This window comes from Sminthopsis crassicaudata, chromosome 4 (genome assembly GCF_048593235.1).
Source record: "Sminthopsis crassicaudata isolate SCR6 chromosome 4, ASM4859323v1, whole genome shotgun sequence".
NCBI classification, from domain to species: domain Eukaryota; kingdom Metazoa; phylum Chordata; class Mammalia; order Dasyuromorphia; family Dasyuridae; genus Sminthopsis; species Sminthopsis crassicaudata.
Window position 1 is genome coordinate 241,605,926 of NC_133620.1, and position 1,153,433 is coordinate 242,759,358.

Genomic DNA, 1,153,433 nt, shown 5'->3' on the forward strand with positions numbered 1-1,153,433 from the left:
AATCTAGCAGAGAGAATGAAGCTGATTACTTTATGCAACTCTGTCTCAATTAAATTCAATTTATTCAGGAATCAAAAGACATTATCCCAGGAAAAAATCCTCAGGGCCTGATTCACAAGTATTTCTACCTATTATTTAAAAGACAATTACTTCCGATATTATATAAAGCATTTGCAAAAAAATAAATAAATAAATAAATAAATAAATAAATAAACAAAGAGAGAGCCCTACCAAACTTCTTTTATGACATAAAAATGTGCTAATACCTAAGCTAGGAAGAGCTAAAACAAAGGAAAAGAATTATAGAATTAATTTCCCTAACGAATATGGATGCAAAATACTAGGAAAGAGATTAAAGCACTATATCACAAAAAATATATACTATTGTCAGATAGGATTTATACTAGGAATGCAGAACTGATCCAATATTGAAAAAAACATAACAATAAGAACACCAACAGAAAACATATGATTTTCTCAATAGATGCTAAAAACTTCTTTTAAAAAAATAAAATATAGCACACATTCCTATTGATAATAATTAAAAAAAACATGAGAAAGCATAGGAATACAGGGAGCATTTTTAAAAATGCTAAGTAATATGTATCCCAAATCATTGGCAAACATTATTTGTAATGGAAATAAGCTAGAAACTTTCCTAACAAGATTAGGGGTAAAGCAAGATGCCCATTATTACTACTATTATTCAATATAGTTCTAGAAATGTTAGCTTTAGCAAGAAAAGAAGAAAAATTAATTGAAGGAATTTGAACAGGCTGTGAGAAAACAAAATTGTCATTATTTGCATATGATATGATGGAATACTTAGAGAAAACATCAATTTAAAATTATTTTAAATAATCAATAACTTTAGCAGATTTGCAAAATATAGGCTAAACCCATATAAATCATCAGCATTTCTTTATATGACCAATAATGCCTAACAGCAAGAGTTAGAAAGAAAAATTCCATTCAAAATAATATAAAATATTTGGGAGTTTACCTGCTCAGATGAATCTAGGAATTATATGAACATAATACAAAATATTTTTTCACACAAATAAATCAAATCTAAAAAATTGGGAAAAAATGTCAGTTGCTCATGGGTATGCTAATGACAATTCTGTCTAAACTAATTTACTTATTTAATACTATAGTGATGAAAGTACCAACCCCCCCCCCCAATAGAGTTAAAAAGAATAGTGGAAAAAATCATTTGAAAGAACAAAAGGTAGAAAATATCAAGGGAATTTATGAAAAAAATTACAAAGGAAGGTGGACTAGCAATATCAGATTTCAAATTATAAAGAAGTAAATATCAAAGCTATCTGCTACTGGTTAAGAAATGGACTAGTGGATCAATGGAATAGATCTGGTACACAAGACCCAGTAGTCAATGACTAAAGTAACCTAGCTATTGATAAATCCAAAGACCCAAATATTTGGGATAAGAATTTACTATTTGACAAAAATTGCTAAGCAAATTGGAAAACTATAGAACACAAACTAGGTATAGACCAACATTTCACACCATTAATGAAGAAAAGTCAGAATGATTCATGATTAAAGGGTGATACCATAAGCAAATTAGAAGAACAAGGAATATTCTATTTGTCAGATCTATGGGGGGGGGGAATTCACAAACAAAAAAGAAATTGAGAGCATTATAAAATGCAAAATAATTCTGAGTATATAAAATTAAAAAGGTTTTGTATAAACAAAACTGATGCAATCAAAATCAGAAGGAAAACAGAAAGTTGGGAAACAATCCTTACACAAGTTAAAGTCCTTATTTCTCAAATGTACTGAGAACTGAGTCAAATTTAAGAATATAAGCCATTCCCCAATTGTTAAATGGCCAAAGAATATGAATAGGTAATTTTCAGATGAAGAAATAAAAAAAAAAATTATAGGCATATGAAGAAGTGCTTTAAATCACTTTTCAATAAAGAAATGCACATTAAAACAACTCTGATATACCATCTTATATCTGTTATATTGGCCAATATGACAAAAAAGAAAAGTGATAAATGTTGCAGAGGATGCGGGAAAATTGGGACACTAACACATTGTTGGGGGAATTGTGAACTGATTCAAACACTTTGGAGAGCAATTTGGAACTATTTACAAAAAGCAACCAGACTGTGCACACTTTTTGTAAAGCACTAGATCTGTATCCCAGCAAGATCATTAAAAAGGGAAAAAGATATACATATGCAAAAATATTTATATCAGTTCTTTTTGTAGTGACAAAATATTGGAAATGGAAGTAGTGCCCATCAATTGGGGAATGGCTGAACAAGCTATGGTACATGAATATAATACAAATCTATTATACAATAAGGAATGATGAACAGACAGATTTCAGAAAAAAACCTGTAATATGAATATAAATGGAAAACTATTGTGGAATAAAAAATGATTAACAGGCAGATTTCAGAAAAACCTGGAAAGACTTGTATGAATTGATAAAAAATAAAATGAGCAGAATTAGGAAAACATTGTGCCAAGTATCAGTAATGTTGTGTCATGATCAACTATGATTGATTCAGCTCTTCTCAGCAACACAAATGATCCAAGAAAAGCATTAAGGAATCACATAGGAATCCACAATCAGTTAATGATGCATTCAGAATATAGATCAAAGCCTATTTTTAAAACTACTTTATTCTTTCCCATTTTTCTCCTTTTGAACTTTCTTCTTTCACAAGTAACTAAGGAAATACATTTTACGTGATAGCAAATATATAAACTGTATCAAACTACCTACTATCTTCAGAAGAGGGGAGAAGATGAAGAGAAGGGAATGAAGGAAGGGAGGGAGAAAAATTTAGAACTCAAAATTAAAAAAAAAGGAATGCTAAAATTTTTCTTGATGTGTATCTGGGGAAAAATAGAATTGTTTTCTTCTATTTGATTCCTAACTCTCCTGTCTCTAGCCTGCTTTGTTTGGCTCCAATCTACAAATTAGAGAATAGTTCCAATTAATTTGATACAGGAATTCTGGGTCAATTAATTAGCTCATTATCCTTAGATAAATCCTGAGTAAGACTCATTTGGAATATATTTTCTCTAATATCTCTTCTAATTAAAAAAGAAAGCTATGCTATGATCCCAAATACCTACTTGATTTTGTGATTCCACTTCATTTTTCTCTCTTAGATTAAAGAGACATTATAATGTAGTTAATGGGTTTAGACTTGGAATTAGGAAGATCTAAATTTCCTCTGAGCCTCTGAGATGTGACCACATGTAAATCCTTTAATGTTTCTATGCATTAGTATCTTACTCTGTAAAATATGGGTAAAACTTTTTCCTTCAAAAGGAAAAAAAATGAGAAAGAATAAAATAGTTAAAAATATGCTTCGATCTATATTCTGAATCCATCAGTTCATTATTTGGTAATGGAAAGTATTTTCCTTCACGATTCTGTAACACTTGTCTTTGATCATTGTGTTGCTGAGAAGAGCTGAGTACTTCCTGTACCAGGTAACTGTGAAGCTCAAGTAAGATTACATAGTGTCAGCAATTATCTCTAAAAATCAGGAATTATTGGACCAAAATAGACTGATGCCAGCATTTCTCAGGTATTGCTTCTTGTTAGGCAGTCTTTTTTCAATTACCTTTGATTCTTTGTGACCTCATTTGGGTTTTCTTGGCAAACATACTGAAGTAATTTGTCATTTCCTTCTCTAGATCATTTTACAGATGAGAAAACTAAGGCAAACAAAGTTAAGTGACTTGCCCTGGTCTCATTAGTGTCTAAGGCTAGATTTGAACTTAAGAAGATGAGTATTTTTGACTCCAGATCCACCACTATGCTGCCTAGCTGCCCTGTTTTCCAGCTAATCCATTGTAAATAGTCTTTGTATGAATTTTTTGTTTTTACTTTCCCGCCCTCTTCCTTCCTTCCTTCCTTCCTTCCTTCCTTCCTTCCTTCCTTCCTTCCTTCCTTCCTTCCTTCCTTCCTTCCTTCCTTCCTTCCTTCCTTCCTTCCTTCCTTCCTTCCTTCCTTCCCTTCTTTCCTTTCCTTCCTTCCTTTTTCTTTCTTTTTTCCCTTCTTTCCCTACAATATGCTCCAACTCCTAGAGGACCAATTTCCATCCATAAACAAGGGGACCACTGTTTTACCACTGTATGGTTAGGCACATTTCCAAATCCATATATTTTCCCTGAAATTTAAAAAAAATGTTGAAGAGCACTTATTCACAGTACCTGGAACAGTGCCTTATAGAAATAGGTACAAAATGCTTTTTTGCTGAGGCTGATATTGAAGAAAATACCTTGAGAGGAACACATCCTTGGAGAGGTTTCATAGAAGAGCCATAAAGATTATTAAAGCATTAGAAAACAGGATTTATGTAATGAAGTTAAAAGAATAGGGATTATTTTGCTTTATGATAGGGAGAAGAAAAAAATCAGAAAATTGATTTTATACTAGCCTTTAAGTACTAAGTCATTCATAAAGGATCTATTAAAAGCAGCAAAAAAGAGAGAATCTTCTTGGATCTAGATTATGTGGAGGATGCTTTGGTTTCTGCTTATACTCACAGTGAGACTCTGTCTGTGCTGTTTGGGAGAAGAGAGTTGTTGTGACACTGCAAAAACCAAAGGATAATAGGTATTGTTGAATGATTGTCCTTTGTTCTTGGCCTGAGACTTCCCCTTCATTCTACCCAATCTGCTCTTTCATAATGAACCTGGTATGGATCTAATTCCTTCTTCACTCTTTGCCTATACTACAAGGGGTGTTACCCCTGAAAAAGAATGTGGGGAGTTGGAAAGTGGAATGAATAAACAGTTCCTTCTACTTGCCTCCTGCATTCTCCTTCCCCAGCATAGAGACAAGATAGACTTTTACATGCATACATACCCACTTTTGGATGACTCAGTAGTCTTGGGTGATTTAAATACTTCCAGCACTAGTCCCTTCCTTACTAAACTTTCTGTACACTTGATGTTAAATAACTTACTTATGTTATATATCCATATTGTCTCCTTTGTTAGAACATAAACTCCTTGAAGTCAGGCATTATTTTTACTTTTTCTTTCTCTTCATGATGGCAATTCTTCTACTTTCAGTTAGTGAAAAGCAATTTATTTATTTATTTTAAAAGCTTTTTTATTTTCAAAACATATGCACCGATAATTTTTCAACATTGACCCTTGGATAGTTTTGTGTTTCATATTTTCTCCTCCTTCCCTCCTTCCCCCTCTCCTACATGGCAAGCAATCCAATATATGTTAAACATGTTAAACTGTATGTTAAGTCCAATATGTGTAAACACATTTATACAATTCTCTTGGTGCACAAGAAAAATCAAATCAAAAAGGAAAGAAAAGAAGAAAAAAAAAACCAAATGCAAGTGAACAACAACTAAAAGAGTGAGAATGTTATGTTGTAATCCACATTCAGTTCCCACAGTCCTCTGGGTGTGGATGGCTCAGTGAGAAGAAATTTAAATTGCTTTTTTCTTAGAGAAGTGATGAATGTTCTGTGTAGGGTGGTATTATTAGAGTATCTGTGTATCTGTATAGGATAGGTATTATTGGAGAAAATATGCCAAGATTTATTTGTAGCTATCATATTCAAACCTGGAATTAGTAGTCGGGATTCTCTTGAAAATAAAGGAGTGAACTACACACCTGTCAGATTGGCTAAAATGATAGGAAAAGATAATGATTGGACGGGATGTGGGAAAGCTGAGACACTGATGCATTGTTGGTGGAGTTGTGAATGGATTAAACCATCCTAGAGAACAATTTGGAACTATGCTCAAAAAGTTATCAAACTGTGCATGCCCTTTGATCCAGCAATGTTTCTACTGGGTCTATATCCCAAAGAGATATGAAAAAAGGGAAAGGAACTTGTATGTGCAAAAATGTTTGTGGAGGCCCTTCATAGTGCCTAGAAACTGGAAATTGAATGATGCCCACCAATTGGAGAATGGCTGAATAAATTATGGTATATGAATATTATGGAATATTATAGTTCTGTAAGAAATTACTAGCAGGAAGAATACAGAGAGGCGTGGAGAGACTTACATGAACTGATGCTAAGTGAAATGAATAGAACCAGGAGATCATTATACACTTCAACAATACTATATGAGGATCAACTCTGATGGAAGTGGCTATCTTTAATATAGAGAAGATCTAATCCAATTTCAGTTGATCAATGATGGAGAGAATCAGCTACACCCAGAGAAAAAATACTGGGAAATGAGTGTAGACTGCTTGCATTTTTGTTTTTCTTCCAAGTTTAGACCTTTCTAAATCTGATTTTTCTTGTGCAACAAGAGAACTGTATAAATATGTACATATATTGTATTTTAGATATACTTTAACATGTTTAACATGTATGAGACTGCTTGCCATTTAGGAGAGAGAGTGGAGGGAAGGAAGGAAAAAGTTGAAGCAGAAGTGATTGCAAGGGACAATGGTGAAAAATTACCCACACATATGTTCTGTCAATAAAAAGCTATATATATTAATATATACATATATATATATATGTATATATTAAAAAACAATCAAACAAAAAAAACACATAATCCAAAAAAAAAGGAAGAAAGAAAGAAAGAAAGAAAGAAAGAAAGAAAGAAAGAAAGAAAGAAAGAAAGAAAGAAAGAAAGAAAGAAAGAAAGAAAGAAAAATGAAGAAGTGAAATCCTCTTTGACTTTTGTGAAGTCAATGATCATCACAGGCATTAGCAAAAGGGAATCACCAATAAAAGATATATTCAAGTCTGATCATATAAGAAAACTGTTTCTCTTCTCCAAAAGGAAAAACCTTAGAAGCCTTTCTCTTTTCCTGTAATACCCATCAGCAAAGAGATATTTTCTTGGGCAGAATTGGGTCATATTATAAACAATGTCTACTGCCACCTACTGTGAATTATGTGGAAATACAGAAGGATTCTCTTGAGGAAGCTCATAATAACTGCTGGGAAACATAGTGAAGAGAAGGGAGGAAGAATCTACCTAGTCTTTACTATTACTGACTGAGATTCTGTATAGCTATATGAGACATGGCTATATGTTGCTATTTCTTTTTCATTTTCTTGAACTTTTAAATAGAATTTTACTTCTTTAATTCTGTGAAGGGTACACTTGCAACGAGTCATTGGGCTGTGTTGTGACAGGAGGAAAATTCTTTTAGATTTTTTTTCTGTCAAGGGCCATGAGTCAGGAAAGTAAGAATCTCATCAAAAATGAAATTGGACTGTTTTAAGATCTTCTTAGAAAAATGCTATGCGTAGCTAGAGGCAAAGATTAAAAAGCTCAACAAATACTTTAAAAGTGTTACTATATATATTGTAATCTTTGACTCAGACTTAAAAACCTGGGTTGAAATAAACCAAATTTAATCTCAGGGATTTATTCATATTCATACCTTTTGTTTTATGCTTATACCCAGGTATCTCTTAGAAACAATGGAATTTAATTCCTAAGTAATATAAAAGAAAAGCGCTTTTAACTTCTACACAAATAATAAGATTAACTGTACACTAAGACCGTGAGCATGAGACAGACTTTATTTATCCCAAACAAAATAATGCAAAAAGTACTCCCACTCCAAATAATAAAGACAATGCACCTTCTGTGTCTGGTGAACCAGTTCATTTCACTTCCTGATTTATTAGCATTTAAATTTTTTTTTTATTTTTTATTAAGGGCTACTGAATGTTTGGTGCTTTAGAAATATGATTTTATTTGATCTTCTTAATTATCCTATGAGGCAGTTACTATTATTGTCTTCATTTTGCAGTTGAGGAAACTGATGTAGAAGTTAAAAGACCAACCCAGAGTAACATAACTAGCAAGTGTCTTGAGGCTGGATTTCAATTGAGATTTTCTTGACTTCAAGCTCAAAGCCCCTGTTTAATGTGTCATTTAGCAGGCAGCTCTAGTTGCAGCTAGGTCCAGGAACTCTTCTACTGATCACAGATGGCTTTCCCATTGTATATGATTCCTTGGACCAGTAGAATAAAATTCAAATAGAAATGGTGCCATTAAACTGTATTAAGGATTCTCTAGGTTGCATATTGACTTAGAAAATCCTAAATGAATGTTATCTATATTTTATTTTATTATTACTAATTTTGGTAAATAATTCTTAAATACACTTAATGTGATTCAGGCAGCACTCAGGAGTTTGGGCACTTCTGCCCAAAATAATAATATGGTTTCTCTGTATTGACTACTAGGTAGGCTTCTTGATAGGAAACTGAGTTCTTCCTGTCTTCTCTCTGTAGAGAGTAAAATTATGGTATTCCTAGAGAGAAACTATTATGGTATTATAGTATTCCTAGAGAGAAAAGATATGATCAAATCTGGTTTCTGTAAATCCTAAGGTACTTAAATCCAAGCATGCTGATAGATACAAAGACAATTAAACAGCATTATTTGCCCTCAAAGAATATGACTTTTTGTTTAGGGGAAGTAGAGAAAGTAATTCATTTCTTCTTCTTGTGAAGAGAAAATGGACCTAATTGGGATGAAATAAATCTAAAGTAAAATAGAAAGAATCTAGGTGAGATACAATGGAAGCTATTTCTGATGTTAAATATTGTTGCTGACATTTCTTATAATATGAAGCCTTTAAGAATAGAATCTACTCCTACTGTATTTTTGCCCAAAAGAATAGACAAGATGGGTTCTTAAAATCCCTTTTAACTCAGTAAAATAATGAATTGATGATTTTTTTCCATTGTGAAGTAGAATTAGTAAATAGGGTTTCAATCAGAATTCTTATTAACTATGTCACCTTGGAAAAGAAACTTTACCTGTCATTTTTTTTAAATGCAAAATTATGCTGATTATTGTTTTACAGACTTTATAGGGTTGATTGGATGACCAAAAGAGATCATGTGAATCTGAAAATAACATCATACAAACTTTATTAATGTCAACAATCATAATTGTTCTGCATTTCATAAGCCTAGAACAGATCTTAAAATTGTATTCATTAATTTTTTTATTTAATTTCTTTTGTGTGTAGGATAATAACATCAATAATATATTGGTGTCTCCCAGAATTACATCTTTTTAAAAAACTAAATTTTATTTTATTTCTTAATTTATGGAATAAAACAAGCATTTCTATAGCATAGTAAAATAAAAAAGATAATTGTACAAAAAATTATGCAGATCTACTATGTACAACTTGCTATTATTTTCAAATATACAAAAAATTTGTCATGTAAATTTCTTTTTTCTTCCCTCCCCCATTCTACCATAAAGATGACTACTATTAGACACAAAGAGGAATTAGACACAAAGAGGAACACACACAATCATACACACACACATGCATATTCTTTACATATTTCTATTTTTCAGTTCTTTCTCTGAATCCAGATATCATCTTTTTCATAGTCTTTTGTGGTTAATTTGGGGATTTATAATAAACAAAATAACTTATTCATTCAAAGTCATTTTATTTGTATTATATACAATATTCTCTTGGTTCTGTTCATTTTGCTTTTCATTGGGCTCAAAGATCCTTGTAGATGGTGACTGTAGTCATGAAATTAAAAGATGATTGATCCTTAGAAGAAAATTGGCAAATTTGGACAGCATAGTAAAAAGTGGAGACATAATCTTTCCAACAAAGGTCCATGTAGTCAAAGGTATCTTTGTTTTTTTTTTCAGTAGCAACATAGAGCTGTGAGAATTGAATTCTCTCTATATATTTTATTCAAGTAAGCATCTGGAGATACAAAATTTCCCTTAAGAACTTCATTACATAAATTCTGGTATGTTGTCTCATGATTGCCATTCTCTTGGATGAAATTATCAATTGTTTCTATGATTTTTGTTTTACCCACTCATTCTTTAGGATTAGATCATTTAGTTTCCAATAATGTTTGTTCTATTTTTTTTCCTTTGATCTTTATCACATATAATTTTTATTGCTTCATAATCTGAAAAAAAGATGCATTTACTATTTCTGCCTTTCTGCATTTGATTTTGAGATTTTTATGCCCTAATACATGGTCAGTTTTTGTGTAGGTTTCATGTATTGTTGAGAAAAAAGTATATTCCTTTCTATTCCCATTCAATTTTCTCCCAAGTCTATTATACCTAACTTTTCTAAAATCCTATTTACCGTAATCCTTAACTTTTTCCTTATTTATTTTATGGTTAAATTTATCTAGTTCTGATAGAGAGAGGATATGATTTTCCACCAATATAGTTTTGCTGTCTATTTCTTCTTTCAGTTCTTTTAACTTCTGTGAGAGTTGGACGATAAGAAAATCTGAGACCACAGAATTGACATTTGGAATCTGTGGTGCTTTAGAAGATTTTTGAGAGTCCTTTGGACAGCAAAGAGATCAGATCACTCAATATTTTAAAAAAATTAATTCAGATGATTCATTGGATGACTCATTCAACTGAAGTTGAAGTTTAAATACTTTGGCTACATAATGAGAAGATGGAACTCATTGGAAAAGGCCCTCATGTTGGGAAAATTTGAAGGATAAAGGAAAGGGGGATGGCAGAAGATCATATAGATAGATAGTTCCAGGGAAGAAACAAATATGAGCTTGGACAAATTTTGGGAGATAATGGAGGATAAAAGGGCCTAGGGTGCTTTGGTCCATGGGGGTCACTAAGTTTCAGGCATGACTGGACAATAAAATTTACTAATAGAAGATAAGTGATTTAGTAGGAAGAGTCAAGTAAACCTGATTTCAAATCTGGTCTCAGAGATTAGCTGTGTGACCCTGGGAATATCAGTCACTTATCTTCTATTTGCCTTAATTCACTGGAAAAGGAAATGGCAAACCACTGCAAAAAAAAATTTCATGGATAGTATGGTCCTTTGGGACACAAAGAGTTGGGTATGACTGAACAACTAACTGAACAACAATAAAAATTACATCTACTAATTTGGAATATTAAGAACTGTTGATATAAAACCAATATCCCCAAAAGTCTGGAGCATACTTTCCCATAAGAATCCATGGGGGTGCTACTACTAGATCTGTATTCCAAAGATATCATAAATGGGAAAAGGAAACATGGGCAAAAAATGTTTATAGCAGCTCTTTTTGTAGTGGGAAGGAACTAGAAGCTGAGTGGATGCCCATCCATCAGGGAATGGCTGAACAAGTTACAGTATATGAATGTAATAGAATGTTATTGTCCTATAAGAAATGCTAAAAAGACTGTTTTCAGAAAAAGCCTAGAAAGATCTACATAAAGTGATGCTGAGTGAAATGAGGAGAAACAGGAAAACATTGTACACACTAACAATAAGACTGAATGATGATTAGTTATGATAGAATTAGTTCTTCTTAGAAATAGTGATCCAAGATAATTCCAATAGCAGTCAGATGGAAAATGCAATCTGTATCTAGAAAAAGAACTATGGAGGCTGAATGTGGATGATGCCTACTATTTTTACCTTTATTTGCTATTGTTAGTTTTGTTGTTATTGTTGTTTTCTTGTGGTTTTTAATTTTTGTTCTGATTTTTCTTTACCAATGAAGTAAGTGGACAGTAAATGTTGAGTTAAATAATAATTACTATTCATCAAGCAATACTATCAAATATACTGTTCTGACTCTCCTACTTCTGTTCCTTCACAGTGCTGCTCTCTAAGTCAAGATTTGCTCCCTCTTTACTTTCATCTTGAAGAATCCCTCATTGCCTTCAGGAATTCTGCTGAAGCACCATCTTTTATGTGAAACTTTTCCTAACTCCTCCCAACTTCTAGTTTCTTTCTTGCCTTCCCTTCCCCCTCCCTCCAGTCATTTTACACCTACTTTCTATTTATGTTTTTGTTGTCTGCCCTGACTAGGTTTCAAACTCTTCAAGAGCAGGGATAGTTTAATTTTTGTGAATGTTCTATTTCATGCCAAATACACAGTAGACATCTAATAATTATATAAGTTGATCAATATCACATTATTAATATTCAGCTATACTAAATCTTCTGTCTTGGTCATGCATGGAGAATGATGCCAATAGGATATATCATGCTCTACATAAAGTCTTTCCAGAGTCTTCAAAAAGGTAATAGTCATATTGTTGAATCACCTTTATATTTATTTTGTATTGTATATATATTATGTTCAGTCATATTGGTCATGTCTACTACTTCAGGATCCCATTTGAGACTGCCTTGGCAAAAATATTGAATGGTTTGCCATTTTCTTTTCCAGCTTATCTTGTAGATGATGAATTAAAGTAAACAGGAGGAAGAAATTTACCTAAGGTCTCAGGGCTAGTATCTGTGGCCAGATTTGAACTCAGAAAGATGTTTTCCTGATCCCAAAGCCAGGACTCTATTCACTGATCCACGTAGCTGTCCTTATTTTATTCTTAGATATTTACTAGTTTTTTTTTTTTTTTTTTTTTTTTTTTTTTTTTTTTTTTTTTTTTTTTTTTGCCAGAATGTAAATTCTTAAGGGTAGGGCTTGTTCCTTTTACAATTTTTTTTTTGGTATCCTCAGTACCTACCATAGGGTCTATCTCATCATTAATACTTAGTAAGCATTTATGTGTCACTTGATGCCCAATAAGCATAATAAAGGTGGGTTGAAAGTGGGGAAAAGGATAAAACAAATGTTTGTAAGTAAATTGAAGAACAAGGTGAATCAATCTTGTGCTGGAGCTGTGAAATAAGAGGAATCACTAGAGGAACCTGGCATTTTGGCAATCAATAGTGAGCTATGTTCTTATCATTAGGTCAATTTCTCTACAAAGTCTCATAGTGGTCTAGTAATGCCTACTATTTAGTCAGATAAAAGTCACACATTATCCTCTACTACTCTTTCTAGCTTTTGTTCAATAACAAACATAGAAGACAAGCATTTCTGATCCAACAGATCAATTTATAAATCTTTGTGTTTTTCTTCTGGTTAGTTTTTGATAATATGATACATCTTTCTTAGTCTTTTTATATTACCAAATCTCATTACCCTATAATATATATGAAATGGATCAGTTAAGGGATTTTATTTTTGCCAAAACATAATTATTTGTGCTTACCTTACAGGAGGCTCTATTTCCTGTTCCAAATTCCAATTTATTTTAAGGAAAAGAAAACCCACTAAGGGAAAAGATTTGCTTGGAAACACTTTGCTTTGGCTCACATTTAGGAAGTAGATCAATTTTGTACTGCCCAGGATTCACTGTGCATCTTAAGGCATCTCTCTCTCTCTCTCTCTCTCTCTCTCTCTCTCTCTCTCTCTCTCTCTCTCTCTCTCTCTCTCTCTTTCTCTCTCTCTCTCTCTCTCTCTCTCTTTCTCTCTCTCTCTCTCTCTCTCTCTCTCTCTCTCTCTCTCTCTCTCTCTCTCTTTCTTTCTCTTTCCACTTTTCTTTCTTTCTTCCTTCTTCTGTCTTCCTCCTCTCTTTTTCTCCCCCTACCCCATCTCCCATTTTACCATATTCCTTGACATCATTAGTAACTCCATGTCTCTAATTAGTTTAGCAGATTTTTAAAATCTTGCATTTTTAAATGTAATTATTGCTGTGAGCAGAAATTGTACATAGAATCAGCCTCATCACCAACCAAAGTTATTAATTTTATTAAAGTAATTAAAATTAATTTAGTTATTCAAGTAAATACATATTTTAAAGTTAATTGATTAAAGTGTTGTTTTAATCTTTTTTATGTGATTGAAGGGTAGCTGTGAACTATCTTACATGCTTATTGACTTTAAGAAAATAATATCTTGTTTACTTCTATTTTTGAACTTTTTTTTTCTGTGTACTTTTAACTTAGACATTGAAATCAATGTACATAATGTCCAGATTATGCTTTGCTCAATATTTCTTTATATAAATTCCCTTTCTAACTTCTTCCCATTATTCATTTCATCATTCATTATGTCTCACACTTCCATTAACAGGATCTGTAATTTAATTGGTGTGAATACATTTGACTCTAAAGCAGATTGCAGTCCCTCTGATTTAAGATATGTCCTTCATGAGTTGCCATAGTCAAAAAATTCATACCCCTATAATAAATATACTAGTGAAACTGTTGAAATTTGGCAAGACTAATTTCAACAGTTTCACTAGTATGTTTATACTAGCAAGACTAGTCCTCTAATAACAAGCTCATAGACGTATACACAAAACATTTAAATCTTTTGGGATCTGTTGGGATTAACATCCGTTGTCAAGATTTTCCTGACCTGAAAAAGTACCCTCCATTACAGGATAAACTATCAGAGCAAGAATTGAGTGGAGAGGACACTTTCTATGATGAATAAAGATGAAATTTTGTTAATTTATTGCAATTTGTTATTCACAAAATGTTGGACATAAAAATTTTTACAGTTTTTAACTGTTAAGAAACAAAGTTGATGTGAATATTTTTATAATTTTTTTATTTTGTCCACAGACTTCCTTGTAAACATTAATGATTGTTTTTCCCCCAGATGGAAACCATTTCTCACTTCTCTAAATTCTAACATAATTTATTTTTGCACTATCCTCTTCATTAAATTAATTTGTACAGGTGTTTTGCATTTCCCATCTAAATTATAAGCTCCTTAAAAACAGAAACTGTCTTATTCAGCTTTCTCCTCCTCTTCCACTGCTATGCAGTATCTTTAAATTAGCAGAAATTCATATATTTGTTTTGAATAGAACAGACATATCAAAATTCATTTGCAGTAACGTGCACTTTAAAATAGCCCTTCCCAAGGAAGCCACAACTCTTGCACATAAATATTTGAAAAAAAATAATAATCAAATAAAATCAGTGGCATTAGAATTTATTAGTTGTTTGAAAGGAAAAGACCAACATCTTTTCATTAACTTTGAGGATGCTTTATATTTTAACTAAAAGTTTTTTTTTGTTTCTGTTTAATGCTCATGGACCAGAATGGAGAGAAATGCTCTAGATGATAGAATACAAAGATGAAGTTAGAACACAGTGAATGAATAAAAATAATTCTTAGGCACCTATGTACTAGGTGAAGTATTGGAAACACAAATATAAACATGAAATAGTTCCCTGTTCTTGAGGAGTTTATATTCTAATAGGTATGAGCATTACTTGTGTTAGATATATGGTCAAGGAAGAGAGTGCTTGGGGAATCATGGGAATCATTGATCTATACATAGGACAGACATCTGATCTCCTCTTCCAGGAACAATGATACTGTTGATTTAATTAGTATACTCAGATTGAGAGATAGAAAGGTGTGGTGGGGGAGAGAATAAATTGAAGCCAAACCATAAAGAAGCTCTAGTGTAATGTTCCAAAATTTTGGTTTTAATTATATTTTGGCCAACAGCAAATAAAAACCTGTATGGCATGATTATTAAGCTTGCAGAAGGCCTGAAAGTTGTATTGATAGCTAAAATTTTGATTGACAGAATTTAGAATAGAAAAGGACAAAGCTAATTTGAGATTTAGCAGAGATAGATGCATTGTAAGGAAAGGTAACTCTTGATAAGTTTAATCCATTCTCTATTAAACTTAATGAGACTACAAGACATAGTTGTTTGTGTGAAGTTCACTTCCTATGGAAGTAGACATATTTCTAGCATCTAGCTGAAAGGACACAGGGAATTCATCTGTCTGGTCGCCATTGACCTTGCTTGTCTCCAAGATCCAAGGGGGAGATTAAGAGGAGGAGCAGGGAAGAGAACAGAAAAGTCACTTTTTCCCCCAGCCTATAATTATGGCCTAGTTCTTTTCACATAGTTCCAAAAGCATTTTCCTGACACCTTCTGTATTTCTATTTCCTTTTATGGGTTTAGATGAGTTGCTAGAAATCCTCAAAGTAGACCCTCTTAGCCTTAAGAGTTTTCTTAAGGATAACCTGAGTTTTTGAATTCCTAAAAGACTGAGGGCTCCTGTGATCAAGAGTCAGAAATAAGGCCCTTAAAGGAAGAACATTCACTCTCCAGTATGCTTTTTTGGAGAATTAGATGACAGTCATAAGAGGATCACTTTACAGCTAATGGATTAAAATCCTGCCATGAGTATTTGTGTTGGAGGTATGTGTCAAAGGTTCACTACTGGGCAAACTTTGCAAAGCCATGAATTATTTAGATGATAAGTGTTTGTTCAGAATTCCTCTAAATGTATTTATTTTGGGGGAGGTGGAAAAGGAGAGGAGTCTGCTGAGCTGAATCTTTTTTTTTTTTTTTTTTTTTTTGTATTTGCTTATGGATTCCTGGATATTCATTTTCTGTGATGGATGAAAAATAATGCTACCTTATAACCAATACTTATGTTGTTCAGGAGTTGGGGGCTCTATTATCAATATTCAAAGCAACTTAGGTTTCTTTTGTATTTTGGTGATTTCCTAGAGTGTTATAACTTTGGAGTGAGGGCACTGGTCAAAATGATAAACCCACCTTTTAGAGGTCAATGCCTAAGATCAAGCCTTAACTTTGGGTGCCTAAGAAGTCCCTGGGGAAACCTGAACAATGGATTTCATGAAAACATTACACTTAATTTCAAGTAATCAGCTGTACAAACCTACTAAATAGTGATGTATGTCTAAACATTACTTGTGATAATAGATTGGAATTTCCATTAATCCATAAATTCAATTTGAATTATGACAAGTTATAGATTTTAGAGGTAATTTAATCTACTTCTTCATTTTACTGATGAGAAAACCAAGGCACAGGGAAATTGAATGAGTTCCTACAGCCAATAAGTGGCAGAACCAGAATTCAAATACATGAGAAATACTTATGCTACTTAGCATCTACTACCATACTAACAATTATGTATGATATAAAACTTGTAAAAATAGAAATTAAAAAGTAACTAGATAAAATAAATAATATTCAATCCCAGAACCAATAGGAAGTCATGGAAATTTGCTAGGTAGGGAAATAGAAAAGTATTTTTAGAAAAAAAAAAACCCACTTTGACAGCTTTTGTGAAAGATGCTTTGGAGAGGGACATTCATGAATTTTGGGGACAAATTAGGAGATGATTGAAGTAATGTAGTGAAAAGTGAGATCTTGAAAAATGTGGTAGCTATGTGAATTTAGAGAGAATAATAAGATGCCAGATATACTATGGAGTAGAATCCATGTATTTAGGCACCTAATTGGATATGTGGAATAAAGGAGAATGAAGATTGGTAATTGAAAGGGTGGTGATGATGCCTTGGAAAAAGAGAAAGGAGTAGACTTTTCCCAGTGACATCTATGGAACTGTTGCTATGGATGCCCAGGTATTAATTAGGTTTCAGATATTCTGAGAGGGTGATGCAGGGCTCAAAATGGGAAGGATTGGGAGCTGACATAGTAGAGGGAGGAATGGTGGAAAAGAAAGGCAGGAATTGGTTGTGTTGTAGACACATCTTGTGCTTGAGTATTCCAGGGAGGGTAGGATGTGATCTGTTATCAGCTCTTGATTAGGTGACCACATAATCCCTTTGGGTCAGGTCATATCCTCCACTATGGAAACCCCTGATGATTTCAGGGATCCCTTCCAACTCTGAATTTTATGATTCTGAAAATATGATAATCTAAGACCAGACTTATTATGTTGAAAAAGTAATCTGTACCCCAAAACCAAAAATTTGAATTTGTTTAAACTAAAATGAGGGGCAACTAGATGGCACAGTGGATAAAGTGACAAACCTAGAGTTCAAGTCTGGCCCTACATACTTAAGTATGTGACCCTGGTCAAGTCACTTCACTCTGTTTGCCTCAGTTTCCTTCTATGTAAAATGAGCTAGAGAAAGAAATGATAAATTACCTCAGCAACTTTACCAAGAAAATTCAAATGGGTTCATGAAGATTTGGATAGTATTGAAAAAAATCTGAAAAAAATTCATCTGAAATTTACTTTTTTATCTTGAAAAGGGAATTACAGACAATTTTGTTGACAAAAACATTAAAACATGTAAAGTCTTCTTGATGATCCAGGTTTTATACCTATGGTCTAAAGATACTAGATTCTGCTTCCTTAATAATAATCTGAAAGAGAAAAGCAACAATACAAAAATATCTATGATATTGTCAACTTCCTATCTACAATAAGAGATAAATGTATTTATAAGTTAAGATAGATACCATTATTGCAGAAATTCATAAAAAGCAACAGACAAATTTTTTAAAAAAACCCTTTTTTTTAATAATTAGTAACATAAGGAAAATGAGCTAATCAATATATAGAACCAGCCACTAAGGAACAGAAATGAAAAGCAGTATTATATAATCCTAGAAATTTTAGGCTATTTATAAGAAAATAAATTTTTTCAGACACTTTAATTATACTCATATTTATATATAGTGTGTTAATCACAGCTTTTTTAATTTATGAAAGGGATATTCATATTAATACTTTATATTCTACTTACTTTTAACAAATATTTGAGGCCTTTGATAGCTTGTCAACTTATTGATTTACTCCAAAACTCTTAGCCTGTCGTTCAGGTCTTAGATTATGTTTTTGAAGTGTCCTTTTTTTTCTATATCATTTACATGTTCCACTGTATTCCTCTCTTAATCCTTCCTGAGCCATCTCTTATATAAATAAAAATTAAAGGAAATGTTAATGCACAGCAAAAATAATCTATATAGCAAACACTCTAAATTTTTTCAATCTATCATATATGTAAAATATAGTATATATTATGTAATGCACATAATATAATATATATAAATCTATACAGCTTTATTTATTTATTTATTATGGCAAACTTTAAAAATATAATAAATAAGAGAGTAGGTTGCTCAGTGGATAGAGCACTGGACTTGTAATCAGGAAAACTAATCTTCCTTAGTTCAAATGCAGCCTTAGATACTTACTAGTTGTATGATCCTGGGCAAGTCATTTAACCCTTTTTAGTTCAGTTTCTTCAATTGTAAAATCAGCTGGAGAAAGAAATAACAAACCATTTTGCCAAGAAAACTATTATAAATATCCAAATTAAATATGAAAGACATATGAAAGAAGATGCTATCTGTATTCAAAGAAAGACGATATATAGATGTATGTATAGAAGTATTTTCTACATATGTATATGTATATATATGTATATATGTGTGTGTGTGTCTAGTGGCAGCCATCTCTAGTTACGTCACAGAACCCAGTTTCGTCATGTGTGATAGAGGAGATAATACAGAACACTTTTCTTATTTCCAGAATATTTTCCTGCCTTAATCCATGTTTCCAATCCCATGGAAGGAAATGCTTTAAATAATACTTAGATACTGATAATCAGAAAGCTTTGGGGTCCATTTTTCCTAGATATATTTTCATGGTGATTTACCTGACTTAGACTCAATTTTTTAGTTACTCTCACAGCATTACATAGAGAAATGTAGTGTCCCCAGAGATCTTCTCTCTTCACAGTACATCAAATGGGATTTACACTTTGTAGTTGATTGTAAAAACATGAAACAGCAGGGGAACATACAAAGCTCACAGATAAGACAAAAACAGTAATATTTTTAGATATATAATTTAGGATACTGGAGGACATTTACAACTTGGCCCTGTCATAATCTATCTAAAAAATACAAATAACACTATAATTGTTCTGGTACAATGAGAAACAACCCAGTTAATCTGTTGATCACTAACCACAATGAGTTTTTGCTATGGAGTGTAATAATTGGTAGTATAGAGTGTAGAAATTGGTAGCTATTCTATACTGTTATAAAAGATATGCCCAACTTCAGAATTGATAGAATTCTGCTTATTTATGCTTATTGACATGATCACCCATATTTTACATGAGATAATTTTGTAAAAATATTAAAATTTGTAAAAATATAGAAATAGCACAGTGCCTAGCATACAGTAGGCACTTAACAAATGCTTGTTTATTTCATTTCCCGTGTTTAGTTGATAAATTGCATCTGATTCTTTGTGACCTCATTTGGGGTTTTCTTGGCAAAGATACTGGAGGAAATTTGGCATTTCCTTTTCCCACTCATTTTACATTTGAGGAAAACAGGATTAAATGACTAGCTCAGAGTCGCACACAACAAGTGAGTGTCTGAGATTGGATTTCAATTCAGTTCCCCCTAACTCTCCACTCTGCTACTTAGCTGCTTCCTTTCTCTTTATGTTCCCTGACTTTTGTGATTGGCAAAATACTAAATACAAAGAGAGGCCAGATGACTGCTTGTTAGGGAAGTTGTGGAAGGATCAATTGGAGATAATGATCTCTGATTTTCCTGACTCTATATTAGAATTCTTTTGACCATATCTTTACTTGCAACTGTCTTAACCCCCATTAGTTTATGGCTTTCAAATGAGTTAGAGATGAGGCAATGTGTCAACCATTCTTTCTATCATAAAATGGTGACATTTTGGGGATTCTTTATGTAAAGCAAATCATCATTTTTGAAATACTGAATTTTATCCTCCACCTGATTTTCCTCACTTTACATTGTGCATACCCCTACTTGACTTTTGACTTACCATTTCAGGACGTGGGACATCTTTTCCTGCCTACCTCTTTGACCCAACATTTGGCTCACTATTGCATTCCTGGTTTTTAATTTGGGCTTTGCTATTGCTTAATTTGTTAATTCTCTAACTCTGGCATGGCATTTGGCTCAGGCTCACCTTTTTGTCTTCACTCTGGGCTTTGTTGACTCACCCTGTGGATTAGTTCTTGCCTGAGATGTACACTTGTTAATCCCTAGTAGCACATAGGCTTTTCATTACTTATACCCTCTTCCTCCAGAATTATTTGCAATTCTTCAAGTGCTGTCAATAGAAGGATTCTGTGCTGCAGGTTCTAAAATTCTCTCTTTAGCAACAAGTAAACCAAATTGTAAAAGCACAATCTCATCATTTCCCTCTTCTTAGATTTGCATGTAGCAAATGAATACCCCTGAAGGGAGATACAGTTAGTCACCTTTCCCAAATCAATTCACATGAAGAATAAAGGGCCTTCTGGGATTTTAAAACATAAATAAAATTGTTAAGAGGCCTTTAATAGGAAGAGTACCACATGAAGTAGGCAAAGGTGACCTTTGTTGTGATATGTATATTCAGGAAGATTATACCTCATGACATGCCCTATCATAGAACTACAGATAGAGAACATAGGTATAGAAGGGACCTTAGATACAGTAATTCCAATCCTTTTATTTTTGCAAACAAGAAAACTGAGGACTGGAAAGGTCAAGAAATTTGCCCATGGTCACATGGCTGATAAATATCTGAAGTAAAGATTTGAACTTGTTTTCCTGACTCCAAAGTCAGCACATTTTTTTAAACTGAAGTTTTTTTTTAATTTTCAAAATATATGCAATGATAATTTTTAGCACTGACTCTTGAAAAACCTTGTGTTCCAATTTTCCCCCTCTTCCTCCTACCCCCTTCCCAAGATGGCAAGTATATGTTAAACATGGCAAAAAAAATGTTAAATCCTATATAGGCATACATATTTATCCAATCATCTTGCTGTACAAGAAAAATCAGATCAAAAAGGAAAAAAATGAGAAAGAAAATAAAATTCAAGCAAACTACAACAAAAAGAGTGAAAATGCTATATTGTGATCCATCCTCAGTTCCCACAGTTCTGTCTCAGGGTGTAGATGGCTCTCTTCATCACAAGATCATTGGAATTGGCCTGAATCATCTTACTGCTGAAAAGAACACATCCATCAGAATTGATCATCATATAGTCTTGTTGTTGCTGTATACCATGATCTCCTGGCTCTGCTCATTTCACTTAATATTAGTTCATGTAAATCTCTCTAGGCCTTTCTGAAATCTTTCTACTGATCACTTCTTATATAACATTCATATACCATAACTTATTCAGCCATTCTCCAACTGATGGGCATCCACTCAGTTTCCAGTTTCTACAAAAGGGGCTGCCACAAACATTTTTGCACATGGAAGTCCCTTTCCATTCTTTAAAATCTCTTTGGGATATAATCCCTGTAGAAACACTGCTGGATCAAAGAGTATGTGCAATTTACATACTCTTTGGGCATAGTTCCATATTGCTCTCCAGAATGGTTGGATCAGTTCACAACTCCACCAACAATGTATTAGTGTCCCAGTTTCCCCACTACTCCTCCAACATTTGTTATTATCTTTTCCTGTCATCTTTGCCAATCTGAGAGATGTGTAGTACCTCACAGTTGTCTTAATATATATTTTACTGATCAATAGTGATTTAGAGTATCTTTTCATATGACTAGAAATGGTTTTAATTTCTTCATCTGAAAATTGTATATTCATAACCTTGGTCAACACATTTTATACTGTATTATGCAAGAAATAATCTCTATAGGCAGTGTTGAGGGAGAATCATAGAGAACTGAAGAATTTAGAAATAATGGTAACTCTAAAGTCATTTAGTCCAATCTGTACCTACTTAAGACACTTCTTTGAAAACACTTAGCAAGCTTCTAATGAGGGAGATTCTACTACTTCCTAAAACACACTCAGCATATTTTTTAATAATACTTATTGTGAAAGTTTCTATTTTCCCTTATGTAAGGCCTAAATTGACCTATTTATAATGTAGGATCATGGATTCCTAGATCTAGAAATGTAAAGGAATTCCATTCCAACAACCAGTACCAACAAGAAGAAGTCAGCCTAGAGAGAGACTATCTGGTACATAGTGAAGAGAGCAGTGGACTTGCCATTAGGAAAATCTGAGTTCAAATCCTATTTCAGATATTTGATTGCCATGTAATCCAAAAAGTTGCTTACTCTCTGCTTCATTTTCTGATCTGAAAAATGTATCTTTAAGTTCTCTTTCAATTCTAAATCTATGTCCTAACTAACTTGCTCTAAGTCACATGTGTAGTATAAGAATTGGGATCTGAACCCAGGCATTCTAAGTCCAGAATTTTCTTTTCATTATTCATTGCTGTCAAAATGATTTGCTGGATTCTAGGAACAAGAGCAATAAGTCTAATCCTCTTTCCATGTAACAGTTTTCCAGTATTTGAAGACTGGTGACAACATACTCCCTAAATTTTCTCTTTTCCATGCAAAGCCTCCCCAGTTTTTTTTTTTAATATCCCATCAATATCCTTAATACCCTTTTCTATAGAATGTGAGGTTTTCAATGACCTTTATAGAATATGACTCCAGAAGTAGAGATGAGATTCTAGATGTGGAATAGTAAAAGGCAGAACAAAACAGGACTAAGCCTTCTCTAGTCCTGAACATTGTACCTTTCTAAAAGCAGCCAAAGATAATATTAGCTTTTTGGACTGGTTTATTACACTAATCTTGAACTTGACATTCTTAAAACTCCTAGATCTTTTCCCAGACATTTGCTTAATATTGCTCGTAAGATTTCTAATGACATTTTAGAAAGACACAAGATTGTTCCAGAAAATGACAATGGTTAAAAAAAAACACATACCAAAACCAAAACCAAAACAAAAACAAAAAAAAAACAAAAAACAAACAAGTAAGCATATAAATACTGAACTTATAGTCAGAAAGACCTGAGTTCCAGTTCCAACTGATATTCTTTTTAGCTTTGTAAGCATGGACAAGTCACTTACCCTTTTACAGACTCAATTTTCACATCTGCAGAATGGTGATTCCTAGGGTTATCATAAAGAGCAAACTAATAACATGTGTACATCATTTTGCAAATATTAAATTTGCCATATAAATAGTTATTATTATCAATATGATTATACTTGAGGTAGCTAAATGGTACAGTGGATAGAGTACTGATCTTGGAATCAGGAAGATTTGAATTCAAAACAGGCTTAAGATACTGACTAGCTGTGTGACCTTGGGTGAGTCACTTAACCCTGATTGTCTCCCAGAGAATAATTTTGAAAAAATATTATAGTCGAGTTATGTCTGGACCCTCAATTATTAAGGTAATGGGTAGAGCCTCAAATAGTTGCCAATAAGTAAGATACAAGGTATTGCTTTAGGGCAAAAATTGCTTAGAGACAATACATTCTCGCCTAGTTGCCTCGTTACTAGTCAGTGGTCAGAAAGAAATGGAGTCAGACAAATGTGATGGAAATTGGAAAACCAACAATTCAGATGTGTCTCTTTTGAGCTGCATGCCCTTACATGAATCTGACTCTTATTCCTCAAAAACCCCTAACTACTTAAAGCCATAAACATTGCCCAGTACTTGTGATTTTCCTGTTTCCTTAAATGGCTTACTTTGCCTTCTCCTGCCTCACCAGCAAATGTTGCCTTTATATAATTACCTTTCAGTTGTGCATTTGTGCATAATGCATTTCACTTGGCCTCTGCATCTTAGTGAAAAATTTTTAATTACAATGCTTACAAATGCATTATGTAAAAAAAAAAAAAAAAAAAAAAAAAAGTAAAGACAGAATCAAAGCAAATGAACTGTGCCCTTTGGTTGTACAATGGTCTTGTGAGCCTCAAAAAGCTCCTGAATGTCATCTTCTAAGAAGCATGGTCAGGTGTGTTTTTTGTTTTTGTTTTTGTTTTTGTTTTTTTTAACAACAGCATCATCATTTCCAAGGTCCTCACTCAAAATGTTGAATTTCTCTGGGGTGACAGTCTTAGCTGTTTGCCAAGATGAAAAAAGTATTAGTGTAACAGAAAGGGGACATGTCATTTTGGGGTTTAATAGTATGATATCCTATTATTGGAATGCTGATCTAAGGTGTGGAGAAATATCCATGTCAGCAAATTATCTGCAACATTTCCTGAGTTTTGCAAGATGATATGACTGCTTTATAGTGAAGTGTAACTGCTTTTCAGTGATCTACTCAAAGGGCAGGAGGTCCTATTTTGTACTTCTTAAAACACAGAAGATAAGGAGAATTCAAGAAGTGGTTCACTTCAGCACTTTTAAGATAGCACATTGAACCTGGACTTGTGAAGATCTGTTTTTAAATCTACCCCCAAGGGCCTCAGTATCTCTTAAGCCTCATCCTGGTGAAGAGCATAGACAGCCTATCTATGTATAGTATAGGTCTTAGAGATTTAGTGAATGTCTGATTGGTGCCACTGACTAAGTGGTTTTCTAGATTGAGATGAACAAGTGAAGGGCCATGCTGGAGGCAGAGGAGGGCAGCACATCCAGAAAAGCTGGACTTTGTTGCAAATTCTTGTTGTTTAGGGCAAAATAAAATTCTCATTGTTTCCCAACATTAAATATGAAGTAAAAGGGAGCTAGTGAGTCGAGATCTGGCTTAGAAATCAGGAAGATGTAGTGGGTTGAAGTCTTATCTCTGAAAAGTATTGACTTTGGGACTGTAATAATCATTATGGTAGTTAATGCTATGTGACACTTTAAGGTTTACAACTTGTTCTCTCATTGGATTGTTACAACTCTATGAGATAGATGCTGTTATCTCTTTTTTAAAGATGAAGAAACTAAAGTTGAGAAAGGCAAACCCAAATTTATGCTGCTAGTGAATGACTGAATTGGAATTTGAACCTATTTCTTCCTGATTCTAGCATGTGGCTCAGTGGCTGACATGTGGTAAGCATTTAATAAGTGGTTGTTATCTTGACTCAGATTTGAATAAGTCCATCAATCTAGCAATTTATCCACTATACATTTCTGCAAGCCAGTCACAATTTCTTAGTAACCCAGGTAACTTTTGAAGACTAAGTTGGGAATATGTTGTCATTCTGTATTGGTAGAAAAAAAGTTTTCAAAATTTATTATTTCAAAATTATTTCTCTATATTAATGCAATTGCCTTATGATAAATTATACCACTGCTATAATTTAAAATACACTATAAATAGAATTGATATAGAATATATACATATAATATCTTATAGACTTATTTCCATTATATTATCATAATTGATTAATATAATTGTATCATCTATATAAATTGATACTAACAATAATAGAAACTAATGTACAATGTTGTACAATTCTACTTTTTCAGAATGCTGCTAACTCAACCAAATTAAATAATGACCTGAAAGATAACACACAGAGAGGAAATTTTAGGATCTGAGTTCAATTTCCTTTTCTTTCATATCAATTGGGATCTTGAGCAAGTCATTTAAATTTTCTGGGGTCACAATTCCTCCTTTATAAAATGAAGGTGTTGGACTATTTGGCATTTAAGGCCCTCTCTCTAGGTCTATGAGCAACATCAGATATTTTGGGGACCATTTTAAAACCGGTTTAGCTTAGTCATCTCCTATATATCACTCAGCAACTAGAAGATAGATATAGAGTTAGAATTAGAAGACTGCATGTAGTACCCACTCCCTATAAGTGTCCTTATAGTCTAATCCTTACCTTGTAGGTCCTCAAATCTCTAATATCTCAGTAGGCACCAAATATATATACCCAATTCTCTGCAAATAACCTTCAAGATGATACAACCCTTATGGCAGTAGAGGGTTTGGTTTGTTTTTTGGAGGAATTTGGGACTTAGGAAAGATTATTTGGTTTATCTAATCAAACTCTATAAGATTATAAATAAGTTAATGGAAGCACAAAGACTTTTGAGTTACTTTAATTCACACAAAGAGCAGAACATGGATTTGATCTCATTTAAAAAAAAATCTTTTTGAGTGAATTTCCAAATCCTTTGTTTCCTTACTTCCTCAAACTGAAAACAACTGATCTGAGTCTGAGAAAAATATAAACACCAACTCACTCTTGACTGACTCTTTTGACTTTCATAATGTCTTAAGTTTTTGGCTGGTATTTTTGCTATCAAAGTAAAGCCTTTTTTCTTCCATATTTTATATAACCAAATTAACTAGTTCATCCCCTTTCCTAGGGTTGAATTCTGTTATAATAACTCCATTTATTCATCTATGTAAAATAAGCCAAATCACATATCATATCTTTGATTCTTCCTTCACTATTCAAATAAGATAAATTTTGTAAAGTGTTTAGCACTCTTCCTGGTACATAGTAGGCATTTAATAAAAGATTGTTCCCTTCCTCCTCTCTCTATAACATAGCATTACTCATTCCAATGATTGACTAAAATCAATAGCCATTTATTTATTATCTATTATATGCTCATTGTGCCAAGTACTGAGAATATTCCTTACACCAGAGACAAAAGATAGGTTCTGGCTTCAAGAATCCTACAATCTAATGGATAAGATGACAAACTATATGTACAAAAAATAGGAAATAATTAAGAAAGCAAAAACCTCAAATTAAGAAAGAATTGGGAAAAGCTTCCTGTAGAAGAAGTGATTTTAGCTGAGACTTAAAAAAATCAGAGCAGATATGAAAAGGAAGAACAACTTATTAATAGAACAACTCACAGGATTAAATGAGAATTATTACCCTTTCATTTTAGTAATTCATATCCTTTTGCAAAGATGAAGAATTTGAAGAACTTGGATTTAGAAGAATTTGAGTCCAGTTTAATTTTGGAAGAAGAATATGAGCAAAGACATAGAATTAGGAGAGAGAGAGGAATGAGAAGAGAGGACTGTTGGTTTTATGGAACTATCAAATATATAAAGTTGGGTTGTATCAGATAATGTTAAAAAAAGGTGATGACAACTAGATTATGTAAAATTCTGAGAGCTGAGATAAGGGTTTTATACATTATTCTAGGCAATGGGATCCCAACAAAAAAAAATTTTTTTTAAGAGTAATGACATGATTAAAACAATGCATTAGGAAGATTACTTAGGAATCACTTGGTCAAAATAAGAAGATATGAGGAAGTGAATTATGATGGTTTCAGGGGAAATGAACGGAAGGGTTCAGGGACAAGAGCAAATTGAAGAGGTGGAATCAACAAGACTTAGTAACTAATTAGATTTTGTTGGTGAGGGAAGTATGAGTCAAAGCTGACTCAATATTTTAGAGACTGGATGATTGAAAAAAATAGTGGTTTGAGAAAAGGGGAAGGGAAGGAGATAGATAGTTATATCCCTATATATATATATATATATATATATATATATATATATATATATATATATATATATATATAAATATATATAAATATATATACACATATATATGTGTGTGTGTGTGTGTGTGTGTGTGCGCGCGCGTGTTTGTCTCTCTCTATCTATTTCTCTATATACAGAGAGAAATTTAGACAGACAGACATAGAGAGACACAGAGACCAAGGCAGACAAAGAGAAAGAGACAATGACCAAATTGTATAACTGGAAGAGGAAGAACAAATTCTGGATTAAGGAGACTGTGGTCCAAATACCAATTATGAAACTTACTACTTTGCTTGAGCATATAATTCCCCTTTTCCCCAGGTCTCAATTTCCTAATCTATAAGATAGTAGAGCTAAATTTGTCAGCTTCTAAAGACCCTTTAGTTTTAGATCTGTGCTCCTACTATTCTATCATGAGTTCATTTGGAGACATATTAGATTTGAAGGACTGGCAGGTAATGCAGTTGGAGTTATATACAACAGGCAACTGGAAATATAGAAAGTTGGGAGAAATAGTGGGAGTAGAGAGATTTGGAATCCTTTGGGATAATCCTTGAAACTATGTAATTAGAAAAGAATGAGAGACAATAACACACATTCCAAGTTATCCATTGAATTCCAAGCAATTTAACTTCAAATACTTTGTGGACCCCAAAGAAAAATTAAATATTAATTAAATTAAAATAATAATTAATTAAAATTTTGAAATATTGAATGATATCAAGAGAATGCAATGCATACATATGGTTTATTCAAATTATATTTGTGTCTTTGGGAGAGGTTTGTTCAATTTTACTTTTTAAGCTTTCAGATAAACTTTTAAATATGTGACTCATCCCTAACCAGATTACCAATGAGCTCAAATCTTGTTTATTGTCCTTCACAGACTCAAACTAGAAATAATATTCATATAGATGAAAAAAGCCAAGAACAATAGAAACATATTTCTTTCTACTGCCACTGTGGAAGAGGGGAAGAAATAAATATGTACTATAGATAATTAGGAGATTAATAGTTGTCCCAGTCAGAGCAGAATCCACAGTGATTTAACAAACATGAAAAGGATAAATCTTGTATAGTCCAAATTCAGGGCCAGAGTTAAGGAAAATACATATTAAGTATTAGTTCTAATTAGTCCAATGCCAAAAATTTAGTCATCAATGAGAGAATATATCAAATTCAAGAATTTGGCAGGAAAATAAGTTCTGGATTTTTAAGTGGAAAATACTTAAAATACTTGAGAGAAGAGATTAAGGACAAGAGAAGTGTTTTGGCTGTGCCATGCAGAGTAAAATGAGGAAAACAAAATGGAAAAAGGAGCTTGTTCTTTGAAAATGACAGTTTGCTTCTTGAAAAGAATTAGCCCAAAAGAGTATTATTTTCTGTCTGAGACCATTCAACTTCCAATTAGCTTCCCCCTTTCCTACTTTACATAAGCATAGAGTCAACTCAAGAAAATGGTAGACATCATTTCACCCTTAAGAATACTTTTTTGGACATCATAGATAGCAGTCTTCTAAAAGCTCTTATGGTCTTTCATCAGTCATATATTCTTTTTTATCTCCTCCCCTCTCCCTTCCTTGTCCACTTCCCACATCTCTCAGTGGGTGAGGCATGAGAGGCAAGTTCATTGTTGTAAGTCCAAAATCTCCTAAACTAGAAGTTCCTCTAATTTCTTGATCACTAGGACCTTATTTAATCCTGAGATTTGCTCTACTATGAAGAGTGAGAGTATAAAATGAATCCAGTGAATATAATTTAAGAATTATTCAACCATTTCCTTTTATTTAACTTTCTTAACTTCTCTTGTTTGTTGCATTTACAGGCTGAATGTTCTGCTCATCTCTAATTTCTTTTGCAGGAATGACTCACCACTTTTTTATGATTAAGCTCAGCTTTTTGGAAAATTATTCTGAGATACTTTTTTTTTTCTTTGCTTTTTCCACAATTCTGATTCCTCTTATATTTATTCAATAATGTGAAAACTGATTTTCCTTCAGATATGAAGGACTTCAGATATGAGACCTGGAAGAATTCATCATATGTCATTGAATTTTTATCACTGACTTTTTTGGAGTTTCAAGTTTGAGAAATGGGTCAACAATCTCTGAATATCCATTTTCAAAATGTCTGGACAATTTTCTTGTATTTTTCTCATTTATTATAGCATTTGGCCTTTTAAACTTATTATTTTTTCCTAGAAAACCTATTCTCCTTATATTTATACTGTTTGTCTTCAAAGTCAGTAGCTTTTGCTACCTTTTGATTCTTTTCTGCAAATTTTCTTCTTCTGTATTTTTGAGTATAAAGTCTCTTCTTTTTTGGAACCTCTCATGCATTGGAGAGATTATCCCTTATGTCCTCTAAATTGTCTACATGCTTTTTGTCTTAGTCTTTCACTGGGACCTCTGATTTCTGATATTATTTCTGTCCTGATAACTTCTTTTAAGCTTTTTACCTTTTTTGAAACAATTTGGAGTTTCTTGCTTTTGTTTCAGGATCTATAGAAAAATCTGAATAATTGATATTCTTGATCTCTTTTTCCTTGGAGGTTTTGATTCACTTTCTTTTAAATTATGGTCCCTGGAACAAAGTGCTTAATATGTTATTGATTGTACTGTAACTATTGTTTTGTATTGTAATCTTTTGGAATTTTTTATACATTTTTTTCTAGTTCTATTAGTAGCATTGTTGACTTACCGTCTTGGAACTTAGGTTTATGTCCAGCTCTTTTCTCTGACTTTTTCATCCTTTTTAATGTCTTCCCATTCCAAGTCTTTGTTTTAGGCTTCATTGTTTAGTTCCTTCCCATTCCATGATGGTGTGCACATATTTTGCATACATCATCTCATGAACAATCTCCTGAATCTGGATATTCTCATCATTCCCTCATTGAAGGATAAAGGGGTTCTTATGCTTCTACTAAGGGAGTACTTTTTTTCCTTGGATGTGGCAGCCTTTTCCCATCCATCTAATTCTGTGGGCAACTAAATCTCTCTTATACCCCTGAAGTCCAATTCCCTTCAAATTTATAATTTTTGATAGCATAACTAGATAGGATAAATACAATCTACTTTTTATGAGGTGTCTGGGTTTTAGTCTGAGTTATTTCCATAGAGGTGCTAGATAGATTTTACCATAGCTAAAAATTAAAATTCAACCCGCTAAGTGGATTTGGTTGATTTCGCCTGATGCACAGAAGGTTTAAAAATGAGTACATTGAGTGTCTTCAAGTAGTCCAGCTATTCAGTTTTATTTCATAAGGCATCTTACCTGGTTTTTCTCCTTGGATTTTGGAAGTTATTCTGAACACCACTATTCCGCTATTCTATTAATCACATTATGCCCATTTCATAGATAGAGAGAGTAAAACAAGTATTCCTGGAACAGAAGAAAAGTCAACATAACAGGGAAAACTTCCTAATAAAGCTAAACAGTTGCTTTTTATGCTTCTGGGGGAAGGGAGTGGGCACTAGGCAATTTTTAAGTTCTCATCAATTTCTGAGATTCTCTAGCTATATTTAGGACTTGTCAGTATATCTTGTTACTCTCTAGGTAAATTAATTATTCAATAGTAGGAGCCTTGAAATCATGATTTATATGTGATTTTTCAGTGTAGAGAACTCCTGCTATAGAAACTGATTGCACCAATGCAAATCGGAAACATCAGGTAATTTACAGTCTTATAGAGTTGCCTAAGGACCTGTGAAATTGATTTGCTCAGGGTAATAATTAGTATGTATAAATGGATGAATTGGAATCTGACACTATGGCCAGCCCTCTATCCACTATATAATACTGACTTTTATCTATTTTTCATATTCACTCAATTGCCTTTTGAATGAAAAAAAACTGTCCAAAATACATTATATATATATATATATATATATATATATATATATATATATATATATATATATATATATGTATATATATATATATATATATATATATATATATATATATATATATATATATGCCAAAGGGGGCATTGTTGTAGCTTATCTCTTTTTTTCTTTAAGACTTTTGAATTTTTTTTAATTTTTCAGTAATATTGCTGCTTTCTTTATATATTTAAAAGTGCCATAGTCTTGACTGAATTCCTAGAGAGCTTTGCAATATTCTCATTGCTTATTCCCTCATCTATGAGTCATTAACTTATAAATTTTATATTTTTCCATTTCTCAGAGTCTTATATTGATCTATTGTTGGAAAAGAAATTGTAGCTCCCTAAGGCTCCTTAACACCAAACCTGTCACAAAGTCTTCCTTTCAGTCTGATGTATTCATTAAATATTCATTCAACAAACATGACTTTTCTAGAAGCAGTGTTACATAATAGATAGAGTGCTGGCTTTGGAGTTAAGAAGCCCACGGTTCAGGTTCTGCCTCTGGGATATACTAGTGGATACTATCTGGGGAGCCACTTTGTCTTCAAATTCCCCAGAAAAAGCATTATGAGTATAAATTACAGATGGATTGCCAATTTGCAATTAGAGGCTTTGCTTACACTAATAAAATTACAACTCTAGATCAAAAAGATACAATAGATGGGGACAATTGGTGATGAAGCGAGATAGAAGAAGAAGGAAGGGGAGTTAGAGTGAAAGGAGAGTCAATATATCTTTAAAGATTAATTTTTCAGGCAGATTGACAATTCTAAGACTATTGACTTTATTAGCCAATTTGTAAAGTATTTAAGTAATAAAATATCTCAGGATGTAGGAGTAGAATAAGGATTTAGGAGAACCAGAATACAGTTATCCCTTATACATCACAATTTTCCCCATTATGTGTGGGGCATAAGAAATTAAATGGGCATTTGGGGGGAGTTTTATGGAAGCCCTAAATGTCCCATGAAGGCTAGCAGGTGACACAGAAACATTTTAGAAACTAAGAAATGCATAAAGTATATGTATCATATTATAATATCATATATATTATATATCATATTATATAACAACCCAAATTTTATGATTAAATACTGCAAATATCTCACGAAAGAAAAAAAATTAACACTTTGGTAGAAAGGAAAAGTAAAAAAAAAAAAATGCAGATTTTCTAGATTAAGGTGGCGATATACCCTTAAGCCCCATAATGTAGAAGGGATAACTGTAGTTCCTAATAGATTATATCTCCCAAGTTGGTCAGAGTGGAGAATTTACAGGGCATATTTAGATGTGCCCTTTCTACAAGATTTTATGCAAGCCAAATATTTGGAAATAGTTTTGTTGTTTTGTTTTCCTTGATATCTGATTAAACCTCCTTCCTTCTTTCAAATGGCTGAAGGTGTGTGTGTGTGTGTGTGTGTGTGTGTGTGTGTCTGTCTGGATGGGAAATAGCACTTCCACATTACCTGCAAACCTCTTCTGTTATTTCTTTTCATAGTTCTTTTCAGGTCTCCAGATCTTGTTGAGTTGAAGAATAAGGATAAGTACAATGAAGAAGTAAGCACCCCAAAATTTGTCTGTATTCAAGATCTGGAGCCTATCATCATTAGAATACAATTATAGCTGGGATTTATGATATCATTCTTATATGCTTCTACTCTCTCTCTCTCTCTCTCTCTCTCTCTCTCTCTCTCTCTCTCTCTCTCTCTCTCTCTCTCTGTTTGTGTGTGTCTCTGTCTCTGTCTCTCTCATTAAGGCAATTGGGATTAAGTAACTTGGGTTGAGTGACTTGCCTAGGGTCACGCAGCTAGGAAGTGTTTATTAAGTGTCTGAGATCAGATTTGAACTCAGGTCCTCCTGATTTCAGAGCTGGTGCTCTATCCACTAGGCCATCTAGTTGCTCCTCTACTTTTTTCTTAAAGAATAAAAACTCACCCAAATGTACCATCTTTCCTCTAACCCACAGGATTTTCAGCTACCAGTTTAAAATTGGGATTTTAAGGATAGATGAACATCAATGACTACTGCCAGAGTCCATTTCTTCCTTTAGCTGACAATGTATGTCCCACTTTGCAGTTGCTAGAGTTGAAGTAAACTTTATTAATTTATTAATATTTTTTTTTTGCTGAGGCAATTAGGTTTGAGGGACTTGCCCAGGGTCACACAGCTAGGAAGTGTTAAGTATCTGAGGTCAGATTTGAATTCAAGTCCTCCTGACATCAGGGCTGGTGCTCTATCCGCTGCACTATCTAGCTACCCTTGAAGTAAACTTTAACTTCTGGAAAAATTCACAACTATTGCCCTAAAGCACTTAGTCTTAAAAGGGCTACAGCACCTTGTTTTAGGTAATTGTATCACCAAAAAAGGATGCCAAATACAAGGGAAAGAATGCTGTGTGTGAACTGAGACAGTCTGGGTTAAAATCTGTACTTGTTTAGTCTTAGACAAGTCATTTCACTTCTGTACAAGATGGTCTTTGTATTTTTTTCATTAACCTTATTTGGATTGCTGTGACTTTACATCATGATTCAAGGCACAAGTGACATGTTTTTGTTGGGTCATGTTTTCAGTCATGTCTGACACTGTATCCCCATTGGAGTGGTTTGCCATTTTCTTCTCATTTTATAGAAGAAGAAACTGAGCCAAAGGATGTTAAATGACTAGCCCAGGGTTACATAGCTAGTAATTATCTTAGGTTGGATTTGAACTTAGAAAGAAAAATCCAGGTCCAGCACTCTAAACACTGTGCCGCTTAGATGCCCAATGACATATCACTTTATATAAGTAAAAGTGACACTAAGTGATAGTTTAAGTCAATATTATTGCTATTAACATCATCATTATTTTTTATTGTGCTCTGAAATGGGAAGAGTAGTTCTCATTTTGAGAAATTCCTTTTGTAAATAAAAAAAATTTCTTTTGTATCATGTGGTTTTTTTGTAGTCTTTTGTTTGTATGGTGGATTAATAGTTTCCTTTGAAGCATCTTTGTTTGGAGCCTCACATATTTGCATGTTGATAATTTGATACACTTTATTTTCATTTATGTTCTTGTAACTTTGCAAAAGTTCTTTCCCCATGTTAAAAAAAAAAAGACCAGTTGTTTCTTATAGTATCACTGAAATCATATTACTTGGGTATTAATGAAATTTAGTCCCTAGTAGGTCTCCTTCCCAACTAGTGTCTGTACCAGAGGCCATTAAGGTCAAAGACCTTTCATAGATTCAGAAGAAGTTATCCATGATTCAGACACATCTACCCTGACTAATTAGTACTCATGAAAAACTGTCTAGGAGTTTATGCTTATGCCACTTGCCAAATTCATACTCCAACAATAAAAACACCTTAAGAGAGAGACTCTTATTGATAAGAACTGTCTTCAGAAATAGAACTTTTTTACTAGATAAAATTAGAAATTCTAGCCTCAAATGTAGAGAACTAGATGGCACAAGGGATAGACCACCATGATTGGAATCAGGAAGACTCTTCGTCCTGAATATAAATCTAGACTTAGACACTTACTAGCTGTGTGACCCTGGGCAAGTCACTTAGTCCTGTTTGCCTCAGTTTCCTAATCTGTAAAATGAGGTGGAGAAAGTAATGGCAAACCACTCCAGCTTCCCTGCCAAAAAAACAAAAATAAAAACAATCCAACAACTCTAATTGGAGTCATGGAGACTTGTACATGACTAAAAAACAATAGCCTCAAATCACATTCTTCCTGAAGACTCACCCATAAAGCTTCATGTGATTACTAATACTTGTGTTGGTATGGAAAAGGCTGGTGTAAGATCAAAAAAGCAACCCCAAAACTCTCCAGTTCCACAAGAATGCTCTTTAAAGTACTTGAAGGGTTCATTGGTAACTTTTGCTCTCCCTGCACTTGCTATTTGAGACTCAGCTTATTATTATTTATCTCTTAACAATTCATCTTTTTCAGTAAATTTCACTGGAATATATTAGTTGTGACCTGGCTTTTGTTTTTATTGCTTAATGGTAGGGAGGAATTTTTTGAACCATATAGCTATCATCTAGAAAGCATTAGCTGCTAAATATTGGGGAATAGGTCAGGAAACATTTCTTTTTTTCTCTAATTTAAAATTATTTTAATAATAGCTTTTTAATTGTCAAAATAAATGGAAAGATAATTTTCAACATTCATCTTTGCAAAACTTTGTGTTCCAAATTTTTTCCTCCCTTCCCCCACCTCCTCCCCTATACAGTAAGCAATCTAATATATCTCCCCACCCCCCTGAGGCTGGGGTTAAGTAACTTGCCCAGGGTCACACAGCTAGTGTCTGAGACCAGATTTGAACTCGGGTCCTCCTGAATTCAAGGCTGGTGCTCTATCCACTGCACCACCTAGCTGCCCCAACCCAATATATCTTGAACATGTATGATTCTTTTACACATATTTCTATGTTTGTCATGTGGCACAAGAAAAATCAGATCAAAAAGGAAAAAAATGAGAAAGAAAACAAAATGCAAGAAAAAACAACAAAAAAGGTGAAAATACTATGTTGTAATCTACATTCAGTCCCCACAGTTCTCTTTCTTTATGCAGATGGCTCTCTCTCTACCATTAAGTACATTAGAATTGGCCTGAATCACCTAGTTGAAAAGAGCCAAGTCCATCAAAATTGATCATCACATAATCTTATTTTTGTGTACAATATTCTCTTGGTTCTACTCATTTCACTTAGTATCAGTTCATGTAAGTACTCCAGGCTTCTCTGAAATCATCCTGTTGGACGTTTCTTATAGAACAATAATATTCCATAACATTGATATACCATAAATTGTTCAGCCATCCCCTAGTTTCTAGTTCCTTCCCATTGCAAAAAGGCTTATCACAAATACTTTTGCATATATGGGTCCTTTCCCCTTTTTTGTGATCTCTTTGGTAAACAGACCCAGTAGACACATTTCTGGATGAAAAAGTATGCAAAGTCTTATAGCCCTTTAGGTATAGTTCTAAACTACTCTCCAAATTTGTTGGATCAGTTCACAACTCCACCAAAAATGTATTAGTGTCCCACTTTTCCCATACCCCCTCCAACATTTATAATTATCTTTGGATCAGGGAACATTTCAATCTTGAAATCTACAAACCAAAGCCAAAAACAATTGGGGAGGAGTTATGGTTTTTTTCATGTATAAAAGAAGTGCTAGACTATAAAAGAAATGAGATTTTTATAGACTATCAAAAGAAAATAATTTGAGCAGATTGAAAGTTAGAAATAAGATAAGAACAAAAATGAAACTTTGATGACTAATGATTTTTAAAATAATATTTAACAACATGTAATGACACATGTTAAAAATAAATGTTTGCTTTTTACATAAACATATGCCTGTGTATGGATGTATCCACAGATCTGCACGTACATAACCAAAATGCTATTCGACATATAGACATCCACACATTCACTTGCCCATAAAACTCTAAATGTGTGTGCATGGAGATTATCCAAAAAGTCTAGTACAGTTTTAAGCACTAAAAGAACAGCTATGCGGCTCACTTGAAAAGGCCCTTCAGTACTTTCTGCTTCTTTTTCCTCAACTGCAAAATGGAATTAAAGGTAACTGGGTGGTGCCATAGTGAACAAAGCACTGGATTTGGAATCCGGGAAGATTCATCTTCATGAGTTCAAATCTGTCCTCAGACACTATCTTTACTTTAATATCCTCATATGTAAAGAGAGCTAGAAAACAAAATGGTGAATCATTCAATATCTTTGCCAAGAAACCCCAAAATAAAGTCATGAAGAGTTGGACTGAAATGGGGATAATAGTATGTAACACATATATTCATATGCATGTGTCATATTATATATATGGGAAGATATATAGCATATGCGCATATACACACAATATACCATAATATACTTCAGACATGTGTGCACAAAATATATATCCTGTACATATGCATGTGTACATTTATTCATGCAAATGTGTGTACATATAACCTATTTGCATATACATATAGATACATAACACGCCAGCATACAATTATACCAAAATAATCTCATAAAGTTGGTGCACAAATATAAACCCATGAAATCATACATACACACATATGCACATAAATATATTTTGGTTTTGTTTGGGTTTGAATGGGAAAACATGCTTTGCAGCCTTTTTGCCACGAGGATGCAGATCTATGCAGAGGGCTATCCTGCCAATTCTGTAGTTTCAGCCTTTTTATTATGTAACCTTGTTATTAACTCTAAGCTCATTTCTTTCCTACTCCCCCAAGAGGACCAAAATGGCTTGTTAACATTTGCTGCTATGTTTTACATTTTGTTCTATTTCTGATGAACTCCTATATTTTTTTTCTCAAAGCATTGTCTTCAGTTTAGAAAACTGGTGGCTGATTCAGAGCACCCAAGGAATAGCTTTGGGGAGTAGTTCCAAGATTACCTGCCCATTATCCCCACACTGCAAATGACAGAAGTGCTGACTAAACTGTTTGGTGCCATGGAATATTTTCTTCTGTATTGGTATTGGAGAATTATATACTGCTTTGGTACATCTTTCTCCATACATTTGAATAAAGTCTCTATTCTTGGGTACTGACTTATACTGTCTTACTGTATTTTTCCTCTGCACAAATTGCTCAAATTTAACACTTATACTGTGAGTGATTATCCCAGTATGATATATTGACAGATCAACAGTCACAAATCAGTAGTGGGGGGAAAAAAAAAAAAACACACACACACACACAAAAAAAAAAAACCAAGCCAAATTCTCTACATATGTTCATCTCACCACAGATGCTTTTTTCTCCTTATTTTTTAAATGCATCAAATATTAATAAATATACTTGTGAAAGCTCTTACATATGTCTCTAAAAGGAACTAATTCCACATCAGAATTCATTTCTCCTAAAGTCCCAATCTTTCCAAGGGCAAGTCTTTTGAAATCAAGAAGTGCTTCTTACTGGCAGTATAGTTCTTATGGTAAATACAAATTGCTTGAGCAAAACAAGGGATTTAATTTGAGAAACAAAACAGAAGCACTCATCTCTATTGAAATTCATAAAGCCAAATGAAATCAATTTTGGAAAGGTTAAATTTAGGCTTGGACTATAAAATGAGAGAAATAAGAATGCTTCAGATTATTTGACTAATAATAATAATAATAATAATGATCAACTTTCTTTGAAGCCCACTTCTGGTGGGGGCAAATTTACTATCTGTTAAAGTAAAAAATGGGGCAATTAAGTGTTTTAGTCCCTAGAGCATTGGGCTTGAAAACTGAGATACTCTTCCTGAGATCAAATCTGACCTCAGACAAATATGAATATGTGTGACCCTGGGGCAATTAACCTTTTTGCCTCAGTTTCGTTGTCTATAAAATTAGCTGGAGAAGGCACTGACAAATGGCTCCTGTCTTTGCCCAGAAAACCCCAACAAGAATCATAAAGAGTTGGTCATAACTAAAGCACCTCCACAATAACATTTTGCATTTTTTTAACATTGTTATCAGTAATGGGTCACAAAGAGTTGGACATGATTAAAACAAATTAAGAAAAATAAAAATGACTATAAATAAAGAGCAAGAACTTTTCCTAATATTTGAGCAAAAGCAGCACAAAGTGATGGGAAGGCTGGGAGCCCCTGAGTTAATAAAGACTTGGGTCAAAAGCACATGAGATTTATTAACTCCATAATCACACATAAATCACTAAATGGCTCTGTATCCTTACCTTTAAAAGTGATGGTAATAAAATCTGTTGTACCTTATAAAGCTGTGTTTATTGAGATTTAAATGCAGTAATATATGTAAATTGTTTATATAACTATGATCTATTATAATAATTTTATACAAAAGTTTCCTCCAGCATATTGATTTTCTTTGAAAGTTTTATTGAGGGGACAACTAGATTTCTCAGTGGTTAGAGAATTGACCCTGGTTCAAACCCAGCCTCAAACACTTAATAGTTCCTAGCTGTGTGATCCTGGGCAAGTCACTTAACCCCAATTTCCTCAGGAAAAAAAAAAAGAAGTTTTTATTGAAAATTCTTCTTCCTTCTCTCCTCTTTCTCTTCCTCCTCCTCCTCCTTCTTCTACATCTTATTCTTCCCTTCCCCCTTTTGCCTTCTCCTCTTCTTCCTCCTCTCTCTCCAGAGAAATTAAAAAGGAACCTTAGAGTAAATGGCACCAGAAGTTGAAGGAACCAAGAAGGAACCTGAAGGAAATAACCATCAAAGTCTCAGACCAAAAGAAGAACCCTGCATTTTAGTTTCTTAATATTATTTATTTTTGGACTCAATAAATGCTAATGTAAGTCCAAGTAGTATTCTGTTTGGGAGTAAATTTGAACAAGGTAATTTTTCATATAAATGGTTCCTCACACATTGAAAAGTTTAGTGTTTGCATAACACTGAAGAAAATTATATGAATGATACTTGAATTGCATTTTTCTTGTGGGAGAGATGGAAAACAGATCATGCTGACAGTAAAATAAACAGGAGAGGTCAGAAAATAAGGTTATGAGAAACTGTGATTATTTGAGCTGGAGAAAGGAAGGTTAAAACAGTTTCCAACTCTATTAAGAGTTATGACAGAGATTTTCACTAGGAAGGAAGAGATGAGAAGGAAAAAAATAAACTAGGCTAGAAGAATTTGAGATAGATATAAAGAATAATTTGAGTAGTTTGGGTTATAAAGTCTTGATAGTTTTCTTCTGAGGAATCAGAACTTTAGTTATGCCTTACTTTGTTGTACTTTTAGAGTGTCTGTCACATAATGGGTATTTAATAAGGGCTAGTTTACCATTACTGCAAAGGCCTGTGAATAGACTAGTTATTGTAAACTTAAGGAAAATATAGGGAAATTGATTCTTATGGAAAAAAAAAATTATATCTCTAAACTGGACAATGGAAAAAATCTGCTTAATTTTCAGCAGTTGTTCTCAGAATGTCCTAATTACAACTTGATCAGTGTGCTATGCTAATATCTTCATTAGAGTTCTGTCCTTACCTCTGCCAGTTAGTTCTATTAACCTTTATTTTTCTTCAACTCTGTTGTTTGTTTTGTAAAACAATTAAAAACTAAGAATTGATAACAATTGCCACACCCCACTTAGTTGAACAATGTGATTGTGAGGCCTGTTTAAATGTCCATAGGTCAATTCTCATTTTATGGTCAAGAGTAAAAAAATTTCTTTGGGGAGCAACTAGGTGGCAATTGGATAGAGCACCAGCTCTGAAGTCAGGACTTGAGTTCAAATGTGATCTTAGACACTTAACATTTCCTAACTGTGTGACCCTAGGCAAGTCACTTAACCCCAATTCTCAGTAAATAAATAAATAAAATAAAATTTCTTTGGCTAAGGCAGAAAAACAAAGAGCATTCAATTAATTCTTCATTATTTTGTTGAGTACTTTTTAAAAAAATGATGATGAATAATGACAATTATTGGTTAATCTATTAGCTATGAAAGAAAACAATTCCTCTCTTTCTAGTCTCTAGGTTCAATAAATTTTGGGGGATCTCAAAACCCAAATATCTTTATAGACAGAAAGAATTGATGAAATTTAAAGAAGCAAAACTGGATAAGGACAAACATTAGATGAAAGTCAACATGGTACAATACAGAAATATTAGATATATAACCCATAAGTGCTATGACCTCTTAAATTCACTTGAACCAAATTAAAATGTAATTGGAAAATATTTAACAAAACAAGTAAAAACACAATTTGTTGGTTGCTTTCATTTGTGCCTGATTCTTTGTGACCCATTTTGGGGTTTTCTTAGCAATACACTGGAGTGGGTTGGCATTTTTTTTCTCCAATCATATTACAAATGAGGAAAATGAAACAAACAGGGTTAAATGATTTATTCAGGGTCACACAACTAGTAAGTGTCAGAGGCCAGATTTGACCTCAGGAAATTAGTTGCAGACCAGGCACTTTATTCACTGTGCTACCAAGCTTTCTGCCACATTCACTCCTCTTCCTCCCTAGAGGAAGTATTCCTAGAGTAAAACAGATAATGCTAATATGTGATTGTGATTTCATAAGTCAATATGAATTCACAGTGATCCTTATTATGGCTGAGGTCTTTCCTACCTCATCTTTTATTTGTTTGACATCACTGATATAGTATGATGGATTACAATCAGGAAGGGTCCACTATGTACAAACTTTTTATAAATAACATCTCATTTGATCCTCATGATAACCCTGGAAATAGGCGTTATTTTGAACTCAGATTTTCCTGATTCCAAACTCAATACTTTATCCACTGACCATCTAGCTGCCTAAATGCTAATAGCTCAACTCCTATGACCAACACTCACTAGATTTTTGACTTTGTTCAAGCGGCTTAACTTCTGTATGCCCTCGAATTACTAAATTTATGTTACAGTGAAGACATTTAACTCTTTTAATAGAGGGAGTTTACATATTGGAAATTTTCCCACATTGATGAAATCTACCTGGTCAAGTCCTTGACAACTAGGTGGCTCAATGAAGTTGGAATCATCTTCCTGAATTCAAATTTTCCTCAGATACTTACTAGCTTTGTGACCCTGACAGGTAACTTAACTTTTTATTGCTCACTTCATCTTCTGTAAAATGAGTTGGAGAAGAAAATGGCAAGCCAGAACCTTTGCCAATAAAACACCAAATGGGGTTGTGAAGAATCAGACAGAACTGAAATGATGGAATAATCACAATAATATCTGTATTTCAGTTCCAAAAGATCAATGCATAAGTATAAGAGTGGGGAGGGGATATGTGTATTAATTGTAATATACTAACAGACTACAAACTCTTCATGGGTCAGTAGAGCAAGGTAGTTCCCACTAAAAAAGTTAATGTGATTTTTGGCTTGCCAAGCTAGAAATACATTGAGAGGGAACATGAGAGGGAAAACAAACTTTCTGTGTGCTCTCTGTGTGTCAGAACTCTCATGTAGGCATTGTATTCAGAACTGAGCATCCTGTTTTTGAAGGATCATTAACAAACCAGATTATATTCAGAGGAAAGTAGTGGGGATAATGAGGGACCATGACACCATGTCATAGGCAGTCCAATTGATGAAACTGGAGATGTTTGGCCTGAAGAAAAGGAGGCCAAATGAGGACAAAATAGCTGTCTTTTCAGTATTGAGAGGATTTTCATATATAGAAGGGGTTATATTTTTAATTTATGGCTATTAAGAACAAAAACCGAGCCAACTGTTGACACCTATCAAAGATGTCATGAAGGCAAATCAGGTCAGAGGTGTTGTTAAGGTCCCAGTCAATTCCTAAGAATCTTTGATTCTATTTTTTCTAAATATCCTTTAAAATAAGAATGATACTTATCCATCTAGGGATAGTTTAGCTTCTTTTCAAATAAGAAGAACAAGATGACCCTTCAAAGTTCCATCCAAATCCCTACAAAAATAGAATTCTGTGATAGTTTTTAAAAAGATGAATTTCCTTTAAGAGAGTATATTCATCTACAGGGCTGCTCCATTTGAACTTTCTTTATAATTACATTCTCTCCATAGAGTGTGAAGCAAGATAATACAGTATAAACTACAAATGTATTATAAACATAAGTTACATTTATTTAAGATCACTGTTGATATATATATATGTATACATACATATATACAATAGTATATATATATATATATATATATATATATATATGTGTGTGTGTGTGTGTATATCACTGTAGCTATATAACCCTGAGTGTATATATGTATATATATATATACATATACATATATATTTATACATACATATACATACATACTTGTGAGCACGTATATACAATCTATAAATGTATATGTATATACCTACATATATATATTTATTTATTTTCTGCCCTAGTAATGATAAACTAGATGTTGATTCTTCCTGTCTTTGTTTCACAAAGAAAGAGAGAGAAAAACAGGGGAAAACATAGACAAAGATAGAATTAGAAATGAGACAAAAAAATCAAAATTTGCTAACTTTTCCCTAGAACAAAGGATGATTACTATGGAATTGTGAAAAAAAAAAATGCTTAATTTTCAATTCAGAGATTCAATTAGGTTAAATATTGTGGTATTAATGGAGATATTTGTGATCCAAAACTGAGATTTCTTGATCCTGGGACACTGAAAAATGATATTATCTCAGGTACTTAATGAATTTGTTACAACTTACTCTATATTGAATTTAATTCAATTCAGAACCTTAGACTCTCAGAGTTGAAAGAACTCTCACAAATTAACAATTAAACTCAAAATATTCATTAAGCATCTATGATCTACAAGGCACCAGGCATTCAAAGATTAAAAATAATAGAGTTCCTGTCCTTTAGGAACATATATTCTACTGAGAATAAAGGGAGAAAATGTCACATCTGTACAAATAGATGAGATAAGGGATTTGAGATGATAGTTGAGATGATAGGAGAAATTCAAAGTGCTCAGGGAAATTTTAGGGAAGGAAATCATACTTTCAGCTAGGACTATCAGGTAAGGCTTCATGAAGCTAAAATTTGAAGAGTAAGATATAGAAAAGCAGAGATGAGATAGTGCATTCTAGGGGACAGCCTGCATGAATGCGTGGAGAGATGCCATATTGAATTTTGCCAACAGCTAATAGACAATTGTGTGCTAGAACATAGAGTACATGAAGGGAAGCAGAAATTAATAAGACTGGGAAAGACTATTCAAGTTACATTGTGGAGGGCATTAAATACCTAATGATATACTAAAAATGAAGAATGAGACACATTTTTTGACATGGCTAATGAAGAAATTAGCTTCTTTTGATTAAGCATATTTGCTATGAGCATTTTCTTCCTTTTTTTTTTTTTTTTTTTTTTTTTCTTTTGTTCGATTTGGGAAAGAGTTGAACGGGAGACAAAAGGAATGCTTGTTAATTGGAAAAATTAAATTGAAAAATGAATAAAAAATTGATATTTCTTTATTTGATTATTATTTTCTAAAATTCTACCCCAATGAGTAGTTTGCTATTTCCTTCTCCAGCCCATTTTATAGATGTGGAAACTGAGGCAGAGAGTCAAGGGACTTGCCCGTGTGTGTGTGTGTGTGTGTGTGTGTGTGTGTGTGTGTGTGTGTCCTATTAGAATATAAACTCCTTCAAGGTAGGGATTCTCATGGTTTTTCTTAATGCCTTTTTATACATATAGTAAAAATTTAATAAGTACTTGTTTATTGGATTGATTGTTGGTGGAACCTTTCAACATGTACTCCTTCCCCAGAAAACTCATTGTGGGACAACTAATTATGTTGAAAGATTGAATTTGTATCTCATCTTATCAATACCCTCTGTCCTATAATTGGACTATCTGACTAGAGAGCGGGAGTATGGACTCTAGGATCTCTTTTAAAGATGGAGCTCAGAACAATTTATCTTCTTTCTCTACTAGATACACCACTTTGGGACTTCTCTAGAACTCTTCAAACTGTTTCCTGACCAGGTACTTTTCCCTTTCTTGTACTTTTTTTTTTCTTTTGTGTGTTATCTTCCTCTTTTAGATTGTAAGTTCCTTGAGGGCAGGGGCTGTCTTTTTATTTGTATTTGCATACCTAGTGCTTAGCACTATGTCTGGCTCAGAGTAGGAATTTGATCAATGTTTATTGATTTTTTTTTCCTTTCTGCCTTTATCACCCTCCCCAGTATTAAACTTATGGACACCACTTGCCTCATGCAGCCCTCTTTAGAATCCCTCCTACCCCCTTTGAGTCCCTTCCCCTTTCTTATACCTTTCCCTTTTTACTTTTTTTTTTTTTTAATTTAATAGTTTTTATTTACCAGACATAGGCATAGGTAATTTTACTACATTGACAATTGCCAAATCTTTTGTTCCAATTTTCCCCTCCTTCCCCCCCCCCCAAAAGATGGCAGGTTGACTAATACATGTTAAACATGTTAAAGTATAAATTAAATATAATATATGTATACATGTCCAAACAGTTTTGCTATACAACAAGAATTGAACTTTGAAATAGTGTACAATTAGCCTGGGAAGGAAATCAAAAATGCAGGTGGACAAAAACAGAGGGACTGGGAATTCCATGTTCATAGTCATCTCCCAGAGTTTTTTTTTTTTTTTTTTTTTTTTTTTTTTTTTTTTTTTTTTTTTTTTTTTTTTGTTGAGTGTAGCTGGTTCAGTTCATTACTGCTCTATTGGAACTGATTTGGTTCATCTCATTGTTGAAGGTGGCCACGTCCATCAGAATTGATCATCATATAGTATTGTTGTTGAAATATACAACGATCTCCTGGTCCTGCTCATTTCACTTAGCATCAGTTCATATAATGCTCTCCTGGCCTTTCTGAAATCATCCTGCTGGTCATTTCTTACAGAACAATAATATTCCATAATATCCATATACCACAATTTATTCAGCCATTCTCCAATTGATGGGCATCCACTTAGTTTCCAGTTTCTGGTCACTACAAAGAGGGCTGCCACAAACATTCTTGCACATACAGGTCCCTTTCCCTTCTTCAAGATCTCTTTCGGATATAAACCCAGTAGTAGCACCATTGGATCAAAGGGTATGCACAGTTGGATAACTTTGTGAGCATAGTTCCAAATTGCTCTCCAGAATAGCTGGATGTATTCACAATCCACCAACAATGTATCAGTGTCCCTGTTTTCCCACATCCCCTCCAATATTGCGCATTATCTTTCTCTGTCATTCTAGCCAATCTGACAAGTGTATAGTGGCATCTCAGAGGTATCTTAATTTGCATTTCTCTGATTAATAATGACTTAGAGCATCTTTTCATATGGCTATAAATAGTTTCAATTTCTTCATCTGAGAATTGTCTGTCTATATTCTTTGACTATTTATCAATTGGAGAATGGCTTAATTTCTTATAAATTAGAGTCAATTCTCTATTTATTTTGGAAATGAGGCCTTTATTGGAACCTTTGACTGTAAAAATGTTTTCCCAGTTTATTGTTTCTCTTCTAATCTTATCTGCATTAGTTTTGTTTGTACAAAAACTTTTCAATTTGATATAATCAAAGTTTTCTACTTTGTGATCAATAATGATCTCTAGTTCTTCTTTGGATCCCTTATTACTCTTTTCCTTTTCCCTTTCCTCTCCCACTTTTTAATGACGTGAATGAAGTTTCTCTGTGAATAGGAATGGATTGGAGGGGAGAAAGGGCAGAGAATCAGTGTGCAACACTCCACACACACACACACAAACACACAAACACACACACACACACACACACACACACACACACACACACACACAGAGTTCCAAAAGAGACAAAGTATTATAGTGGATAGAATGGCTAAAATGGAAAGGCAGTAAAACCTAAATTCCAACCCCACCCTTAATACTTATTAACTTCTTGACCCTGGATGAGTCACTTAACCTTATTTAACAAGTGATGAAAATTCTTCCTATTATAAATTTATATATTTCCAATTAAAACTTCTTATAAATACTTAGGGTTTTGGCCAGTGACCAAACTTCTTTTTATTGGAGTTTTATGATTCTAATACTTGTGTGGTCCTCCATAATCATGCTCAACCTGTAATAAAGTTTTATAGAAAGTCTGTATAAGATTAAACATTCCATTTTTTTCTAGTGGAAAGAAATTCAAAAGAATTATAACAACTATTCAGCCTCTGTAAGTAGCATTTAATTTGAGGTTAAAAAGACCTCAACACTTTGCATGATATAATTTTTCTGTTTTTAAATAGAACCTATCTATCATTGTAGAAAAGAAAGAAATTATTTTGAGAGAGTGATATTTCTTTTTGGTAAGCAAAACCTAAGGAAAGAATACAACACTCCTTGGGAATTAAGAGAACTGGAAAAGTGAGAAACACAAAGTGAATTATATGGCAAAACAGAAGATAAAGTCATTCTAAGACCCTGAAGGCAGTCATTTAAACAACAGGAGAGAAGCATCACTTCACATGCTTTTAAATTTCCCTTTCAAGAAGGAAATAGTTTCAATCAAAAGTATGTCTGCATCTGGTGAAGTGAAGAGGAAGGAAAGCTACTTAGATGGTAAAATAGGATCTAACTCTCACTTATAAGTAAATATCACAATTGCAGGTTTCTTCTTTCCTTAATGTCAACCTTTTCTTATTAAGAAGATAGTCATACCTGAAAATACTGCCATACATGTAAAGATGACTACACATGTGTATCCTGTATTGACTTGCTTGCTTTCTCAATGGAGATGGGGGTGAGAAGTGAGAAAGAATTTGGAACTCAAAGTTTTAAAAATGAATATTAAAAACTATTTTACACTTAATTGGAGCAAAATAAAATACTAAGTAAATTCAAATAAAAAGTAAATAAAATTAAAAAGAAACATGCAAAGAATAATAGATTAACAACTGATTTAATTCTAGTAAGAATTCTGATTTTAGAATGTCAGTGAACCAATTGTTCTTTGGTGAAGCCTTTTTCAACCATATTAGCTGGTGGTTTCTTCTCTTTTTCATTGTACTTAAGGTCATTTTTTTTTACAAATATCTGAGGATGGAGCAAAATAAAACATATGAGTACTCCATGTTTAATAAATAGTATTTCTATAATCACTTTAAGTGTTCACAAAACTCTTTATAAATATTATTTAATCTTATCACAGCACTCATGGAAGGTATGTGCTATTATTATTCTTTTTTTTTTTTTTCAGATGAGGTACCATCTAGAACCATTCAGCTAGTAAATATGTGAGATTACATTTTAACTCAAGTCTTTCTGAATCCAGGTATAGAGCAGATCTATTGAACCACCTAGTTTCTATTATAGGAATCTGATATTTCAATTGATCAATGTAGGTTTTCCCTTGATGGTACTGGTACCACTATCCATGAGTTCTCAGGCTGTGTAACTCTTATTTCTGTATTTCCATCTATCTTTCATAAAGAGAATCCCCATATATAATGGCAACCTCTTCTACATCTCCTGATATACATCTCTACCAATAGAGGTCAAAATACTTCAGTAAATATTCTATATTGTACATTATAAGTATTCCCTAAATTGAAGTGTCACATTTTTTTCAAGCAAATGACAGTTAACTGAGAACTTTGCATATAGTAATCTCTCAATAAATTCTTTTGATACATTGGTTCTGAGGTAAATGTAAGAGAAGTTGGAATCAGTGTTCTTTGCGTATTGAATTTTCTATTTAAAAGGAATTCATTTATCTGATTCAAAGACCTTTCCTATACAATAGATTCCATATGATAAATGTTTCCTTTTTCTTTTCTTTTACATAAAATATTTAATAATCAACAAGTTTCAAATTTACCTCAAATTCCAGTGTGAGAAAAAAGGAAAAAATACAGATTGGATATCAATTCTTGGCATAACACAGTCACTTGCATTTATTTGTAGCTTTAATTTACATTAAAATATTCTGTTAATTAAGATGCTACTTTTAGAGCTGAGAAGAATCTCACAGATCATTTAGTCCATCATCTTTTTTTTTTTTTTCTTTACTGAGGAAATTGGGTAACTCACCCCGGATTACACACACAACTAGGAAGTGTTAAATGGTCCATCATTTTTACAAATGAGAAAACTGAGATTTTGAGTGCTTAAGTGATTTGTAAAGTGCTTTGCAAACCCCAAGGTACCATAGAAATGCTATCATTTTATTACCACCATTTCATATGATGAGGAAACTGAGTCTCTGAATTATCACAGGTGGTAGCAGAGCCAATATTTGAACCCAAGTTTCCCTGATTTCAAATCCAATTTTTAATTTCACTATGTAACTTTCACAACTCATAGAATTTTGAAAATGGAGGGGGTTATATAGATTACATCCCTTCTCTTTACAAATGAATAGTGGTACAAGGACTTGAAAGTTTGCCCCTTGACTCCAAATCTAGGACTATCCACTAACGCATGCTTTGAGTTCAATCTCCATGGCATTCTTTATGTAACATTTTGCCATTCTGATAAGACTAGTTTGATTGACAGGTTGATTTTTTGTGCATCAGGAAATACTTTTTTCTTAGGTACAGGTTGGGCATGTGATAGAAAGAAACCTCAGTTCCCTAGACTATTCTCTTACCTGAGCTCTTAATAGTTTCCTTTATTTGCATATTTCATTTGAAGTTTATGAACTAGAAAGTACAAGTATCTTTATTATCATTTTATGAGGTCAAGAGTGGTGAAGGGACATATTTAGGATCATAGAATGAGGAAATGGCAGAGCTGACACTCAAACTCAGTTTTGATTCAAAGTCAGATGCTCTTTTTTGCAAAATTCATTCTATGTCTCCAAGATTAACACTCAGGCAGACAAGAACTAACTTCTGGTAATTGTGCTGCTATGAAGTGACTCCTAAAATAGTTTCCTATGTACTATTTTAAAGAGAGCATAGAGCTGGCAACATGACTCCTGAAAAAAAATTGCTGGCAGTGTGCAACGACTAAAGTCAACTTACCCCCACTCCTTTACTCTTATCCTTACTCCTTAATAGATCCAATCTATTTATAAACGGTAAGGTTTATGTTGGAGGTGGGGATATCTATGTGTTACAATACAGGGACCTGAGACTAGACTGGATCTGGAATTTATTATTATAGGGAACTCCCAGGTGAGGAAATCCCCTCAGTCAATGAAAGTTAGCATCTTCTCTGCAGGCAATTACATGGTACTGTGAATAGAGGGCTGAATTTGGAATCAAGAAATTCTTCTTCCTGAGTTTGAATCAGGTCTCAGACATTTATTGCTATTTGATTCTGGACAAGTCATTTAACCCCATTTGCCTCAGTTTCCTCATCTATAAAATGAGCTGGAGAAAAAAATAGCAAACTATTCCAGTATCTTTGCCAAGAAAACCACAAATGCAGAGATGAAAAAATTATACATGACTGAAATGAACAAAACATTTTCTCTAAAATTTAGAGATTGGCTTAGAACATTGAAAGCAATGATCTCAGTATGTTTCAGATATGGAACTTATACCTAAGTGTTTCTGGCTTTTAGGCCAGTTTTCCATATAGTCCATCTTGATTATCACAAATGTAGCTTTCCTTCTCCCAAATGTTTTTGTGTACCAGTCTATCTAGATATCCTTCTACTCTGTCTTGTGATTCAGACAAAGTTGCCTAGCCTCTTTGTGAGAAGTATCTCCTCTTGTTTTCCCAAAAATTTTGAGAGAACTGGGAGTGGAATGGGAAAAGGGAATATCAACAATGAAATCTTTGAAGGGGGATGTAGCTGAAGAAAAATTTAATATTACCACTAAGGATATTAACCAACCTTTAAGGGAAGGAGGGCTATTGGAAAAAAAAATGTGGCACAATAACCAATTAAGATGTCAAGGTTCCATGACTTCTTGGTCCTACAATCTTTGGCACAAAGCTTCCTGAGAAAATAGGGAAAGGTTCAGGAAAAGATATTAAGAATGTAATGATTAATAGGAGAAATGCGAATTGAAACAACTTTGAAATATCATTTTATATAAATGTTGGTAGCAACCCTTTTTGTAGTGGCTAGAAACTAGAAAATTAATGGATACCCATCAATTTGAGAATGGTTGGATATTGTGGTATATATGAATGTTATGGAATATTATTGTTCTGTTAGAAATAACCAACAGGATGAATACAGAGAGGCTTGGAGAGATTTACATCAACTGATGCTGAGTGAAATGAACAGAACTAGGAGATCATTATACACTTCAACAATGTTACTGTATGAGGATGTATTCTGATGGAAGTGGTTATCTTCAACATAGAGTATTCATAATTAGAATTATTCTGAATACTGAATATTACTAAGATCTAATTCAATTCCAATTGATCAATGATGGGCAGAAGCAGCTACACTCAGAGAAGGAACAGTGGCAAATGAGTGTAAACTATTTGCATTTTTGTTTTTCTTCCCAAGTTATGTTTACCTTCTGTACCCAATTCTTCATGTGCAACAAGAGAACTGTTCAGTTTATGTAGGATATACTATAACATATTTAACATGTATAAGACTGCTTGCCATCTAGGGGAGGGGGTGGAGGGAGGGAAGGGAAAAATCGAAACAGAAGTGAGTGCAAGGGATAATGATGTAAAAAATTACCCATGCATATGTACTGTCAATAAAAATTTATAATTATTTTTTAAAAAAGAAATGTCATTTTACACCTATCAGCTTAGCTAAAATGATTCAAGGGGAAAGTGACATATCTGGAGGGGATATAGAAAAATTGGGACATGAATTCATTGTTGTTGGATTTGTGGGCTGATCCAACCATTTTGAAGAGCATCTAAAATTATGTTCAAGGAGTTATTAAATGACATATACTCTCTGACACACCAGTACTTGGTCTGTTTCCAAAGATGATTAGGGAAAAAGGAAAAGAACTCATATGTTCTAAAATGTTTATACCAGGTGGCAATTGCAGGATGTTTATCAACTGGAGAATAGTTGAACAAGTTATGGTAGAAGATTGTGATGAAATACTATTGTTCTATAAGAAATGATGTCAGTGATCTTAGAAAAACATGGAAAGACTTACAAAGAATAATTAAGAGTGAAATAAGCAGAATCAAAAGAGCATTATATATAATAACAGAAATATTATTTTAAAAATGACTTTAAATAAATTATTTTGACCATAAATATCCAAATTAACTATAAAGGACAAATGAAGGAGGTGCTATCTGCATTTAAGAAAGAACTGAAAAAAGAAGTATGCATAGAATAATTTTTACATATACACCATATATATGTATGGTGTTCATTTATATATATGTGTGTGTGTGTGTGTGTGTGTGTGTGTGTGTGTGTGTGTGTGTGGGTATTTGTATCTATTAATAATCATCTGTGGGGTAAAGGGAGGGCAAGAAAAAAAAGAAATATAACTTTGTTGTATATTTAAAAGGAATAGAAAATTTCACAAAATAGATGGGCAGTTTCATGTGCAACCATCTTTTTTTTTTGTTACATCATGCCATGGAAATTCTTGTTTTATTCCATAAATTAAAAATAAAATAAAATTTTTTTGAATGTACACAGAATCATTGTGATGCTGAGTCATTGTTATCTAACACTTGAGTGAACATTACTTCTAAGTCCTCAAGCAGTTTGAAGCACAGACCAAAATATACAAAACTTTCAGGGACAAATGTAACATGAGAGCATAGTTGTGAAAACAAAGGAAAAAATCAGTTAATGCAATTAACCTTCTTTAGACTTTCATAGCTAGCCACTGTTTCTCTTGCTTTGTTTTCCCTTCTTCCAACTTTAAGCTATACAGTCAAATAAAAAGATAGTTTACAAACACCAATCCAGAGGTCCTTACCACACCTTGTATTTCTATATTGCCTATAGACAGCTATAAAGGGGAACACAGATTTCTAACCCACCCTTCTCCTTCTCCCCCTACTATCGGGACTATTAACAACAATTAGAGCTTTTCTGATCTCCATGCTAAACTCTTTTTGCCTCTCTTATAAAGATTACTTTTGAGAGGGATCAAGTGAGACTTCAGGATCAACTGGTAGATCCTATCTACTCATTATAGACATCCTTTAAGACGATTATTTTTACAACAAATTCAATTATACAGTTATTAAACTTCCATGTGTAAACGCTGGTTAAAGGAAAATACATTACATAGTGGAGGTAATATTCATTATTTTGTCATTAGGCACCAAAGTCCTGAGGGAAGGAAACATAGGGCAGGCAAATTTTAATGGACACAAAGGAGGGGGAAGAAACTCAACCACAAAAATCTCACATTTTGAATAGCAGGCTGGAATGGGAATCTCCTGGCAACTAGAAATGAGCATAGGGCATTGAATTTCCTAAGAGGAGGAGACATTGAAAAGTAATGTAGGTAAGAATGTGCTAAACACATTTGATAGATAAGGGAATAAACCTTTATTAAGTGCCTACTATGTAAGAGGCATACAAAGGCTTTTACAAATATTATTTCATTTAATTCTTACAACAACTCTATGAGAGCTGCACTCTCTAGCTACTTCCACTAATTCATCAGTCGTTCATTCCTCCAACACAAATGAATCGATTATCTGTATCTATTCTATACTATTCCAATCTATGGCACTAGTCCAAATCAGCACAAAAAGTGATGTCCCTCTATCTTTTCATAGGAAAACTTCTTTGTCAGAGTAAAGATATGGTATGAATTTGAGAAGAGTTGTAACAGAATCATAGATTTAGCTCTAGAAGGGACCTGTGAGGCTATCCATTGCTATCCTCTTACATTAAAGATGTAGCATTTAATAACCAGATGGTATAAGGGACTTTTCTAGAATAACTACTAGCAAATGACAGAACCAGGATTTGACACTAAGACTTCAGACACCAAATCCCACACTAATTTGGCTATGCTAAGGGAAGGGACATGGCAAGGAAGTAGAAAAATCAGACTAAAAGTGTCTTTGCAAATTAATATCTTAGGCTCAGTTTCCAAGGCAATAGATGTCTTTTAAGGTATTTGCATTTTTGTGCAAATCTGTTTTTTTAAGAAATTTGAATTTCCTTTTAGCTACGATGGTACATATGATTCATTTTCCCCCTATAGACATAACACTGCATTTTATTAAGATACATAATAAAAATATTTTTCTTTTTTATATGTTCCATAAAAAGATTAGCTTAGTATAATCTTTTCCCCATTTTGTAATATCCCTTAAAATGAGAACTTGCTTTTTGAAATTGTTCTGCTTGATCACAATTTGGGCTTTTTAGGATTCATTTCTGAAATTTAAATATATACTGAAAAATATATTTACTGTCATGAGGGTCACAGAATCATATATAGCTCTAGAATAGAAAAGCCTCAGAGGCACACATTTTGGTGTGATGTTAAGTATTGCTAAGATGGGTTTGGCAGGGATGAGAGTGGGGAAATGTGGCTTCATAGGCTAACCCTGTAATGTTATGGATTAAAAACTGAGGCCCAGGAGATGAGGTGATTTGGCCAGGATGATATAGGATACAGCAGGTCTCCATTGGTATCTCTAAAGAAGCCCATGAAGTAATTGAATGTATTCAAAATGATAATTTTATAAAGTCCATAATTAGTTTCAGCTCAGTGGACTGGGTGCAGACTCTGGAGTCATAAGGACCTGAGTTCAAATCCAGTCTCACTCACTAGATGTGTGAACCCTTGTGGATCATTTAATCCTGTTTGCCTCAGTTTCCTCATCTGTAAATGAGTTGCAGAAAGAAATGACAAACCACTCAAATATCTTTGCCAACATATTTCATGACCTCCAAAAGAGGTCATGAAGAGTCAGACATGATTGAAAACCATTTGAATTGCAACAACAACCACAATAATGACAATTAGAACAAATTAGTTCCAACACAATGGAAATGTACAGTATCAATTTGAATAATGCTGCCAATTCAGTGTTCATTATTTATACAAGTAGGAAATTATAATAAATTGCAGAGATGGGATTTGAATATAGGTCCTCTAACTTGTAATCCAGGGAGAATCATTTGATTATTTCCCTATTTGACTTTCTAAGTAACTGAAAATCAAACTGCTTATTTAAGAATAAATAAAGCTTATGCCAATAAATAATCATTTTAAACAATTAACAGAAAGAGTGGTTGGACTAGACCAATTAACACAGATGAAACTTGTGATGGAAGTGACATAATTTTGTATTCACTAAGAGACTGATTTTCAAAAGAGTTGAAAGAAAAGGAAATATTGAACAACTGGAAATTCACCAATAGTATTACTTCCCAAGTAAAGGCAAAAAAGAGAACATCAGTAACTGCCAATTCACATTCTTATTTTCTTGTTTCTATAAAATCTTTATGGAAGTGACCTGCACATGTATCATGAGTATTCGCATGTATATAGCATTTTAAAGTTTTCAAAGGACTTTAAGTACTCTTATTTGGTGCTCAACATTTCTAGAAAGTAGATGGTGGAGGTGTAGCAGCAGCAGCAGCAGTAGCAATAGCAGCCCTAGTAGCAGCAGCCCTAGCAGTAGCAGCCCTAGCAGCAATACTAGGCAGCAGGCAAGTAAATGGTGCTGTGAATAAAGCAAGTTTGACTTCAGTCACTTACTAGCTGTATGACCATGGGCAAGTCTCTTAATTCTGCCTCAATTCCTCATCTGTAAAATGAATTGGAAAAACAAATGGCAAACCACTCCAGTATCTTTGCCAAGAAAATCCCAAATGAGGTCTTGAAGAGTTGGATTTAATTGAAATGACCTAACAATAACAAAAGTAGTAGTAGTGGTAGTAACAACAATAAAAATGATGATAACTGCTCATTTATATAACAATTTTTATGTCCCAGGAACTGTGATAAGGATTTTACAATTATTATCCTAACTAATTATTATACTATTATTCTCATCACAACAACTCTCATTTACAGATAAGAATAAATAGAAAGAAATAAAGTAGTAAATATAAGAATTGGGCTTTGTACTTCCTGACTCCAATTTCAATGTTCTAACCATTTGACCAACTAGCTTCTTCTATCGTAATGATGTGATTAAAATTTTCATTTTTTTTTTGCAATAAAAACATGAAAAAGTGGACTTTCCTAAGTGATTTTCTACATTTTTCATTATAGTCACATGATTGTCTCAAAGGTTTAGAGAATAAAAGATCCTGCTATGGTTTTATTACTTGGTTGCATTAAAGCATTTGATTTAGCAGAGCAAAATGCAACCCTGAAAACTTTTTATTTAAATTTAAAAAATTTTATTGTTTAATGACTTCCAAGAAAAAAAAACATTTAAATGAACAATATAGAAAAAAGGACTATATATGATATTGTACATTTCCATTTTGTATAACCTCCTTGAAACAAGTATATAAAATATTAAGCACAGCTTTCAAAGTTTTTTTGCCTATGTTTCCTTCTCAACTTTATTTTTTTCTTTTGCACATTTAAAAAAATATTTCAAATACTTTCTTTTCTTCCATTTTGGTGATCAAGGTCACTAAGGGGAAGACTATAGAAGGATAAGATAACAGAGAATAGGACAGATCTTTAGAGGACACTCATCTCTAGGGGAAGTACATGGCTAATATAGCAGATTGGCAAACAGTGGATAGGGGAATGGAGAAAATAGTAATATAGAAACCAAAGAAGGAAAGAATATCCATGAGTTGGAAGAGATCAATAGTGGTGAAAGCTTTAGCAAGGTTAAATGGAAAGAAAACTGAGAAAGAACAATCTATTTAACATGTTTTTTGGCAATCTTTCAGAGACCATTTTCAAAAATTACAGGTTACTATAGTAAAGCCTCTTGGTCTAAGTTTGCCTTTGTAATATCTATAGAGAAAAGATTTCTAATGAAATTAATATTTTAAGAAAGAATACCAAGAAAAGTGTGAATCAACGAAAGAGACTCTATTCTCTCTCTCTCTCTTTCTCTCTCTCTCTCTCTCTCTTTCTCTCTCTCTCTCTCTCTCTCTCTCTCTCTCTCTCTCTCCATCTCTATATCTGTTTCTTTTTCTCCATGTTTATGTATATTCGTGTATACTGTTAATACGTCCATTTGTGAGCAAGGTAGTGCTCTTGAACTACCTTGAAAGAACATGGCTTCTAGAGTTCAGGGCTTGGGTTCATGTTTTATTTCTAACACAGATAGATAGAAAACAGTATTTATTGTTTATTATGTTCAAGGCAATGTGCTAAGGACTTAGGATACAATCAAATAAAGCAGTTCTTGTCATCAAGGATCTTGCATTTTAATAGGGGAAGTCAACATGGGAGGTAGAAGAGAAAGGTAAGATTTGTGCTCAACATGGCATGAAGATAAATAGGCAGTGAAATTTCAGCTTAGATCAGATTAACTAAGGCAAGAGCTCACCTGCCAGAGTGGATGGAGGATGGAATCCATGACTCTAATGGGTAGGAAGTAAAGATAATGGCTGAATGGGATTTTGGGCAATGAATTCCTTTCCAGCTTTAAATTTTTGATACTAATTATCTGCAAACGGATACATCATAGAGTGGGATTTTCTATCATCAAACCAGATTATAAAAGAATTTATAATATATAATGCCCTCAGTATATACTCTTGAAAAATTTAAATCTTTCATTTCTTTTCAAATATTCCATTATAGCTGTGGAAGAAAGGCATGTTAATTGCCATGTTAGTGGAAATGAGCATTGGTCCAGTCATTCTGAAAGATAATTTGAAATTATGCTAAAGATTAATAAGTAAAAGATACATATCCTTTGATAAAAGGATTCTTTTATTAGATATATTCTCTAAGAAAGTAAAAGATAGAAAAAAGGATCCCCAAAATCCTAAGATTTTCCCTAGCAGTACTTTTTTTTGTCATATCAAAGAAATACAAATAGAGTCAGTGTCCATTTATTGGGAAAATTGTGGTACTTGAACCTAGTGAAAAACTAATGTTATAACAAATGAAGACTCTAGACAACCATTGGAAGATCTATTTGAAATGATGCAGTGTTATAAGCAGAACAAAATAAACAAAAATTACCATATAAGTGTAAATATATATATATATATAAATGAAATTAAATACAAATATAAATATAATGGCCAAGACTGGTCTTGGAGAAGATTTGAGTTATTGTGTAGATAGGAGATTGTTAGACTAGTGCATACGCTATTTGACACAGTTCTGATGAATACCTTTTATTTCTTCTTTGTTTCAAAAACTATTATACTAGGAAGAGAGAAGTATATACCCAGGAATAAATGTTATATAAAAAATTAAAAACAAGATGCTCCATTATATTTTATGTCACAGAATAATGTATAGTGTATTTGATATTTTCTATAGTTTTAGGTTGATTTTCCACCATTTAATAATAATTTGCATTAAAGTAGCATAGTATACTTTCCAAAGCCTCATCTTCACAATAACTAATAAGGCATCCTTATTTTACAGAAGAACAGAAGAATTTGAGACTTGCCTGTGGTTATACAGCTAATTTGTGTTTTATTCAGAATTTAAACCTAAGGTTTCCTTGACTCCAAATCTCACATGCTGTCTACTTCATCACATTTTCCATGTCATTGTTTTGTGTCTCTAAAATTGGTAGCTTTCATTTTACATTAAAAGGCTTTAAAAAACTTTTGGAGCATAATCATGATTCCTTATCTCCTCTCTTCTTTAATTTCTTTTGTCTTGTAGCAGCTGTTGCTTGTTATTTTGCAGGATATCATAAGTGGGTTTATTAGGAGTAATGCACTAAGAATAATTTTTCATTATCTATATAGACATATACATAAAAACACACATATATGTTATATACATATATAGTTGGGCATTTCCTCTCAGATACATATGCATTTGATATATATATGTATGTATATGTACATTTCATATATATATGTATCCACATGAGAGAGTGTACCCAACATTATATATACACACATCCCTCTTTATAATATATATGAGCAAATAGATGTATATGTGTGTGTGTATTTGAGAGAGAACACCTAACAAAGATAAGAGAGAGAGAGAGAGAGAGAGAGAGAGAGAGAGAGAGAGAGAGAGAGAGAGAGAGAGAGAGAGAATTATAGTAGGAATTATAATACATTTCTTCATGTGGTTCTCTCCATTGAGGCTCCTTTGCCTTTTCAAAGTCTCTTTCACCTCACTGATCTCTGGTCACTGCTGGTGCTACACTTTTCCCTTAGGTCCTTCTGTTGCTTGCCAAGAGATGATATGAATGTCTTGCTGTTGTCAGTATCCTTTGAAACTTTTCTCAGCAGTGTGGTCCTCTCACTATTGCTATTGTTCAGTTTGACTTTGTTAATCCCTGTAGTTTAGGAATCTCCCAGCAGATGGAGCTTGTCACTTTCATGCCTGGGGGCTAGTTCTTTAGTAGCTGTTCTGGTTTTGTTTTTGATTCTTGATGTTTCATTAAGTAATTCATTTCCATTTGATGAATTCTAATTTTTAGTGAATTATTTTTTTCAGTTAGCTTTTTATCTCCTTTTGCATTTGGCCAATTGAATTTTTAAATGAGTTGTTTTGTTCATTGGATTTTTTTTTTCCATTTCACCAATTCTGTTTTTAGAGTTGTTTTCTGTGTTTATTTTCCCAAATTCTTCTGCAAAGCTCCCATTTCCTTTGCCCATTTTTCTTGTAACTCTCTTTTAATATCTTTTTTGACTTCTAAGAGAACCCTTTGAGTTGGAGACCAACTCATATCACCCTGCGAGGCTTCACCTGGAGACATTTTTCCTTTAGTATCCTTTAATATCCTTTAGTATTCAGGGTTTGGATTTCTTTTCTTCCCTTTCTCCATAGTACAACTATTTATGGTCAGAACCCTTTTTGCTTTTTTTTTTTTTTTTTTTTGGCTCATTATTAAAGGTTGAGATCTGCTCTTAGGGTAAAGGGGCATTGTACCAAACTTTCTCTACGGGCAACAGTGGCTTCACACTGCTCTGGGGCCTTTACTGCTGGCTATCTTTCCATGCTGAATGGGTGTGGCCATATGCTGGGCTATTTGTCTTCTATAGTTGTATTGGAGATCCCACAGTTAGTCTGCTGATCCACTGGCTTCTGAATAGTCAAGACAGAGTAGCCAATGGTGCTGTATTTTGGCCAAGAGTCTCCCGGTAGATGTGTGGAGGCCTTTCCATTCTGGATCCATGTGTTACACTTATGCTGGGCTGCCTTCCCTCCTGCCCAATGGAGACAGACCTTTCCTGAAATTCTTCCAAAATATCTTTTGCTAGATATTTGTTACTCTTCAAATATTTGCCACTTCAAAACCCATTGAAAGGCTTAAAACTTTTGAGGGAAGGCAGGAAGAGTTCAGACAAAGACCTGTCTACTCTTTGCCATCTTGGCTTCGCCCCCAGAGGCATAGATTTCAACTTGAGGTAAAGAGTCATTGACTTTAGCAATGAACAATGATAGTATTTTGAGAATATTATGAAAGTGTTCAATGCATGTTTCCAGAATCATGGACTATTACTAATCATAGGATCATGGAATATTACTAATTATTGTGGCTCTATCATAGAAGCCTTAATGTTCTGTGAAGTGGATGTGGAGGTAATGTACTTTGACTGGATGTCTGCATCTTTGAGTGCTCTCTTCAGTTGCTATTTCCATTTCTATTTTTGCAGCATTTGTTTTGGTAAATTTTATTTGCTGTATACAAAGGAAAAAATCCTAATTCAGCCATAGTACACCTTGAACTGAACTGGAAAAAAGAAAAGAGCTTTGCAAACCTAAAAGTGCTCTACTCTTTGTTGTTAACTGTCTTACTCATATATGATAAATGATTATTAAAGTAACACATGGGTACAAATTGGCATTGCCCTTAGCTTGGATTTTACCACTTCCTCCCTTCATCCCTTACTACTCCTTCTCTAGTACACTTTAGAGAATTGGGGGGTATCTTTGTTTTCTACAAATGATTCCAGCTTCCTCAGATGGTATTTCCCTAAGTGTAAGGGGGTATGTTTCCCTGAATCCTAGTTCCATTAAAAAATAACAACAGATTAGTTTTTCCATAGAAATCTTTACTTCAGGAGGTATATTCAGAAACATACTAACATAAACCTCTTCTTTCCTACCTTGCATCATTTCAGTCTCTAGGGAGCATAAGGGGATTAGGTTCATAGTTTAGCTAGGTTCCTATACTGCACAGTCCTATTTTCTAGTCCAATTGCTTCTGGGACTAGAGAGCCAGGAATGCTGGTTTCTTACAGCTTCTGTTCTTGACTGGCTGGCTGTACCACTCTGCCTTTAATCCTGGCTCCAGGGTTGCCATGAATCAAATGTCCTTTCCCAAGAGGATTATTTAGGGCACCTGAGCATAAACAAGAAAAGTTAAGTAAGCACTCCAGAGCCATTTCTTGGAAAAACAAGATAATAAAAGGTGAGGAACAGGGAAAGTCCTTTTTTTCTTGAGCTTGGTTCGGAAGTATCCAAGACTCTGCACTCATATAACTTGGGTTTGATTTGGGAGACAATCTCAAGAGAGTCATTTGCTTTTTTTTTTTTTTTTTTTAACTCTTTGTTTCCAGTTAAAGTTGCTTAGGAAAAGTTTCCAAATGTAATAAAAGATGCATTTCTGTTTAGATTTCCTCAAAGGTAGATAATAAGGTTCCTGTATCTTACCAAAACATTGAATGTACCAAATGAATGTTTAGAAAATGTATAAAAGTTCAATAAACAGGCACAGAAAACCCGAAATGGAGTCAAAGTACACACAGAAAGATATAAACAGTTATGGCAATATTAAGCAGTTATCAGAAATCAGCAGGAGTCAGGATAATCAAAAGTTTTTATTCTTGGTCTTTTGAGGTTGCGGTTAGGGTATTGGATCTAGCAATCTCCACACCTCCTTCCTCTCTCTCCATCGCCAGAAGAATGAACCAATCTCCTCCTTCTACTCAATCCACTGATCTCACTTACCCTTCTTTGTCCACACCCACCTAGCAAGCTAGCACAGAATAGTTGAGTATGGTCATCCTCCAAACATGTTAATAGAGAATTGTCCAATTGGCAATTAGTCTCATGTGTTCCGTTATCCAAGTGCATTTGCTCAGTTCTAGCCCTTTACAGATTAAAACAAAGAAAATGACAAATATTGAGGGTCTGTGGGAAAATGGTTATTTCAATATATTGTTGATGAACTGTGATCTAGAATAATTCAGTTATTCTAGAGACCACTTTGGAACAATGCTTCAAAAGGCATTGACATATGAACACCCATTGATTCAGAAATACCAATATAAATAAAGTCCATACCTCAAAGAAATCAAATAAAGAGTAAAAGGACTTATATGTACAAAAATATTTCTACTTCTCCTTATGGTGTTAAGAACTGGAAGCTAAGAAGCTGCCCATCACCTGGGAGAATGGCTAAACAAATTATGTCACATGAACATCAATTCTCTTTATTTCAATAAACATTTTAAGTATCTTGTACAAGACAGTTATTGTGCTACATTCTGTCAATACAGATAAGTAAAAGAAAGACAGTTCTTGCCCTGAAGGAATTTACAGTTCAATGAGGGAAGACAACATACAACAGGAAGTTAAAAAGGGGGTTTCTAGAGGACCGACCTACCTAGAGAACATGAGGGTGTAGTCAAGTCAAAGGAGTGCAACTAAATGTAATCAAATGGATGAAGTGTACCAAAATACAAATGTATTGTAAGAAATGATAAGAAGGAAAATTTTAGGAAATCCTGGGCATATATGCATATATGCACTGTTGCAGAGCAAAGTGAGAAGAACCAGGAGAATAATATATATAATGATGTCAATGAGAAAGAGACAGAGAGAGATAGAAAGAAAAATAGAGACAGAGACAGACAGAAATAAAGAGAGAGAAAGAGACAGACTGACAACAAAACAAAGAGAGGTAGAGAAACAGAGATAGACTCAGCAACAGAGAGGCACACAGAGAGACTAATATGAATGAATGTATTCTAACTTCAGCTCTATTTCAAAGATTATGGAGGGAATAGCTTCTCTGACAAGAGTTCATACAACTGAATTCTGGCAGCTAAACATTTTGGAGTTTTTAGTGTCCTCTTAATTATGTCATGCTCATACTACTGTGAATCATGATCCTCTTGGAGCCTTCAAAAAGTCTTTTCTGTAACCTTATTAAGGCATCTGGACAGGCCACCAAATTGGCCAGAAAGCTTTTTGATCAAACTTCTTTTCTAGACAGATCCCCCATGTATTCCCCTAGAGACCTCCTGTCAAGTTGACAATGGACCATTAATAACTACTATTTTTGTCTTATTATTCAAATCATGTAATCATATTTACTAGTGGCTAGTCCATTTCTTTCCATCTTCCCCATAAGAATTGTATAAAATATCTTATCAAACTCCTTTCTAAAATCAAAAAGGCATTTATATCTACAATAGCATCCTAATCTATATGCTTAGTAACCTTGTTTTTAAAAAAAGCATATATTGGGAAATGCATTACCCACTGAAATGTGTGTGTTTGTAAAATTCATATGTATATGGACATCAAAGTCTGTATTATATAAACATTTGTAAACAGTTCTACAGTAAAAAGAAACATTTGTATGCTTCAAGTGTCAAAACATGTTTTGGATATAATGACTTTGTGCAATAAAGATGAGAAGTATAAGTACTTCATATTATCATTTAAAATTCATTATAAATAATCCTCTTTTAATATTCCTTTATATGCTTGGGACTTTTTTTGGTATCTTTGCAAATTTCATCTTTAAGAATTGGTTTGAACTAAGTCAAAGGAAAGATTAAGATTGGTTATATGCTTCTGCAAGTTAAAGTTGTATGGTTCCTCATACAAGGAAATATTTATTTCTACTTTTGATTTTTAAGATAGATTTTAAAGCCAAAATTTCATGTTACAATTGATTTTTTTGTTCCTTTAGGGAATATAGTAGGCTTCCATGTACACCAGCAGCACTCAGGGAACTGATTCTTTCCCCATAAGCTGATAGAAAATCTTTTCCTTCAGTTCTAAATTGAGATTTTTCACCTGCCTTTGCTATGATAATGACTTAGCTTACAGTAAATGGAGTCCTTAGTGCTGACTGATTCATCTTTAGTCTATTGAATTACAACTCGCTTCAAATTTTAAATTTAACTTTTAATGTTAAATTCATAGATTTGTGGTCAGGTTTACAAGGGAGCTCCATGAGGAATTTCCTGCATTTTTTTCTTCATTTCTCTTCTCTTGGTTGCATTGAAGTTTTCCATGTTGAATTTGAATTTTTCTATGTAGATGAAGTTCAGGTTAGAGCTTGTCATTACTTGTGGCATTAGTTCCACTGCTGCTACCAATAGATTAAAAGATTGAATACATCCCAGTGCTCTGCTATATATGTCATAAGGAGTCAATCATTCAAAATGAACTGAAGTTCCTATTATGGGTCACACATTATGTATAACTCTGAATACATACTGGTCTTTAACAGGAGAATTTTGTAGCATTTTTCCCATTATCTCTGATTAGAGGGGGAAAATGTTTATTCTTAAATGATTTTAGACTTTCTTTAGTGATTTTAATCTGACATCCCAATGCTTATCTACTCTGAGCATACTTTGAGATTTAAGGGTAGTTTTTACCCTTGTCAAGTTCTTCATAGATTGAAACTGAAAGAGAATACAGCAATCAATGATGAATAGAGAGTTTCAATGCAAATCCCCACTAGTATTATTCTTGTACTGTCTCTTGATTAAATCTTGTAGAGTGTGTGAAACTGCCTTTTAAAAATAGAAAACATTTCTTCAAATAAATCTGCTTTAATCTAAGAGTAGACTCTGATCTTTTGTTCTAAATTGTTTTTTTTTTTTTTTTTTGAAAATCCTAATGAAGTATGTTTTATGGGATCCTTCAATATGTCAGTCAAATGATCATGGTACAGAAAATTTTATTGCTAGGGCCCTTACAATGAGTTTAGACTTCACAGTTGAGGGATGGAGAGACATCAGAGAAGTCCTAACAAAGATCAACAAAAATGATTAAAAGTTGGAAAACAGAAACTTTGAGGAAGGAGAAGAGGAGAGAGAAGGGAAATTTATTGTCCTTGAATAATTGAAGAACTGTTACAAGGAGCATACTGACTATGGAGGCTCCTCATCTACAGGAGTCCATCTACAATGAAATAAAGTTAAGTAGAATAAAGGTAGAGAGAAAGAAGGAAAGAATCATTTATGATATACCAGACGCTGGGTTAATTGGTTTACAAATATTATTTTATTTGATCCTCACAATAATTCTGAGGAAGTAGGTACTACTATTATTCCCATTTTAAAACTTAGGAAATTGAACCAGTCAGAATGTCCACAGTCCAAGAGTCACATAACTAGTAAATATCTCAGGCTAGATTTGAAATTATGTCTTTCTGATACTCAGTCTTGTGCTTTGTCCACTATGTCATCTCTAACTGAATACAATCTCTAGTGAACACTGTCATCAATCAATAAGAAAATAAAATAAAATTGAAGAAAAAAGATAATTCAAGATTTCTTGATAATATAAACCTTAAAATAATTCTGTACTATAATCCTATGATTGCTAATATTGAGAAATATAATATTATGTACATCATAGGTATTTGCTATATAAACTGTTATTGAAGATAGGTAACTTCTACATGAAATATAAATAGAAAAAAAATTCCCCAAAATAGCAAAGTGCTCCAGCTTATACATAATAATATGCTGATTATATTAAATCTTTTCATATTACAGAGTTTCTTCAAAGAGATCCAGGATCACTCAGAAATCAGTTTACTAATCCACACAGGTAAAACCCAGTGGTTAAAGAACAAAGACTATAATATACTATTGGATGGCAAACCAATCGAGTTATTATATTAGTGTATATATTTACAAAATACACATATATGTGTGTATGTATATATATATATGTAGAGAAAGACAGAGACAGAGACAGACAGAGAAGAGAGAGAGAGAGAGAGAGAGAGAGAGAGAGAGAGAGAGAGAGAGAGAGTCAGAGAGAGAGAGAGTCAGAGAGAGAGAGAGAGAGAGAGTCAGAGAGAGAGAGAGAGAGAAAGTCCCAGGAGAGACCTAGATTGTATTACTGGAAAGTTGTGCAGTTCTTTCAATGGTCCTAAGCTTTACCTCAAAGCAAAAGCTCATCTTTTAAAAAAAGAAAATGATTAAAATCCAGGAAATGTATTAGCAGAAAAAGAGGTGAGATGGCGAAAGGAAGGGAGTTAACAAATGAATAGCATAAGGATTGCACCGTTAGTCATGAAATATGACAAATGACAAAACAATGAGAAGCTTATTAAGTTGTATAGTTTCCCTAAGGGGGATGCATGAGAAAAACATGGCTAAAATCATAATGGAGGAGAGAGTATAGATGGTTTGTTAGCATTATCACCTTAAGCTATATCTGTATAATAGTTGACATAACTTCTTCAAGTTTTGGATAGCTTTGCTTATTAAGAACAGGCTTTCCCCCAGCTTGTTTAGAAGTTCTTTCCATTAAATCATATTACCCCCTTTAGCTAGTTAATTTATAGTATAATTATATATATGTATATATGTATTTATTTATATTTATTGTATATATTTATATAAATTATATATTTAACATGTGCCATATAGCACATACATCATATATATATTTGTTATTTTTAATAGCAATGAATAACTACCCTACTAATTCCTTTGCTGTATTAAAAGTATCTGCTTAAGCTCTAAGAAAAATAGACTTATTGGAAGACTTATCTACTTCACTAATTAAGATATCAACATTTTCTTTTCAATGTGTTTCTGATTAAATAAAATATGGGCTAATGGTAACTCCCATTTATAAGTTACCTTAAGGTTATAAGGGAGGCAGTAGATAGAGAGCTTGGTCTCAGAGTGAAGAAGATATCAAGTCCAACTTGTCACACACACATACACACACACACACACTGGATTTAGACATTTATGACCCTTCACAAATCATTTAACTTTTATTTGCTTCAGTTTCTTCAACTATAAAATGGAGATGATAACACCTACCTCATAGGATTGTTGTGATGATCAAAAGAAATAACATTTGTAAAAACACTTTGCACCATACTTAGCACTCCAAATAGGATCATAAAGAGTTGGACATAACTGAAATGAAACAACGACAACAACAACCAATAACAAACACATAGGTGGTCCTATATAATTGTTTATTCTCTGAGTAACTTGGGCAGATCTTTGAAAAAATAAGTCTTAGAGTAGGTGCTTATCTACATTGGTAGTGAGAATTTCTTTAAAAGAAATTCCCTGCACCAGCAGTTTTCAAACATTTTGATTAAAGGACTCCTTTACATTAAAAATAAAAATTTTTTGAAAACCCCAAAGTCTTTGTTTTTGTAAGTTGTACTTATTAATACTTATCATGTTAGAAAACAAAACACCATAGGAATAAATGGACTATTCCTTAAAATAGTCAGGAGCATATATTTAAGACCATCGGTGAACATAATATGTAATGGAGATAAACTGGAACCTTTCCCAGTAAAATCAGGAGTGAAACAAGGTTGCTCACTATCACTATTACTATTCAATATTGTACGAGACACTCTAGCCTTGGCAATAAGAGCCGAGAAAGAGATTCAAGGAATTAGAGTAGGAAATGAGGAAATCAAACTATCACTCTTTGCAGATGACATGATGGTATACTTAGAGAACCCCAGAGATTTTAATAAAAAGTTATTAGAAATAATTCACAACTTTAGCAAAGTTGCTGGATACAAAATAAATCCACATAAATCCTCAGCATTTTTATACATTAACAACACAATCCAACAGCAAGAGATACAAAGAGAAATTCCATTCAAAACAAATGTCGAGAGTATAAAATATTTGGGAATCCATCTACCAAAGAATAGTCAGGAATTATATGAGCAAAATTACAAAACACTTGCCACAAAAATAAAGTCAGATTTAAATAATTGGAAAGATATTCAGTGCTCGTGGATAGGCCGAGCAAATATAATAAAGATGACAGTACTCCCCAAACTAATCTATTTATTTAGTGCTATACCAATCAGATTCCCAAGAAACTATTTTAATGACCTAGAAAAAATAACAACAAAATTCATATGGAAGAACAAAAGGTCAAGAATTTCAAGGGAATTAATGAAAAAAAAAAGTCAGATGAAGGTGGTCTAGCTGTACTTGATCTAAAGCTATATTATAAAGCAACAGTCACCAAAACCATTTGGTATTGGCTAAGAAATAGACTAATTGATCAGTGGAACAGATTAGGTACACAGGACAAAATAGGGTACAACTATAGCAATCTAGTGTTTGACAAGCCAAAAGATACCAACATTTGGGATAAGAATTCATTATTTGAAAAAAAAAAAACTGTTGGGAAAACTGGAAATTAGTATGGCAGAAATTATATATGGACGCACACTTAACACCATATACCAAGATAAGATCAAAATGGGTCCATGATTTAGGCATAAAGAATGAGATCATGATATTGGCGGAGCCAAGATGGCGGAGAGGAAACACACGACTCAGTGAACGTCCTCACTCCCTCACAACCAATTAGATAAATTAAGTCTCAAAATTAGCTCAGGACTGATAGATACCACAAGGACTGGAAGCACGACTTACCAGCTGAAGAGAATCTGGAGTTTCAACAGGAAAGGTCAGTTCTCAGGGGAGGAATAAGAAAGACCAGCACAGACGGTGGGGTAGGGGCACACTGCGCCCATTGCGCTGGGAGGGGCTCTGGGATCAGAGAAGCCACTGAGGTAAAGGAATCTGGCACAGGCTGTTAGCTCTTCTCTGCTAATTATTTAGCAGTTCAGAAGAGAAAGCCAAAATATTTTAAAACTCAGATTAGATTTTCCCCGGACCCTGGGGGTGACTCAGGCACCAGGGGGTGTGGCCTCAGCTACCTCCTGAGAATAGTTAAGAGACTGACAAGTGGGTGGATATGGCCCAAGGCAACACACACTGCCTAGCTTAGCTGGAGGGAGTGGAACTCAGCTCCAGGAAGTCCCAGAGAAGCGGAACCTTTGAACTAGGGACCGCGGTTTCTGGAAGACACTTCCAGTTTGAGCGCAGGGGCTTCTCACGTCACCTGCTGCAGACGTCCACTCCCCACCCGGACACATAGGCTGAGCTTCTTGCTGTCTTCACTATTCTACGCCCTCAAAGCACAGCAGTGCTAATCACCTCTGAGGCGCTTCCAGGGAGGGGGTGGGGAACTCTCTCCCAGAGCTCTATCTTAGCGCGGGCGCAGGGGCCGCTGCATCCATCCGGTCTGGGAGGAAGCTGGTAAAGAAGTAAATAATTTCCTAACCCAGGGACAGACCCCAAAACATTTTTTAAGTATGAGCAAAAAAGCTAGAAAAACTATAGATTCCTTCTATACAGAGAAAGAGCGGGTATCCAACCCCGAGGAAGTTAACAGCAAAGATTCAGAAGATAACAACCTAAAGGGGAACGATTCCTGCCCCCCATCACATAACTCTCTCCTAGAAGAAGCTCTTAAGAAATTGAGGGAGATCGAAGAAAAATGGGGCAAGGAAAGGGAAGTTATGATAGAGAATAACAACGTCCTGAAATTGGAGTTGGAAAAAATAAAGAATTCACAGGAGATGCAGGGAAACAAAATTAGTGAATTAGAAAAGGTTAAAAAAACACAGGAAAGTAGGATTTCTGAATTGGAAAAGATAAAAATGTCTCAAGAAAATAGAATTTCTGAATTGGAAAAAGAAAATAATTCTCAAAAAAAAAAATTAGGGAAATGGAAAAAAATTCAATAGAGCAAAATAATTCATTTAAAAATGAAATTGGGCATTTACAAAAAGAACTAAAAACTGTGAAAGAAGAAAATAACTCCTTAAAAGTCAGGATGGAACAAATAGAAATGAATGATTCACAGAGAACCCAAGAATCAGTCAAACAAAACAAAAAAAATGAGAAGCTGGAGAACAACGTCAAATACTTACTGGGAAAATCTATAGACCTGGAAAATAGATCTAGGAGAGATAATCTGCGGATTATTGGACTTCCAGAAAACTATGACCAAAAAAAGAGCCTAGATTCTATTTTACAGGAAATTATCAAAGAGAACTGTCCAGAGATAATAGAAACAGAAGGGAAAGTAGATGTGGAAAGAATTCATCGAACTCCTTCTGAAATAGACCCTAAAAAAAGAACACCACGGAATATTGTGGCTAAGCTGCAGAATTACCACACAAAGGAGAAAATCCTGCAAGCAGCTAGAAAAAAACAATTTAAATACCAAGGTGCCACAATAAGGGTCACCCAAGATCTGGCTGCCTCCACATTAAAAGATAGAAGGGCCTGGAACCTGATATTCCGAAAGGCAAAAGATCAAGGACTGCAACCAAGAATGAACTACCCAGCTAAGTTTAGCATCTTTTTCCATGGAAGAAGATGGTCATTCAATGAAACAGAGGAATTCTATATGTTTCTAAGAAAAAAACCAGACTTAAACAAAAAATTTGATCTACATCCACAAGACTGAAGAGAAACAGAAAAAGGTACACAGAACCCTTGAGAACTGTAACTTTGTTGTGGGTATATAAAAAATACTCAAGGATAATTTGATTTTACTGATATAAAAGAAAAAAAGGGGGGTGTGGTAAAGGGAAGGAGGTCGGTTCAGAAAAAGGGGAAGGAGTGATAAAAAGAGGGAAACTACATCCCAGGAAGAGACATAGAAAATACACCATATCTGAGGGAACTTAGTGAGGGGGAGAATCATTGTGTGAATCTTACTCTCATCAGAAGAGGCTCAAAGAGTAAATAATTAACATATTTGTTTTTCAGAGAATTTTCTCTCACCTCATTAAAAGGGGGGAGAGGAAAAGGGGAAAGGAAAAGGAGAATAAGTGAAGGGACTTGGAGGGAGGGGGGAGGGATCCTAAAAAAAAAAAAAAAAAAAAAAAAAAGAGGGAGGGTTGCGCGTCACAAGGGGGGTTTGTAAATTAAATATCGGGGAGGGGGATCAGGGGGGTCAAGGGAAAAAAGTATAATCTGGGGATAATACGATGGCAGGAAATACAGAATTAGTAATTTTAACTGTAAATGTAAATGGGATGAACGATCCCATCAAACGGAGACGGATAGCAGATTGGATCAAAAAGCAGAACCCTACAATATGTTGTCTACAGGAAACACACTTAAAGCAGGGAGATACATACAGAGTAAAGGTAAAAGGTTGGAACAGAGCTTATTATGCTTCAGGTAAAGCCAAAAAAGCAGGGGTAGCTATCCTTATCTCAGATCAAGCAAAAGCAGAAGTAGATCTCGTTAAAAAAGATAAGGAAGGAAACTATATCCTGCTGAAAGGTAGCATAAATAATGAAGCCATATCAATACTAAACATATATGCACCAAGTGGTATAGCATCTAACTTTCTAAAGGAAAAGTTAAGAGAACTGCAAGAAGAAATAGACAGTAAAACTATAATAGTGGGAGATCTCAACCTAGCACTCTCAGATTTAGACAAATCAAACCACAAAACAAACAAGAAAGAAATTAAAAAAGTAAATAGAACATTAGAAAAACTAGGTATGATAGACCTTTGGAGAAAACTGAATGGCAATAGGAAGGAATATACTTTCTTCTCAGCAGTTCATGGATCCTATACAAAAATTGACCATATACTAGGACATAAAGATCTCAAAATTAAATGTAGGAAGGCAGAAATAATTAATGCCTTCTTCTCAGATCACAATGCAATAAAAGCTACATTCAGAAAAAATTAGGGGTAAATAGACCAAAAAGTAATTGGAAACTGAATAATCTCATCTTAAAGAATGACTGGGTGAAAGAGCAAATTATAGAAACAATTAACAATTTCACCCAAGATAATGATAATGATGAGACATCATATCAAAATCTTTGGGATGCAGCTAAAGCAGTAATAAGGGGAAATTTTATATCTTTAGAGGCTTATTTGAAGAAAATTGAGAAAGAGAAGATTAACGAATTGGGCTTACAACTTAAAAGGCTAGAAAAAGACCAAATTATAAACCCCCAACCAAAAATTAAACTCGAAATACAAAAATTAAAAGGAGAAATCAATAAAATTGAAAGTAAAAAAACTATTGAATTAATAAATAAAACCAAGAGTTGGTTTTATGAAAAAGCCAATAAAATAGATAAACCTTTGGTAAATTTGATCAAAAAAAAGAAAGAGGAAAATCAAATTGATAGTCTTACAAATGAAAAGGGGGATCTTTCCACCAATGAAGAGGAAATTAGAGAAATAATAAGGAGTTACTTTGCCCAACTTTATGCCAATAAATTTGATAACTTAAGTGAAATGGATGACTTCCTCCAAAAATATAGGCTCCCTAGATTAACAGAGGAGGAGATAAATTGCTTAAATAGTCCCATTTCAGAAAAAGAAATAGAACAAGCTATTAATCAACTCCCCAGGAAAAAATCCCCAGGGCCAGATGGATTCACATGTGAATTCTACCAAACATTTAAAGAACAATTAGCCCCAATGTTATATAAATTATTTGAAAAAATAGGGGATGAAGGAGTCCTACCAAACTCCTTTTATGACACAGACATGGTACTGATACCTAAACCTGGTAGATCGAAAACTGAGAAAGAAAATTATAGACCAATCTCCTTAATGAATATTGATGCTAAAATCTTAAATAAGATATTAGCAAAAAGACTTCAGAAAATCATCTCCAAGATAATACACTATGATCAAGTAGGATTTATTCCAGGAATGCAGGGCTGGTTTAATATTAGGAAAACTATTAATATAATTGACCATATTAATAATCAAATTAATAAGAACCATATGATCATCTCAATAGATGCAGAAAAAGCATTTGACAAAATCCAACATCCATTCCTACTAAAAACTCTTGAGAGTATAGGAATAAATGGATTATTCCTTAGAATAATCAGGAGTATATATTTAAGACCGTCAGTAAGCATAATATGCAATAGAAATAAACTGCAACCTTTCCCAGTAAGATCAGGAGTGAAACAAGGTTGCCCACTATCACCATTACTATTCAATATAGTACTAGAAACGCTAGCCTCGGCAATAAGAACCGAGAAAGAGATTCAAGGAATTAGAGTAGGAAATGAGGAAATCAAACTATCACTTTTTGCAGATGACATGATGGTATACTTAGAGAACCCCAAAGACTCTGCTAAAAAACTACTAGAAATAATTCAAAATTTCAGCAAAGTGGCAGGATACAAAATAAATCCACATAAATCCTCGGCATTTTTATATATCACTAACAAAATGCAACAGCAAGAGATACAAAGAGAAATTCCATTCCAAACAAATGTTGAGAGTATAAAATATTTGGGAATCCATCTACCAAAGAAAAGTCAGGAATTATATGAGAAAAATTACAAAACACTTGCCACAAAAATAAAATCAGATTTAAATAATTGGAAAGACATTCAATGTTCTTGGATAGGCCGAGCGAATATAATAAAGATGACAATACTCCCCAAACTAATCTATTTATTTAGTGCTATACCAATCAGACTCCCAAGAAACTATTTTAATGACCTAGAAAAAATAACAACAAAATTCATATGGAAGAATAAAAGGTCAAGAATTGCAAGGGAACTAATGAAAAAAAACTCAGAGGAAGGTGGTCTAAGTGTACCTGATCTAAAGCTATATTATATAGCAGCAGTCACCAAAACCATTTGGTATTGGCTACGAAATAGACCGGTAGATCAGTGGAACAGATTAGATACAAAGGACAAAAAAGGGTACATCTATAGCAATCTAATCTTTGACAAACCCAAAGATTCCAACATTAGGGATAAAAATTCATTATTCGGAAAAAACTGTTGGGAAAACTGGAAATTAGTATGGCAGAAATTAGATATGGATCCACACTTAACACCATATACCAAGATAAGATCAAAATGGGTCCATGATTTAGGCATAAAGAGGGAGATAATAAATAGATTAGAGGAACAGAGGATAATCTACCTCTCAGACTTGTGGAGGAGGAAGGAATTTATGACCAGAGGAGAACTAGAGATCATTATTGATCACAAAATAGAAGATTTTGATTACATCAAACTAAAAAGTTTCTGTACAAATAATACTAATGCAAACAAGATTAGAAGGGAAGTAACAAATTGGGAAAATATTTTTTAAAACAAAGGTTCTGACAAAGGTCTCATTTCCAAAATATATAGAGAACTGACCATAATTTATAAGAAACCGAACCATTCTCCAATTGATAAATGGTCAAAGGATATGAACAGACAATTCTCAGAGGAAGAAATTGAAACTATATCCACTCACATGAAAGAGTGTTCCAAATCACTACTGATCAGAGAAATGCAAATTAAGACCACTCTGAGATACCACTACACACCTGTCAGATTGGCTAAGATGACAGGAACAAATAATGACAAATGTTGGAGGGGATGTGGGGAAACTGGGACACTAATACATTGCTGGTGGAGTTGTGAAAGAATCCAGCCATTCTGGAGAGCAATCTGGAATTATGCCCAAAAAGTTATCAAACTGTGCATACCCTTTGACCCAGCAGCGCTACTACTGGGATTATATCCCAAAGAAATACTAAAGAGCGGAAAGAGACATATATGTGCCAAAATGTTTGTGGCAGCTCTTTTTGTTGTAGCTAGAAACTGGAGGATGAATGGATGTCCATCAGTTGGAGAATGGTTGGGTAAATTGTGGTATATGAAGGTTATGGAATATTATTGCTCGGTAAGAAATGACCAGCAGGAGGAATATAGAGAGGCCTGGAGAGACTTAAATCAACTGATGCTGAGTGAAATGAGCAGAACCAGAAGATCACTGTACACTTCAACAACAATGCTGTATGAGGATGTATTCTGATGGAAGTGGAAAACTTCAACATAAAGAAGATCCAACTCACTTCCAGTTGATCAATGATGGACAGAGGTAGCTGCACCCAGAGAAGAAACACTGGGAGGGGAATGAAAATTGTTAGCACTAATATCTGTCTGCCCAGGTTGCATGTACCTTCGGATTCTAATGTTTATTGTGCAACAAGAAAGTGATATTCGCACACATGTATTGTACCTAGACTATATTGTAACACATGTAAAATGTATGGTATTGCCTGTCGTCGGGGGGAGGGAATAGAGGGAGGGGGGGTAAATTGGAAAAATGAATACAAGGGATAATATTATAAAATATATATATATATATATATATATATAATAAAAAAAAAAAGAAATATATTATATTGAAATATTGATATTTATTGAAATATAATTGAAATTTTATTGAAATTTATAATAAATCAAGTTATTTTGGTATAAAAAAAAAAAAAAAAAAAAAAGAATGAGATCATAAATAGATTAGAGGAACAGAGGATAGTCTACCCCTCAGACCTGTGGAGGAGGAAGGAATTTATGACCAAAGGAGAACTAGAGATCATTATTGATCACAAAATAGAAGATTGTGATTACATCAAAAAAAAAAAAAAAAAAAAAACTTTTGTACAAACAAAACTAAGAAAACAAGATTAGAAGTGAAGTAACAAATTGGGAAAATATTTTTACAGTTAAAGGTTCTGATAAAGGCCTCATTTCTAAAATATATAGAGAACTGACCCTAATTTATAAGAAATCAAACCATTCTTCAATTTATAAATGGTTAAAGGATATGAACAGACAATTTTCAGATGATGAAATTGAAACTATATCCACTCATATGAAAGAGTGTTCCAAATCTCTAATGATCAGAGAAATGCAAATTAAGACAACTCTGAGATACCACTACACACCTGACAGATTGGCTAAGATGACAGGAACAAATAATGATGAATGTTGGAGGGGGTGTGGGAAAATTGGGACACTGATGCATTGTTGATGGAGTTGTGAAAGAATCCAACCATTCTGGAGAGCAATCTGGAATTATGCCCAAAAAGTTATCAAACTGTGCATACTCTTTGATCCAGCAGTGCTATTACTGGGCTTGTATCACAAAGAAATACTAAAGATGAGAAAGGGACCTGTATGTGCCAAAATGTTTGTGGCAGCTCTTTTTGCAGTGGCTAGAAACTGGAAAATGAATGGATGTCCATCAATTGGAGAATGGTTGGGTAAATTATGGTATATGAAGGTTATGGAATATTATTGCTCTGCAAGAAATGACCAGCAGGAGGAATACAGAGAGGTTTGGAGAGACTTACATGAGCTGATGCTGAGTGAAATGAGCAGAACCAGAAGATCACTATACACTTCAATAACAATACTGTATGAAGATATATTCTGATGGGAGTGGATATCTTCAACATAAAGAAGACCCAACTCACTTCTAGTTGATCAATAATGGACAGAAACAGCTACACCCAGAGAAGGAACACTGGGAATTCAATGTAAACTGTTAGCACTACTGTCTTTCTACCCAGGTTACTTATACCTTCGGAATCCAATTCTTAACTGCAAAAAGAAAATTAGATTTACACAATATATTGTATCTAGGTTATACTGTAACATATTTAATATGTATAGGATTGCCTGTCATCTAGGGGAGGGAGTAGAGGGAGGGAGGGGAAAATTTGGAAAAATGAATACAAGGGATAATGTTATAAAAAAAATTACTCATGCATATGTACTGTCAAAAAATTTATAATTATAAAATTAATTTTAAAAAAGGGAGTTTAAAAAAAAAACACCTCAGTATTATGAAAAAGATTTGGTTTCATGGAAGTCTGAAAGGTTTGCACCCAGAGTCACCAAATCACTCTCTGAGAACTGCTGCTCTACATGAAATAAAATCAAAGATTAATTAAAAAAAATCTTATGCAACACTTTTCTCATAATGACACTTATTAAGTAGATTATATAAGTATTATTATGCTATCTTGCAGAAGTAGTAACTAGTCTCTAGAGGAACTAAACTTAGAGAGCTTTAGAAAGTCAGCAAGACATAAAGGGTAGCATATTGGACTTCAAGTCAAGAAGATGTTGCATTGCAAAAATATATTTCCATAGATTTAGGAAATAAGCACATATACATGTATGCACACTGGATTATTAAAAAGAAGTTAAATACTCTTCACCACCATTGAATAATTTTTTAAAAAGGTGATTCATCTGATCTATTTTAAGAAAGCCTTTAATGGTGAATTTGAGTACATTCAAGGAAAGATCTTAGTTATGCTTCTGGGAAACACTGGGGTATTACTCACCAATGACTTAGGATTTAAGTTGATGTATTATAGAAATAGGAAATGTTAACATTTACATTTACACCTTGTACAAGTTGGTACAAGTATGATTATCTCCATTTTGCAATCTATACAGTTTTACCATAAGTATTAGTTGGTCTCTGTCTTACAGGCTCATCCATAAAGACACTTTGAATTTTATGATCCACTACTGCATTCAAGGCCTTCCTTGATAAGGATAAGGAGCATAAAGAATAAGAAAAGAGTAGAAGAAGTAGTCATAAGACTGAGAGCTGAAGTGATGATGAGGAAAAAAGTCATGGACTTGGAACACAAAGAAACTTCTTCCTTCCCCCAAGACTAATACATTTTGACAACAGACACTTTTGAAGCAGAAGTCAAGTAGTGGCAAAAAGGAGATCAGGTGCTAAAGACTTCACTGTGAAATACATTCATCAAGCATTTATTGAATACCTGTTCTTTTGAGGTGCAACTAGATGGTGCAGGCAATAGAATACTAGGTTTGGAATCAGGAAGACATCCTCGTGAGTTCAAATCTGGCTTCAGATAATTACTAGCAGTTTCTCATCTATAAAATGAGCTGGAGAAGAAAATGGCAACTCCTATTATCTTTACCAATACTAAAATGGGGTCATAAAGAATCAGGTATGACGGAAATGACCAAATAGCAATAGCAACACTATACAGAGAATTGTATTACACGAGGGTCATAAAGTGCAGGGCCCAAACTCCTATTCTTGGGAGTCCTATGGGGAAAAGGTAAAAACAATAGTTTTGTTACAAAGCATATATAATGAGTTTAGTAACTGGACTCATGATATAAGTCCAGAACAGGATGAGCAACAGAGCTAAATATGATGTCTAAGCCCTGATATAAAGCTAGATCCCAGGATCATTACCTTCCCCTTGCAAAAAGGATATACTGGCCTGAGAAGCTTATAGGTATGGATTTCTTTGCATAGATAATTAATGGGTTTTCAGAAAAAAAGAAAGTGGCAATTATCACCCCACATGCACTACTATAAATGTGGATGCTTTAAAAAAAAAAAAAGTAATACTAGTTGATAAGGAAGTAGAAGAGATTTTAGCCCAGATAACCAGATGGCAACACATTAAAGCCTACTCTACAATATAATGTAATATGAATTTCAGTATAATATGAAATCTTCTTGAACTTCATCTAAGGAGAGTTCACTACAGTAACAACTTAGTTAATCATAACTCATATTAAGTAGCACTTCAAAGTTAGCAAAGCTCTTTCCTCTCCAAAATTCTGTGAGATAGATAATACAACTATTGCTATCCCCACTTTATAAAGGAAAACACTGAAATTCAGAAATTCTACATGATTTGCTTGTGGTTATATAGCTTGTAAAGTCTCAAAGACAGAACAGAAAGTAGTTCTTTTAACCTGGACTTTCCTTTATAATCTCTTCTTAAGCATAGTACAGCCACCACTCTCAGAGGATTTCATGTGTTTTAGTGAGAAAATAGAAATCACTCATTATCTTTAAATTTCAGTTTTATTAGCTTCTTCCTTGAATCTTCAAGTGTCCATACTCATATCTCCTACATGCTTGAAAAACCCTACCACTCATATCTTCCCTCCTTTTTATAAACAAGCTCCTAGGGGTAAATGTGCATATTTATTGCCTTCACTTCCATTTATAAAAAAAATAATTTTCAACTCTTTGCAACCAGGCATCTAATTTCATCTTCAAAGTTTCCCTCTCCAAAGTTACTAGTGTTTTTAAAGGCCAAATATGATGGTCTTTTATGTTAGTTGAACAAAGACTCTTGAAGATCTAATAATCACAATCAGAAAATCTCAAAAATTAAAAGATCTCACCACAGTTTAACTTATATCTGAGCAAGAATCACCTTTTGAAAATACTGGAGAATATCAGAGAAAGAACTGATTGTATCTCAATTTAGATTGAAATATATTAAAAAAACAAACAAACAAAAAACTTTATTTTTCTTAAGTGTTTTTTTTTTGGGGGGGGAAATCTGTTTTCTTTTGTAACATAATTTCTACAGAAATTTTCTTCATAACTTCACATATGTATTCTCAATGAGGAAGGAGAGAAGGAAAAAAGAGAATCTGAAACTCAAAGTTTTAAAAACAAATGTTAAAAAAATTGATCAGTTAGCATCTATTAAAAAGCATCATATATAATGGGGATAAATTAGAACCATTCCCAATAAGATCAGGAATGAAACAAAGTTGCCCACTATTATCATTACTATTCTGTAAAGGGCTAAAACTGAGCAAATGCACTTGGATAATGGAGCACGTGAGACTAATTGCCAACTGGACAATTCTCTATTAACATGTTTGAAGGCTGACCCTCCCCAACTATTCTGTGCTGACTTGATTGGTGGGACAAAGAAAGGGAAGTGACATATGTGGGTGGAGTAGGAGGAGGAAATTGAGACATTCTCATGGTGGTGGAGAGAGAGGAAGGTGGTATGGAGATTACTAGATTTAATCCCCTAACGGCAACCTCAAGAGACCAAGAATAAAGGCTTTTGATGAGCCTGACTCCGGCTGATTTCTGGGAAGACAGAGTTCCAGCACTATTCAATATTGTATTATAAATGCTAGCTTTGGAAATAAAATAAGAAAAAGAAATTAAAGGAATTACAGTAGGTAATGAGGAAACCAAATTATCATTCTTTTGCAGATGATCTAATGGTATACTTAGAGAATCCTAGAAAATCAACTAAAAAATGAGTAGAAACAATTCACAATTTTAACAAAATTGCAAGACACAAAAGAAATCCATTTAAATCATCAGCATTTCTAAATGTTATGAACAAAGTCCAGCAACAAGAGATACAAAGAGAAATTCCATTTAAAATAACTGTAGATAATATAAAATATTTGGCAGTCTACCTACCAAGGTAAAGTCAAGAACTATATGAACAAAATTACAAAACACTTTCCATACACAAAAATGTCAGACCAAATCAACTGGAAAAATATCAAGTGCTCAGGTGTAGAATGAGCTAATATAATAAAAAGGCAATGCTACCTAAATTAAACTACTTATTCAGTACCATATCAATCAAATTCCCAATTAATTATTTTATAGAGCTAAAAAAATTATAACAAAGTTCATCTGGAAGAACAAAAGGTCAAGAATTTCAAGGGAATTAATGAAAAAAAAAAAAGCAAATGAAAGTGACCATATCTAAAACTATATTATAAAGCTGTGGTCATCAAAACTATTTGGAACTGTCTAAGAAATATAGTAGTTGATTAATAGAATAGGTTAGGTTCACAAGACACAATAGTCAATGAGTATAGTAATGTACTGTTTGATAAACACAAAGACCCTAGCTTCTGGGATAAGAACTTACTATTTGACAAAAATTGCTGGGAAAATTGGAAATTAATATTGCAGAATGAAATAATGAAGTAATGTAGAAGGTATTGACCTATACCTAACACCCCATACTAAGATAAGGTCAAAATAGGTTCATGATTTAGACATAAAGGGTGATATTATAAGCAAATTAGAAGAATAAAGGATAATCTATCTCTCAGAGATGTGAAGGATAGAATTTGTGGTCAAAGAAGAACTGGGGTACATTATGGAATGCAAAATGGATAATTTTGATTATATTAAGTTAAAACGTTTTCTTTTTACAAACAAAACCAATGCAAACAAGATTAGAAGGGAAACAATAAACTGGGGGAAAAAATTTACACTCACGGGTTCTGATAAAGGCCTCATTTCTAAAACAAAGAATTGACTCAAATTGATAAGAGTTCAAGGCATTCTCCAATTGATACATGATCAAAGATACGAACAGACAATTTTTAGATGAAGAAATTGAAACTCTTACTAGTCATGTGAAAAGGTGCTCTAAATCACTATTGATCAGAGAAATGCAATTTAAGACAATTCTGAAGTACCACTACACAATTCTCAGATCGGTTAAGATGACAGGAAAAGATAAATGATGAATGTTGGAGGGGATATAGGAAAACTGGGAAACTAATACATTGTTGGTGGTCCTGTGAGCGGATCCAACCATTCTGGAGAACAATTTGGAACTATGTCCAAAGGTTATCAAAATGGGAATATTCTTTGATCCAGCAGTGTCTCTTCTGGGCCTGTATCCCAAAGAAATCATAAAAGAGAGAAAGAGACTCACATGTGCAAAAATGTTTGTGGCAGCTCTTTTTGAAGTGACAAGAAACTGGAAAAGGAGTGGATGTCCATCAGTTGGAAAATGGCTGAATAAGTTATGGTAGATGAATGTTATGGAATATTATTATTCTTTAAGAAACAACCAGCAGGATGATTTCAGAGAGGCCTGGAGAGACTTATATGAAATGATACTAAGTGAAGTGATTAGAACCAGGAGATAACTGTACATGGCAACAGAAGATTATATGATGATCAATTCTAATGGACTTGGTTCTTTTCAACAATGAGGCCAGTTCCAGTGAGTGGTCTTGTCAAGAAGAGAGTCATCTGCATCTAGAGAAAAGACTGTGGGGACTGAGTGTAGATCACAATATTATTTTCATTCTTTTTGTTGTTGTTTGCTTGCATTTTATTTTCCTCATTTTTTCCCTTTTTGATCTGATTTTTCTTGTGCAGCATTATCATTGTAAAAATATGTATATAAGAATTGCACATGTTTAACATATATTGGATTATTTGGAATCTAGGGGAAGGGACAGGGAGAATGAATAGGAAAAATTTGGAATATAAGATTTTTCAAAGGTGAATGCTAAAAATTATCTATGCATATTTTTTAAAAAATAAATAACTTTAATAAGATAAATTTTAAAATTCATCTGCTTTCTTCCCAGTTTTTAGAGCAAAAAGCACTAGTTATGTGGAATGGTAAAAGCTTCCTCACAAATGTGAGATTTGAGCTGAGGTTTAAAAAAAAAACAGGGAAGTAGATAGAAGTGAAATTAGAGGACAACTAATACAATGGCACAGAAATGGTAGATATGGGGTCAAATACAAAGGATATCAAATAGGCCAGCATAAATATAGCATAGAGGGCATGTAAGATAGAAAAATGTAAAATACTGGAAAGGTAAAGGGATGGCAAAAGCAGAGACTCAGACATTGTTACTGTCATTATGCCAAATACCTAAGAAATTGTCTAGGAACCTTTAGGAACCCTATAACTATGCAGATTGTAGTTCATATTCTTAGAGAGTGGCCTGAGATTCATAGAGGTTAAGAGACTTGTCCATTATTATAGTATCTGAAGTTTAATCCAGGTGTTCATAGCTCCAATTTTAGTATTTTAAACACTATTTCATGGGGCCTTCTCTAGTAGTGAGAATAACAAGTATCATCTGAGAGAGAAACCCAAGAAATATTGCTATTGGATTTAAGAAGGATTATAAGGAGGAAGAATTAAATGAAGAGTTTAGAAAAAAAAAAGGATCATTAGTCTATTACTAAGGCATGATATTATATGATCATAGAGGAATTCATCTGCCCAGAGAACTGAAGAAACTTTTTCATTTAAAAAGCAGAGCAGCTCAAAAATTTGGGACTTGTTTCAATGTTATTTCCATCCATCACTGAACAAAACAATGAAGAAAATGACTTTTCAGCACACAAGACATTGTTAAGGAGGAACTAATTAGAGAAAAAGAAATGATACATATAACTTTGGGGGTACGTGACCATCTATCACAGAGTTAGTTATGAAAGAGGAGAGAAAAGCTGGGTGTGATCTTGCATATATCAGAGTTGTGAAAAAAGAAGATTTAAAAATGTTTAGAGAAAGGATGTCATATTCAATGATTTAATTATCTGCAAAGGAACTAATTTCAAGAGAAATAGAATATTCTTAAGAAGTTAATTATGAGAACATTAGTACAACTGATAAAACTGATGAGAAAGAAAAAAAGCAAAACAAAAAAACAAAAAAAACCAAAACAAAACAAAACAAAAAACAACCCAAAAAACCAAACCAGCAAGCCTCAGGGGTAGGGGCAGGTATATCTGATGTGGTCTTACCTTTCCAAACTTTGGCCCCATGTATGGTGTGGGAATCTAGTAGCTGATTAGGGTAAGATTGCAGGGCCCTCCACTGACCCTGAATATAAGGCCAAGGTCTGAGAACCTGACACAGCTCTAGGTTTGCGGTGTAGGAAAAGAAAAGGGAGTATATAACAATGAGTTAAGTTGCAAAGATTTAGGACCCCGCTGGTTGTGGCACTCACAGGAAAGCAAAGGTGCTGGGGATCCTGGTTGGAAATTGGGGATGGATAGGAGTACCTGAAGTACCAAGGCATGAGCCAGAGGAATAATAACCACACTTGGCTTAGGATTATAGAACACTGAAAGAATCCAAAAGTCAGAGATCCCCAGAAAGAGCTCAGAAAACAAAACCTATTCATTGGTAGCAGAGATCAACCCTAATATAAAACCAATAGCCAAGAAATAGGCTATTAAAATGGAGTAAGCAACAGAGAAAGAACTTGACCATAAACAATTACCATGGTGAAAGAGAAGGAAAAGATTCAAATTTAGAAGATCATGAAGTCAAAACAACTGTTTTGCAAAACGTCAAAGAAAAATCTAAAATAGACCCAAAAGAATTCTTGGAAGAGCTTAAAAGGACATTAAAAATAAGGAAGGTTGAGGAAATATTAGGGTAAAAATAAGAATTATGTAAGAAAATTAAAACAATTTTGAAAATAAAGTCAACTAATTAGAAAAAAGAATTGAAAAAAAGTTATGGAAGAAAAGGACTCCTTAAAAATTAAAATTGGGTAAGGGAAACCTAATGACTTTATAAAATAAAATAGAAATAATAAAATAAAATCAAAAGAATGAAAAAATAGAAAAGAACATGAAATATCCCATAAGTAAAACAATTAATCTGGACAGATTGAAAATTATTGAATTACCTGAAAATGATTTTAAAAAGATGAGACATTATATCTCAAGAAATTATAAAAGAAAATTTCCCTGAATTTAGAAGTAGAGGGTAAAATAGAAATTGAAAATAAAAGCCATCCATCACCACTTAAAAGAGATCTTAGAATGAAAACTCACAGGAACATTATAGCTAGATTTTACAGCTCCCAGTTCAAGGAGAAAATATTATAAATAACTAAAAAAGTCAATTTAAATATTTAGGAGTTACAATAAGAATAATACAAGATTTAGCAGCGTCTACATTAATAGACCAAAGGGCATGTAATGTACTATTATGAAGAATAAAAGATCTGGATTTGCAACCAAGAATATCATAACTAGAAATGTTGAGTATAATCCTGCAAGGGAAAAATTGATATTTAACTAATTAAATGGTTTTCAAGTATTCTTGAGGAAAAGATCTGAACTGAACGGAAAATTTGACCTATAGGAATCAGAGAAACAAGATGATAAATATAAAAATACTAATTATAAGTGATTTTATTAAATTAAACTGTTTAGTTCTCATATAGAAAATGTTATTTGTAAGTCTTTAAAATATTATCATTACTAGAGTAGTTTGAAAGAATATTCATATATAGTTGAAAATGATAAAGCAATAAAAAAAATTAAGATTTAAAATGCAACAAATTATCTCTTACAAAAGGAAGAACTATTAAAGTGAAAGGGAAGAATAGGTTCAGGCCAAGTAGTATGGGTGTAGCTGGTTCAGTTCATTACTGCTTTATTGGAATTGATTTGGTTTATCTCATTGTTGAAGATGGCCACATCCATCAGAATTGATCATCATACAGTATTGTTGTTGAAGTATACAAAGATCTCTTGGTCCTGCTCATTTTATTCAGCATCAGTTCATGTAAGTCTCTCCAGGCCTTTCTGAAATTATCCTGTTGGTCATTTCTTAAAGAACAATAATATTCCATAATATTCATATACCATAAATTATTTAGCCACTCTCCAAATTGATGGGCATCCACTTAGTTTCAAGTTTCTGGCCACTACAAAGAGGGCTGTCACAAACAATCCTACACATACAGGTCCCTTTCCCTTCTTTAAGATCTCTTTGGGATATAAGCCCAGCAGTAACACTGCTGGGTCAAAGGGTATGCACATTTTGATAACATAGTTCCAAATTGCTCTCCAGAATAGCTGGACGTATTCACAATTCCACCAACAATGTATCAGTGTCCCTATTTTCCCACATCCTCTCCAACATTGTGTAGCATAATGGATTTTTAAAAAAAGAACTCAATATATGTTATTTTTTAAGAAACACATTTAAAAATAAGACATGAATAAAATAAAAAGAAAGAGCCAGAGTAGAATTTATTATGTTTCAGATATAGCAAAACAAACAAAAACCCCAAAACAATACATATGTGAAAATCTCAGGCAAAGTAAAAACTAAAATAGGTTATTTAAAAGACATGATCAAGGATACTACATTACATTAAAAAGATAATACAAGATAATGAAGTAATATCAATACTAAATATATATGAACTAAAATGCTATAGCATCTAGATTTTTAAAGGAAAAGGTAAATGAATTACAGTGGAAATAGATAACAAAACTATGATAATGAAGACTTCAATGTTCCCCTCTCAGAATTAGGTAAATATAACAAAAAAAAAAAAAAAAAAAAAAAAAAAAGAAAAGAAACAAACCATAGCGAAGGATAGATTTTTTTTTTTTTTTTTTTGATAAACTAGATATGAGACATCTAGTGAGAATTGAAGAGGAATAGAAAGGAATATGTCTTTTTCTCAGTCAAGGTACATGGCACCTTTACAAAAACTGACCAACATATTAAGGGCATAAAAACTTTACAGTTAAATGCAGAAAAACAGAACTATTAAATGCATCCTTTTCAGATCATAATGAAATAAAATTATATTTAATAAGAGATCACAGAAACATAAAATAACCCCATCTTAAAGAATGATTGGGATAAATTACAAGTCAAAGAAATAATAGTTATATTATTATTATATTCTATCTTTAAAACCATCAACAAGAATTATTTGTAACAGGGATAAGTTAGAAACATTCCCAATAAAACAGGAGTGAAACAAGAATGTCTGTTATCACCAATGCTATTCAAAATTTACTATAATACAATAGCAATAGGAGAAGAAAAAAATTGAAGAAATCAAAGTGAGAAATCAGAATGACAAAATGATAGAAGGGAAAAATGACAAATATTGGAGAGTACACTGTTTTTTGGAATTTTGAACTGATTCAATCATTTGGAAGGCAATCTGGAGTTTTGTCTGATGAGTTATAAAACTATATATACTTTTTGACCCAGAAATACCACTATTAGGTCCATTTTCCAAGGTGACCAGAGAAAAAGTAAACAAATTTACATAAACACTATTTGCAACAGTTCTTTTGTGGTGGCAAAGAACTAGAAATTAAAGTATTGCCCATAAATTGAAGAATACTTAAATGAGCTATAACAAAGTTGTGATAGAATACTATATATGTATACATATATATATATATATATATATATATACATATATATATACACACACACACAGACACATGTATACACATATACATACATACATATACATATTATATATAAAAGAAATGATGCGCAATTTGATTTTAGAAAAACACAGAAAGATTTACATAAAAGAATGAAAAGTGAAATGAATAGAACCAAGACAGTGTTGTATACAATAATGATAGTATTGTTCAAAAAACAGCTATGGATTACTAAACTATTCTGAGCAAGATGAATATTCAAATCAATTATTAAGAACATATGAAATGAGATGCTACCCATCTCCAGAGAAAGAACTGATGTATGGACATATATATTTGTGTCAAATGCTGGTTTTCTTTGGTGTGGCTTAGGAGGAAGGAAGGGAGACAGTTTGGAATTCAAAATGCAACAAAAAATAAATAAAAATTTTAGAAAAATAATCAAGCCAAAGTGATGAGAGACTATTGGAGAGTGACTGATGGTTCACAATGAATTCTATTCCCTAGGCCCTCATGACTGAAATTACAGTGAACTGAAAGAATTAAAAGGTGTGTTACTGAGTCACAAGTACTTTCATATGTAAGAGGTAATATAATTGTTTGAAAAAAAAAAAGGAAAGTACTTTCATATGTAAGAGGTAATATAATTGTTTGGTTTGTCTAGAATGCAGAGCAATGGGCTGAAACAAAGAAAGATAGATGAGGCTCAATATAAATATATATATATATATATATATATATATATATATATATATATATATATATATTTCCTCCAAATAGGAGCTATATTGGAGAACTTCAGAAGATAATTGAGATCCACATAACTCAGAGTCTTCAAGTGGAGGCTGGAAGACAATTTACTGGGGAAATTATAAAGAAGATTTTTATTTAAGCATGGTGTTAGACCTCTCTAGCTCTTTTTCACCTCTGAGATTCTATGATTCAAACATGATTATTAAAAAGTGCTGCTTGACAACAAGTTTATATAATGATCAATTCTGATGGCTGTTTTCAAGAGCGAGATTATTCAGGTTAGTTCCAATGGTCTTGTCATGGGAAGAGCGATCTGAATCCAAAGAGAGGACAATGGATCACCACATGTGTGTGGATCACAATATAGTATCTTCACTTTTTCTGTTGTTGTTTGCATTTTTCTTTCTCATTTTTTCCTTTTTGATCTGATTTTTCTTGCGCATGATAATTATGAAAATATGTATAGGAGAATTGCACATACTTACCATATATTGAATTACTTCTTCTCTGGGGGGAAGGGGGGAAAATTTGGAACATAAAGTTTTGCAAGGGTGGTTGTTGAAAACTATCTATGCATATGTTTTGAAAATAAAAAAAAAAAAAAACTTTTTTTTTTTAAAAAGTGCTGCTGGGGCGGAGCCAAGATGGCGGAGAAGATACATGTGCCTGTGTAAGCTCCTTTCTTCCCTCACAACCAACTAGATATAATCAGCCTCAGAAATAGTGCTGGACTGAAAGAATCACAAGGACTGGAAGCACGACTTACCAGCTGAAGAGAATCTGGAGTTTCAACAGGAAAGGTCAGTTCCCAGGGGAGGAAGAAGAGAGGCCAGCGCAGACGGTTGGGTGCTGGCACACTGCGCCAACTGCGCTGGGGAGGGTTCTGGGATCAGAGAAGCCACTGAGATAGAAGAATCTGGCACAGGCTGTTAGCTCTTCTCTGCTTATAAAACAGCAGTTAAGAAGAGAAATCTAAGCCACTTAAAAAAAAAAAAAAATTTAAAGCCAGAGACTGGATCTTCCCAATCCCGGAGGTGACTCAGCAGATCTTGGCGCTGTGGGTGCGGCCAACATAGGCGGTCCTAGCTCTCACCTGTGAGTAGCTAAGATATTGAGAAGGGGGCGGATACGGCCCAAGGCAACACATAGTGCCTGGCTCAGCTGGAAGCTGTAGAACTCAGCCCCGGAAGTCCCAGAGAAGCGGAACCTTTGAACTAGGGACCGCAGTTTCTGGCAGACACGTCCAGTTTGAACGCAGGGGCTTTTCACGTCACCTGCTGCTAACATCCACGCCCGACCGGGACACATAGGCTGGGCTTTGTGTTGCCTTTACCGTTCAGTCTCAAACCTCAGGGAAGCCGCTAGGACACATAGTGCTGCCCTCAAAGCACAGCAGCGCTGATCACCTGTGAGGCACTTCCAGGGAGGGGGTGGGGAACTCTCTCCCAGAGCTCTCTCTTAGCTCAGGCGCAGGGGCCGCTGCATCCATCCAGTCTGGGAGGAAGCTGGTAAAAAAATAAATAAATAATTTCCTACCCCAGGGATAGACCCCAAAAGATTTTTTAAGTATGAGCAAGAAGCCCAAAAAACCCATAGATTCCTTCTACACAGAGAAAGAGCGGGTATCCAACCCCGAGGAAGTTAACAGCAGAGAGTCAGCAGATAACAACCTAAAGGGGAATGACTCCTGCCCCCCATCACATTACTCTCTCCTTGAAGAGACTATTAAAAAGGTAAGAGAGTTTGAAGAAAAATGGGGAAAGGAAAGAGAAGCTATGAAATTGGAGTTAGAAAAAAAAAAGAATTCACAGGAGATGCAGTGAAACAAAATTAGTGAATTAGAAAAGGTAAAAAAATCACAGGAAAGTAGGATTTCTGAATTGGGGAAGATAAAAAAGTCTCAAGACAATAGGATTTCTGAATTGGAGAAGATAAAAAAGTCTCAAGAAAATAGGATTTCTGAATTGGAAAAAGAAAATAATTCTCAAAAAAAAATTAGGGAAATGGAAAAAAATTCAATAGAGCAAAATAACTCATTTAAAAACAAAATTGGGCATTTACAAAAAGAACTAAAAACTGTGAATGAAGAAAATAACTCCTTAAAATTCAGGATGGAACAAATAGAAATGAACGATTCATTGAGAACCCAAGAATCAGTCAAACAAAACAAAAAAAATGAAAAGCTGGAAAATAACGTCAAATACTTACTGGGAAAATCTATAGACCTGTAAAATAGATCTAGGAGAGATAATCTGCGGATTATTGGACTTCCCGAAAACTATGACCAAAAAAAGAGCCTAGATTCTATTTTACAGGAAATTATCAAAGAGAACTGTCCAGAGATAATAGAAACACAGGAGAAAGTAGATGTTGAAAGAATTCATTGAACTCCTTCTGAAATAGACCCTAAAAAAAGAACACCACGGAATATTGTGGCTAAGCTGCAGAATTACCACACAAAGGAGAAAATCCTGCAAGCAGCTAGAAAAAAACAATTTAAATACCAAGGTGCCACAATAAGGGTCACCCAAGATCTGGCTGCCTCCACATTAAAAGATAGAAGGGCCTGGAACCTGATATTCCGAAAGGCAAAGATCAAGGATTGCAACCAAGAATAAACTACCCAGCTAAGTTTAGCATCTTTTTCCATGGAAGAAGATGGTCATTCAATGAATAGAGGAATTCCATATGTTTCTAAGAAAAAAACCAGACTTAAACAAAAAATTTGATCTACATCCACAAGACTGAAGAGAAACAGAAAAAGGTACACAGAACCCTTGAGAACTGTAATTCTGTTGTGGGTATATAAAAAGTACTCAAGGATAATTTGATTTTACTGATATAAAAGAAAAAAAAGGGGAGTGTAGTAAAGGGAAGGAGGTCGTTTCAGAAAAAGGGGAAGGAATGATAAAAAGAGGGAAACTACATCCCAGGAAGAGGCATAGAAAATACACCATATCTGAGGGAATTTAGAGAGGGGGAGAATCATGGTGTAAATCTTACTCTCATCAGAAGAGGCTCAAAGAGTAAATAATTGTCATATTTGTTTTTCAGAGAATTCTCTATCACCTCATTAAAAGGGGGGAGAGTAAAAGGGAAAAGGAAAAGTAGAATAAGGGAAAGGAAGTGGAGGGAGGGGGGAGGGGTACTAAAAAAAAGGGAGGACTGCGTGTCACAAGGGAGGTCTATAAATTAAATATTGGGGATGGGGTTCAGGGGGGTCAAGGGAAAAAGCATAATCTGGGGATAATATGATGGCAGGAAATACAGAATTAGTAATTTTAACTCTAAATGTGAATGGGATGAACGCTCCCATCAAACGGAGACGGATAGCAGACTGGATCAAAAATCAGAACCCTACAATATGTTGTTTACAGGAAACACACTTAAAGCAGGGAGATACATATAGAGTAAAGGTAAAAGGTTGAAACAGAATCTATTATGCTTCAGGTAAAGCCAAAAAAGCAGGGGTAGCTATCCTTATCTCAGATCAAGCAAAAGCAGAAGTTGATCTAGTTAAAAGAGATAAGGAAGGAAACTATATCCTGCAGAAAGGTAGCATAAATAATGAAGCCATATCGATACTAAACACGTATGCGCCAAGTGGTATAGCATCTAACTTTCTAAAGGAAAAGTTAAGAGAGTTGAAAGAAGAAATAGACAGTAAAACTATAATAGTGGGAGATCTCAACCTTGCACTCTCAGATTTAGACAAATCAAACCACAAAACAAATAAGAAAGAAATTAAAAAAGTAAATAGAACATTAGAAAAACTAGGTATGATAGACCTTTGGAGAAAATTGAATGGCAATAGAAAGGCAAGCAGTTCATGTATCCTATACAAAAATAGACCATATATTAGGACATAAAGATCTCAAAATTAAATGTAGGAAGGCAGAAATAATAAATGCCTTCTTCTCAGATCACAAGGCAATAAAAGCTACATTCAGTAAAAAGTTAGGGGTAAATAGACCAAAAAGTAATTGGAAACTGAATAATCTCATCTTAAAGAATGACTGGGTGAAAGAGCAAATTATAGAAACAATTAATAATTTCACCCAAGATAATGACAATGATGAGACATCATACCAAAATCTGTGGGATGCAGCTAAAGAAGTAATAAGGGGAAATTTTATATCTTTAGAGGCTTATTTGAAGAAAATAGAGAAAGAGAAGATTAACGAATTGGGCTTGCCACTTAAAAGGCTAGAAAAAGACCAAATTAAAAACCCCCAACCAAAAATTAAACTTGAAATACAAAAATTAAAAGGAGAAATCAATAATATTGAAAGTAAAAAAACTATTGAATTAATAAATAAAACCAAGAGTTGGTTTTATGAAAAAGCCAATAAAATAGATAAACCTTTGGTAAATCTGATCACAAAAAAGAAAGAGGAAAATCAAATTGTTAGTCTTACAAATGAAAAGGGGGATCTTTCCACCAATGAAGAGGAAATTAGAGAAATAATAAGGAGTTACTTTGCCCAACTTTATGCCAATAAATTTGATAACTTAAGTGAAATGGATGACTTCCTCCAAAAATATAGACTTCCTAGATTAACAGAGGAGGAAATAAATTGCTTAAATAGTCCCATTTCAGAAAAAGAAATACAACAAGCTATTAATCAACTCCCTAGGAAAAAATGGATTTACATGTGAATTCTACCAAACATTTAAAGAACAATTAGCCCCAATGCTATATAAACTATTTGAAAAAATAGGGGATGAAGGAGTCCTACCGAAGTCCTTTTATGACACAGACATGATACTGATACCTAAACCAGGTCGATTGAAAACTGAGAAAGAAAATTATAGACCAATCTCCTTAATGAATATTGATGCTAAAATCTTAAATAAGATATTAGCAAAAAGACTTCAGAAAATCATCTCCAGGATAATACACTATGATCAAGTAGGATTCATACCAGGAATGCAGGGCTGGTTTAATATTAGGAAAACTATTAGTATAATTGACCATTAATAATCAAATTAATAAAAAACATATGATCATCTCAATAGATGCAGAAAAAGCATTTGACAAAATCCAACATCCATTCCTACTAAAAACTCTTGAGAGTATAGGAATAAATGGATTATTCCTTAGAATAATCAGGAGCATATATTTAAGACCGTCAGTAAGCATAATATGCATTAGAAATAAACTGCAACCTTTCCCAGTAAGATCAGGAGTGAAACAAGGTTGCCCACTATCACCATTACTATTCAATATAGTACTAGAAATGCTAGCCTCGGCAAGAAGAGCCGAGAAAGAGATTCAAGGAATTAGAGTAGGAAATGAGGAAATCAAACTATCACTCTTTGCAGATGACATGATGGTATACTTAGAGAACCCCAAAGACTCTGCTAAAAAGCTATTAGAAATAATTCAGAATTTTAGCAAAGTGGCAGGATACAAAATAAATCCACATAAATCCTCAGCATTCTTATATATCACCAACAAAATGCAACAGCAAGAGATACAAAGAGAAATTCCATTCCAAACAAATGTTGAGAGTATAAAGTATTTGGGAATCCATCTACCAAAGAATAGTCAGGAATTATATGAGAAAAATTACAAAACACTTGCCACAAAAATAAAGTCAGATTTAAATAATTGGAAAAACATTCAGTGCTCTTAGATAGGCCGAGCGAATATAATAAAGATGACAATACTCCCCAAACTAATCTATTTATTTAGTGCTATACCAATCAGACTCCCAAGAAACTATTTTAATGACCTAGAAAAAATAACAACAAAATTCATATGGAAGAATAAAAGGTCAAGAATTGCAAGGGAACTAATGAAAAAAAAAGTCAGAGGAAGGTGGTCTAAGTGTACCTGATCTAAAGCTATATTGTATAGCAGCAGTCACCAAAACCATTTGGTACTGGCTAAGAAATAAAACAGTGGAACAGATTAGATACAAAGGACAAAAAAGGGTGCATCTATAGCAATCTAATCTTTGACAAATCCAAAGATACCAACATTAGGGACAAAAATTCATTATTCGGAAAAAACTGTTGGGAAAACTGGAAATTAGTATTGCAGAAATTAGATATGGATCCACACTTAACACCATATACCAAGATAAGATCAAAATGGGTCCATGATTTAGGCATAAAGAATGAGATAATAAATAGATTAGAGGAACAGAGAATAGTCTACCTCTCAGACCTGTGGAAGAGGAAGGAATTTATGACCACAGGAGAACTAGAGATCATTATTGATCACAAAATAGAAGATTTTGATTACATCAAACTAAAAAGTTTCTGTACAAACAATACTAATGCAAACAAGATTAGAAGGGAAGTAACAAATTGGGAAAATATTTTTTAAAGTAAAGGTTCTGACAAAGGTCTCATTTCCAAAATATATAGAGAACTGACCCTGATTTATAGGAAACCAAACCATTCTCCAATTGATAAATGATCAAGGGATATGAACAGACAATTCTCAGATGATGAAATTGAAACTATTTCCACTCATATGAAAGAGTGTTCCAAATCACTACTGATCAGAGAAATGCAAATTAAGACAACTCTGAGATACCACTACACACCTGTCAGATTGGCTAAGATGACAGGAACAAATAATGATGAATGTTGGAGAGGATGTGGAAAAACTGGGACACTGATACATTGTTGGTGGAGTTGTGAAAGAATACAGCCATTCTGGAGAGCAGTTTGGAACTATGCCCAAAAAGTTATCAAACTGTGCATACCCTTTGACCCAGCATTGCTGTTATTAGGATTATATCCTAAAGAAATACTAAAGAGCGGAAAGGGACCTGTATGTGCCAAAATGTTTGTGGCAGCTCTTTTTGTTGTAGCTAGAAACTGGAAGTTGAATGGATGTCCATCAATTGGAGAATGGTTGGGTAAATTATGGTATATGAAGGTTATAGAATACTATTGCTCTGTAAGAAATTACCAGCAGGAGGAATACAGAGAGGTTTGGAGAGACTTACATCAACTGTTGCTGAGTGAAATGAGCAGAACCAGAAGATCACTGTACACTTCAACAACAATACTGTATGAGGATGTATTCTGATGGAAGTGGAAATCTTCAACATAAAGAAGATCCAACTCACTTCCAGTTGATCAATGATGGACAGAAATAACTATACCCAGAAAAGGAACACTGGGAAGCGAATGTAAATTGTTAGCACTACTGACTATCTACCCAGGTTACTTATACCTTCGGAAGCTAATAATTAATGTGCAACAAGAAAATGGTATTTACACACATATATTGTATCTAGGTTATATTGTAACACATGTAAAATGTATGGGATTACCTGTCATGGGGGGGAGGGAGTGGAGGGAGGGAAGGGATAATTTGGAGAAATGAATCAAAAAATAAATAAATAAATAAAATAAACTAGTGATCTCACAACTGGGTTTATGCCCTAAGGACTTCACATGGCATATACAATGCCAAACAGATGACTGATAATAAAATACACATTCTCTATGTTTAAAAAAAAAAGTGCTGCTTATATGTATATCTGTACACATACTAGTCAATGTTCAGGCTTTCCTTACTATACTTCAATAGTACTTTTATTCTTTAAATCCCCAGGCAAAAATTAGTAATGGATAATACTATTATCCATAGTAATAGATAATGATGAAGTTCAGGGCACTAAGTGAGATACAGGGAAAACACCAAATAATAAAACACCACAATATTCCAAAGGCACAATTGGGCATTCTGAGTCCTTCTAATGAATATTACACACTCAGTTGCAGAGTCCCAAGCCAGCTGGGATACTATATTTAGCATTTTATAATATGCAGAGAATAGAAACTAAATATTTTAATTTTGCTTCATTTCTGTCAACACAGCTTTTAATTTGTTTTTAAAACTAATTTATTTTAAAGCAAAATGTTCGTTCATATATGTTGTGCTTTTCACAATCTGTTTTTAAAAATTCCATGTCCTTAGTTGTGAAGACATAAATGATAGTGATAAAAATTCCCTTCTTAGTATAGTTATTTTCCACAAGATTTTTTAAAACTGAGAGATGAAAAAGAAGAGAAGGAGGAGGGAAGGCCCTATTGTAACAAAGAAGTAAAAAATCTCTATATCTCTTTATTGTTTCATAAAAGTGAGTAAATATTTCTTTATTGAGCAATGAGTTAAATATTAATACATAAAATGAATCCTATAGATTTTTATAAGATAATATAGCCTGGAAAAATTTTTCTTAAAATTGTCAACATCATCTTTTGGCTTGTCAATCATTGTCAAAGATAAGAATCCTCATGGTGACTTAGTGCCAGAAAGATGGCTGCCTAAAAATATGAAAAAAGGGGAAAAAAAATCCTCTGGTGTTATTCTCTAAACATGTTTGACTCAGGATTTGTATCCTATCAGTAGCTTCAAATCAAAAGAATGATATTGCAATCATGTTTCCTCTGGAAATATTTTATTACAATAATAGGACATTAGTTCAACAGGAGGTAAGGTTTCAGACTCTGATAAACTCCAGCAGTGCTAGCTACCCTGTGCCACCCAACCTCTCAATGCAATGGATACCCCATGGGCCTCAGGACAACATCAGTACAGCACCAGGTAAACAGCCAGAATCTGCAGCCCCTGACACAAGAAGCTTAAAGCAGTGTTTCTTCCACCCCAGGAAATGAATTCATATATAAAAGAAAGGGAAAGAAGCTTTAAAAAATGAGAAAAAAATGAGAAAAAACAATCTGAACACAGAAAATTGTTATGGTGATAGGGAAGATCAACACATAAACTCAGAAGAGGATTTCGCTGTCAAAATACTTATGGGCAAAACCCCAAAGAGAAACAGGAAGTGATTTCAAGCCCAGAAAGGACTCATGGAAGAGTTCAAAAATGAACTTAAAAGATAACATAAAAGAATTAGAAAAAAAATCAAGAAAAGAAATGCAAGAAAATTATGAAAAAAGAGCCAACAGCTTGGTAAAACAAAGCAACTGCTTAAAAACTACAAATGGTCAAATGGAAAAGGAAGTACAGAAGTTAACTGAGGAAAACAGCTCATTAAACGTTAGAATTTGGTAGATGGAAGCTAATGGCCTTATGAGACATCAAGAATCAATCAAACAAATTTAAAAGAATGAAAAAATAAAAGAAAATGTAATTGGAAAAAATATCAAAATAAAACAAAACAACTGAGCTGGAAAATAAATCCAGGAGAGAATGTCAAAATCAATGGAGTACCTGAAAGTTAGACTCAAAAAAAAAAAAAAAAAAAAAGCCTACCTTAATATCCTGGAATTAGAGGGCAAGAAAGGGCATTAAAAGAATCCACTGGTCACTTCAAGAAAGAGATCCTCAAATAAAAATCCCAAGGAACATTATAGTCAAATCACAGAGCTATCAGTTCAAGGAAAAACTACTGCAAGTGATGAGAAAGAACCAATTTAAATATCAGAGAGCCATAATCAGGATTATGCAGATTTAGCAGTTGAAACATTACAGAACTGAAAATCATAAAACATAATATACTGGAACTCAAAATAGCTAGTATTACTATCAAGAATTATCTACCCAGTTAAATTAAGCATTATATATATATATATATATATATATATATATATATATATATATATATATATATATATATATATATATATATATATATATATATATATATACACACACACATATATATATATGTGTGTGTGTGTATGTATGTATATATATAAAAGAAAAAATGGTTATTAGATAAAACAAAAAGATTTCAAACTTTCATAAGACCAGAACTAAAACAAAAATGTGATTTCTAATACCAATACCCAATCAAATTGAAGTGTTTACATTCCTACATGGCAAGATGATATTTGCAATTCTTTAAAAAAAAATTTGTATAATTAATAGTACAGTTAGAAACATAGAAAGAAAGTATGGGAATGAAGTAAATTTGTGGCAATGACATAAAAATAATTAAAGAATGAGAAAGAGTAGGCTGGATGCAGAAGGAAGGGATAGGAAGTATGGTATAATTTATTTCACATGAAGAGGCATAAAAAAATCTAACAGTGAAGAAAAAGATGACAAAGTGAGGGTGAGCATTGCCTGAAATTTACTTTATCAGTATTGGCTAAAAAAGACAATGATATACACAAAAAGTTTAATGTATAAATCTATCTTATAGGGCAGGAAAGTGGGAGGGGAGGAAATTACATAAAGGGGGTACTGATAGAAGAGAAGGCAGACCTGATGAGGCAATAAACAGAGGCAACACACTGATCAGGAGGGAAAGAGTGAAAGGAAAAAAGACAAACAGGAGGAAAAATAGGATAGAGGGAAATACACAGTAATCATAACTATGAATATGAATGGGATGAACATTCCTATATAATAGAAGTTGATAGTAGAGCAGATCACAAACTAGAATCCTACAATATATGGGTTACAAGAAACACATTGAAATAGAGACACACAGAATAAAGATAAAAGGTTGGAGCCAAATATATATTACTTCATCTGAAGTAATAAAAAAAATACCAATTCCAATTTCAAAGCAAAAACAAAAATAGATCCAAGTAAATGATCTGAGGAAGGAAACAACATTTTGCTAAAAGGTACCATAGACAGTGAAACAATAGCAATTCTAAACATGTATGCATCAAGTGATATATAGCATTGAAATTCTTTTTTTTTTTTTTTTTTTATTCTTTTTTTTTTTTTAATTTTTTTTATTATATATATATATATTTTATAATATTATCCCTTGTATTCATTTTTCCAAATTACCCCCCCTCTCCTTATTCCCTCCCCCCGACGACAGGCAATACCATACATTTTACATGTGTTACAATATAGTCTAAGTACAATACATGTGTGTGAATATCATTTTCTTGTTGCACAATAAACATTAGAATCCGAAGGTACATGCAACCTGGGCAGACAGATATTAGTGCTAACAATTTACATTCCCCTCCCATGTTTCTTCTCTGGGTGTCTCTCTCTCTGTCCATCATTGATCAACTGGAAGTGAGTTGGATCTTCTTTATGTTGAGATTCCACTTCCATCAGAATACATCCTCATACAGTATCGTTGTTGAAGTATACAGTGATCTCTGGTTCTGCTCATTTCACTCAGCATCAGTTGATTTAAGTCTCTCCAACCCTCTCTGTATTCCTCCTGCTGGTCATTTCTTACTGAGCAATAATATTCCATAACTTTCATATACCACAATTTACCCCAACCATTCTCCAACTGATGGACATCCATTCATCTTCAGTTTCTAGCTACAACAAAAAGAGCTGCCACAAACATTTTGGCACATATATGTCTCTTTCCGCTCTTTAGTATTTCTTTGGGATATAATCCCAGTAGTAGCGCTGCTGGGTCAAAGGGTATGCACAGTTTGATAACTTTTTGGGCATAATTCCAGATTGCTCTCCAGAATGGCTGGATTCTTTCACAACTCCACCAGCAATGTATTAGTGTCCCAATTTCCCCACATCCCCTCCAACATTTGTCATTATTTGTTCCTGTCATCTTAGCCAATCTGACAGGTGTGTAGTGGTATCTCAGAGTGGTCTTAATTTGCATTTCTCTGATCAGTAGTGATTTGGAACACTCTTTCATGTGAGTGGATATAGTTTCAATTTCTTCCTCAGAGAATTGTCTGTTCATATCCTTTGACCATTTATCAATTGGAGAATGGTTTGGTTTCTTATAAATTATGGTCAGTTCTCTATATATTTTGGAAATGAGACCTTTGTCAGAACCTTTGTTTTTAAAAATATTTTCCCAATTTGTTACTTCCCTTCTAATCTTGTTTGCATTAGTATTATTTGTACAGAAACTTTTTAGTTTGATGTAATCAAAATCTTCTATTTTGTGATCAATAATGATCTCTAGTTCTCCTCTGGTCATAAATTCCTTCCTCCTCCACAAGTCTGAGAGGTAGATTATCCTCTGTTCCTCTAATCTATTTATTATCTCCCTCTTTATGCCTAAATCATGGACCCATTTTGATCTTATCTTGGTATATGGTGTTAAGTGTGGATCCATATCTAATTTCTGCCATACTAATTTCCAGTTTTCCCAACAGTTTTTTCCGAATAATGAATTTTTATCCCTAATGTTGGAATCTTTGGGTTTGTCAAAGATTAGATTGCTATAGATGTACCCTTTTTTGTCCTTTGTATCTAATCTGTTCCACTGAGCTACCGGTCTATTTCGTAGCCAATACCAAATGGTTTTGGTGACTGCTGCTATATAATATAGCTTTAGATCAGGTACACTTAGACCACCTTCCTCTGAGTTTTTTTTCATTAGTTCCCTTGCAATTCTTGACCTTTTATTCTTCCATATGAATTTTGTTGTTATTTTTTCTAGGTCATTAAAATAGTTTCTTGGGAGTCTGATTGGTATAGCACTAAATAAATAGATTAGTTTGGGGAGTATTGTCATCTTTATTATATTCGCTCGGCCTATCCAAGAGCACTGAATGTCTTTCCAATTATTTAAATCTGATTTTATTTTTGTGGCAAGTGTTTTGTAATTTTTCTCATATAATTCCTGACTTTTCTTTGGTAGATGGATTCCCAAATATTTTATACTCTCAACATTTGTTTGGAATGGAATTTCTCTTTGTATCTCTTGCTGTTGCATTTTGTTAGTGATATATAAAAATGCCGAGGATTTATGTGGATTTATTTTGTATCCTGCCACTTTGCTGAAATTTTGAATTATTTCTAGTAGCTTTTTAGCAGAGTCTTTGGGGTTCTCTAAGTATACCATCATGTCATCTGCAAAAAGTGATAGTTTAATTTCCTCATTTCCTACTCTAATTCCTTGAATCTCTTTCTCGGCTCTTATTGCCGAGGCTAGCGTTTCTAGTACTATATTGAATAGTAATGGTGATAGTGGGCAACCTTGTTTCACTCCTGATCTTACTGGGAAAGGTTGCAGTTTATTTCTATTGCATATTATGCTTACTGACGGTCTTAAATATATACTCCTGATTATTCTAAGGAATAATCCATTTATTCCTATACTCTCAAGAGTTTTTAGTAGGAATGGATGTTGGATTTTGTCAAATGCTTTTTCTGCATCTATTGAGATGATCATATGGTTCTTATTAATTTGATTATTAATATGGTCAATTATATTAATAGTTTTCCTAATATTAAACCAGCCCTGCATTCCTGGAATAAATCCTACTTGATCATAGTGTATTATCTTGGAGATGATTTTCTGAAGTCTTTTTGCTAATATCTTATTTAAGATTTTAGCATCAATATTCATTAAGGAGATTGGTCTATAATTTTCTTTCTCAGTTTTCGATCTACCAGGTTTAGGTATCAGTACCATGTCTGTGTCATAAAAGGAATTTGGTAGGACTCCTTCATCCCCTATTTTTTCAAATAATTTATATAACATTGGGGCTAATTGTTCTTTAAATGTTTGGTAGAATTCACATGTGAATCCATCTGGCCCTGGGGATTTTTTCCTGGGGAGTTGATTAATAGCTTGTTCTATTTCTTTTTCTGAAATGGGACTATTTAAGCAATTTATCTCCTCCTCTGTTAATCTAGGGAGCCTATATTTTTGGAGGAAGTCATCCATTTCACTTAAGTTATCAAATTTATTGGCATAAAGTTGGGCAAAGTAACTCCTTATTATTTCTCTAATTTCCTCTTCATTGGTGGAAAGATCCCCCTTTTCATTTGTAAGACTATCAATTTGATTTTCCTCTTTCTTTTTTTTGATCAAATTTACCAAAGGTTTATCTATTTTATTGGCTTTTTCATAAAACCAACTCTTGGTTTTATTTATTAATTCAATAGTTTTTTTACTTTCAATTTTATTGATTTCTCCTTTTAATTTTTGTATTTCGAGTTTAATTTTTGGTTGGGGGTTTATAATTTGGTCTTTTTCTAGCCTTTTAAGTTGTAAGCCCAATTCGTTAATCTTCTCTTTCTCTATTTTCTTCAAATAAGCCTCTAAAGATATAAAATTTCCCCTTATTACCACTTTAGCTGCATCCCAAAGATTTTGATATGATGTCTCATCATTGTCATTATCTTGGGTGAAATTATTAATTGTTTCTATAATTTGCTCTTTCACCCAGTCATTCTTTAAGATGAGATTATTCAGTTTCCAATTACTTTTTGGTCTATTTATCTCTAACTTTTTACTGAATGTAGCTTTTATTGCATTGTGATCTGAGAAGAAGGCATTTATTATTTCTGCCTTCCTACATTTAATTTTGAGATCTTTATGTCCTAGTATATGGTCAATTTTTGTATAGGATCCATGAACTGCTGAGAAGAAAGTATATTCCTTCCTATTGCCATTCAGTTTTCTCCAAAGGTCTATCATACCTAGTTTTTCTAATGTTCTATTTACTTTTTTAATTTCTTTCTTGTTTGTTTTGTGGTTTGATTTGTCTAAATCTGAGAGTGCAAGGTTGAGATCTCCCACTATTATAGTTTTACTGTCTATTTCTTCTTGCAGTTCTCTTAACTTTTCCTTTAGAAAGTTAGATGCTATACCACTTGGTGCATATATGTTTAGTATTGATATGGCTTCATTATTTATGCTACCTTTCAGCAGGATATAGTTTCCTTCCTTATCTTTTTTAACGAGATCTACTTCTGCTTTTGCTTGATCTGAGATAAGGATAGCTACCCCTGCTTTTTTGGCTTTACCTGAAGCATAATAGGCTCTGTTCCAACCTTTTACCTTTACTCTGTATGTATCTCCCTGCTTTAAGTGTGTTTCCTGTAGGCAACATATTGTAGGGTTCTGCTTTTTGATCCAATCTACTATCCGTCTCCGTTTGATGGGATCGTTCATCCCATTTACATTTACAGTTAAAATTACTAATTCTGTATTTCCTGCCATCGTATCATCCCCAGATTATGCTTTTTTCCCTTGACCCCCCTGATCCCCCTCCCCGATATTTAATTTACAGACCCCCCTTGTGACGCGCAACCCTCCTCTTTTTTTTTTTTTTTTTTTTTTTTTTTTAGGATCCCTCCCCCCTCCCTCCAAGTCCCTTCACTTATTCCCCTTTTCCTTTTCCCTTTTCCTCTCCCCCCTTTTAATGAGGTGAGAGAAAATTCTCTGAAAAACAAATATGTTAATTATTTACTCTTTGAGCCTCTTCTGATGAGAGTAAGATTCACACAATGATTCTCCCCCTCACTAAGTTCCCTCAGATATGGTGTATTTTCTATGTCTCTTCCTGGGATGTAGTTTCCCTCTTTTTATCACTCCTTCCCCTTTTTCTGAACCGACCTCCTTCCCTTTACTACACCCCCCTTTTTTTCTTTTATATCAGTAAAATCAAATTATCCTTGAGTATTTTTTATATACCCACAACAGAGTTACAGTTCTCAAGGGTTCTGTGTACCTTTTTCTGTTTCTCTTCAGTCTTGTGGATGTAGATCAAATTTTTTGTTTAAGTCTGGTTTTTTTCTTAGAAACATATAGAATTCCTCTGTTTCATTGAATGACCATCTTCTTCCGTGGAAAAAGATGCTAAACTTAGCTGGGTAGTTCATTCTTGGTTGCAGTCCTTGATCTTTTGCCTTACGGAATATCAGGTTCCAGGCCCTTCTATCTTTTAATGTGGAGGCAGCCAGATCTTGGGTGACCCTTATTGTGGCACCTTGGTATTTAAATTGTTTTTTTCTAGCTGCTTGCAGGATTTTCTCCTTTGTGTGGTAATTCTGCAGCTTAGCCACAATATTCCGTGGTGTTCTTTTTTTAGGGTCTATTTCAGAAGGAGTTCGATGAATTCTTTCCACATCTACTTTCCCTTCTGTTTCTATTATCTCTGGACAGTTCTCTTTGATAATTTCCTGTAAAATAGAATCTAGGCTCTTTTTTTGGTCATAGTTTTCTGGAAGTCCAATAATCCGCAGATTATCTCTCCTAGATCTATTTTCCAGGTCTATAGATTTTCCCAGTAAGTATTTGACGTTGTTCTCCAGCTTCTCATTTTTTTTGTTTTGTTTGACTGATTCTTGGGTTCTCTGTGAATCATTCATTTCTATTTGTTCCATCCTGACTTTTAAGGAGTTATTTTCTTCTTTCACAGTTTTTAGTTCTTTTTGTAAATGCCCAATTTCGTTTTTAAATGAATTATTTTGCTCTATTGAATTTTTTTCCATTTCCCTAATTTTTTTTTTTTTGAGAATTATTTTCTTTTTCCAATTCAGAAATTCTATTTTCTTGAGACTTTTTTATCTTTTCCAATTCAGAAATCCTACTTTCCTGTGTTTTTTTAACCTTTTCTAATTCACTAATTTTGTTTCCCTGCATCTCCTGTGAATTCTTTATTTTTTCCAACTCCAATTTCAGGACGTTGTTATTCTCTATCATAACTTCCCTTTCCTTGCCCCATTTTTCTTCGATCTCCCTCAATTTCTTAAGAGCTTCTTCTAGGAGAGAGTTATGTGATGGGGGGCAGGAATCGTTCCCCTTTAGGTTGTTATCTTCTGAATCTTTGCTGTTAACTTCCTCGGGGTTGGGTACCCGCTCTTTCTCTGTATAGAAGGAATCTATAGTTTTTCTAGCTTTTTTGCTCATACTTAAAAAATGTTTTGGGGTCTGTCCCTGGGGTAGGAAATTATTTACTTCTTTACCAGCTTCCTCCCAGACCGGATGGATGCAGCGGCCCCTGCGCCCGCGCTAAGAGAGAGCTCTGGGAGAGAGTTCCCCACCCCCTCCCTGGAAGCGCCTCAGAGGTGATTAGCACTGCTGTGCTTTGAGGGCGTAGAATAGTGAAGACAGCAAGAAGCTCAGCCTATGTGTCCGGGTGGGGAGTGGATGTCTGCAGCAGGTGACGTGAGAAGCCCCTGTGCTCAAACTGGAAGTGTCTGCCAGAAACCGCGGTCCCTAGTTCAAAGGTTCCGCTTCTCTGGGACTTCCTGGAGCTGAGTTCCACTCCCTCCAGCTAAGCTAGGCCGTGTGTGTTGCCTTGGGCCGTATCCACCCACTTGTCAGTCTCTTAACTATTCTCAGGAGGTAGCTGAGGCCACACCCCCTGGTGCCGAGTCTGCCAAGTCACCCCCAGGGTGGGGGGGGGGGAAATCTAATCTGAGTTTTAAAATATTTTGGCTTTCTCTTCTGAACTGCTAAATAATTAGCAGAGAAGAGCTAACAGCCTGTGCCAGATTCTTCTATCTCAGTGGCTTCTCTGATCCCAGAGCCCCTCCCAGCGCAATGGGCGCAGTGTGCCCCTACCCCACCGTCTGTGCTGGTCTTTCTTATTCCTCCCCTGAGAACTGACCTTTCCTGTTGAAACTCCAGATTCTCTTCAGCTGGTAAGTCGTGCTTCCAGTCCTTGTGGTATCTATCAGTCCTGAGCTAATTTTGAGACTTAATTTATCTAATTGGTTGTGAGGGAGTGAGGACGTTCACTGAGTAGTGTGTTTCTTCTCCGCCATCTTGCATTGAAATTCTTAAAGAAGTAGTTAAGTGAGTTGTTGATTCTTGACCAAATAAGAGATGTGAAATGTAAAATAGATATTTAATTACATTTAATTTAAAAAGTTTTCTACAAACAAAACCAATACAACCAAGATTAGAAAGCTGGGAAACAATCTTTACCACCAGTGTTTCTGATAAAGGTCTCATTTCTCAAATCTATAGAAAACTAAATCAAATTTGTAAGAATATAAGCCATTTCCCAACTGCTAAATGGTCAAAGAATATGAATAGGCAGTTTTCAGATGAAATCAAAATTATCTACAAGCATATGAAGAAGTGCTATAAATTGCTTTTAATTAGAAAAATGCAAATTTAAAAAGCTCTGAGATACCACCTCATATTCATCAGATTGGCAAATAAGACAAAAAAAGAAAATGATACATGTTGGAGAGGATATGAGAAAATTGGGACACTAATGTGCAGTTTGTGGAGTTGTGAATGTATCCAACCATTCTCTAAAGCAATTTGGAACTATGCAAAAAGACTACTATATGTGTGTCCCAAAATAATCATAAAAAAAGGAAAAGGAACTATGTGTGCAAAAATATTTATGGCAGTCCTTTTCTTGGTGGCAAAATATAGAATTTGAGGGATATGCATATCAACTGGGGAATGACTGAACCTGGTATATGCATGTAATTTGATACTTTTATGTAATAAGAAATGATAAACTAGCAAATTTCAGAAAAAACTGGGAAAGACTTATGTGAACTGATGCAAAGTAAAATGAGCAGAAATAGGAAAACATTGTTCACAATATCAGCACCATTGTGTGATGATCAATGACTCAGCTCTTCTCAAAAAACACAATGATCCAAGATAAGGTCAAATGACTCACAAAGGAAAATGTTATCCATATCCAAGGAAAGAACTGATGAACTCTTAATGCAGAACAAAAAATATGTGTTTTTTTTCACTTACTTTATTTTTTGTTTCTTCTTTAGCAATTGTAACTAATATAGATATGTTTTACATAATAGCATATGTATAATGTATGTCAAATTACGTACCATTTTAAGAAGAGAAGAGGGGAGGGAATGAAGGAGGAAGAAAAATTTGGAACTCAAAATCTTGTAAAAATGAATGTTTAAAACTTTCTTGATATGTAACTAGTAAAGGAAAAAAGTAAAAAAAGCAAAAAAAATTAAGAATCTTTTTTTTTTCTTGGTGTACTTTACTTTTCATAATGGAGTATGTTTTTGAAAAATTACATGGAATTTTTTAAAGTCAATCTGTATTTTAGTTCTACTATGTCTATTGTCTCTCTTTTAAAGCAAACATATTATTTTGTGTGTAATCCTCAAGTTTCATAAACAGGGATTGCCTTTATGGTAAGAGTATCCTTGTTATACCTGAATAAGAAGTCTATTATTGTTGCTATCTCTAAGTTCAAGAATAGTATCATATAATATTTAGCTATCTAAGCCACATACATATGAAGACTGAATTCATGAGAAGTAGACTAGTGAATCAAGATAGGATCTTATATTTTAGGCTAGAGAATAGATGTACTCTAAAGAGGAAGAAAACTTTTTTTGATAAATGACATTCACTGAGCTCCAGAAATGGAGACACATCTATTTGCCTGTTGTATCTTGTGGTCTAAAACATTCAAAAATGTTAAAGATCTCATATACAGTGCAACACTACTATTTTACTCAGAAGAAAAGGAAAGTCAAGTCAGGATTTGAAACTAGGTCTTTATACATCATATGCAGGTCTCTTTTGGTACAACGCAATAGTTCTAGTAGTTCTTCCCCATGACATTAGATACATGATTTTGGGAAAAATAATTCTACATCTTAGTTCAAGTTTTCTTCCTCTCCTCCTCCTCTTACTCCTTATCCTCTTTCTCATTCTTCTGTTGCTGCTGCTGTAAAATTAAGAGTTTGGTCAATAACATACTACCAACCAGTTCTCTGAAAATGGCTATAATACTTTTATGTTTAATATGTATTAATAAAATATTATGTTATTTTAATTATTATCACATAATTAATAATATAAATTATAAATTTATGCTTATATAAATTGAATTATATAATTAAATAAAATTATTTTATCATTAACATTTTTTTCTATCACTAAGGCTAGAAAGGGGAGGTGAGAGCTGAACCAGACATTGTAAGCTGTCTAGGCTGAAGGGTCTTATACCTCACCGAGAGTCCCCCCACTGTGGCCCTCTACATAATATAACATAAAGTAACAATATAATATAAATCATTACTTATGCATCTACAAGTTATTATTTAATATAATCATTATTATCTATAATCTAACAATATACAATTTTATAATTGTGGATTTTATGAAATTTTCTGTGAATGAGGGGGTTATTTGAAGAATCTGAAGAAGTAACTTAATGAGAAATTCAATATTATTTAATATGATTATCAATAATCTAGATAAGTGAAAACAAAGATTTTCATTCAATCTGCAAATTTCAATTTCATTCATTTAAATAATAAATCCACTTCAGTCTCAGATGAAGATATCGCCTTTCTCCTTGATAAGACCAATCTATTGACATAAACTCTTGCTGCCACCCCTTCCTGACTTCTCCAGGAAATTGCACGTGCTATTTTTTTTTTCACTTTCTCTCTTCTCTTCAATTCTCCTCTATTTACTGATTCTTCCTCTGCTACCTACATGTAATGTTCTGGTTAGTTTTCTGGAGGTCTTTGGGGCAGCCTTCTTTTCAGCAAAGTAATCTTCACAAGAACAGCCAGGGATTAAGTCCAAATTCCTTATTATCTCCTTCCTACTCTGTTCTCCTTGCCTGGGGACCTGGGCTAGCTTTCTGAGATCCCTTCAGATTGGCCTTGGTGGGAGAAGCAGGAGGACAGGCCAGCCACCACAGTGTTGGGAAATGGAGTGAATATCTTCTCCTTGGCTCTGAGACCTCGAACTCCAGCCTCTAATCCTCTGTCTTTTCCGAGTCTCCAAATCTTTTTTTGGGCATAATTCCAGATTGCTCTCCAGAATGGTTGGATTCTTTCACAACTCCACCAACAATGTATCAGTGTCCCAGTTTTCCCACAGCCCTTCCAACATTCATCATTATTTTTTCCTGTCATCTTAGCCAATCTGACAAGTGTGTAGTGGTATCTCAAAGTTGTCTTAATTTGCATTTCTCTCATCAATAATGACTCTTTCATATGATTAAAAATACTTTCAATTTCATCATCTGAAAATTGTCTGTTCATATCCTTTGACCATTTATCAATTAAAGAATGGCATGATTTCTTGTGAATTAGAGTCAGTTCTCTATATATTTTGGAAATGATGCCTTTATCAGAACCTTTAACTGTAAAAAATATTTTCCCAGTTTGTTATTTCCCTTCTAATCTTGTTTGCATTAGTTTTGTTTATACAAAAGCTTTTTAATTTGATGTAATCAAAATTTTCTATTTTGTGATCAATAATGATCTTTAGTTCTCCTTTGGTCAGAAATTCCTTCCTCCTCCACAAGTCTGAGAAGTGAACTATCCTATGTTCCTCTAATTTATTTATGATCTTGTTCTTTATGCCTAAATCATGGGTCCATTTTGATCTAATTTGGTATGTGGTGTTAAGTGTGGGTCCATGCCTAATTTCTGCCATACTAATTTACATTTTTCCCAGCAGTTTTTGTCAAATAATGAAATCTAGTTTTAGATCAGGTACATCTAGGCCACCTTTTTTTATTTTTATTTTTTCATTAATTCCCTTGAAGTTCTCGACCTTTTGTTCTTTTATATGAATTTTGTTATTTTTTTTCTAGGTCATTAAAATGGTTTCTTGGGAATCTGATTGGTATAGCATTAAATAAATAGATTAGTTTGGGGAATATTGTCATCTTTATTATATTGGTTCAGCCTATCCAGGAGTACTTAATGTCTTTCCAATTGTTTAAATCTGACTTTATTTTTGTGGCAAGTGTTTTGTAATTTTGCTCATATAATTACTGACTTTCCTTTGATAGATAGATTTCCAGATATTTTATTCTATCGACTGTTATTTTGAATGAAATTTCTCTTTTTATCTCTTACTGTTGGATTTTGTTGGTGATATATAAAAATACTGAGGATTTATGTGGATTTAGTTTGTATCCTGCAACTTTGCTAAAGTTGTGGATTATTTCTAATGGCTTTTTATTAGAATCTCTGGGGTTCTCTAAATATATCATCATGTCATTTGCAAAGAATGACAGTTTGGTTTCCTCATTACTTACTCTAATTCCTTTAATCTCTTTCTCAGCTTTTATTGCCAAGGCTAGAATTTCTAATACAGTATGAATAGTAATGGTGATAGTGGGCAGCCTTGTTTCAATCCTGATCTTACTGGGAAAGATTCCAGTTTATCCCCATTACATATGATGTTTACTGATGGTTTTAAATATATGCTCCTGACTATTTTAAGGAATAGTCCATTTATTTCTATACTCTCAAGCATTTTTAGTAAGAATGGATGTTGGATTTTATCAAATGCTTTTTCTGCATCTATTGAGATGATCATATGGTTTTTATTAATTTGATTATTAATATGGTCAATTATACTAATATTTTCCTAATATTAAACCAGCCCTGCATTCCTAGTATAAATCCTACTTGATCATAGTGTATTAAACTGGGGATGATTTTCTGATGTCTTTTTGCTAATATCTTATTTAAGATTTTAGCATCAATATTCATTAAGGAGATTGGTCTATAGTTTTCTTTCTCAGTTTTCAACCTACCTGGTTTAGGTATGAGTACCATGTCTGTGTCATAAAAGGAATTTAGTAGGACTCCTTCATTCCTTATTTTTTCAAATAGTTTATATAGTATTGGGGCTAATTATCCTTTAAATTTTTGGGAGAATTCACATGTAAATCCATCTGGTCCTGGGGATTTTTTCTTAGGGAATTGATTAATAGCTTGTTCTATTTCTTTTTCTGAAATGGGACTATTTAAGCAATTTACTTCTTCCTCTGTTAATCTGGGAAGCCTATATTTTTGGAGGTAGTCATCCATTTCACTTAAGTTATCAAATTTATTGGCATAAAGTTGGGCAAAGTAACTCCTTATTATTGCTCTAATTTCCTCTTCATTGGTGGAAAGTTCCCCCTTTTCATTTTTAAGACTAACAATTTGATTTTCCTCTTTCTTTTTCTGATCAGATTTGCCAAAGGTTTATCTATTTTATTGTTGGTTTTTTTTTCATAAAATCAACTCTTAGTTTTATTTATTAATTCAATAGGTTTTTTTTACTTTCAATATTATTAATTTCTCTTTTTAATTTTAGAATTTCAAGTTTAGTGTTTGATTAGGGGTTTTTAATTTTGTCTTTTTCTAGCTTTTTAAGTTGCAGGCCCAATTCATTGATCTTCTCTTTCTCTATTTTATTCAAGTAAGCCTTTAAAGATATAAAATTTCCCCTTATTACCACTTTAGCTGCATCCCACAAATTTTGGTGTGATGTCTCATCATTTTCATTATTTTGAGTGAAATTATTAATTGTGTCTATAATTTGTTGTTTCACCCAATCATTCTTTAAGATGAGATTATTTAGTTTCCAATTACTTTTTTGGTCTATTTACCCCTGACTTTTTGTTGAATGCAGTTTTTATTGCATCATGATCTGAAAAGAAAGCATATTTCTTCCTTTCTACATTTAATTTTGAGATCTTTATGTACTAATATATGGTCAATTTTTGTATATGATCTATGAACCGCTGAGAAGAAAGTATACTCCTTTCTATCACCATTCAGTTTTTTTCAAAGAGCTATCATACCCAGTTTTTCTAATGCTCTATTTACCTCTTTAATTTCTTTCTTATTTGTTTTGTGCTTTCATTTATCTAATTCTGAGAGTGCAAGGTTGAGATCTCCCACTATTATAGTTTTGCTGTCTATTTCTTCTTGCAACTCACTTAACTTCTCCTTTAGGAAGTTAGAGGCTATACTACTTGGTGCATATATTTTTAGTATTGATATGGCTTCGTTGTCTATACTTCCCTTTAGCAGGCTATAGTTTCCTTCCTTATCTATAAAGTTCTGTTGTCTCCAGAAACTGCCCATCATTCTCTGGGAGGAGATCTGCTGTCTCAACTGCCACCAACTCTGACCTAGAGTAGAGACTTTCTCCCTTGCTCAATGTTGCTTCTTTTATCTTCCCAGAGAATGGGAGTGGCATAACTCAGGGGCTTCTGGGAAAAAATACTTCATCCAATGAATTTGTTCCTTTTAAACATTAAGCTCCTCCCCAGAAGTTCAAAGGGATAAAAGTCCCTTTAAAGGTGGGAGCTAGAGAATTGTTAAGTATTGACTTAGCATTTAGTAAGGACCTAATATCTCATTATCTCATTAGCACTTAGTAAGAACCTAACATCTCCCCCTTTCTTTTGATTTAGAACATAGGGTGGTCATGACCTTGAAACATAAATCCATAAATATGGGAGGCATTACACATAATTACATAGATTACATAAACACATAGTAATATAGTAACATAATACATGCTAGAAGTATGTAACAAATAACATGATCAGATAATCATAAATTGAGAATTTATAAATGTCCATAAGTCCATTGTCCATTAGTCTCATCTTGTGTTAGGAAATCCAATGATTCCTGCTGGTTTTAAAATTCTTTAACAGTCTTCTTATTAGCCATGCTCTTTCAGTATCAGATGTTTCTTAGATTTTCTCCTTTGTTTTGAGGTCTTTCTCTTTTTTTGTCTCTCTCCGTTGGACAAGGCAAATACGACTTGTTGGTACCCATCTGATTCCTTCTCCATCTGAAGAAATGCAAACAAACCCTCTCCCCCAGGCAGTTAACCTATCTGGTCCCTTCCATTCACCACTTTCAAGGTCTCTCCACATCACCTGGTAATTATCTAAGGACAGTGGAGTTTCTCACTGGACACTGCCCTTCTGGTGAGTTATAAAACCTGTCTGCCGGAGCCAGTGCATCTTTGTCAAAAATTAGAAAATTAATAGTATAGAGAACTAAATTTAGAAGTTCTATAGGGCTACCTGTGGCTCCCCCTTTCTTTTGTTTTTGGAGGAGTGTCTTAATGTCTCTGTTTCTTCTCTCTACTATTGCCTGATCTTGTGGATTAAAAGGTATGCCAGTGGTGTGTAAAATCTTATACTGTGCATAAAAGTGTACAAAATGTTTAGAACTATATGCAGGTCCATTATCTGTTTTTATTTCTTGTGGCACACCCATAATTGCAAATGCTTGGATAAGGAATTCAGTGACCACTCAGGCTGTCTGTTTTGATGTTGGCACTGCAAAAGTGAATCCTGAAAAGGTATCTACTACCACGTGGATGAAAGACAAACGACCAAAAGATTTATAGTGGGTCACATACATTTGCCAGATTTCATTGGGTATCAAACCATGAGGATTCTTTCCTAGAGGGAGTGTAGGAGTGTGGAAAGGAAGGCAAGCTATACAGCTTTTTACTATCCTCTTAGCTTCCTCTCTTGTTATTCCAAATTGTAAACATAAAGCTCGAGCAGCCTGATGACATTTAGAATGAGATTCTTGTGCTTCCTGAAATAAAGGAGTACTGGCTAACATAGTTAAAAGGCTATCTGCCTTTGAATTTCCAACAAAAATAGGACCTGGAAGTCCACTATGTGAGTGGACATGCAAGATATAAATCTTGCCTGGATGCTTTCTCACTTGCTCTTGAAGTTCCTTAAAGAGATGATAAATATTAGAGGCTGTAAATTTTATTTGGGCTGTGGCAATTCTTTGTACTACACCTACTGAATAGGCTGAATCAGTATATTTACATTTCCTGGATAATAAGTAAGAGCTAGCATGATAGCAAATAATTCATTCTGTTGAGTGGATTGAAAAGGAGTCCTGACTACTCTCTTTATGGTTAAATCATGAGATTATACAGCACAAATATTTTCTTTGGAGGTGTCTGTAAAGATTGTTGGTCCTTTTCTTCAAAAATCCATCACCAATTATGTAGTAGCCGGGTTATCTTTAATGGAGACCCATGTGCAAAATTTGGAACTGTGTCTCACAGCATACATTAATTTGTGCGTTAGTATAGAATGTGTATATTTTTTCAGGACTCATCCCAGATAATTGTACTACTTTCTTAACAGCTTTCAATAAAATTCTAGCCACAAGCACTGGGTAAGGAGTAAGGCTTTGTTCTGGTTGTGCTGGGAGGTTCTCCCACTCAATCACACTGTCTCCTTGATGAAGGACTGCTGTGGGTGCCTCTTTTGTAGAAAAACTGATATTTTCAAGGGTTTTTGAGTGACTCTTTCAACCACATTGGATAAATCCAGTTCAACTTCTCTCAAAGCCTCCTGTGCTTCTTTTGTAAGTTGGCGTGGTGAATTTAAACCACTGTCTCCCCTTACAATGTCATATAGAGCTTGCAGTTGATTGGTAGTTAAGCCTAACACTGGATGCATCCATTGGATATCTGCTATTCATTTTTGGAAATCATTTAAGGTGTTCAACTGGTCATCTGCTCAATTATAATCCTCTGTTCTTAAAGAAAGCTTTTGTACTGTGTCTTAGGATATACTTCATATCCTAAATATTGAAAAGGAGCATGTCTCTGAATTTTTTCTGTAGCTATATGCAGTTTGTAATACTTTAGTGTTTGCATGGTCTTTTGTAGACATGCTTCTAACATTTGTTCCTCAGGTGCACATCCCAAAATATCATCCATATGATGTAACAATATTACTTTTGGAAATGCTTTTCTTACTGGAGCAAGACTAGCAGCAACATACATTTGTCACATAGTAGGGCTGTTTTTCATTCCCTGTGGTAAAACTGTCCATTCATATCTTTTATAAGGCTCAGCCAAATTAACACTAGGCACTGAAAAAGCAAATCTTTTCATATCCTCCTTTTCTAGAGGGATAGAATAGAAACAATCCTTAATGTCTATAACCCAAAGAGGCCATTCTCTTGGCAACTGAGTAGGAGATGGAAGTCCAGGCTGGAGTTCCCATAGTTTCCATCTGTTCATTTACTCTTCTTAGATCAGTTAACATTCTTCATTTTCCAGATTTCTTTTTCACCACAAATACTGGGGAATTCCAAGGACTTAGAGAAGGCTGCAAGTGTCCTTGGTCAAGTTGTTTGTTCACTACGTCTAATAAGGCCTGAATTTTATCACTTCTTAAGGGCCACTGTTCTACCCACATTGGTGAATCAGTCTTCCACTGAATAGGAACTGGTGAAAGTGCAGGTAGGCCTTCAACAGCAGCCCTGCCTAAAAAGCCAAAGTGCTTATTTGTAATCCTATCTGCTATAAAATGTCTCTTCCCCACAGATTGATGGGGATTTTTTCAACCACAAAAGGAGTAAAAACTTCAAATATCCATCTCAAAGGCCTACCACAAATTCTGCTGCTATTGATCCTCCTACCCCAGACATGTAAGTGTCTGCCTTAATCTTTGGCTACTGACTGGGCCAATTGGTACCTCTAATAACTGTATGATCTGCACCCGTGTTTACCAATCCTTCAAATGGTATTCCATTTATATAAATAGTAAGCATAAATTGGCCAGCTGTCACAGCTGCTGTCCATTATATTCCTGGATTTTGTTCATTGGAGTCAGAATCTGGGCGACTATCACCAGGTTGCTTATTAGGGGTACGTAACAATAAGCCTGATGCTACTACTTCTCCTGGTTGAGAAATCACACATTGTCAACCTGTGTTAGTGACTGAGATATTAGCTACAAGGTCTCCAGTTTCCCATATCAGTGTATGGATGGACATTGTTTTGTAAGTACTCTCAGAAGGTGAAATGGTCAAGCCTACAGTGCCTGAAGGCAAAGGATCCATAGGCTGAACAGGAACAGATTTCACTTCTCCAAGGAGTGTCTCAGTCTCTACTGTACATAACTCTATTTTTCCAAATTTCAGTCCCTTTCTTCCATCTGATTGTCTTTTGGCTGATTGATTATGTCTTAAAATTCTCTGCATTTAACCTTGGCTGCCATCATGCCCCACTTGTGGGGATAAAGCTGGGCCCTGCCTCTCATTTCCCTGGGTCAATCTACATTCGGAGGCCCAGTGGAGACCCTTGTGACATTTTGGACATGGAGTTTTAGGTCTTCTCTCACCCTGTCTTCTCATTCTATCTGCATATCTACACTGAGCTCTTAGATGTCCAATTTTTCCACATTGAAAACATCGCCAAGTTTCTCTAGAAGTCCCTTGCCAGGAGGGACCCTGTCTTTCCATGTTCATCATAGTCCAGGTGTAAAAAGCATTTGTTCCCAATTTAGCACATCATCTCATGATCTCCTCTAAAGGAGCATATTTGTCTAATTCCCATATAATTTTTTTTCAAATCTCATTGGCATTTTTCTTAGTGAGATGTCTAGTCATTATTTCTGTAGTTGCATTTTCTCCAATAGTTCTTTTGACAGCAGTTTGCAGACATCCCACAAAATCCTCAAAAGGTTCATTGGGACCTTGCTCTATTTATTGAAAGCCTCTCCCTGATCTTTCTGTCCAGGGAGGGAACTCCAAGCTTTTATTGCAGCCTTGGCAATTTGCTCATACACTGTCATGGGGTAATTAATCTGTTCTGAATTCTCTCCATACCGATCTTCACCAGCTAATTGCTCAAAAGTGAATTGTGTGTTAACTCCTATTTCCAAATTGCATCTGACTTAGATTTTACATAATTCATGAAACTCTGCAAGCCATAATAAGTTCTGTCCAGGTTCTAGACATGTCCTTGCTATGGATTTCCAATCATTTGGGGTTAGGAACTCATAAGACAAACCATCTAGTAACATTTTAACATAAGCTGATGTAGCCCTATAAAGGGTACAACCTTTTTTCAAATCTTTAATTTTATTCAAATCTAAAGGTGCATATCTTCTCCTTTTTTGACCTGCAGAGATATCTTCAATCACAGGATATGCATGTATAAAATCACTTATATCCTGTCATTCTCTCTTAGCTTTAATCAATGCTTTTTCTAATCTTGTCATAAGCTGCTTCACAGGCAATTCTGTTTGTGTTTCTGCCTCTTCCCCTAGTCCTTCTTGCTCCACCCATGATGGGTTAATTGAGGGAGGAGATGAGAAATGCTCCTGTTGCTCAGAATTGTACTTAACTTCATTGTTATCTGATTCATCCTTTTCACCTAATTTAGTTGACACCTCCCCATTTTGCTCCTTCTTCTCTTTCTTTAGAATAACAATTTTTAAAGCTATTTGGATTAAATTGTAGGTATGAAGTGTATCTTTGGAAATTGAGTTTGGTTTGGAATTGCAGTGTTCACCTAATTGCTTTCCTACTAATTCCCATTCATCTAGATCCAATTCTTCTTCCAAAGAAAAACAAAGACATATGACCTTCACAGTTTTTAAAAGTTCAGTAATCTCCTCCAAAATTATAATCAATCCTTGGATTTTCATAACCTTGATGATGCTCTTTAAACATTTTCCTTGAACAGAAGGCATTTGCCCCATTTCACTGAAATTCTACTTTAGCTCTTTAACAAAGTTAAACAAAGTTTAACAAAGTCTCCTTGTTACTCATGTTTCTGGGTCAGAGAGACTTTTCCACTGAGATCTGGATCAGAGGATTTTCCACCGGAATCTGGATTTTGTCAGTCTGAGGGTCTCTGTTTGGGCACCAGATTGCAAAGGTCCGGGCTAGCTCCTCTGAAGGGCTCAGAATAAGTCCTTGTCAGGATAAGTAAAAGTCCTTGCCCCACGTTGGGCACCAATATGTAAAGTTCTGTTGTCTCCAGAAACTGCCCATCACTCTCTGGGAGGAGATCTGCTGTCTCAACTGCCACCAACTCTGACCTAGAGTAGAGACTTTTTCTCCCTTGCTCAATGTTGCTTCTTTTATCCTCCCAGAGAATGGGCATGGAATAACTCAGGGGCTTCTGGGAAAAAAAATACTTCAACCCATGAACTTGCTCCTTTTAAACATTAAGCTCCTCCCCAGAAGTTCAAAGGGGTAAAACTCCCGGTGGGAGCTAGAGACTTGTTAACTACTGACTTAGCACTAAGTAAGGACCTAATATCTCCTTATCTGATTAGCACTTAGTAAGAACCTAACACTTATCTCTTTTAATTAGATCAATTTTTGCTTTTGCTTGATCTGAGATAAGAATGGCTATGCCTGCATTTTTTGACTTCACCTGAAGCATAATAGATTCTGCTCCAACCTTTTACCTTTACTCTGTATGTATCTCCCTGATTTAAATGTGTTTCCTGTAAACAACATATTGTAGGGTTCTGACTTTTGAACCAGTCTGCTATCTGCCTCCACTTACTGGGAGAGTTCATCCCATTCACATTTACAGTTAAAATTACTAATTCTGTATTTCCTGCCATCATAATATCCCTCGATTATGCTTTTTTGTCTTCTTTACCCCCCCCGAACCCCTTCCCCAGTATTAAACTTATGGGCCTCACTTGTGTCACACAGCCCTCCCTCTTTAGTATCCCTCCCTCCTCCCTTTAAATCCCTTCCCCTTTTTTGTACCCTTCCCTTATTACTCTTTTCATTTTCCTTTTTTTTCTCCCACTTTTTAATGAGGTGAGAGAGAACTCTGTAAAACTAATATGTCAATTATTTTCTCTTTCAGCCAACTCTGATGAGAGAAAGATTCACATAATGTTCCTCTACCTCTCTAACTTCCCTCAGATATGATAGGTTTTCTTTGACTCTTTGTAGGATGTAGTTTCCCTCTTTTTATCTCCCCCTTTCCCTTTTTCTGACACTATCCCATTTCTACTTCCCTTTTTTATGTTATACCAGTAAAATCAAATTATACATGCAGACTGTATGTGTATCTATAACAGAAATACAGTTCTGAAGAGCTCCTTTTACCTTTTTCTGTTTCTCTTGAGTTCTATGGTTGGAAATTAAACTTTTGTTGAGATCTGTTTTTGGTTTTCTTTTTTTTTTTCCCTTAGAAACAAATGAAATTCATCTGTTTCATTAAATGTCCATCTTCTTCCATGAAAGAAAATGCTCAGCTTAGCTGAGTAGTTTATTCTTGGTTGCATTCCAAGTTCTTTTGCCCTTCTATCCTTTAATGTGAATGCAGCCTGATCTTGAGTGAACCTTATTGTGGCACCTCGGTATTTGAATTGTTTTTTTCTGGCTGCTTATAATATTTTTTCCTTAGTTTGATAGTTCTGAAATTTGGCCACAATATTCCATGGAGTTTTTTTTTTTTTAGGGTCTTTTTCAGAAGGTGTTTGATGAATTCTTTCAATGCCTATTTTTCCCTTCTGGTTCTGTTACCTCTGGGCAGTTCTCTTTGATGATTTCCTGTAAAATAGTATCTAGGCTCTTTTTTTCATCATAATTTTCTGGAAGTCCAATAATCTTCAGATTATCTCTGCTAGATCTATTTTCCAGGTCTGTTGTTTTTCCAAGTAGATATGAACTATTTCTATTTTTTAATTTTTTTGGTTTGGCTTGACTGATTCTTGATGTCTCAGGGAATCATTTGTTTCTATTTGTTCATTTCTGATTTTTAATGAGTTATTTTCTTCAGTAGCTTTTTTTTTTTTTGCTTCTTTTTTCTATGTCCAATTGAGTTTTTAAATGAGTTGTTTTGCTCTATGGAATTTTTTTCCATTTCACTAATTTTTTTAGTGAGTTATTTTCTTTTTCTAATTCACAAATCCTACTTTCCCGGGAGTTCTTTACCTTTTCCAATTCACAAATTCTGTTTCTGTGCACTTCCTGGGAGCTTTTTACCTTTTCCAGTTCACCTTTCAGGAAGTTGTTACTCTCTTGCATAGCATCTCTTTCCTTTCCCCATTTTTCTTCTATCTCTCTTTTAAAATTTTTAATAGTCTCTTCTAAGAGAGCCTCTTGTATTGGGGACCAACAATTGTTTGGAGAATGTCTGCTATTAGTCTCCTCGGGGTTGAAAACCTGCTCTCTTTCTGTATAAAAGCTATCAATCCTCCTTTTAATTTATTTACTCATTTTTTAAAACCTGTAGGGTCTGCCTTCAGGGCCAGGAGATTATCAGCTTCCTCTGCAGAACAGGGATAGGTATATGGAAGACCTGTTAACTAGCTACAAATAGTGGCCAGGTACTGGAGTGCTCTAGGAAATAGTTCCCCAATGGAAGTGACTCAGGCCTACATGGCTCAGCTGCAAGGGGGGCGGGTGCCCTGCTAAGAACTCCACTGTGTGGATTAATGACTGCCCTGAGGCAAGAGTATGAGCAGTGAAAGTGTCACTACCCTAAACCACAGCCTGCTGCCAGTTTGTGGGTATTAGCGATCAGCTGACTAGCACTACACATATGCTAAGTGTTTTTGTCCTGGAAGCACAGTCACTCTGTGGAAATTCTGTTGCCCCAGGCTGAGCTCTGCACTGTGCAGATTAGAGGCTGCCCTGGGCTGCACCCCCCTTGCCATGTAGCTTTGCAGCTGCCCTGGCCATGCTTCAGCGTGCACCTGCACAGTTGCACTGGTCTATGCTGAGTCACTTCCAGTTTGGGGGGGGGGTGTACAGTTCTGGTGTTTTTAGAGTACCCTGTACCTCTGGCTCTAATCTCTTTGCTGATCCACTGCTTTACAATCAAAGTAAAGCAGTCAGCCTATGGCAGGGTCATTTTTCACTGCTCTTCTAGCCACAGAGGCTACCCCCGTCCCTTCTCTGCTCAGGACTCCAGACTTTCCTATCTCTCTGACTACTGATGGTTTGTTCCCACCCCTCAGGACGAACCTGCTCTGGTATTCTTCAAGATTATCTTGGGCTGGTAAGTCATTGTATCTTTAATCTTCATGAATTTCACCAGTCAAGCACTGTTTTTGAGACTGAATTCAAAGATTGGTATTAAGAGTATGAGAGGAATTTAAAGAGCATGTGCCTTCTCTGCCATCTTGACCCCCCCCCCCCAGGAAGTTTTTTTATATACCTAATAAAGACAAAATTGTATTGCAACTAACAACCAATATGTTTTGGAGAAATAATCAAGAAAAGTTGAAACATTTTAATGCAAAATTACAAAATAAAAGCAAGATAGAAGGAAAGCAGAATGTTGTGTGAGTGAGTAAGTAATGTTAACAACTGGAAGAATAAGAATCAGGGAAAACTTCTTGGAGAAGATGGGACTTAAGTTGCACTTTAAAGGAGATTTAGTATGTGAGTATTTTGATGTGATACTTTTCAGGGAATACTATAAATAAAGATAAGATAAAGGAATGGAGTAAACAGAATTTATGAGTGATAAGTAGTTATTTTGATATTGGAATAGTGGGTAAAATAAAGTTAAGCAAGGAAGATCGAATTATGCCAGATTATTAAGGTTGAGGAGTTTTAACTTTTATCAAGTTGATATATAAATGTTTATATTAAAAAAAAAAAACATGTGTATGATATGAAAGATTAAATACTGAAAAAATCCTGAAATAATGGAAAAATATGAGCTGTGAAGTGAAATTTTTTATTTAATAGTATTCAACAATGGCAGGACCTGATGTTCTAAACAAGTAAATTAAGGAAAGGTAGCAGAGTAGTGCAGTGACAAGAACACTATTACTGGAGTGAAAGGACTGTGGTTTGGATTATATTTATGACATTAGTGACTTGTGACTTGGGGCAAGTCACTTAATATCTCAAGAATTCTGGTCCCTCATGAGGGAGGTAGAATGGATAGCCTCCGAGGTTCTATCCAACTCTAGAGTTTGGGGGCAGAAGATTGACATGATCAGATCTATGTAGAAGAAAATTGAATATGCCAGAAGTATGAAAGATAAGTTGAAAAGGGAAGAAAATGTAGACAAGGAAACTATTTTAAGGCCCCAATCTGGGTTGGTGGCAGTAGGAACAAAAAGGAGAGGGGTGGATGTGAAAGGTGTCTGGGAGTTTAAATCAAGAACACTTAGTAATTGACTAGTTAGGACAATAGGGAGATAATCAAAGATAATCCCAAATGCATGAAGATGGAAACATGAGAGATTTGGTGGTTGGTGATTATCACTGAGAAAAACAATAATGATATGGGTCTTGAGATAAGGATAATGAATTTAGTTTAGGACATTTTGAGTTGGAGCTGCTAGTGGGACATTGGGGTGAAGATATTGTACTATAGGCCATGAAGATGATGTCTGGTGTTCTGGAGAGAGAAGATTTGGGCAAGAATGGTAATAAATAGTATGTGAATGTGATGAATAGATACTAATGGATGCCAGAGCTTTCAAGTGCTTATTTATCTTCAGGTTTTGCATCTATGCTTTCTCATTTAGAAATGTAACAGATGCAAAGGACAAACCATGTTACATATCTTTTCTGTCTGTCTCTTTTTTTTCTCTCTGTCTGATTCAGGAATCAGATAACATGAAAGAGCTGTTCATTTTACTTCAAGGTCTTCTAGAGGGAAAGAGATTTAATTTTTTCTAGTTTCTGATACCAAGTAACACTCACTTCCCAGTATTTTGGGGTGGTTATTTAAGAAATCATGTCAAATAAGCGTATTATTGATAAAAACACACCTTGGAACTCTGTCTAAATACTGTATTATCCTTAGGAAATTTTCTTTTTTTGTTTTAAAAAATTTCACTCACTCAAAAAAAGATGTATTAGTTGTAGCTACTTCTTCATGCAGAAGATGGGGTTCTGTCTTTGCTCCCTAATGTTTTTAAAGAAGCTATTTCAATACCCAGTTTATATTTTCCTTTTGTTTTATGTCTCCTTTTTAAAATTCTGCCAACTTTTCATCTCATACATATTTTTCCAGATTGTAAACATTTAGACACCAATATTTTTATTATTAAGAGTAATGAGAAGACTGTCGTTTATAGCACATTTTATATTTGAAAGCTATTTCATAACTTCGTGTGGTTTTTCATTGTCACAATCCTCAGAAGGATGTCAGCAATACTGATCTTTTTTCTTATTACTGAGTGTCTCTATTCCTAGTCTCACAAAGAAACTTTTAAAAAGTTCCCTTCTCTCTCTCTCTCTCTCTCTCTCTCTCTCTCTCTCTCTCTCTCTCTCTCTCTCTCTCTCTCTCTCTCTCTCTCTCTCTCTCTCTCTCTCTCTCTCCTCTCCTCTCCTCTCCTCTCCTCTCCTTTCCTTTTGCTGATCTCACAGTCTTGTAATTTCATCTATCACCTCTATGTGGGTGACCACCCACAAGATTCTTGACTATTTCTTCTCCTGAACTCTGGACTTGAATATGCTATTTCCATTTAGATATTCAGTTCCAACTCAACATGTTTCAAAGCTCACTCATCTTCTCTCCAAAACCAGTTCATCAATCAGTCAATAAGTATTTGTTTAAAACTTACTATGCCACTATGCTAAGGAGTAGAGGTACAAAGGAAAAGTAAAACAGTTTTTATCCTGGATGGATTTACATTTTAAGGAAAGATAAAGTATAAATAATGTTACTAGAAGATATATAAAGTAAATAAGGAGGGGAAAGCACTAGTAGAAGGGGGGCAGGGAAGTAGAAAGTTCTCCTGCAGATTGTAGCATTAAGAAGTGTTTTTTCCTAATAGTAATAGTTTTTTATTTTTAAAAATACATGCTAAGATAGTTTTCAACATTCATCCTTACATAATTTTGAGTTACAAATTTTCCTCTTTCTCTCTCCATCTTGCCCCTTCCCTAGACAGCAAGTAATCCAATATAGTGAACAATGTCTTGAAGGAAGACATAGATTCTAAGAAAAGAGAAAAACAGAGAATTCTAGGAATAGGGGAACAGTCAGTACAAAGGTAGAGATGGGAGATATGAAGAATATCAATTGATCGATATGGTTGAATTGTAGTGTATATGGATGGGAATGATGGGCAAAAATTCTGAAAAAAGAGGGAGGGAACAAGTTGTGAAAAGCTTTAAATGGCAAATCAGAGTTCATATTTTATCCTAGAAGTAATAGGAAGACATATTTAGAGCTGAACTTTAGAAAAATCCCTTTGATGACTATTTAGAAGGCAGATTGGAGTGGGAAAAGAGTTGAGGCAGTGAGAACAATTATATAGTCACAATCATCCAGGAGAGAGGTGATGTTCATAGCAAGAGTGGTGGCCATGTGAGCAGAGATAAAGGGACAAACATGAGAAATATTGCAAAGGTAAAAATGACAAGATTTACATACCTTCTTCATTTCTTTTAATATCACTAGCAATTTATATAGTCACTCATAATGAATTATTGGTCAGAAAGATAGTGTAGTAAGAATTCTAAGACTGGAGAAAGGAAGACCTACCTCACACACATATTAACTATGTAAATCCTGGGAAAGTGCTTTAATATCACTCAGTCTTAGTTTCCTTATTTGTAAAATGAAGGAGTTGGATTCAGTAGCCTCTAATATCACTCTGTAACTTCTAAATTGATGGCCCTGTGCTTGCCATCTAGGGGAGGGGGTGGAGGGAAGGAGGGGAAAAATTTGGAACAGAAGTGAGTACAATGGATAATGTTGTAAAAAAATTTACCTATGAATATGTACTGTCAAAGAAAATGTTATAATTATAAAAATTAATAAAAAAATAAAAAATAAAAAAATAAAAATAAATAAATTGATGGCCCTGCAATCCTAAATTCCTTCCTTTCCTTTGTAATTCACTAAAATTATTTTTATTTTTATATATCCATTTATCTTTAGTTATCTTTTTACTAGAGATGAAATTCTTCTAAGTGGTCTCTGTGTCTACTTCTATCTCTAAAATCCAGCCTGCACACTATGTCCTATCCTTCTTTCAAGGCCCAAGTCAATACAGTCTCTTTCATGAAGCCTTCCCTGTTTTTCTCAAATAAATTAATATCTTCCTCTGAATTTTCATAGTTACTCTATGCCTTTCTTATCAAGTTTTCTCTATCAAATTTTCAGTAGTTATATAATTATTTTGACAAAATAATAAGAGTGACACATCTACATAAAGCTTTATGATTTACAAAATATTCTTCTTATTACAACTATGAGGTAGGTACTAATCTTGTCTTATTCACTTCTAAATTCCAAGAAGGTACCAATGATGTCATTTTAATTGTTATCCTTTACAGAATTTAGAGTTATAGAATGTTAAAATTGGAAAGTATCATAGAACCTAAAAACAGAGCACACATGGTGCTATGCATAATCTCTAATTTTTGAATGAATAAATGTTGGTTAGAGGAGATGGTGTTCTTATTTTATATAAAAAATGTTAAGTATTACTGCTGTTAATCTATAGCATTTAATGAAAATCTACAGAGCACAAAGCACATATTAACTACAGGAAGTAAAGAAAGAAAGAGAATTCATAGTTCTTTCCAGGGAATTTTGGATCTAATGAAGAAAGTATAGAAGCTTAAGTAGACACATATAATGAGTCACAGAATGCAATTGCGGGCAGCATAAATGCACCTGGTAGAAATAAGATTATCTATCTATGGATGTAACTTGGAGAAACTCTACTGAGAAAGTAAAAGAATACAAAGCAGAATTGAATTTTATTCTGCTCAATCATAGTTCCCAGAATGTATTCATTAGGATTTTGATATTCTGTCATAAGTTGTACTTTGTGCCATGTTAGTTTTACAGACAACTCCCATGGAATGGCTTTAAGAGGAGTGGAGACTCATTCTTAGAATCCATAATTAGCAAATTGAAAGAGCATTTCTGTGCTTTCACTTCTCTAGTTCATAGAAATTTGCAGGAAGTTGTGTAGGGGGCTTAGAAACACATGCATTTCATATAAATCTCCATTTTAAAAAAAAATGTAGGCAGATTCCTAAAAAAGTTTCTTGGACAGTTTTCAGGGGAAAAAAACACTTGTAATGTCCATCTTTGGTTTTCCTTATCTCTCCACTGTGCCTTTGATTTGACATTTCTTTAATCAGGTAAGTTGCCTTACTACAGAAGAGAAGTGAAAGTTCCCATCATATGACAATCTAACCAAGAGGAATGAGCCTTGGCAATGTCTCTGTTTAAAACGAGTGAGAATGGCCTTGTAGTGCATTGTTTTATTAGATATAGCATATATACAGTTCTCATTTTTCTTTACTATTCTGAAACATTTAAAACTATTGACTACTTCTTCCTGACAGACATTTCTTTCTTTTCTCTGACACTTTACTCTTGGTTCTTCCTTTGATTTGTCTATCTACTACTCATTTTATGTTTTGTTGGATCATAATCTATTGGCATCTCTCCTTTCCCTCCTCTGCCCAATGCTCTGTGCTGGCCCCTTTTTTCTTATTTCTCACATACTCAATATTTTTGTAATCTCATAACCTTTCAAGGGTTTAATTCTCACGTCTTTGAAAATTACACTCAGATTTCAGTCCTACTTTCTCCAAGCTCTAGTTGGATATTATCAATTAACAAGGATTTATTCTGCCAACTGTGTGGAAGGAAAGTGTCCATTATGTGCCAGAAACTATGTTAAATACTGGAGATCCAAAGGTAAGAGTAAAATAGCTTCTGCTTATAAGCACATCTATGAAACTTACGATTATGTGCAGATACACACACATACTTTATACACATACATACACACATGCACAAATATTTATAATTACATATATAAATATAAGCCTGTATTTTAATTAGTTTAAAAGAAATATTGGTTAATTTGAGATAATTTGACAGTTTCCCTATTTTTTCTTTTCATCAAATCTGTTTTGACTTTAGTTTTGTCTGAGTGATTATTACCTTTGCTTTTTTCCCCTAAAAATTCTATTCTTGATTGTTGTGATTATGTTTATGTGTATCTCTTATTTCCTATCCCTACTGACTCCTCTGCTTTACTTCTACATATTACCTTGCCTTGCTATTACTTAACTTACCTCTCTATCTCTCCAAGCATCCATCCCTCATTTCCTTTTCCCTCCCTTTTCATCCCATTCTTGTTAATCTACACTCTCTCTCCTCCCTATCCCCTTACCTTCTTCTTCTTCTTCTTCTTCTTCTTCTTCTTCTTCTTCTTCTTCTTCTTCTTCTTCTTCTTCTTCTTCTTCTTCTTCTTCTTCTTCTTCTTCTTCTTCTTCTTCTTCTTCTTCTTCTTCTTCTTCTTCTTCTTCTTCTTCTTCTTCTTCTTCTTCTTCTTCTTCTTCTTTCTTCTCTCTCTCCCCCTCTCTCTCTCCAAACATACACACACACACACAGATATAGATAGATAGGTAGATTGATATATTCATTCCTGATGAGAGTAGGGTTCCAGAACTACAAATCCTATTCCCCCCATCTAATTTCTGTTTTTCCCGTATGGTTTTGTTTTTTGAATCATGTCATACTCAACTTTACTTCAATCTTTCTTTCAAATTACCCAATTACTAATGACAATCTTAAATATATGGTTTACATTTTCAAGTATAAAACATAAAATCTCTGTCCTTATTAAGTGCCTTGTAATTAATCTGATGTTCTTCTTATATTTCTTTTGGATATTGTATGACAAATTTTCTTTTACATTCAAGTATTTTTGCAACAAAATCTTGAACATCTGATTATTTATTGACTACCTTCCCCTGCCCCCCGTTTTGGCTAAAGATTGTGATTAACTTTGCTGGGCATGATATTTTTTGGCTACAACCCTAATTTTTTATATCCTTGATTACTATGTTCTTTCAATGTAACTGCTGCTAGTCTTCTGTGACTCTAATTGTGGCTCCACCATATTTGAATTTTTTTCTTGTTGTTTATTCTATTTTCTCCTTGACCTGGGGCTTTTGGAATTTGAATATGATGTTCCTGAAGGTTTTTCTTATAGGATTTCTTTCAGTTGGTGATTGATTAATTTTTTCTATTTCCACTTTTCCCTCTTATTCTAATACTTCAGGACAATTATATGATTGTATCTTTTTTCTTTTATCATAGCTTTCAGGTAGTCCTTGTTTTTTTCTTCTTGAGATGTTCTCCAAATCCATTGTTTTTCTTATATCTCACATTCCCTTTCAGTTTTTTTCATTCTTTGTATTTTGTTTTATTATTTCTTGGTCTCATAACTTCTCTAGCTTCCCCTTGCTGAATTCTAGCTTTCAAGGAGTGATTTTTTTCCCTCTTAAGATTATGGATCTCCTTTTCTAGTTGGTTAAATTTCTTTTATAATTTTGTTTTTCTTGGATTGTTATTTTTTTTTTTTTAATTTTCCCTAAAAGGTCATTTTTTTGAGTTTCTCCATGTATTCTTTTCTGGACAGATGACATTTGATGTTACTCTTGAGGTATGAAAAGCTTTTTTATTTAACTTCATATTCTTCTCTGAAGATGATCCCCATTCTTCTTTATTCCCATAGTAACTTTCTATTTCCCATAGTTTGGGTTCTTTCATCTTTGCCTGCTCCTTTTTTTTTTTAATTAAATAATGGTACTTGTTAGTTTAATCACCTCTAGTCCTGGTGTGTGAGTGATGGTGCCTCTGGCCTCTGGTCTTCCTTTAGTTGTCTCCTCTAGCCAGGAAAGAAAACTAAGAACTCAGCCCCCCTGTAAGTGCCCACAGCCAGTAGCCTCATTGTTCACTGCTCTGCACTCACCCAAGACCAGATTTCAACAGCACAACTGGGTCTGTTATTCCTTAGTAGCAAAAGTTTCCTCAGTCCTCCTCAACTCAGATGCCTAACTATTCTTCTCCTCCCTCTCACTCTATCCTGCAAATGAAAATTCCTGTGACCAAGGCAGAAGAGGTTAACTCCCAACCCAGTCTGCCCCAGAGCTCACTGCTTACTCTTTCAGCAGAGTACCTTGGGAATGTTTATATTTCAAATTGAGCCAAACCTCAGTCCTGGTATCTTTTTGGATCTTATGTGATTGTCCCAGGAGGAACACAGTTCCATCCCAATTCTTTATTTTTATCACTCTACTTTTGACTTAAAGTACTATTTTTTGTCTTGTTTCTAGGGGAGACCTAAAGAGCTTGGTCCCAGAATCCTTGCTAAACTGATACTGCTAGAGAAGAAATATGACTGTGTCATTCTTCTGATCAAGAGGTTCTAGTGATTTCCTATCACTTTTAGGACTGAATATAGGCTTGTCTCTTTGGAATATGAAGTCCCTCACAACTTGTCTCCAGCTTACTTTTTTTCTTTTTTTTCCCCTGAGGCTGGGGTTAAGTGACTTGCCCAGGGTCACACAGCTAGACCAGATTTGAACTCTGGTTCTCCTGAATTCAGGGCTGGTGCTCTATCCACCTAGTGCCACCTTTTAAACCTTTTAATAATTTTTAGATTTTACTCACCTTTAAATGTTATAGTCCAAACAGACTTTCTGCCATTTCTCAGATATATTTTATCTCTAATGTCTATACCTTTTCATAGGCTAATGGTCTCTAGAAACCTTACTTTTACTATATCCAATCAGAAAGCCAATTTATGATGTCAATCCCCTAAAGTTATATTTCCCCTATATAAGATCTGCTCATACTTGCTAAACTTTTCTATGAATTTAGCTTGCCAGCCTAAGGTGTGATTCCATTTCATGACATCTTCTCCTTAATGGTATCTTCCTCTTGGTTACTATTAGGAAATTTGTCTTCTTGTTATTTGCTAAAACTTATTAAAAACCTTTTTTGTGTTTAAGCTGCTCTTAGAAGAACAATAAAATATTTCCCCCTTGATTTGAAGGATATCTAAGCCTATAAATTCTTTTGAAATGACCCTTGACACCATCCTGTAATCCCAATATACTTTTGGGATGTCACACCAAATGTCATCATTTTGGTGCCTAATCTCATCATTTTGATGGCCTGGTGCAAGAAGAGTCTGACTGTACCCTCATAATCTCATTATTTCTAGAATCTAGCATGTGTTGTACAAATATTAGGTCCTTAATAAGTACTTCTCAGTTTATTTATTGAACTTGGATTCTATAAAGTGTTGTAAAAACACATCTAATTCTAATGTACTTAATCTGACAGATGACAGGTCATCATTTATATATCATTAATTTAAAATTTTAAATCCAATTCATTGAGTAATTTGTTTTCATGATAATATATCTTTTATTTTATAAACATGATCAAAAAGAAATATGAATTTTTTCTCAGAAAGCAAAACAAAAGACATCTATTCCAGATAATAAGTATTATTTACATATGTTTTTATTATTATTTTTATCTTCTTAAACAGTATTGTGTCACTGGAATAATACTGATGTTAGGAAGATAAGCTTCTGTTTTGGAGAGCAGGTTTAGATCACTCATAGTGGCAGGTGATTTGGTGCCTAGTTTATGCCAAATTGCTTTTTAGTATTCCCAGAAATTTTTGTCAAATGCCAAGGTCTTACCCCCAAAGCTTAGATTTTTGATTATATCAAACATAGGTTATTATGGTCAATTACTGCTATGTATTATGTGAATAATCAATTTCAATTACACACTACTCTATTTTTTAGGCAATAGCAGATTGTTCTGATGATTATCACTTTGTAACATATATTGAAATGTGGAATTGCTAGGTTACCTTCCTTAACAATTTATTCCCCACTGATCTTCTTGATAAGAATATCAAGTTTTTTTGTTCTCCCATATGAATTTTATTGTTTTTTTTCTATTTTATAAAATAAATATTGGGTTGTTTGATTGATATGGCACTGAATATGTAAGACTAAGATAGATAGCATAACTTGTTATGCTTTTTAATATTGACTCAGCCTATCTTGCTTAATATTTCTCCAGGTATTTAGATTTGTCTTTATTTGTGTGAAAAGTATTATGTAATTGTGTTCATGCAATCAATCACTGGGTTTATTTTTATCAGAAAGACTTCTGAATATTTTATATTGTCTCTAAGTAGGTTTTATTGGTTGTATTTAGAAATGTTCGTGATGTGTGTGGTTTTATTTTGTATCCTGCAATTTTGTTGAAATTGTTAATTGTTTCAACTAGTATTTTAGTTAATTCTCTAGAGTTCTCTAAGTTCTTCATATCTGCAAAGAGTGATAGTTTTGTTTCTTCATTGCCTATTTTTCTTTCAGCTTCTTTTTGTTACTGCTATCCATTTATTCTTTGTCTTTGAAGAGAGGTAAAATGTTTTGACTTGCATATGAATTGGATTTAATTGAGACAGTTGCAGGATTAATTAGCTATTTTATTTCCTCTTTTATCTATTAGGGCAGTTTATATTTTTAAAATATTCATCCATTTCACTGAAATTTTCAGTTTTACTAGCATATAATTGGGCAAAATTACTCCTAATGATTGTTTTAATTTCATCTTCATTGGTGGTGAATTTAATTCTTTTCCTTTTTGATACTAGTAATTTTGTTTTGTCTTGTTTTCTTTAAAATCAAATTGTCATGGCTTATCTATTGCATTGTTTTGTTTTGTTTTGTTTTTCCCTCTAAGACCAGCTCCCTGGTTCAATTAATTTTTTTTTTTTTACTTTTGATTTTATTAATCTTTCTTTGATTTTTAGGATTTCCAATTTGGTTTCTAACTAAGAATTTTTATTTATTCTTTTTAGTTTATTTTTTAGATGAATGCCCAATTTATTTATCTCATTATTCTCCCTTTTTTTTTTTAACATACATATTTGGAAATATAAATTTTCTTCTAAGTTCTGCTTTGGCTGAATCATATATTTTGGAATGTTGTCTCATTGTAATTTTTTCTTCATTTCATTCTTTTGGCTTTGTTTTTATTCTTTCTTGATATCTCATGGAGTCCATTAGCTTCCAGTTGCCCCATTCTAATTTTTAAGGAACTATTTTCATCAATGAGCTTTTGTCACTTTCTATTTGATGAAATCTGTTTTTTAAATATTATCTTCTTTAGTATTTTTTGTATCTCTTTCATCAAGCTGTTAATTGTCCTTTCATGATTTCCTACCATTGATTTAAATTTACATATATCTGTATATATATATAATATTTTTTCCCTCTACCACTCTTATTTAATTTTAAAAATAATTTTTGGTATTTCTAATAATTCTTATTGGATTGGTGTACAGTTCACACTTTTTTTTCTTTTCTTTGAGGCTTTGCTTGTAATTGTTTTCATTGTCTTCTTCTGAGTTTGTGTCTTGTGTGACTTCTTTGTCACCATTGTAATTTTTTTATTGTCAGGTTCTTTTTTATTATTTATTTATTCCATCTTATTTCTTGATTTGGAACAGTTTTTAACATTGGACTTTATTCTGGATGGAGGAGATAGAGAGATACTGTCTCAAGCTTATGGATTTTCCCCTCTACTGTTTTCAGAAGTAATTCTGGGGAAAAAGGAGAAAGATAAAACTATTCCTGCCCTCAAGGAGCTTACATTATAGTGATAGAAAACCAATATATGTCTAGGGAAAAATGCAAAATAAAAACATTTCCTGGAATTGATCCTATTAGATAAATGGCAAATGCATGAAATCTTTTTTCTAAGCAAAATGTAATTTTTTAAAAAAATTCAGTGACAATAAACCTTGATATCTAGTAGTACCATTGACAAATACAGATGTCAGAAGGAAGATGGAAAGATAACATAAATAAAACATCATGGAATTGTGATTCTGATATGTCTTAATGCATCATAGAATATTAAAGCTAACAGATCTTCAGTGATCTTAGAGATCTTTGTTTTACAGAGAATATTGAAGCTCAGGGATATGGTGGAATTTGCTAAATGTCATACAATTGCTACTGACAAAATTGAGACTCAAGATCAGGGGTCCTGATGCCAAGCCAATGCCCCTTCCACTATACTATGTTGTTTCTCATAAAGATATTTTTGTTTTATACACACACATAGATGCACACACATGCATACACATGCACACATTATCATCATTGGGACTAGCTATAAGTTAGGTGAATTGTTCGATCATGTATCTACTAAATATTTAAGTCAGGATTTGAATCCAGACCACCAAATGCCAAGTTTAGCACTCTATTATGGTTTTTTTGTTCTTATTTTTATTTTTATTTTAAACTGTTATTTATTTTAGGAATCCAGGATGATTTGATCTGCCTTATGTGATCTGGCTTCAATAACTTCTGATAAAAGTTCTCATACTGATTTTTGGCTTTAAAAAAGTCATATCAAAAAAGCCTACTCACAGTCATCTTCTTTTGCCAAATATTTATCTAATTGCTTTTTACTTTTTACATACAACCATGTCTCTATCACCTTGTAGTCTGCAATGTATAAAAAATGTTTGTTTTAAAGAAATAAAAATAAATAACAATAGGCTGGGCACTTCCCTGAAATGAAAATCAATGTGGAAAAACAGAATATCAACTGAATGGTTTCATTATTTGTGGCTATAATGATGAATTATGGGTAAACTATTGAGTTCAATGTTTACACACATAACTATTATTCTGCCTGCTTCTATAATCAAACAGATCAGAAAGTTCTTTTAAATATTTATTTTTAATGTTTTAAGCAATTTATTTTTTATATCTAGCAAGTATATTTTTATCCATGAGTATGTGAATATTGTTTATAACTTCATTTTGTTCCATTCATATCTTTCTGAAATGGCAAGTAATGAATTTGATAAATCATTTCTAAGCACCCAAGTTACTCTCATTAAGCATTTACTTATTATTGACTGATAATGATGTAAGTTGTCATGAGAGATTGGTACTATGAATGTGCTATGTTTTTCTATGGCTATTATAACTTCTTTAAATAAAATCGAATTCAAACAAGGTACTGACATGAGGAAGCTAGGTTCTCAATGGAGAAAACTGAAATTGTAGTCAAGAAGACACAAGTTCAAATACTGTCTCATATGCTTATGTGACCCCGAATAACTCACTTATTCATTTTGTGCTTCAATTTCCTCATTTTGAGTTGATGACTTTTAAGTTTTCTTCTTTAAATTTATGATTCTATGACTAAAGATGGGAGACTGAGATAATATCTAAAGTCACAATAATTTAGGAAGTTGTAACTGCACTTGTAGTCCTTGGAGGGAAGATAAAAAGTAGTAATGACGATGATGATGAAAGAGAGAAAGAGAAAGAGAAAGAGGGTGAGGTGGGGAAAGGGAGAGAGACAGAGACAGAAACATGAGACAAAGAGGCAGAGACAGAGAAATGTTATCTTCTTTTGGTGTTTAAGCTAACATATAAATATATATATTCATAAATATATACACACATGTGTATATATACATGTATATATACATAAGTGTGTGTATATATTTTAATATACATATATAAGTTCTACTTTCATGTGTTAATTGGCCATATGGATAACAGGAGAATTAGAGAAAATGGTCCGTCTTCTCTTAGGAAACAATTCTGATATAATTTACAGATACAAGGGAAGAGAAATTTTCTGAAGGAGTGATTGCTCCCAACTTTGAGCATGATCTGCAATAACCCCCACAGGTCAATTCTACTACTATATGAATATTGAATTGTTTTGCTTTGTGACTATTCTTGATTTCTTACTCTCCCATAACCCACATACCTAATAAATTGCTCTTATAGAACTGATAAGTTTGTGATATAAATTTCTTTGGCTTTTGTTGAATTTATTTTATACATGTCATGATTATTAAAGTTAACTAATTTCAGAAATATTGCATCTTTCATTTTTGCAACTTTTAGCAAAAATGGTAGTCATAGTTTTTTGAAATGTGTATAATCTTTCCTTAATTTTATATGGTTATTAACTGAAATATTATCCTTTAGTGGCCAGTGCTACTATTTCTCTAATTAATATTTATCTCAAGACACTTTATAACTTGGCATTGAAAAGGAAAAGAAAAAAAAATTGAAAAGACATTGTTAATATTATCTTTAAAGCTATTGTAATTTTTAAAAAACCAGCTTGTCAGTTCTCATTGGCAACATTTAAATTTGTAACTGTGACATGCTGGGAATTTCCTAGTTCACTGTTAGAAATGATGCACCTGTTGTATGATTCATTTTCTCATTCACAAATTTACTATTTTTCAACACTCATCATTATGCCTTTTTGGAGAGTGAAGGTTTGTTAAGTTTTGTGGAAAAGAGTAGGATTTTAAGCAAAAGCACAATATGTTTCTACTTTTCCCAAAAAATAATGAAAAAAAGCTACAGTGTATGGCTGGATGTCTGACGTATAAGCAGCACAAGTATTACATGACTGACTATGTAAGCTTGCTGAATATTAGGAAATATATCCTTATTTCTGTTTCAGTACCACTATAGAAATAAAGAATAGTTTAGTCTTTCTCTTCTTTCAATATGAGGTAAACTTTTTGAGGGCAGAAATTATTTTCTCCTTTTTGTCTCTCTATCTTTAGGTATTTGATAAGTAAGTATCTTAACTCATGGGACTGCATCAATTTTGTTTATATCTTATCAGATCATTTTTATAGCACTGATAAATTGGTGCTGTTCTTCTACACCCTCCAAAATCATTAAAAAAATGATATTTATAAGAAAAGTGAAACAAAAACCTAGCATGGAATATCATTGAAATCTTTTTTCTTCCAGAATTATAATCCTAGTATAATCTTTTATCTGTAATTTTCCAACTAGTATCTATCACTCAATTGATTGTGTTCTATCATTTATGGATATATGATTTCATCCATGCAAGAACATGAACATGAATAGCATGCATCTTGTCCTTTAAATTAGTCAGTGGTTCACCCTTTTATAGCCATTTCTGCAAGTTTCCTAGGACTTTTAAGAGGTAGGTGGAGGGAAGAAGAAACTGTGGTTATGCAAGATTTTTTACCAAAAAGTATGAGATTGTTGTCCCCAAATTTCGTGTAGTGGCAAGATCTCATGCTTTCTTTTTCCAAACTCTATGGAGCTCTAGATGTGAGCTCCCTCTTCCTAGGGAGCTTACTCATTAATACCTACATGATTTTGGAAGGGGCTATATGCTGATGAGACTCAACTCAATATTTCTACCTATAAGCTTTCCTTCTTTCCATTCTTGTTTATTTGGGCTTATTATTATTACTGTTTCAAAGATCCTTTGAAAGTCTTCCTTCTTCCTCCTCCTCCTCTTCCTTTACTCTTCATTTACTTTGTAATTAGTATTTTATTTTTCCACTTACATGTAGAGATAATTTTCAACAAACTTCTTTTATGTTTTTTAGCTTTTTATTTTCAAAATACATGCATAGTTTTCAACATTCAACTTTGCAAAACCTTTTTTCAATTTTTTCTCTCTCCCTTCCGTATACCCACTCACTTAGACAGTAAGTAATCCAATATATGTTGAATATGTGCAATTCTTTTATACATATTTCCACAATTATCATACTGCACAAGAAAAATCAGATCAAAAAGAAAAAAATGAGAAAGAAAACAAAAGGCAAGCAAACAACAACAGAGTGAAAATACTATGTTGCTATCCACACTCAGTTCCCACAGTCCTCTCTCTGGTTGCAGATGGCTCTCTCTTGTGATCCAATGGATCATAAGTCCATTGGAACTGGCTTGAATCACCTCATTGTTGAAAAGAGCCATGTCCACCAGAATGGAACATTGCATAATGTTGTTGCTGTATACAAAGTTCTCTTAGTTCTATTTACTTCACTTATCTTCAATTCATGTAAGTCTTTCCAGGCCTTTCTGAAATTATCCTTGTGAGTGTTGCTTATAGAACAATAATGTCCCATTATATTCATATATAACTTATTTACCCATTCCCCAACTGATGGCCATCCTCTTTCCGGTTCTTTGACACACAAAAAAGGACTGCTATACAAATTTTTGCACATGTGGGTACTTTTCCCATTTTTATGATCTCTTTGGGCTGCAGGACCAGTTGAGACACTGCTGAATCAAAGGATATATACAATTTGATAGCCCATTGGGAATAGTTCCATATTACTTTTTTAAAAGATTGGATCAATTTACAACTCCACCAACAATATATTAGTGTCCAAGTTTTCCCATATCCTCTCCAACATTCGTTATTACTTTTTCCTGTCTTCTTAGCCAATCTGAAAAGTATGTAATGGTACTTCAGAGTTGTCTTAAATTGCATTTCTCTGTTCAATGGTGATTTAAAGCATTTTTTCATATGACTAGAACTAATTTTAGGACTAATTTCTTCATCTGAAAATTTCATATCCTTTGACCATTTATCAATTGGAAAATGGCATGATTCTTATAAATTTGAATCAATTCTACATAAATTTTAGAAATGAAGCTTTTATCAAAACCATTGGATGTAAAAATTTTCTCCCAATTTTCTGCTTTCCTTCTAATCTTGTATGCATTAGTTTTGCTTGTAGAAAACCTTTTTATTTTAATATAATCAAAATTATCTATTTTATATTTCATATTTTACTCTAATTCTTCTTTGGCCACAAATTCCTTCCTTATCCACAGATCTGAGAGGTAGATTATCCTCTGTCCTTATAATTTGCTTATAACATCACTCTTTATGTCTAAATCATGAACCCATTTTGACCTTTTTCTTGGTATAAGGTTTAGGTGATGGTTAATGCCTAGTTTTTGCCATACTATTTTACTATTTTCCAGGAATTTTTATCAAATAGCTTCTTATAATAGAAGCTGGGATCTTTGGGTTTATCAAACACTAGATTATTATAGTCATTGACTCTGTGTGTTCTGAACCTACCTATTCCATTGATCAACTACTCTATTTCTTAGCCAGTACCAAATGGTTTTGATGATCCCTACTTTATAATAGTTTTAGTTCTGGTATAACTAGACCATCTTAATTTCATTTTTTCATTAATTCCCTTGAAATTATTGTCCTTTTACTCTTCCAGATGAACTTGGCAGTTACAATTGTTCTTTAAAATTTTAGTAGAATTATCATGTAAATCCATCTGGCCCTGGAGATTTTTTTCTTAGGCAATAGATTAATAGCTTGTTCAACTTTTTTTTCTAAAATAAAATTATTATTTAAGTAATTTATTTCCTTTTCTCTTAATCTGGACAATCTATATTTTTGTAGATACTTATCCATTTCACTTAGATTATCAGATTTATTGGCATACAGTTGAGCAAAAGAGATCCTAATTACTGCTCTAATTTCTTCTTCCTTGTTGGAAAGTTCATCATTTTAATTTTTGACACTAGCAATTTGATTTTCTTCTTTCCTTTTTCTCATCAAATTAACTAAAGGTTTAACTATGTTTTTCATAAAACCAACACTTAGTTTTGTTTACTAGTTCAATAGTTTTAATTTTATTAATCTCCCCTTTTATTTTCAGAATTTCAATTTTGGTATTCAATTGGGGTTTTAAATTTTTTTTCTAGATTTTTAGTTGCATGCCCAATTAATTGATTTGTTTTTTTTCTCTATTTTATGCAAGTAAATATCTAGAGATATAAAATTTTCCCTAAGAAATTTTTTGTCTGCATCTCATCAATTTTAGTTTGGTGTCTCAATATTATCATTCTTTTGGATGAAATTATCAGTTGTGTCTATGATTTGTTGTTTCATCTACTCATTCTTTAGGATTAGATTGTTTAGTTTCCAATTAATTTTGGTCTATTTTCCCTGGTCTTTTATTATGTGTGATTCTTATTGCATTATGATCTGAAAAAAAATGCTTCTACTCTTTCTGCATTTATGCATTTGATTTTGAGGTTTTTATGCCCTAATACATGGTCAATTTTTGCATAGGTTCCATGCACTGACAAGAAAAAAGATATTCTTCATGTCCCCATTCAGTTTTCTCCAAAGAGTTATCATAATTAACTTTTCTAAAATTTTATTTACCTCCTTAACTTCTTTCTTATTATATTGTGGTTCAACTTATTTCATTCTTATAGAGCAAGTTTGGCACCACCCACTAGTATAGTTTTGCTTTCTATTGCTCCTTGAACCTCTTAATTTCTCTTGTAGGAATTTGGATCCTATATTACTTCATTATCTATGGTACCCTTTAGCAAAATGGAGTTTCCTTCCTTCTCTCTTTTAATTAGATCTATTATTGCTTTTGCTTGATCTTAGATCAAAATTGCTACCTCTCCTTTTTTTTAACTTCAGCTAAAGCCTAATAAATTCTGCTCCAGCCTTTTACCTTTCCTCAGTATGTATTGCTTTGCATTAAATATGTTTCTTATAAACAACATGGTAAGATTCTGTCTTTTAATCTAGTCTTCTATCAGCTTCCATTTAATTAGAGAATTCATCCCACTTATTCACAGTTAAAATTACTAACTCTGTATTTTCTGTCTTTGTCTTTCCCCCATGTTATAGTTTTCTATTTTCTTTCCTTCCTCCCCAGTGTTTTGCCTTTTCCTTTTACAGCACTTCTCTGCTTTCTTATCTCTTTCCCCTTCTTCTGTTCTCCCTTTTATTAGCCCCACCTTTCTTTTCCTCTTTCCCCTTCTACTTCCCTATGGCTGAGACAAGTTCCTTTATCACACCAAATATGTTTGATATTCTCTCTTTAAGCCAAATATAATGAGATTAAAGTTCACACAGTGCTCATCTCCCTCCCTTCTCTCCCTCCATTGTAATATATATTTATTTTTGCTTCTTCATGTCATGTAATTTGTATCTCGCTTTTTCTCTTCTTTCAGAACATTTCTTTTTCTATCCTTAGTTTCTTTTTTCTGAGACAATTGGGGTTAAGTGACTGGTCCAGACATTTGTTAAGTATACTCTCTAAATATACCCTTACTAAAGACATGGTTCTCAAGAGCTAAACATATCATCTTCCTGTATAGGTATGTAAACTTTTAAATCTTTTTAAAAATTATTATAGCTTTTTATTGACAAAATATAAGCATGGGTATTTTTCAACATTGACCCTTGCAAAAACTTCTGTTCCAATTTTTCCCCTCGCTCCTTCCACTCCCTCCCCTAGATGCCATAGTCCCATACATGTTAAATATGTTAAAGTACATGTTAAATACAACATATATAGGTATATATATGTATATACATATACATATATATGTATATATATAATACACAAGAAAAATCAAATTTAGAAAAAAGGTAAAAATAACCTGGGAAGAAAAACAAAAATGTAAGCAATCAATAACAGAAAGAATGTAAGTGCTATATTGTAGTCCACACTCATTTCCCAGCATTCTTTCATTGAATGTAGCTGGTTCTGTTCATACTGATCAGTTGGAACTGATTTGGATCCTGTCATTGTTGAAGATAGCCACTTACATCAGAATTGATCCTCATATAGTATTGTTGTTGAAGTGTATAATGATCTCCTGGTTCTGTTCATTTCACTTAGCATCAGTTTATGTAAGTCTCTCAAAGCCTCTTTGTATTCATCCTACTGCTTATTTCTTACAGAACAATAATTATTCCATAACATTGATATACCATAATTTACTCAGCCATTCTCCAATTGATGGGCATCCATTTAATTTCCAGTTTCTAGCCACTACAAAAAGAGCTGCCAGAAATATTTTTGCACATTGAAGTTCCTTTCCCTTCTTTAATATCTCTTTGGGATATAAGTCCAATAGTAACACTGCTGGATCAAAGGCTATGAACAGTTTGACAACTTGTTGAGTATAGTTCCAAATCACTCTCCAGAATGGTTAGATCCATTCACAATTCCACTAACAATGTATCACTGTTCCAGTTTCCCCACATTCCTTCCAACATTTCATCATTTTCCTGTCATCTTAGCTAATCTGAGAGATGTCTAGTGGTATCTCAGAGTTGTCTTAATTTGCATTTGTCTGATCAATAATGATTTGGAACATCTTTTCATATGGGTAGAAATAGTTTAAATTTCATCATCGAAAACTGTCTGTTCATATCATTTGACCATTTATCAACTGGAGAATATCTTGATTTTTTTTTTATAAATTTGAGTCAATTCTCTATATATTTTGGAAATGAGGCCTTTATCAGAACCTTTAACCATAAAGATATTTTCCCAGTTCATTGCTTCCCTTCTAACCTTGTCTGCATTAGTTTTGTTTGTACAAAAGCTTTTTAATTTGATATAAACAAAATTTTCTATTTTGTAATCAATAATGATCTCTAGTTCTTCTTTGGTCAGAAATTCCTTCCCTCTCCATGGGTCTGAGAGGTAAACCATCCTATGTTCTTCTAATTTATTTATAATCTCATTCTTTATGCCTAAATTATAAACTCATTATGATTTTACCTTGGTATACGGTGTTAAGTGTGGGTCCATGCCTAGTTTCTACCATACTAATTTCTAATTTTCCCGGATGTTTTTGTCAAATAGTGAATTCTTATCCCAAAAATTGGGTTTTTTGAGTTTGTCAAACACTAGATTGCTATAGTTATTGGTTATTTTGTGCTGTGAACTTAACCTATTCCACTGATCAACTAATCTATTTCTTAGACAATACCAAATGATTTTGGTGACCACTGCTTTACAATGTAGTTTTAGATTAAGTACAGCTAGGCCACCTTTATTTGATTTTTTTTTTCATTAGTTCCCTTGGAATTTTTTTCCCCCACTGAGGCTGGGGTTAAGTGACTTGCCCAGGGTCACACAGCTAGGAAGTGTTAAGTGTCTGAGACCAGATTTGAACTCGGGTCCTCCTGAATTCAGGTCTGGTGCTCTATCCACTGCGCCACCTAGCTGCCCCTCCCTTGAAATTCTTGACCTTTGTTCTTTCAGATGAATTTTGTTGTTATCTTTTTTCTAGGTTATTAAAATAGTTTCTTGGGAGTCTGGTTGGTATAGCACTAAATAAATAGATTAGTTTAGGTAATTTTGTCATCTTAATTATATTTGCTTGACCTATCCAAGAGCACTTAATATTTTTCCAATTGTTTAGATCTGACTTTATTTGTATGGAAAGTGTTTTGTAGTTTTGTTCATATAGTTCCTGACTTCCCCTTGGCAGATAGATTCCCAAATATTTTATACTATCTACAGTTATTTTAAATGGAATTTCTCTTTGTATCTCTTGCTGTTGGATTTTGTTAGTGATGTATTAAAATGCTGAAGATTTATGTGGATTTATTTTGTATCCTGCAACTTTGCAAAAGTTGGTGGATTATTTCTAATATTATAGAACAATAATATTCCATAACATTCATATACGACAATTTACTCATTCTCCAATTATTCTACTAAAAAGAATCTCTGGCTTATATCAACTGATGCTGAGTGAAATAAGTAGAACTAGGGGATCACTATACACTTCAACAATGATACTGTATGAGGATGTATTCTGATGGAAGTGGATATCTTCAACATAGAGAAGAGCTAATCCAATTCCAATTGATCAATGATGGACAGAATCAGCTACACGCAGAAAAGGAACACTGGGAAATGAGTGTAAACTGAGAGCATTGGTTTTTTTGTTTTGTTTTGTTTTGTTTTGTTTCTCTTCCCAGATTATTTTTACCTTGCGAATACAATCCTTCCTTTGAAACAACAACAACAACAAAATGCGGTTCTGCACATATATATATATTGTACCTAGGATATACTATAAGATATTTAATATGTATGGGAATGCCTGCCATCTAGGGGAGGGGGTGGAGGGAAGGAGAGGAAAAACTCAGAACAGAAGGGAGTACAAGGGATAATGTTGTAAAAAAAAAAATTTACCTATGCATATGTACTGTCAAAGAAAATGTTATAGTTATAAAAATTAATAAAAAAAATAAAAAGAATAAAAAGAATCTCTGGGGTTCTACAAGTATACCATCATATTATCTGCAAAGACTGATAATTTGGTATTCTAATAATCTACTCTAATTCCTTTAATCTCTTTTTCATCTCTTATTGTCAAAACTAGCATTTCTAACATAATATTGAATAGTAATGGAATAGTGGGCAACCTTGTTTCACTCCTGATTTTGTTGGGAATGATTCCAGTTTATCACTGTTACATATGATGCTTACTAATGGTTTTAAATAGATGCTACTGACTATTTTAAGGAAAAGTTCATTTATTCCTATAAGCTCTAGTGTTTTTAATAGGAATGGGTGTTGGATTTTATCAAATGCTTTTTCTGCATCTATTGAGATTATCATATGGTTTTTGTTAATTTGGTTATTAATATGGTCAATTATATTGATAGTTTTTCTAATATTGAACCAGCCCTGCATTCCTGGTATAAACCCTACTTGGCCATGGTGTATTATCCTGGGGATGATTTTCTGTAATCTTTTTGTTAATATTTTATTTAAGATTTTTTTGCTTCAGTGTTCATTAGGGAGATTGATCTATAATTTTTCTTTTCTTTTTCATCCTACCTGGTTTAAGTATAAGTACCATGTCTGTGTCATAAAAGGAATTTGGTAGCACTCCTTTATTTCCTATCTTTTAAAATAGTTTATGTAGCATTGGAATTAATTGTTCTTTAAATGTTTGGTATAATTCACATGTAAATCCATCTGTTCCTGGGGACTTTTTTCTTAGGGAGTTGATTAATAGATTTTTCTATTTTTCTTTTCTTTCTTTTTTTTTTTTTTTTCTAAAATGGAACTATTTAACCAATTTGCTCTTTCCTCTATTAATCTGGGCAACCTACATTTTTGAAGGTATTCATGCATTTCATTTAAGTTATCAAATTTATTGGCATAAAATTGGGCAAAGTAACTCTTAATTATTGCTCTAATTTCCTCTTCGTTAGTGCCAAGTTCTCCCTTTTCATTTTTAAGACTAACAATTTGATTTTCCTCTTTCCTTTTTCTGATCAAATTTACCGAGGATTTATCTATTTTGTTGTTTTTTTCATAGAATCAACTCTTAGTTTTATTTATTAATTCAATAGTTTTTTTTTTTTTTACTTTCAATTTTATTAATCTTTCCTTTTATTTTTAGAATTTCAAGTTTAGTGTTTGATTGGGGATTTTTAATTTGATCTTTTTCTAGCTTCTTTAGTTGCAAGACTAATTAATTGATTTTCTCTTTCTCTATTTTATGCAAGTAGGCCTCTAGAGATATGAAATATCCCCCTATTACCTCTCTGGCTGCATCCCACACATTTTGGTATGAAGTCTCATTATTATCATTCTCTTGGGTGAAATTCTTAATTGTGTCTATGATTTGTTGTTTTACCCAATCATTTGGTCTATTTTCCCCTGGCTTTTTATTGAATGTAATTTTTATTGCATCATGATCTGAAAAATTTACTATTTCTGCCTTTCTGCATTTGAATTTGAGATCTTTATCTCTTAATATATGATCAATTTTTGTATAGGTTCCATGAACTGCAGAAAAGAAAGTGTACTCCTTTCTGTCTCCATTAAGTTTTCTCCAAAGATCTGTCATACCTAACTTTTCTAGTATTCTATTTACCTCTTTAACTGCTTTCTTATTTATTTTGTGGTTTGAATCTAGTTCTGAAAGGGCAAGGTTGAGTTTTCCCACTATTATTGTTTTGCTGTCTATTTCTTTTTACAGCTCTCAACTTCTCCTTAAGGAATTTGATCCCATACCATTTGTTGTATATATGTTTAATATTAATATTGCTTCATTACCTATGCTATCCTTTAGCAAGATATAATGCCCTTCTTTATCTCTTTTAATTAGATCAATTTTTGCTTTTGCTTGATCTGCTTTTTTTGACTTCACCTGAAGCATAGTAGATTTTGCTCCAGCCTTTTACCTTTACTCTGTATGTATCACCCTGCTTCCAATGTGTTTCCTGTAAACAACATATTTTATGATTCTGACTTTTAATCCAATCTGCTATTCACCTCTGCTTTATGGGAGAGTTTACCCCATTCACATATATGGTTAAAATTACTAATTCTGAATTTCCTGCCATCTTGTTAACCCCAGATTATGCTTTCTCTTTCCTTTTCCCCTTACTTCCTTCCCCAGTATTAAATTTATGAGCACAATTGCTTTACTCAGCCTTCCCTCTTTAGGATCCTTCCCTCCCTTTTAGAGTCTCATCCCTTTTTTTAAACCTTTCCCTTTCAATTTATGTATCCCCCTCTATTTATCCTACCCCTTCCATTTTCACTTTTCCCCTTCTACTTTTCAATGAGGTGGGAGAACGTTCTCTGTAAACTGATTATGTCTAATATTTTCTCTTTGAGCCAATTCTGATGAGAGTACAATTCACACTATGATCATTCCTTTCCCTTCTTTCCCTCAGATATAATAGGTTTCCTTTGCCTCTTCCTGAGATGTAGTACCTCCACTTTTCACTTTTTCTGGAACAATTTCCTTTCTACCTCTAAATCCTTTTTTATATTATAACAGTAAACCAAATTATACATGTACTCTTTATGTATACTCATAACAGAAATATAGTTCCCAAGATTTCTTTTTACCTTTTTATGTCTCTCTTGAGTCCTATATTTGGAGGTCAAACTTTTTGTTTAGCTGTTTTTTTCGTCATAAATAAATGGAACTCACCTATTTAATTGAATGTCCATCTTCTTCCCTGGAAGAAAATGCTTAGTTTGACTGCATAAGTTATTCTTGGCTGTATATCAAGTTCCTTTGCCTTTTGGAATATCAGATTCCAGGCCCTTTGATCCTTTAATGTAGAAGCTGTTAGATCCTGAGTGATGCTTATTGTGGCTCCTCAGTATTTGAATTTTTTTCTGGTTTCTTATAGTATTTTTTCCATGGTGATAGTTCTAGAATTTAGCCACAATATTTCTTGGAGTTTTAATTTTGGGATCTCTTTCTGTAGGTGATTGATGAATTCTTTCAGTGTCTATTTTACCTTCTGTTTCTATGACATCTGGGCAGTTCTCTTTGATGATTTCCTGAAATATAGTGTCTAGGCTCTTTTTTTCATTATGTATTTCCCAGGAGTCTAATAATCCTTAGATTGCCTTTCCCAGATCTATTTTCCATGCTGGTTGTTTTTCTTATTAGGTATTTTACATTTTTTTCTATTTTTTTCATTTTTTTTAGTTTTGCTTGACTGAATTCTTGTTGCCTTATTGAATCATTCATTTCCATTTATTAAATCTGAATTTTAGGTGTTATTTTCTTTATTTACTTTTTACTTATTTTTGTATTTGTTCAATTGAGTTTTTGAATGAGTTGTTTTGTTCTATGGAAATTTTTTCCATTTCACAAATTCTGTTTTTTAAGAAGTTGTTTTCTTTTTCTGTTTCACAAATTCTGTTTTTCTGGGAGTTGCTTTCTTTTTTCAGTTTATCAAATCTATCTTTTAATGAGTTATATGCTTTTCCCATTTCACTATGTCTATTTTGTGTTTCCTTTTCCAAACTCTCTTTTAAGGCTTTCATTTCCTTTCCCCATTTTTCTTCTAGCTCTCATTTAAGATCCTTTTACTCTCATTTAAGATCCTTTTAAAGTTCTTCTAGGAGAGCTGTGTGTGATGGGGACCAGATTATTTTACCTTTTGGAGCTTCATCTGGAGACAATCTGCCTTTAGTCTTCTCAGGGTTTGAAATCTGTTATTCTTTTTCATCATAAAAGCTGTTAATTGTTAGAATCCTCTTTACTTTTTTACTCATTTTTTTAAGTTAAGTTAAGGTCTGCCTTTAGGGCAGGAGAAGTTTTCCAAGCAACTACACCTGTTCTGAGTCAGTGCTGTTTCACTCCTAGTGCTGGCTCTGACACGTTGACTGAGCAATGCCCAGGGCTCTGTTCTGTCTGCCCTGGTGTTTGTGGTTGGAATCTGCTCAGCCACCCTGAGACTGCACTGCACCAGAACTCTGAGTGTCTGTGCTGGTGTTTGGGGTCAGCTGCCTGGGCCTCATTGTCTCTTGCCCACTTCTGATTGAAACAGACCTTCTCTGGTCCACTTCCTCCTACAAACTCTCTGCCTCAAGAAAGTTGCACTGAGACTGCTCTGTTCCGGGGCCCTGCTCTGTCTGCACTGGTGTTTGTGCTTCACTGCCTCTCTCTCGGTTTTCTGATTCTCTCTTTTCTATTTTAGTAAATGTGTTTTTAGGAGTTTTCTTCAGATACTTTCTGTGTTTCCATTTTGAAACTCTCTTGCCAAGTTCTCATTTCATTTCTCCTTTTTTTTTTTTTTTTTTTTTTTTTTGTCTTTTAAGATCCTTTTTGAATTCTTCTAAGACAGTCTTATGAGATGAAGACCAACTCCTATCATCCTTTGAGGCTTCATCTGGAGATGTTTTGCTTTTACTGTCCTTAGGGTTTGTCCTTCTCTCCATAAGAGCTATCTATGATCAGAGCTCCTTTTTGCTTTTTTACTCATTTTTACAAGTTGAGGTCTGTTTTTAAGCAAAGGGGAGATTGTCCCAAGCTTCCTCCATAGGCAACAGGTTCATACTGCCCAGAGATCAGTTTTGGTGACTTTCTTCTTGTGCTGTATGGATGTGGCCAATTCCCACATTATTTTGGGTTTTCTGGGGCTATTTACTTTGTGTAGTTGAGTAGGATGTATCACAGCTAGTGTACTGATCCATTGGCTTCTGAACCAGGATATGCTGCTGTAATTTTGGCTAAAAGTCTCCCAGTAGATTCTCCCAGCATGTGGAATCTCTCCACCCTCGGCTGTCCTATATTTCCCTGTGCTGTGCCTTCACTAAGCCACCTTCTTTGTCCTCTCCCCACCCAATTGAAACCAACCTTTCATGAAGTTCTTTCAAAATACCTTCAGCTAAAAATCTGTTATTCTCTAAATATTTGTGGGTTCTGTCAATCTAAAACCCATTCAGAGGCTTGATCTGGTGTTGATCTGAGGGAGGCTGAAAGAGTTCAGACAAAGACTTGTCTACTCTCCACCATCTTGGCTCTGCCTCCCAGCATTCTTTTTTATATAAGATTTTGAGTTTCAAATTTTTTTTTTGCCCTCATTCCTTCCTTTCTCCTTTCCAAAGATGGCAGGCAATATGATATAGATTATACATGTGTAATCATGTAAACTTATTTCCACATTGGTCATGTTGTAAAAAAAAAAAAAAAAAAAAGAATTAGAACAAAATGGAAAAGGCACATAAAACAAGCAAATGAAAGTGAAAATAGTATGTTTTGATTTGCATGCAGACTCCACAGTTCTTTCTCTGAATGTGGATAGTGTTTTCCTTCATGAATCTTTCAGAACTGGCTTAGATAATTGTATTGCTGAGAAGAGTTAAGTCAGTCTATCATACAGCATTGCTGTTACCAAGTACAATGTTCTCCTTGTTCTGCTCACTTCATTCAGCATCTTTCCAAGTTGCTCATAAGTTCTTAACAAGGTTTTCTGTAATCCATGTGCTCATCATTTCTTATAGTATAATAGTTTCCTATTACATTCCTATACATTCCTATTACATTCCATATAGCACAACTTGTTCAGCCATTCCCCATTTGATGGGCATTCCCTCAATGTCTAATTGCTCACTATCAGAAAAATACATTATAAATATTTTTGTACATGTGGGTCCTTTGTCCTTTTTTAATGATCTCTTTGGAACACAGATCTAATAGTAGTGCTGCTGGATAAAAGGTTATGCATGGTTTAATTGCCCTTTGGGAATACTTCCAAATTCCTCTTCAGAATGTATAGATCAGTTCATAACTCCACTAACAATCCATTAGGGTTTCAGATTTCCCCAATTTTCTCCAACAGTTATCATTTTCCTTTTCTCTCATATTAGTAAACGTAATGTGTGAGGTAGTATTTAAGAGTTATTTTAACTTGCATTTTTCTAAGCTATAGTGATTTAGAGCATTTTTATGTGCCTATCAATAGCTTTAATTTCTTCATCTGAAAACTTCCTAAACATATTCTTTAGCCATTTATCAAATGGGGAGTGACTTGTATTCTTATAAATTCAATTTAGTTCTCTATATATTTAAGAAATGAGGTCTTTATCAGAAACACAGACTATAACATTTGTCCCCTCTTTCCACTTTCCTTCAAATCACAATTGCATTGTTTTAACATGTAAAAAAATCTTTTTAAAAAAATTTAATGTAATCAGACTTTTCATATTATACATTTTATTTTTATAATGTTTTCTATCTCTTGTTTGATCATAAATTCTTCCCTTTCCATGGATCTGACAAATAAACTATTCTTTGGTCTCCTAATTTGCTTCTGATATCACTCATTTTGTCTAAATTATGAAGCCATCTTGACCTTATCTTGGAATACAGTGTAAAATGTTGATCTCTGACTTGTTTTTTAAAATAATATTTTCCAGTTTTCCAGAAGTTTTTGTCAAATAATGAATTCCTATTCCAGAAACTTGAGTCTGGGTTTATCAAACAATAGATTACTATAATCATTTACTACCATATACCACTATATACTACTGTGTCTTGTGTACCTAACCTAATGATCCATCATTCTATTTTTAGCCAATACCAAATAGTTTTGTTATTGATGCTTTATAATATTATTTTATATATGAAAGTCACACCTTCCCATTAATTTCCTTGATATTTTTGAACTTTTGTTCTTCTATAATTTTTTTATTATATTATCTAGCTCTATAAAATTTTTGGTAGTTTGATTAGCATGGCACTAAATAAATTAATTAATTTAGGGAGAATTCTCATTTTATTATGGTAACTCAGCTTACTCATGAGTAATTGATAATTCTCAGGTATTTGACCTCACTTTATTAATGTGAAAAGTGTTTTGTAGTTTTGTACAAATAGTTTCTTGGTTTGTTTTGGAAAACAGATTCCCAGATATTTTATATTGTTTAGTTCTTTTAAATGGAATTTATTTATATCTTCTTGCTAAGCTTTGTTGGTAATAAATAGAAATGCAGATGATTTCTGGAGGCTGATTTTATATCCTACAATTTTGCTAAAGATGTTAATATTTCAAATAATTTTTTTAGTGATTCTTTAGGATCCTAAATCTATCATCATATCATCTATAAGGAATGATAATTTGGTTTCCACTTTAACTATTCTAATCCTTTAAATTTTATTTTCTTCTCTTATTGCTATAGCTAACATTTTTAGTACAGTATTGATAATAGTGTGATAATGGGCAACTTTGTTTCACTCATGATAATATTGGGAAGAATTTTCCTTTATCCCCACTACAGATAGTGCTTGTTAATGATTTTAGAGAGATACTACTTAACATTTTAAGGAAAGCCCCATTTATTGCTATACTTTTTAGTGTTTTTCATAGGGATGATTGCTATATTTTATCAAAAGCTTTTTGGTCCTTTTTTGAGATAATCATTATTTCTATTTTTTTTCCTTTATGTGATCAAGTATACTAATAATTTTTCTAATATTGAATCAATCCTACATTTCTATCATAAAGTTAATATATTATCCTATTGATAAATTGCTGTAATCTCTTTGCTAATATTTAGTTTAAAAATTTTGCATCAATATTTATTAGGAAAATCAGTCTATAATTTCCTTTCTCAGTTTTTGGTTGTTTCTGGTTTGAGAATTGGCACCATATTTATGTCAGAAAAGGAATTTGGTAGGATTTCTTCTTCACTTATTTTTCCAAATATAGTATTAGAATTAATTTTTCTTTAAATGTTTGGTAGAATTCACTTGTAAATTCATCTGATCTTGGAGATTTTTTCTTAGAGAATTCATTATTAATTTGTTCAATTTCTTTTTCTAAAATGGGATGATTTGAAGTTTTTATTTCTTCTGCTAGATTGTCAAAATCATTGGTGGACAAAATAGCTCCTAATTTTTGCTTTGATTTCTTTTTCATTCTTTTTCATTTTCATTTGATTTTCTTTTCACCAAATTTACCAAAATTTTTTATTTTTGAAACTGGTAATTTGGTTTTCTTTCTTTTTCTAATCAAATTAGCCAAAGATTTATCTATTTTATAGTTTTTTTTAAATAAAAACACATCTTAAGTTTTATTTTAGCTTAGTAATTATCTCATTTTTAGTTTTATTAATCTCTCTTTTGATTTTCAGAATTTGTAATCTAATTGAGGATTTTAAATTTTCCTTTTTCTAATTTTTAAAATTGCATGCCCAATTCATTATCTGCACTTTCTCTATTCATTTAGAGATAGAAAATATCCCCTAAGTACTGCTTTGGTTTTATTTTTTTTTAATTTTTTTAATTCATTTTTCCAAATTATCCCCTCCCTCCCTCCACTCCCTCCCCCCGATGGCAGGTATGCTTTGGTTTTATTACATAAGTTTTGTTATGATGTTACATCATTGTCATTCTCTTTGATGAAATTGTTGATTGTTTCTACGATTTGCTACTTTGCTCATTCTTTAGAATTGTATTATTTAGTTTCCAGTTATTTTTAATCTGTCTTTCCATGACACTTTATTAATACAATTTTCATTGCACCATTATCTGAAAAGGATGGCTTTAAGTTTTCTGGCTTTCTTCATTTGATTGTGAGGTTTTTATGCCTCAGTACATAGTCAATTTTTGTGTAGGTGCCATGTACTCTCAAGAAAAGCTATATTCCTATCTATGTCCATTGAATTTTCTCCAGAAGGCTATCATATCTAACTTTTCTGGAATTCTATTCTTATCCTTAATTGCTTTCTTGTTTATTCTGTTGTTAGATTTATGTATTTTTAAGGAGGAGAAGTTGCGGACTGGCTCATTCTTCCTGTACCTCATTTTTTCCTCTAAGAATTTGGATGCTATATCACTTGGTATATATCTTTAGTATTAATATTTAGCAAGATGTAGTTTCTTCCTTGTCTTTTTTAATTAGATCTATTTTTGCTTTTGCTTTGTCTGACATCAGGATTGCTACCTTTGTTTCTTTTTAATATCAGCTGAACCATAATATATTCTGCTTCAGTCTTTTACCTTTTCTCTAGGTCTATCCGTTTGCTTCAAATGTATTCCTTGTAAACAATATATTGTAGGATTCTGGTTTTTAATCCATTCTTTTATTCAATTATTTTATGGGAGAGTTTAACCCATTCATATTCACATTCACAGTTATACTGTATTTCCCTCCATCCTATTTCCCCCTTTTATACTTTTCTCTCACCTTTCACTCTATCCTTCATCATTAGTGTTTTGATTCTTTCTACTGCCTTCCACAATCTTCCCTCCTTTCTATTATCCCTCCTTTATTTTTCTTTCCTCTTTCCCTCCTACAGAAGTTCTCTATAGAGTAAGATTTCTCTACCTAACTGAGTGTGTGTGTTATTCTTTCTTTGAACCAAATTTTATGGAGGGTCTCTTCATATAATATGATTTAAGTAAATCATACCTAGTTGTGCCTTCCTCTTTCTTCTTCTTACAATACAATCTTTTTTAAGCTCTTAATTAAATTTTATTATCACATCAAAGTCATTTTATATCTGTACTCCCTTCTTTTATTGTATATCTGTAACCCCTTCTAACTTCCCTAATAGAGATACAGTTTTTAAGCACAAGAAGTATCATCTTCCCATGTAGAGATGTAAACACTTTAACCTTATTGAATTAGATCTTTTTTAAAAACTGTTTATCTTTTGATGCTTCGCTTGAGTTTTGTATTTGAAAATCAAATTATCTGTTCAGTTTCAGTATTTTCCTTAGAAAAGTTTGAAAGTTCTCATTTCATTGAATGCTCATCTTACTCACGGAAAGGTTATTTCAATTTTGCTAAATAGTTGAGTTTTGGCTGGAATACACATTTTTTTTTACCTTCTGGAATATTACATATTCAAAGCCCTTCAATCTTTTAATGTAGATTTTGCTAAATCCTGTGTAATCTTGAATATGGGTCCTTGATGTTTGAATTGTTTCTTTCAATTCAACACTTCAAATACTTCAACTATTTTCTCCTTTACTTGATAGTTCTGCAACTGCACTACAATATTCCTTAGAATTTTCATTTTGGGATCTCTTTCAGGAAGTGATTGGTGGGTTTTATCATATATTATTTTGCCCACTTGTTATAAGATATCAGAGCAGCTTTCCTTGAAAATTTCTTGAAAGATGCTGTTTAAACTCTTCTTTTGATCACTACTTTTAGATAGCCTAATAATTCTTAAATTATATCTACTGGATTTATTTTCCATGTCCAGTTTTTCTAATTAGGTATTTTATTTTTTCATTCTTTTGATTTTGTTTGACTGATTTTTTTTTGTCTCACAGAGTCATTAGTTTATGCTTATTTAATGCTAATATTTATTTCAGTTTAGCTTTTGTACTTCCTTTTCCATTTAGCCAATTCTACTTTTAAAGGATTTGTTTTGTTGTGGAATTTTTCCCCCATTTGGCCAATTCTAATTTTTCCCCTGTGTTTTTCCCAGTTACATTCAAAGCCAAAAAAAAAAATTACATTTGTTTCTAAAATTTTTGAGCTTTAGGTTCTTTCTCTTATCCTCACCTACAATAAAGAGATCACTTGTGAAGTTATGCAAAACATTTCCATAAGTCAAGTTTTGAAAAAAAATTAGATCTCCCATCCTAGTGAAAACAAAAACCTTCAAGAAAAATTAAGTTAGAGAGAGAATGCTTTTGTCTGTATTCAGATACAATTAGTTCCTTCTCTGGGTGTGGATAGGATTTATCATTTTTTGAGTAGTTGTGGATGATTGTACCACTGAGAAGAGCAAAGTCATTCATAGCTGGTCATCTCAGAATATTGCTATTACTTTGTATATAGTACATTTCACTTTGCTTGAGTTAATGGAGGACTTTTCAGGGTGTTTTTTCTCCTTATTGAGAGCAACCTGCTTATTATTTCACATAAAAACACAATTTCCTTTTTTATTTTTATTTTTTTCTGAGAAGATAGCTGTTGTTGATATTTTTTGTACATATAGGTAATTTTCCTTTAAAAAAAAAATCTCTTTTGGAAGTCATGACAAGTAGTGATGTTGTTAGGTCAAAGGATATGCATGAATTTATAGCCCTTGGGGCATATCATTTATCAACTGGGACATGGTTCTTCTTGTTTAGAAACTTGACTCAGTTCCTCTATGTTTGAGAAATGAAGCCTTATCAGAAAAACCTGCTTTAAAATTCTTTTTACAGAGGACTTCCAGCCAAGATGGTGGCGTGGAGGCAGACAGCTGCTTGAGCTCCTCGTTTTCTCTCAGAACTTACTTCATGACAAGCCTCTGACTTAATGTTGACCCAGAAAGAAATCCACAAATTATCACCAAGAGAAGACATCCTTGAAAGTCGCCAGAAAAGGTCTGTGTTTGTTCGGGGGAGGGTCAATTAGACTGGGTGCAGACTGAGGGCAGACAGCCAGAGCAAGACAGGCAGCTCACACAGCTCAGACCGGAGGGGGAGGGGTGTGATCTCTGCCGTTTCTGCGAAAGGGCTTTTGCCCCAGTGTGGATGCTCTGTCTTGGCAGCAAGCCAGGAGCAGCAGAGAGGGTGTAAACACCGGAGGTGAAGATTAAAACCCCAGAAAGCCAGCGTCTCTCAGAGCCCGGCCACCCCCAACCCCCACCTGGACTGACTCGATGCGTTCTCAGAGCCTCAGAGCACAGACTCAGTACAGTCATTGCTGTTCTGTTAGTGGCTCTCTGCTGCCCTACCCCCAGTCTGTAGAGGAAGCCCATTAATAACATCCAGCCCTATATCCCGCAAAACAGACCAATTGTTTCTCTTGTCAGTTTGTTTTCTTTGATTCCTACTCTGACAAAATGAACAAAAAATTCAAAAGGGCTCTAACCATTGACAGCTTCTGTGTGGAGAGGGAGCAGACTTCAAATGCTGAGGAGACTAGGAACAGACTGTCCCCAGATGTATCCCCTGGGAGGGATATAAGCTGCTCCTCAATACAAAAGAACCTCATAGAGGAAATCAAAAAGGCTCTCACAAGAGAGCTGGAAGAGAAATGGGAAAAGGAAAGGGAAGCTTGGCAAGAGAGCCTGGAGAAGTCATCCCATGCATTCAAAGACAGAATGGATAAAGAAATCAAATCATTGAGAAACAAGATTAGTGAGCTGGAAAAGGTAAACAACTCCAAGGAAAACAGGATTAGTGAGCTGGAAAAGGTAAACAACTCCAAGGAAAACAGGATTAGAGAGCTGGAAAAAGAAATCAGCTCTCTAAAAAATAAAATGGATAAAATGGAAAAAAATTCCATAGAAGATAAAAACTCAATTGGACAATTACAAAGAGATATAAAAAAAGTGAGTGAAGAAAATACATCATTGAAAATTAGACTGGAACAAGTAGAAATGAATGACTCAAGGAGAAACCAAGAGGGAGTCAAGCAAAACCAGAGAAATGAAACAATTGAAAAGACTGTCAAGTACCTTACCAGAAAGACAACAGACCTGGAAAACAGATCCAGGAGAGACAATTTGAGAATAATCGGACTCCCTGAAAAATGGGAGGAAAAAAAGAGCTTGGACACCATTTTCGAGGAAATTATCAAAGAGAACTGCCCAGACGTTTTGGAAACAGAGGGTAAAATAGACATTGAGAAAATTCATCGATCACCTACTGAAAGGGACCCTAAAATCAAAATGCCAAGAAATATAGTGGCCAAGTTCAAGAACCATCAGACAAAGGAAAAGATATTGGAAGCTGCTAGAAAAAAACAATTCAGATATGGAGGATCCACAATAAGGATAACACAGGATCTAGCAACGTCCACATTAAAAGAACAAAGGGCCTGGAACATGATATTCCGAAAGGCTAAGGAACTTGGTATGCAGCCAAGAATAACTTACCCAGCAAGAATGAGCATCGTTTTCCAGGGAAGAAGATGGACATTTAACGAAATAAATGAATTCCATCTATTTTTGATGAAAAACCAGACCTACATAAGAGGTTTGATCTTCAAATACAGAACTCAAGAGACTTCTAAAAAAGGTAAAAAGAAATCTTGAGAACTATACTTCTGTCAAAAAAATATGTAAAGAACATATGTACAATTTGTCTTAGAAACTAGAGGTGGAAAGGAGATTATATCATAAAAAAGTGTAAAGTGGTGGTACTACATCTCATGAAGAGGCAAAGGTAACCTATTATATCTGAGAGAAAGAAAGGAGGGAGATGAACATAGCGTGTATCAATAGACATATTCGATTTATGGTGAAACTTCTTCCACTTCATTGAAAAGTGAAAGGGAAGGAGTAAGCTAAGGGGAAGGGAATACAGTAATTTCGAGGAAAAGGGGTAAAATAAGGGGAGGATCTTTAAGGTGGGGGAGGGATCCTAAAAAGGGAGGGCTGTGAAAAGCAAATGGTGTTTACCAGTTTAATACTGGATAGGAGGGTAAAAGGGAAGGAAAGGGGAAAAGCATAAGCAGGGGTTAATAGGATGGCAAGCAATATAGAATTAGTCCTTCTAACCATAAATGTGAATGGGGCAAACAGCCTCATAAAGAGGAAGCAGTTAGCAGACTGGATTAAAAGTCAGAATCCTACTATATGTTGTTTACAGGAAACACACCTGAAACAGGATGAGACATTCAAACTAAAAGTAAAAGGGTGGAGCAGAATCTATTATGCTTCAGGCAAAACCAAAAAAGCAGGAGTAGCCATCCTCATCTCAGATCAAGCAAAAACAAAAATTGATCTAATTAAAAGAGATAAGGAAGGGCATTATATCCTGCTAAAGGGAAGCATCAATAGTGAAGCAGTATCAATATTAAACATGTATGCACCAAGTGGTGCAGCATCTAAATTCTTAAAAGAGAAATTAAGAGAGCTGCAAGAGGAAATAGATAGCAAAACTATAATAGCGGGAGATCTCAACCTTGCACTATCAGAATTAGATAAATCAAACCACAAAATAAATAAGAAAGAAGTCAAAGAGGTAAATAGAATACTAGAAAAGTTTGATATGATAGATCTTTGGCGAAAGCTAAATGGAGACAGAAAGGAATATATTTTCTTCTCAGCAGTTCATGGAACCTATACAAAAATTGATCATATACTAGGGCATAAAAACCTCAAAATCAAATGCAGTAAGGCAGAAATAGTAAATGCATCCTTTTCAGACCATAATGCAATCAAAATTACATTTAATAAAAAGCCAGGGGAAAATAGACCAAAAAATAATTGGAAACTAAATAATCTTATACTAAAGAATGATTGGGTAAAACAGCAAATCATAGACATAATAAATAACTTCACCCAAGAAAATGACAATAATGAGACATCATACCAAAATGTGTGGGATACAGCCAAAGCAGTAATTAGGGGAAATTTTATATCTCTACAGGCCTACTTGCATAAAGTAGAGAAAGAGAGGGCCAACGAATTGGGTTTACAACTAAAATTGCTAGAAAAGGAACAAATTAAAAACCCCCAGACAAACACAAAACTTGAAATTCAAAAAATAAAAGGTGAGATTAATAAAATTGAAAGTAAAAAAACTATTGAATTAATTAATAAAACTAAGAGTTGGTTTTATGAAAAAACCAACAAAATAGACAAACCCTTAGTAAACCTGATTAAAAAAAGGAAAGAGAAAAAGCAAATTGATAGTCTTGAAAACGAAAAGGGTGAACTCACCACTAATGAAGAGGAAATTAGAACAATAGTTAGGAGCTACTTTGCTCAACTTTATGCCGATAAATTCGATAACTTAAATGAAATGGAAGAATACCTTCAAAAATATAGCTTGCCCAGATTAACAGAGGAAGAAGTAAGTAGTCTAAATAGTCCCATCTCAGAAAAAGAAATAGACCAAGCTATTAACCAACTTCCTAAGAAAAAGTCCCCAGGACCAGATGGATTTACAGGTGAATTCTACCAAACATTTAAAGAACAACTAACTCCAATGCTATGTAAACTATTTGAAAAAATAGGGATTGAAGGAGTCCTACCAAATTCCTTCTATGACACAGACATGGTACTGATACCTAAACCAGGTAGATCGAAAACTGAGAAAGAAAACTATAGACCAATTTCCTTAATGAATATTGATGCTAAAATCTTAAATAAGATATTAGCAAAAAGACTTCAGAAAATCATCCCCAGGATAATACACTATGACCAAGTGGGATTTATACCAGGAATGCAGGGCTGGTTTAATATTAGGAAAACTATTAGTATAATTGACCATATTAATAATCAAATTAATAAAAACCATATGATCATCTCAATAGATGCAGAAAAGGCATTTGATAAAATCCAACATCCATTCCTACTAAAAACGCTTGAGAGTATAGGAATAAATGGACTATTCCTTAAAATAATAAGGAGCATATATTTAAAACCTTCAGTAAACATCATATGTAATGGTGATAAACTAGAACCTTTCCCTGTAAGATCAGGAGTGAAGCAAGGTTGCCCACTATCACCATTACTATTCACTATAGTACTAGAAACTCTAGCCTTGGCAATAAGAGCCGAGAAAGAGATCCAAGGAATTAGAGTAGGAAATGAAGAAATCAAATTGTCACTTTTCGCAGATGACATGATGGTATACTTAGAGAACCCCAAAGACTCTGCTAAAAAGCTATTAGAAATAATTCAGAATTTTAGCAAAGTCGCAGGATACAAAATAAATCCACATAAATCCTCAGGATTTTTATACATTACCAACACAATCCAACAGCAAGAGATACAAAGAGAAATTCCATTCAAAATAACAGTCGATAGTATCAAATATTTGGGAATATATCTACCAAAGGAGAGTCAGGAATTATATGAGCAAAATTACAAAACACTTGCCACAAAAATAAAGTCAGATTTAAATAATTGGAAAGACATTCAATGTTCTTGGATAGGCCGAGCGAATATAATAAAGATGACAATACTCCCCAAACTAATCTATTTATTTAGTGCTATACCAATCAGACTCCCAAGAAACTATTTTAATGACCTAGAAAAAATAACAACAAAATTCATATGGAAGAATAAAAGGTCGAGAATTGCAAGGGAACTAATGAAAAAAAAGTCAGAGGAAGGTGGTCTAAGTGTACCTGATTTAAAGCTATATTATAAAGCAACAGTCACCAAAACCATTTGGTATTGGCTAAGAAATAGACTAGTTGATCAGTGGCATAGGTTAAGTTCACAGGACAAGATAGTGAATAAAAATAGCAATCTAATCTTTGACAAACCCAAAGATCCCAAATTTTGGGATAAGAATTCATTATTTGACAAAAACTGCTGGGAAAACTGGAAATTAGTATGGCAGAAACTAGGCATGGACCCACATTTAACACCACATACTAAGATAAGATCAAAATGGGTTCAAGATTTAGGCATAAAGAACGAAATCATAAATAAATTGGAGGAACATGGGATGGTTTACCTCTCAGACTTGTGGAGGAGGAAGGAGTTTGTGTCCAAGGGAGAACTAGAGACCATTATTGATCACAAAATAGAACATTTTGATTACACCAAATTAAAAAGTTTCTGCACAAACAAAACTAATGCAAACAAGATTAGAAGGGAAGTAACAAATTGGGAAAAAATTTTTACAGTTAAAGGTTCTGATAAAGGCCTCATCTCCAAAATATACAGAGAATTGACTTTAATTTATAAGAAATCAAGCCATTCTCCAATTGATAAATGGTCAAAGGATATGAACAGACAATTTTCAGATGATGAAATTAAAACTATTTCCACTCATATGAAAGAGTGTTCCAAATCACTATTGATCAGAGAAATGCAAATTAAGACAACTCTGAGGTATCATTACACACCTGTCAGATTGGCTAAGATGACAGGAACAAATAACGATGAATGTTGGAGGGGCTGTGGGAAAACTGGGACACTGATGCATTGTTGGTGGAGTTGTGAAAGAATCCAACCATTCTGGAGAGCAATCTGGAATTATGCCCAAAAAGTTATCAAAATGTGCATACCCTTTGACCCAGCCACACTACTACTGGGCTTATACCCCAAGGAACTACTAAAGAAGGGAAAGGGACCTCTATGTGCCAAAATGTTTGTGGCAGCCCTTTTCATAGTGGCTAGAAGCTGGAAGATGAATGGATGTCCATCAATTGGAGAATGGTTGGGTAAACTATGGTATATGAATGTTATGGAATATTATTGTTCTATAAGAAATGACCAACAAGAGAAATACAGAGAGGCTTGGAGAGACTTACATCAACTGATGCTGAGTGAAACGAGCAGAACCAGAAGATCATTATACACTTCAACAATGATACTGTACGAGGATGTATGCTGATGGAAGTGGATTTCTTCAACATAGAGAAGAACCAATCCAATTCCAATTGATTAATGATGGACAGAACCGGCTACATCCAGAAAAGGAACACTGGGAAATGAATGTAAACTGTTATTTTTACCTTCTGAATCCAATTCTTCCTGTGCAACAAAAAATTCGGTTCTACACACATATATTGTATCTAAATTATACTGTAATATATTTAACATATATAAGACTGCTTGCCATCTGGGGGAGGGGGTTGGGGGAGGAAGGGAAAAAATCTGAATAGAAGTAAGGGCAAGGGATAATGTTGTAAAAAATTACCCATGCATATGTACTGTCAAAAAATGTTATAATTATAAAATAAAATAAAAAATTTAAAAAAAATTCTTTTTACAATTACTATTGCTAGACATATTTCCCCCAATTTATTCTGTCCTTTCATCCTATCCTTCCTCAAAAGTGTTTTGGTACTGACCACTCCCTCTTCATATAAACCCTTTCTTTTATCTCCCTCCTCCATTTCCATATCTCATTCTCCTATTTTCCTGCAGAATAAGAGAAATTTCTGTACCGCTTTTGAGTATGTATGTTATTTCCTCTTTGAGCCAATAGTCATGAAAGTAAGATTCACTTTCTCACCCTCTCCTCCTCCTCTTCCTTTCTATTGTAAAACTTTTTCTTACCTCTTTTTTATGGCAGGTACTAATTTTATTTTTTTAAGGAATTTTTTTTCTTCAGTTTTTTTGTGCTTCCTTTCCCAAGCTGTTTACTTTTTTTTTTCATAATTCTCTTGCATAACTCTTAATTCTTTTTTCTAATTTTTGTTCTACTTCTTTTATTTGATTTTTAAAATCTTTTTTGAAATTTTCCAAGAAGAATTTTTGGGTTTGAGACCAATTCATATTTCCCTTTGAAGCTTTGGTCATTATTTCATGGTGGGTAGTTTTTGATAACAATGATGAATTTAAAAATAAAAAACCTCATGAGATTAAATGGGTCAGTCTTGGGAACTGTTATTTGTTCTGATAATTCTTGATTTTGTGGGGAGTTAAAGAATGAGGTTTTTGTTGTTGTTGTTGTTGTTTTTTTTTTTTTTTTTTTTTTTTTTTTTTTTTTTTTTTTTAGGAGAGTAAAGAAGGTATCTATGCTTGAAGGAAAAGTAACCAAAAGTCAGAAGCTAATGAGAAAATGTTATAATTGGAAGAGGATTCTGGGAAAATGGAGTAGTAAGTTAGAAAATTCCAAGTTCTCCAGACTCCCCCTCCAAACAAAGCAAAAATTTACCTCAGAGCAAATGTAGACTGGTGAAAAACAAAAAAGAATTGGGGCAGAACAGGGGTTCTTCTGGGACAACCTGAGAAAACCAAAGAAAGACCCCATAATGGGGGTCTAGTTGTGCAATGTATAAACACTTTCAGATGAAATTCACAGAAACAGCAATCAGGAAGTCCTAGAACTATCAGGGTTTGGATGATCTTTAGCCAGAACCACAAGAACTTTTACTTCTTAAACAGCTTGGGAAGTTGGAGATCTAAGTCCAAGAAATCAGAAGGAAACTGCTGATGTGGAATGCAGTGCTGCAGAGAAGCACTGGTAAGAAGAAACCATCACATCTGGTGATTACAGAATCAGTAGAGTAGGGATTCTGCTGGCTGCAAGCATTTACAGGAGAGTAGAGCTTTTGCTTTGGTGTTTCAGATCAGATTAGAGAACTGAAGTGAATATATAGACACCATTTCCCTACCCCAGAATAAGAGGTGATTGTATTAATAGTTCCATTTAAAAAATAAACAGGAAATGAAGAACCCAACCCTAGAAATTTACAATGGGAATAGAAAAGACTAAGGTTCATCTTCAGAGGAGAATGAAGTTTAAAAAAAAAAAAAAAAAAAAAAAGCTTATTCTACCTCCAAAAGTAACATTAAATGGCTGACTTCCAAAAATAATTAATAGAAGAACTCAAAAAGACTTCAAAAATCAAATGGAGTTGTTACATTCAAGCTAGCTCCCTGGAGGCCTCAGGATCAGCCAGAGTCAGGATAAGTAAAGTCTTTGGTCTTTAGGGGAAGGATTGAAAGAAGCAGGCAAATTGCCAGGAGTTTTGCCAAAGATCTCTTCTTGATTCTGGAGTCCAGAATCTCTACTTTTCTCCTCCTCATGTTGCCAAGTGACTCTGGCTACTGTCACCTCAGCCTCCTCTTTAGCTTATCCTTATCACCAAACTTTGAGCCAGCAGCAAACAGTGAGAAGAACCATTTATCTAAACATCTGCTAATAGAGTCATTGTTTCACATCGAATAGGTAATTAGCCTTAAGTGCTCAGTTGTCTGATTCAAGTGTATCTTTTCATAGTTTCAGCCCTTTACATGGAATGATTAAGGAAAAACTAAAAAAACAGAAGGAAGAACTGTGCAAAACAACAAGATTATGTAAAAAAATGTTAATCAACTAAAAATGAGATATAGCATCTTAAAGAAGAAAATAATTCTTTGAAAATTATAATGGTGTATTCAGGTTATACTGTAACACATGTAAAATGTATGGGATTGCCTGTCGTCTAGGGGAGGGAGTAGAGGGAGGGAGGGAGGGGAAAATTTGGAAAAATGAATACAAGGGCTAATGTTATTAAAAAAAAATTATTCATGCATATGTACTGTCAAAAATTTTTTTATAATTATAAAATTAATTTTTAAAAAGAGAAGAAAATTATAATTGTGCAAGTGGAAGCCAGTGAAAGTATGAAAGACCAAAAAGTAATAAAACAAAACATGAAAAAATGAAAAAAATAGAAGGAAATGTAAAACATCTTATAAGAAAAACAATTGATGTGGAAGAGAGATCAAAAAGGGAAACACAAGAATAATTGAATTGCCTGAAAGCTATGATGAAAAAAGACCCTTGACACAATATTACAAGAAATAATCAAAAGAAAATTGTCTTGGAGTAATAAAACATGAGTGGAAAAGTAGAAATAGAAAACAAAGTTATGGTAGATGAATGTTATAGAATATTATTGTTCTATAAGAAACAATCAGCAAGATGATTTTAGAGAGGCCTGGGAAGTTACATGAATGGATACTAAGTGAAATGAGCAGAATCAGGAGATCATTGTACATGGCAACAATATTATTCAATGATCAATTCTGGACATGATTCTTTCCAACAATGATATAATTGAAGCCAGTTTCAATGATCTTGGGTTGAAATGAGATATCTATACCCAGAGATAGGACTGTGGAAACTAAGTGTAGATTACTGCATAACATTCTCACTTTTTTTGTTGTTGTTCACTTGCATTTTGTCTTATTTATTTTCTTTCCTTTTTAATCTGCTTTTTCTTGTGCAGTAAGAAATTGCATAAATGTTTACATATATTGGATTTAACATATATTTTAACATGTATAACATATGTTGGATTGCTTGCCATCTAGGGGAGGAGGTGGGGGGAAGGAAGGGGAAATTTGGAGCACAAGGCTATGCATGGGTCAATGTTGAAAAATTATCCATGCATGTTTTGAAAATAAAAAGCTTTAATTAAAAAAGAGAATCAAATAATATAAATAATATAAAAATTGTAAACCTTAAAATATTACATAAATGTACTGAATAATTTTATTTCGTTCTTTTATCTTTGATGAATTTTTTATTCCAACAAGTCTTAGTTAAATCACTGTCTTGTTTTTAGAATTTCATAATTAACTTCCTCTGGAATATCATGCAATTGGATAAAATATCTGGATTTCATAGTTGAATAAAAGTATGACACTCTAAAAAAAATTATTGTTCCATATTTTGAATCTTTCCTGATAGTCTTCTGAAAACATGACAATTTTTCTTTTAGGTCTTTTTTTAAATTTCTGTTTCTTTTTTATTTTGTATTTAAATATTTTAAAAATATTGTTCCATATTTTGAGTTTTCCCTGTTGTTATTCTGAGAACATGAGAATGTTTTTTTTCTCTTTTCCCATCTTTTTCTATTTTGTTTATTTCTTATTTTGTGTTTAAATATTAAAAAAAAAAGAAAATGTTAAAGTTGATTGCAGAAATTTAATTACATTATTTTAGAAATTATGTAGAAAAAGCAAGAGTAAAACTTTGGAATAATGGCACAAACAGGCAAAGGGAAATCCTATGTATCACCATCAAATCCTAGAGAGTTGCAACTCTTCTCTTTATTAATAAATGACCTGTGAAGGGTCTTAGAAAAAAAGAGGAAGCAGAGGAAAGCTAAGAAAGAGGTGGGAAAAGTCTGAGAGACATTCATTTCATGTAGATTTAATTCAACTTGGAATCTGAAGACATGGGTTCAAATATTGCCTTTGTTATTGGCTATTTTTCTCACCTTTGACAAATCACTAAACTCTCTTTGGGATTCTTGTTTGTGCTGTGAAATGAAGATGTACTAGATAGATAGTTTCTAAGATTTTCTAGTTATAAATCTGATTCTTAGATCTTTTGAATGGCTAAATGTGAGCAATTTTTCTATTTCAAAACATAGGGCTTAGCAAGAAAAGAACAGTGGATAATAATGACTGATATTTATCTAGCACTTTAACGTTTTCAATATAATTATATATATATATATATATATATATATATATTATATAGTATATAGATTATAGATAATAGATATAATATATACATATGTCTATATATCTATATCTAATATATATATATATACATATATATATATATATATATATATATATATATATATATATATAATATATAATATATTTTTCTCATTTGAGTCTCCAATAGCTATAAGATACAAGTATTAGGGTTATCCTCATTTTATAAAAGAAGAAATTGAAATTTGTTTGCTTGCCCATGGTTAACCAAGATGTATCTGATACAAATTTGAACCCAAGTTTTCCTGACTCTAAGTCCATTGCTTTTTCTAATGTCATATCTTGTACAAAAACATAAGAAAATAAAAACAATAAAACATTTCAATGTAATTCCTAAAGTAACAGCTGTTAATTGAAATACAATATTCATATTCTGAAATATATTTGTAATACAGAACTGTATCTTAATGGGACACAACAGAGAAAAGGAAGAAAAGCTTTCTGTTATTAAAAAATCTATTTCTAAAGGAATAATAATAACTTACATATATAGTACTCTATAGACATAATGCCATTTGAATATCTTCAGAATCCTGTAAAATAGGTAACACAGATGTATTCATTTTGCACATGAAAGAGCTCAGGGATTTTGAATGATGGTTATCCATGTAATAAATATGAAAGTTAGATTTCAATATATATTTGTGACTCGTATACTATATTCTATATGATGTACCATAGTCAAATAACTAGATTAAGTTTTTAATATTTAATAAAATTCAAATGGATGAGTTTTAGGGCTTTGAAATTCCAAATGAAATTATAGATATTCTGAATTATTTTGCAGAATAATTAATAGCACCCATGGGTGAGCTATCTAAATGTTTGTACCTCTTCCTCCCTTTGTTATGATTTAAGATAAGTAATAAAAAGATAATAATAAAAAATAAACATTAAAATATTTTTTAAAAACCCTAAAACTGCTCATATTTTAAATGCATTTTCCTTTTACTTAACAGGTTAACAAAGGAATCTATGTATTACTACATTACAAATTTGTTTTATTTAATATTTTGATAATTATTTCAACATATTTAGCTTTTTCATAATTCTATGTGTTTTTATTTCATGTATTTAAAAACATTATTCTGAAAGGGACTATCAAAAGAGTCTATAATACAAAAGATATAATGAACTCCTGCTCTTAGGTGAAACAGAAATATGCCTAATCTCTTTTTCATTTGACAATACTGAATCAATCAGAGTCAGTAAACTGGTTCCAAGTCAGTTTTTTTAGCAATCTTTATGAAGCATATCTTAAAATATTTGCCATATTCTTTCTTTTTCACAAATTCAACTTGAACTTTTCCATTCTAGTTTAATTAAGGTGGTATTTTCCTTCCTTAAAAGAACTGTTTTAGTTATTTCCTAAGGTGCTCCTTTAACATTCATTTACCCCTTGCCTGCCTCACTATAAATAGTTCAGTATTATATGCCTGCCAAAAAAAAATGCAGACAAGCACAGACTTGGTAAGTCAGTATATTTTCTCAAGCCTTGCAGGGATTTCAAGCCTACAGTGTATTCTTTTATGTATTCTTTTACTTATTCATCCATATTTTCCCTTATATTTGCAAAATGAACATTGAACATTTTCAGACAGACCAATGTGTGTGTTGTCAAAATTCTAACACTAGTATCACACAAACCTCAGCAATTTTTACCAAAAAACCAAAACAAACCAAAACAAAAAAAACAAAACAAAACAAAACAAAAAAACCCAAGAAAACAAAAACACTTTGAATAGCCCCTAGCAGACAAAAATCATGAGAACCTTTATCAAAATAATGCTTTTAAATTCATAAAACAAAGTACATAGATTAGGCAAGACAAAGCAAGAAGCATTAATAAGCACTTACTATGTGCCAGGTAATGTATTGAATGCTGGGGATCCAAATACTGCCTGAAAGAAAGACAGCTCCTGTCCTGGAATGGGCATGTCATCGAGATGGGAGAAGACAATTCTCAAAAGAAAAAACCCGTCATAGTAGGGAGAAAGTCAGCAATATAGTAAAGAGATTGGCATTTGGCTGGCCTTGGCCCCTTTACAAAATAGAAATTCTAAGAGAAATTCATCAATGAGAAAAGAAAAAAAAAAAAAAGCATGTTAAATTGGTAAAAACTTGCTGCTTTCAAGAAATACATTATTTTTTCAAACTTATGAACCTATCTGAGATATAAGAATGTTTTAAAAATAAAAAATGTAAAAGTTCTTTAATCTTTGAAAATTGATACTATGCAAATTCAAAATAACTACTAACGTAATTAATATAAGGTAAAACTGTATTGTTCAAACCAAGTCTTTTGAGTTACAAACAGCTGTTTGATCAACATTTGCTTATAATGCTGATCTTAATGATAGTCCTCTATCAGCTCTACTGGTTAATATCTACCAGGCACTAAAAGAATGCCAGTTGTGGTGAAAAGATTTTTTTTCATTTACTTCCTGAAATCAGACTCAGCTTTCATTGTCCCATAAGGAGTAAGGCTTACCCTATCACCATGAAAGCTATTTCTGCCTTTCTAAACACCCACTTAAACAGAGTTACATATTTCTATAAGGCATTTTTAGTTTCATTGGCTCCATCCTCTTTTTTGACTGATCTATACAGTGGAGCCATCATTTTAGATGAAGGGAGCTTGGTTGCCTGGTTATAGTGTGATTGGCTCAATTGTTCTTGCTAATAATAATGCATATTCCATTTTTCATTTCTTCAGCTGTGTTCTGTGGTTCATAGCAATCAAGTATATTTCTGGATTCTCACGGATAACAGTTTTTTGTTTTTTAAATCTCTTCAAGGGTATTACAGTACTATTCCAAAAGAAGAGTATTTAGGCAGAACACTCTATATTGAATGATAAAACCACAATTATGATTGAAAGTGTTTTTCAAATGTGAGTATTTGAAGAGATTGTTTCCTGTAAAATAGGGAAGTCTGTACTATTATAGCCCTCACTTACTGGATAAATGCTTTCATTGGTATCTATTGAAAATGAGTCACTCCACTTTAAGGAAAGGCTGCTGCCTAAATGATCTAAACTGACTGCTGAGACTATTATCTTTTCATCAATGGGGGAAAAACAAAACTTATGTGTTAAAATAGTTATCAAGATCCTTTTAAAAAAAAAAAAAAAGCAAGTTCATAGATCCTCCCCAGGTTAAGAGCCAATAACCCAGAAGGAAAAATTCTACTATATATTATTTAAATTGGCACATGTCAGTCATTCAACAAGCATTTATTAACTATTCACCAGGCACTGTAATCAACACAAAGGATTTTTCAAAGGCAAAACATGGGTCTTTGCTCTCAAGAAGCTCACATTGTAATGGGAGAGATTAAAAAGAAACAATTGTGTACATATAAGACAGTTACTGTGTAAATTGAAAGCAATCTCAGAGGGAAAACACTAGCAGTGGCATTTAAGGGAAGACATCAATGCAAGAATTTGAACTGAATCTTGAAGATAATCAAGGAAATTAGGAGATGGGGATGGGATAAGTGTGAGGATGGAACCTATGGGAGGAGAAAAAACATTCTAAGCAATGAAGATTATCATTGAAAAGCCATTGAAAAGTAGCAAAGAAATTGGAAACTCAAAGGCATCCAACAATTGGAGATGATTTAACTACTGGTATATGAATAGATGGAATACTATTGTGCTATAGGAAAAAATGAAGGGTAGAGTTCCAGGGAAATCTAGATACAGATAGTTCAGTGAGCACTAGATACAGAGTGCAGTGAGCAGAGCCAAGAGAACAATTTATACACTAACAACAGCATTATAAAAAGAAACAACTTTGAAAATTTTACCAACTCTAACATAGTGACTTAACAAAATTCATGATGAAACATGCTACCTATCTCTTTTCTGGAAAGAGAGATGATGGACTCAGAGTACAAATTTAGATATATTTTTGGGACATAGCCAATGTGGGAATTTATTTTGCTTGACTATACATGTTTTCAACAAGTTTTGTTTTTCTTTCTGAATGTTGGGAATGAAGGGTAGGCAGGAGAGAAAACAGATTTTCCTTGATTGAAAATAATAAAATTTAATTAAAACAAAAGTTCATGGAGTTGAGAGACAGAGTGTCACATGTAAGGAATAGCAAGTAGGCCAGTATGGCTGTTTCATGGAGTATATGGAGGAAAATAAAGTACATGACTAGAAAGGCAGGACAGTCAAGTTGGTTTAAAGTACCAAATAGAAAATTTTGTGTTTGATCCTGGATAGAATAGGGAAATAGGGGAGTTCATCTAATGAGGAAGTTGTGTTGGCTATACCAAGTTTTAGTTAGGTCATTTTGATAACTGAAGAGATAATAGACTGGATTAGGAGGAGGCTTGAATCAGAGAAAACAACAAGCTGAATATTAAAATAGCCTAGTTAGAAGACAGTGGGAGTATCTAGATGGTGTAGTGAATAGAATGTTCAGCCTGAAGTCAGGAAGACTCATCTTCCTGATTTCAATCTGACCTCAGACATTTACTAACTGTGTCATCCTTGGTAGGGTCCTTAATCCTGTTTGCCTCAGTTTTCTCCTTTGTAAAATGAGCTGGAGAAGGAAATGGCAAATTATTTAATTCATTTTGATGTCCTCCTTACAACTCCCCCCAATCTTCCAACCTTTTCTGGGTCTGTTCTCTGCACCAAATATGACACATCACATATTTCCTTAGTCAAATTCCTCCTTAAATATGCATTATTCTAATTGCCTCCCTCCAACAATAACTAAGTAATCCTAGATTTAAAAGGAGACTACATCTGGCACTTAACACTTGCTGGCTGTGTGACCCTGGGCAAGTCATTTAACTCCAATTGCCTTAGGGAAAAAAAAAAGAAAGAAAGAAAGAAAGAGAGAGAGACTATTCAGGCATATGCAGGAATAAATTTTTTTTTTTTAACTTTGCCACCATAGATCCACCCTTGACATTTACTCATGCTGGAACATTCATTGTCATCTATTACCTTCTCTGTCTGGAACATCTATGATATTGGCCTCTTTCTCTCATTGGTGAATTATATCTGGAATTCCACCTCCGTTTTGAGGAGAGATCCAATTCATCATGATTCATTTCATTCCCCAATTTATTTCCGATTTTCTATACTTCAACTCCTCCTTTCTTCCATGAATATAGTTCCTTCCTTCCCCCTTCCTCTCACCTTTTCAACTCCCTTTTGTGTATTGTCTTCCTCCATTAAAATGTAAGCTATTTGAAGGAAGGCACTGTCATTTTTTTTCTTGTATTTATATTTCATCACTTAGCACAGGCTTGGCATATGGTAAATTCTTAATAAATGCTTGTTACTTTGTTAGAATCCAATACCAAAGTGAAGTCACTGGGGGGAAATGATAACTGGGAAGGAATGTAGCTTATTTCCCTTTGATATAATATAGCTTCTATGGGAGACAGCAATAATTTTAAGCCTTGACCTTAAGGGGCTTCTATTCTAACAATAAGTCAGTGATTCTAAATCTTCTGACTTTGGAATCTATGATCCTGAAGCCCTCTGATCTAAGAATTTTTTTTTTCACATTTTTCACAAAATTTTTTTTGTACTGTGAATAATTATAAAAGTCCTCTGGCCTAGGAATATAATAATATTTTCCCTTAGACTTTAGGGAAGATATATATAAGTGATCCTGAAACTATTGTTCTAACAATCTGTCTGTCAATGATTTTAAGTCTTCTGGCCTTAGAGCAGTCCTACAAACATTACTTGTCTGTTGGTCAGTGATAACCAAATTCTTGAGACTACTGCTTGGTTCTACCCCAATAAAATTAGTATATCTATAACATGAAGAACTAGATAAATGTGTCTCCTTGCTAAATCTTCTGGACTTGAGCCTACTTTAATTGGCATTACAATTACAATAAACTTAGCCCCTTGATTTTGGAATGGATTAATAATTTAATTAACTGCAAATTCTTTTGAAACACTTTGCCACACTGGTCTGTGACCCCAACCTTTTGGGGTCCCTTCTCAACCTCAACATGATGGACTCAATTATTCTTCCTATATCACTTGACTATATGAAGTAACATGGTAGAAAGAGAGAGCACCAGGAGACCTGAGTTTTATTCCTAAGTATATGTTCCTAAGTTCCTAAGAACATGATTTTGGACAAGTTCTTTTATGGTACTGTAGTTTAGTTGTATTACCTATAAAACTAGAAGATTTAGTCTAGATGACCTTGAAGATCCCATCTAGCACTAGAACTATAAACTTAAGTAGTTTATTAATTGTGTAACCATTTAACACCCCTGGATTTCAGTTTTCATATCTATTAAAAGAAGGGGATGCATCAATTGGAGAATGTCTGAATAAATTGTGGTATATGAATGTTATGGAATATAATTGTTCTGTAAGAAATGACCAGCAGGATGATTTCAGAAAGGCCTGGAGAGACTTACATGAACTGATGCTGAGTGAAATGAGCAGAACCAGGAGATCATTATACACTTCAACAACAATATTATATGAGGATGTATTCTGATGGAAGTGGATACCTTCAACAAAGAGAAGATCTAACTCAGATCCAATTGATCAATGATGGACAGAATCAGCTACACCCAGAAAAGGAACACTGGGAAATGAGTGTAAACTGTTTGCATTTTTGTTTTTCTTCCCAGGTTATTTTTACCTTTTGAATCCAATTCTTCCTTTGCAACAACAACAAAAAAATTCGGTTCTGCACACATATATTGTATCTAGGATATACTATAACATATTTAATATGTATGGGAATGTCTGACATCTAGGGGAGGGAGTGGAGGGAAGGAGGGGAAAATTTGGAACAGAAGGGAGTGCAAAGGATAATGTTGTTAAAAATTACCCATGTATATGTAATGTCAAAAAATGTTATAATTATAAAATTAGTAAATAAAAAAAAATTTTTTAAAAGGAGGATGGACTAAATAGCTCCTAAGTTTCATTCCAACTCTGACAGTCTATTGGCCTTTAAAAAAGGCTCTACTTAGAAGATTTCCAACCCCCCCAAAAAAAACCCTAAAACCTGGAAATCTTATTATGAACTCATGCAAAGTAAAATGAGAAGAACCAGGAGAACATTGTACAAAGTAACAGCAACATTGTGTGGTGACCAACTATGACTCACTTAGCTCTTCTCAGTGGAACAATAATCCAAAATAATTCCAAAAGATCCATGTTGGGAAATGCTATCCATATCTACAGAAAGAACTGATGGACTCTGAATCTAGCTCAAAGTATACTATTTTCACTTTAGTTTTTTCATAGTTTTCTCCTTTTGATTTATTTCTTCTTTCACAACTGTGAATAATATGGAAATATTACACGTATGTAATCTATATCAAATTGTTTACTGTTTTAGGAAGAGAGGAGAAGAGGACAGAGAGAAAAAAATTTGGAACACAAAATTTTGTAAAAAACAAATATTAAAATTGTTTTACATATAACTGGAAAAAATAAAATATTATTTAAAAATAATTTTTCTCCATTCAAAAGTATACATATATGATACATCAAGGATAAAGCTGTTAATTAGCACAATCATTCTGGTAAACATTTGTAATTATGCTGACAAAGTGATCAAAATATCCATACCCAGAGATTTCAGTTGTAGGCTAGAAGGAGTCAAGAACAATACAATGAAAACAATTATTAAAATGCTAATTTATATAGTATATTAAGATTTGCAAAGCACTTTGAAGTGATTATCTCATTTTATCTTCATTATAAGCAGCTAGGTACCACAGTGCATAGACTGCCAAGCCTGGTATCAGGAAGATTCATCTTTTTTACTTCAAATCTGGCCTTGGATGCTAATTAGCTGTGTGATCCTGGGCAAATCATTTAACCTTAACCTAGATCAAACTGAGTGGCAAAAGCAGCAGCAATAGCAACAGCAGCAACAACAACAACTTTATAATAACCCTGGAAGGTAGAAGCTATTATTTTCATTTTTACCTATAAGAACAGTGAGGCAGATTTAACTAAGTCATTGTAAATTAAACGAATTGTAGTTACAACTAGGAGTAAGAAACTCATAAATGTTCTTCCTAGTTCTAGAATGATATTTGGCTAGTAGCCAACTCTATCTTGGTTGAACATTTATACATCCTGTTACCCCAACCATATATTTGATATATCCTGAATTCCTCAACCCATTTATTTTTTATGCAGTTTCAGTAAAACACATAAATAGCGTAAGGACAAAGCCCCCTGCATGAACTGTGGTATTCTCTGCTTACTTGCTATCCTTCAAAAGATTCTACTGTAGGGGGTCTCTTGTAAGTAAATCCTCTAATTAAACTGGGAGTATCACCCAGGCTTTGTGTTGTCTTTTCTCAGAATCTCTGCATCACAAGCAATAGAACATTTCAGTGTCCCAATCTGAAACTGTAATGCAGCTGGAACTGTACTGTGTTTGAGATTGAATTTCAACACAAAGCTTCCTGACTTCAAGCCTAGCACTCTATCTATAGTGCCACCTAGCTGCCTATAAAAATTTTAAAAAGAAAAAAAGAAAGTGGTTGGAGAATGATTAAGTATATTGTGGTACAGGAATACAATGGAATGTTACTATATTATAAGAAATGATTAATATGAAGTACACAGAGAACCCTGGGAAGAGATAATAACAGCAATAATAATAATATAATACTTTGTTGATCAGTCCTTTCAGTCATATCTGACTCTATGATGATATTTGGAAATTTTTTGGTAAAGACTGCAGATATGAATATTGTTTTCAAATGTATCTCTCATTTGTTGCATATAAACTGATAAAAACTAACACAAGAAGAACCAGGAAAATAATATTCATGTCTGCAATAACGAAAAGTGAAGCAATAATCAAAAATGAAATTGTATGTGACATAATTATAATGACTATACTTGTTTCTTCCTCCCCCCTTTCACCCATGCAAACAAAAAAGACAGGAAGGTACACTTTTTTTCCCTTCACTGCAATATTGTGGAACTTTGTTGTTGTTATTCAGTTATTAAATTATATCTCTTCAGATCCTATTAAAGGTTTTCTTGGCAAAGATACTAGAATGGCTTGCCATTTCTTTCTCCAGTACATTTTAAAGGAATTGAGGCAAACAAAGTTAAATGGTCACACAGCTAATAAGTGTCTGAGTCCAGATTTAAATTTAGAAAGATGAATATTCCCAACTTCAGACTGGGCAGTCTATTTATTGCATCATCTAACTGTCACTTATGGGACTGCTGATGTGAAACTGTGTTAGACACAGGGCAAGATAGTGAATAAAAATAGCAATCTAATCTTTGACAAACCCAAAGATCCCAAATTTTGGGATAAGAATTCATTATTTGACAAAAACTGCTGGGAAAACTGGAAATTAGTATGGCAGAAACTAGGCATGGACCCACATTTAACACCACATACTAAGATAAGATCAAAATGGGTCCAAGATTTAGGCATAAAGAACGAAATCATAAATAAATTGGAGGAACATGGGATGGTTTACCTCTCAGACTTGTGGAGGAGGAAGGAGTTTGTGTCCAAGGGAGAACTAGAGACCATTATTGATCACAAAATAGAACATTTTGATTACACCAAATTAAAAAGTTTCTGCACAAACAAAACTAATGCAAACAAGATTAGAAGGGAAGTAACAAATTGGGAAAAAATTTTTACAGTTAAAGGTTCTGATAAAGGCCTCATCTCCAAAATATACAGAGAATTGACTTTAATTTATAAGAAATCAAGCCATTCTCCAATTGATAAATGGTCAAAGGATATGAACAGACAATTTTCAGATGATGAAATTAAAACTATTTCCACTCATATGAAAGAGTGTTCCAAATCACTATTGATCAGAGAAATGCAAATTAAGACAACTCTGAGGTATCATTACACACCTGTCAGATTGGCTAAGATGACAGGAACAAATAACGATGAATGTTGGAGGGGCTGTGGGAAAACTGGGACACTGATGCATTGTTGGTGGAGTTGTGAAAGAATCCAACCATTCTGGAGAGCAATCTGGAATTATGCCCAAAAAGTTATCAAAATGTGCATACCCTTTGACCCAGCCACACTACTACTGGGCTTATACCCCAAGGAACTACTAAAGAAGGGAAAGGGACCTCTATGTGCCAAAATGTTTGTGGCAGCCCTTTTCATAGTGGCTAGAAGCTGGAAGATGAATGGATGTCCATCAATTGGAGAATGGTTGGGTAAACTATGGTATATGAATGTTATGGAATATTATTGTTCTATAAGAAATGACCAACAAGAGAAATACAGAGAGGCTTGGAGAGACTTACACCAACTGATGCTGAGTGAAACGAGCAGAACCAGAAGATCATTATACACTTCAACAATGATACTGTACGAGGATGTATGCTGATGGAAGTGGATTTCTTCAACATAGAGAAGAGCTAATCCAATCCCAATTGATTAATGGTGGACAGAATCAGCTACATCCAGAAAAAGAACACTGGGAAATAAGTGTAAACTGTTATTTTTACCTTCTGAATTCAATTCTTCCTGTGCAACAAAAAATTCGGTTCTACACACATATATTGTATCTAGAATATACTGTAATATATTTAACATGTATAAGACTGCCTGCCATCTGGGGGAGGGGGTTGGGGGAGGAAGGGAAAAAAATCTGAATAGAAGTAAGGGCAAGGGATAATGTTGTAAAAAATTACCCATGCATATGTACTGTCAAAAAAAGTTATAATTATAAAATAAAATAAAAATTAAAAAAAAAATTTGAACTCACAAAAAAAAAAAAAAAAAAAAGAAACTGTGTTAGATACTACCAAGCTCAGCTGATTAATTGATTAGGTGAACTGCTTTCTAGGTGGAGGAGCACAGAAGTGAGAGTAATAAACATGTTAGAAAGTGCAGGTGATATAAAAACAGTATATATATTAGAACTACCCCCGTGTTTGTGTGTGTGTATGTGTGTGTGTGTGCATGTGTGTTTGTGTGTGTGTGTGTGTTTAGCTATCTATACATGTCAACTCAGTATCTCAAATCTGGGCCCATAGATCTGAAGACTACTCTATTTAGTCAGCTATTTGAACAGATGTTTTGGAGATCAATGAATGGAAAGACAGCATTCGAACTGAATGTTTTGCCCTTGATCTTCTAGGGAAGTAATCTAATGGAAACAGAGCAATCAGATCCATTTGGTTTTTAACAATCCAGCATAGCTGAGTCTAGAGAAGCATGTCAGAATTCTCATCTACACAGTTAACACTGAAAAGGATGGTTTCATTCTGCTTCTCTGTCTCTATTTTTTTCTTTCATCTCTGTCCCTTTTGCTCTGTGTCTATCCCTTTTCCTCTGTCACTTTCTAATTATCTGGCATTTTTAAAAATTACTCTCTCTTTTTTTCTGTTACAAAGTAGCACAAACAGCATCTATGGAATAATACTAAGTGATTTGGAACTTGGTTAATTCTGATCAATTTTGTTGTTGCCTCATGGAATTTTTAATCTGATTGGTATATAAGAAAAATAGACATAAATTAGATACTAAAATTGAATAGATTAGATATCATTCTATCTTGCTTCCTTCCTCTATTTTCTACCTCCCTACTGTTGTACCACTATTTCTTTTAATTGTTCTGCCTCAGTTTTCTTGAATTATTTCACTTCAGTTACTTGAATTGTTTTGCCTCAGTCCCCCTGGTTGCAACCCTCCTTCCTGACCATTAGAACTGATATAAATTAGGACAAAGAAAACTAGCCCTGACCATTCCATTCCATAGAGCCACAAATTGTAGATAGGTTATTTAGACATTGGTAAGCATATCTCCTATTTCAGATTCAGTGGCTCCTAACCATTCCCTCTTATCAGAACTTATGGTTCTTACCCCCAACTTGTCAGAACCAAATTTATGGTCCATTCCTGAAAAGTTCCTGCTCATCAGTGCTCTCTGATTTCTGCCTTTGTTTATCTTATTGCTAAAGTCCTATAAAAATCCCTGGAATTATTCATGCACTGCTGGATACCTTGAGACTTATTCAGTCTTCGGAGCAACATGGCTTGTGCTTTGCCCCTAGTACAATTTCCCCCTCTCAAATAAAATATTATAAACTCTGTAATCTCCATCTTGCCTCAGTTTCTCCAGCATTACATTTTGGAGGCCCCAGTGAGATATGAAGTATGAGAGCAGGTTCAGAGATTAGAGACCTTCAGGTGTCTGCCTCGAACCTTAGGGTGGCTGAAATCTGGGCTCCTTGTTGGAGAGACTCGCCCTCTGGATTATTCCAGAGTTTCCACTGAGAGAGTAGTTTTCAGTCATGGCAAGGCTCATTGTGGATACTTTCACCTGACTATAGGAGAGTCTGTTTCAAAATCATTGCAGGGTAAGTGGTTTTCTTTCTGTTCTGTTCTATTTTGCTAGCAGTTCTGTTTGTTTTGTTTGTTGTTAGTTTGTTCTGTTTTGCTAGCACCTTTAGGTCCCCAGATGATAGGTTGATGAATCAATAATCTGGGAGGTATTCAGTGAGACACCACTGGAGTGCCATCTGTTCTGGGTGTCTGTTAAGATACATGTATGGTCTGAATATGTCTTTGGACAATAAATCTCAGTGTATTTTTTAAGCATCATTTGGTTCTGGGTGCCTTTGAGCACAAGTTTGGGTTCTGGGAATTTTTTATATGTTAAATGCCATTGTGTGATCAGTGCCTTGTGCTCTGTGTGATCAGTTCGTCTGTTTTGTTAATTAAAGAGCTTTGTTAAGTTTTAAGAAAAATAGTTTAAAAATTTGGCAATTGGTCATTTCAATGTTGCAAATGTGTTTAGCATAAAAAAAATTGCTTGTGGTTTTTAATTTCTTAACCTATTTGCACTAATTTGAAAGTAAAAGGAACAGAAAAGCTTAGCTATCTTTAAAACTCTGGCAGAAAAGCCTGTTGGTAGAGACAAAAGGATAAGGGCAATTAAACCTTATCTGATTCAAGTTCTGCCAGGGAACATAAGAGAGAGAGAACAAAAGTTGATGCTAACCCTGAGAGCCAGTTAAAATGTGTGTGTGTGTGTGTATGTGTGTGTGTGTAACTAAGTGGTAATTCAGTTCGTCTGCAACATTTGATTAGGAATTTTAGGAAATTTACTTAAGTGGGAAAAAGCCATATCCTTTTAGGCTTATTGATCTATTGAATATTTGGGAACTTACTTTTTAAAGCAGTACTATAAATCTGAAATTGTAGATAATTTTACTGTCATCTTGTGCATGCTATTCTGAGTAAAAGATCTTAGTGATATATTTAAATACTGAATCTTTACTACTAAGAAGAAAAAGAAAACTTTTGTAAACTGTATTTAATTTGATTCAGTTAAATAATAGCTTGTTAAAGCAAAGCTCTGATAACTTGCTTGAAGAGGCATGACCCTAATTAAATAAAGTATGTTACCTTCTGAAACATATTAGGTAATTTGTAAACATTATAAATTATGCTTTAAATTTTGTCAGCTTTGCTGAACATGTGTGTGAGTTTTGTGGAGTTATTTAGCTATTCACTATATTGTTAATCTTAAAAGTTTTGAAAGGAAAGGAGAAAGAAAGTGATTTAAGAAAGATTCATTTGTAGGAACAATTGAAGGTTTGAATGATTTCAGAAAGGAAGAGAGACAATATTAGGAAGAAAATTGGAGAGAGGGAGTATTAAGAAGGGAAAAGCATGTAGCAAAGGGAAAGAGAAAAGTTAAGTAGAAAAAGAAGAAAAGAGGAAGGTCTTTTAAATGGAAGAAACTTTCTATTGGAAGAAGAAAATAAACTGGCTGGCTAAATCCTGAGAAAAATTTGACACCCTAAAAGTTAATTATAAAGAAAAGTTGAATGCAAAGGAGAAACAGGAAAGAATCTTTTGGCTTCAAAAGTGAAAATTTAACTCACCTTCCCACTGCTTTCTGCTTGCTTCTTTGGAAATGGAGATAAGCTCCCTATCTGCTGCAAAGAGTATTTTTGTGATTTAAAGGGATAGCCAACTTTTACTGTAGTAACTTAATTGACTGAATGTTTGTTTCTTTAGATACATAATGGTCTCTTTGTTTAAGGAATATGGTCATAAATGTGTTCTATAATTTGGTAGGGTTATTTACACAAGTTTAATTGATATTTTAAAAGAAGATTTTAGATTCTTTTATGTGGGAATAGGATATTCTGTGTAAGTTTTAATTGATTGTATTGAGTCATCTTAAAGTTGTACCATTAAAGGGACTCTGAGAATGATTTTTGCCTTTGTCCCTTTGAAAATATTTTTGTTATGGACAATATGCAATTTAGAATTTTTCTATGTATTAGGTATTTTAAAAGCAAAATGATCTGTATAATGTTGAATTTAGAACCATCTACTTGTATAGAAAAGATAAACTGTGAATTTTCTGGGACAAATCTCTTACTGTTATCAATATAAGGTCTTGGTAACTACCTTTAGGATTCATCTGAAGCTTTGGTTAATGGGACTTGTTATTGGAGGTAAAATTTCTTGGGCCTGTAGTTAATATTATTTGGGAGTTTAAAAACTCCACATTCTGAAAGTTACTGGGATAATTACTTGGGATAAAACTGAGTTAAGGCAATTTATTCTGTGACTTATATGTGCTGAAGACTCAGTTTTGACTGCTAATGCCCCTGCTTTTTTCCTCCTGTGACTGATTTCTATGATCAAAATGAATGGTCAATAGAAACCATTAATGCAATTCAATTATGTCATACTTTGTTGTTTCCAAACTGATTATATGTAATTATTATATCCTAAATACTTAGGCAAATGAATATTTATCCTGGTCATCTATCTGTTACCGGATATTTGTGTCTGTAGATATTCAGGTTTTTAAAAGTTTCTAAATAATGAGAGGACAATTAGCATAGTTGTCTGTGAGACCTAACTGCTATTTATTGAGACTATAGCTGAGAACCGTTTGTCTGTCCTGTGACACAAGCATGTTTCCTTTCATGGGAAACTGCTGGCTAGTCTATACTGGCCTCTCCTCTTTTTGTAGCAGTCTTTGTGAATCAGTCTTTCTATCTCAGACTGCCCTAGCCTTTATTTGTTAGATTTGGTTTTTATTCTAGATTTTGGTCAAATTACAACTATATTGACTTGCTTCTGGAACCTGGATCAGCCCATTGAATGCTTTCAGTACAACACAACACCCCCCTCCTCTTCTTGAAATAGTCAGCTCTTTGCCCATTCTCAGCAGGAAGCAGCTCTAGAGTGGACTTTGGGCCTCATTGATTTGGGGGGAACTGAAAGAGTTGATGAATGACTGTTAAATTCTGACTGAGTCCTCTATTACTGTGTGTTTAGGATTTGGGATGGAACTATTGGGTTTGAGTAACTTGCTATTAAGGATGTTTATAGTTTGTATCTGCATTATCTACTTAATCACAATGTTCCCTTCAGAACATGCAATTTTTTGAGGGATCTTTAGATAAGTTCCTGAATTAAAACCCATACTGTACTAGTCTGGTATGTATAGGAACAAAAATCCCCCTTAGATGATTCTTGTGATAACAGAAAAGCAGAGGATATGAGATAGAAACCAGGAAAGCTGGTGGATTTTTCCCAAAATTACCTGAAAGTAACCTCTAGCACTTCTGTCCCACACCTGTCTTTGTGTCCCTTATCATTGAATCCCTTCCAGATGCCCTTTTTTGTTTTTACTCCTTGCTTGATTTATTATTTAAACCTTAACTGGAGTGTGATTGCTGGTTATGTTTTAACTTTGAAACCCATTATTGGCCTGGCAGATTCAGTTTCTGGGACTATTTTCTGATTACTTGTTTGTTAGGAACAATCAGAAATCACTCTTGGAAATCTCCATGGTACAGGCACCTTGTGACTGACAGTCTCTCTGATCTGTTTCTCCAGTCCTTAATTAGTAACCTTAATTAGTTCCTTAATTAGTATTTCAGCATTCTCAAAGGACATTGCAGTTTTATATCAGACCTCTGAGTTTATGGTTTGTCTGCCTTGATGGTCTAAGTGTGCATACTCTGATACTCTACTCGGAAATCTGGATTCTTCTGTAGCAGTGTTCCCTAGCCTGTCTGTTCTTCTGGACAGGGACAGGTGGAGCAATTCCAGGCTTCCCTCTTATCCCTTGGAATCTTTGACAGCTGTGTAGTGCCCCTCCTAGGATGGGCTAGCACAAACTGCCTTGAGCACTGCTGCTGCTGCTCTATAAGCAGAGGCTGAATTAAGTACACAAATGACTACAGACCACCTAACTCACAGTGAACTGTCTATCTCAAACTGAATTCCCTGGCTGAGATGGTGCTTCAGAAGTGCAGAGAACTTGACATGCTTTCAATAAGGAGTCTTTGTACTGCTGTTAAATTTGGGGTTAATGGGGAGAGAGTTACCCTTGCCATAGGGCTTTTTATCTTTTCTAATTTTATTTTGGTTTATTTGCTTCACATAGGGTTGGTCAAAATTATAATGCTAAGACCTCCCAGGTATGTGGGGGAAGGTGATTCAATGATGTGAATATTCAGAAAAGAGAGTGTGGAATGTTATGCCATAGTTTCCTTTAATTGTTCTGCCTCAGTTTCTTTGAATTATTATGCTTCAGTTCCTTGAATTGTTCTGCCTCAATTCCCCTGGTTGCAACCCCCCCTTCCTGACCATTAGAACTGATATAAATTAGGACAGAGATAACTAGCCCTGACCATTAGCATCCCATAGAGCCATAAATTGTAGATAGGTTATTTAGAGACAGGTAAGCATCTCTCCTATCTGAGACACAGTGGTTCCTATCCTCTCCCTCTTATCAGACTTTATGGTCCTTACCCCCAACCTGTCAGACCTGAATTTATGGTGCTTTCCTGAAAAGTTCTCACTCACCAGTGCTTTCCACTTTCTGCTTTTGTTTACCTTATAACTAAAGTCCTATTAAAAAAAAACAAAACAAAACTGGAATTCTTCACTAACTGTTGGATACTTTGAGACTTATTCAGCCCATGGATCCTGTTTTACCCCCAGCACAATCTGTCCCTCTCAAACAAAATTTTTAAAACTCTCTAATCTCTAGCTTGCCTCAGTTTCTCCAGCACTACTCTTTTACTATTTTTTCAGAAAAATCAAGTCAATCACCTTGTCCTTTCCTCTAAAAAAAGCAAACTAAGCAGTCATTTGCCTTATCAATCTATTTACTATCACTGTGACTTTCTGATCAAAAAGTTTTTCATTATTACTGTTTCTATATGAGGTCTTCTCTATTGAAATGTAAGCTCTGTGGGACCAGGAAATACTTTCCTTTGTACTTACATCACAAGCACTTCTTATTCAATAAACACCTGATAAATGTTTTCATTTATTTAATCAATTAATATTTATTAAATGATTACTATGTTTCCGAAACTGTACCAAACTTTGGAGATTTAGAGAAAAGTTTAAAAATAGTATTTTCTCTTAATGAGTTCATGTTTATTCATTCATAACAAATAAATATTTACAGAAATACAGGAAACTGGGAAAGTTTGTTTGCAATGGAAAAATGTATCCTAGATAATTCTGTGCTAATCAGAGAAAACTTCCTGGAAAAGTAAAATTTGTGAAATGAGACTACACTACTAAAGCCAAAAAAGCAGAAATGAGAAGAAGCAGAATGACAATTTTATGTTAATTAAAAACAAACAAACAAACTTGTTCAAAGGACTAAAGGTTTGAAAAGGAAGAACTCTTTAAGAAGAAGAGTAAAGAATTCTGAATAACCTGAATAATCTGTTGTTAAAAGTGCAGGAGCTCACAAATAAGGTTAGATAAAGCAGAGAGGAACACTTAAGGTGATTCAAAACCCCCCACACAGGAATTTGCGTTTGATAGGGAAGTCCCAAAGGCTTTTTTGAAAAAGATTTGGCATAATCTGTGAATTTAGTATAAAATTCTGTCTGAAGCATATGTGGCCAGAAGAAGGTGGGTGTGAGATAGAAATGGAAATTTGAGTGAGGAATGAGTTACAGTCACACAAACATAAAATATTCCAAACAGATGGCTATTTTATTGTATGTTTATAGACCTCCTGAGAAGCAGAATTTCAGACCTTCCTTGGTAACCTGTTCTATCATTTGACAATCTTTATTGTTAGGTATGAAGAAAAAAAATTCCATTCTTCAGTTTAACCCTATTTCTTATTCTGACTTTAGGAGGGAAAATATAATAATTGGTCATGATATTCTATATAATTTCAGGATTTGCCATTTAAGTATTTTAGAAATCTGTCATTTTTGTGGGTGTTGATGCTCTTTCCACTGGACAGATTGCAAGCCCTCTGTGCCTTAATCTTTGAAAGTAGTTGTATATTTAAAGAATGTTGAATATTGAGGATTTTGTAATATATACATATATATAAGAGGGAAGAAGAAAAGGAGAAAGAAAAGGGGGAGAGAATGCAAAAAAAAAGTCTAATTCAGGAATTGTAAGTCTTGGATTCAAATCCTGCTTTTGATGCTTATTATGAGCATTACCTTTAACAAGTCACTTAACACTTGTGATTCCATGTCTATGAAATGAGAGTAATGCTGGAGAAACTGAGGCAAGATAGAGATCAAAGAGTTTTTAATATTTTACTTGGGTTTTTGAGAGGGAGAGATACTCTGGAGGCAGGGCAGAATCCATTCTGCCTACAGGGCTAAATTGGACTTTTGTCTCAAAGAATCCAGCATCAAATCTGAGATTCCAATGGATTGTATGTGGCTCTAAGATCAGGGAAGACTAAACCAAGGGGTGGAGTTCAAGCATTGATGGGTGTGGGATTTCCAGGAACAGACCATCAATCAGGTTCTGACAAGGTTGGGGGTGAGGGCCAAAAAATCTGATTACTTAACTTAGGAGGATTTAGAAGCCAGGATGTCTGAACTAAAAGATCTTTTCTTTATCTGAGATTAAACATTTACAGTTTATAACCTTAGAGCAGCCAGTCCTAAATTATATCAGTCCTAATAGTTAGGAAGAGAGGAGTGGTTTGCCACCGGGGGGATTAAGGCAGAACAATTCAGGGAAACTGAGGTAGAATAATTAGGGAAACTGAGGCATGACAGTAAAAGGAAACTGTAGCAAAACATAAGGAGATTAAAATAACTTTTAAAGAAATAACTCAATTTTCCTGTTGCTTCCTATTGCTTTCCAAACAAATACAAAGCTCTCTGTCATTCAAACATATTCAAAGCCTACCCCACTTCTATCTTTACAATCTTTTTACATTTTCACAATCTTCCATTCAATGACACTGGCTTCCTAGCTGTTTCACAGACACTCTATTTCTCAACGTGGCATTTTCTCTGGCTGTGTTTCATGCCTGGAATGCTCTCCCTCTTCAGTCTTACTATAAACCTCCCTGATTTCCTTTAAGTCTCAACTAAAATTTCACTTTCTACAGGAAGATTTCCTTAATCCCTCTTAATTTTATTACTTTCCCTCTTTTAGTTATTTGCTATTTATCCTGTTCTAACTTGCTTTGTATATATTTGTTCGCATGTTGTCTCCCTTATTAGATTGTAAGCTCCTTTCAAAGTAGAGACTTTCTTTTGCCTTTTTAAAAATATTCTTCAGGTTTAGCACAGTGCCTGGCACATTGTAAATGTTTAATAAATGTTTATTGAATTTAATTAAACCTTTCTTCTGGGTAGATAAGATCATAGCATGATAGACTTGGAACTTATACAGTATATTCCAATGAGTAGGGTGCTAAATTTGGAGCCAGAGGATCTAGCTTTGACTCTCAATTCTGTCACTTTATACCTATGTGACCTTGAATAAAACAGTTCTTGGTACTAGTGTCCTTGAGCTCTACATTCCTTTCCAACTATAATCCAACTAGATGACAACAGTCATCTAGCTAATACCACCCTCTCATTTTACACATATGCATAGGGAGGCTGAGAGAGACCTCATAACTTTATGGGATGATAAATCTGGAGATGGAAGGTACATCAGAAATGATCTAGTTCAAACAATTCATTTTACAGGTGAGGAAACTGACATCCACAGACGTTAAGTATTTTGCCCAAGGTCACCTAGGCAATAAGCATCAGAAGCAGAAATTGATTCTAGTCCCTCTGACTTTAACACTCTTTTTTTTTATTACTTCATTCAGGACTCTCAAGGAAGTAAAGGAGGAACTTCAAGATACACTAAATAAAGTGACTGAAGGTAAAGAATACCTGGTATAAAAAAGAGACATATGTGAAAGAAAGCTGGAACCATTGATCTCAGATGAATCAGTGGGCATTGTAACAAGGCTCACATGAAGTGGGGTGGAAGGGGTCTTTGGGTTAATGCCCTCTATGCTAATTATTTATACTAAGTGGTTTTGAACTCACCTTATTTTGGCTAGTTGAAATACCTATCCTTGTGGACTTTATAATCAGGCATTACTCTAATACCCAGAGAAGTGGACTATGCATGGAATCTAAATAAACAAACTAAATTATGGATATGTATACACACATGCATTCTGTTATAAGAGGTCCTGTGTTTTACCGATATGTATATATCCACACATCCACATATATGTATATATACACACAGAGGGCAAATAGAGATATTTTATGTGTATATTTATGTGTATACATGATCTTTACCTGCACATGAACACACATGTATATACACACAAGGACACATATAATATGATTTTTTGTATATACATGTTCTTTGGGTATACATGTATACAGTGCATGTTTTTAAAGTAGTGTATATAAATATGTATGTATAAACATGTATGAGAATATATGTGTATGTATGAGATACATTAAAATGTATGTATGTATGTGTATACATTTATCTATCTATATATCTATATGTATGTATGTATGACTCAGGAGTTTTTATAAAGGAACCTTTCTTTCAAAAAGTAGAATCAGAATTATACATTCTTCCCCTAACACAGGGAGACATAATCCTGACCTTGGGGATGAAAAGAAGATTAGGTTCATAGCTTAATTCAATTCCTCTAGAATTGTCCCAGGCTCCATGAAAAAGAAAACAGTATTCTGAAAAAGTCCATCAAGGGCATTTCTATGTTCTTACCATGTCCAGTAAAATATGGGTTTTACATATGTTATACATGTGTAGAATTGTATATCACTGTAGATGATGAAATGTTGTTAAATACTTTACAAAAAAAAAAGATATACTAGAATTTCAGTTCCTAAAATTCTGAAAGAATCATGATATAGTGAAAAGAACACTAGTTCTAGAATTAGAGAATGAGGTTCAAATCCCATGGCTATTTATTATCTGTGTGACATTAGGTAAGTCACTTAACTTACCTGGGCATGGTTTCCTCATTTGTAAAATGAGCGGTTTGGATCAGATTTCTTCTAAGGGGCTTTTCAAGTTCTATTTTAGTGTTTGAAAAATATCCCCCAGAAATATTCAAGAATAAACATCTAGAAGATGTATTTGAGAAATGGTTTCCTATTTGTTTTGGGAAGGACAATTCTTAGAAATATAGCTACCTCCTAATGTGCCTCCATTTTCATCACAATTACAAAGGATCAAATGTAAAGAAAAAGAAAAGGCCTATGAGCCAGGTCTGTTGCTGTCTATGTCAGAACATGCTTTCATATTCATTTGAAATATGAAGTGCTTGGAATAAATACGGAGATTCATTTATTCATTTAGAATATGAGGGCAAGAATTTGATCTTTTCAAAAACACCTATTATTATGACTGTCATTATTGTCCTTAAGTGTTGGGTCTCTCAGTCAATTGGGTATCTGATATGGGAATTGTCTTCAAGACTTTTAAACTCTGAGATGACGTTCCATTAATATGGCTTTATATGAGATACTATTTTTTTATATTCTCTCTTTCCCCCAAAAAACAACTAACAAACCAATCTTCTTATACTAGTTGTATTTTTGCTTACTCCTTTATCATCTTTAAGTTCTTTGTGCATTAGTATCATTTTTTTTTCCAGATTTGTTTTTGATGTTGTTGATGTTACAAGAGAGAAAAGAAAAAGCCTTCAGAAGGAATTTACAGTTAATGTTTATCATATTGCTTGATTTTTTTTTCTTTAAGAAAATAAGGTCTGGTTTTTAGTTCATGTATAAGAGGAACATATTCTATAAAGTTAGCTCTGTTTTCTTTCTCATGAGCTGTAAACAAACAAAAGTCAAAACCAAGGAACCACAGATTCCAAATTTCAGGTCTATATTTTGAATGGGCCCTTTAAATTGCCTTGCCTGAGTCCTTGGATGTTCTCTCTTTTAGTCTCCATATATACAGTATGTGGCATATTGCTGGTGTTAGAACAGATGAATTCCTTCCCCTCTTTCTCTTGGCCAGCTATCTCAGGATGAGATCACTGAGTAAAAAGAATTCACTGATACACTTTTGGGTGGAACCGCTCTGCAATGCTAATCCAGGCTCCAAGATCTGAAGATCACAGTGGCATTTTCAGTACAGGTCACTTTTGTCCCCTAAGTTTCAGACTTCTTTTAGAAATGCTCAGTTTGTAAGGCATGGGGCTGCTGGAGGGGAGGAAGAAATGCCAGCAACTGCTTCCACTCATCCCTCAGGAAAATGAGTCATGAAGCTTCAGATGAAGAGGCACTTCACAAGCCAGAGCTATATCTTCTTTTGAACATGTTAGGCAGTGTTATTTCACCCAAATTTGCCCATCTTGGAGAACTACTTGCTTGAAGCTCTGCTCTTCAGGTTATCTTGTAACCCTAGTGATTTATTTAATTGGTCACCATGCACCTTTGTGCATCCATAAAGTTCTTGGGCTCTATAATAAGAACAAAATTAATGAAACACTGTCTAAAGTTTGCATAGGATTTTACATGTACTAACAGATTTGAACATCATGACAGCCTAGTGAGACAGGAATTTATGGGAATTTTTTTTTGACATTTTATGAATGAGGAAACTGAAGCCCAGATAGGTTAAATGATTTTCCAAGGTTACATGGGCTATATGTTAGAGGCAGACTTTGACACAAAATCCTCTGACTTCCTGCAGGTAGGGGTTGCTCAGTGGTTAGAGAACCGTGGTCTAGAGCCTCAGATACTTGCTACCTGTGTTATCTTGGGAAAATCATTAAACCTGTTTACCTCAGTTTCCTCATGTGTAAAATGATCAGGACAAGAAAATCCCAAATGAATAACTCAACAACTACAATAACCTCCAACTCCAGAACCAATGATCTTTACATTGTATTGTGATTCCAGATATTGTATTGTGACTCCAGATATAATAAAATACCCATTGTGCCATGTAGTACAGAATAAATAGGAAGTTAGTCCCCATTCCCAGGAAAGACAAAATCCAAGTGTAACTATCATCCTTGAGCAGCTGCCAGGAAGCAAACTTTGAATAGAATTATGATAGTGGACATAAGACTAGGTTGGGGCAATCAAATTAGGAAATCTTTATTGAAGATTATGATAGGGTAAAAAGGAGGAAGTATATATATATATATATATATATTTTTTTTTTTTTCATGAAGAGGGAACAGATTGTTCAAGAGCTCAGAAAAGGCAGTAGGAGGCTCCTAGATTCTAGGTATATTCTAAATCTTAGAATGTCCATACTTAGAGCATTAATTTCACAGGGCTGTTTTGAGGATCAATTGGGAATAATATATGTAAATGACTTTGCCTTTCCTAAAGCATCATATACATATGTTTTTATTAAATATGTAATTATAGTTGTTAATTTTGTTATTGTTGTGTCTTAAAGGCAATGGGGATGCATTGATGGTTTTTGAGCATGAGACTGACAGGATCTATTACTTAGGAAGACTAATTTGGCAGTTTTGTGGCAGTTGGATTAAAAAAGGGACAGGCGGTAAGTCCATAAAACAATTATTAAGCATCTACTAAGTGCTAGACACTGTACTAAGTTCTGGGGATACAAATAAGGGCAAAAAGGCCCCTGCCTTTAATGATTTCACAGTTTAATAAAGAAAACAGGATGTAAAAATGAACTAAAAAAATGATAGATCAAGTGGAGGATGGATGATACTTATGATAAAGTTCAGAAGAGTACAGCCAGATGGGAAATGATGAGATGGCTGCTTTGGAGGATGTACTTAAATGGAAGATCTGGGAGAAGGTCTCTATTGTCCACTGTAATGTTCTTTGTTCCTTTTTGGGGGGGCCTCTAGGGGCAGCTTTCGTTTCAGTTCAGTGATCACCATAAGAACAGCCAGGTATTAAATTCCAAATCCTTTATTATCTCCTTCCTAGGACTGGGCAGCTTTCTGGAGAGATTTTCAGATCTTCCTTGGTCTCAGTTGGGGAAGTGTAGGAGGCCAGGCCAGCCTTCATCCTGACTGAAGGTGAAATGAATTTCTGTCTCCTTGGCTCTGAGAGCTTCTAGTGCGCTTGTTTTCTGTGACTCTCAGTCCCTGCTTATATGCAGGGAGTATATGTATATAGTATATTGAGTATAAACTAATCATTATATCACTAGGAAACCATTATTTGTTGTAAGATTAAATTAGTCATATTGAACCATGCTAACTTAGATAACCATTGCCTCATCAATTCCACTTAGTACCTTGTAAGCATCCTTGTTTTAAGTTCTAGGCCCATAACAGTCCACCTTCTGACCTTTTATGTCAGAGGGCAGGAGAAGGGTTCCTAGGTTCAAGGTTGATATGATTTTATACAGTGATAAGATTCTGAATAAGTCTAGGAATGTAATTCCAAAGAGCTCAGGCAAGTGAGCAATAACTGAAAAGTGGAAGCCCAATTAGAAGACTATCAAAGTTGTGCAGGTGATGAGAGCTTGAACTATTTTGGTGATTGTACAAGGAGAGAGAAGGGGCCAGATGTGGAGGAAGGATGAAAAAAAAACCCAAATCCTTGGCAATGGTTTGGCAATGGATTGGCTATGGAGAATGAAAAGAAGGGAAGAGTCAATGAGAGATGAAATCTAATTGAACCCATTGAAGGAGATGAGATCATTTTGTAGAGAGAAAAAGAAAATAAGGGTTTCATGTTACCCATTATTTTGCATTATCAGATCTCTCTCTCTCTCTCTCTCTCTCTCTCTCTCTCTCTCTCTCTCTCTCTCTCTCTCTCTCTCTCTCTCGCTTTTGGATATATGCTTATTTCTGAACCTCAAGTTTATGGATGATGCATATAAGGCTCCACCTACTAATAACAAATATCCCAAATGAATTTGGTGCCTCTGACAAAACCCAGCTTTTTCATTTTGCATATTATTCTGATTTGTATGTAATAGAGAAAAATGTTATCAACAAGTCTATCAAATATAAATTACTTGAATCTTATCATTATTTCATTGGGAAAACTTCCTGGGCTCAAGAGCTATTCTAGGATTAAAAAGCAAAAAAGAAAGCATCTATGTTACTCAGTTCAGCTCCCCCACAAATGGACTCTCATCACGAGGCCTTATTGGGGAAAGGAAGCGCGTCATATAAATTCACTCACATAAATCACAAGTCTACTGCAGATCTCTTGAGGGAGACCATAATTGCCCATGACAATAATATTTTCCCTTTGTAAGTAGAAAATGAATTTTCTGCCTCCAAAGATTATAGTCATAGAGGAAATTTGAGGACTGGGAAAGACTTTTCCATTCATATTACTGCCATTTGTTATATTTAAAGAAACAGAGTCTAAAGAGGTTATATGACGTTATTAAGAACATACAGCTAGTCAATGATATGTATTCCTGTTAAGCATGTACTATTTTGGAGAAAATACAGTACTGTACTTGGTTCTGGGTCTATATCGATAGCAGACACTCAGCACATAGTGAGTACTCAATATATGGAAGATCATTGACCTCTTGAAATTTTCTTCTTACTGGAGTAGGTCATAAATAAATATAAGAAGATTTGAGGAAGGAGAGGTCACTAACAACTATAGATATGAGGAAAAACTTTCTATAGGGGGTGGCATATGAACTGAAGCTTGAAGGAAATTTGAGGTTCTAAGATACAGATGTGAGGATAAATTATATGCCAGACATGAGACAGTCAGTGCAAAGGCATAGGGGGAGGAGAGAATCCTGAACTTGATGAACAGTAGTTTGGTTCAAACATAGAAGGAAGGAAACAGAGAAATGCGAAAGAAATATAAATGGTTAGGTGGACTTGCAGGAAAGAATGGTAGAGTTGAGACAGAACAGGGCATGATTACAGTCATCCTCTAGGAACAAAAAATGCTTTTTGGAAGTATCTCTGATTCTCTGGTTCTTCTGCAAAATGGGGGGAGAGATTTAGAGTAGAGGGCTTTAAGGTCATTTTACCTCTAAATTTGTGTTTTTGTGATTCTATTATCTTATGATCTGTGTCATCTTAGGCAAGTCACCTAACATTTCTGAGCCTCAGTTTTCTCATTTGTAAAATGGCAGGTGTGGACATAAATCCATTTCTATATCTATGATCCTATCAGAACACCATAATAGCTTATTTGTAAAACATTTTACTATTTACAAAGCATTCTTCTAATAGCTGTCTAGACAGGTAGTGCAAATATTATTCTTCCCATTTTATAGGTAAGAAAATGAAGATTTTGAGGAAAAGGTCTTTTGCCCCAGAGAATAAGTGGCAAAGCTTGAAATGAAGCCATGTCTTCTGATTCAAGTGCAGTGCTTTGTTACATGTACATATATCTTTTTTCAAATAAAGTGAAAATTCAGAATAATGCTTAATGAGTCTATTGTTCATAGATCTAATGAAGGGTCCTTGATATTTCCTCAGGGTCAAAATCAAACTGATAAAAATTTTGTTGAAATATCATCTGGATACATTTAATAGGAAAAGCTAAAAGAATGGGCAAGGTGACCTAATGCATCTTTCCCACCTCGAACTTCTGTCATTCCAACATTTCTGTGTAGGCGTTCAGTTTGCTGAAAAAGCCAGATTTCAGAACAGCTTTCTTTAGGATTTTTTTTTAAAGAAAGAAGTAGGGGGTTGGGGGGGGGGGAACCTTGCCACACAGTTGAAGTGGCAGTTACAAAAATAGATTTAAAAATAAATTGAAAAATGCATAACAAAAGTTTCAGTGCAAAGATGTATTGAGAAGTGAATTATAATATGAACTTGGCAAAATGAAGCTATTAGTACAAATTCTTATTAGAGAACCTGATATAAGATAATGACAATGTGGAAGTGGCCATAACAGGCAAAATGAAGATACACCTTTTATATTCAAGGAAGGCTATACTGTGGTTAAATGAGGCTTTTAAGAAACTGGTGTGCTCTCCTGGTTGCAGTCTGAGTCAGAAAACTGGATTGAACCCAGAGGGCTAATTTTAAAAAGCAACAATAAACATTTTTCGGGCACCTGTTATATGCCAGGCACTAGGTGTTGGGAATATGAAGACAGAGTTCCCACCATCAAGGGATTTGCATCCTTACAGCAAGCAAACAACATGGAAACAGATAAGTCAATGCTAGATATACCCATTAAATGGTTAGTTTTAGTTTTTGGTTTTGTATGTGAGAAGAGCCTTAAGAGGTCTTTGTAAAAGATATAAACTGATGAGCAAGGACAGACAGGTATTGAATACAGCCTCCATAAAAGTATAAAGATAGGATATAGAATGTGCTGATAGACAACTCACTCTGATGGTATCTCAGATCTCTTTATAAGACAATGGTCTAGACCAGAAGTATATAATCAGGGTTTTACCATGTAACTGTTAGCCATAGTATTAGAGGGCAAAATCAGGAGCATTGGCTTTGGAGGCATGGATTTCTTTTTATATTGTTTCTCTAGTTATCCCCCATGCTTAACAGAGTTCATGGTACTTAGTAAGTATCCTTCAAGGAGTTTATATTTTACTAGGGGACCATATCATAACAAGATATGGCACATGGATTATGAATACCCATATGGGGGACTTGATGGCAATATCTTTAGATTCAGAAGTACAGTGAGGAAAGTAAAGAGTCATGATTATTCTGGTCACATCCCCCAAACAGAGATTCCCAAAGAAACACAATAATAGTGGGAGAAAAGAACCAACCAGTTTAGGATTTTGCAGATTAAGAGTTCCCATGCACTCAGGGAAGTTCAATCGTTCATATAGTTATCTTCAATTCTTGAATTTATATTTAAGTTTTTCATATAAGAAGTAATGAAAGAACAAGCATTATACTATTCAATGTATTTATTAGGAAGTGGTATCCCTGCACAGTTGCCCTAGAGCCTAGACTATAATTGAGTTGTATATAGAAGCAAAATAGCATTAGATGGATTGATTGGGTCTTAAAGCCAGGTTTTCCATGGGTAAAGGACTATCCAACTAGTCTTTTTTTTTTTTTTTCCGAGGCAATTGGGATTAAGTGACTTGTCCACGGTCACACAGCTAGGAAGTGTTAAGTTTTTGAGTTCAGATTTGAACTCGGGTTCTCCTGACCTCAGGGGTAGTATTCTATCCATTAGGCCACCTAGCTGTCCCAAACTGGTCTTCTTGAATGTGGCACATTAATCATTTGTTTGTAACATGATATATGCCATTTTGCAGAAGATCCTTGTTGGGAAAATCCAAGGCAAATATCTGTGTAAATGTCCAGTGCTACTCCCAGATAATTGAAGTAAAAAATATGGTGATGTTTTCCTTTTCCATCTTTTTTTTTTAATCTTCTATTTTCTAAATTAGGAGTTTCCACACTAATAAATGAGTGCCCTAGGATATATGAGAAGCTTCTTAGGAGCACAGATAGCATAATTCACAATTTTATTTTCTTATTGAAATTAATCTATTTATTTTATCTCATGTTCTTTGAATGAAAAAAACTAGAATATATTACCTCTCATATCGAATAGGAGGTTTCTGAAAGCTAAGAGATTCAGTCATTTTCCAGTCACATAAGACTCTTTGTGACTCCATTTGGAGTTTTCCTGGCAAAGATATTGTTTAGGCTTGCCATTTCCTTCTCCAGCTTACTTTAAGCATGAGAAACTAAAATAAACAGGGTTAAATGATTTGCCGAGGGTCACATAGTAAGTGTCTTGCTCTGGATTTGAACTCACAAAGATGAGTCTTCCTGACTCTAGGTCCAGCACTCTATCTGCTGCTCCAACTCAAGAGTTACAGGGGGAAAACTCCTTTCACTACAGGGTAATCTCTATTAGGGACCATGTCTAATATAAATGTATATTTTTCCCAATGTCTGACATAGTACTCTGGGAGTAAACACAATTAATACTGAATTGAATTGAGTTGAAATGAATTAGGAAAAGGTCAATTTTACAGAAAGAAAAACTCAGACCCTGACTTCCTAGGTGACAAACATGTAACAGGTTGAGTCATTTGATGTAGTTCACCGAAGAAGCATATTCTTTTTTGAAATTTCTGGGACAGATTCCTTCTGGTAAAGAGAATAGCACGTTTGGTTTCTGGAACAAAGCTTTAAAAAAAGCGAACACACTGGATTGAATAAAACAGAATCAAATAAATCAGTTGTATTTTGCTTTTCCTGGCTAAAGTTATCTCAAAATTATTTTCCTTTCTATCTGAAAGGACATCTAAAAGGAAACACTTTATTCTATAACATAAAATGTCTGTACCTGAAATATAAACAATGGAAAACTTGGAAAAGGTAATTTAGTATAACAGGAGATTTGGAGGATTGTTTTGATTATACTGCCATTTCTATGTAAAAGCCACTTATATTATATCTTATAAAAGCCATTATTCCAAAGTACTTCATGTTCTTATGTCTTCCCAAGACACATTTCACTGGAAATTGCTGTCCTTGGAAAATGGGATAAGCTTTATTGAAAGGCCTTGATGAATATGCTATATAGTAATCCTGGACTCAATATGCAAAGCTCATTCTTTTCCTGGGTTTGCTACATGTTAATGTTTCTTACTCACTTGCTACAGCATCAGAAAGGATGGACTCCTTCACCATGAACTCTATAACACAATTTATCAAAGGTTAACTCTTAACTTCAAACAAGGTTTCTGTTTCAACCTAAATTTCCTGAAAAGAGCTTTTCTGGAATATTTTATACTTTCTGCACATCCAACAATAGTGCACAATCTTTTAGTGATAAAGAAAATAAGTAGGTGATGTAATTAATAAAGTGCTGGACCCAGAATCAGAAAGGTATGAATTTAAATCAAGTCTGATAAACCATTTAATCTGTCTACTTCACTTTCCTCATATGTAAAATGGGGATAATAATATCTACTTCCCAGGGTTATTATGAAAATAAGATGAGATAATGTTTACTAAACACTTGATAAACCTTATAGTGTTAACCTTAAAGTGTTATATAAATGCTAACTATTGTTATTTATGTTTTTGTTAATGTTAATAATGATTAATTTCTTAATTTGAGATCATAAGCAAGTCACTTAACTTCTATCTGCCTCAATTTCCTCCTTTAAAAAAAAATAGTATCTACCTCTTCATATTGTAAGCATAAAATGTGGTTATATTTATAAAGGTTTTTGCAAATCTGTTTTATAAAGGCCAACTAATAGTATAATTGCCATTATTATTATACAGCATTTTTAGAAATGTCTTTTCCACAATAACAAAAATAACTATTTATAAACTTTAAGGTTGGCAAAGAATTTTGTCTAGTATTTCATTTGATCCCTATAGCAACTCTGGCAGATAGATGCTATTATTATCCCTATTTTATAGATGAGGACAATTAAACTGGTGGAGGATAAATGACTTGTAGAAGGTCACACAGTTGGTAAATACCTAAGGAAAGAATTGAAAATAGGTCTTGTGAACTGCTTGTCTAGGACTCTAATTACTAGACCACCTATATCACAAGTACTTATTTCCATGTCAAATCAATTCCATAAATATTTATTAATCCCCTACTTTTATGTAAGTATCCTGGATACAAAGAGAAGACATCAAAGAACTTACCTTTGGTAATTGTATATTTTACTAGATAAAACTATGCACATACACCTGTATGTGTGTGTATATATATATATATATACATATATATATATATGTATATATATATATATATATATATATATGAGTATATATGTGTGTATACATACACATGCACACAAAAATCTCCAAATAGGGTCATGAAGAGTTGAACACAACTCAATAACAACAAAAAACATATATGAAAAATAAATATATAGTATATATATACACACATATATATACACACATGCAACATATATGTTGTATGTATTTGCTATTGCTGAGTTGGACATGAATGTGTGTGTGTATATATATACATACATACATACATACATACATACACACACATACATATTTGTTGTTCAGTCATACCCAACTCTTTATAACCCCATTTGGGGTTTTCTTGGTAAAGATACTGGAGTGATTTGCCATTTGCTTTTCTAACTTATTTTACAGATTAGAAAACTGAGTCAAACAGGGTCAACTGACCTGCCCAGCATCACAAAGCTGGTGTCTGGAGTCACACTTGAAATCATGAAGATGAATCCACTTGATTCCAAGCACAGTGCTCTATCACTGTACCACCTAGGTATCTATATATACATATAAATACATCACTTTTTTATGTTATATGGTGATAAATTCAAAATTATTTGGTTGGGAGGGTTGAAGATGAGAAAAACAGAAGGAAAAAGGTAATTCTGCAAAGGTCTCTGAGAGTATATGGCTCTTGACCTGAACCTTGAAATGGACTAGGTCTTCCAAGGAAAATTGAGAAGAAAGAATATTTATTTATTCTAGCTGTGGAGTAAAATTTGTGTAAAGAACTTGAACTTGTATACCACAGATCTTTAAATTGCTATTAGGGCCAAGAAAGAGAGTAACTAAATAAAGAATGCAATTACACGGGATCTTTCACATCTGTCAGTCTTTGGAGATAATGAGGATAAAAGGATTGGGAAAGATAACTCTGTTATCATAGCCATGAATAAATGAATGAATGAATGAGTGGATGGAAAAGCATATATTAGATGTTTACTATATTCCAAGTACTATATTAATTATTGAGGATACAAGTAGAAAAAGTAAGATAATCCCTGCTTTGAATGAGCTCACATTCTCATTGGGTAAAGAAACCTAAATAAAATTCAGTTATCAGGAAGATGGAAAGCCTTCAAAATACTAAGGCTAAAATGGAAAGGTGGATGTCAAGGCTCAGGGGTCTTTTGGATTATATTTGTTGTATTATTTTCAGTCTAAATGGTGACTCCATTTAGAGTTTTTTTGGGCAAAGTGAATGAAATGGTTTGCCACTTCCTTTTAGCTCATGTTATATATGAGAGAACTGAGGCAAATAGGGCTAAATGACTTTCCTAAGGCTATAGAAGTAATAAATGTCTGATGCCAGATTAGAATACAGAAGGATGAGTCTTCCTGACTCTGGACCTGGAACAATATTTACTTTGCCACCTAACTGTCCCCTAAGTTTTATTAGTAAATCAGATAACAGTGCCTTGCTGAGACAAATAGGAGGTAAATAGAAAATATTTAATGTTTTTTTAAAATTTTTTTTTGTTATTACAAAATTTCTATGTTAGGCTAACACTGTTTAATTTTGTTCACTTTTTTCTTCTTTTTTTTGTCCATGAGCCAAAAGACAGTATATTTTTAGAAATTCAAACATAAGTAAACAATACATCTGGGAAAGAAAACTTTCATGCTAGTAACTCATATTTTCTAATCTATAGTAAATAACAATAAATTTGAATGTAGCTCTTGAAAAGATTCTCAAATTGAAAGATTTTCATATCGCAGTAATGAATTGAACCAGCTACACCCAGTGAAAGAACTCTGGGAGATGACTATGAACCACTACATAGAATTCCCAATCCCTCTATTTTTTTCGCCTGCATTTTTTATTTCCTTCGCAGGCTAATTGTACACTATTTCAATGTCCAATTCTTTTTGAATAGCAGAATAACTGTATGGACATATATACATATATTTTATTTAACTTATACTTTAACATGTTTAACATGTATTGGTTAATCTGCCATCTGGGGGAAGGGGTGGGGGGAAAGGAAGGGAAAAGTTGGAACAAAAGGTTTTGCAATTGTCAATGCTGAAAAATTACCCATGCATATATCTTGTAAATAAAAAGCTATAATAAAAAATAAATATTTTCAAACCATATCTTTTTAAAAAACGTGTATAAGTTTTCAGCATAGTTCTGTTGTATGGCAAAGTCCTTTTTCTGGTGGTGTGTATAATGTTCTAAAAAGATCCTGCAGTGCACAGAAGATAGTCTTTCATAAAATGTCTGCTGATAACACATGAATGATATACATGAGCCACTAGTCTGACTTTGTGAGAATGCAACCAAAGACTTCAGGAATGATTAGGGAGTCTTTACCAAAAGAAACAAAATGGAGAATGAATAGATTACTTAATAATGCCATCATAGCTTATTCACAGATGTAATATTAAGGGCTTGTTATGTGAGAAAAATCAATAGCCTGCTCATATCCTTTACTCTAGAAGTCCCATTGCTGGACAAAGGTTAAAGGCAGAAAGGAAGGTACTGTTTATATTAAAATACTTAAAGATTTTTTTTTGGTGACAGCCAGAATAAAAGACATAGTGGGAAAACAAATGGGAATTGTGTAGATAATAGTTGGAATAACTTGGTTTCCTCAGCACAAAGGAAGGAAGGAAAGGAGGGACAGAAAAATAAAGGAAGGGAGGAAAGAAGAAAAGGAAGAAGGAAGAAAGAAGGAAGGAAGGGAGGAAGGAAGGAAGAAAGGAGGAAAAGAAGGAAGGAAGAAAGGGAAGGAGAGGGGGAGGGGAGGGAGGGAAGGAGAGAGAGAAAGGAAATAAAAGAGGAAGGGAAGAAGGAAGAAAAGGAGGAAGAAAAAGAAGGAAATGGTAGGAGGTTGGGAGGAATATATATTTATTAACATTCCAGACACTGTGTCCATAGTATTTTTATAAATGTTATCTTACAACTCTGCCTCAGTTTTCTCTTCTTTAAAATGAAGACATTAAAAGCACATGTTTCCTAGGGTTGTTGTGATGATAAAAAAAGATAATATTCGTATAGCACTTTTGCAGGTCTATATAAATGCTAACTATTAGATAATGTGATTTCAAGTCCCCTCATATTCCTTTGGATATAATCCAGATTGTCAATGGCCTTTAAGTAATAGAGCAGACCTTAAAAAAAGTGTTTGCTTTATGTAAGAATTTGTATAAGATATTAAGGTTACAAAGGCAAAGCATAATATATACTATACACAATAAGTTTATTATTTAGATAATGATAGTAACACTTCTTAACATGTGGCAGGCAGAATTGAATAAAATATTCTCAGTTGTATCTGATGAGGCCAGAGCACAATGGAAATTTTGCCTCTCTCATTATGAACACTTTACTTTTTATTAGATTTTTTTTTCTGCCACATCACACTGTTTGTCGCTCTTGGTGTTTGCACTTTACTTGTCACAAGTATTTGCCAAGTCTCTTTCATAAGAAATAATGTCTAGCCATTCCTCTCCATCCTCTTCTTAGGCAAAAAATAAATAAATAAATAAATAAATAAATAGATAAATAGATAAATAAATAAATAAATAAATAAATAAATAAATAAATAAATAAATAAATAAATAAATAAATAAATAAATAAATAAATAAATAAATAGATAAATAAATAAATAAGTAAATAGATAAATAAATAAATAAATAAATGAATGAATGAATGAATGAATAAATGAATAGATAGATAGATAGATAAATTCGTAAATAAATAAATAAATAAATAATGAAAGAGACTACATGTTTCTTTCTTTTTGTTTTTTTTTTTAAGTCATTAGGTAGTTGAGGTTGTTTAGGCTTTGGTTTTTTTTTTATTTAATGTGTTAGCTATTTTACCTAGATAATAGAGATTTTTTTTTTTTTTGCATAGAAAAAATATTGTCCAAAAAGCATAGTAAGAAAATAATGGTGAAACTTTGAGGCTTAGATTGAAAAAAACCTTATTGATTCCTTCATTCCACTTTTACCTATAGTATGAATTCCCTCTATGAAAGTTTTCTTTTTTTTAATAATGGGGAATTCTCTAACTTAAAAAAAAATAGTCCAGTTAAATTAATTTTAATGGAAGTCCTTTCTTAAATTGCACCAAAATCTGACTATCTAAAACTTTTACACATTGTTCTTAGTCATGTTCTTCTGACCACAGGACTTATAAACATTTTAATGTGTTCAGACATTGTTATAGATTAAGAGCCTGAAGGGACTCAGGGATTATTGAATCGATCCAGCTTCTTCATTTTACAGATGAGGAAACTAAGTTTGGGGAAGCTAAGTAACTTGATCACACAGCTAACAAATTTCAGAGGTAGAATTTGAACTCATGTCTCCAGATCCCAAGTTCAATGCTCTCTCTGTTATACCATATTGCCTCTTAAAAAGTCTCCTGTCAGTGACACCTAGGGTGGGGCATTGGATAGAGCAATAGCCCTGAAGTCAGGAGGACCTGAGTTCAAATTTGGTCTCAGATACTTAACACTTCCTGTGTGACTCTGGGCAAGTCACTTAACCCCAATTGCCTCAAAAAAGTCTCCTGTCAAAGTACAAATATTAACATAGGTATACGCAATATATTTTGCAACCAGAACATAGCCTTAAAGGCTAAGGAAATTTAAGGAAAAGGAATGTGACATGAGAACATGAGGTGCTGCTGTGATAGATATATTGATGCATGAGGGACATTTTACTTGGTGGGAGGAGACACAGAAATGGTAAAAGGATGAGAATGAATGAATTATGGTAGAGGGACATTGCTATGTAGCCTAGAAAATAGGGTCTGTATTGGAAGTGGCAACAGATAGTATTAAAAATTGGAGAAGCTGGGGAGTCTTGCTTCCTACTTTCTGAAGTGATATACCTAGATAGTCTTATAAATCAATTGGAGATGAATATAGCTATTTTCAGAGTAGCTCCTGGGATGTAATGCTTGAGCTCAAAGAAATGACTGTAAGATTGGTTCTCTGTAACTTCTCTTAATTTATGCTCTGTTGACCAATGGCTTATAAATATGCCTGTATGAAAATCCATACCTCCTTTGAGGTAGAAACAGAGAGGATGTATATGACAATGTAGACCTGAGAAATAGGAACTGACAGGCATCAACTGGCTTGTACTGATTTCTTAGCAGTTACATAGCAGTTTCGTGCTAACAGTTTGTACTAATAAGGTTCCAGAAATAGTCATGGAGCAAATTTAACTTCAAGGATCAGAGTGACTTCCAACTTAGGCTTGGGCAAACTTAAGTGGAACAACATTCCTTAATGTCCCATTGTGAATAAGGTCCTGTCACAAAAATGAGTGTGTTTGAGTATGGGTTTTGAGGAGACAGAAAGATAATTATAAATTTAAAAAAGTACATAAAAGATGCAAAGTCCCATGTAAGAATGGGGAGGGAAAATGTCATTACAGACTGAGGAAAACATGAATGCATATAGAATTATAAGGAACTTCTAAAGCCATTATATTCAACTTCCTTGTGATGTGAGCTGTGCATTAAAGGATGGGCAATTAAAGAATTGAAAGAATGAGTGAAGCGGAAGAAAGAGGAAAATTCGAGGTATAGGGATTGATGTGGAAATAAGAGAGTACATTTGTATTTTCAGGTATGAGAGCAAAGTAGACCAAATTGCTAACAGTTTAGAGTATAGGGAGAGCACAATATAAGTCTGGAAGACAGAGTGGTAGCAGACTGTGAAATTCTTAAAATTTCTTGCCAAGGAGTTTGAACTTCCTTTAATAGAAAAGAATTAATCTATGAGGATGTATTCTGATGGAAGTGGAAATCTTCAACATAAAGAAGATCCAACTCACCTCCAGTTGATCAATGATGGACAGAGGTAGCTGCACCCAGAGAAGAAACACTGGGAGGGGAATGAAAATTGTTAGCACTAATATCTGTCTGCCCAGGTTGCATGTACCTTCGGATTCTAATGTTTATTGTGCAACAAGAAAGTGATATTCGCACACATGTATTGTACCTAGACTATATTGTAACACATGTAAAATGTATGGTATTGCCTGTCGTCGGGGGGAGGGAATAGAGGGAGGGGGGGTAAATTGGAAAAATGAATACAAGGGATAATATTATAAAATATATATATATATATATATAATAAAAAAAAAAAATAAAATGTCTTTAAGTAAAAAAAAAAAAAAAAAAAAAAAAGAAAAGAATTAATCAACCTACAAGGTTCTATTAAGCTCTTTTTTTAGCCAAACTAAGAATTATCATAATCAATTAAAGTGGTTTTCCTCCCTAAGCTAAGTTTTGAGAATGCAAAAAAAAAAAAAAAAAAAAAAGAAAAAGAAAAAGCTATCAAGTCCCCATCATGGAGTTTTACATTATAAAGAGATGACATGAATGACAGAAGCACTTAATAATTATTGAATAAATGAGGGAATGACTGAGACTCCCTGATAGTCTGACTCAGTGGCCCATTGAGATGAAGAGAATGAATTGAGAGAGTTATTGCAAAAGTAGCATTTGTTACAACTTGGTAAGAAAGGAAAAAGACAAGAGTCAAAGATAAAAAAAGGGACTTAATACATCTCTTTTAGGACACATCAGAAAAGAAATAGAATCTGTAAAAGAACCCCTCACTTTTTTCCACAGAGAACCACAGGTCCCAAATTTCACAGCCAATTTGTCCCTTTAGTAGATAGAACAGGTATTGAAGGAATTCAACAAGATTAAACTTCTCCCCCAAATAAAACATGGGGAGTGTTCTGTACATTTATTTGCTTTTTTGATGGGAAACAAAGGCCTTACCTTGCAAGTTTTTAATAGTGTTCTAGATTCTTTTAAAATGTTTAATGTCCTATGGGATGGATTTAATTGAACATTCAACAGACTGGCACTGCTGAGCATCTAATTTTTCATGATGGATGGGCTATCTCTATTAAGCAGCTAAGTGGAACTGAAATGATTTTCTCTTGCTGATATTACCCTTTCAAATGGAGGATTCAGACCTTTCTATCAGTGTCCAGATGAGCAGTTGGAACAAACACATTGTCAAACACTGAGGAAAATAGAAGACATTGTGGGAAGTAAAAGAAGCTCATATTACTGGCTTTTGCTCAGCCATCCAGGACTCCATGAAAATCTGACATGTTTTGTGACTCTTTTCTACTCCTTCCTAGGCATTAAAATTAATGTGACATGCCACCCCTAATCCAATTCATCATGAAAATTTCAGAAAGATTGAATTCTTTATCTTCATTCCAAGATTGTCGGTTGAGATATTTTTGAGGCTGCAAAGTCAGTGATCTTAAGGGATGAATCAGAAAATTCCTATTCTGGCAAGGAGCTCAAAGTATAATCTAATTCAATACCAATGGTCCCTTCTCTGCCCTTCTATGTAGAATTTACATAACTGGCTTTTCTAACCTGGGATTGTGAAAGCCCTTTGTGTAATAGACTATTAACTAGAATCCTCAGAGATGGGATGAAGGCTCATTGAAATTTTCTGATTCACCCAGGACTGAGAAAATCTCCTTTTTTTTTTTTAATCTCAAATCTTACTGCTGAAATATCTTTCTAAAATGTAGCTATAAACTTTTTTGCTTGAACAAGAATTTTGTACCAAATCTAATTGAATATTTCTTGGTTGACTGAAGATCACAAAGTGCCCTAAGGTCACTATTCTGAAGATAGTTGAAAAACTATGTTGATTTATTATAGAAAGTGTAGGTGACTGTGCTGAATATGGATTGATCCAAGGATATCTACTAGAAATTGCCTTGTAAAATAAATATCCCACAGAATACTGGTGTGTTATTGTTTTTTTTATGTATGAGCTGTGCCTATTTCTCCTAACAATGGACAATTTTTAAAACATCTCTTTCAGTTAAAATGTTCTTATTCCTAACCTAAATCTCTCTCACTGAAATAGAAACCTATTTCCACATATTTAGTGCACCATAGAGAGGACCATGTATGTATACAATCATCATCTTATACATAATTACTCTTTTTAAATTTAATTTTTAATTTGTAGAATAAAACAATGATGGCCATAAAATTGTATAACAAAAAGATCATTGCATATGAAACTACAAATCTAGTTTGTATAACTTGCTATTCCTTTGAAATATATAATAAAATTTTCATTCCTTTTTTTCCTTTTCTTTCTTCCCCTCCTCTTCCCCCACTCTAGTGATGACTACCAATAGACACAGAAAGATAGATATATGTAAAATTATTCCATGCATAACTTTTACTTATCAGTTCTTTTTCTGGATGCAGATAGCATCTTTTTAAGTATTGAAATATACAATGTAATAATTTATTGACATCAACCCTTAAGCTTCTTCTGATCATGCAGTCTAAGTTCCTAATTCCAGACAAATCCTCTCCTGGCGTTATTTTTGCCATAATTCTTATTATCTACATTAAGTAGGGAACCCAGAATGTATGTAGGCTATGAGTTTATTGATATAGGGTAATCCCCTCTCCTAATCCAGTTTTGATATTTACTTTTGAGGGGTGCCTGGAAAAGTTAAGTGATATACTGAGGGTCATACAGTCCATGTATGTCAGAAGTGGAATGTAAATCTATGTCTTTTTGATAGAAAGGTAGATTCTTCATTTCCCCCTTAGGGATTCAAGTGTCTAAGCTGGGTCTTATAGCCAGTCCAAAGTAAAGAGCAAAATTGGATGATAATAGAACTTGATAGTAGTGCTATGAAGGAAATGAATTAAACTGTGAGTCTAATGCAATATATTCACCCCCTACTCCTTTTTTCCAGAGACTGAGATTGCAGTGGGGAGAAGTATGCCTCTGAGGTGTCGGAGTAAATATTTTTACATTTATTCTTGTTATGTCTTTGGGATAGATAGCTAGATTAGATTCCAAAAGCCTAATTCAATATTAAGGAACTGAAGTTACAGTCACTGGCTTCCTGAAATAGGGTAACACAATCAATGAGGACTTTATCTATTATCAGCAAAGAGAGATTTCTCAATTTCCTCAGGATACTGGAAAGTCTTTGTGGGCAGTGAAATGAAGGTCTGCCCTTCAAACAATGAGAACAGAGTCAATCATGTTGCCACTGATTTTCATTTTACTTGTAATAAGAATATCAAGATTAATATAATAAATTATTACAGATGTATATAGATATAATTATTAGGCAAGAACTTGGCATTTAGAGAGTTTTATTTTTCCTTCAGTCATTTCTAATTCTGTGTGATCCCATTTGGAGTTTTTTTTGGCAAAGACCCTGGAATGGCTTGTCATTTCCTCTTCCAGTCCATTTTTTCAGATGAGGAAACTGTGGCAGATGTGGTTAAGTGATTTGCCCAGGATTGCATAGCTAGCAAATATCTGAAGTCAGATTTAATCTTAGAAAGATTAATCTTCCTGTCTCTAGGCCTGGCATTGTATCTATTGCAACACCTAGCCACTTTAGGTTAAAGCTTAGAGATAATCTAGCGTTATTTTCTTTTGCAAATTTGTGTGCCTCTTTTACCATAAGACTGATTCTGTTTTGTTGTTATTTGTTGTTGTTGGTTTTTGTTTTATTTTTTCATGATTTTTGTGCCTCTTTTACCAATCTCTTAAATTCTCCTTCCATGATTTTCTTGCATCACTCTTATTTCTTTTCTCAATTTTTCTTCTACCACTCTTCCTTCCTTCCTTCCTTCCTTCCTTCCTTCCTTCCTTCCTTCCTTCCTTCCTTCCTTCCTTCCTTCCTTCCTTCCTTCCTTCCTTCCTTCCTTCCTTCCTTCCTTCCTTCCTTCCTTCCTTCCTTTCTTTCTTCCTTCCTTCCTTCCTTCCTTCCTTCCTTTCTGGAATTCTTTCTTTCTGGAATTCTTGATGGCTTTGTATCTAATTAGCATTTTTCTTTGAGGCTTTGCTTATACCTATTGCACATTGTTATCTTCATCTGAATTTATGTCTTGATTTTTTTCAGCCACTGTAGTAACTTTTTATGGTAAAATAATCTTTGTTGTTTACTGTTGTTTGCTGATTTTTCTGGGGTAGTTTTTTTTTTTTTTCCTGAGACAATTGGAGTTAAGTGACTTGCCCAAGGTCACACAGCTAGGAAATGTTAAGTGTACTCCTGACTTCAGGGTTGGCACTCTATTCACTGGGGCCACTAGCTGCCCCTAGTCTATTTCTTGACTTTAAATTTTATGTTATCTTTGGGGTTAGCTCTTAGTTTCTTGCAAGATACAGTATAGTTTGGTGTCATCCTCCTGATGTTTGTTCTCAATGATAAAATGATGCAGTTGGAAACATTGTTTTCAAATGTTTTCTCTTAGGGCTTTTATTGAGCTGGAAGCTACATGGTATAGTTGATAGAGTACTGAGTCTATTGTTAAGAAAACCTGAATTCAGATATGGCCCTAGGCAATTGACAATCTTGTTCTGCCTCTTTCAATTCTAAAATAGGGGCAATAATATTACTTACCTCCCAAGATTGTTTTATGGCTCATATTTATAAATTGTTTAAAATACTCCCTGGCACATATAGGCAGTTAATAAATTTTGTTTCCTTCCTTCCTTCCTAAGATTTTGTGATGCTCTCAAGGGGACATATGTAGAGTACAGCAAGTTCACAGTGGCAACAAACAGTAGGAGGTCCAGAGAGTTACCATTTGCTTAAATTCTAACAAAGACAGAAAAGTTAGAATCAAATCCTGCCAAGACTCTAATGAGAAAGGTAGGGAATCTATTCTTCCTTCTATAATGAAGAAGTAATGTCTCAATAACAGCTAGATGGAGAGAGATACTCTAGAATTTTATGCCCAGTGGATCTATGCCTCATAGTGGTCATAGAACCATTGGTGAGACACTGAGTAGTGAACATGAAAGGGCAGCAGAGAGTTTACACTGTACATAAGATTTGAATAGGGGAGGTATAGCAAAAGAAGCATGATAATATCACTGGAAGACTCTGAAATCTCTGAAGCTTATCACAGATATTAGTTGGCTTTCCATACATTTGCCTTGGCCACAAGTATTTAATGATGAGGAGTAAATGATGAGGTGTAAATTGTGGTCTAAACAGAGATGGGTCAGTTCCTTTTCTCTCTCTCCTTCCTTCCCCAAAGTAACCAATGGCGGGTTCGGCAGCAAAGGAATTTGCTACTCAATGCTGTATGGAAACATAGTCTTTATTGCTTAGAATGGAAACACCGGAAAGCCGGTGGGCAAAATGGCTGCATGGTACAAGGCCATTTGCAAAGAGAAGATTTTTGAGTTCTCTCTTTTGTGCAGTGATGTAAATAAGATAAGGATTCTCTTGTTATCTTTTGGGGACAGACAGAAGTCTCTTCCCAAAAAGGAATTTCCTGATGCCATTTGGTCTATCTGAGCAGATTAGAATGGAGGCTGTAAAATTCCAACCAGCTCAGATAGCCCAAACTAGTTTGACCACATCAAAGTCCAAGTCCCAAATGGAGTTGGAGATCAAACAAAGAATACCAAGGGGCTACCGCCCTCAACATAAATGTGTATTTTTATCCATATATATTTACTATCTTGTGTGCAATCTTCTCAGTGATGATGTATATTTTAATGAGAGAATACATACCAGATTTATGGGTCAAATGTTCATTCTAATTTTCTTACTATGGTTTTTCATGAAATTCCATCTTTTCTTTTAATTAGTTATGCCATCTGGATGACTAATAAAAGTATGTATACTCATTGCACTCATGACTTTTGGTTTTGAATTGATGTACACCCTAAAGAGTACATTCAATCTAGGGTCACACAATCCATTAGGTGAATTGAAATGTACACCTAATGCCACATTAAAATGAGTCAATTTTTAAACAAAAAGTGGCAAATATATTTCCATGATTCATTGCTATATTTCTGGTTTACCAGAATTCTTAATAAGAAATCAAAATCTCTTGGTAATAATTATCAAACATTCACTCATGAGGCAGAATGAAAAAAATCTAATCTTTCTTTAAACCAACCTTATCCCACTCATTCACAATACCAAATTCTTTATCTCTTCATTAGGTCATGATTTCTAGTCAGCATCAGAAGGCTGTTTTGTTCGGAGCAGAGAAGGAAGAAAGGAGGCAGATTTTAAACTATTGAATTTGGAAGAAGGAAAGAAGTGAAGTACAAGTTATTAGATTTAGAATTGTGCTTGGCACTTTTGAGCTTGGTGCCCACTAAAGCCAAAATATTTAGAATTTTTGACACTAACAGAAAAATGAAAGGAGAAACTAAGGGATAGAAAATTCAGTGTAAATATTCATTGACTTTGATATTTGATATTTTGAAAACAAATCTGCTTTATGTAACTTCTTTTTCTTTTTCTGTTTTTTTGTTTTATAGTTTTTTAAAATGTATTTTTAATATACATTCCTTTATGAATCATATTGGGAGAGAAAAATCTGAAGAAAAAGAAAAAACTAATGAGAGAAAGAGAGAAAAAAAAAGCAGAAAAAAGAAATGTGTTCATTCAATCTCCATAGTTCTTTTTCTGGATGCAGATGGCATTTTCTGTCCAAAGTCTATTGGGATTGCTTAATATCACTGAACCTTTGGGAAGTACCAAGTCTTTTATACTTGATCATCACACATTCTTGATGTATTCCTGGTTCTGCATCAGTTCATGTAAATCTTTCCATACCCTTCTAAAATCAGCTTATTCATCATTTTTTATAAAATAATATTCCATTGTCTTTTTATACCACAATTTATTCAACCATTCCCCTATTGATGTGTATCTACTCAGTTTCCAATTCTTTGCTCCCACAAAAAGAACTGTTACATTTTTGCACATATGAATCCTCTTCCCTTCTTTATGATTTTTTGGGATACAGTCTTAGTAGTGGCACTAGTACACACATTTTAATAGCCCTTTCAGCATGGTTCCAGATTGTTCTTCAGAATGGCTAGATCATCTCATAATTCCACCAATAATACATTAATGTCCCAGTTTTCCCACATCCCCTTCAGCATTTATTAGTATCTTTTCCTGCCATTTTAGCCAATCTAATAGGTGTGAGGTGGTATCTTAAAACTGTTTTAATTTGGATTTCTCTAATCAATAGTGATTTAGAGCATTTTTCATATTACTATAGAGGGCTTTAATTTCATCTGAAAATTATTCATATTCTTTAACTATTTATCAATTGGAGAATGACTTGTGTTCTTATATGCCTCATATAACTTAAAGGCAAAAGGTAGAGCTGTTTGTGAAGTTATAGATCAAGAAAACAGAAAGTCTTTGAAAGTCAAAAGAACTAAAATGGAAATGTTTATTATCTCCATGAGTGGGGAGAAGGAAAAGAGGGATAGAATTTAGATCTCAAAACTTAAAAAAAATGTTAAAATAATTTCAACATGTAATTGGAAAAAAAATGACAAAAGATAAAAAAGAAAATCAAAAGACTAGCCAACAATTTTATTTGTAATTCCCATATTGGAAATAATAAGTAGAAGGTAGACAGGCAACAGGATCATACCTTCCTGAAAAAAGTCACAAAGTATCCTTAAATCTTTTCAAAGCCCTTAAATATTTCTGTTGAAATCTTCCTAGTGAAGATCTGAATTTTTGTAACAATTAGTAATTTCTGCTTTTGGTTATAGGAAAATTAAAGAACTTTTTGGAAGAAATTAAGAGCCTTATTAATAGCAAGTTGTTATTACAAGTCAGTATATAAAATTTCATAAAATTAGTCATTGTGTTATCCAGCTTAATCAATTTATGTACATTTGAAAAAACAACAACACACTGGTTTAGGCATATCATTTATAGTTAAATATGGCATTGATGACTTCTATAGAAAGCCAAGAATAGGACAGGCCAAAACCAAATTTACATAGGAATATAAACTTCCTCTCTAACTGCCTTCATACCCAATTCCATCATACCATAATTTCTGTAACAGAAATTAAATTGAATTGGAGCTACTTTGAGGAAGAAATTATAGAGCTGAGATTGCATGTAAAATGCCTAATCTCTAGACTCCAAAACTGCTTTAGATTTAGATTGAGAGCTAAGTGTTTGTCTTTGGAGACAGTACTACAACAGATTTAATTTTAATTACTGAATCCTGTCTTAAGTTTTTCTGTCAATATATGTTTATGTTTGGCATTAAATATTTCTTTTATCCGTAGAAATAAATCCTTGACTTACACATCATTTATATTGTATATTGATTGTGTTTCCATTGCCCACTTTTGGAGATACTTTAGACATAAAGTAAAACCTAAAACTTAAGTAATTTTATACTGGATTCTGAATTGGAAGTGGAAGGAAAGTCATAATGAGCCCCACCAAATATGAGGAGTTTAATCCATCTTTACCCTATTGCATAGGTGTGCTGGAGCCAGTTCAAATCCTTTCTCTCCAGAACCAATTTGTTTAAGTTTCAGTGTGAGTATTTACAACTGGAAAATCAACAAATAATATAAATCAAAATTTAATATATTTTTTATCTTAAAAAAAGATGAAAAATGTAAATAATGTGTATCAATCTGAAAACAATCTTGCTGTTTTTTTTTTGTTTGTTTGTTTTGGTTTTTTTTAGAATCCAATGTGAAACATTTATAAGCACACCAGGATTTAACCTTTTTCTATATCAGTGTTTCCTGATGAAATATGATACTTAGTGGAAAGGGGATAAACACAATTCTTCATTACCTTAGTAATGAAGTAATTAGTAATCAGTAGTTAGTAATGAAGGTACTTAGTAGTTATTGCTATTATTAGATTTCAATGGAATAATCACATTTGATTAACATAATTTCAATTTACAACACTTTTCCCCACTTCCATCCCAGGAAACTGACTTTAATTGTGAGAGCTGCCTTTAGTCAATACATTTTCATGTAAGAATAACAAGTGGAGAGATAAAGAAGGAAGCAAATATAAAAAGGACAGAATAGAGTTACATTTTTTGAATGGTGTTGTTTAAGTCAGAAGTTAGCATACTTGTCATTTGTCAAGGAAGGTGATAAGATACCCTTTAGTGATAGTACTGAACATTAATGGAAGTTAAGTAACAGAGAATAAAGGACAGAAGTAGGAAAGGACAGTTATGTTTATTGTCATTTCCTAGCTTTATATTCTGGGTTTCACACAATAGGCTGCCACCCAGTGGAAGAATTTCCTTGGATGCCAAGAAAAGTCTTAAAAAATCTCTTAGGGGTTATATGATGTCTAAATTTCTTTTCAAAGGACATAGAAGCTCTCACAAAGCAAAACCAAGTTATATTGAAGAATACTGAGAGAGGTAACATGGAGGTTTAAATTCATGTTAAGGTATAAATGATAGTTTTCATCTCTTTTCTTTAAAGCCAGTATTGAAGGGAATGAAAATCATGAGGTCTTTTTCTTTAATTTATTTTTTATTAAAACTTTTTATTTTCAACTTTTTATTTCAAGATAATAGATAGATAATTTTTCAACAGTAACCCTTGTAAAACTTGTGTTCCACTTTTCCTCCTTTTCCCCCCCAACCCCTCTCCTAGATGGCAAGTAATCTAATATATGTTAAATATGGTAAAAATATGTTAAATTCAATATATGCATATATATATTATACAATTATTTTTCTGCACAAGAAAAATCAAATCAAAAAGGAAAAATGAGAAAGAAAATAAAATGAAGCAAACAACAACAAAAAGGCACTGAAAATGCTATATTGTGTTCCATACTTAGTTCTCACAGTCCTCTCTCTGGATGCAGATGAATCTCTTAATCACAAGTTCATTGGAACTGGCCTGAATCATCTCATTGTTAAAAAGAGCCACATCCATCAGAATTGATCATTGTATAGTCTTATTGTTGCTGTGTATAATGATCTCCTGTGTATAATGATCTCCAGGCCTCTCTAAAATGATCCTGCTGATCATTTCTTATGGAACAATAATATTCCATGCAATCCATATACCATAATTTATTCAGTCATAACTAGACATCCATCCAGTTTCTAGCCACTACTAAAAGGACAGCCGCAAACATTTTTATTTATGTGGGTCCCTTTCCCTCTTTTAAGATCTCTTTGGGATATAAGCGCAGCAGAAACACTGCTGATCAAAGGGTATGAACATTGTGATAATCCTTTGGGCATAGTTCCAAATTGCTCTCCAGAATGGTTCAATCAGTTCACAACTCCAGCAACAATGTATTAGGGTCCCAGTTTTTCCACATCCCATCCAACATTCATCATTGTCTTTTCCCGTTATCTTAGCCAATTTGAAAAGTATATAAAGGTACCTCAGAATTGTCTTAATTTGCATTTCTTGGATCAAAAATAGATTTCATATAACTAGAAATGGTTTTAATTTCTTCATCTGAAAATTGTCCTTTCATATCCTTTGATATTTATCAATTGGAGAATGGCTTCAATTCTTATAAATTTAAGTCAATGCTCTGTGTTACAAATGAAGCCTATATTAGAACTTTTGAATGTAAAAATGTTTTCCCAGTTTATCGTTTCCCTTCTAATCTTGTTTACATTCATTTTATTTGTTCAAAACCTTTTAACTTAATATAATCCAAATTATCTATATTGAGTTCAATAATTCTTCTTTGACTATAAATTTCTTCTTTCTCCACAGATCTGAAAGGTAAGCTATCTTATGCTTTTATCTCATCTATCTTTGCTTATAATAGACTTCCGGCCAAGATAGCAGCATGGAGGCAGACGGCTGCTTGAGCTCCTCGTTTTCTCTCTGAACTTACTTTATGACAAGCCTCAGACTTAATGCTTGACCCAGAAAGAAATCCACAAATAATCACCAAGAGAAGACATCCTTGAAAGTCGCCAGAAAAGGTCTGTGTTTGTTTGGGGGAGGGTCAATCAGACTGGGCGCAGACTGAGGGCAGGCAAGTCAGAGTGAGACAGGCAGCTCACACAACTCAGACTGGAGGGGGAGGGGTACGATCTCTGCCGTTTGTACAAAAAGACTTTTTCCCCAGAGTGGATACTCTGTCTTGGCAGCAAGCCACGAGCAGGGAGAGGGTGTAAACACCGGAGGTGAAGATTAAAACCCTGGAAAGCCAGCGTCTCTCAGAATCCGGCCACCCCCAACCCCCACCTGGACTGACTCAGTGTGTTCTAAGAGCCTCAGAGCGAATACTCAGTATAGTCATTGCTGTTCTGTTAGTGGCTCTCTGCTGCCCTACCCCCAGTCTGTAGAGGAAGCCCATTAATACCATCCAGCCCCATCCCCCTCAAAACAGACCAATTGTTTCTCTTGTCAGTTTGTTTTCTTTGATTCCTACTCTGACAAAATGAACAAAAAGTTCAAAAGGGCTTTAACCATTGACAGCTTTTGTATGGAGAGAGAGCAGACTTCAAACACTGAGGAGACTAAAAACAGACTTTCCCCAGATGAATCCCCTAAGAGGGATATGAGCTGCTCCTCAATACAAAAGAATCTCATAGAGGAAATCAAAAAGGCTCTCACAAGAGAGCTGGAAGAGAAATGGGAAAAAGAAAGGGAAGCTTGGCAAGAGAGCCTGGAGAAGTCATCCCATGCATTCAAAGACAGAGTGGATAAAGAAATCAAATCATTGAGAAACAAGATTAGTGAGCTGGAAAAGGTAAACAACTCCAAGGAAAACAGGATTAGTGAGCTGGAAAAAGAAAACAGCTCTCTAAAAAATAAAATGGATAAAATGGAAAAAAATTCCATAGAAGATAAAAACTCAATTGGACAATTACAAAGAGATATAAAGAAAGTGAGTGAAGAAAACACATCATTGAAAATTAGACTGGAACAAGTAGAAATGAATGACTCAAGGAGAAACCAAGACGTAGTCAAGCAAATCCAGAGAAATGAAACAATTGAAAAGAATGTCAAGTACCTTATTAGAAAGACAACAGACCTGGAAAACAGATCCAGGAGAGACAATTTGAGAATAATCGAACTCCCTGAAAAAATGTGAGCTTATAATATCACTTTTTGTGTCTAAATCATGAACACATTTTGACTTTATCTTGGTATTCAGTGTTAGGTGTGGGTCAATGCCTAGTTTCTCATATTATCAATTTCTAATTTTCCCAGAAGTTTTTGTCAAATAGTGAGTTTTTATCCTAAAAGCTGGGAGTTTTGAGTTTGTTAAACAATAGATTACTATGGTCATTGATTATTTTGTCCTGTGAGCCTAACCTATTTTACTGATCGACTACTCTATTTCTTAGCTAGTACCAAATGATTTTGATGACCACTGCTTTATATAGTTTTTACCCCCTGAGGCAATTGGGGTTAGGTGACTTGCCCAGGGTCACACAACTAGCAAGTGTTAAGTGTCTGAGATCAGATTTGAATTCAGGTCCTCCTGACTTAAGGGATGATGCTCTACCTACTGTGCCACCTAGTTGCTGCTATAATATAGTTTTAGGTCTGTTACAGCTGGACCACCTTCATTTGTATCTTTTTCATTATTTCCCTTGAAATTCTTGAGCTTTTGTTCTTCCAGATGAATTTTGTTATTATTTTTTTAAATCTGTAAAATAATTTCTTGTGAGCTTGATTGGTATGGCACAGAATAAGTAGATTAATGTAGGGGGTACTGTCATTTTTATTATATTTGCCTGGCCTACCCATGAGCACTTGACATTTTTCTAATTGATTAGGTTTGACTTTTTTTGTATGGAAAGTGTTTTGTAGTTGTGTTCATATAATTCCTGACTTTGCCTTTGCGGGTAGACTCCCAAACATTTTATATTACTGACAGATATTTTAAATGGAATTTCTCTTTGTATTACTTGCTGCTGCACTTTGTTAGTAACATATAAAAATGCTAATAATTTATGTAGATTTATTTTGTATCCTGCAACTTTGCTAAAGTTATAAATTGTTTCTAGTAGTTTTTTAGTTGATTCTCTAGGGTTCTCTAAGTTTACCATCATATCATCTGCAAAGAGTGATAATTTGGTTTCCTCATTGCCTACTTTTAATTCATTTAATCTCCTTTACTTCTCTTATTATCAAAGCTAACGTTTCTAATACAATATTAAATAATAATGGTGAAAGTAGGTGACCTTGGATCACCCCCGGTATCACTGGGAATGGTTCTAGTTTGTCCCTATTACATATGATGCTTATTGATGGTTTTAAATAGGTGTTACTGATTATTTTAAGGCAAAGTCGATTTATTCCTATACTCTCTAGTGTTTTTAATATGAATGAGTACTGAATTTTATCAAATTTTTTTCTGCATCTATTGAGATAACATATAATTTTTATTAGTGTGGTTATTGATAAAGCTAGTTATGCTAATAGTTTTCCTAATGTTGGACCAGCCTTGCATTCCTGGTATTAATCCTACTTCGTCATATTATATTATCCTGAGGATAACTTTCCATAATAACTTTGCTAATATTTTATTTAAGATTTTTGTATCCATATTTATTAGGGAAATTTATCTATAATTTTATTTCTCTATCTTCATCCTACCTGGTTGAGGTATTAACACAATATCTGTGTCATAAAAGTAAGTTGGTAGGACTACTTCTTTCCCTATTTTTTCAAATAGTTTGCATAGTATTAGAATTAATTGTTCTTTGAATGTTTGGTAGAATTAACATGTAAATCCATCTGGCTCTAAAGATTTTTTCTTAGGGAGTTGATTAATAGCTCATTCCATTTCTTTTTCTAAAATGGGAATATTTAAAATTTTTATTTACTCTTCTGCTAATCTAAGCAATCTATATTTTTATACATATTCGTCCATTTCACTTAGATTATCAAATTTATTGACGTATAATTGGGAAACAATACTCCTAACTATTGCTCTAATTTCCTCGTCATTGGTGGAAAGTTCTCCCTTTTCATTGTTAAGAGTAATAATTTAATTTTCTTCTTTCCTTTTTCTTTTTTTTTTTAATTTGGAATTTTTTTTCACAGTATATATGCATGAGTAATTTTTTTATAATATTATCCCTTGTATTCATTTTTTCCAAATTATCTCCCCTCCCTCCACTCCCTCCCCCCGATGACAGGCAATCCCATACATTTTACATGTGTTACAGTAAAACCTAGATACAATATATGTGTGTAAATACCATTTTTTTGTTGCACATTAAGTATTAGATTCTGAAGGTATAAGTAACCTGGATAGATAGACAATAATGCTAACAATTTACATTCACTTCCCAGTGTTACATCCATGGGTGTAGTTATTTCTGTCCATCATTGATCAACTGGAAGTGAGTTGGATCTTCTTTATGTTGAAGATTTCCACTTCCATCAGAATATATCTTCATACAGCACTGAAGTGTACAGCGATCTTCTGGTTCTATTCATTTCACTCAGCATCAGTTGATGTAAGTCTCTCCAAACCTCTTTGTATATTTCCTGTTGGTCATTTCTTACAGAACAATAGTATTCCTTAACCTTCATATACCATAATTTACCCAACCATTCTCCAATTGATGGGCATCCATTCAATTTCCAGTTTCTAGCTACAACAAAAAGAGCTGCCACAAACATTTTGGCACGTACAGGTCCCTTTCCGCTCTTTAGTATTTCTTTGGGATATAAGCCCAGTAGTAGTACGGCTGGGTCAAAAGGTATGCACAGTTGGATAACTTTTTGGGCATAGTTCCAAATTGCTCTCCAGAATGGCTGGATTCTTTCTCAACTCCACCAACAATGTATCAGTGTCCCAGTTTTCCCACATCCCCTCCAACATTCATCATTATTTGTTCCTGTCATCTTAGCCAATCTGACAGGTGTGTAGTGGTATCTCAGAGTTGTCTTAATTTGCATTTCCCTAATCAGTAGTGATTTGGAACACTCTTTCATATGAGTGGATATAGTTTCAATTACATCATCTGAGAATTGTCTGTTCATATCCTTTGACCATTTATCAATTGGAGATTGGTTTGATTTCTTATAAATTAGGGTCAGTTCTCTATATATTTTGGAAATGAGACCTTTGTCAGAACCTTTGCTTTTAAAAATATTTTCCCAATTTGTTACTTCCCTTCTAATCTTGTTTACATTAGTATTGTTTGTACAGAAACTTTTTAGTTTGATGTAGTCAAAATCTTCTATTTTGTGATCAATAATGATCTCTAGTTCTCCTCTGGTCATAAATTCCTTCCTCCTCCACAGGTCTGAGAGGTAGACTATCCTCTGTTCCTCTAATCTATTTATTATCTCATTCTTTATGCCTAAGTCATGGACCCATTTTGATCTTATCTTGGTATATGGTGTTAAGTGTGGATCCATATCTAATTTCTGCCATACTAATTTCCAGTTTTCTCAACAGTTTTTTCCAAATAATGAATTTTTATCCCTAATGTTAGTATCTTTGGGTTTGTCAAAGATTAGATTGCTATAGATGCACCCTTTTTTGTCCTTTGTATCTAATCTGTTCCACTGATGTACCGGTCTATTTCTTAGCCAATACCAAATGGTTTTGGTGACTGCTGCTATATAATATAGCTTTAGATCAGGTACACTTAGACCACCTTCCTCTGACTTTTTTTTCATTAGTTCCCTTGCAATTCTCGACCCGACCTTTTATTCTTCCATATGAATTTTGTTGTTATTTTTTCTAGGTCACTGAAATAGTTTCTTGGGAGTCTGATTGGTATAGCACTAAATAGATAGATTAGTTTGGGGAGTATTGCATCTTTATTATATTCGCTCGGCCTATCCAAGAACACTGAATGTCTTTCCAATTATTTAAATCTGACTTTATTTTTGTGGCAAGTGTTTTGTAATTTTTCTCATGTAATTCCTGACTATTCTTTGGTAGATGGATTCCCAAATACTTTATAGTCTCAACATTTGTTTGGAATGGAATTACTCTTTGTATCTCTTGCTGTTGCATTTTGTTGATGATATATAAAAAAGCTGAGGATTTATGTGTATTTATTTTGTATCCTGCCATTTTGCTAAAATTCTGAATTATTTCTAGTAGCTTTTTAGCAGAGTCTTTGGGGTTCTCTAAGTATACCATCATGTCATGTGCAAAGACTGATAGTTTGATTTCCTCATTTCCTACTCTAATTCCTTGAATCACTTTCTCAACTCTTATTGCCGAGGCTAGCATTTCTAGTACTGTATTGAATAGTAATGGTGATAGTGTGCAACCTTGTTTCACTCCTGATCTTACTGGGAAAGGTTGCAGTTTATTTCTGTTGCATATTATCCTTATTGACGGTCTTAAATATATGCTCCTGATTATTCTAAGGAATAGTCCATTTATTCCTATACTCTCAAGAGTTTTTAGTAGGAATGGATGTTGGATTTTGTCAAATGCTTTTACTGCATCTATTGAGATGATCATATAGTTTTTATTAATTTGATTATTAATATGGTCAATTATACTAATAGTTTTCCTAATATTAAACCAGCCCTGCATTCCTGGTATAAATCCTACTTGATCATAGTGTATTATCCTGGGGATGATTTTCTGAAGTCTTTTTGCTAATATCTTATTTAAGATTTTAGCAGCAATATTCATTAAGGAGATTGGTCTATAATTTTCTTTCTCAGTTTTCGATCTACCTGGTTTAGGTATCAGTACCATGTCTGTGTCATAAAAGGAGTTTGGTAGGACTCCTTCATCCCCTATTTTTTCAAATAGTTTATATAGCATTGGGGCTAATTGTTCTTTAAATGTTTGGTAGAATTCACACGTAAATCCATCTGGTCCTGGGGATTTTTTCCTGGGGAGTTGATTAATAGCTTGTTCTCTTTCTTTTTCTGAAATGGGATTATTTAAGCAATTTATCTCCTCCTCTGTTAATCTAGGAAGCCTATATTTTTGGAGGAAGTCATCCATTTCACTTAAGTTATCAAATTTATTGGCATAAAGTTGGGCAAAGTAACTCCTTATTATTGCTCTAATTTCCTCTTCATTGGTGGAAAGATCCCCCTTTTCATTTATAAGACTAACAATTTGATTTTCCTCTTTCTTTTTTCTGATCAGATTTACCAAAGGTTTATCTATTTTATTGGCTTTTTCATAAAACCAACTCTTGGTTTTATTTATTAATTCAATAGTTTTTTTACTTTCAATATTATTGATTTCTCCTTTTAATTTTTGTATTTCCAGTTTAATTTTTGGTTGGGGGTTTTTAATTTGGTCTTTTATCTAGCTTTTTAAGTTGCAGGCCCAATTCGTTAATCTTCTCTTTCTCTTTTTTCTTTAAATAAGCCTCTAAAGATATAAAATTTCCCCTTATTACCACTTTAGCTGTATCCCACAGATTTTGGTATGATATCTCATCATTGTCATTATCTTGGGTAAAATTATGAATTGTTTCTATAATTTGCTGTTTCACCCAGTCATTCTTTAAGATGAGATTATTCAGTTTCAAATTACTTTTTGGTCTATTTACCCCTAACTTTTTACTGAATGTAGCTTTTATTGCATTGTGATCTGAGAAGAAGGTATTTAGCCTTCCTACATTTAATTTTGAGATCTTTATGTCCTAATATATGGTCAGTTTTTATATAGGATCCATGAACTACTGAGAAGAAAGTATATTCCTTTCTATCACCATTCAGTTTTCTCCACAGGTCTATCATACCTAGTTTTTCTAATGTTCTATTTACTTTTTTAATTTCTTTCTTATTTGTTTTGTGATTTGATTTGTCTAAATCTGAGAGTGCAAGGTTGAGATCTCCCACTATTATAGTTTTACTGTCTATTTCTTCTTGCAATTCTCTTAATTTTTCCTTTAAAAAGTTAGATGCTATACCACTTGGTGCATATATGTTTAGTATTGATATGGCTTCATTATTTATGCTACCTTTCAGCAGAATATAGTTTCCTTCCTTATATATTTTAACTAGATCAACTTCTGCTTTTGCTTGATCAGAGATAAGGATAGCTACCCCTGCTTTTTTGGCTTTACCTGAAGCATAACAGATTCTGCTCCAACCTTTTACCTTTACTCTGTATGCATCTCCCTGCTTTAAGTGTGTTTCCTGTAAACAACATATTGTAGGCTTCTGATTTTTGATCCAGTCTCCTATCCGTCTCTGTTTGATGGGAGCATTCATCCCATTCACATTTACAGTTAAAATTACTAATTCTGCATTTCCTGCCATAATATTATCCCCAGATTATGCTTTTTCCCTTGACCCCCCTGAACCCCTTCCCTGATATTTAATTTATAGACCCCCCTTGTGACGCACAGCCCTCCCTTTTTTTTGGAAACTTCCCCCCTCCCTCCAAGTCCCTTCCCTTATTCTCCTTTTCCTTTTCCCTTTTTCTCTCCCCCCTTTTAATGAGGTGAGAGAGAATTCTCTGAAAAACAGATATGTCAATTATTTACTCTTTGAGCCTCTTCTGATGAGAGTAAGATTCACACAATGTTTCTCCCCCTCTCTAAATTCCCTCAGATATGGTGTATTTTCTATGCCTCTTCCTGGGATGAAGTTTCCCTCTTTTTATCACTCCCTCCCCTTTTTCTAATACTACTCCCTTCCCTTTACTACACCCCCCCTTTTTTATATCAATAAGATCAAATTATCCATGAGTACTTTCTATACACCCACAACAGAGATACAGTTCTCAAGAGTTCTGTCTACCTTTTTCTGTTTCTCTTCAGTCTTGTGGATGTAAATCAAATTTTTTTTTAAGTCTGGTTTTTTTCTTAGAAACATATGGAATTCCTCTATTTCATTGAATGCCCATCTTCTTCCATGGAAAAAAATGCTAAACTGAGCTGGGTAGTTTATTCTTGGTTGCAATCCTTGATCTTTTGACTTTCGGAATATCAGGTTCCAGGCCCTTCTATCTTTTAATGTGGAGGCAGCCAGATCTTGTGTGACCCTTATTGTGGCACCTTGGTATTTAAATTGTTTTTTTCTAGCTGCTTGCAAGATTTTCTCCTTTGTGTGGTAGTTCTGCAGCTTAGCCACAATATTGCATGGCGTTCTTTTTTTAGAGTCTATTTCAGAAGGAGTTCGATGAATTCTTTCGACATCTACTTTCCCTTATGTTTCTATTATATCTGGACAGTTCTCTTTGATAATTTCCTGTAAAATAGAATCTAGGCTCTTTTTTTGGTCATAATTTTCGGGAAGTCCAATGATCCGCAGATTATCTCTCCTAGATCTATTTTCCAGGTCTATAGATTTTCCCTGTAAGTATTTGACGTTATTTTCCAGCTTTTCATTTTTTTTGTTTTGTTTGACTAATTCTTGGGTTCTCAATGAATCATTAATTTCTTTTTGTTCCATCCTGAATTTTAAGGAGTTATTTTCTTTTTTCACAGTTTTTAGTTCTTTTTGTAAGTGTCCAATTTCGTTTTTAAATGAATTATTTTGCTCTATTGAATTTTTTTCCATTTCCCTAATTTTTTTTAGAGAATTATTTTCTTTTTCCAATTCAGAAATCCTATTGTCTTGAGACTTTTTTATCTTTTCCAATTCAGAAATCCTATTTTCCTGTGATTTTTTTAACCTTTTCTAATTCACAAATTTTGTTTCCCTGCATCTCCTGTGAATTCTTTATTTTTTCCAACTCCAATTTCATAGCTTCTCTTTCCTTTGCTCATTTTTCTTCTAACTCTCTGATTTTTTAATAGTCTCTTCTAGGAGAGAGTTATGTGATGGGGGACAGGAGTCGTTCCCCTTTAGGCTGTTATCTGCTGACTCTCTGCTGTTAATTTCCTCGGGGTTGGATACCTGCTCTTTCTCTGTGTAGAATGAGTCAATGGTTTTTTTCTGCTTTTTGCTCATACTTAAAAAATCTTTTGGGGTCTGTCCCTGGGGTAGGAAATTATTTATTTAATTCTTTACCAGCTTCCTCCCAGAATGGATGGATGCAGCGGCCCCTGTGCCTGAGCTAAGAGAGAGCTCTGGGAGAGAGTTCCCCACCCCCTCCCTGGAAGTGCCTCACAGGTGATTAGCACTGCTGTGCTTTGAGGGCAGCACTATTTGTCTTAGCAGCTTCCCTGAAGTTTGAGATGGAACAGTAAAGGCAACACAAAGCCCAGCCTATGCCTAACGTGGGGCGTGGATATCAGCAGCAGATGACGTGAAAAGCCCCTGCGCTCAAACTGGAAGTTTCTGCCCTGAAACCGCGGTCCCTAGTTCAAAGGTTCCGCTTTTCTGGGACTTCTGGGGCTGAGTTCCAGAGCCTCCAGCTGAGCCAGGCACTATGTGTTTCCTTGGGCTGTATCTGCCCACTTCTCAATCTCTTAACTACTCACAGGTGAAAGGTAGGATAGCCTAAGTTGGCCACCTCCACAGTACCGAGATCTGCTGCGTCACTTTCAGATTGGGGTGGTTCTATTATCTGATTTGAAAATTTTAAAGTGGCTTAATTTCTCTTCTGAACTGCTGTTTTATAAGCAGAGAAGAGCTAACAGCCTGTGCCAGATTCTTCTATCTCAGTGGCTTCTCTGATCCCAGAGGCCTCCCCAGTGCGATCGGCGCAGCATGTCAGTACCCAGCCGTCTGTGCTGGCCTTTCTTCTTCCTCCCCTGGGGACTGACCTTTCCTGTTGAAACTCCAGATTCTCTTCACCTGGTAAGTCGTGCTTCCAGTCCTTGTGGTTTCTATCAGTCCAGCTCTATTTCTGAGGCTGATTTTATCTAGTTGGTAGTGAGGGAAGAAAGAAGCTTAAAGAATCGCATGTATCTTCTCTGCCATCTTGGCTCCGCCTTCTTTCCTTTTTCTAATCAAATTAACTAAAGGTTTATCTATTTTGATGGTTTTTTTGGAAAACAAACTCTTAGTTTTATTTATAAATTCAATAGTTTTCTTATTTTCAATTTTGCTTATCTCCCCTTGTATTTCCAGAATTCCAAATATGGTATTTAATTGGAAGTTCTTAATTTGTTCTTTTTTTAAGCTTTTTTAAAGTATGCCCAATCATTGATCTTCTCTTTCTCTATTTTATGCAAATAAACATCTAGAGATATAAAAATTCCCTTAAGAACTTTTTTGTCTGCATCCCATTAATTTTGGTATGTTGTCTTTGTTGTCATTCTCTTGGATGAAACTGATTGTGTCTATGATTTATTGTTTCACTCACTCATTCTTTAGGATTGGATTATTTAGTTTCCAATTAATTTTTGGTCTATTTTCCCCTGGCCTTTTATTGCATGTAATTTTTTTGCATCATGATCTGAGAAAAATGTATTTACTATTTCTGCCTTTCTGCATTTGATTTTGAAGTTTTTGATGCCCTAATACATAGTCAATTTTTGTATACGTTCCAAGAGAAAAAAAAAATTCCTTTTTGTCTCTATTCAATTTTCTCTAAAGGTTTATAATCCCTAACTTTTCTAGGATTTTATTTACTTCCTTAACTTCTGACTTATTTATTTTGTGGTTCAATTTATCTAGTTCTGAGAGATCAAAGTTGAGATTCCCCATTTGTATAGTTTTGTTGACTAATTCTTCTTGCAGCTCTCTTAACTTCTCCTCTAGGAATTTGGATTCTATACCACTTAGTGCATATATTTAGTACTGATATTACTTCATTATCTCTGATACCTTTAAGTAGGATGTAATTTACTTCCTCATTTCTTTTAACTACATGTATTTTTGCTTTTGCTTGGTCTGAGATCAAGATTGCTATCCCTGCTTTTTTTTTTTTTTTTACCTCATAACAGACTGTGTTCCAGCCTTTTATCTTTAGTCTAAATGTATTACTCTGCTTTAAATGAGTTTCTTTTAAACAACAAACAGTAGGATTCTGTTTTTTAATCTGGTCTGCTATCTGCTTCCATTTTATGGGAGAGTGCATCCCATTTACATTCACAGATAAAATTATTAACTCTGGTTTTCCTTCCACTTTGTTAACCCACAGTTATATTTTTTCCTCCCCTTTCTCCCTTTCTCTCTTCTCTAGTATTTTGTCACTGATCATCCCCCTCCTCAAATAGCCCTCCCATTTTGTAGCCCCTCAACCTTTCTTAAACCTTTCCACTTCTACTTTTGTTCTTGCTTCTATTAGCCTTCCCTTTTCATTTCCTCCTTCCCCTTTTACTTCCCTATATAATGAAACAAACATGTCTTTGAAGCTAAATATGTCTGCTATTCTCTCTTTGAGTTAAATTTGTTTAGTAAGAGTAAGATATGTTCAGTGCTCATCCCCCTCCCCTCTTTCCTTCAATTGCAATAGTTCTTTTTTGCCTTCCTTATGAGATGTAATTTTAATTCCATTTTCCTCTTCTTCCAATAAAATCCCCTTTTCACCTCTAGTTTCCTTTTTAAATTATCAAAATAAAATCAAATTATACCTCTACTCTCTAAGTATACTCATAACAAATATACAGATCTCAAGAGTTAAAAAATATCATCTTTCCATATAGGGATAGAAGCTTTTTAACTTTTAAGAGAAATTTATTTTTTCTTTCCTTTTTACCTTGTCATCCTTTTCTTGAATTCTGCATTTGGAGATCAAATTTTCTATTCATCTCTGGTCTTTTCATCAGAAATAAATAAAATTCACCTGTTCCTTTGAATGTCCTTTTTTTTTTCTTAAAAGATGACATTCAATTTTGCTGGACAATTGATTCTTGGCTGCAATTCAACTTTCTTTGCCTTTTTGCCTTTCAGAATATCAGATTCCAGGCCCTGTGATCTTTTAAAGTGAAAGCTGCTAGATCTTGGATAAACCTCATTGTGGCTCCTCCATATTTGAATTGCTTCCTTCTGGCTCCTTGCAATATTTTCTCCTTGATTTGATAATCTGAAATTTAGCTATGATGTTCCTTGGAGTTTTCATTTTTGAGTCTCTTTCAGGAAGTAATTGGTGAATTTGCCAATGGCTATTTTACCCCCTGATTCTAGGACATAAGGGCATTTTCCCTTGATGATTTCTTGAAAGATTATGTCTGTGCTTTTTGTTTTCAGGAAGTTCAAAAATTCTTGCATTGTCTCTTCTAGAACTATTTTACAGGTCAGTTTTCCAATGAGGTATTTTATATTTTCTTCTATTCTTTCATTGTTTGGTTTTGTTTGACTGATTCTTGAAGTCTCATGGAGTTATTCATTTCCATTTGTTCAATTCTAATTTTTTTTTTATTTTCTTCAGTTAGCTTTTTTATCTCCTTTTGCATTTGGCCAATTGAGGTGTTTTGTTCATTAATTATTTTCTATTTCACAAATTCTGTTTTTTAGTGAGTTGATTTCTTTTTCATATCCATTTTGAAAGGAGTTATATGCTTTTTCCTTTTCATCAGTCTATTTTTTAAGGAGTTTTTTTCAGATAATTTCTGATTTTCCTTTTCCATACCCTCTTGCCAAAATCTCATTTGCTTTCCCCATTTTTCTTTTAACTTTATTTTAAGATCCTTTTTTAATTCTTCCAAAAGAGCCTTGTAAAATGGGGACCAACTCACACTACTCTTTTGGGCTTCATCTGGAAGTGATTTGCCTTTAGGATTCTTAGGATTTGAGGTCTGTTCTTCTCTTTCTCATAAAAGTTGTTTATGTCAGAATTTTTTTTAGCTTTTGTGCTCATTTTTTTTTATAGGTTGAGATCTGCTCTTTAAGGCAAGAGTGACAGTCACTTTAATTTGCTCTGAGGCAGTTCTGCTGATTGACTTGTGGGGCTGGGTAAATGAGGCCAAGTCCCATATTCTTCAGGGGTCAGGAGCTCACAATTTGCCTTTTGTATTTGCTTTTGGGTGTCTAAGAGCAAATCTGCTAAACCACTGGCTTGCAAACAGGACAGAGTAGCCTAAGAACCTCCCCCCTTCTTTCCCCTCCCCACTCCCAGGCTCTCTGCACTGTGGTCTGGGCTCAGCAGCCTCTCCCCCTGCCCAATTAAAACAGACCTTTTCTGAGGTTCTTCCAAAGTATCAGCCAACTAGTACTGGATAGCATTAGCTAAATCTTACTCCTTTTCACATCTTATAACCCAACAGCCTATATTTCATTGTATGTATTGAATCAGTTAGAATTAAACCCAAGGGAACATTCAGTTTAGTTAAGGGATCTGTATATAAAATTAAATTGAATATTGCTTAAAATACATCCTGATCCTCCATTGTAGTCTATAATTCTTGTGTCAGAAACTTTCATGAAAATGAGGATATACTTCAGGGGATTTTCTCAGTCTTTTAACTCATAGCCCAATCCAAAATTGGGTTAATGTAGGAATAGTCTTTACTAGGTAAGTAATGTAATAAGAACAGATTATGCATTTGTGATCACATATAGTTCACAATATTTCAGAAAAATGTCCACTAAAAGAAAGAAAAACAACCTCTTGATTGAATAACCAATAGCCTCAAAGATGACTATGAATTTTTGATATAAATATTTTTTTTTATTTTCAAATAGATGACATTTTTGAGAGAAACATGAAATTAAATTGTGAAGGTACTTTGGGCCTAATTGAGTCAAATCTATTTTTTTATGAAAGCTGTTTATTTTCAAAACATATACATAGATAATTTTCAGCATTCATCTTTCAAAACCTTGTGTTAAAATTTTTTTCCATCTCTTTCCCCCACCCTCTCCTCAACATATCAAACATGTGCAATTCTTCTATACATATTTTTTTAATCACAATTATCATAGTACATAAGGAAAATCAGATCAAAAAGGAAAAATATGAGAAAGAAAGAAAGAAAGAAAGAAAGGAAGAAAGAAAGGAAGAAAGGAAGAAAGAAAGGAAGAAAGGAAGAAAGAAAGAAAGAGAAGCAAACAACAATAAAAAAAGGTAAGAATACTATGTTGTAGTCCACATTCAGTTCTCACTGTCCTCTTTCTGGTTGCAAATGGCTCCCTTCATCACAAGACCATTGGAACTGGCCTGAATCATTTAATTGTTAATGAGAACCATGTCCATCAGAATTGCTCATTGCATAATCTTCTTGTTGCTGTGTACAATGATGTCCTGGTTTTGCTCACTTCTTCATGTAAGTTTCTCAAGGTCTCTCTGAAATCATCCTGCTGATCATTTTTTAATGGAACAATCATATTCCATAACTTATTCAACCATTCTCCAACTGATGGGCATCCACTCAATTTCCGATTTCTTACAAAAAGAGTTGCTGCAAATATTTTTGCACATGGGGTAGAGACACTGCTGAATCAAAGGGTATATACAGTTTGATAGCCTTTTGGGCATACTTCAAAATTGACCTTCAGAACTCCACCAACAATGTATCAGTGGATGACTATGAATCTTTTTTTTTTTTTAATTTTAATAGTTTTTATTTACCAGATATATGCATGGGTACTTTTACAACACTGACAATTGCCAAACCTTTTGTTCTAATTTTTCCCCTCCTCCCCTCCCCCCAGATGGCAGGTTGACCAATACATGTTAAATATGTTAAAATATAAATTAAATATAATATATGTATACATGTCCAAACAGTTGTTTTGCTGTACAAAAAGAATCGGACTTTGAAATAGTGTACAATTAGCCTGTGAAGGAAATCCAAAATGCAGGTGGACGAAATTAGAGGGATTGAGAATTCTATGTAGTGGTTCATAGTCATCTCCTAGAGTTCTTTTGCTGGATGTAGCTGATTCAGTTCATTACTGCTCTATTGGAACTGATTTGGTTCATCTCATTGTTGAAAATGGCCACATCCATCAGAACTGATCATCATATAGTATTGTTGTTGAAGTATACAATGATCTCCTGGTCCTACTCATTTCACTCAGTATCAGTTCACGTAAGTCTCTCCAGGCCTTTCTGAAAGATAACTATGAAATCTTAAGAGTTACTTTCACTTGTAAGTATGATTTCATTTTCATAAGGCCTTTCTACACAATTTGTGAATTGTACTTTGGATTTTCACTGACCCTTAAGTAAGGAGACAGGATTGGCTGTGGGAGAATTACTCTCATCTTGGGTGCCTTAACAGATCAAGCACAATCTTACAGGTCTACATAACTGAGTCAAATAAAATGAGCAGCCAAATCAAAAGGAAAGTAAATTTACTAGTGTGCTAAGTAAGACTGATTTCTGGTGGTCTGAGATTCCTAAGGCACCATTGTTAATTTATAAAACTTTGCTGGGTCTTTTAAGAATACATAGCTGGGGGCGGAGCCAAGATGGCGGAGAAGAAACACACGACTGTGAACATCCTCACTCCCTCACAACCAATTAGATAAATTAAGCCTCAAAATAAGCCCAGGACTGATAGATACCACCAGGACTGGAAGCACGACTTACCAGCTGAAGAGAATCTGGAATTTCAACAGAAAAGGTCAGTCCCCAGGGGAGGAAGAAAAGAGGCCAGCACAGACGGCTGGGTGCTAGCATACTCTGCCGATCGCGCTGGGAAGGGCTCTGGGATCAGAGAAGCCACTGAGATAAAGGAATCTGGCACAGGCTATTAGCTCTTCTCTGCTAATTATTTAGCAGTTCAGAAGAGAAAGCTAAAATACTTTAAAAACTCAGATTAGATTTTCCCCGGATCCTGGAGGTGACTCCGCAGATCTCGGCACCAGGGGGTGTGGCCTCAGCTACCACCTGAGAATAGTTAAGAGATTGACAAGTGGGTGGATACGGCCCAAGGCAACACACACTGCCTAGTTTAGCTGGAGGGAGTGGAACTCAGCTCCAGGAAGTCCCAGAGAAGCGGAACCTTTGAACTAGGGACCGCGGTTTCTGGCAGACACTTCCAGTTTGAGCACAGGGGCTTTTCACGTCACCTGCTGCAGACATCCACGCCCCACCGGGACTCATAGGCTGGGCTTTGTGCTGCCTTTATTGTTCAGCGCCCTCGGGGCACAGCAGCGCTAATCACCTCTGAGGCACCTCCAGGGAGGGGGTGGGGAACTCTCTCCCAGAGCTCTATCTTAGCTCAGGCACAAGAGCCCCTGCATCCATCTGGTCTGGGAGGAAGCTGGTAAAGAAGTAAATAAATAATTTCCTACCCCAGGGACAGACCCCAAAAGATTTTTTAAATATGAGCAAAAAAGCCAAAAAACCATAGATTCCTACTACACAGAGAAAGAGCGGGTATCCAACCCCGAGGAAGTTAACAGCAGAGAGACAGCAGATAACAACCTAAAGGGGAACGATTCGTGCCCCCCATCACATAACTCTCTCCTAGAAGAGACTCTTAAAAAATTAAGGGAGTTTGAAGAAAAATGGGGAAAGGAAAGGGAAGCTATGATAGAGAATAACAACCTACTGAAATTGGAGTTGGAAAAAATAAAGAATTCACAGGAGATGCAGGGAAACAAAATTTATGAATTAGAAAAGGTTAAAAAAACACAGGAAAGTAGGATTTCTGAATTGGAAAAGATAAAAAAGTCTCAAGAAAATAGAATTTCTGAATTGGAAAAAGAAAATAATTCTCAAAAAAAAATTAGGGAAATGGAAAAAAATTCAATACAGCAAAATAATTCATTTAAAAACGAAATTGGGCATTTACAAAAAGAACTAAAAACTGTGAAAGAAGAAAATAACTCCTTAAAAGTCAGGATGGAACAAATAGAAATGAATGATTCACAGAGAACCCAAGAATCAGTCAAACAAAACAAAAAAAATTAGAAGCTGGAGAACAACGTCAAATACTTACTGGGAAAATCTATAGACCTGGAAAATAGATCTAGGAGAGATAATCTGCGGATCATTGGACTTCCAGAAAACTATGACCAAAAAAAGAGCCTAGATTCTATTTTACAGGAAATTATCAAAGAGAACTGTCCAGAGATAATAGAAACAGAAGGGAAAGTAGATGTGGAAAGAATTCATCGAACTCCTTCTGAAATAGACCCTAAAAAAAGAACACCACGGAATATAGTGGCTAAGCTGCAGAATTACCACACAAAGGAGAAAATCCTTCAAGCAGCAAGAAAAAAAAATTTAAATACCAAGGTGCCACAATAAGGGTCACCCAAGATCTGGATGCCTCCACATTAAAAGATAGAAGGGCCTGGAACCTGATATTCCGTAAGGCGAAAGATCAAGGACTGCAACCAAGAATGAACTACCCAGCTCAGTTTAGCATCTTTTTTCATGGAAGAAGAAGGTCATTCAATGAAACAGAGGAATTCAATATGTTTCTAAGAAAAAAACCAGACTTAAACAAAAAATTTGATCTATATCCACAAGACTGAAGAGAAACAGAAAAAGGTACACAGAACCCTTGAGAACTGTATCTCTGTTGTGGGTATATAAAAAGTACTCAAGGATAATTTGATTTTACTGATATAAAAGAAAAAAAGGGGGGTGTAGTAAAGGGAAGGAGGTCGGTTCAGAAAAAGGGGAAGGAATGATAAAAAGAGGGAAACTACATCCCAGGAAGAGGCATAGAAAATACACCATATCTGAGGGAACTTAGAGAGGGGGAGAATCATTGTGTGAATCTTACTCTCATCAAGAGAGGCTAAACAGTAAATAATTAACATATTTGTTTTTCAGAGAATTTTCTCTCACCTGATTAAAAGGGGGGAAAGGAAAAGGGAAAAGGAAAAGGAGAATAAGTGAAGGGACTTGGAGGGAGGGGGGAGGGATACTAAAAAAAAAAAAAGAGGGAGGGTTGCGCGTAACAAGGGGGGGGTCTGTAAATTAAATATCGGGGAGGGGGATCAACGGGGGTCAAGGGAAAAAAGCATAATCTGGGGATAATATGATGGCAGGAAATACAGAATTAGTAATTTTAACTGTAAATGTAAATGGGATGAACGATCCCATCAAACGGAGACTGATAGCAGATTGGATCAAAAAGCAGAACCCTACAATATGTTGTCTACAGGAAACACACTTAAAGCAGGGAGATGCATACAGAGTAAAGGTAAAAGGTTGGAGCAGAATCTGTTATGCTTCAGGTAAAGCCAAAAAAGCAGGGGTAGCTATCCTTATCTCAGATCAAGCAAAAGCAGAAGTAGATCTCGTTAAAAAAGATAAGGAAGGAAACTATATCCTGCTGAAAGGTAGCATAAATAATGAAGCCAGATCAATACTAAACATATATGCACCAAGTGGTATAGCATCTAACTTTCTAAAGGAAAAGTTAAGAGAATTGCAAGAAGAAATAGACAGTAAAACTATAATAGTGGGAGATCTCAACCTTGCACTCTCAGATTTAGACAAATCAAACCACAAAACAAACAAGAAAGAAATTTTAAAAAGTAAATAGAACATTAGAAAAACTAGGTATGATAGACCTTTGGAGAAAACTGAATGGCAATAGAAAGGAATATACTTTCTTCTCAGCAGTTCATGGATCCTATACAAAAATAGACCATATATTAGGACATAAAGATCTCAAAATTAAATGTAGGAAGGCAGAAATAATAAATGCCTTCTTCTCAGATCACAATGCAATAAAAGCTACATTCAGTAAAAAGTTAGGGGTAAATAGACCAAAAAGTAATTTGAAACTGAATAATCTCATCTTAAAGAATGACTGGGTGAAAGAGCAAATTATAGAAACAATTAACAATTTCACCCAAGATAATGACAATGATGAGATATCATACCAAAATCTTTGGGATGCAGCTAAAGCAGTAATAAGGGGAAATTTTATATCTTTAGAGGCTTATTTGAAGAAAATAGAGAAAGAGAAGATTAATCAATTGGGCTTACAACTTAAAAGGCTAGAAAAAGACCAAATTAAAAACCCCCAACCAAAAATTAAACTCGAAATACAAAAATTAAAAGGAGAAATCAATAATATTGAAAGTAAAAAAACTATTGAATTAATAAATAAAACCAAGAGTTGGTTTTATGAAAAAGCCAATAAAATAGATAAACCTTTGGTAAATTTGATCAAAAAAAAGAAAGAGGAAAATCAAATTGATAGTCTTACAAATGAAAAGGGGGATCTTTCCACTAATGAAGAGGAAATTAGAGAAATAATAAGGAGTTACTTTGCCCAACTTTATGCCAATAAATTTGATAACTTAAGTGAAATGGATGACTTCCTCCAAAAATATAGGCTCCCTAGATTAACAGAGGAGGAGATAAATTGCTTAAATAATCCCATTTCAGAAAAAGAAAGAGAACAAGCTATTAATCAACTCCCCAGGAAAAAATCCCCAGGGCCAGATGGATTCACATGTGAATTCTACCAAACATTTAAAGAACAATTAGCCCCAATGTTATATAAATTATTTGAAAAAATAGGGGATGAAGGAGTCCTACCAAACTCCTTTTATGACACAGACATGGTACTGATACCTAAACCTGGTAGATCAAAAACTGAGAAAGAAAATTATAGACCAATTTCCTTAATGAATATTGATGCTAAAATCTTAAATAAGATAATAGCAAAAAGACTTCAGAAAATCATCTCCAGGATAATACACTATGATCAAGTAGGATTTATTCCAGGAATGCAGGGCTGGTTTAATATTAGGAAAACTATTAATATAATTGACCATATTAATAATCAAATTAATAAGAACCATATGATCATCTCAATAGATGCAGAAAAAAGCATTTGACAAAATCCAACATCCATTCCTACTAAAAACTCTTGAGAGTATAGGAATAAATGGACTATTCCTTAGAATAATCAGGAGCATATATTTAAGACATTCAGTAAGCATAATATGCAATAGAAATAAACTGAAACCTTTCCCAGTAAGATCAGGAGTGAAACAAGGTTGCCCACTATCACCATTACTATTCAATATAGTACTAGAAATGCTAGCCTCGGCAACAAGAGCCGAGAAAGAGATTCAAGGAATTAGAGTAGGAAATGAGGAAATTAAACTATCAGTCTTTGCACATGACATGATGGTATACTTAGAGAACCCCAAAGACTCTGCTAAAAAGCTACTAGAAATAATTCAAAATTTCAGCAAAGTGGCAGGATACAAAATAAATCCACATAAATCCTCGGCATTTTTATATATCACTAACAAAATGCAACAGCAAGAGATACAAAGAGAAATTCCATTCCAAACAAATGTTGAGAGTATAAAATATTTGGGAATCCATCTACCAAAGAAAAGTCAGGAATTATATGAGAAAAATTACAAAACACTTGCCACAAAAATAAAATCAGATTTAAATAATTGGAAAGACATTCAGTGCTCTTGGATAGGCCGAGCGAATATAATAAAGATGACAATACTCCCCAAACTAATCTATTTATTTAGTGCTATACCAATCAGACTCCCAAGAAACTATTTCAATGACCTAGAAAAAATAACAATAAAATTCATATGGAAGAATAAAAGGTCGAGAATTGCAAGGGAACTAATGAAAAAAAAGTCAGAGGAAGGTAGTCTAAGTGTACCTGATCTAAAGCTATAATATATAGCAGCAGTCACCAAAACCATTTGGTATTGGCTAAGAAATAGACCGGTAGATCAGTGGAACAGATTAGATACAAAGGACAAAAAAGGGTACATATATAGCAACCTAATCTTTGACAAACCCAAAGATACCAACATTAGGGATAAAAATTCATTATTCGGAAAAAACTGTTGGGAAAACTGGAAATTAGTATGGCAGAAATTAGATATGGATCCACACTTAACACCATATACCAAGATAAGATCAAAATGGATCCATGATTTAGGCATAAAGAATGCGATCATAAATAGATTAGAGGAACAGAGGATAATCTACCTCTCAGACTTGTGAAGGAGGAAGGAATTTATGACCAGAGGAGAACTAGAGATCATTATTGATCACAAAATAGAAGATTTTGATTACATCAAACTAAAAAGTTTCTGTACAAATAATACTAATGCAAACAAGATTAGAAGGGAAGTAACAAATTGGGAAAATATTTTTAAAAGCAAAGGTTCTGACAAAGGTCTCATTTCCAAAATATATAGAGAACTGACCCTAATTTATAAGAAACCGAACCATTCTCCAATTGATAAATGGTCAAAGGATATGAACAGACAATTCTCAGAGGAAGAAATTGAAACTATATCCACTCACATGAAAGAGTGTTCCAAATCACTATTGATCAGAGAAATGCAAATTAAGACAACTCTGAGATACCACTACACACCTGTCAGATTGGCTAAGATGACAGGAACAAATAATGATGAATGTTGGAGGGGATGTGGGGAAACTGGGACACTAATACATTGCTGGTGGAGTTGCGAAAGAATCCAGCCATTCTGGAGAGCAATCTGGAATTATGCCCCAAAAGCTATCAAACTGTGCATACCCTTTGACCCAGCAGTGCTACTACTGGGCTTATATCCCAAAGAAATACTAAAGAGCGGAAAGAGACATATATGTGCCAAAATGTTTGTGGCAGCTCTTTTTGTAGTAGCTAGAAACTGGAAGATGGATGTCTATCAGTTGGAGAATGGTTGGGTAAATTATGGTATATGAAGGTTATGGAATATTATTGCTCTGTAAGAAATGACCAGCAGGAGGAATACAGAGAGGCCTGGAGAGACTTACATCAACTGATGCTGAGTGAAATGAGCAGAACCAGAAGATCACTGTACACTTCAGCAACAATGCTGTATGAGGATGTATTCTGATGGAAGTGGAATTCTTCAACATAAAGAAAAACCAACTCACTTCCAGTTGATCAATGATGGACATAGGTAAGTACACCCAGAGAAGAAACACTGGGAAGTGAATGTAAATTGTTAGCACTAATATCTGTCTGCACAGGTTGCATGTACCTTCGGAATCTAATGTTTATTGTGCATCAAGAAAATGATATTCACACACATGTATTGTATCTAGACTATATTGTAACACATGTAAAATGTATGGGATTGCCTGTCATCGGGGGGGGGGAGGGAATAGAGGGAGGGGGGGGATAATTTGGAAAAATGAATACAAGGGATAATATTATAAAAAATATATATATAATAAAAAATTATTAAGTTAAAAAAAAAAAAAAAAAAAGAATACATAGCCAATTTGCAGCATCCTTATGTAAAACAATGAGTTTAAATAGAACTATGAGATGTCTGTTCCTAAAGGAAAAGAGATCTGGAAAGTCCCCAGTTGCATTTTGGGTTCAACATTGGTGGGGCTGTGGTCAGTTAAACAACACTGTGCACAGTTGGATTTTGTGTATTCAGTTTAAAGAGTGAAAGTAGTTGAATCAAATTTTCTTGTTAAGTCTTCAGCAGAAGAGGAAGCAATTCAATCAATTTTTCAAAAAAAAAAAAAAATTAGATTGGGATTATCCAGTCAAACAGCCCATTTTGTTTTTCTTCTACAAAGTGACTTTTTTTTTTTTTTTTTTTTGGCTCCAAATTCAGGAGTTTTGACTATATTTAGCTGCTCCAAAGTTACCTTTGGCTATACCTATTTCCAATGAAACAGATCACTCAGTATCTAAGAAGATATGCTTTTTTATTTTTTTTAAGCAAGGGTAGTATTATAGCTAAGAATATCTACTTTTTCTTTCTTTGAAAAAGTACCTTATTATCATTTGTTTTTACATTATTATAATTTCTATATATGCTTTCTCCTCTTAGCCTTCCCTACTCAGAGACCCATCATCCTAACAATAAGGCAAAAAAAAAAAAAAAAAAAGAAAGAAAAAAGAAAAAGAAAAAGAAAAATCAGTTCATTAAAACTATCTAACATACTGAGTTTGACAGTACATTTAGTAGTCTGCACCCAGGATCCTCAGCCTTAATAAAGAAGCAAGTGAAATGTATTTTCTCATTTCTCTTTTAGGGCCAAGTTTGTCATTGTCACTATAGTATTATGTTTGAATCATTCCAACTTTTCCATTTCCATGGTTTTATTAATTTTTATATTTTATCCTGGTTCTGCTTAATTCACTCTATATCAATTCATGCTTCTCTGAATCCTTTATATTCACTGATGGGTTTCCCCCCCAGTACATTAATATTCTATATTATTCTCATGCTACAGTTTGTTTTGTCATTCTCCAAGTCAGTGAGTATCACCTTTATCTTTTAATTATTTGCTAACACAAAAGTGCTACTATAATACTTAGGAAATGCTTAATTCTTCCCCCCAATAATGAATTTATCTAAACTGTTCTTCAAATTGTCACTACAGGGTTGAAATGAGGTTTGATTTAGTTTTTATATAGTAATGTGACCCCTCTCCTGCCACTGAGAGAAATGAAATCCTAAATATAGGAAATCAAAGCAAGAGAAATTTGATGATAAGACATGCCCTACTTTAGGGGTGCTTTTCTTTTTGAGTTCCCAGAATCTGTGTGTCTCCCCCAGCACATGTTGTATTTTTCCCCTGTTCCCACACATCTAGTATGCCATATGGTGTTCTTTAGAAATGACTTTTATTTTGTTTTATTTTCTCCTTCAGTCTTTACATTTTTTTTTTAATTTTGTACTCTATCAATTAATACTGAGATCCTTTAGAGCTATGTATTTGAAGTCCTCTCTTACTTTTTATTATCTATGGTTTTCCTAGGATACTTACCAGAACAGTGACTTTGGAAAACCTTTGACTTGTCCATTTCATCAGATTCAACAAGAAGTAACATGATATAATCTGTTGGGTTTGGAGAAGCCAGAAAGCTCATCCATTCATTTCAAATTAAAACATCAATATTTGTATTGGGCAATTAGGTAACAGTGCATAGAGCACTGAGATCCTGGTAGTCAGGAACACCTGAATCCAATTCCAGCCTCAGATTCTTACTAGCTTTGTGATACCAGACAATTTCTCAGTTTCCTCATCTGTTAAATGGGGACACAAAGAGTAGGACACAACTGAGGTGACTGAATTTGTCTTTCATAAACCTCTATGCATGGAGGTATTTTCTTTTGCATGTTAGTGGGGAGTATAGATTGGTGAAGAAAAGAGTTCATTGAAGCTTAACATTTATTCCCACTCTATGGCACTGATTTTTTTTTTTTTTTTTTTTTTGGCAATTCTATATATTTTCTTCTTTGCATTTAAACAAGCAGGGAAGTTAGGTGGTTAATGGATAGTGCATTAGAGTAGGAATTAGGTAGACTCATTTTCCTGAGTCTACCTAATATGGCCTCAGACATCACCTTTGTGATCCTGGGCAAGTTACTTAACCTGGTTTGCCTCAATTTTCTCAATTGTAAATTGAGCTGGAGAAGGAAATGGCAAACCATTCCCATATCTTTGCCAAGAAAATCCTAAATGTTGTCATAAAGAGTCAGACATGACTAAAACAATACAACAATATTTTAAAAAAATATTTAGTGAAGGGATTTATAATCTTCACCAGATAGCCAAAAGGATCTGTGAAACATTAATAGATTAAGAACCTTTGATGATGATATAAGAAGAAGAGAACTTAGTTAATGTAGCGATGATTCAGGAGACTAAAACAATGATACTGAATTCAACTGAATTGAGTGAAATTTTTCTGAAAGACTGCTAAATGTTAGGGACAAAACAGACCAACAGTGGACAGTGACAATTTTCAAGTGGTAAAAGATGCCAACAAGACAGCAGGGTAGAAACAAACTTAATTAGATATAATTAAGGAATGGGAAAATAAGCTAACTTAATGAAAAAATCAGTTAGACTAAAGAGTGGTGTATTATGGGAGATCCTATGGCTTGTACAGCTTAGAATCATACACTGGAAAAAATAGCTTGCAAAAATTTAATAGAAGAATGCTCTTACTGAATGAGGGAAAAGGGCTGTGGGAAACATTCATCCATCTGACTCATAGGAAGTCTGAGCTAGGAAGGTAATTTAGAGATAATTTAGTCTAATCATTTAATTTTACAGATGAAGAAACTTGTGAAATAACATATTCAAGATCACGTGGTGATGAAACCTGGGAATAATGACAATAGCTAAGATTTGCACAGCAATTACTATGGGCCAGGCTTTACTACTAAGTCCTTTACAATTCTTATCTTTTTTGATGTTTACATCAATATTACCTATTTTATACATAAGATACTGAGGTTTAGTGACTTTCTTAGGCTCACACAGTGAAGTTATATTTGAACTCAACTCTCTCTGACTCTGGGACAAAGAATCTATCCACTGCACCATCTAGTTGATTCATATAACTTGACACTTCCTGGCTCCGAAGCCAGTACACTCCGAACTATCATGATTTAGGGCAAATACTTCAATTCTGTCTATGATTCTTGTCTGCTCACCCTATCACTCATTGTTAATGGCTTAATACTTTCATTTCACCTTATGTGAGAAGTAGCATGGTGAATTCAGTCAAGATATCTGGAGTCAAATCCTAATTCTGATACTTACTAGTAATGTGCTGATAGACAAATTCCTTGTTCTCTTGGTCTCTGTTTTCTCATCTGTAAAATAGTAAAAACAATAGTTTCACTACTTACTTCACAGAAATTGTTGTTGTTGTTCAGTCATTTCTGACTCTCTGATACTTAGGGGTTTTCTTGATAGAGATACTGATATGGTTTTTCATTTCTTTCTCTAGCTATTTTTTACACACGAGGAAACTGAGGCAAATAGGGTTAAGTGAATTGCTCAGAATCATACAACTATTTAGTGTCTGAGGTCAGATTTGAGTGAGTTTTCCTGACTTCAGACAGCACTCCACCTCACAGAATTAATGTGAGAAGAATGGGTTCATAAAATATTATGATGATGTGAGTTTTCTTTGTTGGGATTACCAATTTCTGCCTCTATCCTGAAGAGTCAAATTCTGAGGTTTGGGAGGAGAGATTGATCATCTAATACTGCATTAATTTGTTTATTAGATTAATTTCAGAAGAAAGAGAGTAGAGTCTTGAGGGAATGGGATGCAGGACATTTCAACAGAAGAGTAATGTGATTTAGAAGAAAGGTGTTAGTGTAGATGAACAAAGAGAGCATGTGATGTGGTTTAGATAGAATTAGAAAGGTTATTTATAGAAAATTTAATCCAATTAATCTCTGATTGGATGCCATTTTAGGGTATGGGGAACCTGAGTAGGCGCAGAGCTTAGTAAGGGTATTTCAGTACTACATCAATACTGTTGGTAGGAGTATATGCAGTAACATCATTGCTATTGTTTATTGCTTTCTATTCTGTTGTATGTTTTTAGATATATAGTTTAACTGTTCACTAAGGAGGCTATGTCTCTGTGACAGCAACTTTGTTTTTTTTTAAAGTGTCAAATTAATGAGGCATAAAATAAATACTGTTTTCCCTTTCTGTGTTTATTCATAATGCTGCTACCTAGAACACCAACATTAGTCTCTGAGTACTTTCCTTTATCTGCTTAGACAGTTTCCATGTGTTCTGTCTGAGCTACCTTTTTTCATGCAGATGTAGGTTTCAAGCAGATGATAAAAAAGCTAGAAAATAGTTTTTCTTAGAATACATACACAGACATATAAAAATACATACATACTCTGTATATACATGCAGATGCATATGTGCAATATAGCACATAATTGAATAGGTACATAATATGTATATGCATAGACATACATTGCACATTCATGTTGCACACATATATACATATACATATATGAATGCAGGCGTACATACATATACACACATACATATATGGACCTGAAATCAGAAAAACCTGAATTCATATCTGATCTCACTCATTACTTATATGACCCAGTAAATCATTTAATCTCTGTTTACCTTAATCTACTGGAAAAGGAAATAGCAAACCATCTGTCTTTGCCCAAAAAAACCATATGGAGTGATGAAAGTTGAACAAAACTAAAGAACACCAATTATACTATATTTTTATTCAAAGTAAACTGCATAACTTTACATAAAGAGGTCCATTTTTTAGTTGCTTTAAAAAAATCAACCCCTCTATTTGGTAGAGGAATGGATACTACTGATGTAACTGGTATGGAATCAAATGTTGTTTTTTAGGCACCAGATGATGGTGGGCACCAAATTGTAAAGAATTCACAATGGCCATTCTCTTTGGGAAAAGGTAGATTTATTTAGGAGGAGAAGAAGAGGTATGAAGAGCTACAATAGACATCAGGAATGGTAAATATGAAATAGAGTTGGGAGAGCATAGAAAAAGGTTATAATAATTAATGGTGGAAAAGGCAAGTTACCTAGTGGAACTTGCTATTTACAAGAAGAAAAGAAACATCCCACAAGGTTGGAGTATGCCCTTAGCTGGCAGCCTAAATCCTGAAAGGAATTTAGTTCCTTGAAAGAGTTAGTTAGCTCTAAAGAGAAGTGTGGTTGAGAAGCATAATGAGGTTAGGAGACAGTACGTGGCATGGGGGAGAGATTAGGGATAAGATACCACAAGAAGGGCTGTCATGGTGGACTGACCCTAAGGAAAGCAATAAACATGGCATGGGCTATAAGTAAATTTATAGGAAAAATTTAACCTCAGGGTCCTGACTGGAATTTCTGATAGGGACATAGTAAGGTGAGCCTACCCAAGGCCCCCACAGAGAGTGGACTTCAGGGGCTTCATATAACTTGGATTTTTTTTTTTTAATTAAAGCTTTTTGTTTTCAAAATGTATACGTGGATACTTTTCAATATTCATCCTTACAAAATGTTGTGTTCTAATTTTTCCCTCCCTTCCTCCACTCCCTCCCTAGACAACAAGTGAGCCAATATATGTTAAAGGTGCAATTTTTATATATATTTCCACAAATATCATACTGTACAAGAAAAATCAGATCAAAAAGAAAAAAATGGGATAGAAAACAAAAAATGCTAGCAAAAAACAACAAAAAGTGAAAATACTATGTTGTGATCCACATTCAATTCTCACTGCCCTCTCTTTGGGGGCAGATGGCTTTCTTTATCACAAGATCATTGGAACTACCCTGAATCATCTCATTATTGATGAGAGCCATGTCCAGCAGAATTGATCACTATATAATCTTGCTGTTGCCATATACAATGATCTCCTGATTCTGTTCATTTCACTTAGCATCAGTTCATGTTAAGTCTTTCCAGGCTTCTCTGAAATCATCTTTCTGATTATTTCTTATAGAACAATATTATTTCATAATATTCATATGCCATAATTTATTCAGCCATTCTGCAATTGATGGACATCCACTTGGTTTCCAGTTTCTTGCCACTACAAAAAGGGCTGCCACAAACATTTTTGTGCATGTGGGTTCTTTTCCTTTTTTTATGATCTTTTGGGATATAAGCTCAGTTGAAACACTATTGGATCAAAGGGTATGCACAGTTTGATAGAACTTTGGGCATAATTCCAAATTGCTCTCCAGTAGGGTTGAATAAGTATAACTTGGATTTCTGACTAGACGACCTCCACAGAGGGTAGGACTCTGGAGCCAACTGATCTCTATCATAGCCTTCTCCTTGCCTGCCCCAAGGAACAATTCCATCAATGCTCCAATTTCTCTCTAACCAATTACATCCCATTCAGGATTTCATCACTATGGGGCAGCCAAATGACACAGCAGAAAGAAAACCAGGCCTAGAGTCAAGAAGATCTGAGTTCAAATTTGGTCTCAGATATTGACTAACTGTGTAACTCCGAACAAGTCACTTAACTCTATTTACTTCAATTTCTTCATCTATAAAATGAACTGGAGAAAAAAAAAATGGCAAACTACACCTTTATCTATGCTTAAAAAAATCCCAAATGGAGTTATGAAAGTCAGATATGATTGAATACTGAACAACATGGGGCTTATGAACACACACTGTCACTATGGTGTTTGGTATTATTTAAATACTTTTTTTTATTATAAAAGAGTGTTGAAAGGGTAAAAAAAAAAGTCTTATATCCCAAGATAACTTTTATGTAAAAACAAACTTATTTTTAAAAATTTTCTCAATGATTCATTTCCTTTTATTTAAAGAGAACTATTAAAAGACAAGTTCTCAACTCACCATATATACCACCGAACTGATACTGAAATAGAAGTATGATTGGTGATGTGTCTAACTTAAGCCAAATTCACATTCAGTAGATAATAAAATGTAGATATGGGTATATAATATTCTCTCATAGTCAGTTTTTCTTTCTTTTTTAATTATCAAATATCTTGCATAATTTTCATAAGATAATAGCATTCTAGAGTGATCATTTGTAGTAAACACAGGGGAACATTACAATGGTGCTTCTAATTGGATTTTATATAAGCTGAGAACATTAGTTTAACAGCAGATACCATGAATATGTTGCTTAGGCAAAGTATACTATCTGAAAATAAAAAAGTTCCACAGATGAATGAGCTCATGGAGTGGACAACAAAAGCAGCAGGGAAATGGCAGTGGGACAGAACTTGGCAAACAATAATTTCCTGCTCAGATGTAATTTATTGTTAGAGCAGCTCCAGGAAGGTAAAGGAAAACTTTTAAGTGACTTCTCAATGTTAAAAGAAAAGTCTTTTGTTTGGGTGAATATCTGTGATTTCATGAGTCTAAAGAAATTCCACTATGCAAATTCTCACTACTTGCATACATTAGCAACTAATATATTCATAATCTAAGAATTGACTGGGATAACATAAAAGGTTATATGACTTGCCTTAAATCACATTACATATGTCAGAAAAAGGGCTTGATTTGAAGTCTTCTTGAAATACAGAACTTCTTAATTAAGAATCCACTACAACATGTGGCTGTAAAAAAATAAAAATCACTGTAGTCCAATGTGCCAAATTTGAGCCAGTATTCCCATCTATTTCAGGTCTTTCTATTTTTTCATATTACTTTTCCTGTAGTATTTTTTAAAATCAGATCTGTAGCTTCATTTTTATAGGAATCTCTTAGTGAGGAAATTGTCATGTCAATACAGAACAGAACCTTCTTAAGACAAATGTGACTTGCCCCAAAATGATGTTTATCATCCTATGCTACCTTCTGACTAATGTGACAGAAACACTATATCAGATTTATGCTCATCCTTGGATGTAATGAAGTTTTATTAAAATATAACAAGTAATTATTGGTTCACCAATATAAATATCAACCCCTCTAGGAATAATCCAACCACTTGATTCCCAGGATTCTTGGTAAGGGTGTCATTAATGGAGTTTATGACAAGATTTCCTCTCCATCCAGGTGGAGGCCAAATGATTCCTTCCAAGAATGTTGTCTGGCAATTCATTTTTAATCTGCATTGTTCTTAAGGAAACTAAGTATGCTTTAATATCAAGTGTGGGGAATATAAAGTGTCTATTCTAGTTGTTACTCAGGAGTGGACTGACACCTGGTACCTTAGGCTAACTTTTTTGATTTGGGATAGGGACATGAAGTGTTACACTCAAGTTTTTATTGATCATCTATTACGTAATGTGTTTGCAATTTACTACACAATTTTATTAATAGTTTACTACATAAGCTATTGATAAAATTGTAATAGTTTTCACTAGTGGTCTGTCTTATATGAGGGTTCACATATGTTTGTCAACTGTTTATGAACACACACATGTTGTTTTTCAAACTATGCTATACAAGTGTTTATCTTACTGAAAAACAATTTAATAGCAAAACATCTCAATCAAAATAACTTAAGTCACAAGATGAAAATTTAAGACAAAATAGAATTGGTCATGGTAATTTAATATACTTATTTTCACTGAATGTTTCTGCATTTTTAGTCTTGAAGAGATTAGATGATGTGCCCAGGATCACACAGCCAATATAAAAAATTAGTTCTTAGGAGCAGCTAGGTGGTGCAGTGGATAAATTTCTAAGAGTACAACTGGATTAAAATGCATACTAAAATATTCAATTCTTTTCAAAGAAAATAGTTTTCCCCTCAATCACTTTCCCGATCTTTTTTTTTTGGAGGAGGGGACAGGGTTTGGGGGAAGGACCATTGTTGAGTCTGATAGCTGATTAAAAAAAAAAAAAAAGAGATTTTAACTTGAAATTCAAGATAGATAATGTTTATCTGTGAGAGAAATGAAATCTGTCTCTTAATGTGAAATCTATATATCACCTGTGGCTCCAAGAAGCTATAGCATAAGCAGCAGCCATACTCACATAAAAGATTTCTAAAGACAGGGTGCAAATACTTATGTGAGTTAGGGAAATATCTACCCCCAAGCATGTGAAGACTTCTCTTACTTGAATGGATGGATAAGAACAATTTGTTCCAAAGGTTATGAAGGTGACTGAAGCATGTTCAATAAATTACTTAGAGCTTGTTCCGACATCAAAGATACCAAGGATATCTACTGTATCCCAGGCCATTGCCAGTCATCCTAACTTTTGTCTTACCATTGGACTTTGATGACTCTGGAGGAGATAGGGAGGCTGATAACTTTGCAAGTCTCAGTCTCACTTAAACAGAATTCACAAACAAATCAAGATATCACCTTAGGGTGTCATTGGTTCTCATCAAAAAGGAGGAACAACAGCTTCTTTATGTGAGTTTCAATTCAATAGTCTTCATGTTCCCATTTAGTCTATTTGCATTTCTCTTATCTAGATCTTGGCTTTTCTTTTTGACATTAATGTGATTACTGTTCTTTTAAATAGACAGGCAAAAAACTATCCCCTGTAGGAAAGTATGGTAAGCAGACCACAAAGGTTTGCTGTCCCTAATCTACTTAATGTTCATCTATGAAAAACTGCTCCTGTTCAAAGTGAATGAGATGAGGTGAGATCTTTCAAGACAGTTGTGAAAATCGAGTAAGGCTTCATCTACTTCAGAGTTTGAGTAGGCCTGAAGGACTTTGAGCATTGATTCAAAGGCATAATTGAGTCCCCTTCCAGTTAGCCTCCCATGACACAATTTCCTCCCTATTTCAGTCAAACATAGTCAGCAACTATGTACTTATTGGTCAAGTTCAATTTTGTGGGTAGATCTCTAGTTTAGAATGTAAGACTCTCAGCCAATGAGGATGAGGGTCAGTGGTGGGAGGGGGTGTTTTGCGTTAGGGATTAAAGGTGCTGTCCTGCCCACAGGAGGCTCTTCCTCTCTTATTGTCTGCTCAAAGAGTGGGACGCCCTTCTTGAGAGGATGTACAATAAACTTTGCTTTACTCTAGAGATCTCTCCAGCTTTTTTATTAAATGCTGTTCCCTCACCATTGCACCACACAAAAGTAACATGTCTATTTAATTGTTAATATTTAATGTTAATTAATATTAACTAATAGAGTCTGAGTAAGGTTAAATTACAAGAATATTTACTGATTAACTCGCAACTGCTTAACAACAAAATATTTTGTTTTAAATTTACTTTGTGTCTCACTTTTACACTTAATTTGCACCATTAAAATGTTCTTCATAACTTTCTTAAGTCTAGATAGTCAACAAAACAATAAATCAATGCCTGACTTACAGCATTTGAAAATTTGAGAAATGTGAATACTCACCTTGAAAACGTACCAGTTAGCTTAAGGGTATGATTTAGCCCCAGCACACACTCTGAACTAGACATTTTTCACTCTGAACAGGGATTGTTGATAATGATTATGCAGTACATTTGCATACTGGGAAAGCTTAGGGTCAAAGATTGTCAGAAATCAAAAGAAGGAAAAAATGCTTTTCCAGAGTTGTCCCTAAGGCCAAGTTTCTCTTTGCTTGTACCAAGTCATCTTTTTATGTGATACTATTTGAAGTTAGAAGTAGAGTTATGTGAAAAGAGACTAAAACACAGCAGGTGATGAAAGGTCTCAAATAAAATACTGAGAACTCTTTAAGAAAACCATTTTGGTACAGATGTCCAGAAAGGGGAAAAAACCCCTCAACCACCAATGTTTTATCATCAGTATGAACAAAAGATTGAAAAATTTTTTAAAATAATCAATCAGAAAACCAGTTCATTTGAAAGGAAATAATCTTAGAGATTATTAATATTGATAGTAGCTAGTTTTTAGATAGCACTTTAAAACTTTCAAAGTTACATTAAGTAAAATATTATCTCGATTCTCACAAGATCCTTGGAAGATGTGTTGTTGTTAGACCTCTTTTATAGATGATGAAGCAGAGGTTTAAGCTAATAGCTTAGGATCTCATAGCTGTTAAGTGCCCAGCATTTTAATGGAACTCTGGTGTTCCTGAATTCATATACAATGTTTTCTCTATTTTATTATCTAAGTGTCAGTTAACCTAGGGAGCTCAGGGAAAAGAACTCTGAGTAAGAATGTTTTCACCTGGTACAAAAACATCTGAGGAAAAAGATTGTATTAATTAGTGCAGTAGAGAAGGGGAAGTCTGATTGCTTTAGGGAAAAAAATAAAGGCTGGTCTGGGCTTCATGCCCTTGAGGTTTGGGAACAAAGGTTAATCTTCTAAGAAGCTTGTCCAGGCAATGAGATATGGAGTGTCTTGGAGTAGTTATACAGTGCTATCTGATAGCCTGCAGCATGACCATGAGATAAGCTTGGTGATGACATTTGGAAAGGGAAGGAAACTTGTATGAGGGAAATGACACTTGTATCAGGAGAGACATCCCCCTGTCAGCTTACCTTTCCTCCCCCCCCCAAAAAAAAAGTTAGTGTTTTGATTTAAAGATTAATTTGTACCATATTAGTTATAGTTGTTCACACATTCAGGGAGCTGTTGAATGCCTCTGCTGTTTCAGTCCAGTAAGAAGATGACCTTATGTCCTGGACTCTGCATTACAGAGTGATCACACTTTCCCATGTATCTGTACTTCTATTTTATCACTTAACTGGATTGCCAGAGAGATAGGTAAAAATGGCAAGGTAGCAAAATAGTGAAATAATAAAACATAGTAAAATTACAAAATTGTTAAATAGCAAAATAACAAGATAGTAAAATTGTGATTAAGGAATGATGTTCTTAAGTTGTACATGCATTGGATTTAAGTGCACAAAGCCATCAATCACAATCTTTCTTCCAATCATTGAAGTCCAATAGTAAAACAAAAGTCAAAATGATTAGTAATGGTCCAGAATGCAATGGATGACCTTGACATTTTTGATGTCTGACCAAGTTTTAAGTGATCCACAGCATCTGTTTCAGGCACTTTTATGACTATTGGAAACAATTATTCTCATTCATCCATTCTACAGGGGGAAATCTTCATATGCTTGGGGTAGACATCTGTCTAACTCACCAATGGATTTAAAGCCTGTAAATTATCCTTAATCTGTTTTAGTCCATTGGCAGAGACAGTTTTAACATGGTATGGCTGTTGCACATGCTATAGCTTTTTTGAGTCACAGGTGAGAGTTGGTCACAGGCACATACCAAGAGTAGAAAAGCAGCCCAAAAAAGGGCTCAGAAAGCCCTCATACCAGAGGTATTAGCCTTCCCTGCACAATCCATACACTTGTGTTGATCCACTCATTGTCAGAGCTAGGTCGGCATTTGGGAGGCTCTAAAAGGGAAAATATGGGAAAGAAGAAATATTAGGCTGCAAGCCAAACAGAAGGTCTCATTGTTGTATGCCTATGAAACCTGGGCAGTCTCTCAGCACCATGCCAAAAAATTGAACTACTTCAATTTAAATTATCTTAGGAAGAATCTGAAGATTACCTGGCAAGATAAAGATATGGAAGTCCTCTCTTGAGTTGAACTGTTAAGCATTCAAACTCTACTATAGCTAGTGCAACTTAGATGGGTTGGCCATACAGCCTGAAGGCCAAACATACATTTACCTAAAAGACTGTTTTACTGAGAACTAGTACAAAACAAGCATTCACATGGAAATCAGGATAAAGACAATCTCAAGGTTTCTATGAGGAACTTTAGTATAGATTTTGAGCCATGGGAGATGTTGGCACAGGACTGTCCAGCATGCTATACCCACATAAAAGAAGATTCTGTGCTCTATGAGCAAAGCAAAATTGTAGTAGAACAAAGAAAATGTGAATATACAAATGTAGAGGCATCTGCATCCTGAATTCTCAAATGGACAATTTGTGTCCAACCTATGGTAGTCTTTTTTTTTTTTTTTTTTTTTTTTTTGGTACATAGTATTTGATTTTTCCGAATACATGTAAAGATAGTTTTTAACATTCATTTTTGTAAGATTTTGTGTTCTGAACTTTTTTGTCCCTCCCTTCCTTACCTCCCCCTTCTCTTTCCAAGAGAAGAAATAATCTTATACAGGTTATAGATGTACAATCATTTAAATATATTTCCATATTAGTCATGTTTTGAAAGAAAAATCAGAAAAGGGAAAAAGAAACTGTGAGAAAGAAAAAGCAAACAAGGAACAACAAAAAAGGTGAAAGTACTATACTTCAATCCCATTCAGTTTTCCTAATTTTCTCTTTGAATGAGGATGGTATTTTCCATCCCAAGACTATTGTAATTGTTTTGGATCACCACATTACTGAGAAGAGCTAGGCCTAGTATAGTTGACCAAAACATAATAACAGTTCTCCTGATTCTGATTGTTTCATTCAGCATCAGTTCATGTAAGTAAGTCTTTCCAGATATTTCTGAAATGAGCCTGCTCATCATTTCTTATAGAATAATAATATTCCATTATATTCATATACCATAACTTATTCAGCCATTCCCCAACTGATGGGCATCCATTCAATTTCCAGTTCCTTGTGTGGTAGAGTCTTCCAAGCTTGTATTAGACTGATCAATTACAGTTGAACACATTGTCTTTTGAACTGACATCATGAGTTCATAGATTTCGTGTTCAAGATAAACAGCAGCAACAGCTACATTTTTGAAAAAGTCAACTTAAAATGTAAAGAATCTCTAAGAGCTATTTGTTTAAATATCAGCATTCATTTAATGTCACTATACAGATGCAAACACTAAGGAGGAATAGTGGCAAATCATTCTGGAAAGCAGGGTTTTAAATATGTAAAAAAGTTTGTATTTTATGATAGACACAAGCAGGGAGTCATTGAAGTTTCTTGACAGGAGAATGATTCAGTCAGTTCTCTGTGTTAGAAATAACAGTTTGGCACTTGATGATGTGTAGGATATAATGGAGGGAAAGAAGACTAAAGGGTTTACAAATTAGTTAAGGAGAAAGAATATGTAGATGATCTAAATAAAATAGAAGAAAACAATTTCTTTATGTATAAAATGAAGGAAATGGTAGATTTCATGAATTCAAGGGTAATGTCTAATCCTAACATTCTATTATTTTAATATATATAAACATTAATTTAAAATAACACACTATTTAAATGTTTCATAGATTAATGGTGCCCTAGATAGATTCTTGACAACGTGGTAGATGTTGTTTAAGAATTTCTGTTGTTGAAAAATTTGATTAGTTCATGTGTATCCTGTTAATGAATCTCACTCAAGGCTGGTCCAGAGATAATCATCATATAGTTTTTCACTAGGTCATACTTGATAGCTTTTCAGTTTAATAAAACTAATCAGAACAAATGATCTGCAAAAAAAGTCTTTCAAAACCCAAGGTGAGAAAATGAAGGAAATGAGAAAATCAGAGGATATTAGAGAAGTAAAAAATGAATACAATAAAAATCCTATCCTCTAACAACTTACCAACCATAAAATATTTCCAATTATCTTTAATACAAATCTTCAATTATTAGCCAGCATTGATAGCCTTAGTAACCAGAATAGAAGAGGCTAAGCATCTAGGTGGTACAATAGATAGAGTGCTGGTATTAGAATAAGGAAAACCTGAATTCAATTCTAGCTTCAGACCCTTTAGGACACTTCTAGACACTTTTGGGTAAGCCATTTAACCCTGTTTAAGCCCAGATTCATCATCTGTAAAATGAGCTAGAGAAGGAAATGACAAAGCAAGAAAACCCCCAATGGCTCATGAAGTGTCAGATGTGATTGAAACAATTGAACAACAGCAACAATAAAGACTTTAGGGATTAATAAGGATTGCTACAAAGTTGCTTAAAGCCTTTTGAATGGAGAGGATAAAAAGAAATATTTATTTAGATATCCTCTTTCTTTAGACTTATGTAGAGAGGTTAAATTGGTCTACAGATGCTATCCCTGGTTCTGATTAACCACAAAAAAATGTCATAGTCTACTTCTAATCATGTATGACTCACAACTAAAGAGTCTATATTTTGAGATGATCATTATATCTTTATTGGCTGAAGAGCAAAATGTGCTGATGAATCAGTGTTGTATGAAAAGGAGCGATCACCTCACCAGTGTTTTCCTTCCTACTTGTGAATTAAGATATTTTCCAATATGGAGACTTGGGAGGCAAGGATTTGTATTATTTTCTTTTACTGACTTACATGTAGCTATAAACACATGGCATTTAAAAAGCATATCTTGCCTGGGAAAATTTAATTTGTGTTTAGGAAGTCTCTTCTATGTTTGTTCTTTAATTATCTTAGAATAATGTTTTGAGTGCCTGTTTTGAGATGGAAATATCCAGGTTTGATGGAGATCCTGTGAGCTTGAAAAGTCCACTGAATCTTAGTTTAATGGCAGCAAGAAAGAAGTAACCAGGATTGTCTATAGTAGTTCTGGAAAGGATGAACATTAAACAAGAAGAATGATCTAAGCTTGACTGTTTTATTAGAAAACATGTATTGGAAGATATTTAGATATTGCATAGCAGTCCTGAATAGCAGTTTTATATTCTAATGAAGTTAAAATCTCAAGTCCTTAACAGATTGTAACAGTTGTTATAAATTAAAGCACTGAAGATCATTTAAGTCATCCTAATAATGTATATGGTGAAACTTTTATACTTGACTTTTCTTTTGTTTATAGCTATATGGGAATACAATGCCTATTTCATCTCTGATTCATATTATATACTTTTTTGCTTCTCCATTTTTTTTGGATGAAGTCGTAGATATATGTTAGGTTCTTACTAAGTGCTAATGAGATAATGAAATGTTAGGTTCTTACTAAGTGCTAAGTCCATACTTAACAATTCTCTAGTTGTACCCCTTTGAACTTCTGGGAAGGAGCTTGCAAGTTTAAGAGGAGCAAGTTCATTGGTTGAAGTATTTTTTCCCAGAAGCCCCTGAGTTATTCCACGCCCATTCTCTGGGAGGATAAAAGAAGCGACATTGAGCAAGGGAGGGTGTCTACTTTAGGTCAGAGTTGGTAGCAGTTGAGACAGCAGATTTCCTTCCAGAGAGCGATTGGCAATTTCTGGAGACAACAGAACATTGCATATATGAGCCTTAATTTAAGCTATAAGTAAATTTTAACTTGAGGTGTAAGGGAAACTCTTTAATGATTTGATGAGTATTAGAAAAAGGAACTTAACCCTTCTCATTAGAGACAGATTTCCAGAATTTAACTCAATTTAGACCTCATATCAGAGCATAAAACAGGATTTGGATAAAGTATCCCAGTTCTTTTAGGCCCAATACTTGCCCTTCAAAAGTAACCATAGAAATCTTTCAAGGATATTAGGTCAAGAACTAATCTATATTTCCCCTACAGATGACATTGTTAAAATTCCTGCATTATCTCTTCCTTGAGAAAAAAAAAATGAATCTATTTGCCCCATTTATCACCACTACTATCCATTTCATACATTTTATTTTATTTTATTTTAGAGAGCTGTTATCTTTTTCCAGCTCACTAATCCTGTTTTCCTTGGAGTTGTTTACCTTTTCTAATTCACTAATTTTATTTCTCAATGATTTGATCTCTTTATCCACTCTGTCTTTAAATTCGTGGAATGACTTCTCCAGGCTCTCTTGCCAAGCTTCCCTTTCCTTTTCCCATTTCTCTTCTAGCTCTCTTGTGAGAGCCTTTTTGATTTCCTCTATGAGATCCTTTTGTATTGAGGAGCAGATCATATCCCCCTTAGGGGATTCCCCTGTAGACAGTCTGCTTTTAGTCTCCTCAGTATTTGAAGTCTGCTCTCTCTCCATACAGAAGCTGTCAATGGTTAGAGCCCTTTTAAATTTTTTGTTCATTTTGTCAGAGCAGGAATCGAAGAAAACAAATTGACAAGAGAAACAATTGGTCTGTTTTTTTTTTGGGGGGGGAATGGGGCTCGATGGTATTAACGGACTTACTCTACAGACTGGGGACACAGCAGCAAGGCACTAACAGGACTGCGATGGCTGCACTGAGTCTGTGCTCTGAGGTTCTAAGAATTTGCTGAGTCACTCTGGGTGGGTGGCTGAGTCCCTAGAGACACTAGCTTTCCAGAGTTTTATTCTTCACCTCTGGTGTTTACATCTTCTCTGCTGCTCCTGGCTTGCTGCCAAGATGGAACATCCACACTGGGGTAAAAGTCTTTTTGCAGAAGCGGAAGATATTGCACCCCTTCCCCCTCCGGTCTTAGCTGTGTGAGCTGCCCGTCTTGCTCTGGCTTGCCTGCCCTCAGTCTGTGCCCAGTCTGTTTGACCCTCCCCTGAGCAAACACAGACCTTCTCTGGTGAATTTCAAGGATGTCTTCTGTTGGTGATTATTTGTGGGTTTCTTTTCCAGTCAAACATTAATTCCGAGGCTTGTCATGAAGTAAGTCCTGAGAGAAAACGCGGAGCTCAAGTAGCTGTCTGCCTCCATGCTGCCATCTTGGCCGGAAGTCACCTGCTATCATAAGTGTTTCAATTTTATTTAGCATATACTCCACGATTCGATTAAAAATATATGTATGTGTGTAAGCAGAATGAATGCAAGAAAAGATCGTACCCATATATTCATATATACACATTCACACACTATATGAAAAATACATATGTACAATATATTCATACATACCATATGTGATATATTTCTAGAGAAGTAAACCCATGACACTGATAAGGGTAAAAACTGAATCTATGATTTCACTGGTCCTGGGTTCCTCGTGGTAGGGAATGTCTACGGATAGAAAACAAAATCTTCTCTGCAACTTTGTATCTTAGAGAATTACTTTCCTAAGGTGTGGAGAAGTTAAGGGACTTACCCAGGGCCACACAGCCAGTTTGTGTGAGAGACAAGACTTGACTTTCAACCTTCTTAGTTAGGTTGGCTTTCTATTCATCTCACTGTGCTGCTACTAAGTAGGAGACATAAACAGTATAAATACATTATGGTGAAAGAAGGCTGGCAACTGGAGGAATCACAAAAGGTATTTTGAAGAAATGTGCTCTTCACTTAGAGCTTGAGAAGTGGAAGTAAGGAGATAGTATATTCAAATCATGGAAGATAGTATGTGCTTGTGTCCTTTAACATATAGCCAAGTGTAACACATAATAACTATTTTAAAAAAACCCAAAATAATAAAACTTGTATGATTTACATATATGTGAAAGTCCCATCCTTTTAAACTCTCTTATAGATCTGACCCTGAAAATTAAGGAAAGCTAGTTAGAGGAAGCCATCTTAAAGCTACAAAAATCACATTTGGTCATTTGGAACTTTTGAATAATCAGAATATCTGTTCTTTCCCTCAAATTGTGAATTACACATGTACAAAAACATCAGTTGTGTACATCTGATTTTAAACTCACAAATGTAGTGATACAGTTGGAAGAAGCTGGATTTAGGAGTCTAGGACCCAAGTTCAAATCTTTGTTTTCTGGACTTGAGTACAAATTCTTGTTTCACCACTTAGTTTTATGGCTTTAAATAAGTAATTTCATTTTTCTGGATATCATCTAAAAAATGAGAGTTGAATTTGAATTTCGTATCTCTTCTAGCTCTAAATCTATGACCATACAATGTATTGAGAAGGTTTTCAAGTTTTTTTGTTTGTTTGTTTGTTTTGTTTTGTTTTTTTAACTCTACTTGATAGGAAAAACTGTGTGCCTCAATAGATCATAGAATCCAAAGGCTCAAGGGCCATTCTAAATCCCTTAATTTAACCCAGCAATCAATTAATTATGTTAACTAATAAGAATTTATTAATGGCACTATGCTACCAAATGCACATACTTGATATGGAACATTGAGCAAGTCACTGAAGCTTTCTAGGCAACTATCTTCTAAGTTGTAGATCTGCACTGAACTGTGTTTCCTTACCTGTAAGTTCCCAGCAATAAAGACATCAATGTGCATCACCATGTGCAAGATACTATGCCAGGGCCTTTGGCTACAGATAAAAAAATGAAAGAACTCCTACCCTTATTCTATCAGATAAACTAAATAATGGCTGTAGGCTCAAAGCAATGTGCCCAGGGTAACACAAGTTTATTAGACTCAGGATTTTAAAGCAGTTTTTCTGATTCCAAATTTGGACTTTTTTCCCTATGTTACACTGTCTTTGTGAAGGAGGGAAACTCAGCCACTAGGTATTTTTGCTTGATTGTTCTGCTTATCCAAAACTAACCACCCAATTTCTCCTATATGAACAAATGCATTGGCTTCCACTATAATAGGAAGAAATAAGTAAAAGCTTCAGTAGGTGACCATAAAGGCCTTTCTCTGAGAAACTCTTAAAGAGAAACCTATTGTTCTAAAGTTAGCCAGTTGAACTGTTATTCTATAATGAGTAACTGTTTGATTTTGCAATCTCTCCAAGACTCTTCAATCCATATTTCAGTTTGAAATAAAGGAGGGGCAGATGAAGGAGACAGGAGGGAAAGAATATTACTGGGGAATTTCTCCATGCATTTTGGTGGCTCCTGTTGTTTATGAAAGTTCTCTCTGTTCTAAGCATGATTTATAAGTTGTTTTGTGCTCCTTGCTACATAAAAGCACAGCTTCTTCTAACAGCCAGCTACAAGTGCATAAAATTTGCAATTTGTTTCTATTTTTTCTTCTTTTTTGGCCAAAGTGAAGAGTTGTTATTGCCTCTATTTCTTCTTACTGTTATTGCTATCATTAATCTCTCCAATGAGTTTTACTGAGAAGCATAAATCTAGCCCCAATACCAGATAAGACAAACTCAAGGAAATATATGAAGACTTAAATTAAAAATGATGCAATTTTAAGCTCTATTGTTTTCTTCAGTTAACTCCTAAAATATTTTTCTCTTGCCTGTAAGATGACCAGAAAACTAAAGGAACAGTCATTCATTAGAGCATTCTCCAGATAAACTTAAAACTTAAATATAAAAATAAGTGTTCCCACTGAACACTTATGAAAGGTAATGTTTTCAAAATGTATAAAACAGTAGACACATAAGGATGCTTAATAAATATGTGATAATATGCTTCTTCATGACTAGAAATCACCATCCTGTCCAATGTGGGTGCTTGAACACATGTCCACTGTTCCTAATCCAAATAGTTTTCCTTCACCTGTCAGTAGTTTTAGTGGATATACTTTCCTTGAAGTGGATACTAATATATCACTTCTCATATGTGACCTATCATTTCCACATCTTCTAAAACCGACCTTGTTATTAGACTGAAGTATTTAAACAAGTGATAAGACAAAAGAATAAAAAGATGAATTAAATTCTAGTGAAAAAAATAATGATAAGAAATCCTGTTATGTAGCACTTTGCAGCTATTAAAGCAATTTCCCGTAGCAACCATATAAGTATTCCTATACCAATTTTTCAGATAAGGAAAAAATTCTAAAGTGTCTAAATGACTTATCTAGCTTTTGAAAGAGAAAATCAACAAGAATGATCTTGGTAGAGACTGATTACTTTGTCCAGATTGCTGGAGGCATCTGAGTTTCATGCTAAGTTGAAATTCTTATCAGGAGATGAAGAATTTAGTCCATCCCCTTATTAATTTGTCTACCAGCTCATTAATCATTCACCAGTCAGGGTTGATTTTCACCTGTCAGGAGCACCTACTTTTTTTTTTTTTTTAATAAAATTTTTTTTGAGGAGCACTTACTTTTGCAAAAGTAATTATAACATTCAGGGAGCTATATGGTTTTGTCTTTGGTTACTAAAAGAGACCACTGACCATAAATTTCTTGATTTTTTGCTACTTATTCATAAATTAATCATTAATTACTAAGACATTCTATTTCTCAGGTTTTTTCATTTGTCACAGAGCCAAATTGTTGCTTATGCAACCACTGCTTGGAATGCAATTAGTTTAGCATATAGATAATTAGTTGTTTTTCACAATGTGGAATCTGTAGATACCTCTTTAAAATTTCAGACTTTGCATATGGATCAGAGCTTGTAATGCCTAAGCCCCCATACAAATTACTTTTCATGCCATTACTATTGTAGGATTAGAAGCTTGGAAAGAGTAGGGTACTTGAATTAACTTATTTTCCTTGAATATTATTTTAATAAAAATCTTTTTGCTTTACATGAGATCTTGTGATTAAATTCTGACTGGTCATTAGGGTTTCAGACAAAAAAGAAATGGCTTTGAGTAGATAATGAAATCAAACAGCTTCAAAGAACCAGAATGTGGATTTGTGTTTTTTCATAGGAATTAAAAAGATTGAGGAGATCATATATTTAAAACTATGAGGGAACTTAGAGGTCATCTGTTCCCATCTTCTCATTTTAGATATTAGTAAAATGAGACTTAGCAAAATTAAAGTGAGTTATGTATTAATTATGTCATATAGTATTAATATAGTATTATGACATATAGAATTTAAACCCATATCTCTAAGTTAAAATTCAATGTCTTTCTACCTGTCCTATGTTGCTTCTCTTTTTTGATGTTTGATTCTGAAGCATGTCCTACCTCCATTTAAAGACTGGGATGATTCACTGAATTTTAGTATTGTAGGTTCTCAGACATGATCATGATAAGAGAGCTTTGGTGGGGGGGAAAAGTAAATTTTAGAAGAACAATATATATTTAGCTGCTGAAAGCCAGAAGAAGATATTTGATGTCCTTGTTGGAACAGCTATATCAAATCTCCTATGGGAAAATAAGTGTCTCATACAAATCTCATTAGGGAAGTACAAACTAATGAAAACAGGGAACAAAAATATTCTTAGAAACTCATCTGTGAAGAAGCATAATTTATATGTACATTTAGTGATCCCAGTGTGTTCTAGAACTGGGAAAGGTGCCATGCTATTACTTGTCATCAGTACTCTGGCACAAGCATGGATGTGTTGTGATGGGAAGCAATGACCTCCCTCTGGTCCTCTTTCCCCTGGCTCTTGTTGTCTCAATTACTGCCTCAGGGATGAGTCAAGAGCATCATGGGGCAGTCTCATTGAACCTAGGCACCTGAAGGTGAAGTCTGAGAGTGAAAACACGATTTCTATTTTTTCCAGCTGCTAGTGCTTTGCCCTTTACTCAGTATAAATTTTATATATATTTAGTTAAGTGCCATCTTCCCCATGAAAACAAAATCTCATTAAGGATAGTGATTGTTTTTGCCTATTTATTTATTTATTTATTTGTTGCTTGTTTGTTTATTTTTGTATCTCCAGAGGATAGCCTAATACTTTGCAGAGACTTAATAAATGCTTGTTGATTGTTTGATTGTTGTTTCAAAAAGAAAACAAAAGAAAACAAAATCAAAAAAAGCAGAATTAGATTTGGATTTGCTTGCTTCTAGTCATGATTAGTATCTCTAGCATGAGGACTTGCTGAGTTCTCTTCAGAGCTGCTTATCCACCTTTTGTGTTCCTTGTCATCTTAATCATCTCTGGTTCCAAAAAGCTGTAACAGGAACAGCAGTAATCTTGTTAAAAATATCTTGACAGATAGACTAAAAAAGGTTAAGCATAGGTAACCTGTAGACCTTAAGCCAGTTGCTGAATTAGGGGAATGTCTACCCCTAAGTATGTGATGCCTCTTCCTCTTCCCTGGAATAGGCAGATGAGAGCAATTTGTCCCAACAGACCATGAAATAGCACTTGAAGTAGGCCCTGTTGAAAGCTTAGATGTTGGTCAGACATCAAAAATCCCAACATCATCTAATGCATCCTGAGCAATCATCAATCATTTTGATTTTGTCCTGCCACTGGACTTTGATAACTGTGGAAGAGAGAGTAAATCTGTTAATTTTGTACAACTATCTCACTTAAATCCAATTCATGTAGAAGTCAGGACATTATCCCGTAATGTAATTGGTCCTCTTTGAAAACAAAGAATGCATTTGCCATCTCAAGTGGTCTCTACTGTTCACTTTACTATCTAGGTAGCATAGGTAATTGAAGGCAAAGTTTCCCTACTTGTATAATGTAACATTCATCTAGAAACTACAATGAAAACAAATGAAATCATCCCCATTTATGACATTTTATCATTTTCAACCTGGCTTTCAAACACATTTACAAATCTAGAGTTTATATAAGGCTTATTCTTTGTATGATCCAATTTATGTATCTTAAATTGTGGAGCCCATTTCCCAGACTCTCAAGCTCTGATTTTTACAAATACTGGGTTCAAACTTGAGGGCTTTTTATTAGTCTCTCTGTGGCTTGTTCATTTCCTTCCTTCCCCTTCCCCCCCCAGAATTTCCCCTGGGAATAATAGAATGTAATTAATGTCTACATTGCTGTAGATGAACATGAGGGAACCTACAGATCCCATGTCAACACCCATTTCATAATATATTTTAGATATTAAAATAATCTTATTCCACTCCACAGAAAAATGTGCAAAAAATAAAGAGCACTCACATTATTATTATTTATTATTTTTTCTGCTCCAGGTAGTTCTTCTTGTCCTATTCCATCAGTGATTCAGGTGGTGTTCCAGAATTACAGCACTTCCTCAAGGACTTGGATTCACACTGGAAAGGAAAAAAAAAACTTGATATTGCTTGAAAGTCAGTATCTAACCACCCATTAATTATGTTTAAGTGTTACAAAGACTTTTTTTCTTTTAAGTTTTAATTGGGGAAAGCATAGATGGAAAGAAGAATTAGCAATAATTTTGCCAAAAACCAAATACATTGAAATGCTATTTTAAATACATATAAGAGGAAAACAGAAGGAAGTACAGTCAGTAAAGTTTTGAAAGTAATGTAAGAATTTGTAACCTTTTAAAATTAAAAAACAACCACAACAACCTGATATGAAATGGAAATTCATGATTTTAGTTATAATCTTTTTATGTACTGCTGTTTATATTCTAATGCTCTTTTATGTTTGAGTTCAGATTAAAATAAATAAGTAAGCAGTAAAAAAAAAAATTAAAGACTTTTGAAGCCATCTAGTCCAACCCCATTCCTTTACACATAAGAAACTGATCCCTACTGAATAGTCCTTCTCAAAGTCACACAAATTTTGTACAACAAAGCTTTGATTTAAATCTAGATCTTCTGAATCTAAAAATAGGCAGTCTTTCTATTCCACATATGATTATACCTATAACACTAACTTTTATCCTGAAGTTTCCATTATCATTTTGGCTGATTTTTTTTTTTTTTGGACATTATTTAATTGAATTAAGGTAATCTCTAAGTCAATCAATGTATTTTTGCCTCATGTTAAAGCTACAAAGCTACAGACTTGAGAAAGCAGGGGAGAACAAATGTATATTTGACCACTACAAGGATAAGTTGAGGAGAAAGACACCCTAACAAGATTAGAGTCCACCTAGTCAGTGTCACGAGTTTGACAAAAGAATTCACAAGTTTCCAAGTTAAGAGGCAAAGATTTACTAGATAATGGGCTAATTTCCAAGGGAATTTAGCAAACAAGAAGACATTATGCTGCTTAACATAAATGCTGATAAAGTTCCAAAGGAGTTTATCAAAGAGTCTAAATCAAGGAGATAATTTTATGGGAAAGAGAAACCAAGGTTAAGTTGATATGCTAATATGATAGCTTAAAAGTACAATTGTGGCGTGATAGGGATGGAGTTGTTTCCATCATTGAGTTCTCCAGCTTATTGACCAACAGAATCTTATTAAATTACTCCTATTGGCCAGCATTGTTTATGGCATTCCCAAAACCAGGCAGCCTTAGGGTTTCTCAGGCCTTACAATTTTCAGGATTTGTCAGGAACTCTGTGAGTCTTGGAAAGCTGGCAATCTCCTATCCTTTATGCTTTGCCTCTTTTTAGATAGTTTAGAATCTTTTTGTTAGTTTAGGAGGTATGATTAGTATGTTTTTTTTTTCCTTCTTTCTTCACACTCTCATTGATTATTATAAGATTTTGAGTTCCAAATTTTTCTTTTTTCCTCACTTTTCTCCGTTCTCCCTAAAACAGCAATCTGATATAGATTATATATGTATAATCATATTAAACATATTTTCACATTAGTCATGTGAAATAAGAATCAGAATTAAAGGAAAAAACATGAAAGAAAAAACAAAAAAATGAAAATCACATGCTTCAACCTGTGTTCAGATGCTGTAATTCTCTTCTGAAGATTCCAGTTAGGGCGCCAAAATGTAGTATCTTTCTGGAGGTCCCTGTTCTGGTGCCAAAATATAGTGTCTGGACTAGGACACTAGTCTCTGGAGGATCTCTGGATCAGCCTTCATCCTTAGTGGAGGAGTGAAGGCGGCAAGAGAGCCACCAGGATGGTCAAAGATGGAGAGTCTCATTTCCAGTCTTCTCAGCCCTTAAAAGATGCCAAAGTTCTTTCTTTGAATATGGATAGCATTTTCTATTATGAGTTTATTGGAATTGTCTTGAATCATTGTATTGCTGAGAAGGGTTGTCAGTCTATCATCACTAAACATCACATATATTGCTTTTATTATTAATACATTGTTTTCCTGATTCTGATCACTTTGGTTAATTTGTTCAATCAAAATAACTTCAAAGTCCTATCCTACTAGGAAACATCATCTCCTTCCTGAATTCATTACTTTTACTGAGCCCTAATCATTTACTGGGTCAAAATAGCCTCTTCAATATAAGCAAAAAGAACAGATGTTTAATAATAATAATGGTGTGTGTGTGTGTGTGTGTGTGTGTGTGTGTGTGTGTATAAAACTTATGATGTAAACTATCTTCTGTCAGGAAGAAGCCCAAATCCTATTTGTATAGAATGAATGTGAAATCAGAGTCTATTGTTAATTCATCCATCCTGTCTCCAATCTAATTAAAATCTTTAAAGATATTCACAACAATTTTTAAGACAACCTTGATGTAACAGCTTTTCCAGACTGTCTTAATACCATAAGTTAAACAGTCATAATATAAATTCTATCAATCAAAATTGCATACAAAAAGGAAGTTAGCTTTTCCAGATTTATTGATGAACATGTGTGGTACGGAAATGGTGAAGGGTCACCATTTAATAAAAAAGCTGGAGAGAGCTCTAGAGAAAAGCAAAGTTTATTGTACATTCTCGCGAGAAGGGCGTCCCACTCTTCGAGTAGACTATCGAAGAGAGGAAGCGCCTCCTGTGGGCAGGACAGCACCTTTTATCCCTAAAGCAAAATGCCCCCTCCCACCACTGACTCTCATCCTCATTGGCTGAGAGTCTTACATTCTAAACGCGAGATCTACCCATGAAATTGAACTTGACCAATAAGTACATAGTTGCCCATATTTGGATGAAATAGGGAGATTTCATAGGAGGGGAAGGCAATGCCCTTTGCTCGAACTTCAGAGTCCTTCAGGCCTACTCGAACTCTGAAGTAGATGAAGCCTTACTCGATTTTCACAACTGTCTTGAAAGATCTCACTTCATCTCATTCAGTCCCTCCTCTTATTTTGTACACTGAGATCTCTTCAAATTTTTGTAACATAATTTCACATTCCCTATGAATTCCTCACTTCCTTCTGGTTCCTGTTGGCCTTGGGCCACCGGCTCCACCCTTACCCTTTTAACAGCATCTATTTAACAGACCCTTCAGCTTTCTCTTCCAACCTGATCATTCCAGATGATGAGTTTTGGACAATTCTGGTTATTAATCTGATCAAACAAGGGATGTAGATAGGGAATAATATAACACCACTAAGAGCTATAAGGCCAAACCAAAGGAGCTGCTTCCACCAGCTTCCCAAACCAGGACCATCTAGAAGTATTGAACAGTGAGGTCCAAGTCTGTACAGGAACATGAGCAAGTTTCCTAATGTTCTTAGTGATTTCCTTCACTAGATTACCATTGTTATCAATCTTTATACAACATGTGGATAAATTTAGTTTAGCACAAACTCTCCCTTCCTCAGCCAACAAATAATCCAGCACAAATCTATGTTGTAAAATAGCCTCTCTGGTTTGAGTAGCTTCATCAGCCAAAAGATATAGTGCCTCAGCTGTCTGATTGGTGATAATCTCTACAACTGCCTGTAGCCTAATTATCCTGTTCAACATGTATATTGGAGTTCTATATCCCCAACTTCCATCTTGAGCCCAGGTCACTGGCCCATACTCTTTGACTATTCTTTCTGGAGGCCAGGCCTCCCCCCAACCATTTGCATCTTCAGTCCAAGTGATGGAGTTATCTAAACTCCCGTTTCCCCCTTCGCAAATCATCATACAACTGAATCCCTAAATATTGGTTTGCCTGTTCGGGAAGAAAGAAAAATTTTGGCTTTATTAGTCCAATATAATAATTCCCTGTCCAATTGAGGCAGGTGAGTATAGGCAGTTGAACCACAGATCCATTAATGACCCTTTAGAGCAGGTTGTTCCCTTGGAAATATGTCTGAGCTATTCCTTGTAAAAGGGTAATATTGTTGGTCTCTCGTCCCTAGGGGGCTTCCCCCACAAAGGGGTCATACTGGCATTTCCATAAACCTTGCTCTTTTCTCCAACTACAATTGGCAACTGGCCATTGGCCTGTTAGATTAGAGGTACTCCAAAATGTGGAAAACAGAGTCCCATGTTGCCTGGGTGTCCCTGGGGTGACATTATACCAACCCCATTGGTAACTGTACCCAATGTATATGTTCCCTTTTCTCTTATTCTCTTTTATACATCTCAATACATCCCATTCTACTTCATCACACTCAGCAGTAGTGACTTGTTGATAGCAATATCCCTGCTCTCCTATTTCTGAGAGAACATCCAAGGTACAGTCTTTCCAGTCCTTCCCACACTTCAATTGAGGATTCCTACCCGTATCCCGTCAATATTTAGACATTTTTGTCTTTGGCCTCAGGTCTGTTCTCGAATAGGTCCACTCACATACACTAATTCCCAGCTTCAAACCTTGTCCTGTCTGATTTAAGCAGTATTTCCCTTTCCTATCTTCTGTCAATGACCACTGATGTTTCTCTTCTCAATTCCAGAAACCGGTCCCATTATGAATTTGGGAATCTGTTGCTAAGGATCCAGGCTGGGCTTAAGGGGACAGGTACCCATGGCCATTGGTTCAATTGTTGGGATCAACCACAGATCCAACAATTCGATAAGTTAAATGTTCTCCCTATATTCTACATGAGCAGGAGAAATTGGTTCTCATCATAAGGAAATAGATAAACCCAAAGCTTAGGGAGAGCCTCATAATGTTCAACTATTACAACACCGTGAAGTTAAGGTGAACTTCCCAAAGGAAAATATATCAAATCACAAACAGGCAAAGAGACCCAAAGTAAGAAAAGAGAAGTCATACAGTTACAATGCACTGGATTCAGAATCAGTGTTCCCATTCAGTGGAGGTCCCCTCCTCTTATGTAATTGGAGGTCTCCCCTGTCTTCAACTGTCCACTCTGATAAAGGTGGCACCACAGGTCCTTTTGTCCTGGTGTGGTGTGTCCAGCCTCGTTCCTGGGTGCGAATCGCAGTATCTGAAGTCAGTATCACTTGGTAGGGTCCGTCCCAGCACGGAGTCAGCTTCTCGTCCTTCCAGGAACGGATCAGCACCCAATCACCAACCTGAATTCTACGAACAGGGAAACCTAGAGGAGGAGTCTGAGCTATTAGCCCTTTTTGTTGAAGTCCTTGCAAATGTTCCAGCAATGATTTAACATATCTCTTAACAAACAAATCCTTAGTTTCTAAAATAGGGTCCCAGTCTCCCTTAGGATAAGCCTGGAAAGCATGACCATACAATAATTCATAAGGTGAAAGCCCAATATCTCTACGTGGCTTGGTCCTGATTCTAACCAGAGCAAGAGGAAGGCATTTCATCCAAGGTAGTTGGGTCTCTAAAGATAACTTAGTCAGCTGCAGTTTTATTTCTTGGTTCATCCTTTCTACTTTCCCAGAAGAGGGAGGATGCCAAGGGGTATGGAGATCCCAAGTGATTTCTAAGGCCCTAATCAGATTCTGCAATACCTGGGCAGAAAAATGTGTTCCCTGATCCGAGTCTATCCTCTCCACCATTCCATATCTAGGAATAATTTGTTCTAATAAGACCTTACTTACTGTCGAGGCAGTTGCTCGGCCTGACGGGAATGCCTCCACCCATGAGGTCAGATGGTCCACTATGACCAGCAAGAACTTAAGGCGACCCACTGGTGGCAGCTCAGTAAAGTCCACCTGGATGCTTTGGAATGGTCTGATTCCAGGAGGTGGTCCCCCTTTTGGAAGCTGGCGTTGGGCAGCCCTGTTAGTCCTTCGACAAACAAGACAACCGTCCACCAGTTGTCGAGCCATAGTATATAGGCCGGGGGAAACATACCTTGTCAGTATAGCATCACACAGGTTTTGGACATCCCAATGACTGCCCTGGTGCAGTTGCTGAAGGACTTGCCTCATACTTGCTTTGGTCAGTACCTCTCTGCCGTCAGGTAAGAGCCATCGTCCTTCCGAGTTCTCAACTGCTCCGAGAGTTGAGGCCTTCTCTTTTCCTTCTGAGTAAAACTGGGAGAGGGTAGACTAGGGGGAAGTACAGGTATCAAAGCCATTATGAGAGATTTCCTGATCTCCGGCTCCCTTGGTCTCCCGGTCTGCTAATCTATTTCCCCTTACCTCAAAAGAATTTCCCATCTGATGTCCCTTTACATGTATTACTGCTATATTCCTAGGAGTCAGAATATTTTCTAGTATCTCTCTGACTAGTGTATGATGAACCAGTTCTTTACCTTTACTGTTTACAAATCCTCTTTCCTCCCAAATCCTCCCAAATACATGCACCACACCCCAAGCATATTTAGAATCAGTATATATATTCCCATCTTGGTCACGCAATAATTTTAACGCTTGATTTAAAGCATACAATTCACAACAATTCACAAGTTTAAGCCAACTAATGGGCAGGTAGACTGCCCTTGGTTAATGGTGGAAGTTCTAATAAACCCATTTCTTTTCCCATTTACCATCCTAGAAGAACCATACATAAGTTCTAAACAAATATTTATCATAACCTTGTGTTGATAACAATAAGGAATTTGTCCCAATGAGTTTATATCCAAGTAGATCTTTCATAAGTGAACATTATTCATACAAATCAGTTTGTTTTTAAAAACACCCAATACAAATACAATCATATACAGAATGTCTAATTCCACACAAGAGAATTCAAGAAGTTTTGATAAGAGATTCCCATTAACTTGTAATGGGAGAGACATTCTGCTATTCTGAAACATAAGGTCTTATCAAGTATTCTGATAGAGGCAGGGGGGGGGGGGGTTTGCAGAACTAAGAGGCAAGGAAACTGAGGCAGGACTGAGTCAGGACAATAATTCAAAGTTAAAACATAAGCTAGCCAATCATAGTCTAGCAAATTTTCAGCTAGAGTCCCCTGTAAAGGCCTTTTGTCTCTGCAGCCTTCTCCAAACCCCGCATCTGCTAAAATCAGGTGTGTCTAGCTAGTGGACAGGTAAAGAGCTTTTTCAACTTTTTGCAGCCTCTCCCTTATCTGTAGAGACAAGAGAGCAAGACAAAAGGAGACCTTTCGTCAATCGCAGCAATTCTTAAAAGAATTGTGCCGAGCATAGAGCTCTAACAACGATCCAGGCCAGAAGCAGCCTGGATGTCCGCTGCAAAAAAGAAAAAAAAAATCTTTTACCTTTTCCAGAGTTCCATTCAGTACCCAAATTATGTCTATTTTTCGAGGTCCTTCATCAGGGAACCAAAATGATGAGGTAAGCAAAGAGTAAGTAGTTTCCAATTAGGCCTGAACTGAAATAAGACATCAGTTTTTCCCAATTTTCTGACCAGTTGAAATCTCAGTTTCCTTCCCCCCCTGTTTATGCAAACAGTTATACCTGAATTCAAAACTCCAATATTAGCTTCAGTCCCAAAAGATTTTATCTAAATGTAGGCTGTTCCTTTAAACAGTAGAAATAATTAATATCTAAATCAGCAAGGAGGTGCAGTTATTAAAAACAAACTAACAAACAAACAAAAAAAAACCCCACTATACTTAATGGGAGGAGGGACCTCTCCACGTGGTCACCCTTCCCCCACACCACCATGCTTCCCGACCCAATATATCATAGCTCCATTTAACTATTAATTACTTTTACAAATCAATCTTTCCTGTCCCGCCTTTAAGTAAATATATATGTATATATTTTTAAACTTTACACTTCAATATTTGCACGTAACTGACCCAAATTTCATAAAACTTAACGGTTTCTTTCCCCCGGCCCATGTGGCCCTGCTGCAGTCAGGACACGTGGGAGGAAGAGGAAGGAAGCCACCATCTTCACTGGCTCAATCCCACATACTTCCCCGTGTACAGGGTTTCTGATCCCAAATGGGATCTACTAACAGGTATTTCTGGTCAGCTGGAACGACCCCTGCTTCAAAAGACCTAGTTCTCCTCCCCGCCCGAAGGCCCCTGGAAGGGCTAATGGAATTAAATCCTCTCAGGTCCTTCCTTTCAGGTACCATTTAATCCTTTTGGTACCACCAGTCTGCAACAAAACAACAATACCTTATCCACTTTTTTCTTGCTTTTTATTTTTCCTCATATTTTGGCAGTTTGTTCCAATTACTTAATTTATCTCCCAAGGGAATATCTACCGGTATTTTCTGATATTTTTCTCATTTCTCTCCACGAGGACTGGCTGGGACTGGGCCACACCCATTGAATTTGGAAGGAGTTTAACAGACTCCTAAACGCCCAAACACGCTAACCATCGCCGGTTAACTCAGTCACCCAGGAAGGCCTAGCTCTCTTCCTGTCTACCGTCTACAGCCTCCTCCAGAACCTATAACTAGACTCAAGGGGCTTCACAGGATGCTTACCTCCACTGGGTTGCTGTGCAGCAAATTTCTTGACTGATCTGTCCTCCACCAACCGGTTGGGATTTTCACCGCGGAGTTTCCGTTGCTTTTCTCTGAGTTTCTCCACTTCGGGTCCACTCTACGTCAGGGAGCAAGGAGAAGCCCCTGGATGCTGGCGGGCTGCCTAAATCAAGGCAGGGTGCCACCCCACTAGCACCCAGGAGTTCACTTACTCACCGAGTAAAGGATCCAGACTAGCCCCCAAACTGTGTGGTACGGAAATGGTGAGGGAACACCATTTAATAAAAAAAGCTGGAGAGAGCTCTAGAGAAAAGCAAAGTTTATTGTACATTCTCGCGAGAAGGGCGTCCCACTCTTCGAGTAGACTATCGAAGAGAGGAAGCGCCTCCTGTGGGCAGGACAGCACCTTTTATCCCTAAAGCAAAATGCCCCCTCCCACCACTGACCCTCATCCTCATTGGCTGAGAGTCTTACATTCTAAACGCGAGATTTACCCATGAAATTGAACTTGACCAATAAGTACATAGTTGCCCATATTTGGATGAAATAGGGAGATTTCATAGGAGGGGAAGGCAATGCCCTTTGCTCGAACTTCAGAGTCCTTCAGGCCTACTCGAACTCTGAAGTAGATGAAGCCTTACTCGATTTTCACAACTGTCTTGAAAGATCTCACCTCATCTCATTCAAACACATCTTTAGATAGGTCAAGGATCTGGTCTGCCAAGTGTATTCAATCTAACTCTCTGACCCTCCTTCTTGAGTTCCATGCCTTTGCACCTGAGAAACAGTAAGGCTTTTCCCCTATAAAAGATCTGTTTATGAAGAACTTGTTAAATTCCTTTCAGGACTAAGACCACTATGAGTTACTCTCTTTCCCTCATAGTGCCTTCTCTTTAATAGAACCTTTCTCTTTACTCTGGCTAACTCTATTTAGTCTGCTAAACTCCTCTATGGATCTAACTTACCAATCAATGGCATGGTTAGAACTTAAGGCATATTCCCTTAATGGATTCTTCTGACTTCCTTTTCTTTCTAACTATATACCCTTTCAACTCTGTTTTATATTTTACCATTCCTGGTGCCTATTTTATCTCTTATTTTTTCTGTAAACTCTTCTCCTAAATCAAACTTCCTTTTGGCAAAGAGAATGGCCAATTTGAATTTCACAAGTTTATTTTGAATTAAATCTTGCTATCTTGACCCCATTAGTAGGTATGGTTATTATCTACATTTTACAACTGAGGAAAGTGAGATAAACAAAGGTTAAGTAACTTATCCAAGGTCATACAGCTAGTAAGTGAGAGCACATTGAACTCAAATATTCCTGACTCCAGGCTCAGCTGTCAATCCAATGTGTCAAGCTTAATTGTCCCTGAGACTTAAGGAGGAAAAGCAAAAACAAAGATCTGATATAGAGCATGATGAAAATAGTAAATGGACAGTAGCTGAATTCGGCTGGAGTGGAGGGCACATGAAATAGAGAAGTACAAGTAAATTGGAAAGGTAATTTGGAGTAAGATTTTATAAAACCAGGTCATTTTTTTTTCAAGAGGCAGTAGGGAACTGCAAAAGATTTTTGAGTAGAGGAATGTGTTATAATGGTTTCTTGAGCTTGGATAAAAAGCATAAATTTAGAGGGCTATTATGAGAGTCTAGAAGAGAAGATATGAGTATTTGAATTAGGATTGTTACAGAAGGAATAGAGAAGAGGGAACAAACATAAGAGATTTTGGAGGTTAAATAAACAGTGCTTGGGAAAGGGAAGAGTCAAAGTCAAATTGAATTTAAGAACCTAGGTGACAGCTTTCATTAATTGAATTAGAGGATTCTGAGCAAAGGGCAAGTTCTCTGAGGAAGATGAGTACAATTCTGGACATGTCTTAATCTCTCTGAATTCCGGAAATGGGGGGAGTATAAAAAGAGATTCTCTCTCCATGCTTATTTTCCTCCAGTCTTGTCTTTTTTTTTTTTTTTTTTTTTTGTCTTCTTCCCTTTGTATTTTCCCCCCTTTGTGTTCTCTTAAATCTGGCCTGAATCCTTTTGTCCATATCAAAGCAAAACGAATGAGCAAAAGTGCCCCAAGGAGAAGAGATATGTAGTATTTGACTCATTGTTTTTGTAGGACTGGATCCAAATGAGGATTATTTCAGGGAAAAGCAAATTGGATTGGAGTAGTAGAGAGTTATTGCAAACCAATGAAGGGTTCTTTTCCACTCGCTGGATTATTAAATTAAAGACTAGTTGACTTTAATAGTCAGTCAGTAAAATTTGCTGAATGCTCATATTGAATTTTGTGGGAAGAGTTGAGGCAGAGACAGGCTAAATTTATCTAATTTCTCTGCATTCTTCCCATCCCACCAGTTAGTCATTACACCTCCTCTCTTCTGTAATGCTGGAGAAACTGAGCAAGATAGAGATTAGAGAATAATTTACCAATTTATTAAGTGGAGAGATTTACTGGGACCAAATGGATCCATGGTTGGTCCCAGGGCTGAATACGGCTACTGTCTCAAAGAATCCAGCAGTGAATGTCAGATACAACATTCTTTTATAGGGTAACAATAACAATGACATAACAATGACATAATGGGGGGAGGCACCTAGGATGACATAATGGGAGGTACTGGAGAGTACCAGGACCTGGAGAGAGTCCTGATATTCTAATGATGTCTAAAATGGATAAAGACCTTTATCCCATCAAACATTAAGAGGGAATGATTATAACCTAAGGTCTAAGATATATCCTAACATTAAAAGGGAAAGGTTATAATTTGAGGCAGAGTAACTGAATAAGACAATTAGAGAAACTGAGTCAGGACATTAAAAGAGAACTGTGGCATCCACCCCCTCACCCCCCCCCCAAAAAAAAAGCCAGGAGGTATAAACATACAAACACTTTTTCATTTAAAGAAAATGTACCTTCTCTCCTTCCTATCTTCCCTCCGTCTATACTAAATCCCTCACTCCCTCACTTGAGTTTCCTGGAACTAAATTTGAACATTGAATTGATCAGAATTCTTAAGTCTTTCAAAATGGTAAACATATTGTTATTATTGTTTCTATGGTTTTCCAAATGTGGCTCACTTCATTCTGCATCAGTTCACACAAATCTCAGATTTCTCTGAAACAGTACCCTTTATTATTTCTTTTAGCACAATAGTATTTTATCACACTTAAATTATAACTTGTTCAACCATTTTCCACTTGATGAATATCCCCTCAATAGCAATTCTTTGTAAAAAGAGTTGCTATAATTTTCCTCCCTCACATATGGACCCTCTCTCCCTTTCTTTGATCTTTTTAGTCTAGATCAGTTTACAATTCTTCTAATAATGAGTGCATTAATGAACCTGTTTTTTTCACAGCTTCTCCAGCATTTATTATTTTCTTCCCTCCCCACCCCTCACCAATATTGTTAATCATGTGGGTTTGTGGTGGAATCTTAGGATCATTTAAATTTGTACTTCCCTAATTATTGGTGATTTAGTACATTTTTCTATGTAGTTATTAATGTATTTCTTCCTCTGAAAAATTAAAAGTTCATATCCCTTGACCATTTATTAACTAGGGGATGATTATTATTCTCATGAATTTAAATCTTTTCTCTAACTTAGAAATGAAATCTTTGTCCAAGGAACTTGTTGCAAAGATTACCCTCCTCCTTCCCTCCCCCTTCCTCTCCCCCTTTTCCTCTCTCCCAATTTACTTGCTTCTCTTCTAATTTTAGCTATATTGGCTTTCTTTTTGTACAAAAAGGTTGTTATTTTATGTCATTAGAGTAGTTCATTTAACCTTATCCCCTTATCCTATGTTTGGTCATGAACTTTTCCCCTAGCCTCATTTTTCACTTTTAAACTTTTCTCCTACAGCAGGATTAAAAACTGACAAACTGATTCTAGGGCAAAATGCTATTTGCATGGCTGATTTTAACCAAAGAAAATGTCATGTTAAATATGTTCAAAAGTTGGATTTTTCTGTCTCTTTACTGTATTCTACATCAAGCCAAGAGAGACAAAATGTTGAGTAGAGAATCAAAAAGACGTAGAATCATGACCAATATTGATCGTATGATTGTCTAGCAATTATTAAGACAGTAAGTTACAGAAGAATTGTTTGATCTGCTTTAGGAGGGGGAGTTTCCTCATCAAGAAATCTCCATACAAATACAATGAAAACATAGCTTCAGTCCAAAAAAAAAAAATGACATCAGGATAAAGCTGTTCATTTTAAAGATAGATAAATTGAAGACATTCATGTCTCCTGCTCCTGATTACCATTTTTCTGGAACTTAAAAAGTAAAAACAAAACAAAACATATCCGCCCCCCAGATAGTGAGTATTCTAATGTGGGTAACATTAATATTAAAGAATTTAGATTTAGAATGACAAGGGATTTTAGAAATCACCCAGCTCATCCTCTCATTTTGTAAATGAGGAAACTGAGGTATGTGACCTATCCAAGGTTATACAAATAGCAAATAGCATAGTGATGATTCGAACCGGGGTCCTCTGAGACCAAATGCAGTATTTTTTCTGCTAATATTTCCTACTTTTCTGTTACATTTTATATTTTTCTGCCTCCTGCTCCATTCTATACTGGGCTACATTGGCCTACTTGCAATTGATTAAATAAGACATTCCATCTGTAGCCTCAAATCCCAATAGACCTTATTGCTCCTTAATTCTAGTGCCTTCCCCTCCCATATGAACTTTCATCTACTTTGCATTCATCTTGCATATACCTGGTTATTTGCATGTTGTCTCTCCCATTAGGTTGTATGCAGCTGGCAGAAAGTTGTTTTTGTTTTTCTTCAGTACTCATTGCTTAGAGTGTCTGACACATAGTAGTCCCTTTATAAATGCTTTTTGATTGTATGATACTGAAAGGAAATGACTTTATTTTCAGGAAAATAAATGGATTTGGGAGTAGAATTTTTTAAAAGTGAAGACAAAAATTGAAAATTTTAGAACAAAATAAACTCACTCCCCTAATTATCAAAACCTTAGGAATAGCCAGCTCTGGACTTGTGACTTCCTGTCACCAGGATGTCAGGGAATGAGACTGAGACCCACGGAACTGAAAAGGCTAGTTTAGGGCCTTGGAATGAGATTCTATCATTGGCATTCAAGAGACTGTCTCTCCTAAGCAGAGCAAAGAACATTAGTGACTGGAGAGCCATTTGTCAGCTGGAAACTGTTAGTAGGCAATATGAACCTGAGCAGTTAATCTAATGAGGTGGGAGAACTATGGCAATGCTTACCCCAAATTGGCAACAGGGAAACTTGCTGGGTTGTGGGTTTGGCTTTAAACATGGCCTAGGGCAAAGGGTGGTTGGGAAGTAACCAGTCAGACATTAAAAACTACTTCTGTGGCTATCATATTACTTGCTAGACAACCGCTCAAGGCAGGAGGAAGCCTTATAATTATAAGGGCTTGGATTAGTATAGGATATAATGAGGCAGGCAGAAATAGGAAAAACCATCAGGAAAGGAAAAAAAGTCAAAGCAAGAATATGACAAAGCTGGAATTTTATCCTCTGTCCCATTGAAAGTAAACATGTTTCTCACTCTCTTGCTCCTCATAAGCCAGCTGTGGTAGGAAATTGGCCCTATTCTTTGGAGAGAATAAGAAGTCACAGAATGAACACAAAGGAAATTTGAACGCAGTCTCAGGTGTGAGTTTCCTACTGAAGTAAAATTTTAACTTTTCTTTCAAGGTTACATAATAGCAAATAGTTCCTGTACCAGACATTCTAAGTCTTTTTTCCCCTGCTTTTGCTTCGGCAGACTTTCCTAGTCTGGGAGACTCTTCCTTTGCTTTTTTCTTGTGAAATCCCTAAAGCTCTTTTAAACTCACATCTTACAAGGAGCCTTTCTTAATTCCTTTACATCAACTTTTAGCATTTCCCCCATCTCTCATGTTAATTTCTATATCTTTTGTATTTACTTTTTTCTGCATATATTCAGTGTCCTCCAATAGAATCTTACCTCTTTGAGGGTAAAATGTAAACTCTTTATTACATTGTTATCTTCACATCAATGTCTAGCAGTGAGTATTTTGGTCATAGTGTTCAATAAATGCTTGTTGAATAAAATTGAATTGGACCTGGTAAGTGGGGAAAAAAAAGCAGAGAAACTGCAAATAATTTAGTAATATCAAGTCCCTGGTTTGACAATGAATGTCTTTCTTAGATTCTGCTAATTTTCCAGTGTTTATAACATAAGTACATTACATTCCCTATTGATATCTTATCCCTTTATTAGACCATTAGCACCTGAAAGGAGGAATCATGTTTCCTGGATATACCTAAACAACAGATAATTGTGTTTGGCACTGGGCGTATAAAGACAAAAATGCAACTGGTTCCATGAAAAAGCAATTGTATTCTTTTTTTTAAAATAAAGCTTTTTGTTTTCAAAAACATGCATGGATAATTTGACACTAACCCTTGCATAGCTTTGTATTTCAGATTTTCTCCTCCTCCCCACCCCTTCCCCTAGATAGCAAGCAATCCAATATATCTTAAACATGTTAAAATATATGTTAAATCCTATATATATATAAACATATTTATACAATTCTCTTGCTGCACAAAAACAATCAGATCAAAAAAAGAAAGTAAATGAGTCAGAAAACAAAATGCAAGGGAACAACAACAAAAAATAGTGAGAATCTTATGTGTGATCCTCATTCAGTTCCTGTAGTTCTATCTCAAGGAATAGATAGCTCTCTTCAACACAAGATCATTAGAATTGTTGAAGAGAGCCATGTCTATCAGAACTGATCATCCTATAATCTTCTTGTAGCCGTGTACAATGAATTCCTGGTTCTGCTCATTTCACTTAGCATCAATTCACGTAAGTCTCTCCAAGCCTCTCTGAAATCATCCTGTTGGTTGTTTCTTATAGAACAATAATATTCTATAACATTCATATACCATAACTTATTCAGTCATTCTTCAACTGATGGGCATCCACTCAGTTTCCATTTTCTTGCCACTACAAAAAAGGCTGCAGCAAACATTTTTGCACATGTGGGTCCATTTCCTTCCTTTAAGATCTCTTTGGATGAATCTCTGGATAGGATGAATAGAAACACTGCTGGGTCAAAGAGTCTGCACAGTTTGATAACTTTGTGAACATAATTCCAAATTGCTCTCCAGAATGGTTGGATCCATTCATAACGTCACTAACAATGCATCAGTGTGCCAGTTTTCCCATATCCCCTCCAACATTTGTTATTATCTTTTCCTGTCATCTTAGCCAATCTAAGAGGTATATAGTGGTATCACAGAGTTGTCTTAATTTGCATTTCTCTGATCAATAGTGATTTAGAGCATCTTCTCATATGATTAGAGATAGTTTTAATTTCTTCATCTGAAAATTGTCTGTTCATATCCTTTGACCATTCATCAACTGGAGAACGGCTTCAGTTCTTATAAATTTGGATCAATTCTCCATATGTTTTAGAAATGAAGCCTTTATCATAATTCTTAAATGTAAAAATGGTTTCCCAATTTATTGCTTCCCTTTTGATTTTTGTCTTCATTAGTTTTGTTTGTATAAAACCTTTTTAATTTAATATAATCAATATTATCTATCTGATGTTCAGTTATGAGTTCCAGTTCTTCTTTGGACACAAATTCCTTCCTTCTCCACAGATCTGAGAGGTAAACTATCCTATGCTCTTTTAATTTGCTTATAATATCACTCTTTATGTTTAAATCATGAACCCATTTATACGTTATCTTGGTATGTGGTGTTAGGTGTGGGTCAAGCCCTAGTTTCTGCCATAGTAGTTTCAATTTTCCCAGCAGTTTTTGTCAAATAGTGAGGTCTTATCCCAAAAGCTAGGGTCTTTGCATTTGTCAAATACTAAATTGCTATAGTTGTTGACTATTTTGTCTTGTGATTCTAACCTATTCCACTGATCAACTACTCTATTTCTTAGCCACTACCAAATGGTTTTGATGACCTCTGCTTTATAATATAGTTTTAGGTCTGGCACAGGTAGGCCATCTTCCTTAGCATTTTTTTTTTCCATGAATTCTCTTGAAATTCTTGACCTTTTGTTCTTCCAGATGAACTTTGTTACCATTTTTTCTAGATCTGTAAAACAATTTCTGGGGAATTTGGTATGGCACTAAATAAGTAGATTAATTTAGGTAGATTTGTCATTTTTATTAAATTTGCTTGGCCTACCCATGAGCACTTGATATTTTCCCAACTGATCTGACTTTATTTGTGTGGAAAGTTTTTGTAGTTTTGCTCATATAATTCCTGATTTTCCTTGACAGATAGAGTCCTAGATATTTTATCCTATCAACAGTTATCTTAAATGGAATTTCTCTTTGTGTCTCTTGCAGTTGAATTTTGTTAGTGATGTATAAAAATGCTGATGATTTATGTGGACTTATTGTATCCTGCAACTTTGCTAAAGCTGTGAATTATTTCTAGTAGTTTTTTAGTGATTCTTTAGGGTTTTCTAAGTATACCACCATATCATCTGCAAAAAGTGATAATTTGATTTCCTCATTACCTACTCTAATTCTTTTAATCTTTTTTTTTTCTTTTCTTACTGCTGAAACTAACATTTCTAATACAATATTAAATAGTATTGGTGATAGTGAGCAGCCTTGTTGCACTCCTGATTTTATTGGGAATGGTTCTAGTTTGTCCCCATTACATATGATGCTTGCTGATGTTTTAAAAAAGATAATACTGATCATTTTAAGGAAAAGTCCATCTATTCCTATACAATTTTGGTGTTTTTAAGAGGAATGGGTGTTGGATTTTATCAAATGCTTTTCTGCATCCATTGAGATGATCATATGGTTTTTGTTAGTTTGGTTATTGTTACAATTGATTATGCTAATAGTTTTCCTAATATTGAACCAGCCCTTCATTCCTGGTATAAATCCTACTTGGTCATAGTGTATTATCTTGGAGATAACTCTATAATTTCATTGCTAATGTTTTATTTGAGATTTTTTTTATTATTATATATATATATATATATATATATATATATATATATATATATATATATATATATATATATATTTTATAATATTATCCCTTGTATTCATTTTTCCAAATTACCCCCCCTCCCTTTATTCCCTCCCCCCGACGACAGGCAATACCATACATTTTACATGTGTTACAATATAGTCTAGGTACAATACATGTGTGCGAATATCATTTTCTTGTTGCACAATAAACATTAGAATCGGAAGGTACATGCAACCTGGGCAGACAGATATTAGTGCTAACAATTTTCATTCCCCTCCCAGTGTTTCTTCTCTGGGTGTAGCTACCTCTGTCCATCATTGATCAACTGGAAGTGAGTTGGATCTTCTTTATGTTGAAGATTTCCACTTCCATCAGAATACATCCTCATACAGTATTGTTGTTGAAGTGTACAGTGATCTTCTGGTTCTGCTCATTTCACTCAGCATCAGTTGATTTAAGTCTCTCCAGGCCTCTCTATATTCCTCCTGCTGGTCATTTCTTACCGAGCAATAATATTCCATAACCTTCATATACCACAATTTACCCAACCATTCTCCAACTGATGGACATCCATTCATCTTCCAGTTTCTAGCTACAACAAAAAGAGCTGCCACAAACATTTTGGCACATAAATGTCTCTTTCCGCTCTTTAGTATTTCTTTGGGATATAATCCCAGTAGTAGCGCTGCTGGGTCAAAGGGTATGCACAGTTTGATAACTTTTTGGGCATAATTCCAGATTGCTCTCCAGAATGGCTGGATTCTTTCACAACTCCACCAGCAATGTATTAGTGTCCCAATTTCCCCACATCCCCTCCAACATTTGTCATTATTTGTTCCTGTCATCTTAGCCAATCTGACAGGTGTGTAGTGGTATCTCAGAGTGGTCTTAATTTGCATTTCTCTGATCAGTAGTGATTTGGAACACTCTTTCATGTGAGTGGATATAGTTTCAATTTCTTCCTCTGAGAATTGTCTGTTCATATCCTTTGACCATTTATCAATAGGAGAATGGTTCGGTTTCTTATAAATTATGGTCAGTTCTCTATATATTTTGGAAATGAGACCTTTGTCAGAACCTTTGTTTTTAAAAATATTTTCCCAATTTGTTACTTCCCTTCTAATCTTGTTTGCATTAGTATTATTTGTACAGAAACTTTTTAGTTTGATGTAATCAAAATCTTCTATTTTGTGATCAATAATGATCTCTAGTTCTCCTCTGGTCATAAATTCCTTCCTCCTCCACAAGTCTGAGAGGTAGATTATCCTCTGTTGCTCTAATCTATTTATTATCTCCCTCTTTATGCCTAAATCATGGACCCATTTTGATCTTATCTTGGTATATGGTGTTAAGTGTGGATCCATATCTAATTTCTGCCATACTAATTTCCAGTTTTCCCAACAGTTTTTTCCGAATAATGAATTTTTATCCCTAATGTTGGAATCTTTGGGTTTGTCAAAGATTAGATTGCTATAGATGTACCCTTTTTTGTCCTTTGTATCTAATCTGTTCCACTGATCTACCGGTCTATTTCTTAGCCAATACCAAATGGTTTTGGTGACTGCTGCTATATAGTATAGCTTTAGATCAGGTACACTTAGACCACCTTCCTCTGAGTTTTTTTTCATTAGTTCCCTTGCAATTCTTGACCTTTTATTCTTCCATATGAATTTTGTTGTTATTTTTTCTAGGTCATTAAAATAGTTTCTTGGGAGTCTGATTGGTATAGCACTAAATAAATAGATTAGTTTGGGGAGTATTGTCATCTTTATTATATTCGCTCGGCCTATCCAAGAGCACTGAATGTCTTTCCAATTATTTAAATCTGATTTTATTTTTGTGGCAAGTGTTTTGTAATTTTTCTCATATAATTCCTGACTTTTCTTTGGTAGATGGATTCCCAAATATTTTATACTCTCAACATTTGTTTGGAATGGAATTTCTCTTTGTATCTCTTGCTGTTGCATTTTGTTAGTGATATATAAAAATGCCGAGGATTTATGTGGATTTATTTTGTATCCTGCCACTTTGCTGAAATTTTGAATTATTTCTAGTAGCTTTTTAGCAGAGTCTTTGGGGTTCTCTAAGTATACCATCATGTCATCTGCAAAAAGTGATAGTTTGATTTCCTCATTTCCTACTCTAATTCCTTGAATCTCTTTCTCGGCTCTTATTGCCGAGGCTAGCGTTTCTAGTACTATATTGAATAGTAATGGTGATAGTGGGCAACCTTGTTTCACTCCTGATCTTACTGGGAAAGGTTGCAGTTTATTTCTATTGCATATTATGCTTACTGACGGTCTTAAATATATACTCCTGATTATTCTAAGGAATAATCCATTTATTCCTATACTCTCAAGAGTTTTTAGTAGGAATGGATGTTGGATTTTGTCAAATGCTTTTTCTGCATCTATTGAGATGATCATATGGTTCTTATTAATTTGATTATTAATATGGTCAATTATATTAATAGTTTTCCTAATATTAAACCAGCCCTGCATTCCTGGAATAAATCCTACTTGATCATAGTGTATTATCTTGGAGATGATTTTCTGAAGTCTTTTTGCTAATATCTTATTTAAGATTTTAGCATCAATATTCATTAAGGAGATTGGTCTATAATTTTCTTTCTCAGTTTTCGATCTACCAGGTTTAGGTATCAGTACCATGTCTGTGTCATAAAAGGAGTTTGGTAGGACTCCTTCATCCCCTATTTTTTCAAATAATTTATATAACATTGGGGCTAATTGTTCTTTAAATGTTTGGTAGAATTCACATGTGAATCCATCTGGCCCTGGGGATTTTTTCCTGGGGAGTTGATTAATAGCTTGTTCTATTTCTTTTTCTGAAATGGGACTATTTAAGCAATTTATCTCCTCCTCTGTTAATCTAGGGAGCCTATATTTTTGGAGAAAGTCATCCATTTCACTTAAGTTATCAAATTTATTGGCATAAAGTTGGGCAAAGTAACTCCTTATTATTTCTCTAATTTCCTCTTCATTGGTGGAAAGATCCCCCTTTTCATTTGTAAGACTATCAATTTGATTTTCCTCTTTCTTTTTTTTGATCAAATTTACCAAAGGTTTATCTATTTTATTGGCTTTTTCATAAAACCAACTCTTGGTTTTATTTATTAATTCAATAGTTTTTTTACTTTCAATTTTATTGATTTCTCCTTTTAATTTTTGTATTTCGAGTTTAATTTTTGGTTGGGGGTTTATAATTTGGTCTTTTTCTAGCCTTTTAAGTTGTAAGCCCAATTCGTTAATCTTCTCTTTCTCAATTTTCTTCAAATAAGCCTCTAAAGATATAAAATTTCCCCTTATTACTGCTTTAGCTGCATCCCAAAGATTTTGATATGATGTCTCATCATTATCATTATCTTGGGTGAAATTGTTAATTGTTTCTATAATTTGCTCTTTCACCCAGTCATTCTTTAAGATGAGATTATTCAGTTTCAAATTACTTTTTGGTCTATTTACCCCTAACTTTTTACTGAATGTAGCTTTTATTGCATTGTGATCTGAGAAGAAGGCATTTATTATTTCTGCCTTCCTACATTTAATTTTGAGATCTTTATGTCCTAATATATGGTCAATTTTTGTATAGGATCCATGAACTGCTGAGAAGAAAGTATATTCCTTCCTATTGCCATTCAGTTTTCTCCAAAGGTCTATCATACCTAGTTTTTCTAATGTTCTATTTACTTTTTTAATTTCTTTCTTGTTTGTTTTGTGGTTTGATTTGTCTAAATCTGAGAGTGCAAGGTTGAGATCTCCCACTATTATAGTTTTACTGTCTATTTCTTCTTGCAGTTCTCTTAACTTTTCCTTTAGAAAGTTAGATGCTATACCACTTGGTGCATATATGTTTAGTATTGATCTGGCTTCATTATTTATGCTACCTTTCAGCAGGATATAGTTTCCTTCCTTATCTTTTTTAACGAGATCTACTTCTGCTTTTGCTTGATCTGAGATAAGGATAGCTACCCCTGCTTTTTTGGCTTTACCTGAAGCATAATAGGCTCTGTTCCAACCTTTTACCTTTACTCTGTATGTATCTCCCTGCTTTAAGTGTGTTTCCTGTAGACAACATGTTGTAGGGTTCTGCTTTTTGATCCAATCTGCTATCCGTCTCCGTTTGATGGGATCGTTCATCCCATTTACATTTACAGTTAAAATTACTAATTCTGTGTTTCCTGCCATCGTATTATCCCCAGATTATACTTTTTTCCCTTGACCCCCCTGATCCCCCTCCCCGATATTTAATTTACAGACCCCCCTTGTGACGCGCAACCCTCCCTCTTTTTTTTTTTTTTTTAGGATCCCTCCCCCCTCCCTCCAAGTCCCTTCACTTATTCTCCTTTTCCTTTCCCCTTTTCCTCTCCCCCCTTTTAATGAGGTGAGAGAAAATTCTCTGAAAAACAAATATGTTAATTATTTACTGTTTAGCCTCTCTTGATGAGAGTAAGATTCACACAATGATTCTCCCCCTCTCTAAGTTCCCTCAGATATGGTGTATTTTCTATGTCTCTTCCTGGGATGTAGTTTCCCTCTTTTTATCACTCCTTCCCCTTTTTCTGAACCGACCTCCTTCCCTTTACCACACCCCCCTTTTTTTCTTTTATATCAGTAAAATCAAATTATCCTTGAGTATTTTTTATATACCCACAACAGAGTTACAGTTCTCAAGGGTTCTGTGTACCTTTTTCTGTTTCTCTTCAGTCTTGTGGATGTAGATCAAATTTTTTGTTTAAGTCTGGTTTTTTTCTTAGAAACATATAGAATTCCTCTGTTTCATTGAATGACCATCTTCTTCCATGGAAAAAGATGCTAAACTTAGCTGGGTAGTTCATTCTTGGTTGCAGTCCTTGATCTTTTGCCTTTCGGAATATCAGGTTCCAGGCCCTTCTATCTTTTAATATGGAGGCAGCCAGATCTTGGGTGACCCTTATTGTGGCACCTTGGTATTTAAATTGTTTTTTTCTAGCTGCTTGAAGGATTTTCTCCTTTGTGTGGTAATTCTGCAGCTTAGCCACAATATTCCGTGGTGTTCTTTTTTTAGGGTCTATTTCAGAAGGAGTTCGATGAATTCTTTCCACATCTACTTTCCCTTCTGTTTCTATTATCTCTGGGCAGTTCTCTTTGATAATTTCCTGTAAAATAGAATCTAGGCTCTTTTTTTGGTCATAGTTTTCTGGAAGTCCAATAATCCGCAGATTATCTCTCCTAGATCTATTTTCCAGGTCTATAGATTTTCCCAGTAAGTATTTGACGTTGTTCTCCAGCTTCTCATTTTTTTTGTTTTGTTTGACTGATTCTTGGGTTCTCTGTGAATCATTCATTTCTATTTGTTCCATCCTGACTTTTAAGGAGTTATTTTCTTCTTTCACAGTTTTTAGTTCTTTTTGTAAATGCCCAATTTCGTTTTTAAATGAATTATTTTGCTCTATTGAGTTTTTTTCCATTTCCCTAATTTTTTTTTTTTGAGAATTATTTTCTTTTTCCAATTCAGAAATTCTATTTTCTTGAGACTTTTTTATCTTTTCCAATTCAGAAATCCTACTTTCCTGTGTTTTTTTAACCTTTTCTAATTCACTAATTTTGTTTCCCTGCATGTCCTGTGAATTCTTTATTTTTTCCAACTCCAATTTCAGGACGTTGTTATTCTCTATCATAACTTCCCTTTCTTTTCCCCATTTTTCTTCGATCTCCCTCAATTTTTTAAGAGCATCTTCTAGGAGAGAGTTATGTGATGGGGGGCAGGAATCGTTCCCCTTTAGGTTGTTGTCTATTGATTCTCTGCTGTCAACTTCCTCGGGGTTGGATACCCGCTCTTTCTCTGTATAGAAGGAATCTATTGTTTTTCTAGCTTTTTTGCTCATACTTAAAAAAATCTTTTGGGGTCTGTCTCTGGGGTAGGAAATTATTTACTTCTTTACCAGCTTCCTCCCAGACCGGATGGATGCAGCGGCTCCTGAGCCCGAGCTAAGAGAGAGCTCTGGGAGAGAGTTCCCCACCCCCTCCCTGGGAGTGCCTCAGAGGTGATTAGCACTGCTGTGCTTCGAGGGCGTAGAATAGTGAAGACAGCACGAAGCTCAGCCTATGTGTCCGGGTGGGGAGTGGATGTCTGCAGCAGGTGACGTGAGAAGCCCCTGCGCTCAAACTGGAAGTGTCTGCCAGAAACCGCGGTCCCTAGTTCAAAGGTTCCGCTTCTCTGGGACTTCCTGGAGCTGAGTTCCACTCCCTCCAGCTAAGCTAGGCAGTGTGTGTTGCCTTGGGCCGTATCCACCCACTTGTCAGTCTCTTAACTATTCTCAGGAGGTAGCTGAGGCCACACCCCCTGGTGCCCAGTCTACTGAGTCACCCCCAGGGTCCGGGGAAAATCTAATCTGAGTTTTAAAATATTTTGGCTTTCTCTTCTGAACTGCTAAATAATTAGCAGAGAAGAGCTAACAGCCTGTGCCAGATTCCTTTAACTCAGTGGCTTCTCTGATCCCAGAGCCCTTCCCAGCGCAATGGGCGCAGTGTGCCCCTACCCCACCGTCTGTGCTGGTCTTTCTTATTCCTCCCCTGAGAACTGACCTTTCCTGTTGAAACTCCAGATTCTCTTCAGCTGGTAAGTCGTGCTTCCAGTCCTTGTGGTATCTATCAGTCCTGAGCTAATTTTGAGACTTAATTTATCTAATTGGTTGTGAGGGAGTGAGGACGTTCACAGAGACGTGTGTTTCTTCTCCGCCATCTTGGCTCCGCCCCCCTATTTGAGATTTTTTAATCAATATTTGTTAGGTTCTTACTAAGTGCTAAGTCGGTACTTAACAATTCTCTAGTTCCGGCCTTTCCTGGTAGTTTGACTTGTGAATTCCTAAGGAAGAGCTTGTGTGCTTGGGAGGAGCAAGCTCATTGGTTGAAGTGGTTCTTCCCAGAAGCCCTTGCATTATTCCACGCCCATTCTCTGGGAGGATAAAAGAGGACAGCACTCCAGAAAGAGGAGAAGTCTCTGTGCTACATCAGGCTTGATGCGGCTCTCTGCAGGAAGGGAAGTCACTTCTCTGGACGACAGTTAATGGCAACTGTCTGGAGACAATGGTTCTCTACAGGAAGAAGAATCTGTCCGAGAGATTTGAGTTGACACAGCAGATCTCTTCCCAGAGAGCGATTAGCAGCATCTGGAGACAACAGCATGCTACAAATATTCATTAGGGAAATTAGTCTATAATTTTCTTTCTCTGTTTTCACCCTATCTGGTTTAGTTAGCAGCAGCACCATGTTTATATCATAAAAGGAATTTGGTAGGACTCCTTTTCTTATTTTTTCAAATAGTTTATATAATATTGGAATTAATTGTTCTTTGAATGTTTGGTAGAATTCACATGTAAATCCATATGGCTCTGGAGATTTTTCTTAGGGAATTCATTAATAGTTTGTTCTATATCTTTTTCTAAAATTAGACTATTTAAATAATTTATTTCTTCTTCTGTTAACACGGGCAATCTATATTTTTGAAGGTATTGCTCCATTTCATTTAGATTATCAAATTTTTGACATACAGTTAGGCAAAATAACTCCTAATTATTGCTAATTATTTCCTCTTCATTGGTGGAAAGTTTTCCCTTTTCATATTTGAGACTAACAATTTGATTTGCTTTTTTCCTTTTTCTAATCAAATTAACTAAAGGTTTATCTATTTTTGTTGTTGTTTTTTTTTTTTTCTCATAAAAATAGCTCTTAGTTTCATTTATTAATTCAATAGTTATCTTAGTTTCAATTTTATTAATCTCCCCTTTTATTTTCAAATTTCAAATCTGGTATTTAATAGAGGATTTTTAATTTGTCCTTTTTCTACCTTTTTAAATTATAGGCCCAATTCATTAATCTTCTCTTTTTCTATTTTATGCAAGTAAGGATCCAAAGATATAAAAATTCCCCTTATAACCACCTTAGCTATATCCCACAAATTTTGCTATGTTGTCTCAATATTTCATTCTTTTGGATGAAATTATTGATTGTGCCTATGATTTGCTGTTAAATCCATTCATTCTTTAGGATTAGATTATTTAGTTTCCAATTAACCTTTGATCTATTTTCTCCTGGCCTTATCTTGTATGGGATTTTTATTTCATCATGATCTGAAAAAAAAAAAAAAAAAAAAAAAAAAAAAAGGCATTTACTATTTTTACCTTTCTGCATTTGATATTGAGGTTTGGTTTTTTTGCCCTAACACAGTCAATTTTTGTATAAGACCCATGAACTGTTGAGAAAAAAGCAAACTCCTTTCTGTCTCCATTCAATTTTCTCCAAAGATCTATCATACCTAACTTTTCTGTTTACCACCTTAATTTCTTATTTATTTTGTGGTTTGATTTATTTAGTTCTGAGAGAGCAAGGTTGAAATCTCCCACTAGTATAATTTTGCTGTCTATTTCTTCTTGCATCTCTCAACTTCTCCTCTAGGAATCTGGATACTATACTACTTTTACATATATGTTTAGTATTGATATTAATTCATTATCTATGGTACCCTTTAGTAAAATATAGTGCTGTTCCTTTTCTCTTTTAATTAGATCAATTTTTGCTTTTGCTTTATCTGAGATCAGGATGGCTATCCCTGCTTTTTTGAGTTCACCTTAAGCATAGTAGATTCTGCTCCAACATTTTATCTTTACTTTGTATGCATCACCCAGTTTCACATGTGTTTCTTGTAAACAACATATTATAGGATTCTGGCTTTTAATCTGCTCTTTGCCTCTACTTTATGAGAGAGTTCATCCCATTCACATTCACAGCTAAAATAACTAATTCTATATTTCCTAACATCTTATTTACCCTGAGTTATGCTTTTCTTTTTCCTTTCCCCCTTCACTCTTTCCCAGTATTTTGCTTTTGATGACCATCTCCCTCAAACAGTCCTCCCATTTTAGAGCTCCTCTTAATTTTTTATACCTTTCCCCAAATTGGCCTTTTTCTTTTCCCTTTTCCTCTTCTACTTCCCTATGAAGTGAGACACATTTCTTTATAATACCAAATATATCTGATATTCTCTCTTAGAGCCAAATCTGATGAGAGTAAGATTCACACAATGCTCATTTCTCTCCCTTCTTTTCCTCAATTATAATAGGTTTTCTTTTCCTCTTCATGAGATGTAATTTCCCTTATTTTACCTCTTTTCCTCTTTTTCCAGTATGATCCCCTTTCTATCTCTAGTTTCTTTTTCATATTATCATAATAAAATCAAATTATACCTGCATTCTCTAAGTATACCCATAACAGAAACATAATTCTCAGGAGTCCTTTCCTTTTTATATCTCTATGTTTCTCTTGAATTCTGTGTTTGGAGATCAAATTTTTTGTTCAGTTCTAATCTTTTTATTAGAAATAAGTGAAATTCACTTATTTCTGGAACTCTTTCTTCCCAGAAATCAGCCAGAGTCAGGATCACTAAACGTCTTTATTCTTGATCTTTTATTGTCACCCTCCAACGCCAGGTCATGAGTGCCAAAGAGCGTGAGTTCCAAATCCCAAGTTTCTCCTCCTCCTCCTACTCCTCCCACACAAGTCACTTCCCCCTCTTTGTCCCACCAATCAAGTCAGCACAGAACAGCTGGGGAGGGTCAACCTTCAAACAAGTTAATAGGGAACCATCCAATTGGCAATTAGTCTCACCTGCTTCATTATCCAAGTGCAGTGCTCAGTTCTAGCCCTTTACATCTCCCGCTTTCTTTTGTTTTAGACCACAGGTGGTCGAGCCATCCCTGACTTTTCAGGGAGGTGAGAACCCCAAAAAGGAGGTGATCATGCTCCCCCTGACTTCTCAGGAGGGGAGATGAAAGCACTAAAAAGGAGATAATCATGCCCTCCCTGACATTTCAGGAAGGGAGATGAAAAGCACCAAAGAGAAGTGGGGATTTGCTAGCAGGTTTCTGGGTAGAAGGGCCTTATTATGGACAAGTATGCACAAACCCATCAACATGGGAGGTATTACACAAGTACATAGCAATAACGCAGAGGCTATTAGTGATGACTCTCCCCATAGTCAGTGCAGACTAGATGTGGTGTAACAAACAGGAATTGTACATGCAAGTAGTGATATAACAAACGATATAAATCAACATGGTATTGTAAGAGATTTCCAGAAGTCCTAGCAGGAGGGTATGTAAACATCAGTCACACATACGTGCCTTCTTTAGCAACCAAGAGATAGTCCAAAACAAATCTATTGTCCATTGCTTCACGTGTTAGGGAATCCAATGATCCCCGCAAGTTTTTGAAGTCCCACATCAGTCTTTTTATTTGTAAGGGAATCCAATGATCCCTACAGGGACTTCAAAACAGTCTTATGATGCCTCAGAGAATACAATGATTCCTGAGGACTGAAAGTCCTACAATAGTCTTATGATGCCTCAGAGAATACAATGATTCCTGAGGGCTTTCAAGTCCAACAGTTTTTGATGTCCATGGGTCAAATGCCATAACTGCCAAGTTCTTCCAGTGGTGGGCACAGTCAGCAATGGAACCACCCGATGTTTCTTGGGTCTTCTCCTTTGTTTCAAGGGTCTGCTCTGTCTCTCTCCGATGGATAAGGCGAATATGGCTCGTTGGCACCCATATGATTCCTTCTCCATCTGTGGAGATACAAGCAAACCCTATACCCCAAGCAGTTAACCTATCTGGTCCCTTCCATTCACCACTTTCTGGGTCTCCCCACATCGCCTGGCAATTATCTAAAGACAGTGGAGCTGCTTGCACTGGACACTGCCCTTCCAATGGGTTATAAAACCTGTCTTCTGGAGCCAGTGCATCTTTGTCAAAAATTAAAAAATTAATGATATAGAGAACTAAATTTAGAAGTTCTCTAGAGTTACCCATGGCTCCCCCTTTCTTTTGTTTTTGGAGGAGTGTCTTAATATCTCTGTTTCTTCTCTCTACTATTGACTGCCCTTGAGGATTAAAGGGTATGCCCGTAGTATGTAAAATATTATACTGTGCACAAAAGTCTGTAAAATGTTTAGACGTATATGCAGGTCCAATGTCTGTTTTTATTGCTTGTGGCACACCCATAATTGCAAATGCTTGTATAAGGAATTCAGTGACCACTTAGGCTGTCTCTTTTGCTGCTAGCATTGCAAATGTGAATCCTGAAAAGGTGTCTACCACGCCATGGATAAAAGACAGACGACTAAAAGATTTATAATGGGTCACATCCATTTGCCAAATTTCATTAGGTCTCAAACCATGAGGGTTCTTCCCTGGAGGGAGTGTAGGAGCATGGAAAGGAAGGCAAGCTGTACAGGCTTTTACTATGTTCCTTGCTTCTTCTCTTGTTATTCCAAATTGCAAATGTAAAGCTCGGGCAGCCTGATGATATTTAGAATGAGATTCTTGTGCTTCTTGAAATAAAGGAGTACTGGCCAACATGGTTAGAAGGCTATCTGCCTTTGAATTACCATCAAAAATAGGACCTGGAAGTCCACTATGGGAGTGGACATCCAAAATATAAATCTTACCTGGATGCTTTCTCACTCGCTCTTGAAGTTCTTTAAAGAGCTGATATATATTGGAGGCTACAAATTTTATTTGGGCTGTGGCAATTCTTTGTACCACACCTACTGAATAAGCCGAATCAGATATTATATTTATGTCTCCCGGATAATTAGCAAGAGCTAGAATGATTGCATACAATTCATTCTGCTGAGTGGACTGAAAAGGAGTTCTGATTAGTCTCTTTATGGTTAAGTCACAAGAATATACATCGCAAATATTATGTTTGGATGCATCTGTAAAGATAGTTGGTCCTTTAAGAGGAACTTTAGAAACCTTTTCTTCAAGAATCCATTGCCAATTATGTAACAGTCTGGTTATCTTTAATGGAGACCCATGTGCAAAATTTGGAGCCATGGTTAATAAAATTTGCCACTCTAGGATGGTTTCACAGCACACATTAACTTGTGCATTAGTATAAAAGGTGTATATCTTGTCAGGTCTTATCCCAGATAATTGTACTGCTCATTTAATGGCCTTTAATAAAATTCTAGCCACAAGCACTGGGTAAGGAGTAAGGCTTTGTTCTGGTTGTGCTGGGAGGTTTACCCACTCTATCACACTGTCTCCTTGATGAAGGACTGCTGTGGGTGCCTCTTGTGTAGCAAAAACTGATATTTCCAAGGGTTTTTGAGTGACTCTTTCAACTACATTGGATAAAGCCAGTTCAACTTGTCTCAAAGCCTCCTGAGCTTCTTTTGTAAGCTGGTATGGTGAATTTAAAGTGCTGTCTCCCCTTAAAATGTCATATGATGGTTGGAATTGACAGGTAGTCAAGCCTAGCACAGGACGCATCCATTGGATATCTCCTATCAATTTCTGGAAGTCATTTAAGGTGGTTAGCTTCTCTGTTCTTAAGGAGAGTTTTTGTACTGTAAGCACCTTAGGATATACTTCATATCCTAAATATTGAAAAGGAGCATGTCTTTGAATCTTTTCTGAAGCTATGTGCAATTTATAATTCCTTAGTGTTTCTATGGTTTTTTGTAGACATGCTTCTAACATTTGTTCCTCAGGTGCACATCCCAATATATCATCCATGTAATGTAATAATATTACTTTTGGAAATGCTTTTCTTACTGGAGTAAGAGCAGCAGCATACATTTGACACCTAGTAGGGCTGTTTTTCATTCCCTGTAGCAAAACTGTCCATTCATATCTCAGCTAAGTTAACGCTGGGCACTGAAAAGGCAAATCTTTTCATATCCTCCTTATCTAGAGGGATAGAATAGAAACAATCCTTAATGTCTATAACCCACAGAGACCATTCTCTAGGCAACTGAGTAGGAGATGGACGTCCAGATTGAAGAGTTCCCATGGTTTCCATCTGTTCATTTACTCTTCTTAAATCAGTCAACATCCTCCATTTTCCAGATTTCTTTTTTACAACAAATACTGGGGAATTCCAAGGATCTAGAGAAGGTTGTAAGTGTCCTTGGTCAAGTTGTTCCTGTACTATGTCTAGTAAAGCCTGAATTTTATCGCTACCTAAGGGCAATTGTTCTATCCACACTGGTGTATCAGTTTTCCATTGGATAGGAACAGGTGAAAGTGTTGGCAGGCCTTCAACAGCAGCCCGGCCTAAAAAACTGAAGTACTCATTTTTAACCCTAATTGTTGTAAAATATCTCTTTCCCATAGATTGATGGGGATTTTTTCAACTATAAAAGGAGTAAAAACTCCTGTTTCACCTTCAAATATCCATCTTAAAGGGGTAGCACTAACTTCTGTTGCTATTGATCCTCCTATCCCAGACATGTAGGTGTCTGCCTTAGTCTTTGGCCAGTGACTGGGCCAGTTGGCACCTCTAATGACTGTGTGATCTGCACCTGTGTCCACCAGTCCTTCTAATGGTATGCCATTTATATAGATGGTGAGCATAGGTCGGTCAGCTGTCACAGCTGCTGTCCAGTATATTCCTGGGTTTTTCTGCTTGGAGTCAGAACATGGCTGACTGTCACCAAGTTGCTTATTAGGGGTCTGTATCAATAAACCTGATGCTACTACTTCCCCTGGTTAATAAGTCACACATTGTCTACTTGTGTTAGTGACTGGGATATTATCTACACATTCCCCAGTTTCCGACATCAGTGTATGAATGAACACTGTCTTGTAAGTACTCTCAGGAGTTGAAATGGTCAAGCCTACTGTGCCTGGAGGCAAGGGATCCATAGGTTGGAGAGGAACAGATTTCACCTCTCCAGGGGGTATCTCAGTTGTCCCAGCTGCATACAACTCTATCCTCCCTAATTGTAGTCCCTTTCTCCCATCATGTTGCTTCCTGGCTGACTGATTGTGTAATCCCTTTCTCCCATCAGATGGCTTCATGGCTGATTGGTCATGTCTGGGTATTGGACTTGGAGGCACTCTCTGGGTGGGCATCGGCTGCCATCATGCCCCAAGTGTTTTTTGCCTGGGGCCCTGGAGCTGGGCCCCTCATCCCGCTTCCCTGAATCAGTGTACACTCTGAGGCCCAATGGAGTCCTCTGTTGCATTTTGGACATGGGGTTTTGGGTCTTGTTCTCCCAGCCTATCTTCTCACTCTGTCTCTATGCCAATATTGAGCTTTCAGATAAGCCTACTTTACCTACATTGAAAGCATTGATGAGTCTCTCTGGAAGTCCCTTGCCAAAAGGGACCCTGTCTTCCCATGTTGGGATCTTGGGAAGTCTGCACCATAGCCTGGCTATAAAAGGTATTTGTGCCCACTGTGGCACAGCGTCTTATGATCTCCTCTAAAGGAGCATCCCTATGTAGTCCTAGTATAATATTTCTACAAACCTCATTGGCATTGTCTCTAGCAAGTTGCCTTACCAAAGTGTCTGTTACTTCATTTTCACCATTAGTCTGTGTGACAGCTGTCTGCAAATGTGCCACAAAATCAGCAGAGGGTTCATTTGGTCCCTGTATAATTTTTGTGTAGGTCTCACCCTTGTAGTTTTTACTAGGGAGAGAAGCCCATGCTTTGATAGCAGCAGCAGCAATTTGCTCAAATGCTGTTATGGAGTAATTAATCTGTACTGAAGCATCTGCATAAGAACTTACACCTGTTAGTAGGTCATAGGTGATTAAAGTATTAACTCCACTTTGACAATTTCATTGAGCTTGAATCCTACAGAGCTCACTAAATTCAGAAAACCACTAATTTTGTCCAGGTTCTAAGCACACCTTTGCAATGACTTTCCAGTCACTAGGGGTTAAGGTTTCATAAGCCAAATTGTGTAGTAACATCTTAACATAATTTGATGTAGCCCCAAAGACAGTGCAAGATTTTTTCAGATTTTTAAGGACATCCACATTAAAAGGAGCATATCTTCTACTCTCTTGACCTGCAGAATTATATTGTTGAATCACGGAAAAAATTTGAAGTTTGAAATCATTATCTACTTTTCCATTTCAGATTGCTTCAATAAACCCTTTTTCTAATCTAGTTATAGGGGTTGGTAATTGCTGGGGGGAGGTGCTGATGATGTCACCGCCCCTCCCACTACTCCTCCTCCCTCCATCCCTGAAGGTGGAATTGATGTGGCCTGATCAATAATCTGCTCTCTAGGTGGGGTTGAAATTTCTTAGGGACAGAGTCAATACACCCTGATTCCTCATTCAAATCCCCTTGCCCTCTGGCAATGTCTTGAGTTTGCTTATCTTCTATCTTTTGCTCCTCATACTTCCTTCTCTGTTCAGTTTTAGAACTTTTCCTTCTCCTAAAATCTGCTCAGATAGCTTAAGTCTAATTGAATCATGTTGTATAGATAAAATACCTCTGGGGAAATTGAACAAAGCCCATTTTTTTGCGTAAAATTCTTTCATTTCAAGCTTCCAGTTATCTATACTTAGTTTTTCTTCCTTTAAGAACCAAGGGGATGTGCGATTCAATGAGTCTAAGAGATTATCCATTTGTGGGTGGGTTACAAGTAAACTTTTCTCATCAATTATCTTAATTATATCCTCTATAGCATTTCTAGATGAGGGTGAAGCAGGGGCTGGGGTTGGAGCAGGGTTGGCTGAGGCCAAGGAAATGTTTGTACCTAACACCTGCCCCATCTCAGCTATTAGAGATTGCTGGTTTAGTCCTTAACAAGGTAAGTTCCTCATTTCTATTAGAATACTCACATAATCTCCTGGTCACCGAGGACTTCGGTGGAAGTAGGGTGCCAGCCCCATGTTTGGGTGCCAAATGAGTCCAACTCTATCTTCCCAGAAATCAACCGGAGTCAGGATCACTAAATGTCTTTATTCTTGATCTTTTACTGTCATCCTCCAACGCCAGGTCATGAGTGCCAGAGAGTGTGAGTTCCAAGACCCAAATTTCTCCTCCTCCTCCTACTCCTCCCACACAAGTCACTTCCCCCTCTTTGTCCCACCAATCAAGTCAGCACAGAACAGCTGGGGAGGGTCAACCTTCAAACAAGTTAATAGAGAACTGTCCAATTGGCAATTAGTCTCACCTGCTTCATTATCCAAGTGCATTGCTCAGTTCTAGCCCTTTACAACTTATATCATTGAATGTCCATTTTCTTCCCTGAAAGATAATGCTCATTTTAGCTGGATAGCTTATTCTTTGCTGTAATCCAAGTTCCTTCACCTTTTTGAATTCTAGGCCCTTTGATCCTAGGTAATCCTAATTTTGGCTCATTGGCATTTAAATTGTTTCTTTCTGGCTGCTTGTAGTATCTTTTTTCTTGATGCTATAATTTTGAAATTTAGTCCTCCTATTCCTTGGGGATTTAATTTTGAGGTCTCTTTCAAGAGGTGATTGATGAATTCTTTTAATAACTATTTTTTACATTTCTGATCCTAAAATATTAGGGCAGTTTTTTCATTTCACAAATTTTATTTTTCAGTGAATTGGTATCTATTTCATATCTCTTTTATAGGGCATTATATGCTTTTTCCATTCCTTCTTGCAATGATATAATTTAATTTCCTTATTTTTCATCTAATTCTTTTTTAAGATTCTTTATGCAATTTTCCAAGAAAGCCTTGTGAAATGGGGAGCAGCTCGAATCTCCTTTTGGGACTTCATCTGGAATTCCTTTGCCTTTAGGAACCTCGGGATTTGAGATCTGTTCTTTTCTCTCTTCATAAAAGCTGTCTATATTTAGAGTTTTTTGGTTTATTATTATTATTATTTTTTAAGGCTTGAAATCTGCTTATTGCAAGAATGACAGCTGTTTTAATTTGCCTTGGGGCAATTCTTCTGATTGATTTCCTGTGGTGGGTAATTCCAGAGAGGTTTGGCTCTCTTCTGGGGCTCAGTGGTTTACAATTTGCCTTTTGTAGCAAATCTGCCAAACTACCTGTTTGTACCTAGGAAAGAGTAGCTTAAGAGGCTCACAGAAGATTCCCAGGTATATGGAAGCTACAATGCTCTGACTTCCTGCCCCTGTCTCCCTGTGCTGCAGTCTGTGCTTGGCAAACTGACCCCTTGTCCATTTGAAACGGACCTGTTCTATAGTTCTTCCAAGGTATCTTCTTCTGGGAATGTATTATACTATAAATATTTATGGATTCTTTGATTACAAAACCAGTTTAGATGCTTAATCTGCTGTTGGTTTGAGAGAAGGTCAAAGGAGGTTACAGAAAGTCAAGTCTGCTCTCTATCTTCAAAAACAATTACATTCTACTGAGAGAAATTTGTATGCATGTCTTGTCTAAATTTCATAACGACATCTTTTTAGCACCTAGTACAGTATTCTGCATAGAGTATACACCTAAACTTTGAGTGTGTTATTGTCTTATAAATAATAACAAAAGAAGGAAGTCACTATATTTATGATAGGCTTTTTTATTCTTTAAAGTCTCTTCATAAGTGTCCCCTCATTTGATTCTCACACTTCTTTCTTCCTTTTTTAAAAACAGCTTTTTATTTTCAAAATATATGCAAAGATAGTTTTCAACATTCACCCTTGCAAAACTTTGTGTTCCAAATTTTTCCCCCTCCTTTTCTTCCTTCTTCCCTTAGATACCAAATAATCCAATATATGTTAAATGTGTACAATTCTTCTATACATATTTCCACAATTATGTTGCATAGAAAAAATAAGTTCAGAAAGGGAAAAAAATGAGAAAGAAAACAAAAAGCAAGCAAACAACATGAAAGATAAAATATTATGTTGCAATCCATATTTCTGGATGCAGATGCCCTTCTCCTTCCTAAGTCTTTTGGAATTGGCCTGAATCACCTCAATGTTGAAATGGGCCATATCTATCAGAATTGATTGTTGCATAATCTTTTTGTTGCTGTGTTCTACTCATTTCAATTAGCATCATTTCATGTAAATTTTTCCAGGGCTTTCTGAAATCGTTCTGCTGATTGTCTCTTATAGAACAATATTATTCCATAACATTCCTATACCTTAACTTATTCAGTCAATCCTCAACTGATGGACATCCATTCAGTTTCTAGTTCCTTACCAGTACAAAAAGGGTTGCTACAAAAACTTTTGCACATGTCTCATATCTCTTTCAACTGTGTTTTTATTAATTCCATCTCAAATATGAAACAGAAATGCCAAATGCTTTTTTTTTTTTTTTTTTTTTTTTTTTAATAAGGTCATTCAGCTAGGTTGTGGATTAGTGAGATTTTCTTAAGGGATGAGGTCTTTTTCAACCTCCTTAAAAATGATATTCAAGAAAAATTTAAGGGATATGCATTTAGAAAAATCATTCTATAATATTATCTTTATGTATTGTAGTTGCTTTATTTGGTATATAGTGGCTTTAGGGTCACTCAGTTTCCAAATCCTATTGAAATTTACTGTCTATGTGACTAAGTCATTTAATTTCTCAGCATTCTAGGCAAATCTTTAAGGCTCTAAGTTACAGATGATCTGGATATATGCTTTGGTAAAGGTGATTTCCTTCTCTTGGTATTTCTTATATCCTTGAAATCACAGGTCCAGTCTGAATCCTATTTGCTCCACAGATAAGTCCATATCCAGATCTTCTCTCTGGTTTCAGACACTAGCTATGTGACAAAGGGCAAATCATTTAACCTTGGCTTCCCCAGTTTCCTCATCTAAAATGAGCTAGAGAAGGAAATTGCAAACCACTCCAGTATCTTTGCCAAGAAAACCCCAAATAGGGTCACAGAGAATTGGACACAACTAAGAATGATCAAACAAAAATAACTTGTCTTTTCATTAAGTATGCCTTGCCACTACTATGTGTCTGTGGACAATGAACAAAAAAGCCCTGGATCTCCATCCAGATGGCATAAATTCAAATCCCAATTGCCATTTGTTGGACAATAGACATGTTACTCTGTTCTCAGCTACTCAGCCTCATCTATAAAATGAGGGATTTGGAATCAATGGTTTCAAAAGTAATTTATTTCCCTGTATGTTTATCAATATTGCAGAACTAATTTTTAGATAACAGCTTCCTACTATAGATTGAGTATTCTTTCTCTACTGTTAAGGTAGCCTAGACTCTGTTGCCTTGACTCTGTCAGGTCCATGGATGTTTCCATACATGGGTAAATAATAAGATACGATAACATGAATTCAGGATCTAAACAATCACTCTGGATTATAGCAGGAATTTCAAACAGGGTTAGCTAGATGATATAATGGATAGAGGGCTGGGCCTGGAGTCAGGAAGATTTGAGTTCAAATCTAGCCTGATGCTTTTTAGTTTCATGATCCTGGACAAGTCACATAACTTTGCCTTATTTTCCTCATCTGAATAATGAGCCAAAGAAGGAAATGGCCAACTACTCCATTATCTTTGCCAAGAAAGCCCAAAATCAAGTCATGGAGAGTTGGACACAATTAAAAACAACAAAACAACAACAACAGGTATGTCAAATGGTGTATATGTGTGTGTATATATATATATATATATATATATATATATATATATATTCCCAAGAATCTATGGGAAGAAAACAGGAAGAGATTCCACATAAAATAATTTACTGTGACAAAATGGTCTCATTTTAGGATAAGACTGAATTAAAATATTTCTCAAATGCATTACCAGCACATGGAAGGAGGGAAAATCTCTCATCTTCTGGGCTGATAATTTCTTTTTTTAGCATTCTGCTGACCACTAGATACAGGGTTTACAGCTTCTAAGTCCTTTAAGGACAAAAAGTATGTTCCTTTAAGTTTTAAGAAATAACAGCTTGAAACACATTTATTCTAAGGACATAACAAGCTGCCCAAGGATTGCTGGCAGGAAGGTTAACACTTTCTTTCCTAGCTAAGTTGCTTAAGGATAATATAAACAGTTAAAGATTCAATATCATCCAGTTGCTTTTTTTTGTGGTTATTGAATATATATATATATATATATTTCAAACTTTGCTCCCAGTTCCGCTAATCAATTGAGAAACCATCCAGGTCCCATCTTAGCCTGCAATGGTTTCCTAGGCAACCAGCTCATAGCTAGAGAGCTGGACTACTCACAGTGAAACTAAGTTAAACTCTGCAATATTGCCATTTCTTTCCATGCTTCAGAAAAGGGAGACCATACCAAGTTTACATAGCTAGCAACAGAAACGCCTTCCTGATCTGCATAACATTTTACTGCTCCAGCATCTGTCACAAACAGAACTAAAAAAAATTCTTCCAAGATATTACATGATTGTGGATTTTAAAGCTGAAGGGAACCTTAGAGCTCATCAAATTAAATTCCTTACTTTTACAGATGAGAAAGCTGAGACCCAGAATGACTAAGTGACTCAACTAAAATCACATAGCTAGCAAGCTTATAAGGTAGGACTTGATCCTAAATCTTACTGATTTCAAGTCTAATGCCTCATCCCTTGTGCATACACAGCTTTTCATTCAAACCCCAGAGTCCTTTATGTTCAATTCAATCTAACATTGATTAAGTACATATGAAGAAGGATGTTATTCCTTATCCCAGAACAGAAGGCTTGAAATATAATAAGAATAATAAGGTGTTAAGCTAACTCAAATAAGCTCATTGTCTCTTTGGGATGTATGACACATTTTGGGAGCAAACTCATTGGATGAACAAGACTTCAAACAGCTAAGCTTTACAGATGGGATTCAATTCTTATTTTTTTCCATTCAATTTTATTTTATTTTCAGTTCTGAATTTTCTCCCTCCTATCTCCTCCATCACCCACTGGGAAAGGAAGAAAAACAAAACCCATTACAAATATGTATAGTCAAACAAAACAAATTCTGGCATTAGACATGGGGTAGGGTTCAATTCTGAGAGTGTAGGTTCAGGAGTACATTTTAGAGGAACATAAAAGGGAATTTTTTTTTCCCAGTTCCTCTTATCTTGGTCATGGCATCTAGCTGTGACTTGACAGGGGGAGGCATCCTGTTAAGCATACCAAGAGTTTATAGATTTGAGAACATTCCAAACACATCTAAGGGAGCAGAGAGTCATACTTATAGACAGACAGTTAAGACAGTCACTTGAGGAAGTGGCTTAAAATATAGGACCTCTAGTAACAGATAAAAGCGTCTGCTACAGAGAGTGACAAACCCTTGGAAAATAGCTGAGCAATCAATTTGGCAGAGGCATTGAACCAATTATGTCATGAAGTCTAGGGATGTCTAGAGTCATGAGAGAGAGAATGGACTTCTAGCTCTTACAGTATCAAAGTTGTGAGTTGTCATATCTACCTATGAGCCTTATACTATTGATGGGGATGAAACTTTGTCCTCTTTAATCTATAAAATAATCACTCTGAATTTGTGTCCTCTTTGATTTGGGGTCTCCCAGGCTCCAAAGACTCTAGGAGAAGGCATATTTTCCAGACTGGGCCTTTTCTAAGGCAAATCACTACCCCCCTACCCCCTCATTGATCTTTTGGGTAGCCAGATCCCCATTTAGGAAATTTCAAATTCTGTAAAAGAAACTTTCAAAGTGATTTTCATTCAATTGGGAGATTTTGATCTGATATTGAATGGCTAGAAACTCCAAGATAAGTATCTAGGCCTGGGGGCATTGGCTCTCTTTTCAACTGGGATCTTTAGCTTCAGACTTCATAAAGTACTGTTTTAAACTCCATATCTTTGGAGAAGTCTGGAGTAGGAATATGCTTTTTGCAAGGGATCTTTTTTCTTGGCATAGCTGCCTACCAGAACTCTTGCCCACTGTGAAGACATTCTCTTCTCAGTGCTAACTTTTATTTCCAGTCTGCCTTCCTAGCAAAGTTGACTTCTTAATGCAAATAAACTTCCCTTTTGCCATTCAAACTTTTTGACTTTGTGAATTCTTTTCACATTGTACCCAAGCCTCTGACCAAAGGGGATTCCCACAACTCTCTGCACTGCCACTAGAACAGCATCAGTATCACTGTAATCTATATTGGAGCCCACTTTTATTAGGGATGTTTGGTAATTTCAATTTTTACTATACTGATGTCTAATGGTTAGAATTTTTACTATGCTGTTTTAGAAAATGCCTTTTCTAAGAGTTAATTGAGTATATTGGCTAATTGTTGAGGGGAAATTCAATCACAGGGGATACTGAAGTAGATGTAGCCACTCACAGAGTTGCTCTTGGAGCTAGAGATAACAGACTATCCCTTGGGGATTCAAACCATGACTATGAATATGAATTGGAGGATATTTCAGAAGGAATGTTATATACCTATTCTCTGCAAGGAGCTGGAGAAAAAAAAGTTCAAAATTCAAATAGTCTTTGTTTTTGTAAAAGTTTATATTCTATTGGAAGGATGCAATATGTATTGAGAAGTAACTACATAGAATAGAAAGAATACTACGCAGCCAGGGAATCTAGGTTCAGATCCTGCCTGTAATACTTACTACCTTGTGATTCTGAGCAAGATACATAATATCTTTGCACCTCATTTGTTAAATGAATGAGATCGATTTCAGCTTCAGAGCTACAATCACATGTACATAGAGAAGTAATTGCAAGATGATTTGAGGAGAGAGAAAGCATTAGCAAATCAATAAACCCTTATTAAGTGTCTACTATGTACCAGGCACTATACTAAGCACTGGGGATACAAAAGAAGAAAAAAGACAGTCTCTGTCCTAGAGGAGCTTACAATGACTTCATAAAGAGTAATGACTTTGAAGACCTTAAAGGAATGTAATAATTCTGAAAGGCAAAAGTAAGGTGGGAGTGCAGATGGAAGGTGCATTTTGCAAAGGAGATGAAGTGTTAAGTTCAAGGAACAATTAAAAGTTCAATTTAGCTAGAACATAGAGGAAGTTAGCAGAGCAATAGCAATTGGGAAGTTAAGTTGGAGTCATACTACTATATTATCCTGTAAGCAACATTTTGAGCAGAGAAATGCTAGGTCTATGCTTTAAGAATATTGTATTATTGGTGGTGGAGAGGAGGAGTTAGATATAGGAGCAATCAAAAGCAAGGAGTTAGATGAGAAGATTATTACTATATTTCATGAGAGAGTTGATTAAAATCTAAATTGGGGTGGTATCTATTTGAGTCCAGAGAAATGTTAGATATGAGAGATGTTTTTTGTTTAGTCTTAGCTTCAGTAATATTTAATTCTTCGTGTCCCCTTTGAGATTTTCATATAAAAGATGCTGGAGTAGTTTGTTTTCCTTCTCCAGGTTATTTTATATATAAGAAAACTGAGGCAAACAGGGGGAGGTGACTTGTCCAGGGTCACACAGCTAGTGTGAGTCCAGATTTGAACTTAAAGATGAATCTACTTAATTATAAGCCCATTGTTTTCTCCCTTGTGCCATCTAGCTTCAACATGAGAAATTTTATGAATATCTAAATATCAATACTTGGCAACTGATTGTAGAATGTAAAAACAGGATAAGATCAAGGAATATTCTAAGTTAGAGTAACTAAGAGTTTGATAGTGCTTTCAACAAAAATAAAGAAAACTAAAGAAAGGATAAACTTTATGGGAAAGATTCTGATTTTTGATTTGGATGTCATGTTTTAGAAGGATTAGGGTGTAAATGTGTAGCAGAAGTGAAAATTGGGGCAGACTAAGATATGTGTATATACATACATGTTTGAGAGTCACTTGCATCTGCCTAGTAGTTGCTCATGAGATCAAGAAGGAGAGTACATCTAGAAAAGGACAAAGTAGAATTCTGAGAAAAAGACATATTTAAATAGGGAATAGCAGATTGCCACATTTCAGTATTCTTTGTTAATCAATCAGATAGGTAAGAAGAGAGTCAGGTGATTACAGCTCCCAAATCAAGGAATGAAAGAATATCCAGGAAGATATTGTGGTCAAAAGTATCAAAACACAATAATTTAAGTAATGGAGAATTATTCATTGTTCATGGGTGAGCAAATTCAATATAATAAAATTGCAATTTAACTTAAACTAATTTATATATTTAATGCCATCCCAATCATATTATCAAATTTTGAAGAGAAAAGATTTAACAATACCAAATTTTAAACTCTATTATAAGGCAATAATTATCAAAAGTATCTAGTATTGTCTTGGAAAGAGAAAGGTGGAACAATGGAATACACATAGAATTTAGAATAGCAAACAAATATAATAATAACTTTAAATTTGGTAAATATAAAAATTTAAGAGTCATTGATTATGATGCATTGTGTACCTAACCTATTCCACTGATCTACCAGTCTGTTTCTCAGCCAGTACCAAATGTCTTTGATAACTGCTATTTTATAGTATAGTTTTAGGTCTAGTTTGGGGTTAGGACACCTTTTTCTTGTATTTTTTCCCTCAATATCCTTGATATTCTTGACCTTTTGTTATTCCAGATGAATGTTTATTATTTTTCTACCTCCATAAAATAATTTTTGGGAGCTTTATTGGTATAACACTGAATAAATAATTTATTTAGGTAAAATTGTCATTTTATTATATTAGATTGATTACTTATGAGCAATTAATATTTTTCCATTTGTTTAGAAATGATGTTATTTGTGTAAAAAGCATTTTGCAATTGTGTTCATATAGTTCCTGGCTTTGCCTTGGCAGGTAGATTTCAAATATTTTATGTTGTCTAATATTATTTTAAATAGAATTTCATTTTATATCTCTTAGTGATGATTTATGTGACTTTTTTAATGGCTTTGATAAAGTTGTTAATTGTTTCAAGTTTTTTTAGTTGATTTTCTAAGATATTTTAAGTATGGCCATCATATCAGCTATAGAGAATGATAGTTTTGTTTTCTCACTATCTAGTCTAATTCATGTAACTTCTTTTTCTTATTGTTAAGCTAACATTTTAGTACAATATTGAATAACAGTGGAGACAACAGGCATCCTTATTTCATCCTTGATCTTATAGGGAATGTTTCTAGCTTATGTCCATTACACATAATACTTGCTGATGGTTTTAGATAGATGCTACTTTTCATTTTAAGGAAAACTCCACTTATTTTTATACTTTCTAGTGTTTTTATTAGGAATGAACACTATATTTTATAAATTTCTTTTTATGCATCTATTGAAGTAATCATTATTTCTGTAGTTTCGTTATTTATATGGTCAAATATGCTGGTAACTTTCCTGATATTGAATCAATCTTGCATTCCTGGTATAAATTCCACTTTGTCATAGTGTATTATCCTGATAAATTGCTATTATCTTTTTAGCTAATATGTTATTTAAAATTTTTGATAAATATTCATTAAGGAAGTTGGTTTATAAATTCCTTTCTCTGTTTTGGTTCTTCTTGTTTTAGATATCAGCACCATATTTACTTTAAAAGAATTTGGTAGGATTCCTTTTTTACCTATTTTCCTAAATAGTTTATATAGTATTGAAATTAATTATTCTTTAAGTGTTTGGTAGAATTCATATATAAATTCATCTGGTTCTGGAACTTTTTTCTTAGGGAGTTCATTGATAGCTTATTCAATTTCTTTTTCTAAAATGGGGTTATTTAAGTATATCATTTCCTCTTTTCTAGATCTGATCATTTTATATTTTTGTAATTATTCATTCATTTCTGTTAGATTATCAAATTTATTGCTATACAGTTGGGAAAAACAAATTCTAATTATTGCTTTAATTTCCTCTTCATTGGTGGTGAGTTCACCCTTTTCATTTTTGATACTGGTAATTTCCTTTTCTTCTTTTCTTTCTTTCTTTCTTTTTTTTTTTTTTTAAACTAACATGAACCAAAGATTTATCTGTTTTATTGTTTTTCTCCATAAAACCAACTTTTAGTTTTATTTATTAGTTCAATAATTTTCTTACTTTCACTTTTACTAATCTCTCCTTTGATATTCAGAATTTTATTTAATTGAAAAATTTTATTTCTTTCTTTTTCTAGCTTTTGTAGTTACACATCCAATTCAATGATCTAGAATGATAGCTTGAGAGGATGGCATACTCAAATGATTAGTAGGTTGTGAGATAAAGATAAAGGGAAATAAAAGTCTGAGATAGATAGATTGTTTTGATTTCAGTCAAATGGAAAACATAGTGATTTAGTGAGACATAATGTGATAAAGGAGGGGCTTTAAGAGAGAGATCTGAAACAGTCAGGGTAGTTGGATAATGCATCAAATATGCCAAAATGAAAGATTGACGTCCATCATTGAGATCCTGGTTAATTTTACAGGGGCTTTTTGTAGGGATTACAGAGCGTGAAGAATGATCAGGAAGAGTAGAGAAACCTAACCCACACAAATCATCAGCATTTCTATATATTACTGACAATGTCCATCAGCAAGAGATAGAAAGAGAAATCCCATTTAAAATTACTCTAGACAAAATAAAATACTTGGGGCTCTATGTGCCAAGACAAACCCAAGAATTATATGGACACATTTACAAAACATTTCTCATACAAATAAAGTAAAATCTAAACAATTGGAAAATATTAATTGTTCATGGCTAGGCCAAGCTAATATAATGAAAATGACAATGAAAATGACAATTGGTATCACTGCCTATATTGGTTCAGTGCCATACCAATCAAACTGCCAAAACATTATTTTATAGAACCAGAAAAATAATAACAAAATTTATCTAGAAGAACAAAAAGTCAAGACTATCAAGGAAATTAATGAAAAAACATATAAATGATGTTAGCTTAGCAGTATCAAACCTAAAACTATATTATAAAGCAGTAGCCATCAAAACCATTTGGTACTTGCTAAGATATAGAGTTGTGAATCAGTGGAATAGATTAGATATACCTGACACAATAATCAAGGCCTATAACAATCTAATATTTGGTAAATTCCCAAACTCCACATTCTGGAATAAGAACTCAGCATTTGACAAAAATTGCTGGGAAAACTGGAAAATAATGTCAGATGTACATCTCATGCCTCTTACAAAAATAAGGTCAAAATGGATAAATTTTTAAAAAAGACTGGAGAAACCTGACAGTGGACTTCAGGCAGAATTAAAGATTGTTTTGTGTGTGAATGATGATAGAACAAGAAGGCAAGGGAGTCAAAGGTGAAAGATAAAATATAGTTGAACTGATCAACAGGAAGTTCAGTAATGTGAAGAGTGGAGAATTAGGGCAGTGATGAAGAAATATAGTAAAGACAAAAAAAAAATGGGATTGAAATAAGTGAGACAAACAGAATATAGGACACCATAAGCAGAAAAGGGAATTTAAAAGTTTGAGATCATAAAAATAGTTCAATCAAAATGATTCTGCAAGTTCAATAGATATGAGTTTGATTTCTGGCACTGCTTCTCCTGAGGATTAGTGAGTCAGAGGGAGCATGAAAAAGAAACAAACTCCATTGGAGTTGGAGCCAATATAAACTACAGAAATCTTTTTCTGAGAAGTCCAGAAGATGGAATTAATGTAAGATGAAGAAATCAAAGATGGAATGGAGATTTGTAAACAATAAAGTGGCCTTTCCAGAAGGCACAATGAAATGGGAGACTAGAATAAGATATAGACTTTGGAGAAATAGAGCTGAGGGATCTAAGGATGAAAGTATAGGGAGAGTATAGAGGAATTGATTTTCCAATTACAGCAGATAGGCAATGTATAGAAATATTGGGCCTAGAATCAGGAAGACTCATTTTCCTGAGTTCAAATCTGGCCCTCAGATAAAAGTTGTGTCCTTAGATAACTCACTTAACCTGTTTCAGTTTTCTTTGCCAAGAAAACTCCAAATAGGATTACAGACAGTAGAATACAACTGAACAGCAACAAACTTGGTTAGCATTGTTGAATCTTGGTCTTCTAAGGGTCACAGAATGATAGACTTTTAAATTTGGAAGCAATTGTGATACAAATCTCCCTGAACCCATTCTGGAAAGGGAATTTCTGCTCTAACATTCCCCAAAAGTGGTTATCAAGTTTGCATGAAGAACTCCAGGATGTGGGAACTTCTGTTTCCCATTATGGATCATTCTACTTTTTGGACAGCTCTAATGTCAAAAATTTTTTTCTCTTTCTTTCTTGACATCAAACCTAAAATCTCTACTTTACAACTTCACCTTTCATGTCAGATTCTGTCCTCTAAAAGAAACGACATGTCTTCAAGATATCTTCAAATATCTGAAACTATCTCTTCAGATATTTGAAGTCTCAATTTCCTTAGACTTTTCAAACCAGTGATATGGCATAAATTTAAAGGCCTCCTACCTCTGGTGTTTTACTCTAAATACTTTCTACTTTAGAGTGTGACACACAGAATGGTGTGATCTCATCAGAGAAGGTGTGCTCTATGAACAAAGCAGAATTAATTAAGCTCAGAAGAAATGCAAGATAATGCAGAATCAGAGAAGCCATCCCAAAAGTTCACAGGGACTATTTGTGTTCAACCTGTGGCAGAACATTCCAAACTCACATTGCTCTGTATAGTGTGTGATGTCATTTCGGTTCTCTTCAAAAATGAAGGACAATAACCAACCAACCTTATGTTCTTTCTCAATTGCACCATTTAGAGATGAACATAATATTCCAGACTCTAACTCTGGTGTAAGAAGTCTAATGGAAAAAATGTGTCCAACAGCAATGCACTATAAATAAAGCATAAGCCCAGCAGTGGAGAAGAGAAACTTGACCCTTATCAGAAAGCTGCTTATAACTTTACAATAATATAATTGCAAGACATTCATGGTTTGCCCTAGTGATATGTTTGATTTGATTAGATATATCCTAAAGTCTATAGAGGGAGGAAAAAAATATATAATAGGAAAGGTCAAGATTGTGAAGATTTGATCCTAGAGATAAAAGGGGGTCTCTGGAGATTATTTGGGTAGAAAAAGGTTGATATTTTCTGACCAGTACTTTAGGAAAATTTCTTAAGGGTGACTGAAGGGAAAATGGAAAGATAGATTGGAATGGGGAGAGACTTGAGACCTTTGTCTCAATTAGACCAATTAGAAAGCTATTGTAATACTAAGTAATGGAAGACAAGGGCTTTTAAAGGTGCCCATTTCCTGGGCACACATTGTTTAAACTAAGGACAATAGATCATAGGTCTAAAGCTAAAAAGTGACCTTAGTGGCTATCCAATCAAACTCCCCTTATTTTATATAAGGGCAGTTAAGTGACTTGCCTAAGGCCATATATGTTGTAAATGGTAGAGATTAACACCTGGATTCTTCATTTATAAACTCAACTATTTTCCCACTACAATGCAAGTTCTATAACCACCTATAATTTCTCCATCTGTGACCTCCATCCTCATCCTCTAAATGTGTTTCTTTTTCATGGTGTTATGATAAACTGAGAAGAGTATATAACCCATGTTTTCATGGGAAATGGGAGGATTTTAAAAGCCATTTTATTTGTGATCCTGTTTGATTAAATATCTGAATGTCTTTAATATATTCAAAATTGAAGAAAGTATCTTTCTCACTTAAAATCCATACTTTTTTGAGCTTCTCTATTACTGTTAAGGTGACCAGTACCTTCCCAGTCATCTAGGTTCACAACATAAAGGTTATCCTCCTCTCCTAGTTCTAATTCACTTCATATATCTGAGAAGTTGCTAGATCTTGTCTTTACTACATTCTTATGATCTTTTTTGTGGTTCCTTCCTTTCCAGTCAGGCAACTACCACAATAGCTCAGGGATTCATTTCTTCTCTCTTGGATTATTACAAAGGTTGTTGGTTTTTTTTTTTTTTTCCCTTGTTTTCCCTTTCTCAGGTCTCTCTCCACTCTAGTTCATCTTCCATTTACCTGATATAATGGTTTTCCTAAAGCTTTGATCTAACTATATCATCCTAGCCTCAACTCTAATTTCCACAGCCTCCCACTGCCTCTAGTGTTGTGTAACACTTTTGTTTGGTCTTTAAATCCTTTCATAATCTAGCTTTTTCCTACCTCCCTAATCTTCTATTATATTTTCCTCCCTGAACTCTATAGCACAGCTTCATAGCTGTTTTCCATAAATGATACTCCATTTTCATTTATGATTCCTGGAATTTCTGGCCTTTTTTCAAGACTCACATCAAACTCCATCTTCAGAGGCCTTTCCCATTCCTTCCAACTGCTTGTGCCTTCTGCTTTAAGATTTTCTTCCATCTACTCCACATTTATCTTCTTTGTACCTATTTGTATATGTGCTGTGTCTTTATTAAAATACAACTTTTTGCAGGGAAGTGATTTTTTTTTTCTTTTTATCCTTAGTACTTAGAACAATGCTTAACCCATTTGGTATTTCCCAATTAGAAACTTGTTGATTCATTGATTCTGAAATAATGTTGCTATTATTTTGGAGGGGTCCTGACTCTCAAATATAGGGTAGATTATTCTGGAGATCTATGTATAAGGGATGTTTTAGTTCTTTTAATTATTTCTCCCTGCTTTCTTCCATTCCTTTTTCTTTTGGTACCAAATTTCCCTCTTCTTCCTCCATCATTTTTTCCTTTCCTCCTCTTTTTCTTCCTCCTTTTCCTTCCTCCCCTTCCTTCCCCCTCCCCCTCCTCCCTCCCTTTCTCCTTCCCTTCCTTCCCTCCTTCTTCCTTCTCTCCTTTCTCCCTCTACCTTTTGTAGAATGAGAAGATAAGAATGTTTTTATGTTCATTTGCTGCATTTTTTTTTTTTTCAATAACACAGGAGTAGCATCTCTCATTTTTCTCAAGGGATCTTTTGCTGGATGGGTTGGGAGGGCAGGAATATATTTGCTGAAAAGAGACAGCTAGTAGGTTCAGTGGATAGAATTTTGGTCCTGGAGTCTGGAAGACCTGAGTTCAAATTTGACCTTAGACAGCAACTAGCTGTGGACTGGCTGTGAACTGTGGACAAATCATTTAGCTTCTTTCCCCCTTAATCCACTAGAAAAATCAAGGGCAACCCAATCTAGTATCTTTGCCAAGAAAATCCCACATACAGTATGGTCAGGAATAATTTAATGACTGAACAATAATATTTGGTGAGAAGGGAATATTGTTCTGTACTTATGGAGCAGAGCTGAAGATTTTTTTGGGTTTCATAGTAAAGTGTGGGCCAGAGTTGGGCGAAGCAGTAATGACATCTTGTGGCTTAATAATGTCATGACAGTCTCTTATTTTTGGAATGCATAAAGGAGCTATCTTTTGTGTGGTCTCATTAGCCTAAGGGCCTCCCTAAGGCTGTACCAAAATGCAATACAGAGCTTTAATGCCTGTGGACGATAATCTGAATATTTTCCCTAGGGCTTTTGCTGAGCCATCTTTCTCTCAGAGGTTCTAACAAACAGAATGACTAAAGTTTTTCCTCTCCTTTCCATACTTCTTTCTAGAAGCATTTCTATGCTATCAGTTAGAGGGCAGTAAACTCTGGGGTGGGAGTAAAGAAGGTATTCTCTGTAAAAGAGTCATATTTCTGAATCCGAGAAGTTGATAACTGATAGAATATAGGAATCTGAGACTGGAAGGTGAATTCAAAACATGTCTCAGGCATTTACTAATTGTGTGACACAATAAAAATCATTCAGTCTCTTTGGGCTTTAATTTCTTCATCTGTATAATGGGGATGATATCATCTCTTGCCTTACAGGTTTATTGTGGAGACCAAATGAGGTAACACATGTAAAATGCTTTGTGACCTTTAAAGTGCAATATAAATATTAGTAACTTTGTTGGTTGGGAGGTTTCTTTTACTCCCTAAAAATAATCACCTAATTTCCAAGAAAAGATTGCTAAAAACTAGAGATAAATTGGTAATCCTTAGTCTTAAGAGATATGGAGTTCTCAAAGACAGAACTGATTCTAATATTCTTTCTGTGTCATTCTGTGTCACACTCAAGGATCATCTCTTTGAAACTTGAACCTAGGGCTTGTGACATCAGGCTACTGAGGTTGTGATTCAAGTCATTTGTTTTCTCTAGGTTTGGGTTACTTTCTATAAAAATAGAAGACCATCTGACTACAGATAGGTTCTGATGGGGGTGTAGAAGGTTAAACAAAACAGTTTGTTTCTGAATCAATGAGTTTATGAAACTCTGAAATATACAATTTAAGTGAGAATTCTAGTCCATGACAATGGTTTGGAAACATAGGGATTTTATAATTTATAAAAGTAAGTGATGAGAGGAAGATAACCAGAAGAGACAAGACCTTGGGTTCATGATTTATAAGGATCAGTTGAAAGAACTGGGCATAATTAGTCTAGAGAAGAAAAGCCCAGGAGGAACTAATAGTCTTCTAGTATTTGTAAGGTTCTTGTTGAGATATGTGTGGGGGTGCTCTTTATAAGCTCAGGAGTCAGAAGTGGGAACAAAGGGCATGTATTTCAGAAGATTGGAAATCATGAGAGAAATGAATATACAGTTTGAGGTAAACAGCAGAAGGGTGATATTGAAGCCACAGGAATTTTAACCAAGAGAAAAGAGAAGAAAGAAGGGAGCATATGGAACAGCATTTGAAGACCTCTAAAGTGAAGGATAACAAATGGTTGACAATCTAGTAAAGGAAATTGGCAAGAAGAGAACCAGGAGAGAGCTGTGTCTTGAAAACTTAGAGTAAAGATTATCAAAGAGAAGGGAACTATTTCCAATATCAAAGACTATTGAGAGAAGAAGAAAGATAAAGGGGAAAAAAAGAATGAGAGGTAGATGGCCACAGTGTTCCACTAGTACCATCATAATATTTAAATATGTAATAAAAGTTTTCAGCACATTGGATAATCCTTGGTGGTGACCCTTTGGAAGAACCTTGATGAGATTTGTTTAGCATAGGCAGGCATAGATGAGTTGTAGTCATGGTTGAAGTAAACCTCTGGGTATATATCACACATCCATTTGAAATTTTGTAGTTATATAACTATACATATAACTATGTCTATATCTGTATAAAACACAATATATATGTGTATATATAATTATATCTGTGCATATGTGCATATATATGTGTATGTATACACATACAAAAGAAAACAGTTGATAGTTTAAAATCACAATTTCCATTTGAGTTAGGATCATAGGTTCATAAATCTAAAGCTGATTTATAAAGATATTGTTGAGATTATCCAAGCCCCTCATTTCATGGAGTAGGAAATTGAGTAGCAAGGAAGTCAAATGATTTGCCAAAGACTTTCTGTCTGGGACCTAATTCACTGATCTGATGAAATCACTAATCCAGACCTGATGACCTATCATATTGATAAGACTGTCTCAAGGACGAGGCCTATGATTTCTGGGAAGCTTAGGTATCATGAAATAGCTTTGTATTTCCCTGAAAATAATAAATTACCTCTTCTCCTTGTTTTTCATCTGTATTATATAAATGTGAGTCATCAGTGTTTTTAGAGTCATAGAATAAAAAATTAACAGTTTAATATCTTAGAGTCTAACTTTCTCATTTCACAGATGAGAAAACTTCTGTCCAGAGAGTTGAAGAGATTTTCCCAATATCATATAGCTAGTAAATATCTGAAGCAGGATTTAAACCTAAATCTTCTGGTCTCAAGTCCAGCATTATATCTTCCATAGTATGATGCCTGTTATTGCTGTTGTGGTGGTGGGTTTTTTTTTTTTTTAATTATTATTGTATGAAGCGATTCAGGCTAATTCCAATAGACTTATGATGGAGAGAGCCATCTACATCCAGAAAGAGGACAGTGGGGACTGAATGTGGATCACAACATAGTATTTTCACCTTTTTTTGTTGTTGTTTGCTTGGTTTTATTCTTATTTCTCATTTTTTCCTTCTTGATCTGATTTTTTCTTGTTTAGCATGATAAATGTGGAAATACATATAGAAAAACTGCACATATTTAACCTCTATTGAATTACTTGCTGTCTAGGAGAGAGGGCAAGAGGGAGAAAAATTTGGAACACAAAATTTTGCAAGCATAAATGTTGAAAACTGTCTTTGTATATATTTTGAAAAAAAGCTATTATTTTAAAAGTATTATTGTAATTTGACAAAAGAAATAATGCATATGCAACTAAATTATGACTTACGACTCCAAATAGCATAAACACAAAAGAAGGGACCAAAAAAGTGATTGAGAAATCTGAAAAGCTTTCCTTTTTTCTTGTGTTCTTAAGGAAGCCTTCATGGAAGAGATGGCTCCAGAGTTGAGCTTTGAATGGAGAGAAGGACTTCAATTGGTGGAAGGAATATGTTTCAAGTATAAAGAATCAATTGTGCAATGGAAGAGATAGCTCCAGAGTTGAGCTTTGAATGGAGAGAAGGACTTCAATTGGTGGAAGGAATATGTTTCAAGTATAAAGAATCAATTGTGCAAATTCAGAGACAGGAGAAAACAATGTAAGCAGAAGAAATATTTCATCATCAACTTTGGCTGGAGCATATCCTATGCAAGGAACACTTGATACAAGATTAGGAAAGAAGACCAGAACTGAATTGTCAAGGACCATGACTTGTGACTTGTTCTATAGTCTATTGGAACCTCTTAAAAACCTTAAAGGCTTTTGAATGATGGAGTTAATAGGTATATTATTTTGGAAGTCATGTAGATGAAAGAGTAAATAAGAGGGTGAAAATGAATTGAGAAACCTGTTATAGGTGAAAAGTAATGAGGAGCTATGTTAAGTTGGTGGAGTAATGGGAATAAAAAAGGAGACATACAAGAAATATGGAGCTAGAATCGGCATGAATAGGGAACTGAATAGATATAGAAAATAAAGAAGGAAATAAGCATTTTTATTTTTTTTTTTAAATTTTTTTTTTTTATTATATATATATATATATATATATATTTTATAATATTATCCCTTGTATTCATTTTTCCAATTTACCCCCCCTCCCTCTATTCCCTCCCCCCGACGACAGGCAATACCATACATTTTACATGTGTTACAATATAGTCTAGGTACAATACATGTGTGCGAATATCACTTTCTTGTTGCACAATAAACATTAGATTCCGAAGGTACATGCAACCTGGGCAGACAGATATTAGTGCTAACAATTTTCATTCCCCTCCCAGTGTTTCTTCTCTGGGTGCAGCTACCTCTGTCCATCATTGATCAACTGGAAGTGAGTTGGATCTTCTTTATGTTGAAGAAGGAAATAAGCATTTTTAAGTACCTACTATATGCTAATAGAGGCAGCTAGGCAGTACCATAGGTAGAACACTGCCCTTATAATTAAGAAAACTCATCTTCATGAGCTCAAATTTGACCTCAGACACCTACTAGTTGTATGATACTGGGTAAGTATCTTAACTCTGTTTGCTTCAGTTTCCTCATCTATCAAATGAGCTGAAGAAGGAAATGTCTATCCATTCCACTGTCTGTCAAGAAATCTAATTGGGGTCATGAAGACTCTGATATGACAGAAATATGTCAGACACTGTACTAAATACTTTACAAATAATATCTCATTTGAGCCTCATAACAATGGGGAGAATAAGTGGCTTGCCCAAGGTAATATAATTATTAAGTATTTGAAGTCATATCTGAACTCAGGTCTTCCTGAGTTGATGTCATATGTTCTGTTCACTGTGCTACTGAGCTGCCTCTAAAGAAGAAAAAAAGGAAGAATTAGTGAGAGGACTACTCTGAGGGAGTTTTACCAAGAGGATGGTGGTATTCAGTTGGAAAGTCTTTCTTCCAATTATACATGGCCAATTAATCCTGGAACAAATAGGTTCCATCTAAACTTTCTTGCTTAATACATCACACAATACTCAATAGCATTCCTAACATGCTGTGCCTACTTACACAGTACATAACAACTTGTAAAGAAATTGATACCTAGAGATCATCATATATACCTACTGAAATGCCAATCTGCTTAACCAAAGGATTTTTGCACACTAGGCATTCCCTGTTTTAGAAATTACAGACTTGAATTTTTTTAAAATATTGGTTTTTTTTAATTTTCTGACATGGACATATAGATAAGGCTCAGGCACATGACAAGAGTATCTATATAAACAAGGATCAAAGGTCCATCATCCACAGAAGTATTAAGAACAAACTTTGAAGACAACTACTCCACCCCCTTGAACTGTGAGCTTCTTGAGATTAGAGACTGCTTTTTATCTTTTCACATCTTACTACAGTGCCTAGTACATAATAGGCATTTAACAAATGCTAGCTAATTGATTGATATCAAGAATATTCAGTTTCAAACATTCAAAACTCCCATATGTGGAATGAAAGTCTGATAAAAGATTCATGAATGCTGTAAAACATCTTATTGTGTCAATTATTTTCTCAGAGCCAGTCTTTTTTTTTTTTTTTTACAACATTGACAATTGCCAAACCTTTTGTTCTAATTTTTTCCCTCTTTCCCCCCACCCCAGATGACTGGTTGACCAATACATGTTAAATATGTTAAAGTATAATTTAAATACAATATATGCATACATGTCCAAACAGTTGTTTTGCTGTACAGAATCAGACTTTGAAATAGTGTACAATTAGCCTGTGAAGGAAATAAAAAATGCAGGTGGACAAAAATAGAGGGATTGGGAATTCTATGTAGAGGTTCATAGTCATCTCCCAGAGTTCTTTCACTGGATGTAGCTGGTTCAGTTCATTACTGCTCTATTGGAATTGATTTGGTTCATCTCATTGTTGAAGAGGGCCTTGTCCATCAGAATTGATCATTATACAGTATTGTTGTTGAAGTATACAACGATCTCTTGGTCCTGCTCATTTCACTCAGCATCAGTTCATATAAGTCTCTCCAGGCCTTTCTGAAATCATCCTGTTGGTTATTTCTTACAGAACAATAATATTCTATAATATTCATATGCCACAATTTATTCAGCCATTCTCCAACTAATGGGCATCCACTTAGTTTCCAGTTTCTGGCCACTACAAAGAGGGCTGCCACAAACAATCTTGCACATACAGGTCCCTTTCCCTTCTTTAAGATCTCTTTCAGATACAAGCCCAGTAGTAACACTGCTGGGTCAAAGGGTATGCACAGTTTGATAACTTTTTGAGGATAGTTCCAAATTGTTCTCCAGAATGGCTGGATGTATTCACAGTTCCACCAACAATGTATCAATGTCCCTGTTTTCCCACATCCCCTCCAACATTGCACATTATCTTTTCCTGTCATTCTAGCCAATCTGACAGGTATATAGTGGGTATCTCAGAGTTGTCTTAATTTGCATTTCAACAGAGCCAGTCTTATAATTTCTTGAGAAGAAAACTTATTTCAAAGAGTAGCTGGGTGATGCAATAGATAGAGAGCCTTACTGGAGTCAATAAGACCTGAGTTTAAATCCACTACTAGCTGTCAGGCTCTGGGCAAGTTATTTAACCCTGCTTACTTCAATTTTCTTATCTGTGAAATGAATTGGACAAGAAATTGGCAAATCAATCTAGTATCTTTGCCAAGGAAACCCCAAATATCATCACAAGAATCGGACATGACTGAAATAATTGAACAACCACAAAGTATTCTCATTTTTCAGTTTTATTAGGAAGTTCTATCAGAATTATGAGAAATAAGCTCTTGTTATATATTTATTAGATATCTATAAAGTCCACCTGTGATCCTACATGAAACCAGTGAGGCTAAGTAATTTGCTTACATATACCAAAAATATTTTGTCAAAAAGAACTGATCTGTGCCTGAAACTTTGGATATGTAGCAATTTATTTCAGAAAACTTTTCCCTTCTCTGTTAAGTTCCCCAATACATTTCCCTTCCTCTGAAAATGATATTTCAGTTAAATTCATTTCAGTTTAGTTAATCAAACATTAAGCATCAAATTAATAATAACCAATGATCAAGCATATTTTGAATACCTACCATGTGCTAGGAACTGCTCTAGCACATTAGTATGTGCTTGATCAATGTCCTAGGAATACAAAACAAAAATAAATCATTCCTTGTCCTCAAGAGGTACTTACATTCTAATGTAGGGAAAGGATATATAACTACATATAAAATATATACAAAATGAACAACAAACACATAGTTTGCATAGAGAAAAAGGGAGGATCAGAAGAGTTTCAAATAGTTGATGGTTTTTGGACTGAGTTTTGAAGACAGCACAGGATTCTAAAAAGTGAAAGTGAGGAAAGAAAACATTCCAGGCATCAGACACAGCAAGGACAATAAGCTGGAGATAGAAGATGGCCACTTCTGTATGTGGAGCAGCAAATATACTAGTAAGGATTTATTCTAGATTGGAGGTGCTAATATGTAGAAAGTGTGGAAAGGTAGATAAGATTGAGGCATAAAGAACTTTGTACAATTGATAGCCATCTGTAAGTCTGAATCGGTCAAAGAACATGAAAGTAGCATGAAAAAAAAATGTTTTCTGAACACAATCTTATGTAAGAAGGATCTTTTAAATGTTATAAGATGATTAAGTCAGACATTGAAAATTAAATTCTAAAGCATGATTTTCTCAGTAGGCAGACCTACGTTCAAATCCTGTCAATTTAATATTTCTCTGCCTCAGTGTCCTTATCTATAAAATGGATTTATTAATATCACCTGACTCAATGGGTTGTTGTAAGTATAAAATAAAATAGGACATATAAAGTGATTTGCAAAACAAGTGTTAGTTGTTATCATGACATTATGATTTTATAAACTCAAATCTGTAGGGCTATTGCAAATTTGAGTGTTGACATTGCAGAACTTTGGTATGTAGATCTTGATATTTTTCTCTCTTAACAAATCACCTCTAGAATTTTTGGCATTTCCCCTCAAAGTAGAACCTCTGCTATCTATTAAACATGCATGTTTCCCCAAATCTCTTGTCCCTACATGCTCTGTTCATTTTCATGATCACTTCCACAACTTGAGATACCCACCTTTATTCACCCCTCTCTCTAATCTATACCATTTTATTTATTTTTAAAAATATATTTTATTTATTTTTTTACCAATTACTTGTAAAATTGTTAATATCCTTCTAAAACAACAATTTGAGTTTCAAATTCTCTTCCTCTTTCCTAACCCTTATCTTCTCCTTGAGAAGAAAAGCAATATGATATGGATTATACATGCGAAGTCATGCAAAACATTTCTATATTTATGTTGTAAAAGAAAACAGAAAAAAAGCAAGAAAAATAAAGTTTAAAAATGTTTCAATCTGCACTCAGTTTATCTGTTATCTCTCTGGAAGTAGATAGCATTTTTAAACATGACACCTTTGGAACTGTCTTGGATCTCTTCCTTCTTGATTTCTGATCAGGGACTCATTCATTCTCTGAGAAGTTAGAGTTAACCAGACAGCAGTTAGTTTGTGGCAGACAGAGTTGCTCCCTGAGTTTGCCCAATGCAACTACGTGGTAGACATTTAATTATATTACTCATTCTGGGAGGAACCAGATTAAGTAAGGCAGGGTCATAGATATCAAGAAAAGAGACATAAAATTGAGGGCGCCAAGTGGTTAATTGTAGAAATTGTGTGAACCATATTGACTCTATCTTGGGACTCAATTCTGGAATTAGTTTAGTTTCTATTGAATTATGGATCTAGTCAAATTTCTATCCTGTGAGGAAACTATTCAATTGTGAAGATCAGGAGAAAACCTCATTGCATTGCTTAAATCTAGTCCTGTGTGGCTGGGGAAAATGGACCATTTCTCCCTGCTGTTTAGAGACTTTTTTTTTTTTTTTTTTTTTGAGGCTGGGAAGTTAAGACTAATTTGATTAGTTGTTTTTAATGTAGTCTGTACCATCCAAACTTATCACATCCCTATTGTTTCATATCACCCTAAAAAATGTTTTTGTGACATTTGTAATTTTCCTAACCCAGACCAATCCTACCATTCCAGTTATACTTTATTCCCTGTCACATATTCCTCAATCCAGTAACATTGGTTTCCTTGATACTTAATGAATAAAATACTCATCTTTGGATTTTAGGCATTTTAGTTGACTCTTCTGCATGCCTTAGAATACTTTCTCTCCTTGTCTCTACTTACTGTCTCCCTTCAAGTCCCAACTGAAATGCTACCTTTTGAAGAAACCTTTCCAAATTCCTCCTTAATTCTAGTATCTTTCCTCTCTCAGTATTATCTAAAATTTATCCTGTCAACAGTTTATTTGTTTATGTCTATGTTTTCTCTCTCATTGGATTGTGAGCTCCTTGAGGGCAGAGCCTAGTTTTTACCTTTTTTTGAATTTCCAGAGCTTAGTACAGTGTCTGGTAAATAGAAGGCACTTAAGAAATGCTTAATGGCTAATTGACTGATTTATATAACTAGCACCCATTTGCATTTTTTCCTTTTTCTCTCACTCCCACCCTCTTCTCTTTCTCTCTCTCTCTTCTTCTTCGTCTTCTTCTTTGTTTTCCTTTTCCTCTTCCTCTTCCTCTTCCTCTTCTTCTTCCTTCCCCTTTTCTCCCTAGTATCACTACTTATATGAATATTTACTTCTATCAATTTATTTATGTACAATTGCACAGGAGCCTATGCCAGAAGTTGAAATCTGTTTTAGAAATAAAAATCCTATAAAATGATATCTTTTTGATGTTAGAGGAAGACAAGTTAAAGGAAATGGTATACAAAGTGATTTCCCCAGGATGCTAGGAACCTGGATTTATTTATTGATTAAAAATCCTTAATATTTCTTTTCTTTCTCTTCAACCTCTAGGTTGGGTTGCAGATGGGTTAATGTTTGTTCTGAGAAGACAAAAGCCCAGAGATTTTTCTGAGAAATGTTTGGGCTTCTGGATGGAAGCTTTTAACTTTGAGAATGACCTATATAAATTGAGTTATTCAGAAGCATTTAAAGAAAGAACAAAAGAATCACTTAAGGGGAGAGATAAGGGATTCTGACTCAGAGAAACTGAGTTCTAAAATCTCAGGCCATAATAGAAAGGAATCTCAGAAGGGGTGGCAGAGATATCTGAAGTCAATGTAGTACGAAAGAGGTCTAGATTTCTGTTAGTGGAACATAATTCAAAGAACAATTCAGAGGTATCAGTAAGATTTGGGTCTAGAAGTGAGAGGAGATACTGGGTCCCAAGCAGAGACAAGTTATTGTTTTTTTCCCTGAACAGGGAGCAAAGAAACAGAACTCAGGATTGACTATACCAGAGAAAAAAAGGAAAATTCAGAAGCAGAAATAGAAAGTGCCGTAAAAGCTTAATTATTATTTGTTTGTTTCCTAAGAATACCTGAACTGGAACAAATGAGACTGAATACTCTGTGGATATGCAGATTTATTACCTTTGTACTGACTTCTCCCTTTATATTGTGGGCATGTTCTAGGCAGAGCAGGATTGAGAAAGAAAAAAGGTTTATTTTCCTCCTATCTATATGTACTTCTTCCTCATCTATACCTTTTTATAATCCTTTATTCCGCCCCCCCCCCCACACACATACAAATGATCCCCATTGTCAAGCAGCAATTGTGTTTCTTTCCCAAACTATCTCATATATGTGTGACAAGGCTTGGTTATCCATGCCTGGTTCACCTAAAATGGAAATATCCATGTAAGAGATGTAGGGAGCTGATTCTGGGAGAAAACATCCCATGCATATCTTTTCCATATGGAACTGGAGAAGCAAGTACAAGGATAATTCTACAACTCTCTAGATACCTCAGAGGATGATTCTAAATTGGGGGAGAGGGATTATGTTCAGAATGGCCTTCTGCATATTTGCTGGGCAATTATTTCAAACAGATGGCTTTGATCAAACAACCATGTTTTGATCTATGTCTGGATCACCAAAGATGGAGGTACCCATATGGAGGACAGCATAACCTTCCTTTATTTTCCTAGAGGACCTCACTATCTTCCACACATCTTCTCCTCTATCTTAGGTGATCTGGAGATGCTCCAAAGCTAAGTTACATATGTAGGTATTGTCTTCCCAGTGAAAATGTAGCCTTCTTGAGGACAGGGGTTTTTTCTGTTTTGTCTGTTTATCCTCAGTGTCTGCAAAATGTTAAGCTAGGGATAAGGACTACAACTGTGATTTCATTGGTATAGGGTCCTCCCACATGAGAAAACTACTGTGTAGGCTTTCTCTGTGATTTATAGATTTGCTTAGAGAGGGTAAAATGATTTGACCAAGGACTCACAGCTAATATATGTCAGAGGGAGATTTAAAATGAGATCTTTATGGTTCAGAGTCCAATTCTCTATCCATTATACAAGGTTGCCTCCCTATGGCATTTAAAGATTTTTTGATTGATTGGTAGTAAGAAAAAAGATTGCAAGTGGAGCTATCTATTGCAGACCTGCTTTAAGAGTTAATTTCTTCACACCCTTATTTATAAATCTGAATGTCATTTTTTTTTTTTTTTTTTTGTATCTTGATTCCTTAAGAAATTAGATCTAGTGTAGAAGGAATTTCACTGGTCACTTATTTCAACATCTTTTAAATATCACAGGATCATAAATTTAGTGCAGGAAGAGATAGTACATATGATCTAATCTGATTCTTAAATTTTTTTTTTTTTTAATTTTTAGAAAGGGAAACTCAGGCCCCAACCAGGTGAAATTATTGCCCAATGAATTTAAATTGTAGACCAGTAAGATTCACTTGATCAAGTACCATCTCCAATGTACTAATGTAATTCTATTAAGTCAAGTGAAATGTAATGCAGATCCTATTTCTTCAAGGGTCCAGGGTGAAATTCATCATGAAAAGCAATCTATATTTGGATAGCTGTTGCCTCTCAAATGATGGATATGATTTCATAATTTTCACATAGACCTAGAGTTGGAAGGGACTTTAGAGGTCATCAAGTCCAACTCTTTCATTTTATAGATGAAGAAACTTCCTAGATGCTTTGTTTCTGGTTTCCCTGAGTTTAATTCCTTTTGTTCCACTGCAGCAAATTAAACAATGTCAACTTTGGCTAAGGTTCCTACCCTCAAAAATTGTGATAAATTAGTCAATTAATTTCTTAAAAATGAATTTAATTATGTTCTCAGTGAATTATCCAATTACCCACTGTTAGCAGCTGGAAATAATCAGGAGAAGCAGAAAGAGAAAGACTTTATACTATTGTGGAAAGAATGCTGGCTTTGGTATTAAGACTTGGGTCCAAATTTTGTTTTTGTCCCATATTCTTTTTGACTATGGGCAAATCACTTAGATTCTCAGAAAGTTCTAAGATTCTTTATGACAAAACTCACTATAAACATGGAGTTTATCGCTGGGAGTACCTAACCCTGAGTACAAGAAAAAAGAATAACAAAAGAACCCAGATATTTAATGGTAGGAGAGATAAAAGGAAGATAAAAATGGATTCTTTTTTCTGTAATTGTCTTGGTAGTTAGGTGCCTTGATAGATATAGAGGTGGCTTAGAGTCAGGAATTTAAATCTTGCCTTAGACATTTACCAGTGATTCTGGTATTATTTGTAATCCTGGGCAAGTTATTTAACCTTTTTCAATCAAAGTTTCCTCATATATATTAAAAGTAACTACCTTGAAGAATGATTATGACTAGCAAATCAGATTTATATATATGTATATATATAATATACATATATATTATATATATATACATATGTACATATATGTGTGTGTATAATATATAAAACTTTATAAACCTTAATGGTATATGATTTAGAATGTTGGCCTTTGGTATTTTTCTTTCTATTGATTTACTTTTTTTTCTTTTAAAATCAGATATTCTTACATCAGATGTTTTTTCATACGCTAGCTAGTTGTATCTATAGATGAGTTTTTGTTGCTTATAGGATGAGAAAGCATCATAAGCACTCAGTATAGGCTTTTTAGTCATGCTAATGATAGGGTATAAAAACACTGGAGATTTGTGTGAATTCTTATGTAGATAAATGCAGGGAGACAGTATTACTTTAATGAAGAAAGCTACATCAAAGAAAGTAGAATGAACATCTCCAAAGGAGGAAGTATTATATGGGAGAAATAGTAGTTAAATAAATAAAATCCCACTTCTGAGGAGTTATTCCTGTGTGACCTAGAAACATCTACTTAAGCTCCCTGGATCTCGGGTTCCTAGGTGCAAATGTATAGGAAAGGCTAGACAGTCTCTGACATTCCTTCCTTTGAACTCTGGGCCTGGCATTCTGGGGGGAAGCAAATGCTTTTTGTTGATATTGTTGTTATTTTTGTTTTGCTTAGAGAACATTTCATTTTTGTAAAATGTATGCTTTTATTTTTCCAAAATGAAAATGAAAGACAGTGCTACTGTTTCTTGTTTATATTCCCAGCATCTTATAGACAATAGACTTTTAAATCTTTGTAGTTTTTGCTGTTCATAAGATCATGGATTTGGAATGATAAGGGACCTCAAAGGTTTTATAATTGCACTTCTCTGTCATTCAGTCACAGAGCATTTTTAAAGGCTTCCTATATGCCAAGCATTGTGCTTATCTTGTAGATAGAGACAGATCAAAAAGTTTGGATTGCTTAAGGTTATGAGGTCTGATTGTGTCCAAATATTCTCATTCAAAGGCAATATCCTTTTCATTGTACCATGAGTAGTTGTACTTTACATATATTATCTTTACATATATTATTCTTGGAGAATGATCTTGTGACCACCTGTGTTTGTATATATGCTTATTCCCTAATATTCTGTTGGAAATGTTTTGGCAAATAAACACCACCTACTTTTGATATGCCAGCTTTCTCTATTCAAGAAGTGTTGTAAAATCTGTCATTGTTTCAGAAGGACAGGATGGAAAGAACCAGATGCTTTGAAGACAGCCCCAGATTTCAATATTCAATTACTTATATCCACAAGATTCAATATTATGACTTTTCATATAACTGGAAATGTTTTGACAATTGGACAACTGGGTCATTTTTTTTTTTTTTATTATTATTATTAGAACACTCAAACAGCAGCAGAAAAACAACCTTTCATTTGTTTCTTATTGAGATTTATTGTTTTGAATAATGCCACTTTTCAGAAGTGTACTCATGTGCTCACTTAGACAGGCTGACAAAGTGAAAACTTGTACGTGAGGTGATGTACCCGTTGGGCCATTCTTTAAGACATATTTAGTGCAGTGACAAGTCAAGTTAAACATCAGCAACAGAGAACAAAGCCCAGTCTTTCTCATTCCCTTGACCCAGCTCCCGCTCTCCACCACAGGACCTGCAATGGCAATCTGGGAAAACATAGAACACAGATGGCTACCAACTGACGTGAAAAGTAAATTTTATTAAACATGTTTACATAACATGAGTTGGAAGTTCATTTAAAAGCACAGGGGAGTGTTAAGACAAGTGGTCAAAATAGAAAGATACTACCCAATTGTACTTAGTCAATTGTTGGCCACTAAGACAGAACGGACTCTAGTAATAGTGCACCAATGCTTCAGCTTTTCTTGCTCAGCAGGTTGAGCAGTAGTCAATCTATGCCCGATGGAATGATGGGCAGATAAGTCTGGCATGTTAAATAATAATTAATAATTCACTCGGTGCAGGCAGTATGTCTAATGGATTAAAACCTAGTGTGTACACAATTTCTACATGTGTTACAGCCCCACAGTAGGAATCTACACCAAAATAATTTATAAGAAGGTTTGGTCCGAACTACATCACGTTTTCCATAGGGTAAAAAATAAAGTCCATCTATAGACATTTTGCACCAGACTGATTGTCTGGCTAAAGCCTGCTAAATGTCTATAACAAAAATGGATGGCTTAGATTTCTTGGTTATTTCAATATAGTTATTAACGAGCAAACTGTACAAGTACATGCAACATACAAGCCAGCCTACGTGGAGCTAACATACATTATTAAATTACCTTTTTGTTTCTTTACTTTTTTTTTTTTTTTTTTTTTTTTTTTTAACAAAACATGCATGCAGCTTTGAAGAGTTCCAAGTCATGCTGCTCTATCTGTGTGATCACAAAATTGAATGGCCCATAAAAGGAAGGAAAAACCTATCAATGCACCTGCACGGTCTGCAGTTGGTAGCACATCACAAGGGAACGTCAAGGCCAAGAAAAACTCAAATGAAGAAAATGCAAATTGAAATTGGACATTTTTTTCCCTCAAAAAAGTAAGATACTTTGTGTTAAAAAATCAAGCTTTGTGCTTGCATCAATCTTAAAGAAATGTAAACTAAAATTGGATAAAAACATTAGTTAAGTGCAGGATATTTCAACTAGAATTCCCAGTGAAATATTGAACAGCCCATACCATGCTCTATCCAGGGCCGACGGGTGTGTCTGAAGGGAGACACAGCAGAGAAGCCTGGGTATAGCTGAAAGTGTCATATATTTAATTCCATTTCTGGTTAACATTGTGGGACATCAAATGTATAGTTCCTATACATGAATGTGATTATTCTCTCTAGATCATTAGAGAGAGAACAGCATTAACAAGGAGTGGTTTCAATGTCAGAAACTAAGATTAAGCTGTTGCAGTCCCCAGCCTTAGTTGCAGATAAGTTTCTTCAAAAGTCTTTCATGCAAAACATAGACTTTTTTTATTTTTATGCTTTGTCCAGAATGCAAAAAGAAATGAACAGTGGTACTTATCATGTTGGGAGGGAAACATTCTGGCCTCTTGGTTTGCTTTGGGTTTCTACACATAAGACTTTGAAGAGCTGATACTGGAGGGGTGGGAGGATAGGGGGTAGGAATCATGAGACCCATGATTGGTATCACCTTGCCCAGATTTTGCACACTTTGGGGGAAGTGCTTGCAGAGAGGTTCTGCGACCCTTTATCAGTGATCTGGGTAAAAAGAAGGGAAGAGTCTCTATTAGCATGGTGAGGACTGTCACAACATGGGTAAAGAGAGGGTCACATAGCCGAAAACTATAGGAAGTAACAAATACAGAAAACACTGCTCAAACACCAGGGGAAATAACACTGTTTGTAGTCTGGATAAGAACGTGAGAACGTGTATAACACAAGATTTTCCACAGAGTGAGGGTTTCCAGTTTGTTCAATTATGTATATATATATTGTGTGTGTATATGAATTTTAAATTCCCCCCTCTTTTTTTATTTTTTTTTGCTAACAGAAGCATCAGTGACTCTCACTAGCAAATTAACTTTTTGTTTTTTTTTTTTGTTTGTTTTTTGTTTTTTTTTATTGTAATTTGATAGATGCCCTTGATCTGTCATTTGAAGCCAGGTTTAAATAAACAATTCAGACATATTTTTGGATAACTATTACAGTTAAAACAGAAGTTGATTGTCTGTCTTCAACAAGTTTTTTTGATCACATAATATCTAGTTTGGGTTATTATCCTGGATTGGTAGCATTTTATTTAACTAGGATCCATTCTCTATAAGTTCACTATGATCTAATGCAAGGAGGCCCAGTTGAACTTTCCAGAGATGATTGGGAAGCCCTCCGGGTCAAGGGTGCGAGGGTTGGGTCCACCAGTGATGAGGGTGGGAACAACTTGTACCATCCTATTACCATGCTGGACAGATCAAGTTCCTCCAGAAGAATCTGAGCTACACCCATGAAACACTTATGATCCATTCGCCCATAGTCTCCCCAGACGATCACCTACAGAGAGAGAACCATGCACAGAGCATAAAATTAATTCAATGCATAATGCCACTTTTTTCATACTTTTAAGTAGGAAAGTAAGTTGAAGAAGAACCAATATGCATGGCTGAGAAAAAAGCTTCAGTGACTACACAATGATGCTCAAGAGAATTTATAGAAATTCTAATACATAAATGGCCACTTTCCTGTTTATTTAGGGAATTTTCCAAAGTTAAAAAAAAAAAAAAAGAATATATTTCCTTGATCCTTGATACTTCTTCTAAGGAACATGCTGTTAAATTGTTTTAAACTGACAGAACTGTAAGATATATCTGAACAAATCTGAATTACTGGAATGATAATAATAGGTAGCATTTATACAGCCTTAAGATTTGCATAATTTCTTACATATGTAAATTCATTTGTTCCTTCTAGTATCTGTATCTAGGATACAGATACTTATTGTTATTTCCATTTTACAGATAAGGAAACTGAGGTCAAAAGAAGTTAAATGACATGCTCAGTATCTTATGGCTAGTTATGTGTTTGAAGCAGGATTTAAATTCAGGTCTTCTTGACTGACCTCACTTGGGGTTTTCCTGGCAATTGGGATTGATTGGCCATTTCCTTCTCCATATTATTTCACAGAGAAGAAAATTGAGACAGACAGGTTTAAGTGACTTGCCCAGGATCATATAGCATCTGAGGCTGGATATGAACTTGATACTCTTGAAACTAGGCTTGTGCTCCATACACTGCACCACCTAGTTACCCACTGAATAACAACAACAATAACTATCATTTATATATTTTATTATTTTCATTTTGCAAATATCACATTTTATCTTCACAATTGTACCTAGGTCAAAGCTTCATAAATGTGGGTCATGACCCCACATACAAATCAAATATTTACTGATGATCAATCATAATTATGGAATCCCATGGGAGTCTTTTAAAAATATCTATATTACATGGGGCCATGTAAATATTTCTAGGGTGGAAAGGGGTCATGACTGGGAAGTTTAAGAATCCCTGACTTAGATGATAGATACTATTACTGTCTCCATTTTCCAGAAAAAAGAACTGAAGCAGTCTGATGTCAGCTGATTTTCAAAGAGTAACATAGCTAGTAAGTGTCTGGATTTGAACTCATACTCTCCTGATTCCAGAGAGCTCTATTTACCTGTACCACTTAATTGTTTCAATAATTGAATAATTAATGCTGAGATTATTGCTGAATTAATTATTTATTTTCATAGACTGACAGGATATTGGAGTTGGAGTGAATCTTACAAATTATCCAGTGTACATTCCTGCCTTATGGACAAATGCTCTTTATGAGATCCTGGATAATTTTATTTCTTCGCTTGATTGGAAATTTTAAAGAAATAGGCTATTCTTTTTCTCGTGAGGTGACAGTTTTAATTCTTAGAATGCCTTTAGAAATAACAATTCACATTCATATAGCATGTTATGGTTTATAACTCACTTTCCTCCATAACCTACTTTCTTCCCAGCAACTCTATGAAGTAGATTAATGGCTATCCCCATAACACAGATGAGGAATTAGAGCTTCAAAGATATTTACTGACACGTTAATGGGCATACAACTGGCACAATCTTATTGAAATTTCCACCCATTGATCCCCCAGTCTTTTTTAACTCCAATCAACCAATTAGCCAATACACATTCATTAAACCATGAAGATTCATCAGATAGGTGATAGGAAACTGAGAATACAAAAACATAAAAATCTACAGAAATAAAGGATTTCAGGAAGTCTCATGCATTTGGAGAAAATAAAAGAAGTTCTATTTGGGACTTAGTGAGTTTGAGATATCTATGATACAGCCAGTTTGAAATGTCAAAGTGACAGTTGGTAGGCATAAATCTAGAGCTCAAAAGAATCTTTGAGGCCATTGAGTTCAACCTACCTATTTTGCAAAGGAGAAAAATGAGGCACAGTAGGTTATTTGTCTAATATCACACACGTAATAAGCAGCAGAAGCAACAATCACCACCTTTCCTCATTGTTTTTCCTCAAAGTGCTGTGCTAGAAATTTTTAAAGTTTTTTTTTTTTTCCTCTTATCAAGCTGGAAAAGCTTTACATATTGTTTAGGTAATGATTTGGCTTCATTGTATGTTCCTTTGTTTTTCCTTTTCTTAGATCATTGCTTCATCTTTGATGAACTCAATTTAATTTCTGAACATTTCAAAGTTTTATTCAGTTAGAAATTTAAGCAGTTTTATTGCTTTAGGACATTTAGGCACATATATATTGTCTGTCTGTCTGTCTGTCTGTCTATGCACCATCTCTTTGTTTTTGGTAGGGTTCAAAAGAAGGAGTCGATCATTTTTAATCCTTGCTTTGTTTCTGAATGTGTGTGTGTGTGTGTGTGTGTGTGTGTGTGTGTGTGTGTGTGTGTGTGTGTATGTGTGTGTGTGTGTGCATTTTTTTCCTTTAAATTAAATGATTACTGACCTGAAGAACTTTGCCCTGTGGACTTTCATCAAAAACCAGGGACTGTTGATACAATGGATCAAGAGTTTTTCTAGCAATTCTTGTTTTCTTCTTTGCTATGCAGGCTCCATTTTCCAAAAGATAGACTTTAACATATGGAGCTATGACAAAAGAGATTATCACATGAATGAATTAGCTCAAATGCCCTTTGAAGAATGATTGTTCAATGATCGAGTATTTTGAGATTACAATGTATTGCACTATTTAAAAAAAAAAAACACACATCAATGTAATTTTATATTTATGAGATTAAAATAAATAGAAAAAAGCTTTGTAGGGCAGAACACTTTTTTAATACATGGGTGCAACACTGATAATGTACATGGATTTTAGTTACTAAATTTAATGATTATTAAATTATTTGTTGCTCCATGCAGAATATTATTAAATTTTTAAATTTAACCCAAATTTTAAATGTAATTGCATAGTGAGTATTTTCTTGTCTCAATTAATTAAGACTTTCTCTCACCAGGTGTAGATTTGGAACCAGGTTTTTGAGTGAGGCTTCTTGCTCTGATGACTTCCACTTCTAATTGACCTTTTTTATCTTCCATTCCAATCTGTATATCACCTGAAAAAGGAAATAATGATAAATCACTGGTTATTATATCTTTTATTCTTAAAAAAAAACCCTCTTCTATCTCTTCTGTATGTTCTATGTTTTTATTTTAAAATTCATCCTCTCCTTAATTTATCCTAGATTGATATCTACTTTGATTTGGATCATATGAAAGTAATGATATATTGTTTGTGAGCAACATGTAATTCTGAAAACTGTGGAGAGATTTATCAAAAGTTAAATAGGATTAAAATCAAATTGTTAGGATTACCAGGTGAGAACTCAGGTTGTCTGTACAGTGACAAGGTGAGAACTCAGGTTGACTTGACAGCTCTCTGGCTCAGACCTTTGGTTCGGGCCTTTAAAGGGAATTTACACCTTAGGAATTCTAAGAGGAGCAAGTTCATTGGTGGAAGTATTTCTCCACGCCCCATTGAGTCCTTACATGCCCCATTGAGTCCTTACATGCCCATTCTCTGGGAGGATAAAAGAAGGGCAGCATTGGGTCTGAGAGAATCGACTCTGCGATAGACTTTTGACGCCAGGCAGGCTGAAAGGAGACCAGTCTGATTTGAGAAAGGACAAGACCTGAAGGAGATTCAGAGCTCCCAAGAAACCTGCGCACAGAGGAAAAGATTTTACAGATCTCCTCCCAGAGAAGGATTATAATTGAGCAGACGACCTGACCCTCACAATTCAAGAACTTGACATTTTGGCGTCCACAACGTGGGGCAAGGACTTTTGCTTATCCTGACAAGGACTTATTCTGAGCCCTTCAGAGGACCTAGACCAGACCATCGCACCAAATGAAGTTTTGGCTATTACTGAAGAATAGAAGGGATTGTATGATTTTCTTGAAGATAGTTTAGCATGTCTTACAATGATTGCTAATGCTGGAACTTGCTTTGTGAGATGGAACCAAGTGGGATTATGGTTGTTTTTGCTTCATTTATTATCCTAATTTGAACTTAGTTTTATTTATTTGATTGAATGTTTCTTTTTTATAGACTCAATGAATGACAAGATTTAATGGTATCAAAAGCTATTAATAATGTAGACAGCATAATGAAGAATCAGCAACCTTACAACAAGGAGAAGGATAATAGATACAACAAATTGGAAGAGACCTCAGTAACCATCTTATTTAATTAATTCTTTAAAAATTATTCCTTAACCTCTTTGAGATTTCTACCTATTGCATTACCTCTGGGTTCTGCTCTCTGGAAACTGAACAATCCTCTCTTGCAGGTAATAGCCATTCAAATACTTGAAGAAAATTATCAAGTGTTTCCTTTTCCCCCCTAAATTTTCTCTTCTCTAGAAGAAGATACTCATATCTTATGAATTTGAAGTCCTTTATTTTTATTTTTTATTTATTTTTTGCTGATGCAATTAGGCTTAAGTGACTTGCCCAGGATTACACAGCTGGGAAGTGTTAAATGTCTGAGATCAGATTTGAACTCAGGTGCTCCTGACTTCAGGGCTGGTACTGTATCCACTGCACCACCTATCTGCCCCATTTTCCAGCTTATTTTATTAGCATTCTTCCTAAAATGTGGTTTCCAGAATTGAACATTATGCTCTCTAGACTATCATTTTATTCTTTCCGGAAGTTAAATCTCTTAAAATGTAGTCTAAAACTGCAGTGTCATGGTTTTCATTTCATACTTTTGATTCATCTGGAGCTTGGGGTCTCCCCAAATCCTGTCTCTTTTCCAGATGAACAACTGTCTAGCCATTGTTCAGTCAATTTTTCAATTGTGTCTGACTCTTTCTGACCCCATTTTGAAATTTAATTTTTGGTTTTTATCTTTACAAAGATATTAGAATGATTTGCCATTTCTTTCTCAAGCTCATTATACAAAGGAGGAAAGTAAGGAAAACAGGATTAAGTGACTTGCCTAGGGTGACACAACTAGTGTCTGAGGCCAGATTTAAACTCAGGAAGATAGTCTTTCTGACTTCAAGCTCAGCACTCCATCTATTGCATCAGCCTAGCAACCTCTTTCTAGCCATGCTTCCCTTGTTTTGGACTTGTAATCCCAATCCAAGACTTCACATTTCCCCTTCATGGACAATCATGTGGTATAGTGGATAATATTTAATAAGTGGTGGTAGAATTTTGTTTTTAAAGATTTGATTGCTTTTCTTCCCCTTTGAGCAAATTTCAAAGGTGTGAAGTTGTGATTATTTTGCCCTTCTTGGTAGAGTTTGACACAATTGATTTATCACTTCTCTGGCACTATAAACTATGGTTTGCTTTCTCAGCACACATTTGTCTTTGTGGATTGGCAACCTAATAGTGATTTGCTATAAAACAAGTGCCAATTCAGATTTACTCATAATATCTAATAAGAATTTCCATTTTGGGGATTTATTGCCACATGTATTAAAGATTAATTAATGATTTTAGAATGGACTAGTGACTTTTTTGTTGCTTTTTGTTGTTGTTACAAAAATGGAAGACAAAATTTAAGTCCAAGTTTAGAGCAAACCCTGACTTCAGTAATCAAACATTTTTCTTGATGGGAATTTTGACAGCTCCAAAAGAAAATACTATTTTTGGACTCAATCATGTCAACTATTAGTAGAATATGCAAAAATATATTTATACCCTTCTGGAAGGTATTTCCCTTTCATGTTATTTTCACTTATATATACACATATGAAACAGTAATAACATCAGGGATTACTCTTACCCATAGCAGGAGTTGCTAGTGTTTGTCGTCCAACAAGCTGAGCTGGTCCTAGTCCATCAAGAAAATCACTGAATTGACTGTCAGCTCCCAATCGGACCCCAGGAAATATTAGGCTGCAAAGATGGTGAAACACTTTTTTAATTAAAACAAAGGTAAAAAAAAAAAAAAAAAAAACAAAAACAAAAAAAAACTACCTTTATTAGAAAATGTACACATTTCAGAATTATTTTATATTGAACACTGAACTCTTAAATGTAATTATTAAAACATAAATTAAATTAAACACAATTTTCCATAGCTATCTTGTATCTATACCATCTTCTCAGAATAATTTTTCATGTAGTTTCCTAACATGATAGCTGTTTTTAAATGTTTGAAAGGCTATGTTGGGCATAGTGGCATATGCCTGTGATCATAGCTATTGAGGAGGCTGAGAGTGGTGGATCCTTTGGGGTTGGTAATTCTCAGATATAGTGGGCTAAGCTCATCAGAAACCCACACTAAGATCCTTCTTGGGTAGAGCCAAAATGGTGGAGTAAAGTCAGGAAGCTGCTTGAACTCTCTCAGTTTCCCTCCAAAAGCACATGAAACCAAGCCTCTGAACAGAGTCTGATGGAATAAAACTAGCTCAAGAAAACTGAAAAAAACTTTAAGAAAGGTCTGTCTCACTGGGGCAAAACCTCTTCTTAGATAGATTTTGAGGAAGCCAATTAGAGGGTTTTAATCAAAGCAAAGCAGTAACTAAGACCCTCAGTCCTGGCTCAGTAGAGGAGCATATCAGTGGGACAGTCTCCAGTCCCAGCTCAAAAGGCAAACTCTGGAAAACCAGACTTTTTCATGAAAAGAGCAGGAAAAGCTACCCTCTGCAAACACAAGGGGTCCCTGTGCTCAAAGCCAAGGCTCAGAACTGCACAGGAAGCTTGGGACAATGCTACCTTTATCCCAGGAGCAGAGCACCACCTTAAGAGTAAAAAAAAAAGAGGAAATACCAAAAGAAAAGGGGAAAAAAAATTGAGCAAGAAACAGAAAAGAACCTTGACCACAGAAAGCTATTATGGTGATAGGGCATACTGAAATATAAACTCAGATGAGGACAGACTGTCCACAGAAGAAATCTCAAAGAGTGAAATAAATTGGTCTCAAGCCCAAAGAGGCTTCTTGGAAGTGCTCATAAAAAAAAAACTTCAAAAGGCAAATAAGAGAGATAGAAGAAAAAAGTGAGAAAAGAAATGAGAGGTGTGTATGAGAGAGTCAACAGTTTGGAAAAGGAAAGAAAAAATTGTGTGAAGAAAACAATTATTTAAGCAGTAGAATAAACCAAATGGACAATGAGATACAAAAGATAACTAAAGAAAATCACACATGAAAAAATTGAACAGGGAAAATGGAAGTTAATGAGTTTGTGAGACAGCAAGAATCAAACAAACTAAAAAGAATGAAAAAATAGGAGAAAATGTGAAATATAACTCATGGAAAATAGATCCAGAAGAGACAATGTAAAAATTATTGGCCTACCTAAAGGCCATGACCAAAAACAAGAGCCTGGATTGCATTCTACAAGAGGTCGTTAAGGAAAACTGCTCCAATATTCTAGAAAAAGAGGGGGAAATACTCATTGAAATAATTCATCAACAACTTTTGGAAAGAGATTCCACAAGGAAAACTCCAAAGAATATAGTTCAAAACTATAATCTGAAGGAAAAAATATTGCAAGCTGCTAGACAAAAAATAATTCAAAGATGAAGGATCATATTCAGGATTACCCAGGATGTGGCAGCAGCTTCTACAATAAAGGATCAAAGGGCCTGGAATACTATATTCCAGAAGGCAAATTGTAGAGGGCCAGAACTCTGAAAAGGTGTACTTAAATCTAGGTCAGCAAGGTACTTATAGCTAAGCATATACTTAGTATTTTGTATGGTAAAGTAATGGTTGCACACATTAAGTATGCTGAAGTGATATAATCATACTGAGGTATTTAAGGGAGTCTCAGAGACAGAACACTCTTTCAGCCACAGTTTTCAGCCACAGCTTTCAGCCACAGCTCTCAGCCATAGACACAAGAGAAAAATCCCAGATTCCAGATTTCATCTTTGACCAACCACATGGCAGCTCTCCTGCCTCCTTCATTCCTCCACTAAGACCAAGGACTCAGGCTAATCCCAAGGTCCTCCAGAGAGCTAGTTTGGACATTACAGCAAAGGACCTGGGTTAAAACCAAGAATTAACTACCCAGCAAGACTTATCATCATCTTTTAGGGGAAGAGATGGAGCTTCAATGAAGTAAGAGACTTTCAATCATTTCTATTGGGAAAAAAAAAAACTGAACAGAAAATTTAATCTATAAGCACATGAATCAAGAGAACCATAAAAATGTAAACAGGGGAAATATATATGTACATATACATATATATTTATGTATATATTTAAAGGTTTAACTGTTTATACCCCTAGATGGGAAAACAATATTTGTAACTCTTGTGAATTGTATCTGTCACTGGGGCAGAAAGAGGGGAGCATCACATAGACTGAGCATGTGATTGTGAATGGACTCTGATGTGATCACATCAAAAAAAATACATTAAGGGGTGGAAAAAGGTTTGTATGGAAAAAGAGGAAAGGGGAGGTAGGTATAATGGGACAATTAGGTCACATGAAGTGGTGCAAGGGAAAGAAGGGAGAAGAATGAGCATTGTCTGAAAATTTATCTCATCAGTTTTGGTTTTAAGAAGGAGTAATTCAATCAATCTGTTAGGCATAGAAATTTATCTAAGAAGCAAGAGGAGAAAGAGGAAAAGAAAAGAGAGGGATAGAATAGAAGGGAGGATAGGAACACTAGGGGAAAAGATAAGAGAAGGGAGAAGGGTTGTTAGAAGATAAGGTAGTGGGTGAAAAGGATTAAAACACTACTAAGAGAAAGAGGAAGGGTGATAGGAAATAAGGTATTGGGTGGGATGGATAAAAACAAAACACACAATGACAAAGTGGAACGAGAGAACAAAAATAAATACAGGGGAGAAAATAGAATGGAAGTTATTTCGGAGCTGGTAATCAAAAATGTGAATGTGAATGGGATGAACTTTCCTATGAAATGGAAGCAAATAGCAGAATGGATTAAAAAACATACTTCTGCAATATGTGGTTTACAAGAAACATCTGACACGGAGAGACACATACAGAGTTAAGGTAAAAGACTGAAACAATTTATTATGCCTCAATTGACATAACAAAAAAGCAGGGGTAGCAATTCTGATCTCAAATAAAGCAAAAATAAAAACAGATCTTATTTGTTAAGGGACAGGTCAATTCTCCAAGAGCCTTCACAGTGGTGAATCATAACATCTGAAGGAGTTGCAAGGCAGCCTTTGCTGACACAGGTGTTGTAGACTGGGAATGAGATAAATTGGAGGCAGAGGGAAGAGGAAAGAGGTCAAACAACACAACAGCCTCTCAGTCAAAGAGTTCTGTGAACAGCAACTGCCTCTCAGTCTCCTTGTATCATCCTTTCACAAGAGGATATTCATTCTGCAGGTCTGGGTTGGATTTCCAGCAGCCACTGTCAGGTGACTCCCATGTATTCCAACAGCTCTCCTGTATTACAATACTTATTAAAAAAGATAAGGGGGAAAATACATCTTAATAAAGAGTAACTTAAATAATAATGTAGTAAGGATACAAAATGTTTATGCACCAACTGGCAGAGCAGGCAAATTCCTAGAGAACATTTGAAACCATTTACAAGAAGAAATAGACAGCAAAACTATTCTAGTGGGGAGCCTCAATCTCCCCCTCTCAGAATCAGACAAATCTAACCACAAATAAACAAGAAAGGAATTAGGGAGGTTAAGAGGATTCTAGAAAACCTAGGTGTGATAGATCTCTGGAGAAAAATGAATAGTGATAGAAAGGAATACATTTTTTTCTTTGTACTACATGGAACCTACAGAAAAATTGACCATGTATTACGGTATTAAAAACCTCACACTCAAATGCAGAAAGGCAGAAATAGTAAATGCTTTGTTTTCAGACCATAATGCAATAAAAATCATATTCGATAAAGGCCAGGGAAAGATACACTAAACACCAATTGGAAATCAAATAATCTAATTCTAAAGAACAAGCAGGTCAAACAACAAATCAAAGAAACAATCCATAATTTCAATCAAGAGAATGACAATAATGAGAAAACATATCAAATCCTATAGGATGCATCCAAAGTAGTTCTTAGGAAAAAAATTTTTTTTTAATTTCTAAATAGCTATGTGAATAAAATAGAGAAAGAGGAAATCAATTAGGCATGTAACTAAAAAAGCTAGAAAAAGAACAAATGAAAACCCCCAATTAAATACCAAATTAGAAATTCTGAAACTCAAAGAAGAGATTAATAAAATAGAAAGTAAGAAAACTGTTGAACTAATAAATAAAAGTAAGAGTTGGTTTTATGAAAACAACCAACAAAATAGATAAACATTTGGTTGGTGAGAAAAAGGAAAAGAAAAACCAAATAATAAGCATCAAAACCAAAAAAGGGTAACGTGCCACCAATGAAAAAGAAATTAAAGCAATAATTATAAGCTATTTTGCCCACTTGTATGGCAGCAAGTTTGATAATATAACCAAAGATGAATATTTACAAAAATATAAATTGTCCAAGTTAACAGAAGAGGAAATAAAATCCTTAATTCATCCCATTTTAGAAAAAGAAATTGAAGAAGTCATCAATGAACTCCTTAAGAAAAAATCTCCAGGGCTAGATGGATCCACAAGTGAATTCTACTAAACATTAAAAAAAAACAATTAATTCAAATACTATGTAAACTATTTGGAAAAAATAGGTGAAGGAGTCCTGCCAAATTCTTTCTATGACACAAATATGACATGATAACCTAAGCCAGGAAGAGCCAAAACAGAGAAAGAAAATCATAGATCAATCTCCCTAATGAATATTGAGGTAAATACTTTAAATAAAATATTAGCAAAGAAATTACAGCAAGTTTTTATCAGAATAATATGCTATGACCAAGTGGGATTTATTCCATGAATGCAGGGTATCAGGAAAACTATTATCAAAATTGATTATATCAATAACAAAACCAATAGAAATTATATGGCAATCTCAATACATGTCAAAAAAGCTTTTGGCAAAATACAGCACCTATTCCTATTAAAAACACTAGAGAGCATAGGGATAATGGGAACTATCCTTAAAATAATAAGCAGCATCTACCTAAAACCAATTTCTGTTTCAAATAGAAACTATTTTTAATGGAAAGAAACTGGATGCATTTCCAATAAGATCAAGGGTGAAACAAGGATGCCCATTATCACCACTATAATTCAACATTGTACTTGAAATGTTGACTTTAGCAATAAGAGAAGAAAAAGAAATTAAAGAAATTAGAATAATAATGATAGAATAAAACTATCACTTTGCAGATGATAAGATAATATACTTATGAGAATACTAAAAAAATCATCCAAAAATCTACTGGAAGCAATTCTGAGCTCTAGCAAAGTTGTATGATATAAAATAAACCCACACTAATCATCAAAATTTCTATTTATTACTGACAAAACCCATTAGCAAGAGATAAAAAAGGAAATTCCATTTGAAATTAATGTAGGCAAAATAAAATATTTGGGAGACTTACTGCCAAGACAAACCCAAGATCTAGGTACACAATTACAAAACACTTTTCACATAAATAAAATTAGATTTCAACAATTGAGAAAATATCAATTGTTCATAACTATGCTCGAGGTACTATAATAAAAATGACAATTCTGTCTAAATCAATCTACTTGTTCAGTGCTATACCAATCAAACTGCCCAAACATTATTTTATAGAATTGAAAAGATTTGTAACAAAATTCATCTGAAAGAAGAAAAGGTCAAGAATATCAAGGGAATTAAAAAAATACAAATGATGATGGCTTAACAGTACCAAACCTAAAATTATATTATAAAGAAGCAGTAATTGAAATAATTTGGCACTGGCTAAGAAATAGAATAGTGGATCAGTGGAATAGTTTAGATACACATGACACAATAATCAAGGCTTATAGCAATCTTGTATTTGATAGACCCCCAAACTCCCGTTTCTGGAAAAAGCACTCACTATTTGGCAAAAATTGCTGAGAAAATTAAAAAATAATATGTCAGAAACTAGGTATAGACCTATATCACCACCTCATACCAAAATCAGGTCAAAATGGATACATGATTTGGGCATAAAGGAGGATACTATAAGCCAATTAGGAGAACAAGTGATAATTTGCCTATCAGATTTTTGGAAAAGAGAGGAATTTATGACCAAAGAAGAACTAGAATGTATTATGTACTTTGATTACATTAAATTAAATAGATTTTGCAAAAATAAAACCAACTGAAACAAGATTGAAAAGGAAATACAAAGCTGGGAAAAATCTTTAGGGTCCGTATTTCTGATAAAAGTCTCATTTCTAAAATATATAAAGAACTGTGTCAAATTTATAAGAATACAAATCATTCCCCAATTGATAAGTGATCAAAGGATATGAACAGACAACTTTCAAATGATGAAATTAAAACCATTCATACTTATATGAAAAAAATCCCATAAATCATTATTGATTAGAGAAATGCAAATAAAAGCAAGTCTGAAATACCACCTTACCCTTGGCTAAGATGACAGGAAAAAATAAAAATAAATGTTGGAGGGATGTGGAAAAACTGGGACATTAATACATTGTTGGTGGAGTTGTGAAATGATCCAAGCACACTGGAGAGCAATCGGGAACCTTGCCCAAACTGCTATAAAACTGTGCATACCCTTTGACCCAGCTGTATTATTACTGGGTCTGTATTCCAAAGAATTCATAAAAGAGGAAAAAAGACCCACATAGGCAAAAATGTTTGTAGTAGCTCTTTTTGTGGTGGCAAAGAATTGAAAAAAAAGTGAATGCCCATCATTTGGAGAATAGCTGAACAAGTTGTGGTGCATGAAGATAATGGAATATTACTGTTCTTTAAAAAAATGATGAACAAGCTGATTATAGAAAGATTTACATGAACTGATACTGAGCAAAACAAGCAGAAGCAGGAATACATTGTAAACAATAACAGCAAGAATGTGCAATGATCAACTATGAAAGACTTAGTTGTTCTCAGTGGTTCAGCTATCCAAAGCAATCCCAATAGACTTTGGACAGAAAATGCCATCTGCATTCAGAAAAAGAACTAAAGAGGCTGAATGTAAATCAATTGATACTGTGCTCACTTCTTTTTTCTGTTTTTAAAAATCTTTCCCATAATTTTTTTTCCTTTTCCTCTGTTTTTTCTCTCCCAACATGATTTATAAAGCAATATGTACTAATAAATAAATAAATTTACAAGGGAAAAAAAAAAGAAATCCACACTAAGGGGCAGCTAAATGGCACTGTGTTAGAACACCAGCACTGGAGTCAGGTGAACCTACGTTCAAATCTGGTCTCAGACACTTAACGCTTTCTATCTGTATAACCCAAGCAAGTCGCATAAGCACAATTACCTTGCCAAAAAGAAAGAAAAAAAAGCAAGCAAGCAAGAAGCCCACATTAAGACCGGAATCAGTATGGTATAGCTCCAGAAACATAAGGCCACCAGATTGTTCACAGAGGATAAACCTATACTAGTCAAAAATGGGACTTGCATAAAGCTACTGGGACAATAAAATTGGCCCCTGAAGAAAACAGAGAAACCTAGGGTTTTTTGTTTGTTTGTTTTTTTTGTTTGTTTGTTTGTTTGTTTGTTTTTTTTTTTTAGGCTGCAGTTAAGTGACTTGCCCAGGGTCACACAGCTAGGAAGTATTAAATGTCTGAGACCAGATTTGAACTTGGGTCCTCCTGAATTCAAGGCCGGTGCTCTATCCACTGCACCACCTAGATGCCCCCCCCCCCTTTTTTTTTTAAGCATTTGGGTATCATCAAATGGAATGTCAAATAGATGTGTTCTCTTTGTTTGAGAAGGAATAATTAGGAACACTGCTAAGAATTTATATCAGGAAAGACAAATAGTTAGAGATATCCAAACCCGAAGGTATTACATTAGGATTTGGTGCTACTCTCTCCTTCACAGGAGTTTTTAACTCAACATTTGTGAATTTATAACTATCTTTGTATTTTATTTTTTTGTACTTAAAGAAATTGCTCTAAGGAGTCTATGGGCTTTCCCAGACAAACAGTAAAATGGTATAAAACAGGGTAAGAACTCCTCCTGGAGGTTTCCAAGGGAAGATTGAAACTCCACTTTCTGGAGATATTGTAGAGGACATTCTCAGCCAGGTATGGGATAGACTGAATTCCCATTTGACTCTAAGAGTCTGTGATTTTATCATGATATGTAAGTGTAATAGAAGTGATTTCTGGGAATAAAAAAAATTCCTAATTTTGAACTGTAAATATAAGTTTTATATCTGAAAGCTAACTCTGATAGTGGTATTGCTAAAATGTTGATTGACTTTGTTCATGGCAATTTTATCCCTCCTTTTGAATTTGTACTAAGAAAAAATATGAAATGAGACACACTATTCACATGGACACAGTTACTATATTTTATATATTCCATGTTCTAGCTATCTATAAATATATGGATATTCATACTACTCTTTTAAACATCAAACATAAGCACTTTTATGTCATTTTAGAAACTATGCATAAAAATATAAATTAAATAGTATGTAGCATTTTTTAAAAAATGAATTCCCTCTATCAATACAAGTCAGAATCTGACATGTAATTAGTAGTTTTAGAAAGTTGCCTGAGTAATTGAAAGATCAAATATCTTTGCATATCACACAGCCAGTATAAATCAAAAACATTAATTGAACCTAGATCTTACAGACTCCAAGGTTAGATTTTATTGAAACAATCAACAAAATTTTATTAAATGTCATTTATGCATCTGGCACTTATGTCAAGCACTGAAGGCTTAAACTGGGAGTTAGTTATTTGAGGGTAGGGATTGTCTTTTGCCTCTTTTTGTATCCCTAATGCTTTGCATATGGCAGATGCTTAATAAATGTTTATCAAATTGATCAGATGGCACTATGATAAGTTCTCTAGACTGTATGTCATGTTACCTTTCAATATTGAAGCATAAATTATTTTTGAAAAATCAGTGCAAGGTTATTAAACTTATTTGGATATGAGTTATCACAAATATAAAATATTTATATCTATTTAAAAACATTAACATATTTTCAGAAACACTTTTTAATAAAAGATATTTGAACTCAGAAAATTCTTATTTTTCCCCATAACACTGAAGATAAATTTTGTCATCATTCTTTATATTCAATAAACATCATTCATAAGTGAAACCTAAAGTGCATTCATTAATAATTTTTTCTCCAAAGATAACATTAACTTTTTATGAATGGTATAAGTACTAATAAAGGAGCAACTATAACTAAGCATATATGACTAATCCCATGCCACCAAATGAGTAAGAATAATCACTTTGGGTTAATTTTCTGATTCTCAGGAAAAAGTCTCATTTTAAAACAGGCATCATATCTTAAGAACAAGCAATTTTAGAATTATGGGATGAATGGATAAATGTGGAGACTGGGAGGAAAAAGTCACATGAGTAGGCTTTTGTTTGTCCTTCATAATGAACCAAACAACTGCATAATATGAGAAAAATATGAAATTTGGAGAAATATTATCCTTTATTTCTAAGAGAGAAAGAATGAGGCCTCAAGTAATTGAAAGTGAAGTTGCCTCTGTCAGTAAACTGCCCACAGCTCAGGTTCTGGAATTACAGGGAAAGGAAGCCAAGGGAAGGAAGAAAGAGGGCTTTATACCTCCTCCCCCCCCACAGACACATATACATTGTCTCTCTATTTCTTTGTCTCTCTCTTCATCTCTCTTTTTCTTGCTGTCTCTGTTTCTATCATTGTCTCTTTGTCACTTTCTGTGTATCTCTATCTCCTGTCTCTTTGTCTCAGTCTGTTCTTTTTGCTCGTCTATCTGTCTGTTTTTCATGCTTCAAGCATTGGAAATAGGACTAAACCAAGTTTCTTGCTTTGCTTATTTTACTTACTACCTGTTTGATCTTAGGTTAATCAACCAAATTCCCCAGGTTTCAGTTTCCTCATTTGTAAAATGATGGGACTGAAGTACATAAAGGAATCCTGATATAAATTGTAGCTCCGGCTCTAGGATCTGTGATGTAATAATGGTATTTATTAGATAATGTTTAACCTCTACCAAATCACATTCAGTAAAAGCATTGTTTTTGAATTCCTCTATGCATTAGATACATAGTTCGGGTGGAAGGTAATTTATATTCCCTCAGCACTTAAGTCTTTTAAAAATGTATGTATCCCAAAGATTGTACTCATCATCAAATGAGGCAATATAAAAGTTAATGCTATACACTAAAATAAATCCCATGTTTACTCATAGCTATCTGATCTAATGACTCCAGTGATTAGCATTTAAATGAATAAAAAATATTCTCAAGCTACTTACTTTCCTTCTGAGCTGTAACTATTAATGCTGCCATCAGTAGATTCTCGACTTGGCTGCCGAACCATCTTCCTCATTTCAGCTGCCATGCCAGTTTCTGTGCTTCTTTGTATAGTGCTTTTCAATTTCTTGTGGCCAGATTCTAAAAGAAGGGAAGAGAGAAACAGGGAGAGAGAGAGAAGAGAGAGAGAGAAGAGAGAGAGAGAGAGAGAGAAAAGAGATAGAGAGAGAGAGAGAGAGAGAGAGAGAGAGAGAGAGAGAGAGAGAGAGAGAGAGAGAGAGAAAGAGAGAGGAGAGAGGAGAGAGGAGAGAGGAGAGAGGAGAGAGGAGAGAGGAGAGAGGAGAGAGGAGAGAGGAAGAGAGAGAGGAGAGAGGAGAGAGGAGAGAGGAGAGAGGGAGAGAGAGAGGAGAGAGGAGAGAGGAGAGAGGAGAGAGGAGAGAGGAGAGAGGAGAGAGGAGAGAGGAGAGAGGAGAGAGGAGAGAGGAGGAGAGAGGAGAGGAGAGAGAGGAGAGAGAAGAGAGAGAGAGGAGAGAGAGAGGAGAGAGAGAGGAGAGAGAGAGAAGAGAGAGAGAGGAGAGAGCAAGAAGGTATCACCCCCTTAGGAAACAATCTTTCTCAGCAAAATTCTTGGCTAACTAAACTCTGAACTCCACGTGACCTAAGAAGGATAGCTTACAATTGCTATTGGCCAATACTCTCAAAAGCTTCAATGAGTTTTCAATGAATCTATATAATGAATGAACCTATATAATCATTGATGCTGATGATCATTTTTCTGATGGAAAACTGGATCTGACATGTGATCCATAATGTGGAAAGATGGTCAACATTTTATAATAATACTAAATAGCATGGTGACGACTTTAAAAGTTTGTGAAACACATGTGCTATTTCACTTGACTTCACAACAACTTTATGAAAAAAAGCATTGTAAGTATTTTAAAAATGAGGAAACAGAGAGTTAGAGAAGTGAAATCAGCACCAGAAATATAATTTGAAAACATTTTTCTAGTTCCATGTCTAATAATCCATTCAAAATGTAATATTGCATTTGAAGGAAATCAGGACTGAGTTTGACCCAAAAAAAGTAAGAAGAGTTGGATTATGATTTATGACCTTTAAAAAGAAATAAGTTGTTTAAAAGAAAGACGCACTCAAAGTTTAAACTCTTTCCCATCTTTGTCTCTTTTCTCCATAAAGCCATTAATGATTTTGAACAACCATGGGGTATTGATCACTAGCTGTGGGTTATCACCTTAAAATTATGCAAGTCCAAAATGACCTCTTCATGCTCTTTTGGATTCTAATCAAAACATGATCTTTCATAGTAATTAAATAACACTTCTGGCTCAAATATAGTATTTTCAAATGAAGCATGGACTTGACTGTACCATGAGTAAAACAGAAGGATATATTAACTGACATCATAACATATACATACAAATATGCATTTATATGTTATTTTTGTTTTTCCCTTTCTGTTTCTCTTTTCTCTGAGGTAAAATATAACACAATGATAAATAATAATAATAATAATAATAATAAAAACTTTGTAAGTGGTAATGGTTCAATCCTCACAACATCCCTGTGAAGTAGATATCAATAGCAATATGTATGACAATAACCATACTTATTAGATCTTAAGTACAATATATCAGACGATTTTTTATTTTTTTTTGCTGAGGCAATTGGGGTTAAGCGACTCACCCAGAGTGACACAGCCAGAAAGTATTAAATGTCTGAGGTCAGATTTTAACTCAGGTCCTCCTGACTTCAGAGTTAGTGCTCTGTCCACTACCAAATAGCTGCCTTAATAGATTTTTTTTTTTTTTTTTATTCAATGCATGGAAGAGTAAAGCTGGGTGCAATTTTTAAGTTACTCATACAAAGATAATGAAAGTGAATAAAGTTCAAAACAGAACTAAGTTTTGTTGCAATACATTATTCTTTTGTGGTCTTTTATAGGACTAACTAACTTACTATGTGTCAGCAACTATGCTAAATCCTTTATAAATGCTATGACATTTGATCCTCACAACCAACCATTCTGGGAAGTATGTGCTATTATTATTTCTATATAAAAATTTAATAATCTGAGGCAAACAGGTGTTAATTCAATTAATCAAAATGGTCAATTCAAAGTCCTTACAGTTTAATTAACCATATATGTGCTTATCTATAAGAAAATCAGGAGTCCTCTTTACATATAAAACATGTTTTTATAATACTAAGTTGTTTTTCTTGTTTGCTTTTAAGTTCTCAAAGAAGACTAATAACATCAAGAAGGTGATTTCTTGACTTAAAACAAGTGAATTGGATTTAAGTAAGTGTGCAGAGTCAGCAGCTTCATGCTCTCTTGCAGATCCATATGGTTCAGAAGGACCGGAAATGGCTCAGAGTGCAGGACACCTTGGCCTTTTCAAGCTAAGGTATTTCCCAGAACTCAGTCTATTTGAGGCAATGCCCATTCAGTGATTAGGCTAAATAAGAAATGAGGACAAAAATGGCCTCTTTTACCTGTTAGGATTACTAAGTAAGAACTCGGGTTGTCTGAATAGTGACAAGGTGAGAATTCAGGTTGGACAATTACAAGGTGAGAACTCAGGTTGACTTGATAGAAGGAGCAAGCCCATTGGCTGAAGTGGTTCTTCCCAGAAGCCCTTGCATTATCCCACGCCCATTCTCTGGGAGGATAAAAAGACACAGCACTGGGCGCAGAGAGCAGATCGGCCTGAAGAAGGATAAGAGTTGGAGGAGATTCAGAGCCAGGATTCAAGAGGAAGACTCTGAATTGCATCAGGCTTGACGGGGCTCTCTGCAGGAAGGGAAGTCACTTCTTTGGACAAGAGTTAACAGCAACTGCCTGGAGACAACGGTTCGTTACAGGAAGAAGAATCTGTCGGAGAGATTTGAGTAGAAGACACAGCAGATCTCTTCCCAGAGAGAGATCCAGCAGCTTCTGGAGACGACAGCACGCTACAATTGGCGCCCAATGTGGGGCAAGGACTTTTGCTTATCCTGACAAGGGGAGCTAGACCAGACCTTCGCAATTTGGCGCCCGAACAGGGACAGACACAGTCCTGATTCCAGTGGAAAAGCTTCCGATCTAGATCTCAGTCTCTCTGACCCAGAACCGTGAGTAAGGAGGAAACTTTGTTAAAGATTAAGTGAGCGTGCTAATAGATAAATAAGGAACTTAACTTGTTAAGGGCTAAACCAGGAATCTCTTATAGCTGAAATGGGGCAGATGTTAGCTATATTCAATCCCTGGACCTCAGCCGACTCAACCCCAGCCCCAGAAGCAACCTCAGCTCCATTCAGGAGTGGTACTATAGAGAGTATAATCAACATAATTGAGGAGCAGAGTTTACTTGTAACCTGGGTACAGATTGCTAAACTCTTGGCTGCATTAAGACGCACATACCCTTGGTTCTTAGAGGAAGAAAAGATAGATGTAGATAAATGGAAGCTAGTGGGAAATGAAATGAAAGAATTCCAAGCAAAAAATGGGCCTCGTTCAATTTCTGCAGAAGTATTTTATATCTACAACATAGTTCAATTAGCCTTAAACTATCAAGCAAGTTGTAGGAGAAGGAAAAGTTCTAAAAATGAACAGAGGAGGAAGTGTGAGGAAAAAAGGAAAGATCAAGATCTTTCCCTAGAGCAAGAGGATTTAAATGAGGAATTATGGTATGATTCTCTTGAAGAAGCTTCACCTATTAAAAAATCAATCTGGAAGGGGATTACCTTTGTGAGTCAGTATGGCATAGTGAATAGAATACTGACTTAGAGTCCAGAAGATTCAGAAGAACCTAACTTCTGAATCTGGGTGTCCCTTATCAATTGACAACTTCCCTCAGACTGAGGTTTTTGGTTTTTTGTTTTTCAGTCTGTGAAATGAGGATGCTTTCTGGCTTACCTTATAAGGTTGTTGTAAGATATACATAATGGATGTCAAAATATATACTAAAAAATGGGTTAATTGTGTTGAATTGTTTATATTTCAAGAGAGTCTGCTGAGAGTAATTACAGAATTTACTTTGTTTTAGATTAAGTAAAATCCATCTTTCATTAAATTTGTTTGTATTATATCATGGTATCATAAATTCTGAGCAGAAAGAGTCATCAAATTTCTTCCAACTATCTCATTTTAGAGATGAGGAAAATGAGACCTAAAGAAACTAAGTGACTTGCCCACATAAGCAGTAAGTGACAGAGATAGGATGAACCCATATCCTTGGACTGTGAAGTTGGTATTCTTTTCCTCTGCACCACATTTCAATACCTTGGAGGAGCTCGGATTTCATCTCTGTGGGTTTTTCTTCACATAGATAATTGTGACTCTATAGTTACTCTAATTAGAGACACTAAACTGACTGATGTTGACAAAGATAGCCTTGCCTTACTTAGTATGGATAGTCTTTAGAAGACAGAAAGTCCATCACTGACCCTATTGTCTTTCAAATTTTGAAGGATGTATCATAGTTTTCCCTTGGTTGGCATAACCTTTGAGAACTCAGGTCCACCTCCACTGCAATGGGTTATTAGAGTAGGATGTAGATATAGAAAGGTATAATAACAATCACTTACTTCCTTTGATACCTTGAACAAATAATTTAACTACTCTGGGTTTCAGTTTCTTCCACTGTAAAATGAGAGGATTAGTCTCAAAGGTCCTTTTAAGCCCCCAAACTATACTCCTACTAATGATGGATGTGTTTTGAGAGAGCTTGGTTTCAGATCCAAACACTGATATTTACCACATTTGTGACACAGTGTGACAAGTCACTTAACTTCTTTGTGCCTGTTTCCCCATCTATAAAATGAGGGATTTGGACTAGATTATCTCTTACATCTCTTTTGACTCAATCTAGGAATCCATTATTCTATGAAAGACAATTATCCAAATTGATTTTTTTTTTTGTTAAAATAAAACTTTGTGCTACAGACAATGCTTTCTATCGAGAAAATAATTTGTGTGGTAAAATGTGTGCATGGCTCTTCATATAATTAACAGCTCAAAATGCTGAAGGTCTTTTGTCAGATGCAGGTAGACTGCAATTGAAATAAATGCGAGACTGAAGGAAGATCAATGAAGGAGAAATGATGGTCATAAGGATAGTGTACACTTGTGTAAAGGAAAAAATAGTTTTTTTATAGTTTTTTTTTTTTTAAAGAATCCCTCTGATTTATTGAATGACTTTTTAATGAAGTGAGAAGTCTTGGCATTATTGAGCATAGTTGACACTGTAAAGTTTGTCAGAATTCTGTCAAGAGAAAAACAATTAAAGTTTGAGTCAATGAGAAGGGGAAAAACAATAAATAAACAAATATCCCTTTACTGAATAAATTGAGGAAAGGAAGATTTCATTACTGAAATAATAATATTAGGCAAATGCATACATACAAGCATATGCATTTGTGAGTATATACATATGTTCCTTATTTTTCCAAATTCCATCTAATTCTTTTTTTGTTTGTTTGGTTTATTTGTTTTTTATTATTTTTACATTTTAAAAATTAATTTTATAATTATAGCTTTTTTTTTGACAGTACATATGCATGGATAATTTTTTACATTATCCCTTGAATTCACTTCTATAATGAATTTTCCCTCCTTCCTTTCACCCCCCTGCCCTAGATAGCAGGCAGTCCCATACATGTTAAATGTGTTATAGTATATCCTAGATACAATATATGTGTGCAGAACCGAATTTCTTGTTGCACAGGAAGAATTGGATTCAGAAGATAAAAATAACCTGGGAAGAAAAACAAAAATGCAAACATGTTACACTCATTTCCCAGTGTTCCTCCTCTGGGTGTAGCTGATTCTATCTATCAATTAGAACTGAATTAGATCTTCTCTTTGTTGAAGATATCCATTTCCATCAGAATACATCCTCATACAGTATTGTTGTTGAAGTGCATAATGATCTCCTGGTTCTGCTCATTTCACTCAGCATCAGTTCATGTAAGTCTTTCCAATCCTATCTGTATTCATCCTGCTGGTCATTTCTTACAGAAAAATAATATTCCATAGCATTCATATACCATAATTTACCATTCTCCAATTTTCCAGTTTCTAGCCACTACAAAAAGGGCTGCCACAAATATTTTAGCACATACAGGTCCTTTTCCCTTCTTTAGTATTTCTTTGGGATATAAGCCCAGTAGTAGTACTACTGGATCAAAGGGTATGCACAATGTCATAACTTTTGGGGCATAATTCCATATTGCTCTCCAGAAAGGTTGGATTCTTTCACAACTCCACCAACAATATATCAGTGTCCCAGTTCTCCCACAGCCCCTCCAACATTCATCATTATTTTTTTCCTGTCATCTTAGCCAATCTGACAGATGTGTAGTGGTATCTCAGAGTTGTCTTAATTTGCATTTCTCTGATTAACAGTGATTTGAAACACTTCCATATGAGTAGAAATAGTTTCAATTTCATCATCTGAAAATTGTGTGTTCATATTCTTTGACCATTTATCAGTTGGAGAATGGCTTGATTTCTTACAAATTTGAGTCAGTTCTCTATGTATTTTGGAAATGAGGCCTTTATCAGAACATTTAATTGTAAAAATATTTTCTCAGTTTGTTACTTCCCTTCTAATCTTGTTTGCATTAGTTTTGTTTGTACAAAAGCTTTTTAATTTGATGTAATCAAAATCTTCTATTTTGTGATCAATAATGATCTCTAGTTCTCCTTTGGTCACAAATTATCCTATGTTCCCCTAATTTATTTATGATCTCATTCTTTATGCCGAAATCATGGACCCATTTTGATCTTATCTTGGTATGTGGTGTTAAGTGTGGATCCATATCTAATTTCTGCCATACTAATTTCCAGTTTTCCCAGCAGTTTTTGTCAAATAATGAATTCTTATCCTAAAAGTTGGGATCTTTGGGTTTGTCAAACATTAGATTGCTACAGTTGTTCACTATTTTGTCCTGTGAACTTAACCTATTCCATTGATGAACTAGTCTATTTCTTAGCCAATACCAAATGGTTTTGGTGACTGCTGTTTTATAATATAGTTTTAGATCAGGTACAGCTAGGCAACCTTCATTTGATTTTTTTTTTTTCATTAATTCCTTTGAAATTCTCTACCTTTTGTTCTTCCATATGAATTTTGTTGTTATTTTTTCTAGGTCACTAAAATAGGTTCTTGGGAATCTGATTGATATAGCACTAAATAAATAGATTAGTTTAGGGAGTATTATCATCTTTATTATATTCGCTTGGCCTATCCAAGAGCACTTAATATCTTTCCAATTATTTAAATCTGACTATATTTTTGTGGCGAGTGTTTTGTAATTTTGCTCATATAATTCCTGACTTTCGTTTGGTAGATAGATTCCCAAATATTTTATACTATTGACAGTTATTTTGAATGGGATTTCTTTTTGTATTTCTTGTGGTTGGATTTTGTTGGTGATGTATAAAAATGCTGAGTGAGGATTTATGTGGATTAATTTTGTATCCTGCAACATTGCTAAAGTTGTGGATTATTTTTAATAGTTTTTTATTAGTATCTCTGGGGTTCTCTAAGTATACCATCATATCATCTGCAAAGAATGATAGTTTGGTTTCCTCATTACCTACTCTAATTCCTTTAATCTCTTTCTTGACTCTTATTGTTGAGGCTAGTGTTTCTAATACAATATTGAATAGTAATGGTGATAGTGGGCAACCTTGTTTCACTCCTGATCTTACTGGAAAAGGTTCCAGTTTATCCCCATTATATATGATACTTACTGACAATTTTAAATATATGCTCCTATTTTAAGGAATAGTTCATTTATTCCTATACTCTCAAGTGTTTTTAGTAGGAATGGATATTGGATTTTATCAAATGCTTTTTCTGCATCTATTGAGATGATCATATGATTATTGTTAATTTGATTATTAATATGGTCAATTATACTAATAGTTTTTCTAATATGAAATCATCCCTGCATTCCTGGCATAAATCCTACTTGATCATGGTATATTATCTTGGAGATGATTTTCTGTAGTCAATTTGCTAATATCTTATTTAAGATTTTAGCATCAATATTCATTAAGGAGATTGGTCTATAGTTTTCTTTCTCAGTTTTCAACTTACCTGGTTTAAGTATTAGTACCATGTCTATGCCATAAAAAGAATTTGGTAGGACTCCTTCATTGCCTATTTAAAAAAATATTTTATATAACATTGGGGCTAATTGATCTTTAAATGTTTGGTAGAATTCACATGTAAATCCATCTGGCCCTTGGGATTTTTTCTTAGGGAGTTAGTTAATAGCTTCTTCTATTTCTTTTTCTGAAATGGAACTATTTAACAATTTACTTCCTCCTCGGTTAACCTAAGTGAAATGAATGACTACCTCCAAAAATACAGGCTTCCCAGATTATCAAATTTATTAGCATAAAGTTGGACAAAGTAACTCCTTATTATTGCTCTAATTTCCTCTTCTTTGGTGGAACGTTCCCCCTTTTCATTTTTAAGATTAACAATTTAATTTTCCTCTTTCCTTTTTCTAATCAGATTTACCAAAGGTTTATCTATTTTATTGGTTTTTTTCATAGAACCAACTCTTAATTTTATTTATTAATTCAATAGGTTTTTTTTTTCTTTCAATATTACTAATTTCTCATTTTAATTTTAGAATTTCAAGTTTAGTATTTGATTGGGGGTTTTTAATTTGATCTTTATTCTAGCTTTTTAAATTGCAAGCCTAATTCATTGATCTTCTCTCTCTATTTTATTCAAGTAAGCCTCTAACAATATAAAATTTCCCCTTATTACTGCTTTAGCTGCATCCCACAAATTTTGGTATGATGTCTCATCTTTGTCATTATCTTGAGTGAAATTATTAATTGTGTCTATAATTTGCTGTTTCACCCAATCATTCTTTAAGATGAGATTATTTAGTTTCCAATTACTTTTTGGTCTATTTACCCCTAACTTTTTGTTGAATGTAGTTTTTATTGTATTGTGATCTGAAAAGAAAGCCTTTACTATTTCTGCTTTCCTACATTTAATTTTGAGATCTTTATGTCCCAATATATGGTCAATTTTTGTATAGGTTCTATGAACTGCTGAGAAGAAAGTATACTCCTTTTTATCACTGTTCAGTTTTCTCCAAAGATCTATCATACCTAATTTTTCTAATATTCTATTTACCTCTTTAATTTCTTTCTTATTTGTTTTGTGGTTTGATTTATCCAATTCTGAGAGTGCAAGGTTGAGATCTCCCACTATTATAGTTTTGTTGTCTATTTCTTCTCTTTAGCAGGATATAGTTTCCTTTCTTATCTCTTTTAATTAGATCAATTTTTTGCTTTTGCTTGAAATGAGATAAGGATGGCTATCCCTGCTTTTTTTTTTTTACTTCACCTGAGGCATAGTAGATTCTGCTCCAGCCTTTTACCTTTACTCTGTATGTATCTCCCTGCTTTAAATGTGTTTCCTGTAAACAACATATAGTACGGTACTGACTTTTGATCCAGTCTGCTATCTGTCTCTGCTTACTGGGAGAGTTCATCCCATTCACATTTACAGTTAAAATTACTAATTCTGTATTTCCTGCCATCATAATATCCCCAGATTATGTTTTTTTTTTCTTTGCCCCCCCAAATCCCTTCCCAAGTATTAAACTTATGGACCCCACTTGTGTCACACAGCCCTCCCTCTTTAGTATCATTCCCTCCTCCCTTTAGATCCCTTCCCCTTTTTTGTACCTTTCCCTTATTACTCTTTTCCTTTTTCCTTTTTTCCCCCCACTTTTTAATGAGGTAAGAGAGAATTCTCTGTAAAACAAATTGTCAATTATTTTCTCTTTGAGCTAACTCTGATGAGAGTAAGATTCACACAATGTTCCTCCCCCTCTCTAACTTCTCTCAGACATAATAGGTTTTCTTTGCGTCTTTGTAGGATGTAGTTTCTCTCATTTTGTCTCCCCCTTTCCCTTTTTCTGATACTAGCCCCTTTCCATTTCTATTTCCCTTTTTTATGTTATATCAGTAAAATCAAATTATCCATGTGGACTTTATGTATATCCACAACAGAAATACAGTTCTCAAGAGTTCCTTTTACCTTTTTCTGCTTCTCTTGGTTGGAGATCAAACTTTTTGTTTAGATCTGGTTTTTTTCCTTGGAAACAAATGAAATTCATCTGTTTCATTAAATGTCCATCTTCTTCCATTTAAGAAAATGCTCACCTTAGCTGGGTAGTTTATTCTTGGTTGCATTCCAAGTTCTTTTGCCTTTTGGAATATCAGATTCCAGGCCCTTCAATCCATTAGTGTGGATGCAGATCTTGAGTGACCCTTATTGTGGCACCTTGATATTTAAATTGCTTTTTCCTGGCTTTTTTGTAATATTTTTTCCTTAGTCTGATAGTTCTGAAATTTGGCCACAATATTCTATGGAGTATTTTTTTAGGGTCTTTTTCAGAAGGTGTTTGATGAATTCTTTCAATGCCTATTTTCCCTTCTGGTTCTGTTACCTCTGGGCAGTTCTCTTTGATGATTTTCTGTAAAATAGTATCTAGGCTCTTTTTTTTTTTCATCATAATTTTCTGGAAGTCCAATAATTCTCAAATTATCTCTGCTAGATCTATTTTCCAGGTTTTTACAAGTAGATATGTAATATTTCTTTCTATTTTTTCATTTTTTTTTGGTTTTGCTTGACTGATTCTTGATGTTTTAGGGAATCATTCCTTTCTATTTATTCAGTTCTGATTTTTAATGAGTTGTTTTCTTCATAATTTTTTTACTTCTTTTTGTATATGTCCAATTGAGTTTTTAAATGAGTTGTTTTGTTCATTGAAATTTTCTTCCATTTCACTATTATTTTTTTTTAGTGAGTTATTTTCTTTTTCTAATTCACTAATTCTAATTTCCTGGTAGTTCTTTACCTTTTCCAATTCACAAATTCTGTTTCCCTGTACTTCCTGTGAGTTTTTTACCTTTTCCAATTCACCTTTCAGGTAGTTGTTTACCTTTTCCAGTTCACCTTTCAGTAAGTTGTTATTCTCTTGCATAGCTTCTCTTTCCTTTCCCCATTTTTATTCTAGCTCTCTTTTAAGATTTTTAATAGTCTCTTCTAGGAGAGCCTTTTGTTTTGGGGACCAACAATTGGAGACTGTCTGCTGTTAGTTTCCTCGGGGTTGAAAACCTGGTCTCTTTCTGTATAGAATCTCTCAATCATCCTTTTAATGTTTTTACTCCCTTTTTTAAAGCCTGAAGTATCTGCCTTCAGAGCCAAGAGGTTACCAGCTTCCTCTGCAGAACAGGGATAGGTGTATGGACAGCCTGTCAACTGGCTACAAGGAGTAGCCAGGTACAGGAGTGCTCTGGGAAGTAGTTCCTCAAGGGAAGTGACTCAGGTCTGCACAGCCCAGCAGTGGGGGATGCCCTGCTAAGAACCCCCATGTAAGGATTAACGACTGCCTTGAGGCAAGAGTGTGAGCAGTGAAAGTGTCACTACCCAAATCTGAAGCAGCTATGGGGCTGTGGGTATTAACAGCTGACCAGCTGAATATCCCTGCTGGGACAGGAAGTTTCTCTGCTATAGAAGCACAGTAGTGCTGGGGAGGTTCTGTTGCCCCAGGCTGAGCCTCCCACTGTGCAGATTAGAGGTTGCCCCAGGCTGCACCCCCTGCTTTGAAGATTTGCTGCTGCCCTGGCCATGCTTCAGTGTGCGGCTGCACAGTTGCACTGGTCTATGCTGAGTCACTTCCGGTTTTGGGGAGGGCACAGTTCTGGTGTTTTTAGAGTACCCTGTACCTCCTGCTCTAATCTCTGTGCTGGTCTCCTGCTTTACAATCAAGGCAAAAAGGTCAGCCTATGGCAGGGTTGTTTCCACTGTTCCTCTAGTCACAGAGTCTACCCTGGTCCCTGGTCTGCTCAGGACTCCAGACTTTCCTCTCTCCCTGCCTGCTGCTGGTCTGTTCCCACCCCTCAGACAAACCTGCCCTGGCAGTCTTCCAGATTATCTTTGGCTGGTAAGTCATTGCTCCTTTAATCTTCATGAATTTCACCGGTTAAGCACTACTTTTGAGGCTAAATTAAAAGATTGGTAGTGAGGGCAAGAGAGGAGCTTAAAAAGCATGTGCCTTCTTCACCTTCTTGGCTCCACCTGATGGGGTAGTTAAAATCTCCATTTAATTCTTAATTGTTAGCATCATTTTATTTTGTTTATTGTAAGATACTCTTTTTTTAAAAAATGCAACTTAATTTTTGACATCTCTACATAATGCAGAGAGCATGTGGTATTGTGTAAAAATCTCTGCACAGTAGAATTCTTGCTTTCTTATTTACCATTTGTGTGTTCATTAACAATTCACTTTTTGAATCTTGATAAAACTGAAATCATCATACTTGCATTGCTTCACTCACAAGGTTGTTGTGAAAATAAAGTGATGCATGTGATGTGATTTAAGAATTATTAAATGTTATTATTAAATGCTGTTGCTGCGGTTTTTGGCAGACATATGTTTTCAGTGCTGTAGGGAATTCTTGGTGAGATAACCCATTTTAATCAATACAGATCACCAACTAATTTGCAACTTAAGGATACAGAGAAAGGTCTACATCACTAAGAAGTTAAAGTGATTTACCCAGGATCACACAGTGTCACAGATAGGATAGGAACTCAGATCTTCTTGTCCTTTCCTCTATAGTGGCTTTCTTTCTGTTATATATTGAATATGACCCTCATAGTTATTGTTATTATTTATACACATTTCTGAGGATTTTAGGTGGCCATACCTACTCCAGATTCAAAAAAGAAAGTTTTCACCACTAAAATCCTTTTCACTTTCAAATGGCCAAATGATTATGGTTTTGTCAACAGAAGTGATGCTAAAAATATATTACTATCTACTTTATCTTGGTATCAAAAGGACTACTGAGCTTTTCCATCTGCCCTGAAGCTGCATACACACATACATATATACATATACATATATATGTAAACATATATGTATAGATCCTAGCACTTAGCACATAATAATAATTTCACTTATTTATTCATTTCTGCACTATTATTAAATACTTGCTATCTTCTGTTATCCACTTGTAAAAACCTGAAGAAGATAAAGCTTCTTGGATAAAATCAGGAAAAAAAATTACAAATTATCTCAAACCCCAAAACAATATTGTTATGGAGAAAATCAAAGTTTTAAACATACTAAGCATACTAAGCAACAGGTACCTTTAATATGGATGTAAGTACTAATTGACTGCTTGTTATATATACTTTTCTCCTAGAGACAGAAAGTTGGACTAGAGGACAATAAAGTTCTACCCATTTCAGAGATAAGACTGAGATATACAATGTTAAGGCAATTCTATTTTTAAATTTTTTTTAAAAGAGTGGGTTTATGATTACATTAGTATAGATTTACCTCAGTGAGGTAAATTCCTTCTCAAAATATGGTTTGAAACCTTTGTTTTAGAGAGTTTCTTGGGTACACACTTGGGTACATAAAAAAACACTTGGTTAAGGTCAGATAACTGGTATGTGTCAGAGGCAGAATTGGCATCAAGTCTTTCTGTCTCTGAGATCAGCTCATTTCCCATTGCTTTTCTCATTAGCAGTAACATTGCCAGAGGGGTAAAAACAAAATAAAAAAAAAAAAAAACCCACTCTTAATAAGAAAATATTAAGTCTCTTTATTCTTTATTTGGTTGATACAAAATACTCTCATTGTTGTAGTTACCATTACTATCTGGAATTTGTATTAGATATAATAGTGCCACACTATTCGTTATTGAAATGACAAAATAAATGTTCCTTTTGATCCATGCCAAAGTTATAAATATCATTCATTACATGGCTGATAAGTTCAGTCTATGAAAATGTTGCTATGCTAGTTTTTTCTTTTTTGAAATAACCCCTCAATTTCATCATTTTTTTTCTGTTTTTTTTTTTTCCCTTACTCTTGTTCACTTAAGTTTCATCTTTTTGAATCTTGTGACAATGCTATTTGTTTATTGTTGTTTCCTACCCTGCCTTTTTTTTTTTCCAAAAGGGAGGGAAACTTAAAATGAAGGAAACAAAGTTGCCCAGAAGCCTAAATATTGAGATACATAAAATATTGTTATGAGATACAGAGAATGACCTTCACAGAAGATGGATGAATAAACTTAAAGAAAATACCACAAATATTTTCCAAACCATTTTAAATCCAGTAGTGCACATTATCTTATTTTTTTTTAAATTCCTGCTACCCACAAAAGTACTTTCTTTTATTAGTATGTGCTTGAAGTTCCCAACAAATCCTATTCAGAAAATGTAGTTCATACTGGATGAACCTTCATATTTACATTTTAGAAAAATTCTCTTTCTATATTTTACCCTTGAGTAAGAAAAGCCATTTATGAAATAAGATGAATTAACATTGCTCTATGAAACTTTCTCTCTCATCTGTCCTCTTTGTTGTCTTCACTTAGCCTCACATGCAATCTTTACCATAATAAGCAGTTGTCTTGAAAATAACCTTGATGTCTTCGCTCTTCTAAATGGAAATAATAAAAAGCCTCCTCAGCTGGGAGAATTTGATCATTTCAATCCATTTAGCAATTGGGACTCATAAAGATCCCACACAATATTAAAGTGAATAATTTTACCAATTACTATAAAACACAATAAAACCTAGCTTTTCTATATCTGCAAATGCCAAGGAACACTGGAGTGGACTGGGTTGAGGCAAAGAGGAATAGATTTAGGTTAAGAATACAAGCAAATACTGACTTCCTCACTCCAGTTAAATCCAATGTTGGATGAATATATACATGCATGCATACACACAAATATACATACAAACATATATGCATGCATGCACACACATATACACAAAAGCTGTGAATTAAAATATACTAAATGCCAATGGGCAATCTTGTATGAAAAGTGTCCTTGAGTTTAAAATATAATCCTTTCATGTTTACATATGAAGAAACTGAGGCCTTAAAAAGGTTAGGTGGCTTGCTCAATGTCTGGTAGAAGACATCAGACTAAGATTGTCTACCCCAATGCATCATACTATTTACATTACTGCATTTAGTATTCTGTTAAAGAGCACATTGAATTTGGAACTAGAAGACCAATTTGTTCTCTGTATAATCATGGGGAAGTTACTCACACTTCGTCTTTCTACACCTCACAACCTCTCAACATTCTTGATATACCTCTCCCCATTTCTTCTATTCTCCTGAAATGAAGTGGAATTCTTTTTCCTTTAAGGCTATCTTCCTTTGGGTCTTTAATCTCATCCTCTCAATTTTCAAGACCTTGCTTGCTCATTTATCATTTCTCTACCCCACCTACCACTTCCATTATTACTTTTCTATCAAACTTGTTAACTTCTGAAAAACAACAAACCAAACCAAACTAAACAAAAACCAAAACCAAAAACCACCATCACCAATGAGAAAACTTCTTCTTTTCATTTTCATTTGATGACTTTCTTAGATTACCTTTCTATATTTTTTTGTTCCCTTCATTAACAAACAAGCTACTCATTCCTCAACCTCCCACAGGGGTAGCTATTCATCCAATGGATAGAGAGAGGAGCTTAAAGTCAGAATTAATGAAGTTCAAATTCAGCCTCAGACACTTAATAGCTAGTTATATGACCCAGGATATTTAACTGCTATTTGTATCAATTACCTCAACTGTAAAATTGGGATAATAATAGCACACACTTTTCAGCATTGTTGTAAGGATTAAAAGGATGATATAAAAATGCTTAGAGCACAGTGCTTGGCACACAGTAAGCACTTTATACTTATTCCCTTCCTTTCCTACAATCTGAGGTTTAGCAATGTTTCCAATACTTTATTAAACCTGTCTTTTCCAGGGTCATCTCCAAGATCCTATGACTTCTCTTGAAAAATATAATGATTTCTCCTCCTGCCCCTAGAATTGTTATCTTTACCTGCAGCTTTTGATACAGTTGATTACCTCATTTTTCTAGATGCTTCCCCTTTTGGTTTGCAAAAGACAGTCCTTGCCTTCAAAAATCTCAAAATTTAATGACAATGTTCCAAATAAATGTGTGCAAATATACTGTATACAAGAAAAAAAAAACAATAGAGGGAGGACACTAGAAATAAGAGGGATTTGGAAAAGGGCTTACTGATAATGATAGGATTTTAACTGGGATGTGAAGGAAATCAGGAGACAAAAATGAATGAGACCAGTATCATAGGAAAAAAGAGTACTTAGGAGGTTGTGAGAAAACTGAAAATGTATAACATGCCAAACAAATGTTTTTTTTTGTTTTTTTTTTGTTTGTTTTGTTTTGTTTTGTTTTCATTTAATCCTGGAGATTCAAGATGGGAGTCACCATTATTATAAGGACTATCAGTCTTTAAAAATCTACCTCATGACATTTTCAGATATATTTTCTATTGAGAACTGGCTACTGGAGAGTTTAAAGTAAGTTATAGTACTCAGAGTAAGGATATTTGAGATAAGTACTCTTTTATATTCTGTCTTATTCTAGATAAACTTAGTGGCACTTTCCCCATAGTACTTGACTGAAGAAGAATAGTTAAAGGGATATCATATTGCATCTAGTCTCCATTCCTGTTTCTGACAGATTTGTCAAGCACCTCTTGGAAATACTTATCTTCAAAATTGCAGCTAATGCTAAATCTCTTGCATGACAATACCATGAGAATTCCTGAAATGGGATGGGATTCTCATCTCACTGGAGAAAGGTAGTATGTAACTTTCTCCTGCCTACTGTGGAATGGAAGCTGAAGGAAGAAAAGGTCTGAGTCAAGGTTTTATTGACTGTAATGATGAGAGCTGCCCTGTATAACACATTTTCCTGGTAGAAATTAAAAGAGGTATTTCAAACAAAGTACTAATTAATTGAGGAGATTATAGAGATGTCCTTAAATAACCAAAGAAATACTGAAAAGATATTTTTAAATCTTAGAATGTAAATTTCTTCAAATCTGGAATTCTTCCCACTTTTGACTTTATCTTCCCAGCTCCTTCCACAGTGTTTTACACACAGTAGGTGATTAATAAGTGTATATTGAATAATACAACTAAACTAAATGTCTTTATACATATTTACCCCCCAAGGCTTTAGAAAAAAAATTTTTTTTACTTGGATTTTAAAGTTTGCAAAATTCATTACAAATACTAACTCATTTTGTCCTCACAAGAACTCTGAGAAGTAGATGCTATTATTATACCCATTTTACATATGAGGAAACTGAGACAGAGGTTAAGCTGAGATCTGGATCACTCATCAAAAAATTTTGGGCCCAGATTTTAGGTTTAAAACTTTATCTGTTGTGTCATATGTCTCTTCAGAAAAACGAAGTAGCAATGAGAATATACCACATGTAATAAAGAACAAAGAAATTAAATAATGGGTTAAGATATGATTAAAGATTATTATTTAATAAAGTGATTTATTCAACTCATTTATGCAGGTTACTCATATATTATGGAAATAAATGAATTGGTTGAAATATTAGGAAAATGATGAGTGGAGAGAATCTATGAAGAATGACGGAATTGCTGTATAACAGCACTGTCTATATAAGCAAAAAGTGAACTGGATAATAATAAAATCACATAGTTGTGAAATTGATACATGTATTAAGAACACCAATGGGAAAAAATAATATGCATTTCCAATATTTTGAGGAAAACAGGGCACTGACTAGGTAATAATTTACAGGATTTTCTTAAAAAATGATATTGCTGCACAAATCAAATTATAAAAGAATGGTTGGACTGAGAGCTTAAAAAGAAGTTAAAGAAGTAATCTCTTTTTCTTTGGAGAGTTATTGTTTCTATTTGGCTTCCAGAATTAAGTACTATGAAAATATGAATGGGGGGGAGAGGGTCTGAGAGAGTAGATTACAAATGCTGAAGACACTATACTATATTAGCTAATAATTGTCTTCTTAAAGGAAGATAATAACTAATTATTAATCAGAGGGATAGCTAGGAAGTGTAGTGGATAGAGCACCAGTCCTATAGTCAGGAACACCTGATTCAAATCCAGCTTTGGATACATACTAGCTGTATGATCCTGGGTAAGTCACTTACCCCTGTTTGTCTCAGTTTCCTCTTCTGTAAAATGAGCTGGAGAAGGAAATGGCAAATCATCTCAATATCTTTGCCAAAAAATAAACATACAATCCAATGGAATCATAGAGAATAGGACATGACTGAACTAACAACAACCAACTATTTATCTTATGGCAGATATAATCAAAATAAGAATATATACATAGATCTGAATGTTTTTTATTGCAGTAAATATACTTACCAAAGTTGGAGAAACCGGAGGAATTACCTGCAGTAATAGGGATACTGGCAAAGGGAATTCTCAGGTGAGGCAACTTTTATATCAGTGCAGGTCAATACCTGTGTTGCTTCAACCACTGAGAAGTTAATAGTCTTGTAGTGGGTTACATAGCCAGTATGTTTTCCATGCTGCTTCTAAAAATATCTCTGTTTCCTCTAACATGGTGAACCATTCAAAATTTAAAACTTCAGTGCTTCTCTTATCAAAAAGTACTAAAAATACTTAAATATCACAATTCTGGCAACTCCCAAAGGGTTAAGCACTGAGGATTAAGATCAATTTAAGATCAAGATCCCCAGATGGAAATTTAGTCACACAAAATGCAGGGTACTTTCTCTTTGAGCATGCACATAATAAAATAAAAAAGGGTATCATGTTAAAGGTGAAAGAGACCTTATAGGTCTTTAAGATTTACAATCTTATTCTACATATGAGAAAATGTATTCCTAAAGAGGCAGCCAGCCTAGGCTTGTTTAAACCAAGCCATCCAGAAAATGATAGAATTATGACTATTATGAGTCTCCCAACTCCCAGTGTGGTGGTCTTTCTCCAAACAAAACTGTCATTTTCATTAATGTGGGAGGTTCTTTTTTTTTTTTTTTTTTAAGACTATTCTAGTTATGTAAGCAGGCTTTTATGCCAGTACACCTTGGCATCTGGAGAAACACATTACACCCTATTTATTCACACTTGAACTAGTCTGGACTAACCTCTCTTGATCTCAATGTTCTCTTGCTACAATGAACTGTTATAAAATGAGTGATGCTACCTGACTACAGCCTTACACAACATCCCCAAAATAATTAGGAGGCAATAGGAACCTTGAATCAGACCCACTCATTTCTGGTCAAACATACTGCATACAAATCCTAGCAACACCTCTTATATTTCCAGTCGCCTTAGAAACAATGGAATTTTGTTTGCAAATGTAGTTATGTGTTGAAGTATAAGAGGCTAACTGTTTTTTGAAATTTCAAAGATGTCTATTATCTATCATTTATATATGTGTGTGCATATATATAATATATATATTTATATATGAGTATATACATATATGTATAGTATATCCACATTAAAAAATTGTATACCACACTGCACGTATGGTTGGCTGGTTTCTTACAATATAAAAAAGGGAACAATTAAGGAAAAAGAGAAAGGAAGAGAAAGGAAAAGAAAGGAAAAGAAAGGAACAGTACCTTCTCTTCTTTGCTCCCTATATTGAGGAAAAGAGGTTATTTTACATTTCTCCCAGTGCCCTTAACTCCGTCTATTCCCTTCTATTTTTTAGAACAATAATTAGCATTTATATCACACTTTATGATTTCTAAAATATTTTACAAATGTTATCATATGACAACCTTGCAAAGTAGATGCTACTATAGAGATGAAGAAATTGAACCAGACAGAAGTTAAATAACTTGCTCAGAATTATATAGATAAAAAGAAAATCTAGGCAAATATTTCTGTGAATTATACCTTCAATTATTTTATATAATTGTAATTTTCATCCATGCCAGCAAATATTATGCTAGTTAAGAAACTAGGTTAATGAAGTCTTATTAGTCAGGAAGAAACTCTATATATTTGTATATATATATAAAAAAAAAAAAGTTATAGGCAGCTAACTAGTAGATAGCTGGGCCTGATATTAGGAGGATCTGGGTTCAAATCCTGCCTCAAGCACTTCTAATATGTGGCTCTAGTCAAATCACTTAACTTTCTACATCTTAAGTTCTTTCTCTGTAAATTGAAAGGGTTATATTTAAAGATGTCTATAATTTCTGAAGATCTAGAGATATGCTCACAAGCTGCTCAACCTAACTGGGTTTAAAGTCTCATGCTTATCCTTGTGATCAAGTTCAAGTTTCCTTAACCCATTCTTAATATGTTATTTATTTATATTTCTAAATTCTCTCTATATATTTAATTTATATATATAATATAAATTTCTAATTTATATTTCTAAAGCACTTCTAAATTCTCTGCTTGGGAATTATCTGTGGTGGCTCTTTCTTGTATCTATCTTAATGAGAAAGCCCTCCATGATCTGTTTATAAATTGCCTTTCTTGCCTCACTGATATTTTTTTCTATGTATATTTTGTGCCAGTCAACCTAGTTTAATTTGTTCCTTGAAAAATTTGGTCCAGCTGTGGTGTCAAGATGTGGCCCTAACCAAAAAGGAATCAGCATACACTTGATGAGTGCAGAAGCAGTAGGACAGAGAGGCTTCTGGTTGTAGAAACTTATAGGAGAGTGAAATTCTTGGTTTGGTTCCAGGCCAGAGAGGAGAAATTAAGGAGAACTAGAGGCTAGAGGCACCATTTCTTACTTTAGAACTAGAAGTGATTATAATAACAAAGAACTATAAATTAAAAAAAAAATTAGCAGGTAAAGGAGAAAGAATCCAACCATAGAAAGACACTATAAGAATAGAGAAGATTGGGGTTCATCTTTGGAGGATAATACTGAAGCAAAAAGAAAAGCTTCTCATGCTCCAGAGAGTAATGCCATATGGCCTTCTGCACAGAAATAATTCATACAAGAGCTCAAAAAGAACTTCAAAAATCAAATGAGAGTGATTGAGGAAAAATTTTAAAAATAAGAACAATCTACCAAAATAAGGTCAATGGGTACATGATTTGGGCATAAAGGGTAATACCATAATCAAGTTATGTGATCAAGGGATAATTTACCTATCAGATTTTTACAGAAGGGAAGAATTTATGCCCAAGAAGGACTAGAGAATGTTATAAAATGCAAAATGGACAACTTTTATTACATTGAATTTTAAAAGTTTTGCATAAACAAAACCAACAAACAAGAGTAAAAAGGAAGTACGAAACTGGGAAAATTTTTTATAGCCACTGTTTTTGATAAAGGTTTCCTTCTTGCAATAGATAAAGTTGAATGGCTTTGATTCAATTGACCCAACTGATAAAGGGTCAAAGGATATGAACAGACAATTTTCAGATGATAAAATTAAAACCAACTAGAGTCATATGCAAAAATGCTCTAGATCACTATTGATTAGAGGAATTCAAATAAAAACAACTCTGAGATACCACCTTATATATCTCAGATTGGGTAAGATGACCGGAAAAGATCATGGTAAATGTTGGAGGGAATGTGAGAAAAGTGGGACACTAATGCATTGTTGATGGAATTGTGAAATGATTCAACCATTCTAGAGAGCAATTTGGAACTATACCCTAAGGATCACAAAACTATGCATACCTTTTGACCCAGCAGTGCCATTACTGGTTTGTATACCAAGGACATCATAAAGAAGAGAAAATGACTCATGAGTAAAAATCTTTGTAGCAGTTCTTTTTTTAGTAGCAAAGAATTGGAAGATGAGTATATGCCTATAAGTTGTGAAATGGCTGAATAAGTTGGGGTATATGAAAGTAATAGAATATAATTATTTTATAAAAAAATGATGAACAAGCTGATTTTAGAAGAGCCTGGAAAGATTTACATGAACTGATGCTGAGCCAAATAAGTAGAAGCTTGGTGAACATGTGTGTGTGATTGTGTGATCAAGTATGAAAAACTTGGTTCCTCTGAGTCAGTGATCTAAGGCAATCCCAATAAACTTTGGATGGAAACTGCCATCTGCATCCAGAGAAAGAACTATGGAGATTAAATATAAATCAACATATGTTATATGTACTTCTTTTTTATATTTTTTCTCTCCTTTTTTCCTTTTGTTCTGGTTTTTCTCTTAACATGATTCATAAATATGTATTTAATATATATATATTTAATATGCATGCATAACCAGAAAAATATTAAGAAATAAGAACAATCCAAGAAAAACAAGATTATAAAAAGAAAATTAACTAACTAGAAAAGGAGATACAGAAACATAGGGATGAAAATAACTCCCTTAAAGCTAAAATTCAGCAAAGGAAGCCAATTAAGTTTAAGAAACCAAGAAATAATAAATAAAATAGAAAGATTGAAAAAATAGAAAACAATATGAAACATCTCATAAGAAAAATAACTGAACGAACCAAGAAAAAACATAAGAGCAACTGGACTACCTAAAACATACAAGCAAAAAAAAAATCTTGTTACAATAATACAAGAAATAAAGAAAATTGTCCAGAAGTGTTAGAACAAGAGGGAAAAGTAGAGGTAGGAAAAAATTCACTAATCATCACTTAAAAGAGATGCTACAAGGCAAACCTACAGGGATATCATGACCAAATTCTGAAACCCTCAGCTCAAGGAGAAAAATTAACAAGACACACACACACACACACACAATTCAAATATAGCAGAGCCACAATTGGAATCACACAAGAACTAGCAGCAGCCTCATTAAAAGACTATAGGTCTTGGAACACTATATATAGAAGAACAAAAGAACTGGGCTTGTGGATGAAAATATGATACCCAGCAAAGTTAAACATAATCTCAAAAGAAAAGGGGAAAAGGATATTCAATGAATTGCCAGACCTTCAAGATTTTGTTGCAAAAAAATTCCCAAACTTAATAGAAACTTTGGCATATAAAATCCAAGATTAATATAAGGTATACATCCAAGATTAATTGCAAAGGACTCAATAACAACAAATTGCTTACTTTTTACACTTGGAAATATAAACTGTTTTGTCTAAGATTGTCATTAGTAATTGGATAGTTCAAATAAAAGATTGGAGCAGACTTGAGTGAGATGTGATTCTACTTCTTCTTCTTCTTTTTTTTTTTTTTTTTCTTTTCCTGATGCTGGGGTTAAGTGACTTGCTCAGGGTCACACAGCTAGGAAGTATTAAGTGTATGAGACCCAGATTTGATCTCGGGTCCTCCTGAATTCAAGGCTGGTCTCTATCCACTTCACCACTTAGTTGCCCCAGGGATGTGATTCTAAAAAGTAAAACCATGTAAGTAAAAGTAAAAAGGAGTAATTATACAAATGAGTTGCAAGTATAAAAACTGACACAATGGAATTTGATGGGATAGAGGAATTAGTAGTTCTGGAATCCTACTTTCATCAGAAATGAATTAAAGAAGGGACTTCCTCTCTCTCCTTCTGTCTCTTTCTGTCTCTGTCTCTGTCTCTGTCTCTCTCTCTCTCTTTATATATATACATATATATGTATATATATATACACACACATATATATATATATATATATACACACACATACATATATATTTAGAAATGTATAAATGTCTTCTAAATTTAGAGAGAAATAAAGCTAAGGGAAAAGAAAGGATAAAGGAGAGCTTTTTGGAAAAAACCCTTCTCACATCAGATCTGGATTAAAGAGAGAAAAAACATACATTTGGAAGGGAATAACAGATTTGTAAATTTATCAAGAAATAAAAGAATGAGGGAATAGGATAAAATGGGAGTGTAGAAGGATGTGTAGATTGACATGAATGGGATTAAGATGTATAAATAAATGGTAATAGGATAGAGAGGAATAACACACATATTTACATGCATATATATATAATACACACACACAAACATATATATTAACACAGACACATATATACTTCAAAGACTATAAATGTCTTCTATATTCTGAGAGAAACAAGAAGCCAAGTGGAAAGAGTAAGGGGAGAGGATAAGGGAGGGAGACTAGGCAAGGTAGCAGGTAGGAGATAGGACCATAAAATAAAGATCTGGGATATAATTTGTTATATAAAAAAAGCAGGGATAGTAATCATACTCTCAGATAAAGTTAAAAATAAAATAACTTTAATCAAAAGAAAAAATAGGGATACTAAATGTCAGCCATATTAATCAATATTATTTTAGTCTAACATGACAGACTAGGCATTGTAAAGTTGAAATATTGCTGTCTGTATAGGCAATGATGATGTTTTCAAGAAGTTAGAAAAATATGGAAAGAAGGATTTATGAAGGAAGATATTATCGGCCTTCAGAGAAAAAGAAGCAAACAAACAAAGCAAAGTATAGTCTTATATAGATGCACATGAATGTACATATGCATGATTATAGATATCTATGTATATATATGTGTATATTTCTATGTATATATGCTTATTTGCATATGTGTATTGTGTATGCATGCAGGGGTATGTGTGTGTATGCATCTCTGAGATCAATTTTTGCCTTCTTTGGGGAGAAGGGGGAAGGAAGGGGGGAAAAAAAAGGTAAAAAGTACAAAGCAAAGTTCAAAAAAACTTCCTATATGTCCTATATGTTAGCAAAGACAAGATGGACAGTTCTAACCTGAATGTATCATATTTATTATATGGCTTTCTTAAAATGGAAATTTAATGCTTTATATTTTGAATCCTCTTATGTTCTGCTGCATACATGGTATTTTTTTTTTCTATTTTGTATTTAAGTTCAAAATAAATAAATAAGAAATCCAATTCTCAGTTTGTGTACTAGAGATATATTGTTGCCTACTATCATCACTACAGCCAGCACCACCATCACCATCACTACTACTACTACTACTACAATAATAATAACTAAGATTTATACATCACTTAGTATATTCAAGGCACTGTACTAAATGCTTTACAATTATCTCATTTGATTTATGAAACAATTTTGGGAGGCAAATGCTGTTATTATCTCTATTTTATGTCTAAGGAGATTGAGGCAGAAGTTAATTATTTTGTCCAGAATCATATAGCTAATAAGTGTCTGAGGCTGGATTTAAACTCAGGTCTTCTTAACACTCAGTCCAGGACTCTTCTACTGTGTTGCCTAGCTGACTATATTTTTGGATTATTGACAGATGCATATGGTATTATACTATCTAGATAATAAAACTTGATTCATTCACTCAACATTTATTAGACATTCCTATAGTTGGAGAGCACCTATGGAAGACCTGGGGCTCTGGGTAGGGGCATAAGGAAAGAACTACCTTTGTCTGACATTAATATGGAATAGTTTGAAAATCCTTACTCTTATTGAACTTACAACCTAGTGCTCAGACCAGAAACACTGATAATCATATACATGGTATATTGTCATAAGTATGTGAAAGGTCTGAGGTAGAAGAATTAAGTTCCAACAAGACATTTTGTTTGGAAAGGTAACATACCATATTTAGAGGCAAAAAAAAATAAAAAAAAAATCTAGGTTTGCTAGAGGTTTTGCAACCATTGGCAAGTCATTTAACATATTTCATCCTTACTTTTCTCATCTTTTAAATTGCTATAATTATAGCACATTCTTCTCTAGATCATTATTAAGGTGAAGTGAAATAATGTGTGAAGTACCCTAAAAATAAAGCATTATATCAATGTGATCTAAGAGCACTTTTATTTATTAATGTATATATGAAAATGGAATAAGAATGTCTTCAAGAAACATATAAGAATAAAAACCTATTTAAATAGCATGTTAAGATTGATTTATAGTAACACAAATTGTGTGAAGGAAATAACCTAACCACCAATATAGACTTTTACAGAAAATCAACAAGTTAATCAACAAGTATTAAGTACTTCCTATGTGCTAAGCATGGTGCTGCATGTCAGGGTTACAAATGCCAAAGTGAGACAATGCCTGCCCTCAGGGAACTTTTATTCTAACAGGAGGATAGATAATCCATAGAACAATAGTGACTTGGGACAGAGTTCTGGTCTACGTAGTCAAAGGGAGGGTGATATTTCTAGCAGCAGTGGTAGTAGTGATCTAATTGTTTTTCAGAAAGCAAGAAATGGAGAAGGAAGAGAACAGATGGGAACTCAGTCTTAATATAAGGCCTATTCATCTGAAACACTTTTAAAAATGATGTTTTGTTAAATTAAAATTCTAAAATTATGATCTAGAGGACTGGGATCACCATTACCTTCAAATAAACTCCATATGTCTCCTATTTGTTGGTTGAAAAAGTTAAAAAAAATCTAGAATCTCTTCATTATCACTTTTGAACCTCTGATTTAAGATAAATTTTAAGGTGTGGGGAATTTAAAAAAAAATTACCTTGATCATTGAAAAATATTTCATCCATAAAAAAGACCCCAGAGATCTAGTAAAAGGAGGACATTAAACCCTATAGATCATTTGCAAAGACAAAATGACTGAAACTCTAGTGGGGGAAGGGAGAAGTAGATATTGAAGAGTATATATTTATTCCAGTCTCAGTCTTAGTGAATTGTGTTTATTCTTCCCATTCTAGGAATGTTTGGCATAAAAAACTAGATTCAATATTAAATGAAACTAACAACTAGGAAGACCTACTGTGTGTGAATTAGTCAGTTTAGAAAAGTGCATATGAAGTTGAATGTTTTCTCTCAGTATTTTAACCTAGTCCTCTCCAACTAAAGAAAGTTCTATATTAGATTGCAAATTGAGATCTTTCAGGGAGGCTCAGTCAAAGGAAGGAGCTGACAGATGTTGATTTTACCATGCAGACAATGTTTAGTCTTTAGAAAAAGACACTTTTTTTTTTTTTTTTTGAAAATATATACCATCACACTTGTCCAGCTGATTCTCAGTATAGGTTTGACATAAATTTTAATAATGACATTTGTCCATCTCAGACAAAATGTCTGGAAATAGTAGCCATCAACAACTGAGTGAGCATTAGATTTAAGATAGAAAGGAACCCTAGAGATCAGTTAATTCAACCCTCTTAGTTTTCAGAGAGGAAACTGAGGCACAAAGAAGAGAAGTAAATTCCTAGGAAGTCCCAATTAGTAGAATCAGGATTCAGACTTACAACTTCTGACTCAAAATTCAGTCAAGGCACTAAATGAAAGCTTTTCAAAGAATAACTTTTTCCAGGTAAATTAACTTAAGACCAAGGACTTTATTCAAATCTTAACACTGATGTTTTCTTATAAGTTAAAGTTAGATTTTTCAGAAACGTAATAAGGCTTATTATAGCAGAATTTTTATGTTTTTTCTTAATTCTTGTCTGGTTTCATTATAGACTAGTTCACAAAAGAAAGCAAGAACTACCTTAAATAATATGCTCAGCAATAGTTCCCACAGGCAACTGACAACAAAATTCTCTATTTCTTTGTCCCCTGTTTGTATACAACAATAGGCAACATATAGTTCTTACATTGTAAAAAATCTTTTTAGTCTTGTTAGAAAATGTGGCTAATAATATGAAAATGACAAAAGTATGTATCTCTAAAAAGCTATCAGACATTAAGATATTTTAATTTAATTGTTCATACAGAGACATGATGTAAATAGAGCAATGGAAATTGTGTCTAAGATAAACATTTTTGAAGAAAAATATAACCTTTTATTTACTTTAGTATTTATATTTGCTATCATGTGAGTTTCAAACAGCAACACAAAAATCTGTCAGACAGCCAGTCCTATTCTAAAATTTTATTATTCTATCATTCTCAGAAATCAGATTTCAATAGCCAACATCCTTATATAAACACTTCATGTGAATTTTTTACCTCTCATCTTTTTCTCTATTTGCCATCCTTCTCTATAAACCAAAACATAGCACTACCTTTCAAACAACTACAAAAGAAACAAAGAATAAAACAAAACCATGCATTGTGAGCAACAGACAAGTGCATAAATTTAAGACTTTAGTTTCAGTTTAGAGTTGAAAAAAGTTTTAGTTCAATGGATAAATTTCTTTCTTCAATCTTCAATATAATTATAAGTTCACTAAAAATAAGATACAATACAGACTTACCTCTTTTGCTTCTTCCCCTGCTCAAAATACGAATGAACTCCTAAAAGAATCCTTAGTGAGAAGCTGGAGACTCAATCTCTTTTAAATAACTCAGACTGTCACTGGGTAGAAAGATAGCTGAGTTTCCTGTGTAGTCGCAGTTACAATCGCAGTCTCTCTCTCTCTCTCTCTCTCTCTCTCTCTCTCTCTCTCTCTCTCTCTCTCTCTCTCTCTCTCTCTCTCTTGCCTTCTTCCTTCCTTCCTTCCTCTTTCTCCCCCTCTCTCTTTCTGTCTTTGTGTCTCTTCTTCCCCATCTATCTGTTTCTCCACCTCTCCCCCCATCCCCACCACCTGTATGTTTCTGTCTATATATCTATCTCTGTCTCTCTGTTTATCTGTCAGTCTTTCTCTGTCTTTGTCACTGTCTGTCTATCTCACCCTACACCCCACACCCCACTAGAACTATCAAAAATTATTTCTGTAACAAGTTCTTTCTATAATTGATTACATTTTGAGGTCACAAAAGTAAAATTTCACTGAAGGGTTTGCTAGTTAATAATCTATAAATTTAAAACATAGCTAAATAATTTAAAATGTAGTGTCAACTATGTAATTTAACAGTAGGTGAGTATTTAAGGCAATATAATGGCTATTATTACTATTATTAATAAACAAGCTAATTAAAAGGCATTTGAAACACTGTAGATTTTAGTATCAAAGTATTGCAACTTTGACTCTGCCATTTATTCTCTGTATGATCTTGGGAATCACTTAACCTCTCTGGATCTCAGTTTTCTCATGTGAATGGAAAGGCTAGATGGCCTTTTATACCTTTTCAAGTTTTAAAAATGTATGATTCTTTTTAGGGAATCTGTGCTATCATTTGAAATGTGTTAGAAATTCTCTACCTATCTTCCAAGGTTATAATCCTAATGCAAGAATGTATAAAGTTATTTCTCTGAACGATAAGCATATATGATGACTCAATACTTTCTCTTGGAATTTTTTGCACCCTTTTCAAATCTATTTTGTAAAGGATACCTTTCCTGACCCCCAGTTTCTAATACTTACCTATACATGTTTACCTTGATTTATTTTGGATATCCTTATATGGGTATAAATTGTAACTATTATAATAAGTTTATAGTAGATTTTTAAGACATGCATGTTGTTGACTGATTAGTTAGTTGATATTTGATGCATTAGGGTTGTTTTTCTATGATTTTCAGCCCAAAATAATCCACAGGACTCTTGTTTGAAGGGTCATTGTGAGCCTTATAATACTTTCACATAGCCCTCTGAAATCAATGTCAAAAAATCATGATCAAATGCATTGATTAGGCATCGACTCACATTTTCCAATCACTTGTTTTCTAAGAGTCAGGCTACTTAGAACTCAGTACATCCTTTCCTATCAAGATAATGGTATATAAACACTTAGGTGAAGCAGTGGATGACATGCTGGACTTCAAGTCAGAAAGATGAGTTTATATTTGTCTTCAGATACTAGCTACGTGACCCTGGGGAAACACTTAACCCTGTAGTATTTTTTAAGCTGTGAAATGGGAATAATAATAGGATCTACCTAACAGGATAAAATATTTGTGAAGCATTTAGCATGGAGTTGATCACAGAAGAGGGCATGATTAAATGGTTATTCTCTTCCATTTCCCCCTTCACTTCTGTACCTAGATTAAGTTCTCCTTGTCTTTGAGACCATTCCATGAAAATCTATTTAATCAATAATGTAGTTGAAGTACAATACTAAATTGTCATATGATTTAGCAGGTCACATAATTATTATTAATAATAAGAATAATAGCATTCATATAGTATTGTAAAAATATGTCTATATTATCTCTTCTGATCTTTGCCATTTTATTATTATTCTCATTTCACAGATGAGTAAACTGAGACATAAGAGAATAAGTTACTTGTCAAGGGTCAAATCGGTAAATAATTGAAATAGGCAGGATTTTAACTTAGGTTTTCCCTGCATCCTGCTTAGCAATTTAGCCATTATTCCACTTAGCTTTCCCAGAATTTGTGAAAGATAATACAATTGAAGTTCAGATTTGGGGAGAACACACAACTCCTCCCTATTTCTCACAAACATCGGATAGTAAGGATAGGCATTCTCAATGCCCATTTTCATGGCAAGGCTTACTCCCTACCATGAAAGAATTAGGAGAACCAGTTGATAATAAAATAAGATAAAGTGTCTAAGGAATTGGGCAGTAAAAGGGGTGGGTTTCCTGGGTTAAATCCTATTGATTCTTTAAAAAGAATGAGGAGCTGAAAGGACTCTAGGAGGCTGGAGATATAAAATGAAGTTTGTGCTATATATAGGAAGGGGTGAAGACAAAAGCTTAGGATGAAATGGAGAAGAATAGAATCTATCTTTCCCTTTCTCCCTCAGGTGTTTTTTCCTCTTCCTTTTCCCTTCTCAGAAGACGAAGGGATCATACTGTTATTGACTTTCATCAAGTGAGATTTAACTGAATGCCCTACCAAAAGCGTTCTGTATCTGAAACTTATCATCTAGCATGTTAGCTAACCCTTCACACTTAATGGCAAATTTGATGAGTAGTCATCATAGCTTTTATTCAAACATTGAAAAAATGTGAAGTAGCACAGACCCAAGAACAGATTCTGCATCAGTTGACAGGAGATCTCTTGTCATAAACATGATGACTCAGAATCAGTGCTCTTTCTGTTGGACTAAAACAATGCTCGAATTTCCTTTCCTTCCTTTTAGTTATTGTTACCACTCTGAAGGTAGGATCCTTCTGGAAGCAACAGAAGGATCTTCTTTTTCTCCTCTTTCCCATTTTTTGCTACTATTGAGGAGTTTAGTTTAAGTGGATGAAAGATGGACATCCAAGAGGAGAAAAATGATAGCTAAAGGGTCCTGGTAGCTTACATATAAGCTTCTTAAGGTTAGGAATTACTTCATTTCTGTCTTTCCATTTCCAATGCCCAATACAATAATTAATCCCAGAGCAAGTACTTATTGGGTATTTATTAATAGATATAGGGTAGAGTTTTACCATTTCTTTTTCTTCTTCCCAAAAGATATTACATGGGATGGTGAAAAGTGAAGGTCAGTGATGTAGCTTTCTTTATTTTTCCCCTTTCACATTTAACCCTTTCTTCTGCTCTCTCTGAAGCCCTGTTAGTGCTCTTTTTTTTAAAGCCAAATTAAACCTAGATTTGGGTGTTATGCTAAAAGAGTGAATAAAATATATCTTTTACTCTAGATTGTTAATTAGGTACCTGAACAAAGTCAAAGATGGAACAAAACAAATTATTGTATATTGTACATTGCATTATATAACTTAAAGTAAATTTCTATTAAAAGGAAAATTCCTAAACAAATATGAATAAAATAGAATGTTATTGTAACATAGGAAACAATGAATATGAAGAATTGGAATGGTGTTAAGTAATGCAAAGTGAAGTATGTAGAATCAACAAAACACTATACACAGTGACTAAAGCAACACTAATGGAGAGAACAAAACTGTTCCTTCTGAATATCATATAGTTACAATAGTTAAAGATAACAAAAGTTAAAGAATATCATATAGTTACAATAGTTAAAGATAAAGTAATAGATAAAGAATAGAATTGAGAAAATGACACTATCTTGCTTCCTTCTTTGCAGAAATGGGAAGTTCTGGTAAATATTTAACATTTGACTCAGAGTGGGGGGAATGTACATATCCTCCATACTTTCTAAAATCTAAACAATTAACAAAACAATAATACAAGCCCTGATTTGCAGAATTTGTAGTTTTTAGGGTATAAATGCACACACTGAAAACTGAACAGTTCTCCTGAGCTAGTTTAATCTGGTTCTAGCACACTTCTGCTCTGTGGCTCTTGAATATTGATTATTCTTTTGGGTTTTACTGATGTGTAGCTTACTTTTGTTGATCTGCTTCTCCTTTCTCTTTTACTTAAAAAAAAAATTCTTTATTATAAGGGATGTGGTTCACTGGAAGGGATATTCTGAAATTAATATTAAATATTAATTTCTTTAAAGAAAGAAAAATGATGTCACAGGAACTGAACAAAGAAATGATTAGGAAGTAACTTGTAGATATAGAGGAATAAGCAAATATTCTAATGAATCCCGGAAATGTTTCTAATTGGGAATTTTCAATAACTACTTGAGTATTATCTCTTAAAGGAGTTTTAACTGCTTGGTCTTCTCAAACCAAAGAAGGTAAGGCAAAAGCAGTCATCCAATAGCAAAGGAATACGTTAAACCATAAACAAAGGTGAAGGGAAAGCTTAATCCAAAAACAGAGTAGGTCATACAGACAACTCCCAGAAGATGAAAAGTGGAAATGTCAGATTAGTGTCAGTATCAAGCTTGGGTATTGTTTGGAGCAGAAATCAGGGTGAGATGCAATGACTTTGTGTTGTGTCATTTTGTCATTCCTTAGCACAGTGTGTAAGGCATGTAATAAGTTCTTAATAAATAATTGTTGGTTTGTTGATTGCCTTTATGGTCCCTTCCAACTCTAAATCCATGCTATTGAATGTGGGTCTAAGGAAAGAAAATCATTGAACCAGATCTGGATGGTGAAAGATATCCTGTGGCAATAGTAAGTGAAGAATCTTGACCTGGGAGAGGCCACTGAATAAAGGGTAGAAGGGTCTTCCTATTTGATTAATAATGATGGAAATCAGCCCTGGTGATCAGAATCAAAAGAAGAATCCCATCTAAATGTTAGTAACTATAGAACAAAGTCCATCTTGAATTATCTGTACTGATGTGCAAATCTAAATATCACACAAATACAGTGGTATCTAGAAATGACACATTAAAAAACGACATTAAAGGTTAAATAACTTTGAATAGACCAGAGAATGTACATCAAAGATAAATGAGAATATATGAAAGCACCCAAGAAATATGACTTAAGTGTGAACATTTCATTAACAGATGGGCTGTTTTTTTGTTTTTTTTTTTATACAAAGGAGCACCTTTTGAAACAAAGATATAGAACTAATAGTTTCACATCAAGTGAAGAAACAACTGTTAGGCACATGCCACATGGCAAGGATTCTGATCTTTAATAAATTGATTATTTAAGTTTTACAACTGCATAATATTGTGAGCAATTTCCATTTGGTGGATAGAGAACTAAATTTGTTGTCTGAGAACTTGGGCTTTATTCTAGATTACATTACTTATTTTGTATATGATGTTAACAAAAAAGTCATTTCCCAGCTTTTTGAGCCTTATCTTTCCTATTTATAAATAAGGGAATTATAATAAATGATTTCTAAGATCCTTTCCATGTTTAAAAACCATGATACTATATATTAAAAGGCAGTATTATGATACTATAAAACAATGCATTGAACAACACTAACTAGTGAAGTGGATGAATATTCACAGAAATATAAAATATCTAGATGTAAGCAACTGAATCTAAAAAGAAAGAAGTCATAATTAAATTTAAAAAATTCTGGAATCGGAAGCATTTACAAGTAAATTCTATCAAACATTCAAAGAATATTTATTTCAAATATTATATAAATTATTTCAAAAAATAGAATCTTACAAAATTCCTTCTATGATAAATATGTGTATTCACAGCTAAGCCAGGTATAATCATAAGAGAGAAAGAAAATTATAGAGTAATACCCCTTATTAAAATTGTTGTAAAACTTTTAAATATAATATTAGTCAATAATATATGGTAATATATCAAAAGATTATACTCAATCATTTGTTTAAATTTATACCAGGGATGGAGGGTTGTTTTAGTATTAGACAAACATAAACATGATTGACCAAAATAATAATAAGAACAAAAATTATAATTATATCAGTAGATGCTCCTCAAATCTGACAGAATACAATATCCATTTATGTGAAAAAATAATAGAAAATATAAGAGCCAGGAGAGCAGAATAAACTATGAATTGCTGTAACTATCCCACGATAACTTCTGAGAAACCATAAAACAATATCCCAAGACAGACTTTGGAACAGCTGACTCAGCAAGGACACAGGTGAAACAATCTTTTTAGCCAAGGAAACTTGGAAGATTGGCAGGAGGGTTCAGACTCATTCTGGTAAAAGGAAGGTGCAGTCAGGACAGGAAGGTTTCCAGTGAGGTGGCTGCAAACATCTCCTCAGCAAACCAGCAGGAGACCCTGAGGCCAGGGTAGTAGAGCAGGTGAATGCCAATACTGGACCCCCGTCATGTACATAGAAAAGGGAACCAGCAGATTTCCAGACCACTGTATGATCTGGACAAAAAGAGAAAAGCCAGCTCCATGGGAGCCTAAGCAAATAGGCAGCCACCAATTTATAACCAAACCTTTATATGCTTCAGCATAGCTCTCAGCAAGAAGGGCACCCAGTCTCCAGAGTCCAAACCATCATGTCTTTGAATCAATATAGCTGTGGAGAAATATGCCACCAGGCCTCAGCACATGCTAGACACCATCACTAGAACCCTAGCTCAGTGCCAGCTAAGCTGCCAGGCCTCTCCAGCCTCCAGCAATGCCAGCCACCCCACATCTCACACCCTCAGTGCAGCATCAGAGATGAGAATTCTCTGTGGACCTCAGGGCAAGATAAATGCAGCACCAGAAAAATAGCCAGGGCCTTCAATGACAGGTACAAGAAAACCTGAGACAGAACTCCTTCCCCATGGGGAGCAAAGCTCAATTTTTAAAAATAAATGTAGCTTTCTTTTTATTTTTGCAAGGCAATTGGGGTTATGACTTGGCCAGGGTCACACAGATAGTAAGTATAAAGTGCCTGAGGCTGGATTTGAACCCGGGTCTTCTTGACTTCAGAACTCAGTGATCTATCCAGAGCTCAAATTTAAAAGAAAAGGAAAAGGCCAAAAAAAGATGAACAAAAGACAACAACAACAACAACAAAAGAACCTGTGTGTAGAAATTAATTATGGCGACAGACTCAGAAAAAGAGAATAATGTCAAAACACTTACTGACAAAACATCAAAGTAAAACAGGAAATGGTCTTAATCCTATAAAGAACTCATGGAAGAGCTAGCTCAAAAAGGAGTACACACACACACACACAGTGGGTATGGATATAAAATAAATGTGAAGGAATGGCAAAAATAAGGGATATAAAAGATGAGTATATTTGGTGCGGAAGAAAGGAAGATGTAAAATGGTATAATTATTTCACATGGAAGAAGTGTGAAAGACCTCTTATAGTGGAGGGAAAGAAGGGAAATTGGGTGATGAGAATCACTTGAATCTTACTCTCATCAGTATTGGCTCAAAGTAGGAATAATGCACACAAGCAGTTGAATATAGAAATCTCTTTCTTGACAAGGAATTAGGTAGGGAAAAGACTAAGTAAAAAGGGAAAGGGATTCATAGAAGAGAGGGCAATTAAGGGGAGATAGTAGACAGAAGAAAAATACTGATGGGGAGAGAAAGGGTAAAAGGAGAAAGGACAAACAGGAAGATGAATAGGATTAAAGAAATATACACATAGTAATCATAACTGTGAATGTGAAGAAGATGAACTCTCCCATAAAATAGAAGTGAATAACAGTATGGATCAAAAACCAGAATCCTACAATATGTTGTTTACAAGAAATACACTTCAAGCAGATAAACACAGAGTAAAGATTGTGGGACTAAAGCAGAATCTGTAAAACAAAACAAAACCAAAACAGTAGGGGTAGCAATATTGATCTCAGACAAAGTAAAGGCAAAATAGAACAAATCAGGAGGCAGCTAGGTGGCGCAGGGGATAGAGCACCAGCCTTGAATTCAGGAGGACCTGAGTTCAAATTTGATCTCAGACACTTAACACTTCCTAGCTGTGTGACCCTGGGCAAGTCACTTAACCCCAGCCTCAGGGGGCGGGGGGTACGGGGGGGGGGGGCGGAAATAGAGCTAATCAAATGAGATAATGCAGGAAACTGCATTTTGCTAAAAGATCCCATAGACAATGAAGCAATAGCAATAGTAAACATATATGAATCACATGGTATAGCATCTAACTTCTAAGAGAAGTTAAGTAATTTATAGGAAGAAACAGTCAAACTATACTAGTGGAAGACCTCAACCCTCCCCTCTCAGAGGTTGATAAATTCAATCAAAAATAAGCAAGAAAGAAACTGAGGTGGTAAATAGAATATTTGAAAATTAGATAGACCTCTGGAGGAAAAAATGCTGAATGAGAACAAAAAGGAATATATCTTTTTCTCAGCAGTATATGATACCTATACAAAAAGGACCATATAACATAGCATAAAAACTGCAAAATCAAATGTAAAAAGGCAAAGATATTGAATGTGTTATTCTCAGATCATAATGTGATAAAAATTACATCTAACAGAGGGCAGTGGAAAAACAGATTAAAAATCAGTTGGAAACCAAATAATTTAATTCTAAAGGATGAGGGGGTCAAACAATAAACTGTAGAAACAATAATTTCATTACAGAAAATGATAACAATGAGAGAACATACTGAAATTTGTGGGATGTAGCCAAAGAAGTAATTAGGGAAAAATTTCTTTCTCTAAATTCTTCCACCAACAAAATGGAGAAAGCATAGGTCAATGAATTGGGAATGTAACTAAAAAAAAAGAAAAAAAATTAAAATCTCCAATTGACCACCAAATTGAAAACCCTGAATTACAAAGGTGTGAGATTAATAAAATTGAAAGTAAAATTGAATTAAATTGAAAGTAATACAAATATACAAATAAATTTATGACCTGGTTTTATCAAAATATAAAAATGATAAATAACCCATTGGTTAATTTGATTTAAAAAAAACCCCAAATATCCAGTATCAAAAATGAAAAGGATGAAATCACTACCAACGAAGAAGAAATTATAGCTATCATTAGAAAATATTTTGCCTGATTATATACCAAAACCCTAACAATCTGAGTGAAATCTGTGAATATTTATGAAAATATGAATAACATGCATTAAAAAATCAGGAAATAGAAAGCTTAAATAACCCCAACCTAGAAATTGACCAAGTCACTGATGAACTTTTTAGGAAAAAAATCTCATGGTCAGATGGGTTTACAAACATTTAATCATACCAAACTCCTTTTATGACACAAATATGATGCTGATATGTAAACAGGGAAAAAGCTAAAACAAAGAAAGAAAATTTTCCTAATGAATATTGTTGTGAAAATTTTGAAAAAAAATATTAGCAAGGCAACTGCAGCAATATTTCACAAGGAATATACACTCTGCTGGTTTTTAAAGAAGGAAGGCAAAGTTGTTTCATCATTAAGAAAATTATCAAGATAATTGACCAAATCAAGAACAGAACTAACAGAAATTATATGATTAGTAGGTGCTGAAATTTTTTTTGACAAAACATAGCACCCATTCCTATTAAAAATATAGACCAGAGGAATAAAGCAGAGGAATAAAGATTCCTTAAAGTGACACATAAAATCTCTCTAAAACCATCAATAAGCATTATCAGTAATGATGATAAGCTAGAGTTTTCTCAATAAGATCAGGGGTGAAGTAAGGATGTCAATTATCACTGCTATTATTCAGATATACTACTAGAAATATTAGCCAAAAACAATGAGAAGAAAAAGAAATTGAAAAAAAATTAGAATCAACAATGAGTAAACAAAACTATTATTGTCTGCCAATAAAATGATGGTATACTTAGAGAAACCTAGAAAATCATTTCTACTTGAAATACTTAATAACTTTAGCAAAGTTGTAGAATATACAAAAATCATCAACATTTCTTTATATGACCAATAAAGCTCATAATAAGAGATAAAAAAATTCCATTTAAAATAATGGTAAATAATATAAAATACTTAGAAGACTATTTGCCAAGATAAACCCAGGAACTATGTATGAACATTAAAAAAAACAAAAACAAAAAAAAAAAAACAACACACTTTTTATATAGAATCAGAAGTGGGGAAATACTAATTAGTCAAGGATAGTCATTATAATAAAAATGATAATTCTACCTACACCAATTTATATATTCAGTGCCCTTCTAAACATACTATCAAAAATTATTTCATAGAGACAAAAAATAACAATAAAATTCATCTAACAAGAAGGAATCAAATATTCTTTCTCCCTAGCAGTTACAGAACTAGGCTGCCAACAATATTAGCTATTTTCCCAAAGGGAAGAGGGGAATGTTTGAATAGTGTACATTGACCATGCTTCAGCCCACTCCCAAGTCACCCTAACCTAACAGTACTAAATCAAGTTTGCTTTCTGGGACAGTGAGCTATTAGGAACTTCTTAGCTCAACAAATGTCTTCTTAGCTGCTTGTTGATTTTTCTGATTCCTGAAATTCCTTCAACAAGGATGGCAGTCTCTTCTAGGTATAAGTGTGGGATCTGAGGATCCAATGATTATCCACAGGACAAATTGTCAACTTTGTAACTGGTAATTTGACTCCTCCTCTAATCTGATTCCAAAGTATTTTTTCTGTGTTATTTTATATGATTCCTTTTCATATACTCTAGGTTCCAGTCAAACTGATTTATAAGCTATTCAGGTCCAGTTCTGCATTCTTCCACCTTCTAGTCCTCTACTAAGAATTCCAAGAATGAAGGGGAAAAAAAAGCCTCAGGAAGAGAATTATACATGGTTTAAATTCTCCTGTCAAATCCTGTATTTTAACTCAGTTTTTGTCTTTAACTTTGAGTCATCCAATTAACAGAAATACAAACTTGTAAGAGAAATTAAATATCTCTTTGGTTTAAAACACCTGCAAAACCTACTATAAATCAAACCAGTTGCCTTTTTAAAGGATTAGATGTTGGAAGGTATACATTAGCTCTATGGTCAAGTCTTTGTAAATCTAATCACATTTTTCATGGCTGCCACCATAATTCTAACACATGCTTTTTTACTGTTCTCAAAACAAGACCTGTTTCCTTCCATCTTTCCCCCTTCAAAACTGCCTTATATCTATCAAGGGCACAACTTTTTAATCAGTCAGGCCCACAATCTCCATTTTAGATTTCACTCCTCACTTTGCCAAAATTTGCCTCATTTTTCCTCTGTGATTTTTCTAAAGCAGGTGTATAACCATGACATCTTCCATTCAATAAAATTTAGTGGCTCTTTATTCCCTAATGTGTTACAATCACATATGGGGTCTTGTAATTGAGTGTGAAGGTCATGAAATGATGATTTATTTATTAGTAAATGTTTGATTTGTATATCCTACTTTATATACCTATATAACCAGGATCATGTAAAAATTTCTTGGGCAAAAAGAGGTTGTAAGTGGAAAAAGTTTAAGAAGCCCTGCTCTAGAATACTGATTCTAGAATTTTCGGACTCACTTATACTCTGAAAAACCAAAGAGGAATCTAAATAATCTTTGTTTATATGGCTTATATATAATGTTTATCATGGTTTATATATAATGTTTATCACATTAGAAATTTGAACTGATATATTTAAGAAATCTTTATGAATTCTTTAAAAAAATAAACCCATTGAGAATGAGTAAACGTTACTCTCATAAGAAATGGCTCAAAGAGGAAATAAAATACACACCCAATATAGATATAGAAATCTATTTTAACTTACAGGAAAGTAGCAGGGAAAAGGTACACAAAAAGAAGGGAGAGGCTGATAGAAGGGAAGGCATATTGGGTGAGGGAGTGGTCAGAAGCAAAACTGTTAAGGAGGGACAGGGTGAAAGGAGAGAGAGAATGGAATATATTATGGAGGGGAATACAGATAACAATAATAATTGTGAAAAGAATTTTGAAGGAAGTTTCTCTGATGAAGACTTCATTTCTCAAATGCATAGAGAACTGAGTCAAATTTATAAAAAATAAGAACCAATCCCCAGTTGATAAATGATCACAAGATATGAATTATGCCCAAAGGGCTATAAAATCATTCACATTTGTTGACCTATGGTACTACTAGGTATCAATCTCAAAAGATACTAAGAAAGCATCCAATAACAATGAAAAGAAGCTATATGTCCAAAAAATATGGTATTATCTTATCAGTTGGGGAATGATTGAATAATTTGTAGCATGTGATAATTATGGAAGATTACTTTTCTATGGGAAATGGTGAGCAGGATGCTCTCAGAAAAATCTGGGAACTCCTCTATGGACTCAAGCAAAGTGAAATGTACTATGTACAAAAAAGTATACTATGGGATTATCAGCTGTTGAATGACTTTGCTGTTCTTAGTAAGACTATTCTGAAGGACTTATGATGAAAAATGCTATCCATACTCAGAGAAAAAAACTGCTTCTGTTTGAACATAGATTGAAGCATTCTTTTTTTTAAACTTTATTTTTTGTAAGGATTTCTTGGAGGAAGGAGTGGAGGAAATCTATGTTTTCTTTCATAACCTTATTTTTATGGAGATGTTTTGCATAATTTCACATGTGCCTTCTTAATGGGGGAAAGATGGGGAAGAAAGGAAAAAATCTAGAATTTAAAGTTTTAAAAATATGTAAAATAATTTTAAATGTAACAGGAAAAAAAATTTAAATTAAATAAAAACCATCAAAGCTCCACAAAAAATTAAACCCATTATATGTTAACATAAAAACATCTTAATGAAAAAGTATTTTTCCAAACAAAAAAAAATTAGCAAGAAGAATGCAACTGTTGTATGCGGTTTGTGTCTCTTTAATATATGGCTCAATATGTCAGATTCTCATATCTATTACTTCATTTAGTCTCTTGCAAAATGTTTTTTATTTGAAGTACATGGAGAAAATCTGGCCTCGCATATATGTAGCTGGAAAAGTGAGGAGTATTTTAAAAGGTAAAATAACATTTTAATATTATTATGAAATAGTTTTGACTTTAGGGACCTTCACAGATCTCCAAATCTTTTCAAATGAAAAATCACTTTGGCAGATGTGTGAAAAAGAGAATGGAAGTGGGGAGAGATTTGAAACACTAAAACTTTTTAGAAAACAGTTGCAAAAGTTTACACAAGAATAGCTGTGTAACTTTAGATGAAGGGGCAACTGGGAAAAATGTTGTGAGGAAAAGAGGAAATATTTAGCAATTGATTAAAGATGTGGAGAAAGAGGGAGATTAACTCCTTGCTGGTCTAGGGGATCAGATCTGAATGCTACTGTTTAGCATCTAATTTTTTTTTTTTCAGTTTGGTTTTCACCTACCTTTTTAGCATTATTTTAGAGTACTCCAAAAGTCTTAATGAAATTTTAAGTTTTAATAGCTTAAAACAGTATATATTGATATCCTTCCTCCAATCTATAGTCTAGTCATATAGTTCTCCCTTGCTATTTTCCATACACTATTGCCTATCTCTTTGCCTCAGTATAGACTGTCACTAAAATGTACTTTGTCCTCACTTATAGCCAATTATTTGTTAAGGCCAAGACCTCATCACCTAGAGATTCTCTCTCCTAGGGTGATGAACCTCTATAAATTTAACTAAACTAGTCTTTTGAGAAATGGAAATTCTGTTACTCAAGTTATAGAAGGTTTTCTAATTGGTCCCTATCTCTGATAGGTTTGTATTCACTTCTGGCTTAATCTTTAAGGAATTATGATCATGCTCTTGGGCTTCAGTGTTCTCATCTGTGAAATTGTGAAGGAGAGCAGAATAGATGGGTTCCTGCAGTCTCTTGTACTATTAAGTCTATGATCCCATGATTTCCTTATTAACACTGATACTGGAATAGAATTTTAGAAGTGGAAGTAGAATTAACAACAATTCGTATATATATAGTCATCAATAAAAGTGTTATAGCATTTAAGATATTATTTCTCATTTTGTAGATTAAAAAGAAAGAACTTACTCTTGTAATTGGTGTTGGTGGAAGGTTCTTCAATAATAGTCTTTAACATAATTGTCAAATTGGGACACCTAGATGGAGGATACAGTGCTAGGCCTGGAGTCAGAAAGATCAGAGTTCAAATATGACCTCCGATTCCTACTAGCTGTCACTAAAAGGTACTTTGTCCTCACTTATAGCCAATTATTTGTTAAGGCCAAGACCTTATCACCTAGAGATTCTCTCTCCTTGTGATGAACCTCTATAAATTTATTAAACTAGTCTTTTGAGAAATGGAAATATGTATATATATATATATATATATAAAACACTTCAAGTATTTTATATGTCATTAGCTAATAAATGAATATTATAATAGAACAGGTAACTTCTTTTTTTTTTTTTTTTTTTTTTTTTTTTTTGAGGCTGGGGTTAAGTGACTTGCCCAGGGTCACACAGCTAGGAAGTGTTAAGTGTCTGAGACCAGATTTGAATTCGGGTCCTCCTGAATTCAAGGCTGGTGCTCTATCCACTGTGCCACCTAGCTGCTCCTGAACAGGTAACTTCTATGGAAACTTCAAAGGACCATTCAATTCTGACATTACAATCAATCAAAAAACATTCATTAAGCACCAATTATGTGTCAGGCATTGTGATAAGTGCTGGGGATAGAAATATAAAATATGAAAGTTCCTATTCTCAAATAGCTTATATTTTAGTGGGGAGAAATATATGCAGAATAAACATGAGTAAATCCAAGGTAAAGTGAATGGGAAGGCACTAGCATCTAGGGGAATCAAGAAAGGCTTCATGAGAAGCTAGTGCTTGGGCAACTTCTTTAAGTAAAAGAGGGCTATGAAAAGGAGGCAAGGATAGAGTCGAGGCATCTGGGAAAGTCAAAATAATGGCATGGAAATATGAGATGTGTAAGGAAAAGAAAGAAGGCCAAATTGGTATTATTACAAAATATGGAAGAAGGGATATTCTGTAATTAGGTTGGAAAGCTATGTATGGGTATGAAGTATCAAGAAAAATAGTTAGATTATGAACCTTTCAAAAATATGATTATGGAAGCATGGCCTTCATAAGTAAGATGGTATATATTATGTCTAAGCAAAAGATACAAATGGGAAGTATTTAATCATTTAAATAGTTATCAATAATTTATATCATTTAGCAAAAAGGGATCTTTGAAACAGTCTCATAATTCTGTATTCAATGAATTCACTTTCCCAAGAACTTTTCCATCAAAGAGAGATATATTTTTCTATTTCTCTTGTAAACAAATAAGACATTGAAAACCTCTTTTAGGCTTGAGTGGATTTAGAAAGAAGAGGTTACAGAAATACACAATGAGGGTATTTAGTGCCTGTGAGAAGTTGAACATATAGAAGAAAACTCTAAATATCCTTAGATCTCAGGTTGTTATGAGGATTAGACAAAAAGCTAATTAGAAGAGGGATTTCCCTCTTAGAGAAGTGTCTAGATTTGGCTCTTCCCTGCCAAAGGACTTGGCTCATGAATCCTTACAAGCCCTAATCAAATGGGGAAGGAACAAAAGGTTAGCAAGGTTAAATGGCTTGCCTAAATTCAGTCAGTCTGTAATAAACATAGGCCCAAAGCCCATAGCTAGTCATGCAACTTTCTGTTCACCAAAATATTTTGCTATCCTAAGAGTGCTGGCAAGTCTGCTAAAAGCATATTAAACACACACACACACACACACACACACACACACACACACAACCTTCCTAATAACCAAAAATAAAATAACCTACCTCAACAATATTACTCCAATTCTCCATCTCCTAGAAGACCCAAACTTTTTTTTTTTTTTTTTGTCTTTGAGATGAAATGGGATTGATGATCTTGCAAACAAAAGCTTTCTTACATTGTTGCTATTGCAACTATTAATTCATATATCGGAAAAACCTAGACCAGTGGTGACAAACTCAAATAGAAAAATAAAAATCCCTTGAAAGTTCCCTATTGACTTAGTTTTTAAATTTTGTCAACTATGTTTTATTGTATTTTTATTTTGCTAAATATATCTTAATTACATTTTGATCTGCTTCTACTGTCCAAAATTTTGTGGGTATATATTTTATACCTGTGTCTTATAGGAAGTTCAACATTTTTTTAGGTTAAATTGTCATTTTTATTATATTACCTTGGTCCAGCCATGAACAACTGATATTTTTCCAATTGTTTAGTCTGATTTTATTTTTGTGAGAAGTATTTTATAATTGTATTCTTCAGGTTCTTGGGTTTGTCCTGGCAGGTAGACCTCTAAGTATTTTGTTTTGTCCTACAGCAATTTTAAATGGAATTTCTCTTTCTATCTCTTACTGATGGACATTGTCAGTAATATATAGAAATGATGTTGATTAGTGTGGCTTTATTTTATATCCTGCACCTTTGCTAAAGTTGTGAATTGTTTCCAGTAGATTTTTGGATATTTTTCTAGGATTCTCTAAATATGTCATCACATTATCAGACAAAAGTGATAGTTTTATTTCCTCATTGCCTGTTCTAATTTTTAAATTTTTCTTTTCTTTTCTTTTTTTTTTTTAATTGCTAAAGCCAACATTTCTTGTACAATGATGAATAATGTGGCAATAATGAGCATCCTTGTTTCACCCCTGATCTTATTGGGAATAAATCCAACTTCTCTCCTTTACAAATAAAGTTTGCTGTAGATTTTAGATAGATACTGCTTATTATTTTAAGGAAAACTGCCTTTATCCCTATGTTCTCTAGTATTTTTAATTTATTGAGATTATCATATGATTTCTGTTGGTTTTGTAATTGATATGGCCAATTATGGTAATAGTTTTCCTGATCTTGAACCTTCATTTCTGGTATAAATCCCACATGTATAGTATATTATCCTAGAGAAAAGTTGCTGTAATCTCTTTGCTAATATTTTATTTAAACTTTTTATATCTATTATTCAATAGGGAGATTGGTCTGTAATTTTCTTTCTCTGTTTTGGACCATCTTGGTTTTGGAAGGCATTTGGTAGGACTCCTTTACCAATTTTCCCAAATAGTTTGTATAGTATTGGAATTAATTGTTCTTTAAATGTTTGGTAGAATCCAGTTGTGAATCCATCTGGCCCTGGAGGTTTTTTCTTAGGGACACATTAACGACACATTCAATTTCTTTTTTCAAAAATGCAACTATTTAAATAATTTCTTTTTTTCTTCTGTTAACCTGGGAAATTTATATTTTTGTAAATATTCATCCATTTCAGTTAGATTGTCAGACTTGCTGTCATACAATTGGACAAAAGATTTAATTTCTTTTTCATAGGTGTAACTTCATTCTTTTCATTTCTGATGCTGGTGTTTTGGTTTGTTTCCTTCCTTTTTCTGATAAATTAACCAAAGGTTTATTTATTTTGTTGTTTTTTTCATAAAACCAACTTTTAGTTTTATTTATTGCTCAATAGTTTTCTTATTTTTTATTTTATTGATCTCTCAGTTTCAGGATTTCTAATTTGGTATTTAGTTGGGAGTTTTTAATTTGTTCTTTTTCCCGCTTTTTTAGTTTCATGCCTAATTTATTGATCTCCTCTTTCTCTATTTTATTCATGTAGCTATTTAGAGATATGAAATTTCCTCTAAAAACTGCTTTGGTTGCATGCCATAGGTTTTGCTATGTTATCTCATTATTGTCATTCTCTTGAATGAAATTATAGATTGTTTCTGTGATTTGTTTGATCTACTCATTCTTTAGAATTAGATTATTTAGATTTTAATTGTTTTTTTAAGTATATCTTTCTATGGTTCTTTATTGAATATAATTTTTATTTCATTGTGGTCTGAAAAGCAAGCATTTACTATTTGTATCTTTCTGTGTTTAATTGTAAGTTTTTTATGCCATTGATCAGTTTTTGTGTAGGTGCCATGTACTGCCAATAAAAAGATGTATTATTTTCTTTTCCTATTCACATTTCTCCAGAGATCTCTCATAACTATGTTTTCTAGGATCCTATTAACCTCCCTAATTTCTTTCTTGTTTACTTTGTAGTTATAGTTGTCTGATTCTGAGAGGGAAAGGTTGAGATCCCCTATTAGAATAATTTTACTCTTTATTTCTTCTTGTAATTGGCTTAAAATCTTCTATAAAAATTTGCCTGTTCTACCACTTAGAGAAGATTTTAAGCCATTTAGTATGGTTATTACTTCATTATTTATAGTACCTTATATTAAGATGTACTTTTCTTCCTTATCTCTTTTAATAAGATCTATTTTTACTTTTGCTTTATCTGAGATCAGAATTGCTACCCCTTCTTTTTTTAACATCAGCTGAAGCATAATAAAATCTGATCCAGCCTTTTACCTTCACTCCATATGTGTTTCTCTGTGTCAAATGTGTTTCTTGTAAACAACATATTGTAGGATTCTGTTTTTCACTCTACTCTGCTATTCACTTCTGTTTTATGGAAGAATTCATCTCATTATATTTTTATCCACCCATCCAATATCTTATTTCCTATCACTCCTCCCCTTTCTCTATTAATAGTTATTTTTTTAAGCCCTCTCCACCTACTACCTTATTTTCTAACAACCCTTCTGCTCTTTTCTTACCTTTTCCCCTACATTTCTGCCCTCCCTTCTACCCTGTCTCTCCTTTTTTGTTTCCTTTTTCTCCTTCTACTTTAAAGGGTTAGATAAATTTCTATGCTTAACTGATTAATTAAATGATTTCCTTTTAAAGCCCAAACTAATAAGATCAAGCTTCAGAAAATGCTCATCCCCCCTCTCCTTTTTCCCTGGATAGTAAGAGGGCTTTTGTACCTCTTCCTGTGAATTAATTTGTCCCATTATACCTCATTTTTTCTTTTTCCAGTACAGACATTTTTTCCACCCTTTAATATCTTTTTTCTTTGATGTCATCATATCAGAGTCCATTCCCAACTATACCGTCAGTCTATGTGATGCCCCCCTCTGTCTGCCTCAGTGACAGATACAGTTCTCAAGAGTTACAGATATAGTTTTTCTTTCTAGGAATATAAACAGTTGACTATTTAAATTTTATATATATATATATATATATATATATATATATATATATATATATATATATATATATATATATATATATATATATATATTCCCCACCCCCCGTTTACCTTTCTATACTCCTCTTGAGTCCTGTGTTTGCAGATTAAAATTTCTGTTTATTTCTGTTTTTTTCAATAGAAATAATTAAAAGTCTCTTATTTCATTGAAGTTCCATTGCCTTCCCTGAAAGATGATGCTGAATCTTGCTGGGTACTCAATTCTTGGTTGTAATATTAGGTCCTTTGCTTTCCTGAATATGGTATCCCAGGCTCTCTAATCCTTTGTGGTACAAGCTATCAGATCCTAGGTAATCCTGATTGTTGGCTCCTTGATAAATTTGAATTGTTTTTGTTTGGTAGCTAGCAGTATTTTTCTCTTGAGACTGTATTTTTGGAGTTTCACAACAATGTTTCTTGGGGTTTTCCTTGTGGGATCTCTTTCCAGAGATGATCCATAGATTCTTTCAATGAATATGTCCCCCTCTGTTTCTAGAATATTGGGGCAGTTTATCTTAATGATCTCTTGTAGAATGCTATCCAGACTCTTTTTTTGCTAATAATTTTAAAATTATCTCTTCTGGATCTATTTTCCAAGTCAGTTTTTTGTTTGTTGTTGTTGTTTTATTTTTGTTTTTGCTTGTTTGTTTGTTTTTTTAATGAGCAACTTCATGTTTTCTTCTATTTTTTCATTCTTTATATTTTGTTTGACTGATTCTTGCTGTCTCACAGTCATTAGCTTCCATTTGCTCTGTTCTGGTTTTTAATGTGTAATTTTCTTCAGTTATCTTTTGTATCTCTTTTTTTATTTGGTTAATTCTACTGTTTAAAAAGTGATTTTCTTTAGACAATTTTTTCTTTCCTTTTCCAAGCTATACTTCTTTCATGCATACCTCTAATTTTCTTTTTTCATTTTTTTCTTCTACATCTCTTATTTGCCTTTTAAAGTTTTTTATGAGCACTTGCAAGAACGTTCTTTGGGCTTGGGACCAATTTGTATCACTCTTTGGGATTTCTTCTGTGAATATTTTGTCTTCATCTGAATTTATGTTTTGGTTTGCCCTGTCATCATAGTAGCTTTCTATGGTCAAGGTTCTTTTCTGTTTATTGCTCATTTTCTTTCCTTTTCTTTTGTTATTTCCTCTTTTTTTTTTTACCTTTATAATTAAACTCTGCTCCCAAGCCTTCCTATGAGTTTTGGCATTGAGCACAAGGGCCCCTTAAGTTTGCAGTGGGTAGCTTTGCCTGCTCTTTTCATGAAAAAGCCTGGTTTCCCAAAGTTTGCCTTCTGAACTGGGGACTAAAAGCTGTCCCATTGATTTGCTCCTCTACTGAGATAGGACTGACTGAAGGACATAGTTATTGCGTTGTTGTGATTAAGACCCTTTCACTAGCTTTCCCAGAATCTATCTGAGCATAAGTGGTCAAAGCATGTAAAGAAATTAAAACCATTTCTAGTCATATGAAAAGATGCTCTAAATCACTATTGATCAGAAAAATACAAATTAAGACAACTGTGAGATACCACTTCACTTCTCTCAGATTAGTTAAAATGATAGGAAAAGGAAATGATGAATTTTGGAGGGGATGTGGGAAAGCTTGGACACTAATACATTGTTGGTGGAGTTGTGAACTGATCCAACTATTCTGGAGAGCAATTTGGAACTATGCCCCAAAGGCTATCAAATTATGCATACCCTTTGCTCCAATAGTGTTTCTACTGGGCTTATATCTCAAAGAGATCTTAAAGAAGGGAAAGGGACCCACATGTGCAAAAATGTTTGTGGCAGCCCTTTTTACAGTGGCAAGAAATTGGAAACTGAGTGGATGTCCATCAGTTGGAGAATGGCTGAATAAGTTATGGTATATGAATATCATGGGATATTATTGTTCTGTAAGAAATGATCAACAGAATGATTTCAGAGAGGTTTGGAGAGACCTACATGAACTGATGCTAAGTGTAATGAACAGAACCAGGAAATCATTGTACATGACAACAGCAAGATTATACAATAATCAATTCTGATGGACATAGCACTTCTCAACAATGAGACAATTCAGACCAGTTTCAATGATCTTGTGATAAAGAGAGACATCTACACTTCTAGAGAGTACTGTGGCAACTGAGTGTGAATAACAACATAGCATTGTCACTGTTTTTGTTGTTGTTTGCTTGCATTTTATTTTTTCATATTTTTTTCCTTCTTGATTTGATATTTTTTGTGAGCAAGATAATTGTATAAATATGTATGCATATATTGGATTTTTTTAAAAAAGGAATCTATCTGAGCAGAGATAACAATCCTTTTTCACCCCAGTGAGAGTGACCTTTCTTGAAGTTTTTCCAGTCTATCTTGAGTTGGAGAGTGGTTTCATTCCATCAGACTGTTCAGAGGTTTGGGTTTCATGTGGCTTTCAAAGTATACTGGTAGAGCTTGAGTAGCTTCCTGATTTTAAACTCTACTGTCTTGAAATTAAACACTTAAATGAGGGTTACTACTAGGATTTCATATATTCTTGGGTGTTTTCAGACATAATCTATGAATCTTTGAAGAATCTTCTTGGGAGTCTACTGACTTGAAATTCAAGTGGCTTATCATCAGTCCATTACATACTTTTGTCATATTCCTGGACACTCCTTGCTCTTCATTATAATTTCCAGCTTCTCTCTCTACCACTACTGTCCAGATATGTCTCCTTTGATTCTAAACCCACAGAAATTATCATCAAATTCACGTCTTGGTAGTTAATATCTGTCACTCCTCACAACTTAATTTCTCCTTTCTAAATGGATTCAATTTATAATTTACAATATTTCTCTTCAATATAACTCCTGTATTGAACCAAGGAATTTTTACATACTTGCTAATGTTCCCTCTATCACCCTCAACTCTCAATTCTTCAATCTATTCAAAGTCCATGCCATATCTCTCCACTTCTCAGGCACACACAGTGGTGTTTCTTGATTTTGCTATCATCCTGATTGTTCTGTTTCTGTAATCAAGAACTCTCAAACTCCTTTATTATTACATTACCACATTGATCATTCCCTTTCTTCCTATGCCAACCATCCTTAATCTATTTTTTCATCATTAATTTTATGTCTAATTCTTTTGTATTCCTTATTTTCTCAGATGATTAATCTGGTTTCAATTTTCTCACTTAGTCTTCATTCTTTGGTTATCCAGGTCAACTTTTTGTTCTCCATTCACACATCTCTTGTTCACTTGTTTTATCACTGTATCTTATAAAATCTCAACCATGAATTCCTTCAAGTAATTGCTTCTACTTACTGATAAATAGGTTTGGAGAAAATCATCCAATCTGATGTCTGGTCCAATATAAATTTATTGGGCACTCACTATAACATGACCTTTTTATTCTTAATTAATAAATTATCTAAAAGACTTTCTATAGGGGATACTCCAAATCTCCTCTTCTATATGCAAGTCTTACTTATTACTCTTTCATTCACCATCTCAGCTATGGTCCTTAACCAAAGATAGTTTGCTAAGAAAATAGAGTTTATTCACTGAACCACTTTGAGCTCTCTTTTTTACCTCCTCTTTATATCTCATCACTCCTTAGCACCATCCTCTAATCCCTGTTTTTATCTCTCTCATGAAGATATGGCCCTTTTTACCAACTCCATCCCCTTTACATTTGTCAGCAATCTTTACCCCTCCTTTTTATCCCCTGATAGTCTTCCTTCTCTATTTCTTTCCCTCATAGTCTTCCTTCTCTATTTTATCTTCAGTGTCTTTCTCTATACTAGCTCCTTCCCACAACACAAGTTTCTCCTTTTCTTACTATAACAACAATATTTGTTGTTTCTATATATCCTTTTTTGATTCAATTAGTAACACTTCTCAGTCTGATTTCTAGTCCCATTACTCAAATGAAATAGCGCTCTCCAAAGTTAGCAATCATCTGTAAATTGCTGAATGTAATGTTTCTTTCTCAATTTTCATCTTTTTTTTTTTAACTATTAGAAGCATCTGACCTAATGAGTATCTTTTCCTATTAGATTTTAATGTTATTCTTCATTCTTGACTCTCCCTCTAACTACCCTAACCATGCCTAAATCTCCTTGTTCTCTACTCTTATTTTGTCTGTTTGTTTTTTTTTTCCCTACAGGTATATCTCAAAGTTCTGTTTCTCCTTTTTTTATATATTTTCTCTCATCAAGCCCAAATTTTTTTATTAGCTTTTCTATGCTGATGAATCCTAAACATAAAATCTCTCTTCTTGCCTTCAGTACTACTTCTACAACATTGTATTAGACAATTGAAACTTATTATTTTCTGTGGACACCTCAAACTCAAAACACCTTTGAGAGAACTCATATTTCACCCCAAATGCACACTGCTTCCAAATGTCTTTATTTTCCTTAAGGGAACCATTAACTTTTATTTTAATAGTCATTCTCAACATTAATAGTCATTCTCAACATCTCATTCTTACATCATGTAAATTTTGTAATTGCTACTGACACATCTTTTGAGTCTACCATTTTTTCTTTAAAAACTATCAGCCTCATACCCTTTGACCCAGCATTGCTGTTATTGGGATTATATCCCAAAGAAATACTAAAGAGCGGAAAGGGACCTGTATATGCCAAAATGTTTGTGGCAGCTCTTTTTGTTGTAGCTAGAAACTGGAAGTTGAATGGATGTCCATCAATTGGAGAATGGTTGGGTAAATTATGGTATATGAAGGTTATGGAATATTATTGCTCTGTAAGAAATGACCAGCAGGAGGAATACAGAGAGGCTTGGAGAGACTTACATCAACTGATGCTGAGTGAAAAGAACAGAACCAGAAGATCGCTGTACACTTCAATGCTGTATGAAGAGGTATTCTGATGGAAGTGGATATCTTCAACATAAAGAAGATCCAACTCACTTCCAGTTGATCAATGATGGACAGAAATAACTACACCCAGAGAAGGAACACTGGGAAGTGAATGTAAATTGTTAGCACTACTGTCTATCTATCCAGGTTACTTATACCTTCGGAAGCTAATACTTAATGTACAACAAGAAAATGGTATTAACACACATATATTGTATCTAGGTTATATTGTAACACATGTAAAATGTATGGGATTACCTGTCATCGGGGGGAGGGAGTGGAGGGAGGGAGGGGATAATTTGGAAAAATGAAATAAAAACTATTAGTCTCACTCAGTTTTTCATCATTTCACTGTAATTATATAACAAATGTTCCTGTGCTTCCAGTATCTCCCTACCCCAATCTAATTATCATATAGTTAACAAAGTGGCTTTTCCTAAAACACATCTGAAAATGTCAATAAACCTCAGTGCCTTACCATTCCTTTTTAGGATTAAAAATATTTTTGGTCCCAACCTGCTTTTTTTACTCTCCTTTCCATGTTCTGTGGTCTGACCCATTTGTCCTTGCTTTTTTTTAAGATATAAAAGTCCATTTCATATCTGTATACTCAACTAATGACTATCCCTCATGCCTAGAGTGTTTTTCCTCCTCACTTTTGCCTCTTACAAGTCTTCAATTTCATTCAAGCTTATTTTAAATGCTACCTTCTGAATGAACCCTTTGTAGATTCTCTCTGCTGAGTGTGCTTTCTGCTAAAAATTATCTTGTATCTATTATATATCTATGTTGTGTATGTGAAGCTAGGTGGTGCAGTGCATAGAGCACCAGACTTGTAATCAGGAAGACTCCTCTATGTGAGCAAATCTGTTTGCTTCAGTTTCCTCATCTATAAAATGAGTTGGAGAAGGAAATGGTAAGAACTCTACAATATCGCCCAAGAAAACCCCAAGTGATGTCAGAAAAAGTCAGAAACAACTGAACAACGTAAACAGAAAAAAAATTTAGCATGGTGGAAGAGGTAGCTGATAGAGAAAATAGATTTTTTTTTTTTTTTTTGTCATTTGAAAACAATAAAATTAAATGTAACCAATGAGGAATTCCTAAAAGAATAAACTAAATGATCAAAACCTTGTAAAATAGGAAGAAAAGATGGGTAACTCAGATAACAAGAATGAGGGATTACAAACAGCAATATATTACATTTGGATTTTCACAATATAATTAGAACATGAGAGAGGCCATCAACCCATTGGGAAAACATGAACAAGAGTGACACCTCATAGGCAGGTAACAGTGGATTATTTATCTATATCACTAGAGGAACTCACAATTCAATAAACTCACAGTTGTATTTTTGAGTAGATGTTCATCTTATCTCACCTGAGTAGATTTTCAATCTCTAATAGGGTATTTAAGCTCTTGTAGAAATATTTAATTTTTGTCTCTGTATCCACAGTACAGACACAATTTTAACCCACTAGAATTTCAAAACCACAAGGGTAAGTCTCATTCTGTAAATAGAAAGTCACATTCCATGTGATTTTTGGAGCTTCTCAGATTACAAAATGCAAATAAGATCTTAGATTAGCTTGTTCACACATTTTGTGTCAAAATGCTAATTGCCCAGTGTAGAAATTATTAAGACTATTTTAACTTCTTTAGAAGGAAAATAATTAACTGCTCTAGGTACTAAGAATATCAATTATAAAAATAGCCTTATGTCAGTTGTGGAATTTTATAATGACAATCTAATGAAAACAAGGAAGGTGTGTCTTTTCCTTTGTAATAATTTTAGAAAACATGTTATACCAGGAAGAACATTGAAATGGGAGTAAAATGTTCTGAATCTATCACAATATAAAAATATAGTTTAGATATTCAACTATTCTCAGACTCAGATTCCTCCTCTGTGATAACAGGTGATTGGACTAAATAACTTGTCAAGATCTCCTTCAGTTCTGAAATTATGTGGTTCTATGATGATCATGATGCTGATGATAACTATAATTGACATAATAAATTAATGCCAAAGATTGCATATTTCTAAAAAGTCAAGCATAGAATATCCATAAAACCATACCTCTTCACCATCCTCCAAATTTCCTCTTCACAAATTTCAACATAAAATTTACATATTTCTTATTAGTCTTAGAATTTCCTTACGTGTTCCCCAATTCTTTTCAAGGTCTTTTTAGTATTCTGTTTTTCATTGCTAGAATGGAAGATCCTTAAGGTCAGGGGTTGCTTTTCTTGCTTTGAATCTCTAGTACTTAACACAATAACTAACACATGGCAAGTATTTAATATATTATATATGCATGCATGTATATATATAGATATACACACATACACACATATGTATATATATATATATATATATATATATATATATATATATATAAGTATATGTATGTATACACCTATACTTAAGTATCTGTGTATCTCTCTTCATATATATGTATACATTTATCATAGTATAAATGATAACCTATAATGGTGAAAGAACATGGGCCAGGCAGTCATAGACTATATTCTAATCTCTGGTACGACAATCAATTAATGAATCAATATTTACAAATTGTCTAATATGTATAAGGCATTGTGATAATGCTGGGGATACAAAAAGAGGCAAAATATAGTCCTTGGCCTATAGAAACTCCCAAGTTAATTGAGGAGAATATAAGCGCATAAATATATGTGAACAAGCTGTACACATAGAATAAATAGATAATAATTAGCAGGGGAAAGTTAATAGAATTAAGAAGAGTTGGGAAGAGTTTTCTGTAGAAGATGGGATTTTATTTAGTACTTAAAGGGAGTTAGGGTAGCCAGTAAGTAAAGGTGAGGAATTAGAGAATTCCAGACATGGGAGACAGCTAGGAAAAAAATGCCCACAGTTAAGAAATGAAGTATTTTGTTTATGGAATAGGCAGGAGGCCTGTCACTGGATGAAAAAGCATGTGGCTGGGAGTAAGGCATACGAAAATTGGAAAGGTAGGAAGGGACAAGAATTAGGTTATGAAGGACTTTGAAGCTAAGAAGAAGATTTTGTATACTGGTTATAGAATATGTAAAGGAAGGTGCTGACCTATATTAGTAGAAGTTTCTCTAACTGGGAATCCTTAACACACAATTCAACAATTTATCTATTCTCTCTCTCTCTCTCTCTCTCTCTCTCTCTCCATCCACATATATATATATATATATATATATATATATATATATATATATATATATGTATGTACTTGTGAAGTAAACAGATCTTTTAGGGAAAAATGATGGGGGGGTAAACCCTGAAACTCTTGGGTAACTCTCTTCTGCGAGAGGCCCATCCTCAGAGAATCAAGTTAAGTGGTCTCTTTCAGTTGAAGATCTGACCAGAATTATGGTTGTACCTTCTATGATTTGAAGAGTAGTCTGGTGTAAAGGGCTGGAACTGAGCAGATGCACTTAGATAACTGAGCACCTAAAGCTAATTACCAAGTGGACAATACTCTCTTAACATATGTTTGGAGAATGACTCTACCCAACTATTCCATGATGGCTAGATCTGTGGGTGTGGACAGAGAAGTGTGGGAGTGATCAGAGGGTGAAGTAGGACAAGTGGGATCATTCTTTGGAGGTGGAGAGAGAGAAAGGAGGTGTGAAGAGTCCTATATTTAATCACCTGACCCTAAAAGACCAAGAATAAAGACTTTTGCTTATCATGACTCTGGCTGATTCTAAGATATCCAGGGTACTAATGCGGTCATTACACTTGGTGCCCAAGGTGTGGGCCAAGCACCCTACTTTCACTGAAGAAGTTCCCCAATGACCAGGAAATTAGGTATTTTAATAGACAAACAAGGAACTTATTTTGTTAAGGGATAAATTAGTAACCTTTTCTAGCTGAAATGGGGCAGATATTAGGAAAAGATTCTCCCCCACCCCCACCCCTGCCCCAAAGGGGCGCTATGGAAAGCGTTCTTAAATCGATTGAGGGGAAAGGTTTAATTATAACTTGGGAACAGATTGCTAGACTCTTGGGTACATTAGGATGCATGTCTCCTTGGTTCATAGAGGAAGAAGAAATAGGGCTAGATAATTGGAAGCTGGTAGGAGATCAACTATGTGAATACTACAACAATAGAGGCTCTCCTTCAATTTTCACAGAAGCATTCTATGTATACAACATAATACAATTGGCCTTAAATAATCCTACAAGTTATAGAAAAAGGAAAAGTTTTAGAATAGCCAGAAGAGAAAGTGTGAGGAAAGAGGAAGACAAAGAACAGTCTAATGACCATATTGCCAGAGGGCATGGGGACTTAAATGAAGCTCAAGGGCATGGTGATTCTGGCTCTTATGAGGCAGCTTCAACTCCACCTAAGGAGCAGATTATTGACATGCCCCAATCAACTCCACCTTTTGGGATGGAGGGAGAAAGAATAGTGGGAGGGGCAGTGACACCATCAGCACCTGCCCCCCAGCAATCACCCCCTCCTATGACTAGATTGCAAAAGGCAGTTCTTAAAGCCACAGAGGAAGGGAAGGATATAGGTGATTTGAAGCTGCAAATCCAGTGATTCAACAGTTTAATTCTAAATCCTTCAGGTCAAGAAAGCAGAAGAAATATACTCCTTTTGATATAGACTTCCTCAAAGACCTGAAAAAGGCTTGCACTCTTTATGGGGCTACATCAGCTTATATTAAGATGTTATTACAGAATTTGGCTTATGAAATCTTAACCCCTAGTGACTGAAAATCTATAGCAAGGGTATGCTTAGAACCTGGACAAAACTTATTGTGGCTTTCGGGATATAGTGAGCTCTGTAGGATACAAGCACAACAAAATAGTCAAAGTGGAATTAATACTTCAATCACCTGTGATCAACTAGCAGATTTAGGTTCTTATGCAGAAATTTCAGTACAGATTAATTACATATGAGCAAATTGCTGCTGCTGCTATCAAAGCATGGGCTTCTCTCCCCAGTAAAAATGACAAGAGTGAGACCTTCACAAAAATGGTACAAGAATCAAATAAACCCTTTCCTGATTTTGTGGGACATTTGCAGACAGCTATCATAGGGACTAATGGTGAAAATATAGTAACAGACATTTTGATAAGGCAACTTGCTAAAGAAAATGTTAATGAGGTTTGCAGAAGAATTACACTAGGATTACACAAGGATGCTCCTTTAGAGGAGATCATAAGGTGCTGTGCCACAGTGGGCAAAAATGCCTTTTATAGCCAGGCTATGATGCAGACTTCCCAAGATCCCAACATGGGACAAAAGGGTCCCTTTTGGCAAGGGACTTCTAGAGAGACTTGTCAATGCTTTCAATGTGGTGAAGTAGGGGATCTGAAAGTTCAATGTTGGCATAGAGACAGAATGAGAAAACAAGGTAGGAGAACAAGACCCAATACCCCATGTCCAAAACGCAACAGAGGGTTCCATTGGGCATCAGAATGTAGACTGATTCAGGGAAAAAGGATGGGGGACCCAGACCCAGGGCCCCAGGCAAAAAAAACAACAAAAAAAAACAAAAAACAAAACACTTGGGGCATGATGACAGCCGATGCTATACCCAGAGAGTGCTTAGAAGTCCAATACCCAGATATGACCAATGAGCCGGGAAGCCATCTGATGGGAGAAAGGGATTACAATTGGGGAGGATAGAGTTGTATGCATCTGGAGCAACTGAGATACCCCCTGGAGAAGTGAAATGTGTTCCTCTCCAGCCTATAAATCCTTTGCCTCCAGGCACAGTAGGCTTGGCCATTTCACCTTCTGAGTGTACTTACAAAACACTGTCCATCCACACATTGATGTGGGAAACTGGGGAATGTGTAGATATTGTCCCAGTCACTAACACAGGTAGACGATGTGTATCTTATCAACCAGGAGAAGTAGTTGCATCAGGTCTATTGATACAGACTCCTAATAAGCAACCTGGTGATAGTCTCCCAGATTCTTACTCTAAGCAGCAAAATCCAGGAATATACTGGACAGCAGCTGTGACAGCTGACTGATGTATGCTCACTATCTATATAAATGGTATACCACTAGAAGGATTGGTAGATACTAGTGCAGATTGCACAGTCATTAGAGGTGCCAACAGGCCTAGTCACTGGCCAAAGATTAAGGTAGGTACCTACATGTCTGGCATAGGAGTATCAATAGCAGCTGAAGTTAGTGCTACCCCTTTGAGATGGACTTTTGAAGGCCAAACAGGAGTTTTTACTCCTTTTAAAGTTGAAAAAAATCCCCATCAATCGGTGGGGAAGAGACATTTTACAACATTACAACATTTAGGATTACAAATGACTACTTTGTTTTTTTAGGCAGGGCTGCTGTTGAAGGCCTGCCAATACTTTCACCTGTTCCTATCCAATGGAAAACTGATACACCAGTGTGGATAGAACAGTGGCCCTTACAAAGAGATAAATTCAGGCCTTATTAGATATAGTACAGGAGCAACTTGACTAAGGACACTTACAATCTTCTCTAAGTCCTTGGAATTCCCCAGTATTTGTTGTAAGAAAGAAATCTGGAAAATGGAGGATGTTGACTGATTTAAGAAAGGTAAATGAAGAAATGGAAACTATGGGAACTCTTCAGTCTGGACTTCCAAGTCCTACTCAATTGCCTAGAGAATGGCCCCTTTGGGTTATAGGCATTAAGGATTGTTTCTATTCTATCCTTCTAGATAAGAAGGATATGAAAAGATTTGCCTTTTCAGTGCCCAACATTAACTTAGCTGAGCCTTATAAAAGATATGAATGGACAGTTTTGCCACAAGGAATGAAAAACAACCTTACTATGTATCAAATGTATGTTGCTGCTGCTCTTACTCCAGTAAGAAAAGCATTTCCAAAAGTAATGTTATTACATTACATGGATGCTATATTGGGATGGGCAGCTGAGGAACAAATGTTAGAAGCATGTCTACAAAAGACCATAGAAACACCAAGGAGTTATAAATTGCACATACCTCCAGGAAAAATTCAAAGACATACTCTTTTTCAACATTTAGGATATGAAGTATACCCTAGGGTGCTTACAGTACAAAAACTCTCCTTAAGAACAGAGAAACTAAACACCTTAAATGACTTCCAGAAATTGATAGGAGATATCCAATGGATGAGTCCAGTGTTAGGCTTGACTACCTGTCAATTCCAACCATCATATGACATTTTAAGAGGAGACAGTACTTTAAACTAACCACACCAGCTTACAAAAGAAGCTCAAGAGGCTTTGAGAGAAGTTGAACTGGCTTTACCCAATGTGGTTGAACAAGTCACTCAAAAACCCTTGGAAATATCAGTTTTTGCTACACAAGAGGCATCCACAGCAGTTTTTCATCAAGGAGACAGTGTGATAGAGTGGGTAAACCTCCCAGCAAACCAGAACAAAGCCTTATTCCTTACCAAGTGCTTGTGGCTAGAATTTTATCAAAGGCCATTAAGGGAGCAGTGCAATTACCTGGGATAAGACCTGACAAGATATACAACTTTTATACTAATGCACAAGTTAATGTGTGCTGTGAAACCATCCCAGAGTGGCAAATTTCATTAGCCTTGGCTCCAAATTTTACACACGGGTCTCCATTAAAGATAACCAGACTGTTACATAATTGACAATGGATTCTTGAAGAAAAGGTTTCTAAAATTCCTCTTAAAGGACCAACTATCTTTAAAGATGCATCCAAACATAATATTTGTGCTGTATACTCTTGTGACTTAAATATAAAAAGAGTGGTGAGAACTCCTTTTCAGTCCACTCAGCAGAATGAATTGTATGCAAACATTCTAGCTCTTTTATCCAGGAGATATAAATATAATATTTGATTTAGCCTATTCAGAAGGTATGGTACAAAGAATTGCCATAACCCAAATAAAATTTGTAGCCTCCAATATATATATCAGCTCTTTAAGGAACTTCAAGAGAAATGAGAAAACATCCAGGTAAGATTTATATCTTACATGTCCATTCTCATAGTGGACTTCTGTTAGGATTTTTACAAGGTGAATTGAATAGAGACAATTGATTTGATCCTACAAGGAAATGTTATGGGCCAGAACTTGAAACAAAGTATTGAGTAGAATTGAGGAGACAATGATTAAATTTAATTTAGCATTCATTTCATCCTACAACAAATAATGCTTTCCTAGTGATGATATGATTGGTGTATACTCAGTGTGCATCATATAAGCAAGAAACTCTCAGGGCCAAGCACACAGAAGCCCACAATCCCACTCTCAGAGGCGGAGGCGGAGTCTGATTCATTCCCATGTCTACCTTAATGGTGGCTGGAGACATTCTTAGAAGAGCTTATTGGGGACCCAAGGAGAGAGATAGGCCTCTATTAAAGCTAGCCAGACTCCAGGAAAAGATTCAAGACTTTGAAGGACACAATAAAGGATCTGAATTTTAACTTCTGGCTGCCTTTAAGAAAGCTAGCTGAAGAAATTAGATATGGATCCACACTTAACACCATATACCAAGATAAGATCAAAATGGGTCCATGATTTAGGCATAAATAATGAGATCATAAATAGTTAGAAGGAGAGAGAATAGTCTATCTCTCAGACCTGTGGAGGAGGAAGGAATTTATGACCAGAGGAGAACTAGAGATCATTATCAATCACAAAATAGAAGATTTTGATTACATCAAATTAAAAAGTTTCTGTACAAACAATACTAATACAAACAAGATTAGAAGGGAAGTAACAAAATGGGAAAATATTTTTACAGTTAAAGGTTCTGATAAAGGTCTCATTTCCAAAATATATAGAGAACTGATCCTAATTTATAAGAAATTAAACCATTCTCCAATTGATAAATGGTCAAAAGATATGAACAGACAATTCTCAGATGATGAAATTGAAATTATATCCACTCATATGAAAGAGTGTTCCAAATCACTACTGATCAGAGAAATTCAAATTAAGACAACTCTGAGATACCACTACACATCTGTCAGATTGGCTAAGATGACAGGAACAAATAATGATGAATGTTGGAAGGGATGTGGGAAAACTGGGACACTGATGCATTGTTGGTGGAGCTGTGAAAGAATACAGCCATTCTGGAGAGCAATTTGGAACTATGCCCAAAAAGTTATCAAACTGTGCATACCCTTTGATCCAGCATTGTTGCTATTGGGCTTATATCCCAAAGAAATACTAAAGAGGGGAAAGGGACCTGTATGTGCCAAAATGTTTGTGGCAGCCCTTTTTGTAGTGGCTAGAAACTGGAAGATGAATGTATGTCCATCAATTGGAGAATGGTTAGGTAAATTATGGCATATGAATGTTATGGAATATTATTGCTCTGTAAGAAATGACCAGCAGGATGAATTCAGAAAGGTTTGGAGAGACTTACATGAAATGATGCTGAGTAAAATGAACAGAACCAGAAGATCGCTGTACACTTCAACAATAATGCTGTATGAAGATGTATTCTGATGGAAGTGGATATCTTTAACACAAAGAAGATCCAACTCACTTCCAGTTGATCAATGATGGACAGAAACAACTACACCCAGAGAAGGAACATTGAGAAGTGAATGTAAACTGTTAGCATTACTGTCTATCTATCTGGGTTACTTATACCTTCGGAATCTAATACTTTACGTGTGACAAGAAATTGAATTTACACACATATATAGTATCTAGGTTATACTGTAACACATGTAAAATGTATGGGATTGCCTGTCATCTAGGGGAGGGAGTAGAGGGAGAGAGGGGAAAATTTGGAAAAATGAATACAAGGGATAATGTCGTAAAAAAATTACTCATGCATATATACTGTCAAAAAATTATAATTATAAAATTAAAAAAAAAATTAAAAATAACCAAAAAAAAAAAGAAAGAAAAAGAAAGAAAGAAAGAAAAAGAAAGAAAGAAAGAAAGAAAGAAAGAAAGAAAGAAAGAAAGAAAGAAAGAAAGAAAAAGAAAGAAAGAAAGAAAGAAAGAAAGAAAGAAAGAAAGAAAGAAAGAAAGAAAGAAAGAAAGAAAGAAAGAAAGAAAGAAAGAAAGAAAGAAAGAAAGAAAGCTGAGCCTCAAGTGAAGGAGACAAGACTTGAATGAGAAAATAAAGGATCTGGAGATAAGATTTGGAAAGAGAGAGTAAAGGACTTTACTCCTGGCTGTATTTTGGGATTATAGAATTTTACTGAAACTAAGTCTGCCTCCAGAATCTCCCTAAGAAACCTGCCTCCCAGAGAAGGATTACAAATTAGAGAAAATAGAACACTACAGACTTCAAAGTCCTATTTTTGATGGTAATTCAAAGGCAGATAGCCTTCTAACCATGTTGGCCAATAGTCCTTTATTTCAAGAAGCCCAAGAATCTCATTCTAAATATCAAGCTGCTTGAGCTTTACATTTACAATTTGGAATAACAAGAGAAGAATCTAGGAGCATAGTAAAAGCCTGTCCAGCTTGCCTTCCTTTCCACACTCCTACACTCCCTCCAGGGAAGAACCCTCATGGTTTGAGACCTAACGAAATTTGGCAAATGGATGTGATCCATTATAAATCTTTTGATTGTCTTTTATCCATATTGTGGTAGACACCTTTTCAGGATTCACTTTTGCAATACCAGCAACAAAAGAGACAGCCCGAGTAGTCACTGAATTCCTTATACAAGCATTTGCAATTATGAGTGTGCCACAAGCAATAAAAACAGACAATGGATCTGCAAATACTTCTAAACATTTTGTACATTTTTGTGCACAGTATAAGATTTTACACACCACTGGCATACTCTTTAATCCTTAAGGACAAGCAATAGTAGAGAGGAGAATCAGAAACATTAAGACCCTTCCCCAAAAACAACAGAAAGGAGGAGCCACAGGTAACCCTAGAGAACTTCTAAATCTAGCCCTTTATACTATTAACTTCTTAGTCTTTGACAAAGATGCACTGGCTCTGGCAGACAGGTTGTAAAACCCACAGGAAGGGCAGTGTCCAGTGCGAGCAGCTCCACTGTCTTTAGATAATCGCCAGGTGATGTGGAGAAACCCAGAAAGTGGCGAATGGAAGGGACCAGATAGGTTAACTGCTTGGGGGAGAGGGTTTGCTTGTTTCTCTATAAATGGAGAAGGAATCATATGGGTGCCAATGAGCCATATTTGCCTTGTTCATCAGAGAGAGATGGAGCAAACCTTTGAAATGAAGGAGAAGACCCAAGAAACATCGGATAGTTCCATTGCTGACTGCCCATCACTGAAAGAGCCTGGCAGTTATGGCATTTGACTCATGGATGTGAACAATTGTTGGATTTCAAAATCCTCAAGAATCATTGGATTCTCTGAGACATCATAAGACTGTTGTAGCACTTGAAAACCCTCAGGCATCTTTGGATTTTCTGAGAAATGATAAGACTGTTGTAGGACTTCAAAACCTGCAGGAATCATTGGATTCCCTAACATCTAAAAATTCAGGACTTCAAAAACTTGTGGGGATCATCGGATTCCCTGACACATGAAGCAATGGACAATAGATTGGTTTTGGACTATCTCTTGGCTGCTGAAGAAGGTGTGTGTGTCACTGATGTTTATATATCCTTCTTCTAGGACTTCTGGAAATCTTTTACAAGACCATGTTGATTTATATTGTTTGTTATATCACTAATTGCATATACAATTCATGTTTGTTAAACCACATCGAGCCTGCACTGACTGTGGGGAGAGTCATCACTAATATCCTGCGCGTTTTTGCTATGTGCTTGTGTAATACCTCCCATGCTGATGGGTTTGTGCATACCTGTTTCTAATAAGACCCTTCAGCACAGAGACCCGCTAGCAATCCCCACTTCCCTTTGGTGCTTTCCATCTCCCTTCCTGAGATGTCAGGGAGGGCATGATTATCTCCTTTTTAGTGCTTTTACCTCCCTTCCTGAGAAGTCGGGAGGTGTGATCACCTCATTTTTGGGGTTCTCACTTCCCTGAGAAGTTAGGGATAGTGTGACCACCTGTATTCTAAAACAAAAGAAAGCTGGAGATATAAAGGGCTGGAATTGAGCAGATGCACTTAGATAACCAAGCACCTAAAGCTAATTACCAATTAGACAATACTCTATTAACATATGATTGGAGGATGACCCTACCCTGGCTGGATCTGTGGACAGAGAATTGTGGGAGAGATCAGAGGGTGGAGTAGGACAAGTGGGATCATTCTTTGGCCATAGAGAGAGAGAAAGGAGGTGTGGAGATTCCTATATCTAATTCCCTGACAACAACCCCAAAAGACTTTTGCTTATTTTGACTTCACTGATTCTAAGATATCCAGGTTATTAACAAGATCATTACAGTCTGGAACCACTCCCTGTAGTTCAAACTCCCAGTTAAGTGACTTTATTTAATTGGGAATCTTGGCCTGACAGCTCAAACTACTCCCCAGCCCCCAGGCCAAGAATTACCCATATAATCAGGGGTTAGTCAAACTGTCCTTTGCAGAAGTCCTAAAACAGGATTATGCTTGCCAAGGAAGCTGTTTTCTTTGCAAACTGCCCTGCCAGGACTTTTGCCCACTGATGAAGATATTGTCTTCTCAGGGCCAATAAATTCCTTTTGCCACAGAGATTTCAGGTTTGCAAATTCTTTAGGCATAGGACCTGCGGCTCTGAAAAAAGGCAGTTTACCACCCTAACTGTTGCACCTACCACTAACCTCATCATTTGCATCTCATCACATACATATACATAAAAATATATGTGTGTGTATATACGTATGAATGTATATATATGTGTGTGTACATTTATATATACATACATATATATGAATATGCTTATATTTATATATACACACACCTGTACATAGGTTTTTAGAATAAATTAGCAAGACTGAAATGCTAGGTTAAAATATAAAAAGAGTATACTTTTAAAAAATGATGGCAAGATATCTTTATAAAAGATATTATATTCTCTTTCTATAGCATTTAAAATGTATAAGTATATATGTTTCCCTTGAGAGCACAGATTGATCAAATCCTATTTATTCTATTCATTACTGACTAAACAAAAACTACTATTATTACTAATTTTAATTAGTTATTCTTCTTGTTCTGCTAATGACTTGAAATAGGGTTGTTATGAAGATTAAGTGAGACGATATTTATAAATTTCTTTGCAAACATGAAATCTATATAACTTTTAGTTATATTATCATTGCTATTGTTTTTGTTGGTTTTTTAACTTCCCTTAGTTTTTCCCAGCAGTAAAATTGAGTTAATATCTGCTATAAATATCTTATAGAATAAGTCTTATAGAAAACTGTAAATATCTTCTATAATAAATGTACAATTGGATATCACCTTCAAGTATTGGGGGTAAAGGTATGTAATTATTCTAGGCTGTTATTTTTAAAAATATCAACGAGGTACTTAAAACATCATCACACACAACAAGTAGATGATCAGAAATTCTAAAAATTAATTTTACTACTTTGACTTGAGACCTAAAATCCAAAACTATTATTAAGAAGAGTGGAGGAAAAGTATTGTTGAAGAATAATTCCAAGGTGCCGTACTATAAAACCAATAAGGAAAAACTTTCTGTTTATAAATAAAAATAGGGATCTAATAAGATTTTTCAAGCATATATTTTCCTTTTGAACAAAGTTAGTTTCTTCTCTATAGTATAGAAAAATATTTCTCTGCTGAAACAATTCATTTAAAAACAGGAAATTTTAGTAAGAAATTTCAGTTTCAAATGTTTCATTTACATAATGCCAGACAATAAATATTTACAAAATTTTATATAAATATTCAAAATTCAGCACAGGATTTCATGAATGCTTAGTAAAGATTTATTGCAATAATGAATGAAATTAATATTTGTTTTTATGTAAATATAGACCCCAGAGGCACTATTCAGGATCTATCAAGTATCTATTATGTGCAAAATCCTATGCTAGTTTTGAAAATAAAAGACAAAATCACTATTGATTAGAAAAATGCAGATTAAGACAACTCTGAGGTAATACCACATACCTCTTAGATTGACTAAAATGACAGAATTCATTGTTGGTAGAGTTCTGAATTGATACAATCATTCTAGACAGCAATTTGGAACTGTGCCCAAAAGGCATACCCTTTGATGCAACAATGTGTCTACAGGGTCTACATCTCAAAGAGATAAATAAAAAAAGGAAAAGGGCCCACATATGCAAAAGTGTTTGTAACAATCCTATTTGTAGTGGCAAGAAATTGGAAATTGAATGATTGCTCATCATTTAGTGAATGGCTGAATAAGTTATAGTTTATGAATGTAATGGAATATTACTGTTTGTAAGAAATGATCACCAAGATGATCTCAGAAAGGCCTGGAGAGACTTGCATGAACTAATGCTAAGTAAAGTGAATAGAACCAAGAGAACATTGTACCCAGCAACAACATGATCATGTGATGACCAAATGTGATGGATTTGGCTCTCAACAACAATGAAGTGTCAGGCCAAATCCAATAGATTTGTGATGTAAAGAGCCATCTGCATCCAAAAAGAGAACTCTGGGAATTGAATGTAGCTCATAACATAGCATTTTCACCTTTTTGTTGTTTCCTTGCTCTTTGTTTGCTTTCTCATTTTTTTCCATTTTGATCTGTATTTTTCTTGTGCATCATGACAAATGTGGAAAAATGTTTAAAAGAATTGCACACTTCACTTACATATATATGTACTGGATAATATATATGCCAGTCTTGTTGTCTAGAGGTGACATAGGGGAGAAAAGGAGGAGAAATTTTGGAACTAAGGTTTTGTAAGGGTGAATGTTGAAAACTATCTTTGCATGTATTTTGAAAATAAAAAGATATTAAAATTTTTTTAAAAACAAAAAAAAAGTGGGAAAAAAGAAATTTAAAAATATTCAAAATGGGAAAACTATTTAGAATGCTGGTGGAATTGTCTAAGCAAGAGATAATGACTTCATTATCTAACATTTTGGAAACGTGAGTGTAAAATATGCATGCAGTGGATATATGCTTATGAGCTCTAATAAAAAAAAAAAAAAAAACAGGGTCACTGATAGGATTTGTAAAGCATTGTCCTATAATGATTATTTATTGAAGGAAATGGGAATGTTTAACGTTGAGAAAAGTATAGATTTGGGGAGATGGTTAGAGGTGATCCTCTATTTTAACATAGTTGGAGGGCTATGATGTACGAGGATGATTACTTTTATAGGATTAATGGATAGAAGTTAATGGGAAGTAAATTTCTATTCTATGTGAGGAAGACCTTCACTACAGGTGATATTTAGAAACATAATTATCTATTTTATGAATACATAAATCAATAAGCATTTATTAAATACACACTATATGACAGACATGGGATACAAAAACAAAAATGAAATGGATCCTGCCCTCATGGAGCTTACATTCATAACTTTTCTCAAGAAGTATTAGAAGGAATTTTTTTAGCAGACTTTAGACTAATGAGTCTCCGAGGTCCCTTCCATCTCTGAGATTCTAAAATGATGAACTTTCTATATAAAAGAGCAACAATAGCTAAAGTGTAAAGGAGAATAATTAACAAATTTCTGGTTTCTCAGTTCAGCTATAAGATATTAGGGAGATAAAAGAAGTCTATAGAACTCAAAAGTAGAGATAGGACTTAAAATTCATTTTGTTGTTATTCTTTTTGTCCTTATTTGGGGTTTTCTTGGCAAAGATCCAGAAGTTTGTTATTTACTTCTTGAGCTCATTTTACAAAGAATATGGCAAAGTGTCTTGCTCAGGATCATACAATTAAGTATCTGAGGCTGGATTTGAACTCATGAAGATGTCTTCCTGATTCCAAGTCCAGCACCCTATCCACTCTATTACATAGTTGTCTTATATTCCACTTATACATAAATACATATAAAAACATCAACATAAGACATTATATATATGTATAATACATATATGTAATATATGACATAATATATTTAAATTGGCTTTAATTCCAATCAGTAGATATTGTTTTTATGAATATCCCTTAGTTTTTCTTAATAGTAAACCTGGGCTAATAATATTTGCTGATAGAAAATGTGTTAAGATCATATAATGAATATATAATTGCATATCACTTTCAATATTGGGGGAAAACTACACAATTAATCTAAGATGTTATATAAAATATATCATCAAGGTACAAGTATAAATATGTATATTATATATATATATATATATAGGTATATGTATCATACCTATATATATTAATACATATGTATATAGGTATATAGATGTTTGTGTAGAGATACACATACATATAGAAGCAGGGGCTATTTGAGATGAAAGGGATTCAATATAACATTTGATATGTTTCTTTTTTTAAAAAATTAAGTCTGAAGTTCCCATGTTCATTTAATATTGTTTTAATATTTAATTTTCTAAAGCTAATTTTGGTGTTAATGAAAATTAAAATAACTAATGAATGTTTTATTTAAAGTTATGCTAAATTATATAGCTCTCTTTGAAGATGTCATATTAAGTAAGAAAAATTCAAACTTTTATTATGGTTATTATTATTGTATCATTATTTTAATCCAAGATGACTGTTTAAATCATGAAGAGAATTTCTAGGATGACAACTGCCTTTACCAAAGCATATCATCAACTATCCAATAACTTATAGTCCCTAGAATATTACTTTGGAACCAAGAAATCAAATAAGTTGCCCAAGACCATGTAAATAGCATGAATCAGAGGGAGGAAATGAGTTATTAGTCTTGTTGCCTTTAAGATTAAATTTGTCCAAAATGTCATTCATTTTCTTATTCTAACATTCAATTTCACAAAATGATCTCTTGTAAATTCTCTTTTGGTTCATTTCCCTTTACTCTATATTCTTTACTTCTACATTGTACTAAAAATTCTGTTAAAAAATGTAAACAGACTAAATGGCATATGCTGATATACCTTATAAGCTAGACTTTCAACAGCTTAAGGTCAGGATCATGTCTCTTTATCCCCTTGTCCGTGTTCCACATATTTTCAATTTCCAAGAAATGTTTAATTGCACTCCAGAGATTTTTTAATGCAATAATTTATTTTATGTAAACTACTAAAAACAAAAACAAGGGAAAAAAACAGAAATAAAAAAAGGAATAGTTGGCCAACAAATCCTATGATAATGAGGCTGTCTTTAGTACTTAGATTTCTACCTTATACCACTGCACAAGCCAGAAAAACTAGGACATGTTAAGTATTAAGAAAATGCCCAGTGAGGAACCTTTAAGTTAAATAGTAATGTTTTCAATAATATAATCAAGAACTATTCCAATCATATTCAGTTCTCATAAGATATCTAGCTACTGACTTGGCCATTACAGACATTGTTTTTCAATCCTCTTAAATTGCACTTCCACCTAATTAAAGAGCCAATAAGAAAGTATAATTTATCTATCCAATATTTGTATATTATTCTGAAATATTTTGATTTTAGTTTAAATTTGTTATTTTTATTTATCTTTAGAGAATTAAAACATTCAGAAGAAGAAAATAATAATAAAAAACAATAATAATCATAATAGTTTACACAGTCTCCCATAATAGGGAATTTTTAAAAAAAATCAAAATTGCAATAGGCAGGAAAAAAGATCATATAATAAAAAATAAAATTTTAAAACTTATATTGCATAAAAATGTTTTTTTTGTGGATAGAAGGTTAGATTTGTCAGGGAAACCTGAATTTGAATATTGCCTTATTCTTGCTGTGTTATTGAACTATTATTTACTTAAATTGCTTCAGTCTCATGTGTAAAATGGGGATAATAATATTTATCTCAGAGGGTATTATGAAGATCAAAACAAATCATATCTGCAAAGCACTCTGCAAACCTTAAAGTGCTATACAAATCTTAGCTATTATTGTTATTACTATAAGTTGTCATTTAAAAAAAAAAATTATTTTCTTTCCTCTGATGCAAATTTTAATGCCATTGACTTAGTGTAAGTTCTTAGAGAGCTTCTTTGTCTGGGGGTGGGGAAGGATGGGAGAAAGCATCACTATGACCAGACTGGGAATAAATGCCTTAAATGAAGCTGGATTGGTTCTCAGTTCTTTATCCCCAAAACTGGCAGGGGGGAATTAAACTCAAATTGGACACAGAGCCCTTAAGGGCTTTCCTTTTTCATCTATGATCTTATATAACTTTCAGGTGGCAGCTATCAAAGCTTCATTAGCCTTAAGGAAATTATTTTTTTCCTCTCCCAGAATTAGTATCAGAAAAGAAACTTATTAAAGGTATTGTTTTATATTAAATACACACACACAATTATGTGCTTATTACTAATTTTGTAGTCAATAAAAATATGAAGGAAAGGGGAAGGGAAACCTGCCTGAGTGCTAACTTCTGAAACTTCTGCTTTTATAATTTAATTGGGGGTCATAGGTCCCAAGTTTCAATCTTGGCATGGTCACTTGATATCTACATGGATTCTTTGCAACCCTTCTATTGGTCTCAGTTTTCACATCTGTAAAACAAATAATAAGACTAAATAAACTCTACTGTTCTCTTCCAGTTCATGGTATGGTGAATTGCTGTGACCATAATAGGAAGTTAAATATGCTTCAGAATGTTACCATGTTTAGTTGAATTTTTAACTTTTGCCCCTGTTGAAACAAAGGCAGTAAGTTAATTATTAAGTTAATAATGTTTTCCAATTAGCCCTGATTTTCTGGTACCTTGCTTAGCTAATATTACATTTGTATTTGTCAATCAGTCAGTTGTTTTTGTTGAAGAGAGGAAAATAGAAATCAGATATTTTGATTTATAAGCAGGATTTCTTACTCAGAATTACTATCTTGCTATAGCCTTTTAGATGATATAACAAATAAAGCACTGTATCTGGAGTTAGTATGACTTGAATTTAAATCCAACCATATATATTTACTTGCTATGTAAGTATAAACAAATCATTTGATCTAACATTTTGTCTCCATTTCCTCATTTGTAATGTGAACTAGATGAGGAAATGGCAAACCATTTCATTAACTTTGCCAAAAACAAAAATTCAAATGGGACCATTGAAATTGACTGACAAAAACAAAAACAAAAAACAAACAAACAAAAAAAACCCACAATGATTTCCCACAAAGAGGGGAGTAACTGTGCAAAGACTCAGATAGTAAATAGCCTCAGCTTCCTTGACCATAAAATGGGCATAATTATAATACTTATCTCATAAAGATGTTGTGAGAATCAAATGAAATATTTTTAAAGCTATCAGCACAGGTCCTGGCACATTGTAGATTCTTAATAAATAATTTCCTTCCTTTCCCCCTTTGATTTATTAATTTTTATCTTTTTGATAAAATTAAGCTCCTGAGGGCAGAGATTCTCACTTTCATTTTTATATTCCGTCTTTTTCATGGTATCAGAAACATAGTAGGTGCTTAATAAATGTCTCTTGATTGATTATATGAGCATCCCATCAGAGTTCAGGAAAGTAAATTGATATGTTTATCATAGGGTGATGAACTTTTATACCATAATAATTCTCAAAGACCATAAACTAAGTCATAAAGGGGTTGAGATCTACACCAGGAAAGGAAAAGAACAGCCTCAAGAACAAAATTGCAGATTCTCAAAATGTTCAAGAAATGTTATGTAACAAGGAATTTCATCACAGTCAAGTCAAGAAGCATTCTGAATTGTCTACTATTTGCAAGGAATTGTAGCAAGATGACGCACTATATTAATTGTGAATATACATATATTTATTTCTTACAAATCTTTAAGTCGGTGGCATTTGTTATTCTTTCCCCTCACATCTGAAGCCTCACTAAGGAGAATAAGAAAGCATCTTCTGTGCTTTATTAAATATTAGAAATTACTAAATTTAATGGCCTAGTAACTATGAAATATGACATTCCATTCATATTAAAGTCCTACCGCCCAGGGGTTTGTAGCATAGTCTTTTTGAACAATGCCATTCTGTCTCATTGGTTATGGAACATCAAGTCTGCTATGGCTCACTAAAAATATGAATAACCATTACACACTCAACATTCTCCAGCCCCAGAAAAAAGAATCCTGATAATGTAAATGGTTTTGTGACAAGAACCACAATGTACCAGCATGTCAACAAAAGCTGATTGTCCAAATAATAAAAGTCCCTGACCTATTTATAAGCTGTTGCCCTGGCAGAGAGTGTTCTTTCGTACAAGGACAAGTTTTCCTTCAAAAACAGAAGAAAGAAAATTTTTAAAAACTGGTCAATTTTATATTTTGACACATGCAGTTGTATAAGAATAGTAACAAAATTAGGGTAATTGCCATTTCTTCTATATGACTGTAATCATTGACCTGCTGAGAATTTAAGAAATTATGCTTATAATAAAGTTTTAAAAATTGTATTTCATTTTTTATTCAAAGTGGAAGAAATATTCATCAGCTGTTAATTAATCACTAATTATCTCTGAAATGCTGCTGATACTACTGGGATACAATGAAAAAGAACAAAACAATTCTATTATCAAGGAGCTTAAGGAAAATATCTCTAAGTGGCAAATGCTTACCCTTAATTCATAGATTTCTCATACAAACTAATAAGTGAAAAGTAAAGACATTTGAAAAGGCAGAAAATATTGCATGCAAGCTTTTTAGATCAAGACTTTTAAATTTATAGTTCACAGTCTCCCAAGAGGATAACATATAGGTTTTAGGAGTGTGTGTATGTATGTATGTATGTATGTGTGTGTATGTGTGTGTGTGCCTGTGTAGAAAGTTACATTTGCATTTTTACCAACTTCTGATATTTAGTTTTTCCTGAAATTATTTTTAAAATTATTCTTGTAGAAGGGGTCTAGGACACTAAAAAGGTAAAGAATCTATTTTAGCATAATGCCTTTTATATAATGAATTATTAGGTATATGTTAGTTAATTATCACAATTAATAATATGTGAGCAAGTGGTAAAAAAGGGAAGATTTTGGAAAATATATAATATAATTGTCATATGATTGCTAATCCAAACATTTCTGGGGAATGACTTTTGAAACCCAAAATGAAGGGGGCAAATATGTATAATATACTTAAGTACACAGTACTAAATAATTATTTAAGCTTTTTTTTCCCTTTTTTTTCTGTGAAGCAATTGGAGTTAAATAACTTGCCCAGGGTCACACAGTTAGTAACTGTTAAGTGTCTGAGGCCAAATTTGAACTCATGTTCTTCTGACTCTAATGCCAGTGCTCTATCCATGGACCAGCTAACTGCTCTTATTTAAACTTTTAAAAAATGTATAGTGGTCCATCAATGGTAGGCTTTATTTTCAAAGCGTGAAACTCTGCCTTGGGAAGGAGCAGAAAATTAATTTAAACAATATATTATTGTTTAAATTGTTATGATATCTTGGGAACAAATACTTGTTAAGTATTGTGGGGGACATAAATTTATATACAATGTATACTGGCTGTTTGCCTCTGGGCAAATCATTTAACTTTTCTGATTCTCAGTTGGAGAGTAGTTTCTTCATAGGATTTTTATGAGAATCAAATGATATCATGTATATAAACCAGTATCCAAATTTTAAAGTTTTACATAAAAGCAATATTTTCTTATTTTATCTCTATCATATATTTCTACTTCTAGTCTTCTAATTCTATCTCTATAATTGTCATAGATCTGGAGCTAGAGGATACCTTAAAAGCCATCCTAAATTCAAACTCATTTTAGAAATGAAGAAATTGAGGCTCATGGTGGTTTGAGTGCTCAAGGTTACACAGATTGTGCTCTTTAAAAGTAGAATATGAAGTTATATGAAGCTATGGATATTTTTTCTTTTGAACCACGCTATGATAATAATGATGATGATGATGATGTTGATGTTGATGATGATGTTGATGATGATGATTGTTATACATGGAATCTTCTCTGAAGAGGCCGATAATACATACATAAACACAATATAAGGCATATGTGATTATCCTTGAAGTATCATGTGAATGGAATTTGAGACATGATCAAGATAATGCATGTTGAAAAAAATGAGATGGGCAGTAATGAAAATGAAAGAATGCAAATATATAGCCTACACTTGTTGCCCCATGAAATAATAAAAGAACCTGAGAAAATCCTTTTTGTTCATTCATTCAAAATATAACTCCTCTCCTTCCTTTACAATTCCTTGACACTATCCCTTATATTGTTGTTTTTTTATATCTTCAATGAACTCACCTTTGCCTCTTGCATTCCCTACCTTCTTATAATCTATAGTCATGTCATCTCCTAAGTGAGGTCTTCCAGATTTTCTCAATTGCCAAAACTGCTGCACTTCAGATTAATTTGTATTTACTTTGGATATATTTCATAATTATATTTGTCTTTCTATTGACTATTAATTCCTTGAGAATAGGGCCAGTTTCAATTTTGTTTTATAATCTTACTACCTAATATAGTTATTGACATATTGCTGTTGCTGTTGTTCAGTCATTTTTCAGTTATTGTGACCCAAAATGGCATTTTCTTGGCAAAGATACTGCAGAACATTGCCATATCATTCTCCAGTTCATTTTACATATGAAGAAACTGAGGCAAACAGAGTTAAGTAACATGCCCAAAGTCACATAACTAGTAAGTATTTGAGACTATATCTGAACTAAAGTCTTCCTAAATCTAGGCTCAATGTTCTAATGTTTGTCCTTTTAAAGCACTATATTCAGGGTGCTAGCTAGCTAGTTACCCTATGAACTCATAGTAAACACTTAATTGGGTTGAGGGAGTGATGACAATTTAGGAACTATGCAATGAGTGCTGTGTTAAGTACTTTGAGAATATTATCTCATTTAATCCTCACAACAAACTGCTATTACTATCCTCATTTACAACAAATAAGTATCTGAAGTAGGATTTGAACTCAAGTCCTCTTAACTCCAGGCTTGGTGCTCTATTTACTGCTCCATCTAGCTACCTCTGGTTTAAAGTATCTTGGAAAACTAGATTTGGAATCAGAGAATCTGGATTTAACTTATATCTCTGATTCTACCTGTTAATTTTTTGGGTCAGCTTTTAGAGATTATCATTGTTTTTAAATAATTCTTGCTAAAAATAAAATATTGTTCTATTATTTGTGACCTTTCTAAGATTAATTCCTATTTAAAAAACTAAATTAATGGCCAAAAATTTCTACTGATGCTAACTTAATATATATGTCATAAAGCACCCTAGGTAGCACAGTGGATAGAATGTTGGTCCAGAAATTAGGAAGAAGTACTTTCCCTAGTCAAAATTTGTTCTCAGACACTCACTAACTGTGTGACCCTGTGAAGGTCCTTTAACTCTGTCTCAGTTTCCTTATCTAAAAAAATGAGCAGAGAAAAGAAATGGCAACCATATTTTTGCCAATAAAACCTCAAATAGGGTCACAAAAAGCTTGAAAGAGTTTATTAGACATCTGATCTAACTCTCTCATTTTACAAATGAGGAAGCTAAAGTCCAGACATATAAAATGATTTATGCAAAGTCACACAGGTAAGAAATGTCAAAGAGACCATTCAACTCAGCTCCTCTGACTAGAAACTTAGCTGTATCATAATGCCTCATAGTATGAGACTAAGAAGAGGCATCTACATAGACAAAATAAACTTCTTCATCTTGCTTATTTTTAATTATTATTATACCCCTATCTATTCAAATAAGCTCATGCTGATCTATTAATTTCTGGGAAACATCATTAATTAAAGGTAAATGCACAATGTACATTCTTAATTTCAATTATTTATTAAAACCCAAAGCATTTCTGCATAACAATGACAAAATCCAGGAGGGATGTCATAAAGGGAAGTCCTTATTAAAATAACAACAAAATGGACATAAAACTTGTGTTCATCTTGCAAAGCATACCATGCATGTATCAACACAAAATGACCTTTAAGGCAAACCAGAAACTACTTAAATAATAAGAGAGCTTTTCAGTGGTCATTGTTGGACCACATAAATACAATAAAAACAAAAATATTGCAAAATTGATATAAATATTTAGTGCCATATCAACAAAATTAACAAGGAAAATTTTATAGAGTTAGCTAAAAATAACAACACAATTTATCTGGAAGAATTAAAAAATCTAGAATATCAATAGTAATGATGAAAAAGGTACCAATGAAATGAGAATAGTACTTTTATCTATGAAACTCAAATATAAAGTAACAATCATCAAAACTATTGAATATTTGTTAAAAACTAAAAAAAAAAGGGTAATTAATCGACATACTATACAACGAAGAATCAGAAATCATTAAACTCAAAAACCAGATGAGGGATAGAGATAATTACAGAAGATAAAAGTGTCCAGATTACATGAAATTCAAAATTTTTTGAATGATCAAACTTTATATGACTAGGAAAAGAAAATAAGTCATTAAGGGAAAATCAATATCAAATGTCTGATAAAATTATGAAGTATTGTTTTGTATAAACAGAAATAAATGTCTAACATTACTATTCCCCAAGGGAGAAGTGGTAGATTATGAACAGTACCCCCAAAAGAATTTTAAGCTATTAAAAACTGAATGAAATAATGATCCAAACCATTCATAATAGAGCAATGCAAGTCAAATTGCCAAAGTTTCAACTCACACCCAAAAACTTGTCAAAGATGAGAAAAGATGTGAACTATCAATGCTGAAGGGGCTGGGAAAGACAGGCATATCCATTAGCTGTTGGTAGAACGTTATTTGATAATTTTTGAAAGCAATTTAGAATTGGGCAAGGGCATTTATAAAAATGTTCACACCCTTGTACTGAAAGATTCTCTATTAGTCATATATCCAAAGAAAGTTAATAACAAAAGAAAATCTTCCATAAAAAGCAAATTTACTAAAGCATTATTATTCTTTTTGGTAGCAGAAGAGAGCTAAAAAAATAAAGCGATACTTATCCATTTAAAACTAGCTAAATTTTTGTTTTCATTAAAATGTAAAGGAATATTCTCTTCTAAAAATAATAAATGAAAAATTCACTAGAAAACTTTCATGAATAATGAAAAGTGAAATTAGTAGAACCAGGAAAACTACATAATATACACATACAAATATGTACATATATACCATAATGCCCATATATTGCATTATTAACAGACACATATACAGAGAGAGCAAGAGAGAGAAGAGAGAGAGGGGAGAGAGAGAGAGAGAGAGAGAGAGAGAGAGAGAGAGAGAGAGAGAGAGAGAGAGAGAGAGAACGAAAGAGAGAGAGAATGAGAGAGAAAGAAAGAGAATGAGAGAGAGAGAACAAGAGAGAGAAAGAGAATGAGAGAGAGAATGAGAGAGAGAGAAAGAGAAAGAGAGAGAGAAAGAGAGAGAGAACAAGAGAGAACAAGAGAGAAAGAGAGAGAATGAGAGAGAGAGAGAACAAGAGAGAGAACGAGAGAGAACAAGATAGAGAACGAGAGAGAATGAGATAGAGAGAGAGAAAGAGAGAGAGAGAACGAGAGAGAACGAGATAGAGAGAAAGAGAGAGAGAGAATACAACAATGTAAGTAGAAAGTTCAATATCAACCAAACAATTTAAACTGAATAATATGGACCAAACTTATTCTGAATGAACTAACAAAAAATAGACATCTTTCTTACTTCTTAAAAGGTATGAGAGAGAGAGAGAGAGAGAGAGAGAGAGAGAGAGAGAGAGAGAGAGAGAGAGAGAGAGAGAGTGTGTGTGTATGATGTGTGAATTTGGGAGGTTATGATTATGAAATGCTGTATATAATACAACTTTTTTTTGGATGTGTTTAGTTTTGCTGACTTTCTCCCCCCCCCCATTCTTCAATATAAGGCATAGCCTTTTGAGTCATTCTTTTGCAGAAGGAAAAATAGGGAATATGAAAAAAAAGTCATTAAAAGTTTACCTAGAACAGCCATATACCTAATTCAATTAGAAGGAACAACAAAGCATTTATGAGCTAAACAGGAAAATACAATTTGTGTTTTTTACATAATTCATTGTATAACTTAAAGCAAGTAGTCAGAATATATTCTGCTTCCCTTCTCTCATTGAAAAAAATTAATTTAACTCCTAGTGACAGTTGTCTCATATATAAATGTCGACTTAAAATTATATTAAATTAAATGAGATTGATATTGAGTAATTAACTTTAAAATTTTCATTTAAAATATACATATATGCCTACATGTATATATCTTTATGTGTATATGTTGATCATCATGATATTGCTTCTTCTATACATAATTGTGATTACAGAGGGAGAAAGAGATCTAAACATTTTATAGTAATTTAATAATTTGAGAATATCTTATGCTAAAATAAATCAACCTATTAAGATAAATGATTGTCTCTCATTTGCACATAATTAACAAAATCCCCCATAAATACTAAAATAGCTGTTCAAATTAACACTCCTATTCATTAATAATTCTGCCTGCCAAACCAACTTAACATATTTACATTTCAGCTGAGCTCAAAATTTATAGCTGAGGGGGAGAAAAAAAGAAAAAGAATTAAAATAGAGCAGGCTGGCATTTGTTTGAAAACCCAATCCTTATTAGGAAATCTCTTCTGAAGATGTGTTACTAGAGCTGAATTGAAGTTCTATTCACGGTAGTGAACTCCAATGCTAGACAGCCACAGTAAATAAAGGAATACTTGCTTACATTTATTTGATAGTTTTGAAGACTCTGAAACTATCACTTTCACCATAATTTTGACTTAAGGAAACAAAGGACATTAAATATACAGTTACTTAGGCGTGTTCCTCCTGCTGTCAAATTCGATCCAAATAAATAAAACATAAGAAAAAGTATTCAGTTTTTTTTTGATTCACTACAGTTTTCAGTTTCTGAAAGTCTTTTCCAGGCCCTTATCCTTAGAAAGAACAATAAGCTCTCATTGGTTTTAACTGATTGAGCCAAGAATTTTCCCCAAAATGATCAAAGAGGCTCCATTAACATGCCTTTCCTATTGCTACATGCTAACTTATTATAAATGAAAAGGCTAAAATCCTTCAGATAACAGTATTTGTTTCAGATGTCCATCAGAAGCATTAGACTGAGAGGATAAACAATAAATTAAATTCAAGGATACACTTGACATTAACAGTAACATTATGCATTCTTAAAAATAGTCAATAGCACAAGACCAATAGTTTCTTTTCCAAAGCAGTGTTTGTTTGACTTATTTTGTTACCTGTATTACCCTTATTATTCCTGAGGACAAAAATTTTGGAAAAACAAGTAATAAAATATGCCCATAAAAAGGACTTTTACTATTTCATTGAACAGATTATGTCCAAGGACAGAATTGTTTATAAATTTTTTCTGGGATAAGTGGGATCTTCAAGTATTTTTAATATCATAGGTTTGGAGATAATTGATATTATTTGTAAATGAAATAATAATGGTGAATCTACTCTAATGATGTTTCTTTGCAAGTGGAACTAAAAGTCACTGTTTGGTGGGAGGAGGGCATTTAAGCTAATTTACCTTTATAATGTCATGAAACATCAGAGGTGAAACATGACAATTGTGAACTTTCCTAAATTACTTAGGACAAAATTATGAACTATTACTTTCCCTAAATACTTCTCAGTCATCTTATCTATTTAGTCTATGTTATTTTTTTCAGGGGGTGCTTCAGGTGTGATGGATGATAAAGTACTGGGGCCTGTAATCAGGATGAACTGAGTTCAAATCCATCTTCAGACACTGATTAGATTTGTGATTCTGAAGTCACTTAAACCCTAGTTGCCTTAGTACACTGAAGAAGGAAATGGCAAACTATGCTAGTAACTTTGCGAGAAATCTCCAAGGACAGCATTAGTCACGAAGAGTAGAACATGACCAAACAATAACAACAATAACAACTTGGGAGTAACAATCTATATGTTTACCTTTTGCTTATTTATTTCTTAAGTTTTTTACTTCCTATATGTCCAATAAACATTTATTTGGAAACAACATAATGTTATTTGAGAAAGATGATGTGATAATGAAAAACTGACAGAGGTAAAAAGGAAATACTAAACTCCTGTCTCTATAAAGAAGGAAATAATCTTCAAACTAGAAAGAGTACAATCAGCAATATAAGGGAAGTGCTACCTTAAATAGATAAAGTTATAGTGCATAGTTCCTTTAAATGCCTTAAAGTATCCCAGCCAAAATGAATTCAATCTCAGAATTTTAATGTACTTTCAAGATGCATTCTTATACATGTTATCAGTTTGTTACCTTTGAAAAACATATACTTTTATGTATAATTAAAAAGGGGAGGAATAGAAAAATGCTAATAAAGGAAGATAACCTGACTCCCTCTCTTCCTCCCTCCCCCCCCAAAAAAAAGAGGAGGAGTATAAATACTAGATAACACATTTGTTTTCAACCCCTGGCAAAATTCCATAATGAATTAGTAAATGAAACAAAAACATGACCAGAAATCAAAATAAGTTCATTATGAAACAGGCAGATTTAAATTCATTTCTCTTTTTTCATCATTATATGATTGTTATTGTTATAAGTACATCTTTATTTAATCAATGCATTTAACAAAATCTTTATTGAATGTAATGAGATAGCAGAACTGGAATACTTAACAGAGGAACTGGTTAAAATACTTGCTAAGAATTCTAGAAATTATCATTTTTCTCCTTTTCTTAGCTTCAGAGATGACAAGGAGCTCCCAGAAGCTAAATGACAAGAAAGATACATGGTGAGATTTTGGAAAGATAAGTAGCTCTGTGAAAGATAGATGTGGAGCTAGCAGAGCATGAAGGAACACAGCATGTTGTTTATTGGTTGCATATGCCTTGGTTGTATTTAGAGAGTACAAATGGGGAAGTCTTTCCTTTTTGATGTAGTACCTAGAAATCTAGAGGCTGATGATATGTAATACATTTTTAACTAATAATTTATTTTTGTTTGTTTGTTGTTCAAAATTGTTTCAGTCATGTCCAACTTTCTATGACCATTTGGGGTTTTCTTAGCAAAGATACTGGAGTGTTTTGTCATTTCCTTCTCCAGATCATTTACACATGAGGGAACTAAGGCAAATGGGGTTAAGGGATACAACAAATAAGTGACTGCAGTCAGGTTTGAACTTAACTCTTCCTAACACTCTATCCCTTGTACCACATAACTACCTAATTATTTTCACATTTGCATAAAAATTGCAAATAGCAATATTAAATTTGAAGCTTTTTTTAGCTTCTAGAATAAATATGATTCAACTGTTGTGATACTATGTGGCTCATAAAATTTCCAACTTTGGCTCCACTGGAAGACAGGTATGGAAAGTATTGCTGAAGCTTCTTAACCTATTTGTATATTTCTTTACAGAGAGAGAGAGAGAGAGAGAGAGAGAGAGAGAGAGAGAGAGAGAGAGAGAGAGAGAGAGAGAGAGAGAGAGAGAGAGAGAAGAGAGAGAAGTGCTTACCAGAGGGAAAGTCTCACTTCTGTTCTGTCCTGTGTCCTGTGAGAAGTAAAGCTATGGCCTGAGAGGCTTCAGCTCATCCCTTTCCAAGAAGGGAGGAAGGAATAAAAGTATGCAATAATTGTTTGCCAAGTTGTTCTCTACAGTTGTGCTGTATCAACATTCCAGAAGATGAATTAATGAAATACCATTTTGATGATCATGCTATAATATTTTTTCCTAATTTATTATTGGTCTACTTATTATCATTAACAGATTTAACAGGTATAAATTGAAAGTATTGCACAATATTTGGACTTTTAGCCAACCACAAGTTGAATATAAACCAAAAATATGGCATGAAAACAAAAAAAAAATTAAGAGCTCCTCTCCCAAAAAAATAAACAGATCATTCTGAATATTGTTGACTATTGGGATAATTATAATTTACTGAAGAAAACTTTTTCAAAACTATAGATATTGTATTCCTTTAAAATTTTCCATATCACACTATTTACCAACCAAGGTCATACCTGAGATGAGAATTTTTGTGCCATGAATTATGAGTTATGTAGATGAGAATTCATCTGTAACTATTGCTTCTCTATTAATATTCTCGCTAAACAAAATAGATGACTAAAGACCAAGTGTTAATGTTAATTAGTTGACACTAAAATAATGTTTCTGGTCTATCAGGAAATGACAAATAAACAGATGTTAAAGATGAAAGCATTTAACATTCTATTATAAAACAAAAAAGAAAGGAATTATGTACCAGAAGCCACAAATTATATTTTTCATATTAAGTCTAGATAAATATTTGTAGTAGAAAGGAGTACAAGAATGGTCTGTTTTAAGATTTAAAATAAAAATTTTAAGATTTTTAAGAAAAATCCTCTAAAGGATCATTTCTCCAGTATAAAGATAATGGAAATTATGCATAGTCAAACCCAAAGTGACAAAATTATCAAATACCACTCAAGCAAGAATTCTGCTTCTCTAACTAAGCAAGATAAGATAATAGTAATGATAGCAGTATGGTAGTAGTAGTAGTAGTGGTAGAAGTAGTAGTAGCAGTAATGGTAGTGGTAGTAGCAGCAGTATCAGCAGCAGCAGTAGTAGCAGTAGTAGTAATGATAATAATAACTAATATTTATATAACATACACACATATATATTAACTCTTAATAAATTAAGAGGTAGATGATATTATTATCCTTATTTTTCCAGATAAGAAAACTGAAAAATAGAGAGATTAAGTTTTTCCCAAGGTCACACAGAGATAATATTCCAACTCAAGTCTTTCTGACTATAAGTCTCATGATCTACCCACTGCCCATTGTACCACCAACTTATGAAGAATAACACACTTTTCCAAATTTTACTATCTAAAATTTCTTTGAATTTACATTCAATCTACACAAGTTCTAACCCCACATCTCTTGTAAATGCTAATTGGTTTTCATACAGATAACTTCATCAATCTTGGCCTTAGTCTACTCATCTGTAAAATGAAGAAGTTTGACTTAGTACTGTAGATCTTTTCCATCTCTAAATCTAGACTCCAATAAAGAGTTGGGCAGTTATGTATTGTGATTAGAGTGTGAGGTCTGAAGTCAGGGAGATTAATCTTCTTTAGGTCAAAGTCAGCTTCAATTGCTTATCACCTTGGAATATCACTTAACCCTGTTTGCCTCAGTTTCCTTACCTATAAAACGAGCTGGAGAAGGAAGTGGCAAATCATTACAGTATATCTGCCAAGAAAAACTCAAATGGGGCCACAGAGAGTCATACACAACTCAATAACTGAACAACATGAAGTGTTGCCTATAGCGATTGCCTTAGAAGAGTGTGGACAAAAGAAATGGTTAAAAGATTCACTGCAATTTAAACTTGATTAAATTAGGGGAGAAACAAAGGAAACAGAGAAGATCTTTCATATATTCTCACTTGGAAAAGACTGATGATAAGTAAGAATGATAAAATATTATCGCAGACTACAAATTTAAGTCCTACTGAATACCTATTAAAGCATGATCTGGTAGCTAGATTTATACATCAGAAAGTTGGCATCTTTGAGGGAATGAAAGATGACAAATTCCCATATGCAAAACTCAAAACATCCTGAAGAAATAAACTATTTTGGAATTATATTGTGGTGACAGACTAAACTATTGTCCACAAATGCCAAAACCAAAGAACAGTCTTATTTACTGTTTCACTAAATGATATGGAATGAGAAGCTTATAAATTATCAAGACTTGTAGCCAAGAGTACAATCATGGTGGAACAGCATGAAGTATACATCATTTTCGTTTTCCTGACTGATACTGGGTCATATTATCATAGGATTTTATATTTAAAGCTAGAAAGAACTTTAAAGGCCATTGAGTCTAGTTCTTTCATTTTACAGATGAAGAAACTGAAGGTCAGAAAGGTTAAGTGACTTGTCCAGGATCTCACAGCTGGCTAGTGTCATTTTTCTGGGATATTAGAGGATGCCCTTATATACTAATTCAGTTATGAAGCTAACTATGCAGTAGTTCATAAAATCTTTGGAAAGAGTCTGGTCCCTTGACAAGTAACTTCATTTTCTATTACCAGTTCTCCTTAATTTCTACTGAACATTATTCCCCTACTCTCTCCTTTCCAGTATACCCAATGATTGCCCTGTCCTCCTCTGTTTTTTCAGCTCCTTTTTGTGTATTCTCTTCTCTCATTAGATTGTAAATTCCTTGAGGGCAGGAACTGTCTTTTTTTTTTTTTTTTTTTTTTCTTATTTGTATCTATAGCCCTTAGCACAATACTATGTGGGAATGGGGAACCCTCACAAATGAAAGTATAGTTTTAGTAAAATTAATTCAATTGTAATATGTAGGATTAACTTGAGACATTGGAGGCTACTGCAGTAATCTAGATGTAGGGTATTCAGGACTTATGGTATAATCATAGATGAGAAAATGAAAAAGTAGGAAAAGGAGAAAAAGGAAAGGAACTTTAGGGGTCAAAACAATAAAACTTGTAAAGTAATTCCTTATGAGGATTGTAAGAGAGAAAAGTTTAAAATATCCCTAAGATTATTCAAATTATTAAATAATTTTGGCAAGAATAGAATAAAGGAAGCAAGAGAAGGGGGAAATGAGGTAATTTTTAGACTTATTGCTTTTGAAGTAATAGGACATCTATGTCAAAATATTCATCAGATGAAATTAAAACTTTTTCCACTCAAATGAAAGAGTGTTCCAAATCGCTAGTGATCAGAGAAATGCAAATTAAGACAACTCTGAGATACCACTACACATCTGTCAGATTGGCTAAGATGACAGGAACAAATAATGATGAATGTTGGAGGGGATGTGGAAAAACTGGGACACTGATGCATTGTTGGTGGAGTTGTGAAAGAATCTAACTATTCTGGAGAGCAATCTGGAATCATGCCCCAAAAGTTATCAAAATATGTATACCCTTTGATCCAGCATTGCTACTACTGGGCTTATATCCCAAGGAAATACTAAAGAAGGGAAAGGGACCTGTATGTGCCAAAATGTTTGTGGCAGCCCTTTTTGTAGTGGCTAGAATCTGGAAAATGAATGGATGTCCATCAATTGGAGAATGGTTGGGTAAATTATGGTACATGAATGTTATGGAATATTATTATTCTGTAAGAAATGACCAACAGGAGGAATACAGAGAGGCTTGGAGAGACTTACATCAACTGATGCTGAGTGAAACAAGCAGAACTAGAAGATCATTATACACTTCAACAATGATACTGTATGAGGATGTATTCTGATGGAAATGGATATCTTCAACATAGAGAAGAGCTGATCCAATTCCAATTGATCAATGATGGACAGAATCAGTTACACCCAGAAAAGGAACACTGGGAAATGAGTGTGAACAGTGAGCATTTTTTTTTCTTACCAGACTATGTTTACCTTCCAAATACAATTCTTCCTTTGCAATAACAACAACAAAATTCAGTTCTGCACATATATATTGTACCTAGGATATACTATAAGATATTTAATATGTATGGGAATGCCTGCCTTCTAGGGGAGGGAGTGGAGGGAAGGAGGGGAAAAATTTGGAACAGGAGGAAGTACAAGGGATAATGTTGCAAAAAAATACCTATGCATATGTACTGTCAAAAAAAAGTTATAATTATAAAATTAATTAAAAAAGAATATATAAAAAATATTCATCAGATATTTAGAGATACAGAATCAGAATTTAGGAACTGAGTGAGCACTAGAAGTAAATATTTGGCAGTAATCTTTATGGCAGTGTTAATTGTAAATATACTAAAGAATTAGGTCTTCCAATGCATGACCATAAATAAAGGGGAGAATTTGGGGAGAATGAACATTTAAAGGTAAAAAAGAGGAGTAGAAGAAGACACTGAAAAAAGATGGAGAAGTACCTGTCTGAGAATTTGGACAATTAAGATTTAAAGAAAACACTGAGTGGAGAGTATCAAGTACTTAAAGGGATAACAAATCAAATGAACACTGAGAAAATGTCACAAAATCAAGACACTGACAAAAACTATAGAATATAAAAATATTTAAACATGATAAAATTATAATTTCAATATTAAAGTTAGGAAGGGAAGAATGATTAAACTGGGTTTTATTTGAACCTAATTGCTTTTTAAACATAAATATAGGACCCACATAAAGGTTTGATAACATTTTATTATAAAATACAAAAAGAGGCCATATCAGTTGGATAATAATAAGAAGAAAATACTAAGTCAGAAAATGGTCAACTAAGACACTTTGTGTAGTTCCTTAGAGAGTACACCAAAATAGTAGAATTCATAGGATAGGATTTATTGTTGAAACAGGTTCCCTTATTTAATAGAGATAGAAACTAAGGTCCAGATATAACAAATAATTTATTCACTATCAAATAGGCAATAAATTGGGAAATCAGAATTTATTCTAGAAGTCTTACTATTGCCACATTTCTTAAAATCTGGTATGTAAATTTTCCTTTTCTTCATTCCAAAACCTGAGTACTAGTCAATGGACTGAATATGCATAAATATGTATTCATACATACACACACAAAATACACATATAATATATGTCTATGTATTTATATGTATATGTGCTATATATGCTTTTACAGAGATGATTTTGATGTTGGAGCTAATGAAAAGACTAACTGATTTCATTATAATCTTATGAGTTTGTAATTATAAGATTTTAATTTTTTAACAAATTGTCCAAAAAGGAAAGAAGATAAGAAAAAGAAAGGAAAAAAGAAATCAAGGAAGGGAGGGAGGAAGACAGGAAAAAGGAGGAAAGGAAATAAGGAAAAAGATGTCATCCTTTTTCGATTATCAATTAATTACATTAATTATCTGCATACTGCTGACATTGCTAAATTTCTGAAGTACATAAGTCTGTGTTAAAATAATTAACAATTTACTGCTTCAAATACTTACATTTGAACCTATCATTATATAATATAAAACTTGAGTTGTTCTTAGAGTGTATGCTAGGTGGGAAAAACCATTTTTATTCCAGAAGTTATCTGGTATAAGTAAAATTTATGAAAATAAGATTTTTGCTTCTGTTGAAAAGAACCAGAAACTGGTGTAATGAGTATAGCAAAAGAGTTTAGTAATATCAAACAGTCTTATATTCCACTTACCTTTCCCATTATTTAATATTAATTCCATTACTTAGCTAGCCAATATGTCCATTTATTTTTTAGAGGCAGCAACTTTTTTTTGTACATAAAAGCACATTACCTTTTTTCTTGACTTAGCTTCATTCTATCAGAAGCTTGTTTTCCTCGAGGACACACAAACATGAAGCTTTTAAGATTTAGAGATAAAGCTGAAACAATTCTATCCTGAAGCATCATGCTTTTATTGAATCTACTGACCCATTTTGCTCATATTAAAAATCTGCACTACATTTTTTTTTTGCTAGAAACAAGAAAGCAGAATTGAGAATTTGTATTCAAAGATTATTTTGTCACAATACCTTCAAACTCCTATGGAGGATTAACAATTCACCCTTCTGTAAGACTTATAAGCATATATACATCTATATGCTTGTATGGAGTATATATGTGTAAATAGTAAATTATAAGTAACTTTCAGAGAGATTTTTATCATATAAATGTATATATATATATATATATATATATATACATACATACATACACACATACATTCTTTTTGTTCTTATTCCAATTTGTCAGAAAACTGATTCTTATTTGTCAGAGAAAGGACCATTCTCCAAAGGAAATATGGTTTTCCTGAGTGTCCTGTTGCTTTTTTCATGAATCATTTTAGAACTATATTTCTTTGCATTTCCTTGCACATTTGTAAACAAGTCTTTTTAAAAAATGATCAGTGATTCAGAGAAGAGCGTGTGAATGCACTTAAAACAAAAAGAGAGATACTTTATGAATACACAACAAAACAACAAATCCTGAAATAAATTTTCAGAATTGGAGAATCTTTTTTAGTATCCAAGGACCCTAAGTTGCCCCATAACAACCCATGGGACATAGATCATATCTTACTACCATGTACATTAAATTATACAGTTTTAAGTTGAATTTATTTCACTCACCTGTTTGACTAAGTTGGGATGTGCTTCTACTTCTCCGAGATACTATGGCCACCACTTTGGCACTAAGACTGGATCTCCTTTTCTTTCCACCTGTTCCAACTGTGCCAACAGCTGTATCCGATTGACTTCCATCATTATGTTCCAGTTTGTACATCTCTCCACTCACACTTGTGCTTTTTGTGATGGTTCTCCCTGAAGTTCCCATCCGTCTGCCTTGCATTTTAGGGGTAAATGAACTATATTTACAAAGTAAAAACATATATGCACATATAAATTAAATGAAAGTAACAAAAGAGTCTCAGACCAACTTTTTTATTTTCAAACAATTTAATCAATTTGATAGAGAAAAAAATTTAAGTCAACATGCAATTATAAAACATCTATTCTTTCCCTCTGCTTAATTTCCTTGTACCTGTAAATATTTTAGATGAAATAAATTTATCTACAAATATTTATTATATTCAATTTAAAGGTATATCAGTTTTCTCACCATCATGTTTAGAAAACATCTAAATTTCTTCCAGTTACAAAAAAACCCCAACCACTATTAAATGGACAAACCTAACAAAGAGATGGCAAATTAAAACACTAGGACTATGCTTATTTCACAGTTAAAAGTTTTAGTTAAGTAAAAAGAAAAAATTACAATAAAAAACCACTTAAATATGATAACAATGAACCTTTACTGATTGTACTAGAATTAAAGGCTTAATAATTCAAGGAAGAAATGGATTTCTTTCCTTAAACTTATACTCTCTTTCTTACTTTCAGGAAATTATTTCTTTCATGAAATTACATATTCACATTTTTTCCCTAATGGAACTGTGATCATTAAGTCGAATGCACCCCCTTATTCTCCCTCACAGGTTTATAGAGTAGTCTCCAGAGTTGTACTTGCTCCAAGCTATTAACTTTTTCTACTTCTTTTAGTCAACTCTTATGTTTATTGTTTTTATTCCTTCAGGATTTTATTCTATAACTTATTAATACCTAATATGGGGTTTTATATATTGTTCATCTTCAGTAGTGTATTTATATTTTAAGTAGGCCTTTCTTGAAACAGAATATATGAAAATCAAAGTAATGACTTTGATGATGGTAATTTCAGACACCATATCAAGTCAAAGAGTCAGTTCAATCACTGTGGGCTCACATAGTATTCTTGATAAAATTCAAGTAGTATTCAGGACAACGGAGGTGATACAGATCTCATCATCTTCTCACAAGATCTTATTTTTGTGTGTTCCAGAACTGTATATTTTGACAGCTTTCTCTTCCATGTAGCACAGAAATCATATATATTTGATTTGCTAACATCAATTAAAATGTTATTTTTATGTATCAATAATATTGTTTGATGGTTGTGGGCAACAATTCATTATGTGATAATATTTCTATTACATTTTATTGGTTGAGTTCTCTATAGCACTTTAAGTTTTGTTTATAGAGATTGTCTGTCTATGGAAGACAGTAAACTTCTATCCACTAGGTTATGTCATGTTATATATTTAGTAGATGCTAAATGTTTAAAGCCTGTAGTGATGTATTATACTGTTTTTCTGGCTTTCTTGTATAATATACATCGTTGATTAGGTTAAGGTTCCTCGAGGTTAACATTTTATAATTTCTCATGGCAATGACTAATCTTGAGTTGTGATTTCCAAAAACAAAATTAAATCAGTAATGGCTCATGAAATAGAGGATTAGGAGTCTACCTTGAATATAGGGCACATCTTCCAGGGAACACATTCTATGAATGTGAATTATGATAATAATTATCATCATTATTTCTTTCATTGAGATTCCAATAGAAATCATTGCAAGAACAATATTTTTATTATTTTTCTATTATTCTGGTATATTTGAGATTCTCCAGGCTATTATGATAGATCCCAAAATTTTGGAACCACCAATGAAATGTATAATTCCCACCATTTCACTGGGCTCCTTAATGATATTTTTCTTCTTAATGTCAACAAAGTACTCCTGAATCATTATTACAAAGCTTTGTTTTAAGCCAATCTGTATTACTCAATCATTTGTTCAATATTTCTTCTTAAAATATATATTGTTGGTTGAGTTCATATGAATGCTACCCATGGAGTGCCTTTTAATTCTATAACAAATGTTAAGTATTATGGTAAATAGACATTTTTGTCTTGTGGTAGAAACCAAAATCAATACAGTCTTCATCCATTGATTCCATTTTGCTTGTAGATTTAAATTCAAAGCTCTCAATCCCTATTTTTAACTTGGCATATAGTAAGATTTTTATATTTTATAAATCCAGATATTATTTTTTCTATCATTAAATAAAGTTTTTGTGAAGTGAAGTTCTTTTTAAATGGAAATATGAAGTTTGCTATGATTATGTACATCAAATAATTAAAGTGAAGCCCTTGGAACTCCCTTACCCCAGTTGTCAGCATTATTTTCCACATCAAACTATAATGCATTTACTTATACATTTAAATGTCTTGTCCCTCGAATAGAAAGTATGCTTTTTGGGGTTAGCAACTGTTTTTATTTTTGCATTTCTACCACATAGCATAGTGTGTTATTTATGCTAAAAGTGTTTTTGTAAAGTTGCACATTAGTTAAGTGAGTTTTGGAACATAATTTTTGTGTAACCATTTATAATAACTTTATATAAAAATATTAAAAAAAAAACTTGACAACTCATATGGGCATTACTTTGGTATGTCAATATACTGTCAAACATCCAGATGGACAGTAAATATTCAGTGTAACAAATACCATAATTTAAAATATCTCAATGATTAGGAAAAGTCATGGCAGATATTCAGATAACAAAAGTTATTGTGTATATGTATGTGTGTCTATAGTTATGTGAGACTGCATAAATAGGGAATGCAAATGAAATTTTTTTAATACAGAACTAAAACAAATGTTGTTCTCATGAGAGACTACAGTATGTGTGTGTGCTAATGCATGAGTTTGTTTTAATATGAAATCTTATTTTCCATAATATTCAAGAACTAAAGTGGTCTGACACAACTTGAATATTAAAAAAATATAGTTCTAGAGTATTTCTAAAATAAGAAATGCCTAAAAACATTAATCAATTAATCAGATTTTTTTTTGAGGGGAGGCTATCTAGAGTTTCCATCAGTGGAGTGTAAGTTGGATATGATTGATTATATTTGCTAGTCTTCCTACAGATCATATATTTAGAGTTTAGGATGGTCTTAGAAATGTTCTACTCTAAGATCCAGGTATAGTGAAGACACAAAGTTCCAAAAATGAGTTTGGAATAATGGGATATATAAATAGATAGGGTAGAGTTAGCATTTGTCAATAGAAATGCCAAGGCATGGGAGACAGAGCCAAGATGTTAGAGAGAAACCAGAAGTATCCTGAACACCCCTCTACTCCCCGTCTCATTTTCCGCACAAACAATATTAAATCAAGCAATCTAGAGCAAGAAAACTCATAAAAATACAGGATGAAGCAATTTTATAGCTTAAAACAATTTAGAAGGACTTCAGGGAAGGTTAATCTCACTCGGGTGAAATAGGAGTGCAACCCAGAGGAGACAATGTCTAGGCTAGCCAGTGGGAGGCTCTAAGTTATAGAGCGCAGATCAGCAACTGAATCAGCAGACTAGTGGTATAGCAGGCCAAATAAATGTGAAGCCTCCAGTCCCCAAACTCCCAAATAACAGGTACGACTAGGCTAAGTCACCAGGTCCCATTATAGGTGAGGCCACAAATGGAAAACCAGAGACCAGGTCTATGGCCTTCAGCACAATAAACTTATCACAATATTCCTTATGTTCCAGAGCTTAACTTTTAAAAATGAGCAAAAAAAGCAACAACAACAACAAAAACCATTAGCATAGAAAATTACTATGGAGACAGGGAAGATTAAAAAAATAATCAGAAGAGGATAGTAATATCTAAATGAAAAGCTTCAAAGGGGAATGTGAATTGGTCTAAAGCCTAAAAAAGCCCTCTTGGAAGGACTCAAAAAAGATTTTAAAAATCAAGTAAGAGAAATACAATAAAATTTGGGGAAAAGATGAGAGATGTGGAATTATGAAAAAAATAAGAATAAATAGTTTGGAAAAGAAAGCATAAAAATTAACTCAAGAAAACAACTCCTTAAATATTGAATTGGCTGGAGTGGGGATTCCAGGAAAATGGTGGAATATAGTCATAAATTTCAAACTCTCCAGATTTCCCCCATAAAAAGAAGACATTTGAGCCTTAGAGAGAATATAGACTGGTAAAAAATCAAGAAGACTTGGGATAGAACAGGAGTTCTCTAGGTACAACCAAAGAAGATATGAAAAAAGATCTTAGTCTTAGGATTAATCTGTCTGAAGTGCAAACAACTTCTGGCTAGCTCCTTAGAAATATTAAATATGGACTCCTTGGGCTAACTAGTTGTGGCTGGAGCCTTGGCAGGAAACACAGAGACTTTTAACTTCCTGGACTGTTTGTCAAATCAGGGTTTGAGTTCAGGAAGACCAAGTGAATCTCAGATAATGGGGAAGAACAGGGCCAGGTATGCTGCTGAAATGCGGCCCTGGGTGAAAAGGAGCCAGCACTCAGTGAATGCAAAAGCAATGGGGGAAGGGACATTGCTGGATAGGGGCACTTCCAGGAGGGTAGAGCTCTTGGTTTGGGGTTCCTGGTTAGAGGGGAAAGCTGAAGTGAAGCCCGAGGCACCATTTTCCACTCCATGATTAGAGGTGCTTATACTAATACCTCTTATTTTAAAAAATCTACATATGTACACATAAATATATTTTTTCTTAAATGTAGCTTGTTTAGGTGTGGTGGTATGGATGAAAAGGGAGAAAAAGAATAAAGTAAAGAAGGTATGGAGCAAAAAGAATAATTACAAGAAAGTAAAGAAAAATATATGAATAAAATATCATGAATATAATTTCTTTTACTAGTGTATTTGCTTTCTTGATCTGCTAATTTGTTGCTAAATATTTTGAATTCTCCCTGGTGTTCTGCTGGGCACCTGGCAATATTCTCTTTTGTTTTTTATTCCTTTTCTGATTTTCATTTTTTTTCTTGCTCTATTTTTGTCAAATAAAATAATTTTTTAAAAAGACCCACTGAAAAATCACAATAGCTTACAAATTCATGACTGAGAGTATTAATAGGGAAAGAAAAAATTTGCCAGTCAATGTTGTATTAGAAAGGAACTATCTGTTTTCTGAAAGCTCATAGGCATCTTTAGTGGGCCATTGTAGATATAGTCCCTTTCCAATGTTTAACAAAATATTTCTCTCCTTTGAAATCCTGCCTGCCTCTCCAACTTAGGCACATCTTATAAGGAATATATAATAGGGTAACAAAATGAATTTAAGCATATTTGCAAATACATTCTGAAGCTTTCCCTACTTTCCTTTTGAAAATCTTTCTAAAAGTCCTGATCTGCAGATCTATAATGATATAGGGTCACTAACTTCCTTGTGAAAAATTACTTGTCTCATTTTTGGATGAAGAAATAGAAACTATTTCTAGCCATATGAAAAGGTGCTCCAAATCATTATTAATCAGAGAAATACAAATTAAGACAACTCTGAGATACCACTACACATCTCTCAGATTGGCAAGAATGACAAGGAAAAGTAATGCAGAATGTTGGAGGGGATGTGGGAAAACTGGGAGACTGATACATTGTTGGTGGAATTGTGAATGCATCCAACCATTCTGGAGAGCAATTTGAACTATGCTCAAAAAGTTATCAAACTGTACATACCCTTTGATCCAGCAGTGTTACTATTGTGCTTATATCCCAAAGAGATCTTAAAGGGAAAGGGACCTGTATGTGCAAAAATGTTTGTGGCAGCCCCTTTTGTAGTGGCTAGAAATTGGAAATTGAATGGATGTCCATCAATTGGAGAATGGCTGAATAAGTTGTGGTATATGAATGTTATGGAATATTATTGTTCTGTAAGAAAAGACCAGCAGGATGATTTCAGAAAGGCCTGGAGAGACTTACATGAACTGATGCTGAGTGAAATGAGCAGGACTCAACAATAATTCTATATGATGATCAATTCTGATGGATGTGGCTCTCTTCAACAATGAGATGAACGAAATCAGTTCCATTTGTTCAATAATGAAGAGAACCAGCTACACCCAGGGAAAGAACTTTGGAAAATGAGTGTGAACCACAACATAGCATTTCTACTCCCTCTGTTTTTGTCTACTTGTATTTTTTATTTCCTTCTCAGGTTATTTTACCTTATTTCTAAGTCCTATTTTTCTTGTGCAACAAAATAACTGTATTTATGTATATATATATATATATATATATATATATATATATATAATGTATTTAACTTATACTTTAACATCTTTAACATGTATTGTCTACCTGTTATCTAGGAAAGGGAGTAAGGGGAAGGAGGGGAAAAGTTGGAACAGCAGGTTTTGCAAAGATCAAGGTTGAAAAATTACTCATGCATATATCTTGTAAATAAAAAGCTATAAAAATAAAAAATACATAAATAAATAAATTAAAGAAAAAAAAAGAAAAATTACTTGTCTCTCTTGGGAGGGAAAGAGACCTCATTCACAGCAGTATGACTTTTAATCATCGTCAAAAGAGACTTTCACAAAACTTGAAATCTTTTATTCATTTGTGCACTAATACAGCATTTCACAGGATTTCTGTAATAACTATCATTGGGTCTTCTCATAAGAGATTTCTAATAACCATAAATATTCCTCAGGAGAACCAGACAGAATCTGAAGGGCCTATAATAGTAATCATAAATGAATAATAAAATGTAGGAAGGACAAGCCATCATGAAAATGGCAAATGATGTACTGTACATGTGGTAATTCCTGAAGCTCCAACAGTTTTTTGTTCTATAGGTAGGATTTCACAAAAAGCTGTGTGTAGTGTAAAACCAGTGGCATAGAAAGAGTTGAGTCAGAACAAAAAGTAGAATTGACCAAATGGGAAAAAATATCCCCTGAAAACAATAACTCCTTGCAAAGTAGATTTGGCCAAATGGAAAAGGAGGCACAAAAGCTAACTGAAGAAGATATTTCCTTGAACATTAGAATTGAGCAAGTGAAAGCTAATGACTCTGTGAGATATCAAGAATCACTCAAGTAAAATCAAAAGAATGAAAAATAGAAGAAAATTTAATACATTTCATTAGGAAAACTACTATGGAAAATAGATAACAGGAGAGATAATTTAAGAAAATCAATCTACCTGAAAGCCATAATCAAAAGGAGAGCCTGGACAGCAACTTTCAAGAAATTATCAAGAAGAGGCAACTTTAGGTGGCAAAATGGAGAGAGCACCAAGTTCAAATTTGGTCTTAGACACTTAACACTTCCTAACTGTGTGACCTTGGGCAAGTCACTTAACTTTTGCCTCAGCAAAACAAAACAAAACAAAACAAAAAACACAAAACAAAGAAAAATTATCAGGGAACACTGCCCTGATATCTTAGAATCAGAGAGTCAATTTGTCATTCAAAGCTCCATCAAGAATCTCCTGAAAGAGATCCTCAAATGAAAACTCTAAGGAATATTGTAGTCAAATTCCAGAATTATCAGGTCAAGGAGAAGATACTGCAGGCAGCCAGAAAGAAATAATTAAAATATCAAGAAGGCACAATCAGGATCACACAGGACTTACCTAGTAACTTTTACATTAAATGATCAGAGGGTGTAAAATATAATATACCATAATGCAAAGGAGTTTGAATTATAACCAAGAATCAATTACCCAGAAGAAAATAAAATTTCATAAAAAAGATGGACATTCAATGAAATTGAGAACTTTCAAGCTTTCCTGATGAAAATAATAAAACTGAACAGAAAATTCAGTCTTCAAATAGAAGACTCAAGAGGAATATAAAAAGGTAAATAGAAAAGAAAATATCAACCAAAAAAAATCTTATTCAATAAGATTAAGTTGTTCACATCCTTACATGGGAACATGATACTAGTAACTACTGAGAAATATTAGGACCAGTAAAAGGAGTATACATAGACAGAGGGTATGGTTATAAGGTGATTATGATATGACATTTATATATACATCGTAGGATAAACTGATGCTGAGTGAAATGAGCAGGACCAGGAGATCGTTGTATACTCCAACAATACTGTATACTTGTATACTTCAACAACAATACTATATGATGATCAATTCTGATGGATGTGGCCATTTTCAACAATGAGATGAACCAAATCAGTTCCCGTAGAGCAGTAATGAACTGAACCAGCTACACCCAGTGAAAGAACTCTGGGAGATGACTGTGAACCACTACATAGAATTCCCATTCCCTCTAATTTTATCTGCCTGCATTTTGGATTTCCTTCATAGGCTAATTGTACACTATTTCAAAGTCCAATTCTTTTTGTACAGCAAAACAACTGTTTGGAAATGCATACATATATTGTATTTAATTTATACTTTAACATATTTAACATGTATTGGTCAACCTGTCATCTTGGGGGGAGGAAGGAGGGGAAAAATTAGAACATCATAGGGTAACATTTGTGTGTCATATATATGTATATGATATTAGGATGACAGGATGGAAGTAAATATATAGTTATTAATTAAATGTTCCCCTCTCTCAGAACAAATCTAACAACAAAATAAGAAATGAGTTGAATAGAATTTTAGAAAGTTATACACACTAGATCTCAAGAAAATTGAATGGGGATAGAAAAGAAAATACCTTTTTCTCAGCAGTATGTATCATCTACACAATAACTGATTATGTTCCAGGGCATAAAAACCGCATAATTAAATGTAAAGAGTGAAAATATAAATGTATTGAATGAAGATGAAATGAGGAGGCAGAATAGGATAAATTATATCACATGAAGAAGCACAAAAGACTTATTACAGTAGAGGGAAAGAAGGGAAGGGTTGAGCATTTTTTGAGTCTTACTGATTTGGCTCAAAGAGAGAATATACCTCTTAGTTAAGTATAGGAGTTGTATTATCCTATAGGAAAGTAGGAGGGGAAAAGGGAAAGAGGGGACTGACAGAAGGGAGGTGGTGATCAAAACAAACACTGGTAGGAGAAAGAGTGAAAGGAAAGAGATGTATAAATTGGGAGTGACAGGATGGAAGAAAATGCAGAGTTATTAATCATAACTGTGAATGTGAATGGAATGAACTATGCCATAAAACAGAAGTAGATAGAGTAGTTCAAAAACCCAAATTCTACAATATGTTTTTCACGAGAAACAGATTTGAAGCACAGAGATACAAACAGAGTAATGGTGAAAGGCTAAAGCAGAATATGTTATTCTATAATTAAATATTTTTAAAAGGATAAAAAGAAACATAAAAAGGTAAATAGGAAAGAAAACAAAATAAGAAATAAGTTATGAAGTAGCAATTCTTATCTCAGAAAAAGAAAAAAAAAACAAAAATAGGTCTAATTAACAGAACAAATGAGGAAAACTACATCTTACCAAGGGGTATCATAGACAGTTAAGTAACATTAGTATTAAATATACATGCACCAAATGGTATAGCATCCAAATTCTTAGAGGAAATGTTAAGTGAATTATAGCAAGAAACAGAGAGCCAAACTATACTAGTAGGAGACTTCAACTTCTCCCTCTCAGAACTAGACAAATCTAACAACAAAAATAAGAACGAAATTAAGGAATTGAAAGGAATTTTAGAACATTATATTTGATAGGTCTCAAGAAAACTGAATAAGGATAGAAAAGAAAATACCTTTTTCTCAGCAGTACATAATTCCTACACAAAAATTGACTATGTACTAGGGCATAAAACCTCATAATTAAATGGAGAAAGGCAGAAATTTTAATCTATCCTTTTCAAATTATAATGTAATAAAATAATATATAATAAAATATTATGGAAAAATAGACCAAAAAGTAATTGGAAACTAAATAACCTAATCCTAAAGAAAGAGTGTGTCAAATAACAAATCATAGAAAGCCAATAACTTCATCCAAGAGAATGGAAATAATGAGACAACATGAATAAAATAGTGAAAAAGGAGATCAGTTGGGCATGAACCTTAAAAGGTTAGAAAAAGAACAAATTAAAAATTCCATCAAATGCCAAATTGGAAATTCTGAAGACCAAAGAATACATTAATAAAACTGAAAGAAAGAAAACTACTGAACTAATATATAAAACTAAAAACCAGCTTTATTAAAAACAATAAAACAGATAAACCTCAGTTAACTTGACTTAAAAATAAAACCAAATAACTAGAATTAAAATTAAGTTTTTTAAAAATGTGAAGGAAATTAAAATGAAAATTAGGACTATTTTGCCCAACTGTATGTCAATATTTTGTCCAATTGTATGCCAAACTATTTAAGATTATTTAGAACTTTAGCAAACTTTCAGGATATAGAAATTTAAAAAAAATTTAAATTAGTATTTCTATATATTATTAACAACCCCCAACAGCAAGTTAAAAAGAGAAGTTGTTCCATTTCAAATAAATGTAGATAATATAAAATATTTGGGAGTCTTCATGACAAGATTAAAATCAAGAACTATATGAACACAATTACAAAATACTTTTAAAACAAAGACTAACTTAAATAGTTGGAAAAATATCAACTGCTCATGGATTGGACAAACCAATATAATAAAAATTACAATTCTACCTGAATTAATCTATATATTTAACATAAAGCTAAATTACCAAAAAATTTTTTCATAATTTATAATATAATTTTATAATTACATATAAAATGTATCTGAAAGAAAAAAGGTCAAAAATATTGAGTGACTTAATGGAAAAATATAAAGGAAGGGGACCTAACCATACCCAACTAAAACTGCATTATAAAATGGCTATCATCAAAACATTTTTGGTTCTGGAAAAGAAATAGAGTGGTGATCAAGGGAAGAGGTTAGGATGTAAGAAACAGTAGTCAAAGACCATAAAAATCTACTGTTTGATAAATCCAAAGACTCCAGCTTCTGGGATAAAAACTCACTATTTGTAAAAACTTCTAGGAAAACTGGGAAATGGTATGGCAGAAGCTAGACATAAAGCAATATCTTATACCCTACACCAAAATAAGATGAAAATGGATACATGATTTAGACATAAAGGGTAACAAGAAGCAAACAAGGAGACCAAGCAATAGCTTACCTATCAGATTTATGGAGAAGGGAAGAATTTATGGCCAACAAGAGATAGAGAACATCATGAAATTTGAAATGAAAATTTTGATTACATTACTTTAAAAAGTTTTTTCATAAACAAATCCAATGCATTAAATTCAGAAGGAAAACAAAAAGCTGGGAAACAATTTTTACATCTAGTGTTTCTGATAAAAATCTCATTTCTAAAATATACAGAGAATGAAATCAAATTTATAAAGATCTAAGTCATTTCCCAATTGATAAATGGTCAAAGGATATACACAGGTAGTTTTCAGTTGAAGAAATTAAAACTATCTATAGTCATGTAAAAAAATGGTCTAAATTACTTTTAATTAGAGAAATGAAAAGTAAAACAACTCTGAGGTACCTCCTCATACCTATGAGATTGACTAATATGATAGAAAAAGAAAATGATAAATGTTGGAATAGATGTGAAAAAGTTAGGATCCTAAAACATTGTTGGTAGAGTTGTGAACTGGTCTACCAATTATGGAGATCATTTTGAAACTATGCCCAAAAGGCAACAAAACTGTGCATTCAATTTGATCCAGCATTACTAGTCCTAGGTCTGTATAACAAGGAGGTTATAAAAAAGAAAAAAATACTCACATGTACAAAAATGTTTATAGCAGTTTTTTTTTTTTTTTTTTTTGGTGGCAAAGAATTGGAAAATGAATGGTTGTCCATCATTTGGAGAGCAACTGAACAAGTTATGGCATATAAATGTAATGAAATAATATTGTTTTATAAAAATAATGAGGAGACAGATTTCAGAAAAACCTGGAAAGATTTACATGAATTGATCTTGAATGAAGTGAGAAGAATCAAAAGAACATAGTACACAGAAATAGTGTGATGATCAAGTATGATAGACTTAATTCTTCCTAATAATACAATGGTCAAAGACAATTCCGTAAGTTTCATGATGGAAGATACTATCCACATCCAGAGAAAGGACTAGGGAGTCAAAATGAATTTCAAAACATCCTATTTTCACTTTGTTTGTCATTTTTCCCTTCTTGTGATTTTTCCATTTTGTTTTGATTTTTTCACAATATAATGAATGCAGAAATATGTTTAACATGATTATCCATGTATAACCTATATCATGTTGCTTGTTATCTTGGGAAGAAGGGAGGAAAAGAAGAGAAGTAGAAAAATTTTGAACTCAAAGTTTTACTTTTAAAAATGTCAAAAACTATCTTTACATGTAATTGGAAAAAAATAAATGCTATTAAGTGAAAAAAAAAAAGAAATGACAAGGCATGTGCAAGGGTTCCTTGACGTCATCTCAAAGGGGAAGTATATTCCAACTTCTCTTTGCAATAATCTGTGGCTCTGCCATTTAAAACTTTGTTAACTGCTTTGTATAATTAATTACAATTCCCAACTTGCACTATTTCTTCCAAATGAGGAGTCTCATTTTTTTTATTGAATTCCTTGAGAAGAGGACTATATTTTTATTTTCCTTTTGTAGCTCAATGGAACACCTAACACAATATATTGCAAATTGCTATTCTATTTTCATGACTCCATTGGGGGTTTTCTTTTTTTATTGAACTGGTTGTCATTTCTTTCTCCTAATCATTTTACAAATGAGGTAACTGAGGAAAACAAGATTAAGTGGCTTTCTCAGAGTTACACAGCTAGTAAATGTTTAAAATCAGATTTGAACTCAAAAAGAGTCTTCTTGGTTCCAGTTTTGCCATTCTATCTTCTGTTCCAGCTAGCTACCATAATTGTAAATAAAGGTGATTAATCTGAAAGCTTATCTTAAGTATCTATTTAATAGTAGATACTATTAGATATAGTAGATACTAGTAGATAGTGAGTCAAGAATTATAAATACTTGGGACATAATTATAAAAAGTAATCAGTTTTTCTCAAGGAGCTTACCTTCAAATCAATTAGCTGTTGAATTGAACTGAATAGTAGTGCCACTTTAATTTCCTAAAAGCTATCTGATTAATGTATTTTGGAATTTGAAGTATTAGACATATGTTTGAGGCATGTCTTTCCATCATTTAAAATGTATATATGTAATATTCCTTCTGAAAAAATAGTTTCTTTTAGATCAAAGGAGCTTAATCTTTTTGTTTTTTTACCAATCTCAACCAATCCAATCCAATTCACCATCTGATTATTTAGGTGAACTAGGATAAAGTTAGTGGAAAGGAATAGGAAGGAATCAATATGATCATAGAGCAAAAATGTGAGACCAACTAAATATGTAGTTAATGGTGATAATAATAATAGTAAATAGCATTTATAGCATTTATATAACACTTTGAAGTTATATAACACTTTGCAAACATCTCATTTGATGAAACAACCCTATGAGTTAGGTGTTTTTATTATTCACATTTTACTAATGAGGAAACTGAAGGAGAAGGACATAAATTGACTCTCCCAAGTATCAGAAGAAATATTTAAACTCATTTTTTAAATAGCTCCATATTAAGCAATCTACTCATGCTACCAAGCTGCCTCTAATGAAGAGAGTGGATAGGGAAAGATCTTTGGTTAAATAAAGTTGATAAACACCTTCCATATCTTTAAATAAACAATGAAAATTATTTATTATTCACTTAAATATCTGGCCTCTTGATTCAGGAAGATGGGTTTAGAAATTGTCATTGGTTAGGTATTGACTTTGTAAGCCAGTCACAGTTTCTAGGCAAGTCACAGTCTCTGTGTTTAAGTCAGCTTTCTAAGATTATCAAGTGTAAGACAAGATACTAGTATTAGGCAGTTTCATAATAGAAGTTCCTTAGACCATTGAAATAATAGCTCTAATCCTTCTCCTTCCCTACTATATTTCAGGGATTATGTTAGGTGTTGGTAGCATAAAGAAGAAAATTTTCTGATATTCCTATTAAGAGATAAAATAACACTATCAACTTTAGAATACCTGAATCCAGATTTTGGTTTTGCTACTTAATAGTGGAAAAACCTTTGGTGAGTCATTTAACCCTTTTTGAAACTCAGTTTCTTCATCTGTTAAGTAAGAGCATTGGACTAAGTGATCTATAAAGTCATTACAAATTCTCAAAATATGATGGGCCTTTTATCCTAGGATTCATACTATCATCTAAATAATTTATTACATAATTTCAAATCTCTAAATGTTTCAAAAATTAGGCATTAGTCTCTTCCAGACTCAAAAAAAGGTTTGCTAAGAAAATTCAAATCTTTTTGATCTTTAAACAAATATAACAAAATCTATATTATGTCATGTAACATTAGTTCTCATAATTCGAACAAAAATTCATAATACATTATTTTGTACTCAAAACAACCCCATGAAATAAGTGCTATTATCGTCTCATCTGAGGCATAAAAAGCTAAAGTTACTTATTTAAGATCACACAGCTGCCACAATCTGATCTTCTTGACTTCAAGTCCTATGAATTATGTAAGGTGCCATTTAATTACCAAAAGTATAAATAATATACTCTCAACTTTAATTTTCTATCTTCTCCACAATGCTTGATAAAAGCCTTTTCAAATCAATTTCATGTCACTTGGATTGCATGGTCTTTTAAAACCATGTTTTGGTTTAAATGTAAGCTTTTAGATTCTTTATCAGTAACTAGTAGTTACAAAGTTGCTTGTATTCTTTTCTTGATAAACTTGACATAATGATAAAACTTTTAATGTAACATTAAAAATGTCAGAACCATATGAGAAGACCTATGCGAACTGGTACAATGTTAGTGAAACAGATACACAATTGCTACAACAATGTAAATGGAAAGAACAACATTTGGGTTTTCTGAATTGCTTTTCCCCTTTTTCATTCTTTGCCTGCCTCTGGGAGAGGCACATTGGAAAACTTAGGGTGTTTTAAAAGTATATATCAATAAAAGCTCATTTAAAAAAAAATTCTGAACCAAAGGGTTTTACAGTAGTTCTGGGTATTTAAAGAAGAAAAAAAAGATATTCTAGAAATGAGTTAAAGTAGCAAAACTGTTCTGGAGTTACTGATGCTAAGAATTCTGCTGCTACTTCCTTATCCAAGCCATTTTGCTTCTTGAAGGTTAATTTGAATCAAATTTTTTTTTTTTTTTTTTGCAGAGAAAGTAGACATAAAACCAATTAATCTAGGATGTCATTTCACCAAGCTTTAATAAAAAAATATAATATCTCTAAGATTTAAACTTTATGTAGAGAAATGGTCACACATTCATATGTTGCTTGTCAATAGTTTCTTAATCTCAATAGTCAAGGGATGGCAGGTGGTAACTAATAAGAGTACTTTATTAATTAATAGATCACTTTACATGGAAAACTTAGTACTACAAGTTGTCCAGAATTAGTGCGAGACTTAAACATCATGTGTATAACCTTTTAATGTTACAGATGAGGAAACTATGGCCCAGAGACTTTCAGTAAGCAATAAGTTTAAGAATATAAATTTGCAATCAAGTCAAGCTATCTATAAACTTAATGTGTACCCCCAACCAAAAATTAAACTTGAAATACAAAAATTAAAAGGAGAAATCAATAATATTGAAAGTAAAAAAACTAGTGAATTAATAAATAAAACCAAGAGTTGGTTTTATGAAAAAGACAATAAAATAGATAAAACTTTGGTAAATCTGATCAGAAAAAAGAAAGATGAAAATCAAATTGTTAGTCTTACAAATGAAAAGGGGGATCTTTCCACCAATGAAGAGGAAATTAGAGAAATAATAAGGAGTTACTTTGCCCAACTTTATGCCAATAAAATTGATAACTTAAGTGAAATGGATGACTTCCTTCAAAAATATAGGCTTCCTAAATTAACAGAGGAGGAGATAAATTGCTTAAATAGTCCCATTTCAGAAAAAGAAATAGAACAAGCTATTAATCAACTCCCCAGGAAAAATTCCCCAGGACCAGATGGATTTACATGTGAATTCTACCAAACATTTAAAGAACAATTAGCCCCAATGCTATATAAACTATTTGAAAAAATAGGGGATGAAGGAGTCCTACCAAACTCCTTTTATGACACAGACATGGTACTGATACCTAAACCAGGTCGATCGAAAACTGAGAAAGAAAATTATAGACCAATTTCCTTAATGAATATTGATGCTAAAATCTTAAATAAGATATTAGCAAAAAGACTTCAGAAAATCATCCCCAGGATAATACACTATGATCAAGTAGGATTTATTCCAGGAATGCAGGGCTGGTTTAATATTAGGAAAACTATTAGTATAATTGACCATATTAATAATCAAATTAATAAAAAACATATGATCATCTCAATAGATGCAGAAAAAGCATTTGACAAAACCCAACATCCATTCCTACTAAAAACTCTTGAGAGTATAGGAATAAATGGACTATTCCTTAGAATAATCAGGAACATATATTTAAGACCTTCAGTAAGCATAATATGCAATAGAAATAAACTGCAACCTTTCCCAGTAAGATCAGGAGTGAAACAAGGTTGCCCACTATCACCATTACTATTCAATATAGTACTAGAAACGCTAGCCTCGGCAATAAGAGCCGAGAAAGAGATTCAAGGAATTAGAGTAGGAAATGAGGAAATCAAACTATCACTCTTTGCAGATGACATGATGGTATACTTAGAGAACCCCAAAGACTCTGCTAAAAAGCTATTAGAAATAATTCAGAATTTTAGCAAAGTTGCAGGATACAAAATAAATCCACACAAATGCTCAGCATTTTTATATATCACCAACAAAATGCAACAGCAAGAGATACAAAGAGAAATTCCATTCCAAACAAATGTTGAGAGTATAAAGTATTTGGGAATCCATCTACCAAAGAATAGTCAGGAATTATATGAGAAAAATTACAAAACACTTGCCACAAAAATAAAGTCAGACTTAAATAATTGGAAAGACATTCAGTGCTCTTGGATAGGCCGAGCAAATATAATAAAGATGACAATACTCCCCAAATTAATCTATTTATTTAGTGCTATACCAATCAGACTCCCAAGAAACTATTTTAATGACCTAGAAAAAATAACAACAAAATTCATATGGAAGAATAAAAGGTCGAGAATTACAAGGGAACTAATGAAAAAAAAGTCAGAGGAAGGTGGTCTAAGTGTACCTGATCTAAAGCTATATTATATAGCAGCAGTCACCAAAACCATTTGGTATTGGCTAAGAAATAGACCAGTAGATCAGTGGAACAGATTAGATACAAAGGACAAAAAAAAGGGTACATCTATAGCAATCTAATCTTTGACAAACCCAAAGATACCAACATTAGGGACAAAAATTCATTATTTGGAAAAAAAACTGTTGGGAAAATTGGAAATTAGTATGGCAGAAATTAGATATGGATCCACACTTAACACCATATACCAAGATAAGATCAAAATGGGTCCATGTTTAGGCATAAAGAATGAGATCATAAATAGATTAGAGAAACAGAAAATAGTCTACCTCTCAGACCTGTGGAGGAGGAAGGAATTTATGACCAGAGGAGAACTAGAGATCATTATTGATCACAAAATAGAAGATTTTGATTACATCAAACTAAAAAGTTTCTGTACAAACAATACTAATGCAAACAAGATTAGAAGGGAAGTAACAAATTGGGAAAATATTTTTAAAAGCAAAGGTTCTGACAAAGGTCTCATTTCCAAAATATATAGAGAACTGACCCTAATTTATAAGAAATCAAACCATTCTCCAATTGATAAATGGTCAAGGGATATGAACAGACAATTCTCAGATGATGAAATTGAAACTATTTCCACTTATATGAAAGAGTGTTCTAAATCATTACTGATCAGAGAAATGCAAATTAAGACAACTCTGAGATACCACTACACACCTGTCAGATTGGCTAAGATGACAGGAACAAATAATGATGAATGTTGGAGGGGATGTGGGAAAACTGGGACACTGATACATTGTTGGTGGAGTTGTGAAAGAATCCAGCCATTCTGGAGAGCAATTTGGAGCTATGCCCCAAAAGTTATCAAACTGTGCATACCCTTTGATCCAGCATTGCTGCTATTGGGATTATATCCCAAAGAAATACTAAAGAGCGGAAAGGGATATGTGCCAAAATGTTTGTGGCAGCTCTTTTTGTTGTAGCTAGAAACTGGAAATTGAATGGATGCCCATCAATTGGAGAATGGTTGGGCAAATTATGGTATATGAAGATTATGGAATACTATTGTTCTGCAAGAAATGACCAGCAGGAGGAATACAGAGAGGCTTGGAGAAACTTACATCAACTGATGCTGAGTGAAATGAACAGAACCAGAAGATCGTTGTACACTTCAATGCTGTATGAAGATGTATTCTGATGGAAGTGGATATCTTCAACATAAAGAAGATCCAACTCACTTCCAGTTGATCAATGATGGACAGAAATAACTACACCCAGAGAAGGAACACTGGGAAGTGAATGTAAATTGTTAGCACTACTGTCTATCTACCCAGGTTACTTATACCTTAGGAATCTAATACTTAATGTGCAACAAGAAAATGGTATTTACACACATATATTGTATCTGGGTTATATTGTAACACATGTAAAATGTATGGGATTACCTGTCACCGGGGGAGGGAGTGAAGGGAGGGGGGGGGGATAATTTGGAAAAATGAAAAAAAAATAAACTTAATTTGTTTATTTTCTATCACATGTGTCTTCACTTCATAAGTAAAACTTTGAATAACTAAAGAAGTTAAATCATAGATAATAATTATATCATAACTATGCCTTTGATAAGTCAGGAATATTTTTAAAATTTTGCATACGTATGATTTTTCACCATGAATTCTTTACATATTCATGAATAACTTTTACAAATATCTCATGGACAGAAGTCAAATGAAAAAACAACCAGTTATTATTAGATAATAATAATTACTACAGGTAACAATATAATTATTAAATGATTAATTATTAATTAAAATAATTAGAGTTAAAAATTAGCAGAGAAGTATTGTTGATAAAGCATGGAGTTGGGGGTAATCTGCATTTAAATTCTACATTTATTTCTTAAGTGTCCCTGAACAAATTGCTTAAATTTTTGGAGCTTCATTTTCCTCAACTGTAAAACTGTGATAATAAGGATCATAAGTAATAATATATGTAAATTTTTTTCCAAATTAGCACTATGTTTTTGTATGTACTCGATATCATTAAAATGTATGTCAGTAATAGTTATTTAAATGTTTTCTTTCTTGAAATATTTAATAATCTTACTATGACCTGAAGTTTTGTTGATTTATGTAATGTCTAAAAATTAGGTCATCAAAAAAATCCATAAATTTATGAATATATTTAATTTAGTAGATTAGCATAAACAAATGAAAGATAGTGTGATAATTTATAATTTTGATCAGAACTCATATGCTTTAAGAATTACCACTTCCCATAGAGAAGAGCTAATCCAATTCCAATTGATTAATGATGGACAGAATCAACTACATCCAGAAAAGGAACACTGGAAAATGAGTGTAAACTGTTATTTTTACCTTCTGAATCCAATTCTTCCTTTGCAACAAGAAATTCGGTTCTACACACATATATTGTATCTAGAATATATTGTAATATATTTAACATGTATAAGACTGCCTGCCATCTGGGGGAGGGGGTTGGGGGAGGAAGGGAAAAAATCTGAACAGAAGTAAGTGCAAGGGATAATGTTGTAAAAAATTACCCATACATATGTACTGTCAAAAAAAAAAGTTATAATTATAAAATAAAATTAAAATTAAAAAAAAAAAGAATTACCACTTCCTCCCCTTGCATTTATTTACTTTGTCCACATGCATACAAAATTTTATGTGTACATAATGAATGAATCAAAAACTTTTCTGATCTTACATTAAGAAAAAAAAAAAAAACTCTTTCATCTTCTAATATAGAAGACACCATACACAGGAGAGCTGGAGATGGAAAGGAAGAAGGGATTTTTGTGTAGGGAGATGGTATGAAAATAACAAGGGAATGCTATAGCAGCCTCTGTTTAGGAAAGATAAAGCAAGAGATAACATTTCAAAGTTCAGTCCTAGGAGTAGTGTCAAAGTTCCAGAGGGAGGCAAAAGATGATGGCCAGATTATTTAGCATTTCTTGGAAATGATCAGGAAATCCAGGTCTTACTAAAATATAGTTTGTTTCATTCTTGTTTTTATACCTCCAATGTCTAGTATCACACATGCTTTTTAGTAGGAGTTTAATAATAAATATGGATTCATTGATTGAGTTGATTTAGAAGTTCTCAAAGTTTTGGCCAATGAAAGACAAATTTTGACAGATTCTAAAATGCTGGAAAGGCTTCAAATATAATAGTGTTTCCCAACTTCATCTATTTTCTCTGATTCCAATTTCAATATTCTTTCATGTATATCATGATGTATACTAGGACAGGGATGTCTATGAGGAAGGCAGAACCTTAGCCATTCCAAGCCCATATGGCACAGACAAAAAGCTAAGTAGAACTGGAATAAAGAATCATAGTTTTGAGTCCTATTGCATTTTGGTCACTTTAAAATATCCATTTAATTGAACTGAAAGAAGAAAAGACTTAGATATAGTATTAAATATATTTTGCTCAAAGGATAGTTGGGAGACAAGTCTAAATGATTCAACAAAAAGAGCACTGATTTGGAAAAATAATTGGACACATGGTTATCTTTAGAATTTACCACTGGGTCACCTGAGTCAAATCATTTTTCTTTCATAAATATCAATTTCCCCATTTGTGAATTGAGGAAAATACCACTGATCAACTTATTTCACAGAACTATGCTGAGGACTAAGTATGACAACATGTCTAATGCATATTTATCCCTATTTACAAAGATATAATTCTGTACACAATATAAGTGAATGCTACATGAAACAGTGAAATTTATTCCCTCCTTTTTTTCTTTTATCTAAACATTTGTAAAATACCCCAAAATTTTCATTTCTTCACCTCAAATCCCACCCTCACGTTAAAAAAATATTGATATCTTTCGTCATTTTTTTACCCTTTGACTATGCAAGTCTCTTCTATGGGTTTACATAAATGTAGGGGGAAAAACATTTTATAGTTCTGAAAAAAAAACCAACAATTCTTTAACTCAAAGACATTTTAATGGTCCTCATCATTATGAGTTTAGACTATAGTTGGGAATTTTTTCAGCTTATCAGGCTGAATCAGTTGCATGTTTATGAGATGGAAGCTAACTAGGGTCATTTTTGAAAGAACCAGCAGATGCATTGAACATGTAGAAATCATTGTTGTTTCAAAATGAGTGAAAAATGTAGATTCTGGGATTAGAAGTTACAGAGGCTCACTGAGAGGAAAACCAGAATTTGGGGAAAATGTCAAAGAGATCCAGGTCAAAAGATTACAAATCCGTGTAGTTCTGAATGAATATGGACTTATTAAACTATCTTAACAAAAACCAAAATTATTTTTCATAAAATTAAGATGCTGCTGGTTCAACAGCCTTATGCTCTCTGAATCTTGCCATCTGGAATAAACTTCCTGCCTCTCTCTGTCTCATCAACACTTTTCTTCATTTCCTATAGAGTCTAATTTCTTACTTCCTCGTATTCAATGTGATTTTTAGTTTGATATAGATTATTTAACTTAGATAAATTCTTGGAAAATCAAGTGACACTGTACATTTGCAATGTATTCTGTTTCAAAATTGTGGAAAATTTCAGTTAAATTGCCTTTTTTGATCAGCTGTGTATTTTTTAAACAGCCAATCTAATTCTGATTGGTATCTCTTCAATAAATGGCTATAAGAGTTTGAATGATTTTGTAACAAACATGTCAGAACTAAAATCCAAATAAATTTTGTCCCTGAAAAGTTGTCTCCATAAAAGGCAATATACTTATACCAACAACATTACCATTGCTAAAAATATTTTTGAATTTCTCTTGTGGAACAGTCTTTAGATCCTGAAGCACATTCACTTATATACAGACAAATATCCATCCAAAACACACACACACACACACACACACACACACACACACACACACACACACACACACTTAGTAACTAGATAGCTCAGTAGATAGAACACTGGGCCTGGTATCGGGAAGACCTGAGTTCAAATCTAACCCCAGACGCTTACTAGCCATGTGACTCTGGATGAGTCAACCTATTTGACTTAGTCCACTGGAGGAGTAAATGTTAAAGAATTCCAGGATCTTTGCCAAGAAAATCCCATGGATAGTATTGGCATAATATGGTCCTTATGGTCAGAAATGATTGAATAACAACAACATATAGTAACAAAAATACTAGTTTTTTAAATGTGTGTTTGGTTTAAAAGCCATGCCAAATTTATTGGGAATATGTCTGTAAAACAAGATGGATCATAAAACAAGGAGGCATATTGGAAATATATTTGGAATTATAACTTGATTTTAAAGTCTGGATCTGTCATGATCTGTGTGACTTTAGGGAAGTCATGTCAACTCCTGGGCTTTAGTTTTCTTATATGTAAAATTAGGAAGTTCAGCCATTTGATTATTAAGATTCCTTATAATTCCAAATCTTTATGTAGATACTATTTTATGTTCATAGTTAAAATCACTATAATTTAAAGACAATCATTGACTAGCATTCCAATTGCAATTTATGCATTATTTAGAGAGAACAAATGAGAAAAAGAGAAAAATGTTCTCTATTTTTAAACTGAATGACACAGAATTTAATTATTATTTTTGAAATCCAATTGGAAGTGTATAGTTATTGCTCTAATCAAACTTAAATTGTTAGTGGATCTTAACATTATTTATGCAAGATTTATGAATATCACACATACACGTATATAAACATATACACATATGTATCATAAATAATGTAAATACATATACATGCCAGGAATAAAAGAAAACAGAAGAAAACATCCCCATTTTCAGATGTAAACATTTTCATTTATCTCTGCAGTCATGAAAAATATAATAAAAACCAAGGATACATTTTTCCACCAAATGCTTTCTGAGCATTTATATTATATAAACTAATGAAAAGAGGATCATTGGACCTAGCTGAGATAATCTTTCTCTTCTTGGGGAATATACTTGGGGATCATATATCCCAGTATATGATCATCGGGGTTACATTTATTCTTTTTTTATAGAGCTGACCAGAAAATACATGTTCAGCAAGTACTTATTTTATTGGTGCTTGATTAAAACATTGACAATAAATAAAGTTGTTTAATTATGCTTATTTGAAATAAGTTTCAGATGTTTTGCTGTAACTTAATATCCTAAGTTTTTAAAAATAAGTCCACATAGCATGCTTGGTAGAGAATAAATGGAAAAAGGCAGACTTTAAATAGTACAAAAAAATATTCTGTAATGGAAAATTACAACTTATCAAAGAATCAACTGAAGATATAGAGAAGTGAGTGTGTGAGTATGTATGTGTGTGTGTACATGTGCATGCATCATGTTCTTAAATATGAATTTTATTATTATTATGTTTTAAAATAGCAAGCACTGTGAGCTGCATTGTGTCAACAGTACAGGCTCCTGATGTTGTCAACTTGGAAAAGAAATACATTCTTCTTAGTAATCACAGATCATTCATCATGTCAAGGTATAAACAAGTATTCTGTTGCTTTTGATCTTAAACCAAAATCATACCTTGAAGTGGTTGAGCTAAGACACACTGACGTCTGTTTTAGTATCTAAACTCTACTGGAAAAAAGTGCTAAATAAGCATTACTGACTGGCAGACTATCATGGCAAAGGGACCAGAAACTAAACTATCATTCTTCTTGGCATTGAGAGAGTTATGGTTACATAAAATACAATGACATTTACTACAGTTCTCCTAATTCCCCCTACACAAAAAGACCTCAAGCAATTAATTATATAAATTATCTGTCTAATCCCAGTACATTCTGACCTTTAAAAGTAGCTAACAGAATTCATAGCTTTATTATTTTATCAAAATTACAGCACCAAGTTGAGTAGGCTTTTTTTGTTTGTTTTTGTTTTAAATGACCTTTGTAATTACATGATGGAAAAGTAGACACATTTCAAAATTCCCAAACATACCTTTGTTAAAACATTTAGCCTTTCCCATATTTTCACCTGTTGAAATATTACTTTTCCTTCATTGGTTCAGTTGAACAGCTAAATCCTCAACAAAACCTTTAGTTATAACCTCATTTGGATGTGATTCTACCCTTATGTGACCTTCTCTACTATTCTGTGTCTATTTTGTTGGTACTAAGAGGAACTTTAGAAACCATTCTAGTCCAATGTATTAATTTTATGAAACTAAAATATAGATATATAAAATGATTTGTCTACAATTATCTAGCAAACTACTGGAAGTCCCTAGGCAAAAATGTAATAGATTCTTATTCCAAGACCTGGAAACTAAAGGAGTGATCTTCAATTTGCCAGATGACTATACAAATTATAATGAATTAGAAATTATTATTATTACATAAGAAATAAAAGAGGGTGTTTTCATCATCAATATCCTACCCCCACATCATGACTCCAAGGTCCTCTCCTCTCCTCTTATCTCTCCTTTCCTTTTTATTCTTTTCTTTTTGTGTCAAATCTTATTCAAGTCTTATTAAGTCCCATGTACATTTTTATGCATATGATTCTCAAATTTTTTTATCCAGTCCTAGACTTATTCCTAAGCTTTAATCTCACATTAACAACTTTTTGTTGGATGTCTTGGAGATTCAAACTGGATTCAAATTAGATGTCTTGGAGATATCCCAAGTTAAACATGTTATAAACAAATTTTATAATACAGTATATATACACCCATACCCACACACCCAACCCACATGCATACAAACATATGTGCGTACATAGAATGTATGCATATATCTATACATGCAAACTCACATGTCTATATGTGCATGCATATATAAATATATGTATATGCATGTATTTATATGTATATAATATGTGTGCCTCCTGTTACTTGTAGAATTAAAAGAAACTCCTGTTTGTCATTAAAAGCTCTTCACAACCTGGTTCCTGCTTACCTTTCGAGCATTATTCCTTCCAAATACTTTATAGTCCACTTAGACTATTCTTACTATTTTGAAATATAACAGTCTATCTGCAGACTTCACACCTTTTCACTAGTTGTCCCCTATGCCTGGAATAAATTCTTCATTTCTGCCTAATGAAATCCCTGTATTCTTTCAAGATTCTGTTCAAATGACATAATTCACAAGCAGAATTTCCCTGCTTTTCCCATACAGCCAGTGCTGGAACCCCACCCCTTTTCCCTACTCAGACTTACTCTGTATCAAATTTGTAAGTGTTTTGTATCTACTTCTTCATGTGCATATTGTCTTTTTTTTTTCCAGTGCTTATATTTACATAATCTTTATTTTGAAATAAGTTGATATTAGGCTCATGAGAAATTCATTCAGATAAAATACATTCACAATAATACATTAGAAGATGATCATTACATGGGACAAAAATAAAAGTAGTACTTTCTCATTGCAAAGAGCACTCACAGATTACATTCACAGGAAATATTAGCTAAAATGTACTATAAGACTCTATCCTACAAAAATTAAGCAGCTGAAAGGAGTGGAGACACAAAAGATTAAGCTAACCTTTACCTCAAATTATCAACAAAAAGAATGTCTTCAGGTATTCAAAATTAAATTTCCTTTTATTGTGTCCTGATCTTTTTTCCTTACTTTCTTTTTGCATTTTTGTAGATATCTAATGACTTTGTCCTTTCCCAAGTTTTAATATTCAGGTGTGAAAAATGAAATGCAGACAACTCAAATGGATAATAATGAATTACCATTGCTCACTCTAGATTTTTTTGATATGTTTACATATATATGTATATGTATCCATACATGTATACACATATACAATGAAATGACTTTAAATATCAGTAATAATAATTAATAAATATACATAAAATACATTTATTTATTTTTATACTCTTCTAGAATATCTCATATTCTATTTAATAGATGAGGAATAAGTTTAAGAATATCTTATTCCAAATCCTTACTTTATGTATCTTGAAGATAAATGAACATACACAGTGAACAATTAATCATATATTAAATCATATATTAAAATGTATTTAGGAAAAATGATTGATCAAAATTTTTAATTTTACAGAATTTTTTTATTTTATCAATGGAATACAGGCAATATTTTAAAATAACAGTTCCCTAAACTTTAATGTCCTTAGTAAAATATGAGTTGGGTGGCTAGTTAACTGGCAAATAATCTGACTCTTTACATTAGAGCCAGCAAATGGAACTTTAATGAAAAACCATTGTGATTTATATAGTAGTAAAAATTTTAAAAAAAAGATCCAAATGTCCTACAAACTTAAACCCAAGTCCTGATGTTTCTAAAAAAAAACAAAAAACTCCATAATATTTGGATTCATATTGAAGAAATTCTTAAATGACCCATATCAGTTTTTGTTTTCAGCTACATAGAAAAAATGAATCATAAATGCAGAGCTTAAAGGGATGTTAGAGGTCACAGTCTAGACTTCTTATTTTATAGATATGAAAACAGATACTGAGAGAAATCCAGGAACTTGAACAGTGTCAAAAAGATATAAAAGGCTAGTCTATGCTCTCTGATTCCAACTCCTGTGCTTTTCCTTGTACCAGTGTTTGGAATGTGTTTGGCACATTGTGGGATGATCCAGATCAGGGGTTCTCAGGCCCAAACCAGTAAGTAAGAGTCAGAAACATCAAGTTTACTTTACCTTGGTTTTGATAAACATAAGCTCATTAAGTCAACCCCATTTTGTTATATAAATCTGTTGAACTTCAGTAACATTATATAGAAGAGTCTATCAAGGCAAGCTCTAACTAACTAAACTGGATCTTGAAATCAAACTGCATATACCTTTTGATCTATCAACATCAATCCTAAATTTATAGTTTTATTTCAAAGTAAAAGAGAGAGCGAGAAAGTTTGGGACTCAAAATCTTTTAAAGTGAATATTTAAAATTGTCTTTATATGTAATTGAGAAAAATAAAATGTTTTAAAGAATTAAAAAAGTAAACAATCTTGACAAGAATTGTGATGTCATCAAGATACTCTCCACTAAAGAAGATTATGAATTCTCCATTCCATAGCAGACTTTTTCTATAATTGAAAACCTAAAAACTCATTCACACTTTGTCAAAGTCCTGAGTAAAAAAAACTCCTGGGATCTCTCTGATCATAGCTAAACTGTTTCTAAGATGGCACACATAACATTTATTATCCATAATCTATTTGTTCTCTCAAATTTAAATTATGTATTAGAGAAGTACAATAAAAAAGTAATGACACTTCCTGTAAATATACTTGTCATATCTTCAATCAAAAAGAGGTTAACATATGAACTGGTGAGTCTAAGTTAACTTTACACGGCGGGGGGGACATCTATTTACTAGTGCATACTTGTTCATAAACTATCAATGAATTTTTACTCTATTCTATTCTTTGCTTAAAATATTATGTAGAAAATCTGTCATAATATTAAGTATAAATACAAAATAACTATAAATATGTTAAAAACCTAACTTTAATACTTGTTATGTTATGTATGAAAATATGTCATGATATTAAATTAAATATCCAACAAGTATGAGCAGAAATAAAAATCTAGCTTTAATACTTAGGATTTCAAATTTATTCTTAAATTAGCAACTTTTTATAACTGAATTGAGAAAAATCTCTCTATAGGAAAGAGAAGATAAAATCAAAAGAGCCTCCATTACATACATTAAATTCTTTGTTATCTAAGTAAAATTTTAAATTTGTTTCAAATTCATTGGGGTTATCTTTTGGCAAATCTTTGCCAATGGATCAGTTTTCCATCTTATCAATCATACTTCTAGAATGGACAACAATACTTACCCTATGCTCCAGAGGGTTTTGTGAAGAAACACATAAGGTTGTAAAACTTATAATGCTAGAAATACATAAATTCTTATTCCTAATGATCTCCTTGAGGATGATATTTTTCTTATTTTAAGAGGTTATATCATCACAGAAAACGATCAATAAAATCTTGCTGGACTAATTTGGATTGAACTAGTTTGAATGTTTAGTGTTTTGTTGGCTTATAAAAATTGTTATCACACATTATCTTCAGAGAGAATATCTTCTATGTCTCTAGAGTCTAGCACAGTGAATTGAACACATTAAGTACATATTAGATGATTGCATATAATGAGTGACTAGACTATTATCATACAAGATTAATCTGATAAGTATTTTGTTTTAGTGCTTAAGCTTGAAAAGCCCCCTTTCCTCCCTATTTAAAACAAAGGGAAATTAAGCAATAATGATGAAGACAGGGCGTAGTTTTCCAATATGCCATCCACTGATAAATCCATAAAACGAAGTTGCTTGATACATAAGACTGTTTCTCTAATGACCTGTAACATTTAGTGCTTTGAAGAAATTTCAATGGTGTGTTATGTCCTAAATTTCTCATTCATCTCTCCTGCTTTTTTGACTATGGGGTTTTGGTGACAGTAATAGTAATTAGAGCATGAATTTAGATCTTCTTAAGTCCAAGACTATACCTTTCTCTATTAAAACATTCTGCCCCCTTTGAGATGATTTAAGATAGACAAATTTAATCAAATTGATCAGTTACTATCAAATAGAGTACCATTCAATCTTTACAACTACAGACAGTCAATGGCCATATGATATCAATCTCATTACTTTAATTGAAGTGACATTATTTTGCTGTTTAGCCATGCGCCTATTTCCAAGAACTCAGGGTTCCAGGTGACATTATTGAGCAACAAAATACTAACTTTCTGTAAAGATAGTGAGGAAAACTTATTCAAACTATTTCCTAAACAGCTATTTAAAAGCTTGCTAGATCTTTTTCTTTTCTTTTTTTCTTTTTGACTAAATAAAAAAGGAAGATCCAGGACATACAAAGAGCATAGATTGCCAACTCACCTGATTCTACCCCTGGGGCGCTCAGATTGCTCTGACATAAAGCTTGTGCTGCTGAGGCGTGAGGCACTGCTGGTTCGGGAAATGGCTGACACATCACTGACATCACTATCTGATGATTTGGCAGAGACGTTATCACAGCTTCTGTATTGATCTTTATGTATGTTATACTAAAGATTAAAAACAAGAAAGTGTGAGCACTATTATTCCATCTCAAGGCAAATACAGACAAGCAAGGTGATGAGATAGCCAAACCTCAATATATGCACAGGTACTTCTGGAAAGACAAATTTCTTGAAAGTATCTAGAGCTAGGTCAACAAGCACTGGAGAATAGTAATCTCCAAATGATAAAAGATTGTTTCATGAGAATCTTAGAAATATTTACAAGTAAATATAAATATAAATATAAAATAAGGACTTATAAAGACTAAATTAAAATGTAGGCATTCAGAAATATGCTGCTTAGGTAGAAAATTCACAATATCAGAATTTTAAAAATAATAAACATGCTGAAAGACAGTGCATATAGGGAATAGAGAGATCCAGTCTTATAATCAGAAGAACTGAGCTCATGCTCTATCTTTGACAACTATTAGTTGAATGACTATTACCTAGTTCTCAATAATGCCAGACAACTCTTTAAGCCCATAAATTACTTACCTGACTCTGATATGCATTAGTCGAGCAAGTTTCCCTTACTGAAGAAATTATAAATCCTTTACCCCTGGCCAACCCACCCTAACACCCCTTCTCCCCAAAAAAACCTTTATATTTTAACAACTGTAAAATGGTTTTCCTCATTTATAACTGACAATGTTGACAAAATTTTAAAGGCCTTTCAGATGTTTTAATGCTCAGGCCTAAGGCATTGTCTAAACTTAGCCTCATGTTACTTTTTTGTCACTGCCTATTTTTACTCTGATTCTTTGGCCTTGACTCTTAATTATTCTCCAATAATTCTCCAATTCTCTTTCAATTGCTATATGATGACTATCTTTGGTTTCAAGTTTCCAGGAGCTTACAAATCATCAAGACTAGGGGTATATGATTACAACCCAATTGCACTGACATAGTTATGAAGATATTTTTAGTTCACAGTTCCTATATTAAGAACTTGTGATTTTTTCCCCCAATTTTATAATTTTTTTTCAGGTGAGGAGACTGAAGCTTATAAAGGTTGTATGACTTGCTTAAGGTCATACAGATAGTAAAGACAGAGCTACAATGCAAATTCATGTACTTTTACTTCAAATTCACTCTTTTCACTGCACTAAGTGGAGTAGTCACTCCAAAGATGCAGATTGTGGTATGTCCACATTATGATAGACTGGAATGGAAGTGTTGTGTCCAAAAATAAAAGAAAAAGTCTTAACTCTTGTTGGCCCACTAACTGGTGAGAAATCTCTCCAAATTCATTTAGACAAAATCTGTCACCTGACCTAGATACAACGTGAAAGCTTTTTGATCTTGTATCAAAGGTTGCCCTCTGCTGTTTAGAGAGGTTCATTCTCAGAAGATTGGCCATCATTTTTCAGTCATGGAAACATTTTGAACATTGTACAAAATAATAATAATCTATACTAATAGAGACATCACACATGAGAATGATGTGTATTAGCAAGAGTGTTACCCACACTAAGGAAATTCATAATCTTTTAACATTTTTAAGCTTGACTTCTTACTACCTAGCATTTCTTAAACAGACTTTCTAGTACCAAATATTTCCTACAAATATCAAACTCTCTTCTTTCTATTCTCCTAAAAATATTCCCTTTTACAATAAAAAATTAAGATATTAAAACTGAAGTTTGGACTAAAATGACTTTTTAGACTAAAAAGTTTTGACTTTGAACAATCTGATTTGTTGTTATTTAGCCATTTTTTCAGTTGTGTCTGAATTTGAGAGTTTTATTGGAAAGGATATTGAAGCACTTGCCATAGCTACATTTTAATCAAACTTACATTTTTAGGTCTGACCATAAGTCTTATAAATCAGGAAAATATAATATGGTATATATTCTATACAGTATATGATTATAAGTACACTCTTAATATTTAAATGTATTTCACATATATTGACATATTAAGATTTAAGCAGAAAATAAATCTGCAGCCCCCAAACCCTTCAAAAATGTCTTCTCCTTTTTACTTTCTTTATCAGGTAATACTACTTGTATCTGATTCTTAACTTTGGAACCTTATTTTAGGTTCTCATATGTTCATTTGCATAAACCCTAGCAACTTTCATGCCCTCATATATTTGAGTAACTAGCTTTATCTTTTAGAACTTATTTTTAATCTTTAAGTATAAAATTCTTGGCTTTAAGAGAAAGGCAGTATGGTATAGTGGAAAAACAGCTAAACTCAGAATCAAAGAGAGCTGAGTTTCAAGTGCTTCCCATGACATATCTATTGTTTGACACTAAATCACCAAACTTCTAAATACTCTAAGTAACTTTTTTAAGACTGTAGAATAAACATCTTCTGGCATGGGTATAGGGAGCTTCTCAAGAATCTCCGAATCTCCTAACATTGATGGTATCACAAGTCTGGTTAAAAAATATCAAAAGGATGTAAAATTGATAGTGTTTGAAAGATATATACAGGATGGTCCAAAAGTGTGATTTTAAAATTTATCATCCATGTGGTTACCAGAATGATTAATTCCATTTCAAAGGCATATTAATCGACTTAATGCTTTAGAAATTTTGAAAAGTCTTGTAATAATTTCTGCTATTATAAAACAATTAAACCATAGATCTTTGAGCCTGTGGTTAAATATGCATAATAAAATAATTCAAGTAAAAAGTGCACTTTTATGTTAGATAGCTGTTGAACATTTTAAGTCTATTTTTTCCAATTAGCATAATTGTTTATGTTGCTTTTTAACTATATTCACAGAAGGAAAGAATATGTATCCAGGAGTAAAATGTAAGAGAGATAGAAGCCCAAATGTCATCTAACATGCCTGAAGAATGAATTGTTTATAAAAATATATGTTGTATCAGAAATTGGAAAATTTTATGATTCCCAATGTAAAGAACAGGCATTGTGGGTGTAGACTATCAGTTTTATGTTTTGAAAGCATATCATTTGCTACTATCCTCCCTCTGTAATAGGGTTATCAATAATATTAATGATAACAACTACTACTTATATAGTATTTTAATGCATATGCATATATACTTATATGCATATGTGTATGTGTATATATAATCTTATTTTGTCCTCACAATACTCCTGGGAAACATGCCCATTTCACACATGGGGAAACTGAGGCTTAAATGTTAAGTGATTTCTCCAGTGACACAAGGTAGTAAATATCTGAGGTCATATTTGAACTTAAGTTCCTGATCATTGCTATACCTATTCCTTCCCCCCTCCTAGTTGCCTTTAGAGATTATTGCACACAACACAATCAAAATTTATCCTTTGCTATTGGAGAACCAGGATGATACTGATGGGGGTTGAGGTCCCTTTAAGATTCTTTTCTAATTGCCCAACCCATGGCTGACCTTGATTCACAAATACTGGTCAAAGGCACCCTTTGAATATCCAGGCTCAGCCCCACTATCTGCTCAGCTTCCCCCAGCCCTCACCTGATCTGAGCTAACTGAAAAGCCCACCAAGAACTTGAGGGGTACCGCCCATCATCTTCTAGGTATAAAAGAAATGAGCTGGAGCGCTCTTTTTGCAGGAGCCCTTCCCCAAACACATGGTATCCTTCCAGCCATGTAAGGGTTCCTGCCCACCCAGCGGCCATCTCTGGCCCTGGCAGCTTTCTAACTGAACTTTACTTCCAAATTCCTACAATAAACCTTTTATTTATCAATCTAGGTTTTCGGGCCTGTAAATTCATTTACAGGGGACACCACGCCTCATGGGATTATCTTACTATCTATGTGCCGAGAAATGGGGTTCCCCCTTTCCTTTCTCTCATTAATACCTATTGTATAGACTCTCATGCTAGAAGAAAGTTATAAAGATACATCTTTGTAAACATGGAAGGAATTTACTTGAATTTAAGGAAAGCCAAATCCCTGGAAAAGGTAACTACCCTCTAATAATTTTCTTTTGTATTTTCAAATTACTATTGTCTTTTAAATTCTGTGTTTTGTATATGTCTCCTTAACACCTTAGAAAATAAACACAAATGAAACAAGCAGATACAATACAAAAGAACATTTTGTCTCCTAAAAATTAAGAGGTCAAATAATTCTAAAAATAAAAAAGTCATTTTCTTTTTGATCTGTTGTGAGTTGGATGTATTTTCAAAAGTTCAGATTTTAGTGCTATCCAGTTATGAGGCAATGTGCTTACTTACAATCAATGCATTCTATTTCTGATATATTTCTTGTGGTTCTTTCAGGCAACATGAACCCTAGAACATCTATCTAGTAAATGCTCTGACACTGGCTTCTGGCAATGTCTCAGTCAAAAAAACCTTCCCAGTTTTGATAACTCTAGTACTAATCTATATGACTTTTGAGACTTAAAAAGCAATACAATGAGGTATCTGGTAGTGAATGATACAAAAGTCCTTGAATAAAAAATATAATACTATAAGAAGTCTCTAAGCCCCCCAATATTCCCAGATAAGCTTGTGATAATCTGAAAAATGAATATTAAGTAACATTTGACTCATTTTTATTATTGTAATGATGTAATTTTGGCATATTAATAAATCATATCATGCCTATAAGACTGGTTATAGAGTTAGGAGGCCAGTTTAAATCCTTCCTCACACACATACCAGATCTTGGGGAAGTCATTTAACATATTAGTACTACTGGACTGCTTTCTTAGTCACAGAATTGCTAATATGCAGAGGGAGTTTTCCTATTCTATGCTAATGAACTCAAAGGTCTGGTTAAAAAAAAAAAAAGCAGAAACAAAACAACAACAAAAAGAAAATTGAACAGCACTACTGCAATCTTTTATTAGATACATATCTTTTCTTCATTGCAAATTTGAAAGAAAAAGGAACAAAGAAATTCTAATGTAAAATGTCTTATGGTTGGTTCCATTTCAGTTTTATTAACTTCTGTTATATATGCTCATTACATGAAATACATGAATTTTCATCAATAACCAGTGCACATTTCATTATTTACCTTTTCTCTAACCATATAGAATTCCATAAAATTTTAGAACCACAAATTTTTCTTTTAAGATAACTATATATTGCTTATTTCAGAGGCCCAGGATTTCACAGCATATCAGATGTGTTTGAATTCTAATTTATCTAAATGCATAAGTTTTCATAATGAGAAAGACTTAAACACGTCAACCAATCCAACCCCCTCTTTTTGTAGGTGAAGGAAATTTGATTCTCTAGATAATGTAATTTCCCCAAGATCAGACAATTTCTAAGAGGCAGAAAGGAGATCTAAACCTGGTTTTTCTTTCTAGAATTTTTCCCATGATAATATGAGGTCTTCCATAAAAAATAATTGTGAATAATTTATGTATGGTATGTAATATATATATATATATATATATATATATATGAAAAGCATAGTGAAAATTAGCTTTACTGCCTTTTTCTAGATAAAGGAAACAGATATATGCTTTAAAATAAGATATCTGAAGCAAAAATTGCAAAGAACAGTATTTAGTTTCACCATAGCTTTTAGGTATTATGATTAATTGATCCCAGTTATTGCTACCTGGATATAAAAATCAATAAAAAAATGAGATCCCAATTATTGCTACCTGGATATAAAAATCAATAAAAAAATGAGAACAAGAGTTGTAAAGCCTGGAAGGTATTCAAACTTCAAAGATAAAATAGCTGCACAAGTATTTATGAGAAATTCACAACTATTTTTTTTCTTTTTTCTCATATCTTAACAATAAAACATCAACTTAATACTGTTTAAAAGAACAATAAGTCTTCATTACTTTGTCAAATAATCCTCAGGAAAAAAATATACCGTATTCAATAGCCATTAAAAGATATATCCTTTAACTTATTATTTTGTGAATGAAAATTCATTTAAGTTCTGGTTCTTTCTTAGAAAAAGGCACCATTGCTGCATCAGAAATATTAATTAGGGTATTAAGATGCTAAAGGAAGAGATGATGGCTGAATTATATATATGTGTATATATACATATATTATATATACATACATATATATGTATATATATATATATATTCATGTAATATTTATTATTCTTTTGGCTCTTATGTGTACTTCTAATAATAGAAATAGAGAGGTAGCTTAATAAAACATGGACCTTAGATCCAGGAAAACTTGAATTTGAAGACTGCCTCAGACACTTGTTAATCATGGAATCTTAGACAAATCATTTTATCTCTTTGTTTTTCAATGTATTTTTTTCTTCTTACCTGTTAAAGGAGGGGTATTGGATTTTGTGGTTTTTAAAATTCTTCATAATTCTATATCTTTCATATTAGATAGGATAAGCATTGCATCTGTAATTTCTCTAATTTGAGCTATCCTAAGAAAGGGATCTGAATTTACCAAGATAAATTAGCATCTTTGCTTTTCATAGAGAGTTGCCTAGAAGACAGAGAGAGATGACTCTCTCTATGACTTGCCTTCAGGCTCATATAGCCAAGTATGTTTCAGAGGCAAATCTTGAACTAGTATCTTCTATGCACTTTACTTAACTATCTTACTGAGAAGTGATTAGACTTATTTTAAATAAATCAAATGCAAATAATTGATATAATAAAACATTTCCTCAAGTTTCAGATGATCACTAAAACCAAAATAAAATATCTCTTAGAAGTGTGGGAAAAACCAAACATTATTGAATTTATGTGGTTAAAAATACTTCAGATAGATGGACCATTGGAGGTCAACTACATAATACAATGAATCTTAAAAGTATGAATAATGGAGATTTTGAATTGAAACTTCTGTCTTGTGGTATAACATGTGTAATGAAATATAATTATGAAAGTTAAACCAAAACTTTTTATATCATTAGTAAAACTATAAAATTACCAAAATAATCATGTTTCCTAAATATCCAGACATAGCAATCACCATTATGTATAAGAATTTCTATATAAATTTATTTTCATTATCTAACAAAGACACTACAGGTCAGAATGGGCTTCTCAGGAGCAAATCTATGCTGGACTGATCTCATCTTTTTGAAAGAATTATAAGAAGCATTTTCTACAAAAGTCCTAGTCCAGTGCCTCATTATGCGGCTAGGTTGATTATTAGCTCTTGAAGGCTTTGTCAGTGGAATGCAAGCAAAACAGGCTTTGATAATCTGGTAGTGCTTTTAGTATAGTTCCAGTGACAGACTGTCAACTTAAACTAAACATGGAGAAGCTCCTCATTAGCATGCTGGCTAGAAAGAGAAAAATTCTTTGGTGATGGCAACACATGAAACAGAAAAATACAAAATTAGACCCAGACAGATATAGCTCCCTTATTCTTCTATAATGAATAATTATAAAGTGGGAGAGGTTGATAAGAATGATTAAAGTCATTGCACCATCAATAAATGGGAATTTTACTTTTCACTAAAAGTGTATTTTTTGTTTGACAAGTGAGCTGGTATTCTACCAAAAGACTAGCACTATACCTTCATTGTTATCTATTCTTACTATAAATGAAATCAGAAGATTAAAAAGAAGATGCAGTTAAATTGCAGGAAAATAAAAAGAATGCATATTGGACATAAGTAGACTGACATTCTCACATTCAACAAGGGAGTAAATTAACCTTTTAAAAATATGAATGAGCAGAAATATATGTGAGCTGGTCATAAAGCAGAAGAGAGGAATGATGAACATGCCAAATATTACATGGGTATACATGATCTGTTTCTTAAAATGAATTTACTCATATTAATTTTTAAAAATAATGAAAAATAATTAACTCATGTTGGCTAGATCATCTGTGGTAAAATTATGGAAGGGCATGCATGAAAATCACATAGGGGAAGACAATATGAAAAGCACATATTTGATGCCAGAGGAGAGTGTTCCCTGGTGGAGATTAATCCTAAAGTATAAAAGTGAGTATTGATAGAATTGAAAAATGGCAAGAAAATGATATTCATATTTGATATTTTCATAGACAAGATGGATGATGTAGACTAGATGATCACTCAGCTAAACTTTAAATTGACTATCTGAAAAAGTGTTGATTAATCTAATTCCCACAAACCTGGATAGAATTTCTAGTAGATTATCTTAGGTCTCTGTCCTTAATCAGATTCTATTCAATGTGACTGACAAGATTAAAAATAGGAATAATAACTTATTCAAAAATTATAAAAACCTAAGAATGACAACTAATGTTGAATGGTAGCATTAGAATTAAAAAAAAAATCTTGATGAGGCTTGGACAATGAAGTCTGAAGCCAATAATATGGAATTTAACATGAATAAGGTAAAAGTTATATAATCAGTTTTGAAAAATCCATAAAAAATGCAGTATGGAAGAGGTATAACTTTGTAAAAAGATAGCTTAAAATGTATATTTACTATAAATTGTATTATAACATGGAAAAAAGAAAGTTACGTGATCTCTGAGCCATTAATATTGGGCAGAATGTTCAAAACAAGGAAATGATAGTCTTCATTCACTCTACTTTGGTTGGAATAAATTTGATTCAACAAGTATGTGCTAAGCACTAAGCTATGTATTAGGTCCCATACGGGGAATTAGAGACACAAAGCCAAACATTTAACAGTTTCTGCTGGCATAGAGCTTACATTCTGTTAGAGGGCGATGCTAATTTTCTTAAGTCACATTTAACGAGCACATTGACAAGCCAAAATAGGTCTGGAATTTTGAAATATCATGTAGCAGGGCACATCAGAATAAAATAAAATAAAATAAAATAAAATAAAATAAAATAAAATAAAATAAAAACCCAGTGATTTTCAGCCCAAACAGAAGTCTTTGGCAGGACCATAATAGCTATTCTCAAATGCTTATTATATTATTATATTATATTATATATTATTACATTACATTACATTATATTATATTCTCAAATGGTTCTTATATAGACAAGATTTAGTTAAGAAGACCAATTCTTTTTTGCCAGGATGTAAAACTAGGACTAAATGGGTAGAAGTTACAGGAAGATAGATTTCAAAACAATATAAGAACTTTCTAATGGATTTGTCAAAAAAAAAAAAAGATCTGCCTTAGGAAAGAGTGAACTCTCCACTATTACAGATTGTTTTAAGTGGAAGCTGTCTAAAAAGCATTAAGAAATATTGCTGAAGAGATTCATGCACTGGACAAGGAATGGACTAAATGCTTCTTGAATCCCTTTCATTCTTCATATTCTTTTATAGTAAGGAAACTAAGTATAAGCTGCATTAATTAATTACATTAAATTTTTTTAAAGTTGGTTTTTAAATTTTTATTTTTTATTATTTTAAAATAACAAGCCATGAATTCACATATTGTTAGAGCTGCAAGGGAACATGATATCTTCCACGCGTAGTTGAAGGAGACAAGTAAGGCTGGGGAAATTCAAATGGCAAATCTATTTGATATCATAAGATGCTTTTCAAGAGTGCCATAAATATAATTGGGGGCATTATGATTTGAAAAAAAATATTTTCAATCATTTAGGAAGTTCTTAATTAGTATGCCTGAAATAAGATAATGCTAATTTTAAAGCATGTCAGAATATTTGATTTAGAGTTCATTTATGGGTAGAGAAAAAAAAAAAGAGACATTTGTTAAGTACTTATGTGCTATAGATTGTGCTAAGTATAAATATTATTTCATTTCAGCCTCACAACAACTTTGGGAAGTAGGTGCTATTATTTGTCCCATTTACCTGAGGAAACATACTGATAGAAATTAAAAGACTTATTAAGAGTCAAACTATTAGTAAATATCTGAGGCTGGATCTGAAAACAGTCTTGCTGACTCCAGGCCCAGTACTCTTATAGCCTACAATAATATATTAATGCTGGAGAGTGAAAAGAGAACTGTCCCATTATTCAAAATATATGATATCTACTCTCATCTCTTTGACCAACTGTCTAAGTGATAGTTGCTCAATTATCTCTTTACCTTGGATTTCTTATCTATTCAGTATGGGCCTAAATGATCTTGCCATTTTATATGGCATTTTGATATCACAGGATTTTGAAATTCAGTCATATTTTGTTCTAATGGAGATAGTCAAGATAGTTCAGATATTCCCCCCCAAAAATGTTTTTTATTTGCTTTTTTTTACATGCCTTTTTATTTACATTTGAAAAGCAGTAGGTATAATATTCTAGGGTTTCAAAATATCATTCACTATGCATATGATTATTCATTTGTTGGAAAAGACAACTCAGGAAGAATTGGAAAGCATTGCCCAAGCCATATCTCTTTGGTAATACTAGTGTGCAGCAGTAGCATAAAAAGAGCAAGATTTCTCCCTAAAGTTACTTTCTGCTACAATCCTTTGATCATATCATTTCTGAGGTTTGAATCTGATCCTAAAAAATGAGAAAGCTCAACTTACCCTTTCCTTCTGCTTTCTACATGGATGTATTAGGAGTAGGACTGGGGAAATTATGGTGTCATTTGAAAAAAAAGAAGTTAAAAAGGGGAAAAGAGGAGACAGTGGCTTGAAGGAGTCATCAGAAGAGGAATTAGGAAGAACATGTAGAAGATTAGTAGTTTAAAGCATGTTGCTTATTGAACGACCTGCCTTTGTCTGAAATGAAATCTTTTCTAAAGGTTGTTCAGATTCTTAGGAAGTTGGGCAGCACTTCACAGCAAAACTGCCCCTTACCTATGATAGCATGCCTTGTTGAACATGCTCTAGGTTGAAAGTGATGTAAATGTAATTTTAGGTAATTGTTTATTCTATTTAATAGGACAAGTAGCTTAGCCTCCCAAGGGGCATTCAATCAAATACAATTCCCAAATACTCATTTTCTCTGTAGCAGATTCTAAATAAATGAGTACATGACTGAAAATGTGTACTAAATAAAGTCATATTTCAGTTCTGGTTTATAATATATAAAAGAAATAATAAAGGGAGATGATCATATGAATCTTGTATTTCTTATAGTCTTGTATTTCTAATGTGATACTTTGGATAATTAAATGGCCCTTAAATATCTCTATAACCATGACTGCATTTTCTATGGATCATTGAAGTGAATTTGAAAACAATTCTTGAATAAATATGTTTTTAATAAAACAATTAGCAATTACTTATAATTAAGCTTTGGGGGCTTTCTTTAAACCACTATTAGAATACAAGTGCTATTTGTTAGAGCTAAATTTTTGTAATTTAAAAGCTGTGTGACTTCTTTAAAATTCAAAATAGTATTACTATTTTGGTAATAGGTATATTACCTATATATATATATATATATATATATATAGGTAATATACCTACATATAGGTAAAAAATCAAAAATAAATATAATATATAAAGAGTAATATTTTGTCAATGATTAATAATATACACATGTATATGTATATAAACTATTTTTCAAAATTTCTGTTTATACCTTATAATTTGGTTGTATATTATTTTATATAAAAGCTAGTAAACTATTTTCACAATTGTGACTTATTACACAAATTTATTTAAAGTATTCTTTAAGTAGTTAAATATTTCTTTTTCAACTACCACACAATTTTGAATTCCAATTATTAATGTTTAGCTTTGTTTTGTACAAAAGCATTTGTTTTGTTGAAATATAAGGAAGCAATAGCTGTCAAAGGTTTGTAGCAAGTGTGACATGAAAAAGATAACATACAAATCATAATTTCTTTAAAAAAACTGGCAACCCGATATATGTCTTTTTACACACTATGAATATTGCATTTCTAAGTGGAAAATTATGGTTTTATTACTGCTATTTTACCTTGGAATATTGCTCGCGATCAAGTTCTTGGCTAGAACCAGACCCTGTTGTCTGCTTATAGCGATGTACTTTCATTTTCATCTGTCTTGTTCGCTCCTCCACTACTAAGCTTGCTGTAAAAACACACAATGGAAGCCCATTAAAAGATGAGAAACACCTTTTAAGAACTGAATGGATTAATACTTCTATGTTAATAATCTTCCAATTAAATGAAATATAAAAATATTTCACATGACAATAATCTGAACATTATGCTGAGCTATTGGATGTCAGTCTAGAAATGAATGAAATCTGAATCACACTGAACTGGACACATATGTTAGTAACTTAAGAGAAATGCCCTAAGTTTTGTTTGAAGGGATATACTCTAAATGCTCATTAAAAACAATTATGTGAAAACAGGTTAATTTAAAATTTGTTATTCTATTAATCTGCTATCAGGACATCTAGAGAAAAAAGAGCAAGTTTGGATAATAACACATCATACAAATATGCACATGCATACATGCATGAACATATACAGTAAACCATTTCATTTATCTCCAGGAACTGTTACAAGAAAAGAGCATTTACTGTTCTGAGACATATTTTATTAAATAATTAATTACTCACAGTAGTGAATTGTGACTCTTGGCCATTTTCTAGAAATGTGCATTTGTGTGCATATATGTACATAAACATGTACCAGCTTATGCAATTGTTGACAATAGAATCATTAATGAAAAAATGTCATTTTTTCTTATAGACCTGATTGTTATTTTCAAATCAGATATGTGAAAAATTTAATTAAAATATGTATTTTAAATGATTTACCTTTCTTTCTTTAAATTACAACATGATTAAATGCATTCTTTTTTTACCCTTTTTTTTTCCCCTTCTAAAGTAACAGTAGACATTGAAGTTTGGAGAAAGATTGCTCTATTGAAGACAACAGCTATTTTAAAAAAATCATTATAATCAACAAGTATAATGATTATAGGGGTATATTCCCTCTTCCATTTTTTTAACAAAGGAAGATGCAGTCTTGAAAAATCATAGTTGTATATTCATTCCACTCTTCTAAAAACTCACACAGAACTCATTTGTTCAAAGTCTATGTATGTTTTTATAATTCAATTAATGCTAATTTTGAGGACTGCTTTATTTCTGTCAGTAACTGTCTTTTATATCTCTTTTGAATCCTGCCTAGTACCTAGTGTACAATAGGAATTTTAAAGTACTTCTTGATTTCACTAACTAGATAAGAAGCCTTTTTTGACATCCAGACACTTCAGAATACCAAAGAAGCTTTTTAAAATTGTATTTAAAAATCATATTTGGCTCAAATGACTGCTGAGTTAATCACATAACAGCAAATACCCTGGGGGAAAAAAAGTCTGACTTTAGAGGTAGGAAGTTCTAGGTTCAAAACCCACCTTTAACATTTATCATCTGTGTGACCATGGGCAAGCCATTTGACCTCTCTGATCCTCAGCTTCCTCTTGAGATAATGACTGTAGTAACTTCCCCACTAGGTGATTGTAAGTCTTAAGTAAGATAATGTATATAAATTGTATTTTAATCCTCTAAGAACTCTATAAATGCCAACTATTATGACCTCGGATTAAGATCTCTCAGATTAAGTTTATTATAGTCTATGTATTTGAACGATGACCAAATTTCACAGAATTGAAAAATCTGAAAACTGGAAAAGATCTTAAGGCAGGCCATCTTATCTAATCCAATCATTAATGGAATTTCTACTATAACATATCTAACATGTGGCTATCCAGTTTTTTCTTAAATTAACTTTTTTGTGACCTGTATCTAGTTCTTATTACCTTCACGACTTTGAATGAGTTACTTGAATGAAGAAAAAGCATTCATTAAACATGTACAATGTGAGAAGTACAATATTGAGTATTAGAAGTGGAAATACAAAAGATAGTCTCTACATTGAAAGAGCTTGTAGTATAATAGGAAGAATTTATATATTAATATTTAACCTTCCTGGACCTGTTTCCTTATTTATAAAGTGACTTGTATATATAACATAAGATCCTTTTGTTTTCTAAATCTCAGATTTTCTGATTCACTTAAGTTTCAGAGTTATGGTTCTACTAATATACAACATTCTCAGGCAAAGGAACTCTGCTACCAATGCAAATAATCAGCTTCTCTGCAATTTACAGTCTTATAGAGCTTTCCAAAACATTGAGAAGTCAAGTGATTTGCTCAAGGTCACATATGTCATAGTTGGGATTTGAACTCAATTCTCTCCTGACTCTGAAGCTGGTTCTAGATTATATCTCAGTGTCTCTTTTGGTCATTTCAGCAAAGGTTAAGTGCCTTTTCTTAGGATACTACATGTACAGACTTTCCTTTACCATGTGGATAAAGGATTTAATATTAGCCCTATCAGTGTAAGATGATGGAGAATATCAGAACTATCTTTATAGTGTATTTTTCTCCTTTATATAATTTCAAGGATTTCCAATCCATGGTCAAATAGCAATAGCCCAAAGGTCTTTGTTCTATAAATCACCTTTTTGTGGAAGTAGATTTTGAAACTCAAGAATTATTAATGTACATCTTAAGAATTTGGTGCCTCTATTAGCTTTATCAAGAATTAGTTTTCAAAAGGAACATAAATTTAGTAGGTATTAAATAGGAATCTTAACCAGTATCCCAATTTGGTAAATTAGAGAAATTCTCTCTATCCATCTCACAATACTAATAAGTGGTTAAAGCAATGATCCAAACTTAAGTCAAATGATGACAAGATGTGGTGAAAGATGAATAAATTTTATAATACATTATAATATATTTAATATAGTTAACATAATATATAAAACATTTATAACAAATTAAATTTCCTGAAATTTTATGAGCATTGACAATGAAAGATATGAAGTGTGACTTTAAAGATACTCTGAAGATCCCAGTGATGAGTGAGGGCAAAGAGAGAAAAGGTGAACATCATAGAATGGATGCACAAATAAAAAATGCACAGATTGCCCATAAATTCTTTTTCCTAAATGGTAAACAATGCCTTTTGCACTTGATACTTATTTTATTATGAAATTTTTAGAACTGGTTCAGTCATAGCTCCTAGTTACATGTAAGGAAACTTACTTGAATGTGATTTTGTGGACTTAACCCCTTCCACAGACAAACCCTTCTGTAATTGTAGGCTACAGGCCTCAAGTCAGTTGGATCCTCAAGCAGTTTGGATGAAATAATTCAGTTACACAATCTGAAATTGCTTTTAATTGTGAATTTTTTGGAAGATTATGTTTTCTTCATCTTACCTACTACACAGGGTTATTATAATGATCAAATAAGATAACATGCAAAGTACTTCATAAACCTTAAATTACTATTATTAATTATTATTTTGTATAATTTTTGAGATATCAATGTCTTTCAAATGAAATAATGATTGAACTGTCAATAATCCCACTATTTTCCATATTCACAGTCATTTTAAAGAATCCTATTTTTTTATCATCACTGAACAAATAGAAAATTAGGTAGATTAAGCTTATCTTACTACTAGAGAAATGAAGAGAAAAATTGTTTACATAGATGATGTATTTCAAAATCAGAATTAAGATTCAGAAATCAAGGCAAGTAGCTGTACTGATACAACATTATAAGTACTTTCATGTTCTTTAAAAAAGAATAGAGTTTGGAAAATTTTGGATCGATATATGAATCTAGTCTTAATTTTTCTGAAATCAGAATTCTAGGCATATTAGATATTTGATCTACTATATTATGGTTGTAGTATAAGTTTGGCATTTTTGAAAAGATCACCTCAAATTATATGTGGCTGTTCAGAAGGATCATAGAAATGTTTTTTTCCCAAGAGAAATTTGTTTCTTTAAAGCAATGTTTTTACTATGATTGACTGTCCTCATTTTGAAAATATTTTAGCTTTTTTTCAAACCATTCTAATAGACTTACTCTTTCAGCTGCTGATATTTAGAAATTTTCCCTTACTTCCCTCCACTTTTTGCTAATTTTGTATATCTCTATTAATCTTTCAATTTTCTATAGCTTCATTAATCCTATCTAAGAACATTTGTGAATATATAAAAATGACAAATTTATTTACAATATTTGTTTCAGTTGAAAAGTTCCTTCCTACTTGGTCATTAAAGGCTATGCTTTGATTATGTCAGAAACTGTTATGCTGTGATTTAACTTGACACTATTGACTGGTGATAGAAGCATGATAGGAGCAATTCTGCAAAGACATACAGTATCAGAATTTTAACTCGTATAATTATTTTCCTACCTACATGCTAATTGAATATGTCCAATAATTTACCATCATATTTCATTAGATTCAAAATATTACAAGTTTTTTGTTATTATGTTGTATTGCTTACTTTTCAAAAGTATATTGGCATAAATTATGGTTTCAATAATTTGATTAATTGATTAATCTATCAAAATATTATCAAATGTAGTAATAATAACTTATTTTGTGTTCATGATTCTGCTTTTCATATAGAATGATAAAAAAGTACAGTATTAAGTTTAAAATTTTATTGAAAAAATATATTGTCACACATTGTGAAAAAGACCTTATTTTTTCAAGAAAAAGTGAAATATTATATTATTATTTGACACTGAATTATTAAAATAAAAAGGGCCAGAACTTCAATAAGTAGAAATGGAAATAAAATTATTTCAATATAGCAAATATTCTCTAGTGTTTGTTCTTAATATTTTAGATTAAAATTTGACTAATATATACATATATTTTATATATGTACATATGTATACAATGTGCTTTTTAAAAATTATGTCTTCCATGAAGACAAAATAAAAAAAATAAAATAAATTTTCTCAAATTATAATACTTGTTACATTTCACAAACTTTTTATCACCTTTAACATAAATACTTTAGTATTATAATATTCTAATAGAGTGCTGCTCTGAATTCTTCCTTCTACCAAAGATGAGAGTTCCTTCAATATCTACCAAAATTGCATAATTTATACATATCTTCTTCTAATTTCACCATAGGAAATATAACTAATATCCTGAGAGTTTTTCTTCCATTCTCTTCACATTTTGCCTGGATCCTAATGGAATACATGGACTGGAGATTGATTATCCTTTACTCTTACTATTGATAGGTTCCTCATTTTTCCTCCTCATACATTTTTGTAATACAAATTTTTAGATTCCTTCTCCTTAATACTTTCCCATTGACAATATGTTGTTTTCTGCTGACTCTTTACTACTTCACTTGATCATATCAATATCCCAAATAACTGTTTACAAATAAATTTCAAAGATTATGGTAAATTGAAAATCATAATAACCTCATAATTAAATTATTCTGTATTAGACATAATTTTAATATATATTGTATTTTTCTATATATATGCATATTTTATATATATATATATATTTGCATTGGAATAATTTAAATAATTTTATTTTAAAAATCATTTTTGGTACTCAAATGTGATTTGATACACTAAAATCTAAGTTTATTTTTATCATAATGTGTAAAAAAGTAAGGGCATTCATTTTAAACTGTATATTAGCATTTAATTTCCTATAAACATACTTACATATAATTTTATAATTACAGCTAAATAGATATGCTTGGAATCAAGAAAAACAGTTCAAATTCTTTCTCTGACACAGTACTTGAGTGACCATAAGCAAATAACTTAGAATCTCTATTCCTCCAGGTGATTCTTTGAAACTATATAGTGGAGGAAGATTTTTAATATGCAAAATGATAGGAGGTCCTATATCACAACAAAGAAAATACAGATCTGGGCTCTCTATCTCTGTCTCTTTTTCTCCCTCTCTCTCATTTGTCTCTCTGTCTGTCTCACTCTCATGTCTATCTGGTACCTCTACCTATCTGATGCAGTTTTATCAGTTTTCTTTATGGAAATCTACCTTCACTGTGTTTTTTACAATAAACATTTTTTTTCCAAGAGACCAAGGGATTATTTAATATGAATCCATGATAGACTAAATACCATCTATACTTATGCGTACTTGAATATGTAAATCTCTTTGCAAATGTTCTGTAAAATATTTCACTGTAGAGGTTTCAATACTGAATGAAAGTTCAATGTTTAAAATAATGAAAAAACCCCCACACTATTTGTACCACTTGTTTGAAGAAAAAACAGGACCACAAAATTAGCATTGGTTGATGTAAGCTAATATAATGTAACTATCATTTCTTCTCAAAGTCCTTTTAAATAACTAGTCATGTTTTTGAAAGTCTATGACATCAAATGAAACAGCTTTGTTTTTGAGGTCAGCAGCTTAGCATTTTGCTCCAAGAACCAGTCTAATTAAAGTCAGAATATAAACATTTTAAAAAGCTTGGTCAAAAAGTGACACATTATTTTTATCATACTGACTCATGAAAATAGTCTATCAAGGCATGATGATATTAAAAGTATGTATTAGTTAAACAATACTTATACCTGATGAAAACAGAGAAATTTAAGTTTAAAAAAAACAGCAAAATGGAATAAATCTTTTCTGAGTAGGTAAAGGAATTAAAGAGTGAAGTAGGCCTTTGAAAATTATTCCTTAATCAATAATAATAATAATAATAATAATAATAATAATAATAATAATAATAATAAAAGTCAACCTTTATATGTTACTTAGTATGTTCCAGGCACTGTGCTAAGCTCATTAAAATTATTAACTCATATGATCCTTATAACCACCCTGGGAGGTAGGTGCTATTATTATTATTCCCATTTTAATGATGAAGAAGTTGAGGCAATCAGAAATTAACTGACTTGCTCAGGATCACACAGCTAACAAGTTTCTGAGCATAGATTTGAACTCTGATCTTTGAACTCCTGATATCATCTGGCATTCTATCTACTATGTCATAAAATAGAAAGGAAACAAAATTTCTAAAATAGTAGCAGTAGAGCTTCAAGGTTTTCAGTCTTTCACATATGTTATCCCATTGGATCCTATTAGGTAGCTAGGTGATTTGGGGAAAGAATGCAAGATTCAAGAATTGAGCTATAACCTAACTTCCTTCTAATCCTATGATCCTGGACAAGATATTCAGTTTTTAATTTAGTTTTAACAACTGTGAATGATAATAATAATGTCATCACTCTCATTATTGTTATGATGATAAAATAAAACAATATTTGTAAACTTCTTAGCACAATGCCTGGCACACAGATATTATATAAATGCTAATTATTAATAATGATGATGATGATAATTAAGTATGTGCTATTATCCCCATCTTAACAGATGAGGAAACTGGTTCTAAGGGAAATTAAGTGAGCTGCTTAAGGTTACACATTTAGCAAGTGTTTGAAGCAGTCTTCCTGATTGCTAGTCTAAAACTATCTGATGAATTAACTATCTGCCTTGTAAATTAATATTAAAGTAAAAATCTGTTCTCTTTTCATAACATATCATATGCCTAACATGCCATTATAACTGTAGCTAGTCAGATTATCCTATTCATGAAACTTTCTCCTTTAAATAACTTTTTCTGTGTGATCAGAATGCTGTTATTTTTCCATGAAAACACTGACTTTCATATTTACTCATTACCTGTTAGTACAGGGGTCCAATTTCCTTAGTTCTTTCAATCTTTAAAATGTTTTATTTTTATCTTAATGGTATTAGAGGAAAATGTTTTCAAATTTGTGCCATAGCAAAATTGAGCTTGAAGAGGTACCAGAGGCCATTTTTTCAACTTTATTATTTTACAAATGAGGAAATTGAGGTCCAGAGAAGTTAAGGCAATTATTGAAGCTGCATACTTATTAATTGGCATATTTATTGGCAAAATTTTATTTTTTCTTATATTTAAATTTATAATATTTAATATTCTCATTTTTTCCTCTATCTTCAATTTAATAAAATAGGAATAACAATTTCTGAAAGAAAAAAGTAATATTGTTTATATCTAATAATCTTTCCATATTAAAATATAGAGAAAAGATCATTGATACAAAGATTAGGAACTGCATGAAAACATTATATAAAACCTTTTTATTTTAAATTATTTTATTTTTATTATTAATTATTATATATTATAAATAATAATTATTATTATTAATGTATATTATAATTTATAAATTAAAAGTATTTTTGAAAATAATATAAATTAACAAATATTTCCCTAAAACAGTCACACCACAACTAGAAAATTCAATTGTGTGTAATTGTCACTTAAGATTTTATTTTTGTAATGTAAATAGTGACACTAATTCTCCTTCTTGGAAAATGAATTCAATGAAGTTCATTCAGTCACACATTGTACTATTTGTATAGTCTTGGCTTATATTGGAATCTAAGAAAAATCTAATAGCAGAAGTGAATGACAATAAATCTGATATTTAAAATTTGTTAGGCAGAATAAGAAATTATAATGAAGGCTATTAATATTTAATGAAAATTCTTATGGAATTTTACATTTATAAGGGACAGAGGAACTGGACATGGAGTCTGGAAGATCTGAATTTGAATTCTGCTTAAGATACTAGCTATGCAATATTTCACAGGTCACTTATCTTTCTTTGACTTCAGTTTTATCTTTGGTAAAAGGGTCTCTTAAGATCCATTTCGGTTCTAAATCTGTTTTACTGTGATCTAATGGCCAACTAAGTTGAATCATTACAAGTTGAAGGAAATCAGTTGAAATGAGTTATCCATAGTCAGAAGGACTAGAACTCAAGTTTCTTGATTCTGAAACCAGTGGATTTGTATCTACAATGCAATCTAGCATATAGTAAGATTGCATAGATTATTCTGTTCATTTGTTGCAGCATTTGGAAGGAAGGGGATCCAGAATGGTAATTTGATTAATCTAGAAAACACCCTAAGAAAGGCTCTTCCTCTACTAATGGGGGCACTTTCTACAATTTATTTCCTGGTACATTTAAATGTTAGTCTTGCATAGACTTGCATAGACATCATTGCATAGATAGAATTTGTTAGAGATGAGAGTTCAATGTGAATATGGATTTGGAACCCAACTCTTTATTTGCTAAATTGCTCTTTTGGTCATTGGGTAATTTTAATTGTGTCTGATTCTTTGTGACTCCATTTAGGATTTTCTTGGCAAAGATACCTGAATGGTCTGCTCTTTCTTTCTCCACTTTATTCATTACAGCAATTTTATTACCAGTCCAATGTGCATTGCCAGAAGCAATTAAACCAGTGGTCCTCAAACTTTTTAAATAGGGGGCCAGTTCACTGTCCCTCAGACTGTTGGAGGGACGGACACTCTGTCTCTGCCATCTCAGCCCAGTGCCAGAAATGTGCGTTGCTAATGCAAGTTTAGGTCAAATATCACTTCTGGTCTGATTTTTCCATAACACAGCGGGCTGCATAAATGTCCTCAGTGGGGTGCATCTGGCCCTGGGGCCTTAGTTTGAGGACACCTGAATTAAACATAACAAATGATTAAAAAAAATAAATATGCTGAAATTAATTAGGAGTAAAAGATGAGAAGGCTTAGTCAACTAAATGAGTTTAGAACTGAAATACTAGGTTGCCAATTCCAAAGTAGAGGCGAAAGTTATAGACTAAAAATTTGTTAAGTTCTAGGATATTCTCTCCTAAAAGGAGTAGATGGAAATAAAATTGTTTACATAATTTGAATTTAAAAAATTTAAAATATACTATTGTCATGGACATTAACAGAAATTTGCAGTTGTTTCCTCCCCCTCCTCAATTGAAATGCACTGTTTTCAAATTCACAGATGATTAAATTTGCTAATTTGGATTTTCCCATTTGTAGAACACATGGAAAATCATAGTGGATAATTTCCCTGATTTATTTATTGTTGTTTTACTAGACAAACTCTATCCTTCTATGATCAGATGTAAGGAATGATTAGGTAAAAGGAATTCATCACAGACATTTTCAATAATGTCATAGTCTCCAGGCTATTTTTTCCATAAAAAAAGGAATTTCTCATACACCTTTTAATTTTGAGTGGATAATCCAAAGTCTTGTCATATCAACAAATTCCCTTCAATACAATTATCTTAACAATATCCTTAGTTACTCTAACATGTACATGTGTATGTAAAAATACACATAAACACATAAACACAGACACAGGACTTAAAAATTATTTTAATTTATAGAAATGCCAATTTCTTTTCCTTGTAAAAGATATTTCAATTTGAAAGAGCATAAAGTAATTTCAAATTTTTTTTCCATTAGGTGGATTAATATTTATGTTGAACCAGAAAGTGATTCAAAGTAATAAATATCTTACCAGGAAAACTTTAAAAATGGATTATGAATATATATTTATTAGAGATACTTCTTTTTTGGATTCTAAAAGACCCAAATTTAATTTAGTAAAATTTTTAATGGAATGTTTTCACTTTTTGAGATATCCTACTTAGTCCCATCCACTGACATTCCAGTCCTTGAATCCCAAATTATATATCTGCACTTCGTCTTAAATTAATGACTTTATTAAACCTATTTTGCTAAGTTTTTTAAATCAGTCCCTGAAATTCATAAACAAGGACATGAACTTCTCAAGAGCTGAAAACACATTAAAAACAAATGAACTCCAATGAAAATATTAGCCCCTGAGCAGATAATATATTTGAGATATTTAAAAATAACTGGAATATCCATGGACAAGTGAACTATATAAAAGACAGTCTTCTGGAATGGTACTGTGCCATCTTTTTATAATACTTCTGTGCTCCATTCATATCTGGACCATTAACAATAGAGAATCTAAGGAGAACATCAGAGAGGAGTTGTTTGTGACTATTATAACTGACCCCCTTTTGAAGGAAGAGAAATAGAACTAATCATTTGGTTTTAATCTTAATTTTTTTGCTTTATAATGATTTATTCTTCCAAGGCCCTAGGATTTTTTCCTTTTGTTTAGGTAATTAGAACTTTGTACTTGTGAGTATACTATTAGATAAATGGTTTTTAGGAGTACCATCTAGAAAAAACAACTTCAGAACCCCTCCACCGAGGATTGTGATGGAACCAGCTCATATTGGTTCAAGAGAGCCAGCCAGGAGTTAAATGTTCATGTTAAACGTTGACTAGAACAACCCACCATGCTTCCATTCCTAAATTATTTATTAATTTCAGAATAAGTCCTTCTTCTTCAGTTCTTTTCCATTTTCTACAGAAAGGGAGGCCATGTAGGCAATATTGATGCTCACAAAGAAAGCAAAAAAGTCAGTTCTTAAGGGCTATATCACCCATGCTGAAGAGAAACAAATGTTTAGTCAACAAACTCAGAAACTACTCATCTTTGAGTATGCAAAACCCCTAAAAGTTTTAAAGATTTGCTTGACTTAATATTTGGGAAGCATATAACTTTGAGTGTACCAAAGGATTTTCAGGGTGCAAACTCATTTTTTCAAGGCAGATGATGAACTCATTGGTAACTTAGTTTCACTTGTCAGAGAAAACTCTTCCTGTCTCCAAGTGCTTGTGATATCATGCAGCTTTTCTAGCATGCACACACACACACACACACACACACACACACACACACACACACACACTGCTCAGTAGGGAAATAGTCTTAGAGTCACAAAGACCCACTTATTCAACTCTCACCTCTGATACAATTATTTGTATCATCTAGGGCAAGTTATTTAATAACTCAGTGCTCCAGTAAACGTCCTAAGTTGCAAGGAAACTGATCTTAAGTGCTAAACAGTTTCTTTATCTGGAGTTTTCTGTAATATAAGTAATAGCAGTTTGATGGCACTTTAAGGTTTGCAAATGAATTACAAATATCTAATTTTATCCTTACAGTTCTATAAGGTAAATGCTATTATTATTCTCATTTTACAGATGAAGAAACTAAAGCAGGCACAGGTTAAGTAACTTTCCCAGAGATACATATCTAGTAAATGTCTGAGGAAGTATTTGAACTCAGGTCTTTCTAACTCCAAGTCCATGTGCTACTAAGTTGCATTAATGAAACAAGAGTCACAGACCTAAAACAAATAAAATCCCTCAAATAATGCTATTTAATTAGAAAAATCTGAAAAGAAGGAGAAAGGGATCCTATGATATCAAATAGTTTTCAGTGAACTTATTTCCCTTCTAAGTCCTGAAAAGCTGCAATGAAAGCTTGGTTGATCAACATATTTATGTTATCATAACAAAGGAGACTAAGACCATATTCCAACAGCCATCCCTAAACATTTCCATGCCAGTATCCTATCACCACTCTCATACAATAAATGAGAAAACCCAAAGTCAAGAAATTTAAGCAACTTCTGTTATATTGTAATATGCCCTCAACAGAAAGAAAAAAAAAAAGCCTATTGCTTTCATCCTGTCTTTTTTTTCCTTTCACTAAATCATTTAGCTAGGAATCAACTTGAAATTCTTCTAGTTGTTAAATCCTTAAATATTAGCCATTATTTTCAAAGCATATCCCCAGTAACAGACTTGCAGAGAAGGCCAGGTCATATAATCTGTAAGTTTGATGTAGCACCTCTTTTTTAATGCGATTAAGGTCACTGCACATACACTAGCATGAATTCATTAACTAGGCATAATTGCAGTATGATTATAGTTATCATAGTAATAGTGAGCATGTTAAAGGATTCAGCTAACAAGGAGATAGTCTAAAGGGACTATTTGGGGAAACACTTTTCACTTTGTTCACATATATAAATTTAATCTCATTAAGAGATCATATGCTTATTTGCATATATTCTGAGGTTGCTAGCTCTCAATGAAAGGAAGATCAGTTAATTTGCTAAGACATTCCTTATTGAATAAATTGCATTTTTACATTGAGTAGGTCTAGGATCTTTTTTTTACAAAATCAGCTTGGTTTGTGATTATAATTCTTACAACTTTATTCTTTCTTAAAGTTGAAACATAAAAACAACCTTGTCTTAACATCTTTGTTTCTTTTGAGGGTAATAAAATCCTACCAGTCATTCTGATTCACAGCTTTAGTGTTATTTTAGTGCGCTACTCATCTTGAATATCAGTTGCCAAATCTTGTCATATCTCAACTCAAAACTGTCTTTGACATTTATCCCCTTCTCTGTATTTATATGGCTACTCCCCTAATTCAGGCCCTCACCATGTTTCACCTGAGCTGACTCAAGTCACTTCTCCAATTCTATCTTCCACAACTACCAATTAGATTTTCCAGAGTTCAGGTTTGACTGTCTACTGTACTTAATAAATTCTAATGGCTCTCTATTGCCTCTAGAAAAATATGAAATATTCTATTTATCATTTAATATTCTTCATAACCTTGGCCAATATACTTTCCCAGTTTTGTCATATATGATTCTTCTTCCTACATTTTATGGTTCAATTGAACTTTCTTCCATTATCTTCTGTATGCTTAATTGGCTTTTGAACCTGGCTGCTTCCTCCTTCCCTCTAAGGCCTGTAATTTCTCCTTTTCCTTCACAATTTGGCTAAAGCACAATTTTCTAAATGAAACCTTTCTTGATCTCATCTACTAATGTTCCCTATTAACAAGTTGTTTTCCATTTTTATCATACATGTTTATGTGTCTATAATACCTCTCCTTGAGGAGAGGAACTGTTACATTTTTGGTTTTGTATCTTCAGTGCTCAGTATCTGACATATAATTGGTATAAAATAAATACTTGTTGATTGATTATTCTTTCTTTCTCAACTGATCTTTTTTAACTTTATAAAGTTTATTATCTTTATGTATATGTCATTATAACACAGTATATGTTGTACTATATATTAGTCCAGTGCAACATCCCATAAATGAAAATGGTCTTTTTAATAAATTTCTATTGATGTGATTAAAAAAAGTGTTTCTTTTGATAGTGCTTTTATTCACTTTTATCTTTCAGTTACAAGGAAAATCATCTGTAAACCAGTTTCTGATTCTACTTTTTACTTCTTACCAGAATTCTGAAACATTCTCAAAGTTACATTTGTAGGCTTTATCCAGTTTTTCAGGAAATATAATACAAGGGTTGCAAAGGAGAAAAAAGTATATTACTTTTAAACTGAAGACTTTTAAGAACTCCTACCTATTGGAACATTTTGGTGTTTCACAGCCATGATGTTGCTATACAATAGGCTGTTAAAAGGGAAACAGAGATATGGACATTGTTAGTTCCTCTTTCCAATTAATTATACATCTCTAGAAGATGACACACCCCCATTTATATATTTTGGATATATTTCACTAAATGGAATAAAATGTTCTGGAGTAAGGCTACCATTATAATTTGCAATGATAGTATTGTAAACTGCATGGCAGTGACCATTATGATGGCAGCCTTTGTGGTCTTCCTCCATGGCATAAGTATGGGATTCTTTATCTATCACAGTAAGGTTGAGATGGATATTCTAAGCAATAGCTCCCTGACTCTACTGTTTCCCTAAGAAATGCTGAAAAATTTGAAAACTAAAATGATGACTCTGGAGAAATACTTCAGCATATGACACACACTGACTACAGAGTACTAGTAGTCCATAATCATGACCATAAACTTAATTTATCAGTCTGAAACCAGCAGGAAGACTTCTCTATGCTCAATCTAAATCTGAAGATCCAGCATATGTTCTGGTAAAGAGATTGTATAGTTTATAGGAATTTCAGGCTAAACCATATCTTTTCCTACTTCAAGTCAATTTGGACCTCAAAAACAGCTCATAGGATCATAGGATTTATGGTTTAAGGAAGCTTAAAGATTCAGTATAATCCCTTCATTTTAGAGGTGTGAAAACTGAGAGCCATAGAGGTAAATTAATTTGCCCAAGACTTTACAGGGTATTTAAATATTCCTAGTCTTTTGATTCAATACCATACTGCCTTGCTTATCTTTCTTTTTCATTTTCCAATCATAAATTTTGGTTGATATGTTATAGATTTATTTAAAAGGCAGCTTGATTTTGTTACTCTAAACATAGAGCATTACTTTAAAAATGCTTTGTGGGATTCTGAAGTGAAGTATTAAAGTCTATTATTTCTCCAATAAAGTTTTTATATTAACTATAATTAAAGGTCTCTATACCTTTCAGTTGCATTGGGCCTCACTTTAATCCTTCTGAACCCAAAGGACATGTGTTCCTTCCACGTAGTTTAATAGGAAAGGCAGAATGCACAGAAAGCAGTGCAAAACCATGGGAATAAAAAGAACACATCATCTAGTGATACATTTGAAACAATGCTGATAAGTATGTGTAACAGAATTTAAAGCATTCAAATAAGGACAGCAATGCATTTATAATATTGGCACTTCTGGAGGACTTTATGTTAGTAAGGGGAAAATGGAGATGTTACAATAGCACTGAGAAACTAGCACTCAGGAATATATTTCTCATTTTAGCTATATGTTAATAAATTTGCAATGTCTTTTCTGTGCAATGAACATTAGAAAGTGGTAGGTTGCAATTTAATTTTCACATTTTGAAAATCCATACCAAAATCTTTGGTTCTTCTCTTTATATGAGGAAAAGCACAGGCAATATATAAGAACCACATAGAGCACCAAATGAATAATCTGGAAATAGGATGTTATTTCAGACAAAAATAAAGAAGAGATCAAATATGAACAGATGTTCAATAAGTTATAGTTATTGCAACCATTTGGAGGCAATAATTACAGACAGGTTATAGTTAGGCACAGAAACACATTCTTAGGAGCATTCTGGATTATTAATTAAAATAACTTTCTGTTCTCTTTCTATACTTGATTGTGTGGTTCTTGAAGAAAAAGGTGAGACAAATAAATTCTTGATCAATAGTAGAAGAGTAAATGGAATTAATGTTGACTCTTTTATTATTTTGATAAGGAGTTTCTTATTACACTGAAATGCTCTCTAATTTATCTGAACTTAATAATTTATATTAATGAATAAATGCATATTTGTGAAAAAATAGATTTTAATTTCTTAAAATAATAGTACTTTCTTCAAGAGTTCATCTATCTACTCATATACACTGATAATTACCACTGAATATTCTATTCAATCCTTTTTAAAGAAATTAAGCCTTCCAAATATATTTCAAATTCAAAAGCAACAATGATGAACTGGATAAATAATTTTCATTTTAAATTATTCTGTTCATGAAAATCTCAACTTTTTATAATTCAAAAGAGCAAAGTTACAAAATACCTATTACATTTTATAATGGAAAATAACAATGTTAAAGGGATAGAGAAGTTACATTAATATTTACCTTTTGAGGAAGAGCTATATTTGTCTTGTTCTTCAATGAATTAAATGCACATAATGATGGAAACAAAAGAAAGAAATCAGCAAATTTGTAGTTAGACAAGGAAATGTGTAATAAGACAATGACATGAACAATAAAATATATATATAATGTATAAAAGTGGTATGATAAGTTGTAATGACAAACCATGAGATGTCAAAGTTGAGGCAGGATCAAATATGGTATTTAAAATAATCAAAGAAGGGATGATGGAATCTCTATTGTCTTCAAACAGACTTTAGCAAAGTCTTCAGAAGATGTCAAATGAAATCATAAAAAATGAAGAAGTGAAAATGTATTTAATCTAAAACAAAAAGTTCATGAAATCTCTCTTTTACCTTTTCGGGAGGGAACCTCATAATTTTCTAAGATTTCTAGATCTGTTTGAAATGTGATATTAGATTTTTCATGGGAAAATATTTGTTAATTTTTATAACACACTGATTATTTGTGACATTATAATATTGCTTATTTACATTTCATGTTAATAGGAATTATTTTTTTTTCTAATTAAAAGACTGAATCACCCCCAGGCCATCTAAAATCTGTACTAGTGGTCATCAATAATTTGCTAAATAAATTATATATTCCTTACTTCAGCACCAAAGATATCTCTACATTATGAAGAGTATTCTTTAATATTATTTAAAAAGGAAAAATATTCTGTACAAAAGGAAATGATGAAAATCTGTGTTTTATTTAGGTCTTACTGATTGTAGTAACAACCAGGTTTCATAAGCTGGTACTTAATTCACCAGTGTATCCATCAAAAACTTGGTCTTTATAAAGCTGTGACTTAAAAACAAGAAATCTATTAGTATAGATCTACTGGACAAAACCTTCGAACTGAAGTGATGAAGATGATGTGGGCTTCCAAATTAGATTAAACACCCATTTTCCTCCATCTTTATACCAAAAGAATATGATTATGCATGGAAAAAACATCATTATATTCTCTGGCCCAGAAAAGTCTTTCAAGATGTTATTATAGGAAATGAACTATGTGATATTCTATTCACTCCTTTGCCTTAAAATAATGTCAGTATAAATCCAGGAAGTGACTACATTTTTGGGCATCTTCCCTCTGTCTTCTTTTGTTTGGAGTAATATAATATTAGTGCAGCTATGCTTTATTTAATATCATCTCTAGAAACTACATGAATAAAAACTCGTCTTTTTTTTTTCAAGTCTATTTTTTTTTTTTACTAATTATAAGCTTTCATTATGTTATAGACCAATGTTGTAAAACCCAATTAAAAACTGGTACTACTAAACCATATATAAGGATTCTTGTGGGCTAAATATTAACTTAGAAAACCAAATCTTATTAACTATGTTTTATTGTATTTTTATTTATTTTGTTAAGTGTTTATTAAATATTGCATTTTAATTTGAGATAAGCTTCTCACAAGAGTGTTGTGGTATACATGTGACCAGTATGTTTGAAATCCCTGGAATAGATCAATTCTCTTCTAAACTCTGAACTTTGTAGAAAACATAGTTTAATTTGAAACCAAATTGAATATAACAGTCTGTAATGTTCTTTATAAATCAGCCATTTATAAATGGCAATTGAATCAAATTGTTAGTAATTAAAGCACATAAACTAATATAGTTTCCTATTTCAGCAAATTATTTTAAGAGGATCCAAAACAAATTTTATGGAAAAGAAGAATTAATTGTATTCTTCCAAAGAATTGTATTAATTGTGAGCTTTAGCTTTTTCTTACTAATAACAAAGATTTGTCCTAAAGTATGAGAAAAAAATTCTTGAGTGGATTAACTCACTCAAGAAAAATAGCCATATAGATAAATATTCTGAATTCTCCATCAAAAAATTTGGAAGCAACATAATACATAAATTTAGAGGGAAATCATTTAAGAATGAGAATATTCTGCTTTGGTAAGGAGTCAAAATTAGGAATATTACCATATTTGTTCCAAGAGTCTTATAAAAAGTGAGTCTAAGAAAAGTTAAACTAAGTGCAGTTGTCATATAAAATTGTTCTCAAGAAACAAAGGAAGAAAGAGGGAAGGGAAGGAAAGAGGGAGGAAGGAAATGAAAAAAAATTGGTAGCACTGAAATTTAAATAATTGTAGTGGATTCATATGGATTCATGATTTCACTAATGTAAAATGCATATATGGGGAAAAACAGAACAAAACAAAACAAAAACTTCTATAAACAGACTAGCACCTTTTTTTGAGTTGTCTTAGAGTACTGAGAATTTAAGTGATTTGTCCAGGGTTACACAGATAGAATATATCAGAGGCAGGATTTGAACCAAAGTCAAAGCCAGCTCTCTATCCACTGTCATACTGTTTTTTAACATGTACACACAATTATTCTCTTTGAGAAGCTAAATATTTATGTGAGTATGTATATATAATTATATAAAAATTGTCAGAAAATAAAGCAAATGCATTAAAGTGCATTCACAGGAAAGAATAATGAATACCATCCCAACTTAAATATCATCTTAATGAATTGAAAATTTAATAAATTCTTATAATTGAGTCAGAATTGATTACTTGGATATTTGAGATATATATATATATATATATATATATATATATATATATATATATGTATTATCAAGAAATGGAAACTAAATATTTTAATACTCATTCAGCAATGTATTCATAAAAAATATATGCCAAGTAAATTTTGTTTAATCATGGGAATTCTTGGGATTTCACTGTCTTGAGCACTTTGAAATTATCTACCAACATTTATCTTTAACATATCAACAATGAGAACAAATTTAGACTTAGAGATTTTTTTTTTAAAGAAACCTTTGATATCACAATATATTTACAGCAGATGTCATTTAAGAACAGGCAAGTTTCTATGACTGTTGAAGATATAAATCATTGAAGAAATACCTAGCAACATTAGACAAGAAAAAAGTTTTAAATATAATAAGATAAGCCTGTAAAACTAAAAATTAGAAGAAAAACCCCAACCAATTTATTCAGTCATTCTTGTTCTTCCACTCAGCGCAAACCTGACAAATTGATGAGTTTCTCTGCAAGACATCTGTGAATATTAATATCAGGAATAGAAAATATTCAGTTTTTATAAAAATGTTATTATTTTCTAATGGAAATTTGAAATATATACCCTTAAATCTGCAATAACAATTCTTAGTTTTATGGCAATAAAGTTACAATTGTCTCATCATATATGATCAATATGTAGTGCAATTATTTTATATCAGATTTTTAGAATGCTTGATTTACAAGTGGAGGAAATGCAAAGAATTTCTAATAAGAATGCCATTTAGTACCTAAATATTTGATAGTATGAAGCTGATAACTCATGATGGTAGCTAAGCACTAAATCTAATATCATTCTTAAATTAGCAACAGGAAAACATCAAAAAATATGACAAATCAAGTCTTCAATTGTTTTTCATATAAATATTAAAGAATAACTAGTTTTACATTTTTTAAAGAATGAATTTCTCTAGTCACTAATATTCAACAACCTTTTGACATAATTTCTTATACAACAGAATGAACAATAGACTTTAGATAAAACTATGAAGAGATAATTAAAAATAAAAATTATTATTTCAGAAAGTAAAGTCCAATTTCCACAAAATTAATCATTTCCAAAGGAAGCCCTATTGTCCCCATCTGTTATATATGATCTGAAAGTATGATACATCAACACATACAAATTTAGGGTTTTCTAGAATCAGCATTCCTCTTTACCTATTATACTTCTTCATATGCATTATGATATCCATTTGAAAAATCAATGTATGTCTTTTATTAAACCTTTGATTTTTCTTTAGAAACAGATTCTCTAAGCTGGAGGAAAGTTGAAAAGTCATGTAGTTCAACCCATATTTGTGTCATGATGTTTTAAATAAAGCATTTTTACTCTTAGGTATCAATCATTATAGTCCAACATAAAATAAAATATATAAATTCAGAAGAAAAATACCAGAAGAATTAAAATATATATAATGAAAGATGACATACCAAGAAATACCATTAGTCAGACCAGAAAGTGAACAAAGTAAAACGATAGTTTCCAACTTTCTAATGCAAAAGTCCAGCCACATTTCAATATATTACATAATCATTTCTAGAACCACCCTGTAGTTAGCATTTAAATGAAAAGAAGAAATCCCAAACATGGAATAAAAGCCAAAATGAAATTCAGCTATGGTAGATACTGGTGAAAGGAAAAATATTCAGCATTTCAACATTGTACATGTTTTCTGAAAAATCTATTTTGAGTTAGTCAGGGATATTGTTTTTATAATTATATAAGGATACTTAGTCATAGCTTTTGTAAATTGATTATCAAACACCTATACCCAATCTATTTAAGAAAAAGCATCTAGATTTCAATGTTCTTTCATCACTATATACCAACAACAAACATCATCCATTTAAAACAATGGTTTTATGTATTTTTTGAAGAACCAGCAACCTCATATTCATCATATAAGACATTTGACCTGTATGATTTGGATGTGACTTCATTTTTTGACTTAAAAAGACCCCAAACTATATGCGTTATAAAATATAACACATATACTAGAAAATAGTACAGTGATATGAATTTTAAAAATTGAATTCAAAATCCAGTCCATCCACTGTTTAATGCTAGTAAATACTTGCAAATCATAATCCTCATCAAGGAAATAGTCATTTAGCACTAAAAAAACAAACAAACACACACACACACACACACACACACACACAAAAAAAAACAAGAAACAAACAAAAAAAACTTACAGTTGGGTCAGCAAAGTAAATTTTTAGTGGAAGAATTCATTGATGCCTAAAAGGCATCAATTCAAGGGTATTTATATTTTTGCTTTGTCATTTTCACATTGTAACCTTTGTTATTCCCCAAAGACAGTTTTTTTTAACCATTTAATTAATACTTTGGACTGATAATCCAAGAATCAAAATAAATCATATCCTTACCATGCACACAATTCTTTCCAGTGTAAAATCAATTTTTTTATGTTTAAAAAATAAGTGATTGATAGATTCTGAGAAAAAAGGGAATGCTCTGAAACTGAAAAATTATTGACTATGATAGCTCATTCATTAGGTGATACCTTGTTCTATACTGCCGCTTCTTATAGGAACCTGTGGGAGTTGTCTTCCCCTACGATTACTGAAGGTTGTGTCTGCAGGTGGAGACTGTCCTGGACTTCCTTGTTGATGTATTCTGTAATGAAAATAAGGGGGGTAGGGAGGAAGGAAGCAACACAACTTTAATCCAAGTCAATTTGATTTTACTTTTTCGTCTAAGCCAAACATTAAAATGCCTGCCAGATCCTCACTGAAGGGGGAAAAAAAAAAAAAAAAAAAAAAAAAAATAAGCACATTTTAGATGGACGAAATAAAAAGAGCAATATCAAGAGTGCATGGAAATGGACTGTGAATATATATATGTCTCACAGTTCTACTTAATAGAATTAGACTCCCATCCTTGAGAACAAGGATGGTCTTGCCTCTCTCTGTATTTCCAGTGATCAATACAATGTCTGGCATATGATAAGCATTTCAAAAATGCTAATTGACTGATTGACTGGACTTTTGTAATGAGCAGTTTCTAGCTGAAATATTATGATTACAAGAATGTTGTTCTATGGATGATCTATTCTTGCTAGTGTTGAACCAAACATATATAATCGGAGATTTTAGAATTTGTATATACAAAATAGGTATTAAGTCGATTTTTGCCGATCACACTACATTTCTACAAAAATGAGGAAAGAAATTTTATTTCCAGAATTATGCACACTATCTTCAAATAACTCTATTTGTTTTTATATTTATGTTTTTATTTTTATGTATTTATTTGTATCTATTTATGATATATTCATCATTCTTGTATGCTTCTTCAAATTTGCTACTGTGGATTTTTTAATTTTTTAAAATTTTAACTTTTTAATTGAAATTGAATTTTAATTTTAGATAGATATCACAGTACTTGAAACAAAGATAAAAAATTAGATAAACAGGATGAGACCTGTAATCTCATTGGTGTAGAGAACTGCCTAATGAAGAATTTTCTCTACCATTGTAAGTCAGCACCTCTATACACTTCAATGTCTCAAGAAATTGCCTAGGGCAATGAGAAGGTAACTTATTTGCCTAGTATCACACAGTCAGAATCTATCAGAAATGACATGAACCCAGATCTTCCTAATTTTGAGGCTAGCTCCCTATGTATGTTACTATGACACATCCTGACACACAGGAGAAATAAATTACATCACAGAAGTTGTGGTTTCTCTATTTACAAATGAATAGTCATATATTTTAATCTAAGAATCACTAAAATAATGTTTATCTAATTGCAATGATATCATTTCCTAAAGACTTTAAATGAAATTCAAACTTTTATTTTAAGTAATTCACTATACACAGTTTTTCCCATTTTAAAAATCATTTCATATGAATATGCCACAAACAGATGGAAGGACGCAACACAGCCAGATTTAATTCTTGATGGTAATTTTGGGGTACTAAATAGAGAATTTCCATCAATACAGAGAAAATATATGTGAGTCTTAGAGGAGGTGCGAGAAGTGTGTCATGAAAAAAAGGATTCCATGTATAAGTGCCATAATGAGTGAAAGCATCAAATGTTCAGGGAAGTACAACACCACACTGACACCTGGAAGGTAGCACATGAATGTGGGGCTGTACATGGAATAGCAACCTTGTCAGAAGCGGAGAAGCTGGTGCCGACCCTCCTGGAGCAAGGTGATGTATAGAACACAGTGTTCTGACACTAGAATGCTCACTCGACCTTGAGCGAGAGGGATGTTTTCCCCTAATGACTGGCTGATCAGTTGTTCTTGGGGTATGGTGTCCCCTTCTAGAAAGATGTTGTGGGAGAACCCTAAAACATTAGGGTCAGAAAAAATCTTTCAGTCAACACGTCCACATTATCTTTTCCCACCACCCATTTGCCCAAGGAAAATTTCAGTAAATTAATGTAATTGTTCAGTGATGCTCAGAACAAAGCAAAACTTAGTCATTTGACTGCTAGATACAGGTGTGAAAATAAATACAAACAAACCACCTAGCATTGAGAATCATCATGCCAAAGAAGTTTTAAAGACATTAATTGACTTTCTTTAATTCATACAATGTATTTTCTCTTTATCTAAAAGAACTTTAAGTTAACATAGAAAAATCCACTTAAGGATTTCTTTCAGGAATAGACAAATATGATTTTTGAAATAGAGACAGGAATGGGCCTAGACTTATGATGTTAATAGGAATGCATACTTTTGATGAATGAATTCCTTCTACCAGGCATTTCAGCACATTGGCACTTCAAGTCCTAGAGAGTTGACTGGAGAATTAAAAAAAATAAGCAACTTAGCTAGCATCAAAAAGCTAGTTTAGCTCAGAAATAGATCATGTATTTAGAACATTCTGATTCTCTCTCTTGTCCTCTATTCAGTATGATAGACTATTTTGTTTTTCACAGTCCTTTATACTTTTACTCACCATTTAGTATTGATAGGCATTCAAAAACAATACCAGATAGGTTTTTTCATGGTATATAATAGTACTTGGCATAATGTGGGATAATCAATAAAAATACTTTGGTAAAAGTGAAACAGTATTTACAGATCAAAATTTGAACCTCTTCACAAGCAAGAGTTTAATTAAAAACACATAAATATTGTAACTTCTACATCTTCTTATCTGAACAGGAAAAGCCAGAAATTTGGCTATGAATATTCTTTTTTAAAGCAAGAGTTTGGATGAATAAAAGGAGCATGGAACTTACTACTATTTCTAAGATGTCTGAGTTCACAAATTGAGAATTTTGGATGAAAGTGTGATTCCCTCACCCACCCCCATTCCCCACCACTATAATTGAAATACTAGCAACCTACACTCTCCCCCACACATACACACACATACTTCCCAGTAAATTGAGATCACAGTCTACACTCAAACATAGAAATATAAGTTCCAAATCATTTTTTCCTGTAAACTTCCAAGAAAAAATGAATATTTTCTTGCAATAGAATTTTATACAATGAGGTATCTAAAGAATGCATACATACATACATACAAATATAGATATGTAGAGTGTAAATATGTAGATGTGTGTGTGTGTGTGCTTCTTTTATTTTGATTTTTGAGAGTAACATTCTCTAATGTACCTATCTGGTAAATACAGCAAACATTCATAGGCCCAATTCCATTATTCATCTATGTGAAAACTTTTTAAACTTCTCTACTTTTTTGATTTGGGTTGATTTGCTCATCAAGCATTTTGGTAACCTCTTCCTTTTCTTAATATTTCATTTTAATTATTGCAAAACATGACATAGACAAGGACCACCCCCCAAAAAAGCAAATAACTTTTTTTTCAAGGAAACTGATATGTAACTAACTGTTTGAAAATTGTTTCTATTATCTAGTTTGAATGTGTCCTTCACAAATTCCTCTTCAGAAAAAGATAGGTTTAGAAACAGATTAAATTGATAGTAAAACTACTCTGCTCACTATAAATGAATTTCCAGAGAGGAAGGAGGGAACATGAACAAAACTTTAGATACATGGGAAATGTAACCCTACATTTTCATGAGGAATTTTTAGAGAAGGTAAGCATCTGTTTAAACCAAGATCTGCCTAATCTGAGATAGAAAAGAAACTCTCATGGGAACAGTAGATACTGTGTATGTACAATGTTGACTAAGTATTATGTGGGAAGAATAGTAGGGAATATTGCTCATTGAATGATTTTTGCTTGAAGAAAGAGGAGCTGTAGTCCATTCAGAACTTATTAACAAAAGTATTATGCAGAATTATGCAGAGTGAGGTGACAGCTGGGCAACACAGCCCTGTTTGGAGTCAGGAAAAATCATCTTCATCTTCCTGAACTCAAATTAGACCTCAGACACTTAATATGTGAGCAAGTCAATTAATCCTTTTTTGCCTCAGTTTTCTCATTTGTAAGGTGACTTGGAGAAGGAAATGACAAACCACTCCTGTATCCTTTTCTAGAAAGCCCCTAAAAGGTTCACAAAGATATGAACACATCACCCCACCTCTACTCAAAAAAAAAAAAAAAAAAAAGACTGCATTGAATTGAAATGAGAAAGCTAGGACTTTCTTATCAAATGAATTAACACAATTCTGAGGAGAGAGTTTTTGGCCTATGGCTAAATTATGCTGAAATGTGAAGATTATATGACTCTTAAAATCAATAAGTGGAAGAATAGAATTTATGCCATTGTCTTAAAGTGGGTGGATACCAAAAGCCCAGTTTAAAAAAATACTTTTGACAAGTTCTAGGCCACTTCCAAAGTTGATTTGTTTCCATTTATTTTAAAATGTTATTCTGTCAATAAGTATTATCCCTTCTTATCTGTGGCTAATTTTATCATTTTTATGGGTTATATAAGAAGCTGAGGAGGGATTGTATATTCATGTAATGAGTCAACAAGAAATTTTATTAGAAAGTCTTGAATTCTGCCATTAAATATCATTTCCCATAAAAATTAAAGGGAAAAACCTTTGTTTTTTAGCTCATTGAAAATCAATATATTACAGTAGATACAAAGCTGGCCTTAAAGTGAAAAAGAAATGGGTTGTAGTCCTAAAATTAACCCATAATGTCTATCCTACTTCAAATAAGTCATGTAACCTCTTGGTTTCTCACTAAGATTAGAGATGAGCAATTAATATCCATTGGCAAAGGAAGTTCCTCAATGAGAGTCCTGTACAAATGATAAAACGATAAATCTGAACAAAACCACATGATTACAAATATACAGACACATGCAAATTTGTGTAAAGCTATCTAATGTTCTTAGTTAAGAGGAAAAAGCAAATGAAAATTTGGAAATTGTAAAAAAATAGAGAAAATGCCAGAATGGTAGATTTTGTGATTTAACTTTAGAAATAAGGTGATGATTTAGAAATAAGCCCCAATGACCCCAAGAACCAATAACTTCTAGGAATATGAAGCAATCAGTTACTTTTGAAATTTGAAGAATTTGGTTTAGATTGCTTATCTAGATTCTACATATATCAATGATACCTCGTTTATTCTGTGGAATTAAAACACTGGAGTATAGTGTGAAAAAAAACAGTATAAGTTGATATAAAGTATGTAATAAGTGTAGAGAAGACAATTTATTCATTTTTGTGACTTTATATAAATCAGTTGAGTGCTATTGAAAAATCAAACTGAATGTTTGGCAAGGGAAAAAGCTGATTATTTTATGTACTTGTTTAAAACACTTTATATGAATTGTATGGGTCTACTCCAAGATTATATTTTTTTACAGTGAGGTAATGTTTTTATATTATATCAATTGCTGCAAAAAAGACTTTGAATTGAATGCTTCAAAACATCAAACTCATTTTTCCCAGGATGAAAGTCCATAAAATATCATAAAGACCCATAGGCACAGAAACTAAATTAAAACTACACTTGAATATATGTCTAAAGAATCTAACCTTTACAGAAGATATAATTTTAGTAAAATTTAATAATTTGGTCACTACGTTTTACTTTGTCAGACTACTCGTATTCTGTTGGATCAGATACATCATCTTCTTGATATGATTCAATTAAAAAAGATGATGAAAATAAAAATCTGATAATTAAAAAAATAGAAGAGGAAGGAAACTACAATCATGTTATATTCAAATGAAGGCTACTGGAAGTTCTACTGTGGAAGCAGTGCCACAATTTAGTTAAATATCATTTTATGATGTAGATTATATTAAACAATAGAATAGGTAGTGTCACTTTTTATTTATTCTTTTAATGTTTAGTGATCAGGGGATAAAAGTTTTTCTTTTATTCTTCCCAAAATTATTGCATTGTTACAGGATATTTGGAGATACTAAATATAGAACTTGCTTAAAAGAATGAAGTATTTTAATACTCTTACATAATTTTACATTTTAATTAAAAAATTCTGACAGTTGTCATGTCACATTTGATGGTAGAGTGAAAAGAGTACTAATGGCTTAGAAAAGCCAATTCTCTTGGCTTCATTTTCCTTATTAAGAAAGTAAAAGTTGGATTATATGATCTCTATGCTTGTTCTATCTATCAACTAGATAATCAGCAAACATTTAGGAAGCTCCTATTATGTATCAGATAGAATAAGGTACTAGAGATTCCAAATCAATTTTTGTCCTCTAAATTCATGATGTTAAAGGACAACATACATATTAAATATGTAATATTCTTTATGGAACCTAGAGAAAATAGTGGCACTTGTCAAGTAGACAATATTTAAATTGCTGGCATATTGATACTTGGAAATCTTGAATATTAATGCATTGATAGTTAAACAGTCATATGGTATAGTGGATAGCAAGTTGACCTTGCCACAAAGTCCTGGGTATAAGTCCTGTTTCTGACACTAGTTGTTGTATCTCTTTGGGAAATTTACCTAATATCTTAGTACTCTCGACAATTTTATGAGATTATAAAATGTAGAGAAACTGTTGATGTGCATTGGTATATAAAGTCTCTTCACCCAGGAGTTCCTTCTACCAGTGAAATCACAAGTCCAGGACCTATTCTTTACTGAATTTGTGAGTTGAGCTAAAAAACTTGACATTGAATTCAAATGCTTCAGGATCCATGAAAAGCTATATGTGTGGATAAAAAAATAGGTCAATGTAACCTATCTTAATAAGTAGTAAAATCAACAATAATCAGTGTAAGAAACAGAAGGTGGAACCCTGTGAATAAGGGATTATCTTCAAATTGTCATACTTTTACTCTTACACATACCTATATAATGATAGTGATTATTCCATTAGTCTCTTTAATTTTACAAAATTGATTTCACATTTGAACACTTCAAACAATAGTCAGTGCATAAGAAATACAATTGAATATATGTTGCAAAATATAATATAAATGTATGTATGTATAGCTATATATGTGTGTATATATATATATATATATATATGTATATATATATTTAAAATAAAAAAATGGGTCATTAACAATAACATAGAACTAAGCCTACCTTTCTGCATCAGATGCATTGCTTTTCCTAGTCTGTTTTTGGTTGCTAGATCTTTCCGACTTTCGAGATTGCCTGTGAAATGAGATGTTAAAAAGTACAGAAAATAAGCTAAAGTCATAATCATACAACAAAATAACAAAAAAAAAACCTGACAGATGGAAAAGTGCTATATAATTCCTCAGCAAATAGTTTTACGGAATCAATGTTTTCCAATTAAAAACCCATTTAGAAAGTGGAAATATGGATAAGAAGGACTGTCAAATGGGAAAACCTGGTATGAGAAGCAGGAAGGGGGCTCTTAATTCCATATGAAAATAGTGGAAGGTACATCTCTGAATACATCTCTGAATGGTCATTTTTCCCCCCAATGACAAGCAGAAAATGAAGTGGAAAAAGAAATGCTAGGAAAGATGATGGTGGTAGTGATGTGAGAATTAATACATCATTTAATAGTGAGAACAGAACCAAAAATCTACATTGAAAGCCAGTAGATTTCTCCAAAAGATCCATAACAAAGAAAGGACCATGGTTAAACACACTCCCTTAGAGTGAAATAAAGTGCATTCTCAAATCTAGTAATGCTGTTGCTTCCCTCTTTGTCCTACATATTTCCTATCTTGCTTATTCAATCAAAATTTTCCAAAAGTTTTTAAAAAATTAATTAAAATATCATAAAATATTTAAATTAGTATAGAGTTCTCCACAACTTAGGGATTTTGTTTCTCAAAAATTTATATAATAATTTAAGACTTCCAAATTCATTTTTTATAAAAAAACACTAAGATTAGAATGAAAATGTAGACATATCCTGCCCATACAAGAATACTTAGCTCTTGTTCCAACTGAACTATCATATATATGTGTGTTTGCAAATAAAATGTAGTTAATAAAGTTGAAGTATTAACAATTAATGGACAAAACCCAATACATGAAGATTAGGGTTTTTTTTTTTTGCTTGTTTTTTTTAATATTATGAATGTTAGTGTTTAGCCTGCTGCCTTATTTTCTAACACTCTATTCAGCATTTGTTTCCCCAGCCTCAGCTAGAGCTGAGGCTGAATATCCTGCCCTACAAATTATGCTTTACTGCTATTCCTCACTGTACCACAATCTGTCTGCCTCAATTTTTCATCCACACCAGAGGGAATTCTGTCACTGTCTTCATTTGTTTCTTATTATGCAAGAGTAGGGAGCTATGTAAGACTAAGGCACCAGAGCAAAGCAGATTTGGTACCTCAAGTTGGTGACTACTTGTTTTAAATTGCCACTTTCTGAGATTAGTTGCTTTGTAATATCAAGCTAATATCTTGCTGGAAGTGCATTATTATCGGGATAATTTGATAAAGGGACAACCCATTTTGCCTTATGACAGGCTGCATAATATAATTATCTTCAAAATAATATCAAAATAATTAAGGCTTATGAAGTCCTTCAATGATCTCATTTGATCCTTTATAACAACCTTGTTATAAAGTTGAGATTTTTACTAAAAGATAATTTTTACTCACAGGTTAGATATTTCTATTCACGTATTACAGATGTGGAAATTGAGACTTGGACAAGTTAAATAATGTGACCAGTGCCCAATTTAGAACATGAACTCAGGCCTTTCTTGATTCTAAGCCCAGTACCCTGTTCACTATGCCATCTTATTTTTCCTCCCAGATTCTGAATCTGAGAAGTGGCTACCAAGTGGTGAGAATTTGCAGAGATGGAGACTCCTGGTTGCTTGGGAATGACCCTCAACAACCTTCACAGTGACAAATCAACCATTTTTACTGCTGAATTAAGAGGATCTCATGCTATTTCTTTTTATTAGTTTACTTCCAGTTAATTACATAGTGAAATAAGGATATTTTATTCATATATAAAGATTCTTAAATCTAACATCTTGGGAAATACCTATGTAAACCTGTATTTGTTCAGAAATGGCACTGAATGACTTAGAAAACTTAATAAAGCATATCATATATTTAAAATTCTTTTCACCTTCCCCCTGCAGCTCATACAGAGACTCCAAATGATGATTGCTTAACTTAATTTTGATAATTCTCTGCATTGTGTTGTAGCACTTAACTTAATTTTGGTGAGTGTTTAAAATGTATGCTTTTACTTTAATAAGTGCCTAACTAAATTTAGACAATTCTCAGAAAGAAAAACCCCTTAAAGAAGAAAAGTCTTATCAGTTTGCAAACCATGGTTTTAATAGTGCCTGTCATTGTAATGATCAGATATTTGAGATGGCTTCAATATAAAGGATTAGTCTAAACATACTATGTCCATGTGATATCCACTATGAATAATAATGATGTCATGAATTAATATTGTGGAATTATGTGGAATCTAAAGATATTTCCTACTTTGAGATTCAGCTTGATAGATGTAGGTCTAACAATACACAAGAAATAAAACTCTAATTTTATAAATGCTTTGCTAACCAGACACACTTTGGCAAAATAAGAATTTTAATTGGCATCCTTTTAAACATTAGTTACAACATGCAATGGGTTTTTGCCAGAATGAGGTGTCACATGAAAATAATTCCCATTGGAAATAGTTTATAATTTAGATCTCTGTGCTATATAAACTTCATCATTATTATACAGAGTGGTGTTCTGGAGCCAGCTAGACCTAGGTCATGAAAACTGACAGTTAAACTTTCAGTTTGAACATGTATCTATTAGATCAACATACAGTACAATTCAGTACTTGACTTTGTGGTTTTATCTATATTTTTAAAAGTGAAGGAGAAAATGTCAATAATGTAGTTTATCTGTAAAGTATATTGGACCTAACTTCCCTACCCCTAGTCTCTGAGAGCTGCTTGTGAATCATTTACTAGAACCATTCTCTGATTAAAACTAATAAACCCTGATACCCTGAGAGAGGTAATGGCTAGTGAACCAGTCTTGGTGTCTGGAAGAGAAGGCTCAAGTTCTGTCTTCAACTCATTATGATTAAGTAACCCTGGGCAAGTCCCTTTACCTCTTAGCAAAGCCAGATAATTTTCTAAGATATGAAGCAACAAAACTGTTGCTGATTTACTAAGATAGAAATAATTTCCTTACTGAAACTTTCTGCATCAATAAAGGCCCAGGTTTTGTTTTTTTAAAATGAGTAAAACTTAGCAAAGACATTCTTATTATAAATAGTAACTATCTTCAAGCAATATCATTTGCAAAGCATTTGAGGAGTTAATTTTGACTACAGAATTAACATTTCCTTTAAAGTGGACAATTTCATAAATTGACACTATTAAGTCTCTCTTCATATGTGACATTTGAAAAAAATGACTGAAAAACAAATGAATATACTCATGGCTATAAAGTCAATGTTCTTCACTCTAGGCCTGGCTTTCCATTCACTGAAACCATCTAGTTGCCCTTTTTAATTACACCATGGATACATATTTTTACTCATATAATCAGAAAGTTCATAACATTAAGGACTTTAGGAGGACATTTTATCTCCTTGTAGGCACTTTGTAATTTATTGCCCAGTCTTCTCATTTCACAAAAGCACAGAGAGGCTAGGTTATTAGCCAAATGTCACACAGCTTTTTGTGGTAGAGAAAGATCTATAATCTAGGTCACCAGACTCCTAGTTCAGTGTTCTCTCTAGATATAGTATGCTGCTATTCTACATGAGCTCTTGCTTATCTAATGGACATCTGGGAATAATATTGAAAGAGAAGTATGGTAACCCTCAGCATTTTTAATTTGTCTCATATTATTTCTCCTAAATGGAGCTATTATTTGCTATACTCTATACATTCTTAGAGGTCTTTTTAAAAAAGAAAAACAGTATGCTATGGCAGAAATATTGTGGAATCTGGTTCTGAGATCTAGGTTCAAATTCTGCTCCTGTTGTCTTTGTTGTTGTTCAGTCATATCTAGTTGTTCAATTATTTCAGTCATGATCCCATTTGCAGTTTTCTTTGCAAAGACACTGGAGAGGTTTGCCATTTTCTTCTCCATCTCATTTTACAGATGAATAAACTGAGACAAGCAGAATTAAGGGACATTCCTAGGGTCATACAGTGTTGACATAAAGGTAGGTAATTATTGACATTTTCTAATTTTACTTTTTAGAGGAGGAGATAAAAATAGAGTTAATGATGTTTCCTACATTCTTAGAATTCATTATCTTTTCAGCTATCTAGATAATGATTTCCATCAAAACCTTCAAAATTATGTTACTGTCTGAAATTACCTTTTCTATATGTATACTTTGTCTAATGCAGTAATTCTTTCTATTTTTGCTTGCTCTAGTGACATTTCTACATTGTCATAGAAACACTCCAAAGTTAGATTTCAAATGTTGTTCCTCAAATGTTAGAAATGGGAAAAAACTGTGCTATATACATCATTACAGATCTTTTCTAAATGTTCTTTGATTGTCCCATCCCCAAATCTATACATTTTAAGACAAGTTGACAAATTAAGTCACTTGTTGAACTTTTCTCAGATACTATTTTTTTTTCTTATTCATTGCCTAATGGCTCTCTTTTGACAAAGTTTCTCCATGATGATATTGAAAATGGAAAAGGCCTTCCTATGAATGATGAAGTTATACTGATACTTATTTGCAAATTATAATGCTGGAATTAATATACAATTCAAACCTCCAAAATGAGAACTGTTATAATTTTAAAAATAATTTTTGATCTGCCTACATACACATTGCTATTATTCAATAACTTCAGTTGTGTTTAACTCTTCATGAACACATTAGGAGTTTTCTTGGCAATGATACTAGAGAGATTTGCCATTTCCATCTCCAACTCATTTTACAGAAAAAGAAACTGAGCCAAAGAGGATTAAGTTGTTTGGGCAGGGTCACACAGCTAGTAGTAAATGTTGGAGGCTAGAATTGAATTCAGGTTTTCCTGACTTCAGGCTCAGTATTCTATCCACTGAGTCACCTAGCTACATCACTTACACATACACACACACACACACACACACACACACAGACACACACACACATATATATGTGTATATATATATATATATATATATATATATATATATATATATATATATATATATATATATATATATATATATATATATATATATATATGTGTGTGCATATATCCATAAATATAGGAAAAAGCAATGGATAAAGAATTCCTATTGTACAAATTATGATAGATGGTTGGGTGGACACTATATAATGGTAAAACAAAAAAAAAAAGATTGCTTTGAGCATGATGGGATCCCTCTTGTGGAGGATTTAGAAGACAAGGGTGAGAGCTACAAGATGAGAAGTCATAGATGGAATGCAATCTATACTGTTGGGGAGTGTGTCTACATTAATAAATTCTTTTAAGGGAAAATTTCATTATTACTTATTTAAAATATCTCTTTGGTTCTTGCCAACAGGCAGGACATATTATATTTGATCATAGACACATTTCCAAAATAACACAAAAGCACTGATTTGGGCAGCAATCTATTATATGAAAATATTTTAAAAACTAATGATAATTTGTAAACTGCTCAAGTCCATTACGGAATCATCATATATGGTCCATTCAATGAAGCAAAAGCTGAAAACATTCAGATATTATGATAAAGTTTGCTAATATTATAGGCATTTCTATTGCTAAAAAATAACAATTTTTTTTAAAAAATTGAAACTGAAATTTGATAAATAAGAATACCTCTGTGTAGTTGCTGGTTTATCACTTTGATGGCTTATACTGTCTTGTTTAGGAATGCAAGACTCCATCATCCGGGTCCTTCTTTATTTGGGGAACATAGAATTGGATTTGGATATAATGGATAGAAACAGAGAGATGGTCACATGCAATGAAGATGGCCACATGCAATCAAAAGCCAGAAAACCACATGCATATACATTTAGCTGTCAAATACCAAATAAAATTTCTGATGCCTTTACAAAGATGATTTTCTTTTGTGTAGATAAAGAATATTTTTTGAAAAAGCAACATCTGCAAAGGATGATGAAAAGCATGAAAAATGGTTAAATGTTGCACATAGTAAGTGATTATCCTGAATCATAACTGTGATTAATAATAAATTGTCTTCATAAAATAGAATCTATATAAAAAGCCCCTTAAGGGAAAAAATGTTCATTTAGGTGATTTGATGAGGTCTAAAGATCTAACTTTGTTTTCATCAATAAGAGTGAATTTAGCCACATCAAATCAACTTGTTCCCTGGCCTTCTTGGTCTTAGGCTCCTGTGATTAACACCTAAATGGAGAGTAGACATAACCAAAGGACATATAAAACAAATTGCAGAATGAAACCTGATAAGCAGAATTTTGCTATGTGAACTCACTAATTAATTTTAAATAATCAATAGAAAATGAAGCATATTGCTTTGATTTTATTTCTCATCTTCACCTTCTTCTACCAGTCTCTTCAAGTTTCATAAGATCTAGGAAATTTCAGCATATAACTGGGTTTACCCACCAAAACATTTTGTCGATGAAATCACTTTATGATGCCACTATATAGATCAAAGCTTTTTAAACTGTTGGTTACGGTCCCATATTTTTATAACAATGCACATGTCAAAAAATTATGATTTATTATCAATTAATGCTTGATTTGTATACTTAATTATATATTTATAAGCCTGGAGTTGTATAAAAAATTTCCCAAATGAGAATGGGTAGCTAGTAGAAAAAAGTTTAAGAAGTCCTAGTGTAGATGAATACCCCAGATAGCTGTAACTAGAATATTTGAGTTAATGGTTCCATCAAAAAAACAAAAACAAAAACAAAAACAAACAATAAACAAGCAAAGAAGGTTTAAAAGAAATTTACAAATGTATTAGGAAAAAAGTTTTGTCCTGAATAGGACTTAACAGTTTGAAATATTTAAAATACTAATAAATAGGTCATCCAACATTTATCAAGCTATTGATATGTGCAAGGCAACATAGAAAGCCCTAAAGTGGATACAGTTCAAAAATAACATTAATATTCCTAACCTATATTTTAACTTGAAAATACTTGTTATACTTAACTATACTCATTCCTGGCTTAGGATCAATCACAAAATAGAGAAAAAAAAATCAATTATTGATTTTTAAAAAATTACATGATGCTAATGATAATTACCATATTTCTACTCATATTTTTTTAAATCATTTTAAATATTGCAGCTAAGCCCACATTTTGTTCAGAGGCAGAAACACAACTGGAGCACACATACACAAAAGCAGTTTTAAGGAATTTAAAGAAAGCTATTTTCACAGTGAATCTTTGTTTTAAGAACATCAAGTTCTCAACTGGGTAAATTATAGCATATTAAAAATAGCATCCATGCCAAATAGACACTGACACTGAAATAGCAAAGTTAAAAGGCATTCCTTCATCTTGCAAATTCATACTCTTTCCCTCCCTTTTTTCCTTCCCCCCCAACAGTATAGCTGCCAAATATTCAGTATATACTTAAAGGTCAGAAATACCAATCTTATTTGTATTAGTGTCTTACAAATCTCCAAAGACTTAATTAAAAACAAACAAACCAACAAACAAAAAAAAAAAACTACAATATATGATTTAAAGTGGTTAGAAAAGAGAACTTTTACAATACTATTTTTCTAATAATGGACTAAAATATAGAAAAATTTAAATAGCACAAAATAAAGTGTTTCAAGTTGTTTAAGCTTTAAGCACAGTGTGAATTTTGATAGCAAAACATTTTGAATGTTATCATTTTATCTTTCCTACATATCCTGCCTCAATTGCTTAAGATATACTTTAATCCATGTGAAAAAAGAAAATATATCCTAAATTACCAAAATATGAGAGTCATTTATTTTATAATGGATATAGAGCAGGCCTCAAAGTCAAGAAAGTATGTAGTTAAGCCCAGTCTCTCTTATATGCTTGCTCTTCGGGCAAGGGACTTAACATTTTGGTATTGTGAAGACAAAATTTATCAGATTCAATCAACTAACAATTTAATAGTTAACATAGATGTGTGTGTGTGTGTGTGTGTGTGTGTGTGTGTGTGTGTGTGTGTGTGTGTGTAGTTTTTTCTGCTCTTTGCAATTATTATCTCATTTTATGATCAAAAAGAGCCCTGAAATATTATTCTAATAGATGAAAAAACTGAGACAATGATTAGCTCAGATTCACATGGTGTCTGCAGAAAGATTTGAACAAAGATCTTTTTTACTTCAAATTCAATGCTCTTATCTATAGCACCATTTAGTTGCTATCAAATAAAGGTGGATTTGAAAAGAGATGTTCAATACATATCAGTTGTTTGTAGAATATTCACTACTAAATGTATTTAGGAGCTCATCACTTGGGAACTTTTCACTGATGATACCAATCACATGCAATGTAATTTTTGTCTATGTCCTCCCATGTATTCAATTCTGAGGCTCAATTGTGCTGGATACCTCCCTGGCTTTCTTTTGGTATTTACAGAGTATTCTGATTGTTCACCTGCCATCCCTTAATCTTGCCATATAACTATCCCAAAATAGTCCAGATTCTCTTCCCATCATGCAATTCACTGAAGGTATCTTCCCCTTCCCTCTCCCCGACCCCCACCCAGTCCTTTTGTTTTCCTTGTTGATAACATACTGGAATTGTAATTCTTTGAAGGTGATAGTAAGTTTATCTTAACTGCCACATAGAAATGCAAGAAAATAAGTATTGAAAAGATGGACCTTTGTTTCATGGGAAGCTCATTAAAGGAGCTTTTGCAATTTCCTGAAGGTAATGAAACTCATTCTCTTTTTTTCACTTCTATCTGTATTTTACTATTCATTGACACTGTCTGTTCCACATATGCATGCTGGTGGGGCACACTGAAAGCTCAGCAATGGATATTTTCTTTCCATTTATTTTTCCTGCGTGGATGGACATGTCAAAGGTCTTTGAGTTTTATAGCTATTTCTCCAAAAGTTTTGTAATATACTAAAATTTAACACAATCTATACAATATCATCTGTGAAAGGAACACCTAGAAGTCTTCACTATTCACAGGAAATTCTTCTTCAACCTGGACTTGATGCTTCACTTTGTCAAGAATAGGTAAGGCATAGGCACATTTCCCTTTTTTGTGCCTCACTTGAAAGTATTGAACAGGATAATTTCAGTTATTTCTTTAAAGAAGTCTGGAATGTTTTTGATATTTATTTAATATTTTGATGAATACTTTTTTAACAGAGATACTTTATGTTAAAATACACTATATCTTTTACTGAAATTTTCTTAAATAATCAAGTGATTACCATGATGAATTTTTATTATTCCTAACATTTTCCAGTCTTTGTAAAGTAGTAGAGATATGGTCCATTGCAACATATTACTTTCTGGTTGTTTTCAAATAATTTCTTCCATTAGGATGCCCTTGATTTTTGTACAGATAACCTATATTAATTTTTGCTTATGTGAAAGTAAGCATATATAGTAACAGTACTTATGTTCTCTTTTATTAAAATAATCTGACTTTTCTCAATACCATTGGTATTGAGTGGTGATGGAACACATCACAAATCCTGATGTTCTTATTGCTCTCTTAGTATCCAGTCAGTAAATTCATGTCCAGCAAGTATCTTCTTGATTCATTTGATCTAATATGACTGCTGCTTATCTTATTTTTGTTCTCTGTCAGCAAAGCCAGAACTATGATGTGAAGATTCAAATAGGGTTCTTCAACCATCCTTGATTGAGTAGAATTTGATATATTGGTATTTGCATATCTTTCCAATTTATTTCCACCTTCCAATTTTTAAAATCTTTGCTTAATTGAATATCTTTATAATCCACTGATTCTCTGGACTTTAGCTTATGATTATCATCTTTCTTTGTTAGAAATTGGGAATGAATTTATATTGTAAAGGCAGCATTCTTTGCAAACCATCTCTCTCTATTTGACAAGTCAAATGTTTCTTTTATAAGATACTTTCCAGGCTTTCTTGAACTTTCTGTTGTGGCAATTAATTTATGTTATTTAAACTTTTTGATAAAATTAGAATAGTTGGTGCCAATTTTATTTTATTTTTTTACTCATTTGCTTGCAGAATATGTTAACCAAATTCAGAGAAATATGTCACTAGAAATCTTATTGGCCATCAAGTTCAAATTATAACTGCCTGATCTTGGAAAAGTCACTTATCCTTCTGAAGTAATTTCCTCAGAGTTAAAAATGATAGTGATATAAGATCCTTTCTTTATCAATATTGATGTCACTTCTCCTCCTTTAAAAGCCTTTACAATCTTGAATCATTTAATTCTCTCTGGGTTAATGGTTTTTTGATCTGGCTATACCCAGTAAACTATCTATAAAGAAAGTTATAAACTGCAATTGTTTGACCTTCATTCTCAAAGACAGTCATGGTATCAGGGAAGTGATGCCATGACATGCAAGTGAATTGGATTTAAGTAAAGAAGAGCTATGTAAGATAACCTACCTCACTTTCTCTTCCAGAGCCATCTGGGTCTAGTGGCTAAATATAGATTAAGCCGATCAAATCAGATAAAATATGTCCAGTGCTTTGCAAACAAAGATAAACTTAATTTTGAATATTTACTACCTGGATTAATTTCATTTAAAATAAGCATGTATGTATAATTGAGTTTTAAAAAAAAAACTTTGGTGTCCTTTTTCCATTTTAGAAACCAAGGAAAAAGTGTATTATTTTCTTTCTCTCCTCTTACATGTATCTTAAGTATGTCAAAGAAAAGTTTACTGATAACTAAAACCACTAAAATTCAAACAAATAAAATACAAAATAATGAACCATAATTTTTGGCAGAAAATACATAATCCAATGTGTCTTTAAGCAATATTTAAAGTCTTTAATAAGATCTGACTTTTGAATTACATTTTAAGAATTGAATAAATTTTCTCCAATACTAAAAGGAAAAAAAAATCTAACATTATATGACAAACTATCAGAAATATTTAATTAAATGCATATTTAAAATAGTATAATAAGTCCAAAAATAGATTGGAAGAAGAATAAAACAACTGAGATTAGAAGCAATGGAAGATGTTGTGACCCATGGGAATCAGCATGAATGGAAGCACTGGCATTATTTAGTCAAACCAAACTTGCCAGAAAAATTGATCCTGTATAATGTTTACCTTAAAAATGAAAATATGAAATATGTCACTCCCCTCTCTCTTTCACATACCAGAGCTTGTCAGCAATAATTCTGAGAAATGAGACAATTAAGACTGATTCACTGCCTGAGAATAAAAGAAACAGACTCTGCAGCAGAAATTAAGGTATTATAAAGCACCTGAGGATACAAATGGATGATTTTTAAGATTGTTTTAGAATTGAAATCAATGTTAAAATATTTGCAACAAGATTAAAGAAAACATGGTTCATTTGGCATCTGAATAGTATCCCTGAATGCTCACCTGGGTTACATCTGTGAGTATTCTGAGGTGCTGTATATTAATGGAAAGCAGTCAGGGATAGAATCACAAGGATTTGCTCTGAGCTCTTGGCAGTAAGCATGTAATGAATTCATTTCAAATATATTCAAATTTTGTAGGTGACTTTTCCATTAGGAGGAATTGACTAGTACCTGTCATCCTCAGGAGATGCATGCTGGATTTGAATCCTGGGACTAGTAGGTCTTCGCCTATCTAGGGAGGGGGAACATCTACCCCTGTTTATCCAATGAATAAGACAGGAAAAAAAAAAAACAGGACATTTAGTATTTCCTTAAAGTAAAAGATATGTGGCATATAGGGAATGGAAAAAGTATCACCAAAAGGCAAAATGCTTTTTTCTAACTTCAAAATTATGTACTTAAAATATACATATATATATATATATATATATTCTAAGATGGACACACCATTCTTGAATAAATTAATAATTATATTACACAATAGGATAACTAAAATCTACAACTTATTTCCATATTTAAAATGGTAAGCACTCCAAAAGTTTCACTTGAGAAAAAGCTTGATTCAAATTTTAAGGAGTTTTATTCTTTAGTTGCTTTCTTTTTGCTTATATTAGTTTTAAAATAAATTGAGAATATAGCTTAAACTTTAAAATACAATCAGAATAATTCAAAGAAAAGCAATAGTTTTATGAATTCACTTCAATTCTCATGAGAAGGCAGAATAACACCTCTCATCTGAAATATATTAGAATCCTATATATTTTGAAGAAGCAACTATCAAAGATGGATTTAGGCACAAGTAGTATGGAACCCCAACAATTGTAAAAGGTCTTTGCATTTATTTTCTGAAGAACATTTTTCATTTTTCTAAAAATTAGATTGAAATTTTAATATACATACTCTGTGAAACTAAATGGATTGGGGGAAGTGTTAGGGGAAAGATACCTAGACTGAGAAACAGGATGTCTGATTTCAGACCTGATTTGTAGTAACTAACTCTATGACTAGTTTTGTTTTTTCATTTGAAAAATGAAGATCTATAACTTTTATCTCTAAGGTTCCTTTTAGTGCTAAAACTCCATCATCCATATTATAAACTATGAATAATCAAAGATATATGTATGTATACATGTATCTAAATATACACATATGTATACACACAAATACATATCCAAAATGGATCAGGGCAAACTTTGGGAACTGGGAATGCCCTCCTTGAGTTTTAGTGTAAGGAAGAATATAGGCAAGAACCTTGGCCCCGGTGTGAGATGCTCTTGGTTCAGATCCTTGTTGGACCACTTGCCATCTGTATGGCTTCAGGAAAGTCATTTAACTTCTCTGGGCATCCTTATCAGGTAAAATGAGGAGGCTGGACTAGATACTCACTTGATATTATAATCGACTAAGGTCAATTATAGCTATCAATCTGATTTTCATGGCAATAGGGAAAAAACTCATTTAGGAATATGACTAAGAGGTATAAAAGGACTATGAACTACTTGGAAATATAGGACACTATACATGACTCTCTTTCCTACATACAACAGCTACTTTTAAGTAGGCAACTAAGTAGGTCACTCAGGGACCTATGTCATTAACAGCCTACGTATAAACTACTTGCTTCAAATAAGTATATATCTCTGAACATAATGAAAGAGAGTTTTTGTTTATTTATTAATTTGGGGAATATGTTGGTGAAGGAAAATAAAGAGTTTAGGCATTTTGCTCACCTGACTCTGCCACTCTGGTTATTCATGTGACTTTGTAGAAGTCAAATAAACTCTCTGGTCCTTAGTTTCCTCATTCCTAGAGGATGCTAGGAGAATGTAAGCTTCTTAACAGCAAAAATTCATTTTAATCATTCTATCTAGAGTGATTACTCTAATGCTTGGTACTAGTAGGCATTTAATGAACACTTACTGCATTGTAAGAGAAAGTTAATGGAAGAGACAATAGAACAGGATGTGTTATTAAATTTAACTTATGCTAACAGTATTTATATACTTCAGTAATTATGCATTGTAAACTTAAGTCCTTTTAAAACCTAAAATATATTGCATTTACATGATAACTTAATGTTTGCCAAACCCTACATAAAGTCAAACTTAATAAAGATTTGCCTTTTCTGCTGACTTCCATACATAAAAAGACACAATTGCCAGAATTTTACAGATCTGTTGAACTTTGTGATGTTACTCTCTTTAAAAGTTATTTCCAATGTTGTAGAAGCTCTGAAATATGGTCTAAAAACAATTTAGCTTATATAGAAATCTTATCAATATTATTTTGTTACAAGATCATTTTAACTTGGTCATTATGAATAAATTTGCTTCTTGAGGCCAAATCTCAGCCCAGGGATTGTTCAAAGAAAGAAAGGAAAAAAAAAGAAAACACCATAATTATACACCATGGAGAACTAGGAGGAGAAGTTGAACATTTAGGAAACATTTTAGAATGCATGCTGTTAAAAGGTAATTTTTCTAATACAGTGATTAAATAAAGCATAATAAATGTTGCTGAATACTCAAAGTCCTTCGATATGCTGATATGCAAGCAATTAGGCAGCTTCATTTTTTCTTATATATTGGATACCCTAAAAGAATGCTAAATTCTTAGTTAATTTTTTACATAAAATATGCCATCTATTTCAATATTAAAATATCAAAAAGGATATTAAAATAATGAGAAGAAAGTACTTTTTAATTAAATATGCATATTTTACTTAGCAAGACTAAAACTATCATATTTAAAAATTAGTATTTGCCTTTAATTTTTTTTTAATTTTAGTTCTTTTCTATTTAGCTTATATATAAGAAAAAACACTAAAACTAGTATGATGTGATTTCAGTCAATTCCTTTCTTTATCTATCCTTTTCTTTTCCTTTGTCTCTTCCTTTACTTCTTTTCTCATTCATCTTTATACTCCTTACAACTCCTCCCTTCCTTCTTTCTCTCTCCCATCCTCTCTCTCCTTCCCACTTTCCATGCCTCTCCTTCCATCTCTCTCTCTCTCTCTGTCTCTCTCCCCTACCTCTGTCTTTTGCTCTCTGTCTGTCTCTCTCCTCTTCTTTCTCTTCTTTTCTTGTCCCTTCATACTTATCCTTAGTGATATATTTCTATCTCTGGTTCTAGCATTAGATCTCTGGAAATGGTGCTAGTTTTTGCCATCTAGTGGCAAGAAAGAAATATTAAGAAGAGAAGGCCAATTCCAATTAGATGTGCAAAAAGAGATTATTATTTTTGTTTAAAAAATAATATGATGTTTCTAGGAAATAATAACAGTGAAATTAAATACATATCATTTTTACTACATAATCTGTTTCCTTCCAAAAGACAGAAAATTAAAGTATGAGAAAAAATAAGAGTTAAAGTCAGGTGCCAAATTCAGTGTTATACAGATCAAAGAAAATATATATTAATAAATAATTTTTTTCTGTTTGATCACAAAATATATGTAAAAATACAATCCCATGCCTGATTCAGATGTATACAATCTCTTAATAACACTATGTCTCCTTTACCTTTTTGTTTTCCCTTCTCTTCCTTCTTCCATCCCCATATTTTTTTTCTTTCCTTCCCTCTGTAAGTGTCACCCAATGACACCCAGAACAATTTTTCACCTCCAGTGTTTGATCCTGGGGACTAATATGTTACTGACCTATGGTTTAGGTGAAATCAAGAGTCCATAGAGGAAGGACAATATCTTGCTTTATTTATGGCTGAGATATAAATGTAAGAGATGTGGTATTTAAAGAATAGAGTTACCCTGGGATTCTTGCATAAGACCCCGAACTAAACACTAAGAATAAGATGCTAGAACAGAGTTGAATATTCAGTGACATCTTAAGAAATTAAAAGCTTCAGTATGTCTAGAATCTTATTACAAATGTAGCTCTGTGATGAAGTTGCTGATGGACCTTTAATTACTCCATTTCTCTACGATCCTAAATTCATGAAATTGGAGATAGGCTCTCAAGTCCAACCTTATTTGTTTTATAGATGAAGAAACTGAAACCTAGAGAGGTAGAGGGATTTATTTATGAGTTAGAATCTGAAGAGTTAATGTCGCATGAATATGAAGTTCTTGCTCCACAACATTAACATCATAAAAACAGCCCCCTGTATTTTTCCACAAGACATTTCTGCCAAATCTAGATTTGTTGTTTTCATAAAGATTAAATTGGTCTCACTGAAGAGCAAGCCAAAATCATATCAGCTGGTATTACAAATCTACAATTAGTATATGATAGAAAGCCTACTAGATTTGGAGTCAGAAGATTTGTTTTTGAGTTTTCATCTAGCCATTGCTAGCTTTGTGAATTTTGGCAAGTCACTGAAACTCAATTTACTTATCTATAAAGTGGGGGAAATAATGCCCTGTCTATATGCTTCATACTATTGTTACAAATTCTGATGACATAAATTATTTAAAATGAAACTGAAAACCACCATATAAATGTCAGTAATTATTAATATAATTTGCTCATTTTATATATATACATATACATATATACACACATATATATATATATATATATATATATGTGTATATATACACATATGTATTTACTATGCATCTTCCAGAAGTCATCCTCATCCTTTAGGTGTTTCCGGTATTATTTCCATGTTCTTGAAATTGACTTTTAAAAATAATACATATTTTTGTTGTTGTTGTTCAGTCATGTCTGACTTTTTGTGACCCCATTTGGAGTTTTCTTGGCAAAGATACTGGACTACTTTGCGATTTCTTTCTCCAGCTTATTTTATAGATGAGGAAAATGAAGCAAACAGAGTTAAGTGACTTGCCCAAATGGACTTGAATGGACATTTTCCTGACTCCAGTCCCAGTACTCTATCACCTGAATCAAGTAGCCTTCCATAATGTAGATATGTGTATATATAAAATATCCATATATGTTCATATATTTTATTGTTTATTCTCTACATATAAGTTGTAGAAAGGTTATTGGCCTGCATTAATAGAGGAAATTTGTTCACCAGAATATCTCTACACTAAATGAATCATAGATCCAGATCAATATATTGCTTTTACATTATTTCACAATCTACATAGATTATTGTATATTTATATGGTTACACAAATTTCCAGATCATCATCTTAAATGTTTCATTTTCATATGGCAGAATAATTTCCCATGTGATTTGTAGAGGAAGTTTCTTCATTAGGTGTTTCTTTACATTTATAATATCAGAAGCCTGAATCAATACAAATGAGATATATTGGTCTATTCCTGTGATTTTGTCAGGATTGGCAAAAATTCAAATGAAGAAACTCCCTCTACTACTGAAAATCAAAAGCTGTTCTGAATATTAAAATGCAGAAGCATTATGAAATTAATTATCTTTCCTAAGGTCACCAAGCTAGTGTGTATCATAGATGAGAACTCAACTCAGTTATTCCTGAGTTTAGCCCTTTAATTCATCAATGCAGGGAGATCTGTGTTTATATGCAATCTCTGACCTACATGGCTCTGGCAGTCACTTAACCCCTCAGTACCTTAGGCAACCCTCCTCCTAAGACCCTATTAAGACCATTTGTTATATATATGGTTTTTTTCTGCCTTATCCTTTCCATAAGGAGTAGTTCATATTGATGAAATCATGGCACTAGACCACCACCAACAACATACACACACATACACATACACACATCATTTAAGATGTTACCATGTGTGTGTATGTGTGTGTGTGAGTGAAGCAACTAAGTGGTAAAGTGTATATGGTGCCAAGTATGGAGTCACAAAAACTTATTTTTGTGAGTTTAAATCTGATCTTAGATACTTCTTAGCTATGTGATCTGGACAAGTCACTTAACTCTGTATGCCTCAGTTTCCTAATCTGTAAAGTGAGCTGGAGAAGGAAATAGCAAATCACTCTACTCACTTTGTGAAGAAAGTCCCAAATGTGGTCATGAAGAATTGCCATGAAATGACTGAACAAAAAATATACATACATGAGTATTATATCACAAAAAATGTTGTTGAATTAAGTCTGCTTAGGGTTCTGACATTAACTGTAACTCTGAAAGCAATTATGAGTTAGTTTGACAGTTATGGGGAAAAACTTGCTGAGTTTTGAAAGTAGATGGTGGGGGAGAAAGAGAAGGGGGAGAGACAGAGAGGGAGAAAAGAGAGAGACAGACTGAGACAAAGAGACTGATACAGAGACAGAGAGACAAAAAACAGGAAGACAATGAGACACACACACAGACAGAGACAGACAGACAGACACACACACACAGGGGAGATGAAAGGACAGATTTTTAAACTGTATCCATTAAGCTGAAGGTGGGAAATTATGATTTCTACACATGTAGCCTATGTAGGTGATCAGAGGAACAGATTGGAGGCAAAGAATAAAAGAAGCCAGTCAGTTGACTGTTTGTTATTAAATGAGATGGTATGACCTACATATGGAGTGTTAGTCAAGTAATGTTAATATCAGTTCAGTTTAACAAAGAAAGTATCTGCAAAGAAACTTTATACATCATCTTTAAGGAAAGTTGATGAAATAGGATATGCTGATATTTATAACTTCAGAGCTGTGCATATGGATTTTCCTCTCTCATGTACTTCTTTGGTAGACTGTTGAGAATATAGTCTGCTACTCCCCTGCCAAAATAATTAAGATATGTGCTCTGTGGCCCAGGTGAACATGTAAATTGTAATATATTTATTTGTAATATGAGACCCTGTATTCATCTTATGGCTAAATTAACAAATTATGTTTAAGAACTAAGTTATTATGAGTGACTATTTGTGTAACTAGAAATACACTGGTGCTAGGTCAAATAGTGGAGTATTGACCCACTTCATTTCCCCTAAAAAGAAATAACCCTAGACCCTTGATAGACTGTAAGTGTAATTGCTTGGTTAAAGTTCTACTAAGGGAGATATACCAGTGAACCAGCTACTACTACTAGTCATCTACCCAACTATCATGATAAAATGTAAAAAGAAAGTGGTGTAGGACTTCTAAAAAATATTCAGTGAAGATACAAATATTTTTAAAGTCAAAGTATTGAACAAAACTTTTTCAGATAGTAAATAGGTCCCAGTGTTTTTGGTATCAATTATATATTAAAAAAAAAACAAAAACAAAAACAAAACAAAAAAAACAACAACATGTCAAAAATAATATATATTGAAAGAAGCAAAACCTAAACTATTTTAAACTATGTTATCTATTGAAACTCATTCTCCTGAGACCACTTGTTTCACTTCTATGATCCATAGGACCAGAAAGTAATGCTAGCATTCTATCCTGTCATTTCCAGACTATTCCTCTACATCTAACCTTATCATCTTCTTTCTCAATTCATTCTGTTTATACAATTCTATCATTCTTTAATATTATCATCTAGTTTCTAGATCATCACCCTATCTTTTTCTGACTTTAAATCTAGTTCACAGCTTTCTTGTTATTTTTCATAGACTAAGACTTTAATATTCTTTTGACATAAATCTATAAAAGTTATTTTTATAACCCTTTATTATACATTGATGAGGCCACACATTATCATGTTTTTGAATTAAACACTTCCCCCCTTCCCTCCTTTCCTTTACTCTATCATTCTTCAAAACTAAATTTTAGTGGACATTAGTCCAGAATTCAAATTCCCACAATCTGTGATCTTCAAAGATTTCTTGCCTGATAAGCTATAAAGTTGTTTAAAGTTCTTATATTTCTCAACTTCAACACTCTCAGGATGCTGAACACAAAATGAGAAAAATTACAAAGTTAAATTGCTTAATTTATTACATATTTATGGAGCCTAACTTCAGCTAGGTTCTTGTGGTTTAATAATCATTCTAATTTATCTTTGACTCCCCATCTCATTGCCCAGAGAAACCAGTTTGGAATCTAAGTTCTCCTTATCAGCACTTGTCTGGACAAGTCACTTCACTAGTCTGGCCCTTAGTTCACTCTTTTTTCCTTTCTTAAGGAATCTAGCGCCTGGCTCATTGTCTTTCTCTCCTCCACAAATCCTACCCTTCTACTAAAGGATGTCATTATCCACACTGTTGGTATCTCAAGTACCCTAACCTAGTTTCTTGGTTTCTTCAAATACCATGTCCTCCTGCTCCAATCAACTTCAACATCACACAGGGATATTCACACCCTGGATTTAAAAGTTACTCACATCTGTTCAACTTCATTAATTAAAACCTCTTCCAATTATTCTCTTTCTCCTTATATAATACTACTTTTAAACCATTTTTTTACTATCATAGAGACTTCCATTCTTTTCATCCCTGAGAACATTGCTGAAACTCTGACTTAATTTTCTTCTCTTTGCATGTAATAATTAAACAATTAAATTCTATTCTTTCTTCTGCTTTACAATCTCTCACCACTTTGATCTGTTGCTGCTCATCTCTGAACTACTCCTATCATCTGCTCCCTGCATTCCTATTCATGTGCTGCTGAATGAAATCAGAGAAAGTGATAGAACCTTTCTGATTGGGTTATTATAATTCTGATAGTACAAATTCATATTATCTAATTTTAACTGGACCTTAATTATAGCAAAATCTTTTTTTATTCCTCACTAATTAATTCTCTATCCCACTCCTCACCATTCCAATTTCAAACATCTCTTCTATTTCTTTGAGCTTCCTCCAATTACTTCTTATTCTCTCACTGACCAGAGGAACTGAATTCCTATTTTCTTATGAAAAATGAGGCCTTTCAAAGTAATTTCTCCTTATTTTTATATCAAAAACCCTTAAAATTATCCTTCTTTTCCTTTATCCTCCAGCAACCACTATCCTCCTACAAATGTATGTGATTCTATTTTCTCCTCTCAAGCATATTGTGACCTCAATAATTCTCCTACCACTAAAACCTTTATTTATTAATAAATAACTTACACTAGATTATAACATCCTTTCAAGATACTTTTCTATATTTCTCATGTCTTTCCTATCCAAATATCTACAAAACATATTTCTATATTCATTTACTCCACTTCTCCGCTTATGCCTTAATCCTTTGCAATGTGCAAATGGATGCAATATTTCCTTCCTCTCCATTCAGCTGACACTGTTTTCTCCAAAGTTACCAAAGATTGCAACTATCAAATCTAGTAGTTTTTTCCCCCTTAGTCATCATCCTTTGCAATCCATTTGCTGCTTGTGACATCTTTGCACATACTTCCTAAATATTTTAGCCTTTCTAGATTCTTATAGTACTCCCCCCTCTCTGCTTTTCTTCTTGACTCAATCATTTATTCATTCTACATCTCCTTGGTTAAAATATCATCTGCATCATAGTGACTATGTACTTCAAAATTCTGTCGTAGATCCTGTTCTCTTCTGTCTCTATATTTTCTCTTTTGGTAATTGCAACAGATCTCCTAAGTTTAATGATTTATTTACAAATGAATAGCAAATCAATATATCTCATCCTCCTCTTTTTCCCTGAGCTTCAATCCCACATCATCAATTGCCATTAGACATTTCAAACTTGATTTCCTCAAATTCAGTATCTCATATTTAACAGGGGAATAATCGAGGTCAATATCTCAAACTCAACATGTACAAAACTGAACTCTTAATCTTTTCCCCAACCCTCAACTCTTTAAAAAAATTTCAATTTCCAAAGACACCACCATTTCCCTAGGTTACCTGGTTCTAAACCTTAACATTTCCTTCTGTTTCTCACTTTCTATCATTCCAAATATCCAATCAGTTAACAAATATTGCCAGTTATTTCTCCATTAATTTCTCATGTATAACCTCTTCCCCAATATTTTCATAATTAACAACTAATTAAAGTCTTTGGTACCTCTTGTCTATATTATTACAATAGTTTCATAATTGATCTCCCTCTCTCAAATCTCATCATACCATTCAACTCCATTCCATATATTTCTACCAAAGTAATCTTCCTCATTTGGATTTCTTTATTTTATGTATTTGATTATGTCATCCCCCTATTCATTGAATAGGTTTAGGATCAAATATACACTCCTCTGTTTAGTTCTTAAAGCCTTACATGATCTGGCTTCAATCTTTTTTTTTTTCTAGCTTAAATCTATTTTATTACCTTCCCTATACACTGTGGTTCCTCACTCCTACACTCAACACACAAATACATTGTTTCTGCCTCACATACATATATGGTTTTGACATCTCATCTCTGTATCTTTGGAGAAGCCATCTGCCATAACTAGACTGTATTCTTCCTCTTCACCTCATAGAAGCGATTTTTTCTTTTAAGATGTAACTCAGAAACAATCTTTCAAATAAAAGTTTTCCTGATTCCTTCTACTATGATTAACTCTCTACATTTGAAATTAATTTTATTTAACTATTTTGTATATATTCTGTAGAGGGCCAGAACTCTGGAAAAGTATACTTGAAACAAGGATACCTACAACAATGTGTTAACTCAGTGTGATTGATGAGATAAATGGTTCTCTAGTTTACATATACTTTGTACTTAGTAATGGTTTTCTAGTTCACTCATACTCAATATGCTGCAATGATGTAATTGTAATAGGGTATTTAAGGTATTAACTGGGGACACAATCAATCAGAGTGAACTGACTGTGAAGGAGTCAGACTGTGACAGACTGTGAAGAAGAAAATAAATACTTCAGACTCTCTTCCTGACTATCCTTGTGGTGACTAGCCTACTGAGACCAAGGCCCATCCTAAGGACCTCCAGAAAGCTAGCCCGCTCATTACAATATTCTGTATATATTTTATCTGTACACTTATTTATCTACTTGTTAGTTCTCTTATTGGGATATAAGTACCTTGGAGCAGGGATTATTTCATTTTTTTTATCTGCCTAGCTAGTGCCTAGCAAAGTGCCTGTGTCACAGTAGGAACTTAATACATTCTTTTCAACAGATAGATTGATTATTCCACAAAATGACAGATTTAGATGAGGTCTTCTGAAGATCTCTTACAGCTCTAAAATCTGTTATCTGGTTCTCAAATTCCTTTCTTTTCAAAAGGTACAATCAACAGTATTACCACCTGAAAACCCCTGTAGCTATTATAATTGCATAATGGGAGTGAGGGGATAAGTCAAATTCATATTTTTGCCCTATACAAAAGGTTATTTTACTCTTTTTTTTTTTTTACAGATTTTGCCAACCTTCAACTTTTTTTTAAGAAACACCACACTATTCTGATTTTTCTTCTCCTCTTTCTCTTATTCCTCATTTTTGTTCTTGGCTCCTTTTCCTTATTATGTATGGTGGCCATTCTTTAGTATTTTGTCATTAATTCTCCCTGTATTCTAAGGCATTGAGGTGATAAAGTGCATAGTTTCCTCATCTATAAGGAAAAGGAAATGGCAGACTACTTTAATATCTATAGCAAAAAAAACCCAAATGGGCTCACTAATGGTTGGGCATGACTGAATTAATTGAACATAACAATTCCCTTTATACTATTTCATTTTCTCTATCCTCTTCTGTCTTTCTCTTAACAAGCTGATCCACTATCATGGGCTCACATATAACTACTTTAAAGATGACTCCTCAATTAATGATTACTTGATGAATTTTTATGCATAAATTGGTAAAACTCACTATCAAGTTTGATAAAATCTTGGGATTAACTTCTAATATGAAAAGGTAGCAACTTATGCCTGTCATAAATAACCTCATAAAATTATTAAATGGGTTTGGAAAAATCTAATTTACTAATTAGTCAAGTAATACTATTTAGCAAAAAAAATTGAAAAGTTTATTCATATAGTATTTTCCAGAAAAATCTATGTTTAGCTTTATGACATAATGCCACATAGTAAAAGCTCAAATTGAAGTTGATGGGTTAGCTAAATATGAACATATAAATACATAAAAAGAATCTTTTAAATCAAGGGCTTTGGGTTCTAGATTTTTATCTTCCATGTAATAAGTCTCTCTCAATTAATGAATAGACTACCAATCAAATATTCAATATTTCTCTGACAATGGCTATACCAGGCCAGAGAAATTCTCTTCACATAACTTATTTGGCCCAGCCATGGTATCAGCATAATGAAGGCTACCTGAGTGTCATTGTAAATGAAACCATTGGATTGAAATGAAAAAGGGAAGCAGCAGGCAGAAGCATTTACAAATTGCATCACATCATTTGCAGTGACATCTATAGAGAAATATATGCATTGGCACTACTACATATATCTCTACTTATATGGGATGGAGAAGTGTTGACAGGTATCAAAGCAGACATGAGTAAACAGACATGTAAAAGCTTCACTTTGAACAAAATCATTTGATTTTAAAATCACCAGTACAGATGACAAGAAAAGAAAAAAATCTTTATTTTATACCTTTCTCGTTCTGGTGAATGCAAACTAGTATCTGGTCTCAAGCAGTTGGTACTAGCACTCCTAGCCCTGTCAAGGGAGGGCTGTAGTTCACTAGTGCCAGTGCATTGCATCCAATGGTAGAAGAGAAAGAAAAAAGAAAACAAAGAAAAGAATATCATGTTAGATATTAAATCATAAAATAATGTTCTCTTCATATAAGATGTAGAATCATCATGATTCAATTAATAAAGATGTAAAAGAGCTGACTGGATGACAGGGCAAAAGTTTGTTTAGAAAATAAAACTAAACAAAGATTATGCTTGACTGTTTTGCATAATTGTTTAAAAAAAAAGTTTTTCAGACTGAAAATGAGAATAAACAATACTTCCTCATGAAAAATTTGCAACAGGAAGCACTAAGACAAAATGTCTACAACTTCATTACTAATAAACAATGCCACACCAAAACAAAATGAAGGACATCAGAGGAGAAATCACTTTACAACTGAACTAGAACTATTGAACTTGTTGGAATATACCAAATCTTGTTGGACTTTACAAAGAAGACACTTCCACTTCCTCTTACTTATCCAATATTTCAGGAAATCTCAATTCTTGTGTATTAAAACAATCATCAAGAAGAGAAATATCCTGTCTAACCATTGATTGGATCTTAGCACATGCAGCCAGAGCTAAGCTTCATAAATTAAAATGATTTAAAATAAAAGCAATCAGTCCTATATTCAGGAACAAAAACATGACACAAACACATCAAATAAATTACAGAAAAGAAAAGAGGCAACTAGGATTTGGATATTTTAGGTAGATTTTAGTCACAGAATGATTCTAGTCAGTGCTAGCTGCATATCTTTATGTAATTCTGGTTTAAACTTTTATATGTTTATTCTATGGATAAAATTTTAATAGAGAATTTTAATGCATTGTATTTTAGTTTTATTAGAATTTAAACTTTCTTATTAAGAGGACTTGTGTGAAAGAGTAGAACCGCTGTTATGTCTCTTACCTGTGAATATTCCAATGAGTGCCATTCTCTATTAAAGGCATCTTGGATGGTAAAGTTTTATAGTGCCTAACAGAATGTCTGTAATGGCATAACACATAAACAAGTAGGAAACAGAAAAATACATGTGAAGCAATTTTTACTAGAGTTTTAAGAAATAATATTCATTTTTAAATAGAATTGTTATGTTATTCATGAAGTTTTTTTTTCACAGTATTCTTTTTCTTTCCAATCCATCCTGCAGGTTCCCCAAGAGATAACCTAAAAGCATTTTAAATGTTCAAATTCATTAATCATTAAGATTAGTTTATTGTAAAGCTTTAAGTGAATAATTTACTCCTTCAAATGAATATAAATTTGTAAATCAGGTTAATATATAAATTATTTTATATACATTAATATAAAATACTCTTTTAAATATTATTTTAATATTTAATAATTTTAATAGTACTAATACACTTATAAAAGTAAATGTTTATTGATGAAGGGGTAATTTAAGTATTCAGACTTTTTACGTGTTTAATGATTTCTTCTTGCCAAGGTGGTGTTAATAAAACTCAAAAGTACTATTCAAAGGATGATGAAAGAAATGGGCAAGGGCATAAGATTAAAGAGAAAAGGGAAATTTACATGTGAAAGCCAAATTAAATAAAAAATAAGCATCTATCTTTTGTATGTATGTACATGTATACATATATATGTTTGAATATTGATTACATTTTACATATTGGTTATTATGCATATTTATGTCATATATTTATATAAAGTATATATCCAGCATATGTGGAAAAGATCTTGAATATATACTTCTATGAACAGTGTGCATGGGCATAGGAATGTGTGTATATAGGCACATAAATATATGTCATAGCTTCCTCACACTTTCAGCAATTTAAATATGAAGGAGAAATGAGATTCTTGAATGTTTGGGACTAATATGAGGATGTATGCATTGTTGAGGTACTTTACTGTCATTGAAAAACAGATGGTAAATAAAGGGAAAAATGGATACTGGTTGTGGTTTCTTCTTCAATTTTTGTTATTCAGTTCAATTTTTGATCACATAGGCTTCATTACAGTATCTTCTAGCAGCCCTGATAGGGAGGAGATGAAAGCATGAGTCTCCAAAGTTCAAAATTAACCATATTTTAAATATGGTGTGAGAGCATCATGTGTATATGAATGAATATATATGTGTGTGTGTACGTGCACATACAAACTAAAATTCAGGAAATGTAAAATTAACTTATTATTGATATCTAATATCAAAGAAATTTAAAGAATTTTCAAGGCAATGATTTTACAAACAAGATCTTACAATATAATGTAATTCAAAACACCTTGCACTTTGAAATTACTTGCTTTCAAATTTAGAAATGCAGAAAGACTTAATTATTACATTTAGTCTAATAATACCACATTATTAATAGGTAAATTAATGTTCATGTAAGAAAATTTTCTGTTTTTATATGTCTTTGTTATTAAAATAGTAAACTATATTAATTAAAATATCAGTTATGGAAAAGAGGACTCACATAAGAATATAGAATTTTTTTAGTTAAACAATTTTGGGGTTTGTCACCCATGAATTAAAATTTAAGTTCCTTTTTATGTCTCCCTAATGACTGAATAACTTTAGCTAGCTTTTTAAAATTTAGAATGAGGTTAAAAGAAATGCCTAGTTCTATACACAATCAATTTTCTCATCTTTACATTCTCTTAATAAACTTTTGGAGAAATGTGTTTAATGGAAATTTGTGAGGAAGGTCAGTATCATTTATATTATGGCTATCAGAAAAAGAATTAAATATTAGATCCTAAACTTTAATTTAGGGTTAAATTATTATTTTATTATTATTATATTATTATTATAATTATTATTATAAATTATTATTTTCCTTCTGTGGATCTCAGTTTCCTCATCTTTAAATAAGCATATAAGTGAAGGTTGAAATGTGTAACTATGGAATTTTAAAGTTGGTAGAGATGTTAGGGAAGTTCTCACTTGATCCTTCAATTTTCAGATGAAGAAACTGAAGCCCAAAGAACTTAAATGGCTTGTCTATAAACTCAAGAGAACAAGAGAAAAATAATGGAAAGGACAGGTTCATTGAAAACAAACAAAACAAAAATAAGAACATATTCTTAAATTAAATTCAAAAGCCAAAAAGCATAAAAGATGATCATAAAGACATAATCATATTGCCATGCATTGGATACCATTTCTCCAGTGACTAGAAAGGCAATATATCTCACAAGATTATTTAGTATGTTTTACTGCAGTTGTAATAACAGTTGTAAAGGGATTTAGCAGTTTGTGGCTTTTCATTACAAGGAAACCATAACACTCTGCCTAATAAGTGATTGAGAATATATTTGGAATATTAAGATGAATCAGAGTTTGGAAAATTATTTATCTATCTGCAATAATATTAATTAAGGTGTTAAAGAGGTAGATAAGATATAAAGAATCTAATCACAAAGAGCCATGGTTACCAAATCCCTATATTTACCTGGTCGTATGTAGGCACTCTGCACTTCGTCCTCGTTTTGCTCTGGGCAGCATAAGAAGCTCACTGCACAGACAGGATGAGGGATGAGTGAAACAGACACAGATAATGTGGCATTAAATGACATGGGGGTATGCCAATGATATGACAATGGAAACATAAAAAAGGAGGGGAAGAAACCAGATTGTCTGCACTGGTATATTTGCTTATGAATGTTAAACCAAAAAAATGACAAAATTTAAAAATTTAAACCATAAACTACAAATTCAACATTTTAAATCCTATCAGTTTGTCACTTAATTTCATATCTTTTAAAATACTGTTTCCAAAATGGAAAAACCATGAACATTTACAAGGATCCTAAGTTAACAAGATGAATTATTACTTTTTACAGCACTTAAAAATTTGGCCTTTTCAATAAAATAAGAATATTGAAACTCCAGTTTCCTAAAAATTCAAAATATACCAGATTTATTTCTTTCTTTCTCTTTTTTCTCTTTCTTTCTCTTTCTTTTTTCTAAAACAGCAGCACTACAAACTCAAAGCAATATTACATTTCTTAACATTTAGCAAAAATATATTCTGGTAAATAAGAATATCTTCTACTATCAAATAAAAATTTATTATGTTGAATATACTGATAAATATGCCACTTTATTCTTCACTTGCCTGATAATTTAGTCATAATACCTATAACTGAGTTTAATTATGCTTGGGTAGATCTCTCATTTATAAGAGTACTTGGTTACATTTCATTTCTCATATCCATGTTAGATTTAGGATTGTTCTTTTTTTCTTGTCTGCTTTTCACTATAAAATTAAGGAAATACTACTGACAGTAAAGATGTAAGGATTAAACAATGTTAAATAAATTCAGATTCTTCTTTTACTAGCAATCTCTCACCTAAAATAATGTAGGAGACGGGAAGAATAGAAATGAAGGATAGTGAAAAAAATGTAATTAATCCACCCCAGAACCACAAACCCCAATTCTATTGACTAGAAAAATTGAATTGCAACTAGGAAGGATCATAAAGCTAAACTATTTGTCAAATGTATATTCTTTATTGATTATACCCTCTAAACATTGATGAATACATTTAATTCCCCTCCATCCAAAAAAGGTTTAGCACTACTTCAATGGTGTACATTTTCCATGGATGTTTGAACAGAGTAGTGTGATAACATGATCAAATGTTAGCTTTAGATTTTGCTCAGCTATCATAGAGAGGGAAATGGTGAGAATCATAAGTGCCCTTGATTCAGACAGGATGAACAAAAGTCATAAACCCATTCTACAGTTTCCCAAAGCAAGATGGCTCATAATTTTGGTTATTTCAGAACATTTATGACTTCAAAGACATACTTGTTTTTCTCAAGAATTTGAAATAAAGGTGAGAAATCATATAAAGAATGAGGAATTTCCTCTTTCATAGGTTTCCCTTTCACACCACTACAAAGGTCCAGAATTTCTTTTGTCTTCCAAAAACAAACAAAAAACCTATCCTTCTTTATCGTAAGAATTATATTTAACTACCTGAGTAATATAACTAAAATTGGTTTCTGAACAATATTGTGAATTCATAGCAATTGATTTAATTTTGAATGGGAAATAAGTCATCATATTAGGGGAAAGTACAATAAATAGGAATAAGTGTGTGTGTGTGTGTGTGTGTGTGTGTGTGTGTGTGTGTGTGTATGTTACTGTGTAAGTGGTAATAACAATTTGCCTCCATAGAATTGACTGTAAATTACCCTTATGGGCAAGAAAGAATCTAATTTCTCACTTCCAAAGTGCTTTTTTGGGAAAAAAATTCATTTCAAGATCAACATAATTCAAAATCTCAATGTAAATAATTATGAAAATTTAATTTCTGACATAAGTGACAGCAATATTTTAACTTAAGAATCACTTTCATTCTAAACATGTGATCAAAAGAACAAAATGCTGAATATTGCAAACTTTAGTTACTTCCTGAATAACTATTATTCATGCAAAAATGAAAACCTATATATTTAGGATTTTTTAAGCACCAGAAATTAGAAATTTGTAAGGAATAAGTAAAATCCCCCCTTGTTGCCAACAGTATGATTAGCAGGATATTTTTTATAATTGCTAGAAATTCATATTCTAGAATACTGAATAGGTGAAAATATTAAGTGGGATATCTGTAATAAAATGTTTGTTTTGTTTCCTAGAGTTGTAAGCTAGACAACATTTTTACTCCCAAATATTTAAAGAATTTAAAGACATTTTAGTATATTTGAATAAGCCATACCATAAAAGATAAATCAAGTACCTTTCTTGTTCTGATAAATACTGACTATCCACATCTCTGGATTGGAGATCCACTGGACTTCGGGAGGCATCATGGTGTCTGGTTGGAGAACGTGACCTTCTCACTTGATGAATTTCATCTAAACTCCTAAGAAATGGACAAAATATTCATATTTGTTACAGTTTGATTTTTCTTCCATTATTTCATTTATTTTTGAATGTTTAGATTTTCTAAACAGGGCAAACTAAATGCAGAAGGTTGAAAACTTTCAAATATGTGGGCTGATATGCTTGTTGGTGTACCGTAGTAACAATATCATTAGCTTGGCATATATTTATTGCATGCTATATGCCCAGCAAAATGAAACAGTCCTTGATCTGAGATGATCTTTTCCTGAAATAGATACATCATAGGGAAGCTGCAAAGTACAGTGGGAAGGGAATTGATGTTAAAATCTTGGCCTTGGTTTGAATCTTGCCTTTACTACTCTTTTTCTGTGTGGTCTTTAACTTTCTGGACCTTACTTTATTTGTGAAATAAAAATATTAGGATATATTACCTCTGAATTCAATTTCACTACCATATTTATGAACCTTTGGTCTCAAATATAATATAGAATAGAGAATGAAAGGGTCAGAAAGTAGTAGAGTAATATGTTTCATTTTATTTCCCAAAATAGAATACAAGCTCCTTGATAATAGTATTTTTTTATGTTATAATGAAAGGTTGATGATTGATTAATTCTTCAACCCTGCTAGAAAGTATTTTCATTGGAATCTAAACAGAAAACATAAGGTTTAAACTCATATGTGAATACTAGTTTGCAATTTCTCTTGTCTACAGAGAGACAAAATAATGGCATTTCAGAATTAGAAGAAATCAAATAGTATTCCACATATATGTGCTATATCTGAACATATATATATATATATCTGTAAATATATATATGTAAAGTATTTATATGTATGTATGTATATATACACACACACACACACACATATATATATATATATATATACATATATATATATATATATATATATATATATATATATATATATATATATATAATAAAGTACCTTACTATTATGTGTCACTTAATGTTTTAAGGTATTAACTTTGAATGGAACTTTTAATAATTCAAAATTTGCCTTCTACCCAGACTCATTATTGTTCATCATTGCCCCCTCAGAGAAGGGGCATTTACAAAACTACTTAGAAGGTAACACTTTGGTACTTTCCCTGATTTAACAAACTGTTATTGTTTATTATCCAACATGTTGAAGTAGTATTTTCTTATATGTACAAGTCATTAATTGCACCAACAGTTTTGTTCTCAGAAACACTAGAAACACTAGACCCTTGACAAATCTTACCTCTGTAATGGCACATTTGGTAACCGGGAACGGGGCCTGCCCTGATCGTCACCACGGTGAGGAGATACAGATCGTGAGCGGTGATGAGCTGTTCTTTGCTGTTCTGGCACAGTTAAAGTTGTAGATTTGCTTTCTCTAGTATTTGATCTATAACCTACTGACAAAAATACAACAGAACTTAATCAATGAGATTATATGGAGGCAAACAGAACTTGGAAGACAATCTCTTGAAGAAGTTATTGCAAGATCTAAAACAGCCACTAACCTACTACTAAAGAGTCTTAGGAGGCATGCAATTGGAATTCATTATTAGCATAATTTTACAATGTTAATAAGTATACGTACACTTAGTGTAACATATACATGCATTAAAACATATTAAAGCTAAGGTAAGGGGTACAATGGAGAAACAGAACATAAATATGACAATTAAAACTTCAGACATGATATACAGGTGGGGGATAATTATGTTACTTCCATCTCATTTAATCTATGGAATTTTTTTAATTGTTAGAGACCATGGGAAAGTAGAAGTTATACTAATTAATCCTTAGGGGATTCTCCTCTTTTATTTTAATCTAATTTTAATCATGCAAACAGAACATTCTTATATAAAATAGTAAATGAATCTTTGTTGGATCTTTAAAATTGGGCTCCCTAATTAGCATGATAAAAAGTTGTCCAAGTAACAGAAAATAATGTAGATAATTATAGACACCTAACTTGATGGTGAACTCTGATTTTTGCTTCAAGCTTTTTTTTTTTTTTTTAATTCAAAGCTCAATTTGTATATTTCCACTAAAAACAGCACATCTGTGTAGATGACTAGTCAATTCTTAAGGACTTGGGCAGGAAAATCTTTAATCCACTTTACAAACTAATTATAAAGTCTAATGGAAGACAATAGAACTATTCCATAACGATTTGTGCCATCACACAATAGTAAAAGAAATAAAAGATAAATGTACTTTTTCCTTATGCTTAATAAAATAAAGTTTTAACTTTTTGACTTGATCAACATAAGAAGACAATGTAATGATTGGTTATGACAGTTTAGATTAAAGGATCTCTAAAAGAGTTTTATTCTATAACAGGGAGAATATAAAATTTCATGACATAAATGTACTTCTACATATTTAAATGTATTTCTTTGAAATACATCTAGTATGCTGAACTTCAATATAATTTGGGAAGCTCAGGTATGTTATTTTATTAACTTGATCTTTCAAATTCAGTGCTAGACTCCTACAAAGTATTATTTACAGACACAGAATGCCATTATTCTATAACAATTGATATTACCTATCTCTATCATACTTCTAGAAATCTAACAGCATAATTGTCTAAAAAATAAGTCCAGGAGATAGCATTTTCCACTTTTATTAGAGATCCCATTTTGTCACTCTGTGAAGCATTATTTACAATATATTTGATAACTATATATGGTATGAGTGAAAGTTAATGTTTTTACTCTGAGTGACACAATCCTGCTATTAAAAAAAAAACTACAGCTAAGAACCATTATTTTGATAGTTTTGTATATGGGGAAAAAGATAAAACTATCAATGTTGAATTCTATGATATATTTACGAAAATGCAATAGCTGCCACTAATTAGGAAAAAAACCCCTTTTTGACTTGATATCCTGCCAATTCACTTGTCACCAAAAAAAATATACTTGTTTTTAAATCCCTGTGTTTTCTTGATTTTGCACAACCTGAAACAAAATGGAATCATCTCACAGATAGAAAGATTTGAAAGAAATGGAATGTAAAATGCTTACTGAAAGGCTAGGAAATTAGATTGGAAGTATTACTTCAGGTATGTCAATGAATACTCATAAGGTTCTTCTTTTGAGTTTTAAAGTGTTTTATTATAATTAATTACATTAAAAACTAATGTTACTCATAACTTGCATGCACATAGCTCAGTATATGGCTGTAAGAACCCTCGAAGCTAAAGACAGAAGACTCTGGGACTCTCATGCCTTCTATAGGAATTACCAGGCTCTGGCTGGTATAGTCTGATTGGCTACAGAAATATCCTAAAGCTATAAAATTATATGGTGAGAACCTCAGAGTAAATTTCCAATTGCTGGAGCAAAGGAACCCAGATGGCATCTTCCAAGTCAGTGACTCTACTGAAAATATTTCAAGTCTCCCCAGATCATCAGGCTGAGGATTCTGTGGTACAGTTTCATTAAAGAAATACTAAAGTAATATAAAATTATGCTATTAAGAGTGCAATGTTCAATCAAAGAACAGTCACATTGCAGACATTGTGCATTTTCTTACCATCTTATGAATAAATTAGCAAGGTAGAATGTTCAATATCATAGGGAAGCAAGTCTCTCTCTCTCTCTCTCTCTCTCTCTCTCTCTCTCTCTCTCTACATATATATGTATGTGTATTCTGTTTTGTTATTATATGTTGCTATTATGAAGATTTTCTACAATATCTTATCTGATGCCAAAAGGACATAGATCACTAAAGTTTATAGATTGTCTAAAGATGATCATCTCAGAATACAGAAAAATAAAGATCTTAGAGGTGGGTTTTTCATAGTAGTATAATTCTTTATATCTGTAAAATAAATGAGATAATTTACCTAATTCTCCAGATTCTAAATCTATAATGAATATATCATGTGTCTGCATTATTCAGGTAGCGGGGCATTTCTTAGAAGTAGATTTAGGATGTAGAAGCTTATTACTTTAAAAATCAAAATTTTAGGTGTTGATGCAAATATATATCATATGTTCTCATTTGAAACAGTTGACTAAACAAAATGTAATCTATTCTGAGTCAGCATTATAACCATCATACATGATGAACATTATAATACACTGATGACCTAATATAAAATTGAAGTGAGAAGTATTTCTCTTAGATCATATTATGCTAAATTATATGAGAAGATTATATTTATGCAACTTTTTGGTTTTCTCACTTTTCTTGAAGTTACAATCCTTTCTGTATCCTTTTATACTCATATAGAGCTAGATAAATGCTCAGGGGACACATATCCCCTCATGTTACAAATGAGGAAATTAAGCCCAGGGAAGTAATTTGAGCAATGTTCCACAGATAACAAATATCACAATTGAGATTTGAACTCTGGTCTTAGAATTCCAGAAGTAGCATTCTTTCTACTGTAGCACCATGCCTTCCTCAAGGTCTATGTAAATCTCCTTCAGCTGCTGCTTCTGAAGTTTCTGCTTTTATTCTATTGTCTCGGCTAGGAAACCAGACAATCAGACTTATTAAAACAATATAACTTTAGGGAGATAACATAAAATGATAAAATTCAATAGGCTAAAAATTGAAGATCAAGGGGGTATTGCTATGATTCTTCAACAAAGTGTGGATTTTATATAAGCTTTGTTCTTCTTTTTTTATTTTTAAATTCTTCTGTGTTTGCAGATCTGTTTTTTGGACATTTGAGTTCACCAGAAAACTGAACTCCAGATAAATGGAATATCAGATTTATTTTTCATATTTTTAATAATTATAAAATAAACACTGAAAATACTATATATAGATGATCAACCAAATGAATTGTCTTCTCATTAGGGGATGAAAAATTTTAATTCATATTTATTAGCTCAAGCTTATTTTTCTTCTTAATGAAAATCTGAGGGCAAAAAAGTAGGCTAATCTAGTTTCAGTCAGAAGATAAACTTGGAGTCAGGAGCCCTGAGAAGTAAAATAAAAGGGGAGGAGGAGAGATTTGGTCAGTTATTTGGATTCACTGACCTTAAGCTGTTTGTCACTTATAAGCAGGAGCTAAGGAAGACCAGTGGACCTATGAATTAGATCAAAGCTGAAGGGCACATTGGAAGAAAACACAGTGCTGAGAGAAATATGAAAGTCTTAGGCCTTCAGGGCAACTACATGGCACATTAGATAGAATACCAAGCCTATATTAGAAAGCTTCATCTTCCTGAGTTAAAATCTGGCTTCAGATTTGAAGCTACATAACGCCAGACAAGTCACTTAACTCAGTTTGCCTGTTTCCTCACCTATAAAATGAACTGGAGAAGTAAATGGCAAAAAACTCTATTACCAAATGGGGTCACAAAAACTCATACAAGACTGAACAACTACATCAATTGTCAGTCTAGAATAGTTTAAGGAAAAAAAATACCTTCATTACCTAGCAGCAAAGTCAGCTATTACAAATAAGACATTTTCTTTAAGCAAAATAAAATTAGCAGAGAGAAATGAATAAAAATAAAAGAGAGAAGACAAACCAAGAGTTGGAGCTTCAAGACTTTCAGGAAATATTAAAGAGAGATGAGTTTCAATTCAGGGTGCAATGTTTGGAAAAGGCTTTGAACACCATAAGGGAAGATCTTTCAAGTCTTGGGAATCAGCACAAGTCAATTGCTTCTTTAAATCAATGAATATAAAGTCTGAGGTTAGAGATAAAATAAAATCTCCTTGTGAGCATCTAGCTTTGTAGTAGGCAGTATGGTTGAATAGAAAAAATGAATTCAAATCTTATTCCTACAAATTACTACTGTGCCTTTGGGCTCATAGGCAGGTATTATTTTTTTCACAAATAATATAAGTGCCATTGCTCTCTTTTCCTTTTTAGGTTCATCTCTACTCTACTCTTACACACTACATACATACTAAGTGTTCACTAAGGTTCTGTAAGAGGCCCTCTTATCTTTTTCCTCTGTGCTGTCTTTTTGATAACCTCATAGCTCTCCGGACTCTAACTCTTATCATTATTCAGATAGCTTTCATATGTATATATTTAGTGACAGTCTCCCTGTACCTTCAATCCTAAAACAATAATTGGCTATTAGATGTTTCAAATTGGTCCTAGGGATCTTTTAAATTCAACATGTCAAAAATTGAATTTATTACTCTCCCTCAACTCATTCCCCTGTCAAAATTACCCATTTTAATCAAAATTACCATCATTCTTTTAAATTACCAGTTTTGTAAGCTCAGCATTTTCCCCAACTTCTTACTCTTTAACCCTACATACGTAACCAGTTATCAAATATTTATCTCTTAATACTATTATAATATCTCTCATCTCCAACTACGATTTTAGTAAAGGCCTTTATCTTCTCTTGCCCAAATGTTTACAATAGTTTCCTAATTGATATCCCTGACTGAAATCTCTTACCACTGTAATCCATTCTATCAATTTCAAGTAAAGTGATCTTCCTTCATTGCAGATATGATTGTCTTTCCCCTTTTCATTAAACTCCAGTAGTTTTTCTATCATTTCATGTGTGTATGTGTGTGTGTGTGTCAGATACATACACACATATGTATATGCACATTCTTAAGTTTAGCTTTAATTTTAAAGTCTTCACAACCTGGCCCTAATTTCAATCTCAGTTTATATTAACCACTTCCCTCTAGCAAAACTGGTCTTCTTCATATCCCTCAAGCAAATCCATTTCTTAATCCTGATCCTTTCCATTGGCCATCTCAAATGTCTAGAATGCACTTTCTTCTTTCTTCTCTCTGCTTCATATAGTCTCTTGCATTAAGACACAATTCAAGTTGATGCAGAAGATTGCTGAAAAGATACTTGATAACTTATGTGAATTAAATAGTGTAATTGTGTAATCCCAAAGTAAGGAGTTATTGATTGATTTTTATAATTTTATCATTCAAGAAAATCTTAGCAATAGTCCTTATAACTAAAATATAATTATTTGTTGTATAATTATTGATTTTATTATTAACAAATTGCAAAGTCATTAAAAAACACCAGTTTAATAAAATCCTTTCTGATCCCTCCTTAACTCCAAAAATATTTTGTATATAACTACTATATATGCTTTATTACTTCCTAACTTTATGTTTATGTTAACTATATTTTATGTGTTTTTATTTCTCCCATTGGAATGTGATTTCTTTGGGAATACGCTGGAATGAGCCAAATGGCTCATGAGTAGAGAAAGATAGTTAATGTAAGTAAAATAAAAGACACATTTTGTGTAGTTTTGGAAGTCATATCATTGATGGAGGTAATAGTGAGGATTGAGGATAAGAGAGGACATAATTAAATTTTAATTAGGGAAGACTATAGGGTGCAGAGAGTGTCAAACTGTATTTGGAGAAAGTTTTTCACTGGGAAGTTCCCAACCAATTAAAGGTTCTGTTGCAATATATTTAATACTGAACCAATCAGGGAAACAAAATGACAAGATATGTCTTCAACTTAGCAAATATCTTTTAAAATGGAAAGGATTAGAAGCATTTGCTTCAGTAATTTATATCAGTGGTGCATATATAACTTCTTTGTGTTTATTACTGGATAGGTATATGTGATAATTAAGTTATAAATTTTTATAAGGCCAACTTGGCCTTTTCTAGTGTTTTTGCTTTCAATTTGACCTAGTCTTATTGCAAGTTTTCACATGAATCCTTCATGTAATGGAACAATTTTATGCCTGCTTTTATGAAAATAAACTTTTGATATTGAAAGTTTTATGGGTAGACAGGGTGAGAAGATGACCAACTCATGAAATCATAATGACAGAATCATCAAGCATAGAGTATATTTCTTTTTAGGATCACCAAAAGTCTCACATTACCTTTTTAGAAGCTATCCTCTACAAGTTTTCCAACTACAAAAAGGTGACCTTCACTCTAAGATAGAGTTTCATTTGACTGTATAAGAAAAACTTTGGTCTTCTGTAGAAAACCATTCTTAGATGGGGTGTAAGTACTCTCATTATTACAATAAAAAATAAATATGGATACATCATGGCATAAAAGAAAGAAAACACTGACTGGAGGTAGAGCATTGTGTTGTCCCCCCATTATAATGTGGGTCCCTTGAGAGCAGTGGTCATCTCACCCTTCTTTGTATACCCAGCTCTTAACAAGTAAGCTTTTGCATTCCATTTTGTTTTATACTATATTATCTGTCTGGTTTTAATCTCTTCCATATTTGGGAAAGTGCAGGATGATGCAGTGGAAAGAACATTTATCTGGAGTAAAAAAGGACATTTGTTCTGGCCCTATTTTGACCTTTTCTACCTGTATAACATTGGGCAATTACAAGTTAAAATAAAAGGAACAGATAGGTTGCAGGGTCCTTAAAGGCCTTATTCTATGATACCAGATTCTTATTCCCTCATTCCACAAAAATGCATATTTCTCATGAGTATAACCAGTTAATTATTAACTATAGTAGAATTTATTTATGTTTTTTCATTTAGCTAAATAGAATTATCTAGAAATATTTTCATGCTAAAGATTCACTCCTCTCAACTTATATGAATTAAAAGGAAGTATACTAATAACAAAAATATTAATAATGATTTACAGAAAAAAATTCATTTGACTCATCTATTTATTAAGATATCCAAAAACCCCACTAAATTTTATAATATTTTCTATTTTAAAATTAAATTAATGGAATCTTACCCAAGAGGTGGAATAATAAAAATTATTCTTTCCTAATCTATTATTAGTGAAATTCTAATTTTTTAACCTTTAACTTTTAGACTTTATTTTTACCTCTTTTATTACCAAAGAATCAAATCTAAAAATATATAAAATTGTGTTCTTTATAATGTCACAAGCCATTTTACTAATTGATTCTAATGTTTAAAAATGTATTGATTAAAAAAACCTGATAATTTAAAAATATTTATACACTCAGAATGATAATGAATGAGTTACATAGGCATAAAAGATATAGCCATGCCACATGCAATTTAATCTACTATCATGCATATTTTTCAGTATATTCCATGGAAGGCCATATTACTTTCAGAAACCTAGGAAGGAAAAAAATCATAACAAAGAACCTGTACAAAACAAATGGGAGTGGAATTTCTATAAGTAAAATCAGCTCTATTCTTTGAAGTAAAATTCATCTTTTCACTTATGCTTAGAGCATTGTGAAATAATTTAACTGGCCTCACTTATCTTATTTCTAGGCAATAAAGTGATGGAGGTGAATAAATGACAATGTTAATTACTAAATGTCCGTACATTTTCAACTGCCTAGGTACTTTAGAAGGAAAGTCACCATGGAATAATTAATACTGATTTTGCTAAATACTATATTTCCAAATCAGCATTGGGGAGGAACCTGGGTTACTAGGAGAATAAGCCAAAGCACAAAGAAGCAAGGACATGCTCTGCACCTACGCACCTGGAGGAACTACTCCAATACCATCATCAACCTCATAATCTGAGATGTCACTATCAATGATTCGCTGAGATCCTGTACAACAGTAAGGCAAATACATACCTATGTATCTGGTTGACCCGACAGTGCTATTGAAGCATTTAGAACAATACAATATAAATATTTGAGTGATTTATAATTTGGCACTGAGCCACATTTGAGTCTTCTTATTGCTTACCATACATGACACCCTGAGGGATAGCATGAGATCCCTTATATTCTTGTACTCATCATACCTATTGAAGAAGTTCCCAGGGAGGTAGAGAAAATGGTGATTTTTAACAATATAACTCTTTGAATTTTGCTCTTTAAAAAAATTAATGTCACAACAGAAAAGAGATAACAGCAGTACTGATGGTATCCTTTCCTTAAGATTCAGTCCAAAGACTACTTTCTGCAGAAACCTTTTCCTTCCAATTGCTAATGCTTTTCTCCTTCATGTTGCCTTCATATACTCTGCATATATTATGCATACTTCTAGCCATTTCCATAATGTCTTCCATATTAAGGAATATGATCTCTCAGAGCAAGGATTGAATTTTTGTTTGTTTTGGTTTTTTGCCTCTGTTTCTACCCCCATTGTTTAACACAATGCTGGCATATAGTAAAAGCTTTATAAATGTTTGTTGATTGAGTGACTGACTAACTCCATAATATTGTTGCTTTCTAAACAACAACAACAACAACAACAACAACAACAACAATGCTGGTAATTAGGCTCTAATGGTAATTAGGCTCTAATGGGTTCTCAGGAAATTTTACAGAGGGACTGAAGAAATGGAAAGATCTTTCTGTATCATATTACCTTCAGGATGTTAGTGAGTTTTTTGTTTATTTGTTTTGTGTGTGTGTGTGTGTGTGTGTGTGTGTGTGTGTGTGTGTGTATGTGTTTTCTGGTCTAGATATGTAATTTCAATAGTGTGAAGAATTCTGTCAGCCTGGAAATCTCCCCCATTGATACAAGGTAACAATAAGTTAAGAACCTTAAAGAGTTGTTTGAGAAGTACACTTTCATATATCTAGTATCTGTTTGAGGCATATTTTTATTAAGTTCTTAATTCTAAGAGTAACAATGTGATACAATGGAAAGACTGGAAGTTTTGGAATCAGATTACCTCAATTCAATTCCCAGCTCTGGGAACTAGCATATTGAGATCTGTAAGAGGGCATACAACACTAAAAGTATTTAAAATGAATATATGATTATAAAAAATCCCAAATAATTAAGAGACTGTCATATAACCAGTATAGTGCATAGGATAATATTATGCAATTTTAAATAAAAAAAAAACATTCCAGGTACTATTTAACTAACAAAAGTATAAAACTTGTTTGGCATGATTAAATGAAGTTCCCACTAAGTATCCAGAAAGACATAAATAATAAATAGATAGTAAAAAAATAAAACAAACAAACAAACAAAAAAAATACTTGGGAAATCTTGCTACAATTGCATTCTAATCTTAATTGTATATTGACAATTCTTTCTAATATCACTATCTCTTATAAAACTCCAGAGAGGAAAATAAATTCTTATAGTTACAACTGAGTTACTTCATAATCATTTCACTATTGCCAGCCTTTAGCCAATATTTCTACTAAATGGTAACATAAAAAAACTATCTCAAGCTTACTTTGTAGTTTTTTGCTAGAGCTTTCTCCATGAATGTGTCTCCGTGGCATGAAAGGTGATGGCTGAGGCAGAGGTAGCGAAGATTCATCGTGTGTCTGCAGTTTATACCAATGTGGTTCATCATCTAGGAGAGCTGTTTCCAGCTCTATGAGGATCTAGAGAAATATTGTCAAGTTAAATCAGGAGGCAATCCTAACATTGTCTATTAAATTAACACAATTTACATTCAGAGATATTTTATTTAACATTTAAAAGATAAAGCACTCAAATTTTCACAGCATACATCACCTCTCCAAGAAATTCACTTTCTTCTTCTTGTACTCTTGGTTGATCCCACACAGTAATTTCTAACATTCGTTCTCTAAAATCTCTACGGTGCACATGCGAATAGAGAAATGTTTGATTCCATTTGGGTTCTAGGACTTTCTTTACTGTTTTGGTCCTCCTTTTACTTTTATCACTGAAAAATAAACATTCTTATAAATTTTTCTAATTAAACTCTTACTTTCTAATGAAATGTATTTTCTCCCTCACCCATCCCTCAGACCAACTGTGAGAGTGGGGGGAAAGAAAATTTAAAAAAAATTCCTTATAACAAATAGACATAATCAAGCAAAACATATTTCCTCAGGGGTTACATTTTACCCAAACCTCCTCAAAAAAGTCTCATTCTGCATCATGAACCTATTACTTCTCTGTCAGAAGGTAGATAAACATACTTATAAAGTATAAAGAAAAATAAGCACATGGCATAATCTACTGTGTTTGTATGAGATATTATCATTTTCACTATTGTTCATGTAAATTACCTTAATCCTGAGAGCTAAAGTATTATTTTAGAGACTATAGCATTCTAATTCAAGACCTATGCAATACAACTTTTTGATTATCCTATATGGTATTTTGGCAATATAAAAGTCTGAGAAATAAAAATTTGATTAAGCTATCTGGAGACATTAAAATTAAATATTTAGAAAATATTATAGAAACTCATTATTTACAAGAACCATGGATAGATCATCTAATTTGTTGACAAGTTTGTTATGATATAACCTATGTTTTAAAAGTTTTCAAAAAAGGAGATGTTTGTGCACCCTTAGTGGCAAAATTTTAAAATTATTACCTTCTATCTGGAAGAAAGTACATTTTCACATAGGGATTCCTAGGTCGTCCATCCATTCGAGGGGGTAGCTCTCTTGCCTGAAGAACATTTACAATAAGTTGATGTCCAACTTTGTCATACCACAACTTCACCTATGGAATAATCAGGATGACATTAATTGTTAAGCTTTAAAGATAAAGTGACATAAGTAAAAAGTAAGGGCAAAACTGAAAATTAAAATCGTTATTTAGTACAATGCCTGGTCCATAGTAAGCATTTTTTCTTTGATCTTTCTGGAGATAAGTTAAGCAATTTCTCAGTAAATAATTCCATGAATACCAAAATTTAGATTTTAAGTAAGAATATGCCATCTGGACAGAATAAAAACTGGATAGTTTTAATTACTTTAAACTTTTGGGAAAATCATGTTTTATTGTTTTAAGTGTTGAAAATCCTATTTGTGGTATAGAAAAGTTTAAAAAAGTTAAAGTAAGTTAAGGTGTTGATGACAATAGGGTCAAAAGGAAGTTGATCAATAATAACATATGAAATATTGTTAGTTTTAGAGTTCATGTGGCTTTTTTGTCTTTAAAATTTAGATGTAGAAGTGTCCATAAGACCTTGAGGTTCCAGAAAGAAAGAACAATTAAAAAACACAAATAAGTTTGATATTGTCCACATGAAGATTAAAACACTTAAATAATTATATGAAAAGATGCCAAATATTTAGCAATCATAGGAAAGATATGAGAAACAACATTTAGCCTTCAGAAATCTACATTTCTTTTCTTATATGATCTTTGATAGAACATAAGCTCCTTGAGGGAAGAAACTTTAATTTTTATTTGGATCCCTAGGTATCTAACAGGTACTTGATAAAAGATTGAACTGCCTTAGGCTTTGTTTATAGGATCATAGATTTAGACATGGAAAGAGGTCTTGGAAGTCACCAGTCATTTTATTTTTTAACAAATGAGCTAAACTGAGTGCAAGAAGTGACTTGATAAAAGCCATGTGGGAATTAAATAGATGAGCTGGAAGCTGAATCTAATGTTTAAGATTCTAGAGTCAGCAATTTTTATGCCATTAATACCTCAATTTTGATGTTTAAGAAACAGTTATCCTTCTTTGTATAAGATTTACTTGTGTATTTCGTTCCATGCAAACATGATGCTTGAGAAACTATATTACTCTAAATTGATAGACTGTAGTGGGATCTTAGTGAGGTTTGGTTTCAATATTTAAGAGAAGCCCTTCCAACTATAAAATTCTGTTTTTTTAAATTGCTTTGCTGGAAAATCACCTGCATTTAAGTAATATTATGCAGGATACACTGTTACATGTTTTGTATCTTTCTATTCTAATTCTAATAACCTCTGTGAAAGCAGAAATATTGGCCTTATTGTATGTCACCTGTCAGTTGATAAATATTTATTAAAAACCTATTATATGCTAGACATTATGCTAAACTATGGATATACAAGGAAAGTTGTAAGGTAGTCCCTGCTTCCAAGGATGTCACAGCCTAATGCAGGAGACCTCAAGAAAAAAAAAAAACTCTGTATAATATCTATTTATCTATCTATCTATCTATCTATCTATCTATCTATCTATCTAGCCATATAGGAAGAATTGGAGATAGTCAGTAGAAGGAGGGGATGAGTCTTAAAAAATCAAGGAAGGTTTCTTGTGAGAAATAAAATTTTTGTTGGAATTTAAAGGAAACCAAAAATCTTGGTGGTAGAAATAAGAAAGGAAAGAATTCCAGGCATGGAGAAAAGCAGGTAAAAAATAGTGAGTCAGAAGTCAGTTAAAATAAATATTTGCTATGAGTCTATTATGTGCAGCACTATACTAAGACCTGGGGATATAAAGAGAGGCAAGACAACCCCTGGACTCAAGAAGTTCACATACTAATGGCAAAAGGCAAAAAATAAAAACAAAATGAAAATCTAGGGAAGTGAAGGGGAGGAAGGGTTCTTGGTGTGAAGCAAGAGACTGCATGACATCATCACTGTTCAATTTAACAGGGATTGATAAGATGACTGTCCTAGGTACTCCCACTAAAATTCTAGAAAGAAATAGAATATCTTATGCAAAAATAATAAGAAGGTTAATATCTGTGGACGGTATAAGATATATGAAAACTTAAATTTAAATGGGATCCAAATTATGAAAGATTTAACAAGATAAACAGAAGGTTTATATTTGATCTTAGAGGTGATAGGGAGCCACTTAAGTTTATCATAAGACCTATATTTTTAGGAATTTCAACTTGACAGCTAAATTGAGGATTTATTGAAGTGAGGAAAGACTTGAAGAAGGAAAACTAACCAACAGGCTACTGCAGTAGTCCACATGTGAGTTAAAGAGGGTCTGCATGAAGGTGGCAGCAGCATCAGAGGAAAAGATTATACATATATAGAGAGGGAAAATAACATATAGATTGTGGATGAATGGAATAATATTGACTCAACAATTATGGGGAAGTTACAAAGAGATGAGGATTTGGAAAAGATAATGAGTTCAGTTTGAGACATGTTGATTTTAAGATGTCTATAGGACATTCAAGTGGGGATGTCCAATAGGTAGTAGGAAAAGTGAGGCTAGAAGTCAAGAATATGGGTGTATTTAAGCATTATTAGTATATTTATAATAACAAAATTCATAGGAACTGATAAAATCACCAAGAAAAAAATATTGAGGAAGAAGAAAAAAACTCAGGACAGAGACCTTGGAGATGTATACAGTTAGTAGGATGACCTGGATGGAGATCCAGGAAAAGGGATTGAGGAATGCTCAAGTAGTTAGTAGAAATAGAATAGAGTTGTGCCACTGAAAACTAGAATTTATCAAGGAAAAGAGTGACTGACAGTGTCAAAAACCGACTAGAGGTCAAGAAGAATAAGGATTGTTGAGTCCATTAAGTAAGACAATTAAAATCATAGTAGTAGCAGCAGCAACAATAGTAATAGAAGCAGCAGCAGCAGCAGCAGTAGTAGTAGTACTAGTAGTACTACTAGTAGCAGTTGAAGTTGTTATTGTTGTTGTTAACATTTATATAGCTCTTATTATGTACCAGGCATTGTGATAAACATTTTATAATTATTATCTTCTTTGATCATCACAACAGCCCTGAAAAGTAGATGCTATGATCATCCTCATTTTATAGATGAAGAAAGTGAGACAAACAGAGGTCAAAGGATTTGCCCAGAACCATATAGCTAGTAAGTATATGAAGCCAGATTTAAACTCAGGTATTCCTAATTCCAGGCCTAATTCCTAATTCACTGAACCACTACACTGCCCTCAAAATGTCATTAGTAATTTTGGGAAGAATGATTTCCATAGGGTGACGAGGCCAAAAGTCAGACTACAAAGAAGAGAGTAAAAAAGGGAAGTTTAGGAATAAATTATAGATGGCTTCATTAAGGAATTTAGACCCTCCTCAAAAAAGGGAATAGCATTCAATGAATGCCAGACTTTCAGGATTATGTCACACAAAAAAAACTTGAACTTAATAGAAAATTTGACATATAATATTCAAGAGAAACATAAGATAAACATCAAAGACTAATTTCAAGGGATTCAATAAGGACAAACTCCTTATGTTTTATATATAAAAATGTAAACCATATATTTAAGATTATTATAAATAATTGAGTAATGTGAAAGTCTAGGGAGAGTTGAGTATGATGTGATTCTGAAAAAGCAAAACCATGTAGAAAATTGTAAAAAGAGTATTTATCTTATACAAATAATTTGCAAGAGATAGAACTGACACAGAGGAATTAGATAGAGGAGAAAGCCTAATAGGTCTGGAACCCTATTTTCATTGAAAATGAGTTAAAGTGGGAAAAATAAGTATATAAAAGTGTTCTAAATTCAGAAAGAAATAAGAGGGTAAAGGAATAGAGAAGGGGAAAAATATTGGAGACATTTAGAGGGAACTAGGATCACATTAGATTTGAGTTAAAGAGGAAAAAACATTACTTTAGAAGGAAATAAAAGCTCTAAATTTATCGAGAAATAAGAGAGTGAGGGAATCACATAAGGATGCACTATAAAAGAGTATGGGATAAATAGATATGTAATAAACATTTTATAATTATTATCTCCTTTGATCATCACAACATCCCTGAAAAGTAGGTGCTATTATCATCCTCATTTTATAGATGAAGAAAGTGAGACAAACAGAGGTCAAAGGACTTGCCCAGAACCATATAGCTAGTAAGTACGTGTTTTAAAAACTATGAAAGTCTTCTAAATTCAGCTAGAAACAAGAGGGCAAGGAGAAAAAATGAGGGAAGAGGATAAGGGAGGGAACTTTGGAGAGGGAAAAGTTAAGTAATAGGAGAGTAAGGTTGCTGGTAGAAGTAAAGCAGAGGAATAAAGAATGATAGGAAATAAATACACATAAACATAAAGATAAAGAGTAGAATTTATTAAGTTAAACAAAAGCAGGTCTTGTAGTCATAATCTCAGATAAAGTTATAATAGATTTGATCAAAAGAGGAAAATAGGGAAAGTACCACCATATTGAGACGTATTAATCAATATTGTTTTAGATTAAATAACTAGTTAGCATAAGATTGGAATATTGCTGTGGAATAGAAAATGATGAGTTGGTGGATTTAAAAATATATGTAGAGACTTGAACTTATGAGGAATGATGCTATCCATCTTCAGAGAAACAGGGCAAACAAGCATCATATGTCTTACATAGATATATGTGAATCTATTTGTGTATAGATGTGTATGATTTTATATATATATATATATATGTATGTGTATATATATATATATATGTATGTGTATATATATATATGTGTGTGTGTGTGTGTGTGTGTGTGTGTGTATCTCCATGTTTAATTATAGACTTTTTGGTGGAAGGTGGAAATAATAATAATAAATATTAATAATAATAAATAATAGAATAATAAAAATGTATCGCAGAGAACAAAAAACCTACAAGGAAACAAAGATGGACAGTTCTGAATGTGGTATTCATCATATAGACTTTCTTGACATGGAAATTTATTACTTTATATTTTTAATCATTTCTTATATTCTACTGGGTTCATGGTAATGGTTTTTTTTTCCATTTGTATTTAAGCTTTAAATAAATAAATACATTTTTTGGAAGAGAGGAAAAAAGTAAAGAGTAGATAAGTGAGAAAGAAGGGATGATGGAAGGAAGGATCTGGCAAAGATGGGATGGAATGGAATCACTTGTACATATAAGAAATGATTTCCTCAACAAGAAGCAAAGCCATCTCCTTCATGTGAAGCAGGGATGAAGGAGAAATGGTGACAGAAGGAAGACATGTAAGTCATGTGAAAAAAGTCAGATGGGAAAATACCTCATTTTGTAAAGAAATATGAACCAAAATTCTCAGATTATAAGGTTTGTTTGGGACTATCAGAGATTTGAGAAATTATGGAAAAATATGGAGGGAAAAAACCTGTGGTTGTAAAAGATGGTCAATTAAGGAAATATTTAAAATCATTTTTTTGTTATAATGAGGGTTCATTTGAGATACTGTAGCTTAAATTTGTTCTAATCCAGTCAATACAATTTTGTGATTTCCTCCAACATCTTTCAGCAGCATGTGAATAGGAATGAAGGAATCTGACTATGGTCATCTCTTTGAGGAGCTGAGACAGAGTGAAGGAATAGGTTGAGAAACACCTTGGGGTGTTTAGAAAAGTATCAATATGTATGTCATCTATTATGAGTCTAAAATTTGGGAGATGAGAAAGAATGTGACAAGCACTGAATTCTGAGGAAAAAAGGACTTTTCTGAAGGTTGCTAGACAAAAACATTCAGAATTTTGATTGAATGGCAGATATGGATTAAATGACTCTTAAAAATAGAGAACTTTCCAAATGATGATTGTACAAAGAAATCTTGGGAATAGGGGAGCCAGGAAGTCTCACTTATCAAGGTCTCCTTCCCTAAATTAGAGAAAATGAGTGAAAGTGCTAGAAAATGTGATCTGAGAGGTTATATCTTCAGGATAGATACAGGTCTTAATGTGATCTAGAAGATGAAGGAGTGAAGAAGGAAAATATTTAGGATGACAGGAAGATTGTTAGCTATGTAAAAAAAAAATACCTATGGATTCTTGTTTCACTCATCCAAGACCCTCTATTAGAGTATCTATGTAATGGTTATTATTGCTTGTTGTTAGGTGGCCTCAGTTACTTCTTTCCATTGATTTCCTTAACTGAAATTGGGCTAGTAATAGCACCTATCTCCCAGGGTTTCTGTGAGGATAAATGCCTGCCACATAAAAAAGGTTTTAATAAATGTTTATTTCCTTCTCCATTTGTTGAATGAATTAATATATTGAATTTCTTATTACAAATTAGCTTGTTAGAAAAATTAGATATATTATAAAATATACTGAATGAGCAGTCAAAGGATCTGAGTGTTATAGCAAAATTTTATCACTTATTAGCTATGTGAGCATAATCAAGTCACCTAAATATTTTGAACTTCAATTTCCTCATCTGTAAAACAAGAATGACAATATGTGTGCTCCCTAATTCATCTGGTTTTGATAAGGAAAATATTGTATAAACCTTAAAGTTCTTTATAAGCATTCAGATTCTCATCACTTCTTCCCTGATAACCATTAACTGGTTTTAACTTTTTAAAGCCTTTTAACTGGATTCCTTGCCTTAAGTTTCTCTCCATTTCAACTCATTCTACCTCAAATTGCTATCAAATTAGTAAATTTCATTGGCCTAGCAGAAAGGTAAATTGCCAGTCTCAGAACCTGAGCATAGGTAAGACTAGACTGGATTACCCCATTGCATTGGGCAAACCACAAAATCTCAGACCCCAGCATAAAACTAGTGACCAAGCCCTGGCCTGAAGCACAAGAAGCTTGGGACAGTACCCCTTATTCTGGAGGAGTAGAGCTCAACTTTAAAAGTCATGAAATAAGCTAAAAAAATAAGTAAGAAACAGAAAAGAGTCATGAGCACAGAAAGGTACTTTGGTTATAGGAAACATCAAAACACAAACTTAGAAGAGAACATCAATGGCAAAATGCTTATATGAGAAGCCTCAAAGGGTAAAATCAATTGATCTCAAGCTCAAAAAGTCCTCTTGAAAGAGCTCAAAAAATATTTAAAAGTCAAATAAGAGAGGTAGAAGAAAATGGGGGAATGACTTATGCAGGAGAAAAAAGTGAGCAGTTTGCAAAAGGAAGCACCAAAACTGACTGAAGAAACATTTCCTTGAGAGTAGAATTGTCAAAGTCAGAAAAAAAAAGCATATTCACTGAAGAATACAAGTAGAATTGGTTAACTGGAAAAGATGATACAAAAGTTACCTGAAGCACATAATTCATTAAACATTAGAATTGTGCAAGTGGAAGTTAATAACTTTATGAGACATCAAGAATCAGTCAAATAAAAAATTTTTAAAAATAAAAAATATAGGAAAATATGTCAAATACCTCATTGGAAAAATAACTGACCCGAAAATATCCAGCAGAAATAGTTTAAGAATTATTGGACTATCTGAAAGGCATGATCACACACACACACACACACACACACACACACACACACACACACACACACACACAATGGAATCTGCTCAGTATCTTTCAAGAAATTTCAAAGAAACCTGCCCTGATGTCCTAGACGCAGTTGGGAAAATACTCAACCAAGAAATCCACTAATCACCTTCTGGAAGAAATCTCCAAAATGAAAACTCCAAGAAATATTGTAGCCAAATTTCAGAATTATCAGATCAAAGAGAAAATACTGTAGGCAACTAGAAAGGAACAATTCAAATATCAAGGAGTCACAGTCAGAATTACACAGGATTTTAGCTCTTACATGAAGTGATCAGAGTGCTTGTAATATGATATTCCAGAAGCAAAATATTTTGGGTTATATCCAAGAATCCCAATACCCAGAACAATTGATCAGTTTTTCATAGAAAGCAATGGATGGTCAATGAAACTAGGGACTTTCAGACTTTTCTGATGAAAAAACCAGAGTAGACCAGAAAAATTCAATCTTCAAAAAAGCCCCAAGCGAAACATAAAAAGGTAAACAGAAAAGAAAAAAACAACAACTATTCAATAATGTTAAAATGTTTATATTCCTACATAGGAAGATGATACTTGTAACTCTTGAGAATTATATATCCCTATTATGACAGTCAGAAGTAGACCTAGATAGAGGGTGAGAGTATAAATTGACTTTGATGTGATGATGTAAAACAAAATAGTAAGAGATTAAAAAAAAGATTGTATTGGGAGAAGAGGCAAGGGAGTAGTAAAATAGGGTAAATTATATCACATGAAGAAGTGCCAAAGACCTATTAGAGGGGGAAAAGGAAAGGTATATAAGCATTGTTTGAATTTTTCTCTCAGAGAGAGAAAACATACATATTTAATTGGGTATAGAAATTTGTTTTACCTTATATGGAAGTGGGAGGGGGAAAGAAAAAGAAAAGAAAAAAGCAGTTTTTTTAAAAAGGGAGGACAAAAGGCTGAGTATAAGTTGTAAGAGAAAGGGGAAAGACAAGTTTAATAGAAGAGAGGGCAGACTGAGGTAGGTGCAGGTCAAAAGCAAAACACTGATGACGAGGGATAAGGTGAAATGAGAGAGAATAGTATAAATGGGAAAAATAGATTTGAAGGAAATACATTAATCATAACTGTGAATATGAATGGAATCAAATTTTTCACAAAACATAATTGGATAGCACAGGGGATTAAAAACTACAATATATTGTTTACAAAAAAAATGTTTTAAACATAAAGGTATACACATAGTACAGGTAAAAGGCTGGAACATACTATATCATGCTTCAGCTGGAGCTTAAAAAAAAAAAAAAAAAAAACAGAAGTAGCAGTTCTGATCTTAGGCCAAGCAAAAGCAAACATAAATATAATTAAAGAGATAAGGAAGGAACTATATCTTGCTTAATGGTACCATAGACAATGAAATAATAGCAATGTTAAATATATATACACCAAGTGGTATAGCATTCAAATTTTTAGAGGAGAAGTTAAATGAGTTACAGGAAGAAAAAAGCAGTCAAACCATGCTACTGAGGGACCCCCTCCCTCACAATGTGATAAATCTAACCACAGAATAAACAAGAAAGAATTTAAGGAGATGAATAGAATTCTAGAAAAAGTTAGATATGATAGATCTCTAGAGAAAATTCAATGGGGGTAGAAAGGAATATACCATTTTCTCAGCAGCACATGTCACCCTCAAAAAAACTGACTATATATTAGGGCATAAAAATCTCACAATCAAATTCAGAAAGGCAGAAATACTAAATGCATTCCTTTCAGATCATAATGTAATAAAAATATATACATATATATATATATATATATATATATATATATATATATATATATATATATATATATATATGTAGGGTTAAAGTTAACAAAATCATAGAAACAATCATTAATTCCATCCAAGAGAATGACCTTACATACCAAAATTTAAGGGATGCAGTCAAAGCAGTTTGTAGAGAAATTTTTATATCTTTAAGTGTTCATATGAATAAAATAGAGAAAAAGGAGATCAATGAATTGGGTAGGCAACTAAAAATATAGAAAAAACACAAATTAAAAATACCAAAGTAGAAATATTAAAATTTTAGGAGAGATTAATAAAGTTTAAAACAAACAAAAAAAACTATTAAATAAATAAAACTGAACCGATATTTACAAAGAAATTTTTTTTGTTAGTTTGATTGATTTGGTTAATTTTATTAAAAAAAAAAAAGAAATCTAAATGACCAGTCAAAAATGAAAACTATGAATAAGCCACCAATGAAAATTAAATCAATAAATGAGGAGTAATTTTGCCCAACTGTATATCAATGAATCTGACAATCTAAGTGAAATGGATGAATACGAACATTTATGTAAGATTATGTAAGATTAACTAACATAACAGAAAAAGAATATGATAAATGTTGGAGGTATGTGGGAAAACAGGACACTAATGCATTGTTGGTAGAGTTGTGGACTGATCCAAACATTCTGGAGATCAATACCTGGAACTATACCTACTAGACTATAAAACTGTTCATGTCACTTGATGCAGCAATACCACTATTAAATTTGCATCCCAAATGTGTGTAAACTGCTTGCACTTTTGTTTTTCTTCCCAGGTTATTTTTACCTTCTAAATTCAATTCTCCCTGTGCAACAAGAGAACTGTTCAGTTTTGCATATATATATTGTATCTAGGATATATTATAACATAACTAATATGTATAAGACTACTGGTCATCTAGGGGAGGGGTGGAGGGAGGGAAGTCAGAATAGAAGTGAGTGCAAGCGATAATGTTGTAAAAAATTACCAAGGCATATGTTCTGTCAATAAAAATTTATAATAAAAAAAATCTATATCCCAAACAGATCATAGAAAATAGAAAAGAACCCACATTTACAAAACTATTTATAGTAGCTTTTTTGTGTGTGGTTGAAATTGATGGTATGACCATAAATTGGGGAATGGCTGAACAAGCTATGGTTCATGAATGTAATGGAATACTATTGTGCTATAAGAAATGATGAGGGGCCAGCTAGGTGGTGCAGTGGATAGAGCACCAGTCCTGAATTCAGGAAGACCTGAGTTCAAATCTAATCTCAGACACTTAGCACTTCCTAGCTGCAAATCACTTAACCCCAGCCTCAGGGGAAAAAAAAAAGAAAGAAAATAAAAAAGAAATGATGAGCAGGAGGATTTCAGAGGAAAACAAAAAACTTGGAAAAACTTACATAAAATGATGTTGAATGAAGAAGCAGGAGAATACTATATGTAACAATAATAACTGTGTTATGATCAACTATGATAGACTTAACTCTTTCATCAATATAGTGGTCCAAGAGAATTCCAAAAGATTTGTGATAGAAAATATCATCCACATTCAAAGAAAGAACTGTGGATTTTGAATGCAAAGTGAAGTATACTATTTTCATTTTCATATTTGTTTTTTTTCCTTCCTTGTGATTTCATGGAAATAATGTTTAATATGATTTTACATGTATCGCCTGTATCAGAATGGCTGTTCTCTTGGGAAAGGGGAGGGAAGAAGGATAGAAGGGAAGGAGAAAAATTTGTAACTCAAAATCTTACAAAAATGAATGTTAAAAACTATTTTTACATGTAATTAAAAAAAAACTAAATGCTATTAAGTACAAAACAAACAAATAAATATAGCTTGGGCAAAAGTTAAACTATAATTTTTAGAAAAGATGAATCAAACATTTTAAGGGGGAAAACTTTTTATGAATTAAATTTGATTTCTTGAAAGAAAAAGTGGAAAAGAAATAAGAGTTATAGAAAAGAGAAGTGTAAAGAAAATTAATAGTTTGGCACAACTTAAAATAGAACCCAGGCAACTCATCTCAAGAAATCATAAAAATATTAAAACTGTCCAGATTCCTTAGAGACAGAGGGAAAAGTAGAAACATATGGGATCTACTATGTATCTCCTGAAATATACCCCAAAAAGAAGATCCCCCCAGAATATTATGGCCAAAATGTAGAAAGAGTCCAGAAAATACAACCAGAAAGCAAGAATTCAAGTATTGAGGATTGTTATGGGCCAGAACTTGAAACAAGGTACTAAGTCAATGGAATTGATAGAGACAATAGTTATCTAATTTAGCATGGTGCTTAACAGTTCTCTAGTTCAGTACATGTACTATAGTTCTACAAGATTCACATCTTTGATAAGAGAGCATATATAAGCCAGGAGCCTCAGCCAGGATTCAGTAAGGGAGATTCAGAAGCCAGAGAAGGCAGGCAGAAGTTCAAGCTCTCAGAACCAAGGTGAGACTGAAAGGTTCTCCAGAAGTTGCCCAGCCCCAGGAAGGAGATAATAAAGGATCTGGACTATAAGAAAGCTAACCAGGTGGAAGGAAAGGAGACAAGACTTGGAAAGAGACAATAACAATAAAGGATTTGGACTTTAATCCCTGGGACCTCATGTGGTAATTACTGAACTGAAACGAAGGCTGCCTCCAGAGACCCCAAGAAAACCTCAACAGAGAATACTACATTTTAGAGAAGAATATTACAGAGGATCTACATTAAGAATCACATTAAATTTAGTAGCCATCAGAATAAAGGAGCAGAAAATGTAGAATATCACATTCCAGAAGGCAAGGGATATATGCTTACAACCAGGAAAAAGTTACACAATAAAACTGAGTATAATTCTACAGATGAGGGAAAGTTGGATTTTTAATAAAATAAAAGAAAATTCCACTGTTCATTATGAAAATATCAGAGCTACAAAAAACCCTTGAAATGCAAACACAGAAATTAAGATAAACATGAAAATATAAACATGATCACATAACCATGAGAAAAAATTTTAAAGGGTGAATTTTTTGCATTTGAATAGGCAGAGAAGATACTTATAAGTTCTCTGACAATCCTATCACCATTAAGAATTATTTCAGGAGTCTACTTAGAGGATTAGGAATGGTTCTGTCATGTTTTGATGATCTTAAAGGAATAATTGAAGAAAGAGAAATATATTAAGACAGACTAAGAAAGAAGAAAAATGAGATTAAAAAGTTTCATATATTTCAGGTACAAAAGTAGAAATTTATAAATAAGAAATGCTTGGGAGGAATAGGTGAAACTTGAACCTCACTGGTCATCTGAACTGGTTGAAAGAGTGAAGGATACACTCACAGTTTGGGTACAGAAAAATATTGCACTTAACTTGGTAATAGGAGAGAAAAAACAGATGGTAGAAGAGAGGAGTATAAGTAAAAAGGAATATAAATTAGGGGGTAATTCATTCTGAGCAAAATAAAATCAAAGTTTATACAAAAATATATCATTTTGGGGGGTAGCAAGAAATTTAAAAATGAAGAATCATCATAATTGGAGAATAACTGAACAAGTCATGGTGCATAATTATGGTAGAAAAACTATTGCTTTGGAAGAAACTATAAAGGGCATGGTTTCAGAAAAAAACTGGAACCAACTATTTGTACTGATACAGTTTGAAGTGAATCAGAAAAAAATAATATTCTCTCTCTGTCTCTCTCCCCTCTTTTCATATCTCCATATACACACACACACACACACACACACACACACACACACACACACACACACACACACATCCTTACAACACTATTGTAGACTGACAGCATAGAAAGACTTAGAAATTCTGATGGTGCAATGGCCAAGCAGAATTCCAAAGGATATGTGATGAAACATATGCCCACTACCTAATATGTGAGGAAATCAGTGTACAGATAGAAACTTTTTTGGCACCAATATCGCCATTCATTTTGCTTGATTATACATGTTTTTAAAAGGGTTTTGTTTTTCTTTCTTTCTCAATTTGGGAGGGTTTAGAGGGATTTTGGGGTTTTTTTGGATTGATTTAAAAAAAGAAAATTTAATTAAAATAATTAAAAATGATGATGAATTTTCTCAAGCATTATCAAAAATTAAAAAAAAAATTACTTACAGAAAGTTGTCCTGGTAAGACCTGAGGGGCATCCTTTAGTGCTCCAGGACTAGTTGGAGAAATTACAGAAATGGAAGGTCTTTCCATCTTTTGAGATTCGAAAGAACTTGAACCTGAAATAAGAGAAAAAATACAAAAGATAATCCTGATAAAATATGGCCAAATAAAATTACAACAAATACATTTTTCTAAAATACAACTGATGCCTATTGAAGACCTAAACTTACAAAGGCGTAGGTCTCCCACTTCATCCTGTGCCATCTCCAATTGGCCTAACATATATCTGACCACTGGACCCAGATAACTCTGGAGGATAAAATGAGGCAGGTGACAGTTCTCTCTCACTTAAATCCAATTCACTTGCATATCATGGCACTAATGCTCTTCAAGAATAAAGGACAAAACAATAACAACCAGGTATATACTATATACTATAATTTTTTTGATTTTGGAAAACTACCTAAAACAAGAGATTCATACTATGAAATTCTTGGTGAGTGTTTTAAATATGGTTAATTGACATTTATAAGAGGTACTATTTAAGAGATATATTTAAAATGTAAGAAATGAGTTCAACATTCACTTTGAATTACCAGACTTTAGCTACATGTACTATTCTTTATGTTTATTAGCATTAAACAGAACCTAGGGCAATTATACATGAAGGTGAGGATGGTGGTAGATACAATTAATGATAATGAAAGTGTTCATTCAATCACATTGGTAGAATGATTAGATCTGAGTTACCTTCATTGTAAAATTGTAATAAATTTGACAGGAAATGTAATTCCTAATTAGCAAATGATCTTAGTTTTATTCATCCTTTTCTTGGTTTTATTCAATTTCTTAGTAGAATGGCTACAAAAGAAATCTCTAAAATCTGTGGTTACAGTCAAATGGTGTCTCTAGTGGTTCACAGAGAGTACAAAAGTAGTTTCTGAAAAATGAAGGAAAATTCTGGATTCTATTATACACTTGGATTTAATGATCAACCAAGGGTATTTGGATGCTATTTAAAGTTTCAAATTAATTTTCATTTGGATTTTTATCATATTTCATTATATAGACTATATTTCAGAAACAAGGGGAGTTGCTAATTAAAACTGTCTCACATCTAGAGATATTTGGTACACAGAGTAGAGTGGGTTAGAAATGTAAGGATAAATATTTCACAAATTCAAATGTATTCACAATCTTACTGAATGTCACATTTTATGATTTCACAAATTTTCCCTTTAAAAGTATCTTTAATGATGATATAGGTTATGATATATGAGTTATTATTACCAGAATGAGGATTAAATGGAATATTATCCTTATTGTTATGAAATAGAAAAATTGATAAATAGAAATAGAAAAATTGGTAAATCTTCATTATAAATTTTCCCTGGGGTCTATGTTATAGTTATCAAATGGATAAAAACTTATAAGAAACACTTTCATTCATGTTTTCATTTTTTATTTTGTTCATACCTGCCTTTTAAAAATATTTATTGGTCACCTTCCATGTTTAACATACAAGGATGATGAGATATAAAGAATAAAAGATGAATCCTCATTTAAAATGAACTCCTTCTCACTAAAATAATTTAGTTGGATAAGGGAGGGTCAGTATGCTTTTCTATATTATATAAAAGAGTAAATTGTAAGTCATGTAATTTTTCAGTGCCCTACTTGCTAATATTCATTGACAGAGAGGGTTTCTTCTCATGCATGAAAAATAATGCTCCAGTGCTAGATATATTAACTTTGAGGGAAAAAGCATTATTAAAGTATATGCCTATAATTACACACAATGGGGAGAAAAGGGACCATAAATTGTAATAAGTAGAAATTCATTGGTCTCTAAAAACAATCATGACTTTCTGTACTCCCAATACATTCTATCTCCATATTTAGTCATGGCTTATGGGCCTCTACTTGCCTATATGCCAGTGTCCTTGAACCAACTATCCATTCTCTTGTTCTCAATAATTAAGAGAGGGGTAGTAAATGAATTCAAAAGATATAACTCTAAAAATAGAAAGAATGATTTTAGATGAATGAATTAATCAAAAAAAGTCTTCATACTCACTAGATTCTAATGGAGGATGGGAACTCTCGGGAATCCTTGGAATGTCACTAAAAAGAAACAGTTTGTATTTTTAAAATCAGCCAAATTCAGCCCATGAATCTAAAAGTCTCTTAGTTACATTTAGTTTCAATATGATAGCATAATTCTTTTGAGATTTAAAAAGGAGTGGCAATGGAACAGTTACTGTAAAGGCAGCTACTAATGTGCATGAATGTTACACACTACACAAAATTGCATTTACCAAAGGAAGACCTCAAAGATCAAAATAATAAAACTTTCTTTTACAATGACAACAATCACATTAATATTGTGACAAACATTGTCACAATATTTTTACTACCAAAACAGTAGGTTTTGGAAACAAGAAATGTTCAAGTACTGCTAATACTAATGTTACTCTAGAAAGATAAATCAGAATGAGACAAATTATGTGACTCAATAGTAGGCTTTACAAATACATCTGAAAGAGTTTACTGAATGAAACTGATGGAAAATATCTTTAAAATTAAAACAAAAAAGAAAGTGTGGATGATGTGGGCAAAGTTAAGCCTGAAAATGATGAGGTGCTTTGAAAATTAAAATCAAGCTTGCAACATAAAAAGCTCAAAATTACATATATGCCTTATATAGAGAGAACTCTATATATGAAGTATACCTAAATATACTATTGTATGGCTATTTACCACATAATGAGAAAGTAGCATTCAATCCATTGTAAAATTCTACAGATCTCAATATCATCATATTATTCTTGAAAGACTAGTATTTGATATGGCATATTCTTAGTTTAATTATAACCTACAAAAATCCTTGATGAACCGGACCTAGGTACTCCACTACCTATAACTATGACTTGCATTTTGCTTTATAAAAAGATTACAATCAACTTAACAAAGGAAAAAATGCTATCGGGAGAGCACAGAAGACTGATATTGACATGACTAATTGAAATAGATTGAAATTTGGACCTAGAAAGATAATCCTCTGTGGAGTATTAAAAAAAACAAAAAAACAAAAAACAAACAAACAAACAAACAAAAAAACCTAACCACTTACCTAAAGTCAATATCTGCAGAATGAATTCACAAGTAAGGAATTTAGTGGATCAGCTCTCATATTCTGACATTAGATCAGCAGGTTAAACGAGATGCAATAATGCATTGTGGTTTAGCAAAAGTAGAAATTTTAATTCATCTCTAATAACTTATTTCTCCTCACATCTTGCCTTTGATGAGATGAAAATAATTATCTTATTTCTCCTACACACTTTCAAAACTGCCTCTAGGATGATGCTGTGGTCCAGTCAAGATTTTAAATATTTCATGAATTATAGAATTTATCTTTATATCTTATTATAGTTTATTCAAATGGCCTACATTTAATAGCTAGGTCAAGATTAACTATATTCTTATTAATTCAAATGAGATAGGAGTTACCTTAAAAATCAGTGCTCTGTAAAATTGTCAGTTGAGTCTTTGGAAAATTTAATTTGAATGGCAGTATTAAAGAATGAAATCTAGACCACAGAATACTATTACGAACCTGTAATTTATTAAAGATTCTGGGGCAGGATTTCAAAATGCTTTATTTTCACTTTAAATGTAAATCTTTTTCAAAAATGACCTAATGGTTGTTACTTTGCTAATCCTTCTAGTTAGTATATGTTTGATGACATATGTTGGAAAAATCTGAGAACTATTATGAAATTGCAGGTGAACCAAGCACCTCAGGACATCCATCTATGTAACAAAATGGTAGATATTGCCAATATATCAAATTTTCCACTATCAAACTATTCTTATAAGTTAGTCAAAAGATATATTTGAACTTATTCTCAGAGTTATCCTTTAATCAGGATCTGATAAAAGTCTCTGAAGAAATATTTATCTCCTTTTATAAAGTCATTAACAGTTTTGAATTAAACTATAATAAATGTGTTCTTCTAATACTTCTGTAATTTCTTCTTTGGATAGAAAATGAAGGTACCTTTACAAAGATGTCTATTTCCATATATTCTTTTGATTTTATATTTTTAACAGGACTAATTTTTGGTGTGTCAATAGTTTCTTTTTAATTTTTTGATTATACCAGTTTTATATTATTACAATGTGATTTAGTTGTCTTTTATGATTGTAAATAGCCAAGAATCAATAATACTTTAGATATATTCTTTCAGTAGCCCTGACCACCTGAATGCATTTTGGCAATATCTTTGCCATATAATTCCTTCATCTTTATTTCTATATTTACAGTCCCTCTTCCAAAATTACTTACCTCTTTCCCAGCCCCATATTTGCCTCAGCTCAAGAACACATGTAATATAAAACTAATATAAATTATATATTAATAATATGCTAGAAATCTGGATAGAGAGAAAGCATAATACTATTGCAAAATTCCTTATTGTTGTACTCTATATAGTCATCATTTAAATTTTGGTTTCTAACAAGGCCTTGACTTTATTTTTTTTAAATTTTCATTTTTACTTAAAGAAAACTAGAAGTATATTGTCAATATATTTGATTATAGATAATATAGTTCAATTATTTGACAATTTGAAATAATAATGTGTTTGTACATGTGTTTTATAGTGCAAATATCCATGAAAAGAATAATAATTTAACCTACATAGGTACTTTTTCAGCAAAATTTTGAGCTGTAGCCCAACAATACACAAAGTAGAAAATGTAAAGAAAATATTTTTCTCCATCAATGTGCTCAAATATTAAATGAGTTGTAATCAGCAACTTCAAAATGTCATCTCAAACTGTAGGTGATCAAAAAGAATAATCACTCTAAACACTGTAGTCATACTTAACTAAAAAAAAAAAAAAAAAAAAAAAAAAAAAAAAAAAAAAAAGATAAAAGTTGGACCAGTATGGCATTTATGCACCTCTTTTGGGACATATCTCTTATTCATAGAGAATAAAAATATGCTATATTTCAGAACAAGCTTACGCAGGTTCAAATTTGATTCTCAAAATTAAATTATTTCATTTTTCTTGAGTAGACTGTAAGCTCCTTGAGGGCATGATCAGTTTTTATTTTTGTCTTTGCATCCTCAGCATCTAGTTCAGTGCCTGACATACAGTAGGCACTTAAAATGCTTGTTAAGTTATTGGATTTACTTGAATTATGTTATTTATTTTTATAGAGTTAACATTTAAAATATTCAAATTGAAAAACAAGTCTTTTTTATCTTTTACAAAATCATCTACCTTTAAAAGAAATCTATACTTAATCCTTATGTAAAGATATACAATAAAGCATTCTTTTCTTATAGTCTATAAATTAAAGAGGTAGAAGCTATTACCTTAAAAGGTTTGTTATGGCATTAGGCTAAAATTGTTAAATTTCAATGTCCATAGCAAGTAGAATTAATGGATGCCCCCTTTTTCTAGTAACACAAAGGACAAAATTTGTATTACTAGGAGTCCATAATGTGTGATTTGGAAATGGATTTCATTCTCATTTCATAAAAATAAGCTCATAATTCTGTGACATTTAGCCTTATCAGAACTTAAATCCTCTAAGTGTAGTAAAAAAAAATCAGTATATAGTTCTAAAGAATTGTTGTTTTTTTTTTAAATCCAGTATATGTGCCCATATTTGAAGAAAATATCATCCACATAACAGGTATTATATGAATGTATAAACTTCTTTTTAAAACCCTGTTAATACATGTAATTTACTAAACTTAAGAAGCAAGTTTTTTTTTTTAGCCTTACCCAATAGGCCTTGAAACAATAATTTCAACTTGAGGTTCTGATTTTGATTCTAAAATAATGTTGTAAACTTCTTCATTTGTAGCTCCAGGCAGGGGTTTACCATTCCATTCTAGAACTTCATCCCCTTGAATTTAAAAAAAAGGGTATTTTTTTACCTTATGATTTTTCTTTTCTTTTTTTTTTCTTTTCTATCTTTTAAAACTTTTTAAACAAATAATGCAAAACATATACAAATATATTTTAGTTAGCTAAGCTCCACTAATATAAAACAAAGTCTCACACCATGGAAACTTGTTAAACTGAATTTCCAAGCCTCTAAGAACTTTATTTATTTATTTACTAATTTATTTTGCAGTCTCTTGCAAGCAATATGATACATGATGTTCTTGATATATTTTAGATGAATCAGCAATAATCAAAACAGCTGCCTTGTCCTACAGATGGAATTAGCATATTTCAGCTTGAAGGGATCTTTTAGGCAGCAAATATCACAACCTCTGGGTGAGGATACAATTACAACTAGACTTTTACACACAAATCCTAGTATTCTGTTTTTTTTAAAATTGTTTTTGTTTTTTTCAACAGCACATAATATTGCTAAGTGCAAAATTTCTGGTCCTAAGATGCTATATAGTCTTCGCCAGATGCACAAAAGAATAAAGATGAGTGAAAAGATTTTAAGGCCACAAACAGTTTAACCTAGGTAGCTATGGCAAGATAACGAAGCAAGCGGATGTAAAACTGTTGCATGAGGGCTAACCCATTTCCAGATGTTAAAAATACATAATTCTACATATGATATCATTTTGTTAGAATTAAGTTACAAAAATAAAATGTTTTATAAAAGTAATTTTGAAGTAACATCAATATAAATCAACATAAACATTGGAAAATATTTTTATTAAGAATAAACTAAGGAGTTCTCAACATCAGAATACAATTTAAACATTTTTATTTAATATACTCGTGAGAGCTAATGAATTTTTCTCCTAAATGAAAAGTAATAAAAAATAATCTGGAGGCACTTAAAAGTACATTTTTAACAGTCCATACAATCTTTCATTTGAAAAATCTATATAAATATACATTTGATCTTTTTTTTTTTTCAGATTTAAATGAGCTCTTCCCCAATGTGATATGGAAAAAACTGACTTTTCTATAATTGATGGTAAATTGGGTTCACTAATGCATCATAATCTTTTAAGCCTAAAAGAAATCAGAAGTTATTTAACTTCAAAAAAAAAATTCTTATAAACTGTGAAACTCTAAGACAAATTTGAAAAGCATTATGCTATTTCTGTTTATTGAAACCATTTCTTTTTATCTTGTATTATTGAAGAAATGGTAGCAATTGAATAACTCCATATGATAATTAATTTAAAAATTTTATCTATTTTATTTAATATTTCCCCCAGTTACATTTAAAAACAAACAAAAAATCAATTATGATAATTATTTTAAAAGGACCTTATGTGTACCCTTTGAGAGAAGCTGATATGGAAAAGTATATTAGGGATTTATTAATAATGTAACAAAAATAATCCTTCCCTTTACAAAAGGCTCTTTGAAAATTACCTTTAAACATCAAGGTCCCCCTAGTGAATTTCATTGCTCATTTTCATTGACCATTTAATTGGGAAATATAAAGCAGTAAATGTAAAAGTAAAAGCAATTAGTGATCATAGATTACTGTGAATAAAATAGATAAGGTAAAACTCTACTTAGATAAAACACCATTGGAATTGTGAAATGGAAAGCATAATTCATTTTTTAAAGTATTGTATTTATGTGCATTTTACTACCACAGTGGAAACCATGACAAATTGGTTATCAGACTGATCTCAGAGCCAAGAAGACCTGGAAAAAATTCTATCTTTCAAACACCTACTTACTAAGTGTTTGACTTTGGGTAAGTCATGAAACTTCCCAGTTAGGCATATCTCTTAGACTATAACTTGTAGAAAACTTGCAAACTTGAATTGTAGAGGGAATTTTTACCTTTGGGAGTTCTAACAATAAAATTGCAAGTAAATTCCCTATCCTCCTTTCTATCACATACCCTTATTATAAAAAGAGGACTATAGTTAAATTGTTTATGCATATTAGCAGTAAATTTTATCATTTTTGATGGGTTTTTTTTCCTTGACAAACTGCTGTCAAAAACAAAAACACTGGGGAACTGATATTTAAAGGAAACCTGTAAGATTCCTCCCAAAAAAAGAAGGATCTTTTTTCAATGCCCAATGGACATCACTGCTTGGTTGATATCTTCTGAAAATCAAGATTTTTATCATTGAGTTTTCTTAGACAGGGCAAAGCTGTATGTCAGGCTTTACTCATTTTGAGGCTGGTATTCCATTCACTAAACTAGCACATGCTCAGCTTGTGGCCTACATGTGGGTATTCAAAAATTGATTATCTTCCTTATGTTGCATGTTGCATCATAATTGGTCTCTGAAAAGAACTGGCATGGAGTCCCAGCACTTCTTCACAAACTAAACAGCAGATAGAGCAAAATCTCTGATTCTCAGCTTCTTCCTTTGTAATTACCGTGCAACATTTATCCCACAAAAAAAAAAAAAAAAAAAAAGTTTTTAAAGAGTGTATTCTAAAATATTTTCTAAGAGAACTCTATTGTGAATTTAGAACAAATCAATGCTCTTTTTTTATGTGACTATTGTCTCTTTATTCTTCATTGTCTCCTTATTTTTCTCCCACATCAAAAACTCAAAAATTTTAATTTAAAAGAATAAGAAGAAAAATACAAAATAGTTAACAATCATGTTTTTCTTGTATCAGCTAACAACAAAAAAAGGAAAGGAAAATAACAGTATGTCAAAAGTAGAGAAATAAATATCTTTAGATTTAATCAATATTGATAGTGTTTGGATTTCTCAGCTCATTTTACTGTATCATATATAAGATAAATGGAAGCAACATTAACCACAGCCATAAATTCTAGAAGCCACATAACCATCAAATTGATTACAATTTCCATGTTATATTATGAATACTTAAAAAATGCAAAGGATAAAAAGTGGGAAACCCCAGAAAAGCTATATCAAGTGTTCTTTAGAAGGTATATTTACTAGCAAGTTCAGAGGTGTATTATTGTTACATGTACAATTATTGTTTTATAACATAAACAACTCTTTGAAGTAGAAGAATAGGGGGCTGCTGAGGGAAATGATTAAAAATTGAGCACATTTTCACATAAATTTAAATCTTAATTGAAACATGCACTAATGTTATGAAGCTATCAAGACAATTCATTCCTTTCGTATCAATGACTCTCCATAAGGGGAAAATTACTCTTTTCTAGAAGACTGCCATTGGTCCATAAGAATGAGAGTATTGCATACTCTGGAGTTTATTTCTGTATCACTTCCACTGGCAAGTGCTAACATTCATAGATTGTCCCCTGGCTCACTGAAAAATATTTATACTTAATTTTTCTTCTACATGATTTGTTCAGCATTCAAAACATTAACAATTAAAAATGAAGTAACAAAAGTAATATGTTATATTAGATATATATTTTAAATATGTACAAAAATACATTTAAAAAGTATCTCTTTACCTGCTCTTAGATGTCCTACTACATCTGCTAGGCTACCCTTCTTTACTTTGGTGATGAAGGCACCAAGACGTCCTAAATCAGTCATTTTTCCTCCAACAACCTAGATAATCACAAGTTTGTAAGGTTCCAATTCTAATAATGCAGAAACAGAGGTTTATCAGTTAAACTATTACACTCTATATTAATTTAAAAATCATAGGAATTATTTTTATTATTTAGATGCTTCATAATATGAAATAAAATTGTTATTTGATTTTTATCAAATTCTTAGAAAAATCAAAACAATTTCTTAAGTTAAAAACAACAACAAAAAAAACCCCCAAGAATTTAGCATTTTGTTTTCCCAATGAAAAATCACCTTATGATAAATGATAGCTCTTTTTATTTGCTTCCTTCTAAGCAAAGCAAGTAATTTGTACAATGAAAAAAATCAACTCAGATCTTTTAAGTGGTCAAATAGTAATTGTCTAATTTACTATTTCTAGGTCTAGTTAATTTCTTTTCAATCCATTATTAGAGTATCAATTATTAATTGGATACTAATTGGTTTTTGTTTCTTTTCTTTTTGATCCAGATTTTTCGATTCTGAAGTATGGAGAACTTATAATGAAAAAAGTCCCTGTATAAATTCGGATTGACAATTCTCATACAATGTATAATTTTAGAGATTTATCTGGGTTGGGAGGTGTGCACTGAGAGATTAAATATATCTTTCCTAGGTCACTCAGCCAGTGGATATCAGAGGTAAGCCTTGGACTCATGTCTTCCTGACAAAAAAAAGGTTTGTCCTAGATCTGCCTCTATGCATTACTTCAGTATAATGTGCTTAGTAAATTGAATTGAACCATTTGTTGAAAATTACCTAAGATAGTAAAGGGTTTGATTGGATATTGGACTGCAGTCTGAGGTCCAATTTGTTCTGACACACACTAGCTGTGTGTGTGGCTACAGGCAAGGCATTTAACCTCTCAATTCCATGGGCAACACTTTAAAACTATAAATGTGTCTTTCTTATCATCATACAGATAATATGTGTTAGAAATAGAATTCAAAATCACATATTCAGTATTCTATAGATGTTTTCTATCCACTAAATCTGCTAATAATTCTTATAATTACCTGAATCACTAACTAAAAGTAAATCTTGCTTTAAAGTTATAGTGGTACTCCCCCTAAGCTTATTTCACAACCCTTCACCTCCTCAGAACTTCCAGATAATTTTTCTCCCCTTTCTTGGAATCAACTCTTCTCTGTCTTTGTCTCTCTCCCTCTCTCTATTTCCTAAATGCACATTCATCAATACTCAACAAGGAAATTGTGGTTATTTAAGTTATCTGGAGACTGGACCTCAACCAACTCCTCTCTCTTCTCTTAAAGGATATGACAGACCTCACCTTTAGTCTGACCACACTCAAGGAAACAACACTTAACTCAATGTGTCCAGATACCCTGAAGGCAAAGTTCAGGTGGAATTTCTAGTTGATTCTTTCTTATATAATCTCCGGCATCATTTCTTTCCCATAATCCTCCCTTCTACTATCATGGAGCTTTGGGCCCAGAAGTCTATTTCTCCCTAGGTCTTTCTCCACACCTTCTCTTCCTTCCTCTCTAATCCTAAAATAAGAACGGCTAGTTAAAATCTGATCATTATATACCTCACTCTAACTTGTCAATGTTTCTCCATAATACTACCAAGTTCTTTATATCTTCCTTTAAACATTGTACCACCACATAGCAACACACTTCTTTAAATTTCATATTTTTCCCCAAATATGGGAATTTAATGTTCCAATTTTGAGAACAAATAAGGAAATCTCCAAGATTCATACAGAAAATCTATTTTCCAGGAAAGTGACCTACTGAAATCCCAATTTTGCAGGAAGTGCTAACTATGTAATCCTCCCAATTATTATTATTATATTGGCTACATAAACAATTTATTGTATTTATGTGTGAGGAATAACAAAACATATAACTTCAAGAATATTGACTTTAAGACATCTCAATAATTATCTCTATGAATATGAGTTTTTACAATTGCATTTGATGAGCTATACATATATAGTTTATTCTAAAGATACTGATCATTTCCTACTGCCATAATCTGAGCCATCCTAAAAATTAAATTATTGAAAATTATTCTTCATACCACCTTCCTCAACCAGTATAACTATATGCTTTCTTCCCAATTATAGAATTGCTACTAATTGAAAGGTAAACACTAACTGACTAATTAATGTTTTCATGTTACCTGGAAAAATTTAATAAAACTGGAACTTGGACAATATTCTCTTTAACATTACATTATTAACTTTTTCCTGCCAAGATATGTTTGCTTTAAAATATTCTTAATTTCCTTTATTTTATTGCATTTTTAATGCATTCATGTACTAAAAGGAAATAAATTTTAAACTTCCTGTACATTTTGATATATAAAATAGACATATTTTTTCATCATAGAAAACAAAATTTGAGAAGGAACTTAAAAATTTTTTGCCAGAAATATTGAATAACCTAATTTATAATATATCTCAAAAGTTGCTTATAAAATGTATTTACAAGATACTTACTTTTAATCCTAGTAGTGCACCTGATTCTTTGGGCATGGTTGTTCTCTTGTTAAGAATAACTCGTCCAATTAATCGGTCACCCTCTTTAGATGGTTGCCACGTTACAGGATGCTATTAAAAGTGAGAATAAAAGAAAAAGTGGATATATTGATGGATTTTTCACACATGGAAAAAAATCAATATGATACATAGCACAGTATAATTGTGACTACCTCAATTAATTTTTTTTGTATAAGTAAAACTTGTTTCTAGGTTTATTAAAATTTGATTACATATTATTTACAGTAGACATTTATCAAACTCAATTTAATTAATGATCTCATTAACAGTATGACATGTTTGAAATGAAGTTACTCTAAATGTTTAAAACCTATCTTCTTTTCCAAGAAACACATTGATTTTTTACAATATTTTGCTTTATAGAGTTCATGAAACTAATGGATTAAATAACTGGAGCTAACTATTTAAGGACCTTCTTTTACTTTAAAATTTTGAAATCCAGAGTTTGGTAATAATGGTGTTGTTCAAAGCCACATACTTAGATCTCTTTAGTAAAATAATATAAAATTTCCTAACATACTAAAAATTTTATAATGAGACAAAACAATAGCAATATCTATATTAATAAGATCAAGGTTAATGATCAGCCAGAAGTTAATTGAAGTCTGAAAAGTCTATTTCACTCTATCACTTACCGAACTTATAGGAGATGTTTCCCTACTGGGCCACGTGGTAGGATCCAGCCAGTAATAATCCAAGTCACCTAAAGAACATAAGCAGAAAGACATGCGTACTTTCTCAAAGTGGAAAAGACACCAATATGTGTTGTTTCCTCTAGGTTTATTATTGTAATTACCTTAATTTTGTCCTCTTCCTTGACCCATAAAACTATGGTAATCTGGGAATACTGAGGTTTAGAAGATACTTGTACAAAGCAATATAAAAATTAGAGGAAAATAAGTTGACAGGGACTGCTACTAAGAATGGATTCAGTAATTGAAGCTTGGTTTCACTCTTATGGAATTGCCTCTATCCTATTAATTGAGATTATTGAAATGAATATTGAAAGTCAGACTCCCTATCTGATGCTTTTATCATCTATGACATCACTATCATTTTTTGAAGTTGTCCTGTCATTTCCAAATGCAACAGTTTCATATCATACTTATTTCTGGGAAGTATACATGATCCACCAATAAAAATAAAATGAAAATGATTTTTAAAAATACCCATGCCAATATTATCTTAGCATCTATTGAGATATTTTGAGATTCCCCATAAAGGGAATGAAGCACTTAAATATTTCATCATTAGAAGACCAATATTGAAAGAATATATGTGCAGGGTCTTAGTGTTTTTTGTTTGTTTATTTGCTTTTCTATGAGAAAAAAAAAAAGAAGAAAAGAAGATGAGATGAACAAAAGAAAAAGAAACTTGATAGAGAAGATTTTTTTTTTTTTTAAAGGAAGATTTTTTTCCCCCCCTGAGGCTGGGATTGAGTGACTTGCCCAGGGTCACACAGTTAGGAAGTGTTAAGTGTCTGAGACCAGATTTGAACTCCGGTCCTCCTGAATTCAAGGCTGGTGCTCTATCCACTGCACCATCAGCTGCCCCAAAGAAACTTGATAGAAAAAAACAAAAACAAAAACAAAAACAAAAACAAAACAAAAAAAATTGATAAGATAAAAATAATTTTAAATAAAAACATTTAAATTAAATTTTAAATATTTTAAATTAAAAATTATTGACCCAGTTTAAAAGGAAATAAAACTTAGGGACTTTTTTCAAGATCTCAAATAAGTATATAAGTGATATTTGTAAATAATGGGTCTCTTAGAGAAAGAAAAGCAGAAAAGAGCACATTGAATAATGTTGCTGGGAATTGTGTTTTGTGAAAACAAAACAAATCCATTAAGTATCAGATTAGTTCAATGAAGAAAATAGAGAGTCACACTGGAGCATGAGATACACCTGTTGGGATTCTTGACTAAATATTGGAAAGTATGTAAATCAGATTCCTTCATAGATCATGAAAAAGAAATTTTGGGAAGGATGGTATCAAAGATAGGAAATTATTTAAAAAGAAAAAGTAGTATCCACCTATCAAAAATATGTCCATTAAGAATCTCTAGCATATGGAGTTCCTATTTCAATGGATATTCCTACTTTTTTTACTTTAATGTATATGATATTTTAGAAGGCAAAAAAGAATGTTGTGTGTCGCATGATAATTCTAATAAATATTCATCAATATTATGTGGTATTATATTGCAAGACCATAAATAGCTAACTGCCAGGAACTGAATTGATATACAAAACATTCTACAAGATCATTATGTATTCAACCAACATTCTTTGTCCCATATATCTAGTATTCATAAAAATTCAAACTCTATACTATGTTGTTCCCAAGAACTGCAATTAAAATTTTTTCCTATAACATCACAGAGGAAATGAGTATCATCTAAAAGGAAGGTGTGACATGGAAGATAATTAAGTGTTTTTAATCAATTTTTTAAAAAAAAAATTTGTTTTTTCTAATTTGAAAATGCTAAATGTCCCCTTATCTTCAATATTAGGAAACCTTCATCATTTAAGACTTCATAGCTATAATAAGCACTAACAATTTTAGACATTTATCTAAAAACAAAATAGCATCATAGCTATTTTCATAATTTTATATAAAATTATGTATAAGTATAGACATATATAATACAATCCATTAAAATTTGATTTTTCTTGATTTTCTTTCACACAATATAATTACATTAAGTTCTCATGTGTGAACATTAGTAATTAGGAAAAATTTAGATAGACAGATAGATTATATACATACGGATATAAATATATTGCCATAAATTTCATAATAGAAATACTTTGGAAGGACTCACTCATAGATTTTGAGTCAAAAAGGATCTTAATGGTCACTGAATCTAAGTTCCTTTCTTTATAGATGAAGAAATGAGCCCAGAGAGCTTAATTGCTCAGTGTCCCACAGGTCATAAGAAACCAAGTAGGCATTTGAATACAGTTCCTCTGATTCCAGAATCAGTGCTCTTTATATTAGTATTACTAATGATAATTGCTAACTTTTCATAGCACCTGCTATATTCCTGGCACTATACTAAGTGCTTTAGGATATTATATTATTTGATATTTATAATAGACTTGGGAGAAGGGTACTATTATTACTGTGATTTTCTAGATGAGGAAACGGAAGTAAATAGAGACTAAGTGGTTTACCCAGAGTAACAGAGCTAGTTAAGTAGCTGTGGTTTGATCTGAATATGAAAAAAAAAATTACAGGATTTCTCAATAACTTATTTTAATATGTGCTCTCTGGGTAAAACTCCTTTAGATCACACCTGAAACCATGCTACAGCTCAAATTGATTCTCTTAATGAGTGAGTATTATGATAGGTAGGTGGTGCAGTGGACAGAGCAATGAACTTGAAATCAAGAAGACTATAGAAGGAAATGGCAAATCACTCTAGTATCTTTGCTTAGAAAACCCCAAAATAGGGTCACAAAGAGTCAGACATGACCAAAATAACTCAAGAATAACAACCATAAGTATGGCACCTAATCTTATACTTGTAAATATCTGTATCTTCATAGTCTAAATTAATTCTGTGTTGAACCTAGAAAAAGGTAGGAAATAAGAATTGATACAGGACCCACTATTTGACAGGTACGGGGCTAGTGGTTTGACATTTTTCTTAATCAAACTCACTAGTCTTACACCTTTCTCCCCTTTACAATCTAACTTTTGACTCTACAATTCATTGACAATGGCCTCCTTGTTTCTCTTCCCATGAGAAAATGCCTCATGTTTTTATCACTTGTGTTACCTGCCAAACATTCTCTTCCTCCTAATATCCATCCCCTGCTTTTTCCAGCTTCCTTCAAGTTCCAACTGAAATCACATCATTTATAAGAAGGCTTTCCAGATCCTCCCTAAACAGCTGCTTTCAACCTAAGATTTTATCTTCATCTTATCCTGGATATATCTTAATTTTATGAGGCTGATATCATGCTATATCTCCTAAAATGTGAGCTCCTTTAAAACAGAGGGTTTTCCCTTTCTTTGAATTTCATTGCTTAGCGCAGAACCTGGAACATAGTATTTACCTGATAAATGTCATTGACTTGACCTTGACTCTCCTCACTAATCATACTTATGATAGTTGTTATACATTTGTTACAAACTAAATACTTTTAAAAGCGATTTACTATGGCTTCAGAGCTCAGTGGATAGAGTGCTTAGCATCTATCCTGAGGAAACCTGAGTTCAAAGATGACCTTGAACACTTATTAGCAGTGTGACTCTAGGCAAGTCATTTAACTTCTGCTTGTCTTATAACTTTCTTTGTCAAGAAAACCTGTGGAAAGTGTAGTATCATAAAGAATCAGGCAGAACTGAACAACAAATAGCTTTAAATGGATAAACTTATACTTTTGTAGGTAGCCATTAAAAATAACACTCCTCAAAATGCACATTTAATATTAGCATCCAGAAGAGTTACTAAAGTGTAACCAGAATTTCTCATAGCAATTTCTGATAGATATTCTAATATCACCTATTAAATTATGAAATTTCTTTAATAAGTTTATATAAAGAAGTGATTCGACCTTAGATATCTGAATCTACAGTTTAATTTTTTGTTTAACTTATTGTAAATTTAAAGGAATCATTGACTTTCTGCGTGTCATTATAACCCATTTTCCTATGATTAATGATAAAAGGAAAAATGCATTTATACATTCAATACAATTTTTTCCTATAAGATTTAAATTTTCAAACCTCTAACACTTTCATTATCATATTTACAATGAGTAATTAATGCTATGGAACTCATAGTGGCATAATACACAAAATGATAAATGTACAGTGTAGGTTTATGAAATTCATATTAAAATATGAGTCTGGTATTCAATAAAATTATATAAGAACAAATTTATAATGACAATTAATATGAAATATGGGCAAAAATGAGTCTGATAGCTTCAACTTCAATAAACAACATTCAATAAAGCATTATATTTGACGATATTGTTTATAGTGAGTATTCAAAAAGCAGAAATGCCACTTAATGAATTATAAACATTATTGTTGACTTCTGCTAATAACTTTCAATGTTAGTTCCCTTATATTTGAATCTTTTGAGAAATTAAGAGAGCTGCAAAAAGAAATAGACAGCAAAACTATAATAGTGGGAAATCTCAACCTTGCACTCTCAGAATTAAATAAATCAAACCACAAAATAAATAAGAAAGAAATCAAAGAGGTAAATAGAATACTAGAAAAGTTTGATGTGATAGATCTTTGGTGAAAGCTAAATGGAGACAGAAAGGAGTACACTTTCTTCTCAGCAATTCATGGAACCTATACAAAAATTGATCATATACTAGGACATAAAAACCTCAAAATCAAATGCAGTAAGGCAGAAATAGTAAATGCATCCTTTTCAGACCACAATGCAATCAAAATTACATAAATAAAAAAAAAAGCCAAGTGAAAATAGACCAAAAAATAATTGGAAACTAAATAATCTTATACTAAAGAATGATTGGATAAAACAGCAAATCATAGACATAATTAATAACTTCACCCAAGAAAATGACAATAATGAGACATCATACCAAAATGTGTGGGATGCAGCCAAAGCAGTAATAAGGGGAAGTTTTATATCTCTAGAGGCCTACTTGCATAAAATAGAGAAAGAGAAGGTCAACAAATTGGGCTTACAACTAAAAATGGTAGAAAAGGAACAAATTAAAAACCCCCAGACAAACATGAACCTTGAAATTCTAAAAATAAAAGGTGAGATTAATAAAACTGAAAATAAAAAAAAAACTATTGAATTATTTAATAAAACTAAGAGTTGGTTCTATGAAAAAACCAACAAAATAGACAAACCCTTAGTAAATCTGATTAAAAAAAGGAAAGAGGAAAAGCAAATTGTTAGTCTTAAAAATGAAAAGGGAGAACTCACTACTAATGAAAAGGAAATTAGAACAATAGTTAGGAGCTACTTTGCTCAACTTTATGACAATAAATTCAATACTTAAATGAAATGGAAGAATACCTTCAAAAATATAGCTTGCCCAGATTAACAGAGGAAGAAGTAAATAGTCCAAATAGTCCCATTTCAGAAAAAGAAATAGAACAAGCTATTAACCAATTGCCTAAGAAAAATCCCCAGGACCAAATGGATTTACATGTGAATTCTACCAAACATTTAAAGAACAACTAACTCCAATGCTATGTAAACTATTTGGAAAAATAGGGATTAAAGGACTCCTACCAAATTCCTTTTATGACACAGACATGGTACTGATACCTAAACCAGGTAGGCTGAAAACAGAGAAAGAAAATTATAGACTCCAAAATGAATATTGATGCTAAAATCTTAAATAAAATATTAGCAAAAATACTACAGAAAATCATCCCCAGGATAATACACTATGACCAAGTGGGAATTATACCAGGAATGCAGGGCTGGTTCGATATTAGGAAAACTATTATCATAATCGACTATATCAATAACCAAATGAACAAAAACCATATTATCATCTCAATAGATGCAGAAAAAGCATTTGATAAAATCCAATATCCATTCCTACTAAAAACACTTGAGAGTATAGAAATAAATGGACTATTCCTTAAAATAATCAGGAACATATATTTAAAACTGTCAGTAAACATTATATCTAATGGCAATAAACTGGAACCTTTCCCAGTAAGATCAGGAGTGAAACAAGGTTGCCCACTATTACCATTACTATTCAATATTGTACAAGAAATGTAAGCCTCAGCAATAAGAGCTGAGAAAGAGATTCAAGGAATTAGAGTAGGTAATGAGGAAATCAAACTATCACTCTTTGCAGATGGCATGATGGTATACTTAGAGAACCCCAAAGACTCTGCTAAAAAGCTATTAGAAATAATTCAGAACTTTAGCAAAGTTGCAGGATACAAAAATAAATCCACATAAATCCTCAGCATATTTATACATTACCAACACAATCTAACAGCAAGAGATACAAAGAGAAATTCCATTCAAAATAACTGTTGATAGTATAAAATATTTGGGAATAGTCAGGAATTATATTAGCAAAATTACAAAACACTTGCCACAAAAATAAAGTCAGATTTAAATAATTGGAAAGACATTAAGTGCTCTTGGATAGGCCAAGAGAATATAATCAAGGTGACAATACTTCCTAAACTAATCTATTTATTTAGTGCTATACCAATCAGACTCCCAAGAAACTATTTTAATGACCTAGAAAAAATAACAACAAAATTCATATGGAAGAACAAAAGGTCGAGAATTTCAAGGGAAGTAATGAAAAAAACATCAAATTAAGGTGGCCTTGCTGTACCTGATCTAGAACTGTATTATAAAGCAACAGTCACCAAAACCATTTGGTATTGGCTAAGAAATAGAGTAGTTGATCAGTGGAATAGGTTAGTTCCATAGGACAAGATAGTGAATACAAATAGCAACCTAGTGTTTGACAAACCCAAAGATCCCAACTTTTGAGCTAAGAATTCATTATTTGACAAAACTTCTGGAAAAACTGGAAATTAGTATGGCAGAAACTAGTCATGGATCCACACTTAACACCACATACTAAGATAAGATCAAAATGGGTCCATGATTTAGGCATAAAGAACGAGATCATAAATAAATTAGAGGAACATAGGATAGTTTACCTTTCAGACTTGTGGAGGAGGAAGGAATTTGTGTCCAAAGGAGAACTAGAGATCATTATTGATCACAAAATAGGAAATTTTGATTACGTCAAATTAAAAAGCTTTTGTACAAACAAAACTAATGCAAACAAGATTAGAAGGGAAGTAACAAATTGTAAAAACATTTTATAGTTAAAGTTTCTGATAAAGGCCTCATCTCCAAAATATACAGAGAATTGACTCTAATTTATAAGAAATCAAGCCATTCTCCAATTGATAAATGGTCAAAGGATATGAACAGACAATTTTCAGATGATGAAATTGAAATTATTTCCACTCATGAAAGAGTGTTCGAAATCACTATTGACCAGAGAAATGCAAATTAAGACAACTCTGAGATACCACTATATACCTGTCAGATTGGCTAAGATGACAGGAACAAATAATGATGAATGTTGGAGGGGATGTGGGAAAACTGGGACATTGATGCATTGTTGGTGGAGCTGTGAAAGAATCCAACCATTCTGGAGAGCAATCTGGAATTATGCCCAAAAAGTTATCAAGCTCTGCATACCCTTTCATCTAGCAGTGCTACTACCGTGCTTATATCCCAAGGAAATACTAAAGAAGGGAAAGGGACCTGTATGTGCCAAAATGTTTGTGGCAGCCCTTTTTGTAGTGGCTAGATATTGGAAAATGAATGGATGGCCATCAATTGGAGAATGGTTGGGTAAATCATGGTGCATGAATGTTATGGAATATTATTATTCTGTAAGAAATGACCAACAGGATGAAGACAGAGAGGCTTGGAGAGACTTACATTGACTGATGTTGCATTAAATGAGCAGAACTAGGAGATCATTATACACTTCAACAACAATACTATATGAGGATGTATTCTGATGGACGTGGATATCTTCAACATAGAGAAGAGCTAATCCAATTCCAATTGATCAATGATGGACAGAATCATCTACACCCAGAGAAAGAACACTGGGAAATGAGTGTAAACTGTTAGCATCTTTTATTTTTCTCCCCAGGTTATTTATACCTTCTGAATCCAATTCTTCCATTGCAACAAGAACAACAACAACAAAATTTGGTTCTGCACATATATAGTGTACTTAGGATATACTATAACATATTTAATATGTATGGGAATGCCTGCCATCTAGGGGAGGGGGTGGAGGGAAGGAGGAGAAAAATTCAGAAAAGAAAGGAGTACAAGGGATAATGTTGTAAAAAATTACCTATGCATATGTACTGTCAAAAATGTTATAATTATAAAATTAATTTTAAAAAAAGAAAAAGAAAATGATTGGATCAATTCACAAATCAAGGAAAAAAAATCATTGGATCCTTCCCTGCTGCCCATAAACATGACCAGGTTCCCCCCCCCCCCCATACCATCCTTAAAAATTTCACACTTCAATATGCTATTATCTTAAGATGTCATCCTATGTTTTGTCTCTTTTTCATAAAATGCCAGAAAGGGTTGTTTAAAATCAATGTCCTGTTTTAAAATTCCCATTCCATAACCCTTTGCCAATTATCTTCTCACTCTACTATTCAACTGAAACTGCTCTAAGATTACCAAAAAAAAATTCATAACTGCTAAATTAATAACTTTTTAAAAATAAATTGATATTTTATTCAACCTCTTTTGATACTGTTCATCACCCTTTAAACTACTGTATATACTCCACCTATTGAATTCTATCACTTTATTCTATTTTTATTCTATCTGATCATTCCTTTTCTTCTCTTTGGATGGTCCATATTTTCCTCTTTTTTATATCACTAACATTTAGCACAGTAGTTGGCACACAGTAACTGTTTAATAAAGGCTTGCTTACTGACTCATCTAAATTAAGTTTGACTATTCTGCAAGGTAATACCCAGGGACCCCTTCTATTCTTTCTTGGGAATCTAAGTATCTCCCTACTGTTGAATTAGCATTTCTATGCATGTTTCCCCAATCTATATATGCTAGTCTAATCTTTCCTCTGAATTTCAGATCCATGCTTATTACAAATTGCATGCCAGACACATCTACATGGAAATTCCATAGTTTTCTCAAACTCAATATAAAACAGAAAGAAAATACACTATTTTCTCTAAAATCTCTAATTCTATTCTCAGAAGGTTATCACTATTTTTTCAGTCATCCAGTTTTGCATGCTCAGCATCATTTTTGACTGTTCTTCCTCATTTTCTGTATATAATTAACCACTAAGTTTTACTACTTCTATCTTCACAATTTTACTTATCTCCATTCAAATGCATTTTTGTCTATCAATCAATCAATGATCATTTGTTAAGGATTTAGTATATATCATATATTGTGCTAAGTATTCAAAATATGAAAGGCAAAAAATAGCCACTGTCCTAAAGAATGTACATCCTAATGAGGAAAAAAGTTATTGCAATCCCAATAATACACGTGTGTGTGTGTGTGTGTGTGTGTGTGTGTGTGTGTGTGAGAGAGAGAGAGAGAGAGAGAGAGAGAGAGAGAGAGAGAGAGAGAGAGAGAGAGAGAAAGAGTGAGTTGTATATCTGGCACTAGTCTCTCTTCTGACCTATACTCTCATATTATAAGTTGCCTTTAGACATATGGAACTGGATATCCAGTCCACATCTGAAACTCAGTATGATGAAATAGAACTAATTGTCTTCTTCCTAACCCACACTTCTCAATACTTATGAATTTCCCTGTTATAATTTAAGGAATCACCTTCTTTCTGGTAACCCTGGCATAAAACCATGATATAATCCTTCACTTTTCACTCTTTATTGCCCTACATAGTCTATTTATCCTGAGTATTATAATTCCCACCTTTGATAAGGAGGAGGTAGAAAGTAATCTGAGAAAGGAAAAGATTAGTAACTACTGGTGTTGAGGAAACCCCAAAACTCTTTAAAACCTCCTGACTCTGCCTCAGGGAAGGGACTCCACCCAGCCCAAACAATTTCATCCTTATCTGCTTATCTGGCTAATCTTTTTTTTTTTTTTTTTTTTTTTCCTGAGGCTGGGGTTAAGTGATTTGCCCAGGGTCACACAGCTAGGAAGTGTTAAGTGTCTGAGACCAAATTAGAAGTAGGGTCCTCCTGAATTCAAGGCTGGTGCTCTATCCACTTTGCCACCTAGCTGCCCCCTATCTGGCTAATCCCAAAACCCATTGAATTCTATTCAAATTTTAACCCTGGCTTGTTAGGATTACTAAGTGAGAACTGAGGTTGTCTGGACAGTGACAAGGTGAGAATTCAGGTTTTCTGGACAATTACAAGGTGAGAACTCAGGTTGACTTGATAGAGGGGGCAAGCTCATTGGCTGGGGTGGTTCTTCCCAGAAGCCCTTGCATTATCCCACGCCCATTCTCTGGGAGAATAAAAGAGAGGACTCTCAGAGAAAGAAGAAGACTCTCTGCATTACATCAGGCCTGACGGGGCTCTCTGCAGGAAGGGAAGTCACTTCTAAGGACAAGAGTTAACAGCAACTGCCTGGGGACAACGGTTCACTACTGGAAGAAGAATCTGTCTTAAAGATTTGAGTAGACACAGCAGATCTCTTCCCAGAGAGCGATCCGGCAGCTTCTAGAGACAACAGCTCGCTACAGTTGGCGTCCACACGTGGGGCAAGGACATTTGCTTATCCTGACAAGAGGAGCTAGACCAGACCTTCGCAATTTGGCGCCCGAACAGGGACAGACACAGTCCTGATTCCAGTGGAAAAGCTTCCGATCTAGATCTCAGTCTCTCTGACCCAGAACCGTGAGTAATGAGGAAACTTTGTTAAAGATTAAGTGAGCGTGCTAATAGATAAATAAGGAACTTAACTTGTTAAGGGCTAAACCAGGAATCTCTTATAGCTGAAATGGGGCAGATGTTAGCTAAATTCAATCCCTGGACCTCAGCCGACTCAACCCCAGCCCCAGAAGCAACCTCAGCTCCACCCCCATTCAGGAGTGGTACTATAGAGAGTATAATCAACATAATTGAGGAGCAGAGTTTACTTGTAACCTGGGTACAGATTGCTAAACTCTTGGCTGCATTAAGACGCACATCCCCTTGGTTCTTAGAGGAAGAAAAGATAGATGTAGATAAATGGAAGCTAGTGGGATATGAAATGAAAGAATTTCAAGCAAAAAATGGGCCTCGTTCAATTTCTGCTGAAGTATTTTATATCTACAACATAGTTCAATTAGCCTTAAACTATCAAGCAAGTTGTAGGAGAAGGAAAAGTTTTAAAAATGAACAGAGGAGGAAGTGTGAGGAAAAAAGGAAAGATCAAGATCTTTCCCTAGAGCAAGAGGATTTAAATGAGGAATTATGGTATGATTCTTTTGAAGAAGCTTCAACCCTACCTAGAGAACAGATTATTGACAGGCCCACATCAACCCCACCTTCAGAGATGGAGGAAGAAAGAGGGGAAGAGGCAGAAACACAAACAGAATTGCCTGTGAAGAAGCCTAAGCCTATGACAAGATTAGAAAAAGCATTGGTTAAAGCTAAGAGAGAAGGACAGGATATAAGTGATTTTATACATGCATATCCTGTGATTGAAAATACTGACTCTGTAGGTAAAAAAAGGAGAAGATATGCACCTTTAGATTTGAATAAAATTAAGGATTTGAAAAAAGGTTGTACCCTTTATGGGGCTACATCAGCTTATGTCAAAATGTTACTAGATGGTTTGTCTTATGAAGTCCTAACCCCGAATGATTGGAAATCCATAGCAAGGACATGTCTGGAACCTGGAGAAAATTTATTATGGCTTGCGGAATTTCATGAATTATGTAAAATTCAAGTCAGATGCAATTTGGAAATAGGAGTTAACACACAATTCACTTTTGAGCACTTAGCTGGTGAAGGTCAGTATGGAGAGAATTCGGAACAGATTAATTATACCATGACAATATATGAGCAAATTGCTAAGGCTGCAATAAAAGCTTGGGGTGTCCTTCCTGGACAGAAAGATCGTGGAGAGGCTTTCACTAAAATACAGCAAGGTCCCAATGAACCTTTTGCAGATTTTGTGGGACGTTTGCAAACTGCTGTCAAAAGAACTATTGGAGAAAATTCAGCTACAGAAATAATGACCAGACATCTGGCTAAGGAAAATGCCAACGAGATTTGCAAAAGAATTATATGGGGATTAGACAAAGATGCTCCTTTAGAGGAGATCATAAGACGCTGTGCTACAGTGGGAACAAATGCTTTTTACACCCGGACAATGATGAATGTGGAAAGACAGGGTCCCTCATGGCAAGGGCCTTCTAGAGAAACTCGGCGATGTTTTCAATGTGGAAAAATTGGACATCTAAGAGCTCAGTGTAGGTATGGAGATACAGTGAGAAGACAGGGTGAGAGAAGACCTAAAACCCCATGTCCAAAATGCAACAGAGGACTCCATTGGGCATCAGAGTGTAAACTAATTCAGGGAAATAGGATGAGGGGCCCAGATCCAGGGCCCCAGGCAAAAAAGACTTGGGGCATGATGGCAGCTGATGTTACACCTAAAGAGCCTTTAGAAGGTCAGGACTCTGATTTGATCAACCAGCAGAAAAGCAATCACATGGTAGAAAGGGATTACCTGATAAGTGAGCCAAAAGGCAATCAGATTGCAAAAATGGATTACACTTGGGGAGAATACAGGCCTTTTAAACCAACAGGGCTGTGCCCAGTGCAAACAACTCCAATGTAATTTTCAGATGATGAGAAGAGATTTAGAAAGTGGTAAATAGAAGGAAATTAGATAGGTTAACTGCCTGGGGGAGAGGGTTTGCTTGTATTTCTTCAGCAGGAGAAGGAATCAGATGGGTGCCAACAAGTCATATTCGCCTTGTCCATCAGAGAGAGACAGAAAAAGAGAAAGACCTCAAAATAAAGGAGAAGATCTAAGAAACATCTGACACTGAAAGAGCATGGATAATAAGAAGACTGTTAAAGAACTTAAAAACCAGCAGGAATCATTGGACTTCCTCACACAAGATGAGAATAATGGACAATGGACTTATGGACATTTATAAATTTTCAATTTATGATTATGATTATGTTAAATACTTCTAGCATGTGTTATGTTACTATGTTACTATATGCTTATGTAATTTATGTAATTATCTGTAATACTTCCCATATTGATGGATTTATGTTTCAAGGTCATTTATGTAATTATCTGTAATACTTCCCATATTGATGGATTTATGTTTCAAGGTCATGACTGTCCTATGTTCTAAATCAAAAGAAAGGGGGAGATGTTAGGATTACTAAGTGAGAACTGAGGTTGTCTGGACAGTGACAAGGTGAGAATTCAGGTTTTCTGGACAATTACAAGGTGAGAACTCAGGTTGACTTGATAGAGGGGGCAAGCTCATTGGCTGGGGTGGTTCTTCCCAGAAGCCCTTGCATTATCCCACGCCCATTCTCTGGGAGAATAAAAGAGAGGACTCTCAGAGAAAGAAGAAGACTCTCTGCATTACATCAGGCCTGACGGGGCTCTCTGCAGGAAGGGAAGTCACTTCTAAGGACAAGAGTTAACAGCAACTGCCTGGGGACAACGGTTCACTACTGGAAGAAGAATCTGTCTTAAAGATTTGAGTAGACACAGCAGATCTCTTCCCAGAGAGCGATCCGGCAGCTTCTAGAGACAACAGCTCGCTACACTGGCTGAAACTCAAGCCTGAAGCCAACCAGGGACTCCACACATGAGCCCCTTCAAATTGTCCAAAGCCCCCTGTTATGAAAAGAGCCAAACTGGAGTCCACTCTTTGCAGAGGTCCTAAACATGGCATCCTTACACCAGCCATGTCAAAGGATTTCTGCCCACTGAAACTCTGGTTCTGGTGCCCTTTATCTCTACCTTCAACTTTACTAACTAGACTTTACTTCCAAACCCCATAATAAACCTCTTATGAATCTAGGTTTTCAGGTCTGTAAATTCCTTTACAGAGGACTCTTGTGCCACTACTAGACCTCATTTAACTCTATATCCTTGTGCTGAATCCAAAGGGGTTGCAGGGGAGCTTTATTTGACTCCTTGTACCCCAAACCTGCCACTAGACCTCAACTAAACCTAATTTCATTTAGGTATCCCTTATCTAGTTCTCATCACTGAAACTCCCAAAAGCCTTCTTTAAAAAAGCAGGATTTGTACTGAATTTTGAGGGAGGTTGGCGTAACTAAGAGTTGGAAGTGAGGAAGCAGAAAATTTCTTTATGAGAGACAATAAAAGAAAAAGGTACATAAATGAGAATTGAATAGGCTGATGTCATTGAATTATAGAGTGAATTTAAGTGAATAAAATATAAAAAGATGTGAAAGATAGGAAAGATCATTGTTGGGAATAATGTCAAATGTCAAAGAGAGAATATTTGTCTTGAAAGTAATTTGGAGCAATTAAAGCTCAATTAAGGATGGTGTGTGGGTGGAGTGACATGGTCAGAATATGCTTCATAAAAAATTGACCTTGGAAGAGAAGTGAAGGATGGATTGAAGTTACTTTTTACCAGAGAGACTAGAAAGAAGTCAATAATTCTGGTGTGTGGTGGTAAGAATAAGAAATAAATGAGAAATTCTGTAAAAATGCAAATGAAAAGATATGACAACTTTTTTTTTTTTTTTTTTTTTTTTTTTTTTTTTTGTATTAAGAGTAAAGAATCATGCATAACAACAAGATTTGAGGCCTGGATGATATAGTGGATGTGGTTCCCTAGAAAGAAGAAAATCACAGGAAAATTGAGAAAGAAGAGAGGAGTATTGATATGTATATAAGGGGAAGACAAATTATATTCTGTTTTTGACGTCTTGAGTTTCAGTTATGTACAAGTCATACAATTCTACATGTCGGAAAGGCAGTTCGTAACGTGATCAAAAGTCAAGAGAGATACTAGTATCATATAGATAGATAGATAGATAGATAGATAGATAGATCTGAGAATCATTTAATTAAACTTATATAAGTGCACAAGATCACTAAGATAGAGGACATAGAACAAAAATAAAAATAAAGTCTAGGACATAGCCTTTTGAGGAAACCAAAGTAAATGGACATAATTGGATGAAGAATCACCAAAGGAAACTGATGAGTACTCATATAAAGAAGCACTTACAGAAATAGGAAGAGAATCAGTAGAGAACGCTCTTAATAGGAACCTAGAAAAGAGGCAGACCAGAAGTAAAAAGTGATCAACTGCTTCATAATATAGTAAAAAGGTCAAGAATGATGAGGATTGAGAAAAGACTTTTTTTTTCTTTTCTTTTTTCTTTTTTTTTTTTTTTTTGTTTTGTTTTGTTTTGTTTTCTTTTGTTTTCTTTTGTTTTGCAACTTTGGAAAGAACAATTCAGTTTAGGCATGAATAAGTACATAAGGTAGACAAGAAAAGATTTAGCCGAGTGAGAGGAGAGGAAGTAAAGGCAATCAATGTAGATGACTATAGATTTGCTAAGAATAAGAAAAGAGATTTGGTAATAGTAGAATCCAGTGAGTGTATTTTAATGAGGAGAGATTCAAAGGAATGCAAAGAAGGATTCAGTAGACAAGGAGAGACTGATGATGGATCATAGTAAATTCAAACTGCTAAAAGAGATGAGTGGAGATAAAATCAAGGATGCTTGTAGGGGCTTAGTTTTGGCAAGGAAAAGGACCATCTAAGACAAGAGAGAAAGAAGAGGTAATGGGAAAAAATATAAGAAATGTTGTAAGATGAGGAGAAGAGAAAGAAACCTTTGCAAATAGTCTTTTTTTTTTTTTCCTTTTTTCCTATGAAATACTTGCGAGATCCAAAGCTAAATGTGTGCAAGAGGTGCCATGGGAGGCTTAAAGATAGAGCAGAAGGTTTGGAAGAGTCATTTGGAGAATGGATGTGGAAATATTGGAAGAATATAATGTTTGTCTTAATTCAGTAAGGGTCCAATTGAAATTAGATAAGAAATTTGTAGTTCACCCAATCAGCTCAGTTTTGGGGTTTCTTCCAACTTAATTTAGTACCATATAAATAGGAGAAAGACAATAGAGGGTCATGATAATCTAAGGTTCAGATTTGGTAATTCATGATATACAAGAGAACCAGGAGGCAAGGAATGTAAGAGTAGAAAATATAGAATAAATTGATACAAAGAGTATAGGGAAGGCAGGAGAGTCCATGCAGGCAGTATGTATATATATATATATATGCCTACAAAGTAATAGATAAATAAAACAGAAAAGCTTTCATCACATTTTGATTGAATTATGGCAAAAGCCTTCTAATTGGTCTTCCTGCTCCCTGAAACCTGTTAAAGACCTTAGCTTAAAAAGGAAAGGTCTCCCATTTCATCCAGAGCCATTTCTAGTACTCCTGATCAATATCTAACCACTAGACCCAGATGGTTCTGAAGGAAAAAGTGAGGCAGGTGACCTTGCACAGCCCTATCCCTCACTTAAATCCAATGTATTTGCATGTCATGGCATCGCCTCCCAGATGTCAAGGTCCTCTTCGAGAACAAAGGACAAACAACAAACTTCTTCAATCCTTTTTCTAAAATGATATTACTCAAACATACATCTAACCAAAATACTTTTCAATCAATAAACATTTATGAAGTACCTATGTACCCAACACTGTACTAATCACTGGGGATACACAAAGATACAAAAGACAAGACCTGCTTTGAAGAAGTTTACAACCTAATGGAAAATGTACAATATAATAGGGAGAAAGGGTAGCTAGGAGACACAATGAATAAAGTGCCAGGCCTGGAGTTAGGAAGACTTGTCTTCTTAGTTCAAATCTGGCCTCAGACACTAGCTATGTTACCTTGTACAAGTCACTTAACCCTGTTTGCCTCAGTTTCTGTAAAATGAGTTGAAGAAGGAATGAAAAATCATTTCAATGTTTTTGACAAGAAAACCTCAAATCAGATCCTTGAAGGCAAGGGACTATTTTTTTTTAATCTTTTTGTTTCTAGACCAAGCACAAGGCATGTACATAGTCAGCAGCTAATGAAAGCTTATTAAAATTAATTGAATCAGGCAAATATTCTTAAAGGGGATTTGGTTCTTTCCCAAGAAAACTGTAATATATCCACTTTGGATTTAGTTATTTATACATGACATAAAAATGATTTCTATGATTTAAAAATTGATAGCTTAAGCCTTACATTTGTCCCTAGAAGATAACATATCTCATAAGGACACAGCCACCATCAAATAAACAAAAGTACCAACATAATAATAATATTTACCAATAAAATAACTAAGAATAATAATAATTAAAATTTGCATTGCAAAATTTGTGATTACCAAGAATTATATGAAGGAAAATTAATTCTTCTGGAAGTTTCACATGTCAGATGTAGATTTAGCTAATATCTATCAAATGAGTAGAGCCAAATGTAATATATATTTAAGGTAGAAGTAGTGAAAACATACCCACCAAACATAGAGCAATTATGGAAATGCTAAAGTTTCTCATCATTAAGAGAAGAGGTTCTATTATTTGAGTAATTAATCAATCAACAAACAATTTTTAAGTGCCAGCTATGCACCAGATACAAAGCTAGGTACTAGAGATAGAAATATGAAACAGTTCCTGCTCTCTGGGAGCTTACATTCTAAATCTGTGGGATAGATTCTATTGTCAAATTCAAAACAAAAGGAATATCATAAGGGATTTAATAAAGTTTATCTGTTTACATTCCTATATGGGAGGATGATACTTATAACTCATTAGAATTTTTTCATTATTATGGCAGTTAGAAAGAGTATATATAGAAAGAGGGAACAGGTATGAGATGAATATGAAAACATAATATCTAAAAAAATTAAGAGGTGAGAGAAGAATGTAATGGAAGAAAGAGAAAGAGAAAAGTAGAATGGTATAAATTATCTGCTATAAAAGACATAACAAAAAGTTTTTACAGTTGAGAGGAAGAAGGGAAGGGAAGGGGTAGTGAGTAAACCTTTCATTAGAATTAGCTTAAAGACTAAATAGCATACAAATCAATATAGGTATAAAAATCTATTGTATCCTACAGGAAAGGACGTATGGGAAGAGAGGAGGGTAAAAGAATAGAGGGCACATTGGGAGAAAGAGTGGTCAGTAGGAAAAAACCTTTTTAGAAGGGACAGGATGAAAGAAGAGAAATAATAGAATAATACAGTTAGCAATAGCCATTGTGAAAAGAATTTTGAAGCAAGCTTCTCTGATAAGGTCTCATTTCTCAAAACACATGGGAACCAAATCAAATTTATAAAAAGTAAGAGTCATACCCCAATTAGCAAATGATCAAAAGATATGAACTATACCCCAAAATTATAAAATCATGCATATTCTTTGATCTACAATAATACTACTAAACATGAATCCCAAAAGAGATTTTTTAAAAAGGAAAAGGGCTTATATGTATATGTATATTTATAGCAGCTTTCTTCTCAGGGCAATAAAATGGAAAGTAGGGGCATGCCTAACGATTGGGGAATGGCTGAATAAATTGTATATGTGATCAGAATGGAATATTATTATGTGAGAAATGATGAGTAGGATTATTTCAGAAAAACCTGGAAAGTCTTCCATGAACTCAAGCAAAGTGAAATTTATGATACAAAGTAACCTGGGATGTTCAGCTGTTAATGATTTTGCTATTCTCTTAATACAATAATCTATGACTATTCTAAAGGACTTATTATTACCAAAAAAATATCCATACCCAGAGAAATAACTGATTGTGTCTGAATATTGATTGAACCAATCTCTCCTGTCTCTGTAATTAAGAGTGAAATGTCACAGGATAGAAAATTGGCATCATAATCAGAATCACTTGGATTCTATTTCTACCTCTGACCTAAAATGGTTATGGGAATCAGGGTAAAAATATAATAGTTTAGTTCTGTAGACATCATAAAGCAGAAGTCAGTCTACGTTGGTAAAGGGAGCTTCCTTTCTGAGATTTCTGGTTAAAAAAAAATCTAGTAAAGAAAAAACAGATCTGGTTTAAAAAAAAAAAAAAAAGTCTGAATTGTCCTGACTTTACCTTAAGCTCCTACCAATTTGTCAATGACAAAGATATTTGGTGATGGTAGTGATAGTCCTGGTGATGGTGAGATGGTGATAATGTTGATGTTCCTGAAAATAAACATCAGTACATATTAAGGCATATGTTTAGCTCTTTTTTTCAATCTAAAATGAATGTAAAGTCTTTGTCTACCTCTTTATGAAGTGGGTGATGGCACCTGTCTATTTCTAAAAATCTAAAATCTAAAAATCTAAATCTAAAAATCCCAACTCTCCTACAATGTGATATAGAATTTTAATATAGTTTCTAATTACTTCTTTGGTGCTTGGGAGTGTTTCACATAGTTCATGGACAAAGAAAAACATAGAGAGAGAGTTTCCTGTTAAGAGCTGTGTTTTTTGACCTGAAAGGGCAACTTATGCTCAACGCATTTATCCCTATAACCCCTCCTCCCCCAAAAAATTAACTTATATTTCCTTTGTCCATATTTTGTAATATATATATATATATATATACATACATATATATATATAGAAACATACACACACACACACACACACACACACACACACATATATTTTCCATCAGTAGAATATAAGCTCCTTGAGGACTGAAACTGTTTTCTTTTTTGTTCTTCCCCTAGCAACTATAACAAATGCTTATCAAGTTGAACTGCATTGAAGAATTAAGGACTTTGAACTTTTTAGAGTAATATATAACTTTTTTTTTCTATTTCCCTATGTATCCATTATCAAAAAGCATTGAGGAAATAGGGCAAGCTTGTCTTTGGTACATGAGTGCTGATTCCAATTTAGCACACATCAATATGAATATTAATCAGGCTGTCCAAGCACTTAGCATATTATTTCACATAGTAAGTAGCATATGACACAAAAAGCTATTTCAACAAAAAGAGGAACAGTCTATTCTCAGTGCCATATTTAGAGTTACAACATGGATAGCCTTGAGAATTAGACATGATCTACAGTATAGATGGAGAACAACTAGGTGGCATAGTGGATAGAACACAAGTAGTAGAGTTAGGAAGACTCATCTTCAAATCTGGACTTAGACTCATTAGCTGTGTGACTGGGCAAGTCGCTTAACCCTGTTTGGTTCAGTTGTCTCATCTGTAAAATGAGCTGGAGAAGGAAATGGCAAAGCCACTCTAATATCTTTTCCAAGAGAACACAAAATAGGGTTGATGGGGGTGACCCCTAAAACTGTCCAGTCTCTCTTTTGGAAGAGGCCCAAGTGGGAATGATATAAATTGAGATCTTTTTGGGGGACTGGATGTGGATCCCCTTCAGGGAGTTCCCACACTCTGAGAAAAGCCTGCAAACTCCCAATCATTCAATTGGAGATCTTGGTTAATCACTCTCCATTGACATAAACTGAGTTCCTTTGGGAGTCCAGAAACTGTACCCCCTTCAGGAAGTTCCCAGACTCCAGTAAAAGCCTTCAAACTCCCAGTTAAGTGATTTTATGGAGATCTCAGTCTGATGGTCTTCTGTTCATTAGTCCAGACAGCTCCCAGCTCCCAGCCCCCAGGCCAAAACGCATCCCATATAATCATGATTTGTCAATCCATCTCTGCCAAATTCCTAATGATGAGTTTTGCCTACTAAGAAAGCTTCCTTCTTAGTGAACAATAAAATTCCATTTTCTTGCCACACAGATTTCAGATTTGTGAAGTCTTTTGTATTGGATATGCCCAGATGAAAGAGAATTCTGCACTCCAATTCTAACACCTTTTCACTACCACTTATCTCATCATTTGCACCTCATCATTTTGGTTCCCTGACCAGGAATCCTGAGAAACTGGAGAAGGTAAAGCCTTTTTTATTATCTATTTTATAGCTAGAACACTCAAATACTTGGGAAGATTTGAGTTGTTGGAGTTTAATCCTAGAGCAGAATTCTCTCAGGGATGCTCGAATGGGAATTCCTGCATTCTCTGACAAAAGTCCCCTTAATTAGGGAGCATTTTGTCTCTATCTTTATTGGCATCTAGAGAAAGAGGAGGCACTCTAAAATCAGAAAAACTAAGGTTTGTGGCAAAATGAGACAAAACACCTCTGTTTCTAAGGATCCTTCTTTAAGAAGTCTCTTAAAAACACAGAAATAAATTTGGCTTGAAAGATCTCAAAACTAAAAATCTTAAAATAAAACAGCATTGCAGAATGCTGCTTAAATTTGCTGGAAGGAAATCAAACTCACTCCTTCCTGCTCCTCTATGCAGTCCTTATCAAGAGACTTCTGGATCTCTTTCAGAACAGAGCCTTTTGTCTGGCAATATCTCTTTAACTATATTTCTCTCACTGAACCAAATTCTGAGGCTGCCAAACCCTCACTGAAAGCATGAAGAGGGGAATTAAGAAACAGGTTAATTATGACAGACAAGGAGATCACCTAAGGAGCTGAGGAAAATCCTGCCCTCTTTCAGGGCTGCCTTATAGAGGCCCTAAAGAAATGCACTAATCTGGATCCCACTTCTCCAGAGGGGACCACTATCCTCAGCATGCATTTTATTAACCAATCTGCCTCAGATACATGGAGGAAACTGCAGAAGTTAGCCTTTGACCCTCAAACTTCCATGACCCAACTATTAGAAATGGCTTTTGGAATTTTAACAATGAAACCAAGCTGTAGCAGAGGAGGAAGATCCCAGGGCCAGATCAAGAAATAACAAGCAGACCCACTCCTTCGCTGCTGACATTGCCAGGAACCACAGAGGGTTGTGCTTTAGGAACCTGTCTGAGGAAACCCTCCAGTCTTTGTCCTGAGTTCAAGCAGGAGGAGCATTGGAGGAGGGAGCACAAAGAGGAGGAGCATAGAGGGGATGAGCTGCCCCCCCCCCCCATGCCCAAACTCCAGCAGGAGTTTAGGGCTTGGTCAAGCTCTCCCTTGCTCCATCATGACATTGACATCAAAACCCTGGATATCCCTGGATGTTGCCAGTAGGACCACTGAATTTCTTTTGGCTATAGGAGGGACTTCTCCTTCACTCTTGCTCTGATACTCTGGTCTCTCTTACCCCTCCCCCCAGAGAGTGAGCATTGCAGGGGAACTTAAGAACTTTCTTGAGACCTCTCCTCTACCTTGCCAGCTTTGTGACCTGTCATTTAAATGCTCATTTGTTATTATTCTCTTCTATCCTAATCCCTTATTGAGGAGTGATTTAATGATGAAACTGGGGACCCAATTTTCTCTTCTCAGATCTCCAGATGGTCTTTTTGTGCTGCTCCCAAAGCTCTCCCATATTTCCTCTGAAATCTGGGAGGAAATAGATTTCTCTATTCCAGCTTTAGTCAGGATTGAGAGATTTCTTAAGCCTGAGCTCCATTCTTAGTTAGAGAGTTAAGAGATTTCGAGCCATTGAATTACAGTCTTATCTTGATCTGCAGTCCTGACAGGCAGAGACAAGTCCTGGATGATCCCAGACTGGTCGTTCATTTCTCTGAGAAACTGGATTCTTATAAACCTTCCTATACTTCCCAGGGAAAAAAAAACCTTGCAGAAGAAAGGGGGTACATCCTTTCTCCTTCTGGCTGGTTTCAAACACACTCAAACCAACTCTTAATCCCAGAGACAAGTCAGTGGAAACATTGGCCACACACCTGGAGAGAAATGCTCTTCAATGCCTAGTGAAATGCATTTTCACTGGTCACAAGCTGGGAGACCTCCCCCTCACCTATTCAGAAAAGGGACACACACCCAGGGGAAGATTGGCAAATAGACTCTACACAAATGCCCCCTTGCAGGGGTTTCAAAGTGCTTTCAGTGTTATTAACACCTTTACTAACTGGATAGAAGTTTTTCCCTGCAGGACTGAGAAGGCTCTGGAGGCCTCAAGGCACTTGCTAAACCTGTCTATCTCCTTGCAGCGACAAATATTCCATCTTTTAGTTCTCAGGTATTTCAGAGTACTCCTGTGAGCACTCTGGAGAAAGAAGGGCGAACTGCATCCTTCTCTCACTCTCACTCTTCCACTTACCTTTTTCTTACTCCAAGGATGAGAACTTTTGCTCCTAGCATTTTCTCTCCTACTTTTCTTGAATATCATTCTATGGCCCCTGCCAGCAGTTAACTTCTTAGCATTCTATGGCCATAGAAAAAGTACTTAATTAGCCTTTCAGCTAGGGAGTTCGATGGGCTGTGGAGGCATTCAGCATTGTTGGGTGGGCTATTGGCACTCTTAAGGCAGCCCACAGAGGGGACCTGATGAGTTTTTTTGCAAAGGCCCCATGCCCAAACGTCACCATCTCCACCCTGGATGATACCCCACTTCTAATCTACTCCTGAAATTTGTTTCCTCTAGACTTTCAGCTGTGAATTTTCAACTGTTCCATCAACATGGAGCTCATGGGATGATTGATTGGGATACATAACACACCTTAGATGCCCTTGTGTTTGCTTTCCCCTCCTGACCTGAACCCCAGTGAACTTAGGGACAACTCTATCACCCTTGTCAGCTTGAAGCAGCTACTGAAGATGAGACCTTTGCCCCTTTATCCCAAATGAATTTGGGGGGATTGGTTGGACTGCTTGAGGGAGGAAATGATGGGGGTGAACCTTGAAACTGTCCAAACTCTCCTCTAGAAGAGGCCCAAGGGGGGATGAAATAAATTGAGATATTTTGGGGGGACTGGATGTAGATCTCCTTTAGTGAATTCCCAGACCCTGGGAAAAGCCTGCAAACTCCCAATTATTCAATTGGAGATCTTGGTCAATCACCCTCCATTGACATAAACTGAAATCCAGAAACTGGACCCCTTCAGGGAGTTCCCAGACTCTGAGAAAAGCCTTCAAACTCCCAGTTAAGTTAATTTATTCAATTGGAGATCTCTGATGGTACTCTGTTGATTAGTCCAGATAGCTCCCAGCCCCAGGCCAAAACTTATCCCATATAATCATGATTTGTCAATCCATCTCTGCCAAATTCCTAATGAGGAGTTTTGCCCACTAAGAAAGCTTCCTTCTTAGTGAACAATAAAATTTCCTTTTCTTGCCATACAGATTTCGGGATTGTGAATTCTTTAGCATTGGACCTGCACCGACCAGAGGGGATTCACCACCCCAATTCTCACACCTCTTCACTACCGCTAATCTCATCAGGGTCATGAAGAACTGAACATAACTAAAGTAACTGAAAAAATAAAAAGTAGTCTAGATGGTCCCAGTGGAATTATCTGAACTTCTATAATAAGTCTGTGACTTGTCCACACTTTCAAATTCTGTTTAGTATTAGTCTCAGGAAAAGGATAGTTCTTCTGTGGAACTCAACATTGCCAACTCAACTAAGATTTTCCATTTTTTTTTCTATTTTCTAAATTTAAACAGCAAATCTTTCAGCTAAGCAGAATTTTTCAATCAAAATATTCTGAGAGCTACTCGAAAAAAGGCACTGTTTCAATCTCTGTGCTCATTGTTTAATCTTGAATAAAATAGAAAGCCACTGTAGTCCAATTTTCCTATTATTCTTATTACTAAACATTTATATGGTGATTTGCTATCACTTTATTCCTTACAACATCCTCTGATCCTCTAATGTCTATTTAATAAAGAAAGGCAATTGAGGTTTAAATGACTTTGGTCACTTAGCAGCTTTGCACTAATATCAGAACTAGGCATCCAAATTAGAACAATAGTGATATTTACTAAGATTCTTAGAAAACTATTAGAGAAATACTCTAAAAATGCAATTTTCCTTGTAATTTATATAAATCTGCTTATCAAAATTACTCATGACCTCAAATCTTAATCTCAATTTTTTCCTCAAAAGGGAAAAGGATGCTTTTAACCTACAAGTACTGATCAAAGTGCAAATTCTGTTATTGTCTTTCTACAAGCAGAAAGAATTCCCATAAATTTGGAGAGGAAGGGTTCTGGAATACCTCAGATACTGTTTTAATGACAAAAGGTAGAAATAACACATCACAGTCAGGATCAATTACTGCAAAATAGATAAAACAAACTAATTCAGTTGTAGGGGTTGTTGCAAATTCCTGACCTGTGAAATAATTAACTTGAAAAAAATTATGCCAACACAGGCATAATCTATGATGTATACATGTTATCACTGGTATTCACACATCACAGGTTAACACTGCTTTCTTTCCTTCTACTGTTCCTTTTAAAATTAAAATAATAAGTTTAACTCATATAGGAAAAAAAATGCCCATTCTAAAAGGAGTAGTTGAGATTTAATTTTGTTTTGTCATAACAAGTGGGAAATAAAACTCCTCACTAATTATATAGCAGATTATTACTGGAAATATTTCTTTGGAAACTATTTTGTAGCATTTAACTTATAGTTTTTAAAGTGCCAAAATTAGTTGTGAAATGTATGTTGGTCTCAGTATTCTGCTCTTTTGTTTCATGGCTAACTGCCTGAGATTCTATTTATCTTCCTTCCTTCCTTCCTTCCTTCCTTCCTTCCTTCCTTCCTTCCTTCCTTCCTTCCTTCCTTCCTTCCTTCCTTCCTTCCTTCCTTCCTTCCTTCCTTCCTTCCTTCCTTCCTTCCTTCCTGAAGTGACTTACTCAAGATCACACATATATTCTTAAATCTAACTCATGTCCTTGACTCTAAAGTTATTGTCCTCTCCCTCCCAACTGGGCAATGCTGCCTACATATAAAAGTAATGTTTAGGGATAGACAAAACCCAAATACTACTATTGAGTTTGAGTCTTTCCATTTTGAAAGATAAATACTATTGGAATGAACTGAATAAAGGTATAAGAAACACATCCAAATAACCATGATATTGGATGGAATATTCTTCAATTCTCCATTGACCTGACTCCACAGATACCTTCAATTAGGGAAGAATTGACTAGTTAGGATCCATCTGAATATTAATTCCTAAAATAACTTTATAGAATACTTACCATGCTTAAGTAAGAATTTCCTGACATCTAGGAAATCCCAATAAAATTAAGCAAGGCAGGATGATATAGTGGATGACTCAATGAACTTGTAGTCAGGAAGACCTTTCAGATCTCACCTCAATTATATGATAACTACATGACATTGGGCAAATTTCTGAATCTCTCAATTTCTTTATCTGTTTAAAAAAACCTGGAGCATGTACCTGATGGGTAGATTCAATGACCCTGAAAATCTGTTCTAATTCTCTAAATCTATGTTATTATGGTCCTAAGTTTTTCATTCAAATAACAGGAAAAATATTTACCTAAAATCTCTGGATATATATATATGTGTGTATATATATATATATATATATATATACATATATATATATATATATATATATATATATATATATATATATTTGTGTATATATAATATCTAAGGCCATAAATATAAGGTTAAAATAATTAATAAAGTAATTTAGCAAGTCATAGATGTATGACTCTCTTTGGACCTCAGTTCCCTCCTTAAAGAAAAAGGAAATTAGAATAGCTAACATCTGAAATTCCTCATGAAGATCTATGATTCCATATATTCTCTGAATATCTATATCTATATCTATCTATCTATCTATCTATCTATCTATCTATCTATCTATCTATGTACATGCCAGACTTAGAAATAAATAATCTAATCCAAATGGGTACAGAATAATTAATTGTGCTCTACAAATCACTAAATTTAACAAGCGAGCTAGAGACTCTTTTATAAACCATGTCCACATAAAAAGAAGAATTTGGGAAGTGCTGTACACAGGGTATAAATATTTAACTGCAACTTTCCAACTGACCAGGCTTCCACATTGACACTGAGTATTCCATTCACGTGGGAGAACAGGTTGTCACGTGCAAAGCCTCGGAATAACCAGCCAGGAAACCCTGTGGAAAAAATTGGGGTTTATTTGTTTTCATTGTTTGGGGACTTGGTATTAACCACAGGCTTATTAAATTGTAGTGCTGGTCATGTTCTCAGCAGAGACATTAAAGAAACCACATGAGATGTAAATCATCTTTAATAAAGGGAGATGCCAGTCTTTATCAAGACCTCACACCCAAGCAACACATCCTACAGACACTGACAAAACAGCATATCTTACAGCAGTAATTTTGAATGTCAAATTAATTTCTCCTAGACTTCCATATTCCAGAGACATGAACAAGGTTACAAAGGCAAATGATGAAAAAGAGAAACTGCAAGGATGTAAAGAAAGGTCAGGAAGTATACACATTGCCCAGTACTTATTATTATTTCTCAAAAATATATGAAAGAATAAAATATGGAAAATGAATCATCCTCATCTTAGCAACTGAATTCTGAGAATTGAAAAGAAGCTTTAAGAAAGGATGCTTTGTGAATGTTAGTAACATTGAAGCTTCTTTCTTCTGATATTTTAATAAAAAAAATTCAAGCTTGAATATATAATCCTTTTAGGTCAGATTTGCCCTAATTTAGAAGAAGAAACCATGTGAACTACTCACTCTACCCTATCTCACCACACCCAAAAAAACACAAAGAAAAAAATTCAGGAATTTTTTCAATTCTCTTTAATATTCATTAATTTGGAGAAAATGGATATTTATTAAGATGCTTAAGATAAATTATAGAAAACTAAATTGCATCTATGCTTATTTTAAATAATTCTGTTCAATAGTGGACATTAATTAAGGAAACTTAATTAGGTGGCTAGATGATACAGTGGTTAGTGGTCAAATTTGGACAATTACTAGCTATGTAACCTTTGAATACCTCAATTTTTTTCACCTGTAAAATGGAATTAAAATAAAAGAATGTATCTTCCACAGTTTACAAAGTGCTTTGCATACTTTAAAACATGATTCAACTGCTAATTGTTATGAACTACAGATTTCTAAATAAGGAAAAATGTATAGGGTGGTAGAAAAAGTTGGAGGAAAAAGGGTAATTGTATTCATTATTAAAAGATCTGCTATTTACTTACTAAGAAGTATTTCCTATATGGAGGCAAATCAAAGTACTTTGCAACTTAGTAGATAGTCTTAAGTTGTTGTAATTTAAACCTATTTTGTCCAAACTTGTAAAATGACCTCTCTGATTTTAGATAGACTGGTCAACAGATATAAAGTACATTTTATGGTACCATATAGAAGTCTTTCCAATTTGGTAGTATCTGACAAAACTTTACTTAATATAGCCATTCAATGAGCTAATCCTGGGGAAATAAAAACCAAATAAATAAATAAAAATTACAAAAGCTTTGTCAAAGAGCTTACATTCTACTGAAGAAATATAGAAACTACATAGATAAGTAAAACAAAGTGAATTGAGAAAAGAAAATATGTAGTCAAATTTGTGGTTCTGCTAAGGATTGACAAAGGTATCAGCACTTAACAAGCACTTAATCAAGACTTAACAAGCTAGGGAAGCTAAAAAATAGGAGAGAGTGAATTGTAGGCCTGCAAAAGCAAAGGAAATAAAGAAAGATCATTCTTGAAGGAGCTTAATGTGATCTGAACTGGAAGATTGGTAGAAACTGGCTTCAAAGAATTTAAAAGTTGATTTGAATAATTTAATTTGAAGAATTTAACTCTCCTTCCCCTCCAAAAAGTTCAAACATTTTAGCATAGTCAAAACTAGTTTCATGCCCCAGAAAAAAAGAATTACCTACCCAATGACCCAATGAACAACACTTCTCAATTAAATTCTATCTCTGATTCATATCAGCTTTTTGACCATAAATGCATATTAAATGTGACACAGTACAATAAAGAAAGCAACAGATTTAGAATCAGGGGACATAGGAATAAATTATATCTTACTATCTAGATAATCCATATAACTCTTGTAATCATTTGGGTTTCAGTTTTTCATCTATATAAAAAAATTAGACCCAATAACTTCCAAGGTCCTTTCTAACTTTAAATGTATAAACATCTTTGAATCTTATCTGTAAATGGGTATAATAATAATACTATCTGCCTCACAGGATTATTGGACTGTGTGAAGCTAATATAAGCAATTTATACAATTACCAAGTTTAAAGAGCTATACAGGTGTTAGTTGTTTAATAAAACTTTTGGGATGTAGGACAGAAAATACAATAATCGGTATTTATAATAACTAGTCTTAGTTATAAAAATTATTAAAATGTTTTAGTATATTTTGCCCCCAGGTATTAAAATTCAAAGGAATATGTTAGCACTTGCAACCTGCCACAAAGATTAACAAGCTGTCCTTAGCATTTAGTTAAAAGGAATAATTAATTGAAATCAGAAGTTTCTAAAAGGTATAGAGATCCTACATATAATCATTGGTACCTTCATACCAAACCGTACCTACTTATGTATCTTTCCAGCACAGGTACAAAAAAAAAAAAAAAAAAAAAAAAAAAAAGCTAATTCTGGTTGAGGCAAAAATATCAAGTGTGTGTGTGTGTGTGTGTGTGTGTGTGTGTGTGTGTGTACAAAAGCAATTTTCTTCCCTTGACTGGGGCACACAAATGTTTTCACCTTATTTTGCTATTCTTAGTTATATATCTACCAATTTTGAGTAAGGACTCAAATCCAGCTATTCAAAGTTACCTATTCCCTATAGGTTCTAAGTAATTGGTGTATTGATATGTAATGGAGTTGTCAAAGTGTCAAAAGATGAAATGTTTATTTCAAAAGAAATAAAAAAATGCATTCAAAAGTCAGCCCTTTTCCTAAGAAACATTAATTAGTTACAATCTTATTACCATGAAGTTTTCACTGATTCACTCTTTGTGTTACTCTAAGAAAAAAGAAACTGCTTATATTGACAATGATTGAAGTAATATTAAAATGACTATTATAATATGACTATCTGTTACATTTGTACATCACGATTTCCTCAATGACATTGATATCTTTTCCATCCAAGAGGACACTGATGTTTCAACAGATACAGACAAAAAAAAAAACAAACCATAATCTTCCTACCCTCCATTGAAATAAAAGAAATCTAATGACAGATACAGATCACATCAGTATAACTAAATTAAACAGATGACAGCATGGCCAATTCAATCCTTCTGCTTGTCTGAACAATGATCTCAGATCATCACATGGATGATCTGATCTCAGATCATCTAATTGATTTCTGCACAGTCTTGAAGATTATCCTAAATAGCAATTGACCACACTGGGACTGATTTAGTTTGAAAAATACATCTTCCATAATCTCTGGCATGTATTAGATATTTAGTAGGTATTAATTGGATGAATAAAAATGCATGTTTTATTATTATAATACTACCTACATTAGCATATGAGGTGTCATTTATGACAAATTTATTGAAGATAGTTAAATCTATGAACATATTTTATTCATATATAAATTAAAATTGATGCTGTGATATACATTACAATGATTATAAATGGAAAATGCCAATCAAAATAAACTGATTCAATCTTATTTTCATTTCATTCCATAGAAAAGTGAACATAGGTTTTAAAATATAAAAGATTTTTTATTAACTTAGAATTGTATTTCAAATCTTCCTGGACCATTGGATCAGTGATGGACTTGGATCTCAAGTAGTAAAATAGCATGTAAAGCATGTTGGACTTGGAATAGGGAAAATATAGGTTCAATTCTTGCCCTGGTCCTTTTCCAATTCTATACTCATAAGTAAAACATTTAACCTCAATGAGCCACAGGTGATTCTCTAAGAAAAATATATTTAAAAATAGCTTCCATCTACTTGGATAGAATCATGGCTACTTGATATGTCACAAAATATTATAAATACATTTGCATATTGTTTTAAACTTTGCCAATAACTTTATATTTTATATTTCATTTGATTCTCCCAAAAACCCTGTAAGGGAGATGCAATTATTAGGTCTGTCTTATAAATGAAAAAGGTTAATTGGCTTTTTAAGGGTACAAATCAGATTTTCTTATTTCCAGTCCAAGCTTCTATCCATCACACAATCTAGCTATATTCATTTTGTTCATTTTTTTGATATTGTAAAAATAATCTTGCATCCATCTTAGAAATTCTATTTGGATTTTTGCTGTCCATAAGGATTTTTCATTTAAACATGATATTATTAGTTTTATCATTCTCAGGTAAGTACTGTAGCTTCTACTTTTCTATTACAGTAGCACTCAATTTTTTTGGTCTCAAGACTCCTTTATAATCTTAAAAATTGTTGAGGATCCCTCTACAAAGAACTTTTGTATATGTGGATTACATCTACTAAAATTTAACCCATTAGAAAATTAAACATTTTAAAATATTAATCAAAATAGTCTGACTTCATAGAATACTGGAAATGGTCTTTGGAATTTCTCTGAGACAATTTACTGACAAATATTATTCTAGCAGTAATGTCAAACTTAAATAGGAATTCATCCACGAAAGTCACACAATGAATTAGGAAACTACAAGTTAACAGTAATCCATTTTTATTGTATCTTTATTCATTTTGTTAAATGCTGCACAAATATATTTTAATTTGGTGTACAATGGAGTTGTGGCTCCTAGACATTTTCTAAAATTGGATCTGCTAGTATACACACACACACATACACACATGCATGCATGCACATTTGCTGTGGAAGACCTCTTAAAATTTTTGTTATTTTTTGAGCCAAATTAGGCACACAGATATACTCTTAAGTTGAGTGGGTCACCAAATGACTACTAAGACTTAAATATGAAATCTTGTTAATTTAGGGCTTAAAGGGAACTTAAAATTTAAATATTGAAGGAAATCAAGAGATATTATTCAACTTTTTCATTTTATAGACAGGCAAATTTTAATAAGAGAAATGACTTGCTTTATATCATATAGCTATTAAGTGTCATAGTCATGATTTTGGAGTCAATGTTTTATGAATGAAAATAACAATAGATTTAGGACTAAAAGATATAGTTTAAATTCCTCCTTCAATACTTACTACCTCTACAATTTTGGGAAAATAACAATCTCTCTGTGCATCCATTTTTTTTTTTGAAAGACTTAGACTAAATGTTTTCTGAAGTTCCTTACAATTCCAGGTCTAGGCTCTAATGATTCAAATCTAAACTCTCTTGGTAAAAGTCATAAAATATTTTTGAAATATGTAGTATATTTAGAAATAATTCAGAATTTTAGCAAAGTCACAGGATACAAAATAAATCCACATAAATCCTCAGCATTTTTATACATTACCAACACAATCCAACAGTGAGAGATACAAAGAGAAATTCCATTCAAAATAATGGTCGATAGTATAAAATATTTGGGAATATATCTACCAAAGGAGAGTCAGGAATTATATGAGCAAAATTACAAAACACTTGCCATAAAAATAAAGTCAGATTTAAATAATTAGAAAGACATTCAGTGCTCTTAGATAGGCCGAGCGAATATAATTAAGATGACAATACTCCCTAAACTAATCTATTTATTTAGTGCTATACCAATCAGACTTCCAAGAAACTATTTTAATAACCTAGAAAAAATAACAACAGAATTCATATGGAACAACAAAAGGTCGAGAATTTCAAGGGAAGTAATGAAAAAAAAATTAAGTGAAGGTGGGTCTATCGGTACCTGATCTAGAACTGTATTATAAAGCAACAGTCACCAAAACCATTTGGTATTGGCTAAGAAATAGACTAGTTGATCAGCGGCATAGGTTAGGTTCACAGGGCAAGATAATGAATAAAAATAGCAATCTAGTGTTTGACAAACCCAAAGATCCCAACTTTTGGGATAAGAATTCATTATTTGACAAAAACTGCTGGGAAAACTGGAAATTAGTATGGCAGAAACTAGGCATGGACCCACATTTAACACCACATACTAAGATTAGATCAAAATGGGTCCAAGATTTAGGCATAAAGAACGAAATCATAAACAAATTGGAGGAACAGGGGATGGTTTACCTCTCAGATTTGTGGAGGAGGAAGGAGTTTGTGTCCAAGGGAGAACTAGAGACCATTATTGATCACAAAATAGAACATTTTGATTACACCAAATTAAAAAGTTTCTGCACAAACAAAACTAATGCAAACAAAATTAGAAGGGAAGTAACAAACGGGGAAAACATTTTTACAGTTAAAGGTTCTGATAAAGGCCTCATCTCCAAAATATACAGAGAATTGACTTTAATTTATAAGAAATCAAGCCATTCTCCAATTGATAAATGGTCAAAGGATATGAGCAGACAATTTTCAGATGATGAAATTAAAACTATTTCTACTCATATGAAAGAGTGTTCCAAATCACTATTGATCAGAGAAATGCAAATTAAGACAACTCTGAGATATCATTACACACCTGTCAGATTGGCTAAGATGACAGGAACAAATAATGATGAATGTTGGAAGGGCTGTGGGAAAACTGGGACACTGATGCATTGTTGGTGGAGTTGTGAAAGAATCCAACCATTCTGGAGCGTAATCTGGAATTATGCCCAAAAAGTTATCAAAATGTGCATACCCTTTGACCCAGCCATACTACTACTGGGCTTATATCCCAAGGAAATACTAAAGAAGGGAAAGGGATCTGTATGTGCCAAAATGTTTGTGGCAGCCCTTTTTGTAGTGGCTAGATATTGGAAAATGAATGGATGTCCATCAATTGGAGAATGGTTGGGTAAATTATGGTATATGAATGTTATGGAATATTATTGTTCTATAAGAAATGACCAACAGGAGAAATACAGAGAGGCTTGGAGAGACTTACATCAACTGATGCTAAGTGAAACGAGCAGAACCAGAAGATCATTATACACTTCAACAATGATACTGTACGAGGATGTATTCTGATGGAAGTGGATATCTTCAACATAGAGAAGAGCTAATCCAATTCCAATTGATTAATGATGGACAGAATCAGCTACATCCAGAAAAGGAACACTAGGAAATGAGTGTAAACTGTTATTTTTACCTTCTGAATCCAATTCTTCCTGTGCAACTAGAAATTTGGTTCTACACACATATATTGTATCTAGAATATATTGTAATATATTTAACATGTATAAGACTGCCTGCCATCTGGGGGAGGGGGTTGGGGGAGGAAGGGAAAAAATCTGAACAGAAGTAAGTGCAAGGGATAATGTTATAAAAAATTACCCATGCATATGTACTGTCAAAAAAAAAGTTATAATTATAAAATAAAATAAAAATTAAATTAAAAAAAAAAGAAAAAGAAATATGTAGTATATTCTAGGGTCCATCTTCAGAACCTTAATTCAAATTCTCATTCTATGTCTTCCCTAATTCATAACAGCATATCCATGTCTGATCTAAAAGAGGAAATAGAATTAGGATAATCAGGAAAGGCTTCCTATAGAAAGTGGGATTTTAGCTGGAACTTGAAGGAAGCCAGAAGACCATGAGAAAGGGGATGAACATGTTATCAATATGGGGGGACATTCACTGAAAGCACCCAGAGTCTGGAGATGGACTGTCACACAAGAGACAAAAAAGAGGCCAACATTAATTATTAGAATATATTCTAGTGGAGGAGAAAACATCTAGGAGGTAAAGAAGAGGGAGGAGAACATTTTAGATATGGAAAGCAGAGTAAAAAGTCAGTGAGAAAGAAGATGAATCATTATGTGTGACAAAGAAAAAGGCAATATAACTACACAGTAAAGCACATAGGGGAGAAAAAAGTATACAATGGGAAAGGTAGGAAAGAGCAAAATTGTATTTTATTATGTTATTTTATTTTATTTATAAATTTTTGACAGTATATATACAATAGTAATTTTTTAATAACATTATCTCTTGTATTCATTTTTCCAAATTATCCCCTCCCTTCCTCTACTTCCTCCCCTTGATGACAGGCAATCCCATACATTTTACATGTGTTACAGTATAACCTAGATACAATATATGTGTGTAAATCCAATTTTCTTGTTGCACGTTAAGTATTAGATTCTGAAGGTAAAAGTAACCTGGGTAGATAGACAGTAGTGCTAACAATTTGCATTCACTTCCCAGTGTTTCTTCTTTGGATGTAGTTGTTTCTGTCCATCATTGATCAACTGGAAGTGAGTTGGATCTTGAAAGAGCAAAATTTTAAAGGATTTAAAGAGTCAAAAAAGAAGAATGTTATGTCTGTCCTGAAGGTAAGGAAGAATCAATGGAGTATGGGAGTGATGTGGTTAAAATTGAGTTTTAAGATCATTTTGGGAGCTGAATGGAGCTGAATGTGGGGTGGTGGAGTAGACTATGGATTGTTCTGAGGCAGATACTACTCAGAAAGTTATTGAAAGAATCTAATTATGAGGTGTTGAGAATTTTATCCAACAATAACTATGTGCATGGAAGCAAAGCAACTTCCAAGAAAAAAAAATGCTGCAAGGGGTGACAGAACCCAGAAATACTTGGAGTACAACACATTTCCAGAAGAAGATACTTTGGAAGAACTTCAGAATAGGTCTGTTTCAATTGGGCAGGGAGACAGTCTGCCAAGCCCAGAATGCAGCATAGGGCAAGGAGCTGGCATGAGTGTTGCAGAGTTCACACACTAGGGAATCTTCTGTGAGGCTCTTAGGCTACTCTGTCCTGATTACAAGCTGGTATCCATTTCACAAGGATTTCTTGGAAGATGTCAAAAAGAATCTTAAAAGAAAGTTAAAAGAAAAATGGGGAAAGGAAATGAGATCTTTGCCAAGAGGGTATGGAAAAGGAAAAACAGAAATTATCTGAAAAAAAAAAAAACTCCTCAAAAATGAAATAGGACGAAATGGGAAAAGCATACATCTCCCTACAAAATAGATTTGGTCAAATGGAAAAGAACATATAACTCCTTATAAAATAGATATGAAAAAAGAACCAATTCATTGGAAATGGAAAAAAATGCAATGAACAAAACAATTCATTTAAAAATTCAATTGGCCAAATACAAGAGGAGCTAAAAAAGGTAACTGAGGAAAATAATACACTTAAAATTAGAATTGAACAAATGGAAGTGAATGACTCAATAATACCTCAAGAATCAGTAAAAAAAAAAATAAGAAAAAGAAAAAATAAAGAAAATGTGAAATACCTCATTGGAAAAACAATTGTCCTGGAAAATAGATCTAGGAGAGACAGTCTAGGGATTATTAGACTTCCTGAAATCCATGATGAAAAAAAAGAGTCTAGACATCATCTTTCAGAGAATCATCAAGGAAAACTGTCCTGATATCCTAGAACCAGAAGGTAAAGTAACCACTGAATGAATTGCCTGAAAGAAACCTCAAAATTAAAATTCCAAGGAATATAGAAGCTAAATTTCAGAATTATTGGATAAAGCAAAAAAAAAAATATATCACAAGCAGCCAGAAAGAACCAATTCAAATATTGAGGAGCCACAATCAGGATGACCCAGGATCTAGCAGCTTATACCTTAAAAGATCAAAGGGACTTTAATAAGATATTCCTAAAGGCAGAGGAACATGGATTACAGCCAAGAATAAACTACCCTGTATTATCTTTCAGGGAAGAAGATGGAATTAAATGATGCAGGTGAATTTCATTTATTTCTGATGGAAATACCAGAGCTGAATAAATATTTGATCTCCAAATACAGAACTCAAGAAGCATAAAAAATAGAAAGGAAAGAACTCTTGAGAACTATATATTTCTTTTATGGGTATACTTAGAGAGTGTGGGTATAATTTGATTTTATTGTGATAATATGAAAAAGAAACTAGAGTAGAAAGGGGATTGTACTGGAAAAAGAGGTAAATGGAAGTAAAATGAGGGAAATTGCATCTCATGAAGAGGCAAAGAAGACCGATTATAATTGAGGGAAAGAAGGGCTGGGGAGGGACTTTGTGTGAATCTTACTCTCACCAGATTTGGCTCAAAAAGAGAATATCAGACATTTGGTTTCACAGAGAAACTGGTTTCACCTTATAGGGAAGTGAGAGAGGAACTGGGAAAAGAGAGAGGAAGGCTAAGAGAAGGGAAAAGAGAAATAGTAGAGGAAAGACATAAGAAAAGTAGTGGGGCTGTAAAAGGTGAGGGTTGTTTGAGGGAGGTGGTTATCAGAAGCAAAATACTGGGGAGGAGGAAAGGGGGAAAAGAAAGAAAAGAGCACAACTTGGGGTAAATAAGATGGCAGGAAACACAAAATTAGTTATTTTAAATGTGAATGGGATGAAATCTCCCACAAAATAGAAAATGGATAGCAGACTGGATTAAAGGCCAGAATAATACATTATATTGTTTACAAGGAACACATTTAAAACAGAGTAATATATACAGAGTAAAGGTAAAAGGCTGGAGCAGAAGCTATTATGCTTCAAGTGAAGTAAAAAAAAAAGTAGCATTAGCAATCCTGATATCAGATCAAGAAAAAGCAAAAATAGATCTAATTAAAAGAGATAAGGAAGGAAACTATATCTTGATAAAGGGTATCATAGATAATGAAACAATATCAATACTAACTATATTTGCACCAAGTGATATAGCATCTAAATTCTAAAAGTAGAAATTGAGATCTGCAAGAAGAAATAGACAGCAAAACTATAATAATAGGGGATCTTAACTTTGCTCTCTCAGAACTAGACAGATTGAATCACAAAATAAATAAGAAAGAAGTTAAGAAAGTAAATGGAATTTGAGAGAAGTTAGGTATGATAGATCTTTGGAGAAAATTAAATGGAGACAGAAAGGAGTATACTTTTTTCTAGGTTGTTCATGGAATATATACAAAATTGACCATGTATTATGGCATAAGAACCTCAAAATCAAATGCAGAAAGGCAGAAATTGTAAATGTATTATTTCAGATCATGATGCAATAACAATCACATGAAATTAAAAGGCCAGGGGAAAATAGGCCAAAAATTAATTGGAAACTAAATAAACTAATGCTAAATAATGAATGGGTGAAACAGCAAATCATAGACATAATCAATAACTTCGTCAAAGAGAATGACAATGAGACAACATACCAAAATTTATGGGATATAGTCAAAGAGGTTATTAGGGGAAATTTTATCTCTAGATGCTTACTTGCATAAAATAGAAAAAGAGAAGTTCAATGAATTGGGCTTGCAACTAAAAAAGATAGAAAAAAAACAAATTAAAAATCCTCAATTAAATATCAAATTTTAAATTCTGAAAATAAAAGGGGAGAATAATAAAATTGAAAATAAGAAAACTATTGACTTAATAAATAAAACTAAGAATTGATCTTATGAAAAAGCCAACAAAATAGATAAACCTTTAGTTAATTTGATTAGAAAAAAAGAAGAAAATCAAATTGTTAGTCTCAAAAATGAAAAGGGAGAACTTTCCACGATTGAAGAGGAAATTAGAGCAATAATTAGGGGTTATTTTGCCCAATTATATGTCAATAATTTTGTTAATCTAACTGAAATGGAGTTCTTTGCTTACTTCCAGTCTTGAACTATAAAATTGCCTATTATGCATCCTAAACTGAATTTTCCTAAGAAAAATTCTCCAGAGCCAGATGAATTTACATGTGAATTCTACCATACATTTAAAGAACAGTTAATTCCAATACTATATAAACTACTTGAAAAAAAGAGTGACAGGAGTCCTACCAAATTCATTTTATAACACAGATGTAATACCTAAACCATGTAGGGTTTTCAGATGAAGAAATTAAAACCATTTCTATTCATATGAAAGCTGCTCTAAATCGCTATTAATCAGAGAAATGCAAATGAAGATAACTCAGATTTCACTACATACCTCTCAGATTGGCTAAAATGACAGGAAAAGATAATGATGAATGTTGAAGGGGATGTAGGAAAACTAGGACACTAATACATTGTTGGTAGAATTGTGAACTGATCCAGCCATTCTGGAGAGCAATTCAGAACTATGCTCAAAAGGTTACCAAACTGTGCATACTCTTTGATCCAGCAGTACTTCTACTGGGCTTATATCCCAAAGAGATATTAAAGGAGGGAAAAGGGCCCACATGTGCAAAAATGTTTCTGGCAGCTCTTTTAATAGTGGCAAGAAACTGGAAACTGAGTGGCTGCCCATTGGCTGGAGAATGGCTGAATAAGTTATGGTATATGAATGTTATGGAAAATTATTGTTCTTTAAGAAATGATTAACAGGATGATTCAGAGAGGCTTGGAGACAATTATATGAACTGATGCTAATTGAAATGAACAGACACAGGATTTCATTGTATGCAGCAAAGGCAAGGTTATATTATGATCAATTCTAATGGATGTGGCTCTTTTCAACAATGAGATGATTCATTCAGGTCAGTTCCAATAATCTTGTGATGATGAAAACCATCTACACCCACAGAGAGGACTGTGAGAACTAAATGTGTATCACAATGTAGCATTTTCACTTCTTTTGTTGTTGTTTGCTCAAATTTCATTTTCTTTCTCATTTTTCCCCTTTTTGATATGATTCTTCTTGTGCAGCAAGATAATTGTATAAATATGTATGCCTATATTGGATTTATATATATTTTATCATGTTTAACATATATTGGACTACTTGCTGTCCAGGAGAGGGAGTTGGGAGGGGAAAGCGGGAAATTGGAAGACAAGGTTTTACGAGGGTCAATGGTGAAAAATTATCCTTGAATATATTTTGAAAATAAAAAAAATTTCAATAAAAAAAGAAAAAAATGTTATGAAGGTAAACATAAGATTTGGCAACAGATTGTATATGTAGGGAATGTGAGAGTGAAGAGTGGAGAAATTACTATCCTCCACAGAATGTGAAAATTAGGAAGAGAGGAAAGTTTTTGGCTGTTTTGGATATCATGAGTTTAAGATGTCTATGGAAAATTCAGTTTAGGATGCATAATAGGCGATTTTATGGTTGAAGACTGGAAGTAAGCAAAGAGGTTAGGACTGGATTTAAAGATTTGAGAATTTTCTAATTGGATTTAATAGTCTCTGGAAGAACTTTGGTTAACCTGGAAGATGTGTTTAGAAGAAAGGAAGCAAACTAGAGGATTGGTAGAAGGGTTTTCTTTTCTCATGCAAAGCAGTTTTGAGGAGCTTTAAAGGAAGAATGAGAAAATGCAAAGAGAGTGGTAGCAGGCACTAATGACAATGGTTATTGGTGGCTATGATCTTGACAATTTCCTTTTTTAAGACCACAATAGACAACTTCTAAATGGACTAGTTGAGATCTTTTTATGACTTTTCATTGTGTATGCTTGTTTTAGTGGCTGATCTCAGAAAGAAAAATAGGAGCAAATCAGGGTTCTTTATGCTACCATTGCCTTTCTCACTGGAGTATAATGTGATGTAAATTACCTTGTTTTTAACAAATACCTATGATGGATCCTTTCTTACTGCAGTCTGGTATTTATTTGTTCATGAAAATGCTATGGGAGAGCTCTAGAAGTCACATTAAAAAAAAAAAAAAAAAAGAATGACATCTCCTAGTCCAGATATGAGATCTCAACTCTTATTAGAGAATTTTACTATAATTGGGACCATAAACATAAGGAATTTTATAACTATACTTCCAAGGGAAAAATACTATGTATTCCAGCCATTTGTAATGGAGCATTACATAAAAGTGATAATTGAACTCATGGGAACTGACAAGATTATTGAATAACATAATATAGAGGGAGAAAAATAGAGGGCCAAATAAAAATCCTTTGAAGCCTTTCACAATTGGTAGATAAAACTCTAAAAGAAGATCCAGGAAATGAGACTGAAAAGGAATAGTTAAACAGTTAGGCCAAGGACCAAGAGAAAGAGTCTTAAAAACAAAAAAAGAAAGAATATTTTAAAAGATCAGTAGAATATTTTCAGAGAAGTCAAGAACAATGAGGAATGAGAAGAAAAAAAAATATTTGGCAATTAAAAGATAAGTGGTTATTTGTGTGTGGGGAAACTATTTAACTTGATGTGGTCAAAACAAAACTATAGAGGTTTTAAAAGAGAGAGAAAAAAGATTAAAAGGACTAATTATATATAAATATATAAACTAATTATAAACAATTTTCTCAAGGTGTTTGATCAAAAAATAAAGAATGATATAAAGAATGATAGCTAGAGAAAAGAGTTGCATCAAGTGAGAATTCACTTTTTTTAAGGATTGGGGAAAGATATGAGAGTGTAGGCAACAGGAAAAGAGATAATAAATAGAGGTTGAAAATTAGTGAAAACCTGGGGGCAATCAGCTAGAGAGGAGAGAATAGAATTGGTTCAAGAGCATAGAGCACTTTCTTAGTAAAAGGGAAAAATCATTTTGCCATTTGAGACAGGTGAAGGAAGAGTTATTGAGAGAATACCTCTGAATAATGTGATAGTAGGAAGAGGAGGAAAAGGGAATTTTTTTTGTGAATGGTGTTTTTTTTGTGTTTGTTTGTTTTTTGTTTTTCAATGAAATATGAGATGAGATTTTCATTTGGAAGTGTGGAGGCATGAATGGATAAATCTGGTAGGATTGAAGATATACAACAAAAATATGAAATAGCTGCTCTGATAAGTAGAGCAGTGAATCAATTAGGAAGATATAAAAGGATTACCCAATTGAGAGCATGTAACATAAATTTTAATGGACTAAATTAATAAGGTTTAGTGATTTCTTTAGCTCCATTCAATAGCACATGAATAGGAAGGAAAGGAGTGGATGATAAGAAAAATTCAAGAATGGAGCATAGTAATAATGCTTGATTGGCAAAAGAATGAGGAAATAAGGGACTTGAATTTAAAGCAGAATGTAGTATTGAACTTTTTTTTTTAACCAAAGTAATATAATGAAGGAATTAAAATGTAGCTAGTATAGAAGAACTCAAGGAAAGGTATGAAACTAAAATATAAATTAGCTCCTTTAAGAAAAATAATCAATTCAATATTTTATTAGAGCCCCTCAAAAAGTTTAGTGCTCTGAAAAATAAAATGATAGAATTCAAACATGCAGAGACAAAAGAAAAATAATTGAGCAAAATCAAAGATAAGAATGAAAGTACATATGAGAATAGTAACAAAAAGGAATACTGAATTTGTGTATAAAGTTTAATGAAATAATCTGTGTTCCAGAAAAAAATCAGAAAAAGAAAATAATATATACTTCAATAAATCTCAAAGATTTCTCAGAATTCTTAAAAGCAGAAGACAAAGTACAGTTTAAGAATTCACAGAACAATAAAAGAAAGAAATTCCAATTTGTACTCCCCAAGAAATGTCACAACAAAACTTAAGAGAATACAAAGGAAGCAAGAAAACAACAACACTTTTAGCAAAGAAAAAAATATTCAGAATCACACATATTACTACCTATTTAAAATAATTTTTAAAATGGAAATGTGATATTTGGAAAAGTAAATATCACTTTTTACCTCAAAAATAACAAATCCTATAAAAGTGAACTCAATTATCAAATATATTAATCAACAAATGGAAAGAATTGGGATCATTCCTCCAAAATTACTTATGAGAAAACATCATATTTAATATACCTGCTGACCAAAGAGATGACACATATAAATTTCAAATAGAAATCAAAGACTAAGAAATAAAATATTTATTTTTATATATTAAAGACTAGACATATCTATGACTGATAGGTAATGAATCATTTTGTTTTATGTGGGGTTTTCTTTTTCCTTAATTTAATACTTTTTCTGATACAATGCAGAATACAAAAGAACACCAATGTTATAAAGAATTTAAGCAGGAAAAAAATTAGGGAAAATCAATAGAAAATTACTATTTCAAAAACAAAAGACCACATTTTCTCATTCCTCATTAAAAAGTCACTTTTACTAGTAATGAGATAACAAAAAAGGAATTCCAGTTGGATTTGAAGAAAAGAAAATGGAACAAGGATATTCAGGAAAACACTAGTCAGGACCTAAAGGGGACATGGCCAAAAAATAGTTGGGAAAATTGAATTTGTCAGATCTATTTTGCTTTACCAATGATAATATTAATTAACATACATCTTTTTATCATAACATATTGCCTTTAAAAAAATCTTATCATGATCCAACCATTTTGGAGAGCCATATAGAACTATGTCTAAAGGGCTATCAAACTATGCATATCCTTTAATCTAGCAGTGTCTACTGGGTCTGTGTCCCAAAGAGATCATAAAAAAGGGGGAAATGCCCATATAGGCAAAAATGTTTGTAGCAATCCTTTTTGTAGTGACAACTCCATTTTGTGCATATCCTTTGCTCCAGAGGTTTTGTTGTTGTAATTGTTTGTTGTTGTTTTTTGTTTGTTTGTTTTTGTTTTTGGTTTTGGTTTTAGTGAGGCAATTGTGGTTAACTGACTTACCTAGTGTCACAAAACTAGGAAGTGTTAAGTGTCTGAGGCCATATTTAAACTCAGGTCCTCCTGACTTCAGGGCAGGTGCTCTGTCTAACTGAGTGGATACCCATCACTTGAAGAATGGTGAATAAGTTATGGTATATGAATTTATAGAATATTATTATTTCATAAGAAACAATCAATAAATGATTTCAAAAAGCCCTGGAGAGACTTATATGAAATGATGCTAAGTGAGTTGAGTAGAACTAAGAAAATATTGTACATAGTAGCAACAATATTATATGATGTTCAATTCTGATGGACATGGTTCTTTCCAACAATGAGGTAATTCAGAACAATTCCATTTACTTGTGTTGGAGATAACTATCTGCACTCAGAGAGAGGACTGTGGGGACTGAGCATAGATTACAGCATAGTATTTTCACTTTTTGATCTAATTTTTCTTGTGCAGCATGACAATTGTGAAAATATGTATAAAAGAACTACAAATGTTTAACATATATTGAATTACTTGCCATATAAGGGAGGCCATGGAGGGGAGTGAGAAAAAAATTTGGAACACAAGGTTTTTTAAGGGTAAATGTTGAAAAATATGTATACATATATTTTGAAAATAAAAAGATTTAAATAAAAATGTTATCTTGTATTAATGAATAAAAGAAACATAAACAAATGTAAAATGTGAATCATACATTTATTTATAAATCATAATGGAATAAAATAATAATAAATCATAAGAAACATATATACTAACATAGAGACTAACTTGTATCTTGAAGAATTAAGTCAATTAATCATATAAACAGTAAATAACTACATAAAATAATAAGCTTGAGAAAATATATCAAAACTTAGAGTATAGAGGTAAAATAATGATCAGATAAAATTTTATATCGCATGAATTGTATCAGTAAAAACAGAAAAAAAGATCACAAGACATTTATTAATTTCCTCTAATGTGCCAAGAAATTTACTAATCTTTGGGGATACAAAAAAAAAAAATAGGAAATTACCCCTGTCCTCAAGAAGCTGACATTCTAATGGGATAAATAATATTATGCATAACATACACACACATATATATGTGTGTGTGTATACATGAAATATATGTATGTCTGCATGTATAAATACATACACACATATATGTAGTAACTTGGAGGGAAAAAGAATGACACTAATGATTATGGATAACAAGAAAGCTCTTCTACAGTATATAGCCCTTGGGATTCTAAAAAGTAGAAGGAGGGAGAACAGTTCAATAATGGGGTACAACCAGTGCAAGGGCATGAGAACAGGAGATGGAATATTCCATGTGAAGGAGAGTACACTGGACAGTGTGACTGGACCAGAAAATGTTTGGAAGGAAATAAGGAATTTATGATAAGATTAGAAAGGAAGGAAGAGTCTGATGCAGAAAGGGTTTTATGAGGGAGGTGGGGTGGGGAAGAAAAAGAATTTATAATTTGATCCTAATGTTCTTAGGAAGCCATTAGAATTTGTTGAGTGAGGGGAGGGAGAGATTACATTATCCAATCTGTGCTTTTTGAAAATCACCTTAGGCAGTTATGTGGAAAATAGATTGAAATAGAAAAATCAGATGAATCAAATATAATTTTAAATGAAACACCCACATAATTCAATCTTACAATAGTGCAAAAAAATCTAAAAATTGGAGGGTAAATAGAAAATATTTTTTTGAAAACTCAGAAATCATTGGAAATTGAAGAGATATCCATTAGTATATATTATAAAGTATCCTCTTGGCAATGTGATTGGTGAGCCTGAGATTTCTAAACTTATTTGTGTGGTATCAACAATTTAATTAAATTGGTACAGTCCAACTCTGAGCAGGGATTACCTCTCCAATTATTCAGCTCTTCTGTTGTGGAGGGTGGCCTAAAAAATTAAATGACTTGTCCAGACTCACTGGGCCAGTAATATGTCAGAAGCAAGAATGGAACAGTTTTTTTCTGACTTTGAAGTTTGCTCTATATCAATCTGCTTCTTATGAGAAAAAGAGAAATAAACCATCCTTATTTGTAGATGGCATGATGCAAAACTTAGAAACCTCAAAGGAAATAGCAGAGAAATAAAGCAATTGAAAATAGTAGGATAGAAAGTAAATTCACAAAATCATCCTTTTTATACAATGCTAATAAAAACCAGGAACAAATTAAGCAAAATTCACTAAAAAGAACTACAAATGAATAAAATATCTGGAGTTATATATATGAGTTATATAGATTATATTACAAAGCACACTCTAGAGAAATAATAACTTGAGAGTCACTGTTTAGACTTGGACCATAGCAATATGATAGAAATTATGATATTACTTAAATTAGTTTACAAATTTAATACTTCACCAACAACATTTCCAAGAGAATACTTTTTAAAAACTACAAAATAAAACCACAATTATTTAAAGAAATAAAAATTTAAAATCCTGAGGGAAGTAACAAGAAATAAAATAGAAATAAAAAGGGCAAAACAACAAAACCTTTGAGTATATGATACAAACATGGTCATCAGAACTATAAATCAATCAGAAGCTAAAAATCAGAAAAATACATCAGAGCAGAAAGTAGATAAGCAAGGAACGAAACTAATTTTGTTCTACTATTCTACTGAATTACTGTTACAAACTCAAAAAAGCAATTTTGTAGAAATTAGATTTAAAGCAACAATTTATATAGCTTGTCATAATAAGATACAAAGAAAAAATATAAATAGAAAGATAACATTAAAAATGGAATAGAATATGAGACTATCTTTTACAAATACAGTTAATAGATTCTTAGCAATGAAGGAAAGAAGATATAATTTATAAAAGACAATTCTTTTATATAAATTTAAAACACTTGTACAAATCAATTCAATAAAAACAAGTTGTCAAGAAAGATAATATTCATATATTCTGAGATTTCTACATTAGGTGATATAAAAGCAAAGCATATTGATTTTTTTAAAAGAGAAAAGTAGATAAATTATTCATATTCTCTGGACTTCAGTATAAACCAAGATAGTAAAATGATAAAAGCAAAAAATATACATGAAAATATTCATAACAATCCTTATATGTGTTAGCAAAAAATGAAAACAAAGTAGGAATCCATCAATTGTTGAATGGCTGAAAATTTGTGAAATATGAGTCTAATGAAATATTATATAGTAAGAAATTATCTAAATTTGTTGAAACATAAACTCATATGTAAAAAATTACAAAAAATGAGAATAGAAAGTCATGAAATAATAGAGGATTCATAAAACAGTAGAAAGAAATAGGAGAAATTAGTAGAAGAAAAAAGTTTTGTTTATTTATTGTTAGCTTAACAATATAATAAAATAAAGTAATCCTGAAAGCATTTTAAGATGAAAGAATGAAAAAAAATATCAAATTCTTATTGAGTCTATGTTAGAATTGTGTTAAATATTGGGGATGCAAACAGAAAAGGGAGAGTCCTTGTCTTGGAGTAAGTAAATACCCTAATTGAATAAGGCAGCACATATAAGGCAGCTAAGCATTAGAGTAGATATAATTCTTGTACAATGGTCTTGGATTGTACTCTCTGTTTCTTCATAGATAAAGTCAAATTAATAATAGTATGAACCTATTAAGAGTTGTGAAGATCAAACAAGATGGCATATGTATAATGTTTGCAAATTTTAAAGCATTATATAAAAAAACTAGCTATTAGTATATGAGAGGTTGTAGGGTGAATAGAAACTGGATAGACAACAAATAAAAGTGGCAAAAGATCTCTACAAAATTTTAAAACAATTTTTTTATCATCAGTAAAAATTAAATCATCACATTTGAACTCTTATAACACAATTTTGCACATGTCTTTTAGGAAAGTAGAAATGATATTAACAATGGATAAAAACAAAACAAACAAACAAAAAATTAGATAAGATGAAATATATAGAGGCAGATAGATGCTGACTGATGTGATTTTTACAGCATTTAAGGATTGACAGTGTTGTGAAAAATATAAAATCGGGGCAGCTAGGTGGCGCAGTGGATAGAGCACCAGCCTTGAATTCAGGAGGAGCTGAGTTCAAATTTGATCTTAGACACTTAACACTTCCTAACTGTGTGACCCTGAGCAAGTCACTTAACCCCAGCCTCAGGAAAAAAATAAATAAATAAATAAAAAGAAAAGAAAAATATAAAATCACAATATCACCTCCACCCAAAAGTGGCAATCTAGAGAACATTAATAACTACATAACCATAACACACAATTCTATCAACATAAAACATTATGAGAATAAATTATACATGTCAGAGACTATTAGAAAGAACAAGCAAGCTTTGATAGGTGATATTCTATGGTAGTATATTTTTCTTCATTTTGCTAAATGTCATAGAACAGAGAGGTCAAATACATGGCCCACAGACCACACATGGCCCACAACACTCCCTAGTATGACCTGAACTAGACTAAAATTTAATTGAGAAAATTTGACAAAATGAATAAAAATACAATACATGGAAAATATTAATATGTAATCCAAGTCAATGTAAAGCAGGCAGGGATCCTTATGCACAATTTAATGATTGAGATTTCTATTAGAGTTCAACAACACTGATGAAGAGATTTCTCTCCTTATTGTTTGTGAGTATAAAGAGCATCTTATTTAGGAGAGCAAATACCAACTTTAGAGATTCTTCTTCAATATATTTTTTCATGCATATATAAAAATAATGCCAAATTCATTGGCATAATAGTGGTAATCTAGTTCAATCATCCTTTGAGATCATTCAAGGCTTAAAACAAGCACCTCATACTAGTGCAAATTTTCATTTTCTCTTGCTTTGACTATTGCCTTCTGGTTGGTTTCCCCATCTTGTCTTCCCCAACTTCAATCAATCTCTTCTAAGCAACCAAAATGCTTTAGCTTCTTAAAACAAAGCTTACTCTATTAATCAATAAACTTCAATGTCTCCCTATTACCATTGGGATTATACATAGAATACAGTTTTTTCTGATTCTTAAAACTCAAATGCAGGATTTTATTGGTCCCTTTTAAAGTTTCTTTTATTAACATTAGTCCATCATCTTAGCTTATCAAGATCTTTTTGAATAGTGAACTGCTTGTTTGGGTTATCTGTCTTCCAAAGTGTGCTATCTAAAAATTTGATAAATATAGTATCTACACTTTCAATTTAATTATTAATGAAAATATTGAACAGCATAAATTCAAGGGGATATATCATTACAGATTTCCCTACCAGTTGACATTGAGGCATTAATCACTAATTTTGCTACTTTGTCATTCCTTTAGGTATATTACTGCCTTCTACTATAACTCATCTTTGCTTGATTTTAACCTTTCCCTGTTATTTTCACCAGGTTTCTTTCTTTCCTTTTCTTTCTTTCTTTCTTTCTTTCTTTCTTTCTTTCTTTCTTTCTTTCTTTCTTTCTTTCTTTCTTTCTTTCTTTCTTTCTTTCTTTCTTTCTTTCTTTCTTTCTTTCTTTCTTTCTTTCTTTCTTTCTTTCTTTCTTTCTTTCTTTCTTTCTTTCTTTCTTTCTTTCTTTCTTTCTTTCTTTTTTTTTTCTGAGGCAATTGGGGTTAAGTGACTTGCCAAGGGTCATACAGCCAGAAAGTGTTAAGTGTATGAAGCCTGAAATGAACTCAGGTCTTCCTGACTTCAGGGCTGGTGCTCTATCTACACCAGGTTCCTTTTTAAACCATGCATTTGCTAAATCAAAATACCATATCAGAGAAGTGAGAATTATGCCTTTTTTATACATAGTAAATGCTCAAAAAACATTTGTTGGTGATTTAAATTTTTGAGATTAGGGAAGTTAACTTCAGAAAATATGCTTTCATATGATAATAGTTCTAACTGAGACAGAAACTTGTAGTAAGCCAATCAAGCAAAAATATACTTCAGTTATAAAGTTATTGTTTTGTTTTTGTTGACTTGTCAGCTTGGTTATACGCTAAAAAGAGAAGATTATTGAAAACTGACTGTAGTATCCAAATGAAAAACTCAGGATAGGTGAATGATTGTATTAAATTTATAATTTCTTAGAAAATAGAAAAAATGCTGCCGTGAGTTTGAATACTACAACCAATGATTGCTACAAAGTTAATAATTTCTCATTAAAAGATATTAAGGCTTTGGGAACTTCTGAAAGGTACAATTGATATTAAAGTCTTCTTATTCTATTGGTCATAAGCTACTGACTATTGTAAATACTTTGTTTAAATATTTTTTAAATTAAGACTTAAAACAAATTTGAAATTCATCAAAGTACCTCTTTTCTACAGGATATATCTATTTCTCAGACACTGATCACACTATAATCTAAAACATATTCCATCTTGGTACAATTGGATTAAATTTTCAATTCCACAATTCATTTTAGCATTTATTATGAGCTTTGTTCAAAAAGTCATTCTCTAGATGGGATACTTAGTGGTAAAGAAATAAGGGTCAACTTTTTCAATTAAAAAAGAAAAAACTTGAAAAGACTTCCATACTTGTAAACAATAGTAAACTTTTCTATTGGAAAATTTCCTTGGAAAATATATTTTATTTATTCATTATTAAATTGCTTTGTAAACAAAGTAAAAAGGATTACTCACATTTTGTAGGGAAGAAAATAAGATCAAATAAGGTTTTATCATGCACCCAAAATTTAACAAAATACTAAGATATAGAGAGACATAAATATAAATGATAACATGCATACTTGCTCTAAGAAAACTTACATTCTCCTTAGGAAGTAAGGAGCATGTACAAAAATAATCTAAATAAAAGGTAAAAAATGGTGGGGATAATGGACAAATCTAGATAATGGAAAAATCTAAATAAAGTGCACTAGAAACATTTGAGTGTGAAGAGAACATCTTTCACTAGGAAGCTGTGAGGAAAAAAGGAAGAAAAGGGATAGGATTAAGCTTCACAAAGACTTTAACACCTGGGTAGAGTCATAAAGACAGAACACAATTCTGGAAACTGGAGATAATAAAAGTATATCATTTTAACATGGAGGACTGCCTATGTGAATGCCTAGAGAAAAAAGGCAACTTTTCAAATATGGGGAACAACTAATTCAAGTTTAGATAAAATTCAGAGTGCAAAAATGAACTGATGCAACATAACATTTTCAACAAAATGACCCACTTATCCTCTATCTGGACATTTCAATCACTATTTATAGTGAGTCAAGAGGAGGAGGAGGGAGACTTGAATCAAATCAAAGAGAACTGAAGTTTGCCTTGATGAATTAGACTACCCACAACATGCTCTTCCTTGGATGTAAATGTACAGATTATATGTATCTATCTTCTCTATATATTATTTATGATAGAAAGACAGAAATATGAACACATATACCAATGTATATATATGCATATCTGTATATACACATGTATGTATTTAAAACTGAGCAATAATTAATCAATTTTAAATTTATATTATCAGCACATTGTCCATGAGAACTATTTTCTTAACTTCATAAAATGAAGTCAAATGTCCTTAAATTTTTCTGAACCTAGAAAAGTAGCAAAGGCTTTTTCTTTTTTGAACCAAAATATTTGATTCTGTCTTTTAAAATAATAAGAATTTGGCTGAAGAAGCAACTAAGCAAAGAGGTACCACTCATATGGGTTGAGTCAACTTCTGTTTCTTCTCCAAAATCCATTATTCCTCTCTATTAGAGAGTTCTCCTGGGGAACATTGCATAGACAACATTTGAAAGTTTTAAAAATTCATGCAACTCATCAAATTGAAAAGGTTTGCAATGTTCTTGCATTTTAATGGCATCACATAGTCTTGGTGAATCTCAAAGGTTGCAAGTAGCCTTAAAGGAAAGCTCAAATAATATACTACCTAAGTGAAAGCTCAAAGGCACTGCACCATAAAATTACCAATAATTATAGCTATTCATAGCACAGTTATAAAACTATGGAACTATTGGTCAAAATTTACATATGAAAATCAATCTGATTATAGTCATATCTACCATATGGTTGTGTTCACACATCAGAATACAAGCCATTATTCATAGGGAAGAACAATATATATTATCTCATTCTCAAACACCCCAAAACAAAAATATCACACATTCGCTCATTCTGCCTTTAGTTTTCCAAAATTTAAAAAGATCAATATTCGCATAAGTCAGTGGAGGAGAATCAATGGAAATGAGTACAATATTACTAATCGTTATCAACACTCATTCATTAGTTTTGTACAGTTTCATACAAGATCACCTAAAAATTCCTGCTATCTCATTGAGATATAGAGTTGATTAATTTAGCCAAATTAATCCTGATAAACTCCTTAAAAGAAAATATTTGTAGTTTATTGCTAAACTACAATCTCAGGGCAAGTATCTAAATGATCTGATTAATTCCTTTGAAGGGGTTATTATTGCTACTGCTCTTTCTCAAACTGTCTCCAGTCTTTTATGTGTCTTCAGGATCCATTTAGAATATTGTACATTGAAAATAATGTTATAAACTGTCTTAGGGCACTTTTTTGCAGTATCCATTGTACTTGGGAACTCAGAGAGCTCATGTATCTGCCAGGACCTTCAGGAATATGTCCTGTGGCCTTCTTTTTGCATCCATTGACCAATTCATCTGCAGCACATCCCATGATGCCATCTCCCCACTCCCATCAGTGCAGTAAAGTTCCATGGTATCCTCAAGATACGGTCAATTTTTAAAAAATAAATTATTTGGCTTCACAGTCATGATGGGGGCAATAGATTTGTTAGCTTTGTTCAAAGAGTCATTCTCTAGATGGGATACTTGGTAAAGAAATAAGGGTCAACTTTTTCAATTAAAAAAGAAAAAAACTTGAAAAGACTTCCATACTTGTAAACAATAGTAAAATTTTCTAATGGAAAATTTCCTTGGAAAATATATTTTATTTATTCATTATTAAATTGCTTTATAAACAAAGTGAAAAGGATTATTCACATTTTGTAGGGAAGAAAATAAGATCAAATAAGTTTTTATCATGCACCCAAGATTTAACAGAAAATGTAAAATATCTTTCATATTTTTGTATTGTCTCTGTATTTGTCCGTTCTTTCTTTATTTTTCTGTGTCTCTGTCTATCCATCTGTCTCTCCTCCTCTTCCTTCCTAAACCTTCCATCTCCTTATTTTCTCTTTACCTCTCTATCAGGACAGTTATTTCTGTGGATGAGACAACTACAATCATAAGTAAGATAGGCATTTATATGAAAGAACTCTAAAATAAGGATATTTTAGTTAAGAAAGGCAAGGCCTCTGCAGCCTTTGTTTAAATACTTCAGAAAGAGGAATGTTTTCCCGAATCAGAGCCTCTACAAAGGATGTGACTTTCTATTTTGAGATACAAATTCAGAAAGCTATGAACTTCAAGATGTTAGAGAAAAATGCAGTGTCCACTGACTGTCTTTAGGTAAACAGATGAATATATTAATATAGTCTTTCTCAATTATTTTTACATTCTTTGCCTATGTGGAGAATATGAATATATAAGATCTAAAATGATAGCAACATAGATTTAAATCTAATTCATTTTGTAAGTATATTCTTCAATATGAAAAGATATAAATTCTTATTGGAATCATTTTAGACTTTCTTTTATTTCTATACTTGTTAATACATGCATTCAAATATCCCATATTTTATCAAAATACCACAATTTTGTAAAATGACAACACATTTATTAAATTACAGCTTTTAAAAAAAAAGAAAGAAAAAAATCCTTATTTTCTTTTCATAGTGGAAATTTAATCCCATAGGGAAAATCAGCAATTCATTGCCACAAACTACCTAAAAATCAGTTAAAATAATATATTCATCTCATTTTATATTTAACTATAATGTCAATATGACAGTTTGGTTTACCTGCTCCTGCATGCAGTGTTTGAAGGAGGAGAAACTGCAGAAAGCCGGCAAACATACCAGCAGCATTAGAGTGGTGAAATGAAGAATGCTGGCATCAAGATGTTCCTCCCCAGATTCCAGCTAGCAAAAGTAGCAAACTCATAATACAATCAAAAGATCCCTCGGAATGCCAAGGAGATTGAAGAGAAAAATCCCCGTGGTCCTTGCGCGTTCTAAATTCCCCCCCCCCCAAGTCTGCAGTGTCCAATATTATACAACGGTGACACCAAACAGGGCCAGAAGTGCTGCTCTCATCAAAACAAATCTCTGCAGTGCTCTGCTCTCATTGATTACTGCATTAATCTATAGTGCTCAGTGCTATGCTAAATAGGTTGTTCCCACAAACATTAATCGTTTAAGAAGTCCAGCATTAACCAAGTCCCAAACAGAAATGCATAGAGAGGCTCAGCAGATAATGGGAAATAAATGTTATAGTCCTTAAAATTGACACAGGAGAAAAGCAGGAAGTGCGCACACACACGCACACACACACACACACACACACACACACACACACACACACACAAGCTCTGGAAACTACGCATTATTCATTTTCAGTGGTATTTCCCAGACTGATTTATCGGTGGGCTAAAATAAAGTCATTTAAACCTCAAATCTACAGGAGAACAAGGAAAAGCTTACCTGGGATGATTGAGTCCCATTACTTGATCCCTTGGCCGATTTCAGTGGATTCTGTTTAACCAAGGGTTGTTCTTTCTGCTGCTCTCAGATCAGAAGGCTCTCTCCCTACCTAATGGCAACAACTGCCACCAAAGCAAACAGCAGGCACTAACTGAGTGCCCACTGAGAACTGCTAGATCCTGTAGCAATATTTGTTTTGAGCTCCAGAACCATCAGCTGACTAAAGCACATTCAGGCTTTGAGTTGTAGTGGCAGCTCATCCCAACAGGGCAATGAGACTGAGCCCCACCAGGACTTGGCCAAAAGGCAAAAAAAAAAAAAAAAAAAAAAAAAATTGAAAAATTCCTTAAATGTTGGATTTTGCTACTTTCATAGTGGAGAGAAGGGGGTTATTAAGAAAAAAAAAAGGATAGGGAAATGGGATCTTTCATGATTTCATAAATGGCTTTCCCTCTTAATATCCATCTAATTTTGCAATATGAAATGAGAATTAGAAAGAGAATAGTTACACAGATAATAGTTTATTTATTTAAAATATAAATTCATTATACCCAGTCTATTTTCCCTTTCATGAGTGACAAAAAGATATGCCCCCACTTAAAGTAATAGAATATGAGACTTGGGAGGGATCTTGATTAATTAAATAGTCCTATCTGCCCCAAACAACTGCCATGAACCCAGATCTAGAAGCTATCAGGGACCATAGAGGCAATCTAGTTCAACTTTCTCATTTTAAAGATAAGGAAACTGATATCATGGAAGATAAGATGACTTGTCCAAGGTCACACAAATGGTACAATAGTTCTGAGAGGTTCACCTCTCTCAGAACATTTAGCTTTTTGAATACTACTAATGGCAGGGAATTCACTATGTTAGGGGGTAGTGCATTCCAATTTTGGAATACTTTATGTGAATTCTTCCTAATTTTGAGTCAAATCTGCCCAACTTCAGTCACACAGAATAAATCCAATATAATGTCCATGTCATAATTTTAATTTAAATTTGAAAATTGCATGTCTATATTACTTATTTTCTTACACAAATTTATACAAATTTCGTACACAAAATCTTAAATTACTCATGTGTCACTTCCTTGCTTAATAAACTCTTTTAACAAAAGAAAGAAATAGAAAGAAAGAAAGAAAGAAAGAAAGAAAGAAAGAAAGAAAGAAAGAAAGAAAGAAAGAAAGAAAGAAAGAAAGAAAGAAAGAAAGAAAGAAAGAAAAAGAAAGGAAAAAAAAGGGATGGAGTGAGGGAGGGAGGGAGAAAGGAAGGAAGAAAAGAAGGAAGGAAGGAAGAAAGGAAGGAAGAAAGGAAGGAAGGAAGGAAGGAAGGAAGGAAGGAAGGAAGGAAGGAAGGAAGGAAGGAAGGAAGGAAGGAAGGAAGGAAGGAAGGAAGGAAGGAAGGAAGGAAAAGGAAAGAAGGAAGGAAGGAAGGAAGGAAGGAAGGAAGGAAGGAAGGAAGGAAGGAAGGAAGGAAGGAAGGAAGGAAGGAAGGAAGGAAGGAAGGAAGGAAGGAAGGAAACTTTCTGGGATGGCAAAGTCCTTCACAATCTTACTCCAATCTTCATTTCCAGTCTTATTGTGTATTGCTCCCTTTATTCACTCTACAATCCATTCAAAGTGACCTCCTTGATTGTTTTCACACATGACCCTTCATCTTCCAACTCTGTGTTTTGACAAAGGCTCTGCTCCATTCGGATGTATTCCCTCCTTAATATTCCCTAGAATGCTTAGTTTACTTCAAAGCTCAGCTCAAACATTACTACATGAAGTCATTCCTGACACTGCCATATGCTATTCCCCCTTTACATGAAATCAGCTTATATATATATAGGCTTACCTAGGCTTTGAATATACTTGTCCAAAATATACTTATACATATATATTTTGTCTCTCACTGTAGAATGTAAGTCCTTTAAGGGAAGAAAATTTCATTTTTGTCTTTGAATTCCCATTGTTTAGCACAGTGCTTGGTCAATAGTAGGGCTTTAAAAAGTTTATTAATTAATTCAGCAATTAATAAAATATCTATAAGTTCCTTCACTATTATTATTATTATTATTATTATTGGTTTATGATCTATTTTATCAGTGACTTTTTGAAAATGTGATGACTATCTTGTGATGTATGTTCATGAACTTTACTAGTGGGGAAGTTAAAGTAAGTAGATCCCTAAAACTCAAAAGTTTTGCAGTAGTGTACTACCCTATATCTGGCACCAATATGGTGAGGTCCCAAGACAGGGGCTAAGGTGCATCAGACTGCCTAAGAAAGGGAAAACTGGCTCACGCCATAATTAACACAAGCAATATTTATAATCTGGGCTGAAAAAAAAAGAAAAGAAAAAATTTAAAAGGAAATGAAAGAAAAAAGTGAAGAGCAGGAAAAGGGAAGGGAAAGAAAGGAAAAGTGAAGGGAAGGACAGGAAAAGGGAAGGTAAGGAAAAGAGAAGAAAAAGGAAGAGAGAAATGGAAAGGTAAGGGAAATGAGATAGGGAAAGGTGCTGGGAAAGAAGAAGGGGAGAATAGAAAATGTGATGACTATAACAAAACAGAAACACAAACATAGAAAAGAAAAAAGCCAGTGAATTTTCTGTTCTTTTTTTTTTTTTTTTTTTTTTTTTTTACAAATATAGCTTTTTTTTCTTAAACAAAAAAAGAAAAGAAAAAAAATATGATACAGTCATATCTGAATCTTCAAAACCCCTTTTGAGATTTTCACTGTCCCTAAACATTTCAAGGATACTATTGTAAGATATGCCCTATCTTTCAGTTATATTGCATTCTTATCGTGCAACCAGCCTATTTTTCTGATAAAACTTTTAATCATATTAAATTTCATCATGATAAATTAGGTCTATGATTCATTGTATGGAGACTATTGTTATTCTGAACTTGGAGTCAGCAAGACCAGAACTCAAATCCTGCCTTAAACACTCACTAGCTGTGTCTTCCATGTCACTTAGCCTCTATCTGCCTCAACTTCCTCAACTGGAAAATAGGGACAATAATAGAATCTATCTCACAGGATTGTTGTGAGGATCAAATGAGATAATATTTGTAAGACATTTAACATAGCACCTGGTACATAATAGGTGTTTAATAAATCTTTGTTTCCTTATTTCTTGATATTTAAGATATTAGTTAATTCTTTAAACTAAATTTTGATTAGGATTCCCTCCAAGTATTTTTTCTAATCACTGATAAAAATACTTCAGAGAAAGGAGAGTAGCAAACCATAAAAATAGCCCCTCTTAGTTCACAATGAACCACTAATTAGCATTCTTTGAATTCTTTGAAAATTCACTGAATTTTCTACAAAAGTTCAATACCATTTATTATAATGCATTACTTAGAATCAGCTATGTTAATATGTCAGTTAACTTCAAATGTATATTTTAAGTGACTTTGATATCTATTTACTATATACAAATAAAAATACTGCTTTTCCTGTAGTAGAAAACTTATAGATATTTTTCTAACAATGAAAAGTCAAAATGATTACAAAATAAAAATTCATAAGTCTTCCAATACTTTTTCAGAAAAACAAGTTGTACTTAAAGTGGTGGAGACTATCTGACAGCAAACTCTATGAAAAATCAAAAAAGAAAAACTGGTTGACCTGACAAGCCTTAGGCCATCTTATTCTTGGTAAGTCAAATCATTGAGATGTGATAAGTGATGATTTGATAAGTTTTTTCTACTATATAGCTGATTTCACTGATTCTATTTGAATGAATTGTCTTTCTCTTAAGTTCTTTGTGAGTGTTAAGTAATTTATTTATAATTAAAGCTGACCAAAAAGACCTAAGAGGTATCAACCTGTGTTTGCAAATGATAGATTGAAATGTTTAACAACCAGATTTCAGGGAGGGCCAATAGGAAATAATAGGAAGACATACAATTTAATTAACTCTGAACTGTTAACATTTCCACCATCACTTTTGTGTTTAGACACTCAAAAAACAATAAATTGAACCTTATTTATAACTTTCCCATTCCCCATATGTAAATGCTAACACTGAAAATTTAAAAACTGATTCTTTTAAGTCAATTTGAGATGATTGCTAGCATATCCTTGTTTGGAGGAGGGGGAGGGAAGGACAGGAAAGCAATAAAATCTAGACAGCAAGGTACAATGTTTCAAGGGCTCTAAAATAAAAACTTAGGTTCAAACTCTATCTCTGATGGTTATTCTTATATAAGGTTGGGCAGGTCATTTATTTTCCCTGGGCCTCAGTTTCCTAATCAATAAAACAAAATTAATTATAAATCTTTTATCCTATGATCTTAAATAGTCATAGGATTGAAGTTGTGATTTTTAAAGCAATTCTTTGATCAAGATTATATTTTCATATAAAAATTCTTAATCACATATCATAAAAATGAGTATAGCTTATTAAATTTATTAATAGCCATTTTTAAAGTGTCTTCTATAAAACAGACATTGAATTAGAAACTAAGAAAACAAGCAAGAATACAACAGCATTTGCTCTCAATGAGCAACCAATCTAACAACTAACAGTTAAAATTTGGTATCAAATAATTTATTGTGAATAAATTTTTGAAGTCATTGGATATGATGGACTGGTATAGGTGACATAGAATTACTTTCTTCTTGACAGGTTGAAATAGGCTTTTTCCGCCATCACTTTCTAATTATATGTAATGATAGTTTTCAATATTCATTTTTGTAAGATTACAAGTTCCATATTTTTCCCTTCTCCCTTACCTCTCCAATCCTCAAGAGAACAATCAATCTATACCAATGATATAGGTTATGCATATATCATTTAAAACATATTTCCAGATTAGTCATATTGGGAAAGAAAAAAAAAATAGAACAAAAGGGAAAATTATAAGAAATAAAAGGCAAATAAACAAAAAAAAGCGAAAATCTTATGCTTTGATCTGCATTCAGTCTCCATAGTTCTCTCTGGATGAGGATGGAATTTTCTATCCCGAAGTCTATTGGAATTGGCTTGCATCACTGGATTGCCAAAAAGAACTAAGGTTATCATAGTTGATCATCATATAATCTTGCTCTTACTTTGTACACTATTCTTCTGGTTTTGTTCACTTCACTCAGGATCAGTTCAAAACAGTTTTACTAGGTTTTTCTGAAATCAGCCTGATCATTGAAATAGTTTATTTTTAGTAAGTCTCATACAGATTTAATATAATTATCCTTATTTGAGCTTTTGGAAAACCATAGACTTAAAATGTTTGTTGAAACACTATTATCTAAATGAATTACATAATTTCCACAAAAAGAAACTAAAAGGGGAAAATAATAACTTTCACAGGGCTCTTCATGTATTTTGTGTCAAAGTTAGTATTGGAACGCTTGACTCTTGGGCCTGTGATACTTCTGCTAACCTGTTATGCATTTCCTGTGAACATCCCTGCCTTATGTTTTCCTCATTTGTTTTGGTCTATCATTTGTCTTAATCCTTATTTCAAAATTACAGTAAAATGTTAAAAGATGCTTTTTATTCATTTCTATTGACATACTATCTACCTCCCAGATTGTTTTGAGGATCAAATAAGACAATACATCTATTTTTCAAACCTTAAAGTACTATATAAATGCTTAGCAGGTATTAAAACATGAATCCTGGATTTAGGAAGACTTGAGATCAAAACCAGCCTCAAACATTTACTAGCTGTTTGATGTCAAGCAAGTGGTTTTAACTCTTTCTGATTCCATTTTCTCATTGGTAAAATACAGATAACAGCAGCTACTTCCTAGGGTTATTGAAACAATCTATGAGATACATACTTGCATAGCACTTTGTAAATCTTAAACCACAATGCTAATTCTAGTTCTCATTCTAATTATTGTTATTTACTGTTAATGTAAGTAATTTCTTATAATTTCCTTAAATGTTCATCAAGTAGTGATCATTTTAGTGACTGATATGAAAGAGACTTGAAGGTCATCTACTCTAATCTCATTTTACAAAAGAGGAAACTGAGCCCAAGAGATTTTAATTCAGGTGGTTGGAATTCAGATCCAACACTTCCCATTCTTTTTATTCCCAGTGCATCTTCCTGACATATAGTAGGCCCTTAATATTCTAGTTAACTAACAACAGATTAAGCAAATGGGTCTCTGAAAGGGGATAGGAATATCCAAAAAACACAATCAAGGATTTTGAAAGTATAATGTTTATCTTGTTCCAGACTACATAACACTTCTTTCTCTTACTTTTGGTAGGTAAGACAGTACTAATGGCTATCACTAGTGCCCCTTATACAATGTCAAAACAAAGTATAATGAAATAGTAAGACTAATACAAATGAAGCTCCCAAAACTGGATTTCAGTCATACTCCCATCATTATCCATTTTTTACTCCATTTTTTTTAATTCCTAAAATTTAAATATTAACTTCTGGTTTGCATCTCTAAAGCTACAGTCCTATGATCCTATGACTAACGTCTATTTGTGGTTTTTGGCTGCATTGTTCCATAACCATAACCAGGGACAACTTAACACATATGTCTAACACTTACCCATCCTTTGTTGTTACCATATCCATCACCCTTGAAAAATGAAATTGAGAAATGTGTAAACACATTTTATATAATTACCATTTCAATCCATTGCCTATTGAGTTTCCTTGAGAGGAAATACATCACACCAAAAATATCAATTGCAGGCATCCATGACATCATGGGGTTGGAAAGCACCCCAAAAGCCATTGGGTTCAATCTATATTTGAACAAAATTTCCTCTGTAACATCTTTGAGAAGTGGTCATCTAGGCCAGTGGTTCTCAAAGTATGGTCCAGAGAGTCCTGGGGGGGATGTTTCTGAAACCCTTTCACAAGTTAAAAAAATAGTTTTTATTTCTAATGTGGTAAATATCTGCAAATATGATCCACATAAACAAAAACTCTTTAGATAAGATTTTCAATAATTTTTAATAGTATAAAGGAATACTAAGATCAAAAGTCTGAGAACCGTTAATCTAGGCTACATTGGAGATCTCTAAAAAGCTCAGCTCAGCTAATGCTTCATATGACCTTACCTAAATAGTACAATGGATAGACTACATTTGCCAAAGCATCTGATTCTATTTTTACATAGTTAGATAGTTATAGTAATTAAGGAGTTCTTTCTTAGAATATACCTCTCTTTAACCTCTTTAAAATCTATTATTCCTAAGTCTGCCCTCTGAAACCAATTAACAAATTTGAGAATATTTCATAAATGTTTTGCTTTCTCCCATTAGTACTTAAAAATCTAGAGATGATTATGCCGACACTATCATGCATTTAAATATTTTGGAGGGAAGTAAGGTGATTACTATAACTGTCTTTCATTTACTTGGGGGCATTGTTTTACCAATAGAAAATGTGCATATATAAGATTAAAGCTTTATATTATTATAGGTAATATATAATATAATATATTTATTACAACTATTATTGCAGTTATTGGTAGGGTTCTGGCTGCTATCATTGCTATGACAGCATAGTAGCTAGAGTGCTGACTGAAAGATAGCACTTTTAATCTGTCACAGACAATTATTGGCTATGAGATCCTAGGACAGTCATTTAATCCTCTTAGCCTCTTTTAAGTTTCCAAATCTATAAAATGGGAATGATGATAACATTTATTTTTAGAGAATTACTAATAAAGATCAAATAAGAAATTTAAATAATGAAATAACAAATGCAAAGTTCTTTGCAAACCTTAAAGTAATATATAAAGGTTATGTGTCATTATAATTGTTAATGTTTACATAAGTAAAGTTTGACTGTGTGCAAATGTGTGGGCACAATTTCTGCTTGTACACAAACCAAATTCCCCGTGCAGTATATTTGATTTGAGTAGGCAAAGCAAGCATTATGCTCTATATTTGATTTCCTATTAATAATAAGTTCTTTTTAATAAAGTAATCAAATCCATTTGCCATCTATATTCTATTTGATCGGCATGAGGCAGTCACATGAGACTTTTGTGCAATTATGATGCCTAGCCAATTCACAGCAATGTCAATGCTTTTCCATACATTATCTGAGAGCATCAACTATCTATAACAATTAGAGATTATAACTGTGATTTCATCTACACAGATGGGATAAGTCATGGGACCTGCACAGGGCCACATATATAGTAGGCCTTATGAGATTTGAATCTAGATCTTCCTGGACCTGTGACCAGCTTTCTATGCATTACCACTACATTGCTTTCAATTTTTTTTCAACCTTTATAAGAAGAAGGAACATATTGGAAATTCTTAGTCCTATAGGGTTGTTTTCTCCACCTAGAAGTTACATTTTAAGAAACAGATGATAGAGACTATGGTGAATTCTAAGAAAGTAAAGCTCTGCTTTGAGCAGAGTAAACATAAATAAATAAATACAATAAAAAATAATCAGTCTGGGGAACCAGGTACACTGTGAAACAAACACTGTCACCCACTAGAAAGAGAATAGAATGAATCAGGATGTCCCATCCTCTATCTCCACCTCACTACATTGCTTACCGGCACATGTCAGTCTTGTCTCAACTCCTTGATCTTCTGGACCAACAGCCCAAACTCCTCGCCAACCTTCTGAAGAGACCGACATTCCAGGGGCACACATTTACAAGTCAAAATGGAGTCAGTTTTTGCAAGGAAATCTAGGTTAGGAAATAGTATTCTTGCTCTTTTAGCCACACTCAGTGGCTCAAGAATTTATTAAGGAAATGAATATAAGAGATGCTCCCTCTATCATTATACTAATATTATTAAGGGAGGAAGGAGAAAGAAAAAAACAATGGGCCAGCAAAAGCAAAGAATGAAAACTGAAAAATAATATTAGCATGGCAGGAGAATATCTCTCTTGTGTATGCCTGACTCAGGTCATTGACAGCACTGGAATGTTATTTGAAGTATGGCTTAGATAAACTAATGTGCACCGTTGTAGGTGGGCCTGGTGCTATGGAAATTGGTAGATTTTACTGAGGAGCAGCATATTGGGATCTCAGTTGGTTCTTAGCCAGATCCACAGGAGTCAGGAAATAATCCCTCTGCCAGATGACGTTCTTCTCCTAGCCTTTCCCTCTGTTTACCTATTTCTCCCTCCCAAATTGCTCTAACTAGTGGCCTTTCCCCTGCTGTGAGTTTATTTGTAGAAAGAACTAAATAAAGGAATCTCATGACAATAAAATGGCCATTAGCCCCTAAAATGAGTTCTCTAAGTATACCTTTTCCCCCTCTTTTCACTGTGAGATTACAGACAATTAAGCAAAGTTTTTAGGTAGGTTGCTTATTCTTGCTTTACTTTCCTTGTATAAACAAGAATCTTTTCTACATATAACTGATATTTTCTTGATTGCAGTAGATATATGTCATTCACTCATTCACTTAAGTGAATTTATTTAATAGCTTTGAAGTGTCAGGTTAACACAGCTAGGTGCCACAATGGATCCAGTACCAGCTTGAACTAAGACTTCCTGAATTCAAACATGGCCTCAGACATTTAACAGCTATGGGACCCTCAGCAAATTTTTAATCTCTATTTGCTTTAGTTTCCCCATATGTAAAATGAGCTGGAAAAGGAAATGACAAATGAATCAAGTATCCCAAAAGAGGTCACAAAGAATCGGACATGACTGAAATGACTAAATAACAAGTTCAAAGTAATGGTGGGTTCATCTACTTTGGAAATAAATTTTCATTGACACAAAAATAGATGTTAAAAAGGTAGTGTTCCTGGCTATGCCTTTATTTTTCTGGTTAAAAGACTTTATGACATTTTGTTAAACACATCCTTCTCAAGAGAGTAGTAAGGTTGCTTAGTGTATAGGAACCTGTCTTGACATTAAGAAACCCTAGGTTCAAAGATTGGGTTTTATACTGGCTATATAATTCTGGGAAACTCAACTAATCTCTCAGTGTTTTGTGTCCTTCAAAAACTATAATTTTAGAAACATATTGGAAATGGGGATCAGTAGAAGAAATTTTTACAAAAATTGTTCTCTAGTCTGATTAATCACAAATCCAGACCTAGAAAACAAAATACAGCACTCTTACACATTCTTCTAAATCTTGCGGGGGCTAGTGTCAGGAAGATTTGAATTCAAATTCTATATCAAACACACTAGTTGTGTAACTCTGAGTAAGTCACTTGGCTTCTGTCTGCTTCAGTTTCTTCAACTAAGTAAAATGGGGATTATGATATATCATATTATAATCTTTACAAAATTTGTAAAGAATTTAACTTACATAGTAGACCTTGATTAATGTTTACTCTCTTCCCAGTCCTTTCATATAGTCCTAGCACTGATAATGATGATGTCTCATACAGATATAATAATTCCTATATTTTAAAACATCTTCTTTACATTGGTAATAATAACTAACAACATAGCACACTGGAGTTGGCAAAGCATATTTTATCTGATTTGATTGTCTTAATCTATATCTTGCTACTGAACCCAAATGGCTTTGGAGGGGCCTTGCACAGCCCTCCATCACTTAAATCCAATTCACTTGCATATCCTGACATCACCTCCCTGATGTCAGGGTCCTCTTCAAGAACAAAAGACAAACAACAACAACAATAGCAACAACAATTCTTACAATAATCCACAGATGCAGTTGTTATTAACATTTCCATTTTACTTATGAGAAAACTAAGGCTAAAAGACTTGTGCAGAATCACCTAGCCAGTAAAAATTTGAGGCAAAATTTTGAACTCAAATAATCCTGACACCTAAATTTAATCTTCTAACCACTAAACCACCAAGTTGTCTTGATTTTCACAATTATACTAGGTGATAATAGGTCAGACAGTATAATTCCTTTTTTTGCAGACGAGAATACTAGAGATTCAATGACTTTAAATGATGTGCCCAAGACTACAAATTAACTTAAATGAGAACAGATCCCCATTTCTTTCAATCTTCTCATTATCACAAAGCCATCATCTTTAAATGAATAACTAACTGAGCTTACCCAAAGAGTTAACCCTAATTAGTTTTCAATGGAAGAATATTTTTCAAATACAGGAGCAACTTTTTTTTTTCTTTTCTTCTCTAGGCTTCTAGTAAAAGCTAATTCAAAATGAAATTGATTATAGAAGCTCAAATTCAATGCAAGTTCATGTTCAATTAATACTTAGTTTTTACATTATCATTGTCTGTGTAAATGCTAAGGAGATATAAAGGATCATCTGTCACCAGGAAATGAAGACCTATTCTATACATGTCATTTCTTGATTTTTGTTTATCAAGTTTTTTTTTTCAAAACTCAATGAATATCTGTGCTCAATAACTCATTTATGCCACATCTCTGAAATGATTTGAAAGACTCCCATATCAATACAGAAAGAACAAAGTATACATATTAACAGATACATTAAATCTTTTAAAATAATGAGACTTATAAGATTGAAAATTACTGAGCAGACAGAAAGCTGTAAGTGGCTACAGACTGAAATCTGAACCAATGGAAATGACACCTTGCTACTTGGCTGATCTGCATTTTTATTTCTGTTCTGATTAATATGTCATTATTTAAAAAGACTCAATGCTAAAAAGAATAAATCCTGTTAATGCAATTTGCAAGTGTAGCTTCTCTAGATAAACCAGAATTCTTGAATCTCATTAAGAAAGAAAGAAAGAAATTGCATATGTGAAATAGGATAACTAAGAAAATAAAGCTCAATTCACATGCTTTCCAAAAATTCTGGTCCATATGATTTGATCTAGTTCACATTTATCTTCCCCTCCTTTTACCTTTGCATTTATCCAAATAAATGGGATATTTATAAAACTATTACCTCCTATGATATCTTTCCTATTAATTACTTTCTATTATTGCTTTTGTGTTTCCCTAGTTAGTCTAATTAAATTTATTCACCTTAAAGGAAGAAAACATGCCTTTTTTCCTTGAAGTCTAATAGAGATAACATTATGTGAGAAATGCTTACTAATTCAAAAGTATCTGCATCATGGCAATGATGAAGGAAAAAGGAGAATGAGACTTTTTTTTTCATTTGTTTTTACATTTTACATGACTGTTCACTTGCCTTTAATTCTGGGTACCAATGTACCCATAACCTGTGAAAATGAGAGACTTAGAGTGACAACTCTAGCCCAAAGTTTCTCCTCTGTCCCGTTCTTATGCCAATGGGCACTGTGCCCTGAGACCTGGCTGGAAATGCGGTAGCAATGACTTTGCCTTCCTCACATATGCTTCCACACTAGCCCTGCTTCTTCCCTCCTGACCTTGAAAAGGAAATGACCTCAGTAGGAATGATAACTGTTGTTTTGATAAAAATTTACCACCAAAAATGGCCATCATAGACATTATTTTATTCTGGATTAATAGCAGTTGATGCAAAGAGCAGATATTGAGCTTCCTGTTTTATAGGTAAGGAAAAAACCTTGATAAAGTGAAATGTCCAAAGTACCAAATTCAGAAAGATAAATGGGATAAGTACCTAAGTCTTCTGATTCAAGAAACTAGTTTCTAATGATTCTTGCATCAATTATTTTGCAATTATTTTCTACAAATATTTATTTTATATTTGGGGAGCTCCTAAAGTCAGAAAGATTACTTTTCCTAAGTTCAAATCAAGTCTCAGACATTTACTTAGTTATGAGATCAGGGGCAAGTCACTTAACCCTGTTTGCCTCAGTTCCTCATCTATAAAATGAGGTGGAGGAGGAAATGGCAAACCATTTCAGTATATTTTTCAAGAAAAATCCAAAAAAGGATCATGAGGAGTAGGGCACAACAATAACAGCAATGACAACAACAACAACAACAACAACAACAACAAAACATAAGCAACAAGTATTTTGAATTTATTTTATGATAGAATAATAACAGAATGTAAACAGCTCTTTAAGATTTCAAACATTTCCTCATTTAATCCTTAGAAAAAACCTGGGTGAGTACTATAATTCTCATTTTACAAATGAGGAAACTGAGTAAGAATTGACTTGCACAGGACCATGGAAGTAATAATCATCCAAGGTAAGATGTGAACTCAGATGTTAAGGCCAGTCTTTTATTTCCTATGCCAACAAGCAAAATTTTAAATGTAGGTGTTGTTTCTGATAAAATAATTTCTTTTTTATCTTTTTTTAATTAAAACTTTTATTTTCATAACATATGCATGGATAATTTTTCAACATTAGTCTTTGCAAAACCTTGCGTTCCAATATTCCCCCATTTTCCCTCCATCCCCTCCTCTAGATGGCAAGTAATCCAATGTATGTTAAATATGGTAAAATACATGTTAAATCCAATATATGCATGCATATATGCAATCATCTTGTTGCACAAGAAAAATCAAATCAAAAAGAAAAAAAATAGAAAAACAAAAAGGAGCAAATAGATAACAACAAAAAGTGTAAAAATGCTATATTTTAATCTATATCCAGTTTCCACAATCCTCTCTCTGGGTGTAGATGGCTTTCTACATCACAAGATCATTGAAACTAGCCTGAATCATCTTATTGTTGAAAAGAGTCATATCCTTCAGAATTGATCATTGTATAATCTTGTTGGTGCCATCCTCTGGTTCTAGTCATTTCATTTAGCATCAATTCACATAAGTCTCTCTAGGCCTCTCTGAAATCATCTTGCTGATCATTTCTTATAGAACAATAATATCCCATGACATTCATATACCATAACTTATTCAGCATTCTCCAACTGATGGGCATCCACTCAGTGTCCAGTTTCTGGCCACTACAAAAAGGGCTGCCACAAACATTTTTGCACATGTGGGTCCCTTTTCCTCCTTTAGGATCTCTTTGGGATATAAGCCTAGTAGAAACACTGCTGGATCAAAGGCTATGCACATTTTGATAACTTTTTGGGCATAATTCCAAATTGCTCTCCAGAATGGTTGGATCAGTTCACAATGTATTAGTGTCCCAAGACAAAATAACTTCTTAAGGCTCCTTAAGGGAAGAGATTATTTTAATTGCTTGCAGTGCACAAGACCATGCCTATCACATAGCAAGTACTTAATACACTTGATTGATTGATTGGCTGATATTATCCATAGGTCTACTCCATTTGTATTATGCTATACTGCTTTAACAGCAAAAATGAAGTTATAATCCTTAGTTTGTGTCATTCACTTATTATTTTGTACCTTCTCTATGAAGAGATAGATTGTATGGATGACCTTAACTATAAGGTGGCAACTCTATTAAACAAATACTAATGGTAGATAAACCCATGCCCATAAGAAACTTAGATTCAACTGAGGGGAAAAGTAGAGAACAATGGATTTGAAATCATAAAAAATGAGTCCTCCTCATGAGACATTTTGTATTATCTATGTGACTATGTATTGATCACTGCTCTGGTTTTTTGATGAGGATATTGGATTAGTTTATTCCTATGATCCTACTTACTATATCTTAGCCCCCATTGGAATGAATTCTATCTAAACATATGGAGAGAATTTCCTCAAAATATCCAATTTGATTCACTTACGCTAAAATGAGGCAAGGCCAAGGTTCAAATAAAAATTACCCATAGGAAATATTAATTGAAAGTGATTATTAATCAGGGCAGAAGCTAGATAAACACTTAAAACAGAACTTGGAAATTTTGTTTTGAATGTAACTGGGGGAAAGTATTAAATAAATACAATTTTTAAAAAGAAAAGAAAAAGAAAAAATCCAGAAGCCAGAAAGAGGACTATGGTGACTGAATGTGGATTGCAACATAGTATTTTCCCCTTTGTTGTTTTAGTTTGCTTGCTTTTATTTCTTTCTCACTTTTTTTTTCCTTTTTGATCTGGTTTTTCTTGCACAGCATGATAAATGTAGAAATATGTTTAGAAGAATTACACGTTTAACATATATTGGATTACTCACTGTCTAGAGGAGGGCTTAGAGGGAAGGGAGAGAGAAAAATTTGGAACAAAAGGATTTGCAAGGGTGAATGTTGAAAACTATCTTTGTGTGCATGTTGAAAATAAAAAGCTATTATTAAAAAAAAGAAATATGCAAGTCAATTAGACAGATATCATGGAAGTGTGTCAAAAAACAAAGCCCACAAACACCAAACAACAACAACAATCCCATAGCTTTGAAGTTTTGTGTTAGGATTACTAAGTGAGAACTCGGGTTGTCTGGATAGTGACAAGGTGAGAATTCAGGTTGGACAATTACAAGGTGAGAACTCAGGTTGACTTGATGGAAGGAGCAGGCACATTGGTTGAGGTGGTTCTGGAGACAACAGCTCGCTACAATTGGCGTCCACACGTGGGGCAAGGACTTTTGCTTATCCTGACAAGAGGAGCTAGACCAGACCTTTGCAATTTGGCGCCCGAACAGGGACAGACACAGTCCTGATTCCAGTGGAAAAGCTTCCGATCTAGATCTCAGTCTCTCTGACCCAGAACCGTGAGTAACGAGGAAACTTTGTTAAAGATTAAGTGAGCGTGCTAATAGATAAATAAGGAACTTAACTTGTTAAGGGCTAAACCAGGAATCTCTTATAGCTGAAATGGGGCAGATGTTAGCTATATTCAATCCCTGGACCTCAGCCGACTCAACCCCAGCCCCAGAAGCAACCTCAGCTCCACCCCCATTCAGGAGTGGTACTATAGAGAGTATAATCAAGATAATTGAGGAGCAGAGTTTACTTGTAACCTGGGTACAGGTTGCTAAACTCTTGGCTGCATTAAGACGCACATCCCCTTGGTTCTTAGAGGAAGAAAAGATAGATGTAGATAAATGGAAGCTAGTGGGATATGAAATGAAAGAATTTCAAGCAAAAAATGGGCCTCGTTCAATTTCTGCAGAAGTATTTTATATCTACAACATAGTTCAATTAGCCTTAAACTATCAAGCAAGTTGTAGGAGAAGGAAAAGTTCTAAAAATGAACAGAGGAGGAAGTGTGAGGAAAAAAGGAAAGATCAAGATCTTTCCCTAGAGCAAGAGGATTTAAATGAGGAATTATGGTATGATTCTCTTGAAGAAGCTTCAACCCTGCCTAGAGAACAGATTATTGACAGGCCCACATCAACCCCACCTTCAGAGATGGAGGAAGAAAGAGGGGAAGAGGCAGAAACACAAACAGAATTGCCTGTGAAGAAGCCTAAGCCTATTACAAGATTAGAAAAAGCATTGGTTAAAGCTAAGAGAGAAGGACAGGATATAAGTGATTTTATACATGCATATCCTGTGATTGAAGAGATTGACTCTGTAGGTAAAAAAAGGAGAAGATATGCACCTTTAGATTTGAATAAAATTAAGGATTTGAAAAAAGGTTGTACCCTTTATGGGGCTACATCAGCTTATGTCAAAATGTTACTAGATGGTTTGTCTTATGAAGTCCTAACCCCGAATGATTGGAAATCCATAGCAAGGACATGTCTGGAACCTGGAGAAAATTTATTATGGCTTGCGGAATTTCATGAATTATGTAAAATTCAAGTCAGATGCAATTTGGAAATAGGAGTTAACACACAATTCACTTTTGAGCACTTAGCTGGTGAAGGTCAGTATGGAGAGAATTCGGAACAGATTAATTATACCATGACAATATATGAACAAATTGCTAAGGCTGCAATAAAAGCTTGGGGTGTCCTTCCTGGACAGAAAGATCGTGGAGAGGCTTTCACTAAAATACAGCAAGGTCCCAATGAACCTTTTGCAGATTTTGTGGGACGTTTGCAAACTGCTGTCAAAAGAACTATTGGAGAAAATTCAGCTACAGAAATAATGACCAGACATCTGGCTAAGGAAAATGCCAATGAGATTTGCAAAAGAATTATATGGGGATTAGACAAAGATGCTCCTTTAGAGGAGATCATAAGACGCTGTGCTACAGTGGGAACAAATGCTTTTTACACCCGGACAATGATGAACATGGAAAGACAGGGTCCCTCCTGGCAAGGGCCTTCTAGAGAAACTCGGTGATGTTTTCAATGTGGAAAAATTGGGCATCTAAGAGCTCAGTGTAGGTATGGAGATACAGTGAGAAGACAGGGTGAAAGAAGACCTAAAACCCCATGTCCAAAATGCAACAGAGGACTCCATTGGGCATCAGAGTGTAGAATAATTCAGGGAAATGGGATGAGGGGCCCAGGTCCAGGGCCCCAGGCAAAAAAGACATGGGGCATGATGGCAGCTGATGTTACACCCAAAGAACCTTTAGAAGGCCAGGACTCTGATTTAATCAATCAGCAGAGAAGCAATCACATGGCAGAAAGGGATTACCTGATAAGTCAGTCAAAAGGCAATCAGATTGCAAAAATGGATTACACTTGGGGAGAATACAGGCCTTTTAAACCAACAGGGCTGTGCCCAGTGCAAACAACTCCAATGTAATTGTCAGATGATGAGAAGAGATTTAGAAAGTGGTAAATAGAAGGAAATTAGATAGGTTAACTGCCTGGGAGAGAGGGTTTGCTTGTATTTCTTCAGCAGGAGAAGGAATCAGATGGGTGCCAACGAGTCATATTCGCCTTGTCCATCAGAGAGAGACAGAAAAAGAGAAAGACCTCAAAATAAAGGAGAAGATCTAAGAAACATCTGACACTGAAAGAGCATGGATAATAAGAAGACTGTTAAAAAACTTTAAAAACCAGCAGGAATCATTGGACTTCCTCACACAAGATGGGACTAATGGACAATGGACTTATGGACATTTATAAATTTTCAATTTATGATTATGTTATATACTTCTAGCATGTGTTACGTTACTATGTTACTATGTGCTTATGTAATTTATGTAATTATCTGTAATACTTCCCATATTGATGGATTTATGTTTCAAGGTCATGACTGTCCTATGTTCTAAATCAAAAGAAAGGGGGAGATGTTAGGATTACTAAGTGAGAACTCGGGTTGTCTGGATAGTGACAAGGTGAAAATTCAGGTTGGACAATTACAAGGTGAGAACTCAGGTTGACTTGATGGAAGGAGCAGGCTCATTGGCTGAGGTGGTTCTTCCCAGAAGCCCTTGCATTATCCCACGCCCATTCTCTGGGAGAATAAAAGAGAGAACAGTGGGCCTGGAAAGTGAGTCTGCCTGGAGAAGGATAAGAGCTGGAGGAGATTCAGAGCCAGGATTCAAGGAGAAGTGTCTGCATTGGATCAGGCCTGACGGGGCTCTCTGCAGGAAGGGAAGTCACTTCTCTGGACAAGAGTTAACAGCAACTACATGGAGACAACGGTTCACTACAGGAAGAAGAATCTGTCTGAAAGATTTGAGTAGACACAGCAGATCTCTTCCCAGAGAGCAATCCAGCAGCTTCTAGAGACGACAGCTCGTTACAGTTTTGTATGCTAATAGTGCAACCAGAATAGTCTATACTGGAATTGAAAAATTTTAGATGGCAATGTCAGATATGAACTGAAGTGGGTCAAGAGCAGGAAAGGTTTCAGCTGTCAACTAATACTAGGATGAACATTTTTAAATGACTGGAGGAAGAGTCAAACAACTGAGTGGGAGATTAGAGGAGGATGGCAAACATGAAGCAAGTCATTAATGGTACATTTTACTATTAGACCCAGGGTTTGGGGGATGAAGGATATTAATTTGAAATCCCATATATCTTTATGTATCTTGTCTGTACATTTTTATTTACACATAAACTTAGGGCCAATGATGATTTTTCTCTCCTTTGCTCATCTCTAGCATTTTATACAATACCTCAAACATAGTAGGATCTTAACAAAGGTTTGTTGATTGATTGTATTCATTTGTCTTTGTATCCCCAATGCCCACCATGGTGTTTAGTATCATTGATAAGAGCTTCTGGATCTGAATTTCAGTCATGATGACTTCTAGGCTTTCAATTCCATGGATTTCTCCTGTACTACTTCCTATCTATTACTCCATATTCAATATAACATGTTATGGTGAACATAAAACTATTCTAAGGAGAAATTACAAATCTTAATGAAAACCTTTTTCTTCTGCATGATCTTGATGAGGAATTTCCAATCATATTACCATAACATCAAAATGTCTGAAGGAGTTGAGCTAAATTCTGCAAGGGACACATTGATCAAATATACCCATTATTATGACCCAAACATGATAGGTGTCCATATATCACAAAATCCCAGAATTTTAGAGTGCAAGAGACCTCATTGACCATCTACTGTAATCTATATCTGAATAAATCTCTCTACTATATATGACAAATCATTCTCTATGCATTTGAAGACCTCCTTTGAGATGTTTATAGGAGCATATGGAGCAAATGCCTACTATTTTTTCAGAGCTAATTGCTAAATTTTTCAGTGTCAGTATGGAAACCCCAAAAATTGACAAGCTACAAATCAGTGCTTGATTTATTTTGTTCTATTGATTATCTGGACTTAAGAATATGTTTATGGTTCAGATTAAACTTTCCACAAGTGTCCATAATTAAATGAGAGGAAAATATTAATACCAGGGAGACCTAAAATAAATCATTAATACATAATTTTTTCTTTGTGCATTATTGAGAACACATGGTGATTTCAGGGCAGACTTCCAGGGGCTCTGAATCAAATATCTGATTGCTCTTCCATTTTGACTATTCCTTGTAAGGAATATAACTTGAACTTCAATATTCAAAGATAGCTGATACTACTAACCCCCAGAAATATAGTATTTCAAGCCACTAAAATCCTTAGTATTATTACCAAGGAGAAAATCCTGAATCAGATTTGAATTTAGCTTATTGTGAAATAATATTTATTCTTAAAAGCAAAGAAAGAGAGGATCTTAAACAAAGGAAGGAAGGCAAAATGAGAACAAAGAATATCTTGAAAAAAGTATCAGAGCTTATTTTCTCGTTCTTAACCTTACTAGAGGCAACCATTAATATAGTAGAGAGAACACTGGGCTTGGAATCAAGAAGACTTGACCTCAAATCAAGCCTAAAACATTGTTTGCCTTAGTTTCCAGTTCTGTAAAGTGAGAATAATAATGATACCTATCTCCCAGCATTTTTGTGAGTAAAATGAGATATCTGCAAAATACACTGTAAATGTCAAAGTGCCATATAAATGCTAGTTATGATAAGGATAATGATATAATTAACAAATTTAATAATAATTGCTTATAGATCTAAATTCATCTCTGACATATCCTGGCTTTGTGACTCTGGGCAAGTCATTAAACCTTCTCATATCTCAGACAACTCTCTAAAAATTGGTGCCTATATGAATTGGTTGATAAAATTCCTCATAAGAAATTCCCTTTATCCATGAAATCAGCAGTAAGGTATAAAAATAATGACATGCATTTCTATGAGAGGTATCATCAGGAAGTAGATAGAAGAACAAATGTTGGATTCCAGAAGCCCCATGTTCAGACATGTTATTGACACCCAAGATGTGATCTTGGTCAAGTCACATCACCTTGTTTGCTCCACGCAACTGAGACTCTGAATTACAGGTAAATTATTGATCTGCATCAGTGAAAGACGTTTCTACTCCTGGGGTTCTCTGAACCAACAAAATCATAGATCTAGACCAAAGTGAAAAAGTCTGTCACAAAACTGGAAATGTGTACTATAAAAAATGCTTGAGACTTTATACCATGCTGAAAAAACAAACAAACAAACAAACAAACAAACAAACAACAACAACAACAACAAAACTCTGCAGGTATCCATGATGTTTGGCATAATCATCATGCTTGTGAGATGTTAAGTTATACTTTACCTTTGGTGTTCTAAATCTTTGAAAGGTAACTCCTATGATGATTTACATCTAGTCAGCACTAGAAATAAGTAGAATAACTTTAGGAAGTTCCACAGCTCTCAATGAAAAATTTAAAAAGCTCTTACAGTACTATAAAAGTGTAGTCTTTAATCTATCAAATAATGGTGATTTTATCTATTAATTTTGCTTTTATTTATAGACTAACTTCATGCAGCTAGGTGGCAAAGTGGGTAGAGCACTGAGCTTGAAACAGGAAGACTCATCTTCCAGAATTCAACTCCAACCTCAAACACTTACTAGATATGTGAGCCTAAGCAGGTACTTAACCCTGTTTGTCTCAATTCCTCATCTACAAAATTAGCTAGAGAAGAAAATGTCAAACCATTCCCATGTCTTTCCTAAGAAAACTCCAAAATGGGGTCACAGAGACTTGACATAATTAAATAACAATGAAATCAGTCCATCTGGATTTTCCCTCTCTCTTTATGTATATATGTATATGTGTGTGAATGAGTACTATATATGTTTATGTAAATGTATGTACACGTGTGTGTATGTGTATATACATATATCCATATATGTATTTTTTAAACTTATTTTTCTGTTTTTATAAATTTATTTATAAATTTTTTAAATTTTTTAAATTTATTCATAAATTTGATAAATTTATGAAGAATATTAAAGATTACAAAATACTGAGCAAATATATCACATAAAAGTTAGGATTTTTTTATTTTAGTTTTGATTTCTTTGGGTTGTTTTCAAGTTGTTTGATCTTATTCTTGGATAATGGCTTTAGAAATTCCCAAAATGTTTAAATATACTAATACTGAGAATTTTTCTAGAGAGGCAGCAAATACTTGGATTCTGAAGATTTGAGTTTGAGTTCCTGGCCCAACAGCTATTGATTGATAAACTGATTTTTCAGTACCTCTGTGAGAATCCTTGCCTTCATTTGTAAAATGGAGCTGATAATTTTGTTTCCCTTAATGAAACTTTCACTAGATAGGAGTAGTAGGTGGTATGGTTTTTACAGTGTTGGACTTGGAGTTGGAAAGAACCTGAATTCAAATTCTACCTTAGATACAATGTCTGAATCTGGACAATTTGCTTATCTCTCAACATGAGTTTTCTAATTGTTAAATATAGAGGGAAGAATATTTACATAGCACCTACTATATGCAGTTCTGTCTGTGTGGACTAAGATATCGTGAAGAACTTACAGATTAAGCACATATTGATCAGAGACTGTTAGCAAATATATATCAGGCCCCAGTCATGTGAAGGCCTAAGCTTCATTCCATTGTCCAAAGAAGAGATTGGGAACATATACGTGGCCAAAGAGGCTATAAATCACCTTTTCTGCTGAATTCCACTGACCAAATAAAGGAGTGCAGACTTGTATGACCAATCACAACACATGGAGGGTGGGATTTTGAAGGTTCTTTGTCTGAAATGTATAAATGCTGTGAACATCTTCAAGAGAGTGGCTCTCTCCTGCTGTGAATTTGGCTCACAGATCAGGATGAGGTCCGCTTCTCGAGATTCTAATAAATAATTCTGCTTTTCTATGAGTGATCTCTGAGTAGTCATTTTTGGAAAGGATTTTCTATCCCTCACATGTCCTTTTGACAAATATCAATAATAATAATTTATCAAAATTATCAATATCAATAAAATAAATCATTTGATATTATTTATGATATTGCCCACAATAACTTTCTAGGACTGTGAGAATCAAATGAGATAATATATGTAAAGCTTTATAAAGTATATATGTATATATAGTAAGAAGTATATATAGTATACTTTGTACTATACATAGTATATACTTGTATAAAGTATACATGTATATATAGTATGAAGTGTGCTTATGTAAATAATTATTACTACCTACTTTGGGGTTTGGTTATGAAGAAAGTGCTCTGTAAAGCACAATAAAAATCTCAACTGCAAATAATTTTATTATTTTTATGATCCTTGATTCAGAAGCTAAAATAGGATTGTCTAGATTGGATGTAACAATATCTACACACATCAAATACAAATAGTTAAACTTCTAATTCAAAACTTAGATTCTCATGTAAATCAAAAGGAATGATGAAAGGGAAAAGAATGGCAAGAGTAGGACCTCCTTAGATGAATCGATGTCCATCAATTAGAGAATGGTTGGGTAAATTATGGTATATAAAGGTTATGGAATATTATTGCTCTGTAAGAAAGGACCAGCAGGATGAATTCAGAAAGGCTTAGAGAGACTTGCATGAACTGATGCTGAATGAAATGAGCAGAACCAGAAGATCACTATACACTTCAACAACAATACTGTATGAGGACGTATTCTGATGGAAGTGGATATCTTCAATATAAAGAAGATCCAACTCACTTCCAGCTGATTAATGATGGACAGAAACAACTACACCCAGAGATGGAACACTGGGAATTAAATGTAAAATATTAGCACTACTGTCTATCTACCCAGGTCACTTATACCTTTGGAATCCAATACTTAACTTGCAACAAGAAAATTGGATTTACACACATATATTGTATCTAGGTTATACTGTAACACATGTAAAATGTATGGGATTGCCTGTCATCTAAGGGAGGGAATAGAAGGAGGGAGGGGAAAATTTGGAAAAAATGAATGCAAGGGATAATGGTATAAAAAATTACTCATGCATATATACTGTCAAAAATTTATAATTATAAAATTAATTTAAAAAAAGAAAAAAAAAGAGTAGGACCTCCTTGGTCAATCTGCATTGCCCAATCTTTTTTATTTTTTTAATGGCTAATACAGTTGAGATTTATAATCATTTGGCTATGTGCAACTGATTTATACCTATCAAATTGTGGGCTACAAAGACTCGATAGTTGGATTTTCAATAATAAAACAAACTAAATCTCTACATTATGTATTTAATGAATATTACATATAATGAGAACTCTAGTGAAAAGAATGGATTTTCTCTGCTTTTATTCCATAAAGACCAGACTTGGAATTTCTAAAGATGGAGAAATCACTACTAAATACTTCTGTGGGGGAAGAAGAAAGAAGAGAAGACAGGCTAAGTATTTATATATTATTATATCTGTAATATGTACTGGTATCAAGCTAAGTGCTTTTTACAATATGATCTCATTTGGTCCCTTCAACAGTTCTGTAACCTAGGTACAATTATCCCCATTTTACAGTTGAGGAAATTAAGGCCAATAGAGTCAAACAATTTTCCCAGAATCACCCAGCTAGTAAGTGTCTGAGGAAGGATTTGAACTCAGATCTTCTGACTCCAAGTTTACTCTACCCATTGATCACAGAAAACCTTTTTTGAGATTCTCAATTATGTTTCAAGTATGTTGTGATGGGTTGAAGGGAGGAGAAACCTAATTTCTTTAATAATTTAGTTTGGAAGAAGTTAGAGATGGAGAGCATAATTTTAAGACATCTCAAATAGGATATTTTGAAGTAACTCCTAATAACCCTAGGATTCAAACAGAAGGTGGAAAAAAAAATCTGATCCTTGTTGGTGCAGAAAAAAAAAGGATTATCCCCATGCCATAAACAGCATTTCTTGTTTTCATAGAGTTTGTTAGGAGCAGAAAAAAAAACATAAAACAAATTATATTATGAAACAAGTATTAACAAAATAGTTCTTACTTGCAAAAAAATATAGAGAGGAGGCAGAAAGAGAAGACTCCAAGAACTAAACTCAAAATACTAAAAAAAAGTGCTTAATGTCTTTCTGGCAAATTGCAGCACACAGTTGAAAGCATTTGGTGTCAAATCTTCTCTAATTTACCAAAAGCCAGAATATACTGAAGGAGATAAAGAGCTACAAATAAGCAGAGGCTTTTGGGCATGCTAATTACTATGTTAAGAAGTCAATGAATAAGGCAGAAGAGAGTTAGATTAAGTAGTTATGGACAGATTATTTAATCAGGAAGTACTTAATTTGAACCTAGCTGCTTATATTATCTTTAAATCTTTTTCTATGGGCAATCTATAATTAATTAAAGATTGTACACAATACAAAGTTCTTAGTCATTTAGAACCGTGAAAGACAAACCAGTTGAACCATACAGCCACAGCCAACCTATGGGTTAGCAATCACCTGCAATTCAGAATTTATGCCTAGAATTAATCAGATAGCCTCTCTGGAAGCCCAAACTTATAATTTGATAGCAGAGATATTTTTTAATTCAAGTCCAGTAGTTATAGGAATAGAAATGATGGGAATCCTGGGGGAGAGGAATTAATGAGGGATATGACTGCTCTTTCTTAAGATTCCTAATAGAGAAGGAAAAGAAAACCAGATATTATTTGATTTGTACCCTCAATTTTTAGAGAAAATATTTCAGAGGACACTGAGAAATGAAAGACACAATGCCTTGGATTAAAATTTCACTGCCTTATTTGAGCCATAGATGGATAAAAATCTTCCAAGAATGAAATACTTAAGAACATAAAAGAAAACAATTCTAATGAGAAGACAAAGGTGATAGATTTGTCCTTAAAGATTTATATGAGTGCAGAAGGTACTCACTAACCACCATACATTTAATATATATGTATATATATATATATATATATATATACATATATACATATATATATATATACATATATATGATGGAAGCAGAGAGAAGTAATAGAGAGACAATACACATGATATCATTCTAAAAGAAAAGGGACCATTAAAAATATAGAATGTGCTAAGGCAGGTAGAGTAAACAAAGAATTTAAAAGAAACTATTTTGGAGAAAATAGAAGAATCAAAGATGAACGTTCATAGCTTTGGATGAATAAATGATGTTAAATCATAATGAATAAAGAGCAAAGTCATTCATTTCCCATTTTGCTTCCATTTCTTCTTCCATAAGGTATAATCTTTCAAATGGAAATAGAAAAGGAAAAAAAAAAGATAAAAATTTGATACCCAAGGGACATTGGAGAGAGTAAAAGCAGATAAATTCTAACCCAGAGTATTAAAAAAGAATTGGAAGATGTGATTGTTGACAACCATCAATTTGAAAAATTATAGAGAAAGGGAGAGGGATAGTATCACTGGAGAAGGGCAAGTGTTTCAATTTTCAAAGATAGAAAAAAGGATGACATATAAGCACACATACATACACACACATATGCTGCCATAATTTTCACAGACATTTTATTTGTTCATTTCTTCAAAAAATATTCATTGTCTCTTTCTTACCTTTCCTTCCCATTGAGACATAGGGGGAAAAACCCTTTTAAGAAATATGCATAGTCAAGGAAAACAAATTCCCACATTGATCATGTACAAAAACCACCCTCCAAAACTGTATGTCACATTACACATATTGAGTCTCTTAGGAAGTGAATAGCATGTATCATCTTCATTATCATCATCAGTAGCAGTTCCTAAAATTGTCATTTGGGATATTATTATGTGTTAATATAATACAGCTGGTAGCACACTGATTAGGGTAATGTATCTAGAATAAGGAAGACCTTAATTCAAATCTAGTCCTAAACAATTACTAGCTATGAAACTCTAGGAAAACTACAAAGCTTTATTTGCCTCATTTTCCTCAACTATAAAACTATAATCTTAATAGCACCTTTGCTCCCGGGGTTTTTGTGAAAACAAAATGAGATACTTGTAAAGTGTTTTGAGATCTTTAAAGTGCTATGTAAACAAATGCTAGTTGTTGATTATATACATATATATGTATATGTATATATGCATATATATAATAGCAGTTGTTGCTACTGATTAGAGTTCTTAAGACTCTCAAAACTATTTTTTTCCTTTTATAAAGATTGATGTATAAACTATTCTTATGGTTCTACTCCTTTCATTTTATATCAGTTCATACAGGTTTTTCCAGATTTCTCAGAAATTTTTTTTGTATTCCTCATGGCTTAATATTCCATTATATTCATATACCATATTTTATCAGTTATTCCTTAATTGATAGACACCCCTTCTTAGTTTCCCAAGCTTTGTCCCTACCAAAAAACCCTGCTTTAAAAAAAATTATATCTGATTTTCCCCCTTTTTCTTTGATTTATTTGAATTATAAGACTAGTATCTAGATATATTAGCATAGGATTTTAGGATGTCTCATGATATTCTCATGGAAATGATGATGAGAGTGGGTTAGATAATAATACAATTATTTTGAAAATTGATTTAATTTCTGAACTCAAAGATTAGTCATTAATTATTCAATATCAACTGGGAAAGACATTCTTACAGAATAAAATATCATCACTTCCAAGAAGTTAAGCCTCAGGAGATGGCCATATATAGAGTAAACTTACCTGCCTTTTTCAAAAGACTTCTTTCTCTCTAGCCACTAATACTCATAACTATGTATTTGATGATTAGCATACTCTTAATCTATCATAATTTCTCACCTCAGTAATTTTTATCATCCTTTTACTCTTATGCACATCCCACTTCACATACACCTCTACCATGCCATTGTTTCCATCTCATTTAACACTAATTTCCAAAAATGTTCTACTCCAAATGTATATATCATTTACACTGTAATCTCTGTAAAGCCTGCTCCATGATTAACAAAATTTCCTTCATTTTAAACCTTTTCTCATTCTCTCTACCTTATGGAAACCTAAATTTGAATCCTTACTCTAGTATTTACCAGCTTTATGACGATAAGCAAATCACTTCTGAAACTATTTCCTCATTTGTAAGATGAAGGCAATCATATTTTATTATCTAATTCACATGGCTCTTATAAGGCTCAAAAAGAGACAATGTATAGAAAATGATTTGCAAACTTTAGCACATTATAGAAATATCAATTATTATTTTTCCCTAAGTGCTCACAAAGCACTTTATGCCATTCTAACAGATTCAGGACATGTTAAAAATATTTTTAAGAGACCTGAATTCATGACTTATCTTCAACAAGATTTTAAGTTCCATGATAATAAGGATTATGTTTTATCAGCATTTTGTATCTCTTCCAATGCTTCATACACAGTAGGCACATCATTAGTGTTCAATGGATTAAAAAATAGTACCAGAAGAGAACCCAGACTTATTTGTGAAACGTAAGACTTTCCTTTTTACATGTTCACAGATAGCTAGTAATAAAGCTCAAAGATTATTTACTTTAACCCACTCATTTCATAGGTAAGAAAACTTTATTACAGCAAACTGTAATGAATTGTCCAAGGTTGCAAGGTAGATGTGAAATTCATACTTGTGTTTTAACTCCAAATTCAGTATTTTTTCCACTGTACCACACTGATATATGTATGTGATTGTATGAATAAATGTATGAATTTATTATTGGTATTGATTCATTTGTTTGTTTATCCAAATTCAATGTTTTTTCTACTCTACCACATTGATATATCCATGTATCCATGTGTGTGTGTAATATATATAGTGTGTGTGCATTTGTGTACAGTTGTGTTTTTATCTGTCCCTCTAGAATATTGAGAGGGTGGAGTTGGGTAAATAAGCAGTCTTTACATAGAACTCTCCCCTCAAAGGCCATTATGAACCTTATCCATCAAGCTAAATATGTCAAGAACACAATTTATGAGTTCAAAAAAGTTGAAAGCCTAAAAGAAGAGTCAAAGGAACATCATTTCCATAAAATAAGTGGTGCTGAAACCTGGGGAAATGCAGTATTTCCTTGAATGGACTTGGAGGATTGAAAATTTACTCTCAAAATAACCTTCAGTTCATGAAATGTGTAAATTCTATACTATAACAACTGACTTGTGATACAGGAATTTCTGAAGATGATTTTTGAAAATCACATTCAAATTTTAGCTTCCATTTCTCCTTAATGTTGAACAGAAATTTGCTGCAAAGATCAATACATGAGTATATAATGTTACTGAATATAGCTTCACTTGGAACTCATATCACTAGGTCAAGTCATAGAAAATTTCATTTCTTTTTATGGGATTCCACTGCAGTTATAAATACTATTTTAAGTTTTTAAGGGATTTTTGAGTCATTTGCATATTAGAAGTGAACAGTAAAAATTCAATTCTTTCATTTGAATGGTTTTAAGTTAAAAATCCTATTTTGAACTCATAGAATTGAGAAATCAGATAGTTGTGCTAAAGTAGAATACAAACATGTTAAAGCATCTTCTAAGTCCTTTCAGAATTAAATGATATTGAAGATATAAACACTTTGCATAGATAGTTTCTATTCCTAAAACTACTGGGTACATTCCAAGACACTGAGTGAATTGTCTAGATCTCCCAAGCCTTGACTTTAATTCATTGACAGTGGGTTTAAATTATATCTTTATCCTTTATTACCATCACTCTTGTTCTTTCTTCCACCCCTTATACTCTCTCTCTTTTCTAATTTGAAGGTGAAGTACATTAGGTAAAATTGACTCCTACTAAGTCAGCCTGTTCTCTTAGGAAGAAAAGATCAGAGTACTTCTCTGCACTTTGATCAGAGGCAAAGAAATGAGAGTAGAGGTGACCAAATAGACACACAGACACACAGATACACACACACATATGGATATAGATATAAACATAAAACATACATATATGTCTACATTCTGTGGGCATTTATGTATACAAGAAACAGAGTTGAATAATCTTTATAGAATGAAAAAAGGAAGTGAAACAGCTCGCAAAAATACAGATCTTTATTTTTTACACTGACAATTATAATTGGGTAATAACTGGTGCCTCAAAGTCGGCATTTATCCTAGAATGGGAATTTTTCCAAAAAGTTTTATTAATATCATTATATTTACATTACATTCATTAGTCAAATATACTTTTTTTTTTCCTTTTCTAGCCTATAAGCCTTTTCTTTTACCATTTTTTAGGATAGTTCACCAAAGCTAAATGACATATCAATCATAGTTGACCTCAATGTAGCATTCTATATCCGTAATGTTCACCTTCATCACATTGAAAGGATGGAGGTTAATTTATTTTTATCTTATTTGGGCTAAACTTCATCATTATAAGTCACCAACCCTTCTTTCTCATTTTAAGAGGAAGTTTTGTAACACAATAGATAGATTTCTATGCTGGAGTCAGGAAAATTAGCTCTAATATGATCTAAGATTTTTACTAGCTGTGTGACCCTGATAATGTCACCTAACTTCTCTACCTCAGTTTCCTCACATATAAAATAGGAATAATAGTAACACCAACCTCCCATGGTTGATGAAGACAAAATGAGATAATAATTCTTAAACAATTTACAAATCTTTTATATAAATACTAGTTATTATTATTTTGTTATTCTTTTTACTTACATTGTTGTGTCATATACACTGGTTTTCTGGTCCTCTATACTGCAACAGTTCATATCAATTTTCTCATGAATTCTTAATTTTTCTTTGATTAATTCACATTCATCATTTCTTACAATGTAATAATATTTCCTTTTCTTTTTTTTTTCCTTTTCTAGCCAATTCATGGTACTTACTTTGTTTAGCCATCCCCAATCAATAATTATCTTTTCTGTCTAGCTTTATACTCTCAGGGAAAGTGCTACTCTGACTATTTTGTTATATTTGGGAACTTTCCACTACTGACACACTTGAGTTATAGATCAGTAGAATCTCTGGATCAACAGATATGAATATTTCCTTTTTTCATTTTTTGCATAACTCCAAGTAGTTTACTGAATGACTGAAATAATTCCCAGCTCCCGCCAAAAGTGCGTTTAATCCAGAAACTCCTCCAATACTATGTCAAAATTCTATGTTTGCCTTTCTACATATTCAGCACTTAGACAAGTAAGCACTTGTATAGTAAGACAGAGAGAGTATAAGGGATGGAAGAAAGAATAGGAGCTATGGTAATAAAGGATTAAGGTATAATTTAAACCCACTGGCAATAAATTAAAGTCAAGACTTGGGAAAGCTAGACAATTCATTCAATGCCTTGGAATATAACCAGTAGTTTTAGGAGTAGAAACTATACTATGCAAAGTGTTTATATCTTCAATATCATTTAATTCTGAAAGGACTTAGAAGATGCTTTAACAACATGTTTGTATTCTACTTTAGCACAACCATCTGATTTCTCAATTCTATGAGTTCAAAATAGGATTTTAGAAGTTTCTCATTGGCCTAAATTGAGGGCCATAGATATCATAGAGATATCTATCCCTCCCCAATTTGGGGATCTTGGTTTTTTTTTCCCCTGAAGGCTTTGATCTCTTAAGGTTCCCAAATGTTAATTTCAAGTAGGACTAATGGATGAAGAGCAGTGTGAAACTTAGGGCTGGAAGGGCCTAGAAGATCCAATGTCCCCTGCCCTCATTCAGCTATTTTATTTAGCAGTAATAAGAGGGACTTTTGGCTCAGCAAGGTTCAATGTCATTATTCAATCGCCTCTCAAGGGAGATGAAATAACAGAAACTTGATAGAAAGAATTCTACACTGGGAATCAGAAGCCTTAGGATCTAATTCCTGTTCTAATAATCACTTTCATTCCCTGATACCCTTTTTATAAATGAACAGGTTAGACGAGGGTTACCTCTTCCCTTCCAGTCCTAATAGTCTATGAATTTGGGCTCCATTTGATTCCACTTTAACTCAGCCTCAATTTCATTAAGAGTTAGACATTGCCCAAACCATTCTAGATCCTTTATTTTTTTTAAAAAGGAAAATATTGGATTAGGTAGTCCCTGATATCCCTTTTTATTTTTTTTACCAAAATAATATTTACTTGTGAGCAAGGTCAACTTGCACTCTCTCCAATACCATTTACATTTTTCTGTTAATTGTTACTATTACACATTACACTCTTTCCCTCTTCAGCATTCAGCTTTTTTAGAAGACAATTGTAAAGAAACAATTGACTCTTTGTGATAAATTGTCCCAGTCACATAAATTCCAAATTATGGTTCTGCCTTAAACTAATGCTGCTAGTTATTTCACTTCATAGCCACTACTTTTCTGAAGGTTAATTGTAAGCTACCTTGTCTACTTCTATGGTACCAAATGGATATCTCTTAACTATAAAGTTTCAAGATGCCTTATCAGGAAAGTGAAAATTTTATTTTTTAAACTTTTATTTTCATTAGAACTTCACCACTATATTATTTCTTGGTTAACTACATATTTCATTCCTTTTAAAGTTTATCAGGTTCCAAATTTCTTCTTGCATCAGTATTAAAAAAATGACACATTTTGAGTTTTACTGAATTATGAACTCACTTTATGTTCCATTCACTTTTTTTTGCTTTCTGATGCTTTTTTTATTAATTTTTATAATTATAACATTTTTGACAGTACATATGTGTAGGGAATTTTTTTTACAACATTATGCCTTGTACTCCCTTCTGTTCCGAATTTTTCCCCTCCTTCCCTCTACCCCCTCCCCTAGATGGCAGGCATTCCCATACATATTATATATCTTATAGTATATCCTAGGTACAATATATATATATATATATATATATATATGCAGAACCAAATTTTGTTGTTGTTGTTGTTGCAAAGGAAGAATTGTATTCGGAAGGTAAAAATAATCTGGGAAGAAAAAAAAATGCTCACAGTTTGCACTCATTTCCCAGTATTCCTTTTCTGGATATAACTGACTCTGTTCATCATTGATCAATTGGAATTGGATTAGCTCTTCTCTATGTTGAAGATATACACTTCCATCAGAATACATCCTCGTTCAGTATCATTGTTGAAATGTATAATGATCTCCTAGTTCAGCATCAGTTAATGTAAGTCTCTCCAAGCCTCTCTGTATTCCTCCTGTTGGTCATTTCTTACAGAACAATAATATTCCATAACATTCATATACCATAATTTACCCAACCATTCTCCAATTGATGGACATCTGTTCATTTTCCAGTTTCTAGCCACTACAAAAAGGGCTGCCACAAACATTTTGGCACATACAGGTCCCTTTCCCTTCTTTAGTATTTCCTTGGGATATAAGCCCAGTAGTAGCACTGCTGGATCAAAGAGTATGCACATTTTGATAACTTTTTGGGCATAATTCCAGATTGCTCTCCAGAATGGTTGGATTCTTTCACAACTCCACCAACAATGCATCAGTGTCCCAGTTTTCCCACAGCCCTTCCAACATTCATCATTATTTGTCCTTGTCATCTTAGCCAATCTGATAGGTGTGTAATGATATCTCAGAGTTGTCTTAATTTGCATTTCTCTGATCAATAGTGATTTGGAACACTCTTTCGTAGGAGTGGAAATAGTTTTAATTTCATCATCTGAAAAGTGTCTGTTCATATCCTTTAACCATTTACCAATTGGAGAATGGCTTGATTTCTTATAAATTAAAGTCAATTCTCTGTATATTTTGGAGATGAGGCTTTTATCAGAACCTTTAACTGTAAAACTGTTTTCTCAATTTGTTACTTCACTTCTAATCTTGTTTGCATTAGTTTTGTTTGTGCAGAAACTTTTTAATTTGGTGTAATCAAAATTTTCTATTTTGTGACCAATAATGGTCTTTAGTTCTCCTTTGGACACAAATTCCTTCCTCCTCTACAAGTCTGAGAGGTAAACTATCCTATGTTCCTCTAATTTATTTATGATTTCGTTCTTTATGCCTAAATCTTGGACCCATTTTGATCTAATCTTAGTATGTGGTGTTAAATGTGGGTCCATGCCTAGTTTCTGCCATTCCATTCACTTTTTTAACAAGTATATAATTATTTTCCATCTTTAGGTGGGCCCAGGAGTTACAGCCCCTGATAACATAGGTCTGGTATTTCACTACATTTCAGTGATGAGTCTGAAATTAGAAAGACCTAAGTTTGCATCCTGTTGTAGAGGCTTACTATCTCTCTTTTCAAACTCAAGTCATTCCACTTATTTCATCTTATTTCCTCATCAGCAAAATGGGAAGAATAATAACACCTATCTCAGAAATAGGATTTCTGTAAAAAGCAAAGATAATTTGAATATGCATAACACAATCTTAAAGCTCTGCATAAATTCTAGCTATTAGCATAATTTTTTGGTGAATTTTTTTATTTTATGGAATAAAACAAGTATTTCCATATCATGGTAAAAATAAAAAAGATAAAAAACCCCCACAAAACAGCAAATGTTATGTACAACTTTCTATTCCTTTTAAATATATAATAATATCAAGTATTATAATATAATATCAAGTAAATTCCTTTTTTTTCCTTTTTTTCTTCTTTCCTAGAAATAACTAGACATAAATGTTTGTAGATATATACAAATATTCCATAAAAACTATATCAGCTAATTTGGAACTATGCTCAAAAAGTTATCAAACTGTGCATACCCTTTGACTCAGCAGTGTTACTACTGGGCTTATATCGCAAAGAGATCTTAAAGAAAGGAAAGGTAACTATATGTGCAAGAATGTTTGTGGAAGTCCTCTTTGTGGTGGCCAGAAACTGGAAACTACATGGATGTCCATCATTTGGAGATTGGCTGAATAAACTGTGGTATATTAATATTATGGAATATTATTGTTCTGTAAGAAATGACCAACAGTATGATTTCAGAAAGGCCTGGAGAGACTTCTGTGAACTGATGCTGAGTGAAATGAGCAGGACCAGAATATCGTTGTATACTTCAACAACAATACTATATGATGATCAATTCTGATGGATGTGGCCATTTTCAACAATGAGATGAACCAAATCAGTTCCAATAGAGCAGTAATGAACTGAACCAGCTACACCCAGCGAAAGAACATAGAATTCCCAATCCTTCTAATTTTGTCTGTCTGCATTTTGGATTTCCTTCACAGGCTAATTATACACTATTTAAAAATCCAATTCTTTTGTACAGCAAAACAACTGTTTGGACATGTATACATATATTGTATTTAACTTATACTTTAACATATTTAACATGTATTGGTCAATCTGCCATCTGGGGTGGGGGGAAGGAGGGGAAAAATTAGAACAAAAGGTTTGGCAATTGTCAATTTTGTAAATTTACCCGTGCATATACCTGGTAAATAAAAACTATTTAAAAAAAAAACTCTATCAGCTAGTTCTTTCTCTGGGTTCAGATAACATATTTCTTCATATGTGCTTTATAGTTAAGTTGGATATTTATAATAGCCAAAATGACTTATTTGCTCAAAGTCATTCTTGAAATAATATTGCTGTTACTGTATATTTGATTTTTATGTAATTATTTGATGTAAGTCTTTCCATATTTTTCTAAGATCATTGAGTTCATTATTTCTTATTGCACAATAGTTTCCAGCAAAACTTAGTCATTTCCCAATTGATGAACATTATAATTTCCAGTTTTCCACCAGAAGAAGGGCTGCTATAAAAGTTTTAAAACACATAAGTTCTTTTAATTTTCTCCATATCATCTTTTGAAATAGACTTAGTAATGATATCACTGAGTCAAAGGGCATATAGTTTCATAATTCTTTGGACATAATTCCAGACTTCTCTTTTCATAAACAAAGTTAATGAGACAGGATAGGTGGTACAGTGGATAGAGCACCAGGTTTCAAATCGGGAAGACATAAGTTTAAGTCCATCCTTACACATTTTTCCTAGCTATGTGAACTTGGGCAAATCACTTAATCTCTATTTGCTTCAGTTTACTCCTCAACAAAATGATGGTAATTATATAAGCTACTTCCCAATGTTGTTGTAAGAATTAAATGAGATAATAATAAAGCATTTAGCAATGTACCTGGTAAATAGTAAGTGCCACATAATTTATTCTATAATAATAAATGTTATTATATTATTTTAAAACTAATAAGAAATTTCAAATTTTAAGAAGTTTTAAATAAATAAAACCAAAACAGGACCTTTTAAACTCTATTAGGAGTAAGAAAAAAAGATGAGGCATTAATAAGAACACTGTTTTGGATGAGGAAGATGAATATAACAAAAAATGATGAGAAGGAAGAATTCTTCAACTCTTATTTTCCTTCAGTTTTCTCTAACAAGATAAAGTAATTTTTGGATTAGAACAAAATTGATTATCAGGGAATAAAAATCTAAGATAAATGACATTATTTTAAAAAATAAACTATATAGTTGCTTTTGATGAGTCCAAATCCCCATGCCCAGATAAACTCCATCCATGAATAATACAAGAATTAGTTAGCAGCAAACATGATGACACTCAACAAATAAGAGAATGAGAGAGATGCCACAGGAACCCAAGAATGAAGATGAGATCATCTTGTTTTTGTTTTTGTTTTTAGAGAGAAGGATAAATTATTTAAAATATGTAGTTGGACTTTGGCCCTAGGAAAATTGCAAAATGTATTTGTTTTGTTTTGATACTGAGTTTTCCTATCTTTCTCAAACTGGAAATATAGCTGAAACTCATAGGCTTGACATCACTACTTTAGAAAGCCTGATGTCCCTAACAAGACGAAGAGTTTGCCATATTAGTTTTGAACTTAGTGTAAATCTGATCAGTTGTCACACAGAGCTCCAAAACTCAAGTGATCTTACTAATCTCAGTAAATATACCAGCCTTGTCCCTTATTAAGAGCTGGGATAACAGCCATGTACCATTCCATCTGATAAACAACTAGAATATATAATCATTATGTATGTAAAATCAATGTGTGTATATAACTTATATATGTGTGTGTATGTGTATGAGATATATGTATATAATATATATGTAAATATAAGTATTTACATAAATAGACATAAATAGAGATGTTTTAGACCTATGTGCATTTCCATGTAGAGCCATCTATTTGGCCTATTGTAGAAGTATAAAAGCTAGGTCAGTGTAAGAATGTTGAATCTGAAATCATGAAAATCTGACTTGAAAAATTGTCCCAGACATTTACTGACTGTGCTACTTTTAGTCATGTCCAACTCTTCATGATCCTATTTTGGTGTTGACAGAGATACTGGAGTAGTTTGACATTTCCTTCTCTAGTTCATTTTTATAAATAAGGAACTGAAGCAAACAGTGTTAAATGATTTGCCCACAGTCAGACAGCTAGTAAATGTCTGAAGCTGAATTTGAATTTGTGAAGATAAGTATTCCTGATTCTAAGCACAGTATACTATTTGCTGTGCTACCTAGCTACCTCAGTTTTCTCAAATGTCAAATGGGAATAATAATAGGACATACTTCACAGGATAGTTGGAGTATCAAATGAAATAAGATTTGTGAAATTCATTGAAAACTTTAAAGTAATATATAAATCCTAGCTATTGTAATTGTTGTTTCATTGTAGGTATCATAACTATGATTATATAGTTTTAGGAATAGATCACATATCCAATAAGTGGATTGAGTTAAAATATCATTAATTCCTTAGAAATATCAGTCTTGAAGAAATATAACAGTGATGAATGAAAGATAATCATAGTAACTCATTCATTGACTAAAGATCATACCAGTTAACTGTTATAAAATATAATATGTAAAATATATAGTTATGTAATAAAATATATGATATATGAAAAAATCCTCAAAGTCTATCTGGTCCTAACCACTGCTGACAAAGAATGTCCTATACACAAATTATCACCTACTGCCTTTCATCAGAAAACTTTCCACTAAAAGGAAGCATGTAAATAGTTGAACCAAGGCTTTATATATCTGGATAAGATAGCTCTCAATATTAGGAATTATGTATTTTTCCTCTTTCATGAAGTCCAATTGCATTTCTACAACTTTCCACATATTATTCCTAATGTTGCACTATGGGACTAAGAAGAATAAATTCTAGCACCTTTTCCACATTAAACCTCTTCAGAAGGTAACTTAAAAAGGAACAAATTGACTCCTGGTTCATAAGTGCTTCGCTGAATGACTGCTCTTCATATGAGTTGCAATAACATTATGATAAAATGTCTTTTCTCAACAAACACATGTACTTCAACTAATATGATTTTTACATTTTTTGTGTATAGCTTCTTTCATATTAAGCACAAGGAGATTTGGTTTGGTATGAGAGTAGTGAGGTTAACTTTTTCAATTCACTTATAACTGTTAAACAATTTAGTTGCATTTTAAAATGTAAGTATATACTACAGGAAAACCTTTCAGTAAAGAAGCATATGTTCTTCATTGAAAATGCAAAACTTAATTTTTTCTCATCTCAATCAAAAATTTGATCAACCTGAGACAGCATTTTTATTCGAAAAAAAAAATCATAAAACATTTAATCTAGAAAGAAACATGTAGTTCAAACACTCATTTTTCAAAGAAGAGAACAGAAGCCCAGAGAGAAAATGAAAGTCACACAAAGTTACACAACATATTAATGGCAGAATCAGGCCTTGAAAATGGGTTTCCTATTTCTCAATCCAGTTTATTTTTATTTGAAGAGTATATAACATCATTCTGTTGTACCATTCATTAAAGAAAACATGCTTCTAAATGATATTTAAACATTTTCTAAATAAACAACCCACCTAAATCCACATTCAAGCGCATATATTTAAAAGGTGAAAGTCCATTCCCAAAGATACATCATTTTATTTCCTTTCATCAAATACTACTTTAACTCATTTTTGTTTGTTTGTATTCTACAACTAGTTCCTCTAAGAAGAAAGCTTGAGGGGCAGCTAGGTGGCACAGGGGATAGAGCACCAGCCCTGAATTCAGGAGGACCTGAGTTCAAATCTGGTCTCAGACACTTAAAACTTCCTAGCTGTGTGACCTTGGGCAAGTCACTTAACCCCAGCCTCAGGAAAAAAAAAAAAGAAGAAGAAGAAGAAAGCTTGAAAACCAATCAACCAACCAATTTCTTCCCACAATATCCCCTATACATATACATATACATACATATATATATATATATATATATATATACCTGTATTTATCTATATCTATGTATATTTATTATTCATCTATATCTATATAGATATACAATAATAAAGATTTTGGGGGGGTGTCAAGAGTATGAGAATTAATTGATAAAAAAATAAAGACTTGATTTTGAAACTTTATAAGTAATTGTGCTAATTGGCACATTTCTGATTTTGCATATGCATATACATGTATATACATATTTCATGTATATATATATATATAAATCCGTATATGTATGTACATATAAATATGTATGTATATATATATGAAAATCAAGTATGTGTATGAATGTGTGTTTATATATAGAAAATTGTCTGCATCTGCTGCTGTATACATGTGAAAGCATGTTTATACACACAAAACACATGCATGTATTCACATGTTCATGGGCACATGCACATGTAAATGATGGGTTTTCAAATGCAAAAATGTGTGTACACACATGCATGCACATTTGAAAACTCACATGTATTTACATATGGAAGTATGTATGGATTTTTGTGTATATTTGTATATATATATATATATGTATCACAAATTTTCATATTCATGTATATGTGTACATGTAGATTTCATATATGCATTCAGATGTATAACATGTTTGTAACAGATTTCTATATACTTGTATACATATATAAAATCCTTGTGAATATGGAAATTAGAATTCACATATTCACATCTGTACAAACTCACATTTGTCTATGGGCACAATAATATTTACACATTCACATATGTGACCATGTATGTGAATCCATGTGTGCATAGCCATGAAACATGTATACAATTCCATGTATGTATGCAAAAATCCATGTAGTACATAGATCATTCTTTAGGTGTTCAGTCATCTTTGTATTACAGTTTACATAAGAATTTTTTTTCCATTAAAATCTTTCAATGTTTTTCTTGAGGCAATAATTTCCTTAAAGCTTTATAAGAAATATTCATTAGAATAGTTTTGCTTTCTATGACTGCCACATTAAACCTCTAAAGTCTATGCTCCTGTTTTGTTTAGACTATGTACCCCCTTCAGTCCATGGAAAACATAAGGAGACTTCCCCAATCAAAAGGATCAAAAAAATCAAAAAATCAACATCCAATATTTTAAAGAGCTTAAATTTCAAGGCACTATGGGGGTACAGTGGATAGAACATCAGCCCTGAAGTCTGGAGGACCTGAATTTACTTAACACTTCCTAGCTGTGTGATCCTGGGAAAATTATTTAACCCCAATTGCCTCAGCAAAAAAATAAATTCAAGGTACTGTGTTTGAGGTTGATAGATACCCACCTTATAAATTTGGTATTTTTGGTGAGGTTTTCAAATTTGACTTTGAACCTGAGAGTGATTGTTGAGGATTGGGGGGAGGAGGAGAGAGAGTTAAGAACCTAGTTCCTGGGCCAGAAGGTTTTAAAATCAGACTGAGAAAAATGCACATTCCCCACTTTCTCCCACATCACTCCTCAATATATCTCTCACTTACCCTTTTCACTGACGCTTTCACTTTCTATTTCCACATCTTCACAGCTGGTATATTCAGGCGTGGAGGCACCTTCTTCCTCAGAGCTGCTGACAGACATCTGTCTTTTCTTCCCCCCTCTCTTAGATCTATGGGGCTTGGGTGGAGATGGCCGTACTGACTCTGACTGGTCAGAGCTCAGAGAGTCATTCCTCAGCATTGTTTCCATTTTCTCCCTCTTTGCTTTCCGGATAAGAATAGCAGAGCTGGGATCTAGGCGACTCTGCTTTTTGAAAGACTCTTGGCTCTTGGACTCAGGGTGTTCTGTTGGAAGAGGGCCATGCCTGGGAGCTGGTGGGCTATGGTTAGTTAATTGTTTAGAAACAGATACTCTTACATCACCCGTTCTTTCTATGGAATATGACCTCTGAGTTTCCAAAAGGGATTTTCGATCCTGAGTTCCAGAGGGCTGGGCCCGTTTCCCTAACTTATTCTCTGGCACCTCTGATTCTTCAATCTCTGTGTGGGGCAAAGACACATCACTATGTCTCCTTTCATGGCGGGCTTTAGAGACTTTGGCATGCATGCGCATCTGCTGTTCTTCAGGGTGGGGCTTAACAGGATACCTCGCTAGATTAGGGTCACTGCGGTATCGAGTCTGATATTCTTCTTCTTTTCTTTGTTTCTCATCCTCTTTGCTCTCTTCATGCTTTTCTGGCAAATCCTGTGATCGGCCTTTCTCCAGCCTTCTTTCCCTCCTTTCTTTCCGGTCCCTCTCCTCCACAGGCCCCTCACCTGGCTGAAGGGAGGATTTTGACACACGTTTACGCTCACTTTTCAGTCCTCCTTTGCCATTCTGCTCAGCAGCCACTGAAGTTTTCTTCCTATAAGAAATATAAGAAGTAATATAACAATGAAAAAAATAAATCACAAAAATTAGGCCACACAAATATTTCTCCTTTAGGTCTGAAATAAATATATTCACGCCATGATGAACATTAAGATATAATTCAATAAAGGAATATGATATCTAGTTTTAGAAGTGGGTGATATAAAGCTATGGTTAAAGCTTTAAAACAAATTGTTTTCCAGATATGGGCCAATTGCATCACTGTATTTCTTAGAACCATATTTTATGGTTTTTATCATTGTGAATGATTTTGAAATTGTCTATGTGGATACAGTGGAAAGATTAAGTAGCTGTCCAATGAATCACATTTGGAAAGAGTCCTTTACTGATTTCCCCAGCCACTTGAGCATTCTCTTCTAAGAATGTAAGTCCTTGATAATGGAAACTGATTTTGTGTTTTTACCTTTCTTTGTATTCACAGTATTTAGCACAAAGACCAGTACATAGTAAACCTTTAAATGTTTGTTGATTGACTGAAAATTTTCTTATATAAATTCAGCGACTCTCAAAAAATATTTTTCTAATAATTCTGGGCTATCTGCAAGACACCAAAAAAATGAAACAAAACAAACAAAAAGCCCACCATTTTTTGCTAAGAGATATGAGTTAAGTAATATAATACAAAATGTACTAGTTTGGAAGTCAGGAAATTGGGGTTCTAACCTTGGTGCTAACACTAGCCGTTTGTATGCAGGTTGGTGAGTGCTGCTTATCATCAATGAAGCAAAGGAACTGTACCAGATAACAACCAAAGGCTCTTCCATCTTAATTTTTTTTTAACCCATGATAAAAAGAGGAAATATATTGACTCCCTCGTTTCGACTCCCTTGTTTCAAATGTGAACATCTCTATATTGCTATGTATGTCAACACGATAGCATTAACAATTTAAACAAGGAAAATATAAACAAGGACTATTTTGATATGAGTGGTTTTATGTCAGAAATATAATTTAGCATTAAGTCAGATAATTTCATTACATATATGTCGATAGATACATACATACATACACACATATATATATATATATATATATATATATATATATATATATATATGTATATAAGATTGAGTCCAAACATCTCCTTGGACATTAGGTTTGGGATTATGGGCAAATATTCTTTCTTTCCTCTTCTGTGAAACAGGTATTATTATAGTACCTAACCCAGAGAGATCTTGTAAAATTAAAATAAAATAATTTATATAAAGAGCTTTGCAAGCATTAATTACTGTATAAACATCACTTATTTTTATCCAGAATTTCAAATACATAAGGACCTTTCAGATGAAAATCTCCTTTCTATTAATGCAGGTCAGCACTTTTATGCAACTTGTGGTTTTAGAGAGTTGCCTATTATCCTGAAAGGTCAAATGATTTGTCTAGAGTCACATAGCCAATATGTGTCACAGGGAGAACTTGAATTCTGATCTTCTTGATTCTAAGGCCGGCCCTCTAGACACACATCCCACTCATTTTTATTCATACTTCTTTATTATAACAATCAAGTAACTTGGACACAATAATTACATTACATTAATCTCATTTTAAGGAGGAAAAGAGAAAAGAATTAAGAGTAGGAAAAGAATAAATAGTTTTCCACATTAATTTACTCAAACAAAAGAATAAAAATATTCCAACTTTATAGTTTTTTTCTCAGTTTAGCCTTAACACTCACACTCACTCTCTCTCTCTCTCTCTTTCTCTCTCTCTCTCTCTCTCTCTCTCTCTCTCTCTCTCTCTCTCTCTTTCCATATATACATATATATGTATATATATACATATGTATGTACATTTTGCCTAATTACATGTTAAAACAATTTTTATAATTTCCTTTTTTTTTTAAAGCTTCAATTCCCAAATCTTTCCCTTACTTTCCCTTTGCTCTTCCCTTCCCTCCTTTCCTGCCCCATTCTTGAGATAGCAAGCAATTTTCTTCCTTTTAAACATTTATATGGTATAGCTGCTGATAGAAGGTGGGTTTCCAGGATGAATCAATTAATATTCAAGTATTCCTAATCCATATTTTCCAGGTTCTTTATAGAGTGTCAAAACTATCATATTGACATTCATAATATTATATTATAGAATCAGAGATCTTTCAGACCTAAAATGAAGTGGGTCATGCTGTCCCCACGTTTTTATCATAGAATGTTGAACTTACAAATAAAAGACCTCCTTAGAGATCATTGTGTAATTTCTTTGCTAAAGGATGAGCTTACTGGCAAACATGTCAATATCATTTGCCAGATAGCATTAGAATGATTGCGTCAGCACCATTGTCAAAATACATGATTCCTTACTCTTAATTCAGTGTTCTTTGTATCATACCTACCAAATATTTACAAGAGCTGCAAAAGAAGCAAAAATAACTGTCAGAAGTTTATCAATATAATAATGATAATATGTAACATTTCCACAAAGATTTAAGTTTTGTTAAGTGTTTTACCTGTTAGATCATTTAATTTTTGCATCTCTTTGAAAAATTGATGCTATTATTATCCTCATTTTACAAACTGGGAATCTGAGTCATGGTAAATTGAATTGACTTACTCTAGAGTCAGAAGACCTGATTTCAAATCTGGTCTCAAGCACTTACTAGCTGTGTAACTATGAGCAAGTCACTTAACCATTTTTGCCTCATTTTTCCCATCTGTAAAATGAACTGAAGAAGGAAATGGCAAAGCACTCTTATGTCTTTGCTAAGAAAACCTCAAATGGGGTCACAAAGAGTTGGACATGACCAGCCACTGAAAAACAGTAAATATGAAATACAAGTTTTCAATCATATATACTCTGAGGTTAAATTCAGTTGAAAGAATATTGGCTCCAGAGTCAAAGGATCTGATTTTAAATTTTACTTCTGACACCTTCTTGACTTTAGGTAAATCACTTAACCTGAAGTCCTTTTTTTCTCATCTTCAAAATGAGGGACTTTTGAGGTCTCTTTGATCCAGCTCTACAATTCTCTGATCATTTCTTCATAAAGTAGGCTCTACAATTCTCTGATCATTTCTTCATAAAGTAGGCTAAAGCTTACCCATTTTTTCACCTTTATAGACAGTTTTTTTTGTTTGTTTTAGATGTGCAATGGTTTTTAACAATTACAACCTTGAACAAGTCAGGCCCCCCAAATGATAAGAATTTCTAATTATGCTCCTGTCATGGTCTCCAGAGAAAGGAAAGTAATAGTTCTGCTGACTATTACCTTTCTCGAGAGGGTTCACTTCTAGATCTGGATGAAACCTGTTTCTGTTCCAGACCCATAGCTTTCTGGGACAATTCTGTTCCTTTGCTTCGCTCTGATGGGACCCCTGAAGGAGTGATTTCCTGGGAAGCTGCTGCTGTGCTTAAGGGGGTCTGAGATCTTGATCGTTCTTGTAGCCTCGCTTTCTTTTCTCTAGGCACCTCAGAACCTGCACCAGTAGCTGTGTCACTGAGTGTCCCGTCTTGACTTGGTGGTTGAGCTCCACTCCCAAAAAACCAAGCTCCAGACTTGGTTAAGATTTCTTGTTGCTTTCGACATAAATTGCATACCCACATAACCTGTTTAAAAAAGAAAGAACAAGATACCATTCACTCTGAGAAATGTACTACATGCAGGGGGAAAACATGCATTTAAGTGATATTCTTATTTATCTGAGACTAAAGTTTCACTGGTGCATAGAGCTTTTGGAAGGAATTCCTTTAACCAAAGCAGATCTTCTACTTATGTTTTTAGGATATAGATTTAAATTTTGTTAAGTGTTCTACCTGTGTAAAGGTATTAATTAATTTATTATATTTTTACTACCATCATGCCTTACTTAATGAATGCACATTGATTGATTTATGAGTAGTCTTCAATACTAAATAGTCTAGCTGACTTTTCCAGGTTTACTTAGCCAATAATATAAAGGAAGAGCATGAATCCAACATCTACTATACTACTATTCTGTGTGCATATGTGTGTGTGTCTCTTTCTCCCTATCTCTATCTTTTTCTTTCTCTCTGTCTCTCTCTTGTCTCTTTCTCTCCCGTTCTGGTTCTATGCATGTCTGTGTGTGTGTGTGTGTGTGTGTGTGTGTGTGTGTATGTGTACATATATATGTATTTGTGTGTGTTGGGAATTAAGAGAAAAGCAGCATACTTCCTAAATAACATAATTTAATTTCAAGAGAAATTAGAAAATTTTGTATCCACAAAAGCCCTTCTAAATTTTTTGAGAAAATGCATGTTCTCAAGTGGTACATATACTGTCTAGAGCCAATTTCCTGCCTAGATCTGCTGGGCAAGTGTCTGATCCTTGGTTTACTAAAATATAAAAGAAAAGAATTGGCTGAAATTATTTTAATAAGATTATTATCTTACTCTCTTTAAACATATTAGAATTTATTCTTCACTCATTTCTATGCCCTTAGGCTATTTCCTACGAATCTTTGACTTCCTGTGAATGTATATATAAAGAAATTTGAGGAAGAGACCTGATATTTGTTGACTAGAGGCTGCTATGTAGAATGGAATGGAATATTGGAACTGGAGTTGGAAAGACTATCATTTCAAATTCTGGCATCAGTCACTAATAAGATAGTATCCATCCAAACAATATTCCAACTGTCAAATAACCTGCAGGGGTTGGGAGCTATATGGTTTTAGGCTTGAATAAACAAGTAAAGAGGTGAGACAATGGATAAAGCATGGGGCCTAAAGTCAGGAACACTGAAATTCAAATCCAATTTCAGCAACATACTAGTTAGTTGTATGAAACTACTGCTTTGGTTTTCTTATTTGTAAAATGGTTAAAATTGGGCATATTTCCCAGGATTATTGTGAATATAGAATGAAATGATATTTGTAATTCATTTTATTCATCTTAAAGTTCTACATAAATGTTAACTACTACTGTTTTTTTTTTAACATTTATCTAATGCTTACAATGTGTCAAGTTATATGTCAGACACTTTATGATTATCTTATTTGATCCTTAAAACTACCCTGGAAAGTAGGTAACATTACCATCCCCTTTTTTTCAATGAGAAAACTGAGGCAAACAGAGATTATGTATTTTTCAAGGTCAAACAACTAGTTAATAAGTGAGGTCAAATTTGAACTCAGGTCTTCATTTGTCTAGAAATAGAAAGCTTCTAAAGCTTACTCTCTGTCAATAGGCAATTACCTCAGTGAATCTTAGTTTCACATAATAATAATGACATAAGACTAGGTATCTTCTGAGGTCCTTCACAGCTCTAAAGCTTTAATTCTTTTCCTTTACACTAAACTTTCTTATTTGTTTTTCCTAGAGTGTTAATGAAAGTCATAAAGTGAGGTATTATTGTGTAATGGCTGATAGAGCCATTGGAGAAGTCAAGATTTAGGTTCAAGACCTGCATCTGAAATATAATGGTCATGTGATCTTGAGCAAGGATGTTAACTTCTCACCAGTGTAGGAAATTAAGATTACAAATTGAAGAGAAAAAAACCAATCTGAATTGTTGAGTACCCTTATTTGAGACTTCCTAATTTTTAAGAAATCCCAGGTCCACCCTCTATCACAAAGAAATGTAGTTATATGAACAAAAAAAGTGACAGTAAAAAAAAAAAAAAAGGCAATCTGCATAATATTTTTTCCTTCAATTTTCCAATTTCCTAGTTTCTTCTTTTACCACAAGGAATGTTTTATAGTATGCAATATAATTTTCTAAGTAACTAATTAACAATGTAATAAACCTAAGGCACAACTTACTCATAACTATCTACCTAAATTACAATCATTTCTTCAGAATACTTTAAGAAACAAACTAAAACTTTTTAAACCATCTTTCAGTAATCCTAGACCTTCTTCCTTTTCTTGGAACAGGGAGGAATAAGTAAGTCTATGCATCTCTCTAGGTATAGCTAGGAGGCTATTTGCCTTTCTACTTCAGTCACCTTGACCTCCAACATATTCAGCAAAGACTATGGCTGGATTAAGTGAGCATGCCAGGGCAACTACTGGCCCACACACAATGTCAGCTCCCACTCTCTCCATTCAGCTGTCAATGGGCAAAGACTTCATATGATAGAATTAATGTTCTTAATCTATATCAAGTCCTTCCCCAAAAACCCAGCTTCATCACCATTGGAACTGCACTGCATTCCGTAAAATAATAATAATTCATTTTCATATAGAGTTTTAATGCTTGCAAAACACTTTATATACATCATCTTGTTTGAGTCTTGCAATAATTCTGTGACATAAGTGCAATTATCATCCACATTTTATAGATGACAAAACTGAGGATCAGAGACATCAAGTGTCTCACAATGGTCATACCTAAGTATCTGAGGTAAGATTCAAATCCAGGTCTTTCTGATACCAAAATATATTGCCATTATACTCCATAGTCATATTTAGGCATTGCAATCATTTTCCTAATAATGAGTTTATAAAGCTCTCAAAATTGTCATTCTCTAGTAAGTGACAAGGTGATAAGTGATAATAAAGTTATCAAATTTGAATCAAACAAAATTAATAGCATTAGTTATTCTTTTAAAACAATCTATTATATTTGCCTCAGAAGCTTACAAGGAATTATGTATAATGTTTTAAATTTAAATGCATTTTGTAATATATATGCATGTACATATATTTCTATGCACGTAAACATACAAAAGTGATTTTTGAAAAAAGTTTTCCCATCAATTCAAAGCTTGAGATTCAAGTTTCCTAGATTTATTCTAGGACAATAAAATCCCAGAGGAAAAATAAAAATGGGATGATGAAGGTAATATATCAGTAAATTAAGAAAATGATGAAGACATTAAATCATAAAGAATAGAATGTGGTAAATGAATAGGAATTCTAAAGCTAGGAGGAAAAGGCATGTATATTATTTTAAACCTCCTGAAGAGGATAGGAAGAAAAGCTCAAATGAAGTGAAGAGGAGGAACAAAGATAGGAAAAAATCATATGTTTTTTAAAAAAAAAATTAAAGAGTGTGTGTGCGTGCGTGTGTATGTGTGTGTGTGTGTGTGTGTGTGTGTGTGTGTGTGTGCATGTATCTTTGGAGGTCTAGATGAGCTATGATGTAGATTGTTGTTTTTTTATAAAAGACAAAATAAAAGAGATTGGTATCATAAGTAAATGGAAGCTAGCTGTTAGAATCAGAGTATTGCAAAAGCTTTATACATCTTCCTCAGTTCCCTCTAATAAGGGAGAAGCTGGAAAAGATGTAATTCAAAAACTACATATAATTTACATACAGTAAACCATAATAAATATGAGAGTATTCTCATTTACTGAGATGTCCAACAAGATGAGCTGCTCATCTTGTAAAGCCTACATCATAATTTAGGATTTATGGAGTATAGCTACTTCCGTTTAAATTGCTGACCAAATAAGGAAAAGATGGCTATTTTCCCCACTGTGCTACATATCATCAGCTCCCCTGCTTAATGAATTAAGTTCATTCAAAACTCTCAATTGATTAAAATAGAGACATCGAGTGGGACATTATCCGGGTAAATATTCTTATCCAAGGATTCTGAATAGAAAAAAGAAAGAGCCCTCTCTGCTCAAAAGTCCTAAGCATGCATGGGACAGGTCCAACATGATAGATTTCTTGATATTTTGCTTCCTCTAGAAAACAAACAGTGGCAAGGGTGACAAGATTCCACTAGCTAGAAGAAATATAAAAGTACACTTTTATACCTTTTGCATTATTTAAACAATTGTTGAACATTGTGATGTTTCACAATTTGTTATTATAAAAACAGAACTAAATATTCTTTAACTCATTGCTTTCACTAGTCCTTTCTGAAAAGCAACTTTTAAATACAAATTTACTGAGAATGTATTTCTTTTTCTAGGAATGTAGAGGCAAAATCATTGCATATATGAATATACACACACATATACTTCTGTAGTTATCAAAATAGAGAAAATAGTAAAGAGAAACCTAAGAGATACTGATAGGGAAGTGGAGTTAAGTAGAGATTTTCAATAACCATCTTTTTTTTAATGATTAATTAATTTCTCTGCTATTAGGAAGTTATGATAATTTTCTAAATGTAATCAGGACTTGACATGTCAATAATTTGAAGATGTACAAAGTTTTTGCCAATGTGTCTCATATACTGTTTATAGTCACACATCTATTAGAGAATATTCCATAACATTGAATGGAAAACTATGTAACAAATATAATTTCAATTCCATTTTCAAATAAAATCTTGCCTTGATCTCATACTAGAAGACATATGGACAAAAAAGAATTGCAGTTATCTTAAAATGGCTATTGATCAACTTATGTTTGAAATGAGCCTTCAGTAACATAAGTTCATTACTTTCTTACACAGATTTAAATGTAAATATCATGTAGATCCAAACATCTTATCTTATATTGTTATTATTAGAAATAATATTTTAAATGGCTAAGAAGTCTAGTCATCTTTTTCTATTTAAATAAAACATAAGCATACACATTTTTTTGACATCATGAAAATCTCATTTCGTGAAAACTGTATACCTAAAATCAATCTTCTCATTCTCACATAGAAATCACATGCAAAAAAGATCAAACCCACCATCAAAGACCAAGAAATTATTCACATAGACTATAAAATAAAACATACATGAGATTTTGTCACACTCTTTCAAACACCACCCACATGGAAGGAGACAAGCATGATACTCACAGAGAAGCTAGTTTATCACATCTATTTAGTATTCTCTTTATGTTTTTACCTATTGTTGTCTAGAGTTTGCCTTAAGCCATACTCATTCCAAAGGGATTGCTTGACAGAGGTCTTTCTGGAAGAGTTGAAAAGCAGCTGAGGTGACAATTTTTTCGACAAGAAGACTGTTTATCGAAAAACATTTTGGGAGAAGTATGTGGAGCAAGTCGTTTAGCAGCCTGCAGGAATTACATCCTGATTGAATATACTGGGATGTGTTCCAAACTAATCTAAACTAAAGCAGGTCTGCGTAATAACTTATCTTAACAATCCACAGATGTTAGGCAGCCCAGCACACACAGTGATGAAAGATTATAGTGAGTGAATATGGCTCCTGCAGCTCCAAGCCATGCAAATAAAATAATTGAAGTTTGTCTTCTAAATTTTAACTCTATTATTTGTTGATTTTGGGGATTTGTTTTTTTGTTTTTGTTTTGTTTTGTTTTGTTTGTTTTGTTTTGTTTTGTTTTGGCTTTTGTTTTTCCTTCTCTCTTTCCCCAAAAGCATGGAATTTGGAGCCAAAGGATTTGGGTTCAGATTCTGCCTCTTACATGTATGTATATACAGTAGGATCTTAGACATATCATATTATTTCTCTGAACCATAGGTTCCTCATCTATAAAATATGAGGCTAGATTAAATGGTCTTTGGTTTCTCTTCCAGTTATAGATTTATAACCAGATAATATCATCTGCAAGGGAAACCATTCAAAAAACCTACAGGAAATTTAAACATGGCAATTATCACCTGCTGCTCATATGTATAATGAGTCCATGAAGGAAATAGCATGTATTTTACTGAAATGTGCTTCTCATATGGCAAAAGAGGGGTAAAAGTACAACATAGTATAAAATTTTGAAGCATTTCTTTCTTTCCCTTGGCAAATATAGAAGGCCCATTCACATGTTTTGGAGGTTGAATAGTAAAATGTAAAGAACACTGGGCAGTGAATCAGAATACCTCGATTCTCCTTCCAACTTTGAAACTACTTAGAAAGATCACTTCATTTCACTGATATTCCATCATCTTCAAAATAATGTTTGGATTAAAAAATCTCTAAGATTTATTACAGGTTTATTCTTGTTTGTTGTTCAGTCAATTCATTTATATCTGACTCTTTGTGACCTCACAAAAGATTTTCTTAGCAAAGATATTGGAATGGTTTGCCACTTCCTTCTCTAGTTCTATTTACAGATGAAAAAAACTGAGGCAAATAGGGTTGTGACGTACTTAGGATCACACAGCTGGTACATATCTGAGACCAATTTGAATTCAGAACTTTCTGACTGGAGTCTCAGTGTTCCATCCTCTTAGGAATGTAGTTGGCCTAAAGGTATCATATAATCCTGGTTAAATCTCTGTGCTTCTTTTTTTTTTTTTTTTCATGTATAAAATCAGTGAATTGGATTTGATGTTCTCCAGGTTCCTTTTAGCTTTAAATCTCTGAGTCTATGTGTATTGGTACTAAACAAATATTAAGGGAATTTTGTGAATGAAGTTTTACAGACTATAGCATTTTGCCTATAAATCCATAAATTTATAGGTGTATCTTCTTAATATAAATAGCATTGAAGGTTATAGGAGTATAGATTTAGGGCTGGAGAGAAACTTAGAAATTATGTAGTCTGTTCCTTTCATTTTGTAAACAAAAAAAGTAAGGAAGGAAATAAACATTAATTCAGCACCTACAATGTGCCAGTTACTTTACAATATTAAATCACCAGTTCTGGAAAAGAGTTGATATTATTATTCCCATTTTATGGATGAGGAAACTGAGGTAGGGAGCTTAAATAAGTTACCCAGGGTCAGTCAGTATCTGAGGTCAAAATTGAATTTACATCTTCCTAATTTCAGGTCCAGAATTTTATCCATTGACCTACTTATTTGTTTTTTTTACAAAAAAGAAAGAATCAGGGAGTTTGATTATCCCAAGATCATAAGTAGTAAATGGAAAAACCATGATTTTAATCCAAATTATCTTATTCCTAATTCATTGATTTTCTACCTTCCTGAAAGAGTGGTATCTCTATATATCTATCTACTTTATTCATATAAGAGAAAAAAAAAAAAAAGATTTTCTACATCTGTACTCCTCCTGCTTTAAAAAAAAAAAATGTTTTTACTCTTCTTTTATATAGTCCCCTTTCTACAAAGTATTCCTAAAATGACTGGCATTTAGAGAAAAAAAAAAAAAAATGATTTTGCAACCTGGATGGGAGCAGTAAAACAAAGTCAGCAATCAAATATAGTCAAAATATAGTATTTATGTGCTGATGATGCTGTGTTTTTATTCAATAACCTGCCTTTATAATGATTTCTAAAGTGAATTGATCTCTAGGAATCAGAGAACCTTATTTAAAAAGAAGGCAACTTTGCATAAACAGCCTAAAAAGTTGCAAAAGAGTTTTTTAAAATATCTTCTACTAGGAAGATATTCCTTACAGAGTTGACAGAGAAGGCTTGTTTCTGTCATCAACACATTCCACTGAGGCAATAAAGACTAATTACATGCAAACAGGGTTGCCTAAATGTTGGTCTTTTGCTTTGTTCTTGCTTATTTCATTGAAAATGTTTCATGTAAGACCTGCACAAATGAAATTTTTTTATGAATAGGAGAGGACAAAATCACAATATCTGATCATGTATGGTCTGTTCTCACTACACTACTTCCTAGTTGTATGCCCTTGAGCAAGTCAAATTCATGGAATCACAGGATCTGACAGTTGAAATGAACAGGAAGTTACATTTCCTACTCAATATGTATCTGCATAATCCTTAAAAAATATTCATCTTGTTGCTTTTACTTTAAAAAATTCTGGTGATAGAGAACTCACCATGGGAGAAAAAAATCTTTATCAACTTTAGTTGGTAACAAGATTATTCATGAAATTTAATTCAATTGGGGCAGCTAGGTGGCACAGTGGATAGAGCATCAGTCCTGAATTCAGGCGGACCCTAGTTCAAATGTGGTTTCAGACACTTAACACTTCCTAGCTGTGTGACCCTGGGCAAGTCATTTAACCCCAGCCACAGGGGGGAAAAAAAAAAGAAAGAAAGAAAGAAAAAAATTTAATTCAATTAAATTATTATGGACCTATGTTAGGTGCTAGAAGAAAAACAGAGTTTATATTAGAAAAGAGGGATTGCTGAGATATCAATCTTTGGGTAAAGATTAATCTTTTCAAAAAAGTTGAGCTGTTAAGAAGAACAGAAATATTTTAGAGCTAAAACAAGATCTTGTAAACTCGGTTCTTATACCTTTATTTTATTGCCACAGAAACTGAGGCCAGAAAGATTAAATCTCTTATCCAAGAGGTTTTAGAAGAGATCTTACTTGACAAAAAGGACAGATTTCAGTACAAATTAAAAAAGAAGGGAAAAGACTTGCATTGCAAGTATCATTTCAAAATGCTGCATCCAAGATGTTTTTCAGTTTATACCAAAGCTCATCTTCTATGTCAAGAATTCTTTTCTTCCTCATATTCACCATCTGCCTACCCTAGATTTCTTGAAATTTTAGATGAAGATTTACTTTCTGAAAAAAAGCTTCTTCCTGATTAGTTTATCTAATACTTTCCTTCTGATAACACTCCCAACTTATTCTCTGTGAATCCTGTTGGTATGCAGTTGCTCACATGTTTTCCCCATTCTGTTATGAGCACTTTCAGAGCAGGTACTGTTTCTTGCCTTTTTTCTTGCATCTCCACTACTTAGCACATTGTCTAGGTCATAGTAGGTGCTTAAGAATTATTAATTTATTGACCAATTGACTGAGTTGCTATTTAAGATGTGGCAATGTATATTGGAAGTAGGATGGGGATTATATAGAGTACAAATGAATCCCTGTATCTTTTATCTATGGGGTATCTCTCTGCTACCAGACATTTTCCCCCTTTAAATAGTTCTCTTTTAGTTTTGGCTCCACATAAACATAGAAGTTAATTTTTGCTGCCTATACAGTCTAGACTAGGCCCACATTCTGTTCTCATCCAAGGCCATGAAGCCATAGCCCATGACCAGCACTATAGTTTTTCTACCCTTATGAAAAACCATATTATTCATATTATTTTAAGACAATAAGATACATATGTTGTGGTAGGCATACTTACTTTAAAGACTATTGATTCCATGGTTAATTTCCTTATTTACCTGGACAAATAACCTGACCAGATTACCTTATGAAGATTATGAAATGCAATATAGCAAGTATTTTCTTAGCAAAATTGTATGCCTACCACATGCCTAAGACAAAATTGTACACCAAATGATTTGAAATGAATCAAATTTTTATTATCAGAAGTATTGCCTAAATATTTGCCTGCTAAAACATGATTATCTTTTGATACCTTAGGGTGATATCTTAGTTGTCTAAAGAAGAACTTTAACACATTATTTGAGCTAATAATTAATTTCTTTCATTTATTAAATCTCTAAGCATAGATGCTACCAGAAGGAAAAAATTAGATTTTGAGAAAATGGTCTCATGGCCGTGAATTGAACATAAAGATGAACTTCATTAATAGATTCAGAAGAGTGAAGGTGGACTCTGTCCACTTACATATTTTACAGTTGCACAGTTCAGAGGACTTACTGATCCATAAGCTCAACAAGATGGCATCTCTCAGGGGGCACTAGAAACCTGCTGGCAAAAGAGGGACATTTTTGCTCTTTGTTAACAATGTTCTTTTCTTGCTGTGCTGTTCTTAGGATCATGTAATCAGTGAAGTGGAAAGCACCTGAGAGATGTAGCACAACTTGCTTGTTTTTCACAAATGAGGAAAATGAGCCTCAGAGACATAAAATAATTTACCTTAAGCCTGGACTGGCACCCAGATAGGAGATTTTTTTACTTTTCAATAGTAGCAAATCTAGGCTTTGGGACTGAACTAATGTTACTCTTTCAAGCTATTTGCCAAAGATATCTCATTTATCTCCTGTGACAGTGAAGGCATTATAAATAGCACAATCATTTCTACTTTGTAGTTCCACTTGAACAATGTTTTTTCATTAGGTGGGATAATGATATAGAAAAATTCCTCTCTGACCCTCAATGACCACAAACCACATTTTTTGTATCTCTTAAAGATTCAGGATGCAAAAGGTAAATTATGCCAAAATGAAATTGATATTCTTGAGATTCTAAAAAGGCTTCAATATATGATATTGAAAATTTATAAGTAGTACAAATATTTGTCACATACTGGGCTTTTTAACTCTCCTACACTGAGGTGGTACTATTATGGCTGGGTTAATGCAAGCCACTGGAACCAAAAGAACAAAATTATTATCACAACCAAAAATATTGATTGTCTACTAGTTTTATTTTTCTTCTTAATAAGATCAGCTTATTCAGGAGATGTTTCAAGTCATTTCATTAAGAAAATGGTTCAGTGCTTTAGCAAACAGATCTGATGAACTACTGCCTTTACAAATGTGAACTCTTACCTTCTCTATCAATATATTTTTAGGGAACAGCCTGGAGCTACTAACAGGTCAAAGGACTTAACAAGGTCATCTAGTCAGTATGTGGAAGAAAAATAATTTTCACTTGGGTATTCCATACTCTCTATGATTCTTTTGAGTAAGCACATTAGGCCATCTTTTACCTCAATTCTTATCTAGCCTTTAACTATGGAATAGGTGTTACTTCAGACAAACTTGAGACTTGAGAAGGACCTTAGCTTAAAAAGACCATGATGTCCCCCTGCATTTTAGCATTCATCAAGTATCCTAACATATGACTTTCACCTGGACTTTGATGATTGGAGGAGAAAGTGACAAGTGATGACTTTACACAGCTCTTTCTCAAACCCAAATCACTTGCAAGTCAAGACATCACCTTCCTGATGTCATTAGTCCTTTTGGAGAATAAAGGACAAACAATAAACAACTATATCATAATGCTATACTTAGATCATAGAATCATTGAGCTTAAATGAACCTTAGAAATGGAATCCAGCCTGCTCATTTTATAACTTAGGAAAATTAGGCTCACAGATGTGAAATTAACTTGCCTAAGACCAAGATTAAAACCAAGATCTCCTGAATCATTTTTCCCCATAATACCACAATGTCTCTTAAAGGCTTAGTTCTATATGCTACACATACAAAAACATAAACGTATACACTTACATAAGAAAAGATCCTTTAGTTAAGCTTTTATCTTAAGGTTCATTCTACCTCTAAAATTCCATCATCCCAAATCTGTTCTTTAAATGTAGTTTGATACTTAAAATACCTCAAATTAAAAACATAAAAGAATGTGCTCAAAGGAAATATACAATTATTCTAGTAACTGATTTAAAAATAATTCTTCAAGATGAAAATCAGGGTATTTGAAGGAACCTCAGTAGCTACAAAATTCAGCACATACCAGAAAATGCATGCTCTCTACAATATCCCCAACAAGTGATTCTCCAAAACAAGCTTAAAAACATGTGGTAAGAAGAAATACACTATATTTTGACCTAGCCATTCCACTTCATGTCAGCTCTAATTATTTAGAGGTTTCTTCCAAGAAATCAAGCCTAAATTTGCCTCTACACAGCTTCTAATGCACTGAGTTCTACCATCAAGGACCCTACAAATCAAGTTTAATGTCTCTTTGATATAACAATCTCTTCAAAATTTGGAATTAGTTGTGATGTTCCCTTGATTCTTCTCTTTTCAAGGATAAAAACTACCAAAACTCTAGTTGTTTCAGCTTAACTTCATATGGAATGATATGATGCCCTTCATCATCTTCACTGCAAAAAAAGAGGAGGTCAATTATATTGTTAAAAGGGGTTCTTTTCCAAGGTACAATAGTGGATGACTATAGTAATTTAGTGTTTGATAAACCCAAAGAGCCCAGCTTCTGGGATAAAAACTCACTATCAGACAAAAATTACAGGGAAAATTGTTAAATTGAATGGCACAAACTAATCATTGACCAACACTTAATACTCTATAACAGGATAAAGTTGAAATGGGTTCATGATTTAGACATAAAGAGTAATACTATAAGCAAATTAGAAAATCAAAGGATAGTCTATTTCTCACATCTGTGGAGACAGAAGGAATTTGAGGCCAAAGAAGAGCTAGACTACATTTTGAAATGCAAAATGGATCATTTTGATAAATTATTTAAAAGTTTTTATACAAATAAAGCCAGTGCAGGCAAACCTAGAAGGGAAAAAAAAAAAAAAAAAAAAAAAAACAAACAACTAGGAAAAAAATTTATATCCAAAGGTTCTGATAAAGGCCTCATTTTTTAAATATATAGAGAATTGACTCAAATTTATAAGAATATAAGTCATTCTCCAATTGATAAGTGGTCAAAGGATAAGAACAATTTTCAGATGAAGAAATCAAAACCACTTCTAGTCATTTGAAGAATGCTCTAAATCATTATTGATCAGAGAAATGAAAATAAAGACTACTCTGAGGTAACACTACACCCCTTTCAGAATGGCTAAGATGACAGGAAAAAATAATGAAAAACGCTGAAGGGGATGTGGGAAAACTGGGACACTAATGCATTGTTGGTGGAGTTGTGAACTGATCCAACCAGTCTGGAGAGCAATATGGAACTATGCCCAAAGGCATATCAAACAGAGTATACCTTTTGGGAATAAATTGAATCCTAAAAGGAAATGACCCACATGTGCAAAAATATTTATGGCAGCTTTTTTTGTAGTGGTAAGAAAAAGGAAACTGAGTAGATGCCCATCAGCTGGAGAATGGCTGAACAAGTTTTGGTATATGAATATTATATAATATTATTGTTCTATAAGAAACAATCAGCAGGGTGATTTCAAAGAAACCTGGAAAGACGTACATGAACCAATGCTAAGTGAAATGAGTAGAACCAAGAGAACATTATACACAACACAATTATGTGACAATCAATTCTGATGGACATAGCTCTTTTTAATAATGAAGTCATTCAAGCCAATTCCATTAAACTGTGATGGAGAGAGCCAACAGAATCCAGAAAGAGATTGTGGAGACTGATTGTGGATCACAACATATTTTTTCATCTTTTTTTTGTTGTTTCCTGGTTTTTTTTTCTGGTTTTTTTTTTCATTCTCCTTTTTTCCTTTTTGATCTGATTTTTCTTGTACCCTAGGATAAATGTGTAGATATGTATAGAAGAATTACGCATATTTAACATATATTGTATTATTTGGTGTCTAGAGGAGGTGGTGAGGGAAGAGAGGGAGAAAAATTTGGAATACAAGGTTTTGCAAGGTGAATGTTGAAAATCATTTATGCATATAATTTGAAAATAAAAAGTTGTTTTTAAAAAGAGATTGTTTTTACTCCATTGAAACTATGTAACACACAAATTGCAGCTAGGGGGATTTAAGTCAGATTTAAGGAAGAACTTCATAATCACAAGTGATCAAAAACTGAAAATCTTCTTTAAAATTATATTTGCAAAAAATCTTCTGACAAGTATTGTATGTCATGCTGACAGGGGCAGGAGATAAGAAGTCCTTTGATGGTTCTTGACAGTTCAATTTTTTATGAATTTAAAAGCCTTGCCTACCATCAACATAGTTTATCTAGTTTCCTTTTTCATTAAGATAGTATATGCACATAAAACGCCCTATATTTTAAGGCTGTAAAAGTTATCAGAAAGTACAAACCAAATTGATTTAGGAATGCATTTTTGGATGGCACTAAGGTCAGCCAGATTCAAATATAATTACTATGTTATTTCCTCCCCACTTTCCCAGTCAGTAACTAATTGGTACTCAGAGTAAAAGGACAAATAGTGCCTAAAAATGGTAGCAATAAAATCTTTACATTAGTGTCCATCTCACAACAATGAGGAGATTTATTAATACTTTATAGTTATTAGCCTGAAACCAACAGAGTGATATGAGGAGAGAAAAGCCATGAGAGGGGGTACTTGTAAGAAGCTGGTTTGGTAAGACAATTAAAATGATTAGTCTTAGGGCAATAAGAAAAGCTAATCATAATGATCAAAGATAAGTAATGGCTCATTCTTTGCACTGTTTCTGCTCCTACAGAACTAAATTCAGAAGTGAGATGATAGCAAAACAATTCTCATTACCTTACTTGACCAACTCAATGATGCATCTTTATTTTGAGTGCTGACATAGGGAGGTGGAGGTTGGGGAGTCAGATTTCCATTAATCTTTTTATTCACTGACCTGAGGAAAATGTATTCTTGTTCAGTCATTTAATTTCTTCAAATAATAGGTGAGTTCTCCCTTACAGGAAGGAATCAATTGGAACTATGTTATCGTCTCTTCTGATAAACAACAGGTCTACTTGCTAGATCCTGCTATTGCCTCATTCCCTTCATAGTAATTAAAGGAGCTTAAACCACATTAACTCTGGATTTTTCTCTTGCTCTGATGGCTTGCAAACTGAAATGAGGGCAGATTGTTTAATAATTTCATGTTATTTATTGGTAACTGAGAAACTACTAAGAAACTACTTCTGATCTCAATTTCCAAGAGCATTACTGTTAGGCTTTTATCTTTCAGGTATCAATAAATATTGTCCAGGGACTCCATTATTGATTGTTTTTTGTTTTTAACAGAAGCTATTATTTTTACCAAAAAAAAAATAGATAAAGTTTTATTGTTTTAAAAAGACAAAATATTCCTAGCTCTCAGGCAGAACCAGATTTAATTATCTGCCATAGTATGCTGCGAGTTTTCAAACTTTTTGATTCTTTTGTGGTATAAAATTTAAAAATTTAAAAAAAATAAAGATTCCAAAGAAGTGTTGTTTTTATTGATTATATCTATCAATGTGTACCATATTAGAAATTAAAACTGATCATTTAAACACATTAACATAAATAACATCTTTTTATTTTTAAAAAAAAGCTAAATTTTCTAAAGACAAAATTTTAGTTTGAAAAACGGTGTTTTATATATATATATATATATATATATATATATATATATATATATATATATATATATTATTTGCAAATCACTGTAATTTGGGCATAATAAAAGGCAACTTGATTCTTATATCTGTTTCTGCATTCAATCTGTCATGATAAGGTATTTTTGTTAAATATACAAAGAAAACCCAGCTTTTTCCAATATGTAGTTGTAAGAAAGAAGAGCATTTTCATAGGCAAAAAATGTCTTAATAGGATAAAAAGAGTTTTGACATCAAAAACCTCCTAAAACATTCTTGGGGACCATTAAAAATTTATAGACCACAGCTGGAGAACTTCTGTTTTATCTGAACTATATTCCAAGGTATTTTCCCTGCTCATCTTCCTCTGATTGAGTGAGTAGCAATTAGGATAACATCTGCTTCCCAGGAATGCAAGAATGTGAGGAAGAATTCTTTCTAAGTGGTAAAACTTTATCATTAAAGCCTCACCAAACCTTTGAGTTAAACCATTTGAATAAGGCTAAATGTTGAGTTTTTTTTAGAAATAGTAAGAATAACAGATTTACATAATCAAGCTAAATGTCAGTGGAAACAATGAACAGATTGAGTCAACAAGGCTTTCTCTCCTTGGCATATTTAAGATGTATATAACTTGATACACAATGCTCTCTTGCCCGCTAAAATTCTCCCCATCAGCTATTATTTAAAAAAAAAAAAAATCTATCCAAGGCAATCCCAATACACTTTAGGTAGAAAATGCCATCTGCATCCAGAAAAAGAAATATGGAAATTGAATGTAAATCAATACATGCTATGTTCATTTCTTTTTTCTGCATTTTTCCCTCTCCCATGATTTTTCCCTTTTAATTCTAATTTTTATCTCCCAACATAATTCATAAAGAGATGTGTATTAAATAAATAAATAACTTAAAAGGAAATAAATAAACAACATTTTTAAAAGTCTAGGACCAGCTACATGGTACAGTAAACAGAGTACCAGCTCTAGAATCAGGAAGACCTGACTTCCAATCCAATCTTACATACTTAACCTTTCCCAGCTATGTGTCATTGGGCAAGTCACCTGACCCCAGTTTCATCAAGAAAAAAAAAAAAAAGTCTAAAATACTACTATTCCATTTATTAGCTTAAGGTATATTTTCCTAGAGTATGTTTATAAAAAGAAAAACTCATGGCCAATATATTAAGCTAAGGGCTCAGATTTCTGGACAAGAGGCATTAAGATCCTAGTAGGATATTCAAGTATGTGACATTATCCTGATAGCTAGTAAAATTCATACTACTTGAAAAAAATAAAATTTTGAGAGGAGAATGAGAAAGGGAAGGTATATGTCTAAGTAAAGATATGTTACTTCAAGATATAAGACTTAGATAGAATGTTGCAATGGGGATTCTGAAAAAATGAGAGACTAAATTGGGACAAAAACAAGTTGAGAAAGAATTTCTTTAGCATCCTTGTACTACTCCCTTTGAGTGACTTTTCTTTTTCTTCACTTCCCATGTAGTATACTAGAGTTGCAGTAACCCAATACTGTTACAATTTGCAGACATGGGAAATTTAAGGTTCATAAAGTTATTTGCAGTTTCTGGAAAGCAAGTGAGATTGCTCTTCTCCCCCTTTGCTATTCTGTACCCAGCCAATTTTCCAAATATATTGTCTATCCCAAATATAAATACTGTTGGAAAAATCCAATAATATAAAAATTCAGATACATGTTGGAATCAGAGTAATAGACAATATTCAGCCATTGAATCTTTCCTGTATAGATGAAGAGGCCAGATTCCCTTGAGTGATTTCTTAGGAGGTTCTGTAATGTCTCTGCAATCAATACAATATTTTCTTCTGAAGGATTTAACTAATTTCTGTACTCAATTTTTCCTATTACAGGTGATGAAAATCTTCAAAGAACATACATTTCTCTATCTTATGTATTATAAAAATAACTGGGTAGAACAGTGAATAAAGCACCAGGCCTGTATTTAGGGAGATATGAATTCAAATATACCCTCAGATACTAGTATGTAATTCTAGGCAAGTCACTTAACCCCTGCTTGCCTCCATCTGTAAAATGGGAATAATAATATTAGCTAACCCTAAGGGTTTTTGTGAGAATCAAATGAACATAATTATAAAGCCAGTACCTAGTGTATCATAACACCACATAAATGTTAATTATTATTGTGCCTTTCCTAAAATTATTTTGTTTGTTTTGTTTAATTATGTTTTGTTTTTATCAGAAGGTAATTGAAAAGATATATTGTTATCTTGAAGGATATCTTGAATTATTTGGTATAGGGATAAAAACATGTAGTTTTTAAAGTTGTTTTATATTATTGAATTGTTCGTTTCCATATGAATAGAGAAGCCTAATTATTTTAAGTGATCTCTAGGAGTTTTTGAAGGATCCAAAAAATCTGAAACATATAAAGGGATCATTTAACAACAAACAATAAGTACAGTGGAACTCTACATCTTTCAGTCAATTGTGAAATGATAAAGATGTTCTCCATTGTCAAATATCATTCAAATCAACTATTTTAAATGATATTTAGAGATCTAGCCTTGGAATTAAAAAAATAATAACAACAACCAAGTCAAACACTAGCTCTGTCATTTAAAACAGTTGGCCATAATAGATCAAGTCATGGCTTGGGATTCATGAAGACATAAGTTCAAATTCCACCTCTGACTCATACTACCTATATGAGTAACAAATTATTTTGACACTCAATGCTCTAGTTAACCCTTCAAGATTGTTACCTTCACAGAAGGTGCTAGTCTGCATTGGTAGAGGAAATCTCTTAATGTGGAAGTTCATTCTACAAATAAAATCACAAATCTAGGTCTATCCTCTATTTCCCATCACACTATTGTATGGTTTATTTTTCCAGCAGATTGCAGAACATAATACCAATGTACTCCACAAAATACAAATTTTTTTCACCAGATTATGTCAGACCACTTTGTAAATGCAAGATTTGGGCAAATCTGTCCATCTTCTGATCTTCAATTTCTAAATGTCCAAAAATGTTATGACTACTGCCACTATCAACCTATTGATTACTATAAAGCTTGTGGATTGAAATAACTTTGTAAGTTACATGGTACTCTTTCTATAAACTTAAACTGTTATTCTTCTTAAGAAACAAGTATATATTCTGTAAAATACAAATGGAGTCATTTTTACTTAAATGACACATGATCTAATATAAACACAATCATAATCTCTGTCACTGACATGTCTAAATTAAAAGTGCAAGGGTGTTGAAACAGCTAGGTGGTGCAGTGGATAGAGCACCAGCCTTGAAGTCAAGAGAACCTGAGTTCAAATCTGGCCTCAGACACTTAATACTTCCTAACTGTGTGACCCTGGGCAAGTCACGTAACCCCAATTGCCTCAGGAGAACAAAAAAAAGTGCAATGGTATACTGGATAAAGTATAATATATGCCATCAGGAAGACTTCAAAACCTGCCTCTAAATCTTTATTAGTCCTGTGACCCTGGTCAAATTACTCTGAATTTTAATTACCCAGTAAGATAAAATGGAAATGATCATACTATATCCCATTCTACTATTGCTTCATATAATTTTTCTAAAGGTTAGAAAAATTTTGTATATAAAATATCTTATAAACTTCAAAAGATAATTTATCAGTTATCCAATGAGGTGATCTAAGACTTGTGATTGAAATACAAAGAAAGAACTCTGGAGACTGAAGGTGAATCAAAGCATTCTTTTCACCTATTTGTTGTTGTTTGTTTGCTTGTTTTTTTCCCCCTAACTCATGTTTTTCCCCCTTTCATCTGATTTTTCTTGTGCAGCATGACAAATATGGAAATATATTTAGAAGAACTGCATATGTTTAACCTGTATTAGATTGTTGTCTTGAGGAGGATGGGGAAAGAGAAGTAAAATTTGGAACACAAGGTTTTTCAGGGGTGATTGTTGAAAACTATCTTTGCATATACTTGGAAAAATAAAATGCTACTTAAATTTTTTTTAATTATCAATTATTTTATCAATAATTTCACATTGAATACCCAGAATGTGTGTAAGGCAGTACAGGGAAAAGGGAAATACAAAAGGGGAATTAGAATTCTCACAGGTAATTTGACTGTGAAATTCACTGGGAGTTTTCTGACAGGCATAACCAGAAAGAACACCCACATATTCTGATAAGATTAATAACTTTGCTGCCCTTAATAACCATAAGGATGGAAGATCCCAAAGCTACTTTTCAGTTCCAATTGCATTCACACACCTCAATTCTCATATGATTAGGCCCACAAAAAGGAAGTTTTGTAGTAAAATTTTGAACCAGTTTACACATATCTTTTGGCCAGCCACCTAGTAAGGAATTGCTGTTACATAAAAATGTAAAATTCATAAGAACACAGAATTAGAAGCTATGTTGGAGTTCATCTTGTTCAATACTCCTCTTCTACAAACGTGGAAAATGAGCCCCAAAGAAATGAGATGACTTGACCAAGATCAGACATACTAATTCACAGAGGTATGATTTTACTCTAAGTTCAATTGTACTTTCCACTATACTACTTTGTTTCTCAAAATTTATGATTGATAATACCAGTCCTGAGTCTGGAAAAGCTCTGACATTGATAATGAATCTGATTTTTGTTCCAATATGGTTATTGTCAACCTAATTCCAAGGTAGCAAATATCTTGAAACAATAAATTATCTTCCCCACCCCAAATTCATGTTTTCTTAAATTCTATTCACTACAAGCAAACTTCACCTATCAGGTTAAATCTTATCTTCCATCTATTTTTTTATGCAAAATCAAACTTAACTTGAGAGTCAATCATAGTGATTTACATTGACATTGATATAGTGATTTGTTGAGCCAATCTGATCCTTAGAAAATAGTTGACCAATCCCTGTTCTATAGCAGGAGACAGCAGTCAAACCACTTTTCCCCCTTTCAAAATGCTCTGTGACTGGTTGGTCTTCTCTAGGAAGTCTTTTCTAACCATGTATTGTTTCTTGTCCTTCTTTTTCAAATACAATAGTATCATGATTTGGGAGTAAAACAGTGAATGATGGGTCATATCTTGACTTGTGCATGAATTGTATTTAAGTGGGGCAAAGTTTTCAAAGTAGTCAGGCTCACTCTCTCTTCCAAAGACAAAAAAAGAATCAGTGACAGGACAAAGTCAGGACGACTGGCAACGATCCAGGATGTAGTTGATGAACTTGGAGTTTTTAATATCTGACCAAGCTCTAAACAATCTATAGCATCTGCTTCAGTCACCTTCATGGCTGTTGAAACAAATTGTTCTCATACACCTATTCCATTGTGGGAAGGTCACAAGGTAATACAATCCTCTGATATAATGACAGGTTTGAAGCTTGTCAACTACTCTAAAGTGGGTTTTGCCCATTTGCTGAGGGTATGTCTGTGTATGGGCTACAGCTTCTTGAAGCCATCAGTGAGAGTTGGGTGGAAAGTAGATTGTAAAAGTAAATGAGCCTCTCTGAAAAGGACTAGGCAAGTTATCATACTCATGGAAGACTAACATGTCTGCTATGAAGGCTAGCTATATATCTGAAAAGGGACAATATTTCTAAGCTTTACTTGATAAATAACACCCACCTTAAGTTCTGGGGATTAAAAGAGAGCTAAAAAAAAGAGATCTCAAGGAGTTTATCTTCTAGCTTATATGACAAGACATAATATAACATACCAGTTCTAACAAAACATCTTCAATAGAATGTAATGATCTTGAGGGCAGGGATTGTTTCATTTTGTCTCTATATCCCTCATGCCTAGTAGTCTTGATGCATATATGTGTTTGACAAATGTTTATGGAATTGACTTGAAAACAGTATGTAAAAGTAAAAATACTTCTTCCTAAAAGAAATACATATTGGAGATGGCTATTCCCTATCATTTATGGTTCTAAAAAACAATCACCTTTAACAAAATGTATATGTAATACATGGATATTTATATCAAAATGAGGTCTATTTCCTAAATTTTATAATATCCTTCTGTTTATTTCACACCTGCTACCATAATCCTTTTTTGATGATGAGATTCTTGGTTACCTTGGAAATGATGATAACATACGATGGTAGAAGCTGTCTTTGCAAAAATTTTCTTATTAGGCTGAATTTGGCCCCAGTTCTGAGTAACAGGAAAATTAAAGGAAATTAAGAAATATAGGAAATAGGACATCATAGGAAAATGTCAGTAACTAAAGAATTTTTTCTCAGAAAAGTCAACCTAGTGCAAACTAGTGAAAAAGAGGAGAGAGAGAGAGAGAGAGAGAGAGAGAGAGAGAGAGAGAGAGAGAGAGAGAGAGAGAGAGAGAGAGAGAGAGAGGAAGGGAGGGAAGGAGAGAAGGTGGGAGGGAGAGGGAATGGGAGAAAGGATAGATGGAAAGGGAGAAAATTAGAGTGCCAGAGCCAGAGAGAGACAGAAAGCAAGACAGAGAAAGAGACAGAGAGACAGAGAAAAGGAAAGAGAGAGAAAGGAAAAAAGAAAAGTGAGAAAGAGAGAAGAAAAAGAAGAAGAGAGGGAGGAGGAGTGGGAGTTTAGTATTCATAAGTGAAAGACTGGCAAACAAGATATCATTTCTTCCCCCCATTCATCACACCAAAGGAAGAATTAATGCCATATTAGGCAAAAAAGTTGGCCTGCCAAATTTGCTGGAGCTGAGGATGCACATTAACATTTTTTATGGCAAGACTGTTCAGTCTATAAGGTTTTTACTTCCAGCTGTTTGCAGTCAGAGGCATTTTAGGAGCTTAAATTAATTGCTGACGCTTTTCAAACTAGTAAAAAAAAAAAAAAAAAAAAAAAAGAATAGTTAAAATTATTAAGTAGTTATTTTGTATCAGGAACTATTTTAAGTTCTAGGGATACAAACAGAAAGAGATAGTCCTTTCCCTCAAGGACCTTACCTTCTAGCTAACATGACAAACCATAATATAACCTCACCCATCCCTGTAATTTTGCAATATTATGGATATTAAAACTCAGAGATATTATTTTCCCAAGTTCACATAACTCATTAAGTCATAAAGCTAAGACTCTTAGACCCATATATTGTCTTACCATAATTAAGTTAAAAAAAAAATCCACAGCAATTTACAAATTCAATACACATATTTTCCTCTTTGAGATATTTAAATTTCATAAGGAAATTTAAATTAGTTTCACTAACACTTAAAAACCCAAGAATAATTTTTGAATCATTTTTCTCTCAATTTTGTATCAATAAACAATAACAACAACAACTCTCTCTCTTTCTCTCTCTCTCTCTCTCTCTCTCTCTCTCTTCTCTCTCTCTCTCTCTCTCTCTCTCTCTCTCTCTCTCTCTCTCTCTCTCTCTCTCTCTCTTTCTTTCTCTGTCTATCTGCTTTGTCTCTGTCTCTCTCTCTTTCTCTCTTTCCCTCCTCACACAAACATGTTCAAATACATAAATATGTATCTAAAAGTGTGTACACATGCATTCACATGATATATTTTAGATTATAATTTTAAGAGCCAGCATTCATTTTTGCTGTAATAAATATTTAAACCTTGAAACAGTCTCATTATACAGTGGTATAATGCCTGGCTCTTTAATAGATGTTTGCTGAGTAAATGAATGAATGATAAAGTTAACACTAACATTGCCTTTTAAAATGTTAGCTAGAAATTGATTCAGACCTCTGTTTTTTGAAGGAAATTATAAAAAATACTATACATATCCTCCACTCATCCTCATAAATTTTTCATTATTTTTAAATGTGTATATGCATAAAGATATATAAAATATATACATATATTATTATCAATATGTGTTGTATAGATATCCATGTGATATGATGTCTATATTTATAGACATAGACAAAGTTCTTTGCAAAATATAAATAATTCACTGCCCATCCAGCTTATAAAATATGGATTCTTTTCTAACAGCATGAGGAAAGGGGATGGACATATTGATTCCATTGTATATTTTCTCCCTTCATTCTGGATTTTCTTTCTGGGAAAGATAATCTCTGAAGTCCGAGCTAGCTCCCTGTTGACCTCAGGATCAGCCAGAGTCAGGATCAGCAAAAGTCCTTGGTCTTTAGGGGGAGAAGTAAAGGAGATAGATGAAACTCCACTTTAACTTCCTTTTTCATTGTTCTCCTCCAAAGTGACTCTGGCTTGTTTTACTCCACCCCCTATTCCCTCCTAAGATTATCTGCATACACCAAAAGATAGAACCAGCACAGAATAATGAGAAGGGCCATTTTTCCAAGCATATGCTAATAGAGTATTGTCCAATAGGTAATTAGCCTTAAGTGCTCAGTTGTCTGATTCCAGTGCACCTACTCAGAGTTTACAATAGTCCAACTAATAAAAATTTAGGAGCCTGTCTCTCCCCATTATCTTGCCTTCTTCTAAATTGTTTATCCAAAAACATAACTTTGTACCTCTAGAAAAATAAACAAACTCAACTACAAACTTTATCAAATGCAATATACATGCAGAAATAATGAGGTTAGTAGATAAAGAGCTACTGTATTCAAACTAAGAAAGACTTGGATTCAAATCCTAACTTTATATATACTGGCTGTCACAGAGCCTATTGTTTAGTTATTCAGCCATGTTTGACTCTTTGTGACAGCATAGACCATGTGGCATGCAAGTAATGTCTATGGACTTTTTTTTTTTTCTGCAAAAATGCTGGAGTGTTTTGCAATTTCCTTTTCCAGAAGATTATGGTAAATAGGCTTCTTGACTTGTTTAGAATCACATTGGATTTGAAGCCAAGTTTTCCTGACTCCCCTCCCAGTACTTGAGCTACTGTGCCAAACTTTGAGTATTCTATGGCAATTTTCTGACTCTAAGTAACACAGAAAATTCCATCTGCAAAACTGAGGAAATTTCCTCACTTGTGAGTTCCTTATATCAATGAAATCATGTCTGTTCCCTTATCTCTTTCCCCTTATTAATACAAGGCATCATATCGGGGATTTATGATACAGAGACAAACACAACTCATGACTTGTTTTCAAATAAGTATATATGTATACATATCCACACAATGCATACACATATATATATATATATATATATATATGTGTATAGTCTTTCTTTTTCCCTTTTTGTCTCTCTCTCTCTCTCTCTGTACATATACATGTGTGTGTGTGTGTGTGTGTGTGTGTAAATTATCAGAAAATTACAATGGGTGGTAAACTTATTAAATTGATCTCTTGAAAAGTGAACAAATCAATATAGGAAAATGCATGAATAAAAGTCATCAATTCTTATAACCAAATTATCTTTGGTTATAAAATATTTTAGCATTTTTTCTTTAGTAGTAAAAATAAGTTTGTCTTTTTTTTTTTTTAATACAAAATTTAAAGTCTAAAAGAATCCTTCCTAAATAGGCCATTAAAATTAAAACATCAAGTCATGTAGTAGAAATGATTCACCTTCTCCCTAATACTTCTTCACTTTGACTAAGTATTTTTCCTTCTTAATTTGAAGATTACTCAGAATTCCATGATTTTTGTTGGGGAAGAAAACCAAAAAGTTCAAAGTATTTGGTTAAGTTTACTTTCAGTGCCTTGTAAACTTCAAAGATAAACTAAGAAAATTTAATATACAGAACTTTTAATTCTTTGAATGTTAAATAAAATTCATTGGGATAGTTTAAGAGATGAATCTTACAGTTGTTAACCATTATTATCATAAGTAGGAAATTATAGTAGGTATCTATGAATTCAATTTTGTAAATTAGGAAATTGAGGCTTAGACAAGTTAGGAAAAGGAATACTCAGACTTTAGTGCCTTTCACAAATAGGATTTGAATCCAGAGTTTCAGATTATAAGCCTACACACTACCCATTTTGTCAGTATGCCTTTAAAAATATAATTTAATGTTTGCAAAACAATTAAAATAATTCAGTAAGATAAATGATGTTAAAATAATTATACCCATTTTGTGGATGAGGGAATAAGGTAAGAGAAGCTATACTTTGTCCATAAATTAAGTCTATGGCAGGATTCCAACAACTACTTTCAGTCTCATACTACTTCCATGAATCCAGTCTTGAAAATTTAAAAAGCAGACTCAGAGAATTTTAAAAACTGAAATTAAAAAAAAAGTATTGAGGATAAAAGTATGTTTTATTAATTTATTTAATGAGAAAATTCTCTTAATTAAGAAGGACATTGCATTATATATTATTTTATTTTATTGAGCCAAATATGAACTAGTCATTTCTTTCAGAAGTCAGATTTTGGCTAATTTATGGAGGAAAAAAATCTCCTTGCATTCATTCAAAAGGGGAATTATTGATTGGAAAGGCTACTAATTTTCCCTTCTACACTTCTAGAAGCAACAGATTTACTCTGGTTTTCTATTATCCATGTAGAGCCAGAGCAGAGTATTATGTATTGTTAGAGGTGTTCTGGAACCACCTCAAACCAGCTTGAAATACAGTTGCTAACTTTTCTCTGCCATCAATTACATCTCACAAATCAGCAAGGGCAAGAAATAAGGGCTTGAAATCACTGAGGGGTTTTTTATTTGTCTAAACTTAAGATAGTTATGGAAAGTTAATAATTTATATTACGTTTAAAAATATATCCTCTCGTCAATCTCACTCCTGAATTAGGTGTTACATAGTTCACAGTGTAACTTGGATATTATTTTATTTTATGTTGCTTTGTGATTCATAATAAATTAAATATAATCTTCATGGATTTCTCAGAATTTTGGACTTAATCTTTAAAGTAGCTATTAGGCTCATGAATTAGAGGAGAGATAATTTAAAGAAAAGCTACTCTCCAACATGACTAATGTGGAAATGTTTTATATGATTGCATATACATCATCTATATCAGAATTCTTATTGTATTGAGAAAGGGGCACTGAAGAGAAGAATAGAGAACAATTTGGAACTCAAAATCTTTGAAAAAATAAGTGTTGAAAATTGTCTTTACAAGTAATTGGAAAAGGGGGGAGGGCGGAGCCAAGATGGCAGAGAAGATACACACAAATTTGTAAGCTCCCTTCTTCCCTCAATACCAACTAGTTAAATCAGCCTCAAAAATAGTGCTGGACTGATAAAAACCACAAGGATTAGAAGCACAGCTTACCAGCTGAAGAGCATCTGGAATTTCAACAGAAAAGGTTAGTTGCAAAGGGAGGATAAAAAGATCAGCACAGACAGGGTTAGGTGCTAGCACACCATGCCAAACGAGCTGGGGAGAACTCTGGGATCAGAGAAGCCACTGAGATAGAGGAATCTGGCACAGGCTGTTAGCTCTTCTCTGCTTATACAACAGCAGATCAGAAGAGAAATCAAGCTACTTTAAAATATAAAGCCAGATGCTACAACCACCCCAATCCAGAAGTAGCCTAGCACCAATCTTGGCATGGCTGTGCAGCCACCTTCTGCCATCCGGGGCTTTTCCTTGGGGCAGTTAAGAACCTGAACAGTGGGGGACACAGCCTGGGGAAGCCTCTACTCCACATAGTGCAGGGCTCAGCCTGAGGCAGTAGAATTCTAGCAGCAGTGGAACTCCCAGAGAAGCAGTACCTCCAAAGCAGTTAAGAGAGCTGCAAGAAGAAATATACAGCAAAACTATAATAATGGGAGATCTCAACCTTGCACTCTCAGAATTAGATAAATCAAACCACAAAACAAATAAGAAAGAAATTAAAGAGGTAAATAGAGCATAAGAAAAACTAGGTATGATAGACCTTTGGAGAAAACTGAATGGTGATAGAAAGGAGTACACTTTCTTCTCAGCAGTTCATGGAACTTATACAAAAATTGACCATATATTGGGACATAAAGATCTCAAAATTAAATGCAAGAAGGCAGAAATAGTAAATGTCTTCTTCTCAGATCACAATGCAATAAAAACTACATTCAATAAGAAGTTAGGGGTAAATAGATCAAAAAGTAATTGGAAACTAAAAAATCTCATCTTAAAGAATGACTGGGTGAAAGAGCAAATTATTAATTTCACCCAAGATAATAACAATGATGAGATATCATACAAAAATTTGTGGGATGCAGCTAAAGCAGCAATAAGGGGAAATTTTATATCTTTAGAGGCTTACTTGAACAAAATAGAGAAAGAAAAGTTTAATGAATTGGGCCTGCAACTTAAAAAGCTAGAAAAACACCAAATTAAACCCCCCCAACTAAAAACTAAACTTGAAATTCTAAAATAAAAAGGAGAAATCAACAATATTGAAAGTAAAAAAAAAATGTGCCAAAATGTTTGTGGCAGCTTTTTTGTAGTAGCTAGAAACTAGAAGATGAATGGATGTCCAACAATTGGAGAATGGTTGGGTAAATTATGGTATATGAAGGTTATGGAATATTATTTCTCTGTAAGAAATGACCAGCAGGAGAAATACAGAGAGGCTTGGAGACAATTACATCAACTGATGCTGAGTGAAATGAATAGAACCAGAAGATTGCTGTACACTTCAATGTTGTATGAAGAGGTATTCTGATGGAAGTGGATATCTTCAACATAAAGAAGATCCAACTCACTTCCAGTTGATCAATGATGGACAGAAATAACTACACCCAGAGAAGGAACACTGGGAAGTGAATGTAAATTGTTAGCACTACTGTCTATCTACCCAGGTTACTTATACCTTCGGAATCTAATACTTACTGTGCAACAAGAAAATGGGATTTACACACATATATTGTATCTAGGTTATATTGTAACATATGTAAAATGTATGGGATTGGCTGTCATCAAGGGGAGGGAGTAGAGGGAGGGAGGGGATAATTTGGAAAAATGAATACAAGGGATAATATTATAAAAAAAATTACTCATGCATATATACTGTGAAAAAAATTATAAATAAAAAAAGGAAAGAAAAAAAAAACTATTGAATTAATAAATAAAACCAAGGGTTGGTTTTATGAAAAAGCCAATAAATTAGATAAACCTTTGGTAAATCTGATCAGAAAAAGGAAAGAGGGAAATCACATTGTTAATGTTAAAAATGAAAAGGGGGATCTTTCCACCAATGAAGAGGAAATTAGAGAAATAATAAGGAGTTACTTTGGCCAACTTTATGCCAATAAATTTGATAACTTAAGTGAAATTGATGACTACCTCCAAAAATATAGCTTGCCCAGATTAAAAGAGGAGGAGGTAAACAGAGGAGGTCCCATTTCAGAAAAAGAAATAGAACAAGCTATTAATCAACTCCCCAGGAAAAAATCCCCAGGACCAAATGGATTCACATGTGAATTCTACCAAACATTTAAAGAACAATTAGCCCCAATGTTATATAAACTATTTGAAAAAATAGGGAATGAAGGAGTCCTACCAAACTCCTTTTATGAAACAGACATGGTACTGATATCTAAACAAGGTTGATTGAAAACTGACAAAGAAACTATAGACCAATCTCCTTAATGAACATTGATGCTAAAATCTTAAATAAGATATTAGCAATAAGACTTCAGAAAATCATCCCCAGGATAATACACTATGATCAAATAGGATCTATACCAGGAATGCAGGGCTGGTTTAATATTAGGAAAACTATTAGTATAATTGACCATATTAATAATCAAATTAATAAAAACCATATGATCATCTCAATAGATGCAGAAAAAGCATTTGATAAAATACAACATCCATTCCTACTTAAAATACTTGAGAGTATAGGAATAAATGGACTATTTCTTAAAATAGTCAGGAGCATATATTTAAGACCCTCAGTAAGCATAATATGTAATGGAGATAAACTGGAACCTTTCCCAGTAAGATCATGAGTGAAACAGGGTTGCTCACTATCCCCATTACTATTCAATATTATATTAGAAATGCTAGCCTTGGCAATAAAAGTCAAGAAAGAGATTAAAAGAATAAGAGTAGGTAATGAGGTAATCAAACTGTCACTCTTTGCAGATGATGTGATGGTATACTTAGAGAACCCCAGAGATTCTAATAAAAAGTTATTAGAAACAATTCAGAACTTTAGCAAAGTTGCTGGATACAAAATAAATCCACATAAATCCTCAGCATTTTTATACACCAACAAAATGCAACAGCAAGAGATACAAAGAGAAATTCCATTCAAAACAAATGTCGAGAATATAAAATATTTGGGAATCCATCTATCAAAGAAAAGTCAGGAATTATATGAGCAAAATTACAAAATACTTGCCAAAAAAATAAAGTCAGATTTAAATAATTTGAAAGACATTCAGTGCTCCTGGATAGGCTGAGCGAATATAATAAAAATGACAATACTCCCCAAACGAATCTATTTATTTAGTGTTGTACCAATCAGACTCCCAAGAAACTATTCTAATGACCTAGAAAAAATAACAACAAAATTCATATGGAAGAATTAAAGGTCGAGAATTTCAAGGGAATTAATGAAAAAAAAGTCAGATGAAGGTGGTCTATCTGTACCCGATCTAAAGCTATATTATAAAGCAGCAGTCACCAAAACCATTTGGTACTGGCTAAGAAATAGACTAATCGATCAGTGGAACAGAATAGATACACAGGACAAAATAGGGTACAACTATAGTAATCTAGTGTTTGACAAACCCAAAGATACCAACATTTGGGATAAGAATTCATTATTTGAAAAAAAAAAAACTGTTGGGAAAACTGGACATTAGTTTGGCAGAAATTAGATATGGACCCACACTTAACACCATATACCAAGATTAGATCAAAATGTGTCCATGATTTAGGCATAAAGAATGAGATCATAAATAGATTAGAGGAACAGAGGATAGTCTACCTCTCAGACTTGTGGAGGAGGAAGGAATTTATGACCAAAGGAGAACTAGAGATCATTATTGATCACAAAATAGAAGATTTTGATTACATCAAATTAAAAAGCTTTTGTACAAACAAAACTAATGAAAACAAGATTAGAAGGGAAGTAACAAATTGGAAAAATATTTTTACAGTTAAAAGTTCTGATAAAGGCCTCATTTCCAAAATATATAGAGAACTGACCCTAATTTATAAGAAATCAAACCATTCTCCAATTGATAAATGGTCAAAAGATATGAACAGACAATTCTCAGATGATGAAATTGAAACTATTTCCATTCATATGAGTGTTCCAAATCACTATTGATCAGAGAAATGCAAATTAAGACAACTCTGAGATACCACTACATATCTGTCAGATTGTCTAAGATGACAGGAAAAGGTAATGATGAATATTAGAGGGGTTGTGAGAAAACTGGGACACTGATGCATTGTTGGTAGAGTTGTGAAAGAATCCAGCTGTTCTGGAGAGCAATTTGGAACCATGCCCAAAAAGTTATCAAACTGTGCATACCTTTTGATCCAGCAGTGCTACAACTGTGCTTATATCCCAAGGAAATACTAAAGAAGGGAAAGGGACCTGTATGTGCCAAAATGTTTGTGGCTGCTCTTTTTGTAGTGGCTAGAAACTGGAAAGTGAATGGATATCCATCAATTGGAGAATGGTTGGGTAAATTATGGTATATGAATGTTATGGAATATTATTGCTCTGTAAGAAATGACCATCAATACAGAGAGGTTTGGAGAGGCTTACATGAACTTATGCTGAGTGAAATGAGCAGAACCAGAAGATCACTATACACTTCAATAACAATACTGTATGAAGATATATTCAGATGGAAGTGGATATCTTCACATAAAGAAGATCCAACTCACTTCCAGTTGATCAGTGATGGACAGAAATAACTACACCCAGAGAAGAACATTGGGAATTGAATGCAAACTGTTAGCACTACTGTCTTTCTATGCAGGTTACTTATACCTTCGGAATCCAATTCTTAACGTGCAACAAGAAAATTGGATTTACACACATATATTGTATCTAGGTTATACTGTAACACATTTAATATGTATGAGATTGCCTGTCATCTAGGGGAGGGAATAGAGGAAGGGAGGGGAAAATTTGGAAAAATGAATACAAGGGATAATGTTATAAAAAAATTACTCATGCATATGTACTGTCAATTTTTTTTATAATTATAAAATTAATAAAAAAACAAGTAATTGGAAAAAATGAAATACTATTAAATTATTTTATAAAATAAAACTGCTCTTTAAATCAGTCTATAATTTCTCTGAAAGAGTTTAATTTTTTCAATTTTCCTCATCTTACAATCAGATCTCTTCCCCCACTATCTCCTCACATAAGTACGTGTGTTTGATATAAACTTTCCAACTGAAATGTCATAGCCATTCTCTTGAGTTCATTATCTTGCATCAAATAAACCAAGGTATTTATTAGCATTGACTTAATCCATAGGTTCAATGTGTCCTCTGAATTCAAACTTGAACACTTTAGTCCAGGGGTTCTAAAACTAGGCCCGTGGACCAGATGCAGCAGGCTGAGGACGTTTATGCGGCCTGCCAGGTTATGGCAAATGGGCTGAGGGGTAGAGATAGAGTGTGAGTTTTTGTTTTTACTATAGTCTAGCCCTCCAACAGTCTGAGAGAAAGTGAACTGGCCCCCTATTTAAAAGTTTGAGGATCACTGCTTTAGTCTATATCTTTTCTTAGTAACTGTTCAGAATTTCACAATTAGCAAGTCCAAATATTGTTATGATTGACATGTAATGGCATTACCTCCCTGATGTCATGGTCCTCCTCCAAAATGAAGGACAATTAAAAAAAAAAAAAATGGCAAAGTTAGGAAGGTTAAAGGTGTTGGGGAAAATGAATAAATGAATTTAGTTTGTAGATATTCAAGTTAGAATGTCTAATGAACATCCAGCTTAAGATGTGATGTTAAGATGCCAATAGGAGATGTGAGACTTGAGGTCAGGAAAAAGATAAGAGCTGGATAAATTGATTCAAGATTTATTTAGGACTTCCAGCCAAGATGGTGGCGTGGAGGCAGACAGCTGCTTGAGCTTCTCATTTTCTCTCAGAACTTACTTCATGACAAGCCTCTGACTTAATGCTTGACCCAGAAAGAAATGCACAAATAATCACCAAGAGAAGACATCCTTGAAAGTCGCCAGAAAAGGTCTGTGTTTGCTCGGGGGAGGGTCAATCAGACTGGGCGCAGACTGAGGGCAGTCAGCCAGAGCAAGACAGGCAGCTCACACAGCTCAGACCAGAGGGGGAGGGGTGTGATCTCTGCGGTTTCTGTGAAAGGGTTTTTGCCCCAGTGTGGATGCTCCGACTTGACAGCAAGCCAGGAGCAGCAGAGAGGGTGTAAACACCGGAGGTGAAGATTAAAACCCCAGAAAGCCAGCGTCTCTCAGAGCCCTGCCACCCCCAAACCCCACCTGGACTGACTCAGTGCATTCTCGGAGCCTCAGAGCGCAGACTCAGTACAGTCATTGCTGTTCTGTTAGTGGCTCTCTGCTGCCCTACCCCCAGTCTGTAGAGGAAGCCCATTAATACCATCCAGCCCCATCCCCCCCAAAACAGACCAATTGTTTCTCTTGTCAGTTTGTTTTCTTTGATTCCTACTCTGACAAAATGAACAAAAAATTCAAAAGGGCTCTAACCATTGCCGGCTTCTGTGTGGAGAGGGAGCAGACTTCAAATGCTGAGGAGACTAGGAACAGACTGTCCCCAGATGTATCCTCTGGGAGGGATATAAGCTGCTCCTCAATACAAAAGAATCTACTAGAGGAAATCAAACAGGCTCTCACAAGAGAGCGGGAAGAGAAATGGGAAAAGGAAAGGGAAGCTTGGCAAGAGAGCCTGGAGAAGTCATCCCATGCATTCAAAGATAGAGTGGATAAAGAAATCAAATCATTGAGAAATAAGATTAGTGAGCTGAAAAAGGTAAACAACTCCAAGGAAAATAGGATTAGTGAGCTGGAAAAAGAAAACCGCTCTCTAAAAAATAAAATGGATAAAATGGAAAAAAATTCCATAGAAGATAAAAACTCAATTGGACAATTACAAAGAGATATAAAAAAAGTGAGTGAAGAAAATACATCATTGAAAATTAGACTGGAACAAGTAGAAATGAATGACTCAAGGAGAAACCAAGAGGTAGTCAAGCAAAACCAGAGAAATGAAACAATTGAAAAGAATGTCAAGTACCTTACCAGAAAGACAACAGACCTGGAAAACAGATCCAGGAGAGACAATTTGAGAATAATCAGACTCCCTGAAAAATGGGAGGAAAAAAAGAGCTTGGACACCATTTTCGAGGAAATTATCAAAGAGAACTGCCCAGACATTATGGAAACAGAGGGTAAAATAGACATTGAAAAAATTCATCGATCACCTACTGAAAGGGACCCTAAAATCAAAACACCAAGAAATATAGTGGCCAAGTTCAAGAACCATCAGACAAAGAAAAAGATATTGGAAGCTGCTAGAAAAAAGCAATTCAGATATGGAGGATCCACAATAAGGATAACCCAGGGTCTAGCAGCGTCCACATTAAAAGAACACAGGGCCTGGAACATGATATTCCGAAAGGCTAAGGAACTTGGTATGCAGCCAAGAATAACTTACCCAGCAAGAATGAGCATCGTTTTCCAGGGAAGAAGATGGACATTTAACTAAATAAATGAATTCCATCTATTTTTGTTGAAAAAACCAGACCTACATAAAAGGTTTGATATTCAAATAGAGAACTCAAGAGATTTCTAAAAAAAGTAAAAAGAAATCTTGAGAACTATACTTCTGTCAAAAAAATATGTAAAGAACATATGTACAATTTGTCTTAGAAACTAGAGGTGGAAAGAAGATTATATCATAAAAAAGTATAAAGTGGTGGTACTACATCTCATGAAGAGGCAAAGGTAACCTGTTATATCTGAGAGAAAGAAAGGAGGGAGATGAACATAGCGTGTATCAATAAACATATTCGATTTATAGTGAATCTTCTTCCACTTCATTGAAAAGTGAAAGGGAAGGAGTAAGCTAAGGGGAAGGGAATACAGAAATTGTGAGGAAAAGGGGTAAAATAAGGGGAGGAAATTTAAGGTGGGGGAGGGATCCTAAAAAGGGAGGGCTGGGAAAAGAAAGTGGTGTTCACCAGTTTAATACTGGGTAGGAGGGTAAAAGGGAAGGAAAGGGGAAAAGCATAAGCAGGGGTTAATAGGATGGCAAGCAATATAGAATTAGTCATTCTAACCATAAATGTGAATGGGGCAAACTGCCTCATAAAAAGGAAGCAGTTAGCAGAGTGGATTAAAAGTCAGAATCCTACTATATGTTGTTTACAGGAAACACACCTGAAACAGGGTGAGACATTCAAACTAAAAGTAAAAGGGTGGAGCAGAATCTATTATGCTTCAAGCAAAACCAAAAAAGCAGGAGTAGCCATCCTCATCTCAGATCAAGCAAAAACAAAAATTGATCTAATTAAAAGAGATAAGGATGGGCATTATATCCTGCTAAAGGGTAGCATCAATAATGAAGCAGTATCAATATTAAACATATATGCACCAAGTGGTGCAGCATCTAAATTCTTAAAAGAGAAATTAAGAGAGCTGCAAGAGGAAATAGATAGCAAAACTATAATAGCGGGAGATCTCAACCTTGCACTCTCAGAATTAGATAAATCAAGCCACAAAATAAATAAGAAAGAAGTCAAAGAGGTAAATAGAATACTAGAAAAGTTTGATATGATAGATCTTTGGCGAAAGCTAAATGGAGACAGAAAGGAATATACTTTCTTCTCAGCAGTTCATGGAACCTATACAAAAATTGATCATATACTAGGGCATAAAAACCTCAAAATCAAATGCAGTAAGTCAGAAATAATAAATGCATCCTTTTCAGACCATAATGCAATCAAAATAACATTTAATAAAAAGCCAGGGGAAAATAGACCAAAAAATAATTGGAAACTAAATAATCTTATACTAAAGAATGATTGGGTAAAACAGCAAATCATAGACATAATTAATAACTTCACCCAAGAAAATGATAATAATGAGACATCATACCAAAATGTGTGGGATACAGCCAAAGCAGTAATAAGGGGAAGTTTTATATCTCTACAGGCCTACTTGCACAAAATAGAGAAAGAAAGGGCCAACAAATTGGGCTTACAACTAAAATTGCTAGAAAAGAAACAAATTAAAAACCCCCAGACAAACACAAAACTTGAAATTCAAAAAATAAAAGGTGAGATTAATAAAATTGAAAGTAAAAAAAACTATTGAATTAATTAATAAAACTAAGAGTTGGTTTTACGAAAAAACCAACAAAATAGACAAACCTTTAGTAAACCTGATTAAAAAAAGGAAAGAGAAAAAGAAAATTGATAGTCTTGAAAATGAAAAGGGTGAACTCACCACTAATGAAGAGGAAATTAGAACAATAGTTAGGAGCTACTTTGCTCAACTTTATGCCGATAAATTCGATAACTTAAATGAAATGGAAGAATACCTTCAAAAATATAGCTTGCCCAGATTAACAGAGGAAGAAGTAAGTAGTCTAAATAGTCCCATCTCAGAAAAAGAAATAGACCAAGCTATTAACCAACTTCCTAAGAAAAAGTCCCCAGGACCAGATGGATTTACAGGTGAATTCTACCAAACATTTAAAGAACAACTAACTCCAATGCTATGTAAACTATTTGAAAAAATAAGGATTGAAGGAGTCCTACCAAATTCCTTTTGTGACACAGACATGGTACTGATACCTAAACCAGGTAGATTGAAAACTGAGAAAGAAAACTATAGACCAGTTTCCTTAATGAATATTGATGCTAAAATCTTAAATAAGATATTAGCAAATAGACTTCAGAAGATCATCCCCAGGATAATACACTATGATCAAATAGGATCTATACCAGGAATGCAGGGCTGGTTTAATATTAGGAAAACTATTAGTATAATTGACCATATTAATAATCAAATTAATAAAAACCATATGATCACCTCAATAGATGCAGAAAAAGCATTTGATAAAATCCAACATCTACTCCTACTAAAAACACTTGAGAGTATAGGAATAAATGGACTATTCCTTAAAATAATAAGGAGCATATATTTAAAACCTTCAGTAAACATCATATGTAATGGTGATAAACTAGAACCTTTCCCTGTAAGATCAGGAGTGAAACAAGGTTGCCCACTATCACCATTACTATTCAATATAGTACTAGAAACTCTAGCCTCGGCAATAAGAGCCGAGAAAGAGATTCAAGGAATTAGAGTAGGAAATGAAGAAATCAAATTATCACTTTTTGCAGATGACATGATGTATACTTAGAGAACCCCAAAGACTCTGCTAAAAAGCTATTAGGAATAATTCAGAATTTTAGCAAAGTTGCAGGATACAAAATAAATCCACATAAATCCTCAGGATTTTTATACATTACCAACACAATCCAACAGCAAGAGATACAAAGAGAAATTCCATTCAAAATAACAGTCGATAGTATAAAATATTTGGGAATATATCTACCAAAGGAGAGTCAGGAATTATATGAGCAAAATTACAAAACACTTGCCACAAAAATAAAGTCAGATTTAAATAATTGGAAAGACATTCAGTGCTCCTGGATAGGCTGAGCGAATATAATAAAGATGACAATACTCCCCAAACTAATCTATTTATTTAGTGCTATACCAATCAGACTCCCAAGAAACTATTCTAATGACCTAGAAAAAATAACAACAAAATTCATATGGAAGAATAAAAGGTCGAGAATTGCAAGGGAACTAATGAAAAAAAAAGTCAGAGGAAGGTGGTCTAAGTGTACCTGATTTAAAGCTATATTATAAAGCAACAGTAACCAAAACCATTTGGTATTGGCTAAGAAATAGACTAGTTGATCAGTGGCATAGGTTAGGTTCACAGGGCAAGATAGTGAATAAAAATAGCAATCTAATCTTTGACAAACCCAAAGATCCCAAATTTTGGGATAAGAATTCATTATTTGACAAAAACTGCTGGGAAAACTGGAAATTAGTATGGCAGAAACTAGGAATGGACCCACATTTAACACCACATACTAAGATTAGATCAAAATGGGTCCAAGATTTAGGCATAAAGAACGAAATCATAAACAAATTGGAGGAACAGGGGATGGTTTACCTCTCAGACTTGTAGAGGAGGAAGGAGTTTGTGTCCAAGGGAGAACTAGAGACCATTATTGATCACAAAATAGAACATTTTGATTACACCAAATTAAAAAGTTTCTGCACAAACAAAACTAATGCAAACAAGATTAGAAGGGAAGTAACAAATTGGGAAAAAATTTTTACAGTTAAAGGTTCTGATAAAGGCCTCATCTCCAAAATATACAGAGAATTGACTTTAATTTATAAGAAATCAAGCCCTTCTCCAATTGATAAATGGTCAAAGGATATGAACGGACCATTTTCAGATGATGAAATTAAAACTATTTCCACTCATATGAAAGAGTGTTCCAAATCACTATTGATCAGAGAAATGCAAATTAAGACAACTCTGAGGTATCATTACACACCTGTCAGATTGGCTAAGATGACAGGAACAAATAACGATGAATGTTGGAGGGGCTGTGGGAAAACTGGGACACTGATGCATTGTTGGTGGAGTTGTGAAAGAATCCAACCATTCTGGAGAGCAATCTGGAATTATGCCCAAAAAGTTATCAAAATGTGCATACCCTTTGACCCAGCCATACTACTACTGGCCTTATACCCCAAGGAACTACTAAAGAAGGGAAAGGGACCTGTATGTGCCAAAATGTTTGTGGCAGCCCTTTTCATAGTGGCTAGAAGCTGGAAGATGAATGGATGTCCATCAATTGGAGAATGGTTGGGTAAACTATGGTATATGAATGTTATGGAACATTATTGTTCTATAAGAAATGACCAACAGGAGAAATACAGAGAGGCTTGGAGAGACTTACATCAACTGATGCTGAGTGAAACGAGCAGAACCAGAAGATCATTATACACTTCAACAATGATACTGAACGAGGATGTATGCTGATGGAAGTGGATTTCTTCAACATAGAGAAGAGCTAATCCAATTCCAATTGATTAATGATGGACAGAACCAGCTACATCCAGAAAAGGAACACTGGGAAATGAGTGTAAACTGTTATTTTTACCTTCTGAATCCAATTCTTCCTGTGCAACAAAAAATTCGGTTCTACACACATATATTGTATCTAGAATATACTGTAATATATTTAACATATATAAGACTGCTTGCCATCTGGGGGAGGGGGTTGGGGAAGGAAGGGAAAAAATCTGAATAGAAGTAAGTGCAAGGGATAATGTTGTAAAAAATTACCCATGCATATGTACTGTCAAAAAAATGTTATAATTATAAAATAAAATAAAAATTAAAAAAAAAGATTTATTTAAATAGAAATGATGGGAGGTTAATGAGATGATCAAGATATACATTATAGAAGTAAAAAGAGAAATGGGCAGAATGCCATATGCTATAATCTAGATAAAGAGCTAGCAGAGAAAACAGAAGAAACAGATAGGTAGAAAAAAATAATGGAGAAAACAATTTCATAGAGAAGTACACTGGAGAAAATATTCAGGAGATTAGGGTAATTTGCAGTGTCAAAGAAAAGTCAAAAAAGGATGAGAATAGAGAAAAGATCATTATATTTGTCAGCTAAAAATCATTGTTATCTTTGGAAAGAGCTGTCTCATTTGAATGATATGATTAGAAGTCACCTTGCTGAGGATTTAGATGAAAGTGAAAGTAATTGGAATATAATATAGATTTCCTTCTCAAGGGATTTAGTTACAAAAGGAAAGATAGGGAGTGATAAATGTATCAGTGATGGTCAAATGATGTGAAAAGGTTTGTTTGTTTGTTTTACTTTATGTTTTAAGATGGAGAAGGCATGGACACTTTTGTAAACAGTAGGGAAAGAGTCAGGACAAACTGTGAAGGTCAAAGTTATTTATATTTGTTATATATGCAGAAGTCATAAGAGAGTAACTGAGTGAAAGGCTTTGTAACAAAAATGCAATATATATGTTAGTAACTTGTTTAAAAATTACTGAATCAATATTATTTTTCATTTTGCTTTTTCAAGTGAATTTTACCAGAGTATACTTGAGTCTTTATGGGTATTCCATGATGGTTTCATCTTTCCTTCTATGCTTCTTATCATGAAAAGGATTGCCATATGTAATATTTTGTACCTGTTCTGAAATGTTTTTAATACTTTGTGGCAAACACCGTGGGAATGATGGTTACAACAGATACCACATTTTAAAAATTACTCTGCGTTTGCATAGTTGATCTCTTAAATGGATTCATGCCTTTAAACTCAAAAAGTGCTTTTTGGAATTCTAGACATAGTGTATGTATGTATGTATGTAAATACATGTATACATATGTATATATGTATATGAATTAATTGAAACTGTAGTGAAGTTTTCAGTCATCTATTTCATTATCAGACATTTCTGGACTCAAAACGTATAGATTTTGAATGACATCAGGATCTTTTACATTTCCCTCTTCAGATTTTAGTATCTTCTCAATTTCCTCTCATTTCATTTAATCTAGGTTTAGAGATGAAGCTTTTTGTTTGTTTTAATGATTTCCCCAAACTGGTCAGCAATGTTTTTGTGACTTGGAGCTGAAGGTACCTTTGATTAAAAAAAAAAAAAGGTGAGATAATATGTATCCAGATTTTTAATGTAATATTGTCACACAATTTAAATGTTTGTCATTGCTGTATATTCATAGTTTGCCTGCCTTACTTGTTGGCATCATGTGTTCTGAAAAACTTCTACAGGTAAAAAATTGCTATTTCTGATTTAATGAGATGTCATTTATCTTCCTGTGGTAGTTGCACACCAAAAAAATTCAAACTGATCATTACAAGAGTTTACAAGAGTGGGCCAGTTTACAATCCTATGATTCCTAATATATTTCTAAGATTAATAAAAAGTTTTATCACTCTGATCTGAACACTAATCCAATCAGTACTATTTCCAGAGTTTAATGGCTAATATTTCAGGATTTTTGCTAGGACTTCATACCTGTCATTATGACCTCAGATCACAAAAAAGTCTTTGCTGTTTATCACTTTGATTTTCATTCCCTTCTTTCCCATGCTCCCATCCTGTCCCAACTTCATTATATACAGAGTGGCTTGAAGTCCGAGAGGGTTATCTTCATTATTCCATTATCATTCCCAGTTTATAGTCACCTAACTTGGAAAGGGTTATAATATTATTATTGTGAGTTTTCCCTTTAAGCCACTGTACGTTGTAGTACAATACTGCTAATAACCTGTACAAATGGTACTATTTATTTTTACTTATTTTTCAGTTCCTGTAGCTTTAAGAATCCATGGATTATATAATGACATATCCCTAAATTTAAAACACATTTTGATAGTCAATGCAATAGGAGTGCTTTTGTCTCAGCCTACTACCTAAGGACTATCTCCATTATTACTATGTTGCCAGCAAGGTAACTGAATCCCCTCTCTCCCAGCCTGGGGAAAAAAGCTTCGTAATTCCCTAGATGTTTCAGGATAGATCATCTTTCCTTCCTCTCATAAAACAGCATCAACAAATGAAGACAGGCTATTTTCTGCACTAAAAGGATGCTTGAATGTGTCAGAAGGACACACCTATTGGATGGCTGTGTTTATCAAGTGTTTAACACAAAATAGGTGTGAATTGAATGGAAGAGATTGATCTCTACTTTTCTTTTTGAACTGCATATAATTTACAACTTTATATTTTCTGATACTTCTGTCTTTACTTTTCTTAGTAACCATAATCTGTTAATCACTTCCTCTTTACTTTTGTCTTATAGAATATACCTTACTTAAACCCTAGCATCTTTCAAAAAGTGCCATCTCTTACATGAGGTTCTTCACAACTATCAGGACAATTCTTTCATCTAGTTGTATATACTAACTCCCTTTGTCAACATTGATTTCATTTTTATAAATTTTGAATTTACTTATCCCATGGTAGAATAAAGAGAGACAAGGATTTGTTGTTTTTTTTGTGTGTGTTTTGAGTATTTGAATCTTCAGCCACAAGAAGAGTGCATAACACATGATAGGCAATTAATGAATACTTCCTGGTTTGAACTGAGTTGAAGAAACATATCTTTCCTATTTTGACAGTTATCTATGCTTGCAAATGTCTTATGTGACTAAGGAATATTAAGCTCTGGAGTCCTTATTTTCTTATATCAACTTCCCCACAGATCCAAATGGATTGAATCAGAATCATTAGTATATCTTTTTCTTCCTTTCCCTCCCTCTGAAATCCCCATAATGATATTATTGCTGAAATAGTGATCCATGACTATAAATAAACAGCACTTCTTGGTTATTTCCACACTTCAAAGCTTCTATTTACCCTGTCTCCATTCTCTAGTTTTTGTGTATTATCTTCCCCCATTATAATATAAGTCCTTTGAAAGCTAGACTTGTATTGCTGTGGTTATACTCCCAGTTCATAGCATAGTGACTGATACATAGTAAGCAATTAATTACTAGCTCTCTCTATAAGTTTTTATTGACCTATCTGGCATTACAATTGTCATGTAATAGAATACCACATAAAATTTTCTAGACTTTCTTGTAGTGTATCTCACTATAGGCTAAAATACAAAATCCCTAGTAAAACATCTCTAAAACTGTATCCTTAACATGGTGTCATGAACTTTTTATTTCATATTTTGATAATAATATTTCAACATAATTGGTTTCCCTTTAAATTTTATGTATTTTATTATATAGATTTATAAATGTTATTCTGAGAAAAGATTTATAGGATTTATACCTTATTCAGGGCGATATTTATTGTAGAATCACAAGATTATAACCTCATAGCTGGAGGGGATCTTGGAAGTAATGAAGTCCAATCCCTTCATTTTATAGATTAGGAAATTGAGGAACAGAGATGATAAGAAATTTCTCCAAGTATCACATAAGTATTATGCCTGAGAGAGGATTATAACCTTGGTCTTTTTAACTTCTAGGCCAGTGATTCATACCACTTCTACAATTTTCACTACAGCTAAAGAACTGATTTCTTTTTTCTTAGAATAAAATAGGATGTCTGAGCTCATTCTGGTTCAGACGGTGTATATCCCCACAAAGTGTCTTCACAAAACCTGAGGTTAATACTAGACATAATATATTATAACATATTTAATATATATGGGAATGCCTGCCATCTAGGGGAGGGGGTGGAGGGAAGGAGGGGGAAATTCGGAACAGAAGGGAATGCAAAGGATAATGTTGTAAAAAATTACCTATACATATGTACTGTCAAAAAATGTTATAATTATGAAATTAATAAAAAAAATACTAGACATAATACGAGACCTAAAATAATTTGTATAGGTTTCAGAAAGTTCTAGAGCTCCTATGCCCCTATAGTAGATCTTCTACATTACTCAGGGAATGATTTTATATTTGGGAACAATATTCGATTTTATATCTCAAACAGCTTTACCCAAGGGTAGGAAAATATTAAATCTTAGTAAATAAAAACTGAGTAGCAAGCTTAACTACAAGCTAATAAATATTGGTATTTATTCTGAAAAAGATCTCCTCCTGCTATAGGAAAAAATGTTACCATGATTGAAGAACATACAGATCATAAAAAAATGATGTACACACTGAAATATCTGCTCCTTATTTATTCAATGATTGCAAAAAATAATTGCTAACATTTATATAGCCCTTTACAATATACAAAGCTCTTCACATGACTACCTATCTTCTGCTCTATTGAATTATCAAATTTGCTCCATACAACAATCCCATTGTAATTGATTCTATGAAGTAGGTGCTAATATTAACATGATGAAGAAAATTAATAAATTGTGACTTGCCAGGATCATGTAAGCAGTAAATGTCTGGGCTTGAAGTCAAGTCTACAACACTCCAAAGTCTACTATCTGTTACTCTACCTAACTATCTCAGAAATACAGAACTTTCTTTGGATGGGTCCTCCCTATCATTCAAGCAATTCTTCCATTGGACTCATTTCAAAGTTATTTGGTTCTCATTGATGACTTTTCCAAAACTTTTACTTTTCCTCTAGTCCCTAATGAAAGAAATCTCCACACCTATAGCAGATAATTAGCCTCAACTTCAATAAGAATATATAGCTGCTATTTTCTCAGCTTCTATTCTCTTTTCCCAAAATTCACAATCATTCAACTCATTTTCATTTCTCCCCAATCTGATGATCACATATTTCTCAATTCTTATTTCAATTACTCAATCAAGTACTTACAAGAAAGTAAGGGAGATTAGTAAGTAAAGCAAAAGAGAAAGAGAACTCCAGGTGTGACACATAGCTAGTGAAATTGTTAAGTGTCAGGAGATGACCAAATAAGGAAAAAAGAATATCATAGAAAATAAAATATTTATACCAGCTTTGTGATAAAGAACTGGAAATTGCAGGAATGCCTATCAATTGAAGAATGGCTGAACAAGTTATGGTATATGATTATGATGTAATACTACTGTAGCATAAGAAATGATGAATTCAATGATTTTAGAAAAACAAGGAAAGATTTTCATGAAATAATGAAGAGAAAAATTAGCAAAATCAAGACATATTGTATACCACAATAATAATATTGTTTTAAAAATAACTGAGCAAAAAGTCATCCTGACTGTTATAAATACTCAAATAAACAACAGAGGACCTTTGAAGGAAGACATTATCTACCTCCATTGGAAGAATTGATCAACACAAGTATGTATAGAATAAATTTATATACACATACAAACACACACCCATATAATAAGTATATATTTAATAGATATATACCTAATTTTGCCAAATGAAAGCAATCTCCAGGGCTGGGAGAGGGAGGAAAGAAAAAAATAAATGTATACAATAACTTTATATATTTAAAAGGAACAGCAAGTGTTCACAATAGATTTGCAGTTGTATTGCAATTATCTTTTTTATTATATTATTAAATGCTTGTTTTATTTCATAAATTCAAAATATATTAATAAAGTAATTTAAAAAAAATAAAATAGCCATTTGGGCTTTATCAACTTAAAACTTTTTTTGTTACAAAAATAAGACCAAAGAGTGGATCAGCTAGATGGTGTAGTGCATAGAATACTGGCCTTGGAGTCTGAGTTCACATCTAGCCTCAGACATTTGATACCTCTAAGTCACCCTGGGTAAATTACTTAACCCCTATTGCTTCACACACACACACACACACACACACACACACACACACACACACACACACACATACACACACATGAAATAAAAACACCAAAGTATTTAAAATTCAAAAGGAAATAGAAAAAAATGGGGGGGGGAATATTCACAATAAATTTCCCTGATAAAGATTTCATATCAAAGATGTTTAGGAAATGGATTCAAATAAATAAATAAATTCTCCAATAAATAAAAAATGAAAGTATATAAATAGGTAATTTTCAAAGGAAGAATTCCAAGCTAACAACGATGTTCTGTTTCAAACTGAGTAGATCTCTAAAGTTGACAAAAAAAAAAGAAAAATGACATTTGACTGAGGGACTGCAAAAAAAAAAAAACAAAAACAATAGGTAGAACACTGGGTAGAATGCTGAGCTCACCTTCCTTAGTTCAAATCTGACCTCAGGCACTTTACTAGCTGTGTAACTCTAGACAAGCCATTTTACTCAATTTCTTTAAGTTCCTCATTTGTAAAATGAGCTGGAGAATGATATAGCAAATTACTCCAGTATCTTTGCCAAGAAAGCCCAAAATGAGGTCATAGAATCAGATATGGCAAAACAACTGAACAACCACAAATCCATAGTTGATAGAGCTGTGAATTGGTCCAACTATTTTGGGAAGCAATAAGGAACATATTCTCTGCCCTTAAAGAGCTAACATTCTAATGAGGGAAGAATGCACATAAAAGGGGGCTGAAAAAAAAAGAAAGTGAAGCATCCTTGTTCTGGGCCATTCGCCAAAATGGAGATTCTGATAGGAATTCATCAATGGAAGAAGACCCTGAAGGGAGAAAGAGATGGAAGGGAAGTCATGTGGTGGCAAAAATCAGTGAGGAGAAAAAAAGCAAAAAGGAAGAAAGAAAGGGAGAAGAGACAGAGAGAGACACAGAGAGACAGAGAGAGAGAGGGAGAGACAAAGACAGAGACAGAGGCAGAGACAGAAACAGAGACAGAGAAAGACAGAAAGAGACAGAGAGAAAGAGAGAGAGAGAAGAAGGGAGGAATATAAAAGAAAAAAAAACTAAAGAGGTTACCATCTACTGGGAAATGAGCAAACAAAATGGAATAAAGCAATATTATGTCATCATTAGATATAATGAAATGAATGATTTCCCAAAAAATTGGGAAAACCTGAATAAACTAATAAATAGTAAATATAGTAAATTACATTGTAAATATAGTAGTAGATACATAGTAAAATAAGCATAATAAATAGATGAATGTATACAATAACAACATTATAAAGAAAAATATTTCTTTATGAATATAGAAAATATGGTAGGGCAACAGAATACAGATAGATGAATAAAAATGGAAAATGGAAGTAAAAAACAAGGAAAGGAAAGAGAAAGGTAAGAAATGGGGAAAAGAAAGAAAAAGAAATAAAGTTATTGATTTATGGTTTCTTATTTTAAATGCATTGAAAATCATCAAAGAATGGCCAGACCTCTAAGCAAGACAAGCAGAATACCTTTTAAGGACACATGCTCATCTTAATATATTCTTAAAAAGAAAAGCAAACTGCACATGATAGGAATCTATATTCTTATACACAATCCTCTTAATTTTATTTACCATGTATATGTAAATGTCCATTCTATTTGGTATTTATTAAGTTTATAATAAATGTTTAAATTATTTTAAATTATTTTTTAATTAATTGAACCCCATATTATAAAAATATTGTAGCTCTTTTCATAGTGGCAAAAAAAAAAAAAAAAAAACTTTACAAATCAAAGGATTTCCCACAAGTTAGAGAATGATTAAACAAATTTTCTTATATGAATATAAAGAAATATTGTTGCATAAGAAATTATTAAAGAGACAGTAACAGAGACAACCTCCATGAAAGAAAAAAAAAATATATATATATATATATTGACCAGAATAATTTATGCAATGTCAACAGTATATAGGAAAACAATTTTGAGATACTTTTTAATTCTCATCAATGCAATGTCCAACTAATTAGATGAAGATTTTGAAAATGAAGAACAAATGTGACAAAGGAACAGACTTAAATTTCAAAATAAGATATATTTTTATATCAATGAAATAACCAAACACAATTTCAGAGAACTAATGAGACATGCTACCTTTTTCCTTACAGAAAGGCAATGAGAGACATGTAAAATGAGACATATTTTTGGATATAGACAATTTGGGTTTGTTGTGTGTTTGTTTTTTTTTTTGTTTGTTTGTTTGTTTGTTTTGCTTTGTTTGTTTTTTTTTAACTATTAACATATTTTATGAAAGTTTTGTTTTTCCTTTTTATTTCCTTCTCAATGTAGAAGAATGTGGGAAGGAGAAAAAAAAAACATTTTTTTAATCGAAGAAAAATAAAATAAAACATTTGAGTGAAATACCCAGGTGAGAGAAAACATGATTATATAGCTTCTAAGGCTCCTTTAAGTTTTAAAAATATGATTCTTTGATTCATTTTAGGTATAGACTATATTTAAGCATGACCTACAGTGGGGTCAATAAAGCAATATGTTGTTCTTTAAAGAATCTTTCCACTTTGTTCAACCTTCTTCTAAGTACCTGGTGCTCTCAAATATTCCAATGCTACCCACTGCAATTACCCATCCAAGCCTTCTAAAATCCCCAAAGTGCTTCAAATTCCAATATTATCATCATCAATTCTCCCCTTCTCCAATGAAAACACTCATTTTTCCAGTATAGATTATCTCAATTAAATATTATAAGTAAAACTTTTGACTAGTGATTCAATATAATATTTAAAAATAATGCAAATTTATATGTCAATGGAATATAGTCCTTTACTTATACCAGAAGTATTTGTACATTTCAAGAGTTGAAACAGTAAGTCAATTTTAGGGAGAGATACAGAAAGGAGGTGATATGTGCCAAATGTATCAAATAACTGCGACCACTATGAACACTATTCTACCTCAAACCCAAACCCAAGTGAAGACAGCTCAATTTGTCTGAGCCTAAGATTCCCAGGAATTGCAATGCCTCTAGAATACCAATCAGCTTTTAACCATATTCCTATAGCCATCATAAAAAGGAACACCCACTGCCTCTGTAATGATACAGCTTCACTTCCTCTTGCCATATCCATAGACACAGCTATCAAAGACTTCCAAAATAAATGTTCTTGCAATGAGTCATCGGAATTGCCAAAAATTCAATATGAGAAATAGATATTGTTTCATCAATGAAAATGTACTTTTAAAAGATGCATCATTCATTGGCAGAGCTGAAAAATTGGCATAACCATTCTGGAAAGCAATTTAGAATTATACAAATGAATTTGCTAAAATGCCTATTACCTTTAACTCAGAGATTCTACTGATAGGCATATGTCCCAAGAAGGTTCATGACCAAAAGAAATATTATTGTGTTATTTAATCATTTTTCAGTTGTCTCTGATCCCTCATGACCCCATTTTGTGGTTTACTTGACAAAAAAAAAGCTGGAATGGTTCTCTATTTCCTTATCTATATCATGTAACTGATGAGGAAACTTTCCCAGTTTCACACTCTAAGCACTTGAAATCATATTTGGATTAAAACCACTACCAACACCCTTTTACAAAAGCAAGAAACGTAAACCCAATAAAACAACCATAGACTTGGGTTTAAGTTAATACTTGGGAATGATCCCCATGCTCAATAAATAATGTATAGCTTTGTACTCTACTGAAAAAAATCCTGTACTTTAGAGATGATCTAGAGATGGCATTTGATATGGATAAAGAAAATTTGACATAAATGGTAAAAGAACAACTTATTATAAGCGAGGGATTTGTTTTCAACAAAGATAAAAACTGTCAACAATAAGCAAAGACCTAAAAAATTTTTGCTATCCCAATGTGGAGAGGAGATGAACCACACTGCAGGAAATATGTAATTGCAGAAAAAAGTTAGTCTTATATATACTGAAATTATAATGTTCCTCACAAGAGGGCAAACAATGGAAGAAATCAGTTCAAATCTTCAATTTAAACACATTAACCTAATGACATAAACTATCTCCCAAACAGATATACTAAGTGCTAATAACTATCATATAGATATTGAAATGGAAGAGACCAAAAAGACATTGAAGAAAAATGGCCAGTCAAGAAAGTCAAGAAAAACAAGGTTCATGAGTTGTCTAGGATAACGGTGATGCTAGTAGATGTTTAACAATCATTTCCATGGTGGGGAAAATGTGCTAACAACTCACTTTTAAAATTAATCTTCATCATCAGTATTTTCTATATGATTTAATCAAGTCTAGATAATTAACCAAACAATAAATCAAGCACTGATCTGTAGCCTTTGTTTATTTCTAATGTATAAATGCTCATACTGAAAATGTAATAATTAGTTCACAATTCAGGCTAGTTCCAAAACACTCTCTGACTTAAATCAATTATGTCATCGAGGCCAAGTTCTGTTGTCAGTGGCCCAATCAACCCTTAAAGGATAATTAAAAAGGATTTGCTAATATCCATCAGTAGAGCTAGTTTCTATACAATGAGTTCCCCACTCTAATAAAATCACAAGGCCAGATCAAAATTATCATGGCTATAGTTACTAATAATAATAGTCACAAAATGGAAGTAGGAATATTAATAATTTATATTCTTCCCAAGTTTTAAACATAAGGGATTATTTTCATGGTCAGTCTGGTTGCAATCTACAAAACTTAGTCAAATGAAATAAGCACAGTTTTAGGCCAATGAATGACCATAATAAAGGTGTAGTGTAATTTGGCAGAAAATGGACTTGTAATCAAATAACCAATCCAGAATAAACCAACATTATCCATCCATCCAATTCAGTTCCAATCAATCCAGCAAACATTATTGGCCTGCAATGGGTAATTCTATACTAGGTATTGAGAAAGAGTCAAAATTAATCAATATGTGGTCATTAATCTTTGTAAAGGGCTAGAACTGAGCAAATGCACTTGGATAATGCAGCACATGAGACTAATTGCCAATTGGACAATTCTCTATTAACATGTTTGAAGGATAACCCTCCCCAACTATTCTGTGCTGACTAGATTGGTGGGACAAAGAAGGGGAAGTGACTTGTGTGGGTGGAGTAGGAAAAGGAAATTGGTGGTGGAGAGGGAGGAGGAGGAGGTGTGGAGATTGCTATATTTAATCCCCTGACATTGACCTCAAAAGACCAAGAATAAAGACTTTTGAGTATCCACCCCAGCTGATTTCTGGAAAGACAGAGTTCAAGCAAATCTTATGGAATTATCAGATAGATAAAATCATGTAAATCTGGGATTAAGGATTTTTTTTAATGTCAATTGACCTTGAAGTTCATTGACTTTCATTAATGAGAGGGAAAGCATAAATTGAAAGCTATATAAGTAATGGGAAGAAAAATATGATTGGATTATGTTAGCAAAAAAAACACAAAATCTGAAAATACTATAGATAATTTAAAAAATAAACTTCAGTTGTATATTTCAGCAATTGTATCCATAGTACAGTTTCTATAGAGGAAAGGAAAAAAAAAAAGTCGAGTTAACCAAAATGAGAAAGACAGATAGCAATTTAGGCAGAGTTGAGACATATATATATATATATATATATATATATATATATATATATATATATATATATATATATATATATATATATATATATATATATATAATTGTTACTAGAAAGCATTCTTATAAATTTTTAAAAATAGTTATTGTTACATCCTAAGTATTACATTCAGGACTGGAAAACAGATCTTTGGGCTCCAAGTTTAGCACCCAATGTATTTGGCAGTAGCAAGGAAGTTGAAGTACATCTCTTCAGATGGCAGTTATGAATACACAGACAAATTCTGTACAACCTCAATCAATCTACATTAGCTAACATTTTCTATATTTTTACTTACTACTATTCTAGATTCTAGGTACTGGGAATACAAAGATAAAAATTAAGCAATCCCTAGCCTCTATAGAATATGCCATACAATCAATCTTCAGTTAGTCTGAGAAATCCATTGATTTTATTATCAAACTATATTAATGTGTATATAGCAATTGCTAGATTACATATACATATATATATATACATATATAGATAGATTTTATATATATATACTAACTCACATATACATTTTTATGTATGAGTGTGTGTGGTTTGTGTATATGTGTAAGTGTTTAAACACATACACTATCAATTATAGGGCAGCTAAATAGTGTACTGAATAGAGTGCTAGATTTGGAGTAAGAAAAACTCATCTTCCTCAGTTCAAATCCAGCCTTTTAAGTAAAAGATAAACATATCAGCTGTGTTATGATGGGCAAGTCACTTTTAACTCTGCCTCAATTTTTTTGTGTATAAAATGAACTGAAAAAGGATATAGTTTATTTCAGTATCCTTGTCAAGGAACCCAAATAAGGTCAGGAAGAGTCAAACACAACTGCAAAACAACTAAACAATTACATGTGTGTCTATGTATGTATGTATGTATCTATCTATCTATAGATAGATAGATAGATACATATATATGAATAGAAAATACACATATATGTATATATACATATATATGAATAGAAAATACACATATATGTATATATATACATATATATGAATAGAAAATACACATATATGTGTATATACACACACACACACACACACACACACACACACACACACACACATATATATATATTAAACTGCCAATCAAAATTATGCTGAGAAAGGAGGAAGTCCTCCCTCTACAGCAAGAGATAAAAAGAACAAAAATCTACATATAATTAGTATTCCTTAATTTATATTCTTTTTCTCCATCTTACATTTTATAAATAAAAATCTGTTTTCTATCAGCTTGATTTCTGGCTATGTAAAGAGATCTACAAAAATCTGTTAGGTGATTGGGTGGATCTTCCATAAAGTATTAATAGCAGATCTTGCTTTAAAGTTACCCCAGGATTAGTTGGGGATGGATTTTATGATCTACATTTCTGAGTACTACATTTGGAGTTAGGAAGACCCCTAGGTCTATGGTCTAGAGACTCTATATCCCTGTGCAAGTCACAACTTCTCTGAACCTCAGTTTCTTCATTAAAAAAAAAAAAAAAATACAAAGACCTGTGAATTACTTGGGACAAGAGTAATTTTCAAATAATTTCACTTTGGGAAAACAAAGTTCATACCCACCCAATCTACCATGGGCTGACTTAGAATGCCTGACCTTAACCAGATGAAAATAATCCTTAGTTAATTCTATGACACCTAAATGCTAGGTTTGTGGTATATAAAAGTAGCCTATTGCTCTCTTTTATTCTTTTTAAATTTGAAGTTTTTAAGCATGGGTATTATTCCAAGGGAACATATAAGGTATAACTCTTAAAGAGTATAATGTAATGACTATGAGAGATATTACAATACTTCCAAGAGTGAGGAAGTCTTCAGTTGTTTTGAAGCACAATGCAAAATGCAAAGAATTAATAAACTGTTGCTGCAAAACACCCTAAAGCAAAGACTTTCAGAAGGATTTGTCAGCTAGAAGGATTTTTATTGATCCCCCTGTAGTGGCTTGGAGGCTTCTTAAAGTTGAAAGGCAACCTAAAGCATGTTTTTTTTTTTTTTTTTAAATAGCTGTTCTCTGTTATGAGGAATGTGGAGGGAGGGTAATTGTTTTTTTTTGTTGTTGTTGTTTTGTTTTGTTTTGTTTTGTTTTGTTTTTTTCCATAGAAAATGAAGGATAGACTACTGAAGATAAGTTTGAACCTCATTAAACTAATTGTTCACTCAAGATACCAATTCTGCTATCAGAAAAAATTTCAGGTGAATTTATATGATGTAGGCATCTTCATCAGAGAATAAAACATTAATCTCTTTTGATTTTAGTTGAGGTATTTTCACCCTATGGAGAATGATAAACTTTGATGAATATATTGATATATTAAGGAGAACTACCTTGAAATTAAAGGAATTCCCAAAAAGAAGATGAAATATTGCAATATGAGTGTAGCATATCACACTTCTGGAAAGATAAAAAAATTTATTCAGAAAATGTAGATAAACATGCTTTCAATATACCAGAAATCCATTTGCTTTAAGACCCATTGAAAATCTATGAGATATAGTCAAGAATAAACTTGGAAAAAATGGATTGTTTACCAGACACAGTATATCAAATGTTACAAGAATAGTTTAAGATGAATCATAAAATATGTATCAAAATCTAGTTAACTCTATGACAATTTGTATAAAACAAATTATATAAAACAGAAAAAAGAGAACATATTGCCTAGTAAAGTTTTTAACATAAAAAAGTTGTAAAGTCTATTATGTATCAAGACATTTAAATATTTTACTCTGCCTAAGTTGATTTCACTCAAATGTTCCTCACATACAAGGGTTCTTAATCTTGGGTTTCTATACCCATAAGGGTATTTGTCTATTGATTTAAAGAGTGTATGAATTTTGCTTTTAAAAATGTACATATATATTAGTATATACATATATTGAGATAATATTTCAATATATTTGATTTTTTAATAATCTTATATATAATGTGCATACATGCAATTCCAATTCAATTCATTACAAAAAGCTTTTATCAAGTGGCTATTAGGAAATATAATGAACAATGAGCATATCAAAATAAATGTTAAATAGTACTTTGCTTCAAGAAATATATATTTCATTGTAAAAGGCTAGAACTGAGCAGATGTATTTACATCTAGATGCATGGTAACCTAGCACTTAGGGCTAATCACCAATTGGACAATTCTCTATTAACATGTTTGGAGGATGACCCTATTCTACTCTAAGCTGGCTTGATCTTTGGGTGTGGTGAGAGAAGGGAGGAGAGATCAGCAGGTGAAGTAGGAGGAGGAAGATCATTCTTTTGGTGGTGGAGAGAGAGCTAGATCTAATCCCCTGACTGCAATCCCAAAAGACCAAGAATAAAGACTTTTGCTTATCCTAACTCTGGCTGATTCTAAGATATCCAAGGTCACAACATTTGGCATCCAAGTAGCACCCTACTTCCACTTAAATCCTCAGTTGACCAGGAAATTAGGTGAGTACTTCAATAGATAAACAAGAAATTTACTTTGTTAAGGGCTAAACTAGTAATGTTAGGAAAAGATTCCCACCCACCCCCTTCCCAGTCCCACCCCCAGCCCCACCCCCACCCCAAAGTGATGCTACAGAAAGCATATTTAAGTTAATTGAGGTGCAAAATTTACTTATAATCTGGGAACAGATTGCTAGATACTTGGGTAGATTAAAACCCACATCTCCTTGGTTCTTAGAGGAAGAAGAAATAAATGTAGATAATTGGTCCTCGTTCAATTTCCACAGAGGTGTTTTATATATACAACAATTCAATTGGCCTTAGAAAAAGTAAAAGTTTTAGAAATGGCCAGATGAGGAAATGTGAAGGATAAAAGGAAGACAATAAACAGTCTCAAGACCTTGCCTGAGGGCAACGGGACTTAAATGAGGTTCTAGGGTGTGGTGATTCTGGTTCTCTTGAGGCAGCTTCAATCCCACCTAGGGAGCAGATTATTGACAGGCCCCCATCAACTCCATCTTCCAGGATGGAGGGAGGAGTAGTAGTGGGAGGGAGGGGGGGTGATATCACCAGTACCTCCCTCCCAGCAATCACCACCTCCTATGACTAGATTGCAAAAAGCAGTTCTTGAAAGCTGCAGAAGAAGGGAAAGAAATAGGTAGTGATCTGAGACTTCAAATTTTTCCTGTGATTCAACTGTTTAACTCTTCAGGTCAAGAAAGTAGAAGATATATTCCTTTTGATAAAGACATCCTCAAGACTTGAAAAAAGCTTGCACTCTTTATGGGGCCACATCAGCTTATATTAAGATGTTATTATAGAATTTGGCTTATGAAGTCTTAACCCCTAGTGACTGGAAATCTATAGCAAGGGAATGCTTAGAATCTGGACAAAACTTGTTGTGGTTTTCTGAATACAGTGAACTCTGTAAGATACAAGTCTAACAAAACAGTCAAAGTGGAGTTAATACTTCAATCACCTGTGACCAACTAGCAGGTATAGATTTTTATGCAGAAGCTTCAGTACAGATTAATTACTCCATAGCAGCCAGCATATGAACAAATTGCTGCTGCTGCTGCTATCAAAGCATGGGCTTCTCTCCCCAATAAATATGACAAGGGCAAGACCTTCACAAAAATTGTACAAGGATCAAATGCACCCTTTGCTGATTTTGTGGGATGTTTGCAGACAACTATCATACAGACTAATAGTAAAAATACAGTAACAGACACTTTGGTAAGACAACTTGCTAAAGAAAATGTTAATGAGATTTGCAGAAGAATTACACTAGGATTACACAAGGATGCTCCTTTAGAGGAGATCCTAAGACGCTGTGCCATAGTGGGCACAAATACCTTTTATAGCCATGCTATTATGCAGACTTCCCAAGATCACAACATGGGAAGACAGAGTCCCTTTTGGTAAGTGACTTCCAGAGAGACTCTTCAATGCTTTAAGTTTGGTAAAGTAGGGCATCTGAAAGCTCAATGTTGGCATAGAGACAGAGTGAGAAAACAGGGTGGGAGAACAAGACCCAATATCCCATGTCCAAAATGCAACAGAGGACTCCATTGGGCATCAGAATGTAGACTGATTCAGGGAACGGGGATGAGGGGCCCAGCTCCAGGGCTCCAGGCAAAAACACTTGGGGCTTGATGGCAGTCCTTGCCACACCCTGAGAATGCTTAGAAGTCCAATACCCAAACATGACCAATCAGCTAGGAAGGCATCTGATGGGAGAAAGGGATTACAATTAGGGAGGATAGAGTTGTATGCAGCTGGGGCAACTGAGATACCTTCTGGAGAGGTGAAATCTGTTCCTCTCCAGCCTATGGATCCCTTGCCTCCAGGCACAGTAGGCTTGACCATTTCACCTCCTAAGAGTTCTTACAACACAGTGTCCATCCATACACTAATGTGGGAAACTGGGGAATGTGTAGCTAATATCCCAGTCACTAACACAGGTAGACAATGTGTGACTTATCAAACAGGAGAAGTAGTGGCATCAGGTTTATTGATACAGAGCCCTAATAAGCAACCTTGTGATAGTCACCCACATTCTGACTCCAAGCAGCAAAACCTAGGAATATACTGGACAGCAGCTGTGACAGCTGATCGACCTATGCTCACGATCTATATAAATGGTATACCATTAAAAAGACTGGTAGACACAGGTGCAGATCATCTAGTCATTAGAGGTGCCAACTGGCCCAGTCACTGGTCAAAGATTAAGGCAGACACCTACATGTTTGGGATAGAAGGATCAATAGTAGCTCAAGTTAGTGCTACCCCTTTGAGATGGATATTTGAAGGTGAAACAGGAATTTTTATTCCTTTTATAGTTGAAAAAATCCAACAATTAGGGTTAAAAATGAGTACTTCAGTTTTTTAGGCAGGGCTGCTGTTGAAGGCCTGCCAACACTTTCACCTGTTCCTATCCAAAGGAAAACTGATACACCAGTGTGAATAGAACAGTGGCCTTTAGGTAGCGATAAAATTCAGGCCTTATTAGATATAGTACAGGAGCTACTTGAACAAGGACATTTACAACCTTCTCTAAGTCTTGGAATTCCCCACTATTTATTGTAAAAAAGAAAAAATGGAAAATGGAGGATGTTGACTGAATTAAGAAAGGTAAATGAACAGATGGAAACTATGGGAACTCTTCAGCCTGGACTTCCATCTCCTACTCAATTGCCTAGAGAATGGCCTCTTTGGGTTATAGACATTAAGGATTGTTTCTATTCTATCCCTCTAGATAAGAAGGATATAAAAAGATTTGCCTTTTCAGTGTCCAGTTTTAACTCAGCTGAGCCTTATAGAAGATAGGAATGGACAGTTTTGCCACAGGGAATGAAAAACAGCCCTACTATGTGTCAAATGTATGTTGCTGCTGCTCTTACTCCAGTAAGAAAAGCATTTCAAAAATAATGTTATTACATCACATGGATAATATATTGGGATGTGCACCTAAGGAACAAATGTTAGAAGTATGTCTACCAAAAAAACATAGAAACACTAAGGAATTATAAATTGCACATAGCTCCCCAAAAAATTCAAAGACATGCTCCTTTTCAATATTTAGGATATGAAGTATATCCTAAGGTGCTTACAGTACAAAAACTCTCCTTAAGAACAGAGAAGCTAAACACCTTAAATGACTTCCAGAAATTGATAGGAGATATCCAATGGATGTGTCCAGTGTTAGGGTTGACTATCTGACAATTGCAACCATTATATGACATTTTAAGGGGAGACAGTGCTTTATATTCACCACGCCAGCTTATAAAAGAAGCTCAAGAGGCTTTGAGACAAGTTGAACTGGCTTTATCCAATGTGGTTGAACAAGTCACTCAAAAACCCTTGGAAATATCAGTTTTTGCTACACAAGAGGCACCCACAGCAGTCTTTCATCAAGGAGACAGTGTGATAGAGTGGGTGAACCTCCCAGCACAACCAGAACAAAGCCTTACTACTTACCCAGTGTTTATGGCTAGAATTTTATTAAAGGCCATTAAGTTAACAGTACAATTATCTGGGATAAGACCTGACAAGATATACACCTTTTACACTAATGCACAAGTTAATGTGTGCTGTGAAACCATCCCAGAGTGGAAAATTTTATTAGCATGGCTCCAAATTTTACACAAGGGTCTCCACTAAAGATAACCAGACTGTTACATAATTGGCAATAGATTCTTGAAGAAAATGTTTCTAAAGTTCCTCTTAAAGGACCAACTATCTTTACAGATGCATCCAAACATAATATTTGTGTTGTATACTCCTGTGACTTAACTATAAAGAGAGTAGTCAAAACTCCTTTTCAGTACACTCAGCAGAATGAATTGTATGCAATCATTCTAGCTGTTACTTATTATCCAGGAGACATAAATATAATATCTGATTCAGCCTATTCAGTAGGTGTGGTACAAAGAATTGCCATAGCCCAAATAAAATTTGTAGCCTCCAATATATATATTTAAGGAACTTCAAGAACAAATGAGAAAGCATCCAGGTAAGATTTATATCTTGCATGTCCACTCTCATAGTGAACTTCCAGGTCCTATTTTTTATGGTAATTAAAAGGCAGATAGCCTTCTAATCATGTTGGCCAATACTCCTTTATTTCAAGAAGCCCAAGAATCTCATTCTAAATATCATCAGGCTGCCAGAGCTTTACATTTACAATTTGGAATAACAAGAGAAGAAGCTAGGAACATAGTAAAAGCCTGTATAGCTTGCCTTCCTTTCCATGCTCCTACATTCCCTCCAGGGAAGAACCCTCATGGTTTGAGATCTAATGCAATTTGACAAATGAATGTGACCCATTATAAATCTTTTGGTCGTCTGTCTTTTATTCACATTGTGGTAGACACCTTTTCAGGATTCACTTTTGCAATACCAGCTTCAAAAGAGACAGCCCGAGTGGTCACTGAATTCCTTATACAAGCATTTGCAATTATAGGTGTGTCACAAGCAATAAAAAACAGACAATGGACCTGCATATACTTCTAAACATTTTGCACATTTTTGTGCACAGTATAAGATTTTACATACCACTGGCACACTTTTTAATCTTCAAGGGCAGGCAATAGTACAGAGAAGAAACAGAGATATTAAGATACTCCCCCAAAAACAAAAGAAAGGGGGAGCCATGCTTAACCCTAGAGAACTTCTAAATTTAGTTCTCTATATCATTAATTTTTAAATTTTTGACAAAGATGCACTGACTTCGGCAGACAGGTTTTATAATCCACAGGAAGGGCAGTGTCCAATGTGAACAGCTCCACTGTCTTTAGATAATTGCCAGGTGTTATAGAGAGACCCAGAAAATGGTGAATGGAAGGGACCAGATAGGTTAACTGCTTGGGGGAGAGGATTTGCTTGTATCTCTACAGATGAAGAAGGAATCAGATCGGTGCCAACTAGCTGTATTGGCCTTGTCTATTGGAGAGAGACGGAACAGACCCTTGAAATGAAGGAGAAGACCCAAGAAACATCAGGTGGTTCCATTGCTGACTGTGCCCACCACTGAAAGAGCGTGTCAGTTATGGCATTTGACTCATGGACATCAAAAATCGTTGGACTCGAAAACCCTCAGGAATCATTGGATTCTCTGAGACATGATAAGACTATTGTAGGATTTGAAAGCCCTCAGGAATCATTGGATTCTCTGAGACAGGAGACTGTTGCAGGACTTCAAAAACTTGTGGGGATCGTTGGATTCCCTGACATATGAAGCAATGAACAATAGATTGGTTTTGGGGTATCTCTTGGTTGCTAAAGAAGGCGTATGTGTGACTGATGTTTACATACCCTCCTTCTAGGACTTCTGGAAATCTTTTACAAGACTGTGTTGATTTATATTGTTTGTCACTACTTGCATGTATAATTCATGTTTGTTATACCACATTGAGCCTGCACTGACTGTGGGGAGAGTCATCACTAATAGCCTGTGCGTTATTGCTATGTGCTTGTGTAATAACTCCCATGCTAATGGGTTTGTGCATACCTGTCTCTAATAATATCCTTCAGCCCAGAAACCCACTAGCAATCCCCACTTCCCATTGGTGCTTTTCATCTCCCTTCCTAAGATGTCAGGGATGGCATGATTATCTCCTTTTTAGTGCTTTCATCTCCCTTCCTGAGAAGTCGGGGGGGGGGGCATGATTACCTCCTTTTCAGTGTTTTTACCTCCATTCCTGAGAAGTCAGGGAGGGTGTGATCATCTCCTTTTTGGGGTTCTCACCTCCCTGAGAAGTCAGGGATGGTATGACCACCTGTGTTCTAAAGCAAAAGAAAGCAGGAGATGTAAAGGGCTAGAACTGAGCAGATGTATTTAACCTAGATGCAAGGTAACCTAAGCACTTAGGGCTAATCACCAATTGGACAATTCTCTATTAACATATTTGGAGGATGACCCTATTCTACTCTATGCTGGCTAGATCTGTGGGTATGGTGAGAGAAGGGAGGAGAGATCAGTAGGTGGAGTAGGAGGAGGAGGATCATTCTTTTGGTGGTGGAGAGAGAGGAAGGAAGTGTGGAGATTGCTAGATCTAATCCCCTGACAGCAACCCCAAAAGACAAGAATAAACACTTTTGCTTATCCTGACTCCAGCTGATTCTAAGATATCCAGGATCATAACATTTCACTGCAAACACACACACACACACATACATACACACACACACACACACACACACACATATATATATAATGCATATGTATGCACATATATAAATATATGCACACTTATGTGTATTTGATACATATAGCTGCATAAATAGAGGATTAAAAATAGAAATTAGTTCAAGAACTTAAAAATAGCAACAATTATAAGTATAGGTCCTACCACCAACACAGAGCTAAGGACTCAGTGAAAAGCACTCAATTTTGCCTAGTTAATCCTCTGAACTCATATGGCACACACCCTCCACCCCCCAAAAACAAAACAAAACAAAACCATCAACAATCATCTCCAATGTAACTTGTACAACAAACTAAAGCTTTGCTCACAATGGCCCACACACAGTCTTTGGATATTGAGGAGGAAGTTACAATCTCTCTTCAGACTAATGTGCAATACATATGTATATATGTATAAATACACACACAAACATACCAGTTTATGTATGTACATAAATGAATATACTCTAAACTCTAAAATTTTGAGCAATGAAGTAAGCTACCAGCTAACATTTAAAATAGTGATGATGTCTAGCAAATTCAAAGACCTTTTAAGAAGAGAAAATAATTTTCTTGACCATTTCAATCTTCAAAATAAAATTTTAATGGAAGTTTCAATTACTAATAATAACAATATTCATGTTAATAACTAAAAATTGATTATGCTTCAAGTTCTACAAGTCATATTACATTTGATTTCCTACAAGCCTGTGAAAATAGGTATTACTATTATCCCCTTTTTACAGATGCAGAAAGTGAGGCAGGAAGGTTTAGTGACTTGTATAGTATTACATAGTGAGTTTATGATTCAAATTTAGGTTTTCTTGATTTTAAGTTCAATACTATCCACTATGAGTTGCTTCAGACTAATTTTTCTATGGAATCCTACCAATTAGCTATATATATCAAATGATTTTAATTTTTAAGAAATTCAATTAGTTAAAAGAAAAAGAAAGAAATAAAAATGTTTATAATTCATTCTTAAAACAAAACAAAGCAAAAACATATCATCAGGGAATACTTCTTACAATCCAATGTGAAAATAGTTTTTTAAAATTCAGCTTCCCTTTTCTCCAGTGTCCTCTGATATCTGTGACTCAAAGGTTATACAAGTTACTAATGTTGCTTATGTAGGTGGTATGGATAAGAAAATCAAATGGAAACAATGAATTTTTTTTTTTAAAGAAAGTATCTCCAGACTTTGCTACTTTAAATTTGTAATAATAATAACAATAGTAACTAGCATTTATATGAGGATTACTATTTGCTAAGCATTATTCTAAGAACTTTATAAACATTATTTCATTTGACCCTCACAACCACCATCTTGGCAGATAGGTGCTATAAACTGAGGCTAAGAGACTTGTCCAAATTAACACAGACCATATAGTCTGAGGCTGGATTTGAACTCAGATCTCACTGTCTCCAGCCTAACACTTTATCTGCAGTACTATGTAGAAGCCTCTGAGGAACTACACGTATCCTTGACATCTTTTATCCATCTCATTTTCAAAAGAAAAAAAAAATCATTTTCCCCTATAAAGGCAAAGCATTACATTTCATTTGCATTATATTTCATTTTATAGAGGAGAAAGCTCTTTGTTTTCATGAGGTAACATCTTGTGGCCTTTTAGAGGTTTTCACTAAGGACTCTTTAAAATGTTTTGCAACTTGAGGCATAAATTATGTCATCTCTGGATATTTCTCCCAAGGGAAGGATGAAATTAAATTGAGGGACAAAAAGAACCTATGAGGCTCGAGATTCCCCCAGCTCTGATGTACATAGAGTAATATTTAATTTATGGTTAATACAAGGCAAATTGTTTAAGGGAACTGGATGATTTACTCTTGTTATTTAATATATCATGATTGCCAATTAAAATTATTGCAATACACAATAAAGAAATACTTGGCTGATGATGGATGCAATTAAACATGTAATTGGATCATGTGTCACCTTGTTTATGGTAGATTTTACTATTTTAGTGTCTGCTGAATCCAAAGCTCTATGTTAAAACCTTATGGGAGAAAGAAAGATAAATAAAAAGGAGTACTTGCCCTCAAAGAATTTATTATATATATATTCCTTGAGGGCATATATATATATATATATACATATGCATATTATATATACATATACACATATATGTGTATATTATATATAGCAAGAGAGAAAGAAAAAGAGAGAAAAAGAGAGAATTTACAAATTTATAAGCTATCAAAAGCATTTACTTCTAAAGAGAATAGTATTATGGAGAACTGAGCATTGGATTTGAAATCAGAGGAACTATTTTCAAATCTCTGATGTTCCTTGCTATTGGTGTGACATTAGGCAAGTCATGTACTTCCTTTGGGCCTAATCTAAGGGTATTAATATGTAAAATAAAAAAGGGAGAGAGTTGGAAGGATGATCTCTAAGATTCCTTCAAGCCTGTAAATGCTAAGAAAAACAAAACGTTAAGAAATTATATGATAAGTATATATAGAGAGTACAAAGATATTCTAAGATTTCAGACAATAAAGTATGATTTTGCTGGATGCTTTCAGGGAAGATTTTAAATCAATAAGACCTGCTATTTTTCAGATAAATAACTCCAAATATATGAAAATTCTCTGAGCTTGTATTAGTCTGATTAGCCACAGTTGGACACATGGTAACTTGACATAGTGAAGTTGTTTTGGTCCTCTTTGAATATGAAAGACCACAACCAATCAACTAAATATAGAAAAGGTTAATGTAAAATATTTTAAGGGAGTTAGAGCACTGAGAATGTGGTGAGAATTGAGAATCAGGAGGGCATTTCTATAGGAGTTGGTTCTTGAGTTGAATTTTGAAGGAGCTAGGGGTTTCAAAAAGTGTAGGTGAAACTGGGAGAATTTCAAACATGAGGAACAACTTACACAAAGACATTGATCCAATAGGCAATTGTTCATTTTGAACTTTAAGCTTCAAATAGCACAGTTGACTACAACTAGTAATTTGGGAACTAGGTAATGTAGGCAAAAGGAATGTCAAGTGAAGGCTCAGAGACATAAAACTTAAGTCACATGTGATAAATAGCAAACTAGTTTGAGCAAAATGTAGAGTTCTTCTACAGAAGTGAAAGATAGGTACAAAAGTAGGTAGGTGATATGTCACTAATAACATCACTTTAGAGCTGGAAGGGATCTTAAAGATAATCTAGTCCAACCCCATCAGTGATGCCAAAGAAGTTTATTCATGTTACCAAAGTTCACTGTGTACACCATCAAATAGACCACTATTAAAATCAGTAAATACTAGTGGCCAATGGGAGCTGAATCATTCAAAGCCACAAGGTCAATGAGATTCATTCTATGAGCCAGTTCTAGAAGAGACAGCATACTCATCCTACTGAGTCCAAATACATTTCAGCATCTTTGTATGAGGTCAATCTGGCTGGACACTCAGTTTCTTGATCACTTTCCTGACCTCAGACTTCATTTTTTGCTTGTCCTTTGGCTTCCCTGTATCTCTTTTCTGAGAATATGCCCTTCTTGTCTCCTCTTTATTTTTAACTAATGAAAATTGAACTTAAGACCCATACAAATTAGAGTAATGATGTTTAATTATTCTGTAATTTATTCAACCTAAAGTACAAGTTTGACCATTTAATTCTCCTGCTAAAGAAATTTCAGAGAGCCTCTGTTAGCCTTAGGATAAAGTATGCTCTCCAATGTTGTGTTTGAAATCCTTATAATTCAGATCCATTCTCACTTTTGAAGCTGAGTACACATTATTCACCCTCAACTACTTTGTTTACGAGCCAAACAGGCCTAGTTATTGTCCCTACTATAAGATATAATATTTCCTGCCTCTACATTTATACAAACTACTCCGAATGACCGAAATTTTTTTTCACCTTGGCCTCTTGGAACATCACCAAGTATTAATTCAAGGTCCACTTCCTTCAACAGAATCATTACATATTTGCTTATATGTAATCCTGTACTTACATGTGAATACATTCTATCTTCCTCCTCCTCCTCCCAGAATACAAACTCCTACAGGGCAGAGACTTTCTTACTTCATTATTTGTCTCCTAATGCCTAGCACAGTGTGTAGTACCTACTAAACACTTAAATAAGGCTTATTGATTAATTAAACAAGCATTGATCAAGCACCTAATTCATGCCAGACACTTTGCTAAGCAACAGAATACAGACCATCAACTAACTCCAAGGCCACAATATAAACAGATTAACAGAGGATCTAATTGTTCCAGCTCCATATGAGTAGTCCCAAGTCACTCAATTGGGTGGAAATTTAGCTCTATTACTGCTTAGTAATATAACAAGTTTCATAGTCTAGGTCTTTTAGCTTTTTCTTCAAAATTCATTTCAATACTAGTCTACATCTAAGGCAAAATTAGCAACTTTAAGCTGAAATCTGAAAATATTCATGAAATTCCCAGGTAGAAAGTTAATTAAATATTCTCATTCTCCCTGAAATTCCCAAGTCCTATTCCATAGTTATCAAATACTGCAACTTTTGCTGTTCAGTTTATGTCTGACTCTTTGTGACCCCATTTGTGGTTTTTGTAGCAAAATTACTAGAGTACTTTGCCATTTTCCTCTCCACCTCATTTTACAGATAGGGAAACTGAGAAAAATGGGCTTAAGTGACATTTTCAAGATTACACAGCCACCCAGTGCTTTATCCATTGTACTACTTGGCTGCTTCAGTGCTACTTACTAGATGCATTATTTATTTAAAAAATATTAAGTATAATTTTTCTACTCCAATTTTAGTTTTTAAAATAAGGCTTATTATACCAAAAAAAAAGTGTATTATGTGGTTCTTCCCAACTCTAAATCTATGATCCCTTGATGCTATCATGGGATTTCATCACGGAAATAAGCACAACCATAATTCTAATAGGTTTCGTTCATACCAAGGCCATCTAAGATGGAAAATTCAGGGACACCTGCTTCTGGGTCTGAGTGGGTCTGGAGGATGCATGACATTGGGCCCTCATTTTATCACAGGGTTGGAACAGTCATTTCCCATTGTCTGCATGGCATGGGTAGAATTCATGATCTATAAAACTGCCTGACTGAATACCATGGAGGATTTTTTCTGTATTCATGTATGAGGGTGAAGAGCTCCTTCACTCATATCTTGTAATAAGGGAGAAGGAAGTTGGGGACTGTTTCCCTTATCCTGGAAAACCAACCTGAGGCTTTGAACTTTTTGTTTCTGCTTTACTATTTTAGGAGTTACGTTCCTATATAAGGGTAAAGGATCTCCAAGCCATACTGTCTGCACAGGGAGCAGTCTCTGGCCTGGCTGGAGAGCATGAGCCAGGATAGCTGCTCTGATGGATCAAAATTGAAAGCTCAACAGAAAATGCTACTGTCCTTTTTGGACCTGAACTTGGTCAGATTAATACTTACAGGAACCAAGCTAATCAGTAAACTTTTTATCATTCTCCCCTCCATAGAGACCAAGACAGTACATAAAATATATGAAACAGAGGAACAGGGTAAAGAGTAATGCCCCAAGTATAGAGGGAAATGTTTTTTTTTTTTCTTGATATATCTTGATATATATTTTTATTACTTTTATTAATACCCCTTTATTAAAAGCTAAACTGATGTTAAGGGATTAAATAAAATTCAGGTGCTAGTCACAGATCCTTAAACATAAGGAGGAAGAGACAATCAATGAAGATAAGCTAATGATAGAGAAAAATAGAGAAGATGGTCAAGACAAACATATTATATGTTAAGATTTTGTTATTCTTTGAAATAGAAGAAATATTCAATTGTATTTTTCTTTAGTTTCAATAAACTTGTGTTCTGCAGTTTGTGTCATAAAAAGAGAAAAATATTCTGACATAAAGGGAAATTAATTTCTAGGCTACAAGCTGTACTTAGATCAAGCTATTGTTATACTATGTGGTTTGCCTCTCATTATTTAAGATATATTTAAGAACAATATAGAATGTTCCAATTAAGAATGGCTGATTCCATCTTGGATACAAGACAATAACTGCCTATAAAGAAAAACTAATGACATCATTGTATCATTTTATGTTTCCATAATTGATGAAGATGAAAGGGAGGGGGGAAGGAAGGAATGAAGAAAGGAACAAAGGAAGGAATGAATGAATGAACAAAGGGAGAGATAAGAGGGACAGAGAGAGGGAGGGAGAGAGGAAGAGAGAGAGGGAAGGAAAAAAGAAGGAAAAGAATGATTTGACCAAATTTGCAAAATTATTATTCTGAAATGGAATATGTGATAGTCCTATAAATGTTTATATTTTAAGACATTCATCAAACCCTTTAAAACTGAATTTGAAAATATGCGCCCTCTCACATTAGAATTAATAAAGTCTTAATAAACAAACTTAATGAAGGCAATTTTAATGATTTATGACAAATTAAATTCCTTTGAGATGTCACCAATGAAATAGCATATATCCCGCTACAGTGGAAACTAAAGGGAGGATAGGAGAAGATGTTAGTGTATCTGGGTCACTGACTTATAAAAATACACTGGATATTAATCCTGGATGAGGATTAACATTTTTACTAGCAAAATTGTGAGTAGAAAAGAGGACAGATTCAAAAAGATTTTAACTTCTGACTCTGAACATTCTGCTCTGACATGTTTTTAACTCAAAGGAAAAATATTAATTCAAGTAAACAACTAACCAAAGATTTCCCTAATTAAAATAAATAAACAAACAAAAAATTATTCCAGTCAATGTTCTAAAGACCTATTTTTAAAATTTTTATTTTGATTTATAGTTGTAATTTTAGTGGTATAGGAAATTTCTGGTTTGAAAACTGAATTCACCACTATTTAAATTATTCCATAACATATAGTCTTAGAGAATTTCTTGGGGAGGGGGCACTGAGAGATTTAATAGATTGTCAAGAATCCCACAGCTAAGCATACTTCAGAGACAGAATTTGTACCCAAATCTTCCTGAAACCAAGACTAGTTTTTTTATCCATTACAGTGCATTACCTCCTGTCACTAGGACAATAAGAATCATTGATCTAGGATGAAAGGGGAATTCAAAAGTCATTTAGTTCAACTCTCTCATTTTATAAATTGAGAAACTGAGGCTGAGGGATCTAACTTATCCAAAGTAACCGAGGTAACAATCAACAAAGGCAGCATCTAAGCTATCATTCTCTCATTAGAATCAGAATTACCATATGTAAAAGACCAGACAGAGAGCATGAAGTAATGGACCAAAAAAACCTGTTGTCAGTGGCAGAAGATCTGGGCTGAAAATTGTCTTCTGATAGATACTGAATGTGTGCCCTTGAACAATTTACTTACTCTTTGAGTACTGTCCCTGACCCATGTACCTCCAGAAAACTCTTTAAGAGGATTTGTTTATTTGAATGATCAGAAGAAATTCCCTCAATAAAAGAAATCATAGGTCCAGTCAGTGTATACACATATATGTGTAAATATACCCTGTAGTATGAATATATATATATATATATATATATATATATATATATATATATATATATATCCATGTGAATATTATATATATACATTTATATATACACACACATATAATATATATATATGTATGTAAGTATGTATTAGAGGCAAAAGTTGAAACACAAAGACCTAATTAATTATTAGAAATTAGCTACTAATTTCTAGGTTTCAATAAATTGCTGAGGCCAATGTATAAAGCACAATTAAAATGGAATAATTATGGGTGAGGAGAGAAATTAAACTATAATTTTTTGCACCCCACTTGAGCAACATTCAGTATTTTTGTTATTTTTTCATTTTTTTTCACTAGATACTTGGAGAAGATCATTTGTGGAGAATCTCCCTAATCTCTCTCTGTCCTGTTCATTTAAGTAATTCTCAGATCCTTGGATGAGAAATTTAGAACCTTCTAGTCCATTGCAGTCCTAGCACACAAGTAGTAGGGCAAGCAGACAAAGATTCAAGCTTTCATCATGAAGCTTCAAACTATAATTGACCAGATATCTTCTATTTCTTTTTTTTTTTTAATTACTGCATTAATATGACTAAACAGATAGTTTACTTATTATGTTGATTTCTTAAAGGCAGTCATCTAAAACCCCAAACTTAAACACCAATATGATCTTGGTGGATTTTGATTGGCATCTTAGCTTTTTGTTCCAGCTCTGACAGCAGGCTCCAAGTGCTCATGCACTGAGATATTAAGGGACCTACTTTCAAATAGTAAAATAAGGCAAAAAACTAAAAATAAAAACTTGTTACCTATTCTGTTCTTTTAGACTGTAAATTCCTTGAGGATCAAAAGGGTATTTTTTCTTTCTATATTTCCTTTGCCATTTGCACAATGCCTGACAAATATTAAACACTTAATAAATTTTAAATTTGACTAGCTGACTGTCTTAACACACTGTTTTATTGTGAGAATATAAATAAAATAAGAAATGTGGGAATATAGTAGGAAAATAATCAAGTGCACCATAGGCATTTATTTGCAAAGTATAATTAGAACTAGGGAAATCTAGTTGATGTACCCTTATGAAAGCATACCACATAGAATGATTGTTTTTAGTTAAAATTTTCCAAGAAGTACTGACTTAGACTTCCGGCCAAGATGGTGGTGTGGAGGCAGACAGCTGCTTGAGCTCCACGCTTTCTCTCAGGACTTACTTCATGACAAGCCTCAGAGTTAATGCTTGACCAGAAAAGAAACCCACAAATAATCACCAAGAGATGACATCCTTGAAATTCGCCAGAGAAGGTCTATATTTGCTCCGGGGAGGGCCGAACAGACTGGGTGCAGACTGAGGGCAGGCAGCAAGAGAGAGACAGGCAGCTCACACAGCTCAGACCAGAGAGGGAGGGGTACGATCTCTGCCGTTTCTGCAAAAAAGGCTTTTACCCCACTGTGGATGTTCCATCTTGGCAGCAAGCCAGGAGCAGCAGAGAGGGTATAAACACCGGAGGTGAAGATTAAAATCCCGGAAAGCTAGCTTCTCTTGGAACCGGCCACCCCCAACCCCCACCTGGACTGACTCAGCTCGTTCTCAGGGCCTCAGAGCACAGATTCAGTACAGCCATCACTGTCCTGTTAGTGGCTCTCTGTTGCCCTACCCCAAGTCTGGAGAGGAAGCCCATTAACACCATCCAGCCCCATCCCCCCAAAAAACAGACCAATTGTTTCTCTTGTCAATTTGTTTTCTTCAATTCCGCTCTTGACAAAATGAACAAAAAATTCAAAAGGGCTCTAATCATTGACACCTTCTGTATGGAGAGAGAGCAGACTTCAAATACTGAGGAGACTAAAAACAGACTGTCCCCAGAGGAATCCCCTAAGGGGGATATGAGCTGCTCCTCAATACAAAAGAACCTCACAGAGGAAATCAAAAAGGCTCTCACAAGAGAGCTAGAAGGGAAATTGGAAAAGGAAAGGGAAGCTTGGAAAGAGAGCCTGGAGAAGTTATCCAGAGTGGATAAAAAGATCAAATCATTGAGAAATAAAATTAATGAATTAGAAAAGGCAAACAACTCCAAGGAAAACAGGATTAGTGAATTGGAAAAGATAAACAACTCCAAGGAAAACAGAATTAGTGAGCTGGAAAAGGTAAACAACTCCAAGGAAAACAGGATTAATAAGCTGGATAAAGAAATCAGCTCTCTAAAAAATAAAATGGAAAAAAATTCCATAGAAGAAAAAAACTCACTTAAAAACACAATTGGACAATTACAACAAGATATAAAAAAAAGTGAGTGAAGAAAATACATCATTGAAAATTAGAATCGAACAAGTAGAAATGAATGACTCAAGGGGAAACCAAGAGGTAGTCAAGCAAAACCAGAGAAATGAAACAATTGAAAAGAATGTCAAGTACCTTATTAGAAAGAGAACAGACCTGGAAAACCAATCCAGGAGAGACAATTTGAGAATAATCAGACTCCCTGAAAAATGTGAGGAAAAAAAGAGCTTGGAAACAGAGGGTAAAATAGACATTGAAAAAATTCATCGATCACCTACTGAAAGGGACCCTAAAATCAAAACACCAAGAAATATAGTGGCCAAGTTCAAGAACCATCAGACAAAGGAAAAAATATTGGAAGCTGCTAGAAAAAAATCAATTCAGATATGGAGGAGCCACAATAAGGATAACCCAGGATCTAGCAGCGTCCATATTAAAAGAATGAAGGGCCTGGAACATGATATTCCGAAAGGCTAAGGAACTTGGTATGCAGCAAAGAATAACTTACCCAGCAAGAATGAGCATCGTTTTCCAGGGAAGAAGATGGACATTTAACTAAATAAATGAATTCCATCTATTCTTGATGAAAAAACCAGATGTACATAAAATGTTTGATCTTCAAATACAGAACTCAAGAGATTTCTAAAAAGGTAAAAAGAAATCTTGAGAACTATACTTCTGCCAAAAAAATATGTAAAGATCATATGTACAATTTGTCTTAGAAACTAGAGGTGGAAAGGAAATTATATCATAAAAAAGTGTAAAGTGGTGGTACTACATCTCATGAAGAGGCAAAGGTTACCTATTATATATGAGAGAAAGAAAGGAGGGAGATGAACATAGCATGTATCAATAGACATATTCGATTTATGGTGAAACTTCTTCCACTTCATTGAAAAGTGAAAGGGAAGGAGTAAGCTAAGGGGAAGGGAATACAGAAATTGTGAGGAAAAGGGGTAAAATAAGTGGAGGAAATTTAAGGTGGGGGAGGGATCCTAAAAAGGGAGGGCTGTGAAAAGCAAGTGGTGTTCACAAGTTTAATACTGGTGAGGGGGGTAAGAGGGAAGGAAAGGGGAAAAGCATAAGCAGGGGTTAATAAGATGGCAAGCAATATAGAATTAGTCATTCTAACCATAAATGTGAATGGGGCAAACTGCCTCATAAAGAGGAAGCAGTTAGCAGAGTGGATTAAAAGTCAGAATCCTACTATATGTTGTTTACAGGAAACACACCTGAAACAGGGTGATACATTCAAACTAAAAGTAAAAGGGTGGAGCAGAATCTATTATGCTTCAGGCAAAACCAAAAAAGCAGGAGTAGCCATCCTCATCTCAGATCAAGCAAAAACAAAAAGTGATCTAATTAAAAGAGATAAGGATGGGCATTATATCCTGCTAAAGGGTAGCATCAATAATGAAGCAGTATCAATATTAAACATATATGCACCAAGTGGTGCAGCATCTAAATTCTTAAAAGAGAAATTAAGAGAGCTGCAAGAGGAAATAGATAGCAAAACTATAATAGTGGGAGATCTCAACCTTGCACTCTCAGAATTAGATAAATCAAACCACAAAATAAATAAGAAAGAAGTCAAAGAGGTAAATAGAATACTAGAAAAGTTTGATATGATAGATCTTTGGCGAAAGCTAAATGGAGACAGAAAGGAATATACTTTCTTCTCAGCAGTTCATGGAACCTATACAAAAATTGATCATATACTAGGGCATAAAAACCTCAAAATCAAATGCAGTAAGTCAGAAATAATAAATGCATCCTTTTCAGACCACAATGCAATCAAAAGTACATTTAATAAAAAGCCAGGGGAAAATAGACCAAAAAATAATTGGAAACTAAATAATCTTATACTAAAGAATGATTGGGTAAAACAGCAAATCATAGACATAATTAATAACTTTACCCAAGAAAATAACAATAATGAGACATCATACCAAAATGTGTGGGATACAGCCAAAGCAGTAATAAGGAGAAGTTTTATATCTCTACAGGCCTACTTGCACAAAATAGAGAAAGAGAGGGCCAACAAATTGGGCTTACAACTAAAATTGCTAGAAAAGAAACAAATTAAAAACCCCCAGACAAACACAAAACTTGAAATTCAAAAAATAAATGGTGAGATTAATAAAATTGAAAGTAAATAAACTATTGAATTAATTAATAAAACTAAGAGTTGGTTTTACGAAAAAACCAACAAAATAGACAAACCCTTAGTAAACCTGATTAAAAAAAGGAAAGAGAAAAAGAAAATTGATAGTCTTGAAAATGAAAAGGGTGAACTCACCACTAATGAAGAGGAAATTAGAACAATAGTTAGGAGCTACTTTGCTCAACTTTATGCCGATAAATTCGATAACTTAAATGAAATGGAAGAATACCTTCAAAAATATAGCTTGCCCAGATTAACAGAGGAAGAAGTAAGTAGTCTAAATAGTCCCATCTCAGAAAAAGAAATAGACCAAGCTATTAACCAACTTCCTAAGAAAAAGTCCCCAGGACCAGATGGATTTACAGGTGAATTCTACCAAACATTTAAAGAACAACTAACTCCAATGCTATGTAAACTATTTGAAAAAATAAGGATTGAAGGAGTCCTACCAAATTCCTTTTGTGACACAGACATGGTACTGATACCTAAACCAGGTAGATTGAAAACTGAGAAAGAAAACTATAGACCAATTTCCTTAATGAATATTGATGCTAAAATCTTAAATAAGATATTAGCAAATAGACTTCAGAAGATCATCCCCAGGATAATACACTATGATCAAATAGGATCTATACCAGGAATGCAGGGCTGGTTTAATATTAGGAAAACTATTAGTATAATTGACCATATTAATAATCAAATTAATAAAAAACCATATGATCACCTCAATAGATGCAGAAAAAGCATTTGATAAAATCCAACATCTACTCCTACTAAAAACACTTGAGAGTATAGGAATAAATGGACTATTCATTAAAATAATAACAAGCATATATTTAAAACCTTCAGTAAACATCACATGTAATGGCGATAAACTAGAACCTTTCCCTGTAAGATCAGGAGTGAAACAAGGTTGCCCACTATCACCATTACTATTCAATATAGTACTAGAAACTCTAGCCTCGGCAATAAGAGCCGAGAAAGAGATTCAAGGAATTAGAGTAGGAAATGAGGAAATCAAACTATCACTTTTTGCAGATGACATGATGGTGTACTTAGAGAACCCCAAAGACTCTGCTAAAAAGCTATTAGAAATAATTCAGAATTTTAGCAAAGTTGCAGGATATAAAATAAATCCACATAAATCCTCAGCATTATTACATATTACCAACACAATCCAACAGCAAGAGATACAAAGAGAAATTCCATTCAAAATAACGGTCAATAGTATAAAATATTTGGAAATATATCTACCAAAGGAGAGTCAGGAATTATATGAGCAAAATTACAAAACACTTGCCATAAAAATAAAGTCAGATTTAAATAATTGGAAAGACATTCAGTGCTCTTGGATAGGCCGAGCGAATATAATTAAGATGACAATACTCCCTAAACTAATCTGTTTATTCAGTGCTATACCAATCAGACTCCCAAGAAACTATTTTAATAACCTAGAAAAAATAACAACAGAATTAATATGGAACAACAAATGGTCAAGAATTTCAAGGGAAGTAATGAAAAAAAAAATTAGTGAAGTGGTCTAGCTGTACCTGATCTAGAACTGTATTATAAAGCAACAGTCACCAAAACCATTTGGTATTGGCTAAGAAATAGACTAGTTGATCAGTGGCATAGGTTAGGTTCACAGGGCAAGATAGTGAATAAAAATAGCAATCTAGTGTTTGATAAACCCAAAGATCCCAAATTTTGGGATAAGAATTCATTATTTGACAAAAACTGCTGGGAAAACTGGAAATTAGTATGGCAGAAACTAGGCATGGACCCACATTTAACACCACATACTAAGATTAGATCAAAATGGGTCCAAGATTTAGGCATAAAGAACGAAATCATAAACAAATTGGAGGAACAGGGGATGGTTTACCTCTCAGACTTGTGGAGGAGGAAGGAGTTTGTGTCCAAGGGAGAACTAGAGACCATTATTGGTCACAAAATAGAAAATTTTGATTACACCAAATTAAAAAGTTTCTGCACAAACAAAACTAATGCAAACAAGATTAGAAGGGAAGTAACAAATTGGGAAAAAATGTTTACAGTTAAAGGTTCTGATAAAGGCCTCATCTCCAAAATATACAGAGAATTGACTTTAATTTATATGAAATCAAGCCATTCTCCAATTGATAAATGGTCAAAGGATATGAATAGACCATTTTCAGATGATGAAATTAAAACTATTTCCACTCATATGAAAGAGTGTTCCAAATCACTATTGATCAGAGAAGTGTAAATTAAGACAACTCTGAGATATCATTACACACCTGTCAGATTGGCTAAGATGACAGGAACAAATAATGATGGATGTTGGAGGGGTTGTGGGAAAACTGGGACACTGATGCATTGTTGGTGGAGTTGTGAAAGAATCCAACCATTCTGGAGAGCAATCTGGAATTATGCCCAAAAAGTTATCAAAATGTGCATACCCTTTGACCCAGCCATACTACTACCGGGCTTATATCCCAAGGAAATACTAAAGAAGGGAAAGGGATCTGTATGTGCCAAAATGTTTGTGGCAGCCCTTTTCATAGTGGCTAGAAGCTGGAAAATGAATGGATGTCCATCAATTGGAGAATGGTTGGGTAAATTATGGTATATGAATGTTATGGAATATTATTGTTCTGTAAGAAATGACCAACAGGAGGAATACAGAGAGGCTTGGAGAGGCTTACATCAACTTATGCTGAGTGAAACAAGCAGAACTAGGGCATCATTATACACTTCAACAATGATACTGTATGAGGATGTATTCTGATGGAAGTGGATATCTTCAACATAGAGAAGAGCTAATCCAATTCCAATTGATCAATGATGGACAGAATCAGCTACATCCAGAAAAGGAACACTGGGAAATGAGTGTAATCTGTGAGCATTGTTTTGGTTTTTTTTTTTTTTTGTTTGTTTGTTTTTTGTTTTTTTGTTTTGTTTTTGTTTTGTTTCTCTTCCCAGATTATTTTTACCTTGTGAATATAATCCTTCCTTTGCAACAACAACAACAAAATTCGGTTCTGCACATATATATTGTACTTAAGATATACCATAAGATATTTAATATGTATGGGAATGCCCGCCATCCAGGGGAGGGGGTGGAAGGAAGGAGGGGAAAAACTCAGAACAGAAGGGAGTACAAGGGATAATGTTGTAAAAAAAAAAAAAAAAAAAAAAAAAAAAAAATTTACCTATGCATATGTACTGCCAAAGAAAATGTTATAATTATAAAAATTAATTAAAAATGCTTAATAAAAAAAAAGTTCCAACATGGTGATTCATTTCTATAACAAGGTAGCAACCTTAGTTTAACCAGCCCAATCCAAAATAACATTAGAAAGTAAAAAGTTCAAAGTTCACATCACATCTGTACTATTGCAATAGCCTACTTCTTAACGAGATTTGACCTTGGTGCTTGCTGGAGACACTTGGACAAGAGCTCTGGGGAACCAAAGAGAGAGAGAGGAAGGCCTCTAGAAAGCTAGCCACAAGCCCAGGGAGTATCCACAAATCCACTCTCTAGGAGGCAGAGTCTGATTCATTCCCATGTCTACCTTTGTGCTGGCTGGAGGCTTTGGATTCAGAGGGAGCTAGAGGCTGAAGCTGGAAGAGACTAGAGGCAAGATCTAGAAGGACTCCAAAAACTAGCCAAGCCCCAAGTGAAGGAGATAAGATTTTGAAAAGAGACAGAAAGGATCTGGACTTTAACTCCTGGCTGCATTTTGGGCTTATTGAAAGGAAACTAAAGCCAAGGCTGCCTCCAGAAGCTCCCCAAGAAACAATTATAATCTAGAGAAACTGAACATCACATTTATCTCTTACTACTTTATTTCTTATCTCTTGCAACTCATTCTTCATTCAGCTATCAAAGTATTCTTCCTAAAGTATGCATCTATGTCCCTCCTCCCTTCAATAAACTTTGATCACCCTATTTCCTCCAAGATCATATATAAGATCCTTAGGGGGCTTTTAAAAATCCCTTCACAACCTTGTCCCTTACTACCTTTCCAGTCTTCTTATGCCTTATTACTACTAATTTGCTTAATGATCCAATAAATCTGGCCTCTTTTATATTCCTCTCTCAAGGTATTCTATCTCTTAATTCCATTTATTTTTACTATCTATCCCCATGCCCATATTTCCTCCTTTTTGCTGCCTCCTGATTTCCCTGACTTTGTCAGGTTTCAGATAAGATTCTACAGTCTATAAGAAATCTTTCATATTTTCCTTCAGTGTCTCTCATGTGAACTTGTCTTTCTCCTGAAATATATTCAATATATCTTGTGTATATATTTTTCATACAGTTTTTTACATATTGTATGCTATCCCATTCATGCCTCTATTAGATTATGTTAGAATATTCATTTTCTTTATTAGAGGAAATTAATTTTTTCTGCTTTTGAACATAGCATATCTGACACATAGTAAGCAATTAGTAGTATGCAATAAGTAATTATTGTTGGACTCCAAAGTTTTCATTCCAAATTTGACTTTGTAACAACTTTCATGTAAAAATCTCAGTTATTCCAAAGTAAACACAAAATTTCTTTTCTTGTCTTGAAGATTTTACTATTCTTGTTTTTGCTTTTTAAGAATGTCTTACAAACTGTTCTTATCAAAACCTTTGTATGCAATAAAGTATTTATATAGCACTATTCTATTGAAAGAGGGGAAAAATACTTCAAACATCTCTTTGAATTTGGAATATAAGTAGAGACATTTGATGTATCATATCCCCCCTAGAGGTTACTCAGATCCAAATTTGGGACAGTGTCTCATTATTGTTCAGCATTCCCCTGCAAAGTTCATAAGTGACAAAAATCCCTGAAAATGAAAACCTTAGGGGGGGGGGAATAGAAAAAAAAAGAAAAATATTACTGGAAAAAAAAGAGATTTTAAGGTTTTAAAGGGTTTCATTTCTTTATTTTCTAATTCATTTCTTTATTCTTTTGTGCTGTTATAGGTTGAATGAACTTTTAGTAAGGCAAAAATCTAAAAACATCAAAATATTTGACTTTTCTATTTTACAAGTTTCTCATTCAAGCAGATTTTATTTCTTTTCAAATTCTGACAAATATTTGGCACATCTGATGATATTTAAGAGTAATAATCTCTATAAGTTATGACTAGACAAGATTTTATAGACATTTCCTTTTTGCTTTTTTGTACAAAGTAACAATCTATATAATTAAAGTGACTAAAGATCATAAGATTTTTGATTCCAAGTAGATTTTAATGTCATAAAAGATAGTTGTATGAAAGTCCATAAAATTTGTCAATAAAACTGTAGTTCACAATTTCATAGCCTTCTACTCAAATTATGTTATTTCCAATGATTTGCTTAAATTTAGTATTCTTGAAATAGATACAAACTTCTTGAAGCCAAGAACATTTTTTTTCCCTTTTCTTTTGTATTCTTAGAGCCTAAAAGTGCTAGGTCATAGTGTTATTGAATGAATGAATGAATTAGTACATGAATAATACATTCTCCTTCCTCCCTCCAATTTCTAGTCTTTCCACAATCTCACTAAATTATATGGGGGGAGGGGTTAGGAAGAGGAGGAAGAGAGAAAAGGAAAAGAAAGTGTGGGTAGATTTGCAAGTCCAAGAAGTCAATAGAGAATAAAGATGAAATGAGTTTAATTCCCAAAGGCAGGAGTCTCATTGCTTCCAAGAGAGGGAACTTATAACAAGTAGGGGATGGGACAAGAAATGAAAAAGAATAAAATAACAACTGCAGTAGCAGTGTTAACATAAATGATGCTTCAAAAATGAATGTGTTCAAAAGTAGGAGAAAGAGTATAAGAGGGACAAGAAGAAAAGTAAAAAAAGTTGTGCCAAAGAAGTGGGGAGTCCATCTTCAAATGCTGTGGGTGTTTAGCTTTTTCTAATACCTTGACAATTCTCAGATGATTGCAATATCCATTATGAAAGAAATTTCTCCATAAGCCTTCCTGTGGCTTAAGGCCAAAGAAAATTAAATGTTACAATGGATAGAATGCTAGACTTGAGTTGGAAAGATTTGAGTTGGATTCCTACAACAATCCTTGTCCAATTCTAGGCAAATCACTTAACCTTTCTCAGCCTCAGTTTTCTCCTCTATAAAATGAAAATAATTAGAGGACCTATCTTATAGAATTGTGAGTATCAAATGGGATAATATATGCGAAGTACTTTGCTAATCTTAAGGTACTACGTAAATAAGAGTTATTATTAAATATGTTTAAAGATATATATGCTTCTTAATCAAATATTTGCATTTAAGAGAAAACAGTTTTCTGGGGGACTCACTCAACTATTATAATCAAGGCTCTTGCCTCATCAACATTGGTATTTCCTCTATTTTGCATAACATAACTCAACCACAACTCTGTATCCCCAGGGCTTTTATTTATGTCCATCCAGAAATGTTCCATAAGAAGTTTATCCTGCTTTTTGGGATCCTTTCTCATTTTCTGCTAACATTGCAAGAATACCAATGGGGTGAGCATAGAAATTATCCATTGTTCTTCAGTCTGGTTATTTAAAATTTGAATTATATAAAATGCAATTTAATATGTGAGTTTATAAATTTTGTGTCAGAGAATGAAACTAATTAAGCTTAAAAAGAGCATTTTCCTGGCTTACTCAAAAGTAAAGAATTCTATAGCTAGAGAAATTCTGGAAGATAATCAATTAAATTGTACAGTGGCTGTGAACTGGGTCAATATATGGTTTACTATGTTGAAGTATTAAAATGAAGTAAGAAGGTAAAGTCTGGAACCTTCCAAAGGGAATATAAGTGCTCTTAGAGACTGGCATGACTCCATGGATGGTAGGAAGATCTCTCCATAATACCATTAGACTTTTCTTCAAGCCAATCACATCTTTTTGTCGTTCAGTTGATTCAGTCACGTCTGACTCTTCATGACCCCATTTGGGATTTTCTTGGTAAAGATACTGGATCTGATTGCCATTTTCTTCTCTAGTTTATTTTATAGATGATGAAACAAGAATGTGTCTTATCTAGGGCCACACAACTAAGTAAATGTCTGAGGCCATATTTGAATTCAAGAAGACTCATCTTCCTAACTCCAAACTCAACATTTTATTCACTGAGCTACCTAGCTACCCACAATCATTCCTATCCTGTACTATCCTTTAAAGTCCCCACCCCCCCAGTTCTACTACCTCCTACTAATGTAAATCATACTATCTTCTGCACTGAGCATAACCTCCAAGGCAATTATAATCTAACTATGATCAAGTAAAACAAGATAACTTTATAAATTGCATTGGGAAAATCTTGTTGGCTCCTCAATACACCCAACACTGTCAGGCACATTCTGATAAACTCATGGAAGCAGGTGCTACTGAAAGAAGCTCTGTACTCTGAGCTAGTGAACAGTGAATAACATTTCTGCTTGACCCTTGTGCCTTTATATTGGGGATAATAAAGAATAGCATCCTCAACCATTTTGGATGAAGAGGGTATGAATGGGTTTCATATTGTATTGCAGATTTCATCACATAATCTTTACCCTCAAACCCACTCCTCTTCCAAACATTCCTATTTTTATCTAAAGCACGACCATTCTTCTAGTCACCTAGGTTTGAAACTTTGGTATTATCCTCAACTCTCACTCTCATATTCTTCATATTTAAGCAACTATAGATTTTTTGTGTGCGTGGTTAATGTTCCTAATTGTGTCCCTCAAATCTAATTCAGGCTCTTCTCACTTTTCACCTAGACTGTTTTAATGGTCTTTTAATTGTATCTCTCTAATTCAAGTCTTTACAATCCAATATAGTCTCCAAATACTTTTTTTAGGAAAATCTGAGATTTTCCTAAAACTCAGTTCTGACTATTAGTCAATAAATTTCAGTAACTCTCTATTAACTCATGGATCAAATAAAACTTTAAATTTGGCATTTAAAGTCTTTCATACTCTGACTTTAATTTATCTTTCCATTCTTATTATGGATTCCATTCTTGTTATGTTTTATACACCATGGTCCACCAAACTGGCTTTGCTATTTCACACTTTCATGTAAAAGCACAACTGAAAAATCCAATATAAATAGGAAATTAAGGAATAATGTCAGCCATAAGTGTAACAATGTGAACCTTGAGGAATAGGTAGACCAGCTATGTCCAAGTCTTAATACATTCATTCCATGCTTGGCTAAGCTCAAAACTGCTTTTAAGTCTTTTGGAACACCTTATACATTAAAAACTTTCTGCTGAGTTGAAATTCACCTTGTTTTTAAATTTTGTATGATAAATATCAAATGACACAAATCAAACTTGAGGTAAAATTGGAACTAAAGATAATAGAAATATGGGTAGTTTATAGTTGCATGGAGAAATATGACTGATGAAAAGTTATGATGTGTAAGGATTCTTACAAGGTGCTAAGTCACTGGAATGAATAGAGACAATAATTATCTAATTTAGCATGGTTCAGTATGATTGATCTGACCCTACAAGGAGATGTTATGGGCCAGAACTTGAAACAATATACTGAGTGGAATCAAGAAGACAATCATTAAATCTAATTTAGAATTTATTTAATCCTACAACAAATAATGGTTTCCTAGTGATGAAATAATTGGTGTATGCTCAGTGTACAGCATATAAGCAAGGAGCTCCCACAAGCCCATGGTAACCCACAAGCCCACTCTCGGAGGTGGAATCAGATTCATTCCCACTTCCTCTTTGTGCTAGATGGACACATTCAGACAAGAGCTCTCAAAAACCAAGGACAGAGATAGGCTTCTAAGAAAGCTAACCAGGCCCCAGGAAAAGATTCAAGACTTGAAAGAGAAAAATAAAGATTTAGGCTTTAACTCCTGGCTGCATTTGAGGTGATTATTGAAACTGAACTAAAGCCAAGGCTGCCTCCAGAAGCTCCCCAAGAAATCTGCTTCCAGAGAATGATTATAATTTAAAGAAGAGAACATTACAATGATGTTCACTGATCATCCGTTGTCCTTAATCGTCTAATGGTAGTTAAATATTTAAAATGCAATTGATTATTGGACTTTGTATTTTTCAATTTAAAAAGTCTCAAAAAGGAAATTAATCTGTTTTTCTAGATATGTTGATCAATTAACTAAATAAAACTAACAAATAATTATTACTTTAAAATCCATCCTATTACTAATTCACATTTCTAAAATTATTAAAATACCACATTTTCACTAAGAAGTCTTTAGTAGCAATATTATAGCAAGAACAAAAAGAAAAAAGAAATGTATTATCTTATTTTTTAAATTTCCATTTCATCACTTTTTAATATCTATAGAATATGAGTAGAATGGCATAAGTATATAATTTACAAATAAACATATGTGCATTGATAGTATGTATTCAAAAATGTTTTACTAATAGAGATATATTATCAAAAAACCTTTGGAAACTTGGAAGATTGATGTCTTCATTTAAATTTATAATCCAAGATGTAAAAGAAAAACTAATCAAGAAAATATTAACATCCATTATGCAACAATGAACTACCTGTATTTCTACTATGTTTAGGTCTACTTTCCCCTTGAGTTTAATTTACCTGGTTTAAGTGTAAGTCAAATTACAAAAGAGTGTGGATATGTCTGATTCTGTGAATTTCCTATTTTAAATAATCAGAGGTGATATATATTCCCTAAGAATAAACATGGAATTGTTAGATATTAGTACCATTTCTGATGCAGCTTTCCATGACTTTCTTAACCACAAATGATCTCTCCTTTCTCTGAATTCCTGAAACATTTCATTTGTGTTTTTCATTCCACATTATTGCTTAGGATCTTAACTAGCCTCTAAACTTCTTAAGAGCTCCCTATTTTGCTTATCTTTGTGTATAAGCTCAGTATAGTGTTGTATGTAGTAGGTAGCCCCCCCAAAAAAAAAATTTGAATGAATTAATTAATGAATTAGTGAATGAATGAATTCTGTTTCAAAAGGCAGATTTCTTCCTCAGTATTTATGGACATCATCTGCTAAATAGCTCTTTATTGAACTATATAAGAAGAATATTAGTTTTATTAAAAAACAAAAACAACAACAACAAAAAAAAAAAACAACTTAGTCTTTTACAAAGAAGATGTTCCTGAAGTAAACATAGATCCCTGTATGGCTCTCATATTGTAACTTGGGCATCAAAACTTTTGTTATCACAATGTACCTTAGAAATAATCATTTTATATGTGTGGATTTCACAATAAATACAAATTCTATAACAAGTATAATCACAAGTAACAACAAAATACCTCAAGAAAGTCAATACAATGAACAGCAAAAGATTCTTGGTATCTAAGTACCTAGCTTTAATTAATTATATAGGTAGAGTAAATATATTACTTTTTTTAAAGGATCTATGAACATTCTAAATAAATATACTATCTTCATACTTCAACAAAAGAAGTTAAAGTAACTGGGAAGTATATTGGGTAAAGCTGGAGCTGTATTTCTATTTCTTATGAATTGGAACTTAGAATTTTAAAAGATATCTTCTTTTATTCTACAAAAACCACAAAACAAAATCTCAAGTGTCTAGTTAGTGCATATTAGCTTTGGGTTTTGGCATTTCAAGAACAGACCCAAAAACCTCATACTAAGTTACTCTAATTATTACCGGATCCATTGAATAATATGCAAACCAGACAAATATGCTGATTCACATCACTGATTCTTGATGGCTTTCTCTTCAGAAGGATAGTCCCTCTTACATTCATAAGTATTTGTCTAACCTTGGAAAGTGAAACTGAAAATAAAATATTTCCCAAGGATGGTCTCCAGCCAGACAATATTCCAAATGTTAACCTGACAGCTATGTGCTTTTTCAGGTTTATGTAGACAAAAAGAAGGATGAGGTAATAGCTAATGTATTGGACCTAGAATCAGGAAGCCCTGAGTTCAAATCTAAGTCAGACACTTCCTACCTGTTCGATACAGGGTAAATAATTTAAAACTATCTCAGTTTCTTCAACTCTAACATGGGGCTAATTATAGCACCTACCTCCCAGTGTTATTGTGAATATCAAATGAAATAATGATTATAAAGCAACTGACACATAGTAGGTGCTTATTAAATATTAATTTCCTTTCTTAACAAATATCTATTACAAATCCTAGGAAAACCTGTTATTACTTAGGGTCTGGATCATATTGATGAACTCTGTATTAGATAATGTAGCTCAATACAGAAAGAGAAATATTTAATGAATTTAATTTTCCTTGGCTAATTAATAATATCTATAATTTCTTAAACAGAACATTAAAAATCCTTTTCTTATATATTCTTAAATAATATTTTAGCATTCTTCTGTTTCTCACACCAAACCCAAGAACCAAATTCTGGCCTGGAAATTAGTTAACAGAAACTATAAAAAACCCTAGCTAGTTCTCTGAGAATGTCATCAACCCATCATTCTTCACATTTTGGAGATGCTTAGAGGAATTCTTCGAACAAGAACCTCAAAAGTCTGTTTTGTAAAAATAGTTATTAGGACCTTCAATATTCATTTTGCCATGAAGGGTGCTCAGAGCTATATCAATGGCTTAGCACAGGTGAAGACATTTTTTTTTTTTTTCTTACCAGAGAACGATATTTTTCTTGGTATAGTATAGAGATTATCTGTGTGTATGTGGCAAGATTTTGCAAATGTTTTTAAAGATTTTTTAAGTGTGGGAATTTAAGAAGTTGAATTCTGTTGTCAATAATAATGAAACAGAAATAGAGATAACTCCCAAAGAGGAATTTTGACAAAACTCAAAAAGAGAAGTAACCATCAGAAGCATTACATGGATCTCTTATCATAACAATCCATAAATTCGTAGATTTGAAAGAGATCTTATAGTTTGGGTCCTTAATCTTTCTTTTATTTTCTTTGTTTCATTCTTTTTTGTATGAGGGATTCATTTTTCAGTCTTCTAGAATGGAACTTTCTTGAAATAATGTTACTAAGTGTATAAAACAAAATATATGTGCTGAGTGAAACGAGCAGAACCAGAAGATCATTATACACTTCAACAATGATACTGTACGAGGATGTATGCTGATGGAAGTGGATTTCTTCAACATAGAGAAGAACTAATCCAATTCCAATTGATTAATGATGGACAGAACCAGCTACATCCAGAAAAGGAACACTGGGAAATGAATGTAAACTGTTATTTTAACCTTCTGAATCCAATTCTTCCTGTGCAACAAAAAATTCGGTTCTACACACATATATTGTATCTAAATTATACTGTAATATATTTAACATTAATAAGACTGCTTGCCATCTGGGGGAGGGGGTTGGGGGAGGAAGGGAAAAAATCTGAATAGAAGTAAGTGCAAGGGATAATGTTGTAAAAAATTACCCATGCATATGTACTGTCAAAAAATGTTATAATTATAAAATAAAATAAAAAATTAAAAAAAATATATGATTATGAAAATATAAAAATAAATTGTATCTATTCCAAGGACTCTTGAAAGAGAATTTCTAATTCAATCCAACAAAAACTGAAGATCTTGAATATCAATAACAACATCCTTAAAAATAATCATCTGACTACCACTATTTGTGGGGAAATCATCACATTTATCAGTATTATTTCATAATAATTAATCCTGTGTATGGCTGAAGTTTTATCAAATATGCTTTCAATGATACTATAAAGAATAAACTAACATTCTTTCAGGGAAGATAATGGGGATGTGAATGTGTTTGTGTATGTGAGTGTGTGTGTGTGTGTGTGTGTGTGAAAAACACATAGAGAGAAAATAATATATGAAAAAATATATGATAAAAATAAAATATTATACTATTTAAATATATTTTTGAAATAAGATGAAACAACTAAATTAAAAGAGTAAACATAAGTAAAGAGGAAATAGAATTATCCCTATTTTCTAATGGTAAAATGGTTTACTTAGAATATCTTGGGAATATAAGTATAAAATATAACAAAATATTGAGAGCAATTTAGCAAAGCCCATAAAAATAAATGTAAAGATCAAATGACTAAGTGCTTCTTAAAGAAACAAAGGAGTAATTTTCATAGCTTAAAAATATTCAGTACTTATGGCTGGGCAATATCAATATGACAAAATGTTAATACTCTTAAAGTTAATTTATAGTTTGAATGCTATGGTAATTAAATGATCTCAAAAGTAATTTTATATATAATTTGGAAAAACAATAACATAATTCATTATAGAAAATTTTAAAAACCCATAAAATATAAGGGAAATAGTGAAAAAAAATTAGAAATGAATGGGAATTCTTACTTCCAGACCTCCAACAATAATATAAAGCATCAGGCATCAAAATTATTTTGTGTTGGTTGAAAAATTGAACAGACTTGAAAAGAGAGAAGCAGAAATAAATTAGTTCAATAACCTAATATTTAATACACCACCAAATATATATTACTCAGGAAAAATTTCCCTGTTTCATAATAATTTTTTTAAAACATTATCAAGCAACCTAGAAAAATATTAGGATTTGACCAATACCTTATGCCAAATTGGGATAATTCAAAATTAATAACTGAACAAAATGTTAAAGACATTCTTTAAAAAAGGAAAGTTATATAACTTTCATAATGATGAGGAAGATAATTTTTTGACCAAAAATTATCATAATTTTGACCAAAAATAAATACACATACAGAATATAGAAAGATGTAATTTGTATTATGTGAAATCAAAAAGCTTTTGCACAGCAAAAGTAATGTACCTAGGGTGAAAAGGGAAGTGTTTGAAAGGTTGGGGGGGGGGTATTTATGAAATTTCCCAAAAAAAGGGTTTGTAATCCATATATATATATATATATATATATATACATTTGTATGTATATGTTTTTACATTATATATATATATATATATATAAAATTAACATATATATTAATCTTTTATATGGTTTGAACATGAATTTTTCCAAATACATATACAAAACAATATTGTCCTGGATAATACCAGTGAAGCCAATATTTATTATTCCCTATCCTTCATATCAGCTCTCTCATTTCTGTATTAATTCTTTCCAACCATCCCTATACCTCAGTTCCTTCCAAAACAACTATTTCAGGTCCTCAGATTTTACTTGATTTATTATTATTATCTTAATGGTCATTATTATATATATGTAGTGTTTTAAAATTTTCAAAATGCTTTGAATATATTATTACATTTAATCTTCACAACCTATGAGGTAGTCAATAGTAGTCAATGAACATTTAATGGCCTATTATATGCCAAACACTGTATTAAGTCTTGGAGAGGCAAAAAGAGGTAAAAGAAACTCCTTGACCTCTTGGAAGTCAGAATGCAAATGAGAGGTAACAAGCAAATAAATAGGCAATGTGCATATAAATGTATGTGTGTATGCATAGACACAAACATATATGATACATATGTCATATATGTGTTTATACATGCATAGAAACATACATGCACGTGTAAGGAAAATCGATTAACCAAAGAAAAGCATTAAAATTAAGAGATATTGGGAAAGGCTTCCTGGAGAAGATAAAATTTTAGTTGGAACCTAAAGTAAGCCAGAGAAGGCAGTAGGCTAAGGCACAGAGAAAGAGCATTCTAGACTTGGAGATAAAAGAAATATATATTGAGTTGAAAGATGAAATGTCTTGATCATGGAAGAGAAGAGAGGCCAGTATCATTGGATTACGACAGAGAGTGAAATGTAAGAAGTAAAGATGGGAGTGGGCTAGGTAATGAAGGATTTTCAATGTCAAAGGAATTTAAATTTTATCCTCAAGGTAACAAGAACACTCGGAGTTTTTTTAAGTGGGGAAGGAGTGACATGATTGCACTGATACTTAAGTAAAATCACTTTAGTGGCTTAAAGGAGGATGAATTGGATTGGGTAGAGACTTGAGATAGGCAGACTCACAAGTGGGCTATTGTAGTCATCTAACTTTGAGGTAGGGCAAACATGCAAAGAAGCAGTGACAGAGTAAGAGGAGAGGAGGGGCCACAGTCCAGAGATGTTCCAAGATAAAGCTGATAGGTCTTGGACAGAGATTGGATATGGGAGAGGGTGAGAGATAATGAGGAATCAAGGATGACTTCTAAATTTTGAGCCTAAGGAACTGGAATTGTAAATGATTGCAGAAGTGAATGACAGTAGGGAAAATGGAGAGACCTACTGTAAATGGTCTTTTCAAGGAGTTTAGCCACAAAGGGATAAAACAGATCAAACAGAAGGTTGCTGCTCTTTGCATCATAGGTTTTTTAGATCTTCCTTGGGAAATCAATCTGGCAACAGCAGTTGAACATTGTTTCTGATAACAGAGATGAAAGTCAGTCTGGCTTGGCCACTTGTCACTTTCCTTTAGGTGACATGTTCAGAAAAAGATGAAAAGCAAAAAATCAAAAGTCAAGCTTCTACTATTTTTAATCATTTTACAGATAGAAATCCATATCATTCACCTCTTCAATAAACTCAAATGATTTATATACTATGAGGATCAACAAAAACTGCTCTGCCTGCCTTCTACAACATGCATCAACTTCCTTATCAGCTCATTACATATTACTTTCCTTCATACACTATGGTCTAGCCAAATTAGTCTTCTTGTTTTTCCATATTCCATATCATATTCTATTTCAGGACTTTTATACAGTTTGCTTTCTCTCTTCTCCAATTCTATCTAGAATGCTCTAGCTTTACCTGTTTCTCAGACTCTAGGTTTCTATTAAAACTCAGCTCAAGTAGTTCTGCATGAGTCTTTGGTGATCCTTTCAGCTAAGTGACTTTCTCAAAATCTATTATAAACCTAGGTAGATATGTGTGTATTTATATGTATCTATGTAAGTGTATAAATATATATATATATATATATATATATATATATATATATATATATATAAATAATTGCACACATAGAATATATAAAACATTTCTATATAGCTATATATGTGTGTATTTGTATATTTTATATATTTTTATTTATTATGCATATGTCATATCTATTTACTATCTATTACTTGTATATTATACACTTTTTGCATCCATATCTGTATATACAGAGAAATAGAAAAAAAGACAAAGAGAGAGAGAGGAAATAGATAGTAAATAGAGAGATATGTGTGTATTTATACTTCTACTAGTACATGTTATCTTTTCCAAAGAAATATAAATTCCATGAAAAAAAGAACTGTTTTTAATCGATGCTTTCATATTCCTAGTGCCTAACAGTGCTTGGTACATTGGTAACAATTGTATTTTTTGATTGATAGAATTGTCCTCATATGAATCCATACTCCTACTAGAAAAATAATTTGATAAGTTCATCCACACTGAGACAATTAAGAGCTAATTTCATTTGTTTGAAAGTTCCTTGTTTAATAAAGTGCTTTACACATAGTAGGAACTTAATAAGTATTTGTTGAATTTAATCTAAATTCTCCTTTCAGGTGTCCTCCAATTTGAAAGGAGAAAGAAATACTAAACTATCTTAAATGGATCATTAATTGTAAAGAGGCAGTCAGTTCAGAACTAGGGTGGAGAACCAGGAAAGTTAGCTCAGTGATAGAAATTCTGAGCATGCCTTGAAAATTTCAGTATGTAGCCAGGGGACAAATATTTCTCTACCCAGAAGAGAAATATAGCATACCAAATGTGTGACTCAGAGTGATTAGGGAGATTTAAAATATAGGTTGATTTACAGGGAGATTATCTATGTTCATGGATAATAGATGCACGATGGAATTTTAAAGAGCGATTGAGGGACATTCAGTCCATATTCCAAACCTTTAAGGATGGTATCTCTGAGACCAATTACCACATTATTCCACAATATGCTTCTTGGTTCCATAGTAAATACAGATTGCTAAACTGGATATGATTTGGCCCAGTGTGACATTTCCTTAAGCTCTTATATCTAATATCTCACACTGAAGAAATATAAAACAAATAGTAAAACTGAAAACTCTTTAAAAAAATGGCATGGATGCAAGTACAATTGTGTACAAGATAAAGAATGTAATGTGTAATTAGATCGGAGTAATAATTTATTCCTTTAAATATCTAAGTAAAAGGCACTTTATTCCAGGTCTCCAAAAAGCAGATTGTTCTAAAAATCTATAATCTGCATATAGATTTTAGAATACAGGTTCTTAATCAGGGTACATGAGTTTTTTTATTTGATAATTGCATTTCAATATGATTGGTTTCCTTTGTAATTTCATGTATTTTGTTTTTCTCATTTAAAAAACATTATTATGTCTGAGGAACCCATCAATTTCAACAGTAAGGTGTCAAAAAAAAAGTTAGGAACAACTGTGTTAGAGAAAAGCACTGAACTGGGAGTCCAGTGACAGAGAGTCTAGTTTCAACTTTGCAACTAACTTTTGAGTGACCTTTAGCATGTCACTTAATTTCTCTATATCTCATTCACATAATGACAGGATTGGATTAGAATCATGAGGTCCAATTCAAATTTAAATGTATAAACTCCCAAAGGTGCCTTCTGACTCTAATAGTTTATAAATCTGAAAGAGACAGTGTCTTAGTGTCCCAGGCCAAAAGACTAAGTTTCTGAGGAGGTATCCATTCTCTTGTATTTGTGGAGATCTTCTGGTCCCAAAGAAACAATTCAATGGGAAACTGGAAGAGTGATTCTAAAGCTCAGAGGAGAATGGGAAAATTATTGTTTGTCCCTCCTTTGGGTTTTTCGCGAAATTTATGGAAGTCACACTATCATCATTATTTTTTTCTTCTTTTCTCTCTCTCTTTTTATGTCAGATCTTTAATTCAGATTCTTTTCAATTCAGACTTCCATAAGAAAGTGATAATATTTGGGAATCCAAGAACAGGCAACAGTGACACAAATGCAAAGTATGCTACCTCAGGAATTTTCTATCCACATCAAAGATCTAGTAAGAAGCAAGAATGACAGGGGAGAATTAATCTTATTTTTTATTTTTTTTATGCCATATCATTGAAGATATGTGATAGAAAAAAAAAAAAAAAAGTTTTCAAAGGACCTGGGAATGGGTTTTTTAAAATCAGAATAATTTCACAACATAATAAATGGAAAATTTCCTATTTTAATATCTCATCAATATTTCATTTCCTAGACCAGATCAGATCCCTAGAGCAAATGTCTAGTGATAGCATGTTAGTATTGGGAAAAGCTGTTATTTCTGTTCACTAAAGTCAGCTAGAAGGTATCTAGTTAGAAGTAGTAACAGACCCAAAGAAAAAATTTGTGAAGAGTGCTACCTGGTGGTTAGCTCATATATTGCACCCTAAGCCAATCCAAACACCTTGAATGGAATTTCACCTAAGACAACACAAATGAACAGATACTCCAGATAAAATTAATAATTCAGTATTTACTCTCCCAACATACTCATCCAAAGTACTTGGGTTGTAATATGTGGAAATAGAGAATTTTAGCCGAATGAATGAAAGAGTATTTATTAATTACAAATAGACAAACAAAAACTATCTTCACTCTAATTAATTCTCATTCTAATTGAGGTAAACAAACATACTAGAAAATTTAGCTACAGGACAGATAGAATAGCCTGGAAGTCCAAAGGGTTATATATTGTGGCAGATGGCAAGACCCAGAGATACTTTGTTTAGTTAGTTACTTAAGTCCTTAAGATGACAATGTTAGGATTCTAAAGGGCCTGGAGAGATAACTGATGACAAGAAAGGTCTAAGGAATATCATGAGTAGAAACTCTTTCCTTTTTTTGTCTTTGTATTTGCCAATGCCTAGTACAGTGCTTAATATAAAACAGGTGTTTAATAAATGCATTTTTGTTTGATGAATTTATAGCAAATCTTGTATTTTATCAATTCTCATTTTCCTAAAAGAATTTTGAAATAAAATAAATGGAATTTACCAATAAACATAAATCACTCCTTGTAAAGGGCTGAAACTTGTGAGTTGATGCACTGGAGTCAGACAACTGAGCACATATGCTTGGAAAATGGCTCTTCCCACTATTCTGTACAGGGGCTTGACTTGTTGGTGTATACAGAGAAATATAGGAGGGATTAGGGGGTGGAGTAAGACAAGCCAGAGTCACTTTTGGTGGTAGAGGAAGAGAAGGAAGGTCGTGGAGATCCTAAGTCCATCCAATTCACTTCTACCCCTAAACACAAAGAATAAAGACCAAGGACTTTTGCTTATTCTGACTCTGGCTGATTATCCAGAGTGCTAACTCAGTTTTCACAACTCCTGGCAATCTAATCAGCTCCAATGGATTTAATAACCATCTCTATGCTAATGATATTTAAATCTGACTTTCCTACCCCAATCTCTTTCCTGACCTCTAATCTTATACCTTCAGCTGCCTTTCAGACATCTTGAACTGGATGACCAGAAGACTTAAACACAATATTTCTAAAACAGAGATCATTTATCTTTCACCCCAAACACTCACCAGCCCTTTCTACCTTCCTTATTATTGCAGAGGACATCACTATTCTCTTAGTCTCTAACCATCCTGGATTCCTTACTATCTCTCAATTCCTATATCCAAGTTTTTTTGTCACTATCATCATTTCCTCTAATAACTGCTACCACTCCATAGTAGGCCTTCATCCTCTCACAGCTTAATTATTGTAATAGCCAGCTTGTAGGTCAACCTACCTTAAGCTTCTTCCCATCCCAACTCATTCTCCATTTAGCCACTAAAGTGATGTCATCCCACTACTCAACAAATTCTAATGTTCAAAGGAGAAAACACAAAGCATTCTATTTAACATTAAAAGTCCTTCATAACCTTTCGCATATTCTACCTTTTCAGTTTTTTATATACCTTTCTGACCCAATGACACTGAGCTCCTGATTGTTTCATAAATAATACTATCTACCTCTAGGCTCCAGGTATTCTCTCTGGCTGTCTCTTATGCCTAGAAAGCCCTCTCTTTTCTACTCATTACTTGCTTCATTTAAATCCTAACTAAAATTCCACATTCTATACAAAGCCTTCTCCAACCCCTCTTAATCCTAATTACTTTGGTCTGTTAATCTTCCCCTATTTATCCTGTATATAACTTGTTTGTATATATTTGTTTCCTTGAAGGCAGAGACCACCTTTTGCCTCTTTTTATAAATCCAGCACTTAGCAAAGTGTCTGGCACATAGGAGTCAATAAATTTTTCTTAATTGATTTTTTAAAACTGCTTTGTTCCTGATCAAAGCACTGCCTGACACAGTTAAAAATTGTCTGTGATAAGATTAAAACACATATGCTGACTTTTGGTCTAGTTTTCTGTCTACTATAATAAAGGTACAGGAAGGAGGTAGATGGGGGAGATGCTAATTTAAAAGTCTAAATCAAGTCATTGAGATTATAGAAATTTAACATTGTTTGAAAGCAACTGATAGTACACAAGGAATCAATGAAGATTGCTAGCTCCTCTTCTTGATATATAAAAGAGGTTAGGCACTCTGATCTAGTGGTATATCTTGATATTTTACCTTGAAACTTTTTGTATAGTACAGCAACATATAGAGATGGAGATTTCTTCCTCCCTTCTATCCTGCTTCCAATACATGCCTGTGGAAGAGTGCTTTATGAAACTAGAGAGAGGAACTGAATAACATTTCTACTTAGCTCCAGTTTCCTTTGTAGAAGAAAGAGGGATTTGCATTCTCTGGGCCATAATCTATTCTTTAATAATGGAGGAAACTGCTTTGTTTTATTTTGTTTTGTTTTTGAGTAGCATCAAACTTGGGAACTGATCATGAGTATATTGAAGTTCAAGAGTTGCTGAATTTAAGAATTTGAGCACTATACCTTCTAGAACAAGAAAATTTCAAAAAAGGAATAGGAAAGAGAATAGAAGAAAAGGTAGAAAAGGAAGAAGATGAGGAGAAGGAAAAAAAAAAGATGATGATGATAATGATGATGCTTCACTTGGTGTCTGCATTGCATCCTACTTAAAGAACAAAGATTGTTAGGATTCTTACAAGGTACTTAAGTATTTATGTACTTGGTTCACACCTTTAAAAGGTGTTCATACCTTTAAAGGAGTTTATACCTTTAAAGGAGTTCACTCATTGGTTAACACATTAGACTTCACACCTTTAGAGAGCATATAAAAGGACAAGCCCACTGGAAAGAGATAGAGAGCCAGGATTCAGTGGAGATATTCACAAGTCCAGGAGATTCACAAGTCTAAAGGAAAGCCTGCTCATGGACTTCCAGGAGATTCAGAACTAGGATTGACTTCCGGGAGGTTCACAAGGCAGAAACCCACAAACCCACAATCCCATCCTCTTGGAGGCAGAGTCTGATTCATTCCCACTGCAACCTTCATGCTGGCTGGAGACACTCAGATAAGAGCTCTTGGGAACCAAAGAGAGAGATAGGCCTATAAGAAAGCTAACAGGGCCCAAGAAAAATTCAGGATTTTGAAGGACACAATAAAGGATCAGGACTTTAACTCCTAACTGCACTTTGGGATTATTGAACTGAACTGAAACTAAAGCTGCTTCCAGAAGCTCCCCAAGAAACCTGCTCCCAGACAACAATTACAATTTAGAGAAAAGAACATTATAAAAGACAATATTGGATTAATGAGTAGGAGTTTGCTCATTCTTCAGTAATGATACACAGGTAATGCTTTAAGTTATGTGTATCTTCCAGAGCAGTTTAAGCCACAGGATGGAAGTCTGTGGAACAAAAGACTCACCAGAATAACTGAAGGTTTCCAAGACAGCAACTCTAAGTTTATCTCCCTTCTGAGGGAGATGAAAGATTATTGAGTACTTTAGGTTTCTGTATTTATTCATACATTATAGTGGGTCTTTACTATCTGGTACAGTTTCTGTAGGGTGAAATAAAGCATGTGGAATGCTACATATTATATTGCATATCAAGCTTTTGTACATGATTTGAATGCCCAGTCACCTACATTTTGAGACAAACTAGACACAGTTTATATCTAAGGTTTATTTGAGAGGCTTTTTTCCCTTTATTTTTAGTTCAAACCAAAGGAATTTAATTAAAAGTTACAACAAAACATTTCCTCCATAAACTTAGAGCATTTTGTCCCACAAATATATATAGTATCAATGGGAAGCATAGACATATAAAGACACATATGAAGAAGTATACATTCAGGAAATATGTATGTAAACATTGTTTTCTTTTGTTTTTGCTACTCTAGAGCCCTACAGTTATTATTCAAAAAAAATTTTATCAAAAGTTCTTGTAACATTTGCATAGTTAAGAGAGAAAATAAATCATTTGGGAGATTTTCCTGGATTAATTCACATTAAAGCAATGAGCTATAGCCATAAATGTACAATGCCTGGCATATAGTAGGCCCTTGATAACTCCTTAACTGACTTTTGTTAAATTGAGTATAGTAAATTTGCAGGATTGGAAATCAACGAGCAGGGACTGAATACTGTGGTTGAGGAGGTAGGTCCCTTGGATTTCACAGTCCCATGGGTAGTCTGATTATGGAACTCAGAACTCTTTTACAATAACCCACCCCACAGGAGATGCCAGCAGTCTATTAGAGCACAAGCTGTCACTGTGCTGTCTATGTTTCTGTGTCAGGAGAGACATGAACTGTAGACTTAATAATATTTCTCTTCACTGAGGGTATATGAAAGCCTCCAGGAGTAAGCTTGAATTTAAATATTCTCAAAATCTTTCCTTTAGGTTCAGACCTTCTACTTGCCTATTCCTTTCTTTCCTTTGCTGGCATTCCTTGGTTTCAATTTGCCTCACTTTTTACTTCTTTTGTAGAATCAGGAGATTTGAATTCAATCATTCTCTCCTCTATTTATTAGCTGTGTAAACATGGTTAATAATTTAAAAAAAATTCATGTTGATAGAACAATTCAAAATTTGCAAGGCACTCTTCCCCAGCACAAACCTGAGGTCAGAGTGAAAGTGTTATTATTCTCATTTTATATACAAAGAATTAAAAGTTCTTGGAGGTTAAATGGCTTGTCTATGAGTACATGTCTATGAGTATTCTCTATGAGCTAGCAAGTACCAGTGATGAAACTTAAAAGCAGGTCTGTTTACTCTTGGTCTAGCACCACATCTAGTATCTCAGAGGAAAATCACTTAACCTCAATAAGTTTGACTTTTTATCATATAAGAAATGAGAATAATAATCTTTGCCTTATCTCTCTTATAAGATATGTGATGAGGAACCATTCAATCTACCTAATAACAAGTATTTTTAAAAGCACTTTCTTAATTGCCATACTGTGCTAAATTTTAAGGATGCGAAGAAAGGGAAATAAATTCCTTGACCTCAGGGAGCTTGTATTCTAATAGAGGGGAAAACAAAACAAAACAAAACAAAACATGATTAGATGTATGGGAAATATACATACAATAGATTAAAAATAGTAATCTTGGAAAGGAAGATGCTAGCTATGAATGAAGTAACACATATAAGATAGGATTTCTGTCCTATTCATTTTGTATCTGAAGACCTGTTTCACTGTCTTCCTCTAGGATTCAGAATTTAGCTTCCTGTCTGACCACCATTAAATACTATGGCAGCTTATTCCCAGCCTGACAAGTCCAAAGTTTATTTTAACTTCATTCTTCCCAGTTCTAATATTACCACCATTTCCCCCCATAAAATATTAGTTAGAATCCATTAGAAAAATGGAGTTCTGGCTACAATAATCAAACTTTGCCACTTGATTAAAGTATGTATATATATATATATATATATATATATATATATATATATATATATATACACACACACACACATATATATATATTTTAAGGCCAGGAATCCTATCTTGGACAATTGCTATCTGGATAACCTTGGGAAATTCATTTAAAATTGCTAGACCTCAGCTTCAATAATAAAATGAAGGGGTTAGATAAGATGACTTCTAGTGACCCTTCACACCCTAGAAATATGATCTTGCAGATGGTGCTAGATACATTAAGACACATCTGCAGAAGTCTATATAAATTACTTAAACTTTCATTGCTCCTACAAGTCTACAAATTATAGAATATTTATAAATCTACATTGGGAGAGGAAATTTGCTCATTAGGTGTCCTTAAATCACAATACTGGATCATAAAAACCAAAGCCATCAAGAATATGAAAATTCTAATATCTGCTCAAGATAAATAGAGGTGTCAAATGTAATTGATACAAATTTTCCACTTAGCATGGAGGATAGGGATCTCCCAAATAAATTAAGAATTTAGATTTTATGGTCTTTTAACTGATCAAATTTAGAGGCCATTTTCAATTACAAAATACAAACCTCATTGGGCTAAAGGGTAAGCTTTGAAGAAATACCTTGTGATATACAATCAACTAGGAAAAAAAAAAGTTTAGTGGAAATTCTTATCTTGAAAGATATCATTTCCTAGTCTATATACTTATCTATGTGTTCTGCTATATTAGATTTATCCAATCCCCTTTGAGAAAATATTTTAAGGAGACTTCCTACATGGCAAATCTATCAAAGTATCTGAAAATATAGGTGGTAAGAAAAGGGCTAAAATAATGTACTATTATCTTTTCCAAAATGAAGAAAATAAATTAGGATCATACTCTTTGCCAGAGCATAGCCTAAATATGGCTCTCTCTCTGAGCAGCTTCTACATAATGAGAAATAAATATTTAATGCAATTATGCAAATCATTTAAAAGCTATCTGTCCATTGCCTTGTATGCCTAAGTAGCTCCTGTAAGAAGAGAATACTGAAACCATAACTGGGGAGTTTAAAAGTAAATTTGGAGAGAGATAAGGCAGAATTTTATGTTTATGGTATTATTCATTTGTCCACCCATTCCCAAACAATTAATACCACTTTTGATTAAGGAAATTACAAATTCCTTTCTCTTCCTCTAACCCTTTTATAATTGTTGTTTTTGACCAAGAATATGTTTTGCTATATATACAAGCTTGATTTATAAGGATTAAATCACCAGGGAAGGTTTTGACCAGTTTAAAGAATCATGATTTTGTAAATATAGCTCCTAATTAATAAACACACTGACATAATGAAATACAATTATTATTTGTCCTGCAAAAAAGAAATAATATCACACAACTCTTAAAAATAGGCACACTCAGCTTTACCAAGTCAAAAGAATAATAAAAAAAAAAATTAGTTGGTCATTAGTTTCTTTAAGGTAAAATTATCTTAGAATATGGAAAACTCTACTTTTGTTGTAGAAATAAAACCAAACTGGAAATGCAATAAAGCACATTTTCAGTGGCTTTATTTATAAGCTGCATTCTCCTCTATATAATACTAATCATCATTTATAGTCAGTTCCAAAGGAAAATAAATTTGGAATGTTGAACTCAGCTGGTCCACTAAATGGCAAAATTTAGTAAGTGATCTCCCCAAGTTGTAGTCTGTCATCCATATGGGGGATAACTAATCTATGATAGTTTGATAGTCTATCAGACAAGACCTTTGTTGCCTCCCGCCCCCCACTTTAGACAGAATGGAAATTTTTCCAAATTATGCAACTGATAAACTAGGAAGACGTTTTAGCTTGTCCTCACTAAAGACAAATTAAAGTTAAATTATCTCAGGATGAAAGCAATTTTATTTATCACATGGGTAAATCATTTTTAATGCCATCCATTTCCTTGACAAGAACACTATCTCTAATGCTATTTCTAGTCTTATTTTTAGGTAAACCTAAATTTTTTTACACAGTCAATTACCTTCTTTAAAAAAAAAAAATCAGGTATTATAAGTTATCATGTAAAAGAATTGTGAATGTACTAAATTTAAAAAGTATTAATGCATTAGCTATATTTAGAATACTAGGAGTCAGACTGAAAGGATCTTAGAGTCCATTTAATTCCCTCCTCCCTCAATTTACTAGTAAGGAAACAGGACCAAAGTTACAGTTAATAAATAACATATAGACCCAAGTTCTGTCAGGAACCTTCCTTCTTGTAGAATCTCTGATACAAGTATGGGATAAGTGGCAAGTATTTTATTAGGAGTTGCTGAGCTATGGATCCAGAACAGGGGCATTCCTTGCCATAGCAAACCGGTGGGAGAAAAGGTTGTGGAAAAAATGAGAAGCCAGAGTTTTTTTGCAGGGTCATAGTATCCAATCTTTTGAGTGGATATTGCCTGATTGACTTTCTGTAAGGCAGTCTCACCTTCCTTTGTTATGGAGCGTGGTGAGGAAGGGTCCGAGTCTCCTTTTAGAATGTCAAAGAGGGGTTTAAGATCCCCTGTAGTTAATTTCAGATAGGGACGTAGCCAATTAATATCCCCTAGAAGTTTTTGGAAATCATTTAATGTCTTAAGATGGGCGGTACGTATCTGGGCTTTCTGGGTTATTACTTGAGAAAAATGTAGCTCAAACCCAAGGAAAAGTTGGGGGAGGGTAGTTTGGACTTTTTCTGGTGAAACTTGCAGGCCTCTCTTTTGGAGGGCTGAAACTAGACTATCAGATACCTTTACTAATTCTAATTCTGAAGGGCCTGCGATTAAGATGTCATCCATGTAATGGATTATATAGAGATGTGGGTATTTTAATCTAAAGGGGTCTACCGTTTGAGCAACATATTTTTGGCAAAGGATTTGGTGTTCTTTCCTTATGTTGTCTATGTCCTCCTAATATACATACTGATATACATGCATTTTTGCATTTTTGTGATATACATTATATTACTTACAATTTATTATGGGAAGAGATGAAAAGGGAATATATAGTACAAGGCACTGTACTAAGCACTACAAATATTATCTTATTTGATCTTATGTTAGTATTACCATTTTACAGCTGAGAAAACTGAGATAAACAGAGGGATTTTTAAAAAATTTTGTTTCTAATTGTTTTGTGATTTTCTGAGTCACATATTTAGTAAATGTAGGACTAGATTTGAACTCCAATCCCAGTGCTCTATCCATTGGACCACTGAATTATTTCATACTTTTATAGCACTATGGAAGAGTAGAAATGGTTAATGAAAGAAATACTGGTTCTTTGTTTTCCTAGCTTGTCCTGCCTGAACACAGCTTACTTTCAGGAAACTATATTATTTAAATTTTAAAAAGAAAAGAAAAAGAAGTATGACTCAGAGAAATAAAGAAGAGTATAGATATGTTGTCCATTACTTTATCCATATGCTGTATTTGTCAGTGCATATTTTATTTGAGCCAGGACAACCAAATTCTATTTTCCTTGAAGTAAAAAAATAAGAATATTAGATTGAAGTATCCCATTAAATTATTAAGAATAATTCATAAGTGATTACTACACACTTTAAAATGAAGTATTGAATGAACAAATCCTAATAAATATAAAGTTATTTAAAAATTTCTAGCATTTTCAAAGTTTATTGTCCTTTTGTTCTTAAACTTTAGACCACCCTAAGCCTGTTTGCATATTTTGGGGCCACAATAACAGATTTATATTCCGGAAACTGTCTAAAAGAAATGTCTTATTTTGATGCAATGATTCACCTTAGTTGAATGCCTGTTAAATGAGCTATAAGTTTCAATCACATGTACTATATCATTTTAAAAGCAGTACTTTTTATACAGGAGACCTCCAATGAAAGACAAAAATGTTTATTGAATACATTTCTTTATGCAGATTGAGTTCTGGACATGAAATCTGGAATATGTTACTTTGAATCTAGCCTCAGAAACTTACTAGCTATGTGATCCTTGGACAAACCACTTAACTATTTATCTGCCTTTGTTTCTTCATTTGTGAAATGAGGATTAAAACAGTACCTATCTCCCAGATGGTTGTGAGGAAAAAATGAGTCAATGTTTATAATGTTATAGAGTGCAGTGCAAATATTACAATACTATATAAAGACTATTATTCTTGGTAATCATTGGCATTGCATAACTAATGCTTGGCATTAAACTCAAGAAGATCTAGAGTTAAATAATTTCTATAATACATATTAGTCATGTGATCATGAAAATTTCCTAAATTATAGATGAATTGCGGGTCTATATTTGTAAAGGGACTTTTCACATTGGGAATTTCCCACATTAATATATCTGGATGGCATGTATACATCTATGTTTATATATATATATATATATATATATATATATATATATATATATATATATATATATATATATGTATATATATATGTATAAAATATATACACATATATAAGATAAATAGTTATTATTTCCAATTGCTTGCTATATTCTTTATCTTTATGAACAGTGTCACTATAAAAAGACTACATATATATGCATATTACATATTATACTACATATGTATGTGTATATATATATATATATTATATATATATCACATATATACTATACATACCTGTATATAGATTAAGTGATTAAATTATGTGGGCATAGGTCCTTGAATGTGAGTAGTATGTAATAAACTGCACATTCTACTACAAAGCAGACTACTCTTTTTCACCATTTCTATAAGTGTAATATCAAAGATTCCCCAAACATAGAACTAGATGCTAGAAAAGAGGCTTGAAGTACATTATTCTTATCTCTAATTCTTTAGTTTTCTTATCTACAAAATGGATTAGATAATTTTTAAGGATCATTTTAGTTCTAGAGTTCTTAGACTCTCCAAATCTCAACCTTAAATTTTTTACCTAATAAATTATAACGATCAAACATTTTAAAATCAAATTTATAAACCACAAATTTGTAATAGATTCAGTGTCATTTCTGCTTTACTCACATCCAAATAGCTTACTCAGAATTTATTTTTCAAAAATTCCTATTAAGCTAAGTTATAATAAACTAATTTTTCATTGATGCCCTGTTCACATATCAAATAATTCTGGAGCCCCTGAAAATTCTAATTGTGCTCTGCTGAATGGAAAAGATGGTACAAAAACAGTAAGAGATAATGAAAATGATAACAATAAAGCTACTCCCTTATAGGGATTCACTACTTGTTTCACAAGATTATTACGAGAAAAAGAAAAAGAAAAAGCACTTTGTAAAACTTAAAATACTAAATAAACATGAACTATTATGAGTAAATCCTCTCCTAAAGATTTCTTACATCATAGCCTGAAAGGATAGACTTTGGTTTTCTTGTAAACATTAACTTATTGAAAGGTAAGGTTTCTTTATGATTATATTAGTGTACCTCTATTAAGTTATAAATAAAACTGTTTCAACATTTTTGTTTTTGTTTTTTGTTTTTTTTTAATTCCAGTTGATACCAAATGACCTTCTCTGGACAGTGAAGGCTGATGGTATCCATTCAATTTGCTCTTTCTGTGTATTACTTCTCTCTAAGGTTGGTCTCTTCTTAAGAGTCTAGCTGAAAAGAGAGAAAACAGGGGCAAGGAGAGGTTAAGGATAGAGAACCTGGTGAAAGATAATAGAAATCTGGTTCTAGAGATCAACTTAGTTGTTTCCATTTTATGGATAAAAACACTGTTGATCTTTGAATTCTCTTTTTTCTCAGAAACCCTATGGGGACAGACTTACTGCATTTCTCCTACAGTGAGAAAACAAAGCCTATGCATCTTGCTTGATCAATGGGAAGAAGGAACTGAGTAATGCCAAAGTTAGAGCTCATTAGTGTTCATTATTCCTGAAGGCAGATAAAAATGTCCTTATGAAACTGTTCTAAGAGGCTAAAATGAGCTCATAATCATTTAAATTAAACTGTCTTTCACTGGTCTCCTGGACTTAAAATTACAAAGACTGCCCATATACATAGCAGACCCCTTAATGCCCCTGAATGTTAATCTTAATTGTTTGAGGAGCACAATAAGGAAGAAGGAACTCTTTTTAGCACTGAAATGCTTTATGAAATATAGTGGCTAACAGCAATATGTTGAACATTTATTGAATAAAGTTTAACATTATAATAATAAATGATAAAAAAAAAAGCATGGATTCTAACCACTTTGTCCTCCTTTAGGCAAGCATCCAAGGAAGCAGGGTAAAGAGAAAAAAAAGAAGAGAAAAAGAAAAAAGAAGCATATATTAATACATAGTTTTTTTAAAGGCAATTATATCAAGTGTCTCTATGAAGTTAAAACATAAAATTTTTGAAAGCAAAAGCATAATTCCTAAATAAAAAGAGTTCATTATAGAAAAAAAGAAAAGATATACATTTCAATTAGGAAAAATCTAAATGAGAAACATTAGCAAAACAAAATAATAAAGATCAAAAATGAGAAATATTAGTTATCTCAATACTATGATTATAACAGAAAATTTTTAAGGACTAGTAATCATTAATTGAGGAAACATTTTTACAAGATTATAATCTTGTAAAAATGTTTCCTCAATTAATGATTTCCCCATAATCCATTTACTTTCAAAAATTTGACAATTTAAATAAACTCTAAAATGAAATAACATAGGACAGGCTTGAACATAAGAATAAATACGTAATTTTTTTTTTCTCCTCTGAGGCTGGGGTTAAGTGACTTGCCCAGGGTCACACAGCTAGGAAGTGTTAAGTGTCTGAGACCAGATTTAAACTCCAGTCCTCCTGAATTCAAGGCTGGTGCTCTATTCACTTGTTTTCCTGTTTTTAACCATCTTCTCTTCCTGACCCCCTCCACCCCCCCCAAAAAAAAAACAGTTTTTCTTGTTAGGCAAATCTCTTGAGCCTCAAAACCTCTCAGAAGAGCAATTTTTCTTTTGCTATACTTCCTTTATGGTTCTCCTTTTTTGGGGGAGGGGGGAACCTGAGGTGTCCTTAATAACTTTCATATTTAATAGTTAATCCCATTGTTGTGGGTTTGTTTTTGTCCCACATTAGACAACCATTGTAATACTTTTATGATTTTATCTATAAGAATTTTACCCTAAAATAACTAATTTGGTGTTGCTCAAGATGATCTAGTTACTACTGGGAAGGATTTTAATCTCTTGTTCTTATCTCTCAGATAAAATATGACATTTACCATGACACTGAAGCACAACAATGGAAGGTTCATTTTTGTCTTATCTGGGCTGTTTAAAAAATCAATTATTATACCAAACCTTTTTGCTATTTTTAGTGCAACACTCATAACTAACAAGATAATATAAGAGATTCTCTAAAAAGAGCATTGCCTTTTAAAAAGCAAAAAAATCCCATAGGAATGCTACTATCTTGAGAGTTTAGATAGTTTAGATCTTATATTAATATACATATTACATATATCATATTTAGATCTTATATTATATTTCTATGTCAGAGTAGTCTTTTTCCCCCTTGTGACTAATTCTGTGGGTACCACCTGCAGAGAATAAAATACAGTACTCTATTAAAACTGTATTCAAAGTCTGAAAACAATTTTTTGGAATTCTTACCCAAGATATTTTCATTAGCGTTATTTCTAATATAAGTATTTCAGAGAATGTTCACAAATGCATGAGTATTAAAATGAAACATCCATTAGAACAGATAAAGAACTTGGATTCCATAAGAAGAGAAGAAAAAGCACAAAATTGTAGCCCAATCACAATAGCAACAAGGAGAAAGGTTTTATTCATTATCAACATACATTCTTATATCTATAGATATCTAACTAGTTCAAGTTCATACAAACTTAGGACATTATTCCTTTCTCTTTAATGGGATGATAAAAGTTAAGTTGCAATTCATAAAGGCACATCCTCTTCTCATCCATATTATCTTATATAAAATTAATATATATATATATATATATATAAAATAAAATATATGAGAGAGAGATAGTCATTTATAAATTACATTTTAAAATTAAAAGAACTTAAATAATAATGGTTATATCATTGTTTCAGATAATGAAAATTAGAAAAATGTCCAATTTTTTAGACATTAAAATCATTGAAACTGAAATTTAATACTTTACTACCAAACTGGTCATGAAAATTTACAATTCATTAAGCTAAAGACTGTCAATCTTTTCTGGAGAAAAATTAGTTCTGTCAAAAAGCAGAGCCAAAACTAAGGTGAGGTAATTGGAACTTTTCACCAGGATATTAAAATTTAGAGGGCACTGGCAACACCTACATTGTACCACCATTAAAAAAAAAAAAAAAAAGTTGACCTTAGGTTCTCATTAAAAAAAAAAAAAAAATTAGGAAAAATTAGAAACTATTTATATGATATTTTGTCTAATCTCAGAGATGTCTCATTCCAGATGAGCTCTCTTCTGTGACAGTGAAGCCTCACTGTATCTTAAGGTCTTTTTCTCCCTGTTTTCTATGCCCACCTAATTGAATTATCTTTAAAAGTTAACTTGAAGGTAGTTTTAATGTTGTTTGCCCCTCAGATCTATTTTATTAAGCTGCCTTGGTGTGATGTTTTAAAAAGTGCTACTTAAGTCTTGGTCCATAAGATAGGTCCTAAAACATAGTATTGATGAGGGAAACTGAGGCTGGAGACCCTAAAAAGTCACTTTCCAAGTTATCCTGACCCAGAAGCCTGACCCCACCTCTGTTAAGTACCACTAATTTACCTTTCTATAGAGTTCAGCTGACACTACCCATTTTCTATAGAGCTGAACTAAAGCTAAGTACCCCTACTTAACTTTCAATAGAACTGAATTAATGTTAAGTACCACCACTTAAGCTCTATATAATTTGAACTATCTTTCTATGGCCTTACTGAAGCCTATTCAAACCCAAAAGCTCTGTATTGTCTCAAATCATATAGAGGGTGGGAAGAATGGGCAGGTAGGCAGAACGGACAGAACTCTAATTCCATCACAGAGTTCTGCTCCACTGAGATCTCTCGATGACTTATAACAAACTTCTACTTTTACTTTTAATGTAGTAAATTCTTTTACTTCACCGTTGCCTTTTCTCTCAAATCAAAAGCCTGGATATCCCCAATGTATGAGAATCTGAGATATTGATAATCTCACATACCTTTATTTTTCATATGATTACTGGCATTTTAAAATAGATATATTGAAGGAAAACATACAACAGGGAAAGAGAAATACTTATATCTCCTTTTTAACAAATAAATATTTCCAGGCTTAGAAATCTTAATGGTTTTTTTTCATCAAGTTTATTTATTTCTATCCTTTCCACACTTACATTGTTTGATCGCAGAGAAACTCGGCCTCCACATCTTGCACAGAACTTGGTCCGGCAGTAAGAACATAAATGGCCACATCCATCAGCAAACTTAGTTTTCAGACAAATGCCACAAGTTGGGGCATCATCTTTGTGCTCTCCTTGGTAACGCCGGGCTTCTTCCCCGATTTTCCTCACTTGTTCTTTATAACTTTCAAATTGCTGATGCAATCTCCTGGGCAAAATCAAATACATAAACAAAGTAGAAGAAAACTAAGTATATCATAAAACAAGAAAAAGCAATTCTTCCCAAAGTAAGACAATGAACATGTGATGATAACAAAAGATATGTTATAGAGTTCATTTTCTTGTGCATCTTACTCTTATGGATAAAGCAATTATCATAATAAAAGACTCATTCCACCCTGATAATTATCCTATAATTTATGTTACCTGTTGCTCCATACTCTGAACTCCCCTGGGAAACTAAATCCTTTCAGTTCTGAAAATCCTATTCTTGCATTTATACTATCCTGATAAGTGAAAATGTCACATGAACTACTACACTTAGTTCATCATGCTTCACATTCCAGTTCATATATGTATCATATCATATTCCTATCTATCCTGCCATCATTCCTTATTGTTAGTCCTAGTCTCTAACCCCTTTCTCTTGCCAGTTCATTTTTTCACTAAACTGTGTTTTCGTGCTTCCTCCCTAAAAAGAATATAAATTTTCTAGCTTCTGTGTTTTATTTCTAGCACTTAACTATATATATATATATATATATATATATATATATATATATATATATATGTATATATTTAATTCATTCATAAGACTTTAAAGCAGGGAGAGTATTTGAGATTATCTAATATAGTTGTTCTCAAATATTTTGGTTTTCTTCTCATCAAAATTGAGGAATACTTTACACTCTTAAAATAATTGAAAATAATTGAAAAGTATTTACTTATATATGGTCTATTTATATTTATCATATTAGATATTAAAATGGATATTTTCTCAAAATAATTATTTATTAATTCATCTAAAATAATAATAATAAAAATATCATATGTTGACATAGATGGCATTTTATAGAAAAATATTTTCTCGAAAGGCCAAAAGAATGGTATTATCTTAAATATTTTTGCAAATCTTTTTAATATTTAAATATAAGAGCTTTATTCTCATATCTGCTTCTGTATGCAGTCTCTTGCAATATATTTATTTTTTGAAATATATTTGGTTTCACATAGAGAGGTAGTTGAAAAAGAAAGAAGTATTTTTAAGAGGTAAATAGCATCTTAGTAGCAGCAACAGCAGTGGTAGTGATAGTAGTAGCAGTAGCGGTAACAGTGTCATATCTTGTGGTTGTCTTGTGTAGTACTAGTGATTCTAGTAGCAGCAAAGGCTAGTATTTATTAACCACCTATTATGTTTCAGGCCCTGTGCTGAGTCCTTTATAATAATTATTTCATTTGATCTTTACAACAATCCTAGGAAGACAGTACTATTATTATTCCATAATAATACAGTTGAGGAATTACAGTTGAGGAAACTCAGATAAAGATGTTAAGTGACTTGCTCAGGGTCACACAGTTAATAAATGTCTGAATCTAGACTTGTACTTGGATCTACCTCAGATAATTGAATTCAAATATTTCAAGCTTCTCAGTTCTCTGTCCACTATGCCACTTATCTGCCAATATTATTTTGAAAATATTTAATTAGTTTTATTATGAAAATAGTTTTGACCTCACATACTCCCTGAAATAGACTCCATAAATAGACCAGAACTAGAGAACCACTGACTTAGTCCAACCTCTTCATTTTACAGATGAGAAAATTAAAGTAAGGAGGTAGTGAAATGAATTATATGCCATTATCTGATCTCTTTCTTCATTTTCTTGCTTCCATATATTGACAAGTAACCTACATACTTGAAACAAAATCTAACATCAAACTCTATTGTAATACTTCCATTTCACCAAGGTAAAGCCCAGATGCTCCACCAAGCCTTTCCTAGTTTTTGCAGTTAGAAATTATGCCTCCCTTCTTCAGTGTTTTACAGCACAAACTTTTCCAATGTACTTATATGATTCTTATTTGTAATATCAAATATCATTCAATCAATGAATTGGAGGAAATTTAAGAAATCATCTAATTCAGATCTTCATTTTGCAATTACTTTCCAAGGACACATAAAGTATCAGAACTAGTACTAAATTCAGATGTAGTAATTCTAGAAATCTTTTGATTTTGCTTTATTACTCCTACTAGATAGTAAGATCATCAAAGTCAGGATTTTTTTTTTTTTCAATCTTACTAGTCTAAGCTTTAGCATAATGTATTTCACATAATGGACACAATAGATACTAATGGGATTGAATGAAATTAATTGACTTGTCCAAAGTGACTCAGCAAAGTAGGAGAACTAAGATGAGAATGCATATTGCTTCACTTTCTATCTAGGGTATCTTCTCACTAAACTAAGTACTTCATTTACAATATTTCATCAGGACAATGCTCAGAGAGGGATTCAACAAATGCTATTTGTAAGCAAATTTTATTTATTAATTATATATTTCATTGTGTATAAGTTGTCTAGACTCTATGAGCTATGATTTCCTTATGATGCAATATTTTACTATTTACTTTGAAAGGTTATTGTAATGTCCTTTGTATATAATAACATATGAACAATTCTCATTATTTAATGGCTAATTATTACAAATGATATAAGCAATGCAAAATTAATTTTCTGCATAAAAATGAAATACCAGTGACCCAAGACACTTTCCCACATCTATCATGTTTCAATTTTCCCCCAAATGAATGGAATTGGAAATAGAATTTCCTTGTTATTATTATATTCTCCTCCCACTGGACCCTGATGAAGGATTCCATAGTTATCTAAAGACAAACTGAAGGAATTCCCTTCTATGGTGACAGCCTGGAAATACCCCAAAAAGTGAAACCCATGGGAAATGCCTGGCTGCTTGTCATTAATTTGTTTACTACAATGCATCTGAATAAGCTTTCTGGGATTAATGTATTCCCTAGAATTTAGAAGGCAACTATCAAGTTTTCCACCTCCAAATATGTCAAATATGTATTGTCAAAGTAGGAAGTTTGATGCTTTTCTATTCAGAAAAAACTGTGGAGATATCTTATTTCCCTCAAACAAAATTAAGTAACTTCAATGTAAAAATTGAATAGTTTAAAGAAATGAAGATTCATTTTATTTTCTTTTGATAGAAATCAACTCATGAACAAGAAATGAAAGGAAAAAACAAACAAACAAACAAACAAAAAGATTTTCCCTCTCCTGTACTGTAAATCAGATTTTCCACTTCTCCACATTCATGAAGGACAAGAATTAGATAACAAATATTCATTCATACATGAAACACATTTCACACACTAGGAATAATATTAGTAGAAATACGAGTAGGAGTAGGAGCAGCAATTGAACTTCACCAAAAAAGTAGTTGAAGGTATGAAATAAAAATCATATCTTACAATTAACCCCCCAATTTTAGATTCATTACTGAGATTAGCATAGGGAAAGTGAAAATCTTATCTTCATGTTATAGAAAAATTACTTATTACATTAGATTGAATTATATTTACTTGGAAAATGTAGTTTTGAACTTATAGCAATTAGCAATAGGTACAAATAACATCCCAAATAAAGAAAGTAAAAAATTAGCCTTTAGTTTCTTAGGTTCTGTTACAGATGAAAGAATAAAAATGGGAAATAGCCTCATTCAAAGATATTTAAATGAAACCCAAAGAAAAAAGAGAAGAAGTAAATATGTATTTTAAGAACTAAGACCACTGGGGGGAAAAGACATACACGGAATTATGAAAAGATAAAAATTCTCCTTGCATTTTTAGTCTTTATGATGATGTGATATAAGTAGTAGTATGATATAAGATGTAGCCTGGCCAAAAGAAAATACTATTAAATAGGAAACCAGGATATATATTTTAGAGCCCCAGCTTTGGTACTTTTTATCTGGATCAAAAAGTCAATAAGTATTTGTTAATTGTCATCTATATGAACAGAAGAGTTTAAGTAACTGAATGAGGATTAACAAACACAAGTCATCTGACTCCAAATTTGGCACTTATTTCACCATATCAAGGTGACTTAAAATCTTCATTCAGGTAACATAAGTGCTATAGGGACCAAATGAATATTAACAGAGATATTTCAAGATTCTGTCCTTAGAACAATCAATGCCATTGAGATATTGCTAGGATGTTAATAGTGAGACTATAGTATTAGATTTAACTTTTTGTCTCTAGTGTTCTAATGCTTTAATCTATAACAGAATATGCTATATGAATAATAAATGCAAAATGCATATTGTATCATTCTGCATTACAGTAAATGTGTAATTTTGAAATGAATTCTATTTGAACATTGTGTTCACAGAATTTATAATTCTTTATTATTGATTCTTACCTTGGCAAAATATATAATTGCTGCTTTCAACCTCAAATAATATTTACTACTGAATACACTTATACATTTTATGTAAAAAAGAGTTATAAAGCATTCTATGACTAAGAAGAAAAAGGATTCATGTTGAAACAAAAGTTTTAGGCTGTATCTGAATTGCTAGATTATGTGTGTGTGTGTGTGTGTGTGTGTGTGTGTGTGTGTGTGTGTGTGTGTGTATGTATACTAAATAGGTTCATTTTGCAATTATTATCTTGTTTTAACATCTTATTGTGTCCAATACAGAAAAATTTAATACTAGATCTGTGACTACATGCTGAGTGTACATTAATGTAGCATATATTTCCTTCCAAATGTATATAAAGCTGTACAACATCCCTTAAATAATTCTCTCTATATACCATAGATATTCAAAGCCTGGATTAAAAAAAAAAACCTAGTAAATTAAAATTTTAAATTAAAAAGTGTTGAGAAACTACTATGTGCAAAGCATCATGATTGATATTATGGAGTACCACAGTACCTATTTATTGTAATGGGTGCTCAATAAATACTTGTGGAAGGGAAAGCTTTCTTTTGATTTGGCATATTTGTTATAATGTTACAATATTCCATTTCTTTCATATAAAAGAATGACAGGGGAAAGAAGAAAAAGAAGAAGGGAGAGAAGAGACTTAAAGAGGGAGGGGGAAAATTAAAAATGGAAAGAGAAAGGAAGAAGTTCTATAAATATTTAAAAACTGTGTACAAGATCCCAGGTTAGTTTGAGGGAGAGACTATTAAACAACTGAAGGGAAGGAGAGAGTGACTCACAGAAGAGACAATAACACCTGCATTTTGTCTTGAAGGAAGAAAAGAATTCAGAATCAGAGATGGGAATCATATGCAATTCATGCATGGCTATTAAATTGTGTAAATTCATACATGTTAAAAGTAATCTGTTAAGATCAGGAGCAGCTAACTCTTCATTTTGATTGAAACATGGATTTCATGAGGGGAATAATGGGAAACAAGGCTAGAAATGTTAAGTTAGAGCCAAATTGTAAGAGGCCCTTAACTGCATTTATATTTATCATAGAGGCAAAAGGTAGCTCAATAAGAATTTGTGATCAATAGAGAATATTATATTCAGGAAATTTAACTTGGCCTGAACAGAGAATGTAATCCTATCATATATACCGAACAGAGACAGAAGTGGAATCAAAAGGAAAAAACAACAGTATCTCTGAGCTTTGTTTTGAATTTACTCTCATTCTCTTGCATCACTATAACCAGAATTTTTGAAATGCTATAGATCTTCTTATCTATATATTCTTTGAAAATTGTGGAAAGCAGCCTTAGAAATGGTTTAAGCAGGAATGACAATTAACAACCAGGATTTGTTTATTGTTAAAGGGAACTTTCTAATCCTATCAGATATAGACTTGGCCCAGAGACATTGATCCTGATTTGAGTGAAACCCTCTTAGACATTAATTAACTGTCTAGCTATTTTGGGTTTAAAAGAATTTGGTCCCTGAAGATTAAGACCATGAGAGCTGTCATCTCTCTCCTTATGGAAAGAAATTCATTTTCCCCTAATACAAGATTTAGATTCCTTACTGCCCTGCCTGCTAAAAGGACTTAAATTTAGCTTTCAGGTTTGTAAGCTAAAAGAGGGATGATGATTGTACCTTTTTTTTTCCTCTTATAAGTAAAAACATAAACCAAATCAACAAGCATTGACAGTACTGGCCCACAATGCTGTGGGGCTAAGGGAGTTGTCTGATGTCCCAGCTATTTTTAATATAAGACTTTAACCCAGGTCTCCTTGGTTTCAAGGTTAGGTCTCTATCCACTACACCACACTGCCTTTTTATGTGCTAAGATGAATTTAAATATAAATAGTTACTAAGAAAGTATTTTTGATCTTTTGGGGTGTCATTTTGGTCTATATTGTAATTTAGTGTAGAAGACTTCTTCAATCCAGAAAAATCCATGATTCATGGACAACTTCAAGTTTTATTTAATTGTGTGGAATGCATATGTATAAGAATTAAATTATTTTCCCATAACCACAATGTTAATTTTTGCAAAGGCAGGAATTAAAATAATGTTCTATGCTATGTTTTACTTTCTGTAACTATTTGTTGTTGATTAGATAGAATCTGTTATATGACTGAAAGGAAGAATGTCCTCTAACCAATATATCTAATAATGATAATAACAACATTTGTCTAGCACATTGTTTACAATGCATTTTACAAATATTATCTCAGATCTATGGAAAAGGAAATGATTTGTGACCAAAGGAGGCTTAGATAACATTATACAATGCATAATTGATAACTTTTAAAAGTTTTTGCATAAACAAAACCAATGCAACCTTTTTAGGTTCCTTTTTAGAAAAACTTCCTTTTTAGAAGGAAAACAGAAAACTGGGAAACAATTTTTACAAGTGTTTCTGATAAAAGCCTCATTCTCAGATTTATAGAGAACAGAGTCAAATTTAAAAGAATATAAACATACACATATGAAAAAAAACTAAAAATGTGCTTCAATGATATTTATCCAAAGCACATATTTATTAGAAATCTAAGCAGATAAGGCAGGTTTGAAGGATAGCAAGAACCCTTGTCTTTTCAATGACCTTACTTTATCATCCTGGCATGTCACTTTCATCCCATTCTATTTGGTCTTGAATTTTTATCACTGGCATTATGTTTCTGAGCTAATACCATCTTTAAAAATCCCCTTTTAAAATTTACCTTAAAAAGGAAGGAAAATCTTCTTTAAGATATCTTTATTTCCCACTGCAATAGAGTAGTTTATCCAACTGGCAAGCAATTACCATTTAGTCTAGAATTTGTCATAAAAAGCCTATGAAATACAGAACAAGTATGTTTTCTCAAAATAGGGCATCTCAAAATAGGAGAATAGAGAGGAGACCTGAAAAATTTGGGAGTCTAGGAGTACAGAATGGGGGAGAAGATATCCCAAGGTTGGTAGGGAAATTTTTAACAGTAAAGCACTCTGAAAGGAGATGTCACAGAATAGGAAAAGTATATCATTAATGAGGAAAGGCTGAAAGAAAAGGAAAATGTCCTGGACTTCTTGTCATAAATTATTATCATTATCTTTGCATGTCAATGTCTTGCCTCCCTAAGCAGATTATGAGCCTCTTGAAGGCATGCCTATGTGCATCAATCAGTCAGTCAGTCAGTCAGTCAGTCAGTCAGTCCCTGACTTATAAAGTGACCATTTATGTTCTTTAATCATTTTCCAGTTAGGTCCAACTTTTCATGAATCCATTTGGGATTTTGTTGGCAAAGATTCTGCAAGTTTGGCCATTTCCTTCTCCACCTCATTTTTACAGATGAAAAAACTAAGGTTAATAGAATTAAATGATTTTCCCTGGATCATATAGCTAGTAAATGTTTGAGGCCAGATTTGAACTCTTCTTCAGGCCCAACTTTGTATGTACTGTATCATTTAGCTTTATGTTCATTTTGATTTTATGAGAAAATTTATGAGCATTTATGAAGACTCTGTGCCACATACTGCTAAGTATTGGAAATATAAAGAAAGAAAGAAAGAAAGAAAGAAAGAAAGAAAGAAAGAAAGAAAGAAAGAAAGAAAGAAAGAAAGAAAGAAAGAAAGAAAGAAAGAAAGAAAGAAAGAAAGAAAGAAAGAAAGAAAGAAAGAAAGAAACATCCTTACTTGAGGATCTCACATCCTAATAATACATGATATATAACATGTTGAAAAACACATGTGCAAGCAAAATATATATGGAGGATATAGAAGACTTTCATGGGATAATTGAGGAGAGAAATTAGAAAAGGTGCAGAAGGTATTTTAACTGACACTTAATGGAAAACTGGGAAGTCATAAGGCAAAGATGAGGAAGGAGCACACTATAGGCAATTATAGCCCATAAAAAATTGAGTGCCTTTGGGATGGGAAATGAGATGTTATATGGTTGAAGAACTGCAAAAAGTCCAGGATAGTTGGATTTTCATATGAATGGAGGAGAATAAAGTGTAGGAAGACTGGAAGGGTAAGAAATAGTCAACTTATCAAGTATTTTAAATATCCAATCAAGGATGTGATATTGTAATATTGGAGTTAACTGAATAGATGGTCACACAGGAAATGCTTTAAGGAAAATCCCTTTTTCTAAAGTTGGTTAGGGGCAAAAGCAGTGGCCAAAATTCATCAAGTTTGCAATGGAATTCCAGGTAAGGGAGGCCAGGAGGACAGGTTAAGAGTTTCAGCAAATATCCTGAATGACTGTTCAGGGACAAGAGGCTAGATTAAAGTTTGATTAGATGAGAAGATCCAGGCCAACAAGTCAGAACACAGAAATAGGTTGCAGCATAAAAGGCAAGACTAATGAATTTATATTAAGGATTGAAACTTAGGTAAAGTCCCAAGTCCTCTGTGACTAAAATATGAAAACAGGCAAGTAGAGTAGAAGACAAAAGGCAGGTCACAGCATGAAATAGAATATAATAAGAAGTAGCATACTTAAAAAGTTTGAAGTTAGGGGCAGTGGCAGGTAGATGGCGAAATGGAGAGAGTACAGGGCTAGGAGATAGGAAGGCTGGAGTTCAAATTTGGCTTATACATCTATGTGCATCTGGGTAAGTCATTTAACCCTGTTAGTCTGTTTTCTCGTCTGTAAAATAAGCTGAAGAAGGAAGTACCAAATCACTCCAGTATCTTTGCCAAAAACAAAACAAAAACAAAAACAAAAACAAACAACAACAACAACAACAAAAAAAAAAAAAAAAAAAAAAAAAAACCCTCAAATAATGTCATGAAGGATCAGACACAATTGAAACAATTGAACAACAAAAAAGAGTTTGGACTATGTGTTACAACCCTCATAAAGCTTTTATTACCACTGGCAATTTCCCTTTCCTATAGGAGATAAATTTTAAACACCAGTCTCTTGCAGGCTGCTGTTGATAAGTACATAAAAGGAGAAAACATTGTTAGGAGAGTTCAGTAGAGGGTGAAGTTACTTCCATGATGAGAAAAGATTGTTAGGGAAGGCTTCACAGAGAAGGTAAACTTGATTTTGACTAATGGGCAGCATTTCAATTGGCACAGAGTTAAGTGTAGCATTTCAACAAGCAAAGATCATATCAATGGAGAAAGGGAAAAAGGGGACGAGATTCCAGGCATAGTGAGTAGTGTAAACAATGGCAAGAAAACATAAGTCTTGTTCCAGAAAAACAGCACATTTTTTAAGTGTTAAGATCATTTGAAGCAGACAGAATATGGAAATGACATACAGTACTTGCTGCAAGTGGCCTTTCTACTTCTCCAAACTACATTAAAATGTAACTGGGAAATATTTAGCAAAATAAAAAAAAATACAGTACAATCTGTATAACATTACAATTCAAAACTATTGTCATCAGGGATCTTTATCTTTGGTTTACTGGCCCCATTTTTTTTTTTTTTTTTTTTTTTTTTATTTTGAGGCTGCTGGACTAGAGCAGAGCCATTTAAACTTTTCTTCCAATAAAAAACTCTTTTTGTCCAAGAAATTTTACATGACTCCTAATATACAGATATATATTAGATACACAAATCAAACATTATTGGTAATAAATTATGCTTCCATGACTCACACATTCAGTTATAAGTCACACATTCTAACTGAGTCATAAATCACAGTTCAAGAAAGTGGGGACTAGAGGATGGAAGTAAATACATAGCCTGGAAGCAGAATTTGGAGTTGGATTATGGAGAAACCCAATTAATAAAAACTCTTTGTAAATAAGAACTATTTTTTGTTTGTTTGTTTAGTTTTCTAACAATTCAGTGAGCCATTATGTGGCAGGTACTGTGTAAAAATACAGAGTAAAAAATTCATGCCATTCCTACTCAATAGGAACTAGTGATGGTGATGTGATTTTGGTATCCCTGGAGATTAGCACAGTGCCTGCTGCATGTTAGGAAGTTAATAATTCTTGTTGACCTAATTTAAGGACTTGACTAAAAGGAAGCCAGGGATTACAGGAGGTCAATTTGAAGAGAAAGAATTTCAGGTACATATGAAATTGTCCAAAGATGAAAAAGAGAGAAAGAAAGAGATTGAATGTTATATAAGCAGGGACAGTAAAAGGTGATTTGGGCAGGAATAATACTAAAAGAAGAATAATGAGGGTTCAGTCTTGAAAGGTGAATTGGAGCCAAATTATGAAGGAGTTTAAATGTCTAGCTCAGAAATTTGTATTTTTTGAGATAATAAATAGGGTCACTAAACAGGTGAGTGTTTTAGGCTTTGTTTATACATCCCTCTAAGTAGCACACACAATAGGAGACTCTTCAATAATTGCTGAATGAATGAAACAACCTATCATTTTGGGCCATTGGTGAGAATGAGATTTGTTCAACATATCCTTTGTGATGAGATTTTACCCATATCCTTTTAAAAAGGAATTGCTAAACAAATTGACAGTACATACAAGGGAAAAGTAAGTCTACTTAAGAGGGAAAGCCTTCCATAAGCAGGATTTGTATCCAAACAATGAATTTGCTAAGTATGAGACACTATTTATTTTATGTAAATTTTAAGTAAATACAATATTTAAAATCATCTTCCCTCACTCTTTCCATCAAACATGTATATACCCAAAAGTAATAAGTATAGTTTAATTACTAATCATATTCATCACTGAAGTTTTATTCCCTTTCCCTTTTATTAGTCTGAATTTTTCTTTTTTGTTTGTTTGTTTATTACTGTGTTTTGGATGTTTGTGGTCAGAAATAAATTAGACCTGAGTATTGAGGGCTCAAGGAATCAACAACAAAGGAAATGAACAAATACAGAGGGAGAGAGGAGAGAGAGAGAATGAGTGTGTGTGTGTGTGTGTGTGTGTGTGTGTGTGTGTGTGTGAGAGAGAGAGAGAGACAGAGACAGAGACAGAGAGAGACAGAGAGAGACAGAGAGAGAGACAGAGAGAGAGAGAGACAGAGAGAGAGAGACAGAGAGAGACAGAGAGAGAGAGAGACAGAGAGAGACAGAGAGAGACAGAGAGACAGAGAGAGAGAGAGAAAGAGAGAGAGAGAAAGAGAGAGAGAGAGAGAGAGAGAGAGAGAGAGAGAGAGAGAGAGAGAGAGAGAGAGAGGTAGATAGGAGAAATAAAGGATAGAAATGAGGAAGAAAGAGGTTCAAGAGTGCCAAACAAGATAGAGAAGGAGAGAAAAAGGAAAATGAAGAAAGAAAAGACAAAAACTATTATGATTGTAAAATTGCCTTCTTTTGAATTGGGTTAAACTTGAAAATAAGAGCAAGGAAGAAAACTAACATGGGGTGGAAAGGAGGGTAATGGCAGGGTTTGGGACACAAGTATTGGGTAATAGAAAGAATATTATAAACAATCCTTCCATTTTCGTGATAGCCTCCCTTGGAGTATGAGAAGGAAAACCCTATGATTTAGCTAAAAATGCAAAATATCATGGAAAAGGCAACATCCACTCCTAAAATGGGGGCAATAGATCACACCTCCACAACAAAAGCATCCTATTTTGGAATTGACTTGAGATTTACAAAGTAGGAGGTGGAAGAAAGGAAGGGATACAACAATATGTCATCACACATAATGTCAGTTCCCTGAAAGCAAGGACTACTTTTGGATTTTTGTGTCTCTTAAGTATATAGCATGGCTCCTGGAACATAGTAGGTATTTAAATAAATGTTTATAAACTGGTCGACTAGTCATCAGACCATGAAAGAAAATTAGATTTTATGATCGTCTTGCCAGAAGCTGAACCAAGAACAAGGCACATTACACCAAGTTCTCATCAGGACTCCTTTCTCCATCTACAGATGGACTGGAGGCATCAGTGAAGCCTCAAAATCAATACAGCTTTAAGTATTTTATAAAGAAGGCTGGAGACTTACTCAAAGATTTCTGATTGATTATTAAGCCTGCAGGGGTCTCTGTGTGTGTGTGTGTGTGTGTGTGTGTGTGTGTGTGTGTGTGTGTGTGTGCGCGTGCGCGCGCATGCGGGCTCTCTCGAGTGTGTCTGCATGTCAATTAGCAAAGAAATGTTTCCTAAATAGAAATGATATATGCTTCCCTCCTGGTAAGAGAGGGGATCCACTGGAAAGAATGTTGCATACATTATCAACAATGATTTTGGCTATGGATTATTTAACTTTTTCTTTGTTAAAAAGATGGGCAAAATTACTGGAGAGGAGAGAGGAAGTGGGGCATTTCCAGAAATTATTTTGATGCAAAAAACTTAAGACATTGATAAAATTTATTTTAAAAAAACAAAAACCACACAAAGTAGTTCCAGTTCTGCCTCTGACACATATTAGCTGTGTGATACTGGATACTTAGTATCATCATTATCCCAGACAATGCTATACAAACACTTAAAAAAAGTCAGCATTGAAAAATACTGTTTACTTCATTCTAATCCCATTCTGGGCATATAATAGAATTTGAAATGTACTTTGTAATACTATTTTAAGACGACATATATATCAGATTTAAGAGCATGTGGTCTTACTTGGATATGTAGTCATACTTTTGAAAGCATTTTATATGAATCATTATAGTTAATGCTTTGAACAGCTTATATAGAAATAAAAAAGATAACTGAGTATCTAATTCATTGAGAAAAATTTGCTGTGATTTATTGAGTAATAGTGTTTGCAAGCTACAATTTAGAAGGTCAAATAACAATTTATCAATTTCTGCCTGAAAACATTGCCTTCAGCTGAGCTATTTTTTAAACAACCCTTAAAGTGTCCAGTAGATGGCACTGAAGATTTCATTTTTTTACACTAAATTCTCACACAGTTATTTAAATTATGAAATGTTTTTCTTTGGAGTATCTAATGTGTTGGTAATAAAATTAGTACATTCAGCAGGGGGTATAACCTATTATGATAAAATGCATTTTTGGAGATGGCTGGAAAAAGAACAGGAACAAAACTGATAAAATACTGTTTGAAGTTACTGTGCTTTTATGGAGGACCCTTATTCCACATGCTTACTTTATTATAGATCAAGTAATTTTTTTTTGTTTTTTACCCATAGAGCACTTCATTTAGCTTTTTAAAAAGTGTTTTAGTGCATCTGATATAATCAGCACCCCACTGTTATCTGAAAGCTGTCTGGGAGATGACATTTAGTAGGAAATGAGAATAAAATTGAAGATTAGCTATTTATGTTGTATATTTTGTTACTTTGGCCAAATTCTCATTAGTAAACCCATTTTCAAGAAATCTCTTTCAAACTAAGTAAGCACAGGATAAATAGAACTGTGTCACAGGAGGCAGCATGAGCTTCCACCCTGAATGGTAACATTTTCCCTTATTTTTCCCCTCCATAGTCCTGATCTGTAGAGTTTATTGTCTTGAGATCTTTTGGAGGTTCCAGACAAAAACCTCTTCTATGAAACTCTAAAGAAATGGGATATATCTAGAAATATAGCTTCACCAGTGGTGGGACTGACTTCTGTTGCACTGCACCCATTCCTGATACTCTTTCCATCCTGTTGATTTTCCCTGTCCTGGAGAACACAGAATTCATATCCTTTAGTCTTTGCTCTGTATTTGCATCTCCCATCTCAAAGGAATTTGTTGAAAGGGCAATTTTGGTCATTCACAGCTTTGTTTAAGATACTTAAGATCCCAGTTGCACATATTTAACTATTGGGCCAGTGCAACATCCCCAGAAATGGCATGAATATACATTAGGAAAATAGCTTCTTAATTGTGGTAGTTGACTTCACAGGTAGCAGCTATCTATCAAAGAACTTAAAATTTTTTTCATTAATGTACTAGTCAATAATAGTGCCAGATATATCTCCTCCCTTTTTAATATTAGAGATATATCAGAGTTCTGGTATTGGAAACATCTTAAGAGATACAGAAATCTTTATAAAGACGTTAGTTTTTAAATGTGTTTTCATCAAAGAAAATAAAACAAAAATATAGGAAACCATAAAATGAAAATTTAATTAGGAATAAAAGCAAAAAGAACAACATAGAATATAATTTAATTTTTCAGGGAAACAATTTAACTCAGGTAATAGGAAGCTTAGTATATTATGCAAATTCCATAAATATTAAACACCAATTTTATCACTGTGAGCATTTGCAAAAGGAGAAGGAAACTGTGAGAGGTACATATATATCATGAAAAATAAATAGAATAAATGTCAAATGATATATGTAATAAAAGTATTCTTCAAAAACCAAGTACAATGAAACTCAGGATTGTTCCTACCAAAGGTGACATGGCTGCATTAGCTGAGCTTTTGGCAAAAAGATTTCTTATATTCATAAAATTTCTAAGGAATTGTGAAATCATACAAGGGACTTCAGAGGCCAAGTAGTCTTAACCAAGGCCCAAAAGAGAATCACCACTACAACTTATTCTTTAGTCATTCAATCTTTTTTTTTTTTTTTTTTTTTTTTTTTTTTTTTTTAACACTTCTAGTTATAGGAATTGTACTGCCCCTCAAGGCAGTCCATTCCACTTTGGGGTATTTCTAAATGTCAGGAAGTTTTTCTTACATCATGTTTAAATTTGTCTCTTTTCAGCTATCATTTTTAGTTCTCCTGTTACTTCTCTTGGCCCAAACTTAAGAAATCTAATTCCTCTTCCAAAAGATAGTCTTGAAAGTATTTAAAGAAAGCTCTCCCTCATGAACCTTTCTTTCCTCAGACTGAATCTCCCCATGTCCTTCAATCAACCATCATCTTCTCTACTTAAATTGCTTCCCTCTGAAAGTTTTCCAATACCTGAAGACTCTGTGTGTGTGTGTGTGTGTGTGTGTGTGTGTGTATGCATATCCGAAAAAATAGGTTTGTTCCTCCCCACCATCTACTTCCAATCTTCCAATATTCTTTAGAATCAATCTGCTTGGAAAGGGGAAATAGCCTAACCATGGGAAATGAGGAAGAGAATGGAAGCCAATACTGATTTTGGCCATATATATATGTGCTTCTGTACATAAAACTGTGTATGAAAGAAGCCATTACTTCTAAAATATTATATGATATCAGTCCCTGTGTACAAATAACTAATAAGAAGGGCCATGGCTAACTACTTCCTGGCATAAAAGCATCAGTAACTTAATTGATCTGTATAATACCCTTTTTAAAAAGAAGTCAAAAGGCTATTATTTATTTCAATTTTTATTAAACTTGGAAAAAGTTTAATTTTCTATATTTATATGCACAATACATGTATACATAATATATGTGTATGTGTGTGTGTGTGTGTACACACATACACACATACAAAACTTGTAAGCTATTTCCCCTTTATACCAAAGGATTGCTTTATGATAGAATCAAGCTTTCAATATGGAAATCCAAGTTGAAAAAGACCAGCCCAGTGCCACTGCACATGCATATAATGCCTCCTAGTTGCTAGTGGTTGTATCAGGGGAAATAGCAATTAGTGTGCTATCCACAAGTCTAATTGAATGTGCACCACTTGGAATTACTCTGGTGGAGAAATGGGGGAGGGAAGCAGAAAGAAAAGAAAGAAACTGGTTGCTATGGTCATAAATATTAGTCACCTTTTCCATTCCATTTTTTTCAGCATTTATATGCTGCCATTGAAGATACTAAAACAGAAACACGATTTCCTTCCCTGAATGAGCCTGCAATATTATGATATGGAAGGAAAAAAAGTAAATGTAGAACATATACAAAATAAATTTAAAGTAAGTTCAGTAGGGGAGGATAGAGCACAAAGAAGAATCAGAAATTTCTTATAGGAGATAGCACTTGAATGATTCATGGAGCTAGTAGTTCCATGAGTCAAAAGTGAAAAGAGGAAACATTCTACGAATAAGAGATGGCTTATGAAGCAAGAATGACATTGGGAGATGGAATGTCATGTTAAGATGGACAGAGATTAGACACCTTTAGTAGGAAAAAAAACAATAGGGAGAAGAAACAGAGATTAGGCCCCTTTAGTAAAAAAAAAATTTAGGGAGAGTAATATTTAATTGACCTGGAACAATAAGTGGGAACTAGACCATAAAATACTTTAAAAACCTAACAGTAGGACTTGTATTTTATCCTAAAGGTAATAAGAAACTGATGAAGCTTCTATAGTAAGGGAATATAGCATGGTTAGAAGAATAACTAACAGGACTGGTGACATTTAATATGAATGATGTTTTATTTCCCAAATTAATTTTCATAAGGACTATTACTAGTAGGAGAAACAAAATATAAAATTTGATATTACAAAAATGAGTGTTTTTACTAGATTTTTTGAAACTGAGAAATATAAGTTGCATGATACTTAAGAATTTTATTCTTTCCAAAGCCTGAAATAATAAAGTGAATGATTTATTATAGGAAGCAAGTCTAAAAATGTCAAGTAAGATGAATGTTATTTCAGTTGGAATAGCTAATAAAAGGTAATGTTTAAATTCAGGGACCTTATACAATATAACAGTGTTCTTTTAATTAATAAACTAATAGAATTGTATTTCTTAATCCTTGTTTTTGATGTTAAACATCCTTGGATCTTTAATAAGAATAAAATGATATTTGGATGAATGTGTGAGTGATAGGTGAAGATGGAGTTCTTTACAGGGTAAGTAATCCTCAGCCTATATTTTTCAGGGCTCCACTAGGAGACCAAATTTTTGAAAGTAGCAGTGACCCCAGACATCAATGTCAAACTTCCTTGGTTTTCCTTGAAGCCCTAGAGCTGTAATGGGATACTGCAGTCAGAAACAGATTTCTGGTTCACAAAGTTTCCCAGGACCCAGCTCCAGTGTTAATCCTTCACTACCACCTAGCTTATTAGCATAGACATTTATCTTCTCCCAATAAAAATGCTCCCTTTTTAGGTTGGCACTCTATTAATTTTCTTTAGATACAGGTTAAGTGACACTTCTTATAAAATATCTTTTCTGATTCCCCATTATTTAGCATATCACCCATCTCCAACTCCCACTTTTACAAATTTGAACTGTGATATCACTGGTATAGGGAAATTTCCCATAAGGAAATTCCCTTTGTATAATGTTCAGGCTAGCATTCTGGAGGACCTTGGGATCAACCCGAATCCTTGGTCTTAGTGGAGAAATGATGAAGGCAGGACAGCCACCACAAGGCTGGTCAAAAATGGAATAAATAATTTCCAGTCCTTCTCAGTCTCATATACCTTAGTATAATTACATCATTACAGCATACTGAATATGTGTGAACTAGAGAACCATCATCTCATCAAGTCCATTGAGTTAACACTTTCTTTAAAGTATACTTTTCCAGAGTTCAAGCCCTCTACACCTTTACTAATCTAGATGCTTGTTGAATTGAATATTAGAGGAAAATAGTTAGGAAGGAAGAGAAACCATATCGTTTGAAATCGTTGCTATTGAGGTAAGTCATAACTTAGCATAACCTCATTTGGAGTTTTCTTGGCAAAGATATTAGAGTGGTTTGTCATTTTCTTCTCAAGCTCATTTTACAGACAAAAGAGTTAAGGCGGTTAAGTGACTTGCCCAGGATCATACTAGTAAGTGTCTAAAGCTTTGAAGTGTCTGAAGACTTGAACTCCAAATCTCCTGAATCTCCTAAGATTGACAATCTATTCTCTGTGCCACCTAGCTGCCCCATTATTTGAAATTAAGATGAAGGATTTATTTTTTGTGACTGATGGAATTTTCCCCACATTTTTTAATTTAATGTCTGTTGAACTATACATTAGAATTTAGAACTTAAACATTTCAAATAAATCTACCATCTCTTAAACATAGATTAGTTAATAATTCTCCATGATCCATAAAGTGACTGCTATAGTGAACTGACTATACATCCATATATGTTCATAAATACAATCCAGAACTAAGTCAGGATAAATTCAAGTGCATTTCTGATATGGTTTACACACACACACACACACACACACACACACACACACACATACACACACATAAACAGATACACACACTCATACAACATACACACTCTGATGTTAAATAAAGCCCATATTGAATTTCTGGGGTTGTGAAGACATCCTAAAGAAACTTATTTCTTTCCCCCCCCACACATACCCCAAAGGGAGAAATATAAGCTTCCTGAATTTTACTTGTGCTGTATACTAAATTAGTCTGCAATCATTAGGTACAGTATTTTCTAAGCCATTTTGTAGTGCTTTTCAATATCAAAAGGACAAGTTGCAATTTCCTTTCTATTATATTTGCTAATGGTGACATCTGTTTTCATCCTTTAATTAAAACACATTGTTAAATAAGCATTTAGGGCCTGACTATGATCTAAATAATAAAACAGGTGGCATAAATAACTTAAACACGTCTGTGTACATGCCAACATAAAGCATGTGACAAGTTACACAAACTTCACTGGATGAGATAGCACCTGACAATTTTAGACACATTTGAAGGTAAAAATTACTCAAATTTTCATGCACTTATTCATCTGTTTCATCTATATCGTACAGTCTCTACTATTTAATCAATTCCAGACATACTCTCCTAGACTCCCCAGTCATGGATGAGGGACAATCAATTCTATTTTTAAGATTCAGTACATTATTTTATATTTAGATGTTTTAAAAGTGTCATAATCAGCTTTACCTAATCACACTGTGCACAAAGCTAGGGATCGTCCATTTTGCATTTTTTATTTTTTCATTATCTATAATAACCTTCCAATGTTCTCTGGGCACCTTGAACTCAGACTTGGGCCACATTTATTCAATGCAAAATACCAGATTGAAAAATAGTTCAACAGGTGTTTTTAGTCATCTTAATGACACAGTAAGACCAAGTATGTTCTAATCAACCTCATGGACTGTTCTGCAATTTGTCACAAAGACAGATCCTTTCCACAAATCTAACCAACATGAAAATAGCAAATTCAGTAGCTCCCATATGGACTCAGCTTTAATGAAGATACTTAGTTAAAAGACTATGATTTAGAACTAGGATAACCTCAAAAGTTATCTTTGATCGGGAACAGAAAATGACTTGTGAGCCAAGTCAAACCTGTCATCTATAGTTGTATTATGGTCCACAATCTAAGAATATTTTTCTATTTTTTCTTGATTCATAGGCTTTACAAAAAATAGTTGGCAGGTTTTTATTTGGCTATTGTTGGCTAACTCCTCATTTAAACCACCTTCCACTTGTACATATGAAAAAACTGAGGCACAAACATTAAGGTGATTCACTCAAGGAATTAGCACTCATAGGTAGCAGAATCAAGATTCAAATCTAGCTCCCCTAACAATATTCTTGTACATATACTCTGTCCTCAGGTGAATACATTTAACTCTTTTATGATTTAAGTTTAGCAAAATTTTAGTACTGTTATGGATATGCTAAATTATGTATTTCATTGTTATCCTCAAAATAAACATATTTTGGATACTGGATATGTCAAATCAAGTCAACAAGCATGTATGAAGAAAGAGTCTCTGTGCTAAGTTTTGTGAATGCAAATATAAGCAAAAAGATAGTATCTGACCTCAAGCAGTTTACATTCTAGAAACTAAAAAGGAATGAGGGAAAGAAACGATACCTAGGGTGACATGATGAAGAAAGGGACAAGATGAATGAAGACAGAGCTAGTCTAGGAACTTTCCTTGAAGGAACCAACCAATCAGAAGAAGGGCCATGGAGACAGAATGAATTTCTGAGCTCAGGAATTAGCAAAGCTAGAGCTTTCAGAATGAGAAAGCTGCTGGACCGTTGTGGAGAAAGTCCTGATTGAGAGTCAGGAGAGGAGCTCAGAAAGAAATGAAGACATTGATGGCTCAGGGACTTTCCTTAAAACGAAGGTTCCAGAAGCCAAAAGGACCTCAGAAGCAATCTATTCTAAGGCTCTCATTTTACAGATAAAGAAACTGAGACGGGGAGAAGTGATAACCTGTTCAAGATCATGAATGTAATAAAATGACAGAAAGAGGATCAGATGCCACATTCTTTTATTTTAAAGTTAATCTCTTTTTACTGTATCATGTTGCCTCTTTAAAGGCTTTTAAGTCTGAATTTTATGCTTCTAGTAACTTGTGAGATATTAGGCAATTCTCTAAGATCCTTGTTCCCTTATAACTGTGACATAAGGATAGTCAGGTTCTCCTCACATTCAGATAAAGAACAAATCTAAGGTGTTACAAATATGAAAAATTAGAAGTGAAGAGAATGGATGCAAACTCTCCAAGACCTCCCTTCTTCATGTTTACTGACAAAGTGATCCTGGCTAGTCTTACTCCAGCCTCTAATCCCTCCTACAATTATCTGTATACACCAAAAGATAGAGCCAGCCCAGAATAGTGGGAAGGGCCATTTTCCAAGCATATGCTAATAGAGTATTGTCCAATCAGTAATTAGTCTTAAGGGCTCAGTTATCTGATTCCACTGCATCAACTCAGAGTTTCAGCCTTTTACAATCTAGGCTCACAAAAGTTGTAAAAGTCTAATTTGTCTTTTTAATACCAAGTCTAATAGATCTTATACTATGTCGACTAATAACTGCCCCAGAATTCAGAATTTTTACACTATTTATAACACACAATAATTCAGAAGAGAAACTGGGACCACTACAATCTACAAAGTAAGCCCCTTTTGAGTTCCAGGAAGAACTATGATAATTATAACTTATTTTAGAAATGAGAAATCATTCAAGAAAAAGACAACATCACAGAAGGATGTGGTTAGAGAAATGAATGAGCAGAAAATAAAAGGACAGTTACATAGAATGAGCATCACATAATTGATGAACAGCCCATATTTTCCATTGGTATTCATACAATGTCAAGAGACTTTAGAGGAACTCTTAAATATTTTGGTTAGGCCTTGGTGTTGAATTTGCAGTGGACATGTCTCATTTCTCCATGACTATCTCAATGACCAATTCCTCTCTTGACCACCAGGTAGTAATAGGAATTGGGCATGTGCTCTGCACTCTCTCCTATTTCCACACTACTTAGAAATCCAAGAAGACTCTTGAGTTCTGTCTTTCACCAAGGTGATATAATTTAATTTTTCTTGGAGTGTGTCTTGGAGCAGAGCTGACCTGGTTGTGTACGAATAGCTCAAAATATGATTCTCCTCACTTATAATCAGCCTGGATTCCAACCTTCATTTTCAGGTAGGATCAGAGACCACTAAATGTACATTTTCACATTTTCTTTTCATCTCTTTCTCAGAAATTAGTAATCAAGTTCAACATTACCTGTGCTTCTCTGAATGGCATAATGATCTACTTCCTTATGAGCTCACTATCTCCAATCTACAGAATGTCTAGGTAGAAATTCCCTTTACTGTATTTCAGACCTATCTCTCTGGTGTCCCTGTGTATCACAATCTTTCCACTTGGTTCCCCACCACAACCCTAGTTCTATTAAGAACACATTTTTTTTTTTTTTATATTAAGACATGAGACAGCTAAGTGGGCCTGGAATCTAAAAACCTTGAATTCAAAAGTCCACTTTCAGGTACTTCCTGGCTGCATCTACCTCACAGAGTTGTGAGAATGAGAAATTTACAAAGCACTTTGCAAACCATGTAGCACTTTCTAACTTCTAGCAATTGATATTATTATGTTAGATCTCTGCCCTCCTCTGGCAATTATTTTAGACATTTTTTTAAAATTCTTTATGTCAAATCAAATCAAAAAGTATTTATTAAGTACCCGAGATTTATTTGCTAGACACATATTTCTTTCTTCTAATAGACTGTAAGCACCATGAGGACAGTGTATTTCATCTTTTTATTCCTGGCACAGAGCACAGTGCCTGTCCTACAATAAGTACTTAATAAATCCTCATTGAATTGAATGGTAATAAAAAGTTATGAAAGATAGGTAAGCATTGGGAGCCTACAATCTATGTTATATAAGGGAACATCCCACACTCATCAAAGAAGAAGATGGACAAAGCAAAATTTTAATTGTAATCATTACAATTACCTTTTGGGGAACCAAGAATGGCAAAAAAGAGAAAATAAATCATAATAGAAAATGTGCATAGAATCATTGAGGTATTTTGCCACAGGTCCTGAGATTTAAATAATACCTTCAAAAGGAGGGGGCAGGAGAGTGAACATTATCAGATATATTAGCAAGGTTATAAAAATAAATTCAAGAAAATGTTATACAAAGAGGTTCAATGTTAGATTTTTGGTTGAGGAGATAATTTCTTTGTCCATTATTAATGAGCTCTCTCTCAATCAAGCTTTGCAGTAGAAATATGGAAATTAGAAGAAAGTGGTTGAGACCCAATAAATGAGCTAGCTCTTTGCAGGATGTATTTTAGACATTGGAAGAAGGCAAAAATCATTATTTTAGTAATTAGGGTACCAATTCTCCCACCATTGTGCTTAAATCAGGCATATGTGAAGACAGTGAATCTCTTTACACTATTAGCTCCCCAGAGTGGTGAGAGTGGATCTCTTTGAAAATTCATTGAACCACAGTTCTGTGGTTATCATCATAGCTAAACCAAACTGCCAAAGAAGGTAAGAAGGTGAGTCACCAGGTTTTGTGAGGTAGTTTATGTGAGGAAAAAGTCTTTCTAAGTTGCCTTCTGTTTCTCTGTACAGCAATCTATATAACCAGATTCACTTAAAATATTCTTCCTTAAAGTGGATATCTTCAACATAGAGAAGAGCTAATCCAATTCCAATTGATCAATTACGGACAGAAACAGCTACATCCGGAAAAGGAACACTGGGAAATGAGTATAAACTGTGAGCATTGTCTTTTTGTTTTGTTTTGTTTTGTTTTTCTTCCCAGATTATTTTTACCTTCTGAATACAATCCTTCCTTTGCAACAACAACAACAAAATTCTGTTCTGCACATATATATTGTACCTAGAATATACTATAAGATATTTAATATGTATGGGAATGCCTGCCACCTAGGGGAGGAGGTGGAGGGAAGGAGGGGAAAATTTCAGAACAGAAGGGAGTACAAGGGATAATGTTGTAAAAAAAAAAAAAATTACCTATGCATATGTACTATCAAAGAAAATGTTATAATTATAAAAATTAATATAAAAAATAAAAATAAATATTCTTCCTTAGTGGTATCAAATGCAAATAGACATGGGTCTTTTCAGAAGAATTCCTATGGCTTACACACTAACCATTTTAAAGTGTGACATTATCTATGCTTTATTGTATTTTTATTTATTTTGTTAATTATTTACAAATTATAGTTTAATCTGGTTTAAACCACATTGGGAGTGTTATGGGTCCTATGAAGCATGGAGTCCACAAGTTTTGTACCTCTCGTCTATAACCCTCCACAAGCACAGATTTACATTAAAAACAAACAAACAAAAACAAACAAACAAAAAAAAAGGTATTTAAAAACAGAAATAGAAAACAGACTTTCCCAACAATGTGGTACAATGAGAAGAGGGATGGATTTGGAATTAGAGGACCTGGTTTTGATTCCTGTCTCTGATGCTAGCCTTGTGACTTTAGGTAAGTCATTTCTCTCTCTGTAAAACAAGAAGGTTGGAAAAGATAATTTCTAAGATTCCTTTTAGTTTTGTCTATGATACCCCAAAACTCTCAATGTTAAGTATATTACTTTATTTTAAGTTCATTGACTCATTTTCCATCTGGCTTATTCTAATTTTGCCTTGCTCCTATTCACATGGACTACTTTAGAGGATCATAGATTTAAAGCTGGAGAGGATCTTTCAGGTCATTTAGTCTGGAGTTGTCAAACATGGTGAATTCAGAGTGCCTCCTGAGCCAGATTAAAATGTAATTGGGAAATATTTAACAAAATAAATGAAAATACAATAAACCATACACAATATTAATATGTAGCTTTTCTAAGTCAGCTCCTCATTAGAGTAGGTTTACCTCTCATTAGAATATTCATTATCTCATTAATTATTAACTAATCAGAGTTGATTTCTGACTGTTGGGAATACTCTTCCAAGGGTATTTAAGCATTGAGTAGCCTCCATGATTTGTCTTTGGTTTATGAAAGAAAGCCAAAAAGATTATCATTTTTTTAATTATCTACTAAACATAATTAAGGAAATTGATTGTTAATTACCTAGAAATTATTTCTCTCAAACTTTTCCTGTGTCCCTAAATTTGAAGTCAGAGCATTATGATTTGAATAAATTTAAATACTGTCCTTGAGACTTACTATTAATAAAAATGTAAATGCCTACTGTGTGCTGGACACTATGGTAGTCTATGCGACCTTCACTTCTACACAAAAGATTTGGACTAGATGATCTCAAAGTCCCCTTTCTGCTCTTGGTTTTCCCTCAATATAGGTCATTTTTGTTCCATTTTTTTTTCTTCCTGGCTGGCTCAAAAGGCATTGAGATGGGTACACCTTCATTCTGTATATTACAAAGGACATGATCTTATCAACCAGCTCAGGCTAGACAACTCCAATTGTAGTGAACCACTTCCTTTTTTTCTATCCAGACTTCACTGGAAATCAGGTAAAGTAGCATCCATTTGTATTAATTCACTATCCCCACCCATTTAACTTACACCTTCATTAGATTGCTCAATTAAAATGACTTTAAGGAAAATGTATTACTTTTTTGTTATGTTTTGCCACTGCATCCTGAGGACTACTGGGGCTTTCCATCTGATTTGCAGCCTTGTATTCTTATATGTATTCTCTCCTTCATTAGGCTCTGAGATCCTTGAAAGCAGGGGTTGTCTCACTTTTCTATTTGTATCTTTAATACTTTGCACACAGTAAGCACTCAATAAACATTTTTTCCAGTCATTATTCACTTATTGTTCATCCATTAATCTCCTTGAAGCAGGAGAGTCAAAGAGCCTATAGAGGTTCAAGATAACCTTATTGGGATAAAATTGCTTTGTTGAATATTCCTAGTATTTTAATAAGTACAAGTAAATGAGAGAGAGCTCATGCTTTAGTCAGGTAGTCTACTATGTGAAGTACAGTTACCAGATGGCCAAACCAGGCACACCACAAAATTATTGTACTGGAGATCTAAGCAGTGCTCCTAAAACCATCCCCATATTCCCACATTGGTGCTTTTGGAATAAACAAGTCCGAGGGCTGGCCCAAAAAGGAACTTTCTCACCTGGAATCAATAATAGAAGCAACAAATGAGATGTTGAGAAGAGGGGGGGAAGGGAGGTCCAGAGAAGAGATGAAAAGAATTAGATTCAGTGAGACTATAAGAAGAGAGAGAGGTAACATTTCATATTAATTATCCACAATGAAAACCTGGTGTGTACAGTATGTCTCATGTCTAAAAATAATTTAAACAGCTTGTCTAGGAAGATGGCTAATTTGTCACCCTGCTCTTCCTCCTGCTCACCTTCCTCTGCCAGACATATTAAATGACATTTTAAAAGGCTACTTTAAACACATTGCCCAAACATTAGAAACTGATCAACTTGAATTCTTCTCATAGAATGTTTCTCTGCCTCAAATACACAGGAAAATAGTTCATCTAAAACAATATTACTCCCTAGAGAGGGAGGTTTCTGGCTAGTTTTCTTGATTCAAAGATGAGATGAGAAGGCAACATAGGGCATTTAGGTTTAATTCGGAATATTAGAGCATAAAGAAGCCTTTGAGGTCATCTAGTCCAATCTCCTGATTTTTCATATAGCTCAGTAAAAAGAGCATTTGGATGTGGAATCAGATGGACCACATTCAAAATCCGGTTGACCAGTCTCTCCTGTGGACCTTGCAGAAGTAATTTAACTCCTTTGGGTCCCTATTTCTCATCTGTAATATTGGGGGGGAGAAGAATTTGACCATTAACCCCCTAAAGTTCTTCTCAATTCTAAATCAATGTAAATGAAAAAGTGAAGGCAATTCCTCATGGATACATATTTTTACACTTCCAATTGAGAAGCTTAGAAAATTAGAAATCTGTGGAAGAACTGACTTTTTTCAAGTTTCCTGACTATAAATTTATCCATATATAATCATGAGTTTCAATTTCATGACTACAGTATTACTTTATGACAGAACTATGACTGGCTTCCAGGTTTCCTGGATATTAATTCCTTTACTCTTGAATGGCATTAAGCTATGTCCAAGAAGAATAGATCATTACATCTATGAAAAACTTAACACATTGGACCAGTTAATCTTATTTTTCTGTGTGTTTTTTTTTCTCCCTCTCTTTATCATAGGTGTTAGCACATGGCCAGAAATACTAATAGTAACATTTTGTGTAGCACTTTAGGGTTCAATCCCATTAGATGGGTTCTATTATTATTCCCATTTTGTAGATGAGGAAATTAGGGTTAAATGAAATTCAGACTTAGTGACTTCAAGTTCAGAACCCTATCTACTTTGCCATTTAGCTGCCTCTCTTTGTTTAAAGAGATTTGGATTACTTCCCATTTGGGAATTTGCCCCATGAAGATTCATGTATCTCACAATCTTAGAGAATTACTTGAGAAACTAGTAAGTTAAGTAATTAAGTGACTTGCCTAAGATCACACAAATCAGTTATGTCAGTTTATACGAGATACAAAGCCTGGACTTTGTGACTTCCTTGACATGGAAGTAAGGTGTTTCAATAGAAAAGTCATTGCCTGGCATTCACACATCTTATTCAAATATTTCTTCTGTGTGATCTTGGATATGTAACTTAACCTCCTTGGGTCCCAGTTACTTCATCTATAAAATGCTAATAATAATATCTAACACTTAATTAGCTTTTAAGTTTTACAAAGTCCTTTGCAAATATTAGCTCATCCCCCCCCCCCATAATAATCATGAAAGAGAGGTGTTATAATCAGCCCCTTTTTAACTGGGGAGGAAATTGATAGCTTAAATGACTTTTGGAGTCTCACATAGCTATTAAGGATCAGGTCAAATTTGAATTCACAGCTTTCTGACTCTAAGCCCAGTATTCTATCTAATGCATCACTTTGCTAGAACTATGATTCTATGGTCTTGTATCTAGGACTCCAAGCTATTATGTTTTCTTGGCTAAACAAATAGGTCAAGGGAGCCAAGATGGCCCAGTAAAGGCAGGAATTTGCCCAACCTCTCCCCCAAACTGCTCCAAATTCCCTTAAATATAATAACTGTAAACAAGTTTTAGATTATCAGACTACCCCAAAGAACAGACTAGAACATTTTCCAGCCAAAAAGAATTTAGAAATCAGCAGGAAAAGTTTGTGACATGAGGGTGAACGTTCAGCATGCAGTCCCAGTGCTGGCCACACCAGCCCTGCCTGGACTCAGCCACTGGCCCTGGACCCCACTCCAGCTCCTCTGAATCAGTGGCAGTAGTGGTGGCTTTCAAACCTCTCAGCTCGGAGATATCAAAAAGGATTAGGAAGATCAGCAGAAAAGGTCTGTGGAACTGAGGTGGAAGCTTAGTGAATGATTGCAGGGCAGGCTGCACCAGTGCAGTTCCCTGGAACCAACCCCACCTTCCCCGGCCCAGGTCCCAGCCTCTGCTGGACCCCAGATTCAGTGAGGCAAGACCTCTGAAAGAACAGTAGTGCAGGAAGCTTCTGGACCTCTCTGTTCATGAACAACAGGGAGGACTCAGAAGTGGAGAGGGTTTGTGGCAACAGGGTGGGAGTTCAGTGTACAGTCCCATTGCAAGCTGTATCAGTACAATCTGGCCCTAATCCTGGAGCTCCAACTTCAACAAATCAGAACTCTGTTGATTCAGCATACTAGATCTTACAGCTACAGTGGGGTATTCACTCTTAATAGCTCCAGGGCAGAAAAAAGTGCTTATGGTTAGGTTCCTAGAAGAATTTCTGAAAACAATTGCACAATACTCCTGAAGCTTGAGACAGTGCACCCTCCACCCTAGAAACAGAGATCTGCTTTAACAAAGAGTTTTTTAAAAAAGGCGGGTCATTCAGGATATCCAAGTTACTTTAATAATCCAAATAGAGAGCTGTCTTAGAATCAGCTTAATTTAAAGAACTGAACTTCAGTGCTTCTTCAAGTTAGATTGATTTTGGTCAGATAGACAGGTTTCAGGTTTTTGTTTTTTTTGTTTGTTTTTTTTTCCCCTTGTGCACAGGCTGGTCACTGGAATATTTGAAAAGTCTAAAAACAGAGTCTTCACATGCAAATTCTATGGAAACTACCCTACTCTTTCAGATAAAAAAAAATAAAAATAAAAATCACTTAGCCAAAGCTATTGGACGAATATAGACCTATAATTTATTTGGATTTCTTTGTGCTACTTAAACACCTGCAGAATAGCATTCTGGCTGAGAATTATAGACTTTAGCCTCCTTAACATCCTGCATTTTTCTCTTCCTAGTTAAACAAAATAATGAGAATTTTTTTTTACCCTCTCAGGCAAAGGATGCTAGGATACAACCCATTTAGATGAGAGAATCAGAGTCCACTGAGATCTGAAGAACTAACATGCACCATTACCAAAAGACAGCATAATAAAACCATGCATAAGTTTTAGAGGTAGAAAGTACCTTGGAGATTATTTAAGTCTAAGAGTTCTTAGACTTGAGGTCTTTGAATTTAGTCTTTTGTTTTGAGATATTTTGATAATTATATTTCAATTGTTTTCCTATCTGGTGACATGTTTATTATTGTTGTTGTTATATCTTTAAAAGAATTATTCTCAAAAGAGGACCATTGATTTCATTAAATTGCCAAGAGAGTCCCTGAAAAAAATGGATTAAGAATCCTAGTTATATTTCAACCTTCTCATCTTACAGATGAGAATGCTGAAACCCAGACATATAAAAGCAGTGTGTCAGAAAATTTGAACCCAGTCCCTTTGACTTCAGATCAATAACTATTCCAAGTGACATGCAAGATTTGATTTTCAAAATGAAAGGCTCAACAACAGAAGATTGGGATGAATTTTTCTTTTGACCACAGAAACAAATGAAAACCTAATTTTCAGTTATGTGGAGATTTTATTCTCTGTTATAGAGTAAATACCCATTCACAGTTCTCCTACAGTATTGAAGAATTATAAAGATTTTATAGAAACCCATCCTCAAAGTGGATTTTCCAATGAATGCTTTACCTGCATAAATTAGGAGGGTTGTTTCTTTGTATTTTTTCTTTGTAAAACTGTCCAGGTAAACAGTTTGCATTGAATATCTTCCATTAGACAGCAGGACTCATGTCTGGTAAATCAGATATTTGAGTGTTTTATTCCTTCACTTAAATTATTTACACATAAAATCACTATAAGCCAAAAAAAAAGGTGTCTATTGCTCTAAGCCAGTGTAGATCTAAAGTGCAAAAATAGGACATGTACTTCCAAAACACGTACTGTAAATTGCTGTAGAGGTGTTATCTAGTCAGCAGAAACCAATGATTCACTCATATGACTAATTTTTTAAAAACTAGATCAACCTAGATTTTGATAAACTTTTTTTTTTTTGTCCTGGATTTCTGAAAATTTTTCAACCAAGAAAATGAGAGAAATATTACTTTTCCTATCCCACAATAATATCCTAAACTATGCATTGCTTTTTAAATGTTCTCTAGTATTCTACACTTCCTGAGACCTCAACTAGACTAAGATAGCTATGAGGTCAGAGATGTAAATTCTTTTTGGTTCTTTGTCTATACTTCATAGTACATAAAGATATAAAAATGATATCTATCATCTCTCATGGTACTTCACAGATTCTAAAAAACTTTCATATTCATTTAATTTTTCATTTAATTCTTAAAACTATTTCATGAAATGGATGCAGGACTCCCCATTATCTAGTGATTTGGTCAAGTAATGAAATGCAGTTAATAAATGATATATGGTAGACTCAAGCTGTGAGATTCAATAATAGGTCTTCTGATAGCAATTATGCTTTCTATTATACCAAAGACATGTAGTTGGGATAGAGCACTGGGTTTGGAATTAAGAAGGCTCATCTTCATGAGTTCTAATCTGGCTTCAGACACTTACTAGCTGTGTGATGTTGGGCAAATCATTCAACTTTGTTTGCCTCAGTTCTTCATTTATCAAAGGAGCCAGAGAAGGAAATGGCAAACCACTCTAGTATCTTTGCCAAGAAAACCTCAAATGGGCTCACAAGGTTTGGAAATAACTGAACAACACACATACAATATTGAATAAACTTTAATAAATGAATCCAGAAGATTAGTATATCATTATCTAATCTGACCTGGCAAAGACAACAAAACATAATAAATAATGCCCTATCTTTGCATCAGGATTACATAGGTTGTTTCTTATTAGCTATCTGGCTATAGGTAGGCTATTGCCATTTAAAGTACTTTATCTGTTTTCTGTTTTCATTATTTACTGGCTTTTAGGCCAGTGTCCTTTTCTTTTTTTTCAAGAAATGGCGGACTGCATTCAGATCTGGAGACTTTGATATACATTTTGCATCCCTTATTATACCTTGGCCTCCTAGTTTATCAAATTCTTCAATTTCCATGGCCAATATTTTTACTCTATTCCTTCACTACACTGTTTTGTTCCGATGCCCTTTCTCATAGTTTTCCAGATTTTGTTCATTTTTTATTTTTCTTTCTGGAGCAGCATGCTATGTGATGTGCCCTTTTACTAATGAACTCTATAGTAGTTTGACACAATAGGAACCAACATTAATGATTCCAGTTAACTAAGGTTAAACCATAGATTATGCTACAATTATAAGTAGCCCTAGAGAGTGTTAAAATCTGTTTTCACAGATTAGGGCCATGCCTACTAGAAATTATTTGAATAACTCAAAGGTAATCCAAACATGGTACAATGGAAAAGGCAATGGATTTGAACCTCAGAACCAATATCATTTTTTCTATTTACCATCTGTGATCTTAAACAAATAAATCATTTTGCATCTTTGGATGTAAATTTCCTCATCTTTAAAATAACAGGGCTAAACTAGATTACTCCTAAACCTTCCCTCATTTGTGAATCTGTGATAATTTCCCAATATTTATTTGTAATACATTTTAATGAGTTCCATATTCTCTCTGTTTCTCTCTATTTCTGTCTCTCTTTGTCACTCTCTGTTTCTGTCTGTCTGTCTATGTCTATTTCTGTCTCTCTCGTTCTCTCCTCTCTCCTCCTAACCACTTCCTAATCCATTGAGAAGACAAACAATATGTTACTCATTATACATGGGAAGTCATGTAAAACTATTTCTATATTAGCCATGCCAATATTCATTTTAAGTCCAGAGATTAACTAATCCCTGTCTCTGTTTAATAAGGTTAGTATATTCAATCAACCTGGTCAGGCACATAGCTCTAGGTTGGACCTGAATTCAAGACCATTTTTGCCTAGTTTTTTCCAATGGTGAGATCTGTCTCTAGACAGTGGAGTAGCACAATAGCACAATCACAAGCTCACTCAAATAATCCACAGACTCCACACATGATCCAAACTGTCACTTCCAGAGAACAAGCTCTCTATTGAAAGAAAGGAAGAATGACAGGAGTCAAATAATTACTCCCACTCTCACCCCCAAGGTGCAAGCAAGACTTGCTCCCACAAGTCCTCTCAACTTGTTCTTCCTCTTAATCTCTCTCTGAATAAAGCTTTTTCTGCAAAAACAATAGTATATGAGGCAGACAGGGTTCACCTAATAGGGAAGGGAGGATGATACAGTCCTCAAACCAACTGAATGTTACTTCTCTCTTTAGTTCCTGTAGTTCAGTTACACTATCTTCCCTACTATGCTAATGCATTTCCTGGTCCATGTTATTACTCATTCCTTGTCTTCTCTCAAATGTCCCAGAAGTCCTCTCTGGACTGAATCTTCAAAGAATAATTTTATTAGAGTGTTATTCATTTCAATAAGTAGTTATCAAGTGCCTACTACATGATTAGACTTGGGCTAATTTTTTTTTCTAATTATAAAATCTTCTCCATAAAAAAGCAAGCAAATAATTTTCAATGTAATCAAAATTAGTGGATGTAAGCTCTTCCAGTATATTATTATCTCCTATGGTTAGAAAGTGTTTTTCTACTTTGTCTTGTTAACTAAATGTACATAATTCTGGACTAGGTGAAGGGGGAAATAAAAGAGCTTAATAAGAAAATAAAATCTCATTGACACTTGAATTCATTCAAGAAAGCATGACTACTTTTTATATAAGTCCCAAACTTAGAAATTCTTCAAGTTTCTTTCATTAATTAGAAATAAGCCACATTTTTGCCAAAAGGAAGTATTATTAATATCTTCTAAGGTCTTTTTTTTTTTAATTTGAAGGTAGACTCTCTTAGTCATAACTGAATAAGATAGTAGAGAAAACATTAAGATGAATATTTTTAAAAAGAAGTTTTAAACTATAAAGCCATGTCACAGTTCTTATTTGATTCAACCTTGTATGCCATCCTAGCTCTTTCAGAGAAGGAAACATATCCCCCATTTCCATTACAAAATTCCTTTTGCTGACACATCTTGAAATAGTTTTGGTAAAATTTCTGACCTCTCCAGGCAGAGTGGGTACAATTGGAAGACATATAATTGATAGCTAAGGAATATCTTGTCTGGTACAATTACTGTTCATTGGCATTAAAGCACCATTAAAAAATACATTTGAACTTCAAATTTTTATGTAGCAAGTTCTTATTCTAAGTAGGAAGGAGTAATAAAACATGTTTTATTTCTGCAGGAATATAAAGAGAATTAAGTTTACAAGGGACAAATGAAGGAGGGAATATTTTGGAAGAAAAGAAAAAGTATATAAATCAAGAGAAAAAAGGGATCTTTTCTTATCCTTTGTCAAGATAGAAAAACTCCGGCTATCCTCTGAATGATAAATTCTCATATACTTGAAGATTGTTCCTCCAGAGTTTTCTCTCCTCCCAGACTATAGCTCTATCTTGACAATAGTCTTTCTAGTCTTTATTTTCCAGTATTAGATCAGAGAGGAAATGTGATATAGTTGATAGATAATTGCCCTTAATCCCATAAGGACCAAAATTCGAGTCTTTCCACTAATACATATTATTAGTGTGACCCAGAGAAGTCATTCTCAAGTGATTCAGCTAACTCATTTAAGATGAAAAGATGCCAACCACAACTAGTAGAGGGAGGTTCTTCACCTGGTAATGATAATGAAACCACAGGTCCAATTCCTATCCTTATATATCCTCTCTGACGGTAGAAAACTCCAATCTATCCTCTGATTAAAGTGCTCTTACATTTGATTTAACTTTAATATCTTTATCTTCTCTAGACTTAATCTCTGCTCTGGAATTAGATTTCCTAGGCCTTATTTTCCAGGTTTGGAGAAAGCAGAATAACATGTTAGAGATGAACCTAACCTTAAAGATTAAGCTGTGGAAAACCCTACTATCTTCGTAGAGGATAAAACAAAATGGTGAAAGGATGAGACTACAGTGGGAGAGTTTAAAGGAGAGAAATAATTTTCAGATCTTGAGAGCTTAAAATTCTTTGAGCATGGTTTATAATGAGAAATCTTCTCTTCTTGAGAGCTTTTAAAGATAGATATCCTCACTTTTTTTTTTTTAGCTCTTTGCCTGAATTTTCCCCTCTACCCTTTGTATTATACTTATATGCACATTTGTAGTACTTCACCATTCTTCACCCCCTTCCCCTCTTCCAGTGAAATATGGCTCCTTTAAGAAAAGGAATCATGTACTCATTCATAGTTGAATCCTATGCTTCTGTGCTATTTACCTAACAAGTACTTAAAATTTTTATTGAATGAATAATATATGATTACACTAACAAGTAATAATTAGGCTATATGTCCCCATTCCACACCCAGGTCTATGATTTACTGATGTTTCCATCGAAGAATATTAAATTTTTTTAACTAATTAATTTATTCAATTATTTAATCCTGGAGAACAGATGATAAAATAATACCTTAACCTCTGAGTAAACTGGTAGATCAGTAGAGGGTCCATGAGTATGAAATGTCACATAACCTATCAGATGTAGTCAGTTGATTTTGCTACTATGTTTTTGTTACAAAAGAAAGGGGCCATATTGGGGAAAAAAAGATTATGGAATAGAAACCAAAGTCAAAGAGAGAACTCAATAACAACAACAACAAAAGGTAATATGAAATTTTCAATAGTTTGAAGCAGACATTCAGTTTAAAGTTTTTTCTTCATGATAATCAGTTATATATATTAAAAACTAAAAATCAAATTCGATTTTTATAACATAAGAATTATTTTTTCTTTCTCTTAGACTTTTGGTCTATAATTCACACCTATTTCAATGGAAAATTCATATTGTATCCAGTGTTTTTCTCTTGCTTCAGCTAACCAATAAATCTTTGTTTTAACCTTCAAATGTTTGTTCCAATTTCACTGTGATAAGTATTTAGTTCTGGCAAGGATATGGTTTGCATCTTATTTGTGAAGAGGGCCAATGCTGATTCACATAACAGATATTTAGAGTGACAAGGGCTAGGACACGGAGAATAAAATTTCTAGTTTAAATCTTGCAGGTGCTAAAAACAACAAGAAGAAGGGAATAGCAGATAAAAGTAACAAATGCTCTCAAGAAAAGTAAACAGTTTTAATGAGATACTACTAAGTATTTTGTAATATTTTCTTCATAGATGGTCTTTTAAATATCTTACCCAAAGCCTACAAACATATTTTCTTATTAATTTTGCACTTTCAGATTTGTGAACCAATAAGTATTGGTTTTGTGCTTCTAACCAAAAGCAGGCTAGCAACAATGTGCTTTAAGTTTTCTTCCTAATTAACTGTCTTTTGGGGGTAGATCAATAAGACAAGGACTAGTTGGAGACTGGTTTGAGGAATAGATTGATTCAAAGGGAAGATCATTGACTCTTGAATCAGAAAATCTGTTTTATCCTTCCTTTGGTGCTTACTAATTGTGGCATTCTGGACAAATCGCTTAATACTTGGGCCTCAATTTTCTCATTTCAAATGAGGGAATCAGGCTATATAACTGCTAAAATTCTCTTTAGTTCTAGAGCTATGATCTTATTTATGATCCATATATTTGAAAACATCATTGGACCTCAGTTTTCTCATATTTAAAAATAAGGCTGGACAATATTACTTCTAAGCCTCTTTTCATCTCCAAATCCATAATTCTATAATAATCAGAATATTTACTTTTAATTCAGTTTTTAAAATTGCATTCCAAATATTTTTTCTTTCCCTCTAACCTTTCTACTACCCACTGAGAATGCAAGCAATGTGTTACTTTTTATACATGTGAAGCTATGCAACAACTGTTTCCATAGTAGCCGCTCTAATATTCAGTTTCTCTCCGGAGCCTAACTCCTGTCCAATCCTAATGCCCTTATATCATAAAGTTATTATATTTAATCATTGTGGTCAGATATATGCTTCTAGTTTAAATATGGGACCAAGATGATTATCATTCAATTTCTTCATTTGTGAGATTTGTCTCTGGATACTGATTGCATGATGGATGGCTACTGCCAAGAGTCCATCAACACAGTATTCTCTCCTATGTCCTATTCTCTTTCTACCCTCAAGCCCATGGAGATCATCATATTCATGTTGTCCATATGAAGGCTCTAGCATTTGACCCAGTTCCTAATTAAATTTGTCTTAGCCATATTTGGAGTTAGTTATACCACTATTTTGCTGTTTGTTTGCTTTGTTTTGTTTTTATTTTTGTTTTTTGATTTTACTTTTGTAAAAAAAGAGGAGGAAGATCTCCTGGGCCTAGGTAGAGGCAAGAGTCATTAATATAAATAATGTAGATTAATCCAGATTAGTAAATAAATAGGTATTAGGGAATAAATACTGGGATAACAATCACAGAAAAAAAAACCCAAAAAATTAAGTTTATGACTTGGAGGAGGTTCATATTAAAATAATAGAATTATGGACTGAAATGAATAGAAGCAGAGTTTTTAGAAGTCATCTAGTCTTGCATAGTACTAATATCTTTTAAGGTCAATGCTTGTCTACCCTATTTTTAAAATGTCAAAGAAACAAAAAAGCAAAATTGATTTTCTAGTACTGTGTGCAACTTACTAGAAAATGAAACTGGTGAGTTTCTCATGCCAGAACTCTCTCTAGACTTTTCCACCATTCCTTGCCCAATACATTGTCAACCTGGAAAGTTCTCAGCTCTGAAGCCCACTTTACCTGATCAGTAACTCCTTTTGTGGCACTATCATTTTGTGAAGGCCCCTTTCCCCTGTTTTTCTTCTCCATGTCCTGTTTTTTTCCAACTCTACTGGCTGATGTTTTTCTCACTACCTACTTCCCCTTTCCTATTCTTCTCCTGCTTTACAGTTTCTCTTTATATATTGTCTTCCACTATTAAAACAGAAGCTTCTGGAGGGTAGGAATTGACTTACTTGCTTGTATTTGTATTTGTATTTGGACATAGCACAATGCCTGACACACACACACACACACAAATGCTTAATGTATGTTCTATCAATCAATTGGACAGGAGTAGTCTGCATTTGTCTATTTGACCTCAGAAAAATCCTTTATCCTTTGAGGCTTAGTTACCTCAATAAATAAAGAAGCAGACTAAAGATTAGCAGTGATGCATATTTCTAATAATCAAAAAGACCTCAGGATCCATCTAATCTAACCATTATATTTTACAGATAAGGAAAGCGAGATCTAAGAATGTTGAGTGACTTGCCCAAGGTGACACAAGTAGTAAGTATCAGAGTTGGACTTTGAAACCTGTTTATCTAACCCTAGAGTCAATGCTCTTTTTTACTATAAAATGATATTGCCTTTCCTTTTTCATATAATATGATAATAGTCATCACCAAAGAAATTAAACTGAATGTCTACCAGTTTGGGCAGAAATTTCCCAACCTTCCTTTTCAGCCTTGTGAACAGTTTCAGGTATACTCTGCTCTTGGGACTAGTAGAAGGGATTGATTTTCAATGACAATGCATTGAATTTGTATAAAGAAGTATGAATAGAAACATCAAAAGCCAGGAGAAATAAAAATGGTGGAGGTACAGTCAAATGGTGACCAACATCTGCAAAACACATGAGGATAGATTCCAAATTGCTGAAATCTCTTTGGGCTATAGGTGGAAATTCTTCCTCCTCTTTCTCCTCCTTCTCCTTCTCCTTCTCCTTCTCCTCCTCCTTCTCCTCTTCTCTCTCCTTGTCTTCCTGTTCCCTCCTCCTTTTCCTTCTTCTTCTCCTATTCCTCTTCCTGTTCTTCTTCCTCCTCCTCCTCTTCCTCCTCTTCCTTTTCTCCTCCTTTTCCTCATTCTCCTCTTCTTCCTCCTCCTCCTCCTTCTTATTATCTCATCCCTGTTCCTTCTCTCTCTCTCTCTCTCTCAAAAAGAAAGTATACATATCTTAGTTTCTCAGTATGCAATTCCTTCCCTTTTCTGGGCTTGGAAGACCTGGCCTTATTTCCTAATAAGGCCATATAGTTAAGCAACTATAAAAACATATTATGCCTGTTATTTTTTGAATGATCATTGAGAGGATTGATCATGGAAGGAAAGAGAAAGAGAATTAAAACTGTTATATTTTCAAAGAACAATTTCTGGCTTGGAGCTTGAAGTTAACAGGAAAAGCTATTGATTCATTTTATAATGAATATGTTTAAATGCCCAAGTTCCTAGGGAAGAAACCTGATTAAGCACAGATTTTATATGTATATATACATATAAATATACATATATATATATATATTTAAAATTTATATTTATATACATATAAAATCTGTGTTTAAGCAGATTACCATCGTGTGGGCTAGCACTGAAGTGGTCATTTATGACCATGTAGCTTGATTCCAAAGGAAAATGACTCCTCTAGAAAGGTAGTAGTCAAATATGTGACAGTTAAGTCTGGTTCTGATCCACAATAAAGCAGTGTGCGTGTGTGTGTGTGTGTGTGTGTGTGTGTGTGTCCATGTCTGTGTATCTGTGGGTGTACCCAGGTAAAGGGTATGAGTATGAGGAGCACAGAGGATTAAGAGTAATTAATGCATGCCTGATTTCTCAACAAATCACAGACAAATATTACTGTTACATTCCTTTTACCCATTTGCCCTAATATATAGACTGTTCTTAATGTCTTAAATGATCATTTTCATGTCTACTTGGAATTTCTTAAAAACAGCTCAAGTTCCTGATCTGTGGGTTGTCAGTGGTTTTACTTCTCTACCAAAATTACTTTATATGTATTGTAAATTAGTTTTGGACATATTCCATACCCTCTGGGGAATATGTCTTTTGGATGTAATATTTTACTTTTAGTTTTATACTCCTAGTCAATCTAGCACAGTGCCTAGGACTTAGTAGGAGGGTTATACCAATGAAAACTAAAGCTACTTTGAGTAATTTCTATTGAATTTTCCTCATAAATGTATGTTTGTATTGCTGGAATCAATACACCATCCTACAGATGTACCTGGACAGTCAGTCTCAGCTCCATTTTTCAGGTCTTTCCATTGTGCAGAGACTAAGCCACACACATTACCAAGTTAGGCATCTGCCTTCACTATTTTCAAAAACCACAACACAGACTTCTGTCCTCCCCTATTCCTTCCCATTCAACAACATAAACAGAAATATAAGTACCTAGGTGCCTCTGGCATCTCTTATAGCAGGGAAAAAGCAACAGTGGGGAAAATTAGCTTCCATCTTCCCACTTCGCCCCCAAAGCTGTACAATATTAAATCTCACTCCTCCACAGCATGACACCATTACATTTTCCTCCTCTTTTGCAACCAACAAATTTAACCTCTCTAGCACTTCATTAATTACAAATCCTTTTCAACCTCTTCTCATCTACCATATCCCTGGCTATCCTAGACTCCCCCAATTAGATATTATTCTCCTATTGTTCCCTTTCCTCTACATGCTTCAATCAACTGATTCCTTCCTTCCCATCAGTTCATAAGTATAAACTTACATCAGTTAAGAAATTCCTCCCTGGTATTTCCCTCCCTTGCTTACAGGTGATGGATGATATCTTGGTAAATCTAACCATTACTTCAAATGCTTTTATTTCTTTTCAGCTACTTTTTCTCTCACTCCTCTTTCCCCACCCTTTGCTTCTGCCAGTTTTGTTAGAAGATACAGTTCTTTCTCCCACACTTGCAGCCTGTCTTGAAAGTCAAGCACAACAAATTAGTGGATAAAACAAACCCAAGTATGTTCAAGTGCATATACACACACACACACACACACACACACACACACACACACACAGGGAAGTAATGTTATAAAGTGGTATCCAGTATAATAATTTACATAATGCCAAACTCTACCTACAAAAGCATTTCATTTAAAAAAAAGTGCAATTCTTTTATATTTCCACAGTTATCATGTTGCACAAGAAAAATCAAATCAAAAAGGAAAAAAAAATGAAAAAGAAAACAAACTGCAAGCAAACAACACAACAAAAAGTGAAAATATTATGTTGTGATTCATACTTAGTCCCCACAATCCTCTCTCTTGGTTCATGGCTCTCTTCATCACAAGACCATTGGAACTGGCCTGAATCACTTCACTGTTGAAAAGAGCCATGTCTATCAGAATTGATTATCATTTAATCTTCTTGTTGCTTGTGTACAATATTCTACTGGTTCTACTCACTTCACTTAGCATCAATTCATGTAAGTCTCTCCAGATCACTCTGAAATCATCTTGTTGATTGTTTCTTAAACAACAATAATATTACATAACATTTATATATCATAACTTATTCAACCATTCTCCAACTGATGGGCAATCATTCATTTTCCAGTTTCTTGTCACTACAAAAAGAGCTGCTACAAACATATTTTGCACACAGAAGTCATTTTTCCTTTTTTTTAGGATCTCTTTGAAATACAGGCCCACTAACAACACTGTGCAAAAGCATTTCTAATCATTTTGGCAAACTATGCTACTAATAAATTAGTAAAAAATAGTTTTTTGTTTTGTTTTGTTTTTTTCTTCTGGGACTTTGTAGAAGAACTAGTAAAAACACAATAAAGAAAGAAGAAGTATAAAAAAGAACTGGGGTTAGTTCCTTCTAGCTCCAAATCTAATGCAATTTCTTATATTAAAATAGCCAGGGATGGATTTTTTTTAATGAATTCATTATTGTTAATGAAGAATAAGGAGTAAAAAGCATGTTAATGAAGCGGGTGATGTTAATCTGGAATGGTGATGCATACACAACTGAATGCAGAAAAATATTATAAAAGCAAAGAAAGACGGGACGCTTGGCAAATGCATTATCAGCATTTGCTTGCAAAATGCAAGTTTATTCACCCAGGGGAATATAATATTAAACTTAGACACTGAGTCAACAAGGGAAATTGAGAAGTAATTCCAAGAGAAACTTGGGTTTGAGTTGAAATAGCCAAAACTCAGCTTTGCTTATGATAATAAGAGCTGTTTTACCCAAAGTGAAGTTTAAAAATATGGGTACATATGTACATATGTGTGCATATCTAAATACATATATAGATAGATATAATATGTATATGTAAATATATATGTATATACAAATAATATAGATTATATGTATATGCTTATACATGTATATATGTATATATATATATATATTCATAGTAAACTGAGCAAGAGAAAGTAAAAGGAAATATATACATACATACATATATATGTATATATACACACACTCACACACATGTATGTAGATATCATGGCATGCCCCTAGGACATAATATTCTTTCTCTACTGAGGGGACACAAAAAAAGATGATAAAGAAAAATTGAAGTTTAATATTTTTAGTTTGTTTAATTGTTTATTTAAGGAAAACATTAAACTGTATACAAGGATGCCAATGAATCATTTATCAGCTTTAAAGTAAGAAATACAGGTTCTTTAAGAAACCTTAATAAGGAAGCCAATGGCTGTTTTCACCACTTTCTATTTTCAATGAATTATTGCACTGAGAATAATAATAATATATATGTAACACTTAAAAGTTGTATCTATTTTTTAGGTTCTTATAACTCTCTGTGTTATAATATCCACTTCAATGATAAGACAAGAGGCTCAAAGTACTTAAATAACTTTGGGAATGGGGAAGCGAGGAAGCTGATCCAAAAGGTTATATTCATGAGTCCAAGGGACTCTAGCAATTATACTACACATCGTCTTCCATACATCATGTGCTTTTCCATATTATTTTTGGCGATGAGAAAAGTAAGTTGCAAGAATTTTGTAAAATGTATCAGTGGCTGAATTGTTCTGTAGGCTACAAAAAATATTTCAATACTGAAAAGCTTCAAAGAAACTTAAATGGAGAACAGAAATTAATCAGTCACTCTGTCAGGCATTCACTACAGGCCTATTTGCTAGGCACTAATGCAAGTACTGAAGATAGATAAAAATAAAACAGTCCCCATTCTCAAGGAGAGACAAACATGTACATATATAATATAGACATAAACAAAAAAGAAACAACGTAATTTTTTTGAGATGATACTAGCAACTGGGTGTTTCAGGAAGAGTCTCCTGAAAGAAGGTATCCTTTGAACTCAGTTTTGAAGGAAACTATTAATTCTAATAGGCTAGGAAAAGAAGGGAGCTTATTTTAGATTTGAAGGTTTGCCAATATAAACATACAGAGAAAAGAGATGGCATGTTATATATGAGGACTGGATGGCTAGACCATAGAGTGTGAAGAGAAATAATGCATAATAAACCAGGCTGTAAAGGTAAATTTCATTGAATTTGGAGCCTGAAGACATGAGTTCAAATTCTATATCAATTTAGGCAAATCACTTGATCAGTGTCTCTACTTTCTCACCTAAAAAGAAGCAGGTTCTTTAACCTCTCTGGGTATTTATTTTCATATAAGGAGAATAGATTAAATGGTTCCTAAAGAGATAACAACCAGTCTTCACATTTATATAATCTATGCATCAAAATCAGACTCTCCACACCTTTCCACCCTTCCTGTACAAAATCAAATATATCATTTGAACTTCTAAACAGGACCTTAGCCTTGGAGAAGGGCAGCCATTGTCAGGGTAATCCTTTGACTTCCCTTCCAGTTATATATCCTGCATATAGCTTGCACATAGATACCAGAATAATCTTTTTCAAAAGACATTTTCATCACATCACACCCAAACATTCAAAGTCCTCTCTTATCTGTACCCCTTCTCCTGTTTATATTTACACAATTTCATATAGTTTTCCTTACATGTCTTCTTCATTCTAGTGAGGTTGGTCTGCTTCTATCTAGAATATTGATATTATTTCCTCTTTATTTGTTCTGTTCTCCTTTCCCCATCCTATTTACCAACCTCTTTCCATTACTTAGTTCAAAATCTGAAGATGCATCTATTTTAAAAGATTATTCCTGATTAATCCCATAAATAGTAAAGACTGGCTTATTAATCATTATCTCAACACTTATGTATTTGTACTATGTCATAGAGTCCTAAGTAAACATTCTTATTGGGAATATAGGAGTACAAATGATAGTGGGACTGGGGAACAACAACTACCCAGAAGACTATTGAGCTGTTGTTTACCTAAAAGAACTGATATGTGTTGTTATTCAGTCGTGTTCTCATGGACCAATGAATTCCAGGACCTTCCCTACTTCCTGAAGTTATTCCAAGATCATGTTTATTGCTTTCATGACACTATCTACCCATCTCATTCTCTCCCATCCCTTTTTCATTTTGCCTTCAACCATTCCCAATATTAGGATCACAGAGAATTCTATCTTCTCATTATGTGGCAAATTATTTAAGCTGAGCTGGTATATAATAGGTGTTTAATAAACGACTGGCGATTAAGCTGATAGTGCAATAATGACATTTGAATGTTCATACCCCCCCCAAAGAACATATTATCTAGAGAGGAAATATTGTTCCCCAGTAGGAGAGAGATGGACCCTAGAAGATAGTTACCATAATGATAGGAAGTCCAATATGATCAAAGGAATAGAGGCATATAAGATGATACAGTTCGGTGAAATACTATGATAAGTGTGGGATAAAGTTGGGGCTAGGGATTTTCTTTTCATTATTATTATTATTATAGCTTTTTATTGACAAAACATATGCATGGGTAATTTTTCAGTATTGACCCTTGCAAAAACTTCTGTTCCAATTTTCCCCCTCCTTCCCTCCACTCCCTCCCCTAGATGGCAGGTAGTCCCATACATGTTAAATATGTTAAAGTATATGCTAAATATAATATATGTATACATATTTATACAGTTGTCTTGCTACACAAGAAAAATCGGATTTAGAAAGAAGGTGAAGATAACCTATAGAGAAACCTATAGAGAAGAGAAATAAAAATGCAAGCAAACAATAGCAAAAAGAGTATAAATGCTATGTTGTGGTCCACATAATTTCCCAGTGTTCTTTCACTGGGTGTAGCTGTTTCTGTTCATTAGTGATCAATTGGAACTTATTTGGATCCTCTCATTGTTGAAAATAACCATTTCCTTCAGAATTGATCCTCATATAGGATTGTTGTTGAAGTGTATAATGATCTCCTGGTTCTCTTCATTTCACTTAACATCAGTTCATGTAAGTATCTTCAAGCCTCTCTGTATTCATCCTGAGGATAGGGATTTTCAAGAGAGGAAGTATATTCCTTCTAGTTAGCATCTTGAGGCAAAAGTCCAATCACTCTGTTCTAATTAGAGCTTGTTTATATCATCTTGTACCTGACAAAATTGTTTTATTGCTTCAAGGTTTGTGTTCTTTGTTCTTAATTAGATTGCAAACTCTTTTAAGGTATGGATTATGGATATAATTTCTAATAAAACAAAGCAGGCAAAACAACTCTCTGGTCATGATGGAACCTCAGAAAAATTTGTTGACTGAACAATTCTTATTTCCAAAAAAAATTTCATTTACCTTTATAGAGGTATAATTTATCTCTATATAGTCAGGCAATGCTGCCTTCTAACTCATTATTATCAGACTTAAAGCATTATAGAATCTTGGGAAAGAGATGGATCTTAGAAGTCATAGAATTATCACAGGACAGAAGATTTGAGTTAAAAATGTACTTAGCAGTATTCTATTCTATTCTTCTCTGAAATGTTAGTCTCTTCCAAAATATATTAAACTAGTGATCATATAGTTTTCATTTAAAGTTGTCTAGTATTTGGATATCCCAATTTCCCTGAGCCATCCATTCTACTTTGGGACAGAAAAAAAATATTCAAAAGTTCTTCTTTATATTGGGACAACAAAGTCTACTTTCTTATAGCAATCACCATTTGGTCCTAGCTCTTTCTAAACCTCTGGAGCAAAACAAAACAAGTTGAATTCCTCTTCCATATAATAAGACTTTAAATATTCTGTTATGCTTTAAGCTAAAAACCCTTAATTTCTCTAATAGGTAATGTTTCTGTCTCTCCTTGTACGGTACTAATTCATGTTCTCACCTTGTTGTTCTCTAGATGCATTTGAACTTGTCAATGTACTTCCTAAAATATGGTATCCAGAACTGGACAAAGTACACTCAGATATGACCTTAACAAAGCAGGTAAAATGGGAAGGGTCACAAATCTCATTATAGACACTATGTTTTTACCAATTCATCCTAGGATCACATGAGCATTTCTAGCTGCTATGCCACACTTCTGTGTTCAAGCTTTGATCCACCATAACCACTAGGGTGGATGGGAAAAATTCTCTCTCTCTCTCTCTCTCTCTCTCTCTCTCTCTCTCTCTCTCTCTCTCTCTCTCTCTCTCCCATCATAAGTGGATGTCTAAAGGACAGAAAGCACTGGGTTTGTTCTAAATAAGAGATGACCAAAATAATCACAAGCAATTTCTACTAATTTTTCTTATATTCTAGAGGCAGTGGAGGTGGTTTTGACTTTCTTCCTCAGTTACCAATCATCTTTACACAATCCCCATTGACAGAGTTCAAGGAACCAATGAGAAACCACTGTGTATATCCTTAAGCAAAAGGGTAGGGTATATTTTCTACCAGAAGATGCCAGAGCACAAGTTCAGCTCCTTCAGAAAATGTTCCAGTTTAGCTGACCAGGAATGGGAAAGGTTCCCCTGTTTACACTGAATTTGCAGTCCACTAGTTTTTTTTTTTTTAAATGAAATAATTTCTACCATATCTGCCTCATCACATAGTTAATTTTTTTAGCTTATCTTATTACTTGTGGTTTACTATACTCAGCTTCTGAGTTCTTTCTGAATCTTGATTCCATCTCAATGAACTTTGTGTCATCTGAAAATCTGATAAGCATCTATGTTTTCATCCAAAACATTAAGAAAAAAACAACATCTAATTGAACAGAAAAGTTCTGGTCCTACACTAGGCACCTCTCCCAGGTTGATATCAATTCATCAATCCACACTCTGAGTCTGGGCATTCAACCATTCAAAATTCAGAATCCTTCTAATTGTGTTTGGACTCACCATTCATTTAGGCCTAGTGCCCAAACTAGCAATTTTTTAAAAAGTCAAACAAAGACAGTTGAGGAGTACTAAGGATAGAGGACATTTCAAAAGGTGGGGCTTGGAGTCTTAATGTGATTATAGTTCCACAAGAAAGAAGACAAATTTAGACAATAAAAGGAACAGGGTTATGCTATATTTCCTACTCTCAAATCCAAAATCACACCTTCCTCATTCATGGCAGCATCCTGGTGTAAAACTGTTTTCATTTTAAAAAAAGAGACATTCAATTCTACTCCACCCATAAGCTCCTCTTTTATCAGTTTCCCATAAAATTCTAGGGGTTTCCACATATAAATTGCTTCATGTGCTCTTCCTTTTGAACTATTAGATAATAATAGTTAATGTAGATTCAGTATTTTAAGATTTGAAAAATGTCATTTATACACACACACACTATATATATATATATATATATATATATAATATGTGTGTATATATGTATATATGTGTGAGTATGTATGTGTGTGTGTGTATATATGTGTATATATATACACATTTAAAATAGACACACATATCTGGACATTCCTTTAAGCCCAAATGAGTTAGATAGATGGCTACAAATCCATACATCCATTCATTCATATAACAACATATCTATTTATATACCCATTCATTTATCCATCCATTTATCTATCTGTTCACCTGATCCTCACAAGAATCCTTTGAGATAAGTGCTATTATTATACTAATTTTCCCATTTTTTTTTGGATGAGTAAGTTGAGGCTAAGAGAACTTAAATGACTTTGGGGTCACACAGATAGTAATTGACTCAAGCAGAATTATAATACAGATCTTCTTGTCTATAGCACTCTAGTCACCATACCAAGTACCCTGTCAGGTTGTTTCCTGAGATCCAAAGATAGTTTATGTGAAGCACTGGATCTGAAATCAAGAAAACCTGGTTTTATAGCTAACTCAGGCACTTATTACCTGTGTGACCTTAGGCCTTATTTAAGGCATTTAACCACTAAAACTCAGTTTCCTCTTCTGTACAATGAGGATAATAATAACAACTACCTCACAGGGATATTATAAGAATTAGATGACAATGTATGAATAAATATATATATATATATATATATATATATATATATATATATATACACACATAATACATCATAAATATACAATGACAAATTTGATAACATATAAAGTATTGTGAACCATATATTACTATATAAATAATAGCTTTTTTATCATCATCATTGTTCTTATTTCTTGATATGTTAACATGAAACAAATATTTTTCTGGTCCAAATAAAATTTTTCTTTTTCTTTTTTTCCCCCTGAGGCTGGGGTTAAGTGACTTGCCCAGGGTCACACAGCTAGGAAGTGTTAAGTGTCTGAGACCAGATTTGAATTCGGGTCCTCCTGAATTCAAGGCTGGTGCTCTATCCACTGTGCCACCTAGCTGCCCCCAAATAAAATTTTCAACCTAATTGAAAAGCAGTAGGGATCTTTTAAGTTATGTCACAGAAAGGAATATAAGGAGAAAAGCACCACATCATTTTACACAATATGGTTCAGTAAAATGATGGAGATTTAGAGTCACAGACATGGATTCAAATCTCAATGTTGTCCAAAGTGGTTTAGTAGAAAGATCTGGATATAGAAACAGAAGACCTAGATTCAAATCCAAGTTTTGTCACCTCAAACAAGTCGTTAAACTTAAAAGTTTCCCTTTGCTCATGTGTAAGATGACCATGTTAGATTAGGTAGTGTCTACCAACCATTCAGGCTCTAAATCTATGATGCCATATGGAAACAAAATCTAATTGGTGTCCCTGTACTTAGGCTCAAAGTTATGATCCATTATCCCTGCTCTCTATATGCTTAGAATAGAATAACATTTGGAAATGAGACAAAGTTAAAATGCAAGTAAAAATGTTTCTGGACATGTATAAAATGTCTTATTGGACTCTGCATGAATTAATTTGCTTGCTACCGCTTCCCCATATGTTGCAACTATGATGATATTAGAAGTGTCTTTCTGAAAATAATTCTTTCATCTTCTGAGTTAAAGGTCAAAAGACAATATCTCTAGTGCTCTTGCTGACTTGGCTTTTCTGAATAATTATATTTATGCACATTGAAATGAATATATTTATGAGAATACAATCATTTCTGTCTTTAAAAACCATTAAAGATTATCTCCTAAAGAAAAATGAAAAAGTTAGTATATTATAAATCTCTATTGGAATTTCTGGTAACAGATTCAAATATACTAAACTTTTTTGCTTGAGCTATATAAATGTATATATTGAACTTCTCTAAAATCTGTTTTCAGCCATCATTGATATTTTTTGGAAGAACCATTTCTAAGAGAGACCTAGAAGAAGGACTGAAGGAAAGGAGAAAGCCATGTACTGGCCTGCCAAGAGTGAACATAACAAAATTAAAAGTTATAAGACCAGAGATTTAAAGATGGAAAGGACCTTAGAAAACTGAGTCCAAAATCCTCATTTTCAGATGACAAAACTGAGAAACAGCAAAGTTAAAGTATCTTACCAATGGTCAAACATGCAGTAAGCGTCATAGGTGCTATTTTAGTCCAGATTTCACTAAGTCCAAATCCATAATGGTTCTCTCTACCAATCATATTGCTCCTCATCTACCCATAATTCAATATAGAAACCACCACAGTCTTCCTTTTGTAATGGAAACATTTTTGTTTCCCTTTGTAAAGGAAAATAATGGGCTACTCAATTCATTTTCCTAAAAAGGCAAAATGAGCAATAAATAGAAGAATGGAAAGAAGGAGGGAAGGAAGGAAGGAAGGAAGGAGGGAAGGAGGGAAAGAAGGCAGGAAGGCAGGGAGTCAGGAAAGAAGACAAGCAGGAAAGCAGGCAGGAAGGAAGGCAAGAAGGAAGGAAGGAAGAAAGGAAGGATACAAAAAAGTAGTGTAACTACAATGAATAACCAGTCAGTCAATCCATTAACAAATATTTGCTAAACTGTTACTATATGCCAAGACCAACCAGGAGCTAGTTTCCAAGGAAGCATTTCCATTATTTCTATATTTCCATTAGATGTCATTATCTCTGCCACATTTTAGATTATCCTAGCTCCTCAATTTAAAAAATCATCTCTCATTTGGTCTATTTGAATCTAGCTTTTCCCTTTTGCAATCCATTCTAAATCTATGCTCTTGCCCTAGTTGAATCTTCTTGTTAGCATTCCATCTCCTACCCATAGGATTTCTGATTTGTGAAAGTCCCCATAGCTAACTCAACCCAGTACACTTAAAATGTTCTGTGACTACCTTTATGTCATACCACCAAGGTGATTTCCTCTACTATCTGCTGTGCTGTCCCTTGCTAGAATGGACATGTTTTGGAAATGCTCCATTTATCAACTTTATAACTTCTTTGACCAGAATAAGTCTTTAACCATCATTCCTTGGAACATATTTTCTATGAATTATATATGTTATTATAGTAGAATATATTAAAATATTAGAATATAAACTCTGGGGCAGTTAAATGGTGAGGTGGAAACAGCATCAGCTCTGGAGTCAGGAGGACCTGAATTCAAATCCATCCTCAGACATTTAAAACTTACTAACTATGTAACCCTGGGCAAGTAACTTAATTCCAATTGCCTCTCAAAAAACAAATAAACAATTAAATAAAATAAAATAAATGCTAGCATTTTTAAAAATGTCCGTATGTATGCATATAAAATGCCTTAAGGGAAGAGATCCTTTTTTTTTTTAAGTGTTTCCTCTTCATTTTATCACAGTGCTTTGCACTTATAGGTACTTAATAAATGCGTAGTCATTCGTTCATTCCTAAATTAGATGTTTCCTTTCTTCTTGACCTTTTCAGACCATCCTGTATAACCTTTCCTATGTACTGAATCATTTTTATTTTTTATTATAGTAATCTATGTCCCATCTCATCTCAAAAGGAACATAAACTCCATGAGGGCAGATGTTTTAGTATAATAGGAAAAAAATTGGCAGCAGATGGCATGGTGGCTAGAATACTAGATGTGGGGAACAATTGAGTTCAAATGCTCTTTCAGATATTCAGTACCTGTGTGACCCCAGGAGAGTCATTTAACCTCTGTTTGCCTCGATTTTCTCTACTGTAAGGGGTATAATAATAGTATCACCTCACAGGATTATAGTGAGGATCAAAAGCTGTCGTACTGTTTTGACTAAAATAACTGAATAAGAAGGGAATACAGAAAAATATCAAGAGTATCTAGAAGTCCTTTCAGTATTTAGTTACGTAGGAGCTATTAAGATCAAACTACCACAGTGTAATTACTGACACAAAATTAAACAGGAATGTTAAATATTTGATTATATAAAAAGCTCTAGAGTTCTAGATAATCAGACTTTTTAAAAAAAAAATCAATATTTTAAATACACACATACATCCTCCCCCAATGAACAGGCAAATAGACCCATCAAGATATGTGCCTCAGAAGGCTTTAAGCAAATCTGGTTGACAAAAATTCCTTCCTTCTTTCTTCTTTCTCTCTTTCTTTTACTTTACTATTTTCCCTCCCTCCCTTTCTCCCTTATTCTCTCCCTCTATTCTTTTCTTTTTTCCCTTTTTTCTTTCCTTTCCCTTTCTTTTTTCTTCCCTTTCTTTTTTCTTTCCCTCCTTCCTTATTCCTTTCTTCCTTTCTATTGAAATACCAATTTTATGTACTAGACAATGGGGAGCATTGAAAGTCCTTCACTAGGGTGATGATATAACCATATGGCTCTTTAGGAAGTTAATCTGGCACTGGTTTCAAAATTAGTTTGGAAAAGCAGATACAAGATACAAAGAGATCATTGAGAGGATAATTTTAATCCTCTAGGCTTGAAACAATAAGGGCCTAACTGAAATTGATGACATTTTATAAGAATTTTATCATTCTTTCCTATAATATAATCAGCTTCTAAATGAGTTGTTTAAAGTGACAATAACCAAGGCTAAATTAATGTTATTAAATTTTTAAAAATAATTAAATCAACATAATGGAAATATGCCAACATGATATGAACATCTTTGAATGGGGGCTGGCTCTTGTCTACGGTCTCAAATGACAACCATGAATTTTAAATGGGAAAATATGAATTTGAGAAGACTAAAAAAGTAATAATAATATAAACCTCTGATGGGAGGTTTCATTTGCAACAAATCATACCATCTTACTGATTAGTTAAATGACAAAATTATATAGTCTGAGAGGCTTTGAGGTATAGTAAATTGAGAGCCAACTTTGAAACAAAGAACATTGGATTTGACTCCAAATACTTAAGATTATAAGTTGTGAAAGAAATAGCAAACTACAAGAGGGGCTTCTTCATGGCAAATTGTCTTCACTAACAATATCAGAGGAAATTACTAATAATAACAATAACAATATAGCTAACATTAATATGGCACTTTAAGATTTCTAACATGTTTTACATATGTTTTCTCATTTGATGTTCACCACAACCTTGTCAGGGTGGTGAAGTTATTATCTCCATTTTACAGTTGAACTAAACCAAAACTATAAAAGATGATTTGCCCATTGTTTCAAAGATAGTAAACATCTGAAGCAGGATTTGAACTGGACTCTTTCTGATTACAAGTCTATCTAAGTTTTATCCTCTGCACCATCTTGCTGCCAAAGTGCAGAGGTCTACTTCAGGGGGGGAAAAAGTGAATATAATTGATAATACTATGTTCATAGAATAATGGAAGCATAAATGTTCAGAAAAATCACATAATTTGAGAATTGGAAAGGACCTCAGAAGTCACATAGTACTCAAAAGAAACTTCTACTATAATATATACTTCACAAGTATTCATCCAGACTCTCCTGCAAGACTATTATGGAAAAAAAAAAGCAAAAACCAAAAAACATCACTTCTTGAGACAATCCATTCCATCTTTGGACAATAGTAATTGTTTAGATTTACTATCTGACATCAAACTTTTTACATTTTCCTGGTTACAATGGTTCCTGCTTTTTGTGATGCTCCTGGTTCTATTCTCTGGGACCAAAAACAAAAAGTGTAAATCCCTCATTCATGTGATAGTTCTTCAGATATTTGAAGTCAACTATCATGTCTCTCCTGAGTTTTCTTGTCTCCAAATTATTTCCATGCAATCAATTGATCCTCAAATGATGTTGACTAAAGGACTTTCAGTATTCTATTTACCGTCTTCTAGCATATTCTATTGTTTATCAATGCCTTTCTTAAACTATGGCACTGAGAATTGGACATAATGCTGTATATGAAATCTGACAACTGCAGAGTACAAGAAGTTTCTGACTCTTTTAATGTAGCCAACATTGAATTAGATTTTTAGACTGCCAAAGCACACTGCTGGCTCCCATTGAGCTTGTAGTCCATTAAACCTCAGATGTTTGTTTTGTCTTGTTTTTTTTTTCAAAGTGCTAACAATGCCTCTTCTATCTTATACTTGTGAAGTTAATGTTTTTAACTCATTTTTACATTTATTTCTATTAAATTCCATCTTAATTGATTCTTCCCAATGCTTTATTCAGTCAGCATCTTGCTAGATTCTGAATCCACCATCCAGTATTTTTCAAAATGGTATAATGTGTATTTTACTAAAATAGAATATTTATTTCTATTCATAGCAGTACATAAGGGCAGCTAGGTGCTACAATGGATAGAGTACAGGACCTGGAAACAGAAATTCTTGGGTGCAAATCTGGCTTCAGATACTTACTAATATTGTGTGATCCTGAACAAATCATTTAAATCTTTGCCTCAGTTTCTTCATCTGTAAAATGAGCTGGAAAAGAAAGGAGCAAACTACTCCAGTATCTTTGTCAAGACAACTCTAAATAGGATAATGAAGAGACAGACATAACCAAATGAAAATAACAATAACAAAGCAGTATATGTAATTGTGGCCAACTCAGTATCTCTGGGCATTAGCTTTTTCATAAATAAAACAAAGATACATGCTAGATGATGCAGTCCTATATGCTAATCTCTTTATAAATCCATCTCTGCTAGTTTTATGATTTCATTTTATTCTGCAAGATAATTGCTTTGTTTCCTGCAACTCCTTTTTATTGTGAGTTTTGTAATGGCTTATTTTATGGATGAAGTTGGTAACATCTTACCTAAAGACCCTAGTAATTAAAACAATCTCTTATTTGTTATAGGCACAAAAATCTAAGTTTTCAAATCAGTATGTGTGCTTGAGGTTCCTTGATGAGGAAAATTTGGGCTAGCTTTATGAGCACCTGTGTTAATTTGGTTGGCTTTTACTCTTGGTGAGATCTGCTCTTAAAATTTCACAATATAATGACAACTGTGGTCAACTTCCATCTGGTATTTAAAATATATTTTTAATTTTAACCAACAATATAAGGTATTTGTATTAAGAATACTTGTTAGAGAATTCATTGACTGCAAGCTAACATCTGGCAAATGCTCCCTTTAGATACCAGATATTAGAGAGAAGCAATTGAATAGGCATGTTAGATAGCCCTATATTTTACAGTATTAAAATTCATTTATTGAATTAAATTACATTATCAGGAAGCAAAGTACCCTAACCATATCATCTCATTTATGCTCTCCCCATCAAGAAATAACTGGATTGAGTTTCAACTTCCTTTCAATAATAAACAGTTGAAATTTATATAGCACTTTAAGGATTAAGTGACACATTTTATATACATTATCTCATTAGACACTCAAGATAACTCTGCAAGATAGATCCACAAGCATTATCATGTCCATTTTATAGATGAAAATGCAAACCTCGCAAAATGTAAGGTCCTTGAAGGGAGAAACTTTTTTCCATTATCACTAGAGCCTAGCAAAACACTCTGACTCTAAGTATCTGAGGTGAGATTTAAAAACGGTTGTCTTTCCTGATTATAGCTGCCATATTCTTTTCATTTTTCATTTCAACAAATATTGTGTTTTGTGAAAAGCTTTGTATTTAGTACTAGGGTCCCAAAACAAGGACAAAATAATAACTACTAAAGGAATTTATATGCTATTAAAGAAAACATACTTATGACATATGACAATTTGAGAAGGGAGAAAGATAATCAGATATTTGTGGAGAAAAGTTTCCTGCAACGAATGGTATCTGAACTCAATCTCAATTCTCTACTAATAGCTTAAAAAAATCATCTCCTACCTTCCTGCATTTCAAGCTACCCTCTGTTCTCTTTTTCAGAAGAGAGCTGACAAACCTAATTGAATGAACTGATCTAATGATCATGATGATTTCATATTACATAAGAAGATAATATCTGAATTCAAACTAAATAATAATAGCTTATATTAGTGTAATGGAGAAGGGATTTAACTATCTCACTCAGTTCAATTGATTTAGACAGTGGATAATCACAGATTATGAAATCTTAAGATGTTAATAAGTCCTTGACTGTTAAACTCTCCTCAAGTATGAACACCTTTCTGAGTTGAAGGAAGTAACAGCAATAGAGGAAAGATCTATTTCCTCACCTCTTGTTGGATAGTGAGGGGATTTTCCCTCTTCTTCACCTTTGGGTATGGAATCTAGCAGCCAATTATTTGGTCCTCATTCAACAACTCAGAATTCATTACTGAATCCATCACCATCTGTGGCTTTAATCTATATCAGTGAGTGAGCCTGGTGTGTTTGGGTTACCATTGAATCATATTCCAACCTTCCTCTCCCCCAAAAAAACCCCCAGATAGACACATTTATATTTGTATTATGGTTTACAAATACAAATAAACAATCAGTAAGCATCCATTAAGTGTTCTAGCTTGGCTGGAAAGTAGAGCATGTGGACAACAATATGAAGAAGCCCAGAAAAGTATCTTGAAGTCAGGTTATGGAAGACTTTAAAAATAAGACTGAGGAGATTGTGTTTTTCCCTAGCTGCAATAGAAAGCCACTTAAATTTACTCAGCTGGGAAGTAACATAGGGAGGTATATGCATTAGAATGGTTAATTTAGCAGTTGTATAGAATGTTTTATTTAACTAGAAAGAGACAGGAAGCAGAATGACCAAACCAGAGGCTATTCTATCAGAAGAATGAGGTCTTATATTTTTTTTAATTTATTTTACATTGTGGTGACTTTGTTGATGGTAGACAACATAGAACTCTATATTTTTCCCTCCTGTGATAGGAGTACCTCTGACAAGAATGGGAGATGAGATCCCCATCATAGAGAAATAGATTAGGGATGTATGTTCCCCTGTGGTAGAACTCCTTTTTTGACTTCAGATGAAGATGCATGATTTTCCACTTTATTCCTGGAAGGCCATGAAGATCATTATACAGTTTCTATAACAATAGTCATTGATATACTAAGAAATGAGTTTAACAAAATAGTCATTGAGGGCAATACCAATTCTAGCATCAAAGTTAGAAGAGTGAGTGTCACTGTTAAAGTCAAAGGATACAATCTGTTCTTCTGTACAGTTCAAAATGTTCTTCAAAGGTGCCTCTGATGCTTTATTTGCCATTATCTTGGTATCATTATATTTTTTGGGTTCTCCGCAGTAGGTTAAAATCTCTAACACATACATTGTAAGTAGGAATATAAAAGGACATGCCTGAGTTTCCCATTAAGCTAAGGAATGACTTTTCCCATTCCCTTAGCAGTAACAATGGAAATAGAGATGATTTATTAGACAGAATCATACACATCATGCTATAACTTGTCAAAGGGGGTATTAATGTGTTTTTGAGTATTGGTAAAAGCTTGGACAAGGGTAATTTGTCCTTCCCAAATGGGAGAGAGGTCACAAATGTCTTAGATCAAAAGAATCTAGCATTTGGTGGTTCAAAAAAGCATTATTAATATCCTAAGATAATTAAGCTATTTCTCATGATTCACTATTATCATAAAAGAGGGACAATAGAAAAATATGCCCTTTTCATGGTGGGAAATATACTAGTAGATTTTTCTATATATGTGACTCCAACATTATGCTCCTAAAAATAGACTTTTCAATTAATCACTAATTTTCCATTCTCAGCTTTGATGGTGCTTTTGATCTTGTCATGGGTAGAATCATATGGAAACATAAACCTTGAGATCAAGGAAGGTGGTCACTGATTTGTCACAATATCCATTGGCCTGAGATAAATGCAAACCAGCCTATCATCTGCCCAACTTGACCAAGTCCATTAACTTTGACCTTCAAATTCCTGTCTCAGGGATACAGCTACAATAGCATATCCAGGCATTAATATTGGAAAAATATTTTTTTATCCTGAAAGCAGGATGAGGCCCTTTATATTATAGTGGTAGCCATATGAGTAGAAAGGAGATGTATGTAAAATATATTGTGGAACTAGAATCCACAACACTTGGGATTTGCTAACTGACTGGATCAGAAAGAGAGAAGAGAAAACAATGCAGGAAAAGTTATAAATTTGACCATGTAAGAGGATAGTTGTTTCTTCAAGAGAAATAGGAAAATCTGGAGAAAAAAATATAAGTGAAAGACAGTGAATTTTGTTGAGACATATTCAGTTTGTAAAAGTAGATAAATGTCCAGATAGATTGATCCAACAGGCAGAGATGCAAAATTAGTCATCTGTGTAGATCCTGTTAGAGAATACGATCATTGAGAGCAAGATAGAGAAGTTGCTCTTTTTTGAATAGGTTGAAGAAAGATGAGGAGCTAGTAACAGAGAGCAATCAGAGAAGATCCAGATAAGAGTAATGACTTGAAGCCAAGGGAGAAGGGAGTTCTCTGAAAGAGATTTTGGTTAACAATATCAAAAGCTGCAGTAGAGATCAAGGAAAAGGAGACTAGAAAAAAGTCATCAAAAAGAGCAATTAGAAGATCATCGGTAACTTCTGAGAGAAAAAAAGTTCTGTAAATTTGGTCAGAAACCAGATGACAAAGGGTTTAGAAATGAGTGATTGTCCTCTTAACTTTTTCCTATGCCTTCAGAAAGGATTAGAGAAGAATCATATGTTTAGTCAGAATTTCTGTATTCATACACACACACATAAATACATACACAGAAACACATTGACAATCTATTACTAATATTCTTTTTTTTATTTAATTAATTAATTAATTTATTTTTGCTGAGGCAATGGAGGTTAAGTGACTTGCCCAGGATCACGCAGCTAGGAAGTGTTAAGTGTCTAAGATCAGATTTGAATTCAGATCCTCCTGACTTCAGGGTTGGTGCTCTATCCACTGTGCCACTTAGCTGCCCCACAATAAATTACTTTGTGAGGTTAGTTGAAAAAAAATTGTCTCTGTAAATGAATGAATGTATTCTGCAATCAGAAAATCAAGCTATGTCACTTTTTTTTTCTTTTTGCCCTAGCTACCAAAGTATTTTATGCCAAATCCAATGCCTGATCATAGCAACTAATTCTTCTCCAGTTCCTTTAAAAAATCTCTGTTTGTTTTAAATCATAGAACCATAGAATCTCAGAATTGAAAGAGTTTACTAATTTATCATGTAATTGATGACTCAATTCAACAAACAATCTTGACAGGAAGTGAACTAATTTTTGTTTTAACATTTCCAATGGTAGGGAGTTCACTATCACATGAAACAACTCATTCTATATCTGCTCTAAATGTTTACAGAAAAAAAGTTCATTTTTCAATTAAGACAGAATCTGTTTTCCTATATAATTTAGCCAAAGTCCCAGCTATCATGTCTCCTTTAGTTCTCTCCTTTTTTAGACTAAATATTGTCCCTCCCTTTACTTGTTTTCCATTAGGTAGAATTTCAAATCTCCTCATCAACTTGTTACTCTTCCCTAACATCATACCAAATCCAAATCAGAAATAAAACTTTAAGCACCCACAATATGCAAGGCACTTTACTAAGCATTGAGAATTTCAGGGGGAAAAATCAAGATTCATTTCCTTAATTCATCCAATTAAAAAGAGAAACCCAGGAATGAATACATTGTACTTTAAATGGCCTGACTAGCAAAGATCACATTGTATTTTTTATTACAGAGTAATAGTTGTTTTATTCTGTGCACTACAGAATGTGTCTCTATTGGTTTTATCCTTGGCTTACTTTCCATTTTGTTTATCTTATAAACTGTCTCAAATTTTTTTGCAAGTTGGCAGGTATAAATCCTAAATAAATAAATAAAAATAAACCTTTTAAAATCAATTCAAGACAGTGATACAGCCATTGAATTTCCAAATAGAAAGAAATTAGATAAAAGCCATATGCCCAGAATGGTAGAATTCAGCTGACAGGCAAAAGATATATCCCTTTATGACAACCAAAAGTCAAATAGAAAAGAGATTTACCATTTGGAGCCTAGAACACTGCCTTGGTTGAAAGAGCATATCAAAAACCACCTGCTTCCACTCTTCTTTCCATTATAGCATCATTTCATAAAATCTGCTATAGAGCTTTAAAAATGTCTTTGTATACATATTTTGTCAGTCACAGCACTATTAATGAGGAAGATCAGATTTTCTTATCAGAGATAGAATCAGGCAGCATTGAGCCACATTTGGAAATATTTAAAGGCCTTGTATCAAATGTGTCCTCAAGCTAGTCAATCTCTTAATCAACAATTATTTCTTAAGCATTTATTACACGTTTGAAATTATGCTTGGAGATACAAGGAAAAAAATTAAATTTTCTTCATTTGAGGAACTTAAATTTTAAAAGGGAGTAGGAAATATGAGCATATCTAATGACATGCATAATGTATACAAAATGGATAAATGATTCATTCAGGAGGTAGTACAGTACTAAATAAGAGGCCAGTTAGGAAAGTTTTCTTTTTAAAATTAGACAACTGAACTATACTTGAAGGATTCAAAGAGGTAAATGGAGGAACAAATGGGTTCCAGTTATAAAGGGTATCTATCTATCTGTCTATCTATCTATTTATCTATCTGCTTATTTCTGTCTGTAACTCTTGGAAAAGAAAGATGATATTAAGGAGAGGAGATACAGGTAATTATTGTTTGTCCTTTGTTCTAGAAAAAGAGAAAAAAAAAACAACAACATGATATCAGAGAGCTGATGCCATGACATGCAAATGATGGATTTAAGTAAAGGTGGACTGTACAAAGTTACCTGCATCACTTTTTCCTCCAAAGCCATCTGGGTCCAGTGGCAAGATATAGATAAGGATGACTGAGATGGTGAGCATGTGAGAGAAGGATTTAAAATAAAACAAGACAACAGAAGAATGAATGTACTAAAGTTTAAATGTTTAGAATATAGACTTATTGTTAGAACCTAGTGGATTCCAAAAGAATATCATTAAAAATGGATATAAATCTCTTCACCTGCCCTAGTTCTAGGGATTAGGTCTTGAAAAGAATCAGGCAGCCATTTCAGGGAAACAAGGGAAACATTTTCAGGGACAGACTATAATCTACAGAGTTTTTGTTATCCACCCTATCTCCAAGTCACCCTAAAAGAAAGAAATTAGATTCATTTAGTCAAGTGAACCTACTATGATTTCAGGGTATCCCTATTCCTCTCTATAAAAGGTAAGTTTTTTAAACAAAGAAAAAATCCATTATTCTAGGATATTAAAAATAAAAATTATATTTGAGGATGAATGATTTTCAGTCAAAATATAATCAACCACCAATATAAATGACTAAGTATCAGATGCTTTTAACAATGTAGAGGGAGGGAGGGAGAGGGAAAAAGACAAAATTGAGGGGAGGAAAGTATTGTAAAAGGTAGGAGAGGAAAGAAGAAAGATTTCGCAACTTTGCTTAGCTTCCAACCTATTTATAGTGATTTTCATTGTACATACTATTTCACATTTTGAGGTTAAATTCTCCCTCAGACAATTACTAGCTATGTGACCCTAGACAAGTCCCTTATCTTCTTTGTCTTACTTTCCTCATCTGTAAAATTAGCAGGTTAGAGTCCATGATCTCTAAGTGCTTTTATAGTTCCAATTGTATGATCCCATGGGCCTAAGAGCTTTCCCAATGGAAATCAATTGTGCAGTTTCAAAAGACTTTCTATAATTTAGTTAACACAAATGGTGATGCAGTGGGTTCAATATATGTAAGAAGATTTTGAACTCTCATTCAATGTATATGTGTATATGTAGTGGTATATATTCTTATATGTATGTGTGTTTGTTTATATATAGATAAACATTCAAGTATATAAATATAAACATATAGGCACATACATACATATATGTGTGTGTGTGTGTGTGTGTATATTTTATTTTTGCTGAGGCGATTGGGGTTAAGTGACTTGCCTAGGGCCACACAGCCAGGAAATGTTAAGTGTCTGAGACCAGATATGAACTCAGGTTCTTCTGACTTCAGAGCTGGTGCTCTATCTACTGCACAACTAGCTGCCCCATATATGTGTATAGATAACAAATTGTTGTATATGTGTTTATATAGATTGTATGTGTAGATAGATATATGCATGTGTATATATTTTAATAAAAACCACTACTCATTAGGTAAATATTCAAAATGTATATAAAGGCAGTTCTCAAAAGAAGAAATGAAAGATATTAACAAAAATATGAAAAAAACTTTCCAAATCTCTCAGATTCCTAAAACTTCAGAAAGCAATTCAGATAAGCAACACATTAAGCTTAGATAATTAAAAATGCATAAATAAAAACCACAAACTTTACATAATAAAACCCCCTTTACATAATAAAACCCCCATTTTCTATCCTTCATATATGTAAATCTTCATGTTTGTTTTTTGGCAAGTCTTTAAGAAAATTATAATTTAATTCAAAAAAAAGAAAAAATGAATTTTTATCTTAGCCAATAAAAATGACTGGATACTAGTATAATAATCATTTTAGAATAAGTTGTATATAATTATAACCTGAACAGTTATATTAAAAGTCAAAATCAGCATCAAATCAGAAGAAAATACAAATATAACAGGTTATTACATGTAATAAATGACTCCAATTAAAATATACAAATGAGCTACAAATAAGCTACTGATACTGAAAACAACTGAGCTACTGATACTGAAAATAAGTATGTGAAAGGAAAGGCTTTGATTTTAAGTATTGGCTATTAAAAAAAAATTGTGATTGGTTAAAAAAAAAAAAAAGAAGAAGAAGAAGAAGAAATACAAAGGAGCCCAGAAACCAACTTTGCCTGGTGCCTACATTACTGGCTCTTTTCCCTGAACAATCACTTAACCCAGTTAGAAATTATCTAATTATTAATTAATTACCTGATAGTTGATTAATCTGCTATGGTTAATTACCTGATTTCAAACTACGGACTTGGCCTTTGACTTTGTTCTCTACTTCAATATTTGTCTATATCCCTACTTGATTTCTGAATGCTGGCTATAACTGATACCAGCTTAAAGGCAAATTTATTCTGCATCTCTTCCTACCCTTACACTATGCTTTCAGCCCAAATTGATTCCACTCTGTCATCACACTCATGCTTCACACTATTTTCAAGATATTGATACAACCTTCCTTAGATAGAATTGCTCAGACCTGACTGAACCCACACTTTTCAGGAAAGAGTGAAAAAATTAGGGGGGAAGGTACAAACTCAAAAAGTATGACTAGAGTTGTAATGATCACATTCATCATCTCAACAAAAGTAAATGTAGTATAAATTCAGACCTGGAAGCTGGGAGCTGAATATATTCCTTTTTGCAGATCTATTTTTCTTTAAATAGAAGTGTTTTTGAAAGTGTTGGAGATAGGGCTATAATGGATCCTTCAATACCTCCTTATTAAAATTTGATATAAGGAAAAAAAAAAAAAAACCAACATGGCTTCCAAGCAAGATTTTCATAAAACTCTTAGTACAACAGATCCAATTCTATTATTAAGATACTATCAAACCAGAAAAACAGAATGCAGAATGATTACAGGAATGTGAATGAAAGGAACATTATAAGAAAATAGATCTCTGAAAAACTAATAGTGACGAATATTCTTGTTGAAGAATAGAAAATGAAACAAACTTCCTTTTTTAAGGCAGAGGTAGGGAGGTATGAGACAGTAGGTTGTCTCATAATCTGGTCACATCAATAATTTTTGTTGTTTGCTTTCCTTTTTATCAGAGTAGAATCCTCTCTGTTTCTATTTGGTGTTGAAAGTTGGGTAGGAAAGGAAATTGCATATAATTTTATTCAGAAATGACTCTGATATAGAAACAAAAGGTATCAACAAATGATTCTTTTAAGAGTATACACACACACTTTAGAGACAGGAATTGGATCTGTGATTTCACTTGTAAAGGCTACTCCAGATAGGGAAACTACACATTGCATAGGTAGATATCTTCACTATAAATTATAGTCTTAAAAACTTACCTAGAACATTGGAAGGTTAAATCTCTGTATATGACTATGTGATATATCTATATGTATATATATGTGTGTATATATGCATATATATAATATGTATATATGTGAACATATATGCAGAAGCATACATACATAGATATATGTATGCATGGATATGTATATATGTAAATACTATTATAGATAATACATATGATATATCATCATGACTTTCTATATATTATATATGTGTACAAATCTATACACACAAATATGTATATATATTATAAAGAGAATATCAACTTGAAATATTGCATTAATATACATAGGTATATTTAATTATATATGCATGTATGTGGGCATATATAAATCTTATATAACATATACATGTATATAATTTATTACATCACAAATGAAAGAATTTCCCAAAGAAATTTTTTTTCAAAAATATTTAGCTGGTGCTTAAGTGTTTCATTTCACCTTAGATGCTCATATCCTATTCTCTGAGATGATCTTCACATATACCTTTTTGAGAATGCTAATGAATGACTTTATAGACATTTTCCTTTGAATTGGCAGCCATCAATTCCCTTTTTATGTTGGTGGCAACATCTTTCCATTAATCAGGAGCAGTTGTGGTCTAAATGATCTTTTTTCAAAAGTTGTTTGAGGGCTATGATGGGGGGAAGGAGGAAAGGATGATAGAAATAACAGATATTACTTTGTTGTGTGTCTGTTTCAATACCTTGAGACAGAGTCAACTAGTGCATACAGGGGTGAGAATCTACACACACACACACACACACACACACACACACACACACACACTATTAAAAACAAGAAATTTGCATGTATTTGGAAAAATAAAATATTATTTAAAAAAGCAATGACAAAAAAAGAAGATATATGAAAATCTTGAATGTTGAGAAATTTTAACTAGAATAGACTGTTTTTCCTATGGTTATGGTACAAAGGATCTGGTTATTTTTATAGCCAGAATCACTTCAGCTGCATGGTTTAAGAATATTAATCTTGATGCAAAGGTTTCAAGTTTATTGCATCATAAATGAAAAATTTCCCAATGAAATGTTTTCCCAAACATGATTAATTAGTGTCAGAATGTTTTTATTTACCTCAGGAGCTCATGCCATCCTCTATTATGATCTAGTATAATCCTTTTAGTGAGTTATGGACTAATATTATAGAGCTGTCCTTCTGGACTGGGTGCAATTATTTCTTTCAAATATTTGGTGGTAATGCTCCTTATTAATTAGGTTATTGGTATCTTATACCTTGTGAATAGGTGTGTATGTGTGTGTATATATAGATTTCTTTTGCTCAATTCTAACTAAAGGAATTTCTAAGAAAAGAATGATTTATCATTTATAAAACAAAGGGGATCTGCTGGATGATCTCCTAATTCTATTTTACTTCTAACTCTAAGATCCTATGATAAAATACAATCTATTCAATTGATTCTTTGCTGACTTGCTCTGAATAGGCTAGAAAACATAGGAAAGAGCTTTTTAAAAAAATCTATTATCAACAATGCCCATCTTATAATTATTAAAATGCAATTTTATCAAGACACTGAAAATCTATTCTGATTAGCTCATCATTTTGAAAATATATGTAAAATCCTAAATATGAATGTTGAAGACTAAGCATGTGTTTTGAAAATAAAAAAGAGCTAGGAGGCCATCTAGTAGATTCCCTTTATTTTATAAATCAGAAAATGGAGTTGTGACTGTAACAGTAGTCACAAGTTAAATAATTTGCTTAGGGGCCCAACAGTACCAGCAAGGAGCAAATATCTTAGGCAAAGAAGCCAAGCCAGCATAGAAATAAAGCACTCTTTTCTTAGAAATTCCTTCAGTTACAATTGAGCAAAAGATCTGAAACAAGAAATTGGACAGTTTTATGCACTGAGAAATGATCTCCTCTTCATATAAAGCCAACTATAGCATATTAGATATAGAATCCATGTTTTCCCTCATTTTCTTCTTCCAACCTGAGGTTTCCTTTTCATCTCATAAATTCAATATCATGGCCTGTGTATAAAATTATTTCAAAAAGAAAGGTGACACTTTTCAAAAATTCTTCTTTTTCAATGCATTCTCATAGCTGGCATCTCTGAATCAAGTTAAAGGAGAAAGAATGTGGAATAAGTTTTGATTTGGAGACAGAGATTTGGGTTCAAATTCTTATTATGTTGCTCAATACCTGTGTGAGTTTGGGAAAGCCATTTAATGATTATTTTATCATTCAGTATATAATAGGAGTTTAAAATTTATTAATTATATTTATTTATTAATAATACACTTACCTTCTCTGGGCCTCAGTATCCCTATGTGTAAAATGAGAGGGCTAGACTAGATGGCCTCTAATTTTTTTTTTTTTTTCTGGGTAGCTATATGGCACAATGGTTACAATACCATACCTGGAGTCAGGGAAGATCTGAGATTAAATTTAACCTCAGTCCCTTGCTGTGTGACCACGAGCAAGTCATTTGACCCTGCTCATCTGTAAAATGACCTAGAGAAAGATATGCCATCCACTCTAATATCTTTGCCAAGAAAAAGTCCAAATGGATCCATGAAGAGTGAATATGCCTGGATTCTAGAGTCTTGATCTGAGACAATGAAGAGTGATCCATGACTGAAAAATGAGAAGAAATTTCTTTCTAGATCAAAATTTATGATTCTATGATCAAAGATATGCCAGACCAATGTATCTTTTGAATTCTTATCACCATGAGTGGAATATATAGTGTATGCTTAGGATCTTAGAAATCATCTAGTTCTACCTTTCATTTTATGGATGAGGGAACTAGGGCTTAAGGAGTTAAATAATTTGTCTAAGATCAGTACTTTTGTGTCTTTTTACTAATTTTGCCACTTATTAAATATGTGAACTTGGAAAAATTTGATCTGAGACAATATGGAAATAATGCAAATAACACTAACCTTGGACTCAGAGAACTTGATTTTGATCCATTAATTACTAAATGGTCTAAGGGGAAATTGAATCCCATATTGCAAGCTTCTTTTCCTCTTTGATATCATGTGCTCATTTATAAAATGAAACTAACAATGCTTATGCTATTCACTTTATAGGCATAGTTTGGGGAAAACATTTTTATATAGCAATGATACATATACATATGAGAGAAGAATGACAACCTCTCTGATCCTCATTTTTTTTTATCATGAAATCAAGAAGTTAGATTAAGTAGTTTCTTGGGTTCATTAAAGTTCTATCTTTTTGTGATGTTACAAAATAGACCATAGAGGAAGGTTAAGCTGTGTGTGATGAATGGGCATGTCACTATGGTTTGCCTAGTTGAGCTAATGAGCCAAAAACTGTATTTAAAAAAAATTAGAATTCATAGGAAGCTTTCTTATTAGAAATATGAGGCTAATTTCCAAATATTCTTTTGAGAATGGATAACAATAATTTCTCTTTTCTTTTCTAGATACTTTAGCTCTGTGGAAGTATATCATTCAGGATGAGTTCATACTTTCTTTTGCTCTACCTTCCATATCATAGGCTATTGTGGCCAGTCAATGAGGTAAATTTTCTATTGCTGTAAGAAGGATTTTTTCCACTGAGGGTAAAAAAACAATTCAATGGGTGGGACGGCTGAGGTGGGTTACCTCAGCACAGAGAACAATCTGAATGAAGGTGCATTTGCACCAGAAGAGAAAGTCCTGTCTTTAAACCTCAGAGGAATTGGAGAAGAAAATAGGTCCCATAATAGCAGTACTAGGAGATGAGACTTGTAGGAGTGGCAATTAGAGGAGGAGTATTGTGGAAAAGCAGAAGACTAAAAGACAAGTGAGTATGGCAGTAGTCACTGTAGAAAAGATGTATGTCTTCTTTCTCCAACTCTAGCATCCCAGCATTCTAAGACAAAGTGCTATTTGCTTCAAACTACTGATAGTTGGGGAATTCGACTACTACAAATCAGTTCCTTGCTATTTATAAATGACATGCCACTTTTCTGAGAGATGTGCATCATCTCCCTGAATTTTCCCAATATGGAATTTCATGTCATTTCTCATTCTCTCTCAAACAGATAAATGTAATTTCTTAAAACAATTTTAAATAAGGTCGTTCATATATTTAAAGTGAATGAAAATGATTCCAATAATTATTTTAACATAGAATTAACTAAATATGGAAAATGTTTTCACATTTAATTTGCAATTGTTAGGTGGCACAATGCTGTCATGAAACTTTAGTAAACAGGCAAAACTGTTGAGTACATTCAAAAGGTCCTTGAGCTATAAGGGTGAGCACAAATAGAAAATGCATCCATATGGTAGGTAGCATAGAGGACCAGAAAATTGAATTTTTTTTAATGAGTGATCTTTTTACATTCACCAAAACTTAATCCTTATCATTTGAGATTCTGTAAATATTTTAATGGAATTTTTATCATGATATATCATAATGAATAGAAATAACTGAATAATATATTTGGTAAAAATATATTTACATTCCCTATATTATTTTGTGACTATAAAAAACAAAGATCAATATTTTAAGTAATTTAGTTTTATTACTCCATTTTTCATATATATACATTTGATGCCCAGAAAACAAGAATGACAATAGATAATAAATAGTTAACAAAATAATACCACAATAAATAGTAATTAACATGAAGCGAGGGAAGAAGGGATGGGAAAAAGGGAAGAGAAAGAAAGGGAAAGGAAAGGAAAGGAGAGGAGAGGAGAGAAAAGGAAGAGGAGAGGACAGGAGAGGAGAGGAAAAGAGAGGAGAGGAGAGGAGAGGGAAGGGAAGGGAAAGGAAAAAGGAAAGGAAGGGATGGAAGAAAGCTCTAGCATTTGTATTCTTCTATAAAACAACAAATAAATCTAATTTTAAATACATTTACTTGTACTTAATTCAATCCCACAAACATTTATTAATAAACCATTATGCACAGCATGCATTGATAAATCATTTCCCGGACTTCATTGTTTCTCTACATCTTTCAAAGTATACCTCCTCTTCTCATCACTAACAATTTACCACTTTTTAGGTCCTTATCAACTTTCACCAATTTTTTTTTACAATAGCCTACTAATAGGTATTCATGCCTTACATCTTTCTGCTCTCCAAGATGTCCTCCATACCATTAACAAAAGAATTTTCCTAAAGCATACGTCTAACCATGTTACCCACCCTATTTAAAAAAAATTTCAGTGACTCCCTATAATTTCCAAGATCAAATATGAAGTCTTCTGTGATTAAAAACCCTTAATCCCTGATTCCTTTCTATCTTTTTTAAATTTCTTATGTGTAAGTGCCTTCCACACACATTAGAGACACAGTCACTGTGGCTGACTTGCCTTCTTTTATATATAAATCACTATCTTCCATGTCCATGTTCCATGTCTATGATTGCCTAATTTCTCTCCCTTTTGCTGGAATGCTCTCCCTCCTCCTCACTTTTGGACTTAGAATACCTGATTTCTTTAATTCCTCATTTTAACTGCCACCTTCCTTTCTTATTTCTTCAAACTAGTAGTAATTCTCCCTCTGAGATTACCTTCCACTAACCCTTTATGTATCATATATGTATCTATACCCACATACATATACATAAGTATTCATATGTATTTATATACACACACATATATAGATAGATTTAATATATCTACATCTGTCTGTCTGTCTATCTATCTATCTATCTATCTATCTATCCCTCTTTGTGTACATGTTATCTCCATCATAAAAATATCTGTCTTTTGAGGACAGCAAGTTCTCCTCAAAAACTCCAGGAGTTTTTTTTTGTTTGTTTTTTTTTTTTTGTTTGTTTTTTTGGGTTTTTTTGCTTTTCTTTGCTCTTAATAAACTTAGCAAGGTGCTTAGTAGGTAGGAAATGCCCAAGAAATGCATATTGATTGATTGGTTGGTTGGTTGATGTAATATAAAAAGTGAATTTGAATTGTTCAAAGTGCATGTGAGATCTATAGATGGAAAATTCATTAGCCGCTGAAGACAATGGGGAAAGCTATATGGATGAGGTTTTAAATTTGGTTTTTAAATGAGGAAAAAGAGAAGAAAAGAGAAGAGGAGGAGGAGGAGGATAGCAATTATATAGTACTTTAAAGTTTCCAAAAATTTTTCACACAAAATATCACACTTGATTTTCATTATAACCTTGTGAGCTTGTAGTACAGGTATTAATAACCCTATTATAGATACATAAGCAGAGGGTCCAAAAGGCCACATGACTTTCCCATAGAAAGGAAATGTAAATCCATGTCTCTCTCTCTCTCATTTAACCATCTAAAACTTTCATAGTGATTGAAAAACAGAAATAGGAAAAACAATTGCAATGACATTCTTATCTTCTCAACTTCAGATTTTATTTCCTCTCCCTTCCTCTTCAATCACTGTAACACTAACATTCTCCACCAGTCTCCACTAAATGTATACACCTTACCAATTTTTATACTCTAAAAGAGAATATTTAGAACTATCAGAATGATCATTTTCTTCTTCTTCCTCTGGTCCATAGGTTCCAAAATTATTGAATATTTTTTAGCTCCCAGGATTGCTGTAAGGATCCATTGAGGTGGTATTTGTAAAATGTTTAACACAGAGCCCCTGCTTCTGTAATTATATAGGGAAGGGGAAAGGGAAATGTGCATTTACACAATACATTTGTATCAAACCCCATGCAAAGTGTCTTGGGGTTTTATTTTTATTTATTTATTTTTTTAACAAATAAAATATTATTTAAAAAAACTTATGAGTAAGTGCTATTATCATCCCCATCTCAAAGCTAAGGAAACTGAGAAAAACATAAGGTAAGTGACTTGCAAGTGACTTGCAAAGAAAGGGTCAGAAAATTAATTTTTGTCTGAGGCTAGATTTGAACTCAGGTCTTTCTGACTCCAGACCCTGTACTCTATGACACCTGCATCTTTTAATTTCCTTCCCTCTTTTTCTCCTTCCTTCCTTCCTTCCTTCCTTCCTTCCTTCCTTCCTTCCTTCCTTCCTTCCTTCCTTCCTTCCTTCCTTCCTTCCTTCCTTCCTTCCTTCCTTCCTTCCTTCTTTCCTTCCTTCCTGGAAGGAGAGAACTAGTGAATTTGGAGCTAGTGAATATAGATGACCATAGATAGAAAGGTAAACAAAACTTATCAGAAGTTTTTTTTTTAATTTTTAAAGAAGGCTAATGTCTATGTAGGCACACAAGATTTATCAAATATAATTCTTAAGATCAGCACCCTCAGAAGCTTCACATCATACTTAGAATACATTGTTGTAAGACCACTGAGTCAAGAAGTATGGTTCAAGCAAATAAGCTATTTATTTACTCCTGAAATATTTTATTTTTTTTATCATATAATTGGCAGTCAAGAGGGAAAAAAAATTGGGGGCAAATCATGTGATTCAGTGGCTCTGTCAAAATTTACCTGGAACTGAGGTATAACTAGCAAGTCTGATTCCGTTGGGCTAGGTCAATAAGAAATAAACAAAAAAACAAACAAACAAACAACAACAAGATTAGACAATGTTATCTTTGTCTTTCCCATGAATAAAATAGGTTAGAATTTGGTAAATTATGTTTAAACAAGTATTTCCATCACAGAACTGACATAGGAGCTTCTCACTTAAAGAACAATGAAAATAAATTTCAGAGTTTACTATGCTATTAATTATAGCCAGTGAAAGACACACACTATTTCATGTCACAGCAGTTTTGACTCTGCCTTACAAATTAATAGTAATTTTCTCCTATTCTGCATGCCATGTATATATATATATATATATATATATATATATATATATATATATATATATATATATATATATATATATATATATAAAAAGATAATTATTGGGACATTATTTCAAAACCATAATTTTATAGATTTTTGAATACTGATATTATTGTAACAATAAAAATGCCCACCATTATCAATTCCATTTATTTATTTTTTCCTAAACAAAATAAATGTAGTTTATTTAAGAGAACAAAATACATTTTAGGAATTTTATTTCTGAGTCAACTCATCAGTGGAGGCAGTGATTCTCCAACTTATATATAGTCCCCTCACCCCCACCTCCTTAAGCTTTCCAATATTCTGTGACTATAGTATTACACATTACAGATTTTTTAGATAAATTAAACCAGAGCAAAATTTATAATTAGTACTGAGTGGGTGTAGTGTTAAGAGCTAACAAAGCAAAGAGGAAAAGTAGAAATACTTTTTAATTTTTTTTTTTTAACATACAATTCAGGTAACTTCCAAAGCTGGTTCTCAAGTCTGAATGGTTCTCAAGTCAAGAATGTCTGAGATATTCTATTTGTTTAAACATAATTTATTTTGAGAAATGAACACTATATTCCTCCTTCTACAGAAACCACTCCTTACTAAATGCAGTTTGAGGAAGACATTCTGACCCTTATCTAAATATCTCTTTCAAGAAAATACTATACATCTGTTCAAAATACATAGTTTTAAAAATAGGTTATGATTAAAAAAAAAAAAAGGATAACTCAAAGAACCGTCCTTAAAAGACATGCTGATCCATGCAGCCACCTCCCATTGTCTGATAATCTCAGCTGAGGAAAGTTATAAGCAAGAATTGGTTTTAAAAGTCAAGGATAAGATTTTTTTTCAATAGTTTCCTAGAATTTATATATCCCTTTAGCGTTCTCAAAGTGCTTTACAAGTAACTAATTTTGTATTTTGTTCTCACATCCACATTAGGAGGCCCTGTTACTATTCCTATTTTATAGATGAGAAAACTGTAGTAGAGGTTGTGATTTGTCTAGTATCAAAATAGCTAATAAGCTTCGGAGCCAGGATTTGTACTCAGATTTTCCTGACTCCAAGACCAGTGTTCTTTATATCCAAAGTACCACTAGATATCTCTGAATTCATACAGTTATCCTTTCCACAGGATGACTTTCCCCAATTCAAGTTTCTTCAATATATTGTGAGTTGGCATAATAAAATAAACAGGAATTTGGGGATGGAGAGTGTTTCTAAAAGCCACAAGAAGGCCAACAGATGATATATAACATATCAAATATTTAACAAACATTTTATAATAAAGTTATTAATAAGCACCGCAGTTAATTGTTAAGTACCAATTTAGCACTCTCTGGGAGGAGATCTGCTGTCTCAACTCAATCTCTCAGCCAGATTCTTCTTCCTGTAGAGAGCCGCCAACTCTGACCTAGAGTAAAGACTCTTTTCTACCTTGCTCAATGTCGCTTCTTTTATCCTCCCAGAGAATGGGCATGGAATAACTCAGGGGCTTCTGGGAAAAAAATACTTCAACCAATGAACTTGCTCCTTTTAAACATGTAAGCTCCATCCCAGGAGTTCAAAGGGGTAAAACTCACTTTAAAGGCCAGAACTAGAGAATTGTTAAGTACTGATTTAGCGCTTAGTAAGAACCTAATATCTCATTATCTCATTAGCACTTAGTAAGAACCTAATAGTTAATAATAAACATAAAAGAAAAAGGAAAAAATTAGATCTTCTCTGGTACAAAGGGAGGGCCAAAAAAGTTTATGTGGACTTTGCAGATTGCAGGGTTATTGCATCACTAACCACCCACCACAACTATCCTCTATCCCCTGTGATAAGGAAAGCATAAGCATACTACTTTCAGACCAGTCCAGTGGGTCAAGCCCAGCATGAGATTTCAGTGAGACATTTGTGAAGGAAAAATGCCACAAAAACAACTTTATGAGTGATAAAAGATATAAAGGACCTAAATCCTATGGCTAAAAAAGAATATACTTATTTAGATAAGTATCAGACTGCTCTAAATCAAAAAGACATCTTATCACAGGCCAGAGAGAATTTCCATAAAGCTTCCAAAATTCCCCATAGGCTGGGCCAGTGGTTTTTTTTTTTTTTTTTTTTTTTTTTGTTTGTTTTTGTTTTGTTTTGTTTTGTTTTGGGGGGGAGTTTTTTTGTTTTGTTTTGTTTTTACACTTCATGGAAGTCAAGCAGCACTGATGCTTACTTAAAATATGAGCCTAGCCTACATAAAACAGGTGGTACTTCTCCCACATATGTCATGCAGTTTTATAAGACAAAAATAATTGTGTGAACTATTAAGGTAAGATCAGGTATATGATTGTAAGTCTTTAATTTTATTTTGTGGCAAAAAAATGTTTATTTTTGTCTTACTAGATTAAAAATAATATTAACAAAAAATGTATTTCCTTAAAATGTAAAGAAGTAAACTCCAAAATATTGCTATCCCAATGAAATGTACATTATTGGAGATTCCCTCAAAATTATTTTATTTTTATCCTCAGTAAATTCCCTGAGGATAGAAACTATCCCATAATTCTACAGTAGGTGCTGCAGTTTCATATAGTAGGTGCACAACAGATAAATATTTTATTAATTTATTATTGCTGTTAAAATCTTATTGACCACAAGAATATTCATAATGTTGTGCTGATATCTGACAGATTTTTCATGCCTTGTCTGTGGTCCTTTTTTTCACTCATGCATTTTTGTAGTAAGCGGAACCTAACTCAGGATGGTCCCCTGATAATTTAATTCCAATATGGGAATGAAATGAGACACATATATTATTTGACAGCTAATAAAAGGAGATTTATTTAGCCATTGCCTAGATACTCAGCTTGGTTAAAAAAAGATGCTTCTCATCTCCAAATGATAAGTTAAGGTCTGATGATTCTACTAGCATTAGTAGATCCACCAAGTCTGAATATCCTGGACTCCACTTGGGATAAGGCATTTTGGTTTGATTTGGTTTGATTTCTTTTAATGCCCTTAGATAAGAAAGAATCCACATAAATGTAACCTGAGGTCACCAAGAAGGTGGAAAAAAAAACCGACCAGTTTATTTTAGCTTTAGCCCCCTTGGCCAACTATGTCCTGGAGATAACTGCAAAGGAACTTCTTAAATCTCTGTGGTGGAGCAAGGGATCCCCCCCAAACAATATGTATTTAAAAAACATTGGGCAGCTAGGTGGCACGGTGCAATGTCTGGCCTGTAAAATGAGCTAGAGATAAAAATGGCAAACTACTCCAGTAACTTTGCCAAGAAAATCCAAATGGAAGTTACAAAGAGTCAAACACAATTGAAATGGCTGAAAAACAACAAAATTATTAACAATCCGTTTACCTAATTTCCACAATGTTCATAGTTTGGACAATTGCTAGGAATCCAATCTTTTAAAAAAATTTTTTTATTGTTTTTAACTTTTTATTGACAGTAAATATGCATGGGTAATTTTTTACAGCATTATCCCTTGCACTCACTTCTGTTCCAACTTTTCCCTTCCCTACACCCTTTCCCCTAGATGGCAAGCAGTCTTATACATGTTAAATATGTTATAGTATATCCTAGATACAATATATGTGTGCAGAACCAAACAGTTCTCTTGTTGCACAGGAAGAATTGAATTCACAAAATAAAAATAACCTGAGAAGAAAAACAAAAATGCAAACAGTTCACACTCATTTAGGAATCCATTCTTAAACTGTCAGTAGAGGTAACTATTTAACAGAGCTCAATCAAAATGGGGATAATTTTTTGCCAGTGTTTCCTAAATTTACATATAATCCTTTGAAATGCTGGTTTGGGAATCAGAAGATGGGCAAAATTAATGAAGTCCAAGCCCTGGGACACATTAGAGAAATGCGGGAAACAGTATCATGTTGTCCTTGTATTAAGAGTCTAGTTTGGATAATATCTAGTTTCTATATGCAGAAGGTGACTTAAATGATACTTTTGTTAGCACCAGGTACAATATGAGAGAGACAAAGAGACAGACAGACAGATATACAGAAACAGAGAGAGACAGAGACAGAGAAAGACATAGAGGTATATTCATACACATATATACAATACATATAGGCATAATATATGAATATGTGTATACATGTTCTTATATTTAAATAAAATGTATTTAAATAATGCATAATACATTTAATAAAATACACTTTATAAATACTTTAACATGCCAAATATTTATGTAGCTATATGTATACATATGCATAAAATGTATACATGTATATGTTTATATATGTGTGTATATACACAAATACACACAATAAATGATCCTTGACCTACATAAACTGATACTAAGTGAAATTAGCAGAACCAGGAGATCATTGTACATGATAACAGAAATATTATATGATGATCAATTCTGATAAATGTGGATCTCTTCAACAATGAGATGATTCAAACAAGTTTCAACTGTTCAGTGATGAAGAGAACCATCTACATCCAGAGAGAGGACTGTGGGAACCGAATGTGGATCACAACATACCATTTTCACTCTTTTTGTTGTTGTTTGTTTACATTTAGTTTGTTTCTCTTTTTTATTGGTTTAATTGGATTTTTCTTGTACAGCATGATTATTGTATAAATATGTTTGCATATATTGGATTTAACATATTTCTACCATGTTTAACATATATTAGACTACTTGCTCTCTAGGGGAGGGCTTGAGGGAGGGGAAGAAAATGGGAACACAAGGTTTTGCAAGGGCTAATGTTGAAGAATTGTCCACACATATGTTTTGAAAAATAAAAAGCTTTAATAAAGAAAAGACAAAGAACAAAAAAATACAAAAAACAATAACTGCTCCTTGACTGACTGCTGCTGGCCTACCCTCTATACCCTTTTTATGGTAATATTAAAGTTTCTTAACTTTGGTAGATGACACTTGGTGGTACAGTTGATAGAGCATTGAGCCTGGTGGCAGGAAGACCTGAGTTCAAGACCTGTCTTAGACACTTAGTAATTGTGATTCTGGGTAAGCCACTTAACCTCTGTCTGTGTCAGCTTCCTCAACTTTTAAGTGAGGATAGTAATAGTATCTATGTCTCAAGGCTTTTTCTGAGAATCAAATGAGATTATGGATGTGTATATATAATAAACATATATAAAATATACACCCATGTGTATATTTGTGTATGTGTGTGTATTTAAATTCTTAGCACAGTACCTACCTGGCATATACTAATTACTATATAAATGCTCTCTTTCCTTTCCCTCTTTCCTTTTCCTTTACTCAATATATTCAATATATAACACCATCTATGAACATCTCATTTTTTTTTTCCCTCTCACCCAACCCCAACCTCCAAACTCCCCTTTTCTTCCCTTACTTGTCTGCTTTTCTGGTACCTGAAATATCCTATGACATTCATTGGTTGCATGACCCTGGACAAACCACTAAACCTCTCTTTCCCCCAGGAAACTGTTTCAGTCTGAAAATTGAAGATAAGGCATTCTCTGCTTAGTAGAAGGAGTTCATACACAATCAAGCTCTCTGGACTAGCAAATGTATATCTAAAAGCAGCCCTAAGACTTTCTAGTTTGTTTCCCTATCCAGCAGTCAATGCTGAATATATATGGTTCATACTTAGAAGAAGATATAAAATTTCTAACCTATCCGTTCCAAGACTAATCTGGTATTTTAATGGTCTCACACAACTTTGATAGAAATGTCTTGCCTCGTAGCATGTCTTCCATAGAGTTCTTGCTTTGAAAAGGAGAAAACTTTATCTGTAGGAATTCTGAGCAGGTCTAATTATAACACCCACAAGAGCACACATGAACACACATATACAAACACAAAGATATCTATGTGTGAAGCCAATCAGTATATAAAAGAAAAGAAATATTATAGACAAAAGATTTTCCATATTTTTTCTGAATCAAATAAATAAAGCAAAAAAAATCACATTTATTTAACCAGTTAACCAGGACAAAAATTGAATTATTAAAAATAGAGGTCAGAGTATTCCAGGATTTTCAAAATGGATTTTAAGAGAAATAAAATCCATTTTTTCTTTTCAAAATGTAAAAGCCAGAGGAAACAACTATTTGAGTGGCAAAATTGGTGACAAATAGAGCAATAAATAAAATCTATGTTTACTCAGATCAATGTGTCCAGCCAAAGCTGAAAAAAGACAAAGTTTTGGGTTTCAGATCAGGGTGATTGTTTCAGTGAAATATATTTATTGTTGGAGAGACAGAAAACTGCCTCAGGATATTAGTGTTAATAGACTATTAATAATAACCAAGATGAACAAACCAAATTGTGTAATGGTTACTTTAAAAATTCAATTGAACTAAAATGATTATTTAATGAGGAAAAAAAGGTAATAAAAAGTGGAGGAGCAGAGAAAAGCAGATTACTACATTTCCTATTGTAATGCCTCAATTTCCCTGAATTATTTTGCCCTGAATAAAATTATTATAGCCTTACTCCTTTGTTCCTTGCCAGTAGGACTGGAGGCCCTAAAATATCATTGAGTCATAAAACTCCAGGGTGTCTTATCTCAATCCTTGCTGAGCTAATTCCTCCTCCATTTCCTCCTCCATTCACCTCACTGTCTCCTGCCTTCAAGCTTCTTATCTTAACCCTTATCCTGACAGGACTAAGTTATGAGCCTTTTCCAAACTATGGCTTGTTGGCTCACCCAATATACCCTGCCCCCCACCTTTGTTTCCCCTATAGCTGGAGCCCTATAAAAGTCTCCTGCATTAGAATGCTTTGAGATGATAGTCCCATGCAGATATCTAGCTTCAGCTAGTCTAAAACTCTCCACAATTAAAATATTAAAAACCAATCTCTGTCTTGCCTCAGTTTCTCTAGAACCACACTTTAAGGGTACATTTTGGTTGTTCACATAGCTCAGTGTAAATTATGACTTTGGTCCTTATATGTCACAGAGCATTTAGGTTTCATTGGTTACTGAGGATATTTGTCATCATCATCTCTCCTTCTTGCATCCCATCCCCTACAAATATGTTTAATATCATAGCAGAAGATTTATTGTGGGTTTCCTTATTTAAAAAATATCATGTTACTATATCTACATACTAAATGTTGAACTTCACATTATCACTAGTTTGCCCAGAAATTGATATGGGAGCTATGTTAATTAGCAGTTTCTTCACTGGCTAGCAATGATAAATTATAGTACAAAAGTACCACTTTTTATACCATCAGTCTTAAAATACAATGTAGTATGGCAGTTTATGATATGATTTGTTAATGGGATTCAAGAAAAGAGAATAGTTTAATAGAAATGTTAAGAACAGGAGAGGTCCTCAGAGATGTTCTAATTTAGTTCCTTCAGTTTATCCATGAGGAAACAGATGCCCAGAGAGAATAGGACATTTGCCAATGGAGTTTGTGGGGAAATAAAGAAAAAAATAGGCTTATTTATGAATGTCATAGTGCATTCTGTTAGTTTGGAATGACTTATTATAACTTATTTTTTAATCATGCAACTTAAATGGCTATAAAAACAGAGAACCCCAGAATCTGAGTTTGAATGGACTTGTAATCAAACTCATTTGTGAATAAAAATTTCCCTTCATATAACCCAACCAGTGATTATTCAAACTTTTCATGAAGATAGGAAGTGAAGGTGAACCTGCTACCTCCTAACATACCTCATAATACTTTGAAACAGTTTAGAGTTGATGTTTTCTTTTTTTCTGATATTAAACCTAATTTACCTCTTTTGAATTTCTACCCATTGTTTGCCCTTTGGAGCCAAACAAAAAAAGTCTAATTTATTTCAGGTAATAACTCTTCAAATACTTGAAGACAACTAGAATGTTTTCCTTATTTTTTCCCCTAAAATTCTCAGTTTTTTCAACTAATTCTTATGTGTTCTATTATTTAATATATTTTGTTTTTCCCCAAACACATGTTAAAATTTTTTTTAACATTTGTTTTGTTTTTAAAGTTCTGAGTTACAAATTCGAACCCTCCTTCCTCTTCCTTAACTTTCTTTGAGACAGTAAGCAATCAGATATAGGATATAAGAGCATGTGTACTATTTATGAAAATAAGGATTTAAAAAAAAGTATTAATATTTCTTTCATCCTCACCCCAAAGCCTGTTACTTATTAAAATAAAATTGTAGCATCAACAAATTGTAGCACTTGATGTACAAATATGGTGCTAGTTCTGAACCACAGTAGTGAAATGAAATATATCTCTATTATTATTGGAATGGATTTGTGTTTTCATTGATGGAGGAAACTTCCAATGAATGCTTTCAAAAAAGGAACCCACTTTACAAATAAAGATCAACAACAGTGCTGTAATATTTAGTTTTAGAGTTTTGCCTAGAGGCAGTGAGATTTTATAATACTTAACTGAAGTAATACAATAAGTATTTATCAGAAGTTATATTTGAATTCAGGGCTTTTAAACTCTGAAATCAGGTTTCTATCCATTTCTATCATGCTGCCTCTCAGATACATTTAGAAGTTTCAGTCCTATTTTTTTCAGAGTTTTTTAAATTTCAAAAAAAACGTATTTTATATTTGGGGAATTATGTTTTCCCAATTCTGAGTAAGTCTTAATATGAATTTTATCAAGATGTAACCAATCATATTTTAATGATTCTTCCTTATCATCCTAATAAAGTGTGAGTCTGATCATGTCACCCTTTTACTCAAAGAATTATGGTTCCTCGTGGTCTTCTCCATGATCAAGAAGCATAATGCTTTGCTTAGCATTCAAAATCTTTTGCAACATGGCCTCCTACCACCTTTCCAGTCTTATACATTATAATCCTTTTTTCCAATATATATTTATCAAACCAGTAGCATTGTCCTTTTTAAAGTTCCAATGAGCAAGACACTCAAAGCTCTGCTTCTGGATATTCTCCTTCCTCAATTCTGCTTCCAATTCCTTCTGGTTTCTTTCAAGTCTCAGCTAAAATTCCACATTTAACATGAAGCTTTTCTGAATTCCTTTAATTCTAGTGCCTTATTTTTGTTGATTATTTCTAATTTCCTATATATAGCCTGGTTATATATAGCTGTTTACATATTGTATTCCCCTAAGAGAGCAAAGAGTATCTTTTTTTTTTTTTAATCCCCAGAATTAAGCTCAGTGTCTAGCACTTGGTAGCCACTCAAGAAATGCTGACCCAACTGAGTAATTGTTTTCTTTATATTAGAAAGTGCTTTACAGCAGTCACCAAACCATTTGGTATTGGCTAAGAAATAGACTAGTTGATCAGTGGAATGGGTTAGGTTCACAAGACAAAATAGTGAACAACTATAGCAATCTAGTGTTTGGCAAACCCAAAGATCCCAACTTTTGGGATAAGAATTCATTATTTGACAAAAACTGCTGGGAAAGCTGGAAATTAGTATGGCAGAAATTAGGCATAGACCCACACTAACACCACATACCAAGATAAGATCAAAATTGATCCATGATTTAGGCATAAAAATCGAGATCATAAATAAATTAGAGGAACATAGGATAGTTTACCTCTCAGACTTGTGGAGGAGGAAGGAATTTGAGACCAAAGGAGAATTAGAGATCATTATTGATCACAAAATAGAAAATTTTGATTACATTAAATTAAAAAGCTTTTGTACAAACAAAACTAATGCAAACAAAATTAGAAGAGAAGTAACAAACTGGGAAAATATTTTTACAGTTAAAGGTTCTGATAAAGGCCTCATTTCCAAAATATATAGAGAACTGACTCTAATTTATAAGAAATCAAGCCTTTCTCCAATTGATAAATGGTCAAAGGATATGAACAGACAATTTTCAGAAGATGAAATTGAAACTATTTTTACTTATATGAAAGTGTTCCAAATCACTATTGATCAGAGAAATGCAAATTTAGACAACTCTGAGATACCACTACACACCTGTCAGATTGGCTAAGATGACAGGAAAAAATAATGATGAATGTTGGAGGGGCTGTGGGAAAAATGGGACACTGATGCATTGTTGGTGGAATTGTGAAAGAATCCAACCATTCTGGAGAGCAATCTGGAATTATGCCCAAAAAGTTATCAAACTGTGCATACCCTTTGATCCATCAGTGCTACTACTGGGTTTATATCCCCAGGAAATACTAAAGAAGGGAAAGGGACTTGTATGTGTCAAAATGTTTGTGGCAGCCCTTTTTGTAGTGGCTAGAAACTGGAAAATTAACGGATGACCATCAATTGGAGAATGGGTGGGTAAATTATGATATATGAATGTTATGGGATATTATTGTTCTGTAAGAAATGACCAGCAGGATGAATACAGAGAGGCTTGGAGAGACTTACATGAACTGATGCTGAGTGAAATGAGCAGAACCAGGAAATCATTATACACTTCGACAACGATACTGTATGAGGATGTATTCTGATGAAAGTGGATATTTTCAACATTATAATCAATGTCCATCAATGATGGACAGAATCAGCTCCACACAGAGAAGGAACATTGGGAAATGAGTGTAAACTGTTTGCATTTTTGTTTTTCTTCCTAGGTTACTTTTACCTTCTGAATCTAATTCTTCCTTTGCAACAAGAAATTTAGTTCTGCACACATATATTGTACCTAGGATATAATATAACACATTTAACATGTACAGGACTGCCTGCCATTTAGAAGAGGGGGTGGAAAGAAGGAAGGGAAAATTAGGAACAGAAATAAGTGCAATAATGTAAAAAATTACCCATGCATATATGTCAAAAAAAGTTATAATTATAAAATTAATTTTAAAAATAAAGTATAAAAAAAGAAAATGCTTTATAGGAGCAGCTAGGTAGTATACCTTGACGTCAAAAAGAACAGAGATCAAATCTGGCCTCAGATGCTTGGCTCTTATTTGCTATATGATCCTTGGCAAGCTATTTAACTCCAATTGCCTCACAACAACAATAACAAAAATGAAAACAAAAGAAAGGCAGGAAGGAAAAACAGAAAACTAGAAAGAGAAAAAAGAGAGAGGGGGTGAATGGGAAGAAAAAAGAAAGAAAGAAAGAAAGAAAGAAAGAAAGAAAGAAAGAAAGAAAGAAAGAAAGAAAGAAAGAAAGAAAGAAAGAAAGAAAGAAAGAAAGAAAGAAAGAAAGAAAGAAAGAAAGAAAGAAAGAAAGGAAGGAAGGAAGGAAGGAAGGAAGGAAGGAAGGAAGGAAGGAAGGAAGGAAGGAAGGAAGGAAGGAAGGAAGGAAGGAAGGAAGGAAGGAAGGAAGGAGGGAAGGAAGGAGGGAAGGAAGGATGGAAGGAAGGAGGGAAGGAAGGAGGGAAGGAAGGAGGGAAGGAAGGAGGGAAGGAAGGAAGGAGGGAAGGAAGGAAGGAAGGAAGGAAGGAAGGAAGGAAGGAAGGAAGGAAGGAAGGAAGGAAGGAAGGAAGGAGGGAAGGAAGGAAGTAGGGAAGGAAGGGAGGGAGAGAGGAAGGGAGGGAGAGAAGAAGGGAGGGAGAGAGGAAGGGAGGGAGAGAGGAAGGGAGGGAGAGAGGGAGAGAGGGAGGAAGGGAGGGAGGAAATGCTTAATAGAAGGTGTTCCAAAAGTCTTAGTGCACATTCTTTTCTAAAACTTTTGGGACACTCTATATCTATTCCTTCATTTAATCTTCAAAACATCTCTGAGAGTTAGATAGACAGAATTAATACCATTTTTTATGCTATAGAAATGAGGTTGTTTAGGCTCAGAATGCTTAAATAACTTGCTCAAGGTCACATAAGGTAGCAAGCAGCAGAAGCACACTGGAAGCTAGAAGAGATCATCTAGAGTTCTTCCATAAAGTGTTGTCTTCTTTAAGAGTGGAGACTGTTTTTTCCCTTTGTATTCACAGTGCTTAGCACAATGCCTTATGCATAATATTTGTTCAATACATTTTTTATACATTCATTCATTTATTCTCTTGTCCAATTCTTGATTTTCCAGAAGAGAAAACTGAGGCTCACAGAGAATGATTTATCCAAAGTTAAATGATTGGATAATGGAGTGTAGGGCCTGAAGTCAGAAAGACTCATCTATTTGAGTTCAAATCTAACCTCAGCCATTGCTAGCTATGTGATTCTGGACAAGTCCCTTAAACCTGTTTACCTTAGTTTTCTCCTCTGTAAAATGAGCTGTAGAAGGAAATGCCAAACCAGTCCAGTATCTTTGTGGAGAAAATCCCAAAATAGCGTCAAAAGAGTCAGATATTACTGAACAATAACAAATAATGTCAGAAGCAAAGCTATAATTAAAATACATCATTTTCCTTAGAATTAGAGAATGATTTAATTTAAAGAGGTCTGAATCCACAGCCAGAGGATCTAGTTTGAACTCTGGAACTATTATTTATTAATGTGGATCAAGTTTGGGAAATGATTTCGCCTCTCTGGGTCTCAATTTCCTTAATTACAAATGAAGGGTCTAAACTAAATGACCTCTAAGATCCTTTCCAAATCTAGAGCTCCTCACTTCATATCCTGTCTACTGTCATATAAAAATGCCACTTTTTTGTAATATCCCATTCATAACATTAAGATAGATCTTCTAACATATTTTGTAATGCTCTTAAAAGAGAAAACACTTTGCTGATATTTGTTGTAGATAAGGGCAAGAAAGAGGCAGCTAGGTGACACAATTGATAGAGTGCTAAACCTAAAGTCAGGAAGGTCTGAATTCAAATTTGACTTCAGATACCTACTAGTTGTGGGATCCTGGGCAAGTCACTTAATCCTGTTTGCTTCAGTTTCCTGGTCTATAAAATGAGCTGGAGAAGAAAATGGCAAATCACTCCAAAATCTCTGCCCCAAAAAAACTCACATACAGTCACAAAGGGTCAAACATGACTGACATGACTAAACAATAACAAGGAGGAGAAAATGGTAGATAGTAACCCCAGAATATATTTAGCAAAAGTCAGAATTATATAAAGTCAAAAAACTTCTGTTGACTTTTCACTTTAATTTAAATCCTATTTGAAAAAGCAATTCCCAATCACCACTGCTGCCTCTAACAATTATTTCAAATTATGAAATATGATTATTATGTAACCCACAGAAGAACAATATATTTTAAAACAACCATTGCATGGGAATATATATTGCTGAGCAAACACCAGATGAATAGGAAAACACCTCATTACCGTCTGCTTCAAGAAATCCCAACACAGACCACGTCACAGTTCTCCATACTTTATTCCCAGGAGTCGCCCACAAAGCACAGAACAAAAAGAGATGCTCTCATTATTTCAAATGTACTAGTTCTGTGGAGGCTGTTTTGTCAAGGGCTTCAGGATGTAGTCAGAGATACAGTCAGTAAAGGATGCTCTTTCACTAGCCAAACTATTGCTTAGTCATTACAGCAAAGCATGGATTCTCCATATGTTTATATTGTAGCATTTAAAAAGTTTTAAGAGACAATTTCTAGGTAATTTAATCATTTTATTATTAAGGCAGCATGTTTATTAATAAAAGGATGGTCATTTGGCCATCTCTTTTAGATCAAAGATCCTTCATGATGGTTGGCTCACCACTCCTGAAATAGTAGCCATTCCTGAGGGTGGCAATCAAGTCTGATTGGTTAATAATAAATGAGAAAATGAATGTTGCAATGAGAGAGTGGGCTATCTTATAATTAGGGTTTGGAACTAATCTTGGTCAAAGAGACTTTTCAATTTCCATATCATCTATTTGACAAAAGAGAGAACCCACATTTTCCCAAACCTGTCTGAGAAAAGACAATGAGTGGGAATTTTAGCCCAAATTTAGAATTTCTTTTACTCTTTTTGACTAGATCTCAGCCATCCGGGCTAGGTATGACTTTTATAAAGATTTCCCACATTGGCTGATTTCTAGAGGAGGAAGTAAAAATTTTTATTCCTAAAATAATATCTAGTTATTAATACAAAAGAAAAATAATCATTTTTCATGTCACTGTATCTTAGAATGTTTAGCTCACTTCTAAATCCAACTCAATTGTTACCATATCTTTGAAAACTTTCCTAAGCTACCATTCTCCCCAGATAATATTGCCTCATCCCTAAATTACTTTGCACTAACTTGGTATATAATTTGTATTTATTTATATATTTAGACATTGTTTCCCTGAATAGTAAGTTCTTTAAGGACACAGGACATTTTATTTCAGTCTATGTGTCCCTAGCAATTGGCATATAATTATAAAATCACAGATTTTGAAATTGAGAAGACTATCTAGTTAATCTATTCATGTTATGCATAAGAAAACTGAAGCACAGAGAAGCTATATAATTTACTCAATGTTACATGGGAAGGAAATGATGAGCAAGTATTCAATAAATCCAGACCCTATAACTCCATATCCAGTTCTGAATTTTGGCTTTTCTATTTTCCTTCCCAGGACAGACAGACTAGATTTCAGTCCTTACTTGTCACATATTACCAATTTCACTACTCTGCTTTGCCTATTACTGCTGGTCCTTAATAAATGCTTATTGATTGATTCTGAATTAATAATTCATTTTATTATGAATACTAAAATACAATTCTTCCCTCCAAATTCAACTTGACTATAGAAGTATATGTCAAAGCTATGTCTTTAAAATGATGATTTCAAGATTTTTTTCCTCTGAGAATTCCTGATTTTTAAAAATTTGTATCCTAAGAAATTTTTGAAGGAATAAAGAATGTTGATTTGGTGAGTATAGTTATTTATGTAAATATATTTGATCTATATATAAAAATATAAATATTAGTCAGGTAAGTGGACAAATGGATGGAGTATGTCACCTGGAGTCATCCTTCTATGTACAAATATGGTCTCAGCACATTTACTAGCTGGGTGACCCTAAGTAAGTCACATTCCTGTTTGTTTTAGTTTTCTCATCTATAAAATGAGCCAGAAAAGGGAATGAGAAATCATCTAGTATCTTTTCCAAAGAAACTCCAAACTGAGTCACAAAGAGTAAGACATGGCTGAAAACAACTGAGCAATATATAACATACATGAATTATAAAAAATGTACTTGAAAACAGGAACTTTCCTTTCAATTCTGGAAATTTTTCACATGCAGATTTTTAAAATTTCTCAGACAATGTGAGCTTGTTGAGGGTAGAGTTTTTGGTGTTTTATTATTTTTTTTAATTTAAGATTTTATTTTTCCCTAATTACTTGTAAAAACAATTAACATTCTTTTTTTTTAAATGGAGTTTTAAGTTCTCTCTTTCTCTCTCTTTCTCATTGAGAAGGCAATTTGAAATGGATTATACATGGACAGTCATGCAAGTCATATTTCCATGTTAGTCATGTTGTAAAAAAAAACACAGACCAGAAAGAAAAAATATAGTATCCATCATTTCTTTCTCTGGAGATGGAGAACATTTTTCATCTTAAATCCTTCAGAATTGTCTTGGATCACAGTATTACTGAGAACAATTAAAGTCTTTTGAGAGTGAAGTTTATTTCATTTTTGTCTTTATATCTTTTTACTTAGCACAGTATCTGAACATAGTAAGTTCTTAATGTTTTTATTTGAATTAAATTAAAAATATGCCTAATATTTTACCTAGTAGTATTAATCCTAGACATTTTTTCACTGAAACTTAACTCCCTTAGCTTTCTCATCATCCCCAACATTCACTTTTCTTCATTTAGGGAGTTGTGTGTATATATATATATATATATATATATATATATATATATATATATATATATATATATCAATTTGTTAGTTTTCAGTTTAGTGGTGGGAGGGGGTAATTGTGAGACTTTCTGTTTTGTTTTTGAGGAAAGTTTAGTAGACATTTTCTTCTCCTTCAAATTCCCAATTATATAGTCTAGCTGAATGAGTATTAACATCAAGGAAATCCATTTGGCAAATATTTATGAAATATCTACTATGTGATACAAATATGGCTAAGATAAAGCCCACCAGGGAAGCTACAGTTTAGTAGGAAAGAATATAAAACATTAAAATATTTGCAGAGTAGGTAAAAATACACAAAAACATTGCTTATAGAGATTCAGAAAAATTACAAGAATTCCATTATGGTAGAGCATTAAAAAAAAAAAAGTTTCATGGAAGAAGTGGAACAATTCTAAGTGATAGGGTCAAGGTGATTAGGACAATGGATGCTAGAGTCAGTTCTAAGCTTGCAATCTCAGCCATTAAATTTTTAGTGAATATACACCTCAAAAATCAGTAATTGCTATAAATCAAGATTTACTTTATGGCCATGTATATTGTCTAGACTTAAAAGTGTTAATAATGCATTTAAGCTAATGTTTTTACCCTTTCCTTCCCACCACTCTCCAGATTGGTTGTTAAACAACCTTCTATTGTTTTTAAACATTGCTGGCATTCAGTAGGAATGAAGCTAAAATCTCAAGGGATGAAGTCATCAGCAGACTGCAGATCTGATGACTATAGGCTGATGATAATAAGAATAATGGCATTTAGATAGTGATTTAAGCTTTGAATAGTGTTCTACATCTATTATTTCATATGAGCGGTACAATACCTCAGAGTAGAAATTATGAGACTCAGAGTTGAGTCCCAGTTCTTCCACTACAAACCTGTTTGAGCCCTAGAAAAGCACTTAAATTTTCTAGGATTACGGGGAGGAAGTGCTTTGTGAATTTTAAAGTGCAGAAGGGGAAAAAATGGTATACATAATAGATTGTAAGCCTCTTGAGAAGGGACTGTTTGAATTTATTCTTTGTATCCCAAGTGCCTAACAGAGTGCTTGGAATATGATAGGCTCTTTGTTGTAACTATTGTTCAGTTATTTCTGTTGTATCCAATTGTTTGTGGCCCTATTTGGGATTTTCTTGATAATGATACTGGAGCAGTTTACCATTTCCTTCTCCAGCTCATTTTATAGATGAAGAAACTGAGGCAAATGGAGTTATGACTTGTTCATAGTCATACAGCTGGTAAATTTCTGAGGCTAGATTTGAGGTAAGGAAAAATAGTCTTCCTGACTCCAGACCCAGCATTCTATCCACTGTATCATCTAGCTGCCTTCTTAATATTTAATCAATAAATTTGGTCAAAGAAGCATATAAGTTTATGGTCTTAATTATAGATAATGACGAAGGGTAAAAGATGTTAGCAGAGAGGTTTGTGGAGGGAATGATTGCCTAAAGTAGGAGAGAGGCAGAGTTGTGATGAATAGGCTGAGTTTTCCATTATACATATCAGACGTTGAATAAGTTCCCAGAAGAGTAACTTATCTGTGTCCCTCCTACTCTTGCAGCCCAAGAATAGGCTATCAGCACTAAATGTTTGATGTACTAGCTCCAAAACTGAAGATGTTTGTTTTTTTTTTCTTTTTTTTCTTCTTCATTTTTAGGTGATTCTGACAAAATGAGAACATGATTGAATATCCTTGAAATTTTTAAGTTTATAATGTTTAGTTCAAGCAAAGAAAGTCAATAAAGCAAAAATGGCCTTCCTGGGACCACTTCAATTACTATCTCATAACCCCACAGATCATTCTTATGGTTGGCTGCCTGCTCATCTTTGTTCCTTCCTGTCTTTTCTCATCCAACTATTCTGTAAAGACAAATTGAATTCTGATGCCTCAGAACATCAAAGGCATGAGCATTTCACTTGTCATTGACAGATCACCGATGTGTTTTTAGAAGACCCAACTGTTTCTGTACACTCCCTTCCTTCACCCCATTCTCTGAAAATGCCATGGAATTATGACTGGCATTTCCTACTCACAATGCCACCTGCTCACAACACTCCTACCCACTCTCTGTTACCATCCTCCTGTCACCCTCAGCCCCATGCCAAAATTTAATACCATGTGCTTGCTGTCTGGCTTCCATCCCCAACACTTAAGTAAAACTGTTCTCTAATACTCCCCACTGACCTTCTAATTGCTGAACTCATTATTTTATATGTTAATCCTCACCTTCCTTCACCTTTGAGTAGCAACTGACATTCTCTTCTTTGACTACTTGGTCTTCTTTTTATTTCTGTGACTATAGTCAATTCTGGTTTTCTTTTTTACTTCTGGAATTGCTCTTCCATATCCCATCTTGGGTTCCCCCACTGCCTTTTCCTGTTTCCTAAATATAACCAATCTCACATGAATCATCCTTCTTCTTGTCTTACTTTACAGTCTCTCTCTTATAGATATCATCATTTTCCAAGTTGTAATGATAATCTCTACATAGAAGACCCTCAGCTCTAACTCCAACTGCCTGCTGAATGAACATTTTTATGAGGATGTTCCAAATATACTTTAATGCACAAAATTCTTCCTCAGGTATGTTTTGAGCTACGTGACCTATTTGAAATTCCAATTCTCAGAATCTTATTCTATGATTTAGTATTTCTGCATCTCAGTTTTCCCAACTCTCAAACACATCCCATATCCAATAAGCTACAGAATTCTGTTGGTTCTACTTCTGAAATAAGTCATCTGTTCCCTCATCACCCTTATGGCCCTTATCCTAATAAAGACCCCTATTCCCCTACAATTGAAATAATCTCCTGTGTCAGACATTTCCCCATATGCCTCCTGACTGTACTTATTTTGGACTTTCTTGACTTTTCCTACATGCCTCCTGTAAACTCATATGGGAAATCTCATCTTTTAAAATTCAGTTAGTCCTATCACTTTCACTTCATCAGTCTGTCTGTCTCTGTCTGTCTCTCTGATTGCAAGGTAAAGGCATAAGCTCCTCCATTTCTTTGACTTCTCTACTAGATTTCATTTTTCATTCCTCTGGCATCTGTTCCATGCCCCCATGCCTAGTACCTCCTTTTCTCTTTCTTTTCCTTTTGTGTATATTGTCTTCCTTCAGAACAATGACTTTCATTTTTGTATTTAATATTTGAACCTCCAGAACTTGGCTTGATGTCAGGCATATAGTTGGTGATTATTAAATGATTATCAACTATCTAGTATCCCTGCCACCAAACTTTCCATTTTCCAGTCCATTTTTAACACAGATACCAATGTATAGATCTGATGATTTCACTTATCTGCTAAAAAACCTCCAATGGTTAGTCATTATCAACAGGATTAAATGTAAAGTGCCTAGTCTGTCATTAAGTAACTGCCACAATCTAACTGTATTTTTTTACAATGTTATTCAATATTATTCCTTAATAAAACTGCATTGCTATCTGTTTTCTAACCTTATTCTACCTTCTCTAGTTTCTATGCTTTCCTATTTGCCATCTCTGCAATGGATTTTCTGAACTGGTTGTAATGCCTTCTTTTTCTTTTGGGCCCAATCCATGTCCATCTTTTATATGAAGCCTTCATAGATCCTTCAAAAAGAAGAGATCTCATGTGCTCTGCCCTTTCCATTGAATTTCTCTTGTTCTCTTATATTTAATAAAATCCTAATTTGTATTATAAATACTTATTTATAATACTCATTACTCTCTTTCTCCCATTAGAATATAAGCTACTTGAAGGCAAGTAATACATGGCATTTTATATTATCAGCATTTAACACAATATATGGAATAAAATAAATCTTTTGGGATTTTTTTTAATAGATGAATACTTTTCCCTTTATATATTCCTCTAATTGAAGTTGTCCTCTCCTGACTGATAATGCCACCTTGGTTTTTTTTTCATTTCCTAGTGTTAAACACTTCCACATATACCTTAATATAGCTACTAAATGGTAGTAACAGGATCAGAACTCATAAAACTATAGTTCCTAGACCAGTTCTCTTTCCACACCATATTGCTACCTAATTAGCATGAAGCTAAGTATATTTGAACATCCTACTTCAGAGTTATACTTAGGGCCAGGTGATCAGGAATTTACCTCAGGGTACCTGACAAGGGGAGCTAAGTGCTATAGTAGAAAGAGGCTCAGTTTAGACTAAGAAAGATCTCACTTCAAATCCAACCACAATCACTTACTAGCTTCGAGATTCTGAGCAAGTCATTTTAATCCTGTTTGCCTCAGTTTCCTCATGTAAAATGAGCTGGAGAAGGAAATGGCAACCCTCTCTAGTATCTCTACCAAGAAAACCCCAAATGGGGTTAAGATGGAGTCAGATTGAAATGACTAAATAAACACCTTCCTACTTTAAAAGCCTTACTATCTTAAAACTACATTCAGACTTTTGGGATACTTTATCTGTAACATAACCTTAGATCAATGTCATGCTCCTTTGTTAGTTTATGGTGATTAGTTTGTGCTATATCAGCCATATTAGAGAAATCCTGGAGTTTAATGAAAAGAATTCCTTCCTCCTCTTCTCCTATTTCCTCAATTCTCTTCCTTCATATTCTTCTAAAGATGGGTCTGAGGGTTATCAATTTCATGGTTTCATTTGTAGATACAGCTTGGTCATTTCTCCCTCAAACAACTGTGCTTGACTGTAGGTGCCATTTATGGAACAAAGATGGTGAAATCTGTTACATATTGGTTAAAGTTAGATTCTAATTCTTTTCAGAACTGAAGATGAGTTTCATCTTGGGATGAAGAATAGGATGGACCCCATCCTATTCTCTACAATTTCTGTTAAGTGTTCCTTCATCTCTATCTCTTCCCAAGGTCACTATCACTTATCTCTGACAATGGAATTGCTACTAATGCTCTTGTATTACTTGGGAGTGATTCAGGTTAAAAAGAAAATATTAATATTAATGAAAGCCTAGAGGGTATGCTTTTTTCAGTCCCCTTGAAGAGCTCAGTTGCCTATAAAGTTAAGAAATACTTATCTCATAATTTATGTGAACATTTACACCTGTATAGGTCATTGAAGAAGTTGTTCTTTTTGAGTAATCTTGGTATCTTTAGACCCAGTTAAGAGTTTCTCAAATAGATATGGTTCTAAACAGTCAATCAACCATCCAATCACCAAATATTTATTCACTGCTTTGGACACTGGGGATATAAAAGCAAAATATTAAACAGTGTCCTTGCCATTAAGACACTTATGATATTTGAATAAAATATTCATATAAACCTATTATCTTATTGATTTGGGTTCCCAACATTGATGCAGATAGCAACCCATCAAAGTCTGTCTATCCTGTATCTTTCTTATTATGTCCCTTCCATATTTACAACAAAGGGTTCACCCAACTTCCTGGGGTTTTTCCTTGTTTTCTCCTGACATCCTGAGGGCACTAGGGAATCACTCTGACCATTCGCATTATCCTTCATTTTCTTTATACAACTAGTCCATTTTCTCTTTCTGTCATGTACTTCCTTCATAAGCTCTTTTATTTGTACTATTCTTCAAAGTTCCTCTATAGTTAAGGGTAGTAATCTGTTCATACCTCTCATATACTTTTCCATTGACATTTTTGATGTCCACCTTTAGCTTTGCAGAGTTAATGGTATTAAATATCTTTCAGCCTTTTGGCAGTAGTTGAAAAATATGGCCTTTACTTTTTTGAGATGCTCAGGGTCAGTAAAACTGTTTTACAATTTACAGAAATCAATCCAACTGGGCTGTTTTCTATTTCAACTCAATGCCCAGCTTTTTTCACCATCTTTCCTAAATATACATACTCTTGTATATATAATTTCTGTCCAATTACCTATCAAAACTTTGAGTTGGAGACAGTCCTCATCCACTTTGACTTTCATACACGGATAGGTCAAATTCCATTAAGAGACTGCAGATCTCTTCTAGGAGGCTTTGTAATGTCTTGGAGTTTCATAGAATCAATACACATCATCTACAAACAGGATCATCTAAAAGACTTTCTATCCATACGCAATCATTCATTGACCTAGACTCTGAGCTGGATTTCTTTCATCACTGTAGTAAATATGTTTTATGAGTCAACATCTCCTAGCTTTATGCCTTCTCTAATATTTACTTTTAAATGGATTTTGCTTAGGATTATTTCTATTGTCACATGTAAAGAGTCCTGATTGATCATTCAGGACTGATCTTGATATATAATAGGAGACAATTCACTATAAAAGATCCTGTAAAGTGCCATTTTGCCCTAATGAGCAGAATTCTTTTCATAATCAAAAAAGGGAATAAATATTTATCAGGTACCTACTATATTGTCACATTGTGCTAAATATTTTATAAATACTATCTTTTTATCCTCAAAATAACCTTGCAAGATAGGTGCTATTATTATTATTATTATTATTATTATTATTATTATTATTCTATTTCATAGATTTATTTCCTCAGGAAACTGAGGAAGACAGAAGCTAAATGACTTGTCTAGGATGATACAATTACTGAGTATTTGAGGCTATGATTTTGAAGTCACATCTCCCTAATTCCAGATCTAATGTTATCCCCTGTGCTACCTATATATATATAGTATAATGGCATCTTATGTGCTCTAAATCTGTAAATCAATTATAAAATGGTAAAACTGTGGCCCATTTTTGCATTTTGCTTTTGAAAGCCTTTCTTCTTTCTTTCTTTCTTTCTTTCTTGTTAGGATTACTAAGTGAGAACTGAGGTTTTCTGGACAATTACAAGGTGAGAACTCAGGTTGACTTGATAGAGGGGGCAAGCTCATTGGCTGGGGTGGTTCTTCCCAGAAGCCCTTGCATTATCCCACGCCCATTCTCTGGGAGAATAAAAGAGAGGACTCTCAGAGAAAGAAGAAGACTCTCTGCATTACATCAGGCCTGACGGGGCTCTCTGCAGGAAGGGAAATCACTTCTAAGGACAAGAGTTAACAGCAACTGCCTGGAGACAACGGTTCACTACAGGAAGAAGAATCTGTCTTAAAGATTTGAGTAGACACAGCAGATCTCTTCCCAGAGAGCGATCCGGCAGCTTCTAGAGACGACAGCACGCAACAATTGGCGTCCACACGTGGGGCAAGGACTTTTGCTTATCCTGACAAGAGGAGCTAGACCAGACCTTCGCATTTTGGCGCCCGAACAGGGACAGACACGGTCCTGATTCCAGTGGAAAAGCTTCCGATCTAGATCTCAGTCTCTCTGACCCAGAACCGTGAGTAACGAGGAAACTTTGTTAAAGATTAAGTGAGCGTGCTAATAGATAAATAAGGAACTTAACTTGTTAAGGGCTAAACCAGGAATCTCTTATAGCTGAAATGGGGCAGATGTTAGCTATATTCAATCCCTGGACCTCAGCCGACTCATCCCCAGCCCCAGAAGCAACCTCAGCTCAGGAGTGGTACTATAGAGAGTATAATCAACATAATTGAGGAGCAGAGTTTACTTGTAACCTGGGTACAGATTTCTAAACTCTTGGCTGCATTAAGACGCACATCCCCTTGGTTCTTAGAGGAAGAAAAGATAGACGTAGATAAATGGAAGCTAGTGGGATATGAAATGAAAGAATTTCAAGCAAAAAATGGGCCTCATTCAATTTCTGCAGAAGTATTTTATATCTACAACATAGTTCAATTAGCCTTAAACTATCAAGCAAGCTGTAGGAGAAGGAAAAGTTCTAAAAATGAACAGAGGAGGAAGTGTGAGGAAAAAAGGAAAGATCAAGATCTTTCCCTAGAGCAAGAGGATTTAAATGAGGAATTATGGTATGATTCTCTTGAAGAAGCTTCAACCCTGCCTAGAGAACAGATTATTGACAGGCCCACATCAACCCCACCTTCAGAGATGGAGGAAGAAAGAGGGGAAGAGGCAGAAACACAAACAGAATTGCCTGTGAAGAAGCCTAAGCCTATGACAAGATTAGAAAAAGCATTGGTTAAAGCTAAGAGAGAAGGACAGGATATAAGTGATTTTATACATGCATATCCTGTGATTGAAAATACTGACTCTGTAGGTAAAAAAAGGAGAAGATATGCACCTTTAGATTTGAATAAAATTAAGGATTTGAAAAAAGGTTGTACCCTTTATGGGGCTACATCAGCTTATGTCAAAATGTTACTAGATGGTTTGTCTTATGAAGTCCTAACCCCGAATGATTGGAAATCCATAGCAAGGACATGTCTGGAACCTGGAGAAAATTTATTATGGCTTGCGGAATTTCATGAATTATGTAAAATTCAAGTCAGATGCAATTTGGAAATAGGAGTTAACACACAATTCACTTTTGAGCACTTGGCTGGTGAAGGTCGGTATGGAGAGAATTCAGAACAGACTGATTATACCATGACAATATATGAACAAATTGCAAAGGCTGCAATAAAAGCTTGGGGTGTCCTTCCTGGACAGAAAGATTGTGGAGAGGCTTTCACTAAAATACAGCAAGGTCCCAATGAACCTTTTGCAGATTTTGTGGGACGTTTGCAAACTGCTGTCAAAAGAACTATTGGAGAAAATTCAGCTACAGAAATAATGACCAGACATCTGGCTAAGGAAAATGCCAATGAAATTTGCAAAAGAATTATATGGGGATTAGACAAAGATGCTCCTTTAGAGGAGATCATAAGACGCTGTGCTACAGTGGGAACAAATGCTTTTTACACCCGGACAATGATGAATGTGGAAAGACAGGGTCCCTCCTGGCAAGGGCCTTCTAGAGAAACTCGGCGATGTTTTCAATGTGGAAAAATTGGGCATCTAAGAGCTCAGTGTAGATATGGAGATACAGTGAGAAGACAGAGTGAGAGAAGACCTAAAACTCCATGTCCAAAATGTCACAAGGGCCTCCACTGGGCCTCCGAATGTAGATTGACCCAGGGAAATGACAGATGGGGCCCAGCTTCAGCCCCCCAAGTGGGGCATGATGGCAGCCGAGGTTACATCCAGAGAATTTTAAGACATGATCAATCAGCCAAAAGGCAATCAGATGGAAGAAAGGGATTGAAATTAGGAAAAATAGAGTTGTGTGCAGTAGAGACTACCGAGATACTCCCTGGAGAAGTGAAATCTGTTCCTGTTGAGCCTATGGATCCTTTGCCTCCAGGCACAGTAGGCTTGACCATTTCACCTTCTGAGAGTGCCTACAAAACAGTGTCCATCCATACACTGATGTGGGAGACTGGAGAACGTGTATCTAATATCCCAGTCACTAACACAGGCAGACAACGTGTGATTTATCAACCAGGAGAAGTAGTAGCATCAGGCTTATTGTTACGGACCCCTAATAAGCAACCTAGTGATAGTCGCCTAGATTTTGACTCCAATGAACAAAATCCAGGAATATATTGGACAGCAGCTGTGACAGCTGACCGACCTATGCTTACTATTTATATAAATGGAATACCATTTGAAGGATTGGTAGACACGGGTGCAGATCGTACAGTTATTAGAGGTGCCAATTGGCCCGGTCACTGGCCAAAGATTAAAGCAGACACCTATATGTCTGGGGTGGGAGGATCAATAGCAGCAGAAGTTAGTGCTAGGCCTTTGAGATGGGTATTTGAAGGAGAAACAGGAGCTTTTACTCCTTTTGTGGTTGAAAAAATCCCCATCAATCTGTGGGGAAGAGACATTTTACAGCAGATAGGATTACAAATAAGCACTTCGGCTTTTTAGGCAGGGCTGCTGTTGAAGGCCTACCTGCACTTTCACCAGTTCCTATTCAGTGGAAGACTGATTCACCAGTGTGGGTAGAACAGTGGCCCTTAAGAAGTGATAAAATTCAGGCCTTATTAGACATAGTGCAAGAACAACTTGACCAAGGACACTTGCGGCCTTCTCTAAGTCCTTGGAATTCCCCAGTATTTGTGGTGAAAAAGAAATCTGGAAAATGGAGGATGATAACTGATCTAAGAAGAGTAAATGAACAGATGGAAACTATGGGAACTCTTCAGCCTGGACTTCCATCTCCTACTCAGTTGCCAAGAGAATGGCCTCTATGGGTTATAGACATTAAGGATTGTTTCTATTCTATTCCTCTAGATAAGGAGGATATGAAAAGATTTGCTTTTTCAGTGCCTAGTGTTAATTTGGCTGAGCCTTATAAAAGATATGAATGGACAGTTTTGCCACAGGGAATGAAAAACAGCTCTACTATGTGCCAAATGTATGTTGCAGCTGCTCTTGCTCCAGTAAGAAAAGCCTTTCCAAAAGTAATATTGTTACATTATATGGATGATATTTTGGGATGTGCACCTGAGGAACAAATGTTAGAGGCATGTCTACAAAGGACCATGGAAACATTAAAGTACTACAAACTGCATATAGCTACAGAAAAAATTCAAAGACATGCTCCTTTTCAATATTTAGGATATGAAGTATATCCTAAGGTGCTTACAGTACAAAAACTCTCCTTAAGAACAGAGAAGCTAAACACCTTAAATGACTTCCAGAAATTGATAGGAGATATCCAATGGATGCGTCCCGTGCTAGGCTTGACTACCTGTCAATTGCAACCACTATATGACATTTTAAGGGGAGACAGTGCTTTAAATTCACCACGCCAGCTTACAAAAGAAGCACAAAAGGCTTTGAGAGAAGTTGAACTGGCTTTATCCAATGTGGTTGAAAGAGTCACTCAAAAACCCTTGGAAATATCAGTTTTTGCTACAAAAGAGGCACCCACAGCAGTCCTTCATCAAGGAGACAGAGTGATTGAGTGGGTGAACCTCCCAGCACAACCAGAACAAAGCCTTACACCTTACCCAGTGCTTGTGGCTAGGATTTTATTAAAGGCTATTAAGAGAGTAATACAATTATCTGGGATAAGTCCTGAAAAAATATACACATTCTATACTAACGCACAGATTAATGTATGCTGTGAGACCATCCCAGAATGGCAAATTTTATTGGCCACCGCTCCAAATTTTGCACATGGATCTCCATTAAAGATTACCCGGCTACTTCATAATTGGCGATGGATTTTTGAAGAAAAGGTTTCTAAGGTTCCTCTTAAAGGACCAACAATCTTTACAGATGCCTCCAAAGAAAATATTTGTGCCATATACTCTCATGATTTAACCATAAAGAGACTAATCAGGACTCCTTTTGAATCCACTCAACAGAATGAATTATTTGCTATCATGCTAGCTCTCACTTATTACCCAGGAGACGTAAATATAATTACTGATTCAGCCTATTCAGTAGGTGTAGTACAAAGAATTGCCACAGCCCAAATAAAATTTGCAGCCTCCAATATTTATCAGCTCTTTAAGGAACTTCAAGAGCAAGTGAGAAAACATCCAGGCAAGATTTATATCTTGCATGTCCACTCACATAGTGGACTTCCAGGTCCCATTTTTGATGGAAATTCAAAGGCAGATAGCCTTCTAACCATGTTAGCCAGTAGTCCTTTATTTCAGGAAGCACAAGAATCTCATTCTAAATATCATCAGGCTGCTCGAGCTTTACGTTTACAATTTGGAATCACAAGAGAGGAAGCTAGGAGCATAGTAAAAAGCTGTACAGCTTGTCTTCCTTTCCACGCTCCTACATTCCCTCCAGGGAAGAATCCTCGTGGTTTGAGACCCAATGAAATCTGGCAAATGGATGTGACCCATTATAAATCTTTTGGTCGTCTATCTTTTATTCATGTCGTGGTAGACACCTTTTCAGGATTCACATTTGCAATGCCAGCAGCAAAAGAGACAGCCCGAGTGGTCACTGAATTCCTTATACAAGCTTTTGCAATTATGGGTGTGCCACAAGCAATAAAAACAGACAATGGACCTGCATATACGTCCAAACATTTTACACACTTTTGTGCACAGTATAAGATTTTACATACCACGGGCATACCCTTTAATCCTCAAGGGCAGGCAATAGTAGAGAGAAGAAACAGAGATATTAAGATACTCCTCCAAAAACAAAAGAAAGGGGGAGCCACAGGTAGCCCTAGGGAACTTCTAAATATAGTTCTCTATACCATTAATTTTCTAATTTTTGACAAAGATGCACTGGCTCCAGCAGACAGGTTTTATAACCCACCAGAAGGGCAGTGTCCAGTGAGAGCATCTCCACTGTCCTTAGATAATCGCCAGGTGATGTGGAGAGATCCAGAAAGTGGTGAATGGAAGGGACCAGATAGGTTAACTGCCTGGGGGAGAGGGTTTGCTTGTATTTCTTCAGCAGGAGAAGGAATCAGATGGGTGCCAACGAGTCATATTCGCCTTGTCCATCAGAGAGAGACAGAAAAAGAGAAAGATCTCAAAATAAAGGAGAAGATCTAAGAAACATCTTACACCGAAAGAGCATGGCTAATAAAAAGACTGTTAAAGAACTTTAAAACCAGCAGGAATCATTGGACTTCCTCACACAAGATGAGACTAATGGACAATGGACTTATGGACATTTATAAATTTTCAATTTATGATTATGTTATATACTTCTAGCATGTGTTATTTTACTATGTTACTATGTGCTTATGTAATTTATGTAATTATCTGTAATACTTCCCATATTGATGGATTTATGTTTCAAGGTCATTTATGTAATTATCTGTAATACTTCCCATATTGATGGATTTATGTTTCAAGGTCATGACTGTCCTATGTTCTAAATCAAAAGAAAGGGGGAGATGTTAGGATTACTAAGTGAGAACTGAGGTTTTCTGGACAATTACAAGGTGAGAACTCAGGTTGACTTGATAGAGGGGGCAAGCTCATTGGCTGGGGTGGTTCTTCCCAGAAGCCCTTGCATTATCCCACGCCCATTCTCTGGGAGAATAAAAGAGAGGACTCTCAGAGAAAGAAGAAGACTCTCTGCATTACATCAGGCCTGACGGGGCTCTCTGCAGGAAGGGAAATCACTTCTAAGGACAAGAGTTAACAGCAACTGCCTGGAGACAACGGTTCACTACAGGAAGAAGAATCTGTCTTAAAGATTTGAGTAGACACAGCAGATCTCTTCCCAGAGAGCGATCCGGCAGCTTCTAGAGACGACAGCACGCAACACTTTCTTTCTTTCTTTCTTTTTTTTTTTTTCGTTCCATCATTTTTCAGTTGTATACAACTCTGTAACCTATTTAGGGTTTTATTGGCAATAATGCTGGAGTGTTTTATCATTTCCTTTTTACAGAGGAGAAAATTGAGGCAAACAGAGCTAAGTAACTTGCCCAGGGTCACACAGCTAGTAAATGCCCAAGACCAGATTGAGTTCAGTAAAATGATGTTTTCTGATTCCAGGCCCAACACTCTATTTACTATGTCACCTAGTTACCCTCCTAGAGGATGTCCTCCATTCATAATTAGATGATCTTCATAAATATTTTGTGAGAGTTGTCTTATAAATCAGTGTTTATTAGTATTATCTCAGTTACTTGTTCAAAGTCTTAACTAGATTTGAGATTGTTTTTACCTCTATATCTTTCATATCTTCCCTCCTTTGGATAACTATGTTGTCTTCAGTACAGATCTCCATATTCATGCCTTCCAAATAAATCCTATTTGTTTTAATTGTCTTTGCTATCTTTAGTGCCATTTGTTTCTACCTCCTCTGTGAACTGTGTTTCTCCCACCTCATGAACTGTGATGTTAAGATCCAAGTGTGGTAGGTAGTTTCACTATACATGACAGAAAAAAAAAATATTGATTTTTTTCTTTTACTTTTCTTTTATTGGTGATATTCTTGCAATTTCAATTAGTCAGCTGTTGAGAATTTAAGTTTTTGGTATGTGCTAAGCTCGTTGCTAATTGCTGGGAATGAATGAAAGGTAAAAATAACATCAGTTCTCAAGGAATTCACATTCTGATGAAGGAAGCAGCATTTGAACAACAAAGTTAGCACATATTAGATACAGAATTGCTGTGATCTCAGAAGGTAAGCACTAGCTTGGGAGGATGGAATAACAGAGGAAAGAAATAAAAATGTATTAAACTTTAAATATGTGCCAGAAACTGTATTTTTAAAATATCGTATTTGATCCTCATAAGATCCTCATAACAACTTCATGAGGTAGATATTATTATTATCCTGATTATACAATTGCCCCAGGGTCACACAGAAAATGTTCAAGAATGGATTTGAGGTTAGTCTTTTTTCTTTATTCCAGTCATAGTGCTCTATCCATTGCACCACCTAAATATTTGCTAAGGTATAGAAACAGGAGTGAAGGAATCATTAGCAGTGATTGGAGATAAGATGAGAATGGCTTCCTGCAGAAGGTGGAATTTGAGCAAACCTTTTAAATAAGGAAACCAGAAAAGCTCGGGTTGGGGCAGAGGTAAGGGGGGGGGGAAGAGAAAGAGAGAGTATCCAGTATAGGAGACACCAAGTTCAAAGGCATGGAATTGGGAGATGGAATTCATATTTAAGTAAGAACACATGGGCCAGTGTGGCTGGATCATGCAATGCATAGAGGAGTGCAAAATATAAGAAGACTGGAATGGTAAGAAGGGACCTTATTATGAAGAGATTATTTCTTATAGTAGACACCACATTTTGTTAAAGAAAGATGACATAAGTAGACCTGTGCTTTAGGAGAATTACTTTAACAATTGAGTGGAAGTTGAGGGTAAGTGAACTTGAGACAAGAAACCTTATTAAAAAAATATTATACTATTCAAGATGAGAGATTAATGAGGGCATCTTCTTGGAAGGTAGCTATGAATAGAAAAAAAGAGGTACCTTACAAAAGATGTTGTGAATGAAGAAATGATAGGTAGACATAATAAGATTAGACAACGGATTAGACATGTGGAGTGAATGAGAATAAAGAATCAACAAAGATATAAGGGATGTAAATCTGTTTGACTAGAAAAATTGTGGTGCTCATGACAATACATAAGGAAATTCAGGAGAAAAGGGCAAAGATAACAAGTTCTAGTTCAAGATGACCAATAAGCATTTGTGGGAGGACTGAAAATAGGAAAAGATTAATTCTGAATGCATAGATCTAAATATATTGTCTTTAATGGATCATAGATGAATAATATTGGCATATGACCCAAGAATATTTCCTCAGAAAGTTTCTAATGAAAATTTTCTAGAAAGCATCAAATTTATTGCAAATTTTGTTTTAATGATTTACTCCTATTAAGTATATAATCAAAATATTTGCTAAAAGACTGATAATTGATTTAAAGGCGATGAATGCTACTATAGCTTGAAATGGGTAATATGTCTCTCCCTTTTTTCTCCTCCTAAGTTTTTTTTTGAGTTAAATATGATCAATTTCCTTTGTGGCTACTTGGGATTTTTACACAACAGCAACCAAATTTGGAATAATGTCAAAAACTCCTGTGGTTATAAATCTTTCATTGGAATTGTCAGACTATAGTGGGAAGCAACTTTTTCTCCTTTTCCTGTGGATGAATAATTGAGCCTCTCAGGAACCATCAGGAGTAGAATCTGAATGCTGAAAATGACTTTTTGAATCTATGGAAAGATTGTGAAGTCTAAAAAACTGCTAATTTGCTACTGTGGGACTATTTTTCCAATGGCTTTAAAAGAAAAGAAAAGGACAAGTTGGATAGAATCCTAGGTTCAATGTCTTTCTGGGGAAAAAAAAAAAAAAAAAAAAAAAAGGAAGAAAGAACTTTGCTGAATTGGAAGAACAAACCTTTAGAGATTTTTTTCCCCTAAATATTAAAATTCTAATATTTTTAAGTGGAAATTCACCTCTATCTCCTCTATAAGGGATTTTGAAACTATTTATTATAGGAAAAGTTTGGAGTTACAATTACAGTTGGCCTTGACTATAGATATGTGATATATCATTTTAGGTACCTAGTAAATAAGCATATCATAGAATTTCAGAGTTGAAAGGCATATTGGAAATCACATCTGGGAAGCTATAATATACTTGTGAATAGGAAGTCCTACTACATCCCTGAAAAGAGGTCACTTAGTTTTTCATCCTATGTCTTTGGTGATAAGGAAGTGCCTACCTTTACAGGTATTCCATTCCACTTTGGAATAAATTTTGTTTGTTAGAGGGTGTTAATACTATTTTTTTTTCATATAAAATAATCTATACTTCCTCTATCCACAGCTTCTGGTTCAGTCCTCTGGAGCCAAGCAACAAAACTAGTTGCTCTTGTATGAAACAATCTTTCAAAATACTTGATTATAATGTTCTGGCTAGCTCTCTGGAGAATCTCAGGATCAGTCAGAGTCAGGATCAGTCAAAGTCCTTGGTCTTTAGGAGAAAAAGTGAAGGAGGCAGGCAAGCTGCCATATGACTTGCCAAAGATGAATCCTGGACTCTGGAGTTTGGAGCCTAAAGTCCTCTCTCCTCAGCATTCTATGTCTTTCTGCCTCTGATTACCTCATCACAACACATTCATTACTGAAAACCCTAAGTAGGTCACAGAGTTGTATACAACTGAAAAATGATGGAACAAAAAAAAAAAAAAAAAAAAAAAAAAAGAAAGAAGAAAGAAAGAATCAATCTTTTTTTTTTTTTTTTTTTGAGGCTGTAGTTAAGGGACTTGCCCAGGGTCACACAGCTAGGAAGTGTTAAGTGTCTGAGACCAGATTTGAACTCCAGTCCTCCTGAATTCAGGGCTGGTGGTCTATCCACTACACTACTGCCCCAGTGCCAATCAATCTTGAGGAGACCCATCACCATATGTTTATAGAACCATTATCACATCTTAAATAGATAATTAGCCTTAAGGGCTCTGCTGTCTTAGATTCAAATACACCTTCTCACAGTTCCAGCCCTCTACACTTGATGACAGTTATTACTTTCTCTTAATTCTTTTCTTCTCCAGAATAAACACCAGTTCCTCTAACTGATCCATCATCTGACGTATTCAGAATCATTCACATTAAAAGGACCAACAATAGCTTGTCTCCAAATACTTGAATCCATGTCTTCCGACTCAAAATTTGGTACTTTAAAAAAACAATTCACTGGGCTTGCAACTTAAAAGGCTAGAAAAAGACCAAATTAAAAACCCCCAACAAAAAATTAAACTTGAAATACAAAAATTAAAAGGAGAAATCAATAATATTGAAAGTAAAAAAAAAACTATTGAATTAATAAATAAAACCAAGAGTTGGTTTTATGAAAAAGCCCATAAAATAGATAAACCTTTGGTAAATCTGATCAGAAAAAAGAAAGAGGAAAATCAAATTGTTAGTCTTACAAATGAAAAGGGGGATCTTTCCACCAATGAAGAGGAAATAAGAGAAATAATAAGGAGTTACTTTGCCCAACTTTATGCCAATAAATTTGATAACTTCAGTGAAATGGATGACTTCCTCCAAAAATATAGGCTTCCTAGATTAACAGAGGAGGAAATAAATTGCTTAAATAGTCCCATTTCAGAAAAAGAAATAGAACAAGCTATTAATCAACTCCCCAGGAAAAAATCCCCAGGATCAGATGGATTTACATGTGAATTCTACCAAACATTTAAAGAACAATTAGCCCCAATGCTATATAAACTATTTGAAAAAATAGGGGATGAAGGAGTCCTACCAAACTCCTTTTATGACAGAGACATGGTACTGATACCTTAAGGTCGATCGAAAACTGAGAAAGAAAATTATAGACCAATTTCCTTAATGAATATTGATGCTAAAATCTTAAATAAGATATTAGCAAAAAGACTTCAGAAAATCATCCCCAGGATAATACACTATGATCAAGTAGGATTCATACCAGGAATGCAGGGCTGGTTTAATATTAGGAAAACTATTAGTACAATTGACCATATTAATAATCAAATTAATAAAAACCATATGATCATCTCAATAGATGCAGAAAAAGCATTTGACAAAATCCAACATCCATTCCTACTAAAAACTCTTGAGAGTATAGGAATAAATGGACTATTCCTTAGAATAATCAGGAGCATATATTTAAGACCTTCAGTAAGCATAATATGCAATAGAAATAAACTGCAACCTTTCCCAGTAAGATCAGGAGTGAAACAAGGTTGCCCACTATCACCATTACTATTCAGTATAGTACTAGAAACACTAGCCTCGGCAATAAGAGCCGAGAAAGAGATTCAAGGAATTAGAGTAGGAAATGAGGAAATCAAACTATCACTTTTCACAGATGACATGATGGTATACTTAGAGAACCCCAAAGACTCTGCTAAAAAGCTATTAGAAATAATTCAAAATTTTAGCAAAGTGGCAGGATACAAAATAAATCCACATAAATCCTCAGCATTTTTATATATCACCAACAAAATGCAATAGCAAGAGATACAAAGAGAAAGTCCATTCCAAACAAATGTTGAGAGTATAAAGTATTTGGGAATCCATCTACCAAAGAATAGTCAGGAATTATATGAGAAAAATTACAAAACACTTGCCACAAAAATAAAGTCAGATTTAAATAATTGGAAAGACATTCAGTGCTCTTGGATAGGCCGAGCAAATATAATAAAGATGACAATACTCCCCAAACTAATCTATTTATTTAGTGCTATACCAATCAGACTCCCAAGAAACTATTTTAATGACCTAGAAAAAATAACAACAAAATTCATATGGAAGAATAAAAGGTCGAGAATTGCAAGGGAACTAATGAAAAAAAAAGTCAGAGGAAGGTGGTCTAAGTGTACCTGATCTAAAGCTATATTATATAGCAGCAGTCACCAAAACCATTTGGTACTGGCTAAGAAATAGACCGGTAGATCAGTGGAACAGATTAGATACAAAGGACAAAAAAGGGTACATCTATAGCAATCTAATATTTGACAAACCCAAAGATACCAACATTAGGGACAAAAATTCATTATTTGGAAAAAACTGTTGGGAAAACTGGAAATTAGTATGGCAGAAATTAGATATGGATCCACACTTAATACCATATACTAAGATAAGATCAAAATGGATCCATGATTTAGGCATAAAGAATGAGATAATAAATAGATTAGAGAAACAGAGAATAGTCTCCCTCTCAGACCTGTGGAGGAGGAAGGAATTTATGACCAGAGGAGAACTAGAGATCATTATTGATCACAAAATAGAAGATTTTGATTACATCAAACTAAAAAGTTTCTGTACAAACAATACTAATGCAAACAAGATTAGAAGGGAAGTAACAAATTGGAAAAATATTTTTACAGTTAAAGGTTCTGACATTTCCAAAATATATAGAGAACTGACCCTAATTTATAGGAAACCAAACCATTCTCCAATTGATAAATGGTCAAGGGATATGAACAGACAATTCTCAGATGATGAAAGTGAAACTATTTCCACTCATATGAAAGAGTGTTCCAAATCACTACTGATCAGAGAAATGCAAATTAAGACAACTCTGAGATACCACTACACACCTGTCAGATTGGCTAAGATGACAGGAACAAATAATGATGAATGTTGGAGGGGATGTGGGAAAACTGGGACACTGATACATTGTTGGTGGAGTTGTGAAAGAATCCAGCCATTAAGGAGAGCAATTTGGAACTATGGTCAAAAAGTTATCAAACTGTGCATACCCTTTGACCCAGCATTGCTGTTATTGGGATTATATCCCAAAGAAATACTAAAGAGCAGAAAGGGACCTGTATGTGCCAAAATGTTTGTGGCAGCTCTTTTCGTAGTGGCCAGAAACTGGAAGATGAATAGATGTCCATCAATTGGAGAATGGTTGGGTAAATTATGGTATATGAATGTTATGGAATATTATTGCTCTGTAAGAAATGACCAGCAGAAGGAATACAGAGAGGCTTGGAAAGACTTACATCAACTGATGCTGAGTGAAAAGAACAGAACCAGAAGATCACTGTACACTTCAATGCTGTATGAAGAGGTATTCTGATGGAAGTGGATATCTTCAACATAAAGAAGATCCAACTCACTTCCAGTTGATCAATGATGGACAGAAATAACTACACCCAGAGAAGGAACACTGGGAAGTGAATGTAAATTGTTAGCACTACTGTCTATCTACCCAGGTTACTTATACCTTTGGAAGCTAATGCTTAATGTGCAACAAGAAAATGGTATTTACACACATATATTCTATCTAGGTTATATTGTAACACATGTAAAATGTATGGGATTACCTGTCATGGGGGGAGGGAGTGGAGGGAGGGAGGGGATAATTTGGAAAAATGAATAAAAATAAATTTAAAAATAAATAAATAAATAAATAAAAAGAAAAAGAGGCTTTTATTAAAAAAAACAACAACAACAACAACAAGAATTCACAGAAATAAAGACTGAATCTGTGATTTCATTAATATAATTGGAAATTGTCTCCAGGGATTTCCTATTATGTCTAGAAATTACTATAAAATACTAGGTTTGGATTCTTCTTATCTCACCAGGTTTCTTACCTTTTAGACCCCTGTGAGAATGACCTCCTTGCTGTTCTTCATACAAGTCATAATTCTTGTTTATTCTATTTCATAATTCTGTTTATTTTCACTGGCTCTTCCCCATACCTTGATTTCCCTGCTTCTTTATCTCCATTTCTTGCCTTCCCTGGTTTCCTTTAAATCTCAGTTGAAATCCCATTTACTAAAATATTTTTTTCCTCCATGGAAATGCCTTTCCTCTGAGATTACTCTCCATTTTATCATGTATCTAATCTTGTTTGTACATCGTTTACATGTTCTCTTCTCCATTATACAAAGTGCCCCAGAAATCTTTATTGGGATTAAACTTTTAAGTGTCTAAAAATATACTAAGACTTTTGGGACATTCTGTATTGTGAGTTCCTTAAGGACCAGGAGAATATTTCTGCTTCTGTTTATATCCCTAGCACATAGCACAACAACTAGCACATTATAGGTATTCAGCAAATTCTTGTTATGTGATTACCAATGCAGATAATAGTCTTAGAGAACTTCATAAAAAACTGAGTTGTAGTTAGAGATAAGATTTGAAACCAAATCTTTGTATTTCCAAGATACATTCCCCACCAACTATGCCATGCAGCTTTTATTTCAAACTTTTATGCTAATACATTAAGGGTCTATTATTTTCTTGTTGAGGGGTGAGAATACCCTAACAATGATGGGGGTCCCAAGGCCTGTGTCACAGATTTTGTGAAAGAATTCATAGTCCCCGTCTGCCAGCAAGGTTTTTGGCAAAATGGGTTTATTTTCACTGAGAAACTGTTTTTCTCACTGGACCACTTCCTGATTAGGACGATAGAGAAGTTGGGGTATAGAGTTTTGATTTTATTTAGCCTTCTATGTCTTTGGGACTAGGGAGTGATCTCCAGATGAATTGAAGGACTAATTTCCAGGTCAATAATGGGTGGTGTTTGTTTCCTGATCAAAGAGATTCCCAGATCAATTGAAGGTGGGAGTTTCCTGTGGGACAGAAGTAGGATTTAAATTTACCTTTAAATTTAAGGTTTTAGGGGGCAGCTAGGTGGCAGCTAGGTGGCACAGTGCCTGAATTTAGGAGGACCAGAGTTCAAATCTGGTCTCAGATGCTTAACATTTCCTAGCTGTGTGACCCTGGGCAAGTCACTTAACCCCAGCCTCAGGAGGAAAAAAAAATTAAGGCTTTAGATTTAAACCTTTTAAAAGATTTGAAGAACAATTAACTTCAATACTATACAAAGTATTTGAAAAAATAGGGAAAGAAGGACTCCTCCCAATTTTTTTTTTTTTTTTTTTTTTTTTTTTTTTTTTTTTTTTTTTTTTATGACACAGATATGGTATTGATACCTAAAACAGGTAGGGTGAAAACTGAGAAAGAAGATTATAGACCAATTTCCCTAATGAATATTGATTCAAAAATCTTAAATAAATTATTAGCAAAAAGATTACAGAAAGTCATTCCCCCCCATAATACACCATGAGGCCAAGAGGGGTTGAGATTCAGGGTTTTTCCAACCCAGACCCAACTCCCCCCCAAAAGATCAGGGGGACCCAGTTCTATTACATCATGTGTGAAAATTGTCTTTACCAGTACTCTAAACCAAAGCTTCTAAACTGAGTTGCCGTCCCATATGGAGGTCACAGAACTGAATGTGGAAGTTGTGAAATTATGATGTATTATCATTAAATGTTTGATTTATATACCTTTTTCATATACCTATATACCTAGAGTAGAATAAAAATTTTTCACTTGAAAAGAAGTTGCTATGGAAAAAGTTTAAGAATCCCTATGCTAAATTATAATTTTATTGAGGTATCTTGAGTTTTAGAGGAATTGAGAAACATGGTCCCAGAGCCAGTAATTTTACAGGGGAGATTTCAAAGTTTATTTTCCTGACTCAAAGGCCAATATTTTATCTGTTACTTTCATTGTATTTATTCTAGACATATACTTGAAGAGTTAAAACAAATTCTTGAAGGAGGAGTATGAGGAGGTCTGGGTCTTGCCACAGGTGGAGATTTCCAAATTCAAAATGTGACTTTCTCTTCTGCCCTTCCTCCTACTTCCCATTATCTTAAAAAGCTGGCCCATTGTGCTTCAAATATTCCTTTTAACTGCTTTTTGCCTTTTCTTCCAGAATAATCATGTTCCATTCCTATTTTTTCCTATCCTACTCTCTCCCCCACCCTCCAGATTTTAGTATATTAATCTGGGAGATCTTAATTGCTTATTATCACCAAAAGAAAATTAGTTCCAAAAGTGCCAGGCTTAGTGTCACAGAGAAGTAGTCTCAATTTCTACTTCAGTCACATCATTTTTGAAAAGAATCATGGACAAGTCAATTAACCTGTCCACAAAACTCAGTTTACTTTTCTTTAAATTGGATATGTTAGTATCTACCTCACTGAGTTCTTATGAATTGAGATAATGCCTACACATACACACATACAAAACACATATGCTTGCACACACACATACAATGACAGAACTAATATATCCTCCCTCATTTAAAATAACTGATAAATTTCAGTGATGAAATGGGCAGGGACTATTGATAAAACAAGAAAACAAACAATAACAATAAAAAAAAATCAAAACAAAAGTTTGATATGTTAGAGTAAAAGTGATTTACTCAGAAGTTCCTAGCAGAATTATGGTTATTTGTTAATTGTTTAGTATGTACAGGTGCTAGGAAATCATCATTTCCTTATTTCTACCACAGATTCAAATCAGCCCTTCTTTTAGTGGGAAGTACAAGATTTAGTGGGAAGTACAACTATCATTGTAGTTTATGGTCCTTTATAGAATTTAAATTTCTTATGAGAATAATCACAGGTAACATGAAGATTTCTCCAAAAAGATTCCTTAAACAAAAGGTACAGAAATACCAATTCTGAAACTGGGTGTGTTATATTAATATCATTTACTAACTTTGACTCTAACCTGAAGATTCTGAAAATTCCCTAAGATTATTGAAGAAATATAATAGTTCCACAGTAAAACTAAAGACAAAATCTATGTGAGAGATTCAATTTCTTTTTAAATGTTCATTACTATTTGTGCTTCCTTTTCTCACAATAGATCAGAAAGAGTAGGGTAGAATTTAAGCTAAGACTATTTCTTCTGATCTGTGATCTATTTCCATGAAAGCAAACCTGGAATTGGCAGCCAGCAGGGGAGACAATAAAAAGAATCCTAAATTTTGTCTTTTTGCTGTTAGCTATATACCACAACTGTGTTTAAAAAGATTATATAGACTCTTGAACTCAAAAGATTTCTTGAAGTCAATACTGCTTTTGCTCTTGGAGAAAAAAAAAAAAAAAGGAATTCAAATCCTCACTTCTTAAGTGAATAGAATACACAAAATTCTTTTCTAGGTTTCCTTTAAAATGTGTCACTGGGAAATGGGAAATAATTTCAGAGCTCACATTTAATTTTATAAAATACTATTTAAAACTCATAATATTTTGCAATTATATTAGAATTTCCCAAGTATCTGGCATTTTTATCACAACACAGAAGTATAACAAAATCTAATACCAAAAAAAAAAAAAAAAAAAAAAAAGTATTACTGCCATTCTTAATATACTACAGCACCTAAAAGTGCATAGAACTTAGTAAAAATGCAGTAAAGTCTGAATCAAGAATGACAGTGTTGCAATTTGGAGGTACAACCAGAGTCTCTCTGCATGGGCCACTAAATGTTGGGATGAGGGAATATGGAACCCCAAAAGTATATTGGGATTATAGGCTAGTGTTTCAAAAGGTGTCTCAAAAGAATTTGTAGGCTTAGACATATATTTAAATCAAGAGGCAACAATTTTATTTTGCTGCTAATCCATGTGATTTTTTTTTTTTTTTAGCAAGAAGAGTTCTTGTTTCACTTTGTTGTTGTTGTTGTTGTTTTTTTGTTTGTTTTGTTTTTTCTTTAGCAATTAACAAGCCAAAAGATGAGAGCTCCGTTCCCTCACAGAACTCACAATTAATCAGAAAGAAGATGCCATTAGGAGGAAAATGAATGAGGTAAGGGAATATGAGGTAGCCCTAAACTTGGGCTATGAGGTCAATTTGACAGCTAATTGAAGAATGGATTGGAACTGGACATGACTTGAAACAGAAAAAGCAAACAGGACACTAGAAAATTAGCAGAAGTTGAAGGAGCCTGATGTAGGATGGTAACAGCATTAGAGGAGAAAAGAGGAGACATAAAAGAGATGTTCCAAAGATAGAAATAACAGGACTTGGAAAAAGTTTGGATATGGATGGGGACAGAATGTAAGGAGTTAATAGTGACTCTGGAAACCTGGGAACCTTGGAGGATTAGTGATGCTTTATGACTTATAGGCAAGATATATTATTCTTATTTTACAGATGATCAATAAGCACTCATTAATCATTTATTAAGTGAGAGCCCTGGGCTAAGTACTGAACAAATGCACTTGATGGGAGGAACCCTAAATCTGTCCTCTGACTTTGGGGGGGAAGCCATGGGGTAACTCTTGAGAAACTCTCTTTTGGGAGATGCCCATCTCAGGGAATCAAGATAAAGGACTTTCATTCTGTTATCTTGGTGGGACTAAATGCACCCTCTATTGAGTCCAGGACCACTCCTATTTAGCTCATACTAAGTGATCTCATTCAATTGGAAATCTAGGCCTGGGGCAGTGACAATATTGAATTTCATTCAACTGATCTCTTTAAAAAAAGGGCAATTTTAAACTCATAATTTGCAGAGGTCCAAAGTGGCATGGCTACCTACCAGGACCTCTATGTGCTGTGGAGAGATACCCTTTTCTCAGTGTTAACACTTCTGATTATTTCTCTGCCAGTAATTCTGTGCTAGGACCTTTATCTCTCTGCCAGGACTGACTTCTCAGTGTCAATAAAACTTCCTTTTTGCCACTAATATTTCGGGTTCATGAATTATTTTACATTGAACCTGCACCAACCAGAAGGGGATTCTCACACCCCAACTCTGCACTGCCACTAATCGCATCACACTCACACATACACACAGACAAACATATTCATAGATGAACCAATGTGTAGAAAGGAACTTTCTACAACAAATACTGAATAGATGGAAGGTAGGTATAGAAGGAAAGGGCCAGTGGCTAGGCAAGAATGAGAAAAGTATCTTGAAGAAGGTAGGTTAAGGGTTTTAAGAAGCAGTGATAAGGATAGGGTTTCAGATATGAAGAACAAACAAAGGATAATAAGGAGGTATCTTTTTCTGTCTCTTCTCAAACAGCATTTAGGCAACAGTCATAATGGTTGCTACTCTATCTCTGCTCACAGTTATAAATGGGCTTCTTTAATTCTAAGTACAAAGAAACAATTACTAGAATCCATATACAGAATAAATAGAAAATAATTAAAAGAGTGATAGCACTAAAATTAAGAAAAATTTGGAACCTGGAATTTTAGTTAGGATTTAAAGGAAGTCAAAATAGCAAAAGGAAGGAGAGTGTCCTGGGCATGAGGGACAGCCAGAGAAAATCCTGAAGCTGAGAAATGGATTATCTTGCTTATGGAAGAGCCAGGAGGCCAATGTCACTGGATCTATGTTGGAAAGTAAAGTGTAAGTAGATTAGAAAGGTAGAAGGGGCTATAATATGACAAGCTTTGAATGCCAAGCAGAGGATTATGTATTTAATCGAGGCAATAGAAAGCCACTTGAGTTTGCTGACTGGGGATGGGAAACAGGAAAAAAGTTTTTTTTTTTTTTGTTTTGATTTTTTGTTTTTTTAAACTTGAAAATGTATAAAAGATACTCTAGAAACTGGCATTAACATATTCAAAGCCTTCTTCTATTTAACTACTTCGCCAACCCTTTTTTCATACTATTCTCCTGATTTTCCTTTCTTAATATCTCATCACACTCTGACTAATATACTTATCATATTCAACTTTTATTACCATTAGCTATGTACTGTGTATGCAATTCTAGGCAAATCATTGACTCTTCTAAGTTTCTGCCAGCATTCTAATATGATAAACTATAGAAAAGTTGCCAACCTGTCTTATAGAAGGAGCTTACTGAATTGCAAATTATTTGAGGAAAAGGGATCAAGTCAACTTTCAGTGTAGAATCTCTAACAACTAGAAATTTACATAGTGAACTTTATGGTAGATACTCAACAACTTTTTATTGAATATAAATGAATGGAAAGGATGTGGAAAAAATTGGGACATTAATACACTTTAGTGGAACTGTGAATTGATCCAATTATTTTGGAGAATAATCTGGAATTATGCCCAAATGATATGGTTGGAATAGCAATACTTATTTCAAAATAAACATGTGACAAATTCACAATGGCCATTCTCTTTGACAAAATGTAGATTTATTTAGAGGAAGAGATTACAGACAAAATGAAATGATACCATAGACTCCAGGAATAGTGAATATGAAACAGATTTGGGAGAGCATATAGTTAGACTATCCAGAGTTAGCCAGAGTAAGAAGCGCGAGGCCATTAGAGGGAAGGCACTATGAGGAAGGAGATAGTGGGCTTAGTCCTGAAAATAACTTAGCAAAGATCTTCATCATAAACAGATCTTTTATAGGGAAAATACAGCCTTAAGGTTTCTCAGGTGCTAAGACTGGATTTCAAGAGGGAGGGTCAGAGGGCTAGATGGAAAGCACCTGGCAGACCAAGTCCCAGACCTGTCTAAAGATATGCTAATCAATATCTCAAAGATTTTTTATGAATGTTTTTAAAGATGCTAACTAGATTGGAGACAGGATGGATGAATTAAAAATTAAAAATAGACTCTGACTTCACATTATTCTATAAGAACAGGATTTGGGCTTCTTTCTGACAGGAGAACATAGTCAATTCATATCACAAAGAATTATACAACTGTATATATTTTGACCCAGCAATATTAATATGATCTATGACCTAATAGGTTTGTTTCCTAAGGTGATCAAGGAAAAATATTTATAGTAGTTCTCTTTCTGATGGCCAAGAACTAGAAATTGAGAAGATGCCTATGAATGACTAAAGAATGAAGAATGACTAAATTAGTGGTATGTGATTATGATGAACACTACTGCTCTGTAAGAAATGATAATAGGTTGATTTTAGGAGGAAAAAAACCAAACAAACAAACATAGAAAGACCTGCATGAAATAATGAAAAATTAAGTGAGCAGAACTAAGAGAAAATTATCTGTAACAACAATATTGTTCAAAAAATAATTGGGAACAGCTAAATTTTTCTGAGTACTATAAATATTCAATCCAACTATAAAAGGCCTACGAAAGAAGATGCTATCCATCTTGAGAACTGATAAATAGAAGTTTGCATAGTATAATTTTACATATGTTTATATCTGCATAAAATGGTGATGTTCTCTAGTGCAAGGCAGGAAGGTAGGGAGACAGTTTAAAACCTAAAATGTAAAAAAAAGGAAAAACAAAATTAAAAATTAAGAAAAAAGAATATAAACGAATGACTAAATATAACTATACAAAAGGGAGAAAAATGTTTTGGGAGCAAGTGAAATAAATGTATTTTTTTTTTAAAGTGTACTATGGTAAAAACCAGACTTTTAAATTAGTCATTCATTTCTTCATTTATTTATTTATTTTCCTTTATGAGATCTTTTGATGAAGGGAACCCCAAAACTCTCAAATTCCTTGAAGAAGAAATTCTCCTTGAACCTTGCCTCTGTGATGCCCATTCCAGAGAATCAAGATAAAAGTGGTTTATCTAGGTGGGGCTAGTTGAATCAGGAGCTGGAGAATCCTAATCCTATTGAATTGAAGAAACACCCATTCAATTCCAAGATTGTCTATTCTGATTCCAGCTCAAACTCCACCCACCAGCCTCCATCAAGAGCAAACTTCAGCTTGTAGCCAAGGTTTCTATTATAAAAATCCAATTTTAAACCTAGTCCTTGCAAACGGCCTAACATGCCATGGTATGGCATGCCATGCCATGCCATGTCAAGGAAACCTCTGCCTGCTGAAATGATATTCTCTTTCAGCATTACTCTCTCTTAACTCTCTCACCTAAGACTTTATACCATCAGGATTTCTCTATTAGAAACTTTACTTGTCTGCAGGTACCTTGCCACTAAAGAATTGTCTTTCTATTCATGAATAGCAAAAGCTGACTTCCCAATGCCTATAATTAACTTCTTTTTATCAATCTAGCTTTTCGGGTTCCTAAATTCCTTTATGAAGGACCTCTGCACCGCCAGAAGGGGGTTCCCACAACTCTCTACCTTGCTAATCTAAAGGAGATTTAGGGGAGCCAACCTTTTCATTTAGTTCTCTTAACTGGGAGCCTGCCACTAACCTCATCATCTAATTCCCATCCACAAGGAACCCTAATCTCATCATTTTGGTTCCCTGAATCTAAACTCCACTTTAACACACAGGAACAAGGCTGACTTAAGGGAAAGTTGTATACTTAATCCAGTTTAGCTTCAATTTTCCTTCTTACTTCCTGCCCAATCTTTGCATTAATTCAGGCTTAAGAGGCATTTCCTTACTTGGTGCTGCCTTTTCCCAATGAAATCACAAGTGTAAAAATCCCTCTTCCTACCTCTCTTCCCCTATCTTCCCAAAGAGTAAGCTGAGTGCAAGGAATGTAGTCATCTTTTATCTCTAGTGACCAGCAGAGTGCATTGTAAAAGTAGATACTCAGCAATTTTTTGCCAGATGAATGAAAGAATGATTAAATATGTTAAAGAATAAGGAAGAAAACTGCCAAATCAGGTGAAATAAAATCATAACAAAGTAACCTAGATTATTAAAAAACAAAAAAAACCCAACCAACCAACCAACCAAACAAACAAACAAAAAAACCCAATGTTTACAGGAATAGGACTGGCCTAAGGCAAAATCATCAACTAAATTCAGATTTGTCTTTACTTTGGCCCTGGCCATTGCCCTCATTCAGGCTTTAGAAAGTCTGTCCACAAAGTATTCTGGACCTTTCCCTAACAACTCTTCTATGTAGAACATAACTTGTCCAGTGTCTTTCATTTCCCCCCAGGGAATATAAATGTTCTAAACTTGATAATGGGTTTCCTCTTCCAAGTGATGTAATGCCTTAACTCCATCAAAATCCATATTATTTTTAGAAATTCCATAAAGATTAAATCCAATGAGAATCAGATTCAGTGATAAACCAGGCCAGGCAGACCTTTTGGTGTCTTCAGACTCCCATTGCATTGGCAGCTGCCTACTCTGCTTATGAAGGGGGCTTGCCCTGCTTAAAACCAAGCAATTATAGAATGTTTAGCCTCCTGTCCTGAAGACTACACAGAAAGCTATTTTTTACTCTCCTTACAACTACAGAGATCGGTTTTCTTTGATTGTGTCCTTTCAAATCTACCCAAGTCACCACGATTATGATTGAAATAAAAGTACAAAGAGAATCCCAGGTGGTGAAATCTATCTGCCAGGATAGCTGAGTTAAAGGCCCCCTTACCGTTCAGCTATGTCTTTTTAGATTTTTTTCTAGAAATACCAATAAACTATTTTTATATAAGGTCTTCACTAAAATTATTCAGTCATTTTTCAATTATGTCCAACTCTTTGTGACCCCATTTGGAGTTCTCTTGGCTAAAATGCTAGAATGGTTTTCCATTTCCTTCACCAGCTCATTTTACTGACTTATAGAATTAGAGTTAAATGACTTTCTCAGTGTCACAGATTTGATACTCAGGAAGTTAATAAGTCTTCTTGACTCAGAGTATAGCTTTCTAGTCTTCCTTTTTTTTTTTTTTTTTTTTTTTTTTTTTTTTTTTTTTTTTGGCTAAGGCAATTGGGGTTAAGTGAGTTGCCCAGAGTCACATAGCTAGGAAGTATTAAATGTCTGAGATCAAATTTGAACTCAGGTACTCCTGATTTCAGGAATTGTGCTCTATTCACTGTGCTACCTAGCTACCCTTTTTTTTTTTTTTGGACAATCTGCAGCATACTGGAATTTATTGAGATGTTCTTTCACAAATAACTATCAACACCCTAACTATAAAATTAGCTGTTCGAAAGCTTTACATTGATACCATTATTGCACAGGAATGAATAAATAAGCACTTTTTTTTTTTTCCCCCTGAGGCCGGGATTAAGTGACTTGCCCAGGGTCACACAGCTAGGAAGTGTTAAGTGTCTGAGATCAGATTTGAACTAAGGTTCTCCTGAATTCAAGGCTGGTGCTCTATCCATTGCACCACCTAGCTGCCCCTAAATAAGCACTTTTCAGAGTTGTATGACATTATATGCCAAGCACTATGCTAAGCACTAAGAATAAATAAAATCAAATGAGAAAAATATGTTTAATATTGTTGTTAATGTATAACATATCAGATTGCTTGCTGTCTTGAGGAGGGTGGAAGGAAAAAGGGAAGGAGAAAATAAATAGAAATCTTACAAAAGTAAATGTTGAAAACTATCTTTACATGTAACTGGAAAAAATAAAATACCATTAAGTGAGAAAAGATAAGAATTAATAAAATAAAATAAAAAAGCAAAAGAGTGCCTTCTTTCATGGATGTTTCAGCTGCCAGTCAGATGGAAAGGTATAATGGTTCTTAGAGTACTTCAGTTAATTGAAGTACTATCTAGTAATATCTCTTCCTTAGTGAAATTTCTACTGATAAGATCATATGGCTATCTTATGTTAAACCAGTTGACAAAAGTGAGAACTTTTTTTCCTAGATATTCAATAGCTGTCTTGAATGAGCCAGTGACAGTTAAAGCTCTTTCTTGAAACAGATAATTAACAGTTTCATGTCCACAAGGGTCACTCCCTAGACCTGTGGTTTCTGGGACTAGGCTGGTTGATTAAATTGCATACAGTATCAGTCTTTGTTCCACCTACTTTTACCATTTTAGTTTATACATTGTTTCTCTTCTTTTAGAATAGGAACTTTTTAATTTTTATTTTTTGTTCACAGAATAGCATTATTCTTTGCCATAAGAAATCTTTATACACCCTAGAGTGTATGGGGTGGAGGTAAGTTAGTTACACAGAGGGAGATAAGGGCAGGGCAGTGCCATGCACAAACAATTGTCAGTTCTGCACAGTTTGCTGGAGATGTAAGGATGCATGATGATAAGTGTGTAAGGGGAATATGGGGAGTTTGAAAAAATCTGGCAACAATAAAAGCTAATAAATAATCTGCCAAGATTTAATTCTTTGTGTAAAAAATAAAGAAGCACATCCATCTCATTATTATGAAAATGTGCTTTTGTCTTTAATAAATGGTAAAATTAAAATGTATACCAAAGAATTTTTAAAAATAAATGTCTTTACAATTTATTATAAATTCTGACTTGCATACCTATTTTATATACCTGTATGTATTTTTTATATACTGAGGGAATGTAAAATTTTTTCAAGGAAAAAAAGGTCCCAAGTAGAAAAACTTTGATAAGCACTATTCTAGATCATGGATTCATGGTAAACCTAATCAAAATGAGGAATATTAGGATGTCTTAGTACATCCTTCTGAATAATGTCTTAGAATCTAGATGTATTTTGGACAAAATTGAATCCAATGGCACAGGGAAGGGACTTGGGAAATGCACTAAAGAAAGGATTATATGTTCAGAAAGGTAAATTTTTTTATGTTTTATTCTATTTATATTCTATATAAATATACTATACAATAGTATTTATATTTATTTTGTTAAACATTCCCCAATTTATTTTTCTATTTTTTTATGTTATCATTCATTACAAAAACTTTTTGAGTTTCAAATTCTCTCCCTCCCTCACCTAGATATTGAGAAGGCAAGCAATTTTGATATCAATTATAAGGAGCAGCAGTGGATGATCCCCTGATCCTCAAATCAGGAGAACTTGAGTTCAAATTCAGCCTCAGACACTTTCTTGCTTACTGTATAACCCTAGTCAAGTCACTTAATATAGATTGCCTCCAGTGTGTGTGTCTGTGTGTGTGTGTGAGATCACATAAAACACATTTTCATATTGCCTTACATGTTTAGAAAAAAATAATGCATAGAGTTATAAATCTAGAGTTGAAAAAGACATAAAAGTCATCTAGTTTAGCACCCTTGTTTTATAGATGAGAAAACTGAAGGTGAATTTCAGATTCATGGCCAGTAACTCCAAGTTCATCACTTCAAGTTCAAAATTCTTTGTGAAGAATTTTAAACTTTAGAATATTTGAGAAGGATATTGTTTTTAATATATGTAAATTGAAGGGAAAAAACAGAAATACATTTGCTATAGATTGTCTAGTTGGGAGGGGAATTGGCAGAAGAGCCAGTTGACTCATTGCCCATGTGATGATGGAGAAGCTGAGAAAGGAAGCATTTAATTTTCCATCATGCTGAAAATGGTATTGATTTAGGACAAGACTGTCAAACATTACTTAGCTTCCATTGTTGGGTTTTCTGGCAGATTGTAGATTCTCAAATTATATGTATGCTTGAAATTCTAAGTCACAAAATATACTTTCATCTTGATAGGCAGAGAATTGTGCACTGTTAACCAAGGGAGTGGGGGATAAAGGAAGCAGTTTTTTCAGTTATACTCTGTTTGAGTAATTGCATGGGCTTTTTAGGTCAACAGGTTTCATCATTAGTGTATGGAGAAAATTGTTCTCTTATTTACAGGGAGCAACATTTTCTAAATATTTACATGCTAGCTGACTGCCTATTAGAAACATTAAGTTAGAAACATTGTGGTACAAGGGATTAGGCACTGCCAAGAACCCAAAAGACATAGTAGCTGAAGAGAAACACTATATTTAGAATAATTCACTCAGTGCAACCCATGGGTAAAACAAACCACTCTACATATCCCTAGTATTAACTATGATTCAGTGAGAATTCTTTAAGTGAAGATCACCATCCCATAGGAAAGTTCTCTAATAAGGCAATGGCTATGTCAACTTTTCTTTTAAAAAATGCAATAAATGAAGACTTTTCCTGGGCACAATTTTTTTTTTTTAAATCTGCAATGTTTTCCACTCCCAGAACATTCACAAACTTGAGAAAGTATAAGGAGTAAGGCATGAATTCTTCTTGTACTCATTTTCCCATATGATTTGGGCAAAAGTCAATCAATTCACCAGAAATTTATTTATTATTATACTTTAAAAGCACAGAGAAAATAAAGCTTTTAACTCTGAGAATTTGAATCAGCAACTCACAGATACTAAAACATCATTAAAATGGGGGAAAACTAGTAAAATTCACATTTGTATATTTGACTTGTTTCCCCTAATATTATAAAAACTAGCTTTAACCCATAAAGGCCTTATATTGTAGACAAACTCCCATAGACAACAAAAGTCACTACTCTACAGATTTTTAAAATATAGAATTCCCTAGTTAAGATGTCCATATGTAGCAACCAAACAGCATTAAAGAAAGAGAAGGGTTTATATTCACATCCACAAAAGGCCAGAGAGAGAGATCACACAAAGTTTAAATGGTTTCTCTAATTTTCATGATGACTCTGTAGCACAGCAAGGAACATAAATCAAGACACTTGACTCCAGTCCACCACTTATACTGTGAGATTGAGCCCCCATAATTAATAATAGCTTTTTTTCAGAGCCTAAAGTCTATGGAATTAATCACCTAGTTCATGAATATCCCAATCCACAGAGAGAAAAGTAATTGTCATTGAAATCAAAGGTTGGTTTCTTGTGAGGGAATAGGCCGATTGCATATTTCATAGCAGCAGGATGTGTTCCATCTTTGAAAGAGAAGTGTTATATCATGCTGTGACCCAGAGGTATTCTTGTAGCTTTCACCAGTGAAGAGAATTGAAAATTAAAATCATTGATGGGGGCTGTGATTCCTTCCTATTTATTCCCAAGCATTTGATAGGGAGATGGGACAAAATTCCAATAAAGTAAAAGAGTACTATAATTGCACATGAATTAATGTATGGATCAATGAATGAATGAATGAATAGTCAAGCTTTTACTCATTAAAAAGAGTGATATGAGCACATTTTCTTAGTTGTCTCTAAGGAAGAAAGCAAGAGCTTCTTGCCATCAACCATATTGAGCTTTGAATAAGAGGGCAGGTAATAAAGAATATGGAAGTTTGATGGAGTCTACCTGTTATGGTTGCTGCATTTGAACAGTAGGAACTCTCTGCCATACCTGCCACATACTCTGGGAAATCATTAAAGTATTTCAGAATAATGAACCACAACCTGGCCCAGAGCTATAAGAGATTCTGTGCATATTATATATGTGACAGATATTGTGAATAGGAAATATACTAAAAGAATTCCAATGCTGGGTTTACAAGTATATGAATCTACTAAAAACTCTTCTCTCCAAGTAAAATACCACTCCAAACCAAGATACCTGTCCAAACAGTGTTCTCTTTGTTTCCTTTGGAAAAAATACAAGCCAGAAAAATTTAAATGTATTATTAATTGATTAAACAAAAAGTACATAGCAATAAACATGAGTAAGATGTGGTCCTTCAAAGAACTTGTAATGTAGCAAAAAATAAAAAAAAATAAAATAAAATTAGGTAGACAATTAGTGCAATAAAAGTGGTACAAACAAATTGTAGGCAAAATATAACTTCCTGTTCAAGTAAGGCTCAATGGAAGAAGTAGCTTTATATGTGAGCCTTGAAGAAAGGCTATTTTCTGGATAGATATGCAGATAGATTGTGAAGTAAACAAATTGAGAAGGAGGAACAGCTGAATCAATTACACAGAAGCAGTAAAGGACAAAGTATGGTCATAGGACAGAGTAGTTCCCTTTGTCTGGGGCTTTGGTTGCTAAAAGTGACATACAATAATGCTTTAAGTGTTCTATGATCTCATTAATGTATATAACCCTCTTTCAACACTATAAATCTCAAACCCTATATGCCATATCATTCCATGTAAGTCATATTGTTCCATGAGTCCTAAATAGAGGGTCCATCAGTAGGAAACTTCTAATGGGCTTCTTGAGCCCATGTCCCAATAGAACATAAAAGTTGCATATTTGTTATTCCTTGCTTAAGTTACTAGCTCTTTATCTTCCAATCCTCTTTCATAATCAGTAAATAAGGCAGCAATAACCATTTCCAAGAAATGATTATGTGCCAAGCACTATGCCAAACACTGGGAATACAAATAAAGTCAAAAAGAGGAAAAAAATCCAAACAATTCATATTTTCAAAAAATAGAGAGTAGAGAGAATATCTAAATATCTAAATTAAAATTAAATATCTAAATTTAAAAAATATGTTCAAACAAGATATACAAACTCACAAATACATATATATGTATATATTATGTAATAATATATACATATGCTACATACCTAAGTTTCCATATGTATATACTTATATGGAGATACATGCATATATATATACATACATGTATATATATATGTATTATGTGTATGTGTACATATATTCACATACCTATGTATCTATTCATGTGGGGAGGGAAGGAGGAAGGGTAAGAGAGAGAGAGGGAGAGATATCAGATTTGTAAGGGACATTAGAAACCAAGTTCTTATGACTAGCATTCAGTATTTATATAGAAATCACAGTGTTATAAAAATATTTTAAGATATGTCTATATATCTCTCTATATACATGTAAATATCTATACAGATTTGGAATTTCAAATGGGAAATTAAACTACTTTCTCTAATTATAAAAATCTATCTATCTACCTACCTACCTACCTATCTTTATTCAGTAAATTAAACTAAAGTTCCTCAGGATTTTTCTACTCCAGCAAGTCCACTAATCTTTATGAGTCTTAGAACATGTCATTACAAATTCAGCCAAATTAGATTGAAATGACACATCCAATTCACCCTGTTCACCCTGGTTTAACCTGAACATTACATCTGAAACTTGTAAGAGGTTGAAAGACATGGTACCTAGTCTTTTGTGCATGTAGTAAATATTTAATGAATACCTATTTATCAAAAAAAATTTTTTCTTTTCTGAAGTCTGGTTGAAGGGATCATAAAAGAGGATGATGAAAATGATGATAAAGGTAATGACAAAGATAGATGAAGAGTTACTAGTAAGGAACTCTTTCTATCAATGCCGAATGGCATCTACTAGGTAATTTTACAAGTAGCCTGGGACAATAGGAAAGTCAATTCCTTGCCTATTCTCTTCTAATATGTCATGTCAAATCTTGAACTCAGAGTATGAAGTCAACTTTTTATCCATTATGTCACACTGCTTCTCAGATCATTATTTACAAATTATTAATAATAATTATTAGCTAAAGACTTTTTTAGGAAGACATTTAGATTTCAATGCTTAATGCTATTTATTACCGAAGATAAAACCTTTTGGACAAAACTGCTTACTATGTAGGACTTCTGGACTATTCTTTTTGCCTCAGTTTCCTTATCATATACATTTTATAAAATTTGTTTATTTTTAGTGGTATTGAAACATTTAAAATTGAAACTGCTTAGCACAACACTTAGCAAAAATGTTTGGCACATAGTAGACATTTAATAAATGCTTGTTGACTTAATTTAATTGGCATTTTTTGTCACCAGAATAAGTGGTTCAAAATACACCTTCAATTCCATGGGAGGTAGAGGACAAAAATATAGACTACTAATATTGCAAGGCTATAATAGAAAGACGGGTAATGATGGTGGAATTTGTTGGGAATATGAGGTCAATTTATCCAATTCTAGTTATAACTCTGGTAATATTATTAAGTAATGATCCATTAAGTCAGAGAAAACACATATTATAGATTAATGCTTTTAAAAAAATTAATTTAAAACATTGAAATCTTAAAGAGAGATGGCAGTGCAAACTTCATTAGAATTGTAGTCTGAAGCCATGGGTAAGAGTCTCAGCCCTGTCATGACCTTAGGCAAGAAGTTGAAACTATCTAAACCTGTTTCCTCATCTGTAAAATTATGAAAATACTACTGCCTTACTTGTTTTTCTGAGAACAAGTGAGATACTAGACTTGGAAAGACTACAACCTACAACAGTCTAAATTAACATAAAGATGATATGCAGAGGGGAGAAGAGAAGGGACAAATAGAGCAATAATAATAATAATCGCAAGTGACAGATGAATTATCTCCTTTTCTCATTAAATTCTGCTTTCAAATTCAGCAAAGACATTTTAAATTCAGACATTTCAGTGCCATCCATGCCTTAGCAAATTTGAGAAGGCAGGTCTATTGAGAAAATACTTTGAATCATAAAGTTGTGACAAGGGTTGAGCTCTTTTTGAATGCAATAAATTGTAATGGAGTCAATATAATACAAGGGACAAAAAATAAACAAACACAAAACCAAAACAAAAAAACACTGCTCCAAACCTAAAAGGCCTAACATTCATTCAATCAATTAATAAGCATTTATTAAGGATTTAGTATGTGTCAGTTGTGCTAATTGCTAGCACATAAAGACAAAAATGGCCCCTGTACTCAAATAGCAGACACTCTATTAGGAGAAACATGCATAACTATGTAGAAAATATGTGCAAAAAATAAATAATTTAATTACAGCTTTCACAATGTCTATCCTTCAGGTTGAAGTAGTATAGCTTCTAGAGGAGACAGCAGTAAGGAAGTTCCCTCACCCTCCTTAAAGTGCTTCTGTTCTAACAATCTGTCAGATTCTAAAGTCTTCTGGCTTTACAATCAGTGATCCTGAGGTCCCCTCTACCTTAGAGTGCTATTGTTCTAACAATCTGTCAGATTCTAAAGTCTTCTGGCTTTACAATCAGTGATCCTGAGGTCCCCTCTACCTTAGAGTGCTATTGTTCTAACAATCTGTCAGTCAATGATTGTAAAAGTCTTCTGACTAGGAATATAATAATATTCCTTCCCTTAGACTTTAGGGAAGATATATTAGTGATCCTGAGACTCTATGACCTCTGTCAATGATTTTAAAGTCTTCTGGCCTTAGGATAGTCCTACATCTGCTGGTCAGTGATAACCAAATTCCTAAGACTACTTTTTAATTCTACTTCTAGACCTTAAAATCAGCATTCCAAAGACATGAGAAATTGGACAAATCAGTCTCCTTTCTCTTAGTCCCTTGTTAAATTCTTTTGAAACTTATCCCACTTCAATTGGGGTTACAATTACAATAAACTTTGCCCCTTGACTTGGATGTGGGTTCAAACCTGCAAATTCTTTTGAGATACCTTGAAACACTAGTCTCCAACCCCAAGCTTTTAGGGTTCCTTCTGAGCTTCAACATTTGGTGGCCCAGTACAGGGAGAATCTGGCCTCCCCTGGCTTGATTCCCTCCTTGTCAATGTAAGCCCCTAAATTTTTTCTCCCTCAGTCCTATAGCTGGGACAGCCCACGCTACGGGAGAAGGCTTGTCTAGGACATCATGAGCTCCATGTTCAGCTCCTTGATTGGGGATGCCCAGACTTGGAAATTTTTGTAATTTTCTGCAAAATTCCTAGGAAACCTTTACCATGTTTTCACTTCTCTGGGATTCCAGAGGAGACAAAGTGTTACAGGATGGCTTTTGGCAAAGAAATTGTATGGCTTTTGGCAAATATGGGACAGTTCTCTTTAATTTAATTTTTTTGTATGTGCCTGTGTCTCTGTGCAAAATGACTGTGTCATGTTTCTTCTATGAGCTCGATTTTGTTACCTGGAAAGATTTAAAACGCAATCAGCAAGAAAAAAATTCTCTGCTGTAGCTAGAATGCTGGGAAGATTTTTTAACATCTTTGACTCCTACATTAAAAAAAGAAAAAGCCTAACTTTTTTTTTTCCCTATGAATCTCAGCTCTGGTCAAGCTAGAGGCTAGAGAAATAAAGTTAGCTAATTAAAATTAAATTAGTATCTTAGTAGATTCTCAAAGTTTTGAGAGCAATGATTAAATAGTTTGACAATTAGTCATTTTAAGACTGCAAGAAAAATTCCTGAAACATTAGGAATAATTCCAGGAATTTACCCCATTCTGAGAGAGAGAAAAAAAGAAAAAACGAACAAACTTGTAAATAGCAACTTTTTGCTAACCCTTCCTTGACTTCTATCTTGTCCAGAGTCCCCTTCTGCTCTTTTGGGAAAGCATCCCAGAAGGTATTAATGGACCTTCTTCACTTCACTCCTCTGAGTCCTGAGTACATCTCAGTCGTGGGGATTGCTAACAAGATCAATATAGCCCTAGTCCCTCTGTTTGCTAACTTTTCTCATCTCAGATCAGATTAAGAAAAGAGAATGCTAAGGAATGGTAGAGCAAATCAAATTCTGCCTTACTTGTAAAAAAAGGGGAAGCAGCAAAACCATGGAGACTACATACAATCTTGCCCAAATACCTACCTAACTAGCTTGGGAGAATGGAGATGGAGTGGGGTTGCATGGTCACCATTCCCTGAACTCTGGAACTTGAAACTATCATCAGAGATCCTTGCACCAGTTATCACAGTCTTCAGCAGGTTCTGAACAGCAACTGCCTGCAAAGAATTCGGGTGCCCCTACCACCTCCCAGCATGGAAGCGTGAGGTGAGAAAGCCAGTCAGCCTCTGCATTGGGTAAACTCACCATTTCTATTTCAGTTGTGGATATGTATTACTTATATAATTTATGACAAAGTAATTTATTTCTGCCCAGTTTTCTGATTTGTAAAGAAAAATGATTGTTCTTGTGAAGATCACATGATAGCAAAAGTTAGCATAGAACTCACTGTGTGAATGTTAACTTCTTTATTGTATATAATTGTTTCATATTTGATAACTCTATGGGTTTTTAAATGTAACCAATATACAATGTCAAAGAAATTATAAAGGAACTCTAATTAAAGCCCACTAAAATGATAAGTAAATTATACCCATTTGCATTGATAGTGTTAATAGAAGATTTAAGAGTTTGGGAACTTTAGGAAAACAGAAAAGCAGTTTGCTACTACTTTAAAAACTCCAACAACAAACAAGCTAATTTTAAGTTATCTAGAATCAGAGTTCTGAGAACCCTGTCGATAAAAACTGGCACTTTAACCCTTTTCCTGGCTCACAAAAGAAAAATGATCTGCATGAATTGGAAAATAACCAAATGACAATTCAGTTTGTTTAGAACATTTAATCAGAATTTAGGGAATCTCACTAATTTAAGTTAAATCAATTTTAAAATCTGTCCTATCTCAATTTTAAGAACCGTTTTATTTTCTCTCTAAAACAAAAGGGAAGCTTACTTAAGAGAATAGAAATTACAGCTAAGACTATTTGGCTATTAGGAAAATTCTAAAATTGTTAACAAGTTATTTGGAGTTATTGTCATTATATTAAACCTAAAATTGATAATTACTATATGTGGAATAAGAGAGATGAGGTATCCACACCTCCAAGTATGAGGTGTGGATCACTCTTTCCCCTTTCACAGAGTGGGGAGAAATATCAAACAGCATAGCTCACAAAAACACTTAGAATAGTTGGAGTGGACAACAGAAGCTCAGCCCCTTCTCTGGGATCTCTGTCAACTCCCCTTAATTTGTAAGCTTGCTAGATTTCTTGAAACTATCAGTGTGAACAAGGTCATCAGCCCTGAGAAATGAGGCTGTTTAGAATTTATAGTTTACAAAGAATATATCAGCTTGTTTAATGATTGATCCAAGATAAATTTAAACATATAAAGCATGTTAAACAAAAATATCATGTGTATAAATTCTGGTAAACATTTAAAAATACTCCTTAAAAAAAACCCTAAGCTGCAATTAGTAGAATTTGCTATTAGAGATAAAATCTCTTGGGAATGTAGCTGATATACTTTTGAGTTTGAATTTGATTGCCTGATCATTAAGTCAATTAATTCCAGAGAAATGTCATAAGTTAATCAGAGGAATTTCTTCCTGAACTGTGGATTTCTTATCTGGGCAAAAGCTGGGAAGATAACCTTAGTCTCTGCTTAACGTGAGATCCTTCTGACTCAGTTTACCAGTTCTGTTTTTTTGTTTTCCAACCTGATTATTTCTGAGTCTGGCTATGAGGTAGAATTGTTGCTGCATAATTGGCTGTCAAATAGAGCTAAGGATGCTTTATCCTCTCATGTATGTGCTCTCAGGCTAAAGCCTAAAAGACCTGTTTTGATGCTATTATAATCATGTCCCTGCTTTTTCCTCTTATAGCAAATTTCCATAATAGAGCAAATGGTAAGTAGAAACCATGAACCAGCCCAATACAAGTATCACAAGGGGCACAATGGTTTTCTACCTTAGACCTTAAAGATATTTTCTTTTGCATACTATTGCATAAAGTCTCACAATTTCTTTTTGCCTTTGAAGAGGCAAATCCAGGGGAACATAATCCCATCAATTAACATGGGCAGTCATATCTATAACATGGAGGAAGCTCAGGGCCTATGTGACAAACCCTACATATTTGGACAGGCAGTGACTATCTAATATGTAGATCTTTATCTTGATCTGCAGCCTAACCCAAGGGGCTTCTCTGGCTGCAGCCATAGAAACCCCTAACTTCCAGGTTTTCTCCCCCCACCCCAGTGCTATGAAGTTTCTTTATCTAAAAGCTATCAATCTGTTAAATATTTGAACCATGAATTAACTCCCTTTTGTTCACAATGGAGAGGAAGTAATCTTATCACTCCCTGAATCTTCCTCAAAGAAATTGCTGTGTACTTTCCAGGGCATGGCTGGATTTCATATCTAACATTAGGTATTGCCAAGCCCTTCTCTGATTCTATTTAAGGCCCTTACACAATTCCGCTCCAATGGGGCCCTGAGGGCCAAGAAGGGACTTTTGACAGCAAAAATAAATAAATAATTCCCCCAATTAATATGCAGGAAAAATTCTGCAATTATTGCAAACTGTCCATAGACTTAAAAAAAAGTTTCTGTTATGTTTCTGTTATGTTATGTGAAGAACACCAGAATGAAAGTTCACTTCAGGCCAAGGAAAACAGGCTTGCAGATTCAGTTGCCCATGTTGCTACCCATTTGTCCCTGACCATGGCACTTTTAATTTCCCAACTCCTACACTTTTTCATAGCTCCCAAGAACAAGCCCTTGCTAAACAAAGGGACTATATACTTTCTCCTTATTTCAAACACCTTCAGTCCAACTCCTAATCCCAGAAGCCAGCCAGTGGAAACTTCTCTATGGTCTACTCCAAGCTACTTGGGGGGGAAAAATGTTCTCCAATCCCTTGTGAAATCTATTTTCATTGGTCAAAAGCCAGGAGAAACTATTATACAGATCTGTCAGATCTGTCCAGTTTGTGCCCAAGTAAATTCTGAAAGGGCTGTTAACTTCCCCCTCTCCCATCCTGAAGCCTCTCTGGAGGGGGGTACATATTTGGGGAGGACTAGAAGATAGATTTTACACATATGTTCCATTTCTGGGACTTCAAACTGTTTTTGGTTTTTGTTGATACCTTTACTAATTGGGTAAAAGCCTTCTGAAAGGGCTCAGAGTTTTTTTGCTAAAGGAGATCAAACCCATTTAAGATTAATTATTATCTCTACTCCTCATGACACTCTCTCTACCCAGTGCTTAATGCCTTTTAAACATTATGGTACTTGTACACTAGATTACCTGAGCTTTCCTTTCACTGTGTATAATGCCACACTATTCTACCCATTACTCCTACTCCTATGAGGAAACAAAAGCAGGGATTTGGGGAAAATCTTTGGTATTTACCCTAGGAAAAACTCTCTGGATATGAGACATTCACCATAGCCTTGCATACCCCCGCCAAGTCTTCCTTAGGATGAGGTTTCTGGTTACTATCTCTAGTAATCCCCATACTAACTCCACTTTTAATTATTCTTTTTTGCTCATATTTGGCCTCTGTATTTTTAGCTTACTTGTGAGATTTATTTCCAAGCTCTAAGCTTTGAACTTCCAACTATTTGTTCAACTTGAATATCAATGGTTCTGACACTCAGCACTCCTCTGAATGTTGCTGCCACCATATTCAAGTGTACTACTCAGTCTGGACCCCACTAGTCAGGGAGAGTTTTTTACCCCTTATCAGCATGAAGCAGCTCTAGAACATGAGATCTCTTGTCTCTTTGTCCTAAATGAATTTGGTATTCAAACTGCTTGAGAGGGGAAAATGAAGGAGTATAGCTTCTTGGGGAGACAGCAGTAAGGAGGTTTCCCCCCCCACCTTAGAGTACTTCTGTTCTAACAATCTGTTAGTCTTCTGGTCTGGGAATAATATAATATTTTTTTCCTTAGACTTTAGGGAAGATATATTAGTGATCCTGAGACTCTGACCCTAGAGTGCTATTGTTCTGACATTATGATATGTCTGTCAATGATTTGGCTTTAGGATAGTCCTAGATCTGCTGGTCAGAGATAACCAAATTCCAGAGCATACCCCTCAATTCTACCTCTAGGCCATAAAATTAGCATATCATTGACATGAAGAACTGGATAATTGTGTCTTCTTTCTCTTGGTCCTTTGCCAAATTCTTTTGGAACTTAGCCCACTTCAATTGACATTATAATTACAATAAACTTTGCTCCTTGACTAGGATGTAGGATTCAAGCCTACATATTATTTTATTTATTTATTTTTTTTTTCTGAGGCTGGGGCTAAGTGACTTGACTTGCCCAGGGTCACACAGCTAGGAAGTATTAAGTGTTTGAGACCAGATTTGAACTCCGGTCCTCCTGAATTCAAGGCTGGTGCTCTATCCACTGCGCCAACCTAGCTACCCCTACAAATTTTTTTGAGAAACCTTGTAACAGTCATTTGCAACTCCAACCTTTTAGAGTCCCTTCTAAGCCTCAACAAGGTGTCGGCATGCTTTCTAAGATACCTAAATAGAGAGAAGTTGAAATTACAGAGGTTCAAGGAATTTAGACAACTTTCTAACTTCTCCCAAGTCCAATCTTCACAGTGAATTCTCAGGACACTTATTCTTTTTATTTTTTAAATATTCAACAAAAATGAGTCACAGTAGAATCATGTATTCTTTGTACAGTCAGTTGCAGCACTGTAAAGATGTGATCTGTAGAACTTGTTTTTGAAAACCTGTTTATTCCTTTTTTATACCTTCAGCTGAGGATACCTTCAATACATATGTAGGTTATTCTAATGATTTTGTAGAGATAGGAAAGTAGGCAATCTATATAGGTTAGTGATTGATAATTTCTCAAAGGTCTCTTTTTTCAGATGTTATAATAAGATCTATGATATTTCCCTTCCTCCCTTCCTGACAAGAATGTGGTATTCTACTCTCTTCCAGGTGTTTAAAATTTTGGATACTGTATAATGTCTACATGGAATCTCTTCAATGTATACTTGATTTAATCCAGCCTTTCTTCCAACATTTTTCTTTAGTATTACCTCTCTTTCCTTATCTAAACAGATTATGTTAGAGTCCAGATATCTATAAAAAACTGGTCCTTGGTTCAAACCTTTCCTCAAATGCATCCTATCTATCTGTTATTATTGTCTAGTTATGTCTAAATCTTCGTAACCCCCATTTGCAGTTTTCTTGGTAAAGATGTTGTGGGGGTTGGGCCCTTTCCTTCTCTAGCCCATTCTATGGATAAGGAAACAGAGACAAACAGGGTTAAGTGATAACAGGGATAATAAGTATTTGAGCTGAAATTTTAACTCAGTAAGATGAAACTTTATGGTTCCCAGTCCAGTACTCTATCACTAAGCTAAATGTAATCATATGCTAGTTACTTAGCCTTTCATTGCCTCAGGCTTCTTATTTAAAAAACAAAAAAACAAAAAACAAACTTTTTTCAATTAACTATCATTTATTTTCTCTTTCCTATTCCCCTCTTCTCTGGCTACTGTGGGGTAGGGAAGGGGAGAGAAAACAAAACTGTTGTAACACTATTGTTTGTATCAAAAAATGTGTTTGTCATTCTGCAAAGGGAGAAAGCACTCTTCATAAGTGGCATTTAGAGTTATGGTTTTACAAGTCAAAGGTTCTTATTTGATCCTTACAACAAATCTTAGAAATAGGTGTGATGTTTATCTTCATTTTATAAATAAAGAAATTGAAGGAGAAAGAGACAGAGTGACATAGTAGGATCACACAGTAAATACCTGAGACTGGATATGACCTTTGGTTTTTCTGAGTCCATGCTAACATTCTATCTACTTATATTGCCTGTGGCTCATAGAATAGGCTCAATTTTAATATTAGCATAAATAAGTCATTTCATTGACCAGGGTTCTTTGGCATTTCAAAATTAATCTTTATAGTGTTTGTTGTCATAGCTTATATTGTTCTCCTGGTTCTGGTGACTTAATTAATTCAACTCTTCCAGTTTTCTAGTTGTAAATTCAAGTAAATTGCAGATTACTTTGCTTTAACTGGTAGAGGAAGTTCTCCCTCCAGGAGTTCCCTATACTAATAAAAAATTTTAACCAACAAGTAAACAGTCTACATAGGGGCCTCTCCCCCCTCTCACTCATGTGATTTTTACTGTATTCATTCATTTGTATTATCTATACAATAGAAGATAGATCCTCCCTAAAAAATATACATAATTTTACAGTTATGTAATAATAATGAAACAAAAATGGTGCTAACTCTGACTAAGGTATCTAAATAAATCTAGATATCTAAATAATTTTGTGCTCTAATTTATTTGTATAAGAAGGTAATTAGTTTCTGGTTTTACCATATTCTAAACTATTCCAATAAACTTTACCAAGAAAACTTCAGATGGATTCACAGAGTGAGACATGATTGAAATGACAGAACAATGAATTGAGGTTGTAGTCACAGAAAAATAGAGGTCCAGGGAATCAGATAAGAGACAGAAAGAACTAAGATTTGAATCCAGATATCCCTGACTCATAGCTCAGAACTCAAGAGATCATGTTTGTAAAAGTACTTTGTCTTCCTTTTAGAAAGGTCACCTAATAATATTTCATTTCTTTTGTATAGACAGGTAAACTTAAAGACACTGGGCCATACATTTGTCCAAGGATCCCCACATAGCAAAAGGACAAACTGGCAGTGTGTCTACAAACAGGACTGTTTTTTAGAACTGTTCAGCTATTTGTTACCCTTCTGCCAGTTTGTTTACTGAAGTCAATATAGAATTGATGAACTTTAGAGCTGACAGATACCTTAGAGACCAGCTAGTCCAATCTCATAATTTTTCAGATAATGAAATTAAAGGGGTTAATCAATTTGTTTCAAGTCACAGAGTTAGGTTCTGGAAAAGTTTAGCCTAGCATCCAAATTATCATTTCTGCTTTCTTTCTATAATAACATAATGCATTTTTGTTTGTTTGTTTTTTTGGTGAAGGAATTGGGGGGTAAGTAACTTGCCCAGGGTCACACAGCTAAGAAGGGTTTGTCTGAGGCCAAATTTGAACTCAGGTCCTCCTGACTTCAAGGGCTGATGTTCTATCCACTGCACCACCTCATTGCCCCAATATACTACCTTTAAAATAATGAGAGTTCTCATGTATATCACTTTAAGATTTGCTAAGTAATTCCTTCACAATCAACCTATCATACTTTTAATATTATATGAGTCCCATTTTGTATATGAATAAATTAATTGTCTCAGTTCTAGAGGAACTACAGAATGTTGAGCAAAAAGTTCCACTTAGTCATTTAAAAGAAGAATAAGAAGAAGGAACAGAAAGAGGAAAAGGAGGAAGATGAGGAAGAGAAAGAGGCACTTTCTTAGCCCATTAGAATAGGCAAGTATTGTTTCTTTATGGGTAATATTAAAAAAAAAAAAGTCCTAAAGGAATTTTGAGGAATGATATTTCTACAGTTGGAGTTATCAGGAAAAATGGCAGAAATATGGGGAGAAAGCTTGATAGGGAGGAATGACATAAGAGAAGATCCGTAACCCACAATGATCTAAATGAGTCCAGGAGTCATGGAACAGGTTGAAAAGAGTAGCATTGGCATCCCTCCAAAAAGGGCAGTTCCTGTTGTCTACCAGAGGTGGCAGATAACCTCATTTTTTCTATGCTTTTAAACAATTTCCCAGGTAACCATATCGTTTCCACTGATAAAATGATGGATGGCACTCCAACCATCTACTTCCTCTATTCCTCCCCAGGCCTTCAGCTTTCAACTTACTGATGGTCTAACTAGTTATTTCCACAACCCAAATCTTTCCTTTCAACTGCTGGCACATGCTTTTAGAATCTGCCCTTCCTACCACTACCTGTTCACACATACAAATTGGGTTCTACAGGCACTGACAGGTTGGTTTCTGAAATCACTAGGGCTCTTTGCTTTCACTCAACAAAATAGAACCATATTGCTCCTTCACCTCTCTCAAACTTCTTTTTCCTGTGAAGATAAACCCAGATGAATGCTGCTAAAGCTTCAGCAGCTTTTCCAAACCATGTAACTTTAGTCTTTTGTTCTTAACTGTCCAATAGAAGTATTTTTAACTACTTTATCTTTAGCTTGTTATTATGAACCTCTTTCCTCCCCCTCCTTCTTTCCTCCTCTCCCCATTCTCATTCCAGATTTTGAGGATATTTTTGCCAAAGATGACAACAATAGTGTCAGGAGGGCCATATCATTTTTATATCATTTTTGAATGTCTTTTCTTTATCACTGGGTTTCTTCCTCTTTTTGCCTCTATGAGAGCTGTTTTTAGTATTTAGTCCACAGTTACCATAAAAAGAGTCAAGACATCAAGACATTATTCTCTCTTTCTTACACCTACCTTCACTTTATCAATCTACTGATTCAAAATTACAATCTCACTTTCATGTTTTCTGGAACTTTTCTTAATTTTTCTCTCTTCTCTCCTCACCCCACTTACATTTAAAAGCAGATATTTTTACTAAAGCCTTCTGTAATCAGCCATTTAACTTAGCTCAAAAATGCACAGAAAGCACCACTAAATCATAATGCCAGCTTATAAGGGAAGCCTAATTTAATGGACAGAGCCTGAGAACATGGACCTCTGGGATCAAGTTTTGGGAATACCTTTGACTCACTCTGTGACTTTGGCAAAGTAATTTCTGTCTCATGTCCTTAACTTCTTTTGAAAATTAAGATATCTGCATTTAGTTGGCAAATGCAAAGAATTGGGGAGAGTGAAATAAATAACATAAATAATATCTGAAAAACATTCTGAACTCTTTAGGGAAAAATTGGTACAGTTTTATAGTTAGAATTGAATCATATATACTAAATTTTCTGTCCCATAATGAATATTTTACCATTAAGTTACATACATTTAAGAAAAGGGTCCTAATCACTGACAACCAGAAAATAATACCAAAAGAGTACTGATAGGGTACAGCTTCCGGGGAAATATAGCAATGATCTTAAACTTCCCTGACTTTAGAGTGCTATTGTTCTAACAATCTGTTGGGGTTCAAAAAGTTTTGGATCACAGACCCATGTCATGAGGTATCTCAAACAAATTTGTAGGCTTGAACCCTAATCCAAGTAATGGGCAAATTTGTAGTTGTAATACCAATTGAAGGGAGCTAAATTCCAAAAGAATTTAACTGAGAGTCAGAAGCAAGGAGACAAATTTATCCAGTTCTTTATGTCATTGATATGCTAATTTTATGGCCTAGAGGTAGAACTGAGGAGTGGTCTCAGGAATTTGGTAATCACAAGGACTCTCCTAAAGCCAGAAAACATTAGAATCATTGATAGACAGAACAATTGCACTCTAGGGTCATAGAGCCTCAGGATCACTAATATATCTTCCCTAAAGTCTAAGGGAAGAAATATTATTATATTCCTAGTCCAGAAGACTTTTACAATCATTGACAGAGAGATTGTTAGAACAATAGCACCCTAAGGTCTAAGGTGGGGTGGGGGAGGAACCTTGGGATCACTGATTCTAAAGCCAGAAGATTTTAGAATCATTGACCAATTGTTAGAACAATTGGTTCTAACCAATTGGGTTAGACACACCCCAAGGTCAGGGGTACCTCCCTATTGCTGTCTCCCCTAGAAGCTATATTCTATCAATTCTAAAGTTTTCTGGCCTTAGGATAGTCCTACAAACATTTCTTGACTGTCAGATATATAATCTACTGGTCAATGATAACTAAATTCCTGTGACCACTCCTCATTTCTACCTCTGGCTCATAAAATTAGCATATCATTGACATTAAGAACTGGATAAATGTGTCTCCTTGCTCCTGGTTCTTTGCTAAATTTTTTTGCAATTTAGCCTGACTCAACTAGCATTACAATTACAATAAACTTAGCCTCTTGACTTGGATTTGGGTTCAAGCCTATTTGCCTCGGGATACCTATTGACCACTCTCAACCTTTTTGGGATCCCTTCTGAACCTCAACACTATTTTTACAATGCTTTAATATTTTCAAAATCATTTTAAAATATCATGGAATGTAATCCTCATAAAAACTAGAGAGAAATGCTATTTTTATTTTCTATTAATAGATGAAGAAATTGAGGGAGACAGAACTTAAGTGACTAGCCCAGGATCATACAGCTAGTTTATGCATTCTAGTCTTCCCAGGTCCAAATCCAGTGCTCTGTCCAGTGTTGCTATCCTTGGCTAAAGATGAAAAAAATAATTTTAATATTAACATAAGGAAAGCATTAGCATTAAAGATAAAATTATGTTTTGCATTCTGAAACTCATTAAATGATTTTGTGATTATTTGATATTTGTATTATTCACATCTCAGCCCTATTATATCTGTGTGTGGTGTATTGATTGATTGATTGGATAAGAATTAACACACAAAGCTCACATATTAGCCTTGTATACTCTCAGAGAGATAATTAGTTTCTTTGGTAATCCTCTATATTTTATGTTATGCATTTAAAACATTATGAAAAGGGTCAATAGATCTTACTGATGGCCACAGAGGTCCACGACATGAAAAAAAGCTTAAACTTTTTTTGGTCTTGTTAGCAACCTCACACTGGGAGTTTCTTTAACTTCAATCAGAAAGAACCAAATACTAAACATAGCTACCATGATCACACTTTATTTAAAGGATATCTATCATATATTTAGAGCTAGAAACTAGATCAGAGGCCACTGAATTCAATTCCCTCAATGCCCAGAAATGTTAAAGCGACTTCCCTAGAGTTCCAGAGACATTTCTCTTTACCTATTACTGCACTTATCCTCCTTTTGTCATTCATGTTGTATCTCAGTGCCTATTATAGTACCTGGCATGTAATTGCTCTTGATCCATACTTTTTGGATTGAAATTGATCAGCCTTATGAACCTGTGGTTCCATGGAATATAATAATTACCATACTATTTTCAAAATTATTATTTCTGAAAGAAACCCTCAAATTTATTCTATAGTCTGGAGTCAGATAATGCCCCAGTCACACTGTAGATGACCAAATGATGTCAAACTTCCTCATATTCTCCCTGAGACTCCTACTTAGAGTCCTGCTATAAAGTAGGCCAAATGGATTACGCATGCCCAAGCACCCAGATGGGTTTCTCAAAGCAGAAGATCTGTGAAGCTCTTTATATATATAACCATTATACACATGAAATTATATAATCATCATGTTTTACTTAGGATGATAAATTAGTTATTTCCTCTGAAGAAAACTATTTCTCATATTTTTGCATTGAGAGGCATATCTCAGATGGAAAGTCAGTTTGTGCCATAAGGAAGATAGGATCAGTTTTAGAATAAAGAAAGTCAGAGTTTGTTTCTTATCTCTGAAACATATTAGATGTGTGACTTTGAGAAAAGCACCTCACCCTTCAATGCCCCAAGTAAGTAAGTTTACATATTACAGAAGAATTTAAAATTTTCCCTGATGGAGAGTTTTACCATTCTAGTTTCCATACTAGTTTATTGTCAGCAAATCATGGCCTATGGGTTAAATCTAACCTGCAGCTTGTTTTTGTTTGACCCATGAGCTACAGATGGTTTGTACATGTTTGAATCTATTCCTTTTTTGACAACAGGCCGTGGTTTTCCAGTTTCTACTTTATACAAAATAAATAACAGGTTATGGTGAACAAGTCAAAACAAAACAAACCCAAAAACCATTACTTAGAGTTCTAATTAAAGGAGAAAATTTTAACACTGAAAAGAACCAATTAATAAGCCACAGAGTTTTCAATATTAGAAAATATGGCTTCACTGCCCAATTGATAAATGGTCAAAGGATATGAACAGACAAATTTTCAGATGACAAAATGAAAGTAATTTAGGGTTATATGAAAAAATGTTCTAAATCACTATTGATTAAAAAAGTACAGATTAAAACAACTCTGAGGTACCACCTCACACCTCTCAGATTGGCTAAGATGACAGGAAAATATAATGATAAATGTTGGAGGGGATGTGGGAAAACTGGGACATTAATGTATTGTTGGTGGAATTGTGAAATGATCCAACCATTCTGGAAAGCAATCGGGAACTATGCCCAAAGGGCTATAAAACTGAGCGTATCCTTTGATCCAGAAGTGCCATTACTGGGTCTATATCCCAAGGAAATCATAAAGGAGGAAAAGGGATCCACATGGGCAAAAATGCTTATAGCTGCCTTTTTGTGGTAGCAAAGAATTGGAAAAGGAGTGGATGTCCATCAATTGGGGAATGGCTGAACAAGTTGTGGTACATGAAGGTAATTAAATATTACTGCTCTTTAAAAAATGGTGAACAAGCTGACTTTAGAAAGGTCTGGAAAGATTTCCATGAACTGAATGCTCAGTGAAACAAGCAGAACCAGGAATACATTGCACATAATAACAGCAAGAATGTGTGATGATCACTATGAAAGGCTTGGCTCTTCTCAGTAGTTTAGTGATCCAAAGCAATACCAATTGACTTTGGACAGAAAATGCCATCTGCATCCAGAAAAAGAACTAGGGAGACTGAATATAAATAAACACATGCTATGTTCACTCTTCTTTTTTTTTTTTTTTTTTTAATCTCTCCCATGGTTTTTCTCTTTTGCTCTCATTTTTCTCTCCCAACATGATTCATAATGCAATGTGTATTAAAAATAAATAAAATTACTGCAATAAACATGGTGTCAACACAAACTTCCATTTTGTATTAATCAGCAATTTAAATAGTCTACCTTATTTTACTTCTAGATATTAACTCGATTTTTTGTTGTTGTTCATCTTTCATCTCTGAAGGGGACTAATAATATCACCAATGTGGATATTTTGACTTGCTCAAATTGGATTTAAATGAGGTAAATCTGCACAAAGTCATCAGCCTCATTTTCCTCCAATCATTAAAGTCCAGTAGAAAGACAAAAGTCAAGGAGACTGCTCAAGATTCATAGGGTAACTATGGTCTTTCTAACTTAAGATCTTTCTCAGATCTGTATATCTGAAGAAATGCTTATTCAATGACTAAGGGTTAGGTAAGAAAAAAGCATGAGTGTCTAGTTTACCATCACAAAGTGTCAAAGAGGCATCCCCTCAGAGTTTCTGATTAGAACAGAAAACAATTGCTATTTGTAAAGGGAAGCAATTCTGTATGATTGATTTAATCCTACAACAAGATGTTAACTCAGTGGAATTGATAAGACAATGGTTATCTAGTATAGCATTTAATTTCTCTAGTTCAGTAAGATTGATTTAAATTTACAGCAAATAATGGTTCCCAAGTGATATAATGACTGGTTTATACTCAATATACTGTAATGATGTAATTGTAATAGAGTATATAAATTGGGACAAACTCAGCTAGAGAGAGACTTCAAGATAGTGGCTCTCCTGCCTCCTGCACTGAAACTAAGACCCATTTCGGAGGGCCTCCAGAAAACTAGCCCAGGCCCCAGGTAAAGGAGACAGAGTGTGAGGGAGATAATAAAAGCTTTGGACTTTATATCTCTGACTATTCTTGTGGTGATTACTCTGCTAAAATGAAGGCTGGTCCCAAGACTTCCAGAAAGCTAATCAGAACCTAAGAGCTATTTATGCTCATTCCAATCCTTATTTATTTATTCATTTATATAGTGTGCTTTTTGTTTATTTTCAAAAGTTTATCCTGTTCAGTTTTCATTATGATTTCTAGAAATGTATCTGTGAAAAAAAAAAAAAAAGGTTTTTAAAATCATTGTGATTCAAATAGAATTATTGAGATACCTTTAAAACCAATTCATTCTGGTTTGCTTTCCTGAAAGGACAATAACAGCCCCCAGCCCAAGCTTCCTAATAGGGCAAAGTCAAAGGAAACACTTGATTTTTTTAAGTTTGTGATTGTAATTTTACATTGCAATTTTTTGAGCTATAGAATTTGACCTGTAGAAGACCTCTAACGATTATTTCTTGGTATTTTAAAATTATAAATGAACTCCCATCCTTTATGAATCTGTAATTCAGAATACTTGTAGATTGGAGTCTTGGCTCTGCTACCACTAAGTTATGTGACTTTAGGCAAGTAATTTCATTTCTCTATTTCTTAATTATCTCATATATAAAATAATTATTTGGGACTGGATAACCTCTAAGGTTCCACATAGATTTAACAGGCACTTAATAGACAGACAAATGACAATACCCCCCCACACTCCAAAAAACAAACAAACAAACAAACAAAAAAACTAGATTAAACTGATGTCATTCTTAGGGCATATATTTTGCTTCCCTTATTAGGCTGCATGCTCCTTGAGGACAGAAGTCATATTTTAGTTATCTTCTTGTCTTTCACAATGCAGTAGACACTCAATCAATATTTATGGAAAATCTCCACATGCCTGCACATGGGGACAGGGAGAGGAAAATGAGAATGTGATACTTTGGATTTTCAGATTTCTCAAAGTGGTTTTTGTTCTCCCCAATAAAATATTTTCTTAAACCACAAGAGACTTCATTTCATCTATCCAAAGATCAGGTTTAAGGTAATAACACTGGCTTCCCAGATAAAGCCCTCGTAATATAAATGACAAGGGAGGTGAAAATAAACAACAGCAGCTAGGGGACTTTAGTAATTCTCTCTCACCAACTGTACAGATAAACCAAGCTATAAATATCGCTGGTTATTCTGCACTCACACTGACTTAAAGTATTATGCTTTTGAATTGTAGCCACTTTGGGGCCATTATTAGAAAATAAAACACTTTCAAATCACAATGGATAGGATGGCCTTCTAGAATGCCTTGAGTGCTGCATACAGTCTCAGTGACAAATTATTCAGTAGACACTGAACTCTGACCATCATCTCACAGCTTCTACAGTTTTCCCTTTTTTCTGTAGGTTAATGATTTCTTCATAGAGGAAAAAAGTTAGTAATAAAAACTGTCATTTATATGATACTTTTGAGTATGTGAAACATTCTACTTATACCATTTTATATGATGAAATGTCTCTCTTTCATGCTCTCCACCTCAGTGTTGCCTTACATTTCAGAAAAAAAAATAAAATTTTCCAAGTAAGAATTCTTTTATTTAAAAAAACATAATAGGGTAGAGGCAGCAACTCAATTGATCTTTCTCAAAATTCCCCTCCAATAGGCTTTAAAATAACTCCTCAAATAAAATTTTGCAATGGCAGAAGCAACAAAATGTCAGAATAAGACATTTTTTTTTTTAAACTAGGAAATCTTAGGTCAGAAGGAGAGATATATGACTTGAACTTAGGAGTTAAGTCAGAATGTGGCAGCAACACCAGTCCTGGGACTTGGAGACAGAAAGATTAACTGCAGGTGAGGAACAGCTGCAACAGCAGTATCCAGAGCTATAAGCCCTACTATAGGGGTGGGCTACTGGTCAGAAAGAGATTACAGCCAATCCTTTGGTAGCACTGGAGGCAAATGACATCTACTGTCATGAATTGCCAAGCAATTCAGGGTCACCATTTCAGGATAAAGAGGAAAATTAGAATTTACCTGCAGGAAAGCAAGGATCTTCCCTCAGTAAAGACCAGAACACAGACCAAAAGAATAGTGACCACACTTCACCCAGGATCACACCATCTTAGAAGCACTGAAAATGCGGAGACCCTCCAGAATCATCTTTGAAAACATTGGTATTAAAAAAAATTAAAGCCTGGCATAGTGCTTATCTACTCTAGATGAGCAGAAATCAACATTAACAAAAACTTCAAAATCAAGAACTACACTGGAAAAATAAGAAAATGATAAAACACAATTTGATCATAAAAATCTACAGAGGTGGCAGAGAAGATCAAGATATAAACTCAGATGAATGCAACAATATGAAAACAGCTTCCAGCAAAGCCTTTAAAAAAAACTTTAAGAAAAAAATTTTCAATTGCACTGAAGTCTAACAAGAATTCTTAGATAAGTTAAAGAAAGAGATAAGATTTTTAGAGGGAAAATTGGGGGAAAATAAGAGTGATGCAAGAAAATTATGAAAAGTGAAGTAATAGCCTAGTAAAAGAGGTACAAAATTATTATGAAAAATTACATCTTAAAAAACCATAAAAACATTGACTTAATGGTAAAATTGATGCAAAAATTCACTGAAGAAAATAACTTCTTAAAAATTAGAATTTGTTAACTGGAAGCTAATGACTCCATGTTACATCAAGAAACAAAGTCAAGAACTATGATTTAAAAAATAGAAGAAAATATGAAGTATCTCACTGGAAAACAAACAAATGAACAAAAATAGCCTGAAAAATAGATGAAGAAGAAAAAAATTGAAGAATTATTGGACTACCTGAAAGGCATGACTAAAAAAAAGAAAAACAAAACAAAAAAAAACAAAACAAACAAAAAAAGAAAAGCCTAGACATCATGTTTTAAGAAATCCAAATGGTCTAAATAGTAAAATAGAAATTGAAATATTTCCAATGACATTCTGGAAGAGATGCCAATATGAAAAATCCCAAAAATACTATAGCCAAATTTCAGATCACCAATCAAGGGGAAAAAATGCAGAAAGAAATAGTTTAAATACTGTAGAGCTACAATCAAGATCACACAAGATTTAGCAGTTACCCAATTAAGGGAGCAGAAAGTTTAGGATATGGTATTCTAGAACAGAAAGGAGTTAGGATTACAGCCAATATAATACTTCAGAGGCGAAAATGGATATTTAATGAAATAGAGGATTATCAAACATTTTGCAAACATTTTAACAACTCTTTCAGGTTTACCTTTTTATGCTTCTTTTGAATCATTTATTTGAATGTCAAAAAGAGTAATCATAAGATTCCTATATAGGAAGATAATACATATAATTCCTGAGAAGATAAGAGATATGGGGGGAGGGTGATAAAAGAGAAGGTAGATTAAGGAAGGCAGTGGTCAAACACAAAGATTTTTGAAGAGGGACAGATTTTTTTTTTTTTTAAGAAGGATAAACAAAACAAAAATTGAATGAAGAGAAATACACTGTTACTAGTCATAACTGAGTGTGAATGGAATAGGCTCATCCCTAAACTGGAAGCAAATAACAGAATGAATTAGAAAAAAGAAATCCTACCATATTGTTCATCTGAGACACACTTGAAGCAAAAAGACATACAAAATCAACATAAAGAGAAGAATCTAATAATATGGTCCAGTTGAAATAAAAAAGGCAGATATCATTATCATGATTTCAGATAAAGTAAAAGCAAAAATAAGTCTAATTAAAAGGGAAAATCAGGAAAACTACAATTTACTAAAAAATATCACAGACATCAGCTTCTTAAACTGTGGGTGGCAACCCCATATGTTATGAATATGGGAATCACAAAATTATGATTTATAAGTAACTGTTTGATTTGTATATTTTATATATTTGTATACCTGGGGTCACATAATAATTTCTCAGATAAAAAGGGGTTTTGAATTAAAAATGTTTAAGAAACATTGCCATAGACAATGAAGTAATTCATACTTTCATAGCCTGTTTCTCTGATAAAGGCCTCATTTCTCAAATATTTAGGGAAAGGAGTAATATTTACAAAAAAAAAGAAAATTGATAAATAATCAATGGATATGAATAGCAAGTTTTTAAAAAAAGAAATCAAAACTATTTATGGTTATATGAAAATTGTTCTAAATCACTATTGATTAGAAAAATGTAAACTAAAAGAGTTCTGAGATACCACGTCACACCCATCAGAAGAGGTGGAAGGGATAAGGGAAATAGTTACATTAATGAATTACTAGTGAAATTGTGAACTTGTCCAACAATTGGAAAAGGATTGTAAAACTCTGTCTACCTTTTGGCCCAGCAATTATACTATTAAATCTATATCCAGAAAGATCAAAGGAAAAGAAAAAAGATCCATATGTACAAAAAAAAAATTATAGCAGTTCTTTTTATGGTGCAAAGAACTGAAAATTTAGGATATGCTCATCAATTAGGAAATGACTGACTGAATAAAGTAGCATGTGATTACAATGGGAAAAAATTGCAATATAAGGAATAACAAGGAAGATGATTTCAGGGAAAAACATGGCAAGATCTATAGCAAGAACTGATGCAAAGTGAAGTGAGAGCAACCAGGAAATCATTGTGCACATAATAGCAATGTTGTAATCATGATCAACTGTAAAAGACTTAGCTATTCTGATCAATATAATGATACAAGATAATTCCAAAGAACTCATAATATAAAAAGCCTGTCCATATCCTGAGAGAATGAGCTGATGAACTTTGAGTGAAAATTGAAGTATAATTGTCTTTTTTGATTTTGGTTTTTTTTTTTTTTTTTTTCTCCATATGACTAATATGGAAACAGATTTTGCATGATTTCACTTGTATAATTGGTATCATTTTACTTGCCTTCTCAATAGGTAGGAGGGAGACAGTGTGAAGTTCAGAATTTAGAAAGAAAAGAATGTTAAAAATTAATAAATATTTTTTATAAAGCTATGTGAGAGTAAAGTAGCAGTGGGGAGTCTATTTGTAACCAGCAACTGATGATCAATTTGCTTTCTTTGTTGCAAATTGGCAATGCTACCTAGACTTATTGTTTTGGGGAATTTTATCACTATGTGCTAAAAAGGGAAGATGAAGTGGAGCATGAAGAAAAGGAAGAAGATAAAGAAAAAAAGAGAAAAAATAGAAAGAAGTAAAAAGAAAAGAGAAAGAAAGGAAAAAAGAAAAAAAATAAGGAAGAAAAGAAAAAAAAACAGATGCCATTGAAGGAGCATGAAAAGTACATGCAGGTAAAAGGGAAACAGATGAGATATAAGAGGAAGAAGAGGAAATATATCTAGTATTTATTTCAAGGATTTGCAAGGCATTTTACATGTTAACATGCTTGAACCTTCTAGCAACCCTATTAGATAATGTTTATTATTTCCCCACTTTTAGAGATGAGGAAACTAAGACTCATAAAGTGACTAATTCAGTATTGCACAGTTAATAAGTATCTCAGGTAAGATTCAATCTCAAGTTCTCCTGATTCCCCATCTTGCTCTCTATGCACTATGTCACTTAGCTGCCTAGGTCAAAGAAAAAACTGAATATGGAGGGAAAAAAAGATAGAAGAGGAGATGAAAGAAAAGTAGAATGAAGGTAAGGCAGAGAAGACTTTAAAAAAAGAAAAGCAATAACAGGAAAAAATGAGGAGGAAGAGAAAAGAGAAAAGAAAAGGGATACATAAAAATTTGACAACAGGGTTGCTTTCCACTTTTGGCAGTCTTCCCATTTTAAAAATATTCAACAAATCAAAATGTCAATTATACTAAAATACCTCTGCTTTTTTATGCTTTTGTTTAGCAAGACATGAACTTTGGGCATGGGAGCAAATAGGTATCCATAGATACCTATCTACCTGGAATTATTCCACTGATATTTTAAAAACAATCTATATTTTTATAGAATCATAGAGCTGTGTAACAGGCCTGTCCAAACTAACCCATTCTTTAAAGCATTCATTCTTCATTTAAATTTAAATCATATTTTTCTTGTACAGTATGACAAATATGGAAATATGTTTAAAAGGATTACACATATTTAACCTGTATCAGATTGCTTACTATCTTAGGGAGATGGGGATTAAAGGAGGAATAAAGAAAAAAATTAGAACACAAAGCTTTACAAAAATGTACGCTGAAAACTTTCTTTACATATATTTGAAAAAAATGCTATTAAATTTTTAAAAACTTAAATCACAAATGAAATTTGTTTCTTAAGAATTAGCTAGGATAGGGTACTACATCTCATAAGAACCCATTCTGTTTTAATTCATTGACACTTCTGCTCTATGTACAAACATCTTACCTGTCATATCTATTTTCTCTCTTCAGAACTTCTATAACTATAGGTGTTAATTTTTTAAAAGTATTCCATGGACTGACCTTTTTTTTTTTTTTTTTTTTTTGAGGCTGTGGTTAAGTGACTTGCCCAGGATCACACAGCTAGGAAGTGTTAAGTGTCTGAGACCAGATTTGAACCCGGATCCTCCTGAATTCAAGGCTGGTGCTCTATCCACTGCAACACTTAACTGCTCCTGGACTGAACTTCAATGAGAAGTTTATTAGGAAGAAACCATGACTTTTCAAAAACAAGAGAAAATAAAAAGGTTATATATGATGATGGTTTTGGTCTCCTGTATATTTTGTATTGTATAAAGTATATAATACAATGAATATTAAATATATTGCATGTTGTAATTTTCAGATCTTATATTTGCAATGATTAGCATGATTTAGAAGCAAGAATTCTGTCTAGGGGATAAAAATGTTATTAGCCTATACCACTAAATAGCTGTATAGGTTTCACTAAGTAATTTACTTTCTTTGATCAATTTCCTGATCTGTAGGATAAAAAGTTAGCTCCATCTGACAAGGTATGCACATTTTGATAACTTTTTGGGCATAATTCCAGATTGTTCTCCAGAATGGTTGGATTCTTTCACAACTCCAGCAACAATGCATCAGTGTCCCAGTGTTCCCACAGCCCCTCCAACATTCATTGTTATTTGTTCCTGCCATCTGACAGGTGCGTAATGATACCTCAGAGTTGTCTTAATTTGCATTTCTCTGATCAATAGTGATTTGGAATACTTTCATATGAGTGGAAATAGTTTTAATTTCATCATCTGAAAATTGTCTGTTCATATCCTTTGACCATTTATCAATTGGAGAATGGCTTGATTTCTTATAAATTAAAGTCAATTCTCTGTATATTTTGCCTTTATCAGAACCTTTAACTGTAAAAATTTTTTCCCAATTTGTTACTTCCCTTCTAATCTTGTTTGCATTAGTTTTGTTTGTGCAGAAACTTTTTAATTTGGTGTAATCAAAATGTTCTATTTTGTGATCAATAATGGTCTCTAGTTCTCCCTTGGACATAAACTCCTTCCTCCTCTACAAGTCTGAGAGGTAAACCATCCCATGTTCCTTCAATTTATTTATGATTTCGTTCTTTATGCCTAAATCTTGGACCCATTTTGATCTAATCTTAGTATGTGGTGTTAAATGTGGGTCTATGCCTAGTTTCTGCCATACTAATTTCCAGTTTTCCCAGCAGTTTTTGTCAAATAATGAATTCTTATCCCAAAATTTGGGATCTTTGGGTTTGTCAAAGATTAGATTGCTATTTTTATTCACTATCTTGCCCTGTGAACCTAACCTATGCCACTGATCAACTAGTCTATTTCTTAGCCAATACCAAATGGTTTTGGTGACTGTTGCTTTATAATATAGCTTTAAATCAGGTACACTTAGACCACCTTCCTCTGACTTTTTTTTCATTAGTTCCCTTGCAATTCTCGACCTTTTATTCTTCCATATGAATTTTGTTGTTATTTTTTCTAGGTCATTAAAATAGTTTCTTGGGAGTCTGATTGGTATAGCACTAAATAAATAGATTAGTTTGGGGAGTATTGTCATCTTTATTATATTCGCTCGGCCTATCCAAGAACACTGAATGTCTTTCCAATTATTTAAATCTGACTTTATTTTTGTGGCAAGTGTTTTGTAATTTTGCTCATATAATTCCTGACTCTCCTTTGATAGATATATTCCCAAATATTTTATACTATCGACTGTTATTTTTAATGGAATTTCTCTTTGTATCTCTTGCTGTTGGATTGTGTTGGTAATGTATAAAAATCCTGAGGATTTATGTGGATTTATTTTGTATCCTGCGACTTTGCTAAAATTCCGAATTATTTCTAATAGCTTTTTAGCAGAGTCTTTGGGGTTCTCTAAGTATATCATCATGTCATCTGCAAAAAGTGATAATTTGATTTCTTCATTTCCTACTCTAATTCCTTGAATCTCTTTCTCGGCTCTTATTGCCGAGGCTAGAGTTTCTAGTACTATATTGAATAGTAATGGTGATAGTGGGCAACCTTGTTTCACTCCTGATCTTACAGGGAAAGGTTCTAGTTTATCACCATTACATATGATGTTTACTGAAGGTTTTAAATATATGCTCCTTGTTATTTTAAGGAATAGTCCATTTATTCCTATACTCTCAAGCATTTTTAGTAGGAATGGATGTTGGATTTTATCAAATGCTTTTTCTGCATCCTTAGATTTTCTTGTTGGACTCTCACAAGTGAATACTCTGAAAGGTAGATAAGGCAGACCCAAACCCTGAATTTATCCAAAATCACACTTCCAGTTTTTAGTAGAAATAGGACTCAAACTCAGGTCTATACTATGGGATGATAGCTTACTTATTATGATCAAATGCACAGACATGGGTCAGGCTATATAAATAATTTTATTGTTCAGTTGGGTCTAACGCTCTGTGACCTCATTTGGTGTTTTCTTGGTAAAGATGCTAGAGGGGTTTACCATTTTTTGACTCCAGCTCATTTTATAGAAGAGGAAACTGAGGCAAACTGAATTAAATGACTTGCCCAGGGTCACAGCAAGGGCATGTGTTCACATTTGAACTCAGGTCTTCCTGACTCTACCCACTGAGCCACCTACTTGCCTACATAAATAATATTCATTTCTAATCATAGTGCATAGACAATGCTTTATTTGCCATTGAAGTTGTCAAAAAACTGGGTTCTCTGAATATGTTTCTAATTATAACTTAAACAGTAAAGGGGAAAACATTTAAACAAATTTGTGAAACTCAATGCAATCATAACTAGCAGGGAATGTTGTTAAAATGACTATTTTCAAAATACAAAAAGTTTTGATGTAATTTCAGAAGTGAAGTCTTTAGCATAAAGGAAATTATCTATAAAAATTAATTATTTACTGAATTTCCTTCTACATATTTTAGTAAAAACTTTAGTCACAGGGAGGATTGTGGGAAGATGGAAAAGTAAACTGGTAAATTTCAAGCTCTCCAGATTTCCCCCACAAACAACAAATTTGCTGGAACCCTGTCTTCCTAGAATCAGCCGGAGTCAGGATAGTCAAAAATCTTTATTCTTGGTCTTTTGAGGTCCCTGTCAGTGGATTAGATCTAGCAATCTCCACACTTCCTTCCTCTCTCTCCACTGCCAGAAGAATGCCTCAATTTCCTCCTCCTACTCCACCCACTCATGTCACTTCCTCTTCTTTGTCCACACCCAACGATCCAGCCAGCACAGAATAGTTGGGGAGGGTCATCCTTTAAACATATTAATAGAGAATTGTCCAATTGGCAATTAGTCTCACATGCTCCATTATCCAAGTGCATTTGCTCAGTTCTAGCCCTTTACAAAATTTGTGCCTCAGGGCAAACATATACTGGTGAAAAATGAAGACTTGGGACAGAACAGGTCCTCCAGGGACAGAACAGGTCCTCCAGGTACAGATCTGAAACCCCAGAAAATTTGAAAAAAGACCCTAGAATCAGGGATTAACCTGTATGAAGTGCAAATACCTCCAAGCTGGTTCAGTAGACTCTGTGAGGAGCCCTGGGGCTAGTTGTGTGTGGCTGGAGCCTCTGCAGGAACCACAGAAACTTTTACCTTCCAGGATCTAAGTCTGGGAAGATTGAAGAAACTTTGACTAATTTTGCTTACACCCAGCTGTGCTACAGAGCTGTGTTCCTGAGTGAGAAGAAACCAGAACACAGGTGAGAGGGACAGGGATGTTGGTGACTGCCAGCACTTACTGTAGGGTGGAGTTCTTGGTTTGGGGTTCCAGGTCAGAGTGAAGAGCTGAAATGAAGCTTGAGACCCCCCCCCCAACCCACAATTAGAGCTGCTTATCTGAATACCTCTTATTTTTAACAAATGAATTCGTAAAGGGGAAAGAACCCTACCATAGAAACTTACTATGAGAAAAGCAAAGATAGGGGTTTATGTCAAAGGAGACCACTGAAATACAAAAAAAAAAAAAAAAAAAAAAAAAAAAAAGCTCTTACCCCAAGGAGTAATGTGAAACAACTCCCTGCCAAGAAAGCATTTATAGAAGAACTCAAAAAAAAAAAAAAAAAAAAAAAAAAAAAAAGGAACTTAAAAATTGAGGAAAAACTAAAAAAATCCAAGAAAAACAAGACAATTATGAAAAAAAATTTTAATCAACTAGAAAAGGAGATACAGAGTCTCAAAGATAAAAATAACTTTTTGAAAATGGGCAAGGAGAAGTTAGTGAAGCTATGAGGGACCAAGAAATAACAAAACAGATTATAAAGAATGAAAAAATAGAACAGAATGTGAAACATAAGAAAAACAACAGATCTGGAGAGCAGATCAAAAAGAGAAAATGTAAGAATAATTGGACTGCCTGAAAGTTGTGACCAAAAAAAGAACCTTGACACAATATTGCAAGAAACAATCCAAGAAAAGTGATAGAACATGAGAGGAAAATAGAAATAGAAAAAGAAAAATTCACCAATTACCATCTCAGCAAGATCTTTTGTAGAAAATTTGTAGGAATATTATTGTCAAATTTTGAAACCTCCAGATGAAAGAGAAAGTTTTTCAGGAAACTAGAAAAAGAATAATTTTAAATACACTGGTGCTACCATTAGAATTGTATAGGACTTAGGAGCAGCCACAATAAAAGATCACAGTTCCTAGAATCATATCTACCAACAATCAAAAGAACCAGGCCTTTGGTCAAAAATATCATATCCAACAAAATTATCTATAATATTGAATGAGGAAAAATGGATATTCAATGAATTTACAGATTTTTAGGACTTTCTATCAATCAAACCCAAACTGAACAGAAAATTTAACATATAAGAGCCAATATCAAAGATCAGTTTCAAAGGACTCAACCTGAACAAATTTCTTATGATTTTTTTTGTTTTTTTTTGCATGGGAAATATATATCCTACATTTAAGATTGAAAACAATGATAGTGTAGCTGAAAAGAAAGTTTGGAGCAGAGTTAAAGTAAAAATAGTAATCATATTATACAAATGAGGTGCAGAGGAAAAATAGGCACAGGTATTAGTGGGGAAAGGAGTGCTTATAGTTCTGGAAACCTGCTCATATTAGGAATGGGTTAAATAAGCAATACTACATATACACCATGTAGGGTATAATACTCTCAAAAATCTATAAAGAAATAAGGGGGGAGGGTTGAGCAGATGGGCAAGTAAAGGGTGAGGGAAGAAGACAAGGGAGGGATCCATGGATAGAGGGAGTTTATGCAAGTTAAAGAACAAAACTAAAGCAAAGAGTCAATAAGTATAGGATACATAGGTGTATGTGCATGTGAAGGAGGAGCGGTGTGTGTATGCATGTATGTACATGTATATATCTACATATGTATACATAAATATATCCTTTCTTAACTACAGCCTGCTTGGGGGTGGTGAGGGAGGGGATGAAAGGGAGAAAAAAATAAAGTAAAAAAGTGTTCAACAGAGAAAAAATAATAATTTACAAGGAAGTAAAGAAAAGATTAACACTCATGAATATAGTTTCTTTGACTAATATATATATATGTGTGTGTGTGTGTGTGTGTGTGTGTGTGTGTGTGTGTGTATTATATACACACACATACTTTCTTCAACTAGTAATTTGTTGTTACAAATTTTGAATCTTTCCTGATGTTCTGCTGGGCACATGACAATGTTCTTTTGTTTTGCTTTGTATTCCTTTTCAGTTTTCTTTTTCTTATCCTTTTTTTTTAATAAAATAATTTTTTTAAAAATTTAAAAAATTCTAATGGAAAGAACTGGATTAGAATTTTATAAGGACTCATGTAATTTGTTTTTAAGAATTTGAAAGTCTTTTCTGTGGACTTGCAGTTATAATTATGGACATAGATTTGAAACTGGAATGGATCTCAGAAGCAATTATTCCAAGTTACCTTCATAGAGGAGGAATTCAGAAAGGTTAAATAACTTGTCTTAAATCATACATCTGGTGAATGGCATGAACAAGATTCAAATTATGTTTTTCTGAATCAAGTACTCTTTTCTGTGCCACCATACAGTATCTGATTCATTTTTGTTGAGTTGTTATTGAGTTGTTTCAGTTATGTTCTACTCTTAATGATCACATTGCTGGGTCATAGGAGGTGCTTAATAAATATCTATTGAATTGATTTGACTCCAGTAAAAAGAATTTCATTATAATTTTAGCACAATTTTTTGTAACTTGGGGGGAAGTCTTTCCTATATTTTAATCTTAATTTCCTATTTATAAATAAAAACTTAGGGAATATCATATACAAATTAAACTTTTAAAAGTTTTAAACTCACTTGAGTATAACATTCCATAATTTTATTGGCTATTTGAGAAGAAATCTTATATAGTTATAACTAAATGTGATTGATGAACAACAATGTCTTAATATAATACCAGATATTGGTAATAATTACAGCGCTATAAGTATTCCCATATGTCTAGGATGAAATAATTAGCAAACAAGCTGTAAGAGTATGAATTAACCACTAGTAAGTAACACAGAAAAATGCCCTAGCAGTATAGGATATTGGTAATAAATAAGTTCACAATCCTCAATAAATGCTAAAGCATTCACACAATCCTATATAGTAGGGATTGCATTTATATGGTATTTCAAGTTTTATAAAGCACTTGCTAAGCAAGATGTAGTACAAGGGCTAGGCACTCCCATTTTACAAATGAGGATACTAGGGTTAAGGAGATTTTGTGATTTCCCCACAGTCACTCAGTTAACATTGATCTGACTCCATATCTGAATATCCCTATTTAAACCAATCTGTCACTACTCCAAATTCTCTCATCCTTGTGCCCAAATTGGTGAAAATAACTCAAAGAGCTAATGCCTAAGAATTTGGAAACAGCAGCAACCTGCTGTAGCACCCCTAGACCAAAATCCCTTCTTCTACTCCCATTCTATCAGCCATAGGAGCAAAACCTATAGAGACTTGAACCCTGGCAACTGTCTCTGCTTGTGTTATGACCTCTGTCTCCTCAGCAGAACAGCTACTAAAAAGTAGAAAAGAAAGTTTTGACTCCTAAATTTCTTTGTCACTCTCTAATAATTCAAAGTTCTCTCATTATAAACAGGGTCATCTCTACCTGTGCTGAAGTATATCTTGCTACTGAACTCACATAGCCACAGAAGAGAAAGTGAGGCTGGCAATTTTGCACAATTGTCCCTCACTTAAATCCAATTTATATGCAAGTCATGGCATCATCTTCATGTCATGATCCATTTTAAGAAAAAAAAAAGACAGATAACTTCAATAACAACAATAGTAAGTATCGGAGGCTTGAATTCACTTCTTTCTAACTCCAGCTCTACTTGTCGAGAGCTGCCTCTAGAATTTAAGTTCCTTGAAATCAAGGACTGTCTCACTATTCCATATATAATGCCAGTGTTTATCACAGTATTTGGCACATAGTGAATAGTGAAGAAAGTTTTATTCATTCACTCATCCATTCACTCTTTTCCATGTTCTGCAGTCTCCATATTATAGCAAATGTGCCTCCCTTTCTTGGGTCAGAACAATTCTTCAAAGAAGGTGTCTCCCAAGCTGTCCTTGATTTTCAGTACCACATCCTCCATCCCATACAATTAGTCACTAATTCAATTCAATTAAATCCCACAAACATTTATTAAGCATTTGTATGTAAATTAAGCACTTATATTTAAGCCCAATCAATTTTATCTCTATAACATTTGTAGTTACTCATCACTTCTTGCCAGAACTATTATAAAGACTTTCTAACTTATCTCCCTTTATCCTTTCCAGTCTATTCTTTGGCCAACTGTGAAAATAATCTTCTTCATTCATAGACATGTGACAAATGAAAAAAAAAACAGAGAGACAACAGTTTTTGGGTAATTAATAATCAATTTATTAATTAGGCTATTTAATGATCAATAAATTGTTGATCATTTTTTCTTTCAGCAACAAACTAAATGCCTTAAATACCTTTGGAGAAGGAAATATCCCTGACAAGTGAAAATCAGCATACATACACACACACACGTACAACCCTAGTGCCTTCATCTTTCAGGATTTCATATTTTTTTTTCAGTTCTGGGAATTATTAGAGAAGAATCTATAATTAAAAATAAATTGAGAAAATAATTTAAAAAACACACTAATCTATAAATTTTGGAATTATCTGGAAGTTTGTCCTAAAATTTCTTTAATGAGGATAACAAACCCTCATATAATTAACAAATCATTTTTTCCATAAATCTTTCTCCAGGAAAGATAGTATTGTCAGGTTCACTAAAGAATTAGCTGAAGAGAATGAGAAACACAGAAAAGATGACCCAGGGAAGGCTGGAATTGTTTATGCAAGAGCTAATCAATCTGGACCAGAGATTTGATTAAGAGAATGGAGAAGAAAGTCTGTTGTTAAAAATTGCTGGCTGCAAAGAAATGGCAATATATCTCATTTCAGGAAGAATGTTATTTATTTTATTGTTTTCTTTCTCATCTAAGAGTATCTTGTCTCACAATAAGTAGTAGAATTGCAAATTATCTTATAAAAACTTACCTTGTTGGCTTTGATATACAATGACATAAAGTCTAAAATTACATGTTGTAATAAGCTTGAGAATAAAAATATTCATTTTGCTGTTCATTGCTTCTGTACTTCCATTATGAAATACTTGATCATCTCAACATTTCATGATGATATTGTTCTTTCTTTATAGCCTGTCTCAATGAGGAATTCAAAGCACTCATTAGATGCTGGGTCTTATCCTACTCATGAGAATGGAGAAAATATATCTGTCATGGATTCACTCAGAATCACAGAATTTAGAGTTAGAAATGACCTTACTGGTTCCTTCAAACCATTCAACCCATAGTTCTAATTCAACCCATACACAAATTAAATCCCTACTTTAACATGATCATTCAATTTCTTTTAGAAGATGACTGAAGGCTACCCAAGCCTCTCCTTCAGATCTATTTAAATACTTAATCTCTTTTCTTCCATACTAACTTTACTAGAAAGGTTTAGTGAATGTGTCTCCAGACACTGAAGACAGGTCAGCAGAAGGTTAAGGTTATAATTTATTAAGGTTCTAGCAGAGCTTTTGATCAAATTAACCTAAGCATTTATGTTTGTTAATGTATGTGTGTTAATGAATGATTAAATTCACAAATGATAAATGAAAAAAAATTATTATGTGTAAGGCATGGTAGTAGATACTGCTAAAATAAGCACAAATAAGCAAGATAACCTCCATTTCTATGAACTTTTATTCTAAAAAAAGGTAATACATTGAAAAGTGGTGAATGTGCAAAAGTGTTTTAGACAGGGAAGTCAGAGGGAATGGGAATTACAGACTAATTGACTGACATAACCTTATAAGGAATGTTAGTATTGATTTAATTACATTCATGCAATTTCTATGAAAAGATGGGGAGATATTGCTTAGGCAATAGTATAAGTAGTTGAATTTGGAACTACTTGAAAGGCTGGACTGAAAGAGTAGTCAATAATATCAGCTTGGAAGATTGACAAACCTTGAGATGATTCAATCAAGGATTGGATGAAAGAACATGGTATATTTAACCTAGAGAAGACTTAGAGGAAAGCTAAGTATCCAGTGAAGGGCCCCAGGGATCTGCCATGCATTTAATGCTTTTATTGATGATGATGATAAAGGGATATCTAAAGAAGGTGATGATAACTAAAATATTCTGGAGGACAAGGTCATTATCCCCAAAAAATCTTCATTAACTATAACACTAAGATCAATCTAATAAGGTGGAATTTAATAAATGTAACATCATATCTGGACTAAAAAAAACTTCAGAAGTACAAGATGGAAGTAATATGGGCAAATAATAATTCAGCTGAATTCTGGGGTCATTAGTAGTATGTAAACTCAATATGAGAAGTGTAAATAATAAAGAAACTTCAAGGTTTATATAATCTAAGAATGCATTACAAGAGGCAAAGAGTGCCCAGAAATGTGACAATTTTGCTACATTGTAATCTGATCAGGACTATGTGGATGTAACAGTTTAGAAAAAAATATTGATAAAATGAAGTAGATGATAAGTAGGAGGGTAACAGACTTTGAGATCATGCAACAGGAGGGTGAATGAACAGAGAATAGTTTAGAGGAGACAGAGCAGAGAGGAGAAGCAAAATTCTGAATAATAAATAACACTTATTGAGAAAGGAAGATTTTCAGAAAATTGTACAATCTCAAAGCCGGAAGACTTCAAAGGATATTTAGTCTAACTCATATCTGATCAAGGATCCCTAGTATAACATATTAGTCAAGTGTACATCCAGTTTTTACCTAATGACTTCTGATCCAGTTTTCTTCAGGGCTCAATATATAAGAACATGTTTTAAAGTCTGGTTGGATCATTGTTGCTACATTGTAAGAATATCAAATTAACTCGACCTTTTATTCATTCAGGCTCAGGAGTTCATCCAATAAATCACCAGGTTCTTTAGATGCTTCATCCAAAATTTCTCTCACATATGTGTTTATTATTTCCATCATTTCTTTTTACGCCACAGCTAGATGAATACAATGGTTTTAGTATGCAAAAGGAACTCTTTCTCTACTCTAGGCAACTAGGTAGAACAATTGATAGAACATTGGACTTGAGTCAGGAAAAACTGAATTCATATCTAGCTTCAGATACTAACTGTATGACTAGGGACAAGTCACTTAATCACTGTATGTCTCAGTTTTCTCAACCCGGAAAATGAAGATAACAGCAACTACCTTACAGAATTGTTGGAAAGTGCTTAGTACAATGCCTAGCATAATAGACTTGCATAAATGCACTCTCTGTGGAATATTGTAATGCTACTTTCAGCATGCAATGTTTGTGAGAAATCAATCGCTCTCCACTGCCTTGAAAATAAAATTCCACCACTTGAACGTCTTCAAGACCTTTAGTGTCTCTATATAATATAATCTCTAATTTCTCTGAATATCTGCCACAACTTTTCCACATTAAGTACATTGAGAAAAGGTGTTGATCTGAAATGGCAGAGATAGTTTCTTTATTTGGGAATGCTTTGTACCAGTAAAATCACATGTCCAATTTCAATTCCTATCCTTATCCCTACATGTACACATATTGTTTGTTTCTTTGATGGATAATAAATTCCTTGAGGGAATGCTTATATTTCCTCAGCACCTAGACAATAATAAATATGTATAATTTTTGTCTGTGTTTCCCCAATGCCTAGCACATGATAAATACTTATTGGTTGATTGATTGGTATGTAGCCTGAAAGAATAGGTAGAATTGGGCCTTAAAGCATAGGAAGAATTTCAAGAGGCAAGAATTGGTGACATATGGAGAAAGCATTTGTTGTTCAGTGACTTCATTTGAGAATTTTTTTTTGTTTGTTTTTGTTGTTGTTGTTGTTGCTTTGTTTTGTTTTTGTTTTTGTTTTTTTTTTTTTGCAATGATTCTGGAGTGTTTTGTCATTTCTTTCTTCAGCTCATTTTACAGAGAAGAAACTAAAGTAGAGTTAAGTGACTTCCCCAAGATCATACATTAATTAGATGCCTGAGGCCAAATTTGAATTGAGGTCTTCTTGACTCTAGGTCAGTACTCTATATACTACATCACCTAACTGCCCAGAGGAAGGCAAAACACTCATCAGATTTTAATAGTTGTATCTAAATCTTGATGCTAATCAAAAATTAATTTCATGATATTAGATGTTTAGATTCTCTTAGACAGGGATATTCAAAATGTGGTCTGGCAACTCTGAGAGTCCATAAGACCTTTTCAGGTAATTTAAAAAGTTTAAAAAGGAAAACAAAGAACAGGAAATAATCACCCAGCATTTTCATAATACTTAGATGGTTTAAATTTCTAATATGGTAAATATCCATAGATATATTCAATCTAAACAAAAGTCCATAGAGGAATCCTCAAAAAATTTTAAGACTCTAAAAAGATCCTGAGATCAGAAAGTTTGAGAACTTTTGCTTTTAAGTATCTCAAAGGCATAGTGGTATAGTAGATTTTGTGTTGAACTTTGAAAACTCTAACTTCAAATACTACATCTGAAACTAGTTGCATGTCTGTCAAAAAATTCAATAAATTCTCTTCTTCCTTAGATAATACTTTAAAACTATATTTTTAGAAAGATTGTGATCTATGTTAGCCAATGGAGCTCCAAAATGAATGAAAGCAGGATTACTGATGATACTATTTTTTGCTGTATTCATTCATTTAATATTCTTTGAGTACCTATAATGTGAAAAGCACAGTAAATTATTTTTCTCTACAGCATATTCTTTCTAATAGCAAAGGAAAAAAGAACAAATGACAAAAAATTTCTTTTTTTAGAAGGAAGGTGAAACACTGATATTATACATAATTACTTTATTAGTAGATTTTGTACAATTGTTTTTTCTTTGTTACAACAAAGAGTTCTATGTTAAGAGGATCTACTGGTAATAGAGGAATATTAGTGAGTATAGATCCCTTTAAAGTTAGTTTCAGGCATCTTAATTTTACATCTGCCTATCCTCTCAGAATAGAAAGACTATTTTCAAACTTAATATATATATTCTGTTACAATAGAATATTACATATGCAGTAGAGGAAAGAGCAATGATTCATAAGGAAACTAAACTGACTCTCAACCTAAGGTAAACACTTTTAAGATAATATTATTACTGGCACTGACTCCCTCTTTTATCTTCTCTGTATGTGCTTTCAAAGTCAGTGTTTGACATATTATTCTCAGTAAACCAAGATAAGGTGATCAATTAATAGATTCTTATTTAACTAATCTTCAGTCTTTATTTGGCATCTCTGAATCTGAAGTATGCATAAAAGTGTCAACTGTGTCTCCATTAATTTAGTCCTAAAGTTGTACCTGTTATGAAGTTCCTAGATTATTCACTGCTTTTTTTTTTTTTTTTTTAAGGACAAGATCTTTTTGTACAAACAAAACTAATGCAAACAAGATTAGAAGGGAAGTAACAAATTGGGAAAACATTTTTACAGTTAAAGGTTTTGATAAAGGCCTCATCTCAAAAATATACAGAGAATTGACTTTAATTTATAAGAAATCAAGCCATTCTCCAATTGATAAATAGTCAAAGGATATGAACAGACAATGTTCAGATGATGAAATTGAAACTATTTCCACTCATATGAAAGAGTGTTCCAAATCACTGTTGATCAGAGAAATGCAAATTAAGACAACTCTGAGATACCACTACACACCTGCCAGATTGGCTAAGATGACAGGAACAAATAATGATGAATGTTGGAGGGGATGTGAAAAAATTGAGACACTGATGCATTGTTAGTGGAATTGTGAAAGAATCCAACCATTCTGGAGAGCAATCTGGAATTATGCCCCAAAAGTTATCAAACTGTGCTTTGATCCAGTAGTGCTACTACTGGGTTTATATCCCAAGGAAATACTAAAGAAGAAAAAGGAACCTGTATGTGCCAAAATGTTTGTGGCAGCCCTTTTTGTAGTGGCTAGAAACTGGAAAATGAACGGATGCCCATCAATTGGAGAATGGTTGGGGAAATTATGGAAATGAATGTTATGGGATATTATTGTTCTGTAAGAAATGACCAGCAGGATGAGTACAGAGAGGCTTGGAGAGACTTACATCAACTGATGCTGAGTGAAATAGGAGCAGAAATAGGAGATCATTATACACTTCAGCAATGATACTGTATGAGGATGTATTCTGATGGAAGTGGATATCTTCAACATAGAGAGGAGCTAATCCAATTCCAATTGATTAATGATGGACAGAAGAAAAGGAACACTGGGAAATGACTGTAAACTGTTAGCATTTTTTGTTTTTCTCCCCAGATTATTTTTACCTTCCGAATCCAATTCTTCCTTTGCAACAACAACAACAACAACAACAACAACAACAAAATTCGGTTCTGCACATATATATTGTACCTAGGATATACTATAACATATTTAATATGTATGGGAATGCCTGCCATCTAGGGAAGGGGATGAAGGGAAGGAGGGGAAAAATTCGGAACAGAAGGGAGTACAAGGGATAATGTTGTAAAAAATTACCTATTCATATGTACTGTCAAAAAATGTTATAATTATAAAATTAATAAAAATATTTATAAAAAATAATAATAATAAAAATTTTAAAAAAGGACAAGATCTTAAAACTAGTTTCTTTTTTCATTTTCCCACATTGGTCCCCTGCATCTAGTAGTTTTATTCCAGTGGTATGGAAGTAATCTTGAAGATGATGTCCAAGGAACATAGAGTCGAGAAGATAAAATGGAAATGGGCTTATCTCTAGTTTGATTAAAGCATGTGAATTGGGGCATACATCCCAACAAGTTAAGGAAGCATTATGATATGTGTCAGTGAAGACAGCATTCATGCTAAAGAAAATGTAAACCTTAAAATTTTAAGGTGTAAAGTACTCCTGATTAGAGAACTGCAAATTAAAACAATTCTGAAATACCACCTCACACCTCTCAGATTGGCTAAAATGACAGGAAATGATAATGACAAATGTTAGAGGGGATGTGGGAAAATTGGGACACTAATGCATTGTTGATAGACTTATGAAATTATACAATCATACTTGAGAGCAATCTGGAACTATGCCCAAAAGGCTATAAAATTGTGAAAACTCTTTGACTGAGCAGTGCCATTACTGGGTCTATATGCCAAAGAAATCATAAAGGAGGGAAAAAGGACTCACATGGGCAAAATTTTTTGTGGCAACAAAGAATTGGAAAAGGACTGGTTACCCATCAATTGGGGAATGGCTGAACAAGTTGTGGTGTATGAAGGGAATAGAATATTAATGTCTTTAAAAGTGATTATAGAAAGACCTGGAAAGGTTTACTGAACTGATGTTGAGTGAAACAAGCAGAATCAGAAATATGTTATACACAATAACAGCAAGAATGTATGATGATCAACTATGAAAGACTTGGTTCTTCTTAGCAAATCAGTAATCCAAAGTAATCCCAATAGACTTTGGACAGAAACTGCCATCTGCATCCAGAAAAAGATCTAAGGAGACTGAATGTAAATCAACACATACTATGTTCACTTCTTTTTTTTGTCTTTTTTTTAATCTCTCCTATGTTTTTTACTTTTTGCTCTGGTTTTTCTCTCTCAACATGATTCATAAAGCAATGTGTATTAAAAATAAACTTGCTGCCAAAAAAAAAAAAGAATTTGAAGGTGGAACAATGTGGATTAGAGGAAAGATTCCTGCATTTAGAAGTCAGAGGAACTGGATTTAAATACTAGCTCTGGCACTTACTAATGAGTTAAAATATATGCTTCATAACTATTTATTACTATTTATTATTTTTATTGTTATTATAAAGGCACTTTTGCATACTAGATAAAGAACTGGCCTCAAAGCCAATGCCCAGATTCAATTTTTGCCTCTAATATATATTATTCATGTGACCCAAGAAAGGTTATCTAACCTCTCTATGATCTAGGAGACTCTACAAGATTATAATTTGTGAAGATGCTAACTTTCATGGGTAGAAGGAGTCTCTTTCCCAGTAAACATATCTATACCACTGAAATTATATCCAGTCAAAATCTCCTATTATTATTACTTATATTAACCAATATGACACCCAGTTAGGCATATCACCTCTTGACACCTCAGTTTCCTCATTTGCAAAATGAGGTTAGACTAAATAACCCCTAAAGTTTCTTACATTTATAAATCTATGGCTATATGATTCAAAATATTTGTATTCTACATCAACTGAGAGTGTTATCAACACCAGTAATAATATCATCTTTTAAAGTATTGAAAGAAGGTGTAGATTTTCACCCAAGCTCTGCCACTACTTAGTGTGTAACACTCAGCAAATTCCTTCAACTCTCCAGGCCCTATAGTTTCTTCTTGGGGTTCATTTTATTCATTTATATAATCTTCATTTTCTTCAATAAATTAAGAGCATATACCAATCAAATTCCCAAGAAACTATTTTACTGACCTAGAAATAATAACAACAAAATTCATCTGAAAGAATAATAGGTCAAGAATTTCATGGGAATCAATGAAAAATAAAACAAATGAAGGTGTCACAGCTGAACCAGATCTAAAACAATATTATAAAGCAACGGTCATCAAAACCATTTTGGTACTGGCTAAGAAATAGAGCAGTTGATATAGGTTAGGTTCATAGGACAAAATAGTCAATGACTATAGCAATCTAGTGTTTGACAAACCCAAAGATTCCAGCTTTTGGGATAAGAATCTACTATTTGACAAGAACTGCTGGGAAAATTGGAATCTAGTATGGCAGAAACTAGGCATCAACCCACACCTAACACTGTATACCAAGATAAGGTCAAAATGGGTTCACGATCTAGACATAAAGAATGATATTGTAAACTAGAAGAATATAGGATAGTTTACCTCTCAGACCTATAGAGGAGGAAGGAATTTGTGACCAAAAAAGAACTAAAGATCATTACTGGTCACAAAATAGATAATTTTTATTATATTATGTTAAAAAGTTTTTGTACAAACAAAAATAATGCAGACAAGATTAGAAGGGAACCAATAAACTGGGAAAACATTTACATTCAAAGGTTCTGACAAAAGCCTCATATATATATATAAATAATATATATGTATATATATATATATACATATATATTATTTATATATAATAAAGAATTGACTCAACTTTATAAGAATTCAAGCCATTGTCCACTTGAAAAATTGTCAAAGGATATGAACAATTTTCAGATGAAGAAATTTAAACTATTTGTAATCATATGAAATGGTGCTTTGAATCACTATTGATCAAAGAAATGCAAATTAAGATAACTCTGAGATACTACTACACACCTGTCAGATTGGCTAAGATGATAGGAAAAGATAATGACATATGTTGGAGGAGATGTGGGAAAACTGGGACACTGATACATTGTTAGTGGAACTGTGAGGTTCTAACCATTCTGGAGAGCAATCTGGAACTATGCTCAAAAACTATCAAACTGTGCATATCCTTTGTCCCAGCAGTGTTTCTACTGGGCCTATATACCAAAGAGATTTTAAAGGTGGGAAAGGGACCCATATGTGCAAAAATGTTTGTGGCAGCCCTTTTTGTAGTGGCAAAACTGAATGGATGCCCATCAATTAAAGAATAGTTGAATAAGTTATGGTATTATTATAAAATATTATTGTTCTGTAAGAAATGATCAGCGGGATGATTTCAGAGAGGCCTAAAGAGACTTAAATGAACTGATGCTGAGTGAAATGAGTAGAACCAGGATATCTTTATACATGGCAACCAGAAGACTATACAATGACCAATTCTAATGGATGGGGCTCTCTTCAACAATGAGATGATTCAAACCAGTTCCACTTGTTCAGTGATGAAGAGAGCCATGTACACCCAAAGGTAGGACTGAGGGAGCTGAGTGTGGACCACAACATAGCATTCTCACTCTTACTGATGTTTGCTTGCATTTTGTTTTCTTACCCAGTTTTGTTTTTCCTTATTGATGTGATTTTTCTTGTGCAGCAAGATAACTGTATAAATATGTATACATATATTGGATTTAACATATATTTAAACATATTTATCATGTATTGGACTACTTGCCATCTGGGGAGGAGATGGGGGAAAGGAGGGGATAATTTGGAACAGAAGGCTTTACAAGGGTCAATGTTAAAAATTACCCATGCATATGTTTTGTTAATAAGAAGCTTTAATAAAAATAAAATAATTAAATAAATAAAATTAAAATGATAGCATTAAACTAACTCTAAAGTAATAAAGGTTATAATTTCTCTCAATGAACTGGTTACCATAGCTATAGAACTTAAGTATTTGGTATCATGTTTGAAGTGAAATTATATAAAATATTTTTCAGATTAGAGTTGAGAATACTAAAACACAGAATACTGATATTGCTGATTTGAAATTGATCTCTACATTTAATAGCTACTTTTAGGAGTTCTGAACATATTATATCCCATTCTTTACATCATTTGTTATTGGTTTATTTAGATCACTACTCTGTACCAGTTCATTTAGTCCTATACTGTCTACACAAATATTATCAAAGATCAATCCTATATTTTAATGGTGCTTTTTTTCTAGTGATATCTCTTTCATTTCTCATATGCTATATTTCAGATCCCAGCATGTGGTTTTAAATATTGTCAATTACATAAGAGAGTAGAAAAATTTTAGCAGCAAGGTAATATGACTAAAAGAATAAAATTTACACTGTGGATATTAATGTGCATCTTAAAATAGTACAAGATTGGCCTTTTTCTCACATAATTCAATTAGAAAAATAATAATATATATACCTTTCTATATGGAGAAATGAATTATGTTTCACAGTGAAAAAGTCCTGCATTTGTTGTCAGAAAATGTATATTTAAATCTTGACTGCTATTTGTTACCTGTGCTCCCTTATGAATATTATCTAACTTTTTTGAACCTCAGTTTCTTACTCAATAAAAATACAACCATGGGGGCAGCTAGGTGGCGCAGTAGATAGAGCACCAGCCTTGAATTCAGGAGGACCCAAGTTCAAATCTGGTCTCAGACACTTAACACTTCCTAGCTGTGTGACCCTGGGCAAGTCACTTAACCCCAGCCTCAGTGGGGGGGGGGGGGATTCTCACAATAAAAATAGAACCACATAAAGTAATGGACAGGGCACTAAACTTACAGTGAGGGAGATATTCCATTCCTTCTTTGGACACTTCCTACTTTTATGAGCTCCAAGACTCTTAGCTGCCCAGTACTTATATAAGTTTCCTTATTTATAAAATGAGAGGATAGAACTTGATGATCTGTTGGAGCCAATCCTACCTCTAAACCTAAGATTCTATGAGAGAGGTGGACAAGAAAACTTTGTAGCGAGTTTTAAAGCTATTATCTAGGGATTTTTACTAATTAGTATGCAGTCAAGAAATTCAGGAACCTTCAAATAGTTCTCCATTGCTTTGCTTACCTTTAAATTGTTGTTGTTTCCCTTCATTCTTGAAGAGGACCAAAACAACATCACTACATACAGCATATGTGGTTATGTCTAATTAGATCAATACAAGCTAAGAACACACTACCTCAAGTTGGGCACAACTAGTTCATATAAACATTTGAGATGGAGACATCACTTTTGTCTCTGTCTTTAAATACAAAATTTACACACTATCATTATATTTTTTATTACTTTATATAAGACATTTTGCTAAGTATGGGAGAGAGAAATAGAAAGGATGGTCTTAGCCCTCAAGAAGCTTACATGGTACTAGGAAATACAATATAAACCTCAATAACTTAATGTCAGATAATTTATGGAGGGAAGAAGCACTATAACTCAGAGATAATCATAAAAGGATTCACAGAAGAGTTAACACCTGAGCTGAGCCTTGATAGAAGACAAAGAAAATAATAAAGTATTTTCCCTAAGAGAAAAAACAAAAACAAAAACAAAACCTTAAATCCATTACTTCATTATTTAAGTCTAATATTCAATTCATTTAAGTGAACATTACATTAACAATGAAAAGCCCAAATCACATTTTACCTTTTATTTAAAACTCCTTCCAAATACTAAATCACATTCCCAAAGCAAAACATTTAAGAATATTAAACCTTATATATTTATGACAAACTTGTTCACTCATAGTGTATTATATTTTTAATAAGAGTTCAAGAGTCAATATGATATAGTAGATAAAGAAATGATCTTCAAGGTGGGAAGACCAAACTTCAAGGCCCACCTCTGACACATACTCCTAGGGGACCCTAACTACTAGCATTAAGATTCCTAATCTTTTTTCTCTTCTTTCTTTCTTTTTTTTTCCTCTGAGGCAATTAGGGTTAAGTGACTTGCCCAGGATCACACAGGGAGGAAGTGTTAAATGTCTGAGGTCACATTGAACTCAGGTCCTTCTGACTTTAGGGCTGGTGCTCTATACACTGCCTCATCTAGCTGTCCCACCCCTAATCTTTTATATACATGTATATATATATATATATATATATATATATATATATATATATATATATATATATATATATATATACGTAAATTATAGAAAAGGTGCCAATTTGCATTTATTGTTGAGTTTCTTTATCTAGGACTAACCTATAGAAATGAAAGACAAGTCCAATTCTAATCACTTAATATTAACTGAGATTGGTATTATGCCTTAAGATTTACCAGGCACTTTCTTCATAGCAAATTTATAACATTAGAAATGTTGTCCTTTTCACTGTACCAATGGGAAAACGGAGTTTTAGAGAAGTTAGGTGATTTGCATATGATGACATATCTAGTTTATACTAAAGCAGGATGGAGTCCATGGCTCTGAGTCCAATATTCAATCCCTTATACAATATTGCACCATGAAAACAGAGAAAAACTTGGGACAGAATAATTATATAGACACACAGAGAGATGAACAGATAAAGAAGTAGTATGACATTATAGAAAAAGAGCTGGTTTCTGTGCCAAGAAGACTTCAAATCCTCTTTTATACCTACTGACTATATGATCCTGAGTAAATTGTTTAACCTTTCACTATCCAAGTAATTCTTAGATTTTAAATTGCAGAGCTAAGCAAGTTTCTTTTCTTCCTTCCTTCCTTCCTTCCTTCCTTCCTTCCTTCCTTCCTTCCTTCCTTCCTTCCTTCCTTCCTTCCTTCCTTCCTTCCTTCCTTCCTTCCTTCCTTCCTTCCTTCCTTCCTTCCTTTCTTTCTTTCTTTCTTTCTTTCTTTCTTTCTTTCTTTCTTTCTTTCTTTCTTTCTTTCTTTCTTTCTTTCTTTCTTTCTTTCTTTCTTTCTTTCTTTCTTTCTTTCTTTCTTTCTTTCTTTCTTCTTTTTTTGAGGCAATTGGGGTTAAGTGACTTACACAGGGTCACACAGCTAAGAAGTGTTATGTGTCTGAGACCATATTTGAACTCAGGTCTTCCTGACTTCAGGGCTGGTGCTCTATCCACTAGTGATAGCTAAGCAATCTAAATTGATACAGGGAGTTTCTAAGATCCCTAAGATCCTTCTGTACCAAGATCCCAAATAAAACACATTGGTTTTGTATGTATATACATGGATGTTCACATATATGTACCTACAAGAATAATTTTAATTTAATAGTATGGATTAGTCATGTTAGTTTTGTCTATATGACTTAGAATTGTTTCCTCTCAAATACTGATTAAATCCCTACTCCTTTTTCTTTGATTCCTCATGCTCCAACCTTGGGTCTTCCACTACAAAATATTCCCTCAGCTCCTTTCCATTCCGCCTTACTGTGAGGAACTAGCTGTTTCCAAGGGATTTCTCTTCATTACCTTTCAATTCATGAAAGAACAAGTTCCCCCATCCCTTCATATGCTTGTTATTACTTCACTTACAAAGTAAGACACAATAGGTTTATCTTAAGATAATGGGTGCATACAGCAATAAAGTACATGTCATTTAATTATTTTAATTAATGGTTTACAGTACTATGGACCATTGATTAAAGTAAATAATTTCCATGTACTTCATCACATATTTGTTACATGTATGGCCAGGGCAATTATGAATAAGGGAGTCTATTTTGCCATACTCTACCAATAATCCCTAGTACTGTTTATATCCATTATTGCTCTTTCTGTACCACTAAAGGACTGCAGTCAATCGACAAACATTTATTAAACATTTGATGATCAGCCAAGCATTAGGGATATAAAGAAGAGCAAAAAACATGATCCTGGCCTGGCAACTTTACAAAACAATCCATGTTACTAGGTTCTGACCAAGTAATATTTCCAAACTGTCAATATTTCCTTTTAAAAACTAATTTTATTAATGCCACCCATATCTATATCATAATCATTTTACAAATACCACCAGCTGCAACTTTCCCAGAGAAAAATAATTCAGCAAAAGCATCCTATACAATGTTCATATTAGACAATATCTACAATAATATGTTTAAGATGTCTTTCAGTTCCCGGCTTTCTCAAATCACTCTTGTGATTTCATGAAAACATTTATACTGAATTTAACCTCAGTTGGGAACTATAGTTGGATGAAGACATTTCATCATCTCAGTTTATCAAAGATTTATAATTTTAGTTATGTAGATATTTACAATGAGGAATTTTAAGTGCCAAGCTGCCTTGGTACTTAAGGGAGACAATTTTAAAATTATGTTGAATATAAGTACCATCTTCCCATGATTAAATCCACACATTAATTTTCCACCCATGTATGTTGCTCCTCTTGAGTCCCCATGTTATGATTAAATGTGTATTATGGGGGGCAGCTAGGTGGTGCAGTGGATAGAGCACCAGCCCTGAATTCAGGAGGACCTGAGTTCAAATCTGGTCTCAGACACTTAACACTTCCTAGCTGTGTGACCCTGGGCAAGTCACTTAACCCCAGCCTCAGAAAAAGAAAAAGAAAAGTGTATTATGATGATATTGCTGAATATAGCTATGCCCTTGAGATCAGGAAAAGAATGCCTATTAAAAGAAATCTTTGGAGAACACCCTTCCTGTCAATTTCAAGACTGACTCAGATATGAATATAACATCTAGGCAAAGTGAGAGGGCAAAGAATTTGACATGCATTTTTCCCATCATAATTCTCAATTTATCCTTTATGTCACTCTTTTCCTCTTGAAAAAAATACTAATTTAGTTAAAGATCAATAAGTAGATAGATCAATAAACATTTATGAAGATCATACCATATTCAGTAAAGTGGGCTAGATGCTGAAAAGGTACAAAGAAAAGTATGATATGTTCTCTGTCCTCAGTTTATTATCTTTTAAGAGCAATAGAACTAATACAGAAATTATTATGATACACAGTGGAATGTTCTCTCTTCAAAACTGAAGTTAAAATAATTATTAAAAATAATAATGAATATTTACATTTTAAGGCATGCAAAGCCCTTTGCTAATATTATTTCATTTGACTCACACAACACCATTAGGAAATAAAGTGTCATTATTATCATCTATTGACAAATGAAAAAAAATTGCTACAGACAGGTTAAGTGACTTGATGGACACTTCATTAAGGAAGTGTTGGAGGCCACATTTGAACTCAGATCTTCCTGACTTGAGGCACACTGTTCAATTATAGCTTCCTTCAAAGACTCTTCCCTAATGTTCCAAGTTGCAAATTTATTCCTCTTATGCTGAATACCACTCTGCCATTTCTATATATTTATTATGTTTTGCTTTGTTTCATAATTTATTTGTGTACACGGTTCATTTCCCCTCAGAATCATATTTGAAGTAGAGTAATCCAAGCATTGCTTCACTGTTATGATAATCCTTCTTTTCACTCTTCCAGAACCTTATGGTCATCTGTGAATGGTACCCCCTTATTCTTTTCAGTAGCTTTAGATCACCCAAAATAAGGAAGGATCAGTCTTCCCCTACTGTTATTCACACACACAAACATACACACACACACACACACACACACACACACACACACACACACACACATACCTATTAAAGGTCTTTACTCTTTCCATTGGTTAAAATATTGTGGATGATCAGCAGTGCCACAAAAATTCACAACTGATAGATGGAAGGCTGGTGTGACAATATGTTATATTGCTATTATATCTGGGACCTTTTATGAGGGAAGTGCACAACAAGCAGTAATGTAAACACTGTGAGATCCTGAAGCTTTCTTACTGCTTAGATGATCTGTTACCCCATTTTACAACCAAAAATTAATTTGCATTTGGGACCAGAGGGCAGGAATCATGTCCTTCTCAGCTCCTGTGATCTGTTCATCTGCTAGCCCAATGATCTGCATATAGTGGTATAAGCATTTAATAATTTTAGAGAAATACTGGAATAAATGCATGAGTGAGTGATTGGTAATTCAGAGCACCTAAGTAATTTTAAATAAATTCTAACATAGGAACTCATTGATATTATAATCCCTAACACATAAAATACAGAATGGACTACACGCATTTTAAATATTTTAAATATTAACTTATATGCTTTTATGTAGTAATTTTTAATATGCTTAAATTGTTCAAAAATACATGTATTTGCAGTCAATTCTCAATATCAATGGAGCACAACAACAATGTGGAAAAATACAATTCATGAATAATTCCCAAATGATCGCATATAGTTTTGAATTTTTTATTTGAGGATGGATATGTCTGAAATGCTGAGATTTCACATATACTTTCAATCAAAAATGTCACATTATAAATCCCTAATGAAAAAAGAGATGGAAAATATACAATTTATTTATCTTTTCTCTGGCAATAATAATTCTTGGTTCAAATACTGGAGATTGAAAACATCATTTCTCAGACTAAAAGAAGCACCCAAACTCAGTGGTATTTTCACTGTCTTCACTTGCTTTATGGTTTCCTGAATCAGAGTAGTAATAATTTGCATTTCAAAAAACTCATTTTTTTGTATGAATAAAAACAATGATCTTATCAAAAATAATTAAAACTAGGTGATTTTAATTAAAAACTGAAAATATGTTTCTGTGTGGATCATCTGTCCTGATAAAATTGAGAGTAGATTTCATTTACAAATCTGAAAATTGGCATGTTTAAATGAGGGGTTAACAGTAACAATATTTTGACATCTTTAATATTTTGATTACATTATAAAAACTCACAGGGTTCACTTAAATCAGCTCCTTTAGAGTATGGGTTATAGTTGAGGTGCCAATATGCATAAATAAAGGGATTTGCCACACCTCTGTCCATCATAGGTCTAGGCCAAAAAACAAAACAAACAAATTAAAAAATATGTATCTTCCTGAGTTCAAATTTGACCTCAGACTACATACTAGTTGTGTAATCCTTTTTGCCATTCTTCATTCTTCATCTGTAAAATGAGTTGAACAAGGAAATGGGAAACCACTCCGGTATCTTTGCCAAGAAAAACCTCAAAATTAGGTCACAGAGAGTTGAATATGACTAAAAGGATTGAACAATAACTAGTGAAAAATATAAAATTCCATTATGTCATATATGCCACGTTCAATAGTAATATTAAAGACTATAACAAGCATACTGTTTTTAAGTCTTTCTCCTCTTCTACCTCCTTATAATTTCCCAATATTATTCTTTCTCCTGATATTTGCCTCTTCATTCCCTTTTCCATGACAAAAATGTGCATCCATGTCATCATCAGGCCTCAATGTGATGATTTTGATAATTTGACTTTCCTGTTTCTTAATTTCCTTATCTGCAAATAGATACAAATATTACAAAGATCTTATTTAGTCAGCAACATGTTAATGTGATTACTCCTTAGGTCCCTTTCCATTTATACTAAATAAACTGATCATTTTTTACATTCAGACATCCTGTATCCTTGATTCCATATGTATTTCTTTCTACTCCTATATTCTTACTGATTCAGTCAAACATATATCATTTCTGCCTTTTTAATCCACACTGAATTTTTAAACATGATAGTATGATATCCATCTCCCATTACTCACCCAATAGGCATTTGTCTTTCTCTCCTTAAATTTGTGCCTTTACTGTATAACAATAGCACCCCAAAGAGAAGTGTGAGTCATTTCCAGAAAGAAGTATCGTTTTTCTTCAACAGAATTTTGGGAAAGAATGAGATATCTGCCCAAGGGCATCAGAACACAGTATAGAGGAGTGAATCAGATGTGACGAATTTTGTGAATTGACTAACAGAAAGATTTTTTTTTTTATTAGATGGTTCCTGGGTTAAATTGCTGAGAGAAGAGAGCTCCAGGAAGGGGGGGAGGGGAGGAGAGTTTTCCATTAACCCTTTTTTCTCTGAAGTGACATGTACCAAGTAGGGAAGTGAAGGCAAAGATTAGACTTTTTTTTTTTCTTTCTAGTCTCAAATATTCCCTTACCCCCAAGGAAACAATACCCAATGAAATAAAAGTGAATATACTTCTTGTTTACTATATTACATTAGACAAGTTATGTAAATATATGATGATCAAAAACAAACAGACAAAATCTTGGATTTTGTAAGAGAATGAAAATGATTGCCACATCCAGTGCTGACAGTTTTAAAAGAAAGATAAAAATGGATTGGGAATCCATTGTTTTTCTGACTGACAAGAAATTAAAAAAAATTATTTTACATCAATGATGATTCTTTAATGGGTTTTTGTTGTTGTGTTGTGTTGTGTTTTGTTAACCCAGAGACTGCTTCAAACAGATCAATACTAGAAAAGGAATATACACCCAAAGTTGCAGTTCAGCCATTCAGACTGAAAGAAAGAGGAAAAAGAACATTGTCCTAGGAAGTACCAAGAAAAGCCAAAATTTGGGGAGTATGCTTTCAGAATAGCACTGAAAATATACATCGCCATGAAAAGAAGGATATTTCCTAGAATTTGACATTGCCTTTTAAAACATAAACTTTAGCCAACTTTTCCCCTCACTATAATTAAAGAAAAAAAGTTTTTTAATGTTATTTGTCATATTTCTCTTTATTTAGGAGAAAAGCCTTTTAAATTGATATTATAAATCCCTAATTTACTTGTTAAGTTTGATGTTCTGTTTTGAGTACAATTGATAAGCCTTATGAATCCACTGACATTTCATACCTCAAACATTCATAACTTTCCAAAATATCTATAACATAACTTTTGCCTAAAATTAGGTGTCCTTTATGTTATTCCATTATTTTCAGTTTTGCACAACAATAAGGAATACTCTTCATTATATAGTTTTGTTGATGTTACCATGGCTGCTTTTTGGAAACTAAAGACCTTTAGAATCCTTGAATCCTTCTAGAATCCTGTTGACCATCAAATCTGAGCTTCTTAAACTTTTGCTCAAAGATGAGGAAAATCATCTATTTTCCTCATAAGTGGTAGTTATGTAACCCAATACCTAGAGATAATGGCTAAATTGAAGTCCTTAACTTGGTCAAGATAAATTTCCAGGAAAAATATATTCTTACTGGGTTAAAAATGTTTTTCTAGAAGACATTTAATGTTATAGCTATTTAAGATTTTTTTTTTCTTAGATAGCCTTATTTTAATTAAATTTAATTCAATCTTCATCTGAAATATTTTTTTCCTTTACAACAATATTCAGTAGTGTGTGTATATTTCCCTGTCTTTACTTAATCTCCTTATGAAGGAAAACCATCTCAGAGAAATCAATTCTGCTGTCTTCTGTTAGATGGAATAATGGTAGATGAGGCAATTTGTATCAAGTATTATTTATAAATTTTATTTCTTTATCCTTATTCCTGCTCTCAAGATCACATTTATTATGGAAAACTGATTTTTCTACATATATGTCTTTATTTACCTAATCTCTTTTGTCATTTATTTCTCTCTTTCCCCTGTCTCTGTCTCTGTCTCTCTCTATCTCTATAGCTCTCTGTCTGTCTGCCTCTCTTTCCTTACCTGCTTATCAACATAGCTATGATTTTTAGTTTAGATCTCTACTTTCCTTAATGAAGGGAACTTCCTTTGTTTGGAAACACTACCTAATTGTGCTAAAATACCTATCTTTGATTAAATCCCTTCAACAGTGGCCTAGGATATGGATGAATTTTCAAAAACTTGGCCAAGGTCAAACAGCCAATAAGTGTCACAAACAGATTAAATCCATCTCTTCCTAGTCTTCCAGTTTCAAAGTTTTGCCTATAACTTTCCACTGATAAAACAGGAGAATTGCTGCTATTCCTGAGCCCTGAAAAAAATTCTTTAGATGAATTTTCATCATTTAAAGTCTTTCATTTTCTTTCAGTCTACCAATATAAAAATGAGAGAAATTGAGACTTTCCTTGCAAAATATATTTAATGACCACTGAGGTAATTATTACTAGCTCGATATCAATGATTTTTTACTACAAATGTCCGTCTCCTATTTTTTTCAATTGCATATTTTATAACAATGCATATTACAAAAATTACCTTCTTAAAAATAAAATACATCCATCTATCAATCATACTACAGCGTAGGCAAAGCCCTGTGCAAGAGAGTATATTTTCAGTCAATAAAACCAATGCCATACTCACGGTGAAGGTTGGTGAGACTGGTTTTCAGCATTCCTTGGTGTTTTGCGGACGGTAGGTTTCGCCATATCCCTGACAACACACCTGGGGCGCATGATAGACAGCACAATGCACTATTAATGTTCATAGGCCTAGAACACAGCTGGAAATCTGATCAGTCTAATAAATAGGCCAAGGGGGGGGGGAGGGAAGAAATCTAAGAGGAAAAGCCTTTAAAATCCCCCCAAATATAAGGCTGCTGACCTAGGGGAAAAAATTACTTTGCAAAAGGTATATTCCCCAGGCTTAGACTTACAAGCTCTCCTTCCCTATCTTGGCAAGGTGTAATCTATTTTCTGTATCCAATATTTTTTCTCTTAGTGGAAATGAAAGTGTTCCAAGCTGCTTTCTTCATAGCTGAAATGCAACTATGAGCTGTGGCCAATCCAGGACCATTAGGAGAAGAAAGATGAATGCTTAAAAATAGGATGGCAACTTTGATATGCTTCACCAATGAGCAAGCTTTTAGCTAGTTTTATCTATTTGAACTAAAACACCACCTCAGAGGTAGCTTCTTTATGCAAATAGAGTCAAGAAGTTTGGGTACTATTCCTCCATTAAAAGTCCTATCCAAGCCAATTCAGGAAAAACTATGTGGAAACCTTTCATATCTAGAATACCGGTTTTAAAATAGTGATACTTGGTAGGGAAACCCCAAACTCTATGTGATAAAAAAATAAAAGGACATGGTGCTTTTTTCACTATATCACCAAAAATTAAATGTAGTGATAAATAATATCTCCAAAATATTGGCTATATGACACATAAAAAAAGATGGGCAAACAGAAAGGAGACTGTTTCTCAGTTAAAAAAAAAAAAGCTATAAGAATCTTGATAGTGTATGGGACACTGAAAATTATGCTTTCATGAGTCCCACTAGCAGAATAAGTCAAGTTGTTTTTTTCTTTTTCTAATAGAATTCTAAGCAACTGGAAAGCAGGGAATTGATAAGAATTTTTGGTTTGTTTGGGTTGTTTTTTTGATATTTGGATATTCCCAGCTCCTAGCACAGTGCTTGGTACAAAATAGATGCTTAATAATTTTATTGATTATTTGTGTTTGGACATAGAAGAGAAAAGAAACTTTAGCCTTTCACTTTATCGGCCCTTGAAATAATTTTGATTTTTGATGGAAATTAAACATAATAGGTTTGTTTTCTTTTTTTCTTCCTCCATGAAGCTCTTATTTTAAAAAAGGAAAGATGTAATAATAGAACTGAGATTCCCCATGCTAGAATTTTTTTTTTTCTGAACTGGGTCTGCCCACAAGACCCCAGGCTTTTAAAGGTCTTTGTAGATGGTTTTAGGGGGGAATGAGTCAGGAATTCTTTCTGGTTGGCTTCACAGGGAGCCTCATCACCAACTTCTTCCTGAAACAAGTCATTTATACACCACTTAGAAGTGGAGCTAAGATCAGGCAGCAATCAATAACCAGCTTTCCCAGTGGGAAAAGCTGCAGGGCTAAATTCTCCACTTCTGAAAAGAAAAATACACAACTGCACAGGAACACAGAGATATACACATACATACACACACACACACACACACAGACACACACACACATGACTTGTTCTAAAGTAGATAAATTAAAACATATCAGTACACTTTATTTCTAATATTTATTCATTCATTTCATTTACTTATCTACCAACATGCTTATCCAACCATCTATGTCACCTGCCCACTTACTGGCTTACCATACCTGCCCATTCACCTACCTACACGCTCACCTACCTACCTATCTACCTACTTGTTTTTCTAATGATTTAATTTCTATAAAGAACTCAAAAAGAAGAAATTTTATTTATTTACATGTTTCCACAGATTATCTATGATATATTGTTAATTGCATAGAGCAAGGAGAAATTCCATTAATTTATCCAAGATTATACAGTAACTATCAGAGAAAAAACTACAACATAGGTCTTACTGACTTGGCATGATGAATACAGGGCAAATTTTATTTATGTTTGATCATGTGCATGTATGTGTTTATTTGTACATATATATGCTGACATACATGATGTATTGAATAAAGTATATTTAGAAAAATCTTATGTATTAAATATATGTATTCATCCAAACTTCCTATATAAAAACATTGACAATGCGAAAAAATGCCTTATATATAATTATATAGCATGAGGGACATTGTGGGTAAAGTGACAGATCTAGAGTCAGGATTTTATCTGAATTAGACCTCTATATCAGATACTTATGAGTGTTTCAATCTGGGACAAATTATATCACCTTTCTATGGCTCAATCCCTTCATTTGTAAAATGAGAAAGTTAGATCCAACCTTGAAAGTCTCTATAAATATATCTTATGTTTTATATATGTGTGTGTGTGTGTGTGTGTGTGTGTGTGTGTGTATAAATGTAATTGTGTCTGTATGATGTTAAGTATAGCTGTCTTTTATGACACTCTCTCCTGTGATATAGCATATATGAAATACTTCACCAATTAAAAATATTACAGATATTTATACATACATGTATATATATCATGTCTATCTTCTTAACTCTCTCTTATCCATCGTTTATCTATCCTTCTTCATATTTCTTTATTTCCTTGTCTTTATTTCTGTCTCTCTGTCTCTCTCATCCAAATCAGAAAAACCCAGATTCCAGTCTTGCCACTAATATTTGGCTGTGACCCTGTTATTTATCCTTTTGATGCCTGTCAGGCAACTTATTAAATGTATAAAGTGCATGCAAATTGCTGATCTACATTAGTAAGAAAAGTTCCTCATTCGGAGTTCACCATGATGATAAAATAATAATCCCAGTCAAAAATATATGAATCTGAAGCTTAACCATGAGCCTGTAGGAACTGAACACATCTAGCTGATCCTTTGAAGAGGGTGAAATTAAAGAATTGGAAGTGACTAAGAAAACATTCAGACAGGACCTTGATGGAGAGAATTAATGTACTAGAACTTCTGAGCCTTAAAATTCTTGTCTGTTCTGCACTGGGGGCACAATGCCCAGTGAGGTAACATGCACAGTACTAGGAATCTTTAGGGATCCTTCCTTCCCCCTAAAAATAGTACAGCATATTTAATCTGTCTGTACTACTTTATGAAAATGCCTGAAATATCACAAACTTTAAAGAAATTTGTGAAGGAAGAACTATATCTGTATGGAGCCATATGCTTCCTTCTTCCTTAGTCTCTCCTTCCTTCCTTCAAAATTTGCAGATATTTGTAAAGCTTCAATGTGTTAGTTAAGTGGCTTTTCATGTAAGATGTTCTGGTGTGGCTATGCCTCTTTCAACAACCAGGCCATGCCAGCAAAAGAAACAGCATGTGTTTTCATGGTTTGTGATTGAGGGATGGGTCACATTCTTTGAATAGGTATTCATATTTGAAGTGAGATTCCTGGTTCAATACTGATAATGAATTAAGTTTCTATGGTATTTTTTAAAAATACAAACTATATCAGAATTTCCTTTGTTCTTTCCTCTCTCCCTCTTTTTCTTCCTTTCTTCCTTTCTCCTTCCATCCCCACTTTTCTTTCTTCATTCCTCCTCTTCCCTCTGTCCCTTCTTTTCTTCCCTTTTCCCTTCCTGCTGTCCTCCCTCCCTTTTCCCTCCCTATCAGTTCTTCCCTCCTCTTTTCCTTCCCTTCTTTTCTTTTCCCTTCCCTCCTTCCTTCCTTCCTTCCTTCTTTTCTTCCTTCTTTCCTTCCTTCCTTCCTTCCTCCTTATATTTTTACCTTTCTACTACTAATAGTATCTAAGTGGAAAATAAATAAATAGCTCCAATTCTCAAATATTACAATTTTAAGTCTAAGTATACAATATTGAAGCACATCTACCTTCTTAAATGTTACAACTGATGATTATCAACAGGACTAATTCTGATCTTTGACTATTTGAACTTTTGTCATTTGGAATTAGAGTTGATAATATTTGTAACTAATAATGATTATAAAGCTGTCTCAGAGTTGTGGAAACCTGGTTTGAGGTCTTGCCTCTGATATATGTCAGCACTATGTGACTGTGGGCAAGTCATTTTGCCTCAGGAATCTCTAAAACGACTAGTTGCAAGTAATTGCTAATCTACATTGTGGAAGGAATGGCATTTCCCCTATAGATAAAATGGATATACATATTTATGTATATGTGGATCCTACTTCCTAGTTATTTGTTCATGTGAATTTAGATTTAGAACCAAAAGAGGCCTTTGAGATTATCTAGTTTAACCCCTTCATTTTGCATAGGGATCTGAATCATAGACATGTGACTTGTCCAGGATCACACACATGTTATTTGTCCTTTGTTCTCCATGAAGACCATAACATCAGGGAAGTGATGCCATGACATGAAAATGAATTGCATTTATTAAAGGGAGAGCTGCCCCAAGTAGCCCATCTCACTTTCTTCTCCAGAGCCATCTGGGTCCAGTGGCAAGATACAGATCAAGATAGAGATGTCCCTGGATGAAATGGAGACTTTGGCTTTTTTAAGCTAAGGTCTTTCTTTTTATATTTGTATCACCAATATTTAATACAGTGCCTAGAATAAGAGAAAAATTGTTATTTCTCTCTTGATATTAATAAAATTATTAATTTAAATTAAGATTTTCCCTTTCTATTTTCTCATTCAGAAATCAGTCCTTATAGGTTATTCAGCCAGCCTTTTGAAAGACATTGGTGACAAATGAAATAGTGCAAATCCTCAGGGTACATATCTTTAGATCTTGGGTGCCCCTCTAGGAGACCTTGTAAATAAAATCCAGTCTAAGAAAGATCTTGCCCTGTTTATCCTTGGGATCTTTCATTAGAATTAATGTGATCTGGCTTATAGATTGCTAAAGACGGTTGAGTCTTATGATTAGATCAAGTTTTCTTCAGGATGCAATGAAGACTTTTTTACCTTCTTTCTCCTTAATATGTCCACCCATTTTTGATTGTTTTTGTTTGTTTGTTTGTTTGGTTTTTTTTCTGAGTCTGGGGTTAAGTGACTTGCCCAGGGTCACACAACTAGGAAGTGTTAAGTGTCTGAGACCAGATTTGAACTCGAGTCCTCCTGAATTCAGTGCTGGTGCTCTATCCACTGTGCCACCTAGCTGCCCCCCCCCATTTTTGATTGTTAACCAATCAGAATTGATTTTCATCCTCAGATGGATTACAGCCTCTTTTCCAAAAGTTTATTAAGCATTCAGAGGTCTCAAGAGTCATTTTTGGATTATAAGAAAAAGTCAAATAACCATCCTTTCATTGATTATTTCTTACTCAAAATTTGTAAAATTATTGTTAGCCATCCAGAAATTGTCTCAGACTTTTCATACATCACAAATATATATATATATATATATATTTTTCATTCATACATTTATCATGTGCTACTTTTTTTAGATTAATTTTATTCTGAACTTAAGTACTAAATAAAATGGATGTGTGTGTATATATCCTTCATATATATATATATATATATATATATATATATATAGCCCCTATATAATATACATATATGTATATATATTTATATATTTCAGAAAAAGAGGATTGTACAGGAAACCAAAGATCTTTTATGTATAGCTTGCTTTTCTTTTGTGTACACACACACACACACACACACACACACACACACACACACACACACTAAATTCACCATGTAGTTTTCAAAACTATACTGCTTCTAGAATCTCAATTCTTTCTGTCTTTCTGTTCTATTCTATGCATTAAATTTCTTCAATAATCCTAATTCCTCTTCTCCCTTCCTTTCTTTCTCCTCCCTTTCTTTCCTTTTCCACCTTTTTCTACTTCCCCTTTCCCTTCTATCTTCCAAAATTGAAAATAACTAAATTAACAACAAAGTTAGCAACACCCTTCTAACAAAGATACCACTGAAGAAAAGTCACCACATTAGGAATATGAAGAGATTTGCCATTCTGTACCTTAAATATATCACATCTGTTAGGAGATGGGTAGCATTCAGTAATAGGATGATTTTCCAGAATCTGAATTTGAAAGAGACCTCAGAAATCATCTAGGTCAATTTATACTTCAGCAACTATTCCTATATTATATATATCCTGTAATCTTTTCCAATGATGGGGAATTTCATAACTCTTGAATCAGTGAATTACGTTTTGCACAGTAGGCCAAATATTAAATCTGCCTTTTTATAATTTAATTAATAATACTAGCATTTATAAGATACTTTTAAAGTTTGCAAAATTCTTTACATAAATTGACTCTTAATTCTCATAACAACCCTGAGGAATAGGTGCTATTATTACCTTCATTTTACATATGAGGAAACTAAGGCTGAGAGAGGCTAAGAGATTTGCCTTATGTCATGGAGCCAGAGAATCTCTTTATCAGGCACTACTTTTTATTCTCAGTACTAGAAATTCTTGGAAAGCCTACTTTTAAAAATGTAAACTCCTAAGAAGAAGGAAAGGCCATTTCACATATTTCATCAATCATCCAGTTTGAGCAAGATATTTGAGCCACAATCTAAACTTTGAATTGTTCTAGTGTGATTTTCATTTTACAGATTTTTATTGTTTGTTTGTTTATAATCTTTGTTTATTTTTCTTTATTTGTCTTCTCATTTAATGGGAAAAAATAAAGGTTTAACAACTATTTATCACAATAAGTTAACTTACAAGTTACAATATAAATAGCTATATCAATGGAGGGTAGGGGCAAGACCAAGATCTACTAGAGGGAGAAAAGCTTCTTTGTCAACTGATTGGCCCAATAATGTCTAGAGAAATTATACCTGGAGGGCTGTGTGTGAATGAACAGCTTGAAGGTATATACCTTTACAAGTTTTGACAATTCTAATATATGGAATGTTGAGCTGGAGTAATTTTCCATTATCTATTATATATTACCCTCCATGTAATATAAAGCACTCCTGCCTTCAGAAAATAAAACATGATGATGTAGTATGCTTCTGTTCTCAAATGTATGTCTTTCAAGTTGATTTATTCCTTTCAACCAGACATCCAGAAACCAACAAATTGTCACAACTGCTACCCCCATAGATCAGTGACTAAGGAATGAAAGCATTTGACTTCTTCTTTACCACCTCTTCTAATTGCACCCAGATTGATCAGACATCTTCTCCTTCCCATTTTCCTGCTGCATGTAAGCATTCTCCAGCATCAGTCAAGATTTATGTAAATGAGATCTTCTGTAAGCCTCTCAGGGGGCTGCTCCTTCTGACTCCACCTCTGAGCAATGCTGTTTTTATGAATGACTGCAATCAATGACAATGAATGACTGCCAACTGCCCACTCAACCACTTCTACTCCTCCCTGTACACTCACTCTAGAGAAACTAGCAGTTCCATGCCTGCAGATGAGTCTATGATAAGGCTTTTATCTTTCAAAACAGGAACTAAATTTGCTTCTAAGATACTTAGGCTGTGGTAATTAGATATTCAAAATGTCTGCAAAATTCACAATTTACCTAATTACTTTCTCCCTTTTCAAGTTTCTATGCAAGAACATGCAATCTCTTTCTACCAAAAGCAAAAGGGGAAAAAAAAATGTTTGAATACTTTTGATGATATTATTCCCATTTGGGGTTATTATTGAAGCCTGCCATAGTTAATTTCAGATATTAATCATAAATTATGAAATATTAAAGTGTATCTCTATTGATATGTTTGGCCTCATGCACACAAAAGAATTTTCAAGCTCAAGACCCAAGAACAATACCTCATGTGAGACCATGTACAAATCATTTACCTCCTCTGGGTTTTAGTTTTCCTTTTTTATCAAAAAAGAGCTAATTTTTTTAGTTATGCCTAAAGCCTATGATTTTCAACAATTATTTAATAATGGTCTTATGTATTTTACCACCAGATAACTATAATACAGCGGTCTTAAACACTTATTAGCTGAGTGATCCTGGGTAAGGCACTTGACCCTACTTGGCTGAGTTTCTTTCCTTCTTTGTATAAGGAGCATAAAAAGGAAATGGCAAACCATTCCCATATCTTTGCCAATAAAACCTCAAAAAATGGGTCATAAAGAGTCAGACAAGACTAAAATGATTAAACAACAACAACAACAAAATATTTTACTAATAAACTTTATGAGGTAGGTACTGTCTCACCTAACTTTGCATCTTATTCTCATCTAGCAAGTATTCTTCATGCAAAAGCTTACTAAATATTTGTTGTGTTAATGAATGAATGGAAAAATGGACAGACTCCCTAGAGATTGAGATCAAATCAAAATCTGGTCTGTTGAAATTAGGAAAATGATAAACTCTTCTTGTATTTGTTCTCTAGTCCCCAGCCCTTATTGTATTTTATTGCAACATTTTTGATGACCAAAGAACCCCTAAAATAAAGTAAAAATAAACAATGGTAAGAACAAAAATAATAAAATATAGTCTACTAAATTGTCTATTGTTATAATAATCCAGAAAAGAATTATATATCATTGAAAAGAGGGTAAATGTAATGTGATAATAAAAATGATTTAGAACAGATTCTTACATTATTATCATGTTCTGCAAAATATTTGCAAATAAGTCTGTCTATAGTCTATGTACTTTAAGAAAGGAATACCTCCATTAGTTGTTGTTGTTGTTGTTTTTCTCCCAACTTAGTTGTTCTTTTTCCAGAACAAGAGAAGGATGTTTCCCCCTAGCATATGTTAAGCAGGCACATTTTAACTGCTTCCTTAATTCAGTCAATGAGGGTTTGAGTCCATGTATGTCTTACTGGTATTACTGGTATTATTATGTTTTAGTTTAGTATTAATTGTTGGTTGAAAGTGAATTCTTAAAAAAAAATTTAAAAAGAAGAGGAAAGTCAACTGTAATGATAATTGCATTGATTTGGGTATTAACAGCAAAGACTAATAAACAAAAAAGAATGTGAGAGGTAGATGAAAAAATGTTGCATCGGGAATCAAAAGACCTGTCTTAAGGTCATTGCTATGAACTTATTAGTTTTCTGACCTTGGGGCAGTCATCTCTGAGCACTGCTTTCTTCATTAAAAAAAGAAAACTTTAACATAAGGGTAGGATTGGGGGTGAAGTAAATTGGAACAAGTGCCTTGAAGCTGGGCATGTGCTCTCATTCCTTTTGCCGAAAGAACATATATATTTGGTCCTTTTACCTAGCTACAATAATACCTGAATATGTACTCCACAGAGTTGTGAAGAAAGTACTTTGTAAACTGTAATGCAACATACTGTTTAAATGTACCACACACAAAATGTTGGCAACCAAATGAGAAAATGGTGTTCGGTAAAACAGTTATCAATTTCCTTGTAGAAATTAGAGAATTCAAATAAAAATGCATTTATCAAGCAACTACTATGTGCCAGCTATTGTACGATGTTGTTGTTCAGTTATTTTTTAGTCATATCCAATTCTTCATGACCCCATTTGGGATTTTTTTGGCAAAGAAACTAGAGTTGTTTGCCATTCCTTTCCCAGTTCATTTTACTGATGAGAAAACTGAGGCAAATATGACAAAATGATTTGTTCAAAGTTATAGAACTAGTTGGTATCTGAGGTCATATTTGAACTAGCACTCTATCCAATGTGCCAGCCAGCTGCCCCTAAGTGTGTTAAATAAAGATCTGCACTGTCTTTACAAATATTATCTAATTGGATTTTCACAATACTGGGAAAGTAGATATTTTTCTATTTTGCAGTTAAGGTAATAGAAGCAAACAGAAATAGAGTGATTTCTCCAGGGTCACACAACTAGTAAGTGTCTGAGACTAGATTAGAATTCAATTCTTCTTGTCTCCATTCCCAATGTGTTCAACCTAGTCTCCTCCAAGGACTTAAAAAGAGCTCAATGAATCTTAGAGAACAATGCATTCTTTAATAAAGTAATAATAATAAATCAGTGATCTCAAATGCTAATTGACTCAATGGCAACAAAAATGTGAGAAGGGAATATAGCAGAGATGTCAAATAGGCTGAAATAGAACTGTACAATGACCTTCAGAAGAAATAGAAATGCCACATAAATAAATAAAGCTAGGTCATTGGGAGTACAGAGAAAAGGTATAACTGAGTAGGCATAGATTTATCCAATAAATTTTAAAGATAGATCAGTTTGCAAAGGACATAACTAGAAAATATGATTAAATTATATATAAGGCAAAAGAATGAGGACTTCAAAAAATATTGCCTGTCCTTTCCTTCACAGATAGAAAGGGGAAAAAAGTTGAAAACAGATGACTATGAAATGGCAGAGATGTTTTATAATCTGTGAAAAGACTGTTCTCAAAAATCTTTAGTCTCCTTCTGATGTCACCTAGCCACATCTTGCCCTTTTTTTCCCATCATATTTCTTCCTTTTGTTTCCCCATATATTTCTTTTCTTTACATATGTGAATATATGTACATATACATTTTTTCTTTTCTTTATAGACATAATAGGATATTATCCTATTATTTTAAAAGTTCAATCTTAATCAGATAAGAACCAAAAATATCACTTTCGATTGGAAGGTAGAACATTATACTTTCATAAAAGAGAAAATGTACATTAAAGATAGTCTTATCATTCCCCTTTTAGTAATATCTGGGGAAACATAATTCAGTATTTGTGTAATCAGAGGAATAAGATAAAAGTGACTTTGGATAATACTTGCAGTTATCCTTCTACAATCATAGAGTTTAGGACGTTAGGGGCATAATCTCAGTCTAAAAAATCCATGCAAAAATTTTTGGTTTTCCTTTCAAACCAGAGAAGACTGAAATTTCTTTTTTTCCCTTATAGGATATTTACTAAACCTTAATGTAAAATCTAGATTAAGTATTTAGTGTTAGGCTCTATATCATCTGCTGGCCTTCATGTATCATTTGTGACTTCCACAAAATCTCAAAAAATCCCATTTAATATCTTATACTGATCTGTGATATATTAAAACTATGATGGGGAAAGTTGCAATGTTGAAAGGATAACTATAATCTAATCTCCTCATTTTATAAATGAGGAGACCTTAAGGAAGAGAAGGGTGATGATGACCTATTCAAGATCCCATAGTAGTAAAATTCTAACCTTAGGATCTTCTAAACAGGCAAAAAATATGGCAATCCTTCTACTCTATGAGCAATCCAAGGAGGTAACTTCAGAACTATTTCTCTGTTTAAGAAGTCATGGAATTGAGGAGGAGCTTTAAATAATATTTCTGGGGATCATAGATTCAGAGCTGGAAGAGATCGTGGAAACCACTTAGTCGAACTACTTCATTTGACCAAGAAGGAAACTGGGGCTAAAGGAGGTAAGTAACTTTGCCTGAGGTCACACATTAAGTGGGAGAACTGCAATTTGAAACTAGGTACTTTGATTTCATATTCTCTGTGAACTTTTCAATGAGCCATGCTAATGCTACTTCTGGAAATGACTTAGAGAATGGAAAAGTAAAAAAAGAGAGGGAGAGATAAAGAGAGAGAGAGAGAGAGAAGAGAGTAGAGCAGATGAGAGAGAGAGAGAGAGAGAGAGAGAATCTACTTTTTAAGCAACAGTAAGGATTTCGAAAATTCCTCAAACAACACTCATCATAAAACTAAATGGAAGGTCGGACTTTGATATTAAAATTATAGCAATTATGCAATCGTTCTAAGGATTGGTGAATTATCTTGCATTTAAGGTAACAAACATCTTCCAAAATCCAATATTCAGGATATCACACACTATCCTAGCAATAATAAAAGAATTAACTCATTATTCATTTCCTAGCAAAATCCACATGTTTTTGCTGAGTCTTTTCAATTGTGTCCAACTTTTTGTGACTCCATTTGGGGGTTTTCTTAGCAAAGATACTGAAATGGTTTGCCAGTTCCTTATGCAGCTCATTCTACAGATGTGGAAACTGAGGTTAACAGTGTTAAGTGACTTGGCCAGGATCACAAACTAGTAAGTGTCTGAGGCTACATTTAACCAGAAAGAAGAGTCTTTCTAACTCCAGACCCAGCACTCTATTCACTACACAACTTAGTTGCCCACTTATCATGTGTTTATCTCATCATTAACTAAGAAGTGACTACAGACTCAAACCCAAGTTTTGCTCTTTAATTATATAATTTGGGAGAAGTTTTTAGTTGTTCTTAACTATTGTTTCATCATGTGATAAAGGACAATTGTACAGACACTACCTACCTCACAGAGTTTAATGTTATAATTAAAATATATAATGCGTTTAAAACTCATTAATTATAAGGACATAAATGTAAGTTATTTTTATGATTTTTAACTATTTCCTCTTGACCCACTTCTGTCCCACTTCCCACCTTTTTTTGACTACATACCAGCTTTGTACTTTCCAATAATATCATTCCACTTCCACAATATCTGGTGTCTTCCAAAACTTCCTATTTTTTGCCACTCTTCTAGACTTCCATCATATGTTTTCTTGTGTTTTTTTTTTTAATTCATCTCAATTTTCTCCCTTCAGTTTTATTTGGGCCTTTTTATCCTCTCCTTTCATTGTGCTTTATTGTATAGTTCCTTATGTTGTTCTTTCTCACTCTCTCTCTCTCTCTCTCTTTCTCTCTCTCTTCTTTTTATTTATTTATTTATTTTTTTTAATTCAACGTGTTCTACTTGAGTCCTCTGTTATATTTTTCCCTGAAGAAGGGAAGGATAAACAATACCAAAATACCATTAGCTGAGAATAGTCTATGGCTAGGCAAAATGTGTGGCTCTGGCTTTGCTGATGAATCACTTATTATAATCTCCATAAATATTATAGCCAAGACACTTCTCTTGATTCCAAAATTGAAAACAAATCAGAATCTATATGATCTTCACCTGGTAATACCGTAATTGTTTTGCTAATTTCAAAGTGCAAGGATAACATTGGAGAAGATGCAATTACAATTGATTCTTGGGTAAGCTTCTCATCTATATTCATGCTCTAACTTTCATAGCCCCAAAGAGGAGAAACTAACTAAGGTTGCCAGGTATTTCTTTATTCAATTCCTTATTGGGCCAGTCAAATTATGAATATGTCCCAAGGCTATCAGATTGTTTTCAATCCGTTACTTTGACTCAGTTGCAGACCCCATTAGCAGTGATATTTCTCTTAGTCAGAAATTCTTCACTTTGCCATACTGTCAGAAATTTCATAATTTAGAAATTGATTTGGGTGAATAACTTAAAATGTAGATAATTTGGAAAATGTTAAATACTCACACCTTTATAAGAATTATTTTTTTCTTGAATAAAATCATACTCAGAATTGTAAGAGACCATCCATCTAAACTGTATCTGTTTAAACATGCTTTAAAAATAGTCATTCAGCTTTTACCAGAAGCTCTCCAATCAAGAGGAACCTAGTATCTTCTGAGAAGCCCAAATCACTATGAGATAGGTCTGCTAAGAAATTAGTACTCACAAGCATAAATATATTTTTTCTCTTCTTTTTTGCAACATTCACCCATGGTTTTAAGTTCTACTCTTAAAAGCCAAGAACAAGTCCGATAATCTCTGTTCAGTAATATTTTTAAGCACTGAAGAAAGTTTCTGTAGTTCAAAGTTCAAACTTGGGGCAGCTAGGTGGCGCAGTGGATAGAGCACCAGCCTTGAATTCAGGAGGACCCAAGTTCAAATCTGGTCTCAGACACTTAACACTTCCTAGCTGTGTGACCCTGGGCAAGTCACTTAACCCCAGCCTCAAAACAAAACAAAAACAAAACAAAACAAAGTTCAAACTTATAGCTATGTTATAAGCTGTTATTGGTGAAGGATAAAAGGGAATAAAGAAGGACGCAATTGGGTCATTTTTAAAAAATAAGGCAACTAAGTATTACAGCATATAAACTGTTGGAGTTCAGTTCAAATTTAATCTCAGACACTTACTAGCTATGTGACCCTCCCCCAGCAAGTCACTTAAATTATATGTTCCTCAGTTTCCTCATCTGTAATAATGAGAATCTAGAAAAATAAAAAGAAAACATTTCTCAAAGGATCAAATGAGATGTTAAACCTTAAAGCATTGGATAAATGCTACAAACTATTACTAGTAATAATGAACATTTAAGGAAGGACAGAGAACAAAATGAAGGTATTGGGTATATAGAAGAGAAGGGATTGTGAGTGTGAGAGAATACAAAAAGAAAAGAGAGAATGCAGAAAAAGACAATATTACTAATTTTTTACTCTTAGTATTTTGCCTAAGATTAAGTCTGAGTATAAAGTAAAGTAGAATAAAGAATATTAATTTCCAAAAAGCAAAATTTGGCATGTCATGTACATTTCTCCTGTTGGAAAGACCATGTTAATAAAAGTTTTGTAACAAATAAAATTGAACTGTTCTTCAGAAGTACTTTTTTCAGTTTGTTAAAATTTCATTTTTAATCTGAACTTAAAAAATAAAGCAAGCATTTATATAACAAATTAAAATAATAAAAAGATTGTTGCACATGAAATTGCAAATCTAGTAAGTATAGCTTGCTATTCCTTTTAAATGTATAATAAATTATAATGTAAGTTTTTTTCTTTTTTGCTTTCCTTCTACTCATACACTTCCCCATCCTAGAGATGGCTTCCATTAGAGACACACACACACACACACACCATGTATTTATATGTAGTATGTGTAAATGTATATTGTCTATATATATATATGTGTGTGTATATGGGTAATATATATGTATCTATGTATCTATGTATATATACATATATGTATATGTGTATATATATATATATATATATATATGTGCAAAATCATTCTATACACGCTTCTATTTCTCAATTCTTTCTCTGGTTGTAGATAGTGTCTTCCTTTATATATGCTTTGTGTAATGTTCGGGCTAGCTTTCTGGAGGTCCTTCAGACATGCCTTGGTCTCAGCAGGATAGATATCACGAGGATGGTCAAGAATAGAGTCTAGATTCTTTATTCTGGTCCAGTCTTGATCTTAGCGCAGGAGGCATGAGAGCCACCACGAGATTGGTCAAAGATAGAATGTCTCTTTTCCAGTCCTTCTTAGCCCTTATATACCTTATTGTAATTACATCATTATAACCTACTGATTATGTATGAACTTAGAGAACCATTACATTACCATACTAAATACTAAATATATATGTGAACTAGAGAACCATCATCTCATCAGTTCCACTGAGTGAACACTTGTTTCAAGTATACTTCTCCAGAGTTAATTTGGGTATTTATAAAAATTGAAATGACTTTCACTCAAAATTTTTCTTAAAGCAATATTGTTGTTATTATATACATTGTTTTCTTAGTTCTGCTCATTTCTCTCTTTATTATTTTGTATATGTTTATCCATGTATCTTTAAGATCTTTGGCAACATTTTAAATTTTGGTCACAAGATATTCCTATCACCAAATAAATTATACATTCAATATGATACAACCCTTGAACAGTTTTGCCCCAGGTTAGATAATTCCAATCCTCAAGTTCACCGATCTAAAAAGATATATGAATAATGTTCATTCATTTCAGGGCAAAGTACTACTTAATAGCTAATTTATGACTTTGGTGATAAAAATGAGTTATACTTATTCAGACAGACAAGTGAAACAAGAGAATGAACATCTTGAAAGATATGGGGGGAAGGGACATTCAAAATGACCTTGACTAATTGGAGAAATGTTATACATTTCTACCTAGACAGTTAGCACAGTAGATAGAACTCAGCTGAGAGTCAGAAAGACTAAGTTCAAATCTGGCTTTAATACTTGATAGTTGTGGGACTGTGAACAAGTAAGTCCTTTAACCTCCTTTTTTCCCTCAATTTCCTCATTTGTAAAAATGGGCTAATAATAGCCCTTAAATGCCATGATTATTGTGAGAATCAAATGAGATAAAAATTACATAGCTGTTAATACAGTGCCTAGTCTATAGTAAGTATTCCATGTTATATCTGGGTAGCTAGGTAGTGTAGTGGATAGGGTTCTAAGTTCAAATCTTGCTGTACAACTCAGGACAAGTGATTTAACTTAGCTTCAATTTCCTTATTTGTAAAATGAGCTAAAGAAGAAAATGGCAAACCATTCCAGTATTCCCCTAAGAAAATCTCAAATAGGGTCACAAAGAGTCAGACATATCTGAAAAATAACTGAACAAGAACAAGAATCAATCTTATTCATTATTATACAGGATCATCAAAAGGAAGCTAGGAAGTGTTTTTAGAATTCTAATTTGACTTTTTAATTTTATACAATAAAAGATAACATAATTTTTGAGAATTTTTGTTGTAACTGGGATTAAAAACTAGTTCATCTGACACTAAATCTAACCCATCTATACACCACATCCAAAGTATAGAACATTTAATAATCAATTTGAAATATAAAATATAATAAGGACAACTATAATTTGTAGAGAGGAAAAAATTTAAAATAAGGAAATATTGGCTATCAATTTGGCAAAAAAATATATCATAATCCCAGTAGATTACAAAAACTGAGCATGAGCAGGCAATGTGCATTAGTGAAATACTACCAATATAAAAAGTGCATTAAACAAAATGAGTTCCTGCCCCTAAAAGCTCATATCAATTTGAGCTACAAATATACTTATGTAAAACACAGTTTACCTTTTGTATGATTAAAAACTACACTAAAAATGAAGGTTGTGGGAACATTTAGTTTGAATAAGACCAAAAACTTTTTTTAAACCAAATTTTTAGCAAAGCTCGCAAACAATAACTACTGGTAAGTGCTTTAACACTAGTATCTACCTCACCCTCAATCAAAATGCTGCCATATTTCACAGTTCAATGACAGAAGCAATAGCCTTATGTCATATATTGGTTTGGTTTAATCAAAATTTGAAAGAAGTTTGCAAAATTTTTGATGAAATTTTAGGTGTGTGAACGGGTTGATTTATTAGTTTTTATTTAGCAAATTAATTTTTTTAAACCAATACCATGAGTCATGAGCATTTCAGTGCAAAAAAAAAAAAAACAATGAAAAAGATTAGATATGAAACTATAAACTTGTATTTATATGTGTGTATACAATATAACTTATTTTTAAGTTAAGTAATTTTAACATAAGGTAGTTAAGTGGCTCAATGAATAGAGAGTTGGGTCTAGAGTCAGGAAAACTCATCTTCCTGTGCTCAAATCTGGCCTCAGACACTTAACATTGTTTTCCTCAGTTTCCTCATCTGTAAAAGGAAGTGACAAAAGATTTGGCAAACCACTCCAATATCTTATCAAGAAAATTTTAAATGGATTCACACAAAAATGATTGAACAACAACATATTTAACATGGTAATAAAACAACTGCTATTTGTGTCTCCTGAACTTTTATTTGAGTAATTTTGAAATATTTTATTTAAGTCACATTGACTCCTTGAGTGTCAATTTCCTCATCTTTAAAATTAAGAAGCTAAAACAAATGGCCTCTGGGATTCTTCCAACTCTAGTTTTATGATTTATTATCTAGGTCTTCTAACCTTTGGCAACTCCTAAGGACTTACTCCTTAAATCATAAGATCTTTGATCTCTGCCTTGTTGCCAGAAGTTCTTACACAAAGGAAAACGTAAATCTTTCAGAATCCAGAACAAAAGACCTCTGAATTACAAATAAATTAGTGCTCTTCTTATGTACTTGCATTTTTTTCATTGAAAGGATATAGTCTTTTGTTATTGGATATGGTATATAAATGGCTATTATATTTCTTTAAGGATATTTAAATTTCAAAAGGTGTTGAAACATCTCAAAAACTAAAATTTCAAGGCTAATTCTTATTAATAATATATTTTAGGCAATGCCAATACTTCAATAAAACGTCTACTTAGGATGTTAGAATGGGAAGTCAATCAGATTGGAAAGTACTATAAAGTACTATAAGTACTCTAGAGATTGTTACCTATAAGTAGATATTCAAGTGACATAAATCATTCATGCTACTAATTTTAGATTGTTGATGTATATTGTTGATGTATATTTCTATGATACATGATTTAATGAAACAGATTCAATATTATTTCATCATTTTATAATAATAATAATTCTGTGGAACTATGACAAAAAATAAAACTTAATCCATTTAAACAATTTAAGTTCACAAAAAGTAACAAAGCTTAGTGGAATTCCCTTCCATTTTGGGGATCAGGAAAATAAGTTCAAGTTTTGCCTCTAACATTTATTGTTGTGCTCATTATCATTTGTTTATTTGTTTCAGCCATGTTTGATTCTTTTTATCCCAACTGGGAGTTTCTTGGCAAAGATACTGGAGGATTTTGCCATTTTTTTCTCCAGCTCACTTTATAGACAAGAAATTGAGTGATTTGCTGAGGGTCACACAGTTAGTAAATGTCTGATGGCAGATTTGAACTTAGAAAAATAAGTCTTCTTATTTTTAACAATTTAAAAATTATTCGCTATATCACCTAGCAGCTCTCTAAAAATGTACTTTGTGCTACTACTGGGCTTATATCCCAAAGAAATACTAAAGAGCGGAAAGAGACATATATGTGCCAAAACGTTTGTGGCAGCTCTTTTTGTTGTAGCTAGAAACTGGAAGATGAATGGATGTCCATCAGTTGGAGAATGGTTGGGTAAATTATGGTATATGAAGGTTATGGAATATTATTGCTCTGTAAGAAATGACCAGCAGGAGGAATACAGAGAGGCTTGGAGAGACTTACATCAACTGTTGCTGAGTGAAATGAGCAGAACCAGAAGATCACTGTACACGGCCACAACAATGCTGTATGAGGATGTATTCTGATGGAAGTGGAAATCTTCAACATAAAGAAGAGCCAACTCACTTCCAGTTGATCAATGATGGACAGAGGTAGCTACACCCAGAGAAGAAACACTGGGAAATGAATGTAAATTGTTAGCACTACTGTCTATCTACCCAGGTTACATGTACCTTCGGAATCTAATGCTTATTGTGCAACAAGAAAATGGTATTTACACACATGTATTGTATCTAGGTTATATTGTAACACAAGTAAAATGTATGGGATTGCCTGTCATCGGGGGGAGGGAGTAGAGGGAGGGGGGGATAATTTGGAAAAAGGAATACAAGGGATAATATTATAAAAAATATATAATAAAAAATTATTAAAAAAAATAAAAAATAAAAAAATAATAAAATAAAAAAAATAAAATGTACTTTGGTTTTCCCCTTTTGTTCTAATTTTTCTCTCCCAACATAACTCATAAAGCAATGTGTATTAAAAAATAAATAAATAAATACATGAAATGAAAATAAAAGTATATTTTGCTGATAAAGGTGCTAATCTGCTTTGGCATAGACTGTTATCAAATAAAAGTTTACCATGCCATTCCAGGCCTCTCCCTTTAAACACACCAAACACACATAAAATATAAACACTGGATGAAAAATTGTGCTTTAATATCTAAAAATACCTCCATCTTTAGAAGGAAAAAGTACTTCAGAATAACTCTGACATCTTTATGATAAACATACTCATATATAAAGAAATTAAGATCACATAATCATAAAGGTATTACAAAAGTTGTAAAGTTGCCAGGTGATTTTGTAGAAGCCTTTATTCCCTTCTTCCTTCCTTTTAATTGACCCTACTGTACTTTTCTTCTAATGGTACCTATAACTACCAATAGCATATGAAGTTCTTACCTGTCTACTCTCAAGTTTTTAAATACATAACTTCTCAAAGTAAACCAGAATACCCCAAACTTTTAAAAGTTAAAAATTTTAAAGTTAATCTTGCTCTCTTTCCCCATTTCTCCTTCCCAAGCCATTGCTTCAGCTAATCAGTTACTCAATCAATGAATCAACAAGCATGTAATAAACATCTAAAGTGATAACTTTTGATTCATGTCTAAATTGGATTTAACTAAAGCAGAGTTGCAGGAAAACATTAACCTCACTCTCTCTTCAGAGACATCATTGTCTAGTGGCAGGATAGAGTCAATATGATTAGTGATGATTCACACTGCAATAGATGATCTTGTTATCTTCGATGTCTAACCAAGTTATAAGTGTTCCACGGCCTTCATGGTCATTGGAACACATTGTTTTCATATGACCATTCCACCAGGGGATGTCTTCACATCTTTGACGTAGAAACCTTCTTAACTTACTATAGGCTTTGAGACCCTTTGGTTACCCTCAACCTGCTTTACTTCCCTTTATGGTAATAATATACCTATCAATGGCAAATTCAAAACTTTTGAGTCCCCACATAAGATTGGAATCACTTGTAGTTATACTTTTGTCCTTTTCTTCAACATTTTCATCCAATCCCAGTCCTGATTTTCTTTACTTTTTAATGTCTTATATTGATTCTTTCTATTCATTTCCACTGGGACCCACTTAGACCACACTCTGATTCATTCTTTGTTCAGCTATCAGATTTATCATTTGATTCTTTTTGATTATGCACCATTTTAAAAATCCAATTCAACATTTAACAAACCCAAATTGACTTGACACTAATTAGTCTTTTGTTTTGAAGAGCACATTCAAATCCACACCACTTTTCCTTTTCACTGTTTTTACAGCCTCCTGATTGTTCCTTCTGTCTCAGGTCTCACTCCTTTCAGATCCATTCTCTTCATAATTAGCAAAGTGATATTCCTAAAATAAAGTTCTGAAGATTGGTGGATAGAAAGGCTTCCATTTTAAAATAAATTTCATTAGCTCCTTATGGTCTCTAGGATCAAATACAATTTCTTTTGTCATTTAAAGATTTTCACAACTTCTCCTCCAAAGGGGTATTACATATTATTCCTCTTCAGGATATCGGTGTTGCTTCAGAAAATTTATTAAGAACCTGTTAGATATAAAATATTGTGCTAGCAGCTATTATATACACCTAGAGAACCTTTAATACATATACATATAGCTAGCATTTATGCAGTGTTTCAAGGTTTGAAAAGTAATTTATAAATATTTAATTTGATAATCACAACTGTGAGAGGCAAGTGCTATTATCATCCCCATTTTGAAGTTGAAGAAATTAAGGTAAACAGAAGTTAAGTGAAAGAAGTTAAGTCTGAGGGAGTGGACTGAGGTATAGTAAGAAATTTGCCTGGATTCTAAATGGTTAAGAGATATAAGTTGAGGCCAGGCCTTCCTAATGACAAGTCTAGCACTTTATTCAAAATAACCCCTTTGCTTTTCTCTTTTATATAGTAAATACTAAATGAATATTTATTGAAATTACGTGACAAAGATCTTGTGTTCAAGAATTATAGTAAAGTATAACGGGATTTTCTACATTCTTCTCCAATAAATACATGTTGCATAATATATAAGCATATTGGAGAGGTGTGCAAGTACTCCTAAAGATCAATTTATCATATGGGTCATGATAAGTGGTATTGTGTTGTGACAAGTATTGTTTTTGTAATTCTCCTTGTGATTCATTAGTCACTTCCTCAAGAATTTTATATGTCTAGATGATGGGTGGATAAAACCTACAGATTCTAAAGGATGGGTATGAAAAGGGAATAATTTGAGCAGAGATCATTACTTTTACAGAATATATGGCTAAATGCAAGATAAACAGATAATTGGAAAGGGAAAAACTTTTGAACTGTTTCACATTCTGTGATTCAGGAAATGAAGCTCTTCCATCCTTCCAGTGGATAATGCTCTTGACATAGAGTCAGAGTGACCTCAGTTCAAAATTGGACTTGTCAATTCCAAGAAACATGGGATGGAAAATGTCTCTGGCATCCAGAGAGAGAGCTATGGAGATTGAATATGGATCAAAACATAGTATTTTCATCTTTGTTGTTGTTGCTGTTGTTTGTTTGCTTTTTTTTTTCTCAAGTTCTTTTCCATTTTGATCTGATTTTTTTTTTTTGCACATGACAAATTTGGAAATGTTTAAAAGAATTGCTCATATTTAAGCTATATCAAATGGCTTGCCATCTTGGGAGGGGAGAAGTAAGGGAGTGAGGGAGAAAAATTTGGAACACAAAATTTTATAAATATGAATGTTGAAAATTACCTTTACATGTATTTAGAAAAATAAAATACTATTGGGAAAAAATTGCCTTTATATACTTCCTAGCTTGTGATCCTGAGCAAGTTGTAATTTCTGTCCACCTCAGTTTTCTAATCAACAAAATGAGGATAATAATAACCAATCTTCCAGAGTTGTCATGAAACTCAAATGATATATTTGCAAAATTTTAAGTTTAGTGTCTGACACATGGTGGGGGGTTAATAAATTATTGTTTCCTTCCCTTATCCCAGATATAGCTTTGTTGCATCATTTTGTTTGGGACTATCACATCTTTACTCTGGTACAATGATAGAATTATAATCCTACTGGTGTGAGAAATACTTCCATCAGTCTATATCATGAACTCTTGTACATTCTCTCTGGAATTTTTTTTTTGTGAATAGATTTTATCATAAGTTCTTCATATACATTCTACCCCTCTTTCCCATACAGTAAATTTTCTTATTCTTTTAATGTTTCAAAGTTACTATTTTATCCTTTGTGTTGTCCATATGTTTTGAATCATTCTCACACCATAACCAGGCAACCTTCTTTTCTTTTTTTTTTGTGTGTGTACATTTATTTATTGTTATTACACGTTGTTTTATGAATTATGTTAGCAGAGTCATTATGTACAATGTACAATGTATTCCTGGATCTGCTTGTTTTGCTCAGCATCAGTTCATGTAAATCTTTCCAGGTCTTTCTGTGATTTACTTGTTCATCATTTTTTATAGAACAAAAATATTCCATTACCTTCATGTACCACAGACTTTTTATAGTCCTTTGGACATAATTCCAGATTGCTCTCTAGAATGGTTGGATCACTTCACAATTCTACCAACAATGCATTAGTGTCCCATTTTTCCCATATCCCCTCCAACATTTATCATTATCTTTTTCTGACATCTTAGCCAATTTGAGAGATGTGAAGTAGTCAGAGTTGTTTTAATTTGCATTTCTCTAATTAATAGTGATTTAAAGCATTCTTTCATATAATTATAAAAGGCTTTAATTTTGTCATTTGAAAATTGTCTGTTCTTATCCTTTGACCATTTATCAATTGGGAAATGACTTGTATTATAAATTTGACACAGTTCTTTATGTATTTTAGAAATGAGATCTTTATCAGAACTACTAGCTGTAATGATTTTTCCCCCAGCTTTGCACTTCCCTTTTAATCTTATTTCTATTGGTTTTGCAATCTCCTTTTCTAATGATACATTACATCTAATCATATATAAAAGATACCATCTTCTAGGTCATTTTAACATATACATTATCACTGGCAATGATACAATATGTTAATACACAGAATTTTCCATTATACTTTAAATTGTGTGCCATTTTGTTTCTTCCAAAATTATGGTGTTTTATAATTTTCAGTCTCATAGAGCATTCCTGTGAGAATCATGGTATGGATAAAATAAGTTTTTATAGTAGTATGTAGCATACAATCATTGAAAGCCCTGTATAATTTCCCAAGTGTGCTCTTATCCCATTTCCTCCTATATCATTAAACATGGTTAATTCCAAAGTCACAATTACCAGGAAGACTTTGGCAATTTTCATGCCTATTTGGGATGTACCTTGTAGGAGATCAGTAAATAAGATTGAATTGTGATCTAAGTCAAATGCTTTTATAAAATCACTCACTTATCTTTACATGTATTTACTTTTGATATACTATCCAGGCACTTAAATATGGTCTATTTTGGAAAGTCAGTTACAAAAGTCATTCTGCTCTCAAATTCTTATCTTTTGTTGTTGTTCAGTGATTCAGTCATGTCTAACTTTTTGTGACCCCATTTGGGTTTTTATTGGCAAAACACTAGAGTAGTTTGCCATTTTCTTCTTCAGCTCATTTTACAAATGAGGAGGTTAAGGCAAATTGGGTTAAGTGACTTGTCTCAAGTTTGTACTGAGGATTCTCAAAGGCATAACTAGATTTGTTCTCATAAACATTTTTAGAGATGAGGAAGCAAACACAAGGGTGATAGTTGCTGTTGTCTTGATAATCAAAAAGTACTTATTAAAGGGAAGTTAGGTGGTTCAATGGATGGAACATTGGCCCTAGAGAATGACCTGAGTTAAAATCCAGCCTCAGACACTTGACACTTACTGACTGTATAACCTTGGGCAAATCACTTAACCCCAATTCTCTCCCCTGCCCCCAACAAAAAGTACTTATTAAACTGACTGACTAATGTATTTTTGGTAAAGGCATCATCCATGATCTGCTTTTGCTGTTTCTAAGTTGTCTTAAAAATAAATTCTCACTATAGAAAAGAGTCACTATAAGGACTCCTATTTTCTGTATTTGCTTGGCCAGGATTTATTTCAGTCTTTTCTCCTCCATCTTTTTAAGTAACATTATTATATTCTTATATAGCAAATTAGTACTGAGACAGTAAAGTTTAAGGTAGTGATTCCATTATCACAGGTAATAAAAAAAGACCATCATTTGAAAAAAAAAAAAAAAAAAGAAGCTTTGATTTCACACATGTTGGGTTATACTTCTGATTTTAATCTACAAATGCCCTTAGAATTGGCCGAGAAAATCCCCTGTCTTTCAGTTTCAGCATGCCTTCTCTATTCAAATTATCTTTCATATATTTATTTGTGTACACATTGTGTCCTGTCTCCCAGTAGAATATCATTTTAGTGAGGGCATAGACTGTTTTGTATTTGTCTTTGTATCTCAGCATTTAACCTCATTCTCTTCCCATAGCAGGTGCTTGACAAATATTGGTTGAATAATAAAACAACAATAATGGTAATAGAGTTCCAGCATGAATTAGTAAAAGGTTGGCATCAGATTCAGGCATATATTTACAAGTTGAGAGGAAGAGAAGAGAGAGGAGAGGAAGGGAAGAAAGGGGAGAGGAAAGGAAAGGGAGAGAAGAAAAGGAAGAGAGAAGGAAGGAGAAAGGAGGGAATAGAAAACTAGCCTTTTGATTGGGAAGATCTTACTTCATCTCAACTCTGACATATACTTGCTATGTCATGTAGGCAACTTACTTAACCTCTTGGTTCCATAGGCAAATCTTCAAGACAAAATTTCCCAATAAGCACTAATCTAAATTGGTAGAAAAAGTTTCCTCACAGAAAATTTTGTTCTATACATGTGTTATAGACACACATACATGTGTACAAAGTTATTTGAGCTGAGATTGCCCAGAAATATATAATGCATATATGCATAATTTGCTTGGAGAAAACCAATAGCTATAAATATTTAGAATAAAGTTTTGATTGCTAGCTGTGCCTTTAATTTTTTTAAAGAGTATTCATGAAAATGAATGGATGTCCAGCAATTGGAGAATGGTTGGGTAAATTGGGGTATATGAATGTTATGGAATATTATTGTTCTGTAAGAAATGACCAGCAGGATGAATACAGAGAGGCTTGGAGAGGCTTACATCAACTGATTCTGAGTGAAATGAACAGAACCAGGAGATCATTATACACTTCAACAACAATACTATATGAGGATATATTCTGATGGAAGTGGATATCTTCGAAAAAAGAGAAGATCTAATTCAGTTCCAACTGATCAATGATGGACAGAATCAGCTACACCCAGAAAAGGAACACGGGGAAATGAGTGTGAACTGTTTGCATTTTTTTTTCTTCCCAGGTTATTTTTACCTTCTGAATCCAATTCTTGTACAACGAGAGAACTATACGGTTCTGCACACATAAATTGTATCTAGGATATATTATAATGGCCTGCCATCTAGGGGAGGGGGTAGAGGGATGGAAGGGAAAAGTTGGAACAGAAGTGAGTGCAAGGGATAATGTTTTAAAAAATTACCAATGCATAAGTTCTGTCAATAAAAAAGTTATAATAAAAAAATGAATTATCTACATATGGTTTCCTTAAAAATTAGGAGAAGGGAGCAGGAGTTATCTGTATCCCCTGGTAATAGATAGCTAGATAAAGTTGAAGTATATTAAAACTTTAACTTTTGTTATTATTGTTGTTGTTTCGGGTCAAAGTTTACCATTTTTATACATCTACTATTGAGATCCCTTCTAAGAGACTTGTTTTGCTTTTCTCTAATGTTTTTGGGAAAAGTATTACTATGGTTGGAATGAAATCATGTGGATATATCATGCTTGTATTTATATACTGGATGTTTGAGCCTCTAACTCTGTTTCTTTTTGCAAGGCCTGAGGCTATCTCTCCATGATAAACCTGTAGCAGAAACCCTTATTGACATAGCAGGTGTGAGCATTAAACTTTTATGCTTTGGGACAAGAACTTTTCTCTCAACCTTTTTTTTGGGGGGGACATCAAGAATTCTTTTAAAAAAATCCTTAAAAAAAATCCAGGTGGTCTTTTTATGTTCCTTGTGTATTCACACTGGTTACAGGTACAAAGTTATAGAACCAGGCTCTCCCTGGGTTGGAACTTCTCATTAATTATAATTTGGAAACCTTCATAGAGTGAGTTGAAAAAGACCTCAAACTCCACTATTTAGTCCAAATCATAGTGATAAAAAAAAAAAAAAAAAACTGCAACATTTTTTACAATAAATGGCCCAGCCTCCACTTAACTACTCCCTTGATGGAAATCTCATGAGAAAGAAATAATCATATTAACAGTCAATTATTAAACTTAGGGAGACCTAAGCTTCCCCCCTCCCAGTTCTATTTCCTTGTCTAGTCTCTTAAAGATAAGGCTAATAGAAGATAGGATTGACATTCTCCTCATTCTGAATATTACTATTCTACACAACTGGATCAGAATTTCCCTCCTCCTTGGACTTGGATGGGAGATAAATTCTTTAAATAGATTGCCCAAGGCTGGGAGGAACTTAGAAGTAAATGACATGATCCAAGTTCATTAGAAGAGAATACAGCCCTTCAATGTAATATTCATTCTCTCATTAATAGTTAACCAGAGTTGACTGCCACTTTCGGGAATATACCTCTTCCAAGGACATATAAGCCATGATTATCTTTGGTGGTCAAGAATGCCACAGACTTCCTTTTATTAAAATTCTGGTGTTATTAATGAAATGACTAATTGCCCAGAAATTATCTCTCTCAAACTTTTTTTTATTAATAGTTTTTATTTACCAGATATTTGCATGGGTAATTTTACAACATTGACAGTTGCCAAACCTTTTGTTCCAATCTCTCCCCTCCCTCCCCCCCCCAGATGATATGTTAAATATGTTAGAGTATAAATTAAATACCATATATGTATACATGACCAAACAGTTATTTTTCTGAACAAAAAGAATTGGATTTTGAAATAGTGTACATTTAGCCTATGAAGGAAATCCAAAATGCAGGCAGACAAAATTAGAGGGATTGGAAATTCTATGTAGTGGTTCATAGTCATCTCCCAGAGTTATTTTGTTGGGTGTACCTGGTTCAGTTCATTATTGCTCTTTTGGAACTGATTTGGTTCATCTCATTACTGGAGAGGGTCTCATCCTTCAGAATTGATCATCATACAGTATTGTTGTTGAAGTATATAATGATCTCCCGGTCCTGCTCATTTCACTTAGCATCAGTTCATGTAAGTCTCTCCAAGCCTTTCTGAAATCATCCTTTTGGAAATGAGGCCTTTATATGAACCTTTGGCTGTAAAAATATTTTCCCAGTTTATTGTTTCCCTTCTAATCTTATCGGCATTGATTTTGTTTGTACAAAAACTTTTTAATTTGATATAATCAAAGCTTTCTACTGTGTGATCAATAATGATCTCTAGTTCCTCCTTGGACACGAATTCATTCCTCTTCCACAGGTCTAAAAGGTAAACTTTCCTATGTTGCTCTAATTTATCTATAATCTCATTTTTTTTCCTAGGTCATGAATCCATTTTGACCTGACCTTGGTGTATGGTGTTAAGTGTGGATCAATGCCTAGTTTCTGCCATATTAATTTCCAATTTTCCCAGCAATTTTTGTCAAATATTGAGTTCTTATTCCAAAGGCTGGGGTCCTTGGGTTAGTCAAACACTAGGTTATTAGAGTTATTGATTATTTTGTCCTTTAGACCTAACCTATTCCACCGATCAACTAGTCTATTTCTTAGCCAATACCAAATGGTTTTGGTAACCGCTGCTTTATAATATAATTTTAGATCTGGTACAGCTAAGCCACCTTCATCTGATTTTTTTTTTCATTAATTCCCTTGAAATTCTTGATCTTTTGTTTTTCCATATGAACTTTGTTGTTATTTTTTCTAGGTCATTAAAATAGTTTTTTGGGAGTCTGATTGGTATATCACTAAATAAATAGATTAGTTTAGGTAGTATTGTCATCTTTATTATATTTGCTCCCCCTATCCAAGAGCATTTAATATTTTTCCAACTGGTTACATCAGACTTAATTTGAGTAGAAAATGTTTCGTAGTTTTGCTCATATAGTTTCTGATTTTCCCTTGGCAGATAGATTCCTAAATATTTATATTATCAGTAGTTACTTTAAATGGGATTTCTCTCTGTAACTCTAACTGTTGGACTTTGTTAGTGACATATAAGAATGCTGATGATTTATATGGATTTATTTTGTATCCTGCAACTTTGCTAAAAGAATGGATTATTTCTAATAGCATTTTAGTTGAATATTTGGGATTATCTATGTATACCATCATATCATCAGCAAAAAGTGATCATTTGGTTTCCTCGTTTCCTACTCTAATTCCTTTAATCCCTTTCTCCACTCTTATTGCCAAAGCTAGTGTTTCTAATACAATATTGAATAGTAATGGTGATAGTGGACAACCTTGTTTCATCCTTGATCTTAATGGGAATGGTTGCAATTTTTCCCCATTACATATGATGCTTATTGATGGTTTTAAATAGATATTATTGATTATTTTAAGGAAAAGTCCATTTATTCCTATACTCTCAAGTGTTTTTAAAAGGAATGGATGTTGGATTTTATCAAATGCTTTTTCTGCATCTATTGAGATGATCATATGATTTTTGTTAATTTGATTATTAATATGGCCAATTATACTGATAGTTTTCCTAATATTGAACCAGCCCTGCATACCTGGTATAAATCCTACTTGATCATGGTGTATTATCCTGGGGATGATTTTCTGAAGTCTTTTTGCTAATATTTTATTTAAGATTTTAGCATTAATATTCATTAGGGAGATTGGTCTAGTTTTCTTTCTCCGTTTTCAACCTACCTGGTTTGACTATCAGTACCATGTGTGTGTCATAAAAGGAATTTGGTAGGACTCCATTCCCTATTTTTTTAAGTAATTTATATAATATTGGAACTAATTGTTCTTTGAATGTTTGGTAGAATTCACCTGTGAATCCATCTGGTCCTGGAGATTTTTTCTTAGGGAATTGATTAATAGCTTGCTCTATTTCTTTTTCTGAAATGGGACTATTTAAGCAATTTACTTCCTCCTCTGTTAATCTGGAAAGCCTATATTTTTGGAGGTAGTCCTCCATTTTACTTAGGTTATCAAACTTATTGGCATAAAATTGAGCAAAGTAACTCATTATTTCTCTAATTTTCTCCTCATTGGTGAACAGTTCCCCATTTTCATTTTGAAGACTAACAATTTGATTTTCCTCTTTCCTTTTTCTAATCAGACTTACCAAAGGTTTATCTATTTTATTGTTTTTTTTTTTTTTCATAAAACCAACTGTTAGTTTTATTTATTAGTTCAATAGTATATTTACTTTCAATATTATTAATTTTTCCTTTTAATTTTAGAATTTCAAGTTTAGTATTTGATTGGGGGTTTTTAATTTGGTCTTTTTCTAGCTTTTTAAGTTGCAAGCCCAATTCATTGATCTTCTCTTTCTCTATTTTCTTCAAGTAAGCCTCTAAAGATATAAAATTTCCCCTTATTACCACTTTAGCTGCATCCCACAAATTTTGGTATAATGTCTCATCATTGTCATTATCTTGAGTGAAATTATTATTTGTGTCTATAATTTGCTGTTTCACCCAATCATTCTTTAAGATGAGATAATTTACCTTCCAATTATTTTTTATCTATTTAGCTCTAACTTTTTGGTGAATGTAGTTTTTATTGCATTGTGATCTGAAAAGAAAGCCTTTACTATTTCTGCCTTCCTGCATTTAATTTTGAGATCTTTATGTCCTAATATATGGTCAATTTTTGTATATTTTCCATGAACTGCTGAGAAGAAAGTATACTCCTTTCTGTCACCATTCAGTTTTCTCCAAAGATCTATCATACCCAATTTTCCTAATATTTGATTTACCTCTTCAATTTCTTTCTTATTTGTTTTGTGATTTGATTTATCTAATGTTAGGATTACTAAGTGAGAACTGAGGTTGTCTGGATAGTGACAAGGTGAGAATTCAGGTTGGACAATTACAAGGTGAGAACTCAGGTTGACTTGATAGAAGGAGCAAGCCCATTGGCTGAAGTGGTTCTTCCCAGAAGCCCTTGCATTATCCCACGCCCATTCTCTGGGAGGATAAAAGACACAATATTGGGCGCAGAGAGCAGATCGGCCTGGAGAAGGATAAGAGCTGGAGGAGATTCAGAGCCAGGATTCAAGAGAAAGACTCTGCATTGCATCAGGCTTGACGGGGCTCTCTGCAGGAAGGGAAGTCACTTCTAAGGACAAGAGTTAACAGCAACTACCTGGAGACAACGGTTCACTACAGGAAGAAGAATCTGTCTGAGAGATTTGAGTAGACACAGCAGATCTCTTCCCAGAGAGCGATCCAGCAGCTTCTAGAGACGACAGCTCGCAACAATCTAATTCTGAGAGTGCAAGGTTGAAATCTCCCATTATTATAGTTTTGCTGTCTATTTCTTCTTGCAACTCTCTTAACTTCTCCTTTAGGAAGTTAGATGTTATACTACTTGGTGCATATATGTTTAGTATTGATATGGCTTCATTGTCTATGCTACCCTTTAGCAAGGTATAGTTTCCTTCCTTGATTAGATCAATTTTTGCTTTTGCTTGATCTGAGATAAAGATGACTACCCCTGCATTTTTTACTTCACTTGAAGCAGAATAGATTCTGATCTAGCCTTTTACCTTTACTCTGTATGTATCTCCCTGCTTTAAGTGTGTTTCCTGTAAACAACATATTGTAGGGTTCTGACTTTTGATCCAGTCTGCTATCCATCTCTGCTTAATGGGAGAGTCCATCCTGTTCACATTTACAGTTAAAATTACTAATTCTGTATTTCCTGCCAACATAATATCCCCTGATTATGCTTTTTTCCCTTACCCCTCCAACCCCTTCCCCAGTATTAAACTTATGAGCTCCACTTGCATCACACAGCCCTCCCTCTTTAATATCCCTCCTTCTTCCCTTTAAATCTCTTTCCCTTTCTTATTCCCTTTCCTCATTGCTCTTTTCCTTTTCCTCTTTTTAATGAGGTGAGAAAGAATTTTCTGTAAAACTAATATGTTAAGTATTTTCTCTTTGAGTTCATTCTGATGGGAGTAAGGTTCATACAATGTTTCTCCCGCTTTCTAACTTCCCTCAGATATGATAGCTTTTTCTTTGCCTCTTTGTGGGATGTAGTTTCCCTCTTTTTATCTCCCCTTTCCCCTTTTTCTTATACTATCCCCTTTCCATTTCTTCTCCCCCCCCCTTTTTTTGTTATATCCTTAAAATCAAATTATACATGTAGTCTTAATGTATCTCCACAACAGAAATAAAGTTCTCAAGAGTCCCTTTTACCTTTTTCTGCTTCTCTTCAGTCCTACAATTGGAGATCAAATTTTTTCTTTAGATCTTTTTTTTTTTTTTTTTTTTTTTTTTTTGTTTGTTTTTTTACTTAGAAACATATGGAATTCTTCTGTTTCATTAAATGTCCATCTTCTTCCATGGAAGATAATGATCAACTTATCTGGGTAGTTTATTCTTGGCTGCATTCCACTTTCTTTTGCCTTTTTGGAATATCAGATTCCAGGCCCTTCGATCCTTTAATGTAGAGGCAGCCAGATCTTGAATGACCCTTATTGTGGCACCTTGGTATTTGAATTGTTTTTTCCTGGCTGCTTGTAATATTTTTTCCTTAGTCTGATAGTTCTGAAATTTGGGCAAGATGTTTCCTGGAGTTTTTTTTTTTTTTTTTTTTTGGTCTCTTTCAGAAGATGTTCGATGAATTCTTTCAATGTCTACTTTACCTTCTGGTTCTATTAACTCTGGGCAGTTCTCTTTGATGATTTCCTGTAAAATAGTATCTAGGCTCTTTTTTTCGGGAAGTCCAATAATCCTCAGATTGTCTCTCCTAGATCTATTTTCCAGGTCTGTCGTTTTGGCAAATAGATAACTGACATTTTTCTGCAGATTTTCATTTTTTGGCTTTGCTTGACTGATTCTTGGTGTCTCAATGAATCATTCATTTCTATTTGTTCAGTTCTTATTTTTAATGAGTTATTTTCTTCATTATCTTTTTAAACTTCTTTTTGTATGTGTACAATTGAGTTTTTAAATGAGTTGTTTTGCTCCATGGAATTTTTTTCCATTTTACTAATTTTGTTTTTTAGTGAGTTATTCTCTTTTTCCAATTCACAGATCCTACTTTCCTGTGATTTCTTTACCTTTTTGAACTCCTTAATTCTGTTTCCCTGTACTTCCTGTGAATTCTTTACCCTTTCCAATTCACATTTCAGGAAGTTGTTTACCTTTTCTAATTCACATTTCAGGACATTGTTATTCTCTAAAATTTTTTCCCCCCGTTTTTCTTCTAATTCTCTCTTCAGATTTTTAATAGTTTCTTCTAGGAGAGCATTATTTGGGGAATTGTCTGGAGGCTGTCTGCTATTAGCCTCCTCAGGTTTGGAAGCCAGCTCTTTTTCTGCATAGAAGCTTTCAATCATTTTCTTCATTTTTTTTTTTTTGCTCATTTTTAAAAAAAGTCTTCAGGGTCTGCCCTCAGGCAAGGAGATTACCAGCTTCTCAGAGGAGCAAGGATGGGTTTAAGGACAGTATTTTCCTTCTTGATGGGCTGCAAGGAATGGCCAAGCTGCCGGAAGGCTCTGGGAAGGGCTCCACGGGGAAGTGATCATGCCTGGGTATCACTAGCCGGGCTGTATAAGTGCCCTTAGAGGAGCCCCACAGTGAGGATTAGTGACCTCCTTGGGGCTAATTAAGGAACAAAGGTATCACTGCCCCCTTACAAAAGCCCGCTTTGAGTATTTGCTAGCGACCTGTCCCTCACTGCATCAGAAGTGTCCCTATCTGGGGGAGTGCAGTTGGGCTGGGGAAATTCCACTACCCCTGGCAAGCCCCTCACTATACAGATGAAAGTTGTGCCCCTGCTGTGTGTGACTGCCCCCCACCACGAGCCCCTCGCTGCCGAATGCAACAAAGAGCTGTGTTATGGTCCGCGCTAGGTCACTTCCGGTCCTGGGTGGGCACAGCCAGATCCTCTTGGGCTTTGGAGTCCCTTAGCATACTCACTACCCAGGCTCCAACTTCTCTGCTGGTCCTCTACTCCGCCACCAAAGCAAAGTAGTCAGGCTACAGCAGAGAGCTCTGTGTAAACCTTCCAACTGCAGATGCCGCCCTGCTCCCCTTTCTCTCCCTGCTCTGTGCTGGTCTGCTCCCGCCACCTCAGGTCAAACCTTTTCTGGAGATATTCCAGATTTTCTTCCACTGGTAAGTGTTGTATTTCCAATCTTCCTGGGTTTTACCAGTCAAGCTCTGTTTTTGAGGCTGAATTAAATACTTGGTAGAGAGGGAATTAGAGAGCTTAGAAAGTTCTGTTTAGCTTCTCCTCCATCTTGGCTCCACCTCTCAAACTTTTTAAATGTCACAACCTTACAAGGTAGCTCTCTAGTTGTCTATCATCTGTTGCTAGTACTATTACAATAACCTTCTGATTGGATTCATTATATTTCCTCAAAAACTGTCTTCTCTTCTTACTTTTAAATTATTTTTCATAGTACCACCATGCTCCTAGTGACCCAGGATCATAACCTAGGTGTGGTCCTTGCCACTTCACCTCATTCTCAAACCTTCCCATATCCAGTCATTTATTATATGCTATTATTTCTACTTTCATAATATCTGCCCCATTCTCTCTTGCTGACAATGCCACCATTCTGATGCAGGCTACCATGACCTCTTGCCTATACTACTGCAAAAACCTACTGGTGGTCTTTCTTTTTCAAGTCTCTCTTCACTCCAGTGCATCCTCTGCCACTCAACTTATAAAACTCATCTTCCTAAAGTTTAGATCTAACAATTACTACCTTATTACATAAAATCTATTGGTTCTCTATTACCTCCAAAACCAACTTTAAAAAATATCCTTTATTTGGATTTAAAAATAATTCATAAACCTTTTCTCACACATAAATATGCCATCTCTATTTTAACTCTTATTCCCAAGAACTCTGTAACATTTATGTGACCTCAATGATGTTCCTCAGCATAAGACACTCCATCTCCCAACCCTGTATATTCACTGGTTGATCCCCATGCCTAAAATGCTTTTTGTCTTCATTTCTATCTCTTGATTTCCCTTTCTTCCTTCAAGTATCATTTAATATTCCATCATAAAGAGTATTTCCCAGTTATTTTTAAATTTTCTTGCTTTACCTCTGTGATTTTCTTTAACTTATTCTATGCATTTCTTTTCTATAAGGTCATTTGCCTGCTATCTCCCCCAATTAGACTAAGTTCTTCAAGAGCAAGGACAGCTTTTTTGTCTCTCTTTGTATCCCCAGTGTTTAACATAGTGCCTAGCATACAGTAGATGTTTAATAAATGCTTGTTTAACTGAATGAAGGGAAAACAACTTCCTCTCTAATCCTTCTTCCACTCCATTGACAAAATAATTGTCTTTAAACATAAATGTCTAATCATGTCATACCCCAACTTAATAAACTCTAAATTCTAGTTATTCTTATTACCCTGGGATTAAATATAAACTTTTCTGTTTGACATTTAAAACCCTTCACAACTACTTTTATCTCACCTTTCCAGCCTTATCACATATCACTCACATTGCTTACTTTATGATCCAGTAAAAATTGCCATTTTTCTCCTCCTCATAAGCAACACATTATCTCCCATCTTCATACCTTTGCACTGCCTACCATCAGGCTTGAAATTACTCCCTTCTCATTCATCTTTTAAGATATTGAATTTCCTTAAAAATCCAGTTTAAATGCTACATTCTTACATAAGACCTTTTTCTGATTCCCCTCTTACTGCTAGTAGCTCCTCTTGCCAAATATCTTGTATTTGTTTTGCATACCTCTTGTATATTCTTAAAAATACATCTTTTTAACCCCTCTCCTCAAAAAAAGAATATGAGCTATAGGGAAAGGGTTATTTCATTTTTGTTTTTTATAGTTTGAGCATATAGCATTGTCCTTGGTAGAGAGTAAATAATTTTAAAATGCTTATGCATCAATTGATTGATGGCTTCAATTGTTAGGAAGTTGAAAATTAGTACTCCAATAGGACCTAAAGGGAAAATATTTTTAGCCATATGCAGTGGCCTATAGAATTTGAATTTGATTGGTTTTATTAATATAAATAATAAATTATAAATAAGTCTAAATCAGGTTTCTGCATTCCACATGTCCTTTTCTATTAAACTTCTTCAAATGCCTCAAACAAGTATTTTAAAATAGTTTTTCCTAAAATGTGACTCTTGCTTTACATTTCTGTTTTTCTATTGCCACCAAGTTATCTATCAAAATAATTAATTTAGATACTATTCAAATTTTATGTTATGATTCAAATGTAGAAAGTCATATCATTTCTCCCCTCATTTTTATGTTAAACTCAGTGACTTGTAGCTTGTTTTTTTAATTCCTGAGGCTAAATTACCTTTATTAATTAAAATCTTACATGTCCTGCCCTGACAAATTCTAGAAAGGACATGCAGTAGATTCTTAATAAGTACTTTGGAATATATTAGAATGACTAACATCAATGGGCAAAGTGAAAGTTTAGATGAAGTGTTTACTTAAAATAGCCTTGAGAGAAATAATTATTAATAGCCAATGATATGAGGAAATCCAATGTTTCCTTATTGTTCAAAAGTCCTGATTTTGAAAGTTCAGTCTCTTGAATGACAATGCTGATAATGAGATTGGATTAATGTTCTTGTTCAGACCCCATCCAGTCAGGATAGCTATTATGTTCTGCTCAGGCATAAATGCTTTGAAAAGATTGTGGAAGAGGTAAATAACTTAATCAAAGTTCAAATGCAGCCTCTCATTGTAATATTCATTTTCTCATTAATTGTTACTCAATGAGGGTTAATTCCTACCTTGGGGAACACTAACTCTTAGAAGGACATTTAAATTAAATGATTTAAAAGACAGAAGGCCAGATGATCATCCTTTTATTAAAATGCTGGCATTATTAATAAAATGATTAAATTACCCAGAAATTATTTCTCTTGAACCTTTTTAAATGCTATAATTTAATAGTTAACCTCACTGGTTTTGAACCTTAGGATGATCTCTTAATGATCCATTAATAATTTGAGGAATAGAATGGAGCAAAGGGAAGGAGTAGGACTTCCTGGAGCTTTAATAAACCAATTACTCAACCATAGTCAGTACACATTTATTAATCTTTAAGGTATGCAAAACACCAGAAGCAAGACATTAACCCTACAAGTCCAATTTGAGGGACTACAGTAAATTCTATATTGCATAATATGTGACAGGACAATATTTGAACCCACATCATCAGTTTCCAAATTTAATGCCCTTACAATTATGCCATGTATTATGAAATAATATTGGAAAATTGGTAGAGATATACTAGAGGACCTCAAATGACAGATTAGGAAATATAGACTTTAATTTTATAGGCAAATGAGAGTAACTGAAAGTTTCTGAACATCAAAATGTTGTGACCTCAGCTGTACATTAGGGAAATTAATCTGGTTATGATGTAAAGAATTAATTGAAATGGTAAACAACTCTAACTAGGGAGACTAGAAAATGGATATTTGAAAAGTCACACTGAGAAGTAAGGAAAGTCTAATTTAGAGCTCATAATAGTGGAAATGGGATGTAGAGAATAGATCCAAAAGAGTTCCATCCACCCACATACCCCACCTGTTCATGATTCTGCTTGTTTTCCATTCCAGGAACATCATGCCTCCTCCTGGATAGACTTATAATCTGAAATCTCATCATCAGGCAGATAGATTAAATTGTCACTGCCCTGTAATTGGAAGACTGTAAGATAGAGTAATAAACTCCAAAGGTTCAGAACATTTCATTTAACTCTGCCTGGTTTTGACTTCCTGAACATCAAACCCTCTTCAACTGGGCACCCTTTCTCTCCCATTTTTTCAGTTTCCTTTTGTATAATATTTTCTCTTATTAAATTGAAAGCTTATTGAGGGCAATCTTTCTTATTTATATTTCCAGCACTCAGTACACTGCCTAGCAAATAAGGTTGTTATTTTTGTCTTTTTTTTTTTAAAACTATTGATTTTTGGTAGTTGGAACACATAGTAAGCCCACAGAAATCTGAATATTATGTTTGTTTGTTTTTGTTTTTTTTCCCTTTTTCCCTTTTTGGTGTATAATTTCCCTGGTAGCTGTTCAATTTCAGAGTCCAAGCATTATGACACTCTGTGAGAGAGATTACAAGCAAATCACTCAATCATCAATAATCATACTCTGCACTCATTTTGTGTGGCAGTCATAATTCTTCAAAGTCTTTGTAGTAGATGTTTCAGAGGGCTAATTTTTAATTTTAAAAAATTAAAAAAGTTTTCTTTTTAGAGAATGTTATATACCCCCTCCCCAAAATGTCTGTGGAGAAATTTCAGAGGTTCCATGAATTTGAATGGTAAAACAATTACATTTTTATTTTCACTTGTCCCAAATTGAAATGTATCATTTCTTTTAATTATTTGAAGAGGAATCCATATTTCTCCGAAGACCGCCACATGGATTTATGACACACAAAGAGTTAAGAATATCTGTCTTCAACAAAGCATGTTAACCAACAAATAAAATGAAGTAGGAAGCAGAATCACTATTCTCAACAAACATCTCTTAAATTTTGTTTTTCAAACTATTAATATAAAATTATTATACTGAACTAGCGAATTACAATTTTTGTGTGAATCTTTTTGTAATAAACTTTTTGATTAAAAATAAAGAAGTAGGGGCAGCTAGGTGGTGCAGTGGATAGAGCACCAGCCCTGAATTCAGGAGGACCCGAGTTTAAATCTGGTCCCAGACACTTAACACTTCCTAGCTGTGAGACCCTGGGCAAGTCACTTAACCCCACCCTCAGAAAAAAATAAAAATAAAGAAGTATTAATATAATCTCAGTATTTATACAATTTGTAGAAATAGAGAGGAGTGAAACTGTGATTCTTAAGGAATTCCTAGAAGAAGCCATCTTGACCAACAGTTTTCTTTACAAATGTACAACTTTCTAAGTTGTACTTAGAAAGTGCTTGATACTTTGGGGCACTGAGTAGGTAAGTGATTTCTTCAGGGTCATGCAATCCATATGAGTCAAATATGGAATGTGAAATTGGATGTCCTTGAGCCAAGGATGCCTATATTTTGCCTATGGTTGAAAATTATTATTTATATTAGAATCCTAGATACAGATAGATCTGGAAAGAACCTTAGAATTTATCCAGCCCAAATTCTTTTCTATAAATAAAGACCTGAGGTTTTGGGATTTATTGTTATTCAGACTTTTTCTGACCCATTTGGAATTTTCTTGGCAAAGATACTGGAGTAGTTTGCCATTTCCTTCTTCCTACTCCAATGGAGTAGTTTGCCATTTTACAGATGAGGAAACAGTGTTAAGTGACTTGCCAAAGGTCACATAACTAACAAGTGTTTTAGGCCACATTTGTATTCAGGTCTTCCTGCCTCCAGGCCCAGTGTTCTTGCCTATTATTCCTCTTAGCTGCCCAAGAGCTCCTAGAATATCCAATATCATGTAGTTAGTATTGAGGATTGATTTTAACTCTGACTCCATAGCCATTTTACTTTTTACTGCCCCATTTTCTTCATCACGGTTTTAAGGATTGTACAAAGAACATGCCATATTCTATCATGTCCTCAGAAATGTTCCTGTGGTTCAAATTTATGGAACCATAAAATCTGAAATTAGCAAGGCCTTTGAACATTATCCAATTTTCTAAACAACTAATGAATCTCTCTACAGCTAGTGGTTATCCAGTTTCTTGCCTAACTCAGATGAAGAGGCACTCTACTTTTACTTTTTTACAATGGAACACCTTTAATTTTGTAAAGTTTTTTCTTGAGTCAGGGAAAATCTATTTGAAACTTCCACCAACTGATTCTCATCTGAACTTTAGAATTCAGCAGAATAAGTATAACATAATTTCTACTCAATAACCCTGAAAATATTTTTAGATAACTACATATCTTCCCCAGCAATTGTCAAAAAGGAGCAAGTATGATACATTGTTAGTGGAACTGTGAATACATCCAGCCATTCTGGAGAGCAATTTGGAACTATGCTCAAAAAGTTATCCAACTGGGCATACCCTTTGACCCAGCAGTGTTGCTACTGGGTTTGTATCCCAAAGAGATCTTAAAGAAGGGAAAGGGACCTGTATGTGCAAGAATGTTTGTGGCAGCCCTCTTTGTAGTGGCTAGAAACTGGAAACTATGTGGATGCCCATCAATTGGAGATTGGCTGAATAAATTGTGGTATATGAATATTATGGAATATTATTATTATAAGAAATGACCAACAGGATGATTTCAGAAAGGCCTGGAGAGACTTACATGAACTGATGCTGAGTGAAATGAGCAGGACCAGGAGATCATTATATACTTCAACAACAATACTATATGATGATCAATTCTGATGGATGTGGCCATTTTCAACAATGAGATGAATCAAATCAGTTCCAATAGAGCAGTAATGAACCGAACCAGTTACACCCAACAAAAGAACTCTAGGAGAGGATTATGAACCAGTACATAGAATTTCCAATCCCTCTAATTTTGTCTGCCTGCATTTTGGATTTCCTTCACAGGTTAATTGTACACTATTTCAAAGTCTGATTCTTTTTTACAGCAAAACAACTGTTTGGTCATGTATACATGTATTGTATTTAATTTATACTTTAACAAATTTAACATATGTTGGTCAACCTGCTATCTGGGGCGGGGGGGGGGGGGAAGGAGGGGAAAAATTAGAACAAAAGATTTGGCAATTGTCAATGTTGTGAGATTTACTCATATATGTATCTGGTGAATAAAAACTATTAAAATTAAAAAAAGAAAAAAAAAAGGAGCCAGTGTTTGTTTTTCTTTCTTAGTTGTATGATTCTTTGTGACCTCTCCCATTTGGAATTTTCTTGGCAAAGATATTGGAGTCATTTGCCATTTCCTTCCTATATCACTTTACATACTAGGGAATTGAGGAAAATAGAATTAAGTGATAGAAGTAAGTTTCTGAGACCAGATTTGAACTCAGAAAGATGAACCTTCCTGATCCCAGATCCATCATTGCATCCATTATGCCGTCTAATGAAAAGAAATATGAAACTCCAAATAAAACTTAAGACATAATTATCTCTTGTAAGTAAAAGGATAAGCCTCTAGTTCTGTCAAAAGTATGCTAATATATCTTTTACCCCTCTCTTCATTTGAGACAGTTTACTAAAGTGTGGAAATTATAACCTAAACACCTAGCAAGTGCCACTAGAGACCTGTCTATACCCAGGAGAATTACGCATGTTTCCAAAGCAGAGAAAGCAAAGCTCAGTTCTCATTTCCCCAGTGAGACATATTCTACAACACTGGAAATAAGTGAGTAGAATACTTGGACTTCAGGAGGAAATGTTTTCTATTTGGAGGCTGACTTTCTCTATTCCCAAGTATCCTTCTGTTTCTAACAATTTTAAAAAAAATATAAAATAGACATAGGACTTTAGAGAAGTAAGACATCTAAGTTATAAAATAAGACTATTAAAGAATATATGTGTGACATACACACATTCCATTCTTCTATCCTATTTTTAATGCAAATGATAAGTACAAGTGATTTATTAAATTTTGGATTGCTTAAATATTCTGTGGTAATCTATAAAAGGTACAGGAACCAAAATCATATAGTTTTATTCAAAAATAGAAAGATATGCATTTACTTAAGCAAAGAATTTCAACATGCCCTCTTTCAAATCTAGAATTTTTGAAATATGCCATTCAAAATATAACCTTTGCAAGAGGAAAACCAAAATTCATGCTAATGATGGAATATTAGAAAAGAGTATTTCTCTAGTGTTCTTATTTTACAAAATCAGCATAAATTTATCTTTAAAGGATAATTCAATCAAATCCAAAAATATTTTATTTAACATCTCCTAGGCAGGATTGGAGGGCAGTTAGTTGGTACAGTATAGATAGTGTGCTGGGGCTAGAGCTAGCAAGACTCATTTTTCTGATTCAAATCTGGCCTTAGATATTTATTTCTGTGTGACCCTGAGTAAATTGCTTAATCCTGCCTACCCACTTTCTCATCTGTAAAGTGAACTGGAGAAAGACGTGTCAATCCACTGCAGTATCTTTGCCAAAAAAATAGGAAGCCAAATAGAGTGAACCAAAGAGTCATAAATGACTAAACAACAGAAGTTAAGAATAGGGGTACAGGAGATAGAGTGGTGGACCTAAAGTCAGGAAGATCTGAATTCAAATTTTACCTCTGGCACTTATTAGCTATGTGATCCTAGACAAGTCATTTAACTTATGAGATTTTGTTTTTATTTTTGTTTGTTTTGTTTTTTCAGAGTTGAGTTGTTAAGCTTCCTGAACTGTAACACAGGGATAAGCACAGCATTTGACTTTCAGGATTCTTATGAATATAAAATAAATGAAATAATATTTGTAAAGTGCTTAGCACTTTATATGCCAGGTACATGCTAGGCACTATATAAGTACTGATTTACTTCCCCTTCATCTATGATGTGTCACAGTAGTTTTCATTCAAAAACAAAACACATTGTTCCTTCAAAGAACATATATTACAGGTAAGTTGTGAATATAGATTTTCATTTTTTTAAATTTATTTTTCTTATTTAAATTTTGCAAAGAATTTCAATTCCTATTTGACTTGATGAAGAAACTTAAGTTTCTTAAGAGATTAAGAGGGACATTTCCCTCCAAATCATACAAATAGTATAGATCACAGGCCAACTGATCCCTGTTTTTCTGTTCAAAAACATTTGCTAGAAAGAATACTGGGATATGAGTCAGAAGCGCTCAGCTCAGATTTTGCCACCATTTTTGGTAAATCTTGGGTAAAAACACTTAAAATATCTGTCATGTAGAATTGCTGTGAGAATCAAAAAAGACAAAGAGATATAAAGTATTTTGCAACTATAAAATGATATAGCAATGGAAGCTTTATTATATATATATATGTATATATTATATACATATATATGTAAAATAAAACTTCCCATTGCCATATCACTTTATATTTATATACACATATATGTATGTAAATGAATATACATGCATATATATACACATGCAATATTCACATGTACACACATATAAATATATGTATATAAATATATGTAAATATGTGTATATATCAAGCAGTATATACATAAACATACATAAATATACACATTTGCTCATTATATATAATTTATATACATTTATAATTTAATATAATATAATTATATTATATATAGTATAAATGTATATGTTATACACATTATATAGAAACACACACACATATATGTGTGTATTATGCATATATTAGAGGTAAAGTGGCATAATGGATATAGTACGTGCCTTGGAGTAAGAAAGATTTATTTTCAAGCCTTAAATCATATAAGTGCTATGTGACTCAAGATAATACTTAACCTTTCAGTGCTCTAAGCAACTACCTAAGATTGAACTGAAGACATGGTACCCAACTATATATCTAGAACTCCTTATACATAAAATCATGCTGATGGTCCAAAACAAAACAAAAAGTTAATGATCATAAACCAAGATTCTATAATTCTAAAAAGGTGAGGGGGGGGATTACATTGAGTATTGGGAAGATATAGCTATTTTGACCATTTCACACATAACATCACCTGAATAGTAATGTTTGTGGTTAGGTAAGTGTTACAATTGATATTTGGGGAGTTGCCTTTTTTCACCCTAATGAAATTTTGTTCAAGTTCTGTTCAGTGAAATCTGAAGACAACATTGACTTTGAGTGGCTTATATTACATTTTTCTCAATTGCATTCTATTTTTCCAAATACATGTAAAGATAGTGTCATTTTATAAGATTCTGTGTTCCAATTATTTTTCCCTCTCTTTCTTACCTCTTCCCTCCCCAAGACAGCAAGTAATCTGACATAGGTTAAACATATTTTTATATTTGTCATGTTATACAAAAAAAAATTAGATGAAAAGGGAAAGAATGGGAAAGAAAAAACAAACAAAAAAGGTGAAAATACTATTCTTTGATCTATAGTCAGTCTCCATAGTTCTCTCTCTGGATGCTGATGGAACTTTCCATCCCAAGTCTGTTGGAATTGTCTTGAATCACCACATTACTGAGAAGAGCTAAGACTGTCATAGATAATCATCACATAATGTTGATGTTACTGTGTACAACGTTGCCCTGATTCTACTCACTTTACTCAGCATCAATTCATGTAAGTCTTTCCAGGCTTTTTTGAAATCAGTCTGCTCATCATTTCTTATAGAACAATAATATCCCATTACATTCATATACTATAACTTATTCAGCCATTCCCCCACTGATGGGCATCCACTCATTTTTAAATTCCCTAGGCACTGCTGGATCAAAGGGTATGCACAATTTTATAGCCATTTGAGCATAGTTCCAAACTGCTCTTCAAAATGTCTGGATCATTTCACAACTCTACCAACAATGCATTAGAGTTCCAGTTTTCCCACATCTTCTTAAACATTTATCATTATCTTTTCCCATCATCTTAGTCAACCTGCAAGGTAAGAAGTGGTACCTCAGACTTGTCTTTGCATTTCTCCAATCAAGAGTGATTCAAAACATTTTTATATGACTATAAATTGCTTTAATTTCTTTGTCTAAAAAGTGCTCACATCCTTTGACTATAAATTGGGGAATGACTTGTATTCTTATAAATTTGACTCAGTTCTCTATGTATTTTAGAAATCAGGCTTTTATCAAACACTGGCCATAAAAATAGTTTCCCGGTTTTCTGTTTTCCTTCTAATCTTGGCTACATTGATTTTCTTTGTGCAATAACTTTTTAATTCAGTGTAATCAAAATTATACATTTTGCATTTCATAATATTCTCTAGTCCTTTTTTGGTCAAAAATTCCTCCCTTCTCCACAGATAGACTATTCCTTACTCTTCTGATTTTTTTATAGTATCACCCGTTAACTCCCAACGGCTCACCTCAGCGGGGGTCAACTGGTTTCTTACCTTTCCCAGGTCTTTGGACGTCTTCAGCTCTGATTATCTCAATTAGAGAGCTACCTCTTTAGAGGTTCCCCCACAGAACTCCTGAGTCACTCAAGTATGTGGCAACAGTCTTTATTCTAACTCTTTACATATTGTTCCCTAATGTTCCCCTCCGGGAGTTCTTCCTTCCTTCTGGAGTTTCCCCTCCCACCTTCTGCAACTCCCTTTTTATAGTCCCCAGGTCACATGCCAAAGAGTGCACAAGTTTTAGCATGATCAGCAAGCGAGGAGGCTTTTCCTCGTTAATGAGGTTTACTCAATATCTTCAATGCCCCGTTATCAGGCTCAGGCAGAATAGGCCTCCAAGTGCCTCTTATACTCTGCCTTTAAGATCTGCCCCTGACTCTAAAAATCACTCTTTATGTCTAAATCATGAACCCATTTCAACTTTATCTTGCTATAGGGTGTGAGATGTTGGCCTAGTTTATATCATAATATTTTAAAATTTCTCAATAATTTTTATGACATTTATTTTCTAAGAAATAATTATGGTCATTCTCCCCCCAGAAAAACCTTATTATCTTTTTCCACCAGTTATTTAAAAGGTCTTCCTCTTGGTATAAAGATATGTAAGTATATATGTATTTGGATATATGGATATAGATATAGATAAATGTATTCCTGGAATAATGTTTTAGAAGGCAATACACTGAGCAATGTGTGAAATAGTAGAAAAAGAGCCATGGTATGATTTGAACACCACTCTCTCCTTCTTCTTTGCCTTTGTCTCTCTGTCTTTATGTGTGTTTGTATGTCTTCCCTTGTCTCTTTCTGTCTCTGTCTCTCTTCATCTCTGTCTCACTCTCAATCTCTTTCAGTCTTTAAGTCTGTCTCTATCGCTATCTCTCTATTTATCTCTGCTTTCTGTGTCTGTTAATCTCTATGTGTACATTTGTCTGTCTCTCTTTTTGTCTTTCTGTCTTCTGTCTGTCTGTCTGTCTGTCTGTCTCTCTCTCTCTCTCTCTCTCTCTGTCTGTCTGTCTCTCTCTCTCTCTCTCTCTCTCTCTCTCTCTGTCTCTCTCTCTCAGTTAATGTATTGTCTTGCTTGAGTAAAGCCTTCTTCAGAAAGGTGAACTTTTATCCTATCTTGTCAGGAACCAGACATGTAAGCCTTTTTTCAACCTCATGATGCTACTTCTACTCTAGGCATTATTCTACTTCTCTCATCCATGCACCCCATCTCCCACCAAGCAAAGCCAGTTTTGGAGTTAGGAAAACCCAAGTTCAAGTACTATATCTACTCTCTAATATATGGTACCTATGTTATCATTGCTGAGTTACTTAATGTCTTTAAGATTATAAGTTATAGGTGAATTGTACAACTGCATTTCAATTTAAGTAAATAAATATTTATTAAGCACTTGCTATGTGCCAGTCACTGTACTAAGCACTGGAATTTGTGAAGAGATTCTCCATACCAGGAATTCTCCATGCTAATTAAAGCATAAGTCAATACTTTCAGCAACTATAGAACTATAGCCCTGCATATCAGCACGTGCCATGATTTGGAATCCCACCAGTGAGTTTGCAAGTGGGCATCCTTACTATCCTAAGACTTCTCCTGTCTTCTCAGAAGCCTCAGGAGGTTATAATGAAATGATATATAAAAATGTTTTGATAATGATTGAGTACTATATGATATTATTAGCTATTATTTGTATTACATTGTAATCTCCTTAAAGGCAGGGACTGCTTTTTTTGTACTTTGTTGTATCCCTACTACTTAGCACATTCCCTGGCACATGAACTTTATCATATACAGTAAGGTCATAATAAATGCTTATTAATTGATTAATTTCAAAACTTCAAATAATAATACCTTATGTTCAACTAGCACTTGATACTTTTCAAAATCTTTTATTGGATATAGTAAACTTTCCACTCTAGTACTCTGCACATAATGGAAATTTAAGAAATATATATGGAGTGAGTTGATGAATTAATAGCTCCATTAATGGTTAGATAGTAGACCAAAGGAAGAGAGGACATTTATGGGAAGGAAACAAGGTCCATATTTGAGAAGACACAATAAAGAGGAAAAGACTTAACTGAGGAGAAATCAAAATAAGACCCGAAAAAAAAGGGTAGAGCAGGAATAATTTTCATTATTATTTAGTTGTTACCAACTCTCTATGATTCTCATTTGGGATTTTCTTGTATAAGATACTGGAGTAGTTTGCCATTGCCTTTTCTAGTTCATTTTACAATTGAGGAAATTAAGGCAAACAAGATTAAGTGAGTTCCCAGGGTTACCCAGCTAGCAAGTGTTCAAGGCCTGTTTTGAACTGAGATCCTCTTGATTTCATGTCTAGACTCTACTGTGCCATCTAGTTGCCCCATGGGGAAAATACTAAGGTTTTCATTTTTAACTTCTACTAAGACAAGGAACTAGGCTTTAATAATTTGTCTCAAATTAGGAACGTAAAGTCCCAATATACCATCCAAATCTTTATCTACCAGTAGCTTCCAATTTGCTTTCTATAGGCATGCTACTTTAATGGGTAGATTCTCAAAGACTATATTTCAGGTCACTTGCAATAGGAATTCCCCTTCAGAATGTTAGTTTATTTTAGATAAACAGACTTCCTTTTAAAGCACTTATAGAGAATGATAAGATATACAAATCCATGTGCAGAGCAATTACAAATACAGACTCCATGTCTTAGAAAGATGAGAGAGTTAAAGTCTTCCTTTTGATCCCTTATTTTAAAATGAAAATTGTGCTATTTTATTGGTTTGGATAATAAAAGGTCAGCATATGTCTAGAAAACCCTGGGGGCAATTGATACAGGATAAAGACACCTAGGATTGAAATTAAATCTCTGTGAAGGGATATATGCTGAACTTTGGCACAGAGTGATTTCATTAAGAGTTCTTTTCCAACAAGGTTAACTGTTAACCATAATAAACATGCCGTAAATAAACAGAGAGCTGGAAGAACCATTCATAAGTGACACTGACAGTCTGACTGATGATATCTTTAGAGGAGGCAGGTTTCCAGGTAAGTTTATTGATGGATACTTTGGATCCTCATTTTGTTGGAATGCATTATGGTGAAGGCAAGTGAATACTTCTATTTGTATAGATAAGTATATCTGACCATGTGGGCTCTTATCTTTTCTTATTAGTTCTTATTTTTCTCTAAAATCTCTAGGCAGGAAAGCATAGGCACAAAAACCGCATTCAGCACTTCCTTGATTATGCAATTCATCCCTTTTGATCAATTTTGGAATTTATCAATTCATGTTAAAGAGTCAGATTTTCATTATCTGCCTTAAATGAAATCAGTGATGATCCACAAATAAATTCCACAACGGATGGGAGGAGGTGGAGATGTGGATCCATGATTTCATTGACATAGTCATTTTCAGGTGAATAAATGTCTTTGCAAGCAAGACAAATCTTTGATTTATAATCTTAAGAGATTCACCTGAAGTATTGAGAAAGTAAATGACTTACCCAAGTTATCAATTCTAGGTTGTGTATAGACAGGACAATGTCCTGGCCAGGGCAGGGCTCTCTTCATTACACTCTATGGATTCCCCACAATTATAGATATCGTATACACATTTATGCTGATGTATCAAATAGGTGTACATATGTATTCTAGAGGCATTTAATAAGTAGTATGATCTTCCTCAAAATCAAGACTTGGGTTTGAGTCCTACCTCTGACACAGATTAACACAGTACATACATCCCTAGACAAATCACTTAACTTCTTAATGCTCTGGGGAACTCTCCAAAATGATAATCTGAAAAAAAAGGTAATAACTTGTATTGTTATAGGATGTTATCTCACTAGAAATTCCCTACATAAATAAATCATAAGTATTGGAAGGGATGGAGTAAAATGAGGGAGACAGAGAGATATAGAGAGACAGAGATAGAGACACAGAGAGAAAGAGAGAGAAAGAAAAAGGCAGAAGCAGAAAGAGAAACAGAGAGAGGGACAGACACAGACACAGAAACATACCGACAGAGACAGAGGGACAGAGAGACACACAAACAGGTAGAGACAGACAGAGGGACAGAGAGAGATGGAGAGAGACAGACAAGATAGGCAGACATTGAAAAACAGAGAGAGAGAGACAAAAACAATGTCACAAACAGATAAAGAGACTAAGGCATAGAGCAGAGACAGAAGAGCAGACACACACACACAAACAGAAACAGAGACACTGAGATATAGAGATACATTAAAAACAAAGGAGGTAGAGACATAGAAACAAAAAACACATATACAGAAATAAACACCAAACTGTCTGAAATAACAAAGATTAAAGTGAGAAGAAAGGTAAGGAAAAATATAATAATCAAGGTAAAATCAATCATTTGTACCTATCTATATACATATGTACATTACAATCATGTAACAGTAGTTAATAATAATAGTAATTAAATCTTAACATTATATAATGACTACCTTTTTTTCTAGGCACTGTGCTAAATCCTTTAAAAATCTTTTGAACATATATACCTTTACCATTTAAAACTATAGCTCTCTGTCTGTAACCTGAGCTCTCTATGAGTTATACTATATCAATATAGATATCTAATGAAGTTTTGCAATCTGAGTTTCAGCTGTTCTCTCCTTTTCATAGCTAGCTCTATCTGGCTCAAAGAAATGAAAAAATACTCAAGCAATTTTATATGTCTTTGCTGATGGTGGAAGATAATTCAGATACAGGGGTTGAAAACTCTAAACAAAGTTCAATAGGCCACTTAAAAGTCTCACATCAATAAATCAGGTAATAAATCAAGACTTTATCCCTCCTTCCTTTCCCAAGGGTTAGTGTTTTTCCTCATTGACCATGAATGCATGTTAATTAGTTGATACTTTAATGTTTAAATCATCTCTTATATATGACAAACCGTTGATACTTATAAAATATATAAAAACCTCCAAAATGTACTCTTCTCACTGAAGACAAATTGGTCTTGGATACAATGAACTGAGTAGGGGCACTGTTAATAATCCTTTGCATCAGCTTTGTTCTTTTGCAGATCTAAAAGAATGAACTCATGCCCATATTATTTATAGACCTGATGAGTAGTCTAAGGTACTCTTTAATGTACAAGAATAAAATGCAAAGGGATACACTTAGGTTAGGTCAGCATCTCAGAATCACTTCATATCCCCAGGGTGTCCCCACTCTGTCAGCTCAACTCCATTCCCATGTTAATTGAGTCTGTGTGGATTTCTTTGACTTTCAGGACAATTCAGTCCAACCACACAGTGCTTTCAATCATCACCAATAGAATTTCTTGCCATTTCTATTAGCATTTAGAAACAAAATCCAATGTTAGAATAGCTATATTTTCCTGATTCTTGCTATTATTCTTTCAGTGACATTATTTCCTTTGATCTTTCCAACATTTCTATTTCACTGAATTTCTCAAGGTCAAATAGTTCATGTAGTTGACATAGATTTCTACCTAGATCTTTCTGAATACAATTCTAATATTCTTTGTGCTATGCCATTGTGCCTTTGTCACATACATGTTCCAACATGATTAAACAGCTCTCCTGATTATTTCAATATGATTTCAAAGAGGAGACATTGTAGAGTTCTGAACACCAACCAATAAATTTATATTTTCCTCCAATTAACACTGATATTTGTTTGCCAAAATATGGATCTCTTGAAAAATAACCATTATATAATAACTATATATATATATATACATACATATGTACATATATGTAATATAATGATAGGAAGAATAATTTAATTGAAACATTAAGTACTAATAATACAAAACCAAAAATGAGACAATCCCTCAACTTGTTGCATTCTATCTAAAATTCTAAATAAATAAAGGAAAGTGTTGGTCAGGGAAGGAACTTTTAGTCTAGAGCAGTGGTAGCAAATGATCAGTCTGCAGCCATATAGGCCACGATACTCCTGAATACAGCCCAAACAAAATAAAATATGAATGGGAAATATTTAATAAAATAAATAAAAATACAATAAAACATTGATGATGATATATTTTAAAACAAAGTCAATTATGCTTTCCACAGGGAAATTTATGAACCAATTAGTGGCTCCTATTTCTATTTGAGTTTGACATGAATGGTTTAGAGATTCATAAGGATGATGAAATTATCCACAGGGAAGACAATTTGTAAACCATTTCCAAAAGTAATGATACTTCTAATTTGCTAAATATGCAAAGGGCCAGAGGTAGTAAGTAGGCTGGGAAGGTGGGATTGTAAATGGCAGGAGAGTAAATAGAAAGTTGGTTTAAGGGGGATGGCTGGATAAGGTTTTAAGTATAGTCTTATCTAGGACCAATTAGATATAGTGAATTATTCACTTAAAAATATCATGGTCTCAGGATTGGAACTCCAAAGCTAAGCAGGTGAATTTTCTCAGACTAGAGTAATTGATTCTGTAGGTCAAGTGTACCAATTTCTGGTCTGGGTGATAAACAAGTGGGTGTTATGGAAATAATATTCCATTATTGATAATCTATCTATTCACTTCTATATATCTTTATCATCTATTGATTATCTAAGATTCATGATATATAATTATGGAGTTGAACATTTATTATTCACTATGAAGACATATGTACATGGATATGCATTATCATCGTTAAAGAATTAGATGGGAATAGCTAGATGGCATAGTGGATAGAATATCAACCCTGAAATCAGGATGATCTGAGTTCAAATGAGGCCTCAGACATAATACTTTCTAGCTGTGTGACTCTGGGCAAGTTACTTAACCCCCAATTGCCTCAGAAACAAAAACAATTTTTATACATGGTTAATACATAAAATTTCATTATTTTTCTGTCACAGCTTACACATTTTACCCTGCTGGCTTATGAGGTCCTTATCAAGAAGAAAGGGAATGAGATCAGTATTTATGCAAAGGTTACATCTAATTTTGGAGTCAATAAGCCCAGTAATCATCTGACTCTCAAAAGCTAGCATCACTATCATCTATATATTCTGAATTTGGCTACAGTTCCTATTCTACTCCACCTAATGTTGTCTTAGTGTCTTTGGGACTTAGTTTGGAATTCTATTTCCTAGCATTCTCCCTTCACTTCTGACACAAAGTCTTATTATGTCCTTGTTTTGTTAGCCTATGATTTAGCTTGGCTCATGATCTTGTTTTCAACTGCAATAATCTCTTTCAATCCTTCAGTAAATCCTATCCTATCTCTATTTACTGTCATCATCTAAATTCTCAAATAAGGTTTGACTTGATATTATATTTCCTAGAATTCCATTTGCTACAGAAAAAGTTCTCACCCCATTACCATTTTTGAACCCCCTGAAAACTAAAAGCCACTAAATTCTGGCCTACCTGAAATACAAGGATGCAATAGTCAATCAGGAAACATTTTCATTCATTCAGAGTATTCTTCATTTCTCCAGAAAGTAACATAACTTAAAAGAAGACTTAATGGATAATTCAAGTTTAAACAAAAAAGTTGGTTGGCATGTAGATCAATATAAAAAATCCTCAGTGAAATCTTTGTGAAAATTCAAAGAGATGATTTTCATTATCTATATAATTTTGAACTATATATCTGCCAGATAGTATTGTGATATGAAATTAGATCAGTTCATTGAGTTAGCCCCCATCTACTCTGAATAATCAGTGCAGATAGACAATGTTCTGGGCCAAACATAAATAAAAGGAAATTGGCCTGGGTTGCTTTTGGGAAACTGCAAAACTTCTAGTGATCTTAAGTAACTTACTGTCACAAAGTTCACCATATTCACATTGACACATTATTTCATTGGTGCCACATGACTAAGACTCATCCAATAGCATGATCTTCCAGGGGATTGATGTAGAAGTACATTTCTCACCTCATGACAGAGAGAAGATGAACCGATATGAAAAAGGAGAAACATGTTTTTGATATGATGAACTTAGAAATTTATTTTCTCGACTATGCTTATATAATTCCTTCCTTCCTTCCTTCCTTCCTTCCTTCCTTCCTTCCTTCCTTCCTTCCTTCCTTCCTTCCTTCCTTCCTTCCTTCCTTCCTTCCTTCCTTCCTTCCTGTCTTCTTTTTCCAATGGTTGAAGTAAGATGAGAGGGAGAAAAAACGCTTAATAATTGAAAAAAGAGAATTAAAAAGGAATTAAAATTATACATGACCCAAAGGACACTAAAATGATAGATGTGTACCAGGTTTAAGAAGACTTTAGGAAATTAGCAATGGTGATTTGTGCTTGAGAAGTGGCATAAAAGATATTATAGAGGATATTTATGAGTAGGAAAAGACATTGCCTTATGTTGCAAGAATTTGCAGCAATATATGAATATCCCAAGTGCTACATTGTATTCTCAGATTTCAAAAAAAGAAAAAAAAAAGAAAAAAGAAAAAAGCCAGAGGCAGTAAGACTTCTATGCATGGGAGAGTTTGAGAGCATGAACAGACTGCACTCTATACCAGTAAAAGAGACCCACAGAGCCATTTAAACATAACACAAGTGATCAGAGGAACTCATGCTTTGCTGGACTGGGGTACCTCTCATGGACTTAGACATGAGTTCTGGCCCTTACATGTCGCATATATGGCTATATATAGTCTGAAAGGGACACATAGGAAAAATATCCTAATTAAAAATAAGAAAATCAATGTCTGATTTAAATGCAATTAAAACAAAATTTAGTTCTGGATAAGTATGCAGCTACCCAAAATGGTAAACACATTATTAATATATTCCTATTTCTTATATGCAATGCTAGATATTCAGTCATGGACCACCTTGCCCTGTATTTTATACTTCAAAATTGGTAAATGTCTATGTCCCACATTACAAAGAATAACCCAGGAAGTTTCTCCTTATAAAGCACTCCTATATGAATAAACTCCCTCTTCCAAAGCAGATTGGCATCAACTCTGCAAATTACAACATAGAGAATTGACAAGAGCAGAGTTTTTAAACAATTGTCCTGCCAATAATACTTCCAAGTAAGAATAATACAGATTAAACTGTAATTGGGTGGGAGGGGGAACACACACACACACACACACACACACACACACACACACACACACACACATACACACACAAGTGGGCATGCACAAACATGTATATAAATTTATCTATATGTATATATGAACAACAAAATACAATAAACATAGATAATATTAATCTATGATTTTCTATGTCAATATGTGGGGTAGATGGTACAAGTGATATATAGTATAGGGTCATGGAGATCAGTAATCAGAGTAGAGGAAAGAGCATTCCAGAGATGAGGGATAGTCAGAGAAAATTCTTGGAACCAAAGGATAGAATATTTTCTTTGTGGATGAATCAAGAGCTCATTGTCACTATATTAAAGACTACATGTTAGAGAATAAGATGTAAGAAGATTGGAAAGGTAGAAGGAAACTAGATTATGAAGAGGTTTGAATAGCAAACAGAGAATTTTGTATTTGTATTTGATCCTGGAATCCTCTGGAGTTTATTAAGTGATATGATAAGACTTACACTTTATTAAAAAATCATTTGGTGATTTGGGAAAGCTTGGAGTGGGGAGAGATTTGAGACATGTAGATCCACCATTAAGTTATGGCAATGGTATAGATGTGAAGTAATGAGGGCTTGTACCAGAGTGGTGGCACTGCAGGGGAGAAAAGTGGAATTATTCAAAAATTGTAATGGACAGGCCTTAGCAGAAATTGTGTATGATGAATGAGAGATAATGAGGAGTCTGGTTGTGAGCCTGAAGGACTGGGAATGTGGTGTTGTCCTATACAATAAATATATATATATATATATTTACATATATTATATTATATATTATATATATATAGTCAATATACATATATATGTATATTGACTCCCCATTAGAATGTGGTTTTTTTAAGCAAATACTATCCCATTTATGTGTCCATCATTTAGTACAGTAATTTGCACATAGTAGGTGTCTATGCTTTTATTCATTTTCATTCATTCTGACAATTTTAAAGGGGAAGTAATAATAATAGCTCTTGTTTTAACATTTATAGAAATGAAGGATGACTTTTAAGAAAAGAAAAATTGTTCCTTGTTCCTTGTCTATAGTATTAACTACACACACTAAGCTGGTCTTAAATAATTTGTTTGCATTCTACTGTGTCAAAATTAACAGCTGGGCCTTTTATGTACACAATTGCTATATCATTTAGGATTACTAACTATGGAGGCTCAACTCATTTTGCATACAAATAGAGAAATTTAAAGAGGAGGGTCTTACCCTTTTCAAAGACTTGCTGACTCACAAATTCCATTAAATACTACTTTACATTAAGGATAAACTCCAGCCCTATCAACAATGCTGGGTTGGGGGGGGAGAGAAGAGGGAGAAGGGAACTTAGCCTCAACCAAGTATAACTTGGAAGTGAAACTGGCTGAATTCTCTCAAAGTTCAATTGAATACAATATTATTGCTCCCAAAGGGATTTGAATTGTTACACTTGTTCAAAGTTCCACAAAGTGAGTCTCACAGAGTGCAGACTAAGATAGCAGTGATCAAACTTCTTTCCAGCCTTAAAAGCACAGAAAACTTCCAAAGCCTCAGGACTAGCTTTGAAAACAACATTATGGGGAAAAAAAGCTGAAGATTTAGACAAAATTCTTCCTTTCCTATGCTGGAAAGAGAGTCCAACATACACAAAATTTCCAAATCAAGAAATAGTGTAGAAAAATGAGGATACAACTATGAAGTCACAAGCCAAATGGATCCACATGCAAAGCCTCAAAACAAAAAACAAAAAAACAAAAAACAAAAAAAAAGTGATTTGGACATAAGCCCTAGGAAGAGCTAAAAATAATTTCAAAATCACCTAAGAGCAGTAGATGAAAATTTAGATATGGAAATGAAATCAAAAGGAGAAAAGACAATGAACATCTTGGTAAAAGAGACCCACAAAAAAGTACTGAAGAAAATAAGACCCTAAAACCAGAATTGAACAAGTGAAAAAAGTCCAAAAATTCGCTGAAAAAAGAACTCCTTAAAAAGAATTGGCCAAATGGAAAAAGAAATACAAATGTTTATTGAAGAAAATCATTCTTTAAAATTAGAATTTGCTAAGTGGAAGCAAATGACTCCAAGAGACATCAAGAAACAATAAAACAATTAAAAATACAAAAGAATGAAAATGTGAAGAAAATATTAAATTAAGATCAATGGAAAAACAACTAACCTAAAAAAGAGATCAAGAAGAGATAATTTAAGAATTATTGTATTAACTGAATACTAAAATTAAAGAAAGAGCCTAGACTTCATATTACAAGAACTCATCAAGTAAACCTACTACTCTAATATTCTAGAACTGAAACTAAAATAAAAGAATATGAGTAGCTCCTGAAAGAGATCTAAAAATGAAAATTCCTAGAAATATTATAGCCACATTCCAGAGATCTAAGGTCAAAGAGGAAGTATTTAAAGCAGCAAGAAAGAAATCATTCAAGCATCATGGACCCACAGTCAAGATCACATAAGATTTAACAGCTACCATATGAAAGGAGTAAAGGACTTGGCATATAATATTCTGGAAGGCAAAGGAACTAGGATTATGACCAAGAAAACCCAGCCAGCAAAACTGAGTATAATCCTCCAAGGGGAATTTTAACAAAAATATAAGATTTTTGAGCATTACTGAAAAAAGACCAGAGCTAAAAAGAAAATTGACTTTCAATTATAAGACTCAAGAGAAATTTTTAAAAAATCCTGTGATATTGCCATCATCTACTCAGAAGGTTCCCATTAGTTTCACCAAGGAAGCCTTTCCTTCTTTTTCTTCATTTTAATGGGTCTGCAACAAATCCAAGGCACAAGAGGAGAACAAGCCTCTCTCAATATTGATTTCTGTTGGATATGCTTTGAATATTCCAAGACCTGAAAGAAAGCCTAGGATCCATGATTACTTTTGAGAACAATTGGAAGAAGACTTGTTTTTAAAAAATCTTTTTTATTGCAATGTGAATATCTTATATACCATTTTACCACCATTTTGTGTGGAAATATTTTGATACTTATTTTTCAATATGACAATAAATATGGGTGACAGGTTGATAAACTACATATTTGTGTTTATAAACTATTAGTAAAACTATGAGACCCTCAGATATTACAGATTTACCAATGGAAACATTTGATAAACAATCTTGTCATTCATTTATGTCATCAGGTATCAATCAAATTAATTGGATAATAAGTAAAATTATTGATTTTCAATCACAATTTAAATGTAATTTCCCAATGTCCATAGTTAGAATTGTAAGAAATACATGAGACAATTTCAGCCTTCTGCTTGACCTTGGGTAGTAACCAAGGCACATGTACTGGAAACTCAAGCTTAGCCATGTTGACTTAAATACAGTGCTGATTGACTGACTGGGATTTCTTGAGTTGCCAACAACCACCTAGGAGGGAGAAACACATGATCTTTACTGGATAAAGATGTAATCTTATCCCTGGTTCCCAATTACAAGGAAGCCCTCAGAAATCAGGTTGATGGTTTATTCCTAATGGGACTGATGTTTACATTGTTAAATAGAGAATAGGAACTATTTGCATAGATACAATTTTAAAAGTTTGATTATTAGTGTTAAGGGGAACAAAAGTACTATAAGGTTCAAAATATTAGCAGATACAAAATAACAAACACAGTCTTCAAAAGGGCCCCCTTATGCCCCTTCAATGAAAATGGAATTCAAATTTTAAAGTTCATACTTCAAGATGAAAAGTCACCTCTGAACATTCTAGCTGTGAGGGAAAACTAATTATTTCAAACTCAGTGGTAGGCAAGTCATATTCCCTTTTATAAAAATTTGAAAGGCATTAATATTTTAGCAACAACTACAATATGTTAAAAAAACAAGAATCATTAATTTAGACAGTCTCTTGATTTCTGAACATACAAACCTTTTAAATTTATTATTTGCATTTAAATACATTCATGTCTTGCTTATTGTCACTCTTCCTATCCTATTAAGTGTATTTTGCTAAATTCTAAGCTAGATCTTTAAAAAATTAAGTGTTGGCTTATCGAATGGATTCATTATTTGACAATAGTCTTTGAAAATTAGTATCAGTTTACTTGACTAAGTTATGCATAAATAATCAGGGACAGTCACACAGAGCAAAAGAGAGATTTATAATTTTTAAAAAAAGCTTTTATTTTTCACAAACTGATATTAAGGCCTGATCTGGGATTATATGACGTGTTCATCCTTTTTGATGTCTCTTGCCAAAATGTCAAATAGTCTCCAGTTACAACTAGACCAGGGATTCTTACTCTTTTTGTGCGTCATGGACCCTTTTGACAGTCAGATGAAGGCTATGGAACTCTCCTCAGAACATTTTTGTTTAATTTAACAGAGCAAAAAACTATGGGACTACAAAGGAAAAGAACTATATTGAAATAAAGATGTAACATTTCCTGTCCAAATTAACAACCCTCTGAATTCTATCCATAGATCACTGAGATTAAGAACTAGTCATCATACATGTCTTTATAGAAGAGGTCAACAAGATAATTGGTTAATTTTTAAAATTTAAAATAAAAAAAAAATACTGCACAAAGCCCAGCTTTGTTGATGTCTATTGATGATGTTAATACAGCACTGTAACTAGACTGTATACTCAATAACTTATCAAGACTTTTCTTTATAATTTATCCGGGGGGGGGGGGAAAGCTTGAAGTACTTAAACATGCTAATTAAATTTTGAACTTTTCAGAGTCCAAATAAAACCTCTAATTACTAGTACTAATATGTAGATTTTATAGAGCTTGAAAATTTCATTTAAGCAAGAGTAAATGTGGAGCTCATTACAAAAGGCCACTGTTAAATGACTTTGTTAATTATTCAGAAACATTCTTTTGTTTAGTCTTAGGTTAAGATCAATTTTAAATTTATGTTAACCACCTATCAGACTCTATTCAAGAAATGGGATGCACATATTAAATATTGTTTGTATACATATATATACATATATATACATATATAATATATATAATATATGTCTATATTTTGATCCATGAATTCAAGACCAATTCATTCAATAAATAAGCCACTAGGATGATTTGAGTTGCTTTTGAAACCCTGAACACACCTTGTCACCTTGTGCCATCACAATCACAGCTCTAGAGCTGGAAGAGAGCTCAAAAGTCATCAAGTTAAACCCCTCCCCTTATTTTACAGATGAGGGCCATAAATGTTAAAGATTTCCTTGAGTTTGAATAAATGCTAAGTAATAGGACCAGAATTCAAATCCAGCTACTGTGATTGAAAGTCCAGCACTGTTTGAATTTGACTATCCTCTCCCTAGCATGGCTACCTGACCCACAGGTGATTTGTGAAGTAGTTTGGTTTAAAACCCGAGTCACACTTGCCTACTACCCACCACGCCAGAAAAAACAACTTTTCAAAATTATTCCTTTAGTCTTACATATGATTGTCTAAAATATACTCCAAATCAAGGGGAGGAAAAACAAAACAACAAATAAACAGATGCTATCAGATCTGTAGCATAAGATATCTCAGAAAGCCTTTTCATCTCAAGCTTATTTGAACCTTCAGGCAGGTAACAAGCATAATCATGGTGCACAGAGGCCCCAGGAGAGGGAAAAGTATAAACATAGCACACAGATCCTCCTGGCTAAATACCAAGAAAAAGGAAGAAAATTGTACCCACAATTATAGGGGATGTCAAAAAGTATAACCACACCCCTCCCAAGAGGGTCAGACTTATTCTTCCTAAGGCACAATGGTAGCCAATCTAATAACTGTCACCACTAGTCATTATTCTCCTCCCTGAATCTTTTACTCTACCATTAGTTCTAGAAATGAAGATCAGATACTAAGAAACAGCCAGGTATATATATATATATATATATATATATATATATATATATATATATATGTATGTATGTATGTGTTTATATATATATATATATATATATATACATACACACACATATATATGTGTATATATATATATATATGTATGAATATATGTGTGTGTTTAAAATCAAACAGTAATGTGTTGACATATCAGTACCTTCACTTACATCATTCCTTCTTCTATGATCTAATTAACCCCTTTACTCACTGCTAAGCTAATTAAGTCTAAATTTCTTACCCTGGCATTCAAAATCTTTCATATTTGGGTTCAAACCCATCTTTTCAGAATTACATTACATTACTTTATAAAAAATTACAAGCATCTAGGTAGTACAATAGATGAAATGCTGGTTGAATCAGGAATCCCCGAGTTTATATCTGACCTCTCATACTTACTAGCTGTATGGTATGAGGCAAATTACTTAACTGCTATTTGCATCAGTTTCCCCAACTACAAAATAAGAATAATAACAGCACCTACATTCCAGGGTTGCTATGGGGATAAAATATGAAAATATTTGTGAAGTATTTAGCATAGTCCCTAGAACATAGTAAGTGCTATATAAATGTTAGCTATTGTGATTTTTTTAAATTTATTTTTTTTAAATGAACAAGCACTTTCTCTTTTCATTTTCCATTCCCCTCTCCCATTGTGGGGTATGGGAGGAGAGGGGAGATATTAAAAAAAACACCCAATGCCATAGATATGTTTAGTCAAACTAAACATATTGGCCATGTCCAAAAATATATCTTATTCTGCATTTGAATCAATCATCCCTTTGACAAGATATATATATATATATATATATATATATATATATATATATATATATATATATATATATATATATATATATATATATATAATTTTTCTTTATCATTTCTCTGGAATTCAAGATCAGTCATTGTACTGATCAGATATATTGTCTTTCAAAGTCCATTTTCTTTACAATATTGTTATTCTATAAACTTTCCCTGATTCTGCTCACTTCATTCTGTCAGTTCAGACTATCCAAGATTCTCTGAAATCATCACCATGCAGTAATATTGAATTACATTCAAATGCTCAATTTGTTAATTCATTCTTCAACTCAGGGGTAACCCATTATCTTTCTTCTTTGTCTTTTCAAAAACAGCTGCTATAAACATACATAAAGGTCCATTTCTTCTTTCTTTGTATTTTTATATGCCATGATTTATCTTCATGTATAGAAATGTTTGCGGTTATTATTAGTGATAGAATGATGAAGATAATGGTAATGATGATGATGACAACAGCGATGATGATGATGATATACTCTATCTTCTGGCCAAACTGTACACACTGGCTCTTTAAGTTTTTTCCCAAGTTACAGTTCTGTGAACAACCTATTGCTTATTTCTCTCCTTCAAATATACTATAATCTCCTTAAGAGTAGACTATTGCATTTCAAATTTGTCCTTCTCTAGTAGATGCTGAATGTATATTTGTTGATTTGTTGAATTAGGTTTTATAGGATTTGGAGCTAGAAGGAATCTTAGAGATCATTTAATCCAAGTAATTTTACATACAGAATATTGAAGTCTAGAGAGGTTATGTGATTAACTGAAATCACATAAATAATAGTAAATACCAGAGACAAAATTTGAACCTAGTTCTTCCATTTCAAAGTCAATATTCTTTTGGTCTTATTATGAGTTGACATGAATAGATGATCAAAGATCAAAGCTCACTAACTCATTTCAGAGGATCTTAAATACTAGACAAAAGATGGACATGTAAATAATATTAATTAATTAATGCATTAATTACTTAGTCAAGAAAGGTCCAGATACTGGATGCCACATTGAAAGACCATGAATAATCAGGGAATGGTAAAACACATGTATACATTAGGAACATGAATTATAAATGAATATAAATAAATAAAAATCAAACTTCTGCTTAGTAAATTTGTCCAAAGCAAAGTATGGCAACTACAGAAGAAACACAGATAGAGTTAATCTACCTCAAGTTACCAAGAGATATTATAGCAGAATTCATCCCAGTGATCAAAAGACATTTATATTGGACCAATTTGGAGGAATTCCTCCTAGTTGCCTATCTTGAACAAGTCCCCTTAATTGCCAATGACAGCCATATTATATCATCTCTATAGACCTGCAGGGCCAATAAGAAGCTTAACATCCTTCAAGTGCATGGATTATTAAAATTTCACAAACCCATGCATTTCAATGTGAAAGAGTGAAAGGAGTCTAAAAGTACAAAGGGAAAAATTCTGAATGTGAGTCAGATGACTTGGGCATACAGTTTAAGGTACATAAGTCTGCTCCTTAACACTTGTATTACCTTGTGGAATTGACTTGACCTGTGTTGGCCTCAGTTTCCTTTTCTGTAAAAATGAGGGGGTGATCTCAGATCATGGTGCTTATTTGTGAATTTCCATGACACTTCACTAATCATGGGACATTGGAAGTTAGCTTTTTCAGATATGAAATGATAGCCTGAATCTGACTACGACCTCCATTAATGCTTATTTTACTAATTCTGTTATACATATTGTGTAGAGGGATTATGACGCATCAGAAGCTGATATAGGCACTTAGGAACAATCAGAAACATTACTATATATATATATATATATATATATATATATATATATATATATATGTGTGTGTGTGTGTGTGTGTGTGTGTGTGTGTGTGTATAAACTGTTTTTCTTAGATTCAACCAATTTCACACTAACTCTCACCATAAAATTCCCTCATCTCCATATGCAATGCTAGTCATTAAAGTCTCATTCAGAACCAAATATGGGCCAGTTTAATCCAAGAGATACATCAGTATTGTTTCTATTATCTGATCTCTTTACATAATGGTCAGAACTTCCAAAATAATCAGCCACCTTTACTTTATCTATTTTCTATAGCTAGATATATATGGGACATACCATTATCCATGTATAATGGATAATGCATGGATCTGTCTGTGCTACTTCTACTCCTAGCCATTTCCTATTCCTCTTCAATACCAACATACATTATAATTAGCCATCATATCTCATTAGACTCTAGCTGGTTGGAATGTGCTGTGTAGGTGATAATTTCACAACCTTCTTCCACTCTGCTTCTGTCAGAATAAAAAGCCTAAGTGAGTAATAGTCAAAGCGATGAGCTCATGTTTAAGATGGAGCAAGGTATTTCTAATTTATAATATTCCCATCTCCACTTTGCCACCTCTTATCTGGAGCAGATATGGCACAATTTGCTATAGAGGTTAGAATTTATAAAATGTAATTAATCTCCAAGCCCTAAGAGAGAGGTAGATAGCATAGACATAACAGATCATAAAAAGGAGAAACAAAAAGAAGTTGACTTAAGCCATATATTCTTTTAGGAGGCAATCAGGATTAAATGACTTGCCCAGACTCATACAGCTAGAATGTTTCTAAGGCTGGATATGAACTCAAATCCTCCTGATTCCACATCCAGTGATGTATCCACTGTGCTATCTAGCTATCCCTGCCATATATTCTTAATATCTAAATTATATATAAGACATTGTTTAAAGAATGCAAAGAGTAACATATTATATTAATTCTCTCCTCTCTCCTATTAATAGAAACAGGAGGCAAATACTATGTCTTAAGGGATACACATGGTTAGTGGTGGTCTTGATCATAGTTAAGCTTTACTTCTTAGTATTTAAATTATTATTATTTTTTTTATTATATATATATATATATATATTTTATAATATTATCCCTTGTATTCATTTTTCCAATTTACCCCCCCTCCCTCTATTCCCTCCCCCCGACGACAGGCAATACCATACATTTTACATGTGTTACAATATAGTCTAGGTACAATACATGTGTGCGAATATCACTTTCTTGTTGCACAATAAACATTAGAATCCGAAGGTACATGCAACCTGGGCAGACAGATATTAGTGCTAACAATTTTCATTCCCCTCCCAGTGTTTCTTCTCTGGGTGCAGCTACCTCTGTCCATCATTGATCAACTGGAAGTGAGTTGGATCTTCTTTATGTTGAAGATTTCCACTTCCATCAGAATACATCCTCATACAGCATTGTTGTTGAAGTGTACAGTGATCTTCTGGTTCTGCTCATTTCACTCAGCATCAGTTGATTTAAGTCTCTCCAGGCCTCTCTATATTCCTCCTGCTGGTCATTTCTTACCGAGCAATAATATTCCATAACCTTCATATACCACAATTTACCCAACCATTCTCCAACTGATGGACATCCATTCATCCTCCAGTTTCTAGCTACAACAAAAAGAGCTGCCACAAACATTTTGGCACATATATGTCTCTTTCCGCTCTTTAGTATTTCTTTGGGATATAATCCCAGTAGTAGCGCTGCTGGGTCAAAGGGTATGCACAGTTTGATAACTTTTTGGGCATAATTCCACATTGCTCTCCAGAATGGCTGGATTCTTTCACAACTCCACCAGCAATGTATTAGTGTCCCAGTTTCCCCACATCCCCTCCAACATTTGTCATTATTTGTTCCTGTCATCTTAGCCAATCTGACAGGTGTGTAGTGGTATCTCAGAGTGGTCTTAATTTGCATTTCTCTGATCAGTAGTGATTTGGAACACTCTTTCATGTGAGTGGATATAGTTTCAATTTCTTCCTCTGAGAATTGTCTGTTCATATCCTTTGACCATTTATCAATTGGAGAATGGTTCGGTTTCTTATAAATTTGGGTCAGTTCTCTATATATTTTGGAAATGAGACCTTTGTCAGAACCTTTGTTTTTAAAAATATTTTCCCAATTTGTTACTTCCCTTCTAATCTTGTTTGCATTAGTATTATTTGTACAGAAACTTTTTTAGTATTTAAATTATGAAAAGATATTCTATAACTATACCTGAGCATATGCACAGACAGAGGAGTTTGGATTAATAATAGCTAATATATAGTTACTATATGTCAGACACTGGGCTAAGCACTTTATAATTATCATATATAATAACAATAACAATAAATTATTATGTATAATAATTTAATAATTTATAATTTCGTGTAATCCTCACAACTACCCTGTGATATAGGTGTTATTATTATCCCCATTTTACAAATAAGGAAACTTGTAAGGATGCAGTTCCCGCAAAACAAGAGAAGGGAATTGTAAGAGTCCTTTAAATGGGCGGTGCCATAGTGCAACAGGAGATTGAGTGGCCCAGAAGTAATCTCTGTGGATTTAGGACTTCTCTGTGGGTGGGATCCTGGCCATATTGAGATAGCTTCATAATGGGTGAAGGCTCTCTCGCTGGTTGGCTGTGTGTGTGATCTCATAGGTCCTTTATAAACCCACTGCAGACAGCAGTCGCTTTCTTTAACCTGGCTCCCTAGCCTGGGTAACTGAGCCAACCTGATGGATAGCTGAGAGGTAAGGAATTTGGTAGTGAACACGAGGGTCTTCAGACCAGGTGTTCACTAGGGAGCTAACAAGTCAGGCAGTAAGTCAGGGCATTATGTCAGTAGGTATAATAAAGGCTTTTAAGATTACACATGGCTGTTCTTGAGTGCGCTACCAGTTATTAAACAATATATTCAAGAAATCATGGCCAGAGACCTTTGAAGGCCTCAGAGGAGGCAAGCCGGGTAAAGTTGACACTGCTAAGGTCAGTGGTCAAAGGTACTCAGTTAGGCCTAGGACAGACTGGTAATAGTAACTGCCAGGAGGGCATGTTACAGAAACTGAGGTAGAAACAGAGGTCATGCAGGATTACACAACAGATACTTCATATTTATATAATAAATCAGTCAAGAAATATTTAACGGACTTCTATGTGCCTAGAGCTATGATAAGAGATGGGCATACACAAAGAACCAAAATAAAGTCCTTACCTTCAATGGGACTGATCCTGCTACTTTAATGTGGTTGATAGAGAACTACAGATTGATAGAAAGATATTAAACATTCTTCCATCATCCATTTCCAAAAGAAATAAAATGAATTCTAACTTAATAATCTAGAGCCTTCACTCAGTGTTACATGAGCTTTTGTAGATTCATAGCTTGAAAATAATATTACTAGATTTAGAGCTGGAATGGTCCTTAAAGGTCATCTATTCTAATCTTCACTTTACTGCTAAGGAAAATAAAACTAAGACTGTCAACATGATTTTCCTAAGCTCTTCCAGGTAGTCAATATTAGTCCCTGGATTGGAATTCAGATCTAACTCCTAATTCAACCCACTTCCTTTGTTATATTGCCTTCTCACCTTCAGTGACATTAATTATGATTGAAAAAATCCAAGCCTTGGATTTTCTGAGAGGACACATGAAAAGGCTTGGGAACTGAAATCTTTCAATTCCACTGGGGTACTAGTATTGGCACATGCCTTTCTTGATCCTCTCAACTGCTAGTATTCTCCCACTCAAACAGCCTTGTATTTAAAAATTTTATATATTTATTCATTTTATTTATATTATATATATACATCAATAAATACATACACACATACATATATGTATTTATGTATATATGTATATATTATATATTTAATATACATATGTTATGTTTAATATATATTCAAACTTGCCTCCTCCATTATAGTATGACTTCCTTTTAAGTAATGATTATTTCATTTTCAAAAAATTTTCTCCCAGTGTCTGGTATAGAGTAGGTGCTTAATAAGTACTTGTTGATTAATTGCAATAAAATAATCCACTGCAATAGAGTAATGCATTCTTTCTTTAATTTTGGGTACTTTGATATGTAGAAAGACCCATAGGATCTTAGGTCTGGAGCTAAAAGAAACCACAGAGAGCATCAACTACAGCTTTCTCATATTTCATATGAGCAAAATGAGGTCCAAGGAGTTTAAATGACTTGGTCAAAGTCATACAAGTTATAAGTATAAAGGGGAAGGGGAAATGGGAAAAGACTTGAATTTAGGTCCTTAGATTCCACTGTATCATAAAGCCTTATGCATTGAGAGAAAAAAAAAACTACTCTCAGTTTTGATATAAAAACGCATTTGATTTAAAAAGTTCTTTCTATTATTTACCATATATAGCTCATGTATATATCCATAGCATTCATTACAGCAGAACCCCAAAAGTTGCATAATGGAAAGAACTTACCTGTTCATTTTGGGCTGAGATCAACAGTAATTAAATCTACTAAAAAATAAAATATGCTTTTCGGCCCCACCAACAGGCAGGGAATTCAGAGAGAATGAAATGACAAAGAAATAGAGGAGAGGAGGGAAATGGAGAAGTCCAGAAATAAAGACAATTATATCAGTTATAGCCTTGTATAGTCTTTTCAATAAATCACGGAGGGGGGGGGAGATTGGTTATGGTTCTCGGATTGAATGTATTATGCAAAGAAATAAAGGCAATAAAACAGAAAAATAGTATGATATTGTGACAGGAGGAAAGCTACACAAATAACACAATTTACACTGAGATAGAGGTGAAAGAAAGCTAATGTCTAGTCAAACAGCATATTTCAAGGGTATCAAAGAATATGACAAGGGTCATAAAGCATCTCTGTATCTCTTTGTCTCTGTCTGTCTTTCTCATTGGATTCTCAAATTTTCAAGTACTGATCTGGTGTGATTTGAAAATTTAATTGTACAATAGAAATTTAGGAAAACGTATTTTGGTGAAAGAATTGTAGGTAGAGATTCTTAATTTAGTTTTACTACTAACTAGCCATATTATTTTAAATAACTAAATAGGATTTTCTGGTTTTCCTTTCCACACAGTCATTTATAAAATGAGGAGATTGGGCTATATGATCTCTAATATTTTATGACACTTCTAAGAAGAATTAAACAAGGATTCATAATATTTTGAAATATTGTCTTAGGAATAAGATCATTGATTTAAAGATCTAACAGACTGTGGTGGTCATCTGATCAATCAATCAATAAAAAAGCAATTATCAAATATTTGTTATGTGTCAGGCACGTTATGAGCTATGGAGACAAACACAAAAGTGAGACAAATATACCTTCAAGGAGTTTAGGTTTTTTGGAAGGGCTGCTGCAGGTCCACAAATAAGTAAGCAGACGATATAAATACATAAACAAAGTAAATACAAAGTGGTTTTGGTGGAGGGTAGAGTGGGGTACTAATAACTGCTAAATTCAAGAAAGATCTCTTAAAATAGATTAAAATGGTATAAGTCTTGAAGGGATTAAATGGTTGAAGAGTCAGAGATGAAAAGAATGAGCATTCTAGGCATGGGGGACAGCCTGTGCAAAGATATGGTGATGGGAGCTGGAATGTCCTGAACTAAGGAACAGGCAAGAAGCCAATTTTACTGGAATATAAAGATAGAATGTGTGAATATAATCATCCTGGAAAGCTAGGTTAGAGACAGATTGTGAAAGGCTTTAAATGCCAAATAGAGGAATTCATATTTTGTCCTAAAAGCAATAGAAACCCACTGGCATTTCTTGAACAGGGGGAGCAATATGGTCAAACCTATGCTTTTACAATATCAGTTTGGCAGCCCAGACTCCAGATGAGCTAACCAAGATCTAGAGAGTTCAAGTGACCTGTATAAGATCACATGGCCTTGATTTGAGAACAGGTTTTCTGATTCCATGTCCATTAATTTCTCCCCTGTTTTTCACTGTTCTCAATACTTCAAAGATCTATGAAATAATGGTGCAGGGAATCCCCCTTTCCCCACCTTTTCATCCTATGCAATATGTGTACTCTTCCAGGATATATAAGGTTCATCTCAATGATTTTATTGTTTTTGCTGTTGTTGTTTTAATATTCCATGTACCAGTATAATATTAATTTTAGGTACAAAATAGTTTTTGGCCACAGAAAGACATAAGCACTATCATATAACATATTAGAGAGGATTTGGTTTGTATCAGAATTATCCATACCAATGAGATGACATATACATATATACCTCTATTTTATATCTATATATGTATGTATGTATGTGCATGCACTCACACATTCATTTGTTTATTTATTTATTTATATGTAGAATTTGCCACATATGGCTTAAAGAGACTTACATCTGATAGCTTAATACACTACCCATTCACTTAACATAAGAAAAAGGATTAAACTCAAATGCAAAGATATATCTGTATACAGATTTGTATATATGTGGATATGGTCCAATCCACTTATTTAGAAATGGAAACATTGAATGATAAAACCTCATTTTGTGTTTTTTGTCCCGAGTTTTATAACTATTTTATGACATGGACAGCAGAGGAATTTACTAGGTTGTATTCTCCCATGCCTGACTCCAAACAGTAGCCTATTAGAAAATTTAAAGTACACAAAGAAATTGTTCATAGAATATAAGCTTTGTGAAGTCAGAAATGGTTTCATTTTTGCCTTTGTATACCCAATGCCTCTTGTAATGTCTTTTCTATAGGAATACTTAAGAAATTGAACAGTAAGAGTGTATGTAGCAAAATATTTTTTTAAAAATAGAGGGATAAATGAAAAATTCAGAAGATTTAAAGAAAACAGAGAGAAAAAGCTGTCTGGAAATCTATAGATATAGAGGTAGCTGCTGGATGAATCAAACGGAAAAATTATAAGATAAAATGTCTTTCAGTGCTTTGCAAGTAAAAACTGAAGCTCACTCTATCTGATTAAAATAATTCAAACTATATTATAGTAGGAAACTAGATGTGCCAGCAAAGATTTTGTGTAACATGTTACCCAGAAAATTTGTTATATTAATTAAAGTCACAGTTTTTGGCATTTCTGATGTGATCTGGCATATAGTATGATATGATGACATATAGAGTGCTTGACCTAGAGTTAAAAAAGACTAGGATTCAAACATTGACTCAGATATTTACTAGTTATATGATCCTGATCAATTTGTTTTTTAGGCTTTTGTTTCTTCATTTGTAAAATTGGGCTATATGAACTCTAAGATCTTTTCAGTTCTAAATGTATATGATGTAGTTAGCCATAAGTAGGAATATAGAATTATCATTAACTCTAAAGCAGTATGATATAATAGAAAAAAGTACTGAGTCTGGAACCAGAACTGGGTTCAAAATCTGTCTGATACTTACCACCTATTTGACTTTTGTCAATTCACTTAACCTAAGTTCTCTGCAAAATTAAGGAGTTAGACTACATGGCCTTTTAGAGTCCTCACAGCTGTGAATTTATAATCCTTTGATTACTCACACACTAACAATAAATGACTTGATTTACTCCAATCATATCTTTTTATTTTTTAATAATTTCATTTCAAATCAAGATGAGAATATCGATCCATCTCCATTTTCATGAAGCTTCATTAATATTCAAGATTCTCTTCTGCTTCTGATTTACTTAAGCAGTAACAGTCATAGTCAAATAACAAATGGTGACAAAATGAGCTGAGATTTATGCCTTAATTTTTTTTCTATTATCACCCATTTCTTGACACTTAACATGAATGACTTGCTTATATAAAGCTGAGTTTTTGAAAAAGAGAGAAAGTGAAAGATAGAGGAGACTGTATTTTCTTTAATATTTTAGGTCAAGGGCTTTGTTCAGGAAAATAAGTGAATCACTGCAACTCTTCTTCAAAATTTGGGCTTGCTTTTAGTTTTTTGACTAATTTTAGTTTTTGATCACTGTCCTATGAAGGGGTAAGAGGGAGATGGAGATATAGGAAAAGAGATAGAGGAAATGTAAAAGACAAAATGGAAAAATAAGCCCTGTAGAGATCTCTTTTCTCTTCTTTTTTGGACAATGATAGGCATCTGTCAAGTTCTTTAACTGAATTCATGTCCTTTCACTTGGAGGGTTCTCTTCTTGTGGGGATCATTGGATTCCCTGACATGTGAAGCAATGGACAACTAGATTGGTTTTGGACTATCTCTTGGCTGCTAGAGAATACATATGTGTAACTGTTGTTTACATACCATCCTTCTAGGACATCTGGAAATCTTACAACGCCATGTTGATTCATATTGTTTGTTATATCACTACTTGCATGTACATGTTTGTTACACTACATTGAGCCTGCACTGGCTGTGGGGAGAGTCATCACTAATAGCCTGTGCCTTATTGCTATGTGCTTGTGTAATACCTCCCATGCTGATGACTTGTGCATACCTGTTTCTAATAAGACCCTTCAGCCCAGAAACCAGCTAGCAATCCCTACTTCCCTTTGGTGCTTTTCATCTCCCTTCCTGAGATGTCAAGGGGGCATGATCACCTCCTTTTTGAGGTTCTCACCTCCCTGAGAAGTCAGAGATAGCATGATCACCTGTGTTTTAAAACAAAAGAAAGCGGGAGATGTAAAGGGCTGAAACTCTGAGCTGATGCACTGAGGTTGGACAACCAAGCACTTAAGGCTAATAACCAATTAGACAATACTCTTATTAGCATATGCTTGGAAAATGGCCCTTCCCACTACTCTGTGCTAGTTCAATCTTTTGGTGTATACAGAGAATTGTGGGAAGGATTAGGGGGTGGAGTAAGACATGCCAGAGTCACTTTGGTGGTAGAAGAGGAAAAGGAAGGTTGCAGAGATCCTGTGTCCATTCCCTTCACTTCTACCCCTAAAGACCAAGAATAAAGACCAAGGACTTTTGCTTATCCTGACTCTGGCTGGATACTCTTAAGGTATCCAGGGTACTAACTCAGTCTTCACATCTTCTGGTAGCACAATTTTACTGTTTCTGAAAAGAAAAATATTGGCCATGGAAAAAGATATAAAATAGATATTTTCTTTCTTTTTTTCCTGATAAAGGACAGGCAGTAGTGTCATTATGAAGATAACTTGTGGAGATAGACCTTTTTTTTTTCTCTTTTTAACATTAGACTTGCGATTTCACTGGTGTAGGTAGCTTATAAAAATGAGTTTCTTCTTCCAAAGGAGACAAATGCTTTGTCAACAAGGTACAGCCTTAAACTATTGTTTAAAGTTCTAAGAGATTAAGTGGTTTACCCAGGTTCAGAAAACCCTTATGTGTGTGAACCTAAAGTGGAACTCTCTCAACTTTTATAGACATGCAAGCAAATATGTACCAAAAGTATCTCCTTGTCTAGTTGAAATCAAGTAATTTTAGAGGATTTCTACTCAGATTTATAGATAAAAAATATTCCATAATGTGAGATGGAATATCTAAAGGATAACTGAGTGAAGGGGTGGGTCTCTTTCATCATTTATATAATGAGGGAATTGGATTGGATAATCCACAAGATCCCTTCTAGTTCCAAATCTATGATCTTAAATCTTAACAATATTGTCATTAAAGTTCTGAAAGTATGTTTGCAATATCTACTTACTCCCTTGGTTTAAATGCTGTGAGTTTTTTATGCTGCAGTGAACTTATTTGAGGACCGAGGTAAAGAAGGGAGGGACTAGTTTTGCCTTTTCACTAAATCATTTTGAAACTCTTTCCTCAGAAAGAGGGAGTGACAAGAGAAAACTCTGGATACTATGCCTTTCCCCCTACCCTTGTATTCCCCATTGCATTTTTCCATCTGGCTCATTGCCTAGCTTCCTTAAGTATTTTTTTCCTTTTCAGTACAAGCCTATTTATACATGCTTTCCCTCTTCTTGTATGCCTATTTTATCATGGCTGTCAATTTTAATAATACAATTTAATTTTACAGTGTTGTAATTCTGAGCCTCCAGGTAAAACTGTCAGAAAGGCCCCCTTCCTGTTGGAGAATTGGAAAATAAAGACATCTCCATAAAAGAGGGGCCCCTTCTTTTCAAGATGCCTCAATGCTTGAATTATGCAAACACCTATGAATTTAAACCTTTCTGGAGCACCAATAATGTGACAGGTGCCAGGCTATATTTGTCTGGGGGCTATGTAATGGACCTGGCATGCTAAAGGGGTTTAATATTAGATAGCAGCAGCTGAGTGCATCTTGAAAGTTACCCCTAAAAATGAACAAACTGGAAACTAAATGTAATTGGATATTTCTGCTCTGTAAGAAATGACTAATATAAAGAATTATGATGGGTAGGAGGTAGTGATAGAAATGGAAAAAAAAAGGAGGAAAGAGGGAAGCAACATCAATGAAATATTTTTAAAACCACATAGGCGTGAGCAGAAGGAAATTCATAAGGGACACAGACAAGTAGGGCAGTTTGGTTTCCATGATAAATTTAATATGTCCTTAAAAAAACCAACTATGCAATCTTTTTTGTTCCTCTTTGAATATTATGTTTGTATTTATTAAGTTCATAGAAAAAAGAAAAAAAATAAAGAACTAAATAAACTTGGACGATCTCACGTTATCATTTATATAATTCTCCATTAATATAAAGGAGAAATGATATATAAAAATATTGGAACTTGGATCAATGCAGTGGCAAACTTGATAAATGGGAACGGATACTTCCCTCCCCTATATAGAGAGGTGGTAGACTACAGGTAATGAATGAGGTATATATGCATTGTCAAACCTTTAAATTGTTGGCTGTTTTTCTTCTTTTCTAAAGACGTATCTAGGGGAGGGATATTGTGAGGATGACAATGGAATCGAAATGGGAAAGTGACCAGATCCTTTTTAAAAAGTATCAATATAGTATATGGTTTTTACAGTTAAATGTAAGACAAACAAAAGGAATACACTGTTGGGATTACTAGGTGAGAACTGAGGTTGTCTGGATGGTGACAAGGTGAGAATTCAGGTTTTCTGGACAATTACAAGGGATGCACTGGCTCCAGCAGACAGGTTTTATAACCCACCAGAAGGGCAGTGTCCAGTGAGAGCATCTCCACTGTCCTTAGATAATCGCCAGGTGATGTGGAGAGATCCAGAAAGTGGTGAATGGAAGGGACCAGATAGGTTAACTGCCTGGGGGAGAGGGTTTGCTTGTATTTCTTCAGCAGGAGAAGGAATCAGATGGGTGCCAACGAGTCATATTCGCCTTGTCCACCAGAGAGAGACAGAAAAAGAGAAAGACCTCAAAATAAAGGAGAAGATCTAAGAAACATCTTACACCGAAAGAGCATGGATAATAAAAAGACTGTTAAAGAACTTTAAAATCAGCAGGAATCATTGGACTTCCTCACACAAGATGAGACTAATGGACAATGGACTTATGGACATTTATAAATTTTCAATTTATGATTATTTGATTATGATTATGTTATATACTTCTAGCATGTGTTATGTTACTATGTTACTATGTGCTTATGTAATTTATGTAATTATCTGTAATACTTCCCATATTGATGGATTTATGTTTCAAGGTCATGACTGTCCTATGTTCTAAATCAAAAGAAAGGGGGAGATGTTGGGATTACTAGGTGAGAACTGAGGTTGTCTGGATGGTGACAAGGTGAGAATTCAGGTTTTCTGGACAATTACAAGGGAAATTAAGGTTGAAAAAAGGTTGTACCCTTTATGGGACTACATCAGCTTATGTCAAAATGTTACTAGATGGTTTGTCTTATGAAGTCCTAACCCCGAATGATTGGAAATCCATAGCAAGGATATGCCTGGAACCTGGAGAAAATTTATTATGGCTTTCGGAATTTCATGAATTATGTAAAATTCAAGTCAGATGCAATTTGGAAATAGGAGTTAACACACAATTCACTTTTGAGCACTTAGCTGGTGAAGGTCAATATGGAGAGAATTCGGAACAGATTCATTATACCATGACAATATATGAACAAATTGCTAAGGCTGCAATAAAAGCTTGGGGTGTCCTTCCTGGACAGAAAGATCATGGAGAGGCTTTCACTAAAATACAGCAAGGTCCCAATGAACCTTTTGCAGATTTTGTGGGACGTTTGCAAACTGCTGTCAAAAGAACTATTGGAGAAAATTCAGCTACAGAAATAATGACCAGACATCTGGCTAAGGAAAATGCCAACGAGATTTGCAAAAGAATTATATGGGGATTAGACAAAGATGCTCCTTTAGAGGAGATCATAAGACGCTGTGCTACAGTGGGAACAAATGCTTTTTACACCCAGAGATGCTGAACATGGTGTTTGTTACCTACTTTAGAATACTGAAGAAAGCCCAGAGGTCACCTCTTCTGTCAGCAGGCCTAGAAGGTCTTGCCAAGTTTGCACATCTCATAAATGTGGAGTTTTTTGATGAATTATTAGTCGTTCTGCATACTCTCATAGAGTCTGGTGAACTAAGCTACCGAGAGTGTCTTCATTATGTTCATACTGCTTTCCACATTCTTTTGGCCAAGGTGTTGTTCTAAATATTGATCCTATGAAGTTCTATACACATCTCTACAAAATCTTGTTTAAATCACATGCAGGTGCTTCTAATGAGGATGTTGAAATTGTCCTTCAATGTCTTGACGTTATGCTGACCAAACGCAGAAAACGGGTTTCTGAACAGTGAGCCCTTGCTTTCATAAAACACCTTTGCACCTTAGCTCTTCACGTCCTACCAGATTCAAGTATTGGCATTCTAGCAACCAACAGTTTTGATGCATACTTTTCCAAAGACAGATCTACTGCTTGACAATGAATCTCAGGGAAGTGGAATTTTTCTTCCCGAAACAAAGGTCTGAGCCAGAGAACTGTCAAGTCAACCTGAGTTCTCACCTTGTAATTGTCCAGAAAACCTGAATTCTCACCTTGTCACCATCCAGACAACCTCAGTTCTCACCTAGTAATCCCAACATCACACTACCACAGCATCAGTATCAAGGCCCAGTTTATTATTTCTTTTTTTTCCAACTACTGTATTTAACAACATAGTATCAAAATTCCCAGACACCCTTTCCCCTTCCTTTCCACCTCCCTGACATTTACTTATTCCTAAATTTTAGACTACAACCCACTCACCCACAATCAGTGTAAATTAGAGTGATTCTATTGTATTTATCTTAAAAGAAAAAAAAAAAAACAAACATGGTAATTAAGAGATAATTGTTAAGTGGAAAATATTGAAGACTAGTAACTCTCTAATTCCAAAACAAACAGCAAAGTGCCAGTAGGTTTGAAAGTAGCAAACAAAGATAAAATAGTCACTAGATCAGGTGATTGAGGACAGGAGAGTATTTTTAGGTAGATAATTGTAATACTTGAAAGCTGACAAAATGTGATTCATCCCAACCTATGCTCAGTGTTAATTTGTTCCATTTTCATCTCCAGCATTTTCTATTAAGAGCCAACATTTTTAAAAATTTTCTTTGAATGTAGAGTTTATATTTTATAATAATAAAAAAAAACCCTATAGTATTGAAGCCCAACAATCAACAAGAAGGAATAAAGGAGGTAAAGCTAGGGCAGGTTAGTCCAGGGCAACCTGGTAACCTTCAGGGTTTGATTCTAACTCTGTTTTCACCAAGCACACATTGTCTGCTGCTCACCCCTCAACTCCCACATTCCAAATCTTCAGCACAGAGTTAAGCAGGAACATGGAGGGGGAAAAAGACTTGTCAGAGAGTCTTGAGGAGGCGGGGAGAGTTCTCTAGGCACAAATTCAAGTACTCGCTTGCCAAATGAACACACGATTTTTATTTTAATGACCAGCTAAACTCACAGTGTGAGGTTTTATGCATATTATGCTCTTCTAAAGACATTCACTGATTAAGACATATACTACCAACGCTCTTCAAAATTGAAATTCCTCACACCATACACAGTATGGGTTTAAAGAGGGGAAGGGGATGATGAGTACTTTCAAATCTTCAATCATAAATAATGGGGGTTAAATAACTTCTAATGTTTAAGAGTTTGGACAACTCTTGCAATTGTTGATAATTACTGGGAATACAGGTCCTTTCATGATAAATGAAAAATTTGTCATACAGCAGATGAGTGTCAGAGAGTTGCTCTGTCCCTAGCCTCTGAGACTCACTAAATAGGTGGGCAAGTCACTCACAACTTTTCCTGAACTTCAGGTGGGTTCCCTTTAAAAAAATGGTTACTTATAAATACTTAACTTTCAGGGTTGTCCTGTAGAAATTGATTTGTATTATTATTAGTATTTTATTTTTCCAAATACATGCAAAGATAGTTTTCAACATTCACCTTTACAAAACTTTGTGTTCTAAATTTTTGTCCCTTTCCTCCTCCCCCCCCCCCAGGCATCCCAGACAGCTAGGAATCTGATATGGATTAAACTTATGCAATTCTTCTAAACATATTACCATATTCATCATACTGCACAACAATCTGATTTGTAAGTCTTTTTCTTTTTTTTTTTTTAATTCTATATAACGACTTGGAGTTGTTGTCATCACCAACCTCACTATTATTGTTAAGTGAAAAGTGTATAAGCAAAGAATAAGCAAAATAAGACAGGCCAGTGAGGATTTGTTCTTGTGTCATTTTGAGTCCCACACTTTGTGACTTCATTTGGGGTTTGCTTGACTAAGATACTGGGGTTGGTTTGTCATTTCCTTCTCCAGAGCATTCTACAGATGGGCAACTGGGCCCAACAGGATTAAGTTATTTGCCCAGGGTCATTCAGCTACTAAATGTCTGATGCCGGATTTAAACTCATGAATTCAGGTGTCTTATTCCAAACTCAATTAGTATTCTATCCATTGTGTTACTTACCTGCCCTACAGTGAGAATAAGTAATGGGAATGGAAAGGAATAAATAATGAATAGTTTATATGCTTCTCATTATCTACATAGTAATGCAAAAGTGAGGGATGGTTCCCTACTGGTTGGATGCACCTGTTAGCAGGTACTTGGAAAGAGAATTAGACAAAAGTTACATAGGACATGTAGGCATCGGTGGGTTGCAAGTGACCAAAGAAATGACAACATCCATCAAATCAGAACTCCATTATTCTAATGAAGTATTACCAACAGGACTCAGTCTTATCAATTTCCACATATCATGAAGATTTTTACTAATTTACAAAATACTCCATTTCAATGTTGACATTCATTCATAGAGCAAGATTTTATAAATTTTTTGTTTTTCTTTAGTTTCTATTTATTTATTTATTTGTTTGTTTATTTATTTATTTATTTATTTATTTAGAAGCAGACTCTCTTTAGTAGATAGGGTGCTAGGTATGATCTCAGAAAGACCTGAGTTCAAATTCTCTCTGTATTGCTCACTAGTTGTGTCCTTGGGCATGTAATTGATCCTCTCTGAGCCTCAGTTTCCTCATTTGTAAAATGAAGGAATTGAACTTGGCCTCTAGAATCCTTTCTAGCTCTAATCTCATGCTCTCCGATCCTATGATAAATATGGTGTCTATTCTCAGGGAATATATATGTATATATATATATACTTATTTAGCAACTAATAAGGGGTAAATTAAGACTTAAAACACTAGGCTAAGGATATATTTAGGAGGCATTTATCCTTAAAACTGTTAGTGACACTCCATTTCATTTTTCTATATTACTTCATGAAGTAACTACAATAGGATGAAATTAATTTTCAAAAGCCACACAATAAAACCATTTTCATGATTTTATAGTTAAGCTACACAAGTTAGTTAGAGAGTCTAGGTTCATTCATTTATTCATTCATTCATGTACCAAATACCAAATGCCTACTCTATTTTCTTCCAAGTTTTAGGAATTCTTCAAACAGAATTGTTGTTGTTCATTCTTTGTTCTCGAAAAGGACCATGACACTAAGGATGTGATGCCATGACAAGCAAGTGAATTGGATTTAAGTGAGGTAGGGATGTGTAAGGTCACTTTCCCATCCAGAGACATCTGGGTCCAGTGGCATGATACAGATCAGGACAACTAGAGATGGCCTTGGATGCAATGGGAGACCTTGGGCTTTTTAAGGTAAGGTCTTACTCTGAGATACCACTACACACCTGTCAGATTGGCTAAGATGACAGGAACAAATAATGATGAATGTTGGAGGGAATGTGGGAAAACTGGGACACTGATGCATTATTGGTGGAGTTGTGAAAGAATCCAACCAATCTGGAGAGCAATCTGGAATTATGCCCCAAAAGTTATCAAACTGTGCATACCCTTTGATCCAGCAGTGCTACTACTGGGTTTATATCCCAAGGAAATACTAAAGAAGGGAAAGGGACCTGCATGTGCCAAAATGTTTGTAGCAGCCCTTTTCATAGTGGCTAGAAACTGGACAATGAATGGATGTCCATCAATTGGAGAATGGTTGGGTAAATTATGGTATATGAATGTGATAGACTATTATTGTTCTATAAGAAATGACCATCAGGATGAATAGAGAGAGGCTTGGAGAGACTTACATGAACTGATGCTGAGTGAAATGAGCAGAACTAGGAGATCATTATACACTTCAACAACAATACTGTATGAAGATGTATTCTGATGGAAGTGGATATCTTCAACATAGAGAAGAGCTAATCCAATTCCAATTGATCAATGATGGACAGAATCAGCTACATCCAGAAAAGGAACACTGGGAAATGAGTGTAAACTGTGAGCATTTTTTTTTCTCCCCAGGTTATTTTTACCTTCTGAATCCAATTCTTCCTTTGCAACAACAACAACAAAATTTGGTTCTGCACATATATATTGTACCTAGGATATACTATAGGATATTTAATATGTATGAGGATGTCTGCCATCTAGGGGAGAGGGTAGAGGGAAGGAGGGGAAAAATTCAGAATAGAAGGGAGTACAAGGGATAATGTTGTAAAAAAATTACCTATGCATATGTACTGTCAGAAAATGTTATAATTATAAAATTAATTTTAAAAAGAGAGTACAAAAAAAATAAGGTAGGGTCTTTAATAGGTCTCAGTTTGACTGCAGCTGTATCCATTCAGTGATTAAGGTAGGTAACAATTGAGGCAACGAATCTTTTCTTCCACCTAGCCCATAAATAAATAAGAGAGAGGAAGATTCTCAGAGTTCTTGACAAAGTAGAAATGGTTGCTATTTACATTCAATCTATCAATCTGCCAATCAATGAGAATCAGAGAGGTTTTGATTTAATTTAAAAAGACCAACATCTCCCATTGCATCCAAGATCACCTCCTATAGTAGGGTTCTGTATCTTGCCACTGGACCCAGAAGGCTCTGGAGGGGAAAATTAGGCAGATGACTTTGCACAGCCCTCTCTCACTTAAACTAAATTCACTTGCATGTCATGGCATCATGTCCCTGATGTCATGGTCCTCTTCAAGAACAAAGGACAAACAACAATCTCTGTGAGTAGAGCTAACTTATAAACTGGATCATTTGGAAAATTCTTGCCTTCCTTCCTTTCTTCCTGTCTTCCTTCCAAAGAGAGACCATTCTTCTGGCACAGTGGTAAGTACATACTAACTGTTCAATAATACCTGTCATTTGATTCTCAACTTTCATCTTCATTTTATGAGAATATGAATTTTTCAAAGATTACTTTTCACCACTTACAGTGATATATAATTATGCCTTATGCATTCCTCAATTAAATTTATTTTGGGGACCCTCCTTGTCATTAATAGGTCACAATGTTTCACAAAAAATTTAGACATCTAGAGGTATCTAAATGAAAATAAAAATTGAAAAATACTTTTCAGTATAGCACAGCAGAAAGAACATTGACCTTAGCAGAGAAGATTGGGGTTCATATATATACAACAAACTGAAGAACCTATCCTTGAGAAGAATTAGTTTCTTTAAATACTTACTTTAAAAAGGGAAATTCAATTCTAAAGGGCAGAAGCTGAGGAAGAGGAAAGAAAATAAGTATGTCCTCTCTATGCTTTATAAAAAGTAATAAACTTCTCTGAGCTTTTTTTTTTGAAGATAATGAAGGTCTTTTTAATACTCTGAGGTCATATTAGGTACTACCTGATCATCAGGTTTAAAATACCACTTTTATAAAGTTGTGCTATTATAATCTGGAATTAAGCTGGAATCCAAGAATCCATTCTTGCTGTCCTGGTTTTTAGTTAGACTTGGATTCTGCTTATTTCTGTAAATATTCTATGCAAATGAATATCTTACATGAATTAGAAGAACTATGTTTGAAAATGCCCCTGTGGTTAAAAACATTTAAACACCCTGCATAGAGCAAATAGTTCCCAGGAGATATTCTATGACCCTCTTTATTGCAAATGTTAGTATCCTTTTAATGATAAATAGTAGATGCTTTCTATTTCTAACATAGGAAAAAAATTAAGCCACCATTAGGTGGAAATATTATTCTCTGCTGTTATGAATAAAAGTTGCAAATTAATGAACAAAATAGCAATTACAAAAATCTGCTCAGAGAACCAATAAATTACAAAATGACCTGGATACCATACCTAGTTTCTGAGGCTTCACAATGAGGGTTAAAATTCTGCCACCTTTTGATTTCTATATTCAGTTGTTCATGGTCTTTTGGTCCCACTACTATTGCTTTTAATTCCACCTTTAATTATCTCATCTTTTTACTTCAAATTGATTTATCTAGTACATATAATAATCTTATATGTATGTATGCCACCTTACTTCTAATTCTTTATAGATATTCTGTAAACATATTTTTTTTTAATTCTCCCCCGTCCTCTTTTACCCTGGGAAAGGTGTAAATAATTTGCCATAAGTATTAATAAATAGCATATTCACATAGATGAAACTACATTGATGTTCTTAATTAAATAAATTTGATGGGCTTATTCATTATTTTCATGAAAGAGGAAATTCTGACCAACAGCGAAAAGACATTGGGACCTCAGTCACTTAAAATACATGTTATAGTAGGAGACTAAGAAGTAAAGGCTGAATTCTAGTCCTGGCTCTGGCACTAACCAATTATTTGAACTTCAGAAAGTGATTTAATACCTTTCCACTTCCATTTCTTTTCCTATACAATGAAGAAGTTGGACTTCATGATCTGTAGATTTCTTTTTAACCGCTAAATTCCATAATTCTACTATACTTGTATATCAACAATAGGTGCTGTTAAGAAGTATAGGTTTTCTAGTTGAAAGGAGGTCCTATCTTGTAATGTGCTCCTTCAGCATTCTGATAAAGCCTATAGACCCCTTTTCAGAACACAAAATACAAACATGTATATATGTGGGTATTATATATATACATATATATACACATATATATACATATATATGCATACATATACAGACAGATATATAAAAAGTTAACATTCATAGATTTGCAAAGGAACCAATTATATTGAAATAATAAATATGTTCATAAATACACTTATGTGTACATATAGGGGCTATTTCCCTAGATTGATTGTAATTGTCCAGTTCACTCATCTGCTTAAGGAGTGATTTTCCTGGACAGAACTTGCTGTTAAATATTAGAATGACTTCCTCATTGCACTTCTGGGTTTTGATAAATGTATCTTCTCCTTACTTCCTTTACCCTCTCTCCTGTCTTCTATCTTCCCACCCCTCCCTCTATGGATTCCTAGTGAATCCATGCTTCTTATCTTTTTTGAGTTTCCTGCTCTTTTAAAACATTGTTTATATTTTTTATAATGGGTTTTATTTCTAAATAAGCATAAGCAACCTTTATTACAATCATCAGGAGGGTATTTATAATAGAGGAATGGTTAAGATGAGAAATTCAGTGGCTGGTAGAAAAAATTTTTTTTCTGCATGTACTATAGAATAGCAAGAGTAGTTTCTATTTAGTGACTAGAGAAGGAAAAATTATTTTCCTTAGTCTTGGGGAGAAGTGATTCTGATATTGAATTCTAGAAATATTTAACATAACTCTCCCCCCAAAATGGTAGCAGAAAATAAAATTGAACATGTAAGATCAATTGCTCTGAAATTTAAAGAGAAAAACATGAACCTATACCATGCTCTTTGGAAAAACAAAGAAAGGCCACACTATAAAAATTGTGATATATGATAAGAGAATCAAGAGTTTTATAAAAAAAAATTCTTCTCTCCTATTCACAATAATTTTAAATAGACATTAAGAAGCATCCTTAATAAGAGACAATATTCAAAGCATCTTCTTTTTTGAAAAGTAAGTTAAAATTGAGATATTACATTTTAACATTATATAGGTCAAAGTCATGATCTACAAATTCTCCAAAATTATTAAAATTCAAATCATTCAAATGTCACTACTTTATATTTTTGTCATCATAGGCACCAAATAATCAAATAATTGTCCAGCTCACTCATCTGCTTAAGGAGTGATCCTTAGCACTATTAGTTTCCCTATTTAATTTTTTTTTCTCTGACATACAGAAAAGGAAGTGATGCTAAAGAATGCTCAAGCTGAAAATGATCATGAAAACAGCAAGGCAGAAGAGAAGTGGAAATAGTCCTTTGGGTCTACCATTTACCATCTTTGCTCTCACTTTACTATCTTTAATCCTAGCATAGCTTGAGGTAGCTAGAGCACTGGACATAACATCACAAAAATATAGGCTCTTCTTTTACTTTAGATACTAAATTGCACTGTGTATCTCTGGGCAAGCCACTTAAACTTCTCAATGCCTCAGTTTCCTTATCTATAAGTCAAATGAGGGGATTTGATAATCTCTCAAGTTCCTTCTGTCTCTGAATCTATATACTTTTTTGCTTGTTTGTTTGTTTTTTAATCTCAACAGTAAGAAAAGATGGTCAGGTCTTTCTTATTCTGACAATACCAATTAGCGCTTTTCTTTTATTTCTTGCTTATTTTTCTAACTCTCTCTCTCTCTCTCTCTCTCTCTCTCTCTCTCTCTCATTTTTTTACATGTACAATCATTTTATTTTATTTTATTTTTTAAATTTTATTTATAAAATTTTTGACAGTATATATGCATGAGTAATTTTTTTATAACATTATCCCTTGTATTCATTTTTCCAAATTATTCCCTCCCTCCCTCTACTCCCTCCCCTTGATGACAGGCAATCCCATACATTTTACATGTGTTACAATATAACCTATATACAATATATGTGTGTAAATCCCATTTTCTTGTTGCACATTAAGTATTAGATTCCGAAGGTATAAGTAAACTGGGTAGATAGACAGTAGTGCTAACAATTTACATTCACTTCCCAGTGTTCCTTCTCTGGGTGTAGTTGTTTCTGTCCATCATTGATCAACTGGAAGTGAGTTGGATCTTCTTTATGTTGAAGATATCCACTTCCATCACAATACATCTTTATACAACATTGAAGTGTACAGCGATCTTCTGGTTCTATTGATTTCACTCAGTATCAGTTGATGTAAGTTTCTCCAAGCCTCTCTGTATTCCTCCTGCTGGTCATTTCTTACAGAGCAATAATATTCCATAACCTTCAAATACCATAATTTACCCAACCATTCTCCAATTGATGGACATCCATTCATCTTCCAGTTTCTAGCCACTATGAAAAGAGTTGCCACAAACATTTTGGCACATACAGGTCCCTTTCCCTTCCTCAGTATTTCTTTGGGATATAAGCCCAATAGCAGCAATGCTGGATCAAAGGATATGCACAGTTTGACAACTTTTGGGGCATAGTTCCAAATTGCTCTCCAGAATGGTTGGATTCTTTCACAACTCCACCAGCAATGTATTAGTGTCCCAGTTTTCCCACATCCCCTCCAACATTCATCATTATTTGTTCCTGTCATCTTAGCCAATCTGACAGGTGTGTAGTGGTATCTCAGAGTTGTCTTAATTTGCATTTCTCTGATCAGTAGTGATTTGGAACACTCTTTCATATGAGTGGATATAGTTTCAGTTTCATAATCTGAGAATTGTCTGTTCATATCCTTTGACTATTTATCAATTGGAGAATGGTTTGATTTCTTATAAATTAGGGTCAGTTCTCTATATATTTTGGAAATGAGACCTTTATCAGAACCTTTAACTTTAAAAATGTTTTCCCAATTTGTTACTTCCTTTCTAATCTTGTTTGCATTAGTATTGTTTGTACAGAAACTTTTTAGTTTAATGTAATCAAAATCTTCTATTTTGTGATCAATACTGATCTCTAGTTCTCCTATGGTCATAAATTCCTTCCTCCCCACAGGTCTGAGAGGTAGACTGTCCTCTGTTCCTCTAATCTATTTATTATCTCATTCTTTATGCCTAAATCATGGACCCATTTTGATCTTATCTTGGTATATGGTGTTAAGTGTGGATCCATATCTAATTTCTGCCATACTAATTTCCAGTTTTCCCAACAGTATTTTTCCAAATAATGAATTTTATCCCTAATGTTGGTATCTTTGGGTTTGTCAAAGATTAGATTGCTATAGATGTACCCTTTTTTGTCTTTTGTACCTAATCTGTTCCACTGATCTACCAGTCTATTTCTTAGCCAATACCAAATAGTTTTGGTAACTGCTGCTATGTAATATAACTTTAGATCAGGTACACCTAGACCACCTTCATCTGACTTTTTTTTTCATTAGTTCCCTTGCAATTCTTGACCTTTTATTCTTCCATATGAATTTTGTTGTTATTTTTTCTAGGTCATTAAAATAGTTTCTTGGGAGTCTGATTGGTATAGCACTAAATAAATAGATTAGTTTGGGGAGTATTGTCATCTTTGTTATATTTGCTCGGCCTATCCAAGAGCACTGAATTGCACAATTATTTAAATCTGACTTTATTTTTGTGGCAAGTGTTTTGTAATTTTGCTCATATAATTCCTGACTATTCTTTGGTAGATGGATTCCCAAATATTTTATACTCTCAACATTTGTTTGAAATTGAATTTCTCTTTGTATCTCTTGCTGTTGCATTTTGTTGGTGATATATAAAAATGCTGAGGATTTATGTGGATTTATTTTGTATCCTGCAACTTTGCTAAAATTCTGAATTATTTCTAATAGCTTTTTAGCAGAGTCTTTGGGGTTCTCTAAGTAGTTTGATTTCCTCATTTTCTACTCTAATTCCTTGAATCTCTTTCTCGGCTCTTATTGCCTAGGCTAGTGTTTCTAGTACTATATTGAATAATAATGGTGATAGTGGGCAACCTTGTTTCATTCCTGATCTTACTGGGAAAGGTTCAGTTTATTTCTATTGCATATTATGCTTACTGACAGTCATAAATATATGCTCCTGATTATTCTAAGGAATAGTCCATTTATTCCTATACTCTCAAGCGTTTTTAGTAGTTGGATTTTATCAAATGCTATTTCTGCATCTCTCTCTTTCTCACACACACACATTAACATGCACCCAAACAGAATTTATAAATTAGGTAAGTATTCTCTAAAAACAGGCTTAACTATATCCTGGTTCCTATTTAGACTCATCACCCAAGTTTTTAATCTCTGAATCCATAGCAAACTTAATTTCACAGTTATTTTTGCCTGTTTAAATAATCTCTACTAATTTTATTGATCCTGAAAATTGGATATCACTACAATCTTGCAAATCTTCTTAAGCCACAATCCCTTTGAGACCTTGGCTAAACTCCAATTTCAAACCCATCTCTGCTACAGCATAATAAAAAATAATTTACAACCACCCTTCATTTCTAGAGTCACCTCTTCTACAACTCTTCAGGATAGCTAAAATTATTTTTAAGGGGCAGCTAACTGATGTAGTGGATAAAACACCAGCCCTGAAATCAGGAGAACCTGAGTTCAGACACTTTACACTTCCTGGCTATGTGACCCTGGGCAAGTCACCTAATCCCAATTAACTCAGCAAAAAAATTTTAAAAATAAAAAAATATATTTTTAAATCAAAAATCGTTACAAACAAATCAATAATCTATTGATTGAGGCAAAATACTTTCTATGCTTGAAAAGAAACCTTAATGGAGGATGATGCTTTAGATGCTTTTCTACCTTTTAAGAATATCTGTTCTTCCTTTACAAACCTCATGTTGTCATTTCTTTGCTCCCTCATCAATATGGACAAGAAATGAAAATCACTTTCAAGTTCTCTCTGAAGAATTTTGGAATCAATTTGAGACATGGGAGTCACTGGCAAAGTACAGCCAGCATGACATACCCTCATTAAAGAAGGAGCTGTGCTTTAAAAGTGAAACAGAACTTTAGTAATCAAACGAAAAATGAAATGAACAAATTTAAAGACATCTCCACTCCAAATGTATATATGAACTATTTGTGCTCAAATTCTTGTAGAGACTTCCAAACTCATATTCATCTGATCAGCCACAGTCAGATGCATTGTACCTTGAGTCCAACATAACATCATTTTCGTCCTCTTTGAGAACAAAGGACAACAAACAACAAATTGACACCAGTAAACAGTTTTGCCATATAAATTGCTCTTCTCTCTTCCTCCCCCTGACACTGAAAAAGCAAAAGCATCTTTTTTTTTTTTCTTATGAGAGCAAATTCAAGAGTGGTCAAGTACACAAAGGGGCACAAATCTTAAAGATGAATGAATACTATAGGAATGAAAGCCATGAGATTTCAGTCCTATCTCAGGCCAGTCTCTCTCTATATTTTGCCCTGGACCTCTCATTCCCTTTTAGAATAAAAATATAAAAGGAAAGAAGAAAATAATTCAAATGCAGTTCCCTGTTTATGAACTCTGTCATAACTTTTTTGACTTGCCTCTCCTGCTTATTCCAATTTAAGTTAATTCACTACTGCTTAATCTCTCTACTACAGGAAAGTCAAGATGGCTGAAGAGATGAAATTTAAATTTAGCACATTCAAAGTGTTGATGTTAAAGTCTCAATTCTGCCATGTCCTAATAAAATGACAATCCTTTTAGTCCATAAGGAACAACAAAAACTATATAAGTTTGACAAAGGTAAGAATTGCAGGGGTAGCTACATGATTGTATAGTTCCAGAAATTATTTTTGCTCATGTCAATTCAAAAATTTCAAATACATTTTACCTTGCCTTCTAATTTATACTGACATCTTTTATATGCTATCTATAATGTTATCTGTATTTTCATTTCAATATCTGGGATTTCTAAGAATCTTTGCTAAGATACTATATTCTTCCCCTCTCCAACATATAAAATACCCGATGAAGTTTGAGAATTAGCTATTGTTTTACAAGCATTTGAAATAGGAAAGAATGCTCATGGAGTGATTTTAATTTGTTTTAAATGTCTTAGACCCTCTGCAAGTCTAATGAAAACATTGAATATTATTATTAAATACATAAAACAAAATACACAGGGATACAAAGTTGTCAACTTATATCAAATACAGTTAACAAAGTATTGAAAAAAATTCAAAAACCCAATATTAACAATTCTAAGTATAGAATTATAGATGGATTTTTGATAGCATGTCATATTATAAAGTCAGAATTTAGGCATTAAGCTTGGGGAATCAAGTAAAATATTTACTGTACTTGTCAAGAGAATTCTTTGCTTTATTATCTAGCTTTTCTTGAGTCCTGCTCTTAAGTCCCATTTTGATATGGAGATGATTGACTGGATTCACAAAGGCTCTGATAGTAGAACATATACTCAGGAAGATTCTATCTTGGGAATGTTTTAAGTATGGTTTCTGGCTATAGACTATGATGATTTTCAAAGGATGAGTTTAACTAAGAAGAGATTTATTTTCTATGGACTGATCACTGGGTGATTTATTTATTTGTTTGTTTGTTTAGAACAAGCTAATAAACAGAAAATAAGAAATGAACCTCAGTCCTGAGTATCTGCCTTTTTACTCTGCAGGGAAAGAGTGCCACAATCATTAGCCCATTTGTAGATATTAGCTTAGATTTTTGTATTTTAAAAGTGAGAAACTCATCCAGTGCTGAATGAGTAGACATCCTGCTACTCATTCATGCTGAAGAAACAATCATCTCAGTCTTAAAATCCTCATTGTAAATAAAACCAAAAGATAAATGTTGTTGCTAAATGATAGGAAATATACCAGGTTGTTCTTGAATAAATATGTAAGGGAACTGTCAATTTAGGTTTTGCCAAACATGCAAAAGCAATGAGAAACATCAGTTTTGGAACCACTTGGTCATTTTGCATTGCAGTGCTTATTACATTGTTTCAAAAAGATCTCCACGAATACAAATGCTTTTCATATACCACCGTTTGTTGCAGATGAGGAGAAAGTAGAGAAACCTAAGTAAGCATGCAAAAAGAATTCTACAAGTTAAATTGTATTCCAGATGCTGATCGTGGTGAATATCTATGTACTGATCACACCAAATTCCTTAACATTGCAAAGCTTTTTAAGTAAATTCTACAACTGTTTGCAAGACTTTGTCCTAACTATCCATGAAAAACTTCAATAACTACTTGCAGGAATTTGGCCTGTCCATGAAGATAGCAAATGTGGACAAATAATATCCATTGTGTAAATTATGATATTTAAGTTAATGGAAAGCCCATAGAGCAGTATATTGGTTTTGATCAGAAACTATAGATCGACAGTGAATTGGACTCACAATTGAATTAGAAGTGGAGAGTGGGAAAAAAAGCCTTTAGGAAATTTTGCAGAAGCTTTTCCTTAAATGGATACCTTTTTAGTATCAGTATGATGCATTACTTCAAATAATGCAATACCACATTCTGCACAGAATTAAAGTTGTAAATTATTCCTTTGGCAATGAAGAAGAACATGGGTAGATGAAAATAACTATAGCATATTACCACCAAGAAACTGTGCCAAAGAGCAGGATAAAGGATCTCATAAGAGGGATGTATGAAAAGGAAAGGAGATGAACCAGTTACGCCATAAGAATGAGGAGTAACAGATGGCCATCCAGTATACCTCATTGTTTCCATGCAACATTAAAAGACATAAAGCAGGGAATCTTAAATTGGGATCTATGGAAACCCAACAGTAAGTGGATAGATTTCAGGGGCTCCATGAACTTTTAGGTGGGAAAAATACATCTTCATTTTTGCTTCCCTCTAATTAAAAGTTAGCATTTTCTTGAGTTATTTTAAAACATGTTTGTGAGAAGGTAACAACCATAGGATTCACTAGAAAGCCAAAGGATTCCATGACACCCACAAAGAATGGTTACAGATCTCCAAAGCTTTCGCCATATTGATTAGAAGTATTATAGAGAATTTGTGGGAAAAAATTGACAAAAACTACGCAGGCTGAGAAAGAAGGTATAGCTGGATTATATTCCACACTGATAAAGGAAGAGCCTACAAGGATGAGATAATAGATCCACTGAATACTAAATATGTAATCACACAAAAGACCTATATATCAAATAGTTGTATATTCAAGTGCATATTCATTCACATTTCCTTTTCCCTTGAAAAAAAGTTTTAACTGCAATTTGACTATTCGGTCCATTAATAATATTTGTCATCAAGCAGCCAAAAGCAATGCTTTCAATGGCATTTCACTGTAATTCTTTAAAATTTATTCATCCCATGACATACTTATACATATTCAACATTATTTGAATTTGTTATTTTGTGCTGTTAGCTGTAACAATTTTATAAACCATGGAACAACTAACAAATTGCAACTATAAAGATGATTATTATTACAGTGAACAAGCTTATCTTGTCTAAAGTTTGCAAGCTCCTTGGAATTTGTCTATGTATATGGTTACATGCACAAATATAGTACATGTAGAGGAGAGAGTATTAACATTTCTGTATAGTATGTAGTATTATCATGAGTCTGAAAGTGAACAATCCAGCTCTAAATACTCACTAAGTTCTTTAGAATCTGAACACAAAGAAATTCATAAAAAAAAAACCAAACCAACAACAACAACAACAACAACAACAACAACAACAACAACAACAACAACAACAATTATAAAGGACTTGGGAAGTTAAATTATTTCCCCATTCCCTTATTCCCTACCCCACCCAACCACACTGTGGGGGTGGGGATGGGAAACAGGAAAAGAATGATTAACATAAATATGATATTCCAAGATGTTTCATTACTTGTATAAAATCCTTATTGTAATATTTTCTTCCATTTCTAATTAATTATAAATCCATAATATAATGCTCTTGGGAAAAAAGGTAAGCATATCATTATCCAAATGGTCAATTTTTAGTATTGGCCTGATGTGAAATCTCAGAAGGAACAAAGAGACAGGACTTGTTTACTCAATAAGCTGAAAGTTTATCTCATAAATTGTGCTAATAATATTCATTTTTTGATAATATTAATTAAGGGATCACAGTGATAATCATGTCAAGTATGTTATAAGCATATTGAGCAATGGGCAATGACATTATTTAGAATTGTTACTTTTTTTTTTTAAAGCTTGTTTTATTTTAAACACACACCATATAGTTCTTTACATGATAGCAAAGTGACTTTAAAGTAGCTGTGAAGACAGGAAGTATGAATTTTAAAGCTAAGTTAAAAAAAAATAGAAACAATTAAAATAATTGAAATCACACACACAGTGTTTTCCAGTCATTAATCTGTAGAACAGTACCCATCCATGACAACTTTCCACACTTCTGAAAATATCAGCATCACCAAAGGGAAAGTTTTCAAAAGAATGTCTCTTTCTACTCCCTCCCCTCTCCCTCTCATTCCTTCAACACACAATTCCCTCCTTGTCTTCTCTCATTCTTGTGACCTAAGACACACTATGCTGAAGCTGCAAAAGGGAGAGCAGTCTGAGATAGATAATTTAGATGGTTTACAGGTCTTCAATATACTTTGAGTTGCAAAATCCTGATATAGAATGGATGTGTACATTGATTGAATTCTGAGTACAATTGCTCAACCTTCTCTTTTACTGATTAAGTGGTAAAAATGTTCAAAAATGTTTCTTTAAAAAATTAGTTTGGCCTCGTTGAAGGCCCATGAAACATGAAAAGTATTGCAGCATATAAGAAAATGTCCTGCAAAATCAAATAAAACATCCATCATCTATATCAGTTGCCTCCATGGCTTCAATTTAAAGTGACTTCCTAGAAAAAGTCTTTATTATCCAAAGAAAATTATATTTTGAAATAGTTCACAGTCAACTTTGACATTCTTCAAACTTATTAAACTTATTAGGTCATATACTATAAATTATATATGCACATATATATATATAGAATACATAATTTATATATACACATACATACACAGACATATATACATGTGCATTATGTATATGTATATACCTATATAAGCTACCCATAAACCTATAAATCTATATTTCTAAATAGATATAATAGCTTATGAATAGTTGGCCCATTTAAAAAATGTTTTCCACAAAACTTTAATTTTTGCTTTAGTATACTATTTTTCTCTTCAGTTATAGACTAGTTTATCCACCAGTTTAGCTGGGGGGGGGTCCTGTTTTTATGTTTTTTTAATGCTTAAGTTTTTTGCCTCTTCTTCATTCAGATTTCCGTTTATCTACAATGAGGTATCTTAGGCTATCAGTTAATGTAACACTATCTAAAAGGCTAAATGTTTGCAAATAACTGGTCTCTTTTTATGTAGATTAGTTAGCACTTCCAAGATAGAAGAGTTAACAACATCATGGTGTTGAATTCTTTTATTTCTTATGTGTATAGTTATTTTATCACTCACCTATTTGAGACCATGTTATTAGACAGCAACAGAATAGGTAGTAGTAGTACTAGTAATAATAATAATAATCCTATATGATTTGCTAAACAACTTTATTATATATTATTTCATTTGAACTTCACAACCTTGTGACATAAATCCTAGAAGAATTATCATCTCCATCTTACAAAGGCAGAAACTGAAACTAGAAATCAGAAAACTAAGGGGAAAAAAAAAAAAAAAAAACAGAACTCTATGTCCTCTAACTCTTCCCACTGCCTCTTTAATTACTATAGAACTATTCTGAGCAAACAGTGCTCTAAAAACATTGAAGATAAAATTAATGAAACTACAAAGAAACAAAATCCTAATAAGAAACTGAAGAAATAAAAACACTAATACTATAATATAGTACTTGGTGGTATATCCCTTTCCTTTTAGCTAGCTACCTTTCTTGTAGTAAAAATAAGTAAAATATTCACAAACGGAACAACATTCTTGCTTGTCTCATAAGTTCTTAGCTAAATCTATACAGAGACAGCAGAAGTAAATTTTGAGATACCATCCCATTGGTAATTCAGGAAGACTCGCACTTATTGATAAACATGGAATGACATATTGAGCAATCAAAAACTTGGCAGGTATTGTAACAAAGTCTTTTCTAGATATCAACTTCAGAATATCTTTTAGTAGTCTATACCATCCTTTTAGTCTGACCATTTGCTTGGATGTGATGAGGCATGACGACAGCTCAGATAAGGTTCCTAGGCACATTTTTTTTAAATACTCAATTCAGGTAAATACAGATATATCATTTGAAGCAAAAGCATTCTGTAATCCATGTATTACAAATAATTGGTAAGAACTGTACTTTAAAACTGTTCTATGAATTATTTTGACAGAAGTTAGCAATGGACCTTAGAACACTTTGAGTCTCTGTGCAGAATGCATCAAGATCAAACAAGTTGTGCCTTTAGAATAATTTTGTAATGTCAATACAGATTTTTGATTTAAGCTTTATTGGGCGCTTTTTACAGAAAAGTGTTTCTGGAACATTATGCCAAGAAATCTGGCATTGACTCCTTTACAGTTTTTGGACCATTATGCATTGCTTCTATCCTTGAATTTCATAAAATAATTTCCTACCATATAACATGAAGCATGGGCAAAATAAAATGTAACTACTGCCTTGTAGAATAACAGTGAAATGTTGCTGAAACAGGTAGCTTTGGCATATAAATAAGTTGATAGTTTGACAATTACTTGAAATGCTCAGGAAGTTTCCCTTCTAATTATTGTCTCCATACTCAGTTCAAGACATGGGCCAATCTATAGATCATATCTATGATTTCAGCATGAAGAGGTGGGTGAGGGAAGTAATATTAATATTGCCTATAGAAGAGACATGTCACACACTATTATCTATAATATTAGCTCTTACCAATCACATGAAAAAGGTACTCCTCTAAAAAGGTAATTACTCTGAGGTTTCTCCTCACATCCAGCAAGTTGGTAAAGATGACAAAAAATAAAAGTAGTCAATGTTGGAAGATGCACACTAATGCATTTAGGAAAGGAAGTGAACAAGAGCTTCCTATAGTCAGAAGAAAAAAAAAAACATAGTGATAGATCACAAATCCATTGAATAGCTAAGTATACAATGCAACAAAAAAACCTACATCCAAATATGAGACACATTTCAGGTTACTTCTCTACACAAACCAATAGAGCTATGGATTTGTCCAATTATTCTGGAAAAAAAGTTTGGAACTATGCAAAGTTAATTACTAACATGTCCATATCTTTTCACAGAGATTCTATTGCCATATATTAGCCTCCAAGTAGGTCAGTGACAAAAAGAAAGGTATCAGACATACCAAAATATAACAACATTTTGTGTAGCAAGAAAGAACTAGAAATAAAATTAAAAGACCATAGAGTTGGGAGAATTCTACATAAATTTTGTTGGCAGAAATTATTATTGTTTATTGTTAAATCATTTCAGTTGTATGAGACTCTTTTTGAACCAATTTTGAGTTTTCTTGGAAAAGATACTGGAGTGATTTGCCATTTCCTTTTCAGCTCATTTTGCACATGGGGAAACTAAGGAAAATGGGAATGAGTATATTGCCCAGAGTCAATTAATTAATTAATTAATGTGTCTGAGGCCAGATTTAAACTGTGGTAGGCTCAGCACTCTTTCCACAGTGCAACTTAGCTGCCACAATTCAGTAAGATACTGAAAAGTGGTAAAAATAAAGAATGAAAAACATGGAGATATACATGAAACAATGCAAAGTAAAGTGAGTAGATCCAGAAAAACAAAATCTATAACTGCAAAAATGAAAATGGAAAGATAACAACTGACCTGGAGTCAGAAGGACCAGAGTTCAAATCTAGTTCTAAAATATTTACTAACTGTGTCATCTTGAATGTCACTTTCAATTTTTCATCAGTAAAATGGGGATAAAATCATCCCCTACCCTCCAGGGTTGTGTTAGGAGTTAATAATTGCAAAGCACTTTGCACAAAGCTTGGCACATAGCAAGCATTGTGTGAATATTAGCTTTTTTCCTAATGACAAAATTTAAAATTAAAGAGAAGACATGAAAAGATGCTTCTCCATGTTTCTTTATAAGATATGTGAAACTATAGATATGGAACTTTATGATGTAGACTGACTTTGGTTGGTTCTGATGATGTTTTTTCCCCTTTTATCTTTGTTTATTTTTTAATATAAGACTTATGGGAAAGGGAAAGAGAAGAATATAGTGGAAAATGTAGGAGATGCAAAAACAAAAAAAAATATCAATAAACATAGGTGTATTGAGAAGGAGGGAAGGGATAGCAGCACCCAGTAAATAAGGAGATAGCTGATCTTAGCAGTCAGCCTGCCACTGATTACCACTACTCATATATGTTCCTTACTTGATTTGACACTGGATGTAGATGTATGTATCTGGACTAAGAAGAATTTTGTAGAACATAACATCATAAGTTTCTTGAGTTTTACAATAATGATAATAAACAGTATTATATTTTAGCAGTTTAATTTCCTATATAATGAAATTAGTACAGCATACTGACTTTGGTAGGGAGTTGGAGAGGGGGGAGAAAATCCCCTTATAGAATGCTGGATGGTTTCAATGTTTTCCTGAACAGCTGTTGGTAAACACTAATAAGAAAAATCAACATTGCTAAAATAGGTGGGAGCTTTTGTTGGAGCCATTGCACCAGTCCTGAGGTAAACTATAACCACTAGTTGTCTCCATTCTGGTGAGAAGTTATTAGCATACAAACTTGCTCCTTTCAATGGACAGGCGAAATAGATGTCTAGAAACTATATTTCTCTTCTATACTAGTATTAGTACAGACTAATAAAATAAATATTTTCTTCTCAGTATTAAAAAAATGGTTTTATGTTCTTTCATAGTTATTGTATTTGTGATTTTTTTGCCCAAATACACGATTAGTCCATATGAAAGCATTAAATAATGCTGAGAAATATGAGTATGTTCTTTGATATACCCATTAGAAGATTCCATAAGTTTCAAAAGTCAAAACTTTTCATTTGTTCAACTTTTTTATGTTTTGTTCAGGAGATAAAGCTCTGAGAAGGAGCAGTAAAGTTTCCTACAATTATTACATTATTTTTTTTTGGTAGTCACAGATTGCTCCATGTTTCAGTAGCCATTCTTGCTCTTTAAGACTTGTTGACTAATAGACAGCAATAAGCCACGAACAAAAATATATGATGCTCCAAATATGAAAACTTAACAAAATGTGTAGGAATGTTAGAAAAAAGTCCCATGAAAAGCATGCATTCACTACAATTAGAAAAGTCATAGTTTTTGATATAGTTACCTATTCCTATTGAATTCTATCTTGAAAATGATATTGAATATTTCAAAACTAATTCCATAGAAACATTTACAATCAATACCACCATGTAAAAAGTCAAGGAAAATTGATTGCTGCTCATCAGAAATAATAGTATTAGAAAGCAAAACTTATTTGGACATTTTAGTGACATCATTTATGATTACTGACTGATAAGCTTAAGACTGCTGGAATCAGAGTTTGGTTACTCCAGTGATCCAATCATTCACTTTGATGAAACTTTTAGATTCTTTTTCTTTTGATCAATAGGATGCTGTTAGTGGAGAGTATCACACAATAAAGCATAGATTTCCTCAGTAGACAAAACTATTTATAAAATCACAAAGACTTGGAATTATCAAAACAATTTCATAGAATTTTCTTGCCTAATAAAATATAAAAATCTCATCCTCCTAAAATATCTAAAATTAAGAATCAATATATGGTACAATAGATAAAGTAACAGGCCTGCAATGAAAAAAATCATCATCCTGAGTTTAAATCTGGCTTCAGTCAAATATTAACTGTAAGACACAAGACAAATAACTTAAAACCTTGTTTGTTTCGGTTCCCATATCTGCAAAAGGAGCTAGAAAAGGAAATGGCAAACTACTCTATTACCTTGGCCAAGAAAATCAAAACGAGGGTCATGAAAAATTAGTCATAACTGAACAACAATGTATACATACAAGTATTTTTGACATAAGGGTAAAATAGACAAATAAGTGTAAATGTTTTTATTTCATATGTTGATATATAACATACATTATTCATATATCCATTGATCTATTTCCATACTTATATATATTGACTGTGAGGAATGAATAGCAGGAGTGACTTAGTAGGACTTGACTTAGAAATTTCAAATACTATATCAGAGAGACAGAGGGAGACAGACAGACAGAAAAAAAGAGTGATATATAGAGAAACAGAGAGATGGGGGGAGGAAGGGAGGGAAAGGGAAGGAGGAAGGAGGAAGAGAGACAGACAGACAGACAGACAGACAGACCAAGACAGAGAGAGAGAGAGTGTGTGAGAGAGTGTGTGAGAGAGAGACAGAGAGACAGAGAGAGAGAGAGACAGAGAGACAGAGAGAGAGAGAGAGACAGAGACAGAGAGACAGAGAGACAGAGAGAGAGAGACAGAGAGAGAGAGAGACAGAGAGAGACAGAGAAAGAGAGAGAGAGAGAGACAGAGAGAGAGAGAGAGAGAATATCTCAAGCAAAGAGTGACTAAATCTATGCTAGTTAATCATAGCACAAAAGAAAATGGACAGGGACATGGCAATACCATGCACACACTAACCTCCTTCCCCCAAAAAGCCCCATGGAATATAGTATCCTATAAAATCACTGAGTGGCAGGTATCAAACACCTTGGCAGAAACTAACAAGGAAGAAGAAAGCAATATTGAGAGCTGTGGTTTATAACAAGGCAAGAAAGAAAGCTTAGGAATATGGCTTAAGCCATGCAGGAGTGATGAGAAGAGAACAGAAATGCATCCCATTAAGATTCACTCACCCACCAAAGAGAAATATTGACATTTTGAAATCACAGGAGACTCTCCCGTATGAGAGAAGAAGAGAAGCTCCAGATACATATCTTGCTCTAGTTACTCACTTGGAGAGAAGAAGGAAAGCATAACAATTTTCCTTATAATCTTCCTATTTTGAGTCCAGACAGTGATTATCTATATAAGTATTTAATCCAAATACTCCACTCTCTCCTCCCTTTTGTTCTATCCCACTGAGAAGTTGCACATTCTGCAGGGTTAATTAATTTCTAGAGACTGCTTTGAGGTTCCCAGTGGAAGCTAATATAGAAAATTGCATGCTCTGCATTCTGAGTAAGGACAGATTGGTCAGACCATGAAATGTTAGGGGTGTATTATTTTGAAGGCTTAAGATGATTCTGGAAGATACTATCCTGCTGTTAAATGGACAACTGTCTCCCTAGTCTAGTAACTCTGTCTCTAAAATGTCACTTCTACTCAGATCCATTGTTCTTAGCAAACCTTCTGGAGAAAAAAGAAGATTTACGTTCCCAGGTATGAACTTGAAAATTGTTGGAAAGTTACAAGGCATCTCGGGTTAATGACATTAATACAATAATATCTATGCTACACATAGGCATGGATGTTAATATCTCTATATGACTACCTATGTTTACATCTATCTATATCTATCTGACTAGTTAGATAGCTATCATCTGTCCATCCACATCTACACAAACACATATGCAGGGTACTAGTAAATAAATAAATATATTTCAAAAAATATTCCTATCACAATCTTAAGTTCAATTTGTATTCTTATTTTCTTCATCACTTTCTTAAATCTAAACAATTAATAATAATACATCAAGCTCTAATTTGTAGCACTTGAAGATTATTGAAATGCAAACATGCACACTGAAAATTTAACAATCAGCACTTTGAAGTCTATTTCAGCTCCAATATATTACTAAATAGCCATACACACATAAACATAATATATTATGGACACAGATAGATATATAAAACACTCAAAATAAGTTGCATTGATAGTTAAACTTTACATATAAATATTTTAGGGTATATATATTACATATAAATAAATTTTCAGGGTACACAAATATAGATATGTATAATACATGCACATATATACCCACTCACATATGCATGCATGCAAATATGTATATATTTAAGGGCATCTAATGATACAGTGGATAAGGTGCCAGTCATAAAGAACTAAATTTAAATCCTATCTCTGACAATTATTCATTGTGTGACTATGGGAAAATCAACCTCTCTACTTCACTCAACTCATCTGATAAATTGGGATAATAATAGTGCCTACTTGCCAAACCTATTATGAGGATTGAATGAAATAATAACAGCATTCTATCTACCTTGCCACCTATCTGCCCCGTAGAAATGTTAGCTATTATTATTACATTATCATTATCAATATTCTTATCATTAGTATTATTATATTGGAAAATTAAAGCATATAGAAACATTAGAGCTTGAATTGCTTAAAATGCACTAAGACTTTTGCCACAAATTGTGTATAAATCCAAATTCCTTCAGGACAAAGACAATTTTATTTTTGTCTTTGCATTCTCAAGAAAGCCTTGAACACAGAATAGATACTTCTTGATTAACTTATTAATATAGCCATCAGGGTATGTTTAACCTGTAGGAAGACATTTTATTTAATTAAATATTCAACTTTTCCTGTTTGCCTTTTCCTTTGAGTAAAAGTACATTTATTGTTTCTAGTGAATTGATATAATGGCTAAATCCCACTCCATAATATTGATTCTCCCTGATAAGGTCTCAGGGACTCAAATAATATTCTGAAAGTTCTGTTGACATCTTTCTATAATTGACTTGCTGAAATGGAAAGACAGGTAGAAGAGAAGTGAGGATGACCAAGATTTTGCTCTGGCTGAGTAGCAATGTGATAGGCCCACTTTATTGGGCCTTTAGTGTCTTTATTTCTATAATCAGGAAACTAAATAATTTCTAATGTATTTATTTGCTCAACATGTCTCTTTTATTCTAATTGCATGACCACCTTTTATAATTCCAAGTAGTATGGAATAATTCTGTTCCAACAGTTTTATGTATAGTAGATGGTAAAGAAATTTTTCTGTAGCATATATTTAGTTGCCACCAATGGTCAGGAACACAGCACAATGATTTCTCTTTAGGACCCTCTCTTTTGCTGGTTTCTAGATAAAAGGAAAATATAAGAATCTCAGGAACCAGGCTGACATAAAATTTTTCAATGTACCTACAATCAGATACTTTAATATCGTCTATTCAAGTTAGAAGTTATATTAAATTAATTAGTGATATCATTTAAAATTGAATTTATACTGTCTCTGATTGTTGAATTTTAAGAGGATTCCCATTCTTATTGCCCACAATGATTTTGTGTTTTTGTTGTTCAATAGTTTCAATTTTGTTGGATTCTTTGCGAATCAGTTTGGGGTTTTCTTGGTGAAGATACTGGGATAGTTTGCTATTCCTTCTCTAACTTATTTTATAGATGAGGAATAAAGGTAAATAGGGTTAAGTGACTTGGCTAAAGTCATTCAACTAATAACTAACTGAAGCTTAATTTAAACTCATGAAATTAGTCTTCCTGAATTCAAGTGAATCATTCTATTCAGTGGGACACCTAGCTGATCCAGCCTTGTGTTGAGTATAAACAAAATATCAGAAATGAGAATGACTTCAAAGATAACACATTGGGGCAACTAGGTGGTACAATGGATAGAGTACCAGCCCTAATGTCAGGAAGACCTGACTTAACTGAACACTTGCTAGCTGTATGACTCTGGGCAAGTCACTTAACCCCAATTGCCTCAGAAAAAAAAAAAAAAAAAAAAAAAAAAAGATAACATTTTTTGCTCCACAACTTCCTAGAGCAAACCTGATCCTAAAATTACTTTAAGACACAGCTCTAATATCTCAGATACTAAAAAAAAAAAATCACAGAATCTCTTGATAATTATTTTTAACATATTCAAAGATTTACAGATATCACCATTCATTTTTACTATACATTACCATACATTTTTTACTATCTCTAGAAGGCAATGGGCAGTGATGATTACCCTTTTTCTCAATAGGAAACACTTAATTGGTCAAATTCACAAAGTAAGTTAATTATTCTCAAAATCACTGTGGATGAACAAAAAATGAACAACAAAAAGAGCAATTCTCTTGAATTATTCCCAGTTGTACCCATTAGAATTGTATGAAAACAATGAACATCATTCTGACAGTTCAATACAAAGACAGCCATTTCATATTAAAGTAAATAAAAAAATACACTAGTCTTTTGTTGATGTACTTACTAATTTAAGAGACGTGAAAGTTTTTATCTTATACTAGGCCTCTTAACCATCACCTAAGATCAAATTAGAATAGCAAAGCCTTCAATCAACATTTAAAGCATTAAAGTTCTAAACATTAACAATATTCAAGTTTTCCTGTTTAGTTTTTGTTTTTGTTTTTGTTTTCCTTTAAGGAAAAATACACTGATTGTTTCTAATGAATTGGTATAATGGCAAGATCCCATACCATAATATTGATTCTCCCCAGATAAACTTTGAGGGTCTCAAATAATATCCTGAAAGATCTGTTAACATCTTCCTAGAGCTGACTTGCTGAAATGGAAAAATAGGTGGAAGAGAAGTAAGGATGACAAAAATTTTGTTCTGGCTTTGCTAATAAATAGCAATGTGATAGGCTAATTTTCTCTTAGTTTATCTATGCAGTAGGTACCTAAGAAATTCAAACCAAAATTTTCCTAAATTGGAATTAAACTTTATATGAGATCATAATCTTTTTCTCTACCTCTACTGCTGTCATGCTTCTTGGAAGTTTCAATATTAATGCCAATAACTTTAACAGCTTTATCTCTTTCATCAACTCATCAATTTCCAAGATATCTATTGCTATTCTATCTTGGCCATTCATGAGAATTATCATGTTCGGGGCTTAACCATTGTCTGAAACTCTATGATTCCTTTTTGATAACAATCACCTATACTCTCTACTCTTTAGTTGCCTCACTCTAATAGAAGTCTATACACTTAATAGTTATCCGACCCTGGTCAAATTACTTAACTTTGCTTTTCTTAGATCCTCCTCTTTAAAATGAGCTAGAGAAATAAATGGCAAGCCACTCCAGCATGTTTACTAAGGAAACCTCAAAAGAGATCTTCAGCATGAATTCTCATCCCAAGATTCACTTCTGTCCTTATTTACTGCATATAGGACATGCTTATTTGTAAGTCTTAAGTACCAAGTACTTACATTGTACTAAATATTGAAAATATAGAGACAACAATAAAATAATTCATGTCTTCAAGAAGCTTACAATTGATTGCCACTTACACCCACATTATCTTCCTTTTCCAAAATTTAATCTATAGATACACATTTCAACATTGTATAATAGTCCTTTTTGGAAATGAATTCCCAACCATGGAACACCTTTACTATATACCTTCTCCCTAATGAATACTGCTAAGATATATGACAGATGACTGGACTCATTATAATTTGATAATCTGTAACCTCAACAGAATCCTCATCATTTCTAGATTCACATTCTCTGGCTATGTTAGACATTCTCCTTTCTTCATTTGCTAATATGTACTCACATGTATACTTGACTAACAAGAAAACATGAGAGAGAAAACTTATAGAGCAGAAGACACCCCATATAGATGTTTGGACCAGTTCCACTAAACCTCTGTTAGTGTCTTTCCTCTAACTCTCAGGAGACATATAACTTGGGAAATTAATGTGATCTGGATGCTGTTTTAAAGGTTCTTTACATTACTGACTTTGGGCCATATTATCCTCCATGCACTCTAAAAACTTCAATATTCTTCAAGTCTCATTCTTTGCTTTCTTTTATCATCTTTCTACATTTTTCCCTTGCTGATCTCAGCCATTCACATGGTTCCAATTATCAACTATGTACAGATGACTCACACATTTCTATCTTCACCCACAATCTCTTTCCTGAGCTCTAGTTCTCTATCTATAGCTTCTAACTGGATATTTCTACTTGGATACCTCTTTGGCACCTCAAACTTAGGAGATATAAAACTGAGCTCACAATCTTAAAATATATCCTGTCCTTTTAAAATGTTTTAAAGTCACTTTTTTCTTGTCATCCATCCTTGAAGCAAATATTTTTAATTTTACCCTCTCTATGTATATTCAATGAATTGACAAAAATAATATCTGTCCACTCCACTTCACTCCTGCAATCATCTTAGTTAAGGCACTCTTATTAGGATTATTATTACAGCTTTCCAATTCTCTTCTCTACTATTGTTCTTTTCCCTCCTAATCTATTTTTTTTCATTTATTTCAATCATGTCTGACTCTTTGTTTTCTTAGCAAAGATACAGGAATGGTTTGTCATTTCCTTATCCAGCTCATTTTACAGAAGAAGAAACTGAGGCAAACAGGATTAAGTGACTTAGCCAGGGTCACATGGCTAATAAGTCTGTGATGCCATAATTGAACTCATAAAGATGGGTCTTCTTGATTCCAGATCCAGCACTCTATCCACTGTACCATCTGTCTTTCTATCCATAGACAATTAATAAATGCTAATTCACTATCAATGTCTTTTCCAATACATAGGTTTTAATTACCCCCAATTTCATGTTCAAAATTGTCAATGATTTTCATTTTTGTATAGGATAAACATACAAACTTTTGTATTTTCTACATTATCTCAGATTATTCACCTTCCTCCATTGTTTCTTTCAAAAGAGGCACTAGCTGCTTCTTACTACCCTTAGAGATACTCCATCATTTCTATTGTTCTGGAAATCACCCTCTTCTCAAAGCAGTTAATATTCCATTAGCTGTCACACCACAACATGGCTCATTTTGAGCTTGATTTTTCACAATTTCACAACTAAAACATTTCCTAAAAGGAGAAAATTAAATTCAGAAAAGAAACAACATGGGAAGGAATTACAAAAAGGAAACAGAACAAATCTCTACACTTGTGAAGCAATGAAGTATAGTAAACAAAACACTAGAACTGGAATCCTTTCAAAAACACAGGAGCAGCAAAAAAAGTCTAGGCTATAATATAGGAGAGAAAAAAGACTTATTTTGCCTTCAGTTGTTACCCTGAGCTATTCACATAATGCGAGCCTAATGGGAAAGGGATTGCCTCTCTTGCAACTGATAGCATGGGAGAGAGCGGAGGGGAAGGCTGCCAGTCTAGCAGTCCCAAGTGTACTTATATAAAGAGTGAAAGAGATAACAGGAATTGAGAAGCCAAGAGTGTAGGAGAATTGCAAACAGATTCTGTCTACCTCCAAAAAGTAGGCTGGCAAATTTTCAAAAGGAGCATATATTTCTTGTTGTGTAGATATCTAGGCAGGCAAGAGGGGTTTTCTGTGTGCTTAAAGATATCTAGAAAATTAATAATTATAGTTATACAGTTACAAGAGGAAAGGATGAAAATTTTGGTTTACATGGACAGGCTGGAAATTTTTGGCAAGTTAATGAAGTTGTTGACAGATTTTCAGTTTAAAAGTTCTTCACAAGACAAAATAGTTAGAGTTGATTATACTCTCTTCAATGCATCAGTAAATATATTTGTGATATTTGATATGATTTAACAAGTCTTGAGATTTGCAAGACCAGCACTTAAATGGTTATTTATTTCCTTGGAAACTGCAGAATTGAGTTTGCTATTTGAGTAAGCTATAGACAGAAGGGAAGCAATGTCTTGGTTATGACCTTGTTGTACAAATAACTAGGTTTTCCATAGATGTGTCATTAAGTGAGACAAATAGTAACATTTCTTCACTAAATTATGCTTTTTTCCATAAAAAAAGAATTCTTTTATTTAAAAGCTGTATGTAAATATTAAGTAGAATTAGCATAACCATTCTCACCATTATAATGTTGGCCAACATATGATCATTGTTTAGGCCACAGCCACTCACAACCTCTTGAAGGTTAATGCTTCTCATCAGTAGAGGAAATACATACAACAAAGAAATTACATGTCTTTAAATGTATCAAGGAAAATGCAAGCCCAATTTAGCAGAAAGAGGAGAGCCTGCCCTTCCAAGTGTTCTGCTCAGTACCTGACTTTTTGCAGGTGAAAAGAGAAAGAGCATAGGAAAGTAGAGAATCTGGAACATGTCATTAGTCTGTATGAAACTTTCATGATTTTCTTTTTTCCAATTAGACAAGAGGTCTAGGAACCCCTGTGCTTTATCTGTATAAAAAACTGTCTGAATATCCTGCAAAGACATGTCCCTGGAAAGACAGAAACAGAACCCAGGGCTGCATCCCTCCATTAACAAAGAAAATCTCAAACAGGGTTCATTTAGTTTAGGGTTAAATTGAGGGTAAGAATAGTGAGAGAACTCAATAGTTCTCAGATGTAGGCTTAGTAGAGACAAAATTACTTCAAGTTGAATTAAATGGAACTGGAGAAGAGGTTTGGCAATAAGGGCCAACTTCTCTGTCTGGGATTATTGCCTCCAGAAATGAGGAAATCTCCAAATACTATGTTATATAACACACAGTAAATTTAATTGTAATTGCCTAGGACTCTTAATTTAACCTCTAAAATAGGGATTAGCATTTCTGAACTGTGTGGTTTGGTTTCCTTTTTTACTAATGTGATAACTGTATTTCCAATAATTGGTCTCCTTTGCAATCTTATGCATTTTATTTTATTCATTTAAAAGTATTGTTTTAAGGAGTACACAGGCTGTCACTGTAGGAAGAGAACCCAAGATTGACTTACTTTTCTAGATATTCAGCCTAAATATCAATACTTCTATCACATCAGACTCTCCTCACCCATATTGGTGAGTTGATACATAACTCTATGGGACGGTCATGGTATATGAGATGCAATGGTAGAGGGCACTCCACAATCCCTCCTTCCCTTTTGTACCTTCTATCAGCTGCATTCCCAGTGGATCAGCACACCCACTAGAGTACATACAATGCCTGAAAAAGAGAAAGCCCTGAGTCAATCACCCACACAGCTACCACTCTGTCCTTCTTCCCTTGCAAGAGACTTGCTTGGGCCAGTTACTAATTCAAATCTGCCCAAAGGCACAGGATTGTAGCAATCCACAAGCAACAGTAATCTCTCACCCTTCTCTTTAAATACTCTTTCTAAATGCCAGCTCCATTCATTGAAACTGGTTGATACAATAACTCTGGAAGAAGCTTCATCTGCTCCTTCCCTCACCTCAGTGATTCCAGTGCATTCAAGGGCATTTCCCACTGGCCATGAAAGGTGCCAGCTGCATCCTGTTCTACCTCTGTATTTCCTTAGGCCCTATTCTTCTGATGATAGTGATATTAAATAGAAACAATGGGGCCAGGAATGAATTTTGGAGTAATATGCAGTAGAACTATCAGATTCCTTGCAAAATCCTCAAAAGAATTTTTAGAGTACAGTTGCTCAATTACCCTAATTTCCTGCCTAACACTCCTCCTTCTCTAGTCAGTTCTGGAAGATCAGTGAATTAATATCCAAACAGTAAAGTTAGGCTAAAACTATGGTTTGTATGTGTAGAAAAAACTTTCTTTAAAAGATGCCCTCCAACCCTCTTTGTAGTGGCCAGAAACTGGAAACTGAGTGGATGCTCATCAGTTGGAGAATGGCTGAATAAACTCTGGTATATGAATATTATGGAATATTATTGCTCTGTAAGAAATGACCAACAGGATGATTTCAGAAAGGCCTAGAGAGACTTACATGAACTGATGCTGAGAGAAATGAGCAGGACCAGGCAATTATTATATACTTCAACAACAATACTATATGATGATCAATTCTGATGGACATGGCCCTCTTCAAAAATGAGGTGAACCAAATCAATTCCAATATAGCAGTAATGAACTAAACCAGTTATACCCAGCGAAAGAACTCTGGAAGTTGACTATGAACCACTACATAGAATTTCCAATCCTTTTTGTCTGCCTACATTTTTGATTTTCTTCACAGGCTAATGGTATATATTTTCAAGTCTGATTCTTTTTGTACAGCAAAATAACTGTTTGGACATGTATACATATATTGTATTTAATTTATACTTTAACATATTTAACATGTATTGGTCAACCTGCCATCTGGGGGTGAGGGGAAGGAGGGGAAATATTGGAACAAAAAGCTTTGCAATTGTAAATGCTGAAAAATTACCTGTGCATAAATTTTTGTAAAAATTACTAATAAATTAATTAAAAATTTAAAAATAATAATTAAACAAAATAAAAGATGCCCTCCCTTCCCTTTCCCCACCAGAGAAATTTGGGGAGGGGGGATATGCCCAGATGTGTGTAGGTGTGTGTGTGTGTGTGTGTGTGTGTGTATATGTGTATGTGCATACGTGTGTTTTCTGCCCTTAGACACTCACAAACTATGTGATTCTGGTTAAGTCATTTAACCTCTGCCTCAGTTTCCATATCATAAAACAGAGATTCAGCACCTAGCTCCCAGGGTTGTTTTAAGGATCAAATTACATGATACTTGCAAAGCACTCAGGACAATTCTTGGCATATAAGAGTCATTATATAAAAATTAGCTATTATTATTATTGTGACAAAGACAGAATTTGGGAAAGGTTACAAATTTAGCCTTTGAAATATAGGAGCAGAGCAGGTGTTAATTGCCCCAAAGATGCCAGAGGGGATGCCCTGCATTGCATACCAGAAATTGTGCATCCATATGTCTTGTGGACTTCCTGTAATTTCCCTTTTTTCCCTAGGCTAATTCTTTGCCCTTTGAAGGCAATCACATTCTTTTTTTTTTTTTTTTTTTCTCTCCCTCATCTACATTGACTTGTCCCTTAGCAACGTCTCAAAACAGGATCAGATGTAACTACTGTTGTTACCAAAAGCCCAGCCTACATCAAAGTATAACTTTGAAAAACACATTTAAATAGACTATAACAAGATTTTTAAATAGCTTTGTAAAATCATTTGTCCACAGTAAATTTCCAAAAATCATTAGCCCAGAAAAAAAATGTAAAGAAATTCCCCAACCCTTAAGCCATCCCTCTACCTTAGTCTCTGAAATCTCTCTACTTCACATGACTTGACAACTTGACTTCAAGTATACTCCAACCTTGGATACTTCCCAGGCAATAATAGCAAGGATAATTTTTAAAGCATTAGAAATTTAAAATTATGATAAATTATGATAAAAAGCATCAAATTTTCTTATAATATGTTTATATATATATATGTAGTTGTGTATATCTGATATATTTATATGTCAAATAAATATAGATACATGATATATATCCAATATTTAGGTATGTATCTAATAAATATATATGTCCTATATGTGTGTATAAAAATTTGTATGTATATATACACACATAAATATATATACATCTAGATAATAAATCTGAAGATATTTTAAATTAAAAATAAAGTGAATCTTCTTACTCCATTTTGTTCATAAATTTTAAGTGCTTTATAATCAAACCCCTTTTGTTAATAGTTTTTGTTTTTGTTTTAATCCACTGGATGAAAAAAGACTGAGTCCTTTCCCAGACAAATGTTAAAACCATATCTGATTGCAGCCAGCCATTTTCTGAACAAAGGCTGGTGTGTGAAATTCAAGAAGCATGCATCAAGTACATTTTCACATTTGTCTTTTGTTCCCCAGGATTTGGCAGTGACAGAATAGTTTATCTTTGGTATTCCAAAACAATACAAAAACATGAAATCCAGCTTTACCATTCTATCATTCTGTACAACAACAAAGAACTTGTTTCTTCCTTTTAAAATTCCTTTTATTTAACAAATTTATTTTTCTATTAGGAAATATGTTTAATGTTCTCATTTTAAGGGTTAATGCTCAATATTTAGTAAGTATTTCTTCAAGGACCTCTTTAGCAAGCATTTATTTAGTACTTTAGGATTTTCAAAATACTTTACGTTTTTTTTATCTCATTTGATTTTCACATCAACCTTTGGTGAAAGGTGACTCATTTTACAGATGAAGAAACTAAGGCTAAGAGTGGTTATGTGACCTTACAGAGGTTACACAAGTGGTAAGTGTGTTAGATCACATTTGACATCAGATTTTTCTTGACTCCAAGTCTAGTGGGACAAAACTTCCTTTTCACTGTTGAAGACATTATATGTTCCTTGCATTAGCTGATATTCTAATCTATGGCTCTAGAACCAGTGAGTTTGGCTACATAATGGTTATAGGATCATAAGGTTATAGATTCAATGTGTCACTGAATTTAGACTACTCATTTTATAGGTGAGGGAACTAAGTTCTACAGAAATAATTTCACCTGGCTAAGGTCACAAAGAGAATAAGTATCCAAAATAGGATTGCTATTTAGACCTTCTAAATCAGAGCTTTTTCAACTACTTCCTCAATGGATAACAGTTCTATTGTATCTTAACTATACTGCAGCTGTAATATTAAAAATAAATGAATTTTTTTTTCTGAATCTCTTTATCTCCAAGTATTATCTCCTATCTCCCTGGCTCCTCTCCATCATAGAGCAGTAGCATGCACCACAAAACTTACTAAGGAAAAACAGGAAGTCATATTTGAGTGTGAAGGAAATTTAATTGAGTGTGAAGGAAATGGGGGGAACATGTTGGATTTTTGCAAGTTCTTATTTGGGATGAATTACTCTAAGATACAAGCCTGAAGTAGGGACACAGAAATTCAGGCATATTCTGAACCCACTTTTTTCAAAGTTCTGTGCTGTAGGAGGGAAGAGCTCACTTGGGGTGTAGTAGACCAATTGGTAGCTTCCAATTAATATATATATATATATATATATATATATATATATATATATATATATATATATATATATATATATATATATATATATAACTAGATGCTATTCACAGATGTTTCTAATTGCTATGAGAATGCAAGTTCTGCCAGGGCACTACAAAATCACTTTAAATAGTATAGATACCAATTGCTTTGCAGTGGGAGAACAGTAAAAATTTTGAACAATGAAATGGCATCATCATACATATAGATTAGGAATATTATTCTCATAATAGTGTATAAAATGGAATAAAAGGTAAGAGTAAAGGAGACCTGACATTAGGACATTTAATTAGGCTTGGCAAATTGTTTTGAGGGCCTGCAATAGAATGGTAGAATCAACAAATGTAATGAAGAAATGGACCATGAGATTTTTAGATAGGTATAATCAACAGGACTTGCTGGTTAATGGTATGTGTACAATAGATGAGTGGGAGAAGTCAAAAATGATGGTAATATATCCAGCATTGTGGGAAAATCACAGACCTAAAGAAATTAAGAAAAGGAACAGGTAAAGCTGATATAGGGAGGAAAGGAGAAGGTTTTTTTTTTTTTTTTTTTTTTTTTCCCTGAGGCTGGGGTTAAGTGACTTGCCCAGGATCACACAGCTAGGAAGTGTTAAGTGTCTGAGACCAGATTTGAACTCCGGTCCTCCTGAATTCAAGGCTGGTGCTCTATCCACTGCCCCTGGAAAGGGGAAGTTTATCAAGGATCAAGACTTAGGGAATATCTACATTAAGGAATCAAAAATTAGGAGGAGCTATTGAAGAAAGCAAAGGAGTGATCAAAACATTTGGAAAATCAGAGAAATAAGAAGAGAACAGAGAATATGGTGCCATTAAAACCAAAAGAAAAGGAGAATGAAGGAGGGGGAGGAAAGGGTCAAAATGTAAAATGCTAGAAAAGCACAGAAGGACTGTTGAAAGAGTTGAAAGAGATCATTGGTGATCATTAGAAGAATGGATCATTAAAAAGGTAGGATGGATACCAGATTTCAAGAGGCTGAGGAGCAGATGATGAGAAAGTGGAGTTAGCTTCCAGAGCCTTAAACTATGAAACAGGGTATATTCAAAAAAGTTATAATGGAAAACAAAGTCTAATAGAGATGAGCTGCAAAGAGCAATGAGAAGAGTTGGCTACAGTCAGTAACAATGTGTGTTTATTGTTTGTGGTTGATAGCACCAACAACAATAGCTGGTTTATAGTTCTCTAAGGTCTATAAAGAGTTTCATGACCTATACTTCTCAAATTTAGAGGATGGCAATGAGAGAAAGTAGCTATGTCACTCCACATTCAAAAAAGTCAAAACCTTAGACAACTTGTGTTTTTCCCTCCAAATCCCCATCTTTCTCTGTCTGTCTGTTTCTCCATCTCTCTGTTTTTCTTTCTGTGTCTGTCTCTTTCTGACATTACCATGATATTGGTTTACATATCATACCCTAAGCTAGCAAGGGATTGCCTTAAAGTTGAGGTTATATCACACTATTTAGAATGCCCATCCATAGTTTGGGGAACATAACCATACCGGGACACTTGGCAGATTATTAGGATGCTCTGCATTCATTGGAACACATATGGAAAACAATAACATCCTTTAACAAAGAGCTAGAATGATAATGGAAAGATCAACATCTTGGGGGTTAGAGAACCCAGATCTTGTTCCTGATTTTTGGCAAGTCATCTTTGTGACCTTAGATTAGCAACTTCACCTAGCTGAGTCTCTTTTCTCATTTGTAAATTTGAGGAGGGAAGAGGTAAAATAGAGATATCTTCTCCTGACCCTTCCAGTTCTAGAGCTATCATTCCAATTATGAATGGCATGGCTCTGTCACTTTAAAGCAGGTGTTAAGCTCTTTTCATATTATGAACCCCTTTGGCAGTCTGGCAAAGCCTATGGACCCCTTCTCAGAATAATGTCAAATCAGGTCAAGTCAATTAGAATTCATTAAGTGACTACCTACAAGGAACAATGCTAAATACTGGGAATATGAGGAAAAGCAAAATCAGTCATTGCTTTCAGAAGCTCACAGTCTAATTAGGTTGACAAACTTCACACAACAACAACAAAAACAAAGGGAAAAAATGTAAAAACAAGATATATAGGGTGTCTCAAAAGTCTTAGTGCAGTATAATTAGCTTCTTGTAGAAGGTGGGGTTTTTAGCTAGGCTTTAAGGAGCTAAGGAAGCTAGGAGAAAAGTGATAAGCAGAGATAATTCTGGGCAGAAGGAACAGCCATCAAGAATGCCTGGAATCAGACAGTGGAGTACCTAATGCAAAGAACAGAAGAAAAAAGGAGAAGAAATAGAAGGGAAGTAGGTATAAGATTTCAAATGTAGGAATAAGAAAGGTTAAAAGAGGATTAAAAGCCCCATTTAAAAATAATGAATAAAATAAAATATCTAAGATTTCAAATAAAACTATATTGAAATATAGCTACCAAAATATTAAAAATTCATGAGTAGTATGGTAAAACTTGCTGAAAAGAAGGTATTTCCCACTTGTTCTTGGCACTCTGGCTCTATTAAGCAGCTGATTATCATTCTTATGCAGTTTTCATTCTTCTCTGTCAATCAGTTATTTCCCTGGGATGCTAATTGTTGCTCAAGTCTTTTCCTCTGTATACCGCTCCACATCCTCCTTTTTTTTTTTTTTAACCTCCTATTCACCTTGTCTCTGGGTAGAACACTAGTTGATGCCTCAGCCTATAATATCTGTCTCCTTGCAACTCTAATAGTGACAATTATGGTATTCCTGAGTTCTTCTGAACTTAACTCATACTCATTCATTGATGTCAGGGAAAGCCTCTATATCTGAACAACACCATACTCTCATCCACCTTCCTCCCATTTTTAGGTCCTGTTCTAATGAGTACTGAGGCAGGGCACATAGTCTCTCATACAACCTTGGCCCAGAGTAAATTACCATATTCTCTGGGGTGCTGCTCCTAAAACTCATCAAGCCTCTGGGGAATCTGTGAATTCAAACATTCAGAGGGCTTGGATATGACTCCAGATTATTTTTCTTTTATCTCCTTGCACGAAGGACAGGGTGGAAGACATATATAGAAACTGTGTCACAGTAATAACCAAACTACACTAAGGTTCCATAAATAAAATATTCAAATTCATTATATTAATAAGCCTAAATTACAGAATGATGGGGAAAATAGTATAGTCAAGAAAAAAAAAAGGAGATAAAATGAAGAATGTGACAAAGTGAGGTTGCAGGAATGGTCAGGGGCTGGCTATATGCCACATTTATCAGCATTAAGCTTCTAGCTAGTAGCCTTTTTAAAATGCTAAGATGCCCATAATCAGCACAAGTGACTTTGATACAACCTTTTGTAAAAAAGAAAAAAAAAGAAAAAAAAAAAAAAAAGAAAACTGATTTTGTTTTTTAAAAATCAAAAGATATATATGCATATATTGGTGTATATATTGGTGATATATACAAATCTATGCAGATCTATATTTACCCATTTATCTAGTGCTCAGTTATGTTACTAATTTTCAGTCTTGTATATAATTGCAATACTACAGGATATTAGCACACACAATGTGTGTTTTTCCGAGACAATGTTTTATTCATGCACAACATTTTATTGTTAGAATAATTGTCAAAGCTTCTACAGGTAAACAACTGCAATAATTCTTTTACTTTACTTTCTTATTTTCTAAAATTAGAGTATAAAAATTTTAAGTGATCATATTTTATCATAAATCTTGAACATTTAATTAAGCATAAAACATGGCAGAATCTCTCCCAATTTGGCTCATAGGACCCACTAGAAAAGACTTTGTTGGCAGAAAAACAACCATATCTGATTTATAATCACTTCCATTATTAAGAAACATTTTCTTGAAGATCTCCTGATTCTACTTTGTAGTGGCAATCCTATACTCATCTTTCTTCTTACCTCCTTCTCTTGGGATCTTTGATTTCTCTCATGATTCAAGTTCTACTTTTTCTGGGAGGCTCTTCTGGGTCTTCTCAGTTCCTTTACCTTGAGATTACTCTGCATCTTTTTTGAATATATCTAATATAACATACATAAATATGTATAAATATGTATTTTGTATCATACATGTATTTGTCTTCTGTGTTCTCCATTAGAATATAGGGTTTTGTATTTTTTTTTTTTTGTGAACAGGGACTGTTTCAAATTTGTTTTTATATCCTTAGCTCTTAGCACAGTGGGCTAGCATATAATATGTGTTTTATAAATGTTCGTTTATTGTGGCCAATTTAATTCTTTCCTGCTGCAATTTCAAATATATAAAGTAAGAGAATAATGATGAATAACCTAGAGCTCCACTGGTATCCACACAAATCCAAATGATGCAGTAGAAGGCAGTAGTAGATTAGGTAGACCCCCCTGTAAAGAATATAGAAGAGGACCTGGACAAGAAGAGAACAAAATGATCCACTAAAGTAATGTTATAATCACTATTAGTGGAAGGAATACCCACAAGCATTATATCAGAGAATTATCAATATATCAGATAACAAGGAGATTATTGACTCCACTTGAATGCTGAACTCATTGCAAGTGTCATGAGAAGCATTCTTATCAATTCCTTATCCACTATTACTCATAACCTTCATGGAAGAAGGAAGAAGGAAATCATGTTTGTCTGTGATGAGGGAAATAAGAGGATAGTTTTGAAACCTTAATTAAAATTAGTTAAATACTAATTTTCTAGAAATCTAGTAATTCTGGTTTTTTTTTTTCTTTATTATGACAGTGACTACAAAGCACTTCAGAAGTATTAAAGGCAAGCTCTGACGTGTATACAAAAAGCAAAATATCCCCAAAGTTGGATAATCAGCAAGAAGTTGCACAGCCACATAATTGTTTTTAATTTCAAGGCACCTCTGGATGTCCTAATGCTAGCCAGATCCAAAGCATCATTTTAATAAAGTGATTAATTAATTATAATGAATGAATGAAACATTCTTGAAACTTAATTATAGACACAAGAGGTTTGGATTAGAGAAAAGTAGGACCTAATAATCTCCAGGCTTTTTCTCCTAGTTTGGGCACTAATCTCTGGACCTGGCATACTTACACAATCTTAACTCCCTGACTTTCCAATTTGATAATGAAAAAGTTTGCTGCTAATCTCATTCTGTAAGTGTGCAATTTGCTAGAAAGAAAGAAAGAAAGAAAGAAAGAAAGAAAGAAAGAAAGAAAGAAAGAAAGAAAGAAAGAAAGAAAGAAAGAAAGAAAGAAAGGAAGGAAGGAAGGAAGGAAGGAAGGAAGGAAGGAAGGAAGGAAGGAAGGAAGGAAGGAAGGAAGGAAGGAAGGAAGGAAGGAAGGATAGAAAGAAGGAGGGAAGGAAGAAGAGAAAGAAAAGAAAGAAGAGAAAAGGAGAAAGGGAGAAAAAGAGGAAGAAAGAGGCTGTTTTTAATGATTATTCAAATTGAGTATATTTTATGCAAATTACCAAATCACTGGATGATCCCTTATTTTTACAGATTATCTTAATTAGAACCAAGTATTTGGATCAAAATATACAGAATATAATATCTGACATTTATATAGTTATTTATTGTTAGTAAACCACCACATATATTATCTCATTTGTAAGAGATATAAAAACTGAGGAAGTGAGATTTCAATGATTTTCACTTTTTAACTCCATTTTCTTGCAAAATGAAGATATTGGACTAGAGGCTCAAAAATCCCTTCGAATTCTAAATCTGTGATTTCCTATTCCAGTCAAAACTCTTAAAGAACTTAAACATATACTTCCTACCAAAAAATGTGGGTATTTTCTTCATTGGGAAATTAAGACTCACAGAAAAAGTCAAACAAAATATATTCACAGTAGTTGAAACATGGTAAAATGTTAATTACAAGATGAAAGGGTTCATTTAAGCTTGAACACAACATATCTTAATGTCACACTGAAGGGAAAATAATAGGGAGTGTACAAACTTTCCCAACTGATGTACTGTGAATGCAATACACTCTTCCTTTTTAAGTGTGGATAACTTTCTATTAATTATTTATTATATACTAATTACAGGGAAATACAAAGATAGATACAAAATAAATACATTTTATGGAATTTACAAGTAACTATGATATATATGAAAATGTAATTAGTTCATTCAACCACGTCCTCAAAATATAGTGACATTTTTATGAGGAGGGAAAATTTTTCAAACTCAGCAAAATCTACAAACAAAATAGCGGAATCCTCCATGGCTGCAACAAAGAATAGGTATTTATTCCACAGCATGTTAGATAACTTAGCAGAAGATGAAGGATTTTTTTTAAATCTCTTCTTCTGATTTTCCCAGAATTGAAAAGAAAAAAAAACTAATACAAAAAGTTCCCTTTTTTCTAACTCTTTTTTTTGTCAATTCTGCCTTCCATCAACTGTTAGTTGGACAGGACAAAAAGTCAAATTGTCTTAGTTTGAGATACCTCCAAAACTAAATAATAAAATCACTCATCTCTTGAAATTGCTAGCTTTATGGATGAATGGAGACTTCCCTTCTAGCTTCTGGAAAAAATTTACTCTCTGCTTTCTTTTATATTGTTATGTTTTCTCATGAAGAAGGAACAGAGGAAAAGAAGACAAGAGAAAACATGAATTTCTTCATAGACCATGCTTGTAATCTCTCCCTAAGGAAGTAAAACAGAAACTAAGGGACAAAAATTTGCCATTACAATAATATCCTCTTTAGGATAGGACTGCATATGCAATGGTTATTTCAGGTGCTAAATTGGCACATAGGTCATTATCCCATTTTATCACTACCTCAAAAATTCTACTGCTTTATTCCTATTCCTATGTTTTCCATCATTCAGTTGAAGGACTACTAAGTAGCTGGAATGCAAGTACATCTCTCTAATTGAAAAGGCATGCTGCAAATGACAAAATAGTCCATTTAAGAGTTCAATTTGGTACAGCATAGTTCCCAATCTTATGAATACTCTGAAATACCCTTCAGATATTGAACAAAGAATATTACAAAAAACAATGAACAGGCTTGGTTTTGAATGGCACAAAGCAGCAAATATTTATTACATATCTACCATATTTAATTTGCCTGGGAAATACAAAGATAGACACAGCACAGATATTTCTTTCTAGGAACTTATGAGTAATTATGAAACACATGAGAATGTGACTTGTTGAGATATGCAAAAGAGAGATGTGCACAAAGAGATGAGAAAATTTAGGTAAAAATAATTGTTACTTGAGGAGTGAGGGATGGGGTAGTGGTGGTGAAAAAGGAGATAGTAACTGAGTTGGACATATGGATCTAGGTGGTTACAAAATCTTTCATTTCTACTTCCACAATATCTCACATATGTTTCTTTTTTCTCTTTCATCTGGAGAGGCAGTATGGTAGAGTGAACTTCCCTCAAAACTAGAAACTTCAGGTTTAAGTCTTGCTTCTGACACATATTAGGCACATGATCTGAGTCTCTCATCTAATAGCTCAATGATCTTGTAGACAGTTCTTTAAAATTATAAATTTAAAAGATAAAGTCAACCTGTATTGATAGAAAACTCACCAGAGACTTCTACATATACCACAGCAATAAAATCTCATGGCTCCCTATTACCTCTAGAAACAAGTATAAACTCTTTTCTTTTGGCATCTAAAATTCCACAGCAATAAAATCTCATGGCTCCCTATTACCTCTAGAAACAAGTATAAACTCTTTTCTTTTGGCATCTAAAATTCCTACTACAGTTTTTTTGTTGTTGTTGTTGTTCTTGACTATCTGCTGTACATATAATTCCTTGTAGTAGTTCTTTATATCTTCTTGTCTTTGGGTTTTTCACTGTTACTGTTACTGAAGATCTCATTCTCATCTCTGTCTCTACAATCTCCAGTTTCTTTTCAAATACTCAACTCAAATGCCGCTTTCTATATGAAGGCTATATGCAACCTTTCTTGATTTCTCTGGTTACTAGAGCCTTCCCTTAATAATCTCTTTTCCTTGTTTAAAAGCCTTTAAAAGCAAGGATTCTTGCTTTTGTCTTTGTAATCCCTATTCACAGCACAGTACCTATCACATAGTAAGCACCAAAGAAAAGGCTTGTTCATTGATTGATTGATTTTAAGAAAGGAGGAACTTCAACAGATGTAGGTAAAAGAAACAAGTTATAGGAGAGGGGCACAGACTGAGAAAATGATTGGGAGCAGAGAATCCTTCAGTTTACCTGAAGCACAGAGCATGTATAGGGAAGCTGTATGAGTGAAGACTCAAAAAGTGAGATGTAAGAAAATGATGGATGCATTGTATTCATGGATCAGGAGTTTTACTTTCTTTGGTCATCCATGTAGAACTACTGCAGATTTTTGAGTGGAGAAGTGATGTTATCAGAACAAAGCATTTAAGATTATGAAAGTACTATTTTGAAGGCTCTATATAGAAAAAAGAATAGACCAGAGGCAGGAAAAGCAATTAGGACAATATTTCAGGAATCTAAAGGCACAAGGTCTAAACTAGATGTGTAGAAATAGGAATAAAAGGGAAGAGGAAGATCTAGAATAATATTCAACATTACTCAATACCTTGGGTCTTCAGCAATAATTTTGTTCTTCAAGCATGACATCTTTTGGAGTTTTCTTGGCAAAAGTACTGGAGTGGTTTGTTATTTCATTCTCCAATTCATTTTAGAGATGAGGAAACTAAAGAGTGTTAAAAGACTTGCTCAATATCACACAGTGTCTGAGGGACAGATATGAAACTCAGGAAGCACTCTATCCATGGTGCCACCTAGTTGTCCAGCAATTATCATCAATTATGTCATCAGGGAGAATAGGTATAATTATTTATATGTCTCTTTTTAAATTGCAAATGTTTTTAGACAGATCTCATTTAATCTTTACAACAATGCTGTGAAAGAGAAGCTACTTTTGTGTCTATCTTCTGATGAGGAAGACTGGGAAAGGCTGTTACTTGCCCATAGTAGCATAGATAAATTAATATTTCAGACAGATTTGAACTAAAGTCTTTCTGACTTCAAGTCCTATACTCTATTCCTTGTATTAGGTAGCTGTGTCTATGTTATTTTCACATGCAAATTAAACCTTCTCATACTTCAAAGTTCATGTAATTTCAGCATATGGTATTTTGTGGGCATAGAGCATAGAATTTCCTGAGTAGATCTTGATGGTCATCTATGGGTGTTCCTTTTTAGCACACATGTTGTTACTGGATTTTAGTGATTCTAGAAGAATGAGTGAGAAAATAAATACATTGATTATTTTTTAAAATTTGAAAAATTTTAAAAATGAGTATGACAGACAACTTTTTGCAGCTCTGCTCCAGTTATATTCAATTCACTCCAAGTCAAAATATCACCTTTATAATATCATTGGTCCTCTTCAAGAATGCAGGATCAACATCAACAACGGGATCCTAAACATAAATTTAAAGCTGCAGGAAACTCTAACAGCCATTGACTCCAACTCCCCTATTTTGGAGGTGAGGAAACTGAGGCACAGAAAGGTTAAGTATCAAAACTATTCCATTTAAATGTGAAGGGTTTAAATTTACACTTCCTTCAAACTATGTACTTACACCTCACTTACCAGGAAACCATGAACATGCTGACAATTATTTCACGGAATGTCAGTTTAGAATAGCACTGCTTTCAACTCAGAGGTTATGCTTCTGCTTATTAGGAAAGGTTACATTAAAAGGTTTATTTTAAACCTTGGGTCTTGATCTTGATGGCTCCAGTTCAATACACATCAATGTCTTACTTTTCTAAGGAAATTCTGATCCTGGTTTCAAACTTCTTTTTCCTGCATGGAAAACAGGTGGCGGCTTTCTTCTTAACTGAATATATACTAGTCAGAATTGTTTGTGTAAATCCCTATGCATGGAACTGAGATTATAAACTGATGGTATGAGCCAAAATGTTTCTTTAGTGTGAAACAAATAAGAAGAATTAGAGCTATAAGCTTAAAGCAGTATAAACCTATTCAAAAAAACTGGTAGAAATTAATCTAGTTCACCAGAAAATGTACAAAGTTTCTGACACACTCTGATCCCCAAACTCAAGTATCAATATTGTATTGTCACTGAAAAGAAAGGGAACATTCTGGCTTAATTAAGTGTCAAAGGTGAAAGTACACATTCTACTTTGAATTCTTTTCTGTGATATGAATACAATAAATAATGAAACTGAAGCAGTATTTACTTATCAAATTATTATATCTACTCTTATTATTAGTAATAGCTATATGCATATATGAAAGATAAACTCAGCTTTATGATCTTAAGTTCTAAATATAATTATTTATACTAATTAACATCAATAAGTATAATTATATTATTATTAAGAAAATAAATACAATTTTAATAAGAGCAAAATACTTTATTTTTCTTAGATGATGAACTATCATCTAAGTGTGATATAGTAGAAAAAAAATGACCAGACTTTGAATCTTTTAAATTTTTTTATTTATTTTATTTTGAATTTAAGAAATAAAAAAGTATTTAAATCACATAATAGGAGAAAAAGATGATTGCACATGAAACTACAAATCTATCATGCATAACTTACTAATCCTTTAAAATATATAATAAAGTTATCATTTAACTGTCTTCTTTTTTCCTTCCTTCCTTCTTACCCTCTTGCCCTAGAGATGCCTACCATAAGAACATTTGCTCAAGTTTTGCTTCTGGAAAAGATTATCTGTGTAATGAAGGCCAAGTGACACCCTAGCAGAACCCCCAGGCAATTTTCTAATACTATAAGTTATAGAATAATTATTAGTAGGCAGTGATAGAAAGTTTCCATGTTAAGAATAGAATAAAATCGCATATATCCTCCCCAAGAGAAAAATAAAAGGAAAGCCATTCACAGGACATATAATATAAATATGTAATATTCAAAAAGAGTCATATATTGTAACAGCAATAAGTTTGTATGAATATAGCTCTAGTGAATACAGTTCCTCACCATGAATATCATTATTCTCGTCATTCATAGAATTAGAGTTTAAAAGAATTTAGAGGTAATACAATCTAAATTACTCATTTTATAAACTAGGATATTGAAATATAGATTTGCAGTGACTTTTTCAAAATCTCATAGGTAAAAAACAGGAGAGCTAATATTCAAATCTAAATCCTCTGACATCAAATTGTCTTCTTTTCACTACCCCTAATTATAATTCCCATCTTGCATTTTTTCAGGACTTGTTCTTATCCATTTTTCTCTAAAAAGTGTAGATAATCCCACATACTGCAATTTCTATCTAGAACTTCAACTACATCTTCTATATTATTCATCAATACTTCCAGGAGGCCAGGTAAATTCAATCTTTACAGCTGGACTAAATAAGAGAATATTCACTTTTAAATTATCCTTTGCACATTTTCAAGATTTGGAAAGCAAGTCAATGTTATACGTTGCATTTAAAGAGTATGTTTAGAAAGTTATAGGTTGAGAAATTGTTGTACAACTGTATTCTATGTATTGATGACATATACCAATTCATCTTTATTTTTAAAAAAAAGTTTACAAGATGTCCCTTGCCACTTAATTTAATTCCAAAAGTATAATTATTGTGATGATCCAAAGGGGGGTAATCAATGGCACAATTCTTGAAACTCAAAACTTGTGAGAGTTAATTGATGGAACTAGAGATTCTATTTACCAGAGAAAAGGAGGCCCATGAAGGATAGCATGGCTGTCTCCAAGTTTTGGAAGAACTGCTATATTGAAAAAGGAATAGGTTACTCCTTACCCCCAGAAGACAGAATTTTAATGAATCAATAGGTAGAGTTTAGAAAAAGGACAGTTTAGTCTTGACGTAAGTAAAAAAAAAAAATACATACTAAGAATTACATTTATACAAAAGTGCAGTGGCTTCAGGAGGCAATGGGTTCTCATTAACTAGAGAAATTCAAGTACAAGCTGTATTATCATTTGTTGGGTGTGATGTAGAATTGATTCGTGGTGATTTAGGCATTGGACCATATGGTCTCTGACTTCCTGTTAGAGACAGAACTGTGATTTTATGATATGCAAGTAACCCTTTTATGTGTTTTGGGGATTTAACAAAAGGAAATAAGTCTTATAGCCCCAATTTATATGCTGAAAATATGTTTGAGTACAATGATCCATTGAAGGAAGAAGCTTCATTAATTCATTTAATTCTATTAATTAAATGACTCCAAATAGTAACAGTGAAGTCACATTCCTATCCTATTTCTTCCTCAGTATGGTTTCTTCTCACATGATGCTTTTGTTGATCCCATTTTTTTTTTATCATTATGCTCTCTTTTTCTAATTTATTTTGTAGCACTTTGAATTGATTGATTTCTGTGCATATCTTTCAATAGTTAAGCTCCTTAAGGACAGGCATTCTTTAATTTGGGTTTTTGTAGTCTGAGAACCTAGTATATTGCTTGATACATAGTAAGTATTTAATAAATATCGGGTGAAGAGAATTCAATTCTTTAATTTCTGCTCCCATGTAGTTTTTGTTTGTCAATTAGGAATTCAATAAGGTAACTGAGAAACAAGTGAATGGTAACTTGTACATTTTTGTCTCTAAATTTGTTCTCAGTGAAAATCAGTTTTGTTAACCAATATGGAAAAGCATAGATCCAGTTTCCAAGTGAAATTACTGCCTCACAAATTATATATATATATATATGCACATATATATATATATGCACATATATATGTATGTATGTATTATTAAAATATTTGTTACTGGCCTGTAGCTAAATTTATGCTATTTTTTTTAACCCAGCAAGAACTGGTACTGACATATTGTTTCTCCTCATGGGTTAAGGTTGTATTTTTAAGCATTCATGAGAAATTATAATAGAATTTTTAGTAATCTATCTCTTACTTTCATTTGGGTATTGGTATGGTCATACTTTAGGTCTCACAATCACTTATGACTGCTACTTCTGCATAATTATAATTTTCTGTCTTCCCATTTTCTCTACTTCATTTCTCTTACATCTATTCTTTACTTTTAGACTTATAACTTTCAATATCCACACCTTTCTTATTTTCCTACTCTATCAGATTTGCTCTGTCCTTACTTTCACTTTTCATGCTTGATTCAATCATCAATCAATTCAGCTATATATTGTCATCTTATACTCCCTACTCTCTTGTCCTTATTGTTTATACTCTGATAATCCTCAACCCTGGATCATTCCTATATTCATTTTTTCTACTTAGATCTTGAGGTAATCAACAGAGCTGGAATGGTCACATAACACTGTCAACAGGTTCCATCATAAATTCATATTACCTAATGTTGCTGCTGTGGGACAATCCCTTTAGTCTTCTTTACTTCTCTAATCCATACCAATTTTCTCAATGGATATTACAAAAGTTCTCTTCTCTCAAAGCACAGAGCAAATTCACTCATCTCTTTCAGCATATGCTCTAGATTATTATTTGACCCAAAGAAGTTAGTCCTCCCATTTGTTTCATCTCCCTTCATCTATGCCTCAGAAGATTTTTGCATATATACCTATCCTGCCTTCATTTGCATCAGTCTCCGATAAAGAGGTAATTCATTTTATTGGCAAAGCTAACTTCTGTGTCCCGAATCCAATCCCTTCCATATATTTAGAAGGTCGCTTCATTGATCTGCTGCATCCACATCCCCAAATCATCATTGTCTCTGATTGCTGGAAAATTATTTGTTACCTGTAAATATCTACAGGTCTATTGCATCCTTGAAAAAACTTTCACATCTTAAATAACTTACAATTTTAGTTGAGGAACTCAGTTCAAATTTTGTCTTTGCTATTTACTATCTATGTGATCTTGTTTGAGTCACTAATTTCTTTGGGACTCACTTTCTTCCCTTGTAAAATGAAGAATGAGCAAAATAACTTCTAAGATCCTTTCCAATTCTAAATCTATTAATCTATGCACCTATGCTATAGAAACAATTTTAACAATGAAGAAAAGAGGAAATCCCTGTAGAGGCAGATGTACCTATTCTGAGAAGGAATATATCAATTAACTTATATTTTTAAAAGATAGAGGCAAGAAAAGGAAATGGAGGATCAATCCATGAACTCATTAGCATAGCAATGACACTAGAACCCAGGGAAGTAATTGGATTATAGCTCTTATCTCTGTTCTTAAACTCCAATATTACATTATCAATTGTCTAATGGACACCTTTCTTGGCTATACCACAGATACCTCAATGTTATCATAAACTACGCTCTCCTTCCCCCCTCCAAAAAAAAAAAAAAAAAAAAAAAAAAAAAACAATTTTCTTGTCTCTGTCCCAAACTTCACTCTTCTAATAAGTATATAAACCTACTCTCAGGCTTATAATTGACACATTGTCATTCCCTTAACAAATCATTGCCAAGTCTTATTAAATCTACATTCCAATAATTCTCCTTTTCTTCACATGTCCACCGAGATAATTCTGGTGAGAATCTCCCTTTTTAATCTTCTTGTCTTCAAACTATCAATCAAGGAGATGTCAGACTTATCTTTCTAAAACATAGGTATGATTATGTCAAAAAACTTTAGGGGCTCTCCATTGCTGATAGGATCAAAAGTAAATGCTTCAGCCTCCCATTTAAGGCCTTACACAATATGGGTGTTATGTGCAGCCTAATTTTATATTATTTCCCTTTAAGAAACTATCTGATAAAAAAAGAAAAGCCAAACTTTTTCTTGAACCTGAGAGTTCATCTCCTTCCCCCAAACATTAGCACAGTCTGGTCCTTATGTCTAATTTGCATTCCTTTATTATCTCTACCTCTCAGATTTGTAATATTCATTCTAGATTTAGTTCAAATTCTACCCCTCCTGAAAACTTTTCTTAGTACTCTTTCCTTTAATTATTTTTATTATATTTATTTGCATGTATGTTGTATCCATCTAAGCATAATGTAAACTTTCTGCAAATGGGAGCTATTTTGTTTATGTTTTTATATCTCCCATACCAAGCTCAGTATCTTTTACATAATGTAAATGTTTAATAAATGTTCAATTGAATTTCTGGCAAGATCATTCAAAAAAGTAAATGATAAAAACTGAAATTTAGTGAGAGTTAGTGGTCAATGTACAATGACATGAAAATGGTGTGAGATAAATGAACTAATATATACATTATATTCTACTGATTCAATGCCTATGACATTGTTGTATAGTATTTCTTTATAATCAGTTCTAGAAATTTTCCAGTCATCAGCAACAAGCTCACTGTTTTATAGGATGAAGGATCTACTATACCTTCTAATTTTGGAAAATTCAGATATTTGTCCAACTACATGCTTAAAACACTTTCCCATTTTCCATAATTCCTCAGAGATTATCACCAGTAATTCAGCAATCATGTCAGCAAGCTCTCCCAATGCTCTGGCATGAAATTCATCTGGGTCAGTGATTTGAACCCAGAGAAAATCTAAGAATGTTATTAACATTTCATCATCTATCTTGTAGTTTCATTATTAACATTCTTATTCATTATTCTCTTTGTAGATTTTAGAGCCCTACACCATGATATCAAACCTATCTTTTAAAAAAAAATTATTTAAAAATTAGTCAAAGGTATATGTAAGAATAATACCATTTACCTCTCACTTCTCTAAGATAGTATAGTAACTTATTTTCAAGGTCCATAAGAATACTTCCTTCTGCCTTTTAAAGGATTAAATTATCAGCAATGCAAGTGAATAATTTATCAGTTAATCTGCTTTTTAGCAGAAACAGCCTGCCAATAGAAGACAGAATAGTTAAAGTATTTCTTCCCAACTACATCCTGCTCCCGTGACAGATTTGAGAGTTCTACATCAAGAACTCATGATCTATTTCTTCCTTCTGGCCAAGCTGTTTATATTAATGACTTCAATGTTCCTTTGCTTTTAACTTTATCTACATATTTACTCAGGCATCCTCCTTCAGGTTCCTCTATCTCCAAAATATACACTATTACTCTACCACTCTTTTTAAAAGTATAAATGTTTTGTGACAGTATTTTAATAATGAGCTGCATCCTACCATGTCTCAATAATGCTTATTGTGTCATATTTCCTAATTTTATTCTACTTTATTTCTTTTATCATTAATACTTTATTTGGTGATGAACTGATATATGAGATTTAGGAGATTCCCAGTTATTAATTGTAAAACTGCTAGCCATTTTTATGCTATTATTTTTCTTAAATTACTTTTTCCTGTCTGCAGTATGTGATTTAGCAGTAATTATTTAGGGAGTTTTTCACGTCCTCTATTTTCAAGTTAAAGTAGAAATGATTCTAATAAGGAGGAAAAAGAGGAACTGCTTAGGAACAATGATGTAGATATAAAGAAAACTCATCAACAGATCCAGAGTTTAGAGTGTGTTTAGAAAATGAAATCAAGAACAAGTGTCTAAAGTAGAAAAGTGCCTTTATATCATTGTCAGGATGCAGCTGGAATAATATATTTAATTCTGGGGGGACAGGAGAAAGAAAAAAAGCATTTATCAACTGCATACTATGTCCAGGCCCATATTAAGTTTTACAAGTCTTTCATTTTATTCTCAAAACTACCTGATGAAATTGATATTATTACTATGCCTATTTTATAGCTCAGAAATTAAGCAGACAGAGCAGACAGAGATTAAATGAAACATAGAATCACACAGCTACTAAATATCTAGGTAAAATTTGAACGAAATCCAAACCTAATGCTCTGTCTACTGCACCAGCTAGATACACTTGTGTACCACTTTTCAGAAAATACATAGTCAAGCTGGAGATTGTCCAGAAGAGGGCAAGCAGGAAGATGAGAAGGTAGAGGATATACCCCAGGAGGATCAGAATAAGGCAATTGGTATGTTAACCTGACTTTAGGGAATATTGATAACCAAATTTGATTACTTAAGTATCTAAATTTGATTAAATTTGCCCTGGGGGGAAGAACTAGAAGAAATAGGTAAAGTTTGCCAAGAGATAGATTAGACTAGAAGTTTTGGAAAACTTCTTAATAATTAAATTTATCTGTGAGTGAAATGACTTATCCAAAGAAGACTTCTAACTTTCACTAAAAGACTTCAAACAAAGACTGGATGACCACTTTAGGAATGAATGTGCTAAATCCAGTTCATACCTGCCAACAGCCCACTATTAAATTTTCAGTATGAGAATTTACACCTCAGAATCAGCAAATACTACATTTCAAGGCTCAATCCATTGCTTTGTTGATTATCTGAATTTAAGAAAGTGAGGGAGAAAATGTTAATATTGCAGATTAAGCTTAAGGCCATGTTGTATATACACTTCCACTCATCCAGGTGTTTGTTAAAGATTTACTAGCACACCACTGCTCAGGGACCATCAGGAATAGTTTTTGCTCATATCTGAGTTGGAACAGATAATCTGGAAGCTTTTCTAGCTTTTAGATTCTGTGATACTATTCTTTTCTATATACAACTGTGTACAGATGCATTCTTCCTAGGTCTTATAAGATGCACTCCCTCCATGGCCCAAAGCTCACCACTCCTAAACGAAATCTAAATACGATTCTCTGACACCTTTTTCTTAACCAGATATTCACCTCCTATAGCCTCATTACTCTTCTAAATAAAGTTCCTACCCTCACTCAGCAGTTGATTCCCAAGTTCACCCCTAAAAATATACTTGAGAGATGAGTTGTCAGAATGTTAAATGGCACTTGAAGACATATGACATATAAGCTTACATTTTTTTTTCAGAGTTTAAAAAGGAAATAGAAATCCTCAACATCCTTTCATCTTGCTGGAAATTTACTTTATGTAATATGCACAGTTATTTTAATGAGAAAATAGGAACATTTGAAGGAAATTTGAAGAAAAAAGTAGCAACTTAAATGGGCTGTCTTGGTCTAATGAGTAAACTAAAGACAACTGACCCCTTTAAAGAAATAGACATTTTATGGGAGGAAAAGTTGTCACATATTACAAGTCCTTTGTCTCTTAGGGGAAAAGCACATCTACAACAGATGTGAATGTGTAATAGTTGAATTCATTACAAGTCAGAAGGCTCCTGGCTCAATAAACATAACCAGGATACTAAATGTACTTTCAATAGTAGCATAATCTATGTTTTTTTTCTTAATTAAAAATTAGTTTTTAAGTAATTAGGAAGTAAATAACTATATGTATTATTCAGTTATATCCAATTCTTTGCAACTCCCATTTGGGGTTGTCTTGGCAGAGATAGAGAGGTTTGCCATTTCCTTTTCCAATTTACTTTACAGATTAAGAAATTGAGGCAAACAGTATTGACTTGATGAGGGTCACACAACTAGTAAATGTGTGAAGTCGTTTGAATTCAGGTCTTCCTAACATCAGGCTTGATTATTATCCACTGTGCCATATAGTTGCCCAAGTGACTGTAGGAATAATGTCAATGACTTATTCTGTACTCTCTCATAATATAACATAATATCCAACATTAAGTGTTTATTAAGTGCCTGTTCTATCTTAACAAGAATTTAATACCTGAATCCAGAGCAGCTACTTAAAATGAAGGACAAACAGAAAACAAGTGCTTGCAATATATCAGAGAAATAATACATTGAGAGCCTGAATTCCAAGACCAATTTACAACTAATTGGTTATACAGTCTGGATGAATCCCTTAAACTCTTTGGGTCATTCTTTAACTATAAATAAGAAATTGAACTGAGTAATCTCTAAGGTTCTATTAACTGTAAAACAAACACACAAACAAACAAACAAATAAAAAACAATTTTCTTTGGTTTTTCTTTGTAAGAGCTGCTTCCTTGATTTTATTATAGAGAACTCCCTATAAGGAATTTTCCTCTATCCTCTTTTCCTCTATAGTCCATTTCCTCTATAATCCAGAAAGTTGCTTGAAGGTATTGAGAAGTTAAATAACTTGTTCATGGCCACACTTCTAGTATGTGTCAGAGATAAAATCTGGAAGCAGATCTTTCTGACACCAAGGTGGCCATCAATTCATTATGCTACACAGCCTCTCTAAAATTTATTTTCTTATGACATATGGGGTAAACTACCACTTCTATTTCTCCTCAATATACCTTATTCAAATCACTAAGTAAACCAGGAATAGAAGTTAGACAAATCGAGACATAATTTACAAAGAAATAAAAATCTAATTTTACTAACATTTTCATTTAATACTTATTTAACAGTTAGGTTGGGCAACAGATAGAGAAATAATTCTGGAACCAAGAAGACCTATGTTCAAATCTGATATCATATATTTATTAGCTATGTTTCTCAGGGTACAGTCTTATTTCACTTCATTGTTAACTAGGAAAGTTTGAGAGCATTATTTATTATCCAGTACCTGGACAAGCATGCCATAATGAAATTGATGCATAATATTTAAAAATTTCTCCAGGCAATCAAATTTTGACATACTTTTCCATAAGCCCTTGTGACTAATAGTATCAAAAGCCTCATTAAGAACTACAATTTTGTACAGACCTCTGTTAAGCTCCTGGCATTTCTCCTGGAGCTGTTGAGCAGCATACACCAGATTGACCATTCTTCAGTCCTTTCTGAAGACACATTGGCTTTCAGGTAGATGACCATCTTCCACATGAAAGATCATTCTACAAAAAAGATCTCTGGCAAAAATCTTGCCAGGAATGACTAAAAAAGAGATTGCCATCCCCCTGTCATTATCACAGGACAGCTTATTTCATTTTCAAATCTTTATTGAGATTAACATTGGAGGCATCCTTAAAATCCTGTGGGATAACCTTCTCTTGCTATATAAGCTATAAAATTTTAATTAACTTTTGGACAAACATTATTCACCCCCTCCCCAATCCTGTAACTCTAAACTGGAATAGAATCAGCACTAGATGCTAGACACTGACACAGGACCACTCAGCATGACTCTATAAGCAAAACAAAATTGAATAAGTTCAAAAGAAACATGAGATGTGAAAATTTAGATAATTCACCTCAGATGTTCACATGAACTATTTGTGTTTTTTTCCCCTTTTTATTTTATTGAAGAAAAAATAACCAGAATAGAACAAAGAAAAACAGAAAAGGAAAACAAAACAGAATAGAACAGAATAGAACATCATCAAATACTCAGTAGAACATCTGGGAGGATTCAAAATACATTCAAGAAAGGATATATAATAGTAGAAGAAATTATATTCATCAGTGTCCATCTTTTCTTTGCTTCCTTGTAGGTTATTCTTTTGTCCTCTGCTGCACACTTTTTAAATTTATTCTATTTTTCCTATTTCATCCCCCCATATTCCCAGACTATAGTTAATCATAAGTATATGCTTTATATGCATATATATATTTATGTAAATATATACACACATACACAGACAGAGATACACACCCCTACACACACATATATTATATATATATATATATGTATACATATATATATATAAACACACAGTTATATCCATCCATAAACCCACTTATACATACACACATCTATATTCACATATTCATAGAGCAACATGCATACATATCTACCCACATGCAAACATGCTTCCAAAATAATATCAGTATGGCTGACATATAATGTAGATCTCTCTTAATTAAATCTTTATGTTTGACATATCTTCTTTCCTATCCCTGCTAGCTTTTCTGCTATAATTCTGCTCCTTAACTTGCCTTGCTACTACTTAACCTCCCCATGCCTATGGGATCCCTCTCTTATCTTCTTTCCTCATTATTTGCTTCTGCCTATTCCTCCACCCCTTATTTCTTTATACATTTTGAAGCTATCCTTGATGGTAAATATGTAGTGTTGTCTATTTAATCCATTCCTAATGTGAATAGGTTTTTAATGCTTCTGTATCTATTCTTTCTCTGCAACTCATCTGTATAGCATAATTACCATTTTTACATTTTACTAAGTGATTTTACTCAACTGTGCACCAATCTTTCTTTTGAGTTACCCAATTGCTGATGTCAATTTTAAAAATGTAGTTAGTATACATTTCCATAAAAATATAAATACTTTTTCACTGTTAAGTTCCTTGAAATTGATAACTGATATTGACTTTTATATGCTAGATTTTCTATGGAGTTAGGTTCAATTGGAAGTCCTAAAAATCTACAAGTTATTGAATGTACTTTTTTTTTCATTCTATATTATGGATAATTCTGCTGCATAGGATAGTTTTGGCCACAGGACTAGTTCTTTTGATTGCTGGTATATCATGATTCCAGGACCTGTGGTCTTTTTTTTTTTGTAGCTGCAGATAAATCCTGTGCAATTCTAATTGTAACCCTCGAATATTTGAATTGTCTTTTTATTGTTTTATGTACAATTTTCTCTTTAATCTGGGAGTTTTGAAATTTGGCAATAATATTCCTATGTTTTCCTTGTAAGAGCTCTCCAAAGTGGTGATTGGTCAGTTTTTTTTTTTTCCTACTTCTACTTTCCCCTATAGTTCTATCACTTTAGGACATTTTTTCTTTGAATATTTCTTGCATTACTGTGGCAAGGTTCTTTTTTTGCTCATAGCTTTCAGGTATTCCAACTATTCTTATATTTTTCTCTTCTTGATTATTCTCCATATCTGTTGTTTTTCTTATAAGATGTTTCATATTCTGTTCTATTTTTTTATTTTTATATTGTTGTTATTTTTTGGTCTCATAGCTTCACTGGTTTCCCTTTGCCCAATTCTAATTTTCCAGAAGTTATTTTGATCTTTAAATCTCCTTTGCTAGTTGGTTAACTTTTTTTCATGATCTTCTTGTTTTTCTTGGATGTTTATTTATTTATTTAAGTTTTTTTCTCATGGATTATTTGTACCCACTTGTGGTAAAGCATTCAGAGTTTATAATGGTTTGAATTGTCACAATAGGATACATTGTAACTTGACTCTAACATAGTGATGTCATTTTGGTCCTCTTTGAGAAAAAAAGGATAATAAACAACCAACCAAGTCCTTAAGAAAGTCATTCTGTATATCTTGATTTCCTCAATTGTAAAATAGAGGTCATAATTTCCTTCTCACAGGGTTCTTTTAAGGGTAAGAAAAATACAATCTTCAGAGTCCTTAGCACAGTGCCTAGAACACAGTAGGGCTTAATATCTACTTATTCTCTTCTCACTTCCCCTTCAGTTGTAGCATTATAACTTACAAATATAAATTATGTAGCATGCAATAAGCCACAATGTTCAAAAATAATTGAGAAATGGAGCAAAAGCTAGGAAACATAACTAGAAAAATCCCAAGGAAGATAAAGCAATTAACAGATTTATGTATATAAAACTAGAGTGGAATAACTGGTGCTTTTTCTTTAAGATGGCAAATTTAGAAGGTGCTGATCTTACTGTCTTTTAATAGAATGGAAACAACTGAATTTGATACATAATAAAAAAATAAAATAGGGATATACTTAATGATACTCCCCCTACTTTCATTCATACTTTGGCCACACCTCAAGTGATCTTTATGCAAGCCCAATGGCTCTATGTCCACAGACATTTCTTCAGGTGTGCTGGAGCCAACATAAACTGTCTAGCCCAGAGCCTATTATCAAATTTTCAATGTGAATATTCTCACTCTAAAAATTGGCAAAGGTTATAGGTCAGACATTGATTTATTTTATTGATTGTTGAATCAGTCTTAAGAAAGTGATGGAAAAATATTAATAATTCAGATTAATTTTTAAAATATGTTACTGATACATTTCCCACTCTCACTACTCCCAGACAGCTGGTTGTTAAATACAAGGAAGCCATTATCTCACTGTATTACAAGTCCTTATCTCCTTTTCAAAGGATAGTGTTTCAGGCTCACCAGTTCTCTCTACTCAACAAAATTTATCATAAAAAGTTGACTTAAGGGTTTGATTTTGTGAGCCCTGCTGCCGTGGGCAAAATAATTGCCAAATTATATGGACCTAGGACTAGCTGTCAACAGGACTTGAGACAAATCACATTATTGATGTCAATAACACTATAAAAATGAAATAATATTAAAGAAACCATAGTATTATGAAAAGAATGGTAGATTGTAATCAGAAAACATGAGTATAAGAAATGATGCTTCTAGTTATTAGCTGTGCCACCTTGGACAAATCTGTTCACCTGACTGAGACTCAGTTTCCTCATCTGTAACATGATTGGTAAGGATCTCTGAAATTCCTTTCAATTCTAAGCATATGAACATCATGAGAAAGTTTGAAAGAAAAGTGAATTGGAAACCATTCAGGCAAAGGAGTGCATAGAGCAGTCCGCCATTTTCTTAAGTGATAGGAAACCAGAATTATGAATATTGTTGATAATTTTTTTTAAATTATGAATCTGCCTCAGGCCTTTATAATATCAGCTCATGGAACATTTCTTTCTCACTAACTGTGTCTCTGAGTCAACAATCATGTCACAATAAAATGGGCATTGTCAAAATTGTGGGTGGGAAAAATGGAGATTAAAACAGGATGAATTTGTCATATGTTATAGAGGACCATTTTTTTCATATAATAGGAAATACCTGACTTTCTTGAATAAAATAAAATGCTTAGTTTTAAAGCTGTATATGTTTGAAAAAGTTATATAAATAAAAAATAGAAAAATGTATAAAAAATAAATGAAAGAGGATGGTTAACCTCAACAATTTTATGAGTGATATCACATAAAAATGAAACTTTATATCTTGAAAAGAGCATTGAAATTTTAATATAAACACATAGATTTAAGACCTTGACATAAATAGGCGTGTGACCTCAGAAAATTCTTTTTCCCCTTTCTTTGCCTCAGTTTATTCATCAGCAAAATGGAGAATGTAACTAGATGAATTCTAACTTTCAATTCTGTTATTCTAGTTAGCATTTTAGTGCCAATTGACTTTTTCATTAGTTATTCTATGAGCATTTATGGCACTGTTCCTATACAACTAACTACCTGCTATAAAGTTTCAGCTAATGCCAAGCTTTAGTGTAAACTGAGTGAAGACAGATGTAGTTAAGTGGCACAGTGAATAGTGCTGGGCTTGGAGTCAGAAGGACTTGTCTTCCTGAGTTTAAATCTGGCCTCAGACATTGAGGCTGTGTGACCCTAGACAAGTCACTTAATCCTGCTTGCTTCAATTTCCTTGTCTGTAAAATGAGCTGGAGAAAGAATTGGCAAACCAGTGCACTATCTTTGCCAAGAAAAACCCAATTGGGGTCATGAAGAATTGGACATGACTAAAAATGATTAAATAATAAGCTAAAAGATAGATGCTTGGATTCAATATAACATTTATTGGACATTAACTGTCATTTCTGGATTTTAAGGAATGTGAGATGAGAAAATTTCCTTTGCCTATTTGGATCATTATCTTAGCTACAATTTATAGTCTTAAAGAGTTACATGGGGTACCAAAAGGTTAAGGGACATATCTAGGATCACAAAGGCAAAAATAGAATCAAAACCCCAATAATCCTTATTCTGAGGCTAGTTGAGCATCTGCTGAGCCATATTGCTTTGAATTATAACAAACAACATAATAATTAGATGGTTCCCTGAAGCTCTTAAAACTGTGGATTTAAAGTAGGAAGGAAGCTTAGAAGCCATTGAATTTAAACCTCTCATTACAGAAGAGGAAATTAGGATACAAATAGGTTAAGTGACTTGCCCAGAGTCACACAGTCAGGGGAATGTCTGAAGTAGAATTCAAGCTCTAGACTTCCTGTTCTCTGTCAACTAATAAATCTTGCTCCCTATATCATCCACAATTATGTACTTAAGCAAAAAAAAAAAAAAAAAAAAAAAAAGCAGCATCAGTGTGTGTGTGTGTGTGTGTGTGTGTGTGTGTGTAGAAACATAATGAAACAGAAGGAAAATCAATTGTTTTATATTGCTGGGATTCTTCGTGATTGTAATGAAAAGTAAGATCATGTGTGTGGGCTGTGGCTATAGGAACTGTCATAGAGATTAGACATAAATAATGAAGTCAACCAGATGTTTCAGTTTAATGAAATGAGATTCTGCTATGAACATATAACAATCTTGGTAACAACAGAAAGTCCGAAATGCCTACAATTTTGTTGAATGTGCCTCTACTGAAACCTTATTCCCCAAAGAAATAGCCTTTTCAGTTTCATAGACTCCAGCCCTCAAATACCACTTTAGAAGAAATTTTTGCATCACTTTAGTAGACCTGAAAGACCCTGCAAGGTTCAACCAATAGTAAGACATTCGAAAAGTAAATTAAAAGTTTGAGTTTTACCTCTGATTTTTACATTTTACCTGAAAATCAAATCCTTCCCAAAATATTTACTGATCAGATAATTCACTTGATCTCTTTCAGCCTCAGTTTCTTCATCTGTAAATTGAGATGATAATAGCATCTATTTCAAAGGGTTGTTGTGAGGATTAAATGAGATAACATTTATAAAGTGCCTTGCAAAACCTAAAAAAATACTATCTATCTATCTATCTATGTGTATATGTATATATGTAAATGATTACACAATACTATCATATTGATGTCATTTTTTCCTATAATTCTTCTTCATTTTCAAGGACTTTTAAACCTAATTTGGCTCAGGATTTCCTCTTTTATTATCCCAAAGCTTCAACCCAACCTGGATTCTTTGGCAAGTGCAAGAATCATTTCTCTTTGTCCTTTCATTGTTCCATTTACAATTACATTGTTGTTGTTTAGTTATTTTTCAGTAGTGTCCAACTTTTCAAGACCCCACTTGAGTTTGTTTTGGGGGGTGTGTGTGTGTGTGTGTGTGTGTGTGTGTGTGTGTGTGTTTGGCAAAGATACTGGAATGATTGGCCATTTCCTTATCCAGATTACTGTATTGATAAGGAAACTGAGGTAAACAGGGTTAAGTAACTTCCTGACTCCAGGCCTGCTGCTTTATTTGCTGCACCACCAAGTTGCCTCATTAAAGACATGTAATAAATTTTTACAGAGTGAGTGATAGTTTAAGAAAAGGACCAAGCTGCTTCCATTGATGCAATGCATTTAAACATGCTAGAGATAGTAGATTTGTGTCTGAGTGCAGAAGCAGGTGGTAGTGCAGTGTTAGATAGAGTGCTGAGCCTGGAGTCAGGAAAATATGAGCTGAAATCCAGACTCAGATTTACCAGTTTGATCCTAGACAAATTATTTAACCTTTGTTTGCCCTGGTGCCTGGCAGATAGAAGGGACTGTGTAAATGTTTATTTTCTTTCATTTCCCCCCATGCATCCCAGAGAGATTCAATAAATATTTTTGGACAGATTTAAAATGAGTTATGATTCCTTAGAGAGTAAATATACTTTTGTAATATTAACCTCCAAAACTTTGAATATAGAAAAATACATTAAGAAGTAATAAGATAGATCTTATACATAGGCTGGCAAACACGGTAAACTTTCTTACCATTGTAAAACACCAACCTCAAAGGGTTATTATGAGGAAACCATTTTGTAACCTCTTAAAGCACTGTCAAATTGGTGCTGTTATGAATGTTAGTTCCTACTTGTGAATGCATATAGTATGCATTAATGGATAATTTAAAGGAACAAGAAACTTGTTTTTGGAAGATAAAAAGAAAGCATAAGTATCTTAATTGATTTACATGGTACACGTCTTTTCAAAGATTTATAGCTTCATCTATTGAAAATATACTTCATGATTTAAGACCAATCATATCAAAGGAAAAGAGATGAGGAAGCACCTCTCTCCTTTTGGTAGAATAGTGGTAACAAAATGTGGAATATTACTTAAGCCATTGGATGTGGTCATGGATTTAGTTATTTTTGCTTAATGCTTTTCTTTTTCCCCAGGAGGGTGGACTCTTTGGAGCCAGTGGAAATGGTTGTGATGTAAAAAGCAAAGGGTAGAAATATATATATTTTTTTAAAAAGAAAGAAACATACTCTGTTTTTCTGATTTGTACTAATGAGAAAAGTTACAAAATGCTCCAGCAAACAGTCTAAGGGATAAAAATATGTCAATAGGGCTCCTATAGGGAGCCTATCTCTCAAAATCATCTACAGTTCCAAGTCAGTTTAGTAACTATCTCTTAAGAAAAAAATTTTTAAAAATCAGTTTGGTGGTATGGATAAACAACAAGTTTTGGAGCCAAGAAAACAAGGTTCAGATACATTCCAGTGGTGTTGTCCTAGCCAAGTCTCTTATAGTCTCAACAGTCAAGGCAGTTCTCTAAAATCTTTAGTTGCAGAAAAGTTGCTGACCTGCTTTGTTAGAGGGATTTTCCTCATTTGGGAGTTCTTTATACTAAAGAAATCACAGGTCCTGTGCTAGGAATTAAAATAAATGAATTGCTATAGTAATCTTTTCTTATAATGCCCAAACCTCAGAGAAATCCTTAAATATTAAATTTCCAAAAAAGCCATTTAAGCGAATCTCTACACATAGTGGAGCTAGGATGCTCCTTTGTAGTTTCTGAAAGATAGTTTTAGAAAGTGAGACCTCTGAATAAGATTCTCAATTGGTAGCTGCTGGTTTCTGGGAAATGTTTTGCACATTTAAATTGAACCTTGCCAAAAAGAGAAAGCCACCCACTGGGACCTTTAAAGGATAAATTCTAGGTCTTGATATAGATGCTTCCTTTGACCAGGTAACTTTTCATAAGCTTTTGGAATTGGGTATTTGTAATTCACAAAGCAACATTTAAACAGGCTTCCATTTCTGGAGTTCCATTTCTGCAGTTATTCTTATGAAGTTATGAAATTTGAAATAAAGACTCCCTATTTCATGAAATGGAAGAGGAAAAGGATTGAATTTTGAAACAACCAATAGATGCCTTCCAAATAGTCATTTATGTAGCTAGGGAAATTCTAAAATATTATTAATAGAAATTTAAAAAGAGCTAAAGACAGTTTTATGAATATATATATATATAGGTGTATATATACAAGCATATATATGCATATGTATGTGCATATATATATATATATATATATATATATATGCACACACATACATATTACTCCTGATATTTGTGAGAAAAAAATTCATTCAAGGTAACAGATTTCAACAAATTTGAGTTATCTGGTATACAATCTAATACAAAACCTTAAGCTCATAAATCTTCACTGAGATAACCAATAACAAGCTGCCAGGAAGAGGAAACCACTATTTAAGTAGACTGACCCTTTACTCCCTCATCTAAGTAGGAGAATGAATTCTTTTCTTTCAATATAGCAATTTTGCTTTCCTACTATCTCACAAGAAAATTAAACTGAGATTAGTTTGTATCTTAACCTTGGTTAGATTTCTCCTTTTTCATCTATTTCCCAAAATATATTTTGCAAATATTAATTTAAATGGGTATATAAAGTAGTTTAAGTACATTTAATATGTTATATTAAACAGAGAGCAAGAAGAGGATATAGTGAGAGTAGAAGATGATAATCAAGGAGAAAGAAGAGAGGGAAATGGAGGAAAAAAAGGTTATAAAGAGGGAGAAAGAATAGGAGGAGGAAAGGCAGAAAGAGAAACTCTCAAAAGAAAAAGAGCTCTCAGAACCCTAAATCTTTACTTTTCCTACTGACATGACAGCTAAAAGTAAATCCACAGAGTAGTGTTAGGACAGTACTAGGCAGACATCAAAAGCCCAATTTTGCTATGTCTTCAGAGATAAGTAAAATGTATATAAAAAATATAAAAGTGCACTTTGGATAAGGGGCTGTCATGGGGTCTGAATCTTTTTTATCAGGGCAGAAAGTCTTTATAATCAAAGCAATTTAGAAACTAACCTATAATTTATAGTTTTAGAGTTCTTTGGGGGCATTCTGAGATCTTCATAGCATCATGTATCTCTAGTTACAAGAAACCTCAAAATGCAGTCCATTTTACAAATGAGGAATCTGAGGTCCCTCCAATGTGGAGTTGCCAGAGACCACATAGGCAGTAGGCAGCAGAGGTATTGGAACCTCAGTCCTCTTACTCAAGAGATAGAACTGAGTCCTTGTAATATTAAGTGATTTGCTGTAAGTTGTGTCAGAGGGGAAAGGACTTGAAGGCAAGACTTCCTGACTGCAAGGCTGACCCTCCTTCCACTAAATCACATGGCTTTTTATTACTTAAAGGAAAATATTTCAAAGAGTTGAATCAACCATATCCCTTTTCCAAAACTTGGAACCAAAAAAAAAAAAAATTCTATAAAGACACTATACAGCTGCTAATGGATACCTCAATAGTAGGTATCTTGGTTTCAGATACAAGCTCTGACAAAGGACAGGAACTAAACCTATAATTCCTGACAGCCATCAAAAGGGCCTATTAAAACTGATATATTTCAGCAATCCTGGCTTATGACGTAAGATAAAAACTGACACACAAATCCTCAAGGAGACAGAATGAAGAACTCTATCTTCCAATGAAAGTCAGCCTCTTCTTTGAAATATGTAATCTGAAAAAGGTTTTTAAAACACTAAGAGATTAAGTGACTTGGACAAAAAGAGTCAGGTCTTCCTGAATCTAAAGTCAAGTCTCTATCCATATTGTTTGGGACCAGAAATAGATTATGGGCAGATAACTTTCCTTATTTTTGCCTCAATTTCTTCATCTGCAAAATGGGAATAAAAACATTTGTTGTTGAATTAGCTGTATCACAGGACCAGTGTGAGACAATTGCTTTATAAAAAAACTTAATGGATGATATAATTAGAAGTTGCTAGCATTCCTTAAATGAAACTGATTGAGCCAGTAACCAAGTAAAAGCAGCAGTTTCTCCCTTTATTATCTAAAAAAAAGAGTAAACACACACACACACACACACACACACACACACACACACACACACACATAAACAGAGACAGAAAGATAAAGACAAAGACAGGGAGACAGAGAGAGAATAAGAAACAGAAAGTAGAGCCAGTGAGAGATAGACAAACAGATGACAGACAGATGATAGAAACAAACAAACAAACAAAAAAAGACAGGATAGATAGGCAGAGACAGAGAGCAAATACAGAGAGATCTGTGCTATGCCATGATCCAAGTGTCCATATATTGCTACTAACTTTATGTTCTTGGTGACACAATACACATTTAAAATTTTTAGCACATGATGTGCTATTTAAACTACATGGAAGGAATAACTTTTCATTAAGGATAATAGTCGTTACTGAGATAGACTTCAGTAGAAAGCAAATAGGAAAAAAATCTGATTTGATGAATTTGTACTGCATTTTCATGGAATTTAGGAAAATTTGGGCATCTCATAAATTAACATGAATTTCCTTGTAAGATGATATATGAATGAAATACTGTTTGGAATGACACAGATAGCCTGCCTTTGAGTGAGGAAAATATATGTAAGGTCATTCTTTGCTTCAATTCTTAACCTATTTGTAATCTTGGGAGTTCCCTTGATCAAATTAAAACCTATAAAAGATCTTAATTTAAAAGCTAAGGTCTCCCACTATATCCAGGGCCATCTCTAGTCATCCTGATCTGTCTGGACCTAGATGGCTCTGGAGGAGAAAGTGAAGATTGTGACTTTGCACAGCTAACCCTCACTTGAATCCACTTTGCTTTCATGTCATGGCATCACCTTCCTGATGTCATAATCATCTTCAAAAATGAAAGACAATCCTGCATTTTGGATTTCCTTCACAGGCTAATTGTCCGATTCTTTTTGTACAGTAAAACAACTGTTTGGACATGTATACATATATTGTATTTGTTTTATATTTTAATATATTTAACAAGTATTGGTCAACCTGCCATCTGGGGGGGGAGGGAGGGAGAGGAAAAATTGGAACAGAAGGTTTGGCAAAGGGTTGTAAAATTACTCATGCATATATCTGGTAAATAAAAACTATTAAAATATTCAAAAATGAAGGACAAAGAAGCATTTCTTTTTCCTCTTAACAAATAAGAAAAATGCTCCTTCTGCAGATGTGTTTATTTGCTCATCATTACAAAAGTCAATAGTAAAGCCAGTGATGTCCCTTAATCTCATTACTAGTAAGACTTTAATTACTGCTTCCCTCACTTTTGATTGAAAAATAATTTATACAAGCAAATATGAAGCCAATGATAGATCAATGAATTTGTGCCAACTTTCTCTTAGCTGTCTCATCATACATCCCTTCTTGCTCCCTCCTTTCTGTTCTATTGTGGCCATAGTCTCCTAACCTCTCAATATCCCCAGACAACTCTATAAGATTATAAATTTTAGAGAAAGTGTTAAATTGCTTTGGGAGAAGGTATTTTCTCAACTAGGAGTTCTCTATGTCAGTGAAATCAAAAGGCCAATCCCCATACCTTATAATCATAATATTTTTCATTATTTAGTTGGGTAAAATTTAATGCTCTTTGAATCTCAGCCAGTTATCTAGTAGTTACATGCTACTGACTGTACAATTCACAAAGTACTTTACAAATTTTTTTTCTTTTATCCTCATAACAACTCTGAGAAGTAAGTGCTAATATTATCCTCATTTCACAGATGGGAAAACTAAGGCAAACAGAGATTAATTTGACCTGCCCAGGATCACATAGCTAGTAAGAATCTGAGATTGCATTTGAATTCAGATTTCCTCAAATTCTATCCTATCTCCACTGTGCTACTTACTGCTTTGAAAACAATCCTATGATGTAAATGCTATTGATATTATTAATCTTGTCTAAGAAAAGAGGAAAATGAGGTTCAAAGACATTAAGTGACCAGCCATGACACTAAACTAATACTTTATCACAAGATAGATACCACAAAAAGTCTATGCAACAGTTTACTCAGAAGCCTTTTGGCTCCAATGCGCCTTAGTGTATTATAAAGGGACTTCTGATTCACAACACTTGTCCTTTTCCTGGCTCTGACACTTAACTAGCCACTTGACTTTCAATAAGCCCCCATAAGTTGCCTCATCTGTAGAAATATCAGTTAGTATGATTAGATTATCCCTATAACTTGTGTCTCTTCCCTTCTAATCCATGCTTAAACTACTACATATGATCAGTCTTATAAAAATACAAATGTAAATTTAAATATCTGGATTTTGCCATGGTAGATAGCTAATGGTATAGGAACTACAACCACAAAAACCAACTATGCCCAAACTATAGCTAAGTAGATAAGGTCTCGAAAGGATCATGATACCAAAAGAGGTTGAATGACTTTCATAGTGTCACACAGCTGATCAGTATCAGAGAATGTATTCCCCATAACACTTGTACACATGGCAACCTTCTTTCATAATCTTTTCCTTTTTCCCAATTATTAATTCAGGTCCCTCAGATTTATTGTAATATGATAAGTCAGCATCCCTTGTCTTCCTTCGAGACTTATTTCAAATGTCAGCTTCTCAAAAAGACCTGTCCAGATTTGATTCTATTGATACTATCTCCCCCCAAATATTTGGTATTTATTTATCTGTAAGTATGTTAGAATGTAGGATTGGGGAGGTGTCATTTTATTCTTTGCTTTTATATTCTAAGCCCTTGGATTATTTTTTTAATTGAATTCATACCATGCTGCTACCTGTGGTAGGAGAGAGATGGAAGAAGGATGATAAAAATGAAATACCAGGTTTTCTTCTAAGTTTTATGAGAGAATTCCATTCCCTTCCTTATTCTACCAGAACTTTCCTAATAAAGACTATGCTTACTATTGGGAAGGAAGAGGAAAGTCTAGAAATTTGACATTCTTTGCAAATTGGTATCTGGGGCTATTGGGGTTAGGAGGTAAGATAGAAGCATGTGAATCCCCATTTTGATTCCCAAAACCTTTCCTAAAGCATTATTCCCTTAATAACCTTATAACTAAACTGATGGAGTTTTCCTTTAAAAAGCTTACCCTTTAGATAACAAAAGGAGTTATATAATAATTACCATATTAATAATATAGCAATTAAAAAGTATTGATAGTTTACATTTTATAAAGTGCATCACAAGTTACCAAGTCAACTTTCTATCTCATTTGTGCAGAAATTATTATTCCCCCTTTCCAGATGAACAAACTGAGTCTCAGTAATTAACCCAAACATATAGAGCTAAAAGCCATGCTGGGACTAACTAAAATTCAGGCCTATTGCTTTCAGATTCAGAATACTTCCCAATATACTATAATTGTTCCACTTCACTACCTATAAACTCTTCATTTGAGAGTTCTCCTATCTACCTTTCCCTTCTTCTCTATCCACCAAACACTATAAAACTGGACAGTTACTGCAGGACTTTCTTAAAGTCCTATTCTTGTCTTTCCTCTATTCAATAGAGGGAAAGATCTCTACTTTATCTTGACATAAGTGTCTCATATCTGAAGATAATGAAAGACCAAAAACATATCCCAAGATCCTTATCTGGAGGGTTTGAGAGTGGGAGGGGCAGGCTTGACAGAGGTCATCATGTGGTTCTAAATCCCTCCAATTCTCTTGAGTTATACTTTTTCTTCTCTTTATTTTTTAAAGGATGCAGATCTTAGATCTAATGAGATCTGACTTGATGTAAGCTCTGGGTATACTGTTTCCAACACACATGCTGTTTTGGCTGAGGCATCCAAAGGGAAATTGAAAAGTTTGGTTGGGGCAAAATCCAAGTTGTAAAAAGCCCATTTTAAAAGATAATTAACTTTTATGTTTTATAGTATTTGGCAAGAGTCATATAATTCTATACAATATAGAAATATATCTTAAAATTAATTCATGTCACAAAATTAATTCTCATGATGATGAAGTATTTTCCTAGTGCTCTATTTTCCTAGATTTGATCCAGAATCCTCAACTGAAAGTTGCCAGTTTTTTTGTTTTGTTTTGTTTTGTTTTATTTGGTTTAGATAAAGAAAAAATGATCACAGCAAAAAAATGGAATATGAACTTATAATGTTTATGAACTCCTAAGATTCATTAAATAATTTTGAAAATTACTTTGTATTCTCAGCATTCAGCACAGTGCCTGGCACAAAGTAAGTACTTAATAAATGCTAGTGCGCTAATCAATTGATTCTCTTCTATTCAAATTTTCAAATTTATAAGTATTATTTTTTCATATAAACTTGGAACAGAGGTTGCAAAATCTATTTTGGCAAGGATGAAGGTTCTACAACAACGTAACAAAACTTTTGCTGAAGGAGTTTGCCAAAAAACAGGTCTGGCCTCCCACAGGAGCTTGAACTATGAAGCCTTCTCTTGGGAAAGCAAATTTTTACTTATAAGATGGTTGATGGTTTACCAAATCATATTGCAGAAAGATCCACAAACTTAACCAATGGGGTAAGGATACCTCCCCCCGACCAGGAAACATACATATAGCCTACCAATCAACTTTCAATGCAAAATTTCTAGGGGGTTTCATTCAAAGAGCTGAGTGAAGTCCATGTTTCTGAAGGGGAAGTCTGAAAATCTTCATTCTCCTCTGAGAAACAGTTAAATACTGTTCCACTATAAGCCAAGAAGAGGAAACACTAGCAAAGCTACAATTCTGGATTTGGAAAGGCTTGCCAATCTGTTATTGCAAAATAGTACTGACACCTGATCACAACTGAGCTGATGGATAAAGTTAATAGAGGGTATGCCTTAGAGACTGCTGCCACACAACCACATCCCCTACTCATATCTTTGCAACTAGCATGCCATTTCCAAGCAAGCAGGAAGCAGCCAAAGGAAGAGAAGTAGAAGGGTGATTTAGATGTGACCATCTGGACCATACTCTTAATTCTCCTTTACCTATATAGGCCTCTGTAGATTTCATTATTTCTTTCCTCAGTCAGATACTAGGTCATGGTTTCTCCCTCACAGAAGCCTGGATGTGTTAACAGCTCTGGATCCCTAAGAACAGTTGGTGAAGTACCCTGATGGCCATTACTTGCACTGGACCTTCCCTTTTTGATATCCATACTCAGACAAAAAACAAAACAAAACAAAACAAAAAAACCAGTCAGTTATTTATTTATTTATTTTGAACACTGGTTGCTGGGGGACGGAATCCAACCTAATATCTATAATCAACAACAAAAATAACAGAGCAACAGGCCTGCAGATCCTAACCAATAGAAAGGGGAAGGATGGCAGGAACTGTCATTGTGGAGAACAGACAGACCCATAGTCAGACAGACAACAAAAATCACCATTAGACACCATGAACTACTTTGAAGTTCAGAAGGAGGGAAACCTGCAGCAAGGAAATTTGTATTCCCATATTTCCACCAGGGATAAGCAGAAGAATAAGGGATGTTTTAAACATTCCCTCTCCAAGACAAGTATTTATTTTAAATGAAAAGTTTTTATTTGATCGAGCAATTCAGAAACCTCGATTTCAAGGGGAGCAGACTAGCTTTGGGCTTTCAAGTTAACAGCCCCTTTTGCTCATCCTTCAGTTCCTACCTTAATGATTCTTAAAAGAATCACTTGTTTTTCTCTATAACCCAGCAAACCCTCTTTCACCTCAACATCTGAGTGGCAGTCACATTGATCAGGCCTCAATCAATCAGTATGTTTCCTGCTCTCCCCCACCCACCTTCCTTTTTTTTTTTTTTTTTTTTTGATAAGGCAATGCTTCACTAAGGGTCAGAGGAAGAATTCAAGTGTGGTATTATTTCCTCCCAAGAGATAAGAGGAGGAAATAGGCATCTTTCATGAAAAATAGCTCTTAGGACACTCAGAGTCCTATCCTTTCTCCCTCCCTTCCATTCTACAATCATTTTGATCCCAAGAAAAGATGACTCAGTGCAACAAGTCCCCCCAGTGGACTGCCTATAGACCCCTTTTTGCCTCCTCTTCTTGCAAGAATGAAAGGTTATTAAGATCTCTAAACTCTCCTGACCCTAAACTTTAAAACTTTCCTAAAAGATGAAAATCTCCAAGAGGAAAAGTATGTTGAAATATTCAACCTTTCAGAGTCACTATCTAAGTAGCATTAGTAGGCAATGAAAGCCTGGGGTCAATGCCAGCCCCTTAGAAAAGGTTTTCTCAAAAACTGAGGAAAGCAATCCTGGCTAGCAGTGTCACACACCATGTGTACCAGCAAACAGCTCCACATTCTACACACACCTGTGTAAAGGGGATAACAGACAGAGATACCTTAAAAGACTGAGTGGAGCATGTTAAAGCATGGAAAGATTTTACAAGTAGTCAATCACCCATTGTACCATTTTCATTTGTAACTGAGCAGGCCCCAAAGGTCTCTAGGAAAACAGTAGTTAGGATCCTCTGTTTTGCATAGGCCAGAGTCCCAATCAGCTCTCCTCATTACTGGAAAGTTTAAATTATCAATGGCCCTATTTATGAGCAGGAAAATATATGGGCACATAAGTATTGAGTGTGAGGGTTGTAAATAAAAGGTTAAATAGATGCTAGGGAACCAGATTACCAAAGATGACATTCTGCCCCCTCCCCCCCCAAAAAAATAGCCTTACTCTGTGGAATGAATTAAGTAAAAATAAGAATAACATTTATTTTTGTCTATTATATAAATACTGACCCTCCTTCTGAACACTCCCAATATTAAGTATCTGGAAGGAGTGAGGGTTGGCTAATATCAGAATCTTTTTACCGCACCCCTATTGCTTCTTTTTCTCCTCCTGGGCCCCTCTAAAGAGCCCCATTTCAGGATCAAGATTCTTTCCTTGTGGTTGGGCTCAGGCTCTTCAGTCCCCCCACCCCCAATATATTCACCAGCCAGGAAATCTTTGCAGTCACCAATCTTCCTGGGTACCCTGATCTCAGGGTGGCTTCCTCTTGCTTTTCCTGTCTCCCAACACTAGTGCACCCTCTTCTTCCTCTCATTTCACTAGCCCCTCCCCGGTTGGACTTCATCCCCTTTGCCCCCCCTGGTGCCTGCTCCCTGCACCCTGGCATCATCCCCCCACATACACACACCCCTGGGGTGGCACACATTGGCAGTAAAGGAATGAATGAGTATTGAATGAATGGAGAAATGAATGAGTGACTGTGGACTGCTTACTTGAGCATGGCCCTCTTCTTTCTCTTCTTCTTCCTTCTGCCGGTCCCATCACTGCCATGATAATGTTCCTTTCCTCTTCGGTCAGGGTGGCTCAGGTCGGGCAGCTCTTGCATAGGGGGGAGGCACTGTGGGTGGGCGAGGGGCCCTCGGGGACCCAAAGCAGAAGAAGAAGACATCTTTTTTTCCTGCCCTCCCCCTCCCTCTTCCTTGCTACCTCTCACCTTTCCAATTCCCAACGAGCTGCTGCTCTCCTGGCTCCCCCCTTCACAGTGTGGTCCCTCTCAGCGGCGGGCGGGCGGCGGCGGCGGCAGCGGCAGCAGCAGCAGCAGCAACAGAGCCCGAGAAAGGAAAGACCCAGTCCTTTCATGGTTGTTTGCAATCCACCCCGGTCCCGGATGCTCCCTTTGTTTTTTGTAGCTTTAGGAGGATTTGGGGCAGCACTGCTGCCTCTCGCAGCCCATCCTCTGGTGGGAGGGGGAGGGAGAGACGGTGCAGCGGTGGCAGTAGCAGCGACGGCAGCCAGGGAGCCCAGGGCTCACTGCGATGCTTCACCAGAGAGAGAGAGCTATGGGCTGAAGGCAGTAGAAAGAGGGCGGGGGCTGGGGCTGGGGCCGGGCAGGGGCCAAGGCTGGAGCGGCGGCGGCTGCTGCTGCTGCTGTTGCTGTTGTTGCTGCTGCTGCTGTTGCTGCTGTTGCTGCTGCTGCCGCCGCCGCTGCCACCGCCTCTGCTGCTGCTGCTGCTGCAAGGCTCCGCTCGGCTGCCTCTAGTTTGGGAATGGAGGGAGGAAGAGGGAGAGTTTGGGTGTCAGTTAGGCGGAGTCTTCTATGCTTCGCTCCTAGATGCTGCTGCCGCCGCCGCTGCTCTCACAGACATCACAGCCAGCCACTCAGTCCTGGGGAACCGCACCGCCCACACTCATTCTCTCCTCCTACTGCCCAGGTCCCCGCCACCACGAGGGCTCCAGCCCACTCTCACCAGCTTCTCCAACACTCATACTACATCCCTCTGTCCCCGGGTACCCCCTTGTCTATGAGTCATCCTCCCTCTCCAGGTCTCTAACCAGTGTGCCAGTACTGTTCTCGACAGCCTTATTTTTCCATCACTTGCATTAATCATTTCTTCTTCATCATCATCATCATCATCATCATCATCATCATCATCATCATCATCATCATCATCATCACCAAGAATTTATATTTCTTGAGTACCTACAGTATTTTATGTGCTAAACTGCAGAATGATATATAGAATGAATGGTACCAATTTCTCTCTCCTATGAGCTCTGCTATGACTTCTCATCACTGGACAACACTAAAGCAAAGGAATAATTAAGACAATTAATTGCATAAATCTCAAGACCCCAAGAGAAAAGCACCACAAAGTTTCTTGAATTTCTAAATATATTTCATTGTGCAATTCGGATTCTTCTTTTACTCTCATTTATTTGGCAGGTACCTTGGGTTGATTTTTTTTTTCTTTGCTCTTAATACATCATGTTCAACTATAATATCACTTAATTAGTCCTTGTTAAGCCTTCCCCATCACATAGCAAAACTAAACTTTTTTTTTTTTTTTTTTTTTTTTTTTTTTTGCCTATGTGAAAGAGTTCTCTGATCCAAAATTTCAGTTTGTACTCAACTCTTGTATCCTCATACAGTTTTTCTATCAAGCAACACTGATCCAGAATAGGAAACTAGCTCTGACATCATATTTTAATATTTATCAAGTGATAGGAAATAATCTGCTGATCACACACAAAACTCCATCTCCACTTTCCTTGCATTTGGGAGCAGTTCCCACCCACAAACCCATGCCTAACATCCCCTCATTACTTCTGCTTACAGAATCTTTCTTTTCCTTTTTAAAAATAAAATATTTTTATATTTTCCAATTACATATAAAAATTTTAACATTCTTTTTTAAAATTTTGAGTTCCAAATTCTCTTCCTTTTCCCCTGATTTCTCCCCTATTGAGAAGACAATTTGATAGGGATTATACAATATTCAGCCAATCAAAACATTTCCATATTAAATCATATGTAAAAAAAAACAAAAAAACAAAAACCACAGATTTCCCCCACCAAAAAAAAAAAAAAAAAAAAAGGAATAAGAAAGTTTTATAAAAGTTTGATTTTATCTGTATTCAGACTCCATGTGTCCTTTCAGAATTGTCCTTAAATCATTGTGCTTCTAAGAATAGCTAAGTTCAATTCACAGGTGTTCATCTTAGAATATTGCTGTTACTTTTTCCAATGTTTCTTCTGGTTCTGCTCACTTCACTTGGTTTTGTATCAGTCTTTCATCTAAGTCCTTTCCAAATTTTTCTGAAAGTATCCTACTCTTCATTTCTTATGGCACAATAATGTCCCTATCCAAATTATATACCACAACTTATTCAGCCATTCCCAAATTGTTGGGCATTTCTTCAATTTGCAATTCTTTGTCATCAAAAAAAAAAAGTTGCTATAAGTAATTTTGTACACATAGATCTTTTTTCCTTTCTTTTTATTTCTTTGGGACAAAGACATAGTAGTGCTATTGTTGGGTCAAAGGATATGCAGTTGTATAGCCCTTTGAACATAATTCCAGATTGTTCTTCAGAGTGGTTGGATCAGTTCGCAGTTCCACCAATAATATATTAATGTCCCAATGTTTCCACATTCCTTCCAACATTTATCATTTCCATTTTCTATCATATTAGCCAATCTGATAATTGTAAGATGGTACTTCAGAAATCCCTCTTTTTCTTTAAACACAGGGCTATATTCTTCAACTTTTCTGAACCCCTCTCCAATATAATTTCTTTGCATTTAATTACTTGGAATTTATTTTACACATATTTGCATTTGTGCATGCTGTCTTTACTAATAGCCTACAAACACCTTGAAAGTAAAGATTATTTCATTCTTTGTATTTAGGTCCCAGTACCTGGAACAATGCCTAATATATAATAAGTAGCTGTTTATTAATTGATTGAATAGCAAACAATCCCTGGAATCAGGAATCCTTGAATTCAAATACCATCTCAGACCCACACTGCCCGTGTGACTACTTAGAGTACAATCACTTAACTTAGTGCTTCAGATTCTACTTTGTAGATAAATTGCTGAGTGGCAGTCGTAGAGGAAGTTTCCATACTAGGAGTTTCTCATATTAATGAAATATCAGGCTCAGACCTCCCTTGTTAAACAAACAAATAAATAAATAAATACATAAACCTAATCTCATTATGTATCTGTTGTACATATACTTTTGTCCCATGTAGTGAAGTGAGTTTGCACTGGAAGAAGATGCTCTTTTTCTTTTTTAAAAAACTTTTTTTTATTTTCAAAACATATGCACACATAATTTTTCAACCTTAACCCAACTTGCATAGCCTTGTATAATATTGATGTTGCCATGTACAATTATCTCTTGGTTCTGCTCATTTCACTCAGCATCAGTTCATGTATGTCTCTCCAGGCCTCTTTAAAATGATCCTTCTGATAATTTCTTATAGAACAATAATATTCCATAACATTATACCATAACTTATTCAGCCATTCTCCAACTGATGGGCATCCACTAAGTTTCCAGCTTCTAGCCACTACAAAAAGGGCTGCCACAAACATTTTTTCACATGTGGGTCCCTCTCCTTCCTTTTATATAGAAGATGCTCTTTTTCAAAGAAAAAGTAAGAAATTTTTAAAAGATGTTAGCTTGGACATATTTGAATATCATGATTGTAACATCATCAGCAAAATGAGGCACCTCAATTTGGATTCCAGTGCCCAAGGGGCATTTCCTTATAGAAAACTCTTTGGGCTGGTGGTAAAATTCAGAAAGAAGCGGCAATACTGACTTTATGATGCTATAGGGGTATGTGTGTGTGTGTGTGTGTGTGTGTGTGTGTGTGTGTGTAATAGGGAGGATGGTGCAGATAGATTTAAAATGTCATGAAATCTTAAATTGGACAGACTTTAAAGTGCATCTATTTCAGTCTCCCATACAATTCAAGAATCATTTTTATTTTGTCTCTGGTAGATGATTCTTAGGCCTCTACTTGAGTGAATAACTCAACAAAACAAAAACAAAGAGTTCACTAAACCAGAAGAGAGCCCATTCTATACAAACCAGTTCCAATTGCTTTAAAAAAAAAGTATTTTTTAAAAAACATTGAACTAAAATTGCTTTCTCTGTTATTGCAATTGATTGGCTTTGCTTCTGCCCTTTATTTAGGGGAATACAGATTGTATCTAATCCTTCTTCTATATGACAGTCCTTAAAGTATTTGAAAACTATAATGTCATTGCTTATTTACTGATTCTAAGACATTGGGCATTATTTTACCTGACTGGGTCTCATTTTCCTCATCTGCAAAAAGAAAGAGGTTACACTAGATAAACTTAGCAGTATTCTTCAGTGCTTTAAAAAATATTTTCCTCATTTACATGTTAATTTTTCAGTTCTAAATTTTTAGGGCATATACCAGTTTCTGTATAAAACAAACAAAAATAGATGACATATGATTCCTTCTACAAAATGATAGTACTATAACATTTCATAACAAAGAAGAACATTAAAGATCATTTTTTGTGGCACAGTAGATTACAAAAAGGTTTTCTATAGGTTAAATATCACAGATAACTTCAACCAATTCTTATTTGCAATGATTCTTTACTGTCCCATCATCTTTCTTTCTATGAATTAGGAGCATCTTGTCAATGCTGTGATACCTCTTATTTCTAAATTGTGTCTTATAAAAGAAAACACAATTCCATAGATGTATTATAACATATAAAGAAGACATTGGTCTTTTTATTTCCAGGAATTATTGATACAGCTTACATTGGCTTTAACTTTTTTTTTAAAGCATCTCTGGTTCATAATGGATTTGTGAGAATATTATCTATTCAAACCTAGAAGATTTCACACATTCCTCTGTTAAATTTTATCTGTTAATTTTAGCCCATATGTCTACCTGTTGTGATAAGTTTGAATTATAATTCTCTTATTTAGCATAAAATTTGTCATTCCTAGATATATATCAAAACAACTCTCAATTATCAATTCACAGAGAGGGAAGAAGAAACTCTATACTTTTCTCTACACCCTTTTTTTTTTTGGTTATTTTATTTCATTTAGTTCACACAAGGTTGTTGTCATCTTTATATTGATGATCCCCAGATCTATATATCCATGCAGTCTTTCTCTTGATGGTTGTTGTCATCTTTATACTGATGATCCCCAGATCTATATATCCATGCAGTCTTTCTCTTGACTCTCTTCTGTATAGCTAACTTCTTATGATACATTTCAAACTAGAGGTCCCATAACAATTCAAACTCAACATATCATAATACAACTCATTATTTCCCCTATATCCTTCCAAAAAGCCCACCCCTTTCTAAAGTTCCTTTTTTCTGTGGAGGGTATTACAATTCTATCAATCACTCAGGTTCTCTCCTTCTATCTCAACTCCTTATTTTCATGAAATATACATATCTAAATAAATCTTATCCTTTACACACCCATAATATTTCTGACATTCATCACCTTCTCTCTATGCACACTCCCACACCAGAGTGCAGGCTCCTCACATCACCTGGACCTTCTACCCCCTGTATTTACCTTTTATATTCTGATTAATATATGTTGTCTCTCTCCTTAAAATCTAGAACAGGGATTGTTTTTGTCCTTTCTTTTAATATCAACTCATATTTATAAATACCAAGATCCTGTCCTTCTTCTGTTGCTCGCATGTGTTTATTATTTCCCATCTCCATACTTTTGCATTAGCTGTCCTTACATACATATTTTGTTGTTATTCAGTCATTTTTCAATTATGTCTGACTCTCTTGTAATGTCATTTGGAGTTTTCTTGGCAAAAAAATGAGTGGTTTGTCATTTCCTTCTTCAGCTCATTTTACAGATGAGGAAACGGAGGCAAGCAGGGTTAAGTGACTTGCCCAGGATCACACAACTACTAAATGTCTCAGGATGGATTTGAATTCAGAAAAAAATGAATCTTCTTGGCTTCAGTCTTAGTACTTTATTCACTGAATCACTTAGCTTGCCCCTCGCCCAAATCAACTGTAAATCCCTCAAGATCAGACATAGTTTCAATTGTCTTTGTATTCCCAATATCTATCACAGTGATTAGCACATAGTAGGTATTTTAAAAATGTTTCTTGAATGAATGATTGATAACTGTATCTCTAAATGTAAAATGTAAAGGAATAAAATGTCATTATCAAGAGAGAGCAAGAAAGCACCCAGGAAAATTGACAGATGAATTGAAAAAGTACACTTCAGGCTTGGGAACAATTCATGCAAAGGCAAAAAGGCTGGAAATGAAATGGAGCAAAGGAAAAATAAAAAGGCCATTTTTAGAGTACACAGCAGAGAAACAGTGAAAATTTGTATTCATGCATTCATCCAAAAAAACACTGATGAAGTGACTAATGTGTGAAGACCATTGTTGGACATTGGGGAAAGAAATATACCTCAGATCATAAAAGTTGACATTTGTTTTCATTGATTTTTATGATTTATAAACCATATTACATTTATTATCTTATTTGCATCTTCAAATAACCCAGATAAATGCAGGAATGATTTATTACCATTATAGATATAATAAAATTGAGTTAAAAGAGATTAATCAATTTATCCATGACCAAAGAAATAATAAATATAACATAAAAAAGTTGATCTTTGGTCTCTTCTCTTTATGGCTAGCAATCCTTTCATTATACTATACTACTTTTCAAGATAAGATATGACATGGTCCTTACCTTCATGGAGCTTATATTTGAATAAAAAATTGTAATACAAACACAAATAAATCTCACTGAAGGAGATAGCATTTGATCTGTGCTTTAAAGGGATAGGTGGCAACAAGGTGATTCAGTGCAGGGCTAGAGTCAGGAAGACTCATCTTCCTGAGTTCAAATCTGGCTTTACATATTACTAGCTGTTTCGAGTCTGGGCAAGTCACTTAATCCTGTTTGCCTCAGTTTACTCATCTGTAAAAATAAGCTAGTGAAGAAAATGGTGAACTATTCCAGTATCTTTTCCCAAGAAAACCCTAAATAGGAACACAACTGAATAATGACAACCGTTCAACTAAAGATGAAGATATTCCAAGCATAAGCAATTTAAATAGAAGTCCAGTGACTGGAGAGCAATAGGACATATTCAGAAATTCAGAGAATAGTTCAGTTTGGCATCTCAGGGCAGTGAATGAGATGAGATGAGATCTTTCAAGACAGTTGTGAAAATCGAATAAGGCTTCATTTACTTCAGAGTTTGAGTAGGCCTGAAGGACTTTGAGCATTGATTCAAGGGCATAATCGGGTCCCCTTCCTGTTACCCTCCCATGACACATTCTCCTCCCTATTTCAGCTAAACATGGGCAACTATGTACTTATTGGTCAAGTTCAATTTTGTGGGTAAATCTCGCATTTAGAATGTAAGACTCTCAGCCAATGAGGATGAGAGTCAGTGGTGGGAGGGGGTGTTTTGTGGGATTAAAGATGCTGTCCTGGCCACAGGAGGCGCTTCCTCTCTTCAATTGTCTGCTAGAAGGGTGGGATGCCCTTCTCAAAAGAACGTACAATAAACTTTGCTTTTCTCTAGAGCTCTCTCCAGATTTTTTTTTTTTCCTCTCCATTTCCAGGAATCAGAAAGTCACAAAGAAATGTGGTTAATACTTAGTTAACTCAATATACAGTGATTGCAAAAGATTCTTAAAATCTTCAGCCACACAGGATGACATTTCAAATAAACCCTGGGTTTGAAATCACTGGGTTTGGAATAGTATTACCTGAATTGCAATCCTATCTCCCCTACTTAAGGGGTAGAGTGAAAAGAAAACTGGGTGATTAATTAGAAAACCTGTGATAAAACCCAAATCTAAGACTGGTTTTCTCTATGATCTTGGATAAGGCACTTGACCTCTGGGCCTCAGTTCCTTATCTGTAGAATGAATTTTGATAAGAAGGCCTCTAAGAACTCCTTCATCTCTAAATTTATGATCTTCTGAAAAGTTCCCATGGTAGAGTAGAAGAATCCCTTATTAGCTGAATTTCTCAGGTATCATTTTATTTAATAGACTCAAATTAATATCTCCCAGCATAATCCTGATCAATGGAATCCACTGTTACTTGTTTATTGAAGTGGTGATTGATAGCTTCATTAAATTTATACAGCAAAATGATGCCTGAGGAGTTTGACAAATGATAGACGAAGCTTGTATTTAGTCCTTAGCAGTCCTGACAAAATGTAATTGCCTCCTAGAAGTGATTCTTGCTTAAGGGGCTACCCCTAGATTGGAATCATTTCCTATATTCAGATATAATATAAGGTTACAGAAGTGGATCTGGACATGGATTGTAAGTCTGGCAAAATCAGGCAGAGCTTTGGAGTCAGGCAGAGCTAGATTCAAATCCTTTCTCTGACATATAACTGTATAACTATTGGAAAATCACAACTTTTCAGTGCTCTAGGCAACTAAAACAGGGGTTCTAAACCTGGGGTCCACAGAACCCAATCCAAAGATAGATTTCAGGGGGTTTATGAACTTTGAGAAAAACACTTACGTCTTTATTTTCACAAAAATTAAAGTGCTAAAATTTAGCACTTCATTCAATCTGTTATAAACTTTATTTTGAAAATGAATCCCCAACCTTTGGCAGATTGTCCAATAAGTCTATGACACATGCAAAAAAAATTAATAATCCCTGCTCTAAAAATATATCATTATCCTTTCCATATTATGGCTTTCCCTATTGAGATTTCAATACAATTTGGGTCAGCAAAAGAAATATCAAATTAAATGGGAATTTGGGGGGAAATTTTGCAGAAGCAGCAGATGACACATGAAAGCTACCAGATGACACAGAAATAGTTTACAAACTCAGAAATACATAACATGTAAGTATAGTATTGTATAATATCAATTCAAATTTTATGATAAAATTCTGTAAACATCTTATTTTAAAAAAAAATCCTACTTCTCAGGTATGAAGGCAGGACCATTTTTTTCCCAGATATCAGGGTCATTGCACTCTTAACTCCTACCATGTGGAAGGAATAACTATAAATAGTGAACTGCATTAATGGAGGGAGTTTCCCCACAGGGAATTCCCTATAGTTAGGAAATTCCAGTTCTGGACAAAACAGCAACAGCACCCTCTAACTTGTCAATACATAGTCAAAGAGAATTCTATAGATTATATCTTCTGTCTACCTCTCTGAGTTATAAAGTCTCTTTTTTACATACTTAAGGTGTTAACATGAATTTTTATATCATGTTATATATATTGAAATTTAATCAGAAGGAATATAGAAGGAGTTTCTCAGGACACATAGGTAACTGCAGTGAAATATGCAAATGTGTGCTTTGACTCCCTAAATGGAAATGTGAAAGAGGAATGTGATGACCCAGCTGTGCCAGGTGGGAGAGAATACCCTGAGGGACTCAGAGCTGTGAAGAGCTAAAAGGGAGAGAGGAAATAATTCAGGAAATACAATGTTTAGGGAGTAAAGGGGCCTCTTTGTATCAGGCATTAACAACCCTTTTGGGGTCTAACAGTTTGGTAAAGCTGAAAGATCCTTTCTCAGAATGTTTTTAAATTGTAATTTAAATAAATAATGTAATAATTACATGTAATTAAGTGTAATAAAATACATAGGATTATACTGAAAAAACAATTAGAGTGAAATGCAATTATCCAAATTTTTTAGATACAAATTCATGGGCCTCTGATTTTGAATCATTGCTTAAAAACAACTGTTATATGCCAAGAAACTTTGGATAGAAAATGCCTTCTGCATCAAGAGAAAGAACTATGGAAACTAACTGAGGATTGAAACATTCTATTTTCACCATTTTTGTTTTGTTTTGCTTTTTTTCTGATGATTTTTCCCTTTTGTTCTAATATTCCTTGCCCAACATAACTCATATGGAAATATATTAAAAATTGGTTGTACACATTTAACCTATATGTCAAATCTCTTGCTATCTTGGGGAAAGGAGGGAGAAGGAAGAAAGAGAGGGAAAAAAAAGAAACTCAAAATCTTATAAAAGTGAATGTTGAAAAAAAAATCTTGTAAGTGGAAAAATAATATACCATTAAAATTAAATTTAAAAAAACAACAAATAACTGTTATTCCAAGGTTCATACCTGGAGGAGAAAGCCTGAATTTTTAAAAGTACCAAGAAGGGTGAAATCAATGGAACCCTGGAATTGGAGTCAGAGGATCTAAGTTAAAAGTTAAGCTCTGTCATTTACTTCCTGTATGACTATGGGAAATTCCTATCATATCTCTGAGCTTTGGTTTTCTAGTCTCTGAAATGATGGGTTTGGACCAGATGAACCCCAAGGTTTCTCCTACCTCTAAATCTAAAATCCCTTGACTTAGTTCTTTGTATCAAGAGAACTAAGAATATTTGTGTAATTTCTTTTAGCTGTGTAGTCCATACCTTTCTATTCCTTCAAACTATTTAATTGTGTAGGACTGTAGGGAGTGGGGTATGATTTTTGGAGATGGCCAATGTGGGGGTCTGTTTTGCATGACTATATGTTTTTAAAGTATTTTCTTTTCCTTCTTTCTTTCTTTCTTTCTTTCTTTCTTTCTTTCTTTCTTTCTTTCTTTCTTTCTTTCTTTCTTTCTTTCTTTCTTTCTTTCTTTCTTTCTTTCTTTCTTTCTTTCTTTCTTTTCAATTTAGGAATGAGAATGAGGGAGAGGTTAGATATATCCAGATACCTTCAACAAAAATGAGAAGGAAACAGAAAGTAGGTCAGAAGAAATTATATACAAGCAGGACAACTTTGAAAGTTATGGGGCAAATTTGTTTTACACTTAAAAAGAAAGCAAATAGAATACATAGTATCATGTATAATTCTCTCCCACTATAAAATATATATGGAAATATTTGTTTTATACTTGTTAAATTCAGAATTAAAGCAAAATGGGAGAAGAAAAGACTATTACTGGGAAAAAAGACACAATGAGAAGATTTTGGGTCAGATCCAAGGGCACAATATTTGGTAAAGAAAATTGTCTTGTCTTTGAAGGGGAGAGAGATAGACAGACAGACAGACATAAAAAGAGATAGAAAGAGACACATAAAGACAAACATAAAAACAGAGACAGGAAAAAAATAACCATGGGAGAGACACAGAGAGAAAGAGACAGAGAAATAGAAATAAAGGAGGAAGGGAGAAGGGAAAGGAGAGAGAAGATAGAGAGATAGAAAGACAAAGACACACACATTGAGAAAAAGAGAGAGAGAGAGAGAGAGAGAGAGAGAGAGAGAGAGAGAGAGAGAGAGAGAGAGAGAGAGATAGGAGTGTAAAATATTGTAAACTATTTCATCTAAATTCTGAAGCTTGATTTTTATTTTAATTTGTGTATACAATAAGAATGGATAAATTAAAGGTCATTAAGCTAGGAGTAGTTATAGGAGGAAGAGAAGGAGAAGGAAAAGAAGGAAGAGGAAGAGAAAGAAGAGGAGGAGGAGGAGGAGGAGAAAGAGGAGGAGGAGAAGAAAAAAGAGAAGGAGGAGGAGGAGGAGGAGGAGGAGGAGGAAGAGGAAACATGCAGTAGTCAACCTAGAGATAAACTCTATTGGGAGGTCTTCATATATATATATATATATATATATATATATATATATATATATATATATATATGCACCAGTGGGCTACTGGGCACAAACTTAAGCTTTTTTCATCTAGGTAGGAATGTTAAAGATTGTACTTACCTAGAATAGAATTTGAAAACTCAGGAAGACATCCAGAGTATAATGAGACATAAGTAAAAGGATTTAGAAGACAGTTGATGTTAAGATACCATATAATAGTCACTTCTTGGTGAGGTTACCATTTGTCATAAAAGCTAAAGTCTAAATAAAATATCAAGATATCATTTATCATATTCATGAGGTATCATTTTGTTGTAGAAATTTAATGAAGATATGGAATAGCTATGATAAATATATAGGCACACTTTAGTGGGTGTGGAAGACACCTTGATGCATTGAGACAGAAGCTATTCTATACCTCCTACAGGCTAACCAGAGAATAGAAGAAGGAAATTTAGTGGTTAAGAAAAGAAAGGTTAATCTTGAAGAACATAAGTGAAAATTCAGTGCTAGAGTAATAAAACTAAGAGAAGGATTAAGGAAAATAAATAGATAATCCCCAAATCATGCATATTTGTCACAGAACATAATAGCTCTCAGAAACACTCAAATACATGTTCAGTGGAATGCTCATGCATCCTCATTGTCTGGTTCTCACCTGATCCTGAGGTATCCCTCCTTTCTGCTCCCAATCATAACACGTGGATTGCATTGGTCAATTAAATGATAGTGTGTTACAGAATAATCAGTGTTCTTTGAATATGAACACATGTACATACCTGTGAAAATGCTAAAGCAGAAATATTTTTTTTAATTTCTACTTTTTCTTTTTTAAGCTTAATCTGGACTTCCGGCCAAGATGGCGGCGTGGAGGCAGACAGCTGCTTGAGCTCCTCGTTTTCTCTCAGAACTTACTTCATGACAAGCCTCTGACTTAATGCTTGACCCAGAAAGAAATCCACAAATTATCACCAAGAGAAGACATCCTTGAAAGTCGCCAGAAAAGGTCTGTGTTTGTTCGTGGGAGGGTCAATCAGACTGGGTGCAGACTGAGGGCAGACAGCCAGAGCAAGACAGGCAGCTCACACAGCTCAGACCGGAGGGGGAGGGGTGTGATCTCTGCAGTTTCTGCGAAAGGGCTTTTGCCCCAGTGTGGATGCTCCGTCTTGGCAGCAAGCCAGGAGCAGCAGAGAGGGTGTAAACACCGGAGGTGAAGATTAAAACCCCAGAAAGCCAGCGTCTCTCAGAGCCCGGCCACCCCCAACCCCCACCTGGACTGACTCGGTGCGTTCTCAGAGCCTCAGAGCTCAGACTCAGTACAGTCATTGCTGTTCTGTTAGTGGCTCTCTGCTGCCCTACCCCCAGTCTGTAGAGGAAGCCCATTAATACCATCCAACCCCATCCCCCGCAAAGCAGACCAATTGTTTCTCTTGTCAGTTTGTTTTCTTTGATTCCTACTCTGACAAAATGAACAAAAAATTCAAAAGGGCTCTAACCATTGACAGCTTCTGTGTGGAGAGGGAGCAGACTTCAAATGCTGAGGAGACTAGGAACAGAATGTCCCCAGATGTATCCCCGGGGAGGGATATAAGCTGCTCCTCAATACAAAAGAACCTCATAGAGGAAATCAAAAAGGCTCTCACAAGAGAGCTGGAAGAGAAATGGGAAAAGGAAAGGGAAGCTTGGCAAGAGAGCCTGGAGAAGTCATCACATGCATTCAAAGAAAGAATGGATAAAGAAATCAAATCATTGAGAAACAAGATTAGTGAGCTGGAAAAGGTAAACAACTCCAAGGAAAACAGGATTAGAGAGCTGGAAAAAGAAATCAGCTCTCTAAAAAATAAAATGGATAAAATGGAAAAAAATTCCATAGAAGATAAAAACTCAATTGGACAATTACAAAGAGATATAAAAAAAGTGAGTGAAGAAAATACATCATTGAAAATTAGACTGGAACAAGTAGAAATGAATGACCCAAGGAGAAACCAAGAGGGAGTCAAGCAAAACCAGAGAAATGAAACAATTGAAAAGACTGTCAAGTACCTTACCAGAAAGACAACAGACCTGGAAAACAGATCCAGGAGAGACAATTTGAGAATAATCGGACTCCCTGAAAAATGGGAGGAAAAAAAGAGCTTGGACACCATTTTCGAGGAAATTATCAAAGAGAACTGCCCAGACGTTTTGGAAACAGAGGGTAAAATAGACATTGAGAAAATTCATCGATCACCTACTGAAAGGGACCCTAAAATCAAAACGCCAAGAAATATAGTGGCCAAGTTCAAGAACCATCAGACAAAGGAAAAGATATTGGAAGCTGCTAGAAAAAAACAATTCAGATATGGAGGATCCACAATAAGGATAACACAGGATCTAGCAGCGTCCACATTAAAAGAACGCAGGGCCTGGAATATGATATTCCTAAAGGATAAGGAACTTGGTATGCAGCCAAGAATAACTTACCCAGCAAGAATGAGCATCGTTTTCCAGGGAAGAAGATGGACATTTAACGAAATAAATGAATTCCATCTATTTTTGATGAAAAAACCAGACCTACATAAGAGGTTTGATCTTCAAATACAGAACTCAAGAGACTTCTAAAAAAGGTAAAAAGAAATCTTGAGAACTATACTTCTGTCAAAAAAATATGTAAAGAACATATGTACAATTTGTCTTAGAAACTAGAGGTGGAAAGGAGATTATATCATAAAAAAGTATAAAGTGGTGGTACTACATCTCATGAAGAGGCAAAGGTAACCTATTATATCTGAGAGAAAGAAAGGAGGGAGATGAACATAGCGTGTATCAATAGACATATTCGATTTATGGTGAAACTTCTTCCACTTCATTGAAAATGAAAGGGAAGGAGTAAGCTAAGGGGAAGGGAATACAGTAATTTCAAGGAAAAGGGGTAAAATAAGGGGAGGATCTTTAAGGTGGGGGAGGGATCCTAAAAAGGGAGGGCTGTGAAAAGCAAGTGGTGTTTGCCAGTTTAATACTGGATAGGAGGGTAAAAGGGAAGGAAAGGGGAAAAGCATAAGCAGGGGTTAATAGGATGGCAAGCAAAATAGAATTAGTCCTTCTAACCATAAATGTGAATGGGGCAAACTGCCTCATAAAGAGGAAGCAGTTAGCAGACTGGATTAAAAGTCAGAATCCTACTATATGTTGTTTACAGGAAACACACCTGAAACAGGATGAGACATTCAAACTAAAAGTAAAAGGGTGGAGCAGAATCTATTATGCTTCAGGCAAAACCAAAAAGGCAGGAGTAGCCATCCTCATCTCAGATCAAGCAAAAACAAAAATTGATCTAATTAAAAGAGATAAGGAAGGGCATTATATCCTGCTAAAGGGAAGCATCAATAGTGAAGCAGTATCAATATTAAACATGTATGCACCAAGTGGTGCAGCATCTAAATTCTTAAAAGAGAAATTAAGAGAGCTGCAAGAGGAAATAGATAGCAAAACTATAATAGCGGGAGATCTCAACCATGCACTCTCAGAATTAGATAAATCAAACCACAAAATAAATAAGAAAGAAGTCAAAGAGGTAAATAGAATACTAGAAAAGTTTGATATGATAGATCTTTGGCGAAAGCTAAATGGAGACAGAAAGGAATATACTTTCTTCTCAGCAGTTCATGGAACCTATACAAAAATTGATCATATACTAGGGCATAAAAATCTCAAAATCAAATGCAGCAAGGCAGAAATAGTAAATGCATCCTTTTCAGACCATAATGCAATCAAAATAACATTTAATAAAAAGCCAGGGGAAAATAGACCAAAAAATAATTGGAAACTAAATAATCTTATACTAAAGAATGATTGGGTAAAACAGCAAATCATAGACATAATTAATAACTTCACCCAAGAAAATGACAATAATGAGACATCATACCAAAATGTGTGGGATACAGCCAAAGCAGTAATTAGGGGAAGTTTTATATCTCTACAGGCCTACCTGCATAAAATAGAGAAAGAGAGGGCCAACGAATTGGGTTTACAACTAAAATTGCTAGAAAAGGAACAAATTAAAAACCCCCAGACAAACACAAAACTTGAAATTCAAAAAATAAAAGGTGAGATTAATAAAATTGAAAGTAAAAAAACTATTGAATTAATTAATAAAACTAAGAGTTGGTTTTATGAAAAAACCAACAAAATAGACAAACCCTTAGTAAACCTGATTAAAAAAAGGAAAGAGAAAAAGCAAATTGATAGTCTTGAAAATGAAAAGGGTGAACTCACCACTAATGAAGAGGAAATTAGAACAATACTTAGGAGCTACTTTGCTCAACTTTATGCCAATAAATTCGATAACTTAAATGAAATGGAAGAATACCTTCAAAAATATAGCTTGCCCAGATTAACAGAGGAAGAAGTAAGTAGTTTAAATAGTCCCATCTCAGAAAAAGAAATAGACCAAGCTATTAACCAACTTCCTAAGAAAAAATCCCCAGGACCAGATGGATTTACAGGTGAATTCTACCAAACATTTAAAGAACAACTAACTCCAATGCTATGTAAACTATTTGAAAAAATAGGGATTGAAGGAGTCCTACCAAATTCCTTCTATGACACAGACATGGTACTGATACCTAAACCAGGTAGATCGAAAACTGAGAAAGAAAACTATAGACCAATTTCCTTAATGAATATTGATGCTAAAATCTTAAATAAGATATTAGCAAATAGACTTCAGAAAATCATCCCCAGGATAATACACTATGACCAAGTGGGATTTATACCAGGAATGCAGGGATGGTTTAATATTAGGAAAACTATTAGTATAATTGACCATATTAATAATCAAATTAATAAAAACCATATGATCATCTCAATAGATGCAGAAAAGGCATTTGATAAAATCCAACATCCATTCCTACTAAAAACGCTTGAGAGTATAGGAATAAATGGACTATTCCTTAAAATAATAATGAGCATATATTTAAAACCTTCAGTAAACATCATATGTAATGGTGATAAACTAGAACCTTTCCCTGTAAGATCAGGAGTGAAACAAGGTTGCCCACTATCACCATTACTATTCAATATAGCACTAGAAACTCTAGCCTTGGCAATAAGAGCCGAGAAAGAGATCCAAGGAATTAGAGTAGGAAATGAAGAAATCAAATTGTCACTTTTCGCAGATGACATGATGGTATACTTAGAGAACCCCAAAGACTCTGCTAAAAAGCTATTAGAAATAATTCAGAATTTTAGCAAAGTCGCAGGATACAAAATAAATCCACATAAATCCTCAGCATTTTTATACATTAACAACACAATCCAACAGCAAGAGATACAAAGAGAAATTCCATTCAAAATAACAGTCGATAGTATCAAATATTTGGGAATATATCTACCAAAGGAGAGTCAGGAATTATATGAGCAAAATTACAAAACACTTGCCACAAAAATAAAGTCAGATTTAAATAATTGGAAAGACATTCAATGTTCTTGGATAGGCCGAGCGAATATAATAAAGATGACAATACTCCCCAAACTAATCTATTTATTTAGTGCTATACCAATCAGACTCCCAAGAAACTATTTTAATGACCTAGAAAAAATAACAACAAAATTCATATGGAAGAATAAAAGGTCGAGAATTGCAAGGGAACTAATGAAAAAAAAGTCAGAGGAAGGTGGTCTAAGTGTACCTGATTTAAAGCTATATTATAAAGCAACAGTCACCAAAACCATTTGGTATTGGCTAAGAAATAGACTAGTTGATCAGTGGCATAGGTTAGGTTCACAGGACAAGATAGTGAATAAAAATAGCAATCTAATCTTTGACAAACCCAAAGATCCCAAATTTTGGGATAAGAATTCATTATTTGACAAAAACTGCTGGGAAAACTGGAAATTAGTATGGCAGAAACTAGGCATGGACCCACATTTAACACCACATACTAAGATTAGATCAAAATGGGTCCAAGATTTAGGCATAAAGAACGAAATCATAAATAAATTGGAGGAACAGGGGATGGTTTACCTCTCAGACTTGTGGAGGAGGAAGGAGTTTGTGTCCAAGGGAGAACTAGAGACCATTATTGATCACAAAATAGAACATTTTGATTACACCAAATTAAAAAGTTTCTGCACATTAAAAGGAGAAATCAATAAAATTAAAAGGAGAAATCAATAAAATTGAAAGTAAAAAAACTATTGAATTAATAAATAAAACCAAGAGTTGGTTTTATGAAAAAGCCAATAAAATAGATAAACCTTTGGTAAATTTGATCAAAAAAAAGAAAGAGGAAAATCAAATTGATAGTCTTACAAATGAAAAGGGGGATCTTTCCACCAATGAAGAGGAAATTAGAGAAATAATAAGGAGTTACTTTGCCCAACTTTATGCCAATAAATTTGATAACTTAAGTGAAATGGATGACTTTCTCCAAAAATATAGGCTCCCTAGATTAACAGAGGAGGAGATAAATTGCTTAAATAGTCCCATTTCAGAAAAAGAAATAGAACAAGCTATTAATCAACTCCCCAGGAAAAAATCCCCAGGGCCAGATGGATTCACATGTGAATTCTACCAAACATTTAAAGAACAATTAGCCCCAATGTTATATAAATTATTTGAAAAAATAGGGGATGAAGGAGTCCTACCAAACTCCTTTTATGACACAGACATGGTACTGATACCTAAACCTGGTAGATCGAAAACTGAGAAAGAAAATTATAGACCAATCTCCTTAATGAATATTGATGCTAAAATCTTAAATAAGATATTAGCAAAAAGACTTCAGAAAATCATCTCCAAGATAATACACTATGATCAAGTAGGATTTATTCCAGGAATGCAGGGCTGGTTTAATATTAGGAAAACTATTAATATAATTGACCATATTAATAATCAAATTAATAAGAACCATATGATCATCTCAATAGATGCAGAAAAAGCATTTGACAAAATCCAACATCCATTCCTACTAAAAACTCTTGAGAGTATAGGAATAAATGGATTATTCCTTAGAATAATCAGGAGTATATATTTAAGACCGTCAGTAAGCATAATATGCAATAGAAATAAACTGCAACCTTTCCCAGTAAGATCAGGAGTGAAACAAGGTTGCCCACTATCACCATTACTATTCAATATAGTACTAGAAACGCTAGCCTCGGCAATAAGAGCCGAGAAAGAGATTCAAGGAATTAGAGTAGGAAATGAGGAAATCAAACTATCACTTTTTGCAGATGACATGATGGTATACTTAGAGAACCCCAAAGACTCTGCTAAAAAGCTACTAGAAATAATTCAAAATTTCAGCAAAGTGGCAGGATACAAAATAAATCCACATAAATCCTCGGCATTTTTATATATCACTAACAAAATGCAACAGCAAGAGATACAAAGAGAAATTCCATTCCAAACAAATGTTGAGAGTATAAAATATTTGGGAATCCATCTACCAAAGAAAAGTCAGGAATTATATGAGAAAAATTACAAAACACTTGCCACAAAAATAAAATCAGATTTAAATAATTGGAAAGACATTCAGTGCTCTTGGATAGGCCGAGCGAATATAATAAAGATGACAATACTCCCCAAACTAATCTATTTATTTAGTGCTATACCAATCAGACTCCCAAGAAACTATTTTAATGACCTAGAAAAAATAACAACAAAATTCATATGGAAGAATAAAAGGTCAAGAATTGCAAGGGAACTAATGAAAAAAAACTCAGAGGAAGGTGGTCTAAGTGTACCTGATCTAAAGCTATATTATATAGCAGCAGTCACCAAAACCATTTGGTATTGGCTACGAAATAGACCGGTAGATCAGTGGAACAGATTAGATACAAAGGACAAAAAAGGATACATCTATAGCAATCTAATCTTTGACAAACCCAAAGATTCCAACATTAGGGATAAAAATTCATTATTCGGAAAAAACTGTTGGGAAAACTGGAAATTAGTATGGCAGAATTTAGATATGGATCCACACTTAACACCATATACCAAGATAAGATCAAAATGGGTCCATGATTTAGGCATAAAGAGGGAGATAATAAATAGATTAGAGGAACAGAGGATAATCTACCTCTCAGACTTGTGGAGGAGGAAGGAATTTATGACCAGAGGAGAACTAGAGATCATTATTGATCACAAAATAGAAGATTTTGATTACATCAAACTAAAAAGTTTCTGTACAAATAATACTAATGCAAACAAGATTAGAAGGGAAGTAACAAATTGGGAAAATATTTTTAAAAACAAAGGTTCTGACAAAGGTCTCATTTCCAAAATATATAGAGAACTGACCCAAATTTATAAGAAACCGAACCATTCTCCAATTGATAAATGGTCAAAGGATATGAACAGACAATTCTCAGAGGAAGAAATTGAAACTATATCCACTCACATGAAAGAGTGTTCCAAATCACTACTGATCAGAGAAATGCAAATTAAGACCACTCTGAGATACCACTACACACCTGTCAGATTGGCTAAGATGACAGGAACAAATAATGACAAATGTTGGAGGGGATGTGGGAAAACTGGGACACTAATACATTGCTGGTGGAGTTGTGAAAGAATCCAGCCATTCTGGAGAGCAATCTGGAATTATGCCCAAAAAGTTATCAAACTGTGCATACCCTTTGACCCAGCAGCGCTACTACTGGGATTATATCCCAAAGAAATACTAAAGAGCGGAAAGAGACATATATGTGCCAAAATGTTTGTGGCAGCTCTTTTTGTTGTAGCTAGAAACTGGAGGATGAATGGATGTCCATCAGTTGGAGAATGGTTGGGTAAATTGTGGTATATGAAGGTTATGGAATATTATTGCTCGGTAAGAAATGACCAGCAGGAGGAATATAGAGAGGCCTGGAGAGACTTAAATCAACTGATGCTGAGTGAAATGAGCAGAACCAGAAGATCACTGTACACTTCAACAACAATGCTGTATGAGGATGTATTCTGATGGAAGTGGAAATCTTCAACATAAAGAAGATCCAACTCACTTCCAGTTGATCAATGATGGACAGAGGTAGCTGCACCCAGAGAAGAAACACTGGGAGGGGAATGAAAATTGTTAGCACTAATATCTGTCTGCCCAGGTTGCATGTACCTTCGGATTCTAATGTTTATTGTGCAACAAGAAAGTGATATTCGCACACATGTATTGTACCTAGACTATATTGTAACACATGTAAAATGTATGGTATTGCCTGTCGTCGGGGGGAGGGAATAGAGGGAGGGGGGGTAAATTGGAAAAATGAATACAAGGGATAATATTATAAAATATATATATATATATATATATATAATAAAAAAAAAGGGTTATTTCTGTTGCATTTTTATTAAATTTCCTTTCTAAAAATAAAAAAAAAAAAAAAAAAAGAAAATACTTGTTGTTTTTCCCCTCTCCCAAAAGAATTAATGTAGGCTTCTTGAAGCCAGGAATTGTTTTGGTTTTGTCTCTATATTATCAGAACCTAGCACATGTTAGGAATTTAATAAATGCTTGTCAAGTTGAAAAAAAAAAAAAAAAAAGTTTCTGCACAAACAAAACTAATGCAAACAAGATTAGAAGGGAAGTAACAAATTGGGAAAAAATTTTTACAGTTAAAGGTTCTGATAAAGGCCTCATCTCCAAAATATACAGAGAATTGACTTTAATTTATAAGAAATCAAGCCATTCTCCAATTGATAAATGGTCAAAGGATATGAACAGACAATTTTCAGATGATGAAATTAAAACTATTTCCACTCATATGAAAGAGTGTTCCAAATCACTATTGATCAGAGAAATGCAAATTAAGACAACTCTGAGGTATCATTACACACCTGTCAGATTGGCTAAGATGACAGGAACAAATAACGATGAATGTTGGAGGGGCTGTGGGAAAACTGGGACACTGATGCATTGTTGGTGGAGTTGTGAAAGAATCCAACCATTCTGGAGAGCAATCTGGAATTATGCCCCAAAAGTTATCAAAATGTGCATACCCTTTGACCCAGCCATACTACTACTGGGCTTATACCCCAAGGAACTACTAGAGAAGGGAAAGGGTCCTGTATGTGCCAAAATGTTTGTGGCAGCCCTTTTCATAGTGGCTAGAAGCTGGAAGATGAATGGATGTCCATCAATTGGAGAATGGTTGGGTAAACTATGGTATATGTATGTTATGGAATATTATTGTTCTATAAGAAATGACCAATAGGAGCAATACAGAGAGGCTTGGAGAGACTTACATCAACTGATGCTGAGTGAAACGAGCAGAACCAGAAGATCATTATACACTTCAACAATGATACTGTACGAGGATGTATGCTGATGGAAGTGGATTTCTTCAACATAGAGAAGAGCTAATCCAATTCCAATTGATTAATGATGGACAGAACCAGCTACATCCAGAAAAGGAACACTGGGAAATGAATGTAAACTGTTATTTTTACCTTCTGAATCCAATTCTTCCTGTGCAACAAAAAATTTGGTTCTACACACATATATTGTATCTAAATTATACTGTAATATATTTAACATATATAAGACTGCTTGCCATCTGGGGGAGGGGGTTGGGGGAGGAAGGGAAAAAATCTGAATAGAAGTAAGTGCAAGGGATAATGTAAAAAATTACCCATGCATATGTACTATCAAAAAATGTTATAATTATAAAATAAAATAAAAAAAAAAGCTTAATCTGGAATTTAATTGGAATTGAAAACTCCTTCTATCAAAGTATATTGTTGTTTTCTCTTCAATCTAAAATCTTAGAGAATTGCAGAACATAAGGGGTAAGGGAGGGATAATAAAAGTTAAGTGAATAGAGCCATATACCAGAAGCATAACGGAAGCCCAGTCTTCCTTCCTTCAAATACATTATATTATGCTGCCTCTCACCAGTTTCCCCTATAAGAAATATAAAGTAACCAAGTCATGCTTAAATTTCTCCTTAAAGATCATCATTTGTTAGTCTGAAACTGATCCATAAATTAATTCTATCTTCACTTGAGTTGAAACAAAATCTTGTATTGCTTTTCCCCTAGATCCCATGGCATAATTACAATTGTACATTATATTTTCTTTCTATTTCATGAAAAATTAGAGTAATAAACTTATAATTTTGAATGCAGAATAAATAAGTTCCCTAATTAGGGGAAAATATAGATTATTTTTGTAGTAATAACATATTTCTGTAACATCATTTTAATGTTAACAAAGTGCTTTATATTTTGTTGTTGTTCAGTCATTTCAGTTCTGTCTAACTCTTCAGGACCCTTTTGGTGCATTCTTGGCAAAGAGACTGGAGTGATTTGCCATTTCCTTCTACAACTTATTTTCTAGATGAGGAAGAAATTGAGGCAAAAGGGGCTAAGTGACTTGTCCAGGGCCACATTGCTAGTAAGTGTCTGAGGCCAGATATGAACTCAGGAAGATAAATCTTTCTGACTTCAGATACAGACTATCTACTGTACCACCTAGCTGGTCAGAGTCTTACTTACATAATTTCATTTTATCCTTAAAACCTGTTAGACATTTCATTGGAGACAATATAATCTTCATTTTTAAAATGAAGAAATGATAACTCACAGAGACAAAATTAACTCATATGACATCACATAAGTTGAAAGTGACAAAATCAAGACTCCAATCCAAACCTCCTGACTCAAAAGCTAGTACTCTTTCTATTGTAATATTCTATCTCTGTTCCCAAAACCAATTGAGAAAGAGCCTGGCCCAACTAGCTAAATCTAGTACTACCATCTTGAAATTCGCATTTGAACTTTACTCCTTTAACCCTTATAGATTACCACCTTCAATACTGCCACTCTTGTCAAAAAGAGTTTACACATTTCCATAGTGCTTTGCAAAGTTACTTTTGCTGGCAGTGAGAAGTATTTGGCTCTCAAATGCTTTTGCTAAAAAAAAAAATTGGCTGAACCTGAATATAAGAATTTTGGCTGGAATTCAGTAAATTATCTATTTTAATCCAAATATTGGTACAGCTCCACTATTGTCATTTATTCCCATGCAAACTTCAATCGGCATGAATGTCTTTGTCCTCAAATAAGGAAGATGGCACCTCAGGTAGTTTTCTTTTTCTGGGTCACAGCTGCCTTGGGCCATGATTCTTCCAAGTAATTAGTTTTCTTGGCTATTCTGTCTTGTCATGCTTTCTTTCCCAAATCATGCTTTCTTTCCCAAACTTTCCCCAAAATCAATGATCTGGGCTTGCCTTGACTTCTCCTGAAGTTGACCTTCTTCCTTTTTAGTCAAACTTAAACATTTTTGTTATAATCAAATCTAGAGAGTTCCATATCATTCTCTCTACTTATCAACTAAGAGTTTTCCATATTGCCCAAAGTCCCAATGAGACAATTATACAAATTTCTGTCTTTGATGGAAATATATTCATAGAAATGGTGACAATTTGTAATGTCCTAAATTGACACATTTTTTCCCCATGGGTATAAATGGCATATTGCAAACAGAGAGTATATGAAGCACTAGTATTTGTCATGTAGTACTTTGCCTCAGAAACTATTTTATCAATTTTTCAAACACTTAGTCACATTAACAACTAAATAAATGAATATTGTCCAGAAGAAACATTTGCTTTAATTCTCACAAGGTTGGGAAGTTGCAGGGTGGAAAAGATAGATGTATGAGAGCTAAAGAATTAACAACTGCAACATGGTTAGATAATTGAATGATACAAAAAAAAAAAACTAATGTAGAAAATGTGTTGTGTTCATTATAAATGGGACAATAAGGCTTTAATTCAGATAGGTAATTCTGCTTAGGAATTACTATGAGCAAATTGCTTTGTTTTTCCTTGCAGCTATCATTAAAAGATTAATACTACTTTAAAACTTGAGTCAGAGATTTTCATGGAATAAGGGGGACAAAGTATATTCTGGATTTTTTAAAAAATAACTTCTTTTTTGTCATTATCACCATCAATTTTAAATTGAACAGATCTCAAGGATGATCTATTTTATCATTTATTAACATTGAAATTGAAACTAAGAACCAAATGACTTGTCCAAGGTCATACATATAATAAGTGATAAATCTAGTTTCTGGACCACTGTTACCTACTTCTAATTCCAATAGTTTATCCCCTGTGTCACAATCTCCTTATCCAGATGCCTCAACAAAGACCTTGGACAGCTCTATGCAAGCTATTCTTCAGCATATGGCAACCCATTAAATACTTGAAATAATCATAATAATACTCATTTTGTAATAGCATTTATCTACAAGTCTGCTTTCCCTAATATTATAAGAAAAAGTCGTATTTCAAAGAAAAATGGAAACAAACTGAAACCTATGAATAAGTAAAGATTACCTCCAAAATTTAACTCCTCAAAAGCCTAGTCCCTCACAGATGATCTTGAGTACTACTTTTAATTGCTTTTTCTGCTTTATAATAGCTTCAGAAGTGGAGTTTCTGGTGCAGCTTCATATTGCTTCCATCTTCAAGTCTTCTCCATCTCTAATCCACCCTCCACACAGCTGCTAAGGTAGTTTTCCTAAAGTTTATGTCTGCTATGTCACTCTTTTACTCAGCAAACTCCTGTCACTCCCTAGTACCATGAAGAATGATTATAAATATATTCATTCTACTGTTCAGCTAAGCTGAATTTCTTAATCTTTCTCACACAAAACACTCTACCTTTCATCTTTCTGCCTTATCATAATTATCCTCCACAATCACCCATGCCAGGAATACATATCACTCTCTTGTGATCTCTAATTTCCTTCACAGTTTAGTTCAAATTATCTTATATTTATGTACATATTTTCTTGCATATTCACAGTACATGTGATCTCCACTGATAGAATATAAACTTTTTGATGGTAGAGAATGTTTCTTTTTTGTCTTTGTATCTACACTGCCTTGTAGCATGAACATCATGGGTTAATGGATAGAGGAAGCAAGGATAGACCTAGATTCAAATCATGCTTCAGACACATGTGACCTTGGGCAAGATACTTAATCTTGCAATATTCCTGGAAAAACTATAAGTAGCAAAGAATGTTCTAAGCTTCATTAGTAGATGGAATTCCTTCCTGTAGAAGTGTTTGATACCAGAGCTTCTTAAGCTTTTTCCAGTCAGGATCCTTTTCAGCTGAAAAATTTTTTATGAGAACCTGGTAGGTGACAAATTAAACTTTTGATGATAATAAATCAAAAAAGGAATTTATTTTAAAACAATTCTTTTGTATGCATAATATTTTAATATTTATTAAAGATAAAAGCAATTTGCATATTAAAATTGTTGTGATTATTTCTATTTCATACCTTTTACTGATGCCATATTTTTCACAGCCCCCCATAGTCAATGGCATGATCCCACATGGGGTCACAACCTACAGTTTAAGAAATTTCATTCTATGGCAATGAGATTCCAGGTATTCACTCTGCTTGTTCTCTTTCTGTCTCTGTCTGTCTCTGTCTCTGTCTCTCTGTGTCTATTTCTCTCTCTCTTTCTCTCTCTCTCTCTCTCTCTCTCTCTCTCTCTCTCTCTCTCTCTCTCTCTCTCTCTCTCTCTTTCTCTCCCCCTCTCTCTATATATCTTTCTCTCTACACTCTCTCTGCTCTCTCTCTCTATGTACATACACACATACTTATATGTATGTATACGTATGATTGATATATATATTGCATAAAAGGAACTCTTTCACTAACAATAATTTCTCTCACTTGTCCAGAAGCCAAGAATGTCTCTTGAATTACTTTCTTTAAGCACCTGAATAGAATTATTTAAATCAACAAAAATTTTCAATAATCACAACTAATGATAATTTCCCCCTCTACATTGAGGCTTTTTACTAGTTGCCAGGGTCATTTATTCTGAGTTTTAGTACTTCTGACACCATTTTATAAAAAGTTGACAATTTTGCCTCATTCTCCATTATCATACAATCAGAGATTTTAATCTAGAAAGACTCTTAGAAGTCATCTAGTCCACCACCTTACTCCACTTTACAAATAAGAAACTGAGGCCTAAAGAGTTTAAGTGACTTGCTTAAAACCATACAAGTAGAAGTGTTAGAAGCAAGATTTGAATTCCAGTACTCAAAACTAACTCAAAATCTAGTACATTTTAGACTGTATTAGAAAACCTATAACTTTTGTTGTCTTTTTCAGCTAGTGGTAAGTAGTATACAGAGGAAAAGAGGGTTCTCTTCTACCTTGCCCAGCTTCTGGTCTTTCATTACAGTCTAATTTTGTTTGATGAATGTTCCTAGTTCATTGTTGGTCTTCAGATTAAACAAAAGCACCACTGCTGCTGGACACCAGGAAAAGCAGCATCAGTTTCAGTGACTGATGGAATTGGAAACTACACAGAAAATGGATTTATGTGTAACTTGAGTGCAGGGTATTTTGTGGAACTTAGCAGTGAAAGGAAGAGGAGGCAGAGAAATAATGATAGTTTGAGGGGATGGATGAGTCAAAGAAAGATTTCAAAGAACCTGGACAAAAGATGAGAGACAAAGCATATAAGAACAAATACCAAAAGAGAACTTTCTTTCTGGGGTAAAAATACAGGAAATGGAAAGAAGTTTGGCAGAAATTTAATTTAGATCAATATCATATCATATACCACAATAAGATACAAACACATATATGATCAAAATATCAAAAAGCTTGCCTTATAAAAATAAAAAAATGAATATTAGGTGCATCACACAGCTATAGTTGGAAAATAATTTTTAATTAAAGAAAAATAATAGCTCATAAAAAGCAAAATGAACAATTTTGTTAATGCATAATTACAAAGTATTTTATATAAATCAAAGGATGATAGAAAAAGAGAAAATATAGAAGAGTAAAACGTATTCATTAAATATCACAAATAAAATATTAATATTACTGGAGTATTAAACATATTCCATTCCAGTTTCACAACAGTTACTATTTCTGTGGTCCTGGACAAGTCACTTAATCTTTCTGCCTCAGTTTCTGCTTCTATAAACCAGAATTGATGGCACCTATTTCAAAGGGTTGTTTTGAGGATTAAATTGTATAATATTTGAAAAGTTATTTGTAAGTTAATATCAAGTTACTAACTTGATATTATTAATATATTCAAGAAATATAGCAGATTGACATAAACATATAATAATAAGACTCTTTCCCACTGCATGCTCAAAGTCTTTTTATAAAGTATGGATCTGACTGTGCCACTCCCCTACTCAAAAACTTTTAATTATATCTCTATTATCTCTAGAATAAAATACCAATTCACTGTTGGGATTTAAACCTTTAATAAACTGTGTTATAGGTTTCATTCAGCCTTATTATGTAGTAGTTCCCTTTATCTACTCTATAGGTTTAATCAAACTGGTCTTTTTGTTTCTAATACATAACACCCCATTTTTCACTTCCAAATGTTTGCAATCAACTACATCCACTGTCTTGAATGCTTTATTTCCTCATCACTGCCATTTAAAATTTCTGTTTCCTTCAAACTCTTTATACATGTCAGCATTTGCAGAGTACTCTGAGATTGGCAGCTGCTAACCCTCCCATGAAATATAGCTAGGTGGCATAGTAAATCGAATGCAGAGCTTGTATTCAGGAAGTCATCTTTCTGAGTTCAAATCTGGCCTTAGATACTTACCAGCTGTGTGATCTCAGAAAAGTCAATTGATGTTGTTTGCCTAAATTTCCTCCTCATCTGTAAGATGATCTGAAGAAGGGAATGACAAACCCACTCTAGTATATTTGGCAAGAAAAACTCCAAATGGGATTGAATATGATTGAAATAACTGAACATCACCAAAGAGTTGGAATTTTCTTTTCTAATTTGGTGGGCAAATTGTAATTATGTGAGAAAATTTGATTAAAAGACATAACTCAGAAATTCTTCTATTGAAGACATATACAAGGAAGTTAAAGATAATTATAAAGTTCCCATACATAATAGTATCTTTTTGTTAAAGTTAAAACTTTTTATTGTCTATTTGGGAGTTTATCTGCCAAGGGAAAGTCAGGAACTATATAAGCAAAACTACAAAACACTTTCCACACAAATAAAGTCATATCTAAGCAATTGGAAAAATATCAAGTGCCCATGGATAGGTCGAGTGAATATATTAAAGATGACAGTACTCCCTAAATTAATCTATTTATTTTGTGCTATAACAATCAAAATCCCAAGAAACTATTTTACTGACCTAGAAAAAATAACAAAATTCATCTGGAAGAACAAAAGGTCAAAAATTTCCAAGGAATTAATAAAGAGAAAATCAAATGAAGGTGGCGTAGATGCAGATCTAAAACCATATTATAAAGCAATGGTTATCAAAAACATTTGGTACTAGCTAAGAAATAGAGAAGTTGATCAGTGGAAGAGTTTAGGTTGATAGAACAAAATAGCCAATGACTATAAAAATCTAGTATTTAACAAACCCAAAGGTCCCACCTTTTGGGATAAGAATTCACTATTTAACAAAAACTGCTGGGAAAATTAGAAACTAGTATGGCAGAAAGTAAGCATAGACCTAGACCTAACAACCTGTACCAAGGTAAGGTCAAAAAGGATTCATGATTTAGACATAAAGAGTGATATTATAAACAAATTAGAACATAGGATAGTTTACCTCTCAGATTTGTGGAGGAGGAAGGAATTTGTTACCAAAGAAGAACTAGAGGTTATTATTGATCATAAAATAGATAATTTTAATTATATTAAGTTAAAAAGTATTTGTACAAACAAAACTAATGCAGACAAGATTAGAAGGGAAGCAATAAACTGGGGAAACATTTTTACATCCAGAGGATCTAATAACTTTTTGAGCATAGTTCCAAATTGCTCTCCAGAATGGTTGGATCCATTCATAGTTCCACAACAATGTATCAGTGTCTCAGTTTTCCCACATCCTCTCCAACATTCATCATTATCTTTTCCTGTCATCTTAGCCAATCTGATAGGTATATAGTGGTATCTCAGAGTTGTCTTAATTTGCATTTCTCTGATCAATAGTGATCTAGAGCACCTTTTCATGTGACTACAAATACTTTTGATTTCTTCATCTGAAAATTGTCTGTTCATATTCTTTGACCATTTATTAATTGGAGAACAGTTTGGACTATTATTAATCTGAGTAAATTCTCTATATATTTTAGAAATGAGGTCTTTATCAGATCCATTCAGTTTCCAGTTTCATGCCACTACAAAAAGGGCTACTACAAACATTTTTGCATATGTGGGTTCCTTTCCCTTCTTTATGATCTCTTAAGGATACAAGTCCAGTAGAAATATTGCTGGATCAAAGGCATACCAGAATCTTTTTGGTACTATTTTGTATACAAGAAAACAATAGGAAGCAAAGTGGGTATCCATCATTTGAGGGATGGAGGAAATGACTGTTGTAAATGAGTGAAATGAAATGCTTTTGTACAAGTAGTGACACATATGTACAATTTGAAGATATATGGAATGATTCATAGGAAGCAAGACCAAGATAAAGGAAGAGGCAACAATCCAACAAGACTCTCCCAACCTCTGGGAGGATAAAAGAAGGGCAGCATTGAGTCTGAGAGAATCGACTCTGGGATAGAGTTTTGACGTCAGGCACGCTGAAAGGAGATCAGTCTGATTTGAGAAAGAACAAGAGTTGGAGGAGATTCAGAGCTCCCAAGAAACCTGCGCACAGAGGAAAAGATTTTATAGATCTCCTCGCAGAGAAGGATTATAATTGAGCGGACAACCGGACCCTCACAATTCAAGAACTTTACAATCAAGGACAATTACCCCATCTATCTTAGATCCAGAGGATAAAATAGAAGTTGAAAGAATTCATCCTGAAAGAAATTCAAAAATGAAAACTTCTATAAATATTGTAGCCAAAATCCAGAGTTCCCAGATAAAAGAAAAAAAAAAATATTATAAGTATTCAAAAAGAAAGAAACTATTAAAATATCATGAAGCCACAGTCAGGATCACACAAGATTTAACAGCTTTCATGTTAATGAAGCATAGAGGTTGAAATATGATCATCTAAAAGGCAAAGGAGCTACAAAGACAAGCAAAAATAATCTTCCCAGACAAACTAAGTACAATCCCCCCATAGAGAGGAATTGATATTCAATGAAATAGAAGAATTTCAAGCATTCCTGATGAAAAGATAGAGCTGAATAAATGTCAACATTAAAACATAAGATTAAGAGAAGCATAAAAAGGTAAAAATTAAAGAGAAATTACAAGAACTTAATAAAGTCAGGGAAGCTAGATGATACAGTATATAGAGCACCAGGACTATTGTCAGAAATACTTATCTTTTTGAGTTCAATTCCAACCTTAGAAATGTTTTATCTATGACCCTGAGCAAGTCACTTAACCATGTTTACTTCAATTTCCTCATGTATAAAATATCTGGAGAAGGAAATAACAAATCACTATAGTATCTTTGCCAAGAAAACCCAAAATGGGGTACAAAAAGTGGGACATGATTACACAATATTAAAGTTAAACTATTAAATTCCTATATGGGAAAATGATACATGAAATTTCTAAGAACTTTATAGTTATTAGGACTTTTAGGAGTCTGCATAGACAAAGGGCATGAGTTTGAGTTTTTTATTTTGGAATGATTTTCCCCAAAAAATGAAGGGACAAAAATGAGGGATGCATTGGGAGAAAGAGAAAGAGAGAAGTAGAATGAGATAAATTATTTTATCTAAAAAGGTACATATACAAGATCGTTTTACAATGAAGGGGGAAATGGGGAGTGGGAGTGGGGAGACAATGTTTGAATCTCACTGTCATTGGAACTGACTTGGAAAAGGGAAAATGTATTTAAATACTCAGTTGGGTATATAAATCTATTTTAACCATAAGGAAAATTGGAAGGGAAGTGAATAAGAGAAAACAAGGTGTGGATAAAAGGGAATAGATGATAAAAGAGAGAGCAGATTTAGGTAGGTAGTGGTCAGAACTAAAACATATTTTTAAGAAAAATCAGGATAAAAAGAGAAAAATAAACAAAAGAAAATAGGATGTAGAAAAATAGAGAGTAACTAATCATAAATGTGAATATGAATGGGATGAGCTCACCAGTGAAATAGAAATAGATATTAGACTGAATTAGAAACAAGAATCCAACCACATATTGTTTATAAGAAATAAATTTAAAACAAAGATGCATACACAGAGTTAAAATAAAGAAGTAGAGCAGAATCTATTATGGTTTGGTTGATATTTTAAAAACAAAAGCAGGGATAGCAATCATCTCAGACAAAAAAAAAAAGTAAAAATTGGCCCAATTAAAAGATATAATCAAGGAAATTACATTTTGCTAAAAGATATCATAAAGCAATAAAGTAATACCAAAATTTTATAGCAAACTTTTCTGATAAAGGCCCCATTTCTCAAATATATAGAGAACTGGGTCAAATTAAAAAAATACTAAGAACCATCCCCAAATGATAAATGGTGGAATGAAAGGCAATTTTTAGAAGAAGAAATCAAAGCCATCGAAAGTCATATAAAAATGTTCTGAATTAATATTATGAGGCCCCACCTCGCAATTATGAGGGAAAATAGGGATACTAAATAACTGTTGGTAGAGTTGTGAATTGGTCCAACCATTCTGGAAAACAACTTGGAACTATATCCAAAGGACTTTAACAACTGTGCATACCCTCTGACCAAGCAATTCCACTACTAGGTCAGTACGCCAAGGAGATTTAAAAAATAATGTTCTGTGTGTACAAAAATATTTTAGCAGTTCTTTCTATGACGGAAAAGAATGGAAATTGAAGGGATGCTATCAGTTGTGGAACAGCTGAATAGCATATGACTATATAACATCATTATGATGGAGTATTATTGTGCTATAAGAAATGACAAGAGTGATGGTTTTCAGGGAAAAAAAAACATGGGAAGACCTGTATAAATTGATAAAAAAATGGAATGAGAAGAACCAGAAGATCATTGCACACAGTAATAGAAATATTATAATAATGATCAGCTGTGAAAATCTTAACTATTCTTATCAGTTCAATTAATCAAGACAATTCCAAAAGATTCATGACAAAAAATGTTATTCACTTCCAGAGAGAGAATTGATGAACTCTGAGTACAAATTGAAGTATACTTTTCTCACTTTTATTTTTTTTCCTTTTTCAAAATACTGGAGATATGGAAATGTATTTTGCATGATATCACATATATAAATAATATTATATTGCTTGCCTTCTCACTGGAATGAGGGGAGAGAATTTGGAACTCAATTTTTTAAATGTTAAAAATAAATAATAAAATGAAAAAATGAAAATAAAATCAATGCCTAATAAAATGAGTAGTACTAAGAGAGCAATAAAAAAAATTGGCTACAAAAATGTAAATGAATGAAATCATAATCAATTAATTGATAAAAATGTGACATGACATGGCTAAAATGATGCAATATAAAGACACATAAATTAAATAATAAAATCAAGAATTAAGGGATGATTCTATTTGCTTCTCTTTGCATCAAATAGAGTATAACTGGAATATTTTGCTCAGTTTGGATTATTATATTTAAGGAAATATATTTAGAGTAGAGGATGTCTAGCAGAGGGTGATCAAGTAAGAATAAATTGAAAATCCATATGAGTAGTGGATTGATCCAACCATTCTGGAGATCAGTCTGGAACGATGCCCCAAAGTATATAAAACTGTGCATACTCTTTGACCCAGCAAGTGCCATTACTGGGTCTGTATCCCAAGAAAATCATAAAGGAGAGAAAAGGACCCACATGTGCAAAAAATGTTTGTAGCAGCTCTTTGTATGGTAACAATGAATTGAAAATGAGTGGATGTATATCAGTTGGGGAATGGCTAAACTAGTTAAAGTATATGAAGATAATGGAGTATTATTGTTCTATAAAAATGATGAACAAGCTGATTATAGAAAGGCCTGGAAAGATTTATATGAACCGGTGATAAGCAAAACAAGCAGAATAGAAATACTTTGTACACAATAACAGCAAGAATGTGGGATGATCAATTATGAATGGCTTGGTTCTTCTCAGTGATTCAGTAAGCCAAAGTACTTCTAATAGATTTTGGACAGAAAACTACTCTCCAGTTCAAGAAAGATTGGAAAAGCTTCAAGAAAGGTCAGTCTCATTGGGACAAAAAGAGTGTTCAGCCCAACACACATCTGGGAAAAATCAGTGAAAGGGTCTTAAACACAGCAATCAGCAACAATATCCTTGGTCCTGGGTCAGCAGAGGAGCAGATCAGTGGAGCAGGCTCCAGTCCCAGCTAAGAAGGCAAATTCTCAGAAACTAAAATGTTTCCTGGAAAGAACAGGCAAAGCTACACCCTCCAAACACAAGAGGTCCCTGTACTCAAAGCCAAGGCTCAGAGCTGCACAGAAAACTTGGAACAGTGCCACCTTAAGCACAAGAGTAGAGATCAAACATAAAAGTACAAAACTAGGAAATGCCAAAAGAAAAGGGGAAAAAATGATCAAGAAAGAGAAAAAAACTTTGATCAAAGAAAGTTACTGCAATGACAGGGAAGATCAAAACACCAACTCATACAAGGGCAAAAATGTTCATAGAAGAAATCTTAAAGTGTGATATGAATTGCTCTCAAGCTCAAAGAGGCTTCTTATAAGTGCTCATAAAAGACTTTAAAAAGCAAATAATAGAGGTAGAAGAAAAAAAGAAAAGAAAAGAAATGAGAAGTATGTAAGAGTCAACAACTTGGGAAAGGCTGGAAATTCCTTAAAAAAAAACAACAATTGGACAAATACAAAAAAAAAAAAAAAATCCACTGAAGAAAATAACCTTTTTTTTTCCCCCTGAGGCAATTGGGGTTAAGTGACTTGCCCAGGCTCACACAGCTAGGAAGGGTTAAGTGTCTGAGGCCAGATTTGAACTCAGATCCTCCTGACCTCAGAGCTGGTGCTCTATCCACTGCACCACCTAGCCACCCCAGAAAATAATACTTTCAAAAGTAGAATTAACCAAATGGAAAAAAAAGATATACAAAGCTAACTGAAGAAAATTACCCAATAAAATTAGATTGGGGCAAGTGGAAACTTATGATTCTATAAGATTTCAAGAATCAAACAAACTAAAAAGAATGAAAAAATGGATGAAAATGTACAATATTTCATTGGAAAAAAACAGACTACATGAAAAATAGATCTAGAAGAAACAATTTAAAAAGTATTGATCTACCTGAAGGATATCACCAAAACAAGAGCCTAAATGAATACCATACTTCAAGAGATCATCAAGGAAAATTGCCATGATATAATATAAACAAAGGGGAAAATATTCATTGAAAGAATCCATTGATTACCTTTGGAGAGAGGTCTCACCAGGAAAACCACAAGAAACTACAAAACTGCAATCTCAAGGAAAAAAGTATTATAAACTGCCAGACAAAAACAATTAAGATATCAAGGAACAACTGTCAGGATTATCTAGGATCTGGCAGCTTCTACGATAAAGAATTAGAGGGCCTAGAATATGATGTTCTGGAAGGCAAAGGATTTGGTGTTTCAACCAAGAATTAATTCCCAATGACACTCAGCATCATCTTTCAGGGGAGGCAATAAATAGAGTTTCAATGAAGTAAGAGACTTTAAATCATTTCTGTTGAAAAAAAAACATAACTAAACAGAAAATTCAATCTTCAAACACAGGACTCAAGAGAAGCATAGAATGATAAACAAGGGAATATATATATATATATATATATATATATATATATATAATTTAAAGGTTAAACTGTTTATATCCCTAGATGGAAAAATGATTTCTGTAACTCTTGAGAATTGTATGTGTTACTTAGGCAAACAGAGGGGTCATCACATGGACAGAGGGTATGATAATGAATAGATTCTGTTGTGATGATACCAAAGAAAAGGACAATAAGGGAATGGAAAAAGGATTGTACAGGGAGAAGAGGAAAGGGGAAGTATAATGGGAGAAATTAGATCACATGAAGAGGCACAGAAGACCTATTACAATTGAGGGAAAGAAGGGAGGGGGATGAGCATTGTCTGAAGCTTGATCTCATTATTTTGAGTTCAAATAGAAAATAACTTAATTATTCAGTTGGGTATAGAAAACTATAAAGAAAAAGGAGGAGAAAGAAGGAAAAAGGAAGAAGCTGGATAAGGAAGAATAGAAACACTAGGGGGAAAAATGTAAAAGAATGGAGGAGGATGATAAAAGATAAAGTAGCAGGTAAAATAGAATTTAAAAAACAACTATTAAGGAAAAGATGGAAAGAGAGAACAAAAGTATATACAGGGGAGAAGATAGATTGAGGGGAATATAGAGCTAGTAATCATAAATGTGAATGTGAATGGATAAACTCTCCCATAAAAGGGAAACAAAAAACAGAATCCCACATTTGACACAGAGAGAAACATACAGAGTAAAAGTAAAAGACTGAAACAGAATTCATGGCGCTTCAGCTGAAGTAAAAAAAAAAAAAAAACAGATCTCAAATTTTGATCTCAAATATAGCAAAAGTATACACACACACACACACACACACACACACACACACACACATATATATATATATATATAATTTATAAGGCTAAGTTAGGAAAGTACATCTTGGCAAAGGGTACCATAAACAATAAAGCAGGTAATGATACTAAATGTATAAATGTATATGTACCAAGGGTAGAGTATACAAATTCCTAGAGAATATATTAACTCAATTATAGGAAAAAATTGATAGCAAAACTATATTATAAAACTCAACCTTCTCCTCTCAGAATCAAACAAATATAACCATAAAATATACAAGAAAAAAATTTAGGGAGCTTAATAGGATCTTAGAAAATCTATATGGTAGACCTTTGGAGAAAATTGAATAGGGACACAAAGGAATTCCCCTTTTTCTCACTAGTAAATAGCACCTCCACAAAAATTGACCATGTATTAAAAACCTCACAAATGCAGAAAGAAATAGTAAATGCTCCCTTTTCAGACTGCAATGCAACAAAAGTCTTGCTCAATAAAGGGCCAGGAAAAATAGACTAAAAACAACTGGAAATTAGAGAATTAGTAACTGGAAATAAAGAATGAGTGGGTAAAATGACAAATCCATACAGAAACAATCCATAATTTCACTCAAGAGAATGACAACAATGAGACAACATAGCAAAACCTATGGGATGAAGCCAAAGCAGTTCTTAGGGAAATTTTGCATTTCTAAATAGCTGCATTAAAAATTAGAAGAACATAAGATAGTTTACCTCTCAGACCTGTGGAAGAGGAAGGAATTTATGACCAAAGAAGAACTAGAGATCATTATTAATCACAAAATAAGAAAAATTTGATTATATAAAATTGAAAAGTTTTGTACAAACAAAACTAATTCAGACAAGATTAGAAGGGAAGCAATAAACTGGGAAAATATTGTTACAGTCAAAGGTTCTGATAAAAGCCTCATTTCCAAAATATATAAAGAATTGACTCTATAAGAAATCAAGCCATTCTCCAGTTGATAAATGGTCAAAGGATAAAAACAGGCAATTTTCAGATGAAGAAATTGAAAGTATTTCTAGCCATATGAAAAGAGGCTCCAAGTCATTATTAATCAGAGAAATGCAAATTAAGACAACTCTAAGATACCACTACACAATGATCAGATTGGCTAGAATGACAGGGAAAGGTAATGCACAACGTTGGAGGGGATGTGGGAAAACAGGGACACTGATACATTACTGGTGGAATTGTGAATACATCCAGCCATTCTGGAGAGCAATTTGGAATTATGTTCAAAAAGTTATCAAACTGTAGTTATTACTGGGCTTATATCCCAAAGACATCTTTTTTTTTTTTTTTTTTTTTTTTTTTTTTAGGCTGGGATTAAGTGACTTGCCCAGGGTCACACAGCTAGGAAGTGTTAAGTGTCTGAGACCAGATTTGAACTCAGGTCCTCCTGAATTCAAGGCTGGTGCTCTATCCACTGTGCCACCTAGCTGCCCCCCAAAGACATCTTAAAGAAGGGAAAGGGACCTGTATGTGCAACAATGTTTATGGCAACCCTCTTTGTAGTGGTCAGAAACTGGAAACTGAGTAGATGCCCATCAATTGGAGAATGGCTGAATAAATTGTGGTATATGAATATTATTATGGAATATTATTGCTCTGTAAGAAATGACCAACAGGATGATTTCAGAAAGTTCTGGAGAGACTTACATGAACTGATGCTGAATGAAATGAGCAAGACTGTAAGATCACTATATACTTCAACAGCAATACTATATGATGATCAATTCTGATGGAAGTGGCCCTCTTCAACAATGAAATGAACCAGATCAGTTTCAATAGAGCAGTAATGAACTGAACCAGGTATACCCAGGGAAAGAACTCTGGGAGATGACTATGAACCACTACATAGAATTTCCAATCCCTCTATTTTTCTCTGTCTACATTTTTGATTTCCTTCACAGGTTAATTGTACACTATTTCAAAGTCCAATTCTTTTTGTACAGCAAAATAACTGTTTGGACACATATACATATATTGTATTTAACTTATACTTTAACATATTTAACATGCCATCTGGGGGAAGAGGTGGGGGGGAAGGAAGGGAAAAGTTTGAGCAAAAGGTTTTGCAATTGTTAATGCTGAAAAATTACTTATGCATGTATCTTGTAAATACAAAAATAGAATAACAAAAAATAAATAAATAGCTGCATTAATAAAATAAAGGGATCAATGAATTGGGCATGCAACTAGAAAAAGAATAAATTAAAAATCCCCAATTAAATACCAAATTAAAAATTCTGAAATGCAAAGGAGAGATTAATAAAATTGAATCTAAGAAAACTATTGAACTGATTAATAAAACTAAGAGTTGGTTTTATGGAAAAAAAACAACAACAACAAAATATAAAACTCTTTAGTTAATTTGATTAGAAAAAGGGGAAAAAAATCACCAGCATCAAAAATGAAAAGGTGAACTAATCATCAATGAAAAAGTAATTAAAGCAAACATATTTTGCCCAAACGTATGGTAGCAAATCCAACAATCTAATCAAAATGGATAAATATTTACAAAAATATAAATTGTGTAGATTAATAAGAGAAAATAAATTACCTAAATAGTCCCATTTTAGAAAAAAAAAAAATTGAACAAGTCATTAATGAACTCACTAAGAAAAAATCTTCACAACCAGATAGATTTACAAGTGAACTGTACCAATTAATTCCATTATTATGTAAATTATTTGGAGTACTGCCAAATTCCTTCTATATATACATATGGTACTGATACCAAAACTAGGCAGAGTCAAAGCAGAGAAAGAAAATACAGATCAATGTAGTGATTTAATGAATTCCTAATGAATATTGATGCAAACATTTTAAATAAAACATTAGCAAAGGGATTACAACAACTTATCAACAAGATGATACACTAAGATGAAGTGGGATTTATACCAGGAATATAGTATTGATTCAATATCAGGAAAACTATTACCAAAATCTGCCATATTAATAACAAAGCCAACAGAAATCATATGATAACCTCAATAGACGCAGAAAAAGAAAAAACTTTTGACAAAATACAGCACCTATTCCTATTAAAAACACTAGACTGAATAGGGAACTTTCCTTAAGATAATAAAATAAAACCAACAGTAAGCATTATTTGTAATGGACAGAAGCTGGATATATTCTCAATAAGATCAGGGTAAAACAAGGATGCTCATTATCACCACTATTATTCAAAATTGTGGTAATAATGTTGACTTTAGCAATAAAAAGAAAGAAATTAAATAAATTTGATTAGGCAATGAAGAAATAAAATTATCACTATTTTCAGATGATAGAATGATACATAGAGAATCCAAGAAAATCATCCAAAAATCTACTGGAAACAATTCACAGCTTTAACAAAGTTGCAGGATATAAAATAAACTCAAACAAATCATTACCATTTCTGCATATTACTGACAAATAGCAGTAGCAAGAGATAGAAAGAAAATTTACATTTAAAATAACTTTTGACAAAATAAAATATTTGGCTATTTGCCAAGACCAACCTAGGAATTATATGAATACAATTATAAAATACTTCTCATACAAATAAAGTCAGATCTAAACAGAAAAATATCAATTGCTCATGGGTAGACTGAGCTAATATAATAAAAATGGGAATTCTGTTTAAATTGGTCTACTGCTTTCAATGCCAAGCCAATCAAATTGCCAAAAAATTATTTTATGAAACTAAAAAAAAAAAAAAAATAACAAAATTCGTATGGAAGAACCAAGATCAGGAATCTCAAGGAAATTAATGGGAAAAAATACAAAGGATGGTAACTTAGTAGTAGCAGTAGTAAAACTCTATTATAAAATAGCAGTCATCAAAACCATTTGGTACTGGCTAAGAAATAGAGTAGTGGATTAGTGGAACAGATTAAATACACATGACATAATAATCAAGGTTCATAATAATCCAATATTTGACAAACTCACAAACTCTGGGATAAGAGTTTCTTACTTCTGGGATAAGAACTCACTACTTGACAAAAATTGCTGGGAAAAATGGAAATGAATATGTCAGAAACTCAGCACAGATCTACATCTCACATCCCATATCAAAATATGGTTCAAATGGACCATAATTGGGCAAAAAGGATGATGCTATAAACAAATTAGAACAAGGGATAATTTACCTATTAGTTCTTTGGATAAGGGAGGAATTTATGGCCAAAGAAGAAATAGAAAACATTATGAAAGACAGAGTAGATATTAAATTTTTATTACATTAAGTTAAAAAAAATTTGCGTAAACAAAACCAACACAAACAAGATTAAAAGGAAGAACAAAGTTGGGGAAAAAATTTACAACCAATATTTCTAATAAAAATCTCATTTCTAAAATATATAATGAACTGTGTCAAATTGATATATCAAAGGATATAAAGAAGCAATTTTCAGATGAAAAAATTAAAGTCATCTATTATGATTGTTGGCATACCTGCCATTTTTGATTAGAGAAATGCAAATATAAACAACTCTGAAGTACAACCTCACACTTCACATATTAGCTAAGATAACAGGAAAAATAATTATAAATGTTGGAGGGAATGTGGGGAAAACTGGTATACCAATGCATTGTTGGTGGAGTTGTGAAATGATCCAATTGTTCTGGAGAGCAATTTGGAATTATGCGAAAAGGATTATAAAACTATGCATATTCTTTGACCCACTATTGAGTCTGTATCCCAATGAATAATAAAGGAGGGGAAAGTACCCACATGTACAAAAATGTTTGTCGCAGCTCTTTTTGTGGTAGCAAAGAATTGGAAAATGAGTAGATGCCATCAATTGAGGAATGCTGAATAATGTAATGGAATATTATTGTTCTATAAAAAAAAAAAAAAAAAAAACGATGAACAAGCTGATTTTAAAATGGTCTGGAAAGATTTATACAGACCGATGCTGACAGAAACAAGCAGAACCAGGATTATATTGTGCACAATATAATGGAATGTGCAATGATAGGCTATGAAAAACTTGGTTCTTTTCAGTGGTTCAGTGGTCCAAAACAATTCCAATTGACTTTGGATAGAAAATGCTATCTACATGCAGAAAAAGAACTGTGGAGATTGAATGTAAATCAACACATTATTTTTTTGTTTTCTTTTTTCTTTCCCATGGTTTTTTCCCTTTTTCTCTGATTTTTCTCTCCCAATATGATTTATAAAGCAATATGCATTAAAAAATAAATTAATTAATTTTTCAAAAAAACATTATTCTCATTATTATTAAGTTTTGGGTCCAAATCTGAAAGTCTTTTCATCAATGTATATCTGAAACTTTTTTTTACCTTAGAATTTCAAAGGTACTTTGCCTGAAAAAGGGAGGGGTTAAGTGATTACCTATAATCATTGAGGTGGTGTGTAAGCAAAATTTGAATTCAGATCTTCTGAAATCTAAAGTCAGCCTTCTGTTCACAAGCTATCATGCCTCTCATAGTTAACACTAATTTAATTAATATTTAATCTTTTATTTTACCCAATAAATATTTTTATAAGATACAGATAATACAACTTAAGGAAAAGAAAGTATTCTCTTTCATACAATAAGGATTAATTCTATGATTTCATTTCCTAAAGTGAATTTTTGGATGAAAAAACTTCTACCAATGTAACATGTCACCTTCACTGCAATTTAAGATCTGAGAGAGTTGCCTAAGGCAATGCAAGTTTAAATGATTTGCCTAGGGTTACTCAGTTAGTATACATCAGAAAAAGGACTGAGCCCAAATTGTCTTGACTCTGAAACTAACTTTCAATCTACTACACCATACTGCCTCTCCAAGCAACATAGAAATTAGAGCTATAAAACCTCTTAGAGAACATTTAGTCCAGTGTCCTCATTTTATGTGAGGAAACTGAAGTCTTTAAAAATAAAATTATTTCTTCCAGGGTCACATAGGTAATAAGCAGTAGGTGGTACAGTGGCTAATGATGATCTGTAGTCAGGGAAATTTCCCTTTATGAGTTCAAATCTAACCTCAAATACTTGTTAGCAGTGTGACTCTGGGCAAGTCACTTAACCCTGTTTACCTCAGTTTCTTCATCTGTAAAATGAACTGGAGAAAGAAATGACAAACCATTCTGGTATGTTTTCCAAGAAAACCAAATAGGGTTGCAAAAAGTTAGACACAACTGAAAAATAACTGAACAACAAATTCTAACTTCACATTTAGTTTTTTTCACTAAATCATCAGTTTTCAAATTTTCTGATATCAGTTTTCCTTTAGAACCTCAAAAATGGTTAAGAATCCCCCTCCAAAGAGCTTTTGTTTATTTAGACTATTTCTGATGATATATATAAGAATATATGTATTCTTATATATATATATATATGAAATTAAAATATTTTAAGATTATGAAAATCATTTTGACCTTATGATTCCCCTGATTTTGAGAAGCACTGTACTAAACCATGCTATTCACTTACATGTCATGACATCACCTCCCTGTACACATGTGTGTACATCTATTGACAAATACATGCACATATGTTTCTATGAACATATAGATACATATAAACATATATACACTTTTCTTTTCTATTTCCATAATCTCATTAAAGCATCCATTGCTTTTTTCCCACTTATACAGATATGTCATGGTAATACACCATACACCAGAGTAATCTCTTCCCTATCCATGCCATCCTCAATACAGCTGACAAAGTAGATTCCTGAAATAAATGCAGGTCTGTCTATGTCACTCCCTTCTTCAAGAACAATCCTTATTGCCTTTGTGATGTAATATGATATTCCATCTTTAGGTCCTAAAGTTCTCCATAATCTGACTATAATATATATTTCCAGATTTGTAGCATATTATTGCATTTTTGTACACTCTGCATTCTGGCTAAACTGGTGTACTTTCTGCTTTCACTTCATAACATTCAATCTCTCACCTCTATTCTTTCATACAACCCATCCTAAAATATACTCACTCCATCTTCAACTCCACCGCACAGATCATTCTTTCAAAACCTTGTTCAAACTCTACTTCCTATAGGAAGCAAATTGGTCACTGCACCAATTACTGGCATTCTCCTTCTGGAAATTACATATATGTCATTTGATTTTCTGTATTTAATAGGGATAACTTAGAGAAAGGCCACCCATTGCCTCTTATCTGATGGATTAGGGAGGGACCCCATAAAGCATGCATAGTAGTGATGGGCACACAATATCTTCAGTCCAACAGAAAGGCTGATCCACTTATTAGTCCATTTCATTTGTCCAGATTATGTTCCCTCTCCCCAAAAGGAATGCAATTCCTTTAGTTCCAGAGAATTTTTCAGTTTTGTCTTATTGATGAAATCTTAGGTTGGAGCTTGATTACTGTTGAATGAATGAATGAATGAATGAATGAATGAACAGGCTAATACTAAAATAAAATCAAGGCTGTGGTTTACAGGCAAGTTTCATTTAGAATCAATAATAAATAATCATAATTATCACTGAAATTTTCATCTGGAAAATGAGACATGAGAAGAAAAAACTAAGCTTAGTTTGGGAATTCAGTGAAATTTAGAGTTCTCTAAATTGCATCTTGACAATAAAAAGGGGTTATAATCTACACATCCTAGGGCATAAAAGGAGTCCAGCACTGAACCACATTCTGTCATCAATCCTGCATATATCACATTAAACACTGGCTAATGAGAGAAGTCAGAAGCTTCTTAGCACTCTTCAAAATGGCTTTGTCTGAGAAAGTGCTCATGCTATTAATAGATAATTAGTTGTTTCAAAAGCCAATGTGTTATTTATATACAAAACATATTCATTTCTAAGCACATTACATTGGGGAAAAATAATTTATTACTGATAGAAGCTGTTTGGTACAGTGGGACATAGACTAAATTGGTCATTAAGTCAAGGCCTAACTCTTCCACTACCTAATTATAGAAACTTGGGCAAATTACATCTCAACTCTAGGACTCAGTTTCCTTAAATGAAAAAAATAAAGAAGTTGACTAGATCATTTTAAAGTGCTTTCTAGAACTAGAAATCTATGAGAGCTATTTTTGCTTTTTAAAAATTGACATAGCCCTTCTCAGCTACTTAATTGGTTGAATTAGCCCATCATTACATAGCTCTTCCTGCACTATTTTAATTAAATTTATTTATTGTTTCCAGTCCCATAGATGTAGAAATCTCTTGGACAGAGACTCCATTTCTCTCTATTTTATAGTCTTCTAGCTACCATATTTTTTAAAGAGATTAAAGACAAAACAAATTGCCCTCCCATCTTTATCCACATGCTAGTGACTTTTATTATTGCTGTCTGTCTTCTAACAGTACCTTAGCAGTTATATACAAATTCTAGGTATTCACTGATTGTTAAATAGTGATAATGATGTAAATAGGAAGTGTGACATAATGGATAGAAGGCTGGAGTTGGAATCAGTAATTTGGATGGAAGCTTTAATTTTGATATTTACTAGTTGGGGGACTCTGTGTATCATTTAACCTCTCTGCATCCCAGGCAATCCTCTAAGTAACAAAGAACTAATCAGTCATATTTCTACATGGCCAATAAAATCACAGCTCTGAACTCAATCTGTTAATGAAAGTAACCATTGATCAAATAAAGATTTATATAAATAGTTTTATTTATCTCTGTTACTATAATTGAATAATTTTAATGAATATGATAAACATTATTTTCAATATTATCTTCAATAATGAATTCATTTTTTAAAATAATAAGATATTATATTTGAAACCTTGGGTTCATGGAATTGCATAGCACTGAGAAAGTGTCTTAACCTTGGGTCCTCTAATCCAAAGATTCTTAAGTTGTGAGTTATGATTATATATGAATTTATATAACTGAATTTAAGGGTCATGAAATTATGTCTTATTATCGTTAAATGTTTGGTTTTTATACTCTTTTATATACCTATATATCCAGAATTGTGTAAAAATTTCTCAAGTAAAAAGAGGTCTCAAATGGAATTAAGGTCTCAATTTTAAGAAGCCCTGCACTAGTCTAGAAAATTCTGACTATAAATTACAAAAAATGTGCTGACTCCACTGATAGAGGAATCCATACCAGGGAGTTCCTTATATTAGTGAAGTAAAAAATGTCATCTTTACCCATTTTAGAGACTGTTTAGTGTATTGGAAAGAATATTTCTCTTGAGGTCATAGGACTATCTTCACATTCTATTTTTATAATATGTATGTATGTATGTATGTATATATATATATATATATATATATATATATATATATATATATATATATATATATGTATGTGTCTGTGTCTGTGTGTGTATAGCCATGAGCATCTCACCTCTCTCTCTAAATGTAGTTTTCTTTGTTTATCAAATGAAAATAATAATTGGAATGTCTATTTCAGAGTATTATTGTCATGAAAACACTTTGTAAACCTAACAATATCATATAAATGTGAGTGATATTCATCATTACCCTAAGAATCTGAAGTACTCATAGGTACTTTAGGACAACTGACAAAGAGATGGCTTCTCTTAGAACAGCTGATTAATCATAATATTTGTTCTTTATCCAACCATCAATAGCTGTTCTTAATGTACTTTGGCTTACAAATATGAATCATTTAAAATGTAAAAACATTAAAATATTATAAAATGTATTTTAGCAGTTTTTAAATCAATTGAATGCAATATCAATAATTCAGAGTACCTCTGTAATAATCATTACATAATGATCTCCATAAAAATGTCTTCAAGTTATAGAAAGATTTTAAAAATGTTTTCATCACCAAAAACTGATAATTATAAGCAAAATTTACTTCCTTTAAAAACTGTGCTAGATCTTTTCTCCCCATATTTTGAAGGTATTAAGAGAAGTCAATTTATCAATAATCACTTATTAAGCACCTACTAATTGTCAGGCATTGATTTAGGTATTGGACACACAAAGACAAAAAAATTGAAAGTAAAAAGGAAATAGTAGATTTTTTTTAAATTTTCATAAACTATCTGTGCTTAAACACTTTTAGTTATAGGGATCTTATTAGCTGATGAGATTTTCCATTTCAGTGTTAGTTAACTTTAATGTAGCTGCAATGTCCAAATGGCTAAGAGTTTAGAGTTGAAATACATCAACAACAAAATGTTATTATGGGTTTAAATCCTATTCACAATACACCACTTACTTCATAAAGTTGTTCTGAGAAAATATTTTCAAATGTTCTATAAATGTAAGCTATAACTACTTTGTAAATATGCTTACATAGTGGCGTAGTGGAAAGAATACTGAGCTTCCAGTCATGAGAACTGAGTTTAATTCTCAGCTCTGCTGACATGAAAATGTTAGATAAGCCAAGTTAATTCCTGTGTCTTACCTCAATTTCTTTTTTTTTTTTTTAATATTTATTTATTTAATTAATTTTCATTTTGTTTTATAATTATAACTTTTTTTTTGACAGTACATATGCATGGGTAATTTTTTACAACATTATCCCTTGCACTTACTTCTGTTCAGATTTTTTCCCTTCCTCCCCCAACCCCCTCCCCCAGATGGCAGGCAGTCTTATACATGTTAAATATATTACAGTATATTGTAGATACAATATATGTGTGTAGAACCGAATTTCTTCTTGCACAGGAAGAATTGGATTCAAAAGGTAAAAATAACAGTTTACACTCATTTACCATTGTTCCTTTTCTGGATGTAGCTGATTCTGTCCACCATTAATCAACTGGAATTGGATTAGTTCTTCTCTATGTTGAAGATATCCACTTCCATCAGCATACATCCTCATACAGTATCATTGTTGACGTGTATAATGATCTTCTGGTTCTGCTCGTTTCACTTAGAATCAGTTGATGTAAGTCTCTCCAAGCCTCTCTGTATTTCTCTTGTTGGTCATTTCTTACAGAACAATAATATTCCATAACATTCATATACCATAATTTACCCAACCATTCTCCAATTGATGGACATCTATTCATCTTCCAGCTTCTAGCCACTATGAAAAGGGCTGCCACAAACATTTTGGCACATACAGGTCCCTTTCCCTTCTTTAGTATTTCCTTGGGATATAAGCCCAGTAGTAGTATGGCTGGGTCAAAGGGTATGCACATTTTGATAACTTTTGGGGCATAATTCCAGATTGCTCTCCAGAATGGTTGGATTCTTTCACAACTCCACCAACAATGCATCAGTGTCCCAGTTTTCCCACAGCCCCTCCAACATTCGTTATTTGTTCCTGTCATCTTAGCCAATCTGACAGGTGTGTAATGATATCTCAGAGTTGTCTTAATTTGCATTTCTCTGATCAATAGTGATTTGGAACACTCTTTCATATGAGTGGAAATAGTTTTAATTTCATCATCTGAAAATTGTCTATTCCTATCCTTTGACCATTTATCAATTGGAGAATGGCTTGATTTCTTATAAATTAAAGTCAATTCTCTGTATATTTTGGAGATGAGGCCTTTATCAGAACCTTTAACTGTATAAATTTTTTCCCAATTTGTTACTTCCCTTCTAATCTTGTTTGCATTAGTTTTGTTTGTGCAGAAACTTTTTAATTTGGTGTAATCAAAATGTTCTATTTTGTGATCAATAATGGTCTCTAGTTCTCCCTTGGACACAAACTCCTTCCTCCTCCACAAGTCTGAGAGGTAAACCATCCCATGTTCCTCCAATTTATTTATGATTTCGTTCTTTATGCCTAAATCTTGGACCCATTTTGATCTAATCTTAGTATGTGGTGTTAAATTTGGGTCCATGCCTAGTTTCTGCCATACTGATTTCCAGTTTTCCCAGCAGTTTTTGTCAAATAATGAATTCTTATCCCAAAATTTGGGATCTTTGGGTTTGCCAAAGACTAGATAGCTATTTTTATTCACTATCTTGCCCTGTGAACCTAACCTATGCCACAGATCAACTAGCCTATTTCTTAGCCAATACCAAATGGTTTTGGTGACTGTTGCTTTATAATACAGTTCTAATGATCTCAAAATTAAATGTAGGAAAGCAGAAATAATAAATGCCTTCTTCTCAGATCACAATGCAATAAAAGCTACATTCAGTAAGAAGTTAGGGGTAAATAGACCAAAAAGTAATTGGAAAATGAATAATCTCATCTTAAAAAATGACTGGGTGAAACAGCAAATTATAGAAACAATTAATAATTTCACCCAAGATAATGACAATGATGAGACATCCTACCAAAATCTGTGGGATGCAGCTAAAGTGCTAATAAGGGGAAATTTTATATCTTTAGAGGCTTATTTGAACAAAATAGAGAAAGAGAAGATTAATGAATTGGGCCTACAACTAAAAAATCTAGAAAAAGAGCAAATTAAAAACCTCCAACCAAAAATGAAACTTGAAATACAAAAATTAAAAGGAGAAATCAATAATATTGAAAGTAAAAAAACTATTGAATTAATAAATAAAACCAAAAGTTGGTTTTATGAAAAAGCCAATAAAATAGATAAACCTTTGGTAAATCTAATCAGAAAAAGAAAAGAGGAAAATCAAATTGTTAGTCTTACAAATGAAAAGGGGGATCTTTCCACCAATGAAGAGGAAATTAGAGAAATAATGAGTTACTTTGCCCAATTTTATGCCAATAAATTTGATAACTTAAGTGAAATGGATGACTTCCTCCAAAAATATAGGCTTCCTAGATTAACAGAGGAGGAGAAAAATTGCTTAAATAGTCCCATTTCAGAAAAAGAAATAGAACAAGCTATTAATCAACTCCCCAGGAAAAAATCCCCTGGACCAGATGGATTTACATGTGAATTCTACCAAACATTTAAAGAACAATTAGCCCCAATGCTATATAAACTATTTGAAAAAATAGGGGATGAAGGAGTCCTACCAAACTCCTTTTATGACACAGACATGGTACTGATACCTAAACCAGGTCGATCGAAAACTGAGAAAGAAAATTATAGACCAATTTCCTTAATGAATATTGATGCTAAAATCTTAAATAAGATATTAGCAAAAAGACTTCAGAAAATCATCCCCAGGATAATACACTATGATCAAGTAGGATTTATACCAGAAATGCAGGGCTGGTTCAATAGTAGGAAAACTATTAGTATAATTGACCATATTAATAACCAAATTAATAAAAACCATATGATCATCTCAATAGATGCAGAAAAAGCATTTGACAAAATCCAACATCCATTCCTATTAAAAACGCTTGAAAGTATAGGAATAAATGGACTGTTCCTTAGAATAATCAGGAGCATATATTTACGACTGTCACTAAGCATAATATGCAATGGAGATAAACTGGAATCTTTCCCAGTAAGATCAGGAGTGAAATAAGGTTGCCCACCATCACCATTACTATTCAATATAGTACTAAAAATGCTAGCCTTGGCAATAACAACCGAGAAAAAGATTCAAGGAATTAGAGTAGGAAATGAGGAAATCAAACTATCACTCTTTGCAGATGATATGATGGTATATTTAGAGAATCTGCTAAAAAGCTATTAGAAACAATTCAGAATTTTAGCAAAGATGCAGGATACAAAATAAATCCACATAAGTCCTCAGCATGTTTATATATCACCAACAAAATGCACCAACAAGAGATACAAAGAGAAATTCCATTCCAAACAAATGTTGAGAGTACAAAATATATAGGAATCCATCTACCAAAGAAAAGTCAGGAATTATATGAATAAAATTACAAAACACTTGGCCCCAAAAATAAAGTCAGATTTAAATAATTGGAAAGACATTCAGTGCTCTTGGATTGGTTGAGCGAATCTAATTAAGAAGACAATACTCCCCAAACTAATCTATTTATTTAGTGCTATACCAATCAGACTCCCAAGAAACTATTTAATGACCTAGAAAAAATAACAACAAAATTCATATGGAAGAATAAATGGTCGAGAATTGCAAGGGAACTAATGAAAAAAAAGTCAGATGAAGGTTGTCTAGGTATACCTGATCTAAAGCTATATTATATAGCAGCAGTCACCAAAACCATTTGGTATTGGCTAAGTAATAGACCAGTCGATCAGTGGAACAGATTAGTTACAAAAGACAAACAAGGGTACATCTATAGCAATCTAGTCTTTGACAAACCCAAAGATACCAACATTAGGGATAAAAATTCATTATTTGAAAAAAACTGTTGGGAAAACTGGAAATAAGTATGGCAGAAATTAGATATGGATCCACACTTAACACCATATACCAAGATCAGATCACAATGGGTCCATGATTTAGACATAAAGAATGAGATCATAAATAGCTTAGAGGAACAGAGAATAGTCTACCTCTCAGACCTGTGGAGGAGGAAGGAGTTTGTGTCCAAGGGAGAACTAGAGATCATTATTGATCACAAAATCACAAAATAGAAGATTTTGATTACATCAAACTAAAAGGTTTCTGTACAAACAATACTAATGCAAACAAGATTAGAAGGGAAGTAACAAATTGGGAAAATATTTTTACATTTAAAGGTTCTGATAAAGGTCTCATTTCCAAAATATATAGAGAATTGATCCTAATTTATAAGAAATCAAACCATTCTCCAATTGATAAATGGTCAAAGGATATGAACAGACAATTCTCAGATGATGAAATTAAAACTATATCCACTCATATGAAAGAGTGTTCCAAATCACTACTGATCAGAGAAATGCAAATTAAGACAACTTTGAGATACCACTACACACCTGTGAGATTGGCTAAGATGACAGGAACAAATAATGATGAATGTTGGAGGGGATGTGGGAAAACTAGGATACTGATGCATTGTTGGTGGAGTTGTGAAAGAATCCAGCCATTCTGGAGAGCAATTTGGAACTATGCCCAAAAAGTTATCAAACTGTGTATACCCTTTGACCCAACATTGCTGCTATTGGGCTTATATCCCAAAGAAATACTAAAGAGGGGAAAGGGACCTGTATGTGCCAAAATGTTTGTGGCAGCTCTTTTTGTTGTAGCTTGAAACTAGAAGATGAATGGATGTCCATCAATTGGAGAATGGTTGGGTAAATTATGGTATGTGAAGGTTATGGAATATTATTGCTCTGTAAGAAATGACCAGCAGGAAGAATAGAGAGAGGCTTGGAGAGACTTACATCAACTGATGCTGAGTGAAATGAATAGAACCAGAAGATCGCTGTACACTTCAATGCTGTATGAAGAGGTATTCTGATGGAAGTAAATATCTTCAACATAAAGAAGATCCAACTCACTTCCAGTTGATCAATGATGGACAGAAAGAACTACACCTAGAGAAGGAACACTGGGAAGTGAATGTAAATTGTTAGCACTACTGTCTATCTACCCAGTTTACTTATACCTTCGGAATCTAATACTTAACGTGCTACAAGAAAATGGGATTTACACACATATATTGTATCTAGGTTATACTGTAAGACATGTAAAATGTATAGGATTGCCTGTGATCAAAGGGAGCAGTAGAGGGAAGGAGGGGATAATTTGGAAGAATGTATACAAGGGTTAATGTTATATATAAAAAAATTACTCATGCATATATACTGTCAAAAAATTTTATAATTATAAAATAAAAAAGAGAAAGAGAATAAAAAAGATACCATAGAAAATTAAAAGATATCAATATTAAATATATATGTAACAAATGGTGCAATAACCATGTTTTTAAAGGGTGATACCATAAACAACTTAGCAAAGCAAGGACTGGTTTACATGTAAGTTCTTTTGAGGAAGGGAAGAATTCATGACCAAAAAAGAGATAGAGAACATTACAAAATGCAAAATAGGTTATTTTGATTATATAAACTCAAAAGGTTTTTATGCAAACAAAACCAATGTAACCAAGATTAGAGAAAAAAAACAGAAAGCTAGAAAGCAATTTTTACAGCAAGACTGATAAAGGTCTCATTTCTGAACTACATAGGCAATTGAGTTAAATTGATAATACAAGCCATTCCTTTATTTATAAATGGTCAAAGGATATGAAAAAAGGAAAAAAATATTGTTCAAAATATAAACAACATTGTGGGATAATCAACCAAGAATGACTCTTCTCCCTCAATAAAATATCTCTTGATCCAAGACAAAGGCAAAGGACTCAGAAAGGAAAATGCTATCCATATCCAGATAAAGAACTAATGGACTCTGGAAGCAGATATAATTTTTTAATTTACTTTATTTTTTCTTAATTATTTTTCTTTCTGATATGTTTCTTCTTCTACAACCATGATTAATGGTTTTCCATGATTGCACATGTATAAACTATATCAAACTGTCTAGCATCTTCAGAAAAGGAAAGGGGAAGGACAGAGGGAGAAAAAATAAAACCTCAAAATCTTGCAAAATGATTTTTTGATACATAACTGGGGGGAAAATAAAATACTAATAGGGAAAAAGAAGAAAGACAAAAGTAAAACAATTCCTGCTCCCATTAATTTTACATTTAGTGTAGTGCTAGTTTTAGAAAGTTAATGGAATAGAGGACTAATATAAAATATTGAGAATCAGAGAATGGGATTTGATGAGCACAAGAAAGCATATACATGTATTTAAGAATGCATGTATATGTCTACATGTATACACATATGCACTCAAATATACACATACACATATATATTTTGTGTGTTTACACACACATACACATGTGCATGCATACATAAATTGACATACCAGGTAATTTTGTGGGGCAAGGAATTAGCTGAGGAATCAAGAAATGCTTCATGTAGGTGGTAGTTGAACTATTTTTTTTTTTAGTCTGATGCCTTATATTACAAATAAAACAATTTTTAAATTTAAAGTGTAGTCACATTTGCTTTATTTTTCTTGACTTTTATATAACCTTCACTTCTCAAATATTCTTATTCCCTTCTCTACCGAAAGCCATATCTTGTAGCAAAAATAATAATAAAGAAGTAGTGATTTTTAAAGCAGCTCAGCAAAATTCAACAGCACATCAATTTAATTTAACAGTGTTCTACACTCATAGTTCCCCACCTTTACAAAGAAAAGAATAAAGAAGAAAATATATTTTCTCAACTATTCCTTTAATCATTTTAAGAATATAAATTTTGCTTTGGACTTTTTTGTTTATTTTATTTTTTCAGATATAATAATAATTCCAGTTAATGTGTACCTGGTTCTGATTATTTCATTTTATATCAGTTCTTATATCTACACATATTTCTTTGACTTCTTCATATGCCTGTTTCTTGCTGAACAATAATTATAATATTACTTGGTAATGCACCATAATTTATTTAGTCATTCCCAATTGGAAATGGAGCTCTATGTTGTTCCCAGACAGAGAATGGGATTTGAATTCGATTCTTTTAGACTTCAAATCTAACACTTTATTTCCTATACCAACACATTTTTCATTTAGCATAATATCATACTTAATATATTATATACTGTATAGCAGCCATTTCCTCTCAAATATACTTAAGGAGATGGAAATATTTTCTTTATGACACTAAATCCTTTCAGTATATCTTCATTTTAATGATATATTTTGACATGTGAAAATATGCAATTTACTTGATGACATATTGTATTGTTCTATATTAGCTGATGAATCCTTTCTGTGTCCAGAGCTGTGGAATTTGTAGACTTTCTTTCAGTGATATTTATTACTCCCTTCAAGTTTGGATTTGCAAGGCAACTTCAATAGAAGAAAGTTATTTTTCCTTATTCACTGTGTATACACTACTATCAAATGAATAGTGGAAATCTAAGGATGCTAGTAGGAGTTAAATTTCATGGCTTCTCTAAAGCATAGAAAACAAAAGGAAGACTATCTGATTATTCTTACCCAGTTTCCTTTACTGCATGTCTTTCTCTTCTAATATTAGAGGATCTCAAAGTTCTGTCCTGGAACCTCCTTCTCTACATTTGCTTACATTAGCTCTCATGGATTCTCTTAGTAGCTCTAGAATATGAATCCAACAATTATATATTCAAATATCTCATACTCTAGTCTGACATTAACAGCTGGATGCTTTCACTTGGATATCCCATTGACATCTCAAATTGAACATTATTTCCCCCAGCCTCTCCAAATCTTCCCTTTATCCATATTCCTCTTTTTCTTTCAAGGCCTCTCCCATATTCAAGTAACCTAGACTTTCAACCTTTGACTCTTTATTCTTCCTCTCATGCCATATATGATTAGTTATCAAGACTTTGCAATTCTACCTCCACAGAATCTCATTAGGCTCCATTTATTTCCATTCATAGGGTCATTATCCTTTTTCAGGAATGCATCATCTTTCATCTAAAGTACTGCAAAAGACATTATTTATCTTCTTGATTATTATCTTGACCCTTTAATCCATATTTCACTCAGCAAGCAAAATAACCCTCCATAATTATAGGTGTGATCATTTTAGGTGTGATCATTTTATTCACCTATTTGAGAATCTTCAGAAACTCCCTATTGTTTCTCAGATGAAAACTCAACTCCTAGATTTGAGATTAAAAGTTCTTGACAATCTGGCTCTAGACTGCCTTTCTAGATTATTGGATTATTCCCTTTGATGTACTTTAATATTCTATCCAAACTGATCTGTCTGCTATTGCTAACACTCATCTTCATGCCTTTGTAGAAATTCTCACATGTACAAAGAGTATTCTCACACTTTGTCAGTAATTAGAATGTTTAGCTTTTTAAAGATTCAAATCAGGTGCTGTCTCCTATGAAAAAGCTTTCTGATTCTCCTTAATTGTTAATTCTTTCTTCTACAAATTATCTTTCATTTATAATTTGTGTAAATTCTGTTGCAGACATGACCCACCCCTACAATGAGGTTACTTTCCTGAAAGCAAAGACCTTTTATCATTTTATCTTTATATTGTTAGTATGATGTAGTAATTGGAATCTAATATAAAAATGAATTTAATTGAAAAGCTTATGATTTAGGCAATTTTATTTATTCTATAAAAAGATAATTATTAAATAGTGATCTAGTTAACTTTTTGATTGTACAAAGTGATATATTCTACAAATACAGAGATCTATAATTTTGTCACTGTGAATAATTCCTTTTCTGATGAAAATTTAAACCCTTGGAGGTAATATAAAATTATTCTTTAGAGTTATGGCTGAATGATTCAACAAAGTAATACATATAAAGCAAAATTAAAATAAATATAAAAACACAGATTCAAGAGTTTTCTTCTCTTCAACTTGAATTTATCTATTCAAAAATTTAACTATGACTATCTTAAACAGAAGTAAATAGAACTTATCCTAAATTTTATCTTTGGTTCAGAATTCTTCCGGAAAAATATAAAAATGGTATTCAGCTTTATTTAATGTTGCTTGTTTTCAACAGAAGTTATAAATACCATCTCACTCTCATTAGTTACATGTCACTCATATTTTGCTTCTCTTGTGTCTCTATAATTCCTTCAGCTCTTGAACTGAAAGATTAGAATTGGATTTCTAAAGTCCAAGATCTCACTTCATCTAGGTAGTGCCCTTTATGGTAAAAATAAAGTTATATGTGGTGGTATATGATTTCAATCCCTACTACTGGGGAAATTGAGGCTAGTGGATTGTTTATACACTTCAATAATCAATTGTCCACACTAAGTCTGGTATTAATATGATAAATAGAAGTAAAATTGATAATAGAGTTATGTGGACCATTCTTCCTTGACCATCTTTTATATTTATAAAAGTATTTCCTTGACAACCATATAACTAAATAGCTCATCTTGTAAATATTCCTTGTAACTATTATATGAAATTATTTAAAATTAGTCAGTTAACTCATAATCAGGCTAGCTATACTAATTTTGCTTTTAAGCGTGACTCTTTGAAGGAAATATCTTAAAAGAAGCAAAACTCATTTTATCAACTTTAAAAAACAGGACTAGGTAATGTAGAACAGCATTTAATCAGAGAAATATTCCACAATCTTATTCAATTTAATCAACCATAAACTAAGTTTCTCCCAAACTCATGCCTAAAGAAACAGGACAAAGTCTCTGCTTAGTTTGCCAAATGTATGAGGCAATTATTTCTGGCTTCATCTTAGACAACATTCCAGTGCTTTGATTTTGCAAGGCCATCGTAGAACAACATTTTAACTTAGAAGACAAAGCCAAGGCTCTATTTCAGGCTTTGCTCTTCACAACTTGCTACTAGGACAAGTGACTTCATCTTCTTGGAATTTCTTTTCATTTTGTTTCTTAGGGTTGTTTTTTGTTTGTTTGTTTGGTTGGTTGGTTTGGGTTTTTTTTTTTTTTTTTTTTTTTTTAATTGTTGAGCAGATAATCTCTAACTTACTTTTAGAGACAAGATTCTGACTCTATATGATTTTGTGAAAGGGAGAGACAGGGTGACATCTCAAATGCTTCTCTGCCCTAGCTGTTGTCTCAATTAGTCAATGTACCAATCAAGCTGACACAACATTCCCAAGAGCAAATCATTTAATTTCTACCTACCTCCACATAGTCTAACCTTTCTCCCTCCCAGAGAGCCATCCCACATAGCAAAGGATATTTTAAAAGAAATAAAAAGGAAAAAAAATCATCAAAAGTGATCAATACTGTGTAGCCACCAAAAATCTTAAAATACACACAAGGTTTCTTAGGCGACAGTCCTCCAACATATGTAAAATAGAAGTAGGAGATGTATTCTGATTTCTTTTAGGGGGGGAGGGATTATTCTATACATTTTCCAACAATCACTTTCTATTATTTTGTTGTAATTGTTGTTTTCAATTTGCATTGTTGTAATCATATATGTGCATGTGTGTACTTAGACATATATACAAACACACCTATATATTTATTTTATATACATGTTTTCTAATGTATATTTAAATATATAAAATTAATGCATGCACATATGCACACACATTGACTACAAAAATATAATTTGGAAGAACAACCAAAAAATAGAAAGTGAATGTAGCCAATTTACATAAATTATATGTATCTATGTATGTATATGTATACGTGTATATATGTACATGCCATATATGTGTATGTACATTCATATGCATGCAATATATAGGTAAATACATGCACATATATATGTTGTAACTTCACTTCATAAGTTCATACAAACCTTCATATATATATATATATATATATATATATGTAAATGGATATAAATATATAATGACCTTATCATGAATATGTGTATTCATGATAAGATCATTTTATAGCACAGAATTATTGCATTATATTCATGTATCATAAATTATTTGGTCACTCCCTTTGGGTGGGCATTGACTTTATTTCCAATTTTTTGCAAACATAAGAGTTGTTGTTTTGGGGCAGCTAGGTGGCACAGTGGATAGAGCACCAGCCTTGAATTCAGGAGGACCCGAGTTCAAATCTGGTCTCAGACACTTAACACTTCCTAGCTATTTGACCCTGGGCAAGTCACTTAACCCCAGCCTCAGAGGAAAAAAAAAAAGAGTTGCTATTTTATCTTCCCTTTTTTGGTTCATATAAGGACCTGATTTTTGTCAGTGACCTCCTTGGAATATATACCATGTTATTGATTCTCTCGATCAGAAAGCATGAACATTTTAGTTAACTTACTTAATTCTTAGTTGTTAGTTGTTTTTTCCAAAATGGTTGTACTAAATTATTATTCTAGAATAATATAATAGTTGTTGTTCATGTTATTCTATAACCAGCTCAGCATTTGCTAGTCCCTTCCTTGGTCATCTCTGACAATTTGTTGATCTTTGTCACAGACTTTTTCCTGTATCTATAAATGTGTTTTTGGAAGTTTTTATTTTTAACTGGATGAATTATGGTGAAATAATCTATAGTAAGTCCTAAAGTTAAAACATTATGGTTCTATAAGAAATGATGAGCAAGCTGATTTAGAAAAAGCCTGAAAAGATTTACACGAACTGATGATGAACTGAAGTGAGCAGAACCAGAACATTGTACACAGTAACAGCAAGATTATAAGATGATCAATTATGATAGACTTAGGTCTTCTCAGCAATGCATATTATATATATATATGTATATATATATAAAAAACTTAAGAAAACAGCTTCTTAAAAATAGGTTTGGAGAAAAGGAAAAAGAAAACTCTTTGAAAAATAGAATCAATAAAATGGGGGAAAAAATCCACTTTACAAAACAACTCCTTTAAATGTATAATGGGCCAAATGTAAAGGGTAAAAAAGCTACCTAAAGAAAATAATTCAATAAAAATAAGAATTGTACAAATGGAAATAAATGACTCAATGAAATATCAAGAACCAATTTTAAAAACCCCAAAATGAAAAAATAGAAGCAATGCAAAATATCTCACTAAAAAAAACAACTGACCTAGAAAATAAATCCAGGAGAGACAATCTTATTATCAATCTTTATTATTTGATGAAATGGGTATTTTTTATTATTTTTGGTGAAAAGACCATAGCTAAACAGAAAGTTTGGTTTTCAAATACAAGATTCAAGAAAAGCATAAACAAGATAGAAAGGGGAAGAAAAAAAAAAAAAACCCTGTCTTTTTAAAGGATAAAATGTTTACATCACTACATGGGAAGATGGCAAGATCTCAAAATAACTTGAGAATTGTCCCTTTGTCAAGGCAGTTAGAAAAGTATACCTAGGGGGTATGGGTATAAGTTGACATTAAGATGATGATATAAAAAAGAAATTAGGGATGGAAAGGAGAGCTAAAATGGGATAAAGTACATCACATTAAGAGACACTAAAGACAGATTACAGTTGAGGGAAAGAAAAAAGGAAATGAGCATTATTTGAACGCTTACCCTACAGGGAAATAGGAAAGGAAAGGGGAAGGCTAGAAGAGAGGGCAGAAGCAAAAGGAGAAAGGAATAAGAAAAGGGTGACTGAAAAAAGGAAGGACAGATTGGAGGATGTAGTGGTCAAAAGCAAAATACTGATGAGGAAGGAAATGGTGAGAAAGGACAGAGAAATTATAACTTAGGAAAAATAGGATAGTGGGAAATAGAGTTAGTAATTTTAATGTGAATGTGAATGAGATGAACTCTCCCATAAAATGGAAGTGCATAGCAAAGTGGATTAAAAGCCAGAATCCTACAATACATTGTTTACAAGAAACACATTTGAAGTATATAGGTATATACAAAGTAAAGGTAAAAGGCTGAAGCAGAATTTTTATGCTTCAGCTGAAGTTTAAAAAAAAAAAGAAAAAGAAGAAGAAGAAGGGGAAGAAGAAGAAGAAGAAGAAGAAGAAGAAGAAGAAGAAGAAGAAGAAGAAGAAGAAGAAGAAGAAGAAGAAGAAGAAGAAGAAGAAGAAGAAGAAGAAGAAGAAGAAGAAGAAGAAGAAGAAGAAGAAGAAGAAGCACGGGGTAGCAATTCTGGTCTCAGAACAAGCAAAAGTGAAAATATATCTAATTAAAAGAGATAAAGAAGGAAACTACAGGACTTCCGGCCAAGATGGCAGAGAGGAGGCACAAATCTGCTTAAGCTCCACGTTTTCTCTCAGAATTTATCTCATGACAAGCCTTGGAATTTGTGCTTGACTAGAAAAAAACCCACAAATAATTACCAACAAAAGACATCCTTGAAATTCATCAGAAAAGGTCTGTTTTTATTCAGGGGCAGGGACAAACAGATTGGGTGCAGGCTGAGGGCAAGCAGCGAGAGCTTGGCAGGCAGCTTGCACTGCACAGACCAGAGGGGGGAGGGATGCTATCTCTGCCATTTCTGCAAGCCAGCATCAGCAGAGAAGCTATAAACATGGGAAGTAAAGACTAAAATCCCCAAAAGCTAGTGTCTCTTGGAACCTAGCAATCTCAACCCAGAGTGATTCAGCACGTTCTTAGAGCCTCAGAGTCTCAGAGCACAGACACAGCACAGCCATTGCTGTCCTGCTAGTGCCTAGTTGTTGTCCCCTGCAGTCTGTAGAGGAAGCCCAGTAACACCATCCAGCGGGGGCCCCCCCCCAAAAAAAGCAGACAATTTGTTTTTCTTGTTAGTTTGTTTTCTTTGATTCTTATCTGACAAAATAAGCAAAAAATTTAAAAGGACTCTAACCATTGGCAGCTTCTATATGGATAGGGAGCAGACTTTACATCCTGAGGAGACTAGAAGCAGACTGTCTCCAGAGGAATCCCCAAAGGGGGATAAGATATGCGCCTCAATACACAAAATAGTCATAGAAGAAATCAAAAAGGCACTCACAAGAGAGCTAGAAGAAAAATGGGAAAAGGAAAGGGAAGCTTGGCAAGAGAGTCTGCATAAATCATCCCACTCATTTAAAGATAGAGTGGATAAAGAAATCAAATACTTGAAAAACAAAATTAGTGACTTGGAAAAAGAAGATAGCTCTCTAAAAAATTAAAATTGGCAAAATGAAAAAAAAATCTCATAGAACAAAACAACTCACTTAAAAACGCAATTGGACAATTAGAAAAAGATATAAAAAAGTGAATGAAGAAAATACTTCATTGAAAATCAGAATTTAATGACTCAAGGAGACATAAGAATTAGTCAAGCAAAACCAAAAAAAAAAAAAAAAATTGAAACAATGGAAAAAAAACCATCAAATACCTTCTTGGGAATACTAAGACTTGGAAAATAGATCCAGGAGAGATAATCTGAGAATAATTGGACTTCCTGAAAAACATGATGAAAAAAAGAGCCTGGACACTATTTTCCAGGAAATTATCAAAGAAAACTGCCCAGATGTTTTAGAAACAGAGGGTAAAATAGACATTGACAGAATTCATCGATCACCTACTGAAAGGGACCCTAAAATCAAAACACCAAGAAATATATTGGCCAAGTTCCAGAACTATCAGACACAGGAAAAATATTGCAAGCTGCTAGAAAAAAAATCAATTCAAATATGGAGAAGCCACAATAAGGATTACCTAAGATCTATAAGCATCTACATTAAAGAATCGAAGGGCCTAGAATATGATATTCCAAAAGGCTAAGGAACTTGGTCTGTAGCCAATAATAACTTACCCCCCCAAAAAGATAATCTTTTTCTAGGGAAGAAGATGAACATTCAACAATATAAATGAATTCCATCTATTCTTGATGAAAAAACTGGATCTAAACAAAAAGTTTGATCTCCAAATATAGAACTCAAAAGATTCCTAAAAAGGTAAAAAGAAATCTTGAGAATTATACTTCTGCCATAACGACATATAAAGAACACAAGTATAATTTGTTCTAGAAACTAGAGGTAGTAAGGAAATTATACGAGTAAAAAGGGTAAAGTGGTGGTACTACATCTCATGAATAGGCAAAGGTAAACTGTTATATCTGAGAGAAAGAATGGAGAGGGATGAACATAGTGTATATCATATTCTCATTAGAACTGGCTTAAAAAGAAAAATATAGACATAGACTATTTATGGTGAAACTCCTACTTCACTGAAAAGTGGGAAGGGAAAAGTGAAAATGGAAGGAGTAAGCTAAGCAGAAGAGAATACAAAAATTGCAAGGAAAAGGGGTAAAATAGAGGGAGAAACTCTAAGGTGGGGGAGGGATACTAAAAAGGAAGGGCTGTGAGAAGCAAGTAGTGCTCACAAGTTTAATACTAGGGAGGGGAGGAAGGAGGAAGGAAAGGAGAAAAGCAAAAGCAGGAGTTAACAAGATGGCAAGTAATACAGAATTAGTCATTTTAACGATAAAGGTAAATGGGGTAAACTCTCCCATAAAGAGGAAGCAGTTAGCAGACTGGATTAAAAGCCAGAATCCTACAATATGTTGTTTACAGGAAACACCCGAAACAGGGTGATGCATACAGAATAAAGGCAAAAGGTTGGAGTAGAATCTACTATGTTTCAGGTGAAGCCAAAAAAAGCAGGGGTAGCCATCATCATCTCAGATCAAGAAAAAGCAAAAATAGATCTAATTAAAAGAGATAAGGAAGGGCACTATATCTTGCTAAAGGGGAGCATAGACAATGAAGCAATAGCAATGCTAAATATATATGCACCAAGTGGTATAGCATCTAACTTCCTAAAGGAGAAGTTAACAGAGTTGCAAGAAGAAATAGACAGCAAAACTATAATAGTGAGAGATCTCAACCTTGCACACTCAGAATTAGATAATTCAAACCACAAAATAAATAAGAAATAAGTCAAAGAAGTAAATAGAATACTAGAAAATTTAGATGTGATAGATCTTTGGATAAAACTAAATGGAGACAGAAAGGAGTACACTTTCTTCTCAGCAGTTTATGGAACCTATACAAAAACTGACCATATATTAGGACATAAAAATCTCAAACTCAAATGCATTAAGGCATAAATAGTAAATACATCCTTTTCAGACTACAATGCAATGAAAATTACATTCAATAAAAAGCCAGGGGAAAATAGACCAAAAAATAATTGGAAACTAAATAATTTCATGCTAAAGAATGATTGGGTGAAACAGCCAATCATAGACATAATTAATAACTTCACCCAAGAAAATGACAATAATGAGACATCATACCAAAATGTGTGGGATGCACCCAAAGCAATAATAAAGGGAAGTTTTATATTTCTAGAGGCCTACTTGCATGAAATAGAGAAAGAGAAGGTCAATGAATTGGGCTTGCAACTAAAAATGCTAGAAAAGGAACAAATTAAAAATCCCCAGACAAACGTGAAACTTGAAATTCTAAAAATAAAAGGAGAGAGTAGTAAAATTGAAAGTAAAAAAACTATTGAATTAATTATTAAAACTAAGAGTTGGTTCTATGAAAAAACCAACAAAATAGACAAAACCTTAGTAAATCTCATTTTAAAAAGGAAAGAGGAAAAGCAAATCATTAGTCTTAAAAATGAAAAGAAAGAACTTGCCACTAATGAAGAGGAAATTAGAGCAATAATTAGGAGTTACTTTGCCCAACTTTATGCCAATAAATTCTATAACTTAAAGGAAATGGAAGAATATCTTCAAAAATATAGCTTGCCCAGACTAACAGAGGAAGAAGTAAATTGGTTAAACAGTTCCATCTTACAAAAAGAAATAGAACAAGCTAATTAGCAATGCCCTAAGAAAAAATCCCCAGGACCAGATGGATTTGCATGTGAATTCTACCAAACATTTAAAGAATGATTAACTCCAATGTTATATAAACTATTTTTAAAAATAGGGGATGAAGGAGTCCTGCCAAATTCCTTTTATGACACAGACATGGTACTGATACCTAAACTAGGCAGGTTGAAAATTGAGAAAGAAAATTATAGACAAATCTCCCTAATGAATATTGATGCTAAAATCTTAAATAAAATATTAGCAAAAAGATTACAGAAAATCATCCCCAGGAAAGCACATTATGACCAAATAGGATTTATACCAGGAATGCAGGGCTGGTTCAATATGAGGACAACTATTAGCATAATTGATTATATCAATAATCAAATTAACAAAAACCATATGATCATCCCCATAGATGCAGAAAAAAGCATTTGACAAAATCCAACATCCATTCCTATTAAAAACACTTGAGAGTATAGGAATAAATGGACTATTCCTTAACATAATCAGGAACATATATTTAAAACCATCAGTAAACATCATATGTAATGGGGATAAACTGAAACCTTTCTCAGTAAGATCAGGAGTGAAACAAGGTTGCCCACTATCACCATTACTATTCAATATTGTATTAGAAACACTAGCTTTGACAATAAGAGTAGAGAAAGAGATTAAAGGAATTAGAGCAGGTAATGAGGAAACCAAACTATCTTTGCAAATGATATATACTTAGAGAACCCCAGAGATTCTATTAAAAGCTATTAGAAATAATTCACAGGAGGGCAGAGCCAAGATGGCGGAGAAGATACAAATGTTTTTGTGAGCTCCCTTCTTCCCTCAATACCAATTAGTTAAATCAGCCTCAAAAATAATGCTGGACTGATAGAAACCACAAGGATTGGAAGCACGACTTACCAGCTGAAGAGAATCTGGAGTTCCAACAAAAAAGGTTGATCCCCAGGGGAGGAAGAAAAAAGGCCAGCACAGAGAGGGTTAGGTGCTAGCACACTGCGCCGATTGAGCTGGGGAGAACTCTGGGATCAGAGAAGCCACTGAGATAGAAGAATCTGGCACAGGCTTTTAGCTCTTCTCTGCTTATAAAACAGCAGTCCAGAAGAGAAATCAAGCCACTTTAAAATATAAAGCCAGATATTGGAACCACCCCAATCTGGAAGTAACCTAACAGATCTCAGCAAGACTGTGCAGCCAACTTCTGCTATCTGAGGCTAAACATTGGAGTAGTTAAGAACTTGAAAGCAGGGACACAGCCCAAGGCAGCATCTAATTTACATAGTGCCTGGCTTGGCTGGAGGCTGTGGAACTCAGCCAAGGAAGTCCCAGAGAAGAGAAACCTTTGAAATATGGACCGCTATTTCTGGGCAGACACTTCCAGTTTGAGTGCAGGGGCTTTTCAATTCAGCTGCTGATACCCATGCCCCACGGGACTCATTGGCTGGGCTTTGTGTTGCCTTTACTGTTCAGTCTTAAACCTCAGGGAAGTCTCTAGGACACACAGCAGGGTCCTTCAATGGGCAACCCTCACAACTCAGCTGTACTAATCACCTCTGAGGCACTTCCAGGGAGGGGGAGGGGAACTCTCTCCTAGAGCTCCCTCTTAGCTCAGGGACAGGAGCCGCTGCATCCATCTGGTCTGGGAGGAATCTGGTAAAGAAATAAATAAATAAACTTCTTACCTCAAGGACAGACACCAAAGGATTTTTTAAATACGAGTAAAAGCTAAAGAGAACTATTGATTCCTTCTACACAGAGAAAGAGCAGATATCCAACCCCGAGGAAGTTAATAGCAGAGAATCAGCAGATAACAGCCTAAAGGGGAACAATACCTTCCCCCCATCACATAATTCTCTCCTAGAAGAGACGATTAAAAAAGTAAGAGAGTTTGAAGAAAAATGGGGAAAGGAAAGAGAAGCTATGATAGAGAATAACAACGTTCTGAAATTTGAGTTGGAAAAAATAAAGAATTCACAGGAGATTGAGGGAAACAAATTTGTGAATTACAAAAGGTTAAAAAATCACAGGAAAGTAGGATTTCTGAATTGGAAAAGATAAAAAAAATCTCAAGAAAGTAGGATTTCTGAATTGGAAAAAGAAAATAATTCTCTAAAAAAAAATTTAGGGAAATGGAAAAAACTCAATACAGCAAAAAATTCATTTAAAAACTCAATTGGGCATGTACAAAAAGAACTGAAAAATGGGAATGAAGAAAATAACTCATTAAAAATCAGGATAGAACAAATAGAAATGAATGATTCATTGAGAACCCAAGAATCAGTCAAACAAAACAAACAAAACAAAAACAAAAAACAACAACAACAACAACAACAAAAATGAAAAGCTGGAGAATAATGTCAAATACTTACTGGGAAAATCTATAGACCTGGAAAATAGATCTAGGAGAGATAATCTGAGGATCATTGGACTTCCTGAAAACTATGACCAAAAAAAGAGCCTAGATTCTATTTTACAGGAAATCATCAAAGAGAACTGTCCAGAGATAATAGAAACAGAAGGGAAAATAGACGTTGAAAGAATTCATCGAACACCTTCTGAAAAAGGCCCTAAAAAAAGAACACCACGGAATATTGTGGCTAAGCTGCAGAATTACCACACAAAGGAGAAAATATTGCAAGCAACTAGAAAAAAGCAATTCAAATATCAAGGGGCCACAATAAGGGTCACTCAAGATCTGGCTGCCTCCACAATGAAAGATCGCAGGGCCTGGAACCTGATATTCCAAAAGGCAAAAGATCAAGGACTGCAACCAAGAATAAACTACCCAGCTAAGTTTAGCATTTTCTTCCATGGAAGAAGATGGTCATTCAATGAAACAGAGGAATTCCATTTGTTTCTAAGAAAAAAACCAGACTTAAACAAAAAAAAAATGTGATCTACATCCTCAAGACTGAAGAGAAACAGAAAAAGGTAAACAGAATTCTTGAGAACTGTATCTCTGTTGTGGATATATAGAAAGTCTGCATGGATAATTTGATTTTACTGATATTAAAAAAAAAAGGGAGGAGTAGGTTAGGGAAGGGGTAGTATCAGAAAAAGGGGAAGGAGTGATAAAAAGAGGGAAACTACGTCCCAGGAAGAGGCACAGAAAATATACCATATCTGAGGGAATTGAGAGAGGGGGAGAAACATTGTGTGAATCTTACTCTCATAAGAAGAGGCTCAAAGAGTAAATAATTGACATATGTGTTTTTCAGAGAATTCTCTCTCACCTCATTAAAAGGGAGAAGAGGAAAAGGGATAAGGAAAAAGGGAATAAGGGAAGGGTAAAAGAAAAGGGAAGGGATTTGGAAGGAGGGGGGAGGGATACTAAAGAGGGAGGGCTGCGCGTCACAAGTGGGATCTCTAAATTTAAAATTGGGGAAGGGGTTCAGGAAGTTCAAGGTAAAAAAGCATAATCTGGGGATAATATTTTGGCAAGAAATATAGAATAAGTAATTAAACTGTAAATGTGAATGAGATGAACTCTCCTATCAAATGGAGATGGATAGCAGACTGGATCAAAAGTCAGAACCCTACAACATCTTGTTTACAGGAAACACACTTAAAGCAGGGAGATATATACAGAGTAAAGGTAAAAGGTTGGAGCAGAATCGATTATGCTTCAGGTAAAGCCAAAAAAGCAGGGGTAGCAATCCTTATCTCAGATCAAGCAAAAGCAGAAGTTGATCTAATTAAAAGAGATAAGGAAGGAAACTATATCCTGCTAAAAGGTAGCATAAACAATAAAGCCATAGCAATACTAAACATATATGCACCAAATGGTAGCGCTTCTAACTTTCTAAAGGAAAAGTTAAGAGAGTTGTAAGAAGAAATAGACAGTAAAACTATAATAGTGGGAGATCTCAACCTTGCACTCTCAGATTTAGACAAATCAAACCACAAAACAAATAAGAAAGAAATTTAAAAATGAAATAGAACATTAGAAAAACTAGGTATGATAGACCTTTGGAGAAAACTGAATGGGGATAGAAAGGAATATACTTTCTTCTCAGCAGTTCATGGATCCTATACAAAAATTGACCATATATTAGGACATAATGATCTCAAAATTACATGTAGGAAAGCAGAAATAATAAATGCCTTCTTGTCAGATCACAATGCAATAAAAGCTACATTCAGTAAGAAGTTAGGGGTAAATAGACCAAAAAGTAATTGGAAAATGAATAATCTCATCTTAAAGAATGACAGCAAATTATAGAAACAATTAATAATTTCACCCAAGATAATGACAATGATGAGACATCCTACCAAAATCTGTGGGATGCAGCTAAAGAGGTAATAAGGGGAAATTTTATATCTTTAGAGGCTTATTTGAACAAAATAGAGAAAGAGAAGATTAACGAATTGGGCCTACAACTAAAAAATCTAGAAAAAGAGCAAATTAAAAACCTCCAACCAAAAATGAAACTTGAAATACAAAAATTAAAAGGAGAAATCAATAATATTGAAAGTAAAAAAAAAAAAAAACTATTGAATTAATAATTAAAACCAAAAGTTGGTTTTATGAAAAAGCCAATAAAATAGATAAACCTTTGGTAAATCTGATCAGAAAAAGGAAAGAGGAAAATCAAATTGTTAATCTTACAAATGAAAAGGGGGATCTTTCCACCAATGAAGAGGAAATTAGAGAAATAATGAGTTACTTTGCCCAACTTTATGCCAATAAATTTGATAACTTAAGTGAAATGGATGACTTCCTCCAAAAATATAGGCTTCCTAGATTAACAGAGGAGGAGAAAAATTGCTTAAATAGTCCCATTTCAGAAAAAGAAATAGAACAAGCTATTAATCAACTCCCCAGGAAAAAATCCCCTGGACCAGATGGATTTACATGTGAATTCTACCAAACATTTAAAGAACAATTAGCCCCAATGTTATATAAACTATTTGATAAAAGAGGGGATGAAGGAGTCCTACCAAACTCCTTTTTATGACACAGACATGGTACTGATACTTAAACCAGGTAGATCAAAAACTTAGAAAGAAAACTATTGACCAATATACTTAATGAATATTGATGCTAAAATCTTAAATAAGATATTAGCAAAAAGACTTCAGAAAATCATCCCCAGGATAATACACTATGATCAAGTAGGATTTATACCAGGAATGCAGGGCTGGTTTAATATTAGGATAACTATTAGTATAATTGACCATATTAATAATCAAATTAATAAAAACCATAGGTTCATCTCAATAGATGCAGAAAAAACATTTGATAAAATCCAACATTCATTCCTACTAAAAACGCTTGAAAGTATAGGAATAAATGGACTGTTCCTTAGAATAATCAGGAGCATATATTTACGACTGTCACTAAGCATAATATGCAATAGAAATAAACTGGAACCTTCCCCAGTAAAATCAGGAGTGAAACAAGGTTGCCCACTATCACCATTACTATTCACTATAGTACTAGAAATGCTAGCCTCGGCAATAAGAGCCGAGAAAGAGATTCAAGGAATTAGAGTAGGAAATGAGGAAATCAAACTATCACTCTTTGTGGATGACATGATGGTATATTTAGAGAACCCCAAAGACTCTGCTAAAAAGCTATTAGAAATAATTCAGAATTTTAGCAAAATGGCAGGATACAATATAAATCCACATAAATCCTCAGCATTTTTATATATCACCAACAAAATGCAACAGCAAGAGATACAAAGAGAAATTCCATTCCAAACAAATGTTGAGAGTATAAATTATATGGGAATCCATCTACCAAAGAATAGTCAGGAATTATATGAGAAAAATTACAAAACACTTGCCACAAAAATAAAGTCAGATTTAAATAATTGGAAAGACATTCAGTGCTCCTGAATAGGCAAAGTGAATATCATAAAGATGACAATACTCCCCAAACTAATCTATTTATTTAGTGCCATACCAATCAGACACCCAAGAAACTATTTTAATGACCTAGAAAAAATAACAACAAAATTCATATGGAAGAATAAAAGGTTGAGAATTTCAAGGGAACTAATGAAAAAAAAGTCAGATGAAGGTAGTCTAGGTGTACCTGATCTAAAGCTATATTATATAGCAGCAGTCACCAAAACCATTTGGTATTGGCTAAGAAATAGACCAGTAGATCAGTGGAACAGATTAGTTACAAAGGACAAACAAGGGTACATCTATAGCAATCTAGTCTTTGACAAACCCAAAGATACCAACATTATGGATAAAAATTCATTATTTGAAAAATACTGTTGGGAAAACTGGAAATAAGTATGGCAGAAATTAGATATGGATCCACACTTAACACCATATACCAAGATAAGATCAAAATGGGTTCATTATTTAGACATAAAGAATGAGATCATAAATAGATTAGAGGAACAGAGAATAGCCTACCTCTCAGACCTGTGGAGGAAGAAGGAATTTATAACCAGAGGAGAACTAGAGATCATTATTGATCACAAAATAGAACATTTTGATTACATCAAACTAAAAAGTTTCTGCACAAACAGTACTAATGCAAACAAGATTAGAAGGGAAGTAACAAATTGGGAAAATATGTTTACATTTAAAGGTTCTGATAAAGGTCTCATTTCCAAAATATATAGAGAATTGATCCTAATTTATAAGAAATCAAACCATTCTCCAATTGATAAATGGTCAAAGGATATGAACAGACAATTCTCAGATGATGAAATTGAAATTATATCCACTCATATGAAAGAGTGTTCCAAATCACTATTGATCAGAGAAATGCAAATTAAGACAACTCTGAGATACCACTACACACCTGTCAGATTGTCTAAGATGACAGGAACAAATAATGATGAATGTTGGAGGGCATGAGAGAAAACTGTTGGTGGAGTTGTGAAAGAATCCAACCATTCTGGAGAGCAATTAGGAACTATGCCCAAAAAGTTATCAAACTGTGCATACCCTTTGATCCAGCATTGCTGCTATTGGGCTTATATCCTCCCAAAGAAATACTGAGGAGGGGAAAGGGACCTGTATGTGCCAAAATGTTTGTGGCAGCTCTTTTTGTAGTGGCTAGAAACTGGAAGGTGAATGGATGTCCATCAATTGGAGAATGGTTGGGTAAATTATGGTAGATGAAAGTTATGGAATATTATTGCTCTGTAAGAAATGACCAGCAGGAGAAATACAGAGAGGCTTGGAGACACTTACATCAACTGATTCTGAATGAAATCAATAGAACCAGAAGATCGCTGTACACTTCAATGCTGTATGAAGATGTATTCTGATGGAAGTAGATATCTGCAACATAAAGAAGATCCAACTCACTTCCAGTTGATCAATGATGGACAGAAACAACTACACCCAGAGAAGGACTACTGGGAAGTGAATGTAAATTGTTAGCACTACTGTCTATCTACCCAGGTTACTTATACCTTCGGAATCTAATATTTCACATGCTACAAGAAAATGGTATTTACACACATATATTGTATCTAGGTTATATTGTAACACATGTAGAATGTATGGGATTGCCTGTCATCAAGGGGAGGAGTAGAGAGAGGGAGGGGATAATTTGTAAAATGGAATATAAGGGATAATGTTATAAAAAAAATTACTCATGCATATATACTGTCAAAAAATATATAAATAAAAATTAAAAAAAAGAAATAATGCATAACTTTAGCAAAGTGGCAGTATACAAAATAAATCCACATAAATCCTCAGCATTTTTATACTTTACCAATATAATCCAACAGCAAGAGATACAAAGAATTCCATTCAAAATAACTGTCAATGGTATAAAATATTTGAGAATTGTATCTACCAAAGGAAAGTCAGGAATTATATGAGCAAAGTTACAAAACACTTGCCACAAAAATAAACTCATATTTAACTAATTGGAAAGACATTAAGTGCTCTTGGATAGGCCAAGCAAATATAATAAAGATGACAATACTCTTAAACTAATCTATTTATTTAGTGCTATACTAATCAGACTCCCAAGAAATTATTTTATTGACCTAGAAAAAATAACAATAAAATTCATATGGAAAACAAAAGGTTGAGAATTTCAAGGGAATTAATGAAAAAAAAAATCAAATGAAGGTGGCCTACTCATACCTGATCTAAAACTATATTATAAAGCAGCAGTCACCAAAACAATTTAGTATTGGCTTAGAAATAGACTAGTTGATCAGTTCAATAGGTTAGGTTCACAGGACAAGATAGTGAATCAAAATAGCAGTCTAGTGTTTGACAAACCCAAAAATCTCAACTTCTGGGATAAGAATTCATTATTTGACAAAATT

General features: G+C 33.6%; 1 protein-coding gene across 50 annotated transcripts; it reads right to left on the reverse strand.

Annotated features, from left to right (window-relative positions):
- Positions 1-318,455: 318,455 nt before the first annotated feature.
- On the reverse strand, positions 318,456-940,265 carry RIMS1 (regulating synaptic membrane exocytosis 1). 50 transcript variants are annotated; one of them, XM_074310503.1, is made up of 34 exons: positions 936,655-940,262; positions 763,890-764,100; positions 760,765-760,776; positions 659,349-659,686; positions 655,258-656,117; positions 561,702-561,769; positions 561,007-561,117; positions 558,437-558,536; positions 554,857-554,980; positions 551,129-551,175; positions 549,055-549,167; positions 535,565-535,695; positions 534,730-534,901; positions 534,443-534,596; positions 532,773-532,844; positions 524,628-524,784; positions 523,273-523,398; positions 520,976-521,038; positions 518,466-518,543; positions 517,464-517,553; positions 505,314-505,397; positions 499,438-499,518; positions 493,770-493,841; positions 488,456-488,638; positions 486,840-486,952; positions 481,714-481,743; positions 465,532-465,644; positions 453,689-453,855; positions 424,631-424,866; positions 337,049-337,187; positions 326,555-326,667; positions 323,766-323,867; positions 323,258-323,397; positions 318,456-320,788 (listed from the first exon to the last, which is right to left on the reverse strand). In XM_074310503.1, the coding sequence occupies exons 1-34, from the start codon at positions 936,744-936,746 to the stop codon at positions 320,570-320,572; spliced, it is 4,911 nt and encodes a 1,636-aa protein (XP_074166604.1). In that variant the 5' UTR covers positions 936,747-940,262; the 3' UTR covers positions 318,456-320,569. The 50 variants fall into 50 exon arrangements, with proteins under 50 accessions (XP_074166604.1, XP_074166603.1, XP_074166602.1 ...); XM_074310502.1 differs by having other exon boundaries at positions 524,628-524,781; positions 763,890-764,103; XM_074310501.1 differs by having other exon boundaries at positions 763,890-764,103.
- Positions 940,266-1,153,433: the final 213,168 nt, after the last annotated feature.

What these genes read in the sequence shown, in the direction of transcription:
- RIMS1 (XM_074310501.1), bottom strand. Translation starts at nt 936,746, where the DNA reads ATGCGCCCCAGGTGTGTTGTCAGGGATATGGCGAAACCTACCGTCCGC. An exon ending in AAACATCTCCTATAAGTTCG is followed by an intron (nt 561,118 to 561,701) that starts GTAAGTGATAGA and finishes CACTTTTAATAG; the next exon opens with CATCCTGTAACGTGGCAACC. An exon ending in AAGCGGCAGTATAGAACAAG is followed by an intron (nt 481,744 to 486,839) that starts GTATCACCTAAT and finishes AATTCATTGAAG; the next exon opens with AACAAGACAAATATAGCTCT.